This window comes from Cetorhinus maximus, chromosome 2 (genome assembly GCF_964194155.1).
Source record: "Cetorhinus maximus chromosome 2, sCetMax3.hap1.1, whole genome shotgun sequence".
Taxonomy (NCBI): domain Eukaryota; kingdom Metazoa; phylum Chordata; class Chondrichthyes; order Lamniformes; family Cetorhinidae; genus Cetorhinus; species Cetorhinus maximus.
In genome coordinates this window covers 92,751,472-93,900,825 of record NC_135880.1, presented here as the reverse complement: position 1 = coordinate 93,900,825, position 1,149,354 = coordinate 92,751,472, and the positions used below count along the sequence as shown (strand labels likewise).

The 1,149,354-nt window shown below is 44.2% G+C and overlaps 9 protein-coding genes across 19 annotated transcripts; 5 read left to right on the top strand and 4 right to left on the bottom strand.

Moving 5' to 3' along the window:
* Positions 1 to 27,846: 27,846 nt before the first annotated feature.
* anxa1a (annexin A1a) lies at positions 27,847 to 56,093 on the bottom strand. 2 transcript variants are annotated; one of them, XM_078567140.1, is made up of 13 exons: positions 55,956 to 56,093; positions 49,775 to 49,836; positions 47,511 to 47,604; positions 46,978 to 47,072; positions 46,664 to 46,777; positions 41,339 to 41,429; positions 41,168 to 41,247; positions 38,086 to 38,142; positions 37,906 to 37,999; positions 36,304 to 36,399; positions 33,712 to 33,770; positions 31,778 to 31,900; positions 27,847 to 28,140 (listed from the first exon to the last, which is right to left on the bottom strand). In XM_078567140.1, the coding sequence occupies exons 2-13, from the start codon at positions 49,823 to 49,825 to the stop codon at positions 28,081 to 28,083; spliced, it is 1,014 nt and encodes a 337-aa protein (XP_078423266.1). In that variant the 5' UTR covers positions 49,826 to 49,836; positions 55,956 to 56,093; the 3' UTR covers positions 27,847 to 28,080. The 2 variants fall into 2 exon arrangements, with proteins under 2 accessions (XP_078423266.1, XP_078423257.1); XM_078567131.1 differs by having other exon boundaries at positions 49,775 to 49,841; positions 55,960 to 56,076.
* A 94,269-nt stretch (positions 56,094 to 150,362) lies between these two features.
* LOC144691273 (uncharacterized) lies at positions 150,363 to 192,897 on the top strand. Its single transcript, XM_078559317.1, has 14 exons — positions 150,363 to 150,405; positions 152,466 to 152,492; positions 154,616 to 154,816; positions 167,281 to 167,400; positions 169,943 to 170,067; positions 170,453 to 170,545; positions 170,853 to 170,975; positions 171,849 to 172,004; positions 172,214 to 172,264; positions 175,945 to 176,037; positions 179,498 to 179,558; positions 181,330 to 181,529; positions 188,346 to 188,459; positions 192,375 to 192,897. The coding sequence occupies exons 1-14, from the start codon at positions 150,363 to 150,365 to the stop codon at positions 192,675 to 192,677; spliced, it is 1,710 nt and encodes a 569-aa protein (XP_078415443.1). The 3' UTR covers positions 192,678 to 192,897.
* A 12,730-nt stretch (positions 192,898 to 205,627) lies between these two features.
* On the top strand, positions 205,628 to 296,160 carry kifl (kinesin family-like). The gene is made up of 13 exons (XM_078559312.1): positions 205,628 to 205,680; positions 208,710 to 208,859; positions 219,471 to 219,863; positions 231,439 to 231,572; positions 245,831 to 245,922; positions 254,716 to 254,815; positions 262,001 to 262,193; positions 273,440 to 273,620; positions 276,538 to 276,748; positions 278,496 to 278,656; positions 281,234 to 281,436; positions 291,228 to 291,306; positions 295,892 to 296,160. Exons 1-13 carry the CDS (start codon positions 205,628 to 205,630, stop codon positions 295,937 to 295,939), a joined length of 1,998 nt encoding a protein of 665 aa, XP_078415438.1. The 3' UTR covers positions 295,940 to 296,160.
* An 82,097-nt stretch (positions 296,161 to 378,257) lies between these two features.
* Positions 378,258 to 494,314, top strand: LOC144695973 (aldehyde dehydrogenase 1A1-like). Of its 2 annotated transcripts, none has more exons than XM_078567112.1 (14): positions 378,258 to 378,478; positions 411,276 to 411,382; positions 412,172 to 412,276; positions 420,919 to 421,059; positions 437,837 to 437,966; positions 443,125 to 443,186; positions 447,932 to 448,060; positions 452,499 to 452,612; positions 463,093 to 463,195; positions 466,593 to 466,777; positions 482,979 to 483,143; positions 484,439 to 484,596; positions 484,710 to 484,784; positions 493,755 to 494,314. In XM_078567112.1, exons 1-14 carry the CDS (start codon positions 378,421 to 378,423, stop codon positions 493,825 to 493,827), a joined length of 1,605 nt encoding a protein of 534 aa, XP_078423238.1. In that variant the 5' UTR covers positions 378,258 to 378,420; the 3' UTR covers positions 493,828 to 494,314. The 2 variants fall into 2 exon arrangements, with proteins under 2 accessions (XP_078423238.1, XP_078423246.1); XM_078567120.1 differs by having other exon boundaries at positions 378,353 to 378,478; positions 411,215 to 411,382.
* A 4,649-nt stretch (positions 494,315 to 498,963) lies between these two features.
* On the top strand, positions 498,964 to 1,005,054 carry LOC144695939 (AN1-type zinc finger protein 5-like). Of its 8 annotated transcripts, XM_078567082.1 has the most exons (7): positions 955,334 to 955,430; positions 958,309 to 958,460; positions 963,233 to 963,392; positions 968,942 to 969,038; positions 976,223 to 976,320; positions 1,001,758 to 1,001,883; positions 1,003,175 to 1,005,054. In XM_078567082.1, exons 3-7 carry the CDS (start codon positions 963,242 to 963,244, stop codon positions 1,003,324 to 1,003,326), a joined length of 624 nt encoding a protein of 207 aa, XP_078423208.1. In that variant the 5' UTR covers positions 955,334 to 955,430; positions 958,309 to 958,460; positions 963,233 to 963,241; the 3' UTR covers positions 1,003,327 to 1,005,054. The 8 variants fall into 8 exon arrangements, with proteins under 8 accessions (XP_078423200.1, XP_078423191.1, XP_078423223.1 ...); XM_078567074.1 differs by lacking the exons at positions 955,334 to 955,430; positions 958,309 to 958,460 and adding an exon at positions 498,964 to 498,981; XM_078567065.1 differs by lacking the exons at positions 955,334 to 955,430; positions 958,309 to 958,460 and adding an exon at positions 952,080 to 952,206.
* tmc2b (transmembrane channel-like 2b) lies at positions 504,863 to 651,014 on the bottom strand. The gene is made up of 20 exons (XM_078557940.1): positions 650,752 to 651,014; positions 644,423 to 644,491; positions 640,479 to 640,947; positions 633,744 to 633,890; positions 617,468 to 617,558; positions 615,901 to 615,982; positions 610,392 to 610,498; positions 604,759 to 604,857; positions 589,812 to 589,954; positions 589,393 to 589,540; positions 579,875 to 580,063; positions 578,473 to 578,652; positions 567,311 to 567,454; positions 566,201 to 566,329; positions 565,771 to 565,838; positions 533,794 to 534,033; positions 520,811 to 520,936; positions 516,183 to 516,261; positions 511,176 to 511,287; positions 504,863 to 505,503 (listed from the first exon to the last, which is right to left on the bottom strand). Exons 1-20 carry the CDS (start codon positions 650,801 to 650,803, stop codon positions 505,274 to 505,276), a joined length of 2,904 nt encoding a protein of 967 aa, XP_078414066.1. The 5' UTR covers positions 650,804 to 651,014; the 3' UTR covers positions 504,863 to 505,273.
* LOC144691251 (histone H2A-like) lies at positions 686,278 to 686,685 on the bottom strand. Its single transcript, XM_078559302.1, has one exon. It carries the CDS (start codon positions 686,683 to 686,685, stop codon positions 686,278 to 686,280), a length of 408 nt encoding a protein of 135 aa, XP_078415428.1.
* On the bottom strand, positions 750,560 to 864,129 carry LOC144691242 (transmembrane channel-like protein 1). The gene is made up of 23 exons (XM_078559290.1): positions 864,027 to 864,129; positions 861,158 to 861,214; positions 859,939 to 860,374; positions 855,628 to 855,820; positions 852,947 to 853,114; positions 846,620 to 846,642; positions 845,993 to 846,136; positions 840,507 to 840,597; positions 831,492 to 831,573; positions 821,309 to 821,415; positions 818,358 to 818,456; positions 818,027 to 818,169; positions 797,073 to 797,217; positions 794,037 to 794,231; positions 773,377 to 773,556; positions 773,123 to 773,278; positions 768,718 to 768,846; positions 768,512 to 768,579; positions 766,514 to 766,753; positions 765,208 to 765,333; positions 763,233 to 763,311; positions 753,966 to 754,053; positions 750,560 to 750,983 (listed from the first exon to the last, which is right to left on the bottom strand). The coding sequence occupies exons 1-23, from the start codon at positions 864,127 to 864,129 to the stop codon at positions 750,727 to 750,729; spliced, it is 3,309 nt and encodes a 1,102-aa protein (XP_078415416.1). The 3' UTR covers positions 750,560 to 750,726.
* Positions 1,005,055 to 1,048,304: 43,250 nt separating the features above from the next.
* Positions 1,048,305 to 1,148,765, top strand: LOC144695926 (E3 ubiquitin-protein ligase MARCHF3). 2 transcript variants are annotated; one of them, XM_078567018.1, is made up of 5 exons: positions 1,048,305 to 1,048,506; positions 1,112,701 to 1,112,939; positions 1,116,688 to 1,116,892; positions 1,141,816 to 1,142,025; positions 1,146,586 to 1,148,765. In XM_078567018.1, exons 2-5 carry the CDS (start codon positions 1,112,713 to 1,112,715, stop codon positions 1,146,742 to 1,146,744), a joined length of 801 nt encoding a protein of 266 aa, XP_078423144.1. In that variant the 5' UTR covers positions 1,048,305 to 1,048,506; positions 1,112,701 to 1,112,712; the 3' UTR covers positions 1,146,745 to 1,148,765. The 2 variants fall into 2 exon arrangements, with proteins under 2 accessions (XP_078423144.1, XP_078423153.1); XM_078567027.1 differs by lacking the exon at positions 1,048,305 to 1,048,506 and adding an exon at positions 1,085,094 to 1,085,218.
* Positions 1,148,766 to 1,149,354: the final 589 nt, after the last annotated feature.

The window sequence follows — 1,149,354 nt, the reverse complement described above, 5'->3', positions numbered from 1 at the left end:
ACACAACTTCTGACTCAAGCAAGAATGCTTCAGTTAATTTGTGAGACCATATTAATTTCAGCACAGCTAATAAATGTACAGAGGTAGCACAAAACAACTCAGTGGTTGAGTTGGGCAAGGAGAGAGAAGAGTTATAACCATTAGCCCATTATGCTGAGTAGATCTGGTATTTATGATAGTAAGGGGAAAAGATAATTGCAGGTTTATAATTCAGTCTGACAGTTTTCTTTTTGTTGATGGGCGGGTGGTAGTTTGTCCAATTTCAATATCTCTGTGGGTTTGTTGCCCATTTAACATTTTCTGCTCAGTTGGTGGGTGGGGTTGCATTGTGCAGTTGCATTGCCTGGCCAAGACAGACATTTCTTCACATTGGCTGGGGTGGGGGGTGTGGGCTTGGTATGCACTTCAGCAATTTATGCTTAGTATTGTAATACTGTATTGTTTTATCAGTATTGCAAAGTTTTCTGACAGTGCCAAAACCTATTGAGAGGTGTAGGCTTAATTAATTAACAATTATTAATTAATTAACACATATTGGAGATGGCAGGGCAGGTGATGTGCTGCGATAGCAGGATGTGGGAGTTTCTGGATACCGGATTGATTCAGGGCAAACATGTCTGCAGGAAGTGTTTGCGGCTACAGGAACTTCAGCTCTGAGTAATTGAGCTGGAGGCTGAGCTGCAGACACTGCATATCAGGGAGGGGGAAAGTTACCTGGACACTTTATTCCAGAAGGCGGTCACAGCCCTTAGGATGGAGTCTTCTGATTTGGTCAGTGGTCAGGGACAGGAGGGTGTGACTGCAAGTGAGAGAGGTAAGGGGACCCAGAGGTAATAAGAAATAGGAGTAGGAGTAGGCATTCAGCCCTTCAAGCCTGCCCCACCATTCAATAAGATCATGGCTGATCTGCCCCAGGCCTCAACTCCTCTTTCATATGCCAGCTCCTCATAGCCCTCAGCTCCCTGTTATTTCAAAAATCTATCTACCTCCTCTTTAAATACTTTCAGTGATCTAGCCTCCACAACTCTGAGGTAGAGAATTCCAGACATTCACTACCCTCTGAGAAAAGAAATTCCTTCGCATCTCAGTCATAAATGAGTGTCCCCTTATTCTGTAACTATATCCCCTAGTTCGAGATTCTCTCACAAGTGAAAACACCTTCTCAACATCTACCCTATCAAGCCCCTCAGAATCTTATACCTTTCAATAAGATCACTCCTCATTCTTCTAAACTCTAATGAATAAAGGTCTAACCTGTTTAGCCATTCTTGATAAGTCAACCCCTTCATCCTTCACTAGGAATCAGCCTAGTGAATCTCTTTTGAACTGCCTCCAATGCCAGTATATCCTTACTTAAATACGGGGACCAAAACTTTACACAGTACTCCAGGTGCGGTCTCACCGGCGCTCTGTACATTTGTAACAAGACTTCCCTATTTTTAAGCTCCAACCCCCTAGCAATGCAGGCTAAAATGCCATTTGCCTTCTTAATTACCTTCTGCACCTGCATGCTAAGTTTTTGTGTTTCATGCACAAGGACACCCAGATCTCTCTGTATTGCATATTCCTGGAGTATCTCCATTTAAATAATAGTCTGCCTTTTGATTTTTCCCACCAAAGTGCATGACCTCACACTTTCCTACATTAAACTCCATCTGCCAAGTTGTTGTCCACTCACTCACTAGATCCTTACCCCCACTCCAAGTTCCTCTCCTGCCCAGAAGAAATGTCCTTAACCTTGGCATCAGGTAGGCAACACAGTCTTCAGGACTCTCTGTCTTTGCTGCAGAGAACAGTGTCTACTCCCCTAACAATGCTATCCCCTATTACTACTACATTTCTCTTTTCTCCCCCTTTCTATAAATATATAAAAAAGAGTTATATAAAGAGTTATAAAGGTCCTATAGAAAGTGAGTGCGGAGAATTGATAATGAAAAACAAGGATATGGCAGATGAACAGGTATTTTGCATCCGTCTACACTATAATGGATACAAGTAACATCCCAGAAGCAGCAATAAATCAGGAAATAGAAGGGACGGAGGAACTCGGGAACATTACAATCACCAGAGAAGGGGTACTGAGTAAATTGTTGGAGCTGCGGGCTGACAAGTGTCTGGGTCCTAATGGACTTCATCCTAGGGTCTGAAAAGGAGTGGCTCGTGAGATAGCTGATGCATTGGTTTTAATTTTCCAAAACTCCCTAGATTCAGGAAAGGTCCCATTAGATTGGAAGGTAGCAAATGTAACTCCAATATGCAAAAAAGGAGGGAGACAGAAAGTGGGAAACTACAGGCCAGTTAGCTTAACATCTGCCATTGGGAAAATGTTAGAAGTTATTATTAAAGAAGCTATAGTAGGGCACTTGGATAAGTTTAAGGTAGTCAGGCAGAGTCAACATGGTTTTGAGAAAGGGAAATCATGTTTAACCAACTTATTGGAGTTCTTTGAGGAAGTAACATGTGCTGTGGATAAAGGTGGATGTATTGTGCTTAGATTTCCAGAAGGCATTTGATAAAGTGCCACATCAAAGGTTATTGCGGAAAATAAAAGCTCACAGTGTAGGGGGGTAACATATTGGCATTGGTAGAAGATTGGCTGGCTAACAAGAAGCAGAGAGTAGGCATAAATGGGTCTTTTTCAGGTTGGCAAGATGTACCGAGTGGTCTGCCACAGGGATCAGTGCTAGGACCTCAATTGTTTACAATTTATATAAATGACTTGATTGAAGGGATGGATGGGATGGTTGCCAAATTTGCCAATGACACGATGACAAGATAGGTAGGAAAGTAAATTGTGAAGAGGGCATAAGGAGGCTACAAAAAGATATAAATAGGTTAAATGAATGGGCGAATGGAGTATAATGTGGGAAAATGTGAAATTGTCCATTTTGGCAGTAAGAATAAGAGAAGCATGTTATCTAAATGGTGAGTGATTGCAGAGCTCTGAGATGGCAGAGGGATCTGGGTGTCTCAGTGCATGAATTCAAAAGGTTAGTATGCAGGTACAGCAAGTAATTAGGAATGCTAATAGAATGGTATCATTTATTGCGAGGGAAATTGAATACAAAGGTAGGGAGGTTATACCTCAGTTGTACAGGGCACTGGTGAGACCACATCTGAAGTACTGTGTACAGTATTGGTCACCTTATTTAAGGAAGGATGTAAATGTGTTGGAAGCAGTTCAAAGAAGGTTTATCAGACTGATACCTGGGGTTGTCTTATGAGGGAAGGTTGGACAGGCTAGGCTTGTATCCACTGGAGTTTAGAAGGGTAAGAGGCGACTTAACTGAAACATAAGATCCTGAGGGGACTTGACAGGATGGATGTGGAGAAGATGTTTCCTCTTGTGGGAGAATCTAGAACTAGGAGTCACTGTTTAAAAATAAGGGGTCGCCCATTTAAAATGGAGATGAGGTGAAATTATCTCTCTGAGGGTCGTGAACCTTTGGAACTCTCTTCCTAAAAAGGCAGTGGAAGCAAAGCCTTTGAATATTTTTAAGGCAGAAGTGGATAGATCCTTAGTAAGCAAGGGGGTGATAAGTTATCGGGGGTAGGCGGGATGGAGATTTGAGGTTACTATCAGGTCAGCCATGATCTTATTAAATGGCGGAGCAGGCTCGAGGGGCCGAATGGCCTGCTTCTCCTTATTTGTATGTTCATATGATCTCTGTCAATGCTAAAGTACAATATTCCTTTGCTGTTGACTTAAAGTATTAGTGCTCAGTAAGTAGGAAGGGTGTACATGTGCATTGTTGTACTGAAAAATTGCTGGGGTTCACAAATTAAAGTCTAGTGGGATGGATTAATGTTGACGATTTAGTGGAGGGTGGATTGCAGTCAGTAGGGATGGAGGGAGATTTTTTTCAGCAAACTTTCACAGAGGTTTGACCAGAACTTTTATTCATTGCACAAAGTTTTGAAACAGATGATGAGCGAGTTGTGCAGTACCCAATTCAATCTTCTGCATGTGTATTCTTTTGCTTCAGCACAGAATCCATTTGGTGGTTGGTTCAATTTGCATGTGTGAGGCTGAATTTAATGCCAGCAGTAGTGGCCCCAACAGCAGGCTGAAAAGCTTGGAGAAACTCTACCTTGTCCGTCCCTGATGCAATTCTATGGCCATCATGCAACTAACTGCCTGATGTTAGGGCTCCCATCCTTTAAAGACAGAGATCCCACTTCCAGGAGCTGCTGGCCAATCAGAGAGCTGGCAGCTCTTCAGCCCCAGCAGCACCATGCCCGATAGTTGAGACTGCACCCAGGCAGGAATAGCCATGATGGAGGAGGCACCAGAACCCAGAAAAGCGAGTCGGGTTCACTGGGGCCAGCCAGGCAGGGCCCAGCAAGAGGAGAGGGTATACATTGCTGAGAGCAGGGGGTAGGGTGTTTTCAGGGGCCCTCTGTGGCCTCACCACATGGCAGAGAGTGCCCCTCTGCCAGCGGTGGTGGGAAAAGGTCCTTAAGTGGTTCTTAATTGGCTGTTTAAAGGCCTCAATTGGCTTCTGGTGGGAAACCATCCTCGAACTTTCCCAATCACAGAATCGGGAAGGGGATGGACACTCCACCCCCATCTTCCTTCCCAATTCCATGCCCTCCCCCACCACCTCCCAGCCTACTCCTGTGGGCCAGATTATTTTCCACCCAAGCAGTTTTCTTCTGGTTTTAAATTCCTTAACTAATTTTATAGACACACATTGGCATTGTTATGATCCCTGTAGAGAGCCATAACTTTTAACAAGAGATTCAAACTTCCAGTTACTAGCTGCAATAATGATACAGCAAGATTTCATATTTTAAAACTTTTACTGTAACAAATGACTAAAAGTACTCATTACTGAACACTATTTTCTTCTTGCAGGTAACTCCTATTTGAAACAACAGAAAAACATTTCCTTTTGTACTTATCACACATCACACTCTCCATGGAATTACAACCCTTATGGCAAACAGTCCACAGTTGCTCCCAGCTTCCAATGGGTTCCTGTATTTGTGTTCCGCTGTGCCGAGCAGTAACTTCAAGTGACCATTTCCAGGTGTTTCCCTAAGTTCTTGGAGAGTTTCTTAAATCTGCCACCAGCAGTAAGCTTATTCCAATAATTCTTATTCCCCCTGCACATGCCAGAACAAATCTCTTGGAACCAATAGAAGGTTGCAGAATGTGTCTCCTCGACCAGAGAATGTCTCTCACCCATACCTGGCTGTGATAGCTCGCAAAGTCAAATAGCCTTTCTCTCGGCTGACCACATGGAACTGCTACTGCCTGTGATATTTATTGATTTGTAGGTTTGCCTGTAATCTGATCTCATAAATGGCTTCCTCTGCCCTCTTCCCTATGGCATTATGAAAACACATCAACCTTGCATCCAAGTAGAAATGCTAATTAGCTATCCTCGATCGCAATTCCTTTTCATCATAGAAGTAAATGGATAGTTTACAGCACAACTGTTTACAATCCTATACATTTAACATCTTTTTGGGATTTTGGGAGACTGAGTCTACTCGTGGTAAACTCAAAGACAGCAGCAACTATCTCCAAGTGTAAATACATTGCACCATCTTCTGACTAAAATACTGGAGGCCTTTCTGTGACCTCTGACAATCAAACCACCCAGGCTTTTTGTCAGGCAGACTTCAGAACAGGTCACATGACCCCTTCATCTACCATAAATTTAAAGCTACAGTCCCAAAATATTATAATCTTATAAGCTCCATTATTAGTATGCAGTGCTACTTTATTCAGACTCGAGTCCTCCTTCACAAAATTCAAAAAGGTATGTTACATGCATTAGATTCATCATATTTCATTTCATTCTAATTAATGGCTATTGATTTCATACAACATTTTTACATGACATGCATTCAATTTGACAATGTTACACCTGAGAATTATTAAGGATTCACAGTGGAGCTGACACAAAGTTAAGTGCTGCCTCTTGTTCTTAATTAGTCAGAAAGGCCAGGATCTTACCAGCATGCCTGGATCCTGACAGCAGGATCAAATGCGGGTCCTGAGTCAGCTTGGGTAGACAGAGGGACCTGGGCAACAATTTTACTGGTGGCAGCCAATTAAGGATGGCAGCCTGCCTGTCCCAATCAGAACACCAGTAGTGATAGAGGTGACCACCTCTAATGCTGCAAGCAGGAGAGGGCTCCTCCATGTTGAAGCCTCCTCGAAGGGCTGGTAAGAGAATTATGGTTATATCATGACCAAGGTTGCAGGTCCCAAAGATTGGAATGTTGAACCCTCCAGAAGCGACTTCGGGGCCTCAGGACTGTTTCTGTCACCAGGGCCCCCTCTGTGAGCCATGGAACCTCCGGAAAGGAAGGCCCCCGTCCCTGGGTAGCTGCTGGAAGGCCACATTGATGCATGGCAGACTCCTCACATCACAAGGAGTTATTCTGACACTGGAAAAATGACTCCATCCTGGTAAAATGGCCGTCAATGGGCCAATTAATTGGCTTAATTGGACACCTGCCACCAGTTGACGGGTAGCCAAACCACTGCCATTCCTGCTGCTGGGAATATCTCCTGGCAGTGAAAACATGTCATGCTTCTTTCCTGACACCTTTTGCAGTCATTCGCAGTCTTTGGAACTCTACTTCCTCAAAAGGTGATGGAAGCAGAATCTTTGAATATTTTTAAGGCAGAGCTAGATAGATTCTTGATTAACGAGGGGGGTGAAAAGTTATCAGGGGTGGGCAGGAATGTGGGTTAAGGTTACATTCAGATCAGCCATGATCTTACTGAGTGGTGGAGCAGGCTCGAGTGGCCGAATGGCCTACTCCTGCTCCTAATTCTTATGTTCGTATTTAACCACCTGCCATCTCCCAGTCTGTCTCTAATGGTCTGATAACATTCTGGCCATAATTTTCACAGTATCACTGGTGTTCTGATATTACTCATTTTTAAAGACAATATAGATATTGGATAAGATGACGGATTACCTACAGCAAAAAGCCAAAATGTCAATATTTTCCATGTTTCATTAACTGCCTCACTGTCCTGAAGGGGTCAGCTATTGTTGGGGTATGTTATGACAGGCACCAGCAGCTGTCCAATTCCATGGCTAGAAGTTTTCCGTCGGCGAGTTGGGAGCGGGGCCCGCTTGCCGACACAAAAATGACGCGGGATGACGTCGGGAGGAACCCCCGATGTCATCCTGCCCCATTTAAATATTCAGGAAGGCGGGTGGACAGTGAAATCAACTGTCCGCCCGCCAACCTGTCAATGGCCAATTGAGGCCATTGACAGGATAATTAACCCAATTAAAGGCCCTGCCCATCCAACCTTAAGGGTGGCGGACAGACCAGGAGCCCCAGCGGGCTTCTGAAAAAACATGAAACCTCATCCACTGGCGGGATGAGGTTTCATGTCTGTTTTAAAAATCTTTAATAAACTTTATCTCATATTTATTAACATGTCCCATCTCGTGTGACATTGTCACATGAGGGGGACATGTTAATCATTTTTTTATTTTTCTATTTTTGAGGTTTTTTAAATTGTCACCAATCTCCCTGAGACAGCACTTAGTCGCAGGGAGCAGTGTGCTCTTTCACGCGCATGTGTGAAAGAGCGCACTTTGACAGTTGGGGAATCCCTCCCCCGCCCACACAGGAAGTGCATAGCACTTCCTGTCGGGCAGCCCGCTGGGCGGGCCTTAATTAGCCCGCCCACTCAAAATGGCAGCAGGGCCCGTTTCGGCGGCAGAGTTCGACTGCCCGCCTGCCGCCGAGCCGGTGAGGCCTCACCGCAAACCTAGGGCAAAATTCTGCCCCATGTTTCAGTTAAGTGCAAATTGTTAGAATGTTTGACAACAAAGTCAAATTTATAAACATTAATCTGACATCAAGGGCAGGATTTTACAGCTTGGGTCGGGCCCTGACAGCTGGGGCAAATGGGAGCCCTGACCCCATACTGTGTCAGGAGCAATCACCTGACAGTGATTGGCTAACTAGTGGTCAGAGGACATGTTCTTTATCAAATTAAGGACTGCAGGCAGGCTTTCAAAAGGATAAGGAGGCCTTCAGCATGGAAGGAGCTGCTGCCTGCCATTGCAGGTAATGGAGAGAGAGGGCACATTTATCTTGAGGTACACTCGCAGCACTTTTTAAATGGCCGCAGTAAAAAGTGGAAACAGCCATTTTTGAAGGAAAACCCCCCCCACAGGGCTGTTTGCGACTCAAGTTGTGGCCATGTAGGTGAGGAGAACTCCTGGTGCGCTGTCCCCTGGACTGCCATGTGAGACCACCTCTAGGCAGCTTCTTCTGATAATTGGTCTTTAAAGCATCTTAACTAGTGAGCCACCACTTGCGGCAGTTGCCATTCAGACTCAGTGCCTACCTTCAGAAAACTAGCTCGGGGCCAGGATCGTACTGATGAACCTGCATGCCAGCACAAAGTTCCGCACCCACACACCTCCATTTTTGTCACCCTATTGAAAATCACACCATTAGGCACATGCACTTTCCAGAAATACCCCAAAACCCTCTTCCATGTACCAAGACAAATTGTAGCAATCAATTATCAATCCAACTCGGATCAGCTGACTCAGCAGAGCCAAGAATGTGCTTGGGTTTTTTGGTCTGACTGGCTTATCAGTCAAGGCAACACATCTTAGAAATGCACTAAAACATTACAGAATGGCCAAATGAATGAAGCTTGAAACCACTATGTTGATATTAGCAACAGATGTATGGTAAATCTTATGGCACAGAATGCTTAATCCTTTTAAGTTTGATAAGAATGTTAACTGGAAAAAAAGGCTGCATTATCCACCTGTTAATGTCCTTGTTTGGTCTCATTCTTCATCACTAGCGTATTTCCTGTGACGATTGCAGCCACGTCCAGATGACAGTTCCTGCCTCTGTCCGTTCCAATTGCAGACCTATATGTTGCACCCCATCACTAATGGAAAAATCTAACCACCTCTCCTTGACATTTAATGGCATTATCATCCTTGAATACCCATCAAAATCCTGCTTCGGTATTGACCAAAAACTGAACTAGACCAGCCACATAACGGCATGCTTACCAGAGCAGGTCAGAGGCTAGATATTGTGCAGTGGGTGACTGACCTCTCTGCTCCCCAAAGTTCCCCACTACCTCCAAGACACAGTGAGGAGAGATAGAATATTTGCTACTTGCTTGTACCTGTAGCAATACTCAAGAAGCTCATCACCATCCAAGACAAAGTAGTCTGTTTGATCAGCAGCCCCTGGCATCACTTTAAGCATCCACCCCTGACACATAGTGGCTGCACGCACTGCAGCAACTGACCAAGGCTTCTTACACAGTATCTATTAAATCCACGTTTCTGGCTATATAGAAGGACAAGGGCAGGAGGTGCATGGGAACACTACCCCCAAGACACATATCTTATCACGATTCCTTTATAGTCACTGAGTCAAAATCCTGGAACTCCTATGTAATGCTATTGAGAAAGTATTTTCACTACATGAACTGCATCGGTTAGAGAAGGCGGCTCACCTACAGCTCCTTAAGGTCAACTAAGGATGGGTATTAAACACTGGCCTTGCTAATGATACTATATCCCCAAAAATAAAACAAAAATTATTCTGTAAACATAGAAGCTGCACGTATCATGGATGCCAACAAGCCATCTGTGGTAATTATGGTTTTATCTAAGGTGTAGTGTAGTGTGCCTTTAAGAAGAATGCTATTAAGGAAGATCACATGATCTTAGTATCCAATAGGAGAGTAGTGTGAACTACCTCAGTAATTAGTAGTATAGAGATAGAGTTTGAAGTGTAAGCACCTGTTTAGTTGCTGCTGAGTACCTTAGTAAATAAACTCAAAGTTTCCACCTAAGTAGTGTCTGCTGATAAACTGTACTAATAGTGGCTAAAGAGAAGTAGAAATGTGATGAAATTTATACTGTTTAAGTGGGGGTGGAGCAGGTGAAACTGGATAGGAGGCCAGCGATAGGTGGGGGCTAAGGAGAGATTGACAAAGATGTCATGAACAAAAAGACAAAGGGAGTGTTAATGGTAGTGATAAGAGCTAAAGGAGGTGCTGATAGTGGCATAATGGTAAGAAAGTAGAATGTGATAATAGCAGAACACAGTAAGCACTCTCTGAAAGAACAACATGGACCAAGTAACAGATGGCCCTTTTGGGCATGGCGTGGGATGGGGTGAGGAGGCAGTGGTGGGGAAAAAAGGACAGAAAATGGGATAAAAGGGGGGATAAAAAGGGGATAAATCAATGAATAAACATAAAAACAAAAAAATAAGATAAATAGATAAAAAATAAAAATGAATTTTGATAAAAGGGATTAACAAAGGGGTTGAGAATAGAGGAAAGAGTTTATGGTCTGAAGTTGTTGAACTTAATGTTAAGTCCAGAAGGCTGTAAGGTGCCTAATCGGAAGATAAGGCTCTGTTTCTCCAGTTTGCGTTGGGCTTCACTGGGACATTGCAGCAGGCCAAGGATGGACATGTGGGCGTGAGAGCAGATGGTCAGTTGAAATCGCAAGCAACAGGATGTCTGGGTCATGCTTGTGGACAGACTGAAGGTGTTCATTCCATGTTAAAGACATTATTAAGGTTAAATTGAATACTTCCCAAAATCAGGCATGAGGATCATGTTGCGTGATTAACCTGTGCCTATTCAAAGTGATTTAGGTACCACACAAACTTTGTGTTGCCTGTTGGTTATAGTGATTGTGGTGTGTAGCCCAGTGTTGAAAGCTCTGTTGATGAGTTATATGGCTGAGCAGGGGGCACAAGTTTGTGCCAGGCTATCAGCACTTTAAGCTAGCTAGCACTACCTAATGATGCATTGCACCTCTTAAAGCCATGGTGTATTCTGGCTGGAGCAAAGGTTGGGACTGGTTAAAGAAGATTGAGGATCAAAAAGAATCCACAGAAGTGGCACAGCAGGCCAGGTTTGGTGTTCCAAGATCCTCAGCTGCTGCGCTGCAGGCCTTGGTGCTGGAGCTGTACAAGAGAAGAGAGGTCCTCTTCCCTAAGGGGACTTGGCAGTCCTTCAGGTAGATGCTCAGAACAGTGGGAGTAGCCATTGTGGCCAATGCCAGCAGCCTAGCCTTGAGAATCTCGATACAGTGCCAAAGCAAGGTTAATAACTGCACAAGTGGTCAAGATCAATGAATACACCCTCACAGTCATATCCTACTACCTGCACCACTAGCCTCACACACTGCTCCATTCAGCATAGTTCCTTCACTGACCTTCCAAAATTCTGTCACCCACAACTCATACCTCACATTCATGGCCTCACCCCTACATACTTGGCACTGAAATGAGCCTCGCACTGATCTTGCACTTTGCACACACTGCCAACTATTCAACTACAGCAGGAACATCACCACACTGAGATATACTTCTCTCCTGCACAAAAAGATGGCACATAATTGGCATCAGCAGCAGTTAACCAGCAGGGGCAGTTATGGCTGCAATGTGCCCACCCCCATAGAGGCAATAGTACTAGAAAATATAGGAATTGCCATCCCTAAGGCAATAGTCGATAGCCTGGCTGAAACCATTGTGGATGACAGAATGCTCTTGCCTAATCCACCTTCTCACATCCACTTTTCCTTCATCCCATAATCTGTTATGATTTACAATCTGCATATGATTTAAGCATGCGCCTCTTGCTTTCCTCCCTTGCCTCCCCCACTGCTTTTATGCCTTTATGCTTTCAGATACCAAAGAACTGTTGCCTTGCCAGGCAGTGGTGCAGGAAGCTGAAGGCCTAGGAAAGGACAAACACCGTTTCTAAATCTGACACTCATAGCCACCAGCTCAGATACTGCCACTACATGTACTTTACAGCTTAGCACAGAGCTGGAGTCTATGTGTGGTAAATCATTCAGCATGAGTGTGTAGTATTAGAGTGTTCGGATCTGTAAGGGTTAACATGGGACTGGGGAAACAGTGCCACTCACATTATGATATTGAGCGTCATGGGAATAGTAGAGTGTAGGATTGAGTCTGGTAGAAGTAGCATGAAGATAGCACTGAATCAGGATTGGATCCTGTATGTAGGTATATAGTTATGTGTTATTAATAAATAGTTATTGTTCGACCATGCATGCCTCTAGACCTCTTCATGACAACATACAACCTTACAACATGGTGGCAGCAGGTGAAGGTCCCCAAGAGCCCGAAGAAGTACATAAACTGCAGTCTGACATCAGAGAACTGTGCATACCTAGAAGACCTCAAATACACAGCTGGAGATTGTCTAAGAAGCTCCATTACAGGCGTCAGGGCTGAAGGGCAGAAAAAAGATCCACTATGCAGCGTAAGAGGACTCCACCAGAGCACGTGGAGGTCCGTTGTGAGACCCAATCGAAAGCAGAGTCAAAGGGCCTAACCAGATTGCAAAAGGGTGAGCAAACTACAAAAAAAGTCTGAAATAAGTTTTAAATTTGGCACAAGAAGTGAATACACCATTATATTCAATAGGTCCAATTGCCAATGACATAATTGCCAGACAAGGAATAAATTAATCTTCCGCTAGCTTTGAAGAGGTCATAAAGTCCTTTGACACCAAGTTAACCTAAGAGGCAATAACATTTTGGAGTGAGCAAAATTCAACATAAGAGTCCAAAAGCCTGGGGAACCTGTAGACTCTTTCATAAATGAGTCATACAGATGGGCTAAAGGCTGTGACTATGGTGACCTTAAGTTGAAGCTCAGAAGGGACTGAATAGTAGCGGAAGTGACCAATGATACTCTGTCAAATGTACTGCAATCTAAAGAAGATCTTACTTTGGAAATGCCATTCAAATCATCAGAAAATTGGAAGAGCACCAGCAAAACTGATCCATTTTGTGTGGCGAAGTTAAACTGTAGTACAGAGCAATCTCAACAGTCTAGCTCATAAAGCAACAAAAAGTCAAAGAGACTCCAGGGCAAGGAAAGCAATACCCAAGCAAAACACAAGATAATGGCAAATCATGTCAGTGCTGTGGCGCCAAAGAACCTCACAGGTACAAGCAGTGTCCAGCAATCACTGTGCAGCACTCTCACTGCAACCACCTGGGACACCTTGGAAAGATGTGTAAGTCTAAAACCTTGAGACATGCAGAGGATCCTAAATGTGTCCATGAGATAGAAGAAGCCTAACAATGATTCTTGGGAAAAAATAAGAATCCCAGATTCACATTTTGGAATGCTGACATAACAAAATGGTCACCTCACGAATTTCAAATTAGACACAGGAGCCAGTGTGACGGTCCTGTCGGATAAAGGACCGACACTAGTGAAACAACGTCTGAAGCCATCTACAACCAATTATATGGACCAGGAGGCATCAAGCTCCAGGTCAAAGGTACATTGCAAGCAATGCTCCAATATAAAAGCAAACAAATATGGAAGACATTGTGTGTGCTCCATAACCAAGAATTTGTCTCCTGAACAGGGAAGCATGTGTCGACCTCAACTTCATCCAGAAGATCATCAAGATTAACCAGCAAGAACCTGGTTCCGATTTTAAAAATGATTTTCCAAACCTTTCACTGGGCTGGAGCGATTGAAGACTGTACAGCATACCACTGAGAAACAATGCCAAACCCATGTGCTTGTTCACACCATGGAAAATACCACACCCGCTTATAAAGCAAGTACAACAGCAACTTGATCAGATGACTGAGATGGGGATCATCTCCCCCACCACTCAGCCAGCAGAATAGTGTTCTGGGATGGTCCCAATACCAAAGTTAAAATGATCCATTTACATTTATGTTGAACTGACACAATTCAACAAGGCAGTGGCAAGGGAAAACCACCCAATGCCCTCAGTGGACAACAGCTTGACCAAACTCTCCAAGAGCCCAGTGTTCTCAAAACCTGATGCCAACAGCGTCTTCTGGTAGGTTCCGTTAGACAAAACATCTAAGTTGCTGACAAATTTTATCACCCCATTTGGCAGATTCTGCTTCAATCATTTGCCCTTTGGCAATACCTCGGCACCCAAGATTTTTCTCCGCATGATGTCAGCCATCTTACAAGGCCTGAAAGGAGCCATCTGCAATATGGATGATGTCTTTGTCCACAGTATGACTGTTGAGGAACATGACCATAGACTCATGGCTGTCTTGAAATGCTTGCAGGAAGCAGGATTGATGCTGACTGATAAGTGTGAGTTCTCTAAGACCTCCATTCAGTTCATAGGTCATATTGTGAACAGCTGCATTATAGCAGGCCCACATGAAACAAAGACATTTAGTCAGTTTCCAACCCTATCTTCCATTCCAGACCTCCTAAGATTCCCGGGCACGGTGAACCAGTTTGTGAAATTTTTGCCCAACCTGGCGCAGACCATAGATCCTCTGCGACACCTTCTCAAAAAGGTCCAAACGTGGTATTGGGATGCACACCAAGAGCAAGCATTCCATCAAATGCAAGATATGCTGATCTCACCAGATATCCTGGCTCACTCTGACCCATCTCTGCCAACTATATTCATAGCAGATGCCTCGTCAACCGGACATGGGGCAGTTCTGCTCCAAGAGCAGCTGGATGGATGCTGAGTATATTATGCATCTAGAGTGCTGTCAGACATGGAAATGTGGCATGCAGTTATTAAAAAAGAGGCCCTCACAGTAACATGGGCTTATGAGAAGTTATCTGACTGTATATCTTGTCCCATCCCCCCCACCACCACCCCCACCACCCCCGCCGCTTAAACCAGCTTTTATTTCACCCCGTTCCTATTTTTCCTTAGTTCTATTGAAGAGTCATGCGGACTCAAAACATTAACTGTGCTCCTCTCCACAGATGCTGCCAGACCTGCTGAGTTTTTCCAGGTATTTTTGTTTTTGTTTTGGATTTCCGGCATCTGCAGTTTTTTTGCTTTTATCTGACTATATTGTTGGGCTCAAGGTGGTCATTGAGACAAATCGCAAATCATTTGTCTCACTTTTGGACAAGAAGGAACTCACCAGGATGCCCCCCAGATTTCAGAGATTCGCTTGCTTCTCATGCACTTTGCATTTGAGACAGTGTACAATTAAGGGAAGCATCAAACAACTGCGGACACACTATCAGGGCTGCTTTTGACTATTCTACGACACACAATGTCGATCTGGTTGACGAGCTCCAGTTATATTCCCAATTCATGACAATACAACTGCCGGTGAGCTCCAAGAAGCTTGAACAGATATGCCAGGAGAATATGCGAGATGAAAAGTGCATCTGCATCGGTCAGTACTGCCTACAAGGTTGGCCACTGCAGGGTCCGCGTGGCAATGTTAGGAAAATTTACGTCACACAGCCGAAAACGCTTCACTGTTATTGAGGATATGCTAGTGCGTGCTGAGCTGTTGGTCACTCCTATTTCAATCCGGCTGGAGATTTTAGAATGAATCTACTGAGGCCACTTGGGTATCACAAAGTGCAGAGCACGAGCCCAGTCTGCAGTGTGCTGACTGGGAATATCAAGATCAATTGAAAAGATCATTTTAAACTGCCAGTTGTGCGTGCTGTAAAAACATGTCCAGAGGGAGCCCCTTATCCCCACTCAGTTCCCACCAGACCATGGGAACATTTGGGAATGGATCTATTCATATACAACGGCAAGTCCTTCCTCATCATTGTTGACTATTTCTCCCTGTGGATTGAAGTGAAGCATTTACGTACAATGACTACAGAGTCAGTCATTAGGTTTTGAAAGAAATCTTTGTGATCTGTTGTAGTTTGCCTCGATAAACCACCAGGAGACTCAGGTACTGGTTTCGATTGTTTATTATTCAAGCATTCGCAGGGAGAGACAGCCCTAGCCAGTCAAGGCTGAATGCTAAAAGGTTACAAGTGTTCACTCCTTATATACACCTTTGGTCACTGTAGTAATTATGGTTATTTAGTGTGTAATGTACCTTTAAGAATAATGCTTGTTAAAGGTCACATAACCTGTAGTAACCAATAGGAGAGTAGCGCGGGCAACCTCAGAGTTAGCGTAGAGATAGAGTTGGAGTTGAAAGCACAGCTGTAGTTGCTGCTGAGTACCTTGTAAATAAACTTAAAATTTCCACCCAAGTTGCTGATCAACTCTATCAATAGTACCAACATTCACAACAAACTGGTGATGAGGCCAAAGCAGGATTGAACAGAAGAAATCAAGTGAAAAAATTCAGCACTGTACCTCGCCCAGTGATTGTAAGTAGAAAGCTCCGTTAAAATTGAAGAAGATATCCCCTCTCAAAATGCCGCAATTAAGGAGAATTGATCCTTTCGATTCAGCCACAGAAGATTGGTTCATTACCTAGAACACCTCACGTTCTTTTTCAAGCGAACATGTTTACGAGGAAAAGAGGCGAGCAATCTTCTTAAGTACATGTGGGAATAAAACCTACGGATTGATTCGAAGTTTGACAGCAGCAGCCCCAGATTCGAAAAATTTTGATGAATTGGTGGATCTCATGAAGGCTCATTATCAACCAGAACCCTCAGTAACGATGCAAAGGTTCAAGTTTAATTTGAGCAATGGAGCCCCGGGTGAGACAGTTGCATGCTACGAGGCAAATTTGAAGCAGCTAATGGAACATTGAGAGTTTGGTACATCTCTAAATGACGTGTTCAGAGATTGTTTAGTGGGTGATGTGAATGAGGACACTATTCAGAAAAGATTATTGTCCGAAGTGAATTAGGATTTCAAGAAGGCGCTAGAGATAGCACTGGCCATGGAAAACACAGTAAGAGATTCAAAAGTCATACAGGGAGCGCAAAATGGCACTGTCCTCCACATCATGCAGGAAACGCCAGCCAAAAAGGGTGCGAAAATGCAAGACTCTGCTAAGAAGCAGGAAACAGCCCCCGCTAGCTGAAGAATCAAAGAATAATTTCAATAGAGGTAGAAACAAGCAGCCTTTTAACGATTGGCAGTTTAAAAAATATCAAATGCTACTATTGTCACAGAAATGGACTTATAATAAGACAGTGCAAGGAAAGATTCAAGCAGGCTGGTAAACAAAAGAAGAAGCCCAATTAAATCTACAATGTAGAAGAGCCTGAAACAACAAATTCAGACATTTACTCATTGTTCAATTTGAAAGTTGGAAAGTAAATGGCAGACCTGTTAGAATGGAAGTGGACACGGGAGCTGCCACTACAGTAATTGGGGAACATACCTTCAGATATCTGAATAATGGTGAACATCAAAAGTTTAGAAGAAACAGCTGCCAAACTAAAAACATACATGGGTGAAGACATTCAAGTAAAAGGCATAAGCAGAGTAACTGTCTATTATGGAAGCCAATCAACAAAGCTACCAGTGCTGGTATTGAGAGGCAAAGGACCAAGCTTTCTAGGGCGAAATTGGCTAAGGGAAATCAACCTTGAGTGGCCACTGAGATTCCTAAAGGAAGCTGGAAGTGTTCCTGTTTTTAAAAAGGAGTGTGTAAGGACTCAAAAACCTGAAGAAATGCAGGCTCTCTTAAGCCAAAAGCTGGAAGAACAACAGAAGAAACTCGAAAAGACTCTGCTTGATGACAGAGTTTGAGAGGAGGTGAGCAACCTTCAAAGGGAAAAAGAAAATCTGTTGAAAGACACAGATTCCCTCAGGTCAAAGTTTGTACCTCTGGAAAAGTATGAAGAGAAATGGAAAGAATTCAGCACTTCTCTGAATAAACTGAAGAATGAGTTGGCAGAGAAGGCACAACAATGCTCAATTTTCCAGGAGGATACAAATACAAAAAAGAGATGGAGGAGCTGAAGAATCAGCTAAATGAAGCCAAAGAGGCTTTGGCAGCAAAAGTGGCAAAATTGTTTAAGAAGCAAACAGATGATTCAGACCATGCAAGACCACCATATCTTGTTGATTGTGCAGGAGCCTGGGCCTGCTTGATTTCAACACCCACTCCCTGGCCTTGTCCTTTGTTCTACTAGTTTGTCTCATTCTTATTCTGTCAAAAGCACATATGCTACTCTCCAGTTCTGCTTTTTTTGCATATATTTAATTTTTACTAAAAGACACTTCTAACTACAAGTTGAGCTTGCATCTGAGAGCAGTCGGGCCAATAGTGAAGTCAAAAAAAAGGCTGAGATTAAAATCTGTGCTAGAAAGAAGGCGGCATGTAGAAAGACAGGAATACTAATAGGACTTTAATCCTGGCAGCATATGAATACATTTTCGTATATAAGCCTGGCAAGATGCCCTTAGTTGTTTGCCTTCACAAGAAAATGATGAGCACATCCCAGTTCCACAGGAACTTGTTTTACTGTTAAATTTCTTAGATTCCTCGCCGGTATGTGCTCGACAGATCAGAGATTGGACAACAGAGACCCAGTCCTATCTCAAGTATGAGAACAAGTGCTGCAAGAACCCGTATCTGATTAAATGAAACTGTATTTCAACATAAGCCATGAAATAACCGGCTAGGATGGCAAATTATTGTGGGGAACACGAGTGAAATACCTCCAAAGAGTAGGGAGCCACTTTTAATTGAACTTTATGGAGCACATCCAGGACTTTCCTGAGTGACGATCATAGCACACAGCTACCTAAGGTGGCCTGGGATGGATGGTGAAATAGTGATATTAGTGAAGAATTGTGTGCAATGTCAGCAACTGCATAAGTTGCCATCGAAAGCTCCGTTACATCCTTGGGAATGGCCAGGTAGCCCCTGGGCGCAGTTACACATTGACTATGTGGGACCTTTTCTGGGAACAATGTTTCTGCTCATTGTCAATACCCATCCAAAATGGATTGACATATATGTGGTGAAGTCACCAACGTCGACTGCTGCATTTGAGAAGCTACATCAAAGTTTTTCCATTCATGGACTACCAGAAGTAGTCGTTTCTGATAATGGCATGGCATTTACGAGTGCTGAGTTTCAACGGTGTATCAGCCTCAACAGTATCACTCATGTAAAAACTTCACCGTACCATCCTTCCTCAAATGGACTGGCCTAAAGGGTGGTTCAAACGTTCAAGTCAGGCATGAAAAAGCTAACTGGTGATTCCTTAGCAACCAAGCTAACACAATTTCTTTTCCATTACAGGACTATGGCTCACACAGCAACTGGTGTCACGCTTGTGGAGTTATTATTGAAATGCCATCTCAGGATGGGATTGAGCTTAATAATGCTGAATTTCGAGAGGAAAGGAGTCAGGGAAGCCAGAAAACTAGACATGACTGGCATAGTTGTGAGAGGAAATTTACCATGGGAGAGAGGGTATACGTGCAGAACTTCGGAGAAGACCAAAGTGGTTACCGGGTGAAATAAGTGCGATGACTGGACCTCTATCTTACCACATGGCGGTGGAAGGTCAGGTCATGTGGAAATATATGGACCATTTAAGGAAGAAAGAAATAAATCACCAAGAATTGGTTTCACTAGTGTTCAGGATTGGGTCAGCGTTTTCTGTTGAGAGTACTCAACCCAGGACAGACATGTCTGATGTTCCTGAAAGAGTTGAGGATACAGAACTGCAGATGCCCACCGAAGCACCTGATGTTCAGGCAACTCTGAAAAAGGAGGTTCCTGACAAAGCATCCGAAATTGGGGAGCTGAGACATTCCACATGTATCAGGAAACCACCTGAAAGACTGAACTTGTAAATTTCTTACCCAGTGTAAATATTATGTTGTCTTGAAAAATTTGTACTTGTAACTATATTATGTATATCTGAGTTAAAGGGGGAGGAATGTAGTAATTATGGTTTTATTTAGTGTAATGTACCTTTAAGAATAATGCTTGTTAAAGATCACATGACCTGTAGTAACCAATAGCAGAGCAACATGGGCTACCTCAGAGTTAGTAATGTAGAGATACAGTTGGAGTTGAAAGCACACATGTAGTAGCTACTGAGTACCTTGTAAATAAGCTTAAAGTTTCCACCCAAGAAATGTCTGCTGATAAACTCTATCAATAGTACCAACTCGGCCACCACTCACAACAGTCATGTGTACATATCCTAATCTTGTTAATTTACAGTCACATGTTCCTCCAGTCTCAGTTACTTGTTTCCTGTATGTACATACATCACACAATGTTCTCATCCATGCAAGAACACCATATCTTGTTGATTGTGCAGGAGCCTGGGCCTGCTTGATTTCAACACCCACTCCCTGGCCTTGTCCTTTGTTCTACTAGTTTGTTTGTCTCATTCTTATTCTGTCAAAAGCACATATGCTACTCTCCAGTTCTGCTGTTTTTGCATATATTTAATTTTTACCAAAAGACACTTCTAACTACAATTGTTTAATGCTTTCAGTCCCTCCTTTCGGCCCTTGGCCTAGTCCAAGATAGCCAACTCTGTGGTATGGCCCCTTTCCATATGTGCCGCTGTCCATTGATACTGGCCAGGTATTGAGCTTAGGGTTATTACCATCTGTACAGGTTGGCCCTGCAATATGGGCACTTGCCTCTCTTGTTTAGCCCCCGCATTCCTGAAATCCCATACTCTTAGCCCTCTCTTGTATGTCCTTCTGGTGCTGGGTGATAACCAAACATGGGAGATGATCCTAATCCATGAGTGTATCTGTGTGTTCGATCCCCAGTTCCAAAGGTCCTCCCACCAAGTGGGGTATCTATTTGTTGCACATCGTCAGTGTTTTAACCTGTTGCTACAGCACATAATATGCTCTATGCACCCGTTGGGTCTCACCACAGATATCTGTAAGCTGTTCAGGTAACAGTGGGATTATATAGGAGAACTGGCTCAAATACTGTCAGGTTTTCTTTCATGCCTTCCTCTGCCTGGATGTTAACAGTGTCTCTTTTGTATATTTCCACCAGTTCTATCTTTCCCACCCTAGCCAGTACCTGTGGGTATAGACACACCACAGGGCTGGTTATAGGGCAAGATCGATTGTTCCCATATTGGTATTTTTGTTATGATGTGGTAAGGCAATACTTCCTTGTACACAGGTATGTAATGTGAGTTGGTTCCATCAAGCCCGTATAGCTTCCATTGTACAATTGGCTGTTGCATTAAACCCACATTTAGCTTCTTCTGTCTCATATTTTGGATGTGAACACACTACTGAGGAGGCCTCTACTCTCCATCTCTCTGAAGTGATGCTTACTTTACTATCCTCTATTTCTACTGCATATGGCAATATATACCTTACAATAATACCCCCTAATTACCTAATATTCTTTACTCCATATAATGTCTTAGTGGGTGTTGATTCTATTATAACTGGGATTGCCAAAACAATGCTGATTAACATATTATTATTCACAACACGTTGTATCAGTTCTATATACATGGGTTAGACCTGAGCTGGCAACCGGACAAATCATGATTCTTATGTCATGACAGGTTAAACAGGTGCACATTTGTTATCCACAGGAGCACCTCACCTTCATGAATTTGTCTCAGGTTTTCCCATGTCTGTTCGAGCATCCATGATCCATAGGTGCTGCAGACGTCATTCCTGACCACGTCATCTGAGTGTTTTCTCTCTACATTAATCAATTTGTTAATGGTCCAAGCATGGCTCTCTAGTACAGTGGCCAAGTTCTGAATTATCCATGTCAGGTCTTGGTTCATACCGAGTTGCCTGTCCTAGATCCCTTGTCCCTTTCCCAGAATTTTCTTAAGTTGAGAACTTAATATCCTGACCTTTTGGTCCACTGTTGCCAAATAAATTGAATTTACTATTGAGGTCCATGTGTTAAATGTTGTGGTGACATCATTAACAAGATTACGTTTCATTCGACCTTTGCCCTGAACAGGAGGTGCAGCCATGCGTCACCCTCCACCATTAGAGCAAGCTACCTGTGATGTCACTTGTTTTACCAGAGCTGCATACAGTGCTTGGGTCTGACCCGAGTACCATTCAAGCAAGTCAATATCAGAGATGTTTAAGACGACGAGTACCAGCTCGCGGTGTACATTATCATAGAGTTTTGTACGCTTTTATCAACACTAGTCCATTCTCTGGTCCAGGGCTCGATGCTGGACAAGGAGGATCAGTTAATTGCAGCTTTGCCCCCACTTGTTAAGTCAGTAGCGCTGTGTTGAATCTGCAAGAATGACGCTACAAGTACAAGACCTCGCAGTTGTCACTGGTTGGTCGCGATTAGTTCTGTAAAATAAAGATCAGTTAATAACATGCTTCAATTGTGACCAGTGCTTTCAGCGTCCCTTCCCTTTCATATCCACACAGGCACAAGTGTCACTAATCATTGTTATCTCTTAAAGTCCTATCCACTTGGGTGCAAAACCTGCTTTCTCAGGCGTTACCTTCACCATTACCTTATCTCTCACTTCTGGCATGTCCTGGGGGAGACGCTCCCCCTCACTTGGTCTGTTATCTCCTGCTGCTGTCTCACCTTGAACCTCAATTCCTTAAGCTGTCTACCCAAGTCTACAATGCACCTTCTTATCCCATCTTTCAATGGCTCAGTATCTTCACTTCCAGTGGCGGTTCTCTCTGGGAGCCGCTTAACCCTGACTATCATCATGGTGTTAATCCTGTGGTCTTGCTGTTTGTAGCTCACAGGCATATTAATATTAGTTAGTAACACATCTAATTAGCCTTTTTCCAGCTTTCCCCTTACCTGTATCCATCTTGTCATAAATCGTTAACAAGTATTATTTCCCCTTACCCTTCAGTTGCCTCAACTACAGGTTCCTTATACTTTAACCTTTTAAGTTTTTTTCTACTCCCTCTGACCATGATCAACCTAAGGTTCTCTTAAGGGCAGTTTCTCTATTGCCTTGATTGTTTAACATGTCTCCTTACTCTTTAAGCCATATTAACCATTCCATGTCAACGGGGATCTCTGTCTCTAGATCTTTGCTTAACTCCCCCTATGTGGTTCCAGTGTCTCAGGTGATGGCCAGATTATCAAATTCAGTTCTCTTAGAACAGTTTGTATATTGTGTCCTCTTTCCCTAACTCTATCTCCTACCCTTAATCATTTGCTCATACCGTTTTACACATGCAATACACATCTTATCTCGTTCAGGTTGTCTGGTGAGACTTTACAGTCCAACAAAGCATTCTTATAACATTTTTAAAATGGAAATCAAACATTTTTATTTGATTCCAGGCATTAACATGTTTTAATTTCTTATCTTCCCCTCAGTTTATTTTCTCAAAAGTAACCCACTAGATTGTGTCTGATCTTTTTTCATTTTAAAATTATCCCAGATTCATTAACTCTGCCAAAAATTGGATTTCTGCCAAACTTGGTCAAGGTCTTAAGCTTAACTTTATATTTTGGGAACAGGCTTACAAATATAAAAAGCTTGCAGCATTTGAATTAGTGTCAACTGTTGTCAAGTAAAAATTCCCATTTGAGAACTTTATGCAGAACCAAACCTCAAATTTTTAAACTTTGTAATAACTGTAATTTACACTATCAAAATTAAAACGACTTTTCTCATGTGTATAAATTTGTATCCAGATTAAAAATCCCACATGTTTATCAACACATGGGCGGAATTTTCCCACATTTGCACTAAGTGCGGTAATGGGTGGGTAAAACGCTCTGGCTGCAGGATGGGCAGCAAGAGCACTAACCCAGCTTGGGAGGCGGTGGCAGCGGTCGTCAGTGCCAACGCCCTTCAAAAGGAGGACAGCCACCCAGTGCCGCAAAAGGATGAATAATCTCTTCCATTCCACCAGGGTAAATCACTCATCACTCAACTCACACACTCACAAACCCATCACACACCCACAGGGCCCGCATTCACTGCCGGTTCAAGACACATCACCCATTCACTCTCTCAAACTCACCATCATTGTCCTCATCCTTTAAACAACTTAAAACTTTCATACTTTAAACAAAACTTCAAGTAGCACTGGGGGGAATAAAGGGATCTTCGAGGCTCTGCCTACAGGGACAATCAAAACAACTGAAACTCACATTTCCTCTGCTCTTGCCTGTGACTACTTGTTAATCCCCTAGGGGTACCCCGCTCTCTCTCTCCCCAGAACAAACAGCTGTTGTGACTTACATCAATTCATTTTTAAGCTATTTACCAAAAATTCATTGGGGGACCTTTCAGGTCTCCCCATCCTTCTGCGTTCTCATAAGTTTATGATGTTCTACTACGAACCCTGTAATGGAGCCTTCTGGTACCCAATCCAAAGCCATTGTGCCCTTCGTCTCCTTGTCTCCTGCAAACGTTTTGGTTTCCGCCCACCTTGCGAGGTCTTAGTTTCCTGACCTGCGCAGCTTTAGCCTATTCTTCTCCGAGGGGTCTGACCTATGTGCGCGACTTCAGCTTTTAACCGGTCAGTGCGGTTCTGCCTCCTCTCCTGGCGCAGCCTGTCCTGAGTCCTCCTTCATATTCTTTGGATTCTCAGCCAGACCTTTACTCGGGTATGCTGACTGCTTTAACTTTGGATGGTAAATAGACATACCCGTTTGCAGTGCCGTTCCAATGACCTGCTCACAGCGCCAAGCTTTGTAGTTCACCTCGACAAGCCACCAGGACACTCAGGTACAGGTTTTGATCATTTATTATTCAAGCGAATGCATGGAGAGACAGCCTTGGACAGTCCGAGACTGTATTCTAAAAAATTACAAGCGTTCACCCCTTACGGTCAAGTACACATTCTAATCTTGTCAATTTACGATCAGTTACTGGTTTCCTGTGTGTACATACATCAAGCATTGTTCTCATCCATCCAAGACCACTATATCTTGCTGATTGTGCAGGAGTCTGGGCTCCTTGATTTCAACACCCACTCCCTGGCCTTGTCCTTTGTTCTTCTGGCTTCTTTATCTCATTCTTTCCCCTGTCACAGCACACCTGCTATGCTCCAGTTCTGCTTATATTTTATTTTTACTAAAGGACATTTCTAACTAAAATTGTTTAACCCTTTCAGATCCATGGCATCCCAGACCAGGTAGTGTCCGGCAATGGGCTGCAATTCGATAAAGAATACTTAATTCAGTTTGCCGAGAATTACAGATTTTAACACCTCACCAGCCCCTCAAGGAATCCACAATTAACGGTGAAGCGGAAAGGAGCGTCCACACTATTAAAACTCTCTTGAAGAAAAAAAAGTCACCCCAGTATAATGTGCTTTAGGCCCAATAGAGCTGATGGACAGAAAAATTTACACTCAACTTCCCATACTGTTGATGAAATTAATCTCAGGGTTGGCAGTCAGGGGCTATCAGAAGGTTCAGGACTGAGAACAGCCCTATAGGCAGTGACAAGTTTCCAGTTGCAATAGGAGGTGCCATACTAGAAACCTGCCCAGGCTAAACAGGTGACAAGGTTTTGATCAGGGATCTTGACAGAGGACGTGTCATTGTCCTGAGAGATGAAGATCAATGGTGATCTTACTTGATACCCCAGAAGGCACAATCAGATGGAATAGTCTTCTCATTCCTTGCAGTGAACGTCCTAACATACATTTGAGTGAACCAGATGTAGAAACCCAAATAACTGAAACACCAAGTATGACAACTTCAACTCCAGATCAACAAAGTCAGCCCAAAGCAGTTGAGACTACCATTCCTCCAAACTTAAAAAGAATGAGACCTGGAAGAGTTGTAAAGCCTCCAGACCAACCAACCAAATTTGTAAAGTCAGAGACTGAGGGGGTGGGGGGTGGGGGGGGGAAGGAGAAGGGTAGCATATAAATATTATCATAAATACATTTGGATGTAGTATTAGGGTGTTCAGGACTGTAAAGGTTAATGTGGGATTGGGGAAATGGTACCGCCCACATTGTGATATAGAGTCACATGGGAGTAGTAGAGTGTAGTGGTGAGTTTGGTCGAAGTCAGCATAAAGAGATCACCTAGGCATAACAAAAAGGATATAGTCATGTGTTATTAATAAAGTTATTGTTCAACCATCGAAGCCTCCAGACCTTTTCAAGAGACAACATAAAACCACATGAACTACAACCAGAGCGAAGGGGTGGTGGGGTGAAAAGGATCACACAAATACTAGTTCCCCAGAGGGCGAGGTCTCACACACAAGTTCTGATGCAGAGGATTCAGATAAGGGCTTTGACAGCGTATAAAGGCTGTGGACATGCACACAAATGCCTGGTGCCTTGCTAAAGCTGCAGTCATTACCAAGAAGCATGGGGGAAATCTGGCTGCAACTTGGCAGTGGGCTTTGCAGAGCTTGGAGCCCATCTTTTCTAGCTAGAAGCTACAACCCCATGAGAGCAGTTGCAGACCTGACCATGTTACAGTTTCTGATAACTGATGTCTTAGCTTCTATTGTGACTAATCCAGGCCTTCAGAGCTCAAAGCTGTGGTTGGATATCCTGCAGTCTCTGTCATTGAAACAGCAACCTTGCACCTGTCCTGCTGCAGTCATGGCCACCTGGTAATGCAAAATAGTAAATTTTTGTATAAATTATTGAATGTTGTTGGATGAAGTTGCTATGGAATGGTCATTTTGTGGGACTTCTTTTCAGGAATGTCAGCAACAGAACTCATATGGTCCCTATCAAGATGCTGAAGGAAAGTGCATACAGAATATAGATGTACTTGATGCCTCCTCCTTTTCCCCCAGTTAAGATCACTGAATGCATGTTGATAAGGGCTTTCCCTCTAATTTTCCAGATGCAATAGACCACCATAAACTGGGACAAGTATTGGAGGATTCTTCCAGAGTAGTGATGGTAGCACAACCTTCAGCACCCCAATTGACTGCTCAATTTGAGTGAGAGAGAGAGAGAGAGTGTGTGTGTGAGAGAGAGAGAGAGAGTGTGTATGTGTGTGTGTGAGAGAGAGAGGGAGTGTGTGTATGTGTGTGTGAGAGAGAGTGTGTGTGAGAGAGAGAGAGAGAGAGTGTATGTGAGAGAGAGTGTGTGTATGTGAGAGAGAGAGAGAGAGAGAGTGTGTGTATGTGAGAGAGAGAGAGAGAGTGTGTGTATGTGAGAGAGAGAGAGTGTGTGTATGTGAGAGAGAGAGAGTGTGTGTATGTGATAGAGAGAGAGTGTGTGTATGTGAGAGAGAGAGTGTGTGTATGTGAGAGAGAGAGTGTGTGTATGTGAGAGAGAGAGAGTGTGTGTCATGTATGTGGTTAGCCCTTGTCACTGAGCTACCACCCTCATTTGATATGACTGAAAGATTGATACAGAGACTCTCACCCACTCGATGCAGTGAGAGATAAACTGGATGTTGTTAGATATGTTGAGCCTGGAAAAATTCCCAAGTGTGAAATTGGAGATCTATGGTTACATTCACCACTGACTGCAATGTCCTCACCTATTCTGAGATTGTAAATCTAGTTCTAAGAGGTGGCAGAGTCCTGTAAGCATCTCCATTGTGATTCACAGACAATGCACTGCTCCTAGCTTTAGCAAAAATAGGAAAAGTCCTCCCTGAAAACTTTAGGTGGAGAGGGAATCCTACTGAGAATTCTCTCTTTTGCTTCCTCCCTGTACCTCAATCAGCTCATCTGGTTGCTGCCTCTGCCCCATCTCCCTCCCAATGCTGCAACTCAAGGACTGTTACTACAGCACCCATGACTGGAGCAAGTGATGCAGTCACAGCCAACCTCCTTCCCCTGCCATGCCCCCCCACCATGCAGCACTGCTCCCTATAGGCTTCCAACTTTGAGGAGCTACTTAAAGCCTGTAGAAAGTAATAAGCAACTAACCTGCAAGTAAACACAAATGTGAAGTGAGGAAAAAAACTCAACGAGTGGTTGGGGTCTGGAATGCACTGCCTGGAAGTGTGGTGGAGTAGGTTCAATCGAGGCATTCAAGAGGGCATTGGATGATTATTTGAGTAGAACCCATGTGCAGGGGTATGGGGAAACAAGGCAGGGCAATGGTACTAGGTCATACTCATTTGGAGAGCCGGTGCAGACACGATGGACCAAATAGCCTCCTCCTGTGCAATTAAAATGGAGATTCTGTGATAGACAATAATCCTTTTTACATAGCGCTGATGGGGTGGGGAAGCCTCATGCAGTTAAACATATATTTAATTATATGTGTTCAAGAGGGCAACAATTGGCATGGCAGGTTCCAAAAAGAAAGATTAATTCAGAACATTTTATTTGCACCAATAGGATATTCAATGTTGTGCCAATATTTATATCATGACTCAACAACTTTAGAATTAGCTTCATTGCTTCATTATTTTTACAACTTCACTGAAAACAAACATATCCACAGGCACTTAGATCAGCATCTGTTAATCATTCATTGCTTCCACATAGAGCCAGCAGGATTTTCTCGTAGTCTCCCTTCGTGTCATCCTGTGTGAAAAGATTAAAACAAAAGCTAAGGTTGGTGCTATCATACACAAGATTTTTGCTTTTGACTACAGACTGGGCCAAGTTTGGAGTAACTTTTCAGGTCATTTAAGACTGAGAAACATTATGGCCAGTGATGCTTTATATACAAATTCATTTTTACATAAAAAAAATGTTGAGGCTTAGTCAAATGCTCATTTACAGCAATTATTGGCCTTTGCTTCATCTCCAGTCCAGGCTTGTATAAAGCACTGCAGCCACATCAGAACCCAAAAATGCTGATAGTCAGCAGGGCTAATGTTTCTTAATAGCCTGAAATATAGGTTCTGACAAAAAGCTCGATTTGAAATGTTAACCTTACATTCCTCGCCACTCAGACCAGCTAAGTGTTTCGAAAGCAAATGCGTGATCTTCACATTCAGTGCTTGGCATTAAGGAAAAGCATTCTAGTTCATACTGTTACATACGCAACATAAAAATGGAGGGTAGTTTTATTCTCATCTCAGCTATATTTAATCTGTTACTTCAAGGGTACTCAGTTCAGTTAGGGTGTTACACATTCTTGCTTTTTATAGATCCATGTTGCCTCAAATTTCTTTTGTGATCAGCTACTCTTTTCTCAATTAGATTCCAGTAACTTCCCCACAATAATGTTAATGTTAGTCCTACAATTATTTTTTGCCTGGCTTCGCACATATACACACACACAAAAAACAAACAAACAAACCTCAATGTCCCATTGGGTGAAGTATTGAGGAAACAGGCATCAATAGAAATAACTAACCACTTTCCAAGAGGAAAGACAATTAAAATAGTGCAGAGATTTTAAACTATGAGGGCAAGATAGTAGGGAATGAGGTGATGGCATAGTGGTATTGGTCACTAGATTAGTAATCCAGAGACCCAGGATAATGCTGTGGGGACTTGGGTTCGAATTCCATGGTGGAATTTGAATTCAATAAAAATCTGGAATCAAAAAAGTCAAATGACCATGAAACCATTGTTGCTCATCATAAAAACCCATCTGGTTCACTAATGCCCATAAGGAAATCTGCTGTCTAGCCTATGTAACTCCAGATCTACAGCAATGTGGTAGACTCTTAAATGCCCTCAGGTCAAACATGGGCAAGGAAACCTCCTGCTGATTACCATGTACTGTCCTCCCTCAACTGATGAATCAGCACTCCATTTGGAGGAGCACCAAGGGTGGCAAGGGCACAGAAAGTACTGTGGGTGAGGGAATTCAATGCCTATCACCAAGAGTGGCTTGGTAACACCATGACTGACCAAGCCTTAAAGGACATAGCTGCTAGACTGGGTCTGTGACAGGTGGTGAGGGAACCAACAAGAGGGAAAAACATACTTGACCTCATCCTCACCAACCTGTCTGCCGCAGATGCATCTGTCCATAACAGTAGTATTGATAGGAGTGACCGCCGCAAAGTCCTTGTGGAGACCAAGTCACACCTTCACATGGAAGATACCCTCCGTTGTGTTGTATGGCACTACCACTGTACTAAATGGGATAGATTTCAAACCGATCAAAGCAACTTAAGGTTGGACATCCATGAGGCACTGTGCACCATCAGCAGAATTGTACCCAAACACAAACTGTAACCTCATGGCCTGGCATATCCCCAAATCTGCCATTACCATCAAGCCAGGGAATCAGCCCTGGTTCAATGATGAGTGCAGGAGGGCATGCCAGGAGTAGCACCAGGCATACCAAAAGTGTGGCGTAAACCTGATGAAGCTAGAAACAGGACCACTTGCATGCCAAACAGCATATGCAGCAAGTGATAGACAGAGCTAATAAATCCCACAACCAACTGATCAGATCTAAGCTCTGCAGTCCTGCACATAGTCATGAATGGTGGTGGAGGAAGAGGCAGCTCCATAAATATCCCCATCTCCAAATGATGGGGAAGCCCTGCAAGTCAGTGCAAAAGATAAGGCGGAAGCATTTGCTACAAACTTCAGCCAGAAGTGCTGAGTGGATGATCCATCTCGGCCTGCTCCAGAGGTCCCCAGCATCACAGATGCCAGTCTCCAGCCAACTCAATTCACTCCACGTGACATCAAGAAATGGCTGAAAGCACTGGATACTGCAAAGCCCTGACAATATTCTGGCAATAGTACAGAAGACTTGTGCTCCAGCACTTGCTGTCCCTCTAGCCAATCTGTTCCAGTACAGCTACAATACTGGTGCCTACCTGCCTATGTGAAATATTGCCCAGGTATGACCCATACACAAAAAGCTGGACAAATCCAACCCAGCCCATTACGGCCCCATCAGTCTACTCTCGATCATCAGCAAAGTGATGGAAGAGATCATCAACAGTGCTATCAAGCGGCATTTGCTTAGCAATAACCTGTTCACTGACACTCAGTTTGGATTCTTCCAGGGCCACTCAGCTCCTGGCCTCATTACAGCCTTGGTTCAAACATGGTCAAAAGAGCTGAACTCCCGAGGTGAGGAGAGAGTGACTGCCCTTGAAATCAAGGAGCCCAAGCAAAACTAGAGTCATGGGAATCGGGGGTGGGGAAAACTCTCCACTGGTTGGAGTCACAACTAGCACAAAAGAAGATGGTTGTGGTTGGAGGCCAGTCACCTCAGCTCCAGGACATCACTGGATGAGTCCCTCAGGGTATTTCCCTCAGCCCAACCATCTTCAGCTGCTTCAATGACCTTCCATCATAAGGCCAGAATTGGGGATGTCTGATGATTGCACAATGTTCAGCACCATTTGCAGCGACTCAGATGCTGAAGCAGTCCATGTCCAAATGCAGCAAGACCTGGACAATATACAGGCTTGGGCAGACAAGTGACAAGTAACATTCGTGCCACACAAGTGCCAGGCAATGACCATTTCCAACAATAGAAAATCTAACCATCACCCCTTGATCTTCAATGGCATTACCATCACCGAATCACCCACTAACATCCTGGGGGTTACCATTGACCAGAAACCAAACTGGAATAGCCATATAAATGCTGTGGCTACAGGAGCAGGTCAGAGGCTAGGAATCCTGCGATCAGTAACTCACCTCCTGACTCTCCAAAGCATGTCCTCCATTTACAAGGCACAAGTCAGGAGTTTTATGGAACACTCCCCACTTGCCTGGATGAGTACTGCTCCCACAACACTCAATAAGCTCTACACCATCCAGGACAAAGAAGGCCACTTAATCGGCACCACATCCACAAACATTCACTCCTTCCGCCACTGACTCAGTAGCAGCAGCATGTACATCTACAAGATGCACTACAGGAATTCACCAACGGTCTTTAGACAGCACCTTCCAAACCTACAACCACTACCATCTAGAAGGACAAGGGCGGCAGATAGATGGGAACACCACCACCTGGACATTCCCCCACAAGCCACTCACCATCCCGACTTGGAAATATATTGCCATTCCTTCGCTGTTGCTGGGTCAAAATCCTGGAACTCCCTTCCTAACAGCACTGTGGGTGTACCTACACCACATGGTTTGCAGCAGCTCACCATCACCTTCTCAAAGGCAACTAGGGATGGGCAATAAATGCTGGCCCAGCCAGCAAAGCCCACACCCCGTGAAGTGAATAAAAGAATAAAAATAATTGGACTTGAGCTCTGATTAATGAACGCAACCTTACCTTGATGGCTTTGTAAAGGGTTGTTCCATATTTTGCTTTGTATGCCACTTTGATGTCCTTCAAATCCACTTCAGAACGGGAAATCAGAATTCTGATCAACACTTTATCTCTGGTGCCATAGCCCTATTCAAACAAAGTAGGATTTAGCAGTCAATTTGAAAGGACAGGTCTGAAGCTGGCTTTTTCTATGATTTATTGCAATATTTTTCAGTAAAAGTGGCACCACAAGGGCACAGTACTATAGGTGATTCTGGTGCTGGGCTAATAAGGCTGGTCTTGTTTTTATAACAATATAAATTCACTAATCACTTGTAGGAGATTGGGTAAACATGCTGTGGGTTCATTTATTAATAGGCACATGAGAACATTGGTACAAGATACAAAACTTGAAGACAGAGCTGCACTGTGCTCTGCTCACAGGCAAAAGTGAAATTAAGACTGGATTATATGACACACTTCCCTTCTGATGTCATGCTGCTATCCCTTAAAGACAAATTACAACAAGGTAGATAAATTCAAATCTGAATTCCATAAAGCTGGAAATTGATAGGCTACCACAAGCAAATGAAAACATTGCTTTATTAGGGCAAGGAGAAAGCAATTGTTTAGCCATATGCACAAGTCTCACATTACATATTGATAGCCATTTGAAATCACTAGCTAGGCTGGTTATTACAAACATCTTCCCTGCCTGATATCATAGGATAACAGCACACCACAGAATATAGCCATTCAGCCTACTGAGTTTGTGCTCCGTATCACTGCAATTTTTTCTACATTTATCCAACACCCTTTAAGCTAAAGTAGAAACTGTATCCATCACCCTCACAGGTAATGCATTCTAAAATCTAAGCTAGTTATTGTGAACATTTCTCATGTACCTCTGGTTCTTTTGCCATCTTTGATTTCTGGTCATAGCTTTCAATGGCTGAAGAATGGTTAAAAGTAAAAAAAGGGAAACGATTCATGTTTTTAAATAACACCCATTAAATCTTAGCTTTCTCTGCTCCAAGGAGAGCCACCCCTGCTTCTCCAAGTCTATCCATGTAACTGTAACCATTCACCCCGGAAGCATAATTTCCTCTACCCTCTCAAAAACCTTCACATTTTATAGTGTGCTGTCCAGAATACTCCAGCTGGGGTCAAACTAGTGTTTTATATTGGTTTAAAAAGTTCCAAGCTTTGTACTTGGGCCTCTAATACAAAGCTCAGAATTCCATACACTTAACCTGCCCTGCCACCTTCAACGATTTCTGCATAAGCATCCTTATGCCTCCTCTCTCTAACACCCCTTTAAAGCTATCATTTGATACGTGTGGTATTTCTTCATACCAATACATCTCAATTTTCTACATTGAATGTTGTGTCTCCTTTCTACTAGGAGAAGTATGTCATCTTGAAGTTTATTACTGCCTTCCTCATGGTTCACTATCCTTTAATGTGCTCTGTAATTTTTAAAATCATGCCTGGTACCTCCTAGTCCAACTGTGTCCTTGAAAAACAGTAGTTATCCTAGGACTAAACCTTGGGAATTCTACTGCATAGTTCCCTCCAGTCTGAGAAACAGTTAGCCAATTACCACAACTCATTCCTTTGCCAATTCTGAATCAATGCTGCTACTGCCCTTTCCATTAAATTGGTTTCCAATTTTGCTAACAAACCTAATTACCCCACTAACTAGTACCCACCGATTTCTCTTTCAGTCAATGCCATAATTACTGCGCACATTTTACTTGGACACAGATTGCTTTAAAGCTTTCGCATCAGCCTTTGAAAGTCAATGCTATTGATTATAGGGTGCATCAATGTCCACCTGGTATGTCACTTTCAAAATTAGCACCTCTTCCATTACAACTCACTCCCCACAAAAATAAAAACACATGGATCAAATCGGATCTCTCCCAAACTAGAAAAAAGGTGTACAATAAACTCACCTTCATTGAATTATACAGTTTCTCAGCGAAGTAGTCTGGTTTGTTTCCTATGCATTTTACTGTGCAAAAGAAGTTGCCATGAATAAAGTGAAATTTCATGAGTTTAATTCTTGTTGGCACAAGTAATGCTGCTATATGCTACTATTTCTGCTGTGTTTATACAATGGAGTTCAAGTCCACTAATGTAATAGGAAAGTGTGGAGTTGCAGCACAAATGCTAAAATGGAATCTGGATAAGGTCAAATTTAATGAGCAAACTTAGACATTATGCCTAAATATTTTCTACTAGGTTTTAACATTTTGCAAAAATATTTACTTTTTGTTGAAACTCATTTTGCCACATGACATCATAAGAATTAGACCCAGAGCAATTCCAAAGAGTTGAAAGTTGTGTTCTCACATGGAGAGCACAAAGAATGCTGTCAAAAGTTATAAAATGCAATTGATTTGCTGCCAGCTTCCAAAACACTTTCCAGAAGACTATAAAGTAAACCACAGGAATGCTTTCTTGTGGAAATCAATTTAAACCACTGACGTCAAATAGATAAACTATTTTAGTGGTCTGAATTTTTAGAACAGCAATGAAGTTAGTGTAAATTACAGTCTGAAGACAGAGTCAAATCCCAGTTAGTCACGGCAACACCCTAGCCATGATATTCCTACAGGCTCAGGGGCCCAGTGTCAGGCTCAAATGGGGGTCAGAAGCCCACATTATGTGGGAAAAAGAGTCAGTGACCTGTGATATTCACTGAATAAGTGCATTTCCCACCATACCCAACATGAGCACTGCTGCCAAGGTCAGCATTGTTAACCATCCCTAAATTGCCAAAGGGGATTGAGAGCAGCTTTCTTGAATCTCTAAAGGCCATCTTGTGTAGGTACATCCTAAGGTGTTCTCTGGCAGTGAGTTAAGTTTTTGGCCCAGCAATAGTGAAGTAATGGCAATGTATTTGTAAGTCAGGATGGTAGGTGGTATGGAGCGGAACTTGGTGATAGTGTTCCCATGCATCTGCTGCTTTTGCATTCTTAGGTAGAGCTTGCAGGTTTGGAAGGCACTGTTGAAGGAGGCTTAGCTGCAGTGCATCTTGTAGATGGTACACGCTGCTAACACTGTGCATCAGTGGTAGAGAGTGAATGGTTAAGGCAATGGACAGGATGCCAATCAAGCATCCTGGATGGTGTCAAGCTTAGAGTATTGTTGGAGCTGCACTCATCCAAGTGAGAATTCCATCACACTCCTGACTTGTGCCTTGTAGACGGTAGCCAGGCTTTGAGGAGCAGGGAGGGAGGTGAGCTATTCACTAGAGTTATATGGCTGGTCCAGTTCAGTTTCTGATCAATGGTGATGCCCAAAATGTTGCTGGTAGGGGATTCAGTGATGATTATGTAATTGAATGTCAAGGGGAAGTGGTTAGATTCTCTCTTGTTGGAGATGGTCTTTGCCTGGCACCTGTGTGTTGGTGCAGACTCGATGGGCCGAAGGGCCTCTTCTGCACTGTGATTGTGAAATGTTACTTGCCATTTATCAGCCCAAACTGACATTAGGCTCTCCTTCCGACATAAGCACCTAAATATCATTGCTTTCATGTATAAATGCAGGTAGATTTTTGCAAATCTCCAGGTCAGCTGTATTGATCTAGATTCTCATCCTCCTAACTACAAGTAAACTTGGTCATTAAGTGAGTTTAGCTGCAGAGTGTTGGCTCACAGTTGGAAATGGCAGCCATGGTAGAATAAAATTGAACTTGTCTTCCATTTTTAAAAAAATGTTCCCATTAGGAAGGGACGCATACACCAAGAATAAAAATTGTGGTATCTTTCTGCAAAATAGTATGATACAACACTTCTAAACATCACTTATGTTTAGAAGTGCTGCAAGTTTGCTATTTTGTCAAGGCAATTTAGTAAATGGGTTTTTAGTGAATGAGCGCTTAAATAAAAAGTCTGCGACAGGCACTTAAACTTTTAATCAATCAATCTCAGCATGGGTCCTGAAGTCTGCCCATGATGGATATTGGTCAAGTTAGCTCAGTAGGTGCAAGGGCAAAGAGTGATGGGTGGGAAGCATAAGTTGGCACCAAGTTTACATATGGGCAGTGAAGGTGGGTGGATGGTATGAGGTGGCATGTGAAAATGGAGGGCTGTTTTAAGTTTGTGTTTTTTTTTTAAAATTAAAACTTCAATGCCGGAGCACGAAAACAGGCCTTCTGCTCAGCCTGCTTCAGCACCTGCTGTGATCACTTGGCTTGACTCCCAGGGAACCCTGCCACCCTGGAATGAAAAATCCAACCTGCCAGGCACTTTCTCCCAGGTGGAGTTTGTGGAGCTGGGATACTTTGATTTTGCACTCCCAACTCTGGAGTGAAAATCCAGGCCTTAGCTTCCATAAAGACCATCAGAATACCTGGTGTGCTTATAGCAGCAATGGCTGTTTATTCACTCTAACTAGCATCAATTTTAAACTAAGTGATGCTTTAGCACCAACAACTGACCAATTCTGCTCTAGAGTTGAGACATCACTATAATGGTTACTTTGCAGATTTAAATAGAATTGGAACATTTAACAAAAAGTTTAAATAATGTTTCACATACCCAAAGATATGAGAGCATTTTCTATGTCCCCTTTCAGTTCAAGATCCAAGGCCTTATCAACCTCATGTTTACTGTACTTGGTGTACCTCTCAAACACTGGAAAGAATACAGGGCAATTAATGACTGAATTCCCCAGTAATCTGCCAACTTCATGAGCATTTTCACAAGTCATACTATTACAATTTAAATGTAAATTATGAAGTATGAAGATTTTGCTTATGTTTCAAATTTTTATGACTTTTAAAAGTCAGATAGCAATATTACATGTTCTCTTTATAAAAAGACTGCAAACCATGCAATGTTAAAATCAGAAATCAGGTTAAATTACAGTAAAATCATTCTGAGCTTACTGTGGGGTCAATAACATTGTTCACTTTGTTGCGTAGCTAACTACTCCAGTAGTTCAGCCAAAGAGTTTAGGAAATTAAGTAGAAGAGTCTCAAAAGAAACAAGCTCACTCCACACATGCTTTAATCTCCTTTCCAGCAGTCTCAAGCCCATTTACAACACTGTCTCCAATTGTTTCCAATTCATTACCTTGCATGAAACCGTTCTGCTTGCTTGTCATATGGTGCCTTCACTCAAGGAGATGATTTCTGGTCATAGCATACAATGTACAGTACTCAGATGGAGCTATGTTAGTGTTCTTTCATAGGATGTCGGCATCACTAGCAGGACTATCCTTAATTGGCCTTGAACTGAGTGGCTTGTTAGGCCGTTTCAGAGGGCAGTGGGGAAGGTGGCAGATTTCTTCCCCTAAGGGACATGAACCAACCAGGTGGGTTTTTATAACAATTGATGGTAGTTTCATAGCATCATTGACTGAGACTAACTTTACATTCCAGATTTATTAATTGAATTTAAACTCCATCAGCTGCCATGTTAGGATTTGAACCCATGTTCCCCAGAGCATTAGCCTGGGCCTCTGGATTACTAGTCCAGTGACATTACACTACACCATCTCCCCCTTTCAAGGATTGTTCTCCAATAACTTAGTTCTACTTTTGATCACTATGTGGGATGATAATTCCTAACTAACTCCCAAATGCTGATTTTATACCTGAAAGCCCCCCCCCCCCGCCGCCACCCACTTCAGGATGGTTGCAATTCAGGCCCCTTCAATATTTCAGCAACAAACAAGGTACAGTACAGTGCTCAAGTGCTGCATTATTAGAGTTATCCTTCTGACAAGACCATTGAAGCCTTATTATTAAAGTGTTCATTAACCTAAAATGCCAAGATAACTTTCCTTACCCAAGGTTTAGAAAATGGAACAGAAAGGATATTGGAAGAGAGCACAAGATTACTTGGGAGGTGTCTACCTTCAGACCTAACATTCTGAAAACTTTAATCAAATGAGTAATGATTTTAATGGAGTTAAATGGATCACTTAACTGACAGTATGATCCATGGTAAGCAAGGTGGGTTTTGTGCCAAGAACCATTCTGACGGGCGACTGATGCACAATTTGTTACCATTGACATAATTGAAAAGGTCAATTAAGATGCAGAGTGCTAACAGTAGAACAAGATTATGAGCAAGTCACAAGTGTTTGGAAGAGTTTCTGCACTACAAAGTATTGAAAATTTGGTGAGCTCTTACCTGTCTGCATGTGTGCAGAATTTCTGCTTGTAAGGATTTTTATGAAGGTGTCAACATCAGTTCCTTTTCTTTTCTCACCAGCTTCATATAAGGCCTAGATTAAACATTCAAGTGTAGTTCCATGGTTACTAACTTTTTTTTGCCGCGAATGTAGCGTTTTGATAGAAGTAATCAACTCACCCTCGCATCGTCATCAGCAAGATCATGATCCACTGCACAACTTTCATCTCTGGATGCCTAGCAATGTAAAAGAGATTTTAAAATGATGTTCCAGTCACGTTTGAAAGTGTTTTTTTTTAAATTTGGGCCTTGAATGGCACCAATGGAATTTACAGTCAAACTACTGCTCCCAATACATTTTTTTTGTTTACAAGTTAAACGCTGGATGCTGGAAATACTCAGCAGGTCTGAAACAGTTAATATTTCAAGTCAACTAAAGGAAGGTAGAAATGGGATGGGTTTTATGCTGTTCAAGACGGTGGGGGGGGTGGGGGGAGTGGGATTGGGGGTGGGGGGAAGGAGGAGGACAAAAGGTTTGGTTTAGGGTAAAGGGCAGGAGAGATTAAATATGTCATGGAACAAAAGGAGCGGTAATCGTTGCAGAAAAGAAACAATAGCACTTGTCCAAAGTGAATATGAATGGCAGCATAATAAACAGCTCTGTCTAAAGGCAAAAAAACTTGAAGAATTGGCATATGGCAAAAACAGAATCAAAATGGGGACAGAGTTTATGGTCTGAAATTGTTGAACTCAATGTTGAGTCCAGAGGCTGTAAAGTGCCTAATTGAAAGATGGTGTGCTGCATCTCCAGCTTGCAGTGAGTTTCATTGGAAACTGCAGCAGGCCAAGGAAAAGAAATGAGTGCAAGAACCAATTGGTGAATTAAAATGGCAAGCAACCAGAAGTCTGCAAGCATGATTGAGCTGAGTGAAGGTGTTCTGCAAAGTGGTCACCCAATCTGTGTTTGGCTTCCCCAATGTAGAGATGACTGCACTGAGCAGCAAATGCAGTACACCAAATTGAAAGTAGTACAAGTAACTTGCTGCTTTGCCTGGAAGGACTGTCTGAGGCCTTGGACAGTGAGGAGGGAGATAATAAAAGGGGAGGCAGCACTCTTCCTACTAATGCACAGGAAGATGCTATGGAAAGGGGATGAGGTTTTGGGGGTGATTGAGGAGTGGACCCAGATGTCGTGGATGGGACAATCCCTTCAGAATGTTGACAGAAGAAGGAAGGGAGGGGAAGATGTTTTTGGTGGTGGCATAACACTGGAGGTGCAGAAATGGTAGAGGATGATCTTTTAAATATGGAGGCTGGGTGTTGGAAAGCAAGGCCAAGGGGAACCCAATCATGGCTCTGGGAGGGAGGTGTGGGGGTGTGGGGGTTGAAAGAAGTGTGGGAAATGAATCAGACAGTGGAGGGCTCCTATCAACCACATTGGGATGAACTTTTGGTTAAGGAAAACAATGATATATCAAAAAAACCACGGTTGTGGAAGTTACATCATCAAAACAGATGCAGAGAAACTGGGAGAATGGAATGGAGCAAGACATGAGGAAGTATAGTCAAGCTAGCTGTGAATTTAGGCTGTCTACTATTCACTATATCTGCTGAAATGAAGGCAGAAGTCAAGGAAGGGAAGGGCAATGTTGGAGATGGACCATGAGAAAGTGGAGAGAGAAGGGCAGAATTTGGAAGAAGAGCCGATGAAGTTTGAGTTCCAGGAGAGAGCAGGAAACGGTACTGATATAGTCAGTGTACCCGAAAGGGGACCACATTTTTCTGTTTCCTTCCACTGACGTTTTCTGCATCATTCAAGATGTAAATTTGATGTCAGGTTTTTTTTAAAAAAACCATCCAGGAAGTTACAAACAAATATCACATTTCTCTTTCCCTATCCTCTTAGGTGAAGCAGTGTGCTGAGGCACAACAGTTCGAAAGGTACAAGCAGCCTGTCAATACCTAGCTTAATGCATCAGTGTTGCTAATTTACCTCCTGAGGAAAAAAAAGCACCAGCCGCCAAGCCAGATGCAACTCATCTGATATTCATGTCCTTTCCAGCAACGGTTAATTAACAGATTAGCAGCAAGAACATTAGTTGCATTGTCTTCACCAATTGTTACTTGTCTGCTGTCATGCCAATTTTAAATCAGCTAACTCCAGACAAAGTATTTGACCAAAGACAAGCATTTTTCCATATGATTAAAACCTTAGTGCATTTATGATTTATTGGGCCTTACCCAGATTCAGGTATCCCATGTAGAAGTGCAGGAGCTCTCCTTCTGTTCTGGCTAATATTTCTCCCTCAACAAAATCAGCAGATTGGGTTAACCAGTCCTTCAACAGCACCTTCCAAATTCACGACCACTACCATCTAGAAGGACAAGGGCAGCAGACACATGGGAACACCACCACCTGGATGTTCCCCTCCAAGTCACTCACCATCCTGACTTGGAAATATATCGCCATTCCTTCACTGTCACTGGGTCCAAATCCTGGAAATCCCTACCGACAGCACTGTGGGTGTATCCACACCACATGGACTGCAGCGGTTCAAAAAGGCAGCTCACCACCACCTTCAAGGGCAACTAGGGATGGGCAATAACTGCTGGCTCAGCCAGTGAAGCCCACATCCCATGAAAGGATTATATATAGTGCAAGTTTTCTCCTATTTTGATTGCAGGCGGTAGGTGCTGAACAGCTAATGCTATTCAGTATTTATGCACAATACAAATCAATTGACTGCAGAAAATAAGGTGCAGTCAACAAATCAAAAACACTTTAGTTCTGCAAAAAAGAAGAAATGAGTTGTTTGACTAGCATGAAAGCACATCTATAATTGGTTTTGTTGTTCCCCTAAATGAATATAGATTTCCATGTACTATCATCTCCTTTTAAAAGTATAAAGAGTCGGTCATTGCCGTACGTCAGACTGCTCCAATACAGATACCTGGAATATACACTTGGGGACCAACTATCCATGTTAGTGAAGCCAACTGTAAGCTCATTTGAGAATTTCCTCTCGTTAGTCATAAAGAAATCCTTTCATATTTGTTATTTGCCTGCTTTTGGGACTGCACCAAAACATTTGAAATAGCTTGAGCTGTTCATTTATGCTTGCTTCAGTCTTATTGGTGTTTACTTTGTGCTCAAAAGGAAATATTTCTCCTAGGTAGTTATTGTGCTTAGCACACTTGTAAACCAGAGGCAAGACTGAAAATCTTTTGTTGCTGTTGTGAAAGTAGTTCAGTGTCGCTATACCTTAAGTAGTGCGATCAAAGCTTTTTGGAATTCCCCAGATGTATCTAACTTGATCCGTTCCTCCAGGTCACTGCTGAATTCTACAAAAAGAAGTCCAAGTATTAGTAATCTGTTGGATGGTGACCCATGTGCTTTTCCATAATCCTTTTAGATTACATATTAATGCATTACCTTCTTTGTAGACTTTAATAATCTCCTTTATCTCTTTGTTGCTCCTAGATACCAGGATCTCTACCAGACAGTCTTCATCAGTACCTAAACCCTATCAATATACAATAACCTTTGTTACACATCAGTCCAAATAGAAGGTTATGCAGACACATGGGGAATGGGAATTTATTAGAAATTTAGCTTACAATATTCACTGTGTGATTCCTTCTCCTTTCTCTACTGTCGGGCTGAACCAGGCTGCCACCAGTCCTATGCTATGACCCTATATCCTCTAAATCTAGGGTTGCCAACCTCCAGGATTGGCCTGTGGTCCAAGAATTGAAGATCAATCTCTAGGACACTGATGTGTCCTACCCTGGAGGAAAATCGGGGCATTAAAAACTATTTTGTTTCTCTCAAAAATTCTTTGAACATTTCTCTTTACCAGATATAAAAATGTTGAAAATAGGAAATGACTGCTTGGCTGACAGTCAAGCATCATCCAATTGGGTGATGAATTTTTTGTTTTCCAAATGGCATAGGAAGAGTGCATCACAAGGATGGAGGTGTTGGCTAATTAAGGGCTGTAGTGTCTGGGTAAGTCATGTGATGAAACCTCCAGGAATAAATTTAATCACAGTTGGCAACCCTATGTTCACCATAGATTCCCTAATGGCACCTCCAAATCACCAGTCTCCAACTCTGCCCAATCCCACCTGCTATTAAAATCCTACACTTGCACCTCCAATCCAATGGCACTGTAGGTAGAGGGTGGACTTATCAGTGCTCCTCAGGAGAGGAGTCATAATCAAGCAGAGGGGGTATGTGGGACAGAGGCCCGCCCAGTCTGCTGCTGCTCAGCCTAGACGTCCTAGAGCTCTAGAGACAGCATGCTCCCCATGCAACCAGGCATGGAGGGGCAGGGGTGCGAGATGCAGGTAAGAGCACAGCACATGGGGAGGGGGAAGAGTTTTGGGTTGTGCAACCATTCTAGTGTAGTCTTCTTCATTGATGGGAGCCTCAAACCTGGAATCCCCATTGATTATTGAAAGACAAGGGCACCATGATGCAAATCTCCATTGTCTCACCAGGGTGCCTGGCATGCATAGTGACAGTGAGATGACTAACTAAATGACATATCCTGGTTCTTAGGTTCGCCAGCACGCACTTGCTCTCTAGACCCTGAAGGGCCACCCTTGATACTAGAGGACCACTGGACTTCATTTGCATCTGCATCACACCTGCCCTGAAGCAGGCACCAGCTCAGATCCCAGCACCTTGGTGGGCACTAGATCAGTGGCTAGAATGTCTGTGTACATTGGCGAGGGCACTTCACTCACTTGAGGTGCAGGATGCACCCAGGGCACCGGCAGTCAGAGGACAGCTGAGGACCAGGACAATGCTCAGTCAAAGGCAAATGAGCCTCTGGAGTCGTCCATTAGGCAGCAGATGCTGGATGTCCAATGGGATAATCTGGCAGAGATCCACAAGGGTCTGCGTGCCATGGTCTCCATTGTGGAGTTCATGCAGAGCGTGAACAGTGTTAATAGTCATGGCTGAGTGCACTGCCTCCTCCGTTCAGAGAATGGTGACTCTTTTGGAGAGGAATCTCCAGGAACCAAATTAGGGGTTGCTGGGGTTGCACTCTGGCCTGCCAGCCCTCACACAGGCACTAAAACTCAGGTGGTCAGTGTCAGTGAGATGGATGAGGCACCCAGTATCCCAGCTAGGTGCCCATCCAATGGTGTGCAGGGAGGTCCAGAGCAACCTCACATCAACGCACAAACTGCTTGTCGTCTCAGCAGACTCCTCAGGGCACGCTGGGTGATGGCAGCAGCTCCCCTGCCAGTGACTGCAGCATCTGAAGAGGCTGCAATGACTGGGGAGATGCCAGCAATGGCACTGGCTGCTTCCTCCCAGGCAGGACCACCACAGGCCCCACTGGTTTGAGGACGACAAAGGTCATCAAGGCCAACAAGACACCAGAGTCAGCAGGCTGCCTCCAGTGCCAGTGCCAGTGAGGGAGGGGGCACCAAGACGTAGCACTCACAAACGCAAGTTAAAGGCACCATGAGCATGAGTGTGACAGTTCACGGGTGATTTCCTGTTCATATGTCTGCTGGTGTGGACAACACCAGTAATTGTAATTTTACAATGATTTCAATGTGATGATAACATTTAATGTGCTTCGGTTCTGATGGGCTGAGTATGCTTCGCATTTTTCTTTTTGGTGCAGGGCATGCTAATATGTAATGCTGGACAGGAGTGGCTGGATACTTTATTGCACAGGCATTGAGTGGATTTTGGGTGCAAATGAAAGGGTCATTTCAGACATCCGGGATGGAGGCAGCAGCCCTGGCATGACGTTGAAGTTAATCTTTGGCAGCCTGGCTGAAGGAGCATTGGATCAAGGTATCCCTGCCTTCCTGAAGGATATAGAGATCTGCCTCCACAGCCTCAGCATTCTCCACTGTGCTCCTCTTCTGACTCACTACTGGATTCATCGTCTGAGGTCTGTTCAGCTGCATCAAGATCCTCCTCTTCATTCAGTGGGTCCCCCCTTTGCCAGTGCTAGATTGCGGTTGCATGCTGTGCTCTCTACAATCAGGGAGTATTTTAGTGCACCCCTTGAATGATCCAGGCATCAGAAGCACATCTTAAGACCTATGGTGCTCTCTATCACCACCCTTGCAGAGGCATGACTCATTGTAATGTTTCTCTGCCTTTATTCTTGGGTAGCAGAGAGGTATCATGAGCTGCCTCTTCAACAGATAGCCCTTGTCACCCAGCAGCCATCCATCCAGTTGGGCTGGAGCACTGAAGAGCCCTGGCACCTGGGAGTGTCTCAGGATGTACACATCATGAGAGCTGCCAGGGTACCTTGCAGACTTGCAGAATCTGTTCATGGAGTGGAATCCGTTCCTGTTGGTGAAGGCACCCAGCTGACCCACTGGTGCCTTGATGGCCATGTGTGCAGTTGATGGCACCCTGGATGAGAGGGAACCCAGCAAATCGCTACAAAGCTTCTGGCTCGCTCTGCCTGGCTGGCCTCATCCGTACGTTAAAGAATAAAAGGTCAGTATCCACCTGAACAAAGCTTCTGTCACCAGCTTGACACAACTATGGATAGCTGATTGAGAGACTCCATAAAGATCACCCATTGACCCCTGGAAAGAGCTGGAGGCAGATGTTGATGGCTGCAGTGACCTTCAGAGCTCCTGGCACAGGGTGTCCACCCACACAGTTGGAGTTGATCTCAGGCCCAATCACCTGGCAAATAGAGTTCACAGTGTCCCTTGAGAGATGGAGCCTCCTACAGCATTGCACCTCACTGAGATAGCTGCATCACCGCCTGTAAACCCTGGCAACAGGGTAGTGGCATCTTCTGCAGCACATTCCACCTTGGACTTCCTGCTGGTCCTTTGCACCTGCACCTCTCCTCCCCTGCATTGAGACACCTAGCCTCCTCCCCCTTCTGCCCCTCTTCCTCCTCAGGAGGCCACCAGCAGACACCATAATCCACATTACCAGGGTAAGGGAAGGCTGTCTGATACTTGGACCTTGTGGACCCTTCCAAATCCTCCAGGGGCCTTGGAGACACCAATAAGTCCTGAAACTAAGCCTGGAAGTGCCAAAAATGAAGCTGCCAAGTACCAATAAATCACCAGCAGCAAACTATGTACCAGATTCTCCAATACTGACACTGGCAATACTGCTCACCCCTTTTATCCCACTTGTGGATGAGGTTTTAACTTGTTGGCTGGATGCCTGCTGTTTTGCCTGTGCAGGGAGTGCATGGGCAATGAAAAATTGCTGTTAATTGGCTTTTAATGACCTTAAATGACCTCTTAATTAATGGTGGGCACAGCTCTGGCACCCACTCACCAAAATATCACACGTGAGCAATGTTTTTTGGGATGGTCACCTCATGTCATCGTGCGTTATTTTGTGCCCAATCGGTTTGGGTGCATGCCCGCCTGCAAGATGCAAAATTCTGCTCCTGGAGAATTTTTCAGCTCCAGCTGTTCAAGAGGTAAAACATTTAAAATTGTCCTCTTGACTGTAGAGGCCTCAGTCCCTTGTTCTGGTTACTTATCAATACTTCCAAACTAATCTAGTTAGTTATTTTCTTTTACAATAAAAAGATATGGACCTGTAGATTCTTCCACTAGGTCCAAACTAGGCAATTTTCCAGCTTCCATTCTTTACAAAATTCAAAGTGAGATTAAGCCTCACCTGCCTTCCATATGTTAATAAAGTTAGCATTTCACTATTTACAATGCAGGTCTAAATATAATTCATTTTGGCTAACTTCTCTCAATGAGCTGCAAACCACACAAAGGTCCAAACTGCAACTATAAACCTCCCAGTAAAAATCCAGATAAATTGAAAGCAAAGAGCCTTCCTAAACTCCACCCATCTCCAGGATGACATGACCTGGGTGGCCATCCACAAACTGACCTTCAAGACAATTATCCCTCATTCACAATTTCTTCCAAAATATAAGCCCACCCTGCTGTTTTATAGCAAACACTACTTGGACTCTTATGAAAAAAGATTGGTAACTGCTGAACTGCCTTTTTTTTAAAAAAAAAGTGTTCTGGCGTCACTAATGCCCAGCATTAGTTACCTTACCTTCACTACAATAATTTTCCCAGAACTAAATATTCACAACTCTAGCCTTAACTACGGTGTTTAATGAGTAATCATTGATCAAATCCTGCAAGTTCTAAGTATTAGGGCAGTTAAGGGAGAGATTGAAACATTCAAGATGGAATTGGATTATCTGAAAAAGGAAGAATGTGCAGGGCTGCAGGGAGTGACACTAGGTGAATTGACTATAAGACATACAAGCAGAAGTAAGCCATTCAGCCCATCAAGTCTACTCAGTCATTCAATGAGATCAAGGCTGATCTGATAATCCTCAACTCCATCATCCTGCCTTTTCCCCAAAATGCTCAATTCCCTTACTGATTAAAAATCAGCCCATCTATCTCAGCCTTGAATATTCTTAAATTGCTCCTTTGGCAAGCCAGCACAGACGCAATGGGCCTGTAATGCAACCAGTCGTTTGTGCAAAGCAAATGGTGGTGTTAATCTACAACTCATGCTGTTTCTCAATCCCTAAACTTGCTGGATGATTTGCACATAAAGAATGCAAGATTCCATTGACATGTTCCAAATTTCTCAGCAACTTTTGGCTCATGATGTTTACAGCTTCAAATGCCTAGTGTTATCTAGGCTGACAACTTTTATTCCCTGACCACACCATCACACTAGTTATGAGAAACATCAATTTACAGCAAATACTGTTATGCATCATAAAGGAACATACAAACTGATTACCTTCATTGCAGAATGCAACTGATGTGCATCGAACTGGGCTGGAGTTTGCAGTAAGTCAAGTACAACAGTCTCCAGTTTGCTGGACAGTTTACTCTTCAAGACATCTTTCAGTTGCTGGCAGAAAAATAAAAGTTTTCAAACAAATAGCATTCATTTGTAAATCTTCATAAATTTAAAATGGTTTATGCCCTAGGAATCTTCTCTATTGAATATTTTTTCCATAGTTGAGTTAGTTTTTCCAAAAACAAGGCCAGTTGAAAACGCTGATTTAAACTGTAGAGAAGGAAATTTACACTATTGAATCAGTAACTGACCTTTCCTACACTTTGTTGATAATCTGCTGCTATTCGTTGCCGCTGCCAATTGGTCCGTGTTGTCAAAATATGAATGATGGTTTCTTCATCCACACCTGGTAAAATTACAAGAAACAAAAATCAGCCATAGCTATTAGGATTAGCAGATAAAACAGATGGACTTTCCACAGAAATAGGAACGGAAGCTCGGTCATACTGGCCCTATAGTACCATGGCCCAACACCACCAGCACGGTTTGGGGAAAGTTCCTTACTTATACCAACATTGAGTGGATTTTTGAAATATTGCAGCTGTACCTGCAATATGTGCATTTTCTTAACATTTAAGTCAAAACTTCAGTGCTTAAACCACTACTGGTTCAAAACAGGACAACTCCTCTAATAAACATTGGCAAATTATAAAATGGTACTATCCAAATCTCAACAGCATTCAAACTATAATTGGATTAACTCAAGGCACTAACAAATACATTTGAGCAAAAATCAAGTATTAAATAAACTCCAGAATAGAAATAATTTGAATTTCTTGCTCACCTTTTGCATGGAGTGCATTATTTAATGCAACAGCATCAGCATTTGCATCAAAGTTAGGAAATGGAGTAATTGTTGGTCCACTGGGGGAAGGATACTGGGCAGGGAAGGAAGAAAGAGATAAAAATGAGAAAGAGAAGGAAAGTGTTTCAGGATCAGAACAGACATTGATTGGACTGAACATACATTGTATAAAATACATTAGAAAATTGCTATACATTTGTGTTCTAGCTTTGGAAATTAAGAGTATATAAAATGCTCACCAAGCAAAGCAAGCATTACTTAAAAGGAGAGTGTTGGGTTTGTAACCTTAGTTGGTCTCAAAACTTATGGACTTTTTCCAGGAAGATCCAATAATAGGGAGTAATTTGATATTCCAGATTCAGAGCTTACTGCTTTCTTATTAATTTACAGGAAAAGAAAGTTTGCAAATGGTTAGTTCATGGCGTGGATGAGATTTTGAAACTAACTCCTGATAGACTGGTCAGGAATACCTCTGCATGCACACTCCGCCTACAGTGAAGCCATCATCACATGCATGGTCTCTCCCACCACAATGATAGGCACCTGCATTTTGGTCCCAAGTTCCGACTTTGATTACGAGAGTAAAGAATTACTTTTTCGCCGCTGAAAAGATAGACAAATGTGGGGTGTGAAAAGCTTTATAAAACGTCAGTAGCCTGGCCAACTCAAATTAGTAGATAATGGGACTCTTAATCCCAGAGTCATGGTTTGGGATCATTTATTCAAAATACACTGTTGGTTTCTGCAAGTCTGAGGTGGAAGTGAGGTTCCTCTTTGCCAAAACCAGTTTTAAGATTGAACTGCATTCGTTCCAACATTCATTTGTTATTGATTTTTAACTAGCTTTCCATTGTACTAATGGTGCCACATTTGCTTTATTTTATTTTAAGAATTAAGGATTCCCTAATCCAGCCAGACATCACGGGCTATGACGTCTCTAATTGCATCTGCACACGTGCAGGAAGTGCTCGCCATCGTGTTACAGCACCAAAAGATTCAGCATTTGAAGTGCATTTGGCACTTGATGGATATAGGCATAACCACACAAAGTTAAGGAAGAAAGGAGGGCATCAGGGGCAATTTTGCAATGTGCAGGAATGGCAAGCTAGGCCAAGCAAAAAAAGGAAATTCTTGGAATTGCAGAGACCTCTGGTAATTATGGTTTTATTTAATGTGTAATGCATCTTAAAGAATTATATTGTTAAGATAGATCACATGATCTGTAGTAGTCAATAGGAGTGTAGGGCAGGCTACCTCTACAGTCAGCGTAGAGATAGAATTGGGACTTGAAAGCACATGTATAGTTGCTGTTGAATATATTGTAAATAAACTTAATGTTTCCACCCAAGAAGTGTCTGTAGATCAACTATCAAATAGCACAACTTGGCCACCTTACAACAAGCTTCCTCCACATTGTCTTAGGATTTCCAGACCATTCCTTCATGCAGAGCACCAAGCAGCAGCACATGGGAAGTGTAGCCATAGTAATGCAGGAGTGGTTGCTCCCAGCCTTCCCACTAACTTTCGATTCACACAAGTGAAAGAACTTCTGGACTGAACTCTGGCCCAGGTTAGGAGGAGACAGATAATATTGTTGCAGAAGACCTTTATTGAGCTACCAAGGTGCAACGCAGGATAGAGACCAAAGTCCGGTAAGTCTCACCCACAATTTCTCTGCTTAGTGTTTACTTCCAAATTTCTCAGGCAATTTGTTGAATTGATGTCATTAATTTATGATATGTAATAGAGGCCAATTATATAGCTTTCAGATTAATTGGGAGGTATTCAGTTGTTAATCAACATGGAATTAGTATTAGAATAGGAAAATCTGCAACAGCTTCAAGATTATACACAGTAACTATGCAGTGGCATCACTGGCAGGCCCTGGCCCTAAAGTGAGCAAATTTATTGTAATATTTAGTGACGTAATATGACTAGATGCATATTGCAAAACTAAACAAACACTCATACCAAGTCACTTTGGCCCTGGCCCTAAAGTGAGCAAATTTATTGCAATATTTAGTGATGTATTATGACTAGATGCATATTGCAAAACTAAACAAACACTCATACCAGGTTACCAGAAGCAAAGATCAGCAAGACTTTCCTAAAACTTAACACTTATTTTGCCTCCTGAATTCACAAGATTCAAGGGTCACATCACAAACCCTCCAGTGGTACACATGCATCTTACTGCTTCTAATACCCTTTAGTGCAAGATGAACCTGAAAATTAGAGCTTACATGAGATTGCATGGCTTGCTGCAGGAATACACTGACAAGATTAGATGCCATTTTCTGTGGTGCTGCTCTGTGAAGAAAAACATTTTAGGTCAGATCATTGGCAGAACTTCATGTCCAAACAACATATTTTAAACAAAAAATGCTTTAGTGAGTGCTACATTCGACCCATAAAAAAAACTTGATGGATTTTAAAAAAAACTACAGCTCCATTAGACAACAATGGGAAAATTTTTTCCCCCGTTGGGGGATGGAGGGGGGTGGGGGGGGAAGAAATAAAAGAGCGGGAGCAGGTGCAAGTGGGTGGGCTCCCGATCAGCAGCCCTGGAAGTGCTACCTCAGGGAGATCGGCTGTGTTTTGAAAAACTTTTAATAAAGGAGTTTAAAAATTCTCCCTGCCATGTCCCACGTGACAGTCACATGAATTGGGACATGTCCATAGCTTTTATTGTAGTCCTTCATTAAATTTTAAAAACACCCTCATGAAGCCTCATCCCACCAGTGGATGAGGTTTCATGTTTTTTTTCACAAGCCTGCCTTGGGCTCCCAGCCTGGTCCATTAATAAGCTGAATTGGTTTCTTAATGGCCTTCATATGCCACTGACAGGCAGCTGGACACCTGCCAACCTGAAAATGTAAATGACGTGGGGTGACGTCAGGAGTTCCACCCCACCCCCCACACGCTGACATAACAATTCTGCCCAACATCTCTTAATGTTTTTAGTTGGAGGGTTTACCTGTTTGTAGAAGTGTGCCAAGTGAACAAAGTCAATTTATTAACCCACTACAAAAATTACTTTTTGGACAACCATCACATCCTCAGCAGAGGACAGTGTTTCTTGTTGAAGTACAATTCTATGGGTATGGTCCATTATCTTACTTGAGAATACATTTGCAAGATAAGCACATGCCATCTCATTTCTTCTACCACCCCAGGCCAGAAGTGGAGGCCTTTTCTCCCCCCAATCCCTGTATGGCTCAATTAAACACCTAGCCAACAAAACTGAAAAAGCAGAAGAGCAAACATGTCCTATTGTTAAAAATTAGGAAGGGTTACAGTAAAAATTATAACTTCTTCAAAGAAAAAATTCCCCACAAGCAGATTCTAGGGAAAATTTAAACTTGACTTGGAAATGGATTCTGTACAAGATGCAGTCATGCCACAGTTCTAACCTTTGGGCTCTAAGCAAAAATGAGATTTGCATTTATATAGCACAATTCACAACCAGACATCCCAAAACACTTTGCAGCTATGAAGTACTTTAATATAGTCACTGGTGCAATTTGGGAAACATAGCACTCAATTTGTGCACAAACAGCAATGTGAATACTGATATTTGTGGTGTTGATTGAGGGATAAATATTGGCCATAATTCCAGAGATAACAACTGCTTCAAAATAGTGTCATGGGATCTTTACATCCACCAGAAAGTGCAGTCAGGACTCTAGTTTAATACCTCACCTAAAAAAGAGCACATCTGACAGTGCAGCATTCCCTCAGTGCTTCACTAAGGTGTAAGCCTTGATTTTTGCACTCAAACCCACAATCTTCTGAATTAGAGGCAAGAGCTGCCCACTGAGCCATGGCTGACTTAAAAAAGCTAAATACATGAGTTAACGCCTCATATTAAACTTCCTGTCAGTGACGTTCAGTAACCTGTCTATCCTCATGGATAGTTTCTTTAACACCAACATGGGGGCTTTAAAAATCCAAAGATGTGAAGAACAAATTAATAAAGCAAGCTTAAAACATTTAAAAAGTTGGAAAAATGTTTGTGTGATTTAACTAGCACAATTATAGACATTAAAAATAAACAACTTTTCAAACATGCCAACGTCAAAGAGCTGAGATTCCTCCATTCTTTTGAGCACTGGTGTCTTTCTTTCTTGCTGAAAATTTTGAAACAGAATATAATCTGTGCAATGTTAACTGATTTGGTGTTCCAACATAAATTTCAATAAGTCTGTTTATTTTGGAGTTCTAATGTTGTTTCAAAAGGAGAGAGAGTTGTTCTCATTTTCACTCTGGTGCTGATACCAAAGCCAGGATATTTTGTATGGCAGGATTTCCCATCCTGCCATCTGTAGGGTCAGCCGGGAACGCATCCTCACCAACACTGCCTGCGCTTCATGCTCCACTGAGTGCTAATTGGCTGCAGGTGGGACTTCTGCCTCACTCAGGAGGGATCCTGCCTTAGATCTGCCAGCCAATCAGATTATTCCCTACAGTGCACAGAAGTCCCGTGAGTACAGGGGAAGAGGAGTTTGAGTCTCAGGGCAGGGAGGGGTTGGATATTGGGGGATTTGAGTGTCGGGGTGAAGTCCAGTGCTACTGGACCAATGTTGGAAGGGGGCTTCCGATGGAGGTAACAACCCATGCACTCATCACCACCCCACCCCCTCCAACTTCTCGCACGAGGCCTAAACCTGATCATTTTTCAGGCTTCCCCCATGCCCAGGAAAACTTCCCACCAGCCTAAAATAATGAGGCTAGGTGGGATACGGCCCTCAAGTCATCAATAATTGGCCACTTAAGGGCCTCAATTTGGGCAAGGGCAGGCTGCCCGTCCGAGGTCTCACCTGCCCGACAATCTGAGTTTGGGGTGGGCAGGAAACCCATTCATGCTATTTCATGCTCCTACACCACCTGCTGCCTTAAAACCCACTAGCGTGGGAACAATATTAAATTTTTGGGTTTTGGGCCTGAAAGTGTCAAAATTGTACTGTGTTTTTAAAGAGAGGCCCATACCCAAGAGAAAAAAAATGGATAACAGACCCGACAGACAAAATGGTCCATAATCAGCACTAAAGTTCTTTAGATACTGAATCATGCCAAGGATTCAAAGCCTTAAAGATCATGCAATTAAATGATCCCTATACCTAGGCTACTATTACTCAAATTTATACATACATCTCCAATATTGAAAAAAATTGACGCCAAAGCTGAAAACACCATCATACAGAACTGCACAGTTAAACTCTTGTATTACATCACATTTGCATTAATCATATATTGCACTGATTTAGAACTGGCAAGATGTCTTACAGGATAAAGAGTCAGGTGAACATGCCTTTATAAAGTAAAAATAGAAAGAATTGGAATATAAAAAAGGAAAGCAGAATATTTAAAACAGACAGGGAAATGTTGGTATTCAGAGGAACCTGGATGTCACACAAACCACAGCAAGTTAACAGGCAGACAATGCAATCAAGAAATGGCAAACTGGTCTTTATTACAAAGAGTTTGGTGTACAAGTAAAAATTCATACAGTAATCCAGTAGAACTTTGGGATGATCACAACTGGAGTTCTGTGTACAGGTTTGTCTCCTTAGCTAAGGAAGGATATGAGCACAAAAGTTCATTCGACCGATTGCTGGAATGAGGGGATTGTCCTACAAGGACAGTAAATTAGGCCTATATGCTCTAGAATTTAAAAGAACCTCATTGAAACAAAATTCTAGAGGGGTTTAAATAGAGTAAGTGCTGGGAGGTTTCCCTTGGCTGGGGAGCCTAGAACTAGGGGTCAGTGACTCAGAATAAGGGGGTCAGCCATTTAGGATATAAGTGAGGAATAGTTTCTTGACTCAAAAGGGCTGTGGATCTTGAAATTCTCTATGCCAGAAGACTGTGCATGCTCTGTCATTGAGTACATTCAATACAGAGATGAATAGATTTTTAGATCATGGTCATCAATGGATTCTCTTCCCTCTGTTACCTTTGGCATCACCAAAAGATCTGTCCTTGGCCCTTCCTATTTCTTATCAACAGGCTGCCTTGCAGCAAAGTCATCCAAAACCTAACATCAATTTCCCCATATGTATGCTGACAACAACCAGCTTTACCTAATTGCCACCTCTCAACTGCCTCCAAATAGTCAGACTGTTTATCCAACGTCCAGTACTGGGTGATCAGAAACTTCCATTAACTCCATCCGTTGTCACTACATTTGTTCTTTTACCACCAACTCCATCTCTCTCCCTGGCAACAGAGATTTAACCAGACTATTTGCAACCTGTTATATTTGACTGAGATAAGCAGTCAACCACATACCTGCATTAAGGTGGCCTTTGCCATCTCTAACATCACCTGGCTTGGTGCTTGCCTTAGCTCATCTATTGCTGAAACCCTCATTTCATGCCTATTACCACTATACTTGATTATTCTAATAACTACTGGCCAGCCTCCTATATTCTACATTTTGTAAACTTGGGATCCTACAAAGCCCTAGCTGCTTGTGTCCAACTCCCACCAAATCCCATTCACCGTCAACCCTCTGCTCAATGACCCACACTGGTTCCCAGTTAAGCAACACCTAGATTTTAAAATTCTCATCCTAATTTCAAATTCCTCCATGGCCTCACACTCCCTCCTTATCTCTAATCTCATGTAGCCCTACAACCTTCCAAAATATTTGCACTCAACTCTGGGCTCTTCAGCATCCTGGATTTTAATCCTCCTACCATTGGTGGCCGTGCCTTAAGATACCTAGGTCCCAAGCTCTGTAATTCAGTTACCTTCCCTATGTCTAGGTGGCTTGGTGTCATATGTTGAAGGTGGTACATAAATACAAGTTGTTGATTACAGGAATAGCATGGGAAGGTGGAGTTGATGTGGAAGATGATCAGCCATGATCATATGGAATGGGTTAATGAGTAGAGTGATCTGCTCCTATTTTGTTTTTCCTATACATGCTCAATTTAATCTCTTCGTATCAGTAAATGTTAAATGAAGTCTAGTAATAAATTCAAACCCTTTTTGCAACATGCCACCTTGATTAGGAGGAATAGGTATTGTATTTTGAACAGTTGTAGACCTCTATAACCACTGATCAGTAAATATACTGAAATACAGTTTATAAATGCAATGCAGGGATAACCAAATAATTTTAAACATTAGCATCAATACTAAAATAGTGGACAGAAATTCCTTATTTAACTACTCATTCTCAGGGTGTGCACATAGCCAGCAAAGGCAGCTTTTATTGCATATTCCTGTTGACCTTGGTGGTGGTAGTGGGCCTTCCTGAACCACTATGCTCTAAACGGTGAAGGAACTCCCACAATGCTGTTGCAGAATTTTGACGCAGAGAGAATGAAGGAAGGAACGATGAGGAACACCCTAGTCATAAAAGTGTGCTTCTTGGACAGGGGTGTGACAAGATGCAAAAACTCATGGAATTAAGCAACCACTCATCAATATGCACACAATAAGTTATTCAGTCAATATAAGAAATTGAGTGGGCATTTTGACAGCCCTTGGGTATTAAAAAAAGGTATAATACATTTGAGTGGGGCGGGACAAGAGGAAATTGAAGATTATAAAAAAACTTCCAGATTTAGACTAAGGATTAAACTTGATAAAATCTAGGTCATCAGCAACATAGTATATTTCTGGTATGAGATTCAGTGGTTTACTTCAGTTACGGTGCAGGGAGCATACCAACTCTTTACACCAATTCAGCAACATTTAAACACAAGATGCCTTCAATTAGCTATCACATTTGGACAATCAAACAACACGCCATTGGAAAGGTCCCGTTTAGCAGAACATTGAAGGGAGTGGTAAATTCTTTACTCAAGTAAATTGTTTGGCTGATTCAACTATCATTCTGATTACAGTTTTTATCTTTACGCCAATGGAAAATATGTTCAGCTGATTTCACGGAACTTTCATTCCAAATGAAATCTAACAATCAGAACTGAAAGTATAAAAACACCATTCTTCTACCCAAGATTATGACTAACAGAGGACCAAAAAAAAACCTCCATCTTTGCAAAATATAATAAGGGTTAACATTGTACTAGACAATTCCTCCTGCTAAAAATATTGCCATACAACATTCCTCATGCCCCCCCAAACCAATCATTGCTATCATGCTCTACCTCACACAACAATCCAGTGTCTTACTGTGCGTTTCAAATTGCGCTAAACAACCAACCAGTTTACTGACAAACTTCAAATTAAAGTAGATGTACAGAAAAAGTGCATAAGATATCTGAAACAGATCATTTTACTAAAAAAGACTCAGGAAGAGACATTCAGCTGCAAGCTTACTTCATTAAAAAATACAATCACAAATAAAAGCATTTCATATCAAAAGACTATACCCTCCCAGCATTTTAATACTTAATAGTTTTAGCTAAAGAACAAGTCAAGACGAAGCTGTAATAGTTAAATTAAAACTTACCAACTGCTTATTTAAGCCCTATAGGAAATAACAACACCCTTACAGGGATAAAGCAAATCACAAGTAAAACAGGCTAGCTGTGTGAGGTAGTATTTATACCATTACCACACCCAATGACGTCATTTATGACTGGCCTTCCAATGTGATTGGTTTGTCATAGCCTGCAGTGCCCAGTCAATCAGCTACCAGATGTTACAAGCCATACAAAAACTGTAGCCAGCTGCACTGAAGGAGCTGAAGGCCTGCATAGAGACAGGAAATAACTTTCACGTCTCTACGCAACCTTGTACAAACAAAAATCACATGGGAATTAGATCAGTCCAACCCTGTTTCAATGCCAGAAGCCTGGCTTTTCAGCAGTAAGTAATCCTGCAGTTTTAATATTGACACTCCTAGCTGGGAGAGGCTGAAATTTATGCAAAAATCCATTCTTCAATGCACCTTAATTTAATAATTTAGTTAAAACTCAGCAGATTACACTTCCACATAGGTTGAGTAGATGAAATGCATTACCTCTAGGACAATATCAAGGACCACCCCCCAGCCCGGAGCATCTATCTAAATGCAATATTGCAATGATTAAAACTTCTAAATAGCATTTACATTAATAAAGCATTCCATATTCTGAAGTGTACAGCTGTCACAAATAAGTTCACAAATGTAATTACCTCATCCAGTGATAATCTTTACCTCCCCTTGCCTGAAAATGCCTCACAGTTAATAGCACACACCCCATTTAAACTATAACAATTAGTGTAACTACCAGAAAGGAAGGATGAGGAGGAGTAAGAGGAAAGAAAAGTAAGAGGAAGGGTATAAGAGGGGGAGTGAAGAGAAGGAGGGATAAAGGAGAGTAATAATTAAAGGCATATTGCAGTTGTTGTCAGGTAAAGATGGATGGAGATTTTGAAGACATTTTTCTGATAGTTGCTTATGTGTTTTCCACCTTAATGAATTTGAAGGTTCATGTAGTTACTGCTGTGGTTTCTGCACTCATTGCCTGCTTCATGGTGTAATATTTTTCTGTGCCCCAGGTTAATACATTTCCCCCCTAAGTAGCTGCTAGTAATCATTAACAGACAACTGTACCACCCATTTTCCTACTTCCAAAATGGTAGGATGGCTGTAGGGGAGCACATTGCCTGCTGGCAGTTCATCAGTTCACCAAAAAGTCAGTCCCCACTCTTGTTTATTTGTACCAAAACTTTGGTAGGAATATACAGTAATGGTGAGGGCACTGGCTAGGATCTGGATATAATTTGCCTCAGCCCAGCACTGAAGCTTCTGGAATGGCTTGTTGGTGGTAGAGCTTTCCTCACATGACACTCAATCTAGGGAATCAGGAATTCTGAATGCAGGTGTTCATTGGTGCTTGTATATTGGATGTGGGAACCATTTGAATCTGGGTCAGGTTGGGCAATTATATCATGTTTTTGGGAATGGGTGTTAGGGGGAAGAAAGTAAGTAAGAATTTATGGTAAGGGAGAATTTATTGAAAAGGAGTGTATTATTTAAAATCTCCAGGCAGCCAGGGCTACCAAGCACATTGACAGTTAAAGGTTACCAGATGAACCTTGCACAGCCTTAGGGCCTGCAAACAACAGAAAGGCCTTGGGAACCAGACTGCAGTCAAAGTATTGGCAATAACAACTAAGATTAAGTGTGCTCTTCAACAGACAGGGGAAGAACAGATGGTCCTAGTTTAGGTAAGATGGAAGGTCTCTGCCTGGGTGAAAAATGGGGACATACGATGCATGTACCTATTACCAGAGATGTCTGTTTAATGTAAACCTATATGTTGACGAGATCGGAATCTGGAAACTGGTCTTGTATGTGACCAATAATGTATAAATATGTTGAACACTTGTAATTTAGCGGAGTGCTATCTCAAGCTGCATTGAGATGGTTCTCCCCTTGCAATTGCTCGAATAAACGATCGTGACTTGTACCTGAGACTCCTGTGGTCCGTTTGTCAAAGTGACCACAACATGGGTGTCCAGATAATCCCAACCTCTAGATAGAGCACTTCAGCTGAATTGCTGTAATGATATGGCCCACAGATGCAGCCTAATGATATGGTGCCTGCTGTGATGTATAAGGAGGTGGGCTTGGTAGCAGAGAACATAAGAAATAGGAGCAGGTGTAGGTTACACAGTTCTTCAAGTCTGCTTAGCCATTTAGTGCAATCATGGCTAATCATTGACCTTAACTCCACTTTCCTACTCGCTGTCCATATTCCTTATCTATTTGTCTATCTCAACCTTAAATATAATAGAGGTCCAAAGGTGGATTTTCAGGGCATAAAATGTAAAAGAGAGCCTGAGGAGGTGAATTTTTGTGGTTCCCCTGGCATCTGCCATAATTTCAGCAGAAAGTCAGGGAAGCCCTGGAAAAACACTGTTTACATAATTTTCCTACATTTTCCATAGCTCTAATGCCAAAGCTATGGCCACTGATCAGCAGAATTCCCCCGGCAATTCACCCTTTAGCACTCAGTGGTTTGCAATCCAGTTCTCTAACTCCTGCACCACAATTGAATATTAATATGGTCAGCAACCAGTGCAGGAAAATGCAGTTTTACAGGCTAAGAATCTGAAAGTCCATTGCCCTTCCAGCACACGGCTACAATCAGCCCCATGGAGCTTCTTCATGTTTGTTTAATGCCTAACATGGGAAGCAGCTGCTCCAAACAAGAGAGGCAGAGCAGGTAAGGGCCTGGTAAGAGTGTGAACTGGTACACTGAGTGGGAGGAGATATACTAGTCTGCTGCCTGGCAAGGGCTCACCTCGGAGTCCAAACCTGTACAGCGATCTGGATGCCCAAGAAATGAAATAATGCTGTCCTTGTTCCTTGATCTGGAATATTTAGATTAGCTGCCTTCACCTTGACCCTGCAAACCTCACTAAAGACAAGGTGGCGGTTACTGGTGAATGACTCCCTGAATCAATGCCAGGATCTCTGGCCCAGGGATTTTGGGAATCTAAGTTGCTACAGGAAAATAGCAAGAAATACATAACAGGAAACTCTGCTTATAAGCAGACTTTTAAGTTTGTGATCTGAAAAACAAAATGAAGTTTTTTTTTTTAGCAAGTTTATGAGATCACTCTCCTGGTTTACATAGATTTCCATAAGTGCCACGTTTCAGGGTTTAATGTGCTGCAAATGTGAAGCATACTCTAATATTTTTGGCTTTTCTTGGAGTGAAATCCATTGACTCAAATAAAGTCACGAACAGAACAAGGAAAAAAATAGCTCAAAAGCAGGCTGAAATGGTTCATTTAAAACAACTTAACATTTTACATTTCAATTGTGAAGAAACAATAGAACTAATATTGCTAGAGTGTTACCCTTTTAATCGTGTGAATATAAGCATATAGCAATGTAAGTTTTAAAAGATGGGAATGCCAACGTGATTTCAAAATTTTGCTGAGTTTCAACATTTGTGTGCATGTCTACATCAAAATGATTGTTTTATATTACTTACGTTGCTAATGACTCATTTACTTTCAGAAAACATTTGGATGAGCTATTTGAGCTATATGAGTGACTCATCTCACCATTGAAAAGTAAAAAAAAATGGGAAAAAATTAGACAGAAAACTTTGGCCTTAGTTTTCTAAAGCGGTTCAGGAATATTTAGAAACTGTGTCGGAATCAACACAAATCCATGAATGGTATATTATGTAGACACGGAGTGAGCCTTTGGCTTAGTGGTAGCATGCCTGCTTCTGAGTCAGAATGTGATGAGATTGAACTGCACTCAAGGCAGTCTCAATAAGTGGAGACTAGAATGATGGCCCAGAAATTTGATTATGTCCAGACATTGGTACACAGGGAATGGTGAGCTCTGGACTTGCCTATTCACATGGTCCTAGATAGCACGATAAATTTGTGCTGGGACCTCAAAATGATTCGGGCATGCAGCCAGTATTGCTTCCTCTATTCATTGGCTGTATGCCTGTTTAGTAGGACAGAAATCAAACAGCTCTGAAGCTACCTAAAGGCAGCCAACATATCTTAAAGGGGAGATACACTCAGCAGACAAGAGGAAACACTGTCAGGGAGTTGAATTGGCTGCAAAAGGTGCAGACAGAGCAGGCAGGTTCTCCAGGCTGTGTTTAGGGCCAGGAGCAGGTAGTGGACAGGAAGAAGGAAATGCTCTTCCCTCTGGGCCAGGAAGCTGCTTGAGGTAAATCTCTGTCACCAGGGGAAGAAATTTCCGAGGAGGTCATGCCAGCAGCTTAGCTCTTGGACATAGCTGCAATGCTATTAAAAAGCTCACAGATCTTGCTAGAGAAGGTAAGAATACTGCTCTCTTTCTCTCTGCTCACACCTTCACCACCCCCAGCCTCACTACTCACATTGCTCTTCTTTCCTGCATTCCTTCACGCTCTTGCATTCACTTCACCATACACCATTCCCCCTCCTTTTTTTCCTGGCCATACACTCTTGCAACCCTCACTTCCCTACATCTCACAATTTGTGACTAATAAACCATGGCAGGCCACCTTACAAGACTGTCACTCCCTTCTTTCTCACAGGAGGAGCTTCTGTACAACATGTGTCAGAGCTCAAAGGCTGCCTCCAGAGGAGGCTGAGCCGTCTGCACATTCTCTGCCTCCTAGCAAAAAGCACGTTGACCATCATAGGCAGGGGGAGAACCTTGTCTGTGGTGAGCGGCAATGCTGCAGAAGGCATCAAGTTGGATTACTCACAGCTTAACCGCGTTCTCCTTTCTTCTCTCTCTCTCCCTACACACTGCATGACAAACTGCAGATGTTTTCAGCAGCCAGTTCTCTCTTTTCTCTCCCTTCACATGAAAGGTTAACCCTTATCCCACTCTTTCATTGCAAGTGTTGAGAATGTGAACTGGAGGAGGGAGATTCTCTTTCCACCGTGGGTTGAAAGCCTGTATGCAACACACCTGGAGCCGGGGGGTAGGAGATCACAGAACAGCTCAATGCCAGGAGCTTGGCCTCCTTCTGTGTTAAATGGATTTCTATTTTTTGGTGCCATTGTTCAGAAATGACTTACATCAACCAGTTGCTTGGTGGTTACAAAAGCATGTTAAAACATTTACATATGCAGAATCACTTGATCTGACCCTAGAAAGTACCAGCTCAGGCACTGATACCACACATACATTAGCAGGTGGGCTAGAGGAGTGGTCTTTAAATGGTGAATCACGCGAGCAGGAGCCAGCTCACCAGAGAGTGAGTCTGCTTACTAGGACTCACATGCAGACTTTGAGGAGTCAGATTACCAAAGGCTGATGGACATACACCAGGAAATGCTCTGGAAGCCACTGGAGCTTTTTGCTGCCCCTAGTCTTCTTCATCTTCCTCCTCTGCTTCTCCCACTTTTGCTGCAATTGTTGCTGCACAATTAATAGGAAAGGCTGGCCTCTCATGATGGCAAAATTATGGAGCATGCAGCACATGCCCAGAAATCTGGATGCCCGCTTAGTGGTGGATGCCAAAGCTCCTCACAAATGGTCCATTCCCGATTTGAAAGAATTGCTTAAGTTTGGCAAGTGTCTTCTCAATGATGTCTCTGTCTCTGATTTGTCACACTGCTTGTATGGGATGCGCAGAAATTTTCTCTAACTAAACATTGGGGCGAATCAAACCATTGTCTTTGATCCCCACCACAAACTTTATTCCCTGACCAGCATTATCCTTAGCAATTGTCTTAACTGGACTAAGACCACTCACAACATTCGTGTTCGGCCTTGAAATGAATTTTTGATCACATATCTGCACCATCGCCAAGACTACCTACTGTCCCCTACATCGTTCGACTCCAACCCTGCCTCAACTCACCTGTTGCTCAAACTCTCATGCATGCTTTAGAGCTGCCTCTAGACTTGACTATTCCAATACTCTCCTGGCCAGCCTCCCATCTTACATCTATATAAGCTTAAGGCCATTCAAACCTCTACTGCTTGTACCTTAACATATTCGAAACCTAAGCTCAGAAATTTTCTCCCAACTCTCTACCTCTCTTTTTAAAATGCTCTTTAAAACCCACATTTTTGATCAAACTTTTGGTCAACTGTCCTAATATCTCTTTTTGTGGCTCAGTGTTTTTATCAACATAGCTCTTGTTAAGTGCCTTAGGATATTTTAATACTTTAAATTGCAAAATAAATTTAAGTTGTTGATGTTTTTGCTGACAGCCTGGCTCTTATTAAACACCAGCTCTGCAGCTGAAAAGAATCATGAGCCAAATCTGAAGCAGCTGGACCTTGACATCGAATAGCCAGCCTCTAACCTAACAATCTGGTTTGAACAAAGAACAAGAAATGAGGAAAATTCTTTACCTGGTTGGGAGATTGGTTAGGTGGTAGGAGACAGAATTGGGATAATGGGTATATGTTCTTGATTTGGAAGAAAGTGACTGGTGGTGTTCCACAAAGATCTGTGCTGGGCCATAAACTATTCATTATATTTATTAATCACGTAGATAATATAATAAAGAGGAAAAATATCCAAGTTTGTCGATGACACAAAGGTTGGGGACATATTAAGTAGTGTGAACAGGAGCATACAATTACAAAGAGACATTGATAGATTGAGTGAGTGGCCAAACCTGAGGCAGATAGATTTCAATGCCAATAAGTATGAAAAGTCATTCATTTTGGAGAAAAATGGAATTGATCCAATTATTTTTAAATAGCAAAATAGGAACAGTCGAGGTTCAAAGAGATTTTGGTGACCATGTATTCAGATCATTAAACTGCAGTAGTCAAGTACTAAATAAACCATCAAAAAAGCTAATGAAATGTTGGCCTTTATGACTAAAGGCTTGCATTTATATAGCACCTTTCAAACCTAAGGATGACCGAGAGCTCCTTCCACTCAACGAGGTAATTTTTTTAAATTTAAGTGTAGTCACTGTTGTAATGTAGGAAATGCAGCAACCAATTTACACAGAGCAAACTCCTGTAAACAGCGATGTGATAGTGACCAGATAATCTGTTTTTGTGATGTTGATTGAGGAATAGACACTGGCCTAGCCACTGGGATAACTTTCATGCCTGTGTTCAAACTAGGGCCATGAATTCTTTTATGTTCACCTGAGAAAGCAGACAGGGCCTCGGTTTAACATTCTGACAGATGGCTTCTGCTTTCTATTGCGTTCAGAAGGCAACTAAAAATAGTCCAGTATCAGCAATAACTTGTTATTAACAGTCAGAAACTAGTTTTACAAGTCAAAAAACAGGTTAAAGAAGTTCCAGAAGTTGACAAGCAGCCTCAAATGACAAGCCAGCAACCTACCTTTGTTAGTGGATGAGCCCTTTACTCATGTAACTGTGTTACTGAAAGGCACTTCTAGTTTATAACTTGATAAGTTACTGGATGAGTTTATCATGTGGCAAGTCAGACACTGGGTCAGCACAATATCAGAAAAGGGTTCCACAATAGGTATGGATCCTAATTTGAATATTTTATCAATTGTTTTGAATAGATCTGGCACTGCCTTTGGACTAGCCTGATCCAACACTCTTATAAAATTGCTGTTAATTTGCCTTTGATGGCCCAGGCCCAGGTCTCCAGGTGAGCCATCTTCTTCACACTGTTCTGCTAAGCCCCTTAGAGGAAATGGTTACAAAAACTCTGAATATGGGAAATCCTGTGTGAACTTTTGGGCTTGGCACATCCCAACATAGCTGCACCCTTTCTACAGCAATGCATGCTAGAAGTACATCAGAGTTCTTGACTCTTTTTGTTTTCTAGCAGTTTCTTTCCCAAGATGAGATTGCCAAGAAAGTGTAGGCTTGCCCCCAAGAACTTCACAGTATGTGTGCCAAAAATCAGAATGAGTGGGCACTCAGAATTGTGTCTCTGGCTGTATTAAGTGTATTAGGTGCCAACAATTGCGTACACATGACAACTGGAGCAGTCTCAGATCAACCATGATTATTCATCAATTAGCTGGAGCAACAGAAAAAAGGACTTACACAGAACTTTGCCAGATTCCCTAGGAGGTACCAATGTGTTTTCATACTGTGGCTATTCAACAATCCCATCCTGTTCACACCTGGAACCATCCTTAAGAGTGGGCTGCTAGGTGACAAAGAATACCCCCTTCAGACATGGTTGATGATGGCAGCAGATTAGTGATGCCTTGTAAACTGTAGCCGATTCATCCGTTATGTTGTTTAAGGTAGCAGAGATGTTTGGCATCTGTTGTCAAGGCCTGCAGGGACTGGTTAGGTTGGCACAATTTAAAGGGTAGACTCTGAAAGGTTGTTTCTCTTGGCTGAGGAATCTAGAATATGGGGGCACAGTCTCAGGATAAGTGGCCCATCATTTAGGACAGAGATGAGGAGGAATCCCTTCATGCAAAGGGTTGTAGTTCTTTGGAATTCTCTACCCTACAGGGTGTGGATACTCCATTATTGAGTATATTCAAGACAGAGATAGATAGATTCTTGATCTCTCAGGGAGTCAAGTGATATGGGGAGCAGGAGGGGAAGTGGAATTGAGGTAAAAGATCAGCTAGAATTGCACAGAATGGCAGAGCAGGTTCGAAGGGTCATATGGCCTATTCATGTTCAATTTTCTTATATTTTTAAAATAGAAACAAAAAATGCCTGAAAAACTCCAGCAGGTCTAGCAACATTAGAGAAATAGAGTTAATACTTTAAGTCAATGAACTTTCAGCAGAACTGAAATTTTGGGCAGGAGTTTGTGTTTTGGATTGGGATCCCGACATTGGGATCAAAGGGAGGTCCTGACCCTGTACAGTGTGGGAAACAGTCACCCAGCAGTGATTTTCCCTAAATTGGCCAATTTGTGGCTGGATGGTAGGCTTGCTATACAATGAAGGATGACTGACAGGCCCTTAAAACCAGAGGGCCAATAGGAGGCCTGCCATTGAGATAATGAAAGAGGTGGTGCCTCCATCTTAAGGCACCCTCTCAGCAACTTTTAAAATTTTACAATTAAAAAATGGCCACAGCTACTGAGCCACCACTGTGGATGGACAGCTCCTCCACAGGGCAAACTGCGGCTGTAGCTGTAGCCAAGTAGGTGGGAAAGGCCTCAAAGCTTGCTTGGAGTGCTGTCCCCCTGCCCCGCAGTCTGCTGCCAGGAGGCCACCTTGTGTTTCTGACACCAGTCAGCCTAAGATAATTGACCTTATTTAGCCAAAACTTGATTAATTGGCTACCTGCTGCTTGCGGGCAGATAGCCCATCCGCCACAATCCTGCCTCTGGCAAAATGGGCTGGGGGCAAGATATTGGTGGAGAACTGGCACACCAGCCAGTGGTGCAAATGTACGCACCTGTCCTCCTCTATTCTTGCCCCTATATGGGGCAAAAGTTCTGCTCTTTAACTCCGTTTCTCTCTCCACAGATGCTACCACTCCTGATGTATTTCTGACATTTTCTGTTTTTATTTGAGATTTCCAAGTAGTATTTTGCTTTTGTATTAGTTTTGTATGAGTTTGGGTTCGGGCGTATTTAATGTTGTCACCATGCAACAGAGAAGTACAAGTCTCACCATCTTCATTGATCCAGGATGTTGACCTCCTGCTTATCTCCAGGCCTCCTACTCTGTATTTGTTAACTCCATGACCTGTGGTTTCCCACATCTAGTCCTCTACCTTTTCCTTATATTTTGTGCTCTTTTCTCCCACAAAGGGTTATGAAAATCCTATGAGCATCTGTGCACATCCAGTGAATACAGTGCATTTGCTGAAGGTGACTATCAAACACATGCATCATGAGTCACACTGGCATGTATTTAAGGACATGTTGATTGTGCTATTTGAGGATATGTGCTGAGAATTGTGCGAGCTGACTGAGGTGGTACTACATTGCACACATTAAAGTGGATGGCAGTGGTGGATCATGGGAATGGGTGGTGAGGAATTGCATTGAAACCAAGCTTGGCTGCTGCTGAATTTTAGGTGGATGTGAGGAATGGTGTGAAGGAGTATGCTTTAGTGTGAGGTAGGGGTGGACTGCAGAACGTAAATGAATCTGCAACTTGGTTCCCCTTTCCTGACCTGGTTAGGCCATTGAAAGGCTTCTTGCACTGAATCCACATCCTGAGCACAACACTGCGCTGCTTACCTCTTCAGCAATCTCCAGCTATGCCTTCTTCCTGATAACAACAGGGCTATTTTCCCCATTACTGGGGAATAGTACCTCCTTCCTCACATTTACTGCACCCAACAGTTCATCAAGGGATGCGTCATTAAAGCAGGTTAGAGCCTTTACCCTTCCTGATTCCAGCTCAATGTCTAGTTATCTCCTGCAATTTATCCAAAACCTCCAACTTCTATCTGTGCTTTGGCCCTTTAAGTAGTCGAGGTGAAAAGGCACCATGCGAATGTGCATCATGTACAGTGGAACATAAAACCTGGAAGTAAAATTCTAATGAGTCATTCAAACTGAAAAAAAAATTCCCATGTGCCATTCCACATGTCACTCCCGCTTTTCCGTCCCCCTCACTCAAAACCCACCTCGTTCTGCAGTAATATCAACCCCAAGGTTAATATTGACCTTTTCATAATGAAGTTTCTCTATAGTTTCAATCAAAACTTTCTTCAGTGGGCAAAGTGCAATGAATAAGTTTGGAGATAGAGCAGTGTATATGAGTGCAACTATTTGTGGCAAGTTGTGAGACCTAGGGCTTCTACCACATGCTTTTTATATTATTTTTGTAAGATAATTAACAAATAAATGAATGCTCTCTTCATGTTACTTTTATCCAGCCCATTTGTAAAAGGCCCTAAGGCTAAAATGAATCAAGCAGCAGAAAGGAACTGTGGTGTGTTTACAATTTTATTCTTTATCTCACTGTTTTGGGGAGCTGATTTCTTGCTCACCAAGCTAAAGGATATTAGAGCTGTAAAATATAACACTTCCCATTTCAGGCATATTAGGGTAACTTTTTTGAGGCTCATCAGACTGGTGGCGATTTTCATTTTCACCATATCTCATTTCTCTGACAAGTATTTTTGGTGTGAAAATTAAGGCTATCCTATTTGCATGTGTGGGCCTGATTCTAATTGGAAAAAATACTTAAATGTGGTACTTCACTGCTTATCCTTTGAAATGGATTTACCAAGAGGATGGTTACAACCACAAGGAGTAGTTGAGGCAAATAGCTTCAATACATTTAGGGTGAAGCTAGATAGTGAGCGAGAAAGGAATAGATTGATACGTTGATCAAGTTAGATGAAGTAAAGTGGGAGGAGGCCTGTGTGCAGCACAAACACCAACTTGGGCTGACAAGTAGCAAGTAACATTCGCGTCACACAAGTGCCAGGCAGTGACCATCTCCAAAAAAAGATAATCTAACCATCGCCCCTCGATGTTCAATGGCATTACCATCACTGAATCCCCCACTATCAACATCCTGGAGGGGTTACCATTGACCAGAAACTGAACTGGACTAGCCATATAAGTACTGTGGCTACAAGAGCAGGTCAGAGTCTAGGAATCCTATGACGAGTAACGCATCTCCTGACTCCCCAAAGCCTGTCCAGCACAAGGCACGTGTCAGGAGGGTGATGGAATACTCCCCACTTGTCTGGATGAGTGCATTTTCCACAACACTCAAGAAGCTTGACACCATCCAGGACAAAGCAGCCCGCTTGATTGGCACCACATTCACAAACATTCACTCCCTCCACTACCGACACACAGTAGCAGCAGTGTGTACCATCTACAAGATGTACTTCAGGAATTCACCAAGGCTCCTTTGACAGCACATTCCAAACCCACCACCACTACCATCTAAAAGGACAAGGGCAGCAGATAGATGGGAACACCACCACCTGAAATTTCCCCTACAATCACTCACCAGCCTGACTTGGAAATGTGTTGCCGTTCCTTCACTGTTGCTGGGTCAAAATCCTGAAACTCCCTTCCTAACAGCACTGTGGGTGTACCGACACCCACATGGACTGCAGCGGTTCAAGAAGGCAGCTCACCACCGCCTTCTCAAGGGCAACTAGGGATGGGCAATAAATGCTGGCCCAGCCAGTGAAACCCTCATCCCGTGAATGAATGAAAAAAAATAGATTCAGATGTTTATGTAGACAAATCTCTAAAATTAATGCACAGTTAGAAAAAGCAATCATAAAGGCTAATAGAATGTTAGCTTTTGTCTCAAGATGGTTGGAATTTAATCGTGTGGTAGTGACGTTTCAGCTGGTCAGTTTCCAGCTGGAGTACTGCCTTCAATTCTGGGCACTAAACCCGAGGAAAGACATATTGGCCTTGGAAGAGATACAACTCCGAACCAGGAGAGTTATACAAAGGCTGAAAGGAATAAATGACTACAGGTTGCATGAACTTGAATTCCCTTGAGTTTACAAGGTTGAGTGGTAATCTAATTGATGTGTGTAAAGTCATTAAGAGATTCAACAAGGTAGATGCATTTAAACTATGGGGCGGAATCATCTGGTCCCTTTGGTGGTGGGCGTCATGGCGTGTGGGGGGTCAATTCAAAATTGGTTTAACACCGGTGTGAAAGCACAGCGGGATCATCCGATGGTGTCTGCCATGGTGGAACACCAATCCCACTGGAGGCAGGCGTGAACCCGCTTTGCATCCTGGTATTGGGATGCAAATTAAGGCCCGGCCAGAATTGTTCCCCGATGACCAATTTACCGTTACACCGGCAGGAAAACACGCCGGCCCAGAACACATCTGGATAAGTGTGATGTGCAGAAGTTTCGACTTACCGTTAGGGCCTTGCTCAGATTGCGGACATCCAAGGAGAAGAAGATGCTGGAACCCTGCAGCTACTGGACCCTTGAGGAACATGTGCATTACATGCTGGGTGGATTCTCATGGACTTGGCTCTGCTGTGAGGCAGCTCACGGAAGGTGGGAGGTCTGTGTTGATGCTTCGAGACTGCTCCAGAACATCACAGTCTTAGCCAAGGACTGCTACTGATGATCAGCAATGTGGGGGAGAGGAGGGTGTACTGGAGAGTGGGCTGTGAGATTGCGGCATGGGAACAAAGGTGTCGGGGGGTGGTGAGGCCGGGAGGGGGGAGAAGTGATTACAGGGGGATGAGGGTGTAATGGGGGGAATGCAGCAAGTGGGGAGGTAGGTGTAAGGGAGGGAAATTGGAGGGGGCATGCGTCAGGGAGGATGAAGGAGTTTGGAGGAGGGAAGGTGTCTGGGTGGAAGAGGGAGTAAGGGTGGAGGAAACAGTAAGTGGGGGGTATGTCCAGGTGAATGTGCAAGGGAGGGGTCTGCGGAGTCAATGACTGCCTCCTGGATAACGAACTGAGGGCGGGCGTGGTAGTAGGAAATGGTGAGTGTGAGAGGGGCAGAGGGAGCCGGTAGGGTGGGAGGGTGCATCGGTAGCGGTAGGAGGGATGGCGAGGGCGGTTAGTGGGGACTCGGAGGCAGACACAGACCATGGGGGTGGGAAGAAGGAGACTGGAATGTCAATACGGATGGGAGTGGAATTCTCAGGAAGGTGGGGACGTGCACGCTCACCTGGACATCCTGGAATGACAAGAGCTCAGGATGGTAGGTGATATTGGGGAGGTGGAAGGTGATGCCTGAGGGGTCGACAATGATGAGGGAAAGGACAGGTGACTGGGGGAGGGGATAGGATGGGGTAGCTAACAGTATACTTCACTACTACCATGGATGTCGAAAGCAAAAGTGAGCAGAGCCTCGTGTTGGATTGGCACAGGTGCTGCATGGGAGTGTGATCAGTGGGTGGGTGGAGATGCAGGTCAGCTCAGATGGACAACTGAAAGAGAATCCCAGCAGGCAGCATTGAAAATGTTGGGGACAGTGTGATGGGTGTGATTGATCAAGGCTCCGCGTGTGTGGGAGAGTGCTTGCACGAGGCTTCGACAGGCCCTGCCACACACACACACTTCTCCCTCCGGAATCACTCATGGTCTGGCTGTGTGCAGCTGAACAGCTAGTGTTGGGGATGTAGTGGGAGGACTCACGAAGCCTTTGAAAGAAGCTGAAAGACAACATTTTGCATAATTCAGTGAAAATGAATACATTTTCAGATTATAAAGTGACAAAACGTGTTCATTCGTGCAACCACTTGTGCTCAGAATTTCTTAGCTTTTCTAGGCCTACCACTTTTTCAAGGTGCTGCCCTGACATCCACAGCAGGGGTGGAGACGGCCTGTGCAATGGTAGCCCTGTTGCCTCTGATGACTTTGGTATGCATCCTCTGGAGAGATGAGGCCTTGAAGGCCCTGGCTTGCTTTGGCTGTCCCCCTGTGGGCCAGCGCTCCTCTAGGGTGACAGGGGACGAGGTTGAGGGGGGTCATAGGCAAAGAGGACTTGGAGGGAGTGGACAGCCACTGAGATTCCTGAGTGGTTGACCCAGGGATGTCCAGATGCCGCACCTCCTCCCTTCGGTGCCCGAGTGCCCCGGCCTGATGTCGAGCTGCCCCGTTTCCCTCTCGTGTTGCCACTGCAAGAACTAACCCATGGCTACCACGATGGAGTGCAGGCCTGTGCATATCTCCGTGTATTGCTGGACTAGGGTCTCCATGACTTTCACCATTCTTCCCATGATGACCTCCATATGCGCCCATATGGGCACCACTTCATCAGAGAGCAGGCGGACACACTCCTCTGACTTCACTGTTGCCACAGGCACAGTCTACATCCTCACCAGTCAGCGTGCTGGCACGCTCCTCAAAGTGAGTAAGGGGCCTAATGTGGGCCACTCTGCCCCTGGTCTGGGACTTCACCTTGCTGCTGTAAGCCAGCTTTTCTTGCAAGAAGACAGATGGAGTGAGTGTGAGCAGGATACATGGCACTGCATGGAATGTTTGTGTGGTGAGCAGAGCCATGGATGGGATGAGGACGCGAGCTCCAAAGGATATGAGCCTGATGGAGATGTGAGGGTGTGTATGAGAGTTAGTGGTGTTGTCCCTTGAGGTGTGAGATCCCTGTGGATGCGTGATGGATTTGGGAGTGTTTGAGTTGAAAATGAAGAGGTGGTTGACTTACCCTGGTGGAACGGATGAGAGCATAAATCCTTTTCCTGCACTGGATGGCTGACCTCCTCTGTGCTCTGGTGGTTCTGACCGCCGCTGTCACCGCCTCCCAGGCCAGAATCGTGACTTTGGTGGACCTTCTGTGGCCAGAGCGGGGGTAGAGGACATTGTGGCAGCCTTCCACTGCATCCAGCAGGCACCCCAGAGAGGCGTCACTAAATTTGGGGGCTGCCGTCTTCTTTGCTTTCAGGGCCACCTGTTGCCTAGAGCAGTCATGGTCCGTAGACATGAAGTCAGCTGCACTCTGGTGCGCTTTAAATATGGTGTCTGGAGTGAGGGAGCGCTGAAGTCACGGCGTGGCGGGTAAATCCAAGTCCGCCCAACAGCGAGTCAGCATGTTTCCCTTGAATGCATTATTAATGAGGTGGGACATGCTAGGAAGGGGACGATAGGGCACGAAAACCCGCCTTTGCAGCCGATGGGTAAAATTACTTATTTCACACCCTCTACCACACTTAGTGCAAATCTAGGACAATTCCGCCCATTGGCTTTGATGAGGAAATCAAAAACAAGAGATTATGATCTTAAAATTAGAGGAGAGCCAATTTGGAGTGAAATCAGGAGACAATTTTTCACACAAAGCATAGTGGATGAAACTCTCTCTCCAAAAGGCTGTAAGTTATGGATTGCTTGAAATGCTCAGGACTAAAATCATTGGATTTTTGTTAGAAAAGGGTATCAAGTCAAATGGAGCAAAGGTAGGTGGAGTTGGGGTGCAGTTTAGCCAGGATCTATTTGAATGATGGAAGAGGCTGGAAGGGTTGAATGGCCAGTGCTGTAATTATGTTTCACAGCACGATAGCCAGGATTTTCTGGCCCCTGTGTGGGCAGCCTTGGAAGGCAGGGTGGGGGGAGGGAGTGGGGGTGTAAGACTGTGTGGGGTGATCCGACATCATCAGGCCAGATACCAATTTTATGAGGAGCAGATGGAAAATTTTGTGGGAACGGTGCACAGGTCTGACAGGAAGGTACTTAAGGCAATTAGAATGGCAATTGGCAGGTACTTTATGAGTCTGTTCCAATTTTCTGAAAAGTGCACAGGGGCCACAGGATGTGAACGGCCTGGACAAGTATATCAGAGCAGCAATGAGGCAGCAGCTCAGGTTGGTGCTGCTTTCAGCAGCTGACGGGTGAGGTAGCTTGCTGTATACGAGGGCTAGACCAATGTGGCAATTACACAAGGAGGGGATGTTTAAAAATAGGGGGTCGCTCATTTAAGACAGATGAGGAGAAACCTTTTCTCTCAGTAGGTAGTGAGTCTTTGGAACTCTCTTCCTCAAAAGGCGGTGGAAGCAGAGTCTTTGAATATTTTCAAGGCAGAGCTGGATAGATTCCTGATTAACAAAAGGGTGAAAGATTACTGGGGATAGGCAGGAATGTGAGGTTGTCATTACAATCAGATCAACCATGATCTTATTGAATGGCAGAGCAGGCTCCTGCTCCTAACTCGTATGTTCATATGCTCATGCGCCAGAGCTTTGGGGTCGAGCATCCACCTGGTTGCTGGAACTTCGGTGCATTGAAAGGGAGATGAGAGAGGTTGGGTGGAGGGGCTGAAGCTAGCATCTGGGAGAGTGGTCCTTAAGACCAGGGGTGCTCACCTTCTATGGGCATCGTGCATTCAGGAGGTGGGTCCTTGAGCAAGGTGAAGCACCGAAGAGGGAGGGAGGTGCAAGCACAGGGATCCGGACAACAGCAACTTCATGGGCATCTGCAGGCGCAGCCTCAAGGTGGAGAAGCAGCAGAAGGCCAGAAAGGAAATCACAAGTAGGTGCCAGGACAGAGAAGGAGTTGCCCTGTAGCAAAAGTATACAGACAGAGGGTGAGCTACCTCCAAATGTCAGAGTGGTAGTGTCACCGAAGACTCTGCTACTCCATAGAGGCTGTCACAAGTCTTTGCACCATGATGATGAGCAAGCTGAGCCACATTGGTATTGATGGTCATCTGATGCTAGTGCTGAAGTGATCACCATGATGCTTAGTTTCTATGTCTCTGGCTTGTCCAGGAGCCCAGTGGAGACATGTGTGGCATCTCCCAATCAGCAGCATATCATTGCATCAAGGTGGTAACTAATGCCGTCTTCAGGAGGGCCAGCCAATATATCTATTATCGCACCGATCTGGACAGTCAGCCTGAGATTGGGAGCTATCGCAGGATTCCCCTGGTGCAGGATGTGGTAGACCGCCTACATGTAGCCATCGAGGCTTCCACAGGTCAGCCTGTGGTCTTCGCTAGCCGAAAGGGATTCTTTTCCATCAAAAGCCACGTGGCCTGTGACCACTGCCAATGTATCCTGCAGGCATGTGCATAGTACCCCGGCAGTAGCTATGACATCTACATGCTCAGGCCAAGCTTTTCACTCCCCTCTTCAAGGTTGGATTCTTGCCAACAAGAGCAATCCACAAAAGATATGGCTATTGACTCCAGAGCAGAACCCTAAGAGGAGCTATACAAGACCTGCCATGTGGCCACCTGAGCCATCATCGATCAGGCTATAGGCCTCCTGAAGATGAGATCCTGGGACCTGGATGGGGCCCTTCAATCTGCCCAATCAGGGTCTCTCAGATCATGGTGGTCTGCAGTGCTTTGTATAATCTGATGCTGCAGAGGGGGAGGCCCTTTCCAATGAGGATATGGTGAAGTGAAAGGCCTTCTCAGACGAGAAGGATACTGATAGGATGCCCAGCACCGGACCACTTTGCAACACATGTGGTGACATCATCATATTCAGGATTGTACACCTTTGAAGAGACCATGACGGGAGGAAGGTGAGGGAAAAGTATGAAAACAATCGAGTTTTTTGTGTTCCTGTGACATTGAGGCTGCTGCTGACAGGGAAGGGAATGAGCACAGGCCCCTGCTGGTGCCTTACTAAGATAAATGGGCTAAGGGTTAAAATATCAGACATGAAGCTGGTACTAGACAGTCACCAGACCGGTTTTTAAAAAACTTTCCAGTACAATACTTGACGTTTGACCACCCTGGATGATGAGGAAGCTGATCACCAGCCACAGCATCCTGAAAGACTTAAGGAGCCGCATGAAAGATGTTATGACAGAAATGCAAGGGGGGTATGAGCCCAATGACCCTCCCTATCTCGTCCCTCCAGTCAAACAAAGGTCACCTTTAACCTCCACTGTTGCAATTGATACAAGCCCAACCTCCTGCACCCAGCATCATCTGGCGCTCCTCCACGGACAACACAACAGCCACAAATGTTATGGTCCATTCTGAACAGTTCTTAGTGTGAGCTATGGTATTGCTGCACTTCCAGAGGGCCTTCAGCAATGGATGGAAAGGTGAAGAAAATAAACCACAGCTTTATTACAAACATTGACACACAAACAGTAACTCCTTAACTATCTATTCACTGTAAAGCCCAAGTGCAAACCAGTGAGTTTTCTTAATTTGTTTACGAGTGCTCCTAAATGGTGCTCCCTCTTCACTGCCAGCTGTGGTTCAAAGGGACAAGGGGGAGGAAGAACCTTGACATGACATCTTTGCCATTTAATCACTCTCACCCTCTACCCTATCCCAGACCTTCCCTTCTGTTCTACCTCCCCCCATCCCTTTCAAATGCATTTAGTCCATCACATTTCTACCTTCCTTCAGTCCTGAAGAGGAGCTGTATTTGACTCAAAACATTAATTCTGTTTCTCTCTCCACAGATGCTGCCCGACCTGATTAGTATTTCCAGAACTTTCTGTTTTAATTTCATGGATAAAGTGATAGCATGCAGGTCTGCTAATTTGGAAGATTATGAATAATTCTAAAGTAAACAGTAATTACAAGAGGATATAATTAAGCTTCAGAGGGATTGTAGAATCATTTATTTACTTCCAAAGGAGTCAAAAGTTCTTCTACTTTCAAGTGCATCAAATTTCTTCATATGTCAAGTGAGCTTCAATTGTTTCAGCAGAGTACAAATGCCATGGTTATCTCATCCATATTATTCAACCTACACAAGTTTCTCGAAAAATATTTTGTACATTTTGTGTATCGGTCACTTAAAGAGGAATTTTAACCCCAACAAATGGATTTGGGTCAAGCAGAGGTTAAAATGTTAGAAAACTGAAACAGGAACCCAACCACCTGAACCTTCCAACTTACAGCTTTAAAGGAGATGGGACAAGTGGCGGGTGTCCATTCTGCTCTCAGGGGGTGAGTTGGTTATTGAAGTCCTTTAAGATGCTGTGTGCTTCCATTTTAATGGTGTTTCTATTTTTAATTACAGCCAGGTTTTCTGAATCTCAGGAAACCCAGCAGGCAAAAGGAGGTGCGAATGGCCATATCCATCAGCTATGTGCTTTTGCAGCACTGCTTGTGGGCCAAGAGGAGCAGGAGTGTTTCCTTCAGGCCTAACAGGTAAACAGCTGACTCATCCCCACAATCTCCCACCCACACCTGCACATCATTGAACCACCCCCCTATGATCACCAAACGCCGCAATCACCATCTCTGCCTACTATCATCAACTCCCTTTGCCATCATCAATCCCTCCTGTGATCAACAACCCCTCCTGTGATCAACAACCCCTCCACAATCATTGCCTGCCCCGCAATCATCTACCCCTTTCCCCCTGTCACCAGACCCTCTGAGATCATCCACTCCTCTGATCATCTGATTACCAAACCCCCCGATTACCAACTCTGCCTGCGATCACCAACCCCCTCCACAATCACCTGATTCTCCACCACCACGACCATTTATCCCCACCATCACCAACTCTTTCTGATTCCCTGATCTCTCCCTCCAATCTCTCTCTGAACCCCCTCTGGTGTCTCCCTGAATCCCCCCGTCTCTGCCCTCAATCTCTTTCCATCCCCCTGTGATTAACCCAGATCCTCCAAATCACTCTGTTGCAATCTCTACCCTGAGGAGCATTCTCTTACCAAAGTAGCCTCTTCAGCGACATCCCTACCTGTCAATCAAGCTAGCTTCAGGGTGAGGAAACTGCTAAAGATAAAACAAATATGCCATGGTTTTAAAACATTGCAGCATTTAGAGGCTCAACCAAGACTCCATCACCCACTTTGGAAATCCCACCCCAATAAATATCAGGGCCATTATTACAGTTTTTTAGTGCAGTGCAGCAGAAAGAAAAACACATTGCCCTTTGGAATAATAGAAATAATCATTCTATGCAGCTAGAGCACTATGCCAGGACACAGAACCGCCCTAGCCAACCCCCAATATGCATTCCAGCACTCAGATGAACACTTATTAGTGGATCTAATTTAACAAGGAGAGGATTGTTCCTTTGAATCTCCCATTATTTATAGACTATTCAAGAATTCTGTAAATGGAATATCAATGAACAGGGACTTTTATTTATTGTTTGGAACTTATATGTAGGTTTTTAATTTTGATGTATTAAATATATGAAATTTTTGTCAGTCTATCAGGTTTAGGAGGTAAACAAAGATGAAATGACAGTGGAATATAATTTGTTGGCAGAAGGGATAAAGAGAGGCAATAGACTTAATGGCAAAATTCTGAAGAGTATGCAGGAACATAGGGTCCGGTGTTGGGGGCGGGGGGGAGGCGTCGGGGGGTGGCTGTTGGCGGGGACAGTGCCATGGCAGCTGGTGAAATTTAAAATCAATTAATACATCTGGAATATAAGGATAAAAGCAAAATCCTGCGGATGCTGGAAATCTGAAACAAAAACAAAATGCTGGAAAATCTCAGCAGGTCTGACAGCATCTGTGGAGAGAGAAAAACAAAGTTAACGTTTCGAGTCCGTATGACCTCTGAAGAAGGGTCATACAGACTCGAAACGTTAACTTTGTTTTTTGCTCTCCACAGATGCTGTCAGACCTACTGAGCTTTTCTAGCATTTTCTGTTTTTGGTTTGGAATATAAGGCTATTATTGTAAAAACCTACCTGGTTCACTAATGCCCTTTAGGGAGGGAAATCTGGCTCTATGTGACTCAGACCAACAGCAATGGGTCAACAGTTGACTCTGAAATGGCCTAGCAAGCCACTAAGTTCAAAAGCAATTAGGGATGGGCAACAAGTGCTGGCCTTATCAATGATACCCACATTCCATGAAGGAATAACGAAAAAAAAAATGTGCATTGATCTTTGAAGGTGGCAGGAAATATTGAGAAAGTGGTTAGCAAAGCATATGGGATCTTAGGCTTCAGAAATAAAGGCACTGAGTTCAAAAGCAGCTAAACCTTTATAGAGCTCTGGTTAGGCCCCAACTAGAGTATTGCACCCCGTTCTGGTCACCACACTTTAGGAAAGATGTGAAGGGGGTGCAGAGGAGATTTACCAGAATGGTTGCAGGGATAGGGGCATTTTAGTTAAGAGGTTCGGTTGGAAAGGGTATGGTTGTTCTCCTTGGAGCAAAGGAGATGTAGGGGAGCCTGGAGAAAACAAACTGTTGATAAGGTTTTCAGCATAAGTCAGGTGATTTAAGGTACAGTCATGTTCATTACACTGAAAATAACAATTACTTCATTTCTGAAACTGGGGTCCCGAACCTGCCCATGTCCTCAGTGCACCCCCGGCACAAACTTCTGGCCAGCAGCCTTCTAGATAGTCACCTCCGAGGCCGCTGTCCTAATAAGCACAGAGGGCGGGTTGCTGAGGCTGCAAGCCCAATCAGGGGGTACGTAGCAATGTCAGGCCTGCAGACCCAATGCAAGATGCCCTTGCTTAGCTGCATTGTAGTCATCAAAATAAAGATGAAGCCAATAGAATCATTGGGCTGGAGGGAAACCCTTCTGCAAAAGGAGAGATGGATTTCAATTGCAGCCTTTCCTCCCTATGGCCTGGTTATTGGGGCATGGAGGCTGTGGCAGGTGGTGAGAGAACCAACAAAAGGGAAAAACCTACTTGGCCATGTCCGCACCAATCTAACTGATTGCATCTATCCATGACAGTATTAGTAGGAGTGACCACCACACAGTTGTTATGGTGACAAAGTCCCATCTTCATACTGAGGACACCCTTCATTGTGTTGTGTGGCACTATCACCGTATTAAAGGGGATAGATTCAGAACAAATCTAGTAGCTCAAACTGAGCATCCATGAGGTGCTGTTGGCCATCGGCAGCAACAGAACTGTATTTAACCACTATCTGAAACCCCATGGCCTGACATATCCTGCACTCTGCCATTACCATCAAACCAGGGGGTCAACTCTGGTTCAATGAGGAGTACAGGAGAACATGCCAGGAGTAGCACCAGGGACAACTGTACATGAAATGGCAACTTGGTGAAGCTACAATACAGGACTACATGCATGCTAATCTGTGGAAGCAGCATGCTGTAGACAGAGCTAAGTGATCCCATAATGAACAGATCAAGTCAAAGCTCTGCAGTTCTTCCACATCCAGCCATAAATGGTGATGGACAGCTAAACTACTAATGGGACGAGGAGTCTCTACAAACATGATGGCTTGCCATGATGGCAAAGCCAAGCACATCATTGCAAAAGACAAGGCTGAGATATTTTGCAACTATCAGCAAGGAGTAACAAGTGGGTGATTCATCTTGGCTTCCTCATGAGGTCCCCAGCATCATTGATGCCAGTATTTATCTAATTCAATTCAGTCCATGTGCTCAGCTTGGGTTTCGCCAAGACCACTCAGCTCTTGATCTCATGACAGCCTTAGATTAAGAAGGGACAAAACAGCTAAATTCCAGAGGTGAAGTGAGACAATGCCCTTGATATCAAAGGAGCATTTGACTGAGTGTTGCATCAAGGAATGCTAGCAAAACAGAAGTCAATTGGAATCAGGGGGAAAGCTTTCCACTGGTTGGAGTCATACCTAGCACAAAGGAAGATTGTTGTAGTAGTTGACGGTCAAACATCTCAACCCCAGGACATTGTTGCAGGAATTTCGCAGAGTAGTGTCCTTGGCTTCATCAATGACCTTCTTTCCATCATAAGGTCAGAAGCGGGTGTGTTCACTGATGTACAACGTTCAGCACCATTCATGACTCCTCAGGTACTGAAGCAGACCATGTCCATATGCAGTAAGACCTGGACATCATTCAGACTTGGGCTGATAAATGGCAAATGAAAATAGCACCACACAAGTCTCAGGCAATGATCCCCAGCAAGACAGAATCCAACCATCCTCCCTTGATGTTTGACAGCATTACCACCGCTGAATCCCTTACCACCAACATCCTGGGGGTTACCATTGCCCAGGAACTGAATAGACCAACCATATAAATACTGTGATTGCAAGAGCAAGTCAGAGCCTGGGAATTCTGTGGCAAGTAACCCACCTCCTAACTCCTCAAAGCCTGTCTGCCATCTACAAAGCACAAGTCAGGAGTGTGATGGAATAGTCTCCACTTGCCTGGATGAGTGCAGCTCCCACAACACTCAAGAAGCTCAACAGCATACAGGACAAAGCACCCTGTGCGATTGACACCCCATCCTACACCTTAAGCATTCACTCCATCTACCACTGGTGCACAGTGGCAGCAGTGTATAGCATCTACAAAATGAGCTACAGCAACTCACCAAGGGCCCCTCCGACAGCACCTTCCACACCCATGATCTCTACCACCCAGATGAATATGGGCAACAGGCACATGTGAACTCCACTATCTGCAAGTTGCCCTCCAAGCCACACCATCCTGACCTGAAATGTTTTTGCTGTTCCCTCACTGGGTCAAAACCCTGAAGCACCCTTCCTAACCACATTTTGGGTGTACCTACAATACCTACATCAAAGTTATCCCACCATGGGACTGCAGCAATTCAAAAAGTCAGCTCATCACCAGTGTTTCAATGACATTCGGAACCTGGATAATAAATGCTGACATTGTCAACGATGCACCTATCACATAAACAAATTCTTAAAAAGGCGGCAACGATGAATGCCTCCATTTGGCACATCAGGGGGTATCAGGCACACAGAAGGAAACTGTAGGTTTTTCTAAGAAGCAGTCAAGTCTGGGGCAGTGGCAGAAGAGTAGGAAGGAGTGCTGAAAGGTTGAGGTAGGGATTTTGGAGGACAGGCTAGCTGAGAGGGGAGAAATAAAAAGAGCTATGATGACATGAGAGAGAGAGAGAGAGATCTAGGAGAGGTAAAGATAAGGAGAAAAGGGGGATGAAAAGTAGAAATAGAAATTGAGGTTTGGAGCAGAAGCCAAACGTGCATGTGAATGGACACAGGGAAAGCTCAAGTCATATAGATTTGGTTATGTGGTAAATTTAGGAGACATATTTCCTTGATGCAAATGGGGAATAGATAAGAGACAATATAAGGAGTCTAGAGTTAAAATCAGAGGTCCCATGGTGGGATAACTTTGATGTAGTTATTGTGGAGTCATCATGGAGCATTGATAAGCTGATGACCAGGTTTGGAGATAGGTGTGGCGGACGAGTGAGTACAGAATCTATTTGAAGGATGGATTATCAGAGGACACATGCACTGCTGGAGGTATTCCCATGGGAATGTAGATTCAGGAAGGGTGCAGAATTAGTTGTGTTGCAGAAAAATGATGGTGAAGTTGGAGTTCACCATAAAGTTCAGAAGCAGCAGAGAAATGTATTTTGGGCCAGGAGGGTGAATCTTAAAAGTGTTTGATTAGCAATTGTGGAATGATTGAGCTTTTATCATAGAAACTTTACAGGAGCTGGTGGGGGTTGCAGCTTTATCATGCAGCTGACTGGAATGTATCTGTCGTAGGCAAAACTGGTATTTGAAATGAGAACATAATCCATTGTCTCTAACACAACCAGTCTTCAACCTGCTTAAAGCAAAAAAAACTTTTAGAAAGAAAATAAAGATGCTTTTCCCATTCATTATTTGTTACATGCTTAAGCTTATCAAAACTCAAAAGTCAAGTGGTTTGTTGGCAAGTAAGATTGTAAATTAGAATAAGATTATCTAATATACAATTGGATGATTTAGACTACCTGACTGATAATGATCAGTCATGAATAGAAATGATAGTACAGTATTGTTCTGGATCAGTAATAGGCATGTGTGCTTACTGTGTCTCTACAGATTATCTGTAATTAATGTGCAGTTTAGATACATGACTTACTACTGATGGCAGCATTTATTTTATGTAGTGAAGAAAGAAGTAAATGTGTATTTGGTTTTGCATTTTACTTGTATGGATTTGCCCTGAACATTCATTGTTACCAATGTATAGCATAATCTCATTTATCAAAATAAAAGCAAAATACTGCGGATGCTGGAAACCTGAAACAGAAACAAAAATAGCTGGAAAACCTCAGCAGGTCTGACAGCATCTGCGGAGAGGAATACAGTTAATGTTTCGAGTCCATATGACTCTTCATCAGAACTAAGGAAAAATAGAAATGAGGTGAAATATAAGCTGGTTGAGGGGGGTGGGACAGGTCGAGCTGGATAGAGGGCCAGTGATAGGTGGAGGCAAAGAAAAGATTGCCAAAGATGTCATAGACAAAAGGACAAAGGGGTGTTGACAGCGGTGATATTAGCTAAGGAATGTGCTAATAGTGACATTAAGGGTAGAAAGCAGGACGAGCAAGTGAAATATAGCCCTAGTGGGGGTGGGGTGGGGAGAAGGGATCGAAATAGGCTAAAAGGTGGAGGTACATAAATGGAAATAAATTTATTTCCATCCATTGTTTTACCTCCTTTTAGCCTATTTCGATAAATTTATTTCCATCCATTGTTTTATCTCCACCTTTTAGCCTATTTCGATCCCTTCCCCCCACCCCACCCCCACATGGGCCATCTGTCACTTGTTCACCCTGCTCTCTACCCTTAATGTCACCATTAGCACATCCTTTAGCTAATATCACCACCGTCAACACCCCTTTGTCCTTCTGTCTATGACATCTTTGGCAATCTCTTCTTTGCCTACACCTATCACTGGCCCTCTATCCAGCTCTACCTGTCCCACCCCCCTCAAACAGCTTATATTTCACCTCATTTCTATTTTTCCTTAGTTCTGATGAAGAGTCATACGGACTCGAAACGTTAACTGTATTCTTCATTTATCAAACATTGACTCGGGGTGAGTAACTTGGTGAATGAAATCCAGAGTCAATGGTTATCATAATATTGATAATAATATAGCTTACATCAACAAAACTTCTGTGCAACTGCCTGCTGCTGGATCTGTAAGTCATAGAATCACATAGTCATAAAATATTTGCAGGGCAGACTGTTTGCATTTGATGGCACCCTGCATCGTGGGGAAGCCCGCTACCTGGGAAAAACCACATGTGCACTCTGCCTGTTTTTCTCCATTCAGAGAGAACACAATGAAATCCCTTCTCCAGGCATAAAAGCATTTGTCACTTTGCTGCCCCAGTAGTGGGCAGAAAACTGGGAGATGTTAGATATACCACCTGTTCCAGCCTGGAAGGATCCTGGCAAGAAAACATTTCAGGGCCATGGTAACCCTTCTTGCCTGGCTCTGAGGCTGCAGACCTGGTTACAAGAAGTAGCAGAATTTTGTGAGCACCTCCTTTAGTAAAGCACAGGTGATACAAATATTGTTGCTGGCTTATTGAAGGTAAAAGACATGCACCTAGAGGATACTGGTGGATAAGGCATCCTGCTGAGACCCCTTTTCCCCCCATCTCCCCCATCTGCCCTCTTCTTTACTGCCCCAGCTCTCCATATCTTTCTCTCATGCTGCAGCTGAAGGGGAATTCCCATAACTGGGAGCAAGTGCCTGCCCAGAACCTTTACAGTTACAACAATGCTTTCTTCACGTACAACACAACTCCCTGTGGACTTCACCAACTGTAACCAACTGCTCAAAACTCCCAGCAATTCTACAAACAACCAGAGCCAGTAGAAAGTACTCAGCAAGTTGTTGATGGTCCCTTTAAAGGTATGTTCAAGCCTGATAGGTGAAGAGAGGGCGTTAGCTGGAGTGGCAAGGCTGGAATAGCAATGCAGGCATGAAATCATCAATGTATGCTGACTTATGTCACAATCTGCCTAACCTGCACACTTCTCACGCATGGTCCTAATACCTGACTAAGGTGGTGTTTGACACAGTCTGCTTTGGAAGTGTACGTGCACAGCATGGATGCCATTTTGGCACTGAAACTATCGGCGGAATTGTCCCAGAATTGCACTAAGTGCGGTAGCGGGCAGGAAAAACAATGTTTTACCTGCCGGCCGCAATATGCCGTATTGTCCGCTTCCCAACTCATTAATTATGCAGCCACAGGAAACACGCTGTCTCGCTGGTGGGCGGCCTCTGAATTGCCCGCCACGCTATTACCTCACCGTTTCCTCACTCCGGGTGCCATACCAAAACAGCAGCCGCGCACACGGTTCTCAGTGCTTGCAGCCCAGGACTGCTCCAGTGAAGACACCACGGCCCTGAAAGCCAAGAAGAGTTCAGTAACCTGTCACAGGAATGCCTTTCGGAGGCCCGCCGTGATGTCTTCCACACTCGTTCTGGCCACAGGAGGTCCAGCAATCTCACCACTCTGGCTTGGAGGTGGTGGCAGTGATGGTCAGTGCCAATGCTGCACAGAAGAGGTTGGCCATCCAGTGCAGAAGGAGGATGAATTATCTCATCCGTGCCACCAGGGTAAAGCAACTATCTCATCCTCTAAACTCATACACTAACATGGCCATCAAACATTCACTGGCATCTCACCCACTGCCAGCTCAAGGGACATCACCACCCATCATCACATCTCCATCTGGCCTCATCTCCTCTGGAGACTGCCTCCTCAGCCCTCACCATTTTTAAGCCACTCGCACAGATCAACATGTGCCCCCATGTACACCCTAAGATAACACCTTCCCCAGTACAACCCTCGCCTTGCAACTTCTTCCCTTGCCTGAGGCCACTTCTCCCCATTCCCCAAGCAAGCCCAAGCCCTGCAGGCATTGAAAAGCTGGTCTGGTAGATAGGAACCTGCTTGTGAGCCCCACTAAAAGTAATGCGGTGGCTGCCTGTGAAGCCTGGCGCTGATGACTGCGAGTGCTGCCTGAAGCAAGGTAGGCAAACAAACCTCGAAGTCCCAAGCGAAGTGCAGCTCGCTAGGTGCCACTTATGTACAGTTGTGAAACATGTTGGCATGGTGCCCAGATGATCCAGCGTGGGGGGATGATTCTGGCAAGCGGGGTTTATAATGAGATGCTAAATTGTTGAAATTAGGTTCCTGATGTGTGGCAGTGGGAAACATAGCCCACCATCGACGGGTGAGCAATGATCGCAATCTGGCTTCATGACAGCATAAAACTGATTTTTAGCCTTCCCACCATATTGTCCGCACATGCCACCAAACACGCCCGCTGCCAAGGGAAGTGGAAAATTCTGCCCAATGAGTGTTACATTGCTCAATTTTATGGCCTCTTTGTTCACATCTTCCTCCAGGGCCTTGAGCACAAATATCTCAGCTGACATTCCTGTGCAGCACTGAGGGAATGCTGCACAGTCACAGGTATTGTTTTCCAGATGAATGATTAAACTGAGGCCCTGTCTGCTCTCTCAGGTGGACATAAAAGATTCCAAAACACTGTTTGGAAGAAAGGCAGGGTATTATCCCTGATGTCTTGGCTGATACTGATCCTTCAACCATCAACCCTAAAACATACTATCTGATCATTATCACATTCTTGTTTGTGAGATCTTACTGTGCACAAATTGGATGCAGCACTCCCCACATAGCAACAGTGAGTGCACTTGTGATGTAAATGACTACTTCATGACAGCAAAGTGCTTTGGGATTACCTGAAGTCAAGAAAGGTACTATATAAATGCATGTGTTTCTTAAATGAATCTTCTGTTCCACAGTAGATAACATGATGGAAGCTTTTATTGAAGGAAATCGCATAAAGCAAATAACATAATGCAAGACATATTGTATCATTGGAAGCCAGAAACATAGGATGTGTATGCAATCTTAAAGGACTTACAATATGGAGCATCAGCAGAGAGATAATGGTAAAATAACAGTATAATAGATTTTACTGTAAAAGTGACCCAAAAGCTATAGGAAATACATTTTTAAAATACTGAACAGCTTGCAGTGAAGATTTCATGCAATAGATCAAATGACATTCATGAATTATTCCCTCGGAAAACAAAAGAAGTTTCTACAAATCCAAACATCCTCACTGAATATCCTTTACAATTCCACCTGTTCTAGAATTCCATGGAAAATGTGTCATATTTGTGTAATGACCTACACAAGTTTGTACTGTCAAACAGGATACCAACTGTAATCAACAACATGCAACAATGACAACAAAACGCAAATGACACATGTTAATGTTGACAAAGTTTTATTATGTTGGTAAGTAACTGTTGTTTCTAGAACAATCTTTATAACACACTAAGGTTGTCTGCCTCTTTGGAAACTGAAATAGAAGCCCCATTAGCAGCTGTTATCTTATCTTCTGGTAAATGAATATTACATGACATCAACAAAGGAAGGAATGGAGCTCACTCTACTGCACCTACATAACTGTCACCTGTAAGAGTACTTTTAGAGCTACAGGAGCTTTCATTTTTTGTTCCCTTCAGTATGTTGTGACTGAAAAAGCAGCACATGTAAGTACAGAATTTGTAATTGGAAATATTCTTAGGTATTTCAAACGTTGTTTAACCTAGGAGGGAAGTGGGTAGGGAAAATAAATGCCAACAGAGGGAACAAGTAAAGCATTCTGAAATAGATGAAATGCAAAAGTTAGGAAAATGAATTTGGTAGAAAGAATGTACACAAAAGGAAACAACTGAAAATGAAGGAAAATCACATTGACCAATTATAAATGAGGAATATGCCAAGATAAAGAACAAAGCGTTAGTATAAATTTTTTAAAAATCAAATGCAAAACAAATCAAACTAAACAGCCAGATGAGGAGAGAATAATCAGAAGCATCAGACATGGATTTAAGAGAGTAGTTCATGTGGGATATACTTGATAAAGTTCATTGAGGTGCTGACATGTTGAGGGAAATGTACTGGATGTGATATACATTCAGAAAGTGTTTGACAAGGCTGTACACTGGAGACTATTGGAGTAGATAAAGGGGTATAGAATTAGGGGAAGGCTAACAAATTGGAACAAAAATTAGTTGGAAGGGAGGGAAAAAGAGCAGGTGGTAAATATATAGTTTCTCAGAGTGGCTGGAAATGAATGTCTTATAAAGTTCTGTTCTAGGACCTTTCACGCTCATGCTGTACATTAATGACTTGGCTATTGTGATAGAAGGAGTGGTGTCCAAATTTGCAGATAATACTTAAATAGGAGGCATAGGCAGCCTCTGATGCTCTTTCAGTGAAGTAATGCAGGTGGAATAGAAACAGCTCTGTGTGATTTCCTGACTATTGTAAATCTGATGATCAAAGGCAGTTTGAATTCATTTTAAGTAAATGTGCAGTGGAATAATTGTGAAGGGATGCAATAGGGTAGATAGAAACAGTCAGGGCAATTTCCACCGGCTAGTTACTCGATTCTCACCTAAAGTCTTATGCTAGGGAAATCAGTAATAAGACCCAAGGAAGGTCTGTAAATGGGTAATCAGCACACTCACCTGTACTGAGTGGTAGGCTCCTTACAGATACAATCGCTGGTTGTAGGATCCCCTCCTTGCAATTTTTAAGTATAAGTGAGCAGAGTGTACTAATGTTCCATCCATTTGTACCAGGCATTGAACAGCCTAGCCAATGGTCCTTAAGGAGGCCCGGGTGGCTGCTCAAGAATTGGTCCAAATTTTTTGGGATGAGTTGTTGTCGGTCCAAGAGGAGCAGGAGTACATCTGCTGGTTCCACACAAATACTGTGATCAACAGTTGGCCCTTGACCCCTTCAAAACTGGCTTCTCCAAGCGTGGCCAGCAAAGTACAATCAGAGAATGGAAGTGTAATTCGTAGGCTTCCCCCCAAAAAGAAGTGGATTTCCTTCAGGCCCTCACCATGTCACATCTAAATTGCAATGAATGGGAGGCATTTGTTGCCCTGAGATGACTGATGGTAGAGACGGCCCAAGAGATGTGATATAGGGATCTGCTTAAGGCAGGCCAGAGGTGCTCCACATTCATTTTTTAATTTCTGTAAGTTGTTTTTTGTAATGAAGAGATATTAATGTCTATAATGTTATTGGAAATAATTTTTAAATTGGAATTGTAGTAGGGTCTGTGTCTATGTGTGTGTCTGTGTGTGGTTTAAGTTGGATTAAAGCCAACTAGTCTGGGTGCTTTGATGTATAGTAGTTTTGAGATGTTAATTAGATAAACATAAGGAAGTTAAAAAGTAAAGTGTAAATTTGCATTTGTTGAATAAAGCATTCAAGAGTGGGAGTAAAATCATGCACCTAGCTGGGAGATGCCAAGCAATGTGTTTATATTACTAATAAAATTAGCGGGATGAAAATATTATTGTTAGAAGACGTGATGTTAAATAATGATACAATGGAAAATTTACATTCAAAGGGGAAGCTAGGTATAAACAGAAAGGAGTTTGTGTGCAGGTCAGAGGCATTTAAGATCTAACCAGCCTGTAAGTCTACAATTGTGTTTGCAAAGGAACCAAATTGCAAGGGACCTAATTTTGAATTTGTAAGGTCAAATGTGCTTTGCCTGATGTCTGTTTAAAGTCTATGGATTATTGTTGCCTTCATGAAGATTTACCTGGGAGTGATTAATTTGGGGATTTGTTTAAAAGTTATTTTAGTGATAATTTGTAGACATGTGTATGTGTTTAATTAGTTGTTAAATTAATAAATGTTTAATTTAGTTTTATATAAAAAAACCTTTCGAGGCTCGGTGGTCTTATTCCTGAATTCAGAGCTGCATTTCAAACATACCAATTGAAAATATAGGTTATGACAGTTGTTCAAGTTTCCCTCTGGGATTTAAACAACTCAGCCTTTACCAACTGCTGTGTCATAACATTTTAAAGCAATGAAAAGAAAAGCTTAAATCTAAATTATCTTAAAGATATTGGGCAGAATTTTGCCCTTGGTGGGCATGCAGGCCCCACCGGCTCAGCGGTGGGTGGTCAGCCGACCCCCGCCACCAAAAGCGGGGCCCGGTGCCATTTTGAGTGGGCAGGCCAATTAAGGCCCACCCAGCGGTCTTCCTGACAGGAAGTGCAATGCACTTCCTGTGCGGGGACGGGGGGGAGGGAATCCCCAGCTGTCAAAGTGCACTCTTTCGCGCATGCGTGCGAAAGAGCGCACTGCTCCCTGAGACTAAGTGCTGTCTCAGGGAGATTAGTGACAGTGCACAAAAGTTAAAAAATATAAAAATAAAAATATTATTAACATGCCCCCCTCATGTGACAATGTCACACTAGATGGGACATGTTAATAAAAACGACATAAACGTCATTACACTTTTTAAAAACGGACATGAAACCTCATCCCGCCAGTGGAGCCCACTGGGGCTCCTGGCCTGCCCGCCAGCCTTAAGGTTGGACGGGCAGGGTCTTTAATGATCTTAATTAGCCTGTCAATTGCCTTAATTGGCCATTGACAGGTCGGCGGGCAGACAGCTGATTTCACTGTCCGCCCGCCTTCCTAAAAATTTAAAGGGACTGGGATGATGTCAGGGGTTCCTCCCGACATCATTCCGCGTCACTTTCCCGTCGGCGAGCAGGCCCCGCCCCCAAATCGCCAACAGGAAAATTTTAGCCATTGTTTTTAAAAGTTTAAAACTCACTTTAAGTGTTTTGATTTTTTAAATGTGTTTTTTAAGTTTAATGGTTAACAGCAAGGAGCTTGCATTAGGCTGTGCTAGTTTCTTCGGTGTAATTCAGCCAAACTCAATGCAAATGATAGTGGAATTTTAAACACAAATTACGCTCAGTGTAAAACAGGTTTCTGTGATCTTTTGTGCCATGCAAATGAGTTTGAGTGGAAACATGAGAGAAAAAAGAAAAGCACTTTTCAAAATGGGCACAATTTTGGGCATAATGTACACCTGTTTCTCTATGCCCAAAATGTAAACTCATCTCCCAGGGCCTGACTTAACTGGGGCGAGAGGTAAGTATCCAGCTCACCCCTGCTTGGTGATGTGAGGCTGGGCCATTTTAACCCCTGGGCCCCATTCTGCCCGTTGCAACTGTGCTCGCACATTGCAAGGGGAGGCGGTGGTGTAGTGGTGTTGTCAGAGTAATGCTCTGGGAGGGCTGGGTTAGAATCCCACCATGGCAGATGGTGGAAGTTTGAATTCAATAAAAATCTGGAATTTAAAGCCTAATGATGGCCATGATTGTCATTAAAAACCCATCTGTGTCACTAATGTCCTTGAGGGAAGGAAATTTGCCATCCTCACCTGGTCTGACCTACATGTCACTCTAGACCCACAGCAATGTGATTGACTCTGAAATGGCCAAGCAAACTACTCAGTTGTGTCAAACCGCTAAAAAGTCAGTAAAAAGGAATGAAGCTGGTTGGACCACTTGGCATCGACCTAGGCACCGGAAACGACAATGGAAAAACCAGGCCTGTCGACTCTGCAAAGTCCTCCTTACTAACCTCTGGGGACTTGTGCCAAAATTGGGAGAGCTGTCTCACAAACTAGTCAAGCAACAGCCTGACATAGTCATCCTAATGGAATCATACCTTACAGATCATTTCCCGACGGCATCATCACAATCCAGCAGAGGTGGCAGCACAGTGGTATGCAGTCAGGAGGGAGTTGCCCTGGGAGTCCTCAACTTTAACTCCGGCCCCCAAGAAGTCCCATGGTATCAGGTAAAACAGGGCAAAGAAACATCCTACTGATTACCATGTACCGCTACCCCCCACCCCTCAGCTGATGAATCCATGCTGAACACCACTTGGAGGAAGACTCTGGGTGGGGGACCTCAATGTACATCACCAAAAGTGGCTTGGTGGCACCACCATAGACCAAGTTGGCCGAGTCCTAAATGACATAGCTGCTAGACTGGATCTGCGGCAGGTGGTGAGGGAATCAACTAGAGGGAAAAACATACTTGACCTCATCCTCATCAACCTGCTTGTCGCAAATGCGGCTGTCCATGACAGTTTCAGTATGAGTGACCACTGCACAGTCCTTGTGGAGATGAAATCCCGTCTTTACATTGAGGATACCCTCCATCGTGTTGTGTGGCACTACCACTGTGCTAAAGGGGATAGATTTTGAACAGATCTAGCAGCTCAAAACTGGACATCCATGAGGGCCCTTTGGGCCATCAGCAGCAGCAAAATTGTACTCAACCTCAAACTGTAACCTCATGGCCTGGCATATCCCCCACTCTACCATTACCACCAAGACAGGGGAACAACCCTGGTTCAATGAAGAGTGCAGGGGGCATGCCAGGAGCAGCATCAGGCAGACCTAAAAGTGAGGTGTCAACCAGGTGAAGCTGCAACACAGGACTACTTGCATGCCAAACAGTATAAGCAGCAAGTGATAGACAGATTCCACAGCCAATGGATCAGATCTCAGCTCTGCAGTCCTGCCACATCCAGTCGTGAAGGATGGTGGACAATTGAACAACTCATTGGAAGAGGAGGTTCCACAAATATCCCCATTCTCAATGATGGGGAGCACAGCACATCAGTGCAAAAGATAAGGCTGAAGCATTTGTAACAATCTTCAGCCAGAAATGCTGAGTGGATGGTCCATCTCAGCCTCCTCTGGAGATCCCCAGCATCACAAATGCCAGTCTTCAGCCAATTCAATTCATTGCACGTGAGATCGAGAAATGGCTGAAGGCACTGGACACTGCAAAGGCTATGGGCCCTGACAATTTTCCGGCAATAGTTCTGTGGACTTGTGCTCCAGAACTTGCCGCGCCCCTAGCCAAGCTGTTCCAGTACAGCTACAACACTGGCATCTACCCGGCTATGTGGAAAATTGCCCAGGTATGTCCTGTACACAAAAAGCAGGACAAATCCAACCCAGCCAATCACCACCTCATCACTCTACTCTCCATTATCAGTAAAGCAATGGAATGGGTCATCAACAGTGCTATCAAGCGGCACTTGCTTAGCAATAACCTGCTCATTGATGCTCAGTTTGGGTTCCACCATGGTCACTCAGCTTCTGACCTCATTACAGCCTTGGTTTGAACATGGGTAAAAGAGCTGAACTCCAATGGTGGGGTGAGAGTGACTGCCATTGACATCAAGGCAGCATTTGACCAAGTGTGGCATCAAAGAACCCTAGCAAAACTGGAGTCAATGGGAATCAGGGGGAAAACTCTCTGCTGGTTGATGTCATACCTAGCACAAAGGAAGATGGTTGTGGTTGTTGGAGGTCAATCATCTCAGTCCCAGGACATCACTGCAGGAGTTCCTCAGGGTAGTGTCCTCGGCCCAACCACCTTCAGCTGCTTCATCAAAAACCTCCCTTCCATCATATGGTCAGAAGTGAGGATGTTCGCTGATGATTGCACAATGTTCAGCAGCATTCGCAATTCCTCAGATACTGAAGCAGTTCATGTCCAAATGCAGCAAGACCTGGACAATATCCAGGCTTGGGCTGACAAGTGGCAAGTAATATTTGTGTCACACAAGTGCCAAGCAATGACTATCTCCAACAAGAGAGAATCGAACCGTTGCCCCTTGACATTCAATGGCATTACCATTGCTGAATCCTGCACTATTTACATCTTTGGGATTACCATTGACCAGAAACTGAACTGGACCAGTTATATAAATATTGTGGCTACAAGAGCAGGTCTGAGGCTAGGAATCCTGTAGCGAGTAAAACCACCTCCTGACTCCCCAAAGCCTGTCCACCATCTACAAAGCACAAGCCAGGAGCGTGATGGAATACTCTCCACTTTCCTGGATGAATGCAGCTCCAGGAACACTCAAGAAGCTTGACACAGTCCACGAAAAAGCAAGATGCTTGATTGGCACACCCTCCACAAACATTCATTCCCTGCACCAGTGACGCACAGTAGCAGCACTGTGTACCATCTACAAAATGCACTGCAGAAATTTACCAAGGCTCCATAGGCAGCATCTTCCACACCCACGACCTCTATCGTCTTGAAGGACGAAGGTAGCAGATGGAAACACCACCACCTAGAATCTCCCCTCCAAGTCAATCACCATCCTGACTTGGAATTATATCGCCGTTCCTTCACTGTTGCTGGGTTAAAATCATGGAACTTCCTTCCTAACCGGACTGTTGGTGTACCTACACCACATGGAATGCAGCAGTTCAAGAAGGCAGCTCATCATTACCTTCTCAAGGGCAACTAGGGATGGGCAATAAATGCTGGCCTAGCCATCAATGCCCACATCCTGTAAATGTATAAAAATAAAAGCTATTCAGCTAGTGCCACCTCCCCAGCCCTTCCCCATAGACCTGCAATTTATTTCCCTTCAGGTGATCACATTCTCAGCCAGTGCATTCCATGTTATAACCGCTCACTGCAGGAAAAGATTTTTCCTCATGCCACCTTTGGTATTTGTTTTGCATTTCAAACCTATGTTCTTTGGTATGAAAACATAAAATGCTGGAAAAACTCAGCAGGTCTGGCAGCATCTGTGGAGAGAGAAACAGAGTTAACGTTTCAAGTCTGTATGACTTCTTCAGTGCTGAATAGAAGTAGAAATATGATGGATTTGATATTGTTTAAGAGGGGGTGGAGCAGGTGAAGCTGGAGAGAAGGTCTGGGATAGGTGGGAGCTCAGGAGAGATTGACAAAGATGTTATGGAAACAAGACAAAGGGAGTGTTAAAGGCTAAAAAAGTGGCAGAATGTATTAACAGCAGAACAAGCTCTGTGAAAGCACAATGTGGAAACAAGTGACAGATCACCCTGTGGGGATGGGGGAGGTTGGGGACAAGGGATAAAAATGAGTAAATTAAAATAAATACATAAAAAATAAAAATGAAAATAAATAAAATTAAAATTAAAATTGGAATAAAAATTTTAAAAATATTGGACTAAAAAAGGAGTAGAGATGGAGGAGAGAGGTCAGGGTCTGAAGCTGTGTCCTTTGGTTCTTGACTCTTCCACCAATGGGAACTGTTTCTCTATTTCGACAATGTCCAGGCCCCTCATTATCAAATCTCCTCTCAACCTTCCCCTCCTCTTCGTGACTGAGATTGATGACATACATGCTGAGTAGACTGGAAAACCAATTCATACGGTTTGTTTTGGTTGTATGTACCATTTAACGTGTAATGTAATTTATAATAGACCACAATTTGCCTGTTAATTCGTGTTTAACTTATGTTGATTCTGGATTTTAGACTATAGGTGGTTACCTAAGGTAGTATTTAGTGCTTGTTTTGTTTGATTCTTGTACAGTATAAATTCATTTGTTTTAAGCCATGGAATCTTGTGGCTTCATTCTTTCAGAAAATAGCTGTGATTTTGGATTTCTTCTTCTCTTAAAAAAAAATTTGACCGAGGCCTTAATAGCAATGCACCCAGTGTTCTTGAAGGCTCAGCTTTAACTTTTAAGGCTACTGGCATAGTGTTGCTTCCCATTCCAGGGCTGCAGGAGCTGACATAGGTCAGTGTTTGTCTATTGTGACAGCCTCAACTGTCTATGACATTGTCTCTCAGACATTTGCAGGTAGTTTGTCTGGTACGCTTGATTACGTATCAATGTGCATCATCACACTGTTCCTTGAGTGCCTACCTCCTGAACAGCCTCACCCTCTGGTGCTGTCCCTTGTTGAGCATGGTCTAAGGCCATCCTCTCTCAGTTCCTCTCCTCCTCCGTCTGAGCCTCCAAGAACACTGGGTGCATCTTCTCTGTATGAAATGAACTGTGGACAGAAGATAGGCAAAGATATGGTCAGCAGAGTCTACATGGGCCTCATTCTTGACCTTGCACCTTTGGATCAATGGATCCCGCTGCTTTGCATCAACCACACCTTGGTCTTCACTGACCTCACCATGGCCTCCTCCCTCTTTGACCTGGTCTCCAGCTACCTCTTCCTGTTGTCATAGCAATGTCCCTCAGCAATTCCACTATCACCTTGGAGCTGCCAGCTGTCACCCTCCACCCTTCCTTGGTTACCTTTGACCTTCCATCACCCTTGCTCTACCTTTGGTAACCCTCGACCCTCCTACCATCACCCTCGAACAACTCTCAGTCACCTTCGCCCTTCCATCCACCACCCTTGACCCTCCCACTATCACCTTTGATCTGACCTCAGTAACCCTCGATCTTCCCAAACTCAACCTTGACTTCCCCTCCATCAAGCTTGACCTCCTGTCAGTGAACCTTGACCTTTCCGTGTTGTCCAACTGCCTTCCTCTGTCCCCCTTAACCCTCCTTGTCGTGGCAAGACCTTCACTCCCTTGGACATCCAGGACCCACCCTACGTTCGATAAAAACAGAAAATGCTGGAAAAATTCAGCAGGTCTAGCTGCATCTGTGGAGAGAGAAACAGGGTTAACGTTTTGAGTCTGTATGACCCTTCTTCAGAGCTAAAAAGGAGTAGAAATGTGATGAAATTTATACTGTTTAAGGAAGGGTGGACTAGGTGGAGCTGGATAGAAGGCCAGCAATTGGTGAGGGCAAAGAGAGATTGACAAAGATGTCATGAACAAAAAGACAAAGGGAGTGGTAATGGTAGTGGTAAGGTCTAAAAAAGGTGCTGATAGTGGTATAAAGGTGCGAAAGTAGAATGCGATAATAGCAGGGGTCAATGTTGGGACCACAACTTTTCACTTTATACATTAATGATCTAGATGAAGGAACTGAGGGCATCCTGGCTAAGTTTGCAGATGATACAAAGATAGGTGGAGGGACAGGTAGTATTGAGGAGGCGGGGAGGCTGCAGAAGGATTTGGACAGGTTAGGAGAATGGGCAAAGAAGTGGCAGATGGAATACAATGTAAGTGTGAGGTCACGCACTTTGGTAGGAAGAATAGAGGCATAGACTATTTTCTAAATGGAGAGAGAATTCAGAAATCTGGAGTGCAAAGGGACTTAGGAGTCCTAGTCCAGGATTTTCTTAAGGTTAACTTGCAGGTTGAGTCGGTAATTAGGAAGGCAAATGCAATGTTGGCATTTATTTTGAGAGGACTAGAATATAAAAGCAGGGATGTGCTGCTGAGGCTTTATAAGGCTCTGGTCAGACCACATTGAGAATATTGTGAGCAATTTTGGGCCCGTACCTCAGGAAGGATGTGCTGGCCCTGGAGAGGGTCCAGAGGAGGTTCACGAGAATGATCCCAGGAATGAAAGGCTTAACATATGAGGAACGTTTGAGGACTCTGGGTCTATACTCGATGGAGTTTAGAAGGATGAGGGGGGATCTGATTGAAACTTACAGAATACTGAAGGGCCTGGATAGAGTGGACGTGGGGAAGATGTTTCCATTAGTAGGAGAGACTAGGACCCGAGGGCACAGCCTCAGAGTAAAGGGAAGACCTTTTAGAACAGAGATGAGGAGAAACTTCTTTAGCCAGAGAGTGGTGAATCCATGGAATTCATTGCCACAGAAGGCTGTGGAGGCCAGGTCATTGAGTGTATTTAAGACCGAGATAGATAGGTTCTTGATTGGTAAGGGGCTCAAAGGTTACAGGGAGAAGGGGGGAGAATGGGGTTGGGAAACTTATCAGCCATGATTGAATGGTGGAGCAGACTCGATGGGCCGATTGGCCTAATTTCTGTTCCTATGTCTTATGGTCAGAACAAGGGTAAGCACTCTGTGAAAAAACAACATGGAACAAGTAACAGATGGCCTTTCTGGAGGTGGGGTGGGGGGAGGGGCCTGCGGTGGGTTAAAAAAGATTAAAAAGGGGGATAAACCAATGAATAACTGAATAAAACTAAATAAAAATAAGTAGATAAAAAAATAAAAAGAAATTATGAAAAAAGGGACTAAAAAAGGAGTGAAGATAGAGCAGAGAGTTCATGGTTTGAAGTTGTTGAACTCAATGTTAAATCCGGAAGGCTGCAAAGTGCCTAGTCGGAAGATGAGGTGCTGTTCCTCCAGTTTGCGTTGAGCTTCACTGGAACATTGCAGCAGGCCAAGGACGGACATGTGGGCATGAGAGCAGGGTGGTGTGTTGAAATGGCAAGTGACAGGGAGTTCTGGGTCATGCTTGCGGACAAACCGAAGGTGTTCCACAAAACGGTCACCCAGTCTGTGTTTGGCCTCCCCAGTGAGACCGCATTGGGAGCAGCAAATGCAGGAGACTAAATTGAAGCACTGTTTCACCTGAAAGGAGTGTTTGGGCCCATGGACGGTGAGGAGGGAGGAGGTTAAAGGGCAGGTGTTGCATCTTCTGCGATTGCATGGGAAAGTGCCATGGGAAGGGGATGAAGCATTGGGGATGATGGAGGAGTGGACCAGGGTGTCCCGGAGGGAACAGTCCTTATGGAATTCTGACAAAGAGGGTGAGGGGAAGATGTGTTTGGTGGTGGCATCATGCTGGAGCTGGCAGAAATGTCGGAGGAGGATCCTTTGAATGTGGAGGCTGGTGGGGTGAAAAGTGAGGACATGGGGGACCGTACCTGAGCTCTGGAGGAAGAGGAAGTTGTGAGGGCTGAGGCGCGGGAGATGGGTCGGACATGGGTCCCACCCTACTTAGGTCTGCCATGACTCTCCCTCCCTCGAACATCCAGGATCCACTCTCCTTTGGCCAGCCACGACTCCCATCCCTTGGACATCCAAGACCCTCCCTCCCTCAGACAGCCGGCACCCGAATTCACTGGACAGCCAACACCCAAGCTCAAAGAAGCAACTCAACCACACTAGCTGTTCCAATGACCTTCCCCACACAAGAAAAGCAGCTCCTTCTCACACCAAATCCATTGTGAAGACTGCAACATCTGCTCCATGCCAGCTTTAACTATTTGTGAAAGTGAAGGCATGTATTTCATGCTCGCTTCTGACTTAATCACAAAGGTAACATTTAATTTGGTGAATGTGTGTTTTATCGAGTGTTCATGACATGCTAATGCATTAAAAATAAGTTCCTGCCACTTACTGCCAGGAACCCCAATCTGCCTCCAAGCTGCTGCTCTTAATTTGGCAATTTCAGCCTGACATTGGGAAGCTGACCTTTCACCTCCCGCCCAATTAATTTACTCGTCCACCTTGTTTCCCATTCCCTACACTGCCACTAAATTCTGCCTCATGTTTCTAAATACAGGAAAAATTGGATAAGACTTATTTTGCGTGAGTATCTTTTTCCAAGCATATCTTTATTTTAAAAATATGTCTGTTTTAATCATTTTAGTTATTAAAAGATGGCAAATTGTACTTCTAACATTTTGGATTTATTGTTACTTAGCCTGTGGGGCATAAGGGATCATGTTAGACATTTGGGGCACATTCATACTGCTGCCAAAGGTAGTCTTTAAGACTGTAGCTTAGTTCATATCATCTGAGAGTGCAAGCTCCTTTCACCACTCCCTCCTACTCCCACACAAGCAGAAATAGGAGCACACAGTACTACAGTTTTGAAGGAATAGAAAAATACAGATTGATCTCTACATCTTATTTAGTTACAGTGTTAAATCACTTAATAAAATGATTTTACAAATAACTTAATGTTATTTTTGTTTTTTCTTACAATTTGTGGTTGATTCAAATAGTTACTCTTTTTTTCCACATCTCAGGATCAAAGGCGGATACATTCAAAGGCAAGCATTTACAGACCTGATGTAATGTGGGAGTGGAGCTAATATCTCAGTGATTTAATGTTGCATCAGTTAATCTGATTACCAAAAACTGGCTAAACTGTTTTTTCTTATTGTTTTCCACAGTGGCTGCTAAGAAACCACACCAGAGAGCAAGATAAAATGAGTGATAATGACAGTAAGTTTGATGTAACCTCTCTGTGCAGGGTAACATACATGCCATTGGCAAAGGTAGCATCAGTTTGAAATATGAACAAAGGTTATACGACCATAAGACCATAAGACGTAGGAGCAGATTCAGCCTAAGCGACTGTAGAATTGATAAGGGGGAACAGGGAAATGGCAGATAATTTAAATCAATATTTTGCATTGGTCTTCACAGTGGAGGACACTATAAACATTCCAAAGATATCAGATTGGCAAGGAGCAAATAGGGGGAAAGATCTTGTAACAGTCTCTATCTTGAGAATAAAGTATTTGAGAAACTAATGGGACTAAAGGCAGAAACAAACAAAAAATGCTGGAAAAAACTCAGCAGGTCTGACAGCATCTGTGGAGAGAAAGACAGAGTTAATGTTTCGAGTCCATATGAGTCTTCTTTAGAGCTAAAGGGAAGTAGAAATGTGGTGAAATATATAGCCCAACTTGCCCCACGTGGATTCCAACTGAAGTTCCATTTCTCATGTTTTGAATCCACCCAGGATTACAGGTCTCTCCGGGACATACAGCCCTCGTCGGACTGCTGTTATCATCGCATCCTGAGATCCACACCCAATGCCATGCGCCGCCATATGAACACACTTGACCTCTCCCTCCAGCAGCACCAACTCACCCTATCTCAAAGATGTCTTTGCCCCCAGTTCCATTTTATTCTTCGGCTCGTCCGATGCCTTAACAAGAAACTTTTGTCTCTTTCTTTCAGGTACTAAGAAATACAAGCTCCAACAACTCATTGATACCAACTCCCATCCAGGACCCTCTACCCATTCCTGTCCCTCTGACCCCATCCCACATTCTAATCCCAGCCCTTGCCCCTGACCTTCCCATCTTTGATACTGAATGTTCAGCACTCAGCAAAGGACTCAGTTTCATATCCTCAGGTCCTCACCTCAATGAATTCTGGGCTCGGCACGAGGCTCAACTCTTCTTCCGCCTTCGTTTCTGTGCTCACTTCTTTGGGCAGGAGTCCTCCCCCTGTTCAACTGATCCTTTCACCCGCCTCCAGCATTCTCCTTCCACCTGGATCCCTCCCTCTGATCTCTTACCTGCCCTTGATCTTTCCATTGAGAACTGTCAGCGTGACATCGGCATGACATCAACTTTCCTGCTCCTCTCACCCACTCTAACCTGTCACGTTCTGAGCTTGCTCTCAGGTGAAACCCTGACTTTGTTATCAAACCTGCCGACAAGGGTGGTGCTGTTGTTGTCTGGCATACTACCTCTACCTCACAGATGCTGAGCGCCAACTCTCAGACACTTCCCCCTACCTCCCCCTGGACCATGACCCCACCACCGAATATCAAGCCATTGTTTCCAGGACTGCCACTGACCTCAGATCCTCTGGAGATCTTCCCTCCACAGCTTCCAACCTCATAGTCTCCCAACCTCGGACAGCCCGCTTCCAACTCCTCCCCAACATCCACAAACAGGACTATCCCGGTAGACCGATCGTGTCAGCCTGTTACTGCCCCATGGAACTCATTTCTTCCAATCTTGACTCCATTCTCTCTCCCCTTGTCCAGTCTCTTCCCATTTATATCCATGATTTCTCTGATGCCCTACATCATATCAACAATTTTCAGTTCCCTGGCCCTAACTGCCTCCTCTTCACCATGGACGTCCAATCCCTCTACACCTCCATCCTCCACCGGGATTGTCTGAGGGCTCTCCGCTTCTTCCTTGAACAGAGGCCCATACAATCCCCATCCACCACCACCCTCCTCCATCTGGCTGAACATGTTCCCTCACTGAACAATTTCTCCTTAAACTTGTCTCACTTCCTCCAAATAAAAGGTGTGGCTATGGATACCCGCAGGGGCCCCAGTTATGCCTGTCTTTATGGGGTATGTGGAAGACCCCTCCCACAACTCTTTCTCCGGTACATCGATGACTGTTTCAGTGCCGCTCCATGCTCTCGTCTGGACTTGGAAAAATTTATCAATTTTGCTTCCAATTTCCGCCCCTCCATCACTTTCACATGGTCCATCTCCGACACTTCCCTTCCCTTCCTTGACCTCTCTGTATCAATTTCTGGTGATAGACTGTCCACCAATACTCATTACAAGCCCACTGACTCCCACAGCTACCTCGACTACAGCTCCTTACACCCTGCTTCCTGTAAGGACTCCATCCCATTCTCTCAGTTCCTTCGCCTCCATCGCATCTGTTATGATGATGCCACTTTCCAAAACAATGCTTCTGACATGTCTTCCTTCTTCCTTAACTGAGTTTTCCCACCGATGGTGGTTGTCAGGGCCCTCAACCGTGTCTAACCCATCTCCTGTGCCTCTGCCCTCACACCCTTCTCTCCCTCCCAGAATCATGATAGAGTCCCCCTTGTCCTCACTTTTCACCCCACCAGCCTCCACATTCAAAGGATCGTCCTCCGCCATTTCCGCCAACTCCAGCATGATGCCACCACCAAACACATCTTCTCTTCACCCCCCCCGTTGGCATTCTGTAGGGACCCTTCTCTCCAGGACACCCTGGTCCACTCCTCCATCAGCTCCAACACCTCAACCCCTTCCAATGGCACCTTCCCATGCAATCGCAGAAGGTGCAACACCTGCCCCTTTACTTCCCCCCTCCTCACCGTCCAAGAGACAAAGTTTTAACAAGATATTGTGACTCACAGTGGTCACCTGGGAGGGTTGCTGAGAGGTCTGTGGGATCTGTTTTGGTCACATGTGCTATTTAATGTGTAGTGTGGTGCGTTTGACCACAGTTTGCCTGTTAATTAACATTCATGTTAATTGTAAATGTTAGATTATAAGACAGAAATTGTGGATTATTTTATTTTCTGCCATTGTATAGTAAAGTTTATTTTGTTTGTTTAAAACCATGGAATCTTGTGGCTTTATTCTCTGGGATTTCAAACTTTGTCTAGATTAAACAAACAGTTACTGGTTCCTAACTAGATTGTAATAATATCAAAGCTAACAATAAAAGTTTTTATAAGTATTTTTTGAGTATCGAAAGAATTAGGTGAGAAAATTGCAGATGTGTTAGTCACAACTTTCTGAAACTCTCTTGATGTGGGAATTGCATCATTGGAATAGAAAATTGCAAAAATTATTTCATTGTTTAAGGGAGGGAGAGAGAAGCCAGGTAACTACAGACCTATCAGATGAATTGTGAGGAAGTTACTGGAACAATTCTTCAGGGATGACTAAGCACTTGGACAAGTATGAACTGGTATGAGAGAGTCAACATTATTTGTAATGGGTAGGTCATGTCTGGTTATAGATAAGTTTTTTGAGTATGTTCCTAATATGGCATAAAAGGTAATATCTATGGATATTGCCCCTATGGTCTTCCAGAAGATATTTGCTGATGTTCTACACTAGAAATAATTTGCAAAAATGGAAGCTCATGGATATTAAGGTAACTTTACAATATGTACCAGCAATTATTTGGGAGGTGAGATACAGAGCGTTGGGATTAGCGTAGGGCTCTTTCTTGCCTGGGATGGTAGGAATCCATCCTGGGATGGACATCAGCAAGCAAGGCTGCAGGAGGTGGTTATTTTAAACATTCTCTTTACCTGAAAAGGCATTTTAACTGTGTGGAGAACACAGTGAGGGAAGGATCTGTATGAGGACGCTGTGAGTTTCTGTGTGTTTTTAAACTGTGTTCTTGGACTGTGTGAGTTTCTGTGCTGGGACGGTGTTTCTGTGCTAGTACAGGGGAAGAAGCGAGCTGTTTGGTGTGTATCCATTAAGTGGTTAAGATCTATTCTATCCTTAAGGTTTAAAATAGTACAGAAATTTGTGGTAAGATTAATAAAATACATAAAAGAAAATAAATAATTGAATAAAATAATTAAGTGCTTAATTAAAGCACATAAGGATGGCAGGACAGGTTTGTGTCATGACTGCAGCATGTGGAGCTCCTGGATACAAGTGTGGTTAGGGACAAAAACGCCTGCAGTAAGTGCCTGTGGCTTGAGGAGGCTCAGCTCAAAGTTATTGAGGGAGGGCGAGAGTCAGCTGGACGCTCTGTACCAGGAGGCGGTCATACCCCTTAAGATATTGTCTTCTGATTTGGAAGGTGGTCAGGGACAGGAGTGTATGACTGCAGCTGAGGCGGATAAGGGGATCCAGAGGGCAAGAATGCAGGAGTGTCAGTCTCTGCAATTATCCAACAGCTTTGAGGTTCTTTCAGCTTGTTTGGATGAGAGTGGGGGCTGCAGGATAGATGAGCTGGCTGATCATGATATTATGGTGCAGGAAGCCATTCAAGTTGGGGGAGCAAAAAGGAATGTAGTGGTAGTAGGGGACAGTATAGTAAGGGGATTGACACTGTTCTCTGTTGCAAAGAGCAAGAGTCCAGACAGCTATGTTGCGTGCCAGGTGCCAGGGTTCGGGACACTTCTCTGGGCTGGGGAGGGGCTTACACTGGGAGGAAGAGGATCCAGTTGTCATGGTCCATGTAGGTACCAACAACGTAGGCAGGACTAGGAAGTAGGTTCTGCATAGTCAGTATGAAGAACTAGTCACCAAATCAAGAAGCAGAACCTCAAAGGTAATAATTACTGGATTATTACCTGGGCCACGTGCAAATAGGCATAGAGCAAATAAGACTAGAAAAATGAATATATGTCTCAAAGACTGGTGTGGGAAAAGTGGGTTCCAGTTCGTGGGACACTAGCACCACTCCTGGGGAAAGTGGGGGCTGTACCGTTGGGATGGTCTCCATCTGAACCATGCTGGGGCTGGTGTTCCAGCAAGCTGCATAACGAAGGAAGTAGAGAGGGTTTAAAACTAAATTGTGGGGCCAAACGATCAAATTTGGGAGGGTGTGGTAAACCAAAGAGTAGAGACAAGGCAAGAGAGAACGGTATTAAAAGACCATGACAGGAAGGGACAGAGAGTACAAATCTAAGAGTAAACCACCAGATAAGGCTAGACAGCTACTAAAATAATAAGAGGATAAAACTAAAGGCTCTGTATCTAAACGAAAGTAACATTCAAAACAAAACAGATGAACTATTAGCTCAAATAGAAATAAATAAGTATGATCTGCTAGCCATTGCAGCGACATGGCTATAGGATGACTTAGATTGGGATCTGAATATTGAAGGGTACTTGACATTTAGGAAGGAGAAGTTAGGAAAAAATGGAGGAGTGGCTCTCGTAATTAATGATGGTTTTAGCACATTAGAGAGGCATGACCTAAGTTCAGGAAACTAGGATGTAGAAGCAGTTTGGGTTGAGATGAGGAATGATAAAGGCAAGAAGTCACTTGTGGGAGTGGTGTACAGGCTCCCTAATTGTAACTACACGGTAGGACTGAGTATAAAGGAAGAGATAATGGAAGCTTGTCAGAAAAGTACAGCGATAATCATGGGGGATTTTAATTTACGTACAGACTGGAAAAATCAGATGGGCAAAGGTAGCGTAGATGAAGAGTTCATAGAGTGTTTTCAGGATAGGGTCTTAGAACAGCATGTTCTGGCACCAACCAGAGAGCAGGCTATACTAGACCTGGTATTGTGCAACGAGATAGGATTAATTGATAACCTCATAGTGAAGGCACCCCGAAGTAGCAGCGATCATAATATGATTGAGTTTTACATTCATTTTGAGGGAGAAACGAGTGTGCCCACAACTAGTATTTTAAACTTAAATAAGGGCAATTATGAAGACATGAAAGCAGAGCTGGCTAAAGTGAACTGGTAAATGAGATTAAAAGATATGTCAGTAGAGATGCAATGGCGGACATTTAAAGGGATATTTCAAAGTACACAGAACAGATACACTCCAATGAGAAAGGAAAATTCCAATGGGAGGACCCACCATTTCTGGTTAACTAAGAAATATAAAGTCAGTATTAAACTTAAAGATAAAGCATATAATTACACAAAGATGGGTGGCAAGTCAGAAGATTGGACATATTATAAAGAACAGCAAAGGATGACAAAGGATTAATAACGAGGAAAAAATTAGAGTACAAGATAAAGCTAGCTATAAATATAAAGGTGGATAGTAAGAGCTTCTATAGATATTTAAATAAGAAAAAAGTTAACACAGTGAGCATTGATCTTATAGAAAGTGAGCCCGGGGAATTAATAATGGAAAGTAAAGAGACAGCAGATGAATTGAACAGGTATTTTGCATCGATCTTCACTATATAGGGTACAAGTAACATCCCAGAAATAGCTGTAAGTCAGGAAATGGAAGGGAGAGATCAACTCAGGAAAATTACAATCACCAGGGAAGTGGTACTGAGCAAATTGTTGGAGCTGCAGGCTGACAAATCCTAGGGTCTTAAAAGAAATGGCTAGTGAGATAGTTGATGCGCTGATTTTAATTTTCCAAAATTTCCTAGTGAAGAGGGTTCCATTAAATTGGAAAATAACAAATGTAACTCTATTCAAAAATGGAAGGAGACAGAAAACAGGAAACTGCAGGCCAGTTAGCTTAACATCTGTCATAGGGAAAATGTTCAAAGCTGTTATTAAAGATGTTATAACAGGACACTTAGAAAAGTTCAAGACACAATCAGGCAGAGTCAACATGGTTTAATGAAAGGGAAATCATGTTTAATCAATTTATTGGAGCTCTTTGAGGAAGTGACATGTGCTGTGGATACAGGTGAATTGGTGGAAGTACTGTACCTAGATTTCCAGAAGGCACTTGATAAAGTGCCACATCAAAAATTGTTGCAGAAAATAAAAGCTCATGGTGTAGGGGGTAACATATTGGCATAGATAGAAGATTGGCAAGCTAACAGAAAGCAGAGAGTTAGCATAAATGGGTCTTTTTTTGGTTGGCAGAATGTAATGAGTGGTGTGCCACAGGGATCAGTGCTGGGGCCTCAACTTTTTATAATTTATATAACTGACTTGGATGAAGAGACCAAAGATATAACTGCTAAATTTGCTGACAACACAAAGATAGGTAGGAAAGTAAGTTGTGAAGAGGACATACGGAGGCTATGAAATGACATAGATAGGTTAAGTGAATGGGCAAAGATCTGGCAAATGGAATATAATGTGGCCAAATGTGAAATTGTCAATTTTGGCAGGAAGAATAAAAAATAAGCATAATATCTAAATGGTGAGAGATTGCAGAGCTTTGAAATTCAGAGGGATCTGGGTGTCCTGGTGCATGAATCACAAAAGACTAGCATGCAGGTTTAGCAAGCAATTAGGAAAGCTAATAGAATGTTATCATTTATTGTGAGGGGATTTGATTACATAAGTTGAGAGGTTATGCATCAGTTGTACAGAGCACTGGTGAGACCACACATGAATATTGTGCTCAGTTCTGGACAACACATATCTGGAAAGACAAATTAGCCAAGGAGCTGCAGTACAGAGTTCAAGAACATTGGGGCTTAAAGGGTTAAATTATGAAGTCAGGTTGCATAAACCTGGCTTGCATTCTCTTCTGTTTAGGAGGTAATATAAATGGTGTTTAAACTGACAAAAAACATTCACCAGGCTAGATAGAGATAAACTATTTTTTGCGGTGGGGATATCCAGAACAAGTGGAAACTTTTCATGCTAAGGACAGCAACAGTATGTATCTCTTTCCGCCAAATGGTTGTAGGTGTTGGGCCAGTTTTCAAAACTGAGATTAACATACTTCTGTAGGTAAGGGTATTGAGGCATATAGGATGTTTGTGAGCTCAGATGGCGAGATGGCTAGTGTGTGGCTAGCCAGGGTTCAGTCCCCATACTGGCTTTGGCAGTTCTTGGGCACCTGCCTCCTTGCCTTGCCCCATGCTTGATGCAGAGTGGTGTCCTTGAAGATATACAATTGTTTCCCTCAAATTGAGAGCGGTGCTGACAGCCGTTTGTGGACTACAGTTAATTACCTACCTACCTATTAAGGTTCATGAACCAAAAGCAGGTCTGCTTGAATGCAAGCTCAAAGGGTTGAATAATCAATTCATGTTAATATATAGCTAGTAGATACATGGGGCAGAATTATCTGCCTGTCCGGCAGGCCATGCGGAAGTGGGCGTGGGCAGGCATGGACCAGATCGCCGCCCGCGATCGGGTCCGCGCCACCATTTTACGTGGGTGAGCCAATTAAGGCCCACCCAGCATGAAACGCAGCTCCCAAGGACAGCAGGAGTGGGCAGGCGGCGGCAAGACTGCTATGACCGCTGGTTCCAATGGCAACCCGGCAGCCTGTTTAAAAGAGCTCCTGCAGCCTCTCAAATGCTGTCAAATCATGGCCAGCGGAAAGGATCCTCAGAGTGCAGCTGGTGAGCAGGCCAGGCAGGAGGGTAGGGCAGGGGGACACTGTGCCCCTTGTTTCACAGGCGATTGCCTTGCTGCCCTTCTGGAGGAGGTGGCAGCACGGCGGGAGGCCCTCGCTCCCAGGGACGGGAGGAGAAGGCCCACCCACATGACCAAACGTGCCTGGGAGGAGGTGGCGGAAATCGTGAGCTCCTGTGACGTGGTGCGGCGCACCTGGATTCAGTGTCACAAGCGCTTCAACGACCTTTTGCGTTCAGGAAGGATGAGTACCATGTTGGCATTGGTCACTTAACCCAGCAGTTAGGCTTTCCCCCCTGGCCGCACCCCGCCTCCCCCCCCTCAACTCTGAGTGTAATAACTGCATTGAATCATTGACAGCATGTGTCCTTCGCTGGATGGGCCAGCAGATATTGCCCATGCTGAGGTCACCCTGAGAGGGTGGTGATGAGATGGGTTCTGCACCCGCAACATGTGGTACAGTGACACCCACATTCCTGTTTTGGGGGCAACTTGGAGGATCTGCACCCAGGCGCAGTGCTGGAACTGCAAAACATATCAAAGTCAGGGTGATGACATGCTTGGAGGGGAGCTTCCAGGTGGTGTGGCACTGATCCATCTGCTGCCCTCTATGTTCCACGTGCTTGCGCCTCCTTGCTCTGCAAATGGACCACGTGGTGCCAAATGTTATGTAAGCTGCATTTGGCCAAGGCAGGGGGGGTAGGAGGTAAGGGCTGGCATCTTTGTGGGTGTGTGGCAGCTGTGGGGTGAGGAGGCACTGGAGCCCTGCAATGTCCCACTCTGGTTGGGGTGGGACGGCAACGAAGAGATTCCAGGTACAAGTAGCACTAATCAATGCTCTTTCCTCCTTTTCAGGAGGAGAATGCTCACAATGCCTCCGAGCGGGTGAGGACTGATGGAGGGCCAACCCACTTGGCCATCATTTCCAGGTTCGAGCAGGAGGCCCTCGATCTGGAGAGGTGCCATGCACCCAGTTCCACCGGTGCCGGTGAGGCTGGGGTGCCATGGGCATGTATGTTTGCCCAGCACTGAGGTCACCAGTAGTGCCCCAGCAGCCGTGGCACTGCTGAATGTTCAGTGATTGAAGTTTGCAACATGACTTGACCATTGCTTATTGAAGGATGAGCGTATAATGATCCAGGGGACAGGGATGCACATTGACATTGTCTCCACGTTAATTGATCAAATGTCCTTGTTCTTCCTTTCAGCATCAGCGGATCACGGCCAGAAGGAGGAGGCACAGGGGCCCCCTCTCACACCTGAGGGCCCTGAAGTCTCTGACCCACCAGCGTCACACCATCTCAGCCAGGCAGATACCAGCGCAGACACTATCACCTCGGTGGGAATTAGATCATCAGCTAGTGTCCCGGGGCATAGTGGTGAGGGCACTTCACAGTCGCTGGAGGAGCTGGTGGAGACAGAGAGTGGCCATGGCGCCAGCAGTCAGAGGACTGCAAGGGACCAGGCACATGCTCAGTCGGTGGCTAATGATGTGCCTCTGGAGTCATCCATGAGGCAGCAAACGCTGGAAGTGCAGCAGGGTGTGCGGGAGGATCTGGGGGAGATACATGAGGCAATGCTTGACTTGGTCTCCGTGGTGGCGGAGTCCATGCGGAGCATCACCAATACAATGAGCTTCATGGCCGAATGCCATGCTTCCTCCATGGAAAGAGTGGCAACTTTCATGGAGAGGCTCCTCCAGAAGACCAATCAGGGTTTCCTGGGGATGTGCTCGGACTAGCAAGCCCTCACATCGGCATTGACCTCAGCTGGTCAGTGCCAGTGTGGGAGATGGTCTGGGCACCATGTTTCCCAGCTTGGTGCCCATCCATCTACGGTCAGCAGGGAGGTCCGAAGCGACCTCACTTCGGCGCAGCAGCTGGCTGTTGTCTCTACGGGCTCCTCTCAGGGCGCTCTGGATGAGGGCAGCAGCTCCTCCGCCCCTCTGCCAGTGACCGTTGCATCCGATGAGGCTGTGATGACTGGGGAGATGCCAGCTGTAGAACTGGCCGTTTCCTCCCAGACGGGCCCAGCACAGGCTCCACGGGCCAGAGGATGGCCGCCAAGGTCATCGAGGCCAACAGGACAGCAGAGTTAGCAGGCTCTCTCAGATGTCAGTGCCAGCGGGGGGTCAGCACCAAGACATAGCACCCAAAAGCTTAAATTTAAGGCACCTCAGACACACCGTGGGTTTCTCATTTGGGCTTTTGTGTTGCCCCTCAATGAGGTCATGATTAGTTGGTGTGCTGTATAACACCTTTGTCATTTTGGGAAAAATTTTCCCCTCGTTGGGGGCATCCTGCGGGGGCGGGCAGAGGCGGGCGCGAACCCGATCGGCGCCCTGATTGGGGACGCGCCACCATTTTACATGGGTGGGGCAATTAAGGCACTGTGCGCTCCCTGTGCGGGCAGTGGTGGGGGGGGGGAATTCCCTGAGTGGGTCCCTCATGCGCGCGAAAGAGTGCAGTGATCTCCCTGAGGCACGGAGGTGCCTCAGGGAGATCCGTTTGACATGTGTAAGTTTAAATAAAGGAAAGAAAAAGCTTTTGAAACATGTCCCCTCATGTGACACTGTCACATGAACTGGGACATGTCAAAGAATTAATGTAAAAATTTTTATTACATTTTAAAACACTTCATGAAACCTCATACCGCCCATGGATGAGGATTCATGAAAAATGCGAAGGACGGCTGGGTTCTCCGCCTGCCTGGCAACCTTAAGGTTGAACGGGCAGCTCATTTAATTGAGTTAATGACTATTTAAATGGCCTTAATAAGCCTTTGACAGTTCTGTGCGCCCGCCAAACTGACAATCTAAATGTTGCGCAGTGACATCAGGACGCACGCCCAACGTCACTGCGCGTCATTTTACGTGTCGGTGAGCGGGCCCAAACCCTTTTGTTAGAGGTCCATCTGTGGTGTTCTAGCTGAAGGTTCTTTGTATTAAAGCCTCCTGGGTGTACCTGCCATCCTGGAGCATGTCCGGGTCAGCGTCATCATTTCCCTGTGCGTGCTCATCCTCGGACTCACTGCTGGACTCATCGTGTGCAGCCACAGCCACTGCGTCTACATCTTCTTCATCCACAGCATCGCCCCTTTCCAGCGCAAGATTGTGGAGAGCGCAGCATGAAACCACTATCAGAGACACACGATCTGGGGTTACTGGTGTGTGCCCCCTGAACGGTCCAGGCATCTGAAGCACATCTTGAGAAGACTGATGGTTCTCTCCACCACAGCCCTTGTGGAGGCGTGGCTCCTATTGTACCACTGCTCAGCTTCTGTTCTTGGATGACGGGGAAGCGTCGTGAACCACCTTCTGAGGGGATAGTCCTTGTCATCCAGCAGCCATCCATCCAGCTGTGCTGGAGCACTGAAGAGCCCCGGCACCCAGGAGTGTTTGAGGACGTAGGTGTCTTGGGAGCTACCTGGGTACCTTGCACAGACTTGTAGAATCAGCATCCTGTGATCACACACTATCTGCATGGGGTGGAATCCCTTCCTGTTGACGAAGGCACAGGGCTCACCTGCTGGCGCCTTGATGGCCATGTGTACAGTCTATTGCACCCTGGACGCAGGGGAAGCAGCAATCACTGCAAAGCCTTTGGCTCGCTCTGTTTGGCTGGCCTGGTCCCAGCGGTAGTGGATGAAGGTCAATGCACGCCTGAATAGAACGTCTGTCACCTGCTTGACACAAGTGTGTCAGCTGATTGGGAGACACCGCAAAGATCACCCACCGAGCCCTGGAAAGAGCCAGAGGCATAGAAGTCGAGGGCAGCTGTGACCTTTAGAACCACTGGCATGGGGTGTCCACACACACAGTTAGCAGAGATCTCAGGGCCAATAACTTGACAGATAGAGTTGACTGTCTTCCTTGAGAGACGGAGCCTCCTTTGGCACTGCACCCTTATCCCAGCACTCTGTCTTCTATTAGTCTTATACTAATTAGCCACTCCTCTATCCATGCTAATATACTACCCCCAACACCATGGGCTTTTACCTTATTATGTAGCCTTATGTGGGGTACCTAATAGAACGCCTTTTGGAAATCCAAATATATTACATATACTGGTTCCCCTTTATCTATCCTGCTTGTTACCTCCTCAAAGAATTCTAATAAATTTGTCAGGCATGATTTCCCCTTCATGAAGCTATGCTGACTCTGCTTGATTATATTATGCACTTCTAAATGCTCTGCTATTACATCCTTTATAATAGACTCCAACATTTTCCTAATGACGGATATTAAGCCAGCTGTCCTATAGTTACCTGTTTTTTGTCTCCATCCCTTTTTGAATAAATGTGTTACATTGGCCATTCTCCAATCCTCTGGAGTTATCCAGAATCTAAGGATTCCTGGAAGATTACTACCAGTGCATCCACTATCTCTGCAGCTAATTTCTTTAACGTCCTGGGGTGCAACCCATCAGGTTCAGGGGACGTTTCGGCCTCTAGCCCCACTGGTTTCCCTAGTACTTTTTCTCTAGTGATAGTTATTGTATTTATTTCCTTCTCCACTTTAGCCCTTTGATTATTTAATATTTTTGGAATGCTACTAGCGTCTTCTACTGTAAAGATTGATGCAAAGTATTTATTCAACTCCTCTGCCATTTCCTGGTTCTCCATTATTATTTCCCCAGCCTAATTCTCTAAGGGGCCTATATTCACTTTGGCCTGTCTCTTCCTTTTTATATATTTAAAGAAGCTCTTACTGTCCATTTTAATATTACTTGCTAGTTTACCTTCAAAGTTTATTTTCTCCCTCTTTATTATTTTTTGGTCATCTTTTGTTGGTTTTTAAAACTTTCCCAATCCTCTGGTTTACCACTAATCTTTGCCACTTTGTTTTTTGTTTCAATTTGATACTGTCCTTAACTTCTTTGGTTAACCATGGTTGATTTATCTCCTTCCTAGAACCCTCCTTCCTCACTGGGATATAACTTTGTTGTGAGTCATGAATTATTTTCTTAAACATCTGCCATTGTTCATCAACTGCCTTTTCTGCTAAACTGCTTTCTCATGTCCACTCCAGCCAACTCTGCCCTCATTCCATTGTAATTACCCTTATTTAAGTTTAGCGCAGTTGTTTCCAACCCAACTTTCTCACTCTCAAACTGAATGCTAAATTCTACCATATTATGTTCACTGTTTCCCAGGGGACCTTTTACTCTGAGACCATTTATTAAACCTGCCTCACTACAAATTACCGGATCCAGAATAGCCTGATCCTTGGTTGGATCCACAACATATTGTCCTAGGTAACTGCCTTGAATACACTTTATGAATTCTTGATCTTGGCTACCTCTGCCAATTTGATCTTCCCAATCTACATGAAGATTAAAGTCACCCATGATTAATGTACTGCTTTTTTTACATGCCCTCAATATCTCCTGATGTAATATCTGTCATATAGTATAGCTACTGCTAGGGGGGCCTATAGACTACTCCCACCAGTGTCCTCTTCCCCTTGTTACTTCTTACCTCCACCCATATGGATTCTACATCTTCCGATCTAGGGTCATTTCTTGCTATTGTACTTATTCCATCTCATCCTAATAAAGCTACCCCACCACCCTTTCCTTCCTGCCTGTCCTTTTGAAAAGTCACATACCCCTGAATTTTAAGTTCCCAGCTTAACCATGGCCAGGATTTTTCCGTTGGCGATTTGGGGGCGGGGACTGCTCGCCGACGGGAAAATGACGCGGAATGACGTCGGGATGAACCCCCGATGTCATCCTGGTCCCTTTAAATTTTTAGGAAGGCGGGCGGGCAGCTGATTTCGCCAATTAAGGCCATTGACAGGCTAACTAAAATTGTTAAAGACCCTGCCCGTCCAACCTTAAGGCTGGTGGGCAGGCCAGGAGCCTCAGCGGGCTTCTGATAAAACATGAAACCTCATCCACTGGCGGGATGAGGTTTCATGTCCGTTTTTAAAAAGTTTCATAAAGTTAATCTGTTTCTTATTAACATGTCCCATCTCATGTGACATTGTCACATGAGGGGAACATGTTAATAATTTTAATATTTTTCTATTTTTGGTGTTTTTTTACCTGTCAGTAATATCCCTGAAACAGCACTTAGTCTCAGGGAGCAGTGCGCTCTTTCGCACGCATGTGTGAAAGAGAGCACTTTGACAGATGGGGAATCCCAACCCCCCGGCACAGGAAGCGCATAGCGCTAGCGCTTCCTGTCGGGCAGGCCGCTGGGTGGGCCTTAATTGGCCCGCCCACTCAAAATGGCAGCGGGCCCCGTTTTGGTGGAGGGGGTCGGCTGTCTGCCCGCCGCCGAGCCGGTGGGGCCCACACGCCCACCAAGGGCAAAATTCTGCCCCATGTCTCTGTAATGGCTATAAGATCATTAACCTCTATTTGTGCCATTATTTATTTTGTTCCAAATACTATGTGCATTTAAATAAAGAGCCACTATTTTTGCCTTTTTACCACTTTTCCCCCTTTGACCCTATTTACTGCTTTTTTTTTTATGTTTGTACACTCTGTCCCTGCCTGTCACACTCTGGGTATCATTACCTAAATAGCTGCCCAGCAAAGCTGCCATATTGTTTTGCCTTGAAAGCCTACATATCCCCTTTCCATAACCCTCCCCCATCCCCTGTTTAGTTTAAAGCCCTCTCTACAGCCCTCGGTATTTGAATTGCCAGGATTACTGGTACCAGCACGGTTCAAGTGAAGTCCGTCCCACTGGATCAGTGCCTTCTATCCCAGTACTGGTGCCAGTGCCCCATGAACTGAAACCTATTCCTCTTACACCAGTCTTTGAGCCATGCATTTACCTAGGAGGTTCTGCTTTCTAGTTTAGCTCCCAACTGTTCAAATTCTTTCAGCAGAACCTCCTTTCTACTCCTATGAATGTCATTGGTATCAACGTGGATGATGACAACTGCATCCCTCCCCTCCCATTCCAAGTTCTTCTCCAGCCCTGAGGAGATGTCTTTAACTCTGTCACCAGGTCAGCAACACAGCCTTCGGGACTCACGCTCACAGCTGCAGAGAACAGTATCTATACCCCTAATTATACTGTCCCCTACTATTACTACATTTTTATTTCCTCTCTGCACTTGATTGTCTCTCTGTACCACGGTGCTGTCATCAGTTCACTCATCCTGCCTGCAATCCCCACTCTCATCCACACAACTTGCAAGAACTCGTAACTGTTGGACAATTGCAGGGGTTGTGGCTCCTCGAACGTTATCCCCTGGGTCCCCATACCTGCCTAACCTGCAGGTACACCCTCCTGTCCCTGATCACAGACTAAATTTGAATGACCTAATCTGATGGGTGTGACCACCTCCTAGAGCAAAGTGTCCAGGTAAAGCTCCCGCTCCCTGAAATGGGGCAATGTCTGCAGCTTGGACTCCAGCTCCTCAATTTGGATCCTAAGTTCCTCGAGCTGCAAACACTTACTACAGATGTGTTCACTCTGGATCACCTTGGTGTCCAGCAGATCCCATATGCTGCAGCAGCAACACATCACCTGTCCTGCCATCACCATCATATTTTATTTAATTTATTAAATAATTACTCTAGTATCCCTACTCTTTATACTTGAAGAAGCCCCTGCACTTTACACTTTATTGTGATTATATTTTTTACACCAGTATCGATCTTATAATTAACAAGCTATTTGTAAGAGAAAGAGAAAAAAGACTAGAGGCTTAAACACAAACTAAAGACCTTACTTATACTTTAAAGAATAGAAATACTCACCAATCCTACTCACCAATCAGCTGCTTTCCCTATACTTGTGTCACACTGTGGTTCATGACATCACTCCTCCGCTGGTCTCACATAAACTCTCCCCATTTGTTTTAAAATGAAGTCTCCTCGTTCTCCCCGCTCTTTTTAAAATGAAGTCTCCTCACTCTCACTGCTCATTTTTGGCATTCATTTGTCCAGACACAATCAATTAGGGATGGTCAATAAATGTTGGTCTAGCCAGCGACACCCACATCCCATAAATTAATTAAAAAGAAATTGGCTGGCCAACCATTAAATTCAGGCCACAGGATTCCCTTGCCAGCGTTCCAGGGGAACAGACCTGATACAAGGTCAGTTTTCCAGGGGCAGGTGGGGAGTGAAATAGGGAAAGGCAGGTAGAAGAGACCCAAGCTTTTCTTGTGGAGCCCACAGGAGAACTTTTGCTCCTCCTGGCCCATAAAGAAATTAAAAAGGAATGTGAAAAAAATTACCCTGCTGGGCCTCTTCTGGCACAAGCTCCTGTTCCTGGTTGGTTTGGCTTGGTGTAGCAGCTCTCTCAACTCCCTGCCCCCCACCTCCCTGCTCAAATTTTTGTTTCAAATAACAGATCATGTGTGCTGTTGTGACCGTAAGACCATAAGATGTAGGAGCAGAAGTAGGCCATTCGGCCCATCGAGCCTGCTCTGCCATTCAATGAGATCATGGCTGATCTGATAATCCTCAACTCTTTCCGGCCTTTTCCCCATAACCCTTGATTCCCTTACTGATTAAAAATCTGTCTATCTCAGCCTTGAATATACTTAACGCCCCAGCCTCCACAGCCCTCTGCGGTAACGAATTCCACAGATTGACTACCCTCTGAGAGAAGAAATTCCTCCTCATCTCTGTTTTAAATGGGCGACCCCTTACTCTGAGATTCTGCCCTCTGCTCCTTTACTCTCCCACAATGGAAAACAACTTTGCAGCATCTACCCTGTCAAGCCCCCTATATGTTTCAATAAGGTTGCCTCTTATTCTTCTAAACTCCAATATGTACAGAGGTGCTTCAGGGAGATTTGTTTCTGTGCTAAACTTTAAAATAAAGGATTTTAATACTTTTAAAACATGTCCCCTCATGTGACACTATCACATGAGCTGGGACATGTCAAAAAATAAATGTATACATTTTTATTAGATTTTAAAACAGTTCATGAAACCTCATCCCACCAATGGATGAGGTTTCATGAAAAATGCGAAGGCCACCTGGGCTCTTCGCCTGCCCACCAACCTTAAGGTTGGACGGGCAGCTCATTTAATTGAGTTAATTCATTTTTAACAGGCCTAAATAGGCATTTGACAATTCAGCGGGTGCCTACTCAACCTACTCAACCTCTCCCCTTAAGGAAATCTCTCCATACCTGGGGTCAACCTAGTGAACCTTCTCTAGACTGCTTCTGATGCCAGTATATCTTTCTTTAGATAAGGGGACCCGAAATTGTTCACAGTATTCTAGGTGTGGTCTAACTAGTGCCTTGTATTGTCTTAGCAAGATTTCCCTATTTTTATACCCATTCCCTTTGAAATAAAGGCCAAAATTCCATTTTCCTTCCCTATTACCTGTTGAACTTGCATGTTAGCATTTTGGGATTCATGCACAAGGACTCCCAAATCCCCTGTGCTGCAGCTTTCTGCAGTATTTTTCAATTTAAATAATATTCAGCTCCTCTATTCTTCCTGCCAAAGTGCATAACCTCACATTTTCCCACATTATATTCCATCTGCCAAGTTTTTGCCCACTCACTCAATCTGTGTATATCCCCCTTGGGCAACATTTTTCCGTCAGCGAGCGGGGGGTGGGGCCCGCTCACCGGTGCTTATAATGACGCGCGGTGATGTTGGGCATGCATCCCGATGTCACTGCGCATCATTTAGATTTTCAGTTTGGTGGGCACGCTGTCGACTTGGCTGCACGCCCGCTGAACTGGCAAAGGCCTACTAAGGCCTGTTAAAAACTAATTAACTCAATTTAATGAGTTGCCCGTCCAACCTTAAGGTTGGTGGGCAGGCGAAGAGCCCAGGCGGCCTTCGCATTTTTCATGAAACCTTATCCACGGGCGGGATGAGGTTTCATGAACTGTTTTAAAATCTAATAAAAATTTATACATTAATTCTTTGACTTGTCCCAGCTTATGTGATGGTGTCACATGAGGGGACATGTTTTAAAAGTTTAAGAATCCCTTATTTTAAAATATAAGACTGAAACAAATCTCCATGAGGCACCTCTGTGCCTTAGGGAGATCTTGGTGCTCTTTCGCGCACATGCGTGAAAGAACGCCAGGAACCACTCAGGGAACCCCTCACCCTCCCGTTCACACAGGGAGCGCACAGCTCGGCGCTTCCAGGCGCACGTCACGATGGGTGGGCCTTAATTGGCCCGCCCACGTAAAATGGCAGTGTGGCCCCGATTGGGGGCGCCGATCGGGTTCGCACCTGCACCCACACAACCCCCCCCGATGGGGCGAAATTTCTGGCCCTTGTGTCATCCTCATCACTTGCCTTCCCACCTATTTTTGTATCATCTGCAAACTTGGCGATAGCACATTCGCTTCCCTCATCTAAGCCATTAATATATATTGTAAATAATTGTGGTCCCAGCACTGATCCCTGTGGTACTCCAATAGTTACAGGTTGCCATCCCGAAAATGCCCCCCTTATCCCAACTCTCTGTCTTCTATTAGTTAGCCAGTCCTCTATCCATGCTAATATACTACCCCCCAACACCGTAGGCTCTCATCTTATGAAGTAGCCTTATGTGCGGTACCTTATCAAACGCCTTTTTAGAAATCCAAATATATTGCTTCTGTGGATTTCCCTTTATCTATCCTGCTTGTTACCTCCTTAAAGAATTCTAATAAATTTGTTAGGCATGATTTCCCCTTCATGAAGCCATTCTGATTCCGCTTGATTATATTATGCATTTCTGAATGCTCTGCTACTCCATCCTTTATAATAGACTCCAATATTTTCCCGATGACAGATATTAAGCTAACTGTCCTATAGTTACCTGTTTTTTGTCTCCCTCCCTTTTTAAATAAGGGTGTTACATTGGCCGTCCTCCAATCCTCTGGGACCTTTTCAGAATCTAAGGATTCTTGGAAGATTACTACCGGTGCATCCACTATCTCCGTAGCTACTTCCATTAATATCCTGGGGATCCAGGTCCAGGGCACTTATCAGCCTTTAGCCCCATTAGTTTCCCTAGTACTTTTTCCCTATTGATAGTTATTGTATTTATTTCCTCCCCCGATTTGGCCCTTGATTATTTAGTATATTTGGAATGCTTTTAGTATCTTCTACCGTGAAGACTGAAGCAACTCCTCTGCCATTTCCTGGTTCCCCATTATTATTTCCCCAGCCTCATTCTCTAAGGGACCTATGTTCACTTTGGCCTCTCTCTTCCCTTTTATATATTTAAAGAAGCTCTTACTGCCCGTTTTTATATTACTTGCTAGTTTACCCTCAAAGTTTATTTTCTCCCTCTTTTTTTTTGGTCATCTTTTATTGGTTTTTAAAACTGGAGCCCAATCTGCATATTTAAAGAAGACCTGGCCAACTTGGAGCGGGTGGTCAGGAAGGGATGTTTAAGGGGTGGGTAAGTCTTCTGATCCATTTTAACTGACAGTCTGGCTGAGTAAAAATTGATTCTCTATTTTTGGTCTCTCTACAGTTGCAATCAACCGGAATACAAACTATGGGAAGAATAACTGATCCACTTCCTGGCCTTATTCTTTCAAATTTTGCCTGAACAATAACTTTACAATTTCAGATTTTGGTTATTTCCTCCATTTCCCTTACCACAGGGTGTGCTGGGGATGGGGAGTGGGTCTGTCATTGTTCAGGGAGATGGCGCCCCTTCAATGTAACAAATGTAAGTGGTGAGGTGGAAGCCTGTGTCCATGGGTCCTCCTCTTTATAGACTCACACAGACTCAGTGTTTTGCCAGCATTTCACTTCTAATTTCAGACTTGATCTGAAGGCTTCCTGTGTTTTCATTTTCCCTGTCAGCCTCACTCTTAAGTGCTGGCACATTCTGATCTTTTTTTCATGTCTTTAATTCCTTTAATGCTTGCTTTTATCACCGGATGATCTTTTTACATTATTTAACAAGCTTCTGGTTTCTGCTTCACTTACAACCGAACTTTCAATATTCCAACTATCTAGCTTTTGGCCCTCCAAAATTCCAGCAGTTACTGATTTGCTCAACTGTACCCTTAAGTCCACCTTTGATACCTTAGACCCCAATAAAACTATGAACACACTCTCACCCTGGCCATCCTCTAGGCCTGATCCTCATCTCTGCTCCCTTAAGTCCATGGGATCTAAACTTGAAAGGATATGGCAGACATTGGTTTAGTCATTCATTGCCAGATTTGGCTGAAAGATAATGCATTATCAGGGTTCTGATTTCAGGTGCTGTAACTGTTCACTGTTCCAAGATCATCCCAGAATGCAAAGATAACCCCTGGCTTGTTTCCTCTATTGCAACCATCTTCTTAAAACTCTCTCCTCTGCCTCCTGCACCATTGCCTGCAAGAATAAGTGTGAGGAACTCATGGACTTCTTAGTCACAAAGATTATGTCTTTTCAAAAGCTACCTCAGCCAAGTCCTTCCTTCCACTAGCCCACCAGGCCAAATTTCCTCTAATGCTCCTTCCTACCCTTAACCTGAACTCACATCTTTCTCCACTTTCTCTCCCACCTCCCCTCATGCCCTCCTTGAGATCATATTGTGCTTGAGACCCAGCTCCTGCTCCCACAACACTATTTCCACTAAACTGCTAACCAGTCAACTTCCCCTCCTTGTCCCCATGTTAGCCGATATTATTCACGGTTTTCTCTATCTCTTCAGATATTGATTTTCTCTCATTTAAATCTGTTGTCATCATCGATCTCCTCTAAAAAAAATCCTAGACCCCAACTTCCTTGCAAAGTGCATTCCACCACCAACCTCCCTTTCCCCTACGATGTCCATGAATGTGTTTTTGCTTCCCAAAACGGTCCCCATATTTCCTGGAACTCCATGTTTGAATCCTTCAAATCGAGCTACTGCCCTGCCACAGTAACGAAGCGACTCTTACCAAAGTCACAGCCTATGCGATCACAAATCAACCAAGGAGCAGGCTATTTATGATGTTTTGGAACCAACCAGGGAGTAGGCTATTTTATCCTTAGTAATGGGTAATGAGACAAGATTAATTATTGACCTCATAGAAAAGGATCCTCTAGGCAAGAGTGATCATAACATGATAACATTTCACATTCCGTTTGAGGGTGGGAAACTTGGGTTAGAAACAAGTGTCTTTAATTTAAGTAAATGCAAGTACAAATGTGTTGTCAAGAAAATAAGAAATTGTAATATTTTTCTTCTGTTAATAACCCTGTCATATTTCTTATGTACTGGAAGAAAGGCTGTTGGGGGTGTAAATATGGTAATTGGAGTAAGAGCCAGGGTGACCGGAGGGCCAGAATATTATGCTCATCAGGTGGATGCGCGCCCGACCCGAACAGACATAAAATGGCACGCGATGACATCGGGCGAGCGTCCTAATGTAATTGCGCACTTGCGTAATATTTCAGTTGGTGAGCACATGTGGGAGTCGTCAGCATGAACGCCGACAATTAACAGGCTTATTAAGGCTATTAAAGTACCAATTAAATGAAATTTTTCGCTGCCCATCCAACCTTATGGTTGGCAGGCAGGTGAAAGGGCCAGGCGGTCTTTGCATTTTTTAGGAAACCTCATCCACAGATGAGGTTTCCAACAGCAATTAAAAATAAAATAAAAATTTTAACATTTCATTAATAAAATGTACCTGCTCATGTGACAGAGTCACATGAGGGGATATGTATTTTTTAACATTTTACAATTCTTTATTTTTAATTTTCAAAACTCTTCATTTCCCTGAGGCAGCCCTGTGCCCCAGGGAGCTTTAGAAATTCCCCGTTTGTCCTCTCCCTCACCCCACACCGACAGCGCTGCAGCACACGTTTCACACTGGCTGGGCATTAATTGGCCGCCAGTGTGAAATCACGGCTGCGTCCTGATCATGGGCAGTGATCAGCTTCCCGACTGCTTCCATTCGTCCCCACTGAGCCCACCTGGCAAGGGCAAAATCCTGGCCCAAGAGTCTAAAGCCAACAGGAAGAAGTGGTTTTGATATGTCAATGAACCAAGAGGAACTTCAATCAGAGTTTTACAGAAAACAATAACAGGAGTAGTTTTGAATTAAATTGTTTTAGTTCAAAGAGCGATATATGCATGTTGTAAAAAGGTCTAAGTAAGTAAGGTAAAAATAGGGTAAGTTTACTTTTTTTTTAAAAACCTAAGAACTAAAGTAAAGAAGAGTCTGATCAAGTCTGGGAAGAAAGCATTTCTAAAGAGACTTGTTGAGACAATATAGAGATCAAAGAGAAGGAATGTATTTAAGAAAACACTGAAGCCTATGTGAGGGGTAGCTGTTTAGATCTCCCAGAAGACAGCGGGATAGCTGGTCAGAACTCCCAGAAGACAGCGGGATAGCTAGTCAGAACTCCCAGAAGACAGTGTGAACAAAGCCTGACCTGAAGAGCCAGTTTCTGTCAGCTTCAGAGGATACCCCAAGAGAAAAAGCATTGTGTGGTAAAAATTGCAGGAATTCTATAGACTTTGAAATCTATAAGGATAGTTGCTGAATAGAAACGGGGTGGTTAGCTCTGAGGGTAGTTAAGTTAAGATCTTGTGGAACCGTTTTAAAGTACTGTTTACTGGTGCAGCCATTCTTGTGTTTAAGTGCAATTGTGTTTTTGTTTGCTCTATTTTCTTTTAATAAACCTTTACTCTACTATAAAATCATCACAAGTAGTCTGGGACATCATTTCCTGATTCCAGAACCTCTCCTCATAACTATACAAATTGCACAAACCATTTTGGCAGCTGTTTAAAGTTTCCCTCTGGGATTTGGGCAGCTCGGCATTTACCATCAGCTATGCCATTACAAAATTGGGGGTTCTTTGCAGGATATTAAAGGAATAATTCCTTGATTGGCTTGGAATTAGTGAATTTAAAGGCAACAAGGGTGAGGAGTATATTGAGCCAGGCGTGCTATTGTGAGATTTTAAAGTGGGAGACTGTAAAATGGCATTGGCAGTTACTAAGACTTGTTTGAGAATAAAAGATATAACCTTGGATGGTTTACAAAAGGTATCTCAAGCTAAATTAATAGAATTGGCAGATAAGTTGCAGTTGAGTTTAACTGCAGGGGCAAAGAAAGCAGGTATAATTGAAATAATAGCACAGCATTTGAAATTGGAAGGGGTACCTGAAAATAGTGAGCAACAGCTAGAGGTAGCGATACTTCAGTTACAAATGAAGAAGCTTCAACTTGAACAAGCAAAGGAACTGATGAAACTCAAATTGGAAGCAAGAGAAAAAGTTGAAGGAAGAGAGAGAGAGAATTGGAAGTGAAAACGCTAGAGGAAGAGGAAAGAGATGTCAAAACATTCTTTATCTGATTTGAGAAGATAGCTAAACAGGTCAAATGGACAAAATAAATTTGGACATTGCTAGTACAGTCTAGATTGTTGGGTAGAAATAATGAGGTATATGCATTGCTATCAGAAGAAATATCTGGGGAATATGATGCAGTGAAGAAGACTATTCTGAGTGTCTATATGTTGGTTCCAGAGACAGACAGACAGAAATTTCAAAATGTGAGAAAATAGCCTGGACAGACTTATATTGAGTTTGAAAGAGTCAAACAGAGTAATTTTGATAGGTGGATAAGGGCATTAAAAATAGAGGATACCTATTGAAGCCCTTAGAGAAGTAATATTCAACAAAGGTTAGTCCTTTTGAATTAGTATATGGTCATGAAGTCATTCAGGAGAAGTTGGTGAGTAAGAATTCGGAAACCACACTTTTGGACTATGTATCAAAGTTTAGGGAAAGATTGAACAGAGCATGTGAATTAGCTAAAGAGCATTTAAAAGCAGGTGACGAAGACAGAAGCAGATAGGAAGGCAAAGACTTGTAGCTTTGTAGCTGGGCAAAAAAGTGTTAGTTTTGTTGCCTGTATCAAGTGAACTGTTAAAAGCCAGGTTTAGTTGGCCTTAGCAAATTGAAAATAAATTAAGTGGTGAATTATTTAGTAAGAACTCCAGATAGAAGAAAAGCCCAGAGGGCATGTCATATAAATATGCTCAAAAAGTACTTTGATAGGAAAGATAACCAAAAAAAAAAAGTATTAGTAGTGATGACTAACGACAAGGAAGTAGGGATGGAAGATTCTGAACTTGACTTTTCTTGAATTCAATTGGACAATGAGGAAGTGCTTAAAAATTTGAATGAAATACTGAGTTACCTTCCAGATAGGAATCAAAATGGCTTGAGAGAGCTATTGCAGTCACATAAAACTATCTATGGGGATAAATTGGGAAAAAAAAACCAAAGGTAGCTGTCCATGATGTGGATGTGGGGAATTCTGTTTCAATCAAGCAACGTCTTTATAGGTTGAATTCAGTATAATTATCACAAGTCCAAAAATAAATTGGGCAGGATATTGAGTTCGGCGAGCGGGGGGCATCCCGCCGCTGATGCATAAAATGACGCAGGATGACAACGGGCGGAACTCATATTCATCAACACAAATAATCCATGACTGAGAAGGAAACACTGAGTTTGGTACTGGCACTGCAACATTGCAACATGTTGAAACTTATGTTACCAACAATTCATTAAAAACAATTGTTTACAACTAACCTGTTAAAATTTTTGGAAAAATTTGAAAACTGGAATGCCAGACTGTTTAGATGGAGTCTTTTCTTACAGCCATTTAACTTGCAAATTATACATGCGGCTGGATGAGAAAACCTAACTGTATTTGTATTATCAAGGTTCCAGGGAGCATTGTCAGAGGGCGGGTTCCAGAGAGGTGAGTATAAAAACCTTACCTCGGGGATTTGCAGCCTAGTTCCAGGGAGCAGAGTCAGAGGGCGGAGTTCCAGAGAGGTTAGTATAAAAACCTTACCTTGGGGATTCGCGGCCTAGTTCCAGGGAGCAGAGTCGGAGGGTGGAGTTCCAGAGAGGTTAGTATAAAAACCTTACCTCAGGGATTCGCGGCCTAGTTCCAGGGAGCAGAGTCGGAGGGCTGAGTTCCAGAGAGGTTAGTATAAAAACCTTACCTCGGGGATTCGCGGACCTCGGGGATTTTTTTTTAATTAAAAGTGGCGTCACGGTAGATCTGTTATCTGATTGGCTGGTAGAGAATCTACACTGAATTTAAAACTAAAACATTGTTAAACTAATTAAACCAAATAAATTAATCACTTAATTAACAAGTAGAGGGTATCTAGACCAGAATCAGGGGATTACTGTTCTTAGAATTTAGCATTTATAGTAGAAATCTAGCCCTAGGGAACGTATAGTTAATAAGGAGTCAATAAGCAGTTATTAGATTTAAATTAATTTGTTAAATAGTTCTAGAAATGGCAGTTGCTGGGGTGAAGTGCTTCACCTGTGGGATGTGGGAAATCTGTGATGCTTCAAGTGTCCCAGACAACTACATCTGCAGGAAGTGTACCCAATTGCAGCTCCTCACAGACCGCATGGATAGGTTAGAGCAGCAGTTGGATGCGCTTAGGAGCATTCAGGTGGTGGAAAGTGAATTGACAGGAGTTTTACAGACGTGGTCACACCCAAGGTACAGACAGATAGATGGGTGACCGCTAGAAGGGGCAGGCAGTCAGTGCAGAAATCCCCTATGGCTGTCCCCCTCTCTAACAGGTATACCATTTTGGATACTGTTGTGGGGGAATGGCCTATCAGGGGAAATCAACAGCAGTAGTCAGAGCAGTGGCAACACGGCTGTCTCTGTTGTTCAGCAGGGGGGTTCAAAGCACAGAAGAGCAATTGTCATAAGGGACTCTATAGTCAGGGGCTCAGATAGGCGCTTCTGTGGTCATGAAAGAGACACCAGGATGGTATGTTGCCTCCCTGGTGCCAGGATCCAGGATGTCTCTGATCGGGTACGGGACATTCTGAAGGAGGAGGGAGAACAGCCAGAGGTCGTGGTACACATTGGTACTAAGGGCGTAGGCAGGAAGAGTGATGAGGTCCTGCAGCGGAAGTTCAGGGAGTTAGGCAGAAAATTAAAAAACAGGACCTCTAGGGTTGTAATCTCAGGATTACTCCCTGTGCCATGTGCCAGTGAGGCTAGAAATAGGAAAATAGTGCAGCTGAACACGTGGCTGAACAGATGGTGTAGGAGGGAGGGTTTCCAATATCTGGATCATTGGGATCTCTTCCGGGGCAGGTGGGACCTGTACAAGAAGGACGGGTTGCATCTAAACTGGAGGGGCACAAATATCCTGGCTGCGAGGTTTGCTAGTGTCACTCGGGAGGGTTTAAACTAGTATGGCAGGGGGTTGGGAACCAGAGCAATAGGTCAGCAGGTGAAATAAAGGACTGGGAACCAGTGAATATGGCCAGTAGGACTAAGAGGAAGGGCAGGCAGGGAGAAATTACTGAACACAGTGGGACCGGGGGTCTGAAATGCATTTGTTTCAATGTGAGAAGTATAAAAGGCAAGGCAGATGATCTTAGAGCTTGGATTAGTACTTGGGACTATGATGTTATTGCTATTACAGAGACTTGGTTGAAGGATGGACAGGATTGGCAGATAAACGTTCCAGGATTTAGATGTTTCAGGCAGGATGGAGAGGGACGTAGAAGAGGTGGGGGAGTTGCAATGCTGGTTAAGGGGAATATCACAGCTGTACGACAGGAGGACACCTCATTGGGCTCATGCAGCGAGGCAATATGGGTAGAGCTCCGGAATAGGAAGGGTGCAGTTACAATGTTTGGGGTTTACTATAGGCCTCCCAATTGCTGGCGGGAGATTGAGGAACAGTTATGTAGGCAGATTTTGGAAAGATGTAAAAGGAATAGGGTTGTTGTGGTGGGTGATTTTAACTTTCCCTATATTGACTGGGAATCACTTGGAGTGCTAGGGGTTTGGATGGTGCAGAATTTGTATGAAGCATCCAGGAGGGCTTCCTGATACAATATGTAGATAGTCCAACTAGGGAACGGACAATACTGGACCTGGTATTAGGGAATGAACCCAGCCAGGTGGTCGAAGTTTCAGTAGGAGAGCATTTCGGGAAAAGTGACCATAATTCAGTAAGTTTCAAGGTACTGGTGGATAAGGAGAACAGGAGTCCTCGGGTTAAGGTGCTTAATTGGGGGAAGGCTAATTATAACAATATTAGGCAGGAACTGAGGAATCTAGACTGGAGGCGTATGTTTGAGGGCAAATCAACAACTGACATGTGGGGGCTTTCAAACGTCAGTTGATAAGAATTCAGGACCGTCATGTTCCTGCTAGGATGAAGGATAAGCATGGCAAGTTTCAGGAACCTTAGATAACGAAGGATATTGTGAGATTAGTCAAAAAGAAAAGGGAAGCATTCGTAAGGGCTAGAAGGCTGGGAACAGTTGAAGTCTATGGAGAATACAAGGAAAGTAAGAAGAAAGTTAAGCAAGGAGTCAGGAGGGCTAAAAGGGGTCATGAAAAGTCACTGGCAACCAGGATTAAGGAAAATCCCAAGGCCTTTTATACATATGTAAAAAGCAAGAGAGTAGCCAGGGAAAGGGTAGGCCCACTCAGGGACAGAGGTGGGAATCTGTATGTGGAGCCAGAAGAAATGGGAGAGATACTAAACTAAACTTCTCATCAGTATTCACCAAAGAGAAGGACTTAGTGGTCGATTTGTCTAGGGAAGAGTGTGTAGATAGCCTGGATCATGTTGAGATCAAAAAAGAGGAGTCATTAGGCGTCTTGAAGAACATTAAGGTGGATAAGTCCCCAGGGCCAGATGGGATCTACCCCAGAGTACTGAGGGAAGCAAGGGAGGAGATTGCTGGGGCCTTGACAGAAATCTTTGTATCCTCACTGGCTACGGGTGAGGTCCCAGAGGACTGGAGAATGGCCAATGTTGTTCCATTGTTTAAGAAGGGTAGCAGGGATAATCCAGGAAATTACAGGCCAGTGAGCCTTATGTCAGTGGTAGGGAAATTATTGGAGAAGATTCTTTGTGACAGGATTTACTACCATTTGGAAGCAAATGAGCGTATTAGTGAGAGGCAGCATGGTTTTGTGAAGGGGAGGTCATGTCTCACTAACTTGATCGAGTTTTTTGAGGAAGTGACAAAGATGATCGACGATGGAAGGGCAATGGATGTTATATACATGGATTTCAGTAAGGCCTTTGACAAGGTCCCTCATAGCAGACTGGTACAGAACGTAAAGTCGCACGGGATCAGAGGTGAGCTGGCAGGATGAATACAGAATTGGCTTGGTCATAGAAGACAGAGGGTAGCAGTGGAAGGGTGCTTTTTTGAATGGAGAGCTGTGACTAGTGGAGTTCTGCAGGGATCAGTGCTGGGACCTTTGCTGTTTGTGGTATACATAAATGATTTGGAGGAAAATGTAACTGGGCTAATTAGTAAGTTTGCAGACGACACTAAGGTTGGAGGAGTTGCAGATAGTGAAGAGGATTGTCAAAGGATACAATGGAATATAGATCGGTTGGAGACTTGGGTGGAGAAATGGCAGATGGAGTTTAATCCGGACAAATGCGATGTAATGCATTTTGGAAGGTCTAATACAGGCAGGAATTATACAGTAAATGGCAGAACCCTTAGGTGCATCGACGGGCAGAGGGATCTGGGTGTACAGGTCCACAGGTCACTGAAAGTGGCAACGCAGGTGGATAAGATAGTCAGGAAGGCATATGACATGCTTACCTTCATTGGCAGGGGTATTGAGTATAAAAGCTGGGAAGTCATGCTGCAGCATGGTTAGGCCACACTTGGAATATTGCGTGCAATTCTGGTCACCACATTACCAGAAGGATATGGAGGTGTTGGAGAGGGTGCAGAGGAGGTTTACCAGGATGCTGCCTGGTCTGGAGGTTATTAGCTATGAGGAGAGGTTGGAGAAACTGGGATTGTTCTCACTAGAGTGACGGAGATTGAGGGGCCACTTGATAGAAGTTTACAAAATTATGAGTGGCATGGACAGAGTAGATAGTTAGAAGCTTTTTCCCAGGGTGGAAGAGTCAGTTACTAGGGGACATAGATTTAAGGTGAGAGGAGAAAGCTATAAAGGTGATGTATGGGGCAAGTTTTTTATGCAGAGGTTAGTGAGTGTCTGGAATTCGCTGCCAGCGGAGGTGGTGGAAGCAGGTATGATAGTGGTGTTTAAGAGGCAGCTTGACAAATACATGAATAGGATGGGAATAGAGGGATACGGACCCCGGAAGTGCAAAATGTTTTAGTTGACGGGCAATATGATTGGCGCAGGCTTGGAGGGTCGAAGGGCCTGTTTCTGTGCTGTACTTTTCTTTGTTCTTTGTTCTTAAAAGGTTCAGTGGATGAGGTTTCCTGAAAAACACAAAGGCCGCTTGGGCATTTTGCCTGCCTGTCAGCCTTAAGTTTGGACGGGCAGCATTCCTAAGTACTTCAATTATTTTCTTAATGATCTTAATAGGCCGTTTAGATTTCAGCGGGTACGCAGCTGACTCTGGCGCGCGCCCTCCAAATGAAATATCACGATGGTACGCGATGACGTCAAGATGCATGCCCGACATCATTGCACAATATTTTGCACGTTGGCGTGTTGGGCCCGCCCCCGCACACCAACCAGAAGATTCTTCCCCATGCTATATTTCTTATGTACTGGACAGGCTGTTGGCGTTGTAAATATGGTAATTGGAGTAAGAGCCAGAGTGTCTGCAAGAGTCTAAAGCCAACAGTAAGAAGTGGTTTTGATATGTCAATCAGAGTTTTACAGAAAACAATAACAGGATTAGTTTTGAATTGAGTTGTTTTAGTTCAAAGAGGGGGCATATGCATGTTGTAAAAAGGTGTAAGTAAATAATGTCAGGATCGGGTAAGTTTATTATTTTTTTAAAAAACCTAAGAACTAAAGTAAAGTAAACTAAAGTAAAGAAGAGCCTAATCAAGCCTGGGAAGAAAGCATTTCTAAAGAGACTTGTTGAGACAATAGAGAGATTATTTAAGGAAGTACTGAAGCCTATGTGAGGGCTGTTTAGATCTCCCTGAAGACAGCAGGATAACTGTTCAGAACTCCCAGAAGACAGCGTGAACAAGGCCTGACCTGAAGGCCCAGTTGCTCTCAGTCTCAGAGGATACCCCAAGAGAAAAAGCACTGTGTGGTAAAAATTGCAGGAATTCTATAGGTTTTGAAATCTATATGAATAGTTTCTGAACAGAAAAGGGGATGGTTAGTTCTAAGGGTAGTTAAGATCTTGTGGAACTGTTTTAAAGTACTATTTACTCTGTGAAGCCATTCTTGTTTTTCTAGTGTAATTGTGGGTTTTTTTGGCTCTATTTTATTTTAATAAACCTTTACTATGCTATAAAATCATCACAAGTAGTCTGGGACATCATTTCCTGATTTCAGAACCTCTCATCATAACTATACAAATTGCAAAAACCATTTAAGTAGCTGTGTCAAATTTTCATCTGGGATTTGGGCAGCTCGGCATTTATCATCAGCTGTGTCATAACAGTGTGTGGACAGAATTGGCTAAACTGGACTGGGGAAAATAGGTTACTAGGTAAGATGGTAGAGGAGCAGTGGCAGAGATTTCAAGAGATATTTCATAATTCTCAACAAAGATATATTCCATTGTGAAAGAAAGAGAAGTAGACAAGTAGGGTACATCATCTATGGCTAACGAAGGAACTTAAGGACGGTGTCAAATTGAAATAAAAGGCATACAATGCTGCAAAGATTAATGGTGGGTCAGAAGGCTTGGAAAATTTTAGAAATCAGCAAAAGCTGACTAAAAAATAATAGAGGGCAAAAAATAGAATATGAGAATAAACTAGCAAGAAATATTAAAAAACAGACAGTAAGAGCTTATATAAGTACATAAAAAGGAAAAGAGTAGTTAAAGTAAGTGTTAATTCCATAGTGGATAAGACTAGGGAATTATTAATGGGAAAGAAGGAAATGGCAGAGACTGTGAACAAGTATTTTGTATCTGTCTTCACAGTTGAAGACACAATCAGCACCCAAATAACAGAAAATCAGGGGACAAAAGGAAGGAACTTAAAACAATCAATATCACTAGAGAAAAAGTACTAAGAAAGCTAATGGTCTAAATGTTGACAATTCCCCTGGATATAATGGCCTGCAGCCTCGGGTCTGAAAAGAAGCGGCTGCAGAAATAGTGGATGTATTGGTTGTAAGTTTCCAAAATTCCCTAGATTCTGCAAAGTTCCCAGGGGACTGGGAAACCATAATGTAACATTTCTATTCAAGGAAGGAGAGAGGCAGAAAGCAGGAAACTAAATGTGAGTTAGCATAACTTCTGTCATTGGGAAAATGCTAGAATCCATTATTAGGGAAGTAGTAGCAGAATATTTAGAAAATCATAATAAAATCAAGCAGAGTCAAAATGATTTTATGAAAGGGAAATCATGTTTGACAAATATATTAGTGTTCTTTGAGGATTTAACAGCAGGGTGGATAAAGGGAACCAGTAGATGTAATGTATTTGGATTTCCAAAAGTCATGTGAAAGGTATCACATAAACGGTCACTACAAAAGAGCTCATGGTGTTGGGGACAACATATTAGCATGGCTAGAGGATTGGTCAATGAGAAGGAAACGGAGAGTCATTTTCAGGTTGACAAACTGTTTAACTAGGGGAGTGCCACAGGGATCAGTGCTCAACTATTTATTATGTATATTAATGACTTGGCTGAAGGGACCAAGTGTGTTGTAGCCAAATTTGCTGATGATACAAAAATAGGTAGGAAAGCAAGTTGTGAGGAGGATACAAAGGGCAGCATTTTCCAGCCCCTCCAGCTGGTGATTGGAAGTTTAACTGGCTTACCACATCTGCTGCAGGGGATCATGCCACAGGGGCGGGGGGTGGGGGGGTGGTGGTGTGGAAAATTATGGACAAAGAGTCTGCAAGGGGATGTAGGTTAAGTAAGGAGTTAAGAGGTTGGCAGATAGAGTATTGGCAGATAGAGTATAATATCGGAAAATATCAGTTTATCCACTTTGGCAGGAAGAAAAGTGTTGTAAAATTTTTAAGGGATCGCAGCATGATATCAATAAAGGGAAGTATGTCATGCAATCCCGTTTTAGTTTCACTGTTGGCTACGAGCAGAGCACCAGATAGCTCTGCTGCTGAGGCCTTTAAGCTTTCTTTCCACGTATATCTGTTCACATGTGCCTAGTTTAAATAAATGAACCCACAATGTGTTTAAATGTGTTTACACAATCCCTTATGAGTGATTGATGCCTTTATATCATAACAGCACAACAAATAGAAAAGAAGAATATTATTTAAATGGCGAGAGACTGCAGAATTCTGTGGTACAAATGGATCTGGGTGTCCTTGTACATGAATCACAAAAAATTAGCAAGCAAGTACAGCAAGTAGTTAGGAAGGCAAATGGAATGTTTTCTGAGGGTTGTTAATTTTTGGAATTCCCTTCCCCAGAAAGCAGTGGAGGCTCAGTTATTAAATGTATTCCAGACTGAGTAAACAGATTTTTTTCTCTACAAGGGATTCGAGGGTTATGGGGGCAGGCAGGAAAGTGGAGTTAAGGCCACAGTCAGGTCAGCCATGGTGAAGCATGCTCAAGTGGCCGAATGGCCTACTCCTGTTCCTATTTCTTATGATTTTATGAAATGATATCTCCTCATCCTTCTCGATATGTTTGCAGCCTTTGACACAGTTGGTCATATCATCCTCCTCCAATGCCTCTCCACTGTTGTCAAGCTAGCCAGACTGTACTCAACTGGTCCCTTGCTTTTCTGTCAAATTGGAATTGGAATATTCACTTGCAATGGCTTCTCTTCCTGCTACAACAACGTTATCTCTGGTGTCCTCCAAGGATCTATCCTTGGCACCCTCCTATTCCTCATCAACATGGTGACATAATCCAAAAGCACAGCTTTAACTTTCACATGTACGTTGATGACACACAGCTCTACCACACCGCCAGCCCTCTTGACTCCTCCACTGTTGCTAAATTATCTAACTGTTCATCTGAAAACCAGAACTGGATGATTTTGTACAATTTAATATTGTGAAAACTGAAGCCATTGTTTTTGTTTCCCACTCTAAATCCTATTCCCTGGCTACCGACTCCATCTCTCTCCTTAGCAACTTATCCAACTGAGACTAAACCAGACTGGTTGAAACCTTGGTGTCATATTTCATTGTGAGATGAACTTTCAAGGATAAATTCAAACCGTCACAAAGACTGCTTCTTCCCATCCCATAATATTGCCCAACCTCGCCCCTACCTCAGCTAATCTTCTGCTATTGTTACCTCTATACCAGACTATTCCAATGCATTTCTGGCTGGTCTCTACACTCCATAAACTAGAGGTCATCAAAAACTCTGCTGCTCATGTCCTAACTTGCACCAGGTCCCATTCCCCTATCACCCCTGTGGTCGCTGACCTACAATGGTACCTGGTCAAACAATGTCTTGATTTTAAAAATCTCATCCTTGTTTTCGAATCACTCCATGGCCTCATCCCTCTATGCCTCTGTAATCTTCTCCAGCTGCATAATTCTCTGATTTGCATTCAGCTAATCCTGGCCTCTTGAGCATCCCCAATTTTAATTGCTCCACCATTGGTGGCTGTGCCTTGAGCTACCTGGGCCCCAATCTCTGGAATTCCCTCCCTATACCTCTTCTCCTCTCTACTCACTTTGTTCCTTGAAGACAAAATAAAACCTACCTCTGTTATTAAACTTTTGGTCATCTGACTTCATACCTGCTTACATGACTTGGTGTCATTTTGTTTTATAATGTTTTTGTGAAGTGCCTTGGAATGTTTCATTGGGCAACATTTTCCCCCCGTCCGGGGGAGGGGGGAAGTGTGGGCACGGGTGTGGGCGGGCAGCTTTCCGATCGGCGCCCCCCCAGTCGGGGGTGTGCCGCTATTTTATGTGGATGGGCCAATTAAGGCCTGCACAGTGTGACACTGTCACATGAGTTGGGACATGTCCATAACTTTTATTTTAAAATATTCTGCGCTTTTAAAATCACTCATGAAACCTCATCCTGCCTGTGCATGAGGTTTCATGTTTTTTCACAAGCCCACCAGGGCTCCTGGCCTGCCTGCCAACCTTAGGGTTGGATGGGCAGGTCCATTAATCATAGTAATTAGTTATTTAATGGCCTTAATAAGCCGTTGACAGTTCGGCGGGCGTGCAGCCGGGCCAAATTGAAAATCTAAATGACACGGGGTGATGCCAGGATGCACGTCCGATGTATCCCCGTGTCATTATACACGTCGGCGAGCAGGCACCACCCCCGCTCATCAACCGGAAGGTGCTGCCCTTTGTGTTAAAGGCACTATATAAATACAAGTTGTTGTTCTTTTCTTTTAAGCAGGTTACGGGTCATTTATTGATTAGCTTCCCCTCTGTTCTAGGAATGCCTTTTTTTATTATTCTTTATCAGCCCTTTTATTAAAGTAGTCGCTTATTTTTCATCTTTCTCTATTGAAGAAAGACCTTGAGTTAAACTATTAAAAGCAATTTAATTTTTTTCTGTCAGAATTCTAACATCTGTTTTTTTTGCCATGTGTAAGAAATTAACAAAATATGGAATAAAACTTTTTGACCCATTATGTTATTTTTTTCTAACGTTCATGTATAATTTGCACTGTCATGGACTCACCCAACTTGTTTAATCCTATGCATGATGACCACAGGTAGCATTTTTAAGATACCATCATCTGACCCACAAAGTCAAATCTTGTGGCTTCACCATTTAAATTTTCAATGTTGATTGATTATATTTCACGGATGACTTTTTCAGAACAAGATAAGAACGTTCTTAGGCCTATTTTGTAGTTATTAAAAGAGGAGATTAGCCATTTTTAACCTGGCACTGAATATTAATTATGCTCTTTAAAAAAAACCACTGCAATGTATTTTCAGAGTCTGAACAAGCAGTGCAGATTCATAGTTTTAAAATACTTTCTACTAAATACGGCATGCCCTTTTTCCTCAAATATTATCTCCTCTCTCATGTTCAATTCTGCATTTCAGTCAAGAATGGACCATACTTGCTGATCCAAGTACGTTGGAATTAAAGGCTCAGAATGTTCATGAATTCCTAGCATGCAATCAAATGTCACATGTCACTGCAGCTTGAGTTACTGGGCTGACCATTAGCCTGCATCTGCGCAATTAGCCTTATCATACCAGAAAGCAGTGCAAGAACATATTCAAAACAAAAACAGAATTACCTGGAAAAACTTAGCAGGTCTGGCAGCATCGGCAGAGAAGAACAAAGTTGACGTTTCGAGTCCTCATGACCCTTCAACAGAACCAAGTAAAAATAGGAGAGGGGTGAAATATAAGCTGGTTTAAGGTGGGGGGTGGGGGGAGAGAAGTCGGGGGGTGGGGCGGGGTGGTTGTAAGGACAAGCAAGCAGTGATAGGAGCAGATAATCAAACAAAAGAACAAAGAGGTGTTGAAGGTGGTATTATTATCTAAAAGAATGTGCTAATTAAGAATGGATGGCAGGACACACAAGGTACAGCTCTAGTGGGGTGGGGTGAAATAAGACTAAAAGGGCATAAAAGGTATAGATTTAAAAATAATGGAAATAGGTGGGAAAAGAAAAATCTATATAAATTATTGGAAAAAACAAAAGGAAGGGGGAAGAAACGGAAAGGGGGTGGGGATGGAGGAGGGAGTTCAAGATCTAAAGTTGTTGAACTCAATATTCAGTCCGGAAGGCTGTAAAGTGCCTAGTCGGGAGATGAGGTGCTGTTCCTCCAGTTTGCATTGAGCGTCACTGGAACAATGCAGCAAGCCAAGGACAGACATGTGGGCAAGAAAGCAGGGTGGAGTGTTAAAATGGTAAGCGACAGGGAGGTCTGGATCATTCTTGCAGACAGACCGAAGGTGTTCTGCAAAGCGGTCGCCCAGTCTGTGTTTGGTCTCTCCAATGTAGAGGAGACCGCTTTGCAGAACACCTTCGGTCTGTCCGCAAGAATGACCCAGACCTCCTTGTCGCTTGCCATTTTAACACTCCACCCTGCTCTCTTGCCCACATGTCTGTCCTTAGCTTGCTGCATTGTTCCAGTGAAGCTCGACGCAAACTGGAGGAACAGCACCTCATCTCCCAACTAGGCACTTTACAGCCTTCGGACTGAATATTGAGTTCAACAACTTTAGATCTTGAACTCCCTCCTCCATCCCCACCCGCTTTCCGTTTCTTCCCCCTCCCTTTTATTTTTTCCAATAATTTATATAGATTTTTCTTTTCCCACCTATTTCCATTATTTTTAAATCTATACCTTTTATGCCCTTTTAGTCTTATTTCACCCCACCCCACTAGAGCTGTACCTTGTGTGTCCTGCCATCCATTCTTAATTAGCACATTCTTTTGGATAATATCACCACCTTCAACACCTCTTTGTTCTTTTGTTTGATTATCTGCTCCTATCACTGCTTGCTTGTCCTTACAACCACCCCCCACCACTTCTCTCCCCCCACACCCCCCCCACCTTAAACCAGCTTATATTTCACCCCTCTCCTATTTTTACTTAGTTCTGTTGAAGGGTCATGAGGACTCGAAATGTCAACTTTGTTCTTCTCCGCCGATGCTGCCAGACCTGCTGAGTTTTTCCAGGTAATTCTGTTTTTGTTTTGAATTTCCAGCATCCGCAGTTTTTTGTTTTTATCTCTGTGCGAGAATATATTGTTTAGCTTTCATTTGACACTTCTGATAGTTCTCTGACTTTTATCTTTCATTTTCACATTCTATTAATCTATATTAATAAAATTTCATTCAAGTTAATTATGTTTCTATCGTGACAAACAACAGACAAATGGAGATACAAGGAATCAATAAAAATTCACAAAATACTACTCCAAGTCATAACTATTATTTAATTTTTAACCATATTAGGTGTGAAAACACCTATGCTTAAAATGAAGAGGCAAACATCGTTCCATCTGGGTCCCCTTTTGAGTAGTGGAAAAATAGCTTACAGACACTCACTGTCTAAGCTCATACACAGAATGGTTACATGGACAAGGTATGCAAAAGCTCTTGCTACCTATTTGGTCACACCATAGTATATGTCGGCACCTTCAGGAAAGGAGGATAGAAAACTGGATAAATGTCAAATATGTCCCTCTTTAAGCCAATATATTTTAGCTAGTCTGTGAGAGTTCTGTTACACGTGATTGTGAGTAGGTGAAAAATCAAAGCAGGGATAAAGGGTTAAAATGGTCACACCATAGTATATGTCGGCACCTTCAGGAAAGGAGGATAGAAAACTGGATAAATGTCAAATATGTCCCTCTTTAAGCCAATATATTTTAGCTAGTCTGTGAGAGTTCTGTTACACGTGATTGTGAGTAGGTGAAAAATCAAAGCAGGGATAAAGGGTTAAAATGGACATGGGAATCAAACATTTTAACATCTGCATTTTATACATAGACATTTACCCTAGCACATCTTCTGGCGAGCATATACCATTATCCTCAAGGTTTTGGCTGCGGAGGAAAACTCCTGTGTCTCCTACATCTGAAAATCCTATACAAATAGGTAAGAGAGATTTATAAATCCATTTTCATTGCACATTGGTAGAGTTTGAAATCGTCTACAGTTAAAAAGTTTGTCGGTCTGTGAATGAAAGAAACATTTGTAAAATATAGCAATTGGATGGCATTGTTTCTGTTTTGTTTCTTTGCTAACAATATTTCATTGAAGACTTTTTGTGATATGTAGAAAAGTGTAGGTAGGACATATCTTTATGGCATAAAAGTTCTGACAAACAGCAGGTAGCAGAGCCAATACAATGTACAATCTAAACCCAAGGAGAGACTTTGCTCTGAATTTTCTAAAAAACATTCCCTTTTCTCAGGTAGTCTTCTGGCAGTTTGGCAAATAAAAGAAAAGCCCTCTGCCCTTAAAAATGGGGGCTGTGTTTTCCCTCCCCTCAGACCACTGTAACCCTGATCCACTTATTAGAAATGGGTCCCACCACAGCTAAATGAAGGCCAAGTGCACCTGCAGATATCCCTGAATTTTCAACCAGTTACCACTCCTGAAAATTGCCACCTCTGTAAAAGTGTCAGTGCTGAGCTGTATAGGGGCTCACAGAAAATCACTAAGAGATCATTGAAGTCACAAGTTCATGAATACTTAAAGGAATTTCATTGTAGCGGTAATGGACCACAGAGACATACCTGGATTTTACTTACAAAGCTGGAAAGGCTGCAGTTTCACAGGTGTACACCAGCTGTTGGAACCTGACTTTCACCATTTGCCATTATAGCACTGCTTTTTCTGTAGCTACAAAGGTGACAAATACATTTGGATGTTTCCAGGTGCCCTCTAATTAATTGCTGCACTGCACACTTGGTTGGTACCCTGTTTGGGTATATTGCTAAAGTTAGTTTAGCTCCACATGCATCTAGGGAAGCATGAAGAGGGAGCCATTGACTTCTCCCGAGTGGTGGGTTTCCATAAATGCATGGTGCCATTGATGTCGCCCATGTGGCTTTGAAGACTCCACAGAAAGCGTCATCAGCTTCACAAACAGAAATGTCCAGGTGGCGAATGCTGCTGACCACCTCCTTATTTTATATGTCAATGTCTGATATCCAAGGAATAGCTATGATTCTTTTATTTTCAGAGAATGCCTGATACCTGCACTTCTCAGCCACGATGACCTGAATGTGTCTGATAGTGTAGGGATACCCAGTTCAGCTTTGGCTGATGACCTCTCTTTCGGAATCCAAGGAGCGAGGCTGAAAACAAACTCAATGACTTCGATGCTATCAGGAATTCCTGAGGAATGGACCATTGAAATTTTTATTTCTGGTGCATGGATCGTTCAGAAGTCCTGCAGCATGCTTCAGCAGTAGTTTCCATAATTCCTTCTACTTGCCTCATAATTTGGCCATTACAAATGGAGTGTGCCTTCCAGGTACAGAAGTTAAAAAGGAAGATGTTGCTCATGACAAAAAAGCTCTCGAGAGTAAAAAGTATGCCCTCCATCTGCAAAACACAGAAAAATAATCAATGATCCTTTGTCTTGCTCTCACATAACCATTCAGCTCATATGTAAAACTTTTAATATCCTCTCTAGGAGAGGACAGTTAAAAACATTACTCAACATATAAAAAGGCTAACAGAAGATTTTCCTGAAATAATACAAACATACCAAGTCACTAGAAATGTACTTGTTTACAACCATCTTGCCCCTTCATTGTACCTGAGGTCTCTCATATTGCTATGACTGCCCCTTGCGGCTAAAGTTCTTTTCACTCACTAACCTATTCCTAGATGAGGCTATCTCAGTATCAGGAGATTTGAGGTTTGTAGCTAGGATTGTACCAATGGAGTCCATGAGGACAGGGATGATAGTTATTTAAGTAAAGCCAAATGTCCTTGAAGGATTTGCGTTCTGTGTAATGTTGCTTCTTCATTTATTGCCTACCAGGCCTAGATCAAAAGTGCTACAATTGGAATGGGTTGTAATGGGCCCGGCTGGGTTATTTGTTCCTGCCATGAGAAACAGCACCCTCTGTGACTACTCCTTGTAGCTTATGGGCAGGATATTTAGTACGGTGGGCGCACGCGATTGGCGGGCCCGGGAGCAGCTGGAGAACAGACCGCCGACCGCGATTGGCCCCCGATTGCAATTTCACGCGGTCAGCATTTCAGCGTGTAAGGCGCGCTGAAATGCTCAGTGCTGCTGGGGTGGGGGCGGGAGGAGGTTGGGTGCTGACGTAAGCGCGGGTGCAGGCGAGCGCGGAATGAAAGTTCCCTGAAGGCAGAGAGCTGCCTCAGGGAGCTGAAGAATTTAAAAGCACTAAATAAAGATTTTTAAATGCAGAAAAAATTGTCCATGCATCAGAATCAGTCACCTGAACATATAGATGATGAAAATTCTGTCCAAACATTTTTATGTTTTTATATTAATAATGAAAACCTCATCCCGCACTTGGATGAGGTTTCATCAAAAGGCATAGTCCGCCTGGCAGATTCTCCCGTCCGCCAACCGTAAGGTTGAACGGACCACGAAAAGTTGGGAGTCAGTTGGAACTTTAATGGGCTTAATTGCCATCTTAATTGTCGATGGGCGCACTTCCGACTTTCATGCGTGCCCACCCGCCAAAATATCGCGCGAGTGCGAGATGACATTGGGGTGCTCGCCCGACATCATCACGTGCTATTTTATGCTTGAGTGGGTTGGGCATGTGCCCACACGCCGAGCTAAAAATTCTGCCCTATGAGTTCTGAACCCAGGCTGTGTGGGTTTAATGATCCATGTGAGAATAGTTTGAATCATTCCAACTAAGTTCCAAAAGCCCCAAACTAGGTCATCTATGGAAACAGAAGTGACAAATGCCCTTGGAGCCTCTCCCTCATATCTTGAGGCTGAATTGATATTCGGGACTGCCATAGTCACTAGAGTGCTTCTCATATTACATCGTACATTCTGCATTTTGTTACAAAGCTGCATGCTTTGTGGACTGTTATAATTTCCCTCATCTGTACCACATAAGAGGAGACTCTGCAGCCTGAATATGGGGCAGGATTTTTTGGCCCTGCCTGCTGCCGGGATCGTCCGGTGCTGGCAAAAGTCAATGGACTTTTGGCTGGGCCTCTGAATCTCCCACGGTGGGACCTGTCACAATGGGGCCGGAAAATCCCAGTGATAAGTTCTATACTTCCAAACCCTAGAGCATTTAAATATTGGGACCCTAAGATCTTGATCTTTTGTCTCCACAGTGAAGAGCAGCTCTTTTTAACTCCTCCAAAGATAGTCAGCTGTTTCCTTATCATTTTCTTCCAGCTTCTCCTGTTTACAGGTAGTTTTTATGATTCACCCAGTGATATTCTTTCTGTCTCAGCGGGCTGAATTTTGCCGTCGGCGATGGGGGTGGGGAACCCCCGACGTCATCCCGCCCCATTTAAATTTTCAGGAAGGTGGGGGCACAGCAAAATCAGCTGTGTGCCCACCGACCTGTCAATGGCCAATTGAGGACATTGACAGAGTCATTAAAACAATTAAAGGACCTGCCCGTCCAACCTTAAGGTTGGCGGGCAGGCCAGGAGCCCCGGCGGCAAATAGGTAAAACATGAAACCTCATCCATCGGTGGGATGAGGTTTCATGTAGGGATTTAAAAAGTTTAATAAACTTATAATGTAAGTTATGAACATGACCCATGTCACATGAGGGGGACATGTTAGGGAATTTTTGTTTCTAATTTTCATATTTTTTAGAAGTATAAGCGATCTCCCTGAGGCAGCACTTAGCCTCAGGGAGATGTGCGCTCTTTCGTGCGCATGCGTGAAAGAGCGCACTCTTGCTTTTGGGGAATCCCCCTCTGCCCGCACAGGAAGCGCATAGCCTTAATTGGCCCGCCCACGTAAAATGGCGGCACGTAAAATTGGCCCGTTCTCCAGTGAGGATCGGCTCCCTACCCACTGGAGATTGGGTCGGGCCCAGCAGGCAGAAAATTCTGCCCAGCATGTTTTAATGCTGAGTGGTTTGCAGCTGGACTGGTGTTTAGTTGTTAAGATGTAAGATGCTGTGATGGTGTGGCTGAATCTGATGGAGAAAGGATCCCTCTGGAGACACCAAACTCCTTGTCAGAATCTTTCATATCCGGAAGTGTTCAGCATCTGTAAAAAAAAAATTTTAGGAACATGTTCTCTAATTCATCAATGAGAATATGTAAGTTAGCAATGCTATATGATGTTCCTAGTCATCATTATGTCTGCAAACATGAAAACCTCACAATTGTGTCCATGTTTCATCCCATTAATAGCCTGAACTTGACAGGGGCTAAATTGGATATCCCTGGACACAGCTACAGGGTTTGCAATAGGGGATTAACCTGTTCCCATTGACTGAAATGCAGACAGCACATCAAATTCATGCTGCCTACTCATTATAGTGATTGTCGACTACAGTCACCCCTAACCATGCTGTTCATTGGCTACATTCATCAGCAGGGGGCAAAATTGTAATTTTCTAACACCACTTAAAGGAGAGAACGGGAAGCTGCGTTGTTGCAGCAACAGGTACTGGGAGTGCTGCAGGAAGTGAATCTGTCCTGGATAAGAATAAGGAATGGCACAACATGGAAAAGAGTGAAACAAAAACAGAAAATGCTAGAAAACCTCAGCAGGTCTAGTAGCATCTATGGAGAGAAAAAAGACAGTTAACGTTTCCGTATGACCCTTCTTCAGAGCTAAAGAGAAATAAAAATGTGATGAAATTTATACTGTTTAAGGGGGGTGAAGCAAGTGAAGCTGGATAGAAAGCCAGCGATAGGTGGAGGGAAAGGAGAGATTGCCAGAGATGTCATGGACAAAAGGACAAAGGGGTGTTAATGATAGTGTTACTGGCTAAAGAAGGTACTGATGGTGGCATTAAGGTCAGAAACCAGAATGTGATAATAGCAGGACAAGGGAAAGAACAACATGAACAAGTGACAGATGGCCCTTGTGGGGTTGGGGTGAGGGGAGGGGACGGTGGTGGGGAAAAAAGATTGAAAATGGGATAAAAGGTGGGGATAAAACAATGAATAAAACTGAAAATAAATAGAAATGAAAATAAATGGATAAAAAATGAAAATGAAGCACCAAGCACACCTTCCCCTCACCCCCCGTCGACATTCCATAAGGGCTGTTCCCTCCAGGACACCTTGGTCCACTACTCCATCACCCCCAACACCTCATCCCCCTCCCACGGCACCTTCCAATGCAATTGCAGAAGGTGCAACACCTGCCCCTTTACCCCCTCCCTCCTCACCATCCAAGGGCCCAAACATTCCTTTCAGGTGAAGCAGCGCTTTACTTGCACCTCCTTCAATTTGGTCTAGTGCATTCACTGCTGTCAAAGTGGTCTCCTCTACATTGGAGAAACCAAAACGCAGACTGGGTGACTGCTTTGCGGAACACCTTCGGTCTGTCCGCAAGCATGACCCAGACCTTCCTGTCACTTGCCATTTCAACACCCCATCTTGCTCTCATGCCCACATGTCCGTCCTTGGCCTACTGCATTGTTCCAGTGAAGCCCAACGCAAATTGGAGAAACAGCACCTCACCTTCTGATTAGGCACTTTACAGCCTTCCGGACTTAACATTGAGTTCAGCTTCAGACCATGAACTCTCCCCTCCACCGTCACCCCCTTTTTATCCCCGTTTTCCATATTTATTGTCATTTTTTATCCACTTATTTTTATTTTCATTTTTATTCATTGTTTTATCCCCACCTTTTATCCTATTTTCAATCTTTTTTTCCCACCACCATCCCCTCCCTCCACCCGACCCCCATAAGGGCCACCTGTCACTTGTTCATGTTGTTCTTTCCAGAGTACTTATCCTTGTCCTGCTATTATCACATTCTGCTTTCTGACCTTAATGCCACCATCTGCACCTCCTTTAGCCAGTAACACTATCATTAACACCCCTTTGTCCTTTTAACCATGACGTCTCTGGCAATTTCTCCTTTGCCTCCACCTATCACTGGCCATCTATCCAGGTTCACCTGCTCCAGCCCCCTTAAACAGTGTAAATTTCATCACATTTTTATTTCTCTTTAGCTCTGAAGAAGAGTCATATGGATCAAAACATTAACTGTTTTTTTTTTCTCCACACATGCTGCTAGACCTGCTGAGTTTTTTCAGCATTTTCTGTTTTTGTTTCAGATTTCCAGCGTACGCAGTATTTAGCTTCTATCTATGGAAAAGAGTGAGCTTCCATGTTTTCAAAAACTGCACTGGAGGTCTAGGTGGAGAAAGTGGAAAGGAGAAGAGATGCCCTGTATCGATAAGGGAGCCAGGAGGCCCTTCTGTCACATGGTCAAAGGCAGTGGGAGGAGATTAATGTTGGCATCAACATCAGGAGTCAAGCCCTGAGGGCCTGGATACAGTGCTCCAAGAAGTTCAATGACCTCATATGAATGGCCAAGTTCAGTTTAATTGCCATATCCTACCAACTGCAATTGCCTCAGATACTGCTCAATTCATCACTGCCCCACCCCATCAATTATCTAGTAACAATCTCAGCAATCAGGGTTCATAATGCTTCATCACACTATCACACACTTGGACCTGATGCAAGCCTTACCCACATTCCACAGCTTGCATGCACTGCCAGTTATTCAACCATGACAGCTACATCACACATTCATATTGACAATACCCACTGACACACTTCCCTCTCTCATGCAGGGTAGGGTTGCACACATCTGGAACAGGTAGCAGAATTTAATGGAGCCCTTGGGAGCAGGTTGGAAGAGCGGGTTCAGAGAATTTGGATGGGGCACGCAGGAGGAGAACCCTGACAGCATGACATTGGATGCGAACTCTACCAGCGACGGGAAATCTCCAAGATGACATAAAAGCAAAAAACTGCGGATGCTGGAAATCCAAAACAAAAACAAAAATACCTGGAAAAACTCAGCAGGTCTGGCAGCATCTGTGGAGAGGAACACAGTTAATGTTTCGAGTCCGCATGACTCTTCAAGAGAACTAAGGAAAATAGAAAAGAGGTGAAATATAAGCTGGTTTAAGGGGGGGTGTGGGACAAGAAGAGCTGGATAGAGGGCCAGTGATAGGTGGAGATAACCAAAAGATGTCACAGACAAAAGGACAAAGAGGTATTGAAGGTGGTGATATTATCTAAAGGAATGTGCTAATTAAGGGTAGAAAGCAGGATGAGCAAGGCACAGATAGCCCTAGTGGGGGTGGGGTGGGGTGAAGGAATCGAAATAGGCTAAAAGGTAGAGATAAAACAATGGATGGAAATACATTTAAAAATAATGGAAATAGGTGGGTAAAGAAAAATCTATATAAATTATTGGAAAAAACAAAAAGGAGGGGGAAAATTGGAAAGGGGGTGGGGATGGAGGAGAGATTTCATGATCTAAAATTGTTGAACTCAATATTCAGTCCAGAAGGCTGTAAAGTGTCTAGTCGGAAGATGGGGTGCTGTTCCTCCAGCATTTTGACATCTGACATCTGACATCTTTTGGTTATCTCCACCTATCACTGGCCCTCTATCCAGCTCTTCTTGTCCCACCACCCCCCCCTTAAACCAGCTTATATTTCACCTCTTTTCTATTTTTCCTTAGTTCTGTTGAAGAGTCATGCAGACTCGAAACGTTAACTGTGTTCCTCTCCGCAGATGCTGCCAGACCTGCTGAGTTTTTCCAGGTATTTTTGTTTTTGTCCAAGATGACATTCTCACTACAACCTGGTGGGAAGGCAATTGAGCTTATTGACAAGGTAATTCAGTCTCATTTGCATGGTGTTGTTTGCTAGTTATCATGGGGTTTGGAATTAAATGAGTGACATACGAGCTGTCAGATCCCGACTGCTTAAAGCTGGCAGCACCAGGACGAGGCCTTAGGTTGGCCTGTGGAAGTCAGCCACAATATAGTTGCCTTCATTAGCCTTTCACAATGGTGGAAGAGGGGGGAAGAGGAGGCTATTGCTCGAGTGTAGTGGGAGGACTCTAAGAGGAGGGCAGTAGGCAGTTGTCTCCTGTTGAGCTCACAGGGGTAGTGGGAGCAGATTATGGTGGTGGCTTCTCAGCAGGGCATGCAGAGGGTCATTGCCAGTGGGTCAAAGGGAAGTGACAAGGGCAGGATCCCACCGGACCTTAATCCAAGGGCAGTGCACAAGAAAGGGAGATACCCGTGGCCATGGGACATATTCACACAGTCTTTTTGAACCCCCATGCAGTAAAGGAGCAGCGCAGAGGGTGGGAGACTCCAAAGGCACCACTGCAAATGCAGCAGCAGCAAGAGGGGAAGCCTCAGCCTGGGCAAACCGCAGGTGGGTGCAGAGGGAATGAGCAGCAGGCTGCTGCACCAAGAAGGACCCAAGAGTGTACCAGACTCGCCTATACAACCTGTAGATGTCAGAGCAATGGGGTCAGCAAAGACTACGGTGTCAAAGGAGGCCATCACTAAACTGTACGTCATATTGCAGGATGAGCTTTGAACCATAGGCTTCAGTGGACACCCAGTGCTCATGCCCCATTGTGGCACTGCAGTTTTACACATCTAGCTATTTCCAGGGATCCAAGTGGGACATGTGCAGGGTCTCCCTAGCAGCAGGTCACCCCTGTCTCATTGCATTGCATTGTTCAAGAGGGCTGGAGAGTTTGTGTGCTACTGGACTGACCCTGACAGGCAGGCAGATAGGTCCTTCAGGATGTCCCAAATGCAAGCTTTCATCAGCTGTGTCAATGTGCCCATCAAGACTGCTCGGGGCCAGTCAGAGACCTTCGTAAACAGGAATGGCTTCCATTCCATCAATGTTCAACTGGCCTTCAGCCACTGAAAGCGTATCCTGCAGGTGTGTGCCCAGTTCCCCAGGAGCAGCCATGATGCGTACATACTTTGATATTCCCAGTTGGCACAACTGTTTCATTCCCAATGCTCCTTCAGGGATGGATCGTTGGGGACAAAGGTATCCATTGAAAACATGACTGATGACACTATGAGGAACCCTCACCCTGCAGCTAAGGGAAGGTAAATGCCTGTCAGAGGTTAACATGAGCAACCATTAAACAGGCCATTGGCCACCTAAAGATGAGATTCTGTTGTCTGGTCGATCTGGTGGAGCGCCGCATTATGGTCCAGTGAAGGTTTCATGTTCTGCTGTGCTCTGTGCAATTTAGCACTGCAGAGGTGGAGGCTTTATTGCATCAGGAGGATCTGGATAACATTACATTTAGGGGGATTCTGACTTAGAGGCGTTCAGTCACAATCCCACAGATGGTAGCTTCGCACCATTGGCTTCTCAGCCAAGCACATACACCAAATGTTTGAACCTGTGCTTCCTCTATTACTAAGCAGGACTGTTGCAATGATACAATCATCAGTAGGATAAAACTAGCCTGTCTCATGGCCTAGTCTAAACCTAGCTCAGCGGGTGAAGAATCCAATGCTTGATGAACTTTGCTTCACAATGATACGAAGATTCCCCTGCAGATCCTCACTTTTCATGCAAAAAGGAGGATGTGGAGGAGGGCGCAGAGTAGGTGGGTCAGCATGATGAGCCCCTTTCACCGAAGATAAGAGCCATTGAGAGATGTGCAAGGGAGGCTTGGGACAATATCATTCACACCACATGCACTGACATTGCTGAGTAGGTGACTAAACTTGGCCTACCCCTGAACTAGCAGCCCATTGATGGAGCAATGGTGTACGTGAGATCTGACAAGGCAGCAATAAATCCCAAAAAAATTCACATCATTAACTGTAACATACATTTATTGAAACTACACTATCAATTCTTAAAATGTGCCAAGTTTAAATACTAATGACGCCCCCCTCCGCCTAGGTACCCTTCTTAATGCACGTACGAGTGATTCTACAAGATGCGATCCCTGCGTTTGCAGCTGGGGTGGAGACAGGCTGCAGATTGGGCTGCCCTGTGGCTTGGGATGGCTTTGGTGGCCGTCATCTGCCTGTTCCAGTCCTGAAGGGCCTCGGCATGCTGAGAGGCCCCCGTACAGATGCTGGACCACTGCCCCCCCTTCCATTACCATGGCTAAGGAGCCCCTTGCATCTCTCTGCCAACCAGAGAAGGACGGAGACCTCAGACACCTCATCCTCCCCTTCCTTGCCACTGCTGTATTGAGCTCATGGCAAGATGATGGCATGTGGATTACACATATACCTGACATCTATTGGCTGCTCTGCTGGATCTGGCCCTCCATGAAAGTTGCCAACCTCTCAAATGAAGAAGACATGTGCGCACACGACTGAGACTGGTAACATTCATGGCCTGGATGGACTCTTCCATCATCAGCACATGGCTGCACATAGCCTCTGAGAGCTCCACCAGATGTTCCCTGACCTCATACTGCTACTCCAGAAGGTTCCATGTGGCCATCACCAGAGGCCAGCATTAGCTTGGGGCTCAGGTTGCCTCTAAGAGTCCTCCAAACGTCAGACCTTCAGCTGTCAAAGCCCCCATCAGCTGCTCAGCAGCATTTGTGACATGTTTACTAGTTTGTGACCCTGAGCCTAGTTGCAAATGTATACCCACTGATGAGAGAGAGGGTTTGCCCTGGTGGAGAGTGCAGGGGAATGATGTGACACTGCATCCACTGAAGATTACTCCTCTTCCTCAGAGGTAGACTGGAAGCGCCCCTGGTCTCAGCGGCTAACTATCCTACAGGAGTGTGGAAATCTGTATGTGAGAAAAAAATAGTTAGGGGTTACGGCTTCACATTTCCTCCTCCTATCCATGTCAGCTGATAATCTCCATTTACCCAGTGGTGGGCACATGAGATTGATACCTTCTCAGTCCATAGGGTTGATACTCCAGTTTTGCCATCTGTGATTACCCGCTCATCCTGCGAACCAGCCAGTTTGAGGGCCTCCTCTTTGCTGGCATTAGTGCTGTAATGTGGAGAACTCCACCACTGGCCTTGGACCTCTCCTCATTGTTGTGGGTCTGTTTCTACTGCAGGCAGAAGGAGGGACACTGTGAGTTTCCACACAAAGATTAGCAGAGCACATACCCTGATGGTGTCCCTTTGGCACATAATGGGGGCTCCTGAATGCCTCCTCCATATATCCACTCTCAAGGGATATGGTGGGGTGAGCAAAGATACACTTGTGGCTGCATGCATCATACAGCTTCCAGTGCTGGTGCTTCCCCCTGCCAGCGCCCTGTTGGTAACTCACTATCCATATGATGCACCATCTTGTGTTGCCACATGCAAGCCTCAAAGAGAAGAGCGGTATGGAGAGCTCACCCTAGCAGAGTGCAGGAGGTCATTGACCTATTAGCAGCACTACACCAAGGATTGAGTGGGGGAGGGAGAGAGAGGGCTGACCGCACAGCTGCTGACCTCCTCTGTAATCTCCATCCGGGCTTTCTTGGTCAGGTGGGATGATCCCTTCTTGCCATCTCTTGGGAAGAGAAGCTCCTGCCTTTTTCATGCAGCCTGAAGGAGAACCTGCAGAGAGGCATTGCTAAACCATGGGGCCAGCCAGTGTCATCCCTCTGGCATGTCTCCTGGACCATCCTGGCCATCTCCTTGACTCCTTGGTTGAGCCATAATCCTCACTTTTGATTCATCATGGTCAGCCTCCAGGTTCCTGCAGTCAGCAATAGTGAGGGTTTTATAAGATTGTTATATTTTGGACTGTGTGGTTAATTTACAGTAAAATGGAGGGATGAAAGTGGTCATGTGTCCTATTTTGTATTCTGCCTGACAACAGGCATAGATGGCATGGTTGTTAAAGATTAAAGAGGTGTCCAGGTTGTTTTCCTGGGAAGAAGGTGCAAGATATTCATGCCGATAAATACTGACCAGGGCAGCTGTGATGATGGTGAGCAGACTGTTAGTCTCCAAGTTCCAGGGTGGTATTAAGAATGTCATGTTGTAAATCGTTATACTTTAAACTGCCTATTTCATTCTAAGATAGAATAGAGTTGGACGTCTAAAGGATAGCTAATCAGCATTTCTACCTGTTTACAAGGCCCATGTGATTCACATTGCCATGGTATTGGACTTTGAGAAGGGAAGAGTACATAGGAAGTCATTGCAGGGTCAGATTACAAGGTTCTCCTAAAAAAAATTGGCTGAATCTCTCAGACAGTTCAGTTTGCCAGGACCTGGGAAAGAGAGAGAGAGAAAACAGAGAAATAGAGGCAGCAAGTTTCTATGGTTCCCTACAGAAGAATACTAGTGCGATCTCACACTTGGATTGAAGAGACTGAGTGTGTAAGGATTTGACACACCATGATTCTGGGATTTGGAATTACCCGGCCGAGAAAGGAAAGGAAACAAATCCTTGGGAGCTAAAAATCACTTTGGACTGGTTCCGGGAAAATAGGGTGCCTACTTAAGGGAGGAAGGTTTTTGGTTGCTTTAAATGATAAATGGGGGAACTTTCCTGTTGTGTAGAGTATGAGTTGCCTACTGAAATAATGGCTTGGAGTTTTATTCCTGGTCAGGCGCATAGAGTTTGGACAGTTCCTGGCTCCGCAACCCCAAAATGGGAAAAAGAGGCCTGGAAACTGGGATTTTCTTTCCTGGGTTGGGGTTGGGCTGAATTAGAGGTTGGGCCCGCTGCCCCCGGAACAAGTACAGAGGCTGCTAGATGCAGAAGCGGGTTGGTCGGAAGGCCTGCCTCTGTGCACTGGCAGTATGTGAAAGGTTGAAAAAAAAACAAAAAAAGTCCATCCAGCCCTCACTCCCCCCACCCCACACACACTTCCCATGCCCCATCCATGCCAACCCATGCAAGCTCATGCTCTGGACCAACTCTCCATAACCCCTATGCCCTCCATGTCGACCTTGACAGCTTAACAGCTCCCTTTGAAAGTTGCTTTTGACAGGTTCTCTTGAAAGTTCTGATGGGTTCCTGCACTCAGCAATGGTCAGCCTTCAGTTTTCAGGGGTCCACTGTGGAGCGAGTTCCCTTTCAGAATTGCTGCTGTGTTGTTTGCAATGTCCAAGGCAGGAATTTAAAATTGATGTCAATACCTGCCACCGCATCAGGTGATGCCAAGATGGTGCCTCGTGGCCTTTTTTAAAATTATTCATTCACGGGATGTGGGCTTCGCTGGCTGGGCCAGCATTTATTGTCCATCCCTAGTTGCCCTTGAGAAGGTGATGGTGAGCTGCCTTCTTGAACTGCTGTAGAAAGTGTGGTGTAGGTACAACTACAGTGCCGTTAGGGAGGGAGTTCCAGGGTTTTGACCCAGCAACAGTGAAGGAACGACGATATATTTCCAAGTCAGGATGGTGATTGGCTTGGAGGGGAAATTCCTGGTGGTGGTGTTCCCATCTATCTGCTGCCCTTGTCCTTCTAGATGGTAGTGGTTGTGGGTTTGGAATGTGCTGTTGAAGGAACCTTGGTGAATTCCTGTAGTGCATCTTGTAGATGGTACACACTGCTTATGTGCTACAGTGTTGGAGGGAATGAACGTTTGTGAATGTGGTGCCAATCAAGAGGGCTGCTTTGTCCTGGACGGTGTCAAGCTTCTTGAGTGTTGTGGGAGCTGCACTCACCCAGGTAATTGGGGAGTATTCCATAACACTCCTGACTTGTGCCTTGTAGATGGTGGATAGGCTTTGGGGAATCAGGAGGTGAGTTACTCATCGCACGATTCCTAGCCTCTGGCCTGCTCTTGTAGCCACAGTGTTTATATGGCTAGTCCAGCTCAGTTTCTGGTCAATGGTAATCCCCACGGTGTTGATAGTGGGGGATTCAGTGATATTAATGCCAATGAACATCAAGGGGCAACAGTTGGACTCTCTCTTGTTGGAGATGGTCATTGCCTGGCACTTGTGTGGTGCCAATGTTACTTGCCACTTGTCAGCCCAAACCTGGATATTGTCCAGGTCTTGTTGCATTTAGACATGGACTGATTCAGTACCTGAGGAGTCACAAATGGTGCTAAACATTTTGCAATCATCAGCGAGCATCCCCACTTCTGACCTTATGATGGAAGGAAGGTCATTGACGAAGCAGCTGAAATGGTTGGGCCTAGGGCACTACCCGAGGAACTCCGGCAGTGCTGCCCTGGAGCTGAGATGACTGACCTCCAACAGCCAAAACCATCTTCCTTTATGCTAGATATGACTCCAACCAGCAGAGAGGTTTCCCCCTGATTCCTATTGACTCCAGTTTTGCTAGGGTTCCTTGATGCCACACTCTGTCAAATGCTGCCTTGATGTCAAGGGCAGTCACTCTCACCTCACCTCGGGAGTTCAGCACTTTTGTCCATGGTTGAACCAAGACTGTAATGAGGTCAGGAGCTGAGTGTCCCTGGTGGAACCCAAACTGGGCGTTAGTGAGCAGGTTATTGCTAAGCAAGTGCTGCTTGATAGCACTGTTGCTGACCCCTTCCCTCACTTTACTGTTGATCGAGAGTAGACTGATGGGGCAGTAATTGGCTGGGTTGGACTTTTCCTGCTTTTTGTGTACAGGACATACCTGGGCAATTTTCCACATAGCCGGGTAGATGCCAGTGTTGTAGTTGTACTATAGGGGCGCGGCAAGTTCTAGGGCACAAGTCTTCAGTACTATTGCTGAAATATTGTCAGGGCCCATAGCCTTCGCAGTATCCAGTACCTTCAGTTGTTTCTTGATATCACATGGAGTGAATCTAATTGGCAGAAGACTGGCACCTGCAATGCTGGGGGAGCTCTGGAGGAGGCCAAGATGGATTATCCACTCGGCACTTCTGGCGGGGATTGTAGCAAATGCTTCAGCCTTATCTTTTGCACTGATGTGCTGTGCTCCTACATCATCGAGGATGGGGCTATTTATGGAGCATCCTGCAGTGAGTTTTTAATTGTCCACCACCATTCATGACTGTGTGTGTGTATGTGTATCCTGGGAGTCCTCAACATCGACGCCAGACCCCATGAAGTCTCATGGCATTAGGTCAAACGCAAACGTGCGCAAGGAAACCTCCTGCTGATTATTACGTACCGCCCTCCCTCAGTTGATTAATCAGTGCCCTTCCATGTTGAACGCCACTTAGCAGAAGCACTGAGGGTGGCAAGGACACAGAATGTACTCTGGGCAGGGGACCCTGTAAACCACAACCTGACATAGCCTAACATTGGCTGACAAAATCAGAGGCGAAATGCTTTCTGGTTTGTTGCTGGTTGGTTTCCGGTTGACCCCAGGTAAATATCGGTTATTCGGTTCGGATGTGACCTGGCTAATGCTGTTTTTTCCTTCTGGGTGATATACAGCAGTTGTCCATTCTGTGAATCATACAAGTACTGTCCTAATGGGTTCTGTTCTTCATAACAATATTTTTGACATCTTAGTGTGTGTGTGTGTGACAGGACTGCAAAGCTTAGATCTGATCCATTGGTTGTGGGATCACTTAGCCCTGTCTATCACTTGCTGCTTAAGCTGTTTGGCACGCAAGTAGTCCTGTGTTATAGCTTCACCAGGTTGACACCTCATTTTTAGGTGTGCCTGGTGCTGCTCCTGGCATGCCCTCTTGCACTCTTCATCGAACCAGGGTTGATCCCCTGGCTTGATGGTAATGGTAGAGTGGGGGATATGCCGGGCCATGAGGTTACAGATTGTGTTCGAGTACAATTCTGCTGCTGCTGCTGGCTCACAGCGCCTCTTGGATGCCCAGCCTTGAGTTGCTAGATCTGTTTAAAATCTATCCCATTTAGCACGGTGGTAGTGCCACACAACACGATGGAGGGTATCCTCAGTGTAAAGGCGGAACTTCGTCTCCACAACAACTGTGCGGTGGTCACTCCTACCGATACTGTCATGGACAGATGCATCTGCGGCAGGCAGGTTGGTGAGGATGAGGTCAAGTATGTTTTTCCCTCTTGTTGATTCCCTCACCACCTGCCACAGACCCAATTTAGCAGCTATGTCATTTAGGACTCGGCCAGTAATGTTGCTACCGAGCCACTCTTGGTGATAGACAGTGAAGTCCCCCACCCAGAATACATTCTGTGACCTTGCCACCCTCAGTGCTTCCGCTAAGTGGTGTTCAACATGGAAGAGCTCTGATTCATCAGCTGAGGGAGGGCAGTATGTGATAATCAGCAGGAGGTTTCCTTGCGCACATTTGACCGGATGACATGAGACTTCCCAGGCAACTCCCTCTCGACTGTATACCACTGTGCCACCACCACTGCTGAGCCTGTCCTGCCAGTGGGACATACCCAGGGATGGTGATGGCGGTGTCTGGGACATTATCTGTCAGGTATGATTCTGTGAGGATGACTATGTCCGGCTGTTGCTTAACTCATCTGTGAAATAGCTCTCCCAATTTTGGCACTAGCCCTCAGATGTTAGTAAACAGGACTTTGCAGGGTCGACAGGGCTGAGATTGCCATTGTTGTTTCTGGTGCCTAGGTTGATGCCGGATGGTCTGTCCGGTTTCATTCCTTTTTTGTGACTTTGTAGTGGTTTGCTACAACTGAGTGGCTTGCTAGGTCATTTCAGAGGGCATTTAAGAGTCAACCACATAGCTGTGGGTCTGGAGTCACATGTAGGCCAGACCAGGTAAGGATGGCAGATTTCCTTCCCTAAAGCATATTAGTGAACCAAATGGGTTTTTACAACAACTGTGGTCATCATTAGTCTTTAATTCAAGATTTTTATTGAATTTAAATTCCACAATCTGTCGTGGCGGGATTCAAACCAGGGTCCCCAGTGCATTTCCCTGGGTCTCTGTATTACTAGTCCAGCTGCAACACCACTATGCCATCGCCTGTGCCTCCAACAGCAGTGGATTGACCCCCTGACTTGAGGACATTAATTGGTATCATCTGACACCTCTGCAATGCTGGCACCTGTGCTATTCCTGTCTCCTGCTCTGGCTGCATCGCCCTTGTGCCCAGTGTCAGATGCATGATCGTAGCCAGCCAGCCGGCATTGCTTCCATGCAATGGCAAAGCCTGCTTCCAGGTTTGCTGCCAAAACCCACTTAAATTCAGTGCAGCAGGAGCAAAGCAGAGGAGGACAGCGCACCAACATGTATGAACCCCGCGAAGGAGACGGCTGTATTATTGGAACAGCCATTTCTCGAGCTACGGCCAATGGCGGAGCTGAAGTCATTGAAGATGACTGTTTTCTCCCTCTCATCTCCCACATCCCTCATCCTACAATCGCTTCTGATTTACAAGCTGCAGTTGATTTAAGCTTACAATTGCCCCTGCCTTTCGCTCAAAACAACCTGATCCTTGTCCCTTTCTCCTTTCAGAAAGCCACGAACTGCTACCTGGCCAAGGTAGTAGAGGAACACTGAGAATGAAGTGATGTTGAAACACAGCAGCTTCACCTGTTTTCACACTCAGAATCGCCAGCTCAGATACTGACACTGATGTGTGTCATAAGAAGCAGGATCAGCGTGTGACACTGGCCACAAGTGTGCTTCAGCGAAGTCAGAGGTCAAGGATAGCACAGGTGCCAATGCTGTAGAGGACTCAGAGGAGCACTTTGACAGGGCTGTCTGCAAAAGAACACTGATGGGTGTACCTATAACCAACAAAATGCTTTGTTTACTGGAAACTCTGCCAGAAAGCCTTCAGTCAATGTCAAAGACCATGGAGAAGTCCAGTACTAATTTGGCGCAGGACTTTGCGCTAAGCTTGGAGTCCATCCTTTTCAGCATCACTAACTCTATCCTCATACCTGTGGGCCCAACCATGATGCAGCATCTGCTCACTGATGTCACAGCTTCCATTGCAGCACAGGAAGCAGCTATCCAACAAATGAATGTGGTTATGCCCAGTCAGCTTTCTTCCATGAAAGCTCAGACTGTTGCCTTCAAAGGGATTATGGTTTTCAAAGGGACTTATACAGTATCAGAGCAGTGCAATAAATTGTCCTCCATCTGGTTACTCTTGCTGAGTTGCTGTTCCAGAGGAGCGGCAGTGACTCTATGGAGCACAAACCTTACATAGCAGTGGATGGCAAACCGCAAGATGTTACAAATATCTCCAGCTCCACCCTGGAAGGAGCCAGACATGTCAAAGTTCATTGCTACATTCGCCTTCACAACTACTGACAAAGCGGTCCTTGTCCTGCTTTCAGGTTGCAGTTGTGGCTGCAGCTGGTGGCAATTGTCAGTGGGAATGTTTTTACTGAAGTGCAGACATTGTGCACATAGTTTGCCACTGAGGTTCAAGTGGGAAAATTGCTCCCTGAACACCCTTGGTGGTTATGGCCTCCTGCTGAGAACCCTTCTCCCCCTTCTAGCAGCTTATCCTGCTCTGCTCATTCTCTGAGACGTGCTGTATTCCTAGCAGAATGTCTACTACTACATACATATCTGGAAATAACTGATGTATGCAGGAGCCTTGAATTCAAGAAAAAAAATTCTTCAGCACCTATCACACCAAGTTCTGTAGAGTTTTGCAATTTGAAAGAATTATAGAAAGCACCAAATATTTGTACAATTATATCAACCGGAAACTAACCTGTAAGTGGTTGATGATTCCTTTAAATAGTGCTGGTGGGGTTTCCTTCCTGCTGCTTAACATATTCAGTTGTGTGAGGTTAATAGAGAGCATTGTCTGGAACAATGCGTGCCAAAATGGCACAGTTGGCATTCAGTCAGCATTGTAGGCTGATTGGCAACATGATCTGCCTGTTTTGCATATTCCAGATGACATTAGTTATGGTGGAAGTATACAGCAGAGACAGAGCATGCTAATTTCTTCACCAACAGGGTGTGAGACATGGTTTATGGATAAGTATGCACATTGTACACCATTTGATCCATGAATGGCACCCATTGTACCAAATAGTGGGTGCTACTGAGCATAATTTGTATCCAATAGCTCTTTGTCAATCTATGTCTCACCACCTTCCTGGTGTATCTGTTCAACTCCCTCCACATGCCTACTGAGGGACTGACATATTCCTCCCCCTGTGGCAATTTTTTGCATTTGGTTGTGCCAATGTTCCTCCTTTGCAAAAAACACAATGATTTAGACACACCACACATTGTCATTTTGGCCTAGGATGCCCAAGTTGTTGTCACTCTACCTTCAGGGTATAATCAAGCAAGTAACTTGTATTGATAGAAAAATGGTGAAGAAACCATTTATGCCAGTTTTCAACCTTAAAATTAGTTCCCCTGAATTGCCTTGTGTTTTATAACCTTTTGCATGATCTACCTGCCAATTGAGTAGCATTAGCACTGTATTTGGGCATAAATGGGCATTGGTTCTCCACTTTGTCCATAAGAAAGTTTACCAATCACATAGAAAAGATGTAGAAAAGATAATAGAAGAACAGGAATATTTATCAGAATAGTTTCATCAGAATTTTAACAAATGTAATAAAAATGATTACACTTTGAAAATTATACAAGTGATTTACTCACTAAATTGTCTTTATTTTCAGATACCTGGACGAGAAATGCTCTAGTGCCTGGGTACCCAGTAAATGTGAATGTTCCCAGATCTAAAAACATTTCTGAGCTAGAGGATTGTATGACTGAAAGTGTTGAGCTGCCTGGGAGTGTATCAGACATGAAGGAAAAAATTGACAATTTCTCATCATGTGCAGTAAGAAACACTAACATTGATGAAAAATCTAATCAGAGTAAGTTCATTCTTTTGTATTATGCAGGTATTTTTGACAGAATGTTAGAGACATGAAAGCAGGAAAGAAATGACAAAACAAAAAGACACACATCAAAAGAACAATAAGGTCAATTATTGACTGTGGGGCTGCTAGAAGACTTACATGCATGAGTTGTTTCTGTTGGAGAGGGTGAGAGAAGTTTTTTAACATTCTCATTAAACCAGCCTTGGTGCTTGCACTTGCAGTATCCCAGGATGTCTTCTGAAGCCTTGGAAGATTTGATCACGGAGCTGTTTCCATTCATCTCCTATGTTACTTAGGGGAGGAAGGTCAAACTGCAGAGTGGTACAAAGTTGTCTAGCAAGGTTTAAGGCTCTTGAGGAGCTTAACATCTACCTTTGACCATACCTGGCAAGTTGATTTATGATGTTTTGGCTGGATCTTTAGAGTCAGCTTGGTGCAGATCACATGGTAGTCTGCCACCAGTCAGCTCCATGCTTGGCATGAGTTATTTTGATGTTAACCTTTTTCTTCTGTCAGACAAGCACATAGTCAAGGAGGTTCCAGTGTGTAGATCATGGGTGTTGTCAGATTGTTTTGTATTTTACTTTTAGGTGGAACATGGGATTAGTTATGGCAAAGTACACTGAGCACACAATAAAATCTCCATTTGAGATTTCCTTTCAAAGTCCGTGTTGACTGAGAATGCCTAAGGCTGACTCCATGAATGTGTCTGGAAGTAACATGGCATTAAGCTGAAGACTAAGATCAAACTCTACCATGGCACTGTCCTTACCACTCTCCTGTATGGTGCAGAATATTGGATCAGCATTAGGTGCCACATCAAACTCTGGAACAGTCCAACAAGATACCTGAGGTCCATCGTGAGAATTCAATGGCAGGACAAAATAACAAATAATTAGATCCTTCATTGTGTTGGGCTCAACAGCATGGAGACCACCCTCCAGAAAATTCAATGGGGAAGTCTTTCACATGGATGACTAAAAATCCCCAAACAGAACTTCCACAAGGAACTGTCTTAGGGAAAACAACTTTAAGGCGGTCAGTACAAATGATGTAAGGAGACCCCAGTAAAGAGCGTTACATACATTTAGACCACCTCTCATGGGAAACACTGCAGCTAACCAGCCCATGTGGAGGCCAGCACTGAAACCTGGTACAGCATGTTTTAAGGACTGTCTAGGTCAAAATTGCAACATCCGATGTGCCCAGACGAAAACCAGAGGTGGCACAGCTGCAGAAGTTCCCCCAAGCTCCAACAGCGACAATATGAATTGACAGTTCTGTGGGCATCCATACCAATTCCACATCAGACTCTTAAGTCACGAGAGAACCCACAGAAGACAAGGCAATCATTTACAGCTTGGAGATGCTTGAGCAATGAGGAGTTAACCATGATCAAGGTCAATTATCATCTTCACCACCTGGGCAGTAATCTGGCAGAGCAAATTGCCTGCCTGCACAGAATCCACTGGTTTTCATTTAATTGATTTGCATTATGTGGTCTTGGGTAATATGAATGTTCTGTAAACAGCAGGCATTGCACTACACCAGAGGACTGCACAGGCAGTGAAGTCAAAATTTTACCCCAATATTTTAGTGTAGTGCCCTGCAAGGTGTTTATGTTGCAAAACTTCTCTTTAGTTTATATTGTAAGGGTGGCCGAGTTGCTACCATTGATGATAGAGTTGATCTGCAGACACTTCTTGGGTGGAAACTTTAAGTTTATTTACAACATACTCAGTAGCTTCTACACGTGTGCTTTCAGCTTCAACTCTATCTCTACACTGACTGCGCTACTCTCCTATTGGTTACTATAGATCATGAGATCTTCCTTAACAAGTATTATTCTTAAAGGTACATTACACACTAAATAAAACCATAATTACTACATCCCTCCCCCTTTAACTTGGCCTTACATATTATATTTACAAGTACATGTTTTTCAAGACAACATAATATTTACACTGGGTAACGAATTTACAAGTTCAGTCTTTCAGATGGTTTCCTGGTACGTGTGGAACGTCGCAGCTCCACAACTTCAGATTCTTTGTCAGGAACCTTCTTTTCCAGAGTTATCTGAACATCAGGTGCTTTGGTGGACACTTGCAGTTCTGTATCCTCAACTCTGACAGGAATATCAGATATGTCAGTCCTGGGTTGAACAGTCTCAACAGGAAGCATAGACCCGGTTATGATCATTGGTGGAACCAAATCTTGATGATTTGTCTCTCTCTTCCTTAAATGGTCCACATGTTTCCGGATGATCCGGCCTTCCACCTCCACGTGGTAAGATAGAGGTCCAGTCACTGCACTTATTTCACCCGGTAACCACTTTAGTCCTTCTCCGAAGTTCTTCACACATACCGGCTCTCCCACGGTAAATTTCCTCTCACGACTATGCCGGTTGTATTGAGTTTTCTGGCTTCCCTGACTCCTTCCCACCTTCCCCTCTAAAATCAGCATTATTAAGCTCAATGTCATCCTAAGGTGGCGTTTCAACAATAACTTTGCAGGTGTGGTACCTGTTGTTGTATGAGGGGTAGTCCTGTAATGAAAAAGAAAGCATGCTAGCTTGGTTGTCAAGGAATCTCTAGTTAGTTTTTTCATGCCTGCCTTGAACGTTTGAACCACCTTTTCAGCCAGTTCGTTTGAGTTACATGAGTGATACCTTTGAGGCTGATAAACCGTTGAAACTCTGCACTTGTAAATGCCATGCCGTTATTGGAAACGACTACTTCTGGTAGTCTGCGAATGGCAAAACTCTGACATAGTTTCTCAATTGTAGTGGCTGACACTGGTGACCTAACCTGCTATGCATCCAACCATTTTGAATGGGCATCGACAATGAGCAGAAACATTGTTCCCAGGAAAGGTCCAATATAGTCATTGTACAGCTGCACCCAGGGTCTACCTGGCCACTCCGATGGGTGTAATGGAGTTGTCACTGGCAACTTTTGCAGTTGCTGACTTTGCACACAGTGCTTTACTAAACTCTCTATTTCACCATCCATCCCAGGCCACCATAAATAGCTGCATACTATGGTCTTCATTCGGATGGGCACTGTGTAGTTGAATTAAAAGTGGCTTCCTTCCCTTTGGAGGAACTATTACTCATGCGCCCCACAATAAGATGCCATCCTGGCTGGTTATTTCATGTCTTCTGGATGGTTTCATTTCATCAGATACAGGCTCCTGTGACCAACCATGCAGCACTTGTTCTCATACTTGAGATAGGACTGGGTACCGACTTGTCCAGCCTCTGATCTGATGAGCACATACTGGCGAGGAATCTGAGAAATTTGACAGTAAAACAAGTTCCTGTGGAATTGGGACATGCTCATCATTTTCTTGTAAAGGCAAACGACTAAGAGCATCAGCGTTTGCGATTTGATTGCCAGGCCTATGTACAAAAGTATATTTGTATGCTACCAGAATTATAGCCCATCATTGTATTCTTCCTGAGGCTATAGGTGGTATAGCTTTGTTCTCACTAAACAATCCTAGCACTGGTTTGTGGTCTGAAACGATTACAAAATGGTGGCCATGTACGTACTGGTGGAATTTCTTGACACCAAAGATGATGGATGTGCCTTCTTTTTCTATCTGCGAGTTTCCCTTTTCCATTGTGGTGAGCATTCTTGTTACTTAACCTATTGGCCATTCTGTGTCATCATCCATCCGATGAGAGAGCACTGCTCCCACTCCGTAGGGTGATGCATCGCATGTCAGCACCAATTATTTCTTCTGGTCGTAATGCACTAATAGATTGGACAAGTACAACAATTGTTTCACCTTTATGAAAGCTTCTTTCTGGGGCACCTCCCAACATCAACGTTGGGTTATTCTAAGTAGAGAATGCAGGGGGCCAGCACTGTAGACAAATTGGGTAAGAACCGCACATAATAGTTGACCATTCCTAGGAATGATTTGAGCTCTGAGGCGTTCTTTGGCGCAGGAGCCTCTCTTATAGCTCTCACTTTCTCCTCAACTGGGTGGGGGTCCTGTGAATCTACCCGGTGACACAAATAGATTACCTCCCTCGCTTGGAACATGTACTTTTCTTTTTTTAGACGCACTGCAGCTTGCAAGAAACATTTTAAGATTTCTTTTAAGTTTGCCAAATTCTCTTTTTCAGTGAATTCTGTCATCAAAACATCGTCTAAATAGACTACAACCTGGGGCAGGCTCTGCAGTAAATTTTCCATTGGTCTCTGAAAGAAACTGAGGAGACACCGAAAGGCAATCGTGTATATTGGTACAGCCCTTTGTGGGTATTAATTGTGACAAATTCCCGGGAGGCATTATCTAACTCTAGTTGTTGATAAGCATGACTCAATGACTCATGTTGAGCTTGGTGTACCTTGTTCCCCCTGCCAGCTTGGCATACAGGTCTTTGATTCTTGGAATGGGATGTCTGTCTAGCTTAGCTACTTTATTACCCGTCAGTTTGTAGTCTCCACAAATTCGTACGTTTTGGTTGGGTTTAAGGGCGGGGACTATGGATGCTGCCATTCTCAGAACTGAACAGGTTGCATAATGCCCATTTTCTCAATCTGTTCAGTTTAGTGTCACATGGCACTGGTTTCACCTTCATGAAGCGAGGGGTTGCTCCCAGACCCACATGAATGCCTGCAGGCCCTGGATTTTCCCTAGTTCATCCTTGAAGACAGTAGTGTACTTCTGAAGTAGCTCTGTTAGCCACTTGCTCTCAACTGGAAAATTTCAGCCCATTCTCGCTTAATCTCCTTTAACCAATTTCACCCAAGGAGGCTTGGTCCTTCACCTGTTACTACCAGCAAGAGTAGCTTTGCTGATTGGCTTCCATAATGGACAGTTACTCTGCTTAAGCCTTTTACTTGAATATCTTCACCTGTCTATGTTTTTTGCTTGGCGGCTGTTTCTTCCAAATTTAATTGACATTCACTATTGTTCAGATAGTTAATTCTGTATCCACACACACTGCCTGAGCTGCTGGGTATTTCCAGCATCTTCTGTTGTTATTACCCTTGAATTCTTTGTGGTCTTTGTCAGGCGTGGCTCCAGGCAGACTGTCTTGCTGAAAAAGTTACTCTGTACCAATGTACCTATTTCCTTTACCTTTTAGTTCCATGTACCACATTCATCTACTCCAGCTTCTTTCTTATCCAGTCTGTCATCCATGAATGTAGTTGCACTTTTTTCAATTGTTGGCATTTAATCGTGTTTATGATTCATACTGCAAAAATTCACAATTACCACCCTAACCTTACATTCAGTCATTTTGTTGTGAATGCTTTCAACAATCACAAGCTGAACCAGTTGCTGACTGGGCAGAGATTGCATCGTGTGGAGGGTAAGTTCTTTGTGAGTTGACCCTTGGCCCATGTGGCCTCTTGGATTGGTTTGATCACCTGGGGGGTCTGGAGAGGAATTTTGCAGAGTGCTTTTTCCCTGAAAAAATCCTGGATTTTTTCGCCTCACCCAGGAGATTACGTGGCTGTATGAGTGGATGAACAGAAGGAAGTTGTGTTTAGCCATGATGGTCCGGTCATCATGGTGTAGGGGCAGGCGCTGTGGACCAGCTGATGTTTTCCTGTCTGACAGTTTTATATGTTTGTGTGTAAAAGAACAGGTGCAAGTTTAATGGGATGCAATTTCACAATTAAGGCAATAAGCAGCTTTATTTGTTATCTTGAACTGACTGCTACATTATTTAACTGTTGCCATCGTAAGGGATACAATGTAGCAGGTGGTAAAACATCTGGTAAGGGAACAACCAAAGGTGTGACTGAAGAAGGCATCAATGTCACATTAAGTTGGGGGCCTTGCAGAAGCAATTTGAGCAGTTAGATTTTGGAATAGTAAAAGATCTCTAGGGGAATAGTCTTAGTGGCATGCACCAGATCGGCACCAGGACCAATAAGGAAGAACATACTCTGCGGGGTTCCTCTCCATACCCCTCAGGTGATTGGACCGGTCCGGGAGATTACGTGGACCCAGGAAGGGTCAACCTGTGAAGACACTTGTCTTCTGTATGGTGCAATCCTTGCCCAGTCAGCAACTGATCCCATTCCCTTCTGAATGCAGACAGAGAGCCAACACCCACCAAATCAGCCAGCAACGTCTTCCAGTGGCTCGCTATCCTCTGGGAAAAGAAGAGGCATCTATCATCCAGTCTTATTCATTGTTTAAACTCTCTTCCAAATTTGTTAAATGGAAATAATCTATCAGTAGGGACACTACCCAGCCCTTTAATTATTCTATAGGCCTCTAATAGATCACCTGTGAATCTATGCTTTTCTAAAGTAAATGGACCAAGATCCTTGAGTAGCTGAGATTCTTTAAGCTAGGAATCAATTTTGTTGTTCTCCCCTGGACCTCCTCCAGGGCCATATATCACCCACCATTTGGGAGGATCAAAATTTGGCCACACTGTCCTATATGTGGTCTAAGCAGAAACTTCTGCAGTGTCAAAATACTGTCCTCTGATTTATGTGGAATGTTTCTATTAATACAACCCAATGTCTTGTTAGCTTTAGCTAGAGTTTCTTTAATTGTTTATGAACGTTTAGTGATCTGCACGCAATAGTACATTGATGATCTTCTCCCTCAACCTTTCAGTATTGTTCTCTGCAAATGATGCAGTTAATCTGGGTTGACCTTACCAACATGCCAGACATCACATTTATCTAAATTAATCACCATTTGTCCATGTGTGGCCCACTCCCTGGGGAGATTTTTTTTTTTGAATTTGATGACAGACATCCACTGTCTTGATTCTTGCACAAATTTTAGTGTCATATGAAAATTTACTTCATTCTCTCAACACTGCCCTCCAGGTCATTAATAAATAGTGTGAAAAGTAATGGCTTAGGACTGATCCCTGAAGGACAATACTAATAACATGTTTCCAAGCTGAATTGCTTTGTTAACTACAACCTTTTGGCTGTTGAATCAAAGCCAATTCCTAATCCAATATTTCAAATTTCTTCTGATACCATAGGATTCTATCTTGTGATGTAACCTAGTGTGAGGTACGTTGTCAAAGGCATTTAGAAAGACAAGGTAGCCAATGATCAGTGAGTTTTCTTCATCCACTACCTTAATGGCATCCTCAAAAAAGCATCAATTTGTTAGGCATAATGGATGTTGGCTGTTAGGCCTCTAGTTTCTTAGCGTTGATTTGTCCCCTTTTTTGGAAACTAGGAGCCACATGAGTTAACTTCCAGCCTAAGAGAACAACCCCTGACTCTATTCCTTAACTGCAAATGTAACTGCATTATTTGAGAAGCTCAGGGGAGATTTACCGTAATGGTTCCAGGGATGAGGGATTTTAGCCACGTGATTAAGTTGGAGAAGCTGGACTTGTTCTCCTCGGAGCACAGGGGATTGAAGGAAGTTTATTGATGGAGTACAGGATTATGATTGATAGAGTACAGGATTATGATGGGTTTAGATAAAGTAGATGAAGAAAAGCTGTTTCAGTTCGCTGATGGAACAAAGACTAGGGGACAGAGGTTTAAGGTTTTGGACAAGAGATACAGGGAGATGTGAGGAAGAATTTCTTAATGCACTGAGGGGTAAAGACCTGGGACTTGCTGCCTTTGAGGGTATCAATGAATTCAAAAAGAAATTGGATAGGCACTCGAGGGAAATAAAGTTACAAGGATAGAGTGGGGGAATGGGGCTGACTGGATTGCTCAACAGAGAGCCAGCATGGACTTGATGGGCCGAATAGCCTCCTGTGCCATTATGATTATGATTATATCTAAAGGTATGTTCCCCAATTACTGTAATGGAAGCTTCTGTGTCTACTTCCATTCTAACAGGTTTGCCATTTACCTTCACTGTGACAAATATTGGTTCTGCCTTTCTAACTTTCTGATTAAACAATGAGTAAATGTCTGAATTTGTTGTTTCAGGCTCTTCTAGATTATAGATCTCATTGGGCTTTTTCTTTTGTTTACAAGCCTGCTTGAATCTTTATTTGCACTGCCTCATCATATGTCCATTTCTGTGACAATAGTAGCCTTTGATTTTTTTAAACTGCCAATCACTAAAAGACTGCTTGTTTCCACCTCTATTTCTGCCCTTGATCCTAAAATTCCTTATGCAATTGAACCAGTTCAATGCATGTTTCTTTCGCCTTGTTGAGGGCTTGAGTTAAGTAGTAATTAAATGTCGGTGTATAAATTTGCTAATGTAGGCTTCCTGGAAAATTGTGTTAGTAAAACCCCATTTTCAAAGTGGTAAGATAATAAGAAAGGGTGATGCAAGGCAAAAGACATTGAACAAAGCAGTTCAAATGTTTCAGTCCATACTGCAGAATAGGGCATCAGCATCTCTCATTGGCCAGAATTTTCGGCTCGGCTTGCCAAGTCGGCTACGCACCCACCAAACTGTTAAAGGCCTATTAAGGTCATTTAAATATCAATTAAAGTTATTAACTGAGCTGCCCATCCAACTTTAAGGTTGTCGGGCAAGTGAAGAGCCCAGGCTACCTTTGCATTTTTCATGGAACCTCATCCACGGGCGGGATGAGGTTCCATGAATGGCTTATAAATTAAATACATTTTTTCATTAATGTTCCTTGACATGTCCCAGCTCTGTCACATGAGGGGGCATGTCTTAAAACATTTTCTTTTCTTTATTTAAACTTTTAAACCTTAAACTAATCTCCCTGAGGCACCTCTGTGCAAAAGAGCGCAGTCCCCGACTCATGGAACCCACATAAAATGGTGGCACGGACCCGATCGACACCTTCCATGCCAACTCACCCAGTATCTATCAAGGGCAGACCTCAGGAGCCATGTTAAGATGAAATTAAATAAAGGTCTAAATATCTAAAACAGCCTTCACTGTAGTAAAAAACAACCCCCTTTCATGAAAGCCCATTCAAAATCCCATTAATCCCTAATATACACAAGCTCCTATTCCTCATCCCACATCAATGAGAGCTAACTTCTTAATAACCTTTTTGAATATCAATCAAATTGTGAATTTAGGACAACAATAATAATAATAAAAATAGCTGGAAAAACATAGCAGGTCTGAAAGCATCTGCGGAGAGGAATGTAGTTAATGTTTCGAGTCCGTGTGACTCTTCATCAGAATTGAGGAAATATAGAAATGAGGTGAAATATAAGCTGGTAGAGGGGGGTGGGACAGGTAGAGCTGGATAGAGGGCCAGTGATAGGTGGAGGCAAAGAAGAGATTGCCAAAGATGTCATAGACAAAAGGACAAAGGGGTGTTAACGGTGGTGATATTAGCTAAGGAATGTGCTAATGGTGACATTAAAGGTAGAAGGCAGGACGAGCAAGTGACAGATAGCCCTAGTGGGGGTGGGGTGGGGGGAATGGATCAAAATAGGCTAAAAGGTGGAGGTGAAACAATGGATGGAAATACATTTAAAAATAATGGAAATAGGTGGGAAAAGAAAAATATATTAAAAATATAAATTATTGGAAAAGGGGTGATCGGAACGGGGGTGGGGATGGAGGAGAGAACTCATGATCTGAAGTTGTTGAACTCAATGTTAAGTCCAGCAGGCTGTAAAGTGCCTAGTCGGAAGATGAGGTGCTGTTCCTCCAGTTTGCGTTGTGCTTCACTGCAACGTTGCAGCAGGCCAAGGATGGACATGTGGGCATGAGAGCAGGATGGTGTGTTGAAATGGCAAGTGACAGGGAGGTCTGAGTCATGCTTGTGGACAGAGCGAAGGGTTCAGCAAAGCGGTCACCCAGTCTGCGTTTGGTCTCTCCAATGTAGAGTAAACCGCATTGGGAGCAGCAAATGCAGTAGACTAAATTGAGGAAAGCGCAAGTGAAATGCTGCTTCACTTGAAAGGAGTGTTTGGGCCCTTGGACAGTGAGGAGGGGGGAAGTAAATGGGCAGGTGTTGCACCTTCTGCGGTTGCATGGGAAGGTGCCATGGGAGGGGGTTGAGGTGTAGGGGGTGATGGAGGAGTGGACCAAGGTGTCCTGGAGGGAACGATCCCTGCGGAATGCCGCTGGTGGTGGGGGGGGGTGAAGCGAAGATGCGTTTGGTAGTGGCATCGTGCTGGAGTTGGCGGAAATGGTGGAGGATGATCCTTTGAATGTGGAAGCTGGTGGGGTGATAAGTGAGGACAAGGGGGACCCTATCATGGTTCTGGGAGGGAGAGTAAGCTGTGAGGGCGGATGGGCGGGAGATGGGCCAGACACAGTTGAGGACCCTGTCAACCACCGTGGGTGGAAAATCTCAGTAAAGGAAGAAGGAAGACAGGTCAGAGGAACTGTCTTGGAAAGTGCCATCATCAGAACAGATGCGACAGAGGCAAAGGAACTGAGAGAATGGGATGGAGTCCTTACAGGAAGCGGGGTGTGAGGAGCTGTAGTCGAGGTAGCTGTGGGAGTCGGTGGGCTTGTAATAATATTGGTGGACAGTCTATCACCAGAAATTGAGACAGAGAGGTCAAGGAAGGGAAGGGAAGTGTCAGTGATGGACCATGTGAAAATGATGGAGGGGTGGAAAGTGGAAGAAAAATTAATAAATGGGAGAGGTCTGGAGGGTTATGGACTAGGTGCAGGTCAATGGGACTAGCGGAATAATATTTTGGCACAGACTAGCAGGGCCGAATGGCCTGTTTTCTGTGCTGTAGTGTTCTATGGTTCTATAGTTCTATGTTTTCAGATCCAGACGAGAGCATGAAGCGGCACCGAAGTAATCATCGATGTACCGGAGAAAGAGTTGTGGGAGGGGGCCTGAGTAGGACTGGAACAAGGAATGTTCCACATATCCATAAAGAGACAGGCATAACTGGGGCCCATGCTGGTACCCATAGCCACATCTTTTATTTGGAGAAAGTGAGACGAGTTTACGGAGAAATTGTTCAGTGAGAGAACAAGTTCAGCCAGACAGAGGAGAGTAGTGGTGGATGGGGATTGTTCGGGCCTCTGTTCAACGAAGAAGTGGAGAGCCATCAGACCATCCTGGTGGGGGATGGAAGTGTAGAGGGATTGGATGTCCATGGTGAAGAGGAGGTGGTTGGGGCCAGGGAATTGGAAATTGTTGATACGATGTAGGGTGTCAGAGGAATTTCGGATGTATGTGGGAAGAGACTGGACAAGGGGAGAGAGAATGGAGTCAAGATAGCAAGAAATGAGTTGTGAATTTAGGACCCCCTACTGAGATAACTGTAGGTTGTGGAAAGCAACCAAGCATTCATAATGACATAATGATAGCCCTTCGGGTAATTTCAACAAACAACTATTGTAATTCTAGCACAGATTTCTTCCAACTTTCACTGACACTGGCAGCCTATATATTTTTTAATTTCTTAAACAGCTGGGGATTAAATCACTTCACAGCTTGAGTTTTTTTTTACCTTGCACTGACACAGGTAGGCTGCTTTTTAAAATTTTTGAAGGGCCAGCGATTTATATAATTTCACAGCTTGACAGTTCTACAGACCATATCTACCCTTTACGAGCATTTATGTCTACTCTAAAAATTTGTAACGCCCACATTATGGATTAAGGCCATTTCTAGAGCGAAAATGCAGTCTGTTTGAACTCAGCACTGAGATCAAATGCCCCTGATGAGTTTGAGTTTCCCTCACGTGTGGTGAAAATGGGATCTGTCAGTTTGGATTTCTGAATACAGGTCCTGCCTGCCATTGTTAAAAGTGGGCAGAGTCTCCACAACTGAGAAGATCAGCCACATGAGTTCCTCACTTGCTGTTGGAGGTGAGGCTGGAGAAGACAGAAGAGTGGAGATTAAGAAGATGGTTTGCAGTAGACAATAAGTGCTGAGGGTTATCTTTGTACTCCAGGATGATTCTGGAATAGCAAGCATCTAGGGCAAAGGTGGAGGTAAGGGTGTGGTTAAGCAGATTTATAGCTCCAGAAATGTTATGAATGGAGAGTCAAAAGCTGACTGCTGGGATTTTGAAAGTGCAGTTTTAAATGAATTGTGAGAAAGCTATCTCAAGGGGCAAACACAGAAGTAAATAGGGTGAGGAGGACGAAGGGCAAATATGGATGGAAAGTAATATAATGAAGTGATATAATGAACAATGACAGCATTGTTGAAGATCCTTAAATGAGATGTGGAATAACAAACCCAAAGGTCAGGAAATGGAAAGTAAATCCTGCGAGAGGCCTTGCTTTCTTCAATTGGCATCCAGTCCCACTGCAGAAAACTTTAGCCTCACTGCAACACTGTTTCCTCTTGGCAATTGGAAGGAGGCTGCCTTTTTGGTGATGGAAATTGTATGAAGAACCTGCTGTGACCCCCCCCCCCCCCCCCCCAACCCAGGAAGATAGGTTAGGATGAAAGGAGGTTTCAGAGGTCTGGTTGGAAATTCCACCTTGCTGGAGCCCTGCCCCAAAAGAGGAGAATCCTACCCAATGTTTAAAGGTTTATTGATAAACCTTGAAGTGTTTTGTTTAAAAGAACAGTCATGAATAATATCTCCTGTAAAAACTCATTTTCATTTTAGTTGCACAAGTCACCCCTCCCAAAGAATCATTTATGAAGAGACTTGGTGTAAGAATAAAACAGATGTCACCCTTCAAACAATTAACTGTGCGCGAAAGGAATGACATTGCTTCAAATGAAGGTACTTAAGTAAATTACATGATGATTACATATCTTCATTTTTAATGTGCTTAATTTGTCATTCTAAAAAGGTGTGAAGAATCGTGAAATATAAGGTCCGAATTTTCTGTTGTTGGGCATCTAATGGTTTCTGCTGTTGGTTAACTCCTCAGCCCAAAAACCTTTGGCAATAAGTTGCCACAGGTGCAGGTTGATGATATCACAATGAGGCAAACAGGGCACATGGGATGTTGACGAATAGGGAAACTTTTGGTAGCTCCTTAACTAATGTGAGTTAAGAAGGTTAATTGAAGGAGTTAATTCAACGTCAGCTCCTGTAAGAAAGAGAAATAAAAAGGGTAAAGAAAGACTGGAGTGAGAGAGAGAAAGTGAGAGAACAAGAAATAATATGACATTTTTAAAATCCCCCCAAAAATTCGAAACCTGAAGCAATGAGTGTCCTCAATAATAATTGTTAATTTTTGGTGCCAAGGACATCAATTGGCAGTCATTAACATTTATCAGATTCTTTAAAAGGGTACTTGCTTGGAGGTAACCCTGCAACTCTCTAAAGCAATGCTATAGAGTTAATTCCTCAACTTATTCTCGGAACTATCTACTGAAATCCAAGCTTCCTGCTCTTTCCCTACATACTTTAAATTGTTCTTCAGGTGCTTATGTAATGCCTCGTTTGTCCATACTAATAGCCCTCGATTCAATTGATGTGCTTATGTAGCCACTGTGCAAATTCTCCCTTTTATTTGTTCTGACAGGTTTTTATTTAGCATGCTATCCACAGTCCAGACTTTTTTTCAGTGAACATTAAGAATATGGATGGGAGCACTTTACCTCTAAATGATTTAGGCCATTTAAATTATTTACAATTGGAATGTGCATTCAAACTTCCACTTGCATCTTATGTCCAATTATTTTCAGTAGTTTCTTACTTTAACAATGCAGTTGATTCCCAAGAATTTGCTATATGGTGGGGGAAAAAATTGACGGTGTCCAACATGCTTCACAAAATGAAATTTATAACACATTTTGATAATGGGATTGGACACTGCCCTGGATTTTAAAATCTGAATTTTAGATCAACTGCAGCACAAGATTGCACCGCCAATCACTCCATTTCGCTCATTCTAGTTTCTGGTATACCCATTTTCCTCTTTGCCCCACCACTGGTAGTCATGCCTAGCGCCACGCAAATCACACCCACTGGAATTACTTCCCTAAATCCTTCCACATGTCCAACTCCCTCTCGTCCTTTAAGACCCTCCTTAAAAACCACCTCTTTGAATAGCTTTATGTCACCCCTCCTAATATTTCATTTCTTGATTTACCCATCCATCTTTTCACATCCATCTTAAGCCACTGTGAAGTGCCTTGAGACATTAAAGGCACTATATAAATGCAAGTTATTTCTACTGTTCTTCTTTTCTTGTCTTTTCTCCTGTTTCTTCCTTTTACTTATCTTTCTCATTTGCTTTTCTTTTCTTTTTTATTTCTACTTTTGCTTTCTCTCTACGTCCTGCTTCTATCTTTATCTTTTTTTCTGGTTTTCTTTTGGGTGGCAGATGATGGATGGTAGGGCATTGTATGGGAAGAATAAGAATGGTCAGTCATTGCAGCATCCATTTGGTGTGGGATTTGTGGGGCATATATGAACTTCAATGGCTCGCTTCACATTTCCTGCCATAACCACTCATTCTTCTCCTCACCTTCCCATCACATCCTGTCCCCTACCCTTTCATCTTTTTTAACTACTCCCATCCTTCCTACCAACTGCTGACTGTCAATATTACTTCTACCTCTTCCTCTTTGAACTGCCCACTCAACTCCTCCATCATCCCATCCTCCTCCTTCTCTTGCCATATACTTCATTCACTTTCTTCCCACTTTCACTCAATCTCTTCAAGGGCAGGTGGCAGGAGATTCTGTCAACCTGAACCCGTAGCCTTTCTCCCCTCCGAGTGTCTCCTATCCCATTCTATCTATTCCCCTCAAAGTTGAGTTGTTTGATTTTCAAAATGCAACTTTCTTACTTTTTTGAAAATAAATCAAATTAAAATCAGTAAAGACACTGTGGATGATTTAACTGTGGCTTTCAGGGGTAAATGGGATAGTAGTGACTTGAGAGTGCATTGGGCCACATACTACTCCATTCACGATGGTACCCTTACACCCGCTCATACCTTCCACACCTACACACCCCCTCCACACCCACAAACACACACAAACTCTTTATATTTAATTCTACAGCTCTGCTGAGGGAGTCTAATAAAGCTGGATCACTCAGGTTGGATTAGGAGTGATCAGAGATAAAGGGTAGAGAAAATATACAATCCCCAAGAGGCTTAAAAATGGTTGAAATATTTTCCAATGATTTGGCTGATCCATATGGTCACTTGATTATCATGAAGAAAACAGCAATATTACATACTCATAATTATATGGACGGCCGACAGACCGACGAAGTGATGGATGGATGGACTGACTGGGTGACCGACTGACCATTCTGTCTTGCTTAATTTTTTCAATGACATTTGTCCCGTTTTCCAAAGACCCCTTCAACTATTTGTCACCACGAAAGAAAACCCATGGAAAGAATAAAGCAAGTTCTGAAGATCTCATGTCTGATGCAAAGGCTTACATTCCTTATGAATATGCCAGGTTTCATATTGCCAAGGTAAAAGAAAATCTGTAATCAACTTTAATCTTTACAACTTTTTATTCAGAGGACTTGATAATATGTTACCGTAATATGCCACTATTTTAATTTTAAAATGAAGCTCTTCAGAAGTAATTTCTTATTTAGAGTTGACTTGCCAACCAATCAGCACTTTTTTTCATGCAGTATAAATTGTTGCTCATGTTTGAAATTTGGTATTCTTGTATCTGTCCTAATGCATGCAAAATGAAAAGCTTCGACAGCGTGATTCTATTTTCAGCAATACTCAAGTTCAATATGATCAAGCAACAATTTCTTATTTGTTAAAAGTGGCATCTTTTTATGGTGTAAGCAGTAGGAGACACATACGTATTCGCCCTAAATGTTACTTGCCTATCCTCAGGTAGCCGAAGATATGCATCAGATGAGGAATAAACATAGAAAACTAATCTGTGAAATTGAAGAAAGTTTACAGGCATCAGAAAAGGAAAATCAGGTACACAAAGGCCAAGTTGCTAATGTTCATATAATTGGTAATATCTGAATATTTCTAATCTAATTTATATAATAGTCATGTATTACTGAAGCTTTAAACCAATAACTAATACAATTATTCATTAACCTTTTGCCCTGAATGGGTTTCTAAATCTGATTACAGAAGTTTTCATTCCTGCAAAAAGTTTATTGCATGATAACATCATTGCTTATTGCTACAGGCAAAGGTTTTATATTTGAATTAAAAAAAATAAAGGTTCGAAGTTTAAAAAAAAAAAATTGAATAATTTGCTTTATTTTGCTTACAGGAACAGTGCATACAAATCTTGAAAAAACAGTATAGTGACAAGTTGACAATTTTTAAGGAAGCACTAAAAGCATACCAAGAACACATAAAGAAGAACAATAAAAATTGGGAACAAATGGTCCAGGTAGAGTCAACAAGGAATGTATATATGTGGCTTTTACTTAGAACAAATGGGGCAGGATTTTCCCCTTGTTGGCGGATGCGGTGGGCAGGACTGGCAGTGGCCATGAAACTGACTGCTGCCCGCGATCAGGCCCCAACCGCAATTTCGTGCTGGCGGGCCAATTAAGGCCCACCCAGCGTGAAACACGGCTCCACACTGGCCGGGAAGGGCCAAGGGGGGGTGGGGGCCTTTCAGCCGCCGGGTCCAATGGCGACCCAGCAGCTGGTTTTAAAATGGCCCAGGCAGCCCTGGGAAGGCTGCCAGGGAAGGACATCTGTCTGCTGTTGTAACGATGGACTCAAGTGCGGCTGCAAACGCCAGGCAGGAGGGTAGGTTAGCTGGGCACACAGCCCCCCACTTTTCTGATGAGTGCCTTGCTGTCCTCGTGAAGAAGGTGGCTGCCAGGAGGGACACCCTTGTCGCCAGAGATGAGGAGGAGGCCACCACACCTCACCAACTGCATGGGAGGAGGTGGCAGGCCGGGTGAGCAGCCATGATGTGGTGCGGCGCACTTGGGTCCAGTGCCGGAAGAACTTCAATGACCTGCTGCGCTCAGGAAGGGTGAGTACTGTGTTGGCATAGGTCAGTATGTGGAAGTGTTAAAATCTGTCAGTCTCTCTGTGGACCTCAGGGGTGTTAGAGTCTGAGTGCCAACTGTCAATCACGCCGGAGCTGGCCAATGGGGTGAGCCCTGGCTGCTTGGACTGAGTGCCTTGCAGCTCGAGGGCCAAGACTTGGATGTGCCCTGTGAGGCATTCCTCAGGTAGGGTTGGCCAGGCTAGAATGGCGCTGCAGGTAGAGAGTGGATTAATCAATGCTCCTCTGTCCTTTCAGGAGAAGACGAGCCATACCCAAGCCAAGAGGCACATACAGGCAGAGGCTCGCCCAGCCTGCTGCTGCTCTCCCGGTTCGAGCAGGACACCCTTAAGCTCGACAGCTGGCATGCTCTCCATGCAACCGGGCGCGGAAAGGCAGGGGTGCCAGACAAAGGTAAGTGCACAGAGGTGAGACTTTCAGATTGTGGAACCATTCTGGTGTAGTCTCTTCACTGATGTGAGCCTCGAACCTGGAGCCCCCATTGATCATTGAAAAATGATGGCAGTATAATGATGATCTCCATTGTCTCACCAGGGTACCTGGCATGCACAGTGACAGTGTGATGACTTTAACTAATGACGTGTCCTTTTTCTCCCCTTTAGGTTCACCAGCAGGTGTCCAATCTGCAGAGGCTGAAGCTAGAGTACCACCGGGCATCATTTTCACCTGTGTCACACCCGCTCTCCGAAGCAGGCACCAGTGCAGATACCAGCACCTCGGTGGGCATTAGATTGGCAGCTAGTATCTCGGTGCACATTGGTGAGGGCACTTCACACTCACTTGAGGTGCAAGTGGAGGCAGAGAGTGACCAGGGTGCCGGCAGTCGGAGGAATGCTGGGGACCAGAACGATGCTCAGTCGAGGGCTGATGATGAGCCTCTGGAGTCGTCCATTAGGCGGCAGATGCTGGATGTTCAGTGAGATGTGCGGGAGGATCTGGCGGAGATCCATGAGGATATGTGTGCCATGGTCTCCATTGTGGAGGAGTCAATGCGGAGCGTCAGCACTCCGTTGGCCGTCATGGCGACTCTCATTGAGAGGCAGCTCCAGGGACAGAATCAGGGGTTCCTGGGGATGTACTCGGACCTGCAAGCCCTCACACAGGCACTGACCTCTGGTGGTCAGTGTCCGTGTGTGAGCTGGATGAGGCACGCAGTATCCCAGCTGGGTGCCCGTCCATCAATGGTGTGCAGGGAGGTCCACAACGACCTGTACGAGCTGCCTCTTGTCTCTGTGGGCTCCCCTTAGGATGCTCTGGATGATGGCAACAGCTCCTCCCCCCCTCTGCCAGTGACCATGGCATCTGATAAGGCTGCAGCAACTGGGGAGATGCCAAGCGTGGCACTGGCTGCTTCCTTCCAGGCAGGGCCAGCACAGGCTCCCCTGGCCAGAGGACAACTGCCAAGATCATCAAAGCCAACAAGACAGCACAGTCAGCAGGCTGTCTCCAATGCCAGTGCCAGCGATGGGGGAGCACCTAGATGTAGCACTCACAGAAGTAATTTAAAGGCACCGTGAGCACAAGAGGGACAGGTCACGGATAGTTTTATGCTCATTTCTGTTTACTTTATCTATATTGGACTGGGAATGAAGACCAGAAACATTTATGTAAATAGTTTTGAAGTGACACAAGGAGATAAATATTGTCTTTGTCATGGCCTGTGTATGCTTCACTTTTTATTCTATTGGTTCACGGTACGCCAGTATGTAATGCTGGACGTTGATGGCTCTGAAATTTATTGCACAGGCACTGAGTGTTCATTGTATTAAAACAAAAGGATCATTTCAGACATCCCAGATGGTGGAGGCATTCGGTTGAAGCAGATCTTTGGTAGCCTAGCTGATGGAGCGTTGGATTAAGGCATCCCTGTGTCTCTACCTCCCTGGAGGTTACCGAGGTCTGCCTCCACGCCCTCAGTGTTCTCCTCACTGTGCTCCTCTTCTAACTCACTACTGGACTCATCGCCTGTGGCTTGTGCAGCTGTGTCAAGATCCTCTTCCTCCAGCTGGCCCCCCTTGCCAGTGCCAGATTGTGAAGAGCATGCAGCTACTATCAGTGACACCTGCTCTGGGGGTATTGTAGTGCTTCCCCTGAATGGTCCAGGCATCGGAAGCAGATCTTGAGAAGACCTATGGTCCTCTCTACCACCGTCCTTGTGGAGGCATGACTCATATTGTAACACTTCTCTGCCTTTGTTCTTGGGTAGCGGAGAGGCATCATGGGCCGTCTCTTCAACGGATAGCCTTTGTCACCCAGCAGCCATCCATCCAGTTGGGTTGGAGCACTGAAGACCCTCGGCACCTGGGAGTGTCTCAGGATGTAAGCATCATGGGAGTTGCCAGGGCACCTTGCACAGGCTTGTAGAATCTGCATCCTATGGTCACACACTATCTGCACGTTCATGGAGTGGAATCACTTCCTGTTGACAAAGGCACCCGGCTGACCCGCTGGCACCTTGATGGCTACATGTGTGCAGTCGATTGCACCCTGGATGCAGGCGAACCCAGCATTGGCTGCAAAGCTTCTGGCTCACTCAGCCTGGCTGGCCTTGTCCATATAGTAAAGAATAAAGGTCAGTACCTGCCTGAACATATCTTCTGTCACCAGCTTGACTCAACTGTGGACAGCTGTTTGGGAAACTCCACAAAGATCCCCCAGTGAGCCCTGTAAAGAGCAGGATAGCGGCATCTTTTGCTTCCACCTTGAGCTTCCTGCTAGCCCTGCACCCCATGTGGCTGCGCCTCTCCTCCCACAGGTCCCTCCCTTGAAAACTGCGTTGGGACACCTGGCCTCCTCCCCCTTCTGCCCCTCTCCTCAGACAAAGTGCCTCCAGTGGAGACCACAATCCCTATTACCAGGGTAAGGAAGGCTGTCTGATACCTGGAAGAATCCACACGGTCTGAATTCTCCAGGCGCCTGGCAGGTGAAATGTATCTGAGTTATATTAAAATGTATCTAGTTATTTCTTGCTACAACACTTTAGAATCACTGCAACACTCAGCATGGGAGCAGACATTTTGGGCTGGATTTTCAAAGTGGAGTCAGGAACCCATCCCGGATGAATTCTGAGTCCTGACTTCTCGCCTCAACTAGATTGCTTTCATGATGCTATTTTTAAATGTCACCGCGCTAATTGGGCAGTAGGTGAGCTCGGTGCCTAATTAACGGCACCAAGTGCCTCCAGGAGGTGGGAGCTGCATGTGTGGTGCCACATTGACAAAGGCAGGCAGCAGCCATGTTGGGGCCTGCTGCTGCCTTGCTGAGGAGAACAGGCAGCTCAGATAGCTAGGAGAATAAATTCTTCACAATGTGGGCAACTGGGCTAAAAAAAGAAGCTAAAGCACACATTCTGGCACAGATTTCCTGAGGGCCCAACAAATTTCACCAATGGAGCAAGAAGGTTTTTTTGGCCCCACAACGATCCCGATAACCACATACTAACATAAATGCCAGACTGTTCAAGTTCACTGAGATAAACATTAAAACTTGCATTCCTGACCGCACGGGCTTATTAACAATCTCCAAAAGGAGCTTAATGGGCTATTAATTGCTAGCAAGCAGGCTCCCTGTTCCTTCCCTCTGCCAGCAGTTTGAAAATCTCAGGCTGCTCTGGAGGCATCAGGATCCTGAGACAACCTCTGGGACGGTGATTTTCAAATTGTGCCCGTACCTGGTCCCAACTCAGCCGGCATTTGAAAATCCGCTCTTCATGTAGGATATGTTTGTTTATCAGTTCATAACATTTTATTCAGTGATATGATGACATTCAGCCCACTGTCCTTCTCCATGATATCACTGGAATAAAAGTTATTGGGAATAATTTTGGCTTTGCACCATAGTGTAAAATGGGTGACAGTGAATCAACAGTCTGTTTTACATCTCTCTCAATGTATATGTCAATTGAAGCCACCTGTTTTACATGATCGCACAAAACCCAAATCTAACCCAGTGAGTCAATGGATAGAAAATTCAACACAAAGGTTGGGCAAAAGGCTAGCATGCATCTTCTAATTGAACATTTCTAATAGAACAACTCTTTTCAATGTGACCCCTTTATAAAACATGCCACATGGATTCAGCACCTAATGTTGCATTTAGTAGGATTGCCGGGTAGAAGAGTTCCCAAGAGGCATCCCTAGTGACGTGGGAACCATGTTGTGGTTATACGTGGCTATAAGTAATACAGATGTCCTCCCAATGACCCTGCAAACTCCAGTAGGATCACCAACAGGTGCAATTATGATGAAAACGGGTCAAAAGTCTTCTGTCCCAAAATAGTTTTTGTCCATTATAAAATAGTTTACTAATCAGCCATTTTATTAACAAATTCCAGCATTTGAAGGATGAAAATAACCATCTGATCCAAGAAAGAAACGATACCCACATCCAAAATAAACAAGAATATGAGAAATGGGAGAATGAAAAGGTAAAATATAACTGTCAACTACAGCGAAATGTATGCCTGATTGAAGCGAAGATATTCAAGTTACCAAATTGCTCTCTTTTTGTTGTACAAAGCTTCTGAACCACATGTGACATTCAAACGTGAAAACATCTTTTCAATATGTAATGTTTTCCAATTATCTATTTTACATTGCTATTTTTGTGATTTTCTAATTTGCTTTTATCAAGGTGACAGAGGTGGTGGGAACTAGAATATGTTTGTCATTGCCTGAAAGCAAAAAGCGTTTTCACTTTATCATACTTAAGCAAGTTGACCTGATAAAAAGCTAGCTATCCTACTCATTGGCAATGAATGAACAAGAATCTAGCTTGCAGTTAGCTAAACGGGATGACATTATCATCAATTTGTTAACTCCACTAGAATACAACTTTGCACTGTAGCTCAGGGATATTAGCAGTGAGATCTCCTCAGAACATATTCATGACTAAGCTGGGGATTTTTTCAAGCAGCTCTGAGAGAAGCTGCAGCTGAGCTCTTACACCACCTAATGGATGAGTTTTATAAAAATATCTCTCCCAAAGTTATTCACATAAACACATGCAAGTACAGAAAGTCCATCTTGCCTGTTCCAAAGACAAATACTTCAATTTCTCAATCCCTTAGATATATATTTTTTTCATTATTTTCGCTTTATCATGCTTTCACCATGTAGTGTTTAGAGTTTATAGCCTTCATTAATAATAAACTACTAGCTCTTGCTAAACTTGGGTTTTATCTCAACTGCTGTAAATTTGTACCAAAGATCGCTCGTAAAGGTGAGTCCATGCTCCCTGAAAATACGTAAGCGGAATTTTCCGGCCTATCCCACCGGCGGGGTTTTCCCATCCCGCCAAAGTCAAAAGAGCTTAGAATGGCTCACTGCACTTTACGGCCCTGCCCTCGCCACAACAGGGCAGTAAAATTCCACCCTATATATTTGAAATTTTTGTAAGGTTGTTGAGCAACAGGTCAGCGGTCATTTACTCCGTTTTTCCAAGGGCATTCTGCCAGTCCACTTCCAAAGTTACAGCAGGAGAAAACTGTGCAAATCAGGGTCTTACACTTTACGATTAGAATTAGAATTGTATTTCCCTATTTATCACAACCCTTTCTTCATATCTGTTATATTTGGGATTTTTTGCTTTTTTTTAATAGAAATGATTTGGATGCAAAGAGCTATCTTTAAAGGCTGTGTTTTAAAACAGCATAGGACACATAAGTTAGAACTTTCAACTTCAGCAGATTTCAATGGAAAGAAAAATTAGATGGTTGTACAGGAGATGGTTGATCCGATATCAGCCATTCTATGCTCCTGCCAACGTTGAAAGTTCTGCTAAAAACGACAAGTATCGCATTAGCTTGTCTTGCAAACAATAAATGGCTCACACTCATTGGGCAGAATTTTTAGGTTGGCGAGCGGATGCGCACCTGACCTGATCGGACATGAAATCGTGTGATTTCAGTTGGCGGGCACGCGCAAAAGTCAGAAGCACGCCAGCCAACAATTCAGAAGACAATTAACCTTGTTAAAGTAGTAATTGTCCCCGATTTTCCGTGGTCCCTCCAACCTCGTGGTTGGTGGACGGGCGAATCAGCCAGGCGGCCTTTGTATTTTTCAAGAAGCCTTATCCAAGGGCGGGATGAGGTTTCCATTATTAAATATAAAAATAACCTATGGACAGAATTTTTATCATGTATATGTTCAGGTGACTGCTTGTGATGCTTGGACATTTTTGTTCCTGATTTTAAAATCTTGATTTAATTGTTTTGAAGTCTCAAGCTACCTGAAGCAGCTCTCTGTCTTCAGGGAGCTTTCATTCCGTGCTCACCCGCATTCGCATTGACATCATTGCCCACCGTCCTCCTGCCCCCACTCCGGCAGCGCTGAGCATTTCAGCACATGCTTTATGCTGGCTGGCCTTTAATTGGCCAGTCAGCGTGAAATCATGGTCGGGGGCCAATCGTGGTCGGCAGTCCATTGCCCAGCTGATCCCTGACCCGCCGATCGCACCTTCCTGTCCACCTAAAAATAAAGGCCATTGTGTTGGGAGGTCACTGGTCCTGGCCATTCATCATGAGTAATCTGACATAAGGCCTTCCATCGTGTGTGAACACATCAAGATTAAAAACAAAGGCACTCACTGTCGGTCAGATCTTTAAACACAATACTGGAGAAGCATACCTTTGTCAGACTCAAAAGGTTAGAATGCAGCAGGGTAGTTGGAAATTATTTTGTTTCAGCCAAGCAAGACACCTTATTGACTTAACGGAACACAGTGGAGAAAAATTCATTCAGGTAGTGATGCTATGTGTCGCCATAGCAGGTAGTGCTGTGTGCTGCTATCTGCCCAGTCTGAGTCATGTTCTTCAATGATAGCAATGAAGAATGCTGTGTTGCTGTGCAGGCAGTGGCCCACACCACTGCCTGTTGTCTGGCAATTGACATAAGGTTCCGTAGCGGCAGTACACAAAGAGACTTCTCCCCCAGTATGTCAATTATTTTGTACTATTACATAAAGGCAAGTTGTACTGATTGCATTGTGTGAATTTAATAATAACTGTTGCTATATATGTTAACTTGATGTGAAGTAAAGCAAATTAATGATTCACATTTTGGTTTGTCTTATCAAATGTGTCCTTGGCTCTTTTTTGAAATTATTGGATAGACATAGAGCACAAGCAAAAGTCATTAAAAATTACGACTATTTCATGCCTTTCCAAATGCCTATCCAATAATTTCAAAGAAGAGCCAATAATACGTTTAGTTGAAATCGCAAGAGAATTATGTTGTCACATCTCTAAGTTATGCTATCATATAATTAGATATCGGGCAGTATAGGCACACTTCTAAATGTCTCTCAGAATTCTGGGAGTGGCTAACACTGCATTAACCAAGAGAATACCTAAGGCAAGAGCATAAACTTGTACCAGCATTTTAAACTATATTTAATTATAATTTGGTTTTTTAAAAATAAAAATTACTTTAACCATTTTTTTTTACACACAAGGGCTAGGAATGGGCTGGGATTACTTCTGATCCCAGCTGAATATCACATCCCTTGTGTCCTGTTTGCTTACTTTATGCATTAATAATCTAGCTTGCTTTATACGAGTTACAATTCCTTTAATTATTCAGTGCAATGTAAGCACTTTAGGTGGTGAACTATAGATAAAGATAAATCATATACTTTTAGAAAATTCTGTAAGATTGCATTGTAATGTATGATTTTGAATCATAATTATTCTGAAAATTATATGAATAGATTCTTCAATCATTATGCGCTAATACATTATGGCTGTGTTTAACTCACAATGCAGTTTGAAGCAATCATATCAGAAGTAGCTATTATGGTATTATTAGTAACTGGGGACTAACATTACTCTAAAATGGATGATTTGAGTTTATAATATTACATGAAAGAGTGTTTTTTTTATTTTATAGATTGAAATTCTGGAAGGGTTTCCCCAGAAATTGGATCTGTTACACACACATCAGGTTTCAAGTAAGTATTGATTGTCATAAAAAGACAACAGTGGCTGTAAATTGAGGTTTTCTTTAAAGAAAAAATCCCATTCTCAAACGCATCTAATTTAAAATTTGCCCAAAAAGATTCATTTTAAAATCCGCAATGATTTTATAAAGACTCTTTAGGGGATTTTAAAATAGGACACCATATATAATATGATAAATTATAAGAGAGTATTTGTTTTAATTGCATTTTTATAGTTTTTCTTTAACTCTGTAGACATAACAATTTAATTTAAATAACCTGAGTGAAATACTTTTTAAAATGTGACTATTAATGTATAATATTCACTAATTTCTATTTCTGAATAATTAGTCATTATTAATTTTAAGATAGCAATAATCTGTAATCTTTAAATATGCTAGTTATGATACATCAGTTGTAAAGCTAACTCTGACTATTAATGTCCTCTATTACACCTACAAGCAGCAACAGAACTGAAAATGGATTAAAATTCCCTTCCTTTTAAATGCTACATGATATATTGTCAAAAATAATAGTTTCATAGGAGTGATTTCAAGTTATTAATCTCTGAGTCATTCATTCTGCCCCCTTTTCTTTTCCTCAACTCTCACCAGCCTAAAAATCTCTATGGACCAATCTCCTGCACCTTCGATTCTCTCCCCAAACAACTCCTAATTACTCACACCCCTCTCATCACGCAGTAGGGTGTTAACTGATATCACTATGACTCCTTTTGTGTGACCACCACTTCCCTCTCCTTTAAAATTCCCATCATTATTACCTCCTCATTATCCTTCCTTGTCCTTTGTAATCTCTCTCTTAAGGATGGCAATAAATGCTGGCCTAGTCAGTGAACACACATCTCGTGAAATAATATATTTTTAAAAGTTGGTTCCATCCTACTACACCATATTTCCTCTGTGACCTACCAATGAGGGGCACCAATTCCAATCCTATTGATTCCAGCCAAACCAGCACATTTCCACCAATAATTTTTGCTCCTGCAGCTTTATATTTACCTCCAGTGTAGCCCAGGATTTGATCCTCAGACCCCTTTTCTTTGTTTGCCTGCTGCCTCGGGTTACATTAACCATGAAGATCAGTTTTCACATGTATGTTGACAACATTTCCAGCTCTCCACTACCATCTTTGATTCCACAATCACTTCAGTTTTGATCTGAAATCAAGCTGTAGATGGGCCATGACTAGAACAATCATTTTACTCGGCTCCCACAAAAAGCTTATCTCCACCCTACAGCTGAACTGGACAGATTCTCCGGAGTGAAGCCCAGCCTTTAAAATGTAATGGAAGACAAATAGCTAAGTCTTATGACCATCAAGTGTAATTAAAATATTGGGAATAAAAGGAAAGGAAGCCAAGTCATTCAAGTTTAGAGGTAGAACTTGTACAGTATAAGTAAGTTCCCCTTGACAAAGAAATGATTGCATTGAGATATTTTCTGCCAAAAGGACTGATTGATGATTGCCCAAGGGAACTCTCTATAATTTTAACAAGTTTACCATGAATGTAGATTCTGTGACTGTCACTTGTCTCAAAGTTTCAAACTGCTTCTATTCAGCAAATTGCCTTGCTGTACTAGTTACTGTGTACTTTTGAAAGGAGCTGGAAGTAACCTGGAGCTGGAAATATGGTCCCAGCATGGAAGATGTGGTAGGAGGAAAAAAACTACGCAGGACTTAGAATATGGCCCCATAAGCACTAATGTTAATTTTTCTTTCGAATAATATGGTGCCTGGCTTTAATTTACATCTGTTACCTTAGCCCTCAAAGAACTTCAGATGACCAGACTAGAGTTAGAACGAGTACAAGAAATGCTAAAACCCCAGCAAGAAATGATCACAGAAAAAGTGGAGAAAAATTGTCTGCAAGCAGCCTCAGAACTAAAAATATCAGATGATCTGGATGTAGAGCTACAGCAGAACTATTCACAGGAGATTCAAGGACCGAAGATAAATCGAAAGGTAAATGTAACTGACGGATCCTCGCTTTAGTTGGCCCTTGGCCGAATTATGGGATAGCCAAAAGAAACTGATAATGCTTTGAATCTTGGTTATTCATCTTGGGCCTGAAATTCCATGGGATGCCTGCATGCAATTTCAAGGCATTCATGCCTATAGAATAATCCCATGAATATTTCTAGAGTTGGAACGCTGACATTAGAGATGATATAAGTTAATTTGTAAATATGGTGTATTCAGTTGCATTAACTAACTAAGAGAATTTTTTCCTTGACTTCATTATCCAGATGATCACTCCAGGTATCGATTGCTGTTTGAATGATCACGTGCTTACTGACATAAGTTTTGAAGTTGCATTTCATTAATTTGTGCTAAGTCCCCGTGACCCACAAACCTGGACAAACTTAAAATTATTCTCAGCATTAATCTTATGTATTCCACCTCTAAGGGGTGCCATCCTTTCACTTACATATTAATCCTGTATTTCAAGTCTTGTGATATGATGCAGTATTTGGAAAATTTCTGAGGGTGCTGCATGAGGACAGCTATAGTTATAATACTTGCTTAAAGTGCGCTTGGGTTAAGATCAGACTCCATGATTAGGATATTAAGCTCGGCGGGTAGGCATGCGCCTAACCTGGCCAAGTGTAAAATAATGATGTCCCGACATCATCATGCAGCCCCACAATATTTCGTTAGGCAGGCGTGTGCCGGAGTCGTCAGTGTGCCCGCTGACAATGAAAAGGCCCGTTAAGGCCATTAAAAAGATAATTGAATTCAAATTTACGCTGCTGTAAAATTTTTATTTGCTTTAGGAAACCTCATCCATGGGTGGGATGAGGTTTCCTAAAGCAAATAAAAATCAATAAAAATTTTACACTTGCATTAAAAACATGTCCCTGCTCATGTGACAGAGCCATACGAGGGGACATGTTTTATGACATATTTATTTTCTTTATTTTTTTTTTAAACAGCGCTTCATCTTCCTGAGGCAGCTCTGTGCCTCAAGGAGATTATAGCCAGGATTTTCCCCTCTGCAATTTGGGGGCGGGGCCCACTTGCCGAGGGGAAAATGACGCAGGATGACGTCAGGAGGAATCCCCGACATCATCCCGGTCCATTTAAATCTTAAGGAAGCTGGGTGGACAGCGAAATCAGCTGTTCGTCCGCCGACCTGTCAATGGCAAATTAAGGGCATTGACAGGCTCATTAAGATAGTTAAATGCCCTGCCCGTCCAACCTTAAGGCTGGCGGGAAGGCCAGGAGCCCCAGCAGCATGTAGATTATTAATGAAATTTCATCCACTGGCGGGATGAAGTTTCATTACCGTTTTGTAAAAATTTAATAAATTTTATGAATTTGTTATCAACATGTCCCATCTTGTGTGACATTGTCACATGAGGGGGACATGTTAATAATTTTAAAATGTCTCTATTTTTTGACTTTACTTACCTTCCATTAAACTCCCTGAGACAGGACTTTGCCTCAGGGAGCAGTGCGCTCTTTCGCGTATGCGCGAAAGAGCGCACTTTGACAGTTGGGGATTCCCTCCCCCCCCCACACAGGAAGTGCATAGTGCTTCCTGTCGGGCAGGCCGCTGGGCGGGCCTTAATTGGCCCACCCATTCAAAATGGCGGTGGGCCCCGTTTCGGCGGCGGGGTTTGGCTGCCTGCCCGCTGCTGAGCCGGTGGGGCCTGCCCACCAACCAAGGGCTAAATTCTGCCCTATGAAGCGCTCACTCGCATGCATGCGTGAAGTTTATGCTAGGCCCACTCACCCTCCTCCCCCCGCCTGCACAGGTAGCGCTGAGCACTGCTGCTCGCGTTCCACGCTGGGCAGGCTTTAATTGGCCCGCCAGCGTGAAATCATGGTGCAGTGCCAATCGCAGATAGAGGTCGGCTTCCCGACCATCCCCACCTGCCCCAGCCAAGCCCACACGCCAAGGGCAAAATTCTGTCCCATATATTCACACTTAAAGGCAAGCGTGAAGTTCTGGTCTGCAGAGTTTGACTGCAAGTCAAACTCATGATAATAGAGAAAAAAAAACTGATGATATAGTTAAACTTTTTCCATCTTTAAAAGAATAACAGTGATTGTTATTTGTTATTTGAATATTATGACCAGGAGACACAGTTTAAAAATAAGGGGTCTCCCATTTAAGACTGAGGTGAGACAACATTTTTTCTCTCAGAGGGTCGTTAGTCTGTGGAACTCTTTTCCCCAGAGAGTCAGGATCAGTGAATATCTTTAAGGCAGAGGTAGATAGATTTTTGACTAAAAAGGGAGTCAAAGAGGGGAATTTTATGCCGGTGGGATTTTACGGTCCAGCCGAGGCCAATGGACTTTTGAAAAGCTCGCTGCATTATATGGCCCCACCCCCACTGCAACAGAGCCGTAAAATTCCACCCATGGAGTTGAGGCCAGAGTCAGATCAGCCAGGATCTTATTGAATGGTGGAGCAGGGTCAAGGGGTCAAATGGCCCACTCCTGCTCCTAATTCATGGGCAGGATTTTGATGTTGTTGGGTGGGAATGGTGGGCGGACCTAGGAGTGGCCGCAAAATAGTCCGCTGCCTGTGATTGGACCCTGACCGCGATTTCAAGCTGGCACGCCAATTAAGGCCTGCCCAGCATGAAATGCAGCCCCGGGAAGGGCCGAGTGAGGGTGGGCCTGTTGACTGCCGGGTCCAATGGCGGCCCGGCGGTTGTTTAAAAGCGGCCCAGGCAATCCTTGGAAGGCTGCCACGGAAGGACATCTCCTGTACTTTCACAATGGACTTGAGCACGGCTGGACGTGGCAGGCGGGAGGGCAGATCGGCTGGGCACTCGGCCCCCTCTTTTCTCATGAGTGCCTCGCTGTCCTCCTGGAGGAGGCGGCTTCCAGGAGGTACATCATTGTCCCCAGGGATGGGAGGAAGAGGCCACCGCACCTAACCAAGAGGGCATGGGAGGAGGTGGCAGCAATGGTGAGCAGCCATGTCATGGTGCGGTGCACCAGAAGTGCTTCAATGACCTGCTGTGCTCAGGAAGGGTGCGTTCCGTGTTGGCATGGGTCAGTGTGCAGAAGTCTTAAAGTGTGGCCATATCCTGTCAGCCTCAGGTGTGTTAGAGTCTGAGTGCCAATTGTCAATGACGCCGGAGTAGGCCAAGGGGGTGAGCCCTGGCTGCTTGGACTGAGTGCCTTGTGGCTCGAGGCACATGACTTGAATGTGCCCTGCCAGGTGCCCCACAGCTGGGGTTGGCCAGGCAGCAATGGTGCTGCAGGTAGAGAGTGGACTAATCAATGCTCCTCTGTTGTTTCAGGAGAAGACAACCCACAACAATATTGAAAGGTCGTGGACCGGCGGAGGCCCTGCTAGCCTCCTAATCCTTTCCAGATATAAGCAAGATGCCCTGGAGCTCAAGAGCCGGCACGCGTCCAGTGCAAACGCGCGTGGAGAGGTGGGGGTGCCAGATGAAGCTAAGAGCTCAGTGCACAGAGCTGAGTCTTTTGGTTTGTGCAACCATTCTGGTGTAGTCTCTTCATTGATGTGAGCCATAAACCTGGAGTCCCCATTGATCATTGAAAGACAAAGGCACTGTGATGCAGATCTCCATGGCTTCACCAGGGTGCCTGGCATGCACACTGACAATGTGGTGACTTAAACTAATGATATGTCCTTGTTCTCCCTTTTAGGTTCGCCAGCAGGTGTTTGCTCTCCGGACCCTAAAGGCCACGCCTGATGCCGGAGGACCACCGAGCTTCTGTTGCACCAGCATCACACCTGCTCTCTGAAGCAGGCACTAGCACAGATACCAACACCTCGGTGGGCATTATATTGGTGGCTAGTATCTTGGTGCACATTAGTGAGGGCACTTCAGACTCACTTGAGGTGCAGGCGTGACAGAGAGAACCCAGGGCACCGGCAGTCGGAGGACTGTTGGGGACCAGGACGATGCCCAGTCGAAGGCTGATGATGAGCCTCTGGCGTCGCCCATTAGGCAGCAGATGCTGGATGTCCAGCGAGATGTGTGGTAGGATTTAGTGGAGATTCATGAGGGTCTGCATTCCATGGTGTCCGTGGGTGGAGAAATCCATATGGATCATCAGCACTGCGTTGACCATTATGGCCGAGTGCACTGCCTCCTCCATTGAGAGGCAGCTCCAGGAACAGAATCAGTGGTTCCTGGGTTGCGCTCAGACCTGCAAGCCCTCACACAGGCACTGACCTTAGGTGGTCAGTGTCCATGTGGGAGATGGATGAGGCACCCAGTATCCCAGCTAGTTGCCTGTTCATCAGTGGTGAGCAGGGAGGTCCAGAGTGACCTCACGTTGGCGCATGAGCTGCCTGTCATCTCTGTGGGTTCCTCTCAGGGCGCTCTACATGACGGTAGCAGCTCCTTCGCCCCCTCTGCCAGTGACTGTGGCATCTGATGAGGATGCGGCGACTGGTGAGATTCCAGCCGTGGAACTGGCCGCTCCCTCCCAGGCAGAGCCAGCACAAGCTCCACTGGCCAGCAGACGGCTGCCAAGGTCATCAATGCCAACAAGACACTAGAGTCAGCAGGCAGTCTCCAATGCCGGTGCCAGCAAGGGAGGAGCACCAAGATGTAACATTCACAAATGTAAGTTAAAGATACTATGAACACAAGAGAGACAGGACACGGGTGATTTTATGTTCATTTATGTTTACTTTATTAATACTGGTCAGGGGTCGAAGACCAGAAACATTTATGTAAATATTATTGAACTGTCAGAATGAGATAAATGTTTTTTTGTCATCATGGCCTGAGTATGCTTCACCTTTTTATTTCATTTGTGCGGGGAATACTAGAAGGGATGTAGGTGACTGAATTTTATTGCACAGGCACTGATGGAGGCAGCAGCCCTGGCATGCGGTTGAAGCTGATCTTTGATAGCCTATCTGAAGGAGTATTGGACCAACGCATCCCTGGTGTCCCTGCCTTCCTGCGGGCTACTGAGGTCTGGCTGCACACCCTCAGGGTTCTCCTCATTGTGCTCATCTTCAGACCCATTACTGGACTCATCATCTGTGGCCTGTGCAGCTGCATCAAGATCCTCTTCCTCCAGTGGGTCCCCCCTTGCCAGTGCCAGATTGTGGAGAGCACAGCATGCAACCACTATCAGTGACACCCACTCTGGAGGGTATTGTAGTGTTCCCCCTGAACGGTCCAGGCATCGGAAGCTCATCTTGAGAGGACCACCTATGTTCCTCTCTGCTGCTGCCCTTGTGGAGGCATAACTCATATTGTAGTGCCTCTCTGCCTCTGTTTTTGGATGGTGGAGAGGCGTCATGAGCCACTTCTTCAACGGATAGCCCTTGTCACCCAGCAGCCAACCATCTAGTTGGGCTGGAGCACTGAAGAGTCTTGGCAACTGGGAGTTATGAGGATGTAAGCATCATGGGAGCTGCCTGGGTACCTTGAACAGACTTGTAGAATCTGCATCCTGTGGTCACACACTATCTGCACGTTCATGGAGTGGATTCACTTCCTTTTGATGAAGGCATCCAGCTGACTCGCTGGCACCTTGATGGCCACATGTGTGCAGCTGATGGCACCCTGGACGAGGGGGTAACCAGCAATCACTGCAAAGCCTTTGGCTCGCTCAGCCTGGCTGGCTTCGTCCATACGGTAAAGAATAAAGGCCAGTACCCGGCTGAACAGAGCTTCTGTCACCAGCTTGACGCAACTGTGGACAGCTGATTGGGAGACTCCACATAGATCCTCCACTAAGCCCTGGAAAGAATCAGAGGCATAGAAGTTGAGGGCCACTGTGATCTTCAGAGCCACTGGCATAGGGTGTCCACCCACACAGTCGGAGCTGATCTCAGGCCCAGTCATCTGACAAATGGAGCTCATGGTCTCTCTTGAGAGGCAGAGCCTCCTTTGGCATTGCACCTCAGACATATTGAGGTAGCTGCATCGCTGCCTGTAAACCCCGGCAGCAGGATAGTGGCGTCTTCTGCAGCCCTTTCCGCCTTGGACTTACTGCTGGCCCTGTGCCCCTTGTGCTTGCATCTCTCCGCCCACAGGTCCCTCCCCTGGAAGCTGCATTGGGACACCTGGCCTCCTATCCCTCTCTTCCTCAATAGACAAGGTGCCTCTAGCAGAGACCACAATTCCCATTACCAGGATAAGGGAAGGCTGTTTGATACCTGGAAGGGTCCACATGGTCTTAATCCTCCAGGGGCCTAGCAGACACCAATAAGTCCTGAAATGAGGCCTGGAAATGCTAAAAATGAAGCCCTGAACGGAATTAAGGCTGCCAAGTACCAATAAGCAACCAGCAGCAAACTATCTCGAAAGCTCCTCACTACTCACATTGGCAATGCTGCTGACCCTATTTATTCCATCCATGGATGAGGTTTTTGAAAATGTTGGCTAGCCGCCTGCTCGTTTTGTCTGTGCGATGAGTGCGAAATCGCACAGGCAAGGAAAAATCGCCATCAATTGGACTGTTAAGGGCCTTAAGTGGCCTGTTAATTAATGGTAGGCATGGCTCCGACACCCGCGCGTACTCGCTGACCAAAGTATCGTGTGAGTGTGCGATGACCTTGGACATTTATCCAACATCATCGCGCGCAATTTTACGCCCAATTGGGTCGGGCGCGCGCCCACCTGCAGGACATTAAATTCTCTCCCATATATTCATATGTTATTATGTAAATACAACCTGAGGTCTCGTTTTTGCTAGCAAGAATTGATTTGATCCAAAATTTTCCGTATCTTACTCAATCAGGATTTCAACTGTGACACGTGGAAGACCAAATTTATGTATTCTTTCTCTCACCATTTCTAATTCTTTTTTCTTCTATAGAATTGTGTAAATAAAATCAGAGAACCAGGAAATGCTGCAACAGAAAAATGGGCTATGGTCATAGGACCACCAGAAAAAAATCAAGAAAAAGATTTGTGCGTTAATGCTTCAGAGGTAGGATTGTTTAAAAATATGAGGAAAGTTGAATTGTAAAAGTAATGACCAGCTCACAACAAAATGCTTTAGTGCCAACTTAATTCACTCCATGTGATATCAAGAAATGGTCAAAGGCACTGGATACAGAAAGACTGGGCCCTGACAACACCCCAGCAGCAATACTCAAGACTTATGCTCTAGAATCATACTCCTAGCCAAGCTGTTCCAGTACAGCTACAGTATAGGCCACTGGCATCTGTCCAACAATTTGGAAAATTGTCCAGGTATGCCCTGTTCACAGAAATTGAAATACTTGCCTGGATGAGTGCAGCTCCAACAACACTCAAGAGGTTTGACACCATCCAGGACAAAGCAGCCCCCTTTATTGCATCCCACACCTTAAACATTCACACCCTTCACCACCAATGGCTGGACGGTGTACCATTACTGCACAACCCACTAAGGCTTCTTTGACAGCACCTTCCAAACCCAAAATCTCCACCACCTCAAAGGACAAGGGCAGCAGATGCATGGGAACACCACCATCTTCAAGTTCCCCTCCAAGCCACACACCATCCTGACTTGGAATTATATCGCTATTCCTTCACTGTCGCTGAGTCAAGGTCCTGGAACTCCCTTCCTGACGGTACTGTGGGTTTACTTACACCACATGGACTGCAGCGGTTCAAGAAGGGAGCTCACCACTGCCTTCTCAAGGGCAATCAGGGATAGGCAATAAATGCTGGCCTGGCCACACCCTGTGATAGAATAAGAAAAAATCCAAACCAATCAATTACCGCCCCATTAGTCTATTCGATATCATCAGCAAAGTGATTTAAGGTGTGATTGACAGTGCCATCAAATGGCACTTACACAGCAGTAACCTACTCCCCGATGCTCAGTTTGGGTTCCGCCAGGGCCACTCGGCTCCTGACACCATTGCAGCTTTTGTCCATTCATGAACAAGAGTCGAATTCAAGCGGTGACGTGAGAGTGACAGCTCTTGACATCAAGGCATTATTTGACCGAGTGTGGCATCAAGAAGCCCTAGCAAAACTGAAGGGAATCATGGGAAAAGACCTCCACTGGTTTGAATCATACCCACCACAAAGGAAGATAGTTGTGGTTTTTGGAGACCAATCATCTCAGCCCTAGGACACTGCTGCAGGAGTTCCTCAGGGTAGTGTCCTAGGCAGGAAGGTGGCAAGCTGGCCGCCCACTTTAATTCACTAGCCTTCCCACCTTCAAATACCGGGGCTGTAAAATTCATCCCTATATGTACTCAAGCCTATCTGCACACCAGGCTGATGAGCATCCAATTTTAATGCAAGTTACGGGTCTGATTCATCGTGAAACTGGAAGGTCTGAACAGCACTGTGGATGCATGGGGCAGTATTTAACCAGCCTCCAGGAGGGAAAGGAGGTGGGGAGGGCTGAGATCATGGGGAATTGTGTCAGATTGATTCCCCAATGTCTCACTGTCAGGAAATTTTACCAATGGCGGGACCAGGATCAGACAGGCTACCTGCCCCAAGACAGCAGACAGCCAATTTGAATATGCAAGGGTCCAATATTAAGGGCCTTTGGCATTTTGCCAATGAAAGATTAACCCTTCACCAACTAAATGGAGGCTGCCTCCCAGTGGCAGCCCAGTATGTATTGTTTCACGAAGCAAAGAGAGGGCCACAGGCAGGGAAGGCAGCCCCTGTGGCCGCAGTGATTTCCTCAGAAGGGTTTCCCCTTCACAACTAGCAAATTTATATATTTTTTAATCTTCTTCCTCCTACTTGCAGAATGTAGCAGGTCTCCAGCCCACCTCAGCATTGGCCACTGCATCTGGTGACACTGCTGAGCTGCCAGCCCTCTGATTGGGCCTGCAGCTCTCCAGAGAGGGCTGCCATCCTGAACAGGGCAGCAACCCTGGTAGCAGCCATTTAATTGGCTACTGCCCGTAAAACTGAGGGGGTAGTCCGACTGGCTGCTCATGCGTGCCAACGATCCGCTTTTCTGATGTCGGGGCGTCCACCCAATTGGCAAAATTCTTCCTGTGGTGTTTGTTTAGAATGAACCCTTAAAGGAGCTTTGCAGCAAAAGAACTAATTTTTGCTTCCAGGACAGCTCACCCTCTAAGCAAACCATCAAAATCACTTCTTCAACCTCCAGTAAAAACATTTGTTTTTACCTTGATCAAAAAATGCCTGAACGACGTCATCAGCCAGATTTCCACCATTGCTAGCACAACATTAGTTTTGCAAGACTGTGTCAAATCTTTTAAAGCCAGGTTTGTTCTTATTGTTGGCAATGAATTGAGGCAACTTTACTTAAAGAATCACTGACAGACTCCTTGGACCGAATTTTCATTGCAGGGTCAGGAATCCAGAATATTTCCAGGTCACAACCCAGCACCAGGTCAGCATCAGTGACGCAATGCAATTTTCAAAGTGTCAGCCACTAATTGGTCTGGAGCCAGGTTCAGCACCTGATTAGGGGCATCCGGCACAGGCATGAAGTGGGAGCTGTGAATAGGCATAATTTAAAAGAGAAAAGTCAGCCATGACTGAGCTGGACATTATCTTTGGAAATGGATGAGCAGGGAGAGCAAAGGGCCAGTGATGGGCCCAGGCAGCCCCACATTTCCCAGATGCCTCCTTTGAGGCCCTGATTAAGGTTATGGCAGACAGGGGAGCTGTACTCTTCCTTCCATCTGGAAGAAGAGCTCCAGTGAGCCAGATCAACCAGGCATGGAAACATGTGACCGTGGATTCCAGCAGTCTCACATTCCTCTCAAAAGTCCAAATAATTCTCACAAAATCAAGCTTCTCAGCGTTAGTGATTGCAACTCTGTGCTAGTACATGAACAACTGTGTTTAAACCTTTACCACCTTTAACACCTCTTTGTTCCTTTGTCTGTGACATCTTTTGATTATCTGCTCCTATCACTGCCTGCTTGTCCCTACAACCACCCCGTCCCCCAACTTCTCTCCCCCCACACCACCCCCCACCCCACCCCCCGCCTCCCCCCCCCACCAACCTTAAACCAGCTTATATTTCACCCCTCTCCTAATTTTACTCAGTTCTGTTGAAGGGTCATGAGGACTCGAAATGTCAACTCTTTTCTTCTCCGCCGATGCTGCCAGACCTGCTGAGTTTTTCCAGGTATTTCTGTTTTTGTTTTGGATCTCTAGCATCCGCAGTAGTTTTTTGTTTTTATCTCTGTGTTTAAATCTCTCCTTTTATACAAAATTTTCACATTACAGTCATGAGCACTAATGGCTCCCCACTATGTTCCTGACAGCTATGCTCCAATGTGTTCCAAATCCTCTGAGCTCCCCATGCTTACCATCTGAAAATTGCTAACTGTTTCTCCCCACACTCCTTACGAGTTCTACAACTGGTTAAACAAGCAATTAATTGGGGGCGTGCAGTTTGCTTGCTCCCTCCGGCCCTCCATTTGAAAATCTAATTGCGAGTGCATGATTTCTGGACCCACCAGAATCCAAACTCACCCCCAAAGGTGATTAAAAATTCAGCCCCTAGAATGTAATAAGCTATTGGGGTTGACACAAACCATTGAAAGTGTTGTATCACGTGAATTGTATACTCATCAATACTCTCAGTCATTACTGCATTTCTCAGTGCATTAACTTCCTTTCACCCCTCTTAATTGCAACCAATGTTCTTATATTGGTCAGCGCATTCTATCTTAATCATAGAATGGTTACAGCAAAGAAGGAGGCCATTCGATGTCAAGTCCATACCTGCTCTCTGCAGAAGCAATTCAGCTAGTCCCACTTCACCACCCTTTTCCCATAATCCTGCAATTTAAAAAAGTAGTCATGATAGTTTTTATTTTTGTTTTTAATGAATTATTTTGAGATATTTATGTATGATGGCCATAAACTTGATGTGCTATGTGATAATGTATTACATTAGGAAGATGACCTGGAAAAGGATCACATGATGTCACCCCATCCAGAGAAGACCTACATGACAGTGGATAGAGTGCTGGGGACTAATCAGGCAAAAATCAAAGCAGCTCAGGTCAGGTTGGAGAAGTTGAAACGGACCCTGAGTAAAATGGAAGATGAAATTATTGAGCTTTTAAAAAACAAAAATAAGTCAGAAAATGGTTTTGGACCCTGGACCAAAACACAAATTGTCCAGATTGACACATCAAGTGTAGTTCTATTGAAGAGAATTTTAGAAAAGGTGAGCTTTAAAACCTTAACATTTTGACTGTTCAATGTAATAATGATGATTTTTATGTAGTGATTGTTCAGTTAGTCTTACCAACTCCCATTAATTATGTCGGCTTGACTCAATTGCTTATTATCATTCATATTTTTAACTCAGAAAGTTATGAGTTCAATCCCAATCTAGTAATTAATCCAACTGATATTCCAGTGCATTTTTGAGGGGATGTTTCATTGGCTGAGGTGGTGTCTTTATTATGAGATATTAAGCTGAACCCCATGACACTGTTTGCAGAATCATCATTACTCGCAAGTTCCAGTCCAGATGGTCACAGAAAAGCTGCACAGTGATAGAGTGAAAGCACTTACAGTTCATGATTACATAATTGTTGTGTTCAGGTCCAAACGTGTGCAATCATTGGACTTTGAAGAAATTTACTACTTGAAAAAAATCCAGTACCCTCTCATGCTGTTACCAATTGTTCATAGTAAAAAATTAGTTGCTGGTTCAGGTAAGGAACAATATCAAGCAGGTGGCTGATATTTATTTGCTTCATATTGACTGATTTGCTATGTCTCTCTGATTCATGACGGGGCACATCAATGTTTGAGACTGAAATGATCTTTGACAGCTATTGACAATGCTATGGCTGTCTTAGAGTTCTGCTGTAGATCATATTGCATCAAATGACACCATTCTGTTACAGCCTTCCTAGTGAATCTTGGCCTCTGCAAACAGACATGCCCAGACCTGTTCGTCTTTTCCTGTTTATGCATTATGTAGGGCAAATAGGTGGTTGCATTTCTTCTATGCTGGTGTCTCATATGCCTGGTATCTCTTTATTTTCTTTCCTCTTCTTCCCTCTTCTACATATTCTTGGTGGAAGCCTGTGCCACAATGGGTCAGTGTCAAGGGTCTACAGAGCTGGGTGAGCGGGTGGTGGTAAGAACAGATTCTTGAATAGGCTTCAGCAGCCACAGCCCCAGAAGCATTTTTATAACTGACCAGTTTACTTGCGTTGGCATCATTGTCTGTGGTGGATCGATAAACCCTAGTGGCTAGCCAACAGGCTAACATGCCTACTTTCTCTTGGCATGGCAATCATACAAGAGTACCCCTAGATTAGTTCTGAGGAAGCTCTCTACTTTGACATTCCTTTTCCTTGGCCATGCTGCCTCTGACATGGATTGGGTGTGTGGAGGTTCCACCCCGAGCAACGCCCTAGTGAAATTTGGAACTCTGGCTGATATTCAGCATATATGGGTTTCTGCCTATTTCGCAAGGCTTCTGTGGTTTTCCTGCCCAACTTACAGCAGGTGGATTTTCCTGTCCATTGATTATTCAATTTAATAATCCTAGACGCTCAACTTATATGTGTGAGATTAAGAAATCTGGATCTGAAAATTTGCAACTTTTTTGGCACACTGTCACCAAACTCTAGCAGAAAGTTGATGAATGACCATAAATTAGCACCTGAATCCTAACAGTCACTGGAGGCTTTCCTGGGCTTCGTAAAGGTGACAAATCCAACTACCTCAGTTAAGAACAGCGGCACAAAGGTCTTGTGATTAGGACGGAAAGGGTATGCGATTATGGCAGGAACTTGCAAGTTGATTGTTCTTAGCTGATTGGTACAGCAGTGGGCCATTATGCTAAACGAAAGTAGGCGTAGTAGCTTCCCAAACTGAAGGTATGGGTGGCACCTGTGTGTTCAAACCTCAATTATGATCATTTATACCCCTCCCACATTCCCCCACTTAGGCACCTAATCATCTTCTGCCAGGATTACTGTCCTCTCCGTTAAAGTGGGCATCTGAGATTTGCCCCAAATGGTGCGGGTGCCTTCCCAGGCTATGCAAATGAGGTGACCTTGCATGATCCTCTAAACTTTGATGGGGTCAGTGCTGGAGGTCACTGTTGAGGGGATCGAGGTGTTTTATACCACATCCTGTGAATGATTCAAAAACAAAAGGCTTAAGGGTGATACCAGAGGTTATACCTATCAGCATAGGATGAACAGGTTGGGTCACTTTTCTCTAGAAAAGAGAAGGCTAAATATTTTGACAGAGTAGACACAGAATGCTTCCACTTGTGGGGAAGAGCTAAACTGGAGGCCATCAATATAAAATAGTGAGCAAGAAATCCAAAATGGTATTCAGAAGATAATAATTATTTAGTTGAGAGTGGTGAAAATTTGGAACTAGCTACTACAGGAAAAAGTTGAGGTGAATAGTGTAGATGCATTTAAGGGAAGCTAGACAAGCATATGATGGAGAAGGGAACAGAGGTTTTTGCTGACTGGGTTTGATAAAAATAGATGGGAGGAGGCTAACACCAACAGTGACTGGTTGAGTCAAATGGCCTGTATCTGTGCTGTATATTCTATATGATTCTATGTAAGTTCTGCTGTCCTTCACTGGCACACCCATCTGCTAAGTGCAAAGGGATGCAGAAAATGAGAGTCATTTCCAGAGCACTTGGTTTGTGTCAGCCCTGGGTTTTCTGATGGGGTTATGTTAAGGGTGCAGGATGCTTGTGCTGCCCCCTGACAGAAGCTACTTTACAGTGTTTGTTTGAGGTACTTTGGGAGAAGGTGTCCTTGCTGCCTCAGAAACTTCAATGAATTGCATATTCAGCATTCATGCAACAGCATATTTCTGCATCTCACCAGGAAATTCCATCCTTTGAGTAACCCGTCCATGATGCAAATCACACTTGGAACTCATCAGCTTCATTTAAATCAAGGGACAGCAGGAAGCCCATAAAAGTCACCCTTGTACACAGCAGCAATGCAAAATGTGCTGAAGGAAACACAAGTGTGCTGCTGGTGCACCAGGAGCAGAATTTCAGCCCTTAAATGATGTGACTTCTGGCTCATCATCATTTTGTAATTAAATTCCTGTAACTTTCTCATGGGAGTGTCCTCTGTCTGATATTAACTTATCTGGAAACAAGCATTGTAAGTGTTATAGGCAAAGTATTAGTGATCTCTGATCAGATTTATGTCCTATGTTGGAGGAAGAAGAGGAAGCAGATTGGGAAGCTCAATGTGAAGCCAGGCTCTTCAGGAAGTACCAAAGGACAAGCAGGCTCTGTGTAGCACTCAGCCAACGGGATATATCGAGCCAGGCGCTTGGTCTTAAATAGATTTTAGAATTTGTGCCATGGAGGCTGAATTTCATCAAAGGATTCCTCACTGGTGGAGCCAGATTTCAGAACATGGCAACAGCAGACTGATCTCACAGTGGCTGAGATGGTGCCTATAAAACTGAACTTTTTTGTGACAGGATGTTTTCAAAGAACCACTACAGACTTATGTCAAATCAGTCAATCTGTCCTGCATGCTTACATCAGGCAAGTCACAAATGGCCTTTTAGCCGGCGCTGCTAAGTTTATACATTTTGACAGTGGTTCCAGTGAGAGAGCACAAACCTGTATCAAATCACAAGATTTTTCAAAGTGCTTTGGGTCATTGATTGCACTCATGTGGGAATGTGTATCCCAAAAAGTTAAATCCCAGAATTACTTAAATAGAAAGGCATTGGATAATAATAGATTGGCTAACTATCAGGAAACAGAGTTGGGATAAATGGATCACTACCAGGTTGGCAAACTGTAACTAATGGAGTGCTATAGGATTCATTGCTGGGGCCTCAACAATTGCAGATAAAACAAAGATAGGTAGGAAAGCAAGCTTTGAGGAAGATACAAAAGAGTCTCTGAAGGGATATAGATAGGTTAAGTAAGTGGGTAAAAATTTGGCAGGTGGAGTGTATTGTGGAAAAGTGTGAACTTGTCCATTTTGGCAGGAAGAATAGAAAAGCAGAATATTATTTAAATGGGGACAGACTACTAAGTGCTGTGATGGGATCTGGGTGTCTTTGTACATGAATCATTAAATGCTAGGATGCAGGTACATCAAGTAATTAGGAAGGCAAATCGGAACGTTGGCCTTTATTGCAAGTAGAATAGAAACATAGAAAATAGGAGCAGGAGTAGGTCATTCGGCCCTTCGAGCGTGTTTCACCATTCAATATGATCATGGCTGATCCCCTATCTCAACGCTATACTCCCACTCTCTCCCCATACCTCTTAATGCCTTTAGAGTCTAGAACTCTATCAATTTCCTTCTTAAATATATCCAGTGACTTGGCCTCCACAGCCCTCTGTGGTAGAGAATTCCAAAGGTTCACCATCCTCTGAAGCCGTTTCTCCTCATCTCAGCCCCAAATGGCCTACCCCATATCCTGAGACTGTGACCCCTTGTTCTAGACCCCCCAGCCAGAGGAAACATCATCCCTGTATCCAGTCTGTCCAGCCCTATCAGAATTTTATACATTTCAATGAGATCTCCTCTCATTCTTCTAAACTCCAGTGAATACAGGTCTGGTCGGCCCAATCTCCCTTCATATGACAATCCTGCCATTCCAGGAATCAGTCTGGTGAACCTTTGCTGCACTCCCTCTATGGTAAGCATATCCTTTCTTAGGGAAGGAGAACAAACTGCACACAATGCTCCAGGCGTGGCCTCACCAAGGCCCTGTACAGATGCAGCAAGACATCCTTGCTCCTGTACTCAAGCCCTCTTGCAATGAAGCCCGGCATAGCATTGCCTTCTTAACTGCTTGCTGCAGCTGCATACTTGCTTTCATTGATTGGTTTACATGGACACCCAGGTCCCTTTATACATCAGCATTTCCCAATCTATCCCCATTTAAATAGTACTCTGCCATCCTGTTTTTCCTACCAAAGAGAATAACTTTACACTTACCCACATTATACTGCATTTGTCATGTATTTTCCCACTCACTCACCTTGTCTAAATCGACTAGAAGCCTCTTAACATTCTCCTCACCACTCAAATTACCACCAAGTTTTGCGTCATCAGAAAACCTGGAAATATTACATTTGGTTCCCTCATCCAAATCATTGATATATATTGTGAATAGCTGGGGCCCAAGCACTGATCCCTGCTCTACCCCACTAGTCACTGCCTGCCACTCCAAAAAAAGACCCATTCATTCCTACTTCTTGTTTCCTGTCTACTAACCAATTCCCAATCCATGCCAATATATTACCCCAAATCCCATGTGCTTTAGTTTTGCACACTAACTTCTTATGTGGGACTTGATCAAAAGCTTTCCGAAAATCCAAATACACCACATCCACTGGTTCTCTCTCATCTATTCTGCTAGTTACATCCTCAAAAAGCTCCAGTAGGTTTGTCAAACATGATTTCCCTTTCATAAATCCACGTTGACTTTGTCTAATCCTGTTGATAATTTCTAAGTGTCCTGTTATCACATCCTTTAAAATAGACTCTAGCATTTTCGCTACTACTCATGTTAGGCTAACCGGTCTCTTTTCCCTGTTTTCTCCCTCCCTTCTTTTTGAAATAGTGGGTCTACATTTGCCAACCTCCAATCTGCCAGGGCTGTTCCTGAATCTACAGAATTTTGGAAGGTGACAACCAAAGCGTCCATTATTTCCATGGTCATTTCCTTTAGTACCCTGGGATGTAGATTATTAGGCCCTGGAGATTTATTGGCTTTCAATCCCATTATTTTTTTAGTCATACTAATTTCCTTCAATTCCTCCTTCTCACTGGACCCTTGGTTTCCTAGCATTTCTGGAAAGTTATTTGTGACTTCCTCCGTGAAGACAGAACTAAAGCAGTTGTTTAGTTGTTCTGCCATTTCCTTGTTCTCTATTATAAATTCTCCCATTTCAGACTGTAAGGGACCTACATTTGTCTTCACTAATCTCTTTCTTTTTACATATTTATAGAAGCTTTTACAGTCTACCTTTATGTTCCTTGCAAATTTACTCTCATACTCTATTTTTCCCCTCTTAATCAATCTCTTGGTCTCCTTTGCTGAATTCTAAACTGCTCCCAATCCACAGGCTTGCTACTTTTTATGACTCCTCTTTGGGTCTAATACTATCCTTAATTTCTTTTGTTAGTCATGGTTGGGCCACTTTTCCTGTTATGTTTTTGTGCCAGAAAGGGATGTATAACTGTTGCAATGCATACATTCATTCCTTAAATATTAGCCATTGCCTATCCACCTTTTAATGAAGTTCCCCAATCTATCTTAGCCAACTCATACCTTCATAGTTTCCTTTGTTCAGATTTAGTACCCTAGTTTTGGATCGGACTACTTCACTTTCCATTCTAATGAAGAATTCTATCATGTTATGATCATTGTTCGCTGAAGGACCCCACACAACAAGATTATTAATTAATCCCTTCTCATTGCACAATACCAAATCTAGGATAGCCTGTATCAAAAACAAAAATTACTGGAAAGGCTCAGCAGACCTGACAGCATCTGTGGAGAGAAAGACAGAGTTAACGTTTCGAGTCCGTATGACTCTTCATCAGAACTGAAGAAGTTGTTCTGAAGAAGAGTCATACGGACTCGAAACATTAACTCTGTCTTTCTCTCCACAGATGCTGTCAGACCTGCTGAGCTTTTCCAGCGATTTTTGTTATTATTTTAAATTTCCAGCATCAGCAGTATTTTGCTTTTATCCCAGGATAGCCTGTCCCTAGTTGGTTCCTTGACATACTATTTTAAAAAACCATCTCGTACACACGGTAGGAATTTACCCACCACAGTATTATTGCTAATTTGGTTTGCCCAGTCTACGTAGATTAAAGCCACCCATGATTACTGTAGCACCCTTGTTACATGTATCTCTTGTCCTATTTGATGCTGACCCTTACCTTGCCAATAATGTTTGGAGGCCTATAGATAACTCTAACTAATGTTTTCCGCCCTTGTTGCTTCTTAGTTCCACTCAGACTGATTCTACATCTAGACTTTCTAAGCCAATATCCTCTCACCACTGCACCGATTTCATCCTTAACTAACAACACCACCTTGCCTCCATTTCCTTTTTGCCTGTCCTTCCTAAATATTGAATGCCCTTGCATATTCAGTTCCCAGTCTTGGTCACCCTGCAGCCATGCCTCTGCAATTGCAATCATATCGTACCTGCTTACATCTATTTGCACCGTTAATTCGCCTACCTTATTGCAAATGTTCTGTGCATTCAGATACAGTGCCTTTAGATTTGTCTTTTTAACATGTTTACACATTTTTTTTGGTACTATGTCCCTATTTGCTGCTAGCCCTTGTTCTCTCTGCCTTCCACTTTTGCTCTCTACTTTTCTGTCTTTCATTCCTATCTTTGTTTCCCTCTCTTGTGTTCCCCACTCAAGTTCCCACCCCCCTGCCAGTCTAGTTTAAACCATCTCCTACAGTAGTAGCGAATCCCCCTGCGAGGACATTCGTCCCAGTCCTGATGGGGTGCAACCCGTCCAGCTTGTACAGGTCCCACCTTCCCCAGAATCAGTTCCAATGCCTCAGGAATCTAAATCCCTCCCTCCTAAACCACCACTCTAGCCATGCATTCATCTGGTCTATTCTCCTATTCCTGGCCTCACTAGCACGTGGCACTGGGAGTAATCCTGAGATTGTTACCTTTGAGATCTTGCTTTTTAATTTATTTCCTAGCTCCCTATATCCTGCTTTCAGAAACTCGACCTTCTTTTTGCCTATGTCCTTGATACCGATAAGGGCCACAATCTCTGGCTGTTCACCCTCCCCCTTCAGAATGTCCTGCAGCCGCTCAGTGACATCCTTGACCCTGGCACCATGGAGGCAACATACCATCCCGGTGTCACGCCTGTGGCTGCAGAAATGATTGTCTGTTCCCCCTACGATAGAATCCCCTATCACTATTGCTCTCCCACTCTTTTTTTCTCCCCACAGACTTGGCTCTTGCTGCATTCCCCTGAGAAACCATCTCCCCCAGCAGTATCCCAAACAGAAAGTCTGTTAGAGAGTGGATGGGCCCAAGGGACAACTGTACTACCTACCTATTGTTTTTACTCTGTCTGATGGTCACCCATTCCCTTTTATGCCTGTGCACTCTTTACCTGCGGTGTGACCACCTCAGTGTACATGCTATCCATGAAGATCTCACCCTTGCAGATGCTCCAATGTGACTCCAGCTGGAGCACCAGCTCCGAAAAGTGGATTTCAAGTAGCTACAGCTGGAAACACTTCCTGCATATGTGGTCGCCCTGGACACAGGAAGTGTCCCTGACTTCCCACATCGTACAGGAGGAGCATTCCACTTGGTCGAGCTGCCCTGCCATGGATTACCCTTAAATTACTCCCTTTACTTTTACTTCCTTTAGTTTAGAGAATATTAAGGACAGAAGAAATACTCACCAGGCCCTATTTACCAAGGTCGCAGCTCTTCTTTCTGAGGAAAGGTAGAAAATGAAAGGATCACTTCCTTCCCTCTTCACAAAACTCCCTCTCTCACTAAACTCCAACTTAAGCACTCTAATGCAGGCCAAAGCAGCACTGCAGTGCATGGATGGAGTATAAAAGTAGGGAAGTTTTGCTACAACTGTACAGGGCATTGGTGAAACTATACCTGGAGTACTGCGTACAGTTTTGGTCTCCTTACATAAGGAGGAATACATTGGAAGCAGTTCAGAGAAGTTTCACCAGGTTTATTCCTGGGATGAAAGGGTTGTCTTATGACGAAAGGTTGAGCAGGTTGGGCTACTGGAGTTTGGAAGAATGACGATGATCTTATTAAAACATATAAAATTCTGGGGGTCTAGACAGGGTACCTGCTGAGAAGATGTTTCCCCTCATGGTGAAATATAGAACTAGCAGGCACAGTTTCAAAATAAGGGTTCTCCCGTTCAGGTGAGGAGGGATTTATTCCTTTAGAGAGTCTTTGGAATTCTCTTCCACAAAGAAGCTGAGTAATTGAATTTATTCAAGGCTGAGTTAGACAGAATTTTGATCGACAAGGGAGTCAAGGGTTGTGGGGGGCAGGCAGGAAAATGAGTTAGAGCCACAATCAGATCAGCCATGATCTTACTGAACAGTGGACAGGCTCAATGGGCTGAATGACCTACTACTGCTCCTAATGTCCTCATTTAATCTTGGGCTAGGCAATAAATTGCAACTATAGGCACAGGTACATGCACATTGATGCACTTTATGCTGAGAGCTGCCACAACACATTTATACCACAATAATCTAGCAACCACACAATCATAAGGGTAAGTGAGAGGATGCCTCCTGATGGCAAAGGCTACCAGTGCCTACAACAGTTCCTGGCACCACTCGAAAGGATCATCATTGAGGAGTACTACAACAAATACCATATTATAACCAGGGATCACATTGAACAACTATTTTGATGCTGAAAGGATGGATCAGGTACCTAGATAGGTCAGGGGATGCTCTTTAGTACAATCACTTTGTTGCCTGCCATGGTCTCCACAAATTTTATTCTTCAGAAAGGCCTTGAGATAATAATTGCAGAGGATAACACAGTGATAGATAATAATATTGTAAATGTTGAAGATCAAGCCCATGAGAGGATGCAGCAGATTCACAGGAAAAGGCAACAAAAAAGATACTGTGATGATCATTAATTTGTGCACAGTAGGTAATTGTAACCTAACCCGTCTGGTGGTGGTAAGCCAATAGAATCAGCTTGGTTGCTCGATTTACACCTCATTGAAGTCAATGGAAAGTGATATTGGGCGAGGTGCAAAATGGTGGCTGACCTGATTCTGTTCATTTCCTGACAGTAGGTTAAGTAGCAATTACCCCCATCTTGTCTGTTATATAATCTATTATTATTATTATTCCTCACAGCTCATGTCTCACCACTGATCATTCCCATTTAGAACTGGTCTTTTCCCTGAATGAGCCATTCATCTCTGCATCTAGCAGTGACATGAGAAATCAGTGCCAAAACACAAGATCTACAATAACTCTGTTAGATCCTTTGTCAATCTAACCAAACAAATTGCAACCATTCAAATCATTTATTGCAACATAATCAAAACAAATTCATATGTCCCTGCATCAAGTCCTGCCTCTGGCCTGTTCTAGTGCTTTTTCTAAGTTTCAAAGGGTCTGTGATGAGAACATCTATGCCACATGAGCCTTTTGGGACAACAATGGGCCTCCTCCCATTATGGAAAATATACTGTAAAGCATTCTATTAATGCAATCACAGATTTAGACCATCAACTAGCTTATTTTGAAAATGGTGCATGAATGAACAGTATACAGGTTTCATTGTTTTACCATCCATTTCCCCAACAGTCCTTGGTTATAGAAAACAATAAAAATACATTTTATTAACTATTTGAACATTATTCAAGCTTCTGAAGCTGGGTAGGTCCACACCTTTGGCTCACAGTTTCTCATTGCTGCCCTGAGAACACAGACAACTATGGGCAGAATTTTGCCCTTGACAGGCGGGCAGGCCCGACCGACTCAGCGGCGGGCGGGCAGCCGATTGCTGCCACCAAAACGGGCCGCGCCGCCATTTTGCATGGGCGAGCCAATTAAGGCCCACCCAGCGGGTTAGCGACTCCCGTGTACAACGGGAAAACCGTTGCGGAGGTGGGCGTGCTCAGACCGCTGGTTCCAATGGGGAACCAGCAGTCTGTATAAAGAGTGGCCAGGCAGCCTCGTTGAGGCAGTGCACCATGGCCACTCGTGGAGAGAGACAGGCTGCTCTGAGAGGACAGGAGCAGGAGGAGAGGGGCAGGCTGCAGGAGAGGCCAGCGGGGGGCCAGTGTGCCCCTCGTTTCTTAGATGCCTGCCTTGTTGTCCTCCTCCAAGAGGTGTCCAGCCATCAGGATAATTTGTATCCGGAGGATGGGAGGAGGAGGGCCCCCCACGTCACCAGGCAGGCGTGGCAGGAGGTGGGTGACGCAGTAAGTGCCCTTGACGATGTCAGGAACGCAGTGCCGCAAACGATTCAATGAGTTGATGCGCTGTGGAAGGGTGAGTACCATGTCAGCCTTGGCCATTTGACCCAGCAGGTAGCCTTAGCCTTTGAGGCCCCCCCCGACCCCACCTCGTCTTAGTGTCGTTACTGCATTGGGCATTTGGCGCACGCTGGGTGGGCAAACAGATAGAGACCATGCTTACATCAGCCTTAGTGGTTGATGAGAAGATGGGTTCTCCCTGCAGCATATGTTGGTGTTTGTCGCATTTGAGTAGTCTGGGGGCAACCTGCAGGGGAGGCAGCTAGACACATACTCAGAACTCCAACACATGTCTTATTGATGGTGATAACATGATAAAAGGGGAGCCTCAAGGTGTCGTGGCCAAGTGCCATCTGCTGGCCTCAGCGCCGCACCTAGTTGCGCCTCCTTGCCATGGGCGCTAAGACCCGTGTGTTATTCAAAGTGATGGACGCCCAATGTGTCCAAGGTGACCGTTGGGGGAGGGAGTTGGGAGAAGCTGTACTATCTTCTGGGGATTGATCACCAGTAGTGTGGACAGGAGCCACTGGAGGCCTCAGATGGGCCACTGTGGTTGGGGTGCAGCCTGCGCGTGCAGAGTACATGGGCGATTAGCCCCTATAAATCCTCTTCTTTGTTCTGCAGGCAAAAACTGAGCACAATCTAAGGGAGCGCCAGAGGGCTGGTGGTGGGCACGCCGTGCTCCAGCACCTCACCACCTTTGAGGAGCAGGCCATGGAGCTGGGGAGGAGGCAGACTGCCAGGGCGGCAGGTGGCGGCGAGGCTGGGGTCCAGCGGCCAGGTATTTGAGGGCCACAGTCCCATCCACTCTGTCTGCCCACCAACCAAACCACTGATGATTGCTGCAATCGTTAACGCTGCAACACTGCTCATTCACAGACTGATACAGTCTGACATATGGGTCATACATAAAGATCCCTCGTCCCCTTGAGGATGCGCGTCTCCAGGACCTTCCAAAGTCACCTTATCCCATTTGTGACCACCATCCCCATGGCTTAACATGCCATGGCATCGCTGCTGCACAGCCAAAGACTGATTGCATCTTATGGGGGTTGGAACCTCCACTACCCTTTCAACCAGTGTGCCCCACATTACTCTGTCCAAAAGGTCCTCAAGCACCTCACCTTTCAACCTCATGGCACTCAACTTAAATAAATGCCACCATGTTACTCATCCCTGCGCCAAGGGGAAATGTTGCCTTCTGCCCACCCATTCGATGCCCCTCATAACGGTATGAAGGTCAATAATGTGACCTGTCAATCTCCTGTGATCCACGGCAAATGTCACAAGTGTTTGCGATGTTTCCTCATCACCGTAACTATCCAGGCCAGCATGCATCCAGGTCAGGTACCCCTGTACTCTCCCCACTCCAGTGGCACATAACATTCCAAGTGGCATTCCTTAGGCCGTCTGACCAGCCTGTCTGTATGCACGTTTAATGGTTGGGCCTCCTCTTGACTCTTTTCCACCTCACCAATGTTCATCTCCTTAGGGTCTTAAAGGGTGAGCTACTTATGAGGCTGGGGGGGAAAGGGATGAAAGGTTGAACTGACTGTGCGCTAACTAATGCACTGTCCTTGTTGTTAATTTCAGCATCACCACCGCATGGCCGCGGCTAATGACACCTCAGCCCCCTCTCCACACCTGAGGGCCAAGACGTGCAACTTGTGGCACATCATTTCAGCCAGCCAGGCACCAGCGCAGCCACAAACACTTCAGTGGGGAATTTAACGTCGGCTAGTGTCCCGGGGCACAGTGGAGAGGGCACTTCACAATCGCTGGAAGAGATGGCAGGACAGAGAGTGCCGATGGTGCCAGCAGCCGGAGGGCTGCAGGGGACGAGGCACATGCTGAGTCCATGCACTGATGATGTACCTCTGGAGTTGTCACCAATGCAGCAGATGCAGGACAAGCGGCAGGAATCGCGTTTGCATCTGGCAGGGTTGCATGAGGGTATGCTTCAGTTGGTCTCTGCGTTGGTGGAGTCCAGGCAGAGTGTAAGTGAAGGCATGAACCTCAGGACAGAGCTTCAGGCTTCCTCCACTGAGAGATTGGTGACTCTCATGGAGAGGGGCTTCGATCAGATGGAGACTCTTCTGATTGGGTTACACTCTGACCTGCAAGCCCTCACAGCGCTAATGGCGTGGTCATTCCCAATATGGGAGATGTTGTGGGCACCAAGTGTTGGCGCTCCGTGCCCATGCATCTGCGGTGAGTAGGGAGGTCCAATGTGACCTCACGTCGCTGCGAGCTCCTCTCAGGGCACTCAAGATGAGGGGAGCAGCTCCTCCGCCCCTCTGCCAGTGACCGGTGCAACCGTTGAGGCTGCGACAACTGGGCAGGTGCCAGTTCTGGAACTGGCCACTCCCTCCCAGGCTGGGCCATCACAGGCCAACAGGACAGCAGAGTCAGCAGGCTGCCTCACAAGCCACTCCGACCGATGGGGCGGCACCTAGACGTAGCACCCGCAAACGAAAGCATAACGCACGTTAGGCACACCACGGGTATGTCACTGGTGATTTTGTGTTGGCCTTAGATTAAGGAACAAATAGTTATGTTTGTCATTGAGATGTTTCTGTTTTATGTTGGACAGAATAAAGTCCACTTTTCTGACCATGGCTGAGGGTGTTTCTTTTGTGCTGCATTTGTATGTTTCACCGACATCTCATGAGTGTTTGAGTGGACATTGATGTTTCTGTACTAAACCCTTTGTTGCAGTTGATAAGGTGGAAGATGTAGCACCCAAGTGCCACGTGCGGAAGCGCCAGGCAATGCTGCTCCTGCTGATCCATGTGTGTGGAGCTAGCTGAAGTTTCATTGGATTAAAGTGTCCCGGGTGTCCCTGCCTCGTTGGTGTAGTAGTGGGTCGGCGTGCTGCCCCTCATCATCGCCCTGTGCTTCCTCATCCTCTGAGCCACTGCTGGATTCATCATGTGCAGCCTCATCCAGATCGTCAAGGTCTTCATCGTCAACTGCATCCCCCCTTTCCAGCGCAAGATTGTGCAGAGCACAGCAGATCACCACGATCAGAGGGACGAGATCTGGGGGGTACTGGAGTGCGCCCCCTGAGCGGTCCAGGCAACGGAAGTGCATCTTGAGAAGACCGATGGCTCTCTCCACCACAGCCCTTGTGGTGCCGTGGCTCCTATTGTAGCGCTGCTCAGCTTCTGTTCTTGGATGGCGGAGAGGCATCATGAGCCACCTTCTGAGGGGCTAGCCCTTGTCACCCAGCAGCCAACCATCCAGCCGAGCCGGAGCACTGAAGAGCCCCGGCACTTGGGAGTGTCTGAGGATGTAGGCGTCATGGGAGCTGCCTGGTTACCTTGCACAAACTTGCAGAATCAGCATCCTATGATCACACATTATCTACACGTTCATGGAGTGGAAGCCCTTCCTGTTGACGAAGGCACTGGGCTCACCTGCTGGCGCCTTGATGGCCACATGTGTACAGTCTATTGCACCCTGGACGCGGGGGAAGCCAGCAATGGCTGTGAAGCCTCTGGCTCACTGTGCCTGACTTGCCTGGTCGCAGCGGAAGTGGATGAAGGCCAATGCACGTCTGAACAGAGCATCTGTAACCTGCTTGACACAAGTGTGGACAGCTGATCGGGAGACACTGCAAAGATAACCCACCAACCCCTAGAAGGAGCCAGAGGCATAGAAATGGAGGGCAACTGTGAGCTTCAGAGTCGCTGGCATGGGGTGTCCACCCACACAGTTAGCAGAGATCTCAGGCCCAATCGTCTGACAGATATAGTTGACTGTCTCCCTTGAGAGATGGAGCATCCTTTGGCACTGCACCTCAGTCATTTTGAGGTAGCTGCTTCACCGCCTGTATACCCTGGCAGCAGGATAGTGGCGTCTTCTGCGGCCCCTTCCACCTTGGACAACCTCTTGGCCCTGTGCCCCTTGGGCCTGCGCCTGGCCTCCCAAAGGTGGCTCCCCTGGAGGCTGATTGTCCAGTCCTGGCCTCCTCCTTATTCTATCCCTCCCTTCCTACTCAGAGGAGCTGCCTCCAGTGGAGATGTCAGAACCCATACCCAGGCTAAATGGAGGCCTCCGGAAAGCTGCAGGCCCGAGAAAGATTACTGTCTGCAGACTGGTTTCAAAGTACACAAAAAGCTTTTGGAAATCGATATGAACTGGTAACAATCACACAGGCAAGTTTAAAACACTTTCTGCATTAAATACTTCATGAAAAACATGAACAACCTGTCTGAGTCCACATATCCCGCCAGTGCATGAGTTTTAATGAAAAATCACCTACCCGCCTGCCCGTTGGGCCCATGCGCCGAGCCGAAGTTTGCACGGGCCCCTCAAAATCATCGACGATTGGCAAGTTCAGGGCCTTAACGAGGCCATTAATTCAAGGCGGGCATGCATCCCACTGCATAGCGCGCCCGCCGACCTAAATATCGCGATGCTGCGCGCTTACATCGGGATGCTCGCGCAACGTCAGCGCGCGACATTTTAACATACACAAAAACATCCACTAAACTTTGAGAATGGAGGACTCAGCCCACTAGGTTAAAAATCAAGCTTACTGCACTGAGATCCTTATCTCCTTATTCTTATCCTTTCACTTGTGAACAGGAGGTCGGTACCACAACACCAGCCTTAGTTAAATACATGACGGTGCAAACAGAATGGAATGACAAGGGATGCCTCAAGTGCCATCTGAAGTCACCCCCTCAATATAATTTCAAATGTTTGCAGTTGTAGGTAACAATCATACCTGTCTATTAATTAACACTCCAAATCACTATTTCTGAGACTAGTTCCAACAGGTTTGTTATTGAAAAAAATGTTGAAGAATTACAAAAATATTATAATTATATAGGAATCAACTCAGGCAGCTTAGGCAAAACTCAATATGCCACAGATGTTTACAAACATAGTATTCAATGTAGGTTCCTTCACTAGTCACTGGGTCAGAATCCTAGAACTCCCTTAATAGCATTGTGGATGTACCAACACCACATGAACTGCAGCAGTTCAAGAAGGCAGCTCACCACCACCTTCTCAAGGGTAATTAGGGATGGGCAATAATGCTGGCCTAGCCAGCGATGTCCACACCCCGTGAAAGGATAAAAAAAAACCAATATGCAGAACAGAGATGTGAATTTTGTATGTTGCATGAAAACAATGATAGATTCTATTCTTTTTTCAATCCTAGTTATTCCATCTTTACAAAACCACTGATTTTGGTCTATTTTCTGTCAGCTTCATTTTGTTTACAGTGAAGTTCCTGAAGCACAGCGATTCATTGACAGCCTCCTAAGCGACAGTCTTGGGAAAGCAATGGCAGCCAAAGAAACCTTGAACAAAGTACAACAAAATGTGATAAACTCTGAAAGGACTTTTGGCAGAAAACCCTCAGATTCTATCAGGTACAGAATAAAAAAAAGTCCTTCAGATGAAATGGTCTGTTTTTTCATTCAGCCTACCATGTAATTTAGGCTATTCCTGAGAGAGTCTGTGTTCATCTTCTCCACAAGCAGCACAGGGGAATACAGGTTAGACACTTTGGCCCTAACTTTCACTGAATCCATTATTCCCATCCCCACATTCCTGTTTCCAGCTATATTTGCTGGTGCAGATTAAGGGTGTAGGCAGCTTGTCCACACTCAGCCCTTGCTGGCTCTGTGGCAGGAGTGGGCAGTCCAACCACCCCCACCACCAGGCCCCCCTCCATCCCCCCACCACACACCCCAGAAATTTTTGCAGAGTCGGGTCCCTTCAGTAAGAATACATGGTTCACAGCAAATCAGAGGAGTCATGAACCACGGGGCAGCCCCAGTCTGAAGTGGGGAACCAAAAAAACAATGACCTGCTCCTGGAATTCTTTCATTGACAGGCTCTGAAAACATACGTTCTTTCAGTTTTAATTGTTAGATGCTTTATTGTAAGTTAGATGTGTTTTCACTGCAGTTATTGATTATAGGGCCTTGTCCTATGAAGGTAAGTTGATCAGCATTGTGTAAGTGTTGACACGCATTCCGATTCTTCAAAACTGAAGAAAACAGTGCTTGGGAACTTTAAATGTCGTGTTCTGAAGTTACTTAAAATCCCGAGCCCTTTAAAATAAAAAAAAACTGCTCTGCAGCTTTCTCTTAGAAGAAAAACAGGCAGATGCTCCTGGAGTGCGCTGATTGACAGGCCATTTGATGTAACACATAGAAACAATACAACAGCTATCTGATTTTTTTTTTGCAATTTCAATAGGTTTCATTGTTTGTCAGCTGCGTTGGTTTGTGAATGCTTAGCTGATTTCAAAAGCTATAGAACCACTTATCTCAATGGGAAGTGTATTGACAGTTTGATTGACAGCTTTAAGAAGTTATTAAAGGATTATCAGTCTTTGATGTGGCCAGTGAAGTAGATGTTTATTTGCTTTACAACAGATGACCACTTGAGAGGATTTAAAGTATTTAAAGCAGAGGTTTTCAGTTTGAAGTATGTTTGAATGATGGCTCTATTAGATTGTTAGAAGTTTATTTTTTCTCATCTCCATGGCTCCTAATATCATAGTAGATACTGGGTGAGTTACTAAAGAGATTAGATGGGGTCATGGAGGAGCATGGGGATTATGAGGGAGCATGGAGAGAGCATGGAGGTGGATGGAGGGATGAGGGGGACAGGGTTTAAGGGCCTGACATTCATCATTAAAACTGGGCTGATGCCCCAGTAAACAGAAGCTGGCATTCAAGCCTGCCAGCCATATCATCTACCTCCAGAGGTGGCAGGCCTGACTCCAACTTGCCCCTGCCTCCCCAGAGTAAAATTATGTCGACGGGGACTCTTTTAAAGGAGATGTGTTTGCTGACTAGGGAAGTGTCCTTACTCAATCTTCCTGCCTCTGCCATTAAAATCTGGCCCTTCATTTTCTGTAATGATAGTGGGAAATCTGCTGGCACTGCAGTGGGAATGACAAACTAGATCAGCTGTGCCATCAGCATCAGTTATCTGCAAATCCACTGAATGGAGAAGTTAGCTCTTCGGCTGATCATTGCAAATTACTTGTGCCTAAATATGATTCCTGTGGTTAATGTTGCTGCTTTGTTCCATGGGGAAGTGATGAACGTGTTTCTAATTTCTTTCTGGTGTGTTGACAATGAATGTGATTAATGCCATCTGTTGAAGATTTCAGTAGCATAAACATTTAATACTGTTGTGACCATAGAAGCCATACTCAGGGCTGATCCTGTAATTAATCTTGTCTGCAATTCAGGCTCCAGGATGCAACATAACTGAGGCAGCCTGCTTTCTGAAGCATTGATTGCAAAACCATTGCCTTCACATTAACCCCTCCCCCCACAATGGGCGAGAAAGGGTCAGGAGTAAGAAATGAAAAATGTGCAACATGATCCCAACTTACTGTGCACATGTCTGCTATCTTTGTCAGGGCAGTGGATATCAGGACTACTAGATACCCTAACATGGAAAGTCACAACACTTCATTAACATTTAAATCCAGCTCCTATAGTGCAATCTGGAACCAGATTTAATATTTACGCATTATAAGAACATAGGAATTAATAGCAGGAGTAGGCCACTCAGCCACTTGTGCCTGCTCCACCATTCAATAAGAGCATGGTTGATCTGGTTGTAACCTCAACTCCACGTAACCGCTTACCCCTGATAACCTTTCACCCACTTAACTGATTAAGAATCTATCTAGCCCTGCCTTAAAAATATTCATAGACTCTGCTTCCACAACCATTTGAGGGAATGAGTTCCAAAGACTCACTACCCCTTGAAGTGGAAAAAATTCTCCTCATCTCTGTCTTAAATGGGCAACGCCTTATTTTTAAACAGCGACCCCTAGTTCTAGATCCTCCCGCAAGAGGAAACATAATTCCGCATCCACCCTGTCAAGACCCCTCAGTGTCTTATATGTTTCAATTAAGTTGCCTCTTACTCTTCTAAACTGCAGCGGATACAAGCCTAGCCCAACCTTTCCTCATAAGACAACCCTCTCATTCCAGGTATTAGTCTAGTAAATCTTCACTGAACTGCTTCCAATGCATTTACATCTTTCCTTAAATAAGGAGGCCAATACTGTACACGGCACTTCAGATGTGGCCTCATCAATGTCCTGTATAACTAAAAAATAACCTCTCTACTTTTGTATTCAATTCCCCTCACAATAAGCTATAACATTCTATTATTTTTCCTCATTAATTGCTATACCTACATTTTAAACTGTTGTGATTCATGCACTAGGACGCCAAGATCTCTCTGTATCTCAGAGCTTTGCAATCTCTCACCACTTAGATAATATACTTCTTTATTATGCTTCCTGCAAAAATGGACAATTTCACATTTTCCCACATTAGGATCCATTTTCCAGATATTTTCCCCCTCACATAATCTATCTATATCTCCTTATAGCCTCCTTATATCACCTTCACAACTTACTTACCTACCCATCTTTGTATCATCAACAAATTTAGCAACTATACCTTTGGTCCCTTCATCCAAGTTATTTACATAAATTGTAAAAGTTGAGGCCCCAGCACTGACCCTGTGGTACACCACTTGTTACATCTTGCCAACCGGAAAATGACCCATTTATGCCTACTCTCTGTTTCCTCTTAACTAGCCAATCTTCTATCCTTGCTAATATGTTACCCACTACACCATAAGCTTTTATTTTCCACAATAACCTTTGAGTGGCACCTTATCAAATGCCGTCTGGAAATCTAAGTACAGTACATCCACTGGCTCCCCTTTATTCACAATACATGTTACTTTTTCAAAGAACTCAAATAAATTGGTTAAACATGATTTCCCTCTCACTAAACCATGTTGACTCCACCTGATTACCTTGAATTTATCTAAATGTCCTGCTATAACGCCTTTAATAAAAACTTCCAACATTTTCTCAATTACAGATATTAAGCTAACTGGCTTGTAGTTGCCTGCTTTCTGTCTCCCTCCCTTTTTGAATAAAGGAGTTACATTCACTGTCTTCCAATCTAATGGAACCTTCCCCGAATCTAAAGAATTTTGGAAAATTAAAACCAACCCATCAACCATCTCATGACCTGCGTTTTTTAAGACACTAAGATGAAGTCCATCAGGACCTGGAGACTTGTAAGCCCACAGCTCCAAAAATTTGCTCAGTACCACTTCGCTGGTGATTATAATTTTCTTGAGTTCCTCCCTTCCTTCCATTTCCTGTTTTACAGCTATTTCTGGGACAGCTATAGTGAAGACTGATGCAAAATACCGGTTCAATTCATCTGCCATCTCCTTATTTTCCATTATTAATTCTCCAGACTCACTTCCTATAGGATCAATGCTTACTTTGTTAGCTCTTTTCTTTTTTAAGTATCTGTAGAAAATCTTACTATCTGTTTTTATATTTCTAGCTAGCTTTCTCTCGTACTCTCATTTTTTCACTCCTATATTAATCTTTTGGTTGCCCTTTGCTGTTTTTTAATATTCTGTCCAATCTTCTGCTGCCGCCCAACTTTGTGCAATTAAATGCTTTTTCTTTAAGTTTGATACTATCTTTAATGTTTTTAGTTAACCAGGGATGGTGGATCTTCCCCTTGGAATATTTCTTTTTCATTGGAATGTGTATTCTGTGTGTTCTTAAATATCCCTTTAAATGTCTGTCACTGCATTTCTATTGACCTATCCCTTAACCTAATTTGCCAGTTCACTTTAGCTAGCACTGCTTTCATGTCCTCATAATTGCCCTTATTTAAGTTGAAAGTACAAGTCTTGGGCCCACCCTTCTTTCCCTCAAATGGAAAGTAAAATTCAATTATGTTATGATTGTTGCTACCTCGGGGTGCCTTCACAATAAGTTCAATAGTTAATCCTATCTCATTGCACAATACCAGGTCTAGTATAGTCTGCTCTCTAGTTGGCTCCAGAAAGTACTGTTCTAAGAAACTATTCCAAAAACATTCTAGCAACTCCTCATCTAGGCAACCTTTGCCCATCTGATATTTAATCAATATTATACACAGATTTTCCAGAGGGCAGAAAACTTGACAGTGAAGGGAGCTGGAAGCTGCAGGCTCCAAATTAAAGGTGACTCTTTCAGCACTTCTTGTGGGCCAGGTGGATTAGCAGTGCCCATGCCCCACCCCCGGTGCCTCAAGGAAGTCTTCCACAACCCCCATGCCTGTTTGCTGATCTCCTGCCAGCCTTGATTGCTAACCCCACCCCAGCCCTCTCGGTCATCGGACTCCCTGACATCCTGGTTGCCAGGTACCGTACCCAAGGTCCCTCTGGTACGGCCTCCTCCTGCTTGTGTTTCCTCCCACCTGCAGGATAGTTGTCCATTCAGTGATCTTCTGGGCGGGAAAATGAGCTAAAAAATGTTTGTAAGGTCTTGCTGTTAAGATCGGCAAGACCTCTGCATCCTCAGCTTTGCCATATTCTTCCATTCATTTTTAGTTAATTTTAACCATTCTGACTTGGAACTATCACCATTACCTCACTGTCACAGGGCGGAATTGTCCCAGGTTTGCACTAAGTGCATTAGTGGGAGGGAAAAATGATGTTTTACCTCTGGCCTCAATGGTGGTTTCTCAAGCCTTATCATCCCAATCCCGCCGCATTAATTATGCATTCCTGGGAAACATGCCGCTTCGATGGCGGGTGGGCTCTCATTCACCAGCCATGCCATCACCTTGCCGCTTTTGCACACCGGATGCCATATTTAAAGTGCTTCTGCTCACACACCTCTCATTGCTTCCAGCCCAGGACTGCTGCACAGAGGACATAGCCCCAAAGGGCAAGAAGGCTGCAGCACCCTGATTTAGTGACGCGTCCCTCAGGCGCCTTTTGGATGCTGTGGTGGCTCACTGTGATGTCCATTACCCCCACTCTGGCTGCACGAGGGCCAGCAACATCAACAATCCAGCTTGGGAGGTGCTGGCAGCGGTGGTCAGTGCCAATACCCAGCAAAAGAGGACAGCCACCCAGTGTCTTCAGGCTGAGGTGATAGCGCCAGCATGCCAGTAGCTGCCATGGAGACCTTGGTTACAGACATCGCTCCTGCAGTGCTGTGCAGGATGAACTCCATTGCTGATGCCATAGTTGGCCTCCAACAGTGTCAATGCAAGAGGGCTGAGTGATGGTCTGGCCTCACACTCACTAGACACATTACTGATGCCTGCACCTTGTTTGTGCTTGTCATTGCCGCCAGAATGTTGAGGGCAGGTGTCACAGAGTTCCATCATTCTCTCTGTGTGCTCTCGGCACTTCCAAGGTGAGGCTGGCCCCCATCTCTTCAGCATCTGTGACCGGTGACGCTTCGCTCCTGAAGCGATCAGGTGCTGAAAGCTGACAAAGATTCAGGTGCATTTAAAGTTTTGTTGCTGTGTCTCCATTACATGACCCTGATCATAAAGCACAAGCGAGCTGCCCTCGGCCAGACAGGAGTCAGACATTGACAGAGGCTATGCGAAGATCTATAGAGTGTTCTCACTGCGTGTTGTCATCTTCCTCCTGCGATCAAGCGACTATTATGGGCTCCCGAGTATGCCTGCCTCATCTGGCTAGTGTGATGGCCTCATCACCTTCATCGTTGCCTTCGAGGACCCCCTCACCCTCATTCCAGTTGATGTCCTCCTCATTAGAGGAGACCTCCAGCTCCTCCATCACCTCCTCAGCCAGCTCCTCTCCCCATTGCAGCACCAGGTTGCAAAGGGCACATCAGGCGACAATATGTGACACTTTCTGCCGTCTGTATTGCAGGGCTCCACTAGACTAGTCCAGGCACCGGAACCTCATTTTCAGCAACCCAATGGTCTGCTCCACCAAGTTGTGAGTTGCAGCATGAGCCTCGTTATAGCTTCACCCTGCTGCAGCCTGAGGCCGCCACATGGGTGTCATCAGCCATGTCCTTTGTGGCGGTTGCACACCAGCTGCACATTCAGCGATTGGAAACCCTTGCTATTGACGTAGTTGACCCCTTGTTGTGATGGAGATCCGAGTGCCACATGAGTGCAGTCGTTGGCACCCTGCACCTGTGGGAAATTCGAGATCTGGGCAAACCCAATCATTTTTGCATCCTGGCTTTCCTGGTCCTTGGTAGAATGCACAAAGTTGTGTGCCTTCGTGAAGGTGGTGTCCATAATCTCATGGATGCATTTGCGGGTGGAGGCTTGTAAGATCACACAGAGGACCTGTGGAACCCTGAAAGGAGTGACTGGCATAAAAATTGAGCGCTGCAGTCCCTTTCACAGCCACTGGCAGCGAATGCCCTCCATATCCAGGTGGTGCCAAATCCTGCAGTAGCTGGCAGATCTGACCGAACAGTTCCCTGGACATGTGCACTCTCTGGTGATATTGGTTCTCAGTCATCTGCAGGAATGAAAGGCGGTGTCTATAGTCCCTGGGTCTATCTAGGCTCCGACCAGCGATGGCTCGCTGTGGCTCTTCAGCGGTGTGCGCAGGAGCTGCAGCCGCCCCTTCTTCCAGAGGGTGATGCTCCTCCCTCTGCGCAGCCAGGCACCTTTGTCGATCTCTTCTCCAACATCTCCGCTCTCTGTAAGCCACGGCTAGTTCACAGCAAGTTCACCAGGCTCCTTGCTACTGATGTACTCCTTCTGCAGGATGAAAGAGAGACATATGCGTTAGCTTGGGTGTTCTAAGAACTTCTCTTGGTTAAGTCTGAAGGTCCCTTAATGCATCCCGGAGAGTGTTGGCCACCACTTGGATGGCCGGATTTTAGTGTGCTGCATGGCTGCCCGAAACCCCACCCACCTCCGTCCCAGGCTACCTGACTGTTTGGCGGCAGCTTTGCCCATTGGACTGCATGCTGTGCTCTCAGCTCAGGCACAGGCATTCTCCTAACCCACACTGCATGGCTGCACAGTTAGCTCTAACCATGTGGGAGACTGGTCCAAATCGGAATGATGACTTTTCAAGGGACTGTGAGCATCTTCACCTGTGACTGCTCCATGGCCAGCTTTCGCAAGGACATTGTACATTGTGCGCAGTCATCCAACTGTTCTGCAGTCCAATGAAATGCTCAGTAGTTTGCAGTCTGTGCCCAAGGGGTGAAATGTCTGGAGCACTTGGTGGCACTTCCATGCCTCTGTATTGCTTGAGTGGGCAGATAAGGTAGAGGTCCGACTCCAAGCATGTCAATGTGGTTGCGCCTGAACTGTCTCAGCTGTGGAGGAATTGTCACTTGATACAAAGTTTCTCTGATGCGTGGCCTTTTCCCTCCCCCCCCACCCCGCACGTGCTTGTGCACTACCATCAGCCACAGGGCAGCCCTTGCGTTCGCCCCCACATCGCAACTCGCCTGAGCCGCAGAGCAGCTCTTGTCCCTGCCAAGGGCCTCCACCTTGATGTCCAACAGGCAACCCCGGCAAGCGCTGTGCAATGTTACTGTGCACTCACCTCTGAGTTCCCCTCAAAGTGCAGCTCGCCAACTGCACACCTTATATATGCTGTTGTGACGCCGATGTGCTCGGACAATCCACTGTGGGGGGATGATTCTGACGGACTGAGCTTATGATGAGATGCAGATGTACTACAATGAGGTTCCTGACATCCAATGGCGGGAAAAGTGGCCTGCCATTGACAGGCAGAGTGGACAATTGCAAATTGGTTTCACAACATCGTGAAACCAATTTTTGGCCTTCTTGCCATATTGTCCGCTCATGCTGCTGAACACCACCGGGCACAGAAAATTCCGCCCATTGGATCAAAATTCTGGAACTCCCTCCTAAATAGCACTGTGGGTGTACCTGCATCAGAAGGACAGTTCAAGGACACTGCTCACCCCTACTCTCTCAAAGGAAATTAGAGATGGGCAATAAATGCTGGCCTAGCCAATGATGTTCACATTACAGGAACAAATTAAAGAAAACCCCTCCCCACCTCTCCTTCAATATCAGGGCCCATATCTCTATATAAATCCAAATATATGTCTCTTGTTCCTGATCTTGTTCCTGGCACAAGTTTAAACAGGCTTCATGCACCGAAAGAATAATCACACCCACCTTTGTTCCCTAAACATGAACCCCACTTACTTTTTAAAATCCTGCAAAGCGTGAGAAAGGCTCAATGGAATTTCTATGCTTAAAACAGGAGCTACTGCTATGAAGCAGCTGCTGTAAAGGAATTCTGCCTTCACAATAAGGTAGCTATCAGCACCTACAGCAAACTATACAACACAAAATATAACACAAACATAACGCAAATTAAGATATGTGAATACCCAAAAAAGCCTAAAATTGCACCATATTGGAAATTATTGTAGATTTTGACATGCGTCCCAATATTAGACGAGGAAGATGCAAGGGAGTTTGGTAGCAGGCAGCAAACCCAACAAGGCCAGGAACATGGAGGACCTGGCTGCCGTTAAAATTTCATTTACATAATAATCTGCAGACGCCCTACCAACGCCCCCTTCCCCATCCACCCCCCTCCCCATCTGCCCCCCTCCCCACACCCCCTGCCCAACCAACACCCATCAAAATTGATTAACTGGCAAAAAAGTGGGAGTAGGGAGTAGACTGGGGAGGCCCATTGACTCTTTGAGAGGCCCTGGGGGAAGCACTCTGGCTACCCTGGCCCACAAGGAGTTCTAAAAGGAAAATTTGTACTTTAGCACAAAAGTCAGCACCCCTCTGCCTGGAATCGACTTTCGAGCAGCTGACAGAACGGGACTTCCTCAATGTTCACCTTGAATTCTATGTTGCAGTGCTGATGGTGTCACTGGCTCATGATCTTTGAATGTTAACTCGGCCTCCACCTCCCCTTTGTTGGGGCCTCAGTGATGTCTGATTTGGGGTAGCAACGATTTAAATGGCTGGAAGGCAGTGGGTCGGAGCAGGGATTTAGACTTTAAAAATTTTAACCCCTCCCATGCACCATTCCTGCTGGATGGGATTGGGGTTTAAAAATCACTAACATGGTGAATTGTATTGCACATTGCAAAAATTGCAACAAGATATGGTAGGCCTGTTCGTTGTGAAGTAATGCAGTTTGTACATATCGTAGGCAAATGAATTACACCTTATGTGGTAAAGTTTTAAATAGAATAGAGGAGCATATGTAAAGCACTCTTATTTGTCTAGTCATAGCCAGAGGATATTTTACAATGGCTTCCTTTCCCACCCCTGTATTGTTACCTCTTAAGTCTACAAGGATGCATCCTTGACCCTGTCCTATTTCAATTCTACATCTTAATCCTTAGCAACATCAACCAAAGCCATGATGCCAGGTTCCACATGCATGTTGACAACAAGCTCTACCCCAACTCTGCCTCTCTCAATGCCTCACATTTTTAGAGTGCTTGTCCAACATCTAATTCTGGTTAAGCCAGCATTTCCTCCAATTTAATATTGGCAAGACAAAAGCCATTGTCTTTGGACCTGCCACAGCCTTTCTCCTCTTATCACCAATTCCATCTCTCTCATTGGCCACAATCATTGGCTGATTGCAGTAACTGGATGTATAGTCACTCCCTCCTGCCAATCACGGTTCATGTGACGTACTGTGGGGACTCTGACCAGCGAGCTCTTAGCAGGGTAATCTGAAGGGCGGGGCTTTTCTGATGAAATATCTGGTCAAGCATGCAAGCACTGCAAATGTCCCTGTAATAAAGTTTAACTGTTTCGTGACAAAACCAGTCTGTTCCATAGAGTCATCACATTTGGCAATGAGGGTAAAATGACTTTGACTTTGCACCTCACCCTGTTCCTGCAAGTAAATTGAATTTTACAAACACTACTCACCAGCATGTCACTGTTTGGAAGAATCAATCCACATGATGCTAATATTGAAGATTGGAGCCAGTATGTTGAGCGCCTCAGATTTTACATTGTAGCAAATGAAATAACCACTGAAGAATAGTGGAAAATGATCCTCTTAAGTGTGGCAGTAAATAACTTGATTCATAACCTGACTGCCCCGAGCGTGCCCAATTCTAAGCCATATAGCGAATTAGTAGACTTAGTGAAAATACACTTCCAACCGAAGACATCTGTGATAATGTAGTCTTTTAAATTCAGTTCAAGTGTTCAGGCCCCGGGAGAGTCCACCACAACTTATGTAGCAAACCTCAAGCAGCTAACAGAATACTGCGACTTCGGAGACGTTTTAAACGATATGCTGCGGGACCGATTAGTATGTGGAGCCAAGGACGAAGCCATTCAGCACCGATTGCTTGCCGAGGTCGATATCGATTTTAAACACGCCCTAGAAATCTCCCTTGCCATGGAAAGTGCTGCAAGAGATTCACAGGCTTTGAGTCACAAGGAAAATGGCACCGTACTTCATGCTGGGTGGAAAACTGCCGCCAAGTGTGGCGTGAAAACCAGAGCTGCAGAATTAAAGTGCAATTCAATGGCCATTGTGAGAAACAGTAAGAAGCCTAACAGAAATGCTTCATCATTGGTTTCAAGGTAAAATTGCTATAGATGTGGAAGTGACCACGGAGCAGACATCTGTAAATTCAAAGAGGCAGAGTGCCATTATTGTTATAAGACGGGTCACGTGGTTAGGCAATGCCGGACAAAGTTGAAGCAGTCTGTGAAACAGTAAACAAACATGATAGAAGTAACAGGTACAGCAAAGGCTGAAGCTGCTGCTCCTGATGTTTGCTCCTTATGTAATGTGACTGCTGTGAAGACTGAGCCTATCATGGTGACAGTGCTAGTGAATGAGAAGCCACTGACAATGGAAGTGGATACTGGTGCCTCAACTACGGTAGTTTGAGAGCACACTTTCAGGTACCTTACTGAAGGAAGTCAGCCAATAAACTTGGAGCAGACAACCACTAAATTAAGAACTTACATGAGAAAATCTGTAGGGGGTGTTGGTGTGTGTCAGTTTCACCTCTGACTTCTGGGCAGTTCGAATCGCTCCCACTCCCTGGGTTCTAGACCTTGGACTTATTTGGGGGTTGTGACAAAGTGCAGCAGGCAACTGGTTTTGGTGCAAGACAAACTGAGTTTATTGAAGTCACAAATGAATTTATAACATTAGGATTACACTGAGATTTTACAGACTTACAAAGTACACTTAGTTAAGAATGGGGAACACACGGCATAACGAGGGAAAATCACGCTACTAATCCCCATACCCTTGTCCCACCCCCAAAACCTAACTAAATTGAATTAGGAGAGGTCAGGGATCATGCCCACCAACCCAGGGTTCCTTGACAGTTTGAAATCCAGCCAGGTAAGCCAGTTGCAATTTTGGGGTACGCTCTTTGTGTCCTCTGGGGCCTGCCGTCCCCATGCAGTCCTGGTCTGTGGAAATCTGCGAAGGTTCTTCAGTTGAGTGGAGGGCGCGGTTGTGGGTGGTCGATCTTCGTGGAGGGCTGCGGTTGCGGCCTTATTGTCTTTGGTTGAGCCTTCCACCCCGTGCATCTCACTGTGATGTTGCCTCTGGGCCAGCAAAACCTCCAAATCTTCTTGCTTAAACACTGTTTCAACCGTTCCCAACTGCTCACTGCCTGCTAGCTGGTTTCCCTCTCTCTCCCTCTCGTAACTGACTGCGCCAGTTATACTGTCTTTCGAATTTCATATTGGAATCTAAATCAAGGTTAGTTCTTTGTTTGACATTGGTGGGCTTCCTTAGGTGATTGTAGTCTCGTTGTTTTTAATGGGCTCCCATGATGTTTATCATTGTCTTCCTGTCCCAGTAACTAGTTTTGAACTGAAAGCCATTGTATGTGTGGAGTATTGATGGGTTCGCATAATTGAATTGATTGTGCCTTCCTGCCTTAGTAGTTAGTAGCGATTATTTATGCAAGGTTTTGATGGGCTTCAGTTTCGTGTGAGGTGTAGTCTTTCTCTGGGTTGATTGTATTAAAGGGAAGAATTTGTATTCTGTCTCCTTTTGTTGTCTGGTTTCAGGCAAAACAATCCACACTGCACTCAATAAGCCCGGGCATGTGCAGCCCCAGGCCTTCATGGGCCCAGCCTCCTGTCTGCAGGGTTTTACACTCAACTCAGCAGTTTAAAAGTCCAAAAGTCATATCCTTGTTGATGATATGAAAAATGTGGGAATTTTGAGAACCCTTCAAATCTATTCAAGTAAAAAGTATCACCACTGTCCCAATCTATTACAAACAACAGACAGCCCAACGGCCTGTAATAACAGTGAAAGGAGAGGGACCCAGTCTTTTAGGTTGGGATTGGCTACAAAAGATCAAGCTCGACTGGCCTGAGATATTTCACCTAAAATCAGATGGAATCCCAGAACCTCTAAGAAAATACAACATGGGTTCTCGGGGTGAGTTAGGAAAATGGAAGGTCCTTCACATGCTACAAGGATCTCTCAGGTCTAAGTTTGTTCCTCTGCAAAATTATGAAAAGAAGCAAGATGAATTTAATGCCACTCTGAACAAACTGAAGAAACAGTTGGCAGAGAAGACTCAGCAATGTTCGTTAGTCCAGGAGGAGGCTAAGAGATACAAGGGAGAGGCTGAAGAACTGAAGAACCAGCTGAATGAAATGAAAGAGGCCTTGAAAGGAAATGTTATGTAACTTTCCAAGATGTGAGTTGATAACGCATCACAGAATCATAAAATTTTAACGACACAGAAGGAGGCCATTCGGACTATCGTGTCTGCATCAGCTCTCCAAATGAGCATTATGACCTAGTACCATTGCCCAACCTTTTCTCTGTACCCCTGCACATTGTTTCTATTCAAATAATTATCTAATGCCTTGTTGAATGCTTCGATTGAACCTGCCTCCATCACACTTCGAGGCAGTGAATTCCAGACCCGAACCACTCGTTGTGTGTAAAAGTTTTTTCTCACGTCACATTTGCTTCATTTGCAAATCATTTTAAACCTGTATCTTCTCATTCTTGACCAAATTACGAGTGGGAACAGCTTCTCCCTATCTACTCTGTTCAGCCCCCTCATGATTTTGAACATCTCTATCAAATCTCCTCTTAGCCTTCTCCTCTCCAAGGAGAACAGTCCCAACCTCTTCAATCTAACTTTATAATTGAAGTTTCTCATCCTTGGAACCATTCTTGTAAACCTCTTCTGCACTCTCTCTGATGTGTTCACATCTTTCCTATAGTGTGGCGCCCAGAACTGTACACAATATTCCAGCTGAGGTCTAACGAGTGCCTTATATAAATTCAGCATAACCTCTTTGCTCTTGTACTTTACTCCCTATTAATAAAGCCCAGGATACTATATGCTTTATTAACTGCTTTTTTATTTTATTAACCTGTCCTGTCACCTTCAATGATCTATGCACATATACACCTAAGTCTTTCTGCTCCTGCACCCCCTTCAAAATTTCACCCCTTATTTTATATTGTCTGTCCATGTTCTTCCTACCAAAATGCGTCATCTCACGCTTCTGAAGTATTGAACTTCATCTGCCACCTATCTGCCCACTTCACCAGCTTGTTTATGCCCTTTTGAAGTTCTACACTGTCCTCCTCACAGTTTACAACACTCCCAAGCTTCGTATCATCCGCAAACTTTGAAATTGTCCCCTGCACACCAAGATCTAGTTCATTAATATATACCAGGAAAAGCAAGGGTCCCAATACCGACCCCTGGGGATCTCCACTACAAACCTTCCTCTAGCCTGCAAAATATCCATTAACCATTACCCTCTGCTTCTTATTTTTCAGCCAATTTTGTATCCACATTGCTGCTGTCCCTTTTATTCCATGAACAACAACTTTTCTCACAAGCCTGTTGTGTGGCACTGTGTCAAATGCCTTTTGAAAGCCCATGTACACCACATCAACAGCATTACCCTCGTCGGCCTTTCCTGTAACTTCTTCAAAAAACTGCAGCAAGTTAGTTAAGCATGATTTCCCCTTTAGAAATCCATGCTGGCTCTTCCTTATCAATCAATGTTTTTCCATGTGACTCCAAATCTATCTGAATAATTGTTTCTAGAAACCAGCCCACCACTGAAGTTAAACTGACTGGTCTGTAATTGCTGGGCTTATCTTTACAACCTTTCTTGAACAAGGGCGTAATGTTTGCAATTCTCCAGTCCTCTGGCACCTCCCCTGAGTCTAGGGAAGACTGAAAATTATGGCCAGCGCCCCTGCAATTTCTACTTTCACTTCCTTCAATATTTTTGGATGCAAGATGGTCCCAGTGCCTTGTCAACTTTAAGTACTAACTATCTATTCAACGCTTCCTCTTTATCAATTTTGAACCCTTCTAGAGACAGAGTTTCCTCATCTGTCACCATGGCCTGGGTAGCATCTACCTCCTTGGTAAAGACGGATGCAAAATATTCATTTAATATCTCAGCCATAGCCCCTTCATCCCTTTGTAAATTCCCTTTTCGGTCCCTAATTGGCCCTACTCCTCCTTTTATCAGCCTTTTACTATTTATATGCCTATAGAAGACTTTGGGATTCCCCTTTATGTTGGCTGCCAGTCTTTTCTCATAATCTCTCTTCGCTTCTTGAATATGCTTTTCACCTCTCCTCTGAACCTTCTGTATTCTCCTTGGTTCTCAATTATATTTTCTACCTGACACCAGTCACAAGCACACTTTTTCTTCTTTATCTTAATTTGTATCTCCTTTTTCATCCAGAGAGCTCTGGATTTGTTTGTCCCACCTTTCCCTTTTGATGGAATATACCTGACTGTGCCCGAACCAATTCTTTTTTGAAGGTAGCCCATTATTCAGCTTCAGTTTTTCCCGCCAATCTTTCATTCCAGTCTATCTGACCCAGCTCTATTCTTGCCCCATCGAAGTCAGCTCTTGACAAGTTAATTACTCTTACTCTGGATTGCCTATTGTCCTTTTCTATCATCATCCTAAAACACACAAGACAATTATCACTGTCTCCTAAATGTTTCCCCATTGACACTTGGTCTACTTGGCTCACCTCATTTCCAACAACCAGGTCCAACAGTACATCTTGTCTTGTTGGATTGGACACATACTCCTGAACACAATCTAGGAACTGTTGCCCCCTCTCCACCCTTTGCACTACCACTGTCCCAGTCTACATTCGGGTAATTAAAGTCACCAATTTTCACTACTCTATAATGCTTGCATCTCTCTGTAATTTCCTTGCAGATTTGTTCTTCCACATTCTTCTCACTAGCTGCCAGTCTATAGATTACATCGAGCAATGTAATTTCACCCTTAGCACTAGCCAAATTGATTCTGTCCTTGAACTCTCTGGGACGTCCTCTTTCTCCAGCACTGCAGTACTCTCCTTAACCAATATTGACACCCCTCTTCCTCTCCTATCTTTTCTGAACACGTTGCGCCCAGGAATATTTAATGAACCCATGAGCAGTAAATTACAGAACTGAAGGAAGCAAAGAATTCACAGGGGAGATACCTGGCCAACTGCGAAACCAAAGTGAAGGCAAGGACAACTCTGCTGTAGACAGAGAGAGAAAAGACAGAAAGATGATTGGGAAATGCCAAACTGGCAAAGTCCCCCAAAGTGACTGAGACTACTGTTCCTCCAAAAGTGACAGAATGTGTTCTGGAAGGATTGTCTGGGCTCTGGGAGGCATTGGGAAGAATTTTCCGTCTGGTGGGGGGGCAGAGCAGGCGCAGGCGGGAGTGGAGCCGATCGCCATCCACGATCAGGTCTGTGCCGTCATTTTACGCGGGCGGGCCAATTAAGGCCCGCCCAGCATATTTCTCGACTCCGGAGGATAGCGGGAGTGTACGGGCGGCGCCGGGCGTGCACAGACCGCAGGGTCCAATGGCGACCCTACAGTCTGTTTAAAGAAGGTCTGGCAGCCTTTTGTAGGTTGCTGACAATGGCCAATGCTAGGCCGCAGCAGAGGGATTCGGGTGAGCAGGCCAGGCTGGAGGGTAGGCCAGCGGGGGCCAGTATGCCCCTTGTTTTACTGATGACTGCCTTGCTGCCCTCCTCGAGGAAGTGGCAGCACAGCGGGAGGTGTTGGTCCCCCAGGATGGGAGGATGCGCCCCCCCCGCCACATGACAAAATGTGCCTGGGAGGAGGGGGCGGAAGTGGTGAGCTCCTGCTATGTGGTGCGGCACACCTGGATCCAGTATCGCAAGGCTTCAACCATTTGTTGCGCTCTGGCAGGTTGAGTACCATGTTGGCATTGGGCATTTAACCCAGCAGGTAGCCTTACCCTCTGCGGCCCCTCCTCGAGTCTCAGTGTTGTGACTAATTTGAATCGTTGAAGGCATTTTTCTTTTGCTGAGTGGGCAAGCAGATAGTGCCCATGCTGAGGTCAGCCTGAGTGGGTCATGAGGAGGTGAGTTTTCCCCCGCAGCATGTGTTAATCTGAGTCCCATGTAACTGGTTTGGGGGCAACCTGGAGGAGCTCCACCTAGGAGCAGACTCAGAACTCCAGGACATGTCCTAGTCAGGGTGATGAGATGGTGGAAGGGGAGCTTCAAGGTGGCATGGCAATGAACCATCTGCTGCCCTCTACACTGCACGTGCTTGTGCCTCCTTGCTATGGGAGGCAATACCTAATGTGATGTACGCAGCATGTGTCCAAGGGGGCGGTGGTGGGGGGGGAGGGAGGGGGGAGCAGGCCTAGCATCTTTGTCTGAGTGATCGGCAGCAGCGGGGGGAGGAGGCACTGGAGGCCTGATAGGTCCCACTCTGGTTGGGGTGGGCCATGCACGAACAGAGTCCATGTGCAATTTGTCCTAATCAATGCTTTTCTCTCTTTTTCAGGAGAAGAATGCGCAGAACATGGCTGAGCGTGTGAGGAACTGGAGGCGGCCAGGCACAGCTCTCCATACTAAGCTGCTTTGAGCAGGAGGCCCTTGAATTGGAGAGGCACCATGCACCCAGGTCTACTGGTGTCTGTGAGGCTGGGGTGCCACAGCCAGGTATTTATGCCCAACAGTGAGGTCAGTATTGTTCTCCCAACAGCCATAGCACTGAGGATTGTTAAATTAGTTATTGTTGCAATGTTGCTAGGCCATTGGTTATGGAAGTTTGAGTGTATAATGAGCCAAGGGGACAAGGATGAAGTTTGTCAGCATGTGCACGCTAAGTGATCCGCTGTCCTTGTTCTTCCTTTCAGCATCATCAGAGCACGGCCGGGAGGAGGAGCAGCAGAGACCCCCTCTCACACCTGAGGGCCCTGAAGTCTCACCAGCATCACACCATTTCTGCCAGGCAGGCACCAGAGCAGATACTAGCACCACGGTGGGCATTAGAACAATGGCTAGTGTCCTGTGGCACAGTGGTGAGAGCACTTCACAGTCGCTGAAGGAGCTGGCAGATATAGAGAGTGCACGTGGCGCCAGCAGCCAGAGGACTGCAGGGGACCAGGCACACACTCAGTCGGTGCCTGATGATATGCCTCTGGAGACGTCCGCAGCGCAGCAGGTGCAGGAAATGCGGCTGGGTGTGCAGGAGCATCTGGGGGAGATACATAAGGCTATGCTTGGCTTGGTCTCCATGGTGGAGGAATCTACGCGGATGCTCACCGAAGCAATGAGCCTCATGTCCGAGCGCCAAGCGTCCTCCGTGGAGAGAGTGGCGACTCTCGGGGAGAGGTTCCTCCAGGAGACCCACCAGGGCTTCCCAGGGATGCACTCTGACCAGCAAGCCCTCACATTGGCATTGACCGCAGCTGGTCAGTGCCAGTGTGAGAGATGGTGTGGACATCAAGCTTCTCAGCTCGTTGCCCATCCATCCACGGTGAGCTGGGAGGTCCGAAGCGACCTCACGTCGGCGCAGCAGCTGCCTGTAATCTCTGCGGGCACCACTCAGGGTGCTCCAGATGAGGGCAGCAGCTTCTCCGCCCCTCTCCCAGTGACCATATCATCTGATGAGGCTGCGACGACTGGGGAGATGCCAGCTGTGGAACTGGCAGCTCCCTCCCATGCGGGGCCAGCACAGGCTCCACGGGCCAGAGGACGACCACCAAGGTCATCGAGGCCAACAGGACAGAAGAGTGAGCAGGCTGTCTCAGATGCCAGTCCCAGCAAAGGGTCAGCACCAAGACATAGCACCCGTAAACGAGAGCATAAGGCACCTGAGGCACACCACGGGTTTTTCACTGATGCTTTTGTGTTGGCCCGAGATGAGGTCCTTATGATTTCTTTTTGATTGTTAACACTATTGTTTTCTCTTTGTGATAAGTTATTTTTCTTCACAGCTTAAATGCAGATGTGTGACCATGGTTGAGGGTGCCTCCTTTCTTCTGCATGTGTATGGTGGACAAAAATGTAATGAGTGATTTGTTGGACATTCAGCTTTATTTACAAGGCCCTTAGTTAGTGCTGCTGACCTGGCAGGTTTTGCACTTAGGTGCCAAGCATCGAGGCGACAACCCAGGCTTGTCCTGGTGATCCATCTGTGTTGTGCTAGCTGAAGGTTCGTGGGATTAAAGCATCCCGGGTGTCCCTGCCTCCCTGGAGGAGTCCCGGGTCAGTGTCTACCCCCTCAGCATTTCCCTGTGCCTGCTCATCCTCGGACTCACTGCTGGACTCATCGTGTGCAGCCGCAGCCACTGCGTCGACGTCTTCATCATCCACTGCATCCCCCCTTTCCAGTGCAAGATTGTGGAGAGTGCAGCATGCAACCACTATCAGCAACACACGATCTGGGAGGTACTGGAGTGCGCCCCCTGAGAGGCCCAAGCAGCGAAAGCGCATCTTGAGAAGACCGATGGCTCTCTCCACCACAGCCCTTGTGGAGGCGTGAATCCTATTGTACCGCTGCTCAGCTTCTGTTCTTGGATGGCGGAGAGGCGTCATGAGCCACCTTCTGAGGGGATAGCCCTTGTCACCCAACAGCCATCCATCCAGCCGGGCTGGAGCACTGAAGAGCCCTGGCACCTGGGAGTGTCTGAGGATATAGGCATCGTGAGAGCTGCCTGGGTACCTTGCACAAACTTGTAGAATCTGCATCCTGTGATCACCCACTATCTGCACATTCATGGAGTGGAAGCCTTTCCTGTTGATGAAGGCACCGTGATCACCTGCTGGCGCCTTGATGGCCACATGTGTACAGTCTATTGCACCCTGGACGCGGGGGAAGCCAGCAATGGCCGCGAAGCCTCTGGCTCACTGTGTCTGGTTTGCCTGGTCCCAGCGGAAGTGGGTGAAGGTCAATGCCCGTCTGAACAGAGCGTCTATCACCTGCTTGACACAAGTGTAGACAGCTGATTGGGAGACACTGCAAAGATCACCCACCGAGCCCTGGAAGGTGCCAGAGGCAAACATGTTGAGGGCAGCTGTGTCCTTCAGAACCACTGGCATGGGGTGCCAGCCCACACAGTTAGCGGAGATCTCAGGCCCAATCATCTGACAGATATAGTTGACTGTCTCCCTTGAGAGATGGAGCCTCCTTCGGCACTGTACCTCAGACATATTGAGGTAGCTGCTTCGCTGCCTGTAAACCCTGGCAGCAGGATAGTGGCGTCTTCTGCGGCTCCTTCTGCCTTGGACTATCTCTTGGCCCTGCACCCCTTGTGCCTGCGCCTGTCCTCCCAAATGTGGCTCCCTTGGAGGCTGCACGTGCACTCCTGGCCTCCTCTCCTTTCTAGCCCTCCCTTCCTCCTCAGAGGAGGTGCCTCCAGTGGATAGATCAGCTCTCAGATCCTGGCTAAGGGAACACTTCCTGAAATCTGTAGGCTCAGAAAAGATTCCTCACTGCAGAGTGCTGACCTGAAGGCTAAGAGTCCAGAAAAAGCTGCTGGGATGCGTTTTGAAGTACTGCAGATCACACAGGCAAGTTTCAAAAACTTTCAACAATAAATACTTCACAAAGCAGATTCACGACCCCACTGAGCCCTCTTATCCCGCCCATGAATGAGGTTAATACCCGCCTGCCCGCCGACCCAAAGATCACATGGGCGCCGAAAACCAGCGTCGATTGGACACTAAAGGGCCTTAAGTGCCCTGTTAATTAATGGCGGGCGCACATTGGACTTCACCGCGCAACCGCCCCGCGAAATATCACGATGGGACAGTCGCCCATCGTCACCGCATGTCATTTCACACGTGGACATGCGGGGCCCGCCCCCTGCACGTCAAACAGAAAATTCTGCCCATTGTTTCAGAGACTGTCCCATTATACTTCCAAGCACAAGTGGGAGATGGAATCGTCCATAAGCACGTAGATCACATCTGTGCCAGAGAGACATTCCAACAACTAACTGATCAACTTGGTATTAACGCTGAACCGTCGACTTCTGAGGTGTGCAACCGACTAGAACAGGCATTCCAGATGTTTTGGGAGAGTTGCCAAATCCTGAACTGCCTAATTCTGATGATATGTCTCATAGCGCAGTTCCAGATCCTATTGATGCTGTTCAGGAACCTTCAGTGGTAGAGCTATGCCGCTCTAGCCATATAAGAAGAGCATCTCAGAGACTTGATTTATAATCACCTGAAATTGTATATATGTTTGTTCGATTGTTTAAATGTTTTTCTGTAAAGAGTCATTGTAAAAAAACTAAAGGGGGAGGAAATGTGGTAACTGGATGTACAGTCACTCCCTCCTGCCGATCATGCGTCATGTGATGTACTGTGAGGGCTCTGACCAGTGAGCTCCTCGCGCAGGCAATCCATGGGGCGATGCTTTTCTGATGAGAGATCTGGTCCAGCATGCAGCCTCTGAAAATGTCTGTAATAAAGTTTAACTGTTTCTTGATGAAACCAGTCTGCTCCATAGAGTAATCACACTGATCTAGGCTCTTTGCAACTTTACTGTCCTATTTGACATTGAAGTTAACTCCTGACCTCAAATCTTCTCTAGCAAAAGGACTGCTTACTTAAACCTCTGTAACATTGCCTGCGTCAGTCCCTGCATCACCCCATCTGCCACTGAAACACATGTACATGCTTTTGATACCTCCAAATTCAACTATTCCAATGCTGTCCTGGCTGGAATTCCATCCTCCATCCCCTGTAAACTTGAGGTGGTCTAAAACTCTATTACCTGCATCCTAACTAGCACTAATCCTACTCACCCATCATCCTTGTACTTACTGATTGATATTGGCTCTTGGTTCACCAACTTAGATTTTAAAATTCTTATCTTCATGTTCAAATCCTCAATGGCCTTGCCCCTCACAATCTCCGTAACCGCCTCGAATCCTACAACCCTCTGAGATCGTTGTGATCATCCATCGCTGGATGCCCATTTCCTTTACCTCACCATTGGTGGTTGTGCCCTGAGACATCTAGGCCCTAAGCACAGAATTGCGTTCCACACCTCCACTTGTCACCTTTCACTCCTCCTTATAAACAACCTCTTTGATGAAACTTCTTTTCACCCATCCTAATACCGCCTTCATTGGCTTTGTATTCATTTTTGTCTGATTATGCTGCTGTGAAGTACCTCGGGACATTTTCCTATGTTAACGGCGCTATACAAATTCAAGCTTTTTCATGCTGCTGGACCACAATGTTCGGATTATGGTTACATTCTAAAAGCCACGGAGAGGATGCAGCATAGATTACCTCAGATTTTATCAGGGATGAGGAGTTACAGCTATGAAGAGAGATTTGACAAGCTATGGCTTTTGTCACTGGAGCTGAGAATGTTAAATGATGATCTGATGAGAGGCTTTCAACTTTATACAAACTTGTGTTTATATGCCAGATTCCATAACCTCAGGACATCCCAAAGTGCTTCACAGTTAATGAACATCTTTTCAGGTGTGTTGGGATCAGGGTTTGGTGATTTCAGGGAGTACGCAATAGCATCATTGCCTTCCCTAAAATGTTTATCATGTTAAAGCTGAAATATATTTTATTAAGTGAAGAAGTAAAAGAAAGAAAATGCTTGTTGAATAAAAGCACTAAAAATACTTGTTGTAATTTGATATAAATGATAAAACTTCTACTAAAATGTGAGCCTCCCAAAACAACCAGCACAACAAGGCTTCAGGGCAGCTGTTCTCGATTGATCCCAGGAATTGATATTACCTTGCAAACTATTCAACTAGGTGATGCAGATCCTTTAACAATGTCCTGGAATTCTATGAAGTCCTTTCCCTTGCTGATGTCAATGTTTCAGGGTTACTCAGAGCTGGTTGACCTGTTTTGCAGGGGTCAGATTCCAGAGGAATTCCAGAGTCTGGAAGGAGCTGAGGCTGATCTTTGGGAAGCTGAAATGGTGCTGAAAGCATTGAACAGCATCAGATCTGGATGTATTTCTGATCAACTGAACTCCATTATGGCACGTAAGACACCTAAATTCTAATAGAAAGAGTTATTTAACAAGCTTACCTCATGTACCTATCCTTTTAAATGATTCAGAAACATTTATTTTTAAAAAACTAATGTTGTTTAGAATTTTTTTACATCCTCTTTTAATACCATAGGTACAATTGTCTTAGTTTATCCATCAAGAAACATTCTGAGGCTGGGTCCATCTGTCATGGACGCTAAACATTGTTCTGATTACTTTGACAAACCGTAGACATACTCTGATATCTGCTTAACGCTTGTTTATTAGTATAACATCTAAACAAGTTACAGAGTAGACATGTAGCCCTTAGGCATGATGCCAACCTCTCTCTTGAAAGTTTAATACATGACTGACTGATGTCAGTGGTACATCATCATCTATGTCATACATTAGCATAGCCGATCTGTTAACCCTTTATACTACACCTCACCCCCCAGTATACTATCCTACTTTTTAACAACAACATGAAACTATGCCTTTAACTATTTACGTTAAATTTCTGTAATTCATTTTTTACAACTAAAGAATCTACTTAATTCCAACTCCTACTCTCTCTTCCCAAATCACAGTTCTGGGCGATTCAAACTCCCACAGCATCCTCAGCCCTTAGGGAAGATGTCTTGGAGAGGGTTTTCTTCTGCATCTGAACAAAGAACAAAGAGAAGTACAGAACAGGAACAGGCCCTTTGGCCCTCCAAGCCTGCGCTGATCATATTGCCCATCAACTAAAACATTTTGCACTTCCGGGGTCCGGATCCCTCTATTCCCATCCTATTCATGTATTTGTCAAGCTGCCTCTTAAACACCACTATCATACCTGCTTCCACCGCCTCCTTTGGCAGCGAATTCCAGACACTCACTAACCTCTGCATAAGAAACTTGCCCCGCACATCTCCTCTATAGTTTTCTCCTATCACCTTAAATCTATGTCCCCTAGTAATTGACTCTTCTACCCTGGGAAAAAGCTTCTGACTATCTACTCTGTCCATGCCACTCATAATTTTGTAAACTTCTATCAAGTGGCCCCTCAATCTCCGTCACTCTAGTGAGAACAATCCGAGTTTCTCCAACCTCTCCTCATAGCTAATAACCTCCAGACCAGGCAGCATCCTGGTAAACCTCCTCTGCACCCTCTCCAATGCCTCTATACCTTTCTGGTAATGTGGCGTCCAGAATTGCACGCAATATTCCAAGTGTGGCCTAACCATGCTGCAGCATGACTTCCCAGCTTTTATACTCAATACCCCTGCCAATGAAGGCAAGCATGCCATATGCCTTCCTGACTACCTTATCCACCTGCGTTGCCACTTTCAGTGACCTGTAGACCTGTACACCCAGATCCTTCTGCCCATCAATGCATTTAAGTGTTCTGCCATTTACTGTATAATTTGTGCCTGTATTAGACCTTCCAAAATGCATTACCTCGCATTTGTCCGGATTAAACTCCATCTGGCCTTTCTCCGCCCAAGTCTCCAACCGATCTATATCCCGTTGTATCCTTTGACAATCCTCTTCACTATCTGCAACTCCTCCAATCTTAGTATCGTCTGCAAACTTACTAATTACCCCAGTTACATTTTCCTCCAAATCATTTATGTATACTACAAGCAGCAAAGGTCCCAGCACTGATCCCTGTGAAACACCACTGGTCACAGCTCTCGATTCAGGAAAGCACCCTTCCACTGCTACCCTCTGTCTTCTATGACCAAGCCAATTCTGTATCCATCTTGCCAGCTCACCTCTGACCCCATGCGAGTATGACATCATCATCTGCAGAATAAGATAACACTTTATCAGCATTGCTGTCAGCATTGCTGGAAAGCTGAGTGTAAGTTGCAGAATCACTGAACTTCAAGGACAATGAAGACTATGCAGCAAAAGACTGATTCAAAAGAGAAGGCTGCAGAGAATGGGCCTTTGGGCCCTCTAGGACTTGAAGAGAAGAACTCAGCACATGCTGAAGAATTTGTTGCTTCTTTGATGAACTCTGGGAAGAAACTCCTGAAGAGGAATGATCTTCAACTCCAGGGAAGGCTGTCACAGCTGTATCATCAACTGCTGTATTGAAGACTGAAAAGGCATTGAAGATCTGAGGTTTCAATGAATTTAGACAATGAAGGAAAAGATGATCAATGACCAATTTCCTGTAAGACTGTCAGGAGAAGAAGAATAGATGATTTCCCAATGATTTTTCAGGAGGACCGTCTACTTCCTGTAGGTAGTGGTAAGAGACACACGCTTTTCTCCACTATGGGTAATAAGAAGAATCATTGGGAATAAAGAGACAAGACATCCTCATCTTCCGTAATGAGATGAATTTCCTGTAGATAATCAACTCTGGGATGAGATTGCTGTGCAGGATTCTGCAGCTTCAGAGGTGCTAAAGACTCTGCTGCAACTTCTTTATTGATCGCAAGCTGAGACTGAATAATGGGTGCCAATTGACTTTCACCCTGGGAAGGTAACAGCTCTTTAGCAGCGTGATCCTCTATGGACTATAACTTGAACTCAGGCAAAGCATTCTCTGTGGAAGACTCTTCATGGACAACAGGAGATAAAGTAGGCAATACATTGGCAGATTCAATGGAACTAAGGCCTGAATGCTGCTCAATCACTAAAAGCTGATTCTTCTAAAAAGACACCAAAGACTTCTTAAGGTGCATCTAAGCAATGGGAAAGACGAATCATTCTCTAGGACCTCAACCTTCAAGAGATCACTCAGTACTGCAAGGGATTCTTCCTCTTCATTCTCTAGGAAGAGCCAATTCAAGTCCAGCAGGTCTTCATGGGGATGGTGACTGTCTGCTGCAGTGCCTTCTGCATCTACCATCCCTGGCCTTACTTCATGAAGAACTGAGATTCATAACTTCAATCTCTGCCTGAGGTCTAGCAAACGGTGTCCATGTGAAAGAAAGGAACTTACTGCTGATTGTATAAACTTCCTCAGCTTCTAAAAGCTGAATTTTCACTGCTTATAAACAAATGGTTGAAGATTGTTGCATGAAAACAAAGTCATTCAAATGATGAGCATCATCTGGCTTTTCTAGGATTCCTAAGTATGCCAACATCACCACTCAATGAAGATGTCCATTGGCTGTGAAGAACATAGAGAGAATGAACGATCTGTCACTCCCTGTAGCGAAGAGGAACAATAATCCTGTCTTTGATTGGAAGGTCTATGCCATCTGGACCTTGTATCTTGATGCCTGATGGATAAAGGGTCATCGGCTGAAGCCAGTTGAGGTCACCTGCTAATATGTTAACAGCAGCTTCTGTATCAATTTTAAAAGTAGTATTGAAGCCTTGAACTTGGGCTGTAAATAGCCAGTGGTCTGGATTAAGGCTCCTGACTTCCTCGAGGAACTCTGTAGGGTCTTCATTTTCTGGGCTTTCCATTACTTGGAAGGAATGTGTTACCCAAATATTTTGCTGGTCTGCGACCTTGATTAAAATTACTGGATTTGCAGAAACGTTTGAAATGTTCAGTTTTGCCACACTGGAAGCATTCTGTGCCCTCTGCCAGTCGGTCTTTGCGCCTATCCTGGGTTTTTGTGTCACAATGCAAGCGTCTCAAAATAGCTTCCGACATGGAGTTTCCCACCCTTTTGGTTAGTTTAGCAGGTTTTCATATGGGTGAGGGCCACTGCCCATGGGCCTACCTACCCAATCTGCAGAATCATGTGAAGCCTCAGAGTCACCATGAATTATAGCCCAATTAAATGCTCGAAGTTTGGCCTCCCTCACTTACTGGACCTCTTGATCCAATGTAAGATCATCCTTGGTCTGCAGAAAGACGGAGAGTTTCTCATTCCGAACACCCTCGACTATGCAATCACAGATTAGCTCATTCTTCAGTGCCCTGTACCTGCAAGAACTAGCTAGGCGATATAGGTCAGTTAGGAATAATTCAATTGATTCGCCAGGTTGCTGTGAGCGCTGGTTAAAACATGCTTGTTTAATTACTAAATTATGCTTCGTACTAAAGTAGTGTCAAAGGCTTTAAGAATGGAGTCAAAATCTACGGTGGACTCCTGCACACCCTGCCTTAAGAGAACATTGTCTGCAACTGGACCTACTACATAAAGGAAGGATCTAACTTGGAGTTTTGGCTCTTTTTCGTGAAGACCTGATGCTGCTCAGTACTGGAGTTTCTTCACTGTCGCTGGGTCACAATCCTGGAACTCCCTACCTAACAACATTGATCCTACAGCATATGGACTGTAGTGGCTCAATAAGGCAGCACATCACCATGCCTTCAAGGGAAAATGGGGATGGGCAATAAATGCTGGCCTAGCCAGCGATGCCCACATCCATGATTGATTTAAAAAATGAAAATGGCTTTCCATAACTCCCACTGCTGGCCTCTCTGTGGACCCATGAGGCAGTCAAATGAGCAGCGCAAGGGCAAAGACTACTCATTAGGTACAGTCATCATTGCCTCTCTCTGGTGTGCCTCCTTTTACTGCCGAAATTTCTCGAGCCGCTTTCAAAGGTTTCTTCACTCTGTAGTTCCTTCAATGACATCAATCTGTCTTTTACATTGATGTCTCCATCGCTGCCACCATCTTCTGAGTTTGGGTCCTTCTGTCTTAGACTCTATGGGCAGAATCCGCAAAGAGATTCCAGGTACAAGTAGCACTAATCAAGGCTCTTCTCTTCTTTTCAGGAGAAGAATGTACATAATGCCGCCGAGCGGGTGAGGAATGGTGGAGGGCCGGCCCAGTTGGCGATTCTCAGCCGCTTCAAGCAAGAGGCCCAAGGTTGTGGAGAGGCGCCAAGCACCCAGGTCCACCGGTGTCGGTGAGGTTGGGGTGCCACGGGCAGGTATGGTTGCCCAGCAGTGAGGTCACCATTGTTCTCCCAACAGCCATGGCAGTGCTGAATGTTCAGTGATTGAAGTTTGCAACATGGCTTGACCATTGCTTACGGAAGGATGAGCGCATAATGATCCGGGGGACAGGGAGGCACACTGACATTGTCTCCACGTTAACTGATCCAATGTCTTTGTTCTTCCTTTCAGCACCAGTGGAGCAGGACAGGGAAGAGGAGCAGCAGGGGCTCCCTCTCACACCTGAGGGCCCTGAAGCACGGGCTCACCAGCGTCACACCATCTCTGCCAGGCAGGCACCAGTGCAGATACTAGCACCTTGGTGGGAATTAGAACATCGGCTAATGTCCTGGGGCACAGCAGTGAGGGCACTTCACAGTCACTGGAGGAGCTGGCAGAGACAGAGAGTGCCCATGGCGTCAACAGTCAGGGGACTGCAGGGGACCAGTCACATGCTCAGTCGGTGCCTGAGGATGTGCCTCTGGAATCGTCCACGATGCAGCAAACACAGGAAATGCACCCGGGTGTGCGGGAGCATCTGGTGGAGATACATGAGGCTATGCTTGGCTTTGTCTCCGTGGTGGAGTAGTCAATATGGACTATCGCCGATGCAATAAGCCTCATGGCCGACCACCATGCTTCCTCCATGGAGAGAGTGGCGACCTCAGCTGGTCAGTGCCAATGTGGGAGATGATCTGGGCACCAAGTTTCCCAGTTCGATGCCCATCCATCCACGGTGAGCAGGGAGGTCCGAAACGACTTCACGTCAGTGTAGCAGCTGCCTGCCATCTCTGTGGGCTCCTCTCGGGGTGCCCTGGATGAGGGCAGCAGCTCCTCCGCTCTTCTGCCAGTGACCGTTGCATCTGGTGAGGCTGCGAACACTAGGGAGATGCCAGCTGTGGAACTGGCAGCTCCATCCCAGGCGGGGCCAGCACAAGCTCCACGGGCCAAAGGGCGGCCGCCAAGGTCATCGAGGCCAACAGGGCAGCAGAGTGAGCAGGCTGGCTCAGATGCCAGTCCCAGCGAGAGGGCAGCACCAAGACGTAGCACCCGAAAACAAAAACACAAGGCACCTTAGGCACACCACGGGTTTATCACTGGTGCTTTTGTGTTGGCCTGCAATGAGGTCTTTATGAGTTGGTGTGATTTTTATCACCTTTGGCATTTTGTTTTCTTAAGTTCCTTAGGTTGTAATATTAAATTCAGACATGTCACCATAGCTGAGGGTGCCTCCTTTCTTCTGCAGGTGGATGGTTTCCAAAAATGTTATGAGTGATTTGTGGGACATTCAGCTTTATTAACAAGGCCCTTAGTTAATGTTCCTAACAAGGCAGAGTTTGCACTCAGGTATTGAGTGTGGAGCCTGCAGCCCAGGCTTGTCCTGGAGGTCCATATGTAGTGTGCTAGCTGAAGGTTCGTTGGATTAAAGCCTCCCAGGTGTCCCTGCCTCCCTGGAGTATGCCCGGGTCAGCGTCTACTCCCTCAGCATTTCCCTGTGCGTGCTCATCCTCGGACTCACTGCTGGACTCATCGTGTGCAGCCACAGCCACTGCGTCTATGTCTTCATTGTCCACTGCATCCCCCCATTTCCAGCGCAAGATTGTGGAGAGTGCAGCATGCAACCACTATCAGTGACACACGATCTGGGGGGTACTGGAGAGCGCCCCCTGAGCAGTCCAGGCATCGGAAGCACATCTTAAGACCAATGGCTCTCTTCATCACAGCCCTTGTGGAGGCATCACTCCTATTGTACTACGGCTCAGCTTCTGTTCTTGGATGGTGGAGAGGCGTTATGAACCACCTTCTCAGGGGGTAGCCCTTGTCACCCAGCAGCCATCCATCCAGCCGGGCTGGAGCGCTGAAGAGCTCCGGCACCTGGGAGTGCCTGAGAATGTAGGTGTCGTGGGAACTGCCTGGGTACCTTGCACAGACTTGTAGAATCAGCATCCTGTGATCACACACTATCTGCACGTTCATGGAGTGGAAGCCCTTCCTTTTGATGTAGGCACCGGGCTCATCTGCTACCGCAGTGCTGACCACATGTGTACAGTCTATTGCACCCTGGACACGGGGGAAGCCAGCAATGGCCACGATGCCTCTGGCTCGCTGTGCCTGGCTTGCCTGACCCCAACGGAAGTGGGTGAAGGTCAATGCTTGCCTGAACAGAGCATCTGTAACCTGCTTGACACAAATGTGGACAGCTGATTGGGAGACACCACAATGATCACCCACTGAGCCCTGGAAGGAGCCAGAGGCATAGAGGTTGAGGGCAGCTGTGACCTTCAGAGCCACTGGCATGGGGTGTCCACCCACACAGTTAGCAGAGATCTCAGGCCCAATCATCTGACAGATATAGTTGACTGTCTCCCTTGAGAAACAGAGCCTTGTTCAGCCCTGTACCTCAGATATATTAAGGTAGCTGCTTCGCCGCCTGTATACCCTGGCAGCAGGATAGTGGCATCTTCTGCGGCCCCTTCCGCCTTGCACTGCCTCTTGACCCTGTGTCCCTTGGGCCTGCACCTGTCCTCCCAAAGGTGGCTCCTCTGGAGGCTGAACGTGCACTCCTGGCCTCCTCGCCCTTCTGGCCCTCCCCTTCTCATCAGAGGAGGTGCCTCCAGTAGAGAGTTCAGCTCCCATTCCCAGGCTAAGGGAAGGCTTCCTGAAACCTGCAGGCCTAGAAAAGATTCCTCACTGCAGAGTGCTGACCTGAAGGTTGTGAGTCCAGACCAAGCAGTTGTTATGCTTTTTGAAGTATTGCAGATCACACAGGCAAGTATCAGTAACTTTGAAAAAACAATATTTGACAGAGCACACTCGCGACCCCACTAAGCCCTCTTATCCCGCCCGTGGATGAGGTTTATACAAATATGTCCTACCCGCCTGCCCATTGCACCCGTGTGCTGACCCAAAGATTGCACGGGCACTGAAAAATTGCCATCGATTGGCGCCTCAAGGACCCTAAGTGGCCCATTAATTAATGGTGGGCACGTATCGGAGATCAACGCGCGCCCGCCCACCGAAATATCACGATGGCATGCGGTGACGTTGGGGCGCTCGCCTGACATCACCACGTGTCATTTTACATACGGGCATGCGGGGCCCACCCCCGCACACTAACGGGAAAATTCTGGCCCATGCCTTTGGCACTTCCAAGTCTAAATGATCCAACAATTTTCACATTGTACTTTCATCAACTTCAACTTCTCTAAAACTTTGCTACTCATGTCTGTCCCACAGCATGTCTCATTTATTCATCACCCCATCCTTGCTGGCTGTCCATTGCTCAATGTATTAAATTTAAAATTCTCAGTCCAATTTAGAAGTCACTCCACAGCCTTGATGCTCTGTGGGCTGACCAGAACACTGTATGATTTAAGTATGATTTAATCCAACTTGTGGGTTAGGATCTTCCCCCTGTCGGGGGGGTTGTGTGAGATCCGGCGCAAGCAGGCGGGTTCCTGATCGGCACCCCCACTTGGGGGCGGGCCGCCATTTTACGTGGGTGGGCCAATTAAGGCCCACCCAGCGTGACGTCCGCCAGGAAGCGCTATGTGCTCCCTGTGTGGGCAAGGGGGGGATTCCCTGAGCCGGGAGTGCGCTATTTCACACATGCGCGCGAAAGAGCGCACAGATCCCCCTGGGGCAATGCGCTGCCTCAGAGAGATTGGCTCTGGTTTGAAAGTTCCAGTAAAGAAGGGGGAAAAAATTAATGATATGTCCACTCATGTGCCACTGTCACATGAGCTGGGACATGTCAATTTCTTTTATTTAAACATTTTATAAATTTTTAATACCCTCATGAAACTTCATCCCACCCATGGATGAGGTTTCATGTTTTTTGAGAAGCCCTCCTGGGCTCCCGGCCTGCCCATCAACCTTAAGGTTGGACGCGAAGGTCCATTAATCATGTTAATTGCTTTTTTAATGGCCTTAATAGGCCTTTGACAGTTTGGCGGGCGCGCAGCCCAATTGACTGTGCACCTGCCGAACTGAAAATGTAAATGACGCGGGGAGACATCGGGACACACGCCTGACGTCACCCCATGTCATTTTACACGCCGGTGAGCGGGCCCCGACCCCTCCTTGCCGAACAGAGGATTCTGCCCGTGATGTACTATTTTGGCTATATTATCCAATATTCTTTGTTGATTGCTACTCTTCAGTGACCTATTGATCATTGAAGTTACTAAAATTCTGGCTGAACAATGGCTGCCACCAAGAGCGGCTCAGTAACACCACACTGACCAAATGCTGAAGAACACAACCAGATTGAGATGATGAGGGAACTAATGTGAAGGAGTAGCATTATTGACTTCATCCTCACTAACCAATCTAATGCAGGTATATCTGTCATGGTGTTACTTGGAGGGGTAACCACAATATGATCTGACCTCCACGGTGAGCTCAGCATCAGCAGCAGCAAATTTGTTTCCACTACAATCTGTAAATTCATGGCCTGCCACAACACAGGCGTTATGGCCGGGATGGGAGGAGTGCGAGAATTATCAAGCCCCGCTACTCTGCAGGCCATACCATTAATTTAAATGTTTAATTTTCTCACTGAAATGGCCAGTTGTGCATCTATACCTCTAGTACCCAGAAGAAAAGAGACTCTAACCAGGCTTCTTTCAAATACTCAGAATGATCAATTTATTTTAAAGCAAGACTTCTTTTAACAAGTTGCAAGTACTGGTTAACACACAATTGTAATCGGGAAGTTTAACTATCTATCTCCTCCTTAAGACCTTAAGACGTAGGAGCAGAAGTAGTCCATTCGGCCCATTGAGTCTGCTACGCCATTCAATAAGATCATGGCTGATCTGATAATCCTCAACTCTGCTTTCCTGTCTTTTCCCCATAACCTTTGATTCCCTTACTGATTAAAAATCTGTCTATCTCAGCCTTGAATATACTTAATGACCCAGCCTCTACTGCCCTCTGCGGCAAAGAATTCCACAGGTTAACTACCCTCCGAGTGAAGAAATTCCTCCTCATCTCTGTTTTAAATGGACGACCCCTTACTCTGAGATTATGCCCTCTGGTCCTGGACTTTCCCACAAGGGGCAACAACTTCTCAGCATCTACCTTGTCAAGCCCTCTGAGAATCTTGTACGTTTCAACAAGGTCACCTCTCATTCTTCTATACTTCAATGAGTATAACCTACTCAACCTATCCTCATAAGAAAATCCCTCCATACCCAGAATCAACCTAGTGAACCTTCTCTGGACTGCCTCCAATGCCAGTGTATCTTACCTTAGATAAGGGGACCAAAACTGTTCACAGTATTCTAAGTGTGGTCTAACTAGTGCCTTGTATAGTTTTAGCAAGACTTATTTATTTTTATACTCCATTCCCTTTGAAATAAAGGCCAACATTCCATTTGCTTTTCCTATTACCTGTTGAACTTGTATGCTAGCTCTTTGGGATTCAGGCAATGAGGACCTCCAAATCCCTCTGTGCTGCAGCTTTCTGCAGTCTTTCCCCATTTAAATAATATAGAATAATAAAATAAATAATATAAAATAAATAGTAATAGCTCTTCTACTCTTCCTGCCAAAATGCATAACCTCACATTTTCCCACATTATACTCCATCTGCCAAGTTTTTGCCCACTCACTTAACCTGTCTATATCCCTCTGTAGACTCTTTGTATCATCCTCACCACTTGCCACCTTACCTATTTTTGTGTCATTCGCAAACTTGGTGATAGTACATACATTTCCCTCATCCAAGTCATTAATTTATATTGTAAATAATTGTGGCCCCAGCACTGATCCCTGTGGCACTCCACTAGTTACAGGTTGCCATCCTGAAAATGCCCCCCTTATCCCAAATCGCTGTCTTCTATTAATGAATTCCCCAAGCACACACACAAACAAAGGGCAACAGATAAAGGGCAGAATTTTTCCCTCGTCGGGCGGGCGTGTGCCGGAATAGTGCACGACGACATCGTGCAAAACTCCCGGTGTCATCGCGCACTCGCACAAAATTTCGGTCGGCGGGCGAGCGCGGGAGTTGGCAGCGCGCCTGCCGAAAGTTAAGAATTTTTCCCTGCCCGTCCAACCTTACAATTGGTGGGCGGGTGAATAGGCCAAGTGGCCTTTGGATTTTTGAGGAAACCTCACCCACGGGTGGGATGAGGTTTCCGATGATAATGAAAAACAAAATAAAAGTTTTTAGAACTCATTTTCAACATGAGTCACATGAGAGAACATGTTTTCCCTTTTTTATGATAACTTTATTTTTAATGTGATTAATCTTCAGCTCCCTGAGGCAGTTCTGTGCCTTCAGGGAGCTCTTTGTGAGTGCATCTGCTGACTTCCACGCTCGCCCTCCTCCCCCCTCCACCCCCACACAGCCAGGCAGCGCTGAGCATTTCAGCGCATGATGCACTCTGGCTAGTCGTTAATTGGCTAGCCAGTGTTAAATTATGGTCGGGGCCTGATTGAAGGCGGTGGACCATTGTGCAGCCATTCCCGGGCCCGCCCGCTGTGCCCGTCCAATGAGGCGAAAATCGTCCCCAAAGTCTCTCTGCAGAGATGCACTTTGGAGGATGGGCATTGTAAAATAAAGGATGAAGTCCACAGGGATTCAACGCTGTTGACCTGGAGTTCTCTCATGTGAAGATAGGCCACTAGTTCTGATGGATGCCTGGAGGTTCTCACCAGTGGTCTCAGCTTTGCAGGTCCAAATGCAGACCAGCTACACTCAGGTGAGGGTTCTCTGGCCACAAGTTGAGAGCCACACACAGAGAGGGAGCCAGTCAAGGTAGCCTTCCTTTCTCAGCTTGTTCTCCAACAAGACTGCCTTCAAAACAAGCAGGTTCACAACATAAGTTTTTTTCCTCTCTTCCATGTGATTTCCTTTTTGTCTCCCAGCTTTTCATTAATTAAAGTGCTTTGCAGTTCAGCACAAATAATCAGCTCCTTCTCAAGTACCACATAGGTCAGGTAATTTCTTGGACGAGGCCTGCTTGCTGACTGTTCCAAGGTGAACTTATGACCTTTTTAAAAAATCCCAGGCTAGCATCCACATGTTCAGGTGTGCCAAATCCTTCCATTTTGTAAAATAAAACTTCAGTCTTGAGAGATATGATTCTAACACAGGGAACATTCTGGCTGTCACTGTCTTATTAATTATATTGTTAAGGTTTAATGGCAATTACATTGTTACAATAGATGATGGGTACTTGTACACCTATGAATGGGTATAGCTGGGACACTGGAGAGTTGGGAGTAATGTTGACAGTGAACTATGTTAATAAACTCTCTCCAGCAAAGAAAGCTGCTGTGTCTTAGTTTTAATTTCACCAACCAGTGTGGATCCAGTTGACATTGGTTCCTGCTCAATGGCTTTTCACAGTAGGTTGAACCCTCCCACTTTGATGCAGACATTGGGGGAATTTTCCTGGCACTCTGGAGGCAGGATTGGATATGGAGGATGTTGGGTATTGATTGTTGGGGAAAAAATGGAAAACGATTGTAAGGCCGGCTCCCCAGCATGTTCCCACCTCTTCATGCTTTTCCCAGGGCCAGATTGGGTTCAATGTCAGCAACCCACTCATCAGGAGTGGGAAACCAGATAAGGTAATTACGGAGGCAATTAACAGGCATTTTTGGAAAGTTATGGAGGTTTGCTGGTGGTTTATAGGACCCCTGCTGTGTCTGTGACACATCTACTCACAGAAGATGAAAGCAGAGTGCCATGAGGTTCATATGCAGTGGTCACTTTAAAGGACAAAATTGGTAATCCTCAGGATATCCGCAGGCAAATCACCTTCCCTCCACCATAAGGTCATAAATGGGGATGTTTGCTGATTGCACAGTGTTCAGTACCATTTGCAAACCCTCAGATACTGAAACAGTCCATGTCCATATGCAGCAAGACCTGGACAACATTCAGGCTTGGGCTGATAAGTGGCAAGTAATATTTGTGCCACACAAGTGCCAGGCAATGATCATCATCAACAAGAGAGAATCTATACCATCACCTCTTGACATTCAATGGCATTATCATCACTGAATCACCCAGTATCAACACCCTGGGGGTTATTGCTGACCAGAAACTGACTGGATCAGCCATACAAATGCTGTGACTACAAGAGCAGGTCAGGGGCTGGGAATTTTGTAGAGGGTAACTCACCTCTTGGTTCACCTAAATCAGTCCACCATCTGAAAGGCTCAAGTCAGGGGTGTGGTGGAATTATCCCACTTACCTGGATTAGTGCAGCTCCAACAACACTCAAGAAGCTTAATACCATGCAGGACAAAACAGCCTGGGTGATCAGCACCCCATCCGGTGCCTTAAAAATTCATTTCTCCCACCAGTGGCTTACAGTGTCAGAGTACAATATACAAGACGCACCACAGCAACTCGCCAAGTCTCCTTCATCAATACCTTCCAAACCCACAACCTCTACCACCTAGAAGGACAAGGGCAGCAGATGCATGGGAAGACCGCACACCATCCTGACTTGGATTTATATCGCTTCATTGTCTTTGGATCAGTATCCTTGAACTTCCTTCTTAACAGCACTGTGGGTTCAACCCATCAGATGGACTGTTGTGGTTCAAGGTGATGGCTCAGCACCACCTTCTCAAGGGAAATTAATGATAGGCAACAAATGCTGTCTTAGCCAGCGATGGTCACATTCTTGCAATTGTTTGTCACCTGCAGACAGGCCCATCAGATAGTGTTGGGTGTGAGGAACTGGCAGTCAGTCCCATCAGCTGTATGGCACCTCCATCTTGTGTCACTCCTCTATTCAGCTCTGCAGCACACATAATTCACAGTGGGTTAGTCAGCCACCCTTCACTTTGGGCACTCTGGCCCTCCCGTGTCCTAAGGCTACTTACCTTACTACTTATCTACTTGGATGGTCCTCGCAGATGCAATTTCTTAATTGGACTCCTCCAGGAATATCTTGCCCAATGTCCCGCCACTTGCATGTCTAGGTTCACAACCTTGAAATCAGCCTGACATCGTGCCCATGACCCAAAAGGCAAAATTCAGCCAATTGTTCAGTTGTTAGTTGATAACAAGATCTGACATTTGAAAATTAAAACAAAAGCTAAACTTCTGGAATGGTAAGAGTGCGGGACAAACTTTTATTAAATATAATATGCAATATCTATTGACTTTTGGTTGCTTATCTTTTGCTCTGTGTCTAACATCTGTTCTTTTGGTGTGGAAATTTTAATTGGGCTGTCAATGCAGAGCAAAAGCATTTTCATTTAGCTTGCATCAATTTAAAATTATTGTTTTTGCTTCAAGTTTGGATGATTGATGTCAAACGGTTAACTCCATCTTTTTGATTGAGCTTAATAGAAGTGCTTTAGCTTTATTAATTCATTAAATAAATGATGATCATAAAATTGCAGCTCTCTCGATAATTTTTTAAAACATTCTCTATGTATGGAAGATTCTAGAAAAACAGAAGAGGCAGAATTGACACTGGGACAGGAGGAAATTAAACAACCATTTGCTGCTGACAGCAACATAATTGATGAACAGGTGAGAGAAAATTACACTATATTTACCTTAAGAGATTGGCATTTTATTAGAAAGGTGAATTTTTGTGCCAATTCTTGTGAAAGTTGTCAGGTTTGAAAATGGGAGACTTACTTATGCTCAGTGTCAACAACCTCCCATGTATAAAATATCTCTATGCAATGTAAGTTCTGCCCCATCATTTTATCTTGTCTACAACTACAGAAGCTTTCCTTGAACTTGAGATTCCTTCCAGCTACACAGTCTGAAACTTTCTTAGACCCACCAATTATTTTTATAACCAGGGCAAGGGTGATATCATTTTTTGCATATTTCTGCTAGCACTGTCACATGTCACACCTTTATTGCTTCAGTTCACAATTGCTGATTTATTGCCTTCAATGGTCTGAAAGGTTTTTTTCTCAATTCACTGACAGGGCTTTCACATTTCTCAAGATTAATTTCATTCAGAGATGATAGCATTTTGCACAAATGCAAAAGTTGAAAGAAAGAGTGCAAAAGCCGCAGATCAATTTCAAAGCAAGTCCCCTCCTTCTAATACATATTTTCTAATGCGTTTTCTAAATTTTTGGAGGAATTAATCCATGTTTGAATCATAGAATGGTGCGGCAGAGAAAGGGGTCATTTAGCTCATCAACGTCCAAAAGGAGCTATCAGGTTAAGATGAATTAAGAATAATTAACTTTAGAAGGCCAACTTCAGTGGGGTGAGGGTGGATCTGGCCCAGATCACCTGGAATCAAAGGTTTTGGCAGGCAAAACAGTATCTGAACATTGGGCTGTTTTTAGAGAAGAGATAATTTGGGCACAGAAAAGGTATATTCCCATGAAGTGGAAAAGCAGGGCAAACAAGTCCAGAGCTCCCTGGATGACAAGGCGATAGAGATTAAGATGGAGCAGAAAAAGTGTGCTGATGACAAATGTCAGGTGGACAATACAACCAAGGCTGAATACAGAAGGTACAGAGGGCAAGTTAAAAAGCATTTAATAAAAGCAAAGAGATCTACACATGTGACTGTATAGTTGATTAGAATAAACCGATAAAAATAAAGGTAAAGGCATTGATGTGAAGTTTTGATTCAGGTTCAATTTGAAAATTGCTTCCACTTGCTTTTATTTCCATTAATGAAGCAAAAGGGTTCTGAAATGTGGTGCATTACCAGCATAGGAATGCTAAAGATCATATCTTGGAAATTGCTCTCTCTGCTATTGTAGCAACATTTTTAAACAGTTTAAAATAAAATAGTTAATGACCCTGCTAAAATGGCAGAAGGAATTTCAGGCAAGAAAATTAAATATTCATACTTTGGCATTCTATACTTTCATTTCAGATCCAGTGTTTATTTGTAGTTACATTTTGCAACACAATTTCTTTGCAATTTTATTTACCGGACATAGAGGCTGAAGGACAAATTGGATAAAAGAACGTCAGGGGAACAAGGTTCAGCATCACCAGGATGGACGAGTGCTGCTAATAAACTGCAAATCCTACAGGCTCAGGTTGGTAAGCATGTACTCACTTGACCATAATGGTAATATCTGTACTTTAATACTATAAGTAAGACAGATTTCTCAGTGTACATCTTTCAACGCTGTTTTATGAAATCACAAATAATGTAATAGAAAATAAGGGGATTATAAAATGTTGACATTTTTACATCCTTCAGTCAATGTTAGAAGTGGCGCTGGATGTGAATAATCTTTTAATTTGACTAATTAATATCTATGGGATGGAGTGCAGAACCATAATATGTTCTACTAAACATTTGTCATGCCCAAAGCCACAATATCATATACTTAAATACATAAAAACAGAATGGTCTAATGAAGAGATGCCTCTGGTGCCCAATTACTAAGGTGGAACAGGGTTGAATGATCTAGTTCACATTTTAAATACTTTGGTTAAGTATTTTTTGATGCAAACCTGACAAACCTAACACTAGGGGCCAGATTTTCATGGGCTGATTGGGACCAAACAGAGGCGGGAACAGAAAATAATGGCTGCCAAATGGTGCCCTGAGGTCCCACCTTTGTTTCCATCCTTGGACATTTTCATGAGTGCCAGGGAAGGAGCAGACCCAGGAGCCCACCATCTCCTATTAAGGAGGCAATTAACAGCATTGTGGGTTAATTAAGTTGTTTTTTTAATTTTGTGGAGGCGGCTGGACTTTAGCAACTGCTGGGTTTTACATTAGCTGCATGGAGGTGTGAACCATAGTTTGTAGACAGGAAGAATTTAAACGGTAAGTAAAATATGGTTTTTCCTCATGAAATGCTGTAGCATGAGCTGTATGTTTACTAAGGGAGTTTTATGGGATTTTTGCTACAATCCAACTGCCTAATCATTTTACAAGTACTTGACTGTTTGCACAACTGGTTTGAAGCGTCTGTTGGTTACTTAGGGGATTTTATGGATTCTTGGCTGCAATCCAACTACCTAATTATTTTACAAATGCTCGACTCTGTTTACACAGCTGGCTTGAAGAGTCTGTTTATTTACTTGGGGTTTTATGGGCTAATCAACAGCTTCCAACTGTTATAATAGGGCTGGCGAGTACTGTTCATACATTGGATAATAGGTGAAGTGGTGAGGGGATAAAGGTGAGGTGGTGAGGGGGTGAGGTTGAGGGGCAATGTTGAGAGGGCATGGGTTTCAAGTGCTCAGAGGGCTCAACTATATATAGGTAAACTGTTGATTGCATGAGAAGAATCAGGCCAAGATTTTTTGGGAATGGAGGTGGCCCATTTAACCTGCTCACTTTGGACTCACCTGCATCCATTTCCACCTCAGGCAAGTAGACTCATTTCCAGGTCACATAGGGCCTGAGCATCTGGAAAATCCTGAAGAACAAAACAGAAGGGGGCAGGGGAGATTAAATAACAAAAGATTTCATGATGCAGCAGCCAAAGAGAATGGTAATGGGTATAGTAAAGAAACAAAGGTTGTGCCAAAATGAGGTGTGAATGGCTACATGAAAACCATCTGAATGTAACATGAAACAGTAAAGAAAGAAACAAGACAAGAGCAACCTAGCAAAACAAAAAAAAAGTGTAGAAAAAAATCACTTAGAATAAGATGAGAGCAGAAGTTATAATCTAAAGTTGTTGAACTTGATGTTGAGTCCAGAAAATTATCGAATGCCAAGTTGAAAAGTGCTCTCCCTCAAGCTTATCTTGAGCTCCACTGGAGCACTTTGGCAAGCCATGGACAGAAAGGTCAGCATGGGAGCAAGGTAGAGAATTAAAATGACAAATAACCAGAAGCTTGGGGTCATGCTTGCAGACTGAACAGTGACACTCCACAAAATGGTCACTCAGTCTGCATTTAGTCTCCTCTAAATTGAGGAGACTACATTTTGAACAGTGAATACGGCATACTAAATTGAAAGAAGTACATTGCTGTTTCACTTGGAAGGAGCGTTTGGGGCCTTGGATGATGAGGAGGGAGGAGGTGAAAGTAAAGGTTTTGCATTTCCTGCACATGCACTGAAAGCTGGCATAGGAAAGGAAGGGATCCTAAGGGGTGACTGAGGAATGAACTAGGGTGTCATGGAGGGAACATCCCCTTGAGAATACTGAAATGAGGGTCAGGGGAAGATGTGTTTGGTGGTGGCATTACACTGGAGCTGGTGGAAATGGCAAAGGATGATCCATTAAATACACAAGCTGGTTAGGTGGAAGGTGAGGACAAGGAGAACCCTATTATAGTTCTGGGAGGGTGGGGAAGAGCTGAGTGGAGAAGTACGTGAAATGGATCGGACATGGTGGAGGGCCCTGTCAACCACACTGGGTGGGGATCCTCAATTGAGGAAAAAGGAAGAGATTTCAGAAGCATTGGTGCATCATCAGGACAAATGCGACGGAGACGGAGAAACTGGGAGAATGGAATGGAGTCCTTACAGGAAGCAGGGTGTGAGGAAATGTAGTTGAGGTAGCTGCGGGAGTCCATGGGTTTGTAGTGAACATTAGTAAATAGCCTATCTCACTGCAGTTTAAATATGGCATCCGGAGCAAAAAACCGGTGAGGTAATGTCGTGGCCGGCAAATCGGAAGCTGCCTGCCTGCGGTCTAGCGTGTTTCCCATGAATGCATTATTAACGAGGCGGGACATGCCGAGAAGGGGACAATATGGTGTGGAAAGCACCATTGTGGCTGGCAGGTAAAACATCTTTTTTCATGCCTGCTACTGCACTTAGTGCCAATCTGGGGCAATTCCACCCAGATACTCCTTCCCCTCAAGGAGTCAGGCCAGGGGCCCTTGGGCACCCAAACAGAGGAGGGGTGGCAGCTGGTCACCCCTGGGTCATCCACTCAGGAATCTCAGAGGCTGTCCACGCCCTCCGAGCCCCCTTTGCCTGTGACGCCCACAACCTCATTCTCTGTCACCACAGAGGGAGCAGCTGACCCATAGGAAGACTGCAAAGGAAGCTGCCGCCCTTCAAGGCCTCGGCTGTCCAGAGGACGCACGCCAAAATCATCAGAGGCAACAGGACCAACCACTCCATAGATTGTTTCCACCCCTGCTGCGGATATCAGGGCAGCACCTAGAAGAAGTGGTATGCCTAGAAAAGTTAAGAAATTCTGATCACAAGTGGTTGCACGGGTGAACACATTTTGTCATTTTATAATCTGAAAATACATTCACATTCACTGGATAATGTATAATGGTGTCTTTCAGCTTCATTTACAGGCTTCGTGAGTCCTCCACCTGCATCCCCCCTGCCCACCACTAGCAGTTCAGCTGCACGCAGTCAGACCACGAGTGATTCTGGAGGGAGAAGTTTGTGTGTGGCGGGTCTTACAGAGCCTCGTGCAAGCTCTCCCCCACGCACCTGCAGCCTTCCTCCATCACACTCAACTCAATGTCCTGAGCATTTTCAATGCTGCCTGCTGGGGTTCTCTTTCAGTTGTCCATCTGAGCTGACCTGCATCTCCGCCCACCCACTCATCACACTCCCATGCAGCACCTGTGCCCGTCCAATATGAGGCTCCGCTCACTTTTGATTTGACAAACATGGTCTTGGTAAAGTTTTTAATCGGCTCCCCTGTCCTTTCCCCTCCCCCAGTCACCCATCTCCTTCCCCCCATCATTGTTGACCCCCTTGCCATCACCTTCCACCTCCTCACCATCACCTACCAGCCCAATCCCTTGTCATTCCAGGACATCCAGGTGAATGTGCACGTTCCCTACTGCTCGGAGAACCCCACCCCCGAACACATTGACCTCGTCGACCTCCTCCTTCCCATCCCCAGGGTCCCTGTCTGCCCCCATATCCCCAGCAACCTCGCCATCCCTTCTACCACTACCATTGCACCCTCACCCTCTCACCCTGGCGGCTCTCTCTGCCCCCTCTCACAATCACCATTCCCTCCTATCATGCACATCCTTATTTCGCTCCCCCAGAGGCAGTCGTTGACTCCACAGAACTCTCCCTTGCATGTCCACCTGGACATCTCCCCCTTACTCCCTCCTTCACCCTTACTCATTCCTCCATCCTTGCTTCCTCCTCCTCCCCCCCGACACCTTCCCCTCTCCGAATTCCCTCCTGCCCCCAGACGCCTTCCCCTCCAAACTCCCTCCTCCCTTCTGGTCACCTTCTCCCTCCGATTCCCTCCTCCACCCCGATGCCTTCCCCTCTCCGAACTCCTTCCCCACTCTGAACTCCCTCCCTTACACCTTCCACCCCCTTATGCCTACCTCCCCACTTGCAGCATTCTCCCCCATTACACCCTTCTCCCCAGTACTCCCTCTTCACCCTGATACTTCCAAACCCCTGCAACCTCAACTCCCTGACACCTTAATTCTCCCCCCTCCCAACCTCATCCCCCGCCCAACACCTTCGTCAACCCCCCCACCCCTAACCTCAGACCCCTGTACACCTTCTTCTCCCACTCACACCTAGACCTTCCTCTCCCACCCCTTCACCAATCATCCACAGTAGCCCATGGCCAAGACCGTGATTTTCCGAAGCAGGGCCAAAGCATCAATGGAGACCCCTCCACCCCTCCATCTTCCGAGAGCTGTTTCGTGGCGGGACCATGTGCATGAGGATCCACCCAGCATGCAATGCAGGTGTTCCTCCAGGGTCCAGTAACTGTAGGGCTCCGGCATCTTCTTCTCCTTGGATGTCTGCGATATGAGCAAGGCCCCAAAGGTAAGTCCCGACTTCTGCACGTCACACTTGTCCAGACGTGTTCTGGGCTGATCTCCTGCTGGATTCACGTTCCAACATGGCGGACACCATCAGATGATCTCGCTGTGATTTCATGCCAGCGTGAAACTGATTTCTGCCTGTCATGGCGAACTTTCCCCCACCCTGAACACCATGACACCTGCCATCAACGGAACCGGACAATTCCAGCCATTGTCTCAGCAGACCCACTGACTCTACTAGCAAGGTTGGCTTATCAAATACAAATGACATGCCCATAGCAACCTTGAAATTGGCCTGAATAGTCCTAGGTGTGATATGAGTTTGTTACTAGCTCTCTAGGCATAACGAGGTGTGACCTTTCAGAAACTCCTGGGGATAGCTCCCAGACAGAGGGTCAACCCTGTGATCAGGGGACTTGTAGCAGCCATCTTAATTTTCTTTGTTCAGCAGGAAAAGACCAGTTTTAAAAATAAATAGCAATGAGGATAAAGTTTTTAAATATATATTGCTCAGTTTCTTTCCGTGCTGTATGAATCCAACAGAGGTTTTCCAAATCATGACAAGAGCAGGGGGCAGCATCAATACAGTCATCAGTGGACTGGAAAAAGAGTTGAGAGAGGGGGCTTGAGTAGGGCTAGAATAATGACTGTTCCATATATCCCACAAAAAGGCAGGCATAACTGGGACACATGCAGATACCTGTTGCAACACATTTTTAATTAGAGGAAGTGAGTAGAGTCGAAGGAGAAGTTGTTCAGAGAGAACAAGCTCAGCCAGGTGGAGAAGCGTAATGGTGGATGGCGTCTGGTTGGGCTTCCATCTGAGGAAGAAGCAGAGAGCTCTGAGACCACCCTGGTGTGGAAAATCAGCAAAGTGATGAAAGGTGTTGTCGACAGTGCTTCCAAGCAGCACTTACTCAGCAATAATCTGCAATAGCCTGCTCACTGACACTCAGTTTGGGTTCATTCAGGGCTACTCAGCTCTTGACCTCATTACAGCCTTAGTCCAAACATGGACTAAAGAGCTGAACTCAAGAGGTGAGGTGAAGGTGACTGCCCTTGACATCAAGGTGGTATTTAACTGTGTGTGGCATGAAGGAGACCCAGTAAAGCTGAAGTCAATTGGAAGCAGGGGGAAAGCTCTTCACTGTTTGGAGTCATGCTGTTGGATCCAGTGCCCTGGTTTGTTGGGGCTAAAGGATCAGGGTTGCACGCTTGTTTCAGGGGGACTGACTTTGTACCAAGACAGAGAAGATTAGTAGACAGTTCTTAGAATAAACACATTCTGTTTATTTACAAAAGGAATTTAGTAGCACTTGTGTGTTTACAGCTCAAAACTCTGTCTTTACTCTTCAGGGTCTAACTCAAGACTACTGACGACAGAGGTAGCCCATGCTACTGTGCTATTGGGTATCAAGATCATGTGATCTTACATTACAATATTTATCTTAATGGTATATTACACATCAGATTTCTACACATGCCCAGCAAAAGGGAAGATGGTTGTTGGAGGTCAATCATCAAGGCTGCAGGAGTTCCTCAGGGTAGTGTCCTCGGCCCAATCATCTTCAGCTGCTTCATCAATGACCTTCCTTCCATCATGAGGTCAGAAATGGGGATGTTCACGGATGATTGCATAATGTTCAGCACCATTCGTGATTCAGATACTGAAGCGGTCCATGTCCATATTCAGCAAGTCCTGGACAACATTCAGGCTTGGGCTGATAAGTGGCAAATAACATTCATGCCACACAAGTGCCAGGCAATGACCTTCTCCAACAAGAGAGAATCTATCCATCTCCCCTTGACATTTGATGGCATTACCATCATTGAATCCCTCACTATCAACATCCTGACCAGAAACTGAACTGGACCAGCCGTATAAATACTTTGACTATAAGAGCAGGTCAGAGGCTAGGAATCCTGTTGCGAGTAACTCACCACCTGACTTCCCAAAGCCTATGCACCATCTACAAATCAGGAATGTGACAAAATACTCTCCACTTTCCTGGATGAGTGCAGCTCCAACAACACTCAAGAAGCTTGACACCATCCAGGACAAAGAAGCCCAATTGATTAATACCCTATCCACCACCTTAAGCACTCACTTCCTCCATCACTGACACACAGTGGCAGCAATGTGTCCCATCTAGAAGATGCTCTGCAGGAACTCACCAAGGCTCCTAAGCAGCACCTCCCAAACCTGTGACCTCCACCACCTAGAAGGACAAGGGCAGTGCACACCAACCTGACTTGGAAATATATCGCTGTTGCTTCACTGTTGCTGGGTCAAAATCCTGGAGCTCCCTTCCTAACAGCACTGTGGGTGTACCTACACCACATGGACTGCAGCGGGCAAGATGGCAGCTCACCACCACCTTCTCAAGGGCAATTAGGGATGCAAAGCAAATGCTGGGCTAGCCAGCAGTGCCCACATCCTGTGGAAGAATAAATTTAAAAAATATATCTAAGTATTTTCCAGGCAAAAATTGTGAAAATTGGTCCTGTATTATCTTTGCCAGGAACTGATCAACTTACCATTGAGAAGAATATGTAAAGATTTTTTTTGTAAAACAAATGTTTCTACTGTTATTGAGAACAATGAAGACCCTTTTACCATCATACAGTTTCTTTTCTGTGTAGTTAGAACAGCTGAAGCTGGAAAATAAGAATCTGGTGAAGAATTTTAATACCGAGAGGACTCTAAGAAAGAAGTACTACAATATGGTGGAGGATTTGAAAGGTGTGTATGAACATTGTGTGTAGGATGCACAGTCATGTCAGATTTCATAACTCTCATCAAGTTTGTTTGGAATTAATATTCCTTCCTGCAAAATAAGAAGGAAGAGCATGCAAAAGAAATTTCAATTTAGACTGACTCGGTCATGTGTACTTTCCCTACCCTCCCTCTCACAACCCCCAAGCCCAACATGACCCAGACCCGATTTTCCACCCCCCACCCTGACTGTGGCCTAACACCCTGCCCCCACCCGCTCAGGCCCGACCCGACCTGACCTCCAACCTCACCAACCACCCCCCCAAACCCTGTCCACTTACCTTAGACATTTACCTTCACCCTAGCCTGTTAAAGACCTTTAAATTTCAATGGACCTTTACACTTAGCTGGTTTGTGGCAGCTGGTGCTGTAAAAAGGGTGGCGTGGCCTTCTTCCTTTTGACTCAGCTGCACTTCGACACTAGGCCTCAGGGATGCACTGCACTGCCTGGATCTCGCCCGGCCTGAGTTGGAAAGTCAGACGAGACAGGGTGGGAAAACAATTCAGGTAAGAAATTGGGCACGGAGCAGAAATCTGATACTGATTGCCACTCCAAGTAAGTTAGACCCATTGTTTAATGTAAGCATATTGACCATATATCATTTGTTACCAAATTCTCATTACTTCATATATTTACTGTGATTAGGTTACAACTTTTAAATCATCAGTGTAGGCATCATTTCATGTCAGCATAAAATGGCTATTGGTACTTACACTGAGAGCTGCAGTTAGCAAACAAAGTGAACAAAGACAGAATATTACAAAAACACTCATATTTATATATTTTTAAATCTATTGGATTTGAGCAGCATGTAGTACTTATGGCTTTATTTAGTTTGTAATGCACCTTTAAGAATAATACTTGTTAGGAGAGATCACATGATGAATTCGTGGACCTTGTGAAGGGTGATTTTCAACCCAAGCCCTTGGTCATGATGCAGAGGTTCGCGAAATAGAGCCCAGGGTGAGACAATTGCATGATAAGTAGCAAACTTGAAGTAGCTAATGGAACATTGTGAGTACGGTATGACTCTGAACGACATGCTCAGAGATCGTTTAGTGTATGGTGTGAAAGAGGACACTATTCAATAAAGATTATTGTCCGAAGTGAATCTGGATTTCAAGAAGGCGCTAGAGATAGCACTGGACATGGAAAGCACTGCAAGAGATTCCCAAGCAATACAGGGTGCGCAAAATTATGCTGTCCTCCACATTGGGTGGAAACCTCAGCCAAAAGTGGCACGTAAAAGCAAGACTCTGCCGAGAAGCAGGAAACAGCCCCCGTTAACCAGAGAATAAAGAAAAAAGCTTAGCAGCAAAATTGAAGAATAATTTTAATAGAGGTGGAAACAAGCAGTATTTTAGTGAATTATAGTTTAAAAAAATCAAATGCTACTATTGTCGCAGAAATGGACACACGATGAGGCAGTGCAAGGAAAGATTCAAACAGGATTGTAAACAAAAGAAGAAGCCCAATGAAATCTGCAATGTAGAAGAGCCTGAAACAACAAATTCTGACATTTACTCATTGTTTAATCTGAAAATTGGAAAGAAAAAGCCAATATTTTTCACAGTGAAAGTAAATGGCAAACCTGTTAAAATGGAAGTACACACAGGAGCATCCACTACAGTAATTGGGGAACATGCTTTCAGATATTTGAATAATGGTGAATAATAATTAATCTTGAAATGAACAGCGGCCAAGTTAAAAACTTTCACAGTTGAAGACATTCAAGTAAAAGTCATAAGCAGAGCAACTGTCCATTGTGGAAGCCAATCGGCAAAGCTACCAGTGTTGGTTTTGAGAGGCAGAGAACCAAGCCTTCTAGGGCCAAATTGGCTAAGGGAAATCGATCTTGATTGGCCACTGAGATTCCAGAAGGAAGCTGGAAGCGTTCCTGTTTTGGAAAAGGAGTGTGTAAGTACTCAACATCCTGAAGAATTGCAGGCTGTCTTAAGCCAAACTCTGGAACAGCAGAAAGAATTCGAGGAGACCTTGCTTGATGACAGAGTTTGAGACGAGGTGAGCAACCTTTGAGGGGAAAAAAGAAAACCTGTTAAAAGACATTCACACTCTACAAGATTCCCTCAGGTCAAAGTTTGTACCTCCGGAAAGGTATGAAGAGAAACAGAAAGAATTCCGCATTTTTCTGAATAAACTGAAGAATGAGTTGGCAGAGAAGACAGAACAATGTTCAATTTTCCAGGAGGAAGCAAACAAATGCAAAAAAGATACAGAAGAGCTGAAGAATTAGCTAAATAAAGCCAAAGAGGCTTTGGAAGCAAAAGTCACAGAATTTTCCAAGAAGCAGACAGATAATGAAATTTTGGGAGACTCAGCCACTGAGCTCAGACGAGTTGAGCTTGGATCTGAGAGAAGTTTGGCAAATAGTGAAGTCAAAAAGAAGGCCGAGATTGAAGTCTGCGCTAGAGAAAAGAAGGCGCATAGAAAGAAAATACAGAAATACTAATAGGGCCTTAATTTTGGTGGCATACAATTACACTTTCGTACATAGGCCTGGCAATCAAATCGCAAACGTCGATGCCCTTAGTCGTTTGCCTTCACAAGAAAATGATGAGCACATTCCAGTTCCACAGGAGCTTGTTTTACTGTTAAATTTCTTAGATTCCTCACCAGTATGTGCTTACAAATCAGAGATTGGACAATTCAGGACCTAGTCCTATCTCAAGAACGAAAACAAGTGCTGCATGGTTGGCTACAGGAGCCTGTATCTGATTAAATGAAACCATATTTCAGCAGAAGACATGAAGTAACCAGCCAAGATGGCATCCTATTGTGGGGTGCACGAGTGATAGCTCCTCCCATGGGAAGGGAGTCACTTTTAATTCAACTACACAGTGCCCATCCAGGAAGTTCCCAAATGAAGACCGTAGCACACGGCTATCTATGGTGGCCAGGGATGGATGGTGTAATAGACAGTTTGGTAAAGTACTGGGTGCAATGTCAGCAACTGCAAAAGTTGCCAGTGACAGCTCCATTACACCCATGGGAGTGGCCAGGTAGACCCTGGGTGCGGTTACACATTGACTACATTGGACCTTTCCTGGGAATAATGTTTCTGCTCATTGTCCATGCCCATTCAAAATAGTTGGACGTTTATGAGGTGAAGTCAACGTCAGCCGCTACATTTGAGAAACTACGTCAGAGTTTTACCATTCACGGACTGCCAGAAGTGGTCATTTCCAATAACAGCACAACATTTACAAGTGCTGAGTTTCAATGGTTTATGAGCCTCAGTGGTATCACTCAGGTGAAAACTATACTGTACCACCCTTCCTCAAACGGACTGGCCGAAAGGGCAGTTCAAACATTCAAGGCAGGCATGAGAAAGCTAACTGGTGATTCTCAGCAACCAAGCTAGCACGCTTCCTTTATCATTACAAGACCACCCCTCACACAGCAACAGGTGTCACACCTGCGGAGTTATTGATGAAACGCCATCTCAGGATGAGATTGAGTTTAATAATGCCGAATTTAGAGGGGAAGGTGGAAAGGAGTCAGGGAAGCCAGAAAACTAGACACAACTGGCAAAGTCACAGGAGGAAATTTACCATGGGAAAGCCGGTATATGGAAAAATCTTCGGGGAAGGATCAAAGTGGTTACCAGGTGAAATAAATGCGGTGACTGGACCTCTATCTTACCACGTGGAGGTGGAAGGCCGGATCATCCGGAAACATGTGGACTATTTAACGAAGAGAGAGACAAGTCATAAGAATATGGTTCCACCAGTGACCATGACTGGACCTGTGTTTCCTGTTGAGGATACATAACCCAGGACTGACATGTCTGATATTCCTGTAAGAGTTGACGATACATAATGGCAGGTGCCCACTAAAACACCTGATGTTCAGGTAACTCCGGAAAAGGAGGTTCCTGACAAAGAATCTGAAGTTGTGGAGCTGCAACATTCCACATGTACCAGGAAACCACCTGAACTAGACTGAACTTGTAAATTCTTTACCCAGTGTAAATATTATGTTGTCTTGAAAAATATATACTCGTAAATATAATATATATAGCTGAGCTAAAGGGGGGGAATGTAATAATTATGGTTTTATTTAGTGTGTAATGTACCTTTAAGAATAATTCTTGTAGGGAGAGATCACATGACCTGTGGTAACCAATAGGAGAGTAGTGCGGGCCACCTCAGCAGTCAGTGTAGAGATAGAGTTGGAGCTGAAAGCACACGTGTAGTTGCTGCAGAGTATATTGTAAATAAACTTAATGGGCTGAATTTTGCCATCGGCGAGCAAGGGGCGGGGCCCACTGACTGACGCGTAAAATGATGCGGGATGATGTCGAGGGCAACCCCTGACGTCATCCCGCCCCATTTAAACCTTCAGGAAGGTGGGCCCGCAGCAAAATCGACTGTCTACCCGCCGACCTGTTAATGGCCAATTGAGGTCATTGACAGGATCATTAAAACAACTAAAGGACCTGCCTGTCCAACCTTAAGGTTGGTGGACAGGCCAGGAGCCCCGGCGGGGAATAGAAAAAACATGAAACCTCATCCACCGGCGGGATGAGATTTCATGTAGGGATTTAAAAAGTTTAATAAAGTTTTAGTGTAAATTATGAACATGTCCCATCTCATGTGACATTTGTCATATGAGGGGGACATGTTAAGGATCTTTTCTTTTCTATTTTTAAAGATTTTAGAACTGTCAGCGATCTCCCTGAGGCAGCACTTAGCCTCAGGGAGGTGTGCGCTCTTTCGTGCACATGCACGAAGGAGCACACTCTCGCTATTAGGGAATCCCCAGCCCACACAGGGAGCGCATAGTGCTTCCTGGCGGACGTCACGCGCCCAGGGCCTTAATTGGCCCACCCACGTAAAATGACGGCACGGCCCGCTTCACTGGCAGGGATCGGCTCCCCGCCCGCCAGAGATTGCGTCGCCTGACAGGCAGAAAATTCTGCCCAATATTTCCACCCCAGAATTGTCTGCAGATCAACTCTATCACTAAAAGTACAACTCGGCCACCCTAGAACACAGCAGTTACAAACATTTTGCTTTCCCAGCTTATGATCATCTATTAACCTTTGTACAAGGTACCTCTTATTCACTTCTCAGTAATTTGCAGTTTAAAAATTATCCATGCCCTCTATTCGTTAAGTGACCAGGAAACACTTTAATGACATGGTTTGAGAAACACGTATACTTTCCATTCTTGTCCAGGATACCCTGGCCAAAAAAAAGAAATCATGGTCAAGATCATGGCATAGGTCTTGCACAACGTAAGATCCTCACAGAGGTTTCTGTTTTTAATACCTGATTTCTGACTAAATCTAGGCAATAGTAGACCGTTTGCTCTAACTATGGACAAACCTATTATGGAGCCTAAGGTGTGCCAATACTGGTGTGATCTGACCTCAGGAATTCTGACTAAATCAGCTACTTTCACCATAGCCGGTCACACCTCCTACTCTGTCTTACATTGGTAGAAAGGGTTTGCAGGTTTTTGAGCCATTCATTTCCTCTCGCCTCAGTAGCAGTTATCCTGAGATGCAAATCAGTTAAGTCTGTTTACCCCTAAAGCTATAAATTTTATACAAGTCTGATATTTACAATCTCAGCTTCAATTGAGGTTGTCCAGAGCCTGTTTTGAATATCTACTGCATTATATGGGAAATTCTTTAAACCAATTTACCTAAGTCACTCCAGTAATAGCCCACTGATGGTCTTCCAACGATATCTAGAATGCACATTACAGAGATCTCCAGCTAGGAGATACCGGATTTCTGGTATAAAAATTGTTGCAACCGCATTCAGTGACCATGGTAAAAACTGAACACACTGGCCTGGACAACTGCAGTGCTAAAAGGCACAATAGATCCCATAATAAATATACAGAGGTCATTGTTGATGATGGGCTGTAACTTCCAACTAGTGTTGGAGAGTGCTGGTCCACAGGAATTAGAAGAAATAAATACCTATTTACCTGGTCTTCAAAATTACGTTGACACTTCCGTTTGCCTGAGCTGCTTGGAGCCTGTAGTGAAAGAATCCTCACAGGCTCCAGCGAATTCAAGGAGGCAATGCCCCCTATTTTATGACACATGCAAGGGGTTAAAGGCCCAGGGAAATTGACAGGCCAAGGAAAGTGTACGTGTCTAAAGTAAGTGCATAGGATTTGGTGGGGCGGGGGAGGAATGTCAGAGGTCCTGGGGAGTGGTGGGGGATCGGGGAGTGGGGGGGGGTTCAGAAGTCCTTGGGGATGGGGCGGAGTCTGAGATACGATGAAGTGGGAGGGGTCCAAGGTATGGGGTTTGGGCGTGTCTGAGGTCGGGGGCGGAGGTTGGTTGGAGGTCCCTGGGGGTAGTTGGGGAGGGGTGCCAGAGGTCCGTGGGGAGTTGGGGGGGGTGGGGGGTGATGTCCTAGGTCAGGTCGGAGATCAGTCTAAGGTCCGGGGCCTACGGGTGACAGGGGGGTTTGAAGTCCGTGGGAAGGGGGGCAGGGTCCAAGGTCCATGGGGGTGAGGGGTGTCGGAGGTCGGGAGGGTGGGGTTTTGGAGGTCGGGGGGTTGGGGTGTTGAATATAGGGGGGTGGGAGTGTCAGAGGTCGGGGGTGGAGTATGTGGGAGGTCGGGGGTGTGAGGTCAGGGGGTAGGGGTTCGGAGGTCGGGGGTGTTGGGGGTGTTGGAGGTCGGGGATGGGGGATATCGGATGTTGAGATTGGGGTTCGGTCTGGGTCTTTACAATAGTTACTCAGAAGTTAGAAGAGGTTTTAATTCTTCTAACCTTTGCTGAGTAACTATTGGTATGACCCTGGCGCAATCATCCAAAGTTTGTGATTTAAACCGCATTTTCGGATGGTTTCCAGCGCAGCGCAATTGTCCAGTGGAAGTGTGCATTTCTGGGCAATTGCCATGCAAATCCTTACCTTGGAACTACCCAGAGGGATTCCCCTGCGCATCTTTGGGGTGCCCTCCCAAATCCGATGCTGTGGAGCTCAGACGTTACAGGCCGATAATTTCGATGACCTTCTAAAAGTGTTCTTCTGCAAAATGTAGCAAGTAACTACTTGCACTAAAAGGATTTCCAACAGAGTTGCAAAAACTTTGTACCTAAAGTCTTGAAAAGTTATGGTGATGAATTGTGCTAACACCTATCACTTTTTCTTATATAGGGAAAATCCGTGTTTTCTGTCGTATACGGCCTTTGAGTAAATCTGAGCTAGCTCGCGGAAGGCAGTCCATTGTTCATTTTCCTGATGAATACACAGTTATCATCAAAAGTAGCCGTGGTGCTAAAGAATTCCAATTTGATCAAGTTTTCAACTGTTCCACATCACAGGAAGAAATCTTCAGGGATACAAACAGGTTGGTTTTAATTATTATCAATTCTCCAAAATTGCAGGAAGCAGTCAGTGCCTTGGAAACTGTTGAAAAGAAACTGTATATGTCTTTGGATTTGACTCAACTTTAAAGTAACTTTATCTCTGTCTGAGATTTCAATTAATAACTCCATGGTTTCCCAGTACTGCCCAGTGTAGATCTGAGGAACCACAGTACCCTCATTTGATTATTTTTAAAAATTCGCCCATGGGATGTGGGCGTCACTGGCTAGACCAGCATTTGTTGCCCATCCCTAGTTGCCCTTGAGAAGGTGGTGGTGAGCTGCCTTCTTGAACCACTGCAGTCCAAGGCCAGAATTTTTCCCTCGTCAGGCGGGCTCAGCGGGAGTGGGCGGGAGCAGCCAGGAAGCTGACAGCCGCCGGCGATCAGCTCTGCACAGCGATTTTATGCAGACGGGCCAATTAAGGCCCGTCCAGTGTGAGATGCAACAACAGCAACAGCAAGAAGGGGCGGGCGGGGGTGGGAGCTCAATGTCCGCCGGGTCCAATGGCGACCTGGCGGCCGATTCAAAAGCAGCCGCAGCAGCCATTCGAAGGTTGCCAGTGAAGCACTTGCACCTCATGATGGAGATCATGGCGGGTGAACACAGCAGGCGGGTGGGCAGGTCGGCAGGGCAGTTGGCCCCATGTTTTTCTGATGAGTGTCTCGCTGCCCTCTTGGAGGAGGTGGCAGCACGGAGAGAGAACCTTCTCCCCAGGGACGGGAGGAGGAGGCCCCCCCCCACCTCACCAAAAATGCCTGGGAGGAGGTGGCATCCAGGGTGAATTCGCATGATGTGGTGAGGCGCACATGGGTGCAGTGCCGCAAGCGCTTCAATGATCTCCTGAGATCAGGAAAGGTGAGTACCGTGTTGGCATGGGTCACTTAGCACAGCAGATGGGAGCCGCCTACCCCGTCCCCCCACCCCATCCCCAGCCCCCACCCCACCCCACCCTGGACATCAGAGGTCTTAGAGTGTGAGTGGTAAATGTCAATGAGGCAGCATCTAAGCGAAGGTGAGCCCTGGCTGCTTGGAATGAGTGTCTTGTGGCTCCACAGTCACGAATCGGCTGAGCCCTGCGAGGTATCCCTCAAGTGGGGGTGGCCAGGCTGCAATGGCAATGCAGGTACAGGGTGGACTAATCAATGCTCCTCTCTCCTTTCAGGAGAAGCTAGCCCACAATAATGCTGAGAGGTTGCGGAATGGTGCCCCACCTACTCATCCTAACTCAATATGAGCAGGAGGCCCTGGAGAGGCGCCATGTGCCTAGGTTAACCAGCTGCAGTGAGGTTGGGGTGCCACAGGGAGGTAAGAGTGCAGTACACTGAGGTCAGAATGTCTGCCATAGCAACCATTCCACTGTTGTCTCTATGTTGATGTGAGCCTTGAACATGGAGTCCCCATTGATAATGGAAAGACGAGGACAATCTGATCCGGGTGTCAGGCATGCACGGTAACAGTATAATGACTTCAACTAATGACATGTCCTTGTTCTTCCTTTCAGGCTCACCAGAAGCCCGTTGGGGTGAGGAGCTTGAAAGCCGCTGCTCACCCCAGAGGACAGCAACCATCACAACGCACCTATGTCACAGCCTCTCAGCCAAGCAGGCACCAGCACAGATACCAGCACCTCGGCAGGCATTACATCAGCGGCTAGTATCTCGGTGCACATTGGTGAAGGCACTTCACACTCACTTGAGGTGCAGGCGGAGGCAGAGAGTGCCCAGGGCGCCAGCAGTCGGAGGAATGCTGGGGACCATGAACATGCTCAGTCAGTGGCTGATGATGTTCCTCTGGAGTTGTCCCTGATGCAACAGATGCTGGAAGTCCAGCAGGGTGTGCGGGGGGAGCTGGCAGAGCTGCATGAAGGAATGCACGCCATGGCCTCCATTGTGGAGGAGTACTTGCAGAGCGTGAGCAATGCACTGACCCTCATGGCCGAGCGCACTACCTCCTCCACAGAGAGAGTGGCGACTCTCATGGAGAGGGTCCTCCAGGAGCTGACCCACCAGACCCAATGCACAACTCTCACCCCCACACCTCCCAAAGCTCATCTCTCATCCCACCCTGCAAGGCCCAATTCCCGAATTCCATCCCCACCCACTAAGGCTCGGTTCCCGAATCTCACCCCCTGGCCTTGGCCAGACCAACTCCCGACTCTCACACCCACACCCCCTGCCCCCGCCAAGTCCCAACTGGACGCGACCACCTGCCCCACCAATGCCACTACCCGACACGACAGCCTCCCGTCAAGGCCCAACCTGCCTTCCCCCCACCGACTCAAATCCTACCCACTTACCTTATACACTTACCTTCTCCCTGGCTTTTCAAAGACCTGTAAACCTGGCTGGACCTTTAAACTTACCTGCTTTATGGCAGCTAGTGCCGTAAGAAAGGAAGCATGGCCTCTTCCCTCCATTTCAGCAGCGCTAGACTGAAGGCTTCACAAGCACGCTGCCCTGTAGAGTTCTCACCCAGTGTTAGAGGGCTAAGACTTCACACTCTATATTTTTATAAAATACCATAGCTATGAGTCTGTGATCATTGAACAATAGGGGTTATTTGACAATATTGAAGAAATTTGCACCTCATTATCTCTGAAGAGACCCTAACAACCCCCTCTAGGCTGCAGAGACCAAATTCAGAGGGAACTATACAGCGGCCATCTACATTTCATAAGCCAGGCCTGGCTAACCAGTACCATTTCTCCTGCTAGGACAAAGGACTGACAAAGGGATACACACTCCTTGTCAAAGCCAAAGTAGAGAGGTGGGAGTCATGTGACATGACCCCTCTAGCTGGTGGAACCAGTAATATTACCTTGTGGAGCTGCAAAGCCTCTGCCAACTTTCCATCTAGCTAGCAACAGCACAGAAAAGGGGCTCTGTCCAGGTTTGAATGCCTGGCCCAATCTACAGTGCTTCAACTGGAACTTCTGTAATATTGCCTACAAGACAAATTCATCTCTGCATGCCTATCTCATCATGGAAGTCAACTCTACTGGAAAACTGAATTATCCAGCATCAGTTCAGCCTGCCAACCTCTGTGAAGGAATTCACCATTGGACTTTGATTCTAGACTCCGGACACGTGAAATTTCTCTGTGGTCTTTGCTCTATAAATCTTTCTTTCTCTATCCCTCTTTTTATTGTATGAGTGCACAGAGGGCTACATAGCGATCCTCCTCCTGCATTTGTGTCTCTGCAAATAAGCCAATCCCTTTGAGTTCATCCTATCTTGGGTGTGCTGTGGGGTTATTAATAGAAATTGGATCACACCAAAACCAAGGGGTTGGGAAATACACCAGCACTTATAGAGAGGGGAGCAAACTAAAACACCTTTCTGTTTACAGATGGGCGGTGAGAGGAGAAATCAGTGCTGTTAAATTAATACACCTACTGCTGTCCGTAACACCCAGCCTGAGTTCAAAGGTTGGGCGAGGCAGGATTAAAAAAAGTTAAAGGTAAGAAATAGGAGCGGAGTGGCAATGCACTCCTCGGATGTTCAAGCCCAATGGGTTTGACTCAGTCACAGTAAAATGGCTGCAACTGTCACCATCAGAACCATTGGCCTCAGCATATTGCAAACACACATCATAAGAAATCCTTCACAACCTGGTCCTCTCACATGAACGCCAATGTCTGTAAATGAGATGCGAATGCCGCCACTCTGTGCATACTCAAACTACGTCCACAATGCTGATAGTGCCATTAGGAGTTATGACTTTATACCTAGTACATGCTGAAACAATTGTATGTAGCAACATACATGCAAGTAAGGCATTTACACAGGGTGAGGTCACAACTGTGCAACAACAGCTCTTTGAATGAACTTGTGCCGCATCCATTTTGGCCAAAGGCCCAGTTTTTATGGGCACCACATACAACTTTCATAGCTTCCAAGAACCTCGGCTACCTTCACAAAACACATCCTCTGCCATCTGGAATGCAAAGGCATCCAAAGTAGTGGACACAGCAGACAAGCAATATTCTCTTTGGATTATATGGCATCTTGACCTGCATTGCCTACACCTAGGCCAGTGCCTGACACTGACTTGAAGATGACTAACTTGAACCCAGCAATCATGCTTGAGATGCACCTGCTGACCTGCATCTGTTTGTGGAATGTGATCTTTGAGGCTCCATTAAAGTCAAGCATGGATGGACAATGAATGAAGCAAGGAGCTTCCCTATCCTTGAGCCATTGAACACTGGAACCTTATGTAAAAGACCAGAGAAGGAAGAAACCTTCCATTGTCTCATAAATCTGACCATACCCTTGCTCCTGAGGACATCAATGCGAGCTGGATCTCAGCATGCTGCCTTCAGTGTCAATGATTGGAACGTCCTTCATTATGTTAGCATTCTTATTGAATTTTGTAGTTTACCAAAACATACCAAGACATCTACGAGAGTGCATACACAAATTGTACAAGTGCTCAGATGTGATATTTATGAATTGAAAGTGTAACCACGATAAACCCAAAAATGCTGTAAGCAAGACAATGCCCTGCGCTCATGCACTCTCCTACAATGTGCCCCCGAAGTTCCTCCTCCTCCAAGGGGGACGGTCCACAGATGTGTATGACTCTGGCACTTCCCCCAACACTCTGGCTTGGTGCCCTTCACCCTGTGCTATTAACTCTCCACGCATGCTACATCCCTCCAATGTGCTGGTACATAAGTTGGCAGAGTGTGATGCTGCCTTCTTGGATATCTTTTCCTCCTCTTGATGCCCAAGGGATGATCTAACCCAGAGGCCTGAGCAAGTAAAGCTGGGACCTGTGTGAAATAAAAAATGAGATATTTAAGTGCAGCCCTTCACATTGCGAAAGCACGCTCTGATGTACATCACTGTCTTAAAAATGCTCGGACTAACCTTACGACGCAACCCTATCCTTACCCTCCTTCTCAGTCTAATGTCCTCTTGTGCTTAATGAACTGACAGCTTGACCTCCACCATTACCACTGTGTTCCATGGTGCGTTTACCACCACCTTTATCAACTGTTACTGGCGATTCACCATCACCAATAGACAGCTGCTCAGGCACCTGGCTATTTCCATGGCTACTTGTTCCACCACTTTATTTGGTTGCAGCCTGGCAGACTCAACCCCAGTCTGGGCCATCCCCTAGGTGTTCTTCGTCCTCTTAGACTGCAAAGACAGTATAAATTTATGTTAGCCTGATATATACTGCATACAGGGATAATTCTGTTTAATGTGCTTGTGCGTCACAATGTTCATTCATGTGTTCTGTGTGTAACTACATGAGCAGCTTGTACATGCAAACCTCAATGTTGTATCAGAGGTATGTGCCATGTCTCACACTTTAACTGCTGTATGCAGATGTGACCCTTCACTTGGAGCTCTTTGTGGGCGAGCCAAGCCGTTCACCTTGCTGGATCGCAGCAGGTTGACCTTTTCCGGCATTGTATCTCCGGTTATCTCCTGCTGTGCTCACCGCAGCAGAAATTTCAAGTCAGGCTTTCTTTGTGCTGGCTGGAAGATTTCACCAGCCAGCCAGCAGGGTACAGCACTTTTCTCCTCTTCTGCACCTCACCAATTAATATTTGGAAGTCCTGATCCGTGAACCTTGAGGGAGCTGACCCATTCCTTCTTCAGCGTTTCCTCCATGTGACATTCTATCAAGACAATTGTAACCCAGGAGGAAAAGACAATTCGGACCAGTTGAAGTCTGAACTGGGTCGAGAGCCAATCAGATTACAGTGCTGTCATTCACTTTTGTGTGCTTACATGTACTAACCATTTTCAACACATCATCAACAAGTACTGTTAAGGTGTGGTGGAGGAAATAGCTCTACACAATGCTTGGTGCCATGGATGTTGCAGCTATCGTTCCAAGATAGCATGCTGTGCTCCATGACCACTTACAACCCCTAGTGGCTTACTCCCTCTTAATCACACTGTTAGGTCATGACAGTGTGCAGATGTGAGGGACCTGCTCAAGGGTCAGCTGTGTGGGTGCATCCTAATAGATGGGTGGCAAGAGGGCAAGTAGATGATGATCATGTACTGTTCATCATTTGTTCACTGAGGCATAACAGCTAACTACATTACTGCAGAATAACCAGCTCACGGTGCCACAGCGATGCCACCTCCATGATTATGTTTTGTGAAGTCACTCCATGCTTTCAGTGCCGATTAGTACATACGAATATACGAATTAGGAGCAGGAGTAGACCACTTGGCTCTGAGACTGCTCCACCATTCAATAAGATCATGGCTGATCTGATTGTAACCTCAACTCCACATTCCCACCTACCCCTGATAACCTTTCACCACCTTATTTATCAAGAATCTATCTACCTCTGCCTTAAAAATATTCAAAGGCTCTGCTTCCACCGCCTTTTGAGGAAGAGAGTTCCAAAGACTCACAACCCTCTGAGAGAAAAAAATTCCCCTCATCTGTCTTAAATGAGCAACTCTTTATTTTTAAACAGTGAACCTTAGTTCTAGATTCTCCCAGAATCCACATCCACCCTGCCAAGGCCCCGCAGGATCTTGTGTTTTAATCAAATAGCCTCTTACTCTTCTAAACTCCAGTGGATACAAGCCTAGCCTGTCCAACCTTTCCTCATAAGAAAACCCACCTATTCCAGGTATTAGTCGAGTAAACCTTCTCTGAACTGCTTCTAATGTATATACATCCTTCCTTAAATTATAAACTTTTTCTTTAAGTTTGATATTATCTTTAGCTGTTTTCGTTAACTACGGATTGTGAGTCCCCCCCTTGGAATTTTTATTTCTCATTGGAAAATATCAATGCTGTGTATTCTGAAATACCCCCTTAAAAGCCTGCCACTGCATTTCTATTGACCTATCCCTTAACCTAATTTGCGAGTTCAGTTTAGTTCACTCTGTTTCATTCCCTCATAATTGCCCTGATTTTAGTTTAAAATATTAGTCTTAGACCCACCCTCCCTCAAACTGAATGTAAAATTCAATCATATTATGGTCGCTGCTACCTAGCGGCACCTTCACTATGGGATAATGAATGAATGAATTCATTAATTAGGGGAGCTGATGGCATAGTGGTATTGTCACTGGCCTGGTATTCCAGAGATCCAGGGTAATGTTCTGGGGACCTGTGTTTGAATCCCACCATGTCAGATGGTGAAATTTGAAAAAAATCTGGAATTAAAAGTGTGATGATGACTACAAAACCATTGCCGATTGTTGTAAAAACCCACCTGGTTCACTAATGCCCTTTAGGGGAGGAAATCTGCTATCGTTACCTGGTCTGGCCTACATGTGATTACAGACCCACAGCAATGTGGTTGACTCTTAAATGCCCTCTGAACAAGGGCAATTAGGGATGGGCAATAAATGCTGCACTGGGTTAGCTAACGACATCCACATCCCAGGAATGAATATATTTTAAAAATTAATCCCATCTCGTTGCACAATACCAGGCCTAGACAGCCTGCTCTCTGGTTGGCTCCAGAACATGCTGTTCTGAGAAATTATCCTGAAAATATTCTGAACTCCTCATCTAGGCTAGTTTTGCCCATCTGATTTTTCCAGTCTATATGTAGATTAAAATCCCCTGTGATTATCACCACACCTTTCTGACAAGCTCCCATTATTTCTTCTTTTATACCGCATGTGGTTACTGTTAGGGGGCCTGCACACCGCTCTCACAAATAACTTATTGCCTTTATCATTTCACATCTCCATCCAAACCGCTTCTACATCCTGGTTTCCCGGTCATCCCTCTCTATTGCGCTAACATCATCTCTTCCTAGCTTCCTAGTTTACCAGCTTCCTGTCCTTCTTAAATGTCATGTACCCTTCAATATTCAGGTCCCAATATATGTCATCCTGCAGCCATATCTCTGGGATGGCAATCAGACTGTAATTACTTATTTCTATTTGCACTCTCGGTTCACCTATTTTGTTTAGAATGCTACATGCATTCAGATACAGAGCCTTTAACATAAGAACATAAGAACTAGGAGCAGGAGTAGGCAATTCAGCCCCTCGAGTCTGCCCCGCCATTCAATACAATCATGGCTGATCTCATTTCAGCCTCAACTCCAATTTTCTGCCCTCTCCCCATAACCTTTCAACCCGTTACGCATTAAAAATCTATCTCCTCCTTAAATTTATTCAGCAAGCCGGCATCCACTGCACTCTGAGGTAGGAAATTCCACAGATTCACGACCCTTTGAGAAAAGTAATTCCTCCTCATCTCTAATTTAAATCTACCACCCCTTAGCCTAAAACAATGGCCTCTCGTTCTAGAATTCCCCACAAAGGGAAACATCCGCTCTATGTCTACTTTGTCTATCCCCTTTAGCATCTTATATACCTCAATTAGATCTCCTCTCATCCTTCTAAACTCCAGTGAGTATAGGCCTAAACTGTTCAATCTCCCCTCATAAGACAAGCCCCGCATCTCTGGAATCAATCTAGTGAACCTCCTTTGAACCACCTCCAATGCAACTACATCCTTCCTCAAGTAAGGGGACCAAAACAGTGCACAGTACTCCAGGTGCGGTCTCACCAATGCCTTGTATAGTTGCAACAACACTTCCCTATTTTTATACTCTATTCCTTTAGCAATAAATGCCAAAATTCCATTTGCCTTCCTTATTACCTGCTGTACCTGCATACTAGCTTTCAGCGATTCATGCACGAGGGCACCCAGATCCCTCTGCACTGAAGCATGCTGAAGTTTCACTCCATTTAAACAATGAGTTGCTTTTTTATTCTTCCAACCAAAATGGATAACCTCACATTTATCCATGTTAAAATGCATCGGCCAAATATTGACCCATTCACCTAACCTGTCCATATCCATTTGCAACTTTCTTATTTCTTCCTTGCAACTTACTTTCCCACCTATTTTGGTGTCATCTGCAAATTTAGCTATAATACCTTCTATCTCTGAATCCAAGTCATTAACATAGATTGTAAATAGTTGGGGCCCAAGGACTGAACCCTGTGATACCCCACTAGTTACAACTTGCCATCCAGATAAAGACCCATTTATCCCGACTCTCTGTTTTCTGTTGGTTAGCCAATCCTCTATCCAAGCTAATATATTACCCCTAACTCCATGTGATCTTATCTTGTGTATTAATCTTTTGTGTGGCACCTTATCAAAGGCCTTCTGGAAGTCCAGATATACTACATCTACAGGATCCCCATTATCCACTTCGCTTGTCACATCTTCAAAGAACTCTAGCAAATTAGTCAAACATGATTTACTCTTCATAAAACCATGTTGACTCTGATGGATTGCATTTAGACTTTCCAAATGCCCCATTACTAGTTCCTTAATAATGGATTCCAACAATTTCCCAATGACAGATGTTAAACTAACTGGTCTATAGTTTTCTACTTTATGCCTCCCCCCTTTTTGAATAAGGGTGTTATATTAGCATTTTTCCAATCCATTGGAACCTTTCCAGAATCCAGAGAATTTTGGAATATTAAAGCCAATGCATCCACTATCTCCACTGTCACTTCCTTTAAGACCCTGGGATGTAGGCCATCAGGTCCTGGGGACTTGTCACCCTTTAATCCCAATAGTTTGCTCGATACTTTTTCTCTAGGGATGGTGATTGTTCTAAGTTCCCCCTTCTCTATACCCTCTGCACTACCTGTTACTATTGGGGTGGTACTAGTGTCCTCCACCGTGAAAACTGAGGCAAAATATTGATTAAACGTCTCTGCCATTTCTGCGTTCCCCACTATTAACTCCCCAGTCTCATCCTCCAAGGGACCAATATTCACTTTAGCTACTCTCTTTCCTTTTATATACTCGTAGAAGCTTTTGCTATCAGTTTTTACATTTTGCGCTAGTTTTCTTTCATAATTTACCTTTGCTCTTTTTATTATTTTTTTAGTAACTCTTTGTGGATCTTTAAACGTTTCCCAATCTTCCAGCCTGCCACTGAGCTTTGCAATGTGGCATGCCTTAGTTTTTGCCTTTGTTATCTTTAACTTCCTTGCTTAGCCATGGATGCTTTTTCCCCCTCTTACCATCTTTCTTCCTCTTTGGAATATATTTTCCTTGGGAGGAATTGAATATCTCCTTAAATACCTGCCACTGTTCATCAACTGTCCTACCTTGTAGTCTTCCTGCTCAGTCCACTAGGGCCAAATCTGCCCTCATGCCTATGTAGTTACCTTTGTTTAACTCCAGAACACTAGTGTGGGACTCAAGTTTCTTGCTTCTGAAACTGAACTTGAAATTCTAGCATGCTATGATCACTCTTCCCTAGAGGATCCTTTTGCTATGAGATCATTAATTAAACCCATCTCATTACACAAAACCAAATCCAGAATAGCCTGCTCCCTGGTTGGTTCCACTCTACTCTTTAACTTACCACATCTTCTCAAATTTGATCCCTTGCCCCCACACACAGTGCACTTTAGGCAACAACTATGACAATTTTTTTCTGAGGGAAAGCCCATGATCGTCTATGTATTCCATAGTCAGCTAACAGTTAGACAACATTCATAGGGTTCCCATTCACCTGACAAGTTAGTGACATCTCCTCCAAAGCACAGCAACTTCATCATGGATTTCCTACCTCCCAAGGCCCACTTTTTATATCCATCTGAGTCACCCAACCTACAGCGGGCCCGCCTCCTACCCCACACTTCTTCAGGGGTCACCCACCCCAACCCCAATTATAACCCAGCACCCACTCTCCCCCCGGGATTGGAAACCTGATCTTTAGGGCCAATGTAATGGACGCCAGGTTCGTGGAGCCGGGAATTCTCCCGACTCTATGCACCCGATGAGAGAACGAAAGTTCAGGCCTGAGTGTTTCAGGAAAAGATCAAATTCACTAAAGACTATTTGCAACCAAGCTATTGCCAAGTTCAAGAACTTTGCCACATGTCATTGTATTTTATTATGTCTCAGCACCTTTAAGAGGGAAGTGTTACTCGTCTTCTTTAAAGATCCTTATATTTCTTTCACCATTCCACTTATAAGAGTGAATAGGTGACCCTGTCCCATGTTGTCCCTGATCTGGTTTGCTGAGTACATGTGCATGATGTTCTAATGTTCCCTTTCGGACATAACACAAAGTTATCACATGAAGAGTCAGATGGCACAAACTAACATCTTTCTTATGTACTGGATTAAAATAGGACCATTTGAAAGGTAATTTTTCTCAGTAAACTATTGATCCTGTTTCCAAGCAATCTATAACAATTGAATCAATAAATAATGTATTCTATACCAACAGGCTAATTCAATCAGCTGTAGATGGCTACAATGTGTGCATCTTTGCATATGGTCAGACGGGCTCCGGAAAAACGTTCACAATGATTGGAGAGAAGGAACAAGCAAATCCAGGAATAATTCCCAAAACATTCAAAAGAATATTTCAAGTTATAGATGAAAACCAAACAAAATTTGCATTTAAGGTGAGATGGTAAAACAAGCTAGAATTATAATTTAAAAATATTAGCTCAACTTGTTCAAAATGCTGGAATATTTTATTATTTGTCTCAAATTTTAAATACAACATGATGACAACTGTGGAGTTGTCCAAATCCTGAATATCCTACTGATGCACAGTATTAAAAATATGGAGATCTCTTTGGAGCAAATGGCAACTCCAGGGCCAACTTATTCACAGCCCTTCAGGGCTTAAATAAAAACAGAAAGTTCTGGAAATACTTAGCAGGTCTGGCAGCATCTGTGTAGAGAGAAACAGAGTTAATGTTTTGAGTTGAATATGACTCTTCTTCAGAACTCTGACACTTAACTTTGTTCTCTCTCCACAGAAGCTGCCAGACCTGCTGAGCATTTCCAGCACTTTCTATTTTTATTTCTAATTTCCAACATCAAGGGCTGAATCTTAGGCTCATCGAACGGGGACAGGGCTTGCTTACTGAGGCGTAAAATGATGCGTGGTGACATCGGGCGTGCGTCCCGACATCACGGCATGTCATTCCGACTTTCAGTTCGGCGGGCGCACACCCGAATCAGCTGCGCCTTAAGGTTGGATGGGCAGGTCCATTAATGAGCTGAATTGGTTTTCTAATGGCCTTAATAGGCCATTGACAAGCCCCGCCACTGCTCGCCAACCGGAAGATCCTGCCCCTGAGAATTAATGAATAAAATTTGCTAACCTGGCCCTGTTTTCTTTTGGCTGCTGAGCAATTCTGCAGGGGGAGACTGATAGTGTAGAAATGGAGCCATCACCAATGCCCATGGTCTGTTAAAACCTGTTGCTTCTCCTTGCCTCTTTGCCAGTCTCCTTTCAGTAATGGAGATCATCAGACCCCATGACAGGATTGGAACTGTGAAAAACAGAAGATATTTCCCTTCTTATTTGGGTTGTCTCTTTGGTGAGTATGTCCGATGAGGAGGTTGCCTAGTGCAGATGAAGGTTTGTATTTCAGCACAGAACCTGAGGCTGTTAACAAGGATTCAGCCTTAAGGGAAAGTAAAGGCAAAATACTGTTGGAGCAGAATTTTCTGCCTGTCGGGCAGGTGGTGCAGGAGTATGTGCAGGCAGGCACAGACCCGATCGGCACCCCCGATCGGGTCCGCACCGCCATTTTACGTGGGTGAGCCAATTAAGGCCCACCCAGTGTGATGCGCACCCGGAAGCGCAGTGACAGTGTCATTTGAGGGGACATGGCAGGGAAAATTTTTGAACTCCTTTATTAAAAGTTGAAAATCTGAGCCGAACTACCTGAGGCAGCACTTAGCCTTAGGGAGATCTGCGCGCTATTTCGTTGCCATGCGCGAAAGAACGCACTCTTGGCTGAGGGAATCCCCTTCCAGCCCGCACAGGGAGCAAACAGCGCTTCCTGGTGGACATCACGCTGGGCAGGCCTTAATTGGCCCGCCCACGTAAAATGGCGGCATGCCCCCAATCCGCCCGCTCGCGCCTGATCTCGCTCCTAATCTTCTCCCCCAAGGGGGTGGAGAATTTTGCCCCAGGATGTAGACGGCACTGAGCAACACAGGCAGTGAAATTTCTGCTTTAGTGTGCCTATTGTGTTATCCTTTGCCACAACTTTGGAAGCATCAGCACCATTTCTTTGCTTCATGGGAATGTAGGGGCATCATTAGGCATGGCCATGATCTACTTTTAAAGTTGCCCCAGAGCCACCCATTGGATCGTTTTACTTCCTCAAACAAGGGTGGAATTTCAGATTAGAGTCACACGAAGGCACTGTGTCAGTTGTGAGGGATTGGCCCTGCTTTCTTCCGGTTGCTGAGCAATTTTGTAGGGGGAGGCTGATAGATGTAGAAGTGGAGCCATCAGCTATGCCCATGATCTGTTAAAACCTGTTGCTCTTCCTTGCCTCTTTGTCATTGGTATGTATTATCTTGTTCCACCAACTATCTAAACACTAGGGCAGTCTTTTCCACTGGAAATGTGATGAGTCCTGCTAATAACATGCTGCACTTTGACAGACCAGTGACATGGTAAAAATGAAGGGCGCATGCTTGCTGTGACCATCGTGGCATCTTGAGTATTTTACACTTTACCTTGAAATTCAGTATAGCAAAAATGAAAATTGTATGAGAGGTCAGTTAAAGAAGTACAAAAATTAGTAGAACGTTAGTGAATGAAAAGCCAGGAACTGTAAGAAAATAAATTTGAATACAAATAAAACAACATATCAGCTTTACGAACTCTTATTAAGCAGATTTCACCTGCCGTCGCACTAATGTTTTCATAGGTGCATGGAGCCTTACCCAAACTTATGATAGACTTCCTTAGCAGAATTGGTGAAGTGTTAATTGACCTGCAGAGTGTCACCAGCATTTTTTATTTATTTCAGGTTTCCAGTATCTGCAGTTTTGTTGCTTTTTTGCTTGACTAGGAGGAAACGGGTGTGCATTAAAATAAGGGTTACCCCCAGCTTTCCTCTCCTGGAAATTAATATCCACAGTTGTGCACTAGTTAAAATAGGCTGGTGAGCAACTGCATAAAATAGCACACAAAATAATTTGATGTGATTTCATTTCAAACAGTGGAGATTGCTTCTTTAGTAAACCCCAATGTGTGGCTCTTCAGTCAGAACTTGTGATCAAAATATTGTAGAATTATTCATTTTTGAGCTTTCCCAATGTACTGTCTAGTGCGGAGCCTGGTTTTTATGGCACAGCTATTGTTGATTGTGTGAACAAAAAATTAGCTAAGCAGAAATATGCATCAGTTATTTCTCTTATGGTACAAGTGGCACTTCCTACCACGCAGCCTGGAGTCTTCAACCTTTTATCAGTCGAGTATCTTGTTTTGAAATAGAGTCACATTCATCTCAGTACATTATTTTAGCATTTTTTGACTGGTTCTTGTATTGTTGCTTAATTCAGGTCTTGGCCTACATGCTGGAGTTGTATAATGATCAACTTTTGGACCTTTTTATCAACCGTTGTGAAGGTTCCACAACAAAGCTTGAAATAAGAAAGGACAAAAAAGGATTTGTATACATCCAAGGAGCAGAAATAAAGGAGGTCACCAATGCTGAAATGCTCTGTGCATTGTTTGAGCAGGGTTGCAAAAATCGTCACACAGCAGCCACAAGTAAGACATGCTGCATGAAACCACCTATTTAACAAATGAGACGAAATTTTACTTATCTACTTATCTTACAACAATGTGTTATATGATTTTAATAGAGCAGTTTGAATGTGCCTTGTTTATCCCATTATATTATCTAGGGTCGACATATATTTGCGACTTGTATATTGCTTTTATATTGAAGAAATGGGTGGGGGGAAAGAGAAAATTACACCATAATGATGTTAATGATAAATCTATCATAAATATAAAACATGCATTACATTAAATCCACCACATAATGGAATCTGCGTAGCAATATCTCAGATAGTTCAAAGTGCTATAGCAGATTTGTGAGGATAAAATTTATCATAGAAAATGTATTGTTATTGAATCCCATTTTTCCCAATATTTTGGTCATTAACCCATTTTTACTGTGATTTTTTTCACATTAATGCAAAAAAGACATACAAATCTAAGTGCAGAATTCTAATCCCTTATTCTCACCTCCTGATATTTTTAAGATTTTTTAAATTTATTCCAGGAAAACTAATTTCATTCTTTACTACAGGAAATGAGGTGCCAGCAACTAATATGAACAAGAATTTTTTGACGATTACCTCTGAAGATGCCCCAGAATGATTTATAAATTGCATGTAGTGATATTTAGGCCATTACATATTTGCATCGATAACCCAAAATTTCCTCTGGCATTCTTCCGATCATTTGCTGTAGCTTTCAGAAACTCCAGTTAGATGTATAAACAAGATTCTTTTTTTGCTGATTTTGCTCTGAAGGTTCAGCACCTAGTCCATTTTCCTGGTTTGGGTTTCATCCAGCAGGGCAAGCTCCCATTAATATTTCTGCCACCAAAGAGGAGTCAGCTGCTCCCAAGCTGCAAAGTTCAACTCAATTCGACAGAAATCCCCTTGTTACATCAGAAAGGGGAGAAAACATCTTAAAGGGGCCAGAAGTGCCACAAAAATATTTTTAAAAAGCAACATCAAAACTAGAAAGTGTACAGGGGTGAAATTCATCCTGGATGACCTGGGAAATGCTGCTTCAGCAGCCTGTTTCACAGACTCTCTGATTTTCATTTCCATGTTCTGAATGAGGGGAGCGGTCAGGAATTGGAATGTTATTGAAAAGAACTGATTGTCAAAACAGAGATACAAAGTTTAAAATATACAACTGTAGAAGTACTTGTTGGATTACTGAAATCCAATCTAAATTAGTTGATCAGTAGCTACATATAATATAACAAAGCCTAGAAATTTCTGTCTTGGCGCTATGCTGCCAGAAGTGCAGAAGAGGATGTCCTTCCATCAGCCCTCACCTTGACCCCGTTCCAAATTCTACAGACAAGGCTATTCAAAATAACTGGGCATCTACTCATACCAACACCAGTGCTATTAAGGCACCAGCTCATGGAGCCAGTAAGATTTTAAAGTGGCATCCTGTCAGGGAAAGAATGATCCTGACAGTCCTGTCTCCTAATGTTATAATGTCACAACAAGGGAAAGTGCCAGCAGATGAAACAACCCCTTTCAGTGCCCCCATCAGTATTTGTCTCAGAGCCAGAAAGGGGCAGAAACCTGGCATAATTGGATTCTGTCCCAAATTCCTGCTCCTCCCCTCTCACTACACCAGTTCTCCATCTCTAACTCTCTTAGACATAGCAAGTAGTCCAAAAACTGCATATTGAGAACTCTGAAGTCACATGCAACACATTTTATGTCAGTTCATTCCTTTGACGCTATCTTTATTTCAGAAATGAATACTGAAAGCTCACGTTCCCATCTGATTGTTGGAGTGACTATAAAAAGCACAAATCTCACCAATGGAACTGTAACTTACGGAAAGCTCAGTATGGTCGATTTAGCAGGAAGTGAGAGAGCATCAAAAACTGGAGCAGAAGATGAACAGTTGAAGGTCATTCTCCTCCACACACTCATTAGTTGGCTCTCTTTCAAATTGATATTTCTTACATATTGGTATTTAATAAATTAATCGTATTCTTGGTGGCCTATAGAAAATGTAATTTCTTGCCCAGTTTCACGACCTAATCTACCATGGATCAATTACACATGATCATGGGATTCATGCAGTCATGAAGTATTCAGATGTTCCAGCACAGACATGATGAATTGAATGGCCTCTTGCTGTGCTCTGAATTTCTATAATTCTATGATTAATTTTCCAATTTTATGCTAGTAATGAAAAGTGTCATCTACCAAAAGTGCATGCTGGAAATTGAAGAATGTACTTTGCCTAATTTATCATCAGTTTAAATGTTGCTTAGAATGCACCTGAATTTTCAGTGTGCCAATCTCTTACCATCAACACAGTCAGACAGGTACAACTTACATGTGTACTATACTTCCAAACAGGACAGGATAGGCTTAACATGTTAGTATATGGTACTGCAATCCAATATTCCTGTCATGTCAACTTGGCTGAGTTCATAGCACACTCACCTCTGAATCAGAGGGTCATGGAATTAGATTCTCCCCAAAACCTTTGTGCAAATTCTAAAGCTACTCTTTAGTGGAGCAGGAGTGCTGCATTATTGAAGGTGTCATTCTTTACATAGGGACGAAGTTATAGTCATGTTTGTCTTTTATCCAGAGGTTAAAGATTTCATGATACTATTTGAAAAAGAGCAGGGAATTTTCCTTCCTCAGCCATAACTAGGAACACATTAACTGGTCACGTATCACATTGCTGTTTATTGGGGTGTTCCTGTGCGCAATATGGCTGTTATCATTTTATCACGAAGTAACAAAGCATTTTGGTACATTACTGAGAGCTGCAATAAGGTACTATATATTAGCAAATCTTTCTTTAAAGTCCATCTTGGTACACTGTTGCTCAAGGGAAACCTAATTGATGGTATTTCTTGTTGAAAGCTGCTAATAATGTACTCTACTAATCACTAACAAATTGTAAATACAAAATAAAATTACAAAAAGGAAAAAGAGACAAGCAATTTCAACGGACAATCTTCTAGAGACTCAGTTGAAGATTTTTTTCAGGTGGCAGAGTTAATGAGAAGGAAAAAAGTTGGCCCTGATTTTGCGGTCAGCAGCGAAGCAAGGGAACTCACCACTGGCCTCAAAGAAAACTGCTGACAAAGATGTAGTGATTTGTGTTACAGAGATTTTCCTTTTCCTGACAGCAGTTTAAATCTGACACCATGTAAAGGGATATCTTGGCATGCAATATTGGCAGCCAGCAGGTAGGCAGCCAATCAGATTGAGGTATTCATACTGCCAATTAGGAAGTTTAAAGCACTTATACTTCTGCACTTTTAATTTGCCAGATAGCAAAATAAATGATTCAGTTGGATTAAGATAGAAGCAAAAATAAAGATAAACAAACTTTTAAAAAGTATATATTTTTACTTTTTAAAATGTGGAATGTTTTATTATTATGAAAAATTTGATATTCCACAAATATAAAGTTAGCTTTTTAGGGTCACTCAGAATGTTTAGAAGTCAGTATAGCATCAAAAACCCAGTTACACCTAATTCAACAGAGTGTAACTTTTTCAAGGGTTTATACAGCAAGGCTAACAGTGTAAGAGTGGAAGTTCTTGTCAATTCCATTGATGATTGCAGACCAGGGAAGTCTCTCAACAGTACACCCTCTGCAGAAGCATCAAATCACAGATAGCAATGTTTGGATTTCCATGTCATTCTGCACTTGTGTAGACTCTAGTAGTTGCTGTCAATTTCAATGGAATAATGGTGATGAATGCTGACAGTAGTTGCCCCATCATTATTACGACAAAAATCTGAGCTAATAATAAACAAGGGTTGGAGTTTGCCAAATGGGCATAGCCCAAAAGATGCAGCTGAATTTAGACCCGTTTTGTCGAAGCCAAGGATGCTGATCCTACAACTGTATAGGTTTCATCGCTGAGCCTTAAAATTGAAACTCATTTAACCATGCACAGCATGTTTAAGAAGCTGCAAACTGTAGGTTAGGTTTTCAATTTTTAAGGTAACTTACACTTTACCATGAAAACGCTAAAAGAAACAAATGACACAGAACAGGTCTCAATGAGAATAAATTCATATAAACTGCTCAGAAAATTCAATTAAAAGACCAGAGGATGATTTGTTTCCTATTCTACCTGAAAATCTGGATGCAATGTTGAGAGATCCCCTCGCTCCTTTTTGCGGGTGGAGATTTATTCAAATGGAAGGTTTGATGGATGATTGTGAAAGATCAAGGGGACTTGGACACATTGTATTTACACAGGTAACTCAAATACACCCAAAATTCTACATTTTTTTTTAAGTCACATGATTCATTTGTGACCAGATCACATGTCTCAGAGTGGAAATGTAGAAGAAACTCCAGACCAAGAACTTCAATGAGATCAAAAAATTAAAACATCACTGCTTAAAATCAAATTATGTAATTGTTTCTCTTTTTGCAATATCATGCAGAAAGTTTAAATTGAATGTTTACCTGTGTACTTTTATCTTTTGGGGATCACAGGAAGCCAATTCCATCAACAAGTCTCTGAGTTCATTGGGTGATGTTATCTCAGCCCTCTCAGCAGAACAATCTTTCATCCCATACCGTAACAATAAACTAACGTTGCTGATGCAGGACTCATTGGGTGGAAATTCAAAGACACTCATGTTTGTGAACATTTCCCCAGCAGACTGCAATGCTGAGGAAAGCATCAGCTCTTTGATGTAAGTATTCAACTTCAAAAAAATATAAAGTATAGAAAATGTGTTGTTACCCTTTAAGACTCAGATAAATAAAAATCCATTTACCATTTCAATCTGATATAATAGTACTCAGGCAGCCTAAGACGTATGCCATGTGCAATAACACTTCAGCATGACTGGTATGCTACTCTAGCCCAAGTCTACACAAACAAGGATCAAAATTCTGATGTGTGTGATATTCAATGTTTAGTTGGATATCTGCCTGACCTGTCATGGCCATTAGTGTCACATGTACATTGGGGCAATCAGATTTATGCAGAACTCTTCTAAGCAGTTCCAATGAAGCCTGATTTCTCCTGCCTCCAAACAGGCGTGTGTCAATAAGCAGAGCGGATAGTGGTGGTTCCATGGTTGACTCATTGGGCAGAATTTTGCCCTTGGCGTGCAGGATCAGCGGGCGGGGGTGATTGGGAAGCCAGCCACCACCCAAGATTGGCAGCACACCACGATTTTACACGGGCAGGCCAAATAAGGCCAGCATAAGATGCGGCTGCGGAATGAGCGCGAAGGGGTGTGTGGGGGTGGGAGCTCACTGTCCGCCGGGTCCAATGGCGACCCGGCGGCCAATTCAAATGCGGCTTCGGCAGCCCTTGGAAGGCTGCCACCAAAGGACTCAAAAGTCGTGACAGACAGCGTTGCGGGTGGACACGGCAGGCGGGAGGGCAGGTCGACAGGGCAGTTGGCCCCACGTTTCTCCGATGAGTGCCTCGCTGCCCTCCTGGAGGAGGTTACAGAGCGTAGAGAAACCCTTGACCCCAGAGACGAGAGGAGGAGGCCCTCCCACATCCCCCAAAAGGCCTGGAAAGAGGTAACATCCAGGGTCAGCAACCATGATGTGGTGATGCGCACATGGGTGCAGTGCCGGAAGCACTTCAATGAGTTCCTGCGATCGGGAAAGGTGAGTACCATGTTAGCATGGGTCACAATGCAGAGCAGTTAAGAGCTGCCCATCCCCCCCGTGAACCTTAGAGGTCTTAGAGCGTGAGTGGCAAATGTCAATGAGGCAGCATCTGGGCAAGGGGGTGAGACCTGGCTGCTTGGACTGAGTGCCTTGTGGCTTCAGGGTCACAAATCGGCTGAGCCCTGCGAGGTATTCCTCAGGTGGGTTTGGCCAGGCTGCAATGGCAATGCAGGTACAGAGTGGACTAATCAATGCTCCTCTATCCTTTCAGGAGAAAATATCCCATAACAATGCAGAGAGGTAGCGGACTGGCGGGGGACCCCCACCCCTCCTAATCCTCAGTTGATACGAGCAGGAGGCCCTGGAGCTGGAGAGGCACCATGCGCCTCGGTCATCCGGCTGTGGTGAGGTTCGGGTGCCACAGGGAGGTAAGAGTGCAGTGCACTGAGGTCAGAATGTCTGTCATTGCAACCATTCCACTATAGTCTCTATACTGATGTGAGTCTCAAACCTGGAATCCTCATTGATAATGGAAAGACGAGGGCACCCTGATGTATATCTCTGTCTCATGAGGCTGCCAGGCATGCACAGTAACAGAGTGACGACTTCAACTAATGACATGTCCTTGTTCTTCCCTTTAGGCTCACCACCAGCCCTTCAGGATGAGGAGCCTGAAGGTCCACCCCTGACCACACTGATCAGAACGCACCTGCGTCATACCTGCCCTCTTAAGCAGGCACCAGCGCAGATGCCAGCACCTCGGTGAGCATTAGATGGCCAGCTACTATCTCGGTGAATATTGGTGAGAAAACTTCACACTCACTCGATGCGCAGGTGGAGGCAGAGAGTGCCCAGGGTGCCAGCAGTTGGAGGACGACTGGGTACCAGGAACATGGTCAGCAGGTGGCTGATGTTGTGCCTCTGGAGTTGTCCCTGAGGCAGCAGATGATGTATGTCCATCAGGGTGTGCGGAATGAGCTGGCAGAGATACATAAGGGAAAGCGTGCCATGGTCTCTGTTGTGGAGGAGTCCTTGCAGAGCATGAGCACTGCGTTGACCCTCATAGCCAAGCACAATGCCTCCTCCATGGAGAGAGTGGTGACTCTCATGGAGAGGCATCTCCAGGAGAACAATCAGGGTGTTCTCGGGATGCGCTCAGACCTGCAACCTCTCACAGTGGCATTGATCTCAGATGGTCAATGTCAGTGTGGGAGATGGATTGGGCACCCAGTACCCCAGCTAGGTGCCTGTCCATCAATAGTGAGCAGGGAGGTCCAGAGCGACCTCATGTTGGTGCACGAGCTGCCTGTCGTCTCTGTGGGCTCTTCTCAGGGTGCTCTGGATGATGGCAGAAGCTCCTCCACCCCTTTGCCAATGACCATGGCATCTGATGAGGCTGTGGCAACTAGGGCGATGCCAGAGCCATGGCACTGGCTGCTTCCTCCAAGGCGGGGCCAGCACAGGCTCCAAGGGCCAGAGGATGCCTACCAACGTCATTGAGGCCAACAGGACAGCAGGGTGAGCAGGCTGTCTCCAATGCCAGTGCCAGCAAGGTGGGAGCACCTAATCGTAGCCCTCGCAAGTGAAAACTTAAAGCATTTAATCACGACATGGCATGATCACGGATGATCTTTGTTTTCCCCATTTTTCCGTTCAGCGTTGGTGTGATGGAAAACACCTGTCAATGTTTATTGGTAGAATGTTTGCCAGGCACCAGTTAATTAAAGTTGTTTTTGTGCAACTGGCCTCTGGATGCTTCATTTGTTCTGTAGGTGCAGGGTAAGACATGATGTTATGATGGACGTGTTTCTCCTTAAACTTTATTGAAATGGCACATAGTGTATATTGTTGACCAAGGAACTGGTCCTGTCAGGTATCGATTATGGAGCCTGCAGCCCTGGCATGTGGTGGTAGTTCTTATTTGGTAGGCTAACTGAAGGAGCATTGGATCAAAGTGTCCCAGGTGTCCCTGCCTCCCTGAAGGTTGCCCAGGTTAGCGTCTATCCCCTCAGCTTTCTCCTGACCGTGCTCGCCCTTGGACTCACTATGGACTCATCGTCTGTTGCCTGTGCAGCTGTGTCGTGATCTTCTTCCTCCACTGCATCGCCCCTTTCCAGTGCCAGATTGTGGAGAGCACAGCATGCAACCACTATCAGTGACACATGATCTGGGGGGTATTGGAGTGCGCTCCCTGAAAGATCCAGGCTTCGGAAGCACACCTTGAGAAGACCTATGTTTCTCTCTACCACCGCCCTTGTGGAGGCATGGCTCCTATTGTAGTACTGCTCAGCCTCTGTTCTTGGGTGGCGGAGAGGCGTCATAGGTCACCTTTTGAGGGGATAGCCCTTGTCACCCAACAGCCTTGATGGCCACGTGTGTGCAGTCTATTGCACCCTGGATGTTGGTGAACCCAGCAATCGCTGCAAGTCCTCTGGCTCACTCTGCCTGGCTGGCCTCATCCATACGGTAATCAATGAAAGTCAATGCACGCCTGAACAGAGCGTCTGTCACCAGCTTGATGCAACTGTGGACAGCTGATTGGGAAACTCCACACAGATCCCCCATTGAGCCGTTGAAGGAATCAGAAGCATAGAAGTTGAGGGCCACCGTGACCTTCAGCGCCACTGGCATAGGGTGTCCACCCGCACAGTCGGAGCTGATCTCAGGGCCGATCCTCTGACAAATGAAGGTCACGGTCTCCCTTGAAAGGTGGATCCTCTTTCTGCATTGCACCTCGGGCATATTGAGGTACCTGTATCGTTGCCTGTAAACCCTGGCGGCAGGATTGTGACGTCTTTTGCGGCCCCTTCCACCTTGGGCTTCCTGTTGGCCCTGAGCCAATTGTGCCTGCGCCTCTCCTCCCACATGTCGTTCCCCTGGAGGCTACATAGGGACACCTGGCCTCCTCCCCTTTCTGGCCCTCTCTTCCTCCTCAGAGGAAGTGCCTCCAGCGGAGACCACATTCCCCATTACCAGGGTAAGGGAAGGCTGCCTGATACCTGGAAGGCCCCAAGTGGTATGAATGCTCCAGGGGCCTGGAAAACAATACTGAGTCCTGAACTGAAGCCTCTCAAGCAACCAGCAGCAAGTTATATCCTAAACTACAAACTACTTGCATTTACAAGCCCACTGACTCCTCTTATCCCGCCCATGGATGAGGTTTTTGAAATTGTGGCCTGCCCACCTGCCCGTTTAGCCTGTGCAATAGCCTGAAAATCACACGGGCTACGTAAAGTCCAAGACAATTGGTGTCTCAAAAACCTTAACTGGCCACTTAATTAATGGCGGGCATGCCTCCATCTTCATCGCGCACCCACTGACCGAAATATCGCGAGAGTGCGCATTGACGTTGGTACGCTCGGCTGATGTCAATGCGCTTTATTTCACGCTCGGGCGTATTGGGCGTGTGCCCGCATGCCGAGCTAAAAATTCTGGCTATTATATTTAGCTGCCTGAACAAATTTCACATTGTCCCTACACTCATGTAAGCACATCCAAATTTCTAGGTCTATCTTTTTTTTTTATTAGGTTGAGTATATGGGATGCACCTTTCATTAAAAACTCATTTTACTACTGTAGGTGGAATAGTGCAAGATATTTTTCATGCTAAAGTTGTAACTTTTTTTTCTTTATTCTTTCATGGGATATGGGCATTGCTGGCAAGGCCAACATTTGTTGCCCATCCCTATTTGCCCTTGAACTAAATAACTTACTAGGCATTTCAGAGTCGACCAAATTGCTGTGGGCCTGGAATCACACGTAGGTAAGGATGGCAGATTTCTTTCCCCTAAAGGGCATTAAACCAGATGGGTTTTTAACAATAATTGGTGATAGCTTCATGGTCACCATTACTGAGACTAGTTTTATAGTCCATATTTTATTAATTGTATTCAAATTTCATCAGCTGCCGTGGATGGATTTGAGCCCATGTATCCAGTGTATTAGCCTGGACTTCTGGATTACTAGTCCAGCAATATTACCTCTATGCCACTGTCACCCCATATGATACACAAAAAACTGCCGTTTGATAGTGAAGATAAATCACTCTGTGATTGAGAAATCTAGTCACCAATTTACCACAGGACACTCAAAAGTGCTTTTTGATATTTTTATTTGATCCAAACACCATTTGTCCCCAGAAACTGAGATTTCTATGTCCATAATAATGCTTTAAACAAAAAAAGAAAAATTCAAAAACTTCTGTTTCTCAGTAACATGATTATCTTTAGCTACTGAATGTCATTTTATATGTTTCAATCCCTTAATTAAAGCTTTTAATTGAAGGGCTCAGCCTCTCTCAAAAGCTAACAAAGTAGCAAGGTTAACACAGCCCCTTACAGAAAAGGACTGCCCACTAGTTACTGATTTGAGAGTAAACTTGAAGACGAAGTTGAAGCGAACATCATCCTGTCCTCACCGAGCTGTATGACCATGCCCACCCTACCTTACCTTACTCGTCTTCATCTACCTTAATGTTTCTGCACACACCCTCTGCTCATCTAAAACTAGACTTCTCCTCATTCCTCAGTTCTGTCATCAACTCTTCCATCGATAGCCACACTTCCAGCCAATTTACTTGATCAGCCCGCTTAAATTCTGTAGCCACTTCCTTCTGCTTTGCTGTCTCTTTTCCTGCATTCAAAACTCTCCTTTTCTACGATGTTGTCAGTTCCCCATCCTGACTTCTCCAGCCTTCTTCATTTTTCCATTCTCCATTGTGCACTGGATCCTTTTGCTTCTTCTTTGTAATCTCCTGTCAGATGTCTTTCTACGTCTGAAAGATGCTTTTTAAGTACAAATTGTAGTTGTCATTTTCAGTGAGATGAACTCAGGGAACCTCTACAATGCAACCACAGTTAACATGCTGGCCTCTCTCCCACCACAGGATGGCGAGAGAGGTAGAAACCTAATTTATGTATTCCCTATGTACCTGTTTTTGTGTTATAGTAAACAGATGGCACTAACTTTAATTGTTTCTCAGACCTGGGGATAAGACTCCTAATTAATTTAAAGTCTGCTCATTCATCAGAACAGCAGGGCACGCTGATTGATTATGTCCTTGCAGCCACCATTTTTTATTATTCAGAAGTGTTTAGAGGAAGAACCCACATTTAAATATCCTGTAGAGGAGCAGGATATAACCAGTAACATCTTTTGCTAGTATTAGAAGATTGATTTTATCATTAAATTTTATTCTACGTATGAGGTGCAGTCGATCACTACAAGCAATTATTATCATGGTTTGTTTTTAAACAAGAGAATTGACCTTTTCCTTGTTTTTTTTTAAAGTACTTACTTTTTAACTTCTCTCATGTTTAATTTCCCATGCCAGCTATCATTCCTGACAGGCAAACTGCTTCCCTGCTTATACCAATGATCTTCTGTATCTGATTACTAGAAGGTGCATTTAATTTAATCATTTTCAGCATGTGGGTGTTGATGGCAAGGCCAGCAATTTTTTTACACATCTCTAATTGTCTATGAGAAGATGGTGGTGAGCTGCCTTCTTGAACCACTTGAAGCAACTGAATGGCTTGCTGGGTTATTTCAACATTTTTTTTCATTCATGAGATGTGGGCTTCGCTGGCTGGGCCAGCATTTATTGCCCATCCCTAGTTGCCCTTGAGAAGACGGTGATAAGCTGCCTTCTTAAACCGCTGCAGTCCATGTGGTGCAGGTACACCCACAGTGCTATTAGGAAGGGAGTTCCAGGATTTTGATCCAGCGACAGTGAAGGAACGACGATATATTTCCAAGTCAGGATGGTGAGTGACTTGGAGGGGAACTTCCAGGCGGTGGTGTTCCTATTTATCTGCTGCCCTTGTCCACCGAGGTGGTAGTGGTCGTGGGTTTGGAAGGGGCTGTCTAAGGAGCCTTGGTGAATTGCTGCAGTGCATCTTGTAGATGGTACACACTGATGCTACTGTGCGTCGGTGGTGGAGGGAGTGAATGTTCGTGGATGTGGTGCCAATCAAGCGGACTGCTTTGTCCTGGATGGTGTCCAGCTTCTTCAATGTTGTAGGAGCTGCACTCATCCAGGCAAGTGGGGAGTATTCCATGAACATTCCTGACTTGTGCCTTGTAGATGGTGGACAGGCTTTGGGGAGTCAGGAGGTGAGTTACTCGTCGCACGATTCCTAGCCTCTGACCTGCTCTTGTAGCCACAGTATTTATATGGCTAGCCCAGTTCAGTTTCTGGTCAATGGTAACCCCCAGGATGTTGATGGTACTGCCATTGAACATCAAGGGGTGATAGTTAGATTCTCTCTTGTTGGAGATGGTCATTGCCTGACACTTGTGTGGTGCAAATGTTACTTGCCACTTGTCAGCCCAAGACTGAATATTGTCCAGGTCTTGGTGCATTTGGATATGGACTGCTTCAGTATCTGAGGAGTCTCTAATGGTGCTAAACATTATGCAATCATCAGAGAACATCCCCACTTCTGACCTTATGATGGAAGGAAGGTCATTGATGAAGCAGCTGAAGATGGTTGGGCTGAGGACACTACCCTGAGGAACTCCTGCAGTGATGTCCTGGAGCTGACATGACTGACCTCCAACAACCTCAACTATCTTCCTTTGTGATAGGTATGACTCCAGCCAATGGAGAGTTTTCCCCTTGATTCCCTTTGACTGGAGTTTTGCTAGGGCTCATTGATGCCACACCCGGTCAAATGCTGCCTTGATGTCAAGGGTAGTCACTCTCCCCTCACCTCTGGAGTTCAGCTCTTTTGCCCATGTTTGAACCAAGGCTGTAATGAGATCAGGAGCTGTGTGGCCCTGGCAGGAACCAAGCTGGGCATCAGTGAGCAGGTTATTGCTAAGCAAGTGCCGCTTGAGAGCACTGTTGGTGATCCCTTCCATTACTTTACTGATGATGGAGAGTAGGCTGATGGGGCAGTAATTGGCCGGGTTGGATTTGTCCTGCTTTTTTTTTTGTGTAGAGGACATACCTGGGCAATTTTCCACATAGCCGGGTAGATGCCAGTTTTGTAGCTGTACTGGAACAGCTTGGCTAGGGACGCAGCGAGTTCTGGAGCACAAGTCTTCAGTACTATTGCCGGAATATTGTTAGGGCCCATAGCCTTTGCTGGTATCCAGAGCCTTCAGCCGTTTCTTGATATCCTATGAGTGAATCGAATTGGCTGAAAACTGGCATCTGTGATGCTGGTGACCTCCGGAGGAGGCTAAGATGGATCATCCACTCGGCACTTCTGGCTGAAGATTGTTGTGAATGCTTCAGCCTTATTTTTTGCACTGCTGTTCTGGGCTCCTCCATCATTAAGGATGGGGATATTTTTGGAGCCTCCTCCTCCAGTGAGTTGTTTAATTGTCCACCACCATTCATGGATGTGGCAGGACTGCAGAGCTTAGATCTGATCTGTTGGTTGTGGGATCGCTTAGCTCTGTCTATTACTCGCTGCTTATGCTGTTTGGCACGCAAGTAGTCCTGTTTTTAGCTTCACCAGGTTGACACCTCATTTTTACGTATGCCTGGTGCCGCTCATGCGGCACTCCTGCACTCTTCATTGAACCAGGGTTGATCCCCTGGCTTGATGGTAATGGTAGAGTGGAGGATATGCTGGGGCATGAGGTTACAGATTGTGTTTGAGTACAATTCTGCTGCTGCCCATAGCGCCTCATGGATATCCCGGCTTGAGTTGCTAGATCTGTTCGAAATCTATCCCATTTAGCACGGTGGTAGTGCCACACAACACAATGAAAGGTATCCTCAGTGTGAAGGCGGGACTTTGTCTCCGCAATGACTGTGTGGTGGTCACTCCTACCAATACTGTCATGGACAGGTGCATCTGCAGCAGGCAGGTTGGTGAGGATGAGGTCAAGTAGGTTTTTCCCTCACCACCTACTGCAGACCCAGTTTAGCAGCTGTGTCCTTTCAGACTCGGCCAGCTCGGTCAGTAGTGGTACTACCGAGCCACTCTCGGTGATGGACATTGAAGTCCCCCACCCAGAGTACATTCTGTGCCCTTGCCACATGGAGTAGCACTGATTCATCAGCTGAGGGAGGGTGGTATGTGGTAATCAGCAGGAGGTTTCCTTGCCCATGTTTGACCTGATGCCATGGGACTTCATGGGGTCCCGAGTCAATGTTAAGGACTCCCAGGGCAACTCCCTCCCAACTGTATACCACTCTGCTGGGTCTGTCCTGCCGGTGGGACAGGACATACCCAGGGATGGTGATGGTGGTGTCTGGGACATTATCTGTAAGGTATCATGAGAATGACTATGTCAGGCTGTTGTATGACTAGTCTGTGAGACAGCTCTCCCAATTTCAGCACTAGCCCCCAGATGTTAGTAAAGAGGACTTTGCAGGGTCAACAGGGCTGCAATTGCCGTTGTCGTTTCCGGTGCCTAGATCGATGCTGGGTGGTCCGTCCGGTTTCATTCCTTTTTTGTGTCTTTGTAGCAGTTTGTTACATCTGAGTGGCTTTCTAGGCCATTTCAGAGGGCATTTAAGGGTCTGCAATCAAATGTAGGCCAGGTCAGGACAACAGATTTCCTTCCCTAAAGGGCATTAGTGAACCAGATGAGTTTTTGCAACAATTGACAATGGTTTCATGATCGCCATTAGACTTTTAATTCCAGGTTTTTTATTGAATTCAAATTCCACCAGTGCCATGGTGGGATTCAAACCCAGGTCCTCAGAGCATTACCCTGGATCTCTGGATTACTAGACCAGCAACAATACCACTACGCCATCGCCTCCCCAACCATCATCTCCTGGGAGGAAATTGTTGCTTACAATTCTATGTTTTAACTGTTCTATGTTTGAAAATGTAGGATAAAAAGATGCTCAAGTTTAAACAATATCTTTATTTTAACAAAACAGTTATGCATCTCGTGTTAAGTTGATAACAAATAATGCACAGAAGAACTCGGAGACCAAAGAGATAGCTCGACTGAAACAGGTAATTCGGCTTTTTATAAACATTGAGAAGACAGTCAGTAATTTTAAACCCCCCGAAACAGAGGGAGTTGGGTCAGGTAGAAAGTTAAAATGTAAAAAATCTCAGACCTGAACCCAATCAGCCTCAAACCCACCCACTTCTTTTTTAATGGAGGTGGGACTGGGAGTGGGTGGCCAACTCATTTCCAAGAGACAGGTCACTCACTTAAGCATTTTAATGAGCCTGCATACCTAAGACTTTATCTGTGTTTCTGGCTTAATGCTGCCTGTCTAGGTTTCTCGAGCCTTAGGAAACTTGGCAGCATACCACATGGAAAGTGTAAGTGCTTCTTCAACACTGCTTGTCAGCCAGGAGGAGCAAGAGAGCTTCCCCTAACCCAGAACGCTCAAGCAAACCTTAACTTCTCCAGAAATCAATGCCACTCCCTAACCTGCAATCACTGACACCTCCTTAACTGACCCACTGACACAATCCACAACCCCATGTATTAAACCAACCCTTCTCTAAAATCACCGCTCCCCCACTGGCCATCCCCACAATCACTGACTCTTTCCCGAAGTACCACTTGTCACTCCAATCTCTCTCTGATATCCCTTTGACCTCTCCCCAAGCCCCCATTTCTCTCTCTAATCTCTCCCTGGCACCCCTCTGGTCTCTCCATAAAATCCCATCTCACCTGATCACTCCCTAAACTATGATCTCTCCCTCTGATTTCTCCCCAAACCCCCATGATTGTACCTCAACCATCCAAACCACTGCACTCAATTCCTCCCCCCACCCCACCTCACAATTTCTAACACAAGTAACAGGACACTTACTTGTTCCTGGGCTCTGACCTCTTCTGAAGTGTTCTCTGCCCAATAGAGAACCAAGCCTGTCAATCAGGCTGGCTTCAAGATGGGGAATGCATTTTTTTTTAAATGCATGCCATGGCATGGAGTTAAAACTCCTCAGCATCCTGGGAAGCCTGGACTTCTAGGCTGGATCTATCCCAACTTGGAAATCTTAACCTATTAAATATCTGGACAACCATTTCGGGAGAGTTGAAAATGTGTCCATATAGTGTTAAAGGTACTCATTTCGTGTTTGTACGGTGCTTTGGAATTTGTAGACGCTGATTTTTTTTACCTCCCAAATTAAACAAAACCTACGAGAGAAATTGGGTGCTGAAGTTAACTGTTGCTTCCCTGCCACGACCCTGCTTTTCCTCTCCCTTTGTGACTAATACATCTTTCCTGCCCACTGCATGAAAATGCTGGCAGGAAAATGTGGCCTGGGATCTTGTCACATTCCCTGTCTACTTCTCTTAACGCTGATTCCAGGACAGACAGGTGAAGCTTGGTGGCCCTCCCTGAGCTAGGACCTGGAAGGTCCTGAAATGCAAAAAGTGGGGGAGAGGGTCTAATAGTGGTCTCCGCTCTCTCCAATTTGGCCCTGAATACCTACATTTGTAGGCCTCTGTCTCAATTGAAGTCCAAGAAACTTGAGTTAGCTGCTTCTTAAAAGCTCTTCTTCCTTTTTAAATGCCCAGTTGCCTAGTCAGGTGCTGCAGCAGCGGTCCCTCTGTAATGTTGAGGACCCATTATGAATAGATAATGACCATGACCTGTACACTGGATTCACGGAGCTAGGGGAATTTACTAAATAGAGTATTTGGAATGTGATGAGAGTGGAAATTCAGTGCAGAGGGAAAGGAGGTGCTAATTAATTTTAACCAAGAGATAACAGTAAATATATACAATATTAAGAATAATTAATTGGATCTAATGGGATTTTATTCAGCCAAACTATGGATCAACTGAGACCTCTTGCCTGAGATTCCCAATTGGAAACTCAAAGATACTGCATGTGACCTGGATAACCATATGTGCAGGATGTGCTACCAGTTGCTTGAATCTCTCAGCTTGAGGAGCAGCTGGAGATATTGCAGGGTATACAGGACGCTGAGAATTTCCAGGAACGCATGTTCCAGGAAGTGGTCACCCCACCGCTACAGAGAGTTCAGGAGAGTACTTAATGGGTGGCCATCCAGCGAGGTAGAAAGAGTCAGGTAGTGCAGGAATCCTCCAGGGGTGTCACACTCACCAAGCAGTTTTCAGCACTGTGTACCAGTGAGGCTGATGTCACCTTGGGGAAGTACAATCTAGAGCACATCCGCAATGCTGTAGATCAAATAACTGCACAGGAGGCCACAACAACGTGTAGAAATGCAGTGGCCATAGGTGATTCGAAAGTTAGGCGTTTTTGCAATTATTGGCATGAGTCCCAACTGGTGTGTTCCCTGCTTGGTGCCAGGGTAAACAACATCAATAAGAGGCTGTGGAACATTTTGAGTGAGGGGGCGGGAGGGGAACAACCTGAAGTCATGGCCTAGTTGAAAAGCAGGCGCTGAATTTTACAGCAGTGGGGTCAGGATTTTATGGGGCACGTAAAAGTCAGAAGTGAGCCCTCCTCTCCACACCCCACACCACCCCCCCACCCCGGCCCCCTGGCCAATTTGCCCTGAAGCCACTTAAGGGCTGTCAAGTCGTTAATTGGCTTAAAGCAGGCCTTCAACCCCATTAAGGGAGGAAGTCCCACCTCCAAGAGCTGCTGGCCAATCAAATAGCTGTCAATCTCTAGTCCTAGCCATGCTACAGGTGGCCTCTGCTGGGAATACAGCCAATTCCAAGAAAGGCGTTCAGCCATGGAACCCAGATGTTAAGGTAAGTCGGAGGTTTCACCGGAGTCAGGCTGGCATGCCCTGGCGAGGGCAAGTGGGAATGGGCAAGCTCAGGGTGGGAGTCACCAATGGGTGCAGAGAGCCCGTAAAGTTGGCAATCTCCCCTCCATGCCCCCTGACTGGCCACCAATCCAACCAGTAGACCCAGAAGGTGATGGACTTGGCTCCGGCTTCCCCTGCTGTGGGTTAAATCGCAGTGGCGGTGGGAGGAGGCCCTTAAGTGGTCATTAATTGGGCATTTAAGGGCCTCAGCTGACTCAGGGATGGGTGGAAGACCTCCTAATGCCTCCCCTGCCGCTGGTAAAATTGCAACAGCGGTGAGGGTTATTGGGTAGGTGCTGGGAATGGTGTTGATAACATAGTGCCAAATTTTATGGCCATTCCTCCCACCTCCAAACCTGCTTTCAGAAGGGCTGTAAAGTTCACAATATCATTCAGATAAAATTCAGCCTCAGGCCCTCAAAGTTAGCAATTTGGATTATTCCCAGTACCACATGCTAGTGAGTATAGGACTAGTAGGAAAAACAGGTTAAAGTGTGGCCAAAGAAGTAATACAGGAAAGACAGCTTCAGATTTTTGATGTATTGGGATCAGTTTTGTGGAAGGAATAATGTGTTCAAGGTGGGTGGGTTGCACCTCAACCAAGCTATGACCAATATCCTACCAGGAATGTTAATTAGTATCGTGGGGGAGAATTTAAATTGATTTTACAGGGTGAATAAGCACCAGGATGTAATATTAGGGAGGAGAAACACGGTGCATTGATGACTGGGGAAAGCAAGTATCACTAAAGAACAGTTGAGAAATAGGAGGGGTCAGAGATGGGGCAAATGTGAAGCAATCTAAGATGGGTTTGAAGTGCATGTATATCAATGTGTTTAGAGTACTAAATGAGATTGGTGAGCTAGAGGTGCAAGTCACACATGGGACTATGATATAGCAGGAGTAACAGAAACTTAGTTCAAAGAAGGAGAGGATTGGGAATTTATTGTTTCCATCTACAAGGTATTCATGAAAATCGGACAAAAAATGTAGTGGCAGTATTAATTAAAGAAATTATATAAAGCACTGGAGAGCAAAGGTGCAGTTGCGGAGCCAAGGGCAAAGTATATTAGTATATCTAGTTAGAATTAAGGAACAATAGAGGAACTATTACACTGCCAGATGTGTAGAATAGACCACCAAATAGTGGGAAGGAGATAGGGGAGCTGTGTAAAAAAATGAAATCTTACTACTAGCCAGTAGGAACAGGAAAAGGCAAATGTAGTCCATATCCTGCAGTATGATGGGGAATATCAATGCTCATTCAGACTACTAAATGGGTTTCAAATCTGAGAGAAAACAAGATGAGGAGAGAAGGTTGTTTCAGTTGCATTAATCACAGAGTCTGGATGGTACAAGAGTTTGTAGAAATGTCATTCACCCAATTGAAATATAAATGTACAAAATGTAAATTTCTTATACATGTAACATGTTATAAGCTAGAATAAGTAAACACAGAAGCTTCTTGAATATGAGTGCCCCGTAATCTATTTGCTCTCATGTTCCAGTTTAATGTTTATCCTACCCCAACCCATGGACCCCATCACATGGATCCCACCCCCACAGTAAAAAAATGGATGCGGGGAAGGGGTGTTAGTCATTTAAATGACAAGCAAAGAATCAATGTGCAGTAACAATGCAACCCTTCTGCAACATTCACCAAAATAGAAAGTGTTGAAATTGTTTAGCAGATTTTTCAGATGAGAGTTAGAATTAGTTTAATTAGTTAGACTCGGTATTTGTTTCCCAATCTGCCACAGTCACAGTACATTTTAAAGCTGCTTATTTAAAAATGAATACACTGCTCACTTTCTTTTCTAGATTATTGCAAAATTGAAATCTGGGGAAGCTGTAGAAGAAGCATACTGAATGGTGCTCCAGTTTTGACATGAAACAAGCCGATGAATCGAAGCAAACCTATTGAAAGGACAAGAAACCAGTTTTGATTATCTTGATGAACATAATGGGGCTAGATTTTCATCCTATTAAAAATCAGATGAAATGCACTTTCTGCTACATCCTTTATGCCCTGGCAATGAGCAATTTTAGGGAATGCAATGTGGTAAATCATAACAAGCATGAGTTTTTAATTCTAATAAAGCAGGTATCAAGTCACTTCACTGATATAAATGTCAATATTTTCTACTCCAGCTCTGCAAAACAGAGCCCTTGAGAGTGGCAAGGGCACAGAATGTATTCTGAGTGGGGGAATTCAATGTCCATTACCAATAGTGGCTAAGTAGTCTCACTGCTGATGGAGCTGGATGAGTCCTGGAGGACACATTAGGCTTGGCTTCTGGCAGGTGGTGAGAGAACCACAAAAGGAAAAAGCCTACTTGACCTCACCCTCACCAATCTACCTGATGCAGATGCAACTGTCCATGACAGTATTGGTAGGAGAGTCCTTGTGGAGACTAAGTCCTGTCTTCACATCTCCATTGTGTTGTATGGCACTAAATGATTCTCCCATTGATCCAATGGATGAGAGTTCAGCAAGGAGACCAATTGTTTACCATCTAGGCTGGTGTCGTTTCATATGTGATGTTAAGTCAAATCTTGATTTGCAGATTGGATTGCAAATATTACATAAGAAGTCACTGTGAGAGGAGTGGGTGAAGGCATTGGCTCATTTGTCCTCTGAGGACCTGACTCTGTTCTCCTCAAACATTGAGATTGCTTGATGACAGAAATTTCTCTATTTGGATCTGGCCAAGGCTATTTTCTTTTTTGCCATGTAGCAGGGTCCAAAGTGCAGACTCTGAGATTGGCTTTAAGGATGTATTTGTATCTGAGTCTGGGACATCCTATGGTGTGGGTTACTGTGCTCAGGTGACTGTAGAATACAGCCTTTGGTATATGGGAATCCTTCATGCCAACCATATGGCCAACCCAGCAAAGCTGAGCTTTGATGAGCATGTTCTTGATACCAGAAGCACCTTGCAAGAACTTTGCTATTAGGGATGTTTTCCTGCTGCCCTTGATGTTGCAGATAGATCTTAAGCAGCAAAGGTGGAATGTACCTAGTTATGTGGCACTATTGCTGAGCTAAGTGGAATAGATTCAGGACAGATCTAACAGCTCAAAACTGGCCATCCATGAGGAGCTGTGCCATCAGCAGCAACAGAGTTGTATTCAACCACTATCTGCAACCTCATGGCTCAGCATACCCCTTACTCTACCATTATCATCAAGCCAGGGGACAAACCCTGGTTCAATGAGAAATGTAGGAGAGCATGCCATGACACAGGACCAGGTCAAAATAAAAATAAGGTGCTAACCTGGTGAAGCTGCAACACAGAACTAGGAGCATGTTAAAAAGCAGAAACAGCATGCAATAGAGCTAAACAATCCCACAAACAACAGATCAGATCTAAGCTCTGGAATCCTGCCACATACAGTCATGAATGGGGGTGGACAATTAAACAAGGAGGAGGAGGCTCCATAAATATCCCTGCCCTCAATAATGGGGGAACCAGGCAAAAGATAAGGTTGAAGCATTTGCAACCACCTTAAGCCGGGAGTGCCGAGTGTATGATCCATCTCCTTCAAATGTCCCCACCAACACGAATGCCAGTCTTCAGCCAATTCGATTCGCTGCTTGTGATTTCAGAAAATGGACGGGATACAGAAAAGGCAATGGGTTCAGGCAACATATGAACCTACAAATTAGGAGCAAGGGTAGGCCATTTGGCCCCTTGAGTCTGCTCCGCCATTCAATAATGGCTGATCTAATTGTGACCTCAATTCAACATTCCACCTACCCCTGCTAACTTTTGACTCCCCTACCAGTCAAGATAGTTCCTCTTCCTTAAAAATGTTCATTGACCCTGCTCTCTGGGGAAAAGAGTTCCAAAAGTTCACAACCCTCTAAGAGAAAAAAATTTCTTCTCATCTCCATCTTAAATGGGAGATCCCATATTTTTAAACTGTGTCTAGTCTCTTCCACAAGGGGAAACCTCCTTTCAGCATCCACCCTGTCAAGCCCCCTCAGGATCATATATCTCTCAATAAGATCATCTCTCAATCTTCTAAACTCCAATGGATACAGACTCAGCCTGCCCAACGTTTCCTCGTAAGATCACTCCCCCATCCCAGGTATCAGTCGAGTGGACTTTCTCTGAACTGCTTCTAAGGCATTTACATCCTTTCTTAAATAAAGAGACCAAAAATGTACATAGTAATCTAGATATGGTCTTACCAACGCCCTGTAGCAAAATATCCCTACTTTTATATTCCATTCCCCTTGCAATAAACGGCAACATTTAATTTGCTTTCGTAATCACTTGCTGTACCTGCATACTAACTTTTCCTGATTCAAGTACCAGTACACCCTGATCCCTCTGTACCTCAGAGTTCTGCATCCTCTGTCCATTTAAATAATATGCTGCTTTTCTATTCTTCCTGCCAAAGTGGACAAGTTTCCACATTATACTCCATCTGTCAAATTTTTTGCCCACGCACTTAACCTATCTATGTCCCTTTGCAGACTCATTATGTTCACTTCACAACTTACTTTCCTACCTATCTTTGTGTTATCATCTAATTTAGCTACCATACATTAGGTCCCTTCATCCAAGTCATTGATATAAATTATAAGTAGTTGAGGCCCCAGCACTGATCCCTGTGGTACTCCAATCGTCACATCTTGCCAACCTGAAAAAGGCCCATTTATCCCTACTCTCTGCTTCCTGTTACCTAACCAATCCTCTATCCTTGCTAACACCCGGCTGAAGTACTGAAGACTTGTGCTCCAGTTCTAGCTGTGTCCTAGCCAAGTTGTTCCAGTACAGTTACAATACTGGCATTGACACGGCATCTATACTTCAACAAAAAGCAGGACAACACCTGTCTGGCCAATGATCACCCCATCAATCCACTCTCAACAGCAGCAAAGTGATGGGACGCGTCATTGACAGTACTATGAAGTGGCACTTACAAAACAATAACCCACTCACCGATGCTCAATTTGGGTTCTGCCAGGGCCACTTGGCTCCAGACCTCATTACAGCCTTGGTCGAAACATGGACAAAACAACTGGGTTCCAGACGTGAGGTGAGAGTGACTACACTTGACATAAAGGCTGCATTTGAACAAATGTGGCATCAAGAAGCCCTAGCAAAATTGAAATCAATGGGAATCAGGTGTAAACATTCCCACTGTTTTGAGTCATAATTAGTGCAAAGGAAGATGGTTGTGGTTGTTGGAGGCCAATCATCTCAACCCCAAGACATCACTGCAGGAGCTTCTCAGGATAGTATCCTAGGCCCAACCATCTTCAGCTGCTTTATCAATGACCTTGCCTCAATCATAAGGTTAGAAATGGGGATGTTTACTGATGATTGCACAATGTTTCAGCACCATTCATGGCTCATCAGATACTGAAGCAGACCCTGTCCATATACAGCAAGACCTGGACAATTTTTAGGCTTGGGCTGATAAGTGGCAAGTAGCATTCGTGCCACACAAGTGCCAGGAAAATACCAACACCAACAAGAGAAAATCTAGCCATCCCCCCTTAACGTTCAATGGCATTACTATTACTGAATTCACCATGATCAACATCCTGGGGGTTACCGCTGACCAGAATCTTAACTGGACCAGTCATGCCAACATTGTGGCTACAAATGCAGGTCAGAGGTTTGGAATTCTGCAGTGATTAACTCAAATCCTGTCTCCCCAAAGCCTGTCCACCATCCTCAAATCACAAGTCAGGAGTCTGATTGAATACTCTCCACTTATCTGGTTGAGTGCAAGTCCAACAACACTCAAGAAGCTTGACACCATGCAGGACAAACCAGCCTACTTGACTGGCACCCCATTCACCCACCTTAAACATTCATTCCCTCCACCACTGATGCATAGTAGCAGCATAATGTATCATCTACAAGGTGCACTGCAGCAACACACCATGGCACCTTCAGGAGCATCTTCCAAACCCTCAACCTCTACAGTCTCGAAGGACAAGGGGAGGAGATGCATGGGAACCAAGTTCCTTTCCAAGTCATGCACTATCCTAAGTTGGAACTACATCACTCTTCCTTCATCAGCAAAATCTGGGAACCCCCTCCCTAACAGCACAATGGATGTACCTTCACAATAAGGACTGCAATGGTTCAAGAAGGCAGTTCCCCACCATCTTCTTACAATTAAGAATGAGCAATAACTGCCTTACCAGCAATGTCGTATCCCATGAACAAATTTTTTAAAACAATGTAATTGCCAGCCCTAGCAAAGGAGCCATCAGGCATTTTTCTTATGTATTTGCCTGTTGCCGGCTGCAAGATCCTGTAAATGTCTCTGGCAGAACCCTGGAAGGATCCAGAGGAAAAAAAGGGTTGAGGGCGGCTATCACACTGACAGTCACTAGTAAAGTGTGGCCAGCTGATCCACTTGAGAACAGATCATGTTCCTGTAGATGACAGATTCCTGCCATTACCTGAATTACCAATATTTGGGAGTTTATCCTTTGGCTGAAGACTCTGTGTGCTGGGTATGGCTTCCTGCGGCTTGCACCTCTTTGCTGATCCCCTGCCTCTGAACCTGCTCCTGATGCTGTTGTTGTTGATGGCTCTGCTTTTGCCGCCCCACTACAGCTGCTGCTGATCATCTTGCTCCTCATCTGAGGAGCCACAGTAACACAGTATAAGCAGCACTCATTCTGATTTCATTGGTCAGAGCTCCAAAGTGCAAATCAGGCCTGCAAACCTCCAAAGTGCAGATTGCACCTCCATAGTGTGTGAAGTAACCTTTAAAGTGTGTAAATAAACCCTCAACACAAGCACTGTGAACAAACCCTTTCACACAAACAGGTAAGAAAGCAGTTCTGAGTACAAGTGTTTATTGATACATCTCCTTGTCATGGCTTCAGCCCTTTTATTTGCTGCTGTGCTCCCACCTTGCTTTCATTGGCAAGTTCCAGAAAGCCCAGGAAACCCATGGATCCAAAGTTAAACTGCAAAACCCATGTTGATATCAGTGTAATTGAGTGATTAACATATCCCAATTGACAAGTCCATTCTCAAGGGGGTTGCACACATGCAGCTTAAAGTGCATGAAATGTAGAAGGTCATCAGATTGGAGATGTCTTCCCAACATGGTTGGATTTTTGTCCAATTTAACTCCTCATCCTCAAACAATCTCACGTGCTCGCCCATGTTAAAATTAGTTCCCCCAACCCTCCCCGAAACAGGGTAAACGTACTCCTGTAGTCACGATGTATATATATGTTCCAGCTCAATAATAAAGAACCCACGTATTTGTTGTATATTGTTTATATTACTGTGACTTCTATATCAGTCACACTCTAAAGGAGCAAATAATATCATTATCCAATATGAACTTCACTTCTAAACTGGGGATTTTGGAGAACTAAGGGGTGGACCTAAACCTTGAGTCAATTTTTGCCCAGAGATCATGCAAATACAGTAAATAGAAGATTGTAAACTAGAAGCTAACCAACAATCAAACTTGTAAATCTAGTACATTCCTTATAGGGTCACAACTTTGTATATTTTATGGGTGAAGAGTGTCCTGCAGTCAGCATCGTAGTGAAGCAGTCTGGGAAGAGTATCCTGCAGTCAGCATCGCAGTGAAGCAGTCTGGCATGATGATGTCGGGTTGGCAATCTGACACCATCCTGCCAGTCTCCAATAATGTGGAAGGAGAGTGAGTGCCGAAATCGGAAGCCCTCCTGTCCCTTTGAAAAAAGAAATTAAAAACTTTTGAGCTTACTAAAAAGACAATCAGCTGCAATTTTTCATTGCTCACTCAATTTTTCGCCAGTTCACACAGGAAAAATATTGGGAGTGAGTTATGCCAGATATGAGGAGGTGGCACAAGAGTGGATGAACAGGCCTGCAAACGGAACCATGGCTACATGTAGCAACACAGTTTGCTGCTGAGGGTGGCAGCGTTTGGCTGTTAGTAAACTTTATTTGTTCAGTTTTTATAGGCTGACACAACAATTAATGAAAGAGTGAGAGGGAAGGGGGCCGTTAAATTGGTGGCTGATGCCGGTTCACCACCTAACTCCTCTTTAGCCTGATGGTCAGCCCTAGACGCCCAATTGGGCGTGGAGCCCCACTTCGCAACATTAATTGGCCAACATTCCTACTTGCTGGCCACTAATTGGCCAGCCGACCCTTGACTTGACATGCTGAAACTGCGGGGACAAGCGCACTACACACTTCCCGTTCCATTTCCCTTACCCTGCAGGAAACCATAAAATCCAGCCCATAAACTGTCTCAAAACATCTCTATTACTGATACAAAGCAAAGCATATTCCAAGAAAACTTTATGTAAACTATTGTGATAAGTCTCCAAATCCACTTGCTGAAGAGACTGCAAGTGGAGAGTCACCAAGGGAAATGATGTCACATCTCATATGACCCAGCAGCTGTATAGACTCTATAGACTGTATAGCAGATATAGACTGACAGAGTGAGAGATGTATTCCTTTAATCACGATGTGTATATATGTTTCAGTTCAATAATAAAGAACCCACATATTTGTTGTATATTGTTTATATTAAAGTGACTTCTATATCAGTCACACTCTAAAGGAACAAATAATATCATTATCCAATATGAACTTCACTTCTAAACTGGATTTTGGAGAACTAAGGGTTAGACCTAAACCTTGAGTTAATTTTTGCCCAGAGATCATGCAAATACAGTAAATAGAAGATTGTAAACTAGAAGCTAACCAACAATCAAACTTGTAAATCTAGTACATTCCTTATAGGGTCACAACTTTGTATATTTTATGGGTGAAGAGTGTCCTGCAGTCAGCATCGCAGTGAAGCAGTCTGGGAAATGCATCCTGCAATCAGCATCGCAGTGAAGCAGTCTGGAAAGAGTGTTCTGCAGTCAGCATCGCGGTGAAGCAGTCTGGAAAGAGTGTTCTGCAGTCAGCATTGCAGTGAAGCAGTCTGGGAAGAGTGTCCTGCAGTCAGCATCGCAGTATGGAAAGAGTATCCTGCAGTCAGTTATTGTTGAAAATAACAAGAGTGTCATCACAGGACAGCATGAGAGAGCGGTGGAGAGATTAGAACCAGCACAAGTGCGGGGAAACTTCAAAGTGATGTCAGCACAAAAGTGAGAGCTGATTGGTGAGTAGTGGGTAAGTGTTTTTCGCCAGTTTAAAATAGATTAAGCTAAGGAAAGGTAAGAGTTCTAGTTTTTATTTAAAGTAATAAATAATTTCACTTTTTTTTTACTGTATTTAACTTAAAGTAAGGGTTTTCTTTACAACTAGAGGCATGGCAGGGCAGCTCAGTCCTGTGTTATGTGCCGCCTGCAACATGTGGGAAGTCCTAGACGCTCCTTGCGCCCTGACTGACCATGTGTGCAGGAAGTGCCACCAGCTGCAGCTACTTGAGCTCTGAGTTTCAAAGCTTAAGCAGAGGCACAGAGGTGCATCCGTGAGGCTGAGAGTTTCGTGGAAAGCATGTTTTTAGATGTGGTCACCCCACAGCTTACAGAAGTGCAGACAGAGAGGGAATGGGTGACCGTCAGTCAGAAGAAAGGTGTCAGGCAGGTAGTCAGGAAATCCCCAGGGTGCATCTCCCTTGAGAACCATTTTTATGTGTTGGAAAACGGTGAGCGTGACAGTTCCCCTGGGGAGTGCAACCGCGCTCATGGCACTGTGAGTGGCTCAGCTGCACAAGGCGGGAGGAAAAAGAGGGGAAGAGCAATAGTGGTAGGAGACTCGATAGTAAAGGGAACAGACAGGCGTTTCTGCGGCCGTAGACGTGACTCCAGCATGGTATGTTGCCTCCTTGGTGCCAGGGTCAAGGATGTCACTGAACGGCTGCAGGGCATTCTAAAGGGGGAGGGCAAACAGACAGAGATCATGGTACATATTGGCACCAACGACATAGGTAGAATGAGGGATGAGGCCCTGCAAGCAGAATATAGGGAGCTAGGAAATGGATTGAATAACAGGACCTCACAGGTAGTAATCTCTGGATTACTTCCGGTGCCATGCACTAGTGAGTGTAGAAATAGGAGGTTAGTCCAGATGAATGCGTGGCTGGAGAGATGGTGCAAGAGGGAGGGCTTTAGATTTCGGGGACATTGGAACCATTTCTGGGGGCGGCGGGACCTGTGGACGGGTTGCACCTGAACCAGAATGGGACCAACATCCTTGCAGGGAGGTTTGTTGGTGCTGTTGGGGAGGGTTTAAACTAACTTGGCAGGGGGATGGAATCCTAAGAGGAGGTTCAGCATGGGGAGATGCACAGCCAAAATTAGAAGAGACAGCAAGTGAGTCTGGAAGGCATAGAAATTATAGGCCAGTTAAGGAAAGTTTGGCAAGGTTGGATGGTATTTATTTTAATGCAAGTAGTCTGACAAATAAGGCAGATGAGTTGAGGGCACAAATTAACACATGGAAGTAAGATGTCATTGCTGTCACAGAGGCATGGTTGGGAGGGGGCAGGATTGGCAGCTCAATATTCCAGGATACATGGTCTTCAGGCGAGACAGGGAAGAAGGTAAAAGAGGAGGGGGTATCGCAATATTGATCAAGGAATCAATTACAGCAGTAAGGAGCGATGACATCTTAGAAGGCTCCTCAAATGAAGCCATATGGGTAGAACTGAAAAACAAAAAAGGAGCAATCACATTACTGGGAGTGTACTATAGACCCCTGAGTCTGAGAGAAACAGAAGAGCAGATATGTAAGCAAATTTCAGAGAAGTGTAAAAATAATAGGGTAGTAATAGTGGGGGATTTCAACTTCCCCAACATTAACTGGATTAGTCATAGTGTGATAGGTTTAGAGGGAGCGGAATTCTTAAAATGCATCCAGGAGAGCTTTGTAAGCCAGTATGTAGAAGGTCCTACAAGAGAGAGGGCGGTCCTGGACTTAAATTTAAGGAAAGATGCCAGGCAAGTGGTAGCGGTATCAGTGGGGGAGCATTTTGCAGATAGTGATCATAACTCCGTTAGATTCAAGGTTGTTATGGAAAAGGACAAGGATGGGCCAGAAATCAGGGTTCTAAATTGGGGAAAGGCTGATTTTAATAAGATCAGATATGATTTGGCCAGAGTTGATTGGGAGCAGCTACCTTTAGATAAATCTGCGTTAGAGCAGTGGGACTTATTCAAGAAGGAAATAGGGAGAGTACAGGGCCAACATATTCCAGTAAAGATAAAGGGCAGGACCAACAAATCCAGGGAACCCTGGATCTCGAGGGATATACAGGATTGGATAAAGAGAAAAAGGGAGGGCTCAAAACAGCGGAAGCCCTAGAGGAGTATAGCATGTGTAGGGGGGAACTTAAGGAAATTAGGAAAGCAAAAAGGCATGAAAAAACATTGGCAAGTAAAATAAAGGAAAATCCAAAGTTATTTTACAAGTACATTAAGAGTAAGAGGATAACTAGAGAAAGAGTAGGGCCCATTAAGGGCCATAGTGGTAATTTGTGTGTGGAGCCGAAAGACGTAGGTAGGGTTCTAAATGAATACTTTGTGTCAGTGTTCACAAGTGAGAGGGATGACGTGGGCATGGAAATCAGGCAGAAGGACTGTGATATAATTAAAGAAGTTAGCATAGAAAGGGAGGAGGTTCTAAGTGGTCTGGCAGGCTTAAAAGTAGATATATCTCCAGGCCCGGATGAAATGTATCCCAGGCTTTTGAGTGAGGCAAGGGAGGAGATAGCAGGGGCGCTGGCAAAAATTTTCATTACCTCTCTGGCTGCAGGAGAGGTGCCAGAGAACTGGAGGACAGCCAATGTGGTACCGTTATTCATGAAGGGAGGAAGAGATAAACCAGGGAACTATAGGCCAGTCAGGCTAACCTCAGTGGTGGGGAAATATTGGAAGCAATTCTGTAGAACTGAATTAATCTAAACTTGGAGAGGCAGGGATTTATTAAGGGAAGGTCATGTCTGACCAATTTGATTGAATTTTTCAAGGAGGAGACCAGGTGTGTAGATGAGGGCAATGCATTTGACGCAGTCTATCTGGACTTCAGCAAGGCTTTTGATAAGATCCCACATGGGATATTGATAACGAAGGTAAAAGCCCATGGGATCCAAGGCAATTTGGCAAATTGGATCCAGAATTGGCTGAGTGGCAGGAAGCAGAGGGTGATGGTCGAGTGGTGTTTTTGTGACTGGATGCCTGTGTCCACTGGGGTTCCATAGGGATTGGTGTTGGGTCCCTTGCTGTTTGTGGTTATATAAATGATTTAGACTTGAATGTAGGAGGGTTGATCAGTAAGTTCGCAAATTACACCAAAATTGGTGGGGTGGTAAATAGTGAGGAGGATAGCCTTAGATTACAGGAGGATATAGATGGGCTGGTCAGATGGGCAGATCAGTGACAAATGGAATTTAATCCAGATAAGATACACTTGGGCAGGACAAACAAGGCATGGGAATACACGATGAATGGTAGGACCCTGGGAAGTACCAAGGATCAGAGGGACCTTGGTGTGCATGTCCACTGGTCCCTTAAGGTAGTGGGACAGGTAGATAAGGTGGTTAAGAAGGCATATGGGAGACTTGCCTTTATTAGCTGACGCACAGAATATAAAAGCAGGGAGGTTATGCTGGAACTGTATAAAACGTTGGTTAGGCCACAGCTAGAGGACTGCGTGCAGTTCTGGAATCTGCATTATAGGAAGGATGTGATTGTAGTAGAGAGAGTGCAGAGGAGATTTACCAGGATGTTACCTGGGCTGGAGAGTTTTAGTTATGAGGAGAGATTGGATAGACTGGGGTTATTTTCCTTGGAGCAGAGGAGATTGAGGGGGGACATGATTGAGGTGTATAAAATTATGAGGGGCTTAGATCGAGTAGACAGAAAGGAACTTTTCCCCTTGGTGGAGGGATCAATAACCAGGGGGCATAGATTTAAGGTAAGGGGCAGGAGGTTAAGAGGGGATGTGAGGAAGAATTTTTCACCCAGAGGATGGTGGGAATCTAGAACTCACTGCCTGAAAGGGTAGCAGAGGCAGAAACCCTCATAACATTTAAGAAGTATTTGGATGCGCACTTGCGATGCCATGGCCTACAAAGCTATGGGCCTAGTGCTGGAAAATGGGATTAGAATAGTTAGGTACTTGTTTGACCAGCGCAGACTCGATGGGCCGAAGGGCCTTTTTCTATGCTGTAGACCTCTAAGCCTCTATGACTCTTTGATTTTCAATCTCATACTGCAAAGATATTAAGGTTTGAAGTCTTGTTTTGAGACTGAATATATTTTACAAAATGATACATTTGCCCCATAACTTCCGAGCTCCAGGGCAGTGTATCGGGAATGCCCCAAAGATGCACTAGGGAACCCCCTGACCCCAAAGTTCCCAAGTAAGGCTTGCATGGAAATAGCCCTGGAAGTTCAAATTTCTGACACACAATTGCCCTGCATGTCAACCATCCGAAAATGCGATTTAAGTCACAAACTTTGGATGGTTCCAACTGTCTTACAGCAATAGTTACCCAGAAAAAGTTAGAAGAAGTAAAACCACTTCTAACTTCTGATTAACTATTGTACTGACCTCCCCCACCCTCCCATGGGACCCACCCCACAAGGCCCCACCCGCCGAACCCCATGGGTCCCCTGACTACCCCACCCCCCCGATTTCCCACAGGATTCTCCCACACCCCATTTGGAGCCTCATCATAACACCCCATCCACACACCCCTGATCCCCACAGGGCACCTCAACTTCCCCCCACCACTAGCTCTGCACCCCCCTGGCTGCACCTCCCCCGACTGCCCAATCCCTGTCCTGACTGCACACCACCACACCACCCCCCCAGATTGCCCAACACCCCTTCCCCCCGACTGTACAACCCCCTTGGATCACCTGACCCCCCTGGACCACCCGACACCCCCTCCCCGACCCCGAAATTCTAACCACTTACCTTACAAATCTATTTTCCCCCAGACTTGAAAGTGGCTAGACCTGTAAAATCATCTGATTTATGGCAGTTAGTGCCGTCAAAAAGGGACGTGGCCTCCTTGCGTCCTCTGCAGCTCTTGACAGAAGGCCTTAGAAACACTCTGCACTATATAGTTCTTGCCTGGCCTGAGTCAGAAGGTCGGGCGAGAAAAGATCGAAAGGATTTTCAGGTAAGAAACTAGGAGCGGAGTGACAATCCGACTCTGGCTGCCACACCATGGTAGTTCAAGCCCACTGTCTTTCCACTTGAATTTATCAATAATATGTGGTCACGGTGTCTATTTATATTCTTGTAACTCAAACACAACTTAGCACATGGAAACTGAGCTAATACCAGCAACTGCTGCATTTGTGCTTCAAACTATTGAATAACTGGTGGGGTTTATTCAAATAATTGAACCTTTTTCTCCCTGATACATGTGGATTTGATATAAGGGCGCATTAACTTCACCCCCCCTTCTCCCCCGCCCCACACATACTATGGGGTGAATTTTATCCCCCACAACCCCCACCCCCGGCATATTTGAAGGTGGAAGGGCAGGTAAAGTAAAACGGTGGGTGGGCAGCCCACCACCTTCCCACACCCAGAATTTCCTGCAAGTCAAAACTGCTCCTCCTGCCTCTAAAAGATGCCAACGCTGATTTGCTGTGGAGCACACTCACTGTCAGCCATCTTGCTTTACTATGTTTGTGTATCGGTTAAAAGTGATTCTATGATTTATACTGGAACATTCAATTTTATTTTCAGAATTAAGGCCGATGAATCAAGAACCTGGCCTCCACACCCAAATAAATCTTATAACTTTATCATGTGATTGTCAGATTCCTAATAATTTCAATCTCAGTACTGATTCTGGAAAAGCTGAATGAGAGTCCGGCAGCAGAGAAATATCAAGAGCTAGCACATGATGATGATGTGTCTTCATATGTTGCACACGCATAACACCCGGCCAACCTGTTCACATGAATCCAGGTGTGTCAAAAAACATACAAGTTCAGGCAACAATATGCATGATACCTGTCTTTGCACCATCACCCACTAACTTTGCGCAAGAGAGCACTCGATCTTCTGTATGTGGTTTACACTGATACCCATTTATCTTCTTTCCTCCTCCAACCAGGTCACCACTTAGAAGGAATGTATCTTTGGGAAGTGCAAGGTACAGAACACATGCTTTCAGTAACTGGAAGCACTAGGGAAAACTAGTGAAAATGTGTTTTATACCCCTTTAGGATACATTGGGTTAAATGGCACTTTTCATGTGTCATGATGGTTAATTTTGGATGAGGTAAAATAAAAGTTGTGAGAAAATTCAGTGGTCTTTGGCAGTCTTAACAGAATACCAAAGGAAATCACCTTGTCTCTGTTTCTTCTCAGGATTTTGGGAACTTAGAGAAACATAAAATGATGCAGCACAGAAAGGAATTTGGCCCATTGTGTCTCTGCCAGATCTTTGAAAGAGCTATCTAATTAGATTCATTCCCCTGTCCTTTCCCCATAGCCCTGCAAATTTCACCCCCTTCCAAATATTCATCCAATTCCCTGTTCAAAGCTATTGGGGCTGTGCAACTCACTGTGTACAAAACTTGCCTCTGGCTCATTTACCAATTGGTTTAAATCTGTGTCCTCTGGTCACTGATCAATGAACCACTGAAAAATGTTTCTCCTTACTTCCTTTGTCAAAGCCCTTCATGATTTTGAACACCTCCTCTTCTCTAAGGAGAATACCCCCAGATTCTCTCATCTCTCTGCACATGGCTGAAGTCTGATATCCCTGACAGTCTAGCAAATTTCTGCATGTTTTCTAAGGCCCTGACATCCTTCCTGAAGTGTGGTGTCCAGAATTAGCCAAATACTTCAGCTGGGGCTGAAGTAGTGATCTACAAAGGGTTAGAATATTTTCTTGCTTTTGCACTCTATGGGCAGAATTTATGGCCCTCCTCCCAGCAAGTTTGGTGGTGGTGGGGGGCATTTAATTAGGTGGGAGAGTGGTGGGTGGGGACCCTGTTGCATAGAGGCCCTTAAGTGGGCAATTAATGCATTAATGATAGCTATTAAAAGTGATATAAGGCAATGATGTGATAAAAAAGATGATAAAGGTGTGTCACAGAATCATGGCAGGAAATATAAACAAGAAGTCCATGTGTTTGCTAAAATTTTAATATATTATTAACGGATCTCCATGGCAATGCTCACAATACATCTGAAGATATACTGAGATAGAAATGTAGGGCCACTTTCTGGCTTAAAATGGACTGAGTGCTTGAAGTATGCACCAGAAACTGTAGGCCCAAGATCCACCTGAAATTGGGTCTCATGAGCAGATTGTTGGCAAGTCAGCAGATGTCAGTTAGCATCCAGAGGCAGCTCGCTGGATCGACGATGATGAGGTCAGACCAGCTGTCATGCTGTCAACACTGTCAGGAGGTGAGGAGAGGCTGAGGGGTTATCCCTGATTCCTGCACTTTTGCCCATGCATACCAACTCAAATAAAGGCACATTTCAAAACATGACTTACTTAAAGGGCATATAAGGAACTCACCAAGGCTCCTTAGACAGCTCCTTCCAAACCCACAACCGCTACCATCCAGAAGGACAAGGGCAGCAGACACATGAGTACATCACCAACTGGAAGTTCCCCTCCAAATCACTCACCATCCTGACTTGGAAGTATATCGCCATTTCTTCTCTGTTACTGGGTCAAAATCCTGGAACTTTCTCCCTAACAGCACTGTGGGTGTATCTATGCCATATGGACTACAGCGGCTCAAGAAGGCAGCTCATCACCTCCTCAAGGGCAATTAGGGATGGGCAATAAATGCTGGCCTAGCCAGCGATGCCCACACCCCATGAATGAATAAAGAAAAAGAACCAGAAGACTGAATGAAGCAACCTGTTCCACACAGCACTGAATAATTTCACGGAAATGACCTTAAATTGATGTGAGCTCCCTCATTAACATATTCAATTATCACCTTTTAAAATGGCTGCTTGAGATGCCTGAATGTTATACAAGGCCAGTACGGCATCCTTGGGGCACAGGACAGAGCCCAAAAAAGTTGCCTTTTTTGAGTCTGTGGACAATGGGCAAAACAAGAACCACTTTCTGCCCCACTTTTTTTTTATCATCTGTGTATTTTGTCCCCATGATGATGCTTTATTCTGTCTCTCCTTTCTTGCTACTTTTCCTCCTCTTGTCTATTTTATTTGTTTTTTTCTGTCTGGGTAGCAGTTTCTTGCTTGTCTCTCTGCCTGTCTCATCTCCCTTTCTTTCCTCAAATGTATATAGGTTGCAGCGTGGCCAGGATTGCAAGGGGAATTGAGAGGAAATCTAAATAAAACCAGTAAAATTATATAGTAACTACCAAAATCCATTCAGTCAAAAAAAAAGAAAAAAATATAAAAAGCAAAGTTGAAATTTAAAGCATTCATCTTGTTCTGCGATTCAGCAATACAGTTTTCACTTCTTTCACATGTAATCACAAAATAAGATGTGTGAAGGCTCGATGGGGTGGATGGCATCAACATACACATGGAAGATGACTGTATGGGCCATGTGGATGGGAAAGAGGAGGAAGGCAATGATAAATCCTGTCAGAGACTAAAAGTGATCAATGTGAAAGGGAGGAAAAGCCAAGATACAGATGCTTTGGCTACAAAAGGATAATTAACGGTGCAACAGAGTGAGGGTTCATAACAGTAGAAGTGAGATTATCTTGAAGGGATCCAGTGGGGCCGGGGTTAAAGTCCCAAAGGGTGAGGGTCACTAAGGCTGAAGGAAGACATCATTAAAGGATCTCTAGCACCATAGGAGCATTTATTCTGGCAGTATTAGAGAATCAGTCCCCTCCTAGATCAACTACCTAGATTAATTACCTCAAAGATCAATAACCTTACTTCCAGCAAGATCTGGGACCTCAGGGCACATGAGTTCCATTTTTAAAGGTTCAATGGACTGGTGGCAGAAGATGCCCCTAGGCCAGGGAGGTGTCCAGAGTTCCCACTCTCAATAATTACCATCCAGTAAATCATGCTGGAAGCCATACGTTGCAGACACACTTGTTGTGAGGGGAAGGGGGAGTGGTGCGTGAGGGGGTCTGGCTGAAGATATGCCCAGAGCTGCCAAACATCAGGAATTGGCTAGGCCAAAGACACAGGGTGGAATCCATGCCTATTCATTTCAAATGCACCAAGGGCCTGAGAAGAATTTTGCATCTATTGATATTTATTTTGTCTATGGCCTTTTAGATCTTGGATATTTCTAGAAGATTGTTGCTGAATCTTTCCTGCTCCAGTGTAAACATTCCCAGCTTCTCCTGCCTCTCCTCAGTACTCAGGTGCCTAATATTTGCTTTAAATTATGTTTTGCATGACCCTCTCCATACTTGCATGTCTTTCCCATAATACAGTGACCAGTGTTGTACACAGTATTCCAGATCAGGTCAAACCAGCACTTCACACAAACTCATAAGCAGCTTTTGAGATTTTAAATGGCCAATTATGGGCCTTCCCCCACCACCACTGGTACTTAACCCACAGCAAGACAGACCTTGCCTAGTGGCCAGGCATGGGCGGAATATGGAGGGAGGGGTGTCTTCTTCAAGCCCCATATGCCTATCGGAGAACCCCCAAGGTATTCCCCGTCCTGTGTTTCGCCTCTCCCTTCATCATGTCCACCCTGGCCCTCTCCCCCACCCCTGTCCTGGCCAGCCAGCCAGGCCCTGGCGAGACCCCGGACTTACTTTGAAGGTTGGGCATCATTGCAGCTCGCTTCCCTCATGGACACCCTGTGGTCGCAGCAGTGACCACCACTCCCAGAGGCGCTGCTGGGACTTGAGAGCTACTGCCCATTTGTTTGACTGCCAGCTCTCAGAGGAGGGCAGAAGTCCTGTCTCAAGCTAATTAGGGACCTGAGAGCCGTTAAATGGGTGCAGGATCGGCTCACCCCTGCTTTTACACGAGGGCTAGGGTGCCAGTCCCCAGCATAAAATCAGCCATACTCTAAAGTGGATGTAAAAGATTCAAGTGCCCTATTGGAAGAAAAGCAGGGAGTCCTCCCCAAGGACAAGCCAATATTTATCCCTCAACCAACATCACTAGAAGTAATAGATGATCTGTCATTATTTCATTACTGTTTGCAAACAGACTGCTGTATTTCCAACATTAAAGCACTGATTACATTTCAAAAGTCTTTCATTGATCCAAAGCACTTTGAGATGTCTTGAGATAATGAAAGGCGCCATATAAATCCAAGACTTTCTTTCTTCAAATGACATCTGCTGCTTGGATTAAGCTGAGATATGGACAAAGCATCTTGATTTCAGTCAATCCCTAAGTGTTAATACTTTCATAACATTGTTCATAAATATAAAATGGAAAGGTTGCATATCTTAGAATACTCTATTCTATGTGTAAGCAACTTCTGTGTTGTAAATTTTAGTTCTTAAATTAATGCACACAGCATACAGTGCCATCTGGTGGCTGTTTAATAATCGATTTCATAATATATTTTTTCAATCAACAGGATGGGTAGTAATGAATGGCCTCTGCGATTCTGCTCTCGGAAAGGAAAAAAAATCTATTGGGAGATACACTAAATTGAGTAGATGGGATCAAAAAGTTGTAAAGGGATTGTAGACAGTCTAAGTGAGTAGGAAAAGCTGGTAAATGGAGTTCAATGTGGGGTAGTGTGTCGTATTTTGGATCTAAAAAAGACAAATTACATTTCTTTTTAATTTTGAGAGACCAGCTACAATGGAGGAGCAATAGAATTTGGGAGCCCAGGTACATAAATCACCTAAAAGTACAAAAGGTTGTGCAAAAAGTACAAAAGAACGTTGGTCTTGATCTAAATGGGATTGAAACACAAAGGCGAGTTATGCTTCAATTGTGTGCAGCTTTGGTCAGAACTTATCTGGAGTACTGCTACCTGCATCTTCTCCAGCCTTATGGATTTCAAGGCTGCAATGCCTTTATTCAAAGCCCTTAGCAAGTTTTCTTCCTCTGCCAGACTCTTACAACAAAGTCTGTGGCAACCTTCCATCTGGTAAGGCAATAGTTTGTGCAGTGGTGGTCAAACCCTGTGTTAAATATTGCCTGTTGTGGCTCAGGAAAGCCCCTCTTTCCACAGTTGCTGCAGAGGAAGACAGTGGGTTGAAAAGGCACACAATTCACTGGCCTCTGTTTTCACTGGACCCTTTTCTCAACCAGCTGAGATTTTCGTTTTTGTCATGATTACCTCTTCCAATGCCCTTCCAAACAGTCAGCCTCCAGCGGTCACAGCCAGCAGCGACTGTCTCCCAGTTGTCAGTGGCAATGGCTGCCAGCTTTATATCATGCTTGTAGGTGTCCTTGTAGCTGATGTATGGACGCCCAGGAGGCCATAACCCAGTGACATATACATCATGCAGAAGCTCTTTGGGTATATGCTGCCATCCATCTGATGAACGTGGCCAAGGCAGCACAGATGTCGTTGGCTTAGCAATGAGTGTATATTGATGGAATTAGCATGCTCCAGGACCTCTCAGTCGGTGACCTTGTCTTGACAAGAGATGCCGAGCATACGTTGGGGCTGTGAAGGTGGAAATTGTTCAGCCTTTTCTCCTGCCTAGCATATGATGTCCAGGTCTCACCACTGTAGAGGAGTGCACTGAGGATGCAGGCTTGGTAGATTCACAGTTTGGTGTTCTCAGTCAGGTTGCTATTGTTCCACACTCTCTTACTCAGCTTGAACATAACAGCTCCAGCTTTTGCAATGCATGTGTTGATTTCAGCATCAAGTGACAGATTGCTGCTGATTGTGGAGTCTAGATATATGAAGCAATCAACAACCTCCAGCATCATATTGATAGATGGTGGTATAGCAACATCCTGGACCATGATATTTGCCTTCCTAATGCTGATGGTCAAATCAAACTCTTTACAGATGTGAAAGATTCTGTCCATTTGCTGCTGAAGACATCCCTCAATGTGGAATGCTAGCACGGCATCATCAGTGTGGATCAACCCTCTGATGAGGACTTGGCCCAGCTTTGTCTTGGATCTCAGGCAAACAAGGCTGAACAGCTTTCCATCAGTTCTGGTATGTAGGCAGACACCCTCTGTGGATGACTTGAAGGCATGTGACTGCAGCAAAGAGAAGAATATGTCAGCGTGTCGGTGCCAGAACACAGCCCTGTTTGACCCCCCCTGAGGATCTCAAAGACTTCCCCATCATAGCTGACCTTACCCATCATGTTGTCATGGAAAAGGGAGATCACATTGAGCAGCTTCAGTGGACGGGCAGGCAATTTTCTCCAACAGCTTAAATAGACCACCTCTGCTCACATGGTCGAATGCCTTGCTGAGATCGATGAAGGCAATATATAGCGGTCTCTGTTGTTCACGGCATTTTTCCTGCAGCTGCTGGACTGGGAAAACCATGTCAAATGTAGATCTTCCAATTTTGAATCCACACTGGGATTCGCGATAGATGCATACAGCCAGGATCTGCAGTCTGACAATGGCAAAAGTGGGCAAATACTTTTACCATGCCTCAATAGTTGTGGCAATTGCTGTGGTTGCTCTTGTTCTTGTACAGGGTCATAATCTTTGCATTACACATATCCAGGACACTGACCTCTCCCTCCAGCAGAGACAGAAGTTCATGCAGATGCTGCAGGAGTGCCAGTTTCTCATGCCTGATGAGTTCAAGTAGTATAGTGTCAGCACTTGGAGCTTTGCCCGCGGCAAGTGAGTCAATAGCATAGCGAGGCTCCTCCACTGTGGGTTTGATATCCAGCTCTGCCATGACAGGCGGGCTTTCTGTGGTGTCGAGAGCTTCCTCGGTGACAGTGTTCTCCCTAGAGTGCAACTCCATGTAGTGCCCCACCTGTCCATCTCTCCAACTGTTTATTACAGTTGCTGATGACCTCCCTTGTCTGTTTTCAATGGAGCTGTTTTCTTTGCTGATGGGCCTGTTGCTTTTTTGATCCTTTCACACATGTCCCATTATTTCCAGTGGACATCAGGATATTCTGGTAGAGTTGTAACCTGTAGTCACTGGTGTGCCACCTAGCAGTCTGTTGGACTTTACTTTGTGCAGCTTTTAGTGCATTCAGAGTATTCTTGCTCAGATCTCCATTGTAATTAATGACAGCAGACCACTAGGCTTCAATGACAGGTTCCATCAGTGATGTTAGTCTTGAATCAGTCAGCATTTTTCCACTCTTGCTTCCCATGTGTTGAGAGTGCGGTATTGTAAATAGTGTCTCAAAGTATGTTCTATTTTGTTTCTGCACCCTGTGTGGAAATGCCGGAGAGTGTTTGGTCAATCGAGTCAAGAAACTATTGGTTTTTATCTGGGAAGCCAGTATGGCTGACATTGATATGAAGACAGCATTTCTGCTTTGAATGAAAAGCTTCAAGGGTTGCATTCTAACACTGGTGCACACCAGGGAGTGATCTGTATCATAATCAGTGCTGTGGTAGCTGTGTGTTCTGTTCAGAGAGTCACGTTTAAAGATGATCAGATCCAACTGGTGTCAATAGCTTGATCTTGGAAGTTTCTTGTGGCATGGTTTGTTCTGAAAGAAGGTGTTAGTTACACAAAGATCATAGTAGCAGCAAAGCTCAGGTAGTCTCTGTTCATTCTCATTTATCTTTCCCAGGCTTGAGGTCCAAGGCAGCAGTGCCATGTCTTATGGTGCATGCCCACTCTTGAGTTGAAATCCTCCAGTTGGTAAAGATGTCCTGACATAGGGATGCTGTGATAGCAGTGTCAAGTTCCTCATAGAACTGATTTTTCGCCTCTGTAGTGGAGCACAGCATTGGAGCATAGATAATCATGAGGTTAACTGGCCCTGTTTGAATTGAGATGCAGATGGAGAGAGCATGTTCCGAACCATTTGTGGGTGGACCTATCATCGAAAATAATGAGTTCCTTACAGTGGAGCTCAAGTGTTCCCTCTGAACTCTTCCCCTACCAGATGAACGTGTAATGTTTTTCTTTCAGAGATCTGCTCTCAGCAAGCCTGGTCCCTTGTAGGAATGCTATGTGTGGTGCAATGGATCCTGTTCACTTGTTGAACAGAGACTCTAAGTTCCAAACACCCATTGAAGCAGATGGACCGTGGCGGGTTAATACCTTACTAGTTGGGCGCTGCCCCTCTTGAGATGGGTGGTGGCTGAGCAGTGGGACACAAAGGTCCAAATGATAAGAGGTTTCAAAATTGGGTTTGGTAACTGTGTGCCATGGGATGAAAATGGCGTCCAATGCTTGCATGCACACTTCTACCATGAATCATGCAAGAAGCCATATCAATGAGGAACGTGCAGCTAATATCCACTTGTGATAAGTGGAACAGGCTGATCAGGACATCAATTTGATGCCAGCGGTGCCATTATGCAGTTCAACTATCCAATCAATGCCCTCTCTCAGTCTTGCTGAATGCACAGCAGGAAGGATCCCTCACCTGTGCAATTTAAAGGGTTCATCAAACACATTTAGGTTACTTGTTGACTGTTGTCTTCTGGATATTGCAATGATTCTGTTGTGTTCAATGGTTCAATTGTTCTTTGTTTGATTAGGTATGTTACTATTGATGCTCACTGTGCTTGATTGATTAAGCTTTGGTGTAGACTCAGAAAAAAGTAAACAAGGCTGTAGAAAGAGTTGGAAGTCAGAGCTGACGCATGGAGCAGACATTTTAATGCATTGTAAATAAAATCTGCTACACATATAGAACCTAGTGTCATTTCTGCATAGATCCAAGATATAAAGTATATAACAAATTGACAATGAGGATGATGGAGAAAATGTTTAAATTTACAGACTCCTGCAACTTACCTTTTTTCACCAGGAGATCCACTCATGGCACTGGATTGATGGATTTAAGGGTTCAAGGCCTCCTTGTTCTCTACAACGATGGACTATCTCGATGTAGCAATCTTTGGAATTCTCTTCCCTAGAGAGTAGTAGAGGCTGGATCATTCAATATATTGAAAGCTGAGTTAGCCACATTTTTGCTCAACAATGGTGTTCAGGGTTATAGAGAGAGAGGCAGGAAAATGGAGTTAAGGGCCACAATCAGATCAGTCATGATCTTAATGAATAGTGGAGCAGGCTTGATGGGCCGAATGGCCCACTCCTGCTTCTATTTCTTGTGATCTTATGATATTATCAAAAGGATGGACTCCAAGCTCTTCATAACACCCTGTGCTAAGTTGATGTTGGGTTTCTCCATGCTCCTTGGCATTGATGAGACTTCCTGGCAGCCTTCCAAATGCACCAAGCATTTCATTCTGCATTCCATCAGCATTCATCGGTAGGTTGCCCCATCAAGGTCTTAACCTGAGTCCTCAGCAGCAGAAGCTGTGTGCCCTCCCCTTCCAGTGGGCTGACACTTGTACTATTTGACACCCTGCCCTGGCTGCTGGGTACTCATACCCAGTAGCAGACCACATGTAGATCCCACCTGATAACTTAACCTCCAAGATGCAGGTAGTGTCAGTATATGAGCTAATGGCTAAGAGTTTGAAATCAAGTGATGACTCTGTGTCTTTATCACTCTCTTCTTGCTGTCTCTCCACTGCCTGCTCAGGTTGCACCACTGGGTATCTGAAAGAAGAAAGGTGGGTTTGATGAGGATAAGTTGGGTAGGATGTGGAAAGCAACACGTGCATGCTCGCATCATCTGCAGATTGGAAATCAGAAGAGATTCTTGGATGAAGGGAAAGCAGGGTGTGAGAAGAAGTTTTAGGTATGAGGATACCATCACCTTCGATACTTTCAGCCCCTCCACTGACCATAGCCTGTGCAATGGCCATCCCAATAATAACCAGCACCATCTCCTCCTTGGGGGGGGTCAGAATATGCAGCTGTGTCTGTCTGCCTCCAGTTAGCTTCTGATGCCTGCAGTCATGCATCACTTTATCACACAGGGGAGAGGGAAGTGTGCCATGCAATCTGCGTAATGTGGCTGTCATGATTGTGTGTGGCTATGTGTGTGCAAACTGTGAGATGTGAGTGTGAGGCTTGCAGCTGTGCTAAGTAAGTTGAGGGTGAGGGGAAGCTATGAATATTAAATATGAATCCTGACTGATAGAGGTTGCTGGTAGGTGAGTGACTGGACTGTGATGAATTGAACAGTGATTGAGGCTAGTCTTGCAGTTCATAGGGTATGATATGTGAAGATGCATACACTGACTTTGACCACTTGTGTGAGGTCATTGAACTTCTTGTGGCACTGCACGCAAATCCTCGGGGCTTGAGTCCTGGCATTAGCCTCCATGACTATTTGCTCCCACTGTCGTTTGTCTGTGTACCTGGAGGGTTTCCTGGTCCCTAGTGGATACAGGACATTTGCCCTCCTTTCCACCTCCTCCAACAAAATTTCCAGTGCAGTATTGGAAAACTTTGGAGCTCACTTTCTCCAATGTTATGCCATTCCTCACTGTTTTTCAGGGCAGTTTCACTACCTGCATGACTCCCAGCACTTGCTTCAGGAACAGTACACCTCCCCTTTAAGAGAACCAGTCTAGCTTTGAGGAGCAGGAACTCATTTTAAGTGGTGCTAAGTAATTATAATTTTGGGCTCTCTGCTGACGCGTGCAGCCGATGAACAGCATGGTTCACACTGACTGCATGCAGATAGTTGGCATGCTGCCTGCATTCCAATCAATGGGCACAGGTTAAACGTGCAGCATGATACATGCTCCCATTTTCAGGAGCTATCCAATTTAACACTACCCTTAGTACAAAGCAGAGATACAGAACAATGTCCATGGGCAAATAGCAGAGCTTCTCCTGACCCACTGTTTAATGGTTGGCAAAGTGGATATTTTGCAGAAGAAGGTGAAAATACTAATGGGTGCCTCTGTTCTGTTTATAGTATCTGTAATACCTGGAAATCAGTGGTTGAAAAGATGGCACATTTTCAGAAACAAGCAAGCTAAGGTTAACCAACAATGCCATACATCAGGAAGGTGGCACAAGCCATTAAGTGTATTCTGTTGACCTGTCCCATGTTTACTGCTCACTCATGCCAACCCTTCACAAACCTGGCAGTCCTTTCATTTGGAGCAGATGAGCAAATAAAAAGAAAAAGTACAACTGCTGGAAATCTTGATTTTAAAAAATGAAAAGAATGGAACTGCACACTAGGTCAGGCCACGTCTGCATCCAAAAGAGAAACAGTAAGTTAGCATTTTGTTGAAAAGTCTTTTACTTTCAGATCCTAATTTCAGACTAATGGGACTAATCTCAGACTTTGGAAAAAATATGGTCTAAAATAAGTCAATAAAATTAAATTGAGTAAAGAATAAATGAATGATCGAGTTCTAAATGACTGTGTGCATCCATATGTATGCAGCTAAATAGATATTCTGGATGCTTGATAAGTAGAGCAAGGATGGATCAAAGGCAGCAGACAGATTGTGCTCAAATAGAAAGCTGATTATCATTGCATGATCTTTGCCATCATCATTGTGCTGAGGTCTAACTGTCCATGACAGTTCTCTCATAGATCAGAGCTCTCACTCTGTCTGTGCCTCATATACATCCAGCAGCATTTGTGGCCAGCAATCATGCTGAAACAGCAAACCAGCAAGAAACATGGCTTTATAATGCAAAATTCAGAGCCAGGAGTAATCCTGTCTAAATAATAACTATGACAGACAGAGATAAAAGAAATAAAAAAGAGAGAATTGGGCAGAAGAAGTAGAAATGTTGCTGTAAATTAAAACTAAAGACTAATAGAAAAAAAAAGTTGATTCTATTAGAATTATTTCATATTTGAATAAGTGAGCTTGCATTAAGATTTCTCCTTAATTGGTGCATTGCATGCACAGACTTATCAAGACTGAACAGATTTCTCTGTGTTTTATTTTTCAAAGAAATGTCAGATATATTAAAATTCAATCACAAAACACATTTCCCTGTCAGAACACAACACCTCCTTTGACCTGCTACGCCAGATTGCTTCATTTCTTTTCAAAAACAGTTGGCAGCAAAGATTGTTCGATAAATGTCAGAAAGGATGTAAGACTGAATGCCTGAATCACATAAAACATAAATTAATTCAGGTGGAATGACAAATTTTGTCCTGTCCTTCATGTGAAGGCCTGCAATGGAAGTGCCCACATTTATAAAGCATCTCGTAAAATCTGCACCATTGCTGAAATGATCATGTCCTTATGGAATTTTAGCTATGAAATATATTTAACAGCTGGAATTAAGCAAGATTTTTGTTTGTTATAATTACTGAGTAATTTATCCATGTGTTATTTTGTTCTCTTGATGCCATTTTATTAAGGAAATCAATTTTCCTTTGGAGTCCATTGCTTTTAGTTCTTCCATCTTTGGCTGAGAAAATATGAACACTCAAGATGTTAGCAGTTAGACTTACATCTAACCTTTTCACAATTTTCATTTTACACTGAGTGTGCTTGTAGTAGGAATTTCCTGTTAATTTAGTTGTATTCTAAGAGTTAAGGTTGATGTACCTATAATATACTCCTTCACAAAGTGCTCTTTATAGTTCTAAAAAAAAGTATTTCAGTAACTGAAAAAAATTCATAAGTGATGAAGTAAAAATTGGATCTTTTGGATACTTTTTACAGACACAACGAGGGCCAGTTTTAGACATCGACATCCCTTGACCAAAGGTTTCCTGACAGTTACTTGACTTGATATTGAGTGGGTCAATTTTCAGGCATCCCTGGCACTCATCTAAAACCAGTGCTAGGCTGCTGACTTATGTAAATATGGTAGTTATTTTACGGCCCTCCACCAATTTGAACATTACAGAGCAGGGCAGGTGCCTGTCATCTTCCGCTCAAGGTTCCTCATTAGTCATGACGGCTTAAACAGCAGTGGCCTCCAAAAAGTTCATTTCTGAAAACAATTTTTAAACATTCCTGTGGGTCCAGGAGGATTAGGAATGCTTCCCTGGCTCCACAGTACCATTATCGAGCTCCTCCCTCACCATTGCTGCCGCACCTACCTAGGACTTACCTTCAGCCGCCCCCAGCAAGGCTAACTACCTGCAGTTCCTCTTTTCTTAACTGGTTGAGCTGCTTGTGGAGGCACAGCACAGCTCCTCTAAATCATATAAATGAGGTTTAACAAACAATTACATGGGTGTCTGGAATTCGCTGCCCAAGTTGGTGGTAGAGGCAGAAACTCTAAACTCTTTTAAAAAGTACCTGGATATGCACCTTAAGTGCTGTAAACTGCAGGGTTATGGGCTGGGTGCAGGAAGGTGGGATTAGAAAGGGCACCTGGGTGTCCTTGGGCTGGCATGGACAAGATGGGCTGAATGGCCTCCTTCTGTGCTATAACTTTTCTATGGTTCTATGTACAGCACCTAAAGCAACTCAGGCCTAAAGCAATTTTCACTCCCATGTGCTTCAAACTAAAATTGAACTCTCATGTTTCTGACTTGCATGAAGCTCAGCAACAAATGTAATAATATAAGTTGTTAGATATGACTATACTCGATATATAGCCCCAATCCTGGGGCTAGTTTGATGGCTCTGAAACCAGACACAGGGATCACAATGTGCAATTCACCTGCACTCATTGAGTGCAATGCAGGCAGAACACCAACTTTGAGTTGCCGACTGTCTTATATGATTGCAGAATACCAGCCAAAGCAAGCAGTGCTGGTATTCTGGCAAACAGATTGGCTGGATGCCTGAGCAGCAGGTGAATGGTTAGCACCAGCTAAAACTAACCTGTGCTGCTTAAAGCTAGCTTGCACCTCTTTAAGGGGCAGTGCATTGTGACAGAAGCAGGTGCTGGGAGTCCTTTGTGAGCTGAATCTAACCTAGGAAACATGGTTAATGACAACATGAGAGAGAGAGAGAGGGCTTCAAAGTTTCCGGATGCTGCACTAGAGATATTGGTGAAGGCGGTGGAGAGAAAGAGAGATGTCCTGAATCCACGGGGAATTGGGAGGTTCCCCAGACACACACACAGAAGTCAATGGCAGCAGATATCTGTGGAAGTCAATGCTAGGATTTAAGCCCGGAGGACCGGGATGCAATACCACAGAGAGAAGGTAAGGTGTGGGACTATTGGTGATTCAAGAATTGGGGTTCCAGTTACTGGTATCACACTTGCATGAGTTCTTAATGGACAGCCTGGTCAGAAAGGGACAGTGAAAAACGTGTCCTCCTCCTTCTCCCATTTTGCCTTCTCATATACCTGCTCCTGAGGTGCTTGCCTTTATAGCTGGTGGCAAAAATTGTACCCTCATGATGATTAGGTTGCATAGCATGTAGCAGACCATGAACATTTTTGACATGCTCCCTTTCCAATACTGCAGTGTTCCTCCAGAGCCCAAGCAGCAGAAGCATTGTTTCAACATGCAAGTGTCTGCTCTAACACAGGCGGTGGCGTAGTGATATTGTCACTGGATTGGTAACCAGAGACCCAAGGTAATGCTCTGGGGACCTGGGTTTGAATCCCACCATGGCAGATGGTGAATTTGAATTCAATAAAAGTCTGGAATTGCAATCTTACTAATTGTCATAAAAACATTCAATAATGGGAAGGAAATCTGCTGTCCTTATCTGGTCTGGCTTACATGTGACTCCAGACCCACAGCAATGTGATTGACTCTTAAATGCCCATTAGGAATGGGTAATAAATGCTGGCCTGGCCAGCAACACACACCCAAGAAAAAAAAATCTGTACGGCTGCATGTGTTGCGCACCAGAGCTATGAAATCACATTGTCAGCAAATAGCATTTGTTGCCCAGAAACCATCTTTTAGTTTACTGTGGTGACTGAAATGTAGCTAGCACAACAGGCTACTGTAGAATGAAGGCATCATGACAGCTGCCAGCATACTGGGCATTGACCTGCATGATTCTCTACATATGGTTGAACACTAGCTGTATGTTGAGGGAGTGGAATCCTTTTCAGTTCTCCATAGGGCAGAGTTGACATGCAGCTGCCGCAAAACAATGTGCATGCGGCCAATGGCTCCCTGCACCATGAAGAAGCCTGCAATCCTAGCAAAGCCATGTACTTACTCTCCCTGCTTCTCTCTGGCAAGAGAGAATGAAATCTAGTTAGCTCTTAATGAATAAAAAGTGTCACTGACCTCTCTTATGTAATAGTAGATGAACAAACTGCAAGATGTTGCAAAATTCTCCAGCTTAATCTGGACAGAGGCAGACACATAAAAGTTAATTGCCATGGTCATCTTCACAGCCACTGATAATGCCATCCTTGCCCTGCTCTGAAGCTACAGTTGTGGCTGAAGCAGATAATATTTTCATTGAGGACATTCTTACTGAATCACTGAATTTTTCACTGAGATTCAGGCAGTGCAATTGTTTGATGAATATAAGGCCATAGACATTGGAGCAGACATAGGCCATTTGGCCCATTGAGTGTGCTCCACAATTCAATGAGATCATAGCTGATCTGATAATCCTCAACTCCACTTTCCTGCCTTTTCAGAATCACTGAATCACAGTGCAGAAGAGGCCCTTCGACCCATCGAGTCTGCACCAACACGTGAGAAACACCTGACCTACCTACCTAAACCCATTTACCAACACTTGGCCCATAGCTTTGAATGTTATGATGTGCCAAGTGCTCATCCAGGTACTTTTTAAAGGATGTGAGGCAACCCGCCTCCACCACCCTGCCAGGCAGTGCATTCCAGACCGTCACCACCCTCTGGGTAAAAATGTTTTTTCTCACATCCCCCCTAAACCTCCTGCCCCTCACCTTGAACTTATGCCCCCTTGTGATTGACCCTTCAACTAAGGGGAACAGCTGCTCCCTATCCACCCTGTCCATGCCCCTCATAATCTTGTACACCTCGATCAAGTCACCCCTCAGTCTTCTCTGCTCCAATGAAAATAACTCAAGTCTATCCAACCTCTCTTCATAACTTAAATGTTTCATCCCAGGCAACATCCTGGCGGATCTCCTCTGCACCCGCTCCAATGCAATCACATCCTTCCTATAATGTGGCGACCAGAACTGCACACAGTACTCCAGCTGTGGCCTCACCAAGGTTCTATACAACTCCAACATGACCTCCCTACTTTTGTAATCTAAGCCTCGATTGATAAAGGCAAGTGTCCCATATGCCTTTTTCACCACCCCACTAACATTCCCCTCTGCCTTCAGAGATCTATGGCACACACGCCAAGATCCCTTTGTTCCTCAGAACTTCCTAGGAACAAAGGGATCTTGGCGTGTGTGTCCATAGATCTCTGAAGGCAGAGGGGCATAACCTCCCCATAACCCTTGATTCCTTTACTGATTAAAAATCTGTCTATCTGGCCTTGAATATACACAATGACCCAACTTCTACAGCCCTCTACGATAAGATTAACTAGCCTCTGAGAAAAGAAATTCCTCCTCAACTCTGTTTTAAATGGCCGGCCCCTTACTCTGAGATTATACCCTCTGGTCGTAGACTCTCCCACAAGGGGAAACAACCTCTCAGCATTCACCCCATCAAGCCCCCTAAGAATCTTATATGTTTCAATAAGGTCGCCTCTCGTTCTTCTAAATACCAATGAGTACAGGCCCAACCTACTCAACCTCTCCTCATAAGAAAATCCCATGATGGATATGGCCTCCTGCTGAGAGTCCTTCTCCCCTTAATTCTCCTTCCCTCTTTCAGCAGCTTGTCTTGCTCTTTGGGATCTCTGTTCATTCTCCAGGTGACACTGCATTCCAAGGGGAATGGCTAATAAGGCATTCATATCTGTGAGCAACTGATTTATGCAGAAGCTTGGAAATTAGTACATGCCGCATCATTCCCTCTAACCTTAACTATAGAAAACACCAAGCACTGAATAAATTTAAGCAACAAATAGAGGAAATCAACCAGGAATTAATCTATAAGTAGTCATGATCCATTTAAATAGTGTTGCTGGGAGGAAGGAGGGTGGGTGTCATTGCTGAACCCATATTCAGCTATGCAAAGTTAAGGGACAGCATTAATGGGAGCATTGCATTCCAAAATGGCACTGCCGGTGTCAAGCCTATAACCTGCCTACTCTGCATACTTTGTTGAACACTCACAGTGCGCCTGCTAATGCCTCCACCTAAATGGTGTCCAGCATGACGATCTAAGAGTGTGCGCACAGTGAAAGTTGGGGATTTTGAGAGAGTGGGGATTGAGAGCAGAGACAAAAGGAGAGGCTGCCTTTTGCCTCCAATACTTGTAGCAGTTCATGTTACAGTTTAAATATTGAAATAATATTTAATTTAACTTATAACTTAAAGTAGAAGAAGGAATTACTTATAAAGTTAAAAATGTATGAACTAAGTTGATGAAAGATGTAGTGCAGAATCTTGTTGTGATGTCAGGGATCTCGCCTACCGGCTGGAATGCTGGTGAGAGACCCACACTGCCTCTTGTCAGGATGGCCTGCCAAACTACATGCCAATCAGAGGCTGGCAGCTCTGGCAGCACGACTGGGGAGGCCGCGGCTGCTGCAGAAAGGGCAGGCAGCAGAGTCCCAAGATTGCAGAGCGACCCAGGCCACAGGTTGTATTGAGGTGGAGGGGGGCATTTTTTGCATGGCAGGTGTCACAGGGAGAGGGGTGCAAGGGGGTCAGCAGAAAGGGCAGGGGAATGGCTCTCAGGGCACCCCCCAACCTTACTTATGTTCAGTTCTTCAATCAGGCACTGAGTGCTTGATCGTGGAACCCCCTTGGAGTCCCACAGAATTGACCAAAGTTTTACCTGCCGTGCACGCCACATAGCAATAGGCCCCCTGTAACTGGGTTACTCCCAGCGGCGGTGGAGGAGGCCCTGAAGTGGCCGTTAATTGGCCACTTAAGGCCCCCAATTGGCAGCAGGGCAGGAAGGTCGACCATGGGCCTTCCCACCCAGAACTTAATTCCGGTTCCCGTAAGCAATCCCGCCGCCAATTGGGGGCCTTAAATGTCAGCTTGGATAAAAGAACATTGGCTTAAGGACAGAAAGCAGTGAGTCCTGGTACATGATTGTTTTTCAGACTGAAGGATGGAAGACAATAGTGTTCCTGAAGGGCCAATGCTAGGATCACTGCTTTTTTGATATATAAAAATGACCTGGATATTGGAATAAGGAGTAACATTCCAAAATTTGCTGATGACATTAAACTTAAAGGTATGGCTGACAACGAGGATGATAACAATCAAGGGCAACCAGATTTAGATCAGCTAGCAGAATGGGCAGACGAGAGGCAGATGGAATTTAATACAGAGATGTGTGAGGTGATGCATTTTGCAGAAGGGATAGGGAGAGGCAATATGAACTTAATGCATAGCTCTAAAGAGAGTGCAAAGACAGCTGGACTGGGGGCTTCATGTGATTAGATTTTTCAAGGTGGCCTTGGTTAGGATTTGCCACAATGGTTCCAAGGATGCTACAAGATTAAAAGCAAAAAACTGCAGATGCTGGAAATACAAAACAAAAACAAAAATACCTAGAAAAACTCAGCAGGTCTGAGAGCATCTGTGGAGAGGAAGACAGAGTTAACATTTCGAGTCCGAATGACTCTTCATCAGAACTAAGGAAAAATAGAAAAGAGGTGAATATAAGCTGGTTTAAGGGAGGGGGGGTGGGACAGGTAGAGCTGGATAGAGGGCAGTGATAGGTGGAGATTGCCAAAAGATGTCATAGACAAAAGGACAAAGAGGTGTTGATGGTGGTGACATTAGCTAAGATATGTGCAAATGGGGACATTAAGGGTAGAAGGCAGGACGAGAAAGGTACAGATAGCCCTAGTGGGGGTGGGGTGTGGGGAAGGGATTGAAATAGGCTAAAAGGTAGAGATAAAACAATGGATGGAAATACATTTAAAAATAAGGGAAATAGGTGGGAAAAGAAAAATATATATAAATTATTGGAAAAAGAGGAATCAGAAAGAGGGTGGGGATGGAGGAGAGAGGTCATGATCTAAAGTTGTTGAACTCAATATTCAGTCCGGAAGGCTGTAAAGTGCCTAGTCGGAAGCTGAGGTGCTGTTCCTCCAGTTTGCGTTGAGCTTCACTGGAACATTGCAGCAGGCCAAGGACGGACATGTGGGCATGAGAGCAGGGAGGTGTGTTGAAATGGCAAGCGACAGGGAGGTCTGGGTCATGCTTGCGGACAGACCGAAGGTGTTCCGCAAAGCGGTCATCCAGTCTGCGTTTGGTCTCTCCAATATAGAGGAACCTGCATTGGGAGCAGCGAATGCAGTAGACTAAATTGAGGGAAGTGCAAGTCAAATGCTGCTTCACTTGAAAGGAGTGCTTAGGCCCTTGGACGGTGAGGAGGAGGGAAGTAAAGTGGCAGGTGTTGCACCTCCTGTGGTTGCATGGGAAGGTGCCATGGGAGGGGGTTGAGGTGTAGGGGGTGATGGAGGAGTGGACCAGGGTGTCCCAAAGGGAATGATCCCTGCAAAATGCCACCAGGGGGCGGATGAAGGGAAAATGTGTTTGATGGTAGCATCATGCTGGAGTTGGCGGAAATGGCAGAGGATGATCCTTTGAATGTGGAGGCTGGTGGGGTGATAAGTGAGGACAAGGGGGACCCTATCATGGTTCTGGGAGGGAGAGGAAGGTGTGAGGGCTGATGCGTGGGAGATGGGCCGGTCACGGTTGAGGGCCCTGTCAACCACCGTGGGTGGAAAACTTCAGTTAAGGAAAAAGGGAGACATGTCAGAGGAACTGTTTTTGAAAGTGGCATCATCAGAACAGATGCAGGAAGTGGGGTGTGAGGAGCTGTAGTCGAGGTAGCTGTGGGAGTCGGTAGGCCTGTAATGAATATTGGTGGACAGTCTATCACCAGAAATTGAGACAGAGAGGTCAAGGAAGGGAAGGGAACTGTCAGAGATGAACCATGTGAAAATGATGGAGGGCTGGAAATTGGAAGCAAAATTAATACATTTTTCCAGGTCCAGACGAGAGCATGAAGCAGCACCGAAGCAGTCATCGGTGTACCGGAGAAAGAGTTATGGGAGGGGGCCAGAGTTGGACTGGAATAAGGAACGTTCCAGATACCCCATATAGAGACAGGCATAACTGGGTCCCATGCGGGTACCCATAGCCACACCTTTTATTTGGAGGAAGCGAGAGGACTTTAAGGAGAAATAGTTCAGTGAGAGAATAAGTTCAGCCGGACGGAGGAGAGTAGTGGTGGATGGGGATTGTTTGTGCCTCTGTTCGAGGAAGAAATGGAGAGCCCTCAGACCATCCTGGTGGGGGATGGAGGTGTAGAGGGATTGGACGTCCATGGTGAAGAGGAGATGGTTGGAGCCAGGGAACTGGAAATTGTTGATATGATGTAGGGTGTCAGAGGAATCGCAGATGTAGGTGGGAAGAGACTGGACAAGGGGAGAGAGAATGGAGTAAGGATAGCAAGAAATGAGTTCCGTCGGGCAGGAACAGGCTGACACGATCGGTCTGCCGGGACAGTCATGTTCGTGGATTTTGGGTAGGAGGTAGAAGCGGGCCGTCCGAGATTGGGAGACTATGAGGTTGGAAGCTGTGAAAGGAAGATCTCCAGAGGAGATGAGGTCAGTGACAGTCCTAGAAACAATGGCTTGATGTTCAGTGATGGGGTCATGGTCCAGGGGGAGGTAGGAGGAAGCGTCTGCGAGTTGACGCTCAGCCTCTGCGAGGTAGAGGTCAGTGCGCCAGATAACAACAGCACCACCCTTTTTTGATGACAGTGTCAGGTTTGGACCTGAGAGAACGGAGTGCAGCAAGTTCAGAGAGAGACAGGTTAGAGTGGGTGAGAGGAGCAGAGAAATTGAGACGACTGATGTCACGCCGACAGTTCTCAATGAAAAGATCAAGACCAGGGTAGAAACCAGAGAGATGGGTCCAGGTGGAGGGAGAATATTGGAGGCAGGTAAAAGGATCCGTTGAACGGGGAGGAGACTCCTGCCCAAAGAAGTAAGCACGGAGACGAAGGTGGCGGAAGAAGAGTTCAGCATCGTGCCAAGCCCGAAATTCATTGAGATGAGGGCGTAAGGGTATGAAACTGAGTCCTTTGCTGAGTACTGAATGTTCAGCATCAGAGATTACAAGATTAAATTGGAGGAACTAGGGCTATTCTCCTTGGAGAAAAAGGGGCTGAGGGAGATTTGATAGAGATGTACAAGATTATGACAGGTTTAGATAAGGTAGAAAAAGAAAGGCTGTTTACCATTAGGTAATGGTACAAGGACTAAGAGATACAGATTTAAGTTTTGGGCAAGTGATGCATGGCTGATTCATTCGACTCATTCCTGGATGAGGGGATTATTTTATTAAGAAGGTTGAACTATACCCATTGGAGTTTAGAAGAATGGGCGGTAATCTTGAGGGGATTTGATAGCATAGGTACTGGGAGGATGTTTCCATTTGTGGGAGAGACTAGAACCAGGGGACACAGTTGGAACAAGGGGTCTACCATTTAAGATGGAGATGAGGAGAATTTTTTTCTCTCAAAGAGTCATTTGTATGTCATTTTCCTCAAAAAGCAGTGAAAGCTGGGTCATTTATTTTATTAAGGTAGAGTTAGTCAAGTTTTTGATAGACAGGATAGACAAGGGAGTCAAGGCTTATGGAAGGGGAAACAGCAAAGTGGAGCTGAGACCACAACCAGATCAGCCATGATCTTATTGAATGGCAGAGCAGGCTCAAAAGGCTGAAAGGCCATATCTTGTTCCTAAGTCCTATGTTCCTATGTAAGAGGAATGTGAGGAAAAACTTTTTTTTGCTTAGTTAGTAGTAACAACTTGCAACTTGTTGCATATGTGGATGGTGGAAGTGGAGAGAATGAATAATTTCAAAAGGAAATTGGATGGGTACTTGAGGGAAATAAACTTACAGAGCTATCAAGATAGAGCAGGGGAATTGGACTAACTGGATTTCTCTACAGAGAGCTGGCATGGACTCAATGGGCCAAAAGACCTCCTGTGCCGCAATGACTTCATGATTCTATTATCTGATAGATATTACAGAGACATAGTGCAAGGTGACCAAGGCTTGGAACATAATATCCAGGGCACTTTACATTTTGCACAGACAGACAAAATGTTGGAGTAGTTTATTGGCCCCTATTAGCAGCTATACTGTTGGACAGAGTATTACTCAAGAAATAAGAGGAGCTTTTAACAAGGGCAATAAAATCAATGTGGGCCTTTAATCTTCGTATAGACTAAAATCAAATTAAATCAACAAAAGTTTTTTTGAGATTGAATTCATGGAATGCATCCAAAGTAGTTTCCTTGAACAATATGTTATGGAACCAACCAGGGAAGAAGCTATTTTTAGACCGTGCCTTCTGTAATGAGACAAGGTTAATTAGTAATCTCATGGTAAGAGAATCTCTGGACAAGAGGGATCATAACTGAATTTTACATCCAGTTTGTAAGGGAGCAGAGTGGGCCTAAATCTAGTATTTTAAACTTAATAAGGACAACTATGTGGGCATGAAAGCTGAACTAGCTGAAGTGAACTGGGGTACTAGGTTAGGGGAAAGCTCAATAGAGAAGCAGTGGCAAACATTTAAGGGGATATTCCAGAATACTCAGGATAAATGTATTCCTACTATGGAGAAAAATTCTAAAGAGATGATGCACCATCCGTGGTTAACTAAAGAAGTCAAGGAAAGCATCAAAATTAAGGAAAAAACATATTACTGGCAAAGATGAGTGGCAGGTCAGATGATTGGTCAGAATATAAAGAATGGCAGAGCATGACTGAAAGGTTCATCAGGAGAAAGAAATTAGACTATGATAGGAAGCTAGCTAGAAATGTAAAAATGGATAGCAAGAGTTTCTATAGGCACTTAAACAGGAAAAGAGTAGGTAACATGAGTGTTGGTTCTCTAGAGTGTGAGAATGGGGAGTTAATAGTAGATAATGAAGAAATGGCATATGAAATAAACAAATATTTTGCTTCTGTTTTCCCTATAGAGGATACAAAAATCATTCCACTAATAACTGTAAAACGCGTAGCGGGAGTGGGGAGGAGAAAGGAACTTGGTGAAATTACAATCACTAGGGAAGCAGTACTGAGCAAATTGATGGAGCTATGGGTTGTTAAGTCTACGGCTCCAGATGGACTTCATCCTATGATCTTAAAAGAGGTGGCTAATGAGGTAGTAGATATGTTGGTGTTAATTTTCCAAAATTCCCTAGAATCTAGAAAGGTTCCATCCGATTAGAAAGTAGCAAATATACCCCCTCTAATTCAAGAATGGAGGGAGACAAAAAATGGGAAACTATAGGCTAGTTAGCTTGACGTCTGGCATGGGGAAGGTGTTGGAATTGATCATTGAAGAGATTATATCGGGGCACTCAGAAAAACACAAGGTAATCGGGAAAAGTCAGCATGGTTTTGTGACAGGGACATCATGTTTAACTATTTTATCAGAGCTCTTTGAAGGAATAACATATGCTGTAGTTAGAGGGGAGCCTGTAGATGGACTGGACTTGGATTTACAGAAAGTAGTTTATAAGGTACCATATCAAAGGTTATTGCTGAAAATAAAAGCTCATGGTGCAGGGGGTAACATACTAGCCTAGAGAGAAGATTGGCTGGCTGGCAGAAAACAGAGCATACATAAGTGAGCCTTTGTCTGATTGGCAGGGTGTGATGAGTGGAGTCCCTCAGGGGTCTGTGCTGGAGCCTCAACTTTTTATAATTTACATCAATGACTTAGATGAGGAGAGTGAAGGCATGGTAGCTAAATTTGCAGATGACACAAAGATAGGTAGGAAAGTATGTTGTGAAGAAGACGTAAGGAGTTTGCAGATGGAGATAGATAGGTTGAGTTGAATGGGCAAAAATCTGGCAGATGCAGTATAATGTGGGAAAACGTGAAGTTGTTCACTTTGGCAGGAAGAATAAAAAAAGCAGAGCATTATTAATTGGAGAACAACCGCAAATTCCAAGGTGCAGAGAGATCTGGTGTTTTCGTGCATGGGTCATAAAACGTTAGTATGCAGGCACAGCATGTAATCAAGAAGACTAATGGAATTCTAGCCTTTATTATGAAAGGAATTAACATAAAAATAAGAATGTTATGCTTCAGTTATACAGGGCATTGGTGAAATCACATCTCAAATACTGTGTGCTGTTTTGGTCTCCTTATTTAAGGAAGAATGTAAATGCATTGGAGGCGGTTCAGAGGAGGTTTACTAAATTCACATCTGGAATGAATGGGTTGTCTTATGAAGATAGTTTGGAAAGGCTGGGCTTGTTTCCACTGGCGTTTAAAACAGTGAAGGGTGACTTGATTGAAGTATATAAGATCCTGAATGGTCTTGACAAGGTGGATGTGGAAAGGATGCTTTTTGTTGTGGGTGAGTCCAGAACTTGGGGGCACTGTTTTAAAATTGGTGGCCGCACTTTTAGGGCAGAATTTTTTTCTCTCAGTGGATTGTGCGACTTTGGAACACTGCCTCGGGAGGTGGTGGAAGTGGGTCACTGAATATTTTTACGGTAGAAGTAGATAGATTCTTGTTAAGCAAGTGACTAAAAGGTTATCAGAGGGAGATGGGAATGTGGAACTCGAAACAAACAGATCAGCCATGATCTTATTGAGTGGCAGAACAGGCTCAAGGGGCCAAATGGCCTACTTCTGGCTCCTATTTCGTATGTTCATATGTACATATGTTCATATAATATGACAGTATTCATATTGAGTAGAGGGTGACATAAATTGGTGCATTAAAATGAAACAAAACCAAATTCATTGGCATGAGGAATGAGTTAGCTAAGGTAGATTGGGAAGTTAAATTAAAATTTATGACAGTGGAAAAGTAATAGCGAACATTTGAATAAACATTTCAAAGGCTATACATTCCACTGATAAATAATTCTTCATGGGAAAAACATAAAATTCTGAGAACGCTTGACAGGCTAGATGCTGAGAGACTGTTTTCCCAGCTAAGGAAGCTTCTACTCACCTCTGTGGCATCGTCTGACCCCATCCCTGCTTCACCTCAACCGCTGCTGAAATCTTGATCTATGTCATTGTTACCTCTAGACTTGACTATTTCAATGCACCCCTGCCAGTCTCCCAAGTTCTACCCTCTGTAATCTTGAGGTCATTCAAAAGTCTGCTGCTTATGACTTTACTCACACCAAGTTTCGTGCACCCATCATCTCTGTGATTGCTGACCTACATTGACTCTCTGATAAGCAACAGCTAGATTTGACGACTCTCACCCTTGTTTTCAAATCCCTCCATGTTCTTGCCCCTCCCTACCCCTGTAATCTCCTCCAGCCCCACAACCCTCTTAAATATCTACACTCCTCTAATTCTAGTCTCTTGAGCATCTCCAGTTTTAATTGTTCCACCACTCAGCTGCCAAGGCCTTGTGCTCTGTTATTCTGTCCCTACACCCATTTGTCTCACTACATCTTTTTCCTCCGTCTTTAAAACCCACCATTTTGACTAAGCTTTTGGTCATTTGCCTTAATGTCTTTTGTTGTGGTTCAGTGTCATTTTGCTTTATCTTGCGCCTGTGAAGCACTGGGACATTTTATTACATTGAAGGCACTATATAAATACATGTTGTTATTGTTGCTGTTGAAAGGGACATAGGTCAGGATTTTCCCACTCCCACCTGCGCAGCTTTGATGGCATGACCGGATGCAATGTCGAAGGGGAGGGTGTTGGGTTGGCAGGCCGATAAGTTCCTGCCTCCTCCAGCCGACCTTGCTGGTAGTGTGCCGGCGGCTGGCCAGGGGCACTTGTGAGGCCTCCAATACGTACCCCTTCACGAGAGCCAGAGGAATCAATGAGCCACAGCTGTGTCTGCAGGCCACCCTGTGGAGGAGCTTCCCCTCCTCAGAGGTGGGCTGACACTATGTTCACTGTTCCTTTTAAAAACGTAGAAACCCCTTCAGGGCCTCGGTCCTGCATTGGCAGCACTGACCTTGTTTGGATCTGCAGCTTCAGGAACTCATCCGCTGTCCTTAATTGAAACGTGAACATGGCTAATTCGGAGGCCACCTCCCACTAGATTGCATGTTAGCAAGTGCGGATGAAATAGCCCTGGCCCACAATTATTTTAATGGAGATAAGATCACATCCAATGCCTCAGAATAAAGGGTTGCCAGTTAGAACTAAATTGAGGTGAAATTCCCTCACTCAGTTTGTTGAACCTTTGGTACATTCAAGGCTGGTATAGGTAGATTTTTGGACTCCATAAGAATCAAGGAATATGGGGATTGAAGGGAAAGTGGAGTTGAGACTGCAGATCAGCCATGATCGTATTGAATGGCGGAGTAGACTCAAGAGCAAAAGACCGTATGGCCTACTCCTGCTCATATTTCAGGGCTCTGGGTCTATACTCGATGGAGTTTAGAAGGATGAGGGGGGATCTGATTGAAACTTACAGAATACTGAAAGGCCTGGATAGAGTGGACATGGGGAAGATGTTTCCATTAGTAGGAGAGACTAGGACCTGAGGGCACAGCCTCAGTGTAAAGGGAAGACCTTTTAGAACAGAGATGAGGAGAAACTTCCTTAGCCAGAGAGTGGTGAATCTATGGAATTCATTGCCACAGAAGGCTGTGGAGGCCAGGTCATTGAGTGTATTTAAGACCGAGATAGATAGGTTCTTGATTGGTAAGGGGCTCAAAGGCTATGGGGAGAAGGCGGGAGAATGGGGTTGAGAAACTTATCAGCCATGATTGAATGGCAGGGCCGACTCGATGGGCCAAATAGCCTAATTTCTGCTCCTATGTCTTATGGTCTTATATTCTTTTGTTCTAATGATCTGGCCTTGTATGCAGAATAGTGAAAAACATGGAATGCAAACCCAAAGGCCTGAATCTTTTGGATGCTGGGTGTCGCTTCCTGCCATCCGAAGATATGGCAGGGAACACATTCCTGGCAACTCCAAGGGCTGGCTTTCCAGCTCCTCGGGCGGGCATGGCACGTGGGCTGGGGAGCGGCTGCGAAAGTGACCACCACCCACGATTGGGCCCCAACCGCGATTTTACGCTGGCTGGCCAATTAACGGGCGGCCAGCGTGAATTGCACGCTGAAACAGTCAGCGCTGCCTGTGTGGCGGGGGGAGGGCGAGCGCAGAAGTCAGCGCATTCACACAGGTGCACTCAGTGAAAGCTCCCTGAAGGCAGAGAGCTGCCTCAGGGAGTTGAAGATTTCTAACATTAAAAATAAACATTTTAAAATTAAGGTAAACATGTCTCCTCATGTTGTCACATGAGTAGGGACATGCTAAAAATGAGATTTAAACATTTTTATTTCATTTTTAATTAACATCGGAAACCTCATCCGGCCCATGAATGAGGTTTCCTCAAAAATCCAATGGCCGCTTGGCCGTTTTTGCTCCCCGCCAGCCGTAAGGTTGGACAGACAGGGAAAAATTCAGTTTAATTAATTTATTAATGGGCTTAAAAGCCCTCTTAATTGTCGGTGGACACGCTGCCGACTCCCGCACGTGCCCGCCGACTGAAATATCGCGCGAGTGCGCGATGACGTTGGGACACTCGCCCAACATCATCGCACGGAATTTCACACTCGTACGTGTTGGCCACACGCCCGCATGCCAAGGTGACAACCCAGCCGAAGGGCCCCGCAGCCATTTCAAGCCTTAATGTGCATTAAGTGGCGGCAAGTGGGACTTCTGCCCCTCACTCGGGAGGAAGTCTTGCCTTAAAGAGCTGCCAGCCAATCTGATTGACTGGCAACTCTCCAGTCTCTGCAGCAACAGGGGCTGCAGTGGACAGAAGAAGAAATGCATGAGGATGCCTGAGATTAGTCTGGGCACCAGAGGCCCAGATAAGTTTAACGGGTCCAAGGGCAGGGAGGGTAGGGAAGGCCTGGGGGAGTTGCAAAGGGGGCAATCGGGGTCTTGGGGGAGACGTTGGGTGGGAGACGGAGGTCCGAAGGCCACTGGGCCTTAAGGGATGGTGTCCGACTTCAGAAGGGGGCTTCTGATGGAAGCTCCCCACCAACCCTGCCCCCCAACCCCCCACCCACCACTTCCCACCCAAGATGTAAGTCAGTTGATTTTTGGGCTTCCTCCATACAAGGTCAAACCTCCTGCCAGCCTAAAAATTGAGGCTGGGTGGGAAATGGCCCTTAAGTGGCCAATAATTGGGGCGAGGGTGGGCCTCCCATCTGAGGCCTTGTCTGCTCCAGCATAAAATCACTGTGTGGTCAGGGCAGGCGAGAACCCAGAGAGAATCCTGTTCCCATAATTTCATGGTTTCCCCTCCTCTTGCCTGAAAACCCACGAGAGGGGGAGTGTAAAATTCAGGCTAATGGAAGAGGGAATTTAGCTGCTTTCACCCTGAAAGTCTGGAACAGTTCTCCTGGAAAATACAAGAGATTTTGATGGGAAAGCAGGAGACCACAGTTGTGAAGGAAGTTTCTCAGTGAAATCTGAGATGCCAGGATAAAATTAACCAGAACAGAAAACTGAGCAAGAAAAATTGCAATTCTTTTAAGGTGCTAGTTTTCAAAGGAATTACATTTTGTGGAATAATTTGGTGCCAAATCACTTGAACATAGACATAGAGGGCACTTTTGAAATAACTATGGAAATTAAATGGTGTACTTTGCCATTGCGTTACATTATTCTGGAATTTTTCTTTTGATATTGATGTGCAACTTCTGGTGTAGAGGAGAGTGAATTTTATGTTTCATGTTGTAGATGTGGGATTTTGGCAAACATATGAGCAGTTGGGGTTGATATTACAATTGTAACAATAATGCTTTCCTTTTCATCTCACTTATCATTAAAATCAATTGCTTTCCAGGCAATTGGTTCTGGGAGAGGTGGGACCTGTGCGCGCCATACAGGTTGCACCTAAACAGAGCTGGGACCAATTTCCTTGCAAGGTGATCTGCAAGTGCTGGTGGGGAGGGTTTAAACTAACTTGGCAGGGTTGTAAGAACCAGGAGTTAATACAAGAGAGGAAAACAAGATGGAAAGAATATTGGGAGAGATAAAGAGTAATAGAGAAGGAAATAGTAAGGTATTAAATGGATTCGGCATAAGATGGCAAGTAATAAAGTCTAAATTAGGATTACAGTGCATGCATGTTGATGTGCAGAGTGTGGCAAATAAGATTGGTGAGCTGCAGATGCAGGTCACCATGGGGAAAGATGATGCTTAGGTGCTAACAGGGACTGGGCTCAAACAAAGTAAGGGCTGGGTATTAAATATCCTTGGATGCAAGATTTTCAGGAAAAATGGGAAAGGAGGGAAAAAGGAGGGGTGAAAGTATTGATTAAGGGTGGCATTGCAGTGCTGAAGAAAGAGGATGTCCCAGAGGAGTCAAGGACAGAAACTTTTTTGGCTAGAGTTAAGGAAATGAAAAGGTGCAATTACATTGCTTGGTGTTTTCTATAGGCCACCAACTAGTGGGAAAAATGTAGAGAAACAAATTTGCAAGGAAATTGCAGTAAAGTGCAAGAATTATAGAGTAGTTGTAAGGGGGTTGGCGTGGGTGGGGGGGAGCTTTAATTATCCGAATATAGATTGGGATGGTGTAAAGGGTAGAGATGGCCAAGAGTTCCTAGGATGTGTTCAGGAGAATTTTCTACAGCAGGATGTTTCCAGTCCAGTGAAAAAGAAGGCACTTCTGGGTCTGGTTCTGGAGAATGAGCTGGGCCAAGTGGCTCAAGTGTCAGTAGGGGAACATGTTGGGGACAGTGACCATTACATCATAAGGCTTAAATTGGCTATAGAAAAGTTCAAGGAGCAATCCAGAATAAGAATAATTAATTGGGGAAAGGCCAACTTCAATAGGGTAAGAATGGATCTGACCCAGATAAATTAGGGCCAATTAGGGACCATAGAGGTAATCTGTGTGTGGACCCAGAAGACATGGGTACAGTCATCAATGAATACTTTGCGTTGGTCTTCACAATGGAAAAGGACAATGCAGGTTTTGACATCAGAGTGGAGAAATGTGAAATACTGGAGGGAATTAGCATAGAGGGAGAGAAAATACTAGAGGATTTAGCAGCCTTAGAAGTCGATAAACCCACAGGCCCGGATGAGATGTATCCCAGGCTGTTGAGGGAGGTAAGGGAAGAGATATCAGGGGCCCTGGCAGTAATTTTCAAATCCTTTCTGGCCACAGCTGAGGTGCCAGAGGACTGGAGGACTGCTAAAGTTGTCCCATTATTAAAAAAGGGAGGAAGGGATGGACCAGGAAATTACAGGCCAGTCAGTCTAGCCTTGGTGGTGGGGACGTTACTAGAAAGAATTCTGAGGGATAGAATTATTTTGCACATGGAGAGACATGGATTGATCAGGGATAGTGACCATGGATTTGTTAAAGGAAGGTCGTGTTTGGCAAATTTGATTGAATTTTTTGAGGAGGTAACCAGGAGTGTTGATGAGGGTAATGCATTTGATGTGGTCTACATGGACTTTAGCAAGGCTTTTGATAAGGTCCCTCATGGTAGACTGGTCAAGAAAGTAAGAGCCCATGTGATCCAAGGCAAAGTGGCACATTGGATCCAAAATTGGTTGAGAGGCAGGAAGCAGAGGGTAATGGTAGAGGGATGTTTCTGTGAGTGGAAGTCTGTTTCCAGTGGGGTTCTGCAGGGCTCAGTATTGGGACCCTTGCTCTTTGTGGTGTACATAAATGATTTGGGCTTAAATGTAGGGGGTATGATCAAGAAGTTTGCAGATTACACGAAAATTGGTAGGGTGGTTAAATAGTGAGGAGGATAGCCATAAACTGCAGGAGGATATCAATGGACTGGTCAGGTGGGCAGAGCAGTGGAAAATGGAATTCAACCCAGAAAAGTGTGAGGTAATGCACTTAGGGAGGGCTAACAAGGTAAGGGATTACACTATGAATGGTAGGACCCTGGAAAGTAGTGAAGATCAGAGGGACCTTGGTGCGCATATCCATAGATCCCTGAAGGTAGCAGGGCAGGTAGATAAGGTGGTTAAGAAGGCTTATGGGATACTTGCCTTTATTAGCCAAGGCATAGAATACAAGAGCAGGGAGGTTATGGTGGAACTGTATAAAACGCTGGTTAGGCCACAACTGGAATACTGTATGCAGTTCTGGTCACCACATTATAGGAAGGATGTGATTGCACTGGAGAGTGTGCAGAGGAGATTTACCAGGATTCTGCCTGGACTGAAGGGTCAGAGCAATGAGGAAAGATTGAATAAGCTGGGGTTGTTTTCCTTGGAGCAGCAAAGGTTGAGAGGGGACTTGATAGAGCTGTATAAAATTATGAGCGGCATAGATAGGTTGGATAGGAAAGCACTTTTTCCATTAGTAGAGGAGTCAATAACCAGGGGGTATAGGTTTAAGGTAAGGAGTAGAAGGCTAAGAGGGGATCTGAGCAGAACTTTTTTCACCCAGAGGGCGGTGGGAGTCTGGAACTCACTGCCTGAAAGGGTGGTTGAGTCAGAAACTCTGGTAACATTTAAGAAGTATCTGCATATTCACTTGTGTTGCCATTGCCTCCAGGACTATGGGATAAGTGCTGGAAAATGGGATTAGTGTAGTCAGGTCTTTGTTGACTGGCGTGGACACGGTGGACTGAATGGCCTCCTTCTGTGCTGTAAACGTCTATGAGCTAATTATCCTAAATTGAAATCAAAGATTCACAGGCCCAAACTATAAATAACAATGAGCTGCCTTTAAAGAAAAGATAGTTCAAGTACAGTTAAGGTATATTCCCATGAACAGGAAAGGGAAAACAAATCCAGAACTCCCGGGATGATGGAAAATATAGAGATTAAGATGAAGCAGAAAAAAATGTGCTTGTGACAGATGTCAGGTACATAATAAAATTGAAAACCAGGCCAAATATAAAAGGCTCAGATGGGAATTGAAGAACTAAATAAGAGAAGCAAAGAGAGAGTGTGAGATGACACTGGAAGCTAACATAAACAGGAATTCAAAAGTCTTCTACAGGCATATAAATAGTAAAAGGATGGCAGAAGGAGGACTGGGGCTGATTAGGGACCAAAAAGGGGATTTACATATGGAGGGAGGGAGCATGGCTGAGGTATTATATGAATATTTTGCATCTGTCTTTACCCAAGAAGAAAATGCTGCCCAGGTCATGGTGAAAGAGGACATAGTTCAGACACTTGAGGGGTTTAAAATTGATAAGGAGGAGGTATTTGATGAGCTGTCTGTACTTAAAATTGATAAAGCACCGGGGCCGGAAGAGGTGCATCCAAGGATACTGAAGGAAGCGAGAGTAAAAATTGTGGAGGCACTGGCCATAATTTACCAGCCTTCCTTCCTCAGGGGTGGGGTGCTGAAGGATTGGGGAATTATAAATGTTATTTCCTTGTTCAACAAAATGTGTTAAGGTAAACCCAGCAACTACAGGCCAGTCAGTTTAATCTTGGTGGTGGGGAAGCTTTTAGAGATGATAATTTGAAACAAAATTAATAGTTACTTGGGCAAATGTGGTTGTAGCCAGCATAGATTTGTTAAGGGATAAACATGTTTAACTAACTAGCTAGAATTTTTGAAGATTAATGAGAAGAATGCTATTGATGAATGTACATGGACTTCCAAAAGGCATTTGATAAAGTGCCACAAAACAGACTTGTGAACAAAGTTAGAGTTCATGGAATAAAAGGGACAGTAACAACATGGATACAAAATTGGCTGAGTGATAGGAAACAGAGAGTAGTGGTGAATAGTTGTTTTTCAGACTGGAGGAAAGTTTCTAGTGGGGTTCCCAGAGATTGGTTTTAGGACCTCGGGCAGAATTTTCCATGCCTTCTGGTGGTGGGCGTGGTAGGTGGCATGAGCAGACAATAAGGCGCGATCGGTTTCACGACGGCAGGAAGGCAGGTCGCCATTGTCCGCTCAGCCAGCTAAAGGTGGGCCACGTTTCCCACCATTGGTCGTCAGGAACCTCATTGTAATACATCAGCACATCATTATCAGGCCATCCTGCCAGGCTCTTGCACCCCCGCTGGATCATCTGTCCACATCGGGGGGAAAGCATGCCGACGTGTTTCACAACAGCACAGAGGCGACGTGCACTTGGTGGCCTGCACTTTGGGTGAACTGGAGGTGAGTGCCCAGCAATGTTCTAGAGCTTGCCAGGGTCGCCAGTTGCTTTGCAGGCTTCAGGGGTGCAAGGGGATAGGGGTTAAGTGCTGCCCTGACTCAGAGGTGACTTTTGAGGGGGAGGGGGAGGAGGGGCAAGCAGAGCCTTGCCTCTGAGGCGACTTTTGAGGGTGAGGGAGAGCAGGGAGCAAGTGCACCCCTGCCCCTGTGGCGACTTGTGACGTGGGGGGGAGTGCAGCATTGCTGTTGAGGTGACTTGTGGCGGGGGGGGGTGGGGTGGGGGGGATGTTTGGTGGTTAAGGGCATCCCTACCTCTGAGGAGACTTGTGGCAGGGGGGTGGCAAGGGTAGCCCTGCCATTGAATATAGCGCACAAGCATTCGGGTGGGGGGCGTGGTGGTAGGGTGGGTGAGGGAAGTGGCTGTGCATTCGGGGAAACCTGTAGAAAGTGACCATTCCTCTGCAACTGAGGCAGTTCAAGCGCAGCCACATTGATATGATTGGGGTCGGGCTCCTAGCTTATCTGCCCACTCAAGCAATGCAGAAGCATCAAAGCACCACCAAGTTCTCCAGAGCTCCCCAACGCCCCCACCCCGATGCACCCCCCGGCACAGACTGCAAATTCATACGCACTTTAGTGGACTGCAGAGCAGTTGGACTGTACACGTTGTATAATCTCCTCGCTAAAGCTGGCCATGGAGCAGTCACTGCTGCAGGTGCTCATAGCCCCTTGCAATGTCAGCATCCTGGTTTGGACCAGTCTCCCCCATGGTTCAAGCTAACAGGGCAGCCATGCAGCGCACTAATCACTGGCCGTCCAAGTGGTGGTCAGCACTCTCCAAGAAGCGTTAAGGGGCCGTCACACTTAACCAGGACAGGTTCTTAGTGCACCCATGCTAACCAGTGTCTCTCTCCTTCATCCTGCAGGAGGAGTACATCAGGATCATGGAGCCTGGTGAACTAGCTGTATGCCTGATGGCCTACAGAGCACAAAGGAGACAGAGGAGAAAGCGACTGAAGCTCCTGCGTGCACAGAAGCAAAAGCAGCAACCTCAAGAAGAAGGGGGAGCTGGGACTCCCGCACACACCACCCAAGAGCCACAGTGAGCCGCCAAAGGCTGGCGCCTAGCGATACCCAGAGTCTATAGATGCCACCTTTCATTCCTGCAGATGACTGAGAACCAGTGTCACCGAAGACTGCGAGTGTCTAGGGAACTCACATCTGTCAGTTAGTGCAGGATTTGGTGCCATGGGGACATGGAGGGAATCCACTGCCAGAGGCCGTGAAAGTGACGCAGTGCTCAATTTCTGTGCCAGTAGCTCCTTTCAGGGCTCCGCAGGTGACCTGTGTGTGATCTCTCAAGTTCTACCCACAAATGCATCCATAAGGTCATGGATGCCATCTTTGTGAAGGCATACAACTTTGTACATTTTGCCCAGGACCCAGGCAGCCAGGATGCAAGAGCAATTGGGTTCGTCCAGATCTCGGGTTTCCCACAGGTGCAGGGTGCGATCGACTGCGCTCATGTGGTGCTCAGATCTCCATCACAACACACGGTGGACTATATTAACAGCTGGTGAACGACCACCAGAAACGCATCCTGCAGGTATGCGCACGGGTTTCCAGGGAGTGTGCACAATGCCTACATCCTCAGTCGGTCACAGATCCCTGCAGTCTTCCAGGGACCGCAGAGGCTGCAGGGTTGGCTCCTTGGGGACAAGGGCTACCTGCAGAGGACATGGCTGATGATACCCATGTGGCAGCCTCAGACTGCAGCAGAGTGAAACTATAACGAGGCTCATGCAGCAACTCACAACTTGGTGGAGCAGACCATCGGGATGCTGAAAATGAGGTTCTGGTGCCTGAGCTGGTCTGGTGGAGCCCTGCAATATAGTCCACAGAGGGTGTCACGCATCTTCGTCATCTGCTGTGCGCTTTACAACCTGGCACTGCAACAGGGAGAGGAGCTGGCCGAGAGACGGAGGAGCTGCACACCTCCTCTGATGAGGAAGATGCCGACAGGGATGAGACTGAGGAGGTCCTCAGGGCGATGATGACAGGGAGGAGGCCCTCGCACTGGCCAGATAAGGCAGGCATGCCCAGGAGGTTCTCATAGCTGCTAGATTTGTGGAGGATGATGACGACATGCAGTGAGGTGATCCCATAATTCCTCACATCGCATTTGTGAACATTTGACTCCAGTCTGGCTTATGACAGCGCAATACCCTCTGTAAGAATGCTCCTGTCATGAAGAGGCGGTGGAGGCCTTAATAGTCGATCGATTGCAGGAGGATGCTGACAACATACATTGAAGACACTCCATAAATCTTCACATAGCCTCTGGGAATGTCTGACTTCTGTCTGGCCGAGGGCAGATCGCTTGTGCTCCATGATCAGGGCCGTCTCAGAGATGCAGTCATGAAACTTTAGAAGCATCTGATGCTGTGTCCGCCTTCAGCACCTGAGTCCTTCAGGAGCTGGTTCACAGCATCAGTGGTCACAGATGCTGGTGTGATGGGGGCCAGCTCCTCCTTAAAGGTGCTGAGACTACACTGAGAGAATGAGGGAACTCTGTGGCGCCTGCCCACTACATTCTGGCAGCAATGACAAGCACCGTCGAGGTGCAGGCATCAGTAATGTTTCTAGGGAGTGTGATGCCGGACCATCACTTTGGCCTGAAGGCCGCACAGAAAACAGGGAAGAGGCTCTGGACTGAGACACCTGCCTTTATCTTGTGCAGAAAGGTTTCACATCTGAGTGACAAGAGCACTGCTCATCAGAACAAGGAGCCACAGGCAGGGAGACATTCTTGGGAGTTAATTGACAATAGTGAACAGTATGTAAAAGTGATTAACACCCGTGCCCAAGCTGTGCAACTAATTCTGCTTAACTGTCCTAACCCTGCTGCTACGTCTTGGTGCTCCACGGACATCCACAGCGGAGGTAGAGGCAGCCTGCTGACTGCTATGCCCTGACTGTGATTACTTTCGCAGACGTCCTCTGGAGGGCCGAGACTTGGAGGGCCCTGGCCTGCTTTCGGGGTCCGGCTGTGTGGTAGTGGCACCCTCATCGGCCTGTGGAGCTGGAGCTGCTGAGGTCACAGGAAGAGGGGAGTCGGATGGTCCAAACACTCTCGGTGTTACCTGGATGGATGGGCCCGGAGTGTGCACCTGTGGATCCTCCTCCTTATGGGTCCCTGGGTGCCCCAGGCTGGCTCCTTGATGAGAAGGGGTAGCTGGAGTAAGATCGAGCTGCCTGGCACCGCTCTTGCGTACACAATGTTGGAGGCCAAATATTGCATCAGTGGTGGAGTTGAGCCTGCGCAGCAGTGCAGGAGCGACATCCTGGACCAAGGTCTCCATGGCAGCTGCCACCCTACCAGTGTTGACCTCGGTGTGTTGGCATGCTGGCGCTATCACCTCAGACTGAAGGTGGACAGACTCCTCTATCGTGCCTTGCAATCTGAGGAATGCAGCGGACATCCCTTCCTGATGTTCCCGAGCTTGCCTTTGCAGCTCCAGCAACTGTGACATGACCGAATCCAGTGGCTCATCATCTGACTCAGACTCAGCAATATTCTGGCCTCCAGCAGTCCTTCGAGTGCCGGACACCTGGGAAGTCCTTGCTGCTGCCTGCAGTGGATCAGACAGTGCGATGTGCTCACCAGATTGTGATCCAGAGGCTACTCTAAAGCTAGGTCCCATCAAGGTGTGCGCCTCTGCACTAATGGAGGGTATGTGTGAGCGCTATGATGGGACTTCAGTTGGGGTTTCTGAAGATTCCTATTCCAAGGTGTCTTGAGAGTTTGATTGGAGGCCCTGGGTCATGGACTCTGTCGGTTGTTTGGCAGATGTGCCTGCGAAAGCAAGGGGAGGTAATTAATGCATCAGCACATCACTCTCAGCATGGTTGTCTGATAGATGTTGCACTGCCGAATCCTCACTTGGTAGAGCAGCGCCGACCTCGCTGTCAGCACAGGAGCGGTCCAGATCCTCGCCAGCCAGCTGGATGCCTCTGTTTTCAAAGTTCATGAGGAGCTTGGTATCGGGCATTCCTCCACCGGTCAGCAACCTCTCTCTCTTGTTGTGTGCCAACTTGTCCTGCATGAATAGAGATGGCGAAAGTGTAAGCAGGATGCCTGCCAGGCTATATGACAAGCATGCCTGGCCTGTGTGGGTGTTGAGTGGTCCCAATGGACAGGATGAGGATAATGATGGTGTGTGTGAGAGAGTGAATGGTGATGTCCCTTGAACTGGTAGTGAGTGAGGGCCCTGTGGATGTGTGATGGGTTTGTGAGTGTGTGAGTTGAGAGTGATGAGAAGAGTGACTTACCCTGGCGGAACGGAGGAGATCATTCATCCTCTTGCAGCACTAGGTGGCTGTCCTCTTCTGAAGGGTGTTGGCGTGACCACCACTGCCCCCACCTCCCAAGCCAGATTTGTCATGTTGCTGCCCGCCCTGTGGCCAGAGCGGGGGTACAGGACATCCAGGCGGGCCTCCACAGCATCCAAAAGTCGCTCAAGACCATCATTAAACCAGGGGGCTTCAGTCTTCTTCAGTCTCAGGACCATGTCTTCTGGGCAGCAGTCGTTAGCTGGAAGCAATGAGCGCTGTGCTTGCATCTGGACTTTAAACACGGCCCCCGGCGTGATGCAGCGGCGGGGTGATTGCGGGTGGGTGAATGAGAGCCAGCCTGCCATGAAAATGGCATGTTTCGCAGGAGTTCATAAATAATGAGGCAGGTTTGGGACAATATGGTGTGAAAACCTACCATTGCGGCCGGCGAGTAAAACATTTTACCCAACCTGTTACTGCACTTAGTGCAAATTTGGGAAAATTCCGCCCATCAGCTCTTCCTGATATATATTAATGACCTAAACCTTGGTGTACAGGACACAATTTTAAAATTTGCAGATGATATGAAACTTGGAATTATTGGGAAAGCCATGAGGAGGATACAGTAGAAACTCATATGGACATAGACAGGCTGATGGAATGGGCAGACAAGTGCCAGATGAAATTCAATGCAGAGAAGTGTGAAGTTATTTTTTTTAGTAGAAAATGCACAGAGAGACAATATAAGAAAGAGGATACAATTCTAAAGGGGGTGTAGGAGCAGAGATTCCTGGTGTATATTTGCATAAATCACTGAAGGTGGCAGGACAGGTTGAGAATAATAGGTTAATATAGCATGTGGCATCCTGGGCTAAGGACATAGAGTACAAAAGCAGTGAAGTTATGCTAAACCTGTAAAAAAAACTGGTTCAAGCCTCAACTGTCATATTGTGTCCAGTTCTGGGTACCATGCTTTAGGAAGGATGTGAAGGCATTAGAGTCAGTGTAGAAAAGATTCACAAGAATGGTTCCAGGGATGAGAAACTTCAGTTATGTCAAAAGATTGGAAAAGTTTCTATTTTTTTGGAGAACAGAAGGCTGAGGGAAAATTTGATAGAGTTATTCAAAATCATGAGGGGTCGGTACAGAGTAGATAGGGAGTAACTGTCTCCATTGGTGGAAGAATAGAGAACCAAAAGGCACAGGTTTAAGGTAATTGGTGAAAGAAGCAATGGTAACATGAAGAAAAACTTTTTCACTCAGCAAGTGGTTAGGATTTGGAATACACTGCCTATGTGTGTGTTGGATCACGTTCAACTGAAGCATTCACAAGGGAATTGGATTATCTGAAAATGAGGAATGTGCAGGGCTATGGGAAGAAGACAGGGGAATTGCACTAGGTGAATTCCTCCTTCAGAGGACCAGCACAGCCATGATGGGCCAAATGACCTCCTTCTGTGCTGTGAGCATTCCATGATTCAATGATTCTGTATATCAATCCTTAGAAGAGGAAGCAATCACAGTTAATCAATCGACATTCACCACAGGCAACATTGCATTTACTGTTACCCATTTCATGCATTGATTCTACAGCCAATTTTGGAAATTGGAGCTCATTATCTTCATATTTCACATATGGTACAGAATGTACTGCTTCACAGATTGGTGAATTGTTTGCAACTTTAATCTGTTTCTATTTAGATTTCACACATCACATACAGTTGTTTCCATTAGCTATAAATTTAAACTAATTCCATAACTGGAATGAAATGTTTTCCCATTGATTATGAATGAATGGAAAATTCAGGTCATGATGTCTTAAGTTATTTTTTCAAAAATTGGAGGGAGTCTGACTGAGGGCAGTTAGAATATCAGTATTTCATTTCCAAATACTGGATTGAAATCTAGCCCAGGCTGATAGGGTGTAAGTTTTATTTATTTACCATCTGAAAAGATCTTCAATTACATAAATTAGGCAGCCTTAGTCAATTTTTTGGAGTCAAGTTCCATTTTGGGCATAATTGGCAAACTGGGTGCACCTCTGCAGCTCACCAAGGTTCCTTCAACAGCGCTCTCCAATCCCCCAATCACGACCAGCTAGAAGGACAAGGGCAGCAGATGCATGGGAACACTACCACCTGCAAGTTCCCCTCCAAGTTACACACCATCCTGACTTAGAACTATATCACCATTCCTTCACCATCGCTGGGTTAAAATCCTGGAATTCCTTTCTTGACAGCACTGTGGGTCTACCTACACCATATGGGCTGCAGCGGTTCAGGAAGGCAGCTCACCACCACCTTCTCAAAGTGCAATTAGGGATGGGCAGCAGATGTTAACTTTGCCAGCAACACTCACATCTCAGGAACATTTTTTTTTAAATTGCACTTGAATTTGAAGTTGTAGTTTAAGTTTCCCCCAGGCTCTTTTACATAATCACAAACACAATTTTTTTTATGAACCAGATTAATTGGGTAATAAAATAGAAAGTAGTTGTTTAGTTACTTTTGCTTTGCATTAAACATATTCATTGACATATTTAACAGTAGTAACCTGTGCAACTTTATCTGCTATCATCATCCCATCCTCAATAAAAACATCCTTGATTCCTCTTTCCTTGCATACTACTACTCCATCTCCAATCTTTTCGAGGATGTATCTAGTAGAGTTGATGAGGGGGAGCCAGTGGATGTGGTTTATTTGGACTTTCAGGAGGCTTTCGACAAAGTCCCATGTAAGAGATTAGTGTGTAAAATTAAAGCACATGGGATTGGGGGTAGCGTATTGAGATGGATTGAAAACTGGTTGGCACACAGGAAACAAAGAGTAGGAATAAATGGGTCTTTTTCCAAATGGCAGGCAGTGACTAGTGGGGTACCGCAGGGATCGGTGCTGGGACCCCAGCTATTCACAATATATATAAACGATTTAGGTGAGGGAACTAAATGTAATATCTCCAAATTTGCAGATGACACAAAGCTGGGTGGGAGGGTGAGTTGTGAAGAGGATGCAGAGGTGCTTCAGTGTGATTTGGACAAGCTGAGTGAGTGGGCAACGTCATGGCAGATGCAGTATAATATGGATAAATGTGAGGTTATCCACTTTGGTAGCAAAAACAGGAAAGCAGATTATTATCTGAATGGTTATAAATTGAGAGAGGGGAATGTGCAACGAGACTTGAGGGTCCTCGTATACCAGTCGCTGAAGGTAAGCATGCAAGTGCAGCAGGTGGTAAAGAAGGCAAATGGTATGCTGGCCTTCATAGCGAGAGGATTCGAGTACAGGAGCAGGGATGTCTTGCTGCAATTATGCAGGGCTTTGGTGAGGCCACACCTGGAATATTGTGTGCAGTTTTGGTCTCCTTATCTGAGGAAGGATGTTCTTGCTATAGAGGGAGTGCAGCGAAGGTTTATCAGACTGATTCCTGTGATGGCGGGACTGACATATGAGGAGTGATTGAGTTGGTTAGGATTATATTCGCTGGAGTTCAGAAGAATGAGGGGGGATCTCACAGAAACCTATAAAATTCTAACAGGACAGAGTAGACGGGGTAGATGCAGGAAGGATGTTCCCGATGGTGGGGGAGTCCAGAACCAGGGGTCACAGTCTGAGGATACAGGGTAGACCATTTAGGGCTGAGATGAGGAGAAATTTCTTCACCCAGAGAGTGGTGAGCCTGTGGAATTCGCTACCACAGAAAGTAGTTGAGACCAAAACATTGTATGTTTTCAAAAAGGAGTTAGAGATAGCTCTTCTGGAAAAAGGGACCAAAGGATATGGGGAGAAAGTGGGAGCAGGCTATTGAGTTGGATGATCAGCCATGATGATAATGAATGGCGGAGCAGGCTTGAAGGGCCGAATGGCATACTCTTGCTCTTATTTTCTATATTTCTATGTTTCTATGTTTCAATCTCCCTTTCCTTTCCCTATCCTCTCAAAGTTCTTGAAACTGCTGCCACCTCCCAAATTCAAAACTAACTATCCCAGAACTCCGTGTTTGTATCTCTCTAGTCAGGTCTCTGCCCACAGTACTGCAACGGCTCTTATAAAAATCACAAATAACATTCTACCTGACTGTGACCATGGGAATTTACCTCTCCTTATCCTTCTCAGACTGAATGCAGTTTTTGACCACATCATCATCCTTCAATGCCTTTTCTCCATTGTCCGGCTGGGTGGAACTGCACTTGTTTGGTTCCATTCTTATTTATCCAGTCGTAGCTAGAAAATTACCTTCAATGTTTTCTCTTCCTGCTCTCAGAGGAGTTCCCCAAGGATCTATACCTGGGCCCCTCTTATTTCCCTTATCACTGCTGCCCTTAGTCTGAAACTACAATATCAGCTTCCACGAATCCATGGCAGCACGGGTGACTCAGCTGCCCTCGCTCCAACCATCTTCAGCTGCTTCATCAATGACCATCCTTCCTTCATAAGGTCAGAGGTGGGGATGTTCGCTGATGATTGCACAATGTTCAGCACCATTCGCAACTCCTCAGATACTGAATCAGTCTATGTCCAAATGCTGCAAGACCTGGACAATATCCAGGCTTGGGCTGACGAGTGTCAAGTAATATTCGCACCACACAAGTGCCAGGCAATGATCATCCCCAACAAGAGAGAATATAACCATCGCCCCTTGATGTTCAATGGCATTACCATCACTTAATCGCCCACTATCAACATCCTGGGGGTTACCATTGACGAGAAACTGAACTGGACTAGCCATATAAATACTAAGGTTACAAGAGCAGGTCAGGGGCTAGGAATCCTGTGACGGGTAACTCACCTCCTGACTCCCCAAAGCCTGTCCACCATCTACAAGGCACAAGTCAGGATTGTGATGGAATACTCCCCACTTGCCTGGATGAGTGCGGCTCCCACAACACTCAAGAAGCTTGACACCATCCAGGACAAAGCAGCCCACTTGGTTGGCACCACACCCACAAACATTCACTCCCTCCACTACCGACGCACAGTAGCAGCAGTCTGTACCATCTACAAGATGCACTGTAGATATTCACCATGGCTTCTTAGACAGCACCTTCCATACCCATGGCCACCACCATCTAGAAGGACAAGGGGAGCAGATAGATGAGAACACCACCACCTGGAAGTTCTCCTCCAAGTCATTCACCTGACTTGGAAATATATCGCCACTCCTTCTGTGTCGCTGGGTCAAAATTCTGGAACTCCCTTCCTAACAGCACTGTGGGTGCATCTACACCACATGGACTGCAGCAATTCAAGAAGGCAGCTCAAGGGCAACTAGAGATGGGCAATAATGCTGGCTCAACCAGCGAAGTCCACATCCCTTGAAAGAATAAAAACATAGCTGCACAGGAGGGGCAAAAGAAGAGAGTAAGGGTAATGGTGATAAGGGATTCATTAGTTAAGGGAATAGACAGGCGTTTCTGCGGCCGTAGATGTGACTCCAAGACAGTAAGTTGCCTCCCTGATGCCAGGGTCAAGGATGTCACAGAGCGGCTGCAGGAAATTCTTTTGTGGGCGGGTGAACAGCCAGGGGTCATGGTCCACATTGGGACCAATGACATAGGTAGGAAAAGGGAAGAGGTCCTGAAAGCAGATTTTAGGAAGTTAGGAAAGAAATTAAAAAGCAGAATTTCAAAAGCAGTATTCTTAGGATTTCTCTCAGTGTCACATACCAGTGTGCATAGAATTATGGGGATTGAGCAATTGAACATACAACTGGAGAATTGGTATAGGAGGGAGGGCATCAGGTTTCTGAGGTTTTGAGACTTGTTCTGGGACAGGTGGGACATGTGCAAGATGGATGGGGTGCGCCTTAACAGGACCGGGATGAACATCCTCACAGGGAAGTTTACTAGTGCTGTTGTGGAACATTTAAACTAGATTGGCAGGGGGATGGGAACCTGAGGGGGAGCTCAGATTGGAGGCGAGCAAAACTCATAATAGGAAGTAGAAAAGTAATGGGTGAAATTAAAAGACAGATGAAACAAAGGCAGCACCAAATAGGATCAGAATGCAGAATAATGTTAAATGGACAAAGTTAAGTGCATTCTATCTGAATGAAAGTAGCATTTGCGACAAGGTAGATGATTTGAAGGAGCAAATAGAGGTAAACGGGTATGATTTTATGGTGATTATGGAGCATGGTTACAGGGTGACCATGACTTGGAGCTGAATATTGAGGGATATTCCTTCATTTAGGAAGGATAAACACAAGGGAAAAAGTGGTGGGGTAGCATTGTTCATAAGGGTTGAGATCAGTACAGTGGGTGGGATCTTCTGGCCCCGCCTTCCGCCAGGATCGTTTGGTCCTGCTGAAAGTCAATGGACTTTTAGCTGGGCTGCCGAATCTCCCGCAGTGGGTCCCACCACGACAGGGCCAGAAAATTACGGCCATTAGTGAGACAGGTTCTTAGATCGGAGGATCAAGATGTAGAATCAGTTTAAGTGGAGCTAAGAAACAGCAAGCGGCAGCAAACATTGGTAGGAGTTACTTATAGGCCACCAAATAGTGGTACTAATGTTCGGCAGGGTGTAAATTAGGGAATTAGAACTGGATGTAACATGGGTGTAACAGTAATAATGGGCGACTTCAATTTACATACAGACTGGGTAAACGTAATTAGTACTAATGCTGTGGGGGATGAATTCCTGGGGTGTATATGAGATGGGTTTCCAGCGAAGTACATTCAGGAAACAACTAGGGATTGGGCTATTTTAGATTTAATATTATCTAATGAGAAAGGGTTAATTAATAACCTTGCAGTAAAGGAGCCATTAGGAAATAGTGAGCACAATATGATAGAGTTTCACATTATGTTTGGAAGTGATATCGTTGACTCTGAAACTAGGGTCCTAAATCTGAACAAAGGAAATTATGAAGGTATGAAGGGAAAGTTGCCTATGGTGGATTGGGAAGATACATCAAAAGACTTGATGGTATAGGCAGCAATGGCTAGCATTTAAAGAAATATTACATGGTCCACAATAAATAAGCATTCCTCTAATACACAAAAACCCAACAGGAAAGATGAATCAACCATTGCTAACAAAGAAGTTAAAAATTGCAATAGATCAAAGGAAGTGGCTTATAAGGTTGCCAGAAAAGTGGTAAGCCGAGGATTGGGAACAATTTAGAATCCAGCAAATGGTGACCAAGAAACTGATAAAGAAAGGGAAAAGAGAATATGAATGCAAGCTAGCGAGTGACATAAAGGCGGATGTAAAAGCTTCTTTAGGTTTGTGAAAAGGAAAAGATTAGCAAGGACAAATGTGGGTCTATTACAGGCATGGACAGAAGAATTTATAATGGAGAATAGGGAAATAGCGGAGAAACTAAACAATGACTTTGTGTCTGCCTTCACAGAGGAAGATACAGAAAATCTCCCAGAAATACTAGGGAGCCAAGGGATTGAAAGAAATCAGTGTTAATAAAGAGGTAATACTCAAAAAATTAATTGGATTGAAGGTTGATAAATGCCCTGGGCCAGATGAGCTACATCCCAGAGTATTGAAGGAAGTGGCTATAGAGATAGTGGATGCACTGGCGATTATCTTTCAACATTCTATAGATTCTGGAAAGGTTCCTACAGACTAGAAAGTAGCAAACATAACCCTACTATTTAAGAAGGGGGAAGGAAGATAATGGAAATCTACAGACCTGTTAGTTTGATGTCAGTGATAGAGAAGGAATGCGATAATTGGATGCTTAGAAAATAATGATATGACTGGGCAAAGTCACCAAGGATTAATGAATGGGAAATCATGTTTGGAGTTTTTTGAGGATGTTACTTGTAGCATAGATAAAGGAGAACCAGTGGATGTAGTGTATTTGGATTTTCAAGAGGCTTTCAATAAGGTCTGCCACAGGAGGTTAGTAAACAAAATTGGAGCACGTGGGATTGGGGGTACTGTACTGCTATGGATTGAGAATTGGTCAACAGACAGAAAACAGAGCAGGAAAAAAACTGGTAATTCTCAAGATGAAAGGCTGTTACTAGTGGGGTACCACAAGGATCAGTTTTTGGGCCACAGCTGTTCACAATGTATATAAATGATATGGATGTGAGGACCAAATATAATATTTCCAAATTTGCTGATGACACAATACTAGGTGAGAATGTGAGTTGTGAGGAGGATGCAAGGAGGCTTCAAGGAGATTTGGGCAGGCTAAGTGAATGAGCAAGAGCATGGCAGGTGGAATATAATGCGAATAAGTGTGAAGTTGTACACTTTGGTAGAAAAAACAGAAAATCAGAGTATTTCTTAAACGATGAGAGGTTGGAAAGTTTGGATGTCCAAAGGGACTTGGGTATCCTTGTTCATGAGTCACTAAAAGCTAGTATATAGGTGCAGCAAGCAATTAGGAAGGCAAATGGATGTTGACCTTCATTGCAAGAGGATTTGTGTATAGGAGTAAAGGTGTCTTGCAGCAATTATATAGAGCATTGGTGAGACTGCACATGGAGAATTGTGTACAGTTTTGGTCTCCTTATCTTAGGAAGGTTGTACTTGCCAAAGCAAAAGTGCAACAGACATTCACCAGACTAATCCCTGGGATGGCGAGATTGTCTTATGAGAAGAGATTGAGGAAACTGGGTCTTTATTCTCTAGAGTTTTGGAGAATGAGAGGTAATCTAATTGAAACTTACAAAATTCTTACAGGACATGACAGGGTATATGTGAATAGGTGGCTTCCCCTGGCTGGTGAGTCTAGAATCGTGGGACACAGGGTGGAATTGTTCCAGAAATCGACAAAGTCCGATATTGGGCAGGGAAATCAGCGTGTAACCCTGAGGGCAATGGGGGCTTTTTCAACCATATCATGCGCCACTTTGTTTAAAAAATTGAGAGGCACGAGTTTCACGTTGGGTCGCTGGTGGGGCAGCCTCTGATTCCCCCTCCCCACCGACACCTCAAGCCTTCAGTAATCCAGGCACCATGTTTAAAGGTCACCCTTGCACAGAGCTACCACTCTTCAAGGGATAGGAAGCTGCTGGGGACTGATGACTGCCAAAGGGAGGAAACATGCTGCCCCCAAATTTAGCAACACCTCCCTCAAAAGCCTACTGTACACAGTGGAGGCCCGCCTCAAAGTCCTCTACCCCTGCTCTGGGCGAACAACCTCATCCAACGTGACAAATCCAGCATGGGAGGCAGTGGCAGCGGTGGTCAGTGTCAATACCCTGCAAAAGAGGACAACAACCCAGTGCGGGAAGAGAATGAATGATCTCCTCTGTTCTGCCAGGGTAAGTCACTCTTCTCATCACTCAACTCACACACTCACAAACCCATCACACATCCACAGGGATCTCACTCACTGCCTTGAACTGCCAGTTCAAGGGACATCACCATTCACTCTCTCATACACAACTTCACCTGCCCTGTTGATTGTATCCGCATCACGTCCATAGCACCACTCAGCACCCTCACACGCAAGGTATCCTTCTCATCTGGCCTGGCAGTTGTCCTGCTTACACTCTCTCCATCTGTATTCATGCAGGACAAGCTGGCACACAACAAGAGGGAGAGGTCGCAGACTGGTGGAGGAAAGCCCCACATCAAGGTCCTCAGAGACTTTGAAAACAGAGTCATCCAGCTGGCCGGTGACAATCTGAACCATTCCTGTGCTGACGGTGAGGTCAACAGCACTCAACCAAGCAAGAATCCAGCAGTGCAACATCTAGCAGATGCCCGTGCTGTGAGTGACTTTCCCTGCTCCGCAGTTCCCTGCCATGCATGAACTATCTCTCCTTGCTTTCAGAGGCACATCTCAGAAACAGCCGAGGGGGGCTCTTGAGCCAGATCCTCGACGCAAGCCCCGAGGACACCATGGAAGAGGAATCCACAGACACTGAAATTGAAGGCTCGTCACAGTGCTCACCGACACCCTCCACCAGCGCAGAGACACACACCTCGGTAGGAACTAGTTCTAGAGTAATCTCGGGCTCACAATCTGGTGAGCACACCGCACTGTTTGATCCACAGCAGGCGGTGGCAGGGACTTCCCAGAGTGCCGGCATTCGGAGGACTGCTGGAGGCCAGAAATCTGCTGAGTTCAAGTCAAATGAGGAACCTCTGGACTCGGTTATACCTCTGTTGCTGGAGCTGCAAAGGCGGGCTCAGGAACATCGGAAAGAGACGCCCTCTGAACTCCTCAGATTGCAAGGCACGATGGAGGAGTCTGTCCATTTTCAGTCTGAGGCGATAGCACTGGCATGCCAACACACCGAGGTCAACACAGATAGGATGGCAGCCACCATGGAGACCTTAGTCCAGGACATCGGTCCTGCACTGCTATGTGGGCTGAATTCCATCACTGAGGCACTTGCAGGTACCCATCAGTGTCAATGCGAGAGGGGTGCGGGCCAGCTCACTTCAGCTGCCCCTTCCTTTCAAGGAGTTAGCCTGGGGCCTTTGGGCACTCATAGGGAGGAGGATCAGCAGGTGCACACCCTGGGGCCATCCACCCAGGTGACTCTGGGAGTGTATAACCCATCCAAATGCCCTCTTCCTGTGACCCCAGCAGCTCTAGCTCCATAGGCCGAGGAGCATGCCACTGCCACACAGCAGGACCCTGAAAACCAGCTGGGCCCTCCAGGTCTCAGTCCTCCAGAGGACACCCACCAAGGCCATCACAGGCAGGATGTAGCAGTCAGCAGGGTGTAGCAGTCAGCAGGCTGCCTCCACCTCCACTGTGGATGTTGGGGGAGCAGCAAGATGTAGCGGCAGGGTTAGGAAAGTAAAGAAGATTTAGTTGCATAACGTGGGCACGGATGTTAATCACTTCTATTTAATGTTGTCCATTTTAAATACACTCCCAGAGTTTCTCCTTGTCTATGGCTCCTTGTTATGATGAGCTCTGTTCATGTCAGTCAGATGTGAAGCCTCATTTCCTGTACAAAAATGAAGGCTAGTGCTGCAACCCTTTCCTCTGTGTTGACTTTTGAGCACTGTGATTGTTCGGCTTCAAAGTCACTCTCCAGATTAGTGATGTCTGCACCTCCATGTGGCTTGTGTTTCCTGCAAGACTCTTGTAACCAAGCATCACTGGGTTCTGTGATGTTCTCTGTGGGCTCTCAGCACATTTGAGGCGGGGCTGCCCCCCATCTCAACTCCATTCATGACAGGTGAAGGTGAGGTGCTGAAGGGAGCTGGTGATGAAGCCTGCCAAAGGATCAAGTTATCTTAAGTCAATGTGGCCGCTGTACCTCAGCAATGTCTCCGTGATATGAGCCTCTTCACAGACTGTATCTGCACTGCCCTCAGCCAGACAGGTGTCAGACATTCCCAGATGAAATGTGAAGATCTCAGACATGTCCTCACTGCATCTTGCCATCATCCTCCTGGAATCTTGTGGCAATGAGGGCCTCTCGAATACACCTGCCTCGTGTGGCCAGTGCAATGGCCTCATCACCTGCACCCTCGCCTTCCAGGACCTCATCACCCTCATCCCCTTCGACTTCATCCTTATCAAAGGAGACATGCAGCGCTTGCATCTCCTCATCATCCAGGTCCTCCCCCCATTGCATCACCAGGCTGTGTAGTGCACAGCAAGCCACGATGGTGTGTGACACCTGCTGCGGAGTGTACTGCAGATTTTGGCCACTCGACTACATTTTTAACTCTCATCTCAGCAGCAGGCATTTTCCTAACCTGCACTCCAAAATTTTACGGTTTGCTTGGACTGTGAGGGACATTTCAATGTCAACTTAACCATAATGCAAGGGATTAGGAGCACACCCATCAGTCAGTATTCAATGGCCACTTTTCCCAAGGGGATCCTCAAGTTTGCCCAGTTGCTCTATGGTGCTGCGGCACATAGCACTCATTCAAGTTTGAAGTGTGCCCCTGGGAGGTTAACAGTGGAGGAGCAATCATTGGCACTGTCAGGAATTAGTGTTGCTTGAGTGGGCACAGTTGCTTAACTAGGCTGACTCCAGGCATGTCAATTGAGCTCAAGCTAAATGCTCTCAGCTGCAGAAGAGTGCTCATCTTTGACATGTTTTGACATTTGCCCAGCCATTTTCTTGCCTCACACATGTGGCATGTGTTTGTGTCCAAACTTCAGTCTGTGCTGCCATATGTCCCCTTGCATTGTTGCCCTAGCCCTGAGGTTCCCTTCTCCCCCTACCCCTCTTGCATTGTTGTCCTTGCCCTGAGGTTCCTTTCTTACCCCTCCTGCCTTGCACTGTTGCTCTTGACACATCACCACAAGCCAGCCATGAGGAAGCCGTTGTGCAGACTTGACTATGATGCCTCATGAATCCACAAAGTCACTTCCTTGCATTAGGATCATCATGAGCACTGGGCAAAGTTGTGTGCACTCGCCTACGAGCCCCCATTGAAGTTGAGGTCGCTAGGTTCACGCCTTTTAAAGGCAGCTGTAAATCATGTTGTCATAAAATTATGTCAAAGTGGGCTTTAAAGTCGATGTGGGGTGGTGATTTTGACATGTGGCCACAGTAATGAGATGCAAATGCATTCAAATTAAGTTCCCAACGTTTAACGGTGGAAAACACAACCCGCCATTGACGGGGGAGGGGCAATCGTTTCCTAAATTCATATCGCTGGGAAACGAGCTTAGGGCCTTCTCACAAGATTCTCCAATCTCGACACCGAACACACCCATCACAGTCGGGCACGGCAAATCCCGGTCACAGTCTCAGAATAAGCAACAGGCCATTTAAGACTGAGGTGAGAAGGAATTTCTTCACTCAGAGGATGGTGAACCTTGGGAATTCTCTAGCCCACAGGGCTATGGAAGCTCAATCATTGAGATGTTCAGAAATATTGTTAGATTTCTGGATTCTAATAACATCAAGGGATATGGAGATATTGGTGGAAAATGGCAGAGAGGTAGATGATCAGCCATGATCTGTTTGAATGGTGGAGCAGGCTCAGCAGACTGAATGGCCTACTCCTGCTCCCATTTCTCATGTTCCTATGATGATAAAATTCTGACAGGGCTGGACAGGTTGGATGCAGGGATGGTGTTTCCTCTGGCTGGGGGAGTCTAGAATAAGGGGTCACAGTCTCAGAATATGGGGTAGACCATTTAGGACTGAGATGAGGAGAAACTTCTTCACTCAGAGGGTGGTGAACCAGTGAAATTCTCTACCACAGAAGGCTGCGGAGGCCAAGTCATTGAATATATCTAAGAAGGAAATAAATAGATTTCTAGACTCTAAAAGCACCAGGGATATCGGGAGAAAGCAGGAGCATGGCATTAAGATAGAGGATGAGCCATGATCATATTGAATGTCAGAGCAGGCTTGAACGTTCGAATGGCCTACTCCTGCTCCTATTTTCTATGTTTCTATGATTCCAGTTCTACATCAGCACAATCTCACTCAGCCACTCCACAGTCTCCAGTTTGTCAGATTGCTTGTCCAACATTCTGTGCTGGAGGAACAGAAATTCCCTTCAACTAACTTTGGGTTAGATGGAAGCCATAGTTTTCCATACCCATCACAAACTCCATTTGCAAACCATTGTGTCTATCCTCCTCCTTGGTATCCTGAATCTCCTGAATCTCAGGCTCAGTCAGGCTATTTGCAACCTTAATGTTGTATTGATCAACTTCTGACCATATATTCATCCCATCATCAGGACACTTCCTCATCCATGCCTTCGTTAACCTCTAGACTTGACTATTCCAGTGCTCTTCTGGCTGGCTTCCCATCTTCCTCCCTCCAAAAACTTGATAACATCCAAAATGTTGTTGCTTATATCCTTATTCACAGCAAGTCCTATTCATCCATTGATCCTGTGATCGCAGGCCTACATTGGTTCCCAGTCCAGCAATACTTCAGTTTTAAAATTCTAATCATTTTTTTCATATCCTTCCACGGCCTTGCCCCTCCCTATCTTTTTGAGCTCATCCAACCCTACACCCCTTCGAGCCACCCATGCTTCTCCAATTCTGGCCTCTTGTACATTTCCTACTTCAATTGTTCCACCATTGGTGATGATGCCAAGGCCCTAAGCTCCAGAATTTCCTCTCTAAATCTTTTCATTTCTCTATCTCTCACCCCTCCCCTAAAATGCTCCTTAAAACCTATGCCTTTACCAAGGTTTTGATCATCTGTCCTAATATCTCCTTTATATGGTTTGATATCATTTTTTTTTCATAACACTCCTATTAAACACATTTGGACATTTTTCTATATTGAAAGGTGCTATATAAATGGAAGTTGTTGCCGTTGAAGAGCCATGTCAAACTGGCACAATAGGCGGAAACCTGCCCAGCTCATTATCTTCATCTGAGGTTTTGTGGGTGGGGCTGGTTTCCAGCATAATGTCTCATAAATCAGCATTAAAGATCACAGAGACTCAATTCATGCTTAACATAGCTTATGTTTAATATTCCGCAATCTTTTGCAATGGTTAGGCAATTTCAGCCAGATTGCACTGATAAAACTACCAGAAACTCTATGGTGCAATGCGTAAAAAATATTCCCATTAATTAATAATTAGAAATGAACAATCATTCTTATTTAGATTGAAAAGAAAATTCCGGTGGGGTGGATATTCTCTTCTAGGGTAGTTGGGGTAAAGGTGAAAGAAAGAACTTCCATTTGTACAGCATCTTTCATGTACTCAGGAAGTCCTAATGTGCTTCACAGTGAATGTCTTGTTTTTAAATGTTGACACTTGTTACTTAGGGAAGCACAAATTTGCATGCAGCATAGTTCCAGAAACAATACTAAGATGAATGACCTATTGATTTGTTTTGGTGGTGTTGGCTGGGATACCGGGAGACTCCCTGTATTTCAAACCAATGTCATAAAATATTTTCCAGCTACCTGAAAAAGCAGGCAGACCTTCAGTTCAACAAATCATCTGAAATTCAACAATAGGAAACATGTTCTGTTTCCCAACAGTAATATCATTCACTTTGGTGAGCTCATCAATTCTGACCAAAACAAAATTACAAGTTAAACTGCATTAAAAGAGATGTAAAAAGTGGGAATGTCACATTACATCCAACACAAACTATAATGGACAAAGGTGACCTATCAGTACTGACTGCTGAAGAACAGAGCGGGAATAAATTTAACAACATGCTGTGCTGTGAGGACAACAGTAACTAAAACTAACTACTTGTTTCCTTTGGTTATATAATGTTGTAGTCAATCAGAACCCTGATTTCAGATGCGTAAAAAATAAAGGATTTTGATGCTCATGTGACTTCTTGTGATTGAGAACTGTAAAATCACTAACTCCTGTTAGTATAATCAGATTGTGGCAGACGAGGATAAACAATAGCATCAGGAAATAGCCATTCAGATTCACTATGATTTCAGTTTGAAGAAGGCCTGGAGCTTTACACTCCTCCACTTCCTCTGTTCCTTCCAACCCACTGATTCATATTCTTATTCTTCTACCCTCCATCGTGTTGTGTGGCATTACCACCGTGCTAAATGGGATAGATTTCAAACAAATCTAGCAACTCAAGACTGGGCATCCATGAGGCACTGTGGGCCATCAGCAGCAGCTGATCACAATCTGTAACCCCATGGCCCGGCATATTGCCTACTCTTTCATTACCACCAAGCCAGGGAATCAACCTTGGTTCAATGAAGAGTGCAGGAGGGCATCCAGGAGAAAAACCAGGCATACCTAAAAATGACGTGTCGACCTGGTGAAGATGCAACACAGGACTATTTACATGACAAATAGCATAAGCAGCAAATGATAGACAGAGCTAAGTGATTCCACAGTCAATGGATCAGTTCTAAGCTCCGCAGCCCTGCCACATCCAGTTGTGAAGGGTGATGGACAATTAAAGAACTCACTGGAGGAGGAGGCTCCACAAATATTCCCATCTTCAATGATGGGGGAGCCCAGTACATCAATGCAAAAGATAAGGCTGAAGTGCTTGCAACCATCTTTAGCCAGAAGTGCTGCATGGATGATCCATCTTGGCCTCCTCTGGAGGTACCCAGCATCACAGATGCCAGTCTTCAGCCAATTCAATTCACTCCACATGATATCAAGAAACAGCTGGAGGCATTGGATACTGCAAAGGCTATGGGCCCTGACAATATTCTGGCAATAGTACTGAAGACCTGTGCTCCAGAACTTGCCGTGTCCCTCAGCTACAGTACAGCTACAAAACTTGCATCTACCTGGCAATATGGAAAATTGCACAAGTATGTCCTGTACACAAAAAGCACGGCAATTCCAACCTGGCCAGTTACTGCCCCATCCGTCTATTCTCGATCATCAGTAAAGTGATGGGAGGGGTCATAAACAATGCTATCAAGCAACACTTGCTTGCAATAACCTGCTCACTGACACTCAGTTTGGGTTCTGTCAGGGTCACTTAGCTCCTGACCACATTACAGCCTTGGTTCAAACATGGACTAAAGATCTGAACTCCCGAGGTGAGGTGAAAGTGACTGCCCTTAACATCAAGGCAGCATTTGACCGTATGTAACATCAGGGAGCCCTAGCAAAACTGGAGTCAATAGGAATCAGGGGGAAATTTTTTCACTGGTTGGAGTCATGCCTAGCAGAAAGGAAGATGGTTGTGATTGTTGGAGGTCAGTCATCTCAGTTCCAGGACCTAACTGCAGGAGTTCCTCAGGGTAGTGTCCTAGGCCCAACTGTCTTCAGCTGCATCATATGACCTTCCTTCCATCATAATGTCAGAAGTGGGGATGTTCACTGATGATTGCACAATGTTCAGCACCATTCGCGACTCCTCAGATACTGAAGCAGTCTATGTCCAAATGCAGCAAGAACTGGACAATATCCAGATAAAAGCAAAATACTGCAGATGCTGGAAATCTGAAATAAAAGTAGAAAATGCTGGTAAAACTCAGCAGATCTGGCAGCATCTGTGGAGAGAGAAACAGGATTAACATCTTGAATCCATAAGATGCTTCTTCAGCATTTTCTGTTTTTATTTTGGACAATATCCAGGCTTTAGCTGTAAGTGGCAAGTGGCAAGTAACATTTGTGCCACACAAGTGCCAGCAATGACCATCTCCAACAAAAGAGAATCTAACCATCGGCCCTTGACATCCAATGGTATTACCATCGCTGAATCCTCCACTATCAACATCCTGGGGGTTACCATTGAGCAGAAACTGAACTGGAGAAGCCACATAAATGCTGTGGTGAGGAATTCACCTCCTGACTCCCCAAAGTCTGTCCAACATCTACAAGGCACAAATCAGGAATGTGATGGAATACTCCCCACTTGCCTGGATGAGTGCAGCTCCCACAACACTCAAGAAGCTTGACACCATCCAAGACAAAGCAGCCCGCATGATTGGCACCCCTTCCACAAACATTCGCTCCCTCCACCACTGACAGCAGTGTGTACCATCTACAAGATGCACTGCAGGAACTCACCAAGGCTCTTTAGACAGCACCTTATAAATCCAAGACTACTACCAGCTAGAAGGACAAGGGCAGCAAATAAAGGGGAACACCACCACCTGAAAGTTCCCCTCCAAGTCACTCACCATCCAGACTCGGAAATATATCACCGTTCCTTCATTGTCGCTGGGTCAAAATCCTGAAACTCTTCCCCTAGCAGGACTTGGGTGTATCTACACCATATGGGCTGCAACAGTTCAAGAAGGCAGCTCACCACCACCTTCTCAAGGGCAATTAGGGATGGGTAATAAATACTGGCCTAGTCAATGATGCCCACATCCCATGGATGAATAAAAAAAGAGATTGACAGAAAACAAGGACTTTTTCTTCTTAATAGGACAGTCATGGTGCCACAGGGAGAAATTGAGGCAGAGGCTGTTGAATCTTTTCTGGATGGAGAAGATAAACTCTGAATTAGAGGAAAATACAGGAATATGGAGAGAAAGCAGAAACATGAAATTAGTTTTCGATTGGTCTAACATGATAGGCAAAATTAAAAAGCATATAGAATTGGACGTAATCTTGCAGCATGGGTTGTAGATTGGTTGGGAGGTAGGAAACAGAGAGTATCAATGAAGGGTAATTACTCTGATTGGTAGGGTGTGACATGTGGTGTTGTCAAGGATTGCACTGAGGTTCATTACCATATTTATCAATTACGTGGATGAAGGAATGGAGAGCTGTATATCTAAGCTTGCAAGTGTCCTAAGTTGGGAGGCGAAGTAAGTCGTGCAGAGGGCCATTGGCGCTGTTTTTACATAAATTGTGTTTAATTGTATGCAGGTAGTTGGCATTAACTAGGGATTCACTTGTGCCACTGTAACAAAAAATAGACGAGACTGTGGTTGTTGGGTGAGGAGGTGCATGTGCACCTCTGCAAATAAATGCTTGTGAAAGAGTGCGAATATTGGCTCTGGTTCTATTCTTCACACCTGGCTCTCTGGAGTATAACATGGTAGCAAAGGATGGCTGCCTAAAGGCAATTATTGGAAGCTAAGTTTTTTTGTTTGGACAGGAAACCAAAATCCTAACTACCTTTTATGGAAAATGGCAGAAAGCAAGTGTAAATTATTGAGTTATAATTACCCTTTGTCATTCTTAGGGTCTGAACCATATCAGCATTGGAGAAATAAAGTGAATATTTGGACACTGGTTACATCACTTCCAAAGAGAAAACAAAGTATGACTTTGGCATTGTTACTTTCTACAAGAAGTAAAATCAGAGGTAAAGCTTTGTGAGATGGATGCCCAGCAGTTAGATAGTGATGAAAGATTGGACCTTCTATTAGAGTTCATGAATTAAATCTACAAGAAAAATAATCCTTTAAATGTCTATGAGGTATGGTCAGAATTTGATTTTTGGAATACAGATGGTCATTCCATGGAAGAATATATCATGAACTTTAACAGATTATATAAACAATTGATGAAATTCAATTTGGGGATCCTTGGATTGATACTAGCATTTAAATTACCAGATTGTGCTTAGATGTCTCATATGGACTAGCTATTCATTCTAACAGGTGCTTGGTTCCTGGAGAAGGAGACCTTGTTGTATCAGATGTCTCCTGTCCTAAAAATACTCTTGGGAAAACAGTCATTTCCTTCAACATCCAGGGAACAAATGCGACATTCCATGGTGACACAAAGAATAGGATACTCAACGATTGCTCGATTTCAGATAGTCCAGATACTGGATGTGGCCATCAATACAATGAAAGAGTTAATGACAGGCAAAATTAGGGTGAAAACACTTTTAGTAGATCTGGCTAGTACAATAGAAGACAAAATTGAAACAACAATAATGAATCAGTGAATCCCAGGAATGTTCCAGGAACATTTATTAAGTGTTCAGGTTTAATTCAAAGTATCATTGTGTGAAGAACTACCCAAAGTAGAGAAGCAGAGTCCTCGAAATGACACATGACAAAGAGAATTCTGAGGAAGACCGATATGATGAAAAATGTTAATAGTCACAAGGAATTTTAGTCCTCTGATGCAATACGTTAATTACAGACTCTTTCAACTCTGCAGTGACATGTGTTTCAATAGTATGGGGAACCGATTGATTAAAATGTTACCTTGCTTCACTAAGTAGTGAGGATTGTCACAATGTTAAGGAATATTGAAGTACTACCTGCTTTAGATTTAGTGATGACAACCCACTATAGAGAGTTGCAATTCGACATAAAACAACTGGAGTAAGCCATTTTATAAGTAGTTATGTAGGGTTGGATTTTCAAAGCGTTGTTGGGAACCTGACACCTCTTCTTCAGCATTTTCTGTTTTTATTTTGGACAATATCCAGGCTTCAGCTGTAAGTGGCAAGTAACATTTGTGCCACACAAGTGCCAGCAATGACCATCTCCAATAAGAGAAAATCTAACCATCGCCCCTTGACATCCAATGGTATTACCATTGCTGAATCCTCCACTATCAACATCCTGACACCAGATGAATTCTGGATCCCGACTTTACAGCTGAACTGTGTCGCTCTCATAACACTATTTTAAAATGTAAATGGACTGATTGGACAGGAGGCAAGCTCAGCACCTTGAGGAGGCGGGAGCAACCTGCCTGGACAGACAGGCAGTGGCCATTTTAGGGGCTACCATGCCTTGCCAAGCAGAGCAGGCAGCTCATGAAAGGGCAAGGAGGATAAAGTGGTGCTAGTTGATGCCTCACATTTTATAAAAAAAAGACAGATGGATACAAATTTCCTTTTGCTCCACTGCGGCCCTGACAGCTCTGCGGTAAAGTGCGCCAAACTGTTCAGTTTCATCCAGAAAAAAGATTACGAATCCCATTCTTATCCAGATAGGCCCCTTGACAAGCTCCTTAAAAGTTTAAAAAACTGTTAGTTTGGGTTAACGGGTTTCCAGTTCCGTCCCCTGTGTGGGCCCCTTAAGTTGGATTTATGGTCTTATGGTCTTAAGAGATAAAGCAATTGGGAAGCTAGATTGGTCTATTGAACTGATTGTGCACTCAGATCAGACCAAACACTAGGTTTGATTTGTTGGAGTTAAGTATTGTAATGAAACTAAAGTTCTAAATGAGAGAATGGAATGCTTTAAGGGCAAATGAGACATTAAGAAAGTTAATTCCGGATAAATACAAGCTTAACTTCCCATCATTAGGTGACCCAAAGACCATGAAACACATCATTTTAGTGATGCCTCACATGGTTATCTTCCTAATGGGTATTCTTATTGATTTGTAATAATTTCTGATGGTTGAGAATGGGTGGTTTAGCAAATAAAATGAGCTGTTAAAAGTACTTTGGCTGTCGAAACTTTGGTTCTTGTGAAGGTGATGGAAATGGTATTCTGAATGTCAAATGTTTTAAGTGAGGTTCTGTACACTGAAGATAGTATAGCATTGAATATTCTGTATATAATCATTCATTGTGGGATAATGTACACTCTATGAAAAGCATGAGTGAGAAAAGATTACGGATTGACCTTGCTGACTCGAAACAAATGCTGGAGGGGAAGGAAATTGCTAAAATTAAATGGGTGGATGTAATTCATCAACTGTTTTACAATATGTTTACAAAAAGAAATGCATGTTCAAAGAAATTGTTTGGTTTCTTTGAAGAGGGGTTTGTTGAAATGAAACTTTCAAGACTGAGCTCTGTAGATGTTTGTAATGTGTATCGGTGTAAAAAATGCTTCTAAAAGAGCATCAAGATTGCTTCTAGTTCTATCCTTCACCACCTGACTTTCTGGAGTATAACAATAGATAGATTAAATGAGGGAGCAAAATGGTATTTAATATGGGGAGTGTAAGGTCATCCAAGATAAATGAGGATATTTTCTAAATAATAAGAAATTAGGAACTGTATGATAGCAAAGATACTTAGGAGTGCAAGGAAACAAATCAGTAAAAGCTAGTGGGCATCGATAAAAAAAAACAATCAGAAAGTAATGGAATATTTGGCTCAATCTGAAGGGGGTTGGAAGACCAAAGGGAGAAATTTACGTTTTAGGAAAGATATATTTGTCTTGGGGAGGCGCAGTGCTGATTCAACAGAATTATAATGAGGGTAAAAGGATTGCATTGTAAGGACAAGTTGCATAAACTTGGTTTGCATTCACTTGAGTAGAGAAGATCAAGTGGCATAATCATAAAATTAGATGCACACCATGCAAAGAATGTGGAAATCTGGAATTCTCTCCCACAAATGAATGGATCAATTGAAGCTTGCAAGACTGAAATAAATAGACTTGTTAGGTAAGGGTATCTAGAGATATTAAGCTAAGGTGGAAAAGTATGGTTGATGCATGGATCAGCCATGATTTACTTGAATGGCAGAATAAGCTTAGAGAGCTGAATTGCCTACTCCTGTTTCTATGTTCTTATAATGGTTAAGCAGAAAATTTATTTGATGGAGGCAAGGAACTATTTAAATACTGCTTGTGAAAGTTGCTTACTGATTATTCTCTTTGTGATTGGCTGCATGATTTAAGGAAGTGGCAGTCGAGGTGGGCACAGATACCAAATTTTTAAAATGTTCCTAATGCAGGTGCAGAATCTTCATGCTTATAACTAAATGACACTTGAGCTTGTTACCATTGATGGTGCTATTGATGTCTTTTGAGTGCCTGATTCAATTTGGCATCACATGCTTTTCCAGCAGGAAACATTGCATTGCTGCATGCAAATGCGTGAGATACATGCAATTTCTCTCTGAAATAATAGAATAAGTGAAATTTTCAGCTTTCAACACTTTTTTAATTCTTTCATGGGATGTTGGCGGCCCTCGTAAGACTAGCTGGCATTTGTTGCCCATCTCTTAATGCCCTTAAGAAGGTAGTTCTTTGATGTGCCTGGAATATGTGAATATTTCTCCAGCCAAAAAAGCACAGGACAAAAACCCTGTAACAATGCTCTGAAACATTTTGTTCAATATCACAATAAGACCAAAAGGTTCTTCCAATGAGGCATTCCGCAAAAAAAAAAACAGCTGTTACGAAGAAACAAAATGATGGGACAGCTTTGATAAGGTAATCATGTCTGCCATTAAAATAAAAATGTACTACAATGCCCTAATTCAAACAAATGATATTTCCAAAAAGATCAGGGTGTTGTGGTTCTATTTTCAGATGTAACGGTATTACAGTTGAATAAAGGCAACAACAGAGGCATAAGGGAGGAGCTGGCCAGAATTGACTGGGAGATGAGCCTAGCAGGAAAGACAGTGGAACAGCAATGGCAGGAATTTCTGGGAGTAATTTGGGAGACACAGCAAAAATTTATCCCTAGGAAGAAGAAGCATACTAAAGGGAGGACGAGGCAACCATGGCTGACAAGGGAAGTCAGGGACAGCATAAAAGCTAAAGAGAAAGCATACAATGCGGCGAAGAGCAGTGGGAAACCAGGGGATTGGGAAGCCTACAAAGACCAACAGAGGACAACTAAAAAAGAAATAAGGAGGGAGAAGATTAAATACGAGGGTAAACTAGCCAGTATTATAAAAAAAATTGCAAGAGTTTTTTTAGATATATAAAAGGTAAGAGAGAGGCAAAAGTGAACATTGGGCCACTGGAAAATGACGCAGGAGAAGTAGTAGTGGAGAACAAAGAAATGGCGGAGGAACTGAATAGGTACTTTGTGTCAGTCTTCACAGTGGAAGACACGAGTGACATCCCCAAAGTTCAAGAGAGTCGGGGGGCAGAGGTGAGTATGGTGGCCATTACCAAGGAGAAGGTGCTAGGAAAACTGAAAGGTCTGAAGGTGGATAAATCACCTGGGCCAGATGGATTACACCCCAGAGTTCTGAAGGAGATAGCTGAAGAGATAGTGGAGGCGTTACTGGTGATCTTTCAGGAATCACTGGAGTCAGGGAGGGTCCCAGAGGACTGGAAAATCGCTAATGTAACCCCCCTGTTTAAGAAGGGAGTGAGGCAAAAGACGGGAAATTACAGGCCGATTAACCTGACCTCGGTCGTTGGTAAGATTTTAAAGTCCATTATTAAGGATGAGATTTCAGAATACTTGGAAGTGCATGGTAAAATTGGGCAAAGTCAGCATGGTTTCATCAAGGGCAGGTCATGCCTGACAAATCTGTTAGAATTCTTTGAGGAGGTAACGAGTAGGTTAGACAAAGGAGAGCCAATGGATGTTATCTACTTGGACTTCCAGAAGGCCTTTGACAAAGTGCCGCACAGGAGGCTGCTCAGTAAGATAAGAGCCCATGGTGTTAGAGGCAAGGTACTAGCATGGATAGAAGATTGGCTGTCTGGCAGGAGGCAAAGAGTGGGGATAAGGGGGTCCTCCTCAGGATGGTGGCCGGTGACTAGTGGAGTTCCGCAGGGGTCAGTGTTGGGACCACAACTTTTCACTTTATACATTAATGATCTAAATGAAGGAACTGAGGGCATTCTGGCTAAATTTGCAGATGATACAAAGATAGGTGGAGGGACAGGGAGTATTGAGGAGGTGGGGAGGCTCCAGAAGGATTTGGACAGGTTAGGAGAATGGGCAAAGAATTGGTAGATGGAGTACAACATGTGAGGTCATGCACTTTGGTAGGAAGAATAGAGGCATAGACTATTTTCTAAATGGGGAGAGAATTCAGAAATCTGGAGTGCAAAGGGACTTGGGAGTCCTAGTCCAGGATTCTCTTAAGGTTAACTTGCAGGTTGACGCGGTAGTTAGGAAGGCAAATGCAATGTTGGTATTTATTTCGAGAGGACTAGAATATAAAAGCAGGGATGTGCTGCTGAGGCTTTATAAGGCTGTAGTCAGACCACATTTAGAATATTATGAGCAATTTTGGGCCCCGTATCTCAGGAAGGATGTCTTGACCCTGGAGAGGGTCCAGAGGAGGTTCACGAGAATGATCCCAGGAATGAAAGGCTTAACATATGAGGAACGTTTGAGGACTCTGGGTCTATACTCAATGGAGATAAGTAGGATGAGGGGGGATCTGATTGAAACTTACAGAATACTGAAAGGCCTGGATAGAGTGGATGTGGGGAAGATGTTTCCATTAGTAGGAGAGACTAGGACCCAAGGACACAGCCTCAGAGTAAAGGGAAGACCTTTTAGAACAGAGATGAGGAGAAACTTCTTTAGCCAGAGAGTGGTGAATCTATGGAATTCATTGCCACAGAAGGCCGTGGAGGCCAGGTCATTGAGTGTATTTAAGACCGAGATAGATCGGTTCTTGATTGGTAAGGGGATCAAAGGTTACGGGGAGAAGGCGGGAGAATGGGGTTGGGAAACTTATCAGCCATGATTGAATGGCGGAGTAGACTCGATGGGCTGAATGGCCTAATTTCTGCTCCTATGTCTTATGGTCTTATGGAAACATCCATCAAAGTCACAGTGAATTAGAAACCCAATGAAATCTGGTAAGCTTGAAAGTGACTTTTCCTAGGAATGTAAATACACCCATATACTTTAAATGTTAACTGTTTGTTACAGTGGAGAAAGCAATATAATTGCCATCGTTCAAAATGAAAACAATCAAAACAATATGCCTTTTCTCATTCCATTCTTTCTTATAGACTTAATTACACCACCATTTCAGCACTGGTTCAATCAGAATTGGCAAAACTGTAGAGTATAGGATGTCAAACTGAAGCAAATAAGAATAGATTGATTTAGATCTAGAAGAGTTTGTTATTTTGCAGGCTGGAATTTATTTTAACATGGAAACGGACCTTGATCATTTCAAAGAGGATATAAAATGTTAGCAGGAGAAACAACGCCCAGAAGTCAAAGACAGGGGGACCCTGGAGCAAGTAATTCCTGTCCACCCAACACCCGCAGACTCAACACACTTTCTCCCAGCTCAGTGTTTGCTGCACCCACATCCAGGCAGGCCTGCCTGAAATGCTGGCACCTGAGTCTGCTGTTGGATGCTCACCTCTAGGCAGTTGAACTGCACTACCTCTGCAGGACCCCAAAGTCACATTGGGAAACGAGAGGCCAATTGGAAAATCCCAGTCAACCTCTTTTAATGGCCCTTAACAAGGCTCTTAATGAGCCTGAAATAAAAACAAAAAATGCTGGAAAAACTCAACAGGTCTGGAAACATCTGTGGATAGAGAAACAGAGCTGATACTTTGAGTCTATATGCCTCTTCTTCAGAGCTGAAGAGAGGTAGAAATGTGATAGGTTTTATGCTGTTGACAAGCGGGATAGCAGTGGTAGGCTGGAGGTCAAGACAGATAAAATGAAAAAGGTGCTATGGACTCAAGACAAAGGGATTGGTAATGATAATGTTAAAGACTAAAGCAAGTGTTAATAGTGGCATAAAGCTCAGGTAGCAGAATTTGTTAATAGAAAAAGGGTCAGTGTTTCCTGAAAGCAAAACATGAGAAGAAAATACAGACTGGCACTTCAGGTGGTGATGGGGGGAGGGGGGGATGGAAAAATTCAAAATAGTGGACAGAGTTCATGGTCTAAAGTTATTGAAATCAATATTATGTCCAGAAGGCTGTTAAGTGCCTAATTGGAAGATGAGGCGCTATTCCTCCAGTTTGCATTGGGCTTCACTAGAACATTACGGTAGGCTGAGAACAGAAATGTGAGCATGACAGCACAATGGTGAATTGAAATGGCAAGTGACAGGAAGGTCCAATGTTCCAGTGAAGCTTCTTTGGAGGAAGCCTATGTTTCCAAAGGTATATATATTTAAATTATAAACAATTACTGCATCTTATTTTTACTCATTTTATGTCATATTTAGTATTTCAAACAATATCACTGCCTGTAAGGATCAATTTCCATTGCTAATGTTTGAAACCAAGTTTCTTCTGTGACAAAGGAAATACTGTCTGTGGGAAAGGTAATAACATTAGTTTCCCTGTATGAGAGAGGGAACAAATTTTCAATATATGTGTCTGAGAGAGAGAAGTAGCAAGAGAAAACCTTTGTGTTTTGTGAGAAAGGAACAGTAGATGCCTCTTGAATGGATAAAATGCAACAATGTTTCTGTGAGAAATGAGGGGGCAGGATAGTAGCTTTGTGTGAGTGAGAACTATGTTTGTGTCTGTCAGCTGGGAAGAATAAATCATCATCTTAGTGAATCAAGGCAACGTCACCATCTCTGACAAGAATAAGGCTTCAACCATTGGGAAGAAAAAAGGATCTGTCACATATTTATTGAATTAGGGAAAAGGGCCAAATCATTGGGTATATCAAACACATTTCTGAAAATTCAAACTGTAAGAACACATGAATGATACAGTTTCCTTTGAGCTACTGTGCAACAGCACCAGCTGAATTTTGAAATTTTGAAAATCATTTAGTACAGAGACTCAATTATCAGAGCTTAGTATCTTTGCAAACCCCATAAGAAATCACCAGTCTAAATGTACTGATTGTGAATGATTTTTAAGCCATATTAATAATATTACCAAAGACTGGTTTCAATTACAACATGTCAATGATTGAGGAAGCATTTTGCGATTGTTGAAATCATCTTTTTATTCCCTTAGTTTCTTGTCTCTCTGTAAAGCATTGGGCAATCTTTGCTGTTATATCAGAAGAAGAAAGATGTCTTTTGTTACATAAACAAATTATTATATTCATGCATCAGTATGTAGAAAACTATGTGATGTCCCTTGTAATTAGATGAAGGTATAAGAGTTAATTCACCAATCATGCACTCAGTGGTAGCTGCACTTGAAGGGAGCATGAGTTGGAGATCTGCTCTCCAATGGGATAGCCCTATTTCCATGCAAGTGTGCTTCCTTATTGGAATTGTGGGATTTGCCAATTTATCCTTTAAAACTCTGGATGAACTGTCTGTGAGCATCTAATTTGACTCCTGTTCCCATGAATACCACTTCAAATCCCCATTGTTCAGCATTTTCACATCTTGCCATCACTCTGTTACCAGCTATCACAATCCTGAAATAAAAGTCACCACAAAACAACCATTTCATACCAACTTTATTTGGCAAAACTTCAAAAATTGCATACAAGACTCAACTAACCACCTTTATCAAATTCCTTAGTGCCTATCCAGCATGTGTCTTTACCCTACTGCTCTCATTGCAACATAGAAGTCTACAACACAGCTGGTAAAAGGGCGTTGCCTTTCAGTGAGGGAGACTGTAGATGGCCTTGCAGGGTGCCCTCAATTAGCTCTGGGCCTTGAAGGCACGACTTCACACTGCACCATCTCAGTATGAGCATCAGGGGTCCAGGCTGACTGGCTGACAATAGCAAGGACAAAGCCAGAGTGGCAGTAGTGAGAGCACAATTAAGCTTTGAGCTTCTCAAAATCTATTTTTGTTATCCCAGAAACAGAACATATAATTTAAAATTGTACATTAAAAGATAACTGAAGATATAAATTCAGCAGTAAGAATGCCAGGTAACAAAAATCAAAGTGCAATGGTCATCATAAAAGTGCCTCAAATGCAACTTAAGCTGAACCTGTTAAAAAGTAATGGAAGTAAACTATTTGATAAGAGGTGCTGATATGCTGATGAGATATGCTGATCTTGGAGGCATTGTATAGTCGAAGGGGGACACAGTGAGTGTTCAGTAAAATTAATGGAGCTATGAATGTAACATTTCACTAATGAAAATTCAAACCCTGGATAGCTTTTACTATGAATATGCCATGGTATGTGTCATCTTTTTAGGATTTGTAGAGTTATAGAATAAACATCGTTCATAGTGTAAGGATAATTAAATGCAGGTCCAAGTAAGCTACAGGCTCTCCATTCTTGTCCAGTGAGTTGATCCATTAAGTAGATAAACAATATAGACCATGAATGATCTAATTGCAATCCCTGGCCGGTACTCGATTAGCTGATTTCAGCCAGAGTAGTGGTAGTGATGCTATAATAGTTGTTGATGGCCTTGGTTAGGTAAAGGGAAAGACCTTGGTTTCCGCTTCTGATCATTATTTAGTGACCCTTACTGGACATATAAGCATTAATTGAGGGCAGGTTTAGGCTCAGTTGTGACTTTTTAGTAGTTTGATTAGCAAAAGCATTAGCAAAACTCTCTGAGTGCTGGTGAACATTCATTCTCTAACATAAACACACAAAAACACAAACTGAGCATTACCTTATTGTTGTTGGTATGGTTTTCCTGATGAAGAGATTACCACAGATGCTTCCCAGGTTTTCCCAATGTGCAGCAGGGAAGATTTCTCTCTACTGTATCCATGGTACCAAGACAATGCATTCTCTTGCAATTATTTACACTATATGGTCAGGAGGCTGCAAAATGACTGTGGCCTAACACTCCCACGCCAATCTCAATTATTCAATACATTTTACTCTTGCAGGAAAAGGCTGGCCATATTAAGAGAGAGAAGTCACTTTGGAAAAGACTCCCTCAAACTGCTTAGGCAAGGATAGGTATAGAATGGGCATAGACGATTTTTGCTGATTCCTCAATGGAATTTTCCCTGTACCTTTGTGCCCCTCCTCATTGAATGACTGAATATGTGTCAAAATGCCTGCAAGGTCAGACTGCCAATGCAGTGATCAGGGAGATAGAACCTGCAGCTCCACTCACAGAAGTCAATAACCACTGTCATCTCAGGAACCATTAATTGAATCACAGTAGCTCACCACCCATATGTGGCAGCCATTGGGGAGTACCTCCTAGCAGCACAATCCCATGGATAAGAGCACTGCGTTAGGCACCAAGGAGAAATACTGGGGTGGAAAATGTTCGAGGCTCAGATGAATTGTAAAGGAATAAAAAAAATTGTGGCACATTCTTTGTATTGTTTAGTGTGGATAGGAATCTAGGGTGATATGTATAGTCTGGTTGGGAGTTGAAGAATAGTAGTTCATTATTGTGGTAAGGACTCTTGCTTCAATAAAGATGTTTAGGAGAACAAAAACAAAAATACCTGGAAAAACTCAGCAGGTCTGGCAGCATCTGCGGAGCGGAACACGGTTAACGTTTCGAGTCCGAATGACCCTTATAATATAAGCTTATATTTCACCTCTCTTCTACTTTTACTTAATTCTGTTGATGGGTCATTCGGACTCGAAACGTTAACTGTGTTCCTCTCGGCAGATGCTGCCAGACCTGCTGAGTTTTTCCAGGTATTTTTGTTTTTGTTTTGGATTTCCAGCATCCGCAGTTTTTTTTGCTTTTATCAAGATGTTTAGGAGGACCATTAATGGAAGAGTATCATTGTGTAAAATAACTCAATATTCAAACCTTGATGGGTGGCTTTGGTAGTTGACAAGGGCACAGATGGGCATAAACAGTTCTCCTCCAACGTCCCACACTTTGACCAGCACCTCTATATTCTGCTTCCTCCTCATTCTTGTCTAAGAACGAGGAATAAAATGGAATTCCAGGAATGACATCATAAGTGCAAAGGGTTTGCAAACTTTCAAAAATCTTCACGTGAAGGATGCCTGTAGTTCATAAAGTCATATTCAGTTAATAATATTGAGAAGCTTATCCTCTCCCAACTTAGGAAGCACCTGGTAGGAGCGGCAGGTCGCTTTAAATAGCTCCTGCTTAAGGAACCGCCTTCCCCAGTAACCAAAAGGTTTACGGACGTCATCTGGAATTGCGGAAATCTGAGCTGAAACTGTGCGAAAACCCAGGAGGGCTCTTCTTCAGTTTATAAAGTTTCTAACTGTTTAGGAGGGGAGATTCCAGGATCATCCCAATAGCCAGCGGAAAATCGAGCGACTTCATGAATGGGTGGAGATCAGAGAGAATTGATTCCTGCCCAATGTTGCATTAGCACCCGGTCTTAGATTGTAGCAGACATCAACACGAGTCCCAGGAATATCGGGAGCAATATCCAAGTTTAATAATCGGGTCAACCTCACACACATCTTAACATCTCAACAAAGTCATATTTGATTCAAGGTTACATTTGGGGCACCATCAAAGCCTTCCTTTGGAGTTAGAGATTGTTGATTTAGATTATAACTGGTAAAGGTAATCAGTTTAAGAAATTCGAATGAAATAAGGACGGAGGTTTACATATTTTAAAAGTAAAAACAACTCATTGTTTCACAAATGTAAATTCAAACTGGACATTGTACAGATCAATAACCAAAAGTAGCAAAATGTACAGGAAAGTAGGAAGTCATTCACTGAATTCACTGAACATAAAATTGTCGAATTTACCTACTAGTGGACAAAACAGCTATATCTTCCCATTGTTTATTGCAAATAATTCAATTTCATGTACAAATATTGAATTTCCTTCCTTTTTTTCTTATTCGTTCACGGGACGTGGGCTTCGCTGGCTAGGCCACCATTTATTGCCCATCTCTAGTTGTCACAGCTGTTGTTATGAAAAGTTTGTTTTCAGAAAGAGTTCCAAGCGAACACAATGACAACTTTCCAATCGACATCAGAGCGGTCGTTGTGTCCTTCAAAGTGACTCGTAATTTAGATAAAGTAAAATTCATAACCCTAATGGAACAAAGACAGACCAGGTGAATCGGGTTTCAGTAGTTGTGTAGGGGAGCAGGCAGTCACATTATAAATTCTGAAAGAAAGGGTGGCCCTGTAGGAATTTGTTAATGAGACAGTCTCTCGTTGAGGACGATGATTTAATAAAATTATAAGAGCTGTCCTCTGTGCTGAAACCTTTTTGCTCGTAAGCGCACTTAAACCAAGTGGCACACTGGCCAGAGGATATGTTTAATTTGTGTTTACAATTCCTTCAGGATTCTTCATTCCAGCTGCTTGTTTCCTTACGCACTTTCGATTCTCCGTCACCCATGTTTAACAAGTTTCTTTTCGTTTTGTTAAGAAAGTGCACCGTGCCACCACTGAGAATAAAGCACTTTTTTCCCATTTTGCCCCCGGCACATGGGTGGAGCATTGTATTTCTCTTTTTTCCCGCGAGTTGGTGGCGGGTGCAGGGGGTGGGGATAGGGCGGTGAATGTCATAATATCCCCATCGCGTATTTTTTCTTGCAAATTGAACCGTTCATTGCTCTGACTGCCCACGACATCAAGTGCCAAATAATGGAAGGATATGAATATGGGCACATTTTAAAATGATTTGGAGTATTCAACTGGTTGTAAAAAAAAGTATTTTCCTTTGTACTCATTTTTTACTCAAGTCCTTTAAACGTGGCTTTGAAATGATCTTGCTTCAGAAACAACAAACAACAGATAGAGAATAGGCATATAGCTGTATGTCAACTCAATTAACCACAATGAGCTTTGCCAAAAAGTAATTATATAACTCATTAATTAAGGAGAGCTAAATTGAATAACAACTTTGCAATGACTTTTGAAAGAAAAATGTTTAACAATTAAAAACAAGACAAGTCCCAGACGCGGCTAAATTGTATTGTTTTGGGGGAGACAGCGAGCCAGTGGGGCTTCCTTATCAAAGCCAACATCTTTACAATTGCAACTTTCGCCATCTTCACAGTGGAGTCAGATGCTGATCTTACTGCTAACCTCTAGTCTCTGCAATTACCGCAGGGCAAAAATGAATGAATTGGAGTGATGTGGAGGTGCTATCAGGAATGGAATGGTAGACATGTCAAAATGACAATGCATATTACATGGTTAAAAGAATAAATGATACGTGCGATCGCTGCGGGTGATCTCAATAGCTACCTACAATGCGGATTTTTAAGTGAGTCTCAAGAATTGGTTCCAATTAACTGCGGGCAATTGCTCGAAGCATCATCTCCTTGCATGAGCAATACCTTTCGTACACTGGATCGCAAGAAACGCAACGTATATATAGGATTTGTGTACACATGATAGTTTAAAACTTCACATGGAAAGAGCACCAAATGTCAGCTGTGGAGGTTGAAACCAACGGACCTGGAAATGCAATGCCTGGTTGCAGCGGTAAAGAAACTTGGTTCTTAAATTATTTTTGTAGTGAATTATTTCTTCTGCGTGTATTACTGTTCATGGAATAGAGATCACACGGAATTTCCTATAAATTTGATCAGTAAAATTTGTTTAGATTTGCCTCGATAAGAACTGACATCAAACAAGCTTCTGCATTCATATTTTAGTGAATTACAGTCTCACTTTGCGCTTTAATTTTTAAACTACACCGTGGATGTGTTAGATCAAATTGAGATTTTATCTCCTGCTAAATACAAAATTAGATACAAAACAGCCAAAGTATACTTTTGACTGAAGGGTTCACATATGTAGTTTGCAGGGGCTCACTCTCTCACCTCCGTCATACACAGCCGGGCATAGAGGGAAAATATTTCTCAAGGATCTTTTCTTTCTCTCTAACTGACCTTGATCGATTGTGCATGATGAGGACGCTCGAGTTGGGCGTCTAAGCGATGGAGTTGATTTCGAGTCGAAATATTTAAGTTGCATGATTTTTCGAGGCAAAGTTTGGTAGTTAGAACCTCAAACCAGCGAGTGAAAAATAAATGAGGACGGGAAGAAGGATCAATTGCTCACATCCATCGAGACGAGGAGTGTCAGCAATGCAACAGGTTCACCACTTACATGTACCCATATGCCTAGCGTTTAATTGTACACCGTTTGTATCTTAGAAGTAAAAAATAAAATGATTTGTAATCCCATTTTTGGATGCTAAAGACAAAATAGTATTTCCAATTATGTCGGTGCCTTCCGCTAGCCAAGTTCATCAAGCCAAGCCGAGAATTATTGTTGTGCTGCTTAAACAATATTATTTAAATATGTGCATTTATGTTTACAAAGGATTGTGGGAAGAGACATGGAACTTATATATTTGAATATAAAGTATAAAGGTAAAACAAAGTTTTTTTTTATCATTGCAACCCCCATGAAGCAATTTAACATTAAAAAAGACATAGGTTTGGGATTTAGTGCAAATTTCTCCCCTACTACCTTACATTACCTGAAGACTATTGCATCTCAGGAGGAGCAGTTCAGTTATTGAATGCCATATTATTGCGGAAATGTATCCTGAAGCAGTGTCCGAGGTGGTGCATTTTCCACAGATGATCTGATCTTTGTTGCTGTACATGAGAAGTGGTTTAAATTATGCGCAAGGGCACAGCATAGTATTTCCATTCGATGGTTTGTCTTCACGGAATGTTATACAGCAGCCTCTCATTTTCATATGTTTTCAGGTATTGAGGCAGGAATTAATGTTATAAATTTCCCAAACCCCAGGACTACCCATATTAATAACATTGGGTCCATCTAAGTTTGCCACTGCGAAGATTTTGTGTTTTGCTTTTAATACTGACAGTTCAAGCGATGTTAGGAGTGATAGGCTCCTTTGTTAGTCGCAGTTACTTATTTTGTACTTAAGTTATTATAAAATGCAAAGTACGGAAGAGTCAGAGAGCGATATAAACTGGCTCCACAACAACCGATCAATATTTGTAATTGTCCGAGCGGCTCCTCAGTACTGGGATTCTTAAAGAGGGACAGAAAGTCTTAGTATTCACCTCACATTAAAGCTGAATCTACCGTCCACATTCATTATAGTCCAAACCAAAATACATTGAAGTGAAGTGATGAAATGATCTGTAAACTTCTTGTATTAGAAGCAGAATCCTCATTGGTAAGCTGATGAGTACGGTTTTTTGGCACAGGTGAGTTACTGAACCCCAGTCACTTGGCGGATGGATTAATTATGGCATTGGGCGTCTGAGTATAATATCGAAGCAAGCGTTGTGTTGTTAGTCAGGCCTATGGGAAGCGACACATACTTATTGTATCCCAGGCGTACACGGTAACTTTCTATTTTTACATGATAAACAATGGCCCAGATCTTCTGAAGTTATGTTTTTCAACTAATAAGTGTTCAAAGGGAAATTCTCTTTTAAATATGAAGAGTCCTTAATGTGTGCGAAGAATAATAGTAACCATCTGCATTTCTTTTCTAATCACTGCAGTACTTTGGGAATAAAATTTATTTTTGTATACATCTTGTACCTTGCAGTCACCGCGGTCGTTCTGCGCACTGATTATGGAAGCACCGAACTCCTGAATCGATCTTCTTGCAATTTCTATAAACTGTGAAAACATTTCAAATCAATTACTTCTATTTTTATCCCAGCCCAATAAAGGGCCCTACCATAGTACATCAAATCCTGCCGGAACGAACAATGGATTCAAGACAACGAATCTTTATTGCTTTGTTTCTTTTTCGTTGACCTGGCCAGTTATATTTATTATAAAATGTGACTTAATTGCCGTCAACCTGTATCACGAGGCAACCAAGGTTCCTACAGCCCATTTGTTTTTTTTTCAAATCAGATGCCACAGGTAGAGTGAAATAATTAAGAGTATTTGTTCCGTTTTACCATCTAAGCCAATGCGAGCAGTTGGGGCAGGTTGAGATATCCTAATAAATACATAAGGGCCTAATGTGTTTTAATTAAGATTCGGCTATTCAGCCATGGAAAGGTAATAATGATTTAATTTGCGAAAGGTATGCGTTAGTTATCGTATGGTTGCCGGTACCAACTGTTCAGTAGTTCTGTTAAGTCCGTGTGCACTGTTAGGTGCACGACCTATCATTACTTCGAATCCTAAATTGCAGCAACTTTGCCCGTTTTGTTCACTTTAATTATGTATTATCATAAGGATCATCCAGAAAAATTCTGACAGCATTTGTAGACCCGACCATGTTCTGATATAGGTACAATTTTCTGTCTATTTTGTTTGAACTGACGTCTTTAGATGAATCATTTGCTGTTTTATCGGTATCTCAATTATAACAATTACACATTAAGGGGGAAAAAACAAGGAGAAAAACATAGACAGATAAATATGCATATGTGGGACAATTAGAGCAAGCGAAAGAACGTTGGATTTTTACATCGAGCAAGGATATTCATTAAGAAATACTTATATACGAAGTGCAATATCAAGGTGAAATATAATTCTTACAATTTTAACAGTGACAAGAATTCCCTCATAGGCCTCACAAATTAAAATAACATATAGCTAACCTTCCCTCCCCACAGCCCACCAATACCTATAGAAATAAATTGAAGTATATAAAACCATATGCTTAGAGTAATCATAATGATAAGATTAAATAAAGCAAATATCTCAAAAACTCTTAATGCTGCCATGGTACAGAAAGGAAAGTTGATCATTAATAACTGACAAACACACACTACTAAGTTTCACACAGAAAAAGTAAGAGTAATACTTAGGAAAACATAATCTTATCAAAAATATCAAAACATTAATGATCTAATGGCTGTCTTTGTGATAACAATAGGTAAAATAATCTTTGAAATATTTCCCTGCTTTAAAGTAAAGGTCAAGACATAAGCCTACATTGCAGTCAGGCACTTTTATGTGTTTCTGTTTGCTCAAGCCTAATCTCTGAACAAATAACAGTCTAAGCTTGTTGCTGTTGACAGAGAGAAAAGCCACTCAATACATCTCTTACAGTCTGGGAGTTGACAATCGGTTTGTGGTAACTTGCTTTGCTTTTGCTTTTCTAGTGGTAAGTTAATGGGCTGGGAAATCGAGTAACATAATTGGTGATAAACCTGTGAACAGGGCACCAAGTCAAAGAGAGAGAGAGATTAGAAAGAATGAAGAAAGCTTGGCCAAAGATATGCTAGTGTCAGCACTAAACACTGGCAAGCAAAGTTCTATTTTTCTCCACAATATACCTAAGGTGCAACCTGATAGATTAATGCTATTGACACAATATGTCACTTTAATTTCGCATATCATTCTTCTTGCCTGTTTGAGTGAGATTGCCAGGTTATGACCGACCTCTGGAAATAAGTATGATGTAGACAGATGGGCTGTACTAAGAACTGAACTAATTGCCCAGACCTATCAGAGAATAATTGGCACTGACACTCTTGTAGGGCCATTCCACCAACCGAGTTAGTCTTTTAACCCATCTAAGTGGGCTTGTTCCAGATCCTCTGGATGGGTTAACTGAGTGTGAGGAGCAGGCTGGTGTCATTACCAAGGGTGCAACAAGGCAGGTAGAAAAAAAGCTAAAATCCAACGTATTTGGGACCATTGAAACTTCCAGCTATCATCAGGCAGAAACCTCCTAAATACTTCTAAATCAGGGTCCACGGATATACATAGGATCCAGAAGCTATTCTAATGGCCCACCAAATATCTGTTGTGGATTAAAGGCTGGTCATAATGATGGGAGGGGTGACAGATCTCTCCAAGAAGGAGATTAATAGCTCAGCTGAGTTTTTATAATCATCTGAACCGCTCATGATAATTTCTCTAGCACACGATCACAAATTCTCAGATTATTTTGCATTCAGTTCTACAATATAAGGGTGCACATTCACAATCATAACCACTCAAATATTGTCGCCTAAGGACTGGGTCTTATGATTTGTGATCTATTCTAAATGTTCACAGCTAGATTTATTTAATTTAATTATTTCACAGAACTCGCAAACAACTAGAAAAAGTACATTAGGTTTTAACTTGATCTGCCCAATGTAAATAGGACAGTAACAGCCCAATAATGGCTCAATATCTCATTTACTCCACTACTCCAGCTGTAACTGCCATCTCTAAAGGGGCTTATTTCAAGGGGACTGAAGTGCTTACTTATTTCAGGAGGTAGGCCCTTTCAATATACAAGTTGGGATGCTATGACCCACATTGGGCCTCAATTGATATTTTAGGACCTAACAGATTGGAACGTTTGCCAGTTTAGGCTGGCCATCTAGCCAAAGAGGAGCCCAGAAGTGAGCACTCACTTATTTTTGTGGCAATGCTGCATAAAAATAGCCTGCACCATCTTTTATCCAGGGCACCTTTTCCTCCCACAAACAGATCCCCTAACCTAACTTTATCTTGGGCCAGTTCAAAAACTACCCCAGTAGCAAGATCTGGAAGGACTAAGTTCATTTCAAGTTTTGAGGCAATTCAGAATAAAAGTTCTCAGTGTAACCATCATTTTATCGAGGAATACAATGCTGTTACAGCCATGTTTGGCAATTAATTTGGTAAAGAAGGAAATATGCAAATTAGTTCAATATTTTCTAACGTTATATATATTTCTTAGCATCATATAAAATCGAGGACATATTACATGCTGAGGTTAACTTATTTATGTAGCTGTAGTATGATAGGTCACAACATTTATTTATTTATCTATCTGCAGTAATGCTACTTATTTATTTTCAAGGAACCATCAAAATAGAATTTACTTCACTGTGGCTGGTTAGGTCTTGTACAAATCATTTTTCCATATTCTAACACACATTTTCCAGTAAAAGTCATTGGATATTGATCAGTTCTCCAAAAGATGCTCTAGCTGAATTAGCTAAGTTGGCACTACTTAGTAAACAAGGTGCTTTAAGATAGGAATAATTCTTTTAGCTTTGCTCTGAAACTATTCCAAAGCTATTGCATCACCCACCTTATGAGAGAACCAAAACTGGGTGACGTACTCCAGAAACAGCCTAACCAAAGACTATATAAGGACAGAATGATGTCCTTTGATTTCTACTGAGCAGTGTTTTTTTATTTGTTCGACAGATGTGGGCTTCGCTGGCCAGGCCAGCATTTATTTCCCAACCCTAATTGCCCTTGAGAAGGTGGTGGTGAGCTGCCTTCTTGAACTGCTGCAGTCCATGTGGTGTAGGTACACACACAGTGCTGTTGGGGAAGGAGTTCCAGGATTTTGACCCAGTGACAGTGAAGGAACGGCGATATATTTCCAAGTCAGGATGGTGAGTGGCTTGGAGGGGAATTTCCAGGTGGTGGCGTTCCCCCGTATTTGCTGCCCTTGTCCTTCTAGATGGTAGTGGTCGTGGGTTTAGAAGGTGCTGTCAAAGGAGCCTTGGTGTGTTTGTTCTATTAAGATATTCCAATACCCTGTTAGCTATAGCTAAAGCTTCTCTCCATTGGTTATGGATCTGCAGCTATTTGTCCAAAATAGCAGCTATATCTTTTTTCCCTCTCTCAGCTGGTTGTGGTATCATGCAATTAAATAAGTGTATTATATGTTGGGCCTACTAGCGTGCATAGTGTTGCATTAGGTTAAATGCCATTTGCCATTGTTTGGTCCATTTCTTGAGTGCATCTAAATCACTTTACTTGCATTAGATCTTAATCTTTAAGCCACAACACAATTTTTAATATTATCTGCACACACCTGTTAACAGCACTATTTAGGTCCTTAATAAAAATAGCAAATAGTAGTGGACCTAAGACTGATGCCTAGGGGTCACCACTAATAACATGCCTCCAGGTTGATTCGTAACTGTTAATGATTTTAGTCCTGGGATTGGAACCAAAAGCCTAATCTATCATATCACATTCCCACTGATACCATATAATTCCATTTTGTGAATAATTGAGTGTGAGGGCTTCTGAAAGTTCAGATAGCTAATATCAACTGGATGTCCCTCATTCACCAACTTTGTAACTTCATCAACTTCAATCAATTTTTTTTGGTAGCCATGTTGAGTATGTTTAATGGTCCCTTTTTTACCAATTGATCAAGGGCAATTCTTAGGATCCCTCCAACTATCTTACAATTGAAAAATATCAGGCTGATGGGCCTACACCTACCTTCAAGTCTAAGGGCAGAATTTTTCGGATGGCAGGGTTTCCTGCCCCATCACCTGAAGAGTCGCCAGGGAATCTATCCCCACTGATACAGGCTGCCATGTAGCAATTCAGTGTTCGGCAGGGCATTAATTGGCTAAGGGCGAGACTTCCACCCCCATCTGGGAGGAAGTCTCACCATTAGAGAGCTGCCAGCCAATTGGATGGCCAACAACTCTGTACTCCCAGTAGCGCTAGGTTTGAGTGTTGGCCACTGCTGGGACTACAGCCAGTCTGAGAAGAAGAGGAGCTAGTGGAGACCAGAAGGAATGTAAGCCTGGGGTATTGGCAAGGCCTGACTGGCAGGCCCCAGCAAGCAGAGTGAGGGGGTGTGGTGGGCTGGCTTGAGAGGCCAGGGCAAGAGGGTTAAAGTGTATATGTCCTTGGGGGGATGTGCCTCCAATGGGCACAAGGGACACAAAAGATGGTACCCCCCCCAACCCCACCCCATTGCCCGAAATCAGCCCACACAGCTAAAACTGCCGAACTTCCCACATGACATGGGCCACCCCCTGCTGTGGGTAAAATAGCTGCAGGGGTGGAATGAGGCACTTAAGTGGCAATTAATTGGCCAATTAAGGGCCTCAATAGGCCCCAAGGTCGGGCACCGCAACACCAACACCCGCAACTACCGCCATAAAATGGAAAACAGGTCGGGGTTGGGGGCATAGAAAAATTCCAACCTTAAAGAAATATCCTTGACTTTATTGAGTTATTGATGATATGAGCAAGATCTCAGAGCATTTGTCTTATCCCTTTATAAACCTTGGGTGGATATCTTCTGTATCCAGTGCCCCAGTTTTATTGAGATTGCCTATTCTATCCAAGATACTTTTATTTTTTTTAAATATTTATAATATTATATAATACTGGGCACCTCACAGCTGGAACATGAGCATCATCCACTGTAGTAACTGTAAGTTAAACCATTTCTTACTGTTATGGGGATCATGTGACTGTACAGACGAATCAGCCCTAAGCACGGGGAATCTTAGGGGCGGAGCTTTTTATCCTTAGTCTTGGAACAAGCGCGTAGTCTCATCTGGAGTCTGTAAATAAAGTTTACTGTTTCTTACAAGAAACCAGCCTTGCATTCCAAGCTTATTACATCCACAAAGTTTTCTGAAGGTCCAGATAGATCATATCGACTGAATGTCGTTCATCCACCAACCTAGTAACTTCTTCATAAACATCTTTTCTGGAAGCCGGGTTGACATGAAATAATCATTGAACTGCACCGCCATAACTTGAGAATCAGTTTGAATCTGTCCTAAAGTGTCTTTCAGTGGCCCTCGAAGATCTTTAATGGTTTTCTCACTCCTGAAGGAACAGAAAAAGCTTTTCATATTACTGCTACTAGCTTGTCCCATTTTCTTTTACAGAGATCTCCTAACTACTTTTGTCTCCCTCAATTGCACATATTTGTCCCTTTTCTTCTGAGTTAAATTCCTTAAGCATACAGAATACTTTTGGCTTCAATCTAATCTGTCAGTGCATATTTCTTGTCAACCATGGTGATTCCTGCAACACAAGTGCTTTGCTGCCCTTCACCTGTGATAAGCTTCCTAACGCAGATAAAAATACTGCCACTAGCCCATCAACAGAATTCAAATAAATAAATGTGGCCCTCGTAGCTCTTTACCTTTGGTCACCGTCGCCATGAAGCAGTCAGGAAAGAGTGTCCTCTGCATTCACTGTCGCCATGAAGCAGTCTGGGAAGAGTGTCCTCTGCAGTCACTGTCACTGTGTGAAAAAAAACAAAGAGCGACATCACAGGAAAACTGTAAGTTCATTGGTTGGTAAGTAACTGCTAGTTTGAACTACCTATCCTAAGTTGATTTCAGATTAAAGGTGACTACTGGGGCCCAATCGGAGGCCTAATACTTCAGCTTCAACTCAGCAAAGAGAGCGAGTTCCATTGATTTTAAGAAAGTGTTTCTTGAATCTCTATTCTAAGTTGCTTTCGGATTAAAGGTAAATAGGAGAAATATTTTACAGATTGATAAATTAAAGACCAGTAGGAAATTTAAAAACAAATTGAAAAACTAATTAAATAAAATAGAAATGCAGGGCCAGGTGATGTGTTGTAGCTGCATGATGTGGGAGCTGGTGGACCCCATTGTGCTTCCTAATGACCACATCTATAGAAAATGTTGGTTGCTTGAGGAACTCCGTCTCAGAGTTGATGAGCTGGAGTCCGAGCTTGGACACTGCGACACATCAGGGAGGGGGAGAGTTACCTGGATACTGTGTTTCAGGAGACAGTCACACCCCTTAGATTAACTACCTTAAATTTGGTCAGTGGTCAGGGACAGGAGGGTGTGACTATGAGTGAGGTAGGTAGAGGAGTCCAGGCAGTAGCACTACAGGAGCCTCAGCCCTTGCCCTTATCCAACAGGTTCGAGATTCTTGCTTCCTGTGTGGACGAGAGTGGGGACTGTAGGGAGGTTGAGCAAACTGACCATAGCACCGTGGTACAGGGAACCATTCAAGCATGGGGAAAAAAGAGAAATGTAGTTGTAATCGGGGATAGTATAGTTAGGGGAATAGATACTGTTCTATGTAGCCAGGGTTGAGAGTCCCGAAGGCTGTATTGCCTACCTGGTGTCAGGGTTAAGGATATCTCATCTGGGCTGCAGAGGAACTTGGAGTGGGAGGGGAAAGATCCAGTTATTGTGGTCCACGAAGGTAACAACGATATAGGTAGAATGAGAAATTAGGTTCTGCTGAGGGAATATGAGCAGCTAGGGGCTAAATTAAAAAGCAGAACCAAAAAGGTAATAATCTCTGGATTACTACCTGAGCCACGAGTTAATTGGCACAGGGTCAATAAGATTAAAGAGGTAAATGCGTGGCTCAAAGATTGGTGTCGGAGAAATGGGTTTGAATTCATGGGACATTGGCTCCAGTACTGGGGAAAGAGGGAACTATTCCGTTCGGATGGGCTCCACTTGAATCAGGCTGGGACCGGTGTCCTGGTGAATCACATAATTAGAGTTGTAGATAGGGCTTTAAACTAAATAATAGGGGAGGAGGGTTCAGTTGCATGGAAATATAGAAAATCAAAGTTTAAGGAGAGGGTAAGAGTGCAGGTTAGTGACAAGGCTGATTGTTACCAAAAGGTGAAAGGAAGGGACAGAGTGTGTGAATGCCATATTGCAGCAAAGAATCATATAAGAGTAGGGAAAATTGACAATAGGGCAAACTTAAAGGCTTTGTATCTGAATGCGCATAGCATTCGGAATAAAACTAATGAATTAACAACGCAAATAGAGATAAATAGGTATGATTTGGTGGTGATTACTGAGATGTGGTTACAGGGAGAACAGGTTTGGGAGTTGAATATCTAAGGGTACTCAGTGTTTCAGAAAGATAGGCAGGAAGGAAAAGGGGGTGGTGTAGCTTTGTTAGTAAAGGAAGAGATCAGTGCTATAGTCAGGAATGATATAGGCACTGGAGAGCAAGATGTAGAGTCAGTCTGGGTAGAAATAAGAAATAGCAAGGGAAAGAAGTCCCTGGTGGGAGTAATCTATAGGTCTCCAAACAGTAGTTCAGCAGTAGGGCACAGTATAAACCAGGAAATACTGGGAGCGTGTAAGAAAGGCATGGCAATAATCATGGGTGATTTTAATATGCATATAGACTAGACTAATCAAATTGGCAAGGGTAGCCTTGAGGGAGAGTTCATAGTGTATTAGAAATTGTTTCTTGGAGCAATATGTTGTGGAACCAACCAGGGAGCAGGCTATTCTGGGTTTGGTTTTGTGTAATGAGATGGGATTAATTAATGATCTCAGAGTAAAGGATCCTCTAGGGAATAGTGATCATAGCATGCTAGAATTTCAAGTTCAGTTTGAGAGCGAGAAACATGAGTCCCACACTAGTGTTCTGGAGTTAAACAAAGGTAACTACATAGGCATGAGGGCAGATTTGGCCCTAGTGGACTGGGCAGGAAGACTACAAGGTAGGACAGTTGATGAACAGTGACAGGTATTTAAGGAGATATTCAATTCTTCCTAAGTAAAATACATTCCAAAGAGGAAGAAAAATGGTAAGAGGGGGGAAAAGCATCCATGGCTAAGCAAGGAATTTAAAGATAACAAAGGCAAAAACTAAGGCATACCAAATTGCAAAGCTCAGTGGCAGGCTGGAAGATTGGGAAACTTTTAAAGATCAACAAAGTGTTACTAAAAAAACAATAAGAAGAGCAAAGGTAAATTATGAAAGAAAACTAGCGCAAAATGTAAAAACTGATAGCAAAAGCTTCTACAAGTATATAAAAGGAAAGAGAGTAGCTAAAGTGAATGTTGGTCCCTTAGAGGATGAGACTGGGGAGTTAATAGTGGGGAACGCAGAAATGGCAGAGATGCTTATTCAATATTTTGCCTCAGTTTTCATTCTGGAGGACACTAGTACCACCCCAATAGTAACAGGTAGAGCAGAGGGAAGAGAAGGAGGAACTTAGAACAATCACCATCATTAGAGAAAAAGTACTGAGCAAACTATTGGGATTAAAGGGTGACAAGTCCCCAGGACCTGGTGGCCTACATCCCAGGGTCTTAAAGGAAGTGGCAGCAGAGATAGTGGATGCATTGGTAATAATATTCCAAAATTCCCTGGATTCTGGAAATGTTCCAATGGATTAGAAAAATGCTAATATAATGTCCTTATTCAAAAAGTGGGGGAGGCAGAAAGTAGGAAACTATAGACCAGTTAGTTTAATGTCTGTCGTTGGGAAATTGTTGGAATCCATTATTGAGGAAGTAGTAATGGGGCATTTGGAAAGTCAAAATGCAATCCATCAGAGTCAACATGGTTTTATGAAGAGTAAATCGTGTTTGACTATTTTCTAGAGTTCTTTGAAGATGTGACAAGCAAAGTGGATAATGGGGATCCTGTAGATGTAGTATATTTGGACTTCCAGAAGGCCTTTGATAACGTACTGCACAAAAGATTAATACACAAGATAAGATCACATGGAGTTAGAGGTAATGTATTAGCTTGGATAGAGGATTGGCTAACCAACAGAAAGCAGAGAGTTGGGATAAAAGGGTCTTTTTCTGGATGGCAAGCTGTAACTCGTGGAGTGCCACAGGGTTTGGTCCTTGGGCCCCAACTATTTACAATCTATGTTAATGACTTGGATTCAGGGATAGAAGGTACTATAGCTAAATTTGCAGATGACACCAAAGTAGGTGGGAAAGTAAGTTGCAATGAAGAAATAAGAAATTTACAAATGGATATGGACAGGTTAGGTGAATGGGTCAAAATTTGGCAGATGAAGTTTAACGTGGATAAATGTGATTTTATCTTCCATTTTGGTTGGAAGAATAAAAAGGCGACTTATTATTTAAATGGAGAGAAACTTCAGAATGCTTCAATGCAGAGGGATCTGGGTGTCCTCGTGCATGAATCGCTGAAAGCCACTATGCAGTTACAGCAGGTAATAAGGAAGGCAAATGGAATTTTACATTTATTGCTAAAGGAGTAGAGTATAAAAATAGGGAAGTGTTGTTGCAACTGTACAAGGCATTGGTGAGACCGCACCTGGAGTACTGCGCACAGTTTTGGTCCCCTTACTTGAGGAAGGATGTAGTTGCATTGGAGGCAGTTCAGAGGAGGTTCACTAGATTGATTCCAGAGATGAGGGGCTTGTCTTATGAGGAGAGATTGAGCAGTTTCGGCCTATGTTCACTAGAGTTTAGAAGCGTGAGAGGAGAACTAATTGAGGTATATAAGATGCTGAAGGAGATAGACAAAGTAGACATGGAGCGGATGTTTCCCCTTGTGGGGCATTCTAGAATGAGAGGCCATAGCTTTAGGCTAAGCGGTGGTAGATTTAAATCAGAGATGGGGGGGAATTACTTTTCTCAAAGGGTCATGAATCTGTGGAATTCACTACCTCAGAGTACAGTGGATGCCGGGACGCTGAATAAATTTAAGGAGGAGATAGACAGATTTTTAATTAGCAATGCGTTGAAAGGTTATGGGGAGAGGGTGGGAAATTGGAGTTGAGGCTGAAATGAGATCAGCCATGATTGTATTGAATGGTGGGGTAGGCTCGAGGGGCTGAATTGCCTACTCCTGCTCCTGGTTCTTATGTTCTTATGCACTTTTATAGTTGAGGCCAATAAATAGTCCTACTCCTGTGTTTTATGTTTTTATTTACCTCCCTTTTTGTTGTTTACCCCCTCCACAATTTACTTGCCTCTGTACTTGGTTAAAACATGTTACATTCTAACTTTCCCAGTTCTGATGAAAGTTCATTCATCTGAAAGATTAACACTTTTTCTCTTTCCACAGGCGCTATCAGACTTGTGGAACATTTCTAGCATTTTCTGCTCTTATTCCACATTTCTAGTATCTGCAGTACTTTGCTTTTGTAGTTAGGGAAAAAGTTGGGTCTATTAAGGGTCCAAAGGGAAATCACTATCTTCAGGCAGAGAACATGGCTAAAATATTAAATGTGTGCTTTGTATTTAACTTCACAAAGGAACCAGATGATGTACTAAAATAGGAGAGGGCAGTTGTGGATAGGTTTGCATACTAAAAGTTTAGCATTACTGAAAGTTAGTAAGTCACCTGATCCAGATGGAGTGCATCTTGGATTGCTAAAAGAAGCAAAGGTATAAATAGCAGATGCATTGGTCACAATCTTTCAATGCTCATTGGACACAGGAGTCATGCCGGGAAACTGGAGGTTTACTAATAATATTTAAGAGTGGGGAGAGGGATAAACCAAGGGAGGCGGTGGAATAGCGGTAATGTCACTGGGTGAGTATTCCAGGGATTAATGGCAGATGTGAAATTTGAATTCAACGAAAATCTGGAATTAAAAAGTCTGATGATGACCGCAAAACCATTGCCAGTTGTTGTAAAGACCCATCTGGTTCACTGATTCCCTTTAGGGAAGGAAATCTGCCATCCTTACCTGGTCTGGCCTACATGTGACTCTAAACCCACAGCAATGTGGTTGACTTTTAAATGCCTTCTGAACAAGGGCAATTAGAGATGGGCAATTAATGCTGGCCTAGCCAGCTATGCCCACATCCCATGAAGGAATATATAAAAAAACTACAGGCCTGCAGGCCCGTCAACCTAACATTGATAGGGGGGTGGGGTGGGGGGGGTGGTGTGAGGTTGCGGGAGAGTGATGGAGGAGTTATTGGAAACCATTATCAGGAATAAAATAAACTTTAATTTGAAAAGGAATGAGCTAAATCAAGGAAAATCAGCATGAATTTGTTGAAGGTAAATTGTATCTGCCTAACTTGATTGAATATTTTGAGGTAATAAATATTTTGAGGTAATGAAGGAAGTTGATCAAGGTAGTGCAGTAGAACTTGTATATATAGACTTATGGAGGGTGGTTGATAAAGTGCCATACAGGAGGCTTAATGGGAGGAAGGAAGTCAATGAATTAAGGAGAATGTGGTGGTCTGGATACAACATTGGCTCAGTGACTGGCAGCAAAGTGTGGTGGATGATGTTTTTCAGACTGGAAGATGGTTTGTAGTGCTGTTCCCCAAGAGTCAGTTTTGGATTTATTACTCTTTTCAACTTTTTATAAATCCTGTGTAGGGAGCTGCATTGTAAGATTTGCAGATGATACAAAAGTTGACAGAACACTAAATATTGATGAGGATAGTTATAGGCTTCAGGGTGAAATAGGCAAGGTAGTGAAATGGGCAGAAATATGGCTAATGGAATTCAATGTGGAGAAGTGTGAAGTTGTGCACCTAGGGAGGCCTTAGATAAGATACAGAGGATATTTACCTGGATGTTACTGGGGTTAAAAGATTTTAACAATGATGAGAGGTTAGAAAAGGTAGTACTACTCTCCTTAGAACAGAAAAGGTTTCTAGGTGACCTTGGGAGGATTTCAAGATGATGAGATGGTTTGATAGAGTTGACAAAGAAAAAAGTATTGCTTCTAGTGAGTTGATCAATAACCAAGACTACAGATTCAAAACCATTGGCAAAAATTGTAGAGTGGAAATGAGGAGATTTTTGTTTTCACTGAGGCGTTATAGTGATCTGGAACTCTACCTGAAAACATGGTGGAATCTGATTCCATGAATAATTTTAAATGGGTGTTGGACAGATATTTGAGGATGAGGAACTCATTGGATTACAGACAAAAAGCTGGGACATGGGGCTAAGCACCACTGCATTTTCTAAGAACCGGCACGAGTTTTGATGGGATGACTGGCCTCTTTCTGTGATGTAAGTTTCCATAATTCTATAAGCTATTAATTCCTTTAAAATCTATCTGGATAAAAATATTGTTATAGTGGGAGAAGGAGTGAGGAATTGCGATTTAACAAAAATAAATGTGTGCAGGGTGGACATATCTTCCCCGATTTTCCTTGCATTTTCAAATAATGAGGTTGCAATGGTCATGGCATACACCATACAGGAGCACAAGTTAGGAAAGAAATTTATTTTTACTGAATTTCTATCCTATTTAAGGATTGATGAAATTTCCTGCTTTGTCTGGGGTTGTTTCCAATCCCTATCTCTTCAGCAACATAAACGTTTCTATTGAGCAATAATGTTACAGTGACACCCTAGATTCAAATTCCCATTATTACTGTATCAGCATGTGTACCTTATAGGAATTCCGTTTAAAGAAGTGGAAATGTGAATGAAGCAACAGTGAATGTGGAAGCATCAAAGAAAGATGCAGCCAATACACAAGTGTCCTAACCCCTTCCATATGTATCTATAGGTCCAGGGGGTCTTATGAGGGTTTAACTGAGAAGCTATGTCCTCACAGACTTAGGTTCAGTAAAGTACCCTTGAATGAAGTGTGCCAGATTCCTACACCAATGCGTAGCCCAGGAAAAGGGACTATTTAGCTTTGCTAGTAATTGTCAACTGTTCTGCCTTCGGCTCATTCTTGCTGCAAGTGGAGCCTTCAGTAAAATCAAATTGGATGCTATCCAATTCTACATTCACTTGGAGAGCTGGAGAAATCATCCAATTTGGGATGACAATGTTATCAAGGTAGCAATAGGAAAAGGCCATTCTATCAAGTTCTTGGTTCCTATAAGTTTCGGGGGAAATAGATGACTATCCATATTGCATTGTCGATCCCTACCATTGAGTTCCTGAATAGAAAGGGATTCCTCTCCTGAATGTTCATATTGTTTTTGGCCAGAAGAAATTATTTTTTCATGTCAATGCCATATTTTCAGAAAATTGGGCATGATGTCGATGTCATGAGAAACTCCAACCTCCGAGCAATATTCATGTTGGCATGGATGTTCAGCACAAATATACCACTTTTTAAAAAATATAAATTTCATCTGTGGAGAAGGGAGGTCCAGTTACTATGGGCAGAATAGTCCCATGGGCCCATTGGCGGTGGGCGTCACGGCAGGCGTGAGCGGACAATATGGTGAGAAAGCCAAAAATCGGTTTTACGCCATCATGAAGCCAATTTGTGATTGTCCACTCCACCGGTCAATGGTGGGCACGTTTCCCACCACTGCATGTTGGGAACCTAATTTCAATACTTTCCAATCTCATTATAAGCCCTGCTCGCCAGGATCATTCCCCATGCTGGATCATCCAGGCACGCTGATGTGTTTCACAACTGTACATAAGCGACATGCGTCTGATGAGCTGCACTGCGCTCGGGATTTTGAGGTTTGTTTGCCTACCTCGCTTTGGGCAGCACTCGTCGTCATCAATGCCAGGCTTCACAGGCAGCAACACATCACTTTTAGGGGGGCCCATGGGCAGGTCTCTACCCACCAGACCAGCTGTAAGGCGGGGATGCCTTTTCAAAGGCTGCAGGGCTAGGGCTTGCTTGGGGAAGAGGAGGGGGGAAAGTGACTTCAGGCAAGCGAAGAGGTTGCAGGGCAAGGGCTGCTCTGGGGAAGGAGGGTATCCCAAGGTGTGTGTGTGGGCACATGTTGATCTGCGCAAGTGGCCTCAAGATGGTGAGGGTTGAGGGGGCAGTCTCCAGAGGAGATGAGGCCAGATGGAGATGTGAGGGTGAGTGTGTGGGAGAGAGTGAGTGGTGATGTCCCTTGAGCTGGCAGTGAGTAAGATGCCAGTGAGTGTGTGATGGGCTTGTGAGTGTGTGAGTTTAGAGTGATGAGATGGTTGCCTCACCCTGGCAGTACGGATGAGGTCATTCAACCATTATCTGCACTGGAGGCTGACCTCTTGTGTGCAGCGTTGGCACTGACCACCTCTGCCAATGCCTCCCAAGCTGGAGTGGTAAGACTGATGGGCCTCCTGCAGCCAGAGCAGGGGTAGAGGACATCACAGCGGGCCTTCATGGCATCCAGAAGATGTCCCAGGTATGATTCACTGAATCATAAGGCTGCACTCTCCTTGGCTTTTGGGGCTATGTCTTCAGCAGAGCAGTCCTGGGCTGCAAGCATTGAGAAGTGTGCACGTAGCTGCAGTTTAAATACAGCACCCTGTGTCAGGATGCGGTGAGGTAACGGTATGGCGGGCAAATCGGAGGCCGCCTGCCAACGGGACAGTGTGTTTCCTGTGACTGCATAATTAATGAGATGGGAAGGGGGTGATACGGCGCAAAAACCCACGATTGTGGCTGGCAGGTAAAATGTCTTTTTTCACACCCACTACTGCACTTAGTGCAAATCAAGGACGATTCAGCCCTATGGATGTTGAGGCTCCTAGAATCCAGCATTACAAGAATTTTGACTTTGAGGAGGATGCCATCTGACTGCCAAGGAAATTCCTTGGCTTCAGATTAAAGGATTTGCCTGACTACATCATCCCAGTATTCACGCCTAATTCGTTCCTTCCAAGAAAAAAACCATTTGCCTTTGTATCTCATGACAGCTATTCCACTTCACGCGAACTACACCTCACAAGATTCAATGAGCTCACTGAACAGCAGAGCCAGTACAAAAATCAACAACTATTTTATTGTACCTTCACGGAGTTGACTTCAATAAAAGTTTCTACTTCTTACTACACTGTTTCCCACAGGCAGCTATCCATTCTTTTTCCTTTGACTTCTCCCGGGGCAGAATTTTTCGCTCAGCCTGCGGGCGTGGGCCCAGCACGCTCAAGTGTAAAATAACGTGTGATGACGTCAGGCGAGCATCCCAATGAACTACACTCGCGCGATATTTCAGTCGGTGAGCACACACCAACCTTGGAAGTGCGTCGCCGACAATTAAGAGGGCAATTAAGCCCATCAACAGCGCAATTAACTGGGATCTTTTGCTGCCTGTCCAACCTTACAGTTAGCGGGCGGGCGAATTGGCTAGGCAGCCTTTGCGTTTTTCAGGAAACCTCATCCAAGATCGGGATAAGGTTTCCGTCATTAAATAAAAAAAATAAAAAAGTTTGAACAGAATTTTCATGTATATGTTCAGGTGACTGTTTCTGATGTGTGGGCATTTTTTCCTGGTTTTTAAAATCTTTATTTTGGGTATTTAAATAATTCTTCAGCCCCCTGAGGCAGCTCTCTGCCTTCATGCTGCACTCCCCCCACAACGGCGTGGACTTCAGCGCATGCCCTCCACACACCCCACCCCACCCACCCCCCCCACATCCACCCACCCCCCCCACATCCCCTATCACCCACCCCCCCCAACCACACCCCCCACAACCCCCCCCACCCCATCTGTAGACATGAAGTAGGTTGTGCTCTGGTGCGCTTTAAATATGCCAGCGATCCGGAGTGCATTATTAATGAGGTGGAATGAGCCGGGAAGGGGATGATATGATGTGAAAATCCATCGTTGGAGCCAGGGGTAAGCCTGCTATCACATTCAGTGCAAATCTGTGAGGATTCCGCCCTCAGTTTTTCCATTTAAAAAATGGAAAAATTTTTATTCATTCACAGGATGTGGGCTTCAGTGGCTGGGCCAGCATTTATTGCCCATCCCTAGTTGCCCTTGAAAAGGTGGTGGTGAGCTGCCTTCTTGAATCACTGCAGTCCCTGTGGTGTAGGTACACCCACAGTGCTGTTAGGAAGGGAGTTCCAGGATTTTGACCCAGCAACAGTGAAGGAACGGTGATATATTTCTACGTCAGGATGGTGAGTGACTTGGAGGGAACTTCCAGGTGGTGGTGTTCCCATCTATCTGCTCCCCTTGTTCTTCTAGATGGTAGTTATCATGAGTTTGGAAGGGGCTGTCGAAGGAACTTTGGTGAATTCCTGCAGTGCATCTTGTAGATGGTACACACTGCTGCTACTGTGCATCGGTGGTGGAGGGAGTGAATGTTTGTGGATGTCATGCCAATCATGTGGGTTGCTTTGTCCTGGATGGTGTCAAGCTTCTGAAGTGTTGTGGGAGCTGCACTCATCCAGGCAAGTGGGGAGTATTCCATCACACTCCTGACTTGTGCCTTGTAGATGGTGGACTGGCTCTGGTAAATCACAAGATGGGTTATTCATTGCACTATTCCTAGCCTCTGAGCTGCTCTTGTAACTACAATATTTATATGGCTAGCCCAGTTCAGCATCTGGTCAATGGTAACCCCCAAGATGTTGATAGTGGAGGATTCAGTGATGGTAATGCCATTGAACATCAAGGGGCAATGGTTGGATTCTCTCTTATTGGAGATGACACTTGTGTGGTGTGAATGTTACTTGCCACTTGTCAGCCCAAGCCTGGATGTTGTCCAAGTCTTGCTGCATTTGGACATAGAATGCTTCAGTATCTGAGGAGTTGCAAATGGTGCTGAACTTTGTGCAATCATCAGCGAACAACCCCACTCCTGTCCTTATGATGGAAGGAAAGGCATTGATGAAAAAGCTGATGATGGTTGTGCCGAGGACACTAACCTGAGGAACTCCTGCAGTGATGTCCTGGAGCTGAGCTGACTGACATCCAAAACCACAACCATCTTCCTTTGTGCTTGGTATGACTCCAACCAGTGGAGAATTATCCCCCTGATTCCCATTGACTCCAGTTTTGCTAGGGCTCCTTGATGCCACACTCTGTCAAATGCTGCCTTGATGTCAAAGGCAGTCACTCTCACCTCAGCTCGGGAGCTCAGCTCTTTTGTCCATCTTTGAACCAAGGCTGTAATGAGGCCAGGAGCTGAGTGACCTTAGCAGAACCCAAACTGGGCAGGTTTTGCTAAGCAATTGCTGTTTGATAGCACTGTTGATGATCCCTTCCATTACTTTACTGATGATCAAGAGTAGAGCGATGGAGTGGTAATTGGCCAGGTTGGATTTGTCCTGCTTTTTGTGTGCAGGACATGCCTGGGCAATTTTCCACATAGCCGGGCAGATGCCAGTGTTGTAGCTGAGTGTGTAGCTGAGTGTGTAGCTGTAGCTAAGATTGTGACTATATTTGCAATGAAAAAACACAGCAAACAGCTATGTACATTGTACATATGTGAGAGAACATAACCTCGGTAAAGGGCAACTAATAATTTTATTCCATTGTGGTTTGTGTAACAAAATGGAACTATCTAAGAAATTGCAAGCTAGGTAGGAATATGAAATTTGAACATGTGCCCTAATGTATATTATAGTGACTCACATTAGTCTGGATCTTTTGACTGCTGTAATTAGACTACTTCGATCAATATGTTTTATGATTCAATTATCTTCATCAGCCCCAATACCTAACATGGACAAATAAATCTCTCTGCTAATTACTTCATCTACTAGAATTATCTTATATCTTTGTAGCACTTTTCTTCCATCTGTGAAAAAAGTAAAGCATCAGAACATCAAACTTTGTTTCAGATATAGAGTATCAAATAAACTTATTGAGCAAATAATAAATGTCCTGTTGCCTTGCACATGGGGAGTCAAGTTCAAAATGTCATCTTCAGGTGAAATGAGGTTAGAGAGTGGACCCGGCAATGTAGATATAATTCAGTCCTTTTATAAAGTCATATATTCTACACTTATTTTCATATATTACTTTGATTTTCTATTACTTATAGTTAAATCATTTAGGTTACGGCATTTTGAGAAGCAGGAAAGCAGAGTTGGTTGGAGCTTAAAAGTTTCTCTGTGCTACAGTCTGAGGAGCTGGGATGTGCAAAACTAAGGTGCTACAGTGCCACTACAGGCAAGAAGGTGCAATGACAGCATGATATGTTTACAGAAGCAATTTTGATTATAAATGTAGCCATAAGAATCCATAATAGAACAAGTTGACAGTACTGAATGGATAATAGATCTACTCAGCCTTTAAAAGCATGCTGACATAATCCCTACATGAGTGATGTTATGGCTGCAAGTATATTCCACCAAGTTTGCCAAAGTTTATACTTACCATGGATTTCCAGCATCCGCAGTATTTTGCCTTTATTTACATTTACCCCTGTGCTCTTTCAACAGGTGCAGGTAATATGGCATTATTACAGAAGGCCAGCATGGAAGAGCTAGACACACCCACACAACCACTGTCACTGATACATCATACTTCACACAGTCCTGAAAGCACAGGCACCTCATTATTTCAGCAAGAGTGCATTTCATCTGTTGATAGAAACACAACATAAGGTCATTGGAGATCCAGTCTTCAAAAAGGACAGGAAAGGATTTGTTGCCACTCCTTTGTTAGTTTGTTTGTATGGTACATACTGAAATATGTTATGAGTGCTGGAAGATCATTCGGCTCCATGGAACAGTTTGGGTGCATATTTAGGTGTCATGCAAGAGTGCATTATCAGGATATCCAATAATATAGGCCAACCAATTAGAGCTTACAAAACACATATTCTTTGAGATATAAGGGAACATACAAGATAGAAATAGGAGTAGGCATTCAATCCCTCAAGCCTGTTCTGCTTTTCAGTTTAACCATGGCTGTTCTATACTTTCATTTAGCTGCCTTTGCTTCATATCCCTTGATACGCTGATGTAAAAGCAATCTATCAATCTGAACCTTGAAAATCTCACTGGCCTCAGCATATACAACTTGGATTTACACTGCACTTTGTGAGAAAAGCTACTTCCTCTGTATTGTGGAATCATACATCACAAAAGGAGGTCATTCAGATAACGTGCCTGTGGAAGAGCTTTCCAAATTGACCCACCCTCCTATTCTTTCCCCATAGCCTTGCAAGTATGTGTCCAATTTCCTTTTGATAGTTATTATTGAATCTGCTCCACTACTCTTTCAGGCAGCGTATTCCAGATCATAACAAATCACTGTATTAACAACAACTTGTATTCATAGAGTACCTTTAATGTAATAAAGTGTCCCAGGGAGATTCACAGAGGCATTATGAACAAAATATGATGTCGAGCCATATTAGGGCAGATGACTAAAAGCTTGGTCAAAGAGGTAGGTCCTAAGGATTGTCTTAAAGGAGAGAAGTTGGGTACAGAGGCAGAGAGGTTTAGGAGGGAATTCAAGAGTTTGGTTGTGGAGCAATTAAGATCAAGTAGTGTAGGTGAATGGCATTTGGTGCAAGTTAGGACATGGGCAGCAGAGTTTTGGATGACCTTGATATTACAGAGGGTAGAAAGTGGGAGACCAGCCAAGAGTGCTTTAGACTTGTCAAATCTGCAGGTAGCAGAGGCATGGATGAGGATTTGAGCAGCAGAAGAGCTGAGGCAGGGACAGAGACAGGTGATATTTTCAGATTATCAAGTGACAAAATGTGTTCACCTGTACAACCACTCGTGATTAGAATTTCTTAACTTTTCTAGGCCGACCACTTCTAGGTGTTGCCCTGAAATCTGCTGGAGACATCCTGTGCAATGGTTGACCCTGGTGCCTCTCATGGCTTTGGTGTGAGTCCCCTGGGGTTCTGAGGCCTTGTGGGACCTGGCTTGCTTTGGCTGTCCTCCTGTGGGCCAGCTGCTCCCTCTGCAGTGACAGAGGACGAGGTTGAGGGGCTCACAGGCAAAGGAAGGAGAGAGAGGACAGCCTCTGGCATCCCTGAGTGGATGGTTCAGGGGTGTCCAGCTGCCACTCCTCCTCCTTTCGGGTGCCCGAGGGCCCTGGCCTGACTCCTTGAGGGGGAGGAGCACCAGGAGGGACATCGAGGTGCCCAATTTCCCTCTTGCATTGCCACTACAGGAACTGACCCATGGCTACCGCGATGGAGTGCAGGTCTGTGCGCATCTCTGCATTTTGCTGGACCAGGGTCTCCATGGCGTCTGCCATCCTTCCCATGGAGACTTCCATACACGCACATGTGGGCAACACTTCATCAAAGAGCAGGCGGGCGCTCTCCTCTGACTCACGTGCCACTCTGTTGTGGGCTTCCACCAGCTCTGCATGATGTTCCCACGCCTTCTGCTGACTCTCCACAATGAGTTGGAAGGCTGAATCCAGAGGCTCATCATCTGACTTGAACCTCAGATATGCCTCTACCCCAGCAGTCCTCTGGGCGCCATGGAGCTCAGCTGAATCTGCCTTCTACTGCTGCGGACACATGCCTAGTGCGGTGACCACCAGATTGTGAATGCGAGTCTGCTCTAGATCTAAGTCCCATCGAGGTGTGTGTCTCTGCGCTGGTGGGGGGTGTGGGTGAGTGCTGTGATGGGTCTTCCAGGCTGCTTATTTCCAGCTCTTCAATGGAGGAGGAGTCCTCTTGGCTGGAGGTGAGGACGTGAATGGGGCTGAGGGACTGGCTGGCAGATGGTGTCGGTCACTTGACAGAGCTCCCTGTGAACCAAAGTAGGTATAATTAGTGCATGGTAGCAGAGTCAATAGCAGGAGCGAGCGCACTCACAGATGCGTTGAGAGAGGGATGATGTGGTGCAGGATTCTCATGTGGTTGTTCGCCACCGACCTCACCATCGTCACAGGCACGGTCAACATCCTAACCAGTCAGTGCAATGGCATGTTCCTCAAAGTGAGTGAGGGGCGGAATGTGAGCCACTCCATCACCCAGTCTGGATCCTCTCCCTGCTGTTGTCAGCCAGCTTCTTCTGCATGAAAACAGAAAGAGAGAGTATGAACAGGACACATGGCACTGCATGGGATGTCTGTGTGGTGAGTGGAGCCATGGACAGGATGAGGACATGAGCTGAAGAGGATATGATCCTGATAGAGATGCGAGGGTGTGTGTGTGAGAGTTAGTGGTGTTGTCCCTTGAGGTGTGAGATCCCTATGAATGTGTGATGCGTTTGTAAGTGTGTGAGTTGAGAGCGAGGAGGTGGTTGGTTGACTTACCCTGGTGGAACAGATGAGACCATTCATCCTCTCCCTGTACTGGATGACTGTCCTCTTTTGCAGGGTGTGGCGCAGACCACAGCTGCCACCGTCTCCCATGCTGCATTGGTGGCCTTGTTTAATGGCCTTTGCCCAGAGCGGGTGTAGAGGACATCGTGGCTGGCCTCCACTGCATCCAGTAGGCGCTTCATGGGGGCATCGTTAAACCTGGTGACTGCGCGTTTCCTCCCTTTGGCAGCCATCCGTACCCTTGAAGAGTGCTTGCTCTTTGCAGGGGCAGCCTTTAAATGGCACCCAGTTTACTGAAGGCCTGAGGTGATGTGGGGGCAGGCAAATCTGAGGATGCCCTGCCAACAACTCGGCATGTTTCCCAGAAATGCAAAATTCATGAGGCGGGAATGGGACATTGCGGCGTGAAAACCCGTTCTTGCAGCCAGCGGGTAAAATATCCTCTTTCTCACCCGTTACCACACTTAGTGCAATCTTGGGCTGATTCTGCCCACTGTTTGATGTCACTGAGGTGCAACATGTGTATGAGAAATAGCAGGGGGCCAAAGGTAGATTCTTAGGTTAATGGTGCAAAAAGAGAAAGAGAAGCCTTGATGATGATTTTCTGACTATGATTTGATAGATAAGAATGGAACCAGGCGAGTGCGGTCCCATCCAGATGGAGGACAGTATAGAGGTGTTGGAGGACATTGAAGTGATCAACCATGCCAAAGGCTGCAGACTGGTCAAGAAGGATGAAGAGGGATATTTTGCCTTGACACAGTCACATAGGATTCATTTGTGACTTTGAGAATAGCCACTTCGGTACTGTGGAAGGGGCGGAAACCTGATTGGAGGGATTCAAACATGGAGTTACAGGAAAGATGAGTACAAATTTGGAAGCCAACAATGTTCAAGTCTTTGGGGATGAAAGGGAGGCTGAAGGTGGTTTGGTGGTTTGCAAGCTATCACAGGATATCACAGCAATGTAAGCTATCACAGGAGTGAGAAAGGAAAGGGAAGTTACTGCTCTTCATCTTACTCCTGGTACTTTTGCCAATTATTTTAAATCTGTGCCCTCTGGAAACAGTTCGGCCATTATGTTACTAGAAACAGTTTCTGCTTCTCTACTCGATTAAAACCCTTCATGACTTTGAGCACCTCTATTATATCTGTTCTTAAGCCTTCTTTGGTTTCAGGAGAACAATGCCAGCTTCCTCACTTTTGAACTCTATGCCTTGTTTATAAAGCCAGGGATCTCACTGATACCAAAACTGCACATGCTGGAAGCAGCATTGAAGGCTATGCTGCTGGAAACTCTCATCGTGCCTTACAGATTCAACCACACTTGATGCTCTCCTGGACAGCTTCTTTGCCTATAAACTTTAACTCATCCATAACTGCTGTCTGTATCGTATCCCACACTTGAACCTTTCTGCTTTGCTTGCATTGAATTTTAAAGTAGAGTGAGTTTTGTGAGTATCTACCCTATTAAATCTTATTATCATTTTAAAGCCCTTGAAGGGAATACAAACCTATTGATATGGTGCACATTCTAACCTCAGTCTCTGGGGGCAAAGCTGTATTGGGTTTAAACTTAGAGCTGTTCTTTTGTTAACATATGTGGTAATGAAAGAAAGTTTTCACTGCTATTAATGATGACCAATTCTTAAATCCCTGTCATTAAGTATTTAGTTCCAACATGCAGAGAAGGATCTGGGATGCAATATTTTTTTGAAATGAGTAGGGACCTGGCATGATAATTAGAACATTATTTTAAATAATGAGGATCACTGAGGATATCCCAAAACTACATTTTGCAATGCAGGCATATTCATAAAAAACTACTCACAACTTGAATTTTCATCACAGAACAAATTCCACACTTTGAATAAACTTACTCATTTTTAATTGTCTCACTTTGTGGGGATTTTGTTTCAGACTTCAGAAAGGTTTTATTGAATGGATTGCAATAATGTGCTTCAATTCTTATCCATTAATCTTTCCTAATAGGCTGTTTATTGAACCTTTTCCAACTTGTCTGGGGCACAAGGCAGCAATGCTCAATTTTTGCTTTTCCTTTAACTAAAACTTAGTAGATAAAACATGTTTCCTTAAATCCAGAGAATACCAAATGTGATGAAGTATTGAATGGATTTATATGTAGGCAATAATGACTGGAGAGCCTAGAATTAGGAGTCATCATCTCAGGATAAGGGATTGACCACTTAGGATTGAGATAATGAGAAATGTCTTCACTCAGAAGGTTGTGAGTGGGATGGTACAGCTGAAGATAAGCCATGATCTTACTGAATGGTAGAGCAGACTTGAGAGGCTATATGTCCTACTTCTGCTCCTATTTTTTATGTTCCACCAGAGCCACTCAGCTCCTGACCTCATTACAGCCTTGGTTCAAACATGGACAAAAGACCTGAACTCCTGAGGTGAGGCAAGAGTCACTGCCCTTGAAATCAAGGCAGCATTTGGCAGAGTGTGGCATCAAGGAGCCCTAGCAAAAATGACATCAATGGGAATCAGGGCGAACACCCTCCACTGGTTGGAGTCATACCTAGCACAAAGGAAGATGGTTGTGGTTGTTGGAGATCAGTCATCTCAGCTCCAGGACATCACTGCAGGAGTTCCTCAGGGTAGTGTCCTAGGCCCAACCATCTTCAGCTGCTTGATCAATGACCTTCCTTCCATCATAAGGTCGGAGGTAGGGATGTTCGCTGATGATTGCACAATGTTCAGCACCATTTGTGACTCCTTAGATATTGAAACAGTCCATGTCCAAAGGCAGCAAGACCTGAACAATATCCAGGCTTGGGTTGACAAGTGGCAAGTAACATTTGCGCCACACAGGTGGCAGGCAATGGCCATCTCCAACAAGAGAGAATAGAACCATCGTCCCTTGATGTTCAATGGCATTACCATCACTGAATACCCCGCTACGACATCCTGGGGGTTACATTAATCAGAAACTGAACTGGGCTAGCCATATAAATACTGTGGCTACAAGAATAGATCAGAGGCTAGGAATCCTGCGACGAGTAACTCACCTCCTGACTCCCCAAAGCCTGTCCACCGTCTACAAGGCACAAGTCAGGAGTGTGATGGAATACTCCCCACTTGCCTCGATGAGTGCAGCTCCCACAACACTCAAGAAGCTTGACACCATCCAGGACAAAGCAGCCCACTTGATTGGCACAATATACACAAATATTCACTCCCTGCACCACCGATGCACAGTAGCAGCAGTGTGTACCATTTACAAGATGCACTGCAGGAATTCACCAAGGCTCCTTCGACAGCACATTCCAAACCCATGACAACTACCATCTAGAAGGACAAGGGCAGCAGGTAGATGGGAGCACCACCAACTGGAAGTCCGTGTCCAAGTCACTCACCATCCTGACTTGGAAATATATTGCCATTCCTTTACTGTCGCTGGGTCAAAACCCTGGGACTCCCTTAATACTATCTCCATAAAGGACTCACAGAGGGCTAGCATGATGGTCCTTGCATTCTTGCTGAGGTGGGGAGAGCTCCAGAATTCAGATTGAGGGCTACGCCAAAAACCAGTTCACAATTTTCAAATCCCAGTAAAAATCAGCAATATAGGTGCCAGTAATACTAGAATTCCATTTTAAGGTATACAAGACCAGTTCGGACAAGTTTTAGTGGTACCCCTCATTTCCAAATTTTACTGCTTTTTTTCTTTTCGGGTGGACATCATGGTCCCTGAGCCCCCATCTAACAGGTTGGTGGGGAGCCTGCCTATGGGAAGAGTAGCTGCCCTGCTGTCATTTAAAAGTAAGTTAGCCATTATAGGCTGGAGGCAGATTTGCCCCCCTCAGGAACAGGAATTCTGCCTCAGGGAGCTGCTTGTCATTGGGTGGCAGGCAGCTCTGTATTCCAAGTTGTGCCAGGGTGGAGCAGTGACCACTGTTGGGACTAAATGTAGTCCCCAGTGGAGGTCTTCACTACAGCCAGACACTAAGGTAAATGGGAGAGAATTTTGCTGGAGTTAAGGTGACAAGGCTCAGCAAGATGGATGGGGGGGGTGCTGTGTTTGAGAGACCAGGGGGAAGAGTAAAGGGGAAAGTGTAACCTTGGGGAGTGAGGGCTGCCTCTGATGAGTAAAATAAAGAACATCCTTCTCCCTTGGCCAAAACTAGCCCATGCAGCTAAAGCTGCTGGGCTACTTGCTTGAAGTGGACCTCCCCCTGCAGGGGCAGGATGAAATGGGGGAGAGGGTTTGGGTGAAGGGAGTCTTAGAAATCCAAAGAGAAAAGTCAAGGTATTGGAACAGTATAGTGATGTGAGTAAAGACAAGCAGAGGTTGGCAGGGAAGTACAGAGAGTTCAACAAAAAATGTACATCAGCAAATAAGGTCATTGCAGGGAATAGAAGTAAAAATAAATGAAATTAAGCGTTCTTTATCTGAATGCATAAAGCATCTGCAATAAGGTACATGAATTGGAGGCACAAACAGAGGTAAACAATTTAGATCTTATCACCATTACAGAAACATGGCTACAAGATGATCAAGATTAAATATTCCATAAATATATTTCGGAAAGACAGGCAAAATGGCAAAGGAAGAGGGGTAGCCTTTATAGTAAAGGATGACATAAGGACATTAGTGGGAAAGGATGTGGCCTCTGAAAATCATGAAGTAGAATTAGTATGGGTGGAAACTGGGAATAGCAAGAGTCAGAAAACACTGGTGGGACTAGTTTATAGGCCCCCTAACAATCATTGGGCAGAGCATTAAACAAGAAATTATTGGAGCCTGTAACAAAGGAAATGTAATAATTGTGGAGGACTTTAATCTTCATATAGACTGGGACAATAAAATTGGCAAGAATGGTCTAGAGGGTGAGTTCATAAAATTATTTTGAGACAGTTCTTGGAACAGTATGTAGTGCAACCATTTAGGGATAAAGCTATATTAGATCTAGTATTGTGTTATGAAGCAGGGTTAATTAGTAATGTCATAGTAAAAGATCCACTGGGAAATAGTGATCATAATACCATTCAATTCCATGTTAAGCTTGGAAGTGACACATTCCAATCATAAAAATCTTAAACTTAAACAAAGCCAGTTAAATAGATATGAGGGGGAGAGCTGACTAATATTTATTGGGTAAACAGACTAAAAGGGATAGAGGTAAATGAATAGTGGGAAACATTTACAGAAACAATTCAAAATGTTCAACAAAATTACATTCTATTGAAGAACAAAAACTCAGCAAGAAGGACCCATCTGTGGTTAACTCAGGAAGTTAAGGATAACATTAAATTAAAAGGAGAAGCTTAAAGTGTTGCAAAAAATCCGTAGTAAATCTGAGGTTCGGGAATGTTTTAGAAACCAGCTAAGGGCCACCAAAGAGTTGATAAAAAGGGAAAAAAATAGAATGTGAGAGTAAACTAGCCATGAATATAAAAACAGATTGTAGGAGTTTTTATAAGTATCTAAAAAAGAGAGTAGCTAAAGTAAACATTGGTCCCTTAGAAGTGGAGACAGGGGAAATGATTATGGGGAATGAGGAAACAGCAGAAGCATTGAACAAATATTTTGTTTCTGTCTTCACAGTAGAAGACACAAGTTCCATACCAGAAATAGATGATAACCTAGGGGATAAAAAGAGTGAGGAAATTAGGGAACTTAATATCAACAGCGATAAAATATTGGAGAAGCTTAAGGGACTAAAGTCCCATAAATTCCCAGGACCTGATGGCCTACACCCTAGGGTTCTGAAAGAGATCACTGCAGAGATAGTGGATGTGCTAACTATGATTTTCCAAAATTCCTAAGAATCAGGGATGGTCCCACTAGATTGGAAGTTGGCAAATGTTACACCTCTTTTCAATAAAAGAGGGAGAGAGAAAACTGTGAACTACAAGCCAGTTAGCCTAACATCAGTTGTTGGAAAAATGCTGGAATCTATTCTTAAGGAAGTCTTAACAATGCACTTAGAAAAGTATAGTATGATTAGAGGTGGCCATATCAGGCCCAAGGCCAGGCCTGTGCCTTCCCTGCTCCCCTGTAAAATTTCATACAGGTAGGGAGTGGGTGGGTAGCCAGTGGGAAGGCCACTTGCTGGATTTTACTAGCCCCCTGCCTTCAAACCTGCCAGTGGAGGGAGCATAAAATCCAGTCCTGAGAAATTAATGGCACAAATAAAAATGCTAGGATTAGAACTCAGTCTGACACAAAACCATGACATCAAACCCTTTAAGCTAAAATAAAAAGTAGGCACAAAGGGATAATGTGAAAGTGCAAAGAATTCAAATACAAGAGAATTTGATGATCGCCAGCCACTGGGCCATTTGATGTGTCCCATTGTCATAATTTGCAAAGAAGATGAAGGGTTTACAAAGGTGTATAATAACGTAGATTGATACATTGACATGAACGCAGACAATGACATTTCGGCCTTGAAATTTGATAACTCCTGAAAACGGGCGCGGGATCATGATGTGCAATTAATCCACACCTGTTGATCCGATGCAGGTAGCACACAGACATTATGCTCCCTATTACTTTAAATGATAACAATAGTGCAATCAGCACTAAGCGCATTGTTGATTGCCTGATCACATGAGCAGGATGCAAAATTGTGAAAGGCTAGCATCAGTTAAAGCTAACCGGCACAACTTAAAGCCTGCCTGCACCTCTTAAAGAGGAGGTACATTTTGGCCAGAGCAGGTTCCGGAATTCATTCTGCAACTGATTCTGACTTTGGTAAGAGACAAGAATGGCATAACACGGCAGAGAATGGAGTCGAAGAATGCCTGACACGTTGGTGCAGAAGGAGGAGAGATATAATCTATCCACTGGGGGAGAGGAGGCCATCTAGACAAATTTTGCAAAGGTAGTGGGATCAGATAGTCATATAGTTAATGCCAGGAATCTAGCCCTGAGGACATGCATGCAGTGCTGCGAGAAGTTCATTGAACAAGGTCAGCTAACATATCTTCAGGCGCTTTATGCCACCAACTGTGTCACTGGCCAGGATTTTTCATTGGTCGGGTGGGCTTGTCGGGAACGGGCAGGGGTGGTCACAGAGCCGCCTGCCGCCCGCGATCAGCTCCGCACCGTGTGGAACGCAAGCGGTAGCGCTGAGCACTACCTGTGTGGGCGGGGGAGGAGGGAGTGCTTCAATCTCCCTGAGGGATGGAGCTGCCTTAGAGAGATTGAAGCGATTGTTAAATAAATAAATAAATACAGTAAAAAATTTAATGTGGTGTGGAATGGGATTAAATGGGGCTAGGCAAATATGGCCTGTTTCAATACAATTTGATTTTATGACCCTAGGTACAATGGGAATATGTAACTTATCCCATTATTGGCAATGATTTCATGACATAATTACAAAGTTAAGTTTGTTGTGAAGGTCATACTGAAATGTGGACTGAACTCAACATTTCAATGTTATTTAATTCTTCTGTTTAACCCACGTATAAAATAAGCATAAGCAATTAAATTTAATAAAATTCTTAATTATGTGAGAGTATCCATACAATGCATGCTCAAATTAGCTCCAGATAGATTTAAAGAAGTCCAGGAGGTCCAATAAACCTGGATATTTTTGATACCACCAGTGGTATACTTCATGCAGTGTCAAAGCAATGTAAAAGTACTTCCTTCAGGAGTCTCCCACCACTTCTTCCTGAGTCAAGTGTGAACCCGAATCCAGATTTATGCTACAGAGTTAGTTTTGCTGTGAAGGGTAAATTACATTTAAGTTGTTATGTAAATGCATCCTTGAATACATTCTGTGCATCATGACTGTATGGCAGCTGTGGTTCAATGGTTACACTCTTATCTCTGGGTCAGAAGGTTGTCAGTTCATTTGGAGTCTTGAGCACAAAACCTAGGCTGGCATCAGAGGTTCTGTCTTTCTGATGAAACGTTAAACCAAGACTTTGTCTGCCCTCTGAGGTAGGTGCAAATGATCCCATGGCACCATCTCGAAGAAGAGCAGGAAAGTTCTCCCTGGTGTCCTGGTCAATAGTTGTCCTTGAACAAACATGACTAAACAGATTGTCTGGTCACTATCACATTACTAATTATGGGAGGTATCTGTGTAGAAATATGTTTTTCGCATTACAACAGTTACTACACTTCAAAATTTTCATTGGCTCTAATGTGTTTATGGACAACCTGGGGTCATGAAAGTCACAATGTAAATACAATTGTGACAATTAAGTGTTATGGCCAAGTAACAAGACCAGTAGGAGCAGCGGCAAATTGGAAGGATTCAACAACAAGGAAAGAATGTTCAGTAGTTACATTGATTGACACAGCCAAAAACCTCATGAATGATTATCAAGTAAAAGTACCTGTTCTTGCAGTGAGCTATGGTTGGTCAAGTGTGAGAAGAACCAAAAATCTGACAATTGTGCAAATCTCATGAGTTGCTCAATTTTAGCGATTTGGCGATACTGTAAGTTCCCAATAAGGTGAGAAAAGGAATAGCATTCTGCCCCATCCCAGCTCTATGAACCACATAATCTATGTGTGTCGATCTGCTGATTTAAAGAATGGAAACTGTTCAAGTGTATCGGGGAAACTAAAGTTATGAGCTTTTCATCTACCAATTCTTAGCTCATACCTTTCAAGATTGCTTAGTTAATAGGTTTCCATGATCTTGGCTTTCTTATATACGGTATTTTGTAAATATATAACAATCACGTTATAACTTCAACTTGTTAGGAATTATTATAATGATCACAGATGGTTTTCAACCTGCCGTGACTTGGGTTATTCTATATGCTGAGGCTGAGGGGTGGGGATTTGCCCTTTGGACGTGCTATGTATTGTACCATGTTTTCAGCCAATCGGTTCTCTGAATGTTAGTAGCGTTTAATAACTCTGTTTCAACACCTTGTGGCTGACAACAAGAACAGGAGAGTACTGCAAACTTGTTTTTTTTTTGTTAAGTTATTATTTTGGAAGGAAAGGAAGCTTTGCGGTGCCTGAACTTGAACTGCGCCTATTCCAGGAACACAAGCAAACAAACACAACATGAGTGCCGAGCACGAAAGTCCTGCGCCAGGTCCCCGCAATGTGCCCGTGCCAGTTACTGAGCTGCAAATCAAACACACCAAGGTGAGTGCGTTCATTTCAATCTGTACAGTTCTGGCACTTACAACTTTCCCGACTCCAGTCCTGTGCTTTTAGTCGACCCCCTTTCTGATCTGTTATTTCGTACTGTAACATAAATTGTTTTAAATCTGAAACTTAAAACTATGCTTGGAAGTGGAATGCGAACATGCCATGACCAAAACTAAAACTAGGCTTAGAAGGTTTTGTTTGCGTCACGCTAATATATGATCGAGAAAAAAAAACTAGTAGTTATTGCCGAGGTGAAATTCAATGCAATGTTATTATTAAAGCAACCAAACGGGAACGCTTTCGCGTGCTCCCATTCAACGTTAGCCAAACCTGCTGGAGATCTGGGAGGCTGCAGCCAGCAATCTGCCGGAGCTGGAACGAGCAGCCGGCACAAAACCCTGATCCCACCGGTACAATAAACTGAAAGATGAAAGTGTTTCTTGATAACCAAGACAAAACATGTTTCCAAATAATTACGATTTTTAAAACAAAAAAAAAACCGTGTTTAGGAGCGTCTGAGGAGAAAATGAATATCAGGATTCTTGACCCATGTGCTCTATAAAGTACGTATTAACTAGATATGCAGGCCAATCTGTAAATGTTCAGAGGATTCACAGATTGGTATTTCTGCTGCCCGCTCCCCCAAACTAGGTCTGCACCCAGCTGGGAAGAGAAAGAACAGGTCAGCAAGCTGTGCAGTGGGGATTTGGGATAGCTGTTTTCCGCCGGTATTATTTTGAACCGTTGCCCATCTCTAGGTGTTTTTTTGTTGTTTTATTGTAGATCTTTATAAATAATGAGTGGCACAACTCCAGTAGCGGCAAGAAGTTCGCAACCTGTAACCCTGCCTCGGGAGAGAAGATCTGCGACGTGGAGGAAGGCGACAAAGTGGGTTTACTTAATCATTTCAACACTTTTTGGATAATTCCTAGGAATGCGCTTCGGGTTTTTTTTTTAAACTATTAAGTTTTTGTCAATTGCCTCTCAGCTTTCACACCTATTAGGACAACAACTGAAATGAGATTATATTTGAATCCATGCTTGGATTTAAACACTGCTGCTTTGTCTGCCCTAAATGCCTATTATAGTATTCAGAGCTCATTGATATTTGGCATATTTGACTTTTACATCAAGGATGAATGATGAAACCATATGCTAAACACTTTTAATTAATTGTAGATAAGTATCTACAGCTAGTTTCAAAGAGAGATTGCATTCTTGATGGTTGGGCTTGAGTAATAAGGTACACATTAACCCAGAAGTTAAAATTATGTTAAACCAAGACAGTCTTTATTTAGCACCTTTAATCCTTTTACAATATGTGTTATTATCTGAATAAACAGCATCTCAGAAGTGAAAATTATGAAGGACTAAAAGTATTGACTTTAAAGTCAACATTAGAGAAACATACTGTTTGGGGATTAATATGTGAGCATAACAAAATCCCTATTCTACAGTTCTAAAAAGAATCATGAGGTAACCACTAAGTTATTGAGCAACAGCACAATTCTTAAGTTACTGTGAACTCCAGTGCTCAGATGGTCGAAGTACCACAGCCATCACTATATGGTCACAATGGCTGGGTGAAGAGATGTGACTATGTTAGAACACCTTGGATAGTAAATGGTTTGTTTTTGAAAGCTAAGGAAGTTGCATTACAGCATTTGTACACTCAACACTGAGTATCAAGTATATGGGTTTTCTATCAGTTAAAATCTATAAATATGATATTGAAGACTTTACCATTAAGGAAATATTTTAACAACCTCAAAAGTCCTTGAATTACTTATGTAAAAGTGACCTTGCTGTAACATGGTATATATTTTCCTCTATTTATCATCATGCAAATATGCAACAATGATGTTATGGTTCTTTTCTGTGAAAGGCATATTTCACTAAAACAGACTAAAACAGGTCATCTTTTACCAATCTTCTTTTATCTTATGATTACTGATGATAGAAGGGTGCCTTGATCTTTCAGAAAATAGCATTTTGGGATACGGTGAGTGATTTGAAGCATGATATGTGTAAATTTTACAGTCCTATTTGAAAAGAAAAACTGAGAGGGATAAACCTGGCAATGCACGCCAGTCTACCTAATGTCAGCAGTAGCAAAAATTTTAGAGACAATAATCTCGGACAAAATTAATTGATTGTTTCTATAGCTCTTGGGGCGAAAGGGATCAAAGGATATGAGGAGAAAGCAGGAGCAGGCTATTGAATTGGATGATCAGCCATGATCATAATGAATGGCGGAGCAGGCTCAAAGGACCGAATGGCCTACTCCTGCTCCTAGTTTCTATGCTTCTATGAAATTTGGAAAAGTATCAACAAATAAATGAAAGTCAGCAGATTTATTAAAGGAAAAGTGTTTGACAAACTTAATTGAGTTCTTTGATGTCGTAATGAAGAGAGCTGATGTTGTGTATATGGACTTGCAAAAGACATTTGACAAGGCACCACATAATAGACTTGTTAACAAAATTAAAACCCATGGAATTAAATGTATAGTGGCATCACTGTACAAATTGGCTAAGAAAACCAAGAGTAATGATGAATGGTTGTTTTTCAGACTGATAGGGAGTGTACAGTGTTGTACCCTCAGTTTTAAGACCACTATGTGTTCCTGGTATATATTAATGACCTGGAGTTGGGTACACAGGGCATAACCTCAAAGTTTGCAGAGGATGTGAAACTCAGAAATGTAGTAAAGAACAAGGAGTAGAGTAACAGCTTTCACAGAGGCATAGACAGACTGGTAAAATGGGCAGACACATTGCAGATGAAATTTAACACATGGTATAAATGGTACAATTTTAAAGGGGTTACAGGAACATAGATCTGGGAGTGTATGCCCATAAATCTTTAAAGGTGGCAGAATACGTCGAGAAGGCTGTTTAAAAAAGCATATGGATCCTTGGCTTTATTAATAGAATACAAAAACAAGGAATTTATACTAAACCCAAATAAAACACAAGGTATACCTCAGCTGGAGTATTGTGTTCAATTCTGAACAACACACATTGGAGAGGATGTCAAGGCCTTGGAAAGGGTGCAGAAGAGAATTAGTAGAATGATACTGATGGGGGACTTCAATTAAGTGGAGAGAATGGAAAAGCTGGGTTTTTCCGCTTAGAACAGAGAAGTTAAGAGGAGATTTGATAGAAGTGTTCAAATTAAAGCATACATTGAAAGCCATTATTCTGTATTTATAAGTCACATTTTCACAAGTTCTTCTATTCTATTCTTTACAAACATTGCCATACTAGAGAGTTTAGGGTAAATACCTAAATGTGCATTATATTACAAAGCCACCTATAGTTATTGATTGAAGGCTGCAACTACAATTTGAGATTAGTATCTGAGAATTGGCATGCATTATACTGCAGACTGTGCATCAATGAAGGCCACACTAGGCTAACTTCAATGGAGTACTGCACTTGTGTGGTTCCTAGGTAGTTAAATTTAATAATATGAAAGAGTGGATGGGGGCTTTCTGCTCCTATTATAAAATTGAAAGGTGCTTTATGAACTGCCCTGGAGATCCAGTAAAATGCTTCTAATTTTAAAATGCAGCTTTGAATCAGTTATACTGCACTTAGTGTGAACACAAAGAGTTCTCTCATCTCCTGAAGTTAGTGAACTCTGGGGTTTGATCAAGATATGATTCTTGCAATATACTGTCGTGTTTCCAGCACAGCACACCCAAATTACTTTCACAAAATGTGATAGTGTAACTGTATGATAATCTTCTTTGCTGATTTACAAAAAAGGTATAACGTTAGCAGGACTATTTCACACTTTGTGTACAAGTTTCTTGTACTCTCCAATATGAAGGCTTTTTCTTTATTATGATTATTTAACCTTAATTAACTTTAAATACAATACCTCAATTGTTGTAACGCAAAGAGTTACCTTGGCATAGTACACAAAATCATATCTGAGCATACTGCATAGTGATCCAAATACCAACAGCCTTGGAAACTGCAGATAATTTACAATAAAGCAAGTCCATTTGTGTGTGCTTGTGCATAAGCACATGTGAAAGCATGTGCACATGCATGTGTCTATATGTGTGCACGTCTATGGCCCAGAATTTGTTGCCGTGGGGCATCTCATGTCATATCCTGTTAGTTAGATTTGTTCTTGCATCATTGGACTCAAGCATTCTTGCTCACAAAGTGGCTGGAAGTGTGAACGCAAGGGCAACAGGGTATCTTGGACCTTGGTAAACAATGGGACAATAAGTATATCCCCTTAACCATTTAGATTTAAGACTGAGAAATAAACAGAGGAGGGAATGAGAAGAAGGGTGAATTAGAGTGAATGAATCAGGTACAGAAAGAGAAATAAAGAGAGGGACAGAAATATTGAGTTAAGAGAGAGAGAGAAAAAGACAAAGGAAAATTAATATTTAAGAAAAAATTACATTTTTAAAATGTCCAACAATAATTTACTACTGAAGGAATGAAGCTCTATACTTTTAATTGTCCAATTTCTGGACAAGAAAGGTTGATTGGCAATTAGGAATGACCATCACACCATTGAAAGGGTGTTTATGTTATTAATTACTCAAGTTAACTTTCTGTGGTGAATTTAATGGGCAATTAATGTCACAACTTCATGAAAATCACAGGGAAGTTAAGGGAAAGGTATCGGGAAGGCGGTGGCGCAGTGGCATTGTCGCTGGACTAGTAATCCAGAGATCCAGGGTAATGCTCTGGGGACCCGGGTTTGAATCCATGGCAGATGGTGAAATTTGAATTCAAAATAAATCTGGAATTAAAAGTCTAATAATGACAATGAAGCCATTGTTGATTGTTGTAAAAACCCATCTAGCTCACTAATGTCCTTCAGGGAAGGAAATCTGCCATCCTTACTTGGTCTGGCCGACATGTGACTCCAGTGTGATTGACTCTTAAATGCCCTCTGAAATGGCTTAACAAGCCACTCAGTTATATCAAACCTCTACAAAGTCTATAAGGAATGAAACTGGATGGACCACCCGGCATCGACTTAGGCACCAAAAATGACAATGGCAAGCTCAGCCCTGTTGACCCTACAAAGTCTTTCTTACTAACATCTGGGGGCTAGTGCCAAAATTGGGAGAGCTGTCTCACAGACTAGTCAAGCAACAGCCTGACAGAGTCATATTCATGCAATCATACCTTACAGATAAGGTCCCAGACATCACCATCACCATCCCTGGGTATGCCCAGTCTCACTGGCAGGACAGACCCAGCAGAGGTGGGGGCACAGTGGTATACAGCCAGGAGGGAGTTGCCCTGAGAGTCCTCAACATCAACTCTGGACCCATGAAGTCTTATGGCATCAGGTCAAACATAGGCAAGGAAACCTCCTGCTGATTACCATGTGCCACCCGCTCCCCCCTCCACCCTCCTTCAGCTGATGAATCAGTGCTCCTCCATGTTGAACACCCCTTGGAGGAAGCATTGAGGGTGGCAAGGGTGCAGAATGTTCTCTGGGTGGGGGACTTCAATGTCCATCACCAAGAGTGGCTTGATAACGCCGCTATAGATTGAGCTGTCCAGGTCCTAAAGGACGTAGCTGCTAGACTAGGTCTGCAGCAGGTGGTGAGGGAACCAACAAGAGGGAAAAACATACTTGACTTCATTCTCACCAAACTGCCTGCCACAGATGCATCTGTCCATGACAAGCATTGGTAGGAATGATCACCACACAGTCCCTGTGGAAACGAAGTCTGGTCTTCACATTGAGAATACCCTCCATTGTGTTGTCTGGCACTAGCACCGTGCTAAGTGAGATAGGTTTCGAGCAGATCTGGCAACTCAAGACTGGGCATCCATGAGGTGCTGTGGGCCACCAGCAGCAACAGAATTGTACTCAACCACAATCTGTAGTCTCATGCCCTGGCAGATCCCACACTCTACCATTACCACCAAGCCAGGGCATAAGCCCTGGTTGAATGAAAAGTGCAGGAGGGCATGCCAGGAGCAGCACCAGGTATACCTAAAAAATGAGGTGTCATCCTGGTGAAGCAACAACACAGGACTACTTGCATGCCAAACAGCATAAGCAGCAAGTGATAGAGCTAAGCGATTCCACAACCAATGGATCAGATCTAAGCTCTGCAGTCCTGCCACATCATGAATGGTAGTGAACAGCTAAACAACTCACTGAAGGAGGAGGCTCCACAAATACCCCCATCCCCAATGATGAAGGGGTCCAGCACGTCAATGCAAAAGATAAGGCTGAAGCATTTGCAACAATCTTCGGCGAGAAGCGTTGGGTGGATTATCCATCTGGGCCTCTTCCGGAGGTCCCCAGAATCACAGATGCCAGTCTTCAGCCAATTTGATTCACACCATGTGAAACCAAGAAATGGCTGAAAGCACTGGATACTACAAAGGCTATGGGCCTTGACAATATTCCAGCAATAGCACTGAAGACTTGTGCTCCCGAACTTGCCGCGTCGCTAACCAAGCTATACCAGTGCAGCTACAACACTGTCATCTTCCTAGCAATGTGGAAAATTATCCAGGTATATCCTGTACACAACAAGCAGGACAAATTCAACGCGACCAATTAGTGCCCCATCTACACTCGATCGTCAGGAAAACGATGGAAGAGATCATCAACAGTGCAATCAAGTGGCACTTGCTTAGCAATAACCTGCTCACTGACACCCAGTTTGGGTTCTGCCAGGGCCACTCAGCTCCTGACCTCATTACAGCCTTGGTTCAAACATGGACAAAAGAGCTGAACTCCAGAGGCAAGGTGAGAGTGACTGCCCTTGACATCAAGGCAGTATTTGACCGAGTGTGGCATCAAGGAACCCTAGCAAAACTGGAGTCAATAAGAATCAGGTGGAAAACTCTCCATTGGTCGGAGTCATACCTAGCGCAAAGGAAGATGATTGTGGTTGTTGGAGGTCAATCATCTCAGTTCCAGGACGTCACTGCAGGAATTCTTCAGGGTAGTGTCCAAGGCCCAACCATCTTCAGCTGCTTCTTCAATAACCTTCTTTCCATGAGAAGGTCAGGAGTTGGGATGTTTGCTGATTGCACAATGTTCAGCACCATTCGCGAAACCCAGATACTGTAGCAGTCCATGTCCAAATGCAGCAAGACTGGGACAACGTCCAGGCTTGGGCTGAAAGTGGCATGTAACATTCGTGCCACACAAGTGCCAGGCAATGACCATCCCCAACAAGACAGAATCAGAACAACGAATGAAAGAAAATCAGCGTGTGATTATCCAAGTGACTTTTACATATCCCCTTCAGGTATTGTTTATTGACAGGACCCTGGGAATTGGTTATTTATAAAACAAAATTGTACATGGCATTCAGAGATTCCAAGGAATGAACAAATATAAAGTTAAAATAAGGAAACTTTTATTTAAACAAAACTCACCATTGTTCCTTAAAGGGTTAAATATAGCACAACATGAAATAATCATTTTTTGGACCTTGCTTTTGTTAGTTTACTGCACTTTTGTTCTAAATTCTAAAGATTAAATTGTGAGGAGTAATTTCTAAACATGTAATGATAAGTGTAAGTTAGGGCCATAAGTTAAATTATCCTATTTAAAAGGTGGAATTATGTTTACACTGAATAAAAAGTATAGATTTACTTAAGATTAGATTACCGCCACCCTTAGTTTCTCTGATATTTGACCAGGCAGGAATTACGAGATGAACTGTAATTGAATTACCTCAATCCATTTTTTGACAGCTCACTTAAAGCTCTGATTCACTGCCATTCATTTTCCATGTACAGATGAGAGAATGGTTAATGCTATTATGCCCACAGGTGCTTTTTTCTATAACTAATTGCTAGGGCAACAAGCTATGTTGCTGCAGACATTGTATTTTGCTATTTTTAGTGGAACAAAAGAAAGAACCATTTTTCCTTTCTTTCTATGTTCCTCTTTGTATTACCTGTGTATTACATAATAAAGAACATAATAAAGTATAGAATATTAAAAACAGGAAATGTTGGAAATGCACATATGGTCAGTCAGCATCTGAAAAAAAATTGTTTCAGCTCTTATGAGTTAGATCATTCTCATAAGTTCTTTTGAAATTGTCTATTCATGCCTTAAATCTAGCTAGGTTTTTAATAACATAACCAGGAAGCAATCAGCAATCCCTAGCTCTCTGGTAATTGTTTTTAGTTGCTTTTTTAAAATTCATGTGGTATGGACAGTGCTGGCACGATTGATATTTATTGTCCATGCTAGTTAGCCTGAGAAGTGTGGGTCTTTCTTCTTGGACCACTTTGGCAATTTGGTACAATTGAATGTTTTGCTAGGCCATTTCAAAGGGCGGTTAAGAGTTAACCACATTTGGTGTGAAACTGGAGTCACGTATAAACCAGACCAAGTAAGAATGACAGGTTTCCTTCTCTAAAGGACATTAGTTGGATTTATATGACAATCAGAGAGCTAAATAGAGTTGTGATACAAATCAGCCAGGATCTAATTGAATAGTAAAATGGGTGTGAGGCGCTGAATAACCAACTCCTGTTCCTGTTCTACCTAATGTAACAGCTAAATTTATTTTGTTTTTTTATTCCTAAAACAAAGCCAAATCACTTACAAATAAGAGCACACTACTGCCATGTCTTATGAATGCAAAAATTCAGGCACACCCATTTTGGATATTCCGGGGGCACAGGGTACAATCCCTAAATGGTGAGGCCCAAAGTGCCCCAATATTGGACCTTGGTATCATTTCCATGGAGCCAGCAAGCTATGGGTAGTAACAGTAATTGTGATCACAGCAGCTCTCTGGTATACAAGCAAGGAGGGGCGGGGGTGCAACTAGGTCAAAACGTGAGCGATTAGGTCAGAAGGGGTGCAATGGGTAAGAAGGATGCTCCTGTTCCTGAATCTATATTCAGGGAAGTTTTAAAAATTTACTCTGTTAGTTGCTGCGTAATGGATGATTCCTTTAAGAACCATCTATTAGGCTGCATAAAACTGGTTTTCCTGAGTGTAGCTAACACTAGCACCAACTGGTAACCTCATAGCAAACTAATCTTGCATGGGAGGCTTCAAGCTGTCCTTTGAACTTCACCAATATGGCAGGCAGCATACTGTGGTCTCCATGTGCACCTCCTGCCCACCATATTGGAGGTTTAGGAGGCCATTTAGTGTCTGAAAAACAGGATTTGTATGGTTGGATTTTTAGGTCTGTTTCTTTTTAAGTATATTAGCTTTAATTCTTTTCATCAGTCACATCACTATTCATTAAATGTTCTGTCTGTTGTTTTGTAAATATGTCTGTGCCCTAAAATATAATATATTCGGCCATTGAAAAGCTGAATATGAATGGCTAAGTGGATATATTTGTAACCATTCCTTCAAGCTTTAATGTGTAACGTGTAGAATATCTTAATGTTATAGCCTGTACAATGTCTTAATTTTAACTTCTGTACTGTTACCTATTACAATGTTGCCTAATTATAACAGTGTTACTTGCACTGTTAAACCATCATTAATTCTCAGTGTGACTGCTTTGCATGTGAATTGTTCCCTTTAAGGTGGAAGTTGACAAAGCAGTAAAAGCAGCCAGGGAAGCTTTTCAAATTGGATCGCCATGGCGCAGGATGGACGCTTCTGAAAGAGGGAAGCTTTTGAATAAACTTGCTGATTTGGTGGAACGGGATCGTGTTATATTAAGTGTGAGTTATATCTTACATTTCTGTGATCATACATGTGAAGATTCCAATGTTACTTTAATGGTATGCTATTGTACTACAAGTGCTTCATACAAATTCACAATTAACAAGTAACTACAGCATGACTTCAAACACAGCATTCCCCAATTGTGTATGGTCGAAATTATTTTAAGGGTATTCATACAGGTACAAATGCTCTAAAACAACAGCTTTGCTTTAAAAATATAAAATTCCTTTTCACTGCAGTAACTTGTACACATTAGAAATGCTAGTCCGAGTTAAAATAAAAAAAAACACAAGATCATTTTTCAAAAGGATTCATTATGGTAATATTCTGAGCCGAAGAATATGCCAGCAGGCTTTGCCAGCACAAGTGCCGGGGGCACCTACTGAGAACCTCTGCTCCTAACCTGGCAGAAGTTTCCAGGGTCAGGAAGTCCCTCATTTCCACAATGCTGCACCATTACGACTGCCGTGCAGAAGAGGGGTGTGGGGGATTATATAATACAGCACTGGGCAGCCATTAGTTCTTTACCCAGCAAAAACAGTGGACAATTTTCTTTCAAAGCTAATCAATTTAATTTCCAAGGCAGTCTATTTCCTCATAGTTCTGATTTTTTTTTTTTTTGCTCGGGCCAAAACCAGGACCCCTCAGAAAAAAAATTGTCATGTCAAGGACTGGTATGCCTCGTACTGAGTCCAGTATACTGGCTAAAATAAAAGCAAAATACTGTGGATGCTGGAAATCTGAAATAAAACCAGGAGTGCTGGAAAAACTCAGCAGATCTGGCAGAACCTGAGGAGAGAGAAGCAGAGTTAACATCCTCAAAACGTTAACTCTGTTTCTCTCTCCTTAGATGCTGCCAGATCTGCTGTGTTTTTCCAGCACTTACTGTTTTGTTCCAGAACACTGGCTGCTCAGCATAACTCAAGCTGTTGCTGCAAAATTCCAGGCACCAGGTTTTTGCTGCCAGCCAGCTGACTGTACAGGACCTCACCTTCCTTGGTGCCAATATCACGTTGTGCAACCTCTGATTTTGGAGAGGGTGGGGGTGTGGTGTTCTCAAGGAGTTAAAATCAAGCTTGAAGAGTCTATATTTCATGGTTTCTGCTAGAGGAGGAAATTATTAGTTTTGAAAATCTCCATTAGGTTCAACAAAAAAAACTGCACTGTTCCAGTGAAAATCACAATTTTTCAAGACTTTGCACATAAGTATACTTCTCATTTTTGGTATCATTTTAATGCATATTTGTTATAACGTTTCTGTAGCTCTGATATAGGATTGCCAACTCTCGTTGGACATTTTCTTGGTGGTTTCATCATATGACCTCCCTCCTCCAATGGCCTCACTACCACTATTGTCTCACTGTGGCCTCAATAATTCCCTGTATAAATTCAACATTACTTTCTGTTACATTCAGTACCCTGTATGAAAAACCAAGAATTAGATTTGCATTTTTAATAGCTTTTGCACTTTTACACAGTCTGCACTTCCACCTTTAAAAATCTGTGTATCTGCGCTGCTGGATCTCTTTAATCTGTTCATTCTGTTCAGGGTACACTTCACTTGACTATTCTTTTCCCCAAATGCATTATGACACATTTCTCTGCACTGAACTGAATCGGCTACCTATCGGCTCACTCATTTAACCCATCTGTAACCTCCTACAATCCCTTGCACTGATCTTTGAGGTTTGCCTTTTCTCCAAATTTGTTATTGTTTGTCTGCTTATGTCCAACCATTTGTATAAATAGAAACCAAAAGAGGATTCAACAGCTTCCTGGGGAACACAGACTGCCCTCATTCTGCCAATCTGAACTTACTCTTCAACCTGCTCTTTTCTTTCTGTCTCCTAGCTAACTCTTAAGAGCCGGTTTGCTCAGTTCGGAGTGCAAACAGGAAAGGCCATCAAAAAGGCAAAGCCGCCTTGACAGCTGTGGAGGAGGAGGAGGTGCTGGAGATAAGCTGGGTCTCAGCATGAAGTGGCCAGTGGCAATGGAGAGATGGAGGTTTCCCAGCTACATGGTGCTGGAATTAAATATAACGCAGTCACATGGCAGATGGCATCCACTCATGTAGACTTGATTTAAGCAGCCACTGAAATATGATGATCTACTCAATAGTGGCTTAGAACCCTATCACCTTATCAGTTCTAATCCTAAAATCATAGAATGATTACAGCACAAAAAGAGAGTATTTGGCCTGTCATGTCCATGTTGGCTCTTTGCAAGAGCAGTTTAGCTAGTCCCTTTCCCTTTAGCCCTGTTAATTGTTTCCCTTCAGGTGCTTATCCAATTGCCTTTAGAAAGCCATGATTAAATCTACCTCCACCACATTCTCAGGCAGTGCTTTCCAGATCCTAGTCACTCACTGTATAAAAAAAAGATTTTCTTCATGTCGCCATTGGTTCTTTTGCCACTTTAAATTGGTTCTTGACCCTTCTACCAGCGGTTTATCTCTATCGACTCAGTCTACATCCCTCGTGATTTTGAGTACATCTATCAAACCTCTCAACTTTCTTTGTTCTAAAGAGAATAACCCAGCATGTCCAATCAATCCAAATAACTGAAGTCCCCCATCTCTGGAACCATTCTCGTTAATCTTTTCTGCACCGTCTCTAAAGCCATGGTTTTTCATAGCCCGTTGGTCCTAAAAGTTTCCCTCAGTGCTGGAGGAGAATGAGGATTCATCACAGGAGATCACTCATTGAGTAAGCAGCATCACACAACTCCAACAGCTCAGATACATACACCTTAATGGGGCCACTAAGACAGTAGCTGGGTGCTCATGATAGGTGGAATCATATGAGATCCACGGAAGCAGGTTTGAAGGTGGGACTTTGAAGGAACTAGGACATTGGATTGATGGGCTGTTTCCACCTCCAGTCGATCTTACTGGAGGTGAGTGAACAGCAGGAGCGGCTACCTGACCAGCAGCGGTGGGTAGGTAATAATGAGCAATTATGAGGATAATCAGGGGATAGGAGGGCTCTGCCAGGATCTTCATGGTGAGGGGGAGCTTCCCGCTGAGTGCCAGGCCCAGCAAGTCAGTGGAAGTGGCCTCCTGGTGACAGGGTGGGTTGCCATCAGAGCCAGATCCATGCCCCAAGTATGCGCCTGCTGGAAGGAAAGGCTGCACTTACAGCATAAACGAATCATTCAGAATGGTTTCTCCTCCACTCCGAGTGGCTTACCTTCTTTGGCCCTCATAATTTTTAACATACTTGCACACATGCAAGGGCAATTCCATGTTGAAGCACTTTTTTTTATTCATTCATGGGATGTGGGCTTCGCTGGCTGGGCCAGCATTTATTGCCCATCCCTAGTTGCCCTTGAGAAGGTGGTGGTGAGCTGCCTTCTTGAACCGCTGCAGTCCACGTGGTGTAGGTACACCCACAGTGCTGTTAGGGAGAGAGTTCCAGGATTTTGATCCAGTGATAGTAAAGGAATGGCAATATATTTCCAAGTCAGGATGGTGAGTGACTTAGAGGGGAACTTCCAGGTGGTTGTGTTCCCATCTATCTGCTGCCCTTGTCCTTCTAGATGGCAGTGGTCATGGGTTTGGAAGGTGCCGTCTAAAGAGCTTTGGTGAATTCTTGCCGTACATCTTGTAGATAGTACACACTGCTGCTACTGTGCGTCAGTGTTGGAGGGAATGAATATTTGTGGATGGGATGCCAATCAAGCTGGGTACTTTGTCCTGGACAGTATCAAGCTTCTTGAGTGTTGTGGGACCTGCATTCATCCAGGCAAGTGGAGAGTTTTCCATCAGACTACCTACTTGTGCATTGTAGATGGTGGACAGGCTTTGGGGAGGCAGGAGGTGAGTTACTTGTTGCACGTTTCCCAGCCTCTGACCTGCTCTTGTAGCCACAGTATTTATATGGCTAGTCCAGTTCAATTTCTGGTCAATGGTAACCGCCAGGATGTTGATAGTGGGGGATTCGGTGATGGTAATGCCATTGAATGTCAGTGGGGTAATAGTTAGATTCTCACTTGTTGGAGATGGTCATTGCCTGGCACTTGTGTGGCGCGAATGTTACTTGCCACTTGTCAGCCCAAGCCTGGATATTGTCCAGGCCTTGCTGCATTTGGACATGGGCTGCTTTAATATCTGAGGAGTCGCGAATATGCTGAACATTGTGCAATCATCAGCGAACATGCCCACTTCTGACATTATGATGGAAGGAAGGTCATTGATGAAGCAGCTGAAGATGGTTGGACCTAGGACACCACCCTGAGGGACCATGGTGTCCTGGAGCTGAGATGACTGACCTCCAATAACCACAACAATCTTCCTTTGTGCTAGGTATGACTCCAGCCAACGGAGAGCTTTCCCTTGATTCCCATTGACTCCAGTTTTGCTAGGGCTCCTTGATGCCACACTCAGTCAAATGCGGCTCTGATGTCAAGGGTGGTCACTTTCACTTCACCTCGGAAGTTCAGCTCTTTTGTCCATGTTTGAACCAAGGCTGTAATGATGTCAGGAGCTGAATGGCCCTGGCGGAACCCAAACTGGGCGCCAGTGAACAAGTTATTGCTAAGCAATTGCCGCTTGATGACCCCTCCATTATTTTACTGATTATCGAGAGTAGGCTGATGGGGTGGTGACTGGCTGGGGTGTATTTGTCCTGCTTTTGGTACAGGACATACCTGGGCAATTTTCCACATAGCTGAGTAAATGCCAGTGTTGTAGCTGTACTGGAACAGCTTGGCTAGGAGCATGGCAAGTTCTGGAGCACAACTCTTCAATATTATTGCCGGAATATTGTCAAGGCCCATAGCCTTTGCAGCATCCAGTGCCTTCAGCCGCTTCTTGATATCACGTGGAGCAAATCAAATTGGCTGCAGACTGGCACCTGTGATGCTGGGGACCTCCGGAGGAGGCCGAGATGGGTCATCTGCTTGGCACCTCTGGCTGAAGATTATAGCAAATGCTTCAGCCTTATCTTTTGCGTGATGTGCTGGGCTCCTCCATCATTGAGAATGGGGAAATTTGTGAAGCCTCCTCCTCCAGTGAGTTGTCTAATTGTCCACCACTGTTCACAACTGGATGTGGCAGGACTGCAGAGCTTAGACCTGATTCATTGGTTGTGGGATTGCTTAGTTTTGTCTATCACTTGCTGCTTATACTGTTTGGCACGCAAGTAGTCCTGTGTTTTAGCTTCACCAATTTGACACCTCATTTTTAGGTATGCCTGGTGCTGCTTCTGGCATGCCCTCCTGCGCTCGTCATTGAACCAGGGTTGATCCCTTGGCTTGACGGTAGTTGTAGAGTGGGGGTTATGCTGGGCCACGAAGTTACAGATTGTGTTCAAGTACAATTCTGCTGCTGCTGATGGCCCACAGTGTCTCATGGATGCCCAGTCTTGATTGGCTAGATCTGTTTGAAATCTATCCCATTTAGCACGGTGGTAGTGCCACACAACATGATGGAGGGTATCCTCAGTGTGAAGGCGGGACTTTGTCTCCACAGGACTGCGCGGTGGTCAATCCTACCAATACTGTCATGGACAAATGCATCTGCGGCAGGCAGGTTGGTGAGGATGAAGTCAAGTATGTTTTTCCCTCTTGTTGGTTCCCTCACTACCTGCTGCAGGCCCCAGTCTAGCAGCTATGTCATTTAGGACTCAGCCAGCTCAGTCAGCAGTGGTGCTACCAAGCCACTCTTCGTGGTGGGCATTGAAGTCCCCACCCAGAGTACATTCTGCGCCCTTCCCACCCTCAGTGCTTTCTCCAAGTGGTTTTCAACATGGAGGAGCACCGATTCACCAGCTGAAGGTGGTACATGGTAATCAGCAGGAGATTTCCTTGCCCATGTTTGGGCTAGCATTCTCCTTACTGGCTGGGCAGTGCCCACCTTGCTTGGTGGGGCTCTTCCTGTTGTCCTTAATTGCACTAGGCTCCAGGAGGCAGCCTCTTAAATGGCTCAGAGAAAATCTTCGAACACACTGTGTTGAAAAAGTTGAATACTTACCTCGGAGTTCGGGAGTTATACTTCCCAGTGGGCTTTGGGACTCCTGCGCGTGACTGGCTGGGAACTGGCTGTACCTGCACAGTCCAAGTGTTTTTCCGCTTTCATGTCTCCTGTGCATGCGCCAGCTGGGAGATGGCCACACATGCACAGATCATTGATTTCATGCTTGCGCTGGCCAGAAAGGGGCTGCACATGCGCAGTTCGTCTATTTTTAAATTCTTCATCCGGGAACCAGCCCTGCGTAGAGGCACAGACAAAAGAAAGTGAAACAGCGCGAAAAGCAGGTCAGATGACGTGGAAACGGAGTTATTTAGAGACAAGGTGTCTCAAGGAGCAGGACACAGGAAGGGAGCGGGGAGTGGCCCCAAACCAAGAAGAAAGACCCAAACAAGGGAGTGGGACACAAACAGGTCCCAGAAGACCGTAGTAGGTTATGGACAAGGGCAGAGATCGGAAGCAGATTCTGTCAAGTAAAATTGAGAGAAAGGAACAGAGGAAAAGGCTCCAAGTTAAAGAATGTGCTACTTTGAAGCAAAGTGGGCTTGAGAGAAGGTCAGAAGATCCAAGGAGGTAGCCGATGGTTGGTGATTCCTTACTGTAGGTCTTTGGAGCAGCAGTGTCCTGCTTGAGATGGCTGAAGATCTGAAAGTGTGCTTGAAAGGTGAGGCTTGAGATCCAGGACAAAAAAATTTTAGAATGTGAGACTGAAACCCTGGGGGTGAATCCTGGTTGAAGCTGCCTGAGTGAGAATGACGTATGGGAAAAATTCTCAGGCGAGTTTAAAATGTGGAAATTGGAAACCCTCGTGAGAAAGACAGAGCTTCACTGAAACCGGTTGCCTTATGGTGTGACAAGCATCTGGATGGGTTGTTGAGAAATCCATAGAATCTGCTTTGGTCACATCTTGCCATTTACTTTGGAGTGTGGTGTATCTGACCACAGTTCACCAGTTAGTTCACATGTACTGCATACCTACTCTGAATATTAGAGTGTAGGACAGATATTGTTAGTTGTTTTATCTTTCCAAATTTGTATTCATCTGTAAAGAAATAGGCACAGGGAACTCGATCAGGAGGCCCATCCCCGCATGCCCCCAAGGAGGCCAACAGGGTATATCTGGTGGTCTCCCCACATGGCAAAGTGACCACCTGCCATGGGTAAAATGCCAGCAGTAGCACGAGGCCTAATTGGGCTCAATTGGCCTAAGACCAGGAGGTCTGTGTGCCACCTTCTGCACTGCTGGTAAAATGCCAGTGGTGGCAGTAAGACAATGGGCATGCCATCCTCTGCCATCCCACCTGATTATTGCCCCCACACTGCCTCCCAACACATCCTCTGAGACCCCATAAAATCCAGGCCTATGATTCCCTATACCAATTGGAATTGGCAGCAAATCCAAAGGCCAGAAAAGGGGTGAGAGTTCAGTGAGGGGGGCCAGAAAAGGGGTGAGAGTTCAGTGAGGGGGGCCAGAAAAGGGGTGAGAGTTCAGTGAGGGGGGCCAGAAAAGGGGCAAAAGTTCAGTGAGGGGGGCCAGAAAAGGGGTGAGAGTTCAGTGAGGGGGGCCAGAAAAGGGGTGAGAGTTCAGTGAGGGGGGCCAGAAAAGAAGTGAGAGTTCAGTGAGGGGGGCCAGAAAAGGGGCAAAAGTTCAGTAAGAGGGGCCAGAAAAGTGGTGAGAGTTTGGTGGGAAGGGATAGCTATGCTGCTGCTGTGAACTGTCAAAGCCCATGTTCAGAAATAAAAAACAAGGTTTGACATGACAGGAAAATTGTACTTTGATTGGTTGGTATGTATTGCTGCTTAGGGACTGATCCTAAACAACTGACAATCTAAAGCGTTAAAATATTAAGTATTAATAATAAGTAACATGTGAGTAGCTGGTGAGTATTGTCTTTTATCTTTTACTTTTAAGTTACGTTACTGCTACAAGTAAGGTGTGTTGAGTATTGGTAAGATTTATCAGTATTAGTAAAGTTTATTAATAGTAATAGGGTTTATCAACAGCAGTAAGCCTTATTAGTATTTGCTATCTGTCTGAACACTTTGTATCCAGGAATATTTAACACCCAGCCCAGTCCTTCTTTGAGCTAGGTCTCAGTTATAGCCACAACATCATATTTCCACATGTAAATGTAACTCACCAATCTTATTTACTTATTAGCAGTAGTAAGGTTAACTAATAAATAAAGAAATGACAGGTTTATTAGCAGTAGGAAGGTTAACTAATAAATAAAGAAATGGCAGGGTTACTCCGACCTCTAGAATGCATATCCTGTGCTATGTGGGAACTCCAGGATGTGTCTCAGCTGTACAGAAGGTACAAGGAAGACCGGAAGAGCAATTGTGATAGGTGATTCAATAGACGAATAGATAGGCGTTTCTATGGCCGCAGACGTGAATCCAGGATGGTATCTTGCCTCCCTGATGCCAGAATCAAGGATGTCATTGAACAGCTGCAGAGTACTCTGAGAGGGGAGGGTGAACAGCCAGCAGTTATGGTCCACATTGATACCAATGCAGTCAGAATTTAGGGAACTAGGTAGGAAATTAGCAAGCAGGACTTCAAAAGTAGTAATCTCTGGATTAGCATGCGCAAGTGGGTATAGAAATAGGAGGATAAAAGAGATGAATGTGTGGCTGGAAAGATGGTGCAGAAGGGAGGGTGTTTGATTCTTGAGATATTGGGACCAGCTCTGGGGGAAATGGGACCTGTACAGGCCAGATGGGTTACACCAAAATAAAACTGGGACTGAGTTTCTTGCTGAGCTCCTTGCGATTTGCTAGCGCTATTGAGGAGGGTTTAACTAACTTGGCAGGGGTGTGGGAACCAAGAGATAATGTCAGGGAGGAGTACTAAGGTGCACAGAAAACTGGGAGAGATAGATAGAGTAGAATAAGGAATAGCAAGTTCATAGGTGGGGTCAGAGTAAGGGAGAAAGTAATAAAGTCTAAATCAGGGTTACTGCGCATGTATGTGAATATACGGATTGTGGTAAATAAGATTGGTGAATTACAGGTGCAAATGTACAAGTGGAAATATGATGTTGTGGCTATAACTGAGATCTAGCTCAAAGAAGGACGGGGCTGGGTGCTAAATATTCCTGGATACAAGGTGTTCAGAAAGATAGGAATGGAACAAAGTGTGGTGGGGTGGGGGGGTGGTGTGGTGGTGTTGGTGATGGTGGTATCGATTAAGGGAAGCATTGCGGTGCTAGAGAAAGAGAATGTCCCACAGGGGTCAAGGACTTGGCTAGAGCTAAGGAGCGAAAAAGGTGCAAGTACATTGCTCAGTGTAGCCTATAGGCCACCGATTGGTGTGAAGGATGCAGAGGAACACATCTGCAAGGAAATTACAGAGAGGTGCAAAAATTATCATGACTTTTATTATCTGAATGTAGACTGGGATAATAGTAGTATAAAGGGAGGGGGTATTTGTTCCTAGAGTGTGTTTAGGAGAATTTTCTATAGCAGTGTGTTTCCAGTCAAATGGAGAAGGAGGCACTGCTGGACCTGGTTCTTGGGAATGACATGGGCCAGATAGATGTGTCAATAGGAGAACATTTAGGGGACAGTGATCATTGTATCATAAGGTTTAGGCTAGCTATGGAAAAGGACACAGAACAATCCTGAGTAAGAATAATTAACTGGGGGAAAGCCAACTTCAATGGGGTAAGAACAGTTCTGGGCCAAATAAATTGAGTCAAAAGAATTGGCATGAAAAACAGTAGCTGAACAATGGGCTATCTTCAAAGAAAAGATAGTTCAGGCATAGTCAAGGTATATTCCCTCAAAAGGGAAAGGTAGGGCAAACAAATCCATAGCTCCCTGGGTGACAAAAGAGATAGAAATTAAGATAAAGAAGAAAAAGTGTGCTTATGACAGATGTCAGGTAGAAAATACATTTGAGAACCAGGCTAAATATGGAAGTTTCAGAGGGGAATTGAAAAAGCAAAGAAGAGAAGCAAAGAGGGAGTGTGAAAAGTGACTGACAGTCAACATTAAAGAGCAACCCAAAGTCTACTATAGGCATATACATAGTAAAAAAGTGGTAAAAGGAGGTGCAGGGCCGATTAGGGTCCAAAAAGGGGATTTACACATGGAGGCAGAGAGCATTGCTGAGGTATTAAGTGAATAGTTTGCAATTGTCTTTATCAAGCCATGGTGAAAGAGGAGATAATTCAAACACTAGAAGGGTTTGAAATTGATAAGGAAGAGGTATTGGATAGGCTATCTGTACTTAAAGTGGATAAGGCACCAGGGTTGGATGAGATGCACCCAAGATAAGTGAGGGTGAAAATTACAAAGTCATTGGCGATAATTTTTCAGTCTCCCTTAGACTCATGGCTGGTTCCAGAGGACCGGAGAATTGCAAACGTTACACCCTTGTTCAAAAAAAGGGTGTAAAGATAAGCCCAGCAATCACAGGCCAGTCAGTTTAACTTTGGTGGTGGGGAAACTGCTATAAATAATAATTCAGGATAAAATTAATAGTCACATAGACAAATGTGGATTAATTGAATAATGCCAGCATGTATTTCTTAAAATTGTGTTCAACTAACTTGCTGGAAATTGTTAAAGAGGTAACAGAGAGGTTTGATGAGGGCAATACAGTTGATGTGGTGTACATGGACTTCCAAAAGGCATTTGATACAGTGCCACACAACAGACTGGTGAGCAAAGTTATAGCTCATGGAATAAAAAGTACAGCAGCAACATGGATACAGTATAGTCATAGTGATAATAAACAGAGACTAGCGGTTAATGGATGTTTGTTGGGCTGGAGGAAGGTTTATAGTGGAATTCCCCAGGTGTCAGTGTTGGGATCCTTGCTTTTCCTGCTACATATTTATAACCTAGACCTTGGCCGGGATTTTCCAGCCCTCTCATGGTGGGACCTGCTGCAGGAGATTCGGCAGCCCAGCCATAAGTCCACTGACTTTCGACGGAACTGGACGAACCTGATGGCGGGCAGGGCTGTAAAATACCACCTCTTGGTGTACAGGGCACAACTTCAAAGTTTTCAGATGATACCGTTCACAATGCTTCCAAGTTTTGTGAGTGTTGAAAGAGGTTTCATGCATTGGTGTTAATTTTCCAAAATTCTATAGATTCTGGAATGGTTCCTGAAGATTGGAAGGTAGCAAATGTCATCCCACTATTTAGGAAGGGAGGGAGAAAGCGAACAGGGAACTACAGACCCATTAGCCTTACATCAGTAGTGGGTAAAATGCTAGAATCTGTTATAAAGGATGTGATAAATGAATACTTGGAAAATCGTGATCTGATTGGGCATAGTCAGAATGGATTTGCGAATGGAAAATTATGTGTTATGAGCTTGTTGGAGTTTTTTGAGGATGTTACTAACAAAATTGATAAAGGAGAGTCGATGGACGTAGTATACTTGGATTTTCAGAAGATTTTTGATAAGGTCCCCTACAGGAGGTGGATTAGCAAAATAAAAGCACATGGGATAGGAGGCAATATACTGGCATGGATTAAGGATTGGCTAACAGGCAGAAAACAGAAATGAGGAATAGATGGGTCATTCTCGCGTTGGCAGGCTGTGACTAATGGGATACCGTAAGGATCAATACTTGGGCCCCAGCTGTCCACAATATATATCAATGATTTGGATGTGGGGACCAAATAATATTTCCAAGTTCGCGGATGATACAATGCTAGGCAGGAATGTGTGCTGTGAAGAAGATGTAAAGCAGCTACAGGAGGATTTGGACAGACTTAATGAGTGGGCAAGAAAGTGACAGATAGATTATAATGTGGAAAAATGTGAGGTTATCCACTTTGGTAGAAGGAACAGATGTGCAGAGTATTTCCTAAATGGTAAGAGATTAGAAAGTGTAAATATACAAAGGGACCTGGATGTCCTTGTCCATAAATCATTGAAAGCTAACATGCAGGTGCAACAGACAAATAGGAAGGTTAATGGAATGTTAGTCTTTATCGCAAGAGGATTTAATTACAGGAATAGTGATGTCTTGCTTCAATTATATAGAAGCTTGGTTAGACCGCACCTGGAGTACTGTGTACAGTTTTGGTCCCCTTACCTCAGGAAGGATATTATTGCCATAGTGCAATGAAGGTTCACCAGACTTGTTCCAGGGATGGCGGGACTGTCTTATGAAGAGAGTTTGGGGAAACTGGACTTGTATTCTCTAGAGTTTCGAAGAATGAGACATGATCTCATTGAAACCTACAACATACTTAAAGGAATAGACAAGGTAGATGCAGGTAAGGTGTTTCACCTGGTTGGGGAGTCTAGAACCAGGGGACAAAATTACAAAATAAGGGGAAAGCCACTTAGGACCGAGATGAGGAGAAATTTCTTTACTCAGAGGGCCGTGAATCTTTGGAATTTTCTACCCCAGAGGGCCATGGAAGCTCAGTCATTGTGTATGTTTAAGGTAGAGATTGATAGATTTCTGATTAACAACAGTGTAAAGGGTTATGAGGATAGTGTGGGTAAAATGTATTGAATTGTTCGATCAGCCACGATCATATTGAATGGCGGAGCAGGCTCAATGAGCTAAATGGCCTTTTCCTGTTCCTATATTCATATGTTGAACTTCAAAAGGACATTGACAAGTTGGTGGAATGGGTGGATAGGTGGCAGATGAGGTTCAATGCATAGAAATCTGAAGTGATTCAGTTTCATTCAATTTTCATTCGGAAGAACTTGGAAAGGTAATATCAAATAAAGGGCACAATTCTAAACAGGGCGCAGGAGACCTGGGTGTAAATGTGCATAAGTCATTGAAGATGGCAGGACAGGTTGAGAGAGAGAGGTTAATAAAACATACAGTATCCTGGGCTTTATTAATAGGGGCATAGAGTACAAGAGCAAGGAGGTTATGTTGAACTTGTACAAGACACTAGTTCGGCCTCAGCTGGAGTATTACATCCGTTTCTGGGCGCCACAGTTTAGGAAGGATGTGAAGGCATTGGAGAGAGCACAGAAAAGATCCACGAGAATAGTTCCAGGGATGAGGAACTTCAGTTATGAAGATGGATTGGAGAAGTTAGGACTGTTTTCCTTGAAGAAATGTAGGCGGAGAGGAGATTTGATAGAAGTGTTCAGATTCACGAGGGGTCTGGACAGAGTAGACAGGGAGAAACTGTTCCCACCCATGAAAGGATCGAGAACAAGAGGGAACAGATTTAAGGTAATTGGTAAAAGAAGCAAAACCAACATGAAGAAAAGTTTTTTCACACAGCAAGTGGTTAAAGTCTGGAATGCACTGTCTCAAACTGTGGTGGAGGCAGGTTCAATTGAAGCATTCAGAAGTGAATCTAAAAAGGCAGAATGTGCATGTTTTACAGGGAGAAGGCACTAAGTGAATTGTTCATTCAGAGAGCCAGTGCAAACACTATGGGTGAAATGGCCTCCTTCTACACTGTAACATTTCTGTGATTCTGATTGGCAAAGGGTGCCAATTCTGGCAAACAAAGCTTTGCCGCCACCTTGGAGATGCACGTGGCACAGAGATTGCGAGATATTACAGATGTCACCAGTAGAGCTGGGGGTGACTTTGACTGCCACTGAAAATGCCTGGCCACCTGGTCCACTTGGCAGGAGCTCTTTTTCCAGGAGGTTTCCAGGAGCCACATGACAGGAAATTCTGAGCCTTCTGAGAAACTGGTTCTCAGTCATGTTGAGAAAGCTAGTCATCTGCCTATATATCTTGTGTTGGGGTATCCTCCTGTTGGGCTGGAACTCTTTGTTCATCCCTCTTGTCTTGTGGTGTGGCAGGTGGTTGAGGAAAAGGTGGCTGCTGCTCATGCTGGTGCTGCTTCTTTTATTCCTTATCAGATGTCCAAGGTGGAGCTGCATGAGTAGCTCCCATGCTTCTGTTGGGGGAGGATTAAAGGGAGGGTTTGGAGGGGAGGGTTGCCTCCGATAGGCACAGGGGACTCTCAGAGAAGGTCTCTCCCCACTCTTGCCCAACACCAGCTCACCCAGTAAAAGCTGCTGGCCACCCATCTGGCATGGGCCTCCCCTGCTGTGGGTAAAATAATAGCGCGGGGGTGAAGCACTTAAATGGCCACTTTAGGGCCTCAACAGGCCAAGGCCCCCCACCACCCTGAGAAATGGGAGACAGGTTGGGGCAGGCAGGCCACATGTTGCATTTATGAATCCCCTCTGCCTTCAAACCCACCAATGGGGACTTTAATTCAGCCCTTGTTCTGCATTTGTCCCTCAACCAACACTACCAGAAATAGACCACTGATTGTTTATCTTATTTGTTATTTAAGAGACTTTGTTGTGTGCAAGATGATTGGTTGACAGCCATGTTTGCCTATCACAATTGTAATTACAATTCAAATGGCTGTGATTGTGCTTAATACTGAGCATAACGTTCAGTATTCCTTTCAGCCCAATGGAATGTGAGGTATCAGGTTATGACCAATTATTCCCCAGTAATATTTTAAATGATTTATTCTCTCAATATAATCTTATTTGCAAACCATTGGGTGACTTTTCTATCTTAGCACACCAGTGTATATCTTACCACACCCAGCGTATCTCTTAGCATGACAGGAGTATATATTGGGAATTCACAGTTGGGGCTATTTTCAAATGCAAATTAGATGTAGTAATTATTACACCTGACTTCCTAGTACACCTGCCCATGACATAAAGTTCTGGAAGGGAATGCCAAATTATAAAATTTATACCTTATCATAAATTCTCAAGGTAAATAACAAATGCAGTCAAAACAAAATTAGTAAGCATGATTATGGGGATGAATTTCAATAGGGTCCTCTTGGTTATCTTCCAGACATCAGTGGAAAAACCATGTGAAAACCTCAGAAAAATGGCCATTGTCTCCATTCTTCCTGGGGTTCCCACTGAAACTATAATGGACAAACTCTCACAGAAATTCTCCTGAAGCTTGTTTATATGATGAAATAGCTGCAGCTAATTCCTCTTACACACCCTTTCTCATCCTTGTCCGAATCTTTAAAGCATTAAGAGTTAGGATCAATTGATTAACTAAACCTGTATCAGGAAAGGAAGAATTAAAACATCAAAAAACATTGAATGAGGAAAGGCTATTTGACCCATCAAGCCTGCTTCAGTCACAAACAATGTCCCCCGTCATCCACTCTATGTGGCTCATTTAAGTATGAACTCAGTGATTACCTACTGCTACAGGGATGCCATTCATGAACAACAACAATTTGCAATTATGTAGCACCTTTAACATAGTTAAACACCTCAAGGTGCTTCACAAGAGCAATTTTCAAACAAAACTTGTCACCAAGCCACACAAGGAGATATTAAGGCTAATGACCAAAACCTTAGTCAAAGAGGTAGGTTTTAAGGAGTTTCTTAAAGGAGGAAAGAGGAGTAGAGAGGCAAAGAGGTTTTGGAAGGAATTCCGAACTTAAGGCCTAAGCAACTGAAGGCATGCCAGCCAATGGTAGAGGGATTAAAATTGGGGTTGCTTGACAGGCCAGAATTGGAGGTATGCAGATATCACAGAGGATTGTAGGGATGGAGGAGATGACAGAGTTAGGGAGGGGTAAGGCCATGGAGGGATTTAAAAACAAGGATGAAAATGTGTGCCTTGGGATGTTTTACTAAATTCAATGCACTGTATAAATACAAGTTGGTGTTGTTGTTGTTGACTCTGTGGAAAAGAGGAAATGTTGGAATTTGAGCTCCCTCCAACTCGCACTCACTTCTATACTTTAATTCCTGACCAAAATTTCTGTACAAATACACCTTTATTCTCAAAGGTCATCAGGCAGCTCCAGAAAATGTATTCATCATCAGAGCTGCACTACTCAAATCTGTTTTGCTGCCCTCCAGACAACACTCCATTCCTCTGCACCCTCCCCCCATTCCATGCACCCCCTCACACTTCCTGATTGCAGCAGTACCTGTGCATCCCATTAAGTATTTGAGTTATATGACTTGAATTAATTAATATGAGGACAAATTTAAATGTCAGGAAAAAATGGAATTACTCTGTCTTAAATACTTACCCAAAGGTTACTGACAAGTTTCAATGCAGCTGTTTTGTTAGCTCTACATTCATCAACTATTTTGATCTAACACTCAAAGGGATCCTTTTGTGATTATCACAAAATAGTGTGTCACATGATTCATGGAATGGTACAATTACACTGAAGGTCATTGTGCTAGATTATTTAATAAAAGTCTTTACACCGTTTCTTCTGTTAGTTAACCTTAAATTAAGGTGAAATTTTAATAGTCGTTTGGTAGTACAGAACTTGAGTATTGCTGAAAAATCAGGCTTTTTTGTCGAAGCTTATCATCTTGCAATTCATCAGTGCAATTTGTAAGAATACCAAACGTAAAGGGAATAGCAATTTATACTGTATAAGAAGAGAGTCTTGATTGTTTGATGAGTGGACTGTGATCAGTAGAGGTCTTGCCATGGAGGATGCACCGGTTGATGGTGACTAACAGTTAACTGCCAAGCATTGTTTGAAATTCAAACCAGGCAGCTTGACTCTGATTAGTCAAGGCATTGCTCTGAGGAATGAACCAGCAAATGGCTGTCACTTATTTTGTTTAGCTGAAACAGGCACAATGTGTGTACACGTTTTTCTGTCTGCAAAGAACAGGGTCCTGTGTATTTATATATGTAGCTTCCAGTACACATAAATGCTTCAACAAAAAATGTTTTTTCAGCAATGAATTTTTAAACTTCTTATTAGGGATAGCTTCTGGCACTCTTGGAAAGCTAAAGCTGATTTAACTGTAGTTCATTGAACTAATATCACTGACTGGCAGATTTTTCTTTTTATTTAAGACAATAGAATCTATTGACTCTGGAAAGCTCTTCCTTCATGCATACTTTGTTGACTTAGATGGCTCAATTAAAACACTGCGTTACTATGCTGGCTGGGCTGACAAAATCCAAGGACGTACCATCCCTGTGGGTAAGGTTTTATTTATGTTCATTAATTGTGTTGAATTAATGTTCTCGTCTAACCTTGAAATAAACACTGTGGGAATTTTCTAATAATGTAAGAATGTTTTCTCGAAGAGTGTTTATTTTTAGCCAAATTATTCTAATCTCAAGCTTCACAGAACCAGAAACAAAATTATCTTGTCTGTTACTTCCAGTACAGGTCTTAAACTTCACTAATCCTTGAATAGCTGTGTTAGATAGAAAAGCCACTTAGTTATATTATTAGACAATTATAAGTAAGTTATTAACAAGTTATTCTCAAAATGCACATTTATCTAAGGTGAGTCATAATTGTAGATCTTTAGCTTTGGCTACTTTTCTTCCCTTCTAATCTGCCATAGACATTGATTTCGTGCAAATGTATGGATCCAAAAGCACCAATATAAACTCCTGTGGAAGTGGTCTTTCATCATAATGAGCATAAATAGTAAACGTTAGTATAACCATTCACCTTTGAGGGGCATCACAGTGGAATCCAATTCCATGTTTACCAAAATTGCACTAATGCACTTTTCAGCATAGATGATTTGGAATACTATGCCACCCCCAACCCCAGAAATTGTACTGCCCCTACCACCCTGACAGCTGAGGTTATTTAGAGACCAGAAACCTGGTCTATCCTATTGGTGATTTTATTGGCGATTGGAGTTATCATTAGGTAGTGTGAAAAATAGGTTTTCAATTCTTTTGTATCCTTAGCAACGTATAAACAAGTAGTTGACTAAGAATAGGGGGTTTCCATGGCAGAGTTTTGCATCTAATTTACAAGATACAAGGGGCAGAATTTTGCCCTCGTCGGGTGGGTGGGCCTGGGGGCGGCCACGAAAGTGACTGCCACCCACGATCAGGGCCTGACTGCGATTTCACGCTGGCAGGCCAATTAAGGCCAGCCCAGTGTGAAACGCGCGCTGCAGCGCTGCCTTTGTTGCAGGGGGGCGGAGGGCGAGCGCAGAAGTTCGTGCATGCGCATGAGTGCGTGCAAGAAAAGCTCTTCGAGGCACAGAGCTACCTCAGGGAGATGAAGATTTTTGAAAATAAAAAAGAAAGATTTTAAAAATGTTTATAACATGTCTTCTCATGTGACTCACATGAGAAGGGACATTTAGAAATTAGTTTGAAAAATTTTAAATTGTTTTTTAATGACTGATCAAAACCTCATCCCGCCCATGGATGACGTTTTGCAAAAAATCCAAAGGCTGCTTGGCCTTTTCATCTGCTCGCCAACCATTAGATTGGATGGGCAGCAAAAAATTTCATTTAATTAGATCTTTAATGGCCTTAATAGGCCTGTTAATTGTTGGCAGGCGCGCTGCAGACTCCAGCTCGCACCCGCCGACTGAAATATCACGTGAGTGCACGATGACGTCAGGATGCTCGCCTGATATCATCGCGCGTCATTTTACACTTGTTCGGGTCGGGCGCACGCCTGCCCAATTAGTGCAATATTCTGCCCCATGGAGTTACATGTACATGTACTGGACTTGTAACAGTGAACAGTACACTTTCACTTTCTTTGGCTCAAGGATATTTAATATTTCTGTTATTTTAGGCATATATATATCAATTATACTTTACAGTTTGTTACATTATTGTAACTACATGTTATTCAGGGTGAAGTAAATTCAACTGAATTCTGGCAAGTATGTGAGAATTACTTGAGTCCTTGGGTCCCATGTTGTATAGCTACAACTGCTGCAAAGAAAGCTTTTTAATAGTTCCCTGGATACTTCTTAACCTTATTTCTAAACTGTTTAATGTTGGCAAAGAATCAACTGACCCTTTTGCCACTAATATTAAAATTTCAGCAAACTTAGTTTAACATTTTTCTAAGCTGCTTTCAATCCAAACTGATACTTGCAGTATGACAGTACCATTAAAAAAAGCCAACTGGCATTATAAACTGATAAATTAAAATGTTCCCTCCCATTGCCGGAAGGAGACTTTTCAAAAGATATGTTGCAGAAATATCTGATAATTTCCAGGGAGGCCAAAAAGCAGAACAAAGGAAGCACAACTAAATTAAACATCAAATATAATTTAACTAGTAAAAATATGCTTTCAACCTTTCAAATAATTTCTCGTCCTTGGAATGAAACCACAGAATGTTTCTAGCACTGATTTGAACTGAAAATAAATCAACTCAGTCTCAGACCTGTAGACTCAAGCTTAGTAAATTAGTTCTTGATATGAATAACATTGTTTGTTTAAGGATAAATTGGCATCAGAAGTTTTAACTTTTAGCATAAAATAGGCAGTAAATTGTTGGAAAAGTTATTTTTAACCATACCGTGAGGGACCCACAGTGTTCCTCCATACCGTGAGGGACCCACAGTGTTCCTCCATACCGTGAGGGACCCACAGTGTTCCTCCATACCGTGAGGGACCCACAGTGTTCCTCCATACCATGAGGGACCCACAGTGTTCCTCCATACCGTGAGGGACCCACAGTGTTCCTCCATACTGTGAGCGACCCACAGTGTTCCTCCATACTGTGAGCGACCCACAGTGTTCCACTATACTGTGAGGGACCCACAGTGTTCCTTCATACAGTGAGGGACCCACAGTGTTCCTCTATACTGTGAGGGACCCACAGTGTTCCTCCATACTGTGAGGGACCCACAGTGTTCCTCCATACTGTGAGGGACCCACAGTGTTCCTCCATACTGTGAGGGACCCACAGTGTTCCTCCATACTGTGAGAGACCCACAGTGTTCCTCCATACTGTGAGGGACCCACAGTGTTCCTCCATACTGTGAGAGACCCACAGTGTTCCTCCATACTGTGAGAGACCCACAGTGTTCCTCCATACTGTGAGAGACCCACAGTGTTCCTCCATACTGTGAGGGACCCACAGTGTTCCTCCATACTGTGAGGGACCCACAGTGTTCCTCCATACTGTGAGGGACCCACAGTGTTCCTCCATACTGTGAGAGACCCACAGTGTTCCTCCATACTGTGAGGGACCCACAGTGTTCCTCCATACTGTGAGGGACCCACAGTGTTCCTCCATACTGTGAGCAACCCACTGTGTTCCTCCATACTGTGAGAGACCCACTGTGTACCTCCATACTGTGAGGGACCCACAGTGTTCCTTCATACCGTGAGGGACCCACAGTGTTCCTCCTATGCTGTGAGGGACCCACAGTGTTCCTCCATACTGTGAGGGACCCACAGTGTTCCTCCATACTGTGAGGGACCCACAGTGTTCCTCCATACTGTGAGGGACCCACAGTGTTCCTCCATACTGTGAGGGACCCACAGTGTTCCTTCATACTGTGAGGGACCCACTGTGTTCCTCCTCATTCTGTTAGGGATTCGCACTCTTCCTCCTCATACAGTGGGGGGTCTACACTCTTCCTCTTCATACGTGAGGAATCCACACTCTTCCTCCTCATACTGTGAGGGGTCCATAGTGTTCTGCCATACTGTGAGGGATCTACATAGTTCCTCCTCCATGCTGTGAAGGATCCACAGAATTCCTCCATACTCTGAAAGATCCATGCTGTTTCTCCTTACAGTGAGGGACCCACAATGTTTCAATATGTTGGCGAAGGGCTTTTAATGTTCTTACTTATTATGAGGGATCTGCAATGTTATCTCATGCTTGCGTACTGTAACTATATCATTATGTTTTCATTTTCATTTTGATGCTGAGTGATTTTTCATGCACATTAAAGCAGCAATTTAACTGAGAAAATGATTTGATTTCTAAGTACCAGAAAGTTGAGGGGTACAAAACTACTTCCAAGAGGTAATATCATATCTCTTGAGTGTTGCACCAAGTTAGTAAACTCTAGTCTGAACAAAAGCCATGTTTAAAAGTTCCAAAACACTGCCAGAAAGCTTTTCAACATTTTTACTAATTTTTAATTATTATTAATATTTTGAGAGAGCTGATGTTCCTGTCCATTCATAACTGTAAAAATTAACATATGCTATGTTGTTTTCTATTGCCCACAGTGACAATTACTTGGGTCTATGCTTCCCACTATGCTCGTGCTGTGGTGAGGCTGGTATCTGTCATATAAAATGGAGCTTGAACTTAGATTTTAAGATAGGGACTTTCTTTTTAAATAATCTCACTTATAAACGCCATTAAAAGGTTTTAGTAATATTAATGACTGGGTTAATGATACTGTTAAAATAGTAGATGAATGCAATAGGATTATGTTTAATTTTCAAATGCTAATTAATCACAAGTAATCAATTTTAAACTAAAGAGTTTAGTAGAAATATATGATCTAGTTGTACTTATAGTACATGTTCTGTCAAATATACTTCAATTGTCTATAGTCATTGCTGAAAAAAGAGACATGTCTAAGCTTTTTGTCTTGCACTCATCAGGACACTCTCAAGAATATCAATATAAGGGGAAAAGAACTATTTATACTGTATGTGAAGAGAGTGCTGATTGGCTGGCAAGTGGTGTTGCCATGGAGGATACACCACTGCTGGTGAATGACAGTTAACTGCCAAGCTTGTTTGAAACTTAAACCAGACAGTTTGAACCTGATTGGTCAAGGCATTGTCTTGTCAACACAATGTCCAATGTGATTCTGTGATTGGACAACATTTGCTAAATAATTCTCAATGTGCTAGGAATTATGCTGACAACCAATTTAAGATTGTCAGTCAGCTCATATTGCAGTGTATTTGCGTGTACTAGAAGCTACATATATTAATACACAGGGCCCTGCTCTTTGCAGACAGAAAGAACATGTACGGCATGTTTCAGCTAAACAAAATAAGTGATCGCCACTCACTGACTTATTCCTCAGGGCAATGCCTTGACCAATCAGGGTCAAGCTGCCTGGTTTAATTTTTTTTTTTTAATGCTTGGCAGTTAACTGTAAGTCACCATCAACTGGTGCATTCTCCATGGCAATGCCATTTGCCAACCAATCAGCACTCTTCACATACAGTATAAATTGTTATTTTCCCCTTATATCGGTATTCTTGCAAGTGTCCTGATGAGTGCAAGACAAAAAGCTTAGACATGTCTCTTTTTTCAGCAATACTCTATTGTCCATATTAATTTAAAAACTACTTCTGAATTACAAAACTATACAAATGTTTGCTTAAGCTACGTGATGAAATTATTAGTTTAATTCCATATTTTCTATTAGATGGAGATTATCTCACATTTACAAGACACGAACCAATTGGAGTGTGTGGACAAATTATACCCGTGAGTAACAACTGTGATTTGATTTTATTTGACCAAGGTTCCAGAAAGGCACTGTAAGGTGTTTGACTTCCAGCTACATGAGTATGAAGTAACAAAATAGTCAGCTGTATATAACACTATAACATGGGGACTAGTTTGTGCCATCTTTTAAAAAACTGTACTTTCACTTCTGGGAGCTACCTACAAGTTTAGTTTGGACTGAAGATAATCATGTAAATCCCTCCTAAAATCTTTCCATATGCCCAGCTATCTCACTTCCTTTAACACTCTCCTTAATATTTATCTCTTTGATAAAACTTTAGTTATTTGCCCTGATAACTCCTTATTTGTCTCAGTGCCTGATTATGTCCCTGGGATGTTTTTCCACATTATAGGCATTCTATAAATGCACATTGTTGCTGAGGTGTAAGCCCACTTTCTCCTTCTCTTTCTCTTTCCTGTTTTCTTTCTCTTGCTGTCTCCAATGATTGTTCATGGCCCTAAACAAAATGAGTTTGGGTAGTTTCATTACACAAATCCAAATGCAAAACTATTTCAATTTATGCTCTTTGACGTTGGGTCACATTCGTTCATATGAGAAGAAAATCCTATTGTTTAGAAGAGTGCTATCATTTTCTTGTTTATTAATAACCAATCAGTGCTCAGAATAGAGAAAATCAGGCAGTTTCTGTAACAGACAAAAATAAACTCTATGGTAATGATACACAAATTTGATTTCAACATAAAGTAAATATTGGAGAGGAAGTACCATCATTTTTTTTTGAACTCTACCTTGCTAAAATGATCATTCCCAGTTATCATCAGTTCCTCATCAATAAACTATTGCAAAAGGTTTATTAAATGCTTCAGTGTGTAACCTGAATATTTATCCAACATAATAATCATTCAATTATGTAATATTATAGATGGTCTGGCAGGCAACAGAATTAAAGATGTGCTTGAATGAGTTGAGGAGACAATATATTAACAATTAATGCTTGATACTTCAAAGAATTTGGTAAATTGTATTTGAACTTTTAGTTGTGCATGATCAATTTCTAGTGAATATGAAAGTTAATTTGCATTAATTACATGCAAGTTGATTTGAATTCATTAATGACTTACTGATAAATATCATGGCCAAGAACAACATTGGCTAGAAGATTCCTGCTCCTAAGTCCTATGTTCCTACAAGGTTGTTCGCATGCCATCGATCCTTCATTTATGAACAATTTAATCACATAAAGATAAGAATTTCTTCATTTATGAACAATTTAATCACATAAAGATAAGAATTTCATTGAGAATTGTCGGCGTGACATTAGTCTTCTCAATTTCTCTGCTCCTCTAACCCATTCTAATCTGTCTCTCTCTGAACTTACTGCATTCCGTTCTCTCAGGTCCAACCCCAACATTGTCATCAAATCCGCTGACAAGGGTGGTGCTGTTGTTGTCTGGCGCACTGACCTCTACCTCGCGGAGGCTGAGCGTCAACTCGCAGACACTTCCTCCTACCTCTCCCTGGACCATGACCCCACCACTGAACATCAAGCCATTGTTTCCAGGACTGTCACTGACCTCATCTCCTCTGGAGATCTTCCTCTTACAGCTTCCAACCTGATAGTCGCCCAACCTCGGACGGCCCGCTTCTACCTCCTACCCAAAATCCACAAACAGGACTGTCCCGGCAGACCGATCGTGTCAGCCTGTTCCTGCCCCACGGAACTCATTTCTCGTTACCTTGACTCCCTTCTCTCTCCCCTTGTCCAGTCCCTTTCCACCTACATCCGTGATTCCTCTGATACCTTACGTCACATCAACAATTTCAAGTTCCCTGGCCCCAAACGCCTCCTCTTCACCATGGACGTCCATTCCCTCTACACCTCCATCCCCCACCAGGATGGTCTGAGGGTCCTTAGTTTCTTCCTCGAACAGAGGCCCAAACAATCCCCATCCACCACTACTCTCCTCCATCTGGCTGAACTTGTTCTCACACTGAACAATTTCTCCTTTAACTCCTCTCACTTCCTTCAAAAAAAAGGTGTGGCTATGGGTACCCGCACGAGCCCCAGCTATGCCTGTCTCTTTATGGGGTATGTGGAACATTCCTTGTTCCAGTCCTACTCCGGCCCCCTCCCACAACTCTTTCTCTGGTACATCGATGATTACTTCGGTGCTGCTTCATGCTCTCGTCGGGATCTGGAAAAATTTATTAATTTTGCTTCCAATCTCCACCCCTCCATCATTTTCATATGGTCCATCTCTGACACTTCCCTTCCTTTCCTTGACCTCTCTGTCTCAATTTCTGATGATAGACTGTCCACCAATATCCATTACAAGCCTACCGACTCCCACAGCTACCTCGACTACATCTCCTCACACCCCGCTTCCTGTAAGAACTCCATCCCATTCTCTCAGTTCCTTCGCCTTCGCCACATCGGTTCTGATGATGCTATCTTCAAAAACAGTTCCTCTGACATGTCCTCCTTCTTCCTTAACCGAGGTTTTCCACCCACGGTCATTGACAGGGCCCTCAACCGTGTCCGGCCCATCTCCCGCGCATCCACCCTCACGCCTTCTCCTCCTTCCCAGAAATATGATAGGGTCCCCCTTGTCCTCACTTATCACCCCACCAGCCTCCGCATTCAAAGGATCATCCTCCGCCATTTCCGCCAACTCCAGCATGATGCCACCACCAAACACATCTTCCCTTCATCCCCCCTGGCGGCGTTCCATAGGGATCGTTCCCTCTGGGACACCCTGGTCCACTCCTCCATCACCCCCTACTCCTCAACCCCCACCTACGGCACCTCCCCATGCCCACGCAGAAGATGCAACACCTGCCCTTTCACTTCCTCTCTCCTCACCGCCCAAGGGACCAAACATTCCTTTCAAGTGAAGCAGCCTTTCACTTGCATTTCCCCCAACTTAGTCTACTGCATTCGTTGCTCCCAATGCAGTCTCCTCTACATTGGAGAGACCAAACGCAGACTGGGCGACCGCTTTGCAGAACACCTGCGGTCTGTCCGCAAGAAAGACCCAAACCTCCCTGTCGCTTGCCATTTTAACACTCCACCCTGCTCTCTTGCACACATGTCTGTCCTTGGCTTGCTGCATTGTTTTAGTGAAGCCCAACGCAAACTGGAGGAACAGCACCTCATCTTCCAACTAGGCACTTCACAGCCTTCCGGACTGAATATTGAATTCAACAACTTTAGATCTTGAACTCCCTCCTCCATCCCCACCCCCTTTCCGTTTCTTCCCCCTTCCTTTTGTTTTTTCCAATAATTTATATAGATTTTTCTTTTCCCACCTATTTACATTATTTTTGAATCTATACCTTTTATGCCCTGTCAGTCTTTCCACCCCACCCCCACTAGAGCTGTACCTTGAGTGTCCTGCCATCCATTCTTAATTAGCACATTCGTTTAGATAATATCACCACCTTCAACACCTTTGTGCTTTTGTCTGTGACATCTTTTGATTATCTGCTCCTATTACTGCTTGCTTGTCCCTACAACCACACCCCCCCACCCCACCCACCTTAAACCAGCTTATATTTCACCCCTCTCCTAATATTACTCAGTTCTGTTGAAGGGTCATGAGGACTCGAAACGTCAATTTTTTTCTTCTCCGCCGATGCTGCCAGACCTGCTGAGTTTTTCCAGGTAATTCTGTTTTTGTTAAGAATTTCACTGTCCATTTTGTGTGTCAGCATAAAAAAATGTTTGTGAAGATTCTGTCTAATATTTCTAGCAGTATTTTCTTTTAGGACATAGGGCAGGATTTTACAGTCCCACCGAAATCAATGGACTTTTGAACGGCTCACCACATTTTATGGCCATTCTCCTGCCGCGGCGGAGCCGTAAAATTCTGCCCATAGAGTAAGTTCTACGATCTAACATTCACAGCAAAATGCTGCACTTGAAGGGTTGAATGTTACACTCGCCTGCTGGCAGATTTAAAGGCGGGGCAGGACTTTTTAAATCCATGGCAGCCTGCCTGCTGCCTACCCACCTGCCCTTGTCTCCTCCCTAATTATATCAGCAGTGAGCCAGTAAGCCAATTTAGACCCTTTAGTGGCATTTATTTCATACCTAAGGGCCTCGTCGCACCATTGCTGGGGTTTAACCAGCAGCTGGAGGGGTCCATGCCAAGCAGCCAGCCCAGAGGGTCTCCCTATGCAGGCTGGTGATGGGCAATGGGGAGGGGCCCTCCTTAACGGCCCATTGGGACCTTCATAGGGCCTCCTCAAGGTTTTACCCCTTCACCCCTTGTTGCCCTCCCCCATTGGCCTCTCAAACACCACAATCCCTCATTTCCCTTAACCCCATGCCGAGGCACCCAGCGAGACCCCCCATACATTTACCCATGTCTTGTGTTCCCTTCCCTTCTATCTTTTATCCGGGTGTGGGGAGTCCAGCTTCTCATAAAATTCAGCCCAAAGCAAGTGTGGGGCACAGAATTGTATTCTAGCCCCATCTCTGACCCACATTCCCTTTCAGCTCAATTCTGTGCTGAGTGTGCAGGAATGTTAACTTAATCATGTATTACATTTTTATTGGAGATGTATATTTATAGGAAATATTTAAAGGAAATTTCACAAATTCATTTATGATATCACAAAACACATGAACAGTGAATTCTTATTCCATTATGACATATGAATATTATGCTATGGCAATAGTAATTATGTCTTTAGAGCTGGTCTATAATCATTAATAAAATCTGATACTATTAATGTAATACATTTTTTGTCACTACAGTGGAACTTCCCACTGCTGATGTTTACTTGGAAGCTTGCTCCTGCACTTTGCTGTGGCAACACAGTAGTTATCAAACCAGCAGAGCAAACCCCACTCACCGCACTCTACATGGGAGCTTTAATCAAAGAGGTAATTGGGTAAAATTAAGAATTATGAAATAGACACTTATTCATGTTCCTTACTAAATCAAATAAATGTTTCTGCAGCTATAAATTCAAGTAAGTTCATATCCACCCGTGTAACTGTCCCAAAATGACACCCAGCCCCAACTGACAAAGCTATAGATTCATAGAAATTCATTGTACAGTTTTGATCTGAATAAGGTTCACCAACTGAATGAAAATACTATAGGGGTGAAATTTGCTTTCATTGTGCCTGCTCTATGGGCGTAAAATGAGTGAAAAGAAGTCCAATTTAGGGGGGGGCCAACACATCCAATGCTATTTTGGTTCAGGTGCTGTAGAGGTTTTTCCTGCGGTTGCCCAAAACATGTTTTAGATCCCTTGCATTTGCTAATAAACAGCCTAATGCTTCTCTTGGGATGCAAATCAGAAATCTGTTTGCCTAGAATGCAACAAACAGCTCTATATTAAAACCTGCAACTGTTGGTCACTGCTCTCTCTCTCTTCTCCAGATTTCCCCAACCCCTTCCATCCTTTGCTGAAGTCTCAGCAAACTGATCTTGCTAACCCTCATGACTGGCGAGCTGTCTCTGGGGTCACAACCAGCAACTATACTATTGAGGGCTGTGGATCAATTTGCCATGTTCCTGCCAATGGCCTCAGTAAGCGAGTGCACAGTGTGCTGCATCCAGATCACCCCTCACCCACCCCAATACAGGAACAATCTAATTTCTCGACATCTGCTTTTGGGGTGCATTGATGTCTAAATAATTTACAATAACACTTAAGTATTCACTCCGATTTTTAAAAATATATTCATGCCAATCCCTCTGCTACATCATAGTCCAGGTTAAAATTCTTTATATCTTTTTCTGGCTCATTTAGTATCAGCTATTATCTTCTGGTATGAGTCAAGTAGATTATAAATGGTTAAATTTAGCTGGCAAAGTGGCTTTCATAAGCCACAACAAGTAAATTATTTACTAGAACTCTAGACATCGAACTGGAATTGGTTGATCATTTTTCTTCACTTCATACTAAAGGTCTAGGTCAAGTCAAGCTTGAGTTAATTTCCTCAGGCACCTTAGTAAAGAGCTACTATAAAGGATGCAAAGCATCCTGCTTTACTGATTTGTGAATTTAACTGTTAATCTGAGCCAAGCTTACTTTTCAGAAGCTAAGCATTAATGTTCAGTTGCACAATGCTAGTAAAATCAAAATACTCAGCATTATTATCAAGTTGTGCTGAGATTCCTTTAAGTACAGATATAAGAAACATTAAATTTTTCATTACGAGTCAACTTTAGCAAGCAGTTGTGACATTGTTCCCATTTGGTAAATGTATAGGGTGACTGATATGTTGGTATTTCTTACCACTGAAAATTAAACATTAACTTCCACAGGAAGAGTGCTTTTATTTTTTTAGACGCGATCGGTCAAATGACCAGAACAGTTGTGTTCTTTGTTTCTTTATCCAATCTAAAAATATTATTGAGTCGAAAGTTCTGCAGATCATTAAATGTTTTTCAAATGTCCTTAAGAATCTGCAATTTCTATTGAGAAATCTAGGTGAGGGGTTGAGGCCCAGAGGACCTCAAGTTGAAAGAAAGTTTGATATATATTTTTTAGAAAGAGTTAATCAAGAAGCTGTCATTAAAAGATATCAAGCTTGTATTTTAAAAGGCAATTCTGTATTGTATAAACATATAGCTTTGCTTATGCAATGTTTAAAAACCTATAGTGCATGGTTCATGTGTATGACCAAAATAGCTTCAACAATATTGGACCACTTTCAATTTGTTTTATCAGGAGACAAAAAATTATTTAAAAAGAATTTCAAAGGAGGCACTATTCATATAAAAGATGTATGAAGCCATCAAATAAAAATGTAAAGAATTATTATGCAAGCTTTTAAACAAAAATTCATTATTTTATAATATTAAAGCTTTCAGCTTGATTTTCCTTTCCTGTTTACCCCTGCGTTCAGGAATAGCAATTGTGGAAATCTGTCTCTTGTAACATAATTGATGCTTATTGTTTATTAAGTTCTGTTTCAACTAATAGTCAAATCACCTAGTGAGTTTGGACAGACTCTTCAAAGCTAAATTAAATGTCAGCCGATTTTCTCCCCTCCCTAACTAGCCCGCTGCCTCAGAGCACCAGTTGGGCACTCACAGTCCATTGTCTGCACACCAATGAGACACAGGCCTCAAAGGTTGCTCAGGCCATGTGGCAATAATGGCTGGTGAGAAATAGATGCACTTTACCTGCCCACAGCCTGTTGTGTGCCTGTTGTTACAATCGAAAACAAACATAAATTTCATGATCAGAAACATATTTCCCACCAATGCCATAGGAAGGTAACATAACCCCATTCCAATTGCACCACTCTTCCTCAACCCATAAATAAATCAACGTCGACTAAATGAACTGCATATGTTGTCTTAGCCACAATTTACATAAGAGTACAGTAGATTTATCGTAATTTGTCATTTTCCCCAAAATGTTACATCCTGATTATCCACTATTGAATGTGTTAAATTGTGCAGTATTTACCATTCTATGTTAACTTTGAAAGTGTCTACAAAATACAAAATAAAGTATAACATTTAAAATGAGATCTAAATACTCTTATCATGACAGCAATCTCTCCATTAAACAACAGGAAATTGCCTGGCATATTAGTAATATCACAGATTTGTCTTCTTCCAAAGGAGCGTATCTCCTTTCTTCAGATTTGCTAGTAATCCTGTATCTAACAGAGAGAAATATTAGGAAGTTTACAAAGTAACATATGAACATTATATACATTGAACCTGTGCCACACAATTGCCTTAAGCATCATGGTCTAAATTTTGCCCTCGTCATACGTGTGCGATTGGCGCGCCTGGAAGTGGATATGATACGTGATTCTGGCCGCAATTGCAACTGACATGCCATTTCACACTGGCTGGCCAATTAACTGGCAGCCAGTGTGAAACGCACATTGAGAGAGGCTCAGCACTGCCAGTGTGGGGTGGGGGGGGAGTTGTGGGAAGAGGTGGGAAACGAGACCAGTGAAGGTGTGGGGCAGACAATTTACAATGAGCTCCCTGAAGGCTGACAACTGCTGTGGAGTTGCCTCTGGGAGCTGTAGTATTGTCCAAAGGATATTTTCACACAAAAAATGCCACAAACTACCTCTAATGCAACTACAAACAATTGACAGCAGTACTCATAACTCCGCAACCTTCAAGCATACTCTGGGCATTTTATCCCACCCTGGATCGAGAATGATGCAAAAATCATGAAGGCCATCTGGCCAATTGGCCTGTGCGCCAAGCGTGAAAGTGCACGCTAACGCTAAAATGCACGCTAGTTTGGGTCGGCTGTGTATCCGATCACGGCACATAAAATTTCGGCCCATGATTCAAAACACCTCCTTATCCAGCAGCTTGTCATGTTACCACTTGGGTGAGGCATAAAAAAAAACACCAGCAATTCAGGGGCAAGAAAAGCAGGAAAATTCCTCTGACTCCTTTGGGCCATCAAACCTACACCAGGGGACTATATTGACAATGATTTATATTGCTCAGTTTACCAACTGTCTTCCCCATGTTGTGATCTCTGCTACAGCTAGAAATTGATCCAGTTCCCTTTTGAAGGAATGCAATGAATCAGCACTCTCCACACGATCTGGCAGCTTGTTCCTTAGAGCTACTATTCTCTGTGTGAAAAAAGTACCAGCTGACATCTGACCTAGTTCTAACCTTGGGTACCTTAAACATAATGTCCTCTGGTTCTCTCTAACCTTTCTAATTGAAATAATCTATCTATATGCACAGAGCTTAGTTTCTTCTATATTTTAAACACTTCTGTTAAACTGCCTTGGAGTTTAAACATTTATAAAATAAATCCAGCCAGATTTTTAAATCTATCTGGTTTTAAGGTTGGTATCAGTCTGGTGACACTTTTCTGATCCTTTTCCAAGGCTTCTATATCACCCACCATATGAGGAGATAAAACAAGACAAAGTATTCTTAAGTGATGCTAAATCAAAGTCTCATACAAGGTTTTCATTTTTGAATCACTTCTGGCAAAAGGATTAGGACCAGAACAATAATATCATATTTGACTATCATGCAAAAAGAGATAGGTGACTTACCTGCAGACCTATCGTGTGGCACTCAGCAGCTATTCATTCTTATTTAAACCTGTAACCTATCTTCTTCTATTGCACTGAAAGATAACCACAGCTCCATATATAAGTAAATTTTTAATTGTCCTCCATTTTCATGATTATAAATGTATTCTTAGCATTTTATCAATGTTGGTAGCTTGCAGCAGTTAGATAACCTTTTTCTAAATTCCTGTTTGAAGTAATTTAAAAACCAAAGAGCACAATGCATTCTTAACTAATGCACCTTAAAGTCTTTTGAATATTAACTCAGTGCTTTTCTTTTTAGGCAGGATTTCCTCCTGGGGTGGTGAATATTGTACCAGGATATGGATGTACAGCAGGAGCAACTATAACTAGTCATATGGACATAGATAAAGTAGCCTTCACTGGTTCTACTGAGGTACTTTGAACTAAACACCATTCCTTTGTAAAACTTGCAGAACTCAAATCAATTTAGAGGTTTGTTTTTTTAGATAATGTCAGTTTTATTGCTTTTGACAAATCACAGATATCAAGAGGACTTTAGCCATAATTGGTGACTCCAGAGTTTGGAAATGGTTTGTGCAAAACAATACGTTTGAATACCTTCAACATGGGGATAAATGTTTCACTAAATTCTGGAGATCAAAATGGCATTCCAAAATTCAAACTTTAATTCCTAGCAGACAAACATGAAGAACCTCAGGTAATTGTTAAAGAAGCCATGCGCTTACTGGGAGGCCTCAAATACCCACCAAGATCACTGTAGAGCCGGGCATACAGGTTCTGAAATTCTGTGAAGTTCTCTCATCTCCTGCAAATTCAGTGGATGCTCAGAGAACCTCTTCCAACCATCGCACATTAACTGCATGCTCACTGACAGATCATTTCCTCCTTTTCCAATTTAGCTACCAAGGATTGAACCAGGACCGTATAAATTAATAATAAACAGCACATTCTCAATTTTTGCTGTGGCTGCAGCAGCATGCACATTAGCCTTATGGAAGTGTGGTTTATCTCTCTGCTGACATATGTATAGCAGGAATCATTTATCTGGTAATGGAAAATTAGATTACACGTTTATGGAAGCATGTTTATTATTTTTATAATTTCATAGTCCTAGGAACACGAGAATTTCTGGGGCAATTTTCATTTCCAATGTATATTGGGCATGCAGTGGACAGGGCATCTGCTCTATCTATGCAATGCATTTGGCAGACTGCTGCAATTTGCATGGTTGGGCCTCATTTACAGTGAATAGGTGAGCTTCTAATACTAATCTTAATAGACAGCTGACGGGAGGGGGCGGGGGGGCAGAAAACTTGGTGGGGAGGCAGCTGCTTAAAGTCAACCTATAGTCCCTTAAAGGGGAGCTGTACTTTTTAGATATGATCAGTCAGTCATCCAGGAAAACCTGATTCTTCAGTGCAACCATGGGAAGTACTCATCAAGCAGGTGAGCTACAGAAAGAAGGCTATGTTCCTCTCCAGTGGAAACAAGAGCAGGTTCCCTGGTGGCAGGCTGGGTGGCTGGGGAAATAGTGGATAACCCTGTCAGTATAGGGAGGCAAGCAGTCAATATAAATAATTAACAACCCACTTAGGATCAATTCTTCAGGGCCACTAGTGTTTTGCCAGCAGAGGAATGGCCCCGTACCACCTGGGGAGACCACCAGCTTCATGAGGGTGAGGGACCAATGGAGCCAGAGGTTCCATGGCCCAAAGAGGGGGCCGCGGACATGAAACGCCACCTCTGCAGCTGCATTGGGCCATCTGGAGAGGCTTGCTTACTTGGTCCCTCTGATCTTTAATTTAAAACTTACCTTTCTGAAGGTACCTCTATATTGAGGTGCCCTATTAACCCCTGACCTGCCTCAGCAGGGCCCAGCTCTGGAATGGCTGCATGATCACTATCAGCAGAATTGTTCCTAGGACATGGCTGAAGTGAAATAGAAATGAAAAAATTGCATTCATATCACTTTTCACGACAACCAGATGTCTAAAAGTGCTTTATCGTTTTTTGAAGTGTATTCATTGTTGTAATTCAGGAAACACACAGAAAACTCTTGCAAACAGTAATGTGATAACGGCCAGACAATCATTTTTTGTGACATTGATTGAAGGATAAGAATTGGCCAGGTCATGGAGTTAACTCTCCTTCTATTGTTTGCGATAGTACCGTGGAATCTTTTACATCCACTCAAGCAGGCAGATGGGGCACCTGTTTAACAGCTCATCCAAAAGGCAGCACCTTCAACAGTGCAGCACTCCCTTAGTTATGTACTGGAGTGTCAGTATGGATTTTTGTACTCAAGTCCTGGAGTACGACTTGAACCTGGAGACTCAGAGGTGAGAGTGCTACCAAATGAGTAATGGCTGACACTGTAATGCAGGAAGAAATTTCATACGCTCATCAGAACAGCCTTCTCAAGGACAAATTGGGATACACAACCAATGCTGGCCATGCCAGAGAAGCTCACATCCCATGAAAGAATAAAAAAGACTTCTGCTCACATCTGTCTTACTCTCTGTAGAGACCTACAGCACTCCTACTTTAACCCCATCATAGCTGCCCTTCCTTTCCTGCTTCCCATGCCTTTCCTTTGACCTTAGTGGAGTACTTCACTGCACTTGCTTCTACTTGCACTCACAACTATTTCCCTTCTTGACAGCACTTGCTGTTTCTTCCTCTCAGCATGGGGAGAATTTTTCCTATGGCGGGCGGGCTGGGTGGGAGCAGGTGTGGAGCCAATCGCCGCCCGCGATCAGCTGCACGCCGCCATTTTACGCGGGCGGGTCAGAACGCGAAAGAGCACAGCAATCTCCGAGGCACAGAGCTGCCTCAGGGAGATTGAATGGATTATAAAACTTTTCAATAAATAAAGTAAAAGTATATTTAAACATGTCCCCTCATGTGACAGTGTCACATGAGCTGGGACGTGTTTGTGAAGTATGTAAAATTTATTTATTTATTTGATGAAACCTTCAGGAAACCTCATCCCGCCCGTGGATGAGGTTTCCTGAAAAACACAAAGGCCGCTTGGGCTCTTCACCTGCCCACCCATGTTAAGGTTGGATGGGCAGTGTTCTAAACTAGTTTAATTACTTTTTTAATGGCCTTAATAGGCCGTTGACAGTTCGGCGGGCGCGCAGCTGCCTCCAGCGCGTGCCTGCCGAACAAAATATTGAAATGATGCACGCCCAACATCATCGCACGTCATTTTAAGCGTCAGCATGTCGGGTCCACCCCTGCACGCTGACGGCAATATTCTGCCCAATGCGTTTTTGCTAAATTGCCTATTACATCTTCAAAACTCTTTAAAAGTGTATACGCTAACCCACCGCCATTCCTTTTACAGAAGAAGTTGGCACACAGCCAAAGGGAAAGTTGAAGAACACTACACTGCAAATCCTGAAACCAATGGAGGAGGTCGCCATTGATTTCATTGGCAGGAAGAGGGCACACAACATTGAAGATAGAGAGGCTACCCATAACAGGGTGTTTGGGAATCTTGCCTTTCTTTCCTTTTTCTACTCTCTCACATGACACCTAGTGCTGCATTGTGCTACCACATATCTAGTGCTGCTTACCCTTGCCATTCTGTGCTAACCCTGATCCTCCTACCTGTTGTGTTATTATAATGACATAGTACCTTGGGCTTATTTACTGGACAAGACACAAGGCACTAATTGCTCATAAAGGATTGGGTAAACACATTGTGTGTTGATTCATTAACATTAAGTACATGAGAACAATTCTACATAGGTATAAAGCTTGAAGACATCAGAGTTGTGTGTGCCCTGCTCAAAGCAATAGTGAAATGAAGACTGGATTACATAACACGTTTCCTTTCTAGTGATGTCATGCTGCTTTCCATTAAAGCCATATTACAACATCCCCCTTTCTTTTTAAAGATACTTTCTCCCCTTCCGAAGAAGTATAACTATTTACAATACATGTTTATGTTTAGTTACCGTTACATAAGTACATAGAACTGACGAATCTATGCGTCTCTAAAGCATAAAGGTAATTTGCTGGTACACCTAGATCTTGTGATGGTAACCTGGACTGGATGTTTATTTAATTACTCAGTGATCTGTGGGATTGTCTTTCCTGGATGTTGTTCCTGGTTACATTTGGGATCTTGTCCTAGCTGCAATAGGACTGTATGGTGGTTGAGGAGCTGGAATGGATCTGATTTATCCTTGGTTATGCCTCACCATTGCATCTTTGTGTAATGACTTCATAGGACCTTAGTTCTGAACAAATCCTTACCACCTTGATTGATTGCCATGTACCTTCTGTGGGATCCTGGATATGAACTTGTTGCCCCAACTGTAAACTTGGCAATTCTATATCTGCATTTTTATTGTGTACATTGGTCATCTTTTATTGTAGCTTTAAAAGTTGCTCTCTAGCTTCTCAGAGAGTAGAATGGATAATAGTAGGTAAATTGGTACACACTGGTCTGCCAAACATGAGCTCTACCTGTGATGGAATAGTTGCACTTAAAGGTGTTGTTCTCAAATGTAACATTGCAATGTGTAGATCTTGTTTGGTCTGTCTACATTTGAGGATTAGGGATTTCACTGTGCAAATCATGCATTCAGCTAGACCATTAGATCTAGAGTAATGAGGAGAACAAGTAGTATCATCAATATTCCACTTATTACACATATACTGAACACTATATTGGCTTACCAATAAATTGTAGAGCATTATCTCTCTAGGTACACCAAATAAACTGAAAATAGTACTTAAGAGTGCACGCAACAGTTGTGCTTGACGTATTGTGCATTTGTCAAATAGTCTGATACTAAAGTAGTCAAAGATGACGATGAAGTCAGTGCCACAGACATGAAAGATGCAATTTTGGACCGAGGATGGGTAGGAATTGCATGTGGAATCAATGGTGCTTTGTGTTGACTTGACATATGCTCTTGACATGCCTCACACTTCTTGACGACAACTTCAATGTCATTGTTCATACTCAGCCCATAGACTGTCTCTCTTATGAGTCTTTTCATCCAATCTATGCCCATGTGTGAATAATGAAGTTGCTGATGAATATCAAGTCACAAAGATTCCAATATGATGACCTGCCTGCCTTTAAAAACGACTCCCCAGGAGATGCCCAGCTCATCCTGATAAGGCCAAAATGGTCTCATGTGTTTGTGAACATGTTGAATTGAATGAGGCCATCTTTCAATTATGGTTTTCCACAGTTTCTGTAGTGTAAAATCTTTCACCATTTCTTCTTGTGGCTGCTGGCATTTGTATTATGCAAAATGTACCAGATCAATTTGGAGAACATCTTCAAGTTTGATGTCAATGAAGTCAACTTGTAGATCTAAGGATATATCTTCTGTTTTCACTGGGTTAGGCAATCTTATATCTTTCTGTCCGGATACCGGATGGTCATTCTTATTGCTTGATGGTACCCATTGTGTATGGTCTGTTTGGAACAGTACATGGCTTTTTGTAGCTGCATCAGCCTTTGCTGTATTGTACTGCTGTGGCCAGTGGCCCTTTGTGCCACATGCCTTAAAGAATTGATGAATAGCTGGGCATTTCCTTGGTACATTCAGAGGACCACACCTTCCACATGTCTAGCTAGGTTTGGGTGTTCTAGTGAGTGCGTCAACAATTGGGCTTGTACTTAGGATCATAGCTTCATATTTATGTCCATCCTTGAGTAGTTCTTTGATGCTATACATTTTGGGCTTGTCTAACAGATCTTTCTGGAATGCCTCCATGGGAGCGGATCACCAACTCAACAATTCTGTCTGCTAGTTCTGCATTTGAAAATTCATATACGTACTCCTTTCTCTGCATCTGCTAACAAAGTGGTCTATTGATTCTGCAGGCTGTTGTCAAAATGACATGAACCTTAGTCGAGGAATATGGAAGTTTAATCTGATTCTGGACCAGTCTTCCGATGCAGTCCATATCTTTTTGGGATCCTTTAGCTCTTCTTTTGTGAATCCTGATGTGTTCAGCCTGTGTAGACCTTCATTCCCAGTTGCTAGGCAATTTTTAATGGCTTGCTTGTCTTGTTCAGACACACTTGAATCAAGAAACCATAGCTCTGTAGGCTGTTTAAATATTTTGAATTTGGATAGTAGGTCAGCTGTATCCCAATACAAACAGGAATTTTGTGGACAGTCTGACAATATTCCTTTGATCTTCTTTTGCAGTAGCTGGGATGAGTGTTGCTGAAACCATTTTTGCATACTTTTCTGAAGCTCCGCCCATGAAGATGAGTTGTGGTGGGAACACACCAAAGAGTAATAGTGTCTTTGCTTTTTCTTCAATTTGTTGTTCAGCAACTCCTGAAGCCAGCCGTTGTAATCGCAACCTTCTCAGGCCTGATTGTTGTGACTTTCTTTTATTCCTGTTCACTATCGATTCAGTCCATGCCCTGGTCACACGCCTTTCCTGACTGAGCTAAGCCAGTGCTGGTCCACTCAACGTGCTGTCCCACTGACAGAACTGACAGGCCATGCGCTGCAATCTCCCCACGAGGGACCCATCTGCTTACCAGCTTTTTACTTGAGCACTAGTCCGGCGCTGTGTCTCCAAAGTTTTTCTTCACGGTCATGACGTTGCATTTTTAACACTGCAACTTGATTGCGGTCTGACCAAAATGTGAAGGGTTGTCTCATGCCATGTAGCAAGTTCTAAGGCTGTTCACAATGTCATACCTGTATGTAATCTTGCCGCCACTTGTCTTACCACCACTGATCACCATGTCATGTTATTATAATGATATTGTACCTTGGGCTTATTTACGGTACAAGACTCAAGGCACCAATCGGTCATAACCGATTGGGTAAACACGTTGTGAGTGCATTTATTAAGACTAGGCACATGAGAACAGTTATACATAGATATGAAGCTTGAAGAGATCAGAGCTGTGTGTGTGCTCTACTTAAAGCAAAAGTGAAACCAAGATTAGATCACATGACACATTTCCCTTCTAGTGATGTCATGCTGATATCCCTTAAAGGCATATTACAACATTACCCTTATTCTAATGCCTGTGACAACTGGGGCCCTGCAAACACACAAATTGAGGAGGATAATCCTCCTGAATATGCACCATCACTTGTTCTTACCCTATCAAGTACCAGTATGGAAATTGCCATTCATATATAAATAGTGAGGTAGAGGGGTCACAAGAACATACATATGAACATATGAATTAGGAGCAGGAGTAGGCCACTGACCCCCTCGAGACTGCTCCACCATTCAATAGGTTCATGGCTGCTCTGATTATAACATCAGCTCCACATTCCCATTTACCGCCGATAACCTTTCACCCTTAGCTTATCAAGAATCTACCTAGCCCTGCCTTAAAAATATTCAAAGACTGCTTCCACCGCCCTTTGAGAAAAAGAGTTCCAAAGACTCACAATCCGCGGAGAGAAAAAAATTCTCCTCATCTCTGCCTTAAATGAGTGGCCCCTTATTTTTAAATAATGATCCCTAGTTCTAGATTCTCCCACAAGAAGAAACATCCTCTCTACATCCACCCTGTCAAGACCCCACAGGATCTTAAAGGTCTCAATTAAGTCTCCTCTTACTCTTCTAAATTCCAATGGATACAAGCATAACCAGTCCAACCTTTCCTCATAAGACAACCGCCCATTCCTTGCATTAGTTTAGTAAACCTTCTCTGAACTGCTTCTACTGCATTTACATCTTTCCTTAAATAAGGAGAGCAGTACTGTACACAATACTCCAGATGAGGTCTCACCAATGCCCTGTACAACTGAAGCATAACCTCCCTACTTTTGTATCCAATCCCCCTCATAATAAATGACAACATTCTTTTATCTTTCTTAATTACTTGCTGTACCTGCATAATAGCTTTTTGCAATCCATGCACTAGAACACCCAGATCCCTCTGCATCCCAGAGGTCTGCAATCTCTCACCATTTACATAATATGCTTTTTTTTTTATTTTCCCATGTTATACTCCATTTATCAAATCTTTGCCTGCTTACTTAACCTAACTACATCCCCTTGTAGCTTCCTTATGTCCTCTTCACAACTTACTTTCCTACCTATCTTTGTATCATCAGCAAATTTAGTAACCATACCTTTGGTCCCTTCATCCAAGTCATTTTTATAAATTGTAAAAAGCTGAGGCCCCAGCACTGATGCCTGTGGCACACCACTCGTTACGTCTTGCCAACCAGAAAATGAGCCATTTATTTCTACTCTCTGTTTCCTGTTAGTTATTCGATCTTCTAACCATGCTAAAATGTTACACCCTGCATCATGAGCTTTTATTTTTCACAATAACCTTTGGTGTGGCACCTTATCAAATGCCTTCTGGAAATCTAAGCACAGTACATCCATCGATTCCCATTCATCCACAGCACAAGTTACTCCTTCAAAGAACACCAATAAATTGACTAAACATGATTTCTGTCTCACAAAACTTCACATCCTCCCCAAAGTGTAGCACCCAGAACTAGACCCAATACTCCTGAACTAGTGTTTTATACAGGTTTACCATAACTTCCTTGCTTTTATGCTCTCTGACTATCCATATAGCCCAGGGTCCCGTATGCTTTATTAACCACTTTCTCAAACTGCGCTGCCAGCTTCAATGATTTGTGCACACTTACCCCAGATGCCTCTGTTCCTGCACCCCCTTTAGAATTGTACCCTTTATTTTATAATGCCTCTCCTTGTTCCTCGGACCAAAATGAATTCTCACACTTCCCTGCATTTTATAAATGCAGGGTCTCCATTCAGAGCACAAATGGGCAGCAACAGGTTCATATGGAAAGGATGGCCCAGTAAACAGGTCATTGGAGGAGCAGATCACACTCCAGTTCTATTGAGGAAGACATTAGAGGGCCCGGCCTTTAAAAGAAAAATGCTTTCTGTGCATCAGCAATGCCAATAGATTTTATTGCCTGTCAGGCAGCTCTACAACATGTTGCAGACTGTGATGGCATTCATTAAAACTTGTGTGGGGTTCAGCCACATGACAACAACACTCTGCAGTCAATCATAAAGTGTGTGGTCACCTCAATAAATATTGTATTGAGTCCATTCTTGCAACAGTTGATAGTAGAGACCACAGAATAACATTCAGAAGCAAGTGCTGTAGCAGAATTTATTTCCCTAATCCTCAAGTATTTCCAATCTCTTCCTGCTGAGACCAGTTAAATCAGCATGGAACTTTTGGAAGAATTTTCTAGTCTGTCTCGTTGAAATGCAGAGAAGTGTGAAGTGATTCATTTTGGTAGGAGGAACAAGGAGAGGCATTATAAAATAAAGGGTACAATTCTAAAGGGGGTGCAGGAACAGAGGCATCTGGGGTAAGCGTGCACAAATCATTGAAGCTGGCAGCGCAGTTTGAGAAAGTGGTTAATAAAGCATACGGGATCTGGAGCTATATGAAAAATCAGAGTATAAAAGCAAGCAAGTTATAATAAACCTGTATAAAATATTGGTTCAGGAGTACTGTGTCCAGTTCTGGGTGCTACACTTTAGGAAGGATGTGGAGGCATTAGAAAGGGTGCAGAAAAGATTCATGAGAATGATTCCAGGGATGAGGAACTTCAATTATGTGGATGGATTGGAGAAACTGGGCTGTTTTCCCTGGAGGAAAAGAAGAGTAGATAGAGGTATTCAAAATCATGAGGGGTCTTGACATAGGTAGAAACTGTTCCCATTAACAGAAGGATCAAGAACAAGAGGGCGCTGATATAAGGTGATTGCCAAAAGAAGCCACAGTGACTTGAGCGAGTGGTTAGATTTTAGAATGCACTGTCTGAGAGTGTGGTGGGGGCAGTTTCAATAGTTGTTTCAACAAGGAATTGGGCAATTATCTGAAGAGAAAACATTTGCAGGGTTATGGGAAGAAGACAGGGGAGCAAGAATGGGTGAGTTGCTTTTGTAGAGAGCTAGCAGAAAACAATGGGCTGAATGGCCTCCTCTTCTGTGCAGTAACCATTCTATTATTCTATGGTAAAAACACATTCTACTTTTACATGGGCAGAATTACTGAATTTTTCTAAGGAGATGATCTACTTTTGGCTAATTGCTTTGCCAGGAATCCATGTGATCTCTAGTGACTCATGTAACTAATACCTCATGAGGGTTTTTTTTTTCTTTCATAGGATGAGAGTGTCACTTGCAAGGCCAGAATTCGGTTCTCATTGCTAAATGTCCTTGAGAAGGTGATAATGAGCCACCTTCTTGAACCGATTGCAGTCCATGTGGTGTAGGTACACCCACAGTGCTGTCAGGAAGGGAGTTCCAGGATTTTAACCCATTGACAGTGAAGGAGTGGGAATATTTTTCCAAGTCAGGATGGTGTGCGGTGTGTGGCTGCACTTGTCTCCTAGGTAATAGATGTCACAGGTTTGGAAGGTGTTGTTGAAGGAGGCTGGGTGAATTAGTCCAGAGCATCTTGTAAATGGTACATACTGCTGCCACTGTACGTCAGTGGTGGAGGGAGTGAATGTTTAAGGCAGTGGATGGTATGCCGATCAAGTGGGCTGCTTTGTCCTGGATGGCATTGAGCTTCTTGAGTGTTGGAGCTGTACTCTTCCAGGCAAGTAGATCGTATTCCATCACACTGCTGACTCGTAGATGGTTGATAGCCTTTGGGGAGTCAAGAGGTGAGTTACTCGCCGCAGAATTCCCAGCCTCTGGCCTGCCCTTGTAGCCACAGTATTTATATTGCTGGCCCAGTTAAGTCTTTAAATTATTGTTGGTTTTGTGATCTTGCTGCACTGAATGAATAGCTGGCTGTCATGTTTTTCTATTCAAAGATATTAACTGTATGTGAAATATTTGTAGTGCATAATAAAAGTAAGTTTAATTTATGTAATTACAAACAATCACAATTCTAATGATTATTCTTTACTCAGGTTGGTAAACTAATACAGGAGGCAGCAGGCAAGAGTAATCTAAAGAGAGTAACACTGGAACTTGGAGGCAAGAATCCAAACATCATTTTTGCTGATGCGGACTGTTAGTATTACAAGTTATTCTGGTCTTAAATATCATGTTCATCAGATGCCTCTTCTGTTTATTCTTATTTGGTATTGAGATTCCACAGGGATCAGTGCTGGGACCTCAACTTTTTACAATTTATATAAATGACTTGAATGAAGGGACCAAAGGAATGTTTGCTAAATTTGCTGATGACACAAAGATAGGTAGGAAAGTAAATTGTGAAGAGGACGTAAGGAGGCAACAAAGTGACACAGATAGGTTAAGTGAGTGGGCAAAGATCTGGCAAATGAAGTATAATGTGGGCAATTGTGAAATCGTTCATTTTGGCAGGAAGAATAAAAAAGCTTATTATCTAAATGGTTGATTGATTGAGGAGATTGAGGAGCGCTGAGACTCAGAGGGATCTGGGTGTCTTAGTGCATGAATCACAAAAGGTTAATATGCAGGTACAGCAGGTAATTAGGAAAACTAATAGAATGTTATCATTTATTGTGAGGGGAATTGAATACAAAAGTAGGACGGTTATGCTTCAGTTGTACAGGGCATTGGTGAGACCACATCTGGAGTATTGTGTACAGTACTGGAAAGAAAGATGTAAATGCGTTAGAAGCAGTTCAGAGAAGGTTTACTGGACCATTACCAGGAATGGGTGGGTTGTCTTATGAGGAAAGGTTGGACAGGTTAGGCTTGTATCCATTGGAATTTAGAAGAGTCAGAGACAACTTAATTGAAACCTTTAAGATCCTGAGTGTTTTTGACAGGGTGGATATGGAGAGAATGTTTCCTCTTGTGGGAGAATCTAGAACTAGGGGCCACTGTTTAAAATAAGGGGTCGCTCATTTAAGACAGAAATGAGGAGACATTTTTTGCTCTCAGAGGGTTGTGAGTCTTTGGAACTCTCTTCTTCAAAAGGTGGTGGAAGCAGAGTTTCTGAATATTTTTAAAGGCAGAGGTAGATAGATTCTTGATTAACAAGGGGGTGAAAGGTTATCAAGGCTAGGCAGAAATGTGGGGTTGAGGTTACAATCAGATCAGCCATGATCTTATTAAATGACAGCCTGAATGTTGGCCAGCTCCTGCTGTAAGCTGACATGGACTACTTCATTCATTTTCCTTTGCAGGAGTGAGTTCTTCATCTTAATCTCTTGTTTTTTTTTATAAGTAATGTTATTGAGTTTGCAATTTAGTTTTTGATTTCAGACGCAAGAACCCAAACATGTTTACATATTTGCGAGTAGATTTGAATTTCCACTACTCTGCAGCTAATTCACCCACCTCAGTCCTACAGCCCACACTGTGTAATTATCCAGCACGTGTATAATGGGCAGCAGCAATCAGGCAATGCTGACTTTATTAACTGTTGGGGAAAGATATAACTACCCATGATGTTTAAACATAATTAAACTAGAAAGCATATTGGCCAAAAGACTGACCACTTCATTTTATTGTAATGGAATTTGACAAAACAGCTTAACCATCTGTAGAAAACTGTTATATTGTTCATTGTAATAATCTGACAGCCAATTGTGCAATAATTATTTTTCTGAGTCCCACCATTTACAAATGTGGACACAGCTGAATCAATGAATCGCAGCTTCTTAAAATGAATACAGCATGAAAACCATTAATTCAGAAGTCCAGTTGTAATTGATTAATTCAAACAACGATTCATTAACCAGAAAGTAGTCATTGCACCTTATTGCTCGAGCCTGCTAATCTCCGTTTACTGTCTTTCCTGGTGTGATATACAGTGGCAGCTCACAAACTATCAAGGTCTCACTTATGTGGAATAACATCAGTGGCAAAATCTCATAAATCCAAATCTGAGCTTGATACAGCACTACCAGATGAAGAGTCATACAGACTCGAAACATTAACTCTTTCTTCCTCTCCACAGATGCTGTCAGACCTGCTGAGTTTTTCCAGCTATTTTTGTTTTTGTTTCAGATTTCCAGCATCCGCAGTATTTTGCTTTTAACTATTTAAATACACATGTGCCCAGCATTTGATGAACTGCTCTCATTCCAATCATACTCAGTTGTTAATTGTATGACTTCCTTGGATCCCTTGGTTCCCAAGCTGATGCTGTTTGTTGTGAAGCTCATACCCCACAGTAGCCTGGCAATGAGAGGGACCCAACGTGAGGGAATCTGTGGCAGCAATAACTCTGACATTTTTAATAAATGTTAAATACAATAATGGGGAGTCTATTATATTGTTTATGGAACAGGAGAACATAAAAGACAGGAACAGGAGTATACCATCCGGCTCCTCGAGCCTGCTCCGCCATTCAGTAAGATCATGGCTGATCTTGTGTTACGCTTTCCACATTCCCACCTAACCCCAATAATCTTTGATTCCCTTGCCTAACAAGAATCTATCTACCTCTGCCTTAAAAATGTTCAATGACCCTGTCTCCACCGCCTTCTGAGGCAGAGAGTTCCAAAGTCGCACAACCCTCTGAGAGAAAAAAGTTCTCCTCATCTCTGTCCTAAAAGGGGAACCCCTAATTTTAAAACAGCACCCCCTAGTTCTAGAATCATCCACAAGAGGAAACATCCTTTCTTCTTCCACCTTGTCTAGGCCGTTCAGGATCTTGTATACTTCATTCAAATCACCCCTCACTCTTCTAAGCTCCAGTGGAAACAAACCCAGTCTGTCCAACCTTTCTTCATAAGACAACCCACTCATTCCAGGTATCAATCTAATAAACTTTCTTTGAACCACCTCCAATGCATTTACAGCCTTCCTTAAATAAGGAGACCAAAATTGCACACAATATTCGAGGTGCGGTCTCACCAATGCCCTGTATAACTGAAGCATAACATCCTCACTTTTATCTTCAATCCCTCTCGTAGTCTCCCAGAATTTCTATCCTCTGATTGGGGAACTGGTAAACTTGATTAAAAACTTAAACTGTTTAGTGGGACCAGTTATTAAAACTAATAAGCTTTGCTACAAAAGCCAGAATATTCCCCTATTTCTGATTAAGTGTGGTTAAGTGATTCATAACATTTTTAAGTCTTGCTTTTTAAGTATTCAATTCCATAATCTAATACCAAATTATTGAATGCAAGTTGTGAATAATGTAACTTCATATAATTATTTCCAAAGTGTAAAAGGCTATAAACTATGCATGTTAATATTTAATAAATGGATCAATGTAACATGTATAGAACCTCATATGATTTTGCTGTTGTAAAGTGCAGCTATAATGATCATTTTATATGATCATGCAATACACTTTTGGGTTTCTAGAGAAATCCCCTAAGATTAAGTAGAATAAATTAATATTCTACTGGAACAGCAGATTTGAACTTTTATAATTAGATTAAACTGCATTAAATTTCTCAAAATGATGTCCAAATTTTCAAATATGAATGAATATACCAACATAACTCATATTTTGCAGTGGACTTTGCCATAGAACAAGCTCATCACGGTCTCTTCTTCAATCAAGGACAGTGCTGTTTAGCAGGATCCAGAATATTTGTGGAAGAATCTGCCTATAAAGAATTTGTCTGCAAGAGCATTTCACTAGCACAGAAGCGTGTTATCGGAAATCCTCTACATCTAGCAGTCACCCATGGGCCACAGGTATTCAAGAAAAGGTGTTACACAGGATGTATTTAGAATAATTAAATTGTTAACATGATGCTATAAACTATGAGAGAAAAGGTCTTAAGTGAACCTTGATAATCCAGCTTTATGCAATATCTATCGTTGGTTTTTTTATACTTAAGAACTAACAATGCAGCTGTAATCTGCTGCAATTATGGGGTCTGTTGCTATCTGTTATGATGGCTTTCTGAACATAATGAGAATTATTAGATCACATATGAAAGCACAAAATGTGTAAAGGTCATTCAGCTCATCAAGCCTACTCATGGATTACATACATCCTATTAAGAAATATTCTGCATAAATACTTCCTGAACCCCAAATGTAATCAATCAAAATTCCAGAATATTGATTTTCAATATTCAGCTTGCTGCTGCCTACCAGACTATAGGGACAATTGTACAAAATTACAAACCTAGGGGAAAAGCTCATTAACTGGAAGTACATACAATGCACTGGAACTCAACTTGAATTTCAATCCATTGTGCATGGAAAACTGTGGAAAAGACTCTTCAAATCATCCTGAGTTAATTATCTGGGTTGATGAGTGCAAGCGATTGGAGGTCATGACAATTTCTGCGGGCAGTGCCAAATTCTGAATGTTCTGGCATTGATTCCTCCTCATTGCGCAGTATGGTTCTTGTTTCTGGCTACTGTAGCAATAAGAAGAATGGGAAAGGTAAAGGCTTTCCTGCAGATTGTCTTTTCTTTCCTGTTCAGCTCAGGGTGTGAGCCTCAAAAAAGAGGAACCATTTCAGATGTTTGACCAATGTTACTTAGTCAGCACAAACCATCTGTGGCTGTAGGTCCTCTCACACTCCCATCCTCTACACCATTAGTGGAATGAGGTCAAAGGGTTTGCTTTGCCTTCACCTGCAAATTTCCTTCCTCCAGTAGTTGGTTTTTCTTGGGAATTGTGCACAATCTATTCTGTCTTGACAAATCAATACTTGTCAGTCACAAATGGCTTCATTTGACAATTTTTTCTCAATTCTTATTACTTTTCTGATTGTATTCCCACAGTAATAGTGAGGCTTCAATGGGCAAAAAAGCACTGCAGAATGTTGTATCTGCTTAATTGATACCTCCCACTTGCAGAAATCACTGTAGATAATTTAAGCCTTCAATTTGGGAATACACTTTTAGGGTAAATATGATTTACTGTCTGAAATGTACAAAATAATGGTAAGATTATTGGTGCACATTAATGATAACTTGTGAGGTCACTTAATCTTGTCTTGCATTAGAGAAAAGGTCCTGAAGGTTGGGACATGCCACTCACTGCCTGTGCCACTTCTTCCAAATGTTCCTGGTTGCTAAATTGGCAGGTCTCTTTCTATTTACTGCTATGATTACATTGCCCTTCCAATGCTCATTTTTTAGACAAAATCATATTTGAATCAATCTCTGTTAATCACTCACATGCTGTCTTTTTTGGTTTCTTTATACTGCATGGACTGAAATTGTTGCATTTAGGTATTCATTTAAGGACAGGGCAACTTTAAATGCAACACTTCCATCTTTACCAGTGCTTCCTTCACCACATAAAATCTCAATGTCTCTTGTTATGAGGAGGTAATTGCTGGTGTGAAATGTACCTTTGTTCCTAAACTTGTCAACCCTTTAAGATTGTCCTGGAAACTTCAAGAATTAAAGATTATTTTCTAAACACTGCTGAGACCAACTCCAGAGAAAAATCATAGGAGCATTAAAAATGTGTTTTTCTTCTTTTAATGCTCATGGTTATTAATTAGAAAAATATGTGAACTTGTGATGAAACTTCTAGACGTATGACCAACCAAAGTTGGAAACCCTATTTTTCCTGCCCAGCAATATTTAAGTTCTCTGAGTTTGTGATTTTTAATAGGGTCAGTGCACCACTTGTTAAGGTTTCAGGACCTAGAATATTGAGGTATAAATTGTAGGTGAGACAGAAGACCATTTTTATCATCAAGTTACAACCAACTTGATCCAATTACTTTGCCTGATGTAAATAAAGTTGACAAAGGGAAACCAGGGAGTTACAGGCCAGTTAATCTAGACCCATATTTTCGCAACGACAGAAGGGCTCCACACCTTTGCCAAAGTGGTGCCAGAGCTCTGATTCCGGAAATCCTGCCCCCAATCCCAGTACTCACCATTGAGGGGGCAGGTGATAGTTTGCACATCCATGGCTCACAGAGGCAGCTGCACATGCAAAAGTGTAGCTGCCTTTAAATAGATGCAATTTTTGTTAGTGGGATCTCCAAACATGACTCGTAAGCTTTAGGCATTTGAGCAAAGGGTCTAAAGCTGCCAGAGTAATTTGAAGAGATAGGGTACCCCTTTTGGAGAGGTACAATGCCCTTTGGGAGAGGTCTGGTGCCTTTTAGAATTGTTGAAAGTAAACATGAGTGTGTGTAAAAAGTGGATAAACTCAGTAGAACTGTCAAGCTGTCTCAAGGCATTTAAATCCGCAAGCTCTTTAAATGTCTGAAACAAACAGCCTTCATTTGAAAAAAAAGTCAGTTTGTAATTGCACCAGCTGTCTGTTGACATAAGCCAAAGGTTACCATTATAGGATTAGTGCTGAATGACTGATTCCACAACCTATCATTATTACAGTGGGGATCCTGTAAGTTCATAGTTTCATGGGCAGCTCCAAGTGGCTATAAAGCCTTTCATGTGACGCTATGAATACAAATGTTATTTGTTAGTTTTCAAAAGAGGTTAAATACTTGAAGGAATTTAAATACATTGATTGAGTGTTTTTTTTTTAACTAGTGAAATCATCAATAGATGCTGACTTAATTTTATTTCATCTCAGCATGTGTCCTGGTGTCTGCCCAGGGTAGAATGTTGAGGCACAAATTGTAGGTGAGACAGAAGACCATTCCTTCAAGTATTTAACTCCTTTTGAAAACCAACCTTTGTATTCATAGCCCCACATCAAAGACTTTATAACCACTTGGAGCTGCCCATCAAACTGTGAATGTACAGGACTCCCACTGTGATAATGATAGGTTGCGGAATCAGTCATTCAGCACTAATCCTATAATGATAACCTCAGGCTTATTCCAACAGAGAGTTAGTGAAATTGCAAATACTGATCTTTTTTTCAAATGAAGGCTGTTTATTTCAAAAATTTAAAGAGCTTGTGGATTTAAATGCCTTGACAGCTTGACAGTTGGCATGGAGGGTGTAAGGGCAAAGGGTGGTGGTTGCAGGGATATGGGTGGCATGAGTTGGCACTAAGTTGGCCATGGGGATGAGTGGGGGGGTCATGAATTGGTACTGTTGGCATAAGGATGTAAAGTGCCATGGGAATTATTAGCGGGGCATAGGTTGTCATGGAGGATATGAGGGGCCATGGGGTGGGCGACATGATCTGGCATGGATGTGACATGGAGAGTGTGTAGTGGGTGATGGGTGAGGGCTAAAGGACTTTTTTTGGTTTTAGTGGGTTTTTTACAGCTTGGATGAAGTCCCAGAGCACCGAAGTGGGCCTTTTAACAGCCTGCCTCTGCACCCAACAGCCCCTGTAATTGCCTCCACACTGTTCCCAGGGCTGTTGAGCCCAGCTCCCATTAAGACCCACCTCTCCCTGGAATGAAAATCTGAAACTCTGGGGCACTTTTTCCTGAGTTGGGTTTGCAGAGTCAGGAGATTGTCCAAGTGAAAATTCAGCCCCTAACATCTGTTGTCAGGAAATTGCCATAATCTATCATTATGGACGGGGCAACCAAATACCTTGAAAATTATCAGTTGATCAGAAAAGGATCTATAAAAGATAGGCCATGCCTGACAAACTTGATTGAATTTTTTGAAGAGGTGACTAAAGTAGTGGACAGGGGAATGTCTATGAGTGTTAGCTATATGGACCTCCAGAAGGCATTTGATTAAAAAAAACTCTCTCATAAGAGGCTGTTAGCTAAAGTTGAAGCTCATGGAATTTAAGGCAAATCATCCGTCTGGCTAGGAAATTCTCTGAGTGGAAGGAGACAGAGAATAGGGATAATGGGCAGGGAATCTACGTGCTGTGCTGTTCCACAATGATCTGTCTTGGAACCTCACTATTCGTTGTATTCATTAACACTTTAAATTATGGGATAGCATGCCACATACCCAAATTTGCTGATTACACAGAGGTAGGTGTTATCGTAAGCATTGTGGGTGGAAGCATAAAATTACAAAGAAACATTGACATATTAAGTGAATGAGCAAAACTGTGGCAAGTCGATTTTGAATTTGAGGTCATGCACGTTAGACCTAAAAAGGACAGTACAGGGTACTCCCTAAATGGTGAAAGCTAGAAACTGTTGAGCTCCAAAGAGAATCCAAAGGTACACAGATTATTAAAATGTCATGAACAGCTACAGAAAGTAATCAAAAAGGCTAATGGAATGCTGCCTTTTGTACCTTAAGAAATATCCAGAGGACCAGAATACAAGGGGTAGAGGTCAAGTTTCAGCTATATGAAGCTGTGGTCAGACTACACCTGGAGTACTGTCAGCAGTTCCGGGCACCTAACCTTAAGAAGGATAAATCAGCCTTAAAGGGAGTGCAACATAGATCTGCACTCCAGGGGTTAAATTATGAGGAAAGATTACATGAACTAGGGCTGTATTCTCTGGAATTTAGAAAATAATGGGTGATTTAATTGAAGTTTTAAATGTATTAAGGGGAACAGATAGGGAAGATTGTAAGAATCTATTTTCACTAGTTGGGGAGTCTAGACCTAGAACATAAGCAAAAAAAAAACGGAGGCAGGCCTTTCATCAGAGGAAACACTTCTTCATGCAAATGATGGTAGGAACTTTGTACTCTTTTCCACAAAAGGCAATTGATGTTAGATCAGTTTTAAGACTGAAATTGATAGATTTTTGTTAACCAAAGGTATCAAGGGATATGGGCAAAGGCAGCTGTTAAATGGAGGAACTTAGGAACATAGGAGCAGAAGTGGAGTATTGAGCCCATCGAGCCTGCTCCGCTATTCAGTATGATTATGGCGGATCATCCACTTCAATGTCTTCTTCACGCACTAGCCCCATATCCCTTTATGTCATTGGTATTTAGAAATCTGTCAATCTCAGCTTTAAACAAACTCAATGACTGAACTTCCACAGCTCTATGGGCTAGAAAATTCCAAAGATCCACAACCCTCTGAATTAAAAAAAATTCTCCTCATCTCGGTCATAAGTGGCTTCCCCCTTATTTTGAAATTGTGTCCCCTGGTTCTAGATTCCCCAACTGGGGGAAACATCTTATCTGCATCTACCCTGTCTATCCCTTTATGTATTTTATAGTTTTCAATGAGGTCACCTCTCATTCTTCAAAACTCTAGAGGATACAAGCCCGCTCTCTTCATAGGACATCCCAGGAACAAGTCTCACTTTCTGGCAATAATATCTTTCCTAAAGTAAGGGGACCAAAACTGCACACAGTACTCCAGGTGTGGTCTAACCAAGTTTCTATACAATTGAACCAAGGCTTTGCTACTCCTGTACTCAAATCCTCTTGCAATAAAGGCTAAATACCATTAGCTTTCTTAATTGCTTGTTGCACCTGCATGTTAGCTTTCAGTGTCTTATTAATGAGGACATCCATGTCTCTTTGTACATCTACACTTTCTAATTGAGGTGTCAGCTGTGGCTCAGTTCATAGCACCCTCGCCTTTGAATCAGAAGGTTGTGGGTTCATGTCCCACTCCCTGAAACCAAGAACTGTGAATGTACTCGAAAGAGTTACAATCTGTGACTGTTGATAACTCAAAAGAGTTACACTTTCTAATTGAGGTGTCAGCTGTGGCTCAGTTCATAGCACCCTCACCTTTGAGTCAGAAGGTTGTGGGTTCATGTCCCACTCCAGGACTTTGAACAAAAAAAAAGTCAAGAACTGTGAATGTACTCGAAAGAGTTACACTTTCTAATCTCGCACCATGTTCCTCCTACCAAAGTGGATAACCTCAAATTTTTGCACATTATATTCCATCTGCCATGTTGGGCACTCACTCACCACTCACCAAATCTGTCCAAATCCCCTTGAAGCCACTTTGCATCTTCCTCACAACACAAATTCCCAACTAGCTTTGAGTCATGCACAAATTTGGAAATATTATGTTTGGTCCCCACATCCAAATCATTGATATATATTGTGAACAACTAGGGCTTAAGTATTGATCCTTGCGTTATCCCACTAGTCACAGTCTGCCAACGTGAGATGACCCATTTATTCCTACTGTCTGTTTTCTGCCTGTTAAGCAATCCTTAATCTATGACAATATATTACCTCCTATCCCATGTGCTTTAATTTGGATAACCAACCTCCTGTTGGGGACTTTGTCAAAAGCGAAATCCAAGTAACTCCGTCTATCAACTCCTCTGGAGTTAGGTTGTAGATCAGCCACAATTTCACTGAATGGCGAAACAGGCTCAAGGGGCTAAATGGCTTACTCCTGTGACAATCAAGGTCCTAGGACCTTCAGATCACATCAAATCAGATCACAATTGCAATTTTGAGATACAAATGGGTGAACTTAATCCCATTCATGCTTTGCCCAACTGTACCCCTTTGAAGGGACTGCTGGATGCTGCTCAGGATACGGAAACTTTTTTTTTTAAGTTTTAAGTTCTGGTTTGCATGAGACCTGCTAATGGATCAACAATATCCCACTCCTTGTCCCCAACCAAATTCTGACTATTTACTGGACCCATGTAAAAGCCGGCTGATTTCCCAGCTTACCCAGAAGTGAGCTGCCTCAGAACACTGGTTTGGGTTCAGCAGCATTAACAATGGATGGAAGGTGGATGATCCCTATCCAACAACTGCCCATTGTGTGCCTCAAATTAAGATCAGCCTCACTATGGGTAGAAACTAGGGTTTCAAATTCAGGCCTAACAAAATGATACTACTGCAATGATGCTATAAAATTATAAATCAATTAAATGTTAAAGTTGTTAATTTCAACACAGTCTACAATGTAAAAGATGCATCTAGAAACCTATTAGGAATTTGACATTTAAATATAAGCATTATTAATCCCAATGTGCTGACTGATGGAACCAAACGTATTATCAGCACAATATAAAATCAGAGGAAATCACTGTAGACCTTTGGTACATATAGTACAAGATTGCTTAATGCTGTTGTTAAAAGCATGATCAGTCCATAAAGGACTGTAGGCATCTCTCTCCACTACAGAGAGACCATTGATTATATAGCTTGAGGGACACCATTCCACATCAAGCATGGGGCAAGGCAAGGAGCAAGGCCTCCATGAACTACCACAGCTATTGGCATCCTTCTGCATCACATTGCAGCTATCTAGCCAACTGAGCTAACCGACTCCAGAGTAAAAGTACATTTCAAACTTTAATACTGTCCCCTTACCACAACTCTTGATTAGTCATTGCCATTTATTAAAATATAATACAATTGCAATATCACTTAATATCTCACTGAGCTGTTAAATGTAGGATACAGGATTTGTAACTACCTCATTTTACTGAAATGCTGTTCACTGGCCCATTCTTTTATGTTAATGTCACAACGTCACAGCGTTAACTTAATGTGACAATGGAATGTGCTGTGGACTGTAGGAGCGGTTATTATCACTGTTTAAATATGATACTGTAACAGTAAACTTTGTTACATTAGCATTGCAGTATTATCTGGCAACTAGAGATTGCAATAATTGCAATACATTGTCTTCCCAAGACAATGAGTTATAGGAAGTCTACTGAGTTATCATTTTGACTGAGACAATTAGTGACACAGTCACAAGAAGCAATAACTGATATAAAGGGATATTATAAGGAAAGATACATATCACTATATTTGAGACAAAACGTAATTGACCTTGAAATTACACCATAGAACACTAACTCGACAACAATTAAACAACAACAACTAAACTGCAAAGCCTGGAAATCTGAAATACTGAAAATGCTAGAAACACTCAATAGATCAAGCAGCATCAGTGGGGAGAAAATGGGGGTCGATTAAAAAACTAACCAGTGGAGGAGGCTCCGTGAATGACCAATTCTCAATAATGGGGGAGCCCAGCACATCAGTGCAAAAGATAGGCTAAAGCGCTTGCAACCATCTTTAGTCAGAAGTGCTGAGTGGATAATACATCTCAGCCTCCTCCTGAGATCCCCAGCATCACAGATGCCAGTCTTCAGCCAATTCAATTCACTGCATGCAATACTAAGTAATGGCTGAGCACACTGGATACAGCAAAGATTTGGGCCCTGACAACATCCCGGCTGTAGTACTAAAGACTTGTGCTCCAGAATCAGCTACCCTTTAACCAAGCTGTTACAGTACAGCTACAGCACTGGCACCCCAGGTATGTCCCATGTACAAAAATCAAAACAAATTCAAATAGCCAATTACCACTCATCAGTCTAATCTCAGAGTGATGGAAGGTGTTTTTGATAGTGCTATCAAGCAGCACTTACTCACTATTAACTTGCTCACTGATGATCTGGTTGTACTCTGCCTGAACCACACAACTCCAGATCTCATTTCAGCCTTGGTCCAAACATGGAAAAAACAGCTGAATGTCAGAGGTGAGTTGAGAGTGACAATCCTTGACATCAAGGCAGCATTTGACTGAACGTGGCATCAAAGAACTCCAGTAAAACTGAAGTAAATGGGAATCAGGGGGAAAAGACTCCACTATTTGGAGCCTACAAAGGAAGATGGTTGTTGTTGTTGGAGGCCGATCATTCCAGCCCCAGGACATTATTGCAGGAGTTCCCCAGGGTAGTGTCCTGGGTCCAACCATCTTCAGCTGCTTCATCAGTGATCTTTGTTCCATTATAAAATCAAAAGTGGGGAAGTTTGTTGATGACTGCGCAGCAATCAGTTTCATTCACAGTTCCTTAGGTAATGGGGCCGTCCATGTGTGCGTGCAAAAAATACCTGAACAACATTGGGCTGATATGTGGCAAGTAACCCTCACACCATACAAGTGCTAGGCAATGATCATCTCCAACAAGGGAGAATCTAACCATCTCCCATTGATATTCAATGGCATCACCATTGCTGAATCCCCAAATTCAATACCCTGAGGATCAATGTTGACCAGGAACTTAACTGTACCAGCCATATAATCCATACAGATACAATAGCTACAAGAGCAGGTCAGAAGCCAGGTATTTTGAATCGAGAAGCTCAACTCCTGACTTCCCAAAGCCTTTCCACCATCTACAAGGCACATCAATGGCATGATGGAGTGCTCCCCCACTTATCTAGATGATTGCAGCTCCAAGAAGATCGACACCATCCAGGAAAAAGAAGCGCACTTGATTGGCACTTCATCCTCCACCTTAAACATTCACACCCTCCACCACCATGTGTTGTGGCTCAGTGTGTACCATCTACAAGTTGCAGTACAGAATTGACAGTACCTTCCAAACTTGGGACTTCAACCACCTGGAAGGACAAGGGCAACGGCACATGGGAACACCACCACCCACAAGTTCCCCTCCAAATCACAAACTATCCAGACTTGGAAATGTATGGCCATTCCTTCATTGTCACTGGATCAAAATCTTGGAACTCTTTACCTAACAGCACTGTGGGTGAAACCATACTGTGGGGACTGCACAGGTGGCTCACAATCACCTTCTCAAGGGCAGTTAAGAATGAGCAATAAATGCTGGTCTTGCCAACGATGCCCACATCCCATGAACAAATGAAAAAAGGAGTCTCTTAGCTGTGTTTTCTCATCCTGGAATCGTCCTGGTGATTCCAAGCTATATGCTTTTTTGTTAATGAACATTAAAGTAGCAAACCGCAATCTTAACTGTGTCCTTGTATAAGTTTAGCAATACCTCTACTTTTATTCTCAATATCCCTGTCTAAAAAAACATTTCCACTGGCCTTTTTGGTAGCTTTAGCTACCTGTATTTGCAACGTTCCATAAAGAAAGTTCAAACATGCACAATTTTGCATAACTCGTTGTCAGTCATAACAAGCAACAGCCATGTTTATAAAACTTTCCAAAAGTGAAGAATGTGAGAAGCATTGAACACAGATAAATACTCCATTGCCAGTTTATACACAATGTCCCCTTTTTATAACCAATTATGCAGTCAATAAATGTTGTGGCAGGAGCAATTTTAATGTCTAGCTCTTTGCTAAGATGAAATAATTCATTCTATAAGCAAACCTCTTTTTCTTTAACTTGCAATGTTCTGATCGCAGTGGAAGATTTAGAATGAGGTGTTCTGTGTGAACAGACATAACAGATTTAGCTGTAGCATTAGAAAGTTACTGCACTGTATTTAGATAGGCATCTTACCTGATCTTGGCATCATCCCATGATGCTTTGATTTGTAAGCTCAAAGGCAACTCGGATCACAAACTCTTATAATGCTACTCTGTGTTAATGTGCACTGAACCATCACTTTCATCAGAACTGCTTATTTAGTCTCTTGTAATAAGGTGATGAATGACTGTATCATGCAGTTGAAACTCTTGGGGCACTTGGTCCTCATCGTGCTGTTCAACTCAATTATATTCCTGCTCCTGTGCTATGTTGTATTCGCAAAAAGGGAGGAGAGGAGCCTGTAATAAGTGAACATCATTTTTTTTGCAATTTAGGAGAGAGAAGTGAATGATAAGTTTTGGCAGTGTACATGCTTCAGAGGGAAGTCAGGACGACAGAAGAGGAGCTCAATTACCTGCTGTTGGCAAGATGCCACCAACCTCACCACCTCCCACATCAAGGGTATGGTGCCTCCCTACAAAATGCCTGACCTTGTCTACAAAAGAGGGAGAGCCTCTACTGACCTGAGTTTTCTGACCATTGGGCATAGATGAGGTGAAGTAAGAGATGTGGGGATGTGAGGCTGTTAAATTGAAGGAGGACTTTGAGGTTCTCAATACAGTGCTTGTGTGTTAGATGAGCTGAATATCCATAAGGGATGAGCAGCTTGTTAGTATTCTTTTTGTGGTTATGAATGTCCTTAGAGCTCCAAAATAGTAACTGCGATGTGCACTCACATTTGTTGGGTAGGGCACATTGGACGGCATCTTGTTGCAGCCATAAGTGCACGTGCTGTGAACCTCCAGCTGAGGGAAACAGGACAAGCAAATGTCAAACAATGTGCAATTCTATACTTGTTAGAGGGATCATCAACTATTAGTTGATTTCTTTTGGCTGTTGCTCCAATTTGACATGTGTTTGATGCTTTCTATAGTTATTTCAGGTTAAAACAGCCATCCAATGTTCCTGCCTTACCTTCTTGTCGTTCAGTGCTTGCTGAATCTCACAGGCTGCAGAGAAGTTTCCTGCTCGTTCAGTTCCTTGCAGCAGTTAGGATCTATTAACAACCAATTCTTGCACCAATGGATATGTGAATGAGCATGCACAGAAAGCTTCCATATGTTTCCCTCTGGAGCAAGCTTGTCCATCCTTTTCACATGGAGGCCACATTTCAAAATTTTTCTCACTCAAGGGGCCGATGAACAAATTTTGGAAAGATAAAGTTTGGCACAACATTAAGCATGAATTTCAGAAAAGAAAACTGAGTTATGAAAAGAAACAACTTGCTGAGCAAACAAAAAATGAAGCAGTGATTTGATTTTAAAAAATGAGTAATAATTAACGATGAGTATTAGAGTGTGATAGGGTGAGTGAGTGTGCGTCCGGCTCACTCCCAGACTCACTCACTCACCCAAACCCACTGTGAGAGTGCATGTTGTTGTGTGGGGGTGAGGGTGAATGAGAACCATGAGACTGGGAGTGAGCCAGACTTATGCACACGCTATACCCCCTTACACACTCTCTCTCTCACTCTCTCTCCCCCTCACTCACTTACTCTCATTCTCCCCCTCACACACTCTTTCACACCCTCTCTTTCCCCCCTCACACTTTCTCTTGATCCCCCTCACTCTCTCATTGTCTCTACTCACTCACTCAGATACCAGTGGACCCCGCTCTGGCCCCTTGGGCCCCACTCCTGCTCACTCATGTCCTGTTCTGGCTCCCTTGGGCCCTGCTTTTCCTCACCTAGACCCTGCTCCTGCTCCCGCTCCCTCGGGCCCTGTTCCAGCTCGCCTGGACCCTGCTCCGCACCCTTGCTCTCCGAGCCTTGGAACTTACCTAAAACTTACCCTCCCACTGTTTGCTGCTCATCCAATCACAGAATGGTTTCTGTCTGCATTTGCTGCTGATAGGCTCATTCAGCTTCTGATTGGCTGAGCAGCTTTACAGCATTTTTCAAACATAAGTCAGCTGTATGTTCAACAGAGATAAAAACAAAAAACTTCTGCGGATGCTGGAAATCCAAAACAAAAACCTGCTGGAAAAACTCAGCAGGTCTGGCAGCATCGGCGGAGAAGAAAAGAGTTGCGTTTCGAGTCCTCATGACCCTTCAGCAGAACTGAGTAAAGTTAGGAGAGGGGTCAAATATAAGCTGGTTTAAGGTGGGGGGTGGGGTGGGGTGAGAGAAGTTGGGGGGCGGGGGGGGTGCGGTGGGTGGTTGTAGGGACAAGCAAGCAGTGATAGGAGCAGATAATCAAAAGATGTCACAGACAAAAGGATCAAAGAGGTGTTAAAGGTAGTGATATTATCTAAGAGAATGTGCTAATTAAGAATGGATGGCAGGACACTCAAGGTACAGCTCTAGTGGGGGTGGGGTGGAAAGACTGACAGGGCATTACAGGTATAGATTTAAAAATAATGGAAATAGGTGGGAAAAGAAAAATCTATATAAATTATTGGAAAAAACAAAAAGGAGGGGGAAGAAACGGAAAGGGGGGTGGGGATGGGGGAGGGAGTTCAAGATCTAAGGTTGTTGAATTCAATATTCAGTCCGGAAGGCTGTAAAGTGCCTAGTCGGAAGATGAGGTGCTCTTCCTCCAGTTTGCGTTGGGCTTCACTGGAACAATGCAGCAAGCCAAGGACAGACATGTGGGCAAGAGAGCAGGGTGGAGTGTTAAAATGGCAAGCGACAGGGAGGTTTGGGTCTTTCTTGCGGACAGACCGCAGGTGTTCTGCAAAGCGGTTGCCCAGTTTACGTTTGGTCTCTCCAATGTAGAGGAGACCGCATTGGGAGCAACGACTGCAGTAAACTAAGTTAGGGGAAATGCAAGTGAAATGCTGCTTCACTTGAAAGGAGTGTTTGGGCCCTTGGACGGTGAGGAGAGAGGAAGTGAAAGGGCAGGTGTTGCATCTTCTGCGTGGGCATGGTGGGGGTTGAGGAGTAGGGGGTGATGAAGGAGTGGACCAGGGTGTCCCGGAGGGAACGATCCCTACGGAATGCCGCCGGGGGGGTGAAGGGAAGATGTGTTTGCTGGTGGCATCATGTTGGAGTTGGCGGAAATGGCGGAGGATGATCCTTTGAATGCGGAGGCTGGTGGGGTGATAAGTGAGGACAAGGGGGACCCTATCATGTTTCTGGGAGGGAGGAGAAGGCGTGAGGGTGGATGCGCGGGAGATGGGCTGTACATGGTTGAGGGCCCTGTCAACTACCGTGGGTGGAAAACCTTGGTTAAGGAAGAAGGAGGACATGTCAGAGGAACTGTTTTTGAAGGTAGCGTCATCAGAACAGATGCGACGGAGGCGAAGGAACTGAGAGAATGGGATGGAGTCCTTACAGGAAGCGGGTGTGAGGAGATGTAGTCGAGGTAACTTTGCCATAAATGCCAGTTACAGTGGCAGAGAAGGAAGAACTTCAAGGAAGCCCCTGACCTCTTTTCTTAAAGATGTCACAGCACTGTAACTCACAATGAGGAAAGTCAGTGCCATAACATTTCTTTCATTTCTCAGGATGTGGGGACAAGATGCCTGCGATTTGTCCTGAGAAGGTGATGGCCATTTCTCTTGATGAGTGATTGCTTGTATAATTGAGTAGTTACTTCAGAGATCATTAAGAGTCAATTACATGGTGTAGACTACTGTTGCATGCAGGCCAGAGCAGGATGAAGTGATAGATTCCTTCCCTGAAGGACATTAGTGAATCAGTTGGGCTTTTCCTAAGAAAATGTTTAGAACCTAGCATGTGCTCACTTTCTCGGCTGCGATAAACATTGGCACAGCCTTGCCTCAATCACCTATCCAACAGCATTAGTAGAATCAGTAGTGGGTGAGGCAACAGAATGATTGACAGCTAAAGAGCTAGGAGTAGTCAGGGGCAAAGTATCCTCAATTTTTTTTTTAAGTACTAGGGCAATTTCTTTAACTGTGCAGCCCCTTTAAATATTTTTGCACAGCCACAATATAAAGCGGGCAACTTGTGAACAGCCTGTGTGGGAACTTTCAGATTGCTGTGTGGCTTAGAAGGAATATTGGTGGGAGAGGTATGAAACTCTTGGGGAGGAAGTCAACTTCTAAAGTTCTTTATTAATACAGAAATCTTGTTTTCTTCTAGGTACTGCCAGCTCTCTAGCTACGGATCCTTTCTCATTACTGCTGTTTTTTTCCATTCCTGGTCCATTTCCTTTCTCATTCTAGCCTGGTGGCTTTCCCAGTGCCAACTCCTCTCCTGCTGGATCACTTGTTTCTGCTACTTCCTCTTTTGTTCCTAATATCTCAATTTACAACAATGACTACACTTCAAAAGGATTTGACTGACAGTGAAGTGTTTTGGGGGCCTCCCGAAGTCAGATCCTGTGGTACTATTCAAAATGGAGAAAGAAAGTTCTTCCATTATCCTGGTCAACATTTCTCCCTCAGTCAATACCAGCAAAAAGAGATTACCTGACCATTTAACTCACTGGTGTTTGGTGGGACAATGCTGTGTACAAATTGGCCACTGAATTTGCATCCATAACATGAACTATAAAGTTCTCAGGGATAACCTGAGCCCATAGAATGTGCTACATAATGCAAACTCTTCCTTTTTTAAGAAAATAGCAGTAGTAGAGTTGTTTGATAGTGGTAGCCACTGCTTCACCCCAATCTGAAAACCTTCCCACCATGTTTAAATTAAATATATGTCTCAGACTTAATAAGTAATCAGCACAAGGACCTGAAAATGTCTTTAATTTCAATGAAAATAATTATCAAACAGCACTGTACGGCCCTACTACATATACAGAGTTCTAGGTTAATTATGGAACAAATGGCCAAACCTTAAAATTAAAGTAATGTAACTTTATGGCACAAGATAACTTTTGTGTTTGTTAACAAACAGACCAAAATCAGTAAGATTAAAATAAAAACTGTGAATTCTGTAAATCTGGGTTAAAGTATAGAAAATGCTGTAAATGCAAAGCAAGTTGTCATTTCAGACAAAAATAAATAAGAAAGATTTGTATTTATACGGCACCTTTCGTAACCACCATACGTCCCAAAGCACTTTACAGCCAATGGTGTTACTTTCATTTAAGTGTAGTCACTGTTGTAATATAGGAAATGAGGCAGTCAATTTGTACACGGTGTTAATAGTATGTTAATTATATTGTTAAGATACGCAGGTGATAGGCATTGTTTAATTAAGTACTTAGAGCATTTCTAAAGAGAGACTGCTTGGACACTGGGTTAGCAGGAAGGAAGCAGACATATGCAATGCTGCATTCTGTAAATAAACCTATTATCAAGAAAAGTATTAGCATCTAGTTTCATACTTCACCAACTGGTTTGGGAGTGAAATAACAAAGAGCAGGCTCCCATAAGCAGCAGTGTGAAATTTACCAGATAGTCTTTTCCTGTGATGTTGATTGATGGATAAATATTGGCCAAAACAATGGGGATAGCACGCTTGCTTTTCTTCAAAATAGTGCCATGGGATCTTTTATGCCCACCAGAGGGGGTAAATGGGGCCTGGCTTTAACCTCATCCAAAACACAGCACCTCCAGCAGTGCAGCATACCTCAGGACTGCACTGGAGTGTTAGCCTTAATTTTTGGCTCACATCCAGTAGCAGGACTTGAACCTACAATCTTCTGGTTCAGAGGTGAGATTGCTACTGACTCAGCCATTGCTGACACACTTTATATTTTAAATTTTCAAATATTTGAATTTTGGGACTTCTGCAAAGGGTGATCAAGTAAGGCAAACATTATTCTTTTCTTGTTAATTTAACTTTCACGTAATTGCTACAATAACCATTTTTGCACAGAATAATCCTATACAAAAATTTATTGGAGATAAAATGTTCTCAGATGCTTATATAATCATCATTATAATACTTTGTGTGCTAAATGTAGTCATTTATTTTTTGTAATAACATTTTGACAGATTGACCAGGAGCAGTATGATAAAATTCTCAGTTTAATTGAGAGTGGGAAGAAGGAAGGAGCCAAGCTGGAATGTGGAGGTTTGCCATGGGGAGATAAAGGTTTCTTCATACAGCCAACAGTTTTCTCAGAGGTTACAGATGAAATGCGCATAGCCAAGGAAGAGGTAATGTAGATTTGCACATGCCAGCTTCTAATACTGCTCTGCATTTTACTTGCACTCTTAAATAATTCATCAGAAAAGGGAAAGTTATTATTATTTTGTTTCATAGCAGAAGTATTCGCTTTCATGACCCATTAGTTCTAGCACAGCAGCCTCAGTAAGAATGCTGGCCTTAATTGATGTTTAATTCCAATATACCCTCAAAGGGAGAGCTTCCTCAGCTCTCAGACAGGCTGATAAAAGACAGAATTTCTTAATGAAGGCATGCTCCGTGTTGGGGAGGAGAGGCTGGCATGGTGCTATCTCATAAGAGAAGCGTTCCTCCTGGTACTAGTCCCAGAATACCAATTAAAGCAGCCATAACATCTGTAGACCAGATCATTAAAGCTGATTTTTTTTAAAAAAACAATATCAGCTAACTTAAAAAATGGGAATATCGTGAGAAAAATTGGATTCAGTTTTTTTGAAGATAGCTACAATATCTCCAAATTAGGTTATGTTTTTAAACTTCAACGCGAATACATGTTTTTATATATTAAAAACATGATGATTAACGATAGACTAATTAATCCTGGTTGTTCTTCAAATAGTACCAACCATTGGGTCATCGATGTTATTGCCATCTACAATATTTCTTAACTTAATGTTCTGCAGTTCTATAGTAATCTTGATTTAATTCATATTTGCTTTGCCATAACAAGCAATTTTATAACACTGCTGACTATTTTCCCTTGATTTTCAAATATTGATCCTCTGTTCTTAAGACAAGTACCACACTTGTGTATGACTCTATGGGCATCAACAGGGTTCCATATTTTTTCAAACCAAAATTCAACAAAGCGTAGTCTTGAACAGTATAAGCTTGCAGACTGTTTGACCATGAGACCTTGATGTTGCCTCACCTGGCACCCAGAGTAATCAATAGGACAAATAAATACTGTTTAATGTCACCACATAGTAGAAATCATCACTTGCCAAAGTTATGAAGTACCCACAATGAGGAAGGATTACATGTCTATTGGGTGTAGTGAAATTATGCAGTTTTTTTGTGAATGTCACGACACATAGTGACCAGAACAGTTCTTCACCCAAGTGTGTTGAGGGAGTTACTTAATTTTTTTAAAAAAGGAAAAGCAAGAAAACAAAATGACATAAATTATATAACAATGCACCTTAAACATGATCAATGTATTTATACTAGTAGTTAATACAGTACCAGTGTACAATGATTGATAAAATGATTGCGCATTAATTCTTGTTTCCTTAAAATTTATTTCCTCCTTTATATAAAAAAATAGATTTTTGGGCCAGTGCAACAAATTATCAAGTTTAAAACAGTAGATGAAGTTATCAAAAGAGCCAACAACACCCATTATGGCTTAGTTGCTGCAGTTTTCACCAAAGATATTAATAAAGCATTTACCGTGGCTTCAGCTCTGCAAGCTGGAACTGTGTGGTAAGTATTTTTTTGAAGTATTTAAAGAATATGGTAACATTCTACCGAGCTATATATGAACAGGAAGTTCTATTGCATTGATTGCACTGGTAAATATATTAATATTCCCACAGGGTTAATTGCTACAATGCCATGCATGTTCAGAGTCCTTTTGGTGGATTTAAAATGTCTGGAAATGGTAGAGAAATGTGAGTATTGAAAAAAAATTATTTTCATATTTAAGCCTTGTGCACACTTCTAGTTCAATGTCATTGTGTGTTACAAAATATGTGCAAATTTATATAAAGGGAATACATTAAGTTGTGCATTAGTGGAGGGAAGGATGTGAATTACAGTTTCTACTTTGCAGAGTCAAGAGGTCTATAGGAAAACTTGAAAATACTAAGAAAAGAAAAGCAAAGGTTAAAGTTTGGATTATGATTACACCAATTTTAACAGAAACCCTATTGGGGAGAAATTTTTGTAGTAGGTGAATCGACATTAGACTACACCCTTCCAGCAATATGTGAATGAATTTCTCCCGAATATGGGATTAAGGTACATATTTTAATAGCAGCACCAGCTCTAGGGGCAGGATTTTCCAGTCCTGCCCCCGGCGGGAATCATCGCAGGCAGGACGAAACATTTGAAGGACCAGCCAAAGGTCCATTCACTTCAGGCAGGAACTTTCAGTTCCGTCTGACCTAGGTTGTTGTAACGGTTCAGATTTTCTGAGGCTTCGGTTGCATTATGGTGCCTTGCTGGAATGAAGCATCACTTGGATCTTTTGCTGAATATTCCAACGTGTAATTATTTTTTGAATAGAAGGAGGCTCTGCTGCAGTCATGCACAAGCCTCATTTCAATATGAAAATCGGGTTCCACATTGAATCCGGCAATCTTGGTCACCCTGTTCTTTGTCCCGTACCTTGCCCCTTTGTGAAGGCTATGTCATGGAAATAAACTTTGCCTGCCTTGCAGTCTCTCTTAATATCAGGTTGCAGTTGCTATCACTGAGTTCAGGAGTTCATATTTTTGCCAGTGAACATTTCTCTGCTTATGCATTGAGCATCTTGCAGTCATTCATTTTCCTTCTTTTACATTTTTGTTGAAACTTTCAGTTTGATAAGGTGCATTTTCCCGGAATCTTGAGAATTTCTGCAGTAGTACAAAACGTAATTAATAAAGCTGCAATTGATGAGAATACTTTCTGGCCATTCCCATGATGTTGCATGAATTGGGTGAGGAGGACACATTCATGAAATTGAATTTTCAGGTCCAAAGACACCTAGGGAATATTGCATTGCTGTAAATACTTAAGGGCTCATGTTTACAAACACCACTCATACCTAGTTATGTCACAGGAGACCTATCTTGAATATCTCAGTGGCAGTGATGGAGGGCTGACTTTTCACCATGGAAGTGAGAAACAGGAGCCGGCCCTGTTTTGGGGTCATAAACCAATCTCCGGTGGGAAACTAATTAAAGTACAAATTTTCACAGGGGTGAGCACTTAATTCATATGGAGGCAGATTTCCTGTCTGCTTTGAGCCATTGGGGGCAGAATGGAGGTGGAGCAGATGAAATGTGGGACTCATTTAGACTCTCCATGGCAGCCATCACTGAGGCTGCTGGATGTCTTGAGTTTGGGATCTGTAGTTTGTCCCAAAGCCTTTCACTGCACCAGAGGGAAGCAAGATGCCACAGGGGAGCCAGTGGCTGGTATTCAGGGCAGGGCAGACTCTCACTTCATTGATGCCAACCTGGACCTAAGACTGGAGGCCATGAGGGAGAGGATGGAGGTCCTCTTCCCAAAGGATTAGAGAAGGTGGCCACCTCATTGAGCAACAGGGGCACCTCTCCGATCAGTGTTATCTCCCATGTCTCTAATTCCTCCTCTCAGCTCCTGCTCCTCCCACAATGGGCCAGCACCTTCCAGGGCCTGACTGTCCTCCAGATCTACACTCCTCTGAATGGTCATGTAATGGTGAGCGCAGCAGTCACCACAATCACCGAGCCCCTTAAAAGACAGTATTGGAGGGCACCACCTGACTGGTCCAGGCACCGGAATCATATCTTTGGAAGGCCAATAGCCTTCTCAGTGGTTGTCCTGCTGTGCAGGTGGTATTGGTTGCATTGCCTCTGGGGCTCTGGAAGAGGGCAGTATAGTCATTTTTCAAGTGATTTCCCTTGAATCCATCCATGTACTTCAGGAGTTGGAGGCAGAGGGGGATGAAGGACTCATGGCAGCTGCCAGGAAAGTGACACACACATGGAGGAAGCTCTTGTTGTGGTTGCAGATGTTATGATCCCAGCTGATGTTACTACTGGACAAGTCAGATTCCTGAGTGGAACCTGGCTTGATAGATCCTAACTTTCATTTTATTTAGAAACATTGAGGGCAGTTACTAAACAGAGTCACAGGCCGGGATTTTCCGTACCTGCTGGCGTTGGGCGTGTTTGATGGTGTCAGCGGATAATATGATGAGAAGGCCAAATGACGTTGTGAAACCAGTTTGCGATCGTCCGATCCATCCGCCAATGGCAGGTTGCATCCCCCGCGATCGGACGTCGGGAACCTCACTTTAATACATCAGCATATCATTATAAGGCCAGCCCACCAGACTCATCCCCACCCCCCTCCACCACCACTGGATTATCCATCTACATCAGTGGAAAAACATGCTGGTTCACAACTGTGACGTGCAAAAGTTGAGACTTACCGCCAGGGTCTTGCTCACATCGTGGACATCCGAGGAGCAGAAGAAACTGGAGCTCGACAGCAACAGGATCCTGCAGGAATGTCCATGGCATGCTGGGTGGATTCTCATGGACATGGCTCCACTACAAAGCAACTCACAAAGTTGGAAAGTCACTGTTGATGCTCACAATGGATGATGGTCGAGGGGTTAGGAGAGGAAGGTCTAGGATCAACTGGGAGAGGAAGAGGTGATGAGGGGAATGAAGGTGTCGGGGGTGTGAGATTGGGGGGGGAATGAAGGTGTCGGGAGGGTGAGGTTGGGGGGAATGAAGGTGTCAAGGGGTTGAGGTTGGGAGGGGGGGAATGAAGGTGTCGGGGTGTGAGGTTGGGTTGGGAGTAAGGGGGAGGAGGGGGTAACAGGGGAGAAGGTGACAACTGGGGAGGTAGGTATACTGGAGGGGGGTGGTGGAAGGTGTAAGGGAAGGAGTTCAGAGGGGGGAAGCAGTGCGGAAAGGAGAAGGTGTCCAGGGGAGAAGGAGTGTGGAGAGGGGAAAGAGCCCGGGAGGGGAAAGGAGTGCAGAGAGGGGAGGAAGTCTGGAGGGAGGGAGGAGCGCAGAGAGGGGAGGGGGTGAAGGAAGAAGTAAGGGTGGAGGAAGGAGTTGAGAAGGTGGAAGGAGTAAAGTTGGAGAAAGAAGTGAGGTTGTCTGAGAAAGTCAGGAAGGGGGAAGGAGTAAAGCTGGAGGATGTGAGACCAAAGGAAGAGGTAAGGCTGGAGGGAGGAGTTGGGAGGGGGGGGGGGGAGGACAAAGGGTGGCGGAAGGAGTAAGGGTGTCTGACGGAGTCAGGAAGGGCGAAGGACTAAGCAGGGAGTGGGAGTCTGGGGGCATGGGTGGACTAAGCGGGGTGTTGGGTGGGGGGGGCGTGGAGAGGGCTTCCGCTGGGGTGGGGTTCCAGGGAAGAGTAGGTTCCGGGGGTGCGGTGGGGGATGTCCAGGTGAATGTGCAAGGGAGTCATGTCCATGCATGACTCCTGAGAAGCAAACTGAGGATGGGCGTGGTATGAGGTATTGGTGAGAATGACCGAGGGCAGAATGAGGCAGTAGGGTGGGAGGGTGAGGGCTCAACGGTAGCAGTAGAAGGGATGGCGAGGATGGTTGGTGGGGACTCAGAGGCAGACACGGACCCTGGGGGTGGGGAGGAGGAGGAGGCCGGGGAGGTGAATATGGATTGAGTGGGATTTTCGGTAAGGAAGGGATCATACACGTTCACCTGGAAAAGGGTTGTGGCTGGTAGGTCATGGAGGGAAGGTGGAAGGTGATGCAAGGGGGGGTCAACTGTGATGGGGGAAAGGAAATGGGTGACTGGGGGAGGGGAACACACGAAAAACCAAATCCAGACCATGCTGTCCAAATTGAAAGTAAAACGAGAGTCATGGTGGGCGAGATCAGGTGTTGCATGGGAGTGTGATCAGTGGCTGGACGGAGATGCAGGTCAGCTCAGATGGACAACTGAAAGGACATTGAGGTGAGTATAATATGTGAAGTATCTGCATGAATGTGGGAGGGGGGTGGGGGTGTGGGGTGGGGTGGGGGGTGGGGGGGGTGGCGGGGGGGTGCTTGAACGAAGCTCCAAAAGGCCCTGCCCCACAGGCACTTCTCCCTCCAAGAATCACTAGTTGGCCAGCTGCTCCCTCTTTGGTGACAGAAGACAAGGTTGAGGGGCTCACAGGCAAAGGGGACTCAGAGGGAGAGGGCAGCCTCTGAGATTCCTGAATGGATGAACCAGGGGTGTCCAGCTGCTGCTCCTCCTTCCTTCGGGCGCCCCGGCCTGACTCCTGAGGGGAAGAAGCACCTAGAGGGATGTCAAGGTGCCCTGTTTCCCTCTGGCATTGCCACTGTAGGAACTTACTGCTGGACCAGGCTCTCTATGGCATTTGCCATCCCCCCCGTTGAGACTATCATACACGCATGTGTGGGGACCACTTCACCAGAGAGCAGGCGGACACACTCCTCTGACCCACATGCCACTCTGTTGAGGGCTTCCTACAGCTCTGCGTGATGTTCCCATGCCTTTGCTGACTGTCCAGGATGAGTTGGAAGGCTAAATCTAGAGGCTCGTCATCTGACTCGGACTTCACAGATGCCTCTTCCCCAGCAGTCCTCCAAGTGCCGAGGAGCTCGGCTGAACCTGCCTCTTCCTGCTGCGGACATGTGTCTGTGGGATGACCACCAGATTGTTAACCCAAGCAAGGTCCCACCGACATGTGTGTCTCTGCGTTGATGGAGGGTGTGGGTAAGTGCTGTGACGAGTCTTCCAGGCTGCTTATTTCCAGCTCTTCATTGAAAGGGGTGTCCTCTTGGCTGGAGGTGAGGACATGGATGGAGCTGAGGGACTGGCTGGCTGAGGGTGTCAGTCGCTTGGCAGAGCTCCCTGTGAACCAAAGTAGAGATAAGTAGTGCATGGCAGCAGAGTCAAAAGCAGGAGAGAGAGTACCCACATTTACACTGAGAGAAGGATGATGTGGCGCAGGATCTTTACAAGAGTGTTCACCGCCAACCTCACCATTACTGCAGGCACAGTCCACGCCCTCACCAGTCAGTGCAATGGTACACTCCTCAAAATGAGTGAGGGGCCTAATGTGGGCCAGTCCATCCCGGGGCTGGGACCTCTCCCTGCTGATGTGAGCAGGTTTTTCCTGCATGAAAACAGATGAAGAGAGTGTGAGAAGGACACATGGCATTGCATGGAATATTTGTGTGGTGAGCGGAGCCATGGACAGGATGGGGAAGTGAGCTCAAGAGGGTATGAGGCTGATGGAGATGTGAGGATGTATGTGAGAGTTAGTGGTATTGTCCCTTGAGGTGTGAGATCCCTGTGGATGTCTGATGGGTTTGTGAGTTTGAGTTGAGAGTGAGAAGAAGCGTGAGTTACCATGACGGAATGATGAGAAAGTTTACCCTGTAGCGGCACTGGGTCGATGCCCTCTTTTGCAGGGCATTAGCGCTGACCACCGCCTTCCAAGCCGGATTGATGGTGTTGCTGCCTATCCTGCAGCCAGAGGGGGTAGAGAACATCATGGCGAGCCTCCACTGCATCCAAATGGCACTCGAGGGACGCATCATTGAACCTGGGGGCTGCAGTCTTTTTGCCTTTCAGAGCCATGTCTTTGCAGCAGTTGTGTGCTGGAAGCACTGAGAGGTGTGCATGTGGCTGGACTTTAAATATGGCACCCGGCGTGCTGAAATAGCGAGGTGATGGTGTGATGTGCGAATGAGAGCCATCCCGCCATGAAAGCGGTGTGTTTCCCACATAATTAATGTGGTGGGTTTGAGACGTCATTGTGCGAAAAACCGCCATTGCGGCCGGCAGGTAAAACATTTTACCCACCCACTACCATGCTTAGTGCAAATCTGGGATGATTCTGCCCACAGAGTCAGCTGATGAACTTTTAACAAAAGAATAAAACATTTATTAAACAAGAAAAAGATGAACTGTATTACACTACTCCTTCGCCCATAACCATACCTTTACAGATTTATACAGATTCGTAAGAATAACACATGTTACAAAATCTATCTTATACTCTAATGTTCACAGTAAGTATACAGTCCATGTAAAACAATAGGCGACCTGTGGACAGACACAAGGTGACAGATACCCCCATACATAAATGCTATGGATTTCTCATCAACTCGCCCCAGACGCTTGTTACACTGTGGGCCAACCAATCTCACTGAACTCTGTCTTTCACACGAGGGTTTCCAATCTCCAGTCTCAAAGAACTCACTTTGGAATCTCCTCCCAAACGGCGCTTTCTCTCGGATGCCTTCCACAATCTTCCATCTCCAGGGTTTCGATCTTTCCTTCCAATCTTCCTCTCCCCTGGGTCGACAAGTGCATTCAAGCTTTGCTTTCCATGCACTCTCTCTCAGATACTCAGCCATGCAATAGAACACTGCTGCTTCATAGTAAGGAGTCACCAAGCTTTGGCTGTCTCCTTGGATCTTCTGTCTTTTTGCAAGCCCACTCTGCCTTGAATCTGCTCTCCTGCAATTTTCTCTCCTAAACTCAGAGCCTTTTCCTCTGCTCCTTACTTCAGCTTCACTGAACAGGACCTGTTCCTAATTCCTGTTCTTGTTCCCTGACTTAACTGTCTTCCTGGGACTTTCTTTTGTCGCCACTTTCTGGGACTTCCTTCTGTTCTTTTGGGAAATCTGCTCTCTGCAATTCACTCTCCTGGTCAGCTTCCTCACTCTGTAGTATCCACAGACCATCTGAACTCAAACTGCTCTCTTGTTTCTCTCTGCCTCTCTGTGTGGGCCTCCTGTTGCTCAGCGACAGCCCAGTTTTTCTACTTTGCTTTAACTTCCCTAAACCACTTCAAGAGTTGTAAAACCTATTTAGGAATGCAGGTGTACAAACAGAGCTTAGAGTTTTTTGGGCTCCATTTCACAAAACCTCTAAAATGAAACCAAACCCCAGGTTCACCTTTCTCAACATGTAAATTAAAAAAAACTTAAAGTTATATCTTGTTTCTAACACCCACAAATACAAATGTAAATACTTACAACTATCTCTACTTCCTAATACAGGCCAATTAAACACTGAAAGAGTGGAAGTTCTTCCTGTTGATGAATTTTATGGCTGGTCACTGGATGCTTTAATGGCCACATGGTACAATCGATGATACCCTGCACCTGAGAGAATTCAATGATAAGGCAAAACCTACCGCCCTATGTCTCTGCGAGGCCATGTCAATCTTTAAATGAGTGTACTGTCCAGCTCTGGCAAAGGCAGCATTAGTGACCAGCAATATGCTGTATTGTCTGCAGCTGATCCTTGGAAGGAGCCAGAAGTGAAGAAGTTCAAAGCCACAGTGATTTTGGCAACTATTGGCAGGGCATGGAAACTAATGCTGTGAAGTGTGAGATCTTCTGTGACAAGGACACAGATCTCAGTGAACATCTGCCTGGAGAGTTACAGTCTCCTGCAGCACTGGGTCTCGGTTATCTCCAAGTCCTCTGTCTTTGGCAGTGGATCTGTGTTATGAGCTTGGCCTATGTTGCCTTTCTGCCCTTCTTTCCTCTCCTGTGTCCTCCTGATCCTTGTTTTTTCCTGCAGAGTGTGGCCCCTCATCGCTGCAGAGGCCAAAATCAGACTGTCATGCCCCAATTGCCAGCTGGACCCTACCTTCTGGGCAGATGGCTGCTCAATTGTCCATGGCAGCCTTGTCCCTGACTCTTCTGCCCCTGTGATGCCAGGGCATATAACCCATTAAAAGCCCAGGCACTTTCCCTGTCACCTGTGCAATGCCAAGGGCATCCCCTTACCAATCCCCTTTTTGCCCCACTGACCCTCTTATGGGGTCCTGGGGGAGCCATGACTGACTTCCCATTCTGTACTGACTTGCATTCTACTGGTCAATTCCTGCAGGCATAGATAACCTCTTAATGAGTGTTTATATTATCCTAACTGGCCTGAATTGGAGGGGAAGCAGGATTCCTGTCCCACTCGCCCCCTCATTATTGGAATTGGCATGCTGCCTCGAGCTGTTATTTTCAGAGCCATACCCCCTGCCTCCATTTCCATCTTTAGGAGGCTTCAAAAATTTAACCTACAGTTTTCCTTGTGTGCAGCCTGAACTTTAAGTTGACCACAACAAAAATGATAAAAGGAATCCCAAACAATCTCTCTTCTGGGCCAAGACTTTGTGTTAGAGTTATCATGGTTGTTTTTGCTTAGCCTCATACTTTGCAGGTGGAACTTGAAACTGACATGCACGAAACGTTACAGTGCTCTGCTGCAGTTGTATCCTCCATCTTCAGTTGTGTGCAAGAGTGCAACATAGAAGTGTTATTCCCTGCACTCTCACCTTTAGGGAGCAGAAGAAAAGCAAGTATTCATACAATTAAGGGCACGCTTAGCTTAGTATTTCTCTGGACTTTGGAAAACTCCTTCCTCAGTTACTCCCAAGTACAGTGGACCTTGGAAACTATAATTAGTGTAGCTTTCACCATTGCCTTTGAGAGCTTCACTTCCTACTCCAAAAAGGCATACCTCTTGTAATAGGTACTTTGTTGATAGTGAAAGGAGCAATTTAGCTCACATTGTTACTTGCAGACATGTCCCCATTCAACAGTTTGTTTGCAGTGCCAATATTGTCTCTTTATGAGCCAACAACAACCCTTTGAATGCAGCTAGACAGCTGGATTTCACAACTGGCAAACAATTGCACTGCTGATGCATTCCATGTGGATGGAGCCAGTTGTAATGAAGAGGGACTTGCCTCATTAAATTCAATCAAGTCAGTCCTCTTTACTGTGGGCTTGGGGATAAATGTAGTCCTAAATTTGCTGGTCGCAGAAAGTTAGGACCAAAGTCATCAAATACAGATACATATTCAGCTATGTAATGACCTACAGATGAATAGGAATTTTGAGCATCTGAGCAACATTACTGAATATTATTCTTTTTGTCTAGGGGAGAATATGGTCTCCAGGAGTACACCGAGGTTAAGACCATCACCATCAAAATTCCACAGAAGAATTGCTAAAATATTCTAAACTAAAATGTTATGCCTGAAGAAGTAGAAAAAAACTAAAAACACCATGTACTGAGCTGTATCTGAAGTCAAAAGTAATGCATCATGTTTCATCTGTGTAATTTCACAATAATGCAAGCCTGTGTCTTACAACTGCTTTGCCCCAAGACGTATAAATAATATATCAAAATAGTATTTACCTGTTAGTGTTTATGCAGCAAAATAGTGATAAAAAAATTTAGTTTTACTAATGCTTAGTTTGGATTTTTTTTTTGTTTCTAATGTTTGGGTTTTAGTCATTTAATAAGAGGCTAAGCTCATCTGATTCTGTCAATCAACATGATGAAGGTTCTAGTTTATGTTTGATGCAATAATATTTAACTAATATTGCAAATCTGTAAAACTGCTCTGAAATTCATCTATTCATCAATTTATTTGAAATGTCAGTTGATATCCTGCAGGTTGTAAAAAAAATACATTAAAATGTGTACCCACTATTTCCAAGCATTTTTGACAGATAAAAGATCAGGTAAATGGTGTGTGCATGATATCAGGTTGGATTTAATAAAAGGTAAATGCATTAGTTTCAGATAACTAAGCAAACAAGGGGCTATAGCAGCTCTAATTATGCAAATGAAATCCCTCAGCTAGAATGGTGAAGATCACCACTGCAATTCAACCATATTATAAGTGAGAGATTTCACTAATGTCTTAAGCCCCACATAAGAAAAAGACTTGCATTTATATAGCAACTTATCACCACTCTCAGAAGCATCTCAAAGCACTTCATACATAATGAGTTTCTTTGAAGTGCAATAACTACTTATGTAGGTGATTAAAAAGAAAAGAAATTACACTCTAGAACATTGGTTACCATAGTAAATACATCAATCAGTTGTAAACAGTGCTACAGACAGACATTAGCTTGGCAGGCTCATAAGAAGATCTACAAGAGTGTAAATACAAGTCATTCCATATTGTTTTTCACATTTGTTTTCCTTTCTGCTTCTTGCATTGATATCAAGACTGAGCATATTGGGTTCAAAATTTCTCTCGTCATGCACAGATAAATTGTAAATTGGTTAATGAATATTTCTTCTCTTTCATATTTCCAAGCTAATCATGAATGCATTATTTTAAGGTATGTTCACACGACACATTTAGTACCAATGCAAAATGGTGTCAACTTCTCACCAAAGTTAAATACGAACACCGGAAATTTCTTCAGATGTCCCCTGCTCTGCCACTGCAACTACAGCCAATGCTAAGCTTTCTGCTTAAGTTAGGTCAGTAAAGTGGGAGAAGCCCCAAGGAATGGCCCAGTGGTGAAGCAGGAGAAATCCTGGGAATGTCCTGGTGGCAAAATGTAAATTGGGTATATAGGGCCAAGGCCCTATAACTCATCTGAAGCTGGAGTGAGACTTCTTCCTATAGAATCATGGAATCATAATATGGTTACAGAACAGAAGGAGGCTATTCAGCCCATCGAGACCTTGCCAGCTGTTTGCAAGGCCACTTCAACTGGCCTCACTTCCCTGCCCTTTCCCTGTACCCCTGCAATTGTTTTCTCTTCAGGTACTTATTCAATTCAATTTTGAAAGACACAATTGAATCTATCTCTAGTGCACTCTCAGGCAGTCCATCCCAGATCCTAACATCACTTGCTTAAAAAAGTCTTTCTTCATGTCACTGTTGGTTATTTTACCAATCACCTTCAGTAGGCGTCTCCTGGTTCTCAACCCTCTAACAATAGGAACAGTCTTTCTCCAATTATTCTGTCATCCTAATGAAATAACTTAATCAAGCTAATTAATTACAATTTGCCTTTAACAAACCTGGCTGGCTTTCCTTAATTAATCCACACTTGTCTCAGTGATTGTTAATTGAGTCCCAAATGATCATTGCTAAAAGTATGCTTACCACCAAGGTTAAACTGGTTGGTCTGCAGTTGCTGGGTTTTTTGTTACACCCTTTTTTGAACAAGGGTGTATCAATTGCATTTCTCTAGTCCTTTTGCACCACCCCGCTATCTAAGGAAGATTGGAAGATATGGCCAGTACCTCAAGTTTTCATTCTTACTTCCCTCAGTATCCTCAGATGCATCGATCCTGGTGATATATCAACTTTAAGTAGAGCCAGTCTTTCCAATACCTGTATTTTATCCTCCAGGAAGTCTCCCTCACTACAATCTTGTTGTTGGGCTGAGTCCTGACTCTGGATTCATGCTGTATTTGCACTTTAACTGCAACATTTGTGTGAAGTGACAGTTGTAATCTGAATGAATGCTGAGAAACAATAAGGGAAATGCATGTATGATACTACTCTACATATCAGTTCATACAAATGAATTCTTATCCATTTTCTCCTCCTCAAATTCAGTCTTTCTCATATCATGAAAGTGATAGAACTCCTTGCTTCTCTCATTCTTTCCTTCCTCTTAAAACCTAAAGAGATTTAAAATTCAGCTTTCCTAATTATATCTCCATGACTTAGCTCATCCTTTTATATTCTTGTTGCTGTCCTGTAGCAGGCTATAGGTGTCATTCTAATGATGTGGCACTCCTTGAACAGAGCTTCATGTGTTGGGAATGCCCATTTGGAATTCAGGTATGGAGGTTCGTACAACTAACTCAAGGTCTAACTTATCTTCCAGTTATTAAAAATGAACCGATACTTATGTCGACCAGGAATTTTGCATACAGACTTCTACATCTACATTCCTAATATGTGTTCCTCTCATATGAAGCTGAATAATGAAAACACTAAATCATAGCAGGTAGTTTGAACCTAATGCACTATGCAGGAAATCCATAGGATTTAATGGAATGCTGGTTTAACACCCACCTAATATTGCTCTCCATTAAAGTGTAAAACAACCTTGCACTCAATCCTTTCCAGCAAGTAGGTGAATTAAAATTGCCCCCTAAAGTCCAAGCCATAGTCCTTCACCTCAGACATGCAATAATTAGATGAAAGATAATACCATTATAACTGACAACATAATGTTGCAATTATGAAGTGATTTTATTATGTTATCTTTAAAAATGTATGTAAATGTGGTCAAAATTAAGGAAGACTTGAAAAATAGCTACAATCTTGCTTTGCAACAGTGCTAAAAGTTTTGTATGCAGAATACAATTCTCTTTCAGTAAGTGACACAGGCTACCGAGGCATATGACTGCATTCATGTTGAGCTGCGAACAAGTTGTTAAATTTGACTTTATTTTTTTTTCCAAATTTGTCCATTTTGGATTAAATCAGGCTGTGGAAGTAAAATGTATTCACTTAAGGCATTCTAGTTGGTAATTGATGATGAATCTGAATTTAAAATGTATTGTCAAACCATGAAATATGAATCCAGATTATGGATTCAGAGAACCAAATCTGCTTCCTTCACCTGCCTCTCTAACTCATGCTTCAATCTAACCTTGACACTGAAGTAACAGCAGTCATTTAAGCACTACTCCAGAAAGGTGCATGCAAAAGATGCCACTTATGTTTTGCTTTTGTGGTTTAACTAATTGTTGTAAGATATCTCAATGTAGCATTTAGCAGTTATAATGGCTTAGTGCTTTACACTGGACAATCATTGTTATGACACACGTGTTATAGATATGTACAACACATGGGCTTGAACATTTATTGCAATTTATTTTGAAGATGCAATCATTAACCCTAGGTAATGTGAGTGTATCAATATATTTGTGTTAGGAATGTTTTCCACTATGAAACAGCATTAAAGAAAGCGTTTAAAAATATTTTAAATGCATTCAGTTATAAACTATAAGCTAGGTAGACGGTCACTACATTGCTTGATGCACTCAAAGCCGCATAGCCCTTTGCATTCAGCTTCTTCCTGGCTGCAACTGGGATAACAGCAACATCATTCAATTTGTAGTTCATGCTCATAGAATCATAGAATGAAGTTATTGGCCCACCTGTGCTTTGAAAGAGCTATCCAATTAGTTCCAATCTTCGGCTCTATCCACAGGAAACTTTTTCAATTATTTATCCAATCAGGTGAATGCTGCCATATTTGCAAAAACAAACATTTTCATATTCTCCATGGATAACCTGCAGCAGCATAGGCTCTAGGAGGTGATTTTATGCTCTCCCTTTGGCAGGTTTGAAGGCGGGGGCAGGGGGAGCGGTGGGGGGGCAGGGGGAGCGGTGGGGGGGCAGGGGGAGCGGTGGGGGGGCAGGGGGAGCGGTGGGGGGGCGGGGCGGGAGGGAGAGGGGGTGGGGAGGCGGGAGGGAGGGTGGGGGGGGTGGGAGGGATGGTGGGAGGGGCCGGGAGGGAGGGGCGGGAGGGGGGGCGCGGGGAGGGGGGCGGGGGGGCACGGGGGGAAGGGGCGGGGGCTATGGGGGAGGGGCGGGGGGGAGGGCAACGAATGCAGTAGACTAAGTTAGAGGAAATAGAGGAAATTCGTTGCTCCCAATGCGGTCTCCTCTACATTGGAGAGACCAAACGTAAACTGGGCGACCGCTTTGCAGAACACCTGCGGTCTGTCCGCAAGAAAGACCCAAACCTCCCTGTTGCTTGCCATTTTAACACTCCACCCTGCTCTCTTGCCCACATGTCTGTCCTTGGCTTGCTGTATTGTTCCAGTGAAGCCCATCGCAAACTGGAGGAAGAGCACCTCATCTTCCGACTAGGCACTTTACAGCCTTCCGGGCTGAATATTGAATTCAACAACTTTAGATCTTAAACTCCCTCCCCCATCCCCACCCCCATTTCCGTTTCTTCCCCCTCCCTTTTGTTTTTTCCAATAATTTATATAGATTTTTCTTTTCCCACCTATTTCCATTATTTTTAAATCTATAACTATAATACCCTGTCAGTCTTTCCACCCCACCCCCACTAGAGCTGTACTTTGAGTGTCCTGCCATCCATTCTTAATTAGCACATTCTCTTAGATAATATCAGCACCTTTAACACCTCCCTGTTCCTTTGTCTGTAACATCTTTTGATCATCTGTATCACTGCTTGCTTGTCCCTACAACCACCCCACCCCCCCAACTTCTCCCCCCCGCCCCCGACCTTAAATCAGCTTATATTTCATCCCTCTCCTAACTTTACTCAGTTCTGCTGAAGGGTCATGAGGACTCGAAACGTCAACTCTTTTCTTCTCCGCCGATGCTGCCAGGCCTGCTGAGTTTTTCCACGTAATTTTGTTCTTGTTTTGGATTTCCAGCATCCGCAGTAGTTTTTTGTTTTTATCTCTATATTTAAACTGCAGCCACGTGCAAACTTCTCAATGCTTGCAGCCCAGGACTGCTCTAGTGAAGACACGGCCAAAAAAGCCAAGAAGCGTGCAGCCCCCTGATTCAGTGACGCATTCTTGGGATGCCTTCTGGATGCTGAGGGGGCCTGCCGCTCTGGCTGCAAGAGACGCATCACCTTCACCACTCCAGCTTGGGAGGTGGTGACAGAGGTGGTCAGTGCCAATGCTGCACACAAGAGGTTAGCCACCCAGTGCAGAAAACAGATGATTGATCTCATTCGTGCTGCCAGGGTAAGGCAACTATCTTATCACTCTAAACTCACACACTGACAAGGCCATCACACATTCATTGGCATCTCACTCACAGCCAGCTCAAGGGACATCACCACTCACTCTCTAACACACACCCTTTCATCTCCAACTGGCCTCACATCCTCTAGAGACTGCCTCCTCAGCCCTCACCATTATGAGGCCACTTGCACAGATTAACATGTGCCCCCAGGCACAACCTGGGATACCTCCCTTCTCTTGTACAGACCTTGCCCTGCAGCCTGTTCCCTTGCCCCTTCTCCCCCTTCTTCAAGCAAGCCTTAGCCTTTCAGCCAGTGAAAAGCCACCTCCACCTTATGGCTGGCCTGGTAGGTGGACACCTGCCCATGAGCTCCCTAAAAGTGATGTGTTGTTGCCTGTGAAGCCTGGCATTGATGACCTCGAGTGCTGCCCAAAGCAAGATAGGCAAACAAACAGCGAGAAACTGATTTTTGGCCTTTTGACCATATTGTAACCTCCACCCTCCATGATGCCCACCGCCAACCGGGCTAGAAAATTCCGGCCTAAATCATCAATAAGTATAGTTTAGCACACACATTATAATAATAGTTTGGGGTGTTTATTTTCTACATCATATTTATTACAAAAGAGATTGGTGTGGAAAAATGTTGCTATGGTAATTTTTTCTTCAAGTTATGTTGAATCTAGTAATCTTCAACCATCTGGAGAACATTTTGCACATCACCTTTACCATCTTCACTGAAACTTCAAACAACTCACGGAGATGTGTGAATAATTAATACATCTAACAAAAAGTATGATTATGTTCCTACAGTGAGGGAGGAGCAGTTCTTGCTTGGCTTGAGATGGAATGTTGGAACAAAACTCATGCCAATATCATGACCCAAGTGATTTCACGATCCAATATTTTACGTGTTCCTGCAAATTCTGGCCTAGGTTGTTTCAAACATGGCCTATGTGGGTCCAAACTATCCAAGGGCATTCTCCAGCTGTAAGGTTGAAGGCTGGTGGGAGCTCACAGGTAACCAACATCTTACACCCTCAATCAGGAGTTTGGCTGGTCTCCTATCAAAGTTATGGCGGGAGATCAATTTCAAAATCAATAGATTAGGCTTTCTATCACATCCACATTAGCATCATATGAAATTAGACAAATTGATAATACAACTATTCCTGAAGTAGTCATTGGGCGGAATCATCCCAGGTTTACACAAAGTGCAGTAGCGGGCGGGAAAAAGGACATTTTAGCCGTTGGCTGCAATGATGGGTTTTCGCGACACATCGTCCCATTCCTGGCACGCTCTACCTCATTCATAATGCATCCCTGGGAAACCCCCGGGTCGCTGGTGGGCCAGCCTTTGATTCGCCCGCCCTGCCGTATCCTCAGTAATCCGGGCGCCATATTTAAAGGGCATCCCTGCACAGAGCTAGCACTCTCTAAGGGATCGGAGGCTGTTGCAAAGGGAGGAAATAAGCTGCCCCCAAATTTAGCGACACCTCTCTCGGGTGCCTACTGGAAGTAATGAAGGCCCGCCGTGAAGTCCTCTACCACCGGTCTGCATGAAGACCAGCAAGCAAGGTGACAAATCCGCCTTGAGAGGGGATGGTGGTCAGCGTGAGCACACTGCAAATAAGGACAGCTACCCAGTGTGGCAAGAGGATGAATGATCTCCTCCGTTCCGTTAGGGTAAGTCACTCTTCTCATCACTCTCAACTCACACACTCACAAACGAATCATACATCCACAGGGATCTCACTCGCTGCCATTCCAAGGGACATCACCATTCACTCTCTCACACACACCTTCATTTGCCCTGTAGATCATGTTCTCATCCCTTCCATGGCACCACTCAGCACCCACACATGCCAGGCATCCTTATCATCTGGCCTGGCAGGCATCTTGCTTACACTCTCCATCTCTCTTCATGCAGGACACATTGGCACAAAACAAGAAGGAGAGATCGCAGACTGGTGGAGAAATGCCTGACATCAAGATCCTCACAGACTTTGAGAATAGAGTCATCCTGCTGGCCGGTGATGATGTGGACCGTTCCTGTGCTGACAGTACGATCGGTGGTGCTCAACCAAGTGAGGGTCCAGTAATGCAACATCTATCAGTCAACCATGCTGCGAGTGAATTCCCCTATTCCACAGTCCCCAGGCCATCCACTAATTATCTCTTCTTGCTTTCGCAGGCACACCGGGGAAGCAGCCGAGGGGGTCCACGAACCAGGTACATGACTCAAGCCCTGAAGATACCTCAGAAGAAGAATCTGATGACACCCTCATTGAACACCCATCACAGCGCTCACCAACACTCTCCTCCAGTGTAGAGACACACACCTCGGTGGGACCTAGCTCTAGAGTAACGTCGGGGTCACAATCTGGTGAGCACATCGCACTGTCTGATCCACAGCAGGCGGAGGCAGGTTTCTGGCACTCAGAAGACTGCTGGAGGCCAGAAATCTGCTCAGTCTGAGTCAGACGAGGAGCCTTTGGACTTGGTCTTATCTCAGTTGCTGGAGCTGCAAAGGCAAGCTCGGGAACATCAGGAAGCACTCCTCAGATTACAAGGCATAATGGAAGAGTCTGTCCGTCTTCAGTCTGAGGTGATAGCACCGGCATGTCAATGCATTGAGATCAACACTGGTAAGATGATGGCCGCCATGGAGACCTTGGTCCAGGACGTCACTCCTGCACTGCTGCGTAGGCTGAACTCCATCACTGATATCATAGCTTGCCTCCAATAGTGTCAACGCGAGAGGGGTGCGGGGCAACTCGATCCCACTCCACTTCCCCTTCCCCACAAGGAGTCAGTCTGGGGCCCTCGGGCACCCATAGGGAGGAGGATCAGCAGGTGCACACCCTGGGGCCATCCACCCAGGTGACTCCAGGAGTGTCTGGCTGATCTGAATCTCCTCTTCCTGTTACCCCAGCAACTCCAGCTCCACAGGTTGAGGAGGGTGCCATTACCACACAGGAAGACACCAAAAGCAGGCCGAGGCCCTCCAGGTCTCGGCCCTCCATAGGATGCCCAACAAGGTTATCACAGACAGGGCATAGCAGTCAGCAGGCTGCCTCCACCTCTGCTGTGGATATTGGAAGTGTACCAAGACGTAGCAGCAGGGTTAGGGTGGTTAAGATGATGTAGCTACACAGCCTGGGCACGGGTGTTAATCACTTGTACTTAATGTTTATGATTGTAAATAAACTCCCAAGAATGTCTCCTTGCCAATGACTCCTTGTTATGATGACCAGTGTTCATGTCATTCAGATGTGAAACCTTGGTTCCTGCACAAGATAAAGGCAGGTGCCTCAGTCCAGGGCATTTTCCCTGTGCAGTGTGTAACCTTCAGACCAAAATAATGGCCTGGCCTCACACTCCCTGGACCTATTACTGGGCATCATCAGCCACGTCCTCTGCGGGTAGCCCTTTTCCCCATGGGGCCAACCCTGCAGCCTCTGTGGACCCTGGAAGACGTCAGGGATCTGAAACCTGCTAAGGATTTAGGAATCGTGGATGCTCCCAAGGGAATCGTGCACAGACCTGAAGGATGTCTTTGTGGTGGTCACACTCCAGCTGAGCATTCAGTGAGTGGAAGCCCTTGCGGTTGATATGGTTGACTGCTGGGTGCCACGGAGATCTAAGTGTCACGTGAGTGCAGTCGATGGCACCCTGCACCAGTGGGAAACCTGAGATCTGTGCAAATCCCAGCACTCTTGCTTCCTGGATTTCCTGATCCCAGGCAAAATGCCCAAAGTTCTGTTCCTTCATGAAAATGGCGCCCGTGACCACACGGATACACTTGTGCGTGTGGCATGCAAGATCGCACACAGGTCACCTGTTGAGCCCTGGAAGGAACCACTGGCATAAAATATAAGCACCACAGTCACTTTCACAGTCACTGGCAGTAGATGCCCTTCATGTCCCCGTGGCGCCAAATCCTGCAACAAGTGGCATATGTGACTGACCAGTTCCCTAGACATGTGCAGTCTTCGGCGACACTGCTTCTCTTTCATCTGCAGGAATCACAAGCTCCATCTATAGATCCTGGGTCTAGCGAGGTGCCTACGAAAGAGGGTTCACTGTAGATCTTCAGCTGCATGTGCAGCAGGCCCTGCCGCCTCTTCATCTTGAGGGAGGCACAGCTCCCTTTGCTGAACCAGGCGCCTCCACTGCCCACATGGGTTAGCATGGGTGTACTAAGAGCTTCTCACAATTAAATCTGAAGGCTTCTTCAGGCATGCTGGAGAGTGCTGGCCACCACTTGGATGGCCAGTGTGTAGTGCGCTCACTGGCTATCCCAAACCCCACCCACCTCCGCCGCACTCCACTTGACCGATTTGCAGAAGCTTCAGCCACTGGACTGCATGCTGTGCTCTCCGCTCAGGTTCAGGCATTCTCCTAACCCGCACTGCAAGGCTGCACTGTTAGCTTGAACCATAATGGATACTGGTTCAAACTTTAGTAATGACATTGCAAGGAACTGTGTGTGCCTCCACCAGTGACTGCACCATGGCCAACTTTCACCACAGGATTGTACAATTTGCCCAGTTGACCAATTATTTTGCTTCCCCCTAAAACACACATTAATTTGCAGTCTGTGCCTGAGGGGTGAAAGGTTCTGGAGCATTTGGCGAAGTTTTATGCTTTTGCGTTGCTTGAGTGGACAGAAAAGCTTCAGAGGTCTGACTACAAGCACGTCAATGGAGCTACACCTGAACGGTCTCAGCTGCAGAAGAATGCTCACTTTTGACAAGCTTTTCCAAGTGCGCGGCTGCTTCCCTCACCACCCCACCAGCATCCTTGCAACCCACCTCACCCCCCACATGTGCATTAGTATCTCCTTCAATGCGTGCTGCCTTGCCCCCTCTGGTTTGACCCGCACTGGAGCCCTTGCTCCGGAACTGCCCTGAAAGCCAGCCGGGAAAAAGCGACATGCCTGTGGCCTCTAGGAATGTGTGGCACCTCTTCCTTGATATCCCATGGGCGATGCTCGCGAGTGCTGCACGAGGTTCTATGCACTCACCTCCGAGTTCCTTTTGAAGTTCAGGCCACTAGGTGCATGCCTTTTAAGGCTGGTCATGAAACACGCCATTCTGAATTCATGTCAACGTGGGCGGCAAATTTGAGGTAGGAGGATGATTCCGGCAAGTAGGGTTTATAGTTAGATGCAAATTTATTAAAAAGCCGTTCCCAACATCCAGCGGCAGGGAACACAGCCTGTCATTGACGGGTGGAGTGGACAATCGCAAACTTGTTTCAAACAGTGTAAAACCGATTTTTGGTTCTTGCCATATTATCCCAACCACCATGATGCCCGATGCTAACAGGGCCGGAAATTCCAGCCATTCTAAATATTCCTTCATGGAATCTTGCCCCACATTTTAGCAAGCTTTATTTTTCAGTGACATAATAAATAAATACCCAAAGCAACTACACAATTACTGCTGACATGATTTATAAAGCAGCTGCATTCAAAAGTCTTAAATCAGCAAAATATAAATGAGAGCCAAAACTCCCACAAGTAACTCTTCATGCTTTAATTTTGACATTCTTAATGACCATCGATATACAACCAACTTCAACATCTCAAATCTTAACGTGTTGATAATACGTTTACATCAGAAAGCTGAATTTTTACATTAGATTTATTTCAAAGCCAGTACCGGAATGACCATAAAGTACAATGATTTCAAACAAATTCAGTAAGAAACCTCAATGCTTAAGAAAAATGTAATCCATCAAGCTTAGACTATTACAATTAAGTTAGCTTTGCTTATAGAACATGGTAAGTTTATTGGTGATGGTTTTGACAGTTCTAGAGTTCGGTAAAAGTTGCCCAGAATGATGTCTATCTTTGATCAGACATTTGTAACAACAATTCCATACTGACAGCACAAAGTACATTTGAAAGATGGTTATATTTTCCGCTCACAGCTCAACGTCTTGGTTGACCAGGAGGTGGTCTACGTGGACCTTGACCTGGAGTTCCAGATCTTGATTGTCCTGGTAGGTGTGATGTTTGTCTTGGGTTCGGTGGTTTTGTTACTACCATCCTCGGAGGTGGTAGCACCAGCGTCATTTCTTTTCCATGTTTTCCAATAGCTCTTGTCGCTTCATTGGTGGCAGTGGGCTGTTTCTCAACCACTATTTTATCTACGTTTTGCCCTTTCAACATTAAAAAAATGGTTTATCTCAGATACAATTTCATAGATTAATTATTGAACACATGAAATGAAAGAAAATTGTGAAAACAGGATCGCTAAAATAGACTTATAATAAATAAAACGTGATCACCTTATTCACAAATGTGCTAAATGTTCCTAAACCCGTAGTTGTTAAAATTGATAGAATTTGTATTTAATTGAATCAAACATTATTTTCTTGTTCTTCTCAGCTCTGAAGAAGAATCATACGGACTCGAAACATTAACTCTGTCTTTCTCTCCACAGATGCTGTCAGACCTGCTAGAGAGAATTTTCAGCTCGGCGAGCAGGGGCAGGGCCTGCTCGCTGAGGCGTAAGATAACACAGGGTGATATTGGGCGGGCGTCCTGATGTCACTACCCGTCATATAGATTTTCAGTTTGGCGGGCGTGCATCTGAGTCAGCTGCTCGCCCGCCGAACTGTCAAAGGCCTGTTAAGGCCATTAATTAACTAATTAAGGCTATTGAGAAAGCTGCCCATCCAACCTTAAGGTTGGCAGACAGGCAGAGAGCCCAGGCGGCCTTCGCATTTTTCATGGAACCTCATCCACAGACGGGATGAAGTTTCATGAAGGATTTACAAATTGAATAAGTTTTTTCATTAAGGTTCATTGACATGTCCCAGCTCATATGCCACTGTCACAGAAGGGGATATGTCTTAATTTTTTTTTCTTTATTAAAATTTTTAAAACTTAAAAACTTACCTTATTTCTGCACTCTGTCGTGCGCATGCGCGACTCAGGGAGCCCGACTCAGGGAACCACCCCACCCGCACAGGGAGCGCTCAACCTTTCCGTGCGCGCAACACGCTGGGCGGCGCGGACCCGATCAAGATCGCCAATCAGGTCCACGCCCGCCCGTACACGCCCCCACGCCCCCACACAACCCCCCCACATCCCCCCCCGAAAGGAGGAAAATTCTCTCTGCTGAGTTTTTTGTTTTTGTTTCAGATTTCCAGCATCCGCAGTATTTTGCCTTTATATTATATTCTTGTACGCTATAAGTGCCTAGCAATATTTTGAGTTGTTGCTCCAAACTGTAATCTTGATTCTTATAGAAAACTAATAATGATGAAGTCAGTTTACAATTAGAGGGCATGAACTTTGTTTTTTTACAATAAACCAAAGCTCCTTAAAGAGTAAATATAGACTAATCATTTACATTAATAGAAAAATTCAGTTTTTACTTGTTCTCTCCTCATTCCCCTCCTGAACAATCTTTTCATCTTTAACTGCACACACGAACATACGAACATAGCATCATGGAGCCCTAGCAAAACTGGGGGTCAGGGGGAAAACTCTTCACTGGTTGGAGTCATACCCAGCACAAAGGAAGATGGTTGTGGTTGTTGGTGGTCAGTCATCTCAGCTCCAGGACATCACTGCAGGAGTTCCTCAGGGTAGTGTCCTAGGCCCAACCATCTTCAGCTGCTTCATCAATGACCTTCCTTCCATCATAAGGGCAGAAGTGGGGATGTTTGCTGATGATTGCACACTGTTCAGCACCATTCACAACTCCTCAGATAATGAAGCAGTCCATGTCCAAATGCAACAAGAGCTGGACAATATCCAGGCTTGGGCTGACAAGTGGCAAGTAACATTCACGCCACACAAGTGCCAGGCAGTGCCCATCTCCAACAAGAGAGAATATAACTGTTGCCCCTTGACATTCAATGGCATTACCATCACTGAATTCCCACACTTTCAACATCCTTGGGGTTACCATTGACCAGAAACTGAACTTGACTAGCCAAATAAATACTGTGGCTACAAGAGCAGGTCGAGGCTAGGAATCCTGTGATGAGTAAATCACTTCCTGACTCCCCAAAGCCTGTCCACCATCTACAAGACACAAGACAGGAGTGTGATGGGATGCTCGTCACTTGCCTGGATGAGTGCAGCTCCAACAACTTTCAAGAAGCTTGACACCATCCAGGACAAAGCAGCCCACTTGATTGGCACCCCATCCACAAACATTCACTCCCTCCACTGCCGATGCACAATGGCAGCAGTCTGTAGCAAACATAAGATGAACTGCAGTAACTCACTAAGGCTCCTTAGACAGCACCTTCCAAACCCACGACCTCTGCCATCTAGAAGGACAAGAGTAGCAGCCACATGGGAACACCACCATCTGGAGGTTCCCCTCTAAGCCACTCATCATCCAGACTTGGAAATATATCGCCATTCCTTCACTGTTGCTGGGTCAAAATCCTGGAACTCCCTCCCTAACAGCACTATGTGTGTACCTACACCTTATGGACTGCTGCAGTTCAAGAAGGCAGCTCGCTACCACCTTCTCAAGGGCAATTATGGATCGGTAACAAGTGATGCCCACACCCTATGAATTTATAAAATACATACAAATTAGGGGCAGGAGTAAGCCATTCGGCCCCTCAAGCCTGCTTCACCATTCATTAAGATCATGGCTGATCTGATTCTGGCCTCAACTCCACATTCCACCTACCCCTGATAACCTTTGACTCCCTTGTCGGTCCAAGATTCTATCTACCTCTGTCTTAAAAATATTCAATGACCCTGCCTCCACCACTCTCTAGGGAAGAGAGTTCCAAAGATTCACGATCCACTGAAAGAAACAAATTATTCTCATCTCTGTCTTAAACCACTTATTTTTAAACTGTGTCCTCCAGTTCTAGTCTCTTGCAAAAGGAGAAACATCCTTTCACCATCCATCTTGTCACATCCCCTCAGGATCTTGTATATTTCAATGAGATCACCTTTCATTCCCCTTTGTCCAATTGGATCCATTCACACTTTGGGGTTGGAGTGATAATCTGAGGCAGCCTGGACTGCTGGAACATGAAGCCAGGAAAGCATACCCACACATGGAGGAAGCTCTTCTTGTGGTCGCAGACCAGTTGAACGTTGAGGGAGGGGAAAGGTCTCCTTCACAATGAATCTCGCTGGCGTGTCACTGGGTGCCTTGGTGGTCGCATGGGTGCAATCGATGGTGCCCTGGACCTGGGAGAATTCAGCAATGGCAGTAAAACCTGATGCTTTCTGTCCCTGCCAGGCTATGTCTATCATGAAATGAATGTGCAGTCCAGGTCTGACAAAGAGGACATGAGTGACCTACATGATGGAGTGGCGTGCAGCCACTAAGATCAACAGCAGATCCTTAGAAGGAGTCAGACGCAAAGAAGTTCATGGCCACTGTGGCTTTGACAGCAGAGCAGTGAGCTCTAAAGTGTGAGCTCCTCAGCAACAAGGGCACAGATCTCTGTGATCATCTGGACAGTAGCTCTATTTTTGGCAGTAGATCCTGTGTTGAGTACATGGCCTCTATTATCTTCCTCTCCCGTGCCCTTTTGGTGCTTGGGGTTCAGCTTTTCCTGTGAAGATGTTACCCCTCATCCCTATTGGTCCCAAACCTGACAGTTATGCCTCTACTGTCAGCTTGGCTGCCCTATTGTGATTGGCAGCCTTGCCTTCTGCGCTTCTGCCCCATAATACCAGAGGTACCCACCTCCCTTCAGTTGATCAGCGACATACAGCGCATGAACCGTGCGCGTTCCCTTCAAAATTCAAATCGCCATCTCTAACAAGCTCTTAATGAGCTTTGAATCTACTAAAATTGGCCTCAATCAGGAGGCAGATGAGATCACTGTGCTGCACCCGCCTCCCCCGCCCCCCTCCACCCCACCCCGCACTCCCTGGTGAACATTGCTAGTGCCAGGAACGGCATCTCAAAACTGATACACCAGTATTTATGGGCCCCCAACCTCCATTCCCAAATTCAGTCTATCATCTTGTATTAGGTCACTCAAGAGAGCAACAAGAGTTAGAGGGCATAGAATCAAAATAATTGGTAAAAGGAGTAAATGTAATGTGAGGAAAATTTTTCACCCAGAGGGTGGTTGGAATCTGGAACAAACTTCCTGAAAGGGTGGTGGAGGCAGGTTCGTTCGAGATATTCAAAAGGGAATTGGATTGCCACCTGAAAGGAAATAATGTGCAAGGTTATGGGGATAAGGCAGGGGAGTGGGGCCAGGTGGAATGCTCTTTCAGAGAGTCAGTGCAGACTCGATGGGCCGAATGGCCTCCTTCTGCACTGAAAACATTCTGAGATCCTGTGAGGTACGATTGCTAATTGTGGGTTCTGTGGTTAACCCATTTTCAAAATCTACACTTTTGCTTAAATTAAACCATTAGGCATATACTGATAGTTATCCAAGGGATATTTCTCTGTAAAAATAAAATACTGCAGATGCTGAAAATCCAAAATAAAACCAGAATGTGCTGGAAAAGCTCAGCAGGTCTGGCCCCATCTGTGGAGAGAGAAACAAAGTTAACGTTTCAAGTCCAATATGACTCTTCTTCGGAATAGCTAAAGACTATTTCTATGTGTTGTATCTGAATAAACGGATCTTCTGAGGTTGGCTGCTACTAATTTATTCTTTCATAGGATGTGGGCATCCCTAATTGCCCTTTGAGGGCAGTTAAGAGTCAATCACATTGCTGTGGGACTGAAGTCACACGTAGGCCAGACCAGGTATGGGTGGCAGATTTCCTTCCCTAAAGGACGTTAGTGAACCAGATGGGTTTTTACGACAATTAAAGATAATTTCATGGTCACTGTTACTGAAACTAGCTTTCATTTTGATCTTACCACCATGTCACCATCTCTTCTGAAATTCCTATTGTATTCTTGTAGTTTCCAGGCCTTTCTTTTTTTCAGATTCTTAAACTGTAGTTTACATTATTTAATGGTCTAGTTGATTAACTTTTAGTTGGTGTCAAAACTTAGGAAACTAAAATTAGTTAAAAGATCAATAAGAGTCATATAACTTTGTATAGCATTACAATTTAATATTTTATTATTTTTATAAATTTGTATCAATTTTGATCTTGCAACAACACAAAGATCCATTTTTGAAACTTAACGACCAGATTATTTTTTCTAAATTTATTCACTTCTGGCCAACAAAAAGGAGAGATGTTCGTGTTAAGGAACAGAATACGTTTCTGCTTTTGACACTTTCAGTCAAGCGCTTTTAGGTCACATATTGCACAGAGAACCTGCAAACACATAAATATCACGGGGAGCTCCACATTGCAGTGTCCTACACCCAACCATTTTCAGCAGCTTTATCAATGACCTTTCCTCCACCATAAGGTCAGAAATAGAGATGCTTGCTGATAATTGCACCATTTGTAACTCCTCAGATAATGAAGCAGTCCATGCCTGCATATAGCAAGACCTAGACAACATTCAGCTGGTAAGTGAAAAGTAGCATGCACACCAGACAAGTGCCAGGCAATGATCATCTCCATCAAGGGGGAATTATTGCTTTACATTATTCCTTGACATCAAAGGTATTTCATTAATGCACCATTCCAGTGGAACTTTCAAATACAATCAAAAGTTAAAACTGAGAGATTTGCTTTCTGATGTAATACCACCAAATGTTAACATTTTTAAAAGCTGAATAAGCTCATATTTAAACAGTGTAGTTGTTTTACTAGTCAAAATTCAATCAAATTTCTTTGTAACTATATTGATGTAATTACTAAATAAAGATTTAAATGTGAGTGTCTTTTCTAGATATCTATTTTTATCAAAATCTGACAATACATAAAAAAATAGCTTATGGAATAAAGCTCCCACTCTTACCTAATTCAGGTTTGCTCGCATTCACATTATTTGGCAAAAGATCTTCCAAATCTTGCAACATAGGATTAGCAGTATTTTTGTTGTTCCTTCTGTTCTTTTGTTCGTCACGTTGCTTTTATTAAAGGAAAAAATCACACTATATTTAATAATGCTTCAATGTAAAATGTGACTAAATTTACAGAATACGCACAATCCCAAGTTTGTTCAAATGTAACACAGAGATAATGACACTGTTTTCCATGAGTAATGTTATTGTGCTGGAATTCACTTCAGAATGTAACATAATATAGTTATTTACTAACTTCAACGTTTGGCTGACAATTATCAGTTTTAACAGAAAAGGTATTTTAGCTGACTGGAGTAGACAGGCAGCTTTTTGCTCAAGAACAATGCAATAAAGTTTGCATTGTGTTTTTAACCTGTCATCACCATGGATCCTATCCCCGAATTACTTATGGACATGTTGAACTTTTAAGTAAGATGTGTTTTTTTAAAAAGGGCATACAAGCAAAATCTGGCTGAGACTGTAAGGTAACCGCTTGTTGGAAAATTCCTATGTGAATTACTTGACCAACTAGTTCAGAGAGAATAGAATGTGACATGGCCTACTTCAGACAGAGGCACTTCAAAGGAAAATATACAATGTAAACTGAACTGTAATGTCCTGTGGTTGCAGAGATAATGGAACATGATTATCATCTCAACTGAAACCACTTCCTATTGAGTTATATTCCAGACTGTGAACATAAGCTGAGTTGAAAAGAAAAAAGATCTAGGTGAAATACATGTTTGTTTTCCCTTCCAGGCATACACAAGGAAAGGGGTTTTAAAAAAGCCAACTGTAACCCTAGTTTTGTGTGCTAGTCTGGCGTTCTGTTCTGGTGTGTGTGCTGTGAAAGTCACAGCTGAAGAATACCAACTGGGCATCCCTGCGCTGGTAAAAACCCCTCTCTGATTGTTGGTCACAAATCAGCAAAAGGAAACAGGACAGCTCCTTTCAGCTAGCCTGCAGAACCAAGATTCTCCAGACTAACTGCTTAACTACCAAAGTCAGCACTACCAGAATTACCCCAACTTAATGGCCACAACATTTCACCATCTATTCCTCATGGACAAGCCAAAGGACTGATTCATATATCTTTTTTAACTTTTATTTTTGGACTCAATTTCTCATTTCTAATCTGCGTGTATGTGTGTCGCATTTTAACTATTTTTCCTCACATTTAACAACTAATAAACTCACTCTTTCTTTGACTAAAGACAGCCTGGCTAAATTGGCTCATTTTAAAACATAAATACATTTGGACTGGGAAAAGGTATCCACGAGGGAAAGGACCCTTTTTAAATTAACCTTGTTGCGACCAACCGAGGGGGTTGACTAAAGGGAGCCAGTTCATACCTCCTCACCTGGAAGCATAACAATTTGGGGTACCTCGTCCAGGATCATAACAAATTGGGGGAACTCGCCCGGGTACCAATTGTAACAAATAAGCGATAAGGCCCAAACAAATCTCAGAAGTTATTTCACTAACTGATATGGGAGAATGTTATACAGTGCATCAATACTCCAATTTTAGCATTGCTGCAAAGCAGTTTGGCTTCACGTTGGCTTTTATCTCATGTAACTCAAACTGTGTTGAAGGCATAAATGGGCTCTGAAGTAAAGCATTTCTTCTCCAAGAAGAAGTCTCACTCCTCTTTACTTCAGTGCCATTTTGGGCCTTGGCTATGGTGTGATAACTATTGGCATAAAGTGAAATGGCTTTGCACCAATGCTGTAATGTTACTGTGACTGCACTCATTCTACACAATAACCAATACATTAAAATCAGTAGAGTTAGAAAATGTGCCATTGAAACTCTTTGATAAAGTTTCTAGGCACAAATCTATTATTTATTCAAATCAAAACATGGGTCACAGCATTAAATTTTAAAAGCAGTGAAAATTCCGATGTCAATCTCTGGCAAAATCTATTTTAAAAGTGTCAACACTTTCTTAAGTATCAGTTATGTGTGTGGGTGGTGTTATGATAGAAGCTAGGGCTGTTAAGTGCAGCATAATTTTAGCTGCTAAAACAGGATAGTAGCTATAATTAAAAACTGTTGATTTTAACACTGCATGTCCATTCATACCAGAGCTTCCAGACACAATAAACCAGCATGAAAGGGCGGTAGGGTTCACTATTACAGCAAGCTTCCCGCCCCCCGCTTCAGGCTGTGATTGACTGCATTCATGTGTCTGCCTTTATGGTCAGCTAGTGAACGATCACCACCTGTATAACTATGCATGTCTGTGCCTGCTTTGTTGGTAGCTTCACACTGCCTACAGACTGTGGCAATCTGCCATCACCCAACTCTTTCATCCAGCACACCAAGTCAGAGGCTGGTTGCTTGGAGACAAGGGTAAAAACTCTACAGAACCCAAGTTGCCGGCTAAGAAGTATAACTTGAGTCAATATACCACTAGAGCCATCATCAAGCGGATCACTGAAGTGGTCAAACAATGATTCTGCCACTTGGACGCATTTGATGGCTTCTTGCTGTTCAGTTCACAAAGTGTTCTGGGTTGTGGTTGTTGCTATTTGTGGCACAACATTGCTGTGCAATGGAGACAGTAAAGGGAGCAAGCACAGCAAGAAGACCTTCCACCATCAGATGAGAAAGATTCTGAATGATGGAGCAGAAGCAGGAGTGCAACAGCAACAGACTACTACCAAAGCTCTTTGGCAAGAGCTGATGGACAATTGCTTTATCTGATCCCTCCTTCCCTGCCCAACACCTCAACATTAATAGTCCTAAAGTCACTCTTTGCAGTGCTTTCATCCTCCTGTAAAGTATTTCCAACCACTGATCAACGTTAGTATACATGACATTTGACACTACAGGCTCAGCCATCATTGGCTGTCCCTCAATTGGAGGATGAAGTCTACTTTGGGTCATGAGTTTCTGCCATGGGTATCCATATGACTGAACAAGTTTTCTTTCTTTGACCACAAAGATGGTGATCTGACAGGGGTGGTTCTCCAGCCGGGAGAGTGGGACAGCTTATTTTTAGGGCACATTTCCTAGCCCCCTCTCTATTTGGGGTGAGCAGAGGGTATCGTGAAGAGGACTGCTTTGTCATATATACTGATGCCCAAAGACACCTCTGTCCCAATACAGGTGTCCAATGACCTTCACCTGTGCGCAAATTCTTAATTAGGGACCCCCAGGTTCACAGCCTGGATCCTGTTGCCAATTCTCCATCACCACAGTACTGAACAAATGGACCCTGATAGAAACCCACAACTGACTTTGTTTAGTGTGGGGAGCTTGGGGTGCTGTCATTGTCCACACTATCTTGAAGGGTTGGTGGTCAGAATCCAGTGAAGTGTCGAACCGTGATGATCTGAACCACCTGTAGCCTTCTTCCACCTTTGCTGCCTGTAAGACGCAGTCTTCCTTCACCTGTTCTGTCATTGAGGACTTTGTGGATCGCACTTTGTCTGGCACATCCCTTGACCTTGCCACAATGGATGGCTTTACCAGGAACAAGGAGCTCCTGATTGCATCACTCAAGCAATCCATGGAGCAGACAAGCCTCTCTATCACATTAAGGTGGTGATCCACGCAGGTTGATCCACTAATCAACATGACATCTGACACAACAAGCTCAGTAGCTATTGCAGAACTAAGGTGCAAAGTCACAACTTATAATGTTGTGACATTTTAATAGCTGACACATCCACCATCAAATAGTATTTTCATCTGTAAAGCCCACAAATGATTTTTAGCTAATCTTGTACTCGTTCAAGATGCTCCCTCAGTGGCTTCAGCATGGGTGGCTGAAGTCTGCTGATGGTCAGATGAGGGCCTTTGAGGTGCATGCGGGCAGTGGCCTTTAAGAGTTTGCACCCACACTAGCCCAACTGCAGATTACAGCATATTAACTTCTGCAAGGGCAGTTTGGCTCAACTAGCTTTCTGGTATAACAGCAGGCATTGTTTCAGGAGATGTTCCATGATTGACCAGGTGAAAACCCTTTTAAATTTACTGGAGAATGTTATCATTACAAAGGGGTCCCAACCACGTATCAGAAGCTGGGGGCGATATCACCTCGCCTGTTTGTGGAACCCCCACCAGCATTTTCCAGGGTTCAGGTAACTAATCAGTTGCCATTGGGGTTGCAATCTCTTTAAAGAACAATCACCCGTCCCCAGCAGCTCAGCAGTATTAGCAGTGCCACCAGGATCGGTGGCCACTGCTGGGACTGCAGCTAGACGAAGAGGTTGCCAGTATACAGTCTTCCCAGCCAGAGAAGTGAGGAATGGGGGTCTCAGGGCCTGTCAGGCAGGCTCTGGTAAAGGGAGAGGAAGGTTGGTGCGGGCAGGGGGTATTGCCACAAGGATGGCCATTGCCACCAAGGACAGCTCTATTTGTTGAACAGGAGGTCTGTTTGGGCCTGCAACAGGGCTACCAGGGTTCAGGTGGTCTCCCCACACAGTGGAGAGCCGACTTTCTGCTGGTAAAAATGCCAATGTTGGCAGGAAGAGGCCCTTAACTGGCTATTTAAGTGGTTCAATTGGCCTCTGGGCAGGAAGACTGCCCTCCACCTTCCCCGCTACAGGTAAAATGGCATGGCAGCAGAGAGAAGGAAGATGATGGATACTCCACCTCCCATCTTCCCATGCCGTGTTATAGCATCCACCCCACCTGCCCCCCCACCCCCTGCTTCCTGCCAACACTGGCATTTTTACCAGCAGCAAGTAGGCTCTCCACTGCGTGCGGAGACCACCTGGTGAACCCTGGTAGCCTTGTTGCAGGCCTGAGTGGACAATCTATTCACCCCACCCTACCCAAACCTGTTCTTAGGGGGCTGGTAAAGTCCACTCCCACAGATGCTCAAAACTTCAGGCCTCAACATTTTAAGCTATTTTCTATGTAAATCATAAATATAGAAAACCATGTGCCTGCTATATTTACTTAGTAACGATATATGTAGGATGAGTGTTTCTCAACATGAACGTACCATTTGCATCTTCTTTGTTAGCTCCAAATTAGCAAGTTGATATGTTTTCGAAGTGGCATTGAGATAGTATATGGCTAAACTGCAATTAAATAGAGTTAAACTGTCAGGCAGCTTATTACTTGATAAAGTAGAGTTTTTTCAGTTAAAGACACATTTTATACCCATGCAAAATTCTTATTAATCCCTTTTCAGAATAACATATAAGATGACAGCTGCTAGGCTAGGCTGTAAAGCGTGAATCAAATATTGACTTCAACACTGATGTTACCCTATTCATATGGGCAACCTAGCCCTTATAAACCTTTAATTATACAATAAAAGGCCTGCAGACGTGTGGGCCAGCCACTCTGAAAGTTATTCCAGGATCACACCTGCAGTGACCTCTGTTACTTACCCCACTGAGTGTTTGGTTTTGGAGATGCCCCCAATTTAAATACAAGAACTGTGTCGCTGGGTGTTTATCTCAAGTACCCATTTTTCTCAGGAGGTTACAAAATGCAGCCTTGGTGCCCAGGCTGAATTCTGTCCAATCTGGCCCCTTTAAAAAGAGGTGAAAATTAATCACAAACCAGAATTTTAATGCAAGTTCAGGCCAGGTGGGCTCCACACACCTTTGAACTGATGTAGATGTTGGATTTACCAAAGGGCTTGGCAATGGAGTGGTTGGACCAAGAAGATTCCCAGCAGTTCACCCCTAACTCATGACAGAAATATAGGCCCAGATTTTCTGCTCTCCGGATAGTCATGCTATGGCAGATGTGTTACAGGACCCCTCTGAGGTCCCAACAGAAGGACTCTGTGGGAATTGCCCAGGAAGTTTGAACTTTTAATGGGCAATTCCCCTGCTCCCTAGATGCTCCGTAAATGTCTCCGACTCTGAGCTACAGTTGGAGACTTCAGACTATTCCTAATTACTTGCTTGGATAGTTAGTCAGAAAATGTTAGAGAAAAAAAGTGGTTAAATCTCTGGATGACTATACAACTGATCCCCCAAACACTCACACTGATTCCCCCCCTCCCCCTCACCGCACCCTGACCACTCCCCTGACCTCCCAACAAATCCCCCTGACCCCCAACCACCCCACCCCGACTACCCACCCCAATCCAACCTGACTGGCCCCCACCGCCCAACTGCCCCCCCACATCCGACCTGAACTGACTAGCCCCCACCACCCAACATCCCCTTGACACCTGACCCATCTTGACTAGCACCAACCTGATCCAACTACCTCTGACCCCTCTACCCAGCTCACCCTGTACCCACCTGCCATCCTACCCAACTCACCCACCTATCACCCTACACACTTCATCAACCTGCCACCTACCCATCTCACACACCTACCCACTTCACCCACCTACCACATACAGCCTCAACCAGCTGCTACCCTATCCACCTGCCCCCTTGCCCACCCTACCCCCTTACCCATTTACCTTACCCACCCTTAACCCATCTTATCCACTTACATTGCACACTTACATTCTCTCCATAGCTGTTTTCAAAGCAGCTTTATGGCAGCTAGTGCCATAAAAAGGAGCGTGGCTTCTACATGGATCCTCTGTGCTGCTCCCTGCAAGGTCGGCTACACTGGGTCAGATGTGAATGATCCTCCATCTGAAGATCATTCAGAAAAATTGGAGGAAGGTAAGTGTACATTTTTTCGTCTGACCAGGGTTGGAAATAGGGCGAAGAATTTCCCCCGTTGGGGGGGGGTAGTGCAGGAGCGGGCGCATACAGGCGCGCCTCCGATCAGCGCCCCCAATTGGGGGCGTGCCGCCATTTTACGTGGGCGGGTCAATTAAGGCCCGCCCAGCGTGATGTCCACCAGGAAGTTCTATGCGCTCCCTGTGCGGGCTGGGGGGGGGAAATTCCCTCAGCTGAGAGTGCGCTGCTTCGTGCATGCGCTAAGTGCTGCCTCAGGAAGATCGACGCCAAATTTTAAAATGGTCAATGTACAAAAATAAAATTTCCCTGACATATCCCCGTGGATGAGGTTTCATGCTTTTTCTGAAACCCGCCAGGACTCCCGGCCTGCCTGCCAACCTTAAGGTTGGACGGGCTGGTCCATTAATTACTTGAATTAGTTTTTAAATGGCCTCAATTGGCCGTTGACAGGTTGGCAGGCGCACAGCTGATTCGGTTGCACCCCCCGCCGATCTAAAAATTGAAATGACGCCGGGAGTTTCATCCGACATCATCCCGCGTCATTTTACGCATCAGCGAGCGGGCCCCGGGCCCCGCCCCCCCACTTGCCGACCTCAATATCCTGGCCAGGGTTTCGATCCCGATCGGAATGTTTGGGTTGAGGAATTGCAGCTCCCTTTATTTATATACTGACTCTAACATTCTCCCTTTTTTGAATCAATTTGCATCCTTGTCTTTTGGTCTTTGAATCACTTCACTGCATTTTGATATAAGAAATTCCCACCATTAGCAACCAGGTTTAAAAATAACAGGTGACAAATTTTTGAAAGTAAAATATGGACATTCTCCAAGTTAAAAGTTATGATCAATTTCACAAGTAGAACATATGTAATACTTCTTGATTCTTCATCATTTATGCTTTTTATAACTCATTAAAGCAAGAAGTTTAGCTCCCAGATTTTTTTTACTATTCATTCCTGAGATGTGAACATTGCTGGCAAGGCCAGCATTTATTGCACATCCCTAATTGTCCTTTGAGAAGTTGGTGATGAGTTATTTTCTCAAAGCAATGCTTATAGGTGCTATATGATGTTGTGCTAAATTGCACAGGCAAGGTCTCAGATTTAATTCTGGGTTAGGTCACCTCAATCAAACCACTGGATGAGGAAAGGGGAAATATCAGCCAGGGTTCCTGTCCCTGATCCTCCCCTATCCAATGACTTTGCTTGGAAAGTACATATTCGATATGGATAAGATTGGGCTCAGTTCGGATGCCCTCCACAGACAAATAGTTTGCTATTATCTAGGCTCACACAAAGATTAGTCAATTGAATACTGAGTGAATGTGAGGCTTCAGCACAAAGCTACCCATTTAGTGAGCAGCATGTCTTTTAATGTAGCATGCCTTTCCCCATAAATATATTCATTTATTATTCCCTCCTCCTAATATCAGGCCAATATAGACAGGGTCTCGCCTGTATAAATCTAAATATATAGAAATCAACTGACTAAGGAAAATCCAATAAAGTCATTGTATGGACAAAAGCTTATTGCCAGTCACTTTGGCCATGGAACTTGTAGAGTATTTTTTCTCTTCCTTAACTGCCTATCAATGTCATAATATGCTGCAGAAAATTATTTGTTATTAATCTTCTTCCTAGCACATATGCCATGGGGTACTTTACTGTAAAGGAATAATGTAGGAAAGCAATAATAATAAATTGAAGGACAATTTGACATATTTATTTGTAAACCATTTAAGCCTTGTCCAAGAATATTAGCAGAGTACTCAATCATAGGGATATTATCGTCAAGCCCTTCCTGCCCTCATCCAGTATCTACGTACGCACACACACTTGCAGCAGGGGTCATTCTAGCAATCAAAAGCAGGAACTCTGAACTATTTCACTCTCCCTTACCCAATGGCAGTTTCCAATTTAGTGCCCAATATTGCAGCTAAAGTAGGATCAGTTAACAGCAAAGAAATAGGGTCAAACCTGGAATACTGCAGTTCGGATTGGCTCAGCTACTTATTGAATTAATTCATTGAGTTATCAGGGGAGCAGTTTAATGCACTAGTTTAGAAATCTATATATAATTCAAGCACCTGAAAATTGGCCCAACAGAGTCAATGTTGGATTGCTGGATGGATTTTTATTTCTTTTGAATTGAACATTTTAAAGTAAATTGCAAATAGTTAATTAAAACAAAGTACAATTGATAGGATTATGTTTTACTAATGAGGAAGTTAAACTAATATAAAATTGATTAAAAAATTTGATGTAAATTATTGATATAAAAATTGACCCAAATCTAAAAATTAAAGCTACATGTATATATTAATTGCATACCTGTGCCTTCAAATAATGTGTCTTGGTAATGTGTTTGCATTGCAATAAAGCGCAAGGAGAAGCTCATCACTTACAACCTACCAGTCAATCTCATTGTGGAACCATGCTATATAGGAACAACCTGTTTGAAACTAAATTTCTTTTAATATATTTTTAAAAATTAACCTGCATGTTTAACAAGGCAGCCAAATGCTGTCCATCCTGGTGAGCTGACTGACTGAAATACTTTGACAGCTGGCTGCTCAAGTTTGCAAATTGTAATTTGGATTTCAAATTTGTGCATAAGTAAAATAGCTGAGGCTCACAGCTGACTATACATTCTGCTTCACTCCTTGTTGATTCAGTCAGCTCTTTGGTCTACTTGCATTTCAGTCAGAGAGGTGCTAACAGAATGTGAGGTGGCAATACTAGTTAATCAGTTCAAATCAGGATCCATTGAAGTACAACAATTAAACAGCTTTTACTGTTATGTAGTTATCAGGCCAGTCAGGAAACAGATCTAAGTATTTATAGTGATTACTATAATTATTGACATGATTTTATATTTGAAACATTACCTTTTAGGGTGTTAAACCACAACTAACATTCAAGTGATTAGAGATTTTCTTTTGTAGAAATGACGTAAATACACTTACACCATGAGTAAGATTCCAGGAAGAATCAGCCCTGGATTTGATGCATAACTGAAGAGCTTTCCAATAAATGCCGGGAAATCATTTTGGATTGTTTCCATAATAACTTCAAACATTTTAGCTTTCCCACTGTTGGTAAAAAAAAAGACTAAAATGTGGTCTAAATACTTCCAAAAAGGTCTAGGTTGAAGACTATTAGATGTGAGCAATTTGTCTAATTAAATTACAGACATTTGATCTTCACCTTACATGAAAGTTTACATGCAGACTCATAACCTATTTATTATACTGCCCTGTTAATGATCATTTGTTCATGTATTTTTACTGTGCAAGCCAGAAACAGTTTACAACCAGAGTTTTCATGTCTTGGTCCAATCCAAAAAGTGCCATCTTGATAAAACCTTTAAATATCCCATCCAAAATAACTGACTGGAACTCTCACAGTTGCCTACATTAAAACTACATGCCAAATTTCTCTATTCTCCTTAACATTTAATCTACAAGTCCAAGTCTGGCCAAGGCTTGAATACTACCCAAACATTTGGAGAGATTTGCTCAGCAGCTCTCTCACATTCCTGCACAAGATACAGGAAAAATCTTGCAGTCAAAGAGCCAATTCCTATCTTATCTCTCCATTCGGGAATTTCTTTCCTCAAATATGCTGGACTATTAGCTATTTCTCCTCCCTGGGCATTTTGGTTGTGTTGAAATTAAGACGCATTGTACAGTTTCTTACTCTAACGTATTCTTTCACAAGGATTCAAAACTGCGGATCTCCTCACCTCCCTTCATTTTACCCCATATTAAACACAGGTTTGGCAATATCTAATCCTTTTCCCCATGCTTAACCACATTTTCCAAAGCTATTATTGAATCATTGTGCCTCCCTTCTCAATATAATGGAGCTACAAATAACAATTTGCTGAGAGGAGCAAATAAATCATAAAACACTCATTTTGTGCAACATTGAATATAGATAAAAACAGAAAATGCTGGTAAAACTCAGCAGGTCTGGCAGCATCTGTGGAGAGAAAAACCGAGTTAACATTTCGAGTCCACATGACTCTTCTTCAGATTCTAGCATAGAGGACCACTTGATAATTATTTAAAATGATATCTAATAAAAGCTATGAGCAATAAATAATCAATGTTGTGATTTGTCTTCTTTCAGAAATTAAGTAATTATCTGAGAAATTTGTTACACATAGCATTTTAGTTTTTCAAGATCGGCGTTTGTTATTGGTATTGTCACTCATCAAGCAGAGATTAGTGTTTGGTAAGTAATTGAACATATGAATTGCTTCCTCTGGTATAGGTTCCACAATGCTGGTTTAAAAATCAGCCTGGCCATTTGATAAGGCTAGAAATTGTTGATGGCAATGTTAGTTAATTAATGCTTAGTACATTCACATACCATGGTCCAACTGAATGGCAGAACAGGCACAAGGGATGGAATGGTCTGCTCCTGTTCTTATGTTCCTATTCTTCTACCATAATTTTAATGGGTTTACAGCTCTACTAAAATACAGGGCAGCATTTTCCGGTCGGCAAGCGGGAGCGGGGCCCACCCGCCGGCACGTAAAATGACACGGGGTGAAGTCAGGCATGCGTCCCAACATCACCCCGCATCATTTAGATTTTCAGTTCAGCCCGACTACGCATCCGCCGACCTGTCAACGACCTATTAATGCCATTAAAAAAGTAATTAAAATGATTAATGGACCTGCCCGTCCAACCTTAAGGTTGGCAGGCAGGTGAGGAGGCCAGGCAGCCTTCCAAAAAAGCATGACACCTCATCCACAGGTGGGATGAGGTTTCATGGGGGATTTAAAGTGTTCAGAAAATTTTTAAATGAAAGTAATGGACATGTCCCTGCTCATGTGACAGTGTCACATGAGGGGAGATGTCAGGAAAATGTTTTCCTACCTTTAATAAATTTTTAAAAGTTCAACTGATTTCCCTGAGCAGCACTTTGTCTCAGGGAGATCTGTGCACTCTTCCGAGCACATGCGTGAAAGAGCGCACAGACCTGCTCAGGGAATGCCCCCCTCCACCCGCACAGGGAGCGCACAGCCCATGTAAAATGGTGGTGCGCCCTCGATTGGGGGCGCCGATCAGGAACCCGCCCGTTCGTGCCCGCTCCCACACAACCCTGCCCGACAGGAGGAAAATGCTGCCCATAGGTATAGAAATAAAACATGGGTGTATTAGGCATTTTGATGAATGTGCATGGATGTATTGCAGAAAAAACACTCATGCTGTCAAAGCTTTTCATCTTGCACTCATCAGGACAATTCACAAGAATACCAAATAGTAAAGGGAATAACAATTTACACTGCATAAGAGGGTGCTGATTGGTTGGCAAGTGGACTCTGACTGGTAGATGTGCTGCCATGGAGAATGCCCTAGTTAAATAATCTCTGACTGTTGTACAGGATAAATTGTTGCTCTCTTTATAATTGGTATTCTTGTGAATTCTCCTGATGCATGCAAGACCAAAAGCTTCAACAGCATGTGTCTTTTTTCAACAATACTCAAGTTCTGTACTAACAAATTTCTATTTGTATTAAGCATTTTTTCAATAATATTGCCAGCAGTAAGGTCTAGGCTCCATAAGCATGTTGAATATTTCTTCTGTAGCATATAGAATTAATACAGTTTATACTATTACTTTCAGACTGGTATGTTCCAATGAAAGGCGGGGAAACTCAAGGAGTGTTTTCTCTAGCTACTACATGATTTTATATTCTTAAATATGATTATGTCAGACCATATTCTTCAATACAACCCTAAATTAATGCTCTAGTTTAAATTGCTACTGATTTCTTGGATAATTAGTCAAGGGTGTGTGCATTACTGCATAAAGAGGTGTCAGTTAAAGAACATTATTTGATAAAGGCATATGCCAGAGAGAAAAGTATGAGGAAATAAATTGTGGAGCTAAATTTTCAAGATTAGTCATATTTCTCAGTTTAATATTGCTAGTAAAACCACATACTTGTAGCATATTGTAATAATAATGATTACAAATCATCTCCATTTGGAGTTTTGATTATTTGTTCAGATAAGGAATACAAGTATACCCTAAGTAAGAACTAAAAATGTTCTTGCATCTCGCACTACAGTGTTCCAAATTCTGTTTGTGCTTCAAATACTTTTTTTTTTTGCCCACCCTCTCCGAGGACCTGATAACCAAGGGCACAAGTTGGACTGTTGATTGCGGCACCAGCAATCACTTGTCAAATAAAAGAGCTGTACAATAGCACATTTATGTGCAGATTGGTTCCAGCTTTTATTAGTAGATGGTGGCATAAATGGTTCTTTGATATGTATGCACTGTGTGACACAGCAGTGCGACTACACAGAAAAGAGTATTTTAAATCATAAATCATCATCAATTCTGTAATCCAGACAAAATATTTTAGCATCAGTAAATTCACATAGGCATAGGAATATCTGTGTTATGACCGATGCAGTTGGTAAAGCGGAGTTATTTAAAAAGTCCCAGAGGTAAACTTTAAACAGCTGTCATAACTAATAATTTAAGTGTTATGTTTGAGATGCGATTCTAAACTCAGGAATCAGACCACTAGTTCTTGAGGTTTTACATTAAACTAAGTGAAATATTTTATTAATTTACACAGGTTAAAATATGTACACATGGCTACAAATTACTACCATCATAACTTTTAACAAATTCCCAAACTAATCTTCATTAAGGCAACAGCAACCCATAGACTTAACCAAACACCAGGCAAAACATTTTCACCATATGAATTCAAAATGTGGTTCCTTTCACTGTGGAGCCAGTTGGAGGCTTGCAGCTGCCTTTTGATCTCACATTGCCTCTGCCTGCACACCTGAAAACTACTGAAATTAATCCTACCACTGCTGATTGAATTCAAATTCTCATTGTATCAACAACCTCTTTGAGCTTCAGCTTTTAACAATGAAACCCCTTTCATAGTACCAATTTTATTAGTAATATAAACATATTGCTTGGTATCTGCTAGATAGGCATCAAGTTTTCACCCCACTTCTTGAATGCTCTATACAAAAAATGCAAATACATGCTATCTCTCTTCCAAAGCAAAACTGGTACATATCAAAACACCCAGGCTAGCTGGCTTTAATCCAATTAAGACATACCTGCAGACTAAACCTCTGTTTTAAAAGAAAAATATTTTCCAAGATATTATATACATTAAGAGCTTCATGACAATCTGTGTGATACCACAGATGTTGATATAGCAATCTTGGTTTCTCAGTAGGGAAGCTCATTCAAAGGGAATTTGGACAGACACACAGCATGTCAATGTTGTAGTATTAACTCTGGCCTATGCTCCTCTTCAATACGATTCCTACCAGAAACATGGGATTGATGAACTTTCTCTCAAATGCCTTTTTTCACAAGTCCTTGGTGCCATTGAAATTATGCACACACCTGAAATTTCCACAGCGTTTCTCCTGACCCACCACACTAACTTTGGCAAAAGAGTACTTGAAACCCTAGAGAAGCAACTGTTGATACCATTTCTCCAGGGTTCCATTGATCTTCTGCTAAAGTTATGGCAGGAGGTCATATGAACTCTGATAGAATTTACATCCATTTTGGGGAGGCAACAGCGAAGTATAGTCCTGAGGTTGACATAAGCAATGGAAATTGTACAACAACCCTGAAGGGAAATGATTTGGGTGTTTTGACTCTCTGAAGGTCACTTCTGTAATACAAGCTGCAATAGCTTACCAACTATATTACATCTTTCAAACTACAGTCAATATTAGTCCTTCATTTTTTTATTGTGGTAGTTTCATCTGACATAAACTTCATGAGAAGTGTTATCTCTTGCACTGTTCACCACTCACATAAAATATATGACCTTCCAATGTCAACTTTAGATCATTTTTCTCTTTTTTTAATGGAACTATGATGAATCAGTTTCAGTATTTTGGTCCAATGGTTACACAAATGAATAGATAACAGATCAATAATAACTTTCTATTGTGAATACATATATTGTAGCATTTTGAATCTCCATTTACAAACACTCATTAAAGTTATGTCCCTGCCACTTCACTGGGTAGATTTGTAACACTACAATATAATTCGCTAATGAAAGAATCTCCATTTGCTGACAAATGGATAGCTATTAGCCAGCCGAACTTTTCTAGCAATTTAAATGCTACTTTATCATAACTTATAGCTCTGCCCTTAGTAAGATTGCTATGTTCGGGATTGTACAGCTCCATTTGTGGGACTGCTAATGTCATGACAATAACAATAAGCTCACAGGCTATCAGAAGATTTGCATTTGATGTGAATCTGAGAAATCTTTTCTTTACAAGAAAACCATAAGTTGAGAGTCATTTGCGCACCTATCTGAGGAACATTCCAAACTTTTATCAGTTTTGGCAGAGATCCTCAGTTCCCTTTCTCCATCAACAATTCCAAACATTAGCTGTACTTTCTCTGCTCAGGTTCATGACAGTTAAATCAAAAGTTTATGCACAGTAGTTGATCTCCCATGGCATTGTACACAAGAGGCGGAATTGTTTTAGCCACCGGCCGCAATGGCAGTTTTTCATGCCATATCGTCCCAAACCCACCACTTTAATTATGCATTCCCGAGATACATGCCATTTCCATGGTGGGCGGGCTCTCATTCGCCTGCCACGCCACCATTTCGCCGCTTCATCACGCCGGGCACCATATTTAAAGTCCAGCTGCACACACACCTTTCAGAGCTTCCAGCCCAGGACTGCTGCACAGAAGACATGGCCCTGAAAGACAAAAAGACTGCAGCCCCAGGTTCAATGACACATCTCTTGAGCGCCTTTTGGACACAGTGGAAGCTCACCGTGTTGTCCTCTACCCCAGCTCTGGCCACAGGATGGGCAGCAACATTGCAAATCCAGCTTGGGAGACAGTGGCAATGGTGGTCAGTGCCAATACCCTGCAAAAGAAGACAGCCATCCAGTGCCGCAGGAGGACAAATGATCTCCTCTTTACTGCCAGGGTAAGTCATTCATCACTCTCAACTCACACACTCACAAACCCATGTCACATCCACAGGGGTCTCACCTACTGCCAGTCCAAGGGGCATCACCATTCACTCGATCACACACACCTTCATTGACCTCATCCCATCCATGGGACCACTCATCAACCACACATACAAGGCATACTTATCATCTGGCCTGGCAGGCATCCTGCTTACACTCCCTCCATTTCTTTCATGCAGGGCAAGCTGGCACACAATAACAGGGCGAGGACACAGACTGGTGCCTGAAATCAAGATCCTCATGGACTTTGAAAACAAATCCATCCAGCCGGCGAGGGTCTGGACTGGTCTAGTGCTGATGGTGCAGTTGGGGGTGCTTTACCAAGTGAGGATCTAGCAGTGCAACATCCATCAGAAAGGCATGCTGTGAGTGATGTGTCCTGTTTCACAGGCCACTGCCATGCACTAATGATCTCTCCTTGCTTTTGCAGACACATCTGGGAAACAGCAAAGAGAGTCCATGTCCCAGGGCCTCCAATCAAGCCCTGAGGGAAGCTCAGAAGAGGAATCCGCTGAAACCCTCCCTGAAGAACCATCATAGCCTCACCCACACCCTCCACCAGCGCAGGCACACACCTCGGTGGGACCTAGCTTTAGAGTAGCCTCGGGATCACAATCTGGTGAGCACATCACACTTTCTGATCCACAGCAGGCAGAGGCAGGGACTTCCCAGATCCCCGACATTCGGAGGACTGCTGGAGGCCGGAATGTTGCTGAGTCCGAGTAAGATGACGAGCCTCTGGACTCGGTCATGTCACAGTTGCTGGAGCTGCAAAGGCAAGCTCGGGAACATCAGAAGGGAGTGTCCACTGCACTCCTCAGATTGCAAGGCACAATGGAGGAGTCCTTCAGCCTTCACTCTAAGAGGATAGCACCAACATGCCAATGCACCGAAATCAACCCTGGTCGGATGGCTGCAGCCATGGAGACTTTGGTCCAGGGTGGTGCTCCTACACCGCTGCGCATGCTGAACTCCATCACTGACATCACAGTTGGCCTCCAGCAGTGTGTACGCGAGAGGGGTACAAGGCAGCTCGATCTCACTCCAGCTACCCCTTCTCCTCAAGGAGTCAGCCAGGAGCCCTTGGGCACCCATAGGGAGGAGGACCAGCAGGTGTCCCTCCTGGGGCCATCCATCCAGGTGACTCCGGGAGTATCCGGCCCATCTGAATCCCCTCTTCCTGTGACCTCAGCAGCTCCAGCTCCACAGGTTGAGGAGGGTGCCACTGCCAAACAGCAGGACCCCAAAAACAGGCCAGGGCCCTCCAGGTCTCAGCCCTCCAGAGACCACCCATCAAGGTCATCACAGGCAGGGCGTAGCAGTCAGCAGGCTGCCTCCACCTCTGCTGTGGATGTCCGGGGAGCACCAAAATGTAGAAGCAGGGTTAGGAAGGCTTAGGGGATGTAGTTACACAGCGTGGGCACCAGTGTCAATAACTTGTACATTCTGTTCACTATTGTCAATAAACTCCCAAGAATGTCTCCCTGCCTATGGCTCCTTGTTCCGATGAGCAGTGTTCATGTCACTTAGATGTGAAGCCTTTCTGCACAAGATAAAGGCATGTGTGACAGCAACTGCGGAGAGGGAAACAGTTAACTTTTCGAGTCCTAATGACTCTTCATCAGAACAAAGGAAAAATAGAAAAGAGGTGAAATATAAGCTGGTTTAAGTGGGTGGGACAGGTAGAGCTGGATAGAGGGCCAGTGATAGGTGGAGTTTGCCAAAAGATGTCATAGACAAAAGGACAAAGAGGTGTTGACGGTGGTGATATTAGCTAAGAAATGTGCTAATGGTGACATTAAGGGTAGAAAGCAGGACGAGCAAGGGACAGATAGTCCTAGTGGGGGTGGGGTGGGGGGAAGGGATTGAAATAGGCTAAAAGGTAGAGATAAAACAATGGATGGAAATACATTTAAAAATAATGGAAATAGGTGGGAAAAGAAAAATCTATATAAATTATTGGAAAAAAGGGGGATCGGAAAGGGGGTGGGGATAGAGGAGAGAGTTCATGATCTAAAGTTGTTGAACTCAATATTCAGTCCGGAAGGCTGTAAAGTACCTAGTCGGAGGATCCTCATCTTCCGACTAGGTACTTTAGAGCCTTCCAGACTGAATATTGAGTTCAACAACTTTAGATCATGAACTCTCTCCTCTATCCCCACCCCCTTTCCGATCCCCCTTTTTTCCAATAATTTATATAGATTTTTCTTTTCCCACCTATTTCCATTATTTTTAAATGTATTTCCATCCATTGTTTTATCTCTACCTTTTAGCCTATTTCGATCCCTTCCCCCCACCCCACCCCACCCCCATTAGGGCTATCTGTACCTTGCTCGTCCTGCTTTCTACCCTTAATGTCCCCATTTGCACATTTCTTAGATAATATCACCACCATCAACACCTCTTTGTCCTTTTGCCTATGAGATCTTTTGGCAATCTCCACCTATCTCCGGCCCTCTATCCAGCTCTACCTGTCCCACGCCCCCTCAAACCAGCTTATATTTCACCTCTTTTCTGTTTTTCCTTAGTTCTGATGAAGAGTCATTCCGACTCAAAATGTTAACTGTATCCCTCTCCGCAGTTGCTGTCAGACCTGCTGAGTTTTTCCAGGTATTTTTGTTTTTGTTCTAGATTCCAGCATCCGCAGTATTTTGCTTTTATAAAGGCAGGTGTCTCAGTCCAGAGCCTCTTCCCTGTGCTCTGTGCAGCCTGCAGACTAAAGTGATGGTCCGGCCTCACACTCACTGATCACGTTACTGATGCCTGCACCTCTGTGGTGCTGGTCATTGCTGTCAGAATGTAGAGGGCAGGCATCACAGAGTTATGTCATTCTCCCTGTGTGCTCTCAGCACCTTTAAGGTGGGGCTGCCCACATTACTTCAGCATCTGTGACCAGTGACACTGTGCTCTTGAAGGGCTCAAGTGCTGAAGGTGGACAAATGATCAGGTGCTTTTAAAGTTTCATGGCTGCCTCTCCATGATATGACCCTGATCACAGAGCACAAGCAAGCTGCCCTCGGCTAGACAGGAGTCAGGCATTCTCAGAGTCTATGTGAAGATCTATGGAGTGTCCTCACTGCATGTCATCATCATCCTCCTGCCATCAAGTGACTAATAGGGGCTCCACTGCATCTCCATTACAGGAGCATTATCACAGAAGATATGTGCACTGCCATAAGCCAGACTGGAATCAAACGTTCATAGATGCAACGTGAGGATCTTATGGTGTCTCCTCACTGCATGTCGTCATCATCCTCCACAAATGTAGCAGCTATGAGGGCCTCCCGAGCTTGGCTTCCTCGTCTGGCCAGTGGGAGGGCCTCATCCCCGTCATCATCGCCTTCGAGGACCTCCTCACCCTCATCACCATTGAAGTCAACCTCAACAGAGGAGAATTTCAGCTCCTGCATCTCCTCCTCAGCCAGCTCCTCTCCCCATTGCAGCACCAGGTTGTAAAGGGTGCAGCAGGCGATGACAATGAGTGACACCCTCTGTGGACTATATTGCAGGGCTCTACCAGACCAGTCCAGGCGCCAGAAACTCATTTTCAGCATCCCGATGGTCTTCTCCACCAAATTGCAGCATGAGCCATGTTATATCTTCACTCTGCTGCAGTCTGAGGCTGGGTGTCATCAGCCACATTCTCTGCAGGTAGCCCTGGTCCCTGAGGAGCCATCTCTGCAGCCTCTGTGGACCCTAGAAGATATCAGGGATCTGTGACTGACTGAGAATATAGGACTTGTGCACACTCCCTGGAAACCGTGCACACACCTGCAGGATGCATTTCTGGTAGTCGCACGCCAGCTGCATTATCAGCAAATGGAAGCTCTTGCAGTTGACACACTTGACCCCATGTTGCAACAGGGATCTAAGTGCCATGAGAGTGCAGTCGATGGCACTCTGCACTTGTGGGAAACTTGAGATCTGGGCAAATCCAATGGCTCTTGCATCCTGGCTCTCCTTGTCCCGGGCAAAATGCACAAAGTTGTGTGTCCTCTTGAAGGTGGCAACCGTGACCTCATGGATGCATTTGTGGGTGGAGGCTTGTGATATCCCACAGGGGTCACCTGTGGAGCCCTGAAAGGAGCCACTGGCGTTGAAATTGAGCACTGCTGTTACTTTTACGGCCACTGGCAGTGGATGCCCTCCATGTCCCCATGGCGCCAAATCCTGCAGTAGCTGGCAGATGTGAGTGAACAGTTCACTAGACATGCGCAGTCTTCGGTGACACTGGTTGTTGGTGATCTGCTGGAATGAAAGGTGGTGTCCACAGACCCTGGGTTTAGGTAGGTGCCAATCAGTCACAGCTTGCTATGGCTCTTTGATGGTGCGTGTGGGAGCCCCAGCCACCTCTTCTTCCAGAGGGTGCTGCTCCTTCCTCTGTACAATCAGGTGCCTCAGTTGCTCTCTTCTCCATCATCTTTGCTCTCTGTACGCCTCGAGGCATACAGCTAATTCACCTGGCTTCATGATACCAATGTACTCCTCCTGCAGGATGAAAGAGAGAGACGCATGGGTGTACTAAGAATGTCTCTTGGTTAAGTCTGAAGGCCCCTTAATGCATCCCGGAGACTGCTGGCCACCACTTGGATGGCTGGAGTTTAGTGCGCTGCAAGGCTGCCCGAAACCCCACCCATCTCCCCCCCCACTCGACAGATTGGCAGCAGCTTTGCCCATTGGATTGCATGCTGTGCTCTCAGCTCAGGTGCAGCCATTCTCCTAACCCACACTGCAAGGCTGCACTGTTAGCTTGAACCAAGGGGGAGACTGGTCCAAATCGGGATGATGACATTGCAAGGGGCTGTGAGCCTCCACCAGTGACTGCTCCATGGACAGCTTTAACAAGGAGATTGTACAACTTGTCCAGTCGGCCAATTGTTCTGCAGTCCACTAAAACATTCATTAGTTTGTAGTCTGTGCCCGAGGGGTGAAATCTTTGGAGCACTTGGTGGCACTTTAATGGCTCTGCATTGCTTGAGAGGGCAGATAAGCCAGAGGCCTGACTCCAATCATATCAATGTGGCTGCGCCTGAACTGTCTCAGCTACAGAGGAATGGTCGCTTTACACAAGATTTCCCGAATGTGTGGCCATTTCTGTTGCCCACCCCCCACCCCCCGACCCCACACATGCTTGTCACTACCTTCAACAGCAGGGCAGCCTTTGCCATCCCCCGCCCCTCGTCCCCGCCAAGTCACCTCAAGCTTGAAGTTGAACAGCCGCACCTCGCGAGCGCTCCGCAACATTACTGTGCACTCACTTCCGAGTTCTCCTCAAAGTACAACCTGCCAAGTGCACGCCTCTTACATGCTGTTGTGAAATACGTCAGTGTGCACTCACGCCGAAGAGGGTGGACGATCCTGCGGTGGGCTAACCTTATAATGATATACAGTTGCATTACAATGAAGTACCCGACGTCTGATGGCAGGAAATGTAGCCGGCCATCAAGGGGCTGAGCGGACATTTGCAAACTGGGTTCACGACGTCGTGAAACCGATTTTTGGTCTTCTCGCCATATTACTGGCTCACGCCACCGAACATACCTGATGCCAGTGGGCACAGACCACCCAAGGACTACAAACCAGGGCTATAGATTTGTTTTCACCGCATGACTAGTAATTTGGTAGATCAGATCAACCACCTGTTGAAGAAGCTGTCTCAGTTTTCATTCCATTTAGTTATGCTGTATTTATAGCCTCCCCACAGCAATCGCAATGCAGAGTATAACTGCACTCTGACAAGTTCCCAATATAAATGTGGACATAAGAGTTTATAACAGAAATAGCTGATAGGAAGTGCATACAAACATCAGAATTTTAAAAATATATATTACTCATCAAACTTCTGTGGTATTGGACATGCTAAGTCAAAGGTTTACTTTTGCCCAGAATTTTGAATTCTGTGAACTGAACCTGCATTACTAAGTTTACCTATCTTTTGCTTATGCAGCTGATAGAATATTTTTGTGTGGGGTTTGGGGGTTGGGGGGTGGGGGTCACATTTGCCCTGAAAAAATAGCATCCTGTAGGATCAGGGTGGGAAAGGAAGAGTGAGTGTAGCACTCTGACATTAGGCTGCCTCACGGCTGACTAATATCAGTCCTCCTGTGCTCTGACTTACAATGTGCAACACCATGATAGATTCAATAGTAATGTATTGAAAGTCTTGAATATATACAAAGTTTTTCTAGTGCGTATTACATGGTCTAACACTCCTATTGTTATTAAACTATGCCTCCTCCAAAGTATGGTGAACAGCATCATGGCAGGCATACTTTAAAAGAAAGTGATAAATGAGATCAAATTTTTGTTTTTAAAACATCATGTCAAATACCTAGAAACCTTGTTTTTCACCAGATTTCATGGAACAAATAGATTTCACAGCAGTTCAAAGCCTACTCATTATTGGCTACTAAAAGAAGTTAGAGGAAGAATTTCACACGATGAATTATTAGAGTATGAAATCTTTACAGAAGTGACTACTGAGGCAGAGATTATAACAATTTATAGAGAAATTGGATCAGTATTTGAAAATGCAAAATGTGAAATATGAGGAAGAGCTGAGAAATTGATTCTATTTGAAGAATTAGCATCAACAGAGGTGAATTTGCCAAATTAGCTCCTTTTGTGCTACAATAGCTATGATTCTATGATCATACTTGATAACATGATAAAGATGGAAGCTGTGGACACCGTTTGATGTTTAATGCAATTACATTCCATATTAACCTACCAGTTCCTTGACAGAAAGCATATTATTCTTAGTGTATCGTTCATGATTAGTTTAGATGGGAATAAAGGAATACAAAAAAGGAATAAAATATAAAGAAGCTTAATACATGTCTTTTCATCATATAAGAGAGAATATTTTAGACTTAAAACAAGAATGATTCTACAGACATAATACTATCTTTTAAACTGATTACCTGAATGGCCCACAATCAAACGAGGGGGTAAATGTCATTATGGTGTAGACTACTGGCAATAAACTTAGGAACAATATCAACAGTAACAGTGACATATAAAAATTATTAGATCCTGAAGCCTTGAAAACTCTTGACTGAGGGACATTGCAACACATCACAGCCCAGCACTGAAAGTACATGGATGTCAACAGCCGGAGAATATTGATGCCAATTAAGCCAGGAGAATAGAAAGTGCCCATCCTGAAAGAAAAAAGAATATTTTTCAGTTGTGTAAAAAAAAACATACAAATATAAACAACATGAAGACTTTCCAGGTCTATTTTTTTATTGTCCACAGTTGTCGATATCTTCAGATACTTCATACTAGTGAAGTGCTGTTCTCTAAAATTTCTGTTGATGGGTACCTCAACAATACATAAATAGAACATGTGACATTGTCATTTTTTCCCGCTTATTCACTAATGTTACATACTTACTGCCAAGATGTTGGACTCCATTAGTTTACCAACATTATTTACATGTTACAGTGACAAAATTTATTGATAGGGATTCATGTGATTTTTTTTTCTGTGTCCTCTTTTTATTAACAAGACTGAGTTACAATATTGGCACTATTGGGGTCACTTCTTCAGAATGCAAGCCTAAAACCATTTTGATAGCAACTTGACATTAATTGCATTCAGTTACTGTGAGAAACTATCATGTAATATTCAATCTACTTCTTTTAAATTTATGCTCATAGTAAGTTACACCATCCATAGGAACATAGTAAATGCAAGACAAAATATTCTAGTTTGTCTTGTACCATCGTGGTGGTCACATTTTGTGATCATGGAGTTATCGACTAATCATTGTGACAAAAGTATAATAATTTTCATATTTTCCTGGTTATTGTGAAGTAGGTTTATGGACTGAATTTTACGAGTCGGTGAGCGGGGGCGGGGCCCGCTCACCGACGTGTAAAATGACGCACGGTGACGTCGGGGGGAACTCCCAATGTCACCGCACCCGATTTAAATTTTCAGGAAGGCAGGTGTGCAGCCAAATCAGCTGCGTACCCGCCAACCTCTCAGTAGCCAATTGAGGCCATTGACAGGATCAATTAAGCAATTAAAGGACCTGTTCGTCCAACCTTAAGGCTGGCGGGCAGGCCAGGAGCCCCGGCGGGAAGAAGAAAAAACATGAAACCTCATCCACCGGCGGGATGAGGTTTCATGTAGGCTTTAAAAAATGTTAATAAAGATTTTGTAAAAATAATGGACGTTTCCCAACTCATGTGACATTGTCACATGAGGGAAAATGTAAGGGAAATTTTATTTTTCTACTTTTATCTTTTTTACATGTACAGCCGATCTCCCTGAGGCTGCACTTAGCCTTAGGGAGATGAGTGCGCTCTTTCGTGCACATGCGCAAAAGAGCACACTCTTGATTTTAGGAATACCCCCCCCCCGCCCGCACAGGGAGCGCATAGCACTTCCCTGTGGACGTCACGCTGGGCGGGACTTAGTTGGCCCGCCCACGTAAAATGGCGCCGTGCCTCCCATTGGGGGCGCTGATTGGAAGCACGCCCGTACCCGCCCGCCCATCAACTTCCCCCCCCGACGGGGGAAAATTCAGCCTTGTGGGTGTAAGTATAGGTGATTCTGTCTGTGTGATTTAACTATATTTGGAGTAAAGTAGACTGCAAGCTTGAAATCATCAAAAGAAGCTAGATGTAGAGATGTGCTTGAGATGCTAATGAGTAAACATGGATGATGGCTTAGCATGTAAGGTGTGAAGGAAATTTACATTTTTAGATAAATGATGGGATTGTTTAAATTTCAAAGGGTTGTTAGTCTGTTTACAACTAGCCAGATAAGCAAGGCTAAGGAGTATGCTTATTTTCCCCAAAGGTTACTGACAATACTGACAACATGTAAGTTTTTTATATTATGAGGACTACACCATTTCAAAGACATATGGAACAATAGAATTTACATCTTAAAGAGAGAGAAACATATATAAAGGAGAATGAAAAGCTATGTAAGAAGAGGGCCATGTAAGATCTAACAGGAATGTGTGAAACAGCCTACAAGAAGCCTCCAGCCATTTGTGCATAAGTCTGCTATGTAAAGTAACTGAAGGTGGGGAAGCCATTTTGAATTCCACTGTCAAGTGGGTATTGTGTTAACTTGCTAGTTTAATTTTAAATCTAAAATCTATTTTGGACTGTTGCTTTAAAAGGGGTGTGTAACTGGGAGTCAGGTTAATTAGGGATCTTAGGATTTGTTATAGTAGTAATTGTAGTCTAATTATTGAAATCTATTTTGTTAATAAATATATTTAATTTAATTTTTAAAGTATCTAAATGTCTTGGTGGACTCATTACTTCTGAATTCAGTGTACACATCTTCTCGTAATAAATACAAATGGCAAAACCGCTGTGATAGCGTGACCAAATTTCCCTTGTGGATTTGGTCCACCTGGCACACATCATCTGCCATGTCATAACATCAAAGAAGGAGGAAATAGAGAGAGAGAGAGAATTCCAACTGAAAATGTTGGCAGTTAGAAAAGAGACGACAAAAGTTGAGGAAGAATTTGTCCAGTAGAACTCTGTGGGGATATGTTTAAATTTGTACAGGTTCTTCCAAAGTTTGAGGAAAAAGATATTGAAGCATTGTTTATTGCATTTGAGGAGCTAGCTAAACAGATGAAATGGCCACAGGAAAACTGGATGTTATTATTACAGTCTAAGTTGTTAGGTCGGGCACATGAGGTATATGTTTTGCTTTCAGAAGAAATTTTGGTGAATTATGATGTGGTGAAAAAAGCTATTTTGAATGCATATGAGTTGGTTCCTGAAGCATACAGGCAGAAATTTAGGAATATGAGAAAACAGCCTGGGCAAACTTATACTGAGTTTGAAAGAGTAAAACGAAGTAATTTTGACCAGTGGATATGGGCATTAAAAATAGAGACAACCAATGCAGCTCTTAGGGAAGTCATTCTTTTGGAACAATTTAAAGATTTAATTCCTTTGGTAGTGAGAACTCATGTGGAGGAACAGAGGGTTGATTCTGTAAGACAAGTAGCAGAGATAGCTGATGATTATGAGTTAGTTCATAAAGCTAAGCCTTTCTCCCTTCACCCTTTCAAATTGGAAAAGGATGAAAAGTGGGAAGGTGAAAGGAAGGTAGGTAGTCAGGGAAGAGGACTAGGTTGAAGTTCCCAGGAAGTTTTTTCTCAGAACAAAAAGGAAGTTGCTGAAAGTAGAAGTGACATTCAAAAATTGAGGTGTTTTCATTGTAATAAAATGAGGCACATGAAGTCAGCGTGTTGGAGATTGCAGGAAAAATCTGTAGGAATTGTAGGGGTACAGAAAAGCTCTGAAGTAAAAGTACTGTGGGTTCTAAGGTTCAGGCACAGGAGAAACTTGTGGTTTGTGTACAGGTGAATCAGGAAGAATCAGTGAAAGGTGAAGAAGTGGGAATGCGTTCACAGTTTACTCAAGAGAATTCTGTGGAGCAAGTTGCAGAAAGGTTTAAACATTTTGTAAGTAAAGGGAAAGTCTTTCCATATGTATAGGGTGGAGTAGGTAACAATGTTAAACTTTTAAGAGACACAGGGGCTAGTCAAATCTTAATGTTGTGGAATAGTGAAATTTGCTGCTCAGAGGGAGTGTTGTAGGAGAAGGTAATAATAAGTGAGTTCATGGCGATACTAAATCTATTCTGTTGTGGAAGGTAAATTTAAAGGGCAAATTGAAGACTGTTGAAGATAGGTGGAAAAATTACCCATTGCAGGGGTTCAATTTATTCTGGGTAATGATATAGCTGGATCACAAATCTCGGTGATGCCTATGGTAGTTGAGCAGCCTGTAGATGTGTTTTCAACAGAAGTGCTACAGAAGGAACATCCTGGATTGTTTCCTGATTGTGTTATACAACGAGATCAAAGGCCCATAGGGAAGAACAAAATAAACAAGATAAGTAGGTAGTTCAAAGGCAAGAAGAAAGTGTCAAAATCCAGTTAGCTGGCACTGTATTTGATAACATTGTTCAAGAGGAAGGAATGCAGGACAGTTCAGTTGAAGCCTTTAACTCAAAGATGTTAGTGGAGTCACAGAAAAATTATTCGGAATTAAAACAGTTATATCAGAAAGCTTATTCAGAAACCAAAGCAAAATGTATTCCGGTACATTATTATCTTTGAGAGAATATTTTAATGAGAAAATGGCAGGCGGATTATGTCTGAGCAAATGAAAGCTGGAGGGAGGTGCATCGGATTACTGTTTCCATGAACCCCAGTAGGGTATAGAAATGAGATTCTGAGGATTGCTCATGAAATTCCAATGGGGGGACATTTACGAATTAGGAAAACACATGATACAGAGGTTTTTCTTTTGGCCAGGAATGCATAGGGATGTAGTCAAATTCTGCACAACCTGTCACATATGTCAAGTAACAGGAAAATGATAAGCAGTGATTAAGCCGGCGCCTTCAATGGGCTTGGATGGAGTGGATTTCTTGAAATGTGTACAGGAGAACTTTTTAAGTCAATATGTAGAGGGTCCAACAAGGGGCGGCGCAGTGCTGGACCTAATTTTGGGGAATGAAGCCGGGCAGGTGGCTGAGGTGGTGGTGGGGGAGCATTTTAGCGATAGCAACCATAACATGGTACAGTTTAAGCTTGTTATGGACAAAGAAATAGACAAGTTGTAAAAAAATGTTTTAGATTGGGGGAGAGTGGGTTTTAGTAAAATAAGGTAGCATCTGGCCAAGGTAGACTGGGAACTAGTTCTGTTGAAGGGTCATGTGGACCCGAAATGTCAACTCTTTTCTGCTCCACCGATGCTGCCAGACCTGCTGAGTTTTTCCAAGTAATTCTGTTTTTGTTTTGGATTTCCAGCATCCGCAGTAGTTTTTTGTTTTTTGACTGGGAATAGCTACTTGTGGGGAAATCTACAGAGGAGCAGTGGGGGGTGTTCAAAAAGGAAATGGGGAAGGTACAAGCTCAACATGTTCTCGCTAGGGTGCTAGGAAGGAGTAACAAGCCCAGAGAACCATGGATGACCAGAGATATTCAGGTTACGATGAGAAGGAAAAGAGAGGCTTTTAGCAGGTACAAGGGAAGCAAATCAGCGGAGGCATTAGTGCAGGGTGGAGCTTAAGAAAGCAATTAGGAGAGCAAAGAGGGGATATGAGAAAGCTTTGGCTGGTAAAAGTAGGGAAAATCCCAAGGTATTCTATAAGTATATCAATAGGAAGAGGATAACCAGGGAAAGAGTAAGGCCCATAAGGGACCAAGGGGGCAATCTATGGGTGGAGCCAGATGGCATCGCTAGGGTGTTGAATGAATACTTCACATCCATCTTCGCCCAAGAGAATGAGGATGAAGGTATCGAACTCGGGGAGAGAGACTGCGAGGTTCTTAAGCAAATTGATATAGGGGGAGACAAGGTATTGGAGGTGTTGGCAGACTTAAAAGTGGACAAATCTCCAGGTCCAGATGATTTGTATCCCAGACTGCTGAGGGAGGCAAGGGAGGAGATCGCAGGGGCTCTGACCCGAATTTTTAATTCCTCTCTGGCCATGGGGGAGGTGCCAGAGTACTGGAGAACAGCTAATGTGGTTCCGCTATTTAAGAAGGGTTGTAGAGATAAGCCAGGGAACTACAGGCCAGTGAGTCTCACGTCAGTGGAGGGGAAACTATTGGAGAAAGTTCTGAAGGAGAGAATCTATCTTCACTTGGAGAGGCAAGGTTTGATCAGGGATAGTCAGCATGGCTTTGTCAGAGGGAGGTCATGCCTAACAAATTTGATTGAATTTTTTGAGGAGGTGACCAGGTGTGTAGATGAGGGTAGCACAGTTGATGTAGTTTATATGGATTTCAGCAAAGTCTTTGACAAGGTCCCAGATCGGAGACTTAAAAAGAAGGCAAATGCACATGGGATACAGGGTAATTTGATAAGGTGGATTCAAAATTGGCTTAATTGTAGGAGACAGAGGGTGATGACAGAAGGCTCCTTTAATGACTGGAAGCCAGTATCCAGTGGTGTACCACAGGGATCTGTGCTCGGTCCCCTATTATTTGTCATTTATATAATGACTATGTTGGGGGGGCGGTAGGATTAATAAGTTTGCAGATGACACAAAGATTGGCCAGGTGGTTAATAGTGAGGTTGAGTGTCTTGGGCTACAGGAAGATATAGATGGGATAGTCAAATGGGCAAATAACTGGCAGATGGAATTTAACCCTGAAAAGTGTGAGGTGATACACTTTGGAAGGAGTAATTTGACAAGGAAGTATTCAATGAATGGCATGACACTAGGAAGTTCTGAGGAACAAAGGGACCTTGGCATGTGTGTCCATAGATCTCTGAAGGCAGAGGGGCATGTTAGTGGGGTGATGAAAAAGGCATACGGAACACTTGCCTTTATCAATCGAGGTATAGATTACAAAAGTAGGGAGGTCATGTTGGAGTTGTATAGAACCTTGGTGAGGCCACAGCTGGAGTACTGTGTGCAGTTCTGGTCACCACATTATAGGAAGGATGTGGTTGTATTGGAGGGGGTGCAGAAGAGATTCACCAGGGTGTTGCCTGGGATGAAACATTTAAGTTATGAAGAGAGGTTGGATAGACTTGGATTGTTTTCGTTGGAGCAGAGAAGACTGAGGGGCGATCTGATTGGGGTGTACAAGATTATGAGGGGCATGGACAGGGTGGATAGGGAGCAGCTGTTCCCCTTAGTTGAAGGGTCAGTCACAAGGGGACTTAAGTTCAAGGTGAGGGGCAGGAGGTTTAGGGGGGATGTGAGGACAAACTTTTTTACCCAGAGGGTGGTGATGGTCTCGAATGCACTGCCTGGCAGGGTGGTGGAGGCAGGTTGCCTCACATCCTTTAAAAGGTACCTGGATGAGCGCTTGGCACGTCATGACATTCAAAGCTATGGACCAAGTGCTGGTAAATGGGGTTAGGTAGGTAAGTCAGTTGTTTCTCACGTGTCAGTGCAGACGCAATGGGCAGAAGGGCCTCTTCTGCACTGTGTGACTCTGTGATTCAATCCCAATACCAGCATTTGAAGAACCTTTTACCAGGGTCATGACTGGTTGTATGAGACCCCTCCCTAAGACTAACAGTGGAAATCAGTATTTATTGACAATAATGGATGTGTCTACCAGGTTTCCTAAAGTAATACCTTTAAGAAATATTACAACTAAGAAGATTGTGGAGGAGTTATTTAAATTCTTTACAATGTATGACTTACCTAAAGAAATACAGTCAGATCGGGGTCAAATTTCATGTCACAGCTGTTTAAGGAAATAATTAACAGTTTGGGGATAAAACGGTTTAAGTCAACAGTGTATCATCCAAAGTCACAAGGAGCTTTGGAAAGATGGCATCAAACTTTAAAAACTATGATAAGAGCATACTGTCAGAATTATGCACAGGATTGGGATAAATCCATTTTTGTTATTTACTATTAGAGATTCTCCTAATGGTTTTAGCCCTTTTGAACTAAATTATGGTCATGAGGTAAGGGGACCACTGAAATTGATTCATGAGAAATTCGTGGGACAAAATTCAGAAACTATTCTGGATTATGTATCAAATTTCAGGGAAAGATTGAACAGAGCATGTGAATCAAACATTTAAAGATATCACAGCAAGTGATGAAAGTGAAAGCAGATAAGAAGGCTAAAATTAGCAGTTTTGTTTCTGGAGAGAAAGTACTAGTTTTGTTACTAGTTCTAGGTGATTCATTAGATGCAAGATTTAGTGGGTCATATGTGATGGAAAAGAAATTGAGTAAAGTAAATTATTTAATAAATACTCCAGATAGAAGAAAGAAGGGGTCTGTCATGTAAATATGCTTTAAAAGTACTTTGAGAGGGAAGAGGAACAAAAAGAGGTATTAGTGATGGTGGATGATCAGAAAGAGGTAGAAGTCCAAGGCTTTGAAATTGATTTTCCTTTAATCAAATTGGATAATGAGGGGGTGCTTGAAAATTTAAATGAAATATTGAGTTACCTTCCAAGCACGTGTCAAAGTGATTTGGAAAAGCGATTGTAGTCACACAAACCTATTTGCGGAAATAAGTTGGGAAGACACATTTGGCTTTACATGATGTATGTATAGAAATATCATCTTCAGTGAGGCAACACCCTCAAAGATTAAATCCGGCAATGTTATCACAAGTACAAAAAGAAATTGATTTCATGTTTAAAAATGATATCATTGAGTCTAGTTGCAGTAACTGGAGTTCCCCTGCTGTACTGGTACCTGAACCGGATGGAACACAAAGACTGAGTGTAGACTATAGAAAGGTGAATGCGGTGACAAAAGCTGATTCATATCCCATACCAAGATTGGAAGATTGCTTTGAGAAAGTGGGACAATCGAAATTTATCACAAAGATTGACTTGCTAAAAGGATATTGGCAGGTGTCGTTGTCGGAGAGAGCAAAAGAGATATCAGCTTTTGTAATGCCAAGGGAACTATATCAGTTTAAAGTCATGCCATTTAGTATGAAGAATGCACCTGATACATTTTAAAGACTGACAAAGTAATTGTGGGTCTAAGCAATTGTGTTGTTTATATTGATGATCTAATTGCTTTCAGTCAGACGTGGGAGGAGCATTTATGGCACCTGGAAGAATTATTTACTCGACTTCAAGAAGCTAATTTGATGATGAACTTGACTAAAAGTGAATTTACAAAAGCGCAAGTTACATATCTAGGCCATATCATTGGACATGGTAAAGTGCCTCCGAGAGATGTGAAAGTCAAGGCTATCGTGGATTTCCCAGTGCCTACAACAAAACAAGAAGCTTTGAGATTTCTGGGCATGGTTGGGTTCTACGGGAAATTTGCACCAAATTTTAGCCAAGTAGTTGCTCCACTCACTGAACTATTAAAGAAGAACAAGAAGTTTCAATGGATACTGGAGTCTCAGAAGTCATTCATAGTTTGAAAACTGCATTAACTATGACACCAGTGTTGGCAGTACCCAATTATGCCAAGCAATTCAAGTTAGCCATTGATGCAAGCAATCTAGGCATTGGGGCTGTACTGTTACAAGAAGATGACACTGGAATTGAAAAATTGATAGGGTATCTTTCACGGAAGCTGAATGTACAACAGAGAAGATATTCAATGATTGAGAAAGAGACTTTGAGTTTGGTGCTAGCAGTGCAGCATTTTGAAATTTATGTTGCAAACAATTCACCAGAAACAATTGTTTATACAGGCCATCATCCTTTTGAGATTTTTGGACAAATATTTGTGACAAAAGTGCAAGGCTTTTCAGATGGAGTCTACTATTACAACAATTTAATCTACGTATTATACATATTGCTGGAAGAGAAAATTTGTTCGCTGATGCATTATCAAGAGTTTGAAGCTTAAAGGAAAATGGGACATTTAAAAAAAAACCTGGACACTGAACTAGAGTGATTTCTCTTGATACCAAGGATTTGTGTATATATATTATGTTATTGTATGCATCTGGTAATGGAATGGTGTAATAAGTATAGGAGATAGTGAGATGGGTTATTAAAATGAAACCATCTTTTAGAATTATGACTGTTCATTTTTCAATAAGGAGGGGGATGTCATGAGGCTATTAATGTATATAATATTATTGGAAAATATTTTTCTTTTAAGATAAAGGTTTAGTCTGTGGGTGTGTCTTAATTGGATTAAACTCAGCTAGTCTGGATGGTTTGATGTGTACTAGTTTTTACATGTAAGAGAGATAGCGGGCATTTGCATTTTTTGAATAAAGCATGCAAGAGGTAGGATGAAAACGGACACCTATCTAGCAGCTACCAAGCAATATATTTATATTACTAATAAAATTGGTACTAAGAAAGGGGTTTTATTGTTAGAGAGTTTAGTTCAGACGTTGCTGATATAATGAAAATTAACATTCAATGGGCAGTGGTTGGCATAAAAAGACAACCGTTTTGGGTCTGCAGAGCAGAGGCAATGTGAGATCAAAAGGCAGCTGCAAGCCTGCAACTGACTACACAGGAAACCAAAGTGAAAATAACCTAATTTTGAATTTGTAAGGTAAAAATGCTTTGCCTGGTGTTTACCTAAGTCTATGGGTTGCTGTTGCCTTAACGGAGATTAGTTTGGGGATTTGTTAAAAGTTATGTTAGTAGGAATTTGTAGCCATGTGTACATATATTTTAACCTGTATAAATTAATAAAATGTAAATGTAGTTTAATGTAAAACCTCGAGAACTGGTGGTCTGATACCTCTCGCATCTCATACTTAACACTTAAAATTCTAGGTTATGACAGTTGGTTAAAGTTTCCCTCTGGGATTTTTAAATGACTCCGCTTTACCAACTGCATCAGCCATAACACGAAAAAGAATGAATGGTCTCCTCTGGTCCACTAGCATAAGTCACTCTTCTCATCAGTCTCAACTCACATACTCACAAACCCATCACACATCCACAAAGATATCACTCACTGTCAGTTCAAGGGATATCACCATTCACTCTTTCATACACACCTTCATTGTCCTCATCCTGTCCATGGCAACACTCACCACTCTCACATGCCAGGCATGCTTATCATCTGGCCTGGCAGGCGTCCTACTTTCATTCTCCCTATCACTATTCATGCAGGGCAAGCTGGGGCACAACAACAGGGAGAGGTTGCAGCCTGAAAGTAAGGTCCTCATGGACTTTGAAAATAAAGCCATCCAGCTGGCCGGCGAGGATCTGGACCGGTCCTGTGCCAGCGGTGAAGTCAGTGGTGCTCTAACAAGTGAGGATCCAGCAATGCAACGTCCATCAGACAACCATGCCGTGAGTGATGCCTTCTGTTCCGCAGTCCCCTGCCATGCACTAATTTTCTCCCCTTGCTTTCGCAGGCACATCTGGGAAACAGCCAATGGAGTCCATGACCCAGGGCCTACAATCAGGCCCTGAAGAAACCTCTGAAGAGGAATCTGAAGGCATCTTCATTGAAGACCCGTCACAGCACTCACCCACACCCTCCACCAGCACAGAGGCACACAACTCGGTGGGACCTAGCTTTAGAGTAGCTTCGGGAGCACAATCTGGTGAGCATTCACACTGTCATATCCACAGCAGGTGGCCGCAGGGACTTTCCAGGTCTCCAGCACTCGGAGGGCTGCTGGAGGCCAGAAATATGCTGAGCCAAGTCCGATGACGAGGCTCTGGACTCAGTCATGCCTCAGTTGCTGGAGCTGCAAAGGCAAGCTCGGAAACATTGGGAAGGATGTCCGCTGCACTCCTCAGATTGCAAGGCACGATGGAGGAGTCAGTCCAACTCCAGGCTGAGTTGATCTTGCAAAAGCACCGGGGTCAATGCTGGTTGAATGGCAGCCACCATGGAGACCTTGGTCCAGGATGTTGCTCCTGCACTGCTGCATGGGTTGAACTCCATCACTGATGCCATAGTTGACCACCAACAGCGTGTATGTGAGAGGGGTGCGGGGCAGCTAACTCCAGAATGCCCTTCCCCTCCATGAGTCAGCCAGGGGCCCTTGGGCACCCATAGGGAGGAGAATCAGCAGGTGCACACCCTGGGGCCATCTGCCCAGGTGTGACTGGGAGTGTCTGGCTTATCCGAATCCCTTCTTTCTCTGACGCTAGTAGCTCCAGCTCCACAGGCTGAGGAGGGTGTCACTGCCACATAGCAGGACCCTGAGTGCAGACCGGGGCCCTCCAAGTCTCGGCCCTCCATGACGCCCACAAAGATCATCACAGACAGGGCATGGCAGTCAGCAGACTGCCCCCACCTCCGCTGTGGATGTCCGGGGAGCACCAAGATGTAGAAGCAGAGTTAGGAAAGCTAAGAGGATGTAGTTGCACAGCCTGGGCATGGGTGCTAATCACTTGTACATAATGTTCACTTTGTTAATAAACTCATAATAATATCTCTCTGCCTATGGCTCCTTGTTCTGATGAGCAGTGTTCGTGACACTCAGATGTGAAACCTTCCTGCACAAGATAAAGGCAGGTATCTCAGTCCAGGGCCTCTTCCCTGTGCTTTGTGCAGCCTTCAGAGCAAAGCGATGGTCCAGCTTCACACTCACTGTACACATTACTGATGCCTGCACCTCGAGGTTGCTTGTCATTGCTGCCATAAAGTGGTGGGCAGGCGTCACAGAGTTCCGTCATTCTCTCTGTGTGCTCTCAGCACCTTTAAGGTGGGGCTGGCTCCCCCATCTCCTCAGCATCTGTAACCAGTGACACTGTGCTTCTGAAGGATCAGGTGCTGAAGACTAACTAAGGATCTGGTGCATTTAAAGTTTCATGTCTGCGTTTCCATGATATGACCCTGATCACAGAGCGTAAGCAAACTGCCCTCGGCCAAACAGGAGTCAGACATTCTCAGAGGCTACGTGAAGGTCTGTGGAGTGTCCTTACTGCATGTTGTCATCATCCTCCTGGAATCAAGTGACTATTAGGTCCTCTGCTGCATCTCCATGACATTACTACAGAGGGTATGTGCACTGCCATACATTCATAGCTGCAATGTGAGGATCTATGGTGTCTCCTCATTGCATGTTGTCATCATCCTCCACAAATCTAGCAGCTATGAGGGCCTCCCGAGCATGCCTGCCTCATTTGGCCAGTGCAAGGGCCTCATCGCCGTTATTGTCATCTTCGAGGACCTCCTCACCCTCATCACCGTCGACGTCCTCCTCATCGGAGCAGACCTCCAGCTGCTCCTCAGCCAGCTCCTCTCCCCCATTGCAGCGTCAGGTTGTAAAAGGCGCAGCACGTGACGACGATGCGTGACACCCTCTGCGGACTATATTGCAGGCCTCCACCAGACCAGTCCAGGCACCGGAACCTCATTTTCAGCATCCCGATGGTATGTTGGCAGCATGAGCTTCATTATAGCTTCACTCTGCTGCAGTCTGAGGCCACCGTATGGATGTCATCAGCCATGTCCTTTGCAGGTAGCCCTTGTCCCCTAAGAGACATCCCTGCAGCCTCTGTGGATTCTGTAAGAGGTTAGGGATCTGTGACTGACTAAGAATGTAGGAGTCATGGACAGTTCTGTGCGCAGAGCTGCAGGATGTGTTTCTGGTGGTCGCAAACCAGGTGCACGTTCAGCAAATAGAAGCCCTCGCAGTTGACGTAGTCGACCACTTGTTGCGACAGAGATCTGAGCACCACATGAGTTCAGTTCATGGCACCCTGCACCTGTGGGAAACCTGAGATCAGGGCGAATCCAATCGCTCTTGCATCCTGGCTGCCCTGGTCCCAAGCGAAATGTACAAAGTTGTGTGCCCTCGCAGAGATGGCATCCGTGACCTCATGGATGCATTTGTGGGTGGAGGCTTGTGATATCCCACAGAGGTCACCTGTGGAGCCCTGAAAGGAGTCACTTACGTAAAAATTGAGTGCCACGATCACTTTTATGGCCACAGGCAATGGATGCCCTCCGAGTCCCCGTGGTGGCAAATCCTGCAGTAGCTGGCAGATATGACCAACTAGTTCCCTAGACATGCGCAGTCTTCAGCGACACTAGTTGTCGATCATCTGCAGGAATGAAAGGCGGTGTCTATAGTCCCTGGGTCTGGCTAGGCGCTGACCAGCAATGGCTCTCTGTGGCTCTTCAGCAGTGTGTGCAGGAGTCCCAACTGCCCCTTCTTCCTGAGGGTGCTGCTCCTCCCTCTGCACAGCCAGGAGCCTTGGTCACTCTCTCCTCCATTGTCTTTGTGCTCTGTAGGCCATCAGGTATACAGCTAGTTCACCAGACTCCATGGTCCTGATGTACTCCTGCAGGATGAAAGAGAGAGATGCGTGGGAGACGCATCCCAGAGAATGCTGGGCAACACTCGGATGGCCAGAGTTTAGTACATGCATGGCTGCCTGAAACCACAGTCACCTCCACCTCACTCCACCTGATCGATTGGTGGCAGCTTTGCCCATTGGACTGCATGCTGTGCTCTCAGCTCAGGCACATGCATTCTCCTAATCTGCACTGCAAGGCTGCACTGTTAGCTTGAACCATGGGGGAAATTGTTCCAAACCTGAATAATGACATTCTATGAGGCTGTGAGCGCCTCCATCAGTGACTGCTCCACAGCCAGCTTTAGCAAGGAGATTATACAACATTCCCAGTTGTCCAACTGTTCTGCAGTCCACTAAAATGCTCATTAGTTTGCAGTCTGTGCTCAAGGGATGCAAAGCTCTGGAGCACATGGTGGCACTTTCATGCCTCTGCATTGCTCAAATGGGCAGATAAGCTAGAGGCCCACCTCCAATATGTCAATGTGGCTGTGTCTGATATGCCTCAGCTGTAGAAGAATGTCCACTTTATACAAGGTTCCCTTAATGCGTGGCTGTTTCCCTCCCTCCCAAACTATGCACATGCTTGTGCACCACCATCAACCACGGGGCAACCCTTGCCCCACCTCAAGTCACCTCAACCACAGTGCAGCTCTTGCCCCCACCAAGTCGCCTCAGCCACAGTGCAGCCATTGCCTCCCACCCCAAAGTCGCCTCAATCACAGTGCAGCCCCTGTCCCCCCAACTCGCCTCAACCGCACGGCAACCTTTGCCCTTCCCCCCAGTGGCTTTGTTTAGAGCAGGTGGAGACTCCTCTCATTCATGGCTAAATGGTAACTCCAGGACAAGACCAGATCCTGTTAGATTTTGCAGCTCTCTTGGTGTACTCCCACACAGGAGTGTGCCAAGAGGCTGTAGAAATTTTGCCCCAGGCACACCAATTATCTACAATGGAGAGATATCAAAAGGCCTCATCCTTTATTGTATATAAAATAGCAATGTTGTTAATACCCAGTATGATCTGGGAAAAATATCCTTAATAATGTGAAATGTGCTGTTAGGTTCAGAAGAATTCATAAATGAAATACAATGAACAAAGAAGGCGGAATATGGACAGACAACAAAACTGACTAACTACAACACCTCTGAGTAAAGGAAACATTTCTCCTTCTTTTGGCTCTGCATCTTCTGATAATGATATAGTTTTAAAACTCTTACACATAAAAATATACAAATTGTAAGCATTTTTTCCAATATACTTCTCATAGCCGAGAATAAAATGTTTAAATATTATCCACAATGGTTTGCATCCATAATTATTTACTGCGGCTGAATTAAAAAGGCTTATTACTTTTGACATCAGCTGCATAAAATTAAAATCACATATAATCAACTCAATATTTGACACCATCTCCCCAGGTAACAGAATTTGCTTCAGTCATGGCTCAGTGGTAACACCCTCGCCTGAGTCAGAAGGACATGGGTTCAAATCCTCAATCACAGGCTTCCAGGCCGACTTCAATGGGGTACTGAGGGAGTGTTGCACTCTCAGAGGTACCATCATTCAGATGAAGTGTTAAACCAAGGGCATGGCATAGAGTCATAGGGTTATTATGGCACAGAAGGAAGCCGTTTGGCCCCTCGAGTCTATGTCATCTCTCTGTAGAGTGACTTAGTCAGTCTCATTCCCCTGCTGTATCCCCGTAGCCCACAAGTTTATTTCCCTCAATTACCCATCAAATTTTCTTTTGAAATCTTAGATAGCCTCTACTTCCACTGCCTTCAAAGGCAGCAAGTTCTAGGTCATTACCACTCGGTCGCTTAAAAACATTCTTTCTCACATTCTCTCTGCATCATTTTCCCAAAACCTTAAATCTGTGTCCCCTCACTCTTGTATCATCAGTTAAAGGGGATAGTTTTTCTTTGTAGCAAAATCTTGTACACCTCTATCAAATTTACCCTCAACTTCCTTTACACCAAGGAGAACATTCTCTACCTCAACCTATCAAACTTTGTAGCTAAAATCCCTCATCCCTAGAAGCATTCTGGTAAATCTCATCTGCACCCTCTCAAGGACCCTCACATCCTTCCTACAGGGTGGTGACCAGAACTAGGCGCAATATTTTAGTAGTGGCCTAACTAGAGCTTTACACAGGTTCAACATGACTTCCGTTTTTGTTCTCAATATCTCTATTTACAAATTATGCTTTGCTAATTGCTCAAAATATGTCCTACCATCATCAAGGGTCTGTGCACATGAACCCCAAGGTCCCTCTGTCTCTGCGCACACTTTAAAACCGTGCCAGTAAGTCTATATTGCTTCTCACTATCCCTGCTGCCAAAATGTATCACCTCACACTTCTGGGTATTAAATTCTATCTGCTACTTACCTGCCCATTCTGCTAGCCTATCTATGACTGATTGCAGTCGATTGGTGTCATCCTCACTGTTATCACACCTCCAAGTTTGGTATCATCGGCAAATTTTCAAGTTCTTCTCTGTATTCCTATACACCACTGTCCATCATTCTCCAGTCTGAAAAATAACCATCTACCATGATCACTGTTTTCTGTCCATAAGCCAATGTTTTATCCAAACTGACACACCCTGCAGTTTGGGTCTGAGGTCAGCACCATTACACCTGGTGACCGCGAGGCAACAAACGAAAAAAATAATTGGCTGCAAATACACAATTCCCCAGCGGGATGAATGGAGTGAGGACAGCATAATAGTAACTTCAAGCAAGTAGTTTTTAAAACTCTGCACAGTTTAAGAAGCAAATGCCTGAAAGGGTCAGCGACCGTAGCAGGTATCAGTGACAGGTTGGTTTGCGCAGGAAAACTGCATTACTGCAAGAGGAGGTTAAAAATTACAACAAATCACTTAGCAGCTTAGAGCAATCATGGATTCCAAATTCACATTACTCAAGAGATTTGGACATATGGAAGGACCAAATCAAACTCAGAATTTGATACTTTGGAGGAAAAGATTTTTAAGATTCTGAATTGCTTCAGGATTAGACAATGGCCAGGATTTTACATGCGCACCAGCGTCGGGAGTGTTCAGTGGCATGAGCGGACAATGTGGCGCAATCGGTTTCACAACAATGTGTAACCAGTTTGCAATTGTCCGCCCAGCCTTCCAATGGCGGGCCGCATTTCCCGCCATCGGACATCAGGAACCTAATTACAGTACACCAGTATATCATTATTAGGCCAGCCGCCGGACTTATCGCGACCCCCCCCACCGCCCCCCCCCCCCCCCTCCCCGCCCCCACCACCCCAGATCATCCACCCACATCGGCGGGGAAACAAGCCGACGTGTTTACAACAACACATATGCAACATGCACCTGGCGGGCTGCACTTCGCTTCAAGGTTTGTTTGCCAACCTTGCTTCGGGCAGCACTCACAGTCTTCAGTGCCAGGCTTCACAGACAGCACCACATCAATTTTAAGGGGGCTTCGGGTAGGTCTCTACCTACCAGATCAGCCATATGTGGGTAGCTTTTCAATGGCTGCAGGGCAAGGTCTTGCTTGAGGAAGAGGGAGAAGTGGCCTCAAGCAAGGGAAGAGGCTGCAGGACGAGGGCTGTTCTGGGGAAGGAGGGTATCCCAGGGTATGGTGGGGGGCAAATTTTGATCTGTGCAAGTGGTCTCAAGATGATGAAGGCTGAGGAGGCAGTCTCCAGAGGAGATGAGTTCAGATGGACATGTGAGGGTGTGTGTGTGAGAATGAGTGGTGATATCCCTTGAGCTGGCAGTGAGTGAGATGCCAGTGAATGTGTGATGGGCATGAGTATGTGAATTTTGAGTGATGAGATGGTTGCCATACCCTGGCTGCACAGATGAGATCATTCATCTTCAATCTACATTGGATGGTCAGCCTCTTCTGTGCAGCATTGGCACTGACCACTGCTGCCACCACCTGCCATGCTGGATTGGTGATACTGCTGCCCGTCCTGCTGCCAGAGCCGGGGTTGAGGACATCACAACAGACCACCACAGCTTTCAAATGGTATTCCAGTGACGCATCATTAAAGTTATGAGCTGCAGTCTTTTTGCGTTTCATGGACATCTTTCCTGCAGTGGTCATGGGCTGGAAGCACTGAGATATGTGCGCACGGCTGGACTTTAAATATGGTGCCCGGCGTGATGAAATGGTGAGGTGATGGCATGGCGGGAAAATAAGAGCCCGCCTGCCATGGAAACGCCGTGTTTCCCGGGAATGGGACGATACAGCGTGAAAACTCACCATCGTGGCTGGCGGGTAAAATGTCGTTTTACCCGCCGGCTACTGCACTTAGAGCAAATCTGGGATGATTCCTCCAAACAAGTCAACACACTACTATATTCTATTGGAACTACAGCACATGATGTTATTGCAAGGCAAGGCATTAATGAGACATCAGACAAATTTGAAGAAGTCTTTGATAATTATTTCAACTTAAGGAGCAACAAGATTCTAGAAAGGGCCAAATTCAACAAAACTATCCAGAGACCAGGTGAACCAATAGATGTATTTATTAATGACCTTTACAGACTGGCTGAAGGTTGCGAATATGGAGACGTAAAAAGAGAATTAATTCGAGGCAGCATTGTGGTTGGTATTGCTGATGACACCCTTTCAGAACTATTGCAATCCAAGGAAGACTTAACCTTGGAGAAGGCAATACAACTGTCGAGACAAACAGAGGTCCATAAACAGAATAGGGGAATTCTGAGAGGTGAAGAGAAACCTTGGCTCAGAAAACTCTCAGTGTCAGAACAGTTTATTAAGCAAAGGAATGTCAAAGAAACCTCAGGGAAAAAACATCATGCTGAGGAAAAGTACAAGATGCCATTAAATCATGCCAGCACTGTGGCACCAAAAAGCCTCACAGATGCGAACAGTGTCCTGCCAGCACTGCAGAATGCTTTCACTGCAAAAGGTTTCGACACTGTGGGAAGATGTGTAGAACTAAAACCTCTAAATTTACAGAGGATAATGAAAAAGTCTTCACACATAAGACCATTAATGAAATTCAGGGATTTTTAACAAGAAGAGGAACAAAAATGTTTCCTGGGTGAGGTCAAAGACCCAAGTAGACATTCTGGAACGCAAATATTTGTGTCAATGGACATATCGCCAACTTCATGCTGGATACAGGAGAAAATGTATTGGTCTTATCAGACAAAGAACTGTGGTTAGAAGCGCAATGCCTGAAGCCAACTGAAACCCAGTTATATGGTCCAAACCACAAGTCAAGGGTAGGTTGCAGGCAACGTTCCAGTAGAAGGAAAAACAGATATGGGAAACATTATATGTCCTTCACAATCAGGGATTCTGTCTTCTAAATCAAGAAGACCTCAATCTCATCACAAAGGTTGAGGAAATCAATCAGCAAGCTAGGTCTGACTTCAGAAAGGACTTAAAGACACTAAGCCTACAGAGTAATGTTCCGGAATGGTTCCGGTTCCTAAACCAAATGGGTCTCTTTACATTTATGTGGTATTGATTCAACTTAATAAGACTGTAGCATGGGAAATTCACCCGATGACCTCAGTGGACAACAATTTGACTAAGCTGTCCAAGAGCAAAATGTTCACAAAACTGGATGCCAACAGTGGCTTTTGGCAGGTGCTGTTAGATGAAAAATCAAAACTATTAACGATCTTTATTACTCCATTCAGCAGATTTTATTTTAATCGTTTAATATTTGGCATAACCTCGGCACCCAAAACTTTCTAATGAACAACGTCTATCATCTTACAAGGCCTCAAAGGCATAATATGTCACATGGAGCAACCTCCGAAGAATATGACTGGGGTGGGATAAAGCGGCTTTGAACCATCTGCAGGGCTAAGGCCTGACACTTAATGAAAAGTGTGAATTCTTCAAACTTCCATTCGATTTTTAGGCCACATAGTGAGTAGTACAGGAATAATGGCAGGCCAACAGAAAACAAGGACCGTTAGTGAATTTCCAACCCCTACATCTACCCTGGATCTCCAACGATTCCTGGGAATGGTTAATCAGATAAAAAAATTCCTGCTGAACCTAACGCAAGTTACTGACCCTGTGAGACAGCTACTGAAGAAAGCCCAAGTACAGTGTTGGGACGTACATCAGGAGCAGGTATTCCGCCAAATTAAATGCTGCTCTCCCCAGACATCTTAGCTCATTACGACCGGTCCCTACCGACCACGATCGCAGCTGATGCTTCATCCACAGGGCTGGGGGCAGTCTTATTTCAAGAACAACCTAATGGGTGCCATAGGCCAATCTATTACGCATATCGGACATTGTCCAACACAGAAATGGGGTATGCGATTATAGAGAAAGAGGCTCTTGCAGTCACATGGGTTTGTAGGAAATTCTCTGACTATATCATAGGACTAAAGCTCATCAGAGAGACAGATCACAAACCCTGATAGCCTTATTACTTGACAAAAAGGAACTTGCTAGAAAGTCCCAAAGAATCCAGAGATTCTGGTTGAGATTAATCCACTTTGCCTACAAAACAGTACATGTTCAGGGCAAGCTGCAAATGGCAGCTGACACATTGTCCAGAACCACTGTACACCATCCTGCACAACAGGATATCAACCTAGTCAACAAGATCGAGCCCTATTCTCAGTTCGTTGTAACATAATTGCCAGTGAGTTTAAACAAAGCTACAACAAATCTGCCAAGAGCAGATGCAGGATGAGGACTGCATTTGCATTCGCCAATGCTGCATGCAAGGTTGGGAACAGTAGCATCCTGGTGGAACGGTGATGAAAACCTACTTTGAGCAAAGGAAGCACTTTACCATAATTGATGATTTGCTGGTGTACAATGAGATGCTGGTGATTCCTGTCTCACTCCGGCCAGAGATTTTAGAAAGAATACACCAAGGCTACATGGGCATCACAAAATGCAGAGCATGAGCCCAGTCTGCTGTGTGGTGGCCAGGAACATTGAGATCTATAAAATAAATGATTTCTCTGTATTAGGTGTGTGCAGTGCACAGATTAGACCAAAGGGAGTCCTTTATCCCTCCTCAATTCCCTAGTGAAATGTGGGACTATCTGGGGAAGGATCTGTTTATGTACAATGGGAAATCCTTCCTTATACTTGTTGGCTACTTCACCAGGTGGATCGAGGTTAAACATTTATACTATGATCACTGAGTCGGTTGTTCAGGCTTTGAAGGAAGTCTTTGCAACACACGGCATTCTGGACCAGGTGGTTTCCGATAATGGCCCGCAATTTGCCAATGACTACTTCAGCCATTTCACCAAGAACTACGGATTCCTACATCTCACCAGTTCCCCGAGGTATCCCCAATCAAATGGCAAAGCAGAAAGGGGCGTCCGCACTATCAAAACCCTCTTAAAGAAGAATGAGGATTTTCTGATGGCACTCAATGTACAGGTCTACTCCACTGCAATATGGATTGGCACTGTCTGAACCGCTGAAGGGCAGAAAGCTTTGAACACAGCTTCCCATCCTACCTAAAAAATTAATTCCAGGTCTAGAAGCCCAGGACTATCAAAGAGTTCAGGAAAAAGAGCAATCCTATCGAAAACAACAGACTCCCAACTATAACCGGAGGTACCATATCAGAAACATGTCCAGGTTGAAGGAAGGAGACAAAGTATGGATAAGAGATCAAAGCACAAAAGGAGTAATTGTCCAAAGGGATGGCAACCAACAGAGATCTTATTTAGTACACACTTCTGAAGGTACTATAAGGAGGAACAGGTGAAATCTTATCTTCATTCCTCAAAGATAGCCATCAATCATATATTTGGAAGAACCAGATGTTGAGTCACAAACTGACCAGATGCTGCAACTCTTAGTAAAGACCAAAAAAGTCAAGAAAAAGAAGTTCAAAGAGAAACTACTGATCTTCCAATTCTAACAAGAAAATGGTCTGGGAGAGTCGCAAAACCGCCTGACAGATTGAATTTATGAAATTGGAGACTTGTGGGGAGATGGTTAGAATGTAAATATAAATGTAAAGTATATGGTGTAAAATATATATGGACAAAGACTTGCAGCAAGATGTAGTATTAGGGTGATCAGGGTTGAAAGGATTAATGTGTGGGACTCGAGAAACAGTACCACCCACATGATGATGTAAGAGAGACACATGACCAAGAGTCAAGAGAGAGAATGCTCATGGCTTAGACTGAGTAACATCTAGTTCTGAATATGGTTATGTTTATCTAATAAGCCAGTTATACATCAGACATACCTATGTCTCAGCAATCATTCCTTAGCCAGTCACAACCAATATACAACACTGATGGCCCACAGTGCCTCATGGATGCCCAGTTTTGAATTGCTAGATCTGTTAGCATGGTGGTAGGGATTTGCAGCCACAGCCGCTTGATGAGGCTGGCAGCCTCCTCCTGCTGAGCTGAGAGAAGAGGACTTCTCTCCGTGCCCTCACTGCATGAATCATCACCTCCAGGGATGAGTTTGTAACAGGGGAACAGCATTTCCATGTCTCCTATCTATCCCACAGTCTTTTGCTCCCACACACTGGATTGTTTCCTGCACTCACTGCTACCATTGTGAGTCCTTCTGGAGCCCTTTTAAATACAGACCCTTCATTGTTTTGGGACTTTATCCTGCCCACCCTCTCTCATTGAACAAGAACCTGAAAGTGGGATGATAATTAGTTTGCTCTGGGAAATAGGAATAGCAAGTTATGCAATTTAAGTGGTTGGATTCCCAATCTGGCAGGGACTAAATGGAGAAGATTCCACCCTATACTTCAAAAGACTTCTTAATTAGCTGTAAAGTAAAGCTTGAAGTCGCAAAACTTATTTCACAATTATTCTTTTTTATATTGGTCAAACATCCAGTCATGAATGGTGGTGATCAATTAAATAACTAACTGGAGGAGGCTCCATAAATATCCAAAAGAAATTATAAAATTTCCTTCCTGTGCTGCTTCTGGGTCAACTCTCATCACACAAGTAACATGTGCGCCACATGGGATTCAGGCAATGACCATCTCCACAAGAGACAGTCTAACCATCTCTCCTTGACATTCAACGACATTACCATTGCTGAATCTCCCACTATCAACATCCTTGAGATTGCCATTGACCAGAAACAGACCTAGTCAAACAAGTTAAAAGCAAAATAGTGCGGATGCTGGAAATCTGAAACAAAAACAAAAATAGCTGGAAAAACTCAACAGGTCTGACAGCATCTGTGGAGAGGAAGAAAGAGTTAACATTTTGAGTCCATATGACTCCTCATCAGAACTAAAGAAAAAGAGAAATGAGGTGAAATATAAGCTGTTTGAGGGGGGTGGGACAGGTGGAGCTGGAGAGAGGACCAGTGATAGGTGGAGGCAAAGAAGAGATTGCCAAAGATGTCATAGACAAAAGGACAAAGGGGTGTTGACAGTGGTGATATTAGCTAAAGGATGTGCTAATGGTGACATTAAGGGTGGAAAACAGGACGAGCAAGTGACAGGTGGCCCTAGGGGGGGTGGGGTAGGGGGAAGGGATCAAAATAGGCTAAAAGATGGAGATAAAACAATGGATGGAAATAATTTTTAAAATAATAATAGAAATAGGTGGAAAAAGAAAAATATATTTATAAAATATATAAATTATTAGAAAAAAGGGGGATCGGAAAGGGGTGAGGATGGAGGAGAGAGTTCATGATCTGAAGTTGTTGAGCTCAATGTTAAGTCCGGAAGGCTGTAAAGCGCCTAATCAGAAGATGAGATGCTGTTCCTCCAGTTTGCGTTGAGCTTCACTGGACGGACATGTGGGCATGAGAGCAGGGTGGTGTGTTGAAATGGCAAGCGACAGGAATGTCTGGGTCATGCTTATGGACAGACCGAAGGTGTTCCGCAAAGTAGTCACCCAGTCTGCGTTTGGTCTCTCCAATGTAGAGGAGACCGCATTGGGAGCAGCGAATGCAGTAGACCAAATTGAGGGAAGTGCAACATCAAACCTGCTGACAAGGGTGGTGTTGTCTGGCACACTGACCTCTGCCTCGCAGAGGCTGAGCGCCAGCTCACAGGCACTTCCTTCTACCTCCCCCTGGACCATGACTCCACCACTGAACATCAAGCCATTGTTTCCAGGACTGTCACTGACCTCATCTCCTCTGGAGATCTTCCCTCCACAGCGTCCAACCTCATAGTCTCCCAGCCTCAGACGGCCCGCTTCTACCTCTTACACAAAATCCACAAACAGGGCTGTCCCGGCGGACCAATCGTGTCAGCCTGTTCCTGCCCCACGGAACTCATTTCTTGCTATCTTGACTCCATTCTCTCTCCCCTTGTCCAGTCCCTTCCCACCTACATCCGTGATTCCTCTGACACCCTACATCACATCAACAATTTCCAGTTCCCTGGCCCCAACCGCCTCCTCTTCACCATGGACATCCAATCCCTCTACACCTCCATCCCCCACTGGGATGGTCTGAAGGCTCTCCGCTCTTTCCTCGAACAGAGGCCCGAACAATCCCCATCCACCACCACTCTCCTCCATCTGGCTGAACTTGTTCTCTCACTGAACAATTTCTCCTTAAATTCATCTCACTTCCTCCAAATAAAAGGTGTGGCTTTGGGTAGCTGCATGGGCCCCAGTTATGCCTGTCTCTTTATGGGGTATGTGGAACATTCCTTGTTCCTTTCCTACTCAGGCCCCCTCCTACAACTCTTTCTCTGGTATATTGATGACTGCTTCGGTGCCGCTTCATGCTCTCGTCTGGACCTGGAAAAATATATTCATTTTGCTTCCAATTTCCACTCCTCCATCATTTTCACATGGTCCATCACTGACACTTCCCTTCCCTTCCTTGACCTCTCTGTCTCAATTTCTGGTGATAGACTGTCCACCAATATCCATTACAAGCCTACCGACTCCCACAGCTACCTCGACTACAGCTCCTCACACCCCGCTTCCTGTAAGGACTCCATCCCATTCTCTCAGTTCCTTCGCCTCTGTCACAGCTGTTCTGATGATCTGATGATGCCACTTTCCGAAACAGTTATTCTGACATGTCTTCCTTCTTCCTTAACCGAGGTTTTCTACCCACAGTGGTAGACAGGGCCCTCAACCGTGTCCGGCCCATCTCCCGTGCAGCCGCCCTCACACCTTCCTCTCCCTCCCAGAACCACAATAGGGTCCCCCTTGTCCTCACTTATCACCCCACCAGCCTCCGCATTCAAAGGATCATCCTCTGCCATTTCCGCCAACTCCAGCATGATGCCACCACCAAACACATCTTCCCTTCACCTCCCCCCCGTTGGCATTCCGTAGGGACCATTCCCTCCGGGTGACCCTGGTCCACTCCTCCATCACCCCCTACACCTAAACCCTCTCCCACGGCACCTTCCCATGCAACCGCAGAAGGTGCAACGCCTGCCCCTTTTTTTCCCCCCTCCTCACCATCCAAGAGCCCAAACACTCCTTTCAAGTGAAGCAGCATTTCACTTGCACTTCCCTCAATTTAGTCTACTGCATTCGCTGCTCCCAATGCGGTCTCCTCTACATTGGAGAGACAAAACGCAGACTGGGTGACCGATGGCACAATGGCAGAATAAAAAGAAGTTTCCAAAGCTACTAACCAGTGTTCCCTCTAAGCTGTGTGCCTGCACGGCTGCGCATCAGTCCATCAAGTGCCATGCTCTTAATTGTTACAACCGCACACATCCTGATGGTTAAGTGAGGTTGACTGCCACTCCAGCCCATGAGTGAAGAAATGGTAGACACTCATATGACAGGAAATTAATAGACGAGAGTCAAGCCTCTTAATCCGGTCCTCCCACTCACCAGTTCCTTCTCCAACCCTCCCATTCGCCAGTTCCCTCCCCAACCCTCCCACTTGCTGTTTCCCTCCCCAACCCTCCCACTTGCTGTTTCCCTCCCCAACCCTCCCACGCGCCACGTCCCTCATCAACCCTCTCTCCCGTTTGTTGGTTCCCTCCCTAACTTTCCCATTCACCACACACCTCCCCAACCCTCCCTCCCACCCATTGGTGCCCTCTACAACCCTCCCTCCTATTTGCCACCTCCCTCCCCAGCCCTTCCTCCTGCTTGCTGGTTCCCTGCTCAACAATTCCTCCTGATCACTGGTTCCCTCCCCACCCCTTCTTCCTGATAACTGGTTCCCGCCTCAATCTTCCCACTTGCCAGTTCCCTCCCCAATCTTCCCACTCACCGCCTCCCTTCCCAACCAACCAACTAACTCACCCCTTCCCTCCCCGACCACTGCACTCACCCCTTCCCTCCCCGACCGTCCCAATCACCCCTTCTCTTCCCGTCAGTCCCACTCACCCCTTCCCTCCCCGACAGTCCCACTCACTGCTTACCTACCCAGGTTCAGGAGAGGGAAGCAGTGAACAGGAGGGAAGTGGCGAGTGGGAGCGTCGACGAATGGGAGGGAAGCAACAGGCCGGCGAATCAGGGGGGTAAGTGGTATGCAAAAGTCTTGATGGGGAAGCAGGGAATTGAGAGAGGCAACGAGTGGAGGCAGGAAGTGGCAAACAGGAGGTAAGTTGAAAGAGTTATTAAGAGTTGTTAAGAGTTAGTTAGAGGATCTTCAGGTCAGTTAATACCACTGATCTAATATTCTGCTGCAGTTGGTTTTGTAGAATTATTAAAGGAAGATTGATCCCAAAGACATCTGACACATTAAAAACACAAGGGCATTTCTAGGGAGTTTGTAAAAAGTTATGTATTCCTAGCCCAGATCCCCAAATAATAATGCAAAGATTCTTGTGAGGTTACCTGATGGGACACTTTAAACAATGCATACCTCCAAATAATACCTCTCCCCAATTCACTTTTGCTTTCCAAGGCGAAAGCAAAATACTGCGGATGCTGGAAATCTGAAATAAAAACAGGAAATGCTGGTAAAACTCAGCAGGTCAGTCAGCATCTTTGAAGGGAGAAAAAGAGTTAATATTTCAAGTCTGAATGACTCTTCTTAGAGCTGAAGAAAGTTGAAATGTGATGGATTTTATGCTGTTTAAGAGGGGGAGGAGCAGGCGCAACAAAGTAGAAGGCCAGGGGTAGGTGGGCGCTCAGGAGAGATGACAAAGATGCCTTCTTCCTTTTTCCTTAACTGAGGGTTCCCCCTACTGTGGTTGACAGGACCCTCAACCGTGTCTGACCCATCTCCCACACCTCTGACCCTCAGCCCTTCCCTTCTATCCCAGAACCATAATAGTATTCCCCTTGTCCTCACTTTTCACCCCACCAGCTTCCACATTCACAGAATCACAGAATTATTGCAGTGTAGAAGGAGGCCATTTGGCCCATTGTGTCTGCACTGGCTCTCTGAGCATTTTAACTTAATGCTAATCTCCTGCCTTTCCCCATAACCCTGCACATTCAAAGGATCATCCTCCGCCATTTCCACCAACTCCAACATGATGCCATCACCAAACACATCTTCCCTTCACCCCTCTATCAGCAATCTGTAGGGACCATTCCTTCCGTGACACCTGGTCCACTCCTCCATCACCCCTAACTCCTCAACCCCTTCCCACTGCACCTTCCCATGCAATCGCAGAAGATACAAGACCTGCTACTTTACTTCCTCTCTGTCACTGCCCAAGGCCCCAAACACTCCTTTTAGGTGAAGCAGCGCTTCACCTGCACCTCCTTCAATTTGGTCTACTGCATTCGCTGCTCCCAATGCGGTGTCCCCTACATTGCGGAGACTGGGTGGCCACTTTGCGAAACACCTTCGGTCTGTCCGCAAGCATGACCCAGAACTTCCTGTCGCTTGCCATTTCAACACCCCACCCTGCTCTCGTGCCCACATGTCCATCCTTGGCCTGCTGCAATGTTCCAGTGAAGCTCAACGCAAACTGGAGGAACAGCACCTCATCTTCCAATTTGGCCTTCCGGAATTAACACTGAGTTCAACAACTTCAGACCATGAACTCTCCTCCATCTTTACACCTTTATAATCCATTTTTAAAAATTAATTTTAATTCATTTTTGTTTTTACATTTTATTGATTTTTATTTACATATTCATTTTTTATCCTTTCTGTCAATCCAACTGCGACACCTCACCACCATCCCCCCGACCCACCACCCCCCTCCCCCGCCCAGCCCCCACCGGCCCAGGGCCATTTGTCACTTGTTTCTATGTTTTGCTTTCACAGAGCGCTGGCTCTTGTTCTGCTATTAACACATTCTGCTATCTTACCTTTATGTCACTATCAGAACCTTCTTTAGTTTTTAAGACTACAATTAACACTTTCTTTGCCTTGTGTTCATGGCATCTTTGTCAATCTCTCCTGAGCTCCCACCTTTCCCTGACCTTCTATTTTGCTCCACCTGCTCCACCCCCTTTCGAACAGTATAAAATCCATCACATTTCTACTTCTCTTTAGCTCTGAAGAAGTCATACAGACTCCAAACATTAACTCTGTTTCTCTCTCCACAGATATTGTCAGACCTGCAAAGATTTTCCAGCATTTTCTGTTTTTATTCACTTTTGTATGCATTGTGAGAGACAGTTTATTTTAAAAATGGTGAACCAGTTTATTAGTTCACAATTCAAAGATTTTTAACTTAAAAAAAACTCTAGGTGAAATAAATACCACTACTTCCGCAAAAACGACCTCAACTACCTATTCTCCCTCCTAGGATTCAATTCTCTCTTTATCACAACGCTCTCTTCCCCAGTTCCCAGGTGTAGTTTTCCCCTGCAATTTAATTTACTTAATTTACAGGAACACTATGTTTCTCTGACCTTTACCCTCCGGTTCACAAGAACCAACCTCTCTCCAAATTCACTGACACTTTACCTCTGCCTGATTATGTTTGTTGATGTGGAGAAATTACTGAACTGTTTTCCTCACTACCTCACAACAGTTTTAAATAAAGAAAACACTTAATAAGCCAAAAAAATAAAAGTTGCCTTTGCCACATTTTCTGGCAATTCAAAAGGCAAGCCTCCTTAGTTCTTTCTATTTTAGACTTGTCAAATTGAAACAAAAGATCCTTGTCTTGTCTTGAGCTATCACTACCAATCCAACTTTTCTTCTGTCAAATGACTAAAATACAGGCTACAAAATAAAAACTCACAAATGCCTCTCTCATGTATAGTAGCGTAGTGGTTATGGTACTGAACTTAAAATCTGGAGGTTGTGAGTTCAAAGGCCACCATAGTAAATTTCAAATTGTATTCGGTATATCTGGTAATTTGTGGACTAGCATGTGACTGTGTCACTGGCTGGGGTGGTATCCTTTCCTCTTCTTCCACTCCTATCGTAACTTTCAAATCATAGTTTTTTTTTGTTTCTAATGGTGGTGCCCGTCCACACATTACCTTGATACTGGTGCACACAACAAAATTCTTTCTGCACATGGAGGGAAAAAAATTAGAGAGAACATTGCTGCAGCCCCACCTGCTGGCAGAAAACCAGTTCAGCAGAGCTATTTTCTTCAATGTTAACATACCTCCTAATTCCTGATATAGACTACTTTTCGTCTGGTAGATCTGGCAATTCTTACAAAGCATTCATTGCATAAGTAAATGTTATCCCAATAAACTAATTATTGGTGATTCCAGTCCTATGTCAAGTGATGACCCAGTCTGATTTTAACTGTTGCTAGTCAACTTCGTAACCAAAACAACTGAGACGGTGGGTGGAAGCAGCTACCCACTGATTAAAAGTGTGTGCTTCAGAGGATATTGTCCTGGCTCAAGGTAAGTGTGAGGACAGGGAGGACAGAGGAAGGATGAGGGTTCCAGGGTAGACAGCTGTTTGGGAAGGAGAGAGAAGTTCAGGTACAGAGTGTCCTGTACATTCTTACGGGGCACAGAGGAACATTCCGGCTCCTCCTGGAACAAGAAAAGAACTACACTTATTTTAAGGACCTCCTTCACCAGTGATCAGCCTCAGGCCTGCTCTGGCCTAGCAAAAATGTCACAACCACTTTCCACTCAGGCCAGTCAGTGTTAAAGTGGCAGTCGGTAGCTGATAGCAAAGCCAAGGCTTCCAAAGCACTAATCAAACACAAGCTCTTTCTTTCTTTACACAACCTCATTACACTTAAGAGCTGCAGCAGTAAATTACTTTTATGAGAGTCATTGTTATGTGAAGGGTCAGCAGTTTACTGCATACCCTAAATCCACAGTCAATATCTAGTTACTATGTCCTTAGACAAAGTTTATTTTACAAATGAATGATTTTGTTCTATCAGTGAGTGTAGGTAACCAAGGAAATAAACTCTGTTTAATCGCTGGATAATAGCACTCAGCGGAGCTCAGTACCTGCAAACACCTTTTAACAGCAGGAGTGCAAACTGTTTCCTCATTTCTGAGAGATGGAAGCAGTAGGCATAAATAGCTTACGGAGTGGCTATTACATATAAACATACGGGTTAGGAGCAGCAGTAGGCCACTCGACCCCTCGAGCCTGCTCCACCATTCAATAAGATCATGGCTGATCTGAATATAACCTCAATCCCACCTTCCTGCCTACCCCCGAATACATTCACCCTCTTGTTAATCAAGAATTTATCTAGCTCTGCCTTAAAAATATTCAAAGGCTGCTTCCACTGCCTTCTAAGGAAGAGAGTTCCAAAGACTCACAACCCTCTGAAAGAAAATAAATTCTCCTCATTTCTGTCTTAAATGCGTGACCCCTTATTTTTAAACAGTGACCCCCTAGTTCTAGATTCTCCCACAAGAGGAAACATCCTCTCCACATCCACCCTGTCAAGACCCCTCAGGATCTTAAAGGTTTCAATTAAGTCACCTCTTACTCTTCTAAATTCCAGCGGATAAAAGCCTAGCCTGTCCAACCTTTCCTCATAAGACAGCCCGTCCATTCCTGGTATTGGTCTTGTAAACCTTCTCTATTGGCAGGCGAGAGATAGAAAATCAAATGCTACAAATGCCACAACTACTAACTAAATGGAGCTGTATAACAATAAGAGAGTGTAGAGACACCAATAACTATAGCTACTATAAATAGATATTGCAGTTTCATTAAATCCTGTACCCAAATCATGTTAGCCTACTGTTTCCCAATTCCTTTCTCCCATTTCTGCATGCAGAGGATCGCAGAAACATGCCATTGTCCTATTACTTAATAGGCAGCAATTCAACACATCCTTGTGCTGAGCCATAGGGTTGACAGTTGAGTTTAAAAAAGCAAGATATTTCAGATCTTTTATATAGAGAGTACATGGATAAAAAACTGAGGCATCAAGAGCAGTACATGTAAGATATGGAAGGGTATTAAGAGATGCCTTGAAAATGGAGCAAAATGAACAATTAACTATTCCTAGTCCTTGTACACTCAAGAACCCTAATTTGAATTGGAGAAAAATATAGTTAAAGCAACCTTGTGCTACGTTCCTAAATTGCTGAATAAAAGGCAATTCTGTTTAAAACAACCAAACATCTTGTACCACAGTTCATATGATCTTCCTCCACCACTGGTAATCAGTTTACATGGGCAGAATCTTCCCAGACCCTTGGGGGAGGGATTGAAAGTGAGGCCAGGAGGAAATTCACAAAATTTAACACCAGGTCAGTGGGCCGGCATGTTCCTGCCCCTGATGTGGAAGGGGGGGGCCACAATTTATTTTATTAAATTAAATACCTCTCTCTAGAGGGTGGCTCAAGATAGAGGCACCCTTGCAGTTCCCATCCTGCAGCAGCAGCGCCCCCCTCTGATGGTGAGACTGCCATCCTTCCAAGACTGTAGGCCCTCTGATGGACCAGCAGCCTCAGGGACATGCTGACAGTGGATCCGATGGTGGACAATTAATTGGCTGCTTCCGGGAAGATTTCCCAGGTGGGCACCCTGTCAGGACCCCAGATTGTCCTGACCCATGATTATTTTTTTAAAGGGCAGAAGATTTTCCCCAAGATCTCTGTACACTTATTGGGTGAAATTTTACGGCAGCGGGATTTTACGTTCCCACCAAAGCCAATGAGGTTTAGAATGTCTCACCGCATTTTACGGCCGTAAAATTCTGCCCATTGTGTTCATTAATTAGCTGAGTACTCATGCACAAATAAATCACAAAAGATGCAATGGATGTATCCCAAACCTAAACTGATTACCTAACTGTACATGGTTTCACTTGTTTTCATGTATTTTTGAGCTTGGTTTCTACCACCTCACTTATTTTGGGACTTAGCAAGGTTAGACAGCTTTACTGTATCAAAGAAAATATGATGAACTGTACAGTTGTCACAAAAAGCTTCCTTACCATATCATTCCTTGATTGAAGATAAGTCCTAGAACATTTCCACTGATGTCAAACTCAGTGTATGAAGGCTAAAATTTAAAGGGTTACAGTAGCAAGGTTAATACAAGTAAAGCAACAACTTAAGAGGTATCCAATTGTTCTATGTTTGATTAAATGAGTCTATTTACTATTGATGCTTACAGTGCTTGATTGGTTAAGCCGGAGTGTGGACTCAGAGAAAAGTAAACAAAACTGCAGAAAGAGCTGGAAGTGTGTAGTAAACATTTTAAAGTACTGTGAATAAAACTTATTACACGCATATAAACTAGTGTCATCTCTGCATAGATCCAAGATATAAAATAAGCAATAATAGTGTCACTATTAACTAACAAAACATACAATGTTAGTGATTGTGTTCATTAATTCATTCAACTCATTTCTTTATACTTACAAATCCGTACTCTAGATCCCAGCACCAGCAGTAGTTAATAAATCTGACAAACACAGCACGTAGAAAATCTCCAACCAATATACTACCGTAAGTTACGAGAATGTCAGAAACAGTTAGCTTTGTAAATTCCTGCAAATAGCAATTAATAAAAAAAATTACATTATTCAGCAAAGAACGCAATGATCAAATATTTCAATAATCTTAAGTATTAACTTTGCAGTAATATTTATTGCAAAAAATTATGATTGAAACATAAAATGTATCACTTTCTCACTATTAACACAGCTGTAAATTGACCAAAAAAATGAGCTTAAATACATGAAGCTGGGTTTAATGGCCATGGTGATGGGCCCGTCCACCAGCTGGAGAGCAGGTGGCAGCCTGCAGCGGCCATTCCCAGACACCCCGATGCAATTAAAAGCCAAACAGGCAGCCAACTGGTTGGCACTGAGGTTCCTAGGTTTTGCAAGGTGGATGTCCCAACTCTAAACAGAGGCCAGCAGGTCTTTGGTACAAGCAGCTCCACCACAAATGATGGCCACTGTCATTACTGCAGTAGCTTAAGGAGAAGGAACAGCCATGGAGCCTCACAACACAGATAAGTGAGGGCTCCTTGGTGAAGCCTATCAGGCAGGCCTGGTGTGGGGTTGGTTTAAAGGGCAGGAGAATCTTCCCACAGGGGTGGCCCTTACCAGTGGCAAGTCACTGTCAAGCAAAGTGGGCCCGAGCAGGGAAGCCCCCAAGGCAAATAGAAAGCCCACCTGGATATACCTGGTGGCAACTCCAACATGGTGTGGACCCCCCCTCAATTGGCCTGTAGGTGGGAAGACCATCCTTGACCCTTCCCGCCCTTGGCTTTATCAGGGTGAGGTGGGAAGCCAACAGGCTCTCCATCCCGAACAATCCTGCCTCATTATATGGCACCTGTCCTGCCTCCCTGCCCAATCCTGGGGGGGGGGGCATTAAATTCCATCAATAGCACACATTGAACCTAATGAAGCCTAAGTGATTTAAGAAGGTATCTTGTGCTATGGATGTGATAAATATTTGAATACTATAAAATAAAAACATTCAAAGACCACTTCTACAGTATAGATTCAGAAGGTTTACCAATCCAACACCTGTCTCCCAGCAAGGCCCTCTGGGAAAATCTGCAGGATCTATTGCTGGAATTCTTTCAGAGGTTGAATTAGTTGAATTGAAGGAATTAACCATGGCTAAAGTCTTATTCATAATACTTTCTTCCTCTGCCAACTGAACAAAGCCAAAGAAAACATTTTCAGGATATAAATACATATTTGTCGCTATAATGTTTGAAGGAATTTGGTTAGCAGATGATATAGCTTAGCACGTGCACTCAGCTGCAACAATCTCTGCCTGTCACTTGGGTTCAGCCCTGTTCCTGCCCAGGTTTCAAGGTAAGAGTCTTTGAAATAATTTTGGGAAGTGACCAAATCAAAGGCTGAAAACCTGCTGCCTCATACAATAACTGGCAGCCTCTGAGGCAACTGAACAATGCCACTGATTTAATTCCCTCTCTCGGTGACTTCCAGTTTAAAACTTCCTCCTCCACTCTCAAAAACAAAGCTGGACACCAGGCTCATCGAGGTGGCTCATGCTCAACTTTGTTAATGCACAAGTGAACAAAAACAGATTGATGTACAGATGAAATATTCTCATGACTAATCGCTAATTATACATTCGCTCAAATTTGGTTGGATGTGTAACATACCCAACATCGGGTCCCAGGGAAAATATTGCATCAAATGAGGAGGCAACACAACGGCTCCTGAGAAATTTCTCACTCTCACCTAGGTGTAAAAATCCTCATTGCATTGTGTTTGGAGGCCCTCAAAGCCATTGCTTTAACAGGTTATATCATAATTGAGAGTGGCTTTCTTCCATGTGTTTATCAGCTCTTAAGTTCCCTCTCAATGTATAATTCTTTGCTTTTTGCAAGATTGTTTATTAATTCATAATTCACAACAAATATACATTCTGTTAAAGAACAATAACTAATGGCAAAAGCGACTAACAAGAGAAATTAAAGATAGTACAGGTCAAATATCCTTTATCCAAAACCCTCGGGGCTGATTGCATTTTGGATTTCAGATCATTTCAGTTTTCGGATACCACATATAAACCTACATCACACTAGTCTAAACCTAGGCTGGCTATAGTCTAAAGTAAATAAAATGGCTAGAAAAGTAAGATGTGTCACTAAATACTAAATAAATGTACCTGTAATAAGTTTCTTGTTGACATGTTCACCACAAAAATCATAAGATAAACAGTGCAAACAAACAACTTGACTTCCTGCACTAAAGATCGATGAGGTTGAAAAGAATTGTGGTTTTTGGATGTGTTCCATTTTCAGATTTATAGACAAAGGATACTCGACCTTCATTAGATTAAATGCTGCCAAAAAGAGTCATAAACATAAGGATTGAGAGGATTTTTGAATTCGCTAAAGAAACTTATAAAGAGAGAGAAAGTAGAATATAAGAGAAGTAAAAACAGATTGTAAAAGCCTCCATAGGAACATAAATAGGAAAAGAATAGCAAAAGTAAATGTCGATCCCTACAGGAGAAACTGTAGAGGGGAATAAGGAAATGGCAGAGTCATTAAACAGATAATGGGCAGAATTTTCCTGTTGGTGTACGGGGGTGGGTCCCGCACGCTGACGCATAAAATGACGCATGGTGAGATCGGGCGAGCGTCCCGATGTCTCCACACGCCATCGCAATATTTCATTGGGCGGGCGTGGGATGATATCCGATGCACACCCTACCATTAATTAACAGGCCAACTGACTCAAGTGAAGCGACTTTTCGCCCGAGACATTTGTATAAACCTCGTCCATAGACGGGATAAGAGGGCTCAGTGGGGTTACGAATGTGCTCTGTCAAATATTTAATTTGCAAAGTTACTGATACTTGCCATTGTGAGGAAGGGAAGGCTAGAAGGGGGAGGAGGCCAGGAGTGCACATTCAGCCTCCAGGGGAGCCATCTTTGGGAGGACAGATGCAGGCCAAGAGATAGTCCAAGGTGGAAGGGGCTGCAGAACACTCCACTATCATGCTGCCAGGATATACAGGCGGCGAAGCAGCTACCTCAATATGTCTGAGGTGCAGTGCCGAAGGAGGCTCCATCCCTCAAAGGAGACAGTCAGCTATATCTGTCAGGTGATTGGCCCTGAGATCTCCACTAACTGTGTGGGTGGACACCCCATACCAGTTGCTCTAAAGATCACAGCTGCCCTCAACTTCTATGCCTCTGGCTCTTTCCAGGGGTTGATGGGTGATCTTTGCAGTGTCTCCCAAGCAGGTTACAGACGCTCTGTTCAGACGGGCATTGACCTTTATCCACTACCACTGGAACCATGCAAGCCAGACACAGTGAGCCAGAAGCTTCACGGCCATTGCTGGCTTCCCCCGTGTCCAGGGTGCTATAGACTGTACACATGTGGCCATCAAGGCGCCAGCAGGTGAACCCGGTGCCTTCGTCAACAGGAAGGGCTTCCACTCCATGAACGTGCAGATAGTGTGTGATCACAGGATGCTGATTCTACAAGTCTGTGCATGGTACCCAGGCAGCTCCCACGATGCCTACATCCTCAGACACTCCCAGGTGCCGGGGCTCTTCAGTGCTCCAGCCCGGCTGGATGGATGGCTGCAGGGTGACAAGGGCTCTCCCCTCTGAAGGTGGCTCATGATGCCTCTCCGCCATCCAAGAACAGAAGCTGAGCAGCGCTACAATAGGAGCCTCGTCTCCACAAGGAGGTGGAGAGAGCCATCAGTCTTCTCAAAATGCACTTCTGATGCCTGGACCATTCAGGGGGCGCACTCCAGTACCCCCCAGGTCGTGTGTCGCTGGTAGTGGTTGCATGCTGCGCTCTCCACAATCTTGCGCTGGAAAGGGGGGACACAGTGGATGATGAAGACGTTGACGCAGTGGCTGCGGCTGCACACGGTGAGTCCAGCAATGAGTCAGAGGATGAGCACACACAGGGAAATGCTGAGGGGACAGACGCTGACCCGGGCATACTCCAGGGAGGCAGGGACACCCGGGAGGCTTTAATCCAATGAACCTTCAGCTAGCACACCACATATGGACCTCCAGGGCAAGCCTGGGCTGCAGGCTCCATACTCAATACCTGAGCGCAAAGTCTGCCTGGTTAGGAACATTAACTAAGGGCCTTGTCAATAAAGCTGAATTTCCCACAAATCACTCATAACATTATTGGTAACCATCCACTTGCAGAAGAAAAGAGGCACCCTCAGCCATGGTGACATTGGCCATGTCTGAATTTAATGGTATAACAAAAGGAACTTAAGAGAACAAAATGACAAAGGTGTTAAACATCACACCAACTTGTAAAGATCTCATTGCAGGCCAACACAAGCACCAGTGATAATCCCGTGCTGTGCCTAAGGTGCCTTATGTTTATTTTCGGATGCTACGTCTTGGTGCTGCCCCCTCGCTGGGAGTGGTATCTGAGACAGCCTGCTCACTCTGCTGTCCTGTTGGCCTCGATTACCTTGGCGGCCGTCCTCTGGCCCGTGGAGCCTGTGCTGGCCCTGCCTGGGAGGGAGCTGCCAGTTCCACAGCTGGCATCTCCCCAGTCGTCGCAGCCTCATCGGAAGCAACGGTCACTGGCAGAGGGATGGAGGAGCTGCTGCCCTTATCTGGACCACCCTGAGTCAGTTAGGTTGTCTCGTATTTTGGTCGTCTGCTGCGCACTCCACAACGTATCTATTTAAAGAGATCTGGAGCTGGATGAGGAGGACGGAACTATACAGCACACTTCCTGGAGGAATAACGGGGAGGAGGAAGAAGAGGATGATGAAGTGGACATTGCAGAGGAGCACAGCGCCCAAGCATTGGAGGGTGCCTACCATACATGTCCCAGACAACAAGGCAATGGGCAGGCAGGCATGGCCATGCTAATTGGTCAATGCTTCACCTGAGTGGCTTCAAACCTATGTCACATGACTCACAATCAGCACTTGAACCTCCAAGACAAATTTTCCATCCAGCAACACATCTAGATAATCCCAGTGCCAGCCACAGACGTGGAGCATGGGGTCTCCACCACCACTATCATCCCACCTCACAGACCCGGCACCCGCAATAAGTCCATGGACACCCCACCCCCTCTAGTATCCCTACTCTCTCCTTAGCCTTCTTCCCATGCCCCAACTGTTAATAAGATCCAAAACAGTTGGTGAAGTCAAAACCAAGACACAGGGCTTTTCTTTATTGGGAAAGTTTATTGACTTTGTTCAGTCTCACAGCTCTCCTCCCAACCCCAGTGCCCCAGCTAACCCCTGTTTATAAGCCCTCAAAATACTTAATTAAACAACTTCCTTCACCTGTGTATCCTAACAATATAATTAACATACGATTGACAACCACAACTCCTGAACACACAGGAATCAGATTGATACCATCAAACAACATTTTTATAACTACATAAATCAATGAGAACACAAACAGAGCAGACTTCACCCAGGTGACCCATAAAATATAGCTAATGGCATATTCCCTTGCACACACACCCACTCCTACAAGGTGCTCCCCCTATGGCACAGGATGAGGTGGATGAGTCTGTTCCATTGTATCTGCATTCAGCTGAGATGCATGTGGCGTCTATCCTCACTTTGGATGTGCCTATGGGACAGCTCCTGTCACAGAGCTTTGCGGCATGGATGGTTCCTGAATAGGAGGGTCTGAGGAGGTGAGGGATGAAGTCTTGAGGCATCCTTGACAGCCTCAGTCCTTTCATGGTGACTTTGATAGCTGGATGAGACTACAGCTGGGACACAGCCGGCATGCACTCCTCGCATCTGTGCCATCAGCGATACTGTGTGATCCATACCACAGACAGTCTCACTCTTTCTGTGCATTTTAGTGTGCTGCTCCTGCATCCACTCAGAGCAGTGCTGTATATAGTTCTCCAAGAGAGGGGACACTCTCTCAATGGAGGAGCTCAAATGCTCAAATCCCTGACGCATGATAAAGTATATGCTCTGCATGGACTCCTCCATTCACTGCCCTTGGCTCCACAATGCTTTGGGCATCTTCAACAATTGGGAACTCATCTGCTTCTAATGTTCCAGAAAGACCCTCTTTATCTGTGACACCTGAGGCCCATCATCTTTGCCCAGTGAAGCATGTTGTTTCTGTCTTCTGAGGGAGCCTGCCCACAGCTGGCTCTGCCTCACCCTCCTCCTGCTCACTGGTGATGTGCTACTCACCCTGTGCTCTCTGTTCTAATCTAATTCTAGATTGAGGCCCCACTGAGGTGAGTGTGTCTGCACTGGTGGATGGTGTGAAGTTAGGATGTAATGGTTCAGGCTCTGTGGAGTCTCCCCTTGCTGATAAGGCCGGCAGCATTCGAGTTGGCTCAGACTACATGCTCTTTGGGAAAGACAAGAAGCAGAAGGTGTTGATGAGAACTCAGACAACTGGGCAGGTGCGTCAGAATAACCAACCTGTAGATGACAGCGGCCAATGAACCACAGTCACATTGGGCAGGTATCTCTTCCATGCCTTTCACATGAGGATAAAGCTATCAAATGACCCCGCTGTTCTTGGCTTCCAACCTCACCATTGCCAACTGCCTGCCATGATGGCACAACAGCAATGTCCAGTGTCACCTCCTCCGTGGCTGTGAGTTGGTGCCAGACAAGCACTCTGCTAGTGTGTGCCATTCTCCTGCAGGATGAGGGGAGAATGGTGATGAATAGGCTGCCCTTCTTTAGCTCTCACAGTTTGATATTGATATGAGCTGTTGTTCTCCTCAGTGATGCCTTCTTCTCATTTTCGCTCCACATATGAGGGTTACTGACATCTCAGTGATGCGACTGGGCACTTTCTCTGACAATGGTAGGGAGCACAATGGGTACGCAGTCTGCTGAGCTTGTGTACATGCTGCTGTGTACAGAGCCAGAGGCCTGTCATGTGGGTGCCACTCGCCATTCACCTTCCTAGATCTTATGAGATCATTGAAGCTCTTGTGGCACTGGATCCATGGCCGCCTGACACAGCAAAGAAAATATGCAGCCTCTCCGCCATAGCCTCAGTGAGGGCCTCCAGGGAGGCATCAGAAAATCTGGGGGCTGCTTGTGCCCCCCTGTCCCTGGCAGCACTAGCGTGATCCCTTTCTTCTCCATGGACAGCCAGCTCCACAGTGATAGGCAGGCCCAGTCATGGCTGCCACTTACCTTTTCAAAGGGTCCTCAGTACCTCTGTCCCACCTCCAGGCAGCTTCTCGCACTGCCAATTGGATGCTGAACCCACCCCCGGGCCAATCAGGCCATTTTCATCTAAAAATTGCATCACGTCATGGACATGGACACGACGCAGTGTCAGGACCCAGAACTGAGCCATTGGCTATGTTCCTGAACCAGAGTTGAAAATCCTGACCTTTGTATCTGTCTTCATGATAAAAAAGCACAAAAATTCTTGAAACAATGGGGAACCAAGGGTTTAATGAGAATGAGGAACTTAAAGAAATTAGTATTAGTAAAGAAATACTACTGGAAAAATTATTAGGGCTAAAAGTTGACAAATTCTTTGGAACAGCTGGCCTATATCCTAGGTTTTTGAAAGAGGTGGCTACAGTGATAGTGAATACATTTATTTTTGATCTTCTAGAATTTTCTAGATTTTAGAATGGTACCATAGGCTGCCAGGTAGCAAACTTAAACTTGCTTTTCAAGGAAGGAGGAAGAGAGTGAACAAAGAATTATAGACTTGGCATTAATAGTAGAGAAAATGCTAGAATCTATTATTAGAGACGTGGCAGACTTTTAGAAAATCATAGAACAAAATACTGTGGATGCTGGAAATCTGAAACAAAAACCAAAAAGCTCTGAAGATGGGTCATACGGACTTGAAACGTTAACTGTTTCTCTCTCCACAGATGCTGCTAGACCTACTGAATTTTTCCAGCATTTTCTGTTTTCGTTTTAGAAAATCATAATTTGATTGGACAGAGTCAACATGGAAATATGAAAAGGAAATTGTATTTGACAAATCTATTAAAGGATTTTTGAGGTTGTCATTAGTCGGCTAGATAAGGGGGAACTAGTAGACAAAGAACGTTTGGATTTTCAAAAGGCAATTGATAGGGAGCCACACAAGAGGTTATTACGGTTCGGTCTCATGGGACTGGGAATAAAATATTATCTTAGATTAAGGATTGGCTATTGGACAGAAAGCAGAGAATGGAAAAAAAAGTCATTTTAGGTTGGCAGGCTGTAACTAGTTGGGTGTCATGGGGATCAGTATTTGGCTCTCATCTGTTTACAATCTATATCAACGAATAGGTGAGGGGACCGAGTGCAGTATATCCAAGTTTTCTGAAAGGAGAGTAAGCTGTGAGGAGTATGTGAAGATGATATTAAGGAATATGGACAGTGTGGGCAGCTGCTACTTTTCAAATATAATAAAAGGGTCATTACATTGTGGAAGCATTTTATGGATACAGGGAAAAGCTAAGCCTACAATTACTATTTAACATTATTATTACTATTTAACATTATTATTACTATTTAACATTATTTATAAGGCTAACATAGGCTAACTTCTGCAAATGAGTTAACAGAGAATCCTTAAGCTGTGTTCATGGTTTTGTGCTGGTTAAAGAAAGGTGACTGGTTAAAGGCCAGGCAGCAAATGGTTAAAGGCCAGGCAACAATTTTTTCCTAGTTTGTGACCTTTTTGATGACAAATATCGTGTAAAGTTGTTTGCTTAAAACTCAAAGTAAGGTTATAAGGTAATATCTTAATGTAACGCAACTGATGATTGCTGTTTGTTTAGAATATTATTGAATAAGTAGAAATTTGACTGTTTGTAATCACCCTTACGATTGTTTGCTTGGTGGAGGAGATGCTGAAGCAAGCAGATCCAGGATGAGATTGGCCAAACTTGCTTTCGGGTCCTTCCTCCTCTGGGGAGGGTTGCCGGTGGTGAAAATGAGCCAATCATGGACCGTCGCTATCAGGGAAAGGAGCCAATCATGGACTGTCGCTATTAGAGAAAGGAGCCAATCATGGACCATCCCTATCAGAGAAAGGAGCCAATCAGAAAGTGTGTTTATGGCAGGATGGGAAGCAGAGGCCTATTTAAGCACGGTGTTCGTTAAGCTCGAGGCCATCGCTGCAGCCGGACAAGGAAGGGGGACAGCCTGGTCAGCTATCTGAACAGAGAATGGACAAGGATGGATCAACCACCTGATCCTGTCTGTTTCTCGGAGAAACCAGGCAACTAAAGCATGGGGTGAGTATAAGTATTATTGAACTGTCTGTAACAGGAATCAAATAATAAAGTGCAGTTGTTTTGGGCGAAGTTTCGAGCTTTGGGTCATTGATATCCAAAGTAAACCTATGAACACAGGTGGTAGGATTAGCCCACAACAGTGGCAAGAACATGGGAGATGGAATATAATGTGGAGAAATGTGAAGTTAACCATTTTGATAGGATTTTTTTAAATGATGAGAGATTGAGAAATCTTGGCAGAGGGATCTGGGTATCCTTATACACAAATCACAGAAAATTAACATATAGGCAAGCAAGCAATTAGGACAGCAAATGATACATTTGCCATTATCACCAAAAGATTGGAATAAAAGTGCAAAGTGCTCTTATCGCAATTATTTGGACCTTGGTGAAACCACACCTCACGTATGTGTACAGTTTTGGTCTTCTTGCCTAAGAATGGATATATTAACCTTCAATGGAGTGCAACAAAGACTGATGCCTGGGATGGGATTGGCATATGTTGAGAGATTGGGTGGATTAGGCCTTTTATCTCCAGAGTCTAGGCCAGTAATTCTCAAACTATTTTCCAACATGACCCCATTTTAACCATTCAAAATTAATGTGACTCCAGGCGCCAGCAAAATCGAACAACAATCAAGCAGCATAGTAACATTCAGTGTACAATTATTAAAGCTTGTGCGTTATATGTCAACATATATATCAGATAAATATGAAAGTCTGTGCTTTTAAAGTACTTTGTTAAAATGTTATCAAATGTACTCATGTAGATTTCAGCTAAGCTCTCCATATTCTGCAGTGACAGAAGACTCAGTGAAGTCCCTCTTTCCCCCACACTGTAATCAACCCCTCTCCCCTTCCCCAATACACACAGTCATCAGCCCCCTCCCCTCAAACACCTACGCAGTAATTAACCCCTTCCCCCACCCACACACACAGTAATCACCCCCTCTTCCACCACCACAACCATCCCCACACATACCTTAAACAGCTCCTCTTCCACCACCACTATCCCCACACGCACTGTAATCAGCTCCTCTTCCACCACCACTATCCCCACACGCACTGTAATCAGCTCCTCTTCCACCACCACTATCCCCACACGCACTGTAATCAGCTCCTCTTCCACCACCATTATCCCCACACGCACTGTAATCAGCTCCCTCTGCCACACACAGTGACTGATCCCCCTCCCCTACACCCAGTATTCAGCTCCTCTGCCACCACCACCTACCCTCCCCATTGCTGCCCCCCCACCCCACACATACCCCAACCACTCCCCCCCACCTTCCAAACCTCCCAACACCCCAACTCCTTTTGGCCTAGTTGCTGGTGCCTGTGAAACAGAGTTGCCAGCTTGAGGTAAGGAGCCTGTACAACAGGAGCAGAATCATAGTAAAGTTTGAAGCAGCCACTCACCTTCCCGGCTCAGCCGCATGGCCTTCCGGTTTTCCCACATTCAGTCAGTGACTGAGCTATGCTTGCTTGCCTTTGCCTGAATCAAGTCAGTGCACAAACATTCTGGGCACTCACTGCTAAAAGTGCTTCCTAAGGTTAAAGGGCACTTTTGATTCACTGTCCGCCTCTTTGCTGTTTGGTAGCATTGATCCAGTGGGTTCAGGACTGGCGTGGCCAGAGTCTCTTCTCCATAGTCGCCATTGCTGCCTCAGAGGAGGGAGAGCTCACAACACCAAATGCTGCTTCAGCAACCCCATCGGGAAGGGCGACCCACTGATAGGGAACGGCTGGTTGAAAGGATGGAAAGTAAACCCATTGAAATTTATAGAATTCTTAAAGGGCTGGACTTGGAGGATATTTCCGCTAGCTAGGAAGTATAAAACTAGGGGACACATAAGAACATAAGAAATAGGAGCAAGAGTAGACTATTTGACCCCTCGAGGCTGCTCGCCATTCTATATGATCATGGCTGATCTTGTCCCTCAATTCTACTTTCCCAGCCACTCCCTATATCCCTTGATACCTTGAGACCAAAAATCTGCCTATTTCAGCCTTAAATATGTACAACATAGTAGAGCATTCACAGACCTTTGGAGTAGATAATTCCAAAGATTCAAAACACTCTAAATGAAGAAATTTCTCCTCATCTCAGTTCTAAATGCTCTTACAATCTGTTTTTTTTTTATATTTTGGCTATCCTTCTTTCATATTCTATATTTCCCTTGTTATCACATTGTGTGTGTTGAAAACAACAAAAGTTTAAGTACAAGAAATTCAACCAAAATCACACCACATGGGAGAATGTCACAGAGCTGGGTTTTTTTTAATGCTGTCTTTGTAACCACTACTTAATCTGCGATGATAAAGATAATAACAGCACTCAACTTTTATGGTACCAGCTTATTTCAGGCAGCCACAGGGGACATCTGGAATATCAGCCAGGGAGTAGTATGGGCATGCATGCATCGGGTAATTGATGCACTTTACAGGAGACGTGGGAATTCATTGAATGCATGCCGATGCTTCAATACCCACGGCAGGTTGCAACAGCAGGCCAAAAGGCATTCTGCTGATGTTCCTTCAGAAACATTTCAATGGCAGCGTATCATTCCTTATGTCAAAATATACAAATGGAACCATACTAGAGTGATCCTCAGCCAGATAAATTCTGATTGACTGCACCCACAGATACGCCACCAACCATATTTGAAAACATTGTCAAGCCTAACTGTCAACCATTACGGAAAGCTGTCTATATCAGTGCAGAGCCAGATGTAGAGTTGTTGCATCTGCTTTAAAAGCACAACTTCTGCCAACATGCAGCATATTACTTATCAGCTATGGCTTTACTGCAGACAGGGTTTCCTTTCTATTCATTCCTGTCCATCACTCCTTAATCCCCTATCCCTTCAGCCACAGCAAAAGCTGCTAATGGAAATTAAAAACATGGCTAACCAGTTCAACTTCACCTAGAAATAAAGATATACTGAGGGACATAGTATACTAACAAAGAGGCCAGCTCACCTGTACATTGACTTGATCGATAAGAGCCAAGAGGAATGTATACAGATTACCAAGGAAAAGAGCAAACATTCGCCACAGCTGCCACTTCAACGCAATACGGGGATGATAATTTTCCAGAGCAGCAATGGTTTCAAACAGTGGAGGAACAAACATTCCTAACAATGCCATGACTATATCAATCTGCAAGAAGAACAACATGAAAGGATAGTTATTGCTATTGTTTTTTCAACTATTTATATATCTGCAAATGCAATTTGCATTGCAGAATTTATACTGAATACAGCCAAATCAATAAACATGCAGCTCCTCTAAATTGATCCATAAATGAACGAACAAATTATAGAATAATATGAAATGATTATCCAATAGTTATTTAAAAGACATTGATACAAAATTATTATTATGGAGCGACATTGAAGGTGGCAGAAGTCAACAGTTCACCAGAGTTGATTTTGCAGTACAGGAACTGAGATCATAATTTTCCAAATTGTAGAAATTGTTCTTGAAACTATAATCAGGCCTGCCAAGTTCAACGGGCTTCTAGGTCAAAAAGTCTTTAAAGTCAGTAGACATCTTTTGTATTTTTCCACTGAACTGTGCACTCAGTCAGCTAAATGAGTTAGCAGCATACATTTTGTTTAAAACACTGAACCAATCACTTCGAAGCTTGAACTAGCATGAGAATCAAGACAGAGAAAGAACCATAGAACCATAGAAAAGTTACAGCACAGAGGGAGGCCATTCAGCCCATCTTGTCCATGCCAGCCCGAGGACACCCAGGTGCCCTTTCTAATCCCACCTTCCTGCACCCGGCCCATAGCCCTGCAGCTTACAGCACTTTAGGTGCAGATCCAGGTACTTTTTAAAAGAGTTTAAAGTTTCTGCCTCTACCACCAACTTGGGCAGCGAATTCCAGACACCCACTACCCTCTGCGTAAAAAAGTTCTTCCTCATGTCCCCCCTACACCTTCTGCCACTTATCTTGAATCTATCTATCTTGAAGAGAAGCAGAAGAGGATTATAAGATGAGAGCTGAGGGCAAAGAAGTAAAAGAGACAGACAGAAGCAATAGGGGAGAAACGGTAACACAGGTTCAACAGAAAAAGGCAAATTGTGAACTCTTTGCTTTTCTACTTGCAACATCAAACAAGATTTGATTGTGAATAGCCTTCTCTATAGTTAAGAATGATAGAAAAGGTCAACACTAGAACTATGACAGGAAATGCAAGCAATGCATATTGTTTAAGCAGGTTAACTTTGTTAACAAAGCTACAAGTTGTCATGTTCCATTGTGAAAATAGAAGTTCAAATTAATAATATGATATTTTTTGAAGGAAAAAAAACATACATTTGTGTTTCTTTAATTATTCCTTGCATTTTATGATAGTAGTTTATCACTTACCTCATTTTTCTGATACCATGTTAGCTTTTCCAATGATGAATATGTCTGGGTCTTTTTCACAACATAAAAAATGAGGTAGCCACTTCCAGCAAGACAACAAAATATAAGAAAATTAGCTAAAACAATAAGAAATCTCCTTAGGTGAATATTTTCATCTTTTTGGTTTTCCTCCTCATCCACAATGGATTCCTGACAAAACAACATATATAAGTATATAAAATAACTGCCTATGAATGGGGTAACATTATTAAAACAGCATGGGTTACATTTCTAAAGTAATCATGTTTGCATTTCTAGAATTTTCAGTGAATGCAGGGCTTCGGAGCTTGGGGAGAAGCTGGAGTTACTGCAGGACATGGAGTAGTCTGAGAATTTCCTGCATCACATGTTGCAGGAGGTGGTAACCCCAGAGTCAAAGAATGTTGAATGGAATAATAAGTGGGTGGCCATCTGCAGGGTAGGAAGATGTAGGCAAAGCAGAGATCTGAAAAGAGAAGTTGAAGAAGAGAAATACTAGAATGGTCCCAGGGATGAAAGACTTCAGGTAATTGGAGAGACTAGAGAAGCTGGGGTTGTTATCCTTAGAGTAGAGGAGGTTAAGGAAAGAATTGACATAGGCATTCAAAATCCTGAAGGGTTTTGATAGATTAACTAAGGAGAAATTGTTTCCAATGGCAGAAAGATAAATAACCAGAGTTAATTGGCAAAAGAGCAAAGGCAATACGAGATAAAATTATGATGTAGCAAGTTGTTTTGAGCACTGCTTGAAAGGATGGTGGAAACAGATTCAACAGTAATTTTAAAAAAGTAACTGGATAAAATTTGAAGGGGGAAATTTGCAGAGTTATGGGGAAAAGGCAGGAGAGCGAAACTAATTGAATAGCTCTTTCAAAGAGCCGATACAGGCACAAAGGGCAAAATGGTCTCTTTCTGTGCTGTATTATTCTGGTCCTATGATTCTATGAATATAAAGTAAGCTGCAAAAAAATTTTCATTCACTGGTTGCAGCAATATCAAATTGTCTCAATATGGAACAGTTAGAAGTTTAGGGAAGGGATGGCGAATTGTGGAAAGGAAATGGAAAATTACAGGAAATTTAATTTAATAAGAAATTAATTCTGTCCTCAAATTTTTAATCTCGCCAATTACAATTTTTGTTGCAACCTGATATACATTTGAGGCATAATTTTACTCCTCTTAACTTACTGCTTTGCAGTCACAATGGGCCAGATGGAGGTGGATTTTTGACAACATTGCATTTTGCCATATACAAATTGTTAGGAAATAGAGATAGTTTAAGTAAGTTATACTTGTCGTTGTGGGTGTCAGGAATGAGTTTTAGCTTTAATGTTTAAGTTTGACTTATATTTCTGTATCTGTGTGTTAAGAAGGGTCAAATTGAGTATTAGTTTCACTTTAAAAGGTGCCTGAATTTCTAATGAGAGTTTTATGACTGTGGCAGCTAATTTAAACAAACAAGAGTAGAGAAACTGGGCTGCAGGCGGACATGGATTGGGACCTGAATATTGAAGGGTACAGGATAATTAGGAAGACAGGAAGCAAGGAAAAGGTGGAGGGGTGGCTCTGTTAGTAAATGATAGTATTAGCATAATAGAGAGCGATGACCTAAGTTCAGGAAACTGGGACGTGGAAACAGTTTGGGTAGAGATGAGAAATGGTGAAGGCAAGAAGTCACTTGTGGGAGTTGTGTACAGAATCCCTGACAGTAACCATATAGTAGGGTTGAGCATAAAGGAAGAAATAATTGGAGCTTGTCAGAAAGGCTAATCATGGGCGATTTTAATTTACATATAGAAAGGAAAAGTCAGATGGACAAAGATAGCCTAGATGAGGAGTACATTGTACATTTTCGGGATAGTTTCTTAGAACAGCATGTTCTGGAGCTAACCAGAGAGCAGGCTATACTAGACCTGGCATTGTGCAATGAGATCAAGGTGATTAATGATCTCATAGTGAAGGCACCCCTAGGTAGCAGTGGCCATAATATTGAATTTTACATTCAGTTTGAGGGAGAGAGGAGTCAGTCTGAGACTAAGTTTTTAAACTTAAATAAGGGCAATTATGAGGGCATGAAAGCTGAGCTGGCTAAAGTGAATTGGCAATCAAGTTAAGGAATATAGGTCAATACAGATGCAGTAGCTGATATTTAAGGGGATATTTCAAAATGCACAGAGTAGGTACATTCCAACGAGTAAGAAGAAGTCCAAGAGACGGACACACCATTCATGGTTAATTAGAAAGGTTAAAGATAGTATCAAACTTAAAGAAAAAGCATATAACTGTGCAAAGATAGGTGGAAGGCCAGAAGTTTGAACAGAATATAAGAAACAGCAAAGAATGACTAAACGACTAATAAGGAGGGAAAAATTAGAGTATGAAAGAAAACTAACCAGAAAAATAAAAACAGATAGTAAGAGTTTTTATAAATATTTCAAAAAGAAGAGTTAACAAAGTGAGCAAAGTCCTATAGAAAGTGAGTCTAGAGAATTGATAATGGAAAACAAGGAGATGACTGATGAATTGAATAGGTATTTTGCATCAGTTTTCACTACAGAGGATATAAGTAACATCCCAGAAGCAGCAATAAACAGGGAAATGGAAGTGGGGAAGGAAGTCAGGAAAATTACAGTCACCAGAGAAGTGGTACTGAGTAAATTGTTGGAGCTGAAGGCTGACAAGAGCCCAGGTCCTGATGGACTTCATCCTAGGGTCTTAAAAGCAATGGCTAGTGAGATAATCGATGCCTTGCTTTTAATTTCCAAAAACTCCCTAGGCTCAGGGAGGTGCGATTAGATTGGAAGATAGCAAATGTAACTCGATTATTCAAAAAGGGAGACAGAAAGCGGGAAACTACAGGCCAATTAGCTTAACATCTGCCGTAGGGAAAATGTTAGAAGCTATTAATAAAGAAGATATAGCAGGGCACTTGGATAAGCTCAAGGTCATCAGGCAGAGTCAACATGGTTTTGTGAAAGGGAAATCATGTTTAACCAACTTATTGGAGTTCTTTGAGGAAGTAACATGTGCTGTGGATAAAGGGAAACCGATGGATGTACTATACTTAGATTTCCAGAAGGCATTTGATAAGGTACCACATCAAAGGTTATTGTGAAAAATAAAAGTTCATGGTATGTTGGCATGCTTAGAAGATTGGCTGGCTAACAGGAAGCAGAGAGTAGGCACAAATGTGTCTTTTTCAGGTTGGCAAGATGTAATGAGTGGCATGCCACAGGATCAGTGCTGGGACCTCAGCTGTTTACAATTTATATAAATGACTTGGATGAAGGGATTGAAGGAATGGTTGCCAAATTTGCTGATGACACAAAGATAGGTGGGAAAGTAAATTGTGAAGAGGACATAAGAAGACTACAAACAGATAAAGATAGATTAAGTGAGTGGGCAAAGATCTGGCAAGTGGAGTTTAATGGGGGAAAATGTGAAATTGTCAATTTTGGCAGGAAGAATAAAAGAGAAGCATGTTATCAAAATGGTGAGAGATTGCAGAGCTCTGGAATACAGAGAGATCTGGGTGTCCTAGTGCATGAATCACAAAAGGCTAGTATGCAAGTACAGCAAGTAATTAGGAATGCTATCATTTATTGTGAGGGGAATTGAATTCAAAAGTAGGGAGGTTATGCTTCAGTTGTGCACGATTGTATCTGCTTGAGTTTAGAAGAGTAAGAGGCAATTTGGTTGAAACATATAAGATCCTGAAGGGTCTTTACAGGGTGGATGTGGAGAGGATGTTTCCTCTTGTGGGAGAATCTGGAACCAGGGGCCACCGTTTAAAAGTAAGGGGTCGCTCATTTAAAACAGAGATGAGGTGAAAATTTTTCACTCAGAAGGTTATTAGTCTTTGGAACTCTCTTCCTGAAAAGGTGGTGGAAGCAGAGTCTTTGAATATTTTTAAGGCAGAAGTGGATAGCTTCTTGGTAAGCAAGGGGGTGAAAGGTTATCAGAGGTTGGTGGGATGCAGATTTCAGGTTACTATCAGATCAGCCATGAGGGGTTTGAGGGGCTGAATGGCCTACTCCAGCTCCTTGCTCGTATGTTCAAATGCCACTAAGTGCTCCAGAGCTTTTCACCCCTCGGGCACAGACTGCAAACTAATGAGCATTTTCGTGGACTGCTGAACTTTTGGACAATCGGGCACATTGTACAATCCCCATGCTAAAGCTGGCCATGGAGCAGTCACTGGTGGAGGCGCTCACAGCCCCTTGTAATGTCATCATCCTGGTTTGGATCAGTCTCCACCGTGGTTCAAGCTAACAGTGCAGCCTTGCAGTGTGGGTTAGGAGAATGCCTGCACCTGAGCTAAGAGCAGAGCATGCAGTCCAATCGGCAAGGCTGCCGCCAATTGATCAGGTGGAGAGGGGGGGAAGTGGTTGGGTTTTCGGGCAGCCATGCAGCGCACTAAACTTTGGCCATCCAAGTGGTGGCAGCACTCTCCGGGATGCATTAAGGGGCCTTCAGACTTAACCAAGAGAGGTCCTTAGTATATCCAAGCTAACCCACGCATCTCCCTCTTTCATCCTGCAGGAGGAGTACATCAGGAGCATGGAGCCTGGTGAACTAGCTGTATGTCTCATGGCCTACAGAGCGCAAAGACGATAGAGAAGAGAGTGATGGAGGTGCCTGACTGGGCAGAGGCAGAGGCAGCACGCTCAAGTAGAAGGGGTGGCTGGGGCTCCCGCACATGCCACTGAAGAACCACTGCGAGCCATCGCTGGTTGGCACCTAGCTAGACTCAGGGTCTATAGACGCCGTCTTTCATTCCTGCAGGTGACCGAGAACCAGTGTCGCCGAAGACTGTGCATGTCTATGGAACTTGTCGGTCACAACTGCGCGCTACTGCAGGATTTAGCGCCATGGGGACATGGAGGGCATCCACTGCCAGTGACTGTGAAAGTGACCGCGGTGCTCAAGATTTATACCAGTGGCTCCTTTCAGGGCTCCACAGGTGACCTCTGTGGGATATCACAAACCTCCACCCACAAATGCATCCATGAGGTCACAGATGCCATCTTCACAAGGGTACACAACTTTGTGCATTTTTCCCAGGACCAGGAGAGCCAGGATGCAAGAGTGATTGCATTGGCCCAGATCTCAGGTTTCCCACACGTACAGGGTGCCACTGACCGCACTCACGTGGCGCTCAGATCTCCGTCACAACAAGGGGTCACCTATGTCAACCACAAGGGCTTCCATTTGTTCAATGTGCAGCTGGTGTGCGATCACCACAAATGCATCCTGCTGTTCTGTGGACAGTTTCCAGGGAGTGTCTACAACTCCTCCATTCTCAGTCGGCCACAGATCTCTGACATCATCCAAGGTCCACAGAAGCTACAGGGTTGGCTCTTAGGGGACAAGGGCTACCCGCAGAGGCCGTGGCTGATGAGACCCGTGCGGCGGCCTCAGACTGCAGCAGAGTGAAGGTACAATGAGGCTCATGCTGCAACTTGCAACTTGGTGGAGCAAACCATCGGGATGCTGAAAATGAGATTCTGGTGCCTGGACTGGTCTGGTGGAGCCCTGCAATATAGTCCGCAGAGGGTGTCACAAATCATTGTCGCCTGCTGCGCCCTTTACAACCTAGTGCTGCAACGGGGAGAGGAGCTGGCGGAGGAGGGGATGCAGGAGCTGGAATTCTCCTCTGATGAGGAGAATGTGATGATGATGAGGGTGAGGAGGTCCTTGAAGGCAACAATAACAGAGATGAGGCCCACGCACTGGCCAGACCAGGCGCTAGGGAGGTCCTCATAGCTGCTAGATTTGTGGAAGATGATGACAACATGCAGTGAAGAGGCACCATGGATCCTCACATTGCATCAATGAACATTTGACTCTAGTCTGGCATATGGCAGTGCACATGCCCTCTGTGAGAATGCTCTTCTCATTGAGGCGCAGTGGAGGCCCTAATAGTCACTCAATTGCAGGAGGATGATGATGACATGCAGTGAGGACACTCCATAGACCTTTAGATAGCCTCTGAGAATGTCTCACTCCTGTCTGGCCGAGGACAGCTCGCTTGCGCTTTGTGATCAGGATTATATCATGGAGGCACAGTCATGAAACTTTAAAAGCACCTGATCCTTTGTCCGCCTTCAACACCTGAGCCCTTCAGGAGCACAGCATCACTGGTCACAGATGCTGAAGAGATGGGGGCCAGCCCCACCTTAAAGGTGCTGAGAGAACACAGAGAGAATGACGCAACTCTGTGCCACCTGCCCATGGCATTCTGGCAGCAATGGCAAGCATCATCGAAGTGCAGGCATCAGTAATGTGCCCAGTGAGTTTGAAGCCGGACCATCATTTTGCTCTGAAGGCTGCACAAAGCACAGGGAAGAGGCCCTGGACTGAGACACCTGCCTTTATCTTGTGCAGGAAGGTTCACATCTGAATGACACGAGCACTGCTCATCAGAACAAGGAGCCATAGGCAGGGAGACATGCTTGGGAGATTAATTACAATAGTGAACATTATGTACAAGTGATTAACACCCATGCCCAACTACATCTTCTAAACTTTCCTAACCCTGCCGCTACGTCGTAGTGCTCCACCGACATCCACAGCGGAGGTGGAGGCAGCCTGCTGGCTGCTCTGCCCTGTCTGTGATGACCTTGGCGGGCGTCTCAGGAGGGCAGAGGCCTGGAAGGCCCCAGCCTGCTTTTGGGGTCCTGCTGTTTGGCAGTGGCACCCTCCTGGGCCTGTAGAGCTGGAGCTGCTGAGGTCACAGGAAGAGGGGATTTGGATGGGCCAGACACTCCTGGAGTCACCTGGATGGATAGTCCCAGGGGCTACACCTGCTGATCCTCCTCCCTATGGGTGCCCGAGGGCCCCTGGCTGACTCCTTGAGGAAAAGGGGTAGCTGGAGTGAGATTGAGCTGCCCACACCCCTCTCGCTAGCAGAATGTTGGAGGCCAACTATGGCGTCAGCAATGGAGCTCAGCCTGCGCAGCAGTGCAGGAGCAATGTCCTGGACCATGGTCTCCATGGCAGCTTCCACCCTATCAGTTTTGACCTCGGTGCATTGGCCTGCTGGCGCTAACTCCTCAGCCTGAAAGCGGACAGACTCCTCCATCGTGCCTTGCAATCTCTGGAGTGCAGCAGACATCCCTTCCTGATGTTCCCAAGCTTGCCTTTCCAGCTCCAGCAACTGTGACATGACCGAGTCCAGAGGCTCGTCATCTGACTGGGACTCAACAAATTTCTGGCCTCCCGCCGTCCTCCAAGTGCCAGAAACCTGGGAAGTCCCTGCCACCGCCTGCTGTGGATCAGAAAGCGTGATGGTGCTCACCAGATTGTGATCCTGAGGCTACTCTAAAGCTAGGTCCCACCAAGGTGTCTGTTTCTGCACTGGTGCAGGGTGTGGGTGAGTGCTGTGATGGGACTTCAAGGAGGGTGCCTCCGGATTCCTCTTCAGAGATTTCTTCGAGGCTTGATTGGAGGTCATGGGTCATGGACTCTCTTGGCTGCTTGGCAGATGTGCCTCCGAAAACAAGGAGAGATAATTAGTGCGTGGCAGTGGCCTGTGAAATGGGACAAATCATTCATGGCATGGTTATCTGATGGATGCTGCACTGCTGGATCCTCACTTGGTAGAGCACCTCCGATCTCATCATCATCACAGGAAAGACCCAGATTCTCACCAGCCAGCTGGATGGCTCTATTTTCAAAGTCTCTGAGGATCTTGATTTCGGGCATTCTGCCACCAGTCTGTGACCTCTCCCTCTTGTTGTGTGCCAGATTGTCCAGCATGAATAGAGATGGAGAGAGTGTAAGCAGGACACCTGCCAGACCAGATGATAAGTATGCCTGGCATGTGCGGGTGGTGAGTGGTCCCATGGACAGGATGAGGACAATGATGGTGAGTGTGAGAGAGTGAATGGAGATGTCCCTTGAACCGGCAGTGAGTGAGGGCCCTGTGGACATGTGATGGGTTTGTGAGTGTGTGAGTTGAGAGCGATGAGAAGAGTGAGTTATCCTGGTAGAACGAAGGAGATCAATCAGCCTCTTGCAGCACTGGGTAGTTGTCCTCTTTTGAAGGGCATTGGCGCTGACAACTGCTGCCACCACCTTCCAAGCCAGTGTGGTGATGTTGCCACCCATCCTGTGCCAGAGCAGGGTTAGAGGACATCATGGCAAGTCTCCACAGTGTCCAAAAGGCACTCGAGGGACGCGTCATTGAACCTGGGAGCTGCATCTTTTTGCCTTTTGGGGCCATGTCTTCCGTTCAGCAGACCTAGGCTGGAATCACTGAGGATGTGCGCATGGCTGCACTGAAAATATGGCACCCGGTGTGATGAAGCGGCGAGGTGATAGCTTGAATGAGAGCCCGCCCATGATGGAAATAATGTCTTTCCTGGGAATGCATAATTAATGTGGCAGGTTTGGGACGATACGACGTGATAAGCCGCCATTGTGGCCATCAGGTAAAACATCGTTTTTCCCACCCACTACTGCACTTAGTGCAAATCTGGGATGATTCTACCCTATGTCTTCTTGACTTGGTACCATCACAGGAGGTCAACTAGTAACTATGTAATGTTATCATTACATATCAGGAGAGAAATTTGTTCTTAACTTTTTATATTAAACAAGTTCACTTAAAGCAAACATAAAAAATTGTACTACCACCTACCTTAAATAATGCTTAATATAGTGTATTGCATTTTAAGTACACTGATAGCTTCCCGGTATGGTCTGACAAGTGGCAGGTCATGGCAACTCAAACAAGTAAAGGCCAAGTCATCTCCATTAGCATTACTACTATCACCGACATCCCCATTATCTACATCTTGGATATCACCATTGACCAGGAGCTGAAATGGGTCAGCCATATTAATACCATGGTTACAAGATCAGGGCAGAGGCTGGGTACTTTATGGTGAATGGCTCACCTTATGGCTCCTCAAACTCTTACTTCATTTACCTGGTTTATGTCGGGACTGTGATGTTCACACCACTTTCTTGGATAGGTACAATAATAAAGATGCTAACACCATCCCAAAACAGAGCAGTTCACTTAGCTGACTGATATCACTTTCACTGGAATCAATATGCAATCTCCTCCATCATCGCTTGTAGCTGCCTATATACAGGATGCAGTAGAGTAACTCACCAATGTTACTTTAACAGAATCTCCATTCTCTGTAGTATCTACCATCAAACAAGGACAACAGTAGCAATGTCATGCTACACAATCACCTTCAAGTCACACTCCCTGTGAATTGGATAGGAACTGCTATTTCTGCCTTACTACTGAGCCAATATGCTGCAATTCCCCACCTGACGCCATCACGTGAACACTACTGTTGCAAGAGTGCAATGGTTCAAGAAGAAAGCCCATCACTGAAAAGATAACGATTTCCTTAATTTTCATGTTGGTGGGAGAGGGAAACTTCTAAATTGAGATGATTTTCACAACTAAGTTCTGAATAAAAAGTAAACGTGTAAATGAATAATAATGAATTAATTTGGCAGAGCGCTATACTTACCTTAAAGCTAGTTGTAATGGATGCAAATTTGTTATCGGCTGTTTCAGGATTTCCAATTAGGTAATCCCAACTGGTAAACATTTTCCAGCTAAAGTTGAAATCTCCATCATCTCCATCAACTCCACTTTCTCTTGCATTTCTCGCCATTCTATACAGGGTTAAAATTGTCATTAAACAGGAATGATTTTAACGAGTGCTTTCTACATATAAATATGTTTAAAATTTGCACTGTCGACTTGGAATTTAGGCGACAGTGTAAAACATCTCAAGCTTCATGGCTTATGTCACTTAAAGCTTTTGATTAAAACCATCTTATCATTAACTTCTACGAAATGGCTGGTTTGGCCTATTCCTAGATTGGTTTGGTCACAGCTCTGCAAGAATTTAAACATTCTCTCCACAGTATATTCAATACTTACGTTCTAATTACAACCATGAGACTATATCCAAAGGAGCCCACACCAACCATGAAATAAGACAATGGTAACCTATACTTGAAAACACCAATCATTCGTTCATTATTGTAATATCCATAGAAAAGAGCTGAGTACTTTATGTATCCCTGCAAAATATAAAAAGTATTTCTTTTTTAGTCATAACATAACATAACATGGTATACTAATGTTTTCTACTTAATGTTCAGACATCAAGACTTGGTCTTACTGCATATAATGCAAAGCTCCTGAAAAATATTTTATTGCCCCTCTGCACAAAAGTGATTGAATATTAATTTATTTTAGGATGCCATAATAGTACACTTCATGCCATTAAATTTTCATGACATCATTAGGAAGTCTTAATGCACTTAGAAAATTATAGTATGGTCAGACAAAGTCAACATAGTTTAGGTAAGGGTAACCATGTTTGACAAATTTATTAGAGATCTTGCGCCTGTAATTACCAGGGTAGATAAAGTAATGTACAGCAGATGTACTTGGGACAGAATTTTTCGCTCGGCATGCGGGCGTGTGCCCAACCCGCTCGAGTGTGAAATAGATTTTTAGTTGCCCATCCAATATTACGGCAGGTGGGCAGGCGAATCGGCCAGGCGGCCTTTGCATTTTTCAGGAAACCTCATCCAAGGGTGAGCTGAGGTTTCCGTTATTGAACTTAAAAAAATAAAAATGTATGGACAGGATTTTCACCTTGCAAATGTTCAGGCAACTGATTCTGCTGCATGGGCATTTTTTTCCAGATTTTAATTTTTTTTTATTGTGTTTAAATTCTTCAGCTCCCTGAGGCAGCTCTCTGCCTTCAGGGAGCTTTCTGCGAGCGCTCCCCCGTGCCTGCACTGAATTCAGCAATCACCCTCCTCCTGTCCACACCCCCACAGCAGCACTGAACCTTTCAGCGCGGGCTTCCTGCTGGCTGGCCATTAATTGGCCAGCCAGCGTGAAATCGTAGTCGGGGGCCAATCGCGGTCAGGGGTCCGTTCCCTGGCCGCTCCCGGGCCCGCCAATCGCAGGCACCCGCCAAACTAAAAATCCTGCCCTTGGAGTTCCAAAAGACATTCAATATGGTGCCACACACAAGGTTAATATGCAAGATAACAGCTCGTGGAGTTGAATACATGAGCATGGATGGAGAATAGGTTTAGGGACAGAAAGCAGAGAGTAGGATAAATGGGAAATTTTCAAGTTGGAAGGTTGTAACTAGTGGAGTCCAGCACAGATCAGTGCTGGGGCCTCAGCTATTTATGATCTATAGAGTAGTGTTTACAAGTTTTCTGACGATACAAAGCTAGGTCAGATGGTCAGCTGTAAGGAGGATACAGGCTGCAAAGAGATGGGTTAAGTGAGTGTTCAACAATGTGGCAGTTGGAGTATAATTTGGGAAGTGAGAATAGAAAAGCAGAATACTTTTTCAAAGGTGTGAAACCTTTAAGTGTTGATGTTCAGAGAGAGTTGGGTACACTTGTACAAGGAAAACAGAAAGTTAGCTTACAGGTACAGCAAGCATTTGTGAAAGCAAATGGCAGAGGAATTGGAGTACAAGAATAAGGAATTCAAGGATATTGGAGTACAAGAATAAGGAATTCTTGCTACAAATGTGCTGGGCTTTGGTGAGATCACACCTGGGGCTGAATTTTGAGGTCATCGGACAGGCGGGCCTGGGAGCGGCCACGAAACGGACCGCTGTCTGCGATCGGGCCCCGATCACGATTTCACGCTGGTGGGCCTTGGCGTGAAATGCAGCTCTGCGCTGGCCAGGGAATGCAAAGCATAGGCGAGGGCCTGTCGGCTGCTAGGTCCAATGGCAGCCCGGCGGCCGGTTTAAAAATGGCCCAGGTAGCCCCTGGAAGGCTGCCACGGAGGATGGCTGAATGCAGCTGGACACGGCAGGCGGAAAGGCAGGTCGGGTGGGAGCTTGGCCCCCCACTTTTCTGATGAGTGCCTCACTGTCCTCATGGAGGAGGTGGCTGCCAGGAGGAACACCTTTGTCCCCAGGAATGGGAGGAGGCAGCCGCTGCCCCTCACGAAAAGGGCATGGGATGAGGTGGCAGCAATGGTGAGCAGCCGTGACGTGGTGCGGCGCATCTGGGTCCAGTGCCAGAAGCGCTTCACTGACCTGCTGTGCTCAGGAAGGGTGAGTACCATGTGGGCATGGGTCAGTGTGCAGAAGTATTAAGGTGTGGCCGTCCCACCCATGGACCTCAGGGGTGCAAGAGTCTGAGAGCCAACTGTTAGTGATGCCGGGGCTTGCCAAGGGGGTGAGCCCTGGCTGTTTGGACTGAGTGCCTTGTGGCTCAAGGGCCATGACTTGCAAGTGCCCTGCAAGGTGCTCCTCAGCTGGGGTTGGCCAGGCTGCAATGGTGCAGTAGGTACAAGTTGGACTAATCAATGTTCCTCTCTTCTTTCAGGAGAAGATGGTCCCCAACAATACAGAAAGGTCGTGGACTGGTGGAGGCCCCACTAGCCTCCTAATTCTTTCCAGATACAAGTAAGACACCCTGGAGCTCGAGAGCCAGCACGTGCCCCATGCAACCAGGCGTGGAGAGGCAGGGGTGCCAGACGAAGGTAAGAGTGCAGTGCACAGAGGTGAGACTTTCGGATTGTGCAATCATTCTAGTGTAGTCTCTTCATTGATGGGAGCCTCGAACCTGGAGTCCCCATTGATCATTGGAAGACGAGGGCATCGTGATGCAGATCTCCATTGTCTCACCAGGGAACCTGGTATGCACAGTGACAGTGTGATGACTTTAACTAATGACATGTCCTTGTTCTCCCTTTTAGGTTCACCAACACACACTCGCTCTCTGGACTCCGAAGGGCCACCCCTGATGCCGGAGAACCACCAGGCTTCAGCTGCACCTGCGTCACATCTGCTCTCTGAAGCAGGCACCAGCACCTCGATGGGCATTAGATCGACAGCTAGTATCTCAGTGCACATTGATGAGGGCACTTCATACTTGCTTGAGGTGCAGATGGAAGCAGAGCGTGCCCAGGGCACCGGCAGTCGGAGGACTACTGGGACCAGTCAAAGGCAGATGATGAGACTCTAGAGTGGTCCATTAGGCGGCAGATGCTGAATGTCCAGCAAGATGTGCGGGAGGATCTGGCGGCGATCCATGAGGGTATGTGTGCCATGGTCTCCGTGATGGAGGAGTCCATGTGGAGCGTCAGCATTGCATTGACCACCATGGCCTAGAGCACTGCCTCCTTATTGAGAATCAGGGGCTCCTGGGGTTGCACTTGGAACTGCAAGCCTTCACACAGGCACTGAGCTTAGGTGAACACTGTCAGCGTGGGAGATAGATGAGGCACCCAGTATCCCAGCTAGGTGCCTGTCCATCAATGGTGAGGAGGGAGGTTCAGAGCAACCTCATGTTGGCGCACGAGCTGCCTGTCGTCTCTGCTGGTTCCTCTCAGGGCGCTCTGGATGACGGCAATAGCTCCTCCGCCCCTCCGCCAATGACCATGGCATCTGACGGGGCTGTGGCAACTGGGGAGATGCCAGTCATGACACTGGCTGCTCCCTCCCCGGCGAGGTCATCACAGGCTCCACTGGCCAGAGGACGACTGCCAAGGTCATCATGGTCAACAAGACAGCAGGGTCAGCAGGCTGTCTCCAATGCCGGTGCTAGCGAGGGGGGAGCACCTAGACATAGCACTCGCAAATGTAAGTTAAAGGCACCATGAGCACAAAAGGTCACTGGTGATTTTGTTTATTTATGTTTACTTTATGTACATTGGTCTGGGATTGAAGACCATAAATATTTATGTAAATATTACTGAACTGTCAGAATGAGATAAATTGTGTTTTTGTCATCATGGCCTGAGTAAGCTTCACCTCTTTGTTTCATTGGTGCGGGGAACACCAGTGTGTAATGCTGCGCAGGTGATTCTTAACTTTACTGCATAGGCACTGAGTGTTCTTTGTGTTCAAATGAAAAGGCCCTTTCAGAGATCGGGGATGGAGGCGGCAGCCCTGGCATGCGGTTGAAGCTGATCTTTGGTAGCCTAGCTGAAGGAGCATTGGATCAAGGCATCCCTCGTGTCCCTGCCTCCCTGGAGGTTACCGAGGTCTGCCTCCACACCCTCAGGGTTCTCCTCACCGTGTTCATCTTCAGACTCACTAAGGGTGTCAGCTGTGGCTCAGTCCATAGCACCCTCGCCTTTGAATCAGAGGGTTGTGGGTTCACGTCCCACTCCCGGAAACCAAGAACTGTGATTGTACTCGAAAGAGTTGCAATCTGTGATTGTTGATAACTCGAAAGAGTTTCAGACTCACTAGTGGGCTCATCATCTGTGGCTTGTGCAGCTGCGTCAAGATTCTCTTCCTCCAGTGGGTTCCCCCTTACCAGTACCAGATTGTGGAGAGCGCGGCATGCAACCACGATCAGTGACACCCGCTCTGGAGGGCATTGTAGGCTCCCCCTGAATGATCCAGGCATCGAAAGCTCATCTTGAGATGACCTATGGTCCTCTCTACCACCGTCCTTGTGGAGGCATGACTCGTATTGTAGCGCCTCTATGCCTCTGTTTTTGGGTGGTGGAGAGGCGTCAAGAGCCACCTCTTCAACGGATAGCCCTCGTCACCCAGCCGCTATCCATCCAGTCGGGCTGGAGCACTGAAGATGGGAGTGTCTGAGGATGTAGGCATCGTGGGAGCTGCCAGGGTACCTTGCACTGACTTGTAGAATCTGCATCCTGTGATCACACATTATCTGTACATTCATGGAGTGGAAGCCCTTCCTGTTGATGAAGGCACCCGGCTGACCCGCTGGCGTCTTGATGGCCACATGCATGCAGCCAATTGCACCCTGGACACGGGAAAAGCCAGCAATCGCTGCAGAGCCTCTGACTCGCTTAACCTGTCTGGCCTCTTCCATACGGTAAAGAATAAAGGTCAATACCTGTCTGAACAGAGCTTCTGTCACCAGCTTAACACAACTGTGGACAGCTGATTGGGAGACTACACACAGATCCCCCACTGAGACCTGGAAAGAGCCAGAGGCATAGAAGTTGAGGGCCACTGTGACCTTCAGCGCCATTGGCATTGGGTGTCCACCCACACAGTCAGAGCTGATCTCAGGCCCAATCATCTGACAAGTGGAGGTCACAGTCTCCCTTGAGAGGCGGGGCCTCCTTCGGCATTGCACCTCGGATATATTGAGTTGCTGCATCGCTGCCTGCAAATCCTGGCAGCAGGATAGTGGCATCTTCTGCGGCTCCTTCTGCCTTGGACTTCCTGCTGGCCCGGTGCCCCTTGTGCCTGCGCCTTTCCTCCCACAGTTCCCTCGCCTGGAAGCTGCATTGGGACACATGGCCTCCTGCCCTTCTCTTCCTCAGAGGAGGAGGTGCCACCAGTGGAGACCACAATCCCCATTACAAGGCTAACAGAAGGCTGTCTGATACCTGGAAGGGTCCACACAGTCTGAATCTTCTGGGGGCTTTGCAGATACCAAACGGGCCTGAAATGAAGCCTGAAAACACTAAGAATGAAGCCCCGAACAGAGATGAAACTGCCAAGTATCAAAAGTCACCAGCAGCAAACTATCTCCAAAACTCCTCACTGCTCACACTGGCAATGCTGCTGACCTTTTTTATCCCGCCCTTGGATGAGGCTTCCACCTGCCCATTTTGCCCATGCGACAAGTGCGAAATTGCATGGGCAACGAAAAATCACCGTCAATTGGCTTTTTAATGGCCGTAAGTGGCCTGTTAATTAATGGTGGGCACAGCTCCGGCTTCCGTACATGCCCGCTGACCGAAATATCACACGAGTGCGCAATGGTGTTGGGTCGCTCGCCCAACGTCATTGTGCGCTATTTTACGCCCAATCGAGTCGGGTGCACGCCCGTCCGTGGGACATAAAATTCAGCCCCTGGAGTACTGTGCACAGTTTTGGTCAAAATATCTAAGGAAGAATATATTTGCTTTCAAGCTAGTACAGCAAAGGTTCACTAAATTGGCTCTTGGGTGAAAGGGTTGTCTTATGATGAAAGGTTGAATAAATTGTGCCTATACTCTCCGGAGCTTAGGATGACGAGAGGTGATTTCATTGAAGCATACAAGATTCTGAAGGGGCTTGGCAGGGTCAGGGGTTGGGTCGGGGTGGGGGGTCAGGCCTCGGTGTGGTGGGTAGTAGGCGGTGGGTCAGACCTCAAGTGGGGGGGGTTGGACCTCGGAAGAGCGGGAGGGTTGGTTTGGGTGGGGTCTGCAAGGGGTGGGGGGAGTCAAATTGAGCCAGGCCTGCAGTGGGGTATGGGGGGTCAGGTCGGGGGATGGGGTTCATGTCGGGGGCTGGAAGTTGGGTCGGGTCGTGGAGAAGGGGTCAGGCCTCAAGCGGGTGTGGGGTTAGAGTCGTGCCTGAAGTTGGGGGGAATCCCATGGAGGGTCGGGGATGGGGGGAGTCCCTTGCGGGGTCAAGCTGTGGGGTGAGTCCCAAGGGGAGTTTGTTCTGGGTCTTTACGATAGTTACCCAGAAGTTAGAAGAGATTTTAATTCTTCTAACATTTTCTGAATAAATATTGGTGTAGTCCTGTCGCAACCATCCAAAGTTTGTGATTTAGAACACATTTTCAGATGGTTTCCAGTGCAGGGCAATTGCCTAGAGGAAGTTTGCACTTCTAGGCAATTGCCCTGCAAACCCTTACTTGTGAAGTTCCGATTGGGGTCCCCCAGCACATCTTTGGGGTACCCCCTCAATTCAACGCTGGAGAGCTCAGAAGTTACAACCCAACTATAAAGAGTACAAAACCTACAGGATAGATCATGTATCTAACATATGGACCCATAGCCTTATTTCCATTCCATGTTAAAAAAAAGTCTCACTGATTATCAAATAAAAGATGCAAGATCATCTATACAGCAATAGGCCAGTTAACAGAAGGGGGAGGGGCCTGCCTAACACGCCTTCTCAAATTATTTGATGAACTGACACTGAAGTGAACTGTGGGAAGCCTTAAGAGATGGTGTACTTTAACTTTCAAAGTCTTTAGATGAAGTTCCACATGAAAGATGGTTAATTAAACTCAAAGATTTGGGGGTTTAAGATAATGAGAATGGATAAGAAACTGCAAAAAGAGTGGAAAACAAGTACTCTTTCGAGGATTTACATTGGAGTGGGAGACTAATGAGTGGTCTACCTCAGGGCTCAAGTGTCATCCTAATTTACATAAATAACCTTGATTCAGAAACTCAATGCAAAATTGCCATATTTGAAGATGATGCTGAACTAGGAATGATAATTGATTCTGTGGAGGCAGCTCAAAAATGACAGAATAACTGGACAAATATGTGTGGCCCAAACAATGCAGATGAAACTTAGCATAGACAGTTGTGAAGAACTGCACATAGGAAGGTGAAATAGATGACGTATACTCCATGAATGGTATTGAAATAACTAAGAATGATGTTGAAAGAAACCTTGAAAATTAGTGTTAACAACTAATATGTCCAACCAATTCAGTGCAAAAATGAGCTACATAGGCAAAACATTAGAAAACAACTCAGAGGAGGTAACAAGCAAATTGTATAATGCTCTGATAATACTTTGAATGCTGGATCCAATTCTGAGCACAAAGAAACAAAAGAGACATTCAAGTGCTGGAAGCAAAATAGAGAAGAGCCATAATCCCCTGTGTCAGGACTCAGAATTATAAGGGACCCTGGATAAGCTTGGGGTGGAATCGTCCCAGATTTGCACTAAATGTGGTAGCGGGCGGGAAAAAGGATGTTTTACCTGCCAGCCACAATGGCAGCTTTTCAACTTCTTCCCCTTCCCGGCACATCCCACTTCATTAATTATGCATTCCCGGGAAACACGCCGGGTAGCTGGCGGGCGGCTCTGATTCGCCCACCCCGCCATCACCTCAGCCCTTCAGTAATCCAGGTGCCATATTTTAAATCCAGGTGCACAGAGCTAGCACTGTTCAAGGGATAGGAAGCAGCTAGGAACTGATGGCTGCCAAAAGGAGGAAACATGCTGCCCCAAAATTTCATGATACCTCCCTCGAACACCTATCAGACACAGTGGAGGCCCACCTTAAAGTCCTCTAGCCCCACTCTGGGTGAAGATCAGCAATCAAGGTCACTAATCCAGCATAGGAGGCAGTGGCAGCAGTGTCAGCGCCAACACCCTGTGAAAGAGGATGGCCACCCAGTGCCGAAAGAGGATGAATGATCTCCTCCGTTCAGCCAGGGTAAGTCACTCTTCTCATCACTCTCATCTGACACACTCACAAACCCATCACATGTCCACAGGGATCTCACTCATTGCCAGTTCAAGGGACATCACCACTCACTCTCTCACACGCTTGCCCTGTGCATTGTGTCCTCATCCCATCCATGGCACCACTCACCGCCCACACATGCCAGGCATCCTTAGTATCTGGCCTGGCAGGCTGTCCTGCTTACACTCTTTCCATCTGTATTCATGGAGGGCAAGCTGGCACATAACAAAAGGGAGAGATCGCAGACTGATGGAAGAATGTCTGACCTCAAGGTCCTAAAAGACTTTGAAAATAGAGTCATCCAGCTGGCCGGCAACAATCTAGTCCATTATGTGCTGACGGTGAGGTCAGCAGTGCTCAACCAAATGAGGATCCAGCAGTGCAACATCCATCAGACAACCATGCTGAGTGGTTCCCCTGTTCCACAGTCCCCTGCCAAGCACTAATTATCTCTCCTTGTTTTTGCAGGCACATCTGGAAAGCAGCCAAGGGGGCCCATGAGCCAAGTCCTCGACTCAAGCCCTGAAGACACCTCAGAAGAGGAATCTGCTAAAACCCTCATTGAAGACCCATCACAGCGCTCACCCACACCCTCCACCAGCGCAGAGATACACACCTCAGTGGGATTTAGTTCTAGAGTAGCCTTGGGGTGACAATCTGGTGAGCACGTTGTGCTGTCTGATCCACAGCAGGTGGAGGCAGGCACTTCCCAGGTTACCAGCACTCGAAGGACTGCTGGAGGCCAGAAATCTGCTGAGTCCAAGTCAGATGACGAGTCTCTGGACTCAGTCACGTCATAGTTGCTGGAGCTGGAAAGGCAAGCATGGGAGCATCAGGAAGGAATGTCCGCTACACCCCTCAGATTGTAAGGCATGATGGAGGAATCCATCTGGCTTCAGTCTGAGGTGATAGCGTCGGCATGCCAACGTACCAAGTCAACACTGGTAGGATGGTGGTCGCCATGGAGACCTTAGTCCAAAACATTGGTCCTGCACTGCTGCAGGAGCTGCATTGGCTGATGCTATCGTTGGCCTCCAACAGTGTCAACACAAGAGGGGTGAGAAGTAGCTCGATCTCGATCAGCTTACCCTTCTCCTCGAGGAATCAGCCAGGGGCCCTCAGGGACCTACAGGGAGGAGGATCAGCAGGTGCATACCCCAGGGCCATACACCCAGGTGACTCCGAGAGTGTCTGGCCCATCCAAATCCCCTCTTCCTGTGGCCACCAGAAGTTCCAGCTCCAAAGGCTGAGGAGCGTGCCATTGCCACACAACAAGACCCCGAAGGCAGGCTGGGGCCCTCTAGGTCTTGGCCTTCCAGAGGAGACCCGCCAAGGTCATCACAGACAGGGCATAGCAGTCAGCAGTCTGTCCCCACCTCCACTGTGGATGTCCAGGGAGCACCAAGATGTAGCATCAGGGTTAGGGAGGTTAAGAAAATGTAGTTTCACCATTTGGGCATGGGCGTTAATCACTTGTACATAATGCTGACTATTGTAAATAAACTCCCAACAATGTCACCCCGTCTAAGGCTCCTTGTTATGATGAGCAGTGTTTGTGTCAGTCTGAAGTGAAAGCTTGGTCCCTGCACAAGTCTAGGGCCTCGCCCCTGTGCTTTGTGCAATCTTTCCAACCCACTAATGATGTGCTTTCACAGTCATTGGACACATCAGTCATGCCTGCACCTTGACAGTGTTTGTCATTGCTGCCAGTGTCCTGGGCTGATGGTACCGAGTTCCATCATTCTCTCTGTGTGCTCTCAGTACCTTTGAGGTGTGGCTGGCCCCCCTCTCTCATCAGCATCTGTGTTCAGTGACAGTGTGGTCATGGAGGGTTCAGCTCACAAAGGATGCCATAGGATCAGGAAAAGTTAAAGTTTCCTTGCTGCATCTCCATGATATGACCCTGTTCACAGAGCACAAGCAAGGTGCCATCAGCCAGAAGGAGTGAGACATTCACATAAGCTATGTGAGTATCTATGGAGAGTCGCCACAGCATGTCGTCACCATCCTCCTGGGATGTAGGGACTATAGGCATCCGCTGCATCTCCATGACAGGAGCCTTATCACAGAGGGTATGTGCGTTGCCATCAGCCAAACCAGAGTCAAACGCTCACAGATGCAATGTGAGGATCTATGCAGTGTTGTCATCATCCTTCACAAATCTAGTGGCTATGAAGGCCTCCCCACCGTGCGTCTCGTCTGGACAATGTGATGGCCTCATCAACATCATCCTTGTCTTCGAGGACCTCCTCACCCTCATCACCATCAATGTCCTCTTCATCAGGGGAAACGTGCAGCTCCTCCATCTCCTCCTCAGGCAGCTCCTCCCCTGTTGCAGCGCCAGGTTGTAAAGGGCGCAGCAGGCGACGGCGATATGTGACACCCTCTGTGGATTATATTGCAGGGCTCCACTAGACCAGTCCAGGCAGCTGAGCCTCATTTTCAACATCCCACTGGTTTGTCCTACCAAAGTGCAAGTTGCAGCATGAGCCTTGAAGTACCTTGTTTCTGCTGTACTCTGAAGCCGCGGCATGGGCGTCATCAGCCACGTCCTCTGCGGGTAGCCCTTGTCCCCATGGATCCAACCCTGCAGCCTCTTTGGATCCTGGAAGACGTCAGGGATCTGAGATCTGCTCAGGATATAGGAGTTGTGGATGGACCTACACGATGCATTTGCTGTGTTTGCAGACCAGCTGAACATTCAGCGAGTGGAAGCCTTTGTGGTTGACGAAGTTGACTGCTTGTTGCCACAGAGATCTGAGTGAGTGCAATTGATGGCATCCTACATCTGTGGGAAAACAGAGATCTGCACACATCTCAGCGCTCTTGCATCCTGGCTTTCCTGATCCCGGGCGAAATGCATAAGTTGTGTCCCTTTGCGAATATGGCGCCTGTGACCTCCCGAATGCACTTGTGCGTGGAGGCTTACGAGATCCTGCAGACGTCACCTGTAGAGCCCTGGAAGGAGCCACTGGCGCAAAAATTGAGCACCGTGGTCACTTTCACAGCCACTGGCAGTGGATGCCCTCCAAGTCCCCATGGCACCAAATCCTGCAACACTTGGCATATGTGAACAACCAGTTCCCTTGACATGCATACTCTTCTGTGACACTGGTTCTCTGTCATCTGGAGGAATGTCAAGCGCTGTCTATAGACCCTGGGTCTAGCTAGGTGTCAACCAGCAATGGCTCACTGTGGCGCTTCAGCAGCGTGCACAGGAGTCCCAGCCCCCTTCTTCATGAGGGTGCTGCTCTTCCCTCTGCCCAGCCAGGCGCCTCCATTGCTCTCTTCGCCTTCGTCTCCACTCCCTGTAAGCATAAAGCCATAAAGCTAAGTCACCAGGCTCTATGATCCTGATGCACTCCTTCTGCAGGGTGAAAGGGTGAAAGAGAGAGACATGTGGATTAGCTTGGGAGTACTGAGAACCTCTCTTCGTTAAGTCTGAAGGCCCATTAAGGCATCCCGGAGAGTGCTGGCCACCACTTGGACGGCCAGAGTTTAGTGCGTTGACTGGCTGCCCAAGACCACACCCACCTCCGCCCCACTCCACCTGACCGATTGGTAGCAACTTTGTCCACTGGACTGCATGCTGTGCTCTCAGCTCAGGCACATGCATCCTCCTAACACGCACTGCGCTGTTAGCTTGAACCATGGGGGAGACTTGAAATTGTATTCCCACAATTTAATTTGAAGTAATACTCCAGGTTAACTTTGTATATTCTTATCACCTTGTACACCTTTGTAAATTTACTCCTCAAACTCTTCCTTTCAAGAAGCCCAAGGCCAGAATTTTCCACCCCCATTGGCGTTGGGCGGCATGGTGGGCATGAGCAGATAAAATGGCAAGGAGGCCAAAAATCAGTTTTACACTTTTGTGAAGTCAATTTGCAATCGTCCACTCGGCCTGTGGGGGGCCACCTTTCCCGCTGTCCAACGTTGGGAACCCAATTTCAATACGTTTGCATCTCAACATCTTACCTGCCCAGCGGAATCATCCCCCCATGTTGGATCATCCAGGCACGTCGGTGCGATTGCATGCCGACGTGTTTCACAACAGCATTTAAAAGGCGTGCTCCTGGCGAGCTGAACTTTGAGGGGAACTCAGAGGTGAGTGTATGCTAACATTACGCAGCATTCACAAGGGTCACCTGTTCAACTTCAAGGTCCAAGCCTGAATGAAGAGATTGCAAGGGCCCGTGTGCACCTCCAGCAGTGACTGCTCCATGACCAGCTTTCGCAAGGAGATTGTACAATGTGCCCAGTCATCCAACTGTTCTGCAGTCCATTAAAACGCTCTTTAGTTTGCAGTCTGCACCCAAGGGGTGAGAAGTTCAGGAACATTTGTTGGCACTTTCATGCCTCTGCATTGCTTGAGTGGGCAGGTAAGCTAGGGGCCTGACTCCAAACATGTCAATGTAGCTGTGCCCGAACTGAGTCAGCTGCGGAAGAATGTTCACTTAATACAAGGTTTCCCTGATGCATGGCCGCTTCCCTCCCACCTCCGCATCTTCTTGTGCACTACCATCAGATGGTGCTACCTTGCCCTCGCCAACTCGCCTCAACCGCAGTGCAGCCTTTGCCCCAGCACTGCACTGTCAGCCAGCCAGGAAAAAGTGACTTGCCTGTGCCCTCACCTGAATGCGCAGCGCTACTTACTTGAAGTCGAACAGGCAACCCTTGAAAGCACTGTGCAAAGATAGCATGCACTCACCTCCGAGTTCCCCTTGAAGTTCAGCTCGCCAGGTGCATGCCTTTTAAATGCTGTTGTGAAGCACGTCAGCATGCGATCACACCGAAGTGCCCAGATGATCCAGCGTAGGGGGATGGTTCCGCTGGGCAGACAGGATGTTGAGATGCAAACGCATTGAAATTGGGTTCCGAACGTTGGACAGCAGGGAAGATAGCCTGCCACTGACAGGCCAAGTGGGCGACTGCAAACTAGTTTCACGACAGTGTAAAACCAATTTTTGGCCTTCTCGCCAGATTATCTGCTCATGGCCGCCATACTGCCCAATGCCAACAGGGGTGGAAAATTCTTGCCTTGGGCTTCTTGAAAGGAAGAGTTTGAGGAATAAACTTACAAAGGTGTACAAGGTGATAAGAATATACAAAGTTAACCTGGAGTATTACTTTAAATTAAATTGTGGGAATACAATTACAGGACATAAGTTCAAACCAGCAAAAGATAATGCTTGGACCGATATCAGGACATTCTTCTCACAATGTTATATGTAATATCATTATTCATATCTTTTAGGAATATAACTTTTAGTTTGGGGATTGAAATATTTTAATGTACGATAAATGAAAACACTTTGTGAGAAGCAGGTAAACAAACCTAAAGTAAATAGTCGCTTGGTATTACAGAACTTGAGTAATATTGAAAAGAGAGGTATGCTGTTGAAGCTTTTCTTTTTGCACTCATCAGGATAGATACAAGAATGTCAAAGGGAACAACAATTTATCCTGCATGAGAAAAGCGTGTTGATTGGTTGGCAATTTGATTCTGATTGGTTGGGAGCTTTCCATGGAGAATGCATCAGGGAACTAATGTCCTCCATGCTTTTGTATACTTCAAAAAAGCTGCAATGCCCCAACATGTTCCTTTTGCCTGCAGAGGTCAGGTCCCTGCATATGAATATATAGTAATACCTAAAGTAATTGCAATTCAAAGGGTCGCCTATGTTTATTTAATAAAGTCTGAGTTGGAAGTGGGAAGGATGTCTACGGTTGTCCATGGGGGGTTTAAATTATTCATATGGCTTCCCAGAACAAAGAGGATATTTGTCAATTAGAGATTATTAATTTAAATCTCTATCTGGTACATCCAAGGTGTGTCACATTGTCATGGCGATAGATTGCAAGGATGGTTTTTATTTTGGTCTTGGATTTAGTTGTGTGATTTCTCACAGAAGCAGCCAGTTGAAACCTGGGAGCAGCCTTGAGACAAGCAAAGAGAGAGATTCTGCTGGAAGCTGTAGACAAATAGCAGAGGGTTATGAGAAACCAAGGGTGTTTTGTTGATTTAGAGTCACTAAGCAAGAAAGCAGTAAGGCCCATGCTTGAGCTGGGGCGTCCACAATGCGGATCATAACAACATAAATCAGCCATGACTCAGTTGGTAGCACTCTCATCGCTGAGTCACAAGGTTGTGGGTTCAAGTCCCACTCCATGGCTTGAAATCAAAAATCTATCTTGACACTCCAGTGTGACACTGAGGGAGTCCTGCACTGTCAGAGATGCTGTCTTTCAGATGAGACATTAAACCAAGGCCCTGACCTCTCAGGTGGATGTAAAGGATCCCATGGCACTATTTTGAAGAAGAGCAAGAAAATTATCTCTGGTGTTCTGAGCAATATTGATCCCTCAAACAACATCACATTATCACATTCATGTTTCTGGGAGCTCGTTGTGTGCAAAATGGCTGTGCATTTCCTGCATTGCAACAGTGACTATACTTCAAAAGTACCTCATTGGTTGTAAAGTGTTTCGAGATGTCCAACCTGTCATGAAAAGTACTATATAAATGCAAGTCTTTTTCTTGTTTTTCAAAGAGTAATCACTGTATAGAATAAATCTCCAGCCAAAACAGAGGAGGCAAAAATCTTGGAATAATTTCGTAAACAATTGGATTCTGCAATAGTGGAACATTATTCAGTGGTAGCTTGTTAGAATATCTACAGGCTCACCCCAAACTCCCAAAGTACTGAAAAATCCATAGCAGTTGGCTGTTCTTTCCTTGGCACAGTCTTCCGAGGTATGCTGCCATATGGAAGGCCCATCAACACCTGAAGTATAAAAGTGTTTTCAACATTACATTGCAGTTTCTTTTGCTCCTCTAACAAATCAGCAATACCTCCTATTATAGTATCATCTAAAATGTTAACACCATAACCTCTAGGTCTCTATTGAAATCATTGATATGCATAGTGAACAGAAGAAGCTCAGAACTGAATCCTGTGGGACACCATAGCCTACTTTCAACCACTCTGAAAAATTGCCCTTAACTTCTCATATATGTTTTGTCCTTTGCATCTAATTTTTAATCCAGTTGCATGCCACCTTCATCATCCCTAGTAACTTGGTCTCTAGTCAAAGGCTTTCTTCTAAATTCAATGTATTCCACATCCACTATAAATTCCCCTCTATCATGTCTGTTACCTCCCCAAGCTGGCTATGCTGTTGCACTCTTTGGCCTTCCATCCTCTTCTCCATGTCCTCATCATGCCCTTCATCAAAGCACATGAACAATGGAATTCCAAAATGAAAATCCATCACCACACAAAAATAAGTTATGTGTAAAATATTTTAAGTGCTTATCAACAACTTTTCATTCCCAAGATTTCAATAGGCTTCTTTATTTGCAGTTGATTCCATGATTTCCTGTATAGCAAAATCACTGATGTGTAAATAATGGCCTTCGCTATGTGTTCCCATCTCTTGTCCCAATTTAAAAGTGTCAGGACAACATTTCCCCCCGTCGGGAGGAAGTGCAGGAGCGACCGCGGGCAAGCAGCCTTCCAATTAGTGCCCCCAGTCGGCGAGGGGGCACCGCCATTTTGCGTGGGCGGGCTAATTAAGTCCGCCAGATCGTCTCTGATTTAAAACTTTAAATAAAAGTTTTTTAAAAATTTCCCTGCCATGTCCCCTCATGTGACACCGTCACATGAGTTGGGACATGTCCATAACTTTTATTGAAGCCTTTAATAAAAATTTAAATACACTCATGAAACTTCATCCCGCCCATGGATGAGGTTTCATGCTTTTTCCGAGGCCCGTCTGGGCTCCCGGCCTGCCCGCCAACCTTAATGTTGGACAGGCAGGTCCATCAATCAGGTTAATGAGTTTTTTAATGGCCTTAATAGGCCGTTGACAGTTTGGCAGGCACGCAGCTGCATTGGCAGCGTGCCCACCAAACTGAAAATCTAAATGAAGTCCGCCCAACATATCCCCATGTTATTTTACACATCGGCAAGCGGGCCCCGCCCCCGCTTGTCACCTGGATGATGTTGCCCTCAGTGTTTCCTTCCTGGGTGGAAGAGTGGAAAGGGGATGGAAGTAAACAAAAACTAAAGGGAATCCCAAGGGCGATGAAGCCACATACCTTGTCTTCATCTACATATGGCAAAGTTTGCTTAAGGTGGGCAGCGCCTGTCTATCTTGGGGGTCACCACAGGAGAACGATGTTTTTCTGGGGACAGAATTTTTGCCAGCATGTATTGATTCTTGAGTTCAACATGAAAACACTAACTCAAAGGCTCCCTCTGCTGTCCAGGGGCATATTGCACTTTATTAGTGGAAGAAAGCTGGCATTAGATAGGAGTAAGGCATTCAGCCTCGAGGGTGGGATTCTCCAATCCTGCTGGTGGTGGGCGTCATGATGGGCGTGAGCTGACAATAGAAGGCCAAAAATCGGTTTTACGCCATCATGAAATCAATTCACGATTGTCGGCTCCACCTGTCAATGCGTTTCTTGCTGCCGCATGTTGGGAACCTAATTGCAATACTTTAGCATCCTGTTATCAGCCCTGCTTGCTGGAATCATCCCCCCACGATGGATCATCTGGGCATGTTGGCATGATTGCACTCAGGCGTGTTTCACAACTGTGCATAGGTGACATGCACCTCGCAAGCTGCACTTTGCTTGGGACTTTGAGGTTTGTTTGCCTACCTTGCTTTGGGCAGCACTCACAGTCACCAGTGCCAGGCTTCACAAGCAGCACCACATCACTTTTAGGATGGCTCACAGGCAGGTCTCTACCTACCAGACCAGCCATAAGACTTTTCAATGGCTGTGTGACTAGGGCATGCTTGGGGAAGGGGGAGGAGTAGTCTCAGGCAAGAGAAGAGGCTGAAAGGCGAAGGCTGAACTGGGGAAGGAGGGTATCCCAGGGTGTGTGTGGGGGCATATGTTGATCTATGCAAGTGGCTTCAAGATGGTGAGGGTAGAGGGGGCAGTCTCCAGAGGAGATGAGGCCAGATGGAGATGTGAGGGTGCGTGTGAGAGAATAAGTGGTGTGTCCCTTGAGCTGGCAGTGAGTGAGATGCCAGTGAATGTGCGATGGCCTTGTGAGTGTGAGAGTTTAGAGTGATGCGGTGGTTGTCTTACCCTGGTGGCACAGATGAGATCATTCATCCTCTTTCTGCACTGGATGGCCAACTTCTGTGCAGTGTTGGCACTGACCACCACTGCTACCGCCTCCAAAACTGGAGTGGTGAGATTGTTGGACCTCCTGCAGCCAGAGTAGGGGTGGAGGACATCATGGCAAGCCTCCAAAAGGCATTCCAGTGACAGGTCACTGAACTCTTCTTGGCTTTCTGAGCCATGTTAACACTGGAGCAGTCCTGGTCTGCCAGCATTGAGAACTCTGTTGGCGGCTGCTGGTTAGATATGGCATCCGGTGTGTGGAAATGGTGAGGTAATGGCGTGGTGGGCGATTCAGAGGCTGCCCACCAGCGAGACATGTTTCTTGTGGCTGCATAATTAATGAGGCGAGAAGCAGACGATACAGCGTGAAAACCCACCATTGCAGCTTGCGGGATGAAACGTCATTTTTCACACCTGACACTGCACTTAGTGCAAATCTGGGCTGGTTTGCAACGAAAAGTGATGCCAACAGCACGGGTTCAATTCCTATATCGGCTGGGGTCACCCACGAAGGTCTTCTCAACCCCGCCCCTCACCTGAGGTGTGGTGACCCTCGGGTTGAACTCACCACCGATTGTCTCTCTCTAATGAGAGAGCCGCCTATGGTCATCTAGCACTATGGCAGCTTTCATTTATTTCTATCTCTCTTTACCATACTGCCTCTCTTTCACCTGAATTCAGGCAAGTTTCATGAGGAAAGCCCAGGATAAAGAGGGACAAAGTCAGGGGGATTATGGCAGAGACCCAAGAAAATTGTGAGAAGAGAGCAAGAGCTGGAGATAGTATCAAGTTAGGTAGAATGCAGAATAGTGGCAGGAATATGGTAATAAATAAAACAGGGCCTCATCAGGCTTTTAAAGGAAAGTTGCAAGATACTCAGGCCATTAAGGGAAAGAGAGAGTAAAACTACAGAAACCAATTCAATTTAACTGCATAATAATTGAACATAGTCTGCAATTGTTTCAAAAAGGACAGCAGCAATTAGGTTTAGAAGGACATAAGCTTCATGACATGTCATCATTAATACCACAATTACAAGACAAAATATTTTATTTTTGACCATGAAAACTATCTGGTTTACATTCAAATGCTCAGGCTAGCATTTAACAGAGTCACACGTTTCCTGTTTACAAACTATTAATACACATTGAGGGTAATTTTGTGTGATAGTGTAAAATGGATGATAACTAATTGACGACATGTTTTACATCCTCTTGATTTTTATTTCCATAGACTTTGATTGCTCCCACTGTATGCATGTATTTTATTAAGAGCCCACTTACACAATATTCAGTAGCAACAACAATTTGTATTTATAAAGCACCTTTAATATAGTAAAATACCCCAAGGCACTTCACAGGAGTGTATCACATGAAATTTAACACCAAGCTACATAAGGGATTGAATATTACACCATCGTCCAGAGAAGTGTCAGTTCTTTTTTCTTTCCGGGAGTGGGACATGAACCCACAACCTTCTGACTCAAAGGCGAGGGTGCTATGAACTGAGCCACAGCAAGCTACATAAGGGGGGGAAATTGCAACTCTTTTCGAGTACAATCACAGTTCTTGGTTTCCGGGAGTGGGATATGAACCCACAACCCTCTGATTCAAAGGCGAGGGTGCTATGAACTGAGCCACAGCAAGGGGCTGGTTTTCCAGGTCCCCAACCCTACCCCCGGCTAAAAGTCAAGAAGAGCCTGCCCAATGTCCCAACAGCTGCCCTGCTTTAAAGTGAGACTTACACCCCTTTCTCAGGAGGAAGTCCCGCCTTAGAGAGCTGCAAGCCAATCGGATGGCTAGCAGCTCCTTTGTCACAGCAGTGCTAGCCAGGAGTGGTGGCCTACCGTGCCAGGGAGCCCAGGTAAATCCAGAGTCAGGGTCTCTGTGAGGGGTTGAGGAGTTCAGGGGAGCGGGTTCAAAATGCCAGGCGGGAGAGTTAAAGGGAAGGTTACCTTTGGCAGAGGGAATGCCTCTGATGATGGGTCCAGGGACACCACAAAGGAGGTCCCCCTTTTTCCCTGCCAGCACAACTAAAGCTGCTAGGCTTCCTGCATGGCAAGGGCCTCCCCCCACCACCCTGCTCCGCGGCAGGTAAAATACCAGTGAGGGAGGGATTTGGTTGTTAAGTGGCCATTAATTGGCCACATAAGGACCTGAATAGGCCCAAAGGCATGTGGGCCACCTGATACCTCCCCTGCACCCTGTAAGGTTTCAGCGAGGTCGGGGCGGGTGGGTAAGATCATCCACTGGATTTTTCGTGCTGCCCGCCTTCAAACCCAACAGCAGGGGAGCATAAAATCCAGCCCAAGGAGATATTATGGTATATGACCAAAAGCTTTATCAAAGAGGATTTTTTTAAGGACTGGCTTATAGGAGAAAAGAGAAGAAGAGGGGCAGAAATTTAGGGAGCGAATGCCTTTCGAGGTTAGGCCTTTGTAGCTGAGTTCATGGTTGCCAAAGCTGGTGTGATCAAAATCAGGTATGTCCAAGAGGTATGTCAGATGGTTGTATGGCTGGCGGACGTTACAGAGATGGGGATTGGTAAGACAATAGAGGGACTTAAAAACATGTATCAGTATATTAAAATTGAGGTGATGCTTAACAAGATCCATTGTAGATCGGTGAACACGGGGGTGATGAGTGATGAGGATATGGCGTGAGTTAGGACATGGACAGCAGAGCTTTGGATGACCTCAAGGTTACAAAGGGTAGAACATGGAAGGCTAACCAAGAATGCATTGGAATAGTCAAGTCTGGAGGTAACAAAGTTCATGGATGAGGGTGGCAACAACAAATGAGCGAGACAGGGTGGGATCAGGTGATGTTATGGAAGTAGAAATAGATGGGCTGGGATTTTCTGGTCCTGCCTGCCACGGGAATAGTCGTGGGCAGGACGGATAATTTGACGGACCAGCAAAAGGTCCATTGACGTTGGGCAGGATTTTCCGGTCCCATCCCGCCCACGGTCTTTGTGATTAAGCAGATATATGGTCAGAAACTCCACTCACTTTTAAAAATATAATTTGGTCATTTGATTCTGCCAGGAGTGAGGACAATTCAAAGAATTAACTGTCATTAATTTCATTTGACACAAAACATGAGGTTTTTTTTTTAAATTCCAAATAATTTTATGTAATTAGGCTAGAAGAGTCATCAAGAACTCAAGACTTACCTCTGGAATGACAACCAAGCCAAAAGTTAAACTAAAAAGAACCAGATTAATCCCATAGAGCCACCGTAGGAAAATGAAATACGAAGCTACGGAAGAACCAAAGTGACCTATGATAAAAGAAACATTGCTATCAATCTCATATAGTTTAAAATTACTTTTTGAAAACATATAGGGGCAGGATTTTCTGGCCCCGCTCATCGCCGGGGTCGTCTAGTCCCGTCGGAAGTCAATGGACTTTTGGCTGGGCCATCACGTGCCCCCAGCGGGTCCCAGGAAAATCCCGGCCATAGATTAAATGTGCACAGTTTCACTCTCCCATTCAATTTGTTTACCACCATCAAGTTTCTAAGTGACTGACTAACAGTAATAACTTTAAATAGTCAACAAGTTGCCCTTATTCAACATCTTTAGCCTAATAAATTGTCCCAGGTCACTTCACAATGAAAAGAAAGGGGAAGGGATCACTGAGCAGAAGTTTCAAGATTTGAATTAGAGAGGTGACCAAAGAGACAATTAAAGCTATAGGTTTTGAGGAGGTAATTGTTGCTTGACAGAGATGTGGTGAGTCAGAGGGCTTTTTGAACAAGGTTCCAGAGTGCAGTGGTCACTGCTGGGAAGACAGAAAAAGAAGGAATACACAAAAAAAAAGGGTCAGAAAAACTGAAGGTTATGAGCTGGTTGAGTGTGTGAGGAGGTGGGCGTTGAAACCAATATACTGACAGATAGGGAATTAATGAAGGTCAGCTAAGACACAAGTGGGTGATGCATCAGTGGGACTAAGTGTGAATGGGCATGTAAACAATGAGGGTTCGGCTGAGTTGCTGGTCATTTAGCATAGAACTTGAGGTATGGTAAAAACAACACTAGAGAGTCGGGGGAGTGATGATTGCAAACATGAGGACTTCCAAGGCAGTGGGGCTGAGGTAAAGAAGAGGTGGGTAATGTTATAAAGGTGAAATTAAGCACCCTTGTAATAGATATATGGGGTGAGAGGCTCAGCTCAGGATTAAAGACGTCACTGAGGTTGTGCACTATCTGGACTAGTTTGAGTGAAAACCCAGGGATGAATTTCTAGTGAAAGAAAATTTTAAGCTTGCCCAGCAGAAGGTAAATCAAGTGCTGTCATGTTATCCCAACCCTTGCCTTTTATTCATTCATGGGATGTGGGCATTGCTGGCAAGGCCAGCATTTATTGCCCATCCCTAATTGCCCTTGACAATGTTATCGTGAGCTACCTTTTTAAACCACTATAGTTCATGTTTTGCACATACACCCACAGTGCTTTTGGGGAGGAAGTTCCAGGATTTTGACCCAATGATAGTAAAGGAAGATCGATAAATTGCCAAGACAGGATGGTGTGTGACTTTAAGGGGAACTTGTGTGTGGTGGTGTTTCCATGCACCTGCCACCCTTGTTCTTCTAGGTGGTAAGAGTCAAGGTTTGGAAGGTGCTTTCAAAGGTTCTTTGTTGAGTTGCTGCAGTGCATCTGTTTAAGGTAGTGGAAGGGATGTCAATCAAGCGAGTTGCTTTGTCCTGGATGGTGTCAAACCCCTTAAGTGTTGTTCGAGCTGCAGCCAGGTAAGTGGGGTGTATTCCATCACACCCCTGACATGTGCCATGTAGATGGTAGACAGGTTTTGGGAGTAGGAGATGGTCACCACAGAATTCCCAACCTCTGATCTGTTCTTGTAGTCACAGTATTTATATGACTGGCCCAGTTAAGTTTCGGTCAGTGGTGACCTCCAGAATGGTTACGGTGGGGTATTCAGCAATAGTAATATGGTTGAATGTCAATGGGAGAAAGTTTGATTCTCCCTTGTTGGACATGGTCATTGCCTGGCATTCGTGTAGCATGAAAGCTACTTGTCGCTATCAACCCAAGTCTGAATGTTGTTCGGGTTTTATTGCATGTAAGCACAGAGTGCTTTATTATTGGAGTAGCTATGAATGGAACTGAACACTGCAATCTTCAGTGAACTCCACTTCTCCACTTCTGACCTTATGTTGGAGGGTAGATCATTGATGGAGCAGCTGAAGATGGTTGGGTGTGTGGACATGCACATTCACACTGGTAGCAGGGAGCACAGAATTGCCCTTTGTGTGTTCCCAACAAGTTCCTGCCCTTACCATTTTAATAAGCTTGAAATCAGGAATAGGATGGCACCCGGCCCAGAGGAGTAGGGGCTTATTTTAAATAGCAAAGTCACGTCCTGATGATATCATCAGCACATGTGCGCCATTTTAACCACAGACCAGACCAAGGGCTGCCATTGTCTCAAACTTGCCAGCGAGAGCTTATGGCAGTCAGTATCTTGGCCACCAGAATCCCAGACATTTTTTTTATGGTTTGAAGATTCCTTCTGGGCCAGAAGGCACCCCATAAAGGTATCCTGGGTCTTGCCTGCCTTGAACATCCCCCTCCACTAATCAGGGAATCTGCTGACCCCTTCCCTATTTCTTACCTAGCTTGTCGAGACTGATTCCATGGGTCTCTGGTGGTAGCCTAAGCTCCCACAAATTTTTCAGCGATGTCATAATTCCCACCTACTTTGGGTCTGAGCCTATGTCAGGAAATGTTCATCAAGCCAGGAAGTTCAAATCTCCTGGAACCAGACAGTTTGGTGTCCAATTTAGAAACCAGACCCCTAACTCCCACCTCAAGTTAAAATTGGGGCGACACGGCACAGGGCAGGACTCAAATCACGCTTGAGATGTTTAGATTCAATTCACATCAATTTGTGTAGCAGGATAGGGGATGGTCACAATCTACAAAGGGAGAACACAAGACCATAAAGTATGTTCTCTGTCTATCATCAAGTCCAAAAAGGTCTGAACCATTCTGGAGATGTGCATAAACAAAGTTTCTCTCTTTGGTATTAATGTAGTTTGCCAGGTTCAAACGCTACCCAAGACCACAGTAGCATAGATGCCATACACAGATTCAAGTGAAAATACCTCAGGCATCAATACGCAAGTCAAATTGGGATGTTGCATAAATCAATTGGCAGAATTCACTACAGAAGCGATGGCAATGGAACTCAGCTTCCCTGATGTGCATCAAACCCAAGTAGAAACAATCTCTCTCATCTACTGTTCCTTCCCAAATTGAATGTTTGGCAGCATACTGCCATGCTACAGATAGTCTAATTTGGGGAATTCAACTAAAACCTAATGTTCTCTCAATAAATAAGTAGCCAGCACCTGATAATTTACATTTGTAGCATCAAACATACGTTGGTAAGATCCAGGAATGAATCTTTAATATTCTCAGGCAGTTTTCCATAATACATGGCTCAAACAAAAGTGGGATTTTCCTTCATTTTGTATTGACAAGGTTGTCAAAATAGAACGTGAAGAGAATCAATGCAAAGTCCTCGATCCTGCTTTATTCCTCCAGGATTAATTTAATTCATAGGGTAAATGAAAGGAAAAAGGATAACCTTTACTATTCTGATGGTTGTTCTATCTGAACCTTGGGCAGTGTATTCTTTGTCCCCTATCTCATGATGGTTGATTCCTTTTCATTAATGTGCATAAAAGGCTAGGGAGGGGGACTAGTATATAGTAATATAATTCCAGTTTTAGAACTTGGCATTTGTAACAGTGCTCTCATTCAAGTGGCTGCCGCTGGGCCCATCTAATTAAAATGGCATGATGGTGGCAAGCCTACCATTTTAACAACTTTCTCACGTCCGAGCCTCTCCCCAGTGGCCCCATAAAATTCAGCCCAGTGTATTTGACTTTGTGGACACCCAACCCATTTGAAGCCTCATTTTCTTTTGTTGTCTACCATGTTTTTGGTCCTTCCTGCTGTGTGAGGTTAAGAGATGTTGGCTAGGGTGTCAAGCTCCAAAATGGCTGCCATAAAATCATGCTGATTAATGATAGGATCAGCTGACTCTGGATCCTTATGTTAAATGCTGCCTATATGTGTGCTCACGCCTTCACCAAAATGGTGTCCAGCATGGCTAGCTACAGAAGTGTGTGTGCTCTGTGGGCACCATTTTGGAGGCAAATGGCATCAAAATAAATGGACACTATTGAGTCAAATTTCACAGCACAGAACTTTCATTCACATGTTCACTGCAGATTTTAAAAACACGGCACTTTTAATAACTAAAGTAGGAGCATTCGATTATACTGTACATTCACCTTTTACCACTAGAAAAGGGATTAGAATCCACTTCACACTGATGGAATGTGAAGGGAGGGAACTGCAGAGCTTAGGTCCTAATGGAGTAATGAAAACCGGGGATGCGCATGAGGCAGAACTAGAGGAGAGTGGGGATCTCAGTGAGTTGTAGATCTGGAGGAGATTACAGAGATAGGGAGGGGTGAAGCCATAGAGCAATTTGAAAACATGGATGAAAATTTAAAGATTGAGGCATTGCTAATTTAAGTCAGAAAGCACAAAAGTGATGGAGAAACAGAAATACTTGAATTAAGTAAGAAAGAACTTACTATTGCATTTATTGACTGCTTCATAATTTACAGGTGCCAATTATTTTTTATATCCTGCAGACAATATGTGAATGAAAGTTCTGTGCTGTGAAATTTGGCCTCATAGTGCCCATTTATTTTGATGCCTCCAAAATGGTGCCCACAGTGCATGCACACTTCAGTAGATGGCTGTGTTGGACACCATTTTGGTGAAGGTATGAGCACACATATAGGGAGCATTCAACATAAGGATGCAGAATTGGCTTACCCTACCATTAATCAGCATGATTTGATGGCATCACTACCATTTTGGAGCTCAACACTCTAGCTAAAGCCCTTTCTTAATGTCGCACTGCAGGAAAGACCAATAGCACCCATACTATTTAAAGGAATCATCAATTAATTTCTTCTTAGGGGCTAATTAATTTCTACTGGCTCTTGCTACACTTGTAGAAATATTTGTTGGTTTCCAGCATTGCTTAAGGTTGGTGAAGTCTGCAGTGAGTGGTCTGACACGTGCTGTAGAACTTTGGCCCAATTTCAAGGATTCTACATGAACCGCTTGTTCCCAGACAGGGGTTCAGTAGTTTGCATCCCCCATAGACTACAGCATGACAGGGAGAAGGAGCAGAGGTGACACAGAGCAACACAAGCTGCTGGAAAAGGGAGAAAGAGGAAAGTGAGAGGGTTCTCAGCAGGAGGCCCCATTCACCCATTCAGATGGCAATTCTTCTACCTGAACCTCAGCAAGGAACAGTGGGTTAGGTGTCTCCTCATCACTAAGGATGTCCTCACTGAAATCTACCAAGAGCTACAATCACAACTGCAGCCTCAGAGCAGGGAAAGGGTGGATTTGTTAGTGGTTGTGAAGGTGAATGCATTTATGAACTTGTGTGTGTCTGGCTCCCTCCAGTTTGGAGCAGACAATATTTGCAACTGTTGTGAAAATCTGGTTCATAATTCATATGTGTTAGGATATAACTTTTAGTTTCAGATATATACCTTCTAAGTTGTAGGTTGCACAACTGAATTTTGCTTCCAATGTATTCATTTACTGAGGCATACTTACTCTCAATTTCTTTTATTTTCATTTCCCAAGGTATGCATGAAGTCTTAAAATTTTCAAAGTCCCTTTTAAATTTGATCCATTTCTGAAATATTAAATAAATAAGTAAATGATGGATGACTTTTTATAATTGGTTAAAAGTATAAATATGTACACTTTAAGAACTAAAACACCCTTGCACAGATGCAACCCACAACAATAAGTTTGAATCAAATGATTCAAAACATGTTCTTCATGGTGCTCTTTTAGACCATCCTCCTTTCTTCAAGGAACCAAAGGTTTTGTTTTCTATTTTGTGCAAATAAACATAAACCTTTTAGAAAATAAAACATCAATAAAATTTTAAAAGTATAGTTTATGATGTTTTTAAAGCCATTATGAATTAACTGATTTACCATCCAATATATTTCTTTAATTGCTTCATCCTGTTTGTAGTTAGAACAGTAATGGCAGCATGATTACAAACTGCTTTGTTGCTCTAATGTGCTGTGCTACATAGTAGTAAGATATGGGTTTCTGCTATTGCTTGCATTCTGTATGTTACATCCATAAAACAGAAGTCACACTCTCAGCTCATCAGCCAAGCTGAGCTCTAGATATCTTTTGAAATGAAATGGATTGGGCAGGTTGTCTTATGAGGAAAGCTTGGACAGGCTAGGCTTATATCTGCTGGAGTTTAGAAGAGTAAGAGGCAACTTGATTGAAACTTTTAAGATCCTGAGGGGTCTTAACGGGGTCGATGTGAAAAGGATGTTTCTTCTTGTGGTAGACTCTAGTACTGGGGATTATGTTTAAAAATGAGTTTGCCCATTTAGGACAAAGATGAGGAGAAATTATTTTTCTCAGAGGATGGGAATCTTTGTAACTCCCTTCCTCAAAAAGCAGTGGAAGCAGAGTCTTTAAATGTTTTTAAGGCAAAGGTTGATAGATTCTTGATAAACAAAGGGGTGAAAAGTTATCTGCGGCAGGCAGGAATGTGGAGTTGAGGTTCCAATCAAATTAGCCATGGTCTTATTGAACTGCGGAGCAGGCTCGAAGGGCCAAGTGGCCTACTCCTGCTCCTAATTCATATGTATGTATGTGTGGTCAAACATTTTTTTACTTTTCACACCAAAATTCACCAATCGTTTACAATAGTTTCTTTCATCATTACCACAACTACTTCTTACCACAGTGTCTACCCAGTAGGCCAGCTACTTTAATTGTTCTAGCTCCTAATCTACTAATACTATGATGTGTGCCCTGAGTTATGAAAGGTTGTGAGGCTGGTAGCTGGGAAGTTTCTTCTGGAGTCTTTATGAACTGAGGTAACTCTTGTCCAACCCAAGCCTGGTTGCCATTTTCTTGTATTGTCCAGGGAAGCAAGGTCCAGGTCTGGAACTGCAAAAGACTTAGAGAAGCCAGGAACACGTAGCCAATGTTATGAGATACAGCAACGCCTAGCGCAGATCTTTGCAGACCATTGGTGCAAGGCATAAGCACATGTGCTACTGGTCAGTACCAAAGCACAAACAGCACATAATAACATGTATACATACTGGTGAAAATAAAATGAATGTCAGATACTAACCATTGTCATCATCACTTTGTAGGCGTAAAACTTTCTACCTTTTCCCTTCCCCAGAGCACCTTCAAATTTCTCTATAAATTCCTGAGATTCCCTGATAAATGCAAGTTAAAACTGAATTAATAATACAGCAGCTCCTGAAAGATAATTTTACCTGTTTAGGAGAATAGGATTATTCAACCTAATATTCTATAGGGGTTCCCCTGTTTTCCCACCATAACTCTGGCAGTGTGAAATTACTTTGAGCCGGATTTTCATTAATCAGGCGGGAAGGTCAAGTTGGGAAACTTCCTGAAATTACATCTGGAGGCTGTTCGGAGGCAGCCATGGAAGCAGACAAGTAGGCTGCTTAGAAGCCATGCTTTGGTTCTCTAGAATTTTGACCCAGTTGTATTAAAGGCTGTTGAGCCCTCCAAACCACACCCCTAATACCCCCTCACCCCCAATTCTCATGCCCATTCCATGCCGCCTCATATACCCCATGCCCCCTACATAACCCCTCATATTCACATGCGCCCTCTATGTCCAAATACCCCCATTCCCCTTCCATACATCCCATGTATCCCCCATAGCCCCATCCCTCACCCAGTATCCACTCTGGGCAGACATCAGGAGTGGTATGGAGAAGAAAAAGTTTACACTCCTAATAATCTAATTGAGGTCTCACTTTTATTCATGAAACTCGTTCAAAAAATGTAAACCCCTCAAGTGGTCAATCTGTTATAAAAATAAACAAATGTCTATTTCATTGACCACATCAAAGAGAGCATCCCTTACTAACCTCTTAAAACTGTCAATCAAAATGCAAACTCAGCCACTGCTGAGATAAGTTTTTTTTTAATTTATTCTTTCATGGGATGTGAATGTTGTTGGCTAGGCTAGGATTTATTGTCCATCTCTAATTGTCCTTCAGAAGGTGGTAGTGAGCTGCTTGCTTGAACCACTGTAGTCATGTGATGTAGGTGCACCCACAGTGCTATAAGGAAGGGAATTCCAGGATTTTGACCCAGCGATAGTGAAGGAACGGTGATATATTTCCAAATCAGGGTGGTGTGTGGTTTGGAAGGGAACTTGTAGGTGGTGATGTTCCCATTCATCATGTTGCCCTTATCCTTCTAGGTAGTAGAACCTGTGGATTTGAAAGATGTTGTCAAAGTAGCCTTGTTGAGTTGCTGCAGTGCATCTTGTAGATGGTACATACTGCTGACACTATGAGTTAGTGGTGGAGGGAGTGAATGTTTAAGGTAGTGGATGGGGTGTCAATCAAGCGGGCTGCTTTTTCGTGTAGGTGTCAAGCTTCTCGAGTGTTGTTGGAGCTGCACTCATCCAAGCAAGTGGAAAGTATTGCATCACACTCCTGACTTGTGCTTTGTAGATAGTGGACATGCTTTGGAGAGTCAGCAGGTGAGTCACTTGCCCCAGAATTCCCTGAATTGCTCTTATAGCCACATATGGCTGGTCCAGTTCAATTTCTGGTGAATGGTAACTCCCAGGATCTTGATAGTGGAGGATTCAGTGATGGTAATGTCATTGGATGTCAAGGCATGATGGTTAGATTCTCTCTTATTGGAGATGGTCATTGCCTGGCATTTGTGTGGCACAAATGTTACTTGTAACTTATCAGCCCAAGCTGAATGTCGTCCAGGTCTTGCTGCATATGGATACAGACTGGTTCAGCATCTGAGGAGTCATGAATAGTGCTGAACATTGTACAATCATCAGCAAGCATCCCCACTTCTGACCTTATGATGGAGGGAAGATCATTGATGAAGCAGCTGAACATGGTTAGGCCTAGTACAGTACCCTGTGGAATTCCTGCAATGATGTCCCGGGACTGAGATGACTGAGATGAGGGACAGAAATGGTTCTGGGCCTTTTTAAACTCAGCCAAGAATTCATAATGTGCTCAGCTATAATAAGGAGCCTTGGGAAATGTAAACAATGGAGGCCATTGACATTGCAAAAACAGAAAGCTAATGGCTTTTTCCACACCAGATTGTCTGTCAATCCCTTCAGGAGCTGGTGTCTGTTTTCTTTCACTCTAAGTGAAAGATTCAAACTGTTTATTTTTCAATTTCAAATGGCTGGGGATTTAAATCAAACTGTCACTTGGTAGTACAGAACTTGAATATTGCTGAAAAGAGAGACATGTTGCCAAAGTCTTTCACCTTGCACTCATCAGGACAAAAAACAATGCCAAATTTCAAATGATCACAACAATTTATACCACAGGAGAAAAGGGTCCTGATTGGTTGGCAAGTCCAACAGAGGGCGGTAGTGAGAAGTGACTGAGAAGCATTCTGGGAGAAGTCAGCGCAGTCACTACAACTCAGAAGGGGATCAAGGAGAAGGACCCTTGCACTCAACAGGAGGAAGAGCATCTAACATTACATTGCTGTAGTGTTTCCATCTCTCCCGGTGTCAGCTGTGGCTCAGTTCATAGCACCCTCGCCTTTGAATCAGAGGGTTGTGGGTTCATGTCCCACTCCCGGAAACCAAGAACTGCGATTGTACTTGAAAGAGTTGCAATCTGTGACTGTTGATAACGCCCCCCTCCTCCTCAAACCAAAAAGAAAGAGAGAGGGGGAGAGGCAGTACCTTCAGGAGTGCACCAGACCTGTGAGGGACACTCTTCTGAAAGTGGATTTTTAAAAAAGCAGCTGATTGGTGAGTAAATCCTGGTGAGTTTTTTTTTTCAATCTATTAAAGTAATTCATTGCTTAATACTGAGGTAGGAGCTTAAAAAAAAGTTTAGAGTAGTACTGTACAAGTATAATTAGTCAAGAAACAAGGTTCCTAGCTAACATAATAAGGCCCCGAGCTAGCGTATTTTTTAATGGAGTAACTAGCTTAATCAAGAGGGATGGCAGCAGAACTCAGACCCGTGATATGCTCCTCCTGCAGGATGTGGGAAATGAGGGACGCTTCCAGCATCCCTGGTGACCATGTGTGCGAAAGGTGTGTCCAAATGCAGCTTCTAGCTAACTGGATTTCGGAGCTGGAGCTGCGGGTGGACTCATTGTGGAGCATCCGCGATGCTGAGCAAGTCGTGGATAGCACGTTTAGCGAGGTGGTCACACCGCAGGTGAAGATTACACAGGCAGAAAGGGAATGGGTGACCATCAGGAACAGTAAAAGACTCAGGAAGGTAGTGCAGGAGTCTCCTGTGGTCATCCGCCTCTCTAACAGATATTCCGCTTTGGATACTGTTGGGGGGGATGGCCTCTCAGGGGAAAGCAGCAACAGCCAAGTTCACAGCACCATGGGTGGCTCTGCTGCTCAGAGGGGTGGGAGGAAAACAAGTGGCAGGGCTATAGTGATAGGGGATTCAAGAGTTAGGGGCACAGACAAACGCTTCTGTGGCCGCAAACATGAATCAAGGATGGTATGTTGCCTCCCTGGTGCTAGGGTCCAGGATGTCACGGAGCAGCTGCAGGACATTCTGGGGAGGGAAGGTAAGCAGCCAGTGGTCGTGGTTCACATTGGTACCAATGACATAGGTAAACTAAGGGATGAGGACCTGCAAGCTCAGCACAGGAAGTTAGGAGATAAATTAAAATGCAGGACCTCAAACGTAGTAATCTCAGGATTACTTCCAGTTCCATGTGCTAGTGAGAGTAGGAATAAGAGGATAGACCAAATGAACACATGGCTGGAGAGATGGTGTAGCCGGAGGGATTCAGATTCTTGAGGTTCTGGGGAAGGTGGGACCTGTACAAACCGGACGGGCTGCACCCAGACAGAGCTGGGACCAGTGTCCTTGCAGGGGCTTTTGCTAGTTCTGTTGGGGAGTATTTAAACTAGTGTGGCAGGGGATGGGATCCCAGGATTAAGATCAGATAGGTCAGGTTCAGATCAGAAAAATGGAGGTAGAACATTAGCTAGGGACATTGTGGTAGACATGGAGTTACAGGAGAAGCAAAGTTTAAAAAGTGTCCAGCAAGGGAAATTGATGGGGTTAAACTGTTTATACTTCAATGCAAGGAGTATTACAAACAAGGTAGATGAGTTAAGGGCACAGGTAGACACATGGCAGCAGGATGTCATTGATATAATGGAGACCTGGCCAAAGGAGGGACAAAGCTGGCAGCTTAATATCCCTGGTTATAGAGTCTTCAGACACGATAGATTAGGAGATAAAAAAGAAGGGGGGTAGCACTAATGGTTAAAGAATCAATTCCAGTTGTGAGAAGGGATGATATACTAAATGGGTCAACAAACGAGGCTTTTTGGATTGAGCTTAGAAATAAAAAAGGGGCAGTCACTAAACTGGGAGTATACTACAGACCCCCAAATAGTGAAAGGGAGATAGAAGAACAAATATGTAGGCAAATTTCTGCTTGTAAGAACAAGAGGCAATAATAGTACGAGACTTCAACTATCCTAATATCAACTGGGATTCAAACAATATAAGGGGCACTGAGGGAGAAAAATTCATGCAGTGTGTCCAGGAAAAAATTTCAACCAATTAGTGACAAACCCAATGAGGGGAGATGCAATTCTAGACCTAGTCTTGGGGAACGAAGAAGGGCAAGTGGGTGAAGTGACAGTTGGCGACCATATCGGGGACAGTGATCACAATTCAGTTATATTTAACTTTACCATGGAAAAGGACAGAGATAAGGCAGAAGTAAAAGTCTTGAACTGGGGGAAGGCAAATTTTGCAGAAATGAGAAGGGACTTGGCTGAGTGGACTGGACAGCACTGCTGGAGGATAAAACAGTGGAAAACCAGTGGGAAGCACTAAAAAGCGAGATCCTAATTGTACAAAGTAGACATGTCCCCTACAAAAATAAGAGTGGTACTGCCAAATCTAGACCCTCCCTGGTTGTCTAGAGGAATACAGGGGAAGATCAAACAGAAAAAGAAAGCGTACAATAAGCACTGCAGGTAGCCTAGACAAATATAGGAAGTGCAGGGACGCAGTGAAAAAAGGAAATAAGGAAATCAAAGAGAGGGCATGAAAAAAGATTAGCAAGTAAAGTTAAAGATAACCCAAAGATGTTTTACCAATACAGTAATGCTAAAAGGTTAGTTAAGGAAAAAGTGGGACCTATCAGAGATGAAGATGGAAACTTGTGTGTAGATGCAGAGGCTGTGGGAAGGTTTTTGAATGAAAATTTCGTCTCCATGTTTACAAAGGAAAGGGAGGATGTAGATATAGTAGTCCAGGAGGAACACTGCCAGATATTGGACGCCATAGTCATAAAGAGAGAGGAAGTACTCGAAGGGTTGAAATCCTTGAAAGTTGATAAGTCACCAGGGCCAGATGGATTGTTTCCAAGGCTGCTGAAGGAAGTCTGGGAGGAGATAGCAGATGCTCAGAGGACGATTTTCCAATCTTCACTAGATACAGGGGAGGTACCGGAGAACTGGAGAAATGCAAACGTAGTTCCATTGTTTAAAAAGGGATCAAAGGAAATGCCAAACAATTATAGGCCAGTTAGTCTTACATCGGTGGTGAGCAAATTAGTAGAATCAATCCTGAGAGATAGGATTAATTGTCATGTGGAAAGGCATGGACTAGTCAGGGATGGTCAGCATGAATTTGTTAAAGGAAGGTCTTGCCTCACAAATTTGATTGCATTCTTTGGGGAAGTGACAAGAAGGGTTGATGAAGGTAATGCAGTGGATGTTGTGTACGTGGATTTTAGCAAGGTATTTGACAAGGTCCCACATGGCAGATTGGTCAGGAAAGTAAAAGCCCATGGGATTCAGGGTCATGTGGCAAACTGGGTAAAAGGTTGGCTTTGTAACAGGAAACAAAGGGTAATGGTCGATGGATGCCCTTGCGAATGGAAAGCTGTCTCAAGTGGTGTTCCACAGGGCTCGGTGTTGGGACTCTTGCTGTTTGTGTTATATGTTAACGATTTGGACGTGAATGTGGGGGTCACGGTTGGGAAATTTGCAGGTGACACAAAGATTGGCCACTAGTGGAAAGTGTAGAAGATAGCCATAATCTCTAAAATGATATAGATGGGTTGGTGGAGTGGGTGGTAAAGTGGCAGATGGATTTTAACATAGAGAAGTGTGAGTTCATACATTTAGGGAGGTCAAACAGTTACAGGGATTACACAATAAATGGGAATATACTAAGAGGGGTAGATGAAGTGAGAGAACTTGGCGTACAAGTATACAGGTCCCTGAAGGCAGCAGTTCAAGTAGACAAGGTTGTAAAGAAGGCATACGGAATGCTCTCCTTCATTGGCAGAGGTATAGAATATAAAAGTAAGGATATAATGTTGGAATTGTATAAAACACTGGTGAGGCCACAACTGGAGTATTGTGTGCAGTTCTGGTCACCACATTACAGAAAGGAAGTAATAGCTCTGGAGAGAGTGCAGAGGAGGTTTACAAGAATGTTGCTAGGGTTAGAAAAGTGTAGCTACGTGGAGAGATTGGATAGGTTGGGGTTATTTTCCTTAGAACAAAGAAGGCTGAGAGATGACTTGATTGAGGTGTACAAAATTATGAGGGGAATAGATAGAGTGGACAGGATAAAATTGTTTCCCTTGGTGGAGAATTCTAGAACCAGGGGACATAGATTCAAGATAAGTGGCAGAAGGTGTAGGGGGGACATGAGGAAGAACTTTTTTACGCAGAGGGTAGTGGGTGTCTGGAATTTGCTGCCCAAGTTGGTGGTAGAGGCAGAAACTCTAATCTTTTAAAAAGTACATGGATCTGCACCTTAAGTGCTGTAAGATGCAGGGCTATGGGCTGGGTGCAGGAAGGTGGGATTAGAAAGGGCACCTGGGTGTCCTCGGGCAGGCATGCACAAGATGGCATCCTTCTGTGCTGTAACTTTTCTATGGTTCTATGGTTCTAACTCAACTCTGCTTGGCTGAGGCATTGCTATGCAGGAAGTAACAGAAACTATAGGCTCCCCAAGCTTCCAGGTAATTAAAAAAAGGTGCAAGGCTTGAACATATTCCTTTTGTTTGCAGAGAATGGATCCCTCCATATGAATGTATGCCATTTCTAGCAAGCATAAATTAACTACATTATGAGATTGACTGATTATCTTAAATTGGTTGTTAGTGTAGCTATTAGCACAATCAGCATTTTTCAGCAAGTGCTGCCCAATCATGGAATCACTTCTAACAGTAGAAGTTTTGTGTTTGGTTTTGCAAGTGCAAGTTGGTTGAGTAAGTTCTGTACTCTGCCTATTACGATCAGCCAAAGGCATGTTGTTTGATTTGATCAGCCAATCATTGGGATATATGGCCTGTGTACCTGACATTGCACCAGCACTGAAAGCTATGCTGAAGGGCAATGGCTATCTGATCAGATTATTATTCGCTGTGTATCATGTTTGCAAGTTTGCAAATGGACCAAGGCTTCCACTTTCTGACCTGAAGGTTGCCTGGTCTACCTCAAATTACCCTGGAATGGCAAAGTATCTCAAAAATTTGAACAACAGTTTAAGCAAGCTATTTCATGCAGCCATTCAAGCTGTGGTTACGAGTGGTATTTTCAGCTAACAGGATCCTGCTGTCATTCCAAAAAGACATTCTGCCTACCACATAATTGAGCAAAGTTGTGTATTAATTTCAGTGCCGGTGCAATGCCAGGTGCTCTATATCTCAAAGACTGGCCGATCGAACCAAACAGCATGTTCATTCAATTGTTCATAATAGGCAGAGTACAGACTGCATTCAACCAGCCCATACTTGTACAGCCCAATACAAAATGTCAACAATTGAGTGTGACTCCGCAACTGGAAAGCACTTGCTGAGCAATCCTGAGTGTGCTAATAGCTATACTAACAAGATAATCAGTCGAGCTCGTAACATGGCTCATTTACGCTTGCTAGAAGTGACATACTTTCATATACAGGGGCCTGATCTCTGCAAACAAAAGCAAAATGTTCAAGCCTTGTACTTTTTTTGAATTACCCAGGAGCTTGGGGAGTTTATAGCTTCCCATTGCTTTCTCCCTGGCAGCACCTCGGCCAATCAGCGTCAACTTGCCAACAAATCAGTACCCTTTTTGCCTGTGGTATAAATTGTTGTGATCATTTGAAATTTTTCATTCTTAGATTTAAACATTTCAGGTCATGACAATTGAACAAACCTTAAATCTAGCCTTCACAAGTGTTTATACATCCTCCATAAAATCCATGGTTCCCACAGAGAGGGTTAAGGCCCTTGAACAGCAAAATGGGGTCTCTTTGAATTCAGCACTGTTTTCAAATGGCACAGCAAATTTGTGTTTTGCACCTGTGCAAGTTCCACACTCCCCATCCCCAAACCTCCCATCCCGCCCCTATTCTCCTGTGGAGAAAAATGGGACCGGCCAGAAATGGAGGGGACATCCGCTTCTGGGTCCTGTCTACCATTTTTAAAGGTCTGTTGAGTAGTCCGGACTCCGCGAAAATCCGGCCTTTCATATCTGTTACAAACCAAAATATTTTCTTCTCAAAACATTATCAGCAAGAGTTCTACTGCCTGGATGAGCTGAGTTAACTGTTTTCAATGCCTCTGAGTCAGTTCACTCAAGCACAAAGGCTGAAGAAGAAAAAATTGTCTGAACTAGTGTCCTTTGGCTTTACAATGATACATCATCAATTGAATAAAGATAACTTCAAATCTTTACTTCCCTCCACACAAGGCTGCAGGAAGTACTCAATAAAAATGAATTTAGTCCAAAATGTAACCAGTGTCATTGGCAAGAATGTATTTTTCACCATTACTTAAGCAGTCTCAATACTGAATATTCCTTTCACAATTGTTCTGAATTAACTCAGAAATGCCTTGAATACAGTGGAACTGGTCTTCTAATTTTTATGCCGGGGCATCAACAAATTTTTTTCAGGTGTCACATAAGAAGTTGCAAATTTGCAGGAGACACAAAAATTGGAAGTACTGTGAACTGTGAGGAGGAACGAGATGTCAAGAGGATATAGTGGAATGGTCAGACGTATGGTGAAGGAAATTTAATGCAGAGAAGTGTGAAGTCATACATTATGGTAGAAGAATGAGAAAACGCAATATAAAAAAAGGGTACAATTCTAAAGGAGGTGCAGAAGCAGAGGGACCAGGAGGTATATGTGCACAAACTGTGGAAGGGGAGCAGTACAAATTGTAATATTTGTTATAAATGCAGATCCTGAGCCTTATAAACAAAGGCATAGTGTATTAAAGCAAGGAAGTTATGATGAACTTTTATAAAACACTGAACCTACCTCATCTGCAGTATTGTGTCCTTTTCTGGGCACCACACTTTAGAAATGCTGTGAAGGCTTTGCAGAGGGTGCAGAAAAGATTTACAAGAATGGCCCCAGGGATGAGGGACTTCAGTTACATGGACAGATGGATAAGTTGGGGTTGTTTTCCTTGAAGAGAAGGTTGAGAAGAGACTTGATTGGAGTGTTCAATATCATGAGGAGTCCAGACAGAATGGACAGAGAGAAACTGTTCCCGTTGGCAGAAGGGTCGAGAACCAGAGGACACAGATTGAAAGTGACTGGCAAAAGAAGCAATGGCAACATGAGGAAAATCCTTTTATGCAGCGAGTGGTCAGAATCTGGAATGCACTGCCTGAGAGTGTGGTGAAGGCAAATACAATCCTGGCTTTCAAAATGCAATAGGATAAGCACCTGAGAGAAAAAAAAAGTGTAGCACTACGAGGACAGGCGAAGGAGTGAGTCTATCTGAGCTGCTCTTGCAGAGAGTTCACATGGACACAATCTGCTGAATGACCTCCTTCTGTCCTGTATCCATTCTATGATCTATAATTCCATGAACAGAAGCCTTAATGTGGTTGACTACTCTGTCTTACAAATACTAGTTAGTCTCATCCAGAAATAAAGCTAGCTCAGAGATCTGTAATGTGGCTCCAAAGCACTCAGTTGAAGGTAGCTGATACAGTGGGAGCACTTCAGATCGCTGATGGAAACTTTGGGCAGAATTTTCTGCCTGCCGGGCCCAACGCAATCTCAGGCGGGCGGGGAGCCAATCCCCGCTGGAGAAGCGGCCCCTGCCGCCATTTTAAGTGGGTGGGCCAATTAAGGCCCACCCAGCGTGACGTCTGGCAGGAAGCGCTATGCGCTCCCTGTGCGGGCGGGGATTCCCCAAAAGCGAGAGTGCGCTCTTTCGCACATGCGCACGAAAGAGCACACATCTCCCTGAGGCTAAGTGCTGTCTCAGGGAGATTGCTTACACTTTTAAAAACGTTAAAAATAGAAAAAAAAATTCCTTAACATGTCCCCCCCATGTGACAATGTCACATGAGATCGGACATGTTCATAAATTACACTAAAACTTTATTAAACTTTTTAAATCCCTATATGAAACCTCATCCCGCCGGTGGATGAGGTTTCATGTTTTTTCTATTTGCCGCCGGGGCTCCTGGCCTGCCTGCCAACATTAAGGTTGGTTGGGCAGGTCCTTTAATTGTTTCAATGATCCTGTCAATGGCCTCAATTGGCCATTGACAGGTCAGCGGGCGCACAGCTGATTTTGCTGCGCCCCCACCTTCCTGAATATTTAAATGGGCCGGGATGACATCGGGGGTTCCCCCCGACATTATCCAGTATCATTTTATGTGTCGGCGAGCGGGCCCCGTCCCCTGCTCGCTGACGGCAAAATTCAGCCCTTTGAGTTTGACTGGACAATGGACAAACTCTGGTTTTTAAGACAAGAATAGTTTATTGTTACCTAAAGACTGAAATAGCATGCAAACTTGGAAATTCAATCCCTTGAAGCCAAACCCTTAACCGGACTTTACCCCATGAATGGGTAGAATTTTCTGACTGACGTGGGGGTGGCGGAGTGCTTAAAATGTCGCATGCTGATGTCGGGCTAGCATCTCGAAGTCAGCGTGCGGCACCGCGATATTTCGGTCAGCTGGCGCACACAGCAGCGGGACGCGTACCCGCCATTAATTAAAGGCCTCGTTAAGGCCCTTACCTTGCCAATTGTCCAGGATTTTGAGGGGCCCATGCAAACTTCGGGTCGGCGCATGGGCAGGCGGGTAGGAGATTTTTTAATAAAAGTCATTCGCTGGCGGGATATGTGGGCTCAGAGGGGTTGTTCATGTTTTCCACAAAGTTTTAATTGCAGAAAGTGTTTTAAAGTTGCCTGTTTGATTGTTAGCATTTCACATCGATTTCCAAGAGCTTTTTGTGTATTTTGAAACCAGTCTGCAGACAATAATCTTTCTCGGGCCTGCAGCTTTCCGGAGGCCTCCATTTAGCCTGGGGGGTATGGGTTCTGACATCTCCACTGGAGGCAGCTCCTCTGAGGAGGAAGGGAGGGATAGAATAAGGAGGAGGCCAGGACTGGACAATCAGCCTCCAGAGGAACCACCTTTGGGAGGCCAGGCGCAGGCACAAGAGGTTGTCCAAGGTGGAAGGGGCCGCAGAAGACGCCACTATCCTGCTGCCAGGGTATACAGGCGGCGAAGCAGCTACCTCAATATGATTGAGGTGCAGTGCTGAAGGAGGCTCCGACTGTCAAGGGAGACAGTCACCTATATCTGTCAGATGATTGGCCCTGAGATATCTCCTAGCTGTGTGGGTGGACACCCCATGCCAGCAGCTCTTAAGCTCACAGTGGCCCTCAACTTCTATGCCTCTGGCTCCTTCCAGGGCTCGGTGGGTGATCTTTGCGGTGTCTCCCAATCAGCTGTCCACACTTGTGTCAAGCAGGTTACAGACACTCTGTTCAGACGGGTATTGACCTTCATCCACTTCCGCTGCGATCAGGCAAGTCAGGCACAGTGAGCCAGAGGCTTCGCGGCCATTGCTGGCTTCCCCCGCATCCAGGGTGCTATAGACTGTACACATGTGGCCATCAAGGCACCAGCAGGTGAGCCCGGTGCCTTCGTCAACAAGAAGGGCTTCCACTCCATGAACGTGCAGATAGTGTGTGATCACAGGATGCTGATTCTGCAAGTTTGTGCAAGGTACCCAGGCAGCTCCCACGATGCCTACATCGCATTCCCAGGTGCCGGGGCTGTTCAGTGCTCCAGCCCAGCTGGATGGTTGGCTGCTGGGTGACAAGGGCTATCCCCTCCAAAGGTAGTTCATGATGCATCTCCGCTATCCAAGAACAGAAGCTGAACAGCAGTACAATAGGAGCCAGGGCACCACAAGGGCTGTGGTGGAGATGCGCTTCCGTTGCCTGGACCGCTCAGGGGGCGCACTCCAGTGCCCCCCAGTTCGCGTCTCTCTGATAGTGGTAGCATGCTGCGCTCTGCACAATCTTGCGCTGGAAAGGGGGGATGCAGTTGACGATTAAGACCTTGACGCCCTGGATGAAGCTGCACATGATGAATCCAGCAGTGGCTCAGAGGATGAGGAAGCACAGGGCGATGATGAGGGGCAGCACGCCGACCCGCTACTACACCAAGGAGGCAGGGACACCCGGGACACTTTAATCCAACAAACCTTCAGCTAGCTCCACACACATCAATCAGCACAACCAGCATTGCCTGGCGCTTCCACATGTGGCACTTAGGTGCTACATCTTCCACCTTATCAGCTGCAACTAAGGGTTTAGTACAGAAACATCAATGCCCAGTCAAACACTCATGAGATGTCTGTGAAACATACAAATGCACCACAAAGGAAACACCCTCAGCCATGGTCAGAAAAGTGGACTTTATTATGTCCAAAATATAACAGAAACTTCTCCATTGCAAACATAATTATATTGTTCCCTATTCTAAGGCCAACACAAAATCACGAGTGACATACCCGTTGAGTGCCTAACGTGCCTTATGCTTTCGTTTGCGGGTGCTACGTCTAGATGCTGCCCCATCGGTCGGAGTGGCTTGTGAGACAGCCTGCTGACTCTGCTGTCCTGTTGGTGTCGGTGACCTTGGCGGACATCCTCTGGCCCGTTGAATCCGTGATGGCCCCGCCTGGGACGGAGTGGCCAGTTCCAGAACTGGCACCTCCCCAGTTGTCGCAGTCTCAACGGAAGCAACGGTCACTGGCAGAGGGGCGGAGGAGCTGCTGCCATCATCCGGAACACCCTGAGAGGAGCTCGCAGCGACGACAGGCAGCTGCTGCGCCGACGTGAGGTCCCTTTTGACCTCCCTGCTCACCGCAGATGCATGGGCACCGAGTGCCGACACTTGGTGCCCACAACATCTCCCACATTGGGAATGACCACCCATGGCCAGTACCACTGTGAGGGCTTGCAGGTCAGAGCGTAACCCAATCAGAAGAATTTCCATCCGATTGAACCCCCTCTCCATGAGAGTCGCCAATCTCTCAGTGGAGGAAGCCTGAAGCTCTGCCCTGAGGTTCATGCCTCACGTGCATTCTGCCTGGACTCCTCCATCGCAGAGACCAACTGAAGCACACCCTCATGCAACCCTGCCAGATGCAAACATGCTTCCTGCCGCTTGTCCTGCAGCTGCTGCAATGGGGACAACTCCAGAGGCACATCATCAGTGCTGGACTCAGCATGTGCCTCGTCCCCTGCAGTCCTCCGGCTGCTGGTGCCATCGGCACTCTTTGTTCCTACCATCTCCTCCAGCGATTGTGAAGTGCCCTCTCCACTGTGCCCCGGGACACCAGCCGATGTTAAATTCCCCACCGAAGTGTTTGTCACTGTGCTGGTGCCTGGCTGGCTGAAATGATGTGCCACAAGTTGCATGTCTTGGGCCTCAGGTGTGGAGGGGGGGCTGCGGTGTCTTTGGCCGCAGCCATGCGGTGGTGATGCTGAAATTAACAACAAGGACAGTGCATTAGTTAGCGTACAGTCAGTTAAACCTTTCATCCCTTTCCCCCCCAGCCTCATAAGTCGCTCACCCTTCAAGACCCTAAGGAGATGAACATTGGTGGGGTGGAAAAGAGTCAAGAGGAGGCCCAAACATTAGATGCGCATACAGACAGGCTGGTCAGATGGCCTCAGGAATGCCACATGGCATGTTATGTGCCATTGGAGTGGGGAGAGTGCAGAGGTACCTGACCTGGATGCATGCTGGCCTGGATAGTTGCGGTGCTGAGGAAACATCGCAAACACTTGTGACATTTGCCGTGGATCACAGGAGATTGACAGGTCACATTATTGACCTTCATACCATTAGGAGGGGCATAGAACGGGTGGGCACAAGGCAACATTTCCCCTTGGCGCAGGGATGAGTAACGTGTTGGCATTTATGTGAGTGCCATGAGCTTCACAGCTGAGGTGCTGAGGACCTTTTGGACAGAGTAATGTGGGGCACACTGGCTGAAAGGGCGGTGGAGGTTCCAACCCCCCTAAGGTGCAATCAGTCTTTGGCTGTGCAGCAGCGATGCCATGGCATGTTAGGCCATGGGGATAGTGGTCACAAATGGGATAAGGTGACTTTGGAAGGTGGTAGAGACGCAATTCCTCAAGGGGACGAGGGACCTTTGTCTATGACCCACACATCAGAGTGTCTCAGTCTGTGAATGAGCAGTGTTGCTGCATTAACGATTGCAGCAATCATCAGTGGTTTGGATGATGGGCAGACAGAGTGGATGGGACTGTGACCCTCAAATACCTCGTCGGTGGACCCCAGCCTCGCTGCCCCCGGCCGCCCTGGCCGCCTGCCTCCTCCCCAGCTCCATGGCCTGCTCTTCAAAGGCCGTGAGGCGCTGGAGCAGGGTGTGCCCACCTCCAGTCCTCTGGCGCTCCTGCTGATTGTGTTCAGTTTTTGCCTGCAGAACAGAGAAGAGGATTTATTGGGGCTGATCACTCATGTACTCTGCACGCGAACGCCGCACCCCAACCACAGTGGCCCATCTGAGGCCTCCAGTGGCTCCTGTCCACACTACTGGTGATGAATGCCCAGAAGATAGTATGGCTGGTCCCAAACCTCTCCCCCAACGGACACCTTGGACATATTCGGCGTCCATCACTTTGAATAACACACGGGTCTTAGCGCCCATGGCAAGGAGGCGCAACTAGGTGCGGCGCCGATGCCAGCAGATGGCACTTGGCCACGACATCTTGAGGCTCCCCTTCCACCATCTCATCACCATCAATATGACATGTGTTGGAGTTCTGAGTATGTGTCTAGCGGCCTCTTCTGCAGGTCGCCCCCAGACTACTCAAGTGCGATAAACACCGACATATGCTGCGGGGAGAACCCATCTTCTCCTCAACCACTAAGGCTGATGTAAGCATGGTCAGTACCCGTTCGCCCACGCGAGTGCCAGATGCCCAATGCAGTAAAGGCTAAGGCTACCTTCTGGGTCAAATGGCCAAGGCCAACATGGTACTCACCCTTCCAGAGCACAGCAAATCATTGAATCTCTTGCGGCACTGCGTGCCTGTGTGCCGCACATCATCATGGGTGCTTACAGTGTCACCAACCTCCTCCCAAGCCTGCCTGGTGACATGGGGGGCCCTCCTCCTCCCATCATCCGGATACAATATATCCCGACGGCTAGACACCTCTTGAAGGAGGACAGCAAGGCATGCATCGGAGAAGTGAGGGGCACACTGGCCTCTCCTGCAGCCTGCCCCCCTCCTCCTGCTCCTGCTCCTGTCCTGTGACAGCTGCCTCTCTCTCTCCCCGAGTGGACATGGTGCACTGCCTCAAGCAGTGGCCACTGTTTATGCAGGCTGCCAGTTCCCCATTGGAACCAGCAGTCTGAGCACGCCCGCCTCCACGACTATTTTCCCATTCTCCACGGAAGTCGCTAACCCGCTGGGCGGGCCTTAATTGGCGCAGCCCGTTTCGGCGGTGGCAATCGGCTGCCCGCCCACCGCCAAGTTGGTTGGGCCTGCCTACCCATCAAGGGCAAAATTCTGGCCAATGTGTCCTAATGCCTTTGCTAACTAAATGAATCCCTGGGCTGCTTAACCATTGCAATTTTCAACAGTGAGAGATTTTTCTTGCAAATTATCTTCATATCATGTTGCATAAATATTAGTATACAAAAGATGATCATGTTTGTCTGAAATACCTGTGTCTGCTATTTTAATTAATTAATTAATCTGTAAAAATTTGGTTCATATCGCTGTTAAAATAAAATAATGGACAAAGGAATTCTGCACACACTAATCATTTATGCCCTTATACTCGCTGAGAGTAATTTCACGATTCATTTCTTGAAAAATATGTTAATGCCATAAAATATGCATGATGTAATGGTCTGGCTAAACGCAATGTTGAACTAATTATCACAGAATCTTAAGGAAAGATCATATTGATGGAACTGATTTTGTTTCATTTTTTAAATGAACATGGATTGTAGGATCACAAGTTCTTTAAAAGTTGACTTTTGGCATGTAGATTATTTATGTGAAGAAGAGGACTCTGAAACATTATGCAGAAACTACAAATCAATTACTTTAACTTTGTAAGTTTCCTTTTCATACGCCAGGCTTTGGTCCTTAGGATTGCTATTAGCTTCTTCTTTTCTTCTACTTCTTCCAAAACCTTGGCAAGTTCACCCTCTGACAAAAAATCTTCGCTGTCTGATGAATTTGATGATGAGCTGCAGCAAAATAAAGGGAAAATAAAAGGTGTACCAGTTATAATCAACTCACATTCTGGATGCAGCTCAGGCTAATTATTGGGGTGGATTTTCATCTTTACTGCCTGAGTGTTAAGTATCACCCAGAGGACTGCAGAAAGGAAACACAAACTCTGACTGGGAGGATTGCATGCTTCTTACAGCATCTGCCAAGTTATCTTTCCATTCATTTCAACAAGTCAGAGCTTAGGAACCACTGCTGACATATACTCATAAAATAACTAAAGGTTTAATTAAATGGGTGTACAAATTTGACATCATTAGCCGTAAAGAACATGCACAGGTTTTATATACGTTATTGTCTAAATAATATTACACAAAGTTTTATTTAGTGATAAATTAAATATTTCATCATTGGTAAGGCTACGATGCATGTTACTGTTAACACAGAGGATCGTCCAGCTTTCTAGCTTCAGGCCGACAGGTTAATTTCACCACTCATTAGTTTTCCACAGAACGAAAAATTATATCGTTAAGTCGGACAACAAAATGCAATGCTAAAGAAATCTGTGAAAAACAGAATACTATTTAAATTACTGCTGTACTGCTAGTAGCAGCCCAGAACATTAAAAAAGCAGCATTAATGCCTCGGGAAACCCCTAGAAGCATTTTTCCTTTTATGTTGCTATGGGGTAACAACAGCTAGTGGCAAATAGAAATGGGTGCTGCCAAACTTGCTGAATGCTGAGGCCAACCATTTTTCTCACTGCAGGCATGCTAAACTCTCAGCCCATTTATATAAGACAGTAGCATAGAATTGCTTTCCTGGCTGCACCAACCTGGGAAAAGGTCAATGCATAGAAAATAAAAGTCACATTGTGTCAGCCTTGGCTCAGTGGTAACACTCTCACTTTTGAGTCAGAAGGTTGTGGGCTTAAGCCCCATCCCAGAAATTTGAACACATCATCTTGGTTGACACGTCAGTGGATGAGCTATACTGTCAGAAGGGCTGTCTATCATGAGACATTGAACTGAGGTCTTAACTCTCCTCTCAGATGGATATAAAAGTTCCCATGACCTTATTTGAAGAATAGCAGGGGTGTTCTTCTGATATCCTGGCCAATTTTATTCCTCAGCCAATATAATTGCTGTCAGTGAGAGTTTGCTATGTGAAAATTGATTGCTGTGTTTCCCTATATAAACAACAGTGAAATACACTTCATAACTACTTCATTAGATGTAAAGTGCTTTGGGATGTCCGGAGGTCATAAAGGTGCTATATAAATGCAAGTCTTTTCTATTCCTTTGAAACACAGAGCAGCCTACAGTCGCACAATTTAAATAAGATTTTTCACCAAGATGTTGCACCAGACAATTGTGCTCCAGTGGTCAATCATGATTCAAAAGTGCTTTATTGTCCAGTTCAAGTAAACAATTTGTGTTGCAAACAAATAAGTCTTTTTCATTGATTAAAGATTTGCTGCATATGTTGGACTTCTGAAATAAATATAGAAAATCATGGAAGCTCACAGTATTTCTGCCAACATTTGAATAGAGAAAATTGTTTAATACTCTAGGTCAAGATCTCTATCAGATTCCAAAACGTTAATGGAAAGTTACATCCAAAACAGTAGTTACTGACAAACCTTGAGTGTATTTCCAACATTTTCTATTTTTATTTGGTGTACTTGAAAATTGTAGCCCTATCGCAATGAATAAAAATCACCCTCCGACCGCAAAGGGTGCTTCTCCCTAAAAATACACATCTTTGGGACCATATTAACATGTGCACAGGAAGCAACAGAATCAGAGGATCTATTTTTTGCTGACTCCTTATAACCATAATTGAGCACTTAATGCAAAGTACAAAATGTGACAGCTAGTTCTCCTCCTCCCTTCTTATTTTCCTCATTCCCTTATTCAAAGATAGAATATACCACCTTTCTAATTTTATTCTCTTCTGATTCAGTCATGTTCCATACATTGTGTGATGAAGTAGCAAAGAAAGTTGCAATGCCCTTCTGTAAGTATACAAAGAACAAAACTATATCCTATGGCCAAACAAATATATTATAGGTAGTTAGTATTTACCTCTCTGTCAAGTGATTCTTTTGCATTAACTTGGGCTGTAACTTCTGACTAGCGTTGGCAAGTGCTGCCCCGCAGGAATTAGAAGACATAAATGCACATTTACCTGGTCGTGAAAATTATGCTGACCCTTCTGTTTACTGAAGCTGCTTGGGGCCTACATTGAAAGACTCCTCGCAAGCCCCAAGCGAAGTGCAGCTCCGATGGATTCAAGGAGGCCATGCCCCCATTATTACGGCACTTGCTGCCATAAAGCAGGTAAGTTTAAAGGGCCAGGGAAATTGACAGGCCAGGAAGAAGGTAAATCTCAAAGGTAAGTGGGTAGGATTTGGGGGGAATGGGGGGGTGGGGGGCCGTGTCCAGGGTGGGGAGTCAGAAGTACCTGGGAAGTGGGGGGTGTATCCGAGGTCCGGAGAGGTTGGGGGGAGTCGGAGGCCTGGGGGAGACGTGGGGCGGTCACAGATCCAGGGGAGGGTGGGGTGGGGTTGAGGACAGGGGAGGGAGTGGGGGGTGGGGGGTCGGAGCTCTAGGGGGTTGGGGGTGTGGGCTGGAGACCCAGGAGTGGGTTGGGTGTGGGAGGCAGTGTCTGGGGTCCAGGGAGGGGTAGGGGGTGTCCAAGGTCAGGGGTAGAGGTTGGTCGGAGGTCTGGGGGGGACGGTTGGAGGGGGTGGGGAGTGTCGGAGGTTAGGGGGGGTTGGGGGTTTCAGAGGTCATGAGGGTGGAGGGTGTCGGAAGTCGGGATTGGGGTTGGGGGTTGGGCGGTTCAGGGGCTGGGCGAGTTCCTTGGAGTGGGGGATGTCGTGGGTGTTAGGGGGAGTCCCGTGGGGTCAGTCTTGATCTTTACAAAGGACACCCAGAAGGTAGAAGAGATTTTAATTCTTCCAAACATTTCTGGGTAACTATTGGTATATTGATGGCAGCACCATCCGAAGTTTGTGATTTCAGTCGCATTTTCAGATGGTTCCCAGTGCAGCGCAATTGTCCAGAGAAAGTGTGCACTTCTGGGCTATTGCCATGCAAACTCTTACCTGGGGACTTCCCAGAGGCAATCCCCAGTGCACCTTTGGGTTACCCCCCCAAATCCAATGCTGGGGAGCTCAAATGTTACGGCCCAAGGGGGAGGCGATGGCATTGTGGTATTGTCGCTGGACTAGTAATCCAGAGACCCAGGGTAATGTTCTGGGGACGGGTTCAAATCCCATCACAACAGATGGTGGAATTTGAATTCAATAAAAATCTGGAATTAAAAATCTAATGATGACCATGGAACCATTGTCGATTGTTGTACAAACCCATCTGGTTCACTAATGTCCTTTAGGGAAGGAAATCTGCCATCCTTACCTGGTCTGGCCTACATGTGACTCCAGACCCACAACAATGTGGTTGACTCTTAAATGCCCTCTGAAATGGCCTAGCAAGCCACTCAGTTGTAACAAACCGCTACAAAGTCTCAAAAAGGGAATGAAACTGGATGGACCACCCTGCATTGACCGAGGCACCAGAAATGGCAATCTCAGCCCTGCCAAACCTGCAAAGTCCTCCTAACTAAAATCTGGGGACTTGTGCCAAAATTGGGAGAGCTGTCTCATAGACTAATCATGCAACAGCTTGACATAGTCATCCTCATGGAATCATATCTTACAGATAATGTCTCAGACTCCACCATCACCATCCCCGGGTGTGTCCTGCCCCACGAAAAGGACAGGCCCAGCAGAGGTGGCAGTGCACAGTGATATACAGTCAGGAGGGAGTTGCCCTGGGAGTCCTCAACATCGACTCTGGGCCCCATGATGTTTCATGGCATCAGGTCAAACATGGGCAAGGAAACCTCTTGCTGGTTACCACGTTCTGCCCTCCCTCAGATGATGGATCAGTGCTCCTCTATGTTGAACACTACTTGGAGGAAGTACTGAGGGTGGCAGGGGTGCAGAATATACTCTGGGTGGGGGACGTCAATATCCATCACCAAGAGTGACTTGGTAGCACCACTACTGACTGAGCTGGCCGAGTCCTAAAGGACATAGCTGCTAGACTGGGTCTGCAGCAGGTGGTGAGGGAACCAACAAGAGGGAAAAACATACTTGACCTCATCCTCACCAACCTGCCTCAGATGCAAAACAAAAACAGAATTACCTGGAAAAACTCAGCAGGTCTGGCAGCATCGGTGGAGAAGAAAAGAGTCGATGTTTCAAGTCCACATGACCCTTCAACAGAACTGAGTATAGTCTATAGTATATAACTATAGTCAGTTCTGTTGAAGGGTCATGTGGACTCGAAACGTTGACTCTTTTCTTCTCCATCGATGCTGCCAGACCTGCTGAGTTTTTCCAGGTAATTCTGTTTTTGTTTTGGATTTCCAGCATCCGCAATAATTTTTTGTTTTTGCCTCAGATGTATCTGTCCACGAGAGTATCGGTACGAGTAACCACCCTACAGTCCTTGTGGAGACGGAGTCCCATCTTCACATTAAGGATACCATCCATCATGTTGTGTGGCACTACCACCGTGCTAAATGGGATAGATTTTGAACAGATCTTGCAACTCAAGACTGGGCATCCATGAGGCGCTGTGGGCCATCAGCAGCAGCAGAACTGTACTCAAACACTCATGGCCCAGTATATCCCCCACTCTACCATTACTATCAAGCCAGGGGATTAACCCTGGTTCAATGAAGAGTGCAGGAGGGCACACAAGGAACAGCCCCAGGCATACCTAAAAATGATGTGTTAACCTGGTGAAGCTATAACACAGGACTACGTGCATGCCAAACAACATAAGCAGCAAGTGATAAACAGAAATAAGCGATCCCACAACCAACAGATCAGATATAAGCTCTCAATCTTGCCACATCCAGTCGCGAATGGTGGATGATCCATCTTGGCCTCCTCCAGAGGTCTGCAGCATTACAGATGCCAGCCCTCAACCAATTTGATTTACTCCACGTGATATCAAGAAACAGTGAAGGCACTGGATACCGCAAAGTCTATGGGCCCTGACAATATTCCAGCAATAGTTCTGAAGACTTGTGCTCCAGAACTTGCTGCGCCCCTAGCCAAGCTGTTTCAGTACAGCTACAACACTGGCATCTACCCGGCTATGTGGAAAATTGCCCAGGTATGCCCTGTACACAAAAAGCAGGACAAACCCAACCCGGCCAATTACCGCCGCATCGTCTACTCTCCATCATCAGTAAATTAATGTAGGTGGTTATCAACAGTGCTATCAAGAGGCACTTGCTTAGCAATAATCTGCTCACTGATGCCCAGTTTGGGTTCTGCCAGGGCCACTCAGCTCCTGACCTCATTACAGCCTTGGTTCAAACATGGACAAAAGAGCTGAACTCCAGAGGTGAAGTGAGAGTGACTGCCCTTGACATCAAACCAACATTTGACTGAGTGTGGCATCAAAGAGCCCTATCAAAGCTGGAGCCAATGGGAATAAGGGAGAAAACTCTCCACTGGTTGGAGTCATACTTAGCACAAAGGAAGATGGTTGTGGTTCTTGGAGGTCAGTCATCTCAGCTCCAGGGTATCATTGCAGGAGTTCCTCAGGGTAGTGTCCTTGGCCCAACCATCTTCAGCTGCTTCATCAATGACCTTCCTTCCATCATAAGGTCAGACGTGGGGATGTTCGCTGATGATTGCACAATGCTTAGCACCATTCATGACTCCTCAGATACTGAAGCAGTCGATGTCCAAATGCAGCAAGATCTGGACAATATCCAGGCTTGGGCTGACAAGTGACCAGTAACATTCACGCCACATAAGTGTCAGGCAATGACCATCTCCAACAAGAGAGAATCCAACCATCGCCCCTTGAATTTCAATGGAATTACTATTACTGAATTCCCCCACTGTCAACATACTGGGGGCTGCCATTGACCAGAAACTGAACTGGGCTAGTCTTAAAAATACTGTGGCTACAAGAGTAGGTCAGAGGCTAGGGATCCTGTGACCAGTAACTCACCTCCTGACTCCCCAAAGCCTGTCCAGGAGTCAGGAGTCTGATGGAATACTCCCCACTTGCCTGGATGAGTACAGCTCCCACAACACTAAAGAAGCTTGACACTGTCCAGGACAAAGCAGCCTGCTTGATTGGCACCACATCCACAAACATTCACTCCCTCCACCACTGACGCACAGTAGCAGCAGTACGTACTGCCTACACGATGCACTGCAGGAATTCACCAAGGCTCCTTAGACAGCACCTTCCAAACCCACAGCTATTACCATCTAGAAGGACATGGGCAGCAGATGTATGGGAACACCACCACCTAGAAGTTCCCCTTCGCCGTTCCTTCACTGTCACTGGGTCAAAATGCTGGAACTCCCTCCCTAACAGCTCTGTGGGTATACCTACACCACATGGACTGCAGCAGTTCAAGAAGGCAGCTCACCACCACCTTCTCAAGGGGAACTAGGGATGGGCAATAAATGCTGGCCCAGCCAAAGAAGCCCACATTCCGTGAATGAATAAAAAAAATCTACTGTAATATAGGCACAGTAAAGAGCAGCCAAATACCTGGAGGATTTTCCTTTCTTCTTCTTGTCCTTCCCATTGCCTTTTCCACCCTTCTTATTGCCTTTATTGTTTGCTTGTTTCTCCTTTTTATTATCTTCATCCTTCTGTTTTTTGTTTTTATTGTTTCTATTACTTCTATTATTATTGTCACGCACTGTGTTCTTTGTCGTTTTCTTATTTTCTCCTTCTAGTTCACTGTCATCATCACTTTCCTCTACTTCACGATTCTTTTTGTTTCTTGTCCTTGAACTTTTAGCTGTTTCTTTGTTTTCTTCTTCACTTTCATCATCTTCATTATTTTTGTTGCTCTTTCTTATCCCATCCTGAACCCGAGGTCTCCTTCTGTTATTTCTTTGTTTGAGTCTAGCATCTTCTTCCGAACTATCCTCTTCATCCTCAGATACTTTAGATGGTTTTCTAGTATTTTGTTGCTTTCTATTCTTCACTGGTTGTTGCATGTCTTCTTTGTCTGCATTGACAGAAAAATTACATTAGAACCAGAACATTTTAAAACTCTTCTAATGACTGAAATGGCAGAGTAGCTGAGCAAATCAGACCAGAAAGTCTCAAGTTTGATTCGTATCTGAGCTACAGTAACAGATTTCAGTCAAGATGACAATTTGGTTGCTATAATTGTCCTCAATTCCCCGGGGGAAAAGAGCGGAAAACCAACCAGGGTTCCCTCTCTTCTGATTGCAATCCAGCTTTACCCGCTAGAATTTGTGACCATGTAGATTTCAAGTGAGGACAAGATTAGGCTTCACCGTCATCTGGTCCATAGTGGAACAACTCAGTGTCTCGGCTTACTGATGACGTAAAGCTCCTTGGACAATGTGCCCAATCACTTACAGAACCAAACCCCAGTGTGAGTCAATATTTACAGGAGAGAGGGAGATCATAAAGGGGGAAAATAATTGGCCAAAAAAATCAAAAGATACAGTTATTATGATCAAAATAAAAGCAAAATACTGCGGATGCTGGAAATCTGAGACAAAAACATAAAATGCTGGAAAAACTCAGCAGCTTTAGCAGTATCAAAGCAGCTCTGAAGAAGAGTCATACGGACTCAAAACGTTAACTCTGTTTCTCTCTCCACAGATGCTGCTAGACCTGCTGAGTTTTTCCAGCATTTTCTGTTTTTGTTTCAGTTATTATGATCATTCAGCATGTTTGTTGCAGAATACCGGTTGAGCCTCAATGTTAAAGAATACAAAAAATCAGAATACAGCAGATTTTACTGTAGCTATAATATAAATGAAAATTCAAAATCACATCATATCCAAAGTATAGCTCAAGTAAACATGATAGATTTGAATAAAGATCTTTTAGCTCTTTTATTTGGGGCTAATAATTTCGGATATCTTTGGACTGTAATGTGCAAAGGATTTTAGGCAATATTTTTATCTGAATTAGCATACATTTACCACAAGACATATTGGCCCAGATCTTCTGCTCTCCAGCGGTCGTACCCGGAGGTACCCCAGAACATACTCAGGAGTACCCTCCGGAGGTCCCCACGCACTGACTACACAGAAATTGCCCGTGACGTTTCAACTTCCATTGGGCAATTACCCTGCGTCTGGAACCCTCCAAAACTCAGATTTAAAGTTGGAAGGCAGAATATTACACTTGGCGTGCGGAAGCAAGCCCAACACGCCCGAATGTAAAATGACGCGCAATGACATCGGGCGAACGGTTAGCGGGCGGGTGAAAAGGCCAAGCGGCCTTTACATTTTTTAGGAAACCTCATCCATGGGCGGGATGAGGTTCCCTAAAACAAATAAACATCAAATAAAAATTTTATTTTTGAATTAAAAACATGTCCCAGCTCATGTGACAGAGTCACATGAAGGGACATGTTTTATGACAATTTTATTTCCTTTATTTTTTTTTTAAACAATGCTTCATCTCCCTGAGGCAGCTCCGTGACTCAGGGAGATTGAAGCACTCTTTCTTGTGCATGCGCAAAGATTACACTTGGCCTGCTCACCCTCCCCCCCTCCAACCCGCACAGCTGCCACTTGCGTTCCACGCTGGGGGGGTCCTTAACTGGCCGCCACTACAGCCCCCGCCCACCCCCACCGAGCACCCCTGCCAAGGGCAAAATCCTGCCTGTAGGCTTCAGATGGTTCCAACTTACTTAGCAGAATAGTTACCCAGGAAATGTTAGAAGGATTAAATTCAGTTCTAACTCCTGGGTAACTATCATACTGAAACCGCCTCCCTGCCACCCCCACCGACCCCCACAGGACCACCTAACTTCTCTGCAACCCCCAACTACCCGCCCAACACCCCCAACCTCCCCTCCATGCCCCAATTACTCTCCCTACCCTCAACTACCCACCCAACCATCCGTCTACCCCCATCCCCCCTCCGACAACCCCCAACCAACCCCCCAGTTCACCCTACCCCTCACCCACTTACTTTACACTCTTACCTTCTATCCTAGCTTGTCAAAGTTGTTGGGACATTTAAACTTACTGGAATACGGAAGCCAGTACTGTAAAAAGGGGCCATGGCTTGGCTTCGCCTGAAGCTCCTACACCATGAGGAAAGGACTTCAGGATTAGCTACGATGCACATTTCTCAGCAGGCCTGGGTCAGAAGTCTGGGCGAGAAATGTGGAGCTCCAGTGCAAGGTAAGAAAATAGGAATGGAGTGGAAATCTGACGGTGATTACCACTCCAAGGAAGATTCGGCACATTATATTCCAATGCCATGTAACGAAGAACTAATTTAAATTTTTACAACATCTTTCACATCTTTAGAGCATTGTGAAGCACTTCAAAGCTAATAAAGTACTTTTGAAATGTAGTCATTATTGCAATGTAGAGAAGTATACTGTGAATTTGTGCATAAGTTAAATAGCCAGATCATTTGTTTTAGTGATGTTGGTTGAAGGACAAATATTGAATAGGGCGCTGGTAAAACTCCCCATTCTCCATCAAATAATCTTATAGGATGGAAGATTTGACTGTAAGGAAAGGTTTAACAGACTGGCTATGAGTTCAGAGAAATGTTTGTTATGTGGAAACCAGATAGGACTGATATTACATCCATACTTGTTATTTTCAGTGATATTGCTGAATTGAATAGAACATTTGAATTGAATAGAACTGTTAATCGCAGAAAACTTGTTGAAATAAGTGGAGGCAGATTGAAACCAGACAGATAATCACAGCAGGGCAGAAAGAAGTCCTATATTGCTAAGCCAATGGAAGACAGCTTGAGAATATGCTAACCAACCACAGCCGATCAGCACCCAACTAACAATCGCCATCCTGAAGAAGATTGTGCAGGAGCTCTTTGAAAAACTACATTCTATATGTAAACTCCTGAAAAAGTCTCATTCAGGAGCACTCAAGAAAGAAGACAGAAGATATGCTCTGACAAGGAGCGCTCAAAGACATTCGGTGAACCAAGCAAGAAAATCTTGGTCAAAGATCCCTCCTAAGCGACCTACAGTCATCTCAGTTTGACCACCTGAAGGGCAATTTAATTGAAACTTTTGTTTAAAATTCTCAATAAAGGTGTTGGATTTAACCTGAAATTGTGTCAACTATAATTCTCGGTCTCCAAACTTAAGGAAGAGGTAAAATTACCTACATAACTAAAGAGTGATGTCTCCTCCAAAAAAGCACCTCCAACAATGCAGCAGCCTCTCACTAAAACACTGAAGTGTCAGCCTAGATTATGCACTGAAGTCTCTGGACTGCCATTTGAAACCACAACCTTCTGACTGAGAGGCAAAAAGCACTAACATTGAGCCAAGGCCAATATCTTATTACTTAAGGCTAATGGGATTCACTGTTTCAATGTTTGAGCAAAGATATCTTTTAGAATGCTATTGTTAGGTATAATTATTTTACAAGATTAGTTTTTAGAAGGCCTATTGTTGATAAACCAATGTCAATTTTTAAAAGAAGTAATCATGTTTGGCTTACCATCATCATCATCATCTTCGTCTTCTTCTTCTGTCTCAGTCATTTCATCAGCATCTATCTCAATTCCAACTGCAAATGACATTTTGAAGTTACTGAGAGGCTTTTTTTTGATTTGTTGCTTTGATCATTATGCAAAACCATAAAGTGACTTGAATTTTGCTTTATTATTAACAAATTTCCACTATTTTGCATCCATATAGAGAGCAAAGTAAGACCTAACTAAACTTTTACAAACATGAATCCAGAAATTGTGTTTCTTTGCGACACCAATGCACTCACAAGCACAGAGAGAATGGAAATTCTGGAAGTTCATTCCTGCGCCAGTTCAGCTATAGGACCATGGGTGGAATTTTACGGCCGATCCCGCTGGTGGAATTTTACGGTCCCGCTGAAGTTAATGGACTTTCGAATGGCTCGCTGCATGTTACTGCCTCACCCCCGCTGCAACTAGGCCATAAAATTCCACCCCATGTTTTGCATTGGATCTGCTTTGGGAATGCAAGACGTTTATGGTTCTCCGTAGCATGAGTTTCATTGAATATAAACTGTGAGGGGGAGGTGAGGTTGGAGAGGAGAGCCAGCAGGGGATAAGGTGGGTGGATGTCCTTACTTTCCCAGAAATCGTGCTACTTTGTCCCATTTGTACAGTGCCTTTCTGATATACCAAAAAAAAGGTGCAGCAGAGAGACTGATTGGTGCCACAGCCCCAAGGAGCTCTTAAAGATGAAGACATTATCCCCATATACAACTTTAATTACCTCCTTTCTTGGTCGTTATTATGCCAGATATTTTTTTAATTTGTGAGGTTCTTGAAATTTTTGTGTACTTCCTCTTACTTTGACGCAGAGAAACCATTTATTTTGGAACTTGACTTTTGCACCACAAAACATCCAGCCACCTTGCCTGTTCAAGGCATACCTTGAACGTTGCCTTAACAATTCCGCTACCTTGTCTCAAGATTGAAGATGGAGAGGAAATAGGCCTCTAGCAGCAAAGGGAGGGGACACTATAAGTCCGAACAAGAGGCATGGCACAGGAACTTATCACCATCCCAGTTGCTAGCCAAAGTGTATTGTAGCACCCATATGCTATAAATGGCACTATACAAATACAGGAGAAGTCCCCTCAGCATGCTGGCAGCACAAAATTCATTGCCAGGAGAAAACATATAATACTTTGCAATACCTGTGGCAAATATCAATGTTTACAACTCTTTTCACAAAGTAGAATACTAAAAGAAGTTAATGTATCATTAGCTGCACTTCATTGACTTCTAACCCTGGAACTTGTTTGCATATTATGCAAAATGCAGCTGTGTTCTATGTCGTTGCTTCTACCAAGGTGGGAAGCTGACTGCCCCTATGTTAAACACAGAAAATGGTTGCATGCGTCACACCAGAAAGCCAAATGTTTCCAGTTTTAATGACCTGGATTTTGCATTCAGCAGCAAAGTGATGGTGCTCACCGTTAACCTTGAAGGAAACTGCTTACAAAAACCTAGCAATCTCTGTGATGTGAATTTCCCCTTTCCCAACATCCGTTTGAATGTAGGTATTCCCAAGTGCCCAGCAACAGTGGTGTCATCAGGCAGGGTAAGCAGTCAATCACATTGAAGTAAGAAAAATGTACTGAATTTTTCACTTACAATTGAAATTTTACAGAGCAAATTAAAAGATTAGAACATATACATGGGATTAAAACAGAGGTTGAAATATCATAAACAAATGTAAAAAAAGATTATTTTAGAACTGTGAACTTTTTGCTAATAATGGAACGATTTAAAAATTCCACAAATATAAAATTTGTTTTTCAGGATCAGTGACACTGTTCAGCAGTAATTATGAATTTAGCATGTCATTGAAAACCCAGTTACACGTCATTCACCAAACTGTAACTTTTTCAAAGGTTTTACAGTCAGGCCAATAGCATAAAAGAACAAGTTTTTGTCTGGTCAGGAAATTCTACTTAATTGCAGTTTGAGAAAAATTCAAAGCACACTCTACGAAGAAGCATAAAAGCACTGACAGCATCTTCTTGATTTCCATGTTTAACTCTGCATGTGTGGACTTCATAAGCTGCTGTCCATTTCAGAGAAAAGAAAAAAAGGATTTGCATTCATACAGTGCTTTTCATATCTTAAAATGCTTTACAGCCAATAAAGTACTTTTTGAAGTGTAGCCACTGTTGTAATTTGAGAAATGTGGCAGCCAATTGTGCGCACAGCAAACTCCTACAAACAGCAATCAGGTAATGACCAGATGAATAATAATGGTGAATGCTCGCAGGTAATGTCATTACTGTCTCAAAATCCAGGCGTTTGAGTTTAGCTCTAATTTTGGAATTCATCTTTCATGAGTTATTCTGAGGCCTAATCAGGTTTACCTTTAAATTTAAAGATTTACACATCATAAATTATGGTAATAACGAACAACAACAAGGACTTAAATTTATACAGCGCATATACCATAGTAAATTGCCTCAAGGAGATTCATAAGAATCATTATCAACAAAAACTGTCAACATTTTTGACACTGAGTAACAGAAGGTATCAGAACAGATGACGACTAAAATATGATCAAAGAGATAGGTTTTAAGAAGGATTTTAAAAGAGGAGCAAGTGGTAGAGAGGTGTAAAGGTTTAGGGAGGGAATTCCAGAGCTTAGGACCAAGGCAAGAGAAAGCATGGCTGCCAATGGTGAAGTGATTAAAATCAGGGATGCGCAAGAGGCCAGAACTGGAGGAATGCAGTGATCTCAAAGGCTTGTAGAGCTGGAGGTGATTACAGAGATAGGGAGGATTGAAGCCATGCAGGAATTTGAAAACAAGGATGAGGATTTTAAAATTGCTGGCTGGGGAACCAGTGATGGTCAGCAAACACGGGTGTCATGGGTGAATGAGACCTGGAGCGGGTTAAGATACGAACAGCAGAGTTTTGGATGAGCACAAATAAGGTGGAAGATGGGAGAACATTGGAATGGTCAAGTTGAGAGCTAACAAAAGGGATGAAGGTTTCAGCAGCAGATGAGCTGAGGCAGAGTCAGAGTTGAGTGATGCTACAGAGGTGGAAGGAGACAGTCTTGGTGATGGTTGGATATGTGGTTGGAAATTCAGCACCAAGGTTGTGAATGGCCATGTTCAGCTTCAGACAGCTACCAGGTTTGAAAATTATAGACAGCGAAGAGCCAAGAACAGCGGCAACAGTCATCCCAACATTTAGTTTTTGTTTTCGCAATGGCCTCACTTCTCCTATTGCTACTATCACTGAAAAGGCAATCTCTTATCATTTCCTTATATCGTTGTCTACCCTTATTTCCATTCCACTTTCCAAGCCCACTTCTAAGAAGGTCTGGCGAAGTACATTTAAGAAGGACCTTCAAGAGCAGGGCACCACGAGGGCTAGAGCGAAAGGGGTTGCAATGGACCGGGGACGGTGACGGAGTTTTTTAGCCCATTGTCCTGCACGGGACTGGAGGAACTAAGTCTAAGGAAGTCTTTCTGCATCTGGCCCTGAAAAAAAACTTGCCCTCAAGTCGCTTGCTACACTGCACTTTCAAATTCCCAACTATCTAACCTTTGGCCTACAATTCATCATGACATTTCTGCAACTTCAAAATCACACCTTTTCCACCACATTAAATGTTCTTGTTCCCATTGGAATTATTACTCTCCCTCATCCTAATTGATCCCCCTGGTTTATCCCTCACCTCCACTTCCTTATGTCTACAGGACGGAGATTTGAACAGCTTTAGCAAACAATTGATTCATCCATTGCCAGAACCATTTAAAGCATTATCAGGTTGTGCTCTCCATCACTAAAACTAGTCATTATTTAAACATTAGGAATGGAATGATGATCCCTGCCTTCTCTTCACCACAGACTGCCTTCTGAAACCACCCTCTCCTGCCTCTTCCACCCTCACCTTCGACAATAAGTGTGAGGCAGTTTTGTCACCAAAGATCAAGAACATCTGTTCTACTGCCTCTGCCATTTCCCTCCCTTCCCCAGCCCTTCAGGCCAAACTTTCCTAAATGTTCACCACTGCCCTAGCCCTGAACTCACATCTTTTGCTTTTAATTTGACCATTGCTAAATCACAACATCTAATCATGAAAAACGAAAGGTACAAATGTCAGGAGAAATAAATATTCTTGGGCACAGCCAATGGCCAGAGATACAGAAAATACTATGAGAAAACAATTTTATAAGTTAAATAATCAATATTGTTCAGGTAAATAAAAAAGCTGCAACATTGTGTAATAAAATAATTTATTATTACTTAATTATGTAGTTAGTAATAATTATAGAAGATATTCATTCTTTGTGAACATACATGACTGAAACTACTTCTCACAATTATGAAAAGCTGTTTATATTAGAAAATGCAAACCTTCGCCACCTGGAATCATAGAATGATGGCATCATAGAATCACAGAAAGCCATTCAGCCCGTTGTGAATATTATAACTCTTTGGCAAAACTCCCCAATTAATCCTACTCCCCTAAACTTTCCAATGCTGTGTATTTTTTCCCCTTCCAAGTATCTATTCAATTCCCTTTCAAAAGTAACTAAGGAATATACCTCCACTATCCTTTCAGGTAGTGTATTCCATGAAATTAACAACTCACCATACAAAAAAAATTTCATCATGCCTTCTCTAAGTTTTTTGCCAATCACCTTAAATCTATGTCTTCTGTTTACCAAGTCTTCTGCCACAGGAAGCAGTTTCTACATATTTATTCTATCAAAACCATTCATATTTCTGAACTTCTCTATTCAGTCTCCTTTCAACTTTCTCTGCTCTAAGAGGAATAACCACAGCTTCTCTACCCTCTCCACATAAATGAAGTCCCTCAACCCTGCTAACATTCTAATAAATCTCTTCTGAGCCCTATTGAAGGCACTGACATCCTTCCTAAAGTATGGTGCTCAGAATTGAACATAATTTTCCATAAAGACCTATTGAAGTAGAAGGCAACGGCAAACCACTGCAGTACCTTGCCAAGCATAACCATTGACCGACACAGAAGCCCATGGTTGCCAATGTCCTTTCCAGGTATGGCACCTGGAGAGAGAGGCCTATTGAATGTTTTATAGAGGTTTAGCATAATTCACATGCTTTTCTACTCTTGGCTGAATTTTGTCAGAACTGCAGCAGTGCCCTTGGCTGGGACTGACAGTGGGATCTAACCCCCCTGTTGCCGCACGACAGTACCCAGGGGCGTCTTTTTGCCTGCAGTGGGAAATTGACAGGCTGCCATGAGGGCCAATGTCTAATTGAGGATGGCAGCCCACTCCTCCACCTCAGAGCTGCCGGCCCAATCAGGGGACCAGCAGCTCAGTGGCCTTGGCAGTGCCACTGCTAGCAGTGGTCACTGCTGAGGCTGCAAAACGAAGGAGAGGGTGCCTCAATGGTGAGCCCTCGATGACCTAAGTTAATTTTCATTAGGCAGACAACGAGGGCATTGGGGGGAAGTCTCATTTTGCAGCAGTGACACAGTTTCCATTGCCTGTGGGGGGTGGTGGTGGTTGGAGAGGTGGAGGGTGGGGGCGTCCTCCAGTGGGGGATGGGCAATTAATTGCATTCATTGTCTGGTGGGCAGCTACACCACAGATGTTCCCACCATTGGTAATACGCCATGGCAGCGGGAAGAAGCCTTTGCCCACCATTTTTCCAGCACTTCCACCTCTCAGCCAATCACCATAGGGCCAGAAAAATTCAGCCCTACCTCTATTAATAAAGCCAAGTGTCCCATACATTTTATACACCTTCTCAACTTGTCCTGTCACCTTCAGGTACTACCGTAGCTCTCTACATTCTTGCACCCCTCTTTAAAATTGGATCACTTAGTTTCTACTGCCTCTTCACACCAAAATACATCACTTCACAGTCTCATGCCCGCCTGCTATACTTCTCATTGTTTACTACATTTCCGAGTTTCCTGCTATCTGCAAACGTTGCAAAAAAAAACACAATACCGAGACCCTCCAGTCTGAGAAACACCACTACTCTGCTTTCTGTTCCTAATTTGTATCCACATTGCCACGGTCCCTTTAAACCCATTGGTTTAAATTTTGCGAATAAATCATCCTTCATTAGGATGGCCGGTCATTAGAATGACAGGTTAAGCCGTTGTTGTTAATTGAGGGGTCACCTTCCCAGTTTCAAATAATGAGAACGAATATGGTCTAACCACATACAGAGGTTAATTTGTTCAGGAAGTCCATAATGCTGTCCAAAAGAAGATTTAACTTAACAACTGACGCAACGCGATTGCTCACCAGACTCTGGTGGAGGAGAAAAGTACTTTATCGACGCATAAAACACTCACCCCTTTCCAAATCTTCATGGTTTTTGTTCTTGGCCTTATTCGTGTTTACCATGGTCACCTCGTTTCACCAGCTTCTCAATAAAAGAAATGTTTCTCCTGGTTTGTACTCATATGATCTCTCCAGGCGTCTTGTGTGAAGACCGCTACACAAAGAGCAGTTGGTGCTAGGGTGGATCTGACACCAATATCTCCGGCTTCGCTGGGCTCCCGGCTCTGCTGCCGCGCTCGTTGACAAACTGGATCGTATGTGACCCTGGCCACACGCAGAGGGGATGCGCGACAAGGCGAGCAGATTCTTCCTGTACTCGGCACACACGCTATCTGCCGTTCAACATTTGAGTTAGATTAGCATCGCATATTGCTGAGCAGTCCAATGTTTTGCTGGATAACGTTTCTTACGTAATGGATTACCCGTTTTTTCTTTTAAACAGGAAACCATAGTTTTCGGGGCTGCAGGGATATTAGTGAAGTAGCAAGAGGGCCAGTAGTTTTAAGTGTTCACGACATGAGCTTGGAAAAGAAGCAATGAGGACATGAGGAGAAAGATTCTCATGCAGCCAGAGGTTGAGGTCTGGAATGCACTGTCTGAGTGTGATGGAGGCAGATTCAATCAACGCATTCAAGAGGGGATTGGATTAGTATCTGAAAAGGAAGATATGCAGAGTCAGGGGGGATAAAGCAGGGGACTGGGATAAGGTGGGGGTGGTGGTTCCGCTAAGTGCATTGCTCATTTGGAGAGCCAGTGTGACACAACGGGCCAAATGGATTCCCTCTGTGACTTCATAAAATGTGAATTGACAACAGCACTGTGACATTCACAGTTAGGGACAGTGCTATTTTAATTGTCTGCTCCCGAGGCAATGCCCATCACAGTGAACAAAACAGAGCCCCTTCAATCGTATAACAAGCCTTTTCTCCAACATACATTGTGAATCATGGGCTCAGTAATGAACCCGAATTCTGAACTGAACGGAGGATATAATCCCCCACAGAAATGGGCAATATGGATGCAAGCAGATTTGTTCAGTGGGGGCTGGGGACACAAGACTAGAAATGAAGGTACAACATCAACCAGCCTCAGGCTAATTTAGAAAATTGGAAGTAAAAACAGAAAATGCTGCAAGTGCTCAGTAGGTCTGGCAGCTTCTGTGGAGAATTCTGATGACAGGTCACAGACCTAAAACATTAACTCTGTTTCTCTCTCCAGAGATGCTGCCTGGCCTGCTGAGTATTTCCAGAATTTTCTGTCTTTATTTCCGATTTGCGCCATCTGCTGCATTTTGATTTGTGTTAGAAATTGGGATGCTTTATTCTTACAGATCTTAGAAGATATTTTTCCTCTTACTCTTGCTCTCTGTGCCTCTCAGAGACATTCTTTGCCATCTTTGTATTTGAGTTTGTCATCAACTGTCCTTCTTACTCCTTTATCTCCTCTTCTCTGTATGTTTACTGCTCTATATCTTACATACAGTTGTCTAGCCAATGTTGCATTGGAACAGAGCAGAAAGCTAGACCGTAGGGCTGAAACAGGGAGGGAATGGGGCCTAAAGACTATGTCTGGCTCCATTATTAATATTAATTGCTAAAGGATCTTCTGTGACATTGCTCAGTAAGGCAGGTATGAAGTCCTTGTTCTGAAATCCTCTCATATCACTTTACATTCTTATCGCTTGCTAATCACTCAAGCAGTCCATGTCCAAATGCAGCAAGCTCTGGACGATATCCAAGTTTGAGCTGACAAGTGGTAAGTAACATTCAAGCCACACAAGTGCCAGGCAATGACGATCTCCAGCAAGAGAGAATTTAATCATTGCCCCTGACGTTCAATGACATTATCATTCCTAAATCCCCAACTATCAAATTCCTGGGGTTACCATTGACCAGAAACTGAACTGGACCAGCTATATAAATATTGTGGCTACAAGAGCAGGTCAGGGGCTAGGAATCCTGTGGCGAGTAACTCACCTCCTGACTCCCCAAAGCCTGACCACCATCTACAAGGCACAAGTCAGGGAATACTCCCCAGTTGCCTGGATGAGTGCAGCTCCAACAACACTCAAGAAGCTTGACACCATCCAAGACAAAGTAGTCCACTTGATTGGCACCCCATCCACAAACATTCACACGTCCACCACCGGTGTGCAGTGGCAGCAGTGTGTACCATCTACAAGATGCAGATCTGGAACTCACCAAGGCTCCTAAGACAGCACTTTACAAACCCACAACCACTACCATCTAAAAGGACAAGGGCAGCAGACACATGGGAACACCACCCCTAGAAGTTCCCCTCCAAGCCACTCACCATCCTGACTTGGAAATATATCACCGTTCTTACACTTTCACTTGGTCAAAATCCTGGAACTCCCTCCCTAACAGCACTGTGGGTGTACCTACACCACATGGACTGCAGCGGTTCAAGAAGGCAGTTCACCACCTCCTTCTCAAGGACAACTAGGGATGGACAATAAAGTTTGGCCTAGCCAGCGAAGCCCACATCCCATGAATGAATAAAAAAACATAATGCATTGCAATGTCCTTTACTGTCAGTTCCTTGTCGACTGTCCTCATAATAACACAGATATCTTGTGAACCATGTTGTCTTTTATGGTTTACGCAGTCACCACTAGCATCTGACTGTCAGTTTCATTATCTTGTTGCAGTCTGCATATTCTCCACTGTGACATCAAGACAAATGTTAAGTCCTGAATACTACCTGCTAAGCATTCTTTGTGGAAACCCTGCAACACTTATGTTTCTTACCCTTTAGTTCTATCCATGTGATGTTTCGGTCCCCTTCAGCATGCTCCTGCTGATTTCTGCCTTGATTGGGCGATTTGTGTTTCAGTGGTCAGTCAGCTTTTGATCATTGTGTTCTCTGCCATGCCAGAGCAGAAATTTGAAAAGTAACTGTAACTGCAACAAGGCTTGAAGAATGGCAAGTTGTGGGTAGCAGAGCCTACGTGTGTGTTAGGAACTAGAAATAGTTTAAGTAAGTTATATTTGTATTTGTGGGTGTTAGGCATGAATTTTAATTTGAACATCTGTATTTTGTGAGTTAAAAGAATGAAGCCTGAGTTTTGGTTTCACTTTAAAAGATGCCTGCATTTTTAATGAGTTTTATGACCCTTGAAGTGGAGAGCTGCATTATTAAGGGGGACAGGTAGTAGTTTAGGGAAGTTAAAATAAAGCAGAAAAAAACTGTGCTGTTCCCTAGCAACAGGGGTCCAGGGAAGGAAGCCCCACACACATAGACAGACAGAGAAACCAAAAGTAGTTTGAGTTCAGTTGGTCAGTGTGCTCTAAAGTTGAAACCAGCTGCCAGGAGAAGCTGGACAGGAAGGAGCTGCAGGAAACAGATTTCCCCAAAGAACAAAAGAAGAGGGGTCCTGATAAGACCTTCTAGTCAAAGGGAATAAACAGGGATTTGGAAAAGGTCCTGTTAAGTGAAGTTAAGAGTGAAGAGCAGAGAAAGGCTCCAAGCTTAAAAGGAGAAGCTGCAGGAAGCATTTTTAAAGCAATATAGGCTTGCGAGAAGCCAGAAGATCCAAGGAGACAGCTAAAGGTCTGTAACTGTTTACTATGGGCTTGTGAAGCAGTGATGTTCTGTTGGCATGGCTGAGTCAGTGAGAGAAAGTGCATGGAAAGACGCTTGAAAGTACGTGATGATCCAGGAGAGCTTGAAACCCTGGCAATGTACCTTGTAGAAGGCATCCGTGGGAAAGCATCAGTTTGGGAGAAGATTCCAAAGCGAGTTCTTCAAGAGTGGAAATTGGAAACCCTTGTGAAAGATGGAGCTCAGTAAGACCATTTGGCTCATGGTGTGCAAGCGTCTGGGGGAAGCTGATGAGAGATCTATAGCATCTGTTTGGGGTGGCATCTGTCACTTGGTTTCAGAGTGTGGTTTGTCTGACCACAGGCTGCCTATCAGTTTATATAGATTGTATACTTGCTGTGATCATAAGAGTATAAGATGGCTCTTGTAACCTGTGTTATCCTTACAAATCTGTCTATATCTGTAAAGGTATAGTTGTGGGTAAAGGAGTATTATAATATAGTTCATCTTTTCTTGCTTAATAAATGTATTATACTTCAATTAAAAGTTCATCAGCTGACTCCTGTGACTCTGTTCAGTAGCCATTCTCCACATATCTAAACAAAAAATGAAAGTTAGCATCTCTCAAGCTGGGTTCCACCCTGGCTTGTCCAGTAGTAACATCAATTGGGATCATAACACTGGGATCACACTGGGATCGGCTTGGGAACTGGGCCTGGGAACAGTGTCAGGCTGAGCAGGATTCAATACAGTGGGGCAGGATTTTCTTTTAAATTGGTGCTAGAAGCAGGATGAAAAGAATGGGATTGTCAAATGGATTAGTTGGATTGATATAGCAGCAACAGGCTTTCTGCTGAATGATGCAAAAGAATGTATTGCCAGCATGGACTGAGGAGCAGAACTGGGTAACAGGTTGGGCAGCAGGGCAGAGCATGTAGAGGTGGCACAGAGCAGGATTGATATGGAATTTTACAGTGGAAGATGCCAGGAATGTGGCACTAGTGGGTAGAATCTTATCCCCTTTAAAAATAATTGATGGGGTGAAACCATTTAAGGGTACTAACGCTGTCCTTGCTGGCAATGAACCTGTCGGCATAATCTTTCAGGAGGTGGCCTATTAATTTTCCGCCTCCAGGTCTGCAGTGAAATTAAGGGTGGCAAGCAGGATCCTGAGGCTGCAGGCCCAATCAGAGGCCTCTCCATTGTGAAGTGCCCTCTAAAGAGGTTTGAATTTTAAAAAAGACTCTAGCCAGGGCTGCAGGCCGTCACTGTGGAGGGGAAACCCCCTCACAAGATGGCTGGCTGTCACCGCAGTTCCCCACTGATCAATGCCACTCTAGTGGAAGGCATAAGAAGAGAAGGCCTCACGGAACACCTCCCCCAACCCCACCACCCCGGACCAGGCCAGCCACCAGAAAGCCACCTCCAGGCACCAGCTGGACTCGTCCTTCAATACAGAGCCTACCCCGTTCTGGGAAGGTCCTGGCATGTCCCCCGTCAGCCGAAAAATAGGGAGTTAATTATTCAAATTGGCTACCCGCAGCTGCCAGGCAGGTAGCCTCTGTTGCTGATGACCCATTTCTAGGAAGATTGCCCAGAGACATGAAAGCACCTGACCAATGACCCAAAGCCAGGTTACTGAATTTCCCCCATGTTCTGCCTTCAAACCCTCCCCGCAGGATCGGGACAATTCCACCCATGCTGTGGATAGAAGAGGAGGCAAAGAGGGATGAAGATAGTGGGGAAGGGAGAAGGTCGGCACGGTAGTGGTGGTAGTGGTGGAGTCAGCTAAATATGAAAATAAATAAGAATAAAGGAAATAGACAATTTTTAAAATAAAACTTACCTGAAGAGAAGGCAGAATGAAATAAAATGACAGAAAGAGCTGGATAGTCCAAGCTACAACACCATTGATAATGGGAGGACTGAAAAAGCGATACTTATGAATAACGTCAATTTTAGTAATTGTTGCAGCTTATCTATTAAACATATTATTTCATGTTTTACCAAACATCACAAGTCATGACAAAATCTAAAGAAGGGGGTGGAATTTTATACCCCTCCCACTCCACCATGGCATGTCCACCATGGAGGTCAGTTTGGGGAGGCCGATTGATCGGGTAGGAGGGTGAGGGGTGGAGTCCACTGCTTTCCCAACTCCCCCGATCAAGTTCTGAGCAGGAAGGGTGAATGACGTCCTTCCTGCCCGGAAGCCAATTGAGGCCCTTAAACTATCGCGGACATTAAATTCTGCCCAAAGAGTAAGCAAGTATAACAGGAGGTAGTGCATGCAGATTTAAGAACATGAATATTATAATAAATATTATTGCTGTGTGATGCCTTTTTATTATTAGTTATTACTAATGATCTTCATTTTGGCTGTTTATTATATATCATTGTTGCTATTTAAGCTGCTGGGGAAAATTGACTGCTCGCCAAAGCTGCTCAGTCCTCTTTCCATGGCAACATGATGGGTAAGGTCAGCTGTGACAGGACAACATCAGAACCATTTGAGATCCACAGTGGGGTCAAACAGGGTTATGTTCTGGCACCAACACTTTTTGGCATATTCTTCTCTTTGCTGATGTCATATGCCATCAGGTCATCTATGCGGGGTATCTACTGCATACAGAACTGAGGGAAAGCTGTTCAGCCTTGCTCACCTGAGATCCAAGACAAAGGTGTGGCAAGTCCTCATCAGAGGACTAGACAAAGCCTCACTAACATTCCATACTGAGGAACACCTGCAGTGGCAAATGGATAGACTCTCTACGCTGAGTTTGGCTTGATCTTCAGCATCAGGAAGACAAATGTCATGGTCCAGGATGCTGCTATACCACCATCTATTAGCATTGACAATTTGACTCTGGAGGTTGTTGATAGCTTCACATATCTAGGCTCCACAATCACCAGCAACCTGTCACTTGGTGCTGAAATCAACAGACACATCGCAAAAGCTACAACTGTTATGTCCAAGCTGAGTAAGAGAGTGTGGAACAACAGCAACCCGACTGAGAACACCAAACTGTGAGTCCAACAAGCCTGCATCCTCAGCACACTCCTCTACAGTGGTGAGACCTGGGCAACAAATGCTAGGCAGGAGAAAAGGCTGAACAGTTTTCACATTCGCTGTCTCAGACGTATCCTTGGCATCTCTTGGTAGGACAACGTCACCAACTCAGATTTCGTCAAGGGTGCTAATTCCATTAGTATACACTAACATTTCTGCCCTCATTCCCAGCTTGTCCTTTCTTCTAGCAGGTGGCTGCCAAATTGTCTTTGGCAGCCTTGCCCCTGTTCTTCTGCCCCCATGGTGCTGGCGGAGGGTGGGGGTGGGGTGCCGACTTTCATTGTCTGGCTGATGAGTGCCCTCTTTCCCTGTCATCTGTGCATCGCCAAGAACAAAGTAATTGTTTAGCATGCCCACAATGGCATGGCTACGTCAACGATGTCTGCACTGCCTCGGCCATGTTCATTGAATGGATGATGACTGTATACCCAAAAACCTTTTGTATGATGAATTGGTCACTGGGTAATGATCTCCTGGGCTTTCATACCTCTTGGAGGACATGTTCAAGCAAGATATGAAGACGGTGGACATTAACACTGACAACTGGGAGACTGTTGTCGATGGCCGTGACCTCTGGTGGCTGATTGTTTGAAAGGGCATTGAAAGAAGTGAGCAGAAATACAAAGCTCAGCTGGTCGAGAAGAGGGCCCAAAGAAAACAGGTCATCAAATTGTGCACCCTCTCAGCCCACTGTCTCCCTCTGCAGCACATGTGTCAGAGTAGGGGGTTCCTGAGCCACACTAGGCAATGCTTAACACAGAGTTGACCACCATAGCACAAACTATTGCCTTACCAGATGGAAGGCTGCCACTGAACATGTACAGGTGTGTGCATCCATATAATTATATACTAATAGATTGCTCATAGCATTGTTTAGCAAGTTGGAAGTTATAGTCTCACTTGCCTCTCAATAGAAAAAATATTTATAATTACATTAGGAAAAAGAGAATGATTAGGAGCAAAGTGAACCCCTTAAAAACTAGCAATGGTGTTATCGTCAATTAAAATGGGAAATGGTGGGCAAGCTAAGCAATTGTTTTGCCCTTGGCGATGCACAGGTGGCAGGGAGGGAGGGCACTCAGCACCCAGGCAGTGAATGAAGTCGGCACCCACCCACCACCCCACCCCGGCCCCCACCCCCCCTCCCCCCAACCACCATATTCCCGCCAGCATAGTAGGGGCAGAAGAACAAGGAACTAGGCTGCCAAGGTGCCAAAGACAATTTGGCAGCTGCCTGGTAGAAGAAAGGACAAGCTGGGAATGAGGGCAGAACTATCAGGTTTTTGGCCCAGTGGTGATGATGGGCAATACAATCTGCAGGAAAGGCAGAATCCCAGTGATTAAGAGGGCACAGGAGAGGAAAGAGAGGTAGGAAAGCTTGGGAGGCCAAACTCTCAGTCCAAGATCTATCACTGAAGATGGAGATACCTGGAGATGACCAGCACTCGGTGCCGCAGGAGACTGCGACTCTCCCAGCAGATGGTCACAGGCATCCTTGCCCTCATCGCCGAAGGCCTCACACTCGTAGCACTGGTCACCATGCCCTGCCAGGAACCATCAAAGTCACTGTGGCCTTGAACTTCTTTGTTTCTGGCTCATTCCAAGAGTCAGCAGCAAACCTTCAAAGCATTTCGCAAGCGGCTGCACACCACTGCATCTCCCACGTCATTGGTCTCTTTGCTAAGGCTGAATAGTACCTTCATTTTACAACAGGTATGACCTCATAGGGATAGATTCTCCCAGGGCATCATTAGTTGCACCCGTGTGACCATCAAAGTACCCAGTGACTGCCTACTCAGATTTATCAACAGGAAGGGCTTCCATTTCCTCAACGTCTAACTGGTCTGCAGCCACAACAAGAGCTTCCTCCATGTGTACGTCACTTTCCTGGTAGTTGCCATGACTCCTTCATCCTCCGCCAGTCCAGGTTGCCTCAGATCTTCACTGCAACCCCCAAAGTGTGTAGATGGGTCCCAGGGGACAAGGAATGTCCCTTGAAAACATAGCAACTGACTCCTCTTTGGGAGCCCCAGATAGAGGCACCAATGCTACCTGCTCAATAGGACAGCTTTTCCCTCCAATACCCTCCTGCAAGGGTGTCAATCATTGTGGTGGTCTGCTGCGCTCTCTATAACTTGTTCCACAAGAGAGGTATGGACCTTGAGGACATTGAGGACCTGGAAGGGGACAACTCATCGGGAAGAGGAGGTGAGAGAGGAAGCGGAAGTGGAGGTGGAGGGAGATGACACTGAACAGAGAGGTGCCCTTGCTGCACCATGAGGTGGCGTCCTTCTGCTACCTACCAGGAAGAGGACCTCCCTCATGGCCTCCAGCATTAGATCCAGGTCAGCATCGATGAACCAAAAGGCAAATTTAGCATGGCTTACAGCCCTCTGCTCTCCTGCGATATCTCGCTTCTTTCTGATACTATAGGAGACTTTGGCAGAATCATCAGATTTCTCCCTTAGAACAAATAGCAGCCTCAGTGATGGTTGCTGTGGGGAGTCCAAATGAGTCCCACACTTCATCTGACCCATTTCCATTTCCACCCCAACCAGTTCCAAGTGGGCAGGAAACACATCTCCACACCAAATAAGAGCTTATTAACATGAAAATGTTTATTTAATCAGTTTCCCACCAGAGGCAGGTTTTTGTCCCAATAAAGATCCCAGCTCCTGTTTCCTGCCTCTGATGAAAATTCAGCGCAGCATTTCTATAACAGTGCCATACCAAAGTATCAGATTATATGCTTAAGTCTCTAGGTGTGTTGAACCCACTACCATCTGACTCTGAGGCAAGAGTGCTACCACAGAGTCAAACCTGCCAATTATGACTTGTAACAAACATAAAAACTTACATAACCTTACAAAATAAAAGCAATTCTCACCTGAAACCTTTACGACCAAGAAGGATAACAGTAGCAGTGTCATGTGAACTTGTTCCACAAGTCACATACCATCCTGAATTGGATATGTATTGCCATTCACTAATTGTCACTGGGTAAATATTCTTGAATTCCATAGTGAACAATGTTGTTGCCACAAGGACAGCAGAAGAGCCCACTTCTCAGGGCAATTAGCAATAGGCAATCAATGCAACCTGAGAACAAATAAAGAAAAATCTGAGTCAACAACAATTTTTTATGTCCTATGTATAGAAGTGTGATGTCTTTAAGCTGCGATGGCTTTTAGAGATGTGGTACTGCACATTTGTGTTGGACCTCGATTTTTAATTATGTAAGAAGTATGATCTTGTGAAATTGTATTCTTGTAAATATAACAGCCTAGAAATTTAGGTGAAGAAATTAACTTAGATTTAAACAAACTAAATCATTGACTGCTTTTTGTTAGCAAAAAAATTACACCTCAGAGATCAACAATTTGTAGAGAATACATCACACTAATTGAGGCAAACATTAAGTTACTTGCGTTTATAGCCTTTATGAATTATGAAGCTACCACAATTCCATTTTTCTTTTTACAGAAATGTTCACTGCCTCACTTGTATCTTTCATCACATGGGTCATATTTTGCTGTAGGATTAACAGTGGGGCTAACATTGATAACCTTTAATAAAACATAGAACAACAGCAACTCCTGGAAACTGAATATCAGGGTGTTGATGTCTGAGTTGCTCTGCTGCTTCAAAAGATGTGTTAGACCAGTATCTTGCAGAGAAACTTGCCGGAAGAAGCTAGGGCTTGTTCATCCCAATGTAAGTACATTTTTACTAGTGCAGTATATCTTAATTATTGGCAAGAAACCTCTCTGGCACTGAAAATTAACTTCTAAAAATGTGGAGTCTCATTCCTTCAGATTTTAATTATTGTTGGAGATTTTTTTTTAAACTGCAAAGGCTATGGGCCCTGACAACATTCCAGCAACAGTACTGAAGACTTATGCTCCTAGCTAAGTACAACACTGGCATCTACTCGACAAAGTGGAAAATTGCCCAGGTATATACTGTCCATAAAAAACAGGACACATCTAATCTGGTTAATTGTCGCCCCATCAGTCTCAATCATTACTAAAGTGATGGGAGATGCCATCAACAGTGCTATCAAGTGGCACTTACACAGCAATAACCTGCTCAGTGAAGTTTAGTTTGAGTTCCACCAGGGCAACTCAGCTCCTTTTTTCATTACAGACTTGATCCAAACATGGAAAAAATAGTTGAACTCAAGAGGTGAGGTGAAAGTGACTGCTGCCCTTGACTCAAGGCAGCATTTTACCAACTGTGGCATCAGGAGTCTTAGCAAAATTGAAGTCAATTAGAAACAGAGGGAAAACTCTCTGCTGGTTAGAGTCATACCTAGCACAAAGGGAGGTGGTCGTGGTTATTGGAGGCCAATCATCCAGACCTAGGGCATCACTGTTCCTTAGGGCAGTGTCTTAGGCCTAACAATCTTTAGCTGCTTCATAATAAGGTCAGAAGTGGGGATTCGCTGATGATTGCACAATGCTCAATACCATTCATAACTCCTCAGATACTGAAATAAAAGTAGAAAATTCTGGGAATGCTCAGCAGGTCAGACAGCATCTGTGGAGAGAAGCAGAGTTAATGGGCGGAATTTTGCAGTCCTACCCACCGCAGGAATGGTCGCAGGCAGGACAGAAAATTTGATGGACAAGCAAAAGGTCCACACAGCGGGCAGGAACAGAAAATCCCACACAAGGTTTCAGGTCAATGGCCCTTCACCAAAAGAGAGGAAAGATAGCTATGTAATAGATTTTAAGCCAGTGGAAAGAGGGAGGGGCAGGAAGAACAAAAAAGAAGATCTGTGATAAAGTGAAGGGCAGGAGAGATTGATTGTCAAATGATTTCATGACACAAAAGTCAAAGAGAGTGGTAATGGACAAAGTAAAGGAAGAAAAGATGTGCCCAGATGAGGTGCTGTACTGCAGCTGTCCAAATGCAACATGATGGGATAAAGAAAAAAAATGAGACAAGCCCGAGCCAGCAAAACAAACGAAGAACAAAATGGAGGCAGAGGTTTTAACTAAAGTTGTTGATCTCAATGTTGAGGCCAGAAGGTTGTACAGTGTCGAGTCAAAAAATAAGGTACTGTTCCTCAAGTTGGCGTTGAACTTCATTGGAACAATGTAGCAGGCCAAGTACAAAAAAGGTCAGAGTGGGAGCAAGGTGGAGAATCAAAATGACAAGCACAGGAAGCTTATGGTCATGCTTGCAAACTGAGTAGAGGTGTTCCACAAAATGGTCACCCAGTCTGTATTTGGTCTCCTCAATGTAGAGGAGACCACATCATGAGCAGTGAATAGAGTATTCAAGTACAGAAAATCACTGTTTCACTTGGAAGCAGTGTCTGGGGCCTAGGATGGTGAGAAGTGAGGTGGGTCAAAGGATGGGTGTAGCAGCTCCTGCACTTACATGGAAAGGTGCCATAGGAAAGGATTGGGGTATTGGAGTGGCTTTTGAAGGTGACTGAAAAGTGGACCAGGGTGTGGTAGAGGGAACAGACCCATCAGAATGCTAAAACAGGAGCGCAGGGGAAGATGTGTCTGCCAGAGGATGATCCATTGGATATGAGGCTGATGGGTGAATGGTGAGGACAAGAGGACCCTATTATGATTCTTAGAGGAGGGGGAGGGGTGAGAGCAGAAGTCCAGGAAAGAGATTGGACACGGACACATTGGAGGGAACCATGCAGGGGGCGGGGAGTGAATCTTAGGCTGAGGGAAAGAAAAGACATATCAAAAGAGCTAGTATGGAAGGTTGCATCATCAGAACAGATGCGATGAAGATGGAGAAACTGGGAGAATGGAATAGCGTCCTTACAGGAAGTCTGAGGAGATGTAGTCAAGGTAGCAATGGGGGTCTAGGGCTTGTAGTGAATATTAGTTGATAGCCTATTGGCAGAAATGGAGACAGCAAAGTCCAGAAAGTTTTGGGGGGGGGGGGGTGGGGGGGAGAGGCAGAGATGGAGAAGGTGAAGATGTGAGAAAGGTAGATATTGGGGACAACATCGATGAATTTCCAAGCTCATGGGGACAGCAGGAAGTGGTACTGATACAGTCATCAGGAATACAGGGAAAAACAGATGCATTAGAATAGGTTTCAAATAAGGCATGTTCCACAAATCCCACAAAAAGGCAGGCATAGCCAGGAACCATGCAGGGTACCAACACCTCAATGTGAGAACAAGTTCAGCAGGCAGGAAGAGGTTGGTGGATGGGAATTGGTTGGATCTCCAGTCAAGGAAGAAGTGGAGAATACTCAGGCCATCCTGTTGGAGGATGGAAGTGTAGATGGTTTACATCTCCATGGTGAACAGAAGAAGGTTAGAGCCAGGAAACTGGAAACTGTTGAAGTGATGTAGGGCATCAGAGGAGTGATGGGTGTAAGCTGGAAGTGACTGGACAAGGGGAAACACTGAAGCAGGCTATATCCATATGCAGCAAGACCTAGACAACATTTAGGCTTGGGCTGATAAGTGGCAAGTAACATTCATGACACATAACTGCCAGGCAATGACATCTCCAACAAGACAGAATCTAACTATCTCCCCTTGACCCTTGACATTGGATGTTATTACCATCGCTAAACCCCGCATTATCAATATCCTGAGATTACCAATGACCAGAAACTAGATATAAATACTGTTGCTACAAGAGCATGTCCAAGACTGGGAATTCTGTAGCAAGAAACTTACTTCCTGTCTCCCCAAAGTTTGTCTATCGTCTACAAAGCACAAGTCAGGAGTGTGATGAAATATTCTCTACTTGCCTGGAAAAATGTAGCTCCAACAATATTCAAGAAGTTCAACACCATCTAAGACAAAGCAGCCCACTTGATTGACACCCCATCCACCACCTTAAACATACACTCCCTCCACCATTGACATACAATGGCAGCAGAGTGTGCCATATACAAGATGCATTGCAGCAACTCAACACGCCTCCTTCCACAGCGCTTTCCTAACCTGCAACTTCCACCAGCTAGAAAGACAAGGGCAGCAGACATATGGAAACACCTCCAAACCACACACCATCCTGACTTAGAGCTACACCTATATTCCTTCACTGTTGCTGGATCAAAATCCAAATTCCCTTCCTAACAGCGCTGTGGATTTATCTGAACCAGATGGACTGCAGCAGTTCAAGAACCACCTTCTTGAGGGCAATTAGGGATGGGTAACATATGTTGGTCTTGCCAGTGACACCCACATCTCACGAGAAGCAATTAATTTTTTAAAACTTTTCTTTGTGTATCATTTCCTGTCTCTCTCTGTCTCTCTTAATCTCATTTCTCACTTTATCCATCTTTCTTTCACTCTCTTTATTTCACCTTCTGTACCTGATGTGACATTGAATTAAATATTCTAACTGAGACTTCCTGGTTTAGACCCTGAGTTGCTCAGTAATGATTCTTCAATCTGATTGGTTAAGGAATAACACAGTTGGACATCCAATCCCTCTACACCTCCATCCCCCACCGGGATGGTCTGAGGGCTCTCCGCTTATTCCTTGAACAGTGGCCCGAACAATCCTCATCCACCACCACTCTCCTTCGTCTGGCTGAATTTGTTCTCTCACTGAACAATTTCTCCTTAAACTTGTCTCTCTTCCTCCAAATAAAAGGTGTGGCTATGGGTACCCGCATGGGCCCCAGTTACACCTGTTCCTTTATAGGGTATGTGGAACATTCCTTGTTCCAGTCCTACTCAGGTCCCCTCCCACAACTCTTTCTCCAGTACATCGATGACTGTTTTGGTGCCACTTCATGCTCTCATCTGGACCTGGAAAAATTTATTAATTTTGCTTCCAATTTTCATCCCTCCATCATTTTCACATGGTCCATCTCTGACACTTCCCTTCCCTTCCTTGACCTCACTGTCTCAATTTCTGGTGATAGACTGTCCACCAATATTCATTACAAGCCCACCGACTCCCACACCTCCTTGACTACAACTCCTCACACCTTACTTCCTGTAAGGATTCCATCCCATTCTCTCAGTTCCTTCGCCTCCGTCGCATCTGTTCTGATGATGCCACTTTCCAAAACAGTGCTTCTGACACGTCTTACTTCTTCTTCCTTAACTGAGGTTTCCCACCCACAGTGGTTGACAGGGCCCTCAACCATGTCTGACCCATCTCCCGCGCATCCGCCCTCACACCTTCCCCTCCCTCCCAGAACCATGATAGGGTCCCCCTTGTCCTCACTTTTCACCCATATTCAAAGGATCATCCTCCACCATTTCCGCCAACTCCAGCATGATGCCACCACCAAACACATCTTCCCTTCACCTCCCCCCCCGTTGGCATTCCGTAGGGACTGTTCCCTCCATGACACCCTGGTTCACTCCTCCATCACCTCCTACACCTCAACCCCCTCCCACGGCACCTTCCCATGCAATCACAGAAGGTGCAACACCTGCCCCTTTATTTCCCCCCTCCTCACCGTCCAAGGGCTCAAACACCCCTTTCAAGAGAAGCAGCGCTTCCTGTCGCTTGCCATTTCAACACACCACCCTGCTCTCATGCCCACATGTCTGTCCTTGGCCTGTTGCAATGTTCCAGTGAAACTCAATGCAAACTGGAGGAACAGCACCTCATCTTCCGATTAGGTACTTTACAGCCTTCCGGACTTTTATTCCATTTATTGTTTTATCCCCACCTTTTAGCCTATTTCGATCTCTTTTCCCACACCGTCCCCTCCCCCTACCCCACCCCCATTAGGGCCATCTGCCACTTGCTCATTCTGCTTTCTACTCTTAATGTCACCATTAGCACCTCCTTTGGCCAGTATTGCCACTATCAACACCCCTTTGTCCTTTTGTTTATGACATATTTTGCAATCTCTCCTTTGCCTCCACCTATCACTGGCCTCCTATCCAGCTTCACCTGTCCCACCCCTCTTAAACAGTATACATTTCACCACATTTCCACTTCTCTTTAGTTCTGAAGAAGGGTCATACGGACTCGAAACATTAACTCTGTCTTTCTCTCCACAGATGCTGTCAGACCTGCTGAGTTTATCCAGCAATTTTTGTTTTTGTTTCAGATTTCCAGCATCCACAGTATTTTGCTTTTAACACAGTTGCTTGCCCTGTTCACACAGGTCCCAGATCACCTGTAGAGGGCACTGCACTCTTTGGCTCTGATTTACAGTAAGTCCACTGCAAATTTGCATAGAAAGTCTGGGCACTAGTGTAAGTCTAATGAAAGGCTAGTGCTGTTCATTTGCCAGTAAGAAAAATGTTCAGTCTATTATTGAGCACTGATACATAAAGATGCAGTTTAGGTTACATTCACCCACCAACTTCCATATTGCAACAATGCAGTTTTTACTTTCCCATGACATTGAAGATAGCATGTGAACACTGACTAATGTTAATGACCTCAGATTGCCTTGAACCAGAGGTACAGAACTTGAACTTCTAAACTGCAGATCACAGATAATGTAAAGCAAGGTCTCTGCAGTTTTGTGCGGGAAGGTAATAGGAATCAGGCTATCATGTAAAAGGCTGCAACGTGACAATCTCATCAATTAATAGCGTCATCATTTAATCATACTCCTCTTACCCACTGCTAAAATTGGGCCTTTATTCATGAAGTGAATGCTTTTGTACAAATAATTTTAAAGCAGCTTTCTTACAATGCTGACAACATGGCTTGAATACAATGCTTTTACTTCCGATGAATGTGCTGTGCATTATGATGTAACCACACAAACAACTAGCAGCTTTAGATTGCTAGGTGCAATGAACTCAGGTCAGGTGGTGGAGGTGACAACATGAGCCTGCTTTCCAAGCCTAAAGTAAACTCAAGATTAGTCCTTTCCCAGCTCATTTTGTGCATTGTAACTACATAAATTAGGATCATTTGTATATTATATTATTGAGTTTTTTAAACAGGATCCTTTTAAGAGCTCAAAAGCTGAACTGTAAACTATATATGTAAGTTTCACTGTCCTGCTCATCTACCCATCTTCAATGTTATAGTGTTCACACTTCATAGGTTTAAGTAATATTTTATCTCTGTGACATATGCAACTAAATAGCAGAGGCATTATGAAGCAATCACTTTAAATTTTAATTAGGCTTTAAATTTCCTTTCATCATTTTTGTAAGGTGTGCGATTGTATTTCTTGAATGTAATTGCTTGGGCCGTAGTTAAAACATCTGATACAAAGTAATTCAAATTGCAATTATAAAATTGGAAGCATTGGATAGTTTATATGAATATTTTTCAAAACATAAAGTCTTTAGACTATTTTTAGTTCAAAACGTTTTACAAATAGAACTGTTGATATGTTGCAATTTTGAAAAGAGTAAATAAATTTTATCCTGATTGTTGCAGCAAGCACAATGATCAGTGGTTTGCATCATGAGCTGTATATAATCATTCTCATTATTATTATTATCATGTTTCTAATAACATTAAAATGAAATAGTGGATTTAAATAAAGCTAACTTCAGTTACCAACAGAAGAGCATGTTTAATAAAACAAAACAATACAAACTACAAAGTACTGGCAATATTACTTATAGAAAGCATTGCCTAATTCAAAGTAATTTATAAGGAGTTAAGGCAGTGGATTCAGTGTTAATCGTAAAATTAAACATGTAGTCATGAATTGAAAAATTAAAATTAACAGTTCTGTGTTTCATTAACTCCCTGTATAATGTACTTTCACACTTGCTTCCATGCAGTTTTAGCTGTTTCCACAGCAATGTGTAAAAGTACTGCCAATGGCTGTAAAGTGATGTAATAATTATGAAGTAGCTTTTGGCCACATTCACCTTGACAAAACAGCGGGGAGGACATGCCTACTGTTAGAGGCCTGCAATATAATAGGAATTATTAAGAACCGATGTGGTGGGAATAAATAAAACAAGGAATAATTGACAGTGAGGAGGGAATTCTCTTCTTCTGGACATTCCACAACTCCACACCTGCCCCAAGCTGACCAATTTTTTAAAATTTAATTTTTTAAAAAATCTTACCATTTTGGTAGCCTTGTGCAGTGGCCCCATTAAGGACCCTGGTTCAGCCATATGCAGGCCACCATGTTGAGGATGGAATGGGTGGTAAGCTGGCTGTGTCAGGCCAGACCAATTTTACACCTGGCCTCAAACAGGCCGGAAGTCCTCGACATGGAGAGGGTTTGACATCTGTTGCAGGTGCGGGCCCTTTTGATGTATATACCAATGTGAGGAAAGAAAACTTCTCGAATTTAGCACAACTTTGGGTGTTTTTCATGCCTGGTTCGCCAAATGTGCACAAAGCAGAAACTCTAATTCCAAATGTCATACTGCTATGCAGCAACAATATCAGCTTTCTTCTTCACTATGAATGTCATTGGAAATAGTGACATTCAGGTCACATCAGTAGTGTGAAGATAGCTCCCATGAACAAGTCTATGCAACACCACATGCATGAAATGCCCTATGCAGCAATATTTGGACCATTCATGGAGAAATTTGTTCACATGGCACTGCTTCTGGTAGCTCGACTCAGACTTAAGACAATATCATCAAAGAACACTGCACAGACAGCATAGGTAGCAACCTGCTATGCTGCCTGATCCAGGAATTGATGTAGTCTGCATTGTGCCACCAGAAGTGGTGCTATATGAACACATTTCTCCTCCATTAAGTCCACCACTTACAGTCAACGATGCCTAAACAGACTGAATAGTAATGGAATTAACTTTTTTTCTGGGAATTTCAGGTGGTGACAAATGGCCAGGGTAAAATATTAATCCACCTACTTGGCAAACTGGTTCGATGGTTTTTATTTATATAAACTGGAATGGGCATGCATAAGATATTGGCATGGATTGAGAATTGGTTAACAGACAGGAAATGGAGTAGGAATAAACGGGTCTTTTTTGGGGTGGCAGGCAGTGACTAATGGGGTACCGTAGGGATCAATGCTTGGGCCCCAGCTATTCACAATATATATCAATGATTTGGATAATGGAACCAAATGTAATATTTCCAAGTTTGCTGATGACACAAAACTTGATGAGAATGTGAGCGGTGAGGAGCATGTAAAGAAGCTGCAAAGTGATTTAGGCAGGTTGAGTGAGTGGGCAAATACATGGTAGATGCAGTATAACGTGGATAAGTGTGAAGCTATGCACTTCGGTAGGAAAAACAGAATGGCAGTGTATTATTTAAATGGTGATTATTGGGAAATGTTGATGTACAAAGGGACCTGAGTGTCCTTGTCAACCAATCACTGAAAGCAAGCATGCAAGTGCAGCAAGCAGTTAAGAAGGCAAATGGTATGTTGGCCTTCATTGCAAGAGGGCTTGAGTACAGGAGCAAGGATGTCTTACTGCAGCTGTACAGGGCCTTGGTGAGACCACACCTGGAATATTTTGAGCAGTTTTGGTCTCCTTACCTAAGAAAGGATATACTTCCATAGAGGGAGTGCAGCAAAGGTTCACTAGGCTGGTTCCTGGGATGGCAAATTGTATGAGGAAAGATTGGGCCAACTAGGCCTGTATTCACTGGAGTTTAGAAGGATGAGAAGGGATCTCATTGAAACGTATAAAATTCTGATAGGGATGGACAGACTGGATGCAGGAATGATATTTCCTCTGGCTGGGGGGCCTAGAACAAGGGGTCACAGTCTCAGGATACAGGATAGGCCATTTAGGAGTGAGAGGAGGAGAAACTTCTTCACTCAGAGGGTGGTGAACCTATGAAATTCTCTACCAAGGACGGTTGTGGAGGCCAAATCACTGAACATATTTAAGAAGGAAATAGATAGGTTTCTAGACTCTAAAGAAGTCAAAGGAGAGAACGGGATTATGGCATTGAGATAGAGGATAAGCCACGATCATATTGAATGACGGAGCAGGCTCAAAGGGCCGAATGACCTACTCCTGCCCCTATTCTCTGTTTCTATTCCAAATGGGGTTGAGAGTGCTACTGATGCTGGTTTGTTCCTAGGAGGTAGTAGTATGGTGGGATGGTAGAAGAGGAGAGCAATTTTACTTGGATGATAAATTGCAGTAGTTTCAGGATATGTGAATTTATCATGGGTTTAAAACTCCAGGGAATATGTTGCATTTAAAAATTCTCACTAGGAGAATTTGTACACATACTTTAAAGATCTTGGGGTGACTATCCAATTAAGCACTTCAGATGCAGTCATTACAGTAACAGGACAAAGGGTGAATTTTCCGTGCCTGCTGGCGTCGGACGTGTGCGCTGGCGTGAGTGGACAATATGGCGAGTAGGCCAAAAATCGGCTTAACAACATCGTGAAACCAGTTTGCAATCATCTGCTCTGCCTGTCAATGGTTGCCGCGTTTCCCACCATCGGATGTCGGGAACCTCATTGTAATACATTTGCATATTATTATAAGCCCAGCCCGCCAGAATCATCCCCTGACGCTGGATCATCCGAGCACACACCAACGTGTTTCACAACAGCATACACAAGGCATGCACCTGACAAGCTGCACTTCGAGGCGAACTCAGAGGAGAGTGCACAGTAGTGTTGCACTCGCGAGTATCAACTGTTGGGCTTCAAGGTTGAGATGTTGCGCATCCAGATGAGGGTACAGGCAAGTCACTTTTTCCAAGCTAGCTGACAGTGTGGTGATGGGGCAAGGGCTGCCCTGCAGTTAAGGTGACTTTGTAGGGGGGGGGGGGCGCGGGGGCAAGGGCTGCCTTGCAGTTGAGACGACCTGGGGGGTAGGGGTGGCAAGGGCTGTCCTACAGTTGAAGCAACTTGGTGGTGGGGGCAAGGGCTGCCCGACGATTGAGGAAACTTTGAAGGGGGGCCAGGGGCAAGGGTTGAACTGCGATTGATGATGGTGCACCGAGGTGAGGGGGGGAGGGAAGCGGCCACACATTATGGAAACCCTGTATGAAGTGACCATTCCTCCACAGCTGAGATAGTTTAGACGCAGCTACATTGACAAGCTTGGATTCGGGCCTCCAGCTTATCTGCCCACTCAAGCAAAGCAGAGGCATGAAATTGCCACCAAGTGCTCCAGAGCTTTTCACCGCTCGGGCACAGACTGCAAACTAATGAGTGTTTTCATGGACTGCAGAACAGTTAGACAACTGAAAATATTGTACAATCTCCTTGCATAAAACCTAGAGGGCGTTACCACTGCCAACCATGGGAGGTGGATTAATATTTTACTCCATCTATTTGTCACCACCTGAAATTCCCAGGAAAAAGTTAATTCCATTAATATTCAGCCTGTTTAGGCATCGTTGACCATAAGTGTTAGATTTAATGGAGAAGAAATTTGCTCATATAGCACTGCTTCTAGTGGCACTATGCAGACTACATCAATCCCCCAGATCCGGCAGCACTTGTGCAGTCCGTGCATTGTTCTTTGATGATATTGTCTTAAGTCTGTGTTATGCTGCCAGAAGCAGTGCCATATGAACAAATTTCTCCCCGAAAGATCCAGATATTGCTGGATAGGATATTTCACGGCATGCACTGTTAAGTAGACTTGTTCATGTGTGTAAGTTTTTTTAAAAACCGCCTGCAAAGTTGCTGAAAGTGTGAGCTGCTAACAGCACAGTGGGGGCAATAGGTCATCTGGGACCTTAGTGAACAAAGGGACAAACAGTATATCTCCTCAATTGATGAGATAAAGAATTGAGAACTAACCAGTGGAAGAACTGAGAAGTGGAGTGAATTCAAGTGTGTGAATTCAGTGTCAAATCAGGCACAGAAAGGGTAGGAAAGGGCTGCATTTCAGCTGCCAGACTCGCTCACAGCAAGAAGGCTGGCAGCACATCAGGAACACTGGAGTTTCAGTAGCGTGTTTGGGGGTGGCTTTTTAACTTCACCATGCCATTTGTATCTGACTTTTGGGTTTCTCAGCCAATTAGGGCAGATGGGTGTGATGATGAGCTGCCGTAGTCTGTTTCAGCTCCATTATTTAAAGGGACTCTGTGAGGGTCAGAATGGATCAAGCATTCACAAGTATCAAAATAGAGCCAGGAACTTGAGTAACGGAATGACTACACCACAGCTCTCAGATGTGTCCCTGGACAGCATGCTGCAGTCTGTAAGAGCAGGGAGATTATTTTCCCATGCACAGGAGGAAAAGATCTGCTGCAGAAAACAAGCAGGCATAGCTGAAGTTTGCCAAAGAAGTCAGCAGCAGGAGTATGGTGCCTCATTCCTGGAAATAGTGTTTACTTCACTGCCATTTCTCTTCTAGTAATGCCTACCTTAAAGAAGTTCTCCTCTTCTCTCTGACAGGATTTCCATTTACCACTTCTACCTTGTTAAAAACTCTTACATTTCAATCTTTCTTCAGTTCTGACGAAAGGTCATTGGCCTGAAATGTTAACTTTGCTTTTTTCCACAGATGCCACCTGACCTGCTGCATATTTCCAGCATTTTTTGTTTTTACTATTGTGAGGGAATCTGTAGTTTCAAAGCTTGTATTTTTTGAGACAGTCCCCAATTGAAAAGGGAAATTGAAAAGGGAAACTGAGAAAGAGAACTGGCTCTTCCACTTTCTAAGGAAACTAAAACCAAAACTGAGATTGGAAACCAAAACTTTCGGGGATTCTGAGACAGAGCCATCAGGGTTCAGTAGATGATGACTCCAGAGGTGCAGTACAGGCAGGCTGAAGAAGACAAAGGCTAGTTCAGAAGCTGAGAATAAGCAAAGATGTAGTTGCTGCAGCTCTTTCTGTACTTGAATATAACACAGGTGGATCTATACCAACCAGATTGTCATAAGCAAAGTCATAATCAGACTGTCATAAGCAGTGCAAAAGATAAGGCTGAAGTATTTGCAACAATATTCAGCAAGAACTGCCGAGTGAACGATCCATCTTGGCCTCCTCTGGAAGACCCCAGCATCACAGATGCCAGTCTTCAGCCAATTCAGTTCACTCCACGTGATATTAAGAAACGGCTGAAGGCATAGGATATGGCCAAGGCTTTGGGCCCTGACAATATTCCGGCAATGCTCCAGAACTTGCTGCACCCCTAGACAAGCTGTCCTAGTACAGCTACAACACTGGCATCTACCCAGCAATGTGCAAAACTGCTCAGGTATGTCCTGTCCACAAAAAGCAGGACAAATCCAACCCAGCCAATCACCGCCCCATCAGTCTACTCTCAATCATCAGCAAAGTGATGGAAAGTATCGTCGACAGTGCTATCAAGGGGCACTTACTCGAAAATAACCTCACTGATGTTCAGTTTGGGTTCTGCCAGGGCCACTCAGTTCCTGACTTCATTACAGCCTTGGTTCAAACATGGACAAAAGAGCTGAGCTCCAGAGGTGAGGTGAGGGTGACTGCCCTTGACATCAAGGCTGCATTTGACCAAGTGTGGCATCAAGGAGCCTTAGCAAAACTGGAGTCAATGGGAATCAGGGGGAAAACTCTCCGCTGGTTGGAGTCATACCTAGCACAAAGGAAGAAGGTTACGGTTGTTGGAGGTCAATCATCTCAGTCCGAGCACATAACTGCCGGAGTCCCACAATGTAGTGCCCTAGACCTAACCACCTTCAGCTGCATCATCAATGAACTTCCATCCATCATAAGGTCAAAAGTGGGGATGTTCGCTGACGATTGCACAATGTTCAGCACCATTTGTGACTCGTCAGATACTGAAGCAGTCCCTGTCCAAATGCAACATGGCCTGGACAGCATTGAGGCTTGGGCTGACAATTGGCAAGTTCCATTTACGTCGCAAGAGTGCCAGGCAGTGACCATCTCCAACAAGAGAGAATCGAACCATCTTGCCTTGACACTCAATGGCACTACCATTGCTAAATCCTCCACTATCAACATCCTGGGGGTTACCATTGACCAGAAACTGAACTGAACTAGCCATGAAGAGCAGGTCAGAAGCTGGGAATTCTATGGAAAGTAACTTACTTCCTGACTCCCCAGGTTCTGTCCACCACCTACAGGGCACAAGTCAGGAACGTGATGGAATAGTCTCCACTTGCCAGGTTGAATGCAGCTCCAACAACACTCAAGAAGCTCGACACCATCCAGACAAAGCAGCCCAATGATTGGCACCACATCCATCACTATCAACACAGTGGCAGTGTGTACCATCCACAAAATGCACTACAGAAACTCACTAAAGCTCCTTCCAAACCCTCGACCTCTACCAACTAGAAGGACAAGGGCAGCAGATTTATGTGAACACCACCACCTGTAAATTCCCCTCCAAGCCACTCGCCATCCTGACTTGGAAATATATCACTGTTCCTTCACTGTCGCTGGGTCAAAATTCTCGAACTCTCTCACTAACATTGCTGTCAGTTTGCAGTCACGTGTAGGCCAGCAGATTTCCTTCCCTATAGGACATTAGTGAACCAGGTGGGTTTTTACAACAATGGTTTTATGGTCATCATGGACTTTTAATTCCAGATTTTTATTGAATTCAAATTCCACCATCTGCCGTGGCGGGATTCAAACCCAAATCCCCAGAGCATTACCCAGGATCTCTGGATTACTAGTCCAGTAACAATATAACTATGCCATCACCTCCCTGGCTTTAGGTCAAGTTTTAATGTAAATGAATGGGTGAGTCAATGATTGGGTGAGTGAGTGAGTCCATGAATGATTGAGTAGGTGGATAGGGTGGGTATGGGCTGTGAGGTGGGTGAAGTGGTAGGAGGGTGAGCTGGCAGGTGAATGAGGTGATAGATGGCTGTGATGGCTAAGGGGGTATGTTGGTAAGGGGGTAGGTGATAGGGTGGTATTGTGGTATGGGGTAGGTGGGTGATGTAGTAGGTGGTAGGTGGGTGACATGGTGTCTGGGTCAGGTCCAGTCGGGTCAGGTCGGGGGGTTAGTTGAGTGGTTGGAGGATAACCAGGTCAGAGGGGTAGTGGGTCAGGTCAGAGGGGGCGTCGGGTGGATTTGGTGTAGTCGTGTCAGATCAAGGGTTAGTCAGGACCAGTCAGGGGGTAGTCAGGTTGGGGTGGGGGGGGATGGTAGTCAGGTTGGGGGAGCAGTTAGGTCTGGTCGAGGGGGTAGTCAGGTGGTTGGTGGGTAGGCAGGGTGGGGGGGTGTTGGGTTGAGAGAATCAAGGGGTAGTTGGGGTGGTTAGGGGGTCTGGGGAGATGATTGGGTGTCAGTTATCCAGGTGTTAGACTAGCTTTTAATCTGTCTAACATTTCCTGGGTAACTACCCAGGTAAGTACTGCAGAACATTCCCAAGTCTCCAACTCTAACTCAGGGTTGGATGCTTTCACAAAGAGTTCCAGGCAGTCGAAACTTTCTGGGTCCTACTGATCCAGAAACCTGAAGATTCAGCTTGTTACACAGATTAAAACCTAGCCTAAGAGCTGGGTAACTACACGACCAAACCCCCCAATCATCCCCGCCTATCCCCCACCTAACTACGCCCCGACCTGACCCGATTACCACCCTAACTACTCGCTCAACCACCTAACTACCAACTACCTCGACAACCTAACTAGCCCTTCTGAACAACCAACTAACCCCTGACCTGACTACTCTCCAACACAACCCAAATACACCCGTCCAACCAACTACCTCCCTGACTAAACCCCTACACAACTCCCCCCACCGACTACCCATTCTACCTGACCCAACCTGACCAACCCCCCTAACCGACCTTTCTGTGCCTGCCAACCACCCTACTAACCCCGACCCGACCTGACTACCCACCACCCCATACACCCGACTACCTCCCCGACCACACAACTACCCTCCCTGCCTGACTCAACCTGACTAACGACCTGAACTGACTATCCCTCCTGTCCACCCACCTACCCCTCGGACTGACCCAACTACCCCCACCCCCTCCCCGGCCCATCAACCCACTCACCCACCTATCCATTTACCCACCTACTTACTTACCCATCTCACCTGCCTACCTACCCTGCCCACTTACTCACCTCACCCACTTACCCACCTATGCACTCACTCACACCCATTCATTAACATTAAGACTGGACATTTAACCTTACTGTATGGCAGCTAGTGTCCTCAAAAGGTGTCGTGTCCTGCCTTCCCCAACTCTACTCTTCTCCAACAGAGTTCTCTGAGGGATGCTGTGCTGCACATTTCTGTGAAAGCCAGGCTTGGAAGACCCTGTGAGAAATGGGGAGCAGGGGAATTTTCGAGCGGAGCGACAATGCAGCCCTCAATGCCAACATTTGTAGCAAAAGTGGCAGGACAGAGAAGCAGCCAAATTTATTGTTTCTTGAAGCAGAACTTTAAGATACCCACTATGTTCTGCATAGGGTTATATGAAATCCATGAAAATATATTTTCTTCTTTAATTTATTGTGATTCTGCACATTAATTCTAATATTTGATAAAATAAGTTTCATTGATTTATTACAACGTGTGATTTGTACAAAACAAGTGCAGAAGTTGTCATAACTTCATTCCCAGTGAAAGGTGCTATATAAATGCAAGTCCTTTCTTTCCCTTCTCTTAAATCTGTTGCACTAGCTCCTCACTGGTTACCTCAAACTTGGTGCTCGCAGAAGCCTGCATACCTCACGCATGGTTTAGTTGTATCACTGCTGGAATAGGTAAATAATTGCTGATCGTCATTTAGCTTAACTGTGTTTTTTTTAATGCTTTGCTTGTTTTCTTGACTCCTAATAATACTTCAAATAAAAATTGGTTTTTACTGATGTTCTCTGAAATTACCTGGGGGTTTCCCTCTCCTAATTTTGTAATAAGCCCAACGGGACAATTTTCCGGCCCTTCCCGCCGGTGGGATTTTCCGGTCCCATTGAAGTCAATGGACTTTTGAACAGCTCGTCGCATTTTACGGCCCCACCCCTGCCGCAAAGAGGCCGTAAAATTCCACCCCAACTTTTTTAATTGGCATTAAAGCCAACTTTAAGGATCTTTTGTAACATTGTAGACCACCCAAATAAAATCTTGGACATTTGTAGTGCTATAGCTAAGAAGACCGTCATTGCCCTGTGCAACTACATGAACCCAAGAGAATATCCAAGGCACACCAGAAATTTATAATCTATTTAAAAAGAAAAACACCTATCTCTCGTTAAACACAAAGTTGGTCACAAGCCCTCTCACTTCAAGGTGGTGTACGTGTGTAGAAACACGCTCTGGGAGGTTTCTTAGTCAAACAAAACAAACTTTATTTACACAAGTGTTTCTGTGGCTGCTTGTATCTAGCCAACCCCTCACACAGCCATCTTTTCCTCGGAAACCCCTCCCCAGAATTTATTCCCCCCACGCTAGCCACTCATTGGTTGAACAAATCACATGACACCACTACTCAGTCGAACTGATCTTAAAGTGACAGTCATCACAATGTGGTGAGCATTTTTTACAGCCAAATCATTTAGAGTTGCAGTGTTAGAAAGAGAAAGAGGAGAAAGATGGACAGGTTAACCTCCATCTTTGGGAACCATGTTCATAATCAGAGTTATCTATCCAGAGGTGGACTGGATGTTTAGGTAGTTATAAACCAATTTCTAATGGACATTAATTTACATCACGAAACTTCACAATATCCCAGCAACAGTAATATCACTTTGCTGGTCCAGGAAATGGAAAATTCCCTAAAACATTCAGGAGGGTATCCCAAGACTGTTTTAAAGTCACATTATTTAGAGTAGAAGCTACTATGCTCTGTTTATGCCTGGGCTGTGTCAGACTCCAGAGTTTAAAGTTGGCACGAAACAAAAACAGACAAGTGTTGGATTTTCCAGGTTAGCACTCTGTACTACGGGGAGCATAGCTTAAGATGATTCCATCTACTTTAACACCTAACATACGTTTGACATAAACAGCAGGTTTCACTATTCACAACAGCACGTTTGACAGAGTTAACCAAGAAGGCAGGTGTTTAATGTGCTCCCAGGCCTCTGCCAGCACCACTCGGAGACTGCAACAAGAAGGTGCACAAAGCAGTCTGGCAACTAACTTGCCTCTATTGTTTCACACCCAGCCATGAAGAAGCTCAGTGCCCCCCAAAGTAACATTGTTAACATTACAAAGGTGGAAGATAACAATTGTAAACCAATGGCCCATGTTACATGATATCACGTATAGAAACACCACCATTACATTTTCTCTTCTGTAACCCCTTAAGGTCATAAAACAATACAACATAACTAGTAACTATGCTATTGTATCCAGTTTCATTTGCAACAGTGTAAAATGATAGGAAACGTTAGCTATTTCATTTTAGCAACCCCAGTGTTGCAGTGACACCCAAGTATCAATTTATTAATGTGTGTATTCCTGTAACAGTGCAATAAATTTTGCATGACGAACAGCTATCAATTTTACAGCACTCATGAAACATTTACATAAAGAACTCAGTGAAGCAGATCCTATTCTTTCTCTATGTCAGGTTATTTTCTATCATTAAAACATGCAAAATATTTTATTAAGTACTGCCTATTAATTCTGGAACAACCTTACCTTTTACAGTGTGCTCAGCTTTAAATTTGCATTAATCAATGTTTTGCGATGTATTTTACAACTGAACCCATATTCCTGTGTGTGGCTCTTTGATGTTTCAGTTAACAACATTGTTTATACAATGTAATTGGAAATTTCAGACTGAGACACAAATTTTCTTGAAAGTTAATTTTAGAAAATAATTGAATTACACTAGATTCAAAGTTAAAATTTACATTGATAGGAACTTTTTTTCAAAATACAAAACTTGCTAAATGAACAACCTATTAGCACAAAAATATATTTAGAAAAAAAAGATTAAGGTTACCGAGATGTGTAGGTAGAAGCAATCAGAATTCATCATGTTGCAGAGTTTCTTATGTCTTTTTTTAATGAACTTTTCACAAGATCACTGTATGTGTTGAAAAGTTTTTGCCAAATATTTTCTCTGGTTATTAAACAATATAGTAAAATGAAACTTCAGTGTCTCTTTAACATATATCACCCTGCCATGAAAATCTAAGGACAGATATCTTCAGAATGCAAGTTATTGGGTTAAATTTTTTGCCCCCCCAAGGTCAACAAGAGAAAGGGGAACTAGGCACTTGGCAAGTGGGAGGGCTTGGTGCTGCGCAGGTGGCGGAGTGAGTGGGAGCTCAGTGCCCGGCTTTGACACACCAGCATCATGAAGCCAGAGGACCAGGGGGCTAGGATGCCAATTACACCTGGGGGGCTGCCTGCCCAGCAGAAAGGCTCCGGCTGGCAATGGGGACACAACTGTTAGATTTTGGGCCCAATGGCAATGAGGGGCAACACCCTTCACAGATAGGAAATAATCAGGAGGGCACAGAACACAAACCCAGTGCTGCAGGAAACTGTGACTCTTCAGGAATTTGGTCAGACATCTGAGTCCTCATCACTGAAGGCCTTGCACATCGCACCACTGGTCACCTTGACTGTCAAAGTGCCTGTCAAAGTTACCGTGGCCTTGAACTTCTTCACCTCTGGCTCCTCAGAATCAGCTGCAGACCTTGGTGGCATCTCACAAATGGCTGTACAACACTGCATCGAGCCAGTCACTAAAGCGCTCTTTGCTAGATCTGGACGGCATGTCCATTTAATGACAGACCCAACCTCACAGGGACTGAGGGTTTTGGGTTTCGCTGCCATTACTGGATTCTATCAGATGCTGGGAATCATCAATTGCACCCATGTGGCCATCAAGGCACCCAGCAATCAGCCAGTGAGATCCATTCAAGAGGAAGAGCTTCAACTCCCACAACTCTGAAATGGTCCACGGCTACTGCAAGAAATCCCCTCATGTGTGTACTCACTTTCCTGGCTCCTTCATGCTGCGTCAGTCCAAGTTGCCTCAGATCTTCACCACAACCCCCAAAGTATGTGGATGGATCCTAGGGAACAAGCCATGGCTACTGACCCTTCTATGCTAGCCCCAGGCAGAGACACAGAGGTGATAAAACAAATGCTACCTGCACAGCAGGACAACCATTGAGCAGGCCTTCAGGCTTCTGAAGATGTGATTCCAGTGCCTGGACCAGCTGGGTGGTGTCCTCCAATACCCTGCTGCAAGGATCTCGGTCACTGTGATGGTCTGCTCTGCTTTCCATGACATGGCCCTCCAGTTGCTTAACCAGAAGCCAAAGTAGGTCAGCACATGGGTGATAGGTGAATGGGACTTGGTGCAAATTAGAGCAAGAGCAGCAGAGTTTTGGATGAATTCAAGTTTACAGTGGATAGAATATGGGAGACCCAGCCAGGAGTGCATAGGAATTGTCAGGTCTAGGGGTAACAAAGGTATGAATAAGGGTTTCAGCAGCAGATGAACTCAGGCAGGGGTGAAGTCGGGTAATGTTACAGAAAATAGACAGTCTCACTGATGATACAAATATGTGTTCAGAAAATCATTCTGGAGTCAAATATGACACCAACTGGGGCAGGAAGGGTTGGAAGGATTATGCAGCCGGGCTCAGAAAATAGCCCAGAATTTGCTGGAGTGAGGCTTCTCGCTTTGTGCCCCATTAATTAAACTTTATCCCTGACTGTTCCGTGCCAGCCCTAACTTCCTGCAGCGACTTCAATCCATCATTAACATGGAATTGCAACAACCTCCTGAAACTCATGAAGAGGTTGACAATGAGCTGTCATTTCCGTGAGGCTAAATATGGGGGAGCACAAATCAAAGGCGTGATCCCTGGTCTGTTCAGGGATAGCTGATTTGAGCAGAGGCAAAAATAGGACAAATACAATAGGGGTGTTTTTCGGTCTTGCAAATGTCCCATTTACATCGAAAAATGGGCAGCAGCACACAGAAGTCACATGGAGAACAGAAAGACCAACTTACACTTTGTTGTCCACTAGTACTGATTTACAACTTAGACGGACAGGGTTTCTATTGGAAACAGGCAAATCTCTAATAAATTTATACTTGAAAACCACAGGCGTTACAAGTTGGTTGGCGGCTATTTTGAGCTCGTAGTTAAAATGCTTGAAAATTTTGGCAGACATTTTGACCTCAATGTTAACCCTCTATGACAAAGCAGCCCACTCGATCAGCACCCCATCCACCACCTCAGACATTCACTCCCTCCACTACCAAAGCACAGTAGCAGCAGTGTGTACCATCTACAAGATGCACTGCAGCAACTCACCAAGGCTCCTTTGACAACTTCTTCCAAATCAGCAACTTTTACTACCTAAAAGGATGAGGACAGCAGGTGCATAGGAACACCACCACCTCTTAGTTACACTCCAAGTCAAAAGTTCAGACTACATCACCATTCCTCAATTGTCGCTGGGTCAAAATCCTGGAGCTCCCTACCTAACAGTACTGTGTGAATACCATCACCTCATGGACTGCAGGGGTTTAAGGGGGTTTACCACCACCTTCTCAAGGGTAATTAAAATTGGTCAATAAAAGCTGGCCTCACCAGCAGTGCCCATGGATGAATAAACAAAGTTTCTCCAAAATCCATGAACCACAAGGGTTTCCACTCATTAATATGCAACTAGTATGTGATCAGTAGCAGCGCATAACATGGGCCTGTGCCCACTACCATGGCAGCTGCCATGGTGCTTTTATCATGTGCCAATCCTCCATCCACCATTCTTTGTCCCAGCATAGCAAATGAGGGATTGTTGCTAGTGGATAAGGGCTAAACCCTGCGCACATTGTAGTGATAGGCAATAAATGCTAGTTTTGTCAATGACACAACTCATGAATAAAAAATAACATTCCTCTTAGAAACCCATGATTGGTTGACTCCAGACCATTGTTGTCAATGTGCCAGAACTCTAAACAATTTGTTACTAGACACAACCGCAGTCTTTATTATGATATGGAAACTCACCGGCAGGCACCATCACCACCACCTTCTCAAGGGCAGTTAGGGATGTGCAGTAAATTATTGTCTTGTCAGGAACGCTCACATCCCAAGATTGATTTTTTTAAAAATCCAATACAATGAATATTGCACAGAGACCATCTTTCTTTTAAAGGCTGAGCCCATGCAGTCTCTATCTCTGTCCTTCTCAACAGAGCGAGGACATGAACTTGCCCTCCAATGAGCTACTTCCTGGGCTACCCTGGGCTGAAACTGCTGCCAATCCTGCTCATTTGTCCTCTGGGAATCATCCCTTTAACTTAATATCTACACTGCACGTGGTGCTTGTTGCATAGTGAGTGATGTAGATAACGATGCATCACTGACTTCAGTCAATCATGTGCTGGACTCTCTCCTTTGAGAGAGAGGATGGAATACATTGTGCTCAGGAGCAACATACCTACTTGTTAATAAACTAGTTGAAAGCAAGTACCAGATTATGACTACAGTTTGTCTAATGGAAAATAGATCACACATGCCAGTAACCAAGAACCGTGCCAAGAGTCCCCAGATCATGGGGGCTATCCAATACATGGTGGTAGTAGTGGAGACCATCAATGTAAAAAATACATTGGTGCCATTGACAGAATCACAGCAAAGGTGTGAAGAAAAACTTGGCAACAGATCATACTTACAACCCTACAGAAGGAGGAGGCAAACTGGAGAGAGGTAACAATGACCAGATGAGCCACTTTGCCACTACCCTGCGTCTTTGACTGTCTCGAGGGCCCACAGAGTGGCCAAAAGCTGGAGTTAGGGAAACGGCATTTCCTCCAATATCGAGCAGCATCGGGCCTTCGCGCAAAGGTGCAAAAGTATATAGTCCCTTTCTTTATGCTGTGGGGCCAGTAGCAGACAACTTTCTCCTGAGGCAGGGGGTGAAGGAATCCACTGCAGGACTTTGACACTTTTAGCCTGAAGCAAAACTTAGTAACAGAGTGAACACCGTTTAACCAAAAGTCCCAATAACCTGGGGAATCTGTTTAATTATTTCTCAACAGCCTATGTCACCTCTTGTGGATACAGGGCACTGAAGGACAAGTTAATCCTTCATTGCATAGTCATGGGGGTCTGTGTCCAGTGCGCAAGGCAGACAGAGCTTATAAAAATAAACAAGGCTATAATTTGACCCAATTCCAAATGGCTTCATGTGATTCCATTAACTGGATAGGCCCACAGGCAGTTGCTCCACCCACATGAAAGCCTACCAAACCGGGCAAAAGGGCAGAAACTCCACTGTGGCAGCTATTTAGAGATACTAATGCTGCAGAGTGAAGAACCAACACAGACACCAGGATTGCCCAGCAGGGGGTGTGGAATGCTTCCAGTGTGGGAAGACTGGACTTCTCAAGCATGTCTGCAAATCCAACAATTTTAATCAAGGTAGAAGTCAAGGTAATATTTATGAAACACATTCTATCCAAGAAATTGGAAATCAAGGCAAAGACGAAATTACAGAGTTTCTAGGGGAAGTAACTGGTCTTAATAAAGTTAATTGCAGTTCTTTATGAAGCTAGGCCAGAGGTGGCAGTTACAGAAGGGACTGCAGCAGACACTGGCTGTCCACATGAAGACCTGTTGGACTTGAGTTGGCTCTTTCTCAAAGAAAGGAATGAGGAATAGGCCATTGCAGTGCTGAATGATCTTTTGGAGGATGAGGTCCTAGAGGTTGGTCCGTCATTCCAATCGACACACAGTATGAAGTCCCTGATGCCTTTTTTGAGGAGTCAGCTGAGTTTCCAGCGGCTGAGCAGCATTCAGGTCTTTATTCCACTGAACCTACCAATATATTACCTAGTCGATTGCCAGCTGTCCATCAAGAATCCAGGGAGGATAACCTGCCTGATTCTATGTCAGAGTCCATAGAGGATCACACTGCCAAAGAGATGATAGTGCCTATTTCCAGGGTGAAAGTCAATTGAGGCCTAGAATTCAGTCCCAGATGAAAATCTTCTTCCCTCTAGAGCTGTCCTTCAGCACAGAAGCCGAGCCAGAAACTTCAGAGCTTCTAAAGCTTTACAATCCTGTGCAGGGAACCTGTCTACGAGCTATTCGTCTATTGGAACTTCATTTTCACAGTGTCTTAGAAATTCACCCCATTGTAGAAAATGGTGTTGTTTTATCTTCATATCCTCATTCTTTCCATAATATTATTGGGACATCATTGCTTCTTCTTTTCTTGAAAGCATTACTGGAATTTTGTCACTTTTTTCTCATTGTCCAGATTCTTCGGAATCTCAGATCTTCAATACCTTTTTCATCTTCAATGCAACAGTAAATTATATGACTGTGAGAGTCTTCATTGGAGTGGAAGATCATTTGTTTTCTAAAGGTTTTTCCCTGTGTGCTTCTAGAGAGCAAGACATTCCTCAGGAAGTCTTAATCACTTTTCTTCTCGTTCAAGAGAGTCGAAAGGTTGCTGCCCTTCAGTCTTCTCTCTTGGATCAATCTTTCATTGCAATAGATCCATTGCCCTCACAGTTCAGTGATTCTGAAGTCTACACTCTTGCAATCTTGCAAAATTGCTGTCCTATTTTGCTGATAATGATGTCCTCTACAGGAAGGAAGAAAGCCAGTATGTTTCTAAGACATCTTCCCAAATGGCCAAGAATACTGTGGGAGACTGAATCCCTCAGACTATGACTTGAGGGGAGTGAGGGTAAGAGTAGAGTAAGAGTTAGGTAGAATCTGTAACAGTAAAAAGCAAATATGATGTAAATAATTAAAGACATAGCTTCATATTATTGTTATATAGTAGATTATATGATTGGGGGAAGTGTAGTGTAAAGGGTTAATGGAATGGATATGCTAATGAGTGATGTAGGTGATGATGTATCACTGACATCGGTCAGTGACGGGCTAGACTCTTAAGAGAGAGGTTGGAACACAATGTACTCATACCTACTCTATAATAAAAACAGAAAATGCTGGAAAAACTCAGCAGGTCTGGCAGCATCTGTGGAGAGGAAAAAAGAGTTAATGTTTTGAGTCCATATGACTCTTCTAGAACATGACTCTTCATACCAATAACCAAGAACCATGCCAAAAGTCCACAGATTAGAGGGACTATCCAAAACAGTGTTCATTTTTGTGCTGTTGCTTGAAGGGGTAAGAGTAAGCAATGGTCCATCTTCAGCAGAGCTCTCCTTCTCAGTCTGTGCATCTGATGGCCTGAGACATTTAATGGATCTAGAAAAGAAGAGGGGGATAGGGTTAGTGCAATGTGGTAACAAGAGTTCCCTTGTGCTGTGCAAAAGGCTCAGGAAGGGGAAAAAAACATGAGCTGTTATTTCCTTTCAGGCAATTAGTGTCCCCAGAGGAACATTGACAATTGTACATTTATAACAACCATTTGTACTTGATAATATGATAATTTTCATTTGGTAGAAACATCAAACGGTATGGGATTGTTCAAAGCATTGACATGTATCCAGGATCAGGTAAGTCCTCTCTCAATGAATGTCAGCAAGCAAAGGGTGGCGTTGGAGGGGTGATGCTTTCAAGAAAAGATAATTGTGAATAAACCTTAACTATGAGACTGACTATTTCATATTTACTAAAATATCACCACAATTTGTATGCTTCTGCATACATTTAAGCTGTGCTTAGGCTTAGGGGATTGATTAGAGCCTAAGATGATTGTTCTTCCCATTAAACAATGCTAACATGTGAGGGTACGTATTATGCCTAAAAAACTGCACAAAGCATACCAGTTTAGCAGTGGAATGAATTGTGTGCAATCTGCTCCCAGTAGATATGTTGTCATTTTTATATGTTGATAAGGTGCCTGATCCTGCTGAAGCACCACGTTATAAAATTAGTTCTCCACGTTGGGTAAGCATCAGGGCAGCTCCCCTCAGTGGGTGGCAACAAAATTTAGATTTTTTAAAACAACCTCCTAACTGTGTGGTCAGGAGAAACAGAGGTACATCCCCCAACTCCGCAGTCTTAGCAATCACTGCTCCATTTCATCCCCACCATCCCCTCCCCCACCCCCCCCTCCCCCCTCACCCTGGCTCCCACCACCTTTCTGTTGCCTGCTTTAACTCCAAGTCCCAAGACATGCCTGAGGGCTGTAGAATGATACTGCAAAAAAGGAAGCCATTCAGCCTATGGTGGATTTGCTGTTTTTCCGGTGTCACCTCTTCAGGCGTAAACCTTGCTGGGGTGTCCGGTTTTCTTGGGCAGCTGCACAGCCTGGATGTTGGGTAGGACCCCACCCTGGGCTATGGTGATCCCGCCCAGCAGCTTGTTGAGCTCCTCGTCGTTGCGGATGGCGAGCTGCAGGTGGCGGGGGATGATGCGGGTCTTCTTGTTGTCCCGGGCTGCATTGCCGGCCAGCTCGAGGATCTCGGCCGTCAGGTACTTGAGGACGGCGGCCAGGTAGACGGGGGCTCCGGCCCCGACCCGCTCGGCATAGTGACCCTTGCGCAGCAGCCGGTGGATACGGCCAACGGGGAACTGGAGCCCGGCTCTGGAGGAGCGAGTCTTGGCCTTGGCGCGCCCTTTGCCTCCAGCTATATAATTAGTTACACTCCCATGCTCTTGCCTCATATTCCTGCAATTCTTTCCCCCCGTCAGGTATTTAGCTAATTCCCTTTTGAAGGTTACCATTGAATTTGCTTCCACCACACTTTCAGGCAGCATACTCCAGATCATGATCTTAATTCATGATGGAGAAATGAACAGAAAGATATGCTAATAGGGTTTGATGAAATAAGATGGGATGAGTGAGAAGGCTCATGTGGTGGAAGTAGAATTATGCCTCGGAACGGCAGAATCCAATTTTTGCTTTCCAATTATAGTTTCCTAATATCTCTTGAGGGGTTTTTGTCTCCATAAAATACTTTCTATACTTAACTCTCTCCTTGAACAGCACATAGGAGAACCATCTATAAAAGAAAATCTGTAACAATGAGGCGGGCCAAATTTCATGTTTCTTATTGTAATACAGGGGTTTTCTAATTCTGCAATAAAAATCTCTCTGACAATTATAAAAAATTTTTTGTTCTCCATTATTATGTTCAGTTTACAAACACAAAAATCAAGAAATCAGCAATAAAATACCAGTAGAACATCTTAAACTTGAATAGATAAATAACTTGCAACACAAGCTCTGGAATGAGGCAAGTGAACCCAAGTGATTTTTGTGGTCATGCATGTGTTATTGTTGGGTCGTCATGGAAGATGTTGGGTGTCTTACTCTTAGCAAGTGATCTGGCTGGAGGCAAAGATCCTTTTACAAAGTAACCTGTACTTACATACTTAACTATGTACAGGATTATAACACACTAGGACAGAGCCACTGCTCGTCTCTCAGATTCTCCTCATTCTCTTCTGTGTGACATCATTATTATAAAGCTCCTTAAGCACATGCCCAGTATCTATTGTTAGGTAGTGTTTGAGTTAACTCTTTACTTTACATCCCCCCACAAGTTTTTATCTCTACATGCTGTGTACACATTCCCCGACACTCCACAGTCTCTGGCCTAAATTTTCAGCTCGGTGAGTGGGCACGATCGGCAGGTCCGGGATTGGCCGGGGAACATAGAAACATAGAAACATAGAAACTAGGAGCAGGAGTAGGCCATTCAGCCCTTCGAGCCTGCTCCGCCATTCATTATGATCATGGCTGATCATCCAACTCAATAGCCTGCTCCCACTTTCTCGCCTTACCCTTTGCTTCCTTTCGCCCCAAAAGCTATACCTAACTCCTTCTAGAAAACATACAATGTTTTGGCCTCATCTACTTTCTGTGGTAACGAATTCCACAGGATCACCACTCTCTGGGTGAAGAAACTTCTCCTCATCTCAGTCCTCAATAGTTTACCTTGTATCCTCAGACTGTGACCCCTGGTTCTGGACTCCCCCATCATCGGGAACCCTTCCTGCATCTACCCTGTCTAGTTCTGTTAGCATTTTATAGGTTTCTATGAGATCCCCCCTCATTCTTCTGAACTCCAGCGAATATAATCCTAACCGACTCAATCTATCCTCATATGTCAGTCCCGCCATCCCAGGAATCAGTCTGGTAAACCTTCGCTGCACTCCTTCTATAGCAAGAGCATGCTTCCTCAGATAAGGAGACCAAGACTGCACACCATATTCCAAGTGTGGTCCCACCAAGGCCCTGTATAACTGCAGCAAGACATCCCTGCTCCTGTCCTCGAATCCTCTCGCTATGAAGGCCAACATACCATTTGTCTTCTTTACCACCTGCTGCACCTGCAAGCTTATCTTCAACAACTGGTGTACGAGGACACCCAGGTCTCGTTGCACATTCTCCCCCTCCATTTATAGCCATTCAGATAATAATCTGCCTTCCTGTTTTTGCTACCAAAGTGAATAACCTCACAGTTGTCCACATTATACTGCATCTGCCATGCATTTGCCCACTCACTCAGCTTGTCCAAATCACACTGAAGCATCTCTGCATCCTCCTCACAGCTCACCCTCCCACCCAGCTTTGTGTCATCTGCAAATTTGGAGATATTACATTTAGTTCCCTCATCTAAATCATTAATATATATTGTGAATAGCTGGGGTCCCAGTACCGATCCCTGTGGTACCCCACCGGTCACTGCCTGCCATTTGGAAAAAGACCCGCTTATTCCTACTCTTTGTTTCCTGTCTGCCAACCAGTTTTCTATCCATCTCAATACACTACCCCCAATCCCATGCACTTTAATTTTACATGCTAATCTCTTATGTGGGACTCTATCGAAAGCCTTCTGAAAGTCCAAATAAACCACATCCACTGGCTCCCCCTCATCAACTCTACTAGTTGCATTCTCGAAAAATTCGAGTAGATTTGTCAAGCATGATTTCCTTTTCATAAATCCATGCTGACTCTATCTGATTCTGCCACTGTTTTCCACGTGCTCAGCTATTAAATCTTTTATAATGGACTCTAGAATTTTCCCCACTACCGACGTCAGGCTGACTGGTCTATAATTTCCTGTTTTCTCTCTACCTCCCTTTTTAAATAGTGGGGTTACATTAGCTACCCTCCAATCTGTAGGAACTGTTCCAGAGTCTATAGGATCTCGGAAAATGACCACCAATGCATCCACTATTTCTAGGGCCACGTCCTTAAGCACCATTTCCTTACTGATACTGATTTCTTTCAGTTCCTCCCTCTCACTAAATCCTGTGTTCCCCAACATTTCTGGTATGTTATTTGTGTCCTCCTTTGTGAAGAGAGAACCAAAGTATGTATTTAGTTGGTCAGCCATTTCTTTGTTCCCCATTATAAATTCCTCTGTTTCAGACTGTAAGGAACCTACATTTGTCTTCACCAATCTTTTTCACTTCACAAAGCTATAGAAACTTTTACAGTCAGTTTTTATGTTCCCCGCAAGCTTACTCTCGAACTCTATTTTCCCCTTCTTAATCAATCCCTTGGTCCTCCTTTGCTGAATTCTAAACTGCTCCAAATTCTCAGGTCTGTTGTTTTTTCTGGCCAATTTTTATGCCTCTTCCTTGGATCTAATACTATCTCTAATTTCCTTTGTAAGCCATGGTTTGGCCACCTTTCCTGTTTTACTTTTGCGCCAGACAGGAATAAACAATTGTTGCAGTTCACCCATGCGCTCTTTGAATGTTTGCTATTGCCTATCCACCATCATTCCTTTAAGTAACGTTTCCCAATCCATCATAGCCAACTCGCGCCTCATACCATCGCAGAACGACTGTGATCAGCCTCCAACCGCAATTTCACGCTGGCTGGCCAATTAATGGCCAGCTAGTGTGAAACGCACATTGAAAAGCTCAGTGTCACTGGGGTGGGGGGGTGGGAAGGGACCGACCGATGATGTCAACGTGGGCATGGGCCAGCGCTGACAGAAAACTCTCTGAAGGCAGAGAGCTGCTCAGGGAGCTGAAGACCTGAAACAGCAAAAACAAAGGTTTCAAAAGCTGAAAAAAGGGTCCACGCATCATAATCAGTCACCTGAAAATTTAGCTAATGAAAATGCTGTCCACAGGAATCTATTTATATTTCGTTTCATCGCAGAAATCTCATCCTGCCTGTGGATGAGGTTTGATGAAAAATGCAAAGGTCGCGTGACCGATTTACCCATCCGCCAACCATAAGTTTGGACGGGCTATGTAAAATGATAGACAATTGCACCGTTAATGGGTTTAATTGCCCTCTTTGTTGTCAGCGGGCGCGCTTCCGACTTTTGGGTGCATCCGCCGACCAAAATATCGTGCAAGCGTGGGATGATGTTGGGATTCATGCCCAAGGTTATCTCGCGCGATTTCATGCCTGATCGTGTCGGGCGTGTACCAGCCTGATCAGCATAAATTTCCGTTTTTACAGGGAGAACCTTTGTTGTGGTTTCACCAGTCTCCCCGAACGTATAAGGGGTTCTTTTTGAGGTTGTTGAGGATCCGTTTACTGCAAACTCATTCTCTGAGGGTCATCATTTCTTGTTTCCATTGTTATTGGTTCTGTTGTGGAAGTTTCAGGGTATACAGCCCATCCAGCTAATGGCTTCTTGTTCATCAAAATCAAGGCACTCCTTTTTCTTTGGATGATACCGGTTTCTGACTGAACAAGATATGATCTCCATTACAGTACCTTTTCATTGTTGGTCCCTAATCCACAACATCTCTTCCCTTTAAAGTGTGGGCAGGTCATGAGCCCTGCATCATCGGTTGAAAATATGGGTCTGGGCTGCTCTATAACCTTCTTCCTTCTGTCAGGCATGATCATGGTTCTCTATTGTGACACTTGGCATTAATGTGTGAGGAAGGGAAGGAAGTTGGGTTCTTGGCCTGCAGCCCATCAAAAGCTAGAATGGAGCAAAGCCATCCTGCAATTGTGTACAACGATAGCTAAGCAGGGGTAACTCAGAATCTTTGTTTTATCTGAGGAGGCCTCTAATGGCATCTACCACTCTCTCAGACTCTTCATTGGCCTGAGGGCACCTCAGCAGAATTATGATGTGGACAAATCTATATGATACTGCAAAGGATTGGAAACACTCGTTAGTGAATTGTGGCCCATTGTCAGAGACAACAATGTCCGGAATATCCCCTTCAGAGAGGCTATAACGGCTTCAAGTAGAGCTCGTGTAGCTTTTGCACCTCAGTCCAGCAGGAAAAATAGTCCACAACGATGTGAAATACTTTCCCTTTGAATTCAGATAGCTCCATACCAAGGAGTTCTCCTGGCCTGGATGGAAAAGACAAGGGCAGAAGTGGTTCTTTCTGCTCCTGTCTGTGAATGGCCAAGTTGATACAGTTGGAAACCATTTCTTCGAGAAATCTTGATAATAGCAAGATATCCCTGGTGAATCTTCCGGAGGTCTTCCAGGCGGAGAGCTCATGAGATCACCAACTGCTCGTCCTAGATAAAGAGGTCGTCAATTATGTTGATGTGGCAACGTTGTTCAAAGTACTGCCTCAGGACAAGGTTACTAGGAACATACTCTGGCTATCCCTCAAGGTAGTTATGTGCGAATCTGCACATATTCCACATCTCACATTTGAGCCTTCTGAAATTCTTCTAACTTCTGCTGTGTTGCTGGCAAATATTGAGTTAAGGTCATGAAGGCCTTGACTTCCTCAACAAATTTTTATCATCTTGGTTTGGGTAGTTAATGGGTTTCCATGATAATAGCAACTTTGCGATCTCCTTCATATTCAGTAAAGTTACCACCAGTTTGTGATCAGTTTCAAGCTTGAACTGTAGGCCTAAGATGTATTCAGAAGCTTTTTCAAATGTCCGAGTCACTGCAAGGGCTTCTTTCCCTATGACAGCATAGTGCCATTCAGTTTCAATTAAGGATCTTGATGCATAATAGACATGTATACTTGTACCATTGCTCTGAACCTAGAACAAGACTGGTCCCAAACCTGTTGTGATGCATCTGCTGCAACAGTACTTGGATATTCGGGATCATTATGAGCTAGGGTTTACAAAGATATAAACATCTTTTTGATTCATTCAAATGCTTAGTCCAACACAAAAGGTCTTGCCTCAAAAACTGTCTTAGAGGTTTGTTTACTTGATCTAAGTAGGGTAGGAATTGTGCTAGTTGGTTCACTATACCAATAAACCTTTGGAATTCGGTGATATTCCTGGGTGGTAGAAATTGTCTTATGGTTTTTGGCTTCTGCAGGTCTGCATTGATTCCTGTTTTCTGGATAGTATGGCCTAAAAATCTTATTGTGGGTTTTGAAAACTCATACTTGTCATTAATTGTTGATCCAGCATCTTTCAGTGTTTTTAATACTTCCCTCACTCTTTCGTCATGTTCTTCCTTTGTTGAGCCATGGATTAAAACGTCATCCATGTTGCATATAACGCCTTCCATACCTTCCAAGATGTTGGACATTGTCCTTTGGAAAATCTCCAGTGCGGGCGTGATGGCAAAAACAGTAATGTCCAAAAGATGTTATGACGGTGGTTAGAAATTTTGACTCCTGATTCTGTGATAACTGCCATAATCTGCTTTTTGTATTGAGTTTAGTAAAGATTATACGCTGTGAGTTTAGCGAGGTTCTTGTCTACAAATGCCATTGAGTGTACCTCCTGTTCAACCACCTTGTTCAATTGCATTAGGGGGAGGTGGTGGTGTAGTGGTATTGTCACTAGACTGGTGTTCCAGAGACCCAGGATAATGTTTAGGGGACCTGGGTTTGAATCCCACCATGTCAAATGGAGATATTTGAATTCAATTTTAAAAATCTGGAATTGAAAGTCTAATGATGACCATGAAACCATTGCCGATTGTCATAAAAACCCATCTGATTCACTAATGCCCTTTGGGGAAGGATGTCTGCTGTCTACATGTGACTCCAGACCCACAACAATGTGGTTGGCTCTTAAAATGCTCTCTGAACAAGGGCAATTAGGGATGGGCAATAAATGCTGGTCTAGTCAGCATTTATACCCACATGAACGAATAATTTTTTAAAAATCCTGATCGGTCCATTTGGTTTCGGAACCAGTATCGAACACGTTTCACTTGCACTTCCCTCAATTTAGTCTACTGCATTCGCTGCTCCCAATGCAGTTTCCTCTACATTGGAGAGACCAAATGCAGACTGGGTGACCGCTTTGCGGAACACCTTCGGTCTGTCCGCAAGCATGACCCAGACCTCCCTGTCGCTTGCCGTTTCAACACTCCACCCTGCTGTCATGCCCACTTGTCCATCCTTGGCCTGCTGCATTGTTCCAGTGAAGCTCAACGCAAACTGGAGGAACAGCACCTCATCTTCCGACTAGGCACTTTACAGCCTTCCGGACTGAATATTGAGTTCAACAATTTTAGATCATGAACGCTCTCCTCCATCCCCACCCCCTTTCCGATCCCCCTTTTTTCCAATAATTTATATAGATTTTTCTTTTCCCACCTATTTCCATTATTTTTAAATGTATTTCCATCCATTGTTTTATCTCTACCTTTTAGCCTATTTCAATCCCTTCCCACCACCCCACCCCCACTAGGGCTATCTGTATCTTGCTCGTCCTGCTTTCTGCCCTTAATATCACCTATTATCACATTCCTTAGATAATATCACCACCTTCAACACCTCTTTGTCCTTTTGTCTATGACATCTTTTGGTTATCTCCACCTATCACTGGCCCTCTATCCAGTTCTACCTGTCCCACCCCGCCTTAAACCAGCTTATATTTCACCTCTTTTCTATTTTTCCTTAGTTCTGCTGAAGAGTCATAAGGACTCGAAACGTTAACTATGTTCCTCTCCGCAGATGCTGTCAGACCTGCTGAGTTTTTCCAGGTATTTTTGTTTTTGTTTTGAACGCTACCTGGTTGGTTTTGTAATACGCAAAATAACCCTGTTGAAGCATCGCCTCTATATCCCTTCTTACCCATTTTAGAAGTGGGTGTGGGACCTTCCTGGGTGTAACCTGCCTTTAGCTCGATTTGGTACAGTTTTCAATTTTCCCAAACCCCAAATTCTCTACATTAATTGTCTTGTTCTTGGTTGTTGACTTCTCCAACTTTAAGGATAGTTTCAAACTTACACAGGCTTTCATGCTGAACAAGAAGCATTTCTGGTTCTGAATGACTTGTAGGGTGGAATTGTCCTAGATTTGCACTAAGTGTGATAGCGGGCGGGCAAAACGGCATTTTAACTGCCGGTCACAATGGCGGGTTTTCGCACCATGTCGTCTCAAACCCGCCACATTATTTACACACTCCCGGGGAACATGCCCTTTCCATGGCAAGCAGGCGAATGAGAGCCCGCCCGCCATCACCCCTCGGCTGCATCACGCCGGACATCATATTTAAAGTCCAGTCAGAAGCACACATCTCAGAGCTTCCAGAGCACCACTACTGCACAGAAAACATGGCCCTGAAACTGAAGAAGACTGCAGGTCCCAGGTTCAGCGATGTGTCTCTTGAACGCCTTTTGGATACCATGGAGGCCCGCCGGGATGTCCTCTATCCCCACTCTGGCTGCAGCATTGGCAGCAATAGCACTAACCCAGCTTGGGAGGCAGTGGCAGTGGTGGTCAGCGCCAACGCCCTTCAAAAGAGTTCAGCCACCCAGTGCCGTAAGAGGATAAATGATCTCCTCCGTTCTGCCAGGGTAAGTCACTCTTCTCATCACTCTCAACTCACACACTCACAAACCCAACACACATCCACAGGGCCCTCACTCACTGCCAGTTCAAGGGGAATCACCATTCACCCTCTCACACACACATTCATTGCCCCATCCTGTCCATGGGACCACTCACCACCCACACAAGCCAGGCGTACTTATCAACTGGACTGGCAGCCTTCCTGCTTGCACTTTTCCATCTCTATTCATGCAGCACACAACAACAGAAAGGGGCCACAGACTGATGGAGGAATGCCTGAAATCAAGGTCCTCACAGATTTTGAAAACAGAGCCATTCAGCTGGCCGGCGATGACTGGGACCGGTCCTGTGCTGACGGTGAGGGCGGCGCTGCCCCACCAAGTGAGGGTCCAGCAGTGCAACATCCATCAGACAACCATGCCATGAGTGATGTGCCCTCTTTCACAGGCCACTGCCATGCACTAATTATCTCCCCTTGCTTTCGCAGACACATCTGGGAAACAGCCGACAGAGTCTATGATCCAGGGCCCCCAATCAAGCCCTGAAGAAATTTCTGAAGAGCAATCTGGAGACACCCCCCCTAAAATCCTGCCACACCCTCCACCAGCGCAGAGACACACACCTCGGTGGGACCTAGCTTTAGAATAGCCCCAGGATGACAATCTGGTGAGCATTTCGCATTTTCTGATCCACAGCAGGTAGAGGCAGGAACTTCTCAGGTTTCTGACACACAGGGGACTGCTGGAGGCAAGAAATGTGCTGAGTCTGAATCAGATGAGGAGCCTCTGGACTCGGTCATTTCACAGCTGCTGGAGCTGCAAAGGCAAGCTCAAGAACATCAGGAAGGGATGTCTGCTGCACTCCTCAGATTGCAAGGCACGATGGAGGAGTCCGCCCACCTTCAGGCTGAGGTGATAGCGCTGCAATGCCAACGCATCGAGGTCAACACTGGTAGGATGGCAGCCACCATGGAGACCTTGGCCCAGAACGTCAAACCTGCACATCTGCGCGGGCTCAAGTCCATCACTGATCCCATAGTTAGCCTCCAACAGCCTGTACGCGAGAGGGGTGCCGGGCTGCTTCATCTCACTCTAGCTACCCCTGCTCCTCAAGCAGTCAGCCTGGCGCCCCCTGGCATCCATAGGGAGGAAGATCAGCAGGTGCACACTCCGAGCCCGTCTATCCAAGTGTCTCCGACCCCGTGAGGCCCATCCAGCCCCCATCTTCCTGTGACCTCAGCAGCTCCAGCTCCACAGGCCAAGGAGGATGCCACTGCCACACAGCAGGAGCCCGAAAGCAGGCCGAGGGCCTCTAAGTCTCGGCCCTCCAAAGGACGGCCGCCAAGGTCATCACAGACAGAGCGTAGCAGTCAGCAAGGTGCCTCCACCTACGCTGTGGATGTCCATGGAGCACCAAGACATAGTGGTGGGGTTAGCAAAGTTAAGAAGAATTAGTTGCACAGCCTGGGCACGGGTGTTGATCACTTGTACATACTATTCACTATGTCAATAAACTCCCAAGGATGTCCATAAGACCATAAGACCATAAGACATAGGAGCAGAAATTAGGCCATTCGACCCATTGAGTCTGCTCCGCTATTCAATCATGGCTGATAAGTTTCTCAACCCCATTCTCCCACCTTCTCCCTGTAACCTTTGAGCCCTTTACCAATCAAGAACCTATCTATCTCGGTCTTAAATACACTCAATGACCTGGCCTCCACAGCCCTCTGTGGCAATGAATTCCATAGATTCACCACTCTCTGGCTAAAGAAGTTTCTCCTCATCTATGTTCTAAAAGGTCTTCCCTTTAATCTGAGGCTGTGCCCTCGGGTCCTAGTCTCTCCTACTAATGGAAACATCTTCCCCACGTCCACTCTATCCAGGCCTTTCAGTATTCTGTAAGTTTCAATCAGATCCCCCCTCATCCTTCTAAACTCCATCGAGTATAGTCCCAGAGTCCTCAAACGTTCCTCATATGTTAAGCCTTTCATTCCTGGGATTGTTCTCGTGAACCTCCTCTAGACCCTCTCCAGGGCCAGAACATCCTTCCTAAGGTACGGGGCCCAAAATTGCTCACAATATTCTAAATGTGGTCTGACCAGAGCCTTATAAAGCCTCAGCAACACATCCCTGCTTTTATATTCTAGTCCTCTCGAAATAAATGCCAACATTGCATTTGCCTTCCTAGCTACCGACTCAACCTGCAAGTTAACCTTAAGAGAATCCTGGACTAGGACTCCCAAGTCCCTTTTCACTCCAGATTTCTGAATTCTCTCCCCATTTAGAAAATAGCCTATGCCTCTATTCTTCCTACCAAAGTGCATGACCTCACATTTCCCCACATTGTATTCCATCTGCCACTTCTTTGCCCATTCTCCTAACCTGTCCAAATCCTTCTGCAGCCTCCCCACCTCCTCAATACTACCTGTCCCTCCACCTATCTTTGTATCATCTGCAAACCTAGCCAGAATGCCCTCAGTTCCTTCATCTAGATCATTAATATATAAAGTGAAAAGTTGTGGTCCCAACACTGACCCCTGCGGAACTCCACTAGTCACCAGCCGCCATCCTGAGAAGGACCCCCTTATCCCCACTCTCTGCCTCCTGCCAGATAGCCAATCTTCTATCCATGCCAGTACCTTGCCTCTAACACCATGGGCTCTTATCTTACTGAGCAGCCTCCTGTGCGGCATCTGGTCAAAGGCCTTCTGGAAGTCCAAGTAGATAACATCCATTGGCTCTCCTGTGTCTAACCTACTCGTTACCTCCTCAAAGAATTCTAACAGATTTGTCAGGCATGACCTGCCCTTGATGAAACCATGCTGACTTTGCCCTATTTTACCATGCACTTCCAAGTATCCTGAAATCTCATCCTTAATAATGGACTCTAAAATCTTACCAACGACCGAGGTCAGGCTAATCGGCCTGTAATTTCCCATCTTTTGCCTCACTCCCTTCTTAAACAGGGGGGTTACATTAGTGATTTTCCAGTCCTCTGGGACCCTCCCTGACTCCAGTGATTCCTGAAAGATCACCACTAACGCCTCCACTATCTCTTCAGCTATCTCCTTCAGAACTCTGGGGTGTAATCCATCTGGTCCAGCTGATTTATCCACCTTCAGACCTTTCAGTTTTCCTAGCACCTTCTCCTTGGTAATGGCCATCATACTTACCTCTGCCCCCCGACTCTCTTGAACTTTGGGGATGTCACTTGTGTCTTCCACTGCGAAGACTGACGCAAAGTACCTATTCAGTTCCTCTGCCATTTCTTTGTTCCCCACTACTACTTCTCCAGCGTCATTTTCCAGCGGCCCAATGTCCACTTTTGCCTCTCTCTTACCCTTTCTCCCTGCCTATGGCTCCTTGTTCTGATAAGCAATGTTCTTGTCACTCAGATGTGAAACCTTTCTGCACAAGAGAAAGGCAGGTGTCTCAGTTCAGGGCCTCTTCCCTGTGCTCTGTGCAGCCTTCGACCAAAGTGATGGTCCAGCCTCACAGTCCCTGGAAACATTACTGATGCCTGCACCTCGGCAGTGCTGGTCATTGCTGTCAGAATGTAGTGGGCAGGTGTCACAGAGCTCCCTCATTCTCTCTGTGCGCTCTCAGCACCTTTAAGAAGAAGCTGGCACCTGTGACCACTGATCCTATGCTCCTGAAGGGCTGAGGTGCTGAAGGTGGACAAAGGATCTTCTAAAGTTTTATGGCTGCATCTCTATAATATGACCCTGATCACAGAGCGCATGTGATCTGCCCTCGGCCAGACAGGGGTCAGACATTCTCAGAGGCTATGTGAAGATCTATGGAGTGTCCTCACTGCATGTTGTCATCATCCTTCATAAATCTAGCAGCTATGAAGGCCTCCCGAGCACACCTGTCTCATCTAGTCAATGCGAGGGCTTCATCCCCATCATCGTCGCTTCTGAGGATCTGCTCACCCTCATCCCTGTTAGTGTCCTCCTCATCCAAGGAGACATTCAGCTCTTCCATCTCTTCCTCAGCCAGCTCCTCAACCTGTTGCAGCGCCAGGTTATAAAGGGTGCAGCAGACAATGACAATGTGTGATGCCCTCTGTGGACTATATTGCAGGGCTCTACCAGACCGATCCAGGCACTGGAACCACATCTTCAGCATTCCAATGGATTGCTCCAGCTAAGCTGCAGCATGAGCCTCATTTTACCGTACCTCAGCTGCAGTCCAACGCCACTGCACGGGTGCCACCTGCCACGGCCTCTGCGGTTAGCCCTTGTCCATGAGGAGCCAACCCTGCACCTTCTGTGGACCCTGGAAGACTCCAGTGTTCTGTAACTGACTGAGGATGTTGGCGTCATGCACACGGTCTGGAAACCGTGTGCACATCTGCAGACTACGTTTCTGGTGGTCACACACCAGCTGCACATTCAGCGAACGGAACCCCTTGTGGTTAATATAGTCCACCATGTGTTGCGACGGAGATCTGAGTGCCACGTGAGTGCAGTTGATCGCACCCTGAACCTGTGGGAAACCCGAGATCTCGGCGAATCCAATTGCTTTTGCATCCTGGCTGTCCTGGTCCTGCTCAAAATGCACAAAGTTGTATGTCCTCGCAAAGATGGCATCTGGGACGTCAGAAACGCATTTGTGGGTGGCAGATTGTGAAATCCCACAGAGGTCACCTGTGGAGCCCTGAAAGGAGCCACTGGCAAAGAAATTGAACACCATGGTCACTTTTACAGCCACTGAGAGTGGATGCCCTCCATGTCCCTGTGGCGCTAAATCCTGCAGCAGCTGTCAGATGTGACCAATCAGCTCCCTAGACATGCGTAGTCTCCAGCAACACTGGTTCTTGGTCATCTGTAGGAATGAAAGGTGCGTCTATAGACCCTGGGTGTCGCTAGGTGCCAACCAGCGACGGCTCGCTGTGACTCTTGGGTAGCGTGTGCAGGAGCCCCAGCCGCCCTTTCTTCCTGAGGTTACTTCTCCTGCCTCTGCGCAGCCAGGAGCCTCAGTTGCTCTCTCCTCCATCATCTTCCCGCTCTGTGGGCCATCAGGCATACAGTTAGTTTACCAGGCTCCATGATCCTGATGTTCTCCTCCTGCAGGATGAAAGAGAGAAACACGTGGTTAGCATGGGTGTACTAAGAACCTGTCCTGGTTAAGTGTGAATGCCCCTTAATGCTTCCCGGAAAGTAATGGCCACCACTTGGATGGCCAGGGACTAGTGCGCTGCATGGCTGCACTGTTAGCTTGAACCATGGGGGAAACTGGTCCAAACCAGGATCAGCATCCTGGTTGCAAGGGGCTGTGAGCGTCTCCACCAGTGACTGCTCCATGGCCAACTCCGGAGATTGTACAACGTGTGCAGTAATCCAACTCTTCTGCAATCCACTAAAATGCTCATGAATTTGCAGTCTGTGCTTGGGCGGGGGGAGCTTTGGAGCACTTGGTGGTACTTTGATGCCTCTGCATCGTTTGAGTGGGTAGATAAGCTAGGAGCCTGACCCCAATCATATCAATGTGGCTGTGCCTGAACTGTCTCAGTTGCAGAGAAATGGGCACTTTATACAGGTTTCCCTAACGCGTGGCTGCTTCCCTCGCCCGCCCTACCCCCCACCCCGAATGCTCGTGCGCTTTATTCAATGGCAGGGCTGCCCTTGCCCCCCCACCATCCACCAGTCGCCTCAATGGCAGGGCTGCCCTTAACCCTGACCACGCCGACGCCGCTCAAGCTTGAAGCCCAACAGGTGACTCTGGCGAGCACTGCACATCGTTGCTGTGTACTCACCTCCAAGTTCCCCTCAAAGTACAGCCCGCCAAGTGCACGCCTTTTATGTGCTGTTGTGAAACATGTTGGTGTGCTGTCCCACTGACGTGGGCAGAAGATCCTGCGGAGTGGGAGGGATACGATTCCGGTGGGCTGGCATGATACTGAAATGCTGATGTATTACAATGAGGTTCCTGACATCCGATGGCGGGAAATGCGGCTCACCATCAGCGGGCTGAGCGGACGATCGGGAACTGGTTTTCCGCAGTCGTAAAACCGGTCACGCCATATTGTCCGCTCATGCCACCGAACATGCCCAACGCCAGCGGGCATGGAAAACTCTGCCCGTAGTGCCTCAGAGTTTGTTTTGTCTTTGTTCCTTAATGTTGCATCAAACTGACCTTTGACTTTTAGTTTGATTCCTCCTGGACCTTAAAGTCTAATTGATGAAAGTTGCACAGTAACCTTTTGATGCCACTTAACTCCACCAACAGAACTGTGGCTCCAGCTCCTGTATCCAATTTAAATTCTGTATGATGTCCATTGACTGGATTTAGTGCTCCAGTCTTGGCTTTTGTTCTCATTGATTTCACTGAGAAAAGTGATTTCCTGGCTGTCTGGTTCCTGTATTTCTTGCATAGAGCTTCCTTTAAAAGATTGTGCTTTTTGCTTTGCAAACACAGGCTTTTTTGAATGACACACTCTTTTAAAATGACCAATTTTGCCGCATCCATGACATCCTTCGCACCTGTGGACCTTCTTCCTGACATAGCGGGGACATTGTAAAATGGCGGCTGTCGCTCTTTCAGCTCGCTTTCCTGGTTGCTGCCATGATGCGTTCTCAGCTTTGGACCAAATAAACTTAATGGCTTCAAAAAGCTTTTCTCACAGGATTTTTCACTCACCCCTTACAAACACTCGATTTTGCTTTTGCACTTTAGCCTGCCTAGCCAGGAGTACTGCTTTGCTCAATGTCAAACCCTCTCTAGATTGTAGGAAGTCTGACAGGGTTTCTTTGAAAACACCAACAACTATTCTGTGTCTTATTAAATCATCTTTTACTATTTTGCACTGACAATTGTCAGCCAAACAATAGAGATCATTTATAAATGTATCAATTCCTTTACCAGATCTTTGATTTTGACCGTTGAATTTTGCCCTCTCTATGATGATGTTTCGTCAAAGGGTTAAGTATGAGTCAAAGGCTCTGATGACATCCTCGTGGGAGGCTGTCCCCTCATTCAGCCACTGCCTGGCTAGCATGTCGTCTGCAATGCTACCAATGGCATATAACAAGGTACTAGCTAACCTGGACCTTGTTAGTCTTACTTGCAAGTCCCAAAGCTGTTTGATAACAAGTGAAATGCTTTCTTCAGTTTTGCTTGGCCTGTCTGGAGCCTTCATTGTTCTGGGACGATCCTGAGAGAGGTGGAAAAGATTTAATTGCTCACCCTGGGTCCAGGTTCCCATTTCCCATGATGATTTCTGTGTTAGTCGCTGGACTGTCCTCATGGTTTCTTTTTCTGGTCCAATTACCAAGAAGGCCTTAAAGTTCTTCACCTGCTGCTTTCAGCTGCTGCTGGGTTTCTCCTCAAGCTGTTTCCAACCGTTTTACATTGTTTTTCTGTGGGCTGGTCACCGCTGGCACCATTTGGTATTGTTGGGTTGTCTTGGAAGATGTTGGGCGTCTTACTCCTAGCGAGGCATTGGCTGGAGGCAAAGATTCTTTTTCAAAGTAACCTTTACTTACATACTTAACCATGTACAGTGTTACAACGCACTAGGACAGAACCATTGCTTGTTTCTCGCATTCTCTTCATTTTTTTTTTATTCATTCAAGGGACGTGGACTTCGCTGGCTAGGCCAGCATTTATTGCCCACCCCTAATTGCCTTTGAGGAGGTAGCGGTGAGCTGCCTTCTTGAACCGCTGAAGTCCATGTGCTGTAGGTACATCTACAGTGCTGTTAGGATAGGAGTTCCAGGATTTTGACCCAGTGACAGTGAAGATATATTTCCAAGTCAGGATGGTGAGTGACTTGGAGGGGAACTTCCAGGTGGGGTTGTTCCCATCTATCTGCTGCCCTTGTCCTTCTAGGTGGTAGTGGTCGTGGGTTTGGAAGGTGTTGTCTAAGGAGCCTTGGTGAATTCCTGCAGTGCATCTTGTAGTTCGTACACACTGCTGATACTGTGCATCGGTGGTGGAGGGGGTGAATTTTTGTGGATGTGATGCCAATCAAGCAGGCTGCTTTGTCCTGGACGGTGTCAAGCTTCTTGAGTATTGTGGGAGCTGTACTCATCCAGGCAAGTGGGGAGTATTCCATCACACTCCTGAATTGTACCTTGTAGATGGTGGACAAGCTTTGGAGAGTCAGGAGGTGAGTTACTCATCGCAGGATTCCTAGCCTCTGAGCTGCTCTTGTAGTCACAGTATTTATATGGCTAGTCCAGTTCAGTTTCTGGTGAATGGTAATCCCAGGATGTTGATAGTGGTAAATTCAATGATGGTAATGCCATTGAACATCAAGAGGCGATAGTTAGATTCTCTCTTCTTGGAGATGGTCATTGCCTGGCACTTGTGTGGCAAGAATGCTACTTGCCACTTGTCAGCCCAAGCCTGGATATTGTCCAAGTCTTGCTGCATTTGGACATGGACTGCTTCAGTGCCTGAGGAGTTACGAATGGTGCTGAACATTATGCAATCATCAGCGAACATCCTCACTTCTGACCTTATGATGAGAGGAAGGTCATTGTTGAAGCAGCTGAAGATGGTTGGGCCTAGGACACTACCCTGAGGAACTTCTGCAGTGATGTCCTGGAGCTGAGATAACTGACCTCCAACAACCACAACCATCTTCCTTTGTGCTAGGTATGACTTCAACCAGCGGAGAGTTTTCTCCCTGATTCCCATTGACTCCAGTTTTGCTCGGGTTCCTTGATGCCACACTCGGTCAAATACTGCCTTGATGCCTGTGTGACATCATTATTACATACTTCCTTACGCACATGCTCAGTGGCTATTATTAGAGTAGGTTAGAGTTAACCATTTACTCTACAATGTAGCTTACTACATTTCTAAATATCAGTGAGTCCATACTAATTTTAACAAACAGCAAAGAATAAGAGAATGAAAAAGACCAAATCTAGGGTGCCTGTTTCACCTGTATAGCTCTTCCCTTAGTATCATCAAGCATTCCTCTCAGTGTTCATTTGCAGACATAATGCGACATTTACCCTAAACCAAGATACTTCTGAGGGAGGAGCAGAAGCTACAAAAGGCAAGCTTTTAAACACCTATCAAAAACCCTGAGGTTTTAGTATACTCTCACGAGTTGGGCTAAATTTTATGTTGAAATCACACCTTTCGCGATGTTGGCATGTCGGTAAGTGTGTGATGCTTGTGCATTGCTGAGTCCAGACCCGGAAACCAACCCAGTCTAATTTCTGCTCTTTGTTAACATCTTGCAGGAGAACAATAGTGCCCTCCAGTGGCAAAATTTTATATTTCATTCCCCTTTAGACCAGTTTTCAAACATTCACATTTATAAATGAAAACATTAAAATGACATTTTAATTTTGCAAATTATATCGTTTCACTTATCAAAGGGACACTTAAAATATCCTGACATTATTTCAGCCCTCTTAATTCAACTCAGAAACACAGAACACACACAAACGTTACAGCACACAAGGAGGTCATTCAGCCCATCATGCCTACACCAGCTATCCAAATGAACAATTCCCTCAGTACCATCCTCCCACCCTCTCCCGTAACTCTGCATATTCTGCCTTTATAGATAACAGTCTAATTCTCTTTTGAATGCCTCACTGAACCTGCCTCCACCACACTCTCAGATGGTCATTTCAGACCTTAACCACTCGCTGCATGTAAAGCTTTTCCTCATGTCACTTTTGCTTCTTTTCTCTACTCTGTCCAATCCCCTCATGCTTTTGAATGCCTCTATGTCATCTCATTTCAGCCTTCCTTTCTCCAAGGAAAATAGTCCTAATTTCTTGAATCTATCTTCATAACTGAAGTCCCTCATGCCTGGAACTATTCTCATGATTTTATTAGCACTGTCTGCAATGCCTTCACATCTTCCTAAAGTTTGGTACACAGAATTGCATGCAATACTCCAGCTGAGGCTGAACTAGGATTCTATACAAGTTCAACATAACCTCCTTGCTGTTGTACTCTATGTCCCTATTAATAAGGCCTAGGATACTGTATGCTTTATTAACCTTTTGCAACCTTTCCTGCCACCTTCAATGACTTATACGTGTAGTATAAGGTTCTGGTTAACGTGGGATTGAGTAAAGCACCGCCCACACAATGATGTAAGAGAACACATGACCTGCACCTAGGGGTCATTAGTGTTGGACAGAGCTGTGTGCACAAGCAAGCATTGAGACAGCTCCTAGCTTGAATCATTTACTGTCTATAAGTACATAGTTCTTGTAGTTAATAAATACATGCAGTGAACCTGCTTAAGACTATGAAGACTTCATTAGGACCAATTGAACGTTATCCAACACCCTACAATGTGGTGGCAGTGAATGGAAAAACCCAAAACCTCGCAAACAATATGGAGAAAAACCAAAATTCTGTAAGACCAAAGAAAAATTTGAAGAAGCATTCTGACCTGAAGAAAAGTTCAAGAAGCAGATCCGCAGAGGAAAATCACCAGGAAAAAGCTCCAAAGAAAAGCTTGGAAGCTGAAGGCAGAAATTTAAAACTCCTCACTGCAGCAGAAGACTCCATAGGATCTTTAAAGTCCAGCTTCAATTCCCAGAGTTCAGAGTCAGCAGCGCTAGCAGGGGTGAGCTAAATGTTTTAAATTCCAAGGTACAGCAAGTCCTGAGAAACTTTTAAATTACTCAGTGCTCAGAAATTGCCATTTAAAATCCCTTTTGGGAAAATTAGATTCCCAAGTCAGCGCCCGAACACATGGCATCTGAACTCACTCCAAAAAGGGAGAAAAATAGTTAATTCGGAAGAATTGTGATGACCCACATGACGAAAGAGGAAGAGGAGAGAAACGATATAGAGACGAGCACAACGTTCGTCCACCCCGCAAGAAACGGGATCGAATAACAACCACAACTGCCAAATGGACAAAGAGCGGTTCAATACTGAGGAGTGGAAAAAGAGGATGAAAAGACATCCAGATGCCAAGGCAACCTCCAAATCAACAGAGTTTACCTGCAACAACAGAGCCTACAATTCCTCTAACAGTAGTGTGAACTGATGGCCTCCAGACCACCTGAACCTATGAACTTAAAGACCTGAAGGGGAGAGATGGGTAGTAATAATGTTGTAAATACATGGGGTAAACAAGAATAATTTGAAAAACAGGGGAAAAGGACTAGAGGGGAAGTGTAGTATAAGGGTTAATGTGGGATTGAGTACAGTACTGCCCACACAGTGATGGAAGGGAAAATATGATCTGCATCTAGGGGTCAGTCTAGTGTTAGACAAAGCCGTGTGCTCAAGCAAGCATGGAGACAGCTCCTTGCTTGAAGCCTTTATTGTACATATGTGCATAGTTCTTGTAGTTAACAAATACACACAGTTAACCTACTTAAGACTACGAAGAATTCATTAAGACCTATTGAACAATATCCAACACTCTACAACAACATACACCCAGGTCCCTCTGTTCCTGCATCCAGTTTAGAAATACCGTCTCGCCATGACCCTCACCCCCTCTCACACTGACCACCCCTCACTGGCCAACCCCACCCCACTGATCACCCACCACTGACCCTCTCCCTGACTGACCTCCCCCCATTAACCATCCCTCCCATTACCCCTCATTATTCCCTCAATGACTGTCCCCCACTGACCCTCCCCCATCCCCCACTGACCCTCTCCCCATGTCCTTCTACCCCCCCCTCCCATTAATTACCAACCCACTGATCCTCTTCCCGCCTCCCATCGCCTCCTTCCCCCCCACATTCATCACCCCCAATGACCCTCCCCCACTGACTATCCCCTGACCCCCTACCTTCCCTGCTCTCAAGCAAATTGAGTATCTTAAAAATAAATTATATTTAAGATGAGGGGCAATAATGTGAGTTGGATCATCAAAGCACCACAGTGATTGGGTTATGGAAGGGCCAGTGTCATTGGGCAAAGAGGCCTGAGCCCTAGCATGGCCAGCATGCACTGCAATTCCTTATGCATTCATCTAACTCCATAATGCCATTACCAAAAAGGCAAAAGATCTCAGAGACAAAGACAAGAAGTGCTGGAAATACTCAACAGGTCTGACAGCATCTGTGAAGAGAGAAACAGAACTCATGTTTCGAGTTGAATGTGACTCATCTTCTTTAGTGTAATTTCTCCACAATCTCCATAGATGCTGCCAGACCTGCTGAGAATTTACAGCACTTCCTGGTTTTATTTCAGATTTCCCACATCTGCACTATTTTGCTTTTATTACAGAAGATCTCAAAGATTGATTACCACAAAAGCGCAATGCATGAACCAGGAAGCAACTAACTGAGGGGTGGTCAGTTAACATTTATGAACTTTGGACGCTTAGGCCAGAACATCCCTTACCACACCCACCCCTGGTCTGGATCAAAACCAGCCAACTTCTGGTTTTATGGTAAATGGGATGGCATCAAGCCACTCATTTAAATATTTTAATGAGGCCGCATGCCTCAAAATTTGCCTCTCTTCCAGTTTTAACACTGGCTTGTTGGGTTTCCTGAAGCCAAGGAAACCTCTCATTGACTGTGAAGTGTTTTGGGCTCCCTGAGTGACAAATGACTTGGCCAATACGCACCCTCCATCAAGATGACTATGACTTTGCATTTACTGGACTGTGGCCTTCACCATAAATACGGTCACACACAACTAGTGCGCCTTCTGCAGCAGGATCTCCAACATTCCAGCCTCAAAGGGAGACAGTGTGTCCTATTTGTTCATACTGCAACAGCCTTTCTGTCATTACGATAATTTTCCCCCTCAGCAGAATTTGTGCGGCTGAAGGCCAAGCTCTCTGATCTGGGCAAGTTTTTCCCTTGCCTGTAGCCCAGTTAAATGAGTGGAGGGTACTTACATCACAAAATTAGGCACAGCCCACCTCACTAGGTATAGGCTTTACCATGCGTTGGGCCAGGACAACCATTTTTAGCCAGGATCTCAAAAGGCCGGGTCTTGTTTCACCAGCTTCATTTCAGTGTGGAGACAATCATGGTTGGGCCGTAACCTGCGAGTTCCACAGTGTCAGCGATACCCCAAAGATGCACTGGGGGAATCCCCCTCGGAGCTTCACATGTAAGGGTTTGCACAGCAATTGCCCAGAAGTGCAAACTTCCCCTGGGCAATTGCCCTGCTCTGGGAACCATCCAAAATATGATTTAAATCACAAACTTCGGATCATTCTGGCCGTGTTGCACAAATAGTTACTCAGACAAAGTTGGTAGAATTAAAACCCCTTCTAACTTCCGGGTAACTATTGCAAAGACCCAGACTGACTCTCCCCATTGGACTTCTCCCACACCCCGACCCCCCAGGGGACTCCCCCCACAACTCTGACTCCCAGTGGAAGCCCCCCCTACCCCTCGAATAACCCCCCCACCCCCACAGTATTCCCCACCCTCCCTCAACCTGCCACGGGACTACCTCCACTGTCACAGGACACCCCCCAAACTGCAGGCCGAACCCAACATGACCCACCCACAACCTGACCTGCCCCGCGCCCCCCTTCCCCCCCTCAGCCCTGCAGGCCTGACACACCCCCAGCCAACTCCACCACCACCGCCCCCCCCCCAACCGGCAGGCCTGAGCCCCCCTACCTGTCCCAACCCCCGTAGGCCCGAAACCCCCCTGAAGCCACCCGACCTAACCCCCCCCAACCTCCAGCTGCCCCACCCAAGACCCAACCCCCACGCCCCCATCAAGGTCTGACACCCCCACTCCCACCACCCCACCCGAGGTCTGACCCCCTCCTCCACAAACCCCATCCCCACACCAAGGTCCATGCCCCAAAAACCCCTGAGGCCCAACACACACCCCACCCTCCCCGAGGCCCAACCAGCACCCCAACGCCCCCACCAGAGGTCTGACCATCCCACCCACCCACGGATCCAACTCCCCGATTCCACCAACATCCGACCCCCAAATCCCAAACCCCCCACCACAAGGTCCAACCCCCACCCTCCGAGGGCCAACACCCACAAACCTTCTCCAAGTTCTGAACCCCCCCACCCTCCCTGAAGTCCAACCCCACCCAATCTCCCCTGAGGTCTGAGCCTCCCCCCTCCCCAACCTCTGATATACCCCCCCAACCCAACCTCCAATCCTCTCCGAGGAAGTTACAGCCCATTGTAGATCCACAATGTTAACTTTCACCCAGTGCTGAAATTGGGCAGGAAGTTGATCGGCTGCCCAATGTAAAACCTGCCCTATCTACCTTTCCATTGACCTATTTAAAATTGTGAACCTGTATTGTATATTCGCTATTGTCTTAGTATCCTTTCTGCAGTTTGGAACCTAACACTGCACACAGTACTCCAACTTCGATGTTACTGTGTTTTATATAGATTCACAGTTATATCTCCATTTTAACATTTTATTCCATTTCCATAAAACCCAATATTCCATCAACTTTCTTTCCGGCCTTTTCCTCATGTGCTGCTTTTACAGTCTTGTGATCCTAAACCTCGAAACCCCTTTACTCTTCCACGTCATCCAGACTTCTACCATTCAGAGTATAATTAGTACTTTGTTTCGTTCGCTAAATATAGCACCATAAAATTACCAACATCAAATTCCATCTGCCAAAATTCAGAAGTTTTCTCCACCACAGATGTTAAACTAATTGGTTTGTAATGTCTGTAGTTAGTTCCGTATCTTGCCAGAAATGCATATTATATTGACCATTCTCTGGCACACATCAACTCTCAATGGAACTTCAAAATATAATTTCTAGGGCTTCTGCTATTCCTTCCTTTAAATCTTTGAATATATCCCATCAGTTTCCAGTACTTTCTTCTACCATTTAACTTCTCAGCTTAAATTCATTTCTTTAATGCTTTCATTTTGCTTATTCTAATATTTCTCATATCACTTTTAATCAGTTCAGGATATAACTCCTTCCCAATATCCTTCTCTTTTGTAAGATAACAGCTTGCATTCATATCTATTTATATATATTTATTTATATATAAATTCAGAATGGATCTACTACTCATATCTAATGTCTTTAAATTGTGCATGCACAAAATGTAACCTTTTCCTAAATTCACTATGAATTAAGCTATGTAAAATTGGACAAGATCATTAAATCAACAAATAGTGAACATTTACAGTAATTTGGAATTAAAGTGATTATCAAAAGCTGCGTTAGGATGTCATCAATTAAGTATTGTATTATTCAAGCTAGTTGAAGACAAAACATTCTATCTTACCTTGGAATTTGATCAACTCATGCAAATAACTTGTACATATGTCTTAATTTTGCAGTCATGGCTGAAGAGTTTGATTCCCTGGTAGTGTAAAGGCTCACTGACAGTACTGTAGCCACAGAGCAAACCGTAGATTTCAGAATTATTTTCAACTGGTCGTAATATAATTCCAATCCTCACCACCCTGATTTAGTTTTAATGAGTTGAGCAAGGTGACAAACAAGTGCTGGATTTTATGTCACTTAAAAATGAAAGTGACTTCTGAATAATTTACCTGGCTATCTCTAATTCACTGCAGAATTTGCATTAAATGTCAAGTGTTGTTTTTCGTTATTTCTCCAGTGTTCTTTTCTGCCTCCCTTTAACAAATTGTGTTTGTCCTGAATGTCCATACCAGTTTCCCTGGGCTCGCACTGTAATTCCAGTGGGAGTTTGGCAGGGTATCCCTTTGGCAGTAAGGTTAGGCTGGGTCCCACCCCACCGCCCCATTTCCTCCCCAACCCCACAACCCACCCTGTAGTCATCCCTGGGAGTTCTTAGTTGGCTTTGTAAAAGACTGAATGAATAATACCAAGGGGTCTGGCCAGAGGCAGGGAACATTGGAAGTTCCTGCTTCCCCAGCCCAGAAGGAACCAGGCTAGGAGACATGAAGTGTACTGACCTCCAGAAAAGCATGTGAGCCCCAGAATGGGTAGCCCAAGTCAGGGAAGGTCCCTAGGATCTTAAAGATTACGTGAGTGTCTTTCAAAATTTAGGGCCAAAGGAAACTCCATCAAGAAGTAGAATGATATAAACAGAACCAATGGATTAGATCAATGCTTTGCAGCACTATCACATCCAGCCATGGATGGTGGCGGACAATAAAGCAAGAGGGAGGAGGAGGCTCCACAAACATCTCCAACCTTAATGATGGGGAGCCCAGCACCTCAGTGCAAAAGTCAAGGCTGAAGCATTTGCACTATCTTCAGCCAAAAGTGTAAAGTGGATTATCTATCTTGGCTTCCTCCTGAGGTCCCCAGCATCACATGTGCCTGTCTTCAGCCAATTTGATTCACCACATCATATTCAAAAGTGGTTGAAGGAACTGGATACTGCAAAGGCTATGGGCCCTGACAACATCCCAGGCAGTTCAAATTCAATCTGGCCAATTACCGCCCCATCTGTCTGCACTCCATCATCAGCAAAGTGAAGGAAGATATTGTGCTATTAAGTACTATCAAGTGGCACTTACTCAGCAATAACCTGCTCACTGACACTCATTTGGGTTCTGCCAGAACCACTTGCTTCCAGACATCAAACAACCTTGACCAAAACATTGATAAAAGAGCTAAATTCCAAAGGTGAGGTGAGAGTGACTGCCCTTGACATCATTTGACTAGGTCTGACATCAAGGAACGCAAGCAAAACTAAGGTCAATGGGAATCAGGGGGAAAGCTCTCCACTGATTGGAGTCATATCTAGCACAAAGGAAGATGGTTGTGGTTGTTGGGGGTCTCAGGACATCACTGTAGGAGATTCTCAGTTCATGATCACATTGAATGGAAATTAGGCTTGAGGAGTGGGATAGTCTACTCTTGCCCCTATATCATATATTTTTATGGTCTCATCCCAGAAATCAATGTGAAACAGGCATCAGCCTACAACATGCCCAAAGATGAAGGCCTGAAGTTTGCTACAAATTGTGCCTCAAATGTTTTTTTTATGGGATGTGGGCATTGCTGACTAGACCAGCATTTATTGCCCTTCCCTAATTGCCTTTGTTCAGAGGGCATTTTTTAAGAGTCAACTACATTTCTGTGGATCTGGAGTCAAATGTAGGCCAGACCAGGTAAGGAAAGGAAAGCAGATTTTCTTAGTGAACCAGATGGGTTTTTATAACAATCAGTAATGGTTTTGTGGTCATCATCAGACTTTTAATTCCAGATATTCATTGAATTCAAATTTCACTATCTGCTGTGGTGGGATTTGAACCTGGTCCCCAGAGCATTACCCTGGGTCTCTGGAATACTAGCCCAATGACAATACCACTATGCCACCACCTCCCCCAACTTCATTGACAGAATACCAGCGACCTAATGTAGGCCACCTTGATGTGGTGTGAGAGGGGTGCAGGCCAGCAATTTTGCCCAGCATTTCAGCAATATTAAGAGTGGTAATAAAACAAAACAGGGACTTACCTGAAACAAAAACAAAAATTGCTGGAAAAACTCAGCAGGTCTGACAGTATCTGTGAAGAGAAAGACAGGGTTAACATTTCGAGTCCGTATGACTCTTCTTCAGAACTAAAGAGAAGTAAATATGTGGTGAAATATATACTGTTTGGAGGGGGGTGGGACAGGTGAAGCTGGATAGAGGGCCAGCGATAGGTGGAGACAGAGGAGAGATTGCGAAGGATGTCATAAACAAAAGGTCAAAGGGGTGTTGATGGTGGTGATACCGGCTAAAGGAGGTGCTAATGGTGACATTAAGAGTAGAAAGCAGGATGAGCAAGTGATAGCTGGCCCTAGTGGGGGTGGGGTGGAGTGGGGGAGGGGGCAGTGTGGGAGAAAAGATAAAATAGGCTAAAAAGTGGGGCTAAAACAATGAATGGAAATAAATTTTAAAAATGTGAATAATAGAAATAGGAGGGAAAAAAATACATAAAAATTTAAAAATAAGTATTTGAAAAAAGGGGATCAAAAAGGGGTGAGGATGGAGGAGAGAGTTCATGGTCTGAGGTTGTTCGCACTCAATCTTAAGTCCGGGAGGCTGTAAAGTACCTAGTCGGAAGATGAGGTGCTGTTCCTCCAGTTTGCATTGAGCTTCACTGGAACATTGCAGCAGGCCAAGGACGGACATTTGGGCATGAGAGCAGGATGGGGTGTTGAAATGGAAAGCGACAGGAAGACCTAGGTCATGTTTGTGGACAGACTGAAGGTGTCCCACAAAGCGGTCACCCAGTCTGCGTTTGGTCTCTCCAATGTAGAGGAGACCGCATTGGGAGCAGGGAATACAGTAGACTAAATTGACGGAAGTGTAAGTGAAGCGCTGCTTCACATGAACTTACCTGTTCTTCAGAGTCCTTGATTGGCCTGCTGTAGACATGGAAACCTGAGAGGAACATTCACAGTACATTTTTTTTTTTTTGCAAAAATATACTTTATTCGTAAAATATCTTCAATCACATTCCAAACCATTTCAAAAACACCATTACAAGGGTACAATCCAGGTTAAACTTTTACAAAATGTATCACCAGGTGCATCAGTACAAACAATATTACAATCATTTACAGCCTTTCATTTTGAGCTGTACAGCCCGAGGGGCTCTAAACAGTTCCCAGTCTCTCGGTGCGCTGTGGCAGAAAGGTCTTAGACAGCGACCCTTCCCCATTGCGCCTTTGCGGCAGCTGCCCCAAGCTTTAGTGTGTCCCTCAGCACGTAGTCCTGGACTTTGGATTGTGCCAGTCCGCAACAATCGGTCGGGGACAACTCTTTGTGCCGGAAGACCAACAAGTTTCGGGCAGACCAAAGCGCGTCTTTCACCGAGTTGATGATCCTCCAGCTGCATTCACAGTACATGCTATGCCCAGTTTTTGCCTAATTTGCAATTGGATTCCTACAACACGGATCAGTCCACTGTTAGCATATTCAAGACACCTCAAGCTTGTTCTAACTTCCTTGCAGACAGCGAGAATACTTCCAGGAGGGATCCAGGCACAGGAGAGTCTGGATGGTAATTGGTTCCCTTACTTTTCATTCAGAAATCAGGCACCAAGGGAACCAAATTTCTTCCCCACTACTTCCTAGCATAACTCTTCTAAACTGGTGGTGCCTTTTAATTCCCAGAATGCTACCTGAAAATTGTGTGGTAAAGAGAAAAATCCAGGTCATTGTCTGTAATCTGAAAATTAATGTTGATTGCTAATTACCTTCTACTTATGAGCCCTCTGAGCACTGAGTGTCCTTTATGAAATGCCCTTTGCTATTTAAAAAAATTGCAGCCCTTACCCTTAAGAGCCACAGTAATTTGTTTCATAACGTTATTGAATAAAGCTAAAATATGTTTTATTTCCCTCTTTCAAATTTATTTAAGCATATGAACAGCACCTTATAAAATGAACATGACACAACGTCTACAGATTTAGCCAAAGCTTCAATTTTAGAAAGGTTCCATGGAGAGCGAAATTAAAATAAATGAATTAAAATCAATTGAAGGTCAAATTGAGAGGACAACATTATAATTAGAAGTGAGATTTAAGTTTATGAACCAAGTTATAAGGGAATGTAAGATAGAATAAATCTTGATAATGTTAATAATGTTAATAAACACAATTAATCTAAAGATAAAAGATTATTAGTATGCTAGTGACCATTAAAATACTTAAATATACAAAACTGAAATAAGCATATAATATAACTACTGACTGTTTATATATTGATTACTGCCACAGTCCCTTCTGACAGAATTTGAAAATAGTAGAAGTAACATTAGTTTACATATTTAAGCATTTTCTCACCACATGTTTCAGCCACTTGTTACAATGCTATTATTAAATGTGCCATTTCAAGTGTCCGTAGGATTTTATGTAGATCTGGATTCTGTATTAACAGTCATCCCAAATGAGACATATTGGTTCTATAGGGAGATTTTAATGCCAGAGTTGGATGCAACTACACCATTGGGAAGGGCACCTTCACAAAAGAAGGAGTGGAGAAATCAAATGCCAACAGTCTCTTCCCCCTCACCAAATGCATTGAATATGGGGTCATCATCACAAATGCACCTTTTCATCAGAAAAACAAAGAAAGGACAACATGAAAACACCCCCAATCGAAGAAATGGCATCTCCTGGACTACATCTTGTATTTTTTTTAAGCAACAAAGGGCATTTCATAAAGGACACTCAGTACTCAGAGGCTCATAAATATAATGTATTGAGGAATCAGTATTCAATTTCAGATTACAGATTACAATACTTCCCCCTGGAAGTATTCTCGCTGTCTGCAAGGAAGGTAGAACAAGCTTGAGGTGCCTTGAATATGACAAACATTGGACTAATCCATGTTGTAGGAAACTAATTGCAAATTAGGCAAAGACTGGTCATCGATTGAGCCCAGAATAGGAAGGATGTGCGTGCACATCACTCAATCCATTTGGGGTGCAAATGGCTGCTGAACAGACCACATGTATGTTGTATGCTCCAACACACACAATATTCAGCATCATTCGCGACTCCTCAGATACTGAAACAGTCCATGTCCAAATGCAGCAAGACCTGGACAATGTCTAGGCATGGACTGACAAGTGGCAAGTAACATTCGCACCACACAAGTGCCAGGCAATGACCATCTCCAACAAGAGAAAATCTGACCATTGCCCCCTGACATTCAATGGCATTCCCATTGCTGAATTCCCCAATATCAACATCGTGGGGGTTACCATTGGCCAGAAACTGAACTGGACTAGCCATATAAATGCTGTGGCTACATGGGCAGGTGAGAGGCTAGGAATTCTGCAGCCAGTAACTCACCTCCTGACTCCCCAAAGCCTGTCCACCATCTACAAGGCACAAGTCAGGAGCATGATGGAATACTCTCTCCTTGCCTGGATGACTGCAGCTCCAACAACACTCAAGAAGCTTGATACTATCCAGGACAAAGCAGCCCACTTGATTGGCACCCCATCCACAAACATTCACTCCATCCACCACTGAAGCACAATGGCAGCAGTATGTATCATCTACAAGATGTAGAGCAGGAACTCACCAAGGCTCCTTAGACATGATAGATGTCCTGCTATCATCTGGAAGGACAAAGGCAACAGACGCATGGGAACACCAGCACCTGGAAGCCCCCCTCCAAGCCACTCACCATCCTTACTTGGATAACACTGTTGCTGGGTCAAAATCCTGGAACTCCCTCACTAACAGCACTGTGGGTGCACCCACACCCCATGGACTGCAGCGGTTTAAGAAGGCAGCTCACCACCACCTTCTCATGGGCAATGAGGGATGGGCAATAAATGCTGGCCTAGCCAGTGACACCCACATCCCATGAATGAATTTTTAAAAAACCATGAGCAAATGCTTGGCACCCAAACAACAAAGTTGTTTTCATTCCTTAAAGGGACATGGGCTTCACTGGCTCGGCCAGGATTTATTGCCCATTTCAAATTGCTCTTGAGAAGGTGATATGAGCCTCCTTCGTAAACTGCTGAAACCCATGTGGTGTAGGTACACCCACAGTGCTTATAGTTTGAGGAAGAGAAGGGTGGGTCCAAGACTAGTACTTTAAACTTAAATAAAGGCATTTATGAGGGCCTGAAAGCAGAGCTAGCTAAAGTGAACTGGCAAATGAGGTAAAGGGATAGGTTAATAGAGATGCAGTGACAGAAATTTAAAGGGATATTTCAGAATACTCAGAATAGATGCGTTCCAATGACAAAGTAAAATTCCAAGGGACGGATCCACCATCCATGGTTAACTAAAAAATTAAAGATAGTATATAACTTAAAGAAAACAAATGTAATTTCGCAAGGATGGGTGGCAGGTCAGAAGACTGGAAGGATATAAAGAACAGCAAAGAAAAACTAAAAGATTAATAAAGAGGGAAAAATTAAAGTATGGAAAAATCAGATAGTAAGAGTTTCTATAGATATTTAAATAAGAAAAGAGTTAACAAAGTGAGAGTTGGTCTTATAGAAAGTGAGTCCCGGTAATTAATAATGGAAAATAAGGAGTCAGTAGATGAATTGGACAGGTATTTTGCATCGATCTTCAGTATAGAAGATACAAGTCACATCTCAGAAATAACCGTAAATCAGGAAATGGAAGGGAGGGGGGGGATGGGCAATAAATGCTGGCCTAGCCAGTGATGCCCACACCCCATAATGAATATTTAAATCTCAGGAAAATTACACTCACCAGGGAAGTGATACTAAGCAAATTGTTGGAGCTGTGGGCTGATGAAACCCTGGGTCCTGATGGACTCCATCCTAGGGCCTTAAAAGAAGTGGCTAGAGTGATAGTTGATGCATTGGTTTTAATTTTCCAAAGTTCACTAGATTCAGAGAAATAGCAAATGTATTTATTCAAAAAGGGAGGGAGACAGAAAGCAGGAAACTACAGGCCAGTTAACATAATACCTGTCATAGGGAAAATGTTAGAAGATATTATTAAAGATAGCAGAGCACTTAGAAAAATTCAAGGTAACCAGGCAGAGTCAATATGGTTTTGTGAAAGGGAAATCATGTTTAACCAACTTATTGGAGTTCTTTCAAGAAGTGACATGTGCTGTGGATAAAGGGGAACTGGTGGTTGTACTGAACTTAGATTTTCAGAAGGCATTTGATAAGGTGCCACATCAAAGGTTATTGCAGAAAATAAAAGCTCATGATGTTGGGGGTAACATATTGGCATAGATAGAAGCTTGGCTAGCAAACAGTTGCATAAGGCATTGGTGAGACCACATCTGGAGTACCATGTACACTATTGGTCTCCTTATTTAAGGAAGGATGTAAATGCATTAGAAGTAGTTCAGAGAAGGTTTACTAGACTAATACCAGGGCCAGGATCTTTAGGTCGGCGAGCTGGAGGTGGGGCCTGCTCGCCGACGCGTAAAATGACGCGGATGACAGCAGGCGGAACTCCCAACGTTACCCCTTGTCATTTAAATTTTCAGGTCAGCAGGGGCGCAGCCACATCAGCTGTGCGCCCGCCAACCTGTCAATGGCCTATTGAGGCCATTTAAAAAGTAGTTGAAATAATTAATGGACCTGCCCGTCCAAACCTTAAGGTTGGCGGGCAGGCCGGGAGCCCTGGTGGACTTCAGAAAAAGCATGAAAACTCATCCATAGGCGGGATGAGGTTTCATGAGGGTTTTTTAAAAATGTAATAAATATTTGATTAAAAGTGATGGACATGTCCCAACTCATGTGACAGTGTCACATGAGGGAACATGTCAGGGAAATTTTGTCTGTGCGCCTTGATCATTTGTAAATTTGGCATTTTTTCTCACACATGCGCGAAAGAGCGCACTCTCGGCGGAGGGAATCCAGCCCCCGCCCACACAGGGAGCGCATAGTGCTTCCTGGCGGACATCATGCTGGGTGGGCCTTAATTGGCCCGCCCATGTAAAATAGCAGCACGCCCCCAATTTGAGGCGCCGATTGGAGGCGCTGATCGGAGGTGCACCTGCCCGTGTCCGCTCCTGCACTTCCCCCACCGATGGGGGGATAATTCTTCCCTAGGAATGGGCAGGTTGTCTTATGAGGAAAGGTTAGATAGGCTAGGCTTGTTTCTGCTGGAGTTTAAAAGAGTAAGAGGCCGTCTTGATTGATTGAAAGCTTTAAGATCTTGAGGGGTCTTGACAAGGTGGATGTGGAAAGGATGTTTCCACTTGTGGGAGAATCTAGAACTAGGCATCACTGTTTAAAAATAAGGGGTTACCCATTTAAGACAGAGATGAAGAGAAACTTTTTCTCTCAGAGGGTTGTGAGTCTTTGAAACCCTCTTCCTTAAAAGGCGGTGGAAGCAGAGTCTTTGAATATTTTTAAGGCAGAGGTAGATAGATTCTTGATAATTAAGAGGGTGAAAGGTTATCGGGGGATAGACGCTCATGTGAAATTGAGGTTACAAACAGATCAGCCATGATCTTATTGAATGGCAGAGCGGACTTGAGGGGCCAAGTGGCCTACTCCTGCTCCTAATTTGAATGTTCGTATAGGAAAGGAGCTCCAAGATTTTGACCCAGCGACAGTGAAGGAACGGCGATATAGTTCCAAGTCAGGATGGTGTGTGGCTTGGAGGGCAACTTGCAGGCGGTGGCGTTTCCATGTATCTGCCACCCTTGTCCTCCTAGGTGGTAGAGATCACAGGTTTGAAAGGCAGTGTTGAAGCAGCTTTGATTAGTTGCTTCAGTACATCTTATGGTCAGATGATGTAGAATCTGTGTGGGTAGAGTTGAGGAACCGCATAGGTTAAAAAACCATAATGGGAGTTATGTACAGGCCTCCAAACAGTAGTCAGGATGTGGGGCACAAGATACACCAGGAGATGGAAAAGGAATGTAAAAAAGGCAAGGTTACAGTGATCATGGGGGATTTCAATATGCAGGTAGACTGGGAAAATCAGGTTGGTAGTGGATCCCAAGAATACGAATTTGTAGAATGTCTACTAGATGGCTTTTTGGAGCAGCTTGTGTTGGAGCCCACTAGGGAATAGGCAATTCTAGATTTAGTGATGTGTAATGAGGCAGATTTGATAAGGGAGCTTAAGGTGAAGGAACCCTTAGGAGGGAGTGACCATAATATGATAGAATTTACCCTGCAATTTGAGAGGAAAAAGCTGGAATCAGATGTAACAGTATTACAGTTGAATAAAGGCAACTACAGAGGCATGAGGGAGGAGCTGGCCAGAATTGACTGGGAGATGAGCCTAACAGGAAAGACAGTGAAACAGCAATGGCAGGAGTTTCTGGGAGTAATTTGGGAGACACAGCAAAAATTCATCCCTAGGAAGAAAAAGCATACTAAAGGGAGGATGAGGCAACCATGGCTGACAAGGGAAGTCAGGGACAGCATAAAAGCTAAAGAGAAATCATACAATGCCGCGAAAAGCAGTGGGAAACCAGGGGATTGGGAAGCCTACAAAGACCAACAGAGGACAATAAAAAAGAAATAAGGAGGGAGAAGATTAAATATGAGGGTAAACTAGCCAGTAACATAAAAGAAGATTGCAAGAGTATTTTTAGATATATAAAAGGTAAGAGAGAGGCAACAGTGGACATTGGGCTGCTGGAAAATGACGCTGGAGAAGTAGTAGTGGGGAACAAAGAAATGGCGGAGGAACTGAATAGGTACTTTGCGTCAGTCCTCACGGTGGAAGACACAAGTGACATCCCCAAAGTTCTAGAGAGTTGGGGGGCAGAGGTGAGTATGGTGGCCATTACCAAGGAGAAGGTGCTAGGAAAACTGAAACGTCTGAAGGTGGATAAATCACCTGGACCAGATGGATTGCACCCCAGAGTTCTGAAAGAGATAGCTTAAGAGATAGTGGAGGCGTTAGTGGTGATCTTTCAGGAATCACTGGAGTCAAGGAGGGTCCCAGAGGATTGGAAAATCACTAATGTAACCCCCCTGTTTAAGAAGGGAGTGAGGCAAAAGACGGGAAATTACAGGCCGATTAGCCTGACCTCGGTCGTTGGTAAGATTTTAGAGTCCATTATTAAGGATGAGATTTCAGAATACTTGGAAGTGCATGGTAAAATCGGGCAAAGTCAGCATGGTTTCATCAAGGGGAGGTCATGCCTGACAAATCTGTTAGAATTCTTTGAGGAGGTAACGAGTAGGTTAGACAAATGAGAGCCAATGGATGTTATCTACTTGGACTTCCGGAAGACCTTTGACAAGGTGCCGCACAGGAGGCTGCTCAGTAAGATAAGAGCCCATGGTGTTAGAGGAAAGGTACTAGCATGGATAGAAGATTGGCTGTCTGGCAGGAGGCAGAGAGTGGGGATAGGGGGGTCCTTCTCAGGATGGCGGCCGGTGACTAGCGGAGTTCCGCAGGGGTCAGTGTTGGGACCACAACTTTTCACTTTATACATTAATGATCTAGATGAAGGAACTGAGGGCATCCTGGCTAAGTTTGCAGATGATACAAAGGTAGGTGGAGGGACAGGTAGTATTGAGGAGGCGGGGAGACTGCAGAAGGATTTGGACAGGTTAGGAGAATGGGCAAAGAAGTGGCAGATGGAATACAACGTGGGGAAATGTAAGGTCATGCACTTTGGTAGGAAGAATAGAGGCATAGACTATTTTCTAAATGGGGAGAGAATCCAGAAATCTGGAGTGCAAAGGGACTTGGGAGTCCTAGTCCAGGATTCTCTTAAGGTTAACTTGCAGGTTGAGTCGGTAGCTAGGAAGGCAAATGCAATGATGGCATTTATTTCGAGAGGACTAGAATATAAAAGCAGGGATGTGCTGCTGAGGATTTATGAAGCTCTGGTCAGACCACATTTAGAATATTGTGTGCAATTTTGGGCCCCGTACCTCAGGAAGGATGTTCTGACCCTGGAGAGGGTCCAGAGGAGGTTCACGAGAACGATCTCAGGAATGAAAGGCTTAACATATGAGGAACGTTTGAGGACTCTGGGACTATACTCGATGGAGTTTAGAAGGGTGAGGGGGGATTTGATTGAAACTTACAGAATACTGAAAGGCCTGGATAGAGTGGACGTGGGGAAGATGTTTCCATTAGTAGGAGAGACTACGACCCGAGGGCACAGCCTCAGAGTAAAGGGAAGACGTTTTAGAACAGAGATGAGGAGAAACTTCTTTAACCAGAGAGTGGTGAATCTATGGAATTCATTGCCACAGAAGGCTGTGGAGGCCAGGTCATTGAGTGTATCTAAGACCGAGATAGATAGGTTCTTGATTGGTAAGGGGATCAAAGGTTACGGGGTGAAGGCAGGAGAATGGGGTTGAGAAACTTATCAGCCATGATTGAATGGCGGAACAGACTCGATGGACCGAATGGACTAATTTCTGCTCCTATGTCTTATGGTCTTATAGATGGTATACACTGCTGACACTGTGCATTGGTGATGGAGGAAGTGAATATTTAAGATGGTGGTTGGGGTGCCAATCAATGGGTCACTTTGTCCCAGATGGTGTCAAGTTTCTTGATTGTTGGTAGATCTGCACTCATTCTGGCAAGTGGAGAGTATTTGATCACACTCCTATCTTGTGCCTTGTAGATTGTCAAAAAGCTTTGGGGACTTATAGATGACTTAGTACCCTCAGCAGAATTCCAAGCCACTGGCCTGCTCTTGTAGGAGGGTGCGAGAAAGGACCCTGGGACAGGCAGTCAGCAGCACCTAGGAGAGAGCGTGAGATGAGGACTCTGACATGGGCAGTCAGCAGCACCTAGAGGAGAGTGCAAGAGGAGGACCTGTTTCTACCTCAAACAAAAACAGAAAATGCTGGGAAAACTCAACAGGTCTAGCAGCATCTGTGGAGAAAGAAACAGAGTTAACGTTTTGAGTCTGTAGGACCCTTCTTCAGAGCTGAAGAGAAGTGGAAATGTGATTAAATTTATAGTGTTTAAGGTGAGGGTGGGGCAGGGGGAGCTGGATAGAGGGCCAGCGATAGGTGGGGACAAAGGAGGGATTGACAACGATGTCATGAACTAAAGGACAAAGGGAGTGTTAATGGTAGTGATTAGTACTAAAAAAGGTGCTGATAGTGGCATAAAGGTAAGAAAACAGAATGTGATAATAGCAGAACAAGGGTAGCACTGTGTGAAAGAACAACATGGAACAAGCAACAGTTGGCCCTGTAGGGGATGGTGTGGGGGGAGGGGGCAGGGTGCGGAAAAAAAGGATAGCAAATGGGATAGATGGGAGGATAAAGAGGGGGATAAAACCACAGATAAATGAATAAAACTCAAAATAAGTGGATAAAAAATAAAAATGAACATTTCTATCTGTCAGAGCTGAAGTGTGATGTCAAAGGAAAAGAGGTAAATGATTAGTGGGTATCTCTTCCATGTCTCTTTTGATTGGCCAAGTGGTTTAAACCAGGAGACATTATTACAGGTGCAGACTACAGTTAAGAAATTCACTTTTAAAATATTTAACATCCAAATTAATTAATTAAATAGAATAGAGATGGCTGGGCAGGCTTTGTATTGCAGCATTTGGGAGCTGGTGGATGTTGGTGCAATCCACGGTGACCACATCTGCAGCAAGTATTGACCACTCGAGGAACTTCGGCTCAGAGTTAATGAGCTCGAGTCCGAGCTGCAAATACTGTGTCACATCAGGGAGGGAGAGAGTTACCTGAATGCTGTGTTTCAGGAGACAGTCACACCCCTTAGACTAATTACATCAAATTTGGACCATGGTCAGGGACAGGAGGGTGTGACTGCGAATGAGGCAGGTATGGGGATCCAAAATTTAGCTTTGGAGGAGCATTGGCCAGTGCCCTTGTTAAATAGGTGCGAGGTTCTTGCTCCCGGTGTGGACTATGGCCCAGACTGCAGGGAGGATGAGTGAACGGACCACAGCTCCATGGCACAGAGCACCATTCAAATGGGGGGAGAAAAGAGAAATGTAGTAGTAATAGGGGATAGCATTGTTAGGGGAATAGATACTGTTCGTTGCAGCAAAGGCAGAGAGTCCTGAAGGCGGTGTTGCCTACCTGGTGCCAAGGTTAAGGATATCTCTCCTGGGCTGGAGAGGAACTTGGAGTGGGAGGGGAAGGATCCAGTTGTCATGGTTAATGTAGGTACCAACGACATAGGTCGGACTAGGAAAGAGATTCTGCTGAGGGACTATGAGCACCTCGGGGTTAAATTAATAAGCAGAACCACAAATATAACAATCACTGGATTACTATCTAAGCCGCATGCAAATTGGCGTAGGGTAAATAAGATTAGAGAGGTAAATGTGTGGTTCAAAGATTGGCATGGGAGAAATGGGTTCCGATTCATGGGGCACTGGCACCAGTACAGGGAAGGAGAGAGCTGTTCCATTGGGACGGGCTTCATTTGAACCATGCTGGGATCAGTGTCCTGGCGAATCATATAACTAGGGTTGTAGATAGGACTTTAAACTAATTAGTGCAGGGGAGGGTTCAATTGAACAGAAGTTTAAAAAATCAAAAAGAAACAAGAGAGCAGAGGTGCAGGGTAGTGAAGAGGTGAACGATAATTAAAGTGTGACAGGAAGGGGCAGAAAATATAAGCAACAGAAATCAGAACCAGAATGAGTAATAATGGTAAAAAATGGTCAAAGCTTAAGGCTCTTTATCTGAATGCACCCAGCATTTGTAACAACATAGATGAGTTGACGGCACAAATTGAAATAAATGAATATGACTTGATGGCTATTACAGAGACATGGTTGCAGGGTGACCAAGACTGGAAACTCAATATTCAAGGGTATTCAAAGTTCCGGAAAAATAGGTAAAAAGGAAAAGGAGGTCGGGTAGCTTTGTTAATAAAGGAAGGCATCAGTGCGGTGGTGAGTAGTGATAAAAGTACAATAGATCGTGATGTGGAATCAGTTTGGGTGGAAATAAGGAATAGCAGAGGGAAGAAGTCACAGGTGGGAGTCGTCTATAGGCCCCTGAAGAGTTGCCTCACTGTAGGACAATGTATAAATCAGGAAATAATGGAGAGGTGTAAGAAGGGCACTACAATTGTCAATGGGTGATTTTAATGTGCAAACTGACTGGACAAATCAGATTGGCAGGAGTAACATGAAAGACGAACTTGTAGAGTGCATCAGGGATTGTTTCTTAGAGCAATACTTTGCAGAACCTACCCGGAAACAGGCTATTTTAGATCTAGTAATGTGTAATGAGGTAGGATTAATAAGAGACATCGTAGTTGAGGATTCTCTAGGGGGTAGCGATCACAACATGGTAGAATTTCAAATTCAGTTTGAGGGCAAGCAACTCGGGTCTCAAACCAGTGTCCTCAACTTAAATAAGGGCAATTACAGAGATATGAAGAAAGAGTTGTCTAAAGCGAGCTGGGAAAATAGACCAAGGGGAAGGTCAGTGGATGAACAGTGGCAGACATTTAAGCAGATATATCATAAGGCTCAGCAAAAAATGTATCCCGGTCAAAAAGAAGGACTCGATGAGAAGGATGAACCACCCATGGTTAACAAAGGTGGTCAAGGAGAGTATCCAATCAAAAACTAAGGCATACAAAGCGGCAAAAACTAGTGATAGGCCAGAGGATTGGGAATTTTTTAGGAACCAGCAGCAAATGACTAAAAATCTAATAAAGAGGGAGAAAATTGATTATGAAAGTAAATTGGCAAAAAATATAAAAACAAACAGCAAGACCTTCTATAGGTATACAAAAAGAGAGTGGCTAAAGTGAATGTGGGACCTTGGAGGATACGACTAGAGAATTGATAATGGGAAACAGGGAAATAGCAGATCATTTAAACCAATATTTTGCATTGGTCTTCACAGTGGAGGACACTGTAAACATCCCAAAGATATCAGATAAGCAAGGAACTAATGGGAAGAAAGATCTTGTTACAGTCTCTATTGCAAGGGACAAAGTATTTGACAAACTAATGGGACTAAAGGCAGACAAGTCACCAGGACCTGATGGCCTGCATCCAAGGGTTTTAAAGGAAGCAGCTGCAGAGATAGTGGAGGCATTAGTCAAAATATTCCAGAACTCACTGGATTACAGGAGGGTCCCAGCGGATTGCAAAACTGCTAATGTGATGCCCCTATTCAAGAAGGGAGGGAGACAAAAAGCAGGAAACTATAGGCCAGTCAGCCTAACATCTGTCATTGGGAAAATGCTCGAGTCCATTATTAAGGAAGAAATAGGACATTTAGAAAATCTTAATGCAATCAAACAGAATCAACATGGATTTGTGAAAGGGAAATCATGTTTGACAAATTTGCTAGAGTTCTTTGAGGATATAACAAGCAGATAGAGGGGAACCAATAGGTGTAGTGTATTTGGATTTCCAGAAGAATTCGATAAGGTGCCACATAAAAGGTTATTGCACAAGATAAGAGTTCACAGTATTGGGGGTAATGTACTAGCATGGATTGAGGTTTGGTTAACACACAAAAGACAGAGAGTCTCTTTCAGGTTGGAAAGATGGAACTAGTGGAGTGTCACAAGGATCAGTCCTAGGGCCTCAATTATTTACTATCTATATTAATGACTTGGAGGAGGGGGAAGAGTGTAATGTATACAAATTTGCTGATGGTACAAAAATAGATGGGAAGGCATGTTATGATGAGGACATAAGGAATCTGCAAGGGGATATAGATAGGCTGAGTGAGTGGGCAAAAACTTGGGAGATAGATTTTACTGTAGGAAAGTGTGAGGTCATGCACTTTGGTAGGAGGAATCAAAAGACAGACTATTATTTAAATGGAGAGAGACTCCAAAAAATGCAGCACAGAGGGACCTGGGTGTTCTTGTGCATGAAACTCAAAAATTTAGCACGCAGGTGCAGCAAGTAATTAAGAAGACAAATGGAATTTTGGCTTGCATTGCTAGGGGGTTGGAGTTTAAAAATGGGGAAGTCTTGTTACAACTGTACAGGGTGTTTGTGAGGCCACACCTGGAGTACTGTGTACAGTTTTGATCCCCATATTTAAGAAAGCATATACAGGCATTGGAGGCAGTTCAAAAGAGATTCACTAGGCTGATTCTTAGGATGAAGGGGTTGACTTATCAAGAACAGCTAAACAGGTTAGGCCTTTATTCATTGGAGTTTAGAAAAATGGGGAATGATCTTATTGAAACGTACAAGATTCTGAGGGGGCTTAACAAATGTTGAGAAGATGTTTCCACTAGTGGGGGAATCTCGAACTAAGCGACATAGTTACAGAATAAGAGACACTCATTTAAAACTGAGATGTGAAGAAATTTCTTCTCTCCGAGGGTAGTGAATATCTGGAATTCTCTACCCCAGAGAGTTGTGGAGGCTGGATCACTGAAAGTAGTTAAAGAGGAGGTAGATAGATTTTTGAAATATAGGGGAGTTGAGGGCTTTGAGCAGCTGGCACGAAAGAGGAGTTGAGGCCTGGGGCAGATCAGCCATGTTCTTATTGAATGGCAGGGCAGGCTTGAAGGGCTGAATGGCCAACTCTGCTCCTATTTCTTATGTTCTTATGTAGCCACAGTGTTTATATGGTTGGTCAATGGTAACCCCCAAGATGAAGATAGTGGGGGATTAAACTATGATAATGCCATTGAATGTCAAGGAGAGATAGAACCATAGAACCATAGAACACTACAGCACAGAAAAACAGGCCATTCGGCCCTTCTAGTCTGTGCCGAAATATTATTCCGCTAGTCCCATTGACCTGCACCCAGTCCATAACCCCCCAGACCTCTCCCATCCATGTATCTATCCAATTTATTCTTAAAACTTAAGAGTGAGCCCGCATTTACCACGTCAGATGGCACCTCGTTCCACACTCTCACCACTCTCTGAGTGAAGAAGTTCCCCCTAATGTTCCCCCTAAACCTTTCCCCTTTCACCCTAAAGCCATGTCCTTTCGTGTTTATCTCTCCTAATCTAAGTGGAAAGAGCCTACTCGCATTTACTCTGTCTATACCCCTCATAATTTTGTAAACTTCTATCAAATCTCCCTTCATTCTTCTATGCTCCAAGGAATAAAGTCCTAACCTGTTTAATCTTTCCCTGTAACTCAACTCCTGAAGACCCGGCAGCATCCTAGTAAATCTTCTCTGCACTCTTTCAATCTTACTGATATCCTTCCTGTAGTTAGGCAACCAGAACTGCACACAATACTCCAAAGTTGGCCTCACCAATGTCTTATACAACCTCACCATAACATCCCAACTCCTATACTCAATACTTTGAGTTATGAAGGCCAGTATGCCAAAAGCTTTCTTTACAACCCTGTCTACCTGTGATGCCACTTTCAGGGAATTATGTATCTGAACTCCCAGATCCCTTTGTTCCTCCGCACTCCTCAGTGCCCTACCATTTACTGTGTATGTCCTACCTTGGTTTGTCCTTCCAAAATGCAACACCTCACACTTTTCTGCATTAAATTCCATCTGCCATTTTCTGGCCCATTTTTCCAGTTGGTCCACATCCCTCTGCAAGCTTTGAAAGCCTTCCTCGCTGTCCACAATGCCTCCAATCTTAGTGTCATCAGCAAACTTGCTGATCCAGTTTACCACATTATCATCCAGATCATTGATATAGACAACAAACAACAATGGTCCCAGCACAGATCCCTGAGGCACACCACTTGTCACAGGCCTCCAGTCTGAGAAGCAATCATCCACTACCACTCTCTGTCTTCTCCCACACAGCCAATTTCGAATCCAGTTTACAACCTCTCCATGGATGCCAAGTGTCTGAACCTTCTGAACTAACCTCCCATGTGGGACCTTGTCAAAGGCCTTATTAAAGTCCATGTAGACAACATCCACAGCCTTTCCTTCATCTACTTTCTTGGTAACCTCCTCGAAAAACTCTACAAGGTTCGTTAAACATGACCTACCACGCACAAAGCCATGCTGACTATCCTTAATCAGCCCTTGGCTATCCAAATAATTGTATATCCGATCTCTCAGAACACCTTCCAATAATTTACCTACTACTGACGTCAGGCTCACTGGCCTGTAATTACCTGGTTTACTTTTGGAGCCTTTTTTAAACAACGGAACAACATGAGCTACCCTCCAATCCTCCGGCACCTCACCCGTGGCTCAGGACATATTAAATATTTCTGCCAGGGCCCCTGCAATTTCTACACTAGTCTCCCTCAAGGTCCAAGGGAATATCATATCAGGCCCGGGGGATTTATCTACCTTTATTCGCTGTAAGGCAGCAAGCACCTCCTCCTCTTTAATCTCAATATGTTCCATGACACTACTGCTTGTTTCCCTTCCTTCCTTATACACTATGCCAGTTTCCTGAGTAAATAGTGATGCAAAAAAACTGTTTAAGATCTTCCCCATCTCATGAGGCTCCACACATAGACGACCACTCTGATCTTCAAGGGGACCAATTGTGTCCCTTACTATCCTTTTACTCTTAATATGCTTGTAGAAACCCTTCGGGTTTACCTTCACATTATCTGCCAAAGCAACCTCATGTCTTCTTTTTGCCTTCCTGATTTCCTTCTTTAGTATTTTCTTACATTTTCTATACTCTACAAGTACCTCATTTACTCCTTGTTGCCTATACCTGCTATACACCTCTCTCTTCTTCTTAACCAGATCGCCAATATCCCTTGAAAACCAAGGTTCCCTATGCCTGTTAACTTTGCCTTTAATCCTCACTCTCAAAATTTCGCCTTTGAATGTCTTTCACTTACTGAACACATCCTTGCCAGAAAACAACTTATCCCAATCCACTCTTCCTAGATCCTTTCTCATTTCCACAAAATTGGCCTTTCTCCAATTTAGAATCTCAACTCCAGGACCAGACCTATCCTTATCCATAATTAACTTAAAACTAATGACATTGTGGTCATTGGACCCAAAATGTTCACCTACACATACTTCTGTCACCTGAACTGTCTGGTTCCCTAATAGGAGATCAAGTATTGCATCCTCTCTCGTTGGTACCTCTATATATTGATTTAGAAAACTTTCCTGAACACATTTGACAAACTCCAAGCCATCCAGCCCTTTTACAGTATGGGAGTCCCAGTCAATATGTGGAAAGTTAAAATCTCCTACTATCACAACTTTCTGTTTCTTACATCGGTCTGCTATCTCTCTACAGATTTGCTCCTCCAATTCTCTTTGACTATTGGGTGGTCTATAATACAACCCTATTAGTGTGGTCACACCTTTCCCGTTCCTCAGCTCCACCCATATGGCCTCTGTAGACGAGCCCTCCGGGCTGTCCTGACTACGCACAGCTGTGATATTTTCCCTGACTAGTAATGCCACTCTTCCCCCTTTCATCCCTCCCCCTCTATCACGTCTGAAACAACGGAACCCCGGAATATTGAGCTGCTAGTCCTGCCCCTCCTGCAACCAAGTCTCACTAATAGCAATAATGTCATAATCCCACGTGCCAATCCACGGCCTAAGCTCATCTGCCTTTCCGACAATACTCCTTGCATTGAAATAGATGCACCTGAGAACATTTCTATCACGTACAAACCTTTGATTTCTGTCTATCCATGAATTCCTCGCTTGACCTTTATCCTTTTCCACCTCACTATCTGCTCTAACACTCTGGTTCCCCTCCCCCTGCAAATCTAGTTTAAACCCCCCGGAGCAGCACTAGCAAACCTACCCACAAGGATGTTAGATAGATTCTCTTGTTGGAGATGGTCCTTGCCTGGTACTTGTGTGGTGCAAATGGAACTTCATCAAGTAATCAACCTCAAAGAATTCTATGAGAAAATATTTAAAATCCAGGATATAAAAACAAGAGAACAATTCTAGGTGCAGCTTTCTTCCCATCTTGTTCTCATATTCGTGGAATAAGGTCAAATCTGTGACCCAAGAGACATGCACCCAGTTCATCGGGTTTCAAACTGGCAGCACCAAGACTGGTTCAATGAGAATGATAAAAAACTATGCAAAATTCTTGATTAGAAATACCAATCATTATATGACAATCTCACCCTATATTAAAGAAGAAATGAGGAGAATACTTACTACTCAGATCCAAAGCTCAAAGAATGTTCTGTGTCATCAAAAATAAATGATGATATGGAAGGCCAATGAAGTTCAACGCTACACATACCCACACCACATGTACAGCTTCTTTCAGGCCTCAAGCCCATCTATGGACCAAAAACAAACAGTCCATTCCCCATCTGAGCTGAAGGCAGCAACACACTTCTCAAAGACTAAGCAGCTATCCAAGACTTCAGGAGTCAACAGTATCAGACAAAGCCATCAAAACAATTCCTCAATTGCTTGAGAGAGCAAATTTAAGTGTGCTGCCAGCATTTGCTGAGATACAAAAGACTATCCAACAGATGAAGAACAACAAGGTGTGTGGTCCGGACAATATTCCTGCAGAAGTTAATAAAGTTGATGGCTGCGAACTTTCACTGACACTCTCAGATCTTTTTACAATAATCTGGGAAGAAAAGGTACTATCTCCCAAATTCTGCAATGCCAACATTGCTTCACTTTTCAAGAAGGTTGATAAATTAATTTGTGAGAACTACAGAGGCATAACCCTTCCATCCAATGTGGCAAAGATTCTCACATGAATCCTTCTGAACTGCCCCCTACTTGTCCACTAAGACATTCTTCTGGAGACCTAATGTGGTTTTTGGTATCCAAGAGAACCTCAGGTATGATCTTTGTCACTCCACAAATCTAAGAAAAGTGTCTGAAATAACGCAAAGAGCTCTATATGACTTATATTGATCTGTCAAATGCCTTTGACTCCATCAACTGTGAAGCCCTTTGGAAAGTCCCTCAGAGACTTGGATATCCAGCAAATTGTTACTATCCTGCGACTTGCATATGAAGCAACCATTCTTTGGATTGGAAACCCTGCCCTTTCATATTTGGCCATGCAATTGCGCCAACTCTCCACCATCTACCTCAGCCTGGTAATGGAACTCATTTGTGACCAACTGCCACAAAGGGATCATGATTAAGGTTCAACTCAATGGGAAGCTTTTCAACATCAACAGGCTGAGACCCAAGACTAAGGTGATGCTCCAGCATATCCATAACTTACAAGATACCGATGACTGCACAAATGTGACCCACACACTGCAAGCAACATTCAGACCACCCTCAACCTTATCCACTCCACATACAAAAGAGTTGGTCCCTCCTCAACATCAGCAAAACCAAAATCTCCCACCAGCCCTCCCCCAGACAAGCACCTATATTCCAAGCTATTTTTATTAATGGGGAGACTTTCGAAGTCACTGAATATTTCTCATGTCTCAGCAGCTATCTTTCTCAAAAGGACGCCATTGAAGAGGAGATCCAGCACAGAATCAGCTGTGCCAGTGCAGCCTTCCAGTTGGTCAACTGAGTCTTCAGGAACAGGGATCTGCATAAGGGGACAAAGGCTTTAGCCTACAACCCTGTTGTTGTCACCACAGTTTTGTATTGCAGTGAAACTTGGGTCAGCTACCAAAGGTACTGCCGAGTGCTGGAGAATTTCCACCAGCAGTGTCTCCGCAGGATACTGATGGTCAACTGGGAAGAGTGGTGAACAAACTCAAACATCCAAACCAAACCAATTCCTCCAGCATCACAACCATGACATGCAAAATCTGCTCCACTGGTCCAGTCACTGCATCTACATGCCAAATAATCGGCCTCCGAATCAGATCTTCTCACAACTTTAGGATGGCACCCAATCTCAAGGAGGACAGAACATTTTAAGGACACTCTGAAGGCGTCATTGATAAGGGCCAATTTGACACCAGTGAGCAAGAGGAACTTGCTGCAAACTGCACATGGCAGTGCCTTACCCAACAAGCCTCAACACGGTCAGAAACTGACCACAGAAACTCTGCAGAGAAGTGATGAAAGTGGAAGAAGAGAGAGCAGAACCCTGGCTCGAGAACTCCCCTTCCTCAGGTAAATTCTTGTCCTCTTTGCCCAAAAACCTATGGCTCCAGGATCGGCCTGTTGAGTCACCTGAGGACACACAAATCATGAAGTTTGCAGATGTCATCCTCATTTTAAGGGACCGATGACAAGAACAGTCACTACCAACAGTATTTCAAAATAGTAAAAATAACTTTATTTTGTATATCTGAGCATTTTGTCACCATGTGTTTCACTCCACTTGTGACAGTGCTATTATTAAATGTACCAGTTCAAGTTTCCATTGGATTCCTGTGAAACTCTCTTCACCCTTATCTTGTGAGTTTGAATAGTTCACTCCTCACCCTCCATGTGAGAAAATAGTTCTAATCATACTGATCCACTTTGTTCCAATATCCCGTCAGTATCTTTTTTATCCATCTATTTAATCTGATCTTGAATGGTAATATAGGGCTGCATCTTACCCATGTCGGGTGGGCTGGACAGGAGTGGACAGGGGTGGATGCAGAACCGATCACCGCTCGCGATCGGCTGCGCGCCACCATTTTATATGGGCGGGTCAATTAAGGCACGAAAGAGCGCAGCAATCTCCCTGAGGCACGAAGCTGCCTCAGGGAGGTTAGGTTGGTAATGAAGATTTTGAATAAATTATCTAAAAAATTATTTAAACATGTCCCCTCATGTAACAGTGTCACAGAGCTGGTACATGTTTGTGCATTTCACAAATTTTATTTAATTATTTTATTAAACGTTCAGGAAACCTCATCCCGCCCGTGGATGAGGTTTCCTGAAAAACGCAAAGGCAGCTTGGGTTCTTCATCTGCCCACTAACCTTAAGGTTGGACGGGCAGCGCTGTTAATGAGCTAAATTACTTTCCCAATGGCCTTAATAGGCCATTGGCAGTTCGGCGGGCAGGCAGCCACCTTCGGCACCTGCTTGCCGAACGCAATATCGAATTTGTAATTCCTCACATCAGACAACGTCCTCAACAATTTATGTTGTACTCCATCTAAAGTCTTAATTTCCTTCCTCCAATACAAATCTCAATTCTAAATGACTCATCATTATTTCTTGGCTTCACGGAAGCAGAATTTCAGTTCTGTACAGCCTTTGGTGTCATTGAACTTTAAAAGTTTGGACTCTCATGAAATTGCCCTTTTCATTTGATTCATGCAGTATAATGGGAACAGCTAAGTAGATTCCCACCTTCCCAACTTGACCCAAACTTGCAAGTCAGTAAGAATTGCAAAGTTTACAGGAAAATGTGCTTAGCAAAATGAAGGCTTCATCAAAAATGCAAAAAGCCACAAGCAAATACAGAAATAAAACTCATGAATTGAACCCATGGGGCAGAATTTTACATCCCGCGGGCGTTATTGGGCACTTGCACGATATTTCAGTTGGCAGGCCGACGAGAGAGTCAGCAGCACAGCCACCGAAAATTAAGAGGCCTATTAAGGCCATTAATTTATTAAGTAAGAGAGATCTTTCACTGCCCGTCCAACATTACGGTTGGCAGGCAGGTGAGTCGGCCAGGCGACCTTTGCATTTTTGAGGAAACCTCATCCACGGGTGGGATGAGGTTTCTGACATTAATTTTAAAAAATAATAAAAATGAGATCCTGCCAGCCATCGAATTGGATCCAAATGCCTACCTCAAAGCACAATCCAATTACTCCAACATGAAGCATGAGATGCTTGCTCTGGCATTTGGGATCACAAGATTCCACGCTTACCTGCTCGGTAAGCAGTTCACTGTAGAAACCCATCACAAGCCACTGGAGATGATCTGGCACAAACCACTGACAAGTGCACCACCTTGACTACAGGGGTCCTCATGAAAGTACAGGGTATTACTTCGACATCTGCTGCAAACCTGGCACCAAAATGGTCACCTTGGATTCGCCGAGCAGATTGCTGATTCCGACATAGATGCAGTCATTCCACTGGATCTACAAATAGACAGCATGGACATTGAGGTGGAAGTTGTGCTCAAAATCAATCCATTGCATTTTGGTCAGTACAAGTGCAACCAACTTCAGTCAGAAACAGCGAATGACCTGCAACTGAAGGCACTGTGGAAAGCTATCATAGAAGGATGGCCCAACATGATAAAAGAGGTTCCAGTCAATCTCAAATATTTCTGGCCGTACAGGAATGAACTTGATATCTCAAGAGGCATAATTTTCAAAGGGAAACAAGTACTTGTGCCTCAAGCTCCCCAACAGAACATATGGTTACAGCTACACTAAGGACATATGGGCATAAAGCAGACGAGACAGTCTATTGACCAGGGATTAACAGGGACATCAAGAAATTAGTGAGGATGTGTGAGGCATGCCAGAGCCACCAGCAACAGCAACATAAAGAACGTTTACATCTTCACGAAGTTCCATCAGTTCCTTGGTCCAAAATCACCACCAATCTATTTACCGTAAATGGAGACGACTTTATCTTAGTCACCAATTACTTCTCCAAATTTCCAATTGTCAGGCAGGCAAGGGAGACATCAAGTGTGTCCATGGATGCAATATTCAGTCTGTTTGATGTGCCTGATGAAATCATTTTGCACAATGGGCCACAGGATACAGGCAGATCCTCCAGGGGCATGTCTGCTAAATGGGGTGTGAACCCTCTGATGTTCTCACCACATTACCCCGATGTAACGGCCTGACAAAGCAGATGGTTCACACGGTAAAATCACTTGTCTTGAAGTGTAGGGCAACAGAACAAGATTTTCATCTCACCATGTTAAGCCTCCAAGCTACACCACTGGACATGGTTTATCATCACCAACATAAATCATGTTTGGAAGGCGAGTGAAAATGATCTTGCCAAGCCATCAGATATCCAAATTCTCTGAGATGTGGGACACACTTCTCAAGGTGATGCATGACCGGCATGCAGATACGGAGCTTCCTCAGCTACACATTGGACAAAAGGTCAGGGTCACACACCCTACAATGGGAACATGGTTACCCGTAGAGGTATCCAAAGCATGCAGTAAGCCCAGGTCTTATGAAATCACCACATTCAATGGAGCAACATTGAAGAGGAACAGAAGCCAGCTAAGAAAAATGCACAACATGCCAATTGTGTACAGCAACTACAAAAGATCACGCTCAGACGATGACAATGTGATGGACCACAAGGACAACAACCAACACACCGACAACACGCCTGCGAATCAAGAGTAGCCAAAGGCGAAGCCCACATCTCCAGAAGGTTACACCGTAATAAGATCTGGAAGAGTTGTCAAACCACCAAAATGATATATAGACTCCTAGACATCCAAACTCGTAAATTTTACAATCATTATTTCTGTGCTCATAAAGCTAATGATCCCTATCTCTGTATAACTAAGTTAGTTACTACTCAGTGTCTATGTGTTTTCACTTCTAATATTCAAAATTTATCTTTGGGATGTTGTAATATCGCTCTAAGAGTGATGCCCTTTTAAGAAGCTCAAGATGCAGATGAGCCAGGTACCTGGATGTCATCATATAACCAGGAGCCACAGTTTCTCTCTGCACTGTGGTACCCGAGACAACAGATGTGTCTAGAGATTGCTCTACTGCTTGTACTAATTTAGCTGTAAATAGAACCCACCAGGGATCCTCAAGTAAATGGAAACCACGTACCTCATTTATGTTACATATCGATAGCACAAGGATGTCACTATAGATACCATAACCACGAGGGCTACCACTCAAGTGTGCCAGGATTACTCAGGGGAGGTGGGTGTGCGGGGCGGGTGGGGATCGCTACACTGCACGCCCGAGAGGTTCTCCATGTTTGTGGGCATTTGCTATGTCCTTGATAACTTTGCTTCTGAAAATCAAGCCACTACCTCCTGGGATCTGGATGCCATTTCAGGAGCAGGAGGAGGAGGAAGAGAAGGAAGGGAGGAGATCACATACACCACAGTGGAAGCTAAGACAGCGGCCCTCAAATTCTCCACCGTGGCCCATTCGAGTCTGGCAATGTTGTCATGGAGGTGCTCACCACTTGCATGCTGGAAAAAATTGTCTCTAAGCTCTGCATGATGCCCTGTGCCATGATGGAGCCTGGCTCCTCCTTGCTCCTAGCCAGTGGCCGGAGGCTCTCTGACAGGCCTGCCAAGCAACAAACATCTCGCTATGCATGCTCATCAGCCATCATTTATCATCCGCCCTAATGTGGTCCTCATCTCATTCCCCTGCAGCAGAACTGGTGTGGGACCTTGAAATGCATAGAATTCACACAAGAATTGATTTATCCCCTCTCCTAGTTGCAGCCCACTCATACCTGATGACTCATCATGTGCAGATCCTGACTCTAAACTAGCCCCTGAAGTATACACTATGCCAATGTCTGAGCTGGTGTCTGTCAGTGTTAGGTTGAGTGACATACTTCTTTTTCCAGGCTATCTTCCTTCTCATGCCCTTTGAATTGCCTCTGCAGAGGCTGAGCAGCTGGCAGTTCCTGACCACCTGAAAAGAGGAAATTATAAGGGGAAGATAGAGGTAAGGGAAGTAGGGATAGGGAGGAAATCAAGGGGTCATGGTCATTCTATCTGCATTTCATGGCACCATTCAGGATAAAGGTTAGGGGTTAGTGGAGAAGGTGTATAAGGCAGTAACGTACTGTCATCCATGATGGCTTCTGCTGCACTGGATAGCACTGACTCCATAGCACAGCTACCCATGATCTGAAGGAACTTAGGACTTAGGAGCAGGTGTAGGTCATTCAGCCCTTTGAGCCTGCTCCACCATTGAATAAGCTCATGTCTGATCTTGTTGTGGTCTCAACCCCACTTTCCTGACTGCCCCCGATAACTCATGTATAATAAAAATCTATCTAGCTATGCTATGAATAAATTCAATGACCGAGCCTCCACTGCTTGCTGGGGAAGAGAATTCCACAGACTAATGACCATTTGAAAGAAAAATTTCTCCTCATCTCCGTCTTAGGTGGGAGGCCCCTTCTCCTTAATCTGATCCCCCTAGTTCTAATTTCCATCACAAGAGGAATCATCCTCCCTACATCCACACTGTCAAGTCCCCTCAGGACCTTATATGTTTCAATAAGATCACCTCTCATTATTCTAAACTGCAGTGGGTCTAGGCCCAACCTGTTCAACATCCTTCTTCAGATAAGCCCTTCATCCCAGGAATAAGTTGCTTGAACCTGCTCTGTACTGCTTCTAATGCAATTATATCTTTTTTCAAATAAGGAGACCAAAACTATACACAGTATTCCAAATTTGATCTCACCAAGGCCCTGTACAACTACAGTAAAACTTCTCTACTTTTATATTCCATCCCCCTTGCAATAAATGCCAACATTCCATTTGCCTTCCCAATTACTTGCTTACCTGCATACTAACATTTTGTGATTCATGTACCAGGATACCCAGATCCCTCTGTACCACTGAGTTTTGCAATCTCTCTCTTTTTGAATAGCATACTGCTTTTCTATTCTTCGAGCAAAAGTGGACAAGTTCACATTTTCCCACATTATGCATCCCTTGCAGACTCTCTACCTCCTTTTGACAACTTACCTTTCCTATCTATCTTGGTGTCATCAGCAAATTTAGCTACAATACATTCAGTCCCTTCATCCAAGTCATTGGTGTACATTGCAAATAGTTGAGGCCCGAACACTGATCCCTTTGACACTCCACTAATTACAGCCTACCAACCCAAAAAAGGCCCATTTATCCCTACTTTCTAACTCCTGTTAGCGAAGCAATCCTTTATTCATGCTAATATGTTACCCCCTACACCATGTGTTCTTATCTTGTGAAGTTACCTTTGATATGGCACCTTATCAAATGCCTTTTGGAAATCCAAGTACACCACACCTACAGGTCCTCCTTTATCCACCTTGCTTGTTACTTCCCCCAAAAAAACTCTAATAAATTAGTTAAACATGATTTCTCTTTTATAAAACCATGCCGACTCTGCCTGATCCCATTATGATTTTCTAAGTATCCTGCTACAACCTCTTTAACAATGAATTCTAGAAATTTCCCTATGACAGATATTAGGCTAGCTAGCCTATAGTTTCCTATTTTCTGTATCCCTCCTTTCTTGAATAAAGTGTTACGCTTGCTATTTTCCAATCCGCTGGGACCCTTCCAGAATCTAAGGAATTTTGGAAGATTATAACCAATGCCTCTACTATCTCTGCAGCCACTTCTTTAAGACCCTAAGATACAGGCCATGCCCTTCAGGGCACTGAGGCGATGTATTCATCTTGGTCTTCTTCCAGTCCTCCAGTTTACTTGCCTGTTGTGGATGAATTTTTCCTGCAAGAGAAGGGGCAAAATGTCATAGATTGTGTGTCAGTATGTTTCATGCCTGCCATAGCTGAATAGTTTGATCTATGTGGAGGCAGTGAGAGGTGTGTTTGTAAATGGTATGCTTCGAAAGTGTGTATGGTTGAGGTATAGTGTAAGGATGTCTAGGTGAATCCTTAATGTCAGGAGATGGGTGGGTGATAGTGCTGTGGTGCATTGAGCAGTGTGAGAGGTGTGGGGTTGTGAGATGTGATGTGCAGATGCATTCGCTAATCTTGACCACCTAAATGAGGTCATTTAACTTTTTTTTTTGGCACTGCTGCCCAGTCTGTGGTGCCACACTCTGGGCATTGACTCTCTTTCTCACATGCTCCCACTCCTCTCTTAGGGTCCCTTTGGAGAGTTTTGTTTCCCCTGACGGCCTCTTTCCTGGCTTCAACCTCCCAGCAGGGTGCATCCACAATGGTGTCACTAAATCTAGGAGCCCTCTCCTTCCCTTGCTGTTACATGGTTTCCTTGTCTATGGCCAAAAACAATTATCTAGTAGACTGCAACTTTTTTTTATCACGCCTTTAAAAAGGGCAATACATGCTTCCTACTGATCACCAATGGGCCCCCAGGGTGTGCAGAGGAGATATCTGCATGGAAATGAACATCAGAGCTGTGTAGGGCCACATCTTCCCACACAATTATGAAAATAAGGTGGGTAGACCAACTTTTTGCCTTACCCTTCCCATTTCCAATGGGCATGGGCAAGTTGCAAACCATAGCCCCTGCACCCAAAAATCAAGGTGGTTGGATTTTGCATCCTCAAACTCCAGTATTCCACGTTGTTCTCAATGGTAAGTTCTTAGCTCCTAACAGTATCTTCTCAACAGACCTGGTATCTACATAAGTTCCCAGGGTAAAAATAGAAAACAGTTCTTCAAAACTTTCTACTGAATCTATCCTATGTTTCATGTTCAAAATTGTAATGTAATGTATAAATAGAATAGATATGCTAATAAGTGATGTAGACAAGGATGTATCAATGACATCAATAGTCATGTGCTAGCCTCTTGACAGAGAGAGGATGGAACACGCTGTGCTCAGGAGAGACATACCTATTCTGTAACCTGTTTATATATAGTTTAATGAACCAGTTTAAAGTCAATACCAGAGCAAGAGTACAGTCTGTCTAGGGAAGATAGCTCATGCATACCTGAAGCCAGGAAACACGCCAAGAGTACACTGAACATGGTGGCAATACAAAGAATGGTAGCAGCGGTGATGAAACCAATTTAGCCAGAGATTGGTGCCATCATAGTTGTGGATGTCCGTGATGAAAAGCACTCCGACTTTCTGCAGATCAAGGATGACCTCATTTTAGATCAAGTGGTTTAATACGTGAGGCAGGCTGAACTTGGAAAAATAAACCGAGTTATAATTTGCCGTGACCCTGAGGTTCTGGATGACCGCATTAACTGAGTACATAACATAAGAACATAAGAAATAGGAACAGGAGTAGACTATTTGGCCCCTCAAGCTTGAGAAGAAGAAAGTCCTCATGCCTCCAAAACGACTTCCATAAAAGCTGATAACATTATGGAAGACCGAATCCCTCATAACAATGACTTAAGGAGAGGGAAGAGCAGGAGTAGGAGTTGGGTAGTGTCTGTAGCTGTAAAAAGGGAGTTACAGAAATGCAATATTGTAAGGAACATACCTTTTTATTTCTGTTGGACTGTGGATTAAAATTACAATGGCTGCAGAGTGAAAAATAAGTCCACTGGAACAGAATAAGAGATATATACAATGTTTCAGTCCTGGAACAGAGTGTGCCATGAAAGACAGGATGTTGCCGGAAGGGATTCCTGGACCAAAGAAGCTGCCTGACAACAAAATTTTAATTGGCTCCTGGCCAGGTGACCAGGTTTTTGTGTGAGGGCAGAGCAGCGGAATAACTCCTAGCCTGAAAGGAAAAAGACCTAAAACTTCTTTCTTCTGTGGAAGATTCCAGTAATTCCACAATAATAGCTTGCTGGCTTTTTTTCCTCATATCTCTATAACCTGCTTTCTCTGAAAACCCCTGTCAAGAGGCAAAGGGGAAAATCACTGTTAGCGACATTGAAAGGCAAGTTCTCAACCAGTAAACTAAATACTGAAACTGCTGGAAGACCACCTTATGTCATCAAAAAAAACTAAAAGGAATTTGGAAGACATTGATCAAAATCAACCTATTGAATCCTGTACTCCGGAATTGGTGCTATTCAACTATTTTATCCGACCCTTAAAATCCATGTTTTTTGTGTGTCTTATGTGTCTTGTATGTGTGTGTACAGGGGTTTAAAAAGGGGGTAGAGTTTAAGTTATAGTGTTAGAAGTTAGCAGTTCATATTTATTTCTTTTGCCACTCAGTTAACGACAGTGTGTTCAATGAACAGTTATTTACTTATTAAGTTTACAAATCTGGTGCTCGTATTCTGTTAGCCTAACTTAAACAAATAGGTAGAATTGGGGCAATCCGGTGGTTTGGTCAAACTTTTTCACAGTTGTCATGGCTCAGGGAACAGTTATTATAGCGCACTATGCCCAGTGAGTCATGACAATGTAAAGAGTTAAAACATAGGTCAGAACTTTCCGCCTCTGATGGCATTGGGCATGAGCAGACAATATGGCAAAGAGGCCAAAATTCGGTTTTACACCATCATGAAACCAGTTTGCGATCATTTGCTCTGCCTGTCAATGGCGGGTCGTGTTTCCCACCATCCAACATCAGCAACTTAATTTCAATGCATTTGCATCTCCCCATCTTGCATGGCCACTGGAATCATCCCTCCACATCAAATTTACCACCCATGTCGGCAGAAAAACACACCGGCCCAGAACACGTCTGCGTAAGTGTGACATGCAGAAATTAAGACTTACAGTCAGGACCTGACTCACATCATGGACATCTGAGGAGCAGAAGGTGCTGGAGCCCTATAGCTACCAGACCCTGGAGGAACACGTTCATCGTATGCTGGGTGGATTCTCATGGACATGGCTCTGCCACTAAGCAGCTCATGGAAGGTGGGAGGTCTCAATTGATGTCTGGCGTCTGCTTTGGGACAACATAGTCTTGCCCATGGGCTGCTACATATGATCAACAAGGTGGGGGCAGAGGAAGATCTAGCTGTGAGTGGGAGAGGAAGGTGTACTGGGGGATGGGAGAAGAAGGTCTAGGTTTGACTGGGAGAGCAGAGGGGCGTGTTGGGAAACGAAGCTGTTGGGGAGACTATGAGGTTTGGGGGGGGAACGAAGTTGTCAGGGATGGTAAGGTTGGGATGGGGAAGGGAGTAAGGGTAAAGGAGGGAGTAAGGGGGGGGATGTCCAGATGAACTTGCAAGGGAGGGGTCTGTGGAGTCAATGGCTGCCACTTGGGGAGGAAACTTCATCCTTTGAAGAGCTGGAAATAAGCTGCCTAGAAGACCCATCACAGACCTTACCTACACCCACCACCCACGCAGAGACACACACCTCAGTGAGATCTAGATCTAGAGCAGACTCAGGTTCACAATCTGGTGGTCACCACACGGACACATGTTTGCAGCAGGAGGAGGCAGGTTCAGCCGAGCTCCCCAGGAACCTGAGGACTGCTGGGGAAGAGGCATCTGTGAGGTCCAAGTCAGATGACAAGCCTCTGGATCTGGCCTTCTAATTTATCCTGGAGAGTCAGCAGAAGGCAGGGGAACATCACACAGGGCTGTTGGAAGCCCTCAAAAGAATGACATACGAGTCGGAGGAGAGTGTTCGCCTGCTCGCTGATGAAGTGGTGCCTACATGTGAGCATATGGAAGTCTCCATGGGAAGGATGGCGGACGCCATGGCAACCCTGGTGCAGCTGAATGCGGAGATGCGCGCAGACCTGTACTCCATCACAGTAGCCATGGGTGAGCTCTTACAGTGGGAACGCAAGAAGGAGACAGGGCACATTGATGGCCCTCCAGGTGCTCCTTCCCCTCAAGGAGTCAGGCCAGGGGCCTCGGGCACCCAAAGGGAGGTGGAGCAGCAGTTGAACACCCCTGGGTCATCCACTCAGGAATCCCAGAGGCTGTCCTCTCCCCCTGTGTCCCCTTTGCCTGTAACCCCCTCACCCTCATCCTCTGTCACTGCAGAGGGAGCAGCTAGCCCACAGGAGGACAGCCAAAGCAAGCCGGGGCTCCCAAGGCCTCGGTTCTCCAGAGACCCACGCCGAAGTCATGAGAGGCACCAGGGCCAAACATTTCACAGGCTTTCTCCACCCCTGCTGCGGATGTCAGGGCAGCACCTAGAACAAGTGGCAGGCCTTGAAAAGTTATGAAATTTTGATCACTAATGGTTGCACGGGTGAACGCTTTTCGTCACTTTATAATCTGAAAATATATTCATTTTCAATGAATAATGCGTAATGGTGTCTTCCAGCTTCATTTACAGTATTCTCAAGTCCTTCACCTGCACTTCCCCCCACTAGCAGTTCAGCTGCATGCAGCCAGATCACAAGCGATTCTGGAAGGAGAAGTTTGTGTGTGGCAGGACCTTTCAGAGCCTCGTGCAAACATTCGCCCGCACACACGGATCCTTCCTCCATCACACTCATCTCAATGTCCTGAGCACTTTCAATGCTGCCTGCTGGGGTTCACTTCCAGTTGTCCAGCGGAGCTGACCTGCATCTCCACCCACCCACTGATCGCAATCCCATGCAGCACCTATTCCCACCCAACACAAGACTCCTTTCATTTTCGATTTTGTAAAATGATACTGGTGAAGTATGCCTTTAGTTCCCCCATCCTTTGCCCTCCCACAGTCACCCATGTCCTTTCTGCCATTACTGTTGAACCTCTGGCATCACCTTCCACCTCCCCACCATCATCCACCAGCCAGAACGCCTTTCTTTCTGGGATGTCCAGTTGAATGTGCACATTCCCTATCTTCCTGACAATCCCACCCCCATCCAAGTTGACCTGCCTGACCTCCTCTTCCTTCCCACCCCCAGGCTCTGCTTCTGCCTCCGAGTCCCCACCAACACCCTCACAGTCCCTTCTACTGCTACCGACGCCCTTCCACCCTACCAGCTCACTCGGCCCTCCCTCATTCTCACCATCCTCTCCTACCATGCCAACCCTCATTTGACTCCCAAGGGGGCAGTCATTGACTCCACAGACCCTTCCCTTGCACGTTCACCTGGACATCCCCCCCCTAGTCCTTCCTCCATCCTTACTCCTGCCTCCACCCTCACTCCTTCCCCCCTCTGGACTCCTTCCTCCCTGCGATTTTCTTCCTCCCCCAGGACTCCTTCCCCCTGTGAAGTCCTGCCCCACTCAGAACTCCTTCCTCCCTCTGAACTCCTTCCCTTACACCATCCGCCCCCCCTTACACCTATCTCCCAGTTGCCTCATTCACCCTGTTACACTCTCCTCCCCAAGTACTCCCTCCCCCTCCCAACCTCAACCCCCGACACCTTATTCCTCTCCCTCCCAATTCTCATGCCCCCCCCAACACCTTCATTTCTCCCCCTCCCAACCTCACCCAGCCCAAGTATACCTCCCTCTCCCAGTCAAACCTAGACCTTCCTCTCTCGCCCCTGCCCCACCACCACCCCCTCCGGTACACCTTCCTCTCCCATTCACAGCTGGACCTTGTTCTCCACCCTCTGAATGATCATCCATAGCAGACCATGGCCAAGACACTGATGCCCTGAAGCAGATCATCAACAGTGACCTTCCATCTTCCGGGAGCTGCTTCGAGGCAGAGCCATGTCCATGAGAATCCACCCAACATGTGATGCACGTGTTCCTCTAGAGTCCTAATGCTGTTGGGCTCCAGCATCTTCTGCTGCTCGGATGTCCATGATATGAACAAGGCCCTGACAGTAAGTCTCGACTTCTGCACGTCACACTTGTCAAGGCGTGTTCTGCACCAGCGTGTTTTCCCACTGATATGAGTGGTAAATTTGACCTGGGGGGATGATTCCTGGTGAGCAGGGCTTATAATGATAAGCAGATGTACTAAATTGAAGTTCCCAACATCCCGCCCAGGAAAGGCAGCCCGCCAATGACAGGCGGAGCAGACGATCACAAGCTTGTTTCACGACGTCGTGAAACCGATTTTTGGCCTTCCCGCCATATTGTCCGCTCATACCCACCATGACGCCCGACACCAACGGGCATGGAAAATTCCACCCTCTGTCTAGGGAAAATAGGTCTCGCATATCAGAAGCCAGGAACCATGCCAAGAGTACACTGAATATGGTGGCAGTCCAAAGCGGAAAAAACAGCAGAACATAACAATATCAGATTTCATTTTAGATTTTACAATCAAATAAATCTATTAAACAAATGTTGAGTTAAGCATTTGGAGGGTAATTTTGACTTTGTACAATAGTGTAAAATGAGTGATAACAAATTAACAGCTCATTTTACGTCTCTCCGGATTTTTGCATCCATTAATTGCAGCAGGAATTCACAATTGAATTGCCTGGAGCTGCAGGTATTTACTTATCCCAAAAGGTTTCCATGACTGTTTAATTTTTATTTAGTTTTCATTCTTGTTTGGAATGAATCAATGACAGACAAGCTCTACAGCCTATAATGAATTACCCAGATCTTTAGATTAAGAATACACGGCTTCATGAAATTTAATTGACTACTTCACATATTCTGAGTAGGCTGCTTGTTCTCACTGATCCTGGAAACCTTTTCTGCAACCTCCTGAGTCCTAGGATGCTTCTTTGTTATAAACAATCCACAGTTACATCAAGGAAAGTAGATTCGATTTATTTTAAAGGGATAAGGTTCGCTCATAAAAAAGCAGAAAGTGCCGGAAAAACTAACACCAGGGACAGAATTTTTGGCTCGGCATGCAGGCGCCCTGACCCACTCGAGCATGAAATAACGCGCGATGATGTCAGCCGAGCGTGCCGACGTCAACGCGCACTCTCACAATATTTCGCTAGGTGGGCGCGTGATGGAGATGGAGGCGCGCCCGCCATTAATTAAGTGGCCAGCTAAGGCCATTGAGACACCAATTGTCTCGGACTTTACGTAGCCCGTGTGATTTTTAGGCCGTCGCGTGGGCAAAACAGACAGGTGGGCAGGCCACAATTAGCAAAAGCTCATCCATGGGCAGGATAAGAAAGGTCTGTGGCATTGTCAATGCGAGTAGTGAGGAGTTTTGGATCTAACTTGCTGCTGGTTGCTTCTGTGAACTGGACAGCTTCATCTCGCTGAGTTGCATTCTCAGCATTTCGAGGCTTCATTTCAGGACTCATTGTTGTCTTCCAGGACCCCGGAAGATTCATACCGTGTGGGGTCTTCCAGGCATCAGACAGCCTTCCCTTGTCCTGGTAATGGGGATTGTGGTGTCCACTGGAAGCACCTCCTCTGAGGAGGAAGAGAGGGGCAGAAGGGAAAGGAGGCCAGGTGTCCCTATTCAGCTTCCAGGGGACAGACCTGTGGGAGGAGAGGCGCAGGCACAAGGAGAGCAGGGCCAACAGGAAACCCAAGGCAGAAGGGGCCACAGAAGATGCCACTATCTTGCTGCCAGGGGTGATACAGGCGGTGATGCAGCTACCTCAATATGTCCGAGGTGCAATGCCGAAGGGGGCTCCGTCTCTCAAGGGAGATAGTGACTTCCATCTGTCAGAGGATCAGCCTGAGATCAGCTCCAACTGTGTGGGTGGACACCCCATTCCAGTGGCGCTGAAGGTCACAGTGGCCCTCAACTTCTATGACCCTGGTTCTTCCCAGGGGTCTGTGGGTGACCTTTGCGGAGTCTCCCAATCAGCTGTTCACAGTTGCATCAAGCTGGTGACAGACGCTCTGTTCAGGCGTGCATTGACTTTTATTCACTACCGCATGGACGATGCCAGCCAGGCAGAGCGAGCCAGAGGCTTTGCAGCGATTGCTGGGTTCCCCCGCATTCAGGGTACAATTGACTGCACACATGTGGCCATCAAGGCGCCAACGGGTGAGCCCGGTGCCTTCATCAATAGGAAGGGATTCCACTCCATGAACCTGCAGATAGTGTGTGATCACAGGATGCAGATTCTGCAAGTCTGTGCAAGGTACCCTGGCAGCTCCCATGACACATCCTGAGGCATCCCAGGTGCCGAGGCTCTTCAGTGCTCCAGCCGGGCTGGATGGATGGCTGCTGGATGACAAGGGCTTTCCCCTCAAAAGGTGGCTCATGACGCCTCTCTGCTAGCGGTACAACAGGAGCCATGCCTCCACAAGAGCGGTGGTAGAGAGAACCATTGATCTTCTCAAGATGCACTTCCGATGCCTGGACCGTTCAGGGGACACACTGCAATAACCCCCAGAGCATGTGTCACTGTTAGTGGTTGCATGTTGCGCTCTCCACAATCTGGCACTGGAAAGGGGGGACCCAGTGGAGGAAGAAATTCTTGATGCATCTGCACAAGCAACAGATGATGAGTCCAATAGTGAGTCTGAGGACGATGACAGTGAGGACAACGCTGAGGGCATAGATGCTGATCTGGGTAACCTCCAGGGAGGCAGGGACACCCGGGACGCTTTGATCCAACGCTCCTTAAGCTAGCCTATCAAATAAGAACCACCACCACATGCCAGGGCTGCAGGCTCCATACTCGGTCTCAGAGAGGAACATTTCCTTGACCAACAGCATACACTCTGTGCCTGTGCAATAAAGTTTCAGGAGACACATGTCCATCATTACATAATAGCCTTCCCTGCACCTACAAAACAAATGAAGCATACGGAGGCCAACAGCACAAAATAACATCTCATTTAATTGTGAATGTGAAACAACTGAAATCAACTTTAACCGGTGTTTTCAATCACAACATGAAAAAATTTAAAGCAAAATGGGGGAACAAAATGTCACCGTGATAAGTCCGTCTTGTGCTTAAGATGCTTTACATTAACGTTTGCGAGTGCTACGTTGAGGTGCACCCCACCTCGCTGGCACCGGCATTGGAGACAGCCTGCTCACTCTGCTGTCTTGTTGGCCTTGATGGCCTTGGTGGTCGTCCTCTGGCCCTTGGAGCCTGAGCTGGCCCCACCTGGGAGGGAGCGGCCTGTGGCATGGCTGGAATCTCCCCAGTCTCTGCAGCCTCGTCAGATGCCACGGTCACTGCCAGAGGCCTGGAGGAGCTGCTGCCATCATCCGGAGCGCTCTGAGAGGAGCCCGCAGAGACAGAAGACAGCTCATGCGCCAATGTCAGGTCACTTTGGACCTCCCTGCTCACCATTGATGGAGGGGCACCTAGCTGGGATACCAATCCATCTCCCACACTGACAGCTGAGGTCATTGCCGGTGTGTGGGCTTGCAGGACCCTTGATTGAGTCCCTGGAGGACCCTCTCCATGAGAGTCACCGCCCTCCATTTAGGAGGCATTGCGCTTGGCCATGAAGGTCAACGTAATAGTCATGCTCCGCAGGGACTCCTCCACAATAGACACAATGGCACGCATTCAATCATGTATCTCCGCCAGATCCTCCCACACACTCTGCTGGACTTTCAGCATCAGCTGCCTAATGGATGATTCCAGAGGCACATCATCAGCCATCGACTGAACATTGTCCTGGTCCCCAGCAGACCTCCGACTGCCGGCGCCCTGGGAACTCTCCGCCTCCGCCTGCACCTCAAGTGAGTGTGAAGTGCCCTCACCAATATGCACTGAGATAATAGACGGTGATCTTATACCCACCAAGGTGCTGGTATCTGCGCTGGCGCCTGCTTGACAGAGTGGGTGTGACACATGTGCATGCTCAGCATGGTGGTCCTCCAGGGTCAGGGGTGGGATTTCAGGCTCCTCATAGCGGCCGCCTGCTGGTGAGCCCAAAAGGGACAAGAAGGACATGTCATTAGTTTATGTAATGACACTGTCACCGTTCATGCCAGGCACCTGGTGAGACAGAGATATGCATCATGATGCCCTCACCTTTCCATTATCAATGGGGACTCCAGGTTCGATAATCACATCAATATAGAGACTCCACTAGAATGATTGCAATAGCTGACATTCTCACCTCAGTGCACTGCACTCTTACCTTCATCTAGTACCCCAACCTCACTGTAGCCGCTTGACTGAGGGGTGTGGCGCCTCTCCAGCTCCAGGGCCTCCTTCTCACAATGCATGAAGATTAGGAGGTGTGGGGTCACCTGCCAGATCGTGATCTTTCAATATTGTTATGGGTTGTTTTCTCATGAAAGGAAAGAGGAACATTGATTAATCCACTCTCTACCTGCAGTGCCATTGCAGCCTGGCCAATCCCACCTGAGGAATACCTTGCAGGGTTCAGCCGATTCGTGATCCTAGAGCCACAAGACACTCAGCCCAAGCAGCCAGGGCTTACCCCCTTGGCCAGCTCCTGCCTCATTGAGATTTGCCACCCAAACTCTAACACCTCTGAGGTCCAAGGAGGTGGGGGGTGGGGGGGTGGGGGTGGAAGTGGCCAGCTCTTAACTGTTCTGCAAAGTGACCCATGCCAATACGGTACTCACCCTTTCGACCGCAGCAGATCATTGAAGCGCTTCCAGCACTGCACCCATGTGTGCCTCACCACATCATGGCTGCTGACCCTGGATGCCACCTCCTCCCAGGCCTTACTGATGAGGTGTGGGGGCCTCCTCCTCCCGTCTCTTGGGACAAGGGTTTCCCTCCTGGCTGCAACCTCCTCCAGGAGTGTTGCGAGACACTTATCAGAGAAACGTGGGGCCAACTGCCCCGCCGACCTGCTCTCCTGCCTGCCGTGTCCAACCGCAACGGGGTCCATGGACTCTTCAGCGTCCTTCCAGGAGCTGCTTGGGCCGGTTTTGAACCGGCCACCGGATCGCCATTGGAGCCGGTGGACATCATGCCCCCGCCCCCACCCGCTCCTTCTTGTAGATTCCCCAGCCGCCTTTCACGCTGGGCGGGCCTTAATTGGCCTGCCAGCATGAATTCACGGTGCACTGCCGATCGTGGGTGATGGTCAGCTTCCAGACCACCCCTGCCTGCTCCCGCCGAGCCCGCATACCAAGGGTAAAATTCCGCCCCAGGTCTGGCAGCATCTGTGGAGAGAGAAAAACAGTGTGAACATCTTGAGTCCAATCTGACACTTCTTCAGTTTCAAAGAAGAGTCCGTGCTGATTGAGATTTTAAGTCAGCAATGTGGGCAGCCCACATTGGCCTGGACCGGGGTTCCGCTGCCCGTCGTAGCTATAGGACCACGTTATTGAAGGTAGTCAATTCTTTGAAAAGCATCAAACCCATTAAGATAACTCGCTTCAATGTTTATTGGCGCTCCCTGTAGAAATTCCCTTGGATTCAATAAATAAATAGCCCAAGCAGGGTAAAAAGCACACTTTTAGTGGTTGGTTCAATTTAATTTTCAAAAAATAGCGCTGTCTAAATACAAAATCATTAAACAATGCATAGGCCCACTAAACCTGTTCCAACATATTATTAATCATAGCAGCTGGGACACATCTTCCTGAAGAGGGAAATCGTGGGCATGGGGTCCATGTTGAATCCAGGCCTGGGTTGCAACCTACATCCCCAAAGAGGAGGCCAGTGAAATTGTTGAACATTTGTAGAAATACATAGGCGTTGCAACATGCAAACAGGCCTTTCAGCCCAACCAGTCCATGTTGATATTTCGTATCTTCCATGCAAGCAAATATTCCAAATCATATTTACCTGTCCTGTTCCCATATTCCTTTATACTCTTTTCCTTTATCCACCAGTCCAATCTAAATTTTAGTGTCGAAATAGTTTCTGCCTCAAAACTAACTCTGAAAATAAATTTTGTAGATACAGCTCTCTGTGTAAAGAAGTTGTTCTCTATTCTAAATTTCTTACATTTCAATCTTGCATTTTTGGCCCCTGTATTAGACCCATTAAATGCTGAGAAAAGTCTGCTTCGTTCTAGCCTCTGTCATTCTTTCATAATTTTAAACACTTAAATCATGTTGACATAAAATCAATTTGCTTTAATGAAAAGGTCACATTTTCCCCATTATTTTCTTAGTATTCATATTTCCTCACACCAGGCAGCATCCTCGTGAATCTGTGTTGTACCTTGTCTAATGCTTCAATACCCTTCCTACAGCAAGGAGCCCAATACTGTACACAATGCTCTAACAAAGATCTACTAAGGCTTTACATAATCCCTTCATTACTGAGGCAATTGCTCAGACAATTATTGTATATATGTTATTTATCAATGCAGTTGTTTTCTGTATTTCTATGTAGTATTTCCATAGCTATAGAGTAATAATTATGTTTTTCATGCAAGTTTAGCGTTCACAATAATGCTGCAAAGGAACAAGCCAATCAGAAAAATTACAATTTCTTTCAAATTCAAAACTCAGGTACTATTAGCAAAGTCACCAAAAAGTACAACTGACAACATATATTCTGAATTAATTTAAATTTTATTTCAGCAGTGAGTTGATACACAACCTTTATTACATTATATGATTGCTTTGTTCTTGAATTATGTATTTTATTCACAAAAAATTCACTCAAAACAGTGGTACATTTTAAAATTAATTTTATGTTAGATTTAAAGCAGTGTAAGCTTATATTTCAGTCTCTCTGTCTACGTTATCTATAAGCAGTACCACCTCTGGGCATCCTTGGGTGAGCTCCATGGTACTGCTGTGGTCCAGGATAACGAGGTAGACCTGGTAATTGGCCAGGTCCTCTTGGCCCTGGTGGTCGAGTCACAGCCACTCGTGGTGGAGCAGTAAGTCTCATTCCTTTTCCATTGGGTGGATAGGCACCATGAGCTGAATGTTCATTTGAAGAATTAACTCCATTTGGTTTCTTATCCATATCACCTCCTGTTGCTCTTTGATTGGCTGAATAATAAATAGGAAGACAAATTTCATGTCTGATTACTTTCAAAAAATACTTTTTAAAAGCCTTTCTTTGCCTTATGCCTGGAAAGAGAATGTTATTAAACTAAACTTATAAAGATTGATTGTGAATACATCCATCTAAAACAAAAGCAAGTGCAGTGCTGTACCAGCAGCGTATCCTAATTCCACTCAACTAAGACATACTACAGGTTCTTTTGTATCCAGATATTAACTGTAAATGCCAATGTAAATGCAAATATATTCATCTTCAGATATATGGAGGGTAATTTTCACCTTCACCCTTTGAAATTAGTGAGTGAGTGATACACTTTGTCAGATTACTGCCCAGGCAGTGAAGGTGAAAATGACCTCCTCAGAATCTCACATGGATCTTCCTACACTGTAAGGAAATTAAAATGGCTGTTCTCTAGGACAAAGCCACATTTCTAATCATATTCAGTGCAGACTCATTGTGCCTGCTCAAATAAATGCTCTAAACTTGCCAGATCAATGCTGAAGGGCTTCCCCATTGTTCTTGAATATTCAGAATTTCTGGATGATGGTTCATAGATTACAGATCAGATGTGAAAATTGGATGATGGCAGCTCACAGCTTTTGTGTAAGATACTCAGAGTAGATTTTCCAGTTCTACTTTTGGATTGTAGGATCAATGAGGTGCAAGTCTTTGTGCTGATCCAAAATAAGAATCTTCTAACAACATCATTAGGTGCCCAGATTTTCATCAAGTTGGGCTAGTTTGAGAGCCCTTTAAAAATTGCGGGCAGAGCCCAATTCCATAATTCCTGCCCCCATTCCCATTTTAGCCAGCACGAGTTAAGGGTGCAGGTAGCAAGCCCACATACAGCATTCTTGTCCTTGACTACTCTATTGCGGGAGTGGGCAGTTCAAATCTCCTGTGCACCCGCAATTTTTGAGGAGTTGGGGGCCCTTTCATAAGTTGATGTGGTCATGACATCTCAGGGGAGTCATGATCCATGGGGAAACACAGGCCAAAGTGGGGAAATAAAAAAAGAAACAATTACTTGCTCCTGGAATTCTTTGCTTAACAGGCTTTTTGTTTTGAAGTAGAAAAAAGTCTGTTCTTTCAGTTTCAAGAGGCTCCAATGGAGCTGTGATGGCATGATTTGACAGCTGAGCCCATTATGAATGTTTGGCTGAGTTTCAAAGTTGTGAACCACTTATCTCAGCAGAGGGTTGTGAACACATCCTGATTGAAAGTTTTATGAGGTTATTAAAGGATGTTATGTCTTTGATGTGGCTAATGAATAGATGTTTATTTTTACAACTGAATGACCACTTAAGGGAATTTAAGTTTTTTTCTTTGAGCCTGGTTTTTTTTCAGTATGAAGTGTGTTTGAGTGGCAGTTCTGTTAGATTGCTAGAAGTTTAATTTTTTCACATCTATTTCAAAACCTTCCCATTGCTATTATATGACTTCTGAGGTCTGTCCATAGTGGATACTGGGTGAGTGGCTATGGAGGATACATGGAGGGCATGAAGGGTACAAGGGGGCATGGAAGGGGTATGTGGGTATGAGGGCCAATGGACAGGGCATGGGGTAAATGGGAGCATGTGGGATGGGTAAGATGAGGGGTGAAGGTTTGAGTGCCTGACATTTATCATTATAACCGGGCCAATTTCCCAGTAATTGGACATGGGCATTCCAGCCTCCAAACTCCGTCCAGCCCCAGCCTCCACGGAAAATAAAATAAGACAGGCAGGGCCTCCTTAACAGAGAAAGGATTGTGGAGTTGGGAATCTTCCCGTCTCTCAATACCTGTTTTCTTTGCGGAAATCTGGGCCCATGAATTGAGCCTGGAATGAGCCTCCTGGCTAGTCCTTTGTAAAGGGGTAATCAGACTATCCAGCACAGTTTCATTCTTTAAGGGTTGAAGCTGGGATTTTAAAAAATACGACACTTACAGTTATCAAGCAGTATCATTTGATGTCAAACATTTTATTAATTTTTCCAAAGCCTTTTAACCAAAAATATATTTGGCAAGCAAACAAAACACACAAGTATCAGTGCTGCAAATGCCTGTTGAGGTTGGTGGCAGGACCATGATAAATTGATCTAGTCAGTCCTATTTTAATATTAACGACAACCTTAATTTTATAATTTGCAGATGGTCTGAGCTTCATGTGCACTTAGCAAGTTTTTGACCGTCTCATTTGAGGGTTTATTTATTTCTCTTTTTGCCCTCTACTCACTTAAGCATTTGAAGACAAGACAGGAAACCAAATGACTGAATATAATTTAATTTTCCTATGTCATTCACAAGTCAAAGGCACTTGTTTTAGGAAGAGCTAATATTCAGATTGTTGAGCTCCCATGAAGGAAGTCTTCGTGAGTTCTTTTCCACATTTTTAGGAAGAAGCTGTAGTGGACGGACTAATTCTACCATCCAAATTCTCCAGAGGAAGAAGCAAGAATCACAATGAAGCTTCTAAATTTAAGTAAGACAAACTATGAAGGGATGGGAAATAAATTGACCGCAGTAAACTGGGCTGAGCTGTTAATGTGTAAAATGATGGGTACACACTAGGCAGTAAGCAAAGAAGTGTTTAAATAATTTGGAAAGGAACGAGAAGGGGGATGAGGAGAATTTAATTTTAAACAATGCATTGGAATTTACAGCCTGAAAGAGTGGTAGAAACAGATTCAATTTTAACAATCAAAAGAAAATTGAATAAATATTTAAAAAGGAAATACATGCAGTGCTATGCGGCAAAAACAATAGTAGCATTTAATGGGTAGCTCTTTCAAAGAGTAAGCGCAGATATGATGAGTTGAATAGCTTCTTTCTGAGCTATAAGATTCTATAATTCCATGATTAACAGGGCCAAAAATCTTTTTTCTTTACACACCGAAGGAGCAAAGTACCTGCCTGTGCAAAACCACAGAACAGGAAACAATATTTAGCATCATTTTACTTCTCATCTGGATTCATTTATTCATACCGTTCTGCATGGAATTCTGCAGTTCTTCCATCTGATTTGCTGCAGCTGTGGCATTCCGTTTGTTTCTCTTTTTATTTTCATCACTTTGCTATCAATAATTCCAACAAAAACAAATTAATTCTCTTTTTAGTGTGATCAAAGACAGGATGAATTATATTAAATTTGCATATTCCTAAATATCATAAAAAAGGTGTCATGGCTTGAGGAATATTTGACCATTTTTTCGCAGAAAAGAATTGGGAATAGATTAGGTTTAACTGCAGTGTTTCAAATTGAAGAGTTCATCCAGATTCAAAATCCTTCTTACAGCTACTGAAATGAAGAAGGAATTGATGTTTTCTTGAGCCAGCTTTCCTGACTGTTTTCCACAACAACCAAGTGTAATAATTGACTTGTCTTCCTGCTTCAGACTACCAATAATCCACATGAGACACTGTCCCTGGGTAACAGATGATAATCTGCTGAGAACATATTCTGGAAAATGAAAAATCCAGTTTGGGTGACAGGATTTCTCTTGAATACCAGGGAGAAGTCAGAGGGAAAGCTCTCCCACTTCATGGGACATAGGGCAGATTTTTAATGTCCCTCCTGCCAGCGGGATCTTCAGGCCCCACTGAAGTCAGTGAACTTCTGAATGGCTGGCCACATTTTCCAACCCGCCCATGCTGCGAAGGGGCTGTAAAATTCCGCTTATAGAAATTTGGGCTGAAATTTATGGGTCCCTGGGGACGGGTTGGTAGTTGGGGGCAGAGCCATATAATTGGGTGTTTGGATGCCATTCCTGGTGCCTACCCATCTGCCCCTCTGCAATTTTACCAGCAGCTGGGGAAGTGTCGCGAGAACCACCCACATGTGGGCCAATTGAGGCCCTTAAGTGGCTCATTAATGGCCACTTAAGAGCCCCTTCCAGCCACCATTGGGGTTTTAGCTGTGGTGGGAGAGACCCACACCAAGTGTGCAGTCCAGCAGGTTTCACTAGCCAGGCTGGGGGCCAGTCAAGAAGGGGGATACCTCCGTTATGAGCTCCCTGTGCCCACTGAAGGACACCCCTCACCCCCAACCTTGCCTTCCCAGCCCTATGTTTCCCCTCCTTCCCTACCCTGTCCATTCCAGCACCACTTTGCCCCTTCCCTCTCACAGAGGCCTGCCAGTTTGGCCCTGACGAGACCCTGAACTTACCTTAAAGTCCGGCTCCATCGCAGTATGCAGGGATCAGCTGCAGTCCCAGCAATGGCCACCCATACAAAGGACCAATGGATACACATAAAATCAATCAGTTCAGTTGCATCTCTAATAGATTCCAGCCTACAAGGGTAAACTCGCTCATTAAGATCATATGAACATAAGAACATACAAATTAGGAGCAGGTGTAGGCCACTCAGGCCCCTCAAGCCTTCTCCGCCTTTCAATAAGATCATGGCTGATCTGATTGTAACCTCAGCTCCACATTCCTGCCTACCCCCAATAACCTTTCATCGCCTTGCTTATCAAGAATCTGTCTAGCTCTGCCTTAAAAATATTCAAAGACTCTGCTTCCTCCACCTTTTGAGGAAGAGAATTCCAAAGACCATGACCCTCTGAGAGAAAAAAATTCTGCTCATCTCTCTCTTTCATAGGCAACTCCTAGTTCTAGGTTCTCCCACAAGAAGAAACATCCTTTCCACATCCACCCTGTCAAGACCCCTCAGGATCTTACATGTTTCAATCAAGTTGCCTCTTACTCTTCTAGACGCCAACAGATACAAGCCTAGCCTCTCCAACCTTTCCTCATAAGACAACCCGCCCATTCCAGATATTAGTCTAGTAAACCTTCTCTAAACTGCTTCTAAAGCATTTACATCCATCCTTAAATAAGGAGACCAATACTGTACACAGTGCTACAGATATGGGCCAGAACTTTCCCATTGGCATGCGGGGCAGGCCCCACATGCCTGCACGTAAAATGACTCGCGGTGACGTCGGGCGAGCGTCCCAATGTCACCACACACTATCGCGATATAAGTTTGGATGCGCGGCCACCATCAATTAACAGGCCAGTTTAGGCCCTTGAGGCAGCAACTGATCTCGATTTTTCACAGCCCGTGCGATCTTCAAGACGTCGCATGGGTGCAACAGGCAGGCAGGTAAGAAACATTTGCATAAATCTCATCCACGGGTGGGATAAGAGTGGTGTTGCGGATGTGATGTTTGAGGTGTTTAAGTGTGAAAGTAACTTTTACTTGCTTGAGTGAGGAGGAAGACTTCAAAACTCATACCAGCTGCTAGGACAGGAGTAAAAGCCTTGGTCAGGACTCTACAGTAGAAATCATTTCTAGGGCCTGCAGCTTTCAGGAAGCCTTCCTTTAGTCTGGGAATGGGAGTTGTGCTCTCCACTGGAGGAACCTCCTCTGAGGTGGAAGAGAGGGCCAGAAAGGAGAGGAGGCCAGGAGTCCACATTCAGCCTCCAGGGGAGCCACCTTTGGGAAGAGAGGCGCAGGCACAGGATGAGGAAAATGTGGACGCAGTTGCTCCGGATGCACACATTGAGTGCAGCAGTGAGTCCAACGATGAGCACGCAGAGGAGAACGCTGAGGGGGTAAACGCTGACCCGGGCATACTCCAGGGAGGCAGGGTCACCCGGGAGGCTTCAATCCAAAGACCTTCAGCTAGCCCACCACAGATGGACCTTCAACACACACCAGGGCTGTAGGCTCCACACTTGATACCTGAGTGCCACATCAGCCTGAATAATAACATTAACTAAGGCCCTTGTCAATAATGAGTTGTCAAACAACTCACTCATAACATCATGGCTTCCCATACACTTGCAGAAGTAAAGAATCACCCTGAGGCATGGCAACATGTCAAAATTTATTGAGTAAAAAAAAGTAAATTCATAAAACAAAACAAAAACGGTGTTGAACATCGCACCAAGTCTTCGAGTAAGTACTATGGGCCAACATAAAAGCACCAATGAGAAACCCGTGGTTTGCTTAAGATGCCTTAAATTTACGCTTCCGGGTGCTATGTCTAGGTACTGCCCCCTCGCTGGCACTGGCGTCTGAGACAACCTGCTCACTCTGCTGTCCTGTTGGCCTCGATGACCTTGGCGGACGTCCGCTGGCCCGCGGAGCATTTGATGGCCCCGCCTGGGAGGGAGCGGCTAGCTCCACAGCTTGCATCTCCCCAGTCATCGCAGCCTCATCGGATGCCACGGTCACTGGCAGAGGGACGGAGTGGCTGCTGCCCTCATCCGGAGCACCCTGATAGGAGCCCACAGAGATGACAGGCAGCTGCTGCACTGATGAGAGGTTGCTTCGGACTTCCATGCTCACTGTAGATGGATGGGCACCAAGCTGGGATACATGGTGCCCAGACCATCTCCACACTGGCACTAACCAGCTGTGGCCAATGCTGCTGTGAGGGCTTGCAGGTCTGAGCGCAACTCCAGGAGGACCTGATTGTTCTTCTGGAGGTGCCTCTCTACAAGAGTCACCACTCTCTCCATGGAGGAAGCATGGTGCTCAGCCATGAGGCTCATTGCATCGGTGATGCTCCACGTGGACTCTTCCAGCACAGGCACCATGCCACACATAGCCTCAAGGATCTCCACCAGATCGTCCCGCATATCTTGCTGCACTTCCAGCATTCACTGCCTCACGGATGACTCCAGAGGCACATTATCAGCCACCAACCGAGCAAGTACCTGGTCCCCAGCAGTCCTTCGACTGCCAGCACCATGGGCGCTCTCTGTCTCTGCCCGCACCTCAAGTGAGCGTGAAGTGCCCTCACCGCCGTGCCCTGTGATACTAGCCGAAGATCTAATTCCCACCGAGGTGCTAGTATCTGAGCTGGTGCCTGTCTGACTGAGATGGTGACATGCTGGAGACTGCAATTGCTCGGGGTCTTCGGGGGTGAGAGGTGGGCCCTCTGTCTCCAGCTCCCGGTCGTGCTCCAGTAATGCTGAAAGGAAGAAAAAGGATGTTTGATTAGCTACAGTGCAGGCAATGTCAACTTGCATGTCACTCCCCCAGATCGTTAGGTGCTCATCCTTCAGTAATCAAGGGTAAACACATGTTGCTAACTTCAATCAAGGAGCATTCAGCAGTGCCATGGCTTCTGTGTCACACATGGTGACCTGAGTGCTCACCAAACATACCTCCCAGTGGCACCCCAGCCTCACCGCCACCGGTGGACCTGGGGGCATGGCGCTTCTCAAGGTCCATGGCCTGTAGCTCGAAAGCCGGAAGGATGGCCAACTGGGCCTGCCCTCCACCAGTCCCCATTTGTTCTGACACATTGTGTGCAGTCTTTTCCTGAAAAGGAGAGAGGAGCATTGATTAGTCCAGCCTGCACCTGGATTCCCATCGAATCCCTGCCAACCCAGCCAGAGTGGGACATTGCAGGGCTCCAGTTCTTCATCAGCCCACTGCTGCCGCACACTCACCCAAACAAGCCAGGGCTGACCCGCACCCCCCATTGCCCAAATGCTGCCTCCTTCACATGTGGCACCACAAGGTGCCACTTTGCTAAGCGAGGAGGCGCAAGCATGTGGAACGCAAACACCAGAAGATGGATTGGTGCCCCACCAACTGGAAACTCCCCTCCAGCATTTTAGCACCCTGACTTCAACATGCTTCGCAGTTCCAGCACTCTGCCTAGGTGCAGACCCTTGACTTTCAAACCCAGTCTATACTCTGGGTGTCAGTGTCACACATGCTGTAGATGCAGAACACATCCTAGCTCAACCCTCTCAGGGTGAACTAGACATGGGCAATATCTGCTGGCCCACCTAGTGAGGGATCCATGAAGTGAGGGATTCAATGATGTTATTGTACTCAGAGTTAGCAGGGGTGTGGGGGTGGGGGTGGGGGTGGGGGGGGGCGGGGGCGGGGGCGGCGGGCTGAGGCGGGGGGGGGTGGGGGTTGAGTTGGGAGGGCGGGGTTGGGGGAAAGGGTGACGGCTGCATTAAGTGACTTGAGGCAACGTGGTACTCACCCTTCCTGAGCGCAGGAGATCATTGAACCTTTTGCAGCACTGGAGCCATGTGCGCTGCACCACATCATGGGAGTTAACACTCTCGGCCACCTCCTCCCACACACATTTGGTCAGGTGGGGGGACCTCTGCCTCCCATCCCTCGGAAGAAAGGCCTCCCACCGCGCTGCCACGTCCTCCAGGAGGGCAGCTAGGCACTTGTCTGAAAACGAGGGACACACTGCCCCACTGGCCTACCCTCTGGCCTGGCCTACCCCGATAGCCTACCCTCCGGACCTGTGTCACCAACATTGCCCCTCTGCAGAGACCTTCACCCAGCCATTGCGAGCAGCCTTTCCTTTATGTGCCAGGCCTTCCTTTATACAGGCCGCCGGGTCGCCATTGAACCCAACGGGCTGAGCGCGCCTGCCGCCGCCTGCCCACTCCCACTATGCATGGGAGTCATGAAGTACGCTGGGTGGGCTTTAATTGGCCCACCCATGTAAAATGGTGGCACGAACCCAATTGGGTCCACACCCACACACACCCACGCCCACTCCCGACCAGCCTGCCCAACATGGGGAAAATTCTCCCCATGGTCTCACCAATGCACTGTACAACTGAAGCATAACCTCTCTACTTTTGTACTGAATTCCCCTCGCAATAAACGATAACATTCTATTGGCTTTCCTAATTACCTGCTGCACCTACATACTAACCTTTTGCGATTCATGCACTAGGACACCCAAATACCTCTGCATCTCAGAGCTCCGAAATCTCTCACCATTTAGATAACATGCTTCTTTTTTATTTTTCCTGCCAAAATGGACAATTTCACATTTTTCCACGTTATAACCCATTTAACAGACCTTTGCCCACTCACTTAATCTATCTATATCCCTTTGTAGCCTCCTTATGTCCTCTTCACAACTTACTTTCCTACCTATCTTTGTATCATCAGCAAATTTAGCAAACATGCCTTCAGTCCCTTCATCTATTCTGTGTATTCTGAAATATCCCTTTAAATGTCTGCTACTGCAAGCCTATTGACCCTAACCTAATTTGCCAGTTGACTTTAGCTAGCTCTGCTACCATGCCCTCATAATTGCCTTTATTTAAGTTTAAAATACTAGTCCAAGATCCGCTCTTCTCTTGCTCAAACTGAATGTTAGATTCAAATATACTATGATCGCAACTACCTAGGGATGCCTTCACTATGAGGTTATTAATTAATCCTATCTCATTGCACAATGCCAGATCTAGTGTAGTGTGCTTTCTGGTTGGCTGCAGGATGTGCTTTTCCAAGGAATTAGGCTGAAAACATTCTATCAACTCTTCATCTTGGCTACCTTTGCCCATCTGATTTTTCCAGTCTATGGGCAGAATTTTGCTCTTGGTGTGTGGGCTCGGCGGGGGCGGTCAGGAAACCGACCGCTGCCAGCGATTGGGCCCGGAAGGCAATTTCACGTTGGCGGGCCAATTAAGGACCGCCCAGTGTGTAACGCAAATGGCAGCGCTTAGCACTGCCTGTGCAGGCGGGGGGCAGGAGTGTGAGCCAGATGAGCGCGACCTTTGCGCATGCGTGCGAGTGCGCACTACATAATCTCTCTGCCTCAGGGAGATGAACTGATTTGAAAAAAAAATTAAAGATTCGATAAATGTTATGAAACATGTCCCATCATGTGACTCTGTCACATGAGCAGGGACATGTTATTTATGAAAGTTTTTATTTAATTTTTATTTGCTTTTGGAAACCTCATCCTGCTGAGCTAAAAATCCTGCCCGATATGTAGATTACAATCCTCCATGATTGTCACTGTACCTTTCTGACAAACTCCCATTTTTTCTTCCTTTATACCCCATCCTATCGTGTGATTACTGTTAGGGGTCCTGTACACCATTCTCTCAACTGACTTCTTGCCTTTATCATTTAACACATGAACATATGAACAAGGAGCAGGAGTAGGCCATTCAGCTCCTTGAGCCTGCTCCGCCATTTAATAAGATCATGGCTGATCTAATAGTAACCTGAAATCTGCATCTCACCTACCGCCGATAACCTATCACCCCCTTGCTTACCAAGAATCTATCCACCTCTGCCTTAAAAATATTCAAAGACTCTGCTTTCACCAACTTTTCAGGATGAGAGTTCCAAAGACTCACGGCTCTCTACGGGAAAAAAATTCACCTCATTTCTGTTTTAAATGGGCGACCTTTATTTTTAAACAGTGACCCCCTATCTCTATGTTCTCCCACAAGAGGAAACATCCTCTCCACATCCACCCTGCCAAGACCCCTCAGGATCTTATATGTTTCAATCAAGTTGTCTCTTACTCTCCTAAACTCCTGCGCATACAAGCCTAGTCTGTCCAACCTTTCCTCATAAGACCACTCACCCATTCCAGGTATTAGCCTGGTAAACCTTCTCTGAACTGCTTCCAATACTTTTACATCCTTCCTTAAATAAGGTGACCAATACTGTACACAGTACTCCAAATGTGGTCTCACCATTACCCTGTACAACTGAAGCATAACCTCCTTACTTTTTTGTTCAATTTCCCTTGCAATAAATGACAACATTCTATTAGCTTCTTAATTACTTGCTGTACTTGCATATTAGCCCTTTGTGATTCATGCACTAGGACACCCAGGCCCCTCTATATCATAGAGCTCTGCAATGTCTCACCATTTAGATAATATGCTTCTCTTCTATTTTTTATTTATCATCTCTGCCCAAACAGCTTCTACATCCTGGTTTCCTCAACTTCGATCATCCCTCTCTATTGTACTAATACCATCATTAATTGACAGAGCCAGCCCACCTTTTCCTAACTTCCTGTCCTTCCTAAATATCATGTACCTTTCCATATTAAGGACTGGTCAGAACCAGAATACCAGCCAGAACAAGTTAAGATGTCGCACTAACATGGGATAGTGCGGCACAATTTATTGCTTTTTTCCTCTTATCACAAGGAAGAGTTTGAAGTTAAGTGAATTAAGTGAACTTCTTTTATAATTTTCACGCTGTATATTTATTTGCTAACTGTCAAATAAAGATTCCTGTCAAGTTTCACTAAAATGCTTTCACTTCATCCACTGAAAAATTGGAGAAGTGTACATCGGGGCATGCATGAAGGACATAATAATCAGTTCAATTCAATCAGGGGTACATCATTATGCACCTTTCCATTGCACCCCTCCCCAACACCAACCCCCCACCACCCCCACCCGACTGGATTAATGTATAACATAATTTGATATAGGATAGTATATCCTATGTACTGTATAATATATATAATTCTTAATTTAATTAATTTCTTAATTTAAGACACAATTTAAGACCATTGCTGCTGAGAAAATATTTAAGGTGAACCCAACATTTTTAAAAAAGGAATTCCATGTTTCTACATGTTTAATATATGTTTTAAATCAATGATTAGAGACAGGTTGGGAATAAAAGTTGTTGCTTGAATTCCCATTAATATGACTGTTATATATGAGAACTTTTCTACCCCTCTTACTCTGGATTATTTCACTTTGTTGCCTTGGTTCACTCTCAGGGATGAGCCCCAATACACTATAATTTTGAATGTATATTCTAGCCTTCAGAAGGAAGCTCAGCAATATGCTTTGAATTCTGAACAATAGATGCTTTAACTTTTTCTCCTATGCATCTATAGGATCCCTCCAGTCTTTGAAAGCAGTAGAGCATCACAGCAGATCTCATTTTAAGTTTAAAACATTAAGATTTTTTTTTAAATGAACAATATACAAGTTCTCTCTCTCTCTCTCTCTCTCTCTCTCTCACACACACATTCTAGAATATAATTAGAAGCTGGTAAGGGAAAGTGTCTTCTCCAAATCCTTCGGTCCTACTTGCTGAACCAGCGAAGTGGAAGCTCCAGGTATAACAAAATATCACCCTGGCTCCGTTCCCCAGGCCATCATTAGTCTTGTAAGAGAAGGCGGGTGTTATTTTTGAATTTCTGAAGTTATCAGCAACCCACTGTAACTAGATTCCTTTCTTTTTCCAGTGGGTCCCTTTGGACTAAAATGAGCTAGAGGCAGAGAATTCCTGTTACAAGCAGAAATGTTGCAATGCATCCAGTAATATTGCAGTAGAAACTATTAAAAGGAAATGTACAAAAGTATCTGCTCTCACTCTGCCACTGCCTAGCCGTTCTAATGATAAATTATAGTGACAATGGGCAACTGGAACATGCTGTTAAATGTGTTTTTTCTCTTTTTATAATATTTAGGTACTTGGGGCACTTCTATAAAACATTCTATTCCTTTATAAGCTGAATACCTACATTCTGTAGTTTCTTCTTTAATTCCAAGTTTGCAGTCTTATATGATTCAGAGGTTGTCTGAAGATAATAGATAGCTAAACTGCAAAATAACAACATTTAGATCATGGTTAGTTTCTTTAATCTGATGGTAAGAGTTTGCATCTCAAAAGAAAACCTCGTAGATTGTACAAATACACAGCCTCATCAAAAAGCTGTGCATGTCAGGATGGCATATCATAAATGTAGGCTTTCAAGTTGCCCCATGGGATTTTATCATTCATTAAAATTAACAATGGAGCCACAAATTATTAAAATCTATCTGTACATTTTTCGTGATAACGTCATAAAGCTATTTTGGTGATCTGATTCAAAATCAAAATTGGGGCTCTTTTTATAAACAACTAACCTCAAGTGTATATGTATGGAATTAAATGAGACAGTTAGATCTATAATTTTCTTCTTTTCATCTTCATTGTTTCCATTAATTTTCAACCCTACCGATCTGTTGAAGTTCTATGAGGCGATTGTTGCCTGCGATATCTTGTCCAAGTCAGCAAGTTATCTATGAGCCCTAGCAATGTCAGTAGATTGTTCAGTAACAGGGGACAACACAGATTAGACTAATAATGTCCACTCCTCCATCACCCCTACACCTCAACCCCCTCCCATGGCACCTTCCCATGCAACCGCAGAAGGTGCAACACCTGCCCCTTCACTTCCTCTCTCCTCACCATCCAAGGGTCCAAACACTCCTTTCAAGTGAAGCAGCATTTCACTTGCACTTCCCTCAATTTAGTCTACTGCATTCACTGCTCCCAATGCGGTTTCCTCTACATTGGAGAGACCAAACGCAGACTGGGTGACTGCTTTGCAGAACACCTTCGGTCTGTCCGTAAGCAAGACCCAGACCTCCCTGTCGCTTGCCATTTCAACACACCACCCTGCTCTCATGCCCACATGTCTGTCCTTGGCCTGCTGCAATGTTCCAGTGAAGCTCAACGCAAACTGGAGGAACAGCACCTCATCTTTCAACTAGGCACTTTACAGCCTTCCAGACTTAATATTGAGTTCAACAACTTCAGATCATGAACTCTCTCCTCCATCCCCACCCCCTTTCTGGTCCCCCTTTTTCCAATAATTTATAATTTAAAAAAAATATATTTTTCTTTTCCCACCTATTTTTAAATTTATTTCCATCTATTGTTTTATCTCCACCTTTTAGCCCATTTCAATCCCTTCCCCTCACCTCACCCCCACTAGGGCCATCTGTCACTTGCTTGTCCTGCTTGCTACCCTTAATGTCCCCATTTGCACATTCCTTAAACAATATCACCACCATCAACACCCCTTTGTCCTTTTGTCTATGACATCTTTGGCAATCTCTTCTTTGCCTCCACCTATCACTGGCCCTCTATCCAGCTCTACCTGTCCCACCCCCCTCAACCAGCTTATATTTCACCTCATTTCTCTATTTCCTTAGTTCTGATGAAGAGTCATACGGACTTGAAACATCAACTGTGTTCCGCTCTGCAGATGCTGCCAGACCTGCTGAGTTTTTCCAGCTATTTTTGTTTTTGTGTTAGACCAATACTATCCTCATTCCAAAAGTATGAACTTACGGCAGGGACACTGGGCTCGTGATCCAGGACATTTTTACTCCCTTAGATTGAGGTCAAATGTAGCTTCCCTACTGCCACTCATTTAGCATTTAAGTGATCTCCACTTAAGATCACCTAACTCACCACAAACAAGGGCTCAAACCTGGGGCCTCTTGGTCCGTATGAATCAAGAACTGTTGTCTTAAGAGCTGAGTTACTTAAGAACCCTCTTTTAAGGAGATTTATTAATGCAGGCTTCAGGAGCTATAAATACAAAATTTCAGAAATACTTTGAAATATTTATAGATAATAGAAGATAAGCATATCCAAGTGACAAGAGGCAACAATTCTTTAAAAGCACAGAAACCAAAAATAAAAGTCTAAATTGAAATACTTACGCCATAAGTAAAATGAAAGACAGAATCAAACCAGGATTGGTTGCAGCAGTGAAAACTTTTCCAAACCATGCTGGAAAGTCATTGTCCAGAGTTTCTTGAATAACATCAAACATTCTATCTTTCCCACTGTAAAATGGAAATTAATAACATTTAGAATTTCTATTTGTTTTAGATTTGCCATGATGCTTGCTGTGGCCTTAAGTTATAAGATAAAAGCATTAAAAGTTCCCTTGATGGCTCATGTTTTAAGGATGATCCCCCCGAGCTTCCACAGCATTCTCCTTATCCCCTGCTATAATTTATGTAAAAGGCAATTTTTAACAATTTGCTCAGTTCGTTTGGGAATTCTCCTGATCTCCCTCTAGAAAACCCCTGAAGAAATTCTATACACGTCTATAACTTAATAGACCAGAAGGTCCTAGATTTTATTTTAATCTATTCTGAGTGAGTCAATCTCAGCCAGGGCAACTGTAGGGGTGCTATAAATAGCTTCAGAACTTGAGGAATGCTGACTGGAAAACTTTCAGGGTTCTTCTCCTGATTGCTATCCAGTGGCCCCTGCTGGAAAATGTGGCCAGGATTTTCCCCTCGGCGATTTGGGGGCGGGGCCTGGTCGCCGAGGGAAAAATGAAGCGGGATGACGTCGGGAGGAACCCCCGACGTCATCCCAGTCCATTTAAATTTTTAGGAAGGCGGGTGGACAGCGAAATCAGCTGCATGCCCATTGACAGGCTAATTGAAGTAATTAAAGACCTGCCCGGCCAACCTTAAGGCTGGCGGGCAGGCCAGGAGCCCCAGCGGGCTCCACATTATTCATGAAACTTCAAGCAGGATGGAGTTTCATGTCCGTTTTGTAAAAAATTAATGAAGTTTATGTGTTCTTTATTAACAGGTCCCGTCTCGTGTGACATTGTCACATGAGGGGGACATGTTAATAATGTTTTAATGTTTCTATTTTTAAAGTTTTTTCCACTGTCACTGATCTCCCTGAGATAGGACTTTGCCTCAGGGAGAAGTGCACTCTTTCACGCGCATGCTCAAAAGAACGCACTTTGACAGATGGGGATTCCCTCCCCCCCCTCCCCCATCCACACAGGAAGCGCATAGCACTTCCCGTCGGGAATGCCGCTGGGCGGGCCTTAATTGGCCCACCCACTTAAAATGGTGGCGGGCCCCGTTTCAGTGGCCCGCCGCCAAGCTGATGGGGCCCGCCCGCCATCCAAGGGCAAGATTCTGCCCTGTGTGTTTGGATCACAAGTGAGCATATGATTAGATAATTGGTCAATTTCCTAGCAATGTTATTCACCTAAATGGACCACAATCAAAGGACGGCTTTATTGAGACAATGGTGTAAACCGCAGGCAGTGTTGACAAGAACAAGATGATCAGCAACATGGCCATGTAGAAATTATTTGATCTTGAAGCCTTGAACACACGCTCATGTGGAACATTAGTGCACATGACTGCCCAACACTGCAGATACATGGAGGCCAGGAGACGTAGAACATTGATAGCTGGAAGACACGGAGCATAAAAGGCACCCATCCTAAGGAAAAAAAATATAGGAATTATCGCTTTCCATCCTATATTACAGAGATAAGAAAATTTGCAAGTTATGACTCTACAATTATTAAGTAAATTCAACTAGAAAACTCTTACTGCTTAACTAATGTTACATTAATGCTGCCAGAGAATGGGTTCATTACAAAAAATCAAGAAGCAAATGTAAACAAATAGCATTTCAAACAAAAATTGCTATAATAAAATGCAATGATCTGCTCTTATTGATTATTTGAAAGTTTGTCTGTTTTCTACAAGATAGCTATAAAATTTATTTTTCTATTTTCTATTATTTATTTTAGTTCCCTGTCAGTACTGTTGGGAAACCTCCTGATTTCAGTATTTTCTCTTTGGTGCCACTATTTAATTATAAATTAAAGATTGATATATTCATTCATATCCTACGTATTGCATTGGCAATGGCTAGCAGTAACTGCCAGGCATTCAAGCAGTAGATATATGCCAGTTGAGTTATTACCACTCGGAAATACAATGGAAAATAATACCGGGAATTGCCTCAAACATTTTTCTGTTCGGCTATTTCTGCTGTAATTATAGGATCAGCAAATAGAGGTGTAAACTCAACAATTAATCTAGCTGTGTTCATTTTGAGAAGCAATGATGTATTGGGAAAAATTCTGTCTCTACTCTAGGAAACTTTGATAGTGTTGTTGATTGCAGACATTTGTTGAGCCCCAATGCTAACTCATTACCATCAGTGATGGAGAGAAGGGAAAACTAGAAAACTTTTACTTCTAGATGAAATATCATCTCCCCTGAGCATTAGAGGAAATTTGATAAATAGGAATAACAATAGTTTGTTTATAATGAGTTCTACGTTTATTGACCATTGTTGAAAAAAGATCCCCTTATATTGGTTTTCTTGAGAGTGTCCTGATGAGTGCAAGACGAAAAGCTTAGACATGTCTCTTTTTTCAGCAATACTTAAGTTCAGTACTACCAAACAACTGCTTATTGCCCACTCCATCAGACAGACCAGTTTTCATCTAAACATTTCACTTTTACCTATTGTTCATAATATAACAACTTATTCAAAATGTTGGTATATGTTAGATGATATCAATATCACTCCACAGGAATTTCTCTCCTGACAATCATGGTAAGGTATTAACAGTAGCTGTAGAGCTATCCACAATCTAAAATATTCTGCCATCCTTACCTCCCACTCCTCAGCTAAAGGAGACAGGAAATGGTAATGTGAAGAGTTAAGATATAGCAAATGATATAGAGAATAATGAAGGACGGGGGAATAATTATCAGTTGTCATAAAATCATACTGTAACCTGTATTTCCAACATGAGCTTATGACTGATCAGGCTCCTTGCCGACAACACAAAGTCTGAAAGTTACCTATTAAGTCCCCAAATGAGTCAGTCAACAGCATAGCATCATCTACAAAATGAACATCATATTTGTTTCAGAAAATCCCAGAACAGATGTTCTGAAACCATTCCTTATGATGCCATTCAATACATAAATGATGAAGATATTGAACAGGAGGTCTGACAGACAATTACCTTGTTGTATTTCTATTTAAGAAAAGTAAATCCAATGAATCTCCAATCTCACTTCATACATGGATCTTGAAACTGGAGTACACAGGATTTGCTCATGGACTCCAATGGCTTCCAGCTTCCTCAGGAGGACCAGGTGAAGCATAAGGTGAGAGGTCTTATGAGTGTCTCTGAAAACAAAGTAAGTATTACCTTTATGTTCCACCCACCATATCATGCCTTGATTGAAGATCAGACCCAGAACATTCCCACTGATATCAAATTCGGCATAGGAAGGCTAGACAAAAATAATAGTTTTGTTCACTGATTTATTCCAAGCAATTATTATAAATTACAGTTTCTCATATTACATTGTATATAGTAATTATATGTATGTATGTATCTGGATATAAAACCATAATTAGTTAGTACTTACAAATCCATACTCCAGGTCCCAACACCAGCAGTAATTAATAAATCTGACAAAAACAGCACGGAGAAAATCGCCGATCAGTATGGTTATGACGGTAGTCAATGTGTCTGAAACAGTGAGCCGTACAAACTCCTATGAAAAAGCGAAAATAGATTTTAATTTGGTTACGTTTCTCAGTCTCTAATAAAACCTCAGCTACTTATCACAATTGCTTATTTCATAAATTTGGACACATCTTTCCCTGTATAAGTCAGATTTGATATTTTAAGTCAAATAAAAATTAAAATGTTCTATTTGTAGCAATTATATATATTTTTTGAAGATGGTTCTTCAAACAGGAATTATATCTTTACCCTTAGACTCTTGAATGCTCTCAGGGATTATGGGCAGAAGTTTTAGCTCGGCATGCGGGTGTACGCCCAACCCGCTCAGGCGTAACAGCGCATGATAATGTCGGGCGAGCATCCCGACATCATCCTGCGCTCGCGCAATATTTCGGTCAGCAGGCGTGCGCAAAAGTCGGAAACGCACCCACCGACAATTAAGAGGCCTATTAAGGCCATTAAAGCTGTAATTGACTCCGAGTTTCTGTGGTCCGTCCAACCTTACGGTTGGCGGATGGGCAAATCGGCCAAGCGGGCTTTGTATTTTTCTTGAAACCTCATCCAAGGGCAGGATGACGTTTCCGATATTAATATTTTTAAAAATGTTCGGACAGAATTTTCATCATCCATGTGTTCAGGTGATTCTGATGTGTGGATATTTTTTCTGCATTTTAAAATCTTTATTCGTTGCTTTTAAGTTCTTCAGCTCCCTGAGGCAGCTCTCTGCCTTCGGGAAGCTTCCATTCCATGCTCCCCCACGCCTGCGCTTACGTCAGCGCCTGCCCTCCCCCCGCCCCCACCCCTACAGCGCTTTGCATTTCAGTGCACCTTTCACATTGACTGGCAATTAATTGGCCAGTCATTGTGAAATTGCAGTTGGGGTCCGATCGCAGTCAGCGGTCTGTCAGCAGGCCCGCCAATCACGCGAGCCCGCCAAACTAAAAATCCTGCCCTATGAAATTCATGGATAATTTCTATGGTATAAAATTTATTTAAAACACCTGAAGAGAAATTTCTGATGCTAACTAGTATAAAGCTAATTTGGAGAAGCAGTCAGAGCTGTGGAATTACTTGTACTTATATTATCCTTCACAAAATGTTCTTGCTTACCAAAAATACTTGTTCATGATCTATGCAAAGGAGATAAATAATCTAACTCATTTATAATTGCTCTTCATAATGTCATCTATTTCAAATATATTTCTTTTTCAGCAGAAGATGTTATTTTATTCAAGCAACTAACCTTTGCACTTCACTTTTAAGCCCTGTTAGTCACAGACAGGGTGCTAACCAGACATTAGTGGCTTAGAACTGATCTCAGTTATAGTCATGCGAGATAGTATTAGCAATTGTTAACACAGTTGGTTCCTTCCAAAAAGTAAGGTTTAATTTTTCTGTGAGAAATGTTCTACAAGCATTGTTCCAAATCCTTTCTAAATGATTTGCTGAAACAAATGTCGATTAAGTATTTTGTAATGACAGGCAGGCACAGATTTTCTGGTTGAGTGGGGCAGGCAGATGCCGGACCAATGTAAATAATCTGCTTTTTTGCTGCTCAGTAAATTCCAACTGAAGCAGGTGTGATCCATGTGTAACAACTGGCATTGTGCCAGTAGCTTTGAAGGCAAATCATATTATTGTAAAATATAGAATTTTTGAATGCCTCTTTTTTGTATACACTTATTTTAACATTAGAGAATTGCTCCAGGAAAGAACTGATACAATGGGCCTAAGCCTTCTTTGTATACTTTCATATGACATGTGGTTCCCTAATATTTACCAAAGGAATGCTTGTGCTTTAAGCTTAATGGGGACAATTTCATTTGGAAAAATCAGAATTAATGAGGCATTCATGGCCCAAAATAGCGTCAGTAGGTTTACCACCTGTTATTGCCAGGATCTTGTTAGCACCATTTTTAAAGAGCCTACAACTGGGAATCCAAAGTACATACAAAGCAGGCAGCCCTTTTATATAGGGCATTGGGGGAGGACAAACTTGCTCCAGAAAGAATGCATTTAAGGTAAATAAAGGTTCAGTAGACAGGTTTGTGGGATGAGAGGGTTGTCCTATGAGGAGATTGGGCAGACCAGGCCTATATTCCCTGGGATTTAGAAGAATGTGAGGTGATCCAATTGAAACATATACAATCCTTAAGGGATTGTACAGGAAAAATGCTGAGAAAATGTTTCCCTTGCTGGGGAATCTAGAACCCAAGGTCACAGTCTCGGGGCAGAGTTTCCCATACCCGCTGGTGTCAGGCATCATGGCAGGCGTACGTGGACAATATGGCAGGAAGGCCAAAAATCGGTTTCACGACGTTGTGAAACCAGTTTGTGATCATCCACTCCGCCAGTCAATGGCGGGCACCTTTCCCGCTGCCGGACATCAGGAACTTCATCTTAATACATCTGCATATCATTATAAGCCCTGCTCAACAGAATCATCCCCCACGCTTGATCATCCGGGGACATCAGCGTGACTGCATGTCGATGTGTCACAACTGGACAAAAGCAACATGCACCTGGGGAGCTGCACTTCAGTCGAGGCTTCAAGGTTTGTTTGTCTCCCTTGTTTCAGGCAGCACTCGCAGTCATCAGTGCTAGGCTTCACAGACAGCACCACATCACTTTTAGGGGGGCTCACGGTCAGGTCTCTACTTACGTGACCAGCCGTAAGGCGGGGGTGGCTTTTCAATGGTTACAGGGCTATGGCTTGCTTTGGGAAACAGGAGAAGAGGTCTCAGGCAAGGGAAAAGGCTGCAGAGGAAGGGGTGGATCCCAGGGTTTGTGTGGGGGCACATGTTGATCTGTGCAAGTGGAGTCAAGAGGATGAGGGCTGAGGAGGCAGTCTCCAGAGGAGATGAGGCCAGATGGAGATGTGAGGGTGTGTGCAGGAAAGTGAGCGGTGATGTCCCTTGAGCTGGCAGTGAGTGAGATGCCAGTTAAAATGTGATGGCCTTATGAGAGTGTGAGTTTAGACTGATGAGATGGTTGTCTTACCCTGGCGGCATGGATGAGATCATTCACCCACTTTCTGCACTGGATGGCAACCCTCTTCTGTGTAACACTGGCACTGACCACCACTGCCACCGCCTCCCAAGCCGGAGTGGTGAAAGTGATGGGCCTCCCACAGCCAGTGCGGGGATAGAGGACATCGCGGTGGGTTCCAACAGTGTCCAGATGGCATCCCAGGAATGCATAACTGAATTGTGGGGGGCTGCAGTCTTCCTGCCTTTCGGGGCTATGTCTTCTGCACAGCAGTCCTTGGCTAGAAGCACCGTGAGGTGTGCGTGCGGCTGCACTTTAAATATGGCGCCCGGCGTAAGGAAGGGAAGAGGTGATGGTGTGGCGTGCAAATTGGAGACTGCCCACTGGCGAAATGGCGTGTTTTTCGAGAATGCATGATTAATGTGGCAGGATTGGGACAATACGGCATGAAAACCCACCGTTGCAGTCAGCAGATAAAATGTTCTTTTTCCTGCCCACTACCACACTTTGTGCAAATCTGGGACGACTCCACTCTCGGAAAAAGGGGTCAGCCACTTAGGGCTAAGATAAGGAAAAATTTCTTCATTCAAATGGTTGTGGATTTTTGAAAATCTCTCCCTGAGACAGCTGCGCATGTTCAGTCGTTGAGTATATTCAAGACATAGGTCAATAGGCTTGTGGGTACTAAGGGAATTGAGGGATATGGGGATGGTGAGGGAGGGTGGAGTTGGGGTAGAAGATCAGCCATGATTTTGCTGAATGGTGGAACAGGACCAAATGGCCTGCTTCAGCTCCAATTTCTTATGTTCTTTTGTTCTTTATATACGATGTAAGGTCCTATGACATACATACATAGGAACCCAATTGTAATTTTCGGAGAAAATTGGGTAGAACATGCTCTGTGCACACCCTCACCAGTTCCACGAGCAGTACACCAGTGTGGACTGAAAAAGGTAAATTTAAATTAATCTGGGCATGCTGCCATCTCAAATTTACCACCTCTTCCCACCCCTCACCCTTCGCCTATGATCTCCAATCCCCTGCCCAAAATCATATCTTGATGTGGACCATATTCCAGTGAGCTGCCCTGGCATACCTGTATGTGATGGACAGCTCAATGGTCCTATTTAAATGAGGTCCAGTCCTCAAAACAGCTTTGTTCCCAGCTTAAGCAGAGGGTTGGCACACTAGCTTGTCAATCACCGGAAAATTAAAACCTACTCCAATGAATTAATTTAGCACTGGAGATTTTGGGACTCTAGGTTCAAATTATATACATTATATACGATAAAATATTGTTTATTGACAGAAGATACCTGCCCCACCATGGTCTCCCAACAAGGTCCTCTGGGTACAATTGCAGGATCTACATCCAATGGAGGACGTGAAGTTGAGTTCTCCAGCCAAGTTCCATTATAAAGGTTCTTTTCCCAGATAGTAATATTGTATCTAACAATCTTTTCCTCTTCGAGCTGAAATAAAATAAGATATATAAGATATATAAACTTCTTCAGCTTAAAATGTTATTTTGCATGTAAAGTCAAAATGATTAATTATTGGACTTTCTTGCCTTAAGGTTAATTTCATCCAATAATGCGATAATAAACGTGTAGAGGTTACCAAGAAACAAAGCAAAAATGCGGCCCAGTTGCCATTGGAGTGCAATTCGTGGATGGTAGTTCTCTAAAGGACTAATGATGTCAAATAACATTGGACAGAACATACCCAGCAGCGACATGACCATATTTACCTAATAAAAACCACATAAGATTAATAACATCACACAAATTTGAATTAAATGAATACTTTAGAGAAGTAGCAGGGTGATTTCAGTCTCTTTGAAGGAAAGGGTAAGAGTTCGCAGATATCAAAGCACTCAAAATAAATTTTGTTCATTTAGTTTCTTTTAAGTGCAGCCATACTCAGGAACAAGTATATGTCAATTGTTTTATCATCTGAAAACTTTGATTATGTGCAGATAAATCTTACTACATTGTTTTTAATACATTTAGTCACTGCATATAACAACTGGAGTGATTCTTCCCCAGAGTGGTGGTGTGTGAAAATCCCCAAAAAGCATGCATGCCTTCTGTTAATGATGAAGACCATTAGTGTGCAGATTTCCCTATTAACTACAATATTGGAATAATTTTGATGGAGTTGCACGCCCACCCACCATATGCTCGCATTCCTGATCCTGGTTGATTTATTGCTGTCACAGTTGCTACAATAACTTTAGTGGCGTTTGTGTTGCAGCCGGGTTTCTCGCTTCAGATTGGAAGAGGAAATTGTGGTGCAGCACGGCTACATGGTCTGGCAGGAGGGCCAATGTTTGAAATGGCAAATAAAACTAATTTTGTATCTTTTGCCTTGCCTACTGCAATTGACCACACTGAGTCAGTTAGCACTTTAAAATTGAAATCCCCTAAGGTTCCATTCTCGCTCTAGATTGGAGCAAGACATTTCAGTGTTCACAGAGTTCTGATGATATACATGAAGAGAAATACATTGTACAATATATCCCATCATCTGAATCTCATTTTAATACTATCACCCATATTTGGGCAGAAATATTGATCTCTGATAGGATTTTCGTTGGGAAATCTTAGAAGTGCTGTCATGTGGTACAGATCGATGGAGCATGTCTTGTCTGAGTTTTCTTTCTCACCCACTGTCATGAAGTTATAATAATTTTCATAATATTTTTCAGGTGTGTTTCAAAGTAGGTTTATGGGGGGCTGTATTTTTCTGTCTGTGTGTGTGTGATTTAATGACATTTTGTAGCCAGGCAGACTGCAAATTGAGATTATCAAAAGAAGTATGGTGTAGAAGTGTCTTTAATATGCTAATGAATAAACATGGTTGGAGTCTTAGCATGTAAGGTGTGTCAGGAATTTGCATTTATAGATAGCTGAAGGGAGGTTTGAATTTCAAAGAGGTCAATGAGAATAGTGAACACATGAAAGTTTTTATGTTATGAGGGAGATACAGTTTCAAAGACTTATGAAACAATGGAATTTACATATTAAAAAGGGAGAAACAAATATGAAGGAGAATGTGGCTATGGGCAGAATTTTCCCAAATTTACATTAAGTGCTGTAGTGAGCGGGCAAAATGGGGTTCCACCTGCCGACAGCAATGGTGATGATGCCATATTGTCCCTAGCCTGCCACAAGAGGATGAATGATCTCCTCCATTCCACCAGGGTAAGTCACTCTTTTTATCACTCTCAACTCAGACACTCACAAGCCCAGCACACATCCACGGGGCCCACACTCATTGCTGGTTCAAGGGACATCATCATTCACTCTCTTACACTCACTGTCATTGTCCTCATCCCATCCATGGGACCACTCACCACCCACACAGGCCAGGCATACTTGTCATCTGGCCTGGCAGGCATCCTGCTTACACACTCTCCATCTCTATTCATGCAAGACAAGCAGGCACACAACAAAAGAGAGAGGTCACAGACGGGTGGCGGAATGCCTGAAATCAAGGTCCTCATGGACTTTGAAACCAGAGCCATCCAGCTGACTGGCCACGATCTGGACCTGTCCTGTGTTGATGGTTAGTTTGGTGTTGCTCTATCAAGTGAGGATCCAGCAGTGCAGAATCCATCAGACAACCATGCTGTGAGTGATGTGTCCTCTTTCACAGGCCACTGCCATGCACTAAATTATCTCTCCTTGCTTTCACAGGCACATCTGCCAAACAGCCAACAGTCCATGAACCAGGGTCTCCAATAAAGCCTCAAAGAAACTTCTGAAGAAGAATCTGGATGCACCCTCCCTGAAGTCCCGGTCACAGCACTCACCCACACCCTCCACCAGCGAAGAGACACACGCCTCGGTGGGACCTAGCTTTAGAGTAGCCTCAGGATCACAATCTGGTGAGCACACTGCACTGTCCGAGCCACAGCAGGCAGCGGCAGGGACTTCCCAAGTGTTCAGCACTCGGAGAACTGCTGGAGGCCAGAAATTTGCTGAGTCCGAATCAGATGATTAGCCTCTGGACTCGGTCATGTCACAGTTGCTGCAGCTGCAAAGGCAAGCTCGGGAACATCAGGAAGGGATGTCCGCTGCATTCCTCAGATTGCAAGGCACAATAGAGGAGTCCGTCCACCTTCAGGCTGAGGTGATAGCATCAGCCTGCCAACACTGGCAGGATGGCGGCCACCATGGAGACCTTGGTCCAGGACTTCGCTTCTGCATTGCTGCGCGGGCTCAACCCCAATGCTGATGCCATAGTTGGCCTCCAATTGTATGTATACGAGAGGAGTGCCGGGCAGCTCGATCTCACTCAGGGTACCCCTGCTCCTCAAGGAGTCAGCTTGGGGCCCCCGAGCACCCAAAGAGAGGAGCATAAGTAGGTGTGCACTCCGGGCCCATCCATCCAGGTGACTCTGGGAGTGTCCGGCCCATCCGACTCCCCTCTTCCTGTGATCTCAGCAGCTCCAGCTCCGCAGGCCAAGGAGGGTGCCACTGCCACACAGCAGGACCCCGAAAGCAAGCCTGAGCCCTCCAAAACTCAGCCCACCAGAGGACGCCTACAAAAGTACTCACAGACAAGATGTTGTAGTCAGCAGGCTGCCTCCACCTCTGCTGTGGTTGCCTGGGGAGCATCAAGACATAGCGACAGGGTTAGAAAAGTTAAGGTGAATTAGATGCACAGCTGGGCACAGGTATTAATCACTTGTACATACTGTTCACTATTGTCAATAAACTCCCAAGAATGTGCTTATGGCTCCTTGTTCTGATGAGCAGTGTTCTTGTCACTCAGATGTGAAACCTTCTTGCACAAGTTAAAGGCAGGTATCTCGGTCCAGGGCCTCTTCCCTGTGCTCTATGCAGTCTTCAGACCAAAGTGATGGTCTGGCCTCACACTCCCTGGAAACATTGCTGAGGCCTGCACCTTGGCGGTGTTTGTCATTGTTGCCAGGATGTAGTGGGCAGGCGTCACAGAGTTCTCTCATTCTCTCGATATGCTCTCCGCATCTTTAAGGAGGGTTTGGCCCCCATCTCTTCAGCATTTGTGACCAGTGACACTGCTCTTGAAGGGCTCAGGTGCTGAAGGCAGTCAAAGCATCAGATGCTTCTAAAGTTTCATGGCTGCATCTCTGAGATGGCCCTGATCATGGAACGCAAGCAAGCTGCCCTTGGCCAGACAGGAGTCAGACATTCTCAGAGACTATGTGAAGATTTATGGAGTGCCCTCGCTGCATGTCGTCATCATCCTACTGCAATCAAGTGAATATTGGGGCCTCCACTGCATTTCCATGACAGGAGCATCCTCATAAGGGGTATTCGCGCTGCCATAAACCAGACTGGAGTCAAACGTTCACAAATGCGATGTGAGGATCTATGGGGTCACCTCACTGCATGTTGTCATCATCCTCCAGAAATCTAGCAGCTATGAGGGCCTCCCGAGTGCATCTGCCTCATCTAACCAGTGTGAGAGCCTCATCCCCCTCATCTTCGCCTCCTAGCACCTCCTCATGCTCATCCCTGTCGGCATCCTCCTCGTTGGAGGAGACGTGCAGCTCCTCCATCTTCTCCTCAGCCAGATCGTGTCCCCGTTGGAGACCAGGTTGTAAAGGGCGCAGCAGACGACAATGATGCGTGACACTCTCTGCGGACTGTATTGCAGGGCTCCACCAGACCAGTCCAGTCACCGGAACCGCATCTTCAGCATCCCGATGGTTTGCTCCACCAAGATGCGAGCTGCTGTATGAGCCTCATTATACCATCACTCTGCTGCAGTCTGAGGCCGCCGCATGGGTGTCATCAGGCACAGCTTTTGCGGGTAGCCCTTGTCCCCGAGGAGCTATCCCTGCAGGTTCTATGAACCCTGGAAGACTCCAAGGATCTGTGGCTGACTGAGGATTTAGATGTCATGCACACTCCCTGGAAACCGTGCGCATACCTGCAGGATGCGTTTTTGGTGGTCACATACCAGCTGCACATTCAGTGAGTGGAAGCCCTTGTTGTTGATGTAGTCCACTGTGGGTAGTGACGGAGACCTGAGCACCTCATGAGTGCAGTCACTTGCACCCTGCACCTGTGGGAATCCCGAGATCCGGGAGAATCCAGTGACCCTTGCATCCTGGCTGTCTCCGTCTCAGGCGAAATGCACAAATTTGTGTGCCCTCAAGAAGGTGGCATCCGAGTTCTCATGGATGCATTTGTGGGTGGAGGCTTGTGATACCCCACAGAGGTCACCTGTGGAGCCCTGAAAGGTTCGACTGCTGTAGAAATTGAGCGCCATGGTCACTTTCACAGCCACTGGCAGTGGATGCCCTTCATGTACCCTTTGGCGTCAAGTCCTGCAGTAAGTGGCAGATGTGAGCAACCAGGTCTCTGGACATGTCCAGTCATCGGTGACGCTGGTTCTCGGTCATCTGCAGGAATGACAGGCGGCCTCTGTAGACCCTGGGATCTCTAGGCGCCAACCAGCCACGGCTCGCTGTCGCTCCTGGGCTAGCGTGTGCGCGAGCCCCAGCAGCCCCTTCTTCCTGAGGTTACTGCTCCTGCCTTCACGTGGCCAGGAGCCCCAGTTGCTCTCTCCTCCATCTTTTTCGGTCTCTGTAGACCATCAGGCATACAGCCAGGTCACCAGGCTCCATGCTCCTCATTTGGTTCTCCTGCAGCATGAAAGAGAGAGAGAGAGACGTGATTAGCATGGGTGTACTTTGCACCTTTCCTGGCCCTGTGTGACCGCCCCTTAACGCTTCCCGGAGAGTGCTGGTAACCCCTCGGATGGCCACAGACGAGTGCGCTGCATGGCTGTCCCGTCAGCCCGCAACATGAGGGAGACTGCTCGTAACCAGATTGCAAGGATCTCCGAGTGCCTCCAGCAGTGACTGCTACATGCCAGCATTGGCGAGGAGATTGTACAATTTGTGCAGTCCAACTTTGCAGTCCAGTAAAGTGGTCACGGACTTGCAGTCTGTGCCAAGGTGGGTTAGGAGGCCGTTTAAGGTATGGAGTACTTGGTGCCTCCGTGATGCTTGAGTGGGTGAGCAGTCTAGGAGCCCGACCACAATCATATCAATGTGGCTACACCTGAACTGTCTCAGTTGCAGAGGAATGGTAAGTTTATACAGGTGTCCCTAATGCATGGCCACTTCCCTCACTTAACCTGACCCCACCTCAATTTGTTGTGTGCAGGATCCAATGCCAAGGCAGCAGTTGACCCTCCCCTGACAACAGTCGCCTCCGAGGCTGGGCAGCAGTTGCCCCCGGACACCCACCCGACAATAGTCACCTCTGAGTCTAGGCAGCAGTTGCCCCCGAACACCCACCCAACAACAGTCGCCTCTGTGGCAGGGCGGCACTTCACCCCGGCCCCCCAGTGCCCCTGCAAAGCAACAGGCAGCCCTGGTGAGGTCTGCTGAATGATACTGTTGACTCATCTCCAGTTCCCCCAAAGTGCAGGCTGCCTAGTGCAAGCCGCATGTATGATGTTGTGAAACACGTTGACGTGCTTTCCCGCCAATATGGACAGGAATTGGCAGGGGTCCAAGAGCCTGGTGGGATGGCCTTTTAATGATATGCTGATGTATTACAATGAGCTCCCCAATGACCATTGGTGGGAAATGCGGCCTGCCACTGGCAGGCTGAGCAGACAATCGTGAACTGCCTTCCCGTCATTGTGAAACAGATCACAACGTATTGTCCGCGCATACAGGCAGAAGTTTAGGAATATAAGGAAGCAGCCTGGTCAAACTTAAATTGAGTTTGAGAGAGTAAAACAAAGTAATTTTGACCAGTGGATGCAGGCATTAAAGGTAGAGACAACATATGCAGCTCTTAGAGAAGTAATTCTTTTGGAAGAATTTAAGGATTCAATTCCTTCGGTAGTGAGAACTCATGTGGAGGAACAGATGGTTAAAATGGTAAGACAAGCAGCAGAGATAGCTGATGATTAAGAGTTACTTCATAGGTCTAGACCTTTATTCCATCACTCTTTTAAATCAGGGGATAGAAAGTGGGAAGGTGAAAGGAAGGTAGGTAGTCAGGGAAGAGGAGTAGGTGGAAATTCTCAGGAAGTTTTTTCTCAAACTAAAAAGGAAGGTGCTGAGGGTAGAAGTGACACTCAAAAAATCATTTTCATTGCAGTAAAGTTGGGCACATGAAGTCGATGTGTTGGAAATTACAGGGAAAATCTGTTGGAATTATTGGGATGCAGAAAAGCTCTGGAAGTAAAAGCATTGTGGGTTCTGAGGTTCAGGCACAGAAAAAAAGTGGTTTGTGTACAGGTAAAGCAGGAAGAATCAGTGATAGGTAAAGAAGTAGGAATGTGTTCACAATTTACTCAAGGGAGTTCTGAGGATCAGGTTGCAGAAATGTTTAAAGGTTTCATATGTGATGGGGAGTCTTTCCATGTCTGCAAGGTGGGGTAGGTAAAGATATTAAAATTTTAAGAGACATAAGAGCTGGTCAATCCTTAATGTTATGGGCTAGTGATATTTGTTGTTCAGAGGGAGCATTGCAGGAACAGGTGGTGATAAGTGAGGTTCATGGAGATGCTAAACCTATTCCACTGTGGAAGGTAAATTTAAAGAGTAAGTGGAAACAGGTGAACTAATTGTTGGAGTAGTGGAAAAATTGCCCATTGCAGGGGTTCAATTTATTCTAAGTAATGATATAGCTGGGTCACAGATGTGGGTGATGCCTATGGTAGTTGACCAGCCTGTAGAGGTACTTTCAATAGAAGTGTTGCAGAAAGACCATCCTGGATTGTTTCCAGATTGTGTGGTAACAAGATCACAAGCTCACAAGTTGAAACAAGAAGAGGAAGTTAAAAGACAGGGAAAAGGTGGTGAAGTTCAATTAGCTGACACAGTCTTTGATAAGATTGTTCAGGAAGAAAGAGCGGAAGAGAAAGCAGCTGAAGGGTTTAGTTCAAGGCTGTTGGTAGAGTTACAGAAAAAGGATCCACAAATAAAATAGTTATATCAGACAATTACTCAGAAACAGAGGCAAAATGTATTCCAGAATGTTATTACGTTAAGGGCAATGTGCTAATGAGAAAGTGGTGACTGTATCAGGTTTCAGCAGATGAAGACTGGATGGAAGTGCATCAGATTGTTATACCATTTGGATATAGAAATGAGATACTGAGGGTAGCTCATGAAATTCCAATGGGGAAACATTTAGGAATTAGAAAGTCACAGGTGAAAATACAAAAACATTTTTATTGGCCTGGATTGCATAGAGATGTAGTCAAATTCTGTAGAACATGTCACACATGTCAGGTGATAGGAAAACCACAAGCAGTGATTAAGTCAGCAGTAATTAATTCCAATTCAAGCATTTGAGGAACCTTTTACTAGGGTCATGACTGATTGTGTAGGACCCCTCCCTAAGACTAAAAGTGGAAATCAGTACTTGCTGATAATAATCGATGTGTCTATAAGGTTTCCTGAAGTGATACTTCTGAGAAATATTACAACAAAGAATTGTGGAAGAGTTGACTAATTGTTTTACAATATATGGTTTACCAAAAGAAATACAATCAAATCAGGGTTCAAATTTCATGTCACAGCTGTTTAAGGAAGTAATGAACAGTCTGGGGATAAAACAGTTTAAGTCAACAGCTTGCCATCCTGAGTCACAAGAGGCATTGGAAAGATGGCACCAAACTTTAAAAACTATGACGAGGGCATATAGTCAGGACTATCCACAGGATTAGGATAGGGGAAATCCATTCTTGGTATTTGCTATTAGGAATGCTCCTAATGCATCGACTGGATTTAGTCCTTTTAAATTAGTCTATGGTCATGAGGTAAGGGGGCCACTGAAATTGATTCATGAGAAATTGGTGGGTCCAAATTCAGAAACTACTCTCCTTGATTATGTGTCACAGTTCAGAGAAAGACTGTACAGACCATGTGAGTTAGCTAGAGAACATTTAAAGATATCACAGCAAGTGATGAAAGTGAAGGCAGATAGGAAAGCCACAGCTTGTAGTTTTGTTGCTCGGGAAAAAGTGTTAGTTTTGTTACCAGTATTGGGTGACTCATTAAAGGCAAGGTTTAGTAGGCTTTATGGGTTTGAAAAGAAACTGAGTGAAGTAAATTATTTAATAAATACTCCAGATAGAAGAAAGAAGCAGAGGGTATGTCATGTGAATATGCTTACAAAGTACTTTAACAGGGAAGAACATCAAAAGGAGGTATTAGTGGTGGTAGGTAAGGAGAAAGTGGTAGAAATAAAGGATTCTGAAATTGATTTTCCTCCAATCAAATTGGGTAATGAGAGGGTACTTAAAAATTTAAATGTGATATTAAGTTACCTTCCAAACGAGTGTCAAAGTGTTTTGGAGAAGCTATTGCAGTCACACAAAGCTATTTGTGGGAATAAGCTGGGGAGGACAAATTTAGCCACACATGATGTGAGTGTAGAAGGTTCCTCTTCAATAAGGCAACATCCTTATAGATTAAATCCAGAAAAATTATCACAGAAAAAAATTGAATTCATACTTCAAAATGACATCATTGAGTCTAGTTGCAGTAACTAGAGTTTGCGCTGGTACCAAAACAGAGTGGAACACAAGGACTGTGTGTCGACTACCGAAGGGTGAATGTGGTGACAAAAGCAGATACATATCCTATACCATGGTTGGAAGATTACGTTGAGAAAATGGGAGAATCAAAGTTTATCACAAAGATTGACTTGCTGAAAGGATATTGGCAAGTCCATTATCGCAGAGAGCAAAGGAGATATCTGCTTTTGTGATGCCAGATGGACTATACCAGTTTAAAGTCATGCCATTTGGCTTGGAAAATGCACCCGCAACATGTCAAAGACTGACAAAGTAATTGTAGGACTGAGCAATTGTGCTGTTTATATTGATGACTTGATAGGTTTCAGTCAAACATGGGAGGAGCATTTACAACATCTGGAAGAATTAGTTAGTCAACTAAAAGAAGCCAATTTGGTGATGAGCTTGGCGATAAATGAATTTGCAAAAGCGCAAGTTACACACCTAGGCCATACCATTGAGCATGGTAAGGTGGTTCCGAGAGATTTGAAAGTCAAAGCTATTGTAGATTTCCCCGTGCCTACAACAAAATTAGAAGTTTTGAGATTTTGGGCATGAATGGGTTTTACCGGAAATTTGTACCAAATTTTAGCTGTGTGATTGCTCCTTTGACTGGGCTATTAAAAAAGTACAAGAAGTTTCAATGCACACAGGAGTGTCAGAAGGCATCTGACAGTTTGAAAACTGTATTGACTACAGCATCAGTTTTGGCAGTACTCAATTATGCCAAGCAATTTAAATTGGTCAATGATGCAAGCGATATAGGTATTGGGGGAAAATGAAACTGGAATTGAGAAACCAATAGGGAATGTACAACATAGAAAATATTCAATGATCAAAAAGGAGACTCTGGGTCTGGTGTTAGCGTTGCAGCATTTTAAAGTTTACATTGCAAACAATTCATCAGAAACAATTGTATATGCAGACCACAATTCTTTAAAGTTTCCAGACAGATTTTGAGACCGAAGTGCAAGGTTATTCAGATGGAGTTTATCACTGCAACCATTTAGTCTACAGATTATACGTGTGGCTGGACGAGAAAATCTAATCCCAGGTGCATTGTTGAGAGTTTAAAGCTCAAAGGGAAATTGGGCATCTAAAACCTGGACACTGGAGTGAAATTACTTCTGTTGATATCAAGGATTTGTATGTATATTGTTATGTTAATGCATGCATCTGGTAATGTAATAGTGTGAGTATATAGATAAGTATAGTAGGTCATGTAAGATGGGTTAAGAAAATGAAACCATCTTTTTAAATTATGATGGTTCATTTTTCGTTAAAGATGGAGGTGTCATGAAGGTATAATCATTTTCATAACATTTTTCAGGTGTATTGTAAAGTAGATTTATGGGGGGTAGTATTCTTCTGTCTGTGTGTGTGATTTAATTATATTTTGTAGCTAAGCAGACTGCAAGTTGAAGCTATCAAAAGAAGTAAGGTTTAGAAGTGTCTTTAATATGCTAATGAGTAAACATGGTTGGGATCTTAGCATGTAAGGTGTAAAAGGAATTTGCATTTTTAGATAGATGGGGGGGTTGAATTTCAAAGAGGTTAATGAGAATAGCGACAACATGAAAGTTTTTATGTTATGAGGGAGATGCAGTTTCAAAGACTTATGAAACAATAGAATTTACATATTATAAAGGGAGAAACATATATAAAGGATGATGAGGCTATGTGTCAGGGGAAGGCATTGTGAGGTATAACAGGAGTGTGTGAAATAGTCTTCATGAAGCCTCTAACATTTGTGCATAAACATGCTGTCTACAGAAACTGAAGCTGGAGAGAGCCATTATGAATTCCACTGTCTAAGGTATTGTGTTAATTTGCTGGATCTGTTTAAAATCTATCTTTGGACCGTTGCCTTAAAAGGGGTCTAACTGGGAGCCAGGTTAATTAGGGATTTTAGGATTTATTATAGTAGTAATTTGTAGAGCTATATATACACTTGAAATCTTTTCTTTTGTTAATAAATATTTTAATTTTAGTTTTTTTTTTAAATCTCTAAAGTCTTTGTGGATTTATTACTTCTGAATTCAGTGCATGCATTTCAAAATAAATACAAGTTGCGTTGTGACAGCGCTTTCAAGTTTCCTTTGTGGATTGGATCTGCCTGGCAAACATCATCTACCACATCATAACACCTACCTCAGATCAGCCTAGAGGAAAATCTACCCTAACATTTCCTAACAATAAGTGACATGCTTAAAGTTCAACAGTGGACTATTGATGGGTTCCTTGGATGCACATCTAAAATCAAGAAAAGGAAAAATTAAATCTGAAAATAATATCTGCACGCAATGGGATCATTTTGACTTTGTGTGGCAGTGTAAAAGGTTCAACTCCCTAATTATATTTCAATGGAAATGAAAATCGGGGGGAGGTGCAAAACAGCCAACTGATTTGACAGCTCTGCATTTTTACACTGTCACACAAGGTCAAAGTGACCCCCACTAAGCTTATAAATTGGTCGTCTCGATATCAACAGTTATAAAGAATAAACATCAGTTCTGTTTCATTGCATGTAAACAAAAATAAGTGAGCCCATAAGAGGTGATTATTCTCTTAAAATCATCATTCTTAGCTTAGCACAAAGATGCACATTATCAAATCTCTAGACCACATACAGCTAACAATTGTGCTTGATAGAGTCTATATTATCAATCAATAGTATTCTAATTTTCACATATATTAAGGCAGTTTGATTAATATACATCAAAATTCAACCTTCAGGAGTACAGAACTAGAAATTCCACCCTCTGATGCAGAACAATTCCGGCAACTATTCCATGGGCAGCATGTCCCTGTCGGCATGCGGGGGCGGGGCCCACTCGCCAACATGTAAAACGACGTGGGGTGACGTCGGGCGTGCATCACGACATCACCCCGCGTCCGCCAACCTGTCAACGGCCTATTGAGGCCATTAAAAAAGTAATTAAAATGATTAATGGACCTGCCCATCCAACCTTAAGGTTGGCGGGCAGGTGAAGAGCCCAGGCGGCCTTCCGAAAATGCATGAAACCTCATCCATGGGCGGGATCAGGTTTCATGAGGGAATTAAAATGTTCGGAAAATTTTTCAATAAAAGTAATGGACATGTCCCAGCTCATGTGACAGCGTCACATGAGGGGAGATGTCAGGAAAATTTTTTCTTACCTTCAATAAATTTTTAAAAGTTCAACCGATTTCCCTGAGGCAGCATATTGCCTCAGGGAAATCTGTGCGCTCTTCCACGCACATGCACGAAGAGCACACAGACCTGCTCAATGAATCCCCCCCCTCCCCCCCCACCGTCCACACAGGGAGCACTCAGTGCTTCTAGGCGGATGCCACTCTGGGTGCGCCTTAATTGGCCTGCCTACGTAAAATGGCGGCGCGCCCCGAATCGGGGGCGCGATCGGGAACCCACCCGCTCCCGCACAACCCCCCCGGACGGGGAGAAAATGCTGCCCCACATATCAGTTGATGAAAGTAGTGAGCTCCAAACCAACTAATAAAAGAGGAATCAATATGAAATCAGTTTAATCAAGTATACTTAGAGAAGGAAATATTTAAGTTTTTACCTAGTTCAGCTATAAATGGCCTATATTTTTTAAAGAAAAATATGGTGTTACATTTGGTTTTACTGATCTATTCATGTGCCCCATTGTCATTCCTCTGTATATGTGCAATGTTAGATTGGCATCTGTAACACTGATGTGCCTCCACATCTTGTTCCAAATTCCCGACATCATTTTAAAGCTTTTTCTACTGTTATTTATGTATATATTTTTTTCTATGCAGCAATCCAGCATCTATATGTTCATTCAAATCTTCTAACTTATAATTGTCCATTTTATTCATTTCCATTTGTAGATTTCTATCCAAAATCTGACACAATTCTTCCCCTCACATCTACCCCATCCACCAAACATCCGCATACCCTTTCCACTCCATAAAAGACTGAGGTGCAATTTCAAGGCTTTGGTAAAGAAAACAATGGTAGATCCCTCTGCGGGGATCAGAATTTTGGACATAGATTGTAACCGTCAGTTTTACCCTATTTACTGCCCCTCCTCCCCTCTTACCCATATATCCATGTACCTATATGTCAGGAGGCCGCTATTTTTTATAGGAGTGATTTTACAAAGTGTTATGGTTATGATGCTCTGCATCCATTTGTCTTTCCATGATTTTTTTGATTACTTTTTGTACCGTGTACTGGTTTTTAGTGATTTGTATACATGGACTCCTAAACTCCTTTGCTCCCCCACTGTTCTAACTGGGTGGAATTTTCCGAGCCCACTGGTAACGGGTGTGATAGGTGGCGTGCGTGGAAAATATGGCGGGACCCACTTTACGACAGCGTGAAGGCAGGTCCCGATCTTCCGCTCAGCCCACCGATGGCAGGCCGCGTTTCCCACCATCGGTTGGCGGGGAGCTAATTGTAATACTTTAGCATATAATTAAAAGGCCATCCCTCCAGGCTCTTGGAACCTCGCTGTATCGTCCGTCCACGTCAGTGGGAAAGCACGGCGATGTGTTTCACATCAACACGCAGGCGACGTGCACTTGGCGTCCTTCACTTTGGGGGAACTGAGATGAGTGAGCGGCAGCGTTCTCCACAGCTCGCCCGTTGTTTACAGGCCTCAGGGACGCCGGGGGGGGGGGGGTGGGGGGGGTGTGAAACTGGTGCCTAGCTCCACAGATGACTGCTGAGGTATGGTGGTGGTGTCTGGGGGCAAGTGCTGGCCAGCCTCGGAAGCGACTGCTGAGGGGGGTGGGGTCAAGTGCTGCCCTGCATCCAGCGCACAGGCAATCGAGGTGGGGGGCAGGGTAAGCGAGGCAAATGGTCACGCATTAGGGACACCTGTATAAACTGACCATGCCTCTGCAACCACAACAGATCAGCCGCAGCCACAGAGATAGAATTAGGGTCAGGTTCCTAGCCTACCCACCCATGCGAGCATTGTGGAGGCACCAAAGGCCACCAAGCACTCCAGGCCATACACCGCCCCCAACTTCCTGCCCCCTACACACCCCACCCCCCTACCCACCCCGAAACAAACAGCGAGTCTGCAACCACTTTATTGGACTGCAGAGCAGTTGGGCTGCACACATTGTACAATCTCCTCGCCAACTCTGGCCATGTAGTAGTCACTGCTGGAGGCACTAACAGCCCTCTGCAATCTCAGCATCCTGGTTTGGACCAGTGTCCCCCATGTCGCAGGTTGACAGGGCAGTCATGCAGCGCACTCATCTCTGGCCATCCGAGGGGTGACCAGCACTCTCCGGGAAGCGTTAAGGGGCGGTCACACAGGGCCAGGAAAGGTGCTAAGTACAGCCATGATAACCACGTCTCTCTCTCTTTCATGCTGCAGGTGGACCACATCAGGATCATGGATCCTGGTGACCTAGCTGTATGCCTGATGGCCCACAGAGACTGTAGAAGACGGATGAGAGAGCAACTTAGGCTCCTGGCCGCGCAAAGCCAGCAGCAGCAGCTTCATGAAGAAGGGGAAGCAGGGGTTCCCGCACACACTACCCAGGAGCGACAGCGAGCCGTGGCTGGTTGGCACCTAGCAACATCCAGGATCTGTAGACGCCGCCTGCCATTCCTGCAGATGACTAAGAACCAGTGTTGCCGATGACTGCACATGTCTAGGGTCCTAGTGGCTCACATCTGCCACTTACTGCAGGACTTGGCGCCAAGGAGGGCATCCACTGCCAGTGGCTGTGAAAGTGACTGCGGCGCTCAATTTCTACTCCAGTGGCTCCTTTCAGGGCTCCACAGGTGACCCCTGTGGGATATCACAATCCACCACCCACAAATGCATCTATGAGGTCACAGATGCCATCTTCTCCATGGCACACAACTTTGTGCATTTCGCCCGGGACCGGGACAGCCAGGATGCAAGGGCCATTGGATTCGCCCTGATCTCGGGATTCCCACAGGTGCAGGGTGCGATTGACTGCACTGATGTGGCGCTCAGGTCTCCATCGCTACACTCGGTGGACTTCATCAACCTCAAGAGCTTCCACTCACTGGACGCACAGCTGGTATGCGACCACCAGAAATGCATCCTGCAGGTGTGCGCATAGTTTCCAGGGACTGTGCACGACATCTACATCCTGAGTCACTCGCAGATCCCTGGAGTCCTCCAGGGTCCACAGAGGCTGCAGGGTTGGCTCCTTGGGGACAAGGGCTTTCTGCAGAGGCTGTGGCTGATGACACACGTGCAGTGGTCTCAGACTGCAGCAGATCGACGCTATAATGAGGCTCATGCTGCAGCTCGCAACTTGGTGGAGCAAACCATCGGGATGCTGAAGATGAGGTTCTGGTGTCTGCACCAGTCTGGTGGAGCCCTGCAATATAGTCCACAGAGGGTGTCATGCATCGTTGTCGTCAGCTGGGCCCTTTACAACCTGGTGCTGCAACGGAGTGAGGAGCTGGCTGAGGAGGAGATGGAGGAGCTGCACATCTCCTCTGGTGAAGAGGTCGCTGACGGTTATGAGGGTGAGGAGGCCGTCGGTGGTGATGACGACGGAGATGAGGCTCTCGCACTGGCTAGATGAGGCAGGTGCACTCGGGAGACCCTCATAGTTGCCAGATTTGAGAAGGTTGACAACGACATGTGGTGAGGCTTCCCCGTAGATCCTCACATTGCAGTTGTAAACGTTTGACTCCAGTCTGGCTTATCTCAGCGCCAATACCCTCTGTGAGAATGCTCTTGTCATGGAGATGCAGCGGAGGCCCTAATAGTCACTCGATCGCAGGAGGATGATGATGACATGCAGTGAGGACACTCCATAGATCTTCACATGGCCTCTGAGAATGTCTGACTCCTGTCTGGCCGAGGGCAGCTTGCTTGCGCTCCATGATCAGGGCCATCTCAGAGACGCAGCCGTGAAACTTTAGATGCATCTGATGCTGTGTCTGCCTTCAGACCTTCAGGAGCTGGTGCACAGCATCACTGGTCGCAGATGCTGATGTGATGGGGGCCAGCCCCACCTTAGAGGTGCTAAGAGCACACAGAAAGAATGGGAGAACTCTGTGGCACCTGCCCACTACATTCTGGCAACAATGACCAGCACTGCCGAGGTGCAGGCATCAGTAATGTTTCCAGGGAATGAGGCTGGACCATCACTGTGGCCTGAAGGCCGCACAGAGCACAGGGAAGACACCCTGGACTGAGACACCTGCCTTTTATCTTGTGCAGAAAGGTTTCACATCTGAGTGACAAGAACACAGAACAAGGAGCCACAAGCAGCGAGGCATTCTTGGGAGTTTATTGACAATAGTGAACATTATGTACAAGTGATTAACATCCATGCTCAGGCTGTGCAACTAGTTGTCCTTAACTGTCCTCACCCTGCCGCTATGTCTTGGTGCTGCCCGGACATCCACAGTGGAGGTGGAGGCAGCCTGCTGACAGCGACGTCCTGTCTGTAGTGACTCTGGCGGGCGTCCTCTGGAGGGCCGATACTTGGAGGACCCCAGCCTGCTTTCGGGGTCCTGCTGTGTGGCTGTGGCACCCTCCTCAGCCTGTGAAGCTGGATCTGCAGAGGTCTCAGGAAGAGGGGAGTCAGATGGGCCAGTCACTCCCAGAGTCACCTGGGTAGATGGTCCAAGAGCGTGCACCTGCTGATCCTCCTCCCTATGGGTGCCCGAGGGCCCCTGGCTGACTCCGTGAGCAGAAGGGGTAGCTGGAGTGAGATCGAGCTGCCCAGCACTCCTCTCACATACACATTGTTGGAGGCCAAATATGGCATCAGCGATGGAGTTAAGCCCATGCAGCAGTGCTGGAGTGACATCCTGGGCCAAGGTCTCCATGGTGGCTGCCATCCTGCTAGTGTTGACCTCAGTGCATTGCAATGCCTGCGCTATCACCTCAACCTGAAGACAGACGGACTTCTCCATCGTGCCTTGCAATCTGAGGGGGCGACGGCCATCCCTTCCTGATGTTCCCGAGCTTGCATTTGCAACTCCAGCAGCTGTGACATGACTGAGTCCAGAGGCTCGTCATCTGACTCGGACTCAGCAATGTTATGGCCTCCAGCAGTCCTCCGAGTGCTGGGGACCTGGGAAGTCCCTGCCTCCGCCTGCTGTGGGTCAGAAAGTGCGATGTGCTCACCAGATTGTGGTCCTGAGGCTACTCTAAAGCTAGGTCCCACCGAAGTGTGTTTCTCTGCGCTGGTGGAGGGTGTGGGTGAGCGCTGTGATGGGGCTTCAGGAAGGGTGCCTTCAGGTTCCTCTTCAGAGATTTCTTCGGAGCTTGCTTGGAGGCTCTGGGTCATGGACTCTGTCTGCTGCTTCACAGATGTGCCTGCGAAAGCAAGGGGAGATAATTAGTGCACGGCAGTGGTCTGTGAAACAGGACACATCACTCACAGCATGGTTGTCTGATGGATGTTGCACTGCTGGATCCTCACTTGGTAGAGCAGCGCTGACCTCACCGTCAACACAGGAATGGTCCTGGTCATCACTGGCCAGCTGGATGGCTCTGTTTTCAAATTCTATGAGAACTTCAAATTCTGGCATCCCTCCACCTGTCTGTGACCTTTCTCCTCCTGTTGTGAGGCAATTTGTCCTGCATGAATAGAGATGGAGAGAGTGTATCAGGACGCCTGCCAGGCCTGATGATAAGTATGCCTAGCCTGTGTGAGTGGCGAGTGGTCTCCTGGATGGGATGAAGACAATGGTGGTGTTTGTGAGAGAGTGAATGGTGATGTCCCTTTCACAGGCAGTGAGTGAGGGCCCTGTGGATGTGTGATGGATTTGTGAGTGTGTGAGTTGGGAGTGATGAAAAGAGTGGCTTACCCTCGCAGAATGGAAGAGATCATTCATCCTTTTGCAGCACTGTGTGGTTGTCCTCTTCTGAAGGGAGTTGGCGCTGACTACCACTGCCACCGCCTCCCAAGCCGGGTTGGTGACTTTACTACCCATCCTGTGGCCAGAGCCGGGGTAGAACACATCCCAGCGGGCCTCCACGGCATCCAGCAGACGTTCGAGGGACCCGTTGTTGAAGCGGGGGCTGCAGTCTTTTTGCCTTTGCAGGACATGTCTCCCAGGCAGTGATGGTGAGCTGATGGCGATGAGCGCTTTGCTGGTGGCTGCCTTTTAAAGATGGCAGCCGACGTGAAGCAACAGTGGGGTGATGGCGAGCAAGTGAATGAGAGCCCGCCAGCCATGGAAATAGCGTGTTTCACGGGAGTGAATATATAATGAGGCGGGCTCGGGAAGATACGACGTGAAAACCTTCCATTTTCATCAGCAGGTAGGACTCCATTTTACTCGTCCACTACCGCACTTAGTGTAATTCTGGGAAAATGCAGCCCAGTATCTCAACATTAAGAAACCATTCTGATTTAGCTTTCTTGGATCCAAAGTGGATGACATCATACTTCCCAAAATTGAACTCTATCTGCCATAGTTTTCAATACTCACTTAGTCTGTCAATGTTCTTTTCTAGATTTGTGCTCAAATCTACACAATTTACTACACCTACTATTTCGTGTAATCTGCCCATATGTATTTAGAACTATCTATTCCTTTGTCCATGTGCTCAATGTGGTGAAAAACTGAGGCCCAGTACAGATCCATGTGAAACATCTCTTGTCACATCCCACCAATCAGAGAACCTTTATCCCTATTCTCTGTCTCCTGGTAGTGCTGTGTTACAGATCACTCAGGAGTCTGAGTTGCTGTGCTTACATGCACTTTTGGAAGCATGTTGTAGTCTGGAGCTATGGATACTGATGGTAGAGGCTCTAGCTTTCTTTCCATCATATGGCTGACTAGGAATCTCTTTTCTGTCTTCTATAGATTCTGGAACAGTCCAGGCAGATTGGAGGGTGGCAAATGTAACCCCACTATTTAAAAAAGGAGGGAGGGAGAAAACTGGGAACTTCAGACCAGTTTGCCTAACGTCAGCACTTGGGAAAATGCTAGAGTCTATTATAAAGGATGTGATAACAGGACACTCAGAAAATATCAACAGAGTAAAACAAAGTCAACATGGATTTATGAAAGCGAAATCATGTTTGACAAACCTACTGGAGTTTTTTGAGGACATAACTAGCAGAATAGATAAGGGAGAACCAATGGATGTAGTGTATTTGGATTTTCAGAAATCTTTTGATAAAATCCCACATAAGAGATTAGTGTGCAAAATTAAAGCACATGAGATTGGGAGTAATATATTGGCATGGATTAAGAATTGGTTAGCAGATGGGAAACAGGGAGTAGGAATAAATGGGTATATTTTGGAGTGGCAGGCGGTGACTAGTGGGATACCACAGGGATCAGTACTTGGGCCCCAGCTATTCACAATATATATCAATGATTTGGATGAGGGAACAAAATGTAATATTTTCAAGTTTGCTGATGACACAAAACTTGGCGGAAATGTGAGTGGTGAGGAGGATGCTAAGAGGCTTCAAGGTGATTTAAACAAGTTGAGTGAGTGGGCAAATACATGGCAGATGCAGTATAAATTGGATATGTGAAGTTATCCAATTTGATGGGGAAACATAGTGGCAGAGTATTATTTAACTGTGATAGATTGGGAAATGTTGATGTTCAAAGGGACCTGGGTGTCCTTGTACACAGGTCACTGAAAGCAAGCATGAAAGTGCAGCAAGCAGTTCAGAAGGCAAATGGTATGTTGGCCTTTATTGCTGGATGATTTGAGTACAAGAGCTGTACAGGGCCTTGTACAACACCTGGAGTATTGTGTGCAGTTTTGGTCTCCTTGCCTATGAAAGGATATACTTGTCATAGAGAGAGTGCAGCAAAGGTTCACCAGACTGATTGCTGGGATGGCAGGATTATTGTGTGAGGAGAGATTGGGTCAACTTGGCCTGTATTCACTGGAGTTTAGAAGAATGAGAAGGGATCTCATCGAAAGGTATAAAATTCTGACAAGACGGGACAAACTGGATGCAGGGATGATGTTTCCTCTGGCTGGGGGGTTTAGAACAAGGGGTCACAGTCTCAGGATATGGGGTAGACCATTTAGGACTGAGAAGAGGAGAAATTTCTTCACTCTGAGGGTGGTGAACCTGTAGAATTCTCTACCACAGAAGGCCTTGGAGGCCAAGTCACTGAATATATTTAAGAAGGAAATAAATAGATTTCCAGGCTTTAGAGGCGTCAAGGGGAATGGAGAGAGAGCAAGAGTGTGGCGTTGAGATAGAGAATCAGCCATGATCATACTGAAAGGCAGAGCAGGCTCAAAGGGCTGAATGACCTACTCTTTTTTTCTGTTTTCTATGTCTCCTTTCTCCAAATAAATCATCAACCACTCATTCAATGCTTTTTTTGATAATAATCTCTTAACCAATTATTTCAGAAAATTTGTGAAAAAATATCAACATTTGACCTTGCCATTGAAATAAGTGGGGAAATACTCTGGCTTTGCCTTATGTAATTTATGAAAATAAGTGTTATTTATTTATTTATTTAGAAATTTAAGCAGGTAACAGGCATCAAAAAATGGGAGTTGTGCAACTAATATTAAGTGGGCAAATCTAGATTTTTATGAGTCAAATGGTCCAATACAGCTCAGAGTTTATGAAAGACAAATAGTCTATTTAAAATAATTAAAAGGTGTGTTTTGAAGCACAGCTAGATTTATGCAACTGATTCCATCTGTCGCCCTGTTCCCACAGTTGTGTAAGCTACTCAGATGCACTAACTTCATTTCTTTCCCACCATCCATAGTCGTCCAGTCCCTCCTGAGCGAACTTCTGAGACCTTCTGACGACGAAGAAAATAAGATAACCACTTCCAGCCAGAGTGAGGAGTACCAAAAAGTTGGCAAGAACCCGTAAGAATCTGGTTAAATGGATATTTCCTTCTTTCCGATTCTCTTGTTCCTCAAGAATGGATTCCTGTGTTCAAATTAATTTTTAAAGTCATTTGTGAATGTTTAATAAAGTATTCATCTGCAGGACTAACAACTTATGGCACGTGAATCTTAGATGAATATATTATTTTAGTTACAAATGTAGGTTCAATGATCCATTAGATTGATACAGAATGTAAAGAATCTAGGCATTCTATCATAATTTTATAAAAGGTCAGTGTCTTAGCAAAAGATAACTCAGCATATGGATGCAACCTGGTGTCCTGCATGAGCCAAACATCACATGCAAAACAATAAATTACTTTTCAGCACTTAGGTCTAGTCTGGTGGGATTTTTCATTATTGCATTTTGTGTTAGTAATAATAATGGATAAAACACACAAGAAATAGCTTTGTTCATTACTTTTGAAAAGGGGCATGAATGGACAAAGCAGCAACCAGAGGTTGCTCTTGCTGTTAGCAGTGTTCAAGATCAATATCTTTTGCTAATAGCATTCAGTGTAGATAATGGTTTGAGTTTAAGTGTGGAAATATGAGAAGAACATAAGAACAGCAGTTGGCAATTCAGCCCCTGGATCCTGATTCACACTCAATTAGATTAAAGCTGATATGTATCTGAACTCTATCTCCCCACACTGGTTGCCTAACCCTCCATACTCTTCTGTAACAAAAACTTATCAATCATAGTTTTTGAAATTTTCAATTACCCTAGCCTCAGCAGCTTTCTGAGGGAGAGCTCAGTACTGTTTTAATGATGAACTGCTTCTTGATGTCACCCTTGAACTGCCTAGCTCTAATTTTATGGCAATACAGATTTTTTCTGGACTCCTCACCAGAGGAAATAGTTTACCTCTATCTGCCTTATCAAATCTTTTAAACACCTCTTAATCTTCTATGCTCATGTGAATACAAGCCGCAGTCTATGCAACCCATCATCATAATTAGCCCCAGTGCCCGTCCTCATAATTAGCCCCGATATCATACACGGATTGAAAAAGTTGCAAAGAATGGTGTATATTCACACATACATGATTAAAATTTGATAATATTGGATAATATAAAATTAAACCTTTTAGTTAAATATCCTAACTGCATCATTTGGGATCCTAATATAAAATATAATTTAAAATAGTTCTGGTCAATAGATAGAGAGTGTTAGTAAGTAGAATAAACTAGGAACATAAGTTCCACAGGATCTGTCCTGGGTTTCTTTTTGCCTCTACTATTTATAAATGATATGGAGGGAACATTTAGAAATATTTGGGGAGAAACTGTTCATCATTGCATCGATTTTCCTGTGCCCATTGATGCTTTACAAACATCCAATGCCATACTGACCTTGGTCAATTTTAGGGCACTTAAAATAGCATTTGCCCACTTGCATATGCTAAAGAGGAGCCCAGCATCCTTTTTAGAATCTCCCAGGGAAATTAGTCTGCCCTGAATGGGCAGTTCTGCTCTGCTCAGGTTTACTTGGTTGCCGCCAAAAAGGTTAAGTTTGATTCTTTTTAAATTCATGTGAAGACTGGAGGAGCAAGGTGCTTTTTTATCCCAGTTCTGCAGCACCCGTAAGGGCCACTGATATCTGTAATTGCACCCCCCTCTCCACATCCACCACCCCTGCTTTTCTCACCCATCTAGTTTACCTGAGGTTCACTGCCCTTTAGCAGCCTAAAATTTATTGAAAAGAGGCACTCGCCCAGTTCTGGGCTGACCTCAGGATACTGCACACACTGCGTGCAGGCCTGGAAGAAAATTCTACTCTGTAACGTTTTCTAACATTCAAAGTGACCTGATTGAGTTAAGTGTCCATGCTACAGAATATCTGATAGTTTTTGATGTCACTACTTTTACAATAACACAAATCACAGCAGGAGGCATTGAATGGGTATTGATTAGGAAAGGAGGAAAAAGAAAAAGATGTTGATGGGATCTAAGAATTTTCAGAAAGTATTCAATCATTACTAACCTTATGCTTCTTAAGGAGTTTTGATTCTAAACATTTTAACATAATATAACTTGTTATGGCAACATTTAGAATATTATTTGCAATATGTATGCAGTAAATGGACCCTGGCGCTTTGAATAGTATTCAAAGGAGAATATCAAGGATAATTACATGGCTTAGACATGTAGTCTAGTTGTTAAATTGTGCAGAACTGAGCTTGCTATGACTAAAGGAAAGCAAAGTGGAAGGGGACATGATATAATCTTTAAAATAATTTGAGGCTTGAAAATATAGATACTTTTGGGGTTATAAATGAATCACAGGTATCATACAATTGGTTACAGTTGAATAATGAGGGCTTAAGTATATTTGGAGTTTTGCCCATTATGTTCAATGATGGGAAACCATTTCACAAAGCGGCAGAGCCTTTCTGGTGGTTTTATCTCTGGAAAGTTACCTATGCCACATGGACTGCAGCGGTTCAAGAAGGCAGCTCACCACCACCTTGTCAAGGGCAATTAGTGATGGGCAATAAATACTGGCCAAACCAGCAAAGCCCACATCCCTTGATGAATAAAAAAAAAGTTACCTTCTTCAGGCAATATTGAGTAGGATGGGTAGAATCTGTGACAGTGCAAACTATATGATCTGTGTAGGTCATGGACTTGATAGTCGAAATAGACTTTTCTTCTCCCACACTTATATTATCACATTAACCAGCTCTTGGACTATTAACATGACGTTCGGACAAATTAAATAATTTGCACAAAATCATAGACATACTTTAACAATTATTGCATGGACCATTTCAAAAATCTGTTCACCAAAAAGAACAAATTGAAACTTGAAGTAATATGCTAATGTTCATCAATGAATTTTTATAATCCTATAAATGACAACTGCAAAGAAATGCAGTACCTTAAAACTGGTAGTGATGGAAGCAAACTTATTGTCTGCAGTTTCTGCATTGCCAATCAAGTAGTCCCAGCTTGTAAACATCTTCCAACTAAAGTTAAAACTTGTGTCATCTCCGCCACCTTCCTCATTCGCATTGCTTGCCATTCTGAAGAGTAGATGGAAGTGTTGTAGCTTTATCTTAATGCAGTATTGTAGTTAATTTATTGTTAAGCTCAAAGAAACAAAGAAATATGAATTAGGTGATGTAACACTGTCAAGCCACTATGAACTGTCAGATATTCAGAGGGCATTTGAAATTACAAGATGAAAGTAAGAAGACCACTCTGCCTCCATTAACTTCAATCTGTTGAATTTGTGATGTGTCACATAGAGGAAGCATAGACTAACACACAGAACTAAGGGGCCCTCCTGGGGGTACACATGCAGTGATTTATGAAATGTCAAATATTCCACAGAAGAATCACTTCACCAAGGAGATGGCTATCAACCTATGTCACCTGCTGTAGCCACACCCTGAGGATCATACCGGGTATCGGCAACACGGTTCGTGGCTCTAAAGGTCACCCTAAACTTCAGTGAATCCAAAAAATAGTGGTCTAGAAATTTAGAGATGTAGCATCCATTTTTGGATACTAATGGGCCTACTTAGCCTGAAATATGGTGGGAAGGAAGCATGCACACATTCCCAGCCAGAAGGCCACTGCTACCATATGATTTCAGGAAGGGACACACAAAGGCAACATTGAATGTCTAGAATAAGTTACTTAAATTAAGGCCCTGCACTTCTTGCAGGATCAGTTCTGGATTTTTGAATGTCCTAAGGGCTTCACTCACCCAGCACATCATGGTGCTAACTGGCAGGAAGGCCCCCATATTAGTGCTATTTAAAGGGACCATGCAGTTCTTGCAATTTAGTTGCTGCTTTATTTCAGGCTGCTGCTTGTCTTCTGGGCACTGTTTGAGCATGTTTTATCACAGGGAAAGGTTTTGCTGATGTTGCAATGTTGTTGCTAGTTCCACTCTCTCGAGTAATGACATTTCTTCCAAATTCTTTATTGGATTTACTAGTAACTGTCTTATATTGATGGTTCCTAGTTTTGGATTGACTCACAAATGGAAAAATCAGACTGAATTTAAAAGATATTTTTGGCAGTCAGGACCATTTACAAGTCTATAACCAGGCTGCCAGAGCAAAATGCCTTCTGGTGAACAATTAACATGCCACCGCTAGGTTCACCATCCAATTAGGGATGGCAGGAGGAGGGAGGGCCAATCAGCACGCCGGCAGCCTTCACAAGGGCTGAAGTATCAGTGTGCTACTCAGGCAAAAGCCTTAAAGTAGGGCAGAGTGGAATGGCTGTGAGAAAATGCTAAGGAAACTGACAGCCATCTCTACAACCTGAACACTGCAAGTGAGAGTAGTCTCCAGGAGTTGCTATTGCAAAGGTAAGTCTCTGACTGCTCATGCCTTCAGATTTCCCACTTGCACTAGTGAACAGTCAGACTGTATCTTATTTTCATGCCATGCTGGCCTCCCACTGAGTAGCTGCCTCTTCTGAGTAGCCAAGGTTCTGACAAAGTGTGGGCCCATGTGATATTATAAAAGCTGCCCTTGGAAGGGGGGAGGCGATGGCATAGTGGTATTGTCACTGAACTAGTAATCTAAAAACCCAGGGTAATGCTCTGGGGACCAGGGCTTGAATCCCACCATGGCAGATGGTGGAATTTGAATTCAATAAAAATCTGGAATTAAAAGTCTAATAATGACCACGAAATGATTGTTGTAAAAACCCACCTGGTTCACTAATGTCCTTCAGGGAAGGGAAACCTGTTGTCCTTATCTGGTCTGGCCTACATGTGACTCCAGACCCACAGCAATGTGGTTGACTCTTAAATGCCCTCTGAAATAGCCGAGTAAGCTACTACACAGTCACAAAAAAGGAATGAAACCGGATGGACCACCCAGCATTGACTTAGGCACCGGAAACAACAACGGCAATCTCAGCCCTGTAGACCCTGCAAAGTCCCCCTTACTAACATCTGGTGGCCAGTGTCAAAATTGGGAGAGCTGTCTCACAGACTAGTCAAGCAACAGTCTGAGATGGTCATCCTCACGGAATGATATCTTACAAATAATGTCCCAGACACCACCATCACCATTCCTGGGTATGTCCTGTCCCACCAGCAGAACAGACCCAGCACTGGTGGCGGCACAGTGGTATACAGTCAGGGGGGAGTTGCCCTGGGAATCCTCAACATCGGACCCCATGAAGTCTCATGACATCAGATCAAATATGGGCAAGGAAACCTCCTGCTGATTACCACATACCGCCCTCCCTCTGTTGATGAACCTGTGCTCCTTCATGTCGAACACCACTTGGAGGAAGCACTGAGGGTGGCAAGGGCACAGAATGTACTCTCGGTGGGGGACTTCAATATCCATCACCAAGAGAGGCTTGGTAGCACCACCATTGACCGGGCTGGCCGAGTCCTAAATGACATAGCTGCTAGACTGGGTCTGCGGCAGGTGGTGAGGGAACCAACAAGAGGGAAAAACATACGACCTCATCCTCACCAACCTGCCTGCCGCAGATGCATCTGTCCATGTCAGTGTCAGTAGGAGTGACCACTGCAATGTCGTTGTGGAGACAAAGTCCCACCTTCACATTGAGGATACCCTCCATCATGCTGTGTGGCACTGCTACAGTGCTAAATGGGATAGATTTCAAACAGATCGAGAAACTCAAGACTGGGCATCCATGAGGCACTGTGGACCATCAGCAGCAGCAGAATTGTACTCGAACACAATCTGTTACCTCATGGCCCAGCATATCCCCCACTCTACCATTACCATCAAGCCAGGGGATCAACCCTGGTTAAATGATGAGTGCAGGAGGGCATGCCAGGAGCGGCACCAGGCATACCTAAAAATGAGCTATCAACCTGGTGAAGCTATAACACAGGACTACTTGTGTGCCAAACAGCATAATCAGCAAGTGATAGACAGAGCTAAGTGATCCCACAACCAACAAATCAGATCTAAGCTCCACAGTCCTGCCACATCCAGTCGTGAATGGTGGTGGACAATTAAACAACTCACTGCAGGAGGAGGCTCCACAAATATCCCCATCCTCAATGATGGAGGAGCCCAGCACATCAATGCAATTTGCTATAATCTGCAGCCAGAAGTTCTAAATGGATGACCCATCTCGGCCTCCTCCAGAGGTCCCCAGCATCACAGATGCCTGACTTCAGCCAATGCTCCATGTGACATCAAGAAACGGCTGAAGGCACTGGATACTGCAAAGGTTATGGGACCTGACAATATTCAGGCATTAGTACTGAAGACTTGTGCTCCAGAACTTGCTGCGCACCTAGCAAAGCTGTTCCAGTACAGCTACAACACTGGCATCTTCCCGACAATGTGGAAAATTGCCCAGGTATGTCCTGTACACAAAAAGCAGGACAAATCCAACCCGGCCAATTACTGCCACATCAGTTTACTCTTGATCATCAATAGAGTAATGCAAGGGGCCATCAACAGTGCTATCAAGCAACATTTGCTTAGCAATAATCTGCCCAGTTTGGGTTCTGCCAGGGCCACTCAGCTGTTGACCTCATTATAGCCTAGGTTAAAACATGGGCAAAAGAGCTGAACTCCTGAGGTGAGGTGAGAGTGACTGGCCTTGACATCAAGGCAGCATTTGACCAAGTGTGGCATCAATGAGCTCTAGCAAAACTGGAGTCAATGGGAATCAGGGGGAAAACTCTCTGCTGGTTGGAGTCACACCTAACACAAAGGAAGATGGTTGTGGTTGTTTGAGGTCAGTCATCTCAGCTCCAGGACAGCACTGCAGGAGTTCCTCAGGGTAGTGTCCTCAGCCAAACCATCTTCAGCTGCTTCAACAATGACCTTCCTTCCATCATAAGGTCAGTTCGCTGATAATTGCACAATGTTCAGCACCATTCGCGACTCCTCAGATACTGAAGCAGTCCATGTCCAAATGCAGCAAGTCCTGGACAATATCCAGGCTTGGGCTGCCAAGTGGCAAGTAACATTCACGCCACACAATTGTCAGGCTATAACCATCTTCAACAAGAGAGAATAGAACCATTACCACTTGATGTTCAACGGCATTACCATCACTGATTCCCCCACTATTAACCTCCTGGCGGTTACCATTAACCAGAAACTGAACTGGACTGGCCATATAAATACTGTGGCTACAAGAGCAGGTCAGAGGCTAGGAATCTTGCAATGAGTAACTCACCTCCTGACTCCTCAAAGCCTGCCCACCATGTAGAAGGCAAAGTTAGGACTGTGATGAAATACCCCCGACTTGCCTGGATGAGTGCATCTCTCACAACACTCAAGGAGCTTAAAACGTCCAAGAAAATGCAGCCTACTTGACTGGCACCACATCCACAAACGTTCATTCCCTCCACCACCGACTCACAGTAGCAGCAGTGTGTACCATCTACAAGACGCAGTGCAGGAATTCAGCAAGACTCCTTCGACAGCACCTTCCAAACCTATGACCACTACCACCTAGAAGGACAAGGGCAGCAGATAGATGGGAACACCACCACCTGGAAGTTCCCTTCCAAGCCACTCCTGGCTTTGAAATATATTGCCGTTCCTTCACTGTTGCTGGGACAAAATCCTGGAACTCCCTTCCTAACAGCACTGTGGGTGTACCTACACCATATGGACTGCAGTGGGCAAGAAGGCAGCTCACCACCACCTTCTCAAGGGCAGCTAGGGATGAGCAATAAATGCTGGCCCAACCAGCGAAGCCCACAACCTCTGAATGAATAAAAGAAAAACTTGCTGCTAATTGCCCATTTAACTAATTTTATTGGCTTCCAGCCACTGCCAGTTTGCTGTCATTACACAGAAGCTGCCTCTGGCAAAACCAGGTGGAGTGTGGAACATGTCAGTGATCAGGTAAAATGCATTTTTCTCTGGCTTTGTTCATTTCCCCCACCTCTAAAGCTACCTCCAAGTGCCTGGTAATATTCCCTGCCATCTACTCTACATCTATCCTGTCAAATTCCTTCATAATTTCAAAGGCCTCTGTCAGGTTATCTCCCAGCCTTGTCTTTTCTAGAGAAAAGAGCTGCACTCTGTTCAGTCTTTCTGGAGTTATGTCACCACATGCTGTATATCTAAAATCAAAAAGGTAAATCAGTCGACCCGCTCTCACAGAAATACTGCTCTGAAGCTGACCAGCAGCAGGTGCGCGGGTTGGTTGTGTTGAACAGGTTCTCACCATTGTAGTTCCATGCTGATATTTTGGGTGGAATTATCCCAGATTTGCACTATGTGCAGTAGTGGGCGGGAAAAACAACATTTTACCCGCCAGCCGCAATGGTTGCTTCTCACGCTGTATCGTCCCAATCCCGCCGCATTAATTATGCATGCCCGGGAAACACGGCATTCCGATGGTGACAGGGCTCTCATTCACCTGCCACACCATCACCTCACCACTTCATCACGCCAGGTGCCATATTTAAAGTGTAGCCGCTCGCACACCTCTCAGTGCTTCCAGGCCACGACTGCTGCACGTAAGACATGGCCTCAAAAGGCAAAAAGACTGCAGCCCCCAGGTTTAATGACATGTCCCTCGAGTGCCTTTTGGACACAGTGGAGGCTCCATGTGATGTCCTCTACCCCTGCTCTGGCCACAGGATGGGCAGCAATATCGCCAAGCCAGCATGGGAGGTGGTGGCAGTGGTGGTCAGCACCAACACCAGCAAAAGAGGACAGCCACCCAATGCCGAAAAATGATGAATGATCTCCTCTGTTCCTCCAGAGCAAGTCACTCTTCTCATTATTCTCAACTCACACACCCACAAACCCATCACACATCCATAGGGATCTCATACCTCAAGGAACAGCAATACTAACTCTCACACACATCCTCACATCTTCCTCAGAGCCATATTCTCTGGAGCTTGCATCCTCATTCCGTCTATGTCTCCGCTCACCACACAAGCATTCCATGCAGTACCATGTGTCCTTCTCACACTATTTCCGTCTGTTTTCATGCAGGAGAAGCCTGCTCACATCAGCAGGGAGAGGTCCCACACTGGGGGATGGAGTGGCCCACATTCGGCCCCTCACTCACTTTGAGGAGCATGCCATCTCACTGTCTGGTGAGGATGTGGACCGTGCCTGCGGTGACAGTGAGGTCGGCGATGAACACTCTCGTGAGGATCCTGCACCACATCATCCCTCTCTCAACGTAAGTGCATGTACTCTCCCTAACATGCACTAATTATCTCTACTTTGGTTCACAGGGAGCTCTGCAAAGTGACCAACACCCTCAGCCAACAAGTCCCTCAGCTCCATCCACGTCCTCACCTCCAGCGAAGAGGACACCTCCTGCATTGAAGAGCTGGAAATAAGTAGCCAGGAAGACCCGTCACAGCACTTACACATACCCTCCACCAGCGCAGAGACACACACCTTGGTGGGACTTAGATCTAAAGGAAGCTCGGGTTCACAATGTGGTAGTCGCCGCACAGACACGTGTCCACAGCATGGGGAGGCAGCTTCAGCTCAGCTACCTGGCACTTGGAGAAGTGCTGGGGAAGAGACATCTGTGAGGTCCAAGTTAGGTGACGAACTTCTGGATTCCGCTTTCCAGCTCATCCTGAAGAGTCAGCAGAAGGCGGGGAAAACATCACACAGAGTTGTTGGAAACCCTCAACAGAGTGGCACGCGAGTCGGAAGTGTGCGTCCACCTGCTCTCTGATGAAGTGATGCCCACATGTGCACGTATGCAGGTCTCCATGGGGAGGATGGTGTACGCCATGGAGACCCTGGTCCAGCAGAACGCGGAAATGTGTGCACTCCATCACGGGAGCCATGGGTGACTTCCTGCAGTTGCAACACGAGAGGGAAACTGGATACCTCGACATCCCCCCAAGGCCTCCTTCCTCTCAAGGAATCAGCCCGGGGCACCCAGGCACCCAAAAGGAAGGGAAGTGGCAGCTGGACACCCCTGGGTCATCCACTCAGGAATCTCAGAGACCATCCTCTCCCTCCAAGTCCCCTTTGCCTGTGACCCCCTCAACTTCATCCTCTGTCACCGCAGAGGGAGCAGCTGGCCTACAGGAGGACAACCAGAGCAAGCTGGAGCCCCCTAGGCCTCAGTTCTCCAGAGGACCCACACCCAAGGTATCAGAAGCATCAGGGCCAACAATTGCACAGGCTGTCTCCACCCCTGAAGCGGATGTCAGGGCAGCAACTAGAAGTCTAATGTGTTCAAAAGTTAAGAAATTCTGATCACAGTTGGTTGCATGGGGAACACATTTTGTCACTTTACAATCTGGAAATATATTCACTTTCACTGAATAATGTGTAATGGTGTCTTTCAGCTTCATTTACAGATTCCTCTCACTGCATACCCCACCCAACCCCCACCCCTCAACTAGTAGTTCAGCTGCACACAGCCAGCCCACGAGTGATTCTGGAGGGAAAAGTGTGTGTGTGTGGGGCAAGGCCTTTCGGAGTCTCATGCAAGCACTCTCCCACCCATGCGGATCCTTCCTATACCACACTCATCTCACTGTCCTGAGCATTTTTGATGCTGCCTGCTGGGGTTCACTTTTAGTTGACCATCTGGGCTGACCTGCATCTCTGTCCACCCATTGATCACACTCCCATGCAGCACCTGATCTCACCCACCACAACTCTCGTCTCACTTTCGATTTAGACAGCGTGGTGCTAATACGGTTGTTCTTTCGTTCCCCCATCCTTTCCACTCCACCAGTCACCCATTTCCTTTCCCCCATAACTGTCGACCCCCCTGGCATCACCTTCCACCTCCCCTCTGTGACCTACCAGCCACAATACTTATCTTTCAGGGGTGTCCAGATGAACGTGCACATTCCCTTCCTGCCCGAAAATCTCACCCACATCCACATTAAACACTCCGACCTTCTCCTTCCCACCCCCAGGGTCCTTGTCTGCATCCGAGTACCCACCAACTGCCCTTGCCATCCTTTCTATCACTATCAACACACCCTCACCCTCCCACCCTACTGTCTCACTCTGCCCTCGGTCATTCTCACCATTCCCTCGTATCACACCTACCCTCAGTTCGCTCCCCAGGAGACAGTCGTGAACTCATTTGAGGCCTGGCTTGCACGTTCACCTGGACATTCCCCCCTCCAGACTCCTTACCTCTTTGGAACCCCTTCCCTCCTTGGAACCCCTTCTCCCCCCGGAACTCCTAATCCCAAGAACTACTTTTGCCCCCTTAGTCCTTCTCTCCCCTGACTCCCCCTCCTTAGCCCTTCCCCCTTCCTGACTCCTTCAGACACCCTTACTTCTTCCTCCCCCCCAGAATTACACCTACCTCCCCAGTTGCCATCTTCTCCCGTTATCCTCTCCTCCCGTAGTCCCTGCCCCCTCCCAAACTCACTCCCCCAACACTTTCGTTCCCCCTCTCCCAACTTCATCCCCCAACAACTCTTCCTCTCCCAGTCAATCACAGACCTTCCTCTCCCACCACACCCGCCCCCACCCCCCACACGCCAGTACATCTTCCTCTCCCAAACACAGCTGGACATAAGAACATAAGAAATAGGAACAGGAGTAAACCATTTGGCCCCTCAAGCCTGTTCCACCATTCAATAAGATCATAGTTGATCCTCTTGATTTTCAATTTCCATATTCCCATCTAACTCCAATAATTTTTGATTTCCTTGCCTAACAAGAATCTATCTACTTCCGCCTTAAAAATATTCAATGACCCCGCCTCCACCACCTTCTGAGGCAGAGAATTCCAAAGTCGCACAGCTCTCTGAAAGAAAAAAATTCTCCTCATTTCTGTCCAAAAAGGGCGACCCCTAATTTTAAAACAGTGCTCCTTAGTTCTGGACTCACCCACAAGAGGAAACATCCTTTCGACGTCCACCTTGTCAAGGCCGTTCAGGATCTTGTATACTTCAATCAAATCATCCCTCAGTCTTCAAATCTCCAGTGGAAACAAGCTCAGTCTGTCCAACCTTTCCTCATAAGAAAACCCATTCATTCCAGGTATCAATCTAGTAAATCTCCTTTGAACCGCCTCCAATGCATTTACATCCTTCCTTAAATAAGGAGACCAAAACTGCACACAGTGTTTGAGGTGCAGTCTCACCAATGCCCTGTATAACTGAAGCATATCATCCTTACTGTTATGTTCAATCCCTCTCATAATAAAGGATAGCATTCCATTAGCCTTCTTAATTACTTGCTGTACCTGCATACTAACTTTTTGTGACTCATGTACTGGATCATCTAGATCCCTCTGCACCTCAGAATTATGCAACCATTCTTCATTTAAGTAATACTCTGCTTTTTTGTTCTTCCTGACAGAGCGAACAACTTCACATTTTCCCACATTAAACTCCATTTGCCAGATCTTTGCCCACTCACTCAACCTCTCTATATCCATCTGCAACCTCCTCATGTCCTCTTCGCAACATATTTTCCTAACTATCTTTGTGTCATCTGCAATTTAGCTACCATGTCTACACTCCCCTCATCTATGTCATTGACGTAAATCATAAAAGCTGAGGCCCCAGTCCAGACCCTGTGGGACTCCACTTGCCACATCCTATAAATCAGAAAAAGACCCATTTATACATATTCTCTGCTTTCTGCCAGCCAGCCAATCTTCTATCCATGCTAATATGTTACCCACTACACCATGTGCTTTTATTTCCTGTAATAATCTTTGATATGGCACCTTGTCAAATGCCTTCTGGAAATCCAAGTACAGTACATCTACAGTACATCTTTCCTTTATCCACTGTGCATGTTACTCCTTCAAAAAATTCCAATAAATTGGTTGAACATGATTTTCCTTTCACAAAACCATGCTGACTCTTCCCTATTGCCTTGAGCTCTTCTAAGTACCCAGCTATAACCTCCTTAATGATCGATTCTAATAACTTCCTCACGACAGACGTCAAGCTAACTGGCCTATAGTTTCCTGTTTTTTGCCCCCCTCCTTTCTTGAATAGAGGGTTTATATTTGCTACTTTCCAACCTGATGGAACCTTTCCAGAATCTAGCGAATTTTGGAAAATTAACACCAGCGCATTTGACTACCTCATTAGCCATCTCTTAAAAGACCCTAGGATGTAGTCCATTGGGACCTGGAAACTTGTCAGCCTGCAGCTCCATCAAGTTGCTCAGTACCATTTTCCAAGTGGTTTCAATTTCACCAAGTTCCTTTCTCCCATTCATGTCCTGATTTGCAACCTTCCTCTCCACTCCCTCGACCATCACCCATTGTGAACAGACCCTCAACAGTGACTTTCCACCTTCCGTGAGCTGCTTCACAGCAGAGCCATGTCCATGAGAATCCACCCAGCATGCCATGGATGTTTGTCTAGGGTGCTGTTGCTGTCGGGCTCCAGCATCTTCTGCTCCTTGGATGTCCACAATGTGAGCAAGGCCCTGGTGGTAAGTCCTGACTACTGCACATCACCCTTGTCAAGACATGTCCTACACCAGTGTGTTTTCCCGCCGACGTAGGTGGACGATTCAGGGTGGGGGGATGATTCCAGCGGGCCAGCCTTATAATGATATGCTGATGTATTACACTGAGGTTCCCAACATCCGACAGCGGGAAACGTGGCCCGCCATCGCTGGGCTGAGCAGATGATCACAAAATGGTTTCACGATTTTTGACCATCTCGCCATATTGTCTGCTCACGCCGCCGAATACATCCAACACCGGCGGGCACAGAAAATTCCACCCTTTGTTACATATTTGTATTTTTTTCCAGGCAATTAGAAAAAGAGAAGAAAGCAGGTTGCAGAGATTTAGTGGAATGCAGTAGCTGCAATATATTAATGTGAAAGGTTGAAAGTTGCTTGTATCAAGTTATGTTAAAATGTTACCAAATCAGTGCCAACGTGAAGCTAATGCGAAGGGAACATCATTTGGATCATGTAAAGTGACCAATCTGGTACAGATGCATTGTACTACACATTAGACTGTGTCTGAGTTTTGAATCAATCTGATCCTTTTGTGTCACCGTAATCATGACAGGAGTTGTTGCGAATGGAGTTAGCTCTGATACTGCTGCTGATTCACGTATTAGAATTTTCCCAGTTCTCAGGAAATGATAGGCATGATGGAACCAGCTCTTAATTTCAATTGTCAGCTTGGTTTGATCTGATCTTACCTCCACTGATTAAATATCAATCCCAAACAACAAACCATTATCATCACAGTTGGAGCTGGTAGTAGAAAAATAAAGCTCAGTTCGTTTTTTTTTTACAATTTGTTGCTTCCATTTTTAAAACCAAACGCAGAACATAAAAATTTTACTATTTCATTTTTCATGAAATATTATTTCATCAAACTGGCCAGGCTTGGGTCAGTTTGAGTTTCTGATGCAATACTGCACAAACCCATAATATTTATATGCTACATTGCTCATTCCTAATGCACAGATGTTTTTTTTTATTCATTCACAAGACGTAGGCTTCACAGGCTTGGCCAGCATTTATTGCCCATCCCTAATTGCCTTTGAGAATGTGGTATTACACTTATCCCAATATACCCATTAAATCACTCACACATAAGGTGGTATTTAATGCTAGCCAAAGGAGCGGGAATAAGGCGGGGGGATCTGTTGGATCACATGGGAGGTGCCGCGTCAGTTCTCCGACATGGGGATAAAAGGCCCAAATTATCCTGGTGATGTGGAGGAAGTGGGACAGCAATCCTGACGCCACGCAGTGGCAAGGTAATTCCAATGGCTTAGCATATCATTACCACTCATTAGCATAGAATGTTTTGCAATTAATTGCCTTTAGAATTAAGCATGAGGTGCATGGGGATCACAGGCCTTTAGTTTTCTGGCCATTAAAAGCTGTTTGTGAGAAGGCGAGTAAGGCCATGATGGGAAGCTGCCTACCTCAAGTTAGCTATTTTTTTTGAAGAGGGGAGATGAGGCTGTGATTCATCACATTGGAGAACAAGGGTCTCTGTGGGGGGAGGTTGCAGGTCACCATGGTGAGGACACTGTGAGGAGGTCAAGGATGATCTTGGGGAGGTCGAGGGTCAACTTGGGGAAGGCAGCGTGATCTAGGGAAGGTTGGGGTCACTGAAGGCTGGTCAAGGATCATTTCAGGGAGGTCATGGGAAGACAAGAGTCACTGTGGGGAGGACAAGGGACACTACAAGGAGGACAAGAAAAACCAAGGGAAGATCAAGGGCCATCTCAGGGAGGGCTAGGACAAATTTAACTGGCTGCAGGGTTTGGCAATTGTGGAAGAGGCAGTTCAGCCACAGGCTTTAGGTATTTCTTGAAGGCCAGGGACCCATTAGAGGACACACCCTCGCCAGACTTGACATCTGTAGAGCTTTTGGAATCAATTGCCCACCCAGTGTTCCAGGTGGAGGAGTAGTAGCTCAGAGGAAGGCTGATCCGGATGCACAAATGGCAGGAGGCCATCAACCAGCTCAGCCTGAAGTTGGTCCAAACGCTGATGATAATCAGAAAGGATCCAATCAGGGACCAGTCAGACAAAGATCACTGCAGTGTCCCAGAGTATACAGGTGTTAACTGAACCACCTTCAAACATCTGAGAGGCAAGTCCAGTGATGCTTGCAGATATCTCGGGAAGTCATCACTGACTTGTTTACTCTGCTGCAGGATAACCTATGGTCCCTGGGACTAGGGGGAATCCCAATGCCTATGATTTTGAATGTGATGGCGGCATTAAATTCTACTCAAGCGACTCCTTCCAGGGCTCCACCGGAGGGAAGTGTGGCAACTCCCAGACAGCAGCTCATTGTTGCATCAAAAAAGTGACAAATGCCCTGTTTAAAAGGGCTGAAGAGTTTGTGCGATAAAGGGAGGACCCTGAGAGTGAGGCCAAAAGATATGTGGGCTTTCGGACAATTGCAGGCTTCCCACATTGCAGGGGTTATCAATTTTGCATGTGGCAGTCTAGGGTCCCTGAGAGCAGCCTGTGGCCTTCATCAACAGAAAGGGGTTCCACATCATTAGCATTCAATTGGTGTGCGACCAGTGTAGACGTATCCTTCAGGTGTGTGCTCAGTTCCCAGGAAGCTCTCATGGTGCTTAGTTCTAAGCCACACCCAGCTGCTGCAGCCCTTTGAGCCCACTGCATTCCAGTATGGATGAATTCTAGACAACAGGAGTTAGCCTGGAAGGAGGCGATGGTGTAGTGGTATTATCACTGGACTAGTAATCCAAGAGACCCAGGATAATACTCAGGGGACCCAGGTTCAAATCCCACCATGGCAGGTGGAATTTGAGTTCAATAAAAATCTGGAAATAAAAGTCTAATGATGACCATGGAACGATTGTTGTTTTTAAAGAAAAAACCCATCTGGTTCACTAATGCCCTTTAGGGAAGGTCTGGTCTGGTCTGGCCTACACGTGACTCCAGCATGTGGTTGAGTCTTAAATGCGGTTGACTCTTAAAACTCAGTTGCAACAAACCACTATAAAGTCACAAAGAAGGAATTGACCTAGGCACCGGAAACAACAATGGCACAGTCCTCCTTCCCAACATCTGGGGGCTACTGCTGAAATTGGGAGAGCTGCCTCAGAGACTAGTCAAGCAACAGCCTGACATAGTCATCCTCACGGAATCATACCTTACAGATAATGTCCACCACCATCACCATCCCTGGGTCTGTCCAACAGAAATGACGGAACAGCACCAATCAGTGGGGAGGGAGTTGCCCTGGGAGTCCTCATCATTGACTCCAGACCCCATGGAGTCTAATGGCATCAGGTCAAATATGGGCAAGGAAACCTCCTGCTGATTACCACGTACGGCCCTCCCTCAGCTTATGAATCAGTGCTCCTACATATTGAACACCACTTGAAGGAAGCACGGAGGGTACCAAGGATGCAGAGAGTGCTCTGGGCAGGGGACTTCAACGTCCATCATCAAGAGTGGCTCGGTAGCACCACCACTGATCGAGCTGGCAGATTGGATCTGCAGCAGGTGGTCAGGGAACAACAAGAGAGAAAAACATACTTGACCTCATCCTCACCAGCCTGCCTGCTGGTACTGGTAGGAGTGACCACCGCACAGTCGTTGTGGAGACGAAGTCCTGCCTTCACACTGAGGATACCCTACATCGTGTTGTGTGGCACTACCGCCATGCTAAATGGGATAGATTTCAAACAGATCGAGAAACTCAAGATTGGGCATCCATGAGGTGCTGTGGGCCATCAGCAGCAGCAGCAGAATTGTACTTGAACACAATCTGTAACCTCTTGGCCTGACATATCCCCCTCAATATCATTACCATCAAGCCAGGGATCAACCCTGGTTCAATGAAGGGTGCAGGAGGGCATGCCAGGAGCAACATCAGGCATACCTAAAAATGAGGAGTCAATCTGGTGAAGCTATAACACAGGACTACTTGTGTGCCAAACAGCATAATCAGCAAGTGATAGACAGAGCTAAGTGATCCCACAACCAACAAATCAGATCTAAGCTCTGCAGTCCTGCCACATCCAGTCGTTAATGGTGGTGGACAATTAAACAACTCACTAGAGGAGGATGCTCCATAAATATCCCTATCCTCAATGATGGAGGAGCCCAGCACATCAGTGCAAAGGATAAGGCTGAAGCATTTGCTACAATCTTCTGCCAGACGTGCCGAGTGGATGATCCATCTTGTTCTACTCCGTAGGTCCCCAGCAGCACAGATGCCAGTCTTCAGCCAATTTGATTCACATGTTATCAAGAAACAGCTGAAGTCACTGGATGCTGCAAAGGCTATAGACCCTGACAACATTCCGGCAATAGTACTGAAGACTTGTGCTCCAGAACTTGCCGCGCCCCTAGCCAAGCTGTTACAGTACAGCTACAACACCAGCATCTACCCAACCATGTGGAAAATTGCCCAAGAATGTCCCATACACAAAGAGTCAGGCCAAATCCAACCCAGCCAATTACTGCCCATCAGCTTATGCTCGATCATCAGTAAAATAATGGAAGGTGTCACCAACAGTGCTATCAAACGGCATTTGCTTAGCAATTATCTGCTCACTGAAAGCCCAGTTTTGGTTCTGCCACTCAGCTCCTGACCTCGTTACAGCCTTGGTTCAAACATGGACAAAAGAGCTGAACTCCCGAAGTGAGGCAAGAGCGACTGCCCTTGAGATCAAGGCAGCATTTGACCAAGTGTGGCATAAAGGAGCCCTCGCAAAACTCGAGTCAATGGGAATCAGGGGGAAAACTCTCCGCTGTTTGGAGTCAGACCTAGCACAAAGGAAGATAGTTGTGGCTGTTGGAGGTCAGTCATCTCAGCTCCAGGACATCACTGCAGGAGTTCCTCAGGGTAGTGTCCTAGGCCCAACCATCTTCAGCTGCTTTATCAATGACCTTCCTTCCATCATAAGGTCAGAAGTGGGGATGTTCACTGATGATTGCAAAATATTCAGCACCATTCACAACTCCTCAGAAACTGAAGCAGTCCATGTCCAAATGCAGCAAGGCCTGGACAATATCCAAGAGTGGGCTGACAAGTGGCAAGTAACATTCGTGCCGCACAAGTGCCAGCAATGACCATCTCCAACAAGAGAGAATCCAACCATCGCTACTTGATGTTCAATGGCATTACAATCACTGATTCCCCCACTATCAACATCCTGGCAGTTACCATTGACCAGAAACTGAACTGGAATAGCCATATAAATACTGTGGTTACAAGAGCAGGTCAGAGGCTAGGAATCGTGTGACAAATAATTCACCTCCTAACTCCCCAAAGCCTGTCCACCATCTAGGAGGCACAAGTCAAGAGTATTATGAAATACTCCCCACTTGCCTGGATTTGTGCAGCTCCCACAACACTCAAGAAGTATGACACTGTCCAGGAAAAAGCAGCCCATTTGCTTGGCACCACAACCACAAACAATCACTCCCTCCACCACCGACGCACAGTAGCAGCAGTGTATACCATCTACAAGATGCACTGCAGGAATTCACCAAGGCTTCTTCGACAGCACCTTCCAAACCCATGACCACTACCATCTAGAAGGACAAGGGCAGCAGATACATGGGGCTACCGCCTGGAAGTCCCCCTCCAAGTCACTCACCATCCTGACTTGGAATTATATCGCTGTTCCTTTGCTGCCACTGGTTCAAAATCCTGAAACTCCCTTCCTAACAGCACTGTGGGTATACCTACACCACATGGACTGCAGCGGTTCAAGAAGACAGCTCACCACCACCTTCTCAAGGGCATCTAGGGATGGGCAATAAATGCTGGCCCAGCCAGCGAAGCCCACATCCCATGAATGAATGTAAAAAAAAAAGATGACTTGCTTGAGGCACCCTCGGACTCCAGCCAAGAAGCAATGCATTGAATGCCCTGGATCAACATGGGCGATGATTCAGCAGGTTATTGGCTTGTTGAAAATGAGATTCCCCTGCCTGGACCACTCCAGCAAAGGTGTGCAATATGCGCATCAGTGGGCCTCCCGGATAATTGTCATCTGCTGTGTGTTGCACAACCTCCCGCAGCAAAGGAGGAGAGTGCTTTGTTGATTATTGACCCAAAGGAGTCACACTTCTCATCTATGAGGCGGACGGGGAGGAGTGAGCACAGCAGGCAGATCAGTGGGTTGAGGCTCCTACACCAGAGGTGAAGGGCGATGGATAGATGTGCAAGAGCCCCTCCCTCATTCGCACCAGATTTCATCAAGCATGACGCCTTTGGCAAGCACTATGCTTTAGGCTTTACATCCAGGAGACCCCTGCATTTCCTCCCAAGAGCAATTCACCATTGTCCATCGACAAGCCAGTCCATGCTTGCCATCCCAACCATAGAGAGATCACTACTTGACCTCCACCCATACGGGCTTGCTACTTATTCTGCAGGCATTCATACAGCTAATAGGTGATAACGTTAAGACCATCAAACACACATGAATAAAGGAAACAAGGTTATTTAATCACACATTACTATAAACTATCACATCAATGTTGAATATCCGTACCATTCTGGTGTGCCTAAGTGCTCTTTCTTATGCATTTACGGGTGCTATGACATGGTGCAACCCCAACAACTGCAGCTGAGGTGGAGACAACCTGCTGAGTACAATGCTCCATCACCTGAGGTGACCTTGGCAGCCATCTTCTGCTGGAGGGCCCCAGCATGCTGAGGGGCTCCTGAAAATGTGTAACTGCTTTTTGGCTGTGGCTGCTGGAAGCATCAGGGTCACTAGCAGAGGGGCTAAGGAGCACCTGCTTACCTGCGGAGCACCCAAAGAGGCAGAGAGGCACTCCTCCTCCTTCGCGCCATGGACCAGCACCTTCCTGATGACCAGAGGAGTAGGGGCACCTGGAGGGATGTCCAGGCACCTCGTCTCCCTATCACCTGGCCACTGCTGCATAGAGCTCATGGCCATTGCGATGGCATGCAGGTCCAAGGGCATATCTGGCGGCCACTGACTGCTCTGCTGAACATGGTCTCCATGATGGTCACCAACCTCTCCATGAAGAAAGCCATGCATTCACAAGCCTGAGACATGACAGAACCCATGGCCTGGATGGACTCCGCCATCATCTGCACAAGGCTGCTTATTGCCTCTGGCAGCTCCACCACAGTTCCCTGTCTGTCACTGCATCTCCAAATGATTTTGTGTGGCTGTGATCAGAGGCTCGTCATCAGCCTGTGGCTTAGCATAGGCCTGGCCTCCAACAGTCCTCCCAATGTCAGGTCCCTTGATTATACAAACTCCATCAGCTGCTCCAACACGTCTGTAACATGCTCACCAGATTATGACCCTGATTCTAATTGTGATCGCATACTCACTAAAGTGACTGTAGTTGTGCTGGTGGAAGGTATGGGGGAAATATTTGACGGTGCATCTTCTGAGGATTCAACAACCTCCTCCTCAGAGGTGGACTGCAGGGTCACAGACGACAGAGAAGAATGTCCCATCGGAATGTGAGGACTGCATTGGAGAACACAAGGAATTAGGTTTACGTCATTCACAATACTTCTTTCCAACCCTCTCTGATGTGCACCTCCTTTCTGCCCTAGTTTGTGGCTTCCTTGCTCTCTTCTCTCTGCACTCCTGTCTTGCCATCAACATTTGCCCGGTTGCCCTGCTCTGCAGCCAATTCCACCACCTCCTTCTCTGCAGGAGTGTACGATCTAATGTTGGGCACTCCTCCACCCGTCTTTGCCCATTCTCTGCTGTTGTGTGCCATTTTCTCCTGCAGGCTGATAAGGAGAATGAGCCTCTGCTCATTGGACAACTAGCCCCTTATAAAAGCAAAATACTGTGGATGCTGGAAATTTGAAGCAAAAACAGAAAATGCTGGAAAAACTCAGCAGGTCTTGCAGCATCTGTGGAGAGAGAAACAGTGTTAACGTTTCGAGTCCCTATGACCCTTCTTCAGGGCTAAAGAGAAGTGGAAATGTGATGAAATGGAAATGGAAAGTGAAGTTAACCTCATCATCAGCCTGGATTTCTCTGACAGAGAACAGGGCCCCATCCTGGTTGTTGCGGCCACGCTTCCACTCTCACAGCACTTACAACGATGGAAGCATGGGCCTGCAACTTCTCGCCCACAAGTGCCCAAGCATCATGATGCATTGCTGGGGCTTATACTTGTTTTCCCCGCCGGCTCACTCCCTCTTCTGGCTGAGACAATTACTTGTTGCCCTCATGACAGCCACATTGTTCTACCAATTCTGTCATACTCATCCTGACGGTGCGGAGGAGGTCAGTGATCCGCTTTCTGCATTAGATCCAAGTGCATCTGTGGACCCAACAGCTGCAAGCTCCGTCCTGGCTTCTTTGTTTAGGTGGCGGGTCTTCTGATGCCTTCGGTGGGGAAAAAAGACCTCCCACCATTCCCAGGCAGCCGGGAGGAGAACCCACAGGTACGCATTGCTGAACCATGGGGCCCCCGTTGTCTGCTCTGAGCCTTGTGCCAGGTGGACAGTTTTCTTGATGCCGATCACAGGTCAGGACAAACAATGATGCAGCTGGAGGTCTGCCTGATGAACTTGGGGTTCCATTGAAAAAAATAAGGTTGAGTATTGCTGAAAGACGTGTCTTCGACGGAATGACACCCAGCCTCCTACCCCTTGCATATTTCCAAAGTGTGGATGATACGTTTGCTATATTTCAATCCACAACTGCATGTAATAATTTCCTTGCATGTCTTAAAGGGCTCCATCCTGTGCTCAAATTCACCTTTAAAATGAATACCCCTTCCATGATGTACTAGTTGAGAAATATGCCAGGGGGTTCTCCACCACGGTCTACCATAAGCCTACCTTCACTGGTCAATACACACGTTGGGACACATACATTTCCACCAATTATAAAATTGGCCTTATCAGCTACCTCATAAATAAGACCCGAGCCATTTGCTCACCATGCAAGCTTGATGCTGAAATAGGGCGCATCAAAGACCAGGATAATAGCTACCCTGATCAGATCATTTCACACTGTATATCACGCAAACTCATGAATGGGCCCAAGGCCATAACTTTCGGCCCTGAAAAGTGCCAAGTCTACTCTGATTACCCTGGAAGGGCAAGGTATCTCAAAACTTTGAGCAACATGTGAATTGCTTCACGCTGCTACTATGCAGTAGAAACACAAGCGATGTTCGCCACTAACAGGATGCTGCCATCAAACCAAAAAGATGTTCTGCTTATCACAAAAATGAGTAATATGGTGTATGAATTTCACTGCCATTGTGGTGCTAAGTATGTAGGCTGTACATCCCAAAGACTGGCGGATCGTATCAAACAGCATGTCCCTTCCATTGTCTGCAACGGGCAAGGTACAGACTGTACCCAACCAGCCTGTGTTTGCAAAACTTAAAAAACAGTGTCCAACATTAGATGTGATTCCATGATTGGACAACATTTGCTAAATAATCCTCAGTGTGCTAAGAATTACACTGAAAACCAATTTAAGATTGTCAATCAGGCTCGCAGTGTGGCACATTTGTGTGTACTGGAAGCTACATATATTAATATGTAGGGCCCTGTTCTTTGCAGACAGAAAGAACACATTGTGCCTGTTTCAGCTAAACAAAATAAGTGACATCATTCTCTGATTCATTCCTCAGGGCAATGTCTTGACCAATCAGAGTCAAGCTGCCTGATTTAAATTTCAAACAATGCTTGACAGTTAACTGTCAGTCACCATTAGCTGGTGCAATCTCCATGGCAATGCATCTACCAATCAGAGTCCACTTGCCAACCAATCAGCACTCTCTTCTCATACAGTATAAATATGTTATTTCCCCTCAAATTGTCCTGATGAATGCAAGATGAAAAGTTTCAACAAAAAAAATGTCTCTTTTTTCAGCATGACTCAAGTTTTGTACTACCAAACAACTATTTAAAAATAAGGTTGATTCTGGTGGCCTGTTAAGGAGTAGGATTCCCTATGCCTCTGTAACACAGAAGCTGCTGTCTTGTGGACACTGCAGATATGTCCAGGTGCTGCTTAAAAATGGCACCCAGACATCCCACCCCATCAGTGATGGTGAGTTCAGAAACTTCCTTCCTGCCCTCGCTGCATAACTAGCTGAGCCCCGCACCTCCACCATGTTTATTGGCCAGCTGCCATGTTATCACAATTGGTCATCAGTTCCCAGCGCTGCCAGTATTGCCACCCACTTCTTGGTCCACCGCCAGGATAAATAAATTCCATCTATATTGTCAACTGTGTTCACATCATTGTAAAGATTCATCAATAAAATCTTCCATAGTCTACAGTTTATTAAGATATCATCTTTTTCTAGTTAAATAATTTGCTTATTTAAGATAAACAATAAAATTATTACAAAAAATTAAGGGCTGAAATGTTTCGACTTGCTGTGCAGAATATTGAACTAATTGGCTTGGTTCCTTTTGACAAGGAAAGAGTTAATAAAAGTCTACTGGGAAGATGGAACTTACGTTCTAATCACCACCATGAAGCTGTATCCTATTGTACCAATTCCCACCAGGAAGTAGCCCAAGGGTAGCCTGAACTTCAGCCATCCAATTGTCCGCTGGTTATTATAGTAACCATAGAAAAGGACAGAATATTGTGCATATCCCTGGCAAAGTTATAAATATTTTTTTAAGAGTTATTCTTCACAAAAGCTATGTCAGCAAATAAGCTGCTCTAAAATGTACATTTATCTTGCTACAAAGTAGAATTTACAAATGTAATGATCTTTTATTCCAGCATAAATAGTTTCACATGTTTCCTTTGCAGAGATTTCCTAACAAAGATTAAACTTACCCCAAAATCCCACAATGTAGCAAAGTTCATGGCTGAGTTTTGCTCACTCTTTGGAACAGTTTTTCTTGGCATGCTACCATACGGTCTTCCCATCAAAGCCTAAAGTCAACAAATTAAAATATTGAAATGATTCTTTAGAGAAATTATTATTTTATCAACCTCAACAATTGGTAATTGACATTATCATGGGTATGCCTGTCTTTTAAGGATAAAAATAAAAATTTCTTTGTAATCAGTAATGCTTAGTCAAGGTAGTAAACAACACAGATGAGGTTAATAAACACAAAGGGCAATAGACTAGAGGTGTACTGTTCAAGTTCTAGTTTTGGATTTGATCCTTGTCTAAGTAGTGTCCTTATCAATAAGTTCTAACACCAGCAGTTACCTCACGTATTGTCCCAATTAGCCACTATAATTTCAGAAGTTTGTAAAACCCAATACATAAATGGAATTTCCACTGATCTTCCCCTACAATTGTAGCAGTCATTCAGGAGAAAGTTTCTGCTATTAGTCTTTAATAAGAACTAGTTCAACTTTGCTTAAAAGGCAAATGAAGCAAAAGGTCTGGTCTCACTCTAGCATTTGAGAGACTCCAGTGTCCAGACAACCAGTGTCCAAAGTGTAATTCAGTCCAGGATACTGGAGCAAGGAAGAAGGTTGACGGTGATCTTGGAAGATCTCAATAGAGAAAAGACCCAAAATCATGAATCCATAAAAGCAGCATCTAGCAATATCCTGTAAGGTTTTTTTCATTCATGGGATATGGATGCCACTGATAAGGCCAGCATTTGTTTTCCATACCTAATGGTTTCTGTGAACATGGCGGTGAGCCACATCTTGCATACAATTGAGTGGCTTGTTAGGCCACTTCAAGAGCAGCTAAGAGTCAGCTATATACTGGTCTGGAGTGAGATATTGGCCAGGCCAGGTAAGAACAGCAGATTTTCTTCCCTAAAGGACATTAGTGAACCAGATGGGTTCATGATCACCACCATTGATGCTAGTATTTTTTAATTCCACATTTCATTTAATTAATTGAATTTAAATTTCAAAGCTGCCATTTGAACTCGTGTTTTTGGATCATTAGTCCAAGCCTCTGGAATACTAATCCAGTTACATAACCATGATGCTACCATACCCCTGAATGTAAAAGCAGCAAAGGTCAAATGCACCAACCCAGATTTTAATCTGAGTCGAAAGGCAAGCATGGGTTCAGCGAAGAGTCAGTGGGGTCCCACCGCAACTCTCCAGTGTATAACCCAACCATTTTAACTCCAGGGCCCAATTCCCAGCTGAATTCAACAGCAAATGGGGCAAGCATGGCAGCCACCATGGATTGGTGGGAATGGTCCCTGACTGTCAGGTAAGTAGCTCATTGAGGCTCCTGACAAAATTTTTGTTAGGTAACAGTATACTGCCATTAACATTATTGTTGGAGCATCATCACCACAAGGTCTGCAGAGCAATGTACAAAAGAAAACACCTTTTCAAAAGAACTAGGAATGGGAAACGAATGTGACCTTGCCAGCTTTATCCTAATTTTGGAATACACAATAAAAAAACAATGCTGATTCCATGAAAGCAGAAGTGGAAAACAGGGCAGGAAGTCATTATAGATTTCCACCACTTTCACAGCCATTGTATTTCCTGGCAGCACTTCTGCTGAATAGCAGAAGAATCTGCCCAAACATAGATGCATGCAGTTAAATGACACAGCAATGACTATGCATTGTTAAGTGTCAGCACTGCCATCATTACTGTCTTGGTAATGCTGGACATAAGTTATTCTACTAGCATGAGAGTCTATAGGCATGAGGAAAAGTGGAACAAAGTTTAAACAGCTATAGTGAGCACTTCAGTGGAGTGAGGAATGACCAATTTACAGAGATTTATTGCTTGAATTTTTCTTCAACAGTGAAAGAAAGAGCATAGTCCTTAGTGATACTGTCTGGCCATCTTAGCTGCCACAGGCATAGTAATCTTGCATTAAAATCTCATGAACAGGTACAGAAAATAATCAAAAAGGCTAATTGAATACTGGTCTTTATATCTAGAGGACAGGAATACAAGGGGGTTGGGAGTTCGGGGAGGTTGAAATCATGCTTCAGCTATACAAAGCCCTGGTTAGACAACACCTGGAATACTGCGAGAAATGTGGGCACCATATCTTAAGAAAGATATATCGGCCTTGGAGGGAGTGCAGCTTAGATTTACCAGAATGATACCTGGACCAAGGGTTAAGGTACAAAGAGACAGTACACAAACTAGGGTTGTATTCTCTGGAATGTAGGTTAAGGGGCAATTTGATAAAAGTTTTCAAGATATTAAAGAGAATAGATAGCATAAATTGGGGAAAACTATTTCCATTAAAATTGGAACCAGATCTTTCAGAAGTGAAGCTAGGAAACACTTATGTATGCAAAGGGTGATAGAAGTTTGAAACTTCCACAAAGGACAACTGAGACTGGATCAACATTAGTTTTAAACTGAGATTGATAGATTTTTGTTAACCAAAAGTAATAAGGGATATGGAGCAAAGGTGGGCACATTGAGTTAGGTTGCATACCAGTCATGAGCTCACTGAATGGTGCAACAGGCTTAAGAGGCGAAATGGCCTACTCCTGTTCCTATGACCCTAGCAACAAACATGCTGTTGGAGCATCATTGCCATATGACTGTAGAGCAATGCACAAAAAAAGTCACTATATTTTCAAAACAATTAGGAGTGAGCAATGAATGTGACCTTGCCAGCATAATCATAAATTTGGGAACACAATAAAAAACAACTATGATTCCATGGAGGATTATATTGCAGAAAGCAGAAGTGAAATATCTAGCTTACAAAAGCTGTTTATTATTGTGAAAACCCATTTGGTTTACTTGATGAATATCAATTTTAATTGAAAACATTTTAATGATGAAATAACCATTTGTATTTTTTTAAAGTTTACCTCAGGGATCATGACCAAACCAAAAGTTAATCCAAACAGAACCATATTAATTCCATACATCCATCTTAAGAATATGAAATATGAAGCAACTGACGAACCAAAGTGACCTGGTAAAACAATAACAAAAATATTATTGCAAACTATGAACAGGGAATTATTCCAGGAGTTAAAGAAAATGTGAAAATGATAAAACATCAACTTGGTAGCATCACAATACTATGGCAGCTGAAGAGGGAGGGAAGCATAAGGTAGATGCTCAATATTTGCTGATTCCAGCAGCATTATTATGGAGAGGCACTGAGCAGAAGACTCATTCGTGGCCAAGTTGAAGAAAAAGATCAGTGCAGGAACATTCCTGACCTTCTATCACTACCTTCTAGCAAACATTTTCAGGACAGCATGCATGAAACATAACTTTCCCCTCTGCCCTTTTCCCAAGACACACTAAAACCTCTACTCAATTTTTGTCCTGATCTGGGACTGAGTAGGTCAGTATGGCCTGAATATTCACAAAGACAGAAGGGTTCTGCGCCTTAGCCAAAATGGCACCAGAGCCTGGAATCTGGAAGTCCCATTCCCGAACCTGGCACCCACCATTTTTGCCGGGGGCGGGGGAGTGTGGTGGAATGGGGGCAGGACATGTTTCATACATCTGTGGTTCACGGAGGCAGCAGCACATTTAAAAGCGTAGCTGTCTTCACGCGGAAGCAATGTTCATTACTGGGATTTCTAAAACACAACATGGGTGGTTTATGAATTGGAGAAAAAGGTCCAAAGCTACTGGAGTTCTTTGGAGAGATCAGATACCCCTTTGGGATTATTAAGAGTAAACATGAATGTGCATAAAAAGCGGATAAGGTCTGTGGAACTGTCAAGCTCCATTTAAATCTCCTGCTCTTTAAATTTTGAAAAAAAAGCCAAGGCTACAGTTGAAAAAAATCAGTGCTTGTAATTTCAATGGATGTTTGTTGACATAAGTCTGAGGGTTATCATTATACCATTAGTGCTGCTTGTCTGTTCCACAACCTATCATTATCACAGTGGGGATGTGTATATTCACAGTTTGATTGACAGCTCCAAGTATATACAAAGGAATTAGCTGTCTTTGATGTGAACCTATGAATACAAATGTTTATTTTTATAAGGGATTAAGTACTTGAATGGAGTTAAATGTATTGAATAGGCCTTTATAAATAAGAATGTTTTCTAATATAATGGGACCGAGGTGAGGAGGAATTTCTTCAGTCAGAAGCTGGTAAATCTTTGGAATTCTCTACCCCAGAGGGCTGTGGAGGCTCAGTCACTGAGTATATTCAAGGCAGAGGTTGATAGATTTCTAGACACCAATGGCATTAAGGGATATGGGGTTAGTGCAGGAAGGTGACATTGAGGTAGAAGATCAATCATGGTCTATTTAAGTGGCGGAGCAGGCTTGAGAGGCCGATTGGCCAACTCCTGCTCCTATGCTCCTATATGGTGAAATCAGTAGTAGATACTTAGAACTTTATTTTATTTCATCTCAATATGGCTCCTGAGGTCTGCTCATTGTCGTTATTGGGTGAGTTGGCATTGAAGGTGCAAGGGCAAATGGTGGCTGGTGGGGGCATGGGTTGGCATGAGATGATGAGATGCCACTAAGTTGACATAGGGGCTGTAAAGGGCCATGGGGATGGGAGGGGTGTCATGGGTTTGCATGAAGGGTATGAGGGGCCATGGGGTAGATAGAGGGGCATGGGTTGGCATTGAGAGTATGAGGGTCTATGAGGGTGGGTGGGGACAATAAGATGGCATGAGTTGACGTAGATGGAGCATGGGGAAAGTGTGGGAGGTGAGGGAGTTTAAGAGGTGAGGGCTAGAGGGTTGTTTTTTTTAAACAGATTTTATTATAAATGGGATGAAGTCCCAGAGCACCGAGCTAGGCTTTTTAACCAGCCTGTCTCGGCACTCAGCAGTCCTTGTGGCTGCTTCCACAACATTTCCGGGGTAGCAGGCCCAGCTCCAGTTAGCACTAACCTGGAACCAAAATCTGGCCATTCGTGGAAGCTTTTCCTAAGTCAGGTTTGGATATTTGGGAATTTTCCTGACTCTGTGCACCCAATTCTGGAGTGAAAATTCTGCCCCATGTAACAAGCCCAATTCTGTAGCACTGAGTGCTTACATACCAATGGTTAGCATCACCCTGGCATGTTCACAACCCAATCAGGCCTATAGCTCTGCATCCTGTATTTGAATCACATGTAATAATAGGCAAGGCGGTGAGCCTATCACATATGTTCTGCACACTATAACACAAGCAAAACCCAGATCAAAGCATACAAGAGTAAGAATTTAACAAGCATTTGGACATCCCTTAACACAATCACATTGTAAATAAATATGCTGCCTCAGCCCTCCTCGTGGGGTTAGGGACATAAAGATATGATCCCACAGCACCACATCCCATGAGAGAATAAAAAATTCTAAGAAATATTGAACTTGTCCAGAGGTGGAATAATGCATTTCATTTTAAATATTTTTTCCTGCCTATAGGTATTTCCTGGTGCGCACTGATTTAGGGGTTGGTTTTAACTCCCAGCAAGCTTCAGATAGATGGACATTGGATGAATTCAAAACACACTTAATGTTCTGGATTTCAGGCCCAGTAATTTAACTCTTGCGTTAATTCCCAACTCCAGTCGGCTGCTTGTGTGAAACAGAAGGAAAGCAGCACTTGGCTGGTAAGTGGAAATAAGGGCAACCTGAAGCTGTCTGTTTCTCCTGGCCCAGAAAGAAAATATTTCAGCCTACCTTGAAGGACCTCTAAATCTTCCTGACAGATGTTGACTGGCTTCATTCTGATGAAAAAGTCATAGTGGCTTGCTCACACGTTGAGCTAAAATTCAACAAGGGCCCTCATTGATATCAGGGATCCCAAATTAGCATAATTATGAGGTCCTTGCCTGTTTGTGGCAGGTGTGTCCGCCACCAAACTGAAGTTTATCCACTAAAATTGTGGTCAGCAGGATTCAAGTGGGAAAAGGTGTTAAGACTTAATGGTCCATTTAAAGACCCTCTGCTCTATTCACACCAACAGGTTGCATTAAAATTCTTCCACTATAGTTAGAATAAGGCTCAGAATCAGGCCGCAAGCACCTGAATATGTTGCCATAAGAAGGTTAATGATCCCACGCAAAATGTCAAGCTCAGTGAATGCTGTGGCTCAGTTCATAGCACCCTCGCCTTTGAATCAGAGGGTTGTGGGTTCATGTCCCACTCCCAGAAACCAAGAACTGTGATTGTACTCGAAAGAGTTGCAATCTGTGACTGTTGATAACTCGAAAGAGTTTCAAATGCCATAAACTAATAACTGCAACACTACTGTCAGTCACTGCACATTTTACGCCCATCACTCACCTAACAACCTCTATCAATCAGAACTCATGCATATCATTCGCATGCTCTACTTCACCTGCACACTTAGCATTTCTGCAAGCATCACACCCACATCTAACAACCTGTGCATGATAGTCACATCTGCCAAATAGATTGCATGACACTTACTGACACACTTCCCTCTCTCTTACACAACAAGGTGACACAAAACTGGCAGCAGCAGGAGCTAACTGGAGGGGGACAGGAATGCTTGCACATCCCAAACCCCATTGAGGAGACAGTGCCGGACATTGGTGAAAAGGCCATTGAATAGACCATGTTCAGTGGCAAGACTGAAATCAGTGAAGATGATGTTATCCTCGTACCTAATCCTCCTTTTCACATCCCACTTCCCCTCATCCCACACTCTCTTCTGATTTAGTTGCAAGTGGTGTTAGCATGCACCTCTTACTTCCCCCCTCCCCTAATCACATCCTTGTCCTTGTGCCTTTTTCTTTTCCAAGAGATGCAACTGGCCAGGCAATGAAGGAAAAATCAAGGAGAGAGCGATGATGAAGATACACCATCACTTGATTTCACACTCGCAGCTATCAGCTCAGATACTGACAATGCACCTATCTTAGACAATAGATTAGACACAAGATCTGCACGTGGAGAGGCACGAGAAACTAATAAACTGCAGCCAGGGCAATGAGAGGACATAGTTGAGGACTTTGAAGAGACATTGTACAGAAGAGCCCTGCTGGAATGCACAACTCAAGGCCTGATGCTTTAGGAAGCCTGCCAGAATGCATAGAGAGCTTCAGCACCAGTGGCATAGGGTTTTGCAAAGAGCTTGAGACTATCCTTTCCAGCACGGAAGAGATGTAGTGTCTAATAGCCAATCTCAAAATCTCTATTTCAGCACTAGCAGCAGCCACACAAAGTCTCAGTACTGGAGTGGGAGTTCAGGTTGCTGTCATGCAAGGTCAGCTTGCAACAATGTAATGTCAGACTACAGTGCTCAAAGTGAGTTGCAGCATGCTGAATAAGCCCCAGTATTCTGTCCTCAACAGATCACTAGGTTTGCTAAAGTGATGCCCTAGGGCACAAACCTGCAGTCCTCTCTCAGAATGACAGCATTCGTGCTCCCAACACTATGACTCCATCAGTGTCCATGCTGTTGCTGTTATCCCCTGGTACTTCTGATATTATAGCACTCCCTCTACTGAACCCAAATGTCAGCCTAGATTGTGCTCTCAGGTCATGGAGAAGGACTTGTACTCATAACCATCTGGTGCTCGGTCAAACTGACACATATAATACAATGCTACTGAAAATGAAACATATATTGATTGTAATATTTTAATACTCACAATGTGAGACATGTCAGTAGTAGGAAATGGTGTATTTGAGCATCAAATATTTCCAGCTCAGTTACAGTTGGGATTAAATGTTATGCAATCCCTCTATTTTGCCCAACAATGTGCCCTAACCCAACCTCAGAAATGCATTCATTAGTATGGCATTCCTGGTTTACACTTGAGACTTCTGTGAGTGAAGCTGCCAATTAGAGTAAATTTGATGTTTAGCTGAACCAGTTGGGAATGGGATTCAGAACCCCATATTATTTCATGAGCTCTTATGCCTTGCCAGAGGTCGGAAGTGGAGATGTTTGCTGATGATTGCACAATGTTCAGCATCATTCGCGACTCCTCTGATACTGAAGTAGTCCATATCCAAATGCAGCAAGACCTGGACAATATCCAGGCTTGGACTGACAAGTGGCAAGTAACATTAGCGTCACACAAGTGCCAGGCAATGACCATCTCCAACAAGAGAGAATCTAACTATTGCCCTTTGACATTCAATGGCATTACCATCACTGAATCCCGCACTATCAACATCCTGGGGGGGGTGGGGGGGTTACTGTTGACCAGGAACTGAACTGGACTAGCCATATAAATACTGTAGCTACAAGATCAGGTCAGAGGCTAGGAATCCTGTGGCGAGTAACTCACCCCCTGGCTCCCCAAAAAGCCTGTCCACCATCTACAAGGCACAAGTCAGGAGTGTGACAGAATACTCTACACCTGCCTGGATAAGTGCAGCTTCAACAACACTCAAGAAGCTTGACACCATCCAGGACAAAGCAGCCCACTTGATTGGTACCCCATCCACAAACATTCACTCCCTCCACCACCGACGCATAGTGGCAACAGTGTGTACCATCTACAAGATGCACTGCAGCAACTCACTAAGCCTCCTTAGACAGCACCTTCCAAACCTACGACCACTACCATCTAGAAGAACAAGGGCAGCAGACATATGGGAACACCACCACCTGGAAGCTCCCCTCCAAGTCACTCACCATCCTGACTTGGAAATATATCACCGTTCCTTCGCTGTTGCTGGGTTAAAATCCTGGAACTCCCTCCCTAACAGCACTGTGGGTGTACCTACACCACATGAACTGCAGTGGTTCTAGAAGGCAGCTCACCACCACCTTCGCAAGGGCAATTAGGGATGGGCAATAAATTTTGCCCTAGCCAGCGTGTCCACATCCCATGAAAGGATTTTTTTTAAATCTGTCTGGGATGGAGTCAACCTTGAAATTCCAGCAGTGGCTAGGATAAGGTGCTATCCAGAGGATTGGTTTAACAATAATCCAGAGAATATGAGTTCAAATCACATTCACTAAATTCAGTTGTGTCAAACTATTATAAATAATTCAGGGTAACTAAGAATGGACAATAACTACCACCCTTGTTAGCAAAACCCAAATCCCAAGAATTAACTTTTTTAAAAACAAAAATGTAAAAGTGAAATATGCATATATAAATGACTTGAATCTTGGAATACAAAGTAGAATTTCAAAATTTTCCTATGATATCAAACTTGGAGGAGTAAGGATGACACAAATTGCCTGCAACATGACATAGGTAGGCTAACAGAATGGGCAGACAAGTAGCAGATAGAATTTAAAACAGAAAAGAGTGAGATGATGCATTTTGACATAAGGGATGGGGAGAGGCAATATAGACTTAATGGCACAGTTCTAAAAAGTGTGCAGGACATATTGAAGAGAATAGTTAATAAAGCATATGGGATCCTGGGCTTCATAAATAGAGGCATTGAGTACAAAAGTAGGGAAGTTATGCTGAACCTTTATAAATGGTTATGCCCTAACTCGGGTTTGCGTCCAATCCTTTAGGAAGGGTGCTAGAGGAAATTTATCAGAATGATTCCAGGGTTGGCGGATTTTAGTTACAAGTTTAGGTTGGAAAAACTGGGGTTGTTCTCCTTGGAGCAAAGGAGATTGAGGGAGATTTGATAGAGATGTGCAAGCTTAGGACAAATTTGGATAAGGTAGACAAGGGAAAACTGTAACAAAAACAAAAATACTTGGAAAAACTCAGCAGGTCTGACAGCATCTGCGGAGAGGAACATAGTTGATGTTTCGAGTCCATATGACTCTTCATCAGAACTAAGGAAATAGAGAAAGTAGGTGAAATATAAGCTGGTAGAGGGGGATGGGACAGGTGGAGCTGGATAGAGGGCCTGTGATAGGTGAAGGCAAAGAAGAGATTGCCAAAGATGTCATAGACAAAAGGACAAAGGGGTGTTGACCGGTGGTGATATTATCTGAGGAATGTGCAAATGGGGACATTAAGGGTAGCAAGCAGGACAAGCAAGTGGCAGATGGCCCTCGTGGGGGTGGGGTGGGGGGAAGGGTTCGAAATGGGCTAAAAGGTGGAGATAAAACAATAGATCGAAATAAATTTTAAAATAGGTGGGAAAAGAAAAATATTGTTTTTTAAATATATAAATTATTGGAAAAAGGGGGATTGGAAAGGGGGTGGGGATGGAGGAGAGAGTTCATGATCTGAAGTTGTTGAACTCAATATTAAGTCCGGAAGGCTGTAAAGTGCCTAGTCGGAAAATGAGGTGCTGTTCCTCCAGTTTGCGTTGAGCTTCACTGGAACATTGCAGCAGGCCAAGGACAGACATGTGGGCATGAGAGCAGGGTGGTGTGTTGAAATGGCAAGCAACAGGGAGGAAAACTGTTCTCTTGCACTGATGGTACAAGGACTAAGAAATACAGGTATAAGGTTTTGGGAAAGAGATACGGGGGAAATGTGAGGAAGAACAGATACACAGCGAGGCACAATTTCAAAATTTGTGGATGACACAAAACTTGGAAGCATTGAGAACTGTGAGGAGGATAGTGTAGAACTTCAAAAGCACTTAGACAGGTTGATGGAATTGTTACAGACAGGAGGGTGTTTAATTTAGAACAGCCATGATTTCTCCACTCACTACCCGTCCATAAACAGAAAGGTGTTTTTTATTTTTGATTTCCTCCATTATAAATGGTGACGTATTTTCCCCAATGCTTTGGGTTTGGAATGGTCCAATCCACCATTAATAACGCCACAGCAAACTCGAGGTAGGGTAAAATAAGAGGGGTAGTTTATTTTACACATAAATGGGGTTTTGCAACATCCGTAATCCTGTATTCCCTAGTCCTTGTACCATCAATTAATGAGACCAGCTTTTCCTTGTCTACCTTATCCAAATCTGTCAAAAGCTTTCACATCTCTATCAAATCTCCCTCAATCTCCTTTGCTCCAAGTAGAACAAGCTCAGTTTTTGCATTCATACAACAAAAGAGAGATAATGGAAAGAAAGGGGGTCAGGGCAGAGACCATGATAAGAATAAGAATTATGGTTTCACATGAGTCCAGAGACAAGAATTAAAGTCCAATGAGGAATTCTTTTGCAGAATTTGACTGGCTGAAAAACCAACTGTGTAAGATTAATTTTTCTGGCGTTGTCGATGTCCCAAGGTGAAGTAGGCACACAGAGATTGAATCAGTTCTGTAGGCAATAGCACAAAATCTTCCCAGCAGAGTCAGGCTAGATGGTGGCCAGTTGTTCAACCTGGCCAGAGCTTGCTTCTGTATTGCCTGCCCTTCAAATGTTAAATAGCAGGCTGAAGATGGAATCCGAAAGCCGTATAATTAAAGCAATTCAAACAGCTCGAGTCTTGGTCATGTGACAGAGTGGTTTCGGATCCAGCTATTCAGCTAATGAAGCTCCCCTGATTAAAACCAATTGTGTTTTGAGCCGGTAACTGTGGAACTATTAGCACAACATTGGAGATGAGGCGTCACAAATAGGTCTGCCTTTGTTCATAGCTGACTGGTTCAGATGTCTCGTCTACTATCCTTTGTGTTAGCTTGGCAGGAATATTTATACAATGCAAGGAATGTTACATTCCAGGTGTTTTTTGTGTTAGCCTTTGTCCATTCTTAAAAGAAAAATAATAATTTTATAAAGTAGCCAGGATGACATAGATGTATATATTTTTATTCAATCATGGGATGTGGGCTTTGCTGGCTGGGCCAGCATTTATTGCCCATCCCTAGTTGCCCTTGAGAAGGTGGTGGTGAGCTGCCTTGTTGAACTGCTGCAATCCATGTGGTGTAGGTACACCCACAGTGCTGCTAGGAAGGGAGTTCCAGGATTTTGACCCAGCGACAGTGAAGGAACGGTGATATATTTCCAAGTCAGGATGGTGAGCGTATTCCTTCGTGTTTTCTGATCATGACAGAATGGATGTACAAGAGGCAGATGAAATGGAATGCATAGAAGTGTGAAGTGATTCACTTTGTTTGGAAGAACATGGAAAGGTAAAGTAAAATAAAGGATAGAATTCTAAAGGGGGTGCAGGAGCAGAGGGACCTGGAGATATATATATATATATATATATATATGCATAAATCATTGAAAGTGGCAGGATAGATTTACTAATAGTGGCATAGAGTACAAAAGCAAGGAAGTTATGTTAAACTTGTATAGAACACTGATTTGAACTGAGCTGGAGTAGTACATCCAGTTCTGGGTGCCAGAGTTTAGAAAGGGTGTGAAGGCATAAGAGAGAGTGCAGAAAACAATCACGGGAATGCTTCCAGGCATGAGGAACTTCAGTTACTTAGATAGATTGGAGAAGTTGGAACTGTTTTCCGTGGAGAAGAAAAGGCTGAGAGGAGATTTAATAAAGATATTCAAAATCAAGAGGGCTCTAGACATAATAGATAGGGAGAAACTGTTACCTTTGGTGGAAGGATCAAGAACAAAAGGCCGCAGATTTAAGGTAATTGGGAACATGAGGAAAAACTTTTTCTGCAGTAAGTGGTTAGGGTCTGGAATGCACTGCCCAACAATGTATTGGAGGCAGGTTCAATCAATGCATTCAAGAGGGAATTGGATTATTATCTGAAAAGGAGGTATGTGCAGGGCTACAGGGAGAAGGTGGGGAGTGGCACCAGGTGAATTTCTCCTTCGGAGACCCAGCACAGGCATGATGGGCTGAATAGCCTCCTTCTGTGCTGTGATTCTGAGTGGTAATGACCTGAAACTTGCTGTCCAAGAGGGTGGTTGATGCAGAAACACTCAATGATTTCAAAAGAAATTGGATGGGCCCTGGAAGGATATAAACCTCCAGTGTGACGGGGATCAAGCAGGGGAATGAAACTGACTGGATTACTCCCTGGTGAGCCGGCATGGACCCAATGGGGCAAATGGTCTCCTTCTGTGCCATAAGTAACTTCATGGCTCTATGGCTATATGACTATTTCAAAAAAGAAGAAAAAATGAAAGGAAAAATATTAAGATTTAGTGAATCTAAATTTATGCTAAGAACATTAACATAAAAATTTTCAAGAATTTTACAAATACCAATTACCATGCTAGATTAACTTCATACTCTGACAACTAAGCAAGTGCATTTTGTAAGAGACTTTATATTACTGTCTGTTCCGCTTACTTTCAATCTCTTTTATTTTCATTTCCCATGGAATACAAGCAGTTTTGAAGTTCTCAAAGTCACGCTGAAATTTCATCCATTTCTGAAAGTAAAAATGCAAGATATGTGGCCAATTTTTCACTAAAAATGAGAGTTTTAATCTTCTGACAATTCATTCTCCTTTAATTGTCTATTCACAAAACACGACAGCAGACAAGTAGCCTGTTTTCAGACCAGTGCAATACTTGAATTAGAAACAGAAAATGGTGGAAGCAATCAGCAAGTTTGGCAGCATCTATAGAGAAAGAAACAAAGTTTACATTTCAGGTAGATGACCTTTCATCAGAACTTGTATTTTCTATTTTTATTTGAGATTTCCAGCATCCACGGTATTTTGTTTTTGTATTAATGCCATTCTTGAATTAGCTGTTAGCAGCAAAATAATTAACTCTCCCTGACCACTGTCTGAAGCCTTTGTTTATTAATTCATTTACGGGATGTGGGTATCACTGCACAAGTCCAGCATTAATTTCCCATCCCTAATTGCCATTGAGAAGCTGGTGAAGCTGCAACCAGTGTGCTATTAGATAGGGAGTTCCATCTGACCGAGCAATGATGAAGGAATTTCTACATATTTCCAAATCAGGATGGTGGGAGACTTGGAGAGGAACTTCGAGATTGTGGTGTTCCCATGCGTCTGCTGCCTTTGCCCTTCTAAAAGGTAGAGACCATGGGTTTGGAAGGTGCTTTCAAAGGGGCCTTGGTGAGTTGCTGCAGTGCATCTTGTAGTTGGTACGCACTGTTGCCACCGTGCATTGGTGGTGGAAGGAGTGAATACTTAAGATGGTGGGTGGATGCCAATCAAGTGGGCTGCTTGGTTCTAGATGGCGATGAACATCTTGAGCACTGTTGGAGCTGCACACATCCAGGCAAGTGGATTCCATCACACTGCTGACTTGTGCGTTGGAAAGGCTTCAGTGAGTCAGAAGCTTAGTTACTTGCCACAGAATACCCAGCCTCTGAACTGCCCACATGGCCACAGTATTTATGTGGCTGATCCAGTTAAAGTTTTGGTCAATGATGATTCCCAGGTTATTGGTGGTTGGGGATTCAATGATGGTAATGCTCTTACTAAACTTTTCCATCTCTGCATCTCTCTCCTCCTTTAAGATTTTTTTTAAAACCTACCTAACTGACCAAGCTTTTGTCCACCTGCACTAATATCTCCTTATGTGGCTTGGTGCCAAGTTTAGTTTGAGAAGGCTCCTGTGAAGCACCTTGTGATATTTTACTATGCTAAAGGCACTATAGAAATGCAAATTTTTGTTTGATTTTCCCTTTGTCCCTCTGGGAATAGCATTAAATCTTGGCTTGGTGCTTTTCCAGCAGTTCAGTTGATCTCACGGTTGTATTGCATTAGAGAAAATCAAAGATTTATTTACCTATCCTTGTTAGAAATACACATTTGGATTCAGGCTCAAGCTTTAAACATAAGATTCTGAATTTTCAATTTTAACTCCATGCCGTCGAATTGAATCAACCATGCTCTTCAATGCATATCCTGAAAGTAAGTTCTAAACAGTAATAATTCACTTTATGCTTACAATTCTGTAAAAGTTCCACTCCTATACATGGGAACAAGAGTGGATCATTTGGTCCCTCGAGACTATCCCTTCATTCTACTAGATCAAGGCTGATCTGCACCTCAACTGCCTTTGCTCTAGACCCCTGACAACTTTAAACTAATAAAAATCTATCAATAATCATGGATGAATCTGTAGCAGTTTTTTTTTAGAAAATTCCCACTAAGGTGGGTCTGCTTACCTATTAACCCAAAGTCAGATTACTCAACAGATTGGGAACAGCAATAATGACAAATCTACTGAGTACACACTGAGGTGAGCTGCATGGGATCCTGTTGTTGAATGAATGATGGAAATGTCCTAATTTTCAGATGAAAGCATCAAATGTGTCATAGGTGACTACTAATGGGAATTGGGCTCAGGGTTCTGTGGATTATCATATCATATTTCTATTGAGGTTTGGCTGTATGGACATGACTGAAAATGAAGCTGTTAAGAAGCATCTTCTTTTCAAGCCAACTCTCATAATCCCCAAACTTGTAGCCTCTACCACCTAGAAGGACAGTGCAGCATGTGCACCAGGTGCACGGAAACATCGTCACCTCTACATGCTTTTGTTACATACCATCCTGACTTGGACATATATCATCACTGCGTTAACATCTTGATCTCTCTACCCAACAGTATTGTGGAAATACCTTAACCGCATGTCCTGTAGCCTTTCAAAAAGAAGCTGGGTTCACCATCACATCCTCAAGGACAACTAGGGATGGGCAATAAATGCTGGCCTTGCCAGTGACGCATATATCCTGAGGATTATTTTTTTTTCAATACATTTGTTTAAGGGCCAGGTTGGAGGAGGGGTATTGTCAGGAAGATATAATAGTGCTACTGGAATTTAGTGGAAAATAGTGGTGTGTGCGCGTGTGTGACTTAATTGGATTAAAGGCAGCTGGTCTAGATGCAACAAAAGATAAGTAGGTTTGAAATGTTAAGTAGGTAAACATGGGGGAGGTTTAGAATTTTAGGTGTAAAAGGACATTTGCATTTTAAATAAACCAGACTAAATTGTTTTCAAAGGAGGGGTGAAATGTGTCACCTAGTCAGGTGAAGTTCAGAAACAGGGGGAGAATTTTCCGTTTGCCGGGCGGGCGGACCCGACCAACTCGGCGGCAGGCAGGAAGCCGATCGCCGCCGGCAAAACGCACTGCGCTGCCATTTTCTGCATTCGGGCCAATTAAGGCCCATCCAGCTGGTTAGCGACTTCCATGGAGAACGGGAAAATAGTCACAGGGCGGGCGGCTTCAGACTGCCGGTTCCAATGGGAGTGAGGGAGGGAGCTGTGGTGGTTCCAGAGGAGCATGAGCATCAGGAGAGGCCAGCCGAGGCCACTGTGCCCTTCAATTCTCTGATGCTTGTCCTTGCTGTCCTCCTGCAAGAGGTTTCCAGCCATCAGCATGTGTTATATCCGGAGGATGGGAGGAGGAGGACCCCCCATGTCACCAGTCAGGTGTGGGAGGAGGTTGGTGACACTGTAAGTGCTCCCCTCCCTCCGCACCCCCACATCTTGCTGTCGTTACTGCATTGGGCATTTGGCGCATGCTGGGTGGGCAAACGGGTACTGACCATGCTTACATCAGCCTTAGTGGTTGAGGAGAAGATGGGTTCTCCCCGCAGCATATGTTGGTGTTTGTCGCAATTGGGGGCAACCTGCAGGGGAGGCCGCAAAACACATATTCAGAACTCCAACACATGTCATATTGATGGTGATGAGATGGTGCAAGGAGTGCCTCAAGATGTTGTGGCCAAGTGCCATTTGCTGGCATCGGCGCCGCACCTAGTAGCGCCTCCTTGCCATGGGCACTAAGACGCGTGTGCTATTCAAAGTGATGGACGCTGAATGTGTCCAAGGTGGCCATTGGGGGAGGGGGTTGGGAGAAGCCATACTATCTTCTGGGGACTGATCACCAGTTGTGTGGATAGGAGCCGCTGGAGGCCTCAGATGGGCCACTGTGGTTGGGGTGCGGCGTGCGCGTGCAGAGTACATGAGCGATCAGCCCCAATAAATCCTCTTCTCTGTTCTGCAGGCAAAAAGTCAACACAATCTTTGGGAGCGTCAGAGGACTGGAGGTGGGCACGCCCTGCTCCAGCAGCTCACAACATTCAAGGAGCAGGCCAAGGAGCTGGGGAGGAGGCAGGAGGCCAGGGTGGCCGGGGGCAGCGAGGCTGGGGTCCAGCGGCCAGGTATTTGAGGTCCACAGTCCCATACACTCTGTCTGCCCACCATCCAAACCACTGATGATTGCTGCAATCGTTAATGCTGCAACACTGCTCGCTCACAGACTGATACAGTCTGACGTGTAGGTCATACACAAAAGTCCTTCGGCCCTTGAGGATTCGCGTTTCCACCACCTTCCAAAGTCACCTTATGTGACCACTATCCATCGCTACTGCACAGCCAAAGACTTATTGCATCTTAGGGGGTTTGGGACCTCCACTACCCTTTCAGCCAGTGTGTCCCACATTACTCTGTCGAAAAGGTCCTCAGCACCTCAGCTGTGAACCTCATGGCACTCAACTTAGATAAATGCCACCACGTTACTCATCCCTGCGCCAAGGGGAAATGTTGCCTTCTGCCCACCCGGTCTATGCCCCTCCTAACTGTATGAAGGTCAATAATGTGACCTCTCAATCTCCTGTGATCCACGGCAAATGTTGCAAGTGTTTGCGATGTTTCCTCAGCCCCGCAACTGTCCAGTCCAGCATGCATCCAGGTCAGGTACCTCTGCACTCTCCCCACTTCAATGGTACATAACATGCCATGTGGCATTCCTGAGGCCATCTGACTAGACTGTCTGCATGCGCCTCTAATGGGTGGGGCTCGTCTTGACTCTTTTCCACCCCACCAATGTTTGTCTCCTTAGGGTCTTGAAGGGCAAGCAACTTATGAGGCTGGGGGGGAAAGGGATGAAAGGTTTAACTGACTGTACGCTAACTGATGCACTATCTTTGTTGTTAATTTCAGCATCACCACCGCATGGCCATGCCCAAAGACACCGCAGCCTCCCCTCCACACCTGAGGCCCAACACGTGCAACTTGCAGCACATCATTTCAGCCAGCCAGGCACCAGCGCAGACACAAACACCTCGGTGGGGAAGTTTCCGTCGGCTAGTGTCCCAGGTTACAGTGGAGAGGGCACTTCACAATCGCTAGAGGGGATGGTAGGGACAGAGAGTGCTGATGGCGCCAGCAGCCAGAGGGCTGCAGGGGCCGAGGCACATGCTGAGTCCGGCACTGATGACATGCCTCTGGAGTTGTCACCAATGCAGCAGCTGCAGGACAAGCGGCAGGAATGGCGTTTGCATCTGGCAGGGTTGCATGAGGGTGTGCTTCAGTTGGTCTCTGCAATGGAGGAGTCCAGGCAGAATGCATGTGAAGGCATGAACCTCAGGGCAGAGCTTCAGGCTTCCTCCACTGAGAGATTGGCGACTCTCATGGAAAGGGGCTTCGATCGGATGGAAATTCTTCTGATTGGGTTACACTCTGACCTGCAAGCCCTTACAGCAGTACTGGCCATGGGTGGTCATTCCCAATGTGGGAGATGTTGTGGGCACCAAGCGTTGGCGCTCAGTGCCCATGCATCTGCAGTGAGCAGGGAGATCAAAAGGGACCTCACATCAGCGCAGCAGCTGCCTGTCATCGCTGCGAGCTCCTCTCAGGGCGCTCCGGATGAGGGCAGCAGCTCCTCCGCCCCTCTGCCAGTCAACGTTGCTTCCATTGAGGCTGCAACAACTGGGGAGGTGCCAGTTCTGGAACTGGCCACTCTCTCCCAGGTGGGGCCATCACAGTCTCCACGGGCCAGAGGACGGCCGCCAAGGCCATCAACGCCAACAGGACAGCAGAGTCAGCAGGCTGTCTCACAAGCCACTCTGACCAATGGAGCGGCACCTAGACATAGCACCCGCAAACTTAAGTATAAGGCACGTTAGGCACTCAACGGGTATGTCACTGGTGATTTTGTGTTGGCCTTAGAATAGGGAACAAAATTCTTCTTATTGCAATGGAGAAGTCTGTTTTTTTTTGGACATAATAAAGTCCCTTTTTCTGACCATGGCTGAGGGTGTTTCCTTTGTGCTGCATTTTTCTTTTTCACAGACATATCATGAGTGTTTGAGTGGACATTGATGTTTCTGTACTAAGCCCTAAGTTGCAGCTGATAAGGTGGAAGATGTAGCACCTAAGTGCCATGTGTGGAAGTTCCAGGCAATGCTGTTCCTGCTGATCCATGTGTGTGGAGCTAGCTGAAGGTTCTTTAGATTAAATTGGCCCGGGTGTCCCTGCCTCCTTGGTGTAGTAGCGGGTCGGCGTGCTGCCCCTCATCATCACCCTGTGCTTCCTCATCCTCTGAGCCACTGCTGGATTCATCATGTGCAGCCTCATCCAGGGCATCAAGGTCTTCACCTTCAACTGCATCCCCCCTTTCCAGCGCAAGATTGTGCAGAGCGCAGCATACTACCACTATCACAGAGACGCGATCTGGGGGGTACTGGAGTACGGCCCCTGAGTGGTCCAGGCAACAGAAGCGCATCTTGAGAAGACCAATGGCTCTCTCCACCACAGCCCTTGTGGTGCCGAGGCTCCTATTGTAGTGCTGCTCAGCTTCTGTTCTTGAATGGCGGAGAGGCGTTATGGACCACCTTTTGATGGGATAGCCCTTGTCACCCACCAGCCAACCATCCAGCCGAGCCGGAGCGCTGAAGAGCCCCGGCACCTGGGAGTGTCTGAGGATGTAGGTGTCGTGGGAGCTGCCTGGGTACCTTGCACAAACTTGCAGAATCAGCATCCTGTGGTCACACATTATCTGCACGTTCATGGAGTGGAAGCCCTTCCTGTTGCCGAAGGCACTGGGCTCACCTGCTGGTGCCTTGATGGCCACATGTGTACAGTCTATTGCACCCTGGACACGGGGGAAGCCAGCAATGGCTGCGAAGCCTCTGGCTCACTGTGTCTGACTTGCCTGGTTGCAGCGGAAGTGGATGAAGGTCAATGCCCGTCTGAACAGAGTGCCTGTGACCTGCTTGACACAAGTGTGGACAGTTGGTTGGGAGACACTGCAAAGATCACCCACCGAGCCCTGGAAGGAGCCAGAGGCATAGAAGTCAAGGGCAACTGTGAGCTTCAGAGCCGCTGGCATGGGGTGTCCACCCACACAGTTAGGAGATATCTCAGGGCCAATCATCTGACAGATATAGTTGACTGTCTCCCTTGAGAGTTGCAGACTCCTTCGGCACTGCACCTCAGTCATATTGAGGTAGCTGCTTCGCCGCCTATACACCCTGGCAGCAGGATAGTGGCGTCTTCTGCGGCCCCTTGTACCTTGGACAACCTCTTGGCCCTGCGCCCCTTGTGCCTGCGCCGGACTTCCCAAAGATGGCTCCCCTGGAGGCTGATTGTCCAGTCCTGGCCTCCTCCTTATTCTAGTCCTCCCTTCCTCCTCAGAGGAGCTGCCTCCAGTGGAGATGTCAGAACCCATACCCCCAGGTTAAATGGAGGCCTCTGGAAAGCTGCAGGCCTGAGAAAGATTACTGTCTGCAGACTGGTTTCAAAGTACACAAAAAGCACTTGGAACAGGATGTGAAATGCTAACAACCAAACAGGCAACCTTAAAACACTTTCTGCAATTAAAACTTCGTGGAAAACATGAACAACCCCTCTGAGCCCACATATCCCACCAGTGCATGAGTTTTATTAAAAAATCTCCTACCCGCCTGCCCGTTGGCCCCATGCGCCGACCCCAAGTTTGCACGGGCCCCTCAAAATCCTGGACAATTGGCAAGTTAAGGGCCTTAACGAGGCTTTCAATTAATGGCGGGATAGCATCCTGCTGCTGAGCGCACCCGCCAACCGAAATATCGCGGTGCCGCACGCTGACATCGGGACGTTCACACGACATCAGTGCGCGACATTTTAAGTGCTGACGTGCGGGTCAGCCGGAAAATTCTGCCCAGTGTGTTTATTTTTCCTAAAGATTACTAGTAAAATTTGTTCTATGATAAATTTTTATGATCAAGGAGGTAAATTCCAAAGACGTAGGGCCGAAATTTTCGCTGGGCAGGCAGGCGCGCGCCAGACCCGCTCAAGCGTGTAATGACACGCATTGACATTGGCCGAGCATGCCAACGTCAACATGCAGTTGCACAATAGTTCGGTCGGCAGGCGCATGCTGGAGTTGGCAACGCGCCCACTGACAATTAAAAGGCCTGTTAAGGCCATTAAGTAATCAATTGAATTAAATTTTTCGCTGCCCGTCCAAATTTTTTTGGAAACCTCATCCACAGACGGGATGAGGTTTCCAAAAGCAAATAAAATAAAAACTGTATTTTTTCATTAATAACATGCCCTTGCTCATGTGACAGGGTCACATGAGAGGACATGTTTCATTACATTTTTATATTTTTCATTTTTTTTTAATATCGCTTCATCTCCCTGAGGCTCGGCCCGCTCGCAGTCCTTCCCCTGCCCGCACAGGCAGCGCTCAATGCTGCCGCTCACGTTTCATGCTGGGCAGGCCTTAATTAGCCCACCAGCATGAAATCGCGGTCTGGTGTCGATCACAGTCGGCGGTCGGCTTCCCAACTGCCCTGCCCACCCCTGCCGAGCACCCCCACTAACGGCAAAATTCTGCCCATAGTGAAACAATGGGAATTTGCATTCAAAGGGGAAAATATGTAGAAAGGAGAGAAGGCGGTCTGTAAAGGCAAGTATTTTAAGATCTAACAAGTGTGAAACACCTTCAGCATCTAAGCCTCAAGCTACTGTCTACAACAAACTGAAGTTAAGAAAGCTCACTTTGAATTGGATTGTTCAGGGTATCATGTTTCTTTGCCTGGGTCTTTTAAAATATATGTGTCTTACTGTTGCCTTAACAGAGATGTAACTGGGAGTCAGATTAATTAGGGGATTTATAAATTGTGATAGTAGTAATTTGTAGACATATGTATGTGCTTAAAATAATTTCTCTTATTAATAGATGTTCAATCTAGCTTTGTAAAAACCTATAAGGCTCAGTGGTCTTGTTACTACTGAATCCAAAGCCCGCATCTCAAAACATGCAAATTGCAAAAATAGTTGTGGCAGTTTTCTCAAGTTTCCCTCTGAGATTTGAACGACTCAGCATTTACCCTCAGCTGTGCCATAACAGGTATTGAGTGGGTTGGTGGGCAATAGTGCACACTGTGCATAATCCACCTGGCTCCAATCTCAAAGATATTCAGAGGCATACTGTATAGACCCATTAGGATAAGAAAACTCAGCTAACAACAACCAGCAAAGATACAGTGGCTTTAAGTAGAAACCTTGCAAGAAAGTTTTGCATAAAAACTAAGAGCAAGACAAGAGGTTAATCAATCAAAAGACACAAATGTAATCCTACCTCAGAGTTCGGTCACTTACTTTCGTCATCATTACTTTATAGGCATAAAACCTTTTGCCTTTTCCTTTCCCAAGTGCACCTTCAAATTTCTCCACAAATTGCTGTGCTTCTCTGAAAATTGGGCAGAAATGACTCGATGAAATAAAAGCTACACCACATTAAAAATGTAGCAGCTAATTGTATCAGAACCAACATGTAAATTTAGAGCTTGTAGTTTGCTTGCCCATGATTAGCAATGATATCACTGTCAAAGTTTATTTCAGACCAAACAAAGTATTGTGTCATATTTTACCTAGGATATGGCATGAAGCCAAATCCGGAATGTTCATTGACAACAATGGCCTTTGTAAGTTATTAATAATTAACAACAATTTCAGTTTTGTTAGAAAGTAAACAAAGTAAGACAAAACATACGCCTGCTGGAAAATCTCTTCTAGCACTACTCACAATGTAGAAGCTTCCTCTCCACCTATTTCAGCCTTGAGCCTTACCTTTTTAAGCCATAGTCTCAGCTGAGGCTGAAAAATAATGGTTCAATTTACTTCAAGGACTCTCCGTCCCCTCCAAATGCCCATTGGAGCACCACTAAGATGTTGCTTTGGGTGGCCATCCTCTGTGGTTGGGACTCTACTGTGTGCCTGTTCTGCATAAATAAACAGCCTTAGCCCAGAAAAATGGGTCCAGGTGGAGGTGATATCAGGATGGCAGACAGAAGACCTACCTCATCACAGTACTGCAACAAAAAGGAGAATTCAGCTCCAAATGTTGTCAGGCTATTTTATCCTAGAGGATATCACAGCCAGGCTCAATACTCACCCAATGACCACACATGCAAATTTTGCACCTTGGTGCATTTAGCCACCCTGACATATTTGTTTACATAAAACATAGGTCTAGATTTTTGCTTTGACGGAGAGGCTCTCTGCCATGGTGAAAGTGGCAGAAATGCCCAAAAATCCAAAGGCCCACCCCTGAACACGGCATTTCCCATTTTCGCGGGAACAGGGCCCACATCTGCAGTTTACGGAAACAGCTGATGATTTAACTGGCCAGCTGGCCATTTAAATCATCAGCTGCCTCCACTGAAGTGGGATTTTTGTAGGCCAGGAGTATGAAACTCAATGTGTGCAGATTAGACCAGGTGAGAGCAGGTCTGAACTTGGTGCATTCATTTGGATGGCCAGGGTACCCCTTTGGAAAGGTAAGGTACCCTTCGGATCCAATTCTGGGACACCTTTGGGTGAGGTCAGGTGCCTTTAAGGTAGGTAAGGTGCCCATTGGAATTGTTAAAATTAGGCATAAATTGCGTTAAAAGTGCATAAACTCATCATTGTCGAGCTCATTAGAACTGTCAACAAATCTGTCAAAATCAACTGTCAAAACTGTCATAAGTACCTGTCAAAACTACCAGAAGCACTTGTCAAAGGGAGCCTTCAAGCTGTCAAGGCTTTTAAAAGTCCAGCTCTTTAAATCTTTGAACAAAATGTCTGGAATGTTAAAAAAAAATTACTTGCTATTTTACTCTGTCTGTTCTCATAAGCCTGAGGGTTACTAGATTACCATGCTCTGTACCCACCCCCATGGCCCCTCATACCCTCCATGCCAACCTATGCCCCTGTACCGACTCTGTGACCCTTTATAGCCACAGAAAGTAGTTGAGGCCAAAATATTGTATGTTTTCAAGAAGGAGTTTGATATAGCTCTTAGGGCGAAAGGGATCAAAGGATATGGGGAGAAAGGAGCAGATATTGAGTTGGATGATCAGCCATGATCATAATGAATGGCGGAGCAGGATTGAAGGGTCGAATGGCCTACTCCTGCTCTTATTTTCTATTTTTCTATTTTTCTATGTTTCTATTACTGCTGTATGATTGATTTCACAGCCATACTTTATCTCAGTGGGGTGCCTTCCGTTTCACAGTTTGATTGACAGCTACAAGTGTTTATACATGCTTTGATGTGGAACTATGAATTCCTATGTTTGTTTATATAAGGGATTGTGCATTTGAGTGAAATGTTTGCTGTTATAAGGCTAATTTAGCTGATGGAATGCAAATATAATAAATGGGTTTTTATGAATGAGAGTTTTTTTAATATGGTAAATTCTGCAATAAACTCTTATAACTTCAGTTTACAGAACTTCACTTTACCTAATTTTTCCATGGGTCCTGAGGTCTGCCCATGCCAGGTGAGTTGGCATGGTAGGTGTAAGGGCAAAAGCAGGTGAATAGGGAGCATGGGTTGGAATGAGTTGGCACGATGTGGCATTGGGGCTATAACAGCATTGGGGGTGACTGCAGAACATTGGTTGGCATTGGGGCTATAAGGGTCACAGAGTCGGTACAGGGGCATAGGACAGCATGGAGGGTATGAGGGGCCATGGGGGTGGGTACAGAGCATGAGGTTGCATGGATTGGCATGGACGAATGCCTCGATTGAACCTGCCTCCACCACACTTCCAGGCAGTGCATTCCAGACCCGAACCACTCGTTGTGTGATAAAGTTTTTTCTCATGTCACATTTGCTTTTTTGCAAATCACTTTAAAAATGTGCCCTCTCATTCTTGATGCTTTTACGAGTGGGAACAGCTTCTCCCTATCTACCCTGTCCAGCCCCCTCATGATTTTGAACATCTATCAAATCTCCTCTTAACCTTCTTCTCTCCAAGGAGAACAGTCCCAACCTCTCCAATCTATCCTCACAGCTGATGTTTCTCATCCTTAGAACTATCCTTGTAAACCTCTTCTGCACTCTCTCCAATGTAAACCCATTCTTCCTATAATGTGGCGCCCAGAACTATATACTATATTCCAGCTGAGGTCTAACAATTGTCTTATATAAATTCAGCATAACCTCCCTGTCCTTGTACTCTATGCCCCTATTAATAAAGCCCAGGATACTATATACTTTATTAACTGCTCTCTTCATCTTCAATGATCTATGCATATATACACCCAAGTCCTTCTGCTCCTGTACCCTCTTCAAAATTTCTCCCCTTATTTTATATTGTCTGTCCATGTTCTTCCTAGTAAAATGCCCCACCTCACATTTCTCCTCATTGAACTTCATCTGCCACCTATCTGCCCACTCCACCAACTTGACTATATCCCATTGAAGTTCCATACCATCCTCCTTGCTGTTCACAACACTCCCAAGCTTCATGTCATCCGCAAACTTTGAAATTGTCCCCTGCACACCAAGATCTAGATCATTAATATATATGTTATGTTGCAGCTTAGTTTATATACGGAACTTTGAAAGTAATAAATATAAGTGAATCACCCCATTCAAACGTTTTAGAATATTTTTTAACATCACCAATCTATTTTTTTTATAAAAAACAGAATCACATTATCCCGCTAATTTTCAAATAAGAATTAAATATTTGCGGTCCATTTAAATGATATCAGCCCAGCACACAATTTGCTGATGTCTAGTTAAATCTATCAGTTTACCTACCTTCTTAAGTCTCAACCATTTCATTTGCCTGTTAATCAGTGAACAGGCTAATCTAAACCAAGTGGGGCCCTCAAATATTTATGCAATTCAGGGTTGCATTACGTCAATGGGATCCCAATGCAAATTTAACCACAGCCAGAGTTGGAAAACCAGTGCAGCTTTATTGTTAAGCTGTAGCAGACATGGGGCTGAATTTTACAGGCCACCCATGGGTGGGAAAACAGGCAGGTGGACCTTTAAGTTAGGGTAATGTGCCATCAGCAGTGGGGCCACCACCCTCTCCACGATTTTACGGGTGGTGAGAGCTGCCTCCTCCCCAGGTTCTCTGTGTCAATCAGAAGCCTCCCTCCAAAAGTTTTGCCTCCCACACCCACCCTCTCCCACTGCCCTGTCCAACATGCCCCCCCCGCCCTCCACTTTCCCTCACTGGAACCTGTCAGCGAGATCTCAAACTTACTTGAAAGTCTGGGTTCATTATTGAATGCCATCTTCTTGGCCTGCCTGCAGTACCAGCAATGACCACTGCTCCTGCTTGGCACTGCTGGTGTGCAGAGCTGCCGGCCTGCAATTGGCCAGCAGTTCTATGAGGCAGGATGTCCTTGTGGAGATGGATGCAAGTCCCGCGTCATACTATTTAAAGGGCCATTGCCCAAAAAATTAAAATGGGCGAACCAACTAAGCGGAGGCGGGTTCACCCCAAAATTTATGCTGGGGCGAGGGGACCCAGCCCTAACGAAAAGTCCAACCCATGCAGTTAGTAAGCAACAGCTGCCCCATTCCTGCCCCAAATTCCTCCACATCCTTCCCTCCCTTAACACCGTCCCAAACACCCACTGCGTCATTTACTTGGAAGTTAGTTAGTTAAGAATGGAGCAAAAAAGGGCTGTGTCCTAGTCCCCACTTGTTTAGCATCTTTTTCTCCATGCTCCTGATATTTGTCAGCAAATGTGCGCTAGCTATATGAAGAAACCCCATCCAAAAGTGATTGTTTCCTGTGTGTCCGTTATCCTTCATAGATGGAAGGGTGCTAGTGGTGAGTGGGTAGCAAAGGACTGTCTGATCGTCGTCACCTGCCAAAAGATTGCTCTGCAACTTCTTCCCACTGAAAATGCATGTAAAGGAGACTGGTTTCATTTACATAACGCCTGTTTATAATACCCCAGGACTGAAACTATAAGGCGGAATCTCCCTAGCCAAGCAGGGCAGGCTACAAGGTGTGACTGGAGGAAATTCAGAAAAAGATGTGTCTGGTCAGGGGCCCAATGCATTTGCACCTCCAGGGGATCTTCCCAGAGGCAGGTCGGCACCTGTTGAAGCTGTCCAGCGGTGGCAAGTAGCCAATCTGCATAAATAAGTTCCCACTTGTGGGCTAATTGGAGACGCTGCCAGGATCTTCCCAGTGGTGGACGCACCTCCATCTTCTCCATACCCCTTACCCTGCCAACTAAGTGTTAAACCTAGCAGGTGCCTGTTGTAACTCCCCACCAGAGCCACAGCCATCAGTGGGCCAGAACTGCAAATGTCAGGCATTTTATGGAGGGGTTTCCCCTCCACAGGGGTGACCTGGCTGCTGTGGCCACCATTTATTTTATTAAGTTGTAACCTCTTCAGATAGAGGTGCCCTTGTAGTCCCCTCCTGTAGAGGCAGGGCAGTACCCAGCTCTGTTGGCAGAGCAACCATCCTTCTAAGGTTGTAGGCCCTCTGATTGGGCCAGCAACCTCAAGGACCCACCCACCATCCTTTCTTGGACGGTGGACCTGAATGCAGCTTCTTAATTGAATGCCTCCAGGAACATCTCCCAGACAGGGATCCTGACAGGCAGAGCAGGGTCAGAACCAAGAAATGCTCCTAGCTCACACTTATAGCCTAAGGGCAGAAGATTCTGCCCACAGTATTTGTTGTGTCCCACCTCACCAAGACCTGGACTGGTTGAAACCAATCTCATTGCATTTTTACAGTGTTAGCTATTTGTTTTAAAAAGTGTTTTAGTCACAACTTTTAAAAGTTACCATAAACTGTTATAACTTATAAAACAGATGCACCCACTTCAGTAATTGTAATTTCTGTTTCATGGGTGAGGGTTTGTTTCGTAAAGTTGCAATTAGTTTCTTTTTTTCTTCCACTTCCTCCTTCAGCTTGGCCATATCTTCCTCTGTAATGATTTCTTCTTCTTCAGATTCTTCTTCCGAGCTAGGAAGACCAAAAGAAAACTATTTATCATCACAGTTTTCTTTAAAGGAGAAAGCTATACAATCTTCAAAGTCGATTTAGGAAAAAGCTAACAATCGTACAGTAGGATTTAGTGTTCAGCTATTCAGAGACATGGTCCCATTTAAGTCTAATTAGTCTCTATTGCTATCACAACCTTAATGTATTTTTTTATTATTACCTTCTTATTATTGTAGTACTATTATGAATGGTCAGTTGAACTTTCCTCTCTCACTGATCCATGAAAATATGCCATTCTACCACTCTTCTCTGCATCCTCACCAAATTGAAGTTAAGGTTCATTGCACTATCTCATGCATTAATTCTTGCTGACCTCCTTACATCATCAATGCATCACTGTTCCTTTCTTCCTATAACTTACTGGTTTTTAAAGCCCAAGCTTGGCATCATCTAATCACTATCTCCTGATTAGCCTTGTTTTATTTATTAGTGCTGGGGTTTTACTTACTGCAGGTGGCTGGGCTTAGCTGTCGAGAGCTTCATGTCATTTCCTTTGGGGGAGTGGCCAACAGCGGGTCTTCCCCGGGATCAAGGACCCCAGGAGCGGAAATCCCGCCCGCTGAGAGCTACCAGCCAATCAGAGGCTGAAAGCTATCCATTCCACGCAATGCCAGCAGAAACGGTTGCAACTGCAGTCAATGCACCCAGGGAGAACCCCAGGATCACCAAGGGACCCAGGCCACAGGTGGGTGAGGGTGGCATGGGAGTCACGGGGTGGGGGTGGGTCACAGGAGAAAGGGGGGTGGGCATTGGCAACAAGTGCAGTGAGGCGGCTCTCAGTGGGTCCACCCCACTACTTCCTATTGCTAGGTCCCTTGATCAGGCACTGAGTGCCTAACAATGAGGGATGCTCCCCCCACCCGCTACCACCACCTCCCTACCAACCCCGAACCCCTGGGAGCCCGCAAGCAAACACGACAGGGGTTGCTTTTTGGGTTTCCCACATGGCAACTGCTCCATCGGTTGTTGGTTGAATACCAGCAGTGGTGGCACGAGGCCTTTAATTGGGCATTAATTGCGGTGGGGCGGCGGGAATGCCAGCCACGAGCCTTCCTGCCCTAGACTTAATCGAGGCAGAGGTGGGAAGGCAGCAGGGTCCCAAACCGGCCCTCCGGCCCGATTAAGTGACCCCACCGCCTCCAAACCAGCCTCGGAGGAGGGCATTACATTCCACCTATGATCTTTGCAGCATTGGCTGCTTTCCCACACTAGCAATTTAAAAAGATAAGAAAACAATAGCAACTCTTACCACTCCAAAACTATAGAATTCTTTAATTTTGGATAATATCCTTTGTATCTGTTGAGAATTTGGATCAGGTATCATGAAGGGCTAAATGACTAGGAATTGTATCATATATTTTACCCCTCTCCTAACTTGACTCAGTTCTGCTGAAGGGTCATGAGGACTCGAAACATCAACTCTTTTCTTCTCCGCCGATGCTGCCAGACCTGCTGAGTTTTTCCAGGTAATTCTGTTTTTGTTTCAGAAACAAGTCGTTGGGTGGAATCATGTTGAGGCATCGGGGTCTTGCCTGCTGGCTGGAAGGCTCACTGAACCACAAATCAATCAGGCAGTGGCAAGGCCAGCAGCAGGGCTTCCTCTGGAATCAGGTGCAAAAGTCTCACCTAGCAAGGGTTGTCAGCCAATCAGAAGCCAGCAGCTCTTGTGCTCAGCTGCGCCATGAAGGAAGTTGTGGCTGCTGCAAGGAGAACACCCCCCCCAGAGTCTCAGGATCGCAGAACACCCGGGATAAAGGTAAGTGGTGTGGGGGGGAGGGAGGATGGTTCGCGGGGTGGGGGTCATGGAGAGACGGCTAGAGAGGGATCGGCAGAAAGGGCAGGGGGTTGGCTCTCAGTGGGCAACCTCCCCCAGTCTCAATGTCCAGTCCCTCGATCAGGCACTAAGTGTTTTTGATTGAAGGACCTTCCCCCTCCAATCCCCACCCCCTCCCCACCCCCCACCCCCCCATCCTCCGGCAGAGATGACAAGCTGCCTGCAGGGTAGCAGCTGTTGTGCACGCCACATGGCAACAGGTCTACCAGCTGCTAAATTAATCCCAGCAGGGATGGGATGAGGCCCTTAAGTGGTTATTAATTGGCCACTTAAGGGCCTCAATTGGCGGTAGGGTGAGAGTGTCGACCATGGATCTTTACGCCAAGTACTTAATTCCGGTGGAGGTGGGAAATGCCCTTCCTGCCTCCAAGCTCACCACCAGCAAGAGCACAAGGCCCATCCTGACCACCATTCCATGCTGGTGGTTATTCTCCATGTGAGTAGTCATCCTAATCTCGTGTCCACCCTGTTCCCACATCACTTTATCTCCCTTTCCTTCAACCACCTATCTAACTGACCATAGTACTGTGATGTTTTTAAGTTAAATAAATGAAAGGAGTTGTAAAAACAGAAATCTTGCATGTGCATGGTATAAGGCATCATAAGGTATCTACGAATCACATTTAATGTACTGAGATTTTTTCCTCTCTTCAGGAATTGACTGCTAGGTTCTTAATAACTCATCTGTGTGTCTATTATTTGAGCAGCCATACTGCATTCTAACATAGCAAGACTGATTTTCCCCACAAATGGTGTTCCTCATTTTACTTTGTACATTATTTTGTATCTTTGCTTCAACACAAAAATACTATTTTCTTTGCTGGCACCATACAATGAAAAATCTGTTAAGTACTGAGCACCTTTGTTTGGCTTAATGTGCACTTCTGAATTTTCACAGTTTGAATGTAAATGCTAAGTTTAAAAAGAATCATGGAAGCAACTGTTACTGCCTGAATTGTTGCATTACCTCAAAGGGTAATTATTGCATTTTAAAACTGATGTTTGGAAAAGTTAGGAATGTTTGTGTAAAGGTGCATTTTGGATTTATCAGAACAAAGTCTCTCTACATAAGAAATGGAGGATAAAGAATTTGGGCAGAATTGTCCCTGCCCGCTGGCGTTGGGCCTGTTCAATGGCATGAGCGGACAATATGCCAAGAAGGCTAAAAATCGGTTTCACAATGTTGTGAAAGCAGTTTGCGATCATCCACTCAGCCCGTCGATGGCGAGCCGCGTTTCCCACCATCGGACGTCAGGAACCTCATTATAATACAACAGTGTATCATTATAAAGCCAGCTCATCTGACTCATCCCCCCCCCTCACTGGATCGTCTGCCCAGGTCGGTGTGATTGCATGCCAACATGTTTTACAACAGCATATGTAAGGCTGCACTTTGAGGGGAACTTGGAGGTGAGTGCACAGTAACGTTGAGGAGTGCTCGTGCGGGTTGCCTGTTGGACTTCAAGGTTGAGCCATATTGGTGTGGGGCCAAAGGCTGCCCTGTGGTTGAGGTGACTTTGTGGGGGGGTGAGGGGCAAAGGCTGCTCTGCAGTTGAAGGCAGTGCACAAGCATGTGCAGTGTTGGGTGGGGGGGTAGTGGAAGAGCAAGGGAAGCAGCCACATATTAGGGACAAATTGTATAAAGTGACCACTTCTCTGCAGCTGAGACAATTCAGGTGTAACCACATTGATATGAGTGGAGTCGGGCCTCTAGCTTATCTGCCCACTCAAGCAATGCAGAAGCATCAAAGTGCCACCAAGTGCTCCAGAGCATTTCACCCCTCGGGCACAGACTGCAAACTAATGAACATTTTAGTGTTCGATAGAACAGTTGAGCGACTGGGCATGTTGTAAAATCTCTTTGCTAAAGCTGGCCATGGAGCAGTCACTGGTGGAGGCTCACAGCCCCTTGCAATGTCATCATCTCCGTTTGGACCAATGTCCCCCATGGTTCAAGCTAAAAGTGCAGCTTTGCAGTGTGGGTTAGGAGAATGCCTGCGCCTGAGCTAGAACACAGCATGCAGTCCAATGGGCAAAGCTGCCGCCAATCGGTCAGGTGGACTGGGGTGGAGGAAGGTGTGGTTTCGGGCAGCCATGCAGCGCACTAATCTCTGGCCATCCAAGTGGTGGCCAGCACTCTCCGGGATGCAATAAGGGACCTTCAGACTTAACCAATACAGGTTCCTGGTACACCCATGCTAACCCACTCATCTCTTTCTTTCATCCTGCAGGAGGAGTACATCAGGGTCATGGAGCCTGGTGAACTAACTGTAGGCCTCGTGGTGTACAAGGAGTGAAGACGATGGAGGAGAGATCGACTGAGGTGCCTGGCTGCGCAGAGGGAGGAGCAGCACCCTCTGAAAGAAGGGGCGGCTGGGGCTCCTGCACAAGCTGCCGAAGAGCCACAGTGAGCCGTCCTGGTCAGCGCCTAGCTAGACTCAGGGACTATAGACACCGCCTTTCATTCCTGCAGATGACTGAGGACCAGTGTCACCTAAGACTGCACATGTCTAGGGAACTGGTCAGTCACATCTGCCAGCTACTGCAGGATTTGGCGCCATGGGGACATGGAAGGCATCCACTGCCAGTGGCCATGAAAGTGACAGCGGCACTCACTTTCTATGCCAGTGGCTCCTTTCAGGGCACCACAAGTGACCTCTGAAGGATTTCACAAGCCTCCACCCACAAATGCATCTATGAGGTCACGGATGCCATCTTCAAGAGGGCACACAACTTTGTGCATTTCGCCCGAGACCAGGAAAGCCAGGATGCAAGAGCGATTGGATTCGCCCAGATCTCAGGTTTCCCACAAGTGCAGAGTGCCATTGACTGCACTCACGTGGAGCTCAGGTCTCCGTTGCTATAAGTGGTGAACTATGTAAACCGCAAGGGCTTCCATTTGCTGAATATGCAGCTGGTGTGCGACAACCACAAACACATTCTGCAGATCTGCGCACAGTTTCCAGGGATTGTGCACGACTCCTACATTCTCAGTCAGTCACAGATCCCTGACGTCTTCTAGGGTCCACAGAGGCTGCAGGGTTGGCTCTTTGGGGACAAGGGCTACCCGCAGAGGACTTGGCTGATGACACCCATGTAGTGGCCTCAGAACGAAAGTATAACAAGGCTCATGCTGTAACTTGCAACTTGGTGGAGCAGACCATCGGGATGCTGAAAATGAGGTTCCGGTGCCTGGACCATCTGGCAAAGCCCTGCAGAGGGTCCACAGAGGATGTCACGCATCGGCGTCGCTTGCTGCGCCCTTTACAACCTGGTGCTGCAACGGGGAGAGGAGCTGGCTGAAGACAAGATGGAGGAGCTGGAGGTCTTCTCCAATGAGGAGGACGTCGAAGAGGATGAGGGTGAGGACGTCCTTGAAGGCAACGATGGCGGCGATGAGTCCCTCGCACTGGCCAGACGAGGCAGCCGTGCACAGGAGACCCTCATAGCTGCTAGATTTGTGGAGTATGATGACGACATGCAGTGAGGAGACACCATAAGATCCTCACATTGCATCCATGAACGTTGACTCCAGTCTGGCTTATGACAGCGCACATACACTCTGTGGCACACTCCTGTCAAGGAGATACAGTGGAGGCCCTATTTGTCGCTCAATTGCAGCAGGATGATGACGACTTGCAATAAGGACACTCCACTAGGAGTCACTGTTTAAAAAATAAGGGTCGTCCATGAGATGGGGCGTATTTTTTTTCTCAGAGGGTCTTGAGTCTTTGGAACTCTCTTCCTGAAAAGAAGGTGGAAGCAGAGTCTTTGAATATTTTTAAGGCTGAGGTGGATAGATTTTTGATAAACAAGGCGGTGATAGGTTATCGGGGGTAGGTGGGATGCAGATTTGAGGTTACTATCAGATCAGCCATGATCTTATTGAAAGGTGGAGCAGGCTCGAGAGGCCAAATGGCCTACTCCTGCTCCTTGTTTGTATGTTTGCATGTAGATCTTCACATAGCCTCTGAGAATGTCTGTTTCCTGTCTGGCTGAGGGCAGGTCACTTGCGCTCTGTGATCAGGGTCATATCATAGAGACACAGCCATGAAATTTTAAAAGCATCTGATCTTTTGTCTGCCTTCATCACCTGACCCCTTCAGGAGCACAGCATCACTAGTCACAGATGCTGAAGAAGATGGGGGACAGCCCCACCTTAAAGATGCTGAGAGCACACAGAGAGAATGATGATACTCTAATGCCTGCCCACTACATCCTGGCAGCTGAGAAAGAGAGAGTTTTGTAGAAGACCGTTGCAAAGACTTGGGGGAGAAGGGGTGTGTGTGTGTGTTGTTTAAGATCTTGCCACCCCACCCCACTCCTCGCTCCAACCGTGTCTGATACCAGGTAGCCTGGTGAAGAGGGACAGGGCTGACTCCTGTGTGCCAGGCAATACCGGCTGCCTAGTGAAGACATTGCCCTCCCCCAATGGGAAGAACATCGAGGCCCCCACCCACACTCCACTCCTCCGAGTGACACCCACCGAACCTTTACCCTTTCCCTCCTGTGTCTCCCCGTCCTTTGCCCCTCTCCCTCCTCTCCTCTGTTTTTTGTCATCCCGGAGGGGGAGGTTACACCATCCTTTTCCCCTCGTCCCGGGGGGAGATATTGTTGAATATAGAGCTCGGGGTGGGGTGTGGCTCAGCCCCTATGGCTGCGACAGGGTCGCCTGTAGCCGGGCCTTCCCGGGTGAATTTGGAGGCGGTGCTGTCACTGGTGGCAGGGCCCTCCAAGAAAACCTATGCGGGAGCAGCTGATTCTGCGGCCCCGTCACCTTTTCACCACCTTACTAAGGACCTGGGAGTGAAGAGCTACACCCACCCCGACATGACGATTGAAGCGTGCGTTGTTGGCCCCCTCAGCCATAGTACGTGAGGGGGTCGACAAAGAGGCGGAAATCCAGGGTCGAGGAGTTGGAGAATGAGGTGCTTGACCATAAGGCATGTCTCCATCAGCCCGAACCGGACCCGGGCCTGTGGCTGGTGTTTGATGAAAAGAAGGGGGCGCTGCGGGACCTGCAACTCCTCGGGTCCAGGGGCGCATACATGAGGTAGCGGATCCAGTTCCTCATGGACCTGGACCTTGGCTCCCCGTTCTCCTCGCTGGAAAAAAAGCACGGGGTCCGTCAGCAGCTCCTTACGCTGCTGGCCGACGACGGATCCCTTGTCTCGGATCTGGAGGACATCAGGGTCATCGCCCGAGATTATTACACTGCCCTGTTCTCTCCGGATCTGTCCAGCGAGGATGCTCGTAGAGTTTTGTGGGAGGACCTGCCGCAGGTCAGCCCAGAATGCGCCGGAAAGCTTGACTCCCCTATAAGTCTGGGGGAGCTGACCGGCGCCCTCGACAGCCTCTCCAGGGGCAAATCCCCGGGGCTGGACAGGCTGACCATGGAGTTCTTCAGGGCGTTCTGGGATGTCCTGGGGAGTGACTACATGGGGGTCCTGGGGGAGAGTATTGCAAATGGGGAGATGCCCCTTTCATGGCGCAGGTCGGTCATTGCCCTGCTGCCTAAAACGGGGGATCTCCTCCATCCTATAACTAGCGCCCAGTCTCCCTCCTCAGCACCGATTATGAGATCTTTGCCAGGGCCATGTCTTCTCGCCTTGGCATCCTGCTGGACCACACAATCCACCCTGACCAGTCCTACACAGTGCCGGGCCGCACCATTTTTGATAACATCCATCTTGCCCGGGACATCATTCATTTTTCCCAGACAGGAAGGTCTCTTGATCAGGAGAAGGCGTTCGACAGGGTGGATCACGAATATTTATTCGGGACTCTGCGAACATTCAGGTTCGGGATGCATTTTGTCGCCCGGATCCAACTTCTGTACACTGCCACAGAGTGTCTAGTTAAGGTTAACGGGTCCCTGATGGCACCCTTTCACTTTGGGACAGGGTGCGTCAGGGCTGCCTCCTGTCTGGCCAGTTGTATTCTATCTGTGTGGAGCCTTTCCTGCGCTTCTTGCAGACAAGATTGTCAGGATTGGTTCTGTGTGGGCCGGGCATCGGGGTGGTACTCTCAGCTTACGCCGATGACGTGTTCCTCATGTTCCGACCCGGCTGACCTGCAGAGGATGCGTGAGTGCCAGGAGGTCTACTCTGCCACATCCTCTGCCAAGATCAACTGAGGCAAGTGTTCTAGACTCTTGGTCGGTCAGTGGCAGATGGATCCCCTACCCGAGGAGCTCAGGCCGTTCACCTGGAGCAGGACCAGCCTCCTCTACCTGGGGGTCCATCTCTGCCCTGCTGAGGAATCCTGGCCGGCGAACTCACAGGAGCTGGAGGCCAAAGTCTCCACTAGCCTGCGGCGCTGGACAGGACTGCTCCGAGTGCTGTCTTACCGGGGTCGAGTTCTGATCATAAACCAGCTGATTGCTGCCATGATGTGGTACCGGCTGGTCACTTTGACCCCTCCCCAAAAATCCAGAGAATGCTCGTCGACTTCTTCTGGGACAGAAGGCTGCACTGGGTCACTGCTGAGGTTCTGAGTCTCCCACTAGGGAGGGTGGTCAGGTGCTTGTGTGCCTATGCACCCAAGTTGTGACTTTCCGCCTTCAGGCCCTGCAGCGATACTTTTACGATGAACCCCCTCCGAGATGGTGTGCCCTGGCGACTTATTTCTTCTGCCAGGTGCACGGCCTGAATTATGACGTGCAGCTCCTGTTTGTAGACCTGAGGGGCCTTCGTGGCTCCTTGCAGGCATTGCCCGTCTTTTACCAGGACCTGATCAAAGCCTGGAACATGGTCGCCTCGCGACGCAGCTCTCCACTATCAGGAGTAGCGGCTATCAACAGAGATCCACTGCTCAGGAATCCACCCCTCTGTCCTTTTCAGTGGCTGGTGAAAAGGAGGGCTGTGGCTGCTCGGGTGACCAGGATCGGGGAAGTGCTGGGTGGCGGAGGAGTGGGCTGGATGTCACCACAGGAGTTGGCGCATTGCGCGTCCATGGAAGTCCGGCTCATGGCCAATGCCATTCAAGACCTTAGGATGGTCGTGCTCGGCCCCGGCGTCATTCTGGGTGTCGAGGTGGCACAGGTGCACGGTGGACTTCTGTCCAAGTGTACCCCTGTTCAGATAGAATTCCACATTGGCCCCAAGCCCGGAACCCTCCCTCAGGAGCCAGTGCCCCACAACCCGAGTCGCCTTGCAGAAATGTCCTCCCTGACCTTCAGCACAGAGTGGAGAAGTTTCCTGTATGGGCTGCTGCTGCACACCCTTCACTTCCCTGCCCTCACCCGCCGCTCATACACGGCCTGGCATGCCTTGTTGCCATCCGAAGGCAGAGATCCCCAGTGGGGGGCCCTCTACGGGAATGTGTTCCCACTTTCCATCAGGGACCTGCAGTGGAGGGTGTTGCACACAGCAGTCCTATACAACCATAGGTTCTGTCAGTTCACGAACTCCCAAGATACCTACGTTGTTTGTGGCCTTCTGGAGTCCATGGACCATATTTATGTTAATTGTTGTAGGCTGCACCCCCTTTTCAGTTATTTAAAAAATCTTTGACTGTTGTTTTGTTTGCACTTCAGTCCCACGCTCCTGATCTATGGGCACCCAGTGCGAAGGGGGCCCAGGAGGGAGAAGGACCTCCTCATGAACCTACTCTGGGCCTGGCCAAGTAGGCCAGCAACAGGTTCAGGCAGCAGGCAATCGACGGGGTCGTCCGACCTGACTGTCTGCCCCTCTTCCGCAGCAATGTTCATGGCTGGATATCCCAGGAGAGGGAGCACGCGGCGTCTGCCAGCACTGCCGAGGCCTTCCATGCTCGGTGGGCGCTGCAGGGACTTGGCTGTTTTATTGAACCTGTTAATCACAATTTGGTTTGATGTTTGCAAATCTGCTTTAAATTTTGTCTTTGTTTTTGCAGTTTCCCTTTAAGGGGCTGCTTTTAACTTTGTCCCTAATTTTGTTAATTTAGTTTACTTGGTTGACTCAAAAGAGTTACATCTTCTTAACCTTCTTAATCCTGCCGCTACGTCTTGGTGCTCCCCGGACATCCACAGCAGAGGGGAGGCAGCCTGCTAACTGTTATGCCCTGTCTATGATGACCTTGATGGGTGTCAAGGTCATCATAGACAGATAGTGTCATCTCTGGAGGGCCGAGACCTGGAGGGCCCCGGCCTGCTTTCAGGGTGTTGCTGTGTGGCAGTGGCAACCACCTCGGCCTGTGGAGCTGGAGCTCTCGGGGTCACAGGAAGAGGGGATTCAGATGGGCCAGACACTCTCGGAGTCACCTGGGTGGATGGTCCTGCAGTGTGCACCTGTTGATCCTCCTCCCTATGGGTGCCCAAAGGCCCCTGGCTGACTCCTTGAGGAGAAGGGGAAGCTGGGGTGAGATTTAGTTGCCCTACACCCCTCTCGCATTCATACTGTTGGAGGTGAACTATGCCATCAGCAATGGAGTTCAGCCCGCACAGCAGTGCAAGGCCGATGTCCTGGACCAAGGTCTCCATGGCACTCGCCATCCTACCAGTGCTGACCTCAGTGCTTTGGCATGCCGGCGCTATCACCTCATCTGAAAGCAGATGGACTCCTCCATCGTGCCTTGCAATCTGAGCAGTACAGTGGATATCCCTTCCTGATGTTCCCAAGTTTGCCTTTGCAGCTCCAGCAACTGTGACACGCCCAAGCCCAGAGGCTCGTCATCTGACTTGGATTCAGCAGATTTCTGGTCTCCAGCAGTTCTCCAAGTGATGGACACCTGGGAAGTCCCTGCCGTCTCCTGCTGTGGATCAGAAAGTGTGATATGCTCACCAGATTGTGATCCCGAAGCTACTCTAAAGCTAGGTCCCACCGAGGGCCTAGTCTTTGCAATGGTGGAGGATGTGGGTGAGCGCTGTGACTGGACTTCAGGTTCCTCTTCAGAGGTTTCTTTGGGGCTTGATTGGAGGCTCTGGGTTTTGGACTCTGTCAACTGTTTGGCAGATGTGCCTGCGAAAGCAAAGAGAGATAATTAGTGCATGGCAGTGGCCTGTGAAATAGGACACATCACTCATGGCATGGTTGTCTGATGGATGTTGCACTGTTGGATCTTCACTTGGTAGAGCAGCACTGACCTCACTGTCAGCACAGGAACCTTCCAGATCCTTGCCAGCCAGCTGGATGACTCTGTTTTCAAAGTCCGCGAGGACCATGATTTCAGGTATTCTTCCATCTGTAAGCGACCTCTCCCTCTTGTGTGCTAGCTTGTCCTGCATGACTAGAGATGGAGAGAGTGTAAGCAGGATGCCTGCCAGGCCAGATGCCTGGCATGTGTGGGTGGTGAGTGGTGCCATGGATGAGATGATGAAACAATCAACAGGCCAGATGAAGGTGTGTGTGAGAGAGTGAATGGTGATGTCCCTTGAAGTGGCAGTGAGTGAGAGCCCTGTGGACGTGTAATGGGTTTAGTGAGCGTGTGAGCTGAGAGTGATGAGAAGAGTGACTTACCCTGGTGGAACGAAGGAGATCATTCATCCTCTTGCAGCACTGGGTAGATGCCCTCTTTTGCAGGGCATTGGTGCTGACCACCGATGCCACCACCTCCCAAGCAGGATTAGTGAGGTTGCAGCCCATCTTGCGGCCAGAGCCGGGGTAGAGGACATCATGGCGAGCCTCCAATGTGTCCAAAAGGCATCCTAGGGTTGCATCATTGAAACTGAGGCTGCAGTCTTTTTGCCTTTCAGAACCATGTCTTCTTTGCAGCAGACACAGGGTGGAAGCACTGAGAGGTGTGCATGCAGCTGTACTTTAAATATGGTGCCTGGCGTGATGAAGTGGTGAAATGATGGCATGGTGGTTAAATGAGAACCCACCCGCCATGGAAACAGTGTGTTTCGTGGGAATGCATAATTAATTTGGCGGGCTTGGGACGATACGGCATGAAAAGCCACCATTGCGGCCGGATGGTAAAACATCATTTTACCTGCCCACTACCACACTTAGTGCAAATCTGGGATGATTTCACCCATTGTTTGATGTTCACTGGTCTGTGCTAATTATAAATGAGATTAACCTCTTAGGATTCAATGTTGAAAGAAAGGTAGACAGGGTGAAAAACTTGATTTTGTTTCAAAAGTAAGAATTCTTAACAAATTATATTTAGATGCAGGTTTGGAAGTTTAAATAATAGAAATCTAGGGGTGGGAAATTCATGAAGGACTGTTTTCCACCATAGCGGGTGCAATGCATGATCACCCAGTGGCCTTTCCTGTTGAGCCTGACAGCACCCAAACATCATGCTACCTCCTCATCTAAATAATTTCAGTGTGCAGCCCAGCGCAGGACCTGCAGTTGACTGGCTGCACGCTGGCTTCTGTGAGGCAGTGGCAGTCTCCATCATGCCTTTGCCTTTGCCACTCATCCTTTGCAGGCAGCTCCCAGCTCCTGGTAATGCTCAGCACCATTAATTGGGCATTTATATTTCACAATTGTGTCGCATGTCACAGACATGACCCAGAGTTCAAAGCCGGAAATTATCCAGGTGTCTAGTTTCCGACCCTGAATTGAAAATCAAGCCCCGCTTTCATTTACTGTCCCCTTATCAGTTCAGGCTTAAATAATATAAAAACTTAAATATGAATGGGCAAGTCTAACTAACAGCAGAAGCATTAGATGATCTGCCATAACAAATTATGGCTCAATGTAATTCTATCTAGGCTAACATTGGAAATTCCTGCACTTATTTGATCTGGCAGAAATAACATCCATTGTACCTGAATACCACTCTCCCCACCCATGAACCAGAGCACTTCCACTCACTTTTCATGGGTGAAACAATGAGGTTTCAAACGTTCAAATGTTAATAAAAACAGTTGCTTACCTGTGAAGTCACTCAGCCGGTTGTCAACAGCTGTCATACTTAGAGCTGGAATCAAGGATTTTGGAAATTGGAACTGAGAACATTACAAACAGTTTCTCCACATTCACATACTACAACTTTTTTAAAGGACAGAATGAATTGGATAAAATGATGTGAACTGGGTCTAATTCAGGTTCCTTCAAATCAATTGGAATGTTTTATGAATCAAAATTCTTTCGTTATTGTAGTCATGTAAATTGTACAGTCTTCATTTTTAAAATCTATAAATGGAAATCGAGGTGAGGCCATCTTGTGATACTAGTTTGAAAAACTATAACGAATAGAAAGTTGAGGTTGTTCCCAATTAAAGGATGAAAGATTAGATTGTCTTTTTCCAGCAGCAATTAGGACCACACCATGAATTGAGGAATTATATGCATTAGGTTTGTTCTCGAGTGGACATTTGTTTACAACACAATACTGACGGTAATACCTAATTTCTTGATGCAAAGTAATGAAATATCTCTTGAAGCAATACCATCATCCATCTGCTTTTGAGATTTAGACTGCATTATTGGACTATTTGCTAAAGGCATTAAAATTAGCAGCACACCTGATCAACACCACAACTATACCATGATACTCACAAATACAAAAAGAAGTAACTAAGAGTACAAAATATTTTAGCATCATTATTCAATAAAATAAGGCTTGCAAAGTCTATTTATCAGGGTTAGGGGTATAATTTAATTAAAATAGTACAACAATTGATTTATTTCTGTCTCTCCAATGCTGTTTCTATTTGCACTATTTTTACTTCCTACAACTTATCAATCATTGAATGAAAAGTGACAAACTGTCAGGTAAACCATTTTTTGATCTTTGCCAACTAAAAATTAGGTCATAGAGGAAGTTCAGCAAAACACCCAAAGTGTTCTAAGTTCTAAATCTGAAATGTGGGTTAAATGAAAAAAAAATCTCTGCAGTCTGAACTTCAAACATCTGTAAAACAGCAAAATGTCAGTTTTCTGCAAACATTACAAATCACTTATGCAAACATGAATATACCAGTTCTTCAATCATTAAGTTATTCTCCATTTTGCACCCAATGAGTTCCAACTTTTAGAAAAATTAGACATACCTTGAACTACCTTTCTTTTTATTGTTTCTGTCTTTATTGCGATCCTTTTTGTCTTTCTTATCCTTTTTCTTGCCCCTTTTATTGTTATCATCCTCTTCACTCTCACTGTCCACTTGTTTTTTGCCCCTTTTTTCTTTCTTTTTCTTGTCCACTGACTCATCATCACTCCCATCATCATCAGAATCTTTCTTCTTAGATTTTACATTTCTCCTGTTCTTCCTATTTTTAGTTATTTCTTCCTCTGCTTCATCTGAGTTGTTTCTATTGGTTGATTTGGTCCTATTTTTCACATTTTTCTTTCTACTTTTCTCTTCTTTCTCCTCTTCCGATGCATCGGATCGCTCCTCTGATTCTTGTTCAGTCTTTCTCTTACCATTTCTGTTTCTTTGTGCTGTTTTCTTTGAGTTCTGTGGTTCCACATCTGAGTCATCATTATCTTAATTAGAATGGACAAAGCTGTATATTACATTTGCACTGAATCAGTAGCCCTAATTCCAAACATACAATTAAATAATAACCAGTGCGGAACAGTGGGACATAAGAAAGAATTCCCAGTGACACTATTACAACTTGTAATACAGAAACCTAAAGGATAAAAGGGTTGGCAACTTTCCTGACAGCAGGTAAATTATTTTCCACTATCTCACTATTCCCCATGATTTTGATAGGTCAGATGGAATCAAAGATCCTATCATGCTATTTAAAGATCAAGGAACCACACGGTTTCTATTTCTCTTCCACTTCTTCACGGAAGCAGAAATAGAAAGGAATTCAAATTGGGAAACCCAGTGTGCCGGACCTGAAATTAGTGGAAGTACTGACAGCCCTTCATCAAGTGGCACATAGGCAGATGGCAACACAAAAAAACGAAATGACTCAGAATTCTTTTACCTGCATCTGATGAAAAATGAAGCTTACGGTATTGTAATTTCTTTATTACCTTATTTGCAATGTACTGACACAAACAGGACAGTGCAATGGGCACTACAGTGGTCAGAAATTCAGCTACATGGGTCCATAGCCATTTCTTTCGAGCTTCTCTCTAATTAGTGTCACAAAATCGGGGAGCGGCAAGCATAAAATCCAGGAAATTATATCCTCTTCCTTCCATGGCACTTTACCATGGTGATATTTCCTAGTAAATCTACATTTGTAGAGTGCCTATACCTTTATGTATGGCATGGTGAAGATTACACGTGTGCATATGAAAACATCTCACCTGTTTCTTCATCCTGTTCCTCATCGTCACTTTCATCATTATCCAGTTCAATGCTCACTGTTGGAAAATAAATACCAACACGATATCATTCTGTAATCCCGGTTCTGCAATGAGCTGCTTTATGCTACACTTCAGTCTATGACTTCTTTAAATTAACTTCAAACTCTCATTACAACAAAAAGAGGACAGGAGGAGACTCATTTTTTTATCCATTCATAGGGCGTCGCTGGCTAGGCCAGCATATATAGCCCATCCTGAATTGCCCTTGAGAAGGTAGTGTGGTGGGCTGCCTTCTTGAACTGCTGCAGACTATGTGGCGTGGGTGTGAAGAAACTGACAAATCTGATGTAAACCTAAGATTTTAAGGTAATTATCCAAGTTAGCACCAAAAAAATGGCAGAGTTGACATAAAAGCTACCTTGACATGAAAATGGCAGCTAACTTGAATTATTGCCAATATGTAAAGTCAATAAGATATCTTTCAGGCTGTGAAGATTGGATGCAGCCAGAATAACCAGGTGCTTATCTGGAGTCTAAAGCCAGAATTCTCCAGCCTTGCTGGCGTCAGGCATCATTGTGGGGGTCGCAGGGGGAACAATATGGCAAGAAAGCCATAAATCTGGTTTACGGCGTTGTGAAGCCAGTTTGCAATCGTCCACTCCATCCGTCAATAGCGGACCGCGTTTGACACCACCAGATGTCAGGAATATCATTTTAATACATTTGCATCTAATTATAAGCCTTTGTCATGAAGCCATTAATGTATATAATATCATTGGAAAATATTTTCTTTTAAAATAGAGGTTTAGTCTGTGGGTGTGTCTTAATTGGATTGAAGCCAACTAGTCTGGGTGCTTTGATGTGTACTAGTTTTGATATGTAAGAGAGATAAAGTGCATTTTCATTTTTTGAATAGAGCATTCAAGAAGTGGGGTGAAGTCTGGCACCTAGCTAGCAGAGCCTAAGCAATATGTTTATATTACTAATAAGACTGGTACTATGAAATGGGGTTTTATTGTTGGAAGAGGTTGGTGATACAATGAGAATTTACATTCAATAAACTGTGTTAGGTATAAGGATAGAAGGTTTGTGTGTGCGGACAGAGGCAATGTAAGATCAAAGCAGCGGTAAGCCTCCAACAGTTTCCACAGGAACCAAAGTGAAAAGAACCTCATTTTGAATTTGTAAGGTGAAAATGCTTTGCCTGGTGTCTGGCTAAGTCTATGGGTTGCTATTGCCTTAATGGAGATTAGTTTGGGAATTTGTTAAAAGTTATAATAGTAGTAATTTGTAGCCATGTATATGTGTTTAATGTGTTGAAACTTAATAAGATGTTTCATTTAGTTTAATATAAAACCTCTCGAGAACTGGTGGTCTAATTCCTGAATTTAGAGTTGCATCCCTAACATGCCACTTAAAATATAAGTTATGACAGTTGTTTAAAGTTTCCCTCTCGAATTTTTTGATAACTCAGCTTTACCAAAAGGCTGACTCATAACACCCCTGCTCACTGAAATCATCTGCCCACGTCAAATTTATCACCCATGTTGGCATGACTTCAGAATGGCGTGCTTCACGACTGCCTTTAAAAGGCATGCACCTGGCGACCTGAACATCAAGGGGAACTCAGAGGTGAGTGCACACAGCTTTGCGCAGCACTCGCAAACATCGCCCATAGGACATCAAGGATGAGGCAATGTGCATTCGCAGGGTACACAGGCAAGTTGCTTTTTCCCGGCTGGCCTTCAGTGCAGCCCTGGGGCAAAGGCTCCAGTGTGGGTCAGACCACAGTCGGGGAGGTGGTAGGATCAAGGCAGCACAGACAGACTGAAGCAAAGACTCAAGCACATGCTGGTGGGGGGCGGGGGGAGGGGGTGGTAAGGGAAGTGACCATGCATCTGGAAAAGTGTGTCAAAAGTGAGTATTCTTCTGCAGCTGAATGGTGCCAGCTCCAGCTCCATTGACATGCTTGGAGTTGGACCTCTGAAACTTTTCTGCCCACTCAAGCAACGCAAATGCATGAAAATGCCACCAAATGCTCCAGAACTTTTCGCATCTCTGGTGCAGACTGCAAACCTGTGCAGGATCTTGCAAGCCTCCACATACAAGTGTATCCAGGAGGTCATGGACACCATCTTTGCAATGGCACAGAACTTTGTACATTTTGCCCAGGATCAGGAAAACCAGGAAGCAAGAGCGCTGGGATTTGTGCAGTTCTCAGGTTTTCCACAGGTGAAGGGTGCCATCGACTGCATTCACATAGTGTTTAGATCTCTGTGGCAACAAGCAGTTGTTATGATATGGCAGGTGGCATTTGCCAGGCTAACCAAATTCACAAGGGAAACTTGGCTACGCTATCACAACAATCCTGCAGGTCTGCGCACGATTCCCAGGTAGGGTTCACGACTCCTACATCCTGAGGGGTCTCAGATACCTGACATTTTCCAGGGTCCAAAGAGGCTGCTGGTTGGCACCTCAGGGACAAGGGCTACCCACAGAGGACGTGGCTGATGACCCCTGTGCGACGGCTTCAGGCTACAGCAGAGCAACGATACAACGAGGCTCACGCTGCAGCCCGGACTTTGATGGAGCAAACGAAAGGCATTTTGAAAATGAGGTTCCAGTGCCCCAACAGGTCTGACAGAGAACTGCAATAAAGACCCCAGAGTGTGTCCCGCATCATTGTCACTTGCTGCGCGCTCCATAACCTGGCCCTGCAATGGGGGGAGGACCTGGCTGTTGAGCAGATGGAGGAGCTACACATATCCTATGATGAGGAAGACATCGAAGGAGATGATGATGATGAGGTCCTCAAAGTCGAGGATGCCAGTGATGAGGCCATCGCACTGGCCAGATGAGGAAGGCTCACTTGGGAGGCCCTCACAAGCCGCAGGATTCATGGAGGCGATGACAAGATGCAGTGACGACAGTCCTGACGTCCTCACCTTGCATCTGTGAACATTTGACTCCATTTTGGCTGATGGCAATGCACATATTTTTTATTCATTCATGGGATGTGGGCTTCGCTGGCTGGGCCAGCATTTATTGCCAATACCTAGTTGCTCTTGAGAAGGTGGTGGTGAGCTGCCTTCTTGAACCGCTGTAGGTACACCCACAGTGCTGTTAGGAAGGGAGTTCCAGGATTTTGACCCAGCGACAGTGAAGGAATGGCGTTATATTTCCAAGTCAGGGTGGTGAATGACTTGGACGGGAACTTCCAGGTGGTGGTCTTCCCATCTATCTGCTGCCTTTGTCTTTCTAGATGGTAGTGGTTGTGGGTTTGGAAGGTGCTGTCAAAGGAGCCTTGGTGAATTCCTGCATTGCATCTTGTAGATGGTACACACTGCTGCTACTGTGCATACCCTCAGTACTCAAGCTCATGTCATGGAGATGCAGTGGAGGCCCTAATAGTCATTAGATTCCAGGAGGATAAGGATGACATGCAGTGAGGACACTCCATAGATCTTCACATTGCTTTTGTGAATGTCTGACTCCTGTCTGGCTGAGGGCAGCTTGCTTGCGCCCTGTATTCAGGGTAACATACAGCCGCAGCCGTGAAACTTTAAATACACCTGATCCTATGCCTGCCTTCAGCACCTGACACCTTCGGGAGCACAGCATCACTAGTCACAGATGCTGAAGAGATGAGAGACCAGCCCCACCTCAGAGGTGCTGAGAGCACACAGAGAGAAAGACGGAACTCTGTGACGCCTGCCCATGACATTCTGGCAGCAATGACAAGCACCATCGAGGTGCAGACGTCACTAATGTGTCCAGTGAGTGTGAAGTTGGACCATCACTTTAGTCTGAAGGTTACACACTGCACAGAGAAGAGGCCCTGGACTGAGACACCTGCCTTTATCTTGTGCAGGAACAAAGGTTTCACATCTGAGTGACACAAACACTGCTCATCAGAACAAGGAGCCATAGGCAGGGAGACATTCTTGGGAGTTTATTGACAACAGTGATAGTATATACAAGTGATTAACACCCGTGCCCAGGCTATGCAACTACATCTTCTTAACTTTCCTAACCCTGCCGCTAGGTCTTGGTGATCCCTGGCCATCTACAACAGAGGTGGAGGCAGCCTGCTGACTGCTATGCCCTGTCTATCATGACCTTGGTGGGTGTCCTCTGGAGGGCCAAGACCAGGAGGGCCCCTGCCTGCTTTTGGGGTCCTGGTCTGTGGCAGTGGCACCCTCCTCAGCTGTGGAGCTGGAACTGCTGAAGTCATAGAAAGAGGGGATTCGAATGGGCCAGACACTCCCAAACTCACCTGGATGGATGGCCCCAAGAGGCACACCTGCTGATTCTCCTCCCTCCGGGTGACCAAGGGCTGATTCCTTGAGGAGAAGGGGTAGCTGGAATGAGATCGAGCTGCCCCGCACTCCTCTTGCGTACACACTGTTAGAGGCCAACTATGCCGTCATTGATGGAGTTGAGCCCGCACAGCAGTGCAGGAGCGACGTCCTGGACCAAGGTCTCCATGGCGACCGCATCCTACCAGTTTTGACCTCGGTGCGTTGGCATGCCGGCACTATCATCTCAGCCTGAAGGGGCACTGACTCCTCCATCATGCCTTCCAGTCTAAGGAGTGCAGCGGACATCCCTTCCTGATGTTCCCGAGCTTGTCTTTTGCAGCTCCAGCAACTGTAACATGATCGAGTCCAGAGGCTTGTCGTCTGACTCAGACTCAGCAAATTTCATGCCTCCAGCAGTCCTCCGAGTGCCGGACACCTGGGAAGTCCCTGCTGCCACCTGCTATGGATCAGACAGTGTGATGTGCTCACCAGATTGTGATCCCAAGGCTACTCTGAAGCTAGGTCCCACCGAGGTGTGTGACTCTGCGCTGGTAGAGGGTGTGGGTGAGTTCTGTGATGGGACTTCAAGGAGGGTGCCTTCAGATTCCTCTTTTGTCTCCATGGTAGAAGACACAAAAGGCATCCTAAAAATATAGGATTGCAGGGGGCAAAAGGGACAAGGAACTAATAAAAATCACTATCACAAGAGAAAAAGTACTAGGAAAACTAATGGACTAAAGGCTAACAAATCCCCTAGACTTGAAGGCCTGCATCCTAGAACCATAAAGAAAGTGGCTGCGGAGATAGTGAATACATTAGTTGTAATTTTCCAAAATTCCATAGATTCTGGAAGGTCCCAACGGATTAGAAAGCCACAAATGTAACATCACTATTCATTAAAGGAGGGAGACAGAAAGCAGGAAACTTAGGCCAGTTAGTCTAACATCCTTCATTGGGAGAATGCTAGAACCCATTATTAAGGAGATAGTAGCAGGACATTAAGCCTAGGTATTAACCCAGAGGCGGGCAGGGGGATCACCATGCTGGGAGCATGGCAAGCTAACCCTGTTATATTTGCTTGCCGGCTCCAGGGTAATGGTCCCACATTCAAAGGCTCTCAGTGCCTGATCAAGGGACACGGCATCAGGAAGGAGACATCCGCTGAGAGCCACCCTCCTGTCTTTGCTGCTGACTCCTACACAAACCCTCCTCCCGCACAACCCCCACCTTGTGAAACTCCTCCCACCATAACTCAAGCCTGCTCTGGGTCCTGGGCCTCGGGTGGTTTTCATTCTGGAAGCAGCCGCCGCCTCCTAGCTGGTAACTCTCAGTGGGTAGGACTTCCGCCCTCGGGTCCTGATCCCAGGGAAAGATCCATCACTGGCCTGTCGACTTTCTGATTGGCACGTAATACCAGTGGGCCTTCCCACCGACTTGTCAGATGCTGAAGCAGCCCATGTTCATATGCAGCAAGACCTGGAAAACATTCAGGCTTGGGTTGACAAGCAAGTAACATTCAGACCACACAAGTCCCAGGCATTGACCATCTCTACCAAGAGAAAATCTAACCATCTCCCCTTGACATTCAATGGCATTACCATTGCCGAATCCCCCACTATCAACATCCTAGGGGTTACCATTCACCAGAAACTGAACTGGACTAGCCATGTAACTGCTGTAACTAGAGGAGCAGGTCCAAGGCTCAGATTCTGCAGCATGTAACTCACCTCCTCACTTCCCAAAGTTTTAACTATCAACAAGGTACAAGTCAAGAGTGTGATGGAATACTGTCCACTTGCTTGGATGAGTGCAGCTCCAACACTCAAGATGCTCAATGCCATCCGGGTGTATTAATCTATATTTAATGGGTAGGAATTCTTAAGAACAGCTTGGATGAATAATCTGTTCGCATTCACATTACAGAACTTTTTACTCATTTCTCCTTTTTTTCTATAGCTAAGGCTATTATATTAACATACCCCAAAGTGCACTTAGCTATCTTAGATATGAGTTCTATCCTTTATCTTCTGTCTGTTCAATATCCTCACAAAATTACACTACTTTTTATTATCAAGGGGACAAGATGATCTGAGCTGTGGACTTCAGACAACAGTGCTTAATGTCTGGTCTAATGACTGTAATTATAACAATGCAGTGGAAGGATACAGCTCCTGAAATTGCTTCTCTGATTTTGATTTTCAATTATGCCTCATATACCCCATATCACTGAAAGAAATAGAACAACTAATGGATACAGATCAGCAGCCTTTCACAATTGTGTTAATTGATTTGAAGCAGACGATGCAGATTAAATGGCATATCAAAAAACTGAAATGGAAAATTGCATTGCTGTGTGGCATTTCTGTAGAGCAAATTGCTGTGCCACAGCAGTTAATTTGAGCCTTGAGTTGGAAAAAAAACTGTAGATGTAAGTTAAAGAGTCGTTTTAATGACAGCACAAGTATCCAGAATAGAAAGGTCTATTGTTCACATTGGAAATATTAGTAAATAATCAAAATGGTATCAAATGTTAAAGAGTGCAGAAACCAAATGCATGGTTTGTCTTGACTACAAACCTGAGAACGAAACGGTATAAGTGCTTAGAAAACTTCATTACACGAGTAATGGTGCTGAACTACAGGCATGCCAGCTGCCAGGTAAATGAACTTTTGCCAATGTAAACAATACCGGAATAGTTATCTTTTTTAACCTCATGAATCTTCTTCCAGTCCCCTGCTGCTTTTTAAAATTTGCATACGTTTTACCTCAAAATAGTGAAACTCATATCCTTTACCCAATTTTTCTTATTTAATAAGGCAAACAATATTGAAAAATTCCAGTCGTAAATGAATGCCAAATTTTGTTTTGAAATATTTCAATATATCCTGGGCCAGAATTGTGGCCCCGCACGCCGACGCGTAAAATGATGCGCAGTGACGTCGGGCATGCGTCCCAACGTCACCGCGCATCAGGCGTGCACCAGAGTCGGCTGTGCGCCCGCCAAACTGTCAAAGACTTGTTAAGGCCATTAACAAACTAATTAACTAAATTGATAGGGCTGCCCGTCCAACCTTAAGGTTGGTGGGCAGGCGAAGAGCCCAGGCGGCCTTCGTATTTTTCATGAAACCTCATCCACTGTTGGGGTGAGGTTTCATGAAGGGTTTATTAAATTAATAAATACTTTTTAAACATTTGATAAACATGTCCCAACTCTTGTGACACTGTCACATAAGGGGACATGTGTAAATGATATTTAACTTTTTTAATTTTGATGTTTCAAATTGAACTTAATCTCCCTGAGGCAGCTCCACACCTCAAGGAGATTTCTGCGCTCTCTCGCGTGCGTGCACGAAAGAGCGTAGGCTCCAGCTCTCCCTCCTCCCCCCCGCCCGCACAGGTACCACTGAGCGCTTTGAGGTGCGCGTCACACTGGGTGGGCCTTAATTGGCCCACCCATGTAAAATGCTGGCACGCAGCAGGTCGCAGGTGGCGATCGGCTCTGCGCCCGTTCCCGAACAGCCTGCCCGATGGAGAGAAAATTCTCCCCCTGATGATTTGCAAATCCGTCACCAAGGGGTATTCCTCAAGGGCAATTAGGGATGGGTGATAAACGCTGGCCTAGCCAGCAACACCCACATCCCATAAATGAATTTTTAAAAATGGGGATGCTGACCAATATTGCAGCTAGACTGATTATGAAATCTACTAATGGAAGTCAATTTGTGTTTTCTCCTGATTGCAAGTATTTTTTCGAACGTTTATACCCCTCAAGGCTAGATTGTCATTGATGAAGAATAAAGTGCTTATTTCACCTTGTTCAAGCATATCAGTGTTAGGCTAGCACAAGTTAGATGCAAGGGAAAATTCCCTCTACGCTGGTTCAAGAGGTGGAATCTTCCTGGTCCCTCAGAGTTGTCCCTCAAGCTAGGACAGAAGGAAATTTTGAAAATAACCACATCGAGGCAGTGGTCTAATGTATTCCTGCCTCTGGACAATCTTGCCAGAGGTGGGGTGAAACTGGAAAGACTACCTGCCTGGCAGCAGGTGACCAGTTTATGCAACTAAGAGCCCAATTGTGGACAAATTGGGTACATCTCTGGGATCTTCCGAGTGGCAGAGACGCTCCCTGCTGAGGCCAAAGCCTGGCAGGTGCCTGGAGGTGGCTTGCCAGCAGCTGCCTGGGGGGCCTAAGATGCTTCTTTCAGGTCCCCCTGCCAACCACCCACCAGAGGCGGAGGAATCAGGGGACCACATCTGTGACCAAGAGCCATAGAGTCATAGAGGTCTACAGCACAGAAAAAGGCCCTTCGGCCCTTCGAGTCTGCGCCGGTCAAACAAGTACCTAACTATTCTAATCCCATTTTCCAGCATGAGGCCCATAGCCTTGTATGCCATGGCATCGCAAGTGCACATACAAATACTTCTTAAATGTTATGAGGGTTTCTGCCTCTATCACCCTTTCAGGAGTGAGTTCCAGATTCCCACCATCCTCTGGGTGAAAAAATTCTTCCTCATATCACCTCTAAACCTCCTGCCCCATACCTTAAATCTATGCCCCCTGGTTATTGATCCCTCCACCAAGGGGAAAAGTTCCTTCCTATCTACCCTATCCATGCCCCCTCATAATTTTATACAGCTCAATCATGTCCCCCCTCAATCTCCTTTGCTCTAGGGAAAATAACCCCAGTCTATCCAATCTCTCCTCAAAACTAAAACTCTCCAGCCCAGGCAACGTCCTGGTAAATCTCCTCTGCACTCTCTCTAGTGCTTCCTATAATGCAGATTCCAAAACTGCACACGATACTCTAGCTGTGGCCTAACCAGCATTTTATACAGTCCAAGGATAAGCTCTCTGCTCTTATATTCTATGCATTGGCTAATAAAGGCAAGAATCCCATAAGCCTTCTCAATCACCTTATCTACCTCTTCCCCTACCTTAAGGGACCAGTGAACATGCACACCAAGGTCCCTCTGATCCTTGGTACTTCCTAGGGTCCTACCATTCATTCTGTTTTCCCGTGCCCGGTTTGTCCTGCCCAAGTGCATCACCTCACAATTATCCAGATTAAATTCCATTTGCCACTGATCAGCCCATCTGACTAGCCTGTCTGCATCCTCCTGTAATTTAAGGCTATCCTCCTCACTGTTTACCACCCCACCAATTTTCATGTCATTCGCGAACTTACTGATCAACCCTCTTACATTCAAGCCTAAATTGTTTATATATACCACAAACAGCAAGGGACCCAACACCGATCCCTGTGAAACTCCACTGGACACATGCATCCAGTCACAAAAACACCCCTCGACCATCACCCTCTGTTTCCTGCCACTCAGCCAATTCTGGATCCAATTTGCCAAATTGCCTTGAATCCCATGGGCTCTTACCTTCGTTATCAGTCTCTCATGCGGGACCTTTTCAAAAGCTTTGCTAAAGTCCAAGTAGACGACATCAAATGCATTGCCCTCATCTACACACCTAGTCACCTCTTCGAAAAATTCAATCAAATTGGTCAGACATGACCTCCCCTCAACAAAACCATGCTGACTGTCCTTGATTAATCCCTGCCTCTCCAAGTGTAGATTAATTCTGTCCCTCAGAATTGCTTCCAATAGCTTCCCCACCACTGAGGTTAGACTGACTGGCCTGTAGTTCCCTGGTTTATCCCTTCCTCCCTTCTTGAATAATAGTACCACATCGGCTGTCCTCCAGTCATCTGGCATCTCTCCTGTGGCCTGAGAGGTATTGAAAGTTATTGCCAGCGCCCCTGCTATCTCCTCCCTTGCCTCACTCAACGGCCTGGGATATATTTCATCAAGGCCTGGAGATTTATCAACTTTTAAGCCTACCAGAACCTACTTAGAACCTCTTCCCTTTCTATGCTAATTTCTTTAATTATATCACAGTCCTCTGCCTGATTTCCATACCCACGCTGTCCCTCTCACTTGTGAACACCGACACAAAGTATTCATTTAGACCCCTACCTACGTTTTCCAGCTCCACACACAAATTGCCACTATGGTCTTTAATGGGCCCTACTCTTTCCCGAGTTATACTCTTACTCTTAAATGTACTTGTAAAATAACTTTGGACTTTCCTTTATTTTACCTGCCAATGTTTTTTCATGCCCCCTTTTTGCTCTCCTAATTTCCTTTTTTAAGATCCCCCCTACACATTCTTTACTCCTCTAGGGCTTCCGTTGTTTTGACCCCTTGATATCTGCCATAAGCCTCCCTTTTTCTCTTTATCCAATCCTGTATGTCCCTCAACATCCAGGGTTCCCTGGATTTGTTGGTCCCATCCTTTATCTTTACTGGAAAATGTTGGCCCTGTACTCTCCCTATTTCCTTCTTGAATGAGTCCCACTGCTCTGACGCAGATTTACCTAAAAGTAGGTGCTCCCAGTCCACTCTGATCAAATCATATCGGATTTTATTAAAATCGGCCTTCCCCCAATTTAGAACTCTGATTTCTGGCCCATCCTTGTCCTTTTCCATAACAGCCTTGAATCTAACAGAGTTATAGGCCAGAATTTTTCCAGCGGCAAGTTGGGGGCGGGGCCCGCTTGCCAACGCGAAAATGATGCGGGATGACGTCGGGCGGAACCCCCGACATCATCCCGCCCCATTTAAATATTCAGGATGGCGGGCAAACAGCAAAATCAGCTGTCCGCCCGCCGACTTGTCAATGGCCAATTGAGGCCATTGCTGGGGTAGTTAACCCAATTTATAAACCCTTCATGAAACCTCAACCCACCTGTGGATGAAGTTCCATGAAAAATGCGAAGGCCGTCCGGGCTCTTTGCCTGCCTGCTAACCGCAAGGTTGGAGAGGCAGCCCTGATAATTATTTCAACTGCTACTTAAATGGCCTTAATAGGCCTTTGACAGTTCGGCGGGCATGCAGCCAACTCCAGTGTGCACGCGTCAAACTGAAGATCGGAATGATGCGCGGTGGCATTGGGACGCACGCCCAACGTCATCGCATGTCATTTTACGCATTGGCGAGCAGGGCCCGCCTGCCCCCCCACACGCCAACCAGAAGATTCAGGCCTATGTTTCGATGTTTTTATGAGTCCGTATGACCCTTCAGAGCTAAAGAGAAGTAGAAATGTGATGAAATGTATACTGTTTAAGGGGGGTGGAGCAGGTGAAGCTGGATAGAAGGCCAGCGATAGGTGGAGGCTAAGGAGAGATTGACAAAGATGTCATGGACAAAAAGACAAAGGGAGTGGTAATGGTAGTGGTAAGGGCTAAAGGAGGTGCTGATAGTGGCATTTTTTTTCACTGTCTGAGGTGGGTGCTGCTGAAGTAAGTAGATGGGAGCAGGGCACTTCCATTCCTGATTGCTGGTCACAAAAGGGCTAAATAAGAGTGCCAGAAGGCTTGGGCTGTCTGACATGAGGGGAAAGCTCCCTGCAGTAACCAGCCATGCAGTTGCAGCCGGCTTTTGGAGTGGCAAGTCACAACTGAAAATTTCCTAAAAATAAAATAGATATATATATAGAAAGGGAAAGAAACGTCTGTTCCTGAACCCGCTTCAAGTTGCTGGGTTATCTTTAAGTATGTCTATCGGGCTGAATGGTGGAATAATAATGGTTTTCCAACCAAGCAAAATCTGCCACCAAAAGTAGACAGGGCCAGCAATTTAAAAATTAACTCTACAGGTTTCTACAGGAACTATTTCTCTGGGTCCCACATGGAAAACTTGGGGCTTCCCTGCCTTGGTCTTAACCTCCCCTCCAGGGATTCCCCTCCTACAGCGTCTAACTTGTAGCAGGGAATATACCACTGAGTACCAGCAGCAACCTCTTCCTTACTGCTGACTTGCCAGCCATTTTCATCAGGAAGTTGGCAAGTAGCATGTTAATAACTTCCTTTAATTTATACTATTGAGGCTTCCATGGACTGTAAAACCCTAACATCATTTGGCACACTGCAGTCAGCCAGCCAGCCCACCCCCTTGACTGTTGCATCCTATCCAGCAAGGCCTCCACCTGAATCGCCTTACTCCTTTGTGCATGAGGAGTCATAGACACTGAGCAGCTTAGTCAAAAACTTCTACACCCGATCAATAAGGCCAATCTGTCACTGTGTCATTCTGCATAGCCAAAGGATTCCAATAAAATGTTGGCCATGGTCATCCACTGTCTTCAAATATTTTCCTAATGGTACTATTACACATTATCATAAGATAGCCAGTGTTTCACAACCCTTGTATGTGCATATTCAATGTAACCAAGTGAAGATAAGGAATCCAACAATTTTTTTAAATGAATTCTTGGTATGCGAGCATAGCTTCATGGCCTGAATTTATTGTCCATCCCTGATTGCCCTTGAGCTGGGTGACTTGCTAGACCATTTCAGAAGGTAGTTAAAAGTCAATCATATGGTGTGGGTCTGGAGTCACATGTAGTCCAGACCGGGTAAGGATGGCAAATTTCCTCTCCTGAAGGCCTTTAGTGAACTAGATGGGCTTTTACAACAATCTGGCAGTTTCATGATTACTATTAAGGAGACTACGGCCTAGATTTTTGTCCACACATCAGGTGTGCTGAGTCAGGAGAATACCTAACTCTACAAACCTGACTTCTAAAAATGTCTGACAGAATGTCAGATTTTCATTCCAGGCTGGCAGGGTTCCCTGGGAGTTGTGGTGGGCAACCCTGGAATGAGGATACCATCCGCGGAGCTGGGCTCGGCAGAAGGCCTGCTACGGTGCTCCAGCACTATGTTGAAGTTTAATAAAAAAACAGAAAATCATAAAACCTCGCCCCTTACATCCCTCATCCCCCCCACATACTCTCCAAGCCCCATCCATGCCAACCCGTGCCACCTCATGCCTCTACCCACATCCCATGGCCCTTTATAACCACTATGCCAACCTATGCCCCTCTGCCCACTCCCATTCATCCTTTATAGCCCTGATACCAATTTATGCCCCCACACCATTGCACTTTATAGCCCTTCTGCCAACTTAGTGCCAACTCATACCAATCCACACCCCACCCCCCCCACCCACCCACCATCCTTTGCCCTTACAGCTACCATGCCAACTCACCTGGTATCCACCATGGGCAGACCTCAGGACCTATGCTGAGATTAAATAAAATAAAGTTCCAAATGTCTATTGTAGACTTCAATTTTTAAAAAAACACTCTCGTTTATAAAAACCCATTTACTACATTTACATTCCTTCAACTACATTATCCCTTACAACAACAAACATTTCATTCAATTGCATAATCCCTTATCAAAACAAGCATTAAAATTCATAGTCCAATTTCAAAGAATCCATAACCACTTGGAGCTGTCAATCAAACTGTGAAATGGCAGGGACCCTACTGTGATAATGGATGGTTGGGAAATCAGTCATTCACACTAATCCAGCAATATAAGCCCTACGGCTTATGTCAACACAGTGAAATAGTTAGCAATTATTTTTTAACAGGCCAGACATTTTTTTCAAAGAGTTAAAGGGCAGGAGTTTTAAAATCCTCGACAGCTTGACAGCTCCCTTTGACAGTTCATCTTGCTACTTTTGACAGTTGGTTTTTGACAGTTCCAATGAGTTTCACGGTTCCAATGAATTCATGCACTTTTTATGTACATTCATTTCTATTTTTAGCCATCCCAAAAGACACTTTATCTCTCCCAAAAAGCACCTGATCTTCCCCAAAGGTGTCCTGAGACCATATCCAAAGGGGTACCTTACCTCTCCAAAAGGGTATCCTGGCTGTCCAAATGAATCCACAAAGTTCAGACCTTCTCCTACCAGGTCTAATCTGCACACATCAGGTTTCAGACACCTCTCACAACAAAATTGCACATGAGGGGAGGCAGTTGCTGATTTCTATGAGCAGCTGCCTGCATGAAATGCACCTGTGCAAATCCTGACCTGGGACCATTCTCCTCCATGAAAATGGTAGGTTCCATGTTTGGGACTTCTGGATTAAGGCCTCTTGTGCCACTCTAGACCGAACAGTTTATTTCAGATATATTCGTTGAATTTTGAATTCTCCCAGCTATAATGATGGGATTTGAATATATGTCTCAGGAGCATTACTCCTAGACTTTGGATTAATAGTCCAGTAACATTAGCACAATGCTACCATTCCCCTATCTACAACGGTGATCACAGTAGAACTGGCCTTCTCATCCCTTCTGAGCTCACATGGTCTCCCAGTTTCTAAAAGAGCAGCCTGCCTTTAAGAATCTCACTGCCTTTGGATCTTCAGCTGCAGCTCAGCTGCCCTTTCCAATCTCACCCAGGGCAGGCAGAGGAGCTGGCTTGCAAGATGTTTCTCCATACGTGGAACAGTTTATTCGTGGTAGAAAGCCATCATGTTATCAGGGTACATGCATAGCTGCTAAAGAGTTTCACACTGCTAATCAAGTAATGAGGTTCTTAAATCATACAGGACTATTTCCAGAAGTATGTCTTTGTTTTAAAGTATAAGTTTGATTTTTTTTTGTGCCATTCTTTCAGCTTTCTGGGTGCTATTTTTATCTGTAAAAACAAACTCCATAAGTTGTTTTAACCTGCATGCAGTAGCCCATCAGTGCGGCATTCCAAGAATTTCTGAAGCAAGAAGAAAACATGCTGGACACCCCACTGACTCCCCAGTAAGTAGTGGCCATTTGTCTGGCTTTATACTGGACAGTCCTGTTTTCATTTGGTCTGTCCACTGTATGGTACCGGGGGCCTTTATGGCTAGTATTTTTATTTTGATGTCATTAACAATGCTCAGGTCCACGGAGACTCAGCCCCAGACTGCATTGCTGACTCAAGAAAGCTGATGAGTTTGCCTCACCAGCTGCTGTCCTGGTCCTGGTCCCAGCCTCAGTCCTGTGTCTGACTTGCATAGCAACAGAGTTCCTGAGGGCGGGCACTATGATGATAAGCTGCATGATATTCTCAACACTGAAAACAAGACGGCAACTCAGGACAACAAGGACGGCCAGGGTAATTCATGTACTGTAAGGGTGTTCAGCACAGTAAGAGTTAATGTGGGACTGGAGAACAATACCACCCACAGTATGAAGTAGAGAGTCACATGGCAGTAGACTTGAGACAGATATGATGGAGAGATTCATGTAGAAGTCAACATGGTCTTGACTATACTTTGTACATATGTATATAGTTATGTGTTACCAATAAACACTACTGTTCAACCTTACAAGTCTCTGAATCTCTTTATGAGACCAACTGAACAAACCCTTGCAACAATTCCAGACAAATAGACTTGGGCTAAGTTGTGCCAGTGGCCTTTCACCCAAGAGAATTTCTATGGGCAGAATTTTGCCCTTGGCGGGTGGGCTTGGTGGGGCGGGCAGGGGAAGTCGGGAAGCTGACCGCTGCCTGCGCTCAACACTACACTGCGATTTCACGCTGGCAGGCCAATTAAGGCACGCCCAGCGTGAAACACAAATAGCAGTGCTCAGCGCTGCCTGTGTCTGGGGGGGGAGGGGGGGGCGGGGTTGGGGGGGAGTGCGAGTGGGCCGAGCACAAACTTCACGCATGCGCGCAAGTGAGTGCTGCATAATCTCCCTAAGGCACGGAGCTGCCTCAGGGAGATGAAGAGATATAAAAAGAATAAAGAAAATAAAAATGAAATAAAACATGTCCCCTCAAGTGACTCTGTTACATGAGCAGGGACATGTTATTAATGAAAAATTAAAGTTTTTATTTTTATTTGCTTTTGGAAACCTCATCCTGCCCGTGGATGAGGTTTCCAAAAAAAAGCAAAGGCCGCCTGGCCTTTTCACCTGCCCGCCAACCGTTAGGTTGGACGGACAGCAAAAAATTTATATTAATTGATTACTTAATGGCCTTAACAGGCCTTTTAATTGTCGGTGGGCGCACTGCCTGCTCCGGCGCGCGTCCACTGACCGAACTATCACACAACTGTGGGTTGCCATCAGCACTATTGGCCGACGTCAATGCGCGTCATTTCACGCTCGAGCGGGTCGGGCACGCGCCCACCCACCGAGCGAAAATTTTGCCCTGTGTTCCAACCCAAGAAAATAGCTGGCTTCACTTCGCTACCTCCATAAATAAACTGGTCTGGGAAAATGAGAACTCTCCAACCGCATTGCACCTCCATGGGGATGTCCAGACCTCCCATACCCACAAAAAACCCCAAACATAGAAAATCAAAAAAAATACTGATCGACTGATCTATTCCTCAGTACTGCAATCTTTCCAATTTTAAAGGGTCATTTTATGATTAGGCAGTGGTTGGATTTATATTTTTTCTAAAAATTGAATTACTCGGGCTTGCATCAAGTCATGTGACTAACCCGCTTCCATACCCCTGTTTATAATTGGTGTCCACTATCCTTGAGCTCTGTCAGTGGTCATCCTACCAGTAAGCGACTTAACACAAGTCAGGGTTACTTGGGCCTAGGCTACCCTAAAGCATACATGGCAGAAAATAGAAACATGGGTTTTAGTTCATAAGGAACTCAGATTATTTAAGGAAACTGCATTAAGCTATGAACATGAGGACAGTGTTGGGAAATGGCCAACCTTGTATCCTGCTGTTCATAATTTGCATTAAAAAATTTGATTTAGAAGCTCAATAAAGAGTGAAGCTCCACAGGGATCATTAAAGTAGACATTACTGCAATTAAACTCACTTTTTTTAGATTTTACAAATAAGCATGTCCTATATGGCTGCAAATATTTATCCGTGGGCCATCATGTGAAACTCCACACGGAGAGTGCTAATTCATAAATTCAACACCTGAATCTAATCCACTTATGCCCCCTCCAAGCTGGACTTATCCAAGAGACCCACTTTCTGCCCTCTTGACTCCATTCTCACTAAACTCAACTTTCCTTCCCTCCTCTTTTCAGCTGACATTGTGAATGGTCCCATCTCCTCAGGTAATGTCTTCCAAAATTGCTGTTATCATCTCCTCCTCATAAAACTCCACCATGTCCAATGTGTGCTAGCAAACTAGCACCTTACCTCCAATCTCCCTTTCCTCTTCAAAATCCGTGAATATGTTGTCACCTCCTGAATCTTTCCAAACAGGTTTCTACCCAGAAGTCCATAGCTTCTGTGACTGTGATTGTGGCCCATTATCCCTCTTTGTTGTCCTTGACCTCTCTCTAGCCTTTGCTCATGCTATCTTCCTCCAGCACTTCTCTGCTATTGTCCATCTAAATAGGATTGCTCTTACTTACTTTCATTACTACCTATCCGATTATAGCCAGAAAATCTCGAGCAATTGCTTCTCTTTCTGGCGCACACCATTACCATTGCAGTACATCAGGGATCTATCTTTGGCCCATTCCTGTTACTCACCTACATGCCGCCCCTTAACTTGGGAACTGCCTTTCTAAATGTCCACTTTAAGACCCTCCTTAAAATCCATACCTTCTCATATCCTTTTCTTTGGCTTGGTGTCCATTTTTTCTGATTACCCCCTCTATGAAAGAGTTTTGGATATTCTGCTTTGTCAAAGCACTATACAATATCAAGTTATGGTTGTTAATTTTGTTAGAGGCTTTGAAAAAGTCTGGTATGTATACCTTTATTTATATAGCTACTTAAATGCATGTCTCCACTGAATTGAAAATTTTCAAATGGTGTTGTCCCTTTCGCCAATATGCTTATCTAAAATGAAAGAGGCTTTAACTAGCAGGTTTCAGATAACTAAAAAATGAAAGTTCTTGAATTAATCATTTTAAATGCTTTCTGTGTGCCTTAATTTAGTCAGACAGTACATGGGCAGGACACAACACTGTGTAAATTGGGAGGATATAGACTTATATGGAAAGGTTGACCAATACAGCATGAATACATTGTAAATAATTCATAGACCAGTTACACGATACAGTTTACATCAGCATGAAGTGGTTTTGGTTTCACATGAATGCAAAATGTGCTTTAATTTGGGTACAAGGTCAAGTGTACACCCATTACCACATGCTGAGTGAAGTTTAGAGTTTCTATACGATCTAATGGCCAAATGGGATCCATTTAAACATTTTTTCTTTCAATTTGTAAGCTTTAGAATAGACCTCATTAAAATAAAACACAATTAAGTCATTAGATCACTCTATAATTTTTGCTATAATAAAACCAGAATGTTAAAATGGTAGCAGCATTTATTTGAAACTCTTCCTTATATTTCACAAGGTAAGTATACTTGCACACATTCAAAATAATGTTGCAAAGTAGCATTAATTGCATGCAATATTACAGGAAAAGAAATCCTGCTCAGGTGAGATAGATCAGAATGGCTTCCTATTTATATATAAGCCTCAGTTTTGACCTCCCAGTGATTGTACGCTGGGACAGCTGCCAGAGTTCACTCCTAATGTAACTCCCATTTTAGCTGTTTCTGAAGTGGATTTTGAAATTCAGACTGGCGTCTAACAACAGTTCTACCACAAACATCATCGTGCACTCCATTTTTGGTTACAAAGACCTGCACCCAAATCAGCTCACAGTTGTACTGCAGCAACATGCTTGCAAAAGTAGAAGCTTGCTGGTTTTGGCTGTTCCCATATTGACCAGTTCAAACAGTTATATTATGTGATAAGGACTGGAATTTAGCAAAATTTGGAGCCATTCTAGTTTTCAATGTGCAATGGAAACGGAATTTTAATGAATGGAAACTATGGGGGTAATTTTAACTTAACTTGCTAAAGAGGAAATCCGCAAGATCGGATGAAATGACAATTTTCACTCCATCTATTATTATTCTCCACTGGGTTCAATGGTGAGTAAAATCGGATGGGGAATAAAACCAAATCCAATCTTTTTAGTTTTCTGATGGGCAGATTTGGTTTAAAATTGTCTCTCCCTAGCTCTGCCATGCATTTTACTTCAAGCAATGGTGCTTCTCTTTATGGCGAGTGATGTTAGTTAAAGTTATTAATATTTGTGAAGAACAGCTCTTAAGAAATCACCATGTTTTCATGTAACAATATTAACAATATTCTGTTAAGAATAAAGCCTTATGAAAGAGACGTATGCAAAGATTAGTAACAACTGAATCATCTGGCAATATCATTTCTCATCTGTAAAAGGAATTTTAAAGTTGTCACTGGATTTTATGGATTAATTAGGCACTGCAAAAGTATGGTTGTTGGCTATGTATAGCTATGTTGCATTCTGTTTGGATTAATAGAAAGGTCAAAACTGTTCCTTTAGAATGTTCATGATTATACTAGAAATACCAAAAAGTGGACATTTGCACAAATGCATTTACAATGTTACTATACAGAGCAACCACAGCAATTTTCACCACTGGGTTTCAAAGTTCAATGTAGAAGTAGGTCAAACAATTTAAGCAACAAACACAACAAATTAGATAACAGTTATTATTAATGAACACCAATGTTACATAGCTTCCTACTGTACATGGGAATTCCTACAGTTAACAAGAAAAATGGGCCTTGAAATGATGTGGGCATGTAAACTGCAAAACCTGTAATTATATGTGTTTTGGTTTTCCCATTTATTACAATGTACAATATGCTATTTTTAGCTCAGTTAGCTAAAAGGTTAGTGTGTGCAGCAAAATAACACCAACAGCATAGCTATGTTCCTCGTACCAGCTGTGGTAGTTCATCGAAGCCTGTCCCTTTACCTTACCCCATGCTTGATTTGGAGAGATACCCCTAAGCTATATAACTAATTATCTCTAATGGAGAGAGATGCCTAAGGTTCTTTGTGGACAATGCATAATTACTTTAACATGCTATGATTATTAGAATTGCTAAAACGGCCTCTGCTGCAAACAACAATTGAAAAATGGCCCCCGGAACTAGTCTTCCTGCTTGTGGTTATGCAGTTTGAGATTGAAGACTTATTGGTTATCCAGTTCTGTTCAGCCGGTGATACTCTTCTGTTTCTTCTTCTTCTTCTTCAATTCTCTGCCTGAAGGCAGGTCCTCACAGCATTGTGATTTCCACCAGAGGTAGGACAAGTAGATCCTGAATCCACCCCAGCAGGAACAGGGATTTAACCGTGGTTTGCAGGCGGCAATCTGATCCACACCAGTCCTCCAGTCAACGGAGGCAACCGGCCCCACTAGGAGTCTGAGTTACTGTGTCAATATACATTTTTACATGCGTGTTGTAGTACCAGAACCATGGATACCCACAGCGCCACAAGATCTCCACTCTCCTGCTTACCCCTACCCTTATGCTGCCTGAATGACATTTTCCGAGAGTAAGAATGTATATCCAGTCAAGACATGCTTGAACGTGCTATGCTGCAGTACATAGAATACGTTGGGCACTGCTGTTTGCTTTTATCAGAGAACTATTGTATGGTTGTAACATACCTATAACATGCTGCAGTACAACTGTGAGCTGATTTGGGTGCAGGTTTTGTAACCAAAAATGGATTGCACGATGATGTTTGTGGTAGAACTGTTGTTCTTGCAGGCATGAAAGCAAATTATTTATACCTTGTATATTTTGGCTGCTGAGTCTTTTTAAGCTAAAATTAAGGTACGTTATAGAGTATACTTGGCAAAGAAGAGACAAGATTGTGTTTATCCCACAAGTAGTTATTTAAGCCCATATTAAGATTTTTTTTTAAAAACTTTTGTTGGTTTAAAAAAAGGTATATTTTTGTGCACACTTTTATTGAGATCAGCTTATGCAGAAACATGCGTCTGGATTTTACAGGACGCCGTATTCCCCACCACCTCTTAACTGAAAAGTTGGTCGTCAGCTCACTAACCCAAAAGCTGGCTCTCTGCAGCCGTTTTATGCTGAGAGCAACTTTAATTGTTTCAGGGTGAGACTTGCGCCTTCCCCCCCCTCCCATCTGGGATGAAGTCCCACCTTAGAGAGCTGCCACCAATCCGATTGGCCGGCAGCTCTGTAGTCCCGGTAGCGCAAGGTTTGAGTTGTGGACATAGGTGGGATGACAGGCAGTCTCCAAGGAAGAAGACTGATGGAGCCTGGACTTCAAGGTAAGTCTGGGCTTTGGGCTGGCCGGGCTGGTAGGCTCCAGCAAGGAGCATGGGTGGGAGGGTGAGGGGGCCATGTTTTAGAAGCTAGGGTGAGGGTTAAAGTGTATGATCCTGGCAGGGCGCCTCCAATAGGCACTGGGGATCCCACAAAGGAGGTTCTTCCCTCTTCTTACTGAACAGCAGCCCACGCAGTGATAGCTACCAAGCTAGCTGCCTGGCCTCCACCTTTCCCTGCTGCCAGTAAAGTACCGGAGATGGAATGATAATTGGTCACTCAAGGTCCTCAACAGAGCTAAGGCTCGGTGGGCTGCCTGACACCTTCCCTGTCCAGCATAATATGGGAGACAGGTCGGGGTTATGTGAGAAGGCAGCGGGATGTCCTTGCATTTTATTTTATAAGCCCCCCATCCTCAAATACACCAACAGAGGAAGTGGGGGGAGTGTCAAATCCAGCCCATGGAATTGTAAGTTTCAAGCAGTCTGTGGAGCATTAATTCGGAATAATTTTCCAATTTAGCACTGCCAGTAGGGTGCCTCAACCACACATAATAAAATGAAAGGGTAGAAAATTGATGCCATTTTCCTGATATGTACTGACAGTAGACAAGTCTGCCCAACACCCACATGAACTTGGATATTGAATATTGAATATTGCTCGCTATAACAAGAGTTAGGCTGGGTACTGTGAAATTGGATACCACAGTGTCCAGGGAAGAAATAAATTTTCATCATCATGCTGGCAACTGATCACATTCAACCACACTGTCAGTGGAGCATGAAAACTGACCTAATACCTTGGTTACAGAAGATAAATATCAGTCACATTTCCTGATCTTGATTGCTAACTCATGCCTTGCTGGAAAGTATATACTAATATATACTTGTTAGGTGAGGAAGAGTAACATCAATTTAATGACGCAGTGATTGATTATTCTGCCAACTCCTACCATCTAGGCTCACACTTCTAAAATGGCTACTTGGGCAAAGTACAAGACAACTTTTTCCACTAACAATACCATGCTTCCATATAAGTCATCTGCAAAAGAGGAAATAAAAATACTACATTTTGGAAACCCTACTAATGCAACATATACTCCTTTCTGATAATGCCGATGCTTGCAATTCAGTCATAGATCCTGTTTTTCGCATAAGTTATTTTTAATGCTACAGTTAACACAGGAAACTTAAATGAAGCTTTCTGGAAAGGGAAGTATCTATAGCCAAACTGTGTTAATATATATCTGATTACAAATTCATTTCCTATAGCAGTTATGGTCAAGGATTCTGCATTCACTGTCTACTGAGATCCGGACCTCATCTTCAAATTCAGGTTTTATAAACTAAGGCAAAATCAAAGATTCAAAACATAGATCTTGGCTTAGAACTTTAAGGAAGAAGGCAGATAGGGAAGAGGTTGAATGCGCTTAGCTGCACCATTTGCTGCTGACTGTGTCAAAGTTTGTGAGATCAGTAGGAGGAGCCACAAATAGTGGCTTTTCTTTTAGCAATTTGTGCACGCATCTGTTCCCCCACCTCAACCAAACAGACCAGAAACATGGGGCAGAATTTTGTGTTTGACATGCAGGGGGCGGGCCCCACACGTCAGCGCATAAAATGACGCGTGGTGACATCGGGCGAGCGTCCCGAAGTCACCGCGCGCCATCTCGATATTTCGCTGGACACGCGCACAATGAAGTTCGACACGCGCCTGCCATTAAGTAACGGGTTAGCTAAGGCCCTTAACTCGGCAATCAACACCAATTATCAGGCGCTCATGTGATCTTCGGTTCAGCGCACGGGCGCAACGGGCAGGCGGGTTAGAGACTTTTTAATAAAACTCATCCACAGGTGGGATAAGAGGGCGCAGTAGGGTTGTCAATCTGGTCTGTGAGTATTTATTGCAGAAACTTTTTTAAACTTGCCTGTGTGATCTGTAGCAGTTCAGAACGACTTCCAGCAGCTTTCTGTGTACTTTGAAGCTTCAGCTCAGCACTCTGCAGTCAGTAATCTTTATCGGGCCTGCAGCTTTCCGGAGGCCTCCCTTTAGCCTGGGTATGGGCTCTGACATCTCCACTGGAGGCAGCTCCTCTGAGGAGGAAGGGAGGGATAGAATAAGGAGGAGGCCAAGAGTGCACAATCAGCCTCCAGGGGAGCCACCTTTGGGTGTACAGGCACAGGCACAAGGGGCACAGGGCCAAGAGGTAGTCCAAGGTGGAAGGGGCCGCAGAAGATGCCACTATCCTGCTGCCAGGATATACAGGCAGCGAAGCAGCTACCTCAATATGATTGAGGTGCAGTGCCGAAGGAGGCTCCGTCTGTCAAGGGAGACAGTCAACTACCTCTGTCAGATGATTGGCCCTGAGATCCCTCCTAACTGTGTGGGTGGACACCCCATGCCAGCGGCTCTGAAGCTCACAGTTGCACTCAATATCTATGCCTCTGGCTCCTTCCAGGGCTCGGTGGGTGATCTTTGCGGTATATCGCAATTAGCTGTGCACACTTGTGTCAAGCAGGTTACAGATGCTCTGTTCAGATGGGCATTGACCTTCATCCACTTCTGCTTGGACCAGGCAAGTCAGGCACAGCGAGCTAGAGGCTTCGCAGCCATTGCTGGCTTCCCCCGCGTCCAGGGTGCAAGAGACTGTATACATGTGGCCATCAAGGCACCAGCAGGTGAACCCGGTGCTTCGTCAACAGGAAGGGCTTCCACTCCATGAACGTGCAGATAGTGAGTGATCACAGGAGGCAGATTCTACAAGTCTGTGCAAGGTACCCAGGCAGCTCCCACGACGCCTAATTCCTCAGACACTCCCAGGTGCCGGGGCTCTTTAGTGCTCCAGCCCGGCTGGATGGATGGCTGCTGGGTGACAAGAGCTATCCCCTCAGAAGGTGGCTCATGACGCCTCTCCGCCATCCAAGAACAGAAGCTGAGCAGCGGTACAATAGGAGCCACGGCTCCACAAGGGCTGTGGTGAAGAGAACCATCGGTCTTCTCAAGATGCGCTTCCGATGCCTGGACCGCTCAGGGGGCGCACTCCAGTACCCCTCAGATCGTGTCTCGCTGATAGTGATTGCATGCTGCGCTCTCCACAATCTTTCCCTGGAAAGGGGGATGCAGTGGACGATGAAGACGTTGACACAGTGGATGCGGCTGCACAAGATGAATCCAGCAGTGATTCTGAGGATGAGCAGGCACAGGGAAATGATGAGGGGCTAAACGCTGACCCGGGACTACACCAAGGAGGCAGGGACACCCAGGACACTTTAATCCAACGAACCTTTAGCTAGCTCCACACAAATGGATCAGGAGGACCAGCCTTGCCTGGTGCTTCCATAGTCGGCACTTAAGTGCGACATCTGCCATTTCATCAGCTGCAACTAAGGGCTCTGGACATAAACCTCAATGTCCACTCAAACACACATGACATGTATGTAAAACATACAAATGCAGAGCAAAGGAGCCACCCTCAGCCATGGTAACACATCTGGATTTAATTTTCTCCATCATAAGGTCACACAAAATGAAAGCAAAACATTTTTCAACCATAAATAAATAATAATTCCCTAATCTAGGGCCAACACAAAAGCACCAGTGAGAAACCCGTGGTGTGCCTAAGGTCCCTTATGCTTACCTTTATGGATGCTACATCTTGGTGCCGCCGCATCGCTCGGAGTGGCTTCTGAGACAGCCTGCTGACTCTGCTGTCCTGTTGGCCTCGATGACCTTGGCGGCCGTCCTCTGTCTCGTGGAGCCCGTGCTGGCCCTGCCTGGGAGGGATCTGCCAGGTCCACAGCTAGCATTTCCCCAGTCGTTGCAGCCTCACCCGATGAAGCGGTCACTGGGAGAGGGGCGGAGCAGCTGTTGCCCTCAACCGGAGTGCCGTGAGAGGAGCCCGCAGATACGACAGGCAGCTGCTCCACCAACATGAGGTCGCCCCCGGGCCTCCCTGCTCACGGTCGATGGATGGGCAACAAGCTGGGAAGCCTGAAACCCACACCATCTCCCACATTGGCAATGACCAGCTGTGGCCACTGGTGCTGTGAGGGCTTGCAGGTCCGAACATATCCCCAGGAGAAGCTGCTTGTTCTCCTGGAAGCCCCTCTCCATGAGAGTCGCCACTCTCTCCATGGAGGAAGAATGACGCTTTGCCAAGAGGCTCATTGCATCACTGATGCTCCACGTGGACTCCTCCACCACAGACACCAAGTGAAGCATAGTCTCATGCAACACTCCCAGATGTTCCCGCACACTTCCCCAAGCAAGCCCTTGCCCTGCAGCTATTGAAAATCCCCCCATACCAATGGCTGGTCTGGTAGGTAGAGCTGCCCATGAGCCATCCTAAAAGTGATGTGGTGTTGTCTGCAAAGCCTGGTGCTGATGACTGCGAGTGCTGCCCGAAGCAAGATAGGCAAACAAACTTCAAAGACCCCAGCGAAGTGCAGCTCGCCAAGTGCACACCTTGTATATGCTGTTGTGAAACACGTCTGTGTGCAATCAGCGTGAGGGGATGATTCTGGCATGCTGACCTTACAATGATATGTGGACGTATTACACTGAAGATCCCCAACGTCGAGAAACATGGCCCACCATCGACGGGCTGAGTAGACATTCTGCAAACTGATTTCACAACATAGTGAAACCGATTTTTGGCCTTCTCATCATATTGTCTGCTCACACTGCCAAACACACCTGACACCAGCGGGCACGAAAAAAATCTGCCCATAATCTTCAAGCAAAGTAATGAGTCCAGTGCTTAATTGGCATATCAAACAATGTGTTTATTCACATGTGTCCCTCACTCAACCCAAACTATACCTGCCACATAATTACACTTCAATGCTAACTATCTGATCATTTTAAATGTCTGTATGCTGTTCTCAACATGATCACAAAGATTTATGAAACATTAACAGAGCTGTATAACCACAGTGTTATGACCGGGTGAGGAGGAGTAAGCTGGCTCCCCTTCTATTCAGCCCCCTCAGTTGGTTGCAACAAAGGTTTTAAAATTTCTTTTCTCCATAAATGCCTTTTCCAATCTAAATGTATTTATCTGTTAATAAAAAGGCAATCAAACCAGGTTTTCTTGAATCAAAGAAAGAGTAAGTTTATTAGTTACTAAGCCCGAGAAAAAAATGATAAAGATGTGAGGACACAATCACACAGATATCAGAAGTAAGAAAGCAAGAGTCCAATAAAAGTTAAAAGAATATATGATTAAATCCCTTGCTTGTCTTTGAGGTGTAGATTGTTCAGTGTTGTGGCCATTTGAAGTTAGTTTGTTTCCTGTAGAATTCTGGAGTTGACTTTGTTCAGGTCTGCACTTCATTGAAGACACTCTTTTAGCTTCAAAAAGAGAGAGAGATCTTTCCTGCTCTTTTCCAGCAGACTTTTCACATGACTGCCATGTTTCTTTCTCTTCCTTTCTCTTTCTGATTCTGCTTAGCAGAACCAGTTTTTAAACTCCTGTCTGTATCTTCCCGGAAGAAAACTCGATTAGCATGTCTTGCATTCATTGTTGCAGACCAAATAATCCCATTATTTGATCTTTGCATTTCAGAAACTTTTGACGTAATTCAAGATCTAAATCAATAGGAGATAGGGGTTACTTCATCCTTCAGAGGGTTTTTGAAGGTCTGATGAGTACCTGGCTGGTTATCAGGTCCCATTGTCTTAATAGAACAACAGCTGATCAAAGTCCAGCACTTTGCATTTTAATGCCTTCCTTTCAAGAGTGTCCCTGTTTGAAGTGGACCTTGACACTGCAACCCCCCTGCCCCCTGATAGTCCAGATAACAGTTCAGCTGAGTCCATTGGAACTCCTTGGTGGTCCAATTGTTAATGAGGTTTTTAGCTATTCTGAAGAGCTACCCTGTGGTCCCATTGGAAAAAGGAATTATGACTGCTCTCTACAAGGGCAGGCTAGTGGTTAAGTGGGGGCATAGCTACTCCGCCACTAGCCAATTGCCAAACACAATCCCCCTCACATCACTCCCCACATCACGCCTGTGGACTCAACCCTCATTGGCGGTAGTGGGGAAAATTCTGGAGTCCATTATAAAAGATTTAATAGCAGAGCACTTGGAAAACAGTGGCAGAATCGGACAGAGTCAGCATGGATTTACGAAAGGGAAATCATGCTTGACAAATCTACTCGAATTTTTTAAGGATGTAGAGTTGATGCGGGGGAGCCAGTGGATGTGGTTTATTTGGACTTTCAGAAGACTTTCGACAAAGTCCCACATAAGAGATTAGCATGTAAAATTAAAGCGCATGGGATTGGGGGTAGTGTATTGAGATGGATAGAAAACTGGTTGGCAGACAGGAAACAAAGAGTAGGGATAAACCGGTCTTTTTCCGAATGGCAGGCAGTGACTAGTGGGGTACCGCAGGGATCGGTGCTGGGACCCCAGCTATTTACAATATATATTAATGATTTAGTTGAGGGAACTAAATGTAATATCTCCAAATTTGCAGATGACACAAAGCTGGGTGGGAGGGTGAGCTGTGAGGAGGTTGCAAAGATGCTTCATGGTGATTTGGACAAGCTGAGTGAGTGGGCAAATGCATTGCAGATGCAGTATAATGTGGATAAATGTGAGGTTAGCAAAAACAGGAAGGCAGATTATTATCTGAATGGCTATAAATTGAGAGAGAGGAATTTGCAACGAGACCTGGGTGTCCTCGTACACCAGTTGCCGAAGGTAAGCATGCAGGTGTAGCAGGTGGTAAAGAAGGCAAATGGTATGTTGGCCTTCATAGCGAGAGAATTCAAGTACAGGAGCAGGGATGTCTTGCTGCAATTATACAGAGCCTCGGTAAGACCACACCTGGAATATTGTGTTCAGCTTTGGTCTCCTTATCTGAGGAAGGATGTTCTTGCTATAGAGGGAGTGCAGCGAAGGTTTACCAGGCTGATTCCTGGGGTGACGGGACTGACATATGAGGAGAGATTGAGTCCGTTAGGATTATATTCGCTGGAGTTCAGAAGAATGAGGGGGGATCTCATAGAAACCTATAAAATTCTAACAGGACTAGACAGGGTAGGTGCAGGAAGGGTGTTCCCGATGGTGGGGGAGTTCAGAACCAGGGGTCACAGTCTGAGGATGCGGGATAGACCATTTAGGACTGAAATGAGGAGAAATTTCTTCACCCAGAGAGTGGTGAGCCTGTGGAATTCGCTACCACGGAAAGTAGTAAAGGCTGAAGCATTTAATGTTTTCAAGAAGGAGTTAGATATAGCTCTTGGGGCGAAAGGGATCAAATGATATGGGGAGAAAGTGGGAGCAGGCTATTGAGTTGGACGATCAGCCATGATCAAAATGAATGGTGGAGCAGGCTCGAAGGGCCAAATGACCTACTCCTGCTCCTATTTTCTATGTTTCTATGTTTCTACCCAGTCCCCACGCTACCTTTCCTGCTCAGCCACCTTGGACCAAGAGGAGTTATGGAACAGCATATGCTCCTACACCTGAGGCAACAGATGAAGCCAAGGAGGGATTTGGCACCAACCTTGAGAAATCCCTAGCCTGAGTCCTAGCAGATGACAAACTGATCATCCTTGAAGAGTTCAATGTCAGAGTCAGGAAGGACGTGAATCTCTGGAAGGTTGGTCAGGAAGGAGTAGAGAAACTCCAATGGAGTCCTCGTTATGACGAAATATCTAGAACATGACCTTGTCATAACCAGCACCATGTTCAGCGTGACAAGGACATGACCTCATGGCAATACCATGGTCCAAACACTGGCATCTGCTCGACTACGTGATCATTTCAGCAAGGGACCGCAGAGATGTCCGCATCACCCACACTATGACAGATATTAATGACTGTTGGACCAATCATCGCCTTATCTGATCTACCATTTCCATCAGCCTGGCCCCCAAACAGTGGAGTTAACAGAAGCAATACCGCAAGAAAATTAACATCAAAGGACTCAAAGATCACAGCAAGGCAGCCCTTCTCAGTCAACGCCTCACTGCCAACCTCTCAACTTCCAGCCACCAGGAGCCACAGCGTGTCCATTGTGCCTGATCAATCCTAAAGTCCACCATAACAAACACCTATGAAGAGGTCCTTGGCCTCTCTAGCATTATGAGTGGTTTGACGAAAATTACAGGAACTAATTGAGTGGAAGCGCAAAGCTTTTGCAAACTGGAAACTTCACCACACTTCAAGAGAAAAGCACCATTCCTACAGGTGCCTGAAAGCAACAGTACAACTCAAAACCCATGACATAAAGAATAAATGGTGGATAGAAAGAGCATGGGGGATCCAACAACTCAAGAACATGCATGGTTTCTTCAGCATTACCAAGATGATCTATGACCCAAGTTCTCAAGGCCAGCCCCGCTGAGGGGTAAGCGCGGCGAGGAGCTCATCAACGACAGGGAAGCAGTGAGTGCTCGTTGGAGAGAACATTTTGCAGAACTTCTCAAATGAGACTCTATCCTCAACTGAACACCTTCAACTCTAATCCTCAATACTCTGTCTGGCTCAGACTCAGCACCACCCTGGTCTGAAGTTGAAAAAGTCATTTGAACAATGATAAACAACAAAGCCTCTGGGGCAGACAGAAGCCTTGCTGAAATTCTGAAACATAGTGGAGATACACACCTGGCATGCCTGTACAACCTCATATCCCTCAAACTGTACACCATGAGATCTCAGGGACGTTCTGATTGTAACTATATTCAAGAAAGGAGACAAGTCCAATTGAGGTAAATGCAGAGGAGTGTCCCTGATGTCTACCACAGGGAAGGTCATTGCAAGGATGTTCCTCTATTGCCTCCCCACAGTGGCCAAAGAGCTCCTTTCAGAGTTGCAGTGTGGTTTTCACCCATTGAGAGGCACCACAGACATGATCTTCATTGCTCATCAAATCCAAGAAAAATGCAAGGAACAGCACCAACTCTATACGGCCTTTGTCAGGCTCAAGCAAGCCACTGACTCTGTCAACTGTGACGGCTTATGGGTTATCCTCCTTAAATTTGGCTGCCCTCAAAAGTTTGTCACCATCCACCGCCTACAACATGGTGCCATGCAAACTGTGATACTCACCAACGAAACCACCACAGACCCTGTATTGATGAAGACTGGAGGCAATGTAGACTGTGTCATCTCACTAATCCTCTTCTACATTTTCACGCTGCAAAACTGCACCTCACCTACAGCAAACTACCCACAGGCATGGAGATAAATTACAGAACAGACAGAAAACTGTTCAACCTACACTGCCTTCAATCCAAAACCCAATTCACTTCATCTTCAGTCATGGAGCTTCAGTATGCAGATGACTCTTATGTGTGCACGCATTCAGAAACTGAGCTCCAAGTCATCATCGACACCTTCTCCAAAGCACATGAGAAAATGGGCCTCTCACTAACCACCTGGAGAAGTAAGGTCCTCTTCCACCAGCTCCCACAGCACAACACTTGCCCCTATAGATTAAGATCAATGACAAGATCCTGAAAAATGTGGTCCATTTTGGATCTTGGGATCCTCATCTCGCCGAAGATAGATATATATGACAAAATTCATGTTCCGCTCCTTTGTGGCAGCTCAACCTTCAGTCGACTGAGGAAAACAGTATTTGAGGAACAGGATTTCAAACCCGAAACTAGGGTCATGGATTACCAGGCAGTAGTGATCCCCGCATTCCTATATGCTTCAGATACTTGGACAACCTACAACAGGCAGCTCAAAACATTGCAGAAGTACCACCATTGGTGCCTTCACAAGGTCCTTCACATCCGGTGGCAAGAAAGCCGGTCCAACAGCACTGTCCTCTCCCAAGCCAACATGCCCAACATGTGCTAATGACGTGCTAATTACTCAACCAGCTTTGCTGGGCAGGTTATGCTGTTCGTATGCCTGACACCAGACTCCAGAAACAACTGGTCTACTCGGAACTCGGTCATGGCAGGAGACTCCCAAGAGGTCAGTGGAAACGCCTTGGGGATGTCCTCAAAGCATCTCTGAAGAGGTCAAACATCCATGCTGATTCATGGGAGTCTCTGGCTTATGAACTGACCAAAATGAAAATTGTTTATTCGGGAAAGCACTGAACACGTTGCAAGACTTGGTTGGGAACATGCAGAGGTGAGGATGTGGCATCAGAGTGAGTGCACAAACCTCCAAACAACTCATCTACCTCACCCTTCAAACACCACCTGCCCAGTGTGTGACAGAGTCTGCAGATTGCATATTGGGTTTATCAGTATCTCAAAACCCATTGAACAGGAGTCATCCTCGATCCTGAGAAGCAGAAGGAGCTAATAAGAACAAAAAATGCTCGAAGAACTCATCAGGTCAGGCAGCATCTGTGAACTGGTGAAAGGTCATCATACTGAAAGGTTAACCTCTCCATTGGGGCAGGGGTTGTGCGGGGGGAGGGGGTTGGGGGTGGGGTGGCGCGGGCGAGCACACAGCCGATCGCCCCCCCCGATCGGCTAGGTATCCCCGTTTTACCTGGGCGGGCCAATTAAAGCCTGCGATAGAGCACAGAAATCTCCCTGAGGCACAGAGATGCTTCAGGGAGATTACTTTCACTTATAAAACATTGAATAAAGGTAAAAAAAAAATTAAGGACATGTGCCCTCATGTGAAACTGTCACATGATCTGGGACATGTCCATTAATTTTATTTTAAAATTTTCAAGCACTTTAAAAACGTTCATGAAACCTCTTCCTGCCTGTGAATGAGGTTCCATGAAAAATGTGAAAGCCGCCTGGGCTCTTTGCCTGCCCGCCAACATTAAGGTTGGATGGGCAACTCAGCTAATTGCTTTAGTGGTTTTTTAAATGGCCTTACTAGGCCTTTAACAGTTTGGCGGGTGCACAGCCAAGTCAGCTGCGCACCCGCCGAACTGAAAATCTAAATGACACATGCCCGACATCGCTGCGCGTCATTTTAGGCCTAGGCGAGCGGGCCCCGCCCCTGCTCGCCAAGCCGAAGATTCTGCCCCATGTTTCTCTCCACAGATGCAGTCTGCCCTGATGGGCTTTTCCAATATTTTTTGTTCTTATTTCAGGTTTCCAGGCATCCGCAGTATTTGCTTTTGTAAGTAAAAGGAGTTACTCTGCACAGCTGTAAGGTCCATTGGCGCAGGGAAGGGAAGAAACAATTTAATTCATCTGCAGGCAAAACTGCTGGTGGTCCAACAAGAAAAACGCTTTTTGCAAGAGCACAACATTGTGATGAGGTGTTTGGAGATATTTGATCCACCAGTTCCAATGCAATGCCACTATCAAACACAACCTCCTCTCCGCTCCCCTTTCAGCGATCCAAAGAGACCATTCCCTCCACCTCAATCGCTCCTAACACCTGCTTCCCTTCTCACAGTACCTGCCAATGCAAACCTGCCCTTTTACCTCTACCCTTCCCACCACCCAGGGCACCAAACACTCTTTCTAGGTGAAACAATGATTTACTTCTATTTTTTTCAATTTCGTATACTGTATTCCCGGCTCATGATGCGGCCTGCTCCACGCTGGGGAGACCAAACTAATTTCAGTCCACAAGGTGACCGCAAGCTTCTAGTCATCTCTGATTTTATTTCTCTGCCCTCCTCCCATTCTGACCTCTCCGCCCTTGGCCTCCAACACTGTTGCATTAAAGCTCAACTCATCTTGGAATTAGGCACTTTACAGCCTACCAGACTCAACATTGAATCCAACAATTTTGGATTGTAACCTCTGCCCCATTTTATTTGAACAGCACTCTTAATTATTCTACAGTTGTCATTTACACCTCCTCCTGACCCAGATTTTAATGTCTTACACCAACAAGCCTTTTGCTATTTAAACTCTCCTTCCTTCCATCCAATCAGAAATATTGTGCTGAATTTTACACTCCATGATTGGAAGTGTTTCCTGCTTCACGAGCGTCTTATGCGGCATGCTGAGGTCGGGTGCCATTCCCAATGTCATCACACCAGTTTCAGATAACATTATATGCAGGTGGGTCAAAAAGTCGGGAACCAACCCACGTTATTCAAATATCAATTTAATGCCTATTGAAGAAACTAACAACCATTCTGACTGAAATTATATGACCAGAAGGCAATAATAACGCCTTCAAGGTCAGATTCACGTCAGGTGAGAAACCCTTTTTTTATAGGCAGTCTTGTTCAGACGGGTTTTGCTTCGGTGGGTCCTGAATATTGAGGGGTCCATGACATTCAAGAAGAATAGGAAGCAAGGTAAAAGTGGACAGGTAGCACTGTTAATCAAAGGTGGCATTGGTGCAATAGTTAGAGGTGACCTTGGTTCAGGAGATCAGGGTGTAGAATCAGTTTGGGAGGAGATGAGGAATGTTAGAGGGAAAGAAGTCACTAGATTAAAGGGTGACAAGTCCCTAGGACCTGATGGCCTACATCCCAGTGTCTTAAAGGAAGTGGCAGCGGAGATAGTGGATGCATTGGCTATAATATTCCAAAATTCCCTGAATTCTGGAAAGGTTCCAGTGGTTTGGAAAAATGCTAATATAACGCCCTTATTCAAAAAGGGGGGAGGCAGAAAGTAGGAAACTATAGACCAGTTAGTTTAACGTCTGTCATTGGGAAATTGTTGGAATCCATTATTGAGGAAGTAGTAATGGGGCATTTGGAAAGTCAAAATGCAACCATCAGAGTCAGCATGGTTTTATGAAGAGTAAATCGTGTTTGACTAATTTGCTAGAGTTCTTTGAAGATGTGACAAGCAAAGTGGATAATGGGGATTCTGTAGATGTAGAATATATGGACTTCCAGAAGGCCTTTGATAAGGTGCGCACAAAAGATTAATACACAAGATAAGATCACACGGAGTTAGGGGTAATATATTAGCTTGGATAGAGGATTGGCTAACCAACAGAAAACAGAGAGTCGGGATAAATGGGTCTTTTTCTGGATGGCAAGTTGTAACTAGTGGGGTGCCACAGGGTTCGGTCCTTGGGCTCCAACTATTTACAATCTATATTAATGACTTGGATTCAGGGATAGAAGGTACTATAGTTACATTTGCAAGTGACACCAAAATAGGTGGGAAAGTAAGTTGCAATGAAAAAATAAGAAATTTACAAATGGATATGGACAGGTTAGGTGAATGGGCCAAAATTTGGCAGGTGGAGTTTAATGTGGATAAGTGTGAGGTTATCCATTCTGGTTGGAAGAATAAAAAGGCAACTTATTATTTAAATGGAGAGAAACTTCAGAATGCTTTAGTGCGGAGGGATCTAGGTGTCCTTGTGTATGAATCGCTGAAAGCTAGTATGCAGGTACAGCAGGTAATAAGGAAGGCAAATGGAATTTTGGCATTTATTGCTAAAGGAATAGAGTATAAAAATAGGGAGGTGTTGTTGCAACTGTACAAGGCATTGGTGAGACCGCACCTGGAGTGCTGTGCATAGTTTTGGTCCCCTTACTTGAGGAAGGATGTAGTTGCACTGGAGACGATTTAAAGGAGGTTCACTAGATTGATTCCAGAGATGCGGGGCTTGTCTTATGAGGAGAGATTAAGCAGCTTAGGTCTATACTCACTACAGTTTAGAAGGATGAGAGGAGATCTAATTGAGTTTTTAAGATGCTAAAGGGGATAGACAAAGTAGATGTGGAACGGATGTTTCCTATTCTGGGACATTTTAGAACGAGAGGCCATAGTTTTAGGCTAAGGGGTGGTAGACTTAAATCAGACATGAGGAGGAATTACTTTTCTCAAAGGGTCGTGAATCTGTGGAGTTCACTACCTCAGAGTGCAGTAGATGCCAGGATGCTGAATAAATTTAAGGAGGAGATAGACAGATTTTTAATTAGTAATGGATTGAAAGGTTATGGGGAGAGGGCGGAAATTGGAGTTGAGGCCGAAATGAGATCAGCCATGATCGTAATGAATTGCGGAGCAGGCTCAAGGGGCTGAATTGCCCACTCCTGCTCCTGGTTCTTATGTTCTTATGTTCTTATGTTAGTGGATCTACAGGCTCCCTAACAGTAACGACAATGTAGGACAAAGTATTCAAGAAGAAATATCGGGTGCTTGTGATAAAGAGACGGCAATAATCATGGGTGTCTTTAATCTACATATAAACTGGAAAAAATTGATTGGCAGTAGCAGCCTGAATGATGAGTTCTTCGAATGCTTTTGAGATAGTTTCTTAGAGCAGCATGTTCTGGAACCAATGAGAGAGCAAATTATATTAGACTAGGTATTGTTTAAAGTGACAGGATTAATTAATGACCTCAGAGTATAGGCTCCCCTATGTAGCAGCAACCACAATTTGATTGAATTTTACATCCAGTTTGAAAGGGAGAAGAGTGGGTATAAGACGAGCATCTTAAACTTAAATAAGGGCAACAATGTGGGCATGAAAGTTGAGCTAGCTGAAGTGAAACAAAAGCAGAAACAGAAATACCTGGAAAAACTCAGCAGGTCTGGCAGCTAGCTGAAGTGAACTAGATACTAGGCTAGAGGACAGATCAATAGAGAAGCAGTGGCATGCATTTAAGGGGATATTTCAGAATACTCAGAACAAGTATATTCCTACTATAAAGAAAAATTCTAAGGGGAGGACCCGCCATCTGTGGTTAACTAAAGAAGTTAAGGAAGGCATCAAACTTAAGGAAAAAGCATATAACTGCACAAAGATGAATGGTAGGACAGATGATTGGTCAGAATATAAAGAACAGCAGAGAATGACTAAAAGGTTAATCAGGAGAAATAAATTAGAGTATGAGAGGAAGCTAGCTAGAAATGTAAAAACGGAAAGCAAGAGAATCGACAGGTATTTAAAAAGGAAAAGAGTAAGTAAAGTGAGCGTTGGTCCTCTAGAGTGTGACAGTGAGGAGTTAATAGTAGATAATAAGGAAATGACGGAATAAATGAATAAATATTTTGCTTCTTTGTTCACCATAGAGGATAGAAAAAGCATTCCAGTAATAGCTGTAAATCAGAAGGTGAAAGGGAGAGAGGAACTTGGCAAAATTGCAATCACAAAGGAAGCAGTACTGAGGAAGCTGTAGGCTGACAAGTCTCTGGGTCCTGATGGACTACACCCTAGGGTCTTAAAAGAGGTGGCTAATGAGCTAGTAGATGCACTGGTATTAATTTTCCAAAATTCGATAGATTCTGGAAAGGTTCCATCAGACTGGAAAGTAGCAAATATAACCCCTCTATTCAAGAAAGGAGCAAGGCAGAAAATAAGAAACTTATAGGCCAGTTAGCTTGGCATCTGTCGTGGGAAGTTGTTAGAATCAATCATTATGGAGGTTATAGCTGGACACTTAGAAAAGCTCAAGGTAATGGGGAAGAGTCAGCATGGTTCTCTGAAAGGGAAATCATATTTAACCAATTTATTAATGTTCTTTGAAGGAGTAACATGCACTGTGGATAAAGGGGAGCATGTGGACATACTGTACTTGGATTCCCAGAAGGTATTTGATAAGGTGCCACATCAAAGGTTATTACAAAAAATAAAAGCTCATGGTGTAGGGGGTAATATATTAGCATGAAGAGAAGATTGGTTGGCTGGCAGAAAACAGAGAATATGCATAAATGGGCATTTGATTAGCAGGATGTGATGAGTGGAGTCCCACAGGGGTCTGTGCTGGGGCCTCAACTTTTTACAATTTACATCAATGACTTAGATGAGGGAGCGATGGCATGGTAGCTAAATTTGCAGATGACACAAAGGTAGGTAGGAAAGTATGTTGTGAAGAGGAGGTTGTAAACCGATATAGATAGGTTGAGTGAGTGGGCAAAGATCTGGCAAATGGAGTTTAATGTGGGAAAATGTGAAGTTGCTCACTTTGGCAGGAAGAATAAAGAAGCAGAGCATTACTTAAATGGAGAACCACTGCAAAATTCTGAGCAGCAAAGGGATCTAGGTGTTCTAGTACATGAGTCACAAAAGGTTAGTATGCAAGTACAGCAGGTAATTAAGGAGGCTAATGGAATGCTATCCTTTATTATGAGAGGGATTGAACATAAAAGTGAGGATGTTATGCTTCAGTTATACAGGGCATTGGTGAGACCACATCTCGAATACTGTGTGCAGTTTTGGTTTCCTTATTTAAGGAAGGATATAAAAGTGTTGGAGGTGGTTCAGTGGAGATCTACTAGATTGATGCCTGGAATGAGTGGGTTGTCTTATGAGGAAAGGTTGGATAGACTGGGCTTGTTTTCACTGGGGTTTAGAAGAGTGGGGGGTCATTTGATTGAACTATATAAGATCCTGAACGGTCTTGACAAGGTGGACATGTAAAGGATGTTCCCTCTTGTGGGTGAGCCAAGAACTAAGGGACACTGTTTTAAAATTAGGGGTCACCCTTTTAGGACAGAAATGAAGAGAATTTTTTCTCTCAGGGGGTTGTGCGACTTTGGAATTTTCTGCCTCAGAAGTCAGTGGAGACAGGGTCATTGAATATTTTTAAGGCAGAGGTAGATAGAGTCTTGTTAGGCAAGAGAATCAAAGATTATAGGGGGTAGATGGGAATGTGGAATTCATAACACAAGTAGATTAGCCATGGTCTTATTGAATGGCGGAGTGGGCTCAAGGAGTCAAATGGCCCTACTCCTGTTCCTATTTCTTATGTTCTTATTTTCTTATGCAGCTGAGAGCAGAGTCTCAGCCTTGCAGTTCCGAAACCTTTGGCTGCAGGGTGTGCTCATTTCACTGGACATTGTAGAATTTTGGATATTTCCTCTTCAGAAGGACTCTTCTCTCACTGGTTACGGATCTTCTGAAACATTATTTAACATTCTGTCCATAGCCCAGGGATGAGTCGTGTCAATTCTCAGACACAGATGGGGATTGTGCTCTCAGTGGGAGACACAACCTCTAGTGAAGTGGAGGGGAGGATTAGGAGGAGTAGGAGGAGGATGGCGTAGGGGAGGTGATGGCGTAGTAATATTGTCGCTAGACCAGTAATCCAGAGACCCAGGGTGATGCGCTGTGGATCTGAGTTCGAATCCCGCCACAACAGATGGTGGAATTTGAATTCAATAAAGTAAATCTGGAATTAAAAGTCAAATGATGACTATGAAACCATTGTTGAATGTTGTAAAAACCCATCTGGTTCACCAGTGTCCTTTAGGGGAAGGAAATCTGCTGTCCTTACTTGGTCTGGCCTAAATGTGACTCCAGACCCACAGCAATGTGGTTGAATGCTGGCCTAGCCAGCGATGCCTACATCTCAAAGGTGAGAGGACTAAGGGATCAGAGGGAGGCTCTCCCTCTGTGGGTCCGCAGGACGGGAACAGAGTGGCATCAGGCCCCGATGGTCAGGAGGAGCCTCGAAAGCCTCTTCGGAAGCACAGAAGACATTATGCTGCCCCAAGGCTATACAAGCAGCAATTCAGCTACCTGCAAATGAATGAGACTCAGTGCCAAAGATGACTGAGGCTCTCAAGGGCAACTGTTACATCCCTTTGTGAGGTGCTGGCTGGAGAGATTTCGTCAAACTTCCTTGGGGACCACATGATGCCCATCACCCTGAAGGTCACAGTGGCACTGAGCTTTTTCACGACAGGCTCTTTTCAGGCAGCATCCGGTGTCCTGGCAGAGATAACCCAGCCGATTGCGCAGCATTACATAAAGGTGTTCACGGATGCAATGTTCCAGAGGGCCAACAATTACATAGCTTACCCATGTTGCCCAAAACCAGAACAAAAGAGCCTGAGGATTTTCTGCCATTGCTGGTTTCCCCAGGCTGCAGGGAGCCATCAATTGCACTCACGTAGCCATTGTGGCTCCTGCGCAACAGCTCTGCACATTCATTAACAGGAAGGGATTCCACTCAATCAATCTGCAGCTGGTCTGCAACCACAAAAGGTGTGTGCCAGATACCCAAGCAGCAGCCACGATGCCTATATTCTCAGGAATTATCAAATTCCTAATCTTTTCACCAGCCAGGATACATTGGAGGGTTGGCTTTTAGGCAATCTTTTGGTAATCTCAAGAGATGGCTTATGACGCCTGTGCGAGTCCCAAGATCCAGGGGAGAGAGGAGGTACAATGAGAGCCATACCAGCACCAGGGCCATAGTAGAGCAGACAATCAGCCTCTTTAAAACATGTTTCAGATGCCTGGACCGATCAGGAGGTGCACTGCAGTACTCCCCCTCATGGGTGTGCCTAATGGTTGTTGTCTCCTGTGTCCTCCACAACATTGCAACACAAAGAGGAGAGACTCTGTAAGATGAAGACACGCCAGAAGGGGACCAGTCATCTGAGGATGATGGTGAGAATGAAGCCATGGAACACAGCGATGCTGCTGGGACACCCCCTGGCCATGACTGGGTGGATGGCCATGACACCAGAGATGCCTTAATACGGCAATGGTTTCTGTAGAATCTCGTGCCACACCTATGTAACAGGTTCCTTGAAATATATCCCTCCATCTCACACTTAAAATAAGCGAGTCCTAAAGCCCTTACATGCAATCCTTCTCCATTTACCCACAAGTTTACACATTTCCTCCAGCCCTCCCTCAAAGTTTGATATCCTACCTCCACCTTCAGACACTAGTCACACATTCCACAGCTAACAAAAAGAACACAAGCATGAGGGAATGAGACCTTTGATTTTAATCACAAGCCTTCAAGGCAAACAAACATATTTAAAGAGAGACATCACTTGCATGCAATGCAGATTTGACACAACCAGTGCTATTTTGGAGCACAACGTCCAACTAATATCCTCCTCTCACTGCCTTCTCCATATACATCTGGTGGAATTTCATTGTGTGTATGCTAACGCACATGTTACAGACAGCACTTTGGAGATCTATGAGCACTTCTAGCACCTGAAATAGGGTGCTAATGGGCCCAATTTCCCACCCAATGGACTGAATAATACAGTCCCGTGCTAACGGCGGGTTCTGCACCCAGGAATCAGCAGCTTTCCAACTTAGCTGAACACACTCTCAACAATAGGAAGGACCTTCTCCACCATTTAACTATTTAATGAGATCATCAATTATTTGCACGTTAGTTGATTTCTTCTGGATGATTCTAAAAGTGTTTGGTGATTTATTTAGTTATATAAAGTCTACAGGGGCAAGTACCGAAGGACTTATTGCTTATTTCTGGACAAACTTTCTGCAGACATGGGTGCACAGGTAGGCATTCTCCTTGCAATGAACAGAGGCCATGCAGAGCAGAACAAGCTGCTGAAGAGGCAGGAGGAGGAGAGGAATAAGGGCTCGTAGCAGGAGACCATATAACACCCAGGGTATTCAGGGAGCAAGTCCTTTACCTGACCCTCAGTGAGGGATGCTGTGTGAGATGTCAGAGATTCAGTAAGGACATCCTCACTGAAGTCTGTCACTTGCAACCTCAGAGCATTGCTGGGTGGCTTTGAAGGTGACTGTGATGGTGAACTTTTATGCACCTCACTCCTTCCAGACTGGAGCAGGCGATATTTGCAATATCCCATAGCTTGTCATCTACGGTTGCATAAGGGAGGTCATTGAGGTTCACTATTCAAAAGGAGATAACTACATTTAATTATCTCTCACTAGTGACGAGGAGACAGAGTCAGTACATGGCTTCACTAGAAATGCAGGTTTCTCATGGTGCAGGCTGGCTTTGACAGCTTTGACATCACTTTATCGCACAACATGTCAACTCTGTCCTATACCAGAGCCAAAAGGGATTCCACTCCCTCAGCATCCTGCTGGTGTATGACAACAGGTAGCAAGGGTGCATGGTGCATGTCAGGTGAATTCTTCAAGTGAGAGCCAGGCCAAATACAATAAGTTGAGAGTAGATGTGTCAGTAAAATAGTAAGCAGGTAGTAAGAGGTGGAGTGGGGCTTATGAGGGACCAAGAGGATGATATATGCTTAGAGGTGCAGGGCAAGGCTAGGATACTTAATGAGTACTTTGTATCAGTGTTTACTAGGGAAAAGGATGCTAATAAAATATCGGTAGAAGTGGACCTGTAGAGGTAATTGATGGGTGAAAATTAATAGGCTGAACATACAGGAAAGGTTGGCTATGCTTAGAGTGTATAAATCGACTGGTCCAGTTGATTTGCATCCCTGGTTCCGAAAGGGAGTGGGGATGCAGATAACAAAAGGATTTGCCAACAATCCTCCAATCTTACCTAGAAACAAGGAAGGTGCCAGAGGATTGGAGAGTGGCAAATGTGACATCCTTATTCAAGAAAGAGTTTAAGAACACTCCTAGTAACTACAAGTTGGTCAGTTTAACATCAGTGGTGGATAAAACTTTCAGGGAATAATCAGGGAAAAAAATTAACATGCACTTGGAGATGTTCGAGTTAATTAAAGAGAGCCAGCAGGGATCTGTAAAAGGCAGATCGTGTTTAACTAATCTAATTGAATTTTTTGTTGAAGTTACGGAGAAGGCTTTTGAAGGGAATGCTGTAGATGTTCTCTATGTGGATTTTCAGAAAGTGTTAACAGTTGCTCAGCAACCAGAACACTGCTCGACGTTCACTGGCGTTATGATGAGGCTCTCTCATCTGCATTGCTTTTGGGACCAGAGTTCCAAAAACTCCTGCCCCAGAGGCATGAGCCCTTGATCTAAAAATCCATATCAAATTTACTCAAATTTAATGCAGAAAAAAATCAATACCTCCTTTGAGATAGTTATCGGCACTTTGTGCCTCATTTAAACCTACAAGCATGCATAGACAAATTCCAGAATCATTTTTCAAGAATGGCAAGAACATTTATAATTGGTGTTTATAAGTGAGGCAAACTATAGAATTACATGCATGCAAGACAAGAATAACCAAGTTCTGAACAACCTGCATTCATATATTACATTTAATGTAGAAAAACATGCTACAGAACATATCAAAATTAAATATCTCCTCAGTTATTCAGAGCTTTTAAGTCACTTGTCAGAAAAGGTATATGTTATTTTTATATTTTATATAGGGTTCCAGCAACTTGAGTATTTAATACAGGTTGTAACTGATTAGACTTAGAGGTATTACAAACCACCAAAGATGCAAAGAAAATTAGTTTGCAATCAAATTAAACAATGCATACTAACATCTTAAAAATCATGAGGAACAAGAGCATTCACTTCAATAAACATACACAAACATAAACTTTACTTTTAAAGAAATCTTATTTATCACAAACATAATTTAAAAGGAGATCCATTACCATCACTTGATTTGGCGATCAGTTTTTCATGTCGTGGCATTTCACAATTCCAAAGTATACACTTGGAGAAGTTTAAAAACGATCAGTTGGTATCAATATAGTGAAATAATATGCAGCATTTAAGCTACCTGAATGAGAGGCAACTTAATTGAATTTGTACAAAACTTTCACCTGCTGTTGGTTGATTGTTCAGCTGTATTCACTGAGTGAAACATGATAATAGGCTATTAATCTTCCGGCTAAAGAATTCATGAAGTTTCGGGTTACTGTTATTGTGCAATATTATAGAAGTCACAAAGTCATCAGTGAACACCCTTCTTAGTGAATAATTTTTGGTTTGATAACAATTCAAGCATTTAAATTTTGCATTCCAGATCTATTTTAGTATTTTCATCTAATTATGTTTTTGTCCTTTGGTAATTTGGTAATTGGTTTTGCTTCTTTTGTTCAAAAAATAGAACTAAAATGCTCACTATTTCTATGTTTAGTATTTTGATTAAAGATTCTTATTCTAGGTCTAGCATTGGTTTCAGATTTCAGGTTGATAGGTCACACTCTTCAATAATAAAATTGATACAGATTGAAGTTTGAACAAATATATGTCACAATGATACACTTTCACAGTTGATGTTCACCAACTTCCTTCTGAATGTTGAATCTCATTTACAAGTCCTCTAACAGTTTTGTGGCTAAATACATTGCCCAGCATATCACAGAGCCAAACAGATCAAGGAAGTCTCAGGATCAACCCTCCTCTATGCTGAAATAGCAGTTGGACATTTGCAACCTTCAATGAAAATAATCAGACAAGATATCCACCTCTGATTGATAAGCAGTGACCTCAATGGGAAGGCCATGTGTATAGATGTTAGGTGATTACAGGGTAGGATCAGCTCTAATGTTTCCCACATTCAATTGGTCTTCACTGTTAGAGCTCACCCATCCTTGGGTGTGGTAATGGAAGTTGGTTGATGCTATGGAATCCATTATGAATCAGTAGCTATAGGAGAAGAAAAAACTGAACAGAGAGGAAAAAAAGAGGTCTTATTGTGAGAACTCTTTGTACATTTGTGAAATTATTTGAGGTCCATAACCATAAGCCTTTACCATGATATAATTTAACTCCATAAACCATGATATCATTTAACTCCAAAAAAATTCATTGGTTCATTGCACAAAAATGCACAGCTATAGATGCTACTCATGAATACCAAGATCATGGGAGGAGACAATGGGTCATCAATGTTTCTCAATTCAATCAGTGGGTGAAACTTTATAATTTCACTGCAAATGATAAAACGTAAAAACAGAGCAACATGAGGTGCCTGCAAGGTAAAGTACACATCACCTGCAGTGGATATGATTTTCTGAACATTTGAATAAATGAACAATTTCCACATTTGCCCAAACCAAACACAGTTAGATCTGACGAGGGTTCTCTGATGCTGACTTCAAATATTTCTAGTAATTTATAAAGATATAGCATGGTCAACTTTATTAAATTACTTCTTAATGAACAGTTCAAAGCAGCCCCCCATGAAAAATTGGTTACTGTCTCAGAAAACTAACACTGGATAGAAAAGAACAAGAAATCTGTACTTCTCTCCTATACCAGAGTATTTCTTCCTGATTGAACCACGTATGCCAGGCTGTCTAAGGTTTTAACCTCGATTACAGTGTATGCCAAAAGGATGGATGACAAATTGCCATTTTATCCACTGACCTTTTTACTGTAACATGACGTTCCCCTCCCCTCACATTCCCAGCACAGTTAACGAAGGAGGTCAAAGCATCTGCATTTCTGTAATGGGACTGGAGAAAAACCAACCACAGGACATGTTCTAGTTTTACTGACATACATACTGTTCCACTGAAATTAATGCAGATGACTTACATTTCTGCAGGAAAATTCAGACTGCTTTATATAATAAAGGTTAGGGATGGATGCCAATGCACAGAATCAGAGAGAGGTATTTTAAGGAGGTATTTGAAAGCAAGGTGAAACATGGCAAGAGAAAAAAAATAGAGGGAAAGTTCCAGAGAGCAGGGCTATAGCAACCAAAGAAATGGGCACCAATGCTGGGGTGATGGGAGCTGGTAACAAGGAAAGGCTGCTTTAGGTTCAAAAGAAATGCGTTTACATTTTGATTAATTACTTTTTTAATTAAATAAAAAATACCAGGCCAATAAAGTGATAGTGGCTGTCCCTTATTATTACTACGGAGGCCCAAAGATTACTAAGTGATCAAAATGGTCAATGCACCAAATGCAACTGGTCCCAAAGTGAGGTAGATGAGAGAGCCTCAGCATAATGACAGTGAGCGTTCAAGCAGTGGTCCAGTTGCTGTGCATGCATTAACAAGTGTGAGAAATGGAGGTTATTTTTTAATATTTTGGGGGAATATTCTGTTATTCTGTGAAGAAGGCTCTGTGTCTATGTGTGTGTGTGTGTGTGTATGATTTAATTAAGCTGGGCAGAGATCAATAGGAGACAGGTTGTTTGGGGGGTTTAAAACATGAAAAGGGTAGGGCTGTTAGCTTTGAGGTACAAGTGAATAGGTTGGATCTAACATTTGCATTTTTAGATAAGTTGAGAGTTTGTTTGAATATCAAAGGGAAGTCAGATTTGAGTTTCAAAGAGGTGTGAGAACAATGGTGTAAAGATGTACTACCGAGAGTTTTCTTTACTTGAACAATGAACTTTATTTACAGAGCTTTTGGATTAGCTACCTGCTTCTAGTAAGGCTATAATACACTCCCCCAGGCTAGGAAAATTCCACTCCCTTATGAGATTCCCTGCACTCAGTGTTGATTGGCTATTCTGACCACGTGACCCTTACTAAGTAAGGCTGGCCTTAAAGCAACAATCACCACATCCCTCCCCCTTTATTTCCTTGTTTTACATTCCTTACACAAATTACTTTATACAGGTGAATAGAAAACAATATCAAAAATCTTAGAAATAATCACATTTGCACTTTGTCATGAATTCAGACTATATTCTTATATACATAGACCCAGCAATTACAAATCAAGGAGTTGAGGGGGTTTTCTGTTTCAGGTAGAGTGGCGTAACTCTATAGCCTGAGGCTCTCCTATGAGAACTGCAATAACCGGGTACCTCTTTTCGCACAGGCAGTTTATTACTATTTGATTCAATGGAGGCATCAGTTATGTCTATGACAGGTTGATCGGGTACTTCAGTGCTTACGGGTTCAATAACATTCCTTGATGGCAACACCAACTGTGGAAGCGTCTCCCTGTTCCTCAGGTGATCCACCTGTTTACGAATTATCCAGCCTTCCATGTCTACTTGGTGTGAAAGGGGCCCAATCTCACAGACAATGATCACTTGGATCCAATTTGGACCGCTACTGAAGTTTCTTACATATACGGCTTCGTCCACCATAAATTTACGGTCTCTACTATGCAAATCGTGGTTTGTTTTCTAATTACCTTGGTTCTTCTCTACCGTCCCTGGAAAATTGGGAAACACGAGGCTCAGTCTCGTCCTGAGACGGCACTTCACAAGCAGTTCCGCTGGTGGAACTCCTGTTATTGCACGTGGATTCGTGCAGTAGCTAAGAAGGAAACGTGAGATTTTGGTTTCCAATGTTCTTCCCGACAATGTTTTTTAGTCCTGACTTGAAAGTTTGGATGGCCCTGTCAGCTAGTCCGATTGATGCTGGGTGGTAAGGTGCAATTCGGTTGTGTTTAATGCCGTTTAGACTGGTGAAGTTCTGAAATTCAGCACTTGTAAATATGGCTCCATTGTCTGATACAATAACTTCCGGCAATCCGTGAGTCGAAAAGCATGGGTGTAACTTTTCAATGGTAGCATGAGACGTAGGTGATTTCACCTCAAAAATTTCCATCCATTTTGAGTGTGTGTCAATTATAAGAAAAAGCATTGTGCTTAGGAATGGCTCCATGTAATCTATATAGATCCGCACCCATGGCTGGCCAGGCCATTCCCAAGGATGTAGGGGGGGCTGCAGTTTTTGCTGCAGTTGACACTGTTGACAGTGCTTGACTAGCTTCTCAATATCTGCATCTTTACCAGGCCACCACATGTAACTCCTGGCAAGTATTTTCATCTTCGAAATGCCAGGATGAGCGCTGTGTGATTCGGTTAGGAACAGTTCTCTGCCTGGTACAGGAAGGACTACTGTTGCTTCCCAGAGCATGATGCCATCCTGGCAACTCAATTTGTATTTGCGGGTAAAAAATGGTTTCATTTCCTCAGACTGGCTCATTTAACCATCCTGTAAGTATCTGCTCTCTCACTTTGGACAGAAATGGATCTCGATTGGTCCAGTTTCTGACCTGCTTCGCGCAGACGGGTGATGTGTCTAAAAGATTCAATGCAAGGACGGTTTCCTGGAGTACAGGAATACACATGATGCTTTCTCGCAAGGGTAGGTGGCTAAGAGCGTTCACGTTCACAATGCATATCCCAGGTCGGTGCTTGAAAGTGTATTCGTAGGCGGACAGAAATAATGCCCATCACTGAATTCTTATTTAGGCTATCGGCGGGATAGTCTTGTCTTCTTTGAAAAGGCCCAGAAGTGATTCATGATCAGGGATAATAGTAAAGTAGTAAAGTGCCTGCCATGTAAGTACTGGTGGAATTTTCTAACTCCGAAAACTATTGACAGTCCTTCCTTCTCCATTTGCAAATAACCTTTTTCGGCCACTGAAAGAGTTATTGATACGTAATCTATTGGCCTCTCAGAGCCATCGTCCATTTCATGGGACAACACTACACAAAACACCATATGGAGAGGCATCGCAGGTCAATATCCATTCTTTAGATGGGTTGAATTGCACTGACAAGGTTGAGGAGTGCAGCAGTTGTTTTACTCTGTTAAAGGCTGCGGGGCCTTTCAGGACCAAAGATAGTGTTTCTCCAGCAGTATGTGCAAGGGCCAATACAGTCGATAAGTTGGGTAAAAATTTCCCCCTAGTAGTTTACCATCCCTAAAAATGTTTTGAGCTCAGTGATATTTGTCAGGGAAAGCGCCTCCTTTATCACCTTAGCCTTTTCTTCCACAGGGTGTAATCCTTGTGCGTCTACACAGAGCCTCAGATAGGTAACCTCGGTGGTTTGGAAAGTGCATTTCTCCTTTTTTAGGTGAACTCTCGCTTACAGAAATCTTTTTAATACCTCCTCTAAATTTGCTAAATGCCTAGCCTCTGTTAATCCAGTTGAGGACATTGTCAAGGTATACTACAACACATGGTAGTCCCTGTAGCAGACTCTCCATCGTCATTTGAAATATTGCACATGCCAAAGACATGCCAAAAGGGAGGCATGTCTACTGGAATAGGCCTTTGTGTGTGTTTCTTGTGATTTATCCCCAGGATGTGTTACCTAACTCAAGTTGCTGGTGTGCGTGGCTCACATCCAACATAGCATTGGATTGACCTCCTGCCAACTTTGCGTACAAGTCTTCAATTCTTGGAATTGGATATTTATCCAACTTGGTAGCCTTATTAACTGTTAGCTTATAATAATCACAAATGTGGACGGTCTTATCCGGTTTCAGTATGGAGACAATAGGTGCTGCCTATTCCGAAAATTGAACCGGCTGTACGATGCCTAGTTCCTCCAACCTGTTTAACTCAGCATCCAATTTTTCTCTTAAGGCATATGGTACCGGTCTTGCCTTAAAAAATCAGGGAGTTGCCTCTGGATCAACATAAATCTTGGCTTGCAAACCTTTGATTTTTTTCCCAATTCGTTGCGAAAGGCTCTGTTGTATTCTTTCAACAAATTTAGCAGTCCTCCTGGCTGCACTTGAAAAATCTCAGACCAATTTAATTTGATTTCTTTTAGTCAATCACGGCCCAGAAGGCTTGGTCCTCCCCCAGTCTCTATTATTACTGGGAGCTGAGGTGACTGCTGCCCATAGCTCACAGGTACCATGGCGGTGCCTTTTACTTATATTGCTTTTCCCGTGTAAGTCTTCAACTGAGCAGAAGTTCTCTCCAGGCTCAAGGGTTGGGTACCTTCTCTCAGGCACTGAAATGTGTGCTCACCCATCACTGTGGCTGATGCCCCTGTATCTACCTCCATAACTAGAAGCTTCCTGTTCACGTGGAGTGTGTCAGTAATAGGGTCTGCCCTGAATGCTTTTAGATTAAAAAGAGAGTGAATGTCAGAATCAGTTACTTCAGGCTCTTTCACGTTATATACTTCCAACATCTTTGCTGGCTGGTCACTTGGCAATCTGGACTTAGCCCTGCACTGCTTTATCAAACATCCTCTTTTGCGACAGTAATAGCACTCGGCCTCCTTAAACCTAACTGTTTCAGGAGTGTGGTTACCCCCACATCAGTAACATTTCAAATTTAGGATCACTGCCTGATTGCCTCTGGTATATTTTTTTGATTTCTGGGTGATTGGGAATGATTCCTGCTTCACAGCTGCTTCAGCTGTTTTAGTACCATGCCTGCCTGCAGGTTCCCGCCCTGAATGGTAAACGGTGCCATTTTGAAAGCTCTGTAGCTCCTGTGAATCTTTTTCAGCACCTTCCATGTCCTGCATTATCTCCATTGCTCGCTTAAAAGTTACATCGACTTCTGCAAGCAATCGATGCTGAATGGCGCCGTTGCGCACACCACAAACTAACCGATCCTGTAGCATGTCATTCAAGATCACTCCAAAATCACAATGCTCTGACAACCGTTTCAATTTAGCAAGATAAGTCATAATCGATTGGCCTGGGGCCCTCACCATCGTAGTAACTTTGAATTTTTGCATAATAACCGATGGTTTGGGCTGAAAATGGCCCTTTACTAAATCCACGAGCTGACTGAACGATTTGGGGTCAGGCGCGCATGGGGCTATGACACTGCCACAGACGCTCAAGAGAATTGCTTTACCTCCTCCCCTACTTCGTTGGCCTGGAAATAAACCCAAGGCGCTCGATGTATTGACTCCAGTCCTCCATGGAGGGGTCAAATGAGTCGATCCTCCTGAAGAGAGGTATCTTGGTGAGTATATATTTTTTTCTTTCCTTCTTCAAAACGAGATACTCACAGTTGTAGGGTGAGAGGTAGCGGCAGGATCATTTATTCTCGTCGCCAGGTGTAGAGGTGTACTACCGAGAGGCTTCTTTAGTTGAACAACTACATTTATTAACAGAGCTGTTGGATTAGCTACCTGCTTCTAAAAGGCTAAAATACACTCCCCTCAGGCTAGGAAAACTCCACCCCCTTATGAGATTCCCCTCACTCAGTGTTGATTGGCTGTTCTAACCACGTGACCCTTATTCAGTAAGGGTGGCCTTGAAGCAACAGTCACCACAAATGGAATCTGAGATGAAAGGGGGAAAAGGGTATTTTAGAGCTACTGTAGGTGGGAACTATAGCTGTGAGCTGAGCTGTTGAACTTGGGGCTGGAGCTTAGTTGGGAGCTGTTAGCTTTGGGCTGGGAGAAGATGCAGGTTTGAATAAGCCATCTAGTCAAGCCAGAAAAGTGTTGGGATGCAAAGAGCAGTTTTATTCCGATGTTTGAATTTCCACTCTAGAGTGGAAGAGATTACAGATCATGTGGTATGCCTTTATTAAAGCTACAGCAGTTTGCCTTGGGTAATATGACTGGATTTTCATAGTTAAACATCTATAACGGACTGTTGCCTGGAAGGCATTTACTTGTGGGTCTGACCAAGTACAAAGTCTTCTTGGAGGAATGTTTTGTAAAACTAAGGTTACCTGTGTAACTGTAATCTTGTGTGCTTAAGTTTTCTTTTATTCTTGTTAATAAAATTTCTAATTTTAATTTTTAAAATCCCAGAAGTGTTACTGGACTTCTTGCTGCTGAGATGAGTACGTCTTCTTGTCATTTTTAGAATACAAAAAAAGGATATGGCCCTTAAGCCAAGTTTCCCTCAGGTTTGTGCAGCAATTAACATTGGCTGTGGTCATGACGCAGAATGCACTTCAGGGGAAGTCAGTGGCAATATAAAATATCCTTGAGTTGGGAGGCCTTCTTCTTGACATAGGGTCACTGTTCCTTTCAGGGCTCCACTGACTAAATCTTGCAATAGCATTTCTATCCCCAGTGGTTGTAGTACAAAAGAAATGGCAGCAATGAACACCAATTGGTCACCAGTTCTTACATTGCTGCTGAGGCTTGGCATTCCAGACCCCATCCCTCTGGACCTCCCAGCATGTCATATGTTATGTACCAGGAGCACAATCAAATTATGTTAATAAGCTGACCTTGCATCGGGATGTCAGGTCAGCTTATTAGGGCATAATCATGCCTTTGGAGTAGTGTTCCCAGCACAGTTGAAATCACATTATAATTGCCTCCTGTCATATGTACATTTCTGTTGATTGAAGCACAATCCTATCCTGGAGCCTCAAGATGTTCAACATTGAATCCCAAATTTGCAAAAGGTATTGGGATTGGCAAACCTTAGACATAAACAGTGACATCCTGCATTGGACTTTGGTTTCATTTGGAAGGTGTTTCCTTTACCTAAAGGATTACCTTTCAGAAAAAAACACTTAATGATTGATAGACTATTGTAATTGGTTATAAGTGGCAATAAAGCCAATAATAGAGATGAACGATACTCCCAATGCAGCTTCCAAAATCAACTCAGATGTATATCATTGAAAAACCCTCATAGAATGCATCCTTCCTACAATCCTATAATAATGCTATCCTTTTATTTATATTACCCCAGCTACTTAGTTATGGAAGAATGAATATTATGGTCTACTCAGACATTTCAATTCAGCTTCATGTTGGTGAAAATTCCTCAAGGGCTTAGCTCAATCACAAGCATATTTACAGTTATCAGTCAATCTGCAGAGCAACAAGTGTCAAGACGAAGGCAATCAGTCAATAAAAAGGATCCCTAAGGAATCCTCCAGACATATGGTTGTGAAATTTTTAATGAGCTCAACATGAGTGATCGAAAAAAGGTAATCTGCAGATTTTAAACAGCTGGGTATTGGAAAGAGCAATTAAAGATTATCTGGAGGCAGGCCAGCCTGTGTTAGGATCAAATAAATATAAATTAAACACATATAGGCCTGATTATTTATATGGGCTGTGTGAATTTACGAGGCTTATTCTGTTTAGCCGCTGTAAGAGGTGAAATTGCCTGTGTAGTTTATTTTTCAAGTTCAAGTTAAAAAGTGGTTACTCCAGTGGACATCTGAAGGGTTTTCAGTAGTTTCCATAAAGGGGCTTTCTGGGTGGCAGAATTTTACTATCCTACTGCTTAGTCTCATCCAAAATAATATTTTTGAACTGCACTGAAATGTAATGCTGCAGCCAATTTATGAACAGCCAGAATATTAATGAATAACCAACCAACAAGGTAGACTTTCAATGAACTGATAGCATGTAAAACCAGCATTGCAGATTGGCTGCCAATTTTAGAAATTGCCTGATTTTCATTAGCATTGATTTTCATTCATGGTTGATCTGCAATGTTAGTTTTACACCTGGGCAGCAAGTTGAAAATCTATTCCAGTCTGTATTTGCTGGTGTTAGGTCAAGAGATTAATGTTAATTGGGTCACCAGAAAATCCCTTAATTTAAAAATAATGTGATGCAATGCTCAGAGCACAGATTGGGTGATGAGCCTGAACTATAAGGGCAAGTATTTTTTTTCCAGTATATCAGCACAAAAGAGCATTGGAAGTGCAGAGATAAAAGCAAAAAACTGCGGATGCTGGAAATCCAAAACAAAAACAGAAACAGAAATACCTGGAAAAACTCAGCAGGTCTGGCAGCATCGGCGGAGGAGAGCACAGTTGACGTTTCGAAGGGTCATGAGGACTTGAAACGTCAACTGTGCTCGCCTCCGCCGATGCTGCCAGACCTGCTGAGTTTTTCCGGATTTTTCTGTTTCTGTTTTTGTTTTGGAAGTGCAGCCTTTGAAATTAGTTTAACACTTCATGAGAAATGACACTAGAGATGCAAGAACACAGCCATCATCTTTGACCCCTGCCATAAAATTTCTACTCTCTCAATCCACCTCCCTGGCGAATTTTAGGTTGAAGGAGAGTATTTAAAATCCTTGTCCTGTTAAACCCTAAGCTATACTTCTGACCTAGTATCCTCTCCATATCCAAAATAGCCTACTTCCATCTCTAACATTGTCCACCTAAGTCCATCTGCTGCTAAAATCGTTATCTACGCTTTATCACTTCCTGAAGCAGTTATTTGAATACTATACTTGTTTGCCTGGATCCCATGCTCCATAAACTTGCATTTAGCCCAAACTCTTTTCCCCATTCTAGCCCCAAGTCAAGCCTTGCATTTTAATTTCCACCCCCACCCCCACAGTCCTGCCAAACTAAATGAACCACTACGGTGCCAATCCCCGAGATGCCCACCCCAGCTCTGCCAAGCTTGAGGACCCTCTTTCAGTGCTCCCAAAAACCTGGACCAGCCCTGAATGCTGTTAAAGCCCACCACCTCTCCCCACCACCTCTCAACATTGCAAAACACCAGGTTTTGCTGTATCTCCAATCAATACATCTTGTATGTCATGCTGGTGTCTCTCCTCAGATCTCAAAATAATGGACAGTCCCAATTTGATGTTAAAACACCGACAAATAAGAGAGAGAAGAGTGTAATAAAGATGGCATTTCTCTTATTCACGTACCATTGGCTGGATTTTTAATTCTGGGTCAGGAAGCTGCAAACCGAAGCAATTCCAGGTGCTGACCCCACCTCACATTCGCGCCACTGACACAATGCAATTTTCAAATGCAGATGAGCTGAGTGGCCTGTGGATGGGTTTTGGCACTCAATCAGTGGCTCCAGGAGCAGTCTGGTGGTGAGACATTAAACTGAAGGTTCCTTTGAAAAGATGATCGGCAATCTGCTCATCTGAGTCTGCTGCTCCCTGTGGAGATTCTGGACAGGGAGCCAATTGAGATCAGGCTGGCACTTAAGGGGCAGAAAAGCACACGTGGCCCAAGATTTACAGATGCCTCCCTGGAGGTCTTCACCGAGACTGTGGCAGAGAGCTGGCAGATTTTGTTCCCAGCTGATAAAACCCCAAGATCCAAAAGGCATCCCTGGAACTGGTGAAGAAGGTGAGCAGTCATGGCATCATCAGGAGGACACGGGTCAAGTGCCACAAAAGCTTCAAATGACCTTATAAGATCTGGGAAGGAGAATGACAAGCTGCACCTGGGTGAAAGGCCTCTAGCTCTGTACACAGCAGCATGTACACAAGCTCAGCAGACTGTGTACCCATAGTGCTCACTAACATTGACAGAGAAGGTGCCCAGTCGCATCACCGAGATGTCAGCAACCCTCACATGAGGAGTGAAAATAAGAAGAGGACATCACTGAGGAGAACAGCAGCTCGTATCAACATCAAACTGAGAGTTAAAGGAGGGCAGCCTACTCATCATTACTCTTCCCCAATCCTGCAGGAGAAGAGGGCTCTCAATACAGAGAAATGGTTCACAAAGGAGGCAGAGTGCTGAACTTGCACCAGCTCACGGCCTTGGAGGAGGTGGTCCTGGACATTGCGTAGGTGTCATCACAGCAGGCCATTGGCAATGGTGAGGCTGGAAGCCGAGAACACCAGTATCATATGATAGCCTGGAAGAGATTCCTGCCCAATGTGGCTGTGGCTCATCTGCCGCTCTCATCTACGGGTTGGTTCTGCTGATGCACCTGCTGAGTTTTCCGAGTTCTCATCAGCATCTTCCTCTTGTCTCTCCTACAGGACCTGCAATCGGTGACCCATAGAATGGGATAGCGCAGGCATTGTTGGCCTTCCCGGCGGTGGGGGGGGACTCCAAAGAGTCCACACCATCACATCATACCTCCTTACCATCCACCAGTGCAGACACATTAACATCAGTGCAGCCAAAATCTAGGTTAGAATGGGGAGCACAGGATGAGCAGCACATCATCAGTGAGCAGGAGGAGGAGGATGAGGCAGCTGTGGGCAGTCTCCCTAGGAGGACAGGCACAGCCATGCTCTTCTGGGTGAATATGCTGGATCTTGTATTCACAGGTAAGGAACGTATTTCTGTAACATCAGAGGCAGGTGCTTTCCTGCGTGTTGGTGATCCCTGAGGCATTGAGGCACCATGGGCAGTCAATGGAGTCCATGCAGCACAAGTGCTCCATCATGGCTCAGAGTTTTGAGCACATGAGCTCCTCCATTAAGAAAGTGGCCAGTCTCTTGGGGAACCTAAATCAGTACCACTCTGAGTGGGTGCAGGAGCAGTGTGCTGAAATCAGAGTCTGGGAGAGGAATCATAGACCCTGGCGCTTCTCTTATTTCTGGATCCCTTATTCCACCTCCCTTCCTTAGCCCGGCCCCTCAATCATGCATGTTATTTCTTTCCCACTTTCAAGATTCACCAATCTTTTTTTTTCTCTACAAGGCTCTAATGTTTAGTTGCCCAGAGTCAAAGAGTAACTGAGTAACCTGACCAGGTGCACGAGCTGTCTGATGTGTTCAGACACATCATCACAATCATAGCATTGACTTCAACTTAAGAATTTTTATAATAACTTCCTTGTAATAACATTAAGGCGATTATGTTCCATATGTATAACTGAGCGATTAATACTCAATATGTAGGAATTGCATTTGCTTGTCAGTTGTCACTGATATTGCAGAAAAAATAAAGGGTAAAACCCTCAGGCACTATCTACTATCAAAATCTATATCATCAACCCTGGCGGAAAACACTTCAAATACCAGTGTTGTATCATTGTATTTACAGTAAGGGTTTTCTCCACATAGTGTCATGATAATGAAGGAAAAACACCGAATTGTGTCCAGAAATATTGGACTTCATAAAAAATAAGACCTGACTTTTTTAAATGCACACAAGCCACTGTCTGGAATGCTGCAGGGTGACTCCCTAAGAGATAATGAAACCCCATCCTGTTGCTAGACAAGGTACTTCGAAAGACATCCAGAAACTAATTGCTCCCTCCGGTAGAGACAATGGGACATAATGGGAGATGAGCATCATCTCATCAAGAAATCCTGTGAGCAATCCCCAGGCAGATTTGTGAATTCACTTCCCACTTGGAATATACAAAGGAGGGGTTAAATGTGGGCTGAAAAGCTTCCCTGGTGTCTGTCTGTTGGTAGGTATTCTGAAAGAGAGCAAGTGCTGGAAATTTGACTCAGAAGTAACAGCCACACACAGTACCCCTGCAAATCGCCTTTTTGCAGGTAGCCTGATCTCTCTCCCTCTACGGAATTCAACACTACTGGAACCTCAAAACCAACTATTCATCTACCGGAGTCAATTCTACTGAAACCTCGAAGTGCAATGGCCACCTACTCAATCACCTACTCTCCACGAGTCAAGGACTGTTCCGTATACATATATATAAATATATAGTCACTTATTTCAAGCTAAATTCTTACTTTTAACCTGTATGACAGTATATGCATGTATTTTATCCTTTCTTGCCTTTAGTAGTTAATAAACTTATTCCTACCTTTAACTCAAGAAAGTCTGATCAAATTGGCTCCTTCAAAACCATTGGGTCTAGGAGAAAGGTATCTGTGAAAGGCATCCTTTTTAGATTATATCTTGTAACGACCAACAGAAGTGGAGGGGGGGCAGTGGGGGGTGGTGCTGAATAATGACATGGAGCCAGTTCATCTCTCCTCACCTGGGGCATAATGATTTGGGGGTGTCCCAGCCAGACGGTGACAAATTGAGGGTTCTCGCCTGGATCAACAAGTTTGGGGAACCTCACCTGGGGGTGGGTCATGACAATAGTCCACAAAATATCATTCACTTATCACTTGCATCATTCAGAACATTTCTTGTGGCAACCTCTGCTGTCCACCAATCGGTTTCCAATATTCAAAATACGAGTTTCTCAATGATGTCATTTGTAGCCAATCACAGCCTTGGATGCCACCAGAGTTGGTAAATTCCTTCCTAGTCTCCTTCCCATCTAGCTTAAAAACAGGGAGATGTCAAATTCCAAAAACCTGCAAGTATGAGCCAATGAGACTTTATGTAACTGCACAAATTGTCCCAGTGGTTAATATTACTAATGCAGCAGGTTAATTATACTTATTTATGTAGAAAAATTTGTTGGTAAAATACGTATGGAAAATATTTACTTGAACGTGCCTCGGGCACAGGCCCCAGTGTTTTGCATCATTTGCATCGCCCACCCTGGCCCTGGCTAAAATACACAAAAAGATTGAGACTCCCTGTGGACTGGAATGCGCAGTCTCGCTAATGGATAAAGATGCGAGGAATGAATGCCAATTGCATCCCAGCCTATGTTCCCGTCCATCATTGAAGGAGGTTATGAAAGGATTGAGGCAGCCGAAAAGACTGATGAGAGGCCATACCTCATGGGCCACAGTTGTCATCCCTTACCTCCTTGGCCCCTCCGAGTCAGGAAAGCTCCCTGTCACAAGGCCCTGTGACAGAGGCTTCCTCTGCAAGGACGCAGGAGCAGCAGCCTGTAGAGGAGCCCCCACACACACCTCCAAGATGAGGATGGTAACCGTGGGCATCTCAATCAGTTGCAGAAACAAGGAGCAGGCTGCCTCCATCTCATCCTCAGCCACTGGGGAGCACCTCATTGGACTGGGCCTGAGCATAAGACGACATGCCATTAGCAGCATTTGATGGATCATCTGAATGAAGTTATCTGTTTCTTTCCTCATTTGATTTATATTGTTACAATAATATTGTTTATTGATATAGGTCAATCTTGTTTGTGTGTGTTAATGGATTGTTGTGGAAACTGAAAAGAAGCCCAAGGGGGAAAGCGGAGGACCAGTGTGTTGGAGCACGGCTTTGCGCAGGTGCCTTGTCCATGATGTGGAGTGATGGTGGCAGTGGAGACCCCATGTTTCACGTCTTTAGGTGGCACTAGGATTATCCAGACGTGTGTGCTTACTAGGTAATTTATCTTGGTTGGTAGTCGAGTTTTGCAGTCATCTGCCATAGGCCTGGGAGCCACTCAGGTGAACTGCTGAATCAGCATGGCCCTTGCGGCCATACTAGGTCTTCTGCAGCACCCCCTTCATCCTCCTCTTCCTCCTTGTCTTCTTCCTCCCGTCAACCTCTAAGAGTTATGTATCTGTCCTTCCTCCTCATCCAGCTCCACACTTTTTTATATAGTCATGGTGTGTTGCATGCAGCAGATGACCAACATAAGGGTCAATCTGGCTGGCTCATACTGGAGGGTACCACCCAGCCAGTCAAGGCAATAGAAACGCACCTTTAACATACTGATGGTCCACTCAATGCAGGTTCGTGTTCGGAGATTGCTCTGGTTGTAGCACCTCTCTGCCTCCATGTCTGGGTTCCTGTTGGGTGTCAGGAGCTACCTCTTCAGGGAATAAAGGAATCATGACAGCTGCCTGGGAACTGAGCGCACACTTACACGATGTGCTTCCTGTGGTCATAGTCCAGTTGGATATTCAATGAGTGGAAACATTTTCTGTTAAGGAATCTGGCTGGTCTGTCGATACCTTGATGACTACAGGGATGCCATCGACGACCATCTGAATCTAGGAAATACATCCATGGTGGCAAAGCCCAATGCTTTCTGTACCTGCACAGTCCCCTTGCCATCTGAAAGGGGGCATTCCTGACCTGCCTGATCACATGATGAGCTGCCAACTGCAAGATGCCACCCAAGTCTGCAGCAAACTGCTGTAACAACCCGGAGGTACAAAATTCAGGGCAACAGTGACTTTGATGGTTGCAGGAAGGGGACTGCCATGAGGGCTGCATGGCCTTAGATCATTCTGGAGCAGAAGGCAAAAGTTGTCTGGATAGGCAGATCTCCTACAGCACTGGTACTCTGTCAATTGAAGATAACTGGCTGGTGGGCCGTACATACGATGACTTGGGTAGTGCCTTCTTCTGCTTGCAGCCCCACTCTGTGCCCCTCTGGCCATCTCTCGACCAGGAGATACTTCTGCTGAGCCTCCTGCTCGCTACTCAGCACAATGTCGGAGTAGACTGTGCCCATCTTGAGTCATTGAGCTGCCAGTGGTTTGTGCAGCAGGACTTCCTCTGCCAATCTCTGTTGTCCAAATCATGCCAGCAGCCTGATGCCCCTTACAGAACTCCCACCTCTCGTTAGTAGGAAATACAAGCCTCTCAGCACCAACAATGGCGACTCTGTCTGATTCACATTTGCTTCCTGCAACCATGATGTTTTTTATTCACTCAAGGGATGTGGGTGTCACTGGCTAGGCCAGCATTTATTTCCCATCCCTAATTGCCTTTGAGAAGATGGTGGTGAGCTGATTTCTTGAGTCGCTGCAGTCCATGTGGTGTAGGTACACCCACAGTGCTGTAAGAGAGGGAGTTCCAGGATCTTGACCCAGTGACAGTGAAGGAACAGTGATATATTTCCAAGTCAGGGTGGTGAGTGGCCTGGAGGAGAAATCCCAGGTGGTTGTTGTCCCCTGTGTCTGCTGCCCTTGTTCTTCTAGATGGTAGTGGTCGTGGGTTGGAAGGTGCTGTCTAAGGACCCTAGGTGAGTTCCTGTAGTATATCTTGTAGATGGTGCACACTGTTGCCACTGTGAGTTGGTGGTGGAGGGAGTGAATGTTTGTGGATGGGGTGCCAGTCAAGTGGGCTGCTTTGTTCTGGATGGTGTCAAGCTTCTTGAGTTTTGTTCAAGCTGCACTCATCCAGGCAAGCGGAGAGTATTTCATCATACTCCTGGCTTGTTCCTTGTAGATAGTGGCCAGGCTTTGGGAAGTCAGGAGGTGAGTTATTTGCTGCAGGTTTCCTAGCCTCTGACCTGCTCTTGTAGCCACAGTATTTATATGGCTAGTCCAGTTCGGTTTCTGGTCAATCGTAACCCCCAGGATGCTGATAGTGGGGGCTTCAGCGATGGTAATGCCATTGAACATCAGGGCGAAATGGTTGGATTCTCTCTTGTTGGAAATGGTCATTGCCTGGCACTTGTGAGGCGCGAATGTTACTTGCCACTTAGTCAGCCCAAGCCTGGATATTGTCCTGGTCTTAATGCATTTGGACATGGACTGCTTCAGTATCTGAGGATGAATGGTGCGAGCACTTCTGACCTCATGATGGAAGGAAAGTCATTGATGAAGCAGCTGAAGATGGTTGGGCCGAGGGCATTAGGCTGAGGAACTCCTGCAGTGATGTCCTGGGACTGAGATGATTGACCTCCGACAACCACAACCATCTTCCTTTGTGCTAAGTATGATTCCAACCAGTGGAGAGTTTCCCCCGGTTCCCACTGACTCCAGTTTTGCTAGAGCTCCTTGATGCCACACTCAATCAAATGCTGCTTTGATGTCAAGGGCAGTCACTCTCACTTCATCTCTGGAGTTCAGCACTTTTGTCCATGTTTGGACCAAGCTTGTAATGAAGTCAGGAGCCGAGTGACCCTGGAGGAACCCAAACTGAGCATCAGTAAGCAGGTTATCGCTAAACAAGTGCTGCGTTATAGCACTGTTGATGACCCCTTTCAATACTTCACTGATGATCAAGAGTCTGATGGGGCAGTAATTGGCTGGTTTGGATTTGTCCTGCTTTTTCTGCACAGGACATTCCTGGGCAATTTTCCACATTACTGGGTAGATGATGGCCTTTGAATGACTGTCAAGAGACATGGTGGGGGTAAGCAAAGATAAATTTCTGGATGCTCAAGATGCAGGAGTATCATATGGCAGCTGGTGCTATCACTCCCTCCCCATCTAACATACCATCTCATATTGCCACATACAAGCCCCAATGAGGACTGCAGTATGTAAGTGGAGTGTAAGAGGTCATTGAACTATTTGCGGCACTGGACCCCATTGCTGATGACCTCTGCTGCTATCTCCATCCTAGCTTGCTTGATCAGGCAGGTCTCTTTTTCCCATCGCTTGGGAAAAGAAACTCCTGTCTCTCCCATGCAGCCTGGAGGAAAACCTGCAGGGAGGCATCGCTAAACTGTGGTGCTACCTGATGTCTTCCCTTTGGTATGTCCCATGGACCATCCTTATCATCTCCTTGACTCAACAATTGAGCCGCAAGACATCTGAGATTGGATTGGAAGGCAAACATCAAGACATTGGATTGAGCAATGGCCAGATTCTGGGGTTGCTGGATTATACAATGTTTAGCCTCTAGGGTAGATGGATTGCACAATGGGTCAGCTTTCAGGTTGGAGGGGTCCACTCCAGAGGAAGTGCCTTTTCTGAATTGCTACTGTGAAATTTGGAGCCTTCTAAGCAGGCCTGAATACAGGGAGGCCTTTAAAAATGGCGCCAGCACCTGCCATCGCATCAGGTGGCACTAAGATCAGCACTTTGTGGCCTGCCCCCATTTCAGGATTGGATGGGCCCCATATTTCCAGGCCACTAATTGGCTGGGCACGATGTAACTGCAGCTGGCTGGCCGCATTCCTCCCATGAGGCGATAGTAGCCGCTTCCAAGGCCACCACCGAGAGCATGCTGGGCATACTAAACTCATCCATAAACACGCTGCTAGTGGCAGCAGGAGGACCACATTCATGCAATGCTATCCTCCATTACTTATGGTCAGTTTTCAGCTCTTAAAGGGGGTTGCATTTGGGCTGGAACTGGCTAGGGAAGACAGTGTGCCCAAGAAGAACATTAAAATATGGCACAACAGGGCAGGGAGCATGCACCAATGTCCTTTGATACTGCTGGAATTCTTGGTGGTGGAGGGCATGGATAGGAGGAGAGAGGTTCTCTAACTACAAGGGGCCAGGAGGCCCTTCAGAAAATGTGTGCAATAATGTGGGACCAGGTAGCTGTGGTGACTTCACACAAATGGTCAAAGTCAGTGAATTCATTTTCAAATACCATAACCTAGTAACTGCAACACTGGACTCATAACCAGCTTAATGTACCATACCACCATTACTCATCAATTTCTATTAAGTTATGACTCATACCTCACATCCATAACTTCACCTCATCTCTATACAATGCTGCAATGCTCACACCCACATCTCACAGCTTGCACACATTGCCAGGTGTTCAACCATGACAGCCACATTGCCCGTACCAGGCTCATTTATACCCGTCCCTCTCTTTTGTAGGACAATGTGATGCATGATCGGAGGCAGCAGGAGCTAATCAGCAGTGTACAGAATGGTTACAAGTCCTTACCCCAAGGAGGAAAATGATCACTATCATTGGTGCATCTATTGCTGAAGGCCAGCATCAGAGCTGAAACAATCAAAGATAATGGTATCCTGATAGCTAATCCTCCTTCTTACGTTCCATTAACCCCTCATCCTATAACCTCATCTGATTTACAAGTTGCAGATAGTGCAAACATGCAGCCCTTGCCTTCCAGCACTCCACTCTACCCCACCATAACCTTACGCTTGTGTTGTTTTCTTTTCAGCTAGCTAAGGACTTGTGGTGTGTAATATATATTTAAGAAGTATGTTATAATGGAAGATCACATGATCTTAGTATCCAATAGCAGAGTAGTGTTGGCTACCTCAGTCATCAATAGTCTTTAGTTAGAGTCTGTAATGTAGAGACAGGGTTTGAGTTGAAAGCACACAAGGGTAGCTGCTGAGTTCTTTTGTAAATAAATATAGTGTGTTCTACCTAAGAACTGTCTGCTGACCGACTCTGTCTACGGTACCAACTCAGCCATCCCCATGCAAGCGTGCAACCTGGATCCATGAGTCCAACCAATCTAGTGACTAGGATCTAACAAACTGGCGACGAGGAAAAAGCAAGAAAAAGCAAGGAAGGACGGGAAAAAAGCAAGAAAAAGCGAGAAAAAAGTGAAGGTACAATAAGCTGGCTTCAAGAATAAAACAAGTTACCAAAGAAAATCAAGAGAAACAAAATCGGGCTCGGTTATTGTAAGTAGAATTTCCATCCTAATCACCGAAGCAATCCCTTCAAAGCATGCCGTAATTTGGAAGAATTGATCTTTTCAATCCAGCCATGAATGATTGGTCTCATTATATTGAATGCTTCATGTTCTTTTTTCAAGCGGACGACATTGCGAGGGAGGAGAAAAGGCGAGCGATCCGCTTATCCACGTGTGGGAATAAGACCTATGGATTGATTCGAAATTTGACAGATTCAAAAAGTTTTGATGACTTAGTGAACCTCGTGAAGAGTCATTACCAGCCAAAGCCCTCAGTAATGATACAACGGTTCAAATTTAACTCAAGAAATAGAGGCCCAGGGAAGACAGTTGTGTGTTATGTGGCAAGTTTGAAACAGTTAATAGAACATTGTGAGTATGGTACATCTATAAATGATATTCTTATAGATCGTTTGGTGTGCGGCATAAATGAAAATACAATTCAGAAGAGATTACTGTCCGAGACAAACTTGGATTTTAAGAAGGCGCTACAGATAGCACTGGCCATGGAAAGCACAGTAAGGGATTCGAAAGCCATACAGGGAACGCAAAATGGCACCATCCTCCACGTTAGGCGGGAAGCCCCAGCCAAAAAGGGCATGAAAATGCAAGGCTCTGCTAAGAAGCAGGAAGCAGCCACTGCTAGTAAACAAATAAAAAGAAATGACTTAGCAGCAAAAACATGGAATAATGGTAATAGAGGTGGAAGCAGACCACCTTGTAATGAATGGAAGTTTAAAAAAATCAAATGTTTTTATTGTCATCAAAACGGACACCTCATGAAACATTGCAAGGATAGAATCAGGCAGACTATGTAGAGCATGAAGTAACAGATTCAGATACTTATTCATTATAAAATTTTAAGGTGAGAAGAACAGTGCCAATCTATGTAACAGTGAGAGTGAATAATAGACCTGTTAGAATGGAGGTGGACACAGGAGCTTCCATTACGGTAATTAGTAAACATACTTTCAAATGTTTGAATTATGGGGAACATAAATTAAATTTGGAAGGAACAAATGCCAAATTGAAAACTTACACGGGAGAAGACATCAAAGTCAAAGGCATAAACAAGGTTACTGTACAATATGGAAGCCAATCGGTAAAACTACCCTTAATGGTGGTAGCAAGCGAGGGGGCCAAGCCTCCTTGGACAAAACTGACTGAAGGAAATTAAATTGGAATGGGCTGAAATCTTCCAGCTGAGAGCCAGTGAGCTACCTGAGCTATTATAAAAATACATCTCAGTCTTCAAGGATGAACTTGGGAAGATCCAGGGGCTGCAAGCAAAAATTGATGTGGACCCAGAGGCAACCGCCCAATTCATGAAGGCAAGACCAGTACCTTATGCAATGCGATATAAGGTCAATACCAAACTGGACATATTAGAGAAACTGAGAGTTATACAACCTGTGCAGTTCTCAGAATGGGCAGCACCAATAGTCCCGTCTTTAAACCCGACCAAAGTGTTTGAATTTGTAGAGACTACAAATTGAACAAGTTCTTCACAATTGGTCACAAGAGCAGGAATCCGATGAAATGAAACCTTGTTTTCACAGAAGATATAAAATAGCCAACCAGGAGGGTATCTTATTGTGGGGAGCATGAGTGATTGTTCCTCCAAAAGGACGAAAGCCATTGTTAATTGAACTACATAGTGCACAACCAGGAATTTCCTGATTGAAGACCATAGCACGCAGCTATCTATGGTGGCCTCAGATGGATGGAGAAATAGAGAGCTTAATTAGAATTGTCTGCATTGTCAACAAGTGCGAAAGTTACCTCAAACAGCTCCGTTACACCCTTGGGAGCGGCCAGAAAGACCATGGGTGCAACAACACATTGACTATGTGTGACCTTTTATGGGAACAATGTTTTTGCTTATTGTTGATGCACATTCAAAATGGATGGATATAAATGAAGTGAAGCCACAAATATCTGCTACAATTGACAAACTACATCAAAGTTTCGCCATCAACAGACTACCGAAAGTGGTTATATCAGATAACGGCATGGCATCTACGAGTGCTGAGTTTCAGCAGTTTATCAGCCTCAATGGTGTGACTCATGTAAAAACTTCACCGTACCATCCTTCCTCAAATGGGCTGGCCAAGAGAGTGGTTCAAACATTCAAGACTGGCATGAAAGAATTAATTGGAGATTCCATAGCGACCAAGTTAGCACATTCTATTTTCCATTATAGGATAACCCCTCACACAACAACAGGTGTCACACCTGCAGCATCGTTGATGAAATGCCGTCTCAGAGTGAGATTGAGCTTAATAATGCCAAATTTAGGGGGGAAGGTGGAAAGGGGTCAGGGAAGTCAGAAAACTGGACATGACTGACATAGTTGTGACAGGACGTTTACCAAAGGAGAGACAGTATATGTGAAGAATTATGGAGAAGGACCCAAATGGTTATCGGGTGAAATAAGTGCAGTGACTGAACCTCTTTCTTATCACGTGACAGTGGAAGACCAAGTTATACGGAGACATGTGGATCATATCAGGAGAGAAACAAAATACCAAGAAATTATACCATCAGTGTTCACGACTGAGTCAACGTCTCCTTTTGAAAGAACTCAACCGAGTACAGATATGTACCTGCAAGAGTTGAGGAAACAAATTTGCAGGTGCACACCAAAGAACCTGATGTTCAGAGAACTCCAGAAAAGGAGTTTCCTGACAAAGCATCTGAAGCTGTAGAGCTGAGACATTCTACACGCATAAGGGAACCCCCAGAACGACCGAATTTGTAAATTACTTATCTGTGTAAATAATTTGATATTTTGAGAAAAATGTAGTTGTAACTGTAAAAAGCATTTCTGAGTAAAGGGGGAGGGGTTCGGTAACCTGATATGTAATATATCTTTAAGAAGAATGTTATAATGGAAGATCACATGATCTTAGTATCCAATATCAGAGTAGCGCAGGCTACCTCAGTAGTCAGTAGTCAATAGTTTGTAATGTAGAGACAGGGTTTGAGCTGAAAGCATACAAGTATAACTGTTGGGTTCTTTGATAAATAAATAGAATATGTTCTGCCTAAGAACTATCTGCTGACCTACTCTGTCTACGGTACCAACTTGGCCATCCTGAAACAAGCATGCAACTGTGTCCGTAAGTCCAACCAAACTAGTGATCCAACAGAACGGCAACCTGGCTAGGTATTGGTGACAGAATAAGAAATGGAAGGGTAGTAAGGAAGAAGAATCACCATCACTTGCTCTCTCACCTGCAGCAATCAGTCTGATACGGAATCTGCGTATACTTCAGACGATAGCTTAGAGGCATGATTTGCATACGGAGACACTGAGCTGCAACCAGGAGAGAGGACAAAGGTAGTGCGGGTGCTAGCTCACCAGAGGTTGATGTCGTATGCAATGCCTACTGCAGAGAACTCAAATGAAGACTTTGATAGAGAAACCTACAGAAGAAGACTGATAGGTATACACAGTAATTTGCTTGGTGCATTGGGAAGCCTACCAGAAAGCCTATGGTCAATATCAAGGAGCATGAAGGAGTCTGGCACCAGCTTGGCACAGGGTTTTGTGCAGAGCTTATAATTCAACCTTTCCAGCATGGAAGTGGCAGCCAACTTCATTTGCATACTTAAGGATCTAGCCATGATGCAGAGTTTGATGGCTGATGTTTCAGCTTCCATTTCAGCACAAGCGGAAGCCACCCAATGTCCAAGCGCTGTCACGGAAACTCAGACTGCTTTCAAACAAGCTCAGCTTGCTGCCATGTTGGCACAGATTGCTGCCATCGTGGAGGAAGTTACCAGTGTTCAAAGGGGTTTGTAGGGTCTCACAGAAGCCCAGTAATTTGCCCTCCAACAGATTACTGGATTGTTGAGATGCAGCCCCAGGAGCACAGCAGTGCTTCCCGGGAGCACAAGCCTGCTGTCGTCTATCACGATGACAGCAATTTTCCTCTCATCAATGCCATTCAACAAGTTGCCTGTTATACTATGATGGAACAGTCTGAAGCAGGGTCTCCTAGTTCCAGAGCTGCTCGAGTCATCCTCCAAGGCCTTTCCAACAGAAAGTCAGCAGTCTTCCACCAGTCATGCTGCAACACTGGGGTGGCACTGCAGAGCACTAGGATAAGACAGACGTTAAGAGAATGCACAAGGAGGATGTGACATGTGTTGGACAGAGCCGCATGCTCAAGCAATCATGGAGACAGCCCATGGCTTGAACCCTTTACTGTATACAAGTACATAGTTCTTGTAGTTAATAAATACATACAGTTAACCTATTTAAGACTACGAAGACTTCATTAAGGTCTACCGAACCTTATCCAACATCCTACAACACTGTCCTGAGCTGACCTTTTGCTTTATTGCAAGTGTTGGAGACCGAGGACAAGAGGTCAGAGTAGGAATGGAGGAGTGAATTAAAATGAAAGACCAACTAGATGTTTGGGTTCACATGAATGGATTGAAAGGGGACATTCTACAAAGCAGTCACCCAATCTGTGTTTGGTCTCCAAAATGTAAAGGGAGCCAGATCGTCAGCAGCGAATACAGCATAATTAAAAAAAGTACACTTAAATCATTGTTTCACCTGGAAGAGACGTGTTTGGGGCCCTAGAAGATGAGAAAATGGGAGATAATAGGACAGGTGTAGTATCGCCTGCATTTTCATGGGAAGGACCTATGGGAAAGGGAGGAGTTGTCGGATGTGATTGATGAAGGCCAGGGTGTCGGTGAGGGAACAATCCCTTTGGAATGCTGAAATGGTACCGTAGTCAGTCCGGCCAGAAATGGTTTGTGCTGGTTGCCTCTTCCCTTCCTCCTCCTCTTCCTCTTTCTCAGCTGCTCATGCAGCAGATCGCCATGACTGTTGAGGTCCCACTCTGCTGAATATTGTAGGATTCCTTCAGAGCAGTTGAGGCAGAATAAGTATTGTATGAGCACCCTAATGGTCTGCTTGATTACATTTTGTGTGGCAGGATGGCTTTCATTGCATGCACATCTGGGTGGGTTGCACTCTGACATCATGAACCATGCTGTCAAAGAATAATCATTGTCGTCCATCCTTTGGTTTGTCGTGGTGACTCAAACTTTTTAATATTCTTTCATGTATGTGGGCATCAGTGGCAAGGCCGGCATTTGTTGCCCATTTCTAATTGCCCTTGAGAAGGTAGTGGTGTGCCACCTTCTTGAACTGCCACAGTCCATCAAGTGTAGGTACACCCACAGTGCTGTTAGTAAAGGAGCTCTAGGACTTTGATCCAGCGATAGTGAAGGGACGGCGATATAGTTCCATATCAGGGTGGTCTGTGGTTTGGAGGGGAACTTGCAGGTGGTGGTGTTCCCATGTGTTGGCTGCTCTTGTCCTTCTAGGTGGTAGAGGTTGCAGGCTTGAAAAGGTGCTATTAAAGGAGTCTTGGTGAGTTGCTGCAGTGTTTCTTATATATGGTACACACTGCCACCTCTGGTATTGGTGGTGGGGGGACTGAATGTTTAGGTTGGTGGATTGGGTGCTGATCAAACAGTCTGCTGTGTCCTGGATGAGTGTTGTTGGAGCCGTACACATCCAGGCAAGAGAAGACTATTCCATCACCATCCTGACCTGTGCCTTGTAGATGGTGGACAGGTTTAGTGGGGTCAGGAACTGAGTTATTTGCTGCAGGATTCCTAGCCTCTGACCTGCTCTTGTAGCCACAGTATTTATATGGCTGGTCCTGTTCAGTTTCCGGTTAATGGTAACCCCCAGGATGTTGATAGTGGGGGATTCAGCAATGGTAATGCCATTGAATGTCAAGGATAGATGCTTTGATTTTCTCTTGTTGGATGTGGGCATTGCCTGGCACTTTCCATTTGGAGCCTGCTCGGCTGGCCTGAATGCAGGGAGGCCTTTAAAAATGGTGCCAGCACCTACCACTGCTTCAGGGGGTGCTGAGATTGGAGCTCCATGGCCTGCCACCATGTCAGCATTGGATGAGCTCCACTTTTCCAGGCTCTTCATTGGCAGGGCAGTACATGATTGTGGCTGGCTGGCCACTTTCGTCCCATGCGGCGATGGCACCCACTTCAGGGCCACTGCTGAGACCCAAGCTACACACACTAAACACATTCCTAAACATACTAAGGACTAGGTTTATGTAACTGTTAGTTGACACTTATCAGCCTAAGCTTGAATGTTGTCCAGGTCTTGCTGCATTTGGATATGGTCTACTTTAGTATCTGAGGCATTACGAATGGTGCTGATCATTGTATAATCATCAGCGAACATCCCCACTTCTGACCTCATGGTGGAGGGAAAGTCATTGATGAAGCATCTGAAGATGGTTGGGCCTAGGACACTACCCTAAGGAACTCCTGCAGCGATGTCCTTGGACTGAGATGATTGGCTTCCAACAACCACAACCATCTTCCTTTGTGCTGGGTATGACTCCAACCAGTGGAAAGTTTCCCCCCCAGTTCCCATTGGTTGCAGTTTTGCAAGGACTCCTTGATACCACACTCAGTGAAATGCTGCATTTATGTCAAAGACTGACACTCTCACCTTACCTCTGGGATTCAGCTCTTATGTCCATGTTTGTCATGACATTTGAGCTCCAAATTGGCAGCACTGGCATCAATTAGCAGATTGGTATCATGACCTGCCTATTCTACAAACGTCTGATGGACAATCCTTGTGCATGTGCTAATGTATTTGCCAAAATAGAATCTGGAGTGCCTCGCACCAGATGAATGCTTTGGTGCCATTATGTAGGCAACGCATATGCCAAAACCAGTGTAATGCAACTGAATTTTGAAGCTCAGGTCTTAACATTGCACTTAAGGAACAAAATTAAAGTTACGTCCTATTCCACATATAATAAACTATTAAGTTTATGACATGTAACTACAAAAATAACTCTAGCTACTAGGGCAAAAAAGTGTAATAACAACTCTCCTGGGTTGCCTGCTGCCAGATGGATTCCTGCATTTTTACGCTCACTTTCAGTGGTTAGCTGGCTGGCAGGATGTAAACAAAGCTCAGCTTCTAATATCGGCCAGTCTTCCCACAGCAACTCCCAAGTGGACAGCCCATACTTACCACCAGCTTCCTGCACGTAAATTAAAATTTCTCCTTATGCCGAATGTAAAAAGAAGCCACACAATAATTATCCAACCTCCCACATCCCTACAGTCCCAGGAAAACACAATTGCTCGATGTTCCAAAGCCTCAGGGCCTGATTATTACCCTGCCAAGTTCTACAAGCCCAATTCCTGGAGTTCACTCCTCTTATACTGAAACTCTTACATTATGGCCTGAATTTTTGGCCAGCCAGCGGGGAAACGTGCACTGAGAAATGCTCAGCACTGTCGGTGGGGCAGGAAGAGGGTGGGCACCAACCTAACTCAGCGTGCAGGTGAGCACTTCTAGTGAGCTCCCTGAAGGCAGACAGTTGCCCCAGGGAGCTGCAGACCTCCACAAAATAAAGGACATGACAAAAATGCTGCAAAATATGTCCATGCAGCACAATCAAGCAACTGAAAGCATACCTCATAAAAAAACCAGTCCCCAAATATATCTTTTTATTTTATTTCCCCACGGAGATTTCATCCTGCCCTGGATCGAGGTTTGAGCAAAAATGTGAATGCTGCCTGGGAGAATGGCCTGCTCGCCAACCATAAATGTGGACGGGCCACGTAAAATTGCTATGTATTGCCTTCTTAATGGGCTTAGTTGCCGGCTTAATTGTCGGCAGGCACGCTTTCGACTGCTGCACAAACCCGCCGAGCAAAATATCGCAGGAGTGTGCAATGACATCAGGATCCTCGCCCGGTGTCATCTCACGCTATTTCAAATCCGTTTGGGTTGGGCGTGCGCCCACCCACGGGACATAAAATTATGGCCTACCTGTTGGAGACAAAGATCCCCCAGGCACTGTCAGTGGAGCCACAATCATATTATTATGCAGGAAGTGTAAGAACCGGCTAGGGTGCTCATCATAAAAACCCATGTAACTCCTCAATGCTGATTACAAAACACTGGGCAAGATCTTGGCCTCCAAACTAAATGCAGTCATCCCTGGGCTAGATAACATATAACAAGAAATCTTTATAATGGATCACTTCTCAAGGGATGCCAGCAGCTAGCTGTTCAATGTGATGTGCTGCTACAGTTGGACTAGCACACCTGCCCTGGTCCATTTCCTGGATACAGAAAAAACACTTGGCCCAGTCAATCAGTGTTTCTCAAGAAAATGAGCTTTGGTAACATATGTGAGGAGGTTGCTTGTAATCCTGTATTCATACTTTGCATCTACATTGTGCACTGATGACCTCAACTCCCTCAAATTCCCACTACTTCAAGGGACAAAACATAAATGTTCCTTCTATTGCTATAGAACTTTTGAGAATAAGCATTATAGTGAACCCAGGCATCCACTTAAGTAGTGAACACACAAACTATTCTTTTAACATGCATATGAAACTTCTCAGGTTTAGTGGCTTCTGACACCCATTAGTGGTCTGAGGTTTTTATGTTATGGGAGTTGATGCACACTGCCCCATATCTACATGTACAACAGACCACAAGGCCTGCAGCGGTTCAAGAAGGCAGCTCACCGCCACCTTCTCAAGGACAATTAGGGGTAGGCAACAAATGCTGGGTTTGCCAACGATGCTCATATCCCATGAACAGATATTTAAAAATTACTTAGAGACATAAAATAGAATCCACTTATGATCTGAATGAAATATTCACGTCTTTCGCACAAATTTGTCTTTGATTTCTCTTAATAAAACAGAATATGGATTGAGTATGAACACCAAAAAAATAAAAACAACGGTAGTTGGAAGGAATGCATTAGAAGAAGTTAGAGTGAAGATTGAAGTGGATGGTGTCGCACTGGAACAAGTAGATAAGTTTGTCTATTTAGCACAAACGAAGATGGCAGGTGTGATGCAGAAGTTAGAAGAAGAATAGAGATAGCTGGAAGTAATTTTGTGAAGATGAGGGATGTGTTAACAAGAAAACTCAAGCTTGTAACAAAAAATCTCTTAAATGCTACATTATAGTCACTGTCCTGTATGCATCAGAAACCTGGACAATAAGTAAAGATCCGTGGAAGAAAATAGAGGCCTTTGAAATGTGGATGTTAAGACGTAGGCTAAAAAATTCCATATACAGACCATAAAACCAATGAAGAGGTGCTTAAAATTGCAAGAGAAAAAGTACCCCAAAAAGTGACATCCAGAAAAGAAAAGCTAGAGCAAGATAGATCCTTCTAGTTTCTTGCTTAACAAGGGGCTGAAAGGTTATCGGGCTAGGCAGGAATGTGGGGTTGAGGTTACATTCAGATCAGCCATGATCTTATTGAATGGTGGGGCAGGCTCAGGAGGTCGAGTGGCCTACTCCTGCTCCTATGTTCGTATGTTCGTAAAACGTCAGTATTTCAGCGATTTGATCAGAGCTGAAAAGCTACAGAGATATCTTCAAGAGATAAGGTGGAGGGCAGCAGAAAGAGGGGTTGACCTCGGCATAGCCGGATGGTGGACATCATAGAGTGGTTGCAGACAAGCTATAGTGGATGTCTGAGAATGGCACAAGACAGATCAGCATGACCGTCCATGACCGCAGATTTCCTGGTAAGAGCAGCTCCAAGCAGCAGCAATAAAACACTAGTGGGGGAGCTTGATACAGAATGATAGTCATGATCAGATTCAGTTAGTTCAATCAATATAATTTATCTTCATATAATGACACATAGGGCAGAATTTTGCCCTTAGCAGGCAGTCTTGGCGGGGTTAGGAAGGCAAATGCAATGTTGGCATTTATTTCGAGAGGACTAGAATATAAAAGCAGGGATGTGCTGCTGAGGCTTTATAAGGCTCTGGTCAGACCACATTTAGAATATTGTGAGCAATTTTGGGCCCCTTATCTCATGAAAGATGAGCTGGCCCTGGAGGGGGTCCAGAGGAGGTTCACGAGAATGATCCCAGGAATGAAAGGCTTAACATATGAGGAACGTTTGAGGACTCTGGGTCTATACTCTATGGAGTTTAGAAGGATGAGGGGGGGATCTGATTGAAACTTACAGAATACTGAAAGGCCTGGATAGAGTGGACGTGGGGAAGATGTTTCCATTAGTAGGAGAGACTAGGACCCGAGGGCACAGCCTCAGAGTGAAGGGAAGACCTTTTAGAACAGAGATGAGGAGAAACTTCTTTAGCCAGAGAGTGGTGAATCTATGGAATTCATTGCCACAGAAGGCTGTGGAGGCCAGGTCATTGAGTGTATTTAAGACCGAGATAGAGAGGTTCTTGATTGGTTAGGGGATCAAAGGTTACGGGGAGAAGGCGGGAGAATGGGGTTGAGAAACTTATCAGCCATGATTGAATGGCGGGGCAGACTCGATGGGTCAAATGGCCTAATTAATCTGCTCCTATGTCTTATGGTCTTATGGGCGGTTGGGAAGTCGACCGCCGCCCGTGATCGGGACCAGATCGCGATTTCACGCTGGTGGGCCAATTAAGGGCCACCCAGCGTGAAATGCGAGCGGGAGCGCTGAGCGCTGCCTGGGAGGGGTGGGGGGGTGGGAAAACAGGATGAGTGTGAACTTCACGCATGCACGCAAATGAAGCATTATTAAAAAAAGAAAATAAAAATGTAATAAAGCACGTCCTCTCATGTGACTCTGTCACATGAGCAGGTACATGTTATTTATTCAATTTTAAAACTTTTATTTTATTTTTATTTGCTTTTGGAAACCTCATCCTGCCCGTGGATGAGGTTTCCAAAAGAAATGCACAGGCCGCTTGGCCTTTTTTGCCTGCCCACCATCCATTGGGTTGGACGGGCAGCAAAAAATTTAAGTTAATTGATTATTTGATGGCCTTAACAGACCTTTTAATTGTCGGTGGGTGCGCTGCTGACTCCGGCGTGCGCCCACCCGCCAACCGAACTATCGCGCGACTGAGCGTTGACGTCGGCACACTCGGCCGACGTCAACACACATCATTTCACGCTCGGGCAGGTCAGGCGCGTGCCCGCTCGCCAAGCAAAAATTTATGCCCATAGTACAGAAGACACCATACATTCCTCCTCAGATAAAAAATATCACTTACATGAATCAAATTAAATGCCTTCCAACTGTCCTTCCAATATTTCTGATTTTCTGAATATGTGTGAACGTTATCTCTGCATTTCCTTTTAAAAACCAACTGGCCCTGCCACCTTTTTTTGGTTAAAAGAAATCTGTTCTTCTCACTCTCTTTCTCTTTTTATTTCCTATTTGTTCACAGGCAAGGATCAAAGGAATTTCCTGCACAAAGGATGTGAGGTGATCTAAACAAGTTAATTAATTATTTACGTTTCAGTCTGGAGGGGGTGGGTGGGCACTTCAATTTAGCAGATAAACTGCCTTCCGTTTAGATGCTTTTAATAAAAATCTGAAGCTGCACTTTCCTTAAAAACCGGGGGGTGGAATCTTCCCAGATTTGCACTAAGTGTGATAGCGGGCGAGTAAAATGTCGTTTTACCCGCCAGCCACAAAGGTGGCCACATTCACATCACATCGTCCCAAACCTGCTGCATTAATTATGCATTCCCAGGAAACATGGCGTTTCCATGGTGGGCGGTCTCTTTCGCCTGCCACGCCATCACCTCGCCCATTCATCACACCAGGCACCACCTACGCATGCCAGGCCTACTTATCATCTGGCCTGGCAGGTGTCCTGCTTATACTCTCTCCATCTCTACTCATGCAGGACAAGCTGGCACACAAAAAGAGGGAGAGGTCGCAGACCAGTGGAGGAATGCCTGAAATCAAGGCCCCACGGATTTTGAAAATGGAGCCATCCAGCTAGCCGGCAACAATCTGGACCGGTCCTGTGCTGACAGTGAGGATGCAGTAGTGCAACATCCATCGAACAAGCATGCTGTGAATGATGCGCCCTGTTTCACAGACCACTAATTATCTCCCCATGCTTCCGCATGTACATCTGGGAAACATCAGATGCAGTCCATGATCCAGGGCCTCCAATCAAGCCCCAAAGAAAAGGAATCTGGAGGCACCCTCCTTGAAGTCCCATCACAGCGCTCAACCACATCCTCCACCAGCACAGAAACACACACCTCGGTGGGACCTAGCTTTAGTATCCTCGGGATCACAATCTGGTGAACACATCACACTGTCTAATCCACAGCAGGTGGCGGCAGGGCTTCTCAAGTGTCCAGCATTCGGAGGACTGCTGGAGGCCAGAAATTTGCTGAGTCGAGTCAGATGACAAGACTCTGGATTCTGTCATGTCACAGTTGCTGGAGCTGCAAAGGCAAGCTCGGGAACATCAGGAAGGGAAGTCCGCTGCACTCCTCAGGTTGCAAGGCACGATGGAGGAGTCCATCCGCCTTCAGGCTGAGGTGATAGCGCCAGCATGCCAACGCACTGAGGTTAACACTAGTAGGATGGCAGCCGCCGTGGTCCAGGTCATTGCTCCTGCACTGCTGCACGGGCTCAACTCCATCACTGATACCATAGCTGGCCTCCAACAGTGTATACACGAGATGGGTGCAAGGCAGCTCGATCTCACTACAACTGCCCCTGCTCCAGAAGGAGTCAGCCAGGGGCCCTTGGGCACCCATAGGCAGGAGGATCAGCAAGTGTACTCCCCTGGGGCCATCCATCCAGGTGAGTCTGCGAGTGTCCGGCCCATCCGAATCCCCTCTTCCTGTGACCTCAGCAGCTCCAGATCCATAGGCCGAGAAGGGTGCCACTGCCACACAGCAGGACCCCGAAAGCAGGCTGGGGTCCTCCAGGTCTCGGCCCTCCAAATGACGCCTGCCAAGGTCATCGCAGACAGGGCGTAGCAGTCAGCAGGCTGCCTCCACCTCCGCTGTTGATGTAGCGGCAGGGTTAGGAAAGTTAGGAAGATGTAGCTGCACTGCCTGGGCATGGGAGCTAATCACTTGTACATACCGTTCACTATTGTCGATAAACTCCCAAAAAAGTCTCCTTGCCTATGTCTCCTTGTTCTGATGAGCAATGTTTGTGTCACTCAGATGTGAAACCTTTCTGTACAACATAAAGGGTATCTCAGTCCAGGGTCTCTTCCTATGCTTTGTGCAGCCTTCAGACCAAAGTGATGGACCGGCCTCACACTCCCTGGACATATTACTGATCCCTACACCGCGACAGTGCTTGTCATTGCTGCCAGAATGTTGTGGGCATGCCTCACAAAGTACCGTCATTCTCTCTGTGTGCTCTCAGCACCTTTAAGGTGGGGCTGGCCCCCATCTCTTCAGCATCGGTGACCACTGAAGTTGTGCTCCTGAAGGGGTCGCGTGCTGAAGGCAGACAAATGATCAGATGCTTTTAAAGTTTCATGGCTGCATCTTTATGACGCTGATCACAGAGTGCAAGCAAGCTGCCCTCGGCCTGTCAGGAGTCAGACATTCTCAGAGACTATGTGAAGATCTATGGAGTGTCCTCACTGCATGTTGTCATCATCCTCCTACAATCGAGCGTCTATTAGGGCCTCCACTGCATCTCCTTGACAGGAGTATTATCACAGAGGATATGTGCATTGCCATAAGCCAGACTGGAGTCAAACATTCATAGATGTAATGTGAGGATCTTTGGTGTCTCCTCACTGCATGTCATCATCATCCTCCACAAATCTAGCAGCTATGAGGGCCTCCCGAGTGCATCTGCCCCATCTGGCCAGTACAAGGGCCTCATCCCCATCATCGTCGCCTTCGAGGACCTCTTCATCCTCATCCCCGTCAGCATCCTCCTCATCGGAGGAGACATGCAGCTCCTCCATCTCCTCCTCAGCCAGCTCCTCTCCTCGTTGCAGCGCCAGGTTGTAAAGGGTGCAGCAGGCAACGACGATGTGTGACACCCTCTGTGGACTATATGGCAGGGCTCCACCACAACCTCATTTTCAGCATCCTGATGGTCTGCTCCACCAAGTTGCAAGTTGCAATGTGAGCCTCGTTATACCTTCACTCTGCTGCAGTCTAAGGCCGCCGCACAGGTGTCATCAGCCATGACCCCTGTCCCCGATGAGCTATCCCTGCAGCTTCTGCGGACCCTGGAAGGTATCAGGAATTTGTGGTCGACTGAGAATGTAGGAATCATGCACACTCCCTGGAAACTGCGCAGACCTGCAGGATGCGTTTGTGGTGGTTGCACAACAGCTGCACATTCAGCGAATGGAATCCCTTGCAGTTGACATAGTTGACCTTGTGTTGTGACGGAGATCTGAGTGCCATGTGAGTGCAGTCAATGGTACCCTGCACCTGTGGGAAACCTGAGATCTGGGCAAATCCAATGGCCCTTGCATCCTGGCTGTCCTGGGCCCGGGTGAAATGCACATGGTTATGTGGCGTCGAGAAGATGACTTCCGTGGCCTCATGGATGCATTTATGGGTGGAGGCTTGTGATATCCCACAGAGGTCACCTGTGGAGCCCTGAAAGGAGCCACTGGTGTAGAAATTTGGCGCCACTGTCGCTTTCACATCCCCAGGCAGTGGATGCCCTCCATGTCCCCGTGGTGCCAAATCCTGCAGTAGCTGACAGATGTGACCGATCAATTCCATAGACATGCGTAGACACTAGTTCTCAGTCATCTGCAGGACAGAAAAGCGATATCTGTAGACCCTGGGCTAGGCGCCAAGCAGCGACGGCTCACTGTGGGTCTTCAGCAACGTGTGCGGGAGCCCCAGTCGCCCTTCTTCCAGAGGGTGCTGCTCCTCCCTCCGCACAGCCAGGAGCCTCAGTTACTCTCTTCTCCATTGTCTTCACTCTCTGTAAGCCACAAGGCATACAGCAAAGTCACCAGGCTACATGGTCCCAATGTTCTCCTTCTGCAGGATGAAAGAGAGAGACACGTGGGTTAGCATGGGTGTACTAAGAACTGTCTTGGTTAAGCCTGAAGGCTCCTTAACGCATCCCAGAGAGTGCTGGCCACCATTTGTGTGGCAAGAGATTTGTGCACTGCATGGTTGCCCGAAACCTCACCCACCTCCGCCCCACTCCACCCTACCAATTGGCAGCAGCCAACACCTCCTAACATTTCACTTGCTTGAATAAAACTTTCACTATCCATCCACTCTTTAAAACTTGGAATAACATTTGATTTAATAAAATGGAGGACCTTGAATTCTGTGACCTTAAATTATCAAATTTACTGCTGATGTGCGGTTTATGACCAGTGAGCATAATGGTCTTACTTCCTTCTTGTCAGCCTCATGCTGACCTTGTTTTTCCATCTCACCAGCCCCCAAATCATGTTATTTCTTCTCTTCATTCCTCCTGTTCTCACTTTCACCATTTGCATTGCTCTTCTTCCTGTCTATGTCATCTAAGTTCTCATGGAACCATTCTTTCTTCAGCCCCCAACCCCACTTGTTAAAATCTGGAAGGCCACATTATCCTTTAACTTCCTCATCCCGAGGGAATAAATCCCAAATTTATCCAGTGTATTGTTGGCAGGTGATGTTCAGATAATTGCTCTGTGTCTCATTCACACATCCCATGAACAAAGTTATGATAATGGTGAATCATCACTGGATTTTTCCAAAGATGTATAACCTTCCTGGTGGGTTATGAGACAACACAATTTTTCTTGTATCCTGTTTAGGAGTGCAAAAGACATGTTAAGCAAGTCTTACCATAAATGGAAATAATGTTCACACCTTGGACAAACATAGGGTTTGAAATTCCAGACTGCCCATCTGCCATTGAAAGGGCAGTAAACTGGGACTCCCTCTGCCTGCTGGCAAGGGTGATGACTCTGTCCCAAATCCCAGGGACCTAACCTAGGTGTGACACATTAAGGAAAAAAGGAGGAAGACAAATGACCAAACTCCTTTACTCCCAATCCTACGAGCATTTCATTGCGCATGCTGTCAATCAACTTTGCCATGTCAAATGCCAGCTCAACATTCACACAAGGGAGCTCAGTTGGTGAGCCAGAGGAGAGTGCACAAGGTGACTTACAAAGCTCAAGTGCGCAGTAGAATCTGGGATTGATAATGAGGAAAATATTGCTAACTGGATGGTCAATGGACATTGTCCTTTGACTGAAGAATCTGGTGACCCAGGTCTCATAAATAAGAAAAAAGCAAAATCCACCCAGGATTACAGGTAACTATGGGACATATAACGCTCCTCGGACTGCTGTTCTCGCCACATCCTGAAATCCACACTCAGTGCCATACGTCGGTTTATGAACACACTCGACCTCTCCCTCTAGCAGCACCAACTCACCCTATCTCTAAGCTGTCCTTGCCCTCAGTTTCATTTTATTTCACGTCTCATCTGACGCCTTAACAAGAAACTTTGTCTCATTCTTTCAGGTGCTAAGGAATGCAAGCTCCAACAACTCATTGATACCAACGCCCATCCAGGACCCTCCACCCTTTCCTGTCCCTCTGACCCCATCACATCTTCTAATCCCAGCCCCGACCGTGTATTCACCATACCCCCTGACCTTCCCCTCTCTGATGCTGAACGTTCAGTACTCAGCAAAGGACTCAGTTTCATACCCTTACGCCCCCACCTCAATGAATTCCAGGCTTGGCACGATGCTGAACTCTTCTTCCGCCGTCTTCATCTCCGTGCTCACTTCTTTAAGCAGGAGTCTTCCCCTGTTCCATGGATCCTTTCACCCACCTCCAGTATTCTCCCTCCACCTGGACACCTCCCTCTGACCTCTTACCTGCTCTTGATCTTTTCATTGAGAACTGTCGGCGTGATATCGGCCATCTCAATTTCTCTGCTCCTCTCACCGACTCTAACCTGTCTCCTTCTGAACTTGCTGCACTCCGTTCTCTCAGGTCCAACCCTGACCCCGTTATCAAACCAGCTGACAAGGGTGGTGCTGTTGTTGTCTGGCGTACTGACTTCTACCTCGCAGAGGCTGAGCGCCAACTCGCAGACACTTCCTCCTACCTCCCCCTGGACCATGATCCCACCACCAGACATCAAGCCATTGTTTCCAGGACTGTCACTGACCACATCTCCTCTGGAGATCTTCGCTCCACAGCTTCCAACCTCATAGTCTCCCAACCTCGGACAGCCCGCTTCTACCTCCTCCCCAAAATCCACAAACAGGACTGTCCCGGTAGACCGATCGTGTCACCCTGTTCCTGCCCCACGGAACTAATTTCTTCTTATCTTGACTCCATTCTCTATCCCCTTGTCCAGTCTCTTCCCACCTACATCCGGGATTCCTCGGATGCCCAACATCATATCAACAATTTCCAGTTCCCTGGCCCCAACTGCCTCCTCTTCACCATGGTTGCCCAATTCCTCTACACCTCCATCCCCCACCAGGATAGTCTAAGGGCTCTCCGCTTCTTCCTTGAACAGAGGCCCGAACAATTCCCAACCACCACTACTCTCCTCCGTCTGGCTGAACTTGTTCTCTCACTGAACAATTTCTCATTAAACTCATCTCACTTCCTCCAAATAAAAGGTATGGCTATGAGTACCCCCATGGCCCCCAGTTATGCCTGTCTCTTTATGGGGTATGTGGAACATTCCTTGTTCCAGTCCTACTCAGGCCCCCTCCCACAACCCTTTCTCTGGTACATCGATGACTGTTTCGGTGCCGCCTCATGCTCTCGTCTGGACCTGGGAAAATGTATTCATTTTGCTTCCAATTTCCACCCCTCCATCACTTTCACATGGTCCATCACTGACACTTCCCTTCCCTTCCTTGACCTCTCTGTCTCAATTTCTGGTGATAGGCTGTCCACCAATATTCATTACAAGCCCACTGACTCCCACGGCTACCTCGACCACATCTCCTCACACCCTGCTTCCTGTAAGGACTCCATCCCATTCTCTCAGTTCCTTCACCTCCGTCACATCTGTTCTGATGATACCACTTTCCTAAACAGTGCTTCTGACATGCCTTCCTTCTTCTTTAACCGAGGTTTCCCACCCACGGTGATTGACAGGGCCCTCAACCGTGTCTGACCCATCTCCCATGCCTCTGCCCTCGCACCTTCCTCTCCCTCCCAGAACCATGATAGGGTCCCCCTTGTCCTCACTTTTCACCTCACCAGCCTCCGTATTCAAAGGATCATCCTCCGCCATTTCCGCCAACTCCAGCATGATGCTACCATCAAACACATCTTCCCTTCAGCCCCCTCACGTTCTCCCCCCCCCCCCACCCCCCCCCACCCCCCCCCCCACCCCCCACCGTCAGCAATCCATAGGGACTGTTCCCTCTGGGACACCCTGGTCCACACTCCTCCATCACCCCCTACACTTCAACCCCCTCCCATGGCACCTTCCCATGCAATCGCAGAAGGTGCAACACCTGCCCCTTTACTTCCCCCCTTCTCACCGTCCAAGGGCCCAAACACTTCTTTCAAATGATTCAGCATTTCACTTGCACTTCCTTCAATTTGGTCTACTGCATTCGCTGCTCCCAATGCGGTCTCCTCTACATTGGAGAGACCAAACGCAGACTTGGTGACCGCTTTGCGGAACACCTTCGATCTGTCCGCAAGCATGACCCAGACCTTCCTGTTGCTTGCCATTTCAACACCCCATCCTGCTCTCATGTCTACATGTCCGTCCTTGGCCTGCTGCAATGTCCCAGTGAAGCTCAATGCAAACTGGAGGAACAGCACCTCATCTTCCAACTAGGCACTTTACAGCCTTCCAGACTTAACATTGAGTTCAACAACTTCAGATCATGAACTCTCTCCTCCATCCTGACCCCTTCTTGATCCCCCTTTTTACAAATATTTATTTTTTAATTTTTATATATACATTGTTTTTCCCACCTTTTTCTATTATTTTTTTAAATTTATTTCCATTCATTGTTTTATTCCCACCTTTTAGCCTATTTTACTCCTTGCTCCCATACCTTCCCCATCTCCCACCACACTGCCACTAGGGCCTGTCACTGGCTCATCCTGCTTTCTACTCTTAATGTCACCATTAGCACTTCCTTTAGCCAGTATCACCACCATCAACATCCCTTCGACCTTTTGTTTATGACATCTTTTACAATTTCTCCTTTGCCTCCACCTATCACTGGCCTTCTATCCAGCTTCATCTGTTCCAACCCCTTATACAGTATATATTTCCCCACATTTGTACTTCTCTTTAGTTCTGAAGAAGAGTCATCTGGACTCGATATGTTACCTCTTTTTTTCCACAGATGCTGTCAGATCTACTGAGTTTTTCCAGCAATTTTTGTTTTTGTGTTATAAATAATAGTACTGGCAGGACATGAAACATATGTGTGGGCAATGGAGAGAACACTGAGAATTTGCAACAGACAGCGGTTCAACTGGAGGAGTACACTACCCATATACGCAGCACTATGGCAGATAGCTTTGTAACACTACACTTCGCCCTGGAGTATGTGTCAAAAACAGACTTTTCTGCTCTCCACAGGTACATCCTCAGAAATCTGTCACCATCCTTCACCATAAGACCATAAGACATAGGAACAGAAGTAGGCCATTTGGCCCATCGAGTCTGCTCCGCCACTCAGTGAGATCATGGCTGATCTGATAATCCTCAACTCCACTTTCCTGCCTTTTGCCCATAACCTTTTATTAAAAGTTAAATTAAAAAATCTGTCTATCTCAGCCTTCAATATACTTAACGACCCAGCCTCTGCAGGCCTCTGTCGTAAAGAATTCCACAGATTAACTACTCTCTGAGAGAAGAAATTCCTCCTCATCTCTGTCTTAAATGGGCGACCCCTTACTCTGAGATTATACCCTCTGGTCCTGGACTCTCCCACAAGGGAAAACACCTTTCAGCATCTACCTTGTCAAGCCTCCTAAGACCTGATGATATGCAAATTTGATTCTTACTAACTGGACCACCACAGACCCTTTCTCATTGAAGACTGGAGTCAAACAAGGCTGTGTTATCACACCATCCCTTTCTCCATTTTCCTTCCTGCAATTCTGCACCTCACATTCATCAAGTTCCACAATGGAGAGGAGGTAATTTACAGAATGGATGAAAAATTATTCAGCCTTTGTTGCCTCCACTCCAAAATCAAGATCAATCATTGAGCTTCAGTACGCCAACCACACTTGTGCTTGTGCTTAGTCAGAGATTGAACTCTGAGTCACCGTTTGCTCCTTCACCAAAGCCCATGAGAGGATTGGACTTACTTTAAACGCCCAGAAAACAAAATTTCTCTTCCCATTGCACAACATCATACACTGTCGATCAAGATCCAGAGTGAGATCATGGAAAACGTGGCCCACTTCCTATATTTTGGGAGATCCCTCTCAACAAAGGCTGACATAGATGACAAAATCCACAGCCATTTTCAATGTACCAGCTCAGCCTTCGGTCAACTGAGGAAAAACGTATTCAAGGACCTGCGCCTCAAAACTGGGACTAAGGTCATGGTTTACCAGGCATCCATGATCCCTGCACTCCTATATGCTTCGGAGACTTTGTTAATCTACAATTAGGCTTTGGAGAAATACCACCAGCAGTGTCTCAACAAAATTCTTCAAAATCATTGGCAGGATAGGTGGTTTAATGACAGCATCTTCTCCCAAGCCGACATTCCTAGCAATGAGGCATTAATCACCCAAACCAGCTTCACTGGTGAATCACATTGTTCGCATGCCCCAACATCAGGCTTCTGAAATAAATGCTCTACTCCAAACCTCACTGCAGAAAGAGAGTCCCAAAAGGGCAGAGGAAATACTTTAAGAGTGTTCTCAAAGCATCCCAAAAAGATCCAATATCCCCATCTATTCCTGGGCATCTCTCGCCCACAACCACCCAAAATGGACAAGGAGTATTTGGGAAGGCACCAAGACCGTCAGGATGGTTTGAAGGGAGCTTGCGGAGGCCAAGTCCAAAGGAGCACACAGCCCCCCTAACAATTACTCGATCGTTCAAACACCACCTACCTCATGAGATGAAGTCTATGGATCAGGCATGGCACTCATTAGTCACATTAAAATGCACAGAACAGGAATGCAAGGAAGACATCCTTGATCCTGAGGGGCCACCTAAGAAAAATAAATGTTTTGTTTATGTCCAGGGCCCACAATGTGATCTCTTTAAAAGGCAAAATTATGCAGCAGGTATCACATCTTTGTTATCCTTGGGACTCTGGTGGCACTATATTTCAAACAAGGCAGTATTGACAGAAAACGGGACATATGATATCACCACTTTCTTGCCACTGCATTAAACATTTCCATCCATCTCTGGGTAAGGACTTATGGCACTGGCCAGAATTGACAGTTCAGAAACGGGGGGAAAATCTGCCACATTGGTAGTGTTTTCTATCATGCTCCAGACTGTATGGGCTGAACTTTCCGTTCATCGGGCAGGCAGAGCTGACCCAATCACGGGCGGGCACGGAGCCGATCGCCGCTGGCGATCCGGGCCACGCCACCATTTTGCACAGGTGAGCCAATTAAGGCCCGCCCAGTGCATTTCACACTCCTGTGAAGAGCGGGATTTTTAAAATTACGGCGGGCGTGTACAGACCGCTGGTTCCAATGGGGAACCGGCAGTCTGTATAAAGAAAGACCAGGTAGCCTCCTTTAGGCTGATCACCATGGCCAGCGACCACCAGGGGGTCTGCACAGCAGGCTCCGGTGGAGAGAAAGCCAGAGAAGGAGGGCAGGCTGCAGGGTAGGCCAGCGGGGGGGGCCAATGTGCCCCTCGCTTCTCTGATGCCTGCCTTGCTGCCCTTCTCGAGGAGGTGGCAGCGCGGCGAGAGGTCCTGTTTCCCGGGGATGGGAGGAGGAGGAGGGCCCCCCACGTTACAAAGCGGGCCTGGCAGGAGGTGGCAGAGGTGGCCAGCTCCATGGATGCTATCTGTCGACCATGGACCCATTGCCGCAAGCGCTTCAATGATTTGTTGCGCTCTGGAAGGGTGAGTACCATGTTGGCCTTGGCCATTTAACCCAGTAGGTAGCCTTAGCCTTTGAGGCCCCAGGCCCCCCTCCACGTCTTAGTGTCGTTACTGCATTGGGCATTTGGCATATGCTGGGTGGGCAAACAGATAGAGACCATGCTTACATCAGCCTTAGTGGTTGATGAGAAGATGGGTTCTCCCCGCAGCATATGTCGGTGTTTGTCGCATTTGAGTAGTCTGGGGGCAACCTGCAGGAGAGGCAGCTAGACACATGCTCAGAACTCCAACACATGACTTATTGATGGTGATGAGATGGTGGAAGGGGAGCCTCAAGGTGTCGTGGCCAAGAGCCGTCTGCTGGCCTCGGCGCCACACCTTAGTTGCGCCTCCTTGCCATGGGCGCTAAGACCCATGTGTCATTGAAAGTGAAAGTGATGGACGCCCAGTGTGTCCAAAGTGGCCGTTGGGGGAAGGGGTTGGGAGTAGCCGCACTATCTTTTGGTGGCTGATCACCAGTAGTGTGGACAGGAGCCGCTGGAGGCCTCAGATGGGCCACTGTGGTTGGGGTGCGGCGTGCGCGTGCAGAGTACATGAGTGATCAGCCCCAATAAATGGTGTTCTCTGTTCTGCAGGTGAAAACTGCGCACAACACCCATAAGCGTGATAAGATGAGATGGAAGATGTAGCACCTAAGTGCCGCGTATGGATGCACCAGGCAATGCTGGTCCTGCAGGTCCATTTGTGTGGAGCTAGCTGAAGGTTTGTTGGATTAAAGTGTCCTGGGTGTCCATGCCTCCTTGGTGTAGTAGTGGGTCGGCGTGCTGCCCCTCATCATTGCCCTGTGCTTCCTCATCCTCTGAACCACTGCTGGATTCATCATGTGCAGCCGCATCCATTGCGTCAATGTCTTCATTGTCAACTGCGTCCCCCCTTTCCAGCGCAAGATTGTGCAGAGCGCATCATGCAACCATTATCACAGAGACGCGATCTGGGGGATACTGGAGTGCGCCCCTTGAGCAGTCCAGGCATTGGAAGCGCATCTTGAGAAGACCGATGGCTCTCTCCACCACAGCCCTTGTGGAGCCGTGGCTCTTATTGTAGCGCTCCTCAGCTTCTGTTCTTGGATAGCAGAGAGGCGTCATGAGTGGAAGCCCTTCCTGTTGACGAAGGCACCGGGCTCACCTGCTGGCGCCTTGATGGCCACATGTGTACAGTCTATTGCACCCTGGACACGGGGGGAAGCCAGCAATGGCCACGAAGCCTCTGGCTCGCTGTGCCTGACTTGCCTGGTCGCAGCGGAAGTGGATGAAGGTCAATGCACATCTGAACAGAGCATCTGTAACCTGCTTGACACAAGTGTGCACAGCTAATTGGGATATACCGCAAAGATCACCCACCGAGCCCTGGAAGGAGCCAGAGGCATAGATGTTGAGGGCAACTGTGACCTTCAGAGCCGCTGGCATGGGGTGTCCGCCCACACAGTTAGGAGATATCTCAGGGCCAATCATCTGACAGATGTAGTTGACTGTTTCCCTCGACAGTCGGAGCCTCCTTCGGCACTGCACCTCAGTCATATTGAGGTAGCTGCTTCGCAGCCTGTATACCCTGGCAGCAGGATAGTGGCATCTTCTGCGGCCCCTTCCACCTTGGACTACCTCTTGGCCCTGCGCCCCTTGTGCCTCCGCCTGGCCTCTCAAAGATGGCTCCTCTGGAGGCTGGTTGTCCAATCCTGGCCTCCCTTATTCTAGCCCTCCCTTCCTCCTCAGAGGAGTTGCCTCCAGTGGAGATGTCAGAACCCATACCCAGGCTAGTTGAAGGCCTCTGGAAAGCTGCAGGCCCGATAAAGATTCCTGACTGCAGAGTGCTGAGCTGAAGCTTCAAAGTACATTGAAAGCTGCTAGAAATCGATCTGAATTGCTACAGATCACACAGGCAAGTTTAAAACACTTGCTGCAATAAATACTTCACATAAAATATTGACAACCCCACTGAGCCCACATATCCCGCTCGTGGATGAGTTTTGTTAAAAAGTCACTTACCCGCCTGCCCGTTGCACCCATGTGCCGAGCCGAAGATTGCACGGGCGCCTCAAAATCGGCGTCGATTGCCGAGTTAAGGGCCTTAACAAGCCCTTTAATTAATGGCGGGCATGCGTCGCACTTCATCGCACGCCCACCCAGCTAAATATCACAATGGCACGCGGTGACGTTGGGACGCTCGCCCGATATCAGCGCGTGCCATTTTAAGCGGTGATATGCGGGGCCCGCCACCCACACGTCACCCAGAAAATTCTACCCAATATGTTCTTATATCTGTTTGGTCACAAACATTGCAGTGCTGCATAACAAAGATTGTTTTTTTGTGTGTGTGATTCAAACCACAATGCCAGCAGTGTCCTGAAGCTATCTCCCTGGTTAGTTACATACATTACTATTGAGTCAGTCTATTACGTTTTACTATGTTTTGAGTATCAGATTACTCAGTCAACATGACATATTCGGTATTTAGGGGTATGACTCTCTCTTTTTCTATTTACCATGCACTATTCTCAATCTACAATATAGTTACTCTGCTCCCTTGCTGTTTGTATTTTTAGGTGCATTATGTGTGTTTTTTAACCTCACTTACATCTATGTCAAAACCAGATGAAAAGTATCAGCCTCGCACTGCAAAGTCTTTGGAGCAAGTAAATGCAGTAAATGACAGCAATGGAGCAGAACAACAACAACTTAAACTCATATAGCAGTGTTAATGCAATAAGACTTCCCAAGGCATTTCACAGGAGCATTATACAACAAAATATGACACCGAGAAACTCATATAGCAGTGTTAATGCAATAAGACTTCCCAAGGCGTTTCACAGAAGCATTATACAACAAAATATGACACTGAGCCACATGAGGAGATAGTAGGTCAGATGATTAAAAGCTTGGTCAAAGAGGTAGGTTTTAAGGAGTGTCTTAAAGGAGGAAAGTGATAGAGAGGCAGTGATGTAGGGAGGGTATTTCAGAGTAAAGGGCCTAGGTAACTGAAGGTGTGGCCATCAATGGTAGAGTAATTAAAAGTGGGAATATAAAGCAAGAATTAGACAAGCACAGATTGTGGGATTGAAGGAGATTACAGAGGTATGGAGGAACAAGGCCATGGAGGGATTTGAAGACAAGGATGAGAATTTTAAAATCAGGAAGGGGTGGGGAAGGCTGTGGAACACAGTTCGGAAGGCCATTTTTGTTAAATACCTGGCAACACAGACCTTAAACTGAGAGTTGAGGAGGGTCATGGAGAGTTGGAGATGGTAAAAGAGCACTGAAAGTTTGTACCTTGGCAATCTTTCAGCGTTAATGACCAGACATTGACTTTAGTACTTTGAATCAGCATGAGAAAGAAGTCAGGTTTTTATCAATTAATCCGATCTTATTCCGATGTCAATGTGGCTAAGTAGGTTAACAGTCATGCTACCATTAACTTCATTTTAAAGACCTTCCTTGGTGGCTCAGTTGTTAAGGTATGGTGTAACAGGTTCAGTTCTCAGTCTGCTGGGGTGGGAATTGGGATTTTACAAGGGAGAAAAAAAAATCATCCTGAGTTTCCGTTCCTGATTTCTTGTCCTTTGACTCCCTACTGGCCCTGACCCAAATCTATGAATGGTATTTGACACAGTTGTAATGTTTCCAGTAGCTGCTAATAGCCTGCCAGGCTCAAACATGAGATAACAAAATCAATGCTTTGAGTCCATATGACTCTTCTTCAGAAGTCATACAGACTCAAAACGTTAACTCTGTTTCTCTCTCCACAGATGCTGCCAGACCTGCTGAGTTTTTCCAGCATTTTCTGTTTTTATTTTAGATTTCCAGCATCTGCAGTATTTTGCTTTTATCAGTAAATTTTATAATGAGATATACATAATGTATTCTGGATAATACTAAAGCTGCAATTACATACAGAACACTTACAGAATCCCTACTGGATATATTCTATGTACAGTATTAATGCAAAGCTTATGAGTTAGGTTAGTGTCAGTAAGAAAGAAAGAATTTTCATTAATACAGCACCTTTCACATCCTCAGAATGCCCCAGAGCACTTTACGACCAATGAATTACTTTTTAAGTGAAGTCACTATTATTAAGCGGGAAAATGCAGCAGTAATTTACATACTAAGATCCCACAAACAGCCTGTGATTGAATGAGCAGATAATCTGTGCTCTTACTGGCTGATAGTGAAATGTTATTCTGGACACCAGCAAGAACTTTGTTCTTTTTCAAATAATGTCATTGACTCTTCTACATCCACCTGAGAGGGCAGATGGGGCATAAGACAGCACCTCCAACAGTACAGCACTCCTTTATTACTACACTTTATAGCTATGTGTTCAGATTTCTGAAGTGGGGCATAAAGACATGAGTTCCTGACTCAAGAATTCAGAGTGCTCCCACTGAGCCAAAGCTATACTATGTCTGCATAGCCTTTATACTCAAAGGTTGCTTTCAGTGGTAAGGGCATTGTTGGAAGTAATGCTGTAACAATTCTTTTACTATTAAGATACCAGCAACCTGGAATGAGGTTTAGCCTGATTCATTCAAAACAAACTGCCAGCAATTGTTAATATAAACAATAAACACCAGCAATATTGATAACCAGGCGTCATTTTGGATGAGGGGATCTTTCAGCCTTATGCCAGGAACAGAACTTCTGGGAAAATGCAGCAACCAATTTGTACAACGTGTCATATAAACAACTATCTTCTGCTGGTATTAGATAACCTGTTAACTAGAATGTATGCACAAAGTTCACACAACTGTTTAAATCAATGTGGGAGGAGCTGCGTTCATATCAAATTTACATGTTTACAAACTCCAGCCCTTGGTATTAATGGACACTATCAGCACATTACAAAACCACTTCCAACATACCGGGCAGGATTTCCATTCGCGGTTGGGAAGCCAATATCAGGAGCAGTTCTGGGTTTCAACTTTGCAGTGTCCACCTCAATTTTCAATGTGTCAGCTAATTAATGGCCAGGGAGCATGCTCGCCATCCAATTAAGGACAGCAAGAGGGCTCCCAAGGCTGGAAGGCCAACAAAGAGCCTCCAGCACAGACACATCAGCAGTCCCACTGCCAAGGTGTGAGCTGCCGATTCATGATACAGAGAGAGGGCCACCTCGATCTTGTGAAGAAAAAGTCAGCTTTTTTAAAAATTAAAACAGCTACAGCTGCTTGGCCATAATCAGGGAGGTCAACCCCTCCATGGGACAGCCAGCAGCTGCAGTTGTGGCCAGATGATCATGACAGGTGTGGGTGAGGGTGGGTCTCTCACAGAAATAATTGCAGACCACACCCCACCTTCCCTGCTGTGAGGCCACCTTGATGCACTGGCCATGATTTGTCTCGATGTGCAAAGCCCGCATGATGACCGCATGAAATCTAGTCAACGTGGGAAAGTGGCCTAAATGGGCCCTTTAACTGCCACCAATTGGCCAGCTATTGCTTATGGGTGGATAGCCACCATTCTGACCTCAACCAGGTTTCTTTAAAAATAGCTCAGGGTCAAGGTCATGATGCCAAACTGGCATGATAGCCAGCGGTGTGAGATTGTGAGCCCAGCCACCTCTGACCCAACCCTACAGATGACTGAAAATCCCAACCACATGGTATTCGGCAAACTTTGATTCTGATGAGTGCAAAAATATTGATTTTTTTTCTATTTCCAAGCATAGATATCCCTTATCTTTGATAATAATCAGAAATTTCATCATCATAACTGTAAACAATTGTTTCTATTTGCAGTACCCTTTGATTAAAAAGCTCAAGTGACTAGCATGCTCAAGCCTTACTCCAAGATTTGAACACGCAATCTCTTGGCTGACACTAATGCAGCCCTGGGGGAGTACTTTATTGTTGGAGGTCTTAACCGTCATATAGATTATACTGTGGCCCTATTTGCCTGTACCACTGGTTCAGGTGGACATTAATAAATCCATTCTTATATTGACAGGAGGAGGGGTCAGTGGGGAGGGGGAGGTGGGGGGGCATTCTCCAATTTCCTAACTAACATTCCTCTCTTGAACAACACTACCATAAATAGATCAAGCAGTTGTTCATCTCATTGCTCTTTATGAGATCTTTCTGTTCCCAAAACAGTTACCATGTTTATCCACATAACAACAGTCCCTGAACTTCAAAGCAATTAACTGTATATGAGATGCTTTTGGGACATTTGATAGGATTTGACACTAAATATTTTCTAAGTGATTTGAGAAACTTATCTCCCTAATCATACACTTGAGTCCTCTATTCATAAATCTTTTGCTCTATTGCCAGTGAATCAGTGTGGTGGGATGTTAGGAAGATAGAGTTATATCCTCCAATTTTCTTTCTTATTGTGGGTAAAACCTCACACTTGCATTGCACCTTCCCAAATAAGTCATCTAAGGTGACAACTTGTCATTAGGAAAATCTTAGGTACAGGTCCACCAAGTTCTTTTTATCTATAATCACTTTTTTTTCATCATGGTTTTACTGTGGCTTCGACTCCAGGACAACATGAACCAACCAACGGCACACAATGTCCTGTGAGCGAGCCTCTCGTGCTCAGTTGATACATCAGAAAGTCCCTTTTGTGTGACATCATTTTGGGCTGTTTGCAGTGCAGAGAGTAATGTAGTTAAGGGGGTTGGGTCTCAGTTAATTTCTACCCATTGATTTTATCCATATTTAGCAGAGCAAAACAAAGAGCCGTTATTTGTTTTATAAAAAGGCAGAGAAAAATTTAAGCAGCTGTCAGATTTCACAAGAAAAATATTTGTTTATCTCCATATAGCATCATGAAAATCAACTCTATTTGCATTTATTTATTAAAATATCTTTGTTTTCCTTCATTTATTCTGATGTAAAGTCAGAAGAAGAGTACTTTTGTGAAAAAGGCAAAAGCCTGCTGCTGGGTCCCAACAATTCCAGGACGTGGAAAGAGACAGTGACACCAGATGGCTAAAAAGTAACAGGGTAAGCATCATAATCTATCTTTTTCTTGTACAATTAGATTTAGTGATGAGTAATTTTCCTGAAATAAACACAATTTAATGTTAAGGGAGCACTTAGTTAAGTGACCATTACCTGATTGAATTTGACATTAGGTTTGGGAGGGTAAAGGGTGGGTCACAATCTATAGTTTTAGATTTAGCTGAGGCAGACCGTTAAAAGAATGAGGCAGAGATTGACCACAGTGGCCCAGGCAGAACCCTTAAATGATAGACTATAAATGAACAGTAGGAGGTGTTCAGCAAAGTATTTGGTAGATTAACAGACACATACATACCCCTAAATGGCAAGAGTTCTACTTGTGTAATTAAACAACATTGGTCAGAAAGAGAAGTGACAGAGCAATAAGACTAAAATAAACAGCCTATATGAATGCAAAGAACAGTCGAGACTGTGAGAGATGAAAAGAATTGCAAAGGGATACACAGTCATAAGAACTGCAAAAAGGAAATGTGAGAAAAAATTTGAGGGACATTAAGTTACTTACAAATATATTAAGAGAAAGAGAGTGACTAAGAGCAATTGTAATTGAAAATCAGGAAATGATAGACTTACTAAATAAATACTGTATCCGTTTTCACAGTAGAGGATGAAGATAACGCACCAGCGATACAAAACTAAAAATAAATCAAGGAGAGGAACTTATTCAATTTAATGTAAGTTAAAGACAGGTAATAGAGAAAATAGTGTGACCTAAAGAGAGACAAATCTCCAGAACCTAATGGTTTCTATTCCAGGAGTAAAATAAGTTAAAAGAAGTAGGTGAGGAAACTGTAGAAGCTTTTGTCATGATCCTCCAAAACTCTCGATTCAGAAATTGTCCCTTTGAATCAGAAAAAAATCCAATGTCATTCTACTATCAGTAAGTAAGAAAGGTACGAAATAGAAACTCAGAAATTATAGTTCTATTAGTCTAATGTCTGTTGTTCAGAAGTTACTTGAATCTGGTTTTAAGGGCAGAGTGACTGAGCATTTTGACAATTATGAACTGATCAGAGAGACTCCACATGGATTTGTAAAGGGTTGAATTTTTTTGAGGTGGTAATTAATGTATTAGATCAGGTGGTGTCTGTGATATTGTTATTTATATGGACTTCCGGAAGGTGTTCCATAGTGTTCCACAGAAGAGAATGTTAGCAAAGATGAAGCACTTGGAATTGGAGACAGACTTTTGACATGTATTTTTTTTATTTCTTCCTGGGATGTGAGCACTGATGGCAAGGCCAGCATTTGTTGCCCCTTATTGCCCTTAACGTCTTCTTTCTTGAACTGCTGCAGTCCATTTGGTGTAGGTACACCCACAGGGCTGTTAGGGTGTTCTAATTTTTGACCCAGCAACTAGTTCCAAGTCAGGATGATGTGTGACTTGGAAGAGAACTTGCAGGTGTGGATTTCACATGTGTCTGCTGCCCTTATCCTTCCGGGTGGGAGAGGTCGTGGCTGAGTAAGGAGCCTTGGCAAGTTGCTGCAGTGCATCTTGTAGATAATACCCACTGATGCCACTGTGTATTAGTGGTAGAGGGAATGAATGTTTAAGATGGTGGGTATGGTGCTGATCAAGTGGCGTGCTTTGTCCTGAATGGTGCCAAGCTTCTTTACTGTTATTGGAGCAGCATTCATCCAGGCCTTAATTAGGCTATTGGCGCTATTAGTAGGTTGAAAGTATTGTGATGGTTTACTAAGCAAACACACTATTGTATAATTAAACTTAAATTGAAAACTGTAAGCTACCTTTTAGAACTCTGGATAATGAAACTTTTTGCATCTAGTGTTCTTACCTGTGGAATTGAAAAACATTAAGTGGACTTTTGTGCTAGGAAGAGATGGTGAAAGAAATTAATTTCAACCACACATAGTAGTAGTTATGGTTAGCTTCTTCCATTGTTCCAATAAAAATAATTAACAGCCCTGTGGCAACAATAAATCTGAGGCAAGTTTTAGATAAGGGGAACTCCTAGTATTTTGCTGTATGTGTGTGTGGGTTGGCAGGGGAGTATCTGGTATTCCTGAGCTCTGTATGCGATTACCCTAAAACTGAAAATGATAATTTTTTGTTAGGCAAGGGTATTTAGCGTTATGAAACCAAGATAATATTAAGGTACAGATCAGCCATTACCTAATTGAATGATTAGAGGGGCTGAACTCCTCCTGTTCCTATATTCTTAGGATGAAAAGTGGATTGAAAGCATTTGAACAAGGATTGGTGAGCGGGCGGGGGGTGGGGGGGTGGTGTACATTGCAAAACCTTATAGATTGATAGGAAGGTTGGGGATGAGGCATTAATTCAGATGGACAGGGGCAGCAAGGGTAGTGGACTCAAGAGGCAAAGTGTTTACTACAGTTTTCAAATTGGAGGGGGCAGCATCTGACGAGAGAGCATGTGACTGTGTTGGGATCTTTGGAGAATTAATAAGTAGTCAGATGATAGATCTCACAGAAGATCTGGGTAGTTAGCACAAGGGTACAATTGGATAAGGTGACAGCTGTAGTTTGAATTTTAAACTGAAGCCAAGCATCTAAATAACAAACCTATCCAAACACAATCATTGCCATGCCGGCCTGGGACACATGTGCCTCTGGCAGCTTTTCGCGCGAGACACCTGCTCTTCCGGGAAAGGGGGGGGGGTGGGGGAAAACAGGCTCGCGCGCAGCGACCAATCATAGCTCAGCAGAGTCTTTATGACGTCAGCCTCCTCACTGAAGAAAGAACGAGAACTTCTTCCTGCAGAGGCTTCGGGATACGTGGGGACAAAGTGAGTAAAGAGAACTGGGCTCCGGGATACGCGGGGACGGAGTGAGTGAGAAAGCGAGCGAGCCGGGATATGCGGGGACGGAGTGAGTGAGAGAGCCGGGTTCCGGGATACGCGGGGACGGAGTGAGTGAGAGAGCCGGGCTCCGGGATACGCGGGGACGGAGTGAGTGAGAGAGCGAGCGAGCCGGGATATGCGGGGACGGAGTGAGTGAGAGAGCCGGGTTCCGGGATACGCGGGGACGGAGTGAGTGAGAGAGCCGGGCTCCGGGATACGCGGGGACGGAGTGAGTGAGAGAGCCGGGCTCAGGGATACGCGGGGACGGAGTGAGTGAGAGAGCCGGGCTCCGGGATACGCGGGGACGGAGTGAGTGAGAGAGCCGGGCTCCGGGATACGGAGTGAGTGAGGGAGCTGGGTTACGTGGAGGAGGTGGAATCGGTGAGGCCCGAGGATGGAGCAGGGAACTGGCGGGGCGGAAGGGCGATATTTTTGTCTCTACGGCTGGTCTTCCGCCCGTGCTGTGGGTGTTGAGTGAGGGCCCAGTAGACTTGGGCCGGGGACTGGAGGCCCCTGGAGCCGCTGTTTGCTCACTCATTGTGCGGTGGGGCCGGGCTGAGGCTGTTTGAACCGAGGCCCAGGGAGGAGGCCCAATCCGTCGCCCCCGCGCTCCAGGGCTGGCCTCGGGGGCACTTGAGTCGGTGACCAGTTGCTGCTTTTAATAAATGCTGGGGAACTCATTTTGAAAGTGATATTTTCAATTCTCTCATTTCGAAACCTGGTTCAAGCGGTAAGAGCGAAGCTGGAAATAAATCCAGACTTCCCTCTGGGATTTTAAACCTCGAATTTGATGTGGTTTTGGAGGAGGAGGACCTGTGGGATAGTATGAGTTACTCCGTGTGTTGGGCTGGCTGGGTTGTTTTCTGCATGCTTCTATTCTAAATAACATTCGTCATCCGATGTGTTAGCATAAAACCTCAAAAGCCTAACCTACTAGGAAATACTTTAGTTCTAGAGCAGATATTATAACTTTGTAGTTGATGTCCACAACATTAGTAGATCACGGGACTCTTGTCAATAATTTTTGAAAGCGACTTACCTGCACACTTTCACCTGGTACTATGACACTGTACAAATAATAGTTGTTTTCCATAGCTGTTTGTGTGGGTCAGTGCAGTCACATTACAGCCTTGTGATGGTCAGAATTGAATTCTTTGGTCCTTGTGATCTTCCTGAGAATGTTATCTATTTCAGGATACTTAACTGTCCTGCTAGGTTAGAGCTCTGCTATCATGCAGTTATTAATTACGTTAGCTTCCTTGGTTTTTTGCTGCATTTTGGAGAGAAAATGTGAACATATGGATAATTGTTTTGACTGAATAGTAATTTTAGTGATAACTGAATGTGATATTTGTGAAATGGAAAGTGGAAGATATACTCTAACATCTTAGATTTTTTTTAAAGAAATGGGTTTTGAAAATCAAGACTTAGGTACAGTATTATCATAAATGTTGCTTCCAGTTAAAAGGGTCAGTTTATATATTGTACTTGCATTAACATCTGCTCTGCTTACTTGTGTGCTTCTGTCATGGTGAAACATACAAAATATTTGAAAGTTAGTTTCACAGGTTGCTATTCCTCTTGTGGATGGGATGTTTTTATTCAGATGCTTTATAAATGCAGGTTATGACGTGCTAGATTTTGACTCAACATTAGCCAGTTACTGCTTTAAAAAAAGGGTGTGTCCCACCTAAAGCAGTAGATTGCAAAACTTGTTTTGCTCATTCATCATATGACCTACTTGGTAGTGCAGACGTATGTCTCACCAAGTATTTTTGGGCCTGGTTTTGTATACTGAGTCATAACTCAAAGGATTGTACTATGGATCTGATGAAAATGACACTCATCACAATGCATCTGTATTAGCATTATGCCAAGTATTCAGTTGTCAGCCATTAGAATGAGTGACAAAACATGTTTAAGGTATTTAGGTTTTCTTGACAGTTGTATGAATAAGTTTCAGATGACAACAGTGGAGTTTGCCCAATTGAGTTAAGAGTTGAATATAGTAAACTAATTTTTTTTCAGCATAAGTTGTATTTTAGTAGATGATTGTAGCAGGAAGTTCTCCCTAATTGCCACATTTTGAATGAAAAAGGGAGAGGTGGCACACAATGTTGTAAAATCCCCATAGCAATCGGATCATTGTTTTCTTCGTTCTGGTTATTAAATGTATGTTTGATATAGTACAGTGAAACAAACATGGTTTGAGGATTTAGCTAATTAAATTAATTCCTACTTGGCAAGTCATCATAGCAGTAAATCATATGACTAATCATAGTTTTAAAAATTAAGCTAATTACAGACCTTCATACCTTTTTTTTGATCAAACTGATCCTTTAAAAATCTTTGCCCTCCAGAGAAAGTTGTTTGTGACTAATGCTTGTTGTACATGAACATCTCTAGTCACCGTGACCTGTTGGAGAGCTCTGTGGGAGAGGTAGACAAAGCTGAGTGCTGAAATATTGTTTTTCTATTAGGTCATAACTTGCCTGATCTGACACCATATCACAAGCAAGTGCTGATTGGACTGATTCATAAACATTTACATACGGAAACTAAGCTCCAAAAAGGATGCAGTGGCTATAGTTACTTAGCATTACAAATTTACATTTTGGTATTTAGACTGTGCCTTGTGCAATAAGAAAATACTTTGATTTAATCTATTATCGTAATAGAGTTCCCCCGGTCGTACCTGTTCCAGGTTGATTTTTTTTTCCCAATTTTGTTACTCTGACTAGCATGTGATTAAATCATTCCTGGTTTCAATGATCCCTGGCACATGGTCACAGAACTAGATTTTTTTTCATTTAATAAGAGATCTCCCATGGTGTTTTTCTTATTCTTTATAAATAAGAGAACAGGTTGAATGCTGTTACATGGTAGGCTGGGATTTTTGCTTGTACCTTGGAGACTTGTACTTTGTACTAAGTGGCCTTGGTCATTAGTAGCACTAGAGTGGGGAGCTGTGCTGTTAACATAGGAACAGGAGTAGGCCAATCAGCCCATTGAGCCTTCTCTGCCATTCAGTATGATCATGGCTAATCATCCACTTCAATGCCTTTTTTCCACACTATCCCCATATCCCTTTATCCCATTGGTATTAGAAATCTGTCAATCTCTATTTTAAACATACTCAATGACTGAACTTCCACAACCCTCTGTGGCCTCCCCCTTAGTTTGAAATTGTGTCCCCTAGTTCTAGACTCCCTAACCAGAGGAAACATCTTACCTGCTTATCCCTTTACGTATTTTGTAGGTTTTGATGTGATCACCTCTCATTCTTTGAAACTCTAGAGGATACAGACCTAGTTTCCCCAATCTCTCTTCATAAGACAGTCCTGTCATCCCAGGAAGAAGTCTGGTGAACCTTCCTTGCAATCTTTCTGTGGCAATAATATCCTTCCTAAGGTAAGGGGACAAAAACTGCGCACAGTACTCCAGGTGCGGTATAACCAAGGTTCTGTACAATTGAAGCAAGACTTCACTACCCCTGTACTCAAACCCTCTTGCAATAAAGGCCAACAAACCATTAGCCTTCCTAAATGCCTACTGCATCTGAATGTTAGCTTTCAGTGACTTACTGACGAGGACACCCTTTTTTTTTGTACATCTACACTTGTTAATTCTTACCATTTAAGAAATACTCTGTGCATCTGCTCCTCCAACCGAAGTGGAAAACCTCACATTTTTCCCACATTATATTTCATTTGCCGCCATGTTCTTGCCTATTCACTTAGTCTGCCCAAATTCTCTTGAAGCCGCATTGCATCTTCCTCACAATACATTCCCACCTAGCTTTGCGTTATCAACAAACTTGGAAATATTACGTTTGGTCCCCGCATCCAAATCATTGATATGTATTGTGAACAGCTGGGGCCTGGGTACTGATCCTTGCAGTATCCCACTAGTCACAGCCTGCCAACATGAGAATGACCTGTTTATCCCTACTGTTTTCTGCCTATTAGCCAACCATTAATCTATGCCAGCATATTACCTCCTATCCTATGTGCTTTAATTTTGCTAACCAACCTACTGTGTGGGACTTTATTTAAGACTTTACCAAAACTGAAGTTTTTTTGTACAGAAAAAGTAGAACCGGGGTTGGCAGAACTGGGAGTCACTGCTGTCCGTCAAGAAGAAAAACTTAAATGTAGTAGCATTGATTTGCTGAAGTCTACAAATGATGGATTGAATCATTCCTGGTTGCATGAGCCTCAGAAACATAATTTGCCTTTTCATGGGAGGGTAATATAGCAAAATATTGGCACCAAGCCAAAAGATGAGATAGTGGAGGTGCTGCTGGTGTTGGGTGGTCAACAGTGTATTTTGAAATTCCTGGAAAAAGTAGGTGTCTAGGGAATGAATTCTAGAGCTCGGGGCCTAGATAGCAAAATGACAAGCCGTTAGTTAAGGTGAATGTGGGTGGGGGATAAGTAAAAGTTGGAGGGATGAGTTTCTGGAGAGTTGTAGGGCTGAAGGAGTTTGGAGATGGGTATGAACAAGATTATTGAAGGATTTGAATAAATGAGAGTTTTTAAATTTGAGATTTCTGTTCAGGAACCACTGAGTCATGAATGTGGGGTGATGGGTGAATAGGGCTTGGTGCAAATGAGGATATTGACTGCAGTGGTTTGGGTGAGCTCAAGTTTATGGAGGGTGGAAGCTGTTGGAGTCCAAAGGTGGTAATAGCATGGTGAGGGTTTTAGCAGCAGGTAGACTGTAGTGGGGTGAAGATGTACAATGCTACTAAGGTGGATTGATGTGGGTGGCCTTTTAAGGATATGAAATCAGAAGCTTAGCACAGGATCAAATCTGGCATTAGTTAAGCCTGAGACAGTAGCTGGGGAAGAGATGGAATCAATAGTAATCAAATGGTTTGCCATAGTCACATACGTAGAAGGGAGCTATTCAACCCATGAGTCCATGCTGGTGCCCTGCAAAGCAATTCCCACACCCCGGGGCCTAGTACTGTTGCCTCAGTCTTCCTAATGTTGATGGGAATTGAGACTCATCCAGGACTTGATGTCGGAGTAGGTTAATGAAGCAGTGGTGGGGTTAGAGGAGGTGGGGTAGAGTTGGGCATTGCCAGTGTATATGTGAAACATCTCATTGTCTTTTATGAGAAATAGAGCCCAAGAATGGATCTTTGAGTTTCCAGCTGCAAGGGCAGGAAGAGAAGCCATTTCTGGAGATGCTGTGGCTCGTTGGGCAAGAGTGTATCCAGATGAGCAGTGCCACTCAGTTGGGCAAAGAGATGCATTGGAGGAAAATGGTGTGCTTAACCATGTCAAAGACTGCAAACAGCTGAGAGAATTGGGAGGATTAGTGCATGGGTCATGGAGGATGTCTGAGTTAAATATGGCACAGAAGGAGGCCATTCACCCCTTTGAGCCTGTGCCAGATCCCCACAGTCATGCTGTCAGTCCTGTTACCTGTAGCTCTGACAATTGATTTCCTTTAAGTACCCATCCAAATTCCTTTTGAAACCACTGTTTCCACATACACCACTTTCATGGTTTCAGGTCATTACCACTTGCTGTGTATTTTTTAAATAGTTCTTCCTCGCATTGCCCAAAACCTTAAATTTCTGTCCCCTAGACCTAACCATCAGTTAATGGGAAGAATTCTTCCTTGTCTACCTTATCAAAGGCTCTTGTGCACTTGCCCTTGGAGCAAACGTTTGATAGAATAATCCCAGCCTTTCCAACCTAACTTTGTAACTAACCACCCCCCACCAAAAAGTCCCTGGAACCATTTTGGTAAATCTCCTCTGCAACCTCTCTCAAGGGCCTTCACTTCTTTGTGGCAGCCAGACCTGGATGCAATACTGTTATTGGGGCTTAACCAGATTTTGGCATAGCTTCAGCATGTTGTGCTGTGCTATGACAGAAATCAGCGTTCAAACATAGAATTGTGAAAAAAGGCACAGATTTGGAAGGTGAAAGCATATTTAAGCCGCTTGCAGAGGAAGGTTGGCAAGGTCTGAAGAAACATACTTTTGTGTTGGCGAGGTAGTTTGCAAGGTCTGAAGAAACATACTTTTTTGGGTGCAGTGACAGCAGATTTTGCAACCATTTGGAATGGCAGTTAGTTTGGATTTAGGGATAAGGGCAGGAAACAGGTATTGGGTGGGCAGTGGTTTAGCGGGTATGAGCCTTCTAGACTAATTGGCAGGAGCTAGGGAAAGATGTTGGTTCAGGGCTAGGGCAGATACTGTCACTCAGTGTTTAGATTGTTATGCAACAAATGTATTTGGGAAAAGAATTCACAGGATAAAGACTTGTATGTGTGACACTTTGTGAAGTAAAGCATGAATATCTAAAAGATTAGTTGATCACCTGTTTAAATTTATTGGTTAAGATTGTTTACAAAAGCAAGTTGTGGTATGAGCAGGGACAATTTGAGATTTGAACAAGGATGCAACAGATTTGCATTATGTGGGTTTTGTATTTGAAGTGGGATCTTTTTCTTAAAAATATAAGCTTGAAACTTAAAATCACTGTCCTGTCTTTTCCTTAATTTTGCAATATGCGTGTGATATTGCTGTAAGTTAAAGTAAAACATTTTAAAGTTCAGCTGAGTAAATGCTTCTGATGCATTTTGGGATACATTCTGCATGCTTAGCAGCCTTCAACAATCAAGGCTCTGGTCAAAAATATCAAGCCCAAACATGGGCTTTTTGAGGTTTGCCAAGGTTTAATGAAAACAAATCAGTAGGTAAATTTTTGATTGAGAGTTCCATAATTTAAAATGTTTTGAGCAATAGAAATGCTTTTTTTGGGAGGGGGAGCAGGTAATGTAAGAGAATTCTAGTTTGGTTTGGTTTATTCATTGTATTATTGGTAGCTTCTCCTAATTGGTCTTTCTAGATTGTATTTTTTGTTTTTTCCACACAGTTTTCCTTGATTCTAATGTCCCCAACCTCTTCAGTTCTGATTTTATTGGCTCAAAGTAAAGGGGCAGCAAATCAGTGTCATTCAGGGAAGCATTACAGAAGCAATACTTGAAGGTGTTTTATATGCAACTACATGAAGTCCTGCATATACTCTAAAATAGCAATGATAGCCTGAACCAGCCCATGGAGGCCTTTGTAACTATCGTAAGTTTAATGGTGATTTGAGATTCATAGCTCATACAATTCACTCGGTAATTTGCATAACGTACACTCCAAGGAGGATAATTGTATTCTACTGTGGCCTCATTGTACAATGCATTTTAAAATGAAAAAGACTTAAAATATAAAAGCAAAAAACTGCGGATGCTGGAAATCCAAAACAAAAATACCTGGAAAAACTCAGCAGGTCTGACAGCATCTGCGGAGAGGAACACAGTTAACGTTTCGAGTCCGTATGACTCTTCAACAGAACTAAGGAAAAATAGAAAAGAAGTGAAATATAAGCTGGTTTAAGGGGGGGTGGGACAAGTAGAGCTGGATAGATGGCCAGTGATAGGTGGAGATAACCAAAAGATGTCATAGACAAAAGGACAAAGAGGTGTTGAAGCTGGTGATATTATCTAAGAAATGTGATAATAAAGATACAGATAGCCCTAGTGGGGGTGGGGTGGGGGGAAGGGATCGAAATAGGCTAAAAGGCAAAGATAAAACAATGGATGGAAATACATTTAAAAATAATGGAAATAGGTGGGAAAAGAAAAATCTATATAAATTATTGGAAAAAAGGGGGTGGGGATGGGGATGGAGGAGAGAATTCATTATCTAAAATTGTTTAACTCAATATTCAGTCCGCAGGGCTGTAAAGTGCCTAGTCGGAAGATGAGGTACTGTTCCTCCAGTTTGCGTTGAGCTTCACTGGAACAATGCAGCAGGCCAAGGACGGACATGTGGGCATGAGAGCAGGGTGGAGTGTTGAAATGGCAAGCGACAGGGAGGTCTGGGTCATGCTTGCGGGTGGACAGACCAAAGGTGTTCCGCAAAGCGATCACCCAGTCTGCGTTTGGTGTCTCCAATGTAGAGGAAACCGCATTGGGAGCAGCGAATGCAGTAGACTTAAAATATCGCATTTTATTATGGTGATTAAATTCTGTTGCTGTAAGATGCAAATGTTGTATACAAGATTTTTTGAACACTGTTTACCATATTCGTACATTTTTCTAGAGATAATTCTTACAACTGCTAAGGTCAATCCCATGCATAATATGCTTTCCTTTTGTCCACGCAGAATATAAGTATGGCTCAAGAAACCAATCAAACTCAAGTGCCTATGCTGTGTGCAACTGGTTGTGGGTTTTATGGAAATCCTAGGACCAATGGAATGTGTTCAGTGTGCTACAAAGAACACCTACAAAGACAGCAGAACGGTGGCCGGATAAGTCCTATGGGTAGGATAACTTGTGATTGTTTTCTTCCCCTCACAGACACCATGCTGCTCTGTGAAGAATAATTCTTATTCTTGCAGATGTAATGATTGTTATGCATGATGTTTCAAGTCGAATGCTGTTACCAGCTACCAAAGCTGGACAGATTAGAAAATTTTAGAAAAGCAAAGTAAAATCATGGCTTGAGTTCTGATATTGCTGATAATTCAAAGTTTCAAATGCACAAAAGCAATGGGGTGGGAGAAAGATGAGAAACAACCCTGTGTTTTTTATATATAAGACATTCAGTGGTTGCTTTTTCTTGTATACAGCACTACATAAAATCAAGTCCAAAACTAAGTAAGTGGCTGCCACTTAGACAGGGTAGGAACTTTAACCAATTCTAACTAGGTTTATGTAGAGGAGATTATTCTTTCAGGTGCTTTTTAACGAAAAAAGGGTCCCTGTTATAATTCATAGTAAAATGCAGGAGGAAAAAATTCAGCCGAAAAGGTCTGCCCTGACTGTTTATAGAACAAACAGCTATCCCCACTCCCCAGCTCTTGGTATCCCTGCAATTCTTTTCTCCCTTGATATTTATTCAATTCCCTTTTTGAAGGCTGCTATTGAATCTATATCCACCACCTATCAGGCAGTGCATTCCAAATCCTAACTATTTGTTTCACCTTTTTTTTGCTTCTCATCTCTGGTTCTTTTGCTGGTTACCTTAAATCTGTGCCCTCTGGTTATTGACCCTTTGGCCAGGGAAAATTTCTCTTTGTTACTCTAGCTGAATTCATCATGATTGTAAATGCCTATCAAATATCCTCTTGGCCTTCTGTGCTCCAAAAAGATCAACCCGAGCTTCTTCAATCTATCCACATAACAGTAATCCCTCATCTTTGAAACCATTCTCTTAAATCTCTTTGGTACACTCTGCAGAGCCTTCATATCCTTCGTAAAGTGCAGAGTTTCCTCTTCTTGCCCTCCCCATTAAAGCTGTACCATTTTGTCTTGTCTCGTCTCTTATTCTTCCTGCCAAAATTTACCATTCACCTTTTCTGTGAATTTTATCTGCCCCCTAATGCCATGTCTACCCATCCACCAACCTGTCAGATTTCAAAAGGTCGTAGTTTTCAAAGTTTCATGTCATCTGCAAAATGAGCTGTACTTTCAAGTCCAAATCACTTAATATATGAAAAAAACATCAGTGGCCCTAACTACTGAACCTTGGAGAACTCCGGTGTATACCTTCCAATCCCAAAGAAACAGCCATTCATCACGACTGTTTTCTATGCCTTAGCCAATTTTGAATTTAAACTCCTTTGTCCTGTTTTATTGCATAGCCATAAATTTTTGAATAAATGATACTTAATCAGACACTTCTTGAAAGTCTAAATACACAACAGTGCAATACCCACTCCCATTCATTATCTTATCAAAAAACTCAGGTCAGATTAGTAAAAAAAAATGATTTTGCTCTCAACAAATCTGTGACTCCTTTTTAGTGCATGTTTGCCCAAAATGACTTGACTTTCTCCTATATTATTGTTTCTAAAGCTTCCCTGCCACTGGTGTCCAACAGACTGGCCTGTAAATTACCGGGTTTATCTTGCACCCTCATTCATAAAAAGGGAGAAATATATATAATCTTCTGTCTTTTGGCTCTATTTAAGGAGGATTGAAAGATTGTGACTAACCCCTCTACAATTTCTACCCTTTCCTCAGCAACCTAGGATGTATCCCATCCATTGAGTTCCCAGATTCAGTACTTGCTAGACTTTCAGGTACCTCTATTTCTATCCCATCCAATTTGCAAGCAAGTTCCTTATTTACCATTCCTTAATGAGTACTTTGCATCACTGTTAACTGAGCACCTCAGCTATGCCTTCAACTTCCAGCAATAAATCTCCATTTTGATCTCTAATCACCCCACTGCTTCTCTGACAGCCGTTTTACTGTTAACATGCCTTTAGAAGACTTTAAGATTCCCTTTTAGGTTAGCTGCCAATCTATTCTCATATAATGCCTCATTTTCTTTTCATTTGTGTTTTGTACTTTTGCCATTCAACCTAATTCTCCTGCTTTATCAAGCTGACATCTGTCTTAAGCCCCTTTTTGCTGCTTCCTCTTAATCTAATTCCTTTTGTAATCCAGGAAGCTCTAGCTTTGGTTGCCCTCCCTTTTCTTCTTTGTAGGAATGTCCCTAGATGGTAGCCTTTAAAAGATTGTTCCCATTACATTCCATTTCTGCCTGGCAAGCCTTTGACTTCAATTTTCCTGGGCCAAATCCCCCCTCAATTCAATGACATTAACCCTCCAGTTAGTATTTTTATTCAAGATTGCTCCTTGTCCATCTCCATAACTAAACTAATAATGGCATGGTCACTATTCCTGAGGCTCCCTCTGACTGACACTGCCCACTTCACCCTCTTCATTCCCAGGACTAGAGCTAGATCCAGATCCAGCAATACCTCCCCTTTTTTTGGGCAGCAAATGCACTGATCAAGAAAATTCTCCTGAATACACTTCAGAAATTCTTCCCCTCTTCTGCCCTTAGTACAACTGCTGCCCCACTCAATATTGGAGCCTCCCATTACCACTACTTCTTGCACCACAGTGACTTCTTTGCAAATCTACTCCACTATCTCCTCGCTATTTGATAAGTCCATTTAAAATACACAAGTACTGTAATTGACCCTTTATTGTTTCTTACCTGCAACCTATTAGATTCCTTGACCACCCAGGGATGTTCTTTCCAGCAATGTGACTGATATTTTCTATAATCAAAAGGGAATACTAATGGGGCGAGTGGAGAAAAAAAACAAGATGTCTAGAGGTGTAAACTGATTCTAATGTTTGGCTTGTCCTACATCTGAGATTACTGTCTTCATTATACACACACACACACAATTCAGAGCAAGAGTAGGCCACTCGGCCCCTTGAGCCTGCTCCGCCATTCAGTAAAATCATGGCTGATCTGAATGTAACCTCAACCCCGCATTCCTGCCTACCCTGATAACAAGGGGGTCAAAGGTTAATCAAGAATCTATTTTGCTCTTAAAAATATTCAAAGACTCTGCTTCCACCGCCTTTTTGAGGAAGAGAGTTCCAAAACTCTCTCTTGTTTTGGACAACTCTCAGAAAATTTTCCCACGTCTGTCTTAAATGAGTGACCCCTTATTTTTAAACAGTGACCCCTAGTTCTAGGTTCTCCCACAAGAGGAAACATCCTCTCCATCAACCCTGTCAAGACCACTCAGAATCCTGTATGTTTCAATCAAGTTCCTACTTACTCTTCTAAATTCCAGTGGATGCAATTCTAACCTGTCCAGCCTTTACTCATAAAACAAACCCACCCTTTCCTGATATTAGTCTAGTAAACCTTCTCTGAACTGCTAATGCATTTGTATCTTTCTTTAAATAAAAAGACCAGTATTGTGTACAATACTCCAGATGTGGTGTCACCAATCCCCTGTATAACTGAAGCATAACCTCCTTACTTTAGTAATCAATTCCCCTCACAACGAAAATATTCTAATTAGCTTTCCTAATTACTTACATACCAACTTTTTGTGATTCATAGACTAGGACACCCAGATCCCTCTCAACCTTAGAGCTCAGCAATCTCTCACCACTTAGATAATCATCATTTTTATTCTTGGTGCCAAAATAAACAGTTTCTCATTTGCCCACATTCTACTCCATTTACCAGGTCTTTGCCCATTCACTTAACCGATCTACGTCACTTTCTTGCATCCTCTTCGCAGTTTACTTTCTTACCTATCTTTGTCATCAGCAAATTTAGCCACCATTCCTTCAGTCCCTTCATCCAAGCCATTTATATAAATTGTAATAAGTTAAGGTCCCAGCACTGAGTGGCACACAATTCGTCACGTCCTGCCAACCAGAAAAAGACCCATTAATGCCAACTCTCTTCTAATTTGTTCATGGGAAGTGGGCGTTGCTGGCTAGGTCAGCATTTATTCCCCCCTCAATTGCCCTCATTCAGGCATTTAAGAGTCAACCACATTGCTATGGCCCTGGAGTCGCATGTAGGTCAGACTAGGTAAGGATGGCTGATTTCCTTCCCTAAAGGACATTAGTGAACCAGCTGGGTTTTTAGAACAATTGACAATGGTTTCATGGTCATCATCAGGCTTTTAATTAGATTTTTTTTAAATTAAAATTTCACCACCTGCTGTGGTGGGATTCAAACCTGGGACCCCAAAGCATTACCCTGGGTCACTGGAATACCAGTCCATGCCGACCCCCCATGAGTTTTTATTTGCTGCAGTAACCTTTGATGTGGCACTTTATCAAATGCCTTCTGGAAATCTAAGTATAGTACATCCACCGGTTCTCCTTTGTCCACAGCACGTGTGACTCATTCAAATAACCCCAGTAAATTGGTTAAACATGATTTCCCTTTTACAAAACCATGTTGACTCTGCCTGATTGCCTTGAATTTTACTAAGTGCCCTGCTATAACATCTTTAATAATAGCTCTAACATTTTCCCTATGACAGATGTTAGGCTAACTGGCCTATAGTTTCCTGGTTTCTGACTCCCTCCCTCTTTTTTTGAATAAAGGAGTTCTATTTTCCAACCTAATGGAACCTTCCCTGCATGTAGGAAATTTTGGAAAATTAAAACCAATGCATCAACTGTCTCACTGGCCACTCCTTTCAAGACCTTGGGGTGAAGTCCATCTGGACCTGGGGATTTGTCAGCCTGGAGCCTCAACAGTTTGCTCAATACCACTTCCCTGGTGATAATTTTCCTGAGTTCCTCCCTCCCTTCTGATTTACAGCTATTTCCGGGATGTTACTTGTGTCCTCTATAGTGAAGACCGAAGCAAAGTACCTGTTTAATTCATCTGCCATCTCCCTACTTTCCATGATCAATTCCCCAGATGTACTCTGTATAGGACAACGCTCACTTTTGTTAACCTTTTTTGTTGTTTAAATATCTAAAACTCTTAGTATCCTTTATATTTCAAGCTAGTTTTCTCTCATACTCTAATTTTTCCCTCCTTATTAGTCTTTTTGTCATTCTTTACTGTTCTTTATATTCTTTACAATCTTCTGACCTGCCATCCGTCTTTGCTTAATTATATTCTTTTTCTTTAAGTTTCATAGTTAGTGGTTAGTTAACCACAGATGCTGGGCCCCTCACCTTGGAATTTTTTCTTTCTCATTAGAATTATATTCTGTGCATTCTGAAATATCCCTTTTAAATGTCTTCCACTGAACTTCTGTTGACATATCCTTAACCTCATTTGCCAGTTCACTTTTGCAGTCTAAGAGCATTGTCCACATTTGTTGTGAAATCTTGAGCTCTGATGTTTTCATTGTGCACGGATTGGTGCATATGTGACCCATATAACTAGCATTGTATCTACAAAGGACAGATTTGTTTCTTACTAAAATGGCTATGATTCTGTGAACTGTTCATATGAACACATCTTGCATGTGTGTATACATGATCCCCACCAAATTGTGGATAACTTTTCATCTTGTTGGTGGAAATAAGAAAATGCAGACATACTGACATTCATTTTCAATTTTTAGGTGCATCTAACAGTTCCAGCTCGGACTTTGCTCACGTCCAGCGAACAGAGAGCTTTAAATCTGAAGGTGCCTCCATCAATGTAACTGTCAAAACAAAGTAAGTCTGTATGAATCAATACATCATCAATCTGTGCCCACTTGGGCATCATTGTGTGAGCCTTGTACTAATTAATACCATCGATCGTGGTGTCTAAGATGACTTGACTACATTTTTGGCACTAAAGTGCATGTTTAGACCCAATACTTTGAATATAAGACAACCACCCTCCCATTTTTCAGCTAATAAATGCATGTTTATAGCTATACTCAAGAGTTGGCTTCGAATTTTCAGCTTAAAAGATACATAATTAGATTTATAATCTCAAGTTGGTGTATGGGATCATGCGATACAAGCAGTGTTGCCGAGATGTGCAGGAGTTTGACATGTTCGTACAGTGCAGACCAGGCATGGCAAATGACGGACAGAAATCAGTCCTCCTGCACCAACACTGGCAGTTTGCGTTTTATATCGCTTCTCGGCCTTTTGGCTAAGATCAAGTGTTGCAGGGGCGACACCATGGTCCTGCCATGGCAAGGTCGGGATGGAAGGGCGATAACCAATCGCAATCCAAATCTATACCGTGGGTTACCTATCACCGTCCGAGTCACGGTGAACCACAGCGAAGGAGGATCACCTATGGATCGGGGCTTCTTCACCAGGAGGATCCTGTTGAAGGCGTGCGGCTTCCAAGCTACGGAGATCTTCACCCTGCACGACTCCCGCAAAGGTGGTTATTTCGACGTGACGTTCAAGCGAGTGGCAGACTGCGTCCGGCTCCTGAGGGTGTTCGAGGAGAAGAGAGACCTGCCGGAGATGAAGATCCTGACGGCGGAGCCGCACTTTTCTCTGCCGTTGCAACGGGAACGTGAGGTGATGGTGCATGTGTACAACCCCTTCGTCCCTGTCGCCGACGTGGTCACCTTCCTCACCAGGTACTTCGATAAGGTGGGGAGCGGCACCGAGATTCGAGACGACTTGGGGATCTGGACAGGCAAACGCCTGTTTAAGGTCACGCTAAAGACCGATGGTAAGGGAGCCATTTTCCACCCTCCCTCCAGTTTCGCTATCGGGGGAAACCGGGGCTACCTGGTCTACGCTGGGCAACCCAAGCATTGTCGCTCATGCGGCAAGGCTGGTCATGTGGCGGCCAACTGCAGCGCCTCCCTCTGCAAGATCTGCAAACAGGAAGGGCACCAGACAAAAGACTGCAAACAGGCCAAGTGCTGCAACCTGTGTGGCGAGGCAAGTCACCTCTACAGGACCTGCCCCAAACGCTGCCGTACTTACGCACAGGCAGCCAAAGCCGACCAGGGGGAAGCAGAAGAAATGTTGCGTGTCACTCCAACCACCAAGGCCCCCAAGGAGCTCAACGGGACAAAGGAGGACACAGAGAGAGACAAGGTGGAGAAAGAGATTGAGGCAACAGAGAGCCAATCAACAGCACTACCCCCTGAACCTCCCAGTCCTCAGGAATCAATGGAGGAGGAGGCAGCAGTGGAAAAGCAGCAGGGGGAGTGGCGGACGGTGAAGAACAAGAAAAGTAAGAGGGAGCGAAGAAGAAGCAAAGGCGTTTCCCAGAGAAGCGGCAAGAGGCGTCTCCCATCCGACACGGATGACAAGGGCAGCAGCTCTTCGGATGATGAAGTGCCAGAGCGGCACCGACAGAAGAGGCGGCAAAGCTCCAGGGCGTTGGAGGACGAGACACCCGAGCTCCAGAAAATTGGAGACAACAAGGAGACCAGCGCACCCCAACTTTGCCTGCAACCTGAGGAGGCCAGTGCACCACAGCCCCTGGAATCTGGGAGCAGTGAGGCAATCATCGCACCCCAGCTCCAGGAAGCCGGGAACAGCAACACCCCAGAGGGGGTGAGTTTTGGAGAAGCTTCTCCAGCAAAGGTCATCTCAAAACCCGCTCTCTACGTGAACCTCCAGATGCCACTGGAGCAGAACACGGCCAAGGAGATCTACCTCAGCCCATCCAAAGTGAAGGAATTTGAGCTCACTACGGGTATGAAGGAGCAGACTAAAAGTCTGGGACTCTCAGAGACAGTGGGTTTGGTAGGAGAATAAATGCTTTAAAATGGGTTTAAAGATTGTATCCATAAATGTGCGTAGCATTAAATCTACTACGCGATGTGTTGCGACCTTGGACTACCTAGCCAAGGTCAAAGCTGACCTGTTGTTTCTGCAGGAGTGTGCGATACCGCACCTCAGCTCCTACAGGCAATGGTCACGATGGTGGTCCCACGGGCCATCGATCTGGTCGGGCGGAAACGACTCTCGTTCCTCCGGCCTGGGTATTCTGCTGCGGGGAGGCAACTTCACCGTCTCCGAGGTCAAGGAGGTGGTGGGCGGGCGACTCCTGGTAGCAGACGTAATGTACAAGAACGCTCCACTCCGGTTAATTAACGTGTATGGCCCGGCACAAGGGGCTGAGCGGCTGGAGGTTTTTCAGCAGCTCCCACTGCTGCTGGCGACCTCCAGGCCGGTCATTCTGGGCGGGGACTTCAACTGCATCATCGATGCGGCTGGACGATCCGGCAGGGCCGGAAGCAGATTGGACGCTACGTCCAGATCCCTGATGGAAACAGTTAAGGATGCCAAGCTGCACGACGTCTTCAGCAACCCTGCAGACGGAGCGCAGCGTAGATACACCTGGTCGCGGCCAGACGGGTCCATTCGTTCCAGGATAGACTTCCTGTTTGTGTCCCGTGCATTCACAGTCAGATCCACCGACGTCAAGCCGGTGTTCTTCTCTGACCACTGCCTCCTACTGGCGGACTGCCACTTGGAGGAAGACCTGAGGGTGGGCAGGGGGGCATGGAAGCTAAATGTGCAACTGCTGACCCCAGAGAACATTGAGGAGCTCAAGAGGGATTACAAAGGTTGGAGAACCGTGAAACCCCTCTTTGAGTCCCTGACACACTGGTGGGAAGTGATCAAGGGAAGCATCAAGAGGTTTTTCATCCGCAAAGGCACCCAGAAAGCTAGAAAGGAACAGAGGGAAATGTCCCGACTCCAGGAAAAGATGCAGAATCTGCTCCGGCTGCAGTCGATGGGGGTCGATGTCAAGGAGGAGCTCCAAGAGGTGAAGGGCCAGCAAGCCTCGCACTTTGCCTCGGAGGCCTCCAAGATCATCTTCCGTTCCAGAGTCCGCTCCGTGGAGCAGGATGAGACGTGCTCACGTTTCTTCTTCCAAAAGGTACACAGAGAGCGCTCTGTGATCAGCAGCCTGAAGGAAGAAGACGGCTCAGTAAAGTCATCACGGTCCGACATTCTGAGGATCAGCAAATCCTTTTATGCCGGACTGTATGACGTGAAGCCCACGGACAGCACGGCCTCCCAGTCCTTCCTGTCCTCTATCACGGAGGTCTTAGACCACAGTACGCGGGAGAGCCTGGACAAACCGCTAACTCCTGACGAACTGACTAAGGCCCTCGAGTCCTTCGAGAAGAGTAAAACCCCCGGAAGCGACGGCCTGCCGGCGGAGTTGTTTTCGGCTCTGTGGGACTTGATCGGCCCAGACCTGCTAGAAGTGTACGAGAGTATGCTCCTGGCCGGCAGCATGTCAGAATCCATGAGGAAAGGCATCATCACCCTCATCTACAAGCACAAGGGGGAAAGGGAGGAAATTAGAAATTGGCGACCCATTTCACTGTTGAATGTGGACTATAAGATTCTGTCCAAGGTCATCGCCAACCGGGTCAAATCCGCTCTGGAATTGGTAATTCACCCTGACCAGACCTGCTCTGTGCCAGGCAGGAAGATCTCTGACAGCCTGGCGCTGCTCAGGGATACGATTGCCTATGTACAGGACAGGGGTGTGGATACCTGCCTCATCAGCTTGGATCAGGAGAAGGCCTTTGACAGAATATCGCACACCTACATGGGGGATGTGCTCTCCAAAATGGGCTTTGGGGAGGGAATTCGAAATTGGATCCAACTGCTCTACACTAACATCAGTAGCGCAGTCTCAATCAATGGGTGGGAAACAGATAGCTTTCCGATCAAATCTGGAGTCAGGCAGGGCTGTCCTCTCTCGCCTGTCCTTTTCGTGTGCTGCATAGAACCCTTTGCCGAGTCCATCAGGAAGGATCCGGGCATAAGAGGAGTGACGATCCCAGGCAGTGGAGGCACTCAGGTAAAAGCCTCCCTGTACATGGACGACGTCGCCGTTTTCTGCTCGGATCCTCTGTCGGTGCGCAGACTGATGCACGTCTGCGACCAGTTCGAACTGGCATCGGGAGCCAAGGTAAATCGGGGGAAGAGCGAGGCCATGTTCTTTGGGAACTGGGCTGACCGATCCTTTGTCCCCTTCACTGTCAGGGCTGACGGCCTGAAGGTGCTGGGGATATGGTTCGGAGGGACCGGGGCATGCGTTAGAAACTGGAAGGAGCGAGTGGCTATGGTGAAAAGGAAACTGGGCATGTGGGAGCGACGCTCCCTCTCCATTGCGGGTAAGAACCTGGTCATCAGGTGTGAGGTACTCTCGCTGTTGCTGTACGTGGCGCAGGTCTGGCCCATTCCAGACTCCTGCGCGATGGCGATCACTCGAGCCATCTTCCGCTTTATCTGGAGGTCGAAAATGGATCGTGTCCGCAGGGACGCGATGTACAAGCCTCTAGATAAAGGGGGAAAAAACGTGCCCAACATCGCCCTCATACTGATGGCCACCTTTGTGTGCGGCTGCATCAAGCGGTGCGTAGACCCTCAGTACGCAAACACCAAGTGTCACTACGTGCTGAGGTTCTACCTGTCCCCGGTGTTGCGAAGGATGGGTCTGGCCACGCTGCCGCGGAACGCTCCAAGTAGTTGGACCGTGCCGTACCACCTGTCCCTGGTGGAAAAATTTATGCAGAAAAACACCTTTGACCACAAGTCCATCAGGCAGTGGTCAGCACGTAACGTCCTAGAGGCCCTGAGGGAAAAGGAGAGGGTGGACCCTGTGGGATGGTTCCCCGAGCAGACTGTCAAAGTCATTTGGCAGAATGCCTCATCGCCAGAACTTTCCAACAAGCACCAAGACGTAGCTTGGCTGGTGGTGAGAAAGGCCCTCCTCGTCAGATCCTTCCTACACGCCAGGAGTCTCACCCCCTCTGCACGTTGCCCTCGAGGTGGCTGTGGTGGGGAAGAGACCGTTGTTCACCTCCTTGTGGATTGTGCCTTTGCAAAGAAAGTCTGGAGAGAGATGCAGTGGTTGCTGTCGAGGTTCATCCCGAGCAGTTCTGTGACACAGGACTCTGTGCTCTACGGGCTGTTCCCAGGGACACACACCGAGACAAACATCGACTGCAGCTGGAGGATCATCAACTCGGTGAAAGAGGCGCTTTGGTCTGCCCGAAACTTGTTGGTCTTCCAGCACAAAGAGTTGTCCCCGACCGATTGTTGCGGACTGGCACAATCCAAAGTCCAGGACTACGTGCTGAGGGACGCACTAAAGCTTGGGGCAGCTGCCGCAAAGGCGCAATGGGGAAGGGTCGCTGTCTAAGACCTTTCTACCACAGCGCACCGAGAGACTGGGAACTGTTTAGAGCCCCTCGGGCTGTACAGATCAAAATGAAAGGCTGTAAATGATTGTAATATTGTTTGTACTGATGCACCTGGTGATACATTTTGTAAAAGTTTAACCTGGATTGTACCCTTGTAATGTTGTTTTTGAAATGGTTTTGAATGTGATTGAAGATATTTTATGAATAAAGTATATTTTTACAAAAAAAAAGTTTGCGTTTTATACTCCATGTAGGTCTACCCCCAAGGAGTTTGTTTATTTTTGAAGCTTCACAGGTTGGCTTATGGTTGACTTAAAAGCTGCAATCTATAGTAAATTGCATCCTGTGGGGGACAAGGGTGATGGGAATTGGTGAAATGAAGTTTGCAGTTAATCAAGTGGCATTTGTCACATGATTTGTGATTTTTTTTCTACACATTTTTAGCCTTAATTTCTTTCAGACACTGGAGATTGTTAGAAGCCCAGGCTGTTTGAAGGTGGCCATTTGAATAAAAATGTTCACTAATATTACTGAATTTATTAGATATTAGAAATACTGTAGGTTTTTTGTCAAGTTTGTTCCTGACTTATATGGTTCAGTATGCAAGTTTGGGTTTCAAGTAAAGTTGCTACTTGGCTGCAACCCTAGTATGTGCTTGCAATAGTGTGAAATATAAATGTTCTAATTCATGTCTTTTTTTTTCAAAAGCCTTTTAGTGAAATAGCTGGCCTTGTGTTATAGGCTGTTGATTACCTGGAACCAAATGGATTCTTGTTAAACATTCTGTGCAGGAACCTTTTTAATAATGCGAAATAGTTTTAAAAAGCCACCCTGCAGAGTTAAAAGCAGTGAACTACCTTGCCTCATCACTCAGTTTTCCCCACTTCACTGTTATAATAGCTGATGTACTAAAGTAATGAACTGCCATGAGTGAATTGGATATATATAAAGTTATCTTGACAATCGTAAGATTCACCTCAATTGGTTGTGCAAGTGACCATGTTAAGTATGACTCATTTTCTCATTTTGAAAAAACTCCTGGTTTTTCCTTTTGGAAAACAGCAGCAGTCCTATCTGGAGGTGATATTAAAAAGCAACAATGTAAAATGATCCTGTAGCAATTGATTTTGAGTACTGAAATCTGGATGTTTAAATATTGAGTTAGATAATGTATTTGATGCAATGCTTGGAAAGATTACTGTATTTGGATAAACCTAAGACAGCCCAACTGGTAATGCCCATGTATGCACCAATCAGTCTATGTTGGACTCTGCAAAACTAAATATTCCAATTAAAACTTCTGTATTGACAAAATGACAATGAAAGTGGTTGACTTAAGACTTTATTGGCCTATTTTCCTTGTTTAGGAATATATGCCCTATCTTAAAGCGGTTCTGCTCTATACTTAAAACAAAAAAAATAAAAGCAGTTTACAATCTAAAGAGGCTGTAGTCCATGTTTATAGTTAGCCAAATTTTAGATGCCCTGTTGTCACTCAAACTTGTGCAAAAGACCAATGTATTTTTTATTTGGCTCTTGTTGAGCTTTGCCCTCCAGCCAACTTTAGATTATAAACAGTCAGGTTTTCAAAGGAAGTGTTCGATGTGGAGTCCCATGCATGCTCATTAAAAATTGAAACATTCATTAGTGTTAGTGTAGAATTAAGGATTTGAAATTTTTTTTTCTTGGAGATGTCCATAATGAGAACTAAATTCATTTCCCTGATGAAGATGCACTTTTTGTACTTGGCAGATGTATGTCTGGATCAACCTTGCCTGTGACGCAGCAGATGACAGAAATGAGTATTTCCAGAGAGGAAAAAGAGACAGAAGTTGAGGTAGCAGAGCCAGGTATGCTTAAATTTTGAGGCTGTTCCAGAAACGATCTTATTGCTTATTATGCATTCAACAGTTTATAATAAACTTGCAAAGGTTAAACAGAAGTTTGTTCAATGCCAGGTCTCAGGCCACTTCAAGTTGTTTTCATCAAAGCAAATTGTGCTCTTTGACAACATTGTTGTCTATTCCTCTTAAGCATAGGTGGTGAATTACCGTATATCTTCCAGATATGGAAGTTAATTTGTGCTACAATCTCAGGACTTTGCTCAAATACTCTTGTAATTCAATAGGGGAAATAATCTGGACATGCTGTCTCTGAAATTGGGAATACAGAAGCCATTTAAAATCAAAGGCTACCTAGTCACTTATGTTAATAGGTTAACATAAACATTAGGAGTAAGTCACAGGCCTGCTCTGCCATTAATTAACATCATGGGTGATCTACTGCAACTATACGTACTTGTTCTATTCACATATTGCTTGATTCCCTTAGTGTCCAAAAATCCCTGGACCTTGAATATATTCAAGAACTGAGCATCTACAGCCCTTTGGACCCTGAAGAAATTCTCATTTCAATCTTAATTTGCTGATCCCTAGTTCTGAATGGCCTCTCAGCAATAACACTGTTAAGCCCTTTGATCATCTCTCATTCTGAGTGTAGGCCCAGTTTGCTCAATCTCTCCTAATAGAATAACCTCATCGTAGGGATCAATCTATGAACCATTGTAGCATCCTTTTCCAAGGCAAATATATCCTTTCTTGGGTAATGAGACCAAAACTATACACAGTACTCGTGGTGTGGTTTCACCAAAGCCCTATATAATTGCAGGAGATTTCCATGCTCTTGCTCCAGCCCTTCCTAATTACCTCTGCCACTCAAGGTTTTCATTCCTGTTTATGTAAACATATCTTTAAAGCTTGGTACATAATATGACCCAAGGAAGAATTGATTAGTTTTTGACAATGATGCAAATTGGATCTTGGAATTTTTAAAAGGATCCATTAACATTGGAAGATGGGGCAAAATGACTTCTTTTAGAATGTTGTGGATTTTCTCAGCAGTTTTCAGCAGCCTGTGCGCAGAGTTTTCAGAGCAGGTTGTTGGATGTGAATTGCCTGAAGCTGCCTTAATTAGATGGAAGCTCATTTTTTCCAGCTTTGTAGTTAGAGCATCAGCCAGGCAGAGAGAAGCCTCCAGGAAGAGCTACATAATTGTAATAATGTTAACACAGGTTGGTGGAGATAAGTGCTTCGATTGCCTCCTTCACTTGCTGTGATTCATGTATAAGGACGCACCCCTATGAATACCAACATTTAATAGTCCTTCAGTTTTTTTTTAAAACCTGCTTTTCTATTACCAAAGTGGTATAATTTCACATTTTCCCCACTTAGCCCATCTGCCACTTTTTTGCCTACTTGCTTAACCTGCAGCCTCTTTGCACCCTCCTCACAGCTTACTTTCCCCACTAGCTTTGTATCATCAGCAAACTTGGATACATTACAATTCATAGACAAGAGAATTAAGTAGCTGAGACCTAAGCACTGATCCTTGTGACACCATACCAGTGGGCTGTTTATCAGCCCATTCAATCCTATTTCCTGTCCCTTAACCAGTTCTCAATCCAAGCTAATATTTTGCCCTCCATCGCAGAGCTGTAAACTCATGTGGCACCTTATCGATATGTTTATTAAGTTGTTGCATATGGTTTTGAAAGATTTCCCACAGGACATCCAAAACAATATGACACTGGCATCTTGAGGTATTACAGCAAATGACCAAAAGCTTAGTCATAGGTTTTAAGGAGCATCTTTGAAGGAGGAAACAAAATGAAAAGGCAGAGGTGTAGGAAGGGAATCCCAGGACTTGGGGCACAAGCTACTGAAGACACTGCCTCCAGTGGTAAACAAGTAAAATTGAGGCTTCTCAAGAGGCCTGAATTAGAGGAACACTGGTATTTGAAGGTTGTGGGGCTGGAAGAGATTAGAGATGTGGAGAGGTGAAGCTATGGAAGGATTTGAAAATGAGCTTGATAATTTTGAGATCTAAGCATTGCTTAACCAGGAGCTAGTGTAGCTTGATGATTTTGGGTGAATGGCATTTGTTGTGAGTTAGGGCACCCAAGTGTAGCATTTTGCATGAATAAGTTTATGAAAACTGGCCAGTAGTGTTAGAATACATTGCAAAAATTTGTCTCCCTACTCCACAATGACATGCAAGCTGTGATCCTCATCAACAGGATCTGTCATCACACCAACCCTCTTCCTCATCATCCTCACTGCAATACTGCACCTCACCTCCAGCAAATTACGCACAGGCCTGGAAATTTACAGAACAGTTGATAAACTGTTCAACCTATCCTGCCTTCAATCCAAAATGACTCCAACTTGTAGTCATTGGACTCCAGTATGCAGATGAAACTTGTGTGGAAGTAAGCAAGCATGAAGACAGCAGCTGGTCACTGAGCACAGCTAGATGGAGTGTGAAGTTGGGAATTTGAGGGAATTTGGTGCAGTGATGGAGGACGTGCTGTTCACTTAAATAGCTACTTTATAAAGAGACTTCATAACAGTGCGAAAGCAGCAGGCCAGGAGACCACCTAAAAGAGCAAGCCAACCGGTTCCAGAGGGAACCGGCTAAGTTCTAAGAAAATTTAAGTGCGAGGTCACAGGAAAACAAATGGTGATTGGTGAGTATTTTTCTCATTTATCTTTCAAACCTCTGATAATTTTAGCAACTGTAAGGTTTTATTAGAAGAAGCTTATTTACTAATAGTACTAAAGTTTATTAGATTGGCTGGTGAGCATTTCCTATTTATTTTAACTGGGACATTTCAATCAGTAAGTAGAACATTTATTGAAATAAGAATAAGCACAGGCAACTAGAGGCATTTAATTAAAATTTAATCAGTAAAAATAATTAACCACAAACATGGCAGGGCAGATCTTGTGTTGGTGGCTGCAGAATGTGGGGAGCTCATGGACGTCTGTGATCCGAGGCAAACACATCTGCAGTGTTTGGGGCTGGAGGCTGAGCTGCAGATACTGATACATTTGGCGGGGCAGGGGCACGAAGTTACCTGGACACTTCCAGGAGGCGGTCACACCCCTTGGGATAGGGTTGTCTGATTTGGCCCAGGGATAGGAAGGTATGACTGCGAGTGAGGCAGGTAAGGGGATTATGAAGGTAAAACTAGAGGAGCTTCAGCCTTTGCAATTGTCCAACATGTTTGAGGTTGTGGCAGCCTGTATGGATGAAAGCAGGGGCTGCAGGATGGATTAGTGAACAGTGGTGCAAGAAGCCATTCAAGCAGGGTGGAGGTGGGGTGTAGATTTTGGTGGAGTTAATAGGAACATTAGCAGCAGGGGCAATATAGTCAGGGCACTAGATGCAGTTCTCTACAGCTGAGAATGGGAGCTCAGGAGGCTGCATTCCCTGCCTGGTGCCAGAGTTTGAGTCATCTTCTCTGGACTGGGGAGAAGGTCTAGTTGTCGTGGTCCACGTAAGTACCAATGACCTAGGACTAGAAAAGGTTCTGCATAAGAGTATGAGCAGCTCTACTAAATTAATAAGCAGAATTGCAACGGTAATGATTTCTGAATTATTACCTGAGCCACAGGCTAATGGAGCAAGGTAAATAAGATTAGAGAGTTAAATGCTTGGCTCAAAGACCGGAGAGAGAGAAATGGGGTTCGGTTCCTGGGGTGATGGCATCAGTACTGGGGAAAGTGGGAGCTTCTACAGAAGAGCAGTGGGGGGGTGTTCAAAAAGGAAATGGGGGAGGGTACAGGCTCAACATGTTCCCTCTAGGGTGATAGGAAGGAGTAACAAGCCCGGAGAACCATGGGTGACCAGAGATATTCAGGAATAAATGAGAAGGAAAAGAGAGGCTTTTAGCAGATACAAGGGGAACAAATCAGCGGAGGCATTAGTGGAGTGCAGAAAGTGCAGGGTGTAGTTTAAGAAAGCAATTGGGAGAGCAAAGAGTGGATATGAGAAAGCTCTGGCTGGTAAAAGTAGGAAAAATCCCAAAATATTCTATAAGTATATCAATGGGAAGAGGATAACCAGGGGAAGAGTAGGGACCAAGGGGGAAATCTGTGGATGGAGCTAAAGGACATTGGGAGAGTGTTGAACGGATACTTCACATACGTCTTCACCCAAGAGAACGAGGATGAAGGTACGGAACTCAGGAGAGAGAATGCTAGGTTCTTGATCAAATTGATATAGGGAGTGACTAGGTATTGGAGGTGTTGGCAGGCTTAAAGGTGGGCAAGTCTCCAGGTCCAGATAATGTGTGTCCCAGACTGCTGAGGGAGGCAAGGGAGGAGATCGCAGGGGCTCTGACCCAAATTTTTAATTCGACTCTGGCCACAGGGGAGGTGCCAGAGGACTGGAGAACAGCTAATGTGGTTCCACTATTTAAGAAGGGTTGTAGAAATAAGCCAGGAAACTACAGGCCAGTGAGACTCACGTCAGTGGTAGGGAAACTATTGGAGAGAATCTATCTCCACTTGGAGAGGCAAGGTTTGATCAGGGATAGTCAGCATGGCTTTGTCAGAGGGAGATCATGCGTAACAAATTTGATTGAACTTTTTGAGGAGGTGACCAGGTGTGTAGATGAGGGTAGTGCAGTTGATGCAGTTTATATGGATTTCAGCAAAGCCTTTGACAAGGTCCCACATGGGCGACTTATAAAGAAGGCAAGTGCACATGGGATACAGGGTAATTTGATAAGGTGGATTCAAAATTGGCTTAGTTGTAGGATACAGAGGGTGATGACAGAGGGATGCTTTAGTGACTGGAAGTCAGTGTCCAGTGGTGTACCACAGGGATCTGTGCTGGGTCCCCTATTATTTGTCATTTATATAAACGACATAGATGACTATGTGGGGGATAGGATTAGTAAGTTTACGGATGACACAAAGATTGGCCGGGTGGTTAACAGTGAGGCTGAGTATCTTGGGCTACAGGAAGAAATAGATGGGATGGTCAAATGGGCAGATAAGTGGCAGATGGAATTTAACCCTGAAAAGTGAGAGGCAATACACTTTGAAAGGAGTAATTTGACTAGGAAGTTCTGAGGAACAAAGGGACCTTGGTGTGTGTGTCCAGAGATCTCCGAAGGCGGAGGGGCATGTTAGTGGGGTGGTGAAAAAGGCATATGAGACACTTGCCTTTATCAATCGAGGCATAGATTACAAAAGTAGGGAGATCATGTTGGAGTTGTATAGAACCTTGGTGAGTACTGTGTGCAGCTCTGGTCGCCACATTATAGGAAGGATGTGATTGCACTGGAGGGGGTGCAGAGGAGATTCACCAGGATGTTGCCTGGGATGAAACATTTAAGTTATAAAGAGAGGTTGGATCGACTTGGGTTGTTTTAGTTGGAGCAGAGAAGACTGAGGGGCGACCTGATTGAGGTGTACAAGATTGAGGGGGGTGAATAGGGAGCAGCTGTTCCCCTTAGTTGAAGGGTCAGTCATGAGGGGGCGTAAGTTCAAGGTGAGGGGCAGGAGGTTTAGGGGGGATGTGAGGAAAAACTTTTTTACCCAGCGGGTGGTGACGGTCTGGAATTTACTGTCTGGGAGGGTGGTGGAGGTGAGTTGCCTTGCATCCTTTTAAAAAGTACCTAGATGAGCACTTGGCACATCATAACATTCAAGGCTATGGGCCAAGTGCTGGTAAATGGGATTAGGTAGGTAGGTCAGGTGTTTCTCATGTGCTGGTGCAGACTCGATGGGCCTGAGGTCCTCCTCTGCATTCTGATTCTGTGTACCATTGGGACAGTCCTCACCAGTGTCCTGCTGAGGCACAAAATGAGGATGGTAGAGGGGACTTTAAATAGTGGGGGCAGGGGATCATCTGAGGGAAGATGTGATAAATTGGAGAAGGCAAGAGAGCAAAGTAGCAATAAGGGAAACGGTAATTACTGTGTCATGAAGGGACAGTGTACAAACTTGTGCATCAGCAGATGCAGCTAGAGGTTGTGAAAAAAAGACAACTAAAGGCACTCATGCATTCTGATAAAGGTAGATGAATTGATTGCACAAATAGAAGTAAACAGATATGACCTAATTGGCATTATTAAGACATGGCTGCAGGGTAACCGAGGCTGGGAATGGAATGTTTGAGGGTATTCAACATTTAGGAAGGATAGGCAAAAAGTATAAAGGTGGTGGGATGGTACTGTTCAAGGATGAGATCCATACATTGAGAGAGGATCTTAGATTGGAAGATCAAGATGTAGAAGCAGTTTGAGTGGATCTAAGAAACATCAAGGGGCAGCAATTGTTGATAGTTGGTTATCAGCCACCAAATAGTGGTAATGTAGAGCACAGTATAAATCAGAATGAGGTGTATGTAGCAAAGGTAATAAAGTAATCATGGGGGACTGAAATCTACATATAGTTAAATCTAATTAGCTTGAATGCTGTGGAGGACAAATTCATGGAATGTATAAAAGATGGTTTCCTAGAACAACCAGAGAATGGATTATTTTAGATCTAGTATTGTGCAATGAGAGAGGGCCAATTAATCTCATTGTAAAGGAACCTTTAGGGAAGAGTGGCCATAATATTACAGTTTTTTTACATAAAAGTTTGAAAGTGACGAAGTTGAATCTGAAACTAGGGTCTTAAATCTAAACAAGGGAAACTACAGGGTATGAGAGGCAAGTTGGTTGTAGTAGATTGTGAAACTACATTAAAATTATGATGGTAGACAGGCAATGGCTAGCATTTAAAGAATGAATACATGGTTTACAACAAATTTACATTCCTTTTGAAAATTCCCAGTAGGAAATATGATCCAACCATGGCTAGCAAGAGAAGTAAAGATTGTATTAGATCAAAGGAAGAGGTTTATAAAGTTGCCAAAAAAGTAGCAAGCCTGAGAATTGGAAACATTTTAGAATTCAGCAAAGGAGGACCAAGAAACTGGAGAAAATGAAAGCATATTAGCAAGAAATATAACACTGTAAAAGCTTCTATAGGAATGTAAAAGGGAAAAGATTAGCAAAGGCAAATGCGGGCCCATTACATAGGAGAATTTATAATGGAGATTCTGGAATGGTTCCTGCAGGTTGGAAGGTAGCAAATGTAACCCCACTGTTTAAGAAAGGAGGGAGAGAAAGCAGGCAATTACAAACCCCTCAGACTGACATCAGTAGTAGGGAAAATGCTATAATATATTATAAAAGGATGTGATAGCTGGGCACTTAAAAATATAATGGTAGGATTGAGCAGAGTTAACATGGATTTATGAAAGAGAAATAACATTTGAAACACCTGTTGGAGATTTTTGAAGATGTAACAAGGGGAACGAGTGAATGTGTATTTGGATTTTCAGAAGGCTTTCGATATGGTCCCACACAGGTTAACAAACACAATTTAGAGCACGTAGTATTGGTTAAAAGACAGAATATTACCCCCATTTCTCAATCCATGCTAGTAAACAGTTGGAATAAACAGGTTATTCTGAGGTTGGCAGTCTGACTAGTAGGGCACCCCAAGATTCAGTCCTTGGGGTAGGGGACAACTATTCACAATCTATATCAATGATTTTGGGTGTGGGGACCAAATATAATCCCAACTTTGCTGATGACACAATTTGGTTGAATGCAAGTTGAGGAGGCAAGAGGCTTCAAGGGGATTTAAACAAACTGGGCAAAAACATGGCGGAGTTGACACAAAATTCTTAGTACTCCACAGGGCTGATGCAGGAAGGATGTTCCCCTGGCTGAGCATCTAGAACCAGGGGCCACAGTCTTACAATAAGAGGTGGGCCATTTAAGACTGAGATGAGGAATTTCTTCACTTCGATGGTGGTCAATCTTTGGAATTCTCCATCCCAGAAGGCTCTGGAGGCTCAGTCATTCTGTATGTTCAAGACTGAGATTGATAGATTTCTCTAAAGATATCAAGGGATGTGGGGGTGGTATGGGAAATGGTGGAGCAGGCTTGAGGGGCTGAATGGCTTCCTGTTTGCACTTGTTCAAACTGAGCTCTAGATAATTGTTTACCCCTTCTCTGAAGCCTGAGAAAATGGGCCTTTCACTAAGCACCTGGAAAGTTAACATCATCTTTCAACCTGTTCCCACAGCAGAGTATCTCTTTTCCCCCACCCCATCAATTAAGATCAATAGCAAGATCCTGGAAAATGTGGAGCATTTTCCACATCTTGGAAGCCTCCTCTTGACAAAGACAGGCATAGAGAACAAAATTCCTGATTGCCTCCAATGTGCCATCTCAGCCTTGGGCCGACTGAAGTAGTAGCATTTAAGGACCAGGATCCTGAAGTAGCATTTGAGGACCAGGGTCTTGAAACAAAGACTTGAGGCCATGGTTTACTAGGCAACAGTGATCCCCATGCTTCAGAAACTTGGATACTGTACAGCAGGCACTTCAAAAGCACCACAGAAGTATGGCCTGCAGTGACATTACAAGATCCTCCAAGTTGATGGTAAGAAAGGTGGTCCTACTACAGTGTCCTGTCCCAAGCCAACATATCCAGCATCAATGTTAATGACTCAACCACTTTTTCACTAGGCAGTACATGTTGCTTGCATGCCTGACACAGCACTCTTTTTTTTCTCTCCCCACCCCCCCCAAAAAACACACACACACAAAAACTCGGTTGTGGCAGGAGACTCCCAGGAGGGCATGAATACTGAGGACACCCCTCAAGCATTTCCACTGAAGAGGCCAAGCATCCCCAACCAAAACGAGAGAAGATTCATTCAGGAACACACGTGAAGACGACACATTGGAGTGAAGAAATGTCCCAGCACCACCTTTCCTGCATGTGGCAGTGTCTGCAAGCGCCCAGTTACCATGTCCCTCATGAGATTTTTAGCATCTTTCCCTATTACTATCGGTCTAACTGGCCTACATATTCTCTATATCTCTCCCCCTCCCACTCCCTGATTAGCAGGGTTATATTTCCTAACTTTCAATCTATGGGAATTTCAAAGGTTACGGGAGAAGGCGGGAGAATGGGGTTGAGAAACTTATCAGCCATGATTGAATGGCGGAGCAGACTCAATGGGCCGATTGGCCTAATTTCTGCTCCTATGTCTTACGGTCTTATGGAATCATCCTAGACACTCAGATTCTGGAAGATCAAAACCAGTTTATCCACTATTGCTACAGTCACTTTTTTTAAAAGAACCTAGGATATGGTCCATCAGTTTAAAGGATTAAAGCCGGATTTTAGTCCCACTAATTTCTCCGATACTATTTACTTCAAGTTCCTCACTCTCATTGGACTCTTGGTTCCACCCTTTTTTTTAGTTTTGTCCTCTACTGTGGGGACCGATTATAAGATCTGCCATTTGCTATTTCCCATTATCATTTCACCTGTGCCTGCTTCTAAGTGACCCATGTTTACTTTAGCTAACCTCCTTCCATGCTTCTGGAACCTCTTGCAGTCTATTTATATTTATTGCAAGTTAACCCTATTTCTCCCTCATCAGCTTCTTAGTCATCCTTTACGATTTCTAAAATTCCCCCAATCCTCATTTGCTACACTTTTTGGTAACATTGTAAGCTCTACTTTCCTAATTTCTCTATACTTTTTAACTTCTAACTGAGCCATAATTGGACCACTTCTATGGAATTTTTATTCCTCAGGATAGCATATATATTTAAGAATTGAAGTTTTTTAAATTTGTTTGCCATTGCTTAATCTTAATCTCCAAATCTAGCATTTCCAATTTGCCCCTCATACTTATGTAATTGGCTTTGTTTGAATTGACCTTGCATCAATCAAGCTCTCATTCTTCTTGATCACTTTCCCCAGAAGGTCCTTTACTGTAAGATTATTAATTGTCTCATTACACAATATTAGATTTAAAATAGCCTGTTCCCTTGTTGGTTCCTTGACATTGTTCTGAAAAATGTCTTTAATGCATTCCATAAATTTATTTGCCTCCATACTACACTTGACAATTCTATATGAAGATTAAAACCTCTCTGTTTGCATTACTGTTATTGCACGCTCCTCTAATTTCCTGATTTATGCTCTGTTCAAAACTGAGGGATGGGGTGCCTATAAACAAGTTTCTCTTTTTTAACCCCTCACCACTGTTTTCTGCCCCTTTATTATTCCTTATCTCTACTCATACTTTTTTCTGGGCTGATCCTTTACTCACTACTGTCTATCTTGCCTTTTTTATCAGAGCTTCCCACATTTTCTATTTGCCTATTTTTTTTCTAAAGGCCAACTAGCTTGGAATATTTAGCTCACAACCTGTTGCCCTGCAGCCACATCTCAGTAATGCTACTGGATGGAATCCATTTATCGCTTTGTTGCCAATGCTTTGTGTATTCGGATATGGTGCCTTTAATTTTAATTTGTTACCATTTTCCCTGAGGTGACCTTGGTCACTATTACCTTTGTTAAACTCTGCGCCCTTTCTGATGTGCACTATTGAATTCATTCAAGTTCTCAAGGGTAATTCAGAATGGGCAACAAATGCTGGCTTAACCAGCAACTCCCACATCCTGTGAAAGAATTTTTTTTTTAAAGTTGCTCCTCTGCTCTACAGCCTTGACTTTTTTCCTTAAGTTAATCCTTACTAGAACCCTCCCCCTTATGTGATTTTAGATAATGCAGTTAATTCTCACTGGCTGACTAATGGTGATTATTGCACCTAGCAGCCTGAGGCTGAACTGCAATTATTAGAACATAGCATAGTTAAACATGATGGATCCTATGGCACAAATCTGAAATAGGACAATGCTGTGTGCTGCAATTTGTAAATCCGTAACTAATGTTTCGCTAAAATCAGAATTTGTGCAACTTTATTCAAATTCATGGAATATATGTACCTGGCAAAAATCTAGCCTAACCTACTTACCTGCTTCTTTAAACCCCTCCCTTTCTTAACATGTGGATTCCTTTGTCAATAAAATTGCAACCATCTATTCAACTGCTTCTTCCCCACCACCTGCTCGTAAAGCCAAAGCTATCCTATTACTGCTGCTTTAGCCTAGCCCTGAACTCCTGTTTCTCTTGCACTTCTCTTACCGCTCCCCCCCGCCCCCCCAATATGTCTACTTAAAGCATATCCTGACCGTAACTTGTCTGCTTTCTTGGTCCTAATCCCTGACCACCCAACCAACAATATTATTGTTGTTGTATTCATTGTCCTTGTTGTCTCCTCAGCCTTTTTATTATGGTAAAGCACCTTTATCATCCTAGCCCCTCTACTGCTCTGGGGCTGCTAAATTAATTCCAATCTTAACCACCCAATCATAGATAACGTCTAGCAAATGATTTCTTTCCTCGCTCATTTAATGCTGCCATTAAAGGTTCCTGGCCCCTTCTACCTGCCATCCATTCCATATCTAATCTGTAGATGTGGATCAGGTTCCATAGGTGGAGCCAGAAAACAGTGCTATATAGACATCTAATGTCCCAAGGCACATCATAAGACCGTTACAAAGTAGAATTTGAGACTAAGTCTCTCAACGATATTGGAAAAAATATTCAAAAGGTTGGTCAGAAGTAGGTGTTGAGGAGGAAAGAGGGATTAGGCGTGTGAAGGAAGGCAGGGGGGTGGGGTGTGATTCCAGAGTTTAGGACTTTGATAGCTGAATCAGGAGCTCAAAAAATTCCAGAACCAGAAGATTGCTGTTATCAGAGGGTTGTGAAGCTGATGAAGATTTTGGATGGGGCGGGACAAGGCTATGGAGGGATTTTTAGAAATTTTAAAAATCAAAAGCATTGCTTAACCAGGAGCCGATGTAGGTCAGCAAGTACACTGGTGGGTGAATGGGACTTGATGCAAGTTAGGACATGAGCATAATGGATAGAAGCTGGATACAAAAGAAATAGGGTTTAAGGGTAGCTACTCATTCTGCCCAAAGGTGGGATGTGGTATTCCACAGGGATCAGTGCTGGAACCACTGGGGATCAGAAGTAAATGCAAGCAGCATAGTAGATAAAGCTGATGAGCTGAAGGCAGAGGCACATGGCAGCATGATATCATTGCTATAACGGAAACTTGGCTTGAGGAGGGACAAAAATGGCAGCTCAAATCCCTGGATGTAGTGTTTTCAGACAGGATAGGGAGGGGGGATAAAAATGGTGGGGTGTAGTATTGTTGGTTAAAGAATCAATTACAGCTGAGAGGGAGGATAAGCATCAAATGATGCCATATGGGTTGAGTTCAGAAATAAAAAAAGGGGCTGCCACACTGCTAGGAATGTACTATAGACCCCCAAATAGTGGAAGGGAGTTAGAAGAGCAAATATGTAGACACGTTTCTGCATACAACAACAATAGGGCAGTAATCGTTGGGGACTTCAACTACCCTAATATCAATTGGGATATGAACATTCTGAAGGGCAAGAAGGCACAAAATTCTTGAACTGCATTCAAGAGAACTTTTTTTAACCAGCACTTAATGAGCACAACGGGAGGCGGTACAATTCTAGATTTAGTCTTGGGAAATGAAGCTGAGCAAGTGGATGAAGTAGCAGTGGGGATCATTTTGGAGGATAGTGACCATAATATAGTTAGATTTAACATCATTATGAAAAAGGACAAAGAATAGGAGTATAAGTTCTAAATTGGGGGAAGACAAATTTTACAAAGCTGAGAGGTGAGCTGGTGAGAGTGGACTGGATACAGCTATTACAAGGAACAGCTGTCAAGCCAGTAGGAGACATTCAAAAGTGAGATTCTATGGGCACAGTGTAGACATGTCCCCACAAAGAAAAAGGGTGGCACTGCTAAATATTTTCTTTGGATGTGGGCGTTGCTGGCTAGGCCAGCATTTATTGCCCATCCCTAATTGCCCTTGTGCAGGGGGCATTGTAAGAGTCAGCCACATTGCTGTAGGTCTGGAGTCACATGTAGGTCAGACCAGGTAAGGATGGCAGATTTCCTTCCTTAAAGGACATTAGCGAACCAGATGGGTTTCGACAACAATCAATAGTGGTTTCATGGTCATCATCAGACTTTTAATTCCAGATTTTTATTGAATTCAGATTTCACTATCTGTTGTGGTGGGATTCAAACCTGAGTCCCCAGAGCATTACCCTGGGTCTCTGGAATACCAGCCCAGTGACAATACCACTATGCCACTGCCTCTAGAGCCCCCTGGTTACCCAGAAGCATACAGGCCATACTAAAGCAAAAAAAGGAGCTTGTGACAGTTACAAAAGACTTCTGCTATAGAAAACCAAGAGGAGTAGAGAAAGTACAGAGGTGAAAGAAAAATGGAAATTAGGAAAGCAAAGAGGATATGAAAAAATATTGGCAGGTAAAATCAAACAAAACCCCAAGACGTTTTACCAGTACATTTAAGAGCAAGTGAATAACTAAGGAAAAGGTAGTGCCTATCGTGGATGTACATGGTAACTTGTGGGTTGATGCAGAAGATGTTAGAGGAGTGTGAAATATTAGACACAATAAGCATAGTGATAGAGGATGTACTGAGGGACTGGCATCCTTGAAGGTGGATAAATCACCAGGGCCAGATGGATTGTATCCCAGGCTATTGAAGGAAGCCAGGGAGGAAATAGTGGATGATCATTTTCTAATCCTCACTAGATACCTGGTTAGGTCCCAGAAGATTGGAGGTCTGCGAACATTGTACCATTTTTAAAAAAGGATGTGAGGGATAGGCCAAAAAATTATAGGCCAGTCTAACTTCAGTGGTGGGCAACTTATTGGAAAAATTTGAGACGCAGGATAAATTGTCACTTAGAAGGTCATGGATTGATCAGGAATAGTCAGCATGGTTTTGTTAAGGGGAAGATTGTGTCTTACTAACTTAATAGAATTTTTTGAGGAAGTAACGAGGAGGATTGATGAGGGTAGTGCAGTGGGTGTTGTCTATATGGGTTTCAGTAAGGCATTTGACAAGGTCCCACATGGTAGGCTGGTCAGAAAAGTGAGAGCTCATGGGATACAGGGGAAGGTGACAGGTCAGATGTGAAATTGACTCAGTGACAGGGAACAAAGGGCAATGCTTGATGGATGCTTTTGTGAATGGAAAACTGTTTCCAATGGTGTTCCACAGGGCTCAGTGTTGGGGCTGTGGCTGTTTGTTGTATATATTAATGATTTAGACTTATTTGTAGGAGGCATGAGTAGGAAATTTGCAGGTGAAACAAATTTGCCATGTAGTTGAAGAGGATAGCTGTTGACTCCAGAATTATGTCAATGGTTTGGATGAGTGGGTGAAAAAGTGGTGAATGGAATTCAATCTGGAGAAGTGAGAGTTAATGCATTTGGAGGGCAAACAAAGTAAGGGAATACTTAATGAATGGGAAGTTATTCAGAGGGGTTGAGGAAGTGAGAGACTTTGGAGTACATGTCCACAGGTCCTTGAAGGTGGCAGGATGGATGAACAAGGTAGCCAAAGCATATGGAATGCTTTCCTTTATTGGGTGAGGTATTGACTACAAAAGCAGGGATGTAATGATGGAACAGTGTAAAGTGCTGGTTAGGCTACAGTTCTGGTGACCACATTACAGGAAGAACATAATTGCGCTGGAGAGAGTGCAGAGGAGATTTACAAGAATGTTGCTAAGACTTTGAGAAGAGATTGGATAGGCTAGGATTGTTTTCCTTAGAACAGAGGAACTAAGGGGTGACCTAATTGAGGGGCCTGGATAGGGCAGACAAAGACTTGTTTCCCCTAGCTGAGGGGTCAATTACCAAGGGGCATCGACTTGAGGTGATTGGTAGAAGGATTAAAGGGGACATGAGGAAAAACTTTTTTTTTTATCCAGAGAATGATGGGCATCTGGAATTCACTGCCGAAGTTGGTGGTTGAGGCGGAAACACAACTCATTTGAAAGATAACTGTATCTGCACCTGAAGTGCTGTTACCTGCAAGGCTACGGACCAGGCGCTGGAAAGTGGGATTAAAATGAGCAGCTAGTTTCTTTTGTCTTTGCGCTGGCCAAAAAAAAGAAAGTGAGCTGAATGACCTCTTTCTGCACCGTAACTTGTCTGATTAAGTACAATTTTGAAATTTGCAAATTCCAGATTGGAATGTGTAGTTAAAGGAAGAATATGACATGATACTGGAGGATATTGATAAACTTTTAGAATGGACATGAAATTGGCAAATTTTCAATATATTAAGTATGATGTGGTAGAAGTATTAAGGCCACATACAGTTTGGTGTCTGGTGTGGTAGAGCAAAGGTATCTAGGGGTACAGATGTACAAATCACTAAGGAGCATGTCAGGTTAATAAGACCAAGTAATAAACCAAACCAAGCACTAGGTCATTTCTGGAGTGATCGTATTGGAAAAAGGCAAATTGTATTAAACCTTGGCTAGACCACACTTGAGAGTTCTGGGTTCAGTTCAGGTCTCCATTTTATATAAAGAATATAGAGGCATTAAAATAATCAAGATTTGATAGGGTAGCCTTAAAGAAAATGTTTCTACTTGTGTATTTGTCAAAACTAGAGGTTGTTTAAATAAGAAATCCCATAGGAAATATGAGAAACCTATTTACCCAAAGGATTGGTATGAATGTGAAATACGCTACCAGAAGTAGTTGGGGCAAATAGCATAGTTGCATTTGAGGAACCTAGATGAGTACAGGGTGAGGGAGAAAATAATAGATTATACTTAATTAGACGAAGGGTGGGGAGAGGCTAGTGTGGTGTGTAAACACTGGCATAGAAAAGAATGGTCTATTTCTGTGTTGTATATGGTACATAACTCAATGCTGTCCAGCTCTCCCATCAGTTTCTCGGTCAGACTATGCCCAATTAGCAGACCTGGGTGAGCTGCAATTTCCTCCAGCCAAATGTGGTGAAAAACAAAGCACTTGCTTTTAGACCTGCCGCAAACTACCATCCCCATCCAATGTCTCAGATTGAAGCAGACTTTTTTCCATTTTGGCATTCTGCTTCCACCAATGGGATCTGCCTCTTTCTTAGGTCTGTCAAAGCTGGTTTTGTTGTGAGATTTCCTGGCTATTCTCCCACCCACTAAAATTCAGCTCATCTAAAGTTGCTGCTCATGTGCCAACGTGTACAAAGCTTAGCTTGCCTATTTTCAACTACCCCCACCCCGTTCAATTAAAAACGAAAATAAAAACGCAATGATTAAGATCCATCAGTGGCCTACTGGAGAACTTGAGCACTGTATTAGATTAAGGGACTTGGGTTGCAAAGAATGGTAAGCCCGAGGATTTGGAGAGTTTTAGAAACTAGCAATGGGTGACCAAAAAATTAAGGGGGCCAAAGATGGAACAAATAGAATGAGTAAGCCAGACAAGATTATAACAGATTGTAAAAGCTTTTACAAATACATAAAAACAAAAGTATCTAAAGTATTTACTAGTTCCTTAGAGGCAGAGACAGGAGAAAATATAATGGGGAATGAGAAAATGTCAAACATTGAACAAATATGCATGTCTTCACAAATGATATAAGTTACATAGCAGAAATAGAGGGTAACCAAGAGGCTATTAAGAGTGAAGAACTTTGATATCAGCAGCAGAGAACAAGAATTGGAGGAACTTCAGGGACAAAAGGCTGGCAACCCCTCAGGACCTTATGACATACATCCTAGGGTTTAAAAGGTAGCTGAAAAGAAAAGTGGGTGTACTAGTTATGATTTTATAGAATTCCCTAGGTTCTAGACATGGCCCAGCAGATTGCAATTTAGCAAATATAAATGCTATTCAAGAAAGGGAGAGAACTGGGAAGTACAGACAAGTTGGCCTGACAGCAATCGTCAGAAGTGTTGGAATCAATTAAGGAAGTCTTAATGCACTTAAAAATACATTGTTTCATCAGACAAAGTCAGCATAGTTTTTTGAAAGAGAAATAATGTTTCACAAATTTGTTTATTGCTGAAGAGATTTTTTGTTGAAGCCTTTTGTCTTGAACTCATCAGGACAATTCGCAAGAAAATACTAATGCCTGGGGAAGCGATGGTGTAGTGGTATTGTCACTGGACTAGTAATCCAGAGACCCAGGGTAATGCTCTGGGGACCTGGGTTCAAATCCCACCATGGTAAACGGTGGAATTTGAATTCAATAAATATCTGGAATTAAAAGTCAAATGATGAGTTGAGCGGGGGGAAAAAAAAGTATCTGGTTCACTAATGTCCTTTAGGGAAGGAAATCTGTCACCCTTACTTGAGACCCCACAGCAATGTGGTTGACTCTAAAATATCCTCTGAAGTGGTCCAGTAAGCCAATCAGTTGTATCGAACAGCTACAAAGTCCCAAGAAATGAAACTGGACCCAGCATCAACCTAGGCACTGCGGAAATGATAACAGCAACCTCAGCCCTGTCGACCCTGCAAAGCCCTACTTGCTAACATCTGGGGGCTTGTGCCAAAATTGGGGTGAGCTGTCTCCCAGACTAGTTAAGCAACATGGTCATCCTCACGGAATCATATCTTTGCAGATAATGTCCCAGACACCACCATCACCATCCCTGGGCATCCTGTCCTACCGGCAGGACAGACCAGCAGTGCAGTGGGATATGGGAGGGAGTTGCCCTGGGAGTTCTCAACATTAACTCCAGACCCCATGAAGTCTCATGGCATCAGGTCAAACATGGGCACGGAAACCTCCTGCGGATTACCACGTACCACCTTCCCTCAGCTGATGAATGAGTACTCCCCCATGTTGAACACCACTTGGAGGAAGCACTGAGGGTGGCAAGGGTGCAGAATGTACTCTGGGTGGGGGACTTCAATGTTCATCAAGAGTGACTTGGTAGTACCACTGCTGACTGAGCTGGCCGAGTCCTAAAGGACATAGCTGCTAGACTGGGTCTGCGGCAGGTGGTGAGGGAACCAACAAGAGGGAAAAACACACTTGACCTCATCCTCACCAACTTATCTGCTGCAGATGCATCTGTCCATGACAGTATTGGTAGGAGTGACCACCGCACAGTTGTTGTAGAGACAAAGTCCCGCCTTCGCATTGAAGATACCCTCCATGTTGTGTGACACTACCACTGTGCTAAATGGGATAGATTTTGAACAGATCTAGCAACTCCAGACTGCGCATCCATGAGGTGCTGTGAGCCATCAGCAGCAGCAGTATTGTACTCTTAACACAATGTGTAACCTCCTGGCCTGGCATATCCCCCCACTCTACCATTACCATCAAGTCAGGGAATCAACCCTGGTTCAATGAAGAATGCAGGAGAGCATGCCAGGAGGACCAGGCATACCTAAAAAATCAGCTTGGTGAAACTATAACACAGGACTACTTGCATGCCAAACAGCATAAGCAGCAAGTGATGGAGCTAAGTGACTCCACAACCAACTGATCAGATCTAAGCTCCGCAGTCCTGCCACATCCAGTCATGAATGGTGGTGGACAATTAAACAACTCACTGGAGAAGGAGGCTCCACAAATATCCCCATCCTCGATGATGGAGGAGCCCAGCACATTAGTGCAAAAGATAAGGTTGAAGCATTTGCTACAATCTTCAGCCAGAAGTGCCGATTATCGATCTCTGCCTCCTCCAGAGGTCCCCAGCACCACAGGTGCCAGTCTTCAGCGAATTCAATTCACTCCATGTGATATCAAGAAAGGGCTGAAGGCACTGGATACTGCAAAGGCTAGTGGCCCTGACAGTGTTCTGGCAATAGTACTGAAGACGTGCTCCAGAACTTGCCGTGCTCCTAGTCAAGCTGTTCCAGTACAGCGACAATACTGGCATCTACCTGGCTATGTGGAAAATTGCCTAGGTATGTCCTATACACAAAGCAGGACAAATCCAACCTGGCCAATTACTGCCCCATCAGTCTGCTCTCTATCAGTCAAGTAATAGAAGGGGTCATCAACAGTGCTATCAAGCGGCACTCGCTCAGCAATAACCTGCTCACTGACGTCCAGTTTGAGTTCCGTCAGGGGCCACTCAGCTCCTGACCTCATTACAACCTTGGGTCAAACATGGACAAAAGAGCTGAGCTCCCGAGGTGAGTGTGACTGCCCTTGACATCAAGGAAACATTTGACTGAGTGTGGCATCAAGGAGCCTTAGCAAAACTCGAGTCAATGGAAATGGGTGGGAGGGGGAACTTCTCTGCTGGTTGGAGTCATATCTAACATACAGGAAGATGGATGTGCTTGGAGGTCAGTCACCTCGGCTCCAGGACATCACTGCAGGAGTTCCTCTAGGTAGTGTCCTCAGCCCAACCATCTTCAGCTACTTCATCAATGACCTTCCTTCCATCATAATGTCAGAAGTGGGGATGTGCAATCATCAATGAATAATGTTCACCATTCACGACTCCTCAGATACTGAAGCATTCCATGCCCAAATGCAGCAAGACCTGGACAATATCCAGGCTTGAGCTGACAAGTGGCAAGTAACATTCGTGCCACACAAGTGGCAGGCAATGACAATCTCCAACAAGGGAGAATCCAATCAACATCCTGGCTGTTACCATTGACCAGAAACTGAACTGGACTAGCCATATAAATACTGTGGCTACAAGAGCAGTCAGAGGCTAGGAATAGTGTGCTGAGTACCTCGCCAACTAATTCCCAAAGCCTGTCCACCATCTAAAAGGCACAAGTCAGGAGTGTGATGGAATACTCCCCACTTGTCTGGATGAGTGCCGCTCCCACAACATCAAGAAGCTTCACACCATCTAGGACAAAGCAGCTAGCTTGATTGGCTCCACATCCACAAACATTCACACCCTCCACCACCGACTCACTATAGCAGCACTGTGTACCATCTACAAGATGCACTGCAGGAATTCACCAAGACTCCTTAGACATCACCTTCCAAACCTACGACCATTACCATCTAGAAGGACAAGGGCAACAGATAGATGGGAACACCACCACCTGGAAGTTCCCCTCCAAGTCACTCACCATTCTGACTTGGAAATATGTTGCCGTTCCTTCACTGTCACTGGGTCAAAATCCTCGAACTCCCTTTTTAACAGCACTGTGGGTGTACCTACGCCACATGGACTGCAATGGTTCAAGAAGGCAGCTCACCACCACCACCTTTGAGGGCAACTAATTTTGGCCCAGCCGGCACAGCCCACATCCTGTGAATTTTTTTTTTAAATAGGATATAAGTGCTGATTGGTTGGCAAGTGGACCCTGGTAGAGGAATTGCCATGGAGAATGCACCAGTTGATGGTGACTGACAGTTAACTACCAAGCATTGTATGAAATTTAAACCAAGTATCTTGACTCTGGTCAAGACATTGCCCTGGGGAATGAAGCAGCCAATGACTCACGAGTTTTGTTTAGCTGAAACTGGTGAATTGTATGTACATGTTCTTTAGGCCCTGTGGATTAATATATCCAGCTTCTAGTAGAAGCTACATATTATATTCCAGTGGAAGCTACATATTAATACAGAGCCCTGTTATTTGCAGACAGAATATATACACACACTGCGCCTGTTTCAACTAAACAACTCAAGTGGCAGCCATTTGCTGGGGAATGAATCAATCAGCCAAGCTGTCTGACTTAAATTTCAAACAGTGATTGGCAGTTAACTGTCAGTTGCCATCAACTGGTGCATTCTCCATGGCAATGCCTCTTGCCAAACAGGGTCCACTTGCCAACCTATCAACACACTCTTAAACAGTATAAATATATTGTTTCCCTTGACATTGGTATTTTCTTGTGAATTGTCCTGATGAGTGCAAGACTGTTTTTTGTCAAAGCTAATGCAGTCTCTTTTTCAGCAATACTCTAGTTCTGTAACACCAAATGACTATTTTTGTTTATTAAGAATGCAACTAGTAGAGTAGATGAAGGGGAGTTGGTAGGGGAGTCAGTCGGTGTAATATACCAAAAGGCATTGGTCAAACACACAGGTTAACATGCAAGATAATTGCTCATGGAATTGGTAGTAAGATATTAGCATGGGTGGAGGGTTGGGTAACAGACAGGAAACAGAGCATGGGGCATTTTCAAGATGATAGGCTACGGCTAGTGGAGTACCACAAGAGTCAGTACTGGGACCTCAGCTATTTGCAATCTTTATTAATGACTTCGACAATGTAACAGAGTAATGTATCTAGATCTGCTGACTATGCAAATTTAAATGGGAATGCATGCTGTGAGGAGACAGGCATGTTAACTGTGTAGCCAACAAGGTGGTAGATGGGGTATCGTGGGGCAGCACGAGGAAAGTAGAATACTTTTAAGTTGTGAAACTTTCAATCGTGGTGTTCAATCTTGATTTGAGTGTACTTGTGCAAGGGATGCAGCATGCTGATACCGGAAACAATTAGGAAAGAAAATGGCATGTTGGCCTTTATTGCATGGTGGTTGGAATACAAGAATAAGGAAGTCTTGCTACAATTGTGTAGGGCTTTGGTGAGACCACACCTTGAGTACTGAATGCAATTTTGGTCTCCGTAACTAAGGAGTTACTTGGAGGTGGTAAAGCAAAAATTCACCAACCTAATTTGTGGGATGCGGGTTTTCCTATGATGTCTCCACCTCGTGGAGACTAACTTTTTTTTATAAGATTTGAACTTCCTGAAAGAATGACGTGGCCAGATTTTGCATTTTAAAACTTCTACTGTAACAAATGATTGAAAACTACTGGACTAAATATGATCTTTTTGTAGGCAACCTATACTTTAAACTACAGAGAGGAACATTTCCCCTTTTCTGCTTATCACCTATCACACGTTCCACATAATTACAGACCACAGTTGCTTCCAGTGGGCTCCTGTATCCCCATTTCATCAAGTATTAATTTTGACTGACTTGACTCCAGGCGCTTTCCTCAGTTTTCGGAGAGTTTCTGAAATCCACCACCAGCAGTAAAGCCTGTTCCAATGATTCTTCCCCTGGCCATGCCAGGCTGAATCGTTTGGAATCCTTGAATGGTTACAAGGTGCATATCTTTTACTAAAGACTGCCTCCTTCCCTTGCTGTGAGGCTGCTTGACATTGTAAGCTACTTTTTCTCGGCTGACTACACAATTGCTGCTGTCTGTTTGTGATATTCATTGATTTTGCAGGAAACCTTACATGGCTTCCTCTTCCCCATAGCAGCATGAAACAAAGTAGCATTTCTACCTAAATAGAAGTTAATTAGCCACCCTTGATCCCACTCCTGAAGAGAATGGATAGTTTACACCATTGTTTACAACCTGATACCAACAACACCTTTCTAAGACTTTGAGAAACTTGGTCTACTCATGATAAACTCGGACTGCTGCCATTGTCTCCAAGTGTACATACTTTGCACCATCTTATGAACCTCAACGAGGTGGAGTAAATTGGGCCTATGTTCCAGAATTTAAATTAGGAGGTGATCTGATTGCCATACAAGAGGCTTGACAGGGTAGACACTTGAGGTTTTTTCCCCTAACGGGAATCTAGAGCATGGGGGTACAGCTTTACAGGGTTTATTTAGAGCTGAGATGGGGTAAAATTTCTTCAGTCAGAAGTTTATGAATCTTTTTAGTTCTCTATCTGAAAAGGCTGTGGATCTTCCATTTGAGTGTATTGAAGGTTGGGGCAGGTTTTTGACCTGAGAATCAAAGGATGTAGGGAGCAGGTGGGAAAGTGGAGTTCAGGCAAAACATCCTCTATGACCATATTGAATAGTGAAACAGACTGTTCTGTCCTTGCTGGCCTGAATTTGGCTCAAAGTCATAGAGGTCTACAGCACAGAAAAGGGCCCTTTGGCCCATCGAGTCTGCGCTAGTCAAACAAGTACCTAACTATTCTGATCCCATTTTCCAGCACTAGGCCCACAGCCTTGTATGCCATGGCATCACAAGTGCACATACAAATACTTAAATGTGGTGAGGGTTTCTACCTCTACCACCTTTTCAGGCAGAAATTTCCAGATTCCTACCACCCTCTGGGTGAAAAAATTCTTCCTCACATCCCCTCTGAAGTCCTGCCCCTTACCTTAAATCAATGCCCCCTGGTTGTTTTTCCCTCCACCAAGGGGAAAAGTTCCTTCATGTTTACCCTATCTATGCCCCTCATCATTTTATACACCTCAATCATGTCCTCCCTCAATCCCCTCTGCTCCAGGGAAAATAATCCCAGTCTATCCAACCTCTCCTCACAACTAAAAACTCTCCAGCCCAGGCAACATCCTGGTAAATCTCCTCTATGGTCTCTCTAGTGCAATCACATCCTTCCTACAATGCAGATTCCAGAACTGCACGCAATACTCTAGCAGTGGCCTAACCAGTGTTTTATACAGTTCCAGCATAACCTCCCTGCTGTTATATTCTATGCCTCGGTTAATAAAGGCAAGTATCCCATATGCCTTCTTAACCACCTTATTTACCTGTCCTTCCACCTTAAGGGACCTATGGACATGCACACCAAGGTCCCTCTGATCCGAAGTACTTCCCAGGGGCCCTACCATTCATCATGTATTCCCATGCCTTGTTTGTCCTGCCCAAGTGCATCACCTCACACTTATCCGGATTAAATTCCATTTGCCACTGATCAGTCCATCTGACCAGCCCGTCTATATCCTCCTGTAATCTAAGGCTATCCTCCTCACTATTTAACCACCCCACCAATTTTTGTGTCATCCACGAACTTACTGATCAACCCTCCTACATTCAAGTCTAAATCGTTTATATATACTACAAACAGCAAAGGACCCAACACTGATCCCTGTGGAACCCCACTGGACACAGGCATCCAGTCACAAAAACACCCCTGGACCATCACCCTCTGCTTCCTGCCACTCAGCCAATTCTGGATCCAAATTGCCTTGGATCCCATGGGCTCTTACCTTCGTTATCAGTCTCCCATGTGGGACCTTATCAAAAGCTTTGCTGAAGTCCAAGTATACTAGGTCAAATGCATTGCCCTCATGTACACACCTGGCCACTTCTTTGCAAAATTCAATCAAATTGGTCAGAAGTGACCTCCCCTTAACAAAACCATGCTGACTATCCTTGATTAATCCCTGCCTCTCCAAGTGTAGATTAATTCTGTCCCTCAGAATTGCTTCCAATAGTTTCACCGCCACTGAGATTAGACTGACTGGCCTGTAGTTCCCTGGTTTATCCCTTCCTCCCTTCCTGAATAACGGTACCACTTTGGCTGTCCTCCAGTCCCCTGGCACCTCTCCTGTGGCCAGAAAGGCGTTGAAAATTATTGCCAGCACCCCTGCTATCTCCTCCCTTGCCTCACTCAACAGCTTGGGATATATTTCATCCGGGCCAGGAGATTTATCTACTTGTGAGCCTGCCAGACCACTTAGAACCTCCATTCTATGCTAATTTCTTTAATTATATCACAGTCCTTCTGCCTGATTTCCATACCCACATCATCCCTCTCACTTGTAATTCCCGGCACAAAGTATTCATTTAGAACCCCACCTACCTCTTCCGACCCTACTCTTTCCCTAGTTATCCTCTTACTCTTAATGTATTTGTAAAATAATTTTGGATTTTCCTTTATTTTACCTGCCAATGTTTTTTCATGCCCCCCCTTTGCTCTCCTAATTTCCTTTTCAAGTCTTCTCCTCTGCTCCCCCCATCGCACACGCACACACCCTATACCCCTCTAGGGCTTCCGCTGTTTTGAGCCCTCGGTATCTGCCATAAGCTGCCCTTTTTCCCTTTATCCGATCCTGTATATCCTTCGACATCCAGGGTTTCCTGGAATTGTTAGCCCCACCCTTTATCTTTACTGGAATATGTTGGCCTTGTACTCTCCCTATTTCCTTCTTGAATGAGTCCCATTGCTCTGAAGCAGATTTACCTAAAAGTAGCTGCTCCCCGTCCACTCTGGCCCCTGGATCCCTAGCATCTGAATTTTAAAAAATTCTTCCATGATCTTGACCAGCCCCGTGACTCTCAGTGCCATGCATTCAACCATCTAGGACAATGCTCTTGAGTTTCCTCCTCCTTTTAAAACCCATATTGAAACCCACATGGATGGGTTTTTGCTCATTTCCTTTGACACTCTGTCTTGTTCTCGTGGAAGTGATTTCTTTTTTTCCTCCCTTGTTAGAACAAATTTCATTGAAATAGATCACTTATTTTTTGATGCAAGTCCAGCATTTGTTGCCCATTCCTAATTGCCACTGAACCCCTGCAGTCTGCATAGTGTAGGTACATCCATATTGCTGTTAGATACTTTTCAACATAACAAATGCAAGCCTTTTAAACAGACTCCTTTAGGGAGTCGATTATAGTATCCTTTATTGGTTGGGCTGTATTGCTGACATTCTGCGCCTTAAGTGTTACAATGAAATGGAAAATGCTTCATAGCAACATGACTGCAGCGTAAACACCATGAACGCTTGGAATCTTTCTGATCTTTACAATACTTCATTGCATTAAACACTGAAAATAATAAATACACAAATTTATTTGAATATTTATGGTTTAGTGTTTGCAAAATTGTAAATCAGGATATCATTTACATTAGACTATAGCATGAATTGCAATTATTTGGTATAAATGTCTATAACTGCAGAATTTATGCAATTTAAATTACCTACTTGTGTTGATACAGTTATAGCGCAGCCATCTGCATTAGCTGCACCAGCTAGTACACCAGAGTGTGAAGAGAAGTCTCCAGAGGTACCCCGACCAAAGAAGAACAGATGTTTTCAATGCAGGAAAAAAGTTGGTCTTACAGGTGAGACTGATTAGTGTAACAAAAAATGCATGTGTAATCCTCTGTCAAAGTAGGAAATTTGGTGATTTAAGGGCTAAATTGGTGACTGCTAGGGCCTTTAATTTAGGGTTAAATTATAGTTCCAACAAACTAGTTGGTGCGTTCTTTCCAGCCAATTTTGCCTTTAGATTTGCCAAGAAACATTTTCCACTTGATTACTGTTTTTTACCATTCTATAAATAATGAAGTTTTAAGTAAAGATGGAATTTTTATTTTTGTCTTTGACTTCGCTTTTTTTGCCATTGGAAACTGTACACCTGTGAGGGTAATTTGTTTTCATTTGGTCAAACTTAACTGCAGTTTTTGTGGGTGGGGGCATGGTTTGGTGATTGGGAAGGAGAAAGACATTTCTCCAGAGTCCACTAGCCAACCAATCCGCTCTCTTCTCATACAGTATAAATTGTTTTCCCCTTGTATTGGTATTCTTGAAGTGCTCTGATGAGTGCAAGACAAAGCTTTGTCTCTTTTTTTTTGGCAATACCCATCTCAAAGCAGAACAACTGACCTAATCAATTGTTGTCAAATTGTCCAACCATAACTTATGCCAGCTGGAATATCCTGGAGGACAAGGACAACCTATAGTTCCTTTTGTCCATAATGAACCACACCTTGTGACCCTCTTGCCTACTGCTGCTATCGCCACCACCTGATAAACCCAACAGAACTGCTTTACCTGACTTCCCACTGGTTCAGTGTCCATCCATTTCCGGCCCCTGCAGCCCGCTAAATATCTTGGGACTTATTTTTAAGGCTATAGGTTTTCCCTCCCTCTCAGACTGGGAAGGTTCCAGTTCTGGTTCCTACTATCACCAGCTGGAGATCTTCCAATTGTCATTTCCCTTATGGATGTGGTAATGGATTTGGCTGTAATTCCAAACAGTTTACCAGTATGGGCGTAGGTGAAGAGGTGGGTCATGTTGAACTGTCTTGTCTTTCATACGGTACTATTAAAATTTATGTACAAATGATAACCATTTATGTTGAAATATCTCCATAGGCAAGAGGGTTGTGGATGCCCAAGTGGCTTTTAGATGCAAAGATAAATTGGAAGGGGAAACTTGATAGGTGGAATGCTAAATTTGTCATTATATAGGCCACTCTAACTCTTGAGAGTTAGAGACTCAGCTACTATGAATGAAGTTGAGCTTGATGTGACTGCACTAATGGCAACAGGTTTTTTTTAAAAAGCAACTCGTACAAGATGCGGTTATAGGCTACTTCGTGTACAGAATAAAGATTTTCTTTTCTATAGCAGGTTTTGACTGTCGATGTGGGAACGTGTTTTGCGGACTTCATCGTTACTCAGATAAACACAATTGCCCTTATGATTACAAGGCGGAAGCGGCAATGAAGATCAGGAAAGAGAACCCTATTATTGTGGCTGAGAAAATTCAGAGGATTTAAACAGGCAATTGAAGAGGACAGTAACTATCAAAGACTGCATTTATTTCTTTATCCCCCTGATCTATTTTAGGATCCTTCATAGAGCAGATGCATGGGCTGTTTTTAATCCTTGTCTGTTCTCCAATTGTGCTTTAACCCTAGTTTCTTCTAATTGTAAGGTGGCTGGACATTACTAGATGCAATTGAGCACACAGTATTAATCACGACAAGTGAAACCATTGACCTACAAAATGAATGGAATGAGCTGGTTAAACAGTGATTGTTCGCAGTGGTTGATCTGCCAAGCTAGCTTGAGACAACACGTTGTTGTGCTTTTAATTGAGTAAAATGACCAACCAAAAACTTATTTGATAACCTGAATATGTTTCTAGTGCCTAAGCAGACTTCAGTCTTTGGACTTTTTCTCGTATAGCCTATAGAATCAAAAGGATGTAACAAAATAATAGAGCATATCTTTGAATAAACAGGATTTTAAGGTAGGTAGCTGATTCTGTGAAGATTCTGGGAGCTGCCTCCACTTAGGCATACTTTGACCAAGTTTTGTAGGTTAATGACTTTCATGCCGGGGTTATTCAGGGAAAACTTGTGCAAAGAGGGAAGGCTTCCAAAGTAGTAGTTAACTTGATTTGTTCAATATTTAATTAGAAAGCAATTTTCCTTGCCTCTACTGGAACACAATCAGCCTGTAATGTGTTCAGAAAGCATTTAATTGTGGCAGTCTGAATAATGCAGAACGTTGTAGAGGCCAATGAATCTGAACCTCTTTTACATTTCATAGAACAGTTAAGTCTGCCTTCATTTATCAAAGCATATGTACATTAAATTTGTGTAGCTCTATGATAAATGCAGGCTATGTTTACAAAAGTTGCACATGCTTTTTAACAGAAGAGGTGTTAATGAATTAAATCTCACAAACTGTGTCCAGGCAACTAATTTAATGTCCCAGTTATACTGCATGTTGGTGTGTCTAACTTGTGCTACACGGTTTCCAAATGTGCAATAGAATGCCAAATTTCAGAAATTGTTGGCCTTGTATCACAAAGGAGAACCTGGAAGAGATGGCCTTGCATGGCTGATATGACCGCATGTGGCGCCCAGTCATTTTCCTTGAACTTATTGGTCTACTAAACTGACGTGTCCTGATGTTCAAGCAGCTGAGGTGACTCAATTACATGTGCCACCTTGCTCTGACACAATGGATTATGAGCAGGCTGTATATTTCTGTCTTCTGGTAGCACACCCCCATCTTCACCAGTCCCAACTTTACTATACCACAGTGCATTATAACTGGGCTATATATTCTACAGTGATAGAAGTGTAGCATTGGCTTATTGCATGGACTGCACATCCCCAGCAGTGTAAAATGTTGAACTGTAGCAATGACAGTATACTTAACTGAAGCTATTGTACTTTTTAAATCTGTTATTGGAAGACTTGTGATGTATGAAATAGTTGCATTTTTAATCCAGTACAGTTTAGACATGTAGCGTGATCAGAATCTTAACAATTTTATCTAAGCTGTGATTTTGATTACTGTTCATTCTTGCAATAACTGCATATTTAACAGTACACGGGAGCTTATTTTTTGTTGACAGACTACAGTATGCCTTTTTAATTTTTAATCTTGGGTATGTAATTTGTACAGAAGTATTTATATTTATGTAATGCATATAATCATGCTAGTCAGCATTTATGCGAAATTGGTTGTAAATAAATATGTACAGAATAGCTTCATTGCACACTTGTATTTTGTTTTTCTCCCACTTTCTGAATAAGGAATTGCACACAGCTGGGCCATGTAACTATACCTGTTTTTCTCTTCTAGACACCATTTCAGCAGCACTCTTAATTTTACACTGACAGGAGCATTCCCACTGGGAGCAATGTGTTGATTTGGAAAATTTCAGGATATGTGATATACAAATGGAGGTCTTAAGTATTGCTGTTTTTTTCCCCCATTTCCCAGCTGGTTAGAACACAAGCCACACTAAACTCTTGTGTTGCCACAAGTGTAGCACTGGTATGTGGCACCAGTGTGTTCAGTAGCATCAACCAAAATAAGAAGCACAATTTTGTAAGGAACATAATTAAACAGAAGTCAAGTGTGTAGTGGCATTTAGAAAGCAGTCGACTTAAAAATGGACCCTGTGAACCATGAGCAAAGCAGTGTGAGTGATCTCATTTTTAATTGTTTTATGATTAGAAATTCTCAAATAGGCTAGAATGGAATTTTCTTTTGGAGATTGCAGTGTACCTAAAAGCAGATTGATTGATTAATGCATAAAATGATGGAAGAGAAGATCAGAAACATTTGTATAGGATTTGAGGTTGCATGAATGTCTTCAAAAATGAGCTGATTTCCTTTTTGAATATAAGGCAATTAGTGATTCTTGACTGCAGATGGTTATTCTTATGCTGTGCAGTAAACCTTTGGCCATCACAACATCTTGCTTTTTATGGAGTGCCTTTAATATAGGCTGCCAAGAAATTATATTTCTGAAGTGTTTTGGGACAATAGTGATCAACTCTAAACATCGCTTGGTGTGGCTGCAGAGCCACATTCTGGCATGGCAGTCTCTGCTGCATTTGACTTGTTTGCCATGGGCAACAATAGCTTTTGAGCTCCTCCTACTATGGGTTTGATATCCAGCTGTTCCATGACAGGCAGACTTTCTATGGTGCCTAGAGCTTCCTCGGTGACTCTGTTCTCCCTAGGTTACAACTCCAGGCAGTGTTCCACCTATCTCTCCAACTGCTTATTACAGTGGGTGATGGCCTCCCCTGCCTTTGTTTTCAATGGAGCTGTTTTTCTTTGCTGATGAATCTGATGCCTTTTGATCCCATCATAATGCCCTTGGCATTCCCTGTGTCGATTATTCTGCCCAAGTTGTAACCAGTAGTTATTGATGCACCACCTAGTAGTCTGGACTTTTGAGCAGCTCTTAATGCATTGATGTTCTCACTCAGATCTCTTACAATTAATGAAATCGGATTGCATGGTTTCAATGACAGGTTCCATTGCTGTGATGCTGGCCTTGAACCAGTCAGAATTTTTCTGCTCTTGCTTCCTTTGTTTGTGGTATTGTAGATGGTGTCTTGAAGTGTGTTCCATTTCTCTTCTGTACATTCTGGGAATGCTGGAGAGCACCTGTTCAATCAAGTAGAGGAACTGTTGATCATTATCTGGGTAGGCAGTATGGCTTATGTTAATGTCAGGACAGCATTTCTGCTTTGAATGAAAAATCAAGGATTGCTTCCTGATACTGGTGTACACTAGAGACTGATCTATATCCTAGTTGGTGCTGTGGTAGATGCATGTGTTGAGAATGCTGTTCAGAAAGTTACATCTGGTGATCAGGTCCAGCTGGTGCCAATGTCCTCATCTTAGATGTCTCCAGGACAGCTGGTGGCATGGTTTGCTCTGAAAGATGTTAGTTTCACACAGTTTGTGGTAGCAGCAAAGCTCAAGTAGTGCTTATCCATTCTAATTTACCTTTCCCAGGCCTTATGAGGCATGCATCATGGTCTTTGCCCACTCTTGTACAGTTGTCAAGCACCCCATACAACTGGTTTTTCACCTATGTAGCAGAGCACAGCATTGGAGCATAGATACTCATGAAGTTAACTGGCCTTTTTTGGGTTGAGAGGCAGATGAAGAAAGCTTTTTTTTCTGAGCCTTTTTTCTATTCGGGGGTGGTGGGGGTAGGAGTTCCATCATTGAGTAGCAGCAACTTCCTTAGTGAAGCCAAGACCCTCCTTACACACATTTCCTCTGAATTCACCCTGCCAGATGAATGTGTAATGTTTGTTTCCTTTTAGCAATCCACTCTTAGGCTGAGCATTGGCATAACTCGCTATCAAGTTCCATGTCAAACACAGCCACCTTGCATATGTTATTGACCAGCTGCAAGTTACGTCAATCCTATGCACAGTCCTGACGTGCCAGCTTGGCATCTTTGTTTCCCTGCTGCAAAGGAATCTGTCCACTTGTTGAGCAGAGACTAAGCTCCAAGCAGCCTTTGAAGCAAGTGGATTATGACAAGTCAACACCTTGCTGGTCGGGGACAGCCTGACTTGAGGCGGGTGATGGCTGACCAATGGAACATGATGACCCTTCCCAATGTTGGAGGCAGCCGATTCTTCACGCAAATCGAGCTGGGCTCAATCACTCAACTACAGTCTCCCATGTTGTGTTAAGCTAACACTTTGCAGCAAAACTGGAGTATCTTCTCCAGGATGCAATCCTGGGCAAAAATTTAGGGACACCATGGCCTGCACAAAGCTCAGTCCCATCCCTGCATTCCTTTGAACTCAACTGGGGAGGTAAAGTGTTATGTTTGGTACCAGCTTGGTTGCAGGAGTTATCGGAAAGATTATGTATATGGACATCAATCCACCTTTGGGCTCTACTCCAGATTGTTTCGTCAGTGTTTACTTGCTTAGCCTTCAACTCTCCTGAGGTGTCCACAAGACAGTGGAACTATTTGTCTATAGCTGGGAGTTTGGTTCATGAGTGCTGATACTTAATCACATGCCAGTGAGCTTGCGCACTACACCTGGTAGTCAAACCTTCCAGTTTCTCCTGAAGCTAGCGTGAGGCCATGAGGGGTCAGTTTCATGTGTCACCACAAGGAGGCTCGAGAAGACTGGCAGATTAAGAGACTACTGATAGGGAGAAATTTGTCCATTTAGCTCTCCCATTTGCATTGCTGTTAACTAGCTTCCTGCTTGTGTGCTATTTCGTTACTCATTTTCAACCTAGGTGTAGGTTGAAAATGAGTAGCAAACTAGCACGCAAGCAGGAAGCATGCTAACTCCAACACTAGATGCATCACATTGACTTGTTCAATATACTCATGTATAACTGTGGTATTGATGCTAAGCAAAAGGACATAGAGGGAACCAGGAGTTGAAGTTTAGGCAAGGAGTGCCACAGCTTGGAACCTCCTAGCATAGCTGCTAATGGGGCAAAATGAGTGGGGTATCTATAAGAGGCCAGAGTTGGGAGTGTAATGTTCTTGATGGAGGGGCGAGTGGGGGAAAGGGCCATGAATGGATTTTAACAACTTGTACAAGCATATTTTAAACATGAGGTCCAGGAGTTTTTGAAAACAAACATTTGATGCCAATCCACATGAGAAATTAGCACAGGTAATTAAAAACTTGATTTTTAAAAAAAGTTTTAAGTGCTTTTAAAGGAGGCAAGAGCTGAAGGCATAGCTCCCAATGCTGAAGTGATTCAAGAGATTGTTCAAGGGACCAGAAGAAGTGCAAGTATGAGGGTTGCTGGGGTGGAGGAGGTTGGAGATGAGAAGTAGCAAGGCCACGGAGAGGATTTGAAATCCAGAATGAGAATTTTAGTAATTTGAGTAACCACTGATAAATGAATCGCTTGCATTGCTTAGTCTCACTACCCTTCATGCATGTAAGTCATCACATCACTGTGTCATGATAAGTTTGCTCCTTTTAGTTACTGGAGACTTGGAACCCTAGTCTGAGATTAGTAAACCTTCCCTTGCTTGGTCAGTCTTTTTTCCCCCTGGAGCTAGCTGGAATATTTAATGTTACATGTTTTTCACCCTATTTTCCAATAATTCCCCCCCCCCCCCCCTACCCCAAAAAAAACAAATTTATCTATTTGAGGACTAAGCCATAGGCCTGCCAATAAAACTAATTACAGTTCCTCTGCTTTCACTATTCACTTTTTGGGAATGTGTTTCTCAGTACCCATATCCCCTTCTCATGAATAGGACCATCCTCCCCTAGTTGACTTTCATTGTCTCATTTTAATTGGTTTGAGTTGCCATATTCCTGAACTGGGTTTTAGTATGTGCCTCCAATTAATAGATGAGCTTCATTTTTGTCTTATTCAAGCAGGACGTAGCTATAAAGAGAATTACAAACTCCTTTTCAAATTCTTGGTGAATAAAGAAATTATAATGTCAAACAACCTACTTCAATGCTTAAACAAAGGCAGAATACTGCAGATGCTAGAACTGAAATAAGAACAAAATGCTGTAAAATTAGCAGCTGAGGCAGCATCTTAGAAAAAAATAACTAAGCATTGACCTGAAATAATTGAAATATTCTCTCCCTTCTCTTTCCCCTGGGCTCTTGCCTGCTGACTTTTCATTTCATTATATTCCAAGAGTTTTCATAACATCTTGTTACAACTGCTCGATGATCCTGCCATTGGTTGTTATTTTCTAATTTGATGCTTTACTGAGATGGTAGCAATGAGGACATTCCCCCCCCCCCTTCTTGGACAAACTGATTAAGATTATGTAGAGAAGCCCTAATTGATATGGAGGTGGGTTCCCTGTCAACTTTGAACCACCTCCACTGGTTCTGAAGAAGTGAGACACTCAAGGGGAGCCAGAGGCTAGCAGCTGGATAAAGTCAGTCCCTCACTTCAGGATCACAGAATCTCAGTACAGGAGAGGCCTTTTGGCCCGTCGAGTCTGCACCAACACGTGAGAAGCACCTGACCTACCTACCTACCTAATCCCATTTACCAGCTCTTGGCCCATGTCCTTGAATGTTATGATGTGCCAAGTGCTCATCTAGGTACTTTTTAAAAGGATGTAAGGCAACCCACCTCCACCACCCTCCCAGGCAGCAAATTCCAGACCGTCACCACCCTCTGGGTAAACAAGTTTTTCCTCACATCCCCCCTAAACCTCCTGCCCCTCACCTTGAACTTATGCCCCCACGTGACTGACCCTTCAACTGAGGGGAACAGCTGCTCCCTATCCACCCCCCTCAATCTTGTACAGCTCGATCAGGTCGCCCCTCAGTCTTCTCTGCTCCAACTAAAACAACCCAAGTCTATCCAACCACTCTTCATAACTTAAATGTTTCATCCCAGGCAACATCCTGGTGAATCTCCTCTGCACCCCCTCCAGTGCAATCACATCCTTCCTATAATGTGGCAACCAGAACTGCACACAGTACTCCAGCTGTGGCCTCACCAAGGTTCTATACAACTCCAGCATGACCTCCCTACTTTTGTAATCTATGCCTCGATTGATAAAGGCAAGTGTCTCGTATGCCTTTTTCACCACCCCACTAACATGCCCCTCCGCCTTCAGAGATCTATGGACACACACGCCAGGGTCCCTTTGTTCCTCAGAACTTCCAAGTGTCATGCTGTTCATTGAATACTGCCTTGTCAAATTACTCCTTCCAAAGTGTATTACCTCACACTTTTCAGGGTTAAATTCCATCTGCCACTTATCTGCCCATTTGACCATCCTGTCTATATCTTTCTGTAGCCCAAGACACTCAACCTCACTGTTAACCACCTGGCCAATCTTTGTGTCATCCGCAAACTTACTAACCCCACCCTCCACATAGTCATCTATGTCATTTATATAAATGACGAATAATAGGGGACCCAGCATAGGTCCCTGTGGTACACCACTGGACACTGGCTTCCAGTCACTAAAGCAGCCTTCGGTCATCACCCTCTGTCTCCTACAGCTAAGCCAATTTTGAATCCACCTTATCAAATTACCCTGTATTCCATGTGCATTTGCCTTCTTTATAAGTCTCCCATGTGGGACCTTGTCAAAGTTGCTGAAATCCATATAAACTACATCAACTGCACTACCCTCATCAACACACCTGGTCGTCACCTCCAAAAATTCAATCAAATTTGTTAGGCATAATCTCCCTCTGACAAAGCCATGCTGACTATCCTTGATCAAACCTTGCCTCTCCACTTCTTTGCTGACCTGGATCTAATGCTGGAGGCTGTGAGGGAGAGAAGGGAGGTCCTCTTCACAAAGGGTAGAAAAACGAGGCCACCTTGTATAGCAGGGTCACCTCTCTTTGGTGTAATCCCACTGAGTTTCCTGCTCTTCCTCCTTCTGAGTTGTCTCCTTGCAGGGCCTCGCCATCCTCAAGAGCCATACTCCTCTCTGAGGGCCATGTTATGGAGAGCAAATTGGGCCACCACAATAACTTGTGACCCTTGTAGGGGGTATTGGAGGACACCACACACAACCGGTTCAGGCACCAGAATTGCATCTTCGAAAGCCCAATGGTTGTCTGATGACCAGGTGGCAGTGGACGTATCACCTCTCTGGTCCTATAGAGGGGTAAGTAGCCAACTCTTCTGAGCAACCTATGGACCTTTGGAGTTGGAATAAAGATCTGAGGCAGCCTAGACTGGCAGAGGATGAAAGAGCTGTCAGCTGCCAAGAAAGCAAGTGCCCAAATGGAGGAAACGGTTGCAGACCAGCTGAATGTTGAGGGAGTGGCAGCCTTTCCTGCTGATAGACCTCGCTGGCCGGCCAGTCACTGGCTGCTCTGATGGCCACATGGGTGCAATCGGTGATGTCTTTCACTTGTTGGAATCGAGCAATGGCAACAAAACCCAATGCCTTCTGTCCCTGAGGCCATGCCTGTTGTAAAATAAATGTACTGTCCACCTCTGGCAAAAATGTCATCAGTCAGATGCAGCTGCTTTTGAAATGCCAATAAGTTCTGCAGCTGATCCTTGCAAGAAGCGAGCAGCAAAGAATTTCAAAGCCACAGTGACTTTGACAGCCACTGGAAAGGTATGGAGACCAATGCTGCAAGGTACGAGGTCCTCATCCACAAGTGCTCAGATGTCTATCTGCCTGAAGATTGCAGTCTCCTGCAGCATTGGTTCTTGGTCATCTCCAGTCAGCTCCGTCTTCAGTGGTAGATCCTCAGATGATTTTGCCTCCTGTACCTTCCTCCTCCTCTCCCATGCCCTCCTGTTGCTGCTCTTGCAGAGGGTATTACCCCCTCACTGCCAGGAGGCCCAAAATCTGACAGTTGTCCCCTCCATTGCCAGATCAAGATTTCCTTCTGAGCAGGTGGCTGCCCAATTGTGATTGGCAGCCTTGTCCATTGTACAGGGCCAAGTGCCACATCCTCCTTTGCTAGACTGATGCCCTGGGGCAGCCATGACTGTCTCCTCACTCTTGATCCACCTTCCTTCAGCTGATCCATCTCTGATGGCGTGGATAACCCGTGCATCTTTTTTAAATTTTTAACTTTAATCTTGATGAGTTCTTAACGAACTTTTAAGCAGCTTTAACTGGCCTCAATTGGGAGAGAGTGGGATTCCCGTCCCAACCTCCCCCCCCACCCCCGCCGCCCCAACCCTGGGGATTTTTTAGCTGGTACTGGAATCAGCATCTGGAAACTGACATGCTGACCTATGCCTATATTTTTGGCCCCATCCCCAGCCTCCGTTCCTTCAGCCCCTTTTTTTTTAGCATTCATTCATGGGATGTGGGCGCTGCTGGCTGGGCCAGCATTTATTGCCCATCCCTAGTTGCCCTTGAGAAGGTGATGGTGAGCTGCCTTCTTGAACTGCAGTAGTCCATGTGGTGTAGGTACACCCACAGTGCTGTTAGGAAGGGAGTTCCAGGATTTTGACCCTTGTCTCTGATACATCTAACTTCCTCACAATATATATACCAAGACTTATCTAATTTCTACAAAATGCTGGTTCAGAAGAAGTTCTATTGGACTCGGAACATTAATTCTGTTTCTCTCTCCATGGATGCTGACCGACCTGCTGAGTTTTTTCAGCATTTTCTGTTATTTCAGATTTCCAGCATTTGCAGTATTTTGTTTTTATTGTACAAAATGCTATTGTTTTAAAGGAAATATTCCATAACTTATGTGCATCTTAGCCAGTTAAATTGGAAGAGATTAGCTGACAGTTGATGCACATAAATATCTCGTAAGTTTTCACTACAAGGTTAGACACTGAGGGAAAATGCTGCAGGATTTCTTTTAATGCTGGTGCTTTCTCTGAAGTTTCAGAATTTTAGGCTAGCTACTTAATTCAAGTATCCACTTGAATACTTGTGTCCCAATTTGTTTATTATATTATGTATACAATCATTTTTTGTAAAATTCTCTTCTCACTATAGATTATTCCAAGAGGCTATCCAAGTTTCTCTTATGGTCTATGAGTCTGAGTGTTACAATCCTCATGGAGAAACCTTAAACCAAAATAACCAGATTTACCAAATGACTCCTCCAATGAAAGAATTACCAACAAGATTTCACTTTTTGTAACTTTTACTTTAACACAAATCAGAATCAACGTAAATTAAACATGAATTAAAAGGCAAATGAAACTCATAGACATTTACAGCACAGAAGGAGGCCATTCAGCCCATCATGTCTGTGCCATTCAACAAAGATCTGACTACACTAATCCCATTTTCCAGCGCTTGGCCCATAGCCCTGGAGGCTATGGCAATGCAAATGAATATCTAAATACTTCTTAAATGTTCCGAGAGTTTCTGACTCAACTATCCTTTCAGGCGGGGAGTTCCAGACTCCTACCACCTTCTGCGTGAAAAATTTCTCTTCAACTCCCCTCTTAGATTTAAGGTAAGAGGTAGGAAGCTATGTCCCCTGGTTATTGACCCCTCAACTAATGGAAAAAGTGCCTTCCTAGCCACCCTATCTATGCCCCTCAATCTTATACACCTCTATCAGGTCCCCTCTCAACCTTTGCTGCTCCAAGGAAAACAACCCCAGCTTATTCAATCTTTCCTTGTAGCTCAGACCCTCCAGTCTAGGCAGCATCCTGGTAAATCTCCTCTGCACCTCTCCAGTGCAATCACATTCTTCCTATAATGTGGTGACCAGAACTGCATGCAGTACTCTAGTTGTGGCCTAACCAGCATTTTATACAGTTCCAGCATAACCTCCCCGCTCTTGCCTTTATTAGCCAAGGCATAGAATACAAGTATCCCATATGCCTTCTTAACCCCCTTATCTACCAGCCCTGCTACCTTCAGGGATCTGTGGATATGCACACCAAGGTCCCTCTGATCATCAGTACTTTCCAGGGTTCTACCATTCATAATCTAAACCCTTGCCTTGTTAGCCCTCCCGAAGTGTATTACCTCACACTTTTCTGGGTTGAATTCCATTTGCCATTGCTCTGCCTACCTGACCAATGCATTGATATTCTCCTGCAGTTTACAGCTAACCTCCTCACTATTTACCATCCTACCAATTTTCATGTCATCTGCAAACTTCTTGACCATACACCCTACATTTAAGTCCACATCATTTATGTACACAAACAGCAAGGGCCCCAGCACCGATCCCTGCAGAACCCCACTGGAAACAGACTTCCAGTCACAGAAGCATCCCTCTACAATCACCCCCTGCCTCCTGCCTCTCAGCCAATTTTGGATCCAACGTGCCACTTTGCCTTGTATCCCATGGGTTCTTACTTTCTTGACCAGCCTGCCATGAGGGACCTTATCAAAAGCCTTGCTAAAGTCCATGTAGACCACATCAAATGCATAACCCTCATCAACGCTCCTGGTTACCTCCTCAAAAAATGTGATCAAGTTAAGGTTTGCAGGGGTCAGTGTTGGGACCCTTGCTGTTCCTGATATATATTAATGACCTAGACCTTTGCATACAGTGGACAATTTCAAAATTTGCAGATGGTACAAAACTTGGAAGCATTGTGAACTGTGAGGAGGATAATGTAGAAGTTCACAAGGACATAGGCAAGTTGGTGGAATGGGTGGATAAGTGGTAGATGAAGTTCAATGTGGAGAAATGCGAAGTGATTCATTTTGGTAGGAAGAAAATGTAGAGACAATATAAAATAAAGGGTATAACTCTAAAAGGCGTGCAGAGGGACCTGGGTGTATATGTGCATAAATCATTGAAGGTGGGCCTTCAAGGAGGCTCTTAAAGTTCTGTTTTCAAGGACACAAACAGGCAAGTTTTAACATAACTTAATTATTTTTTAAAATATGCAATTTGTCTACTGTACAACACTGAAATCAGTGAATCATTCTGTACAGTTTTTTTTGGTCATTTTCTACTATTTAAAATCAGGATATTGACTGGTGATTAATTGGAATTTCTGATTACGAATGCTTTTAATTTGTGATAAACCCTGTTTCAGCTGTATTGATAAAACTGCCTTGATAAAGTTGCCACTCAAATATATCAAGAAATATTTTTAATGCAAAATTGATTTTTATAAAATTCTTTCCAAAACCCTGTCCAGTTGCACTGGTTAATAAAAGGTTTTACATTCGGCAATATACAAGCAGGTTTGCGCAGAAACATGAGCATAAAAAATCACTTTGGAAAACTAAGGCAATTTTGAACATAATTTGTGCTCAGATTGCTGATTGCACTTAAAGTGTAAACTCTTCATTGTAATGTTTCATTGTATCCTCTATTAAATGATCTCAGCAAATACTAAATAGACTTCTCCAGTACCTCAATATTCTTATTGTAAAATGGAACCCAGAACTGTGCACAGTACTTCATTCATTATTGCTGGATTTATATTGGAATTCCATATTTAACAGCATGCGGGAGCAACATCAGCTCTGACTGCAGTAAAGAAGGACCCGAAAATCCTCTCAGGACAACTGGAAATAGATAATACATGGGGCCTTATCAACATTGATAGGATTGTGATGTCTTTCTGATTCGTATTGTCATTAAGAGATTTTGTATTTGAGCCAATCAACAGAAAATGTTTGGGTTCCAAACCATAAGTTTGCACTTGGCCTCTGAAGGGCAAACATAGTACCTGGTTACAACTGAGACTGAGCAAGTCCTCAGCCTATATGTGAACTTTCTGGCAGGAGCCACTGGAAAGCATTACCTAATCATCGTGTTAATTTATTTCTTTTGCAATTCAGGAGAATGAGGATAATTATAGAAACCCTATTCTGACCTCTGATGAGACTAGCTAATTCAACATAGAGCAGGATCAAACATAAGATTCCACTGTTTCAGTTCCTCATTGGACAGCTGTTTTACTAAATAAACCAGGAAAACACCTTTAATGATTCTTGAGGTCATCCAGAACTTTGCTGCCCATGTCTTAACTCGTAGCAATTCCCATTCTCCTATCACCCTTGTGTTTGCTGACCTACATTGGCTTCTGGTCAAGCAACGTCTCGATTTTAAAAATCTCATACTTGTTTTCAAATTCCTCCATGGCCTTGCCCATCCCTATGTCTGTAATCTCCAATCCCACAAACTTCCAAGATACCTGTGCTCCTCCAATTCTGGTCTCTTGTGCAGTCCCCAGTTTACGTTTGGTCTCTCCAATGTAGAGGAGACCGCATTGGGAGCAACGAATGCAATAGACTAAGTTAGGGGAAATGCAGAACACCTGTGGTCTGTCCGCAAAAAAGACCCAAACCTCCCTGTCGCTTGCCATTTTAACACTCCACCCTGCTCTCTTGCCCACATGTCTGTCCTTGGCTTGCTGCATTGTTCCAGTGAAGCCCAACGCAAACTGGAGGAACAGCACCTCATCTTCCGACTAGGCACTTTACAGCCTTCCGGGCTGAATATTGAATTCAACAACTTTAGATCTTGAACTCCCTCCCCCATCCCCACCCTCTTTCTGTTTCTTCCCCCTCCCTTTTGTTTTTTCCAATAATTTATATAGCTTTTTCTTTTCCCACCTATTTCCATTATTTTTAAATCTATACCTGTAATGCCCTGTCAGTATTTCCACCCCACCCCCACTAGAGCTGTACCTTGAGTGTCCTGCCATCCATTCTTAATTAGCACATTCTCTTAGATAATATCACCACCTTTAACACGTCTTTGTTCCTTTGTCTGTGACATCTTTTGATTATCTGCTCCTATCACTGCTTGCTTGTCCCTACTACCACCCCACCCCCCCCAACTTCTCTCCCCCCACCCCACCCCCCACCTTAAACCAGCTGATATTTCACCCCTCTCCTAACTTTACTCAGTTCTGCTGAAGGGTCATGAGGACTCGAAACGTCAACTCTTTTCTTCTCCGCCGATGCTGCCAGACCTACTGAGTTTTTTCAGGTAATTCTGTTTTTGTGCAGTATTACACAGTTGGACAACTTGTACGCATGTCTCAGTTTGTAGCTTCCTCAAAATAAACTGAGACTAAAGTCCTGCCGGCCCTGCCCTCCAGCAGGATCTGCAGTCCTGCCAAAGTCAAAGGGCTTTTGGCTGGCTTGCCGGATCCACTGCGGGAAACCCGCCACAACAGGGCTGGAAAATTCCGGCCTAAGCCTGAATCACATGATATAATGCATTATTCCCCCTCTAGTAACGTATACAGAAAAGATAACTACACCCACTTAAAGGTGTACCACAGCACTCCCTTTTTTCAAATAAACGACTCCTCCTTACAAATAACAATAATTATTTACAATATATGGAAATGCTCATTTACACATTACAGAGTTATGAGTTAAGATGCTCCTAGATTTATAAGTCCCTGGAGAGTCCTTGGTTGTCTGCTCATACTTAGTAACTGTATTGTTAGCTTGAGGTTGTTACATCTTCTCAGAAAGGCCCGTGGAAGTGTCACACTTGGATGCTGCTTTGGATTTTTGCCTTGGATCTTGTCCTGGATGCAATGAAGTTACACGATGGTTGAGAATTTGCTACTTCCTTGATTTGTCCTCTGTTCCATCACACAGTTGCACCATTGGGTGTGATGATCTCGTATGAACTTGGCTCTGGATAGATCCTTGTCACTTCGGCTGAATTCAAATCTGTTGTCCTATCTTTAAACCTGGCAACTCTTCACTTGCATTCCTGTCATGCACATCTTTCATCCACTGCTCTTTCTTCGAAGGTTCTTCCCTGACTTCTGGAAGGATAGATTGATGAAACTAGATGAATTTGTTGGCAATGGTCTGCCAAACATGAGTTCTTCCAGTGATAGGATGGTTGCACTTTGGCAGTTTCCCTAAGGTATAGCATTGCAATGTGCAGATCATATTTGTTTTGTCTGCACTTTAGAATTAAAGATCTGACCACACGAATCATTCCTTTGGTCATGCTGCTAGAACTGCGGTTATGCTGAGAAGATGCAATGTGACCTGTTCCCAACTTCTCACACATGCCCCTGGATGACTGACCAGTAAATTGAGGATCGTTATCTGAGATCATCTCTCTGAGTGCCCCAAATAAACTGAAAATAGCACTTAGATTGTGTGCTCCAGTTGTTCTTGATATATTGTGCAATTGACCAATGAGAGAATACTTAGAAAAAAAGTCAATTTCAACTAAGAAGTCATTCCCATGGATGTGGAAGGGGTCGGAAGCAATCTTGGTCCAAGGATGAATAAAAAGTTTGTGCGGTACAAATGACTCTTTGTGCTGATTCGGCATATTTTCCTGACTTGCCCTTGCACTTCTTAACTGTGACTTCAATGTCATTGTTCATACCCCGCCAATAGACTGTCTCTCTCATTAGCCTCATCTACCATCTAGGAGCGTGTCTTCTGATGCTGATCTGCCTTGCTGTGTTTGGCTCATTCCATGGATGGTGAGATCTCGAGATACTGGTTGGCCTGCAGTCGCTGAGCCTTTGGTTTCTACTACATTGAACATCTGTGACAGGTGGGATAACTGGTTGTATTTACACTCTAGCATGGTGGATCCTACACATGGAGTTACTGAGCCATTATATGCTTCATGGTAGTGGGTTTCACTATAGTCTTTGACTTCTGTGGGTGCATTGTTTGCAGAATTCTCAGAGCCAGTATGTTCGCACTTGCCCTTGTGTTATTTTTTTTCAGTATTGAATGTTTACCAACTTTCTGAGGACACATGATCTGAATCGTGGCAAATACTTCTGATGGTGTAATGGCATCAATGTGTTCTGTGACATGCACAGTATGGAATGTATGCTCACTGCACCTCGCAGCATCATGCTCATCATCATCGTTGTCTGCCACCTCATGTTTGCTTTTCCTGTAGGATCTGGTTTGGCCATTGTTGCTGCTCAAAGGTGTTGCTTATTTACGGTCTGTTAAAGCCTTTGCACAACTTCTTATAGCTCCTTCGGCCTTTGCTCTTTTGCTTTGCTGCTGCTAGTGACCTTTTTTGACACATGCCTTGCAGAAGCCAAGAAATGTTGGGCAACTCTCCATTGCATCTAGAAGTCTGCACCTTCCAAATGTCTTCCCATGTTTGGCTATTCTAGTCACTGTGCAGTGGTTGAGGTTACACATGACACCTGCAAATTTTGTTGCCTGCAATAATCACCTCATACTTTCATCCATCTTTATGTAACTCATCGATGCTGTATCTTTTGGGTTTGTCTAGCAGATTTCTTTTTTAATGTGTCCATTGGCCTTGATGCAATCACTAATTAAGCAATTTGTTCTGCAAACTCCGCTTATTAAATATCACAGTAGGCCCCCTTTTCTCTGCATCAACTGATAAAATGATCAATGGATTCCTTAGGCTTTTAACGATATGACATAAATTCTGATGGATACAGAAATTCAATTTGATTCTGAACTGGTCTTCCAAAGTTGACCAAATCTTTTTGGGATTTTTTTGGCCCCCTTCCGTGAGCCCAGGTGTGTTGAGTCTATTTCCAATGGCTAATCAAATCATTATTGGCCTTTTAGCCTGGTTCAGACATGCCTGAGTTGGCAAACCATAATTCTGTGTGTTCTTTAAAGAGAGTAGGTCAGCCACCTTCCAATTTAAGCTTGGGAATTTTGTGGACACTTTTGCCAGATTCCCCAGGCCTTTCTTCTTCTCTGCCGTTTAAATGAATATTCTTGCTGTTTTACCTTTCAGGTTTCAAATACTGCGAATACTTTAAACTCTCTGCAGTGTGTCAATTGCTTGTAGTTCCTCTCTCTCTTCACCACAGCACATTCCACTGTTGTTGCAGCAGTTGGGATGAGTGGCGCTATTGCCACTTGTGCGTACATTTCTGAAGCTCCACCCACAAAGTTGAGTTGTGGCAGAAACGCATCACAAGTCTCCACAGAATGAAAAATGGTGCCAAAGACATTTCTAGCTTTCATCCACTCTTGATTTTACCTGTCATTTTCACAACCTTAAGCAGCCAATTTCTATGAGGTGTCTTGGTTCTCCCTTGCCAGCAATCGATACAGCTCACGTCCCAGTTACTCGCCTTTCCCAGCTGCGCGCTGAACCTTTCGACGTATTTGTTGCAAGGCTGTATTTGTCTCATGAAGAGGTCTGAAGGCTTGTATGGTTGAACAATAATTGTTTATTAATAATACAACCATATACATATAAACAGGATACAGTCCTGCCCAGGTGCTATCTTCATGCTGATTTCCACCAGACTCACTCCTACACTCTACTACTCCCATGTGACTCTCTACATCTAAATGTGGGCAGTACTGTTTCCCCAGTCCCACATTAATCCTTACAGTCCCAAACCTCCCTCCAAGTCTTTACCCAAATGTATTTACATGTTACCTCTTCTCACCCTTAGTCTCTGACTTTACAGTTTCAGGTGGTCCGGAGGCTTTACGACTCTTCCAGATCTCGTTCTTTTCAAGTTTGGAGAAGTAGTAGTCTCAACTGCTTTGGACTGACTTTGTTAGTCTGAAGTTGAAGTTGAGAGTGAACTTTTCTGCTCATCAGCAGCTCTGAAGGGCCTAATCCACATTAAACTGTGGTGGCTCTGAAGAACAGTCAGATGGAGTCGAAACGTTAACTCTGTTTCTCACTCCACAGATGCTGCCAGACCTGCTGAGTTTTTCCAGCATTTTCTGTTTCAATTTCAGATTTCCAGCATCTGCAGTATTTTGCTTTTATCTTATTGAAGTTGTCATAATTGTTGTTGCAATTATTTGAGATTTTACACCCAGTTCACTCAAATGTCTGATAGGAGGTTCGCCACGAGGAACGAGGAGAAGACTTTTCCTGTTCCGTCTGATTGTGCCTCCTGGGGTATGTAACAAGTAAGACCATCATTGAGCTTCATCGCTCAGGACAATGACGCCTTCTCTGTCAAGGTCCCTGATTCAAACCTTGTCATCTTTGATTAGCCTGGGCAGGCTTCTAGTGCATTACCTCCTATTGTAACTGGAAGTTTGTTGCTGTCCGTAAGACTGTTCTCAGTCCTAAGCCTTCTGATGGCCCCTGACTGCCCTGGGATTAATTCCATTGACAGCATGGGAATTTGAGTGTGAAGTTTTTTGCCCATCAGCAGCTCTGATGGCCCTAATCCACATTGTACTGGAGTGCATCTATATGTCAAAAGCACCATCCGAAAGTCATCATTTTTCTTCAAGAGGGTTTTAATAGTGTGAATGCTCCTTTCTGCCTCACCGTTAGGTTGTGGATACATTGAGGAGCTGGTGAGGTGTTGAAATCTGTAATTCCTGGCAAAATGAGAGGTATTCATTAGCGAATTGCGGCTCATTGTCAGGTGCCACCTGGTCCGGGATGCCATGGATCACAAAGATTTCTTTCAACAACCTAATGACCAACTCTGGGGTCATTGTGCATAAGCAGTTCACTTTGATCCACCAGGAGAAATAGTCAACAACGTTTCAGAATAGATCCATTCCCAAACATTCCCATGGTCTGCTAGGGAATTGCATAGGGATAAGGGGCTCCCTCTGGGCACACCTGGCAGTTTAAAATTACCTTTTCAATTGATCTTGATATTCCCACTGAGCACACTGCAGACTGGGCTCATGCTCTGCACTTTGTGATATCCAAGTGGCCTTGGTGGATTCATTGTAGAATCTCCAGCTGGAGTGAAACGGGACTATCCAATCGCTTGGCATACACTAGCGGATCATTACTAACAGTGAAGTGTTTTTTGCTGTTTGAAGTAAATTTTCTTAACATTGCCACCTGGACGCTGCAGGGCCCAATTTTGTAGACAGTAGTGATGGAAGAGGACGGACTCTTCATCTCGCACCTGCTCCTGGCGTATCTGTTAAAACCTTTTGGAGCTTGCCAGCAGTTGTGTTGTCACAAACTGGGAATATGACTCAAGCTTGTCAACCAGATTGACATCATGTGTCGCAGGACGGTCAACTGTGGGCCTGGACAGTCTGCAGTCATTTGATGTTTCCTCTGGATGTACACTGAGACGCAAGCAGAATCTCTGAAATCTAGGGGCCATCCTGGCAAGCTCTTTCTCACCCAATAGTGAAACCAATGGTTTGTGATCTGTCTTGGTGTTCATTTTCAGCCCACCTTCCTGCGAGGGCCTCTTTTTCAATAACTGAATACTGTATCTCTGCATCTGACAGGCCCCTGAACGCATAATATATGCGTCGGTGGCATCCACCCGCCTGCTCTTAGAACAGAACCACCCCTAGTCCTGTTGATGGGGTATTTGCTGCAATTATAGTTGGCAGGGATGGATCAGAGTGAGCCAGGATATCTGGTGAGAGCAGCATGTCTTTCATCTGATGGAATGCTTGTCGTTGGTGTGCATCCCAACACCACGCTTGGGCATTTTTGAGAAGGCATCACAGTGACTCTGTGCCAGTTTGGGCAAAAATTTTTCCAACTAGCTCACCATGCCAAGGAATCTTTGGAGGTCTGAAATGGATGAGGGGGCTGGGAACTGACTCATTCCATTTGTTTCATGTGGGTCTGCCATGATGCATTTTCTGCTCACAATATGACCTAAGAACCAATGGAGGTCTTAGAGAACTTGTACTTATCATTCAGCATCATTCCTGCTTCCTGCAAGTGTTTCAAGAGAGCTGTAAGCCTATTGTCCTGTTACTCGACAGTCGTACTGCGGGCAAGGACATCATCCCTATGGCAGATGACTCCTTTCAGGCCTTGCAAGATGGCCGACATCATACGTTGAAAAATCTCAGGTGCTGAGGCGATGCCGAAGTGCAAATGATTGATGCAGATTCTGCAAAATGAGGTCATAAAAGTTGTCAGCAACTTAGATTTCTCGTCTAATGGAACCTGTCAGAAGACGCTGTTGGCATCAGGTTTTGAGAACACTGGGCTCTTGGAGAGTTTGGTCAAGCTGTCATCCACTGAGGACATCAGATGGATTTCCCTCTCCACTGCCTTGTTGAATTGTGTCAGGTTGGCACAGAGAACAGATCCATTTGACTTCAGAACTGGGACCATCCTGGAACACCATTCTGTCGGCTGAGTGATGGGGGAAATGACCCCCATCTTGGTCATCTCATCAAGTTGCAGTTTTACTTGGTTTGTAAGCAGGTTTCCACAGTGTAAACAAGCACATGGGTTTGGCATCATCTCTCAGCTTTATGCTGTATGCAGTCTTCAGTTGCCACAGTCCAGTAAAATGTTTTGGAAAATCTTTTTAAAATTGGGACCAAATCCTTGTTGGTTAATCTCATTGATCTTTTGGATGAGGTTGAGTTTGACACAGACTTTCCTGCACAGGAGAGAAAATTCTTGGTTATGGAGTGCATATAATGCCTCCCGTATTTGCTTGTTTTTATATTGGAGCATTGCTTGCAATGTGCCTTTGGCCTGGAGCTTGATGCCTCCTGGTCCATATAACTGTGTTGTAGGTGGCTTCAGACATTATTTCACTAGTGATGGGATTTTATCCAACAGGCTCCTGTGTCTAATTTGAAATTCGTGAGGTGACCATTTAAAGGTACGTCAGCATTCCAAAACGTGAATCTGGGATCCTTAATTTCTTCCAAGAAACATTGTTAGACTTCTTACTGGTGTGATTCATTTATCTAATGGTTTCGTTTGGGATCTTCCGTAGACCTCAAGGTTTTGGACTTACACATCTTTCCAAAGTGTCCCTGGTGGTTGCAGTGAAAGCAGTGCACAGTGATTGCAGGACACTGCTCGCACCTGTGAGGTCTTTTGGTACCATTACACTGACATGGTCTTCCATCATCTTATGTTTTGCTTTGGTATTGCTTTCCTTGCAGTTTTGTTGTTTTATGAGCTGTACTCTTCGGGCTGCTCCATACCATGGTTTAACTTCACCAATCAAAACGGTTCGGTTTTTCTGGCAGACTTCCAAATGTCTGACAATTTGGATGGCTTTTTCCAAAGTCAGATCTTCTTTAGATTGGAGTACATCTGAAAGAGTATCGTCGACCACTCCCACTACTATTCGGTCTCTTATGAGCTCCAACTTAAGGTCACCATATTCACAGTCTTCAGCCAATCTATGCAATTCATTTATGAAAGAGTCTACAACTTCCCCAGGCTTTGGGACTCTCTTGTTAAATTTTGCTGTCTCCAAAATTTTATTTCTTCTTCAGTTAAAGTAGGTGTCAACGGACTTCATGGTGAAAGACTCATTTACTCCTCGTCTGGCAATTATGTTTTCGGCAATTGGACCTGCTGAATATAATGATGTGTTCATTTATTCAGCCTCAGTTTTCATATTCAAGCCTGATGCAATCATATATCTTAAAAATCTTCTTCTCCATAATGCCCAATTTTGTGCCTGGTCAGACCCTTCCATCTGCCTTAATTGGTCTAGCAGTGTTGATCTAGCAGCCTTGGTTATTTTCAGCATAGGGGAATACAGCTATAATGTTTTTTTAAGAGGCGCTGCAATAATCATTTTTTTAATCTCTTCCCACACTTGTCAGGATTTGGCGAACTCCCATCATGGTTACGGAGATATTTTAAACTTCAGCAATTCTGCAGAAAATCTTTTGAACGAGTCATTTTGGCCAGCTAGTTGCTTTCCTTAGCTTAGAGAATCGAACTGAAGAAGATATTTTGCTCTGACTTTTCTTTAATTTTTTTGTTTCGTTCATGCAAAGTTGCCATGTGTTATGGTGCCAACTCTGAATCTGGGCTGCAGCGTTCATCAAAACAATCGGTCTACCAGTGCTGCCTGATTATTGTGCCAAATTTAAAAGCTTATTTTAGACTTTTTTGAAGTTTGCTCACCCTTTTGCGATCTGGCTAGGTTCTGTTTTCAATTGGGTCTCACTACAGACCTCCACGTGCTCTGGTGGAGTCCTCTTACGATGCACAGTGGATCTTTCTTCTGCCCTTCAGCCTCCATGCCTGTAATGGAGCTTCTTAGACAATCTCCAGCTGCGTATTTGAGGTCTTCAAGTTAGGTGCACTCCTCTCAGGTTAGACTGCGGTTTCTTTACTTCTTCATTCTTAAGGATACTGGGGTTCTTCACGTGCTGCCACCATGTTTTAAGATTGTCTGTTGTCTCGTAAAGGGGTCTAGAAGCTTATATGGTTGAACAATAATTGTTTATTAATAACACATACTACGTACTTGTATACAGGATACAGTCCCGAGTAGGTGCTATCTGCATGCTGACTTCTACCAGACTCACCACTGCACTCTACGACTCCCATGTGATTCTCTACATCATAATGTGGGTGTTACTGCTTCCCCTGTCTCACATTATCCCTTCCAGCGCCAAATACCCTAGCTTACTGAACACAGACTCTGATCTCCATTTACAGACCACACACCTTGCATTGACTAAGCAGTTTTAAACTTAGGATTTTTTCTGCTTACCAGTTTCTTCCATCAGCATTGGTATCACCGTGTGAACAGTGTGCTTGAAAATGAAAATTCCTCTGCCGCTGGCATCTTGTTGTATTTTTCTTCTCTTTGTGCTTACTTGCCGATAAACATCAAGGCACCAACCACACATAAGAGATTGGTTAACAGAAAAACATGTATGTTGGTAGCAGCATTACACAGTTGGAGAACTTGCACACATGTCTGAGTTGGCATCTTCCTCAGAATAAACTGAAACTAAGTCTGAATCATGTGATACATTGCATCATTTTCTGCTCTAGTAATGTAAAACATAACCACACATCACTTAAACGTGTACCACAGCGATAGGGAGCACAGATTTAAGGTTTTAGGCAAGAGATGCTGGGGTGATGTGAGGAAGAACCTTTTACGCAGTGAGAGTTAATGACCTGGAATTCACTGCCTGCCAGGGTGGTGGAAGTTGAGACAATTAATGATTTCAAATTGGATGGGCGCTTGAGGGAAATAAACTTGCGGGGCAATGGGTATAGAACAGAGGACTGACTGGATGGCTCTACAGAGGGCTGGCATGGGCTTAATGGGTCAAATGGCCTCCTTCTACACCATTATGATTCCATGACTATATGCAAGGCTATGGATCAGAACAACACAGGCTGACTTTCCCTTTGAATTTCCTTGCTGCCCCTCGGGAAAGCACCAAGCATTCATTGTGATACTCCTAAATGTCCCAGCTGAAAAAGGGAATTCACCATTTGGCTGAATGCGTGTGAAATTGTGTCCAAGGTTACTTAAGTGTGTCACTGGTCACCACAGATATCCTCTGTCATGAATCAGTTCTGATATATTTTGAAAGCTGAATATTCTTCTTAGAATATTGTTTCTGAGATATTGATTAATTATGCTGCTTTGATGGCCAAGAATTCACTTCTATATTTGTGTCAGATCAAAAGAATTGTCTGTGGACATTGCAGGAATTCTTATATGTTCTTTGGATTCCCAAACACTTTAAAATTTGTTACCATTTTGCTTCACCATGTGGACAAGGATCCAAACAGCACACTATTCCAGTCTTACATCCTTTTGGCCCATTACATTAAACCACTGCTGCCATTACTTCTGCATCCATGGTCACGTTGAATGTTGCAGAAGACTATACTTTAATTTTGTCAGTGCTGTGACCATACTTTAAAAAAAAATTGTAGGTCATACACAGGAGTTCAGTTCTATTAACTAGAACCTTGTCCCATGTCAATGCAGGTACAAAACCAGACTTTAGCTGGCTTCTTTTTCTGGGGCAGGCAAATCCAATCTCAGAATAGTTCTGTTGAACTAGATAACTAATATAAGCACATCTGACGTCTTTTTAAAAAATGACAATTTGACACTTTCTCAATATTTGCATATTTCCAGGTTTTAAAAAATGTCAATTTTAGCCCTATGTGCATAATAATAATCTTATGCAAACATTGTACAAATATTCAATGTGGTTCCAGCTAAACCCCTTCAATTTCTGTCCCAATGAAACCTAATTATGGGAGTGTGAGGGAGAGGACAAAGTCCTAAGTTCCAATCTTGGTTGGGCTTGATAGCCCTTACCCCTATTGCTCTTTGCCCCCAGTCTCTAAAAACAGCTCAGCTAATCCTAAAATACAAAGTTCCGGGCATATTTTATGACTATCCCTACTGTCTTGGAAATTGTATCTCCTTTCAAAATGGAAGACATTCTGAAACAGGTTATCCTCTGCTGACTGCTTCTGACTCTGGCTGTCTTGTACATATTCTTCTCCCTTCACCCTGCCATTGACAGCCATGCCTTCAGCCACATAGGCCCATGGTTTGACAAGCCTTCCATAAATCCCTTTGCCCCTCCATCTCCTTCTCCACCCCTAAGACCCTCGCAAATTCTACCTCTTTGACAATCTCCTCCTAATATTTGCTTCTTTGACTTGGAGACCATTTTCTGCAAGCTCCCTTCTATATTAAAGCTTTATCATCATTTCACAATGCAAACACCTACCATCCAAAGAATATTCATTTTAACCAATCTGTAAACTACCAAAGACAAAGACCCCGAGATTGACTGAGATGGGTTTTGTGGGGCTGAGGTGGGGAGGAAGTTTTGGTCAAGAAGAGTGCATCCTTTTTTCCAGTGGATTCCCCAACCAGAAGCCAGCCTGACTGATGGGCTTGACTGTCTGTGGGGAATGCCCCAGAGGAGTTCGGAGGCCAGGAGCAAGTAGGGAGCCTGCAGCTAAGTTAGTGATAGCACAATGGTAATGGTGAGGGTTTAGTCACTGATCTCTAGAGACATCCGACGTAAGAAGGGGAGGGGAGTCTGATTGTGGTGGGGCATGAGGATAGTGGTCTGATGATATGTAGGAAACCAGATAAGGAGGTGGGCTAGGAGGAAGCACTCCTGCTCCTCCTACCTCCATTATGACTGCAAGTGGACATTGGTTTGGGATTTGGTTTGAGATTTTTAAAAATTTTCAAATTTCACCTTTGAGATTAAGGGGGTGGTGGGGATTTTGTTAACAGCTCACTGTTCCCAACAGCGTAACTGGAATTGTGCATCACTTCCACTCCCTTGCTTTTCTCTGTTTCCCATGTGATCAAAATTAAATATTAAAGTGCTGGCGGTGTGCACGGGAGACACGTGCGATTCTGTGGTGGGGGAAGCTTTTCAGTGGTGACACCATCAGCTGGCAATCCAGCAGGTACCATTGGCTAGAAAAGAGCATCCTGGGTCAAACAGGGAGGCTCTCCATCATGACCAAAACATTCCTGCCAAACTCCATCGCCAATAACATAAGACTTGAGGGCACAAAGGTGGCACGGTTGTTTTTCAAAATTTAAATTTCCCTGGGGGGAATTTCAGAGTGCAGAGGAGAAAAACTGGCAGTGGGAAGTAGTGAAGTGTCAACTGTTAATAAGGATATATCAGAGACTTGCATCAAGGTAGATAGAATACTTGGAGAGTTTGATAGAATTAGAGCAGTAAGTTATTAGATGAGGTCAGGATAAGCGGGAAAATAAAAAAGCCTAAATCAGGGTTAATGTGCATGTATGTGAATGCACAGAGTGTGGTTAATAAGATTGATGAACTGTAGGCACAGGTTGACAAATGGAATTATGATATTATTGCTATAACAGAAACCTGGTTAAAAGAAGGGCAGGACTAGGCGTTAAATATTCTTGGGTACAAGGTGTTGAGGAGAGACAGGAAAGGAAGAAAAGGCAATGGAAGGGCAACATTGGTTAACATAAGAACATAAGAAATAGGAGCAGGAGTAGGCCATTCAGCTCCTCAAGCCTGCCCCGCTGTTCAATAAGATCATGGCTGATCTGCCCCAGGCCTCAACTCCTCTTTCGTGCCAGATCTCCATTGCTATCAGCTCCCGAATATTTTTAAAAATCTATCTACCTCCTCTTTAAATACTTTCAGTGATCCAGCCTCCACAACTCTCTGAGGTAGAGAATTCCAGACATTCACTATCCTCTGAGAGAAGAAATTCCTTTGCATCTCAGTTTTAAATGAGTGTCCCCTTATTCTGTAACTATGTCCCTTAGTTTGAGATTCCCCCACTAGTGGAAACATCTCAACATCTACCCTGTCACGCCCCCTCAGAATCTTGTATGTTTCAATAAGATCATTCCTCATTCTTCCAAACTCTAATGAATAAAGGCCTAACCTGTTTAGCCGTTCTTGATAAGTCAACCCCTTCATCCCAGGAATCAGCCTAGTGAATCTCTTTTGAACTGCCTCCAACGCCAGTATATCCTTTCTTAAATACAGGGTCCAAAACTGTACACAGTGCTCCAGGTGTTGCCTCACCAACACCCTGTACAGTTGTAACAAGATTTCCCTATTTTTAAACTCCAATCCCCTAGCAATACAGGCCAAAATCCCATTTGCCTTCTTAATTACTTGCTGCACCTTCATGCTAACCTTTTGTGTTTCATGCAGAAGAACACCCAGATCCCTCTGTGCTGCACTTTTTTGGAGTCTCTCCCTATTTAAATAATAGTCTGCCTTTTGATTCTTCCTACCAAAGTGCATGATCTCACACTTGCCTACATTAAATTCCATGTCACGAGTTTTTGCCCACTCACTCAACCTGTCTATATCCCCTTGCAGATTCCTTATGTCCTTATAACATATAATTCTGCCCCATGCCTCCGACTCCACTCCACACCCTGCACCCGCACCACTGACTCACCCTTGCTGGGCCTGAGCCTCCCTGCAAGCTGCCATTTCACCTGCTCCCCTCAATTGTACCGGAGAGTTAAACCAGGAAAACTGCTGACCTTACACATAACTACAGAAAACTGACCGGTGCACGCTATATTTAAACAAACATAAACCGGGTGCCACGAGATTCTCTTGCACCAGTGACTTTACCTTGAAGGTAGGACATAATTTTAAAAGTTTTAGGCTAATGAGGATTCATGGCATGCAAGTGAATTGCAAGTAGAAACCCGCCACAGGCCGGCGTGAGGCTCGACACATCACAAACCTGTCGCTGACTTTATCTCTGCATCTGCATCACACGGACAAATGCAGGCTAATTAAGGAAAGTCAGCATGGATTTCTTAAAGGAAAATCATGTTTAATTAACTTGCTGGAGTTTTTTGAAGAGGTAACAGAGAGGGCTGGTGAGGGTAATGTTGTTGATGTGGTGTACATGGCCTTCCAAAACGTATTTGATACAGTGTCACACAACAAACTTGTGAGCAAAGTTATAACTCATGGAACAAACAGGTCAGTAGTAACATGGATACAGAATTTACTGAGTGACAGGAAACAGAAAATAGTGGTTAATGGATGTTTTTCAGGCTGGAGGGAGGTTTGTAGTGGAGTTCCCCAGTGGTCAGTGTCAGGACCCTTGCTTTTCCTGAAATATATTAGTAACTTAGACTTTGGTGTACAGGGCACAATTTCAACATTTGCTGTTGATATGAAACTTGGAAGCATTGTGAATTGTGAGGAGGATCACGTAGAACTTCAAAGGATCATAGACAAGTTGGTGGAATGGGTGGACAGGTGGCAGATGAGGCTCAATACAGAGAAATATGAAGTGATTCATTTTGGTAGGAAGAACAAGAAGAGACAATATAAAATAAAGGGCATGCAGGAGCAGAGGCACCTGGGTGTGTATATGCATAAGTCGTTAAAGGTGGCAGGGCAGGCTGAGAGTAGTTAATAAAGCATACAGTATCAAAGGCTTTGTTAATAGGGACATTGAGTGCAAGAGCAAGGAAGTTATGTTGAATTTGTATAAGGCACTAGTTTGGCCTCAGCTGGAGAATTGCGTCCAGTTCTGGGCACTGCAGTTTAGGAAAGATGTGAAGGCATTAGAGACAGTGCAGAAAAGATTGGTTCCAGGGATGAGGAACTTCAGTTAAAGATAGATTAGATAAATTATGTCTGTTTCCCTTGAAGGAAAGAAGGCTGAGAGGAGATTTGATAGAGGTATTCAAATCATGAGGAGTCTGAACAGAGTTGATAAGGAGCAACAGCTCCCACTCATGAAAGGATCAAGAATGAGAGGCACAGATTTAAAGCAATTGGTAAAAGAAGCAAGAGTGACATGAGAAAAAAACTTTTTTCACACAGTGACTGATTAAGGTCTGGAACGCACTGCCTGAGTGTGTAGTGGAGGCAGGTTCAATCAAAGCATTCAAAAGGGAATTAGACTGATATTTGGAAAGGAAGAGTGTGCAGGCTTACGGGAAGGATGTGGGAGAATGGCACCAAGTGAATTACTCATTTGGAGAATCAGTGCAGACATGATGAGCCGAATGGACTCCTCCTGTGCTGAAACAATTCTGTGTGATCTCAACCCGCCATCAGGAAATTGAGATTTTGCATCCCGTCTAATTAATGCCACATTTCCCGCTCTTGCACGGTCCATAAAATTTCCCCAAAATTCCTCCTGAAATATCTATTTCACTAAATCAAAGAGTATCAGTTAAACTTGAAGATCCTCTTCTAGACCTTTTGTATTTTAATAATTAAATTGTCTCTCACTTTTGGCTATGAGGCAACATTTGTTCCTTGTTAAACTTGTTGATGTCTGAGTGATCCAAAAGCAGCTTACCATCTTGAAAGTAATTTTTTTCCCATTCCACAAAATGTAAGAAGTTATAAAATTGTTTAAAATTGAGCAACATAAGTTGCTTACGTACTTGAGGGGAATTTACATTCTAACCGGGATTCCCCATTCCTTATGTTACTCCATTTTTTCTAGGTCAGACATCAAAAGTTAAATGGGGATTTTTAAAAATACAGAACCAGGGGTTTCTGAAACTGTAAGAGCTTCCAACTGATAGAGAAGGGTTACTTTCTCTTTTTAAATACTGCATTGAGAAACCACTTTCCAAACTCCCAGCCAGCGAAATTCAAAAAAGGTGATTCCAGCAGCAGCCAAAATATTAGCAGCGAACATCTGAAATGTATTGGGTAAGTGAGGGCAGTCAGGGTGAACATCTGAAAGGATAGTGACAACAATGCAGCCTAATAGGAAAACAGGATGAGTGAGACTTTACAACCATAGGAGAGGTGCCACAGAGGCTGAATATTGTGGAGAATGGGGTCAGAATGGTAGTAGAAAAACTGAATATTTTGGAGATTTGAAGGGAAGAAGGGGAGTTCCAACAAAGCTCCAGCATCACTCCCCTCTGACTCCAACAACATGTGTGACTCCTGCAAAAACTCTGCATCAGCAAAAGTAAGTCAAAAGCACCTTACCGGAAAGCTCCACGCTGATCCCTTTATATAGCTCTAATGGGCAGGAGGTGGCGGGCTGGGGAGATGGTATGTAACTGAACGCATGTTCAGCTCTGTATAAGAGAGGGCATTAATGGGGCCTGAGAGGTTTAAAATGGCAGATCGAAAGCCAAATCAGCACTTGACACTGATTCATGTCACAATTTGCATACTTCACCATTTCCCCCAATTAAGCAGTAAGAAGATTGAGGTCATTGTTTTCAGTCCCTGCTCCAACATGCATTCCCTGGCTATCGATTCCATCGCTCTCACTGGCAACTGTCTGAGAATAAACCAGACTGTTCATGACCTTGATGTCATATTTGACCCCCAAGGAGAATTTCTGATCACATATCCATGCCATCACTAAGACCGCCTATTTCTGTCTCCGTAACATTGCCTGGCTTTGCCCCACCTTAGCTCATTTGCTGCTGAAACCCTCATTCATCCCTTTGTTACCTTTAGACTTACCAATTCCAACAAAGTTCTGATTGGTCTCTCACATTCTATCCGTTGTAAACTTGAGAACGTCCAAAACTGTGCTGCTTATGTCCTTAATTGCACCAAGTTCCATTCAGCTATCCCCCTGTTCTCACTGACTTACATTGGCTTCTGGTCAAGCAACATCTTGACTTTAAAATTCTCATCCTCGTTTTCAAATCCCTTCAGGGTCTTACGTTGCCCCAACCCTGTAATCTCCTCCAGTGCTACAAATCTCCAAAATATCTGTGGTCATCTAATTCTAGCCACTTGAGCATCCCCAGTTTTAATCATTCCATCACTGGTGGTCATGCCATCAGTTGCCTAGGCCCTAAGCTCTGGAATTCCCACCCTGCACACCTCCACCTCTCTACCTCACTTTCCTCTGTTAAGACATTCCTTAAAACCTACCTCTTTGACCAAGGTTTTGGTCATCTGACATCATGGCCAGGATTTTTCCTATGGCGGGCGGGCGCGGAGCCAATCGCTGCCCGCAATCGGTTCCACGCTGTCATTTTACGTGGGCGGGCCAATTAAGGTCCATGTAATGCACGGCTCAGTGCTACCTGTGCGAGCGGGGGGAGGAGGGAGAGTCGGGGCCTGCACTCTTTCGCGTATGCACGGAGCTGCCTCAGGGAGATTAAATATTTAATAAAATCATGACACAAATGATTTAAAAATTTATTTAAACATGACTCCTCTTGTGACTGTGTCACATGAGTGGGGACATGTTTGTAAATTTATGACAATTTATTTATTTATGTAATAAGAACTTCAGGAAACCTCATCCCTCCTGTGGATGAGGTTTCCTGAAAAATGCGAAGGCCGATTGGGCTTTTTGCCTGCCCGCCAACCTTAAGGTTGGATGGGCAGAGTTCTTAACTGCTTTAATTAATTTCTTAATGGCCTTAATAGGCCGTTGACATTTCGGCAGGCGCGCAGCCGACTTTGGTGCGCGCCCGCCGAATGAAATATCGTGATGACATCGGGACGCATGCCCAACGTCATCATGCATCATTTTACACGTCGGCGTGTTGGGCCCGCCCCCGCAGGCCAACCAGAAGATTCTGCCCATATCTACTTCTGTGACTTGGTGCCATATTTTGTTTTATAATGCTCATCTGAAAGGTCTTAGTATGTTTTATTACAGTAAAGGCACAATATGAATATAAGTTGTTGTTATTCTGACACATGGAGGATATACCTGTGATATCAAACTTTACATGTGGAAGTGGATCCAGCACCATTTTTAGCTCTTCTGGGCTCCTGTAATGCCCAAAGCAGCATTGCAACGGGGCCAAATTTGCAGCCAAAGAGTCATTGTCGATCAACTAGAAAGATGTAAATAATGATGTCCGCCAGAACTCAGTTGGACCATTACTCTTTTTGATTTACATACAAGTGATCTGGACTTAAGTCGGTGGGCACAATACCAAAATATGCAGGTGACAAAAAAAAGGAGTGTTATTAACTCTGAAGTGGAATGTATGTGACTTTGGAGGATATGAACAGTTTAGGTTCAGGAAATAAATGTCAGTTGAAATTTGATGTGGAGAAATGTGAGCGATAGATTTAAACAGGTAGGATAAGGAGAGGAAATATACACTAAAGTGAAACTTTAGAAGTGATAGAGGAGGACAATGAGTGAGAGACAAAGGGATTTAGTTGCACAAATCTTTACAAGTAGAAGGACAAATTTATAAAGCAGTTAAAAGAAACATGGGCCCGGCGTGTCTCCACCTGGCAGATGTGGCGAGCCATTTAAATCTCTATTCAATTTGGCGGGACTGTAATATCCCACCGGGCGGGAGAGCCTCTAAAACCCTGGCCCTGAGCAAAACAGATAAAAGTACATTCCCCACCACTTAAAGTGCCTATTTTTAAATTGGGTAATCAATTAAATTAGCCAAAAGGCACTAACCATTAGCTATTTGCAATAAAGTAAATTTCAAAGTTGCCACTTTATTAAGCACCCTGTGTATTGCAGGAAGGAACAGTGTCGCTATTGCCTTATTGTCTTCAATTTCTCACCTTTTGGATCTCTTTCTGTCTCCTGGATCTGAACCTTCAACAACTGGTGCATTCGCCCCTACTCGCTCAGAACAGCAGTGGTGTCCTTCCCTTGGAGAATGCTCCATATCACCAGATACCCATTTATCTCACCCCAAATGCCACATCCTCTGGCACAAATTCTTGCAAACTTGCAGCTGTCGGATGCCATGAGGTAGTTGGTGGATTGCTCTCTACAAAGTGTAATTGTATGGACTGGATAGCCCCAGACACAAATACTCACACTCTAGACTTAAGCATCTCTTGTTACTTGGTGGCCATTGTATTTCCCTTTAAACTGTCCAATGTGTGTAATGGGAAAACTGGGTTAGCACCAACATGCCCGCTAAAACCAGTCAGAACTGTAATGCTACATCTTTGCACATCATTGAATATGCTGTAGTTCGAATATTATGTCCAGTTTTGGAAACTTTATTTTGGGAAGAATGTCCATGCCATGAAGATGGTGCAGAGAATAGTTAGACACCATTTTGAGTAATGCGAACAGCTCTGGTGTCCATATTATGAAAAGAATATAGAGGCACTGGGGAAGATGTAAAAACATTTACTGGAATGATACTTGAACTGAGGTGTTATAATTATCAAAAAGATTGAGCAGGTTGGGATTCTTCTCTCTGGAAAGGAGAAAACTAAGAAGCCTTTAAGATTATGAAAAGGTTTGCTAGGATAAACATAGAAAAGGTGTTGCCACTTGCAAAGGGGATCAGAATTGGGGAGCATAAATATACAATAGTCACTAATAGTTCCAAAAGGGATTCTTCACCTGGAAAACAGTTAGAATGTGGGACTTGCCGCTACGTCGAGTCATTGAGGAAACCTGCATAGATGGAAATAAGGGGAAACTTGATTAATACATGAGAGAGAAAGGAATAGATGAAGTTAGGTGAAGAGGGATAGCGAGAGACTCATGAGGAGTATAAACACTAGCACGGACCTGTTGAACTAAATGGCCTCTTTCTGTATGGTAAATATTATGTAGGATTATGTAAGAAATACAATATGATGACATCAACGATGACATTCTTTAGATATGAGGACAGAATAGGAAAACAGGTTCATTTTATCAGAGCAGAGAGGATTAATAAGAAAAATAATAAGAGGTTTTCAAAACTATGAAGTTTAGATATGGTAAATAGGAAAACACCCCTACATCCCAGTTGTTTTAAAAGTTTTTAAGCCAACTAGGCCTCACCTCTTGCACCAACTCACACCCACCCAACTCCCCATGCCTACTCCATGACCCCCATGGTCCTTCCATATGGGAACTGTATCAACAGAGACAGATGCCCAAACATTTTTTTCTCCAAATGGGCTCATTGTGAATGCTTCACTGAGCTCCAAGATTCGCAAATGGATTGGGTCAATAGGCATTCTGTTTTGACAGGTGGAAGTGGAGTGTTAGCTTTGATTAATTGACACCTTTATGAGGTTAAAGTAAGTTATTCTTTCTTTGTTCTGTTTCGTCAATGTCTGTATGTTTATTTGCACAGATTAAGAGGTAAGAAGCGACAGAAAGCTTCTGTTATTGATATTATGAATGGCTCTGTCTGACTGACAGTTTTGTAGGGTTGTAAGAACAGCAGTTTGTTTCAAAGCATATTCCCGATTGGGTGTTCTTTTCCTCAGCATTGCAGGACTTGCCATTGTTTTTATATGGCCCATTGGTTCTGCACATTGTACATACTGGGTGACAGGACCTGGAGGGGATATGGAAGACATGGAGTACATAGAGGTGGCATGGGGGCATGGAAGGGGCTTGGGAAACATGGGGGGTATTGGTAAGACCTAATAAAGTTACCTTTCAAAAGGTTTCCAGATCCAGACAATGGGTTCATGACTCCTCTGATGGACATGAGCCGTAAGTCATTGAGAAGCTGGCCTAATTGCATGAAAACTCCAGGGGTTTATTGGATGCCTACCCCCACAATGGAGCTGGCTAGGTCAGGAGTGCAGGGTACAGGCTCATACCCACACCCTCATCCGCACTGCTGAAAATTGCCAGAGTCAGGAATGAGGGTGGGAATCCCAGAATTGAGTCTTGCCTGCCATTTTTAAAAGCTTCCAGAGTTGGCTCGATTCCATGAAATTCCGGGCCATGGAGTCAGTTGCATTCGGCAAGTATTATCTGAGATGGTATTTGTGTCATAACATATAAGAAAGTATATTATGTGCTACATTTAGTTGGATTTAAGTTTGAAACTTGCAGCAGAATGCAGCTAATACACAAAACATATTGTTGACCAAACAAATTGCATAAAAAATCCCATCCATTTAGACAAATATTGAGGGTTCACTGGAACACATAATTGTGACTCCAGCCATTCTGGATTCAGGTCCAGGAATCCATTTGAGAAAGGATCCTGCCACATACTTTGATCCCCCACTCAAGGACAAGGCAATATACTGCCATATGCCTATATAGTTCTTGCTATTCACAACAAGGAGATGTAACATAACATCAGAAATAGGAGCAGGAGTAGGCCATTTGGCTCCTCAAGCCTGTCTGCCATTCAATAAGATCATGGCTGATCTGCCCCAGGCCTCAACTCCTTTTTTGTGCCAGATCCTCATAGCCCTCAACTCCCCGATATTTCAAAATTCTATCTGCTTTCAGTGATCTAACCTCCACAACTCTCTGAGGTAGAGAATTCCAGATATTCACTACTCTCTGAGAGAAGAAATTCCTTTGCATCTCATTTTAAATGAGCGTCCCCTTAACTCTGTAACTCTGTCCCCCAGTTCAAGATTCCCCCACTAGCGGAAACATTCTCAACATCTATCTTGTCAAGCCCCCTCAGAATCTTATACATTTCAATAAGTTCACCCTCATTCTTCTAAACTCTAATGAATAAAGGCCTGACCTGTTTAGTCGTTCTTGATAAGTCAACCCCTTCATCCCAGGAATCAGCCTAGTGAATCTTTTTTGAACTGCCTCCAATGCCAGTATATCCTTTCTTAAATACGGGGACCAAAACTGCCGCTGGATCGTCTGTCCACATTGGCGGGAAAGCACACCAACGTGTTTCACAACAGCACATGAAAGGTGTGCACTTGGCGGCCTGCACTTTGAGGGGAACTTGGAAGTGAGTACACAGCAACGTTGTGCACCACTCGCCAGGTTGGACTTCAAGCTTCAGAGGTGTTGGGAGGTCGGGGTTGAGGGCAGCCCTGCCATTGAGGCGACTTGTGGCGGGGGTGGGGCAAGGGCAGCCCTGCCGTTGAGGCGACTTGTGCGGGAGGGGGGTGCAAGGCCTTGCCATTGAATATAGCGCACAAGCATTCGGGGTGGGGGGTAGAATGCACAAGGGAAGCGGCCACACATTAGGAAAATCTGTATAAAGTGACCATTCCTCTGCAACTGAGACAGTTCTGGCACAGCCACATTGATATGATTGGGGTTGGGCTCCTAGCTTATCTGCCCAATTAAGCAATGCAGACGCATCAAAGTACCACCAAGTGCTCCACAGCTTCCCTCCCCACAGCCCCCCGCCACCACCCCGGCACAGACTACAAATTCATGAGCATTTCAGTGGATTGCAGAACAGTTGGACGGCTGTGCATGTTGTACAATCTCCTCGCCAAAACCGGTCATGGAGCAGTCACCGCTGGAGGTGCTCACAGCCCCTTGCAATGTCAGCATCCCAGTTTGGACCAGTCTCCCCCATGGTTCAAGCCAACAGGGCAGTCTTGCAGTGCATTAAACTCTGGCCATCCAAGTGGTGGTCAGCACTCTCAGGGAAGCGTTAAGGGACCGTCACACTTAACTAGGACAGGTTCTTAGTACACCCATGGTAACCAGCGTCTCTCTCCTTCATCCTGCAGGAGGAGTACATCAGGATCATGGAGCCTGGTGAACTAGCTGTAGGCCTGATGGCCCACAGAGTGTGAAAATGATTGAGGAGAGAGTGACTGAGGCTTAGGGCTGCACAGAGACGGGATAAGCAACCCCTGGAAGAAGGGGTGGCTGGGGATCCAGCACATGCCGCCCAAGAGCCACAGCGAGCCATTTCAGGCCAATGCATAGCGACACCCAGGGTCTATAGGCACAGCCTGTCGTTCCTGTAGATAACTAAGAACCAGTGTCGCCGAACACTGCGAATGTCTAGAGAACTGGTCACTCACACCTGGCACCTGCTGCAGGATTTGGCGCCACAGGGTTATAGAGGGCTAGTGGCTGTGAAAGTGACTGCAGTGCTCAATTTCTACACCAGTGGCTCCATTCAGGACTCCACAGGTGACCTCTGTGGGACCTCACAATCCGCCACCCACAAATGTATCCATGAGGTCACAGATGCCATCTTTGCGAAGACACACACCTTTGTGCATTTGCATGGGACCAGGACATCCAGGATGCAAGAGTGATTGGATTCGTGCAGATTTCGGGTTTCCCACAGGTGTAGGGTACGATCGACTTATCTCATGTGACACCCAGATCTCCATTGCAACACACGGTAGACTACATCAACTGCTAGAGCTTCCATTTGATGTATTGCTGAATTGCAGCTGGTGTGCGATCACCAGAAACGCATCCTGCAGGTGTGCGCACAGTTTCCAGGGACTGAGCATGGCACCTATATCCTGAGTCGCTCGCAGATCCCTGGAGTCTTCTAGGGTCCACAGAAGCTGCAGGGATGGTCTCTTGGGGACAAGGGCTCCCCGCAGAGGCCGTGGCTGATGACACCCGTGCGGCGGCCTCAGACTGCAGCAGAGCGACGCAATAATGAGACTCTTGCAGCAGCTCGCAAGTTGGTGGAGCTGACCATCTGGATGCTGAAAATGAGGTTCTGGTGCCTGGACCGGTCTGGTGGAGCCCAGCAACACAGTCCGCAGAGAGTGTCACGCATCATCATCACCTGTTGTGCCTTTTACAACCAGGTGCTCCACCAGGGAGATGAGCTGATTGAGGAGGAGATGGAGGAGCTGCATGTCTCCTCCAATGTGGAGGACGCTGACGGGGATGAGGGTGAGGAGGTCCTTGGAGTAGATGATGACAGGGATGAGGCTCTTGCACTGGCTAGACGAGGTAAGCGTGCTTGGGAGGTCCTCATAGCTGCCAGATTTGTGGAGGATGATGACGACATGCGGTGAGGAGACACCATAGATCCTCACATCGCATCTGTGAACGTTTGACTCCAGTCTGGCTTATGGTAGCGCAAATACCCTCTGTGAGAATGCTCCTGTCGTGGAGACACAGTGGAGGCCCTAATATTCACTTGATTGCAGGAGCATGATGATGACATGCAGAAAAGATACTCCATAAATGTTCACGTAGCCTCTGAGAATTTTTGACTCCTGTCTGGCCAAGAGCAGATCGCTTGCGCAGCCATGAAACTTTTGAAGCATATGATCCTTTGTCCGCCTTCAGCATCTGGGCCCTTCAGGAGCACAGCATCACTGGTCACAGATGCTGATGTGATGAGGGCCAGCCCCACCTTAAAGGTGCTAAGAGCCAACAGAGAAAATGACGGAACCCTGTGGCACCTGCCCACTACATTCTGGCAGCAATGACAAGCACCGTCGAGGTGCAGGCATCAGTAATGTTTCCAGGGAGTGTGAGGCCGGACTATCACTTTGGTCTGAAGGCTGCACAAAGCACAGGGAAGAGGCCCTGCTAAGGTATAGAGGGATGGAGGTATAGAGGGATAGTTGCCCAACCTCGGACGGCCCGCTTCTACCTCCTACCCAAAATCCACAAACAGAACTGTCCTGGCAGACCGATCATGTCAGCCTGTTCCTGCCCCACGGAACTCATTTCTCGTTATCTTGACTCCCTTCTCTCTCCCCTTGTCCAGTCCCTTCCCATCTACATCCGTGATTCCTCTGACACCTTACGTCACATCAACAATTTCCAGTTCCCTGGCCCCAACCGCTTCCTCTTCACCATGGATGTCCAATCCCTCTAAACCTCCATCCCCCGCCAGGATGGTCTGAGGGCCCTTAGCTTCTTCCTTGAACAGAGGCCCGAACAATCCCCATCCACCACTACTCTCCTCCGTCTGGCTGAACTTGTTCTCACACTGAACAATTTCTCCTTTAACTCATCTCACTTCCTCCAAATAAAAGGTGTGGCTATGGGTACCCGCATGGGCCCCAGCTATGCCTGTCTCTTTATGGGGTATGTGGAACATTCCTTGTTCCAGTCCTACTCCGGCCCCCTCCCACAACTCTTTCTCCGGTACATCGATGATTACTTCGGTGCTGCTTCATGCTCTCGTCGGGACCTGGAAAAATTTACTAATTTTGCTTCCAATCTCCACCCCTCCATCATTTTCACATGGTCCATCTCTGACACTTCTCTTCCCTTCCTTGACCTCTCTGTCTCAATTTCTGGTGATAAACTGTCCACCAATATCCATTACAAGCCTACCGACTCCCACAGCTACCTCGACTGCAGCTCCTCACACCCCGCTTCCTGTAAGGACTCCATCCCATTCTCTCAGTTCCTTCGCCACCGTCGCATCTGTTCTGATGACGCTACCTTCAAAAACAGCTCCTCTGACATGTCCTCCTTCTTCCTTAACCGAGGTTTTCCACCCACGGTCATTGACAGGGCCCTCATCCGTGTCCGGCCCATCTCCCGCGCATCCGCCCTCACGCCTTCTCCTCCCTCCCAGAAACATGATAGGGTCCCCCTTGTCCTCACTTATCACCCCACCAGCCTCTGCATTCAAAGGATCATCCTCCGCCATTTCCGCCAACTCCAGCATGATGCCACCACCAAACACATCTTCCCTTCACCCCCCCCCGACGGCATTCCGTAGGGATCGTTCCCTCCGGGACACCCTGGTCCACTCTTCCATCACCCCCTACTCCTCAACCCCCACCTATGGCACCTCCCCATGCCCACGCAGAAGATGCAACACCTGCCCGTTCACTTCCTCTCTCCTCACCGTCCAAGGGCCCAAACACTCCTTTCAAGTGAAGCAGCATTTCACTTGCATTTCCCCTAACTTAGTCTACTGCATTCGTTGCTCCCAATGCGGTCTCCTCTACATTGGAGAGACCAAACGCAAACTGGGCGACCGCTTTGCAGAACACCTGCGGTCTGTCCGCAAGAAAGACCCAAACCTCCCTGTCGCTTGCCATTTTTACACTCCACCCTGTTCTCTTGCCCACATGTCTGTCCTTGGCTTGCTGCATTGTTCCAGTGAAGCCCAACGCAAACTGGAGGAACAGCACCTCATCTTCCGACTAGGCACTTTACAGCCTTCCGGGCTGAATATTGAATTCAACAACTTTAGATCTTAAACTCCCCCTCCCCCCATCCCCACCCCGTTTCTTCCCCCTCCCTTTTTTTTCAATAATGTATATAGATTCTTCTTTTCCCACCTATTTCCATTATTTTTAAATCTACAACTAATACCTTGTTAGTCTTTCCACCCCACCCCCACTAGAGCTGTACCTTGAGTATCCTGCCATCCATTCTTAATTAGCACTTTTCTTAGATAATATCACCACCTTCAACACCTCTTTGATCCTTTTGTCTGTGACATCTTTTGATTATCTGCTCCTATCACTGCTTGCTTGTCCCCACAACCACCCCACCCTCAACTTCTCTCTCCCCCCTCCCCCCACCTTAAACCAACTTATATTTCACCCCTCTCCTAACTATACTTCAGTTCTGTTGAAGGGTCATGTTGGACTCGAAACGTCAACTCTTTTCTTCTCCACCGATGCTGCCAGACCTACTGAGTTTTTCCAGGTAATTCTGTTTTTGTTTTGGATTTCCAGTATCCGCAGTAGCTTTTTGTTTTTAGACATTCTTGGGAGTTGATTGACAATAGGGAATAGTATGTACAAGTGATTAACACCCGGGCCCAGGCTGTGCAACGAATTCTTCTTAGCATTCCTAACCCTGCCGTTATGTCTTGTTGCTCCCTATACATCCACAGCAGAGGTGGAGTCAGCCTGCTGACTGCAACGCCTTGTCTGTGATGACCTCTGGAAGGCTGAGAATTGAGAGCCCCGGCCTGTTTTCGGGGTACTGCTGTGTGGCAGTGGCATCCTCCTCAGCCTGTGCAGCTGGAGCTGCTGAGGTCACAGAAAGAGGGGAGTCGGATGGGCTGGACGCCCTCGGGGTCACTTGGATGGATGGGCTCTGAGTGTGCAAACCTGCTGATCCTCCTCCCTATGGGTGCCCAGGGGCCCCAGGCTGACTCCTTGAGGAGCACAGGTAGCTGAAGTGAGACCAAGCTGCTTGGCACCCCTCTCACGTACAGACTGCTGGAGGCCAACTATGGCATCAACGATGGGGTTGAGCCCACACAGCAGTGCAGGAGCAACGTACTGGACCAAGGTCTCCATGGCAGTTGCCATCCTGTCTGTGTTGACTTCGGTGTGTTGACATGCCGGCGCTATCGCTTCAGAGTGAAAGTGAACTGACTCCTCCATCGTGCCTTGCAATCTGAGGAGTGCAGCAGACATCCCTTCCTGATGTTCCCGAGCTTGCCTTTGCAGCTCCAACAACTGTGACATGACCGAGTCCAGAGGCTCGTCATATGACTCGGACTCAGCAAAGTTCTGGCCTCCAGCAGTCCCCTGAGTGCCAGAAACCTGGGAAGTCCCTGCCTCTACCCGCTGTGGATCAGAAAGTGCGATGTGCTCATCAGATTGTCATCCTGGGGCTATTCTAAAGCTGGGACCCACCAGGTGTGTGTCTCTGAGCTGGTGGAGGGCGTGGGTGAGTGTTGTGATAGGACTTCAGGGAGGGTGCCTCCAGATTTCTCTTCAGAGGTTTCTTGGGGGCTTGATTGGAGGCCCTGGGTCATGGACTCCATCAGCTGTTTGGCAGATGTGCCTGCGAAAGCAAGGGTAGATAATTAGTGCATGGTAGTTGCCTGTGAAACAGGACACATCACTCACAGCATGGTTGTCTGATGGATGTTGCACTGCTGGACCTTCACTTGGTAAAGCAGCACCGACCTCACCGTCAGCACAGGAGCGGTCCAGATCCTTGCTGGCCAGCTGGATGGGTCTATTTTCAAAGTCCATGAGGACTTTGATTTTGGGCATTCTGCCACCAGTCCGACCTATCTCTTGTTGTGTGCCAGCTTTTCCTGCATGAATAGAGATGGGGAGAGTGTAAGCAGGACGCCTGCCAAGCCAGATGATAAGTATGCCAGGCCTGTGTGGGTGGTGAGCAGTCCCTTCGACGGGATGAGGGCAGTGAAGGTGTGTGTGAAATTTGAGTGGTGATGTCCCTTTCACTGGCAGTGAGTGAGATCCCTGTGGGTATGTGATGGTTTTGTGAGTGTGTGAGTTGGGAGCGATGAGAAGAGTGACTTACCCTGGTGAAACAAAGGATATCATTCATCCTCTTGTGGCACCAGGTGGCTGTCCTCTTTTGAAAGGTGTTGGCACTGACCACCTTTGCCTCCCAAGCTGGGTTACTGCTGTTGCTGCCCATCCTGCAGCCAAAAGGGGTAGAGGACAACCCGGTGGGCTTCCATGGCATCCAAAAGTTGCTTGAGAGATGCACTGCTGAACCTGGGGGCTGCAGTCTTCTTCAGTTCATGCCGCACAAGTGCCAGGCAATGACCATCTCCAACAAGACAGAATCCAACCATTGCCCCTTGACGTTCAATGGTATTACCATCACTGAATCCCCCACTATCAACATCCTGGGGGTTACCATTGACCAGAAACTGAACTGGACCAGCCATATAAATACTGTGGCTACAAGAGCTGGTCAGAGGCTAGGAATAGTGCAACATGTAACTCACCCCTTGACTCCCCAAAGCCTGTCCATCACCTACAAGGCACAAGTCAGGAGTGTTATGGAATACTCCCCACTTGCCTGGACGAGTGCAGCTCCCACAACACTCAAAAAGCTGGACACCATCCAGGACAAAGCAGCCCGTTTGATTGGCACCCCATCCACAAACATTCAGTCCCTCCACCACCGACACACAGTAGCAGCAGTGTGTACCATCTACAAGATGCACTGCAGGAATTCACCAAGGCTCCTTAGACAGCACCTTCCAAACCCACGACCATTACCACCTAGAAGGACAAGGGCAGCAGATAGGTGGGAACACCACCACCTGGAGGTTCTCCTCCAAGTAACTCACCATCCTGACTTGGAAATGTATCGCCGTTCCTTCACTGTCGCTGGGTCAAAATCCTGGAACTCCCTTCCTAACAGCACTGTGGGTGTACCTACACCACATGGACTGCAACGGTTCAAGAAGGCAGCTCACCACCACCTTCTCAAGGGCAACAAGGGATGGGCAATAAATGCTGGCCCAGCCAGCAAAGTCCACATCCCATGAATGAATTAAAAAAAAGTTTCAGGGCCATGTCTTCCATGCAGCAGTGGTGGTCTGGAAGCACTGAGATGTGTGCTTGAGGCTGAACTTTAAAGATGGCGCCTGTCGTGATGCAGCAGCAGGGTAATTGCGGGCGGGCGAATGAGAGCCCACCCACCATGGAAACGGCATGTTTCCCGGGAGCGCTTAAGTAATGTGGCGGGTTTGAGATGATACGGCGTGTAAACTCGCCATTGCGGCCAGCAGGTAAAATATCATTTTACCAGCCCGCTACAGCACTTAGTGCATATCTGGGATGATTCTGCTCTTTCTTTTCTTCCCTATTTCTCTCCCCTTTCTGTTACTCTCCTTCCTCTTTCTCACCATTTCACCATCCATGTGGCCCAGAATTTATCTTTTCCTGTGTATCTTCCTCTTTATGTTTGACCAGTTTAATGACACTTATAAAACAGAAAACAAAGTATACGCATTCCATCAGAACACTATTTTCTTCTCACTCTTTATCACTCACACACACACACAGGTGCACACACACACACATGCACACACACAGGCTCACAAACACACACACCCAAGGGCACGCACACACACACGCACGCACACACACACACGTGCACACACACATGCGCACACACACAGGCTCACAAACATACACACCGATGGGCGCACACACACACACACGGGCATACATGCGCACACACACATGGGCACACAAACACACACACACACATGCACACACGCACACATGCGCGCACACACATGGGCATACAAACACACACACACAGGCACGCACACACACACACGCACGCGCACACACACGCATACACACATGCACACGGACACGCACACACACACACACACACACACCTTTTTTTCATGGCTGCATATAGTAGCACCACAAGTCACTGTTAAAATGGAGATGATTAGACCATTCCTGTCGACCATACTTGGAATCTGCGCTGCTGCAAGTGACTGGGATTCTCTTTATGCACATAATTTGTATTGCATAACTGTCCTCCACTTACTGCATTTTGCTGGAGAAATAATCTTGCTTTTATGGGAAGTCTTTGCTGTAGTTTTGGTCATGAGACTGTTGCAGTTTGTAGAGACTCTATTTAAATCAGCTCTATTTGCTCAGTGATAAGATTCTGTGCAATCCTTACAGAGCAAATGGATTCTGTTTGCTGTAAGTTCTTCCGTAAGTCCCAGCCCACCTTTGGCTGACACCGTTGAACTCATTGACTCACTGTGGTGACAATGCTCACTCTTAAATACAGAGATTTTGAAATTTGATTTTTTGTTTTTCTGAGTTTTTTATGCTATTCAGTAGAAAATGATAGAATTTAAAGAAAACCATTTAAATAATATACCTAACTGAATGGTCCTGGGGTACCCTGGGAAATTAGGCAGATGCTCAGATTGCACAATCCAAATTCAGCTCGATGTCACAGCTCTGAACAAAAAAGATCCAAGCAAAGGCGTTTGGGAAAGCTTAAGGCCAACAATTAAAATTTTTAATAAAGACATTAAAAGATATAAAAGGTCAATTCAATTAATGTTATCTTATTATGAATATATATATATTATATATATTTAATGATATTTTTATTTTGTTTAAAGTTGTATTTTGGACATTAAATAACTGTTAAGGAAAAAAATGAAGAAAAAAATTCAGAAAGCATTCTAAGTGATTTATGGCAACCCACAAGTTAGAGCGAACAAGTTAGATATCACAGTGATAGATTTTCACTATTAAATGGCAACTTTTAGGCTTCACAGTTACTTCCTTAATACTGAAAATATCTAATAAAGCTCCTGCCGCAGGAGTAAGAGGTACTACAGGTGCTTAACAGTTTGATGAAATGCACCCCCCATCCCAGAATTTAATATGATAAATAAAATGTTGGCAAGACATCATTGTTCCCATCTCCCTCTTTGTTCCCAGCACAAGCCATATCTCTGAAACCTGTGTTAACATGAAAAACACAGAAGAAATGACATACACTTTCTTTTTACTGTCCGATTAAGCAGCTGAATAGTCCAATGAATTTTATATTCTCCTAAAGAAGAAAATCTTGCATTTATATTGTGCTTTTCATGACCACCAGAGGTCTCAAAGTGCTTAACAGCCAATGAAATACTTTCATTTTCACAAGTGTGGTCACTTGTACTGTAGCAAACACAGCAGCCAATTTGTGCACAGCAAGGTCCCACAAACACAAATGTGATACTGACCAGATAGTCTGTTTCTGTGATGTTGATTGAGGGATAAATATTGGCCAGGACACTGGAGATAACTCCCCTGTTTTTCTTTGAAATTGTGCCATGGGATCTTTTACATTCCAGCTGAGCAGAGGCCTCCATATAACATCTCATTTAAAAGACAGCACAGCATTACACTGGAGTGTCAGCCTTGGTTTCTGTGCTCAAGCCCTTGATTGAGACATGAACCTATAAGTAAGAGTGGTACCAAATGAGAGATGCTGACGCCATGGTTAATGAGAGAGTTTTCAATGTGGCAGGTTCTGTCAACAGTTCATGTGCAACCAACTATTAAAGTGCCCCATTGTTGGTAATAATTCCCTATCAAACAATAATTGTATTCTGTATGAGTGGCATTTCAAGTTGTTTCTTTTGGGTGAAATGTTAAATCGAGGCCTCATCTGCCCTCTCAGGTGCACATAAAAGATCCCATGGCACTACCTCAAAGAAGACCAGAGAGTTACCCCACTGTCCTGGCTGATATTTATCCCCCAGCCAACACCAATAAAAAAGATTATCTGGTCATAATCATCTTGCTGTGCTCAAATTGGCTGCCAAGTTTCCTACATTACGACAGTGGCTACAATTCAAAAGGACTTTATTGGCTATTAAGCACTGAAACAACAGACGGTCGTGAAAGGCGTTATTTAAATGCAAGGCTTTCTTCCTTCGTCGCCAGAGTTTTGCAAGCTTGTCACAGGGAGGCGCGCTCTGCTTTGTGTCTGAGCTGCTGAGTTCAAGTCCCGCCCTGAGCCGCTGATGATTGGGAGCGGGCGCGGAGTCTCCGCCCCTGTCCTTCATTCCGCTGTCCCGAGTGACTGGAGCGGCTGTCAATCACAGCCAGGGCCCTGAGGTTCCGCGGCTCTCAGCTGACACTCCGGGAGCGGCAGGGGTGGAGGCGACAGGATACTGGTCTCGCTGGCGGAATAGCGGCTTTCCTCTTTATGAGCGAAAGCATTGAATGTAAGCTCACTATTGCGAAAGTTCCTTCCTTTCCCCCACCCCTCATCATTGAAGCCAAGGGGGAAAAGACAGACTCAACTCGTGCAGCTCAAGAAAAAAGCCTAAATGAATCGGTGAGTTTTCTTTTTCTGGTGACATTTGAGGTTTTGATATATTTAATCGGCTCCAACCATAAAGTTTAATGCGTATTAGTTGTCATTAACACGAAGGGTTGGTTGCAGAAGATCCTAGATATTTTCATTTGGGCTGCTGAAGGCTGGAAACTTGGTTGTCATCGTTCAAAAATAGAGTTCAGTCCGTGTCACCACAAAAGGGTAACGATAGCTGCAATCTTGAACTTCTTCCTGTCTCTGCCTTAGGCTGCACTCTGGCCGTGAACTTTACGAGCAGTGCCTTTACAAAACAGGATTCTCTTCACTGAACAGCCTCTTGCCCCATCAGAAGGATACAATGAAAAGAGACCACATCTCATGTTTTTCTTATGACATTCGTCTGTAGTATGCATCGCCAGCCAGCTGTTTAATTCATGTATAAGCGAACCTGGTGTGAATGCGAAAGGCAACAGGCTTTTTTTTAAAAGCACATGAATTCTTTACAACCATCAGTATGTAATACGTTTTTATTTATAATATATATAGATTTCTGTATATTCACAATTGTTAAGGGCGAAAAAACTCCATTTGGGAAAAAGAGATTCAGTGGAACATTATAAAACTGAAGAAGTCATACAGACTCAAAACGTTAACGCTGTTACTCTCTCCACGGATGCTGTCAGACCTGCTGAGTTTTTTCCAGCATTTTCTGTTTTTATTTAAAACTCCATTCGGTCCTGGATTATGTTGGTTGGGGTAAAGTCATTCCTTTTATCTCTGTTTCCTCGCCCCCGCAAAAAAAAAAGACATTTTGAGCATCCTCATTTTGGGTAGGTGTCTATTGTAGACAGAAACGTTCAGAGCAAGAAAACGCCTTTCGCATGTCAAAGAAGAATCTGATTTGGCATGTTGAGGTATGTGATTAGTGAGAGCGACATTTGACATCTGTTTTTGCTGATACCCGCTGCAGTAGAAAAATTACCAGCAACACAACTCTGGTATGAAAACCTCAGGAACAATTGACATTAAAATGAATGATATCAAGTCTCCAAGTACTGTTAAGATATTTGAAGCACAAGTTAGCTAAAGTTGGCTTTCTTCAGAATTTGCATTGATTATTGATTGATGTTTGTTGCAAGTCCGTGATCCCACTTATGAATTGGGTTGAGGCGGTACCACAAAGTTTTAGTGAAGTCATTCAAACCCAATGGATATCTTTTTCTGGGACACGCACCTTTGTTTTCCCCCCTCCCTTTTTCACCTGTCTGGAAGGTACTGCCTTCTAGCTGGGAATGGTTCCATCATGCAGGTCATCTTCTGGTGCCTTGCTTGGGTATGCTGTTCACTTTGTAAGCTTAGTCGGTGTTGTCAGCCGATTTGACCTGTTGATGACATCACAGCCAAGTTGATCCTGTGGTCATCTGAAATCTACACACATGCACTTCAGCAAGGGCATGATCAGGGGCTGGGACCCTGGCTCATTCCAACCTTCCTGCCCTAGCCAAATAGTGTTTGAGACCATTAATATCACTACTGAAGATTTAACTGAGATTCACTAACTCTTATTAATTGTAACATGGGTTTCTGTTTCTCCTGATTTATTTTTGCTACTTTTAGTTAGTAAGACCAGGAGCTCTATAGTTTTAAGAGCTAAATTCAGACAAATCAGAATAATTAAAAATGCATAGTTCAGGGGATATTTATCAATATTTCAGAAGAAAATAGTATGATAAGAAAATAACTTGCATTTAGATTGTCCTCAGCGTCCAAAATGCTTCACAATCAATGAAGTATTTTTTGTAAAGTAGTCACTGTAGTATAGGGAAATATGGTACTCAATTAGCACATAGCAAGGTCCCACAAAGAGTAATCATATGAATTACTAGTTAATCTGTTATTTCAATGGTGTTAGTTAAAGGATTATTTTGACCAGGAGATTGGGACAACTCCCTTGCTTTTTGAATTATGGCATGGTGTCTTTTGTATCCACCTGAGAAGGCAGATTGGGCTTCCAGTTAATAGCAAAACTGCATCTGTGACAGTGCCGCTCTCACTTAGTACTGCATCAATTTAAGTGATGTAAAAGATTAACAAAATCGACCAGTATAATCTTCCAATTCCATGGAACTTCCTTAGTGCTGCACCAATTTTGACAAAATAAAAGATCAAACAGCAACTTAATAGTGCCTTTTAATGTAATGAAATGTTCCAAGGTTCTTCACTGGAGCATTATAAAACTGAACCACATGAGATATTAGGTCAGATGTCCAAAAGTTTGGTCAAATCGATATGTTTTAAGGAGTGTCTTCAAGGAGGAAAGTAAGGTTGAAAGACGGAGAGGTGTAGGGAGGGAATTCCAGAGCTTGGGGCCTAGGCAACTGAAGGCATCGGCACCAATGGTGGAGCAATTACGATTGGGAATACACCAAGTCCAGTGGCAAGTGGAACACATATCTTGGAGAGTTGTGGGTTGAAAGACATTAGAGATAGGAAGGGGAAAGACCAAACAAGAATTAGAATTTTAAAATCAAGGCGTTGCTTGACCAGAAGCCAATGTAGGTCAGCTAGGGTGTTAAGGGAATGGGACTTGCTGCAAGTTAAGAAACTGGCAGCAGAGTTTGGATGACCTCAAGTTTACTGAGGATAGAATCTGGGAGAGCAGCCAGGAGCACACTGGAATAGTCAAGCTAGAGGGACTGAAGACATGGATGATGGTTCCAGCAGCAGGTGAGCTGAAATGGGTGAAATTGGATGGAGTTACAGAGGTGGAAATAGGGGTCTTAATGATGGCACGAATATAAGGTCAGGAGCTTGTCTTGGGATCAAATTTGACACCAAGGTTGAAAACAGACTGACGACAGTCTGAGATTAAGCCAGAGTGCGTGATGGAGTCGGTAGCTGGGGAATGGAGTTTAAAGTGGGGACTGAAAACAATGGCTTCAGTCTTAATATTTAATTGAAGGAAATTTCTGCTCATCCAGTATAGGAAGTCAGATGAGCAGTTCTAATAATTTAATTACAGTGAAGGAGTCAAGAAAGGTGGTGATGTGGTAGAGCTGGGTGTCATCACGGTACATGTGAGAACTAATGCTGATGTCGCCAAGGGGCAACTTGTAGTTGGGATATAGGAGGGGTCAAAATTAAATTCTTTGGGGACACCATAGATAATGGAGCAGGAAAGGAAGCCATTCTCTGACTATGATTAGATAGATAAGAATGGAACCAAGTAAGAGCAGTCCCACCCAGATGGATGACAGTGGAGAGGCATTGGATGGTGTGATCGACTTTGTCAAAAGCTGCAGTCGGGTCAAGAAGGACAGTGGAGAATGGGGAGGGGTGTTGAGTTTACTTTTGTCACATTCACACAGGATATCTTTTGTGACTTTGATAAGAGTCATCTTGGTACTGTGGCAGGGCAGAAACCTGATTGGAGGGATTCAAACATGGAGCTCTGGAAAAGATGGGAACGGGTTTGGGAGGTGATAGCACAGGACTTTGGAGAGGAAAGGAGGTTCGAGATGGGATGGTAATTTGCAAAGACAGAGGGCCCAAGGCTTCTTTTTGAGGAGTGGGGTGAGAATGGCAGGTTTAAAGGAGAGGGGGACAATGCCTGAAGAGAGAACACCGTGTACAATATTGACTGACATGGGGACCAGGAGGTGAAGCTGGGTAATTTAGTGGAAATAGGATCAAGGGAACAGGACATGGGTCATGTGGGCAAGATGAGCTCAGAGGGCATGAGGGGAGAGGAACATGTCATGTAGCAACACAGACAAATATGATCTTTCCACTCTATGGCGCTGTGCACCAGTGTGATGTGTCTTGGCACTGCTACTGATATTGTAATTGAAATAAAATATTTTAATGCCATTAAATTTTTCTAATGAAATGCTATTTTACCCAAAGCTTTACTTAATGTAAATGTGTTGAAATACTGCAGGTATGATCTAACCTATAAATTTAATAAAAGGTTACTATTGAGGTATATTGGAATGGCCATTGTGTGTAGATTGCCCAACAATTCAATCTGCAGGGTTATTCACCAGCCTTACTGTATTTTTACATTTTGCAGTTTAAAAATAAACTATGCTACTAATTATGGTCCCTACCTACTGCAAAGAAAAATACGTTCATTGTTGGCAAGAATATTCCACCTTCATCATCTGTCATATGTTTAAAAAGAAACAAAGGGTGCAAAGCATAAACAACTTTCTGCCTTAACAGACTGCTTAAAATATCTATGATCACCAAGATTTCAGTGTTAATCTTATCGAAGATAGTTGTAAAGCATCTAAAGGAGTCTGAAGGGGAAAATGTTTTTTTTTTAAGAAGGCAGTCAATAAGCTACTTCATGTTTATGTATTGTTTCATGTTCAAAAAATCTAGCAGTATTGCCCTAATAAAAACAGAAAATGTTGGAAAAATGCAAGGTCTGGCAGCATCTGCGGAGAGAGAAACAGAGTTGACGTTTCAGATCCCTAATCCTGTTTGAATCAACACCTTCTTTGTGATTTGTACTTTGACCAAAGGCTAAAATGTTATCAGTATTGTAGGCAAGCATGTGGTTGAATCTGTTTTAGCATCTTGCTGCTTGGTCCAGACATGTTGTTTCAGTACAATTGCATTTGATTCAAAATCTGGTATTAGATAAGTTTCCCTTGTTGGGAAAAGGTTACATTATTGCCTTGCATGTTTTGGCCCTGATGTATGACTGTAAAAGTTGCTCTCCCTCAATTTCATAATAATCGACTGCCTGTTGGAGGCCTATTTGTCAGAGATTCGAGAGAGTCTTGGGAATCATAGTTCATCTTGCTTCAGTTCGGCTTTATAAAAATAGCGCAAAAAAGAAATAAAACATTTTCTCTCTTTATATGTGCACGACTGAAGGAGTCCTGTATTATTGGACACGTTGTCATTGGTGGAGAACTTTAATGACATTCCTTGTTCAAGGGGATGTAAAGGATCTCAAAACCCCATGAGAAAATGATCAGAGAGTTCTGGTCAACATTCCTCCCTCAACCAGCACCATTTTAATTCTGATTAACTGCTCTTTGTGAGATCTTACTGTGTGCAAATGTGGACCATGTTTGTCTGCAAAAAAAAAAAATTCATTGGATGTGAAGTGAGGATGCGGTGAGGTGCTGCATAAAATTAAGTTTTTCTTGTACAGGTAAAGTACCTCAAATCCAGCTGTCTGAAAACTGGACATTTTTTTTAAGTGGGCCATACAACAATTTTAAGTGCTTTTAAATGAATGAAAAAACTTACTTGTTCAAGGAGTTGCTGCATTGGCACGGTGGCATGGTGAGCAGTTATCCACTTTGCACACCTGTAGTTTCTCACACTCTGAGTGGTCACAGCGACCCTTGACCCCACCTGACTCAGCTCTCAAAAGTTTGGGGATTTACATTTCTCTGCACAACTTCCATCTTGAGTGTTTCGCTAGTGTTCCAGTGATCTGAAATGAACAGTGTTTAAGCTATGGCCTTACCAGAACACCATCCAGCTTCAATGTAGTTGCCTTAGACTGAGATTTGATCGCTGTCGATCTTTATTTAATTATACTACAGGCACTGTGAAATGCCTCAGGATCTTTTTCCAAAAACCAGAAAGATCCAAAATCTGGGACGGTCTCAGTCCTGGAGTTGCCGGTTTTGAGACACTCAAGCCTACAGTATAATTTATGAAACATAAATCAAGAGTTTACGACTCTAACTTGCAAGGAGCACAATTGAGTTATCAGATCGTTTACCACAAGTGGACTACATATCCTATACATTGATTTCTCCATATTGTTTGTATCATATTTTGTGAGAGAATTTAAATGTGAATACTTTCATGGAAACTTTTGACATGCAAAGTAAATTACTTATTCTTGCACAGAAGTGGCAAGATATTGGTTTGTGCTCAATTCCTCCTGCGGAGTTCAGTCTCCACTCTGAGGGAAAACTACAGGGTAAATGCACCTGAATTGCCGTAGGATATATCCTGCTGGCCAATGTGAATGGTGTAGATATAGGCAGAGGCCTGGAAGCAGGTGGCTGCTCACTTACTTGGTTCTGCAGGAGATGTAAAAGACACTAATGTAAATAAATGAGTTGGGGATTTTGTATTTGAGTGATTTCACCCATCTCTTTCTCCACCGCACCCCCACCGCCCCCCGCCACCCCCTTACCAAAGCATGAGCAAATGTGCATATTTAATAAAATTATAATTTTAACTTTTAAACATTCACATTTATGTGGAAAACCTATTTTGTCAAGGTCACTCTTTATTCCAGAATGAAGTCTGCTGTTTCTAGAAAAAGTAGATGGTGAACTTATGAAAAGTAATTAAACCTTTTAATGTAAGGAAGCAAGTATATTTGCAGCTGGTGAGTGGAAGGTCTGTTTGCCATTTCCTACTTGAATTTTCTGTGTTTCAGACCAGAAGCTCCAGCCGGGCAGTGCCTCATTTGTACAGCTTTTTCCCAATTAGTAATCTTCCACCCAGGAGGGAGGTCTACAAGTACATGCTTATAGGCTTGCCTTCTCACCATAAAATTGTAAATACTTTTACAACATGGCTTCAGGTTAAGTTTTTTTTTTAAAGTGCTAGAAATTTAATGAAATTCTGAGCACTTTTAAAATTGGATTTGGCACTACAATGGAGTTGTATTCCGTTCATCATCAACTCTAACTTGTATGAGACTGGGTTCCCAGGAGTCAAATTCTGAACCTTCCCTATATTACACCTCAACCTCAACATGCTGTAAAGCAGAAACTGCTTCACAGGGACACTAGACGTTGTAATACGAATAAACCATAAGGTGCACATGTGTTGCAAGATTTGTGCTTATATGATTATAGTACTTTTTATACATTGTATTTTTGCCAAGTGGCAGTAATACATTGAGAGATTGAGATGGTGACATGAGCTGCCAGTGCAGATTCTTCTCGATTACAAGATTGACTCTTGAATTTATGGTGTCTAACATGTATAATCTGGAATTTTGAAGCGGATGTGACTGTTTGCCAAGATGTTTTTGTGAAGAGCAGTTGTCAAGGCAACAAGTAGTAGTTTCTTGTGATTTGAACTGAAATGAGGGGGTTTTACTGTATTTACTTTGTTTTGTTGACAACAGAAATTCCATGGATGTGATGTATTCAGGTTTCAGATATTACCATGGTATGAAGGTACAGAATGGGGGCAAGCTTCTGAAGTGAATTTAAAACTGGCTAAATTAAAGGATGGCTGTCAATGGAGCTGCGTTGACATGGCATTGATCTTAGCTTTAGAGGGCGGGTTGGTAAATAATGAGACTAGTGAAAGAAGATTAACAGGAAGGCTATAAACTGAATGGCCATTGCCTACTGGGCACGACAAAGGGCTAACTTAGAAACATAGAAAATAGGAGCAGGAGTAGGCCATTCGGCCCTTTGAGCCTGCTCTGCCATTCATTATGATCATGGCTGATCATCCAACTCAATAGCCTGCTCCCACTTTCTCCCCATATTCTTTGATCGCTTTCACCCCAAGAGCTATATCTAACTCCTTCTTCTTGAAAATATACAATGTTTTGGCCTCAACTACTTTCTGTGGTAGCGAATTCCACAGGCTCACCACTCTCTGGGTGAAGAAATGTCTCCTCATCTCAATCTTAAATGGTCTACCCCGTATCTTCAGACTGTGAACCCTGGTTCTGGACTCCCCCCACCATCGGGAACATCCTTCCTGCATCTACCTTGTCTAGTCCTGTTAGAATTTTATAGGTTTCTATAAGATTCCCCTCCGCCCCTCATTCTTCTGAACTCCAGCAAATATAATCCTAACCGACTCAATCTCTCCTCATCTGTCAGTCCTGCCATCCCAGGAATCAGTCTGGTAAACCTTTGCTGCACTCCCTCTATAGCAAGAACATCCTTCCTCAGATAAGGAGACCAAAACTGCACACAATATTCCAGGTGTGGTCTCACCAAGGCCCTGTATAATTGCAGCAAGACATCCCTGTTCCTGTACTCGAATCCTCTCCCTTTGAAGGCCAACATACCATTTGCCTTCTTTACCGCCTGCTGCACCTGCATGCTTACCTTCAACGACTGGTGTGCTCGTTGCACATTCCCCTCTCTCAATTTATAGCCATTCAGATAATCTGCCTTCCTGTTTTTGCTACCAAAGTGGATAACCTCAAATTTATCCACATTATATTGCATCTGCCATGCATTTGCCCACTCACTCAGTTTGTCCAAATCACCCTGAAGCATCTCTGCATCCTCCTGACAGCTCACCTTCCCAACCAGCTTTGTGTCATCTGCAAATTTGGAGATATTACATTTAGCTCCCTCATCTAAATCGTTAATATATATTGTGAATAGCTGGGGTCCCAGCACCGATCCCTACGGTACCCCACTAGTCACTGCCTGCCATTCGGAAAAAGACCCGTTTATTCCTACTCTGTTTTGTGTCTGCCAACCAGATTTCTATCCATCTCCATACACTACCCCAATCCCATGCGCTTTAATTTTACACGCTAATCTCTTATGTGGGACTTTGTCGAAAGCCTTCTGAAAGCCCAAATAAACCACATCCACTGGCTCCCCCTCATCAACTCTACTAGTTAAATTCTCGAAAAATTCGAGTAGATTTGTCAAGCATGATTTCCCTTTCATAAATCCATGCTGACTCTGTTCAATTCTTCCACTGTTTTCCACGTGCTCAGTTTATTAAATCTTTTATAATGGACTCTAGAATTTTCCCCACTACCGACGTCAGGCGCTGTTTTCTCTCTACCTCCCTTTTTTAAATAGTGGGGTTACATTAGCTACCTTCCAATCTGTAGGAGCTGTTCCAGAGTCTATAGACCTCAGAAGCTGACCACCAATGCATCCACTATTTCTAGGGCCACTTCCTTAAGTACTCTGGGATGTATATTATCAGGCCCTGGGGATTTATCGGCCTTCAATCCCATCAATTTCTCCAACACCATCTCCCTACTAATACTGATTTATTTCAGTTCCTCCCTCTCACTAAACCCTGTGTTCCCCAACATTTCTGGTTTGTTATTTGTGTCCTCCTTTGTGAAGACAGAACCAAAGTATGTATTTAGGCAGCCATTTCTTTATTCCCCATTATAAATTCTCCTGTTTCAGACAGCGAGGGACCTACATTTGTCTTCACCAATCTTTTTCTCTTCACATACCTATAAAAAATTTTAGTCAGTTTTTATGTTCCCCGCAAGCTTACTCTTGTACTCTATTTTCCCTTTCTTAATCAATCCCTTGGTCCTCCATAACTGAATTCTAAAATGCTCCCAATCCTCAGGTCTGTTGTTTTTTTCTGGCCAATTTGTATGCCTCTTCCTTGGATCTAATACTATCTCTAATTTCCTTTGTAAGCCATGGTTTGGCCACCTTTCCTCTTTTACTTTTGCGCCAGACAGGAATAAACAACTGTTGCAGTTCACCCATGCGCTTTTTGAACGTTTGCCATTGCCTTTCCACCGTCATCCCTTTAAGTAACGTTCCCCAATCCATCATAGCCAACTCGCGCCTCATACCACCGTAGTTTCCTTTATTAAGATTCAGGACCCTAGTCTCAGAATCAACTACGTCGTTCTCCATCTTGATGAAGAATTCTATCATATTATGGTCGCTCATCCCCAAGGGGCCTTGCACAACTAGATTGCCAATTATTCCTTTCTCATTACACAATACCCAGCCTAGGATGGCCTGTTCTCTAGTTTGTTCCTCAATGTATTGGCCAAGAAAACCATCCTGTATACACTCCAGAAATTCCTCCTCAACGGTATTGTTACTAATTTGATTTGCCCAATCTATATGCAGATTAAAGTCACCCATAATTACAGATATAAAAACAAAAAACTACTGCGGATGCTGGAAATCCAAAACAAAAACAGAATTACCTGAAAAAACTCAGCAGGTCTGGCAGCATCAGTGGAGAAGAAAAGAGTTGACGTTTTGAGTCCACATGACCTGTTGTAGGGTCATGTGGACTCGAAACGTCAACTCTTTTCTTCTCCACCGATGCTGCCAGACCTGCTGAGTTTTTCCAGGTAATTCTGTTTTTGTTCATAATTACAGATGTTCCTTTATTGCATGCGTCTCTAATTTCCTGTTTAATGCCATTCCCAAACATCACCACTACAGTTTGAGGGTCTATATACAACCCCCACTAAAGTTTTTTGCCCCTTAGTGTTTCTCAGCTCTACCCATACAGATTCCACATCATCGGAGCTAATATCTTTCCTCACAATTGCGTTAATTTCCTCTTTAACCAGCAATGCAACTCCACCACCTTTTCCTTTTTGTCTGTCCTTCCTAAATGCTGAATATCCCTGGATGTTCAGTTTCCATCCCTGGTCACCCTGCAGCCATGTCTCCGTAATCCCGACTATATCATACCTGTTTACATCTATTTACGTCGTTAACTCGTCCACTTTATTGCAAATGCTCCTCGCTTTAAGGCACAAAGCCTTAAGGCTTGGCTTTTTAACATTACTTGTCCCATTCCCACTATTTTTCACTGAGGCCCTGTTTGATTCTTTCCCTTGATTTCTATGCCTATCACTTTTTTCTTATTCCACTTTCTGTCTTTTGTTCTTGTCCTTGATTCCTCCTCTTCTGACTCCTTGCATAGGTTCCCATCCCCCTGCCATTTTAGTTTAAACCCTCCCCAACCACACTAACAAATATTCCCCCTAGGACATCAGTCCCGGTCCTGCCCAGGTGTAACCTGTCCAGTTTGTGCTGGTCCCACCTCCTCCAGAACCAGTCCCAATGTCCCAGGAATCTGAAATCCTCCCCCTCACACCATCTCTTCAGCCACGTATTCATCCAATATATCCTGCTATTTCTACTCTGACTAGCACGTGGCACTGGTAGTAATCCTGAGATCACTACCTTTGAGGTCCTACTTTTCAACTTACTTCCTAACTCCCTATATTCTGCTTTTAGGACCACATCCCTTTTTTTACTTATGTCGTTTGTACTAATGTGTACCACGACCACTGGTTGATCTCCCTCCCCCTTCAGAATATTCTGTAGCCGCTCTGAGACATCCTTGACCCTAGCACCAGGGAGGCAACATACCACCCTGGAGTCTCATTTGCAGCCACAGAAACGCCTATCTATTCCCCTTGCAATTGAATCCCCTATAACTATTGCATTCCCACACTTTTTACTTCTCCCCTGTGCAACAGAGCCAACTGTGGGGCAACGAATTTAGCTGTTGCTGCTTTCCCCTGAGAGGCCATTTCCCCCAACAGTATCCAAAGCGGTATATTTGTTTTGCAGGGGAATAGCCACAGGAGATTCCTGCACTGCCTGCCTAGTCCTCTTGCTCTGCCTGGTGGTCACCCATTCCCTTCCTGCCTGTGGACGCTTAGCCTGCGGTGTGACCACCTCTCTATATGTGCTATCCACGATACTCTCCGCCTCGTGGTAGCTCCACAGCGCCCCAGCCACCGTTCCAGCTCTGAAACCCGGGCTTCCAGGAGCTGCAGCTGGAGACACTTCCTGCACACATGCTGGCCCTGGACACTGGAAATGTTCCCTGCTTCCCACATAGAGCAGGAGGATTACACCATAGCTTTGAGCTTTTCTGCCATGACTTACCCCCTTTAAATTAAATTAAACCTTTTGGAAGATACTTAATATTAAATAATATCAATTACTCTTTCTCCTAATTACTCTTTGCCCTAAGGGGCATTGGTGAATAGTACACTTATACCCACAGCATAATGTGGACAGCAGTAAGGAAAACAAATCAGTCTGGTACCCATAGCTAGAGAGAGATCGCTCAGGAGGTAATAATGATTCTGTACAAAGCACTGATATAGCCATGTATAACTTTAAATCTAATTGCTATAACAGTGCAATGTTAGCCAGGCTTTGAAGTAAATGGCAACCACATTGGTACTTAGCTGAGAGATCTACGCTATGAGGGAGTGGTGGAAGAGGCTGCAATCATTTACGCTAACGCAAAGGCTCAGTATTGATATTATTCAAGATTGTCAAAGGAATAGAAAATTTGAATCCTGATAATGTTTGAAATTACCACAAATTCTACACCTAAGGACGAGGGTCTATTTCAACCCCCACTACCTGAACCCAACCCCCCCACCCCATCTCACAGAAACCAGGCAGGTGATCAGTTAAAATGGAGTGGTGACTTACAACCTTTTCCTGCTCTAGTTTAGCTAACTGCAATTTAAAATTGCATGTGGCAAAGTCATTTACCTCCAACCAATAAGGTCCTCTTTGACTATGTAGATTAGGTCCTTGGGGTGTTAATTTGAGGCCTGAGCAATAGGGAAGCCACCATTGCTCTGTCAGGCAAAATTGCTGAGAACATCAGCCAAGAACAAAATTGTGGAGGGCTCCCCTCCAAAACAAAAACCTTGAATCTTCCCTGCTCCATGTTTCTGCCTCTGACGGGATTCCCCTCCTGGAGTATTTGCCTTATACTGGAGATTGTTCTCCAGAACCCCTGGTGGCAGCCCTTGCAGTCCAATTTTAGTGGCTGGGCAGTCACTTTTCAGCCATTTTGTTTGAGAAATCAGCAGGCGGCATTTCAATGAGGCCTGTCCCTTAACATTGGCTGAGCTTCCCTGTTACAACTCCTGGTCTCCTCACTTTGCTGCCTGTCTGTCTGGAAATTGATTCTTGGTTCTTGCTCTACTACAGGGAAAGGAGCTAGCTGTTTGGTGACTATCTGGTAAGTGGGTTAGTTCTATTCTATTCCTAAGGTTTAAAATAGTACACAATTTGGTGGTAAAGCTAATCAAATATATAAGAAAGCAACATTAAATAAGTGATTAAGTAATTGTTTAAATCATATTTAGGATGGCAGGGCAGGTGATGTGTCAAGGCTGCAGCATGTGGGAGTTCCTGGGTAACATTGTGATCCAGGACAAATACATCTGCAGTAAGTGTTTGCTGCTTGAGGAACTTCAGCTCGGAGTCATTGAGCTGGAGGCTGAGCTGCAGACACTGTGACACATCAGGGAGGGGGAAAGTTACCTAGATGCTTTATACCAGGAGGCAGTCACACCACTTCAGATAGGGTCTTCTGATTTGGTCAGTGGCCAGGGATAGGAGGGTGTGACTGGGAGTGAAGCAGATAAGGGGACCCAGAAGACAGGAGTGTGAGCCTCTGCATTTGTCCAACAGGTTTGAGGTTTTCTCAGCTTGTTTGAGAGTGGGGGCTGCAGGGTGGATGAGCAAACTGACCATGGCACTGGTACAGGAAGCCATCCAAGTGGGGGAAGCAAAAAGAAATTTAGTGGTTGTAGGGCCAGTATAGTAAGGGGGATTGACACTGTTCTCTGTAGTAAAGAGCAAGAGTTCAGATGGCTTTGTTGCCTGCCCGGTGACAGAGTTCGGGACATCTGCTCAGGGCTGGAGAGGAACTTGCAGTGGGAGGGGAAGATCCAGTGGCTGTGGTCCATGTAGGTACCTACGACGTAGGGGGTATGAGGAAGGAGGCTCTGCATAGTCAGTATGAGGAGCTAGGCACCATATTAAGCAGAACCTCAAAGGTAATAATCCAGAAAATAATACCTGAGCTATGTGCAAATTGGCATAGGACAAATAAGAGTAGAGAAATAAATGTGTGGCTCAAAGACTGGTGTGGGAGAAGTGGATTCTGGTTTGTGGGGCACTGGCACCAATATTGGGGAAAGTGGGATCTGTACCAGTGGGACGGTCTACACCTGAACCGTGCTGGGGCTGGCATCCTCGCGAGCCACCTAACTAGGGAAGTAGAGGGTTTTAAACGGAATAGGAGGACAAGGGATCAAATTTGGGAAGAAGTGGTAAACCTAAGAGTAGAGACAAGGCAAGAGAGACAGGTATTAATGTGGGAAATGATAAACAGACTGTGACAGGACAGGACAAAGAGCAAAAATCTAAGAGTAAATCAGTTGATAAGGCTAGACGCTACAAAAATAATAAAAGGACAAAACTAAAGTGTTTGTCTCTAAACACACATAGCATTCGAAACAAAACAGATGAGTTGAGCACAAATAGAAATAAATAAGTACGAACTGAAAGCCATCACAGAGATATGGCTACAGGATGACATAGTTTGGGATCTGAATATTGAAGAGTACGTGACATTTAGGAACGATGGGAAATTAAGAAAAGGTGGAGGGGTGGCTCTGTTAATTAGTGATGGTATTTGCACATTAGAGAGGGATGACTTAAATTCAGAAAACCAGAATGTAGAAGCAGTTTGGGTTGAGGTGAGGAATGATAAAGGCAAGAAGTCATTTGTGGGAGTGGTGTGCAGGCCTCCTAATTGTAACTACACGGTAGGACAGAGTATAAAAGAAGAGATAATGGCAGTTTGCCAGAAAGGTACAGCAATAATCTTGGGGGATTTTAATCTACATATAGACTGGAAAAATCAGATGGGCAAAGGTAGTGTAGATGAGGAGTTCATAGTGTTTTCTGGATAGTTTCTTAGAACAGCACGTTTTGTAGCCAACCAGAGAGAGCAGGCTGTACTAGACCTGGTACTGAGCAACGAGATAGGATTAATTGATAATCTCCTAGTGAAGGCAGCCCTCAGTAGCAGCGATCATAATATGATGGAATGTTACATTCGTTATGAGGAAGAAGCGAATGAGTCCAAGACTAGTATTTTAAACTTAAATAAAGGCAATCAAAGCTAGCTAAAGTGAACTGGAAAATGAGGTTAAGGAGTATGTCAATAGAAGTTCAGTGGCAGATATTTATGGGGCTATTTCAGAATACACAGAATATATACATTCCAGTGAGAGAAAAATTCCAAGGAGAGGGCCCACCATCTAAAAAAGTTAAGATAGTACCAACTTAAAGAAAAAGCATATAATTATGCAAAGATGGGTGGCAGGTCAGAAGATTGGAAAGAATATAAAGAACAGCAAAGAATGACAAAAAGATTAATAAGGAGGGAAAAATTAGAGTATGAGAGATAGCTGGCTGATAATATAAAGAAGGATAGTAAGATTTTTTATAGATATTTTAAATAAGAAAAGAGTTAACAAAGTGAGTGTTGGTCCTATAGAGTGTGTCTGGGGAATTGATAATGGAAAGTAGGGAGATGGCAGATGAATTAAACAGGTACTTTGCTTCGGTTTTCACTATAGAGGACACAAGTAACATCCCAGAAATAGCTGTAAATCAGGAAATGGGAGGGAGGGAGGCACTCAGGAAAATTGCAGTCACCAAGGAAGTGGTATTGAGCAAATTGTTGGGGCTCCAGGCTGACAAATTCCCAGGTCTGAATGGACTTCACCCTAAGGTCTTGAAAGAAGTGGCTAGTGAGATAGTTGATGCACTGGTTTTAATTTTCCAAAATTCCCTGGATTCAGAGAAGGTTCCATTAGGCTGGAAAATAGCAAATATAATTCCTTTATTCAAAAAGGGAGGGAGACAGAATGCTACAGGCCAGTTAGCCTAACATCTGTCATAGGGAAAGTGTTAGAAGCTATTATTAAAGATGTTATAGCAGGGCACTTAGTAAAATTCAAGGCAATCTGGCAGAGTCAACATGGTTTTGTAAAAGGGAAATCATGTTTAACCAATTTATTTGAGTTCTTTGAAAAAGTCCCATGTGCTGTGGATAAAGGGGAACCAGTGGATATACTGTACTTAGATTTCCAGAAGGCATTTGATAAAGTGCCACATCAAAGGTTATTGCAGAAAATAAAAGCTCATGGTGTAAGGGGGGGGTAATGTATCGGCATAGATAGAAGATTGGCTAGCTAACAGGAAGCAGAAAATTGGCATAAATGCCAACTCTCTGATTGGCAGGATGTGACAAGTGGTGTGCCACAGGGATCAGTGCTGGGGCCTCAACTTTTTACAATTTATGTAAATGACTTGTCTGAAGGCACCGGAGGAATGGTGGCTAACGTTGCTGACGACACAAAGATAGGTAGGAAAGTAAATTGTGAAGAGGACATAAGGAGGCTACAAAGTGACATAGGTTAAGTGAGTGGGCAAAGATCTGGCAAATGGAGTATAATGTGGGCAAATGTGAAATCGTTCATTTTGGCAGGAAGAATAAAAAAGAAGCTTATTATCTAAATGGTGAGAGATTGCAGATCTTTGAGATTCAGAGGGATCTGGGAGTCCTAGTGCATGAATCACAGAAGGTTAGTATGCAGGTACAGCAGGTATTTAGGAAAGCTAATAGAATTTTATCATTTGTTGTGAGGGGAATTGATTAGAAAAGTAGGGAGATTACGCTTCAGTTTTACAGGGCATTGGTGAGACCACACCTGGTGTATTATATACAGTACTGGTCTCCTTATTTAAAGAAATATGTAAATGCGTTAGAAGCAATTCAGAGAAGGTTTACTAGACTAATACCAAAAATGGGCAGCTTGTCTTATGAGGAAAGGCTGAACAAGTTAGGCTTGTAGACATTGAAATTTAGAAGAGTAAGAGATGACATAATTGAAACCTTTAAGATCCTGAGGGGTCTTGACAGGGTGGATGTGGAAAGGATGTTTCCTCTTAGGAGAATCTAGAACTAGGGGTCCCTGTTTAAAAATAAGGGGTTGCCCATTTAAGACAGAGACAAAGAGAAACTTTTTCTCTGAGGGTGAAAGACTGAGTCTTTGAAACTCTCTTCCTTTAAAAGGCGGTGGAAGCAGAATCTTTGAATATTTTTAAGGCAGAGCTAAATAAGATTCTTGATTAACAAGGGGGTGAAAGATTATCAGGGGTAGGCAGGAATGTGGGGCTGAGGTTAAATTCAGATCAGTCATAATCTTATTGAATGGTGGAGCAGGCTCGAGGGGCTGAGTGGCCTACTCCTGCTCCGAATTCATATGAATTATAATTAAAGCCCATTGGGCTCAGGCAGAAGAGGGGAAGTACATGGGCAGTTTAGATTTCACTGCTTTGCAGGAGGTAATGAATGTGTGGAATGGACTGCCCAGGGAGCCAATGGAGACAGAGCATCTTGAAAACTTAAAGGAGAATATTATAAATATTTAAGGGAGTGTGTGATTGTGATGTATTCATTTTGGAACTGGGAATGTGGACTCTGTATCCTATTCTATGCCTAGACTTTCAATTTTTAGTGGGTTTAACAGAAAGTGTATGCAAACATGTAATCCATTACTTTTCTGAGCCAAAGATATTTTCACCATTGTAAGTGCGTGAGAATATATAGAAACGAGATTTTTTAGAACGAATCACAGAATTGTCACGGTGTAGAAGGAGGCCATTCGGCCCGTCCTGTCTGCACCGGCTCTCTGAGCATTTTAACTTAGTGCCAATCTCCTGCCTTTTCCCCGTAACCCTGCACATTGTTTCTATTTAAATAATCATCCAATGCCCTCTTGAATGTCACAATTGAATCTGCCTCCACCACACTTCCAGGCAGTGCAAACCCCAACTAATCGCTGTGTGAAAAAGCTTTATCTCACCTCACATTTTCTTCTTTTGAAAAACATTTCAAAACTCTGCTATCTGGCCCTTGATCTGTTTACGAGCGGGAACAGTTTCTCCCTATCTACTCTGTCCAGACCCCTCATGATTTTGAAAACTTCCATCAAGTCTCCTCTTAGCCTTATCCTCTCCAAGGAAAACAGTCCCAACTTCTCCAATCTTTCCTCATAACTGAAGTGTCCCATTCCTGGAACCATTCTCGTAAACTTCTTCTGCACTCTCTCCAATGCGATCCCATCCTTTCTACAGTGTGGCACCCAGAGCTGTACACAATACTCCAGCTGAGGCCTAACCAGTGTCTTACATAAGTCCATCATAACCTCCCTGCTCCTGTACTCTATGCCCCTATTAATGAAGCCTAGAGTACTGTATGCTTTGGTAACAGCTCTCTCTACCTGTCCTACCAACTTTAATGACTTATGTACATATACACCCAGGTCTCTCTGCTCCTGCACACCCTTTAGAATAGTATCCTTTATTTTATACTGTTTCTCCATGTTCTTTGTACCAAAGCGTATCACCTCACACTTCTCCGCATTGAACTTCATCTGCCATCTCCACCAATGTGTCAATGTCCTTTTGAAGTTCTACACTGTCCTCCTCACAGTTTACAATTCTCCCACGTTTTGTGTTGTCCACAAACTTTGAAATTGTCCCTTTACATGGAGAATGGTAAAGTAAACAATTTAATGTTGGGCTGTTCTTGGGTTACAACTAATAATGTAGTTTCAATTTGCATTGAAGCTACTGTTGTAATGTAAATGTAGTCAAACTCTAGAGTCCGAACCCAATCTGGCACTGCAGTGAGCAGAGTAAAATTCCCTAAAGGAACTTTTATCCATTTCATTCTAGAATCAATTTAAATATTAACAATCAACTTAGTCAGTGTAGAACAGACACAATGCACTGACGCTGATTGTGCTGGTTAGGGTTATCTGTTGTCAGCCCATCATGTTCCCTCCATTAAAGTGAATTGGTAGAAATTGTGCACTGACAAATGCAAGCAGAAATCCAAACTATTGTGTAAATTCGCCCAAATAGATGAGGTTCCATATAGTACTGAATGTTGCGCACCCTCAACTATGTTTTGAATAAATTGTGTGTTAAGTGATCAGGATTGTTCACAGTTTAATCCAGCCATTGTTTTTTTTGGAGACTGATTCCATTTCAGTAACAGTGCATTTTCAGTCTGTAGTGCCACAGGCCACTTGAGATGTGTTGTTAGAGAAATAGAATTTAAATAAATGAATTTGGACTCATTCAACGCTTGATATTTTGCAGTATCTGAAATTGTACATTTGACTAGGAATAAATGTCCTTTTGTTTTTTCAAAAAAAATCTGTTGAAACAGCACTTCTCGAACATGAATCATTTTGAGGTGCTGTCTGTGGGAGAAACTGAACTAAGTTTTTAATCTAGGCTCATTTCCATTTCCCATTCATGCTTCCTGTCAGTATTCTTCCTGCTGAGCATTAATTGATCCCTCGTGAGATAAATAAACTGTTTAGTGGACCTCTACAAAAAGGAAACTGTTAAGAAACCAGAGTTTCCATTAGCTTACAGCTCCATTTTAAAAACTTGCTCTCTCGGTGAATGAATGAGATGCCCTAGCAAATTTTGGAAAGAAAGGGGAAAGGAAGCTGGAGAAGCTCCTCCAGTCAGTGTTTTGGCCTCCCATCTTTTCAACGAGTACAGGTTTATTAGATGGAGCCACAAGCTAATGGAGATAGCAGTAATAAGGAAATGACCAGGGAATGAATGTACAACAATTCAAATGCTCCTTTATTCTTGGAACCAGCCCAAATTACATGCGACTTTTTCCTTATTTAAAAACTTGCAGTGAGAAATGCTTGACTTATGTTGGGATATGCAATAAGGAAGGTACGTGGTGCCAAAGGGAGAAGGAAACATTCTTGAATCTTTTAAAGTCCATTTTGGGCGAGAGGATTTGCAGTTAACTATTGGAATCAGATTATATGCCCCAGCATGTCTGTGCCAGTGCTGGCTCTTCAACTGGAACTGACTTCTCATCCCATGTTAATGGAATCATAGAATAAACCAGAAAGAAGCCATTCAGCCCATCAAGTCTGTACTGACTCTTTGTCAGTGCAATTCAAAACTAATCTCACTGCTCTCTATAGCTCTGTGTCTCCTTCAGGTTGGCTCGATTCACTGTACTGCCTACTTTGATTCAAAGATCGAAAATGCTCCAGGATTTGTGAGCAACAGAGAGTGCTGCACTCAAGTGTCGAAAAAAGAGGATATTGCTATATTAAGAGGATGTGCTATATTTTTGAAGGAATGTTAAACCAGGGAGTCATTTGCTTGCTTAAGTGATCTATAAGACTTTATGGTGCTATTTAAAGAAGAACCGAGAAATCTTTTGGCGTCCTGCCAATATTGGCACTTAATTTATTTTTGCCATTAGTTAACTGCTCATTTATCTCATTACTGTTTGTGGAACCTTGCTGCACAAGTTGACTCCTGTGTTTGCCAAATTAAAAATGGACTGCATTTATATAGCACTTTATATGACCACTGGACATTTGAGTACAGCCAATGAAGTACTCTTGAAGTGTAATCACTGTTGTAGTGTAGGAAATGCAGCAGCCAATTTGCACACCGTAAACTCTGAGAAAAGCAAGCACTAATGACTAGATAATCTGTTTTTTAATTTTGATTAAGTGAGGTCACTGGGGATATCTCCACTGCTCTTCTTTGAAAGAGTGTCTTGGAACTTTTGCTTGCTTGGTGGATGCAAATAGGACAAAATAGCAGCAGTGACCACTTTAATATTTTTCAATTTGATTAAAGCCTTATTTTGGGCATCAAAAAATTCAATTAATTGACATTTTGTTTTCAGAAAAACATTGAACAATTTGTCAGGAACAGATAATGCAGTGCCGACTAGTGACTGGAGTTCCTAATGGTGTAATCGTAGGAACACATCTAACATATAGGAAAGTTGAAAGTACTTTCTCGTGTCTAAATTTCAAATTGGAAAAAGTTGACATAACCAAAATTTGTGGAATAGTGAACTTTGTATTTATGCTGTTATGAAATATTAAATATAGTTTAGCTACAGTTACAAAAGCCCTTTTGTTGAGGCCAGTCTTCTTTCTTACTCAACCTCCCAATTGCTTTTTTGTCTTATGTACTTGTTATAATTCTCCTGGTTTCATTCTATAATATCTATTTATCATATGTCATTCATAAACCTCGGTTGCTTCTAACCTTTTGTCTTATTTATTGAACCCTAGTCTTTTACACACTCTCTATGCTTCTAGTAGGACCATATTTTACCTGCACCTTGTGCAGCTCCTATTTAATTATCTTCCACTTCTAATCTACTAATTGATCTTCCATGTTTTAGTATGCTTTTCCTTAAAGTAGTCACTGTCGAAAATACTGTCTCCATTGTTTGAAAATCTGGATGTAAAGGAATCCTGCATAGAATTTAGGATGAAATCTGTGGTTTACCACCTCATAGTATGTTTGTATGTATGTATGTATGTACCAGTGATCGGGAAATGATATTTTACCACTGGAAGATATTCATGAAACCAAATTAACATGGAGCCGAGATTACATGATTGATATCTCAAAAGATGAGATGCCACAATGTGATCTAATTTATTGTAAGGAGAGAGATCAAATCAATCTAATCATCACTGCATTTCAAGTATAAGCTCATCTAAATTGCTGTTGCAACATATTCCTTTGTGACATGAGTAGATACCTGCTGAACTTTGGGGACAATTTAACTTATTTTTTCAAGTGAAAGTTCATTTACTGGTGATATCTGGAGTTCTTACAGAGACTGGAGGCTTCCAAACATGTGTTTTTGTTCACTGGCCTTTGTATTCCTCTTTTTTTTGTTATGCTGAATATATTTTTCTCAGCATATTGGTTCTTGGGGAGGACAATAAAATGTTTTAACAAATAGGGAAAATTGAATAATGCCAAGTTGAATAAAGCCAATGATAACAAATATTCCTCAAGGTGTATTGCAGAAATGATTTGTGACAGCTAAGCTGATCACTACAGCTGTTTAAAAAGGACCACATAAATACCATTATTTAGTCAAGGGCCTTTCGGATGCTAATACATGTAAAACTATCATGGACACATGCATAGCTGGAATACTTGAGTAATATGAGCAAAGCACAACTAGTCAGTGCAGATATGGCATGTGTTTTCTTTATAGTTCAGTGTGTAATGAAAGCTGCTTTTTGTGGCACAAAGACAGCTGCCTTTGGGTTAACCAATAAGAACTATTTAAGTTTGTTCTACAGAATGTGTTACATTAACGATACAGATAACCCAATCTGTTTGAGTTGTCATTTTTTTAATAGATATGGATACTTCAAAAATTATTGGTTTGAAGCACTCTGCTTCCCTAAAAACCTAACTTGGTTAGTTTTAATCTAATAATTGTGATTTCCAAGTTGATGATGCTAGAGAGCACAAGCCCGAGCACATGCCTTAAGTCATGTTTGAAGTTCTGGTGAAATACAAGTAACACATTCTGTTACATAGTTAGAAACTAATCAGGCTTTGCAAAATAAAGGTGTTTTTTCATGGGTTGGCCAAATTGAATAGTTTACACTTAATTATTTTTTGAAAAAGAAACTGCCCAGCTGCCTTTTCCATTTATTAAGTTCTTTTTCTCCAGAGTTTAAAGCTAAATAGCATGTTGTTAGAGTGAAAAGTAATAATAACTGAAGTTTTTTGATATTAATATATACAATTGTCATGGTGTTAGCAAAGTTAGTTTCAAGCTGAGGGGCTATTTTACATTTTAGAGTGAGTGAAAAATTGGCAGCGGCAGCTAGGTGTTGTCTCATCATGTCTACTCATAAAACTGTTGCCATCTGTCGTGACTAAGGCTGTGACTTGATGATTGTGGGAAGTACTCTGTTTACCACTTGCATTCCAGAAACTTAAATAAACCTGTAAATCTGCTCCCTTATTGCTGAATTGTTTGGAAAGGACCTTGCGAGGAAGAGTTCTAAAAACACTAAATCAATTACTAAAACAGTTATTTTCTTCTGAAAAGCCTCCGCTTGGATTTTCACATCTCTTTATTATCTGTTTTAGTGTATAAAGGATTCCATGCCACTAATTAAAGATGCTTAAGGACTCGTCGTGTCCTGGCTAAAATTCCTCCTGCAGCCAACGACACCAACAGATTAATTAATTGGTCATTTGTTCACTTAATATTTTTGTGACCTTGCTGTGCGCTGATTGTGTGTCCTATTTGTTTACTTAATTATGACCACACTTCAATGTAATTATTAGTTGTGAAGTGCTTTGGGAAATCATATATATGTGCTGAAAAGTGTAAGTTCTTCATGCAATTGCTTTCCTCAATTTAAGAAATTCCTATCAACCAATTTATATTAAAATAGCAATGCTTTTCTTCGCTCACCAATTTATTTATATAGCAATCTATTTTTACAGATTGCATATAAGCACATAATAAAAGTGAGAGGAGCATAGAAATGTTGGCAAACCTTCGGGAGGAAGCATAAGATCATTGAAAATGTATACATGTGGCTTCTAAGTCATTTCCCACTCTGTTTGGTGACCAAATTATTTTGGTTTTTGTTTTGCAGCTAGTTGAGTTGCTGTCACCTTGTTTTAATGCCAACATTTAACAATTATATTTAAAGAACTGGTTTGAGTATAATGGTCACCATAACCAGTTTGTGTATAAACTGTCAAAAAAAGTGAAATACTGCAGGTTCTGGAAAATGGAAATAAAAACAGAAAATGCTGGAAATACTCAGCAGGTCAAGCCCCATCTGTGGAGAGAGGAATAATTTAATGTATCAGGCCAATGACCTCTCATCAGACCTGGAAAAGTTAGCGATGTAATAGGTTTCAAACTTGTGAAAAAAAGCAGGGAGCGTGGAGGAAAGAACAAAGGGGAAGGTCTCCAATAGGCCGGAAATCAGAAGAGATTAAGTAACAAAAGGGATGATTGTGCAAGGAAGAAAGGGGAAGCTAATGGACCAAGTAAAGAAACAAAAGATGCTTCGAGAGGTGGTGTAAATGTCAAAACATTGTTAACAGCTGCTGCCTGAAAATAAGGGAGTGGTGGGTATGATCTGAAATATCAAATGTTCAGTCCGGAAGGTTGTAAAGTCCATAATCAAAAGATGAAGTGCTGTTGCTCGGGCCTCCGTTGAGTTTCATTACAACAATGCAGGGGACTAATGACAGTGAGGTCAGAGTGGGAGTGGGGCAAGCAATTAAACTGAGAGGCAACCTATAGCTCCAGAGTTATAGTTGCAGAATAAATGGAGGCGTCTCACAAAGCGAGCACTCGACCTGCATTTGGTCTTTTCGGTGTAGAGGAGATCGTATTGTTTGCAGCGAGTACAGCATACTGAATTGAAAGGGAGAGAAGTAACTTGCTGTTTTACCTGGAAGGAGTGTTTGGGACCCTGGACGGTGGAAAAGGAGAAGATGACAGGGCAGGTATTGCATCTCCTGTGGCATGCACAGCGGGTGTTGGTGGTCATTGAAAGTGGTCATGGTACCAGGGTACCATGGAGGGAATGGTCCCTTCAGAATGAAGAAAGGGGAAGATGGAGCAGGATTATTTGTTGAATGTGGAGGTTGGTGGGGGGGGAAGGTGAGGGCAAGGGCAACCATAATGTGGTTCTGGGAGAGAGGAAAAGGGGGAAAGCAGAAGTGTTGGCAGTGAAACTGACACAGTCCAGAGCCCTGTCAACCATGATCAATGGGTAATCCATGACTGATAATAAAGGAAGACCTATCGGAAGCACTGGAAGGTGACATTGTTAGAACAGATATGAAGGACACGGAGAAATTGGGAGAATTAATTGAGCCCTTGCAGAAGAACTTAAAGAAATAGGAGCAGGCAAAGGCCATTTAGCCTTCCAGCCTGTTCTGCCATTCATTAGCATCATGGGCTGATCTCCTACCTCAACTCCACATTCCCCCACTATCCCCATATCCCTTAATCCCCTTAGTACCCCATAACCTATCGACCTCTGTCTTGAATACACTCAATGGCTGAGTATCCACAGCCCTCTGGGGTAGAGAATTTCAAAGATTCCCAATCCTTTGAGGGAAGAAGTTTGGCCTCATCACAATCCCTAATGACCCACCCCTTATTCTGAGCCTGTGGCCCTGTCTTCCAGATCCCCCAGCCAAGAGGATGCATATTTTCTCAGTATGTCTCATCAAGCACCCATCTGGTTCACTAATATTCTTTAGGGAAGGAAATCTGTTGTCCTTGCCCGGTCTGGTCTACTCATGACTCCAGATCCACAGTAATGTGGTTGACTCTTAATTGGCCTCTGAAATTGTTTAGCAAGCCACTTGTCCTTTTCTGTAGCAGTTTGCTACGAGAGGTAATCAATCCGAACAGACTACCTGGCATTGACCTAGGCACTGGAAGCGACAAAGGCACAAACCTACCCACAATCCTGAAAAATCCTCCTCACTAACATCTGGGACTTGCGTCAAAATTGGAAGAGCTGTCTCATAGAATAGTAAAGCAGCAGCCTGATGTAGTCATATTAACCGAATCATACCTTACCGCCAATGTCATTGACAGTGCTATCAAGTGGCACTTTCTCAGCAAAAACTTGTTTGTCAATGCTCTGTTTGGGTTTTGCCAGGGTACTCTGCTCCAGACTTCATTGCAGCCTGAATGCAAGCATGGACAAAAGATCTGAATTCCAGAGATGAGATGAGAGGAGAATGACTGCCCTTGATATCAAGATAGTATTTGACCATGTGTGGCATAAAGGAGACCTTGAGGAAATCAGGGGTAACACTCTCCGCTGGTTTGAGTCATACTGAGCACTAAAGAAGATAGTTATGATTGTTGGAAGTAAATTATCTCAGTCCGAGGGTGTTATAAGAGTTCCTCAGCGTAGTCCTAGGCCAGCCATCTTCAGCTGCTTAATCAATAATCTTCCTTCCATCATAAGGTCAGAAGTGGGGATGCTCACTGACTATTGTGCAATGTTCAGTACCATTTGCGACTCCTCAGATACAGAAGCAGCCTGTGTCCATATGCAGCAACAGTCAAGCTTGGGCTGATGAGCAACAAGGAAAATGTCATGCCACACAAGATCCAGGAAATGATCATCTGCAACTAGAGGGAATCTAACTATATCCTCTTGACCTTCAATAATATTACCATAGCTGAATCCCCCACTGTCAACATCCTGGGGGTTAACATTGACCAGATGTTTAACTGGACCAGTCATATCAATACTGTGGGTACAAGACCTGATCAAAGGCTGGAACTTCTGAGAAGACTCACTGCCTGTTCACCATCTACCAGGCACAAATCAGGACTGCAATGGGGATACTCTCGACTCAACTGGATGATTGTAACTCCAACAACACTCAAGCTTGACACCATCCAGGACAAAGCATCCCGCTTGATCGACACCCCATCCACCAACCTAAATATTCATTCCCTCCACCGCCAACGCACAGTGGCAGGAGTGTGTACTATCTACAAGGTGCACTGCAGTAACTTGCCAAGCCTCCTTCAGCAGCATCTTGAAAACCTGCAACCTCTACCATCTAGAAGAACAAGGGCAGCAGACGCATGGAAACACCACCACATCTAAGCCACGTACCATCCTGACTTGAAACTATATCAACATTCTATCACTGTTGCTAAATCAAAATCCTAGAATTTGCTCCCATGGGGAAGTGTGGGTGTACCTGCACCATATGGACTGCAGTAGTTTAAGAAGGCACCTCATCACCACCTTCTCGAGGGCAGTTGGGGATGAGCAGTAACTGCTAGCCTTGTTAGCAATGCTCAGATCCTATGAAAGAATTTTTAAAAATGTACAAAGACACCCATGTTCCTTCTGAATCCAAACATTTCCCAGACTCTCAGCTTGTAGAGGTTTTCATAATTGAGGATTTTTGATGGAGAAACTGTTTCCACTTGCAAGTGAGTCAATAACCGGAGGCCATAAATTTAAAATAATTGGCAAAGGAACCTAGAGTAGAAATGAGGAATTTTTTTTTCATGCAGGGATGATCTTCAATACAGTGCGTGAAATGATGTGGGATCAGATTCCATAGAAATGTCCAAGTGTCTTTTGAAAGTGTACATGAAGTGGACCAATTTGCAGGGAGGGTTATGGGGGAAAAGCTGGTGTGTGGGATTAAACTGGATAGCTCTTTCAAAGATAAAACGAAAAGTGAGTTAGGAAGAAATGCAGTCAAGGTATCTGGGAGTTGGTGGATGGCCTATTCCCAAAACGGAGATAGGTTGAGAAAGGGAAATGAAGACAATGAGATGGGGAAGGGTGGAAATGGAAGCAAAATTGATGGAGTTTTTCAGTTCGGGGTGAGAGCAGGAAACAACACAGATACAGTCATTAGTGTAGCAGAAAAGAAGGTAGGGGAGAGGATTCAGTAGGACTGGAATAGTCAATGTTGCACATTAATCCTGCACAGGCATACCTAGGATCCATAACTGGTTCCCAAAACAACTTGTTTATTTAGTGAAAGTGAGCAGAGTTGAAGAAGTTGTTCAAGCTGAGAACAATTTCAGTCAGGTGGAGGAAGTTGGTGGGATTACTGGGAAGTGGTGCATTTTCTGTGTTTATAATTATTCTGACTTTTACCCTCTTCACTGTAATCGGCAAAATAGCTAGGTCTGGTTGGAATATTTGGTCTAGTTTGGAGCTTCTCACAGTGTGGAGGCTGTTGATAATTAATGGCCTGTCAATGAGTATCTGATCTATTTGTAGTTTTTTTAAAATTTGTCTGCTGGAATACAGTTACTAGAACCTACATTTAGAATCATGCAAATGAACAGTACTAAGTATACTACTTGCTCCTGGTCACTGAACAGTGAAGATTCAAATGGTGAAAAAGGGTTGATAGTTGGCTCTGTCTAATGTTAAAGGATAATGTGTGACCCAATGGTAGTTCTTAGCACTTTAACAATGTTCAAGTTAGAATTCAAATAAATATACTTTGCACTCCATTTCAGCAGTACATTACAACCAGTGCAAAGCCTAAATTGCCTTGGCTAGTTCTTTGAATTTCACATGAGACATTGATTTGGCTGTAACTATACTGTGATCCTTGTCACTTTGAACCCAAAACTGCTTTGCAGCAACGTCACATGAGGTGTAACTGTCTTGATATGTATTTTTTAACCACATTTATGTTTTCAAAATGTTGATACCCTACAACAGAAAGTGTATTTTGTTAAACAGACATTTCATAGAACATGATTCTAAGCTATGGCCCTTGAATGTCTACAAGAAACCTTTGCTGGTCACACATTGATTAAATTCCCTGATTCCTGTTTTTATAGGTCAAAATGCTGTACATTTTGTATTACAGATGAAATATTGTACACATTTCATTTTATTTACCTGGTGCTACACAGTAGGCATCATTAGTTGTCTGGCTTGCTAAATATGCACATGTAAACAAAGTAATCCCAAAATAAACAGCCAAGCTGGAAGAACTATTGAAAGTGGTACAAAATCTCTCTCCTTAATAAAGAAGCTAACTTTTCAAAAAAATGTTTTGGGAATTAGGTCAATTTTTGCTTTTTATTAAGGAAGAAAAGGTGTTGAAACTAAAATGCTTCTTCTCAAGAAGCAAACTTAGTGCAAACTGCAAAATTCTCATAGTTGTTTTCCCCTCAGTATTATTTTGCCACAAGATATGAATGAGGAGGAAGTGTAGTTATTAGTGTGGTTTAGTGTTAGATGTTTTTGACGTAAGGTACACAGGAAATTTTGTGTGGTATTAACGTTGCAAATGTCAGCTTTGTATTTTTTATAGTAAATATATTTGTTTAGATTTTTAGACATAGATAAAGCATGCAATTTAATGTTTCATTTTTTTGACTTGAAGCAATCAAAATAAAAATTCCTCACCGTTTAAATCTCCAAGTAGTTCCTAAAATTGAACCATTGTTCCCACGCACTGGGTTGCAGAACAGTACTTCAGCAATTCTGAATACTACAGCATATTTTGAGTAACAGTTTTGCGTTGTTTGTAACTATGAATAGTTCAGTTTGGCAGGAAAATAAAGTCCAGATGTTAACTGAGATTAACTACCTCTACCTATAAGTTTCTGTTACTTTGCAGAAGAAGTGGTGGCATTTTAGTTTCTACAAGGAAGGCCTCATTTTCTTTGACTAAAATCTGTCTAGATGTGGCTATTGATGAAAGAAAGAACTTGTATTTATATTGTGCCTACCATGGTCACAGTATGTTCTTGTGTTCTGTATAGCTAATGAAGTACTTTTGAAGTTTAATCACTGTTGTGCAGTTGGAAATGCAGCTGCCAATTTACACGATAGATTTCCAGAACAACATTGAAATAATGACCAGATAATCAGCTTTTAGTGTTTAGTTGAGGCATAACTGCTCAACATGACACCGGGAGGACTCCTTGGATCTGCCTTAACTAGTGCCATGGGATCTTGTACATTTACTCCAGAAGGCAGTCAGGTTCTCAGTTTAACTTCTTATCCAAAAGACAGGTACCTCCAGTACAGCACTCCCTCAGTACTGTGAGCTGCTACCACTGAGCTAAGGCTGACACTTAATACCTACTGCAGCAGTTATTCAGTTTTTATTTGAAGTACTTAAAATGTGAAATTTTTGTTTACTTTTGCATGACACACTCTTAGAGGGTTAATTAGAATGTAGAAATTATGATAGGATAACCATAATCTTGAACAATTGATGGAGCTACATATCCAGCAGATCAGGTTGATATCCTGTTTGAGTCTTGGTGTTGTTAATCCAGGCTTCATGAAATCTGCAACATGTGATTATGGAGCACCTATTTATACTGATTCTCTACAGAGCAGTTTGGTGTCTCTCCTCCCACCATCATTCCCATAGGGGTGGTGGAAAGATTGATGAAACAGTAACAATGGCAAATGCACATGGGATACAGGGTAATTTGATAAGGTGGATTCAAAATTGGCTTAGTTGAAGGAGACAGAGGGTGATGACAGAAGGATGCTTTAGTGACTGGAAGTCAGTGTCCAGTGGCGTATCACAGGGATCTGTGCTGGGTCGCCTATTATTTGTTATTTATATAAACAACATAGATGACTATGTGAGGGGTAGGATTAGTAAATTTGCGGATGACACAAAGGTTGGCCGGGTGGTTAACAGTGAGGTTGAGTGTCTTGGGTTACAGGAAGTTGGGTTACGGGATGGTCAAATGGGCAGATAAGTGGCAGATGAAAAGTGTGAGGTGATACACTTTGGAAGGAGCAATTTTACTATGAAGTATTCAATGAACAGCATGACACTAGGAAGTTCTGAGGAACAAAGGGACCTTGGCGTGTGTGACCATAGATCTCTGAAGGCAGAGGGGCACATTAGTGGGGTGGTGAAAAAGGCATATGAGACACTTGGCCTTTATCAATGGAGGCATAGATTACAAAAGTAGGGAGATCATGTTGGAGTTTTATAGAACCTTGGTGAGGCCACAGCTGGAGTACTGTGTGCAGTTCTGGTCACCACATTATAGGAAGGATGTGATTGCACTGGAGGGGGTGCAGAGGAGATTCACCAGGATGTTGCCTGGGATGAAACATTTAAGTTATGAAGAGAGGTTGGATAGACTTGGGTTGCTTTCGTTGGAGCAGCAAAGACTGAGGGGTGACCTGATCGAGGTGTACAAGATTGAGGGGCATGGACAGGGTGGATAGGGAGCAGCTGTTCCCCTTAGTTGAAGGGTCAGTCACGAGGGGACATAAGTTCAAGGTGAGGGGCAGGAGGTTTAGCGGGGATGTGAGGGAAAACTTTTTTACCCAGAGGGTGGTGACGGTCTGGAATGCACTACCTGGGAGGGTGGTGGAGGCAGGTTGCCTCACATCCTTTAAAAGGTACCTGGATGAGCACTTGGCACGTCATAATATTCAAGGCTATGGGCCAAGTGCTGGTAAATGGGATTAGGTAGGTAGGTCAGGTGTTTCTCACATGTCGGTGCAGACTCGATGGGCTGAAGGGCCTCTTCAGCACTGTGTCATTCTGTGCCCCTTTAAGAAATTTACAGCTTGCTTAAAATTCTGTTCCCTGTTCTATAAGAATATTTCACAAAAGGGATTAGTAGCTTCCCTTGTCTGCATGTACTCTTCCTCCTACACCATCCCAATATCTTTTAATGATTTATTATGTGCCTTGCATCTTGGTAGTTCTGTCTATCTCCTGGTCGGTGTGGACTTCTTTAAGGACACTTTGATAAAATTTGGATCAGGGTTATTCAGACCAGATTGACAAGTCCCTATAGGGACTATGTCCAAAGAGACCTGTATTTTTTCAAGAACGAAAGTTTGATGGGGAGAAATTCCCAATACGAGAGAAAGCATCTGATGCGCCCAAATTTTGACTTGCAGAGTGAATGCTGGAAAAGTTCAGGACTTCAGAAAGTGTCAAGAAAAGCATTGTCAACAGATAAATATCACAAGGCTGGAAGGGATGAAAAAGAAAACAGGCAGTCAATGACCCCTGGCTTGATAAAGTGAAGAAGAATGGAGTATGCAGATTGATTAAATAAAATTAAATCTGGTAATTTTACCTGGAATACTTGATCCAGGAAATAACATTTAAATAAAACTTACTGACTGTGTCACCAAGAGAATGAGCCTGGGAGAAGGTGCTTGGCGGAGCACCATTGCTACCTAGAGAGACTGTAAGATGAGTATAATCATATGTAATAATCTATTATTTTAGGCTAAAAGTAATATCCAACTGTGACTGGAGTAGCACTACATCAAAATCATGACCAAGGATTTAGAGAATGAAATTGTTGGAATTGTGTCCTATGTGCAAAACATTTAATCTGGCAATAGATAATTTGCAATTTATGAATAGTGTATTTAAAACAAAATCACATGGCTTTTTTATCATTCAAACTCATCAAATTCTATACTTTTTGAGACCAGGACACACTTCTCATCTGTTTTGTTTGTTATTAAATTAATTTTAATCTGCATAATAAATGATCAATAAATGCACCCCAACGAATCGTCTTCAGCCCCTCCCCATCCAAACCAATGAACATTTTACAGCAGTTGAATATGATTTGTGAAATAAAGCATCCAGTGTTCACAGAAATCATTCATGCGTATTCATTATTTGAGAGCTTAATTTATCCCAATTTAAAGACCTAAACAATTAACAGAAGCGGCTGGCTCACAGAAATGAGCATTGCTAAATCTTTGATCTCATTAAACTATCAGGTAACCTGGTGCCTGGCAGAGGGAATGATTTGGGATTTTAATGTTGGCTCATGTCTGATGAATGGTAATTTCTGCCCTATAGCTCCACACTGTTCAGCAGGATTACAAATTACATCTTGTAGTTAAGGGATTCTACAGTGAGACCAAACATATACTCAGTAACAAGATGCATGTCTACAGAATTATTTTGAGAGTTTGGTAATCTTAAAATGGAATTTGGAAATTCTCATAGATCAAGTTTTAATGTACCGTACTTTAATATTTATATTTTTTAAAAACTCCAGGTTTTATTTTGCTTCCCCTTTCTTGATCTCAATTATTTCACTGACAATATGGATAACTTGCTTGCAAGTTCCTCTGAAAATGGTTCATGCATGAGAATGGCTTGAGATTACATTCATCCTGCCTCTGGAGGAGTGCTGAACTTCTCAGCAGGCAGAGGCATCTACATTCTTGTGTTCAACTTCAACTACTTAATTCATGAAGGATGGGGAAGTAAGATAAGCCAACGGGCAACAACTTGTGAAATACTTGATCAAGTACAAACCAAACAAAAATTTTTTTATCATAAGCTTACGGAGGCTAAGAGCAGCTTTTTAAAAAAAAAAAGCCCACCGAGATCTGAATTTCTGTGAATACAATACACAAGCAACTTTTTTTTAAAACAAATGTAGTTGTGGCAAACAAACTGTTGGGAAACCAGTAGGACTCACAACTGAACATTATATCAAGGAAGAGCAAGTATTGTAAGTGAGTTATTTGTGTCTGTGATAATGGTGAAAGCCTCAGACAGCCTTTCAACTGTTAGGGTTGAATTTCTGGGTAAGATTCAAAGTGTTACGGACGGGGAGGAAAACAAAACTGAACTCCTTTTATTTTGCCACCGTCTGTCCGTAGCAGTGTGTTTTAATTTTTGAAATAGGTTGCAGTGTGTTTCCCCAAACCCTTTGTTTGTGAGGTCAATTTTTAAAGTGACTCACAACAAACTCTCTTTAGGGTTAAATCAGAAATATAGTTTATTCACACATTCAAACCCAGGAATGGTCACAACTTCATATACATACACATGTACAAGCACACAATAAGAAGATAGGAAAATGGAGTTTTTGCAACTGTGAATAACTTAAATGAAAAAGCACCACGCATGTGGATATCAGTTGTGTGATTGTCAGAGTCCAATGAGGATTCCTTCACTGAGGAGTTAGTTCTGCCAGCGGAAGCAAGATTTTGCAGAATTCCTTTAAAGTTGGTGGTGTGGAAGCAGAAACCTGGAAGGTGATGGCAGGAATATTCCAGGGAAACAGGCTGAGAGGAGGCTCAGGTTTGGTGCAGGCTGGTGGTCAGCCTGGAGTCTTGCTTTGATGTTTGCAGGCTGGAGTTTAAACAGCAGGCTGAGTTGCGAGTCTAGAAATGTAATAAAACTTTCCAAAGGCCAGAAGCTTAGATCATGTGTTGTGACCCATTAATGTGTCAGATGCAGGCTAACAAGCAGTTTCTATGCCTCTGGTCAAAATCTATTGTTTACCTTGGATGGTGGCTTTTAGAGCCTCTGCAGGTACAATGAATTTTGATGGCTTTCCCTTTGTTATAGGACAGGTTGGGGAGACAAGCTGTCAGCTGGTCCCTGGTTTCATTGATTGCAATGTGTCCTCAATGAAAGGTGTGAGATTCCACAAGGATGAGGATTAAGCTTTTGTCCTGTAACTGCTGTTGGAAATTTCCAGAAACTGTAGCCAACTTGTGAATCATGTGACCTATAGCAGCCATTTTGGTTCAACAAGGTCCATTTTTTTTAAATAAGCAAAAAGGAAAGGTTTGATTTAAACAGTTTATGATCATTTTCATGTCTTTGGGACATGACACTAGGGAAAAAGATGTAAGAAAAAATTATTTGAAGGGTCCAGATTGAAAGCATCTTTCCCCATTCCACCCCCACCCAACCCTATTTTCGAAGGAAAAGGAAGTAACTAATAAAATTAGATATATACTTGTGCAAATCCTCGGAATCCCAGGAATTGAGTCCATGTATGAGGATTTGAGAAAAGAAAACATGATCCAGATCTATAATAAGAGGAAAAAAGATAATTCAGGAATTAGTCATTGTAGTCAAATTACTGGCGGGTGTGCTCTGAAGGAAGAGTAAGTCACCTGGAGCAGTGTAAAATGGAGTTCATAAGATTGTGGAGATTGTGAATTATTGGTTCACTAGGGTGGAAAAATTGGGCTGAAGAAATATATTGCAGTCGTATTGAGAAATTAAAATCAGTGTAGGTTAAAGGTCCCAATTTCTCTACAGTAAACTTGTTAAGTGCACTTTCATTAGATTCCACCCCAGTAGGAATGAAATTGTCATTTAGGAAGCTAATGTTAGCACTAAACATCCATGAAAATGCGGAATTTTGCACTGATGGTGATAATTTCTGAAGGGGTATATGAGTGTGTGAAGTGTATTTGCTATATTAGGTATAGCTCTAATTCCTATAGAGCAGCAGAGTTTAGAAAGTCTAATTCGCACCATACCTGTCTACCAAAGTGAGGTGTGTTCTGTCAGTTTATTGCAAGATTACCACTAAATTAGTACAAGAGTTACTGATGGTTTTTGCCAGGAACAAATTGCAGTTGCCAAGAACATGATTGCAATTGTCCTCAATGTACGCTGAATGCTAGTGACACACCTTCACAAAATCACATTTCCAGCCTGCAGTACCCTATGGTCAATGGTATTGTTGCTGCAACTCTATCCCTTTTATATGGAGAGTTAAACAAATCTATTCATATATTGCTGGCAATTGCCTAGCTCTATACAAACGAGTGGCTTGCAAAGCCTTTTCAGGGGGCAGTTAAGAGTTAACCATGGTGCTTTGGGTCTGAAGCAATCCCATTGGTACCTAGTATAATTTTTCCTGTCTCTGTATGGTCAGTGACAGTGATTACTAGCTGAGCATTGTTAATGCTTCATAGTACAGTACATTCAAGCATTACTTGAATTTTATACCCACTATAAAATTAAACCACAAGTTTTTAATTGCACAATTTTTTTTGTGTGCCAAATGATCCCCATCTTTTCAACTTCTGTTCCTCTTCCTTTTTCACCTCCCAAGGTAATTTGCTGCTTTCTCAATGCTAATTTTCTAATTGTATAGGCTCAAACAAGATGCATGACCACTTGGGATCATATTAAGGGGCAAGAATGAAGACCAAGCAATGCTGGATAATTATAGGCCTGTTGGTTTAACATGTGTGGGAGGGAACATTCTGAGGCATTTAAAATGAAATTTCAGAAAGGAAAATTCTTCTCGAAAGTCTGAATTTTTTGAGGGAGATACAATGCAGAGGAAGAGGTGTGGATGGGCTTTAAGAAAGCCTTTTGAGAAGGTACCGCACAGGTAACAATTGGAGAAGATTGCAGGGAGGTAACAAACTGGATTTAAAAGCTATTTAGTTGGAAAGAAAAAGAAAGCGTAGGTGTTAATAGTAGTTCTGCAAATGACTTCAATTGGGCAGCTATATCTTACAAGGTTCTGTTTTGTGATTGCTTCTCTTTACTGTGTACATCAATGATCTGAATGTCAGACTAAAGTGAGTGGTGTCTAAATTGTCAAAGGATACTGAAATAGGTATAGAAAGTATAGTAAGTAAATCTGAGGACCATAGGAAACTGTAAGGGGATAGCGATAAATTGGTGGAACGGGGTGATAAAATTTGATGCTAGCAACTGTGAAGTAATAAATTCTGATGAAAATAATTAGATATACTCTTGGTGAGGTGTGAGAAATCTGAATTATGTGGATGATGAGGGACTTAAGACTAACAAGACTGTAAAAACAGCACTTCAAGTGCATATAAAATGCTAACTGAATATTGTTTTATGGCAATAAGTACTAAATAGGTAAGTAATAATGTTTAACGGTGAAGCTATATAAAATATGAGACAATAGTTAGAGTACTCTGCAGTATTGGGCTCAAGACCGTAGGAAGGATGGTGAAGCAATAGAAAGATTCACCAAGATGCTGCTGCCTGGTATGAGGAAGTGCAAATATTGACTTATTGGTGGGGGGATGGAATATAGATTGAAACATAGAAGATCCTGAAGGGTCTTAACAGGATGGGTGTGGAGAGGATGCTTCCTCTTGTGGGAGAATCTAGAATTAGGGTTCACTGTTTAAAATTAAGGGGTCACCCACTTAAGGCAGATGAGAAGAATTTTTTTCTGAAGGTAGAGAGCCTTTGGAACTCACTCAAAAATCAGTGAAAGCAGAGTCTGAATGTTTTCAAGGCAGAGATGGATGGACGGACGGTTACAAACAGATCTTATTGAATGGCAGAGCAGGCTTGAAGGGCTGAGTGGCCTGGCACATATCTTCATATGTAGAAGAGATTGCATGGGTATTTCACAAGATGTTTGTAAAGTTATGAAAGAATAGAACTGGGTAGTTAGAAACAGACTTTTAAGTGATTCAGGTACTGGAATGAGGGCACATGGGTATGAGAACGAAAGAGATTTAGGACAGGGGACAGGAGTTTTTTAGACAGTGGGTTGTGAATCTGTGGAATGCACAACTAGAATTGATGATTGAAGCAGAGCATTGTCAATTTTCAGAGAGACTTTGGTGGGGTCAAAGGGATGCGGGAGTTAGACACATGAAATTAGGACTAGTGCTTGTATATTTAATCCCTCAACTGACATCACCCAAAAGATCATTTAGTCATTATCAAATTACTGCTTATGGGATCTTGCTATGGGCAAATTGGATGCCATGTTGCATACAACAGTGATTACCTTTCAAAAAGTATCTAACTGGCCGTAAAGCACTTTGTTGTGAAGTTTTGAAAAATATTTAAATGTAAGTCTTTTTGCTTGGCTCTCCCTTGCTTTCTCTCTCCAGGTATGACTAGATTTTGGGCAGCAAAGGTAAACTCCCGATCATAAGCAACGTGGAGCCTGTTTATCAGAAAGTTATTTGATGCTGAATCAGAAAAATATCGAGTGCAGATCAACAGCTGAATTAGCTGAGCTAATAGACTGAGCAGAGGTAAAGATGCTCTTATTGACCTCTGCACTCTGGGCCAGGGTTCTTGCTCCTAATCAGCACCCGGTGTGCATGGTTGCATAGTCAAATAGTCAAACAGCTCTCATTATATAGGTTCATGTGTGAAGAATTGTTATTTAAAGAAGGTACTAGAGTCACTAAGAGCCTCATGACCCCCCACCACCTCCATCCAGTCCCCCAATATGAATTAGCTTCAGACGGAAGAAAAGTTGATCAGGGAGGAGAACAACATTTTTCAGGTTTTACTCATACATTAAAAAGTGTATGCTGTGCTTTTGTAATTTAATTATCTGTGAATCCATTACTTTGTGATGTTATGGCTTAAATTGCTTCTTCTACACCAGTTTTGCAATGAGAAAAATATATAGATCTGATCCAACTGGATCTAGTATTACAAAATGTTCTTTTAGCAGCATTTATTCAAATTTATGGCTTTTTCACATAATTCACTTTAAAAATATAAGATCCATTTCAGCTGCATTGCAATATCATTTTTTTTATATGAATTAAGAATTTACACGTATTAAATTTGCAACCTTATAACCTGGGCTCTGTGAACTTCAAAAGCATATTTCTGTTGAAGCAAATGGGGCCATTTCATGTTTAATATTATTTCAGTTCTCTTGATAACTCCAAGGTTATCTTCCCTTTGGTGATTTGTGTTGGTGGAGGATTTGTGTATATTTTAAATTCTAGAATGGGTCCACAGTATATGCATGTTCAGGGAGTTTCCTATGGGTTTAAATTTGAGGTATTTTGTTTGAGCACATAAGGCAAACCTGCAGATACATCTGTGTTTTATTTTTATCCATTTAATTTAACCTGAGATTAGAAACATCTGTCTTCTAATTGAGACAGACTAGCAGCAAATGTACCCTATTGATCAAGTTGTTTGAAATAATTCTTAATCTAATAGTGTTTTTTGTTAAGTGTGCCTGCTATTCAAATTGCTAATTCTTTTTCTCTAATTCTACTTTAATTTGCTTTGGTTTATGTTGTGAAATTAAAACAAACTAGGAATTAATATAACTACTCATTTAAGGTCATCTACTCATCTGTTTAGAGTAATGCAGCTTTTATGAATAACTAAATGATACATCTGTAAATACAAGCATACGGTCAAAGAGTAGGAGTAGGCCATTCAGCCCCTCGAGCCTGCTCCGCCATTTAATAATCATCATGGTTGATCTGATGGTAACCTGAAACCTACATCCCAACTACCCCCGATAACCTATCACCCCTTTGCTTACCAAGAATCTATCTCCCTCTGCCTTAAAAATATTCAAAGACTCTGCTTTCACCACCTTTTCAGTAAGAGTTCCAAAGACTCGTGTCCCTCTTGAGGGAAAAAATTCGCCTCATCTCTATTTTAAATGGGCGACCCTTTATTTTTAAACAGTGACCCCTAGTTCTAGATTTTTCCACAAGAGGAAACATCCTCTCCACATCCACCCTGTCAAGACCCCTCAGGATCTTAAAGGTTTCAATCAAGTCGCCTCTTACTCTTCTAAACTCCAGCGGATACAAGCCTAGCCTGTCCAACCTTTGCTCATAAGACCCATTCCAGATATTAGTTTGGTAAACCTTCTCTGAACTGCTTCCAATGCATTTACATCCTTCCTTAAATAAGGTGACCAATACTGTATACAGTACTCCACTAGTGATCTCACTAGTGCCCTGTACAACTGAAACATAACCATTCTACTTTTGTAATTGATTCCCCTTGCAATAAATGATAACATATTATTAGCTTTCCTAATTATTTGTGTACTTGCATACTAGTCTTTTGTGATTCATGCATTAGGACACCCAGATCCCTCTTTAGTAAGCATAGTTATTCCTCAGCATTAATTCTGAATAAGAGGTTTATATGTCTTTTTACTTCCCTACGTATTTGTACAATCGTACTCAAATAGAGAAACTGTTATAATCTTGTACTATTCCCATATGAACTATATGCTCATGCATATGTATACATAAGTACCCAGCATGCCATATCACTCACTACTGCAATACGGTCAGGGTACTGAGCAACAAGCACATGGTGTGACCTGAGAAATGCATTCAATAAAGTTCTAGCATTTGAATCTAAGGGCCAGATTTTTGCGAAGGAGATGGGAAGCATGAATCAGGAAACTTTCAGACTTCATAAACCCATCTCCATTAAGAAAGTCCATAACCGCCATATTTTTGGTTCCAGGGAGCCATTCTTGGAGCTCAGCCAAGTGTTCATAATGAGACCATCTAGGGGGGAAAAAACAGATGTCTGACCAGCTGTTCAAACTGTTTCTGTGGATATGATTGCCAGATGGTCACATTATGAATGCTTGGCTGAACTCCAAGATTGGTTAATCCACTTAGCTCAGCAGGCAATACTGACATAGCTTAAAAGGCAGATGATAGCTTTGTTTGACACCTTTAGTCCCTTGTAATAACCTGATCTTTGTTTTTTTTTCCAATGCCTGTGTTTATTTATACAAGATAGAGGTGTGAAGTGGCTGAAAAGCTCTTGTCATTGATATTATAATTGGCTGTGATTGATTGACAGCTTCCTGAGAAGGCATTTTGAAGGGAATGTTGAATTTCTTTTTTGGTTCCTGACTCAGGACTTGGGTTCCACTGTGGTTCACATCTCCTCTGGGGTGCCGTGCACCACATCTATTAACAGAATGGGCCTGAAATTGCGGGATTGAAGGAAGTTGGGGTGGTTTGAAATTTCCTGCACCAACAAAATTGCTGGAAATCAGACTAGAGGTGGGAATCCTGGAGAGGATCCCACCACTTTTTTAAGGCTTCCCAACTCCACGAAAATCTGGGCCTAAAAATGTGATTATTTAAACTTCTGGGACTCGCAAGACATAACAGAAGTATTGCTTATAGAATTTTTTCAGCATCTCTTTTGTTCAGTTTCTCTGCTAGTCTGTAAATTGAATTAAGGCAGCTAATGCAAAATTTTTAATTGTAAGAATCATAATGCATAAGAAAGAGATCGGCGATGCTTAACCCAAAAATCTACTTAGTGCAGATTCAAAATTTGTAGGGTTGGCATCTTGATGAAGGATAAGTTTAATATTGGAAAAATATAATATTTGGCCAAAGTTTAAATGAACAAAATATTAATTTAAGCTGTGATATAATTATCGTCCAATCTTTGAAAGATTCTAATATATCAAGATTTTAAATTATACTCTAATACTATATTAGAAAAGTGATTTTGATATTTGAATTGGTAATGTAAAATGTACTATGTCATAGAACAATTATTCAGACTGAAATAACTGTAAAATAAATGTTGTATTACAGTGATGCTTTTTAATGAGTCCAACTATTGGGTTGGTTTTCTAGAAAAATAAATTGTCCCGATTCCCAACTGAATCAAAGAGTTGAAGCCAGAGGTACACAAGAGAACAAGCCCAGGGATATTTTTTCTCTCTCATTTTGTTAGCGTACCTTTTCAACGTTGCTTTTAATTGCTTGGTTTCAGGTTGTTTTGTATTAAACCATGATCAGGAAGCCACAAGTGTGTTTATCTTAAAAGAAGCAAAATACTGCAGATACTGGAGATCTGAACTAAGTATGCTTATCTTGTTCAGTCTGAGGTCAGTAATCTACCACCCTGCTAAGGCGCTGATCTTTTTATGGATTGGAGGTATATAGGAAATATCACAACAAACTAGAGGAATTTAAACGATGCCTCTTTTTAGAAAAAGAGATGGTGACATCTGTTATTAAACTTAGCATTCCTTGTGTTCCATTAAAATTATGCCACTGATGGGACCAAATTATACTGTCAAAAATTATTTTGAGTGCCTCCAGTACAGATAAGTGCATAAGTGTAATGCATATTTGCATTACATTTTAAAGACAAGCCTTTAGAATGTAAAGCTCTGAATAAATCTAAACCTTAAATTTATAATCCATATTCATTGAGCTATATTTTTATTATTTGATGATTAAAAATGGCTTCCTCAATGAGACAGGATAAAGACTGTCTGCAAATGATTAGAAGGCAGTTATCTAATCGCATGATGCCATAAATTACAAGAGCAAAATAAATCTGAAATTAGATTACTGCCTTGTACTACCTCCAGGGTACTCTTTAAAAATCTACTCTGGATAATTTTATTTAGCTTTGCTAGCATAGTGGCTGTTGGTACCAACAGTGACTGCACAATGGTTATAGGATGAGCACATTATGGTATTAATTGTTTTCTCATTACTACAGGTTTACAATTTGTTTACATTAATACTAGTGATCATTCAAACCTTTGCAGGCATATGGCCTTAAGGTTCAGTTTGAATTTCATTCTTTTCCATCCTCCTGTTTCATTTTCTTCCCAGCTATATTTTTTTTTGTTAACAGGACGTGAGTGTTGCTGGCGGTCAGAATTTATTTCCTATCCCTAACTGTCCTTGAGAAGGTGGTGGTGAGCCTCCCTCTTGAACCATTGTAGTCCATGTGTTGTAGGTACACCATAGTGCTGTTGAAGAGGGTGTTCCAGGATTTTGACCCAGCAACAGTGAAGGAACAGGGATGTATTTCCAAGTCAGGATGGTGTGTGACTTGGAGGGGGACTTCCAGGTGGTGGTGTTCCCATGCATCTGCTGCCTTTGTTGTTCTAGGTGATAGAAGTTGCAGGTTTGGAAGGTGTTTTCGGAGCCATCGTGAGCTGCTGCAGTGCATCTTGTAGATGATGCACACTGTGTGCTGGTAGTGGAGAGATTGAATGTTTAAGGTGGTGAATGGGGTGTGGATCGAGCAGTCTGCTTTGTCCTGGAGAGTGTTGCACTGCTTGAGTGTTGTTGGAGCTGTATTCCTTCGCACTCCTGATATGTGTCTTGTAGATGGTGGCCCAGGTTTTGGGGAGTCAGGAAGTGAGTTATTTATCACAGAATTCCCAACCTCTGACCTGCTCTTGGTCCCTACAGTATTTACATGGCTGGTCCAGTTCGGTTTCTAGTCATTGGTAGCCCCAGATGTTGATGGTGTGGGATTCAGCATTGGTAATATCATTGAATGTCAAAGGGAGATAGTTAGTTAGATTCTGTCTTGTTTGAGATGGTCATTGCCTGGTGCTTGTGTGACATGCAAATTACTTGCCATTTATCAGCCCAATCCGGAATGTCATCCAGGTCTTGCTGCATACGGACATGGACTGCTGCATCTGAAGAGTTGCAAATGGCAATAAACACACTGCAATCCTCAGCAAATGTCCCCACTTTTGACCTTATAATGGAGGGAAAGTTATTGATGAAGCAGCTGAAGATGGTTGGACCTATGACACTATCCTGAGGAACTCCTGCAGTGATGACATCAGGCTGAGATGATTGGCTTTCAACAACCATAACCATCTTCCTTCGTATGACTCCATCTAGTGGAGAGTTTTCCCAGATTCCCATTGACTTCAATTTTGCTAGCGCTCCTTTCAGCTTTGATGTCAAGGACAATCACTCTTCCCGTCACTCCTGGAGTTCAGCTCTTTCATCTATGTTTGCACCAAGGCTGTACTGAGGTCTGCATCTATGACAGGTAGATTGGTGAGGCCAAGCTCATGTAAGTTTTTTCCTTGTTGGTGATCACCTGCTTCAGGCCCAGTCTGGCAGATATATCCTTCAGGAGTTCACCAGCTCTGATAGTAATGGTGCTACCTTGGTTATGTGCATTGAAGCCCACCACCCAGAGTATACTCTGTGCCCTTGCTATGCTCAGTGTTTCTCCCAAGTGGTATTCAGCATGGAGGGCCAACGGTAGGTGGTAATCAGTGGTCAGTTTCCTTGTCCATGTTTGACCTGATGCCATGAGATTCCATAGGATCCAGAATCAAAGCTGCTGATTCCCAGGGCTATTCCCTCCTGACCATATACCATTGTGCCACCACCTCTAGTGGGTATGCCCTGTCCCACTGGCAGGAAGGAGAGACTAAGAACGGAATCTTGTGGAGGCAGCAGGGGTCTTGGCCACTGGCTGGAAAGCTGGTGAGACCCTTGCATTGCTTCTTGCCAGGAAGGCTTGTCACATCTCATGCCACTCAGGCACTTAAGCCAGTGGCGTGCCTTCCCCTGGGGTCAAGGACACTAGAGGTGAAGTGCCACCCATCGAGAACTGCCAGCCAATCTGAGGATGATCGCTTCTAACCTAGTGATCGCCTGCTGCTGCAGCTTATTCATTTTGAGGAGAGGAATAGGATCTGAAGAGGCACAAGGATGGCTTGAGGCTAAGCATAGTAGTGACACTGGAATGCTTCAAGCTCTCAGATGGCATCTCCATAAAGGTGTATGTAAGAAGTTCAGGAGAGTGTGTGGGAGGTCCTCGCTCACAGTGCTGGATGTGCGTTATACTGGGTGGTCAGAGACCAGGCTATAATCACTTAAGCCTGAGCTGCCCAACAGCAGTATCTAGATAAAAGATTGGCTAGCTAACAGGAAACAGAGTCGGCATAAATGGGTCAGTTTCTAGTTGGCAAGATGTAATGAGTGGTGTGCCACAGGGATCAATCCCACAGGGCCTCAACTTTTTACAATTTATATAAATAACTTGGATGAAGGGAACGAAGGTATGGTTGCTAAAGTTGCTGATGGCACAAAGATAGATAGGAAATTAAGTTGTGAAGTGGAGGCTACAAAGAGATATAAATAGGTTAAGTGATGGGCAAATATCTTGCAAATGGAATACATTGTGGGAAAATATGAATTTTTCCATTTTGGCAGAAAGAATTAAAGAAAAGCATATTATCTAAATGGTGAGAGATTGCAGAGCTCTGAGATGCAGAGGGACCTGGTGCATGACTCGCAAAAATGTCAGTGCGCAGATACAGCAAGTAATTAGGAAAGCTAAATGAATGTTCTTGTTTATTGCGAGGGGAATTGAATACAATAGGGAGTTATGCTTCAGTTGTACAGTGCACTGTTGAGACCAAATCTGGAACACTGTGTACAGTATTGGTCTCTTTATTGTCATGGCCATGGATCAAAGCCCCAAATCACTTATGGACATATTGAGCTTTTAAGTAAGACAAGTGTTTTTTTTTAAAAAGACCTGCAAACAAAAGCTGGCTGGGACTATAAAGTAACCACTTGCTGGAAAATTCCTATGTGGATTACATTTTATCAACTAGTCCAGAGAGAATGGAATGTCGCATCTAAAATGCACCAAGACCTACTTCAGACAGAGACACTTCAAAGGAAGAGATATAATTCAAAAACTGAACTGTGATCTCCTGTGGTTGCGGAATAATGGAGGCTGATTACCATCTTAACTCAACAGCAGATGGTTTCTGCTATGTCCCAGGCTGTAAAAATGATCCAAGTTGAAAGAAAGCAGTTTCTGAGCAAAAGGCATGTTTGTTTTTTCCACTCCAGGAATACACAACAAAAGGGTTAAAAGTCAACTGCAACCCTGGTCTCTATGTGCTAGTTATTGTTCTAGTGTGTGCTGTGTCAGTGTATGCTGTGAAGATCACAACTGAAGAACGTCAACTAGTCATCCTCGTGCTTGGAGGTAAAAAAAGTCTCTCTTTCTGATTGCTGGAAGCAAGTCACAAGTCAGCAAATCCAAGTCGAAAAGGAAACAGGACAACTCCCTTTCAGCTAACCTGCAGAACCAAGAATCTCCAAACTAATTGCTCAGCTGCCAAAGTCAACTCTACCGGAATCATCCAACTTAACGGCCGCAATGTTTCACTATCTACTCCTCAGGGACAAGCCAAAGACTGATTCGTATCTTTTTTTAGCTTTTGTTTCTGGACACATTCTTCTCATTTCTAATCTGTATGTATATGTGTTGTGTTTTTTTTTAATTATGTTTCTTGTGTTCTAGTAACTAATAAACTCTCTGTTTATCTGACTCAAGAAAGCTTGCTTAAATTGGCTCCTTTTAAAATATAAATACATTTGGACTGTGGAAAGGTATCCATGAGGGAAAGGATCCTTTTTAAATTAATCTTGTTGCGACCAACTGTGGGGGTTGAATACAGAAAGGGAGTCAGTTCATCCCTCCTCACCCGGGAGCATAACAATTTGGGGAACCTTGCCCGGGAACTTGTCGTATCAAATTGAGGGCTCAGTGCCAAAATTGTTCCGACAGACTAAACAACCAAGCAAGAGTGGGGAAAGTAAATTGTTCCTTTGAAACCAATTTTAAAAACTGCAAAAAGGCTTTCTTGAGTTGGTACTACTAAAGTGTAAAAATATCCACATTTGATGCTAGTGATTTTCTAGGAGAATTAGGGGAAGTTACTTTTGAAAATTTAAAATTCTGTCCCTCAAACAGCTACAAGGTTTAACGAGGCACTTGGGGTTAGAATTTTGCCAGAAAGCTGGAAAAACCGAAATTTTAAAATGGGTGATCAACGGTCTACAGGTGGAATTTGAGGACGATGAAATGGATAGAGTAGCAGCAGAGAGATGAAAATTAGAGCAGTGGAAATTAGAATTTCATGAAAGAGATAAGGGAAGGAGAAAGAGGAAAGAGAGGAGAGAGCACGGAGAGAAGAGAGAGAATTTCAGGACCGAGAGAAGGAAAGGGCATTTAATCTAAAACAACTTGAGCTGATGGGCAGAAATCCTATTGTGTCACTTGAAGACACCACTAGCTCAGACTTAGAGCTGAGACAACCCGGTTTGCTCGTTTAATCCCCAAGTTTGATGAAGCAGAGGTAGAAGCCGCCTTTATCTCTTTCAAGCGGTTAGCACAGCAGTTAAAGTGGCCAGTCCAACATTGGTCCTTACTACTGTAGAATAAACTTTCGGGGACAGCTCACAAGGTTTACTCCCTCTTGCCTGAGGAAAGTGCTGCTGACCATGAGGCAGCAAAAAGGGCTATTTTAAGTGCTTACCAGTTAGTGCCAGAGGCCTACCATCAAATTCCGCGAGGTTACGGGAAAAACTGCTAAAGGTTGCGGGAAAAACCAGTGGGATTTATCGGAGCCCATACCGCCCTCATGCAGAGAATGAGTCAGAAAATGGCAGAGCAGGCTATGGCTCTGACAGTGGCTGCGAATCCCTGTGGAAGCACTCCTGAGAGTGCAGATGAGGTTAAACAAATCCCTAAGAGTTACAAGGATTTTGCATGCTCAGGGTGAGATGAGTAAGCTGCAGTGATACTGAGGGATATAGGGGCCAACCAAACTCTACTGCTGGGAAAAGGCATGACCTTCCCACCAAAGAGTGCTGGTAAGTGCCAAGGTGATGGTAAAGGGGACTGAAGGACGGTACATGCCCATCCCCTTATACCGGGTGCATCTGGAGTGCGGTCTTGTGTCAGGACCAGTGACTGTGGGAGTTGTCCACAGGGAACGGGATCGACCTGCTCCTCAGCAGTGACCTGGCGGGATCAAATGCAATAGCATCCCCAGTGGTCCCACAGAAGCCGACTGAGGTCAGGAAGACAGAACAGCTGCAGGAGAAAGAGCCTGGCATTTTCCCTGACTGTGTGGTAATGCATTCTATGGCCAGACAACCTCCGTCAGTGGAGGCTGAAGTGGCACTGGAGACAGAGACTATATGGTCTGGTTATTTGAAACCTTTTTCAGGAGCCTAGAAGACCCTAAAGAGATAATAAATAAATCTTCCTTGGTAGCAGCCCAACAAGCTGACCCACTGTTTAAAGACATTAGGTCAGACTGCACACACTGAAGCTGAGGCAGAGGCAGTCTCTAAATGCTACTATGTTAAAAATGAGGTGCTGATGAGGAAGCAGAAACCCCCTCACAGGAGTAGACACTGACCCACCAGGTAGTGTTGCCACCAAGACACTGGAGGGAAACATTGCCACTAGCTCATGAAATTCCAATGGCCGGGCATATCGATATGCTCAAAGCCCAAGCTGCATCAGCCAGCATCTTTACTGGCTACACCTCCACAGGGATGTGGTAAGGTTTTGCAGAACCTGTCACACCTGCCAGGTTGTGGGAAAACCCCAAGCTGCAATAAGACCTGCACCTATGATTCCCGTGCTGGCTTTTGGGGAACCATTCAGCAAAGTGTTAGTGGACTGTTTGGCCCCTGCCCAAAACAAAAGGGGGCTACCAGTATAACCTTACCATCACGGATGTGGCTACCTGTTTCCCAGAGGCTGTTCCCCTGAGAACTATATCTGCCAAAACAGTGGTGAAGGAATTGACCTAATTCTTTACCAGGTATGGTCTGCCCACTGAGATCAGGGCTCAAATTTCATGTCCCAAATATTCTAGGAAGTAATGGGAAACCTGGGCAAGACCCAGCTGCAGTCATAGGTGGGTGTGAGAATGATACCTAAAAACAGTGATCAGGGCATACTGCCACGAGTACTCCCATAACTGGGATTTCTTCTGTTTGCTACCAGGGACTCACCCAATAAGTCCACCAGTTTTACTCCGTTTGAATTAGTTTACGGACACCAAGTGCAAGGGCCTCTGAAACTAATAGAGGAGAGGTTTTTAAGAATAGAAGGAGGAAGTCTCCATGTTATTCATGTAATGGTGTTCCGGGAGCGACTCGACAGCCTGTGATGTGGCCCGCGAACACTTGAAAATCTCCCAGACTATGAAAAAACAGGCAGACTAACATGCCAAGGCCCGAACCTTTCAGCCAGGAGACAGAATTAGTGCTGCTACCAATACCAGATGAACCCTTAAAAGCCCGGTTCAGTGGCTCATACAGAGTAACAAAGAAGCTCGGGGAAATAAACTATCTAATTGAAATTCCCGTTCAGGGGAAAAAGCAAAGACCGTGTCATGTCAACATGATAAAGCAATATCACAGCCAAGAAGGGGACAAGCAGGTAAAGGTCTGTCCCATTGCCACCGACTTAGAGGATGAGGGTGGCAATAGGGACGAATTGGAGGGAGACGAGGGCAAGGCCCACGTTGAACCCACTCCTACCCAGCTAACCAATACAGAGATACTAGCAAACTTAGACTCTTTATTCACCCACCTAAGTACAGAACAGCGAGCAGACTTAACGAGGCTGCTCACTGCATTCAAAGGCTTAGGCAGAAACAAGCCAGGCTGCACCACACTAGCTCTATATGATGTGGATGTGGGAGGGGCCCCTCCCATAAGACAACATCCCTACCGTCTAGGCCCAGAAAAGCTGGCCCAGGTACGGGAGGAGATTAACTACATGCTGGAGCACCAACTAATATAGCCCAGCAGCAGTAGCTGGAGCTCCCCAGTTGTGCTCATGCCGAAAAGTTAATATCGTGACCAGAGCCAACTCCTACCCGATACCCTGGCTGGGAGACTGCATAGATAGGGGAGGTAAAGATAGAGTTATAAAGATGGATTTACTCAAAGGATACTGGCAGGTTCCCTTGACTGCCCGCGCGAAGGAAATCTCCACCTTCGTAACTCCAGATGGGTTATACCGGTGTTGAGTCAAATCTCCAAAATGCCCCAGCCACCTCTCAAAGGCTGATGAACCAGGTAGTATTGGGTTTAGCCAATTACGTAGTGTAGCTAGACAACTTCCTAGTGTACAGCAACACTGGAAAACTCACTTAAAGCAACTGGAAACTCTCTTCCAGAAAGTACAGTCAGCTGACCTAGTGGTCAACCTCAGAACAAAGATAAAAACAAAAAGAAAGGCCATGAAGGCTCGAAACGTTAACTGATTTCTTCTCCGCCGATGCTGCCAGACCTGCTGAGTTTTTCCAGGTAATTCTGTTTTTGTTTTTAACCTCAGAACAAGTTTTCTAAGGCTCAAGTGACCTATCTAGGACACGTAGCAGGTCTAGGACAAGTACTGCCCAGGGCTGCAAACTGACGAGCAGTGGCACAGTTCCCCATTCCCAAGACAAAACGGGAAATCATGAGGTTCTTGGCTATGTATGGGTTCTACCACAATTTCGTCCCAAACTTCAGCATAGTAGCCGCCACGCTGACAGACCTACTACAACTTGTAATTTAACTGAATATAGCCCTCCCACATTTGTTAATTGCAGAGCGTGGCAAATCATTTGAAGCTGTATCTGGGAAGAATTATGAAACCAGTTGTCGGCTGATGCTGTGGTTGGATTTCCAATTAGAGGATAAAGGGAGGTTAGTTCCTCTTAACAGGAAACTTAATAACCACAGCATCAGCTGACCATGATTCCTCTCACAATTTCTCAAAGTACTTTTTCCAAATTTCATTTCTTTAATAGACTTGGGTTAGCAGGAAAATGCGAACAATACCATGCCTCAATTATCTCATTTGTCTTCTATGTTTATGCTGTGTATTGGATTAACTGTGTGTAGTAACTGTAACTTTAAGACTTATTGTACTGTGTAGTATCACGTGACACGTGAACAAATCAGCCTGAAGTGCGGGAAACCTTAGGGGTGGAGTTTTTGTCTAGTTGTGAATCTTGATGGAAGCATATGACTGCTGCTGAAACCCTGTAAATAAAGTTCACTGTTTCTTATGAGAAACCTGTCTAGAAAAATCAAGTCCATAACAACTGGCAACGAGGATAAATTGGTTCCGGTCCTGTTCCTCGCCCAGTGAATGAGTATTTTGTTTTAAACATAAGAGGAAAATATATTCACCCGGTATGTCACTTTTTAGCAGGATCTACCCCTTCAACTCATCCACAGAGGACTGGAGTCAATATATAGAACGCCTCGCTTTCTTTTCCAAGCAAACGAAATAACAGTGGAAGTAAAAAGGAAGCAATTCTCCTAAGCATCTGTGGGAGTAAAATTTATAACTTAATCTGTAGTCTGACATCCCCGATTCGAAGAACTTCAACAAATTGGTAGACTTCAAACGGTCATTTTCAACCCAAACCCCCCTGTAATCATGCAGAGGTTCAAATTTAATTCGAGAGTAAGAGCTCCAGGGGAGACCATAGCAACATTCGTAGCGAAGTTGAGACAGCTAACTGAACATTGTGACTTCAGGGAGATTCTAAACGATATGTTAAGGTATCGTTTGGTCTGCGGTGTGCACTATGATGCCATTTCACAATGGTTATTAGCTTAAGTAAATATCAATTTTAAAAGAGCATTAGAAATAGCACTTGCGATGTAAGGCACTGAGCGGGATTTGCAGGCCTTACAGGGTGTACAAACTGTACAAAATTTCCCAGTTGGGTGGGAACAGACCGCCGGGTGTAGTGTGAAAACCAGGGAGTCGGCCGATAAGCGGGAGATCGTCCCTGCTACCTGAAAATTTTAAAAATATACAGGAGACAGCTCCGCAGCAAAATTAATTGTTACCAATATGGAAGTAACCATATCCCTGAAACTTGCAGTTTTAAAGAGGTGGAATGCCATTATTGTCAAAAGAGGGCACATACTGAAGCAATGCAAAGCAAGATTGAGGCAGGCTCCCAGGCAGCAAACTAAACTGACCGAAGTACATGTAGAAGAACCAGAAACCACTAATTCCGATATTTATTCTCTATTTAATGTGAAAGTAGGGAAAACACAGCCAATCACTGTTATTCTGCAGGTCAATGGAAAACCTTTGATTATGGAAGTGGATACCGGTGCATCATCCACTATAGTGGGGGAGCACACATTCAAATATTTAAACAAGGGTACTCAACAATTGAATATGGAGCAGACTTCAGCCAAATTGAAAATATATACTGGTGAAGCCATATAAGTGAAAGGTATTACCACTGTACCTGTTAATTACAAGCACCAGACAGCACAGCTCCCTGTGATTGTAGTGGAAGGTGAAGGACCTTCTAGGTCGTGATTGGTTAAGAGAAATTAAACTGAATTGGTCTGAAATTTTCCAGCTGAGAGCTAGAGGATTGACAGAGCTGCCAAAGAAATATGACAAGGTGTTGCGAGAGGAACTGGGGAAAGTCAAGGGCCTGCAGGCTAAGATCTATGTTGACCCTGAAGCAGCAACTCTTTTTTTTTTTAAAGCTAGGCCTGTGCTTTATGCCCTGAGAGAAGGTTGACACTGAATTGAATCATTTCGAGAAGCTTGGTATTATTCAGCCGGTTCAATTTTTGGAATGGGCAGCACCCATAGTCACTGCCTTGAAGCCGGATCAGACCATCTGTATCTGTGAGGATTACAAGTTAACAGTAAACAAGGCTGCCAAGTTGGACAAGTACCCTATCCCCAGGATTGACGATCTGTATGCCAAATTAGCAGGAAGGAGAATTTACACTAAATTAGATATGAAGCATACATATTAGCAGCTGGAACTGGATGATACATCCAGAGGATTTATAACCATAAACACACACAAGGCTTGTATCAATACGCGTGCCTGCCTTTTGGTGTTTCTTCGGCCTACGTGATTTTCCAGAGGATGATAGAGAGCTTGCTGCAAGGACTACCTCAAGTCGTAGTCTACCTGGACGACGTCCTAATAACTGGGTTAACAGAAGCTGAACACTTGGCTAACTTAGAAGAAGTCTTAAAATGATTCTTGGAAGCAGAGGTGCACTTGAAAGAGGAAAAGTGTATCTTTCAGGCAAGTGAAGTTGTTTACTTGGGCGACCGGGTGGATGCCCAAGGGTTACACCCATTAAAAGAAAAAGTTAAAGCTATTAAGTAGGCACCCTTGCCTACAAATGTCTGAGCTCAAGTCATTCTTGGGTATGGTAAATTATTATGGTTGATTCCCACCTAACTGATCAACAGTCCAAGCCCTTCTAAACTCATTATTAAAGAGAAACCAATGTTGGCCTTAGAAGTCACCTCTAGAAGAAGCCTTCACGAAAATTAAACAGCACGTGCACTCTTTGAACCTGTTAGTGCGTTGCACCACGACAAAAGAATTGGTGCTGACTTGTGATGCACCCTATGGTGTGGGAGTATCTCACAAGATGGACGACAGCTCAGAAAGGCCAATAGGCTATGTATCCAGAACCCCCTCTACAGCCGAGAAGGCTTATTCACAAATCGAGAAAGAAGGATTATCGATTATTTTTGGATTTAAAAAATTCCATCAGGATGTGCATGGCTGACACTTTACTATAGTATCTAATCACAAACCGCTCTTGTGTCCATTTAGTGAAGAAAAAGCTATCCCTCCCATAGTTTCTGCAAGAATTCAAAGATGGACGTTGATTTTATCAGCATATGAATATACTTTTATGCACAGACCAGGGATGCATATAGCCAATGCAGATGTCCTATGTCGCCTTCCTTCGCAGGAGAGCATTGAACATGTTCCAACTCCCCAAGAGATCATATTAGCGATGAATTTCCTGGATTCTCACCTGTCTGCGCAAGACAAATAAGGAATTGGACAAACCCGTGATGCAGTCTAGAGTACAAGACCAAGTATCAAAGGGATGGTCCCAGGAACCAGCCTCCGAAGAATTCAGTTATACAGGGCATTGGTGAGAATGCATCTCGAATACTGTGTGCAATTTTGGTCTCCTTACTTAAGGAAGGCTGTAAACGCATTGGCGGCGGTTCAAAGGAGGTTTACTAGATTGATACCTGGAATGAATGCGTTGTCTTATGAGGAAAGGTTACGTAGACTGGCTTGTTTCCACTGGAATTTAGAAGAGTGAGGGGTGATTTGATTGAAGTATACAAGATCCTGAACGGCCTTGACAAGGTGGATGTTGAAAGGCTGTTTTCTCTTGTGTGTGAGTCCAGAACTAGGGGGCATTGTTTTAAAATTAGGGGTCGCCCTTTTAGTTCAGAGATGAGGAGAAATTTTTTCTGAGGGTTGTGCAACTTTGGAATTCTCTGCCTCAGAAGGTGGTGGAGGTGGTCATAGAATATTTTTAAGGCAGAGGTAGATAGATTCTTAGGCAAGGGAATTAAAGATTATCGGGATTAGATGGGAATGTGGAAATCAAAATACACGAAGATCAGCCATGATCTTATTGAATGGCGGAACAGGCTCGAGGGGTCGAATGGTCTACTCCTGTTCCTATTTCTTATGTTCTTATGAATTGAAGCCATCCTTCACTCGAATGAATTGAGTAACCAGGATGATATCCTATTATGGGCTGTGCAAGTAGTCGTTCCTTCACAAGGAAGGGAACTGCTCTTAACTAAGTTGCGTAGTGCGTATCCAGGAATTTCCAAAATGAAAATGCTTGCAAGGAGCTAGATCTGGTGACTAGGTATAGACAGTGATATGGAACGAATGGTTAAACGCTGTCTCCAATTTCAGCAACTTCATAAGTTGCCTGCTGCAGTGGGAATGGCCTGGTCGACCCTGGGTGAGACTACATATAGATTATGTAGATCTGTTTCTAGGCACCATGTTTCTACTAATAATTGGTGCACATTCCAAATAGAGGCGTATGAAGTTAGATCACCAACATCAGGCGTGACTATAGAAATGTCACGCCAATCTATACATGGATTGCCGGAAGCCATTCTCAGACAATGGTACTGCATTTACTAGTGCTGAATTTCAAAGATTCGTGAGCCTAAATGGTATCAAACATGTAAAGACAGCACCGTATCATCCATCGTCTAACGGATTGGCCGAGAGAGCAGTACAAACTTTTAAAGTTAGGATGAAAATATTATCAGGAGGATCATTGGAGATTAAACTTTCACGTTTCCTGTTTCACTATAGAACAACCCCCCCACCCCGACCCTCCACACTACTAGAGGTTGAACACTTTCAGAATTATTTATGAAGCACCACCTTCATACGACATTAAGCCTGGTACATCCAAATTTGGAGGGGAAGGTGGAGAAAAGTCAAGGGAATCAAAAGTGATTCATGGTTTGCATAGTTGAGAGCGAGAATTTACTGCCGGCGAAACAGTATTTGTACGAAACTTCAGTGGTGGATCGAGTTGGTTACCTAGTGTAATAGTTTCTGTGACCGGACTGTTGTCGTACCATGTAGAAGTGGAGGGCCAGATCACCCAAAAACACCTGGATCATTTGAGAAGAGGGGAGATACCCCAACAAGCCAATGTTCCACCTGTAACCATTGTAGAACCTATGGTCCCCGTTGTGATTGATCAACCAAGGAAAGACATACCAGATGTCTCTGTTGGAGAGGATAACACTGAACTGACTGTGCCTAAGGAGGTACCTGATGATATTGCGGTTCCAGAAAATGAAGATTCGGTAAGAGATTCTAAGTTGTGGAGCTACGACCTTCTACCTGGATTAGGAAACCGCCTGAGAGTGAACGTATAATTTCATAACCCTGTATATGTTTGTAATGTCATGAACATAGTGGTTCTTGTAAATACAAACTGTTAACAAAAAAATTAAAAGGGGAAAAATGTAGTAACTGCAGCTTTAAGACTTAATGGACTGTGTGGTGTTACGTGATAGTGTGAACGAATCAGTTCCAAGTGCGGGAAACATTAGGGGTGGAGCTTGTGTCTCATTGTGGTTCTTGATGGAAGCATATGACTGCTGAAGCCCTGTAAATAAAGTTAACTGTTTCTTACGAGAAACGTGTCTGGAAAATCAAGTCCATAACACTGTCATGTGTATTATTAAATATTAATTATATTATAGCCATTGCTCAATTCATTTACAGTTTGTCTTTTAGTTGTGATTTGATCTGAAGTGTCTTAGCTGTGTGTTACCCTCCAGCTGTTGTTAATATAGCCCCTGACTTTACAATTTTTCTTGGTGTGTAATTCAGGTTTTTAATTCACCTATGACAGTTTACCTCTGAGAACTATATGTATGGAAGTCAATACGCATGTGTAATTTTGAGTTGCAATTTGGTTCATTTGAAATGTCAATTAATTTTTTTTTATTCATTCACGGGATGTGGGCTTTGCTGGCTGGGCCAACATTTATTGCCCATCCCTATTTGCCCTTGAGAAGGTGGTGTTGAGCTGCCTTTTAGAACCTTTGCGGTTCATGTGGTGTAAGTACACCCACAGTGCTGTTAGGGAGAGAGCTCCAGGATTTTGACCCAGCGACAGTGAAGGAACGGCGATATATTTCCAAGTCTGGATGGTGAGTGACTTGGAGGGGAACTTCCAGGTGTTGCTGTCCCCATCTATCTGCTGCCCTTGTCCTCCTAGAAGGTAGTGGTCATGGGTTTGGAAGGTGCTGTCTAAGGAGCCTTGGTGAATTCTTGCAGTACATCTTGTAGATGGTACACAATGTTGCTACTGTGCATCTGTGGTGGAGGGAGTGAATGTTGAAGATGGTGAATGTGGTGTCAGTCAAGCGGGCTGCTTTGTCCTGGATGGTGTCAAGCTTCATGAGTGCTGTGGGAGCTGCACTCATCCAGGCAAGTGGGGAGTATTCCATCACACACTCCTTGTGCCTTGTAGATGGTGGACAGGCTTTGGGGAGTCGGGAGGTGAGTTGTTCATTGCACGATTCCTAGCTTCTGACCTGCTCTTGTAGCCACAGCATTTATATGGCTAGTCCAGTTCAGTTTCTGGATTAAATACAGAGCAGGCCTATACCTTTAATAAAGAAATAACAACTCAATAGTTCTAACAGCTAAAATGCTTACAAAACGTTACGATCAGCAAGTTGCAAATTGATTCCCAATAAGTATATGCATTTAAACTAGCTTCATTTCTAATATAAGTAGTATTTCCAAGGCTAGTAGGTTACGCTGCATTGTACTGTATCGTTAGCAGTAATGAACAAAACAATTTTGTGTTCTCTGTCCAATACTGGATGGGCAATGTGGGTAACCATCCCATGTGCCATGATTGGGGCATGGGTTTCATCTTGCCACCATGTAGCCACTCAGGATTGGCTGGCTCTGCTTCAAAAGCTGAACCTTTGGTTATAATTCCCATATGGAGTGATATAGTAAATATTAACAGGATCTGCAGCCTCTTGCATTGTTGCATTGTCACTCAAGGCAACACAAAAAAAAAATGTCAAACTAGTCTCAGACCATTCTTGACTGGTCTCCCAGTGCTATGCAGGGCCATTGCTTCACCAGACTGAATAAATCTAATTTTATTTTTTAAATACATGGGATTTTTAAGGGTGCTTTAGGGACCACGTTCTTCAATTTCATCCATTCTTTCCCTGAAAAATCAAGAAACATTAGTTTTTGTGCTTTTATATATGAATTTTTTGAGAGTCAACTATCAAACATCATACAAAGATGGGCTCTACGGTGAGAAACAGGCAGACCCATCTCACTGATATCTGTGGTAAATACCTGTGTTTTTTTTTAAAGCATTATTAAAAGACTCTTAGACGTTAGTAAGGATTGAGACAGGGCAGGGTGGGAATGCCACGGATTAAGCCAGTGTCCCCACTCACTCCTCCTCTTCTTCAACACCCCTCCCCGCCCCCGAGGTTACTCGCACTTCACCACCTGATTGGCAGCTTACGGTCCAGAGCCACCACAGCGCCTCTCTTAGTGGCGCTGACTGTCCCAGCCAACTCTCTGGGTCGGACTCCCTGCTCCTGGATCTTGGGCCTTGGTCTCTCCCTGTAGCCTTAGCTTCTAGTGATGGTGGCTCTGGCATCAGAACATGGCAGCGGCAGTGCCGGAGTGCGGCGTGGGAGGGCGGTGGGGCCGGAGCGCGGCGGGGCCCGAGTACAGCACGGGAGGGCGGTGGGGCCGGAGCGCGGTGGGGCCCGAGTGTGGATCGGGAGGGTGGTGGGGCCGGAGCGCGGCGGGGCCCAAGTGTGGCGCAGGAGGGCGGCGGGGCCCAAGCGTGGTGGGGCCCGAGTGCGGGGCTGGAGCGCGGCGGGGCCCGAGTGCAGCGCTGGAGCGCGGCGGGGCCCGAGTGTGGCGCGGGAGGGCGGTGGGGCCCGAGTGTGGCGCGGGAGGGCGGTGGGGCCGGAGTGCGGCGGGGCCTGAGTGCAGCGCGGGAGGGCGGTGGGGCCCGAGCACGGGGCCAAAGCGCGGTGCCAGAGATGCGGCGGAGCCCGAGCACAGCGCGGCGCTGGAGGGCGATGGGGGCCGGAGTCTTCTCAGTCTTCTGTTCTCCAAGGAAAATAGTCCCAGCTTCTCCAATCTGTCTTCATAGCTGAAGTTCCTCATCCCTAGAACCATTCTCATGAATTTTTTCTGCACTCTCTGTGCCTTCACGTCCTTCCTAAAGTGCAACGCCCAGAACTGGATCAATACACCAGCAGAGGCAGAACTAGTGTCTTATACAAGTTCAACATAACCTCCTTGTGTCAAGTTCTTTTTTAAGCAACCCTATAGATTTTAACATGGAGTTAGAGGTAGCAGAAAGAGAGCAGCTGTATATCCTGTGCCGAAACTGGAGTTGTGCCAGTTCAAGGAACTGAAGCTGTGCATTTTCCACCCCACCCTCCTGCAGTTTGACCTCATTTTGCTGACAGTAAATGTTGCAGACAAAGTTTGCCTGCCTGGTTTCAAAATGTACAGGATTTATTTTGCTTCAGGAAAGTCCCACTTCACTTTTAACCAATGGGATGATTTTTTTAAAAATCATTTGACTAAGCCACTACTTTCCAATACAGTGCAGATTCGTTTTATCTAATTTTATTCTACAGAAGGAAATGTCATTTTAAGCGTGGCTTATCTTCAATTATCTGAACAGTTGAAATCAGTACTTTCATAAAACATTTATTGCAACAAAAACAAGATGCTAAATGATTATAAAGGCTGAAAATGCTGGAAATACTCAGCAGGTCAGGCAGCAACTGTGAAGCGAGAAATAGGTTGATCTTTCATCAGATCTCTAACTCTTTCTCTCTCCACAGATGCTGCCTGGCATGCTGAGTATTTTCAGCATTTTCTGTTTTTATTTCCAATTTCCGGAATCCATGGTATTTTGCTTTTTTGTACGAAATGATTGTCTTGTCTTTAGTTTTAAAACATTCTTATGAATACACTAAATAGATAAATGGAATCAACTAGTACACCATTTAATACAAACATTATTTTGATTCTTAACTCTCAGCTTTGGTGCCACTAGATTTTTGATTCAATTCAGCTGCATATATGGCTTGGCAACATTTTATTAAAATTTATGACAAGGGATTAGCATTCAAGATTGAGTTTAGATTAAGAGGATTTGAACTCAACAAGTCCAGAATATGCAAGCGTGGGCACAAATCAGTTTTCTTTTTTTTTTAAAAAAAAGCTGCTACGTAATCTTAGCTAATTCAACCATGAGTAAGAGATATGATTTTGTGGTATGATATTCCCATTCAGACCTATAAAACTAGCGTTTATTCTACAAGTTTAGCATCACTGCAAACTCGTTTCAATTTTACTTCAACACTAATCTTTAGTTTAAATTCAGTATCAGCTCCAACCTTGACTCTTTCTAGGGAAGTTAAAGCAGACTCAAAAGTACCAGGGGCTGCTGATCCAGTGGCCACTTTGTAAATCTCCATAACATTGACATAACCGATTTAGAGTGTGGGAAAACACCACTCTGTATTCGCAATGTGCAAATTTTAACTGCTCCTAAAAGCTCAGCACAGATGTGATTATGTGCACGTGCAGGGTTTTCTTCTATACAAAGAAGCTGGAGTTCCAGCCAGACACTAGGTACTGCCTGGCTGGAATTCCTGTTACAGCTGAGATACATACTGTAAATTGCAGCATATAAAACAATCCCATTTTTCTGGTCCCAAAAATCATGTTTTTGCATATACTTGACATATAAGTTAATCCACGCCCCTCCCCCTCAAACTCACTTTTCAGGCATGACATGCTACACTCACATTAGTAGTCACCCTATAAACGCCGGTACATTATTACTAGGTGCAAGGGATCAAGCAGGCGTTAAGGACTGTGCTGCAAAGATACGTGAGAGTTTAAGACATGCCCCACTCTTTGTGTTGGATGCCAATGACATTTCAAAACCACCCACACCCACACCAGCAGTTTACTTCTATGCTCTGTGTTTAAGTCAACCCCCATTTTTGGAGGGATTTTTTGATGCTTCAGAGGTTGACATATTCCAAAATCTATGGTAGTTGCATTATAAATAGAGCCATTGAATACGAAACCTCTCATCTATGCTAAGAAACTTTGGAGATCAGGTAACCTGGTACAAACCGCCAACTAAACCACGACAGATACAGCAACAACTTATATTTATAAAGCACCTTTATCATAATAAAACTTTCCAGGGAATTCACAGGTGCATTATAAAATAAAATATGACACTGAGCCACATAAGGAGATATCAGGGAAGATGGCAAAGCGTGGTCGGAGATTTTAAAAGTGAGGTAGAAAGGCGGAGAGGTTTAGGGAACAAATTCCCAAGCTTAGAGCCTAGGCAGCTGAAGACCTGGACACCTTCTTCTTATCATGTCCATGGACAGTCTATACATGACCCAGCCAGAACTGGACACATTTTTGCGACTTGTTGTTGAATTTGGCAAGATCTGCAACAATGCGGGGTTCGCGATAGGCATTGCAGGAGATGTTGCATAGTCTGTGGCTCAGTTCCACATTCACAAGTTGTTGGGACACCTGATAGAGCAATTAAAATCGGAGATGCTCGAGGCCGGAGGAGCACCGATGTCATGGAGGGCTGGAGAAGATTAGAGAAATAGGGAGGGGCAAGGCCATGGAAGGATTTAAAAACAAGGATGATAATTTTAAAAGCAAGCAAGGCATTGCTTAACCAGGAGCCAGTGTAGGTCAGCGAGCACAGGGTTGGATGAATGGGATTTGGTGTGAGTTAGGACATGAGCAACAAGAACACAAGAATTAGGAGCTGGAGTAGGCCATTCGGTCCCTCAAATATGCTCCACCATTTGATATGATCATGGCTGATCTGATTGTGACTTCAACTTTACTTTTCTGCCTACCCACTATTTCCTTTGACTCTTTTGTCAATGAAGAATCTGACTCAGCCTTAAAATATTTGATAACCCAGCATCCACTGCTCTGTTGGGAAGAGAATGCCACAGACTAATGACCCTCAGAGGAAAAAAAAATTCTCCTCAACTCTGTCTTAAATGGGAGACCCCTTATTTTTAAACTGTGTCCCCCAGTTCTAGATTCTAGAAATATCCTCTCAGCATCTGCCCTGTCAAGTCCCTGCAAGATATATGTTTCAATAAGATCACCTCTCGTTCTTCTGAAGTCTAATGGATACAGGCCCAACCTGTCTAACCTTTCCACATAAATCCAACCCCTTCATCCCAGGAATCAGTCAAGTGAATCTTTTCTGAACTGCTTCTAATACAAATATATCCTTTAAGAAAGAAAACTAAAATTGTACACAGTACTCCAGATGTGGTCTCACTAAGCCCTGTACATCTGTAGCAGCACTTCCCTATGCTTATTCTCAATTCCCCTTACAATAAACAGCAACATTCCATTTGCCTTACTAATCACTTGCTGTACCTGTATGCTAACTTTGTGTATGTACCAGGACACCCATACCCCTCTGTACCATTGAGTTCTGCAATCTCTCTCCATTTAAATAAAATACTGTTTTTCTATTCTTCCTGCCAAAGCGGACAATCTCTCGTTTTCCCGCATTATACTCCACTTGCCAAATTTTTGCCCACCCACTTAACCAATCTAAATCCCTCTGTAGACTCATGTCCTCTTCACAACTTACTTCCTCTTCACAACATATTCTGTTATTTATCTTTGTGTCATCAGCAAATTTAGCAACCATACATTGGTCCCTTCATCCAAGTCATTGATATAAATTGTAAATAGTTGAGGCTTCAGCACTAATCCCTATGGCACTCCACTAGTAACAGCTTGCTAAACTGAAAATGATCCATTTACCCCTATCTGCTTCCTGTTTGCTAACCAATCCTCTCTCTGCTAATATGTTATCCCCTACACAGTGAGCTTTTATTTAGTGTAGTAACCTTTGATGTGATACCTTATCAAATATCTTTTGGAAATCCAAGTACACCATATCTACAAGTTCCCCTTTATCCATGTTGCTTGTTAGTTCCTCAAAGAACTCTCAAAATTAGTCAAACACAATTTTTCTTTCACAAAACCATGTTGACTCTGCCTCATTGCATTTTGATTTTCTAAGTGCCCTGCTATAACCACCTTTAATAATAGGTACTACCATTTTCTCTATGAAAGATGTTACGGAGAATGGAATGTGGGAGGCCAGCCAGGAGTGCATTTAATTAGAGTTAACTGATCTCTGTTCTACCACCACTGCCCCCCCACCTTTCCTTTCTCCCTTGACACATACACTCTGAGCTAGTACAGCTAAATATGTCCATTTTTAAACCCATTGCTTTGACTCTCATCAGCAACAGCACCTCTGTACCAAATATGACTGGAGGCAGTGTCACTTTGTTTTTTGACATGCAGGTGGTGATTATTTTGAGATAATTGAATTGGACTTAATTAGTTATTTGGAGAACTCATTGGTAAGCTTGGTTTGACTTCAGAATTCGAGTTGGCACTTAGACCATAACAGGCAGTGTTTAATTCTATTATTCCTGCCTATGACATCTTGCAGCTTCTGAAGTCTAAGTCCCAGTTGGGTAGCCAAGTCACAGCACTGTGTTGTTAGATCAATCACCTTCAATCCTGCACCAAATTTTCATAGGCCACATTTAATCACAATGTGGTGAGCAGTCTGATCCAGGTGACCACGCTTGCATGCTGGGCTGTCCTTGAAATTCAATTTGTGGAGGAGGTATGATGTCCTTGTATGGAGAGTGCAAATCCTGTTGAGTGTAGACCCTGCTGTTTTCAAGAGAAGTCAAACCTTGGAGGCTGTACTGTTGGATCACTCACCAGATCTGTGGTGATATTAGTGTCAACCAAAAGGTTGTACCATTTGTCCTTTTTGTCAAAACCTGCATCGCTCAAAGCATTCACAAAACTCCAGAAATGTTTGTGTAATGTTTGTCTATCTATTCTATTGAACCCTTTCAATAAATACAATTGTGAAAGACGATGTACTGAGAGTCCTGCACAATTAAAGCTGTTGTCCTTGAGATGAGATATTAAGCAAAGCCTTCCTCGTGTGCCGTCACATGGCACTGTTCAAGGAAAGAAGAATTTGTGTTTATATAGTATCTTGTGACTTCAGAATGTCCCAAAGCACTTTGCTGCTTTGGAAGCGTTATGGGGAGGTGATGGTGTAGTGGTATTGCTGCTGGGCCAGTAATCCAGAGACCCAGGGTAACAGCAGATGGTGGAATTTGAATTCAATAAAAATCTGGAATTAAAAGTCTAAGGATAACCATGAAACCATTGTCGATTGTCATAAAAACCGATCTGGTTCACTAATGTCCTTTAGGGAAGGAAATCTGCCGTCCTAACCTAATGTGGCCGACATGTGATTCCAGACCCACAACTATGTGGTTAAATGCCTTCTGAAATGGCCTAGCAAGCCACTCAGTTGTATCAAACCGCTAAAAAGTTTCAAAAAAGGAATAGCACTATGGGTGTACCTACATCCTATGGACTGCTGCAGTTTAAGAAGGCAGCTCACTACCACTTTCTCAAGGGCAACTAGGGATGGGCAATAGATACTGGCCTAGCCAGCAAAGCCCACATCCTGTGAATGAATGTTTAAAAAAAAAACATTGTTTTAGTATAGGGAAATGTGGCAGCTAATTTTTGCACAACAAGGTTGCACAAACAGCAGTAAGAGACCTCAGAAACTTTTTTCACTGATGTTGTTTGAAGGATAAAGATTGCCAGAACACCAGGAGAGCTCCCCTTCTCTTTCAATAATGCAATGGGATCGTTAGCTACACTTGAGAATGTAAACGAGGGATTCTATTTAATTTTTCACTGAAAAGATAGCAGCTTTTTTTCATTCTTTCAAGGGATGTCACTGGCAAGGCCAGCATTTGTTGCCCATCCCTTATTCCCTTGAACTAAATGACTTGCTGGGCCATTTCAGAGGGCAGTTAGGAGTCAACCACATTACCGTGGATCTGGCATCCTGTGTAGGCCAGGCAAGGTAAGGTCGGCAGATTTCCATCCCTAAAGGACGTTAGTGAGCCAGACAGGTTTTTACGACAATCAATGATAGTTTCATGGTCACTAGCTTTCAATTCTAGATTTATTAATTGAATTTAAATCCCACCAGCTGCCATAGTGAGATTTGAACCCATGTCCCCAAAGCATTAGCCTGGGCTTCTAGATTACTAGTCCAGTGACATTACCACTATGCCATCATCTTGCCTTGGCCTTTGATGTTTCCTCCTATAATCCCAAATTTGGACCTTACAGGTGTATAGTTTTTGCCCTGCCTACTCATAGTGGTTTTAATTTTATGCTGTCCATTTCATAGAAAATGTAGCTAAGCCATGTGCAATGACCTATATATGTCATTGAATTAATAGAACAATGCTTTTTGCTGTCTCTTTTTAACCTGTTAGTTGTCAGTTGTTTTTGTAAAAACTTATTGGCCTTTCAGATATTTGTAAAGCTACGTCCCTGACTACTGGGGATTGTTTCTAGGGAGTCCCAGTGGCAGCAGCCTCCTGCTTCCCAAATTCCTGCCCATGCCCATGGTCAGTTAGTGGATACAGATCAAATCTGGGTGTGAGCATGAGGAAATTTATGGAAATAAGCCCCAACCATTAAATCCACATCTTCGAAATGCCAGTTACTGGGTCTGCCACGCGCTTTGGGGCTCTTGCACATCATTTCCAATTCCATGTTAAGATCAGGGCCATTGAATTTAATTGTGCAGAAGGGAGCCATTCAACCCATTATGCTTCTTAAAAGAGCTAGTCACTTAGTCTAATTTCTCTGCCTTTTCCTCATACCTTTTTGAAATATTTATTTTCCAAATATTTATCCGCTTTGCATTTAAAAGCCAAATATGATTTTGCTTCCACCACATTTTCCTATATTTCATGTCCTAACAACCTTCTGCATATAAATATCATCACATCCTCTACCTTTGTTGTTTTGGTGATCTTAAATTTGTGATGTAATCAATTCATTGATCACTAGAAATGGCTTTCCTCTCTATACCTTTATCAAAACCCTTAATTCGTAATTGTGAACACCGCAACCAGATTTCATTTTAAATTTCTGTACTTCAGTAAAAAATAAGCAGAGAATCTCGAGCTCTCTTTATACCTCTGTTTCTTGGCATCATCTTAATGAATCTCTTCTGTGTCCACTTTGTACCTTGACTTCCTTCCTAAAGTAAAGCCTCTGTTACTGGCCACAATATTCTACTTAATATTTCAGCTTAATTATTGATTTGTTGATTTGTAACAGGTTAACATTACCTCTTTGCTTTTGGTACACCTTAAGCCATCTATGATTAGTTGCAAGTCCAAAGCGCAACAATACCCTTAAATGGCACTAAGTGTTGTGGGAATGTAGCTGTTACTCCAATACAGTTTGAGGAGGTAGCGGATGGTGTTCTGCTGAGGTGAGCACTAAAGCACTTTGTTAAAGTTTTATTCTGCATCCAATTCATTCTATACATGGTTTGTCAGTACTTGTTGCTGACACTGGTGATGAAGAATGAGAAAATTTATATTCTGATCAGCCCAAAATCTCATTCCACCTATCAATTCCTCCCCACCCCACCCCCACAAAAGAAATGAGAAAAATTAGATTTGGTTTAGTAACTGTTTAGTTAATCCTTACACATGATGCAGAAAAGTGTTTTTTTTCATTGCAACAGTGTCCCCCAGATTTTAATCATTTGAATCTATTTTTTCCCCACTTTCTTTTTAGGTGGAAGTATGAATGTGGTTCGCACTAATTGACGGAGTAACTCCTGTTGCCATGACAACCAGCCATTGCAGTCACCTGCCTGAGGTCCTTCCAGACTGCACTAGCTTGGTACCTTTAGTAAAAACAGTGGAAGATTCTGCTGATGTTGTGAATGGGCAGCCACAATATGTCATGCAAGTTTCAGCTAAAGACGGGCAACTGCTGTCAACAGCAGTAGTTAGGACACTGAACACGCACAGGTACAAGAAATTTTCTATCAGATTAATTACAGCAATGCAAAGGCAAAGAAAATATATTTTGAACCCTAATGTAAATAAGTTTCTAGCATAAATTGTGTTATTTGGTTGGGTTACTGACCTTGTACTTTGGAAACAAACATTGAATTTTTCCAGACAGCCAGCAGACATAGTTTCTACTGTGCAACAAGACAATGTTTACCTTAGACCAGGGGTGTAACCTATTCATGTGAGGGTCCACATTTCAATTTTTTTTTTCCACTCAAGTGGCTGATGAGCAAATTTCAGAAAGATAGGTTTGGCACATTAAACATGGATTTAAAAAGCAATGTCAAAACAATAAATTGATACTTTTTTTTAAAGTAATAAAAATGACCACTAAGAAGTGCCAAGCAGCAGAGTTAACCAGTAAAATCTTTTTTGCCTTTTTGCTAAAGAAGCAGAGCTAAAAAGACAGACTAGGCCCCAGGTCCTGGTCACCAGGGAAGGGGTGGGGACCACGGCCAAGCTAAGGAGTTGGGTTTAACTAACACTGACCTTGCGTTCACCTCTGATACTCTTTTGAGTTATCAACAGTCACAGATTGCAACTCTTTTCGAGTACAATCACAGTTCTTGGTTTCCGGGAGTGGGACATGAACCCACAACCCTCTGATGGTGCACACTCCAAGCTGACCTTGGCCAAAATCATACAAAAGTGGGGGTCGGAAGCTGGTTGCCTTTCAGCGTGGGTTTTCCTCTTCTCTGGCCTGCTTTGTGGATAAGATTTTGGGGAGATGGAGGAGGAGGGGAAGGGTATGTGTGCATGTGTGCGTGCGTGTGCGCGTGTGTGTGTGTGTGTCTGGCTCACTCCCGGTCTCAGGGTTTTCCACCCTCTCAGTTCCAGTCTCTTCCCCCGCCCCTCTCCCTCTCCCTTCCACTCACGCTTGCACTCTCTCTCTCTTTCCCTTCCACTCACGTGCACTCTCTCTCCCTTCCACATTCTGTCTCTCTCTCTCTTGCTTTTCCTCCCTCTCTCTCTTCTCTTTCCTCTCTCTCTTCTCTCTCTCTTCTCTCTCTCTTCTCTCTCTCTTCTCTCTCTTTTCTCTCTCTCTTCTCTCTCTCTTCTCTCTCTCTTCTCTCTTCTCTCTCTCTCTTTACTCTCACTCTTCTCTCTGCTCTCACTCTTCTCTCTCCTCTCTCTTTGCTCTCACTCTTCTCTCTCTTTGCTCTCTCTCTTCTCTCCTCTCTCCTCTCTCTTCTCTCTCTCTCGTCTCTCTTCTCTCTCTCTTCTCTCCTCTCTCTCTTCTCTCTCCTCTCTCTCTTCTCTCTCCTCTCTCTCTTCTCTCTCCTCTCTCTCTTCTCTCTCCTCTCTCTCTTCTCTCTCCTCTCTCTCTTCTCTCTCCTCTCTCTCTTCTCTCTCCTCTCTCTCTTCTCTCTCCTCTCTCCTCTCTCTCTTCTCTCTCCTCTCTCTCTTCTCTCCTCTCTCTCTTCTCTCTCTCCCTTCCACGCACGAGCGCCCACTCTCACAGACTCCCCACCTAGGCCCAGGAGGTTTAGACATTTTACCGTCGAGGAGGAATTTAGGGCGGCTGTGAAGATGCCAAGACGCATTTCCTCACACCACCCTGTCTGAGACTCCAGCTGCCCAGGCAGGGGGCTGGGCAGACACTGCTGCGACTGCTGTTCCTCGTGGCCTGAATATTGCTTTGCCATTTTGAGCCCTGTGCTCCTTTAGGGGGTGGCGCCTGTTCAGGAGGGCAACAGAGTGTGCACTGCTCTATCCTAACATGAAGCCTGGCATTGTAAACTATGAGTGGGGGACTTGGATAAGCTGCTGGAATGGGCAGGCAGATGAAGTTTAAAGCGGAGAAATGAGTTCATTCATTTTGGTAGGAAGAACATTGAGAGAATAAAGGGAGCAACTCTAAGGGGTGCTGGTGCAGAGGGACATAGGTGTATATCTGCATAATTAATTGAAAGTGGCAGGACAGGTTGAGAGTGCAGTTAATAAAGCATATGGTATCCTAGGCTTTATTAATAGGAGCATAGAGTGTAAGACCAAAGGGGCTATGTTGAACTTGCATAAGACACCAGTTTGACATCAGCTGGAGTACTATGTCCAGTTCAGGGCACCGCACAATAGGAAGGATTTGCAGGCATTGCAGAGATTGCAGAAAAGATTCACGAGAATGGTTCTAGGGATGAGGAACTTCAGTTATGAAGATAGATTGGATAAGTTAGGATTGTTTGCTTTGGAGAAGAGAAGGCTGAGAGGAGATCTGATAAAAGTATTCAAAAGTCTGGATAGTAGAAAGGGAGAAACTGTTCCCATTCGTGAAAGGATCAAGAACAAGAAGGCACAGATTTAAAATAATTTGCAAAAGAAGCAAAAAATGTGAGAGAGAACTTTTTCACACAGCGAATAGTTAAGGCCTGGATTGCACTGCCTGAGAGTGTGGTGGAGGTAGGTTTAATCCAGGCATTCAAAAGGGCATTAGACAGTTATTTGAAAAGGAAGAATGTGGAATGTGCAAGGTTTATGGGGAGAAGGCAGGAGGAATGACACTAGGTGAATTGCTGACTTAGAGAGCTGGTGCAGACATGATGGACTGAATGGCCTCCTCCTGTGATGACACAAGGATGTTTTAGTGACTGGAAGCCAGTGTCCAGTGGCGTATCACACGGATCTGTGCTGGGTCGCCTATTATTTGTTGTTTATATAAACAACATAGATGACTATGTGAAGGGTAGGATTAGTAAGTTTGCGGATGACACAAAGATTGGCCGGGTGTTTAACAGTGAGGTTGAGTGTCTTGGGCTACAGGAAGATATAGACAGGATGGTCAAATGGGCAGTTAAGTGGTAGATGGAATTTAACCCTGAAAAGTGTGAGGTGATGCACTTTGGAAGGAGTAATTTGACAAGGAAGTATTCAATGAATGGCATGACACTAGGAAGTTCTGAGGAGCAAAGGGACCTTGGCGTGTGTGTCCATAGATCTCTGAAGGCAGAGGGGCATTTTAGTGGGGTGATGAAAAAGGCATATGGGACACTTGCCTTTATCATTCGAGGCATAGATTACAAAAGTAGGGAGGTCATGTTGGAGTTGTATAGAACCTTGGTGAGGCCACAACTGGAATACTGTGCAGTTCTGGTCGCCACATTATAGGAAGGATGTGATTGCACTGGAGGGGGTGCAGAGGAGATTCACCAGGATGTTGCCTGGGATGAAACATTTAAGTTATGAAGAGAGGTTGGATAGACTTGGATTGTTTTCGTTGGAGCAGAGAAGACTGAGGGGCGACCTGATCGAGGTGTACAAGGTTATGAGGGGCATGGACAGGGAGCAGCTAAGGGAGCCCTTAGTTGAAGGGTCAGTCACGAGGGGGCATAAGTTCAAGATGAGGGGCAGGAGGTTTCGGGGGGATGTGAGGAAAAACCTTTTTACCCAGAGGGTGGTGACGGTCTGGAATTTGCTGCCTGGGAGGGTGGTGGAGGTGGGTAAAAAGTACCTGGATGAGCACTTGGCATGTCATAACATTCAAGGCCATGGGCCAAGTGCTGGTAAATGGGATTAGGTAGGTAGGTCAGGTGTTTCTCATGTGTTGGTGCAGATTTGATGGGCCGAAGGGCCTCATCTGCACTCTGTGATTCTGTGAACAGTTATGTGATTCTGTGATATTAATATGACTAGTATAGCATTTTGGGTGTGTTCTAGATTGTTTAAAATAGCTTTGAAGTTGGCATTGATGAACCTCTTTCCTTTGTAGCACACTCCATGATCGACCTATGTGCAGGATCTGCCATGAAGGCAGCAACCAGGAAGATCTGCTATCCCCCTGTGAATGTACAGGAACCCTAGGAACTATTCATAGAAGCTGCCTAGAGCACTGGCTTTCTTCTTCAAACACCAGTTACTGTGAACTCTGCCATTTCAAGTTTTCAGTGGAGCGTAAACCTAGACCATTAATAGAGGTCAGTAAGTCATGCATGTCCACAAATAGTGTTCTCCAAAAATAGTTCACAATGTGCAGCAATTAATTTACATTTTTTTAAAAATCTATGTAATTGTAGTTGTATAAATTTGAGGCTGTGGAAAAGCTTTTGTTTGAGTTAACCAGTCATAGAGTTTCTTTCAAGGGAGAGCTGTTTGGTTTTGAAGTTCAGTTGGGGAAGCATTACTTCCTTATCAAACTCATGCTATATCTGATAATCAGATTGGGGATCTGAAATGGACACTGTTTCATTCTCAATAGTAACATCCATTAATGAACATAAATTTCAGAGTTTTTCAAAAATTGTTTTTATTACCTAACTAATACATTTACTTTATTAGGAACAACTACTTTCCCTGTAAATACTCTAAATTCAAGTTCCTCCAAGTGCTGTTCCTTTTGGGAGGCCTTCCTAGTCTTTGTTCCAATATTCACATATAGAAAGCATACCACATTAACGTTTCAACAAGTGTTGATATCAGTAAGACATGAGTTTGAAGTTGTAAATTTCACACTTTCGCATGTTTAATTTTCCTTGCTCCCTAAAAGTACAACTATATAACAGTAAGTACTTGCGTTGTCGTCTAGTTCTAACACCTTTTTAAATCAATATATATCTTCAAACTTTCGGCATTTTCTATCCTCCTCGAAAATTGTGCTTCCTTTATCACATTAGAATTTTCTTACTGCCTCTCTTTAAAACAAAGATCTGTTGATAAAATAATAGAGAGCAGGTCTGACGTTGTTTAACGCTTGTATTGAAAGAGCAAAGTCCTAATCGCCTATTACCGGAAGATTTCTGAACTGGGATCGCCAATCAGAAAAGTGACTTGAAAATGTTTATCTGGCACAGATTATATATAAATGAAAGAGAATTGTATGATCTTTTCTGGACCATATCATGCACCATAAGGCCTTGTTTTCCTTTTCCAAAACTGCTCGCAAACCCTAGATCATCCTAGGATAGCAAAGATAACTGCTTGGCTTCTTTACTGCGCTACAAACTATTTCCCTAAACCCCCTCTCTCCTCCCTCCATCCACACCTCCAACCATTATGAAGAGCTCATTTATTTCTTCTTCACTGGTATTGAGACCATCTGTTCAGCTGCCTCTGCTACAACCCCACTCCCTCCTTGCCCCAGCCTCAAGCATATTTTTTTAACAGCTTCTCTCCTATCTTATCTATGGAATCCACCTGCTTTTCTCTTGACTCTTTCCATTTGGCTGCTGACTATCCAAATTCTGCTCCTGGTCCCCATAATAGCTGACATATTAAATGGCTCTCTTCAGACACTGTCTCACTCACCACTCTCTTCTAAAACCATTATCACCACTCCCTACTCAAAAAAAATTACATTCTCTACCCCTCTGATTTTTAAACTACATCTCCAACCTTTATTTCTTCTCAAGTTCTTGTAAATCTTATCACCTTCAATTTCTGTGCCCAGTCTTACCCACTACTTCACCAACCCTGCTGCAGCACTGAAATGGCCCTGATCAAAATCACAATGATACATATTCTGTGACTATCTCACCTCATCCATCCCAACCTCCCTGCAGACTGACAGTCAAAAACACCATCCTCCACAAGCCCCTCTCCTCTGTTGCCTAGCTCAGTGGTATTACCCTTACTTGATTCTGCTTTTACCTATCCAGTCATAGCAAGAGCATCCCCGAATTAATTTCCTCATTACTTCAGGAGCTACAAAGGATCATTTGTGGCCTCGTCCCTTCCTTTGTCTACATACTTCCCTTTGGCCACATCAACCAAAGACGTGGGATGGGATTCCATGTGTACGCTGACAATATGCAACTTGTACCTGTCCACCACCTCTTTTGACTTCTTTACTGCCTTTGTGTTGTCAGGCTGCTTGTCGGACATCCAGTCCTGAATAAACCAAAACCATTATCTCTGGCCCTAACTACAATCACCGTACACTCACCACCAATCCCATTCCCCAACCCAGTCTCTGTCTTTGATTGAACAAGATTTTTGTAGCCTATTTGATCCTGAAGTTGGGGTCTGAACCCATACCTTCTCTAACATAAATGCTGCCACCTTCAACCTTGTTATATTGCCTGTCTCAGCCCACATTCGTAGTAGACTTCTCATTGTTCAAGTATGTCCAAGCTGTAAGTGATTTCATTGTCTTCTGTGGGACCGCTCGTTACTGAAGAGTCCAATATGGGGTCAGCATGGACAAGCACAGAACTAGCAGTTCATGACGTGATTGTTGATGCTTGGAGCTGTGCCACCTCTGACCTCCCTTCAGGCATGTCAGATGTTGCGAGGTTGGTATGCTGAATCAAATGTTGGTGCTTGCCTTCGCATGGGCTGGTTGGCTGCAGAGAGGTGGTCTACAATCCAGTCATTTGTAGGTTCTTTTTTAGGGTGTCCTTGTATCATTTCTACTGACCACCTCAATGTGGTTTGCCCTAAGACAGTTCCCTGTAGAAGATCTGCTTGGGAATTCTGTAGTCAACCATGTAGGAGACTTTTCCTGCCCATTCGTTTAAATTGAATTTTCTGGAGGGTGGTCTTCAGCATGTTGAAACCAGTGTCATGATGAGATATTAACGTCTATAATGTTATCGGAAATTATTGTTAAATTGGAATTGTTGTAGGGTGTGTGTCTATGTATGTGTTTAAATTGGATTAAAGCCAGCTAATCTGGGTACTTTGATGTATAGTAGTTTGAGATATTAATTGGGTAAACAGTAAGTGAGGATAGAAGGTAAAGAGTACATTTACATTTGTTGAATAAACCATTCAAAAGAATGGGTAAAATCTTGAACCTAGCTGACAGACACCAAGCAATGTGTTTATATTACTAATAAAATTGGTGGAATGAAAGGATTATTGTTAGGAGAGGTGAAAATATAAAACCTGCAATGGAAAATTTACATTCAAAGGGGAAGCTAGGTATAAACAGAAAGGAGTTTGTGTGTATAGGCCAGAGGCATTTAAGATCTAACCAGTCTGTAAGCCTACAACTGTCTGCAAAGGAACCAAATTGCAAGGGGCCTCATTTTGAATTCATAAGATCAAATGTGCTTTGCTCAGTGTCTCTTTAAAGCCTATGGGTTATTGTTGCCTTGGTGTTTACCTGGGGGTGATTAATTTGGGGATTTGTTTAAAAGTTATTATTATTATAGATCTGTGTATGTGTAATTAGTTGTTAAATTAATAAATGTTTAATTTTTTATTGATAAAAAAACCTCTTGAGGCTCGGTGGTTTTATTCCTGAATTCAGAGCTGAATCTCAAACATGCCAATTGCAAATATGGGTTATGACAGTTGTTCAAGTTTCCCTCAGGGATTTAAACAACTCAGCCTTTACCAACTGCTGTGTCATAACACCAGCATGATGAAGGATCTCATTGTTTGTGATTTTGCCTTGCCATCAAATTCTCATGATGGACATCAGGTGTCTTTGTTGGAAGTGTTCCAGAGCTTTATTGTGGTGCCTATAGTGGACCCAGGATTCTGGGCCATCTCAGAGTTGGAAGGACAGTGGCCTGGTTTTTGCCTTCAGCTTAATGCCATGCTACTTCTAGACATGATCATGGAGTTTGGCCTGAGCCCAACTGCTTTCTGGATGTGTGCACTGATATCTTCATCAATGGTGGCATTCCTAGAGAGCACACTACTAAGGTATGAGAATTTTTCTACAATCCTGTGCAAGGTTTTGGGGGTCTTTCACGCTTTTAAGGCAGGGAAAGACTTGACAACAAAGCTTTGTGTGAATTGACTTTATTGAGATAAAATCAGGACAAGTTTAAATTCTTAGATGAAATACGTGAACAAGCTTAGGTGGTGATTTATAGTTTATCATGGGTTATACTACCCATGGCCGGGATTTTCTGTGACTGCTGGTGTTCGGGAGTGTTTGGTGGCGTGAGCTGACAATATAGCAAGAAGGCAAAAAATTGGTTTCACCACATCATGTAACCAGTTTGCGACCATCCTCTCAGCCCGTCGATGGCTGGCCACGTTCCCCGCCATCGAACGTTGGGAATTATAAAGTCAGCCCGCCAGAATCATTCTCCCCACCCCCCACTAATCTGGATCATCTCCTCCCCCCCACCCACCCATTGGCAGAAAATACGCCAGTGCAGAACACGGCTTGACAATTGTGATGTGCTGAAGTCAGGACTTACCGCTAGGGCTTTGCTCACATCGCAGACATCCGAGGAACAGAAGATGCTGGAGCCCGACAGCAATGGAACACTGGAGGAACATCCATGGAATACTAGGTGGATTCTCATGTACATGGCTCTGCTGTGAAGCAGCTCACGGAAGTTGGAAAGTCACTGTTGATGCTCACAACGGATGTTGGTCGAGGGGGTGGGGGAAGAAGCTCCAGGATCGACTGGGAGAGGAAGAGGTGTTGAGGGGGGGAATGAAGGTGTTGGGGGTTGAGGTTTGAAGTAGGAAATGAAAGTGTTGGGGGTTGAGGTTGGAGGTAGGAAATGAATGTGTTGGGGGAGTGGGTTTGGAAGGGGAGAGAGTACGGCGGGGGGAGGAAGAGGTAACGGGGGAGAAGATAGCAACTTGGAGGTAGGAGTAGGGGGGATGAAGGTGAAAGGGAAGGAGTTCAGAGGGGTGAAGGAGTCCAGGGGGCGGAAAGAGTGTGGAGAGGGGAGGGAGTCTAGGGGAAGGAAAGAGTGTGGAAAGGAGTGGGTGTCCAGGGGGAGGAAGGAGTGCAGAGAGGGGAGGTAGTAAGGGTGGAAGAAGAAGTTAGGAAGGGGGAAGGAGTACAGCTGAAGGAAAAAATAAGGGAGTCAGGAAGGGAGAAGGGGTAAGGCTGGAGGAAGAAGTGAGGCTGGAGGGGGAGGCTCAGGGCTGGAGGAAGGAGTCGGGAGGGAGAAGGACTAAGGGTGGCGGAAGATGCAAGGGTGTCTGAGGGAGTCAAGAAGGGAGAGGAACTAAGTGGGGGTGGGTGGGGGGGAGGTGTCAGGAGGGGAGGGGAAGGGATTCAGTGGGGGAAGAAGGGATTCTTGCCGGGCAGGGGCGGTTCCAGAGAGGCAATGGGGTTTCAAGGATAGAAGGGGCCCGGAGGGGAGCATGCCCAGGTGAACACACAAGGGAGGGGTCTGTCTCCTGGGGGGTGAACTGAGGGTGGGCATGGTATGAGGGAATGGTGAGAATGACTGAGGGCAGAGTGAGACAGTAGGGTGGGAGGGTGAGGGTTCAATCGTAGCGGCAGAGAGGGCAGTGAGGGGGGTTGATGGGGACTCGGAGGCATCCTGGGGGTGGGAAGGTGAAGATTGGGGAGGTGAATGTGGATGTGGGTGGGATTTTCGGGAACGATGAGAACATGCACGTTCACCTCGACATCCCCGAGGGAAAGGGTTGTGGCTGGTAGTTCACAGAGGAGAGATAGAAGGTGTTGCTGGGGGGTCAACTGTGATGGGGGAGAGGAAAATGGGTGTTTGGGGCAGGGGGAAGGACAGGGGAGCTGACAAAAAAGTGAATCCAGACCATGCTGTCCAAATCGAAAGTGAAATAACAATCGTGGTGGGCGAGATCAGGTGCTGTGTGGGAGTGTGATCAGTGGGTGGGTGGAGATGCAGGTCAGCTCAGATGGACAACTGAAAGAGAAACCCAGCAGGCAGCATTGAAAACGGTCAGGACATTGACGTGAGTGTGATATGTAAAGGATCCACGTGTGTGTGTGAGAGAGCTTGCACGAGGCTCCGAAAGGCCCTGCTCCACACACACTTCTCCCTCCAGAATCACTCGTTGGCCAGCTGCCCCCTCTGCAGTGACAGAGGATGAGGTTGAGGGGGTCACAGGCAAAGGGGACTCGGAGGGAGAGGACAGCCTCTAAGATTCCTGAGTGGATGACCCAGGGGTGTCCAGCTGCTGCTGCTCCTCCTTTTGGGTGTCCAGGGGCCCCAGCCTGACTCCTTAAGGGGAAGGAGCTCCTGGAGGGAGGCTGAGGTGCCCCTCGCGTTACCACTGCAGAAACTCACCCATGGCTCCCGCGATGGAGTGCAGGTCTGCACACATCTCCGTGTTCTGCTGGACCAGGGTCTCCATGGCGTCCGCCAACCTCCCCATGTGACCTCCATACAGCACATGTAGGCACCACTTCATCAGAGAGTAGGCGGACGCAGTCATCTGAGTCATGTGCCACTCTGCTGAGGGCTTCCAACAGCTCAGCATGATGTTCCCCCGCCTTCTGCTGACTCTCCAGGATCAGTTAGAAGGACAAATCCAGAGGCTCGTCAGCGGACTCGGGCCTCATAGATGCCTGATCCCCAGCAGTCCTCTGAGTGCTCAGACGGACCCGCCTCCTGCTGCTGTGGACATGTGTCCATGCGGTGACCACCAGAGTGTGAACCCTAGCCTGTTCTAAATCTAGGTTCCACCAAGGTGTGTGTCTCTGCGCTGGTGCAGGGTGTGGGTAAGCGCTGTGGCGGGTCTTCCAGTCTGCTTGTTTCCAACTCTTCAATGGAGGAGGTGTCCTCTTGGCTGGAGGTGAGGATGTGAATGGAGCTTGGGTACTGGCTGGCTGAGGGTGTCAGTTGCTTGGCAGAGCTCCCTGTGAACTGAAGTAGAAATAAGCAGGAGAGAGAGGGCTCACATTTGCGTTGAGAGGGAGATGATGATGTGGTGCAGGATCCTCACGCGGGTGTTCGCTGCTGACCTCACTGTCACCGCTGGCACGGTCCATGTCCCCAGCAGTCAGCGTAATCACACACCCCTCAACGCGAGTGAGGAGCCTAATGTGGGCCACTCCACCCCCTGCCTGGGACCTCTCCCTACTGATCTGAGCAGGCTTCTCCTGCATGAAAACAGATGGAAAGTGAGAGAGCAGGACACCTGGCAACGCGTGGAATCTTTGTGTGGCGAGTGGAGCCATGGACAGATGACAACATGAGCTCAAGAGGGTATGAGCCTGATGGAGATGTGAGGATGTGTAAGAGAGTTAGTAGTGTTGTCCCTTGAGATGTGAGATCCCTGTGGATGTCTGATGGGTTTGAGAGTGTGAGTTGAGAGTGATGAAGAGTTACCCTGGCAAAATGGATGAGACCATTCACCCTGTAGTGGCACTGGGTGGCTGTCCTCTTTTGCAGGGCATTGGCGCTGACCACTGCTGCCACCGCCTCCCAAGCGGATTAGTGAGGTTTCTGCCAATCCTGCGGCCAGGGCGGGAGTAGAGGACATCACGGCAAGCCTCCACTGCCTCCAAAAGGTGCTCGAGGGGTGCATCATTAAACCGGGGTGGTGTGGGGGGCGGCTTCAGTCGTCTTGCCTTTCAGGGCCATGTCTTCATTGCAGCAGTTGTGGCTGGAACCACTGAAAGGCGTGCGCGTGGCTGGACTTTAAATGTGGTGCCCTGCGTGATGAAACAGCAAGGTGATGGCGTGGCGGGCGAATTAGAGCCCACCCACCATGGAAACAGCATGTTTCCCAGGAATGCATAATTAATGCAGCGGGTTTGGGACAATACGGTGTGAAAAGCCGCCACTGCGGCCAGTGGGTAAAATGTTGTTTTAGGTCTATGAACAACATATATAGATCTTATGCTTTTGTTGTAACTGCAAACACCATATTGGCTGCCCCACAGTTCTTCCTAAAGCCACACCATGATTCTAGGAGCGCATTATCTATGAAGCTGCCTAGTAAATGGTTTAATAGGTCCCTTGTAAGGATCTTCCCTGCCATTGAGAGAAGACTTATTCCTTGATAGTTGCTGCATACATTTTTGGATCCTTTCCATTTCCAGATGCTGACACTATTGGCATCCTTGCGATCCTGTGGAACACTTTTCTCATCCCAAATACTATTAAAGCTGTTGTGAGTTTGTTAATACTCCCTGTATTATTACATTTCCAAATCTCTTCTGGAATGTCATCTGGGCCACTGGCGTTGCTTTCTTTGGTTGATTTGATAGCCTTTATCACCTCTTCAGTGCAAGGAGGAAGAGACAGGCTTTCTTTCTCTGGCAACTGTTCAATTTGATGCACAGAATCTGCTGAGTTGATGATCTCGGGGTGTTACTCACACTACCTTTCCAATCCTTTTCAGTGATTAGTTCCTTTCATCAGTTATTAGGATAGGAGCAAAAGTTGTGATGTGTGGTCAAATAAAGTCTTCAACACATTGTTAAAACATGGACCATGCCTCTAAGGTAGATGTTGCAGTTCATCTGTTTTTGTATTCCGCCAGTCATTCTGCATTTCTCTTAAAGCACGCTCGGCTTGTGTTTACCATTTTTACTGTTTACTGTGGGCCTATTAGCAGACTTGCATCTGTGAGCTGTGTCTGTTAGAGAAGATGAGATGTTTTCACCCTTCTCATCAAACCAGTCTTGGTGTTTGGGCTTGCAGTGTCTCAGGATGTCTTCTGAAGTCTTGGAAGATCTGATCACAGAGCTGTTTCCATTCATCATCTCCGTCATTTGGGAAAGCAGAGCAGTGTCAAGTTGTGTAGCAAGACAACGGCAAGTTTCTTAGGGAGTTTAACATCTACTGTTGGCTGTATTTGGCAAAGGGCTTTACGATGTTTTGGCTGGATCTTTAGGCTCAGCTTGGTGTGGATCAGGCAGTAGTCTGTTATCTTGATGTCAACTCTTTCCTTCCATCTGGCAAGCACATAGTCAAGGGGATGCCAGTGCTTAGATTGTGGGTTTTTTCAGCTCGTCTTGTATTTTCTGTCAAAACCTTCATCCATGCTAAAAGTCACCTTCAAACTACTGTTCCAATGTCATCTTTGCCAGCCTTCCCTTCTCCTCCCTCCATAAATATCAGCTCCTCCAAAACTCCTAGCCTTCCTATCCTATCCTTCACCAATTCACATTCAGCTGTCACCCCATGATCACTGACTTATATTGACTCCTGGTCCTCTAATACCTGAAATTTAAAGATCTCATCCTCTTACTTAAACTCCCTATCTCTTCGCCAATCCTACAACCACTGAGAATATTGCATTGCTGTAACAGGCCTCACTCCCTGAACCTTTCTGCATCTCCACCTCCCTCTTCTCCTTTAAGGTCCTACTTAATGCCCAGCTCTTTGGTCAAACTATTGGTCACCCTCGCATAATAGCTGTTTCTTTTGGCTCAATGTTGGTTTCTTTCTGATTTGTGCTGCATTTCTGTGAAGAGACTTAGGAAAATTGTCCTATGTTAAAGGTGTTTTGAGCAGGTAACACACAACTAAGTGTTACTTCCAATTCAGTTTGCTTATTGTGAGAAAGCCCTTGTGCAAACTTGCTGTTATCTTATTTATAAAGTATGACAAAATTGCTTTTCAGCTTTCTTTTTCTGCTTGGAAATTTGAAAGACATGTACATCATTGTGGTGGTGTGAGGAACATGTGTGTTTTTGGGTGTTGACCTAGTTTGAAAAGGCAATGTGAGGTGGAAGATGGAATATTTTCCTTCACAAACTACTTGAATCTCATAAATCTCTTGTAAATCAGCTTGGAACCATAGAAAAGTTACAGAACAGAAAGAGGCCATTCAGCCCATCGTGTCTGCGCTGGCTGAACAGAAAAAAATAAAAAAGCTAACTGCTCATTTTAATCCCACCTTCCAGCACCTGACCCATAGCCTTGCAGGTTACAGCACTTTAAGTGCAGATCCAGGTGCCTTTTTAAATGAGTTGAGGGTTTCTGCCTCCACCACCAAACCTGGCAGTGAATTCCAAACCCCGACTACTCTCTGGGTGAAGAAGTTTTTCCTCATGTGCCCTCTAATCCTTGTACTAATCACTTAAATCTATGCCCACTGGTAATTGACCTCTCCGCTAGGGGAAACAGGACATCCCTGCCTACTCTATCTAGGCCCTCATGATCTTGTACACCTCAATCAGGTCACCCCTCAGCTGCCTCAGATCCAAGGAAAATGCCCCAGCTTATCCAATCTTTCCTCATAGCTACAATTTTCAAGCCCTGTCAACATTCTTGTAAACCTGAAATCTGAAAAGCTAAAGCTTTTAGCTCTGAAGAAGTCATAAGGACTCGAAAAGTTAACTCTGTTTCTCTCTCATCAGTTGCTGTCAGAACTGCTGAGTTTTTCCAGCATTTTCTGTTTTTATTTCAGATTTCCAGCATCCGCAGTATTTTGCTTTAATCTTCTTGTAAATCTCCTCTCTCATCTCTCCAGAGCAATTGCATCCTTCCTGTACTGTGGCAACCAGAACTGTACACAAAATTACAGCTGTGGCCTAACCAGTGTTTTATACAGTTCCATTATTACATCCCTGCTTTTGTATTCTATATCTCATCCAATAAAGCAAAGCATTCCATATGCTTTCTTTACCATCTTATCCACCTGTTCTGCCACCTTCAGGGACCTGTGGACATGCATTCCAAGGTCTCTCACTTCCTCTACCCCTCCCAATATCCTCCCATTTATTGTGTATTCTTTAGTTTTATCTGCCCTCCCCAAATGCATTACCTCGCACTTCTCTTGGATTGAAATTCATCTGCCACTTTTCCGTCCACTCAACCAAACCATTGATATCATTCTGAAGACAACAGCTATCCTCTTCACTATCAACTGCATGGCCATCTGCAAATTTCACAATCATGCCAGCTTGAAAAGCAATGATCAAAATATACGCAATTTTTACCAGGGTTTTTCCATGAGCCACTCCAGTTGTCTTCAGAAATTTGCTAAGCTGCTGTTTCAGGGCTGACTGGACAAGTACAAAAGCAAAATACTGGCTGGACAAGAGTTCACTGATCCTATTGAACACCTAGATGGCCTACTTTTACTTCTATGTTCATGTGTTCATTTTAAAATGGAGACATATTTTCAGTTTGCCCCCATAACCTTTAACTAACTGCCCTGAATTATGTTTTACGAGTCAGGTGAAATTCAGTCAACATAATCTTTATGGGAAGAATTTTCCCTCCATCGAGGGGGAAGTGCAGGAGCAGGCGTGTACAGGCGCGCCTCCGATTGGCACCCCGGATTGGGGACGCACCGCCATTTTATGTGCGTGGGCCTTAATTGGCCTGCCCATCGTGACGTCCGCCAGGAAGCGCTATGCGCTCCCTGTGCAGGCGGGGGGGATTCCCTCAGCCAGGAGTGAGCTCTTTCGCACATGCACGCGAAAGAGCGCACTCATCTCCCTGAGGCTAAATGCTGCCCCAGGGAAATTGGTGCCAAATTCAAAAATGGTCAGTGCACAGAATTAAAATTTCCCTGACGTATCCCCTCAAGTGACAGTGTCACATGAGTTGGGACATGTTCATCACTTTCATGCAAACTTTTATTAAATTTTTAAAAACCTACATGAAACCTTATCCCGTCCGTTGATGAAGTTTCATGCTTTTTCTGAAGCCCGCCAGGGCTCCCGGCCTGCCCGCCAACCTTAAGGTTGGAAAGGCAGGTCCATTAACTAGTTCAATTAGTTTTTAAATGGCCTCAATTGGCCGTTGACAGGTCGGCGGGTGCACAGCTGATTCAGCTGCGTCCCCACCGACCTGAAAACTGAAATGATGCGGGGTGACGCCGGGAGTTCCGCCTGATGTTACTTTTACACGTCGGCGATCAGGCCATGCCCCCTGCTCGCCGACCTCAATACCCTGGCCTATCTCTCTAAATAATTTTGAGAATGGCATTCCTTCTCTTGTCCATAGGATATTCTGGCTTTGGATTCAGTTCTGTGTTCATCTCTTGTTAGCTGTTTTGAAAGTAGAGTGAAACTGCTGAAGAGCCATACTGGCATTGTTCTGTATTTGTACAAGTTGATATGTATAGTACTGTGTCTTTTATTTTGTCCCTACTTCCTAAAGCCAACAGTATTTGTGCAGATTGGGAATGTGGGTCACTTGCCATAGGCTGTGGTCCTTGAATTTCCCATGGACAGTGTGGGTGTGAGAGAAGCCAACAGGAAAGAAATTGAGAAGTGCACAAACAGTGAAAAGAAACAAAAAAATTAATAAATTAAGTCTAAAGTAAAGACTGCAAAATAAGTCGAGGGAACAATTAGAAAGGGGAAAAATGCAAAGGAACAAAGATGGAGTGGATCACAAGGGAAAATAATTGTTGTAAAGTCAAAGGAATGATGAGCAATGGCATAAAAGACAATCAACAAAAGTGGAAAGTCAATTCAGTAGACACAAAACAGAAATATATTGAGTGAAAAACAGTAGTTTTTAAACTTTCCCCTATTTTCTAATTGTAAAATATTTGACATTTACAGTATTTATCTATTTTATTAAATCACCATGTTTTGGGGCAAAATACTTTTAAAAGTTTTTTTTAAATGATCTGAGCAAAATATTTTCCATGTTCTGAGAAATCTAAGTTCATTTAAGCAACTTGTATTGAAGTCTGAATCAAAGTGTAAATATTTCAGTAATTTATAAATGCTAATGAACCTTTGTATTAACTCAGCAGGTCTGACAGCATCTGCGGAGAGGAATACAGTTAACGTTTCGAGTCAGTATGACTCTTCATCAGAACTGATGAAGAGTCATACGGACTTGAAACGTTAACTGTATTCCTCTCCGCAGATGCTGTCAGACCTGCTGAGTTTTTCCAGCTATTTTTGTTTTTGTTTCAGATTTCCAGCATCCGCAGTATTTTCCTTTTATCTTTGTATTAACTCGTTTACCAAACATTTAGAATACGATCACTTCAATATTTGAATGATGTTCATTATTCTAACCAGTTTATCAAACCTTCAAGAAATGCATTTTAAAAGCCCAACATTTCTAACAGATAGATGGAATATTGGGGGTATAAAGATCATAATAAAGGAATTTCCATTGGCTTATTTTTAATTGTTAACTGAAGGCTTTTTGTCTTGAGGAAAGCAGTGCAGAATTTCATGAGTAACAATGAAACTAGTACCCAAGGATGTAACATGAGTGATGTATCGCAGTTGTGGACTTTTTGATGGCTGGAATATCCCCTTAAATAGCTAAAAGAGTAGTTCTAGTTTCAGAAGGTTTTTTTTTCAATTTTGAATGAAAACTTCCAAGTCTGGAAGTTTGATCTAAAATAAAAATATCAATTTAGATGATTGGAAAAACTTGCACCTTCTCGGGTTCCATAAACTTGTCTGCACTTAAATCCCAATGATTCAGTTCAAAGTGTCTAGTTTTTAATGTCATGAATAAGTGACCATTCTTCATATGTAAGCCTAGGCAATAAGTGTAGGCATGCTGTCCGACTCTGAGGGACATCATAACAAATTGGGAATTGGTGGGGGGCTGGAAAGAAAGACTAGTCTTTGTCCATGTGAATTCTTGTCAAAATTCTTTTTAAAATGCAATGATGATTCCATGCCAAAATAATGCCTGACCTAGGATGGAGAATATTGAAAAACATGCTCTTTTAAACGCCATCTGAAGTGGAGAGAAAAAGCAATAGACTGTTTTAATAAAATTAACCAATAATATTTTTTAAACATGTAATGCCTAGCAAAGTACCAGAAAATGCTTAACACATTTTTCTTTGTCATTTCTCTAACTGAATGTAGAACTTGTGGGAGTTATTGATCTCGGCCATAATGTTTTCATTGTAATTACTTTATTGCTAAAGTAAACCGGGCTAATAGCTGCATATCTGCCAATACTGTATGTATTCAGATCCCACAAATTAGTGGGCTGATTGTTCCAAGTGGTGTGGCTCATGTTGTCAGTTTAAACAGTTTCTCACATCAACAAACAGTAGAGATGGGAGCAAGAAGAGTTAAAGGTAATCAGCTTTTTGTACCTCATTTTTAAAAGCATGAAGGCTAGAATCTCATCAAATTAATAAGCAATTAAGCAAAATTGTCTAGAAATAGACAATTGCCGCTGTGAAAATGTCCCAAAGATACTGTCAATGTCTTTTAATAGAGATGTAGGTAGACTTGGTACAAAAATTTACAAATAGTATTTTTTTTAAATGGAGAGATTAAATCACATTACATTTCCAAGTTGGAAAACAATCATTTGGGTGATTGTTTTTTAAACATTGCAACACCTTTTCAAAGTAAGCTTGTTTTTAAAAAAAATCAAAACAAAACTAAATGGTTAGTTAATAGATGTTTTGAAGATTATTAATTTTAAAGCTCCAATACATCACAATAGCTTTCATCTTCAAAATACACCCATTCCTCCTTGTAATCCGAGTATTGCCAGATCACTTAGTTGAACTTATGATATTTTTGTGCTGAATTGTGTAACATTACAACATGTACACTATGCAATTCTGCACCCACCAGGAAATTGCAAATCTATTGCATAAAGCTCACAATGTCAAATTAAGCTTGGATTTACAAAGCTGTAAATGTTGCTAAATGACATGTCAAAATTGTTGAATAGATTATTTTTTTCCACATTGATGTTAGCTCAAAAAAGGATATGTAGGAGTGAATTGAGATGGCGAGGTTGATTTTGTGTTGAACATTTGTTTTTCCACCATTAACTGAACCTATCTCATTCTGGAGATTTGTTTTTTATATAATGACTGGAATTCCTTGTGAGAACACTGTTGTTGAATTTGTTATTTGTAACTAATTGTTTGGCTAATTAAGATTGTGACCTAAATTCTAATTCTAATCCAAATCCCACCTGGTAGCTACTGCCCTTGTCAACATTACTAAAGCCCTGCACTATATCCATCATAATGAATGCGAAGTTCCATTCTAGACCCATTTTCATTGAAAGTTGCCAGGGAGCAAAGCTGATGTCAACAGCTTTTTGGAACAAAGTGCGAGCACATGGATTCCTGACCATGGTTCTCCGCAAAGTGAGTTTCTAACCCTTGCCAGCGTTAAGAGAGTATTGAGTAGAAAAAAAATTATTGGGCAGCTTTCAATCACACAAAAAGTGGTCTATGATAGTCATGAGTATGTGTAAGGAACCAGGTTGCATGCTGCTGCAAGGAGCTGCCTGTGACACGAAGTGAAAGCATTCAAACATCTTCTATGGCCAAGGTGGCATTGGACTTGCTCAGACCTGTATCACTTTGAGGAGAAATTTACTCAGCAAGTGATGATTGCAAATGCACAGCCTGAAAGGATGTTGGAGGTGGCTTCAATTGTAACTTTGAATATATAATTCAGAAAACTGGTCTAGAAAGATTTTTCTGCCAATTCTGCCTTTTGATGAAAAGGAAAATCAGTGATTCGGAGACACAATGGGGGAAGTTATTTTAAACAATGGTATCATTTTAAAGGGTTTGCAAGAGCAAATAAACATGGGGTTTCACATACAGGAATCTTTGAAGGTGGCAGGGCAAATTGATGAGGATACTGTTACAATCAGCTGAGAGGTAGAATGCTTCCCCTCTTTTTCCCACTCCTTGTTTGACTACAACAGGTTCTTTAATAAGGATGTGCTTGCCAATTCAGTGAGTGTTGAACTGTTTATGGGCTGTGACTGTAAAATCCACACACAGGTTTCCTTGCAACCTTTTAAAAAGGAAAGAGAATAGTATTTATTGTACTTAACCCATTATGAGAACATAAGAACATTAGAACTAGGAGCAGGAGTAGGCAGTTCAGCCCATCAAGCCTGCCCCACCATTCATTACGATCATGGCTGATCTCATTTTGGCCTCAACTCCAATTTCCTGCCCTCTCCCCATAACCTTTCAACCCAATACTAGTTAAAAATCTGTCTATCTCCTCCTTAAATTTATTCAGCGACCCGACATCCACTACACTCTGAGGTAGTGAATTCCACAGATTCACGACCCTTTGAGAAAAGTAATTCCTCTTCATGTCTGATTTAAATCTACTATGGCCTCTCGTTCTAGAATGCCCAGAAGGGGAAACATCCGCTCTACGTCTACTTTATCTATGCCCTTTAGCATCTTATATGCCTCAATTATATCTCCTCGCATCCTTCTAAACTCTAGCGAGTATAGGCCTAAACTGCTCAATCTCTCCTCATATGTCAAGCCCCGCATCTCTGGAATCAATCTAGTGAACCTCCTCTGAACTGCCTCCAGTGCAACTATATTCCTCCTCAAGTAAGGGAACCAAAACTGTGCACAGTACTCCAGGTGCGGTCTCACCAATGCCTTGTACAGTTGCAACAACACTTCCCTATTTTTATGCTCTCTCCCTTTAGCAATAAATGCCAAAATTCCATTTGCCTTCCTTATTACCTGTGTACTAGCTTTCAGCGATTCATGCACGAGGACACCCAGATCCTTCTGCACTGAAGCATTCTGAAGTTTCTCTCCATTTAAATAATAAGTTGCCTTTTTATTCTTCCAACCAAAATGGATAACCTCACACTTATCCACGTTAAACTCCATCTGTCAAATTTTGGCCCATTCACCTAACCTTTCCATATCCATTTGTAAATTTCTTATTTCTTCATTGCAACTTACTTTCCCACCTATTTTGGTGTCATCTGCAAATTTAGCTGTAGTACCTTCTATCCCTGAATCCAAGTCATTAACATAGATTGTAAATAGTTGGGGCCCAAGGACCGAACCCTGTGGCACCCCACTAGTTACAGCTTGCCATCCGGAAAAAGACCCATTTATCCCAACTCTCTGCTTTCTGTTGGTTAGCCAATCCTCTATCCAAACTAATGTGTTACCCCTAATTCGGTGTGATCTTATCTTGTGTATTAATCTTTTGTGAGGCACCTTATCAAAGGCCTTCTGGAAGTCCAGATATACTACATCAACAGGATCCCCATTATCCACTTTGCTTGTCACATCTTCAAAGAACTCTAGCAAATTAGTCAGACATGATTTACTCTTCATAAAACCATGCTGACTCTGATGAATTGCATTTTGACTTTCCAAATGCCCCATTACTACTTCCTTAATAATTGATTCCAACAATTTCCCAATGACAGACGTTAAACTATCTGGTCTATAGTTTCCTACTTTCTGCCTCCCCCCCACCTTTTTGAATAAGGGCGTTATATTAGCATTTTTCCAATCCACTGGAACCTTTCCAGAATTCAGGGAATTTTAGAATTTTATAGCCAATGCATCCACTATCTCCGCTGCCACTTCCTTTAAGACCCTGGGATGTAGTCCATCAGGTCCTGGGGACTTGCCACCCTTTAATCCCTTAATAAATATACTGACTTGCATGCACACACACAGATGGACAGGTAAAGACAGACAGATGGACAGATACAGATGCGCGCACATAGACAGGAGCGTGTACATGCATGGACAGGCACACGGACGGACAGACAGGCACAGACGTGCACGCACATAGACACACACACGTGCAAGTTAAGGTGGGAGAATAGATTAAGCAGCTTTTTTTTAACGTTTAAGTTATAGAGGTCTTGTAAACTGGACTTGGATGATTTCAGGCTGAGCTCCGTGATGCCTCTGGATTCGGCATTGAGACAAGTTAAATATGGTGACGAACGATTAATATATGTCCTTATGGAGTCACCAGCTGTTGGTTGCTTCTTAAAATGCTGCCTGTGGCATATGGATGGTCAAACAGCAGGCAGGATTCAAGCTTGCAGACTGGATGGAGAGGGATAGAGAGAAAGAATGTCCCATTCTGGGGTCCTGCCTTTTCGGTGTCGTCTCTGCTTCTGTCCTGTGTTCTGGAGAAAAGCAATGTCTTAAACGCAAAAGAGGGTTAGTTGGCTTGTTACATGATTCACTCTCTCAAACTGACCATTTACTGAAACATGGTCATGGCAAGTAGATTCCAGATCCACAATTTTGTCTTAATTAGATTATGGCTGCCAGGGTTCCTCCCTCAGCCAGAGTCTAATGTCTTGTTCCCCACCCAGTTGCTGTCTGGATTTCTGTGAGTGGGTCAGAAGATGTGACACATTCACATTTCTCTAAGGTAATTATATTTGATGGGTTCTTGCAGGCAGGTTGATTCCATTTTAAAGGCTTTGAAATTTGTAAGGTACAGTGATACCAATGTTCAGCCATCTTAGAAACTGTTGTTTTAAGTCACTGGAATGCTGTTTCAGTCATTTAAAACTGAATCAGTAGTTTTCAGCCAGTAAATAAATAAAGTTATTTTTGATATAAAGCATGACTTTATTACAGTACTGAAAAGGTATTTGAAATTTCTGGCTTTATAAACAGAAGCTAAGAATATCAAAGGCAAGAAAGGTCTCTGGTGAAGTATTGGGCAGAATTTTTCTGTCAGTGAGTTGGGGGCGGGGCCCGCTCACCGATGCGAAAATGACGCAGGATGACGTCGGGGGAAACCCCTGACGTCATCCCTCCCCATTTAAATATTCAGGAAGGCTGGAGGACAGCGCGATCAGCTGTCTGCCCGCCGACCTGTCAATGGCCAGTTGAGGCCATTGACAGGGTAGTTAAATCAATTAAAGGCCCTGCCCGTCCAACCTTAAGGTTGGTGGGCAGGCCAGGAGCCCCAACGGGCTTCTGAAAACACATGAAACCTCATCCACTGGCGGGATGAGGTTTCATGTCTGTTTTTAAAAACTGTAATAAAGTTTGTGATATTTATTAACATGTCGCATCTCATGTGACATTGTCATTTAAAGCGGCTAGCTTTAAAATGGCAGTGGGGCCCGTTTCGGCGGTGGCGAACGGCTGTCCGCCTGCCGCCAAGCCAGTGGGGCCCGCCCGCCCATCAAGGGCAAAATTCTGCCCATTGTGTCTGATTCCAGCCACTGCCCTTTCGGAAAGATTTTGAGGGATGGAGAGGGTGTAGAGGAGGTTTACCAGAATTATATAGGGAATGTCAGTTATATGGAAATATTAGAGAATGTAGGGATTTATCATCTTGAAGTAAAGGAGGAGGTTGAATAGATTAATTCAAATTGTGTGGGGTTTTGATAGAGTAGGTAAGGAGAAATTGTTTCTACAGATGCCTGTTACCAAAAGTTTTTGCATCACTTAATGATGATATGACAAACCAAGCAGGATGTCTATTTCTAAAATATTTGGATATCTTGTAGAATTGTATTTGCTCTGACTGAACCATCAGAACCACGGATTTACGTGGAAAGGCTGAGAAAGTCTAGATGCACAAAGACAAGAATAGTATATTATAAACAGAGTGGGTTAAAAAGAAACATTCCGGGATGGAGAGAAGGGTCCAGGAGTATACAGAGATGGGAAGGCAGAGAGTGCAAAAACACCAGTGAGGAAGATGGTTAAGAAGCAGAGAGGAAGAGGTGCAGGTAGAGAACCACAAAAACCGAGAGAACTGTAGAGAGGGAGAGTAATCTGAGAGGTGGTGGAGTTTACTGGAAGTGACGCTAGAGATGAGGGACTTCACTTACGTGCAGAAACAAGAGACACTGAGATTATTCTCCTTGGAGCAGAGCAGGTTGAGGAGAGATTTAATAGAGGTGTGCAAAATTGAGAGATTTAACAGCATAAATAAGGAAAAACTGTTTTCACTGGCAGGAGGATTAGTAACGAGAGGACACAGATTTAAGGTGACTGGCAAAAGAACCAGAGGGCAATAAGGAGAAATTATTTTATGCAGCAAGTTATGATGATCTGGAATGCATTGCTTGAAAGGAAGTTGGAAGCAGATTCAATAAATCTTTCAAAAGGAAGTTGGATATATATTCAAAAAGGAAAGATTTTCAAGTCTATGGGAAATTCTACTTGCCGTGTCATTTCCCCAGTCCACTTTTCACTTCCTTTTGCATTTTCTGCCTCTGATATTTAACTTTAATTTTACAATAATTTTACATTTCTATTAATATTCTGCATCTTTTCTGAACCTTTCAAAATATTTCTTACTCTTTCTTCCATTGGGAACAACTTTCAAAAATCCTGTTTTTAAAGATCAGATTAAACCAATCAAAAGCCCAAACATAACAATTGCCCTTGTCATATAATAGATATGAACTGTTCTTTTTTTGACATGCTTAGAAGTCAAATGTGTCAGAGTCATAGAGGTCTACAGCACAGAAAAAGGCCCTTCGGCCCATCGAGTCTACACCGGTCAAACAAGGACCTAACTATTCTAATCCCATTTTCCAGCATGAGGCCCATAGCCTTGTATGCCATGGCATCACAAGTGCACATCCAAATACTACTTAAATGTTATGAGAGTTTCTGCCTCTACCACCCGTTCAGGCAGTGAGTTCCAGATTCCCACCACCCTCTGGGTGTAAAAATTCTTGCTCACATCCCCTCTAAACCTCCTGCCCCTTACCTTAAATCTATGCCTCCTAGATACTGATCCCTCCACCAAAGGGAAAAGTTCCTCTCTGTCTACCCTATCTATGCCCCCTCATAATTTTATACAGCTCAATCATGACCCCCCTCAATCTCCTCTGCTGCAGGGAAAATGACCCCAGTCTATCCAATCTCTCCTCACAACTAAAACTATCCAGCCCAGGCAACATCCTGGTAAACCTCCTCTGCACTCTCTCTAGTGCAATTGCATCTTTCCTATAATGTGGATTCCAGAACTGCACGCAATACTCTAGCTGTGGCCTAACCAGCGTTTTAAACAGTTCCAGCATAACCTTCCTGCTCTTATATTCTATGCCTCAGCTAATAAAGGCAAGTATCCCTTCTTAACCACCTTATCTACCTCTCCCCCTACCTTAAGGGACCGGTGGACATACACACCAAGGTCCCTCTGATCCTAGGTACTTCCCAGGGTCCTACCATTCATCGTGTATTCCCATGCCTTGTTTGTCCTGTCCAAGTGCATCACCTCACACTTATCCGGATTAACTTCCATTTGCCACTGATCAGCCCATCTGGCCAATCCATCTATATCCTCCTGTAATCTAAGGCTACCCTCCTCACTATTTACCACCCCACCAATTTTCACGTCATCCACGAATTTACTGATCAACATCCTACATTTAAGTCTAAATCATTCATATATACCACAAACAGCAAGGGACCCAACACCGATCCCTGTGGAACCCCACTGGAAACAGGCATCCAGTCACAAAAACACCCCTCGACCATCACCCTCTGCTTCCTGCCACTCAGCCAATTCTGGACCCAATTTGCCAAATTGCCTTGGATCCCATGGGCTTTTACCTTCGTTAACAGTCTCCCATGTGGGACCTTATCAAAAGCCTTGCTGAAGTCCAAGTAGACTACATCAGATGCATTGCCCTCATCTACACACCTGGTCACTTCTTCGAAAAATTCAATCAAATTGGTCAGGCATGACCTCCCCTTAACAAAACCATGCTGACTGTCCTTGATTAATCCCTGCCTCTCCAAGTGTAGGTTAATTCTGTCCCTCAGAATTGCTTCCAATAGTTTCCCCATCACTGAGGTTAGACTGACTGGCCTGTAGTTCCCTGGTTTATCCCTTCCTCCCTTCTTGAATAACAGTACCACCTTGGCTGTCCTCCAATCCTCTGGCACCTCTCCTGTGGCCAGAGAGGTATTGAAAATTATTGCCAGTGCCCCTGCTGTCTCCTCCCTTGCCTCATTCAACAGCCTGGGATACATTTCATCCAGGCTTGGAGATTTATCTACTTTTAAGCCTGCCAGACCATTTAGAACCTCCTCCCTTTCTATGCTAATTTCTTTAATTATATCACAGTCCTTCTGCCTGATTTCCATACCCACATCGTCCCTCTCATTTGTGGACACTGACACAAAGTATTAATTTAGAACCCTACCTATATCTTCCAGCTCCACACATGAATTACCACTATGGTCCTTAATGGGCCCTACTGTTTCCCTCGTTATCCTCTTACTCTTAATGTATTTGTAAAATAACTTTGGATTTTCCTTTATTTTACCTGCCAATGGTTTTTCATGCCCCCTTTTTGCTCTCCTAATTTCTTTTTAAAGTTTCCCCCCTACACATTCTATACTCCTCCTAGGGCTTCCACTGTTTTGAGCCCATGGTATCTGCCATAAGCCTCCCTTTTTCTCTTTATCCAATCCTGTATATCCCTTGACACCCAGGGTTCCCTGGATTTGTTGGTCCCACCCTTTATCTTTACCGGAATATGTTGGCCCTGTACTCTCCCTATTTTCTTCTTGAATGAGTCCCATTGCTCTGACTCAGAGTTACCTAAAAGTAGCTGCTCCCAGTCCACTCTGGCCAAATCATATCTGATCTTATTAAAATCGGCCTTCCCCCAATTTAGAACTCTGATTTCTGGCCCATCCTTGTCCTTTTCCATAACAACCTTGAAGCTAACGGAGTTACGATCACTATCTGCAAAATGCTCCCCCACTGATACCTCTACCACTTGCCTGACTTCATTCCCTAAAATTAAGTCCAGGACTACCCCCTCTCTTGTAGCTCCTTAAAAAGCTCTCCTGAATGCATTTTAATAATTTGCCCCCTCTAAACCTATCACACTATGACTAACCCAGTTAGTGTTGGGGAAGTTGAAATCCCCCACTATTACTACCCTATTATTTTTACATTTCTCTGAAATTTACCTACGTATCTGCTCTTCTAATTCTCTCTGGCTATTTGGGGGCCTATAGTACATTCCCAGCAATGTGATTGCTCCTTTTTTGTTTTTCAGTTCTACCCCATATGGCTTCATTTGAGAAGCCTTCTAAGATGTCATACGTCCTTACTGCTGTAATTGATTCCTTGATCAATATTGCGATACCCCCCTCCTCTTTTACCTCCTTCCCTGTCTTGCCTGAAGACCCTATATCCTAGAATATTGAACTGCCAATCCTGCCCCTCAACCAGGTCTCTGTGACAGCAATGACATCATACTTCCATGTGTTAATTTGTGCCCTCAACTCATCTGCCTTATTCGTCAGACTCCTTGCATTAAAATAAATACCAACCAACCTTGCCAAACTCCCTTGTGCCTTAACTGGCCTATAACTTCTGTACCATCCAGGCTCATTTGCTCTCCTAATTTTGGCTGTGCATCTCCTCCTGCTGAACCTCCTCTCAGGATCCCATCCCCCTGCCAAGTTAGTTTAAACCCTTCCCAATAGCATTAGCAAACCTCCCTGCAAGGATGTTGGCCCCATTCCGGTTCTGGTGCAACCCGCCCACCTTGTACAGGTCCCACCACCCCCAGAAACGGTCCCAATGTCCCAGAAATCTAAAGCCCGCCCTCCTGCACCACTCTCCAGCCATACATTCAACTGGACTAACCTCCTATTTCTATACTCACTAGCGCGTGGCACCGGAAGCAATCCAGAGATTACTATCTTTGAGGTCCTGCTTCCTAACTCCCTAAATTCTGCTTGCAGGACCTCATCCCTCTTTCTACCCATGTCATTGATACCAATGTGTACCATGATCTCTGTCTGTTTGCCCTCCCCCTTTAGAATGCCCTGCAGTCGTTCAGTGATATCCTTGACCCTGGCTCCAAGGAGGCAACATACCACCCTGGGGTCACGTCTACAGCTGCAGAAACACCTGCCTGTTCCCCTTTCTATCGAGTCTCCTACCACTATTGCTCTTCCCCTCTTTTTCCTTCTCCCCCACCCCCCCCACCTCGCTGTGGAGCTGAGCCACTCACAGTGTCATGAGCGTGGCTGCACTCCCCAGAGGAACCGTCACTCTCACCATTTTCCAACACAGAAAAACGTTTCTCGAGTGAGATGCACCCTGGGGATTTCCTGACTACCTGTCTGACACCTTTATTCTGACTGATGGTCACTCATTCCCTCTCTGTCTGCACTTCTGTAAGCTGTGGGGTAACCATATCTAAGAACGTGATATCCACAAAACACTCAGTCTCACAGATGCACCTCGGTGCCTCCAGCTGCCGCTCAAGCTTCAAAACTTGGTGCTCAAGTAACTGCAGCTGGTGGCACTTCCTGCACACGTGGTCAGTCAGAGCACAAGGAGCGTCTAGGACTTCCCACATGTTGCAGGTGGTACATAACATGGAACTGTGCTGCTCTGCCATGCCTCTAATTGGGAAAAAAAACCCTTACTTTAAGTTAAATACAGTCTAAAAAAACGTTAAATTATTTATGTTCTTTAAATAAAGACTAGAACCCATATCTTTGCTTAGCTTAATCTATTTTAAACTGGAGAAAAACACCCACTACTCACCAATCAACTCTTACCTTTGTGCTGACGTCACTTTTTGAAGCTTCCCCGCACTCACGCAGGTTCTGATCTCTCCGTCGCTCTCTCACACTGTCTTGTGATGCCTCTTTTGTTATTTTCAACAGGAATTGACTTCAGGATGCTCTTCCCAGACTGCTTCACCGTGATGCTGACTGCAGGGCCCTCTTCCCAGGAAGAGGGTCATTGGTGTCTCTGAAAGCACAGTGCCTAGATACATAAACTTGTTCAGCCTAAATTCAGAGGGAGCACTCTCACCTCTAAACATATGCCCTCCTGACTTTAGTACATAACCTGATACTTCAGTGAAGTTCTGAGGGAGTGCTGCACCTACAAAAGTGATATTTGTTGGAAGAGATGTTGAGATGAGATCATGTTTGATCCCTCAGGAGAATGTAAAAGATCCTTTGGCACTTTTTGAAGAAGAGCTAAGGAGGAGTCCTGGTATTTCTTTGGTTGTGAAGCACTTTGGGATGTCCTGAGGTCAGAAAGATGCTATAAATAGATGTAAGTTCTTACTCTTTATGGCACTCCAAGGATTAAAGTTATTTTGCCATAAAGTTATTTTGCTTGGAAACTTGGTAATTGTGCACATAAGAATGATCTTGCTGTGTTCTGGAAAATAATACATTAACTATTAATTTGTTTTATTTTCTTGTTCAGCACCTACTCAAGAGAACATTCTCATTTATCTAGAGTTCTTGCTTATAATATGTGTGTCCCAGAATAACTACTGTGAAATCTATGCACGGAGGATCCAATTTCAATGCAACATATCAGAATGTTTAATAGGAAGTGTGAAATTAAGCTTGAAACTTGAATGTTTCTAAATAGAATGGGATTGAGATTAAAAATTGACAAATAAAAATTACATGAGGGATTCAGAAAAAGGGAACTTGACTTTGGACATGTCTTTTTAAGAGAAAGTGAATGACTATTTCACTCAAGTAAATCACGATTAATGTTTTGCCTTTTTTTATTTCCCTTTCTCACCCCACCCAGTGGTTAAGAAATCCAGGCCCACAACATGAGAAGCGAACTTTGTTTGGCGATATTGTGTGCTTCCTGTTTATAACCCCTCTGGCCACAGTCTCTGGCTGGTTGTGTTTGCGGGGTGCAGTGGACCATCTACATTTCAGCAGCCGCCTAGAAGCAGTTGGACTCATTGCACTAACTGTTGCACTCTTCACTATTTATTTATTTTGGACTCTAGTAAGTATGAATTATGTTTTTCTTGTAAATACCATTTACTGTGAATCATTCCATTATAGTTCGAACAGAATGGTAGATCTAACAAAATGTTATATTCATCATTAAACATACTGAAACAAACAGTAATGAAGCAGTCGTCATCAACATTAATGTGTTCTATTTTGTAGAAAGATTTTCCATGAGTCAGTATATGCACCCATCTCCTCCTCCACTTAATTGTTGCAGTGACAGTTTCCAAGGAACCCTTTTATGTACAGTAACAATTTTTTTAAATCATTGCTCTAACATAGATGTTCTCTGACTACTATAGCCCCTATGTTCTTAATCACTAATTAAGCTATTACTACCAAAGTGTCAGACATAGCAAAAGCTATTTTGCACTTTTTTTCCTACATTCTACCTATGCCGTATGACTCAATGAAGACTATCCATAAAATGAAAAACATCGTACCCCCTTTTTGTGCTGTATTCTATTCACAGGAAGGGGTAGTTTTGAGAGATTTGCTTTGGTAAGTTTTAATATCTGTTCATAACCCAGCACAACATCAAACAAATCCTTCACAAAAATATGGAAGAAATTGATGGCAGAAGATACTTTGAAGTGCATTATCCTTAGTTTCTGTTTCTGATGCATTGGTTTGTCACTGCTCGATTTTAAAAATTGTCATCCTCAAGTTCAAATCCTGCCACGGCTGCAACACTCACCCTTTTTCTCTGTAACCTCCTCCAGTCCTGCAACCCTCCAAGAACTTTCAATTCCTTCAGCTCTGGCCTCTTGTGCATTCCCCCAACCCCTTCCTGCCACCACTCACATCTGTACTTCCCTCCTTTTAGGCATTAATTTTCTCCCTAAACTTCTCCACTTTTGTCTCTTCCTTTTATGGATTTGAAATTCCTCCTTTAAAATCTGCCTCTTTAACCAAGCTTTTAGGCACCTATCCCACTATTTCTGCCTTCAGGCTGTTGCAACTTTTTGTTTGATTATGGTATATTGAAGCATCTTGGGATGTTTTCCTACGTAAAAGGCACTAGAGATGCAGTTTTTTTTTTGCTGTATCTGTATTTGTATGCCCTGCAACCATCACTTTCTCTTTTATAACTCACTATGCCCTGCATAGGAAACTCTGTTTCTAACCCATTTAACAGGGAAACTACTGGGATTATATTTGTCTGGAGTTTTTAGTTCTTTCACTTGCAATATGAACATTGAGAAAATTAAAAACAGATGGGACTTTCCCAAAGTACTCGGGTATAGCAATTCCACCAGTTTATTCCTGCCATTTTTGTCTCTTCTGTACCTTTCCTCCTGCCCACGATTAGTAGTTATATTGAAGCTATTATTTGATCCAAAATACCGAAGCCCAGCATTCTGAATGCAAATTAAGGCAGTGATATGATATTCTCATCTCTATTGGATTAAGCTATGCATTTGACACTTTGCACAATGCAACCGCACATGTGGCATTCAAGGTGTGAAATGCATATGAATTAGCAAGTTGCAAGTCAACAGATATGAGGGGTGACAGGTTTGTTTTTATTCATTAATGGCATGTGGGCGTCACTGACTAGGCCAGCACTTATTACCCATCCCTCATTGCCCTTGTGAGGTGCCCAAGGTGGTGAGCTGCCTTCTTGAACTGCTGCAGCCCATGTGGTGTAGGTACATTCACAGTGCTGTTAGTGAGAGTGTTCCAGGATTTTAACCCAGCAACAGCGAAGGAATGGCGATATATTTCCAAGTCAGGATGGTAAGCGGCTTGAAGGGGAACTTCCAGGTGCTGGTGTTCCCATGTGTCTGCTGCCCTTGTCCTTCTAGATGGTAGCGGTCGTGAGTTTGGAAGTGCAGTCTAAGAAACCTTGGTGAGTTTCTGCAGTGCATCTTGTAGACGCCACTGTGTGTCGGTGGTGGAGGGAGTGAATATTTGTGGATGGGGTGCCAATCAAGCGGGCTACTTTGTCCTGGATGGTGTCAAGCTTCTTGAGTGTAGTTGGAGCTGCACTCATCCAGGCAAGTGGAGAGTATTCCATCACACTCCCAACTTGTGCCTTGTAGATGGTGGACAGGCTTTGGAGATTCAGGAGGTGAGTTGTTTGCCACAGGATTCCTAGCCTCGGACCTGCTTTTGTAGCCACAGTATTTATATGGTTAACGCAGTTCAGTTTTTGGTTAATGGTAACACCCCCAGGATGTTGATAGTGGGGGATTCAGCGATGGTAATGCCATTGAACGTCAAGGGGTAATGGTTAGATTCTCTCTTGTTGGGGATGGTCATTGCCTGGAACTTGTGTGGCACGAATGTTACTTGCCACTTGTCAGCCCAAGCCTGGATATTGTCCAGGTCTTGCTGCATTAGGACATGGACTGCTTCAGTATCTGAGGAGTCGCGAATGGCGCTGAACATTGTGCAATCATCAGCGAACATCCCCACTTCTGACCTTATGATGGAAGGAAAATCATTGATGAAGCAGCTGAAGATGTTTGGACCTAGGACACTACCCTGAGGAACTCCTGCAGCGATCTCCTGGAACTGAGATGATTGACCTCCAACAACCACAACCATCTTCCTTTGTGCTAGGTATGACTCCAACCAGCAGAGAATTTCCCCACTGATTCCCATTGACTCCAATTTTCCTTTGACTCGTCGATGTCACACTCGGTCAAATGCAGCCTTGATGTCAGGGGCAGTCACTCTCACCTCACCTCAGGAGTTCATCTCTTTTGCACATGTTTGAGCCAAGGCTGTAAGGAGTGATCTTGGCAGAACCCAAACTGAGCATCGGTGAGCAGGTTATTGCTAAGCAAATGCCACGTGATAGCACTGTTGATGACCCCGTCCGTCACTTTACTGACGATCGAGTGTAGACGGATGGGGCAGTAATTGGCCGGGTTGGATTTGTCATGTTTTTTGTGTAGAGGACATACCTGAACAATTTTCCACATTGCTGGGTAGATGCCAGTGTTGTAGCTGTACTGGAACAGCTTGGCTAGGGGCGTGGCTATTTCTGGAACACAAGTTTTTCAGTACTATTGCCGGAATATTGTCCCCACCCAGGGTACATTCTGCGCCCTTGCCACCCTCAGTGCTTCGTCCAAGAGGTGTTCAACATGGAGGAGCACTGATTCATCAGCTGAGAGAGGGCAGTACATGGTAATCAGCAGGAGGTTTCCTTGCCCGTGTTTTACCTGATGCCATGAGACATCATGGAGTCCGGAGTTGATGTTGAGGACTCCCAGGGCACCTATACTGTGTACCACTGTGTCACCACCTCTGTTGGGTCTGTCCTACCAGTGGGACAGGACATACCCAGGGATGGTGATGGTGGTGTCTGGGATGTTATCTGTAAGATATGATTCCATGAGTATGACTATGTCAGGCTGTTGCTTGACTAGTCTCAGCTCTCCCAATTTTGGCACCCCAGATGTTAGTAAGGAGGACTCTGCAGGGTCGACAGGGCTTTGCGTTGTCATTTCTAGTACCTAGGTCGATTTCACTCGTTTTTGGCTTTTTAATGGTTTGATGAGCCATTTAAGAGGGCATTTAAGAGTCAACCACAATGTTGCAGATCTGGGGTTATGTGACCCAGGTGACAGATTTCCTTCCCTAAAGGGCATTAGTTTCATGGTCCTCATTGAATTCACTTTGAATTCAAAGTTCAGCATCTGCTGTAGTGGGATTTGAACCCAGCTCCACAGAGCATTACCCTGGGACTCTGGATTACTAGTCCAATGACAATACTGCTGTGCCGCCACCGCCTCCCCAATGGATAATGGCATTCCTGATTTCAAACACCAGATATTGGTACAAAAAAGCAAAGTACTGACAGAAACCTGAATTAAAGACACAAAATGTTGGAAACATGCAGTAACTCAGGCAGCACCTGTGGATAGAGGGCCATACAGTTAATGTTTCAAGCCTATGACCTTTTGTCAGGGCCCAGATATTGATTACCACTGGGAAAAAAATATCTGTTTCCTCTGGCTAGGTGAAAAGTCAGATATTGCAATGTCCCCAAATCTAGTACATGCTTACAATAAAATCTACAATGATATCAGAGTTTAGTTGGGCTTGTCTCAGAAACTTGCCTCGGTGCCACAGATTGTGAGAGGCTTTGCTGGAGAGCAAGAACAGTTCTGGTGCTAGAATTAAAAACTTGGTGGGGGCGGTGAAAAGATGCAAGCAGCATACGATTTTTTTTTAATGAGGAAACCACTCTTAAAATGTGATCGTTTTAATTGAATATTCTTCCTCCTGTCCTAGTGTCCAATAGTAATTTAGTTGAAATATTTCCTCAGCTGTTCAGTTTAGTCATAAAACGATGATGAGATTTTCAATTTTTTGAAAATGCTGTACTGTATGCTGTTAAATAAACTGATGGCATTTAATGGCAATTAGTTGGTTCTTAGTAACTCTTTCTTTAACTAGACTAAGGAGTAACATTTTTCATTTTGTCTAACACTTTCTGGGTGCAATGTTTCATGTTTAGTTTTTTTTTTAGCTATTTGTGTCATGGAGATATGAGGGAAATTTATTCATACTGAATTTATTTTAAATCCACAAGGTTTCATTCCGTTATCACTATCGATTATATAATGAGTGGCGTCGAACCAATCAAAGAGTAACACTGCTTATCCCAAAGTCGTCGGTTGCATCATCTTCTCAACAATTGCTTCTTGGTCTCCATCCAATGAAAAGGAACTCAAAAGAGACAATTGTATAACTTATGTCAATTTCATAGGATTCTGGGTTGAAAATTCCATGAGCTTTAGCCAAAGCAAATTAATTTAGTATGCTACCTTTCTTCAGAAGTTAGCCTAGCTTCACAATACGGCGTCTTAATGGGCTTTGGATGATTTGATTATATTTTCAGTTTTTCATAAAATTGTGTAATCTTTATTACTACAGTCAGGCCAACAATATAGCCCTTCATACTAACATTACTGATAATGTAACTTTTTGTATTTAGTTTCATTTTAATGTCAGATAATGTCTTTATGGATTTTTGTTTTTTCCCCTTAATTAATTGGGTAATGTACTTGATGGTAATGATGTAGATTTTGTGTATTATTCTAGAAAATGGGGTTGATGGATCACTTTTCATTTTCTGCATCAGATTCAGAAAATTGTGTTTTAGTTTCCAGAACTTGGAACTTTTCTAACTATAATTGGTTATCAACTAATTTGTCATGGGAAGGGTCACAATTTTTAAATCAATACTTTTATGAAAATGCTTTTAGACTTATTCTTTTCATAAAATTATGCAAATGCGATGATAATTTAATGGCCTGTTGATCATGATACTGCTATGCAGTAGATATGTCACTTTGAAATAATTTCTTTTGTCCATTCCATCAGAATGCAATATGGGACAGATTTGCCAATTTTTTCAAGACTCTGACTATTTAATATATTAATTTTATTAACATTGATTATTCTAAGCAGTCTTAAGTTTGCTGCAAAATACTGTTATGCATCATTTTTATCTTTTGAGGCCTGACTACACAATGTTGCTTTGGATGTAATGCACTTGTATAAAAAAAAGGCAGTATAAATTTATTTTGTATTGGAAATATTTCTTTAAATCAATACACTGGTGCTGTAGTCCAGAATAAGTTTTGGTACCTAGTTACATTATATGCAAAATTGCTCATTAGCACATCTGAAAATAGGTTCATATCCTGTGTGCGTAATTATGATGTAGAAATATTAAAGTCTAGTGGAATATACTACCAGTGGAAATTAAACCTAAATGTATTGTGATTCGCATGCAGTACTACAGGCTGTTCATTTATGCTATTAAGTCAAATGTATGATGCCATATCAATGTATTGTTAACATAGTGATCAAAAAGATATTTACTTATTTTTGTTTTGATAGATCTATAACATTTCACGACAGTAATTAAGTTAGCTCGAACTTGATGCGGTGAATTTTTTCAACTGCAAACAAAATTTACAATTTAGTATTTTTAATTCTTTGATTTTTTTTCAGGCTGTTTTAATTTCCAGAATTATATGACTTCTGACACTCAAATGTTTCTGCACTCTGATAAAATAACATTAGGTGAAACAAATTTTCCTGTTCAAACATTCAGGGCTGGCAATATATTAGTAGGATGCATTGATTTTTAAATTAAAAATAATTTGTATAGTCCATTTAGAACTGTCTGAATATGACACAAAATCTTAACTGACCTGAAAATTTAGTATGATGAGAAGAGTAAATATGCAAAATGTTAGGGATAATGGCAATAGAAGGAACAAGATATTGTGCCCTTCTAAACTTGTGTTGATTCATCTTAACACTCTAAATTTCTACCTCCTGGAAAGTATATATAAAGAGAGATGCCATCCATATTGTTGAATCCTATATACATTTCATGTATCTAGTGTAAGTAATATGATCTTTTTTTTACTTTTAATGTATGTTTTAAACCAATTGCTTTTCTTTCGAGATGCGAGGTGGAGAATTTGAGGGAAGGATAATAGCTGTTTTGGAAATTGCCAATGTGTTCCATAAATGTAGATCAAGGCTATGGTCATGGCTTCATTAGTTGTGCATTGTCATAACTTCTCATAACCTAAACTAATTTGCTACTCAGTAAAATGTGGTTTTGTGCACAACAATGCATGTATTTTCTGCTCTTTGCTGTTTACTTTTGCAGCTGTTATAATTTATTTACAAATTTTGTATTAACCAGGAACAATAGTTATTGAAATAAAATTTGAAATACAAATATTTTATCCTGCATTAATTATTCATTGTTGATCCTTATTCTAGTTAGTGATAGAATTTGGTTCTCCTTTTGAGTGATTTTTTACAAGTGTTTAAAACATGGATCTGTCATGCAATGGTGAGGATTATAGAATGATACAGCACAGAAGGAGAAGCATGTAGAGATTAATCAGTCTTGCAGTAGGGACTGGTACTGAAGTTCAGACATTCCAGTACAAAAGTGTAGATGAGGGCCAGGCAATTTAAAACTTGGATAGAGCTCTGATTCTGTTGCTGATCTGCTGAAAGAAGATGGCGGACTGCCTGGATTCATCTCCACAAGGCAATGTTACAGGTTCTAGCAGCTTGGTGGTTGGATGGGGTGTTGTCATGTGACATAACTCCCACTTCTTCCCCTTGGTTTGGATAAAGGATGCATTTTCCTTGTCTGGATTCCTAAGATGTTTAATGTTGCATCCATTAACAAGTTTCAGTGGTTTTGGGGCCCCTTTCTCCTCACATACGTCGTCTTGTCTCTGTTGGTCAGAGCTCTGCTTTAGAAATATGAAAGGTCTTTGTGCATTTCCTTGGAATTTGATTTCTGCATTCATGGGGG

Bases quoted from the DNA above. Each gene is read 5' to 3' on its own strand.
- anxa1a (XM_078567140.1), bottom strand. From the start codon at position 49,825: ATGGCATCTAATCTTGTCAGTGTATTCCTGCAGCAAGCCATGCAATCT. The intron at 38,143-41,167 runs GTATAGCGACAC...TTACATTGCTAG, and splicing joins CTTTGATCGCACTACTTAAG to GCATCCAGAGATGAAAGTTG. The intron at 33,771-36,303 runs GTATGTGAAACA...TCTTTTGCACAG, and splicing joins AAATGCTCTCATATCTTTGG to TAAAATGCATAGGAAACAAA.
- LOC144691273 (XM_078559317.1), top strand. From the start codon at position 150,363: ATGCTTTCTGGTTTGTTGCTGGTTGGTTTCCGGTTGACCCCAG. The intron at 150,406-152,465 runs GTAAATATCGGT...TTCTCCTTTCAG, and splicing joins TGGTTTCCGGTTGACCCCAG to AAAGCCACGAACTGCTACCT. The intron at 170,546-170,852 runs GTACACAAAGGC...TTTTGCTTACAG, and splicing joins CATCAGAAAAGGAAAATCAG to GAACAGTGCATACAAATCTT.
- kifl (XM_078559312.1), top strand. From the start codon at position 205,628: ATGGGAGATGTTGTGGGCACCAAGTGTTGGCGCTCCGTGCCCATGCAT. The intron at 278,657-281,233 runs GTCATTCTCCTC...TGGGGATCACAG, and splicing joins CAGAAGATGAACAGTTGAAG to GAAGCCAATTCCATCAACAA. The intron at 281,437-291,227 runs GTAAGTATTCAA...TTAACAAAACAG, and splicing joins GAAAGCATCAGCTCTTTGAT to TTATGCATCTCGTGTTAAGT.
- LOC144695973 (XM_078567112.1), top strand. From the start codon at position 378,421: ATGTCAGCTGTGGAGGTTGAAACCAACGGACCTGGAAATGCAATGCCT. The intron at 437,967-443,124 runs GTAAGGTTTTAT...ATTTTCTATTAG, and splicing joins AGGACGTACCATCCCTGTGG to ATGGAGATTATCTCACATTT. The intron at 463,196-466,592 runs GTTAGTATTACA...CATATTTTGCAG, and splicing joins CATTTTTGCTGATGCGGACT to TGGACTTTGCCATAGAACAA.
- tmc2b (XM_078557940.1), bottom strand. From the start codon at position 650,803: ATGGTAAACACGAATAAGGCCAAGAACAAAAACCATGAAGATTTGGAA. The intron at 589,955-604,758 runs GTGAGCCTGTAG...TATATTTTGCAG, and splicing joins CAGTACTTTGGGAGTTTGGG to GGATACATAAAGTACTCAGC. The intron at 534,034-565,770 runs GTAAGGAAGCTT...TTTTTCTTTCAG, and splicing joins TTCAATCAAGGAATGATATG to GATGGGCACTTTCTATTCTC.
- LOC144691251 (XM_078559302.1), bottom strand. From the start codon at position 686,685: ATGAGGCAAGAGCATGGGAGTGTAACTAATTATATAGCTGGAGGCAAA.
- LOC144691242 (XM_078559290.1), bottom strand. From the start codon at position 864,129: ATGGAGTCAAATGTTCACAGATGCAAGGTGAGGACGTCAGGACTGTCG. The intron at 821,416-831,491 runs GTAAGCGGAACA...TTGTTTTACCAG, and splicing joins GAAAATAAAAGAGATTGAAA to GTCACTTTGGTTCGTCAGTT. The intron at 773,557-794,036 runs GTTAGTGCATCT...GGTTTTTATTAG, and splicing joins GATGGTGGGAAAGAAATGAA to GTAAATATGGTCATGTCGCT.
- LOC144695939 (XM_078567038.1), top strand. From the start codon at position 962,131: ATGGAGGCCTTTGTAACTATC. The intron at 962,152-963,232 runs GTAAGTTTAATG...TTGTCCACGCAG, and splicing joins TGGAGGCCTTTGTAACTATC to AATATAAGTATGGCTCAAGA. The intron at 976,321-1,001,757 runs GTATGCTTAAAT...GTGTTGATACAG, and splicing joins AGTTGAGGTAGCAGAGCCAG to TTATAGCGCAGCCATCTGCA.
- LOC144695926 (XM_078567018.1), top strand. From the start codon at position 1,112,713: ATGTGGTTCGCACTAATTGACGGAGTAACTCCTGTTGCCATGACAACC. The intron at 1,112,940-1,116,687 runs GTACAAGAAATT...TTTCCTTTGTAG, and splicing joins AGGACACTGAACACGCACAG to CACACTCCATGATCGACCTA. The intron at 1,116,893-1,141,815 runs GTCAGTAAGTCA...CACCCCACCCAG, and splicing joins AACCTAGACCATTAATAGAG to TGGTTAAGAAATCCAGGCCC.